Genomic DNA, 1,153,433 nt, shown 5'->3' with positions numbered 1-1,153,433 from the left:
TGAAATCTAGTTTTGCTGCAGACTCTTTAAATTATTGTAATTCGATGCAGAAATCGATAGACGAAAACGATGTATCCGATCCCAGCTGGTATTTATTATATGTATCTGTGCTCTATAATTAAATTTATTATTATATTATTCACATATAATACACAGTGCAAACAAGATATCTTTCAAAGAACAATGGTTTCCCACTAAAAACTTTATTTATTTATTTATTTTTGTTATTGCTTGTAGTCAGCGGTGAGCTATGGAAATTTTAACAAATGGCTTGCATCATCGAGCAAAAAAAAAAAAGAAAAAAGAAGTCTAACATAGCCAATCAATCATTAGTGCGAGATCTTTTAAAAATTCCAAATTGAGAAGGCGGTTTAAAAAGCCCTTATATTTATCGTTCGATGCAAAATGCTTGCATAAAGCTGGGTAATTTCTCCACAAAGCAAGAGCCGTTCGTAAACTGCAAGCTGCCCATCGTGGTCTAAACACACGGCCGATCTTTAAAATTTCGATACCAAGGCCTTTTGCAATCGTATTTAATTCTCGTTGAGTTTTTGCTGATTGATGATAAAAAGCATATAATTTATCCATAAATACTTCAAAATGATTTATTTCGTTAATGTTTTTTATCGAATAGTCTAATGCTAAGTGTAAACGATGAGCACAGTGCCAAATCACAATGGGAAATTTTTGTAGAAGTTTTATTGCAACACCTGGTTTGTTTCCTAACATTACACTAGCTCCATCAGAACAAAAAGCAATGAAATGATTTTTATAAGAAAATCCATATGAATTTAAAGTATCAATTATAGCAGCATGTATACATTCCACAGGGGTATTTTCTAGTTCTACAAGATTATTAAACAAGAAGAACAAAGGGGCTCGCAAATTTGCGAAAAAGAATTTAACAAAGGGCTCGCGCAAGCCCCTTATAGCTCACCACCATTTGTAGTGTCGGCGTTCTCTTCGTATTATTGTGCTAATTTAATTTCGTATTTATACTATGTAATGACCAGAATGATTTAGGCTTAACGCATATTTCTACTGAAAATGGTGATAAATAAAAATACAAAAAAGTTTGCGTTGGTATTGAACTAGAAATCAATATGTTGTGTCCTCTTCCCTAATGAAATGTGGCTGTTCTTACAGAATTTGAATTCAGGTGGAACAATTATCTGGACATAACCGCTAAAAATTCGTCAACAATACACTAATGCTGAATACCAAAGCAACGTATTCAATTGTTAAGATTTCATCACAGAAAAAATTAGCTTTCGTTTTTACAGTTAATTGTTAAGCATTTGCTTCAACTGCTGAGATAACTCCACAATGTAATTTAAAGTGTTCTTGATAAAAAAAATAAAGTAAAAGAGAAAAGATTTCTTAGATGCCAAAAACGAAGACGAAGATTATTCTCAGTAAGTGCTTTAACTTCTCTTCTACGCGATTTCGAATTGCAATTGAATTCCCGAATAATTCAAGATTGGCTTGCAGTGATGATGACTGTTCGCCTTCGTATTGCAATTTCATATTCTTACTGGTTATATTTCATATTATTATTTGTTATTTCATTGTCTTATTTCCTCCGCTTTTCCATAAATATGCGAACTCCACAGTGTACATATACGTAAATTAGATAATATTTCATAATATCACCGGAATATGTAGAACATACTTCGTATCAAAAAGCAATGTTGTTACCTTGCACACCGTTTGATTAATTTGCAAATTTTGTCTTTTATATGAAAATCATAACAAGCCTCAATCTTCCGTTATGGATACCAATTTCATAAAATTACATAAATCTCGAGTTAGTTATTCGAAAATTTAGAAGAAATAGCAAAACTATCTGAAAGGCTTTCTGTTGACGCTAAATGTCGTACGTTGACGAACATCTTTGCAATCACCAGAAGTGTTAATGTACAAGACTTAGCAGAACATCTGTGAAAAAAAAGTTTTTATTTATTTATTTGTTAAGGTTATCAGGACTTCAGATTTTTTTATAATATTTTTTTAACGTTCACACACTTCGCAATGAGTAAGTATTTCACTTAAAGGGTTGTGTTTGGTATTCAAGAGGTCTCTGATTCTATTTATTATTATTATTATTATTACTACTATTATTATTATTATTATTGTAGTAGTTCAGGATTTGCAGTATTATAACGCATCACGGTATTCCTAATTATAGCGTGCGTTCGTGCGTGCGTGCGCGCGCGCGCGTGTGTATGTGTGTGTGGATGAATTTCTTATTTTACGGCTGTGATCAATATCAAATCTATCAAGCGTCAATCTACTTCCAACACAGCAATCAAACCAATAAAAAAAAAAAACTAACCGATGTCATCTTCAGATGATTTTAATAAAAACTTCGAGGATGCAAGTTTAGGCATTACACATCAACTGAGATCAATATAAAAGAAAATCAATATATTAAAACTTCAGCATTTAAATGCATTAAAATAAATAAACAAGCATTTTAGTGAAAAATGTGTAAAATTATGTATATGTTAGTTAAAGCGATAAATCTGGTTATTATTAATAATTACCGGTTAAAGTGAATAATTTACGAGAATTAATCACTTTAACCAGTTAAAGTGAATAATTCCTAGAGGAGTCTGGTAAATGTAATAAAAACGTGTTTATAGCTTTTATATATAGGTTTTCATTCTCAATAGAAATTATAACGGCTTAGGTTAGGTTATAATGAAAAAAGTAAGGCACGTACTTCTTTTGCTCTCAGTGACATCAGAAATCATTATAAACTAACCTAACCTAACCTTTATCGGTTGTAAATCATTATAAACTAATCTAACCTAACCTAACCTAAATTGACCTTTATTGGTTAGGTTAGTTTAGGTTAGGTTAATTTATAATCAAAAAAAGTAACGAAAGTACTTCTTTTGCACTCGATGAAATAAGAAATCAGAAATCATTATAAACTAACCTAAACTAACCTGGATGTCGCATGTCGAACCAGAGTGTACTTGTAGTTTGCCGTGGGCAGATTAATGGGGATAAAAGATAAACGTTGTTGCGGGCAGATAAATGGGGATGACAAATAAAAGTTGTTGTAGGCAGATGAATGGAGATAATAGATAAACGTCGTTGCTGTACCTCTTTCCTCATCAATGGAGAAAAGCACCGATCAGTTCCTCTTTGATTTATCTTAAATTCCCATTCATCTGCCCACAACAACTTTAATTGTTATCCCCATTTATCTGCCCGCAATCATTAAGCTCGGCACGCAACATCGTTTATCTTTCATCCCCATTAATCTGCCCACGACAAACTACAAGTACACTCTGGTTCGACATGCGACATCCAGGTTAGTTTAGGTTAAGTTAGGTTAGGTTAGGATAGATTAGTTTATAATGATTTCTGATTTCATTGAGTGCAAAAGAAGTACTTTCCTTACTTTTTTCATTATAGACTAACCTAACCTAAGCTTTTATAATTTCTATTGAGAATGAAAACCTATATATAAAACCTATAAACATGTTTTTATTACATTTACCAGACTCCTCTAGGAATTATTCACTTTAACCGGTAATTATTAATAATAACCAGATTTATCACTTTAACCATAACATATACTGTATATCGAATGCATGTATAATACGTATTATAAATATATTATTATTATTATTATTATTATTATTATTATTATTATTATTATTATTATTATTATTATTAAAGTACTGTAAAATGTAATTTTATTCAACTACAAGTGTAAATTACTGAGTACAGTTTATATTTTTAATCGTTATATATATATATATATATATATATATATATATATATATTTAGAATTAATAATTATACTGACTAGAACCCGAGGAGTATAATAAAAAATTTTAATGAATCACAACTAGTTTCATCGGAGTTCCGCCTTCTTCAGGTGAGTGAGAAATATCTAAAAACTTACAAAAACTAATACGGTAAAAAAAAATGGGCTTTACAGTTTAACACAAAAGAGTTAGAAGAATAGCAACAGTCATATTTAAATTAGAGACCGCGTGACATGATTAGCATGAGTTGATGTTGAGTGACAGCTGATTTTAGAGCGCCAGTATTGGATTACTGCGCTATGGGAATCAGGCAAACTGTAACTTAGATTGCTGTTCATGTGTGAAGGATCCAGGACTATTTCTTTAGATTCTACAATGCGTCTTTCAAACTCATCATTGCCTATATATAAATTGTTCGTGTGATCCCAATCGATTTCGTGTTGACACACTTCGAGATTAGAGTTGGCGGAGAAAAGAACATGATTGGAGAGGGCGCTCGCTTGGGTTCTTTTGTAGGAGATGTCACGTGTTCCTCAAGACGTAGTGAAATAAAGTTATCTGTCTGACCGAAATAAGGTCTACCACAATTGCACACAACTTTATAAACACCTGGAAAATGTAGCTGATTGTGTTTTGGTTTTGGGCGGCTCAGAAAGGAACGAAGCTTTGGTTGAGTGGTATAGTTGGTTTTTATGTTGAATTTCTTCAAAATTATAGCAGGTTTTGGGGTCAAAGAGCTTATATATGGTAACTGGATCTGGGTGATCGGGTTGGATTCCTATATATATATATATATATATATACCTGATAATCTCTGCTCACACGCCAAAAGACCATACAGAAACCCATGCTCGAAAAAAGCATAAAACAGCGGAGACTGAGGTAAACGAGGGATGGAAGAAGCTGCCCCCAACACTGATCCCCCCACACCCAACAATGAAAAAGTCCCGCCAATTGTTCTACGGGAAAAAGAGCGATGGACGGCCCTCAGGCCTACTATGCAAAACCAACTAATTGCCTATTCATGGGCAAAAAACGTAGATGATGGAGTTAAAATCCAGCCTGCCACAGTAGGCGACTACAGACACCTCACAAAAACCATGGACGAGTTAGATATTAAATATCATACTTACTCACTGAAGTCGGAGAAAAACCTAAAAGTCGTAGTCGGGGGAGTAACAGAAAACATCTGCACAGATGAAATAACTGAAGACCTCCGCTTCCACGATCTCCCACCTGTCAAGGTCAGCAGAATGTTACGGGCCGACAAGAGTCCAATGCCCCCTAGTACTCGTAGAGATACCTAACACACACAAGAACACATACAACATAACAACGATCTGTGGTCTGAAAATCACAACTGAACCACTAAGGAAAAGAGCCTCGTCGGGCCAGTGCCACAGATGTCAGAAATACGGACATGCACAGAACCTCTGCAGAGCAGACTACAAATGCCTCAAATGTGGACAAAACCATCTCACAGCAACCTGCTCAAAATCCAGGAACTCACCAGCCAGATGCGCGAACTGCAGGGGCCCCCACCCGGAAAACTACATAGGCTGCAGTCACTACCCTAAGAACAAAACAGACAACAAAAGGAAACACATCTCTCAACCTTGCCCACAGGCACCAGAGTCGATTGCTCCCCAGTTGCCTGACACACAACAAAATACAATAAAACACCAGCTGTCGCAAATGGAAAATACCAACAGTTTGGAAAGCCACCATCGAACCAGGATATACGCTGAAGTAGCCCGCCCATCCGAAGATATCCAGCATGACCAAATTCTTACAAACATGACAACAGTCATCACAACTTCATTGGCAAACATGCTTCAAGACTTCAGTAAGTCAAACCCTTCACCAAACTCCACAAAAAGATTTCTAAAAGAAACTCAAACCATCTTATCAATGCTTGTTAATGAACAAAACTAGATTACTCCCAGACTCACTATAGATCGCCGCTTGGAACGCCAATGGCCTCTAAAACACAAGACATTGGAGCTTCAAGAATTCTCTTATAGATAACCCCGACATCATTCTAATTAATGAAACACATCTAAGACCTGCAGACAATCCAAAACTGAGAGGCAACACACTCTATAGAAATGACCGACTGGACTACAGAGTGGTGGTACAGCCATATTTATCAGGAACTGCATCAGGCACAATGTAATACCCAAACCCCCAACTTCCAACCTAGAACTCACCGGTGTCGAAGTCCACATAAACTCAACTGGAAGACTTAAAATCTACGCCACCTACAACTCCAATGCTAAGACCCTGCTATTTTCTGACTTGGATGCTGTACTGGGCATAAATGAATCCATCATCATCGCTGAGGACTTAAACTCCAAACATCCCTCCTGGAACAACAGAACCACAAATAAAAATGGCCGTATCCTCTTCAGCTACACAGGATTAAACAATGCTGTCGTAACAGGACCCACCGAACCAACCCACCACAGCTCAACTGGCACAGCCGACATCCTAGACATCGCCATCCTACACAACATCAAATAGCAGTACAGCATTCAAGCACTGAACAAATTATCATCAGATCACAACCCAATCCTACTTCACTTAGGGAACAAAGACCAATCACCTTCCCCCCCCCCCAAACTTCCATTGTCTGGGAGAAACTTAGGAAAGTGCTACCAGAACACATTGGTCCGGTTCCCTATTTAAAATCCAAGGAAGAAATAGACACGGCAATAAAGAACTTCACCAATCAAATCAATAAAGCCATAACAGCAGCCATAGTATCCATGCTTATCAACAAAAACAAAACCGTCTCCACAACACACGTGCTCCCCAAGACAAAACAGCCCTCAACAGATTAAACAACTCTGTCCGAGCTCTCCAGAACCACAGGAATCAACAATGGGACAACAAGCTCACCTCCATCTCCACAGCAGATCATTCCATATGGAAATTCCTGAACAACCTCAGGAACAAGCGCAAATCCCCCCCCCTCTCCAAGCAGAACAGTACCTTGCATACACAGATGCTGACAAAGCTGAAGCCATAGCAAGAAACCTAGAGAAACAATGCAGTCCTGCATATGAGAATCTAAACATCAGCCATGTATACAAGATCCATCGTAAAGTCGGGTTCACAGTAAATCGTCCCGATGACAATCCAAGCTCTATAATGCCAACTCACCTACCGAAATAATCGGCATCATCAACTACCTCAAGATCAAAAAAGCCCCAGGTCCCGACGGCATCACTAACAAAGTCATCAAGGCACTACCACGCAAAGCCAAGGCACTACCACGCAAAGCCATGGCACGGCTGGCAAACATCATAAACTCCATCCTCAAATGGCAGCACTTCTCCCAGTCATGGAAAATAGCTGACATTATCCCAATTCACAAACCAGGCAAAAAGACACACACCTACCTGAAAGTTACCGTCCCATCAGCATGCTATCCAACTTAGGAAAAATAGCAGAGAAAATCATCCTCATCAGACTCCAAGATCATGTCAACCAACTAAATATCATTCCACAAGAACAATTTGTCTTCAGTCAAAATCATAGCACCACCCAACAGATCCATAGACTGGTAGAATACATCACCACAGGATTTAATTGGAATCAGCAGACCGGAGCCGTCTTCCTAGACATCTCAAAGGCCTTCGATAAGATCTGGTACCAAGGCCTCCTCTTCTTATCATCGCAAACCTTCCACTAAACATGCTACACCTGATTAAATCATACCTCTCAAATAGGAGGATGCAAGTCAAAATCAATGAAACAGTCTCAACCCAACGGAAAATCCTCTCTGGAGTTCCTCAACGATTACTGCTAGCCCCGATCCTGTTCAACATATATATGGCAGACATCCCTCAAAATCCTCTCACATCCACCATCGCCCTTTATGCAGATGACACGGCTATATTAGCCAGATCCCGCCAACCACATCTCGTAACCAAAAAACTACAAGACACCATCCTGAATCTAGAAAAATGGTTTACAGACTGCCGACTACAATTAAACCCCCAGAAAAGCACAACGATACTCTTCACAAGACGACGAGCATCCCCCAAAGGAGATATCACCCTGTTCTACTCTAAAATTCCCTGGAAAACTGAAACAAAATACCTCGGAATACCTCTCGACAAACGATTATGCTTCAACAGCCACATCAAGAGAACTTACATTTCATTTATTTGTATATTAATTTTTTGTCAGTTTTGCCTTCAATTGAATACAAAATCGGCCATTTTTACCACAAGTAAGGTTAGTAGACACGTAACTCTCGTTATACGCTATTTCGTATGTGTGTGAGAGAGGGTAATACCAATTTTTTAAACTATCCAGAAACCCCACTTAGGTTTCCGAGTGTAGTCAGACAAAAAAAGTCTGAATATATAGTATAATAAAACATTTATCTTGTTCAAAATATGAAATGAGCAAAAATTGCTCGTAGATCTGGAGATATTTTCACAACAGACAAAGGCATAACTTATATTACTAGGTAACATATTTTATATTTTATGGCAACATATTATTAATTTTATAAAATTTATTTTTTTTAGTTTTTTAAAATTATTTGAAGAAAATTCGAAATACTTAATATTTCAATCTTCTAAATAATTTAACCCCTTAACATACAAAGACGTCTCTGACACGTCTTTTGATTATTGCACCAAAATTGATTTTGAATTTTGGTTTCACATATAAATACAACCGAATATAGACGCTAGACAATCTTGTGCCTATTTCCTTTCAGCCGAGAAAAGTTGCCAACGGCGTGTATCGGCTATTTCGTTTGCGTTTGCACAAATTCATCATTATTTTTCAAATAATGATGAACTTGAACCAGCAAATCACCCTCGCCGAAAACTTGCCCAAAAAATTGGCAGAAAAACGACCGTTTTCTGATTTTTAATTGGTATGGTAAGGGGTTAATAAGAATTTTATAAAAATTTTAAGAAAAATTTGGAAATATTACATTTCATTTATTTTAAAATTAATTTTTTTTCCTGTCAATTTTGCATTGAATGTAATACAAAATCAGCCATTTTTACCGCCACTAAGGTTGGTCTACACGTAACTCTCGTTATGCGCTATTTCGTGTGTGTGTGTGTGTGTGTGTGTGTGAGAGAGAGAGAGAGAGAGAGAGAGAGAATGATACCTATTTTTGAAACTATTCAGAAACCCCACTTAGGAGAATTCCGAGTGTGGTCAGATAAAAAAGTCTGAATACATAGTACAATAAAATATTTATCTTGTTCAAAATATGAAATGAGCAAAAATTGCTCATTGATCTGGAGATATTTTCACCGAAGACAAAGTGATGACTTTATGAATAATATTTCTGGCTAGATGGGTGAAGCAAAATTGCTTTTCATATTCTCCTTTGTCTGTAATGAAAGAACGTTGAATGGAGTGTTTATGAGCTATTTGCTTGCCCATTGAGGGCAGTGAAATTAGCTGTGTTCAGCTGATCTTAAGATAGACTTAGGCCTTTTATATTTGTAGCTTTCCGCTTCATTATATTCCGAAGCTTCCTTGATTAGCGGGTTTGTGTGGGTGCTTGTCTTGCTAAAGAACTTCTCAGCTAGATCTGCGTGAAGGGAGGAGATGCAAGGGATGTTGAGTTTTCTATGGATCTGGGAGTTTCTACACCAAGGGGCATTCCAGAATCATCCTCAGGCACTTATTCTGTGATCTCTGTAGTTTTAGAATATTTGAGTTCGCGGTGTGGCTCCATGCGGGGGATGCATAAGTGATGACTGATCGTATAACCATCCTGTAAATTGTTAATTTTGTTTGAGTATCCAGTTTACTTTGTCTGTTGATCACAGGGTAGAGCTGTGCTATGACTTTGGATGTCTTCGAGGTAACGTGTACTATGTGATTGCTGAATAGGAGCTTTCTATCCAGGATTACTCCGAGATATTTGACTTATTACTCCGAGATATGTGGCTGAATGAATTTCAATCCCTTAGATTATAATCCCTTCATTCCTATGAAAAATGGCTTAAATTAATGAGAATTTATCGAGCACCTGGCTCACCCATTGTAGGGCAATGTGGGAGCGTCTGTACCGATGAGCAGAGCCGCTTTCGGACGCTCTTGTTTCAACCTGTCGTTTTCATCATAGTTAGGTGACTCTCGAATGAGTTGATTGGGATGACTAGCTGCTTTGGTGAAATATGTAATGGCAGTATCACGGAGAAACATGTGAATGTCAGCGTCTCGGTGGAGGAAAGTATTCCTGACAAACCACGGAACATTGAATATCATACGGAGACATTTGTTCTGGATGACCTGTAGCTTTTTGATGTCGCCAGGGGAGGTGTGACCACAAGGCCAATGTGGTCATTCATCCATAGGTCAATGTGGGTCTAAGATTGCTTTATAGATTCGTAGTTTATTTTCAGTGTTAACACGGCTTCTTCGGTTGAGAAGAGAGTGAAGTTGCATAATTGCGGAGTTTGCCTTGCTGCAGGCATAATCGATGTGAGAGTTAAAGTTGAGGCGGTTATCTAGTTGAATACCTAAATATTTGGTGTTCGAATTCCATGGAATAGCTATGTTGAAAAGTTTGACTTCTCCGTAGTGGGATGCCTTCCGTCTTGTGAAGAGAATCGCAGTACATTTGTCGGCATTCACAGCTATTCTCCATTTCCTGAGCCATTTTTCTAGGTTTGTGCTGCGGTTTGTAAGCGCTGCGTAGCTAAGTTCGGCCTGAGAGATCTACTTAAAATTGCCATGTCATCCGTAGCAAGCTGTAGTGGTTGATGTCGTGTTAGGGACGTCAGCAACGAAGATGTTAAAAAAGCAGTGGAGAGAGCAACATGCCTTGACCACCTGAACACCTGATGTGATTCTTTTCAAAGAGGATTTGAGTCCTCTCAACTTGACCTGAAATTTCCGGTTTTTTAGAAAGGAGTCGATAAGTTTGGTAAAGTAGAGCGGAACGTTGGCCATAAAAATTTATAGATGAGGCCTTTGTGCCAAACCCTATCAAAGGCTTTTGCTACATCCAGAAAAATAGCTCCTGCACGTTATCGCCAATTGAATCCAGTAGTGATGAATTCGACCAGTCTGTGAACTTGTGTAGTACTGTGCCCGGTTCGAAACCCAAACTGCTCTTTCGGTATTGTGTTGTTTTTATTCACCACATCTTGAAGTCGATTGACGATGATTTTTTCTGCAATTTTTCCCAAGCATGAAGGGAGACTGATGGGCCTGTAACTTTGCGGTAACTGAGGCGCTTTTCCCGGCTTATAGAGGAGGATTCTATCTGCTTGTTTCCATCGGGTTGGAAAATAATTTAGTCTGAGTATTGCATGTTTAATTGCTACCAATCAAATGCATGGCAGCTTTGTGCGGAAAGGCCTTGATTGTTTTGTTGTTAATTTCATCTGGACCAGGGGCTTTTTTGCTGTTAAGCTTCCTAATGATTGAGTAGACCTCTTTAGGCGAGGTGGGACAGGCATTTTCACGGCTGCTAGGCTGCCGGAGCGCAGTACGGACTCGACGGTGAATTTTCTCTATGAAGACCAAATCCTCATGCGCATAATTAGGACTGCACTGAAGTTGAAGAGCTTCAACGAGGACTTTTGCCTTTTCATCGTCCCTATAAACTATACCTCTTTCTCCGTGAATGGACTGGATATTGGAACGGTCTGTAATTTCCACAAAGAGTTATCTTCAGTTTTCAGGGAACAAAGTTTTCTTTCCCATTGTTGATTTCTGTGATCTTTTAGTACATAGCGAAGTACGTTTGATGCTCTGTTCAGCTCTTAGCGGTCTTGAGGAGATAGTGTGTTATTAAAGCGACGTCTGATTCTATTTTGTTTCTGATTAGAGCAAGGATTTCTTCTGGAAGTAGGTTAACTTGAGCTGGAGTGAAAATAGAAGAGGCTGCGGTTAAGCCAGTTTGAATTTTGCTTTCCAGGTTGTTGACTGCCGCGTCAATTTCTTCACGAGAGGAGATATTCGGCACTGAATCCATGATAGTGTTGATTGTAGCCTTGAATTTTGTGAAATTAATAAATTACTGACTGGGAATAAGTTCCAGATCCTCTCCCAGTTTTAGAAGTACTGGGTTATGGTCCGAACTGAGGTCGTTAACTAGTTGCAGCTGGAATTGATGAGATGTCTTTATGAATATGGCTATATCTAATACATTGGGCCTTCCGTGTGTTCCATAGTGTGTTGGTTCAATCAGACCTGCAATGATAATATTTCTCAGCTTAGCAAAATTGTGAAGGATTTTCCGTTGTAATTGGCACACCTACTATTCCATAAGGGATGCTTTGAGTTTAGATCTCCTGCTACTATTGTTGCTTCCGTAGTGTCAAGCAGCTGAGAAAGATCAGAGGATAGCAGAGGTCTGCCCGGAGGGTTTAAGATGCCTGCATTAATGGTGTAAATTTCTATGCCAGGTTTTTCCAGATTAGTTGTAGGAGTCTTTTTATCTCATTGTAACGGATGTTTTTCTTGATAAAGATTGCAGTACCTCTACCTCTGGCATTGGGACTATCGTTTCTAATTAAAGAGTAATTTCTTATCTTGGGATTATCACAGGGCCGCAGATGGGTCTCGTTAACTAACAGGATATCAATTTTGTAGTGAGCAGCAAATTCTTGGAGTTCTAGAATGTTGTTGCTGAGTCCATTAACATTCCAGAATGACACCTGTATGGAATTTATTGTGATGGCCGGATTATCCATTATTCAACGAGAATATGACTTGGGTATTTTTAAGAAATCTATTTGTGTCAGCCTAGTTTGGATTTGATTTACTAAAAGCTGATAGCATTTCTCCCAAAGTGGCAGCAAGCATCGCAGCAGAGTTTTGGCTGCTTGGAATGGTTTTTGCCGATTTGTTGCGTGAGGAAACTGCAGAGGCATACGATTTATCAGGTGTAATGGCCCGCACTTTAATTTCCGATTCAGGTCGTGTCACTCGCTTCTGAGTAGACGGGGATACTGCCTCCCTAGTCCTTGTCAAGTTAGATGGGTAGAGTGAGCAGCCCTTGTAGTTATCTGGATGTGGGCCGCCACAGTTGGCACACTTAGCAGGAGTGGTTCTTGACTTGGCACATGTATGACAGGGACGATTATTTCCGCACTTTACACAATTGTATTCCGCCCTACAAAGCTTCTACGCATGACCATACTTTTGACAGCGGTGGCATTTCCAGAGGATGTCTTCTTTCTGAGGGGTTCAGTCCTGATAACCAAGTTACAGACAGTCTTAAGGTCATAAATCTCTCGTTGGTCTTTATTGATCTCCACCAAGACCAGAGACATGGGCCACTTATCCGCTTTGTACATGTGTGATATTTTTATTGGTGTTAATCCTTTATTGGTGTGAATGACCACCTTGAAGTTTTTTCGCTTTTAAGCTGAAAAGTGTGATATGGGACTTTCAATTCATCTAAATGTCTGGCGAGCAGACGGTAGTCCGATGCACCTTCAGGCGCTGAATCCGGACGCCTTCATCGGTGTTCTTTGCTGAATTGAATTTGATATTGTTGTTTTTCATCAACTCAGTGATTGATGACCATTTTTCTTTGGATCGTAAGATCACTGGTGGAATTCTCTCTTTACTGTGTTACTGTATCCGTCTCTATTATTCTTTCAGTTTGTGCTGTAGTGTCCATTGGTGCTGCTCTCTCTGAGGTCTGAGTCAGTATTTCAGGTTCTGCAGTTAGAGACTCCTTCTTTCGCTTCTTAATACTGACTACTTGAAAGTCATCATTATCCTCTAGTGGGTGAATATTAGCTGATGTGGTATTTTCTTTGCTGGAATCTTGTGAGGTGTTAGGAAGAGGGTCAAGGGATTGGTAGTCCTCTGATTCAACCTCTTCTATTTGGTGGATTGCTACCTTTCCTGGCCATTTCCTTTGCAGCAGGTCTCCTACATGTTTGAAGATTGCCAATAGCTGCTTGAAGTTGAGCTCATCATATGGAGAGTCCATAATTTGGCCTAAGAGAAAATAGCGGTTGCTCTGGTTTCCCGAGTAGTTTGCGAGTGATCCTATAGATTTGGCGAGTCCACTAGCTAATTCCCTAGACAGCTTAGAGTAAGCGTCTACCAGCAAAAAAGTTAGTTTATTATAGGCGACTATCCTAAAAACAAGGAAAAGGAGTTTCGGGAACTTACTTGGACACAGTGCAGAGAACTACCTCCCTAAAATACCATTCATCCATCACTGGTCCTCATTGCGGGTGGGGCCGGCCGGCCATCAGACCTCTGCATATTTCATACAGAGGGGGAGATAGTAGGTCTCGAACTATGTTAGTTCCAGTGCAATGCGAACTTCCCGAAAAACCTTATATAAAATTCAATTAGGCAGAGTCTAAAGGAATACTTCCGATCACAACGACAGTAACTCACTAACTTACCACTCAAGTGATGACCTTATAAGGAGTCCTTATAAGGACTGGCTTAAAGGGGCGAAGCAAGAATGCTTTTCATATTCCCCGTTGTCTGAAGAGGACAGTGAAGGTTACGGATTTCTGGGCTATAAAGCTCTGATCATGGCAAGAGGCTAACAGCAATAGCTGAGCCTCAGTTAGAACTTCATTAGCTACAGCATTGCCATCCATTATTACCCTCCTTGGGTACCAATTTTAGTCGCCTCGTACGACATGCATTAGCTACATTGGTGATACGTAAAGCCAACCTCTAAAAATTAAGACGATCCCTAGACCACTCAATAGTGGCTGAAAGACCGTCCATCTCAGCGTTGGCTCCACTCAATGATGGCCTTCCACCCACACGCCACCACCGAGCCGAACCGCTCATATTCTGAAGAGAAGCATTCACCGACAAAGCCCCTCAGCGGGCCATGCCGGAGAACACTTTCCCCGGAGACTCAAATTGCTCCCTTAAGGCAAAAACCTTAAGAGAGCGCACTCAAACTCTCGAATCTCAGCGTCCAATTAGTCGCCTCTTACGACATGCTTGGATTTGCATTGGTGCTATTCTTACCACGGCAACCACATGTGGAGAAGTGATGACCTTATATTTAAAGTCCTTATAAGGACTGGCTTAAAGGGGCGAAGCAAGAATGCTTTTCATCTTCCCCGTTATCTGTACAGGACAGTGTAGGGATAAGGTGTTATTGAGCTAATAAAGCTCTGATCATGGCAGGAGGGTAACAGCAATAGCCGAGCCTCAGTTAGGACTTCACTGGCTGCAGCATTGCCATCCATTACCCTCCAAGGGTATTAATCAGCACGGGGAGAAGTGATGACCTATATTTCTAGGCAACATTTAAATGAAGTTTATGTAAGACTATAATTGGTAAGATACGATTGTGATTTTTATAAAATTTATTTATTTTTAGTTTTTTGAAATTATTTAAAGAAAATTCTAAATACGAAATATATTTCAATCCACTAAATAATTTAATAAGAAATTTATAAAAATTTTAAGAAAGATTTCGGAATATTACATTTCATTTATTTTTAAATTAATTTTTTGTGTCATTTTTGCATTGAATTTAATACAAAGTCCATTTTTATCACAACTAAGGTTATGTGCCATTTCGTGTGTGAGAGAGAGAGAGAGAGAGATACCTGTTTTTGAAACTATCCAGAAACTCCCACTTAGGATTCTGAGTGTGGTCAGATAAAAAAGTCTGAAGATGTAGTACACTAAAACATTTATCTTGTTCAAAATATGAAATGAGCAAAAATTGCTCATTGATCTGGAGATATTTTCATCAAAGACAAAGTGATGACTTCGCAGAACGCAGAATATTGCTGGGTTGATGGGTGAAGCACTAATGCTTTTCATATTCCTCTTTGTCTGTGAGGGAGATTCTTTGAGTGCAGTGTTATTGAGAACTTGGCTATCCCTGTAAGGGCATTGAGATTAGCCATTCAGCTGAGCATAAGATTAATTTGGGTCTTTTATTTTTGTAGTATTCCACTTCATTGTATTCCGAAGCTTGTTTAATCACCAGGTTTGGATGATTACTTGCCTTAATGAAGAACTTTTCTGCTAGATCGTGGCGAAGGGGGGGAAGTATAAGGAATGTTGACTTCTCTGTGAATCCGGGAGTTTCTTGTGAACCATTGGGCATCCAGAATCATCCGCAGGCATTTGTTCTCTATCCTCTGCAGTTTTTGAATATTTGTATATGAGGTATATCTCCAAGCAAGAGATGCGTAAGTGATGTCTGGGCGTATTACCATTTTATATATAAGTAGTTTGTTACGTACATCCAGCTTGTTTCTGCTGTTGATCATGAGATAGAGTTGCGCGATTGCTTTGTATGTCTTCGAGCCTGTGTGTTTTATGTGATTGCTGAATTGAAATGTTTTGTCAAGTATCACGCCTAGGTATATAACTTCAGTCTGCCATGGAATCTTGATTCCTAATAGGTGTATGTCCTTCTTGTTCTGGACCTTCTTTTTTGGAAAACATTATAGCTGAACGTTTTTGGGAGTTTACTTGAATCCTCTAGTCCACCAGCCACTTTTCTAGTATATGAATACTGCTTTGGAGTCTACTGACTGCCAGTTGGGGGCTGAGGGATCTTGCTAATACAGCAGTATCATCTGCATATAATGTAATGATTGTTGAACTTGGGTTTTGAGGAATATCAGCAATGTAGATTGAAAATAAAGGGGGGGGAGCAAAATAGAGCCCTGAGGCACACCAGCCAGGATTTTTCATCTATTTGATGCAATTTCGTTTATTTTGACTTGCATAAATCTGTCTTTGAAGTATGCATCTATTATTTTTAAGCTTAATTGGTTTCTATGAGTTTATAAAGCAGGCCCTGATGCCACACCTTGTCAAAAGACTTTGAAACATCTATGTAGACTACAGCTGTACGGTGGTTACAATTGTGGCCTTTTGTGGTTTGCTCAACCAGTCTATGTATATGTAGTACAGTATTATGGTCTTTTTGAAATGCAAATTGCTCGTTTGGAATGATTCCTAACTTGTCCGGTTCAGATTGAAGCCTTGTGAGTATAACGTTTTCAGCGACTTTACCAAGACAGCGTAGAAGACTGATAGGTCTGTAGCTTTCTGGGAGTTGGGGATTCTTTCCAATCTTTTTGATAGAGATGATGTCGGCAGTCTTTCAGGTTGTGGGAAAGTGCTGAAATCTGAGAGTAGTGTTGATTATGTTGACTAAATGAATTATAGCTTTTATGGATAGTAATTTGATTATTCTCTTGGTGATGCCATCTGGAACTGGAGCCTTTTTGTTGTTCAGATGGGCTATAATACTTGCTATTTCTTCTGGAGAGGTAGATGTGATAGGTTCTGAATTATCCTTTTGTTGTCTTAAGACTTGCTTGACACAGCGGTGAATTTTATAGATAAGGTCGCTGTTTAAATTTTCATAAGAGGGTTTACGTTATGTTTCCAAGTTGTCCATTAGAGCTTCATCTTTTTCTTTGTCTGTGTGGGCTATTCCCTTCTTGGTCTGTATTGGGAGTATAAATTGCCTTTTAGTGCGAAGAGATCTCAAGAATTTCCAGATGGAGTTATCCTCTTCAGAACAGCAGAACGTTACTGGTTTGGTGGATGAAACATATATGCTTTTCATATTCTCCTTTGTCTGAAAGGGAAGTTCTTTGAGTGGAGAGTTATTGAGCTTTTAGCTCGCCTTGGTGGGGCAGTGAGATTAGCTGTGTTCGGCAGAGCATAGAACTGACTTGCGTCTTTTGTATTTGTAGAATTCTGCTTCATTGTAGTCTGAAGCTTGCTTGATCAGTGGGTTTGGATGATTGCTTGTCTTGGAGAAGAACGCTTCTGCTAGATCATAAAGGAGGGATGTGATGTAGGGAATGTTGACTTCTTTGTGAATCTGGGGGTTTCTAATGAACCATGGGGCGTCCAGAATCATTCTCAGGCATTTATTCTGTATCCTCTGCAGTTTTTGAATGTTTGTATCCGAGGGATGGCTCCATGCAGGAGATGCGTAAGTGATGACTGGGCGTATTACCTGTATATGAGTAGTTTGTTTGTAGTATCCAGTTTGCTTCTTCTGTTGATCATGGGGTAGAATTGCGCGATTACTTTTGGATGTCTTCGAGCTTATGTGTTTTATATGACTGGAAATTTTTTTCAAGCATCACGCCGAGATATCTGACTTCAGTCTGCCATGGAATCTTGACTCCTAGCAGGTGTATGTCCTCGGTCTGGACCTTCGGTTTTGGTGAACAGTATGGCTGAACTCTTCTGGGGGTTTGCTTGGATCCTGCAGTCCATCAGCCACTTCTCCAGTGTACGAATACTGCTTTGGAGTCTTCTGATTGCCAGTTTGGGGCTGAAGAATCTTGCTAATAAAGCAGTATCATCTGCATATAATGCAATGATTGTTGAATTTGGGTTTTGAGGGATATCAGCTATGTAGAGTGAAAATAACAGGGAAGCCTGAAGTGAGTCCTGCGGCACACCTGCTAGGATCTTGCGTCTGGTTGATACAGTTTCATTTATTTTGACCTGCATATATCTGTCTTTCAGGTATGCGTAGATTATTTTTATTAAATTGATTGCTATATTGCAGTGTTTCTCAACCTGTGGTCCGCGATGATGGGACAGGTGGTCCGCAAGCAGACTTAAATTAATTAAATAAATATATATATTTTTAATTATCTAAACAAATTAAAATTGAATAAGTAAGTAAAAATTATTGAAATCAAATGGAGACTAAAAAACAAACAACAAATATCGTGAGAATGTTCAAAGGCAGAAGCAATAAAACTATATTGTTGTTCACTTCACCCTTTTTATTATTCGTCATTCTGCCGCTAAATTTGTAGCAGCAGAATGACAATAATAAAAGAGGGACGAAGTGAACAATAATATAGTTTTATTGCTTCCGCCTTCCCTTGCTGTTTTGTCAGATTTGAAGGGAACATGTGTTATCCACATTTCAACCAATGGCTTGTTGTTTATTAATTTTAATTATTGACGGTCTCCCTCCTTCAACCAAGGCTCGGTATATCTTGAGACGTGCTAACTGATACTTGGACAAAGTGTGTCCTGAGTTAATCCCAGTATTATATATTTATATATTTTTCTGAAACGTTTTTTAATAATGGAAAAGTGGCTTAGAACTAGGACATTGAAAAGAAGGGCAAATGACACAGGTGATACTGACCCTAATTGTGATACAAGTGTTGTCAGGGCGAGGAAATCTGATACTATTAAAGTAGAAGAAACAAGCAGTTCAAATAAAAAATACAGTAGGAAATATAACAGTTCAATTCGCGTTTACTTGGTGTGGAGATGAAAGTGAACAGAAACCTCAATGTGTTTTGTGTTATGAAGTGTTGTCGAACGAGTGCATGAAACCTGCGAAACTCCGACGACATTTAGAAACTAAACATTGTGATGTGAAAAATAAGCCAATTGAATTTTTTCAGCGACGCTTAGGGACATTAAATCATGGGAAAGATATGGTTTCGGCCATGGATTCCATTAATAGCAAGGCACTGGAAGCATTCTATCTCTTAAGTTCGTGCATAGCGAAAACAGGGAAACCTGATTCTATCGGGGAAAATTTGCCACTTCCAGCTATAAAAGAGGTGGTAAAAACTATGTTTGTAAACAAGTTACTAAAAGATGTTGATTTAATTCCTCTTTCAAATGACACTGTCGGTCGCAGAATTAATGATATGGCAGTTGACGTAGAATCTCAGTTAATCGAAAGAGTTAAGAAGAGCCCTTATTATGAGTTACAAATAGACGAGACTACTGATGTTACAAGTGATGCGCTGTTAGTATGCTACGTAAGATATGCCCATGATAACAACATTCATGATGATATTCTGTTTTGTAGAACTTTGCCATCCCGAACAACTGGATAAGAAATATTTCGCACTCTCAATAATAACATAATACACAAAGGGATCCAGTGGGAAAAATGTATAGGCTTCTGTTTGTATGGAGCTCGCGCGCTTACAGGCAGGCATAGTGGGGTTGTTTCTATGGTCAAGGAAGTAGCTCCGGATATGAATTGGGTACAATGTTTCATACATTTGGAGATTAACGCTTCCCTATGCATGAAACAATGTATGGGTACATTAGAGTAATTATTTGGACAACAGACCATTACAGTTATTCATATTTGTGTAATGTTTTTTAACCAGTGCTTGTACCCTGAAGATGCCAACAGCTATAGTTTGGTGAAACTAGTAGGTTTAATAAATATTTATTAGTTAACACTTGATCTATTGTCCGAATAATTACTCTAGTTAGATTATCAAGAAAATAAACATTCATTATGTATGGGTAGATTGTTTCATACATAGGGAAGTGTTAATCTCCAAAGAAATGCCACCAGAATTTAAAACTGTGCTATACAACGCTGTAAAGCTAGTTAATTTTATTAAAGCTCGACCGTTAAATAACAGGTTTATTTTCAGTACTCTGCGATGAGATGGGCAGTGAATATATACAACTTTTGCTTCATTCTGAAATTCGCTGGCTTTCCGGGGGCAAAGTACTAACAAGGTTTTTTCAATTAAGGCGCGAAGTTTTATTATTTGTAAATGAACGTAAGTCTGATTTTGCATCACTCCTTGTTGACGAAGCATAGTTATCAACACTATCCTATCTTTCAGATATTTTCTTAAAAAATTAAATGGACTAAGTCTCTCCCTTCAGGGAAATTCTTTAACTATTCTTGATGCCTACGACAAAATAAAGGCATTCGAGAAAAAACTGGTGTTATGAATTAGTTATGTAAAAGACAGACAATTTGCACCTTTTCCAACATTGGAATCCTTTTTAGTGGAAAATGATATTTTTGTTGATTCTGAGTTTCTGGAAAGGGTTTGTGACCACCTCAAAATTTTCCGAATAACTTTCATAAGAAATTTCTTTGGGCTCGCAATCCATTTCAAGCTTGCAGTCACGAGAACGACCTTTCGTTATCGAAAAAAGAACAGTTAATTGAGCTTTCAGGTGACAGTGGACTTGAAATGCAATTCCGTAATCTTGGTTTGGGTGGATTTTGGATCTCGCCTTCAGTGAGAAGTGAATTTCCCGAATTATCTGAAAAAGCATTGAAAATCGTCATGCAGTTCTCTGCAACCTATCTTTCTGAGAAAGGATTGTCATCGATCCTTGGAATAAAAACAAAATACAGAAATCGTCTTTTGTGTGTGCCGATTCGACTGAATTTGACCAATATCCAGCAACTCTGCAAGAGCCGAGAAGCTCAACCATCTCATTAAAAGTAAGTAGTAACATAATCAGATCATATTATTTATTTGTTTAATAAAAATTAAAACTTTGTTCAATGATGATACACTTTTAATCGTTTACTTCCATTTTTAATTAATTATGTTTCCATATGTGTTCAAAACATGCTTTTAGATTTATTATGTTATAAATGGCACAGTTTTCCGAAATGTTGGTAATTCCTACTTAGGTTTTTAAAAAAAATTACGAAAAGTCAAAATGACGTATAGGTAAATAAATTAAAAACAATATGTTAATTTTTGAAGTAAAACTTTAATTCCAACATTCTAAAATGCTATTTTTCTTACTTTTCTGTTCGCAAAATCGTCGATGACATTGTCAAAGTCTATTTCATCACTCAGTTGCTGTTTTATAGACAGTAAGGCAAGATTTCTTAAACGCCAAAAAAGTTCCGCCCGGGGAGAATCCCTCCCCCAGCAACTCCTCTGTAACTTAATGGTCCATAGAATTCTTTTCAGCATTTTTCTGGTCCTTGACCTCAGAAAGGTTGAGAAACGCTGCTATATTGAATTTGATGAGTTTGTAGAGAAAACCCTGATGTCACACCTTATCAAAAGCCTTCGGCATCTATAAAGACAGCAGTTGTGTGGCGATTCCAGTTGAAACCTTTTGTGATGTATTCGACCAGTCGGTGTATTTGTTTTACAGTGCTATGGTTTTTTCTGAATCCAAACTGCTCATTTGGAATAATACCTAATTTATCCGTTGCTGATTGAAGCCTTATAAGGACGACTTTTTCCGCAACCTTTCCAAGGCTGGATAGAAGACTGATAGGTCTGTAGCTATCGGGGAGTTGAGAGTTCATTCCAATCTTTCTGATTGGCGTGATATCCGCCTAGCTTCCAAGGAAAGTGCTTGAATCTGAGAATGGCATTGATTATGTTGACTAGATGCGCAATGGCTTTTCTGAGGAGAAGTTTGATTATTCTGTTTGTAATTCCATCCGGACCTGGAGCTTTGTTGTTGTTCAGATGGGTTATGATATTTGTAACTTCTGCTGGAGAAGTGAGTGTGATAGGTTCTGAATTCTCATTTTGTTGTCTTAAGACCTGCTTGACTCGGCGGTAATTCTTGCAGATAAGATTGATGTTGAGATAGATTTTCATAAGAGAAGTTACATTGAGTTTCCACGCTGTCAATCAGAGCTGCGGCTTTTTCTTTATCAGTGTGAATAATTCCTTTCTTGGTCTGTATTGGGGGTATAGGTTGGCTTTTAGTGCGGAGGGTTCTCAAGAATATCCAGCTGGAGTTGTCCTCTGGGTTTAGATTAGTCAGTTTGGTTTCCCAATCTTCGTTTCGATGTTTTTGCAGAGTTTCATGGACTTGTCTATTTAAATTATTCAGAGTTGTTTTATCTTGTGGGGCTCTTGTATTATGGTACATCTTTCTGGCTTTGTTTTTTAATCTGATTAGGTCCATGCTTTCCTCAGGGATCTGACTGCTAGGGTGAAAGACTGTGGTTTGTGTAACGGATGCTATTGTTTTATTGATTTAGCTGGTAAGGTTGTTTACGGCTATGGCTATTTCCTCTTTATTGTGGATAATAGATACTGGACCGATGTGATCTGAAAGAGTTCTGAAGAGCTTGTCCCAAGATATAAGGAGTGCGGAGGAGAGAATTGCTCTTGTGTACCGAGCTTAAGCAGAATGGGAGTTGTGATCAGAAGATAACTCGTTTAACGTTTCCAGTTGATATTTTATCTGATGTTTCTGAGAATGGCGATGTCGAGTACATTTGAGCTTCCAGCTGGGCTGTGATGGGTGGGCTCTGTGGGTCCGGCTATAACAATAGTTTCGATTTGAGTAATGGTTTAGAATGCGACCTTTGTCATTGATTGTGGAGCTGTACCAAGCTGTATGCTTGGCATTAAACTCTCCAGCCATGACAATGGAGTCTGTGGAGCTGAGAATGGAGTCCAAGTCAGATACCAGTAATGGAATGCTGGGTGGATTGTATACAGCATAGATATTGATACTGTCAGCATTGTTTATATGAACTTCAATACCTGTTATCTCTAGGTTCTTGGTCTGCGAATTGGTCAGGACGTTGTGGCTTAGATAGTTTTTAATGTATAAGGCTGTACCCCTGGTGGTGAGTTTGTCTGTTTTGTACGATACCGTAATTTAGGGTTATTAGCTGGCCTGAGATGTGTTTCATTTACTAAGATTATATCAGGATTGTATCTGTGAGTGAACTCTTGCAGTTCCAGGATTTTGTTGCTCAATCCATTTGCGTTCCGCGCAGTTATGATAAAGGAGTTACTCTTATATTTCCTTTTATTCATGATTGAATGCTGTCAGAATTGAATGGGTACCTTACAGGAATTTCTTTGTGGAGGATGGCGTAGGATTTGTTTTGCTGAATTCCTGAAGCATGGTAGCTAGTGATGCAGTTAGTACTGATGTTAGGTTGGAGCTTGTGAGTTCGTTGGAGAAAGTATCCTCGGTTCATGCAGCCTCGGCGTATGTTTTGGTTTCAGGTTGTTTTCCCTCCTGATTTGTCAAAGTGGAGGTTGTTTAGACTGGATGGCGATCTGCACGGTTGCCCGGAGTGTCACTGCTGGGTGGTGGATGGGCTGCTTTTGCTGATCCGCGGTTCTTTGGGTGTGCTACGCATCCTTTATAGTTGGCGGGATGGGGACCACCGCAGTTTGCGCACTTAGCCGGCATAGATCTTGGTTTGGTGAATGCGATGGTCTGGTGGCCTTCGCAGCATATTAAGAATCTGAAGTTGGCCCGGCACAGTTTTTGGGCGTGCCCAAACCGCTGACATCTGTGGCACTGTCCTGCTGATGCTCTCTTTCTTAGAGGTTCCATGGTAATTCTGAGGAAGCAAATAGCAGTCAGTTTATATATCTTCTTCTGAGTGTTATCAATCTCTACAAGTACTAAAGGCATTGGCCTTTTGTCAGATCTGAGCATCCTGCTCACTTTGATTGGGGTCAGGCGCTGGTTGTTTAGATCAGCGGAGATTTCTTCGGGGACGATTCCTTCTGTGACACCGCGTATCACCACCTTTAGGGTCTTTTCGCTTGGTAAAGCAAAAGTATGGTAGGGAAGGTTTTTGTTGTCCAGTAGCCTTGTCATCTGCCTGTAGTCAGTGACAGTAGCTGGCTGGATTTTGACTCCCTCATCTGAGTTTTTTGCCCAGGAGTATGTGATGTTGTGCTCCCTGAGGGCTAATGTGACAGAAGTTCATTTCCCCTTATCCCGTAATATGACTGGGGGACCTTCTCCTAATTTTTCGGAACGTCATGTGTGGATGAGTCCTCTTTCATAAGATCTTCTGTTGTTCTTCGTCGTTTGTTTGAATGCTCTCCTGTGAGATGTTATGGCGGGGGGTTTTAGGTAACCGAACAGTAATGAATTCCCATTGAGAGTCCTCATCCTCTCTTTCTGAATCGTTTGTTTGGACGTACAGGTTTAATTACCCTGGCCAATCAGTCTCAAACTTTGTCATGATGAACTTTAGCACATGTAGTGACTCCTTGTTTAGAGTCCCGATCTGTTCCTTCATGCTAATGGGGCATCTCTTGGAATTATTTGAGGGCTGTGAAAGACTTGGTAATAAAGTAGAACGGTGAGCCTACAATTATATTCCCGCAGACTTGAGGACCTGCCAGCATAATCCTGTTGACTGGAACAGTCAACTAGCAAAGATCGAGAAGCGATGTTGTGGGAAGAAACCGTGAAACTGCTTAGCTCAGCTCGGATTTTCTACCTCCCTAAAACTATACACCCACCAATGGTCATCAATTGCGGGTGGGGCCTACGCGTCCATTGACCTCATACCCATTTTGTGTATAGGGTGAGATATTCGAAGTAGGAATTCGGAAGGGTTAGAGCCAGTTCAATGCAAGATTCACGGAATACCTCCGTAAATTGTGTAATACAGCCTAAAAGAGCGCTGCTGTTTTCAAGCACAGTAAATAAAACACATCGATAAATAATCCGCATCGAGATTCTGATAATCCTTCACAAAGTGATGACCTTAAGTCCTTGAAAGGACTGGCTTAAAGGGGCGAAGCAAGAATGCTTTTCATCTTCCCTGTTATCTGTAGAGGACAGTGTAGGGATAAGGTGTTATTGAGTTATGAAGGCTCTGATCATGGCAGTAGGGTAACAGCAATAGCCGAGCCTCAGTTAGAACTTCATTGGCTACAGCATTGCCATCGATTACCCTCCAAGGGTATTAATCACCGCCGTTCGTCATCTGACAATGACGTATTTCTAGGCAATATTTAAATGAAGTTTATGTGAGACTACAATTGGTAAGATATGATTATTATTTTTAAGTTTTTTGAAATTATTTAAAGAAAATTCGAAATATTAAATCTATTTCAATCCTCTAAATAATTTAATAAGAACTTTATAAAAATTTTATGAAAAAATCGAAAATATTACATTTCATTTATTTTTAAATTAACTTTTAGTGTCATTTTTGCATTGAATTGAATATCAAATCGGCCATTTTTACCCCAAGTAAGGTTGACATTGTTTTCTTCTCGCTAATTGCAACTATGCAGTGTTTATTATTATTATTATTATTATTATTATTATTATTATTATTATTATTATTATTATTATTATTATTATTATTATTATTATTTTGTTTTTATTCATTAAAAAAAATTAAAAGCTATCACAAACAGAACACTTTCGAGCAATGGACAACCCGTATTCAAAATTCAAGAATTTTTTAAATGATTTCTTCAAAAACAGAATGGAAAAAAAAATTGTCTACAATCTTTTTCATATAATATAGGCATACGAGATTATATTATTTAGAAGCGTATTGATGTGTTAACTCTAAACCGTGCAAATTTATTACATTGAACTACAATTGTGATTGCGTTTCGAATTTCTTTATTAATCTTTCTTCTTGTGGTATGTTAAAATTTTCCAAATATTTCTTATTAGTACACGTTTTAATCAAACAACGAGGTTTTAACATAACAACGAGGTTCACCAGTTGGCAAAAATTCTGTTTTATGTAAATGTCATTTTGGCATTTCCTTTTCTTGATATACCTTACATATAATACACGTCCAATGACATAATATCAACAAATAAAGTGAAAAGTGCTTTTAAACGTTTCTCAGACTTAAACCAAGTGAATTGAATTATTTAGCAATCAGAGATGCATATGGGTCATTTTGAAGAAAGGAATTTAAAGGCTACATCATCGTGGAGAAAATATTTAAATAGAAACATGCGATGGCGTTCGTTTGTGCCTTTTAGATAGACCAGTTCATGACATGGTGATAAGATGGGTTTGATAGATGTTACAATAAGAAACAGCGTTGCTGTGATCGCTAAAAAAAACAAGCGGCGGTTTCACGACAAATCACTTCCTTCTTTACCCAGAACAATGTGTTGCATGTCTCCTGTGGCCTTCTGTTAGAAAGTCATCAGAAGAATCTTGAACAACCTGGATACCAAAAAGATTTCTATTCCTTATGAATCCCAACGATAGCGTACTATATATGTGCTCGCGAAATAACGCCTGCCCTTTAGCATCTATATAATTCATTACATTCTTCTAGCGTCCATCCTGCAGCATGAGAGCGAGTTCGTATACATTCGATTTTTTTAAAAAAAATGTCTACGATATAACTTCGATAAATGGAAGACACGTATCAACGATCTTTCTCCATATTAAATATTCTTCCTCAAAGATCTTAGTCTATCTTTGAGAAAGGAGATTTCTATAGAGAGAGGTAATAAAAATGGGCGCTACCTGAGAAACTTAACATTTATTGGTCCATTTTGAATCTATATTGAAGTTTTTTTTTTCATTTTTAAGATGAGGACTGCAGTACAATGCAGTTCCTTTATTAACAGCGCAACAGTAATAATATTCATATAATTTGTATCTCTTAAGAATAGACAATGAGTGTAGGAGAGTAGACTTTGTTTAATAACTTGTAATATTAATTTTTCATGTGATTAATGAATTTATATTAAAAATAATATGACATGATGATACATTAACGAATATATTTTTTATGAATAGGTTTGTTGCGATATTTTAGTTATGATATCAGAATTCATTTTTGCAAATTATTTTCTGTATTGGAAATAACTTATTTTTTAAAATTTTATTTTAGAGCTATAAAGTGGCTCCTGTTTTTCCAAAAAAAAACAAAAAAACTAGCCTCTGTAATCATAATTTTGAAACTTGAATGAGTGCTTCAATTAGTATTTTAAACACATATTTTCTGTAGTTATTTTAAAGTGTACTCGCTTTAGTTATTCCTCTTCTAGTACCAAAACTGGAATTCGCCTGCTTAAATTTGGATGGTTTTTTTTTTTAATGCCTGCGGAACTTTTCAATACACACAACCGAACAAAACCCATCATACCTCTTCTTAAACTCATTCACAGACGAAACAATCACATCTACTTCTGGCAAAGAAATTCTACCCATTCTCCAAGCAAAACTAGTCCAACACTCTTGTTAACCACATTGTTACATATTTTCTGGTGCTGGCTCTCCTTCTACGGATTTTACTTTCAACGTGTAACTCAGTGGAAGTGGCGTTTGGCCGAACGAAGACAGACTTATAGTTCGAGTCTAATCGCCGACTGGAAGAACTTTTTATAAGCCTTCCTTAGACCGGTACCCGAGATAGTCGATCTCTGGCACGGGAAAGCGGGTTTTTTCTCCCGGAAACTTGGCTTTTTCATCCCGTAAACTCAAGAAATCAAAATCGAAAATCGACCGTAAAACCCACATAATTTCAGACAGTAACAAATCTTGTTAGGGTTAACTAGCAAGAGATGGCACAGTAGAATACAGTTCTGAGATCATGGCAGCACTTGTTTGCCGGTCTCTTCATCGGTGGCCGCCTATAATTAGTGATAGACATAGGACATCTATCTCTGATTGGCTACCGGTGATAACTGAACTGCCCACTCAGTCTCCAAACGCTATATAGGGTTTAAGCCTCGCCTACTCCCTATAAGGGAATAAAAGGCGTTAGCTTGTTATTTTTTATTATTAGTTTAATATATCTTCGTTTGTTTTAGTTAACTGCAATATATTTTGTAGTTGTAAATTTAACTTCTCAAAAATAAATTATTTCATGTGTATGCTATTGAGAACGACTTCTGTATTATAATGTGACACTGCGAAAGCATATCTCGAAATATGATTGATTGTTTTTTTACTACATTTTGATTAACAACCCTGTTTATCAAGCCATAAGATTCAGTTTTCTTTCCTATATTATGCTCACTCTCATATCGTTCATATCTGAAGAAAGAAATGAATTTTCATTAAGACTATTGTTTCATTACTAATTGCTATTTTATTTCTTAGTAGTGTTTATTTTACTGTAACGCTTAACATAAAGATTGGTCTTTGTAGGTGATTTTACCTAATTGATAATACCATTTGATTACAAGAAATTTCTATACTTTGATGGTTATTTAGAATTATCTAAACGCACGCGCGCATACTCCTCAGGAATGGTGTTTCTCAGTTTACTAAACATGTACAATATATACAGTATAATCGAAGTGGTGATATGTACACTTCGATTTTTATCCCAGAAACTCGGAATTTTCATCGGTCCTACAGGAAAATCACTCACGAGACCACACGCTCTTTATAGAAAAACAAAGACAAAACAAAAAAAAAACTGTTGTTGGCGGTGTTGGTGGCGATGGACTGTAGATAGTATTGATGGTAGTAATAGTGGTGTCGTTGTGTGTAGTTGAAGAATTAAGTAGTAGGAAAGACGGTGAGACGTGTGTAGCACAGTAGAATACAGTTCTGAGATCACACGATGCAGAAGTGTGGTACAGACTGATGTGTCTGATAATCGACATATCTTTGGAGTGGTGGAGAAATTTTGAAAAAAAAAGTTGGTAAGGTTACCGCATACAGAATCGGGTTGTTAGAGATTTTGTGCTCTGCGATGAACCCATGGGTTTACTAAGGGAAGGTGGCTTGAGTAATTTGTTCAAATTATATAGCAATGTCAGGGTGAGTTAGACTACACGAATGGTTACACCGTGAGAATTTTAGACTTTGTCAAAGGTTTTGACAGGATTAAGCATTGATGGCTGTTTGCATAAGTGGACGATATGGAATTAGAATATAAATTACCATTTTGGATAAGAGGATGACTGTGTGATAGATATCAAAAAGAGGTGTAGGGGGAATGTGAGTCTCCAAGATTTAAGGTGACCAGTGTTGTCCACCAGGGATCAGTCTATGGTCCACTGTTAATCAGTCTTTATATTAATAATATCATTCTTCTTCATGTGAAAAATGATATTCACCTCTTTTGACACAAATAAATTTATCTACTGCTATTATCAAATCGTGGATTAGGCCTACTGGGGATACCACGTTAAAAAAAGCGCACTTGGTACTCTATCTCTGAGGTGGTGTGGAAAAGAGTACACTTTTTATCTCCTTTATTTTCTATCAATTCTCATTAAAAGAGAAGTCAACAACATTATTTAGAGAACGCTTTTCTGGCTTCGCGTTTATTATTATTATTATTATTATTATTATATGCGTATACGAGTATGTTCAACAAAATAGTTAACCATTCTACCTTTGCTGTAATTAACAGCTAACAACCTCCTTTTACAAGTCGATATACTTCAGGGTTCCTACGATTTCTAAATCTCCAAATAATGAGTGAGTAGAACTTAAAAAAAACTTTGCATCTTTCTAACTGCGAAACGTGTTTCGTTTAGAAAGAGCACGTGATTATTATACATTCACACGAGTCTGCATCGAGATATTGTTTAGTCTTTTGACGAAACTACTGTACGCCCACAGATGCGAGACCCTTCGACACTTTTGTGCATGTTAGAAGGAGGAGAATCCATTATGATAATAGGGTAATCAATCCGTCTTGTGGGATGAGTTGCTTATTATTACACGTCAGAAAATTAACCTCTCTTTTATGAACATTGTAGTTTTTAAAGAAGTAACTATTTTGCTTGTATAACAGTTGGAAACTTTTACGTATAAAACACGTGATTTCGCGTGTGGTGACCAATTCGTACATCGCCTTATTTCTTTCTTCTCTTGAACATGAATTGACTGTTCTTGGCACATTGCCAACTGAGGTTCTCGTATCTGTGGTTGGACAGTACTTAACGTTGAGTATTTTCATTTTTTAAAAGATGTTTGAAACGATATTAGCTATCGATGGTCATTGAAAAACGTCGACCCAATTATAAGGTAAATAAAATAGAAAATTACTTGATTTTATATTTAATTTCTTTGAATATTTTAAAATTATATTCACATACCATTTATTCTTTTATATATTTTATATATATATTTTTCCAACCGGAAAGTTGCACCTGCGATTAAAACACAGTCTAGCGGTCAAAACTATAAACATGTTTGTTACTTTTATTCAAAGGGCTTGTCCTATAAAAAATCAGTCTAATTAGTTAACGGGCACACTGTGTATAACTGAATTAATGATACTGACCAATGATCACGTATAAAAATATCAATATTTGATTCAATGATAAATAGTAGTTTAAAATCAAAAAGTAAATATTAGAATTGAACTCAATCTTTTTAAATAGAGAATACATAGAAACGATAGAAATATATCAAACATTTTGTTGTGTACTTTTCACCCGTATGTAGTTTGTAGGTGGGCAATTTGTTGCGAAAGTTCTTCCATACAAGGCTAAGTTCACATGATGAAACTTTTATTGTTTATAAAGAAGAACTCATTAAAGAAGACAGTTAAAGAGTTTGAAAACAAGAGCTCGAAGTTGGAGATTCAGTTCGGATTCTGTAGAAAACATCGATTCAGCAAGAGAGGTACGGTGGAAGTTACCGTCATGGATAGGTAAATCAGAACCCCACGCTGGACTCGGAAAGTAAAGATGCGTTCAAGGAGAGAAAGAAAACATCGAATGGTCAGCTTGTTATATAGGAGAATGCAGAAACATATAAGAAAGCGAACCACTGCATAAAATTACAAAAAATGAAACTCATTGAGAGTCTTTTGTAAGAATGAAGAAAATATCACATCAGGCAGATAAAGACTATTGCATAAACTTAGAGAAAATCGAGAAAAGACGCCTGTAAAAGGAATCGGAGATGATAAAGATGACATGATCACTGAAGATAAAGATATTTTAAATGATTGGAGTAAACATCCAAGAAAACAAAAAGAAAAAAAAACGTTATCAGTGCATTTCAGTACCTGAAGTGGAAAAAGACCGAAATGTGGAAAGACAGCCTGTCTAGAGGTTGTCATGATTAGATTTTTATTTTATGATAAATAGGTGAAAATTCTGTCAAGAGTTCAAAAAGTGAGATCTCTTGAGAATATAAAAAGATGTGTATTTAAGTTTTATAGATCTGGAGAAGTTATATGAAAGGATGATAAAAGAAAAGCGGTTCAATATTCTACAATTACATGATATAAGTGAGGCGTAATATCGAGTAATACATAATCTATAAGAGAGCCTCCTTAGCTCAGTCAGTATAAACGAAGTCCATTGGTCGGCTTCGTCCCAGCCATATGCCGGTCCTGAGCTCGAATAAAATTGGGGGTTGGGGAAAGCAATGGTGAACTACCCTGTAAAAAATCTCACCAGGAATATTTTGTGGGCAATGCCTACAAACTCATCTATGTCGGAAACGACTGAAAAGGGAAAATCAGATCAGATCATAATCTATATTTTAGGTGCGCCATCCCAAACATGTGAGCAGTATTCTAATAATGGATGCATTTGGGTTTGGTATAAAGTTAAGAGCTGTTTTAGTGTAAAATAATATCTTGAACGAAAGAACATTCCCACTCCTTTTTTTTTGACGCTGAGGAAGCTATTGATGTATTGCGTTTGTTGTGCAGGAGAGTCTGGAGATAAATTTTAATCCAATATTTAATATTTAAGTCACTAGCTGTATAAACTTTACGCTTGGGATGTTGGTACACTGCATGGTTGGACAAATGAATAGGATGAATGTAGAGCACTATCGTCTGCACGGCTAAGAATAGGATTACTAATGACTGGGAGAAGCCATCTATGTGCTGGAGAAAGAGAGCAGATGATAGGACAGAATGATTTAGTCCTGAGTTACTTCTAATTAGTGGTAAGACTCGAAAAGATCAGGTCATCCAACTTGACAGGTAGTGAAGGATCAGACAACCGAATTATAGATGGCGACTGTAGATCAAAGGATGGCAATTTATTTAGAAGACTTCGATCTCAGACAGGATCAAAAGTTCTGGAACAGTCAAGGGCGACGGTATAAGTTTCTCTGAACCTTTCATAGTCCATGTCCAGTAGTGGATGACGTGAGGGAGGAGGTTAGCTTGGAATGTTGAGTGGCGGAATCCATGCTGATGATCGGTGGTTAATTGGTAGGGCTTTAAGTAATGGATAATATTGATGAATTTTTCCATTATGTTGGAGAAGAGCAACAAGATGGCGATTGGTCAGTGGTTTGCCCGTAGACTTCTATCTCTCTCTTTTGAAATAAGATGGATATGCGATTGTTTCCATGGGTTGGGATAAATATCAGCTACGTATAAGATTGTAGAGACTGTAGAGGCGGTACAGGAGATGAGTAAGTTCTGAAGCGGAACGTTTGATAGCAATTGGAGCGATGGCATCAAGACAAGAAGAGGTTTTAGTATTCAGATTATTTCAGATTTCTGTATGGTAGTAGCGATTTCCCTTGTCATAATCTAGCGTTCGTAATGTCTGATGTGAAATTACTTCCATTAATTCTATTTTTCAGGAATTATCCCACCTTCTTTAAAGTGATATTTAAAAACAAAATGCAAATTCTGTAATTCAGAGAGATATCCTACCTTGAAAATATGTGTTAAATCGTATTGAAAACAGAATATTTAACTGATGAACTAATGTAGTTTTGCTTACTACCAATCACTAACAACTGTTTTTCTTGTACCCTTTTCGCATTACTGTCCTAGTAAAATTCACAGAAAGAAGATATGCACATTTTCTATGGAAAATACGCCCTCATTGTAGTAAAATGTAAACTTCCGTTTTATTCGAATAAAAAAAACAAAAAAAAACACTATTTCCTAATGTTGTGCGCACAAATTCTCAATTTATACGCTCAAGACAATTTATGCTATTTCACATCCATGCACGATAAAAACGACTTAAGTAGTCTCGTCAGGAGATTAAGAATAACTTGTATTGTAATTATAATTCCTTGTAGCTAGCAAAATATTTCCGTATAATTCTATAAGATTTTAAATGGCATCCTGGATAACATAAAATCAATGATTTTGTGTTATCCAGGAAATTTAAATAATTAAAATAATTTATAAAATAGGTTTTAATTATTTTCGTAAAATATTTCCGATACTATCTCAGAAAACTTTGAAAACATTATATTTATTTTTATATTTCCGATACTGTATGCGAATTGAATTTTTATTCACGCGCAATACTTGTTTATATAGGTTTGATAGCATTAGTATTGTTTCAGTAAAGAACCGTTGGCTGTCGCTACGTTGCTAAGAGATGAAAAAGAACCTTTCGTGTATATTATAATTTAGATATGCATTACAAATAAATTCAAACATTTTATTTCTTTTATGCACATATCTTTTTGTCGTGTAATAAGCAAAAGCGTAGAATAACAGTTTATCACAGAAATAATGCTGTTTTACTTGTGATTTATGTCTCCCTCTCTCAAAAATGATAGAGATCTTGTTGTGCGGTAATATCGTAGTGCAGTAATATTATTCTTATTTAGTCAATTCTTTCTTTAGTTTACTTTTAAAAAAAATGTGGATAAACAGCAAAAAGAAAGAAAATCGCCGACGTTGAAAAGATCCATGTTATCTTAATCCACAGTTAGAATCATTGGGAATTTGGTCACTACGAAGATACGATTAATAATCATATACAAATACAGATATTTAAGACATACTAGCTTATTCCTTAAAGCACAAGAACCTGTGCTAATACTATTACACTTCGAAATGTTTCCCTTTTCGAAGTTCCGTAAGTTAAAGTTTGAAGGCGCCAATAACTGATCTAAAACGGGTTTTTTTCCCTTGAAAATGTTAAGTGTGAAGAAATCGCAATCTGTTGTTTCGGTTATTTCCTTACAATTATTCACACCACAGCTATGAAATTTGGAGGTGGCGGTGTTGGTTCTGTTTTTCCTGGTTTGAACTTGGTCATCTGTTTTTCGTGCCATCTGAACATTGTGGACAATGCGATGCTTCATACTTTGCGGGGTCACTACGGAACTGACCACTGTCGCTTTCAGCAAGACAATGCACCGTGTCATAAAGCTGCTGCTGCTGCTGCTGCTGTAACTGCCTGGTTTGTGGACATAAACGTCACCACACTTGACTGACCTCCACAGAGCCGTCATCTGAACCCTACAGAACATCTGTGGAATGAACTGAAGCATCGGATTACATGTCTCCGGATCAATGGTCCGAAATCCCATTTTTCGCTTTCGTATGCTTGTGGAAATTTAAACCGCTCAGAAGGCGAGGCAGGATGAGCTCTGAGACAACAGCACCTAGAGACTGTACTTGGTTATTGTGTAAACCAATCCAATTGAACGTTGTCATGAGTTGCTGTTTTTGTTTTCTGAGTTGCATCTGTTTTGGGTGTGTGAAGTGTGAACTGAAGTAGTAGGCAAGTTTTTATATATAATATAGAGAAGTTTCTAATCAAATTCCTGACATGTACCCACAAGGGGTGCACAGGATATGATAGTACTATATGAAAAATTTACATCATTACTAACTTCCTATCTACAATTTTTCTCCAAATCAGTCTGTTACTTGTCAAGACTCCAACATTATCAGATCTTATATTTCTATCGTCTAAGGCACTTTGTACCGTATCAATCCACCTATATCTTGGTCTTCCTCTGGATCGTTTTACTACCAACCTGGCAGAGAACACTTGCTTTGCTAATCTTTCCTCGCCCATTCTGTTTAAGTGACCATACCACCTGAGATTAGCTCTGCTAACGCATTCCTGGATGCTGACAATGTCAAGTTCTTTCCTAATATCCTCATTTTTAATATGATATTGCCATTGATGCCATCTGTTCACGCCTCTAATCTTTCTCAGGACTCTCATATCTGCGGTCTCTAGTCTTTGGTCAAGTGTTTTACTTCTGACCCAGCTCTCAGATCCTTCAGTAAAAATCGTGCCTAAGTAGCTGAAATGTTTCACTTGTTCCACAGGTTCTCCATTTAAAACACAATTGACATTTTCAACAATTCTACCTATTTTCATTGTATTTGTCTTTTTAATGCTGACCTTCATACCATATCTATTACAACAGTTATTCCATTTAGTCAGGGGAGCTTGCAAACTTGTAGCGGATTGATTTAGAAGTATAACATCGTCCGCATAAAGCAAAGAGCTGACATTAACATCTCCAATTCTGATATCATGTTTAATACCACTTTCCTTCATAATGTGATCCATATAGATAATGAATAACAGAGGGGATAATGTACGTCCTTGTCTCACACCAGATTTAACATTAAACCATCTTCCTGTACTTCCTTCAATTCTAACTGCTGACTTACAACTCAAATAAAGACTAAGTATTGCTTGATATAATGCCCCATTGACAGCATATAATTGTAGTGTATTGAACAGCTTCTCTCTTGGCATCTTGCCATATGCCTTTTCCAGAAAGACAAAACGTAAATACAGATCTTTGTTATATTCCCATGCTTTCTCAACTGTTTGTCGTAAAGTGAAGATCTGATCCTGACAGCCTCTATTTGGCCTGAATCCAGCTTGTTCTTCACCAAGCTTTTCTTCCACAATTCTTCTCAACCGTTTCTCAAATATATTTGCATAGATCTTGCCAGGAACACTCAGTAGGGAAATACCTCTGTAATTCTCACATTCAGTTTTATTTCCCTTTTTATATATGGGTACAATTAGAGCTCTACTCCATTCATCGGAAATTCGTCCCTCTCTATAGGCTTTCTGAACTATGCAGTGCAGCTACTGTAAGACTTTTATACCACCATACTTGAGTGGTATAAAACATTTCTGGTAGAATATCATCTACTCCTGCTCCCTTTCCACATTTTTGCAGCCTTTTGGTGGCTTTTTCTACTTCAACAGAAAAAGCCATTTTTTTTTTTACCACGGTGTTTTTTACCACTGTGCTATCACGTTTTGTTTCATTTAGCAATTTTTCGAAGTAATTACTCCATACTTCAAGGATATCTTTTTCTCCTGTTTTCATGTCACCTTTATCATCTCTAACTCCTTTTGCAGCACTCTTTCCTCCATTCCTAAGCTTCTTCAACAACCTCCAGAATATCTTACTACCTTCTTGAAATTTATTTTCTATGTTCTTGCCAAAGTCCTCCCATGACTTTTGTTTAGCTAGTTTTACACAGTGTTTCGCTTTCTTACATTTGTCTCTGTATTCTGTAATAACAAAAGCTGACTTATTTGCCAGGAACTTTTGATATGCTTTCTTCTTTTCCTTCACTGCCTCTTTAACTTTCTGTGTCCACCATGGAGTTCTGATTTTTCTATTCTTGCAGACAACCTCATGACTTGCCTCTCTGGCTAAATCAATCAGGATTTTCTTCAAGTCTTGCCACTGAATCTCCAAGGTTTGATTCCTGTTCTCAAACTCTTTCATTTTTTCTTCAATAATCTCTGTGTATTTTAGTCTACAGTTCACATCTGAGAGCTGCTCAACTTTTATTCGCTTTAAAACTTTCTTACACGTTCATGTAGTACTATCATATCCTGTACACCCCTTGAGGGTACATGTCAGGAATTTGATGATGAGAAGTTTAGAGAGAGATAAACAAAGGAGTCTGACAGGGATGTCCATTTTCAGCAACGCTTTTTTAATATTTATCTAAATGAAATAATAATAAAATAGAATAATACTTACAAATTCTATAGATAACAAACAGAAAGATATTTTAATTTTAAATGAGATAGTCAAAGATTCCAAAGATTAGGGAATGATAATATAAACAAAATAAAATCAAAAACGATGGTCTTTAAAGTACAAAATCCAGTAAGAACTAACACACAGTAATAGCTAACAAGATTTTAGAACAGGCGAATTCATTTAACTACCTAAGATGTATGATTACATATGAAAATAAAAAAGATATAGACGTAAAAATTGCGAAATATTTAAAAATAACAGGAGTAATTAACTCTATATTTAAAACCAAACCTAGTTCAAAAACAAACCAGGCTAAAAGTATATTAAGACTGGTAAAGTTAATGTATTATATACTTTTCGACTGGTTTGTTTTTGAACTAGGTTTGGTTTAAATATAGAGTTAATTACACCTGTTATTTGAAATATTTTGCAATTTTTACATTTATATCTTTTTCATTTTCATAAGTGATTTTACATCCTAGGTAGTAAAATGAATTCACCTCTTGTTATCTATTACTATTTTAGTTCTTGCTGGATCTTGTCCTTTAAAGGCCATAGTTTTTGATTTTTCTGTTGATATTATCATACCATAATCTTTGGATATTTTATTTAGATCTAAAATAGCTTTCTGTAAGTTATCTTCAAAATTTGTAATTATTATTTGGTCGTCGGCAAAGAGGAGAGTGTTTACGTTTACTGTAGGAGAAAGTTTAATTCCTTGATGTAAATTTTTATTCCATTTTATTATTATTTCATTTAAGTAGATATTAAAGAGAGTTACTGAGAGAGGACATCCCTGTCGGACCCTATGGTTTATCTCTCTCGTATATGATAGCTCGTGATTTAATCTTATTTGTATTTGATTATTTTCATACATACTTGTGATAGCTTTTAGGATATTATTTGGTATTTTCTTTCTTTTAATATTTTAAATAATATGTTTCTTTTAACTTTGTCAAATGCTTTTTCAAAGTCAATAAATGCAATATGTGTTTCTAAATTGTATTTTCTTCTTTTCTCTATTATTAATTTTAGGCAAAAGGCTGGGTCTATACATGATCGTCCTTTTCTAAATCCATTCTGTACTTCTAAATTAAAGTTTCCGGAATATTTCATTAGTTTGGTATTTAAGATTCTGCTATATATTTTGTAACAGGAAATTAGTATACTGATGCCTCTATAGTAATCTCTATTACCTTTTTTAAAGATAGGAATCACAATTACTTTTTTCCATTCTATTGGGGGAGGGGGATACCAGTTGAATAAATTTTATTTAAAAATAATAAGAGTCTTTCTTTGAATCTTGTTCCTGCGTATTTATATAGTTCTGAATCTATCTTATCTTCTCCGGGTTGTCTTTTTTTAAAATATTCGTCTTCCCACAATTCTCTGTAGTAATTTAGAAATTCTTCTAATTTCAATTCAGTGTTTAATTTTATGTTTTCTTTGGTATCTGCATTTAAGTGTTTCAAAATCGTATATACATTGGGTCTTATTTTATATAAATCGTGTTCTAAATTAGAAACAAATTTGGTTCATGATTCTCTATGTCTTTTTCTGACTTCTCTTTTAGCTATGGCTCTTATTCTTTTATATTCTATTTCATCTTTTAATCTTTTACTGCTTAACCATTTGTGATAGGCTTCTTTTTTCTTTTTTGATTATATACAATTATCATATCATATTTTCTGTTTAGTATCAACATATAGTATTTTTTGTGGTTAACGAGGTGTTTATCAACAGTTTATTATCTTTCAAAAAATTACATGAGTATAGTATACATTTTGTTACATGTTCTTATAATTATTATAATTAGGACAATATATTATTATTATTATTATTATTATTATTATTATTATTATTATTATTATTATTAAGAGATCTCCAGGGAGTCAGAGACTCATCGAGAGAGGCCACATACTACACACACCACCTATCATACTTATTCTTGAATTCATTCACACTGTTGCACTCACAGTATCTAATGGCAATCCATTCCAATCACACACCACCCTCTGAGAGAAAAATCTAGCCCCTTCTTGGCAGCCTTCATTCTCAGCTTCCAAGGATCCCCTCTCGTCCTTTTCCCATAAATTGAAAAATCCTATCAGTTGAAATCTTGTATGACCCTTTCAGCAGTTTGTAAGTCTCAATTATGTCACGCCTCTTTCTCCTATTTGCTAGTGTCTGCAATCTGCAAATTCTCAATCTGTCTTCATAATCAGTATTCCACAATCCTGATATCATTTTAACACTTTCCTTTGTGCTCTCTCCAATATATCAGAATCACATCGGAAACCAGGAGACCAGACCTGTGCAAAATAGTCCAAGTGAGGTCTTATCACGTTCTTGTAAAGAGGCAAAATAACATCCTTATCTTTACATATGAACGTTCGTTTCAGCATTGCAATTATCTTTTGAGTTGTATTTGCAATCTTTGCCACATGACCCCTGAACTTCAACTTCCTATCTATTAACATCCCAAGATCCCTTTCTCATTAGTTTCTTCTAGCCTAATCCCAACAATATAATACGACAGTTTCTTCTAGCCTAATCCCACCAATATAATACGACATTGGATATCTAATCATGCCGAAGTGAATGACTTTATATTTACTAACATTGAACTGACACCCATTTTCCCATGCCCACAATTCCAGTCTATTCAAATCGTTCTGCAAATACTGCACATCAGCAGCATTCCTGATTACCTGCCTATCCTTGCATCATCAGCAAATAACTGTATGTCGCTTGTCAAATCCTTCCCAATATCATTAATGTACAGATTGAATAACAGTGGACCAAGCACTGATCCTTGTGGTACACCACTTGTTACCTTAAACCTTGCAGACTCAGATCTCCCGTATATCACTTTTTGATATCTGTTAGTCAGTCATCCTATTATCCATGCTAATGTTGTATAACCCAAACCCATTTTCTCCAGTTTATGCAGCAGTCTGTCATGTTGTATTCTGTCAAAAGCCTTAGCAAAATCTAATAGTATCATGGTGTATCCATTCCCCTTGTCTACTTCAATGGTAACATTGTCAAAGAATGTGAGCAAGTTGCTAAAACATGACCTTCCATTAGTAAACCCATGTTGTTCATTGCAAAGTAGAGATTCACTGTCAACCGATTTCTGAATGCAGGCCCTAACTAATTTTTCTAAAATCTTCACCACCATTCCTGAGATACTAATTGGTCGATAGTTTGATACATCGGTCTTTGCACCACTCTTGTGCAATGGAATTACCATACATTCCTTCCATTCCTGCGGAATATTCCCTGTTCTGAGACTCATATTAAACATCCTGGTCAAAGGAATGATCATTTCAGCTGAACACTCTTTTTGCACACATGCTGATATTCCATCAGTTCCTATTGCTGAATTCTTATTCAGTTTGTGCAACAGCTCTAACATGTCGTCCTCATACACCTTCGGTTCTTCATCTACTGAAGAGGTAACAGAGAGCTCAATGTTGTGTTCACTAGGTTGATAGCTTTTAACGAAATGGCACTCATAAGCTAAACAACCTCTTCTGCATCAGCAACCCTCACTCCATCTGGATTTAGAAGAGTTATTCTTTCATATTCATTCTTTCTTTTACTTGCAGCATATCGATAGAATTCTTGTGGGTTGTCTTTCGCACGCAGAGCCAGTTTCTTCTCATAATCAGACTTTGCTTTCCGTACAACCGTTGTGACTATTCTAGCCTGCTGCTTATAACGTTCATAACGGACGTCATCCTTATGCAAACAGTATTCCTTCCACATCGTCTTTTTCTTACGAATCTCTTGCTTAATAAGATTACACATCCATTTGACTCCTACTCTATTTATTCTTCGAACTCTCAGGACACATTATAATTAATGTTAAAATTAATAGAAATCATAACAAAAACAATTTACAAGTGTTTCATTAAAACAGTTATTTCTGCATTTTGCCATCACATTTAAATTTCGATTTGCAGGTTATTTTAATTTAAAATTTACATTTGGAGCTTCTTTTTTGTTAGCAGTAGGGAATGCTGAATGCATTCATTTCACTTTTAAAAAATACATTTTTAATTAGTAATAATTTTAATAATAAGTTTTTAATAACAATAACAATTGAGCTTCCTTAGCTTAGTCGATATAGACGAAGCTATTTGCTCAGAAAGACCTGGGTTCGATTCCTTCCTTTATCTGGTCTCTTTCGACGAAAGGTGAGTTCACCGGTCTCATACGGAGATAGGGGGATTTTTCGTCCTCCAGAAGAGACAAACCGGCCCAATGAACACGGGCCGGGGGCATAGGATTAACCACCTTATCCTTGGGACAGGTACGGTTTAAAAGGAGTGACAGACTAGGCCTCATACGTAAAAGAAGAACAATAATAATCTTATTGGTCTTCGAGAATAATTACATTTTTAACACCATGATATAAATATTCATTGCATCGTTTTTGTTACAGTAAGTAAAATGAACACATGCATTTATTATTAATAGAATTAATAACATATTTTTTTTAAAAAATAGTCATTCCGTTTTCGTAATTCATACGATATATACGTTGCGCATAAGTGCAAACAGATACTTGTTATATTCCTATAGCTATTTAAAAGCCATCATCTTTATCATGTTGCATGTTTTATATACAACTAAGATATAGTTGTTACTTTCTTCCTTCACTACAGGAATTAAGTGTACAATTCAGAATATAATCATTTTTTATATAAATATGCTTTTCACAGAGAGATTATTATTATTATTCAACCTATTTACAGTTATACGGTTAACACATTGTACTTAAATAAAAGAGCCAAAAGACTTCACTTCGGCGATGTAACATTATTTAAATTAGGGGGATATTAATCCCACGTTGTTTCAAAACCGAATAAGCTCAAAGATCGGAATCAAAGAGTTTCATGCCGAATATAGTAAACTATAAAAGTTTCGGCGGATTGCAGCAAAGCTAAAGCACGTAGTTCAACACTAGGGCAACTCGTTGCAAAGATGGGTAAAGTTCTGATCACTATTCTTAGTATTTCAACCGGTTTCAACCTTTATTGAGGTCTCATCAGTGAGTAGGGAGACCAGGTAATACTGACGTTTGCCCTAGTTTTGAACTACGTGCTTTAGCTTACGCTACAATCCGCCGAAACTTTTATAGTTTACTATATTCGGCATGAAACTCTTTGATTCCGATCTTTGAGCTTCTTATTCGGCTTTGAAATGATGTGGGATTTAATATCCCCTTCATTTAAATAACACATTGTACTCTGTTCGAAGAGTTCAGTGTTCAGTTCTAAGGGAATAATAGCAATATTAATAACAACTGTAATAATGGTGATTATCATAGTTGTTATTGATAATGCTATTATTTCACTTAACAACAATAATAATCCGCGCGGTTAGCCTCGTAGCTATGCGCTTTGCAACAATGTGCCTGAGAAAGGAGTCCTGGGTTTGATTCCCGTCGCTGACGTGAGGAGCTAAGGATCTTTCTCAGCCATAGCCAAGTTAGCCGGTCTTGGGCGTTTACTGTAGGGTTTTCCTCCCCAGTTTATCTCGGGTTTTTCCTTTCGCAAGTAGGCAAACCGGCCCCGTGAACACACGAGATACTGTAAGATAAACCGAGAGGCATAAGGCTAGTCACCTTATCATTGGTACGGATACAACTTATAAAGGCTTAAGATAGCTCTGTATCAAGCCATTAGGCCTAACACGTAAAGGGAGAATAATAATAATAATAATAATAATAATAATAATAATAATCCCCTGTAATTTACATATCTAAAAGGCCCACGTCCTTCTGGTTTTCGTAACCACAGATGGAGTTACGTTGCCTGATAGAATTGCCTTGGCTGTTGTTGCCTTTCTGAATATCAATTGAATTTGCATTTGTCTTTATTTTCTTGTATTTAGTTGTGTTTTTTTTTCAAAAGTTTTTTTTTTGTTTCCAGTAAACATACACCGACAAATTAGAAATTTGTTATATTTCTTAACAAGTTTTCTAGATTTTGAAAGAAATGTTTCGCAAGAAGTTAACTAGCACATCTTGTAAAGAAAGAAAGAATAAAAAATGCAATTACGCTTGGAAGAAAATCATAATTTTCAAAATTGTATATTGGCAGAAAAAAACAAGGTTGAGAGTGTGGAATGTACAAGAAATAAGAAAATCTACCTTAAAAAAATCCAAATTTCTTTTTTTCATCTTAACTAAGTAAAATAAAGAAGTTTCGTAATTAAAGCTAATACCCTGGTAGATTGGAAGACAGAAAAATTCAATGAAGTTGGAAAGATAAATATTTCTCACGGGTTAAGCTGCAATCTCGTTATGATAAAGCATAATGGACGAGCATTTAAAATCTATTAAAAACGAATTAGTGACGTAGAGCGCACGTGTAGTTAAAAAATACTTTGTATACCTTGTATACAAGTTTATGAATATTACAACAAACAGCACATTTTTAAATAGGCTATTATGACAGCAGAATAATAATTATAACGCCGATACGATTATGACGCATTTGTATCCTGGCTAACAAGTCAACTTAACACCATTTTGAAATTATACGAAGATTTTTTAAAACGAATATATATTCAAATTCAACTGAGTCTCGAGCCGAGTTTTTATTTATTTATTCTTATTTATGAATCAACAAATCTGAAAACGAAGGCTTTGCTTTCTGTTCGTTTTAGTCAGAGAACTACGTTAACTTTTCCTAAAAAAAAAATACTAAAAAACAAAATTTTTAAAATCACGAATGTCTCTCTCATATTTCTTAACCCTTATATATATATATATATATATTTATCAGCGTCACACACAAGAGGTTCAAATACTATAAAACGAACGATAGTGCTGTGCGTGTGTAGGAGGTTAGACACAGAAGAGAGGAATTTGTTATTGCGTTTTTTTGAAAACCTGGAGGCTGGAAGCGGTTCCAAAGAGCAGATGTATAGGAAACGAAGGCAGAGGTCAGAAGGTGGTTCGATAAGTTTGGAGTTGAACTGTAAATGACTGTTCACTGGTGTCTGCTAGGTTCGTATATGAGCACAGGAAAGTGGAGGGATTGTCGTCGCCAGTTCAGAGAAGTAGTCTATTAAATTACCTCGAGACTTAGTTCACCTACTAATGCGTATGTTTGCTATAAGTTTGCAATCTTTTGTGGGATTCAATTAACGTTAAACTTTATTTTAAAAAAAAAATTCGCTTGAGTCTTAAATGTTCGTTTTCATTTATTCCTTTCAACTAACTAAAATCAACTAACTAACGAGTTTGCCAAGGGCGCTAAAAGCTTAGCTAAGCAAACTCGTGGCCAAGTGATTTTTATAGTGTGACAATTTCGATAAATGATAAAATATCCTGTCACTGATGTCCTTCTGATATACCGGCACCCTTGGCAACTGCCCCAATGGCAAAGTAGAGGCGAAGGCCTCTACAAATAAACGTCTATGGTAAATCAATACCTAGCGACCATTTTAAATAAAAAGAAAAAAATATCCTGAAATAAATTTCAATTATTCATGAGGATGTTCCACGCTCATTGTTTTCAACGGAAAAATAATTCCGTACTGCATTAGGAAACAGATCACTAGTCGCATCTCATAAAAATACTAAAACTCTTTCCAGAAGGAATAATGAAGTACATCAGAATCAATAGTATCATATTATCGTCCCCATGTGAAAAATAATGCATTTCTGCAAGATATGTAAAATTTTACTGGTCTTGGATATATTTAAACATTAAATCCTTTATTTAGTATTCAGCAAATGAATAGAAATAATAGAAAATCGGCCGTAGAACCCACAGTATTTGAGGCAATAATTTATAGTTTTAAGCTAAGGGACTTCGAGATGGGTTTGATCTAAATGTACCGTTGATACTTTTCAGGAAATAACCAGAACCCAAATTACCAAAATAGTATTAACAGCATGCTCGACAAACTGAAAGAGCTGGGTTTGAAAATTCATTTCTTGTCTTATTTAATTTATGTGAATCCTTTCCCTGAAACATTATTGTGGGTTAAGAATTAAATAATCCACAAACCCCTTTGAAGACCAAACAATTTTTAAGCACTTCATGCATCCAATACTCAGGATAATGGTTTTGGATTTGTCGATGAAATTCATCTCCCACCTAAATTTAAATCTAAACCTAAAGTTTGCTTCGGATTGTTTTCCTGAAATCAAGGAGTTGTTTGGGATGCGGTACAAGAAAAAAAAAAAAAACTTGAAATTGAAACCAAATCATTCTCATTGAAAGATAATAGACAGCTCAATCTCGAGCTATTCAAGTATTGTTTGCTGCATCCCCCTGCGAGATATAAATGGAAACTCACTGCAATACCCGAAAATATTTCGAATTTGATCGTATGCTGATATCTGATCCGCACGCCTTTCGTTGTGCTACGTCAAAGATGAAATTACAAACAAAAGTACATTACTGCCCGGCAAGTGGATGACAATTTCTTGTTTTCTTCCACGTGCCGTGGAAGAAAACGTCAATATGGGGGTTTTATTGATGTTTGTGTGAGACCAGTTTAATAGGATTGGAAAACAAGAGAAAAAAGATGGGAATTTTCCTTGCAAAAGACCTGAATGTTCAACAGAAGAAGTGATCGTTGTGAGGTAAACACATAACATAGTTGGACGGCCTGTATAACCGCACTTTTTTTTAAATAAGTATTTATTTCCTTTCTTATCAATAAAAAAAAATCTTCACTTTTGCAATTTTCTGGAAATGTGATCATCAGTCGAGTAAACCCAACCCGCATATTCAAGCAATAAAAACATGATAGACTGATAAGCAAATTTTGGGCTCCTTAAACTTCCTTAGAGTAATTTTTTCTCTCTTAAATTAATCTTAGTTAAGAAATTTTTATTTATATTTTTATAACATGACACCTCCAAGGAGTCCAAAGACTCATCAAAGGAGGGCACTGCTCCACAACTCTCCTTCTCCACCACATAATTCACCAACATTATATCCGCATATCATATATTGATTGATGGACATGAGGAAAACGCAAACCTTCCCATAATAACATTCTGAATTTACAGTTAAATAGTAGAACAATAAACCTATCTATATATGTATTATTATTAATTATATAGGCACCTCTAGGGAGTCAGGGACTCATCCAAGGGGGGGGGTGAAATTGAGGGGAACAATTTCAGAATCTTTCCCCTCATAATACTTATCAATTGCTATTCACTAAACTAGCGAAAAGCAATCATCTACAGTCGGACGACAAAAATTGCCTTCCCACAGTTGCGAGAACCTTAGGTGGCACAGTGCCAAGAAGAGTCAATCATATCGAAGGGAAAGAATAAGGCGATGTGCGAATGCATACGAATTCATCACCAACACATGAAATCACGTGCTTTATAGGTAAAAATTTCCAACTGTTGTACAAGCAAAATGGTTGCCACTTTAAAAACTCAAATTTTCATAAAAGAAAAGCTAATTTTCTGACGTATAATTATAAACACTCATCCCACGAAACGCATTGATTACCCTATTATCGGAATGGATTTGCCTTCTTCTGCCATGAGTCAACGGGTCTTGCATCTGTGGTAGGACAGTACTCTTAACGTTCCACTTCATTCAAATTCATTCAAATTTATGCATCTTAAAAGTGTTCGAATCGTTGTTATTAGAAGCCTCGCTCAATATTATTTCTTCGTTATTTTTTATGCATTTTATCCGTTGTTCTCTGATATAGATAGAAGCATTATAAATACCGTGTGTATTTCGGTTTCTCTCAATTATAAATTTCGAAGAATAGTTCAAATTATTTTATTTGAAACTGTCTTGTTACACTTACTGTTCGTTCTTATGATTCTTCATTTGATTGTACAGTACATTGAAGTATATTTATAGCCAACTACTAATCTCAATAATTGTCGAGAGATGGCGCCACAGCTATTGACACGTATTGTACTCTGATTTTTGAAAATATACACACACATAGTTTTTTCTTAGTCCATTTCTATTTCCTTTTCTTTTATTAAAACAAGACTTTCAAGATAAACATGCATAAAATCAATTTAAATCAGAAGTATCACAAGACAGTTCTTTTCCGAAATATAACTAACACAAAAAAGCCGTTTGAATTCTTATTTTAATATTAATGTCAACTAATCAACAATGTAAATGTGACATCTTTTATTCTCCAGTTGTGCAGATAGTAGGTGTTGTTTTTTAATTAATAATGATACTTTAAAAAAATCAAATAAATAAATGTCTTATAGTAATCTGCTATAATCAACATTTTCAACTGCGACTCTCAAAATGATTGCCTATCCCATCTGGAAAACCTCATGAAAGACGCTGTAAACTACAACAACCAGGTGAACCTTTACTGTAGACATTTTTACGAATCAGATCGTCTGCACTACAGATAAAAACACATGTTTTTAACCGAGTGCTGATAAAAGTTTTTATCTATTTGAAATAAGATCGGTTTACTATCAAAAACCTCCCCTCCCTTAATTTAATCCACAGAAAGTTTAAGAGTAATTATATGGTTTGCTTCATGGTACGTCCAGAATTGTGATTATTATATGTACGTAATAGGAAATTACGTTACCAAATATAATGGGTTCGTATTTTCTAATTAAAATTTAAAATAGTTCTCTATTGCATTTACTAAAAAAAATAAAATCACCTTTTATTCCCTTTTAGGGAGTAGGCGAGGCCTTTATACCCTATCTAGCTTTTTGGAGACTGAGTGGGCAGTTCAATCTCCACCAGTAGCCAATCAGAGATAGCTGGCCCATGTCTATCACTAATTACAGCAGCCACCGATGAAGAGGTTGGCAAACAAGTGCTGCCATCTCTTGGTACCTAACCCTAACAAGATATGTCACTGTCTGAAATAATGTGGATACTACGTTTACTTAATAACGTAAACTCGTGATCTCTCTTTCTCATCTATATTTTATGCGAATCCAGGCAACGAAAACGTATACACATATAGTACATTAGAATTAGTGGCGTGTAGGGGAGGATTTTGTAAGAATTAGATAATTCGGTATCCCTGCTCTAGAGATACCATAGACTTCTAAGGCTCAAAAAAAAAAAACAAAATGGTAGCGTCTTGGCGATTGATGAATTTCATCTGCCCAATAAAAGCATTCCAAACACCTCCATGCTACAATGGATTCGAACTCATAGCCTTCGAATAATAATAATAATAATAATAATAATAATAATAATAGGAAAGACCAATCAATGTCCGGTCACCAACCAGTCGGGAATTTTCTCAGTCTATATCTAAAGAAAATTCTCCTGAAATTTAACAAACTTCAAGTAAATTTAAACAGTTCGGCATGCATGCTATCATCTGTTGAATAACTGAAATGGGTGGCTTATTATTATTGTTATTAAAAGCAAGATATTCCAATACGCAGACGATCTCACTCATCTACAAGTAATCCTTATAAGCAAATGCAGAAATGTGTATGTATAATCACTCTTTCTCAAACTTAAAAAAAAATAAAAATAAAAATACCTCTCAAACAGAACATTATTATTATTATTATTATTATAGAGCTGAAACATGCGCTATATTTTCTCTCTCTCTCCCCCCCCACACGCACGCACGCACGCACGCACGCACACACACACACACACACACACACACACACACACACACACACACACACACACACACACACACACACACACACACACACACACACACACACACACACACACACACACACACACACACACACACACACACACACACACACACACACACACACACACACACACACACACCTATGATGACAAACCCCTCTCAAAAAACACCACTACAAGGACACAAACAAACACACCATGTCCAAATCCAACCCTACTTGCAAAAAAAGTAAAACTGTAATAGCAGTTGAAGTCTTCCAAGCACGTACCAACAAACAGTAAAATCAACACCTGGCTTGCGACCAGTATAGAAACATAACCACGAAACCACCGCCATTTATCTTCCTCAGATAAGCTCTGCAAAGCTTGGAGGAACAAATCAGAAATGCCTCCCAAAGAAAGAAATTAATACATTATACAGAAAAAAAGAAAAGAAAGAAAAATCTGTATGAATTTCATTGTTAAAAAAAAAAAACAGAATTAAATCTGTTGTAAATATGTAATCAGAATATGTAATCATAATTTTAATAATTAAAAAAATGTTGAATTAAAAAAAAGTGTAATCAATGTATGTATCATATGTAATCAAATGTATGTATGTACGCAATGTATGTATCACATATAATTTAAATATGTAATCATAAATATTAATCAAAAAGTATTATTATTATTATTATTATTATTATTATTATTATTATTATTATTATTATTATTTTAGAAATCAATAAATTATTATTAAAAAAATTATTATTATTATTATTATTATTTAAATATATTATTAACTTACAAGTATGTGTTATTCACAATTTTAATGTATTATAAATATTATCTATCTATCTATATATATATATACATACGTGTATATATAATTATTATTGTACTATGTATGTAATTTATCTGAGACATAATAAAATGTTAAAAAAAATAATTAAGAGAGACCTCCAGGAAGTCTGGAACTCATCGAGGGAGTCCATACTTATTTATTCTCAAATAAATAAGTAAAAAGCCAGTTAACACGCAAATATTAATACTGCATATGATGTATTTCAATATATATTACGTTTCCTAAAGTATAATTTTGTCAGAAGATGGAGCCACTCAACAATAATTTCATCAATCATCGATTTTTATTTTTTTTTAAATGTCTTTAAAGAAGAAAATAAGGAGAGGAGTATAAATATATACTAACAAGATGTAAAATTAGTAAAGATGAAGTATATGAGAAGCATATTGTAAAAATATGTAGTTATTTACTGCCCAACAAGAATCACTATAGAGGAAATTAATTGATACGTATAGTAAAGTGAAAAAATCCTTATTGTAACGATCATGTACCTGGCATCAGAGTAGAAGGATGAAAATTTTGACACTGTTATAGTATACTAGAAAACTAAACATATTAGATATGAAATAAATAACAAGGCCACAATATGCTGCAGCCAGCTGACTAACTTTTAGCACAAGGCTTCTTTAATCAAGCTAACAGCACTTATCTTTCTTTTATCATTTGCAATTTGTTGCTTAGTTTCCACTCTAGTGGTTCATTGTGCCCTGATGGTGAATGACCTTTTATCCGCAAACTTTGAGACTGATGATGGAGTAGTACGAGGCTTTGTTCTTTCATATATCAATAAATTTCTTCCACTGATTGCAAATCCCATCGGCAATGCCGTGCATTAGATAGTCAATACCGGTGAACATGTTCCTAGAAAAGGCATGAAACAGCAATCGAGGAACGCTGTTGATTAAACTGAGTGTGTCATTCAAAATGTGGTTGAGGATTTTAGAACGATATTAGAAGAATCACTCTTGATTGGAATAGTATTTGATAATGTTACATTTCGGATTTACAAGGAATTCGCATAACTCAGATAGAAAGTAATGTACTTGGATGGAAATAAAACTATTGCTTAATGATATGTGATTAAGAAACAGTACAGTAGCGAAATAAATTAATCTGAACAAGCTGAAGTTTTGTCACGTTTTTGATTTTGGTTTGAGTTTTGTGTCAGTTCACAATAATTTTGGTTTCGGTTTACTATTTTCGGTTTTAGTTCACTATTTTCATTGAGTGCTGCAAGTTTTAACTGTTTCTATGATGTCTATTAAGTGTTGTGCCTTTTTAATAGTGTAAACAAGTAGACATTCTTAGTGTTTTATTCATTTTCTTTAGCTATAAAATGGATACGTCTCTAAGAAAGCGTTCAAAAACATGTACTCTTTCTCGGCACACATCCATCACTCAAAGACAAATTGCCAATGAGTGTGGGTGTTAGTTTTGGTACTGTTAGTACGCTTTTAATGAGGTTTAGGGAGACAGATTCCTTTTCTCCTGGCAGAAAAGAAAAATGTTAGCGAAAAAGAAAAACTACACTGACTCAAGATCGTTTAGTAGCTAGAAAAAGCAAAACGAATTCAAGATTGTCTGCTGTAGACTTAAATAGAGACTTGACCGCTATTGGGATTAATCTGTCTGACAAGATAGTCCGTTGAAGATTGTTGGAAGCAGGGAGGACTGCTCACAGACTAAAAATGAAATAACTGTTGAAGAATGTTATGCAGAAAAAGAGCTCCAGTGGGCAAAAGTGTACAAAGATTGGACTATTGAGAAGTGGAAGCAGATCAATTTTCAGATGAGAGCCATTTCTTTGTCCAAGGAGAGTGAGTACCCTTTGTTCGCAAATCAGCGGCTGAGAAGACTTCACTCAACCACCTTCAACGAGCTCCTAAACAACCAGCTAAAAAGATGTTGTGGGGTTGTGTTTACACATGATGGTCCAGGATCAAGTGTGCCTGTTGACGGTATGATGAAAAGTCATCAATACACAAATATATTGAAGAAAAGAGTAGTCCCACAGATCCAGAAAGACAAAGAACTCATCTTCCAACAGGATCTCGCTGCATGCCACACTTAAAAAAAAAACGTTAGAGTTCCTCAAAGATCACGACCGATTGCTTCATTGGTCAAGTAACTCTTCTGACATTAATCCAATAGAAAATTGGTGGGCTATAGTGAAAAAGAGACTTGGAAAATTAAACTGCGATACAAAGGATAACTTAATACAATCGATTATAAAAGTATGATTTCGAGATGCAGAAATAAAAAAAATGTGTTCTATGGTTTCGATAGATTCAATACCTAAGTGAATTAATGAACTTATTAGGAACAGTGGAGTACATATCAATTATTAGGTAAAGTTGGAGTTTAATTTTTATACTGATTTTCTTGCGAAATTAAAATTTTTCTCAAAATGTGATTAATTTGTTCTATACTGTAGTCTACATCTGCATTCCGCAATCGAAAGAACGATATGTCCTATTTTGTCGGAAGGATCTCTTGTTCTTTGTAGCTGAACGTTTAGCACTTTAGTCTGAAGATAGTTTCCTTGGTGTCTTACACAACAGGCTCTGAAAAAAGGGTTAATGAACGAGTCCCAGCAAATAGATTTAGGAAAGACAAATGATTTTTGTAACAGTACATTGGAAGATGAGACTGAAAAAAAAAAGACGAAAAGAAACGTGAAGTTAAACCCAAGAAAAGAAATCCTATATCTTTAACTGATCTATTAAAATTTAAAGAAGCAGAAAGAGTCGAAGAATTTCTTTTTTGTTTTTAGAATAAGATAAGATTTGACTTTATTAACAGGAAAATAACATAGTTGTATATCATTGGAGAAGACTAGGAACGTCATATAGAACATGGTATTTGTAGATATTTTAGAAGTTACTATGTTTTTATTGCAATGCGTGTGCGGACATCACTGAAAATTCTCAAGAGAAGAATAGAATGCCATCGTTAGTATCGATCACCAAATTATCAGGGATATACCCTTAATGAGGATACATTGATACATTTTAATTTATATATATATATATATATATATATTATTCGGTATTCCTCCTGTAGTTCAAAATTTCACTTTTAAACTATTTGTGCACTACGCAGTTTTGATTCTCTGAAAATTACGTTCCACTGAACTTACATAAATTCCTTTCTTCATATTCTTTCTAAATAATGTAAATTTGGATAACATTTTTATAGAAGTATAAAATAAATGTCGCATTGTAATGAATAAACTAGATGCAGTCAATTTGCATGAGCTATAGATTGACATCAGTTTTTATTAAAACACTGAAGTCCTCTATGCAGACAAAACTTGCAAAAGGAAAGCGACATAACATTCAATTCATCCAACATTCTTAGTAGAATAAAAGAAAGGACTCGAATAACTGTTACATGGAAACGAATAAATAGAACGTTTTCTCTTTCAGGGTGCACCGTCTATCGATTGTCGAATTAATTTCACAACTGACCTGGTAAATCCTTATCGGGGAAGTGTAGCGAAACAAAAGTTGTGCCACGAATGTGAGGTGAACAACGTACGACATATCTTCACGAATTACCAGTCACAGCTGAACCAAGTAGAAACACATTCTTGGCTAAAGAAAAAAGAATCTACAAGAAAACGTTTCGCCTAAAAGCGAATTCCTCAAACCCAATGAACTGGATATTCTTCTTTTTTCATTGGTCGTTAATGGTACTTTTCTTGCAACACTTTCTTTGTGCGAGGATTGTGAAAAAGGAATGGAATACTGTTACAAGAATGCAAAAGCATTCTGCATGTCGGTATCAAATCCCGCTCAGATTTCTTTATGGTTGCTGAATTTTCTTTCTTCTGAAAGTATAGAATATAATTTTAAAAAATAAATAAATATATTAACGGTTTTTGCTCTAAAAGAGTTAGTGGGCAGAACACTTTTTTGGGGGGGGGAGGAATCACCTATTTGTCAGTTAAGGACTCCAAAATAATTAAAAATGCTTAAAGAATGATAACCAAAGTAGTTTTGAAACAGTGTCACATACAAAGGTTTGTAACATAAGTTTCTAAACATCGATTTGTTCTTAAATAAATAAGTGTATTAAAGCCTTTTATTCCCAAAAGGGAGTAGGCAAAGGCGATTCACCCTAACATGTTGAAGGCAGACAATCTCCATCTTTAGAGTTCACTGAAAGTTGATCAAATTCTGTCAATGTTTTTATAGTCATCAGGGGAGAATAGTACTGCAGACAACCTTCACCATCTCGTAGTTCCTTACCCTAAGATTATACATTAATGTCTGAAATAATATGAGCTTTTAGGGTCAATTTTCTTGTGTTTCCTGTTTAAAAACCTGAGTTTCTGGGAGGGAAAAAAAATCATGTAGCAAATATTCTAAACTGAAACTAAATTTTGATTAAGATCAACTTGGAGGATATGCTTCAGGACAAAGATGTTAATAGTGCACGGGAAGTGATAAAAGGATGTTTGAAGGAAGAAGTAGCTAACTGCATATCAAGAGTTAAGAAATTAATAAACTGGGAATTAAATGGATGAGTTACAACAATAACCAGGAGTTAGCGGACGAGATTCATAGATAGTGGTGACCAGCAAGCCCATGAGCAGTACAAAGTTCAGGCCAGAAGAGTGACTGGAATGGTAAGGAAGGCAAAATTGGATAATGAGAGGGGAATTAACCGAATGAGCTAAGAGTAATTCGAAATGGTTCTTTCAGTATGTGGCAAGCAAAAAAAAATAGCCAGAGTAGAATGATTTTGAATAATTCAGATGGTACGGAAGTGACTGAAGCAAAAGAACTAGTTGAATTACTGAATAATCATTTCGCAAGAATGTGTCTTCCAGGTATGATATTACATTAACAGATATGTCAGGGATTAATGTAGAAGTAAGGATATGGGTGAGGGTACGTAGGATCTTCCAGAATCTGGATGTCATTAGAGCTATTGGATTGGACGGGATATCAGCTCATGTGTTACATGAATGTGCTAGGGAGTTGGTACTCCCCCCCCCCTGCCTAAATCGAATTCTCAGCTCGTGTAGAGTCCCAAGAGAATGAAAAAAGTAAAAATAGTTTTTTTGCATAAAGGTGGTTCCAAGAAGTTCAGGAGTGGTGGTGAAAGTTTTGCAGAAGATAAATTCAGGACTGGATGAATAAGAGTGGGATATTGTATAAGGGACAGCATGGTTTTGTGAAAGGTTGGTCGAGCTTCAGTAACTTACACACTTTCTATAATAAGGCGACAGTCGAGTTGGATAAAGGTAATGGCTACACGTTAATACTGTTGAACTTCGCAAAGGCGTTTGATAGGATACCGCAAGGAATCCTGATACATAAGTTACATCAAATGAGTATGGATTCGAAACTAGTGTTGTGGATAGGAGAGTGGTTAATAGAGAGATATAGTTTTTGTGGTGCCCCCTCCCACCTTCCCCCTTGCAATTCTTGTGTTGAGACACTGAAAAACCCATAAAGTTAGCAAAACAAAACAAAAAACTAGAAATTAATTTAAAATTTAAAATTTAATTAATTTAATTAAATCTTACATTAAATTAAACATTAAATCTTTCGAAAATTGTATAGATCTGGCATCGCTGCACAGACCTTAGAATCGTATTGGCCTTTCGGAAACATTCGCGATTTCATCACGTGACGTCTCAAATGTTCTGGAAATGTTTCTGCGAGTATAAATAAAGCTTGAAGTGGCAAGACGGCAGTAACACTGCAACAGTGACCAACAGTGAGGTTTCTCAATTGAAGAAGAGGAACACTTTATAGACACGTCAAGCGGCGAAATCAAAAGACAATTTGCATCTAAATCGCTGTTTGAATTTTGGGCTGGTGTTGATGATGAATTTTCTGCACAAAGTCAAGAGCTTTTCGTGCACTTTTGCCATTTCCAACATCTTATCTTTGTGAAATCGAGTTTCCTATAGTGGCTGCCTTAAAAACAAAATATAGATCTCAGTTAAATATAGAAAGAGAACTTTGAGTGTCAATTTTCAATGTATTACCATCATATTAAAAGCTCTGCTCCGCAACGCAGGCCCAAGGAAGCCATTAATTTTTAGATTCATTGTTATTGTTCAGTTTTAATTAGTTGCTTGGTATATTCTGCAATACTGATAAGTTCTCCTATTTTATTCAATACAGTGAATTTTATACATTTTATTATTTCATTTTCAGAGTGTATTTTATGTTTTTGTTTTTATATTGTGTTTGGGTCAATAAATAGGTTCATTAAATGCTTTTGTTTCAATAAAATAGTTTTTCAGTTTTTCCTTTGATTTCCACTTTCTTCGCGTCCCCAAAGGGGGCGCATCCCGTTGGTTGAGAATCACTGTTATAAGGCTTCGATAAGATCTCATCTGGATTATTGAGCACAGATTTGGTCGCCTGAGTTTTTTGGTGATGTGAATGAGGTGGGACGGATTCAGAGCCGAGTAACTATGATGGTGCTCCTTATGTGGAAAGATTGAAAATTTGTGCGTTACAGAAGCAGGTTGATCGAATGATAAGGGGAGATAAAATAGAGAGCATATAAGTTGTTTGTGGGAGGGGAGACTTAGAGGATTGATGAGGACGAGATATTTCAGTACATGAATAATTTTAGGAAAACTGGAGGTCATCCATATAAACCGAGCGTTATCAAGGGAGTAAGGACACTTTTTGCTTGGAGAATGGTGAATGAATGGAATAGATGGCTTGCCAGACTCAGCGGTGTGGTATGTAAGTAAATGATTTCAAGGCAAAATATGACAGATATTGTACAGGTATTGACAATAGTTGATTAATGTTTTAAAATGGACATCCCAAGATGAGTCCACTTACTCAATGGAGATGCTTGTATATCTATGTAATAATAATAATAATACTCGTGAAAATATTTCATATTTTTATTGAAATTAGCACACTTCTCACGTCATAAGTTAATTAAAAGCTCATATTGGAGGTTAATGGAATATTAATAGCACTGAGAAAGGATTAAAACTAATTTTAATACTTCCAATATTTCGCTCCGTCACAGAGACATATTCGGGGATTACAAAAAGGGCACCTGCAAGTGCCCATACAGGGCGCACCACCTAGATAGGACTTTAGTTTCACTTTGTATTGTGTGTGTGTGTGTGTGTGTGTGTGTGTGTGTGTGTGTGTGTGTGTGTGTGTGTGTGTGTGTGTGTGTTGTTACAAAAAGTTTTTGTAATCCCAGAAGATATCTCTGTGACGGAGACGAAATATTGGAAGTATCAAAATTAGTTTTAATCCTTTCTCAGTGCTATTAATATTCCATTAACCCTCTAACATGAATTCTTCACAGCAATTAAGCCTCAACACAAGTTTAATTAAAGCATTTCTTCTTAATAAATTAAAGAATTAATTCTGTATGTTAGCCAAGTAAATAATAGTTTAATATCCGACGTTTCACTGACTGATATCTGTCAGCATTTTCAAAGGATACACTGGTAAGCAATAGAAAGTAACAAAAACTAGGAAACTAACCGACAATTCTAAAAATTATATAAAGTTATCACTGTGCGTGATACGATGATATAATACGCGTGTCGCAAGTACAACGTTTTATTTGTTGAGATATTTATTGTAATTTTCATGAAAGTTCATTTCTTTTTGGTTAAATGATCTGATTAGAGTTTTCCATATATCTGGTAGGATTAGGCCTTGATTCTTATTTAAGTTATCTGTTGAACGGGCGACTGTAGTAGCTTCTTTGAATGTTCTGGAATGGTAGTTCTCGTCTATGTAGGGCATATGACTCATATCCTATTCAATATTATGGTTGGTAGAGGCAAAGTGGGAAGAAAGGCCTGATATATCTTGTCTGTTATTCTTTACATAGCCTATGTGTTCTTTCTTTCTTGTTTCAAAACTTCTAGATGTCTGTCCGATGTAATTGATACCACATGAACAGTGTATGCTGTAAACTCCAGAGTATTTGTAGAAAGGATGGCTATCTTTCGGTGATCTTATAAACTTTTGAATGGTCTCAATAGATTTGAAGGCTACTTTGATATAATATGGTTTTAGAAGAAGAGCTAATTTTTTGGATATGGTACTGACAAATGGAATTGTTATAGAGATGATGTATTGGGTTTCATCTCGTTGTCTTTGCGATATATCATTAAAGAGAATCTTGTTGATGATTCTTGTAGGGTATCCATTTAGGTATAGATATCTGGATATTTTCATTAATTCTTCTTATAAGTCCCCCAGGGTCTGTGGTACACTGTATAGCTCTTTTTTTGAGCATTTGGATAATGCTGAGTTTCTGGGATATGTGGTGAGACGAGTCGAAATGGAGGTAGCGTCCAGTGTTAGTAGGTTTTCTATATACTGACAGGTTGATGCTATTGTCAGTTTGTTTCTTAATAAGGACGTCTAGGAATGGAAGTTTATTATCTTTTTCTAATTCCAATGTGAACTTGATAGTGTTGGGGAAGCCATTAATTGTTATCACGCACAGTGATAACTTTATATAATTTTTAGAATTGTCAGTTAGTTTCCTAGTTTTTATTACTTTCTATTGCTTACCAGCGTATCCTTTGAAAATGCTGACAGATATTAGTCAGTGAAACGTCGGATATTAAACTATTATTTACTTTACTAACATACAGAAATAAGTCTTTCATTTATTAGTACTAGTGGTCAAGAAAGAGGTCATAATAAGCATTTCTTCTTGTTAGAAGTAACGAACGAAGCAAATATGACTATACTTCCAGTGTATTGTTTGTTAACTGCGTGTGCTAAAACTAAAGAAGATATAACTGATCTTTTCTAGGAGATACCATGTATAACGGAGGTAAAAGTGAAAGCTGAGATGGGTTCGAAGCGGCATTGAAATTAATGTTCGTTTCACCTGGATGAATGTCATTATGGATGTGCTAGGTTTCATGCTTGAATAGTGGAAAGTTTGTGAACTAAGGAGCAGGAAGAGAGTGTACTCTCACCAGAATGAATGTGATTATTTCAATAGGAAAGATTACCGATGTGCAAGAGAAAAAAGAGTAGAGAAAAGTTTAATCTTAATAAAATTTTAAATCAAATCTTTTACGATTCGTATAGGAATCGTATAAAGGTATAATATTCATATGAGAATATTATCGATTAGTATCCGGACATTCCTTAGATAAAATGTGCTGTCCTCCCATTAAGCAATACATGGGATCTGCTATAAAAGGAAGGTAACAGAAATCCAACGCAGTAGTTTTGCATAACACAGCTGGCCAGCATACCCAAGACACGTCATTTAAGTGATTTTGAACTGTCATGATCATTGGATGCTGTATAAGTGGCAAGTCCATTCATGAGAACAGTGTTCTGACCGGGCATCCACGATCTACTGTACATAAAATTGTACAGAAATACGAGAAGCGCAAAGTGTTATAGCGGTCTCACCCAATCAGGAAGACTCCATATCCTTTCGGAAGGCCACAAAAAAGGCGAATTCTCGGCGACGTCTGGGCTGGTATCAAGAGCGTCAGCACCAGGCAATAACCAGTGGGAGAAAGTGACGTAAAGTGATGAGAGTCGCTTTACTCTCCACCAAAAGGATGGACATGTGTGGGTCTGGAGACGATCTGACGAGAGATATGACTGAGACTGTCTCGCGTCCACAGTGAAAGATTGTGGTGGTGGAGTCACGACATGGGCAATGTTCTGTTCTGCAGGTGTGGGGGCCCATATGTGGTGTGCACGGTGCCTTTAGGCACTGGGAAGTGCTAGCTTACCATCTTCCTGAAGCGATGGCGGAGTTGGATGGGGAAACATCCAGCAAAAAAGGCAAACCTGCCTAAAAGTTATTATTGTGTGATTTACAGCTAAATCACACACTATTTTTATATGCTTGAACGTTTCATGGGCCCGATAAATTTGCAAACGCATAACATACAGTACTGCTCATACGTGAGCCTTTCTAGCTACAGTTTTGACGAAGCCTTTTGGTTAGAAAGACTCGGAATTGAATCTCTTCTAGGATGCGACGAACAACCTTCATCAAGCTTTTCAACTGATGGTAGAGCTGCAATTGGTTTTTTCAAAGTAGACAGTCTCATACCCAGGAGAAAGACAGTTTCCTCTAACAACCAAGCTACCAACCAGAAGAACACACTCAGTTTACACACAAAAATGTACATTGAGACATATGACTACCACCTTATCCTAAAATTATGGTTCAGAAGGGCAAGATACTTGGCATATTGTGGGACTTAAGGGCCTATAAGTACGTTGGATTTTATTATATTTTACTGCGTCTAGGATAAAGGTCAGATAATCCAGAAAACTTTCGACCAAACTTGGCAGATTTTTGTGACTGCTGAACTACTCAAATACCGAACTTCATAATGCTGAATGACGACGGCAGCTCAAAATATTCTTGAAGTAAGGAGAAAACAATGGAAGCTAGAGACCCTGTTCTGTTTATCACGCATGAGGTCAGCCACTTCAGACTTTAATAAGAAATGTGATGTTTTCACATTGGGACAATACTATTACCTTCTGCAATAGATATGAGCACTAATATAAAAAATGAAAGCTTGTTCATTGACATCTTTACGCATTTGTAATTGCCCGCGCCACTAATGCTAAATAATGTCTTTGTAATGTCTTCTTCAAGTCACCCAGGGAAAGATGGGGTTACTTGCGGATCCAAAATACTAATGCCATGGAAGAAACCAATTCTTTTTCATAAGAACCATAGTAAAATACTCTGTTCATACTTTATTTTCTTTCTTTTCCAGAATAATGCGAATAGATTCAGTGAAAATATTTGCATTTTATAAACTGGTAATGTGCTCATTATTTTCTACAGTTAGGGTAAGGATAATATTTTTACATACAGGTTTAAATCGAGACAGCAATATAATTGCGAGATCTAATCCATAAAGACAGATTTGTTCGTTGCAATAGCACAAACCGTATAAGTTTTTGAGGTAAAAGAAAGAAACGAGATTGCAATTCTTTAGCAATTTTAATTTTTTTTTTAAATGATCTAGCTTACCTAGCTTGCATTAATATCTCAAAGGAATGAATTTTCCTTTTTCTGTAATATGTAGAGCACATCTTATAATAATAATTTTTCGCTTTTGAAACTAATAATGTATCTTCATGGATTAGTAACTAAACAGACAGACTTCAATTTATTTTTCTCCTGAAGGCTTAGATTGTTTCTGATAAAAACGCGCGCGCGCGTGTGTGTGTGTGTCAGAGAGAGAGAGAGAGAGAGAGAGAATTTTGGATTTCAGCCTAATTTCCATATGAGACCCCGCTTGTTATGTAGAAAATAATTTTGATTTAATATCCATACATATTAATTAACACTTTTGTATTAACTACGTTAGCGCTCCAAGTGGACGCTTTTAATATTATTTGTTTGCTATGTATATTTACTGTATGATGTCGTTTGGTCTTGGTTACGTGTGGTTTCAAAAGAACATAATGAAGTGGTGATATGAGCTAGGTCGTTAGTGTAAATATTACACCTCTTACATTTGAATATTTAATTTTGAAAACAGTGTTATAATGCTGTGCTAAAAATAGTTAAACGTCGTAGCTACGTTCACAAGGAGGGAAATTGCAACGTCTTGAAAAAAGGTAAATTAAAATCAGGATATTTACATTTTCATTAAATATTAATGAAAGTTTGTATTAATCTTAAGAAATAATATTTTTAATGCGTGGAATGGTTTGAAAACAAATAACAGAGATACCTTTAGACTTACCGTATATGTCTCATTTTCGTAGCTTTTCGAATTTATTAATTGGGATATATTAGTTATCCAAATTAATATCTTCCGCATTTTGAATACAGAACAGCTTGCTTCCATTTCCTTCATTACCTGAAATCGCTGAAAAACGCAATCATGTATCTGAGAGAGAAAACTCATGAACTGCATATTATTTATGTTTCGTGATCCTGTTTGTATTCATGTTAGCGAAAGTGTCCTAAAGAATAATATCCCGGATATACTTTTTTTTTTGTTTTAATAGCAAAGTTTTGGAAAATTTCCATTATTTGTGGAATTATATATCGTATTATTTATTATCACAAGTAATATCACATTATTATTATCAGTATTATCAGCAATAAGTAACGTAATGTAAGAGTGCATACACAGGAACTAAATTAGGTACTATTTATTTAACTGCATTTTCATGGAGTCCAAAGACATCACAGAAACTTCACTGTAATCATTATTCACGCATTAATCCATACCTGTCCTTAAACTCATTTATTAACGATGCACTTACAACCAGCTCCAGTAATCCATTCCACGTATTCATCACTGTCCGAGCAAGAAAATTTAGTCCTCACATCTCTTTGGCTAACTACACTTTTGTCCAGCTTTCAAGGGTGACCTCTTGTTATATCTACTCATCTTTTGTATGCATATTATTCTTATTATCTATTATATGCATGCATTATATTTATGCTCTCGTTTTGTTTTAATTAATTTTGTAACATCTAAATAAGCATCTGTTCTGGAATGTGACTATCTTTCTCTGTGCATGTAAGATCTATTTATAAATATTATAAACCACCTATTTTTAAATATTATTAATTTATGCTTTATATAAATATTATTCATTTTTAATATTTATAAATAAATATAAATCCTTTCTTTGCATCCCAAATCCTTTTTGTCTACATGAATACAAGCTGTTCACATCTAAATTTCTAGGTTCTCGGGCATTACTCATTTTATATCAATGCTTCCTTGTCTTTTTCATGTCAATCATTTTCCTCCTATTAGGGCGGAAAAATAAAATAATAAGCAGATTAAAAGGGATAACTTACGAGGAGGAGAGTGTAACAGGAGGTGCTTTGGGCTTTAACCATTACGGAGCGCTCTCTGGCGGAGGCTGCTGCGTAGTCTTAACGTCCAAAATAATAACTGACTTCAGGAAGTTTAGAGAGGAAGAAATACGCACGATGTTCCAATATATTTTCAATCTATTGTAAATTTCTGAACGGTTGAAAAAATATGATTTTCATTTTTATCACTGGAAAGTTTACAACCATCGCGACATATCGGTTAGGAAGTTGTGCTTTAGTTAACTGCACCGTAGTCTTTACATTTGCTTCGTGACAAAAGATGTATTTACTTCACACTCATGAAAAAGGGGCGGGGGGAAACGTTATTGTAATAAATAATTATGCTTTATAAACTATAGAGATAAGTCATGCAGCCTCGAATATATTATTTGGTAGTGACCAGTTACTAATCCCCCCCCACACACACACTTGTAACCTGAATACCCTTGTCTTTTATATCTTCTTCTTCCTATGTCTCCTCCGCCTTTCTATATTTTTTTTCTCCAGAAATCCTTTCCATCTAATCAATAATATTCTGTATGTCGCACTATAACATTATACTTGGAATAACTCGTAGTTTTATCAAGACTGTTAATGTTTGACTATGATTCCTGAAGGATTTAGAAGATACAGTAAAATTTTCATATTTTAATTTTAATTTCAGTAATAAAAATACAACACTTTTACTCTGTAGAATTTAATTACTTGTTCATTTAAGTTTTGATTTTAAGCTATATTCTTTAGCAAGTCTTATTTCATAACTGCAGTTGACGAATTGCATTATATTGGCGAATAAACAGCATATTATCTAAGTCTTATTATCATAATAAAATTAAAATAATTATCATTATCAGAGAAAAGTCGCATTTTTTATTTGTTACGGAGACATCAAGCATTCAGTGCATGGAAATTAATTATTTAAACTCTAAGTTCTTTAAATACTATTCTTCTGACGTTAGCTAATTTGAACATTAATAATTGCTGATGTCAAGCAATGGCATTCTTCGCTAACAAGCTGCTGGAGTTCTGTAAAGTGTTTGATAATTTATGATAATTTATGATAATACACTTCGAAAGTGTAATTGAAAATTTGTATCGCAGCTGTTTTATTTATTATAATACTATGTCGTGTTTGAGCGCTACAGCATGCGTTAGCATTAATGATATAAATTTGTATTTATTTGACTGTCTTTTTTATCATGGTTTTCACACCTTTTATGTTTTGCCTTTGTTGTGCTTGCTCATTAGCTTTAGCGTGAAATTCAATTATGTGGTAGGACTTGCTTTTTCTTACAACAACAAGAACAGTGCAAAACTGTTACACATGCAATTGTGTCATCAGAAGAGCTTTAGTAACCTTCACATATACTATTATGACATTTCCTTTCGAGGGTTCCTTCGGGGTATTATTATTATTATTATTATTATTATTATTATTATTATTATTATTATTATTAACGGGTATCTCTATGGAGTCCGCCTTTTAGTGTATGCTATTCTAAACAGCCTTCCGTAGCACATCTCAAAAGCAGCTCTCCTTTTCTATCATACGTTTTTAGGTTTCAGGTCTCACATCCACAAGTCGCTGTTGGGAAAACAGCTGCATCCAAAATCCTCAGTTTTGTTCTCGTAGAGATAAATCCATCCTTCCAGATTTTAGAGAAGTCTCTGACTATTATTTTACCCATTCCTAATCTTCTTCTGACGTCTTCTGAAACGCAGATCTTCACATTAATAATGTATCTCAAGTACTCGAACTTGCTGACTTCTTCAGTTATTTCTACATTGAGGTATACTGTTTCTCAGGAGCTTCCCTGTCTATATTTCCTTTGAGAGACATAATCTTTGTCTTGCTAGAATTGAGCTAAAGTCCTCTGTTCTGATCTCGTTAACTTTGTCAAGAATTTCTCCTAGTTCTTCCTTATCATTTAGAGTGGAGTACTGTATCATCAGCATACCTCCGATTACTGATAATCCACTACCTATCCTAATTCCTATCTTGAGTTCATCCAATGCTTCACATACGAGTATGATGTCATCCGCATATAAAGTGAGGAAAAAACAGAAAATAGACATCCTTACCTAACTTCCTTTTCAACCTGAAGCCAATCAGTTAATCGAACACCTATTCGTACCTTGGCTTATTGCTCACTGTACAAGTTAGCTATCAATCTGATAGTGTAATGAGAAAAAAAAACATTCTTTTCATTACGTCCCACCGTTTCACATATTTAACACAGTCAAAAGCTTTAGAGGAGTATATGAAGCACACTATACGTTTCTTGATCTGTTTAAGGCAAAGGCAAAGGATCTCTGGTACCTTTACTTTTCCTGAAGCCTGCTTTTCCTCAGGAATTTCTGCTTCGACTTTGACCTCAATCTTATTTAGAATGATCTTTAATAAACTCTTGCTTGGATGAGATGTTACAGTCTAGGCCATGATCATGTCTCCCATATCCTTGTAATCAATCCATGAAACAATCTTATTCCTCTACCCCTATACTCCTAATTAACTCTACTGGGAATTATCTCTCTGCACCTGGGGCCTTATTGCTATTAAGCTGATTAACTGCTCTTTCAATCTCATGCCCAAGTGGAGGAGGTTCCAAATCGAAATGATCTTGATATTTTTATTGGGAAGATACTTCTTGGCCGCATCTTGTATTATATCCTTGACTTCTTTCCAAAGCATTTCCAGTGGATTCTCGTCACTAGTCTCCAAATAACCATCCAACCGAGTTGATGTTTCTTCTGTGAACTCTAGGTCCGCCGTGAATATTTCTGGAGGCAGGTATTGGTAATAACCAATATGTTAGCATGGGCAAATTCCGATAGCCTTTCACCACGGGTGTTACGTTCACCCAGACCAAACATGCCACACTCAGACCTAACTCTCATACTCTTTCTCACTTTTGCATTAAAGTTCCCTAAGATGTAAATCACATCTGTCCTTGGTAGGCAGTCCAAAACAATCTGTAAGTTTTCATATAATTCCTCACTTTTTCATCAGTCCTATCTGTGCTGGGTGCATAAACTACTACGATTGACACATTGGAAGGATAAGCCTTAAGTCTAATACAAAGTATCCTATCATTAACGGGATTATAACCAGGAACGGTTCTTGCCTGAACTGTCTTCAGAATCACGGCTACCCCATGATGCTTTGTGTCATCTCCTGAATAAACAACTAGCTTACCAGCCAGTCTTTTGAAGTGACTAACCTTCTCCATTCCATCTAGTACCTGTAATTCCCATGGCGTCAATTTTATACCTCTCCATCTTTTTACAGACAATATCAAGAGTACTCGTTTGTAAATCCCGTACCTTCCATGTGCCTATGTAAAATTACCTTCTAAGATTAACCCTATGCCTTTTGTATTCCTCGTTCACAATATCACTGACTTCTGTCGGAAACTGTAATATATATTTCTCGAACAGGATCATCTGCCTAAGCTCGGAATACGACTCTGATTATTCTGCTCGATGCAGCATGAGATGTATTATAAGGCACAACCATATTAGCATTTTGAAGTGAAGTCACAGCAAAAAACGTGGTAGGGTTGCAGAGGCCCTACTTTAATATTAATAGTAAATATATATTATATTATATAAATATATATTAAATATATTAAGTCATTAATATTCTTTTCAAATATGTTGCTAGGTTATCATCTCCATCAATTCAGTGTGTGTGTGTGTGTGTGTGTGTGTGTGTGTGTGTGTGTGTGTGTGTGTGTTGGGGGGGGAGTTCTTCTGACAAAATGGCAACATCTATAACCATTCGAAGATTGCTAGTTTCGTTCCTAACATATGATAACCTTGTTCGTCCAGGCAAGTTTTCTAAATATATGTTCGAGTGTATCTGTAGAAGTCCAGGGAAGATTGGGTCATCTTGTTTTAAGTCATTTATTAACTGGGAAGTACTCTCTCTTTCTGTGTGTACAAACAGCTGCTTGCTTGATTCTTGCTGTAAATATCTTAGATCACAGAGGACATATTAATATAATTTTAGAACTGTGATGTTCGGGACAACATTTAGTATATTTTGTTTGCAATAAATGTTGAGTATTCTCTGCATCACTCAAACCTACTTCATATTTATCTCTTGAAAATAATTTCATTTTGCCTTAGAAGTACTTGCCACGCTTTTCTTGCTAATCCCAAATGTAGAAGCAATAGCGTTTCTTAAAAGATATTCCGTACAAACGACACTTCTCCCATATTAAATCGACAAGTATTTCACTAGAGAGCGAGCGTTTTCCCCATCCTTGACAAACCTTAAGCATCAATTAAAATGAAAGAAAAAACCGTCACACTCTAATTAATGATTTTTCTCTCTCATTATTTTTTTTATAAAAAAGAAGCATTCAAAGAGGTTTTTTTCCCTCCTTTTAGTGTTTATTCTGTGAACAAAGAAACTTGTCTTTCAAATAAACTACCTTCTTTTTATTATCGAGGATGTTTACACCTTTCAAGACTAATTCTTTTATTTTAACACATTGCTTTTATTCTTCTTTTTTTTTCCTTTCAAGATAACTGTTCGGAATTCGCAATTATTTCACCCCAAGTTCTTTGGTTACATGTAAATCCGAATAAAACTAGTTGGCAGTGCGCCAGAAGTGACGCCTGTGATCTATCATGGTCAGTTGTCTTTTCAGGCGAAAAATGTATTATTCATCAATTATCTATGAATATTGGCATCCCAGTAGTGGGAGTCATCCACTCTACAATTTTTTTTTTCACTTACTTTTTTATTAATTTTTTTGTAACTTGAATACCCATATAATCAAAACTCGATAACAATTTAAAGTTTGTTTTGACTCAATATCATTTAAATTTATTAACAGAAATCGTTCGCCAACTAAAATCTACTTCCGTTGTTTAATTAGAATAAAAGTAAGATACAAACAAAGCTTAAAGAAAAGTAAGCATTATGGGATATTGAGATTAAAAATGCGATATATTTTGGTACTTTATTTATATTACTTTTGTTAGTAGTGCTAACAACAGTTTGATATTTCTATATTGTGTATAACTGTATTTTCTTTCTTTAGCATTTTATACTGCTAAATTTCTATTATAGACATTGCTTTCTGGTGTATGTTCAACGTAGAAACCTCTTAGATCGCTAGTCGAGTGTTTTACGTGTTTTGAACAGACATTGGAACAAAGACCCACAAGTTTGTTCAAATAAAGTTCACAAATTAATAAACAATAATATTAATGCATATTTTCTATGCAACATTATCTTAGAAGACATTCAGATTTACAAATAAGATTTTTTTTTCAAGTAAAGGGTATTGTTACAATCAGTTATATACAGGATCCAAATGAAGAGAGAGTTCAAGCACACCAGAAAAAGAAAAATAGAAATTAAAAAAACACTAAAGTGCTAAAATGGTGACCACTACTGATCACCGCTGCATTAGACACAAAAAGCATTTTAGTTTAAATGTTTCAACATGTAAAAATAGTTATTAAATTATTAAATGGAATGCAGTCTTAATTCCAAACGATCAAAGCGTCTAGCGATTTATTTATTGTTAGTATTTTTGCTTCCTCTCATTAGTTCTTTATATAGTATTCACAGTACTACATGGATGGTGCTCTTGCAGGTCAGAGTTACTATTATTATTATTATAACTTTTTATACAGGCGCCTCCATGGAGTCAAAAGACTCATCACGAGAGACTCAAACTATCGATACAATATCTATCATACTTCTCCTTGAACTGAGTGATAGACGAAGCACTCACAACTGACTCTGGCAATGCATTCCACTTGTTCACCACTCTCCAACCAAAAAATCTAGTCCTCATACCCTTGTAAACCACACTCTTACTTAATTTCCAGGGATGACCTCTTTCTTCCACTTCTGGTCATCTGATGAAATATTTCCCCTGCGTTAAATCTTATAAACCCTTTAATAACGTTTCTATCATTTTCCCCTCGTCTCCGCCTTTCAAGCAACTTCTGAAACCTACAAACTCCCAATCTATCAACGTGGACAGCATTCTATTGACCATTCAGCAACTGGGTCACTTGCCTCTGAAATCCAATGTCTCATCTCCAAAGAATCTAGGACAACAGACCTGAGCATAGTAATCCAGATGTGAACATAGCAACGCCATATAAAGAACAATAATAACTTCTTTATCTCTGCATGTTGGCGTGTTCTTCAATAACCAACTAATCCTCTGAAATGCCTTGGACACCTTAGCAATATTCCCTTTGAACGTCAACTCTATATCCATCAACAAATTCCCCAAGTCCTTAGCCTCATCAGTTTCCTGCAGTACAGTTCCATCAATGTGGTACACAGCTTGTAATCTTTTAATCCCAAAATGCATGACTTTACACTTTTCCACGTTAAACTGACATCCATCATCATCTGCTATATATTATGTACATTTTTTTCTGAACATCTTTTATTTCTTGTAATTTTTTCTTAAACATAAAAACTCATTGAGCTTTCAAAGCAATAATAAATTTAGGAAAAAATATTCATCTCGATCTTCGTTTTGCATCTTGCATATATTATTTGCTTCAATTACTATCAATGTGATCATTGAGATGGCTTGCTTTTCAGTAGCTTTTGAATTCTGGCAGCGCTGAAGAAAGAGCACCACGTTTGTCACTTTCAAGAAAGTCATAAATACAAATGATTTTTTTCGTTTTTTCAAAGAAAAAATATATTTTTTAAACTATACATTTTCTACCACTTAAAAACCAATACACATTCAAGAGTTTTGTTTACTCAAAAGCAAGCAAACAAATGCTTCACGTTTTATGTTGCATTAAAAAAATTTAATATTCTTAATGCAACATATCTCTCTCTCTCTCTCTCTCTCTCTCTCTCTCTCTCTCTCTCTCTCTCTCTCTCTCTCTCTCTCTCTAAAAGCGATATAATAGTTCTAATGTAAATATAATAATAACATTGATAAAGCTTTCAGTTCAATAATATTTTAGTTTATTATACTGTAATACAGTATATGATAAAGTTATTTCTGTTATGGCCAAATAAAGGATAGTCATTTTAATTTTAAACAAGAGAAAGGCATACCGTAAAATAGTGCTATGGATGTTAAAAACAAAAACTCCAATTCGCTTTTGAAACTATTTGAAATTTAACTACTACTAAAATTATCAAATTATGTCACGGTTATGTTTAATTTAAGGCCATTTCAAACCGAGGGATCGAAAAAGCAAACTCGAATTTCTGATAATTCATTAACTGCGGTCTCAAGGTACAATTTATGTTCTCTGGTGAAATATATACTATACATTTAATGATGCGAAATATGTTTGTGTAATGTATATCTGAAACAATCCACAGTTATCAATTCTCAGATACGAAAGCTTATAATCTCTGCGTATTCTTGCGCTATTCTATCTGGACCAATCACTTTCTCACTATACAAAGATTCATTTTTCTACACCGAAATCTGAATGTTACGTCTAATATTTAAGACACTCACTCCTACGCAAGACAAATTCACTTTCTTAATCCTGTTTTCCGAGCGCACAGTATCTCTATCGAACGCGAAGTACCACAGCATGCGTGAAGCGTCTCCTGTACTTGTAAGAAAATAGGATGCAATCAGGCAGCCCGTGTCTCGTGCCCGTGAGTATCCACAAGACACAAACCATTACCGATATGACGTCCATCAAGCATTTGAGCTGGTGTAGTTCGCAAGAAAATATAAGCGATAAAATTCTGGAGTCTTGCTTTCTAACTTACCAACTTTCTTAATAAATGATACCAGATGATAATGAGGAATTATTTTATACCGATTTAAATATTTCACACCGATTTTGGCCTCACTTTCAGAAAATTTTGAAGCAGTGCCCTCGGAGGATAGAAAGAAAATAATTTACAGTCTCTTTGGTTATGTCATGTCTTAAAAAATCAGAACTAGGATTTCATTGTGTTTAATATACAGTTCGAATTCGTGGCATGTTTCTCCTCTTATAGCTAGTGACTTTTTCAAGGAAATCGAAAAGAAATAAACAAATATGAGGGAAATTAATATATAAACGTTGTCCATGAGCTGTTGACAATGGAATTATGGAAGGATCAGTTTATCTCCTGTTTTATTATGTTGTAAGCTCTATCATCTGGTCCTGCTTCTCCCATTACTTGTTCGTGATTGTTGAATAATTGAAATCTCTGAAATACTGGAGGGTCTACTTAGGAATTTTTGCATGTCGTGAAACTGATTCGTATTTAGGCATTCCTGTGAAGGAATACTTCACTGGATTTTTTTGAACTGACGTGCCAAGAATTTTGTTTTTTTAGATAACGCATTTTATACCAATCCATGGAATATCAAATGTGACATGCGCATTGAGACAGAATTTATCTTCTCTTTTATGAACCACCTCGTTATGTTATTCTCCATCACCAAAATTTAACTACTTCAGCCTATGTATATAGGAGAGGAGATGGTTTTCGTTGCCCGGTGTGCGACTACTGTTCTGTTTATTTGAGGCTCGAAGTGGTTTGAAAAAAAAAATCATATTTACTCTGTTGAATAACGTTTTAAAAAAAGCAAGTAGAATAGGTTTACAAGTTTTGTGGGTGGATTGGCATAAAAAATGTAAGCCTTGCTAAATATGCTGTATCTACCAGCCCCAGATTGTAAACACTTGAGTATTTTTGAAAAAGATTAATATCTCTCAGAGATTTGTAGAAGGCACTATAATTTTTAGGGTGGTTTGTAATTAATGTTAACATTTAATTATAAATACCGACGTATGGTAAGGAAATATAATCCAGGTACTAACACAATAATTAACAACGAAGGACTTCCGTGAAAACTTTTTTTTATTTCACAGAATTTTTCCCAAATATTAAGTACATCATCTGTATAAAATTCAAATTAATTAACTAATTAATTATTCCTCTTATCTAGTATCTCTGTGTTGTAGGATGGATTTCCGTATACAAGGTATTAATGGCTTATTTAAGATAACCATTACTGATTACATTAGAGGTCAAATTCTTATTTTCTCTTTTTCCCGTCGTCTCTTAACATGCAAATAATTTTCAGTTCTTTATAATATTGATAATGTCAGATTTATAGAGGAATAATGGAAAAAGTTTTCTGTAGAGAACACGGTTAGTAGGAACAGGTTGTCGACAGAGTTACAGAGTATACTAGCGCTTTTTTATTCATAACATAAAACGAGAAATTATTGTTATTCACAATATCGATGGCAAATTTGATCTTCAGGTGGCGTATACTCTGGAAGAGGAGAAAATTATGTGTTTCTTGTTGATCATATTGCCAAACGATAAAAATATCGCCAATATATCACCAATTTCAAGGTTTAAGATTAGATTGAGATAAAACTGCTTCATATTTATGAGCAAATTTGCATGGCATCGATATGCCTATTTGGCTGAGAGCTTCACATACTATAATATTGGTAAATAAAATTAAAATCTGTAGATTAAGCTGGAGTATTCGGAGAGAGATTTCCAACTCATAATGCATTTCAGCCAGATATCTAGTGTTAATACATATACGAAATATTTACGTCTTGTCTAATATGATGTTTTATGAACATCGTATCAAAACAGGACTTTTTTAGGCCAAAAGGATCGAAGTCATGAATCTTCAGTGAGTAATAACGCCAAAGTGATGACTCATAGAAGAAAAACTGGGTGTCTCACTGTATGTGTCACACCTTCCAATAGTTCATGAATTATTCATTATTATCTAAAAGAGTTGGCACCTCGTTTTAGACACTCCATTGATGTTACCTTTTCACATGAAACTGTAAATAACAATCAACACCTTATTCCAACGGCTTGATTGTGCATAAGTAATAACGCACCCACTCTCAAGCCAACTGGTTGGAAGTTCGAATCCCAGGATACTGAAACGATTTGCTTATCCTTGTATGAGACTACTATCCTGCTTATTGGAAGTTTGAATGAGGCTTGAAATAGTTCCATGTTTTTTCCCATTATCTAACCCTGAAGTCAGCCACGATATTCTAGAAGTAAAACATAGATTATTCAATACATGCAACAGGAGAACAGAAGTCAGTGTTCCATCATTAAAGGGTGTTGCGTTTCTATTTTAATGTTTTCATTCATCTGTTTAATATTTTCTTACCTGATAAAGGTATTAGTTATAAGCAGAGAAATTGGGAATTTGATTTTTGTGTATTAAACTAGATAAAATTTCAGTTACTATGAGTAACTGAATAATTCTTTTTTTCAGACTGCATTTCTCGTGTTGTTAACAAAGGACGACAAAGATAAATTAAACTTACATGTCGCTGTCCTGCTGATTTTTTTTTCTGCTGCTGTTGTTGAAATTCGGGAAATATCTCAGATAAGCATTATTTGTGCTACAATTAATTTAGAAATAAACTTTAGTTGGTATTTACGTTTTCTTGCATTCCTGAGGAATGACAATTGGATACATATATATCACAGGATTATTATATTTAGTATCATTGCGTCTGAACATTGCGAACAATCTGTTGTTGAGTCAGTGGCATAGCTAGCGGGGGGGGGGGGGTCCACCGGGCGGCACTTTGAACCTTTTTTTGATTTTTCAGTTAATTTTCGAGAACTCAGTTCCAAATATTGTAACTACTGCGAATTTTCTTCACAGTTGCTGTAAGTGTTGCTAGTTGTGACAGAAGTTTTTCTAAATAAAACTGATTACAAATTACCTACATTACTGTGAAATAGACTTCGCCAATGTCATCGACGATTTTGCTAACAGAAAAGCAAAAAAATAACATTTTAGAATGTTGAAATTAAAGTTTTACTTCAAAAATAAACATAGTATTTTAATTTATTTTGCTATACGTTGTTTTGACTTTTTGTAGTATTTTTGGTGTATTGAGAGGGATGGCAAACTCAGAGACTGCCCTGGGCGGCAACAGTTCTAGCTACGCCACTGTGTTGAATAGATAGCGAGACAAACAAAGAAAAAATAATAACAGTGAAATATGTAAATTACAAAGAACTAAATTAATTCCAAGAAATTCCAAGATACACTATAAATGAAAATTAAAGGATGAGAGGAAACCCTTTCTTTTCCTGTATTCTTAATTGTTAAAACAACTTGCTTCCTATCTCCCACAATCCCGAATACATTTCAGGGAGGATTCAAAATACAACACCATGATATAAAGGAAGCCAAATAGATACATTGATGTCCATATCAATTGTCTGATGTGTTTTTTTCTGTTATGTTTTTCAAACAGATAGTCACAATCATTACTTTGTAAGAATGTCTCTCATGTAGTATACATGGCTTTCTACTTGAAAGAAATATTAGATATTTCCTACAAATAGACAACTATGTGTCCAATAAACGGAAAGGAAACAGAAGTATGAAAAGAAAAAGAAAAATTCAAGTAGTCACTGTTAAAAATTAAATTCATTCTTTGAATTCAGAAGGTGTCCTCCCATTCAATATTTCGCATTCCAGTTGGTCTGTAAACCTAACGGTACTATTCAGGACTAACGTGTTGCCGATCTTTACACTTGCTTTGCTTCAATCGTTAGTGTTAGGAAAACTAAAGCCCTTAACTTCTCAGAACTATTTCTCATAGTGTCATGGATGCAGCATATCATTATAAAGCAAATAAACCAAATAAAAAATATAAAAAAAATTAACAACATGTAACTGGAGTCTACTAGCGTTTACTCAAGAACGACCCGGTTTTCCTAGACAAGACGGATGCGGTGTGTGTGTGTGTGTGTGTGTGTGTGTGTGTGTGTGTGTGTGTGTGTGTGTGTGTGTGTGTGTGCGTGCGTGCGTGCGTGCGTGTGTGTGTGAGTGATACGAGTCATCGATCACGGGTAATTACGAGCATGTCGAAAGTGTCAAAACCACAAAAGATCCGGATATCTGAGAGACGGGTATTATTTTCCTATAACTACACGTCCTTTTTATGTCTTCTCCGAAATTCGAATTTTGTTGCTAGTTAGACTGATGCAGTTATTTAACTAAAATCATATATCAGAATGGAATGAAAATTCCGTCTGGCTCAGTTGGTATGTGTTCAGTCATGGTGTGCACAAGAAGGACAAGAAGGATTTAGACAACGCGATTAATGTCACTTGCTCCGTTTCAAATTATTTTCGTAAAACGGAAATATAATTTAAAAAAAATGACAGTGAAATACACTTAAATTAAAATTTAAAAAAAAAGGAAGAAAAAAGCTATAAACTGCATTTAATGTGCGATTGGTTTTTATTTAATGCTGATTTAAGTCTAGTACTAGTATTCGACATAATTGAATTTTGAGATTATAACTCGATGTCTTGACATATTTCATCATTGTATTGAATTTTTTTTTACTAATAGTTGAGAATATTTGTATATAATAGTACAAAGATGAATTTCAATGGATTGTGAACTGTCCACATTTAAAGTACTTAGATATGTTATTTTAAAACGATAATTTCAATTTATATCACGTAAACAAAAAGACCTCCATATGCTCTTTGCCACTTCCATGCCTCTACCATTAGATCTGCACATGAAAGACCTACAAATGTGATTCTAATCACGACTGAAGGAACTTTTCCTGGCCTTTTTTTCAGACGATTTCATAACTAGTCAGCCTTTAGGGTAGGCAAGTAGCATTTTTAAACTCGAGATTTTAATACCGCAGCCAGAAAAATCGCCAGTAGAATACATATGAGTATGTACAAATAAATGCTTCTCGTAAATAATATCATTGAGCCTACGAAGCTCATTCGCCTCGTGATGTTTGCTCTTAAGCTGGAAAATTCTGGGTTCGAATCCCGTCGGTAGTGGATTCGAACCTATACCTTTATATAAGGCTTTCCAAATGAAAGTGAGTTTGGCTGTCTAATATCCAGGTGAAAGAGTTTTGGGTTGCGTTGATATATCTACTCTTTAAGGAATGCAGCAGAGAAATAGCAAGTTGGCGACATTAAATACCTCCGAACCCCTGATCAGGAGATCCAGCCATCCCTCTTCACTCATCCATCCTCTGATGAGTAAGATGAAGAAAAAAATTATTCAAAACAATTTGGAAAAAAATTGCATCATTTGCAACAAGACTTCGCACTGCGCAACAGGAAATATCACAGCGTTGATTTCAAAACGAAGTATGTGCAGATGCTTTTGTTTTTCCATATGCAGCAGATATCATGAAAAGCATCCATAATACGTTGAACTGAATTGGTACACCGAAACCTTCTGTTCAAAATTTGTTTATTGACTAGGAATAAAGTAGTGGTTCTTAACCTGGGTGGTAACGCCCCCTCCCTCGGGGCGCTGTGAATGCTTAGGGGGAGAGGTAAGCTTTAGGACACGCTGAGGAGGCGGTAAGCGTTATAATATTACTAATACAATAAAAGCAGAAAATAAATATCGTATTTAATCTAGCATCCCTATTTATATTGTATGTCTGGAAACACTGTTCAAATTTATTCGCTACTTATTTTTTAGAATTTTTACATTGAAAGTTAAGTAATCTGGCTTCTTTTTGGTCTGAATTTTCTACATTGAAAATCATTAATTTGGGCCATTCTTAGTAGAATTCACTACTTTTATACGCCCTCTGTCCAAAAAGAAACCGAACTTTTCGAAAATAAAAGAAACTGGTGGCGCCACTTGTTGTATCTTTTTATTGTCGAAAGCAGCAACCTTTATTAGTGTTGTGTCAACTATTTGTGACATTTGTTTCATTAGAAGCCGAGTTATAGTGCCAAGAGTGATAGTGTGTTTTGACGGTCGGAAAATGAGTTACAGAGAGCTACGATTGACTTTTGTGTTAAACTTGGTAAACGTTTTACCGAAACGTCAAATGCTTCAAAAAGCATATGGTGATGAATGCGTATCCAGTACTCAAGTTTAGGAGTGGTTTAAGCGATTTCAGAGTGGTCGTGAGAAGCTCGAGGACGACAAAAAGCCGGGCCATCCAAAAACTGGACTGAGCGAAGTTAACATCCAAAAGTGCGTGATTTCATCAAAGAAAACTCGAAATCGTCCTTGAGACTGATTGACGATGAATTGGGGATTCCAAAATCGACTGTGTACAACATTTTGACCGAGAGTGTGGGCCTTCGTAAATTGATTTGTTCCCCACAAGTTGACCGACGACCAAAACATGTGTCGAACTGAACATTGCAAGGACCTCATTAAAATCGCTCGTAAGGACGTAAACGTCCTTGAAACTATCGTTACTGGTTACTTTGAGTATGATCCCGAAACAAAGCACCAGAGTGCTGAATGGAGACCACCAGAAGAGGGGCATCCGAAAAAAAAGTCGCTTGGAGAAGTCAGAAGTAAAGACAATGCTGATTGATTTGTTTCTATAATTCCAAGGGCATTATCCACAAAGAATTCGTTCTGCCTGGCCGAACGGTCAATGGTGAGTTTTATCTCGAAGTTTTGAAGCGAATGATAGCGAGGATTCGTCGCGTACGGCATGAATATTCGTCAGTGACAGTCAAAACCCACTGTCACTCTTAGCACTATAACTTGGCTTCTAATGAAACAAATGTCATAAACAGTTGACACAACACTAATGAAGGTTGCCGCTTTCTTCAAGAAAAAGATAAAACAGGTGGCGCCACTAGTTTCTTCCATTTTCGAAAAGTTCGGTTTCTTTTTGGACAGAGGGTGTAAGCTTCATGCGCTACTTTTCCTAACACCTATCTGTCAACCCTGGTTTGCGGTTTACATGTAGTCCATGGTATCGTGTGGCGCACTTCGCTGATGTTATGTAGCACTGTAGCCCATTAAAATGAGTGAAAAAAGTGCCGTCAGTATTCAAGTGAATATTTAAAATATGGAGTTATTCCGTCTATAAATAATGAGCAGTTACCAATGTGCTTAATATGTGAAAAAAACTTTCTCAAACGAAGGAATGAAGTCTTCAAGAATGATTGAGCATTTAAGAACGAAGCATCCAAATAAAGTAAAAAAGGATGTGGAGTACTTTCGCGAATTAAAGACTAAATTTAAAAATCGTCCTGGACTTAAAGGGTTGTTCGCAATACAAAGTAACCAACAAGAGAAGGGACTTGTGTCTTAGAAACTTTCAAAATTAATTGCCAAATATGGAAAGACACATACTATTGGCGAAACTCTCATCTTACCGGCTATAAATGAAGTTTTAGATACGATGATTGGCCCAGGTAAAAGTAATATGACGTCCTCTATTCCTCTCAGCAATAGTTCAGTATCAATAAGAATTGATAAAATGACAAAGGACTTGGAAAAAAAAACTTTATGGTGATTTGAAAACCATAGAATTTTCTTTGCAACTCTGAGACAACTTTACGTGACAACGAAGCTTTGTGAATGGCCTACGTGCATTATACAAATACTAATGAAGAAATTATTGAAGAGTTTCTATTTGCTGAACAACTGAAAATTGACACAAAAGATTCTACAATTTTTAAGGCTGTTGAAGACCTTTTTAATGCTAAAAACATTCCTCTCACAAATATTATTGCGTGTGCAACTGATGAAGCACCAACTATGATTGGTCGTCACCGTGGATGTATAGCACATTTTAAAGAAGCAGAGTTCCAAATATCTTCACAATTCACTGCATTATTCATAGACAGCACTTAGCTGCAAAACATCTTAGCGGTAGACTACATAAGACTTTGGATGATGTTATTAAAGCAGTGAATAAAATAAAATCCCAGTCATTGAATACCCGTATTTTTCGGAATTTTTGCCATGAAAATAAAGAAGAATTTCGGCGTCTTTTGCTTCACACTGAAGTTAGATGGTTCTCAAATGGAAACTGTCTGCGACCTTTAATGGATGATAAGAAAAAAATTCCAAAACAGTATCGTAGATACTGTTTTGGAATTTCTTAATTCACATGATGAGAACGTGTAAAAAAGGAAAAGGTTGACATCGCATATCTTTCCGATAGTTACACTAAATTAAATGAGGGTTAACATCAAATTGCAGGGAATGACAACATAAATCTTATTAAAGCAAAGGGAATTATAAATGATTTTATCAGCAAATTAACATTCTACAAGCAGAGCATTGCAAGACGAGATTTTCTGCAGTTCCCAAGTCTACAAATAATAGATGATGATTTAATATTATATCTAGATTTGGAATGTTATTGTTCCCATCTTCTGAAAGAAGGCTTGATGATCAGATTCAAAGCTTTGATGATCTTGAAATACCAGATTGGGTCATAAATCCATTTATTTCTGGTGCCACTTCTGTTCATTGAAATTTGTGTGAAGAATTTATTGACTTAAAAATTATTTTGAAGCTTAAGTACAATTTTAACAGCGTGGGTGTGAAAGATTCTGGCCAAACATGCATTGCAAGTATCCTTAGCTTTGGAAAGAAATAAAATTACTGCTCATTGATTTTCCTTCTTCATACTTGGTCGAGAAAGGATTCATCGTCGTTTTGCAATTGTTAGCTAAGCAGCAAAATACATTGCAAATAAGTAAAAAAGGAGACTTGAGACTTCGTTTGTCGAACATTGAACCTGATATTGAAAAATTAGCAGGATCTCATCAGGCTCAGGGTAGCCATTAATGATTGGCTTATTAAATACAGTGAGTTTACATATTTTTTGAGTAAAAATTAATTTGTATCAAAGTCATTAATTTTTAATTAACTATCAGTTCAAATATGTTGATGGTAATTTAGGTTTGCTAATAATATATTATAATTATCTCACTGAGTCATTAGCCTAGTGTAAAATTGAGCAAGGAGTGCCAGGCCATACAAATAGTTGAAAGGGGGTGCCAGGCAAAAAAAAATGTAAGAATCACTGGAATAAAGAATAGTATGTAAGGAAAGAAACTATAGAGCATGAAAATATATATTTAAATTTTCACCCTGAAGCTGGCCGTTATTTCAGTCAGCAATATATCACCTAACCTTCAGTGTGTTATTATTTATTTTTCTTTCTTTCTTTCTATTGATAATTAATCTATAATTAATGATTCATTACGCACATCATTAGTTAAAAATGTAGAACATGTACGCAACCCTACATCTTCAACGATATTTTGTGCTCATTTAATAACTGCAATTTCATACATGGAATAACGAGCAAGCATTAATTACATTGAAAACTTCTCTGAGAAAAAATGAAAGAGAGAGAGAGAGAGAGAGAGATCGTTTGATAACATGATCTTATGGCATTTATGTCTCTTGCCCCTCTTCTCCGATCCAGCGTTCAATTTTTTATCGTAATCCCACAGGAGAATAAAAATTGTCGTAATGATGCGGGAAACAATCCTCTTTCTTCTTTGAAATAGTGAAGAGAATGATAGTAACAACCAGCACGTATTCGACTTTATCTCCTGATAAGAGATGTGCTAGCGAGAGCTGATCGGTATTACTAGCGCGCGCATAAACTGGGATCATGAAAGATCGGATATTACAGATAACGTTAAGTTGCTGCTGACCAGTGCTTCCAAAATGCTGAATGTCGTAAAAATAAAGGCACAAACCAGAATTGATAAGTGAGAATTCTGGTGGAGTGCTTGATATTAGCAGCAAGGCAATGAGATAGGCTCCATGTATGGAGATGATGATAAGCGTTGTCTTAAACCAGTCAGACTGTAACGCTGATTGGTTTTAATAGTAATCTGATCTGAAACATTCTTGTGGCAATCGAGAAATGTTACAGGAATATATTCATCTTCTTGTTAAGTTTGGACTGAGATGTCGTGTTGCTTTTTTTTAACCTCAGTTTAAAAGAATAATGTGTTGTCTCCTGTTTGTTTGTCAATTGCGTGTACTTTGCTGCTTCTTTATTTTTCTGGAAGAAAATATTGGTGATTAACCTTCCTTTCCAAAATACCCCTGCGTTTTCCCGCCTGGTTGGCCAAATGGTTAACAGATCCACTTTTCAGCCAACAGATCGCTGGTATGAATCCCGTCGTGAGCATGGATGTTTGTGATTGTCTTTAGATGGGAGATTTTAAATTTCATCGCCCGTTGTGAGACCACCGCGATACTTACTGGAGGCCCAAAGTGGCTTGAAAAACAGTGTTTGGTTTCTAGAGCAAGGTTTCCGGACTAAATATAAAGAACTTAGCTGAAACAGCTTGTAAAACTTCTCTCTTTGTGATACCATTTGAGCCATAGTTTTTCTAACCCAGTCATCGTTCAGACTATGGTGCCGTGCGGTCCATTACATTCTACATGAATATTCATCGCATACTACAAAAGCCAGTAATGCCTTCCTATGTAGTTTCCCTTTGAACTTCTACACATATTTTTTCTCACTAATATTATCTTTCCTTCTTTCTTTCTTCAGATTAGATTAATAGCTTTTTCGAAAGACTATACGACTGAGATTTAGAACCTATTGAATTCATCGAGTTTGTGCACATGCTTATTTTCGATTTGTCCTATTTGATTTCTTGCAGAGCTTATTGTGTTTATTATCACTTTTTCCAGTTTGAATCCTGATCCGTTAATTCCAGTCAGGTGTAGCCTATTCAATGATACTCTCATATGAAGCACTTTTAATAATTAAATTTCGCATTTTACAACCTCGAAATATTTAAAAATAAACAATTTCCAATTTTCCTTAGAATTACTTTATGAAAGTGATGTGAAATACTTCTCTGTAAATAAAAATTATCACGAAGTTAATTGAATGGATTCTCTAGATCAGGCGTGGCCAACTTCATTCTATATGAGGGCCAGTGTATGATGAGTGGTAGCGTTACGGGCTGCACACTTTTAGACAGAACTTAAATAAAAATAAACTCTTCATTTTTTCAAGGCAATAGTTATATGTATTGAATTACTATATTTGTTAAATCATTTTACTACTGGGAGAACAATATAAAATACTTGATTGATTTAAATATAAGTTGTTAAATTAAATTTAATTATATATTTCTGTTTTTTTTATATGTAACACAACTTAATGAGAACACTGTTGGCGTTCATGTGCGGCAACAAGTTCATCAAAGTCGATTTTCAACGATGATGACGATATTCGTAACAAATCCTGAAGATGATCATCAATCAGCCGGCTTCTTTGTGACGATTTAACCGCCCTCATAGTTGAGAAAGTGCATTCACATATGGATGTGCTTCAAATCATAGATGCAATTCTCAATTCCCTTGGTACCAGTTTCCAAAAGTTAATGCCTATCTCCACCCTTGACTGGAAAAGGGGGTCCCTTTGAAAGTCACACAACTCCAATAGAATAGTGTCATTTTGCTCTGAAATGTCGCATTTCATTGGGTTGTTAAATAACGTCAGTTGTGGCCGCATGTCACTGAAGTCAAAAAATCGCTTACTGAATTGCTCCAAAAGTTGGTCTAACATTGGCACAGAAATCTTGAAGTCAATGTTATGGCTCTCCTCCATCAACTCCCTGCAAGAAGGGGAATGTACCATGTTTCCTCTGGCTAGGGTGAATTTAAAAACCTTCAGTCGACTTATGAACCCATCTAGGTGTCCAACTAAATCTGAGATTGTTTTGATACTCCCTGTAACTTCACGTTGAGTTCATTCGTGTGGTGTGTGTGTGTGTGTGTGATGTCTGTTAGAAAGGAGAGTAAGCTGTTAAAATGAGGATCACATAGTTTTGTGATTCGTTCTTTGTTTGTCTTCTCGTTTTCCTCTAAAACCTGTTTTATTTCCTTTCTCAAAGCAAACAACCGTTTCAAACATTTCCCTCTGTTTGGCCAACGTACTTCTGTGTACAACACTAAATCGTCATATTCTGCCTCCATTTCTGTTAGAAAAGAAAGAAACTTGCGGTGCGTCAAGGCTCGATTTCGGCCCTTAATTAGATTCACACACTTCATTACAGCTTTCATAACATTCTCTGTCTCCAGAATTTTACCACACAGAGCCTCCTGATGCATAAATCAATACAGGTCAATTGATTCCAGACTTCCTTAGTAAGCCAACTAAGCCTGTTTGAGTACCAGCATTGATTTGGCGCCATCTGTCACAATCGCTGTGAGATTGTTGATGTCACCAGTACCATTTACAATCTTGATAACTACATCATAAATGTCTTGACCTTTGACTGTGTTATGCAATCACTCTAATGCTAGTAGCTCTTCATTAATAACAAAGTCTTTGGAAACAGTTCGAATGAAAATTAGAAGTTGAGCTACATCTGTTATGTCAGTTGATTCATCGAGAGCCAATGAGAAGTAAGCTGAATCTGTAATAACACTTTTTAATTTATTTAATATGTGAGAACCTATTTCCTCAACTCTTTTTTGTTACAGTTTGTTTTGATAGTGGGATGCTTTCAAACTCAGCAATTTTATCTTTCCCAAATGCACATGCCATTTTCACAGAACAGTGTTTTACAAATTCACCATCAGATAATGGTATTTTTGCTTTTGCTATCTCTGCGCTTACAACAAACGATGCCAAGAGGGAGCTTTTTTGTATTGATATTGGTTTAGTAAAAATAGATTTCTGAGCACTAACCTTTCTCTTCAAATTACGTACAATTTTAGTACGTACTTGTCGAACGTATTCTTGGTATTTAGCGGCATGGTGGTGTATGTAGTAGCGTTTGAGGTTATATTCCTTGTGCACAGACAATACTTGCAAACCCACAAGGCACTTGGTTTGTTGTCATTATTATTTATAAACAGAAATTCATTTTCCCATTTCTCCTGAAATGACCTGTTTTCTTCACAGATCTTACGTATCTTACTCATAGAACACAAACGCTGACCAGGCGACACAAAATGCAACAAAAACACTGTTAAACTCTGAAACTGAGTCTCTGAAACTGATCCCTGTAACCAGAGCAGAGCAAGTGACTTTCAATGATGCGTTACTCTGGAGCGCATAGAAATCTACCACTCTCACTACTACAACTCGCACAGAGAAGCAATCGATTTTATAAATTGAGTAATCTTTTTAAAACAATTTTGACTCCGTGTTGAGAATATAAATTGTTTCCGTCATCAGAAATAATGAATATAACTAGTATATCAATCAGAAAATCTGCGGTCGAAACTAATAGCTCAAGTGATAATCATATAATTTAATATAGTTTTTATCCTGCCGCGGGCTGCACAAAATCACGTTACGGGCCGCATGCGGCCCGTTGGCCTACTGTTGGCCATTTATGCTCTAGATTTTCCTCACGAAATTTTTAAATATTATTGTTTATATTCGTACTGATTATGAATCTTGTTTTTGTTCTTCTCCTTCTCTCAAAAAAAAAAAAAAGAAAGAAAGAAAGATAGGTACGTGTATCATAAAACAATGTATTATGAAAGAAATGTATTCACAAAGGAAAAATTATCCATAATCGTTTTATACAATATTTTAATTTTTATTTGAATCAACTGCTTTTAAGAAACTGTTGTGGAAACTGCCTTCAATTCACATCTCTGCATTCTTTCGTTAATGAAGATTTTCTTTTCTTTCCATAAAAATGCGGGGGGGGGGAAACGTAGTGCCTCTAATATAGCGAAATAGTATGAAAGGTACCCACATAATCAGGAAAAATATAAGTTCCATAATCATTGTCGTTTTATAATTCTTTTATGAAATGTTTGAGTCAGGTTTTTCATTTTGATACATTTGCTTTCAAGATAGACCGAACAACTGCGACATTGTCTCTCTGAATGTCAAATTAAACATTAATATCCAGTAGAAAAGCAGTTTTATTTCCTTCTGAGCCTTCTGTGTTCTGTCTTGGAGCTAGTAGAAAAGGTTAACTTTCGTAATCTAAACTGTAATGGGCACATAAATAAAACATTTGCCATAACAAGGAAGATATCCACCGAAAGGATGATCATTTACTATGCAACTAGAACGTGAGAACGTGATGTAAACAATAATTAAATCTCAGGAAATATGGAGTTGATGTCAAACTTGAGTGATACAGAAAAGAGATCATTGTGGTTTACAACACATGATTTATTTTCTGTATGGAGAGGTTTATTATCACTATATATCCCTGTGCCAGGCGTAGTAAGATTATTTTCTCCCGTTATCTTTCTGTTATTGACTCTCTGTGTATGCACACTTGAGAAATAAGGAATGTAATCCGTCATCTACTACGACAAAGAGCTCCATGGCCGTGGCACTACACTATGCAGGTTACGGTCATCATTCAGGAGCATATCTGTCCCCCGTCACCACTCACAACTTCTGGACTACAATGATGACAGATGACATCACCTCGCTCTTTTGATCCCTGTGACATGTGTCACTGTTTCTTAAGGAAAACAACTTCCTAAAAATAATATTTCTTATCTGTAATCCTATTGGGATATCATAACAACAGTAAACAAGTACGAAGCATAGAAAATATCGAAGTACAAAAACTCTGCTCGCAAATTATATTTTAAGAATGGGAATCACTCACATGCATGGAAAATTTAGATGCCCCCTGGTAACACTGAGCCGTTTTTGAAATATTTTATTTCAACAAACTTCAAATGTCAAAGCTTTACAAGAAATTGAGCAAGAAATTGCTTTGCCTTTGTTCGAGAAATAGCCAGATAGACAAATATAAAAACAAAATAAAAAGTTGGAACATGTTTAGCAACCGTTTTATGAGTTTTTCGATTTGCTTTAAACTAAGAATATTCCATTAGTGATTGGCATCAAGCTGAAATTATTATAGGAACTCAGTGAAGTTCCTATAATAATTTATCCTTTATGCAAGAGACCTTTGACTTTTCCATCCGGATTATTTATCTTCCTAGTATATGATTTGTTTCCATATGAAACCAGTTATTAACCGAAGAACATTTTCGTGTTCAACATTGTATATTGTATTTATCTACACGTTTCAAACCACCTCGAACGTGAAAGATTGAGATATTATATATTATATAACACTGCACTGAACCATCTAAGCCATTAGTGTATACTTTTAATGTGAAAATTTCGAATTCATGACTGTTATGAGAGTTCGGTGGTAATAAAAGACAGTCTGATCTTAATATCATATATCCACTTGCAAATATTATCCCCTTATGAACGATTAGGTTAGTGTTTCAGTTTTCCATGTATCGATGTGCTCTTATTTCTTAATAAAACTTGCAAAAATTGTTAATTCATGAGCTAAAATTTCAGTTCAAGAAACTATTCTTGAAATGTTTGATGCAAGTCCTTTTATGATGAAATCGGTAGCAACGACGCCTTTCGTTGGAAAGACATTTCTTTTAGTCTTGTTCAGAACACGAAGCCACATATTTAAGAACTTTTCTTCTGAAGGTGAGCGCCTCGTGTGGAAGTGATAGAGTTGAACTTCGAAAACTCAGGTTTTCCTCTCCTACAAAATCGATTGGACAGATTCAACAGATTATGGAGATACAGTTAAATCGCTTAATATCACCAAAATTAGGTTTGTAAAATTGTGCGCAGGGAAGATGATGGGATGGGATGGGATGGGAGAACAACAGTTCGCCCTAAGAAGCAGTATTATGAACAAGTGTCAGGTGTAGTTTTGTTTTGGATGAACGAGTGAAATGTGATTGCCGAAATGGGTAGTGATTATCATGAGTCCAACATGAGCAACTTAAAATACTTTTGACGTTGATCATGTGAGGAAGTGCAGCCGCCTTCTGCTAATCTATTTTCATTCGCATAAAGCGCTTTCCTATCTCAAAAGGAACGGTAATAATATGATGGTAATTCGAAATGATAAAGGAAGAGCATCTAGTTATAGAAGATATGAAATAATACTAAAGGAGCCATCTACTTATCGTTGTGTCTCAAGAGCTCCTACACAATTTCCTATCAGAAAAATAAATTGTGATATTTCGGGAATGAATGGATTGAACTTCTGTCTATAACGACCTAAAATTCATAAAATCCAAAACTGGAATATATCTTTGATGTTCCGGCATACAAGCAATAGACACAATTGAGGTTATTCCTGTTTAACTTCATAAGCGATTCCCTTTCTTGTATCGTGTAAAAATACCGAAGATTTCACGAGCAAGGTACCAGATCTTCTCTCGTGTTCTTTCAATAATTGACGTTTTTATATTCTCTCTCTGAATATTTAAATAGGAATGGCTTTTATGTGAATTCACCCACGAACAGTTGGAAACCCGTATATTTTAGTATCATGGGTAGAGCAAGGGATTAGATAATCCGGCAGTTCTACCCTGATTACGAAATAGTATTACCAAGTCACTTCACACGTCTAGAAAATAGAGTGATTTTCTTCCACCGAGCAACAAAAATGGTGGACCATCTAAAGGCTTTGATGATAATCGATGTCACAGTGAATCGATCCGCAGCCTTTTATTTAAAGAACAGTGAGACGAAACAGCTTCAGCTCACAAACTTTTGTTAACAATAGCCATTACACATCATCGATTAGCATGAGGCGAAGCACATAGAATTTAAACCTCGGAACAGTTTCATAAATAAAAACATAAATAAAAAGTGGTGCTATGGACTGTCAAGTCACGCTACACGCTCCCAATCTAGTGAGTGCCCGGAAAACGCTTTTGATTTTTTTTTATTTTTATTTTGTGATGTTCCAACGAACAAGTTTAGAGACGGCAGAAAGGGTTGTTTCTCACAGCAAGGATTAGGTCCGCTACTTATAGGAAATTAAATCATGATTGTCAAGTCGTACGCTGATTTATGGTCAGTTAGTTATTTTTCATCTGTATGGCGCAAAGACATCAAAGGTCATTCTGTGCCAGGACACAGGTTACAGCAGTACATACGGTAAACGGTTAATGGGACACTCACAAACATCGAGCCCATAACCTCTTGGCTGGAGAGCGGATACACTAACCACTCGTCAACCAGGTCAGCTTATGGAAAGTTGTAAGTTTCTTACAGTGTGATACTTTTATGATATTAATCCTATGTCCTTACACCTTCCAATACGATATGCTTTGTTTTATAAAGCAATGATTGTAAACCCGTGGTTTGAAGTAACATGAGGTTATCATTGCAATGGACAACAGAGAGCCCAACCTGAACCCACTAGCGCGCGCGCGCGCACACACACACACACACACACACACACACACACACACACACACACACACACACACACACACACACACACACACACACAGGTTGAACTGGAACTCAGAATTACAAAGAACGACTGTTCTGCAGTCGTCTTCTAGTGAAATTTAAGAGCAGTTTAAAGGAAACGTGAGGCGCAATGTCACCCATTGACTATCAAAAATTAATACAGCTTAGCAAATTTTAACAGAAAGCATCTGTGGGATGAATTGGAATGTAGAATTTGAGAACAAAGAAGACAAAATATTTTTATGCTTGTTAAACTATTTTTCTACATTTTCCCGCTATATGACACTTTTATAAAACTAACATCAATGATAATCCAAGAAAGTAATTGCATTGATTCTATCGAAAATAAAACTTAGAAGTAAAGAATTGAAATATTTACAAATTTTTAAGTTCTGGAGAATGAAACTTATAAAAAGTTAAGATGATAAAATAAGAAAGGGTAAAGTAAGATTAGATGTTTAAATATAAGAAAGCTTAGAGAGAAACATTTTGGTCTTTCTGTTGATTCGGGTAGATTTTTTTTTGAAACAGGTATCGAAACATGAAAAGAAAGAAACAAATAAAATAAAATAAAATAAATAATAATTTCGAAAATCAGTGCCAGCTAGCATTCTACCTCAGGATACGCACAGATTCGACATAGTAATGGTTCTGAAAAGTTCCTAAAATTATTACTTTTGGTAACTATAATTTTAGGATAAGGTGGTTAGTCTTATGCCTAAATTCAAGTATGTTAACTGCATGTTCTCTAGCTGGTTTGCTTAGTTTCAAGAGAGAGGAAACCCTGCCACCTCGATATGAGACAGTGAACTCACCTTCAATTGAAAAGCCTTGAAACCGCTTCTTAGAGTCCTAGACAGGATTCAAACTTAGGTCTATCCAACCAAAGAGCTTCTTTGAAGGTGATTGCATAATGTGATATAAATTTTTGTGTATTCCAATATTAATATTCATCATCAGCAGTACTGTACGATCACAGATGCGAAACCCCCTCGACACGTTTGCGCATGGCAGAAGGCGAATCAATTCCGATAATAGGATAATCAATGCGTTTCGTGGGATGTGTTTATTATTATACGTCAGAAAATTAGCTTTCCCTTTATGAAAATTCTACTTTTTATAGTGGTAACTATTTTGGTTGTACAACAGTTGGAAAATTTTACTTATAAAGCATGTGATTTCCTGTGTTGGTAGCGAATTCGTACATCACCTTATTACTTTCTCCCTTCAACATGAATTGACTCTTCTTGGCACATTGCCATCCAAGGGTCTCGCATCTGTGGTCGGTGAGTACGTTATTTGTGATTATTCTTGAATGCAGTAACAACAGTATTCAAGATATTTAGTAACCTTTGATCAGCTGTCATAGCCTGACGAATCAGACCTATGACTGGAGGTACCATCCGGTTTTATATCCGGATCGTCTGGACTATCCGGACCATCTCAATCTCCCCCCCCCCTTATTTTATCCGGTCCCGAGCCTGGATTAAAATAGGGGGATTGAGATGCCATACGCCAAAGAGGCTCACGGCCAATGTATCATCATAAGAAATAAAAAAAAAAATTGTCTTAAAACCATTATGCTGTTTTTGCGAACCTTATTTTATGAATCATCTATAATTAAGGTCCGGAGAGCCTCAATACTTTTTTAAAGTGATTCAAGTCGAGGTATCAAGTGCACTATGACTCTACTCGTCGTTCTGTTTCCATACTTCTGTGAATGACAGCAGAAATGACAAAATAAATTCAGAATGTTATTCTGTTTCTTATAATTCAGTATAGTTCGGGAAATGAAAGCAGTGACTGCAGAGATTTCAGAATGATACCAATAATTTCTACAGACTCGATTATCAACAACAGTTTTGTCGAAGAGAATGTTCATAAGTCAAAGGACAGTGACGATACATAAGATGCACAACAGGATGAAATTAAGGTTCACTCTTTAAATACTCATTTTGTTCTTAGCGCTGTCATAAAGAGCCAGAATGACACGAAGGTATCTCGCTTAGTGACTCACTATTACAGTTAGATCCTTGACATCCTATTAAAAATTGAAATACCAAAAGAGTCTGAGTGAATGCTGATCCCGATAAAATAAACGAAGTTTTCTAGAACTCATTGGCTTTCACTTTAAAATTATGGAAACTCGAAAATCGATTATGAAATAGATTTAACCCTGTTTCTTATAAACCGTGCCATTTACCATGAACGTGGACACATGACTGCATTAACACAGTAGCTATAACCTTCCCCAGGACACCAAAATAAGATAAATGACGTTGTTGAGAAACCACCGAAGCCTTAGTTATCCACACCGCTATAAAGAAGGGACAGAATCCAAACGCAGGCGGTACTTGAAGGTAATACAAACAGTTGCTCACACATGTGACCGTCCATTACTGTGCCCCGTTTACACGAGTAATGTCCGTACGCTCTAATAACCCTGATTTATATTTGATTCCAAACCGCTTCTCCTCGTCCCATCTTTGTAAGCTTTCTTCCTCTTCCCTTCTTTTGTCCATGATTCACACTCTATCGTCATCTTTCCTCACCCCCCTTTCCACACAAACACACGCGCGCACACACACATTCACTTTCAGTCACTCGCCGTCGGTTCCGGGGATTGTAACCGCCCTCTGCGTTCACTGAAGTGTGCGTTTCGAACATTACTTCCGAAGATCAATATGGATAAGTGCTGTTGTATGTCGACGATAGTCTTTTGTAGTCTATTCCTGTTTCCTTACAACGTAGTTACATCGAATTAACAGCGGTGTCTGAAGAGAAACCAGAAAGCAAAAGAGAAAAAAAAAATGGAAAAAAAGAGAAAAAGTCCTTCAAGATTTGTCAAAGACGAAAGTCGTTTTTTTTTATCTTACTATTAATGTCCAGCTTAGATCACGGTCCATTCTGATTTTTTTAAATAAAAATTACATGTTTTAGGGTTGATTTTCATGCTTTGAATGAAGAATTGAAACGCACACAAAGTTTACAAATATATGTTTTTTACTCTAGTTTATTTTGAAGAGACAGACACGACAAAAAAGTTTTAAAAGTATACGCATAAAATGAACAACCTCAAGTTATTGTTGTGCACAGAATTAACGTGTAGGATTTGGTCTGTTGTGTGAGAGAAATAAACCAAGATTTTCTGGAAGAAAAAAAAAAATACTGTGACTCCTATTCTCAGGCATATTTCAAGTGAAAAAGCGTAGAAATGATCCATGCATTTGGAATAGACCACTAACCAAATTGTGAGGCGTGTCTTTCATCTAGTTGTATCACTGAGGCATCACGGTAGCATGCAAACTTAAAACTACAAAATTTCACTAGACATTTTATATTATTTCTGTACTGTCTTTTATAAAATGATAAATATGTGTGATATACCTAGTATTAAATATGATGGATATAAATTCTTATTTTACCAGATAGGCACTATCAGATTGCCTAGCTATGAAAAGAGGAAAATTTAGTGCATTTAATCATTCACAGAATAAAACAAAAATACATTTTAATTGTAAATATTGACTGTACGTTCCTTCTTTTATATTTTTTCTTAAATAATTTCTTTACTATTCCTTAATAATTTCTTTAGAGGAAGGACGCATAACTAAGTTGGTAAGTGGAATTTTTGGTTGCTATTCAACAAATTTTATGTGACTTCTACTCATGAAAGTTCTATATTTTAATTATATAAGAACCGTCAGTATTTAATTGACTGAATTAATAAAATAATTCATAAAAAAGTGATGCTATCACTCTTTGTATCACATTCTGAATGCAAAATTCTTCTACAGAGGAGCTACTGTCCACCAGTTAGCTTCGTGTACGATCTTTTATTTGCATACGATATGATTGCTGAAAAGTCGGCCAGGTTAGCTGCATTTCCATACTCCAAACAACAGGTTTTGGATGAGAATGACTCTAAATTATAGTTATGGCTTAATTTTTGATATATAACAAATGAAATCTACTAAGAACGGAAATGGAAGGTTGAATGAAGCTTAAAACTCATTACTTTATTGAGCATTTGCAGTTGAAATATGAATGGATGGAAGCCGGTTACTAGACGTCTTAAGAAATTTAGAGGAGTGTGGAATTTTGGATGGCAATACTGATGAATAGTGGCAGAGGAAATATTTGAATATATAAATATGCCAAACTGTATATTGAAATATCAAAACGTATATACAAACCTATATACGTTATGTCTGAAATATTTGCAGTATAAAATTTATGTCCGGCTCACATATGTTTTCGAACCATTCAAATAAATAAATAAGCTAACGCCTTTTTTAATCCCGTATAGGGAGTAGGCGAGGTCGTTAAATCCTATCTAGCTTTTGAAGACTGAGTAGGCAGTTCAATCTCCACCGGTAGCCAATCAGATACAGCTAGCCCATGTCTTTCACTAATTATACGCAGTCATCGACGAAGAGAACAGCAAACAGGTGCTCCCATCTCTTGGTAACTAACCGTAACAGGATATGTTACTGTCTGGAATAATATAGGTTCCACGGTCGATTTTTTTGAGTTTATGGGATGAAAAACCCGAGTTTCCGGGAGAAAAAAAAACCGCTTGCCCGTGCCTAACTCGGGAACCGGTCGAAAAGAACTATTGTATTTTAAACAATGATTGTATACAGTGTTGATAGCTTGTGACTGTGTGAATGCCGTACTTCCTCGAGGAGTTCTGTTTATCACTCCTAAGAAAGAAATGTCAGATATGACACATTCGCTGGTTCCTATAGACTCTTGTTGCTATCTCACCACCTCTTTTGATTCCATGCAAACCTGTTTTGTTAGTTCTCTGCATAATATGGCATTGGCACCTAACCCTAACATTGTAGTTATTGTCCAGATCATGTCATGGTATAATTCAGCTTCAAAAGCTGTGCTACTAGACCGGTGTCATTCCGTCTATTGCATCTCTACATTACTTTGTTGTTTCCTTTATGCTGGGTCTCTTGTGATTGTGTGGACGTTATGTGTAATTTTCCCTAAGAAAAGCATTTGAGCATTTACTGAAATTATGTCTGGTCTTGGTCGCACTAGAACTTTTTATGGTTTTTAGTAATCTTTATGTTTCACTCTCTGAGAACGGAAGTGTTACGTGTAGGCACTTTCCTTGAATGGAAATGTGTGCAGTGAAAATGCATGCTAGGTTTTCTTTATAATGTTTTCTTGAAATGATCATTAGCAGGAACTTCCGTAGCTCAGTTGATATAGACGAACCCTATAGTTCGAAAAACCCGCGTTCTAATCCCATCTAAGACCTTGAGGAACCTTCATCAGATATTTTCAATCAAATGGTGAGTTAACCTGTCTCATACGGAGATGGGGGGGTTTTTTCTTCCGGAGACTTTTACTTTTTCTCCCTCAAACCGAGCCCATGAACACAGAGATATGTAGGAATAAATATTTGACTATATGGGATGGAACAAAGGAATGACAAGCCGGCTGAATTACTTGCCTTCAACTCCCTAATTTAGGGACTTAACCCATCTTGGTTAGATGGAATTATTAGTGGTAATCTCTTTGAATAAATAGCTCTTCTCTCGTTTTTTTCTTCTTCTTTTCAGTGTTGTTCTATAATTGTGATGGGATCCTTAAACCTGCTCAGACATGAGTCCCTATTCCAATTATAGGACAACACCGGAAAAAAAAAGAGAAGAGCTATTTATTTAAAGAGTTATTCACTAAATTAATATCTTTAGTTGACTGCATTCCTCGAGACGCAGTGGGGTTCTATAAGCATTATCTATGCTTCACATTTTTATCTTAAAGGCTAATCCGAAATTTCCAACACCTTTACTGTCATTTTATTTCCTTGCTTATTTAATGTTTTTTTTTTTTCAATCTTCTATTTAAAATAAGAAAAACTCTAACACATTCTGTTCTCAGAGGAAGTAGACAGAGCATGTTGACTCTAATATTTTGAAGATTGGTGGACATCCAGTCTCCTCGCATGAATAATTACTGAAAGCTGAGCTCATGGCTTTCAGTGAATCAAAACTTTCAGAGGAGATATTATGGTAGACAAGTGCCTCCATCTCGTGATCCTAAACCCTAACAAGCATACATCTGTCTAAAATAGTCATTTTTTTTAAACTACGTGGTTAAACATTAGTTTCGGGAAAGGAAAATGTCTAGTTTTCCTGCAAGGGCCTGTCATTTTTTCGGGCTATGTGGCTGATTGGATTCTTCTATTTAACAAATAAATAAAACAATGCTTAATATAAATTAATTCTTTGCTCGACATCTCTTTGGCAAAAAAAATGTGTCTGTTCTTTTATTAGCCAAAGCCTGTAAGTAGATTTCTCATTTTTTCTGTAATTCTTATATCACAGGAAACATGTATTCTTGAATGAAAATGGAAGTTTTCATAGTGAAAAACTCATTTAGACTGAATAAAGTTGGTTAATAAAAATATTAGATTACTCTGAAGTTCAAAGTGATACAGAAAAGGAAACAGTTTAAAAAGACTGGTTGCTACTCTGGAGAAAACTTATTTTTCGTATTAAATATACATCATTGCGATCCACTTACAATCCAATTTCGCTTATTGAAGGGAATGCATAGAAAAATTCTTACTTTTATACATACCACTGCGATGTGAATATTTTATTAAACTTTTGGTAGACTTTATTTTGTCCATCTACAATCTAATGATTGGTAGCGATTTGAATGTAAAAATAACAAAATCAAAAACAGTTGTGGTGCTTAAAAATTCATTTTTACATAAAATATGAAACATAAACAGTTTCATTTCATAATCTTACTGATAAATATGTGTGAGCTTTTTTTCAAGTCTAATAGTATTCCAAATGACTATTAAAACTGAGCAGAATTTAGAAAATGTTCTTCCACAGCGCTTATTTAGTGAAGTGTCATAAAAATTCCTGCAGAGAATAAGATGCGTTGGTCTTCATTCATTTTCATACCTATAAGCTAGAATGCATTCATGAAACGATTACTGAATAACAAATTAGAGGTCAGCTAAGGTTCAGCATAAAGACCAGCAGCTGTTACCAGCTATATCATTTTCGCCCTTATCGCTCTCATTGCTTGACACTCCATCATCCATCATTATCTTCTGCTATTTCTTCTTTGCCTGTACTCATAAATAATACGTCATCCTTTGTTGCCAGGCCTGTTCAAGGTTGTTTGAGTTCCTATATACATCTCATCAATCTCCCCACTCGATAAAAGTGTCGCAGTGCCTTAATGCTACTGTGGTAAATTCAGTTTTCCATACCATAATGATCAGCCCCTGCTTGGTTTTTCCACGGACTTTGTCGTGGATTTACTGCCATTTTCATAATAGTTTTCAATAAAAACATTCTCTACCAATAAAACTTCCAAGATTCCTTCTCCGTCATAAGAATTCCTTTGAACAGCATGCTGCGGTGAAAAAGCGATATTTCGAACGGTTCGTTTCAGTCGAATTGTCACCGAAGCATCCACAGCAGAAGTTGGAAAAAATGCATTACAGAAAATGTCTCAAAAGAATGCACTCAGCCATAAGTACACCCAATATGGTTTGTTCAAACAACAATATCCTACCAAAACAGTCACTTTTCTGTTTTATGAGACCACTACTAAGGCATGTATCATATTACCGTTCTTTAATAAAAATAATAAGAAATATTACTCACGTGATTAGTCAAAACATACAAAACACGGACTTGCGAGTATCATAGTCATAGGCTTTTCGCGGTAGATAAATAAATGTTCTTACTCCTTAAACTTTTTTTATCATGTAGACAGACTGCATCAACTTTATTTCATTTAAGAAACGAATATTGAAATTAAAAAAAAATTAAGTTATAATTTAATAAAAATTCATTATTACACGATACCCTTTGAAACAATGAAATACAACAGTTATTATATGCTTTACTTTTAACTTTAATTTTGGACATATTTAGCCTGCTTATGTTTTAACATAAAATTGTGCTATACTAGACTGCTGCTTACATAATGATTCTGTACATCTGCGACTGAAATCTGCGATTGATATTAAATTGATATTGGAAATAACAACTGAATAACACATTATGTAAATTTCTCAGTTGGGGCCCTCATCAGATATTCAGCGTGGGGACTTAATAATCATTCTATATTATTCTTTTCACACTGTGAGTTTAATACCTTGTAAGATATTCGAAAGAGAAATATATGTATATATAATGCAATGCACAGAAGGTTATTAGGATTTTCAGAAATGAATTTTTAAGGTCTTTCAAGATCAACGAATACTATTATCACATTGATTATAAATTACGGTAATTTTGTACATTTTCATTTTCTTTCAGTTATTAGCTACTCTGAAACAATTAAATACCGAGTATGAAAACAACATGGCTTCAGTTTATAATATAATTTTTCAAATACAATGAAGAAGGAAAATGCACTACCTCTTCAGACAGTGCATTTCTTTCTTCTTTGTATTTGGGCAGAAATAAATTTCTCGTGTTATGTAGAATACATCTGGAAGATGTATTCCATCTTAATAGTGAACAGATTGTTCTTAATAGTGAACAGATGCTATTTGCGTCAAAAGCAGACATTAAATGCAAATTCTTCTCTCTCTTCCTTTCTTATGTCTCAGTGATTATCAAATGCATAAGGAGGAAAAAAAAACTTGGGCATTTTAAGTAGTTACACAAAGAAAGAAATAGTGAAATAATTTTCTCCTGCCTAAAACGACCAAAGATTCCAAATTCAAACAGAGACTTGTCCTCAATGCTGTTGCGATCGATAAAAGTCCTTTCTAGAAAATGCAACGCCGATCACTACGGATTTCTTTCTTTACCAAACTCCCGTCTCCTTCCTCGGTGAATGGAAAATAACTGCTCTTTTTATCTTCTCGTGGCTGCCACTCGTTTCATTCGCTTGTTTCGTAGATATTATGCCACGAGATTACTTTCTCATTCAGTTTTGTAAAAACACACTCTCATCCATATACACGTATCTGAACAATTACTTTGCCCATGTATTCTTGTTAAAATTGTACGTCTTTTCCCCCCTATTTTAGAACATTATTTATTGTATCTGGACAAATCAGCAAATCTACGGATCGTACCCACCTAATGCATTAACTCGCCCAGTATAACTTCCCAAAATTAATTTTGGAAAGTTATACTCACCTTTCATGTGGTCTTTAATTGCAATTAAATTTTGCTTATATTTAAAAATAATTAACTAAATTAATTGTAATTTATTTTGAATATCTATTAATGCAGATGGTGCTATTCTTCTGCAGCCGATAGTGCACATAATATCACGTGCTTTCAATTAAATTGTTGTTCATTTTAGAGTTTTCCTATAACTGTATTGACAATGGCAATGAAACTTAGCCGAAAATTTTACAAATAAAAATTAAACATAAGTGATTCTGGTATTAATATTTTATGATGAAAAATATATGGATACAATTAGAATGGCCATATGCATAGATGTTATAAGTTTAAGGACGTTCTTTTTTATATGCCTATTTAACATACAATATTTCCTACCAAAATACCAAAATGTTTTGAACCTATATAAGGTTTCTTCTGTTTAATGACAGAACAAAGTTTCTAAACACAACAACCTAGCGCTTTTATTCATATTTTTCCTTCGATAAATATAATTTCTTTTGTAAAACGAAGAAAAATCGTAAAATCGTGGTATTCTCATCTCATTTTCATGCTAATTCATGAAATATTATGAATTTATCCTACATTAGCGTCCAGCTAAAACGCTTCTGTACAACAGAAACCATTACCATTATTCTGCGTTTTCCACGACACTTTAGAGTTCTAGTATGCGAGGGACGGGGTTTCCAGGTTTCACCCCAAAATACTTTTAGAGTATTTACAAAGCAACCTCGTTTTCGTTTTTTTTTTTTTTTTTTTTTTTTTTTTTTTTTTTTTTTTTACATTCAGGCCAATTTTTCAGTTTGGGTTTCAATCAGATAACTTGATTAACATCATGATTAGCACTGACTGCATCGAATTGAATTGCCCTTGGTATTCAGGACCGCTATTAAAATTAATCTCGTAGTGCCAATTTTGTTTTCAGTCGGTAGAACCATTCCTGGTAGCAAAACATGACAAATCAAAATTGATTTGTTATGTGTTGAAAAATTTTACAAATGCCATAGAATTCTTGGAATACGTACAGTTGTTATGGTCATCAGGATAGTTCTCTTAAAAGCAATGGAGATATCTGCAGTAGAAAATATTCAATTGTGAACAATTTCAAACAGTTATAAGGATCAGCTAAATCACGTATCTATTTCATGAACTGGGTACAATATGTTCAGGGCATGATTATAATCCTTTTTGTAAATCTTCTATTTTATGTGCTTTTTTTTACTAAAATCGCACTGTTTTATTAGCAAAAAGATTGAAAAATAATAATTCATTCAGTCCTTCCTTCCTCACAGGCGTGATGAAATTTGATGGAATTTGGTATTTATGATTATTGTTAAAATTCGTCGTAATAACAGCTGGACTATTTAAAATTCATTTAAACGTACTTTGAAATGCATTTAAAGATGCACTAAGCATTTCGAGTTCTTCCAAAATGAGTGACTGAATTTACAACTTAATGGACTACTTTCAAATCTAATCTTAATTTTGCGCATACACTCTCAGTAACATTTTTAAATATATATTACGATCTCTTTAACTTGAGTAAAATTTATGTATGATAAAATGAAGCCATTTTCACATCTGTTTGGACTGGGTTCCTTTAATGAAACCTTGTTGCAAGCAGAAGAATATTCACTGCTATAATAATATGAATCTGTACTGGCATTTTGAAGAACATCGTCGTGGCACTAGAAGTATTAAACTGTTTAATAATAATAATAATAATAATAATAATAATAATAATAATAATAATAATAATAATAATCCGAGGTGATGCTTACAGTCGTTTAAAAGAACCGCAGTCTGCCCAGATTGACTTTCGTAGCCATCATTTTAAGATAAAATAGTTTGTTTTGTGGTTAAAAATATATTTCTGTGTGTAAAGTGTGTATATTTATTACATTTTTTTAAAAAAATGCAATAAATGAAGTTAATAAGGAAAAGTAAGGTTATACTAATAGGAAGAATATACTATTTATGAATAAGAATATATACTATTTGTTTCAGCTAGTTTTCACACAAAAAATAGGTACACTATCCGAGAAGAACACACTATCAACAGACATAATATGCTTGTCGGCTTAATGGCTTTGTCGTAGTTGTGAAAAGCGACAGTAGCAAGGAAGAATCATAGCATTATTTTTAAAGATGTGCCTTATAAACTCAAGGTTATTGTTGGGAATAAACTACCAAATCAATACTTTGTTATGTCTGATACTTACATGTGCTTTTCTGGCCAGTTTTCTCTGTTTTTATGCAATGATAAACCACTACGGGGAAATCCTACCACTTCTTTATGAAACAGATTAACTCACCTTCATTTGAAAACGACCGACAAAGACCTGACCTACATAAAAGTTATTTGTGTCCTAGACATAAACTCAGAAAGTATTCAAGCGCTAGAAAGCCTTCTCTTGAAAGACATGAATACTCACTGAGTATTCAGCTCTTGCAGATCAGGTTTCCACAAACATCCTTGTCTCATGCAATATTTGAAATTGCAGCACTTGCGTGAAACAAGCAGTAGTTTTCGGCAGGTGAGATACCCTATCGAGAAACTTCGTTGGCAAGTCGATTTCATTGGTCACAACAGGCCAAAATTTTCATCTTAGTCGCATTATCTTCATAAAGCGCTGTTGTGTATTGATTTTCATATTTCATAGTTTCTAGTATTACGAGTTGTAACATGGCATTCAATCCGTTGCAGCGAAGTTAATCAGTAGCGAAATTATGTAATGCACACAGATAAAATACTATATTAAAGAGTCTAAAAGGCGCACAGAAGAGTTTCTTACAGATATTGCTTCTTTTTTTTTCATTTGAAGAACTTTTTTTCCAAAATCGAACCAAACGTTCTTTACTTTATTTCATTAAATATTGTTAAAACCCGCTAAGGTATATCATCATATATATATATATATATATATGCCTTATATTGGACATGTATTGTGGGTGATGAGTAGCATGTTTTACTTTGCATGGCTTTCATGAAAAGTGGTGCATTCTTTCTGTTAAAAAGCACAAAATGTTCAAACAAACGCGGAACATGCAAAATTCGATCTTGCCCTTCGATAGTCTTCACAGGAATTTTTATGCAGCGAAGCCTGATTTATCTAACATCTTCATTAGTCTTATTAAATTCAGCGAGTCGTAAACACACACACACACACACACACACACACACACACACACACACACACACACACACACACACACACACACACACACACACACACACACACACACACACACACACACACACACACACGAACAAAATGCATTTTAGATAAAATTGCAAGAAAATTTTGTTATCCCACATGCCAAATATTTGTCTGTTCGGTCAGGAATCTTAAATGACAAATTCGTTTTTGAGAGAGAGAGAGCATATACTAGAATGTACAATTTCCCGTCCTTTTAAGTGCATATTTAGAGAGAGGATGGAATATATATAGACTAATATTGTAATATGTGGAAGTGAAGTCATTGCAAATGGTGATAAAGGATATAATGCGGAACAAATGCAATGACCGCATCACTAACAAGACCAATTTTAAAAAAGAGTTCACTTTAAGGTCACGGAATAAGTTCACGCAAGAAAAGATGAACACGTTCAATAAAATTTTAGATCCTTCGGGAGAAGGGACTCGCCTCCCACTGTAACAAGCTCTCTACTTATTATATTTCATCTTTATGCGTCGTGCCGTCCACCTATACTTCTCTACATTCCTTCTATCATTTGAAACAACCTTTCTCCCCATCGTCTGCTCCTTACCTTCATAAAACGCGCTGCTGATCTTAAGAGGCGAGCGAAGCCTAAACAACTGCTCCCTTACTGCATTTTTCAGCATTGGTTTCCGGTCGGCCAAGACGAATTCACTGTCGTGTCTAGTAGCAGTATGGCTTTGATAGATGCTTCTCTTTTTGCACGCATTGTAGTCATGCCGGAACGAACTAGCACCGTTACATCTCTAGGATGGCGGATAATGGAACCTTCTGGAAAGAATGAAGCAGTATGATTGATGAATGACCTCTCTCTCTCTCTCTCTCTCTGTGTGTTGTGTGTGATTAAATGAAAACGAATACTCCATGTACTTAAAAGAGCACACTCCTTCAGTCTTTTATTACAACATTGCATTTTCTTTTACTTCACACAACACATCACGATGCTATTATATCCTTCATTTTTACTCTTTAAGACATATTTAAGACACGGGACTATTTTTCTTCATTTAAATGCAAAAACTTAAACAGATATATACATACACACATACTAATTGTATATGCATAACGTAACATCAAGAAAGAATGGCGTTACAGTATTATTTCTCAAACTGAAGTTCTTAGTTTGTCTTTTTTTGTTGTTGTTGTTGTTGTTGTTGAGTATTTAAGCGCAAAAAAGTAGATTTGAGATTAAATGAAACTGTTATAATATTCTATAGCTGCTGAATGTCACATCTAAGCTTATTTCAATTTAATAAACTTTTCATAGAGTAATTATTTTCGTATGTATTTGTATATGTATCCTCTCTTCTTTTTATATACGCATTTAAAATGTTGAGGCATACTTATCAGTAGAACGCATGAATATATTACATAAAATTACTTGTTAATTATTGCTTTAAATTACACATTTAAAGCAATAATAATTAATTTAATAATATTTTAAATTGAATCAAATATACAGATTTTCTTAATTATTGAATTATTATTAATTAAATGCAGTTAAGATATTTTAATATATCATGCATTCGTTTGATGTTTTATTAATGTTTTGCTAGTAAAGTTTCTAGACCGCAACATCAGGTTTTTATCTAATCCTATAGAATTAGATATTTAAATATCTGAAATTCATATCTGAAGAAGATAAGGATGTGGGAATATCCTTATATCCAATAATTCTAATCTGTAGACCGATGAAGGACCTTTTTCAAGCCACTTGACTCCTCCAGTAAAAAGGGTAGTAGTCTCTTAAAAGGCGATGAAAAATACTCGTATCTCCCATCTAAAGACATTCATAAACATCCAGAATCACCAGGAGATCGCGATTGGAACACACATCTTGTTTGTTAGATTACACAGACACTGCCTGCTCAGCAAACTAGGCAGGGAATGATTTTTTCTAATAGATACCGTGAAATAAATTTTGATAGCTGCAGCTGTGTGTGTGTGTGTGTGTGTGTGTGTGTGTGTGTGTGTGTGTGTGTGTGTGTGTGTGTGTGTGTGTGTGTGTGTGTGTGTGTGTGTGTGTGTGTGTGTGTGTGTGTGTGTGTGTAAGAGATAGAGAGAGAGAAAGAGAGAAGGAAAGAAAAGCTGCTACTGGATGACATCCTGTCACATTGCTGATAAGTGTAACATTACGATTTCAAAGCAGAAAGCACTTTCCTAATAACTTCCTTTTAATGATCAGTGATAGTGGCCGTTTTTATGACAAATGTACACTGCATTGAAATAAGTATTGGGACATTCTGTTTTAGAATAGAGCATACTGATATGTATGTCTTTTCATCACACGTGGCTTATACTTGTTCTATAAGGTTAACACATACATGTAGACTGTCTCACTTTGCGGAGTGGTTGAAATCTTGGGAGTTCGATATGAGGAACTCTTTATCAGAAGTCCACTGGGATTAAGGTTAATGAATTACACAAAGAACTAACCATTTTAGGTTTCTGCAGTAGGGCAGCTACATCTAGCACATTAACTAGGGTAATGAGATATTAACTATGGTAATCATACTGTACAGCGTGGGCTTTCTTTATTGTGGAATGATCGGAAATGGTGTATTAGTGGATACATCCTTTTCGATCGGTGAGCTAGTATAGCGGTCCATATGACGCCATTAGGGAATAATCTCCGAGCGCATCATTTGCGCTGCGAAGTTTGATGATGAAGTTGGCTTTGGAGCTTCTCCTGGTATATATATCCGAAACTTTGGCTGTATGGAAAAGAAAAGATGAACGTCGACAAATATGCAGCAGTTCCTTATATCGTAACAGTTGGAACAATGCGCCTAGTTGTATTTCATGTGCTGTTACGACATGTTTCGAGGGAAATTTTACAAAATGACAGAATTGTTTAAAGTGCCCATTTCAATCCAGTAGAAAAAAAACTTGGGACTGAACTGGAGTGCGGGTGCAGGCTTGACCAATGCCAATAACAGACGTACTACCTAGGCGTTTACAACCTGTCTTTGTGATCAGTCCTCTTCACGCATTCATACGCGCGCGCGCCAGAGAGAGAGAGAGATTGCAAAACGCATAGGACATCGGTATGATACTCATGTTAAAGAATGATCAAAATGATAGTTGACTCATATTATTGCAAACCGATGGCGATAATGCCTAGAAAAGTAGAAAGGATGATAAATGACCAAACTCTATTGAACTGTATGCAGTTTGTGCTTTCGTGAAATCTAGTGCTCTCCTAATATACAACGTATTTTTGGCGAAGTTAACTTATTTCTTTCTCTCTTCTCTCAACTTGATTGGATTTTCTTATTCCTTCGACATTGCTAACAGTCTTAAAAATGAGCAAATATTCGATATGTAAAGTAAAAAGATGTTTTAAAAATCATCTGATTCCTTTTTATTTTGCTAAGTTATCACCAGAATTTAATAATTCTGATATATTTTTGTCCTAACTAAAAGGAAATGCTATTTAAACAGACTCTTGTTTTGATTGCTATTTGTTTATAATTCTTAATTAAGAAATATACTTTATGGAGTTGTAATTTATCTGTTAGATAAATCGGAATGTCTGTAAAATACTATCAAAGGAACAAAAAAAAGAATAATTTAATCTCTGGAAGACAAGTCTCCCTGATAGGTTCTCCTATCTGTCATTCCAGCGGTGTAATTATGAAACCATGAGTAGTTAATGACAGGTTTGGAGTTACAGAATTAATTACAAAGCGGAACATTACGGAAGTTTCAATAACTAATAAGGATGTGGTTACGATTTGAGCTGGGAAGATAAACATGGATGATACACGAGTAATGTATTACGCTCCGACATTAAATTTCCTTAACATACATAGTCAATGAATTTTTAAAGCTTTAATGAAATGTCACATAATTTACAAGTTCATTCGTCATTCTTAATTCCGTTGTCTACAATGAAGCACTTTTAACAAGTGTCCAAACGTGCTTGGGAGAATACGTGATCAAACATTTAAGATAGAATGTTAACAATAACTCTATTATTTCATGTAAAACTTACTCCGTAATATTTGAATTGCGTATATTACTAGATATAACGATGGAGAGCAACATCCCTTGCCAAGTCTCTTCATTTCCATCCCTAGACGAATAAATGAGAACCTTGGATGAAGAATGCATTAGTCGGATATAAATGACCTCCTGAACAATCTGTAAGAAAATTTCTTTCAGATTATTCATGCTCAATATATTTATGCTCAATAATTCAGAATGATTTATTGAGCAGTCAGCATCGTGCGTAACTGTTGTCTGCATGAATGTGGAAACACGTGCATGCAGACGTATTACGTGTCGCAATGCTGGACGTATTGAGTGCCGTTGATCCTCAGAACATTGAGAAATGTAAAATGCATTTCCTGTATTTTATGTTAATGATCAGCGAGGATGCAACCCTTTCAGTATAGACAAAATCAATCCTGATAATACGCGTACACGTGTATTATCAGAATATTAAAAGGTTGATCAAAAATATTCAAGAGGTAAGTAATTTTGCAGCACCTATTGTAAAAACATACAAATTACTTTGAGTTATCTCCATCAAATTAATCCTTCCGATTGTGTGAGGGTTTTCTAGAGATCCTGCTATTGTCCACCGCATCACTGGAAACTAAATCTTATAAGTACTATGGGTGTAACCTTAGTTTGGATGCTGTGCTTGGCTGTGAATTCTTGGACACTTATGGCCGTGACGTTGTTGAATGCAGAATAGATATACGTACGGCATTTGCATATGAATATGAAAGACTATTTCAGAAATATATCATAAGCCACAACAAACATGCTAAAATTAGATATATGTAAACGTCGCTTATGCAGCATATATACTAAATACTTGGTCACATGCGTCACTACGAGGTTTTAGGCAACTATTTAAGAATGATGCTGATCAGTAGTCGTCAATAGTGGTGATCACAACTGAAAAAACAAAGAATCCTTCGGAGTTCGATAAAGGGCTTATTTTGGGTACCCGTCTGTCTGAAGCCAAGATTTTGAAAATGGCAGAGCTCACTGTTTCTCAAAAGGTGTGGTATCCCGTATGTTTAATCACTAGAAAAATAATACACATTGCTTGTCAAATAGGCGTAATAACTGTGGTTCTTATGAGAGTCTGTCAGGAACGAGATCGCCGTCGTCTGAGAATGCTTTTAACGACAAACAAAACCTCCTGTGTGCAGCAATTGACCGAAGCATTTAATGAACGCTATTCCTGACCCATATCTCACGAACTATGCGCAGGGAATTGAAAAGAACCGGTATTGGAAGCCACATGCCTATACTTAAAATCAAACTTTCTAATTTACTCATCTACGATATACGTATAAAATTAAAACTAAACAAGTCTCTACTTAACCAGTTTTTTTACAGTTTTTATTCACTGGACTTTATTGAAACAAAGAAATGTTGTGGATTTCTTTGTGTACAACTGCAATTATGCATCTGTACATTTAAATGTCATTGTACTAACAAGTATGGCAAGCGAGTGATTAAACTTTCCAAAACCGAGAATCAGAACAAACACTGACAACAAATCTATCTCTGAGGACTACACACGATAGATTTACGAAATCCGTCTGTGGTGTGTTATTAAGTGGAATTAATAACACTCTAGAATTCAGTTAACAACTATGTGGCGCTTTGTGAGTGATTAGATTTCGTCATTCATGCGAGCATTTAATATGCTCGTGTTTGTATAATGCTGTTTACATGTCAGCATGCAGCAGATTATGTCAAGTCAGGCTTAACGATGGAATAAACAACTTCGGTCCGAGAACAGTCAATATAATTGGATAATATGATTTTCGGAGAAATAGTATAGAAGAAAAAGAAGAAGAAATAAGTATTTACGCAAAGAATAATTTCTCATTCACTGTCATCATATAATTGGACATACACTACTTGGAAAGAAGTCAACGGACACCATACTATGAAGAACAAACAGCGCTACCATAATAAGATGCAGGACCTTCTTTCACTGCGATGACTGCAACAGTCCAACGAGGCGTACTCTTCACAAGCGTGCGATAGCAATCAATAGGAATTTTGGACCATTCCTATAGGCATGTAAAGAGGTCCTGGATTGTTGTTGGTCGGATCTCTTGACCTCACCTGACGCTCCAGTTCATCTCGCAGACGTTCAATAGGGTTGAGATCGGGATTCTGTGGAGGTCAGTCAAGTGTGGTGACGTTCATGTCCACAAACCACGCAGTTTCAGCAGCAGCAGCCTTATGACACGTTGCATAGTTGCAGAAAGAGCAATGGTCACTTCCATAGAAACACCACAGCGTAGGAAGCATAACATTGTCCAGAATGTTCATATACCTCTTGGAGTTCAGTGATCGTGGCACCACAAACAGAGACCCGAGGCTAAACCAGTAAAAGTAGGACCATACCATCACACCGCTATCTCCGAATTTCATAGTTGGGGTTACGCAGTCTGGTAAGAGACGTTTACCGGGCATCCGCCACACCTACACCCGTCCATCTGCTAGGCAGAGGGTGTAGCGTGACGTCGTTCCGTAACACAGTTTTCCAAACTTCCCACTGTACATGCTCTTTACAATACTGAAAACGACTTTGGTTCGAGTAATGTGGGGCTTGCATATTGCGTTCCTACCATGGAAACTCATATTGTAAATGTTTTTGAATTTTCAAATTTTGAATGTCTGAATGAAATTTGAATGTAGAATGTTTGAATTCTGAATGTTTTTGTGCAGATTACTGTTCCAGCCGATTCTCAGAACTTCGCATTCAATGTGTTGACTGACAAAGGGCAGTTTTTACATATTATCTTTTCTTTTGTAGATCCGTACGGTCACTTTCGGTGAGTGTGGTGGGTCCACTGCGGGTAGCACTTGCAGTTGACTCCCTGCACTTCATCTCAGTATGGTATCAATGATTGATGATCTGGGATGGTCCACGTTGTTAACAATTTGCAGAACAGATAGGCCTGCAACATAGCATCCTATCACGACGCTTCTTTCTAATGCCGTTATTTTTCTTCTCTCATCCATTTCATCCGGACATACTTGCACTGACATGGGAACATCATATTCCTCCAATTTATACTGGCTGAAAACACGTGATTCGTTACGTGGCACGATGTATCTTGCCCATGGTCCAGATGATGACCTTAATATGAAGATCAAAACATTGGGAAATTAAATTAATTAATTTTATGGGAGTGTCCGTTAAATTCTTTCCAAGCAGTGCATCTTTCAATCGTTCTAGGGTACAATGTAGGGCATTCCTTTAAGAGCATTTTAAAGAAAAATCATAGCATAGAATATTCAAGTGTATATTAGTGACTTAGAGATCAGTAAGCTGAGAGAAAATAAAAAAAAGACGGGCAACAGAAATTTCGTTCCTTGTACCAAAGATGGCGGCTCCGAACCAAAGGTAGGTCTGAGTTTCAGGGAGGCGGATATACAGACCAAGTTGTTATAAATTAATCGTGTATTACTTGCGTGTGTCACCTACCAGGCTAGTTTTTTTTTTATCAAACTTTTAACAAACTATATAAATATTTAACGCATCGGATGAATTAACACTCGATGCTGTTATCAAAATATTTTTCCAAAATGTTATTTAAAAAATTATTCGGATAAGTACTTTTATTTACACAAATATACTTATGCTACGGTGAAATGCTAATTTATTAATCACATGAACAAATATTGCGTTTATGTCTCGTGAAACATTATCTGTGCGTTGAAGAACAATAATAGAAATTTGAATACAAATATTTTGTTTTACGAAACACAAAACGAAATATTTGTTAATGTGATTAATACTTGAGTATTTCACTGTGGAGTACTTGTGTTGTGTAAATATAGAAATTCCATACATGTCTTGACTATTAGGTTACTGCAGCAGTTAACATGTCGATTTACTAATCATCAGTCTATTCTATCTATAACCAGCGACAAAAGCTGGTTGTAGATAGATTAGACTGATGATTAGTAAATCGACATGTTAACTGCTGCAGCTTACATTATTGAAAAGTAATATTTTTGTAAAGTGTGCTTTTGCGTCATGCGCTTTGCGATTTAAAGCCATCTAAAAATAACACTGAAAACAAGAGCGCGTATTATATTATCAATTTCTGCTTTAAACTGTAAAAAACGTCTGCAAAAAAAAATCGTTCAAAATGGTATACATTGCTTTTTGAAGAGAAAAGAAATAACCAAGCTCATACGTTGGACTATTTTCTTAAGTTTAAAAGTGAAGTGATCGCATCTGTTGATGTTAAATACGTTGTGGATGTCTGTCGCGAGGAGGATGAATTGAAATATTGCGAGAGCCAAGGAATTGTCCATAAAAATAGAGCCATTGGGTATATTTTCACATACATGTCAACAACTCCAGTTCACTCGAATTGTCAGTGGAGGAATTTCTGATCAAAAACGGCATGACTGTTATCCCTTAATATACTTTCGTCTGAGATTTAGCACACTGCAATTTTTTTTTCTTTTTATGCTACGAGATATCGAACGTGGATCCTCCAATCCTGGGCTTTGCCGCCGCTTTCTACATTATACATAGAAATCATCAATATTAAACGACGTTGCAATATTAATATCTCATTTCATCTTCCCATTGATGTGCTTGGTTTAATGGCCGAGCAAAGCCAAATTACTTGACTTCAATAAATTAAATGGTGTGATAAGGCTGGATAATCCTCTTTCCATAGTCTACTTTATCTATCCCTGAGTGAGTTCGGAAGTTGGTTTATTTTGCAAAAGATAAACATGAAGTTCTGTGAGGAAAGTCCACTCACTCACCTTCATTTGAAAAGTCCTCATGAAATTTGTTCTCTTATTGCGATAGGAATGAATTTCACGTCTTTCTATTCAAAGAGAAGAGTCTTTATCGACTACATTGCCGAGGCTCAGAAATCATGATTATTAAACGAAGATAGATTATTAATAAATGCATAATAAATATGCATTGTGTACACGGTATGTTATATTGTTTGGACACAATGAATTATAATCACTGGGTATTGCCAAAAGCAAATCGCTTTGTATCTTTTAAAGTTTTAAGCCAGCTTAATTAAACTGACAATGCAATGTTCCTTCCGATTTAGGACTTGCAAAAGTTATGCGCACCTGTTTTGCTTTGATTTTTAAAATATTAAATAATTTATGTGCATATAATGACAACTAATTAGTATGAGGTCGACTCACTGAGATAAGCTCATTTGCCCTGACACTGTGAGATTAATATTTAAGCTTGGCATTTGTTTTCATTAAAACCCAAATGAATTACAAATATTATTTTATGATTACTCCACTCCCGGTTCTTGAACAACAGAATATTATATCTCTTTACTCAATCGATAGCATCTTCGGGCAGATTTCTTAGTATTTACATTAAATTTGTAAAATAATCAAAGTACTCTAAAGCACTGTCCATGGTCAAACAGGCTTTGTTGGCTGTCCATCTGGCTGCCAACAGACTTTGTTCCTGATTTGTGTGCTGTCTAGCTGTTTACTTTAGGTGAATTCTGTTCATTCAATTATGGACTATGATTACGTCGGGTTGCGATATCGCACGATTCCATACTAAAGTGTGATGTTCGTTTGCGGAGGATTGCAGCACTAATTATCAATAGCAGACATTAATTATATCTGGTTACAGCATCCACCTGTAGCTTTCCACCGAATTATCTCAGGCGCTGCTATCTTGTGTGACTCATCAAATGTCATTCACTCTATTAGAGCAGCTAACTACATGTGAAGCCCGGTTGATGCAGTTACGTATCTACAGCGAATAGCAATTTTATTAGGACCACAAGCTAAAGATGTGTTGGTTCATTAATTTTTTGCAAATTGTAATCCTTAATTACGGCTGTTACTCGACGTGGCACATAAGATGATGAGTCTAGGAGTCATTCCTTAAGGCTTTTCGTAGATCCTGCGGTGATAAGAAGGGAGGATTGTAATCAGGATATACCTGTTTTTTTTTTCACCCAGTAAATGCTTCGTTGAATTCATATTCTTTGATTTGACGATTTAGTTAAATAATGATTAAATTCCACATTGAGTTGATTCAACCATGAACTTAACAGTTTTGATATGGTGAAAAATGGAATCGCTTTCATCCATTGCGATTAAGATACAACTGCAATATCTCTGGTATATGTGATCAGATATGATGAAGAGAATTCAAACATGTTTTTTTTTCTTTCTTTTAATTGTTCCTGAGTCTTCTATTAAATTATACACGATGTTAATTTTGACGAGTCGCTATCTCTAGTGTTTGTCAAATGGGCATCTTAATCAGTTATATCTCATTCCAGCTGATTAAAATGTCCGCTTCAGAAACTCTACAGTAGCATTCTGTTGTGCTTTTATTTCTTATGATATGCATGCAACGAGAGGACTTTTGGGGTGTGTGGGGGGGGGATGGGGATAAGTATATGTTCTCGCTCATAGCAGAGCGAGAAGTAAGAACATTTACTGCTTCATAGACTGCATAAGGTGTATGAGCCGTATGTGGCAATTTTTTTTTCAGTTTTTCTGTTTGGTATTGTGACAACGTTAAACAGTTGTATCTTCGAACATGAACGAGTTTATTGTTGTATCAGCTAATTAATAAAGATTTCCTTTTAAAACATAGGTTTATATGTCTATTTGGTAACTTAATAGTTTTGTAATTATGTTTCTAATCAGAGAATTTAAAGCATGTTTTGCTGAGTGTTTGATCAAATACTTCATGATTCCCATTAATCTTTCTGCATTAATCATAATCGTTATATTTTGCATCTTTTATTGAATTTTCACATTCATAATGATAATGTATTTCATCCAACACTACGTTAGTACTTAACCCTTCCGTAGTACAGTAATGAGGATGACGTCGCTACATTTTCCCTTTGGTTGGAAAGACCTGGATTCGAATTCCATATAAGACCCGAGAAATCTTTATTACGACTTTTCAACTGAAGATGAGTTAGCCGGTCTTAGATGAAGGTGGAAGAATTTTTATATCCCGAAACCAGGATAAGGAAACATCCTGGTTTCGAGAAATGAATTTTGAATCGAAAACCTTTATTGACTGAATATCCAATGCGGTTTTCGTGCGTATTTAAGGAAATCAGCGAACAATAAAAGTTATCTAGTAAGTCATTTTTTGTTTTAATATTTCGATATGAGGATTAACTCATTGGTGATTTATTTCACTTTTTTTGTTCTAATGAGTAATGAATCATTACTTCTGTTTCATGCTTGTTCAGCCTAACGAGCTGCAAATTTTCATTTTACTGTATTTATTAAATACAAAGTCATTTAAAGGTGGCTGTACGTGTTGTTCAGAGATGTCTTCTATTAGTTTGGCATTACGACTTCGCAGATGTCGGGTATTTTAAATCCATTCACCGTGACTACAAGGTTGCAGAGCTAGTGTAATATACTCATATGATATTGAGAAATATATCAATATATTACACCAGTCTCGCATCATATCATATTGATATTAATGTGTTAATGTTAATATATGATATTAATATGATTAGCGAGTAGGAGCGAAGATGTAGCCTAAGCCGCTATTTTTATTATTTACCTGTTATATTTGCTACAAATGAATAACGGAATGCTTGTGTTTGGGAAAGAATGACTGTTCTTGGGGATGTTTTTGTTCTTTTTTTGAGGAATATTCTTGAATGGGGTAGAGAAGGACGGAGTGGGAAATGATTAGTTATTGAAAAAAAGGAGACTTTCCATGAGAAAGGATCTGAGTTTCTTTTGGTTGGGTCCATAATCGGATTCAGCAGAGGTCAAAAGAAAATGTGGGATCTAAAAATATAAAAGAAAGAAAGAAACCATAATTTTTTTGCCAAAAGTCCTAAAGAATAATTAGTCCTTCCCTAGTAATCAAGTAAGGCTTTAACCATTTACGGCAGTTTGTGGCCACTAACAAAGTGACTCAGTTAATGCTATCTTGTAAAGAAATACCTTTACTACACCTCTATAAACATTTCGAATAAAAATAGCCTAAAAGACCTCTATGAATAATAAAATAGATTTGTTAAGAAACATTGCGGTATTCATATAGATTTCTTTGTTGATATGAATTTGATTTCTTCTGTGTTATTAGAGGTGATGATGTAGCCTAAAAAGCATATACTTAAAATTTTGTACATCAATTTACAAGACTTATTTGTACGTGATTTTTCATGTTAACCGATAGTGAAGAAACTGAACTGTAAAGGAGCTCTTGCATGCTGTTGTAAACCGTAATAACGATACTTCGTTGCGATGCATCTGAGGTGTCACGAGCAGAAGGAAATTCTGTGGCAAAAGTTTATGAAAATCCATTAGTCAGACGGTAAAGTAACGCACAAAAGAAAAATAAAATAATAATCGTTTGATTCCTTGGATGAGTGTGCATTAGCTGGGTATGTTACTTGTAACTACCGGTAACTAAGCAGGATCATCTAGCATCCTCGGGTCGCATTCTCAGGCAGCAGTTATTATAACACAGAGGGCGAGTGGATGTCCCAAGGGAGTAAGCGACAACTGCTTAGGAAATGTATGGCGCCTAAGACATTCAGCTGCAGATGTTGCTGAGGTTTCCATAGAGACTGAAAATGACAACACGGCCCGTGTATTGCTTCGGTAGCATTAAGCCTGGATGGACTGTTATTAGTCATAGATTCCTTTCTCTGAAAAAAAAAAAGTCGAAGATAAATGCTAACGAGTCTTAGGTTCTTTACAACACGTCAAGGAATTGGTATCGAAGTGTAGAACAGTCCTAAGAGTGATTCATAGCTTGTCACAGGGAGGGACGGAGTGATGATAAATAGCACGAGTACCGTGCACGAAACCTTTCATACATTTGATAAGATTTTTCCAACAGCCTTTGAAGTAACTATCGCTGTTCTTGAAAGATTTAATTGATAATGGGGTACCTCTGATAGTGGTTGTCATTTCACATAAAGGAATAAGAAAAAAAACTTTTGTATTTTTTTGGAGATAAATTAAGATTAAAAGAAACATACACCGAAGATTATTTAAAGTTTACCGTAAGCGCACATTTTTTCTTGCTGAGTTGGAAATACATCAAAAACAGGAAGATATATGATTAGAAAACTAGCAGCAAACTATCCGCAATCACAGAGACGTGAATTGCAACCTACGATAGCAAAAACGAATGTTTATAACATTGCGATTATATAATCATAAATGTATTAAATATCACTTTAAAGACATTTAATAGTCTGGATTTTGAAGATAGGCGGCCAGTTTCTAAAGAGAATACTGGCCACCACATCTACTCTACATAACGTTACAATAAAAAAACAACAAATAAATTAGAATATATATATATATACAGTATATATCGATTCAATAGATTGGTAATTGTGTTCCAAGACAAAGATAAATGGAATAAAAGAGAAAAAGAAGAAGAGGGTTCAGTGGGGTTTCAATGGACTGAAAAGAGATGTTGAGTAGCTGCTGCTTGTGTTTTAATTTTAACAGGCCCAAGAGAAAGTGGAGGCATGATGGAATGGATGTCAGGTGAGTAGATCACTGGTTACGGAAGTACCTATAAAAAAGACTAGAATTGAAACCATGTATCTGCGAGATAGCTGTTGAAGTGAGTCAGTGAGAGAGAGAGAGAGAGAGAGAGAGAGAGAGAGAGAGAGAGAGAGAGGGGGGTGATCTGTCAGCTGAATCGCTCTATTCTGGACAGCATCAAGAATGTTTTAGATGCACCATTCCTAAACATGTGAGCAGTATACTAAAGACGAGTGAATTTGGAATTAGTATACAAATAGTAGTTGGATGAGTGAAAAGTAGCGTCTGAAGGAAAATAACGAATACTTGAAAGTGTGATAAACCTTCTGATATAGTGTTTTTATGCCAGGAGAGGATGGAGGTAAATGTAAGTCTAAGGAGAGAGAGCTTATTTTGTTTGGTGGTTTATGTATTACTAAAGGTAGTAATGTAGGAGAACTGGGGGTCTATTTTCGAGAATTCGTTTTGGAAGTATTTCTGCCACCATTAAAGGATGGTATGGAAAAAAGTGTTTAAGGCAGATGATCAGCAAGCTATGGATACGATTATTAGTGATGGAAGTAGGTCATTTACGTATAGGAGAAAGAGAGCCCGGAGGCAATCCTGTATTGGTGGAGAAGCCCAAAGAGAAAAAAAGCCATCCACCGTGACATGCAATGAATGACCAGAGAGAAAGGTGAATACCCAATTATAAAAAAAGCGGGAAGAGTATGACGGATCTTTCCATTACACGTGTCTGGTAATGGATGATGGAGGTAAGAAATCAGCCTTGGCAGATCCATTTTACCACTAAATTTCAGTTGAAATATTAACCCATATGCATCTAGTAATAGAAATATTGACTGTTGATGTTGATGATTTTCTCCATTATTATGGATAGTACTTACTGAAGTGATGGCAATCGGTCAGGAGCTGGACGGCAGGTTTTTTCTTTTTTTTTTTTTTTTTTTGGAATATGTTAGATATATGCTTGCTTCCCCTCAATAGCGTCAAGACATTTAGGCGTCTAAGTTATTTAGTATTCTCTGATGTATTTTTATCCCGAAAGATTATAGGGAATATTTGGTGCTCTGTTCTGGTATGATAGGACGCGGTTTGCCTTGGTCATCTATAGAGTTGAAGGTGAAGATGGGAGATAGGCTTCCTGCTATTTTCCTCGAATCAGGTTTAGATTTTTCGATGGGTATTCTGCATTAATTGTGTGCGATGAGTATTCTGCATTAATTGTGTGCCTTAGTATAAGTTTAGCTTTGAAAGATGAATGATGCCCAGATAATCAAATTTATTGCTTTAGTGCTGAATCAATGGTGCCACCTAGATGAGAGAGAGAGAGAGAGAGAGGGGGGGGGCAGAAGTCCGTCTGTCAGCTTTACAAGGGAGCAGAAGACACGGTTTGGATGGGAGATAGGCTTCCTGCTATTTTCCTCGAATCAGATTTAGATTTTTCGATGGGTATTCTGCATTTATTGCATGCCTTAGTATAAGTTTAGATTTGAAAGATGAACGATGAACATATATTTGTATTAGCCAATGTTTATATTATATACCGCATTTCGTCCATATTTCATTCAATGGAATTGGGAAAAGGAAGCATTTGAAGTTGTGTGATCATTAAGAAGACAACTTACTATTTGGATTGTTGAACTGCAGAAAATCAAACTTCAGCGATAAAAATATGAAGTGATCAGAGTAGTTTTTGGAATTTGGAAAGCTATAATTACAGTAAATGAATGTTACTGAATAGAACAAGAAAACCTTAAGTCAGAGGAGGTCAGAAGTTGGGGATTCTAAATGTTGCACTTTCTGGCAAGAAATGTCGGATCTCACAAAGTAGAAGCGCCACCTTTGCACCGAAAACAATCATGCAAGTTGTAATTTAGACAGTAAAGGTGGAGTGTAGTTGGTACAGCTGAATTTTGAGTTTCTGTCTGATCTATTCGGTACGTGATGTCATGTGTCATTTATGTCGTGTGTCGTTATGTTACGGATGTTCGTAAAATGCATGTGAAAATATTTTGTATCGCAATTTTAGTATGTTTTGTGCATTTTGTTTAATTCGTCGTTTTTTGTTGAAAATAATTTTTAAGAAAACTTTTTAATTTCAGTGACATTGTTTGTTGTACGTTTTATTTTGGATTAGGAAATAATTGGAAAGAGGTGTAAAGTTATGTATTGTAAGAAGTGTACTCCCATACAGAGAGCGACCCGTCACATTTGCCATAACATGCCTTCTACAGTGCTTCACCCATATCGCTACTCTGCCCCTCTCCCTCTAGTCACAACTTAGCAGGATATGTGGAAGAAGGATTATGCTTCATCTTATCGGAAAGTCTTCTGACTCGCTTGTTACTGACAGGTTTGGGCCCGTGTAGTAGCTGGCGTTAGGCCTGCGGCACCGCTTTCCTGCTGTGTCCTCGAAATGGAGGGGGGTTTTGGGTCTCTAAGTGTGTTTGTCATACACTTGAAGGGCATCACTCACAATGCATGGAGATGAGAGGGAGATAGTAACCGGAACTCCTGCTCTGGAGACTGAATATGATATTTGTCAATCCTGCGTTCTCCCAGTGGACCACTGATAGGGAGAAGCAGAAGCCTGTCCATTAATTACCGATTTGAAGTTTAAATAACGTGCACTATATGAACAAATTCCTTATTAGGCTTTCCGGAAACTCTTGAATATTAATAATGAGTATCCTAATTCTAATTTTTCTTGAGAAATTTAAATGAAATTACTTATACATCCTTCTAGATTTATGTTAGTTTTGTTCCAGTGATGACTGGAGAGAGGACAAATGGAAAAGGCTTTAAATAGTGTTGATGTTGAATTTCGAGATCATACCATTAAACTAGATTTACGTAAAGTGTATTCATGACAAAAATGTAGTGATTTTAGTTTTATTCAAGTCTACTTTGAGATCACATTAATTCCCCAGATTTGAAAACCAGTGTAATAATTGTATTATAGGAAAAGTTACTATCTGAACAGAATTCCAAACGTAAGATACACAGATGCATAAGAACTTGAAAGAATTCTTATTGCTACAAATGCATTGTTTTATGTCCTTATTCTCTTTGGAATACATATTCTTCGATCCATTTTATCTAGAGTACAAGATGAACTCAGCTAAACTAGTTCTACTTTTTAATACAAAGTCCTATAGGGGAAGCAAAAGAAAGATCGATATGTTAAGAGCAGACATCAGAATTATTATTTTTTTGCATATGAAACTGAATTTTTCCTTGGACTCCAATGGTATTACATATGGAGCTCTCCTTATGCCTCTAATATTCTCATACTTGTTTTTAAATATGATTTGTTCTTCTTTCTTATAACCTTTACGGTTGTAATATTCGCTGAAAATACTCCTGAAACTTGTTAATAAAATCTTTCTTCTATAAAAATAGCGATCATGCATGATTATGATTAAGTTATTATTTCTATACACACAATTTCCATACACACAAGAAAAGTGTATGGAAGTTGCATATATTTTTAATGTTGCAAAATATCCTGCAATTCGATTTCATATATATTTATATGTGTCTATTTATATTTATATTTATCTCCCTTTATCGCCGATCAACCAGCTTCTGTAATCCAAAAATCTTCAATCTTTCCTCATGTGGAGCATCTTACACTTCTGCAACCATCTCAGTTACTCGCCTATATATCCGTTCCACCTCATCCACTTCTCCCGGAATCCAGGCGAGCAAATTTGTATTAGCAAAGGCGTTATCAAAGCCTTCTAAAGAGAAATAATAATCTTCTTCTCTCTGCATGTTATGTGTTCCTCAATAACCAGGTAATCCTATAAGTTGTTTTAACCATTTTTGCAATATATCCTTTGAATTTCAACTCCTTATTCACCAACTTTCCCCCTCCAAATCCTTGGCTTTATCAAGTTCTTGAAGTACACTCCCATCAATATGGTAGAAATCTGGTAATCTTTTCACTGTAAAATGCATAAGCTTACTTTTCCACATTACATTGCAAAGTGCAAAATATCGACATCATTTTTTTTACTATTGCTCTACCTAATTTTGCATCACCTGGAAACAACTGAATATTTGCCTTCAGATAATTTCTTATACCAAAAAGCAGTAGCCCAAACACTGAGTCCTGTGACAAGCCACTAGTCACAAGCTTTCTACAGGACTGTGCACTTGCATAATAAACTACTTTCTGATATCTTTCCATCAGTCACTCTCTTATCCACAACGCCAGCTTCATGTCCATATCCATATGATGTAACTTTTTTATTAGGATTCCAATATCCTCTCAAATGCCTTTGCGAAGTCCAACATTATGACCACGTGTGGCCATTACTTTATCCAACTAAAATGTGACCCTATTATAGAAAGTGAGTAAGTTACTGAAGCACTACCAACCTTTCAATAAGCCATGCTCATCCCCCATACTTTATCCCATTCCTATCCATTCCGTCCTGAATTTTGTCTTTAATCAGCTTCTCCAATACTTTCATCACGATTCCTGAAATACTAATTAGCCTATAATTAGTTATTTCCGTCTTGGAACAACTTTATGCAATGGAACTATTTTTACTTCTTTCCATTCCCTTGAGATTCTACACGAGCTGAGAGTCGGATTAAACAACCTAGTCAAAGGGACTACCAATTCCCTAACAAATGGGCTGATATCCCGTCCGATTCAATAGCTGTATTAAACATCCAGATTCTGTAAGATCCTATGTACCTCTACTCCCTCTATTCTTACTTCGACATTAATCCCTGACATATCTATTAATCTTTTCCCTGAAGTATATCCTCTCTTGGCACTGCTCCAAGCAATTTTCCAAGTTTCTCATATTGCCAGCCTTATCATTCCACATCAAACCCTTCTTTACTGAAAACCCACATGTTTAGCCACTTCCCAGGTCAAAACGGAATGATCGCTCTCTCCAATTGGCGGCAATATATCCATCTTATTTATACAGAAATCTCCAAATGTAATCACAATGTCCAACACTCGCGATCCCTTTGTGCTTTCCATTACATGCTGCCTTAGTAATTATCCCTAAGAAGCTGCATAAATTCCATTTCCTTCTGCCCGTATGACCTTTCCTCCTTCCAATCTATATCCCCATAATTAAAGCCACCCATAATAATTATCCGCCCTCTAGTTATTAAATTTATTTTCTGATACATATCACTCACATCATCCTTTGCATTGCCTATAGCAGCAGTCAACTAAATACTTTGTGGCGTTAGCTTGTATTACACACCAGACAGCTTCAAAAGCAGTTTCCACTTTTCTGATTTCTTGTTGAATTATTACTCTATTGGGCTGCAACTCATCTCATATCATCAGTAATATAACTATCCTAATTCTATTTGCTCTATCCGCCTTAAAAATAAAATACTATAACCTTCACTTTCACTGTCAATAATTATATCATCCTCAGTCACCCAGGTCTCACTAATACCAATAACTTTCGTCCAAAATGCTAACAATTCATCCTTCTTGTTCCAGATACTCCTGGAATTAGTATACGTAAATGAAATAAACCTGGTGGGCCCATAATTAACCTTATACTTGGTATCCACAACTCCATTCTCATTTACAACCTCAAAAAATAACGACAGTATTTTATCTCCAATCATACACCAATTTCCTTTATTACTGCCTGCGTGCTTCCTCCCTAACAACTCTAGAATTTCCCTGATTTTGCATATTTAATCCTACCACAGTCAGTAAGACGTTTTCTAAACCCCTAATACCAAATCCATTTAAATGCAAACCATCGGCCTTATATGTCTTTTCGGCCACCAGACACACTTTACACATCCAGAAACTGCACTCCATTCCTCCTACATAACCTACGCATTGAGTTATTTGCAATAATTGATTTTTTTAGAGGAACCTCCGTAGCTCAGTCAGTATAGATGAAGCCGTTTGGTTGGAAAGACCTGGGTTCGAATCTTGTCTTGGACGCGAAGAACCTTTATCAGGGCTTTTCAACTGAAGGTGAGTTAGCCAGTCTCATGCGGAGGTGGAGGTTTTCTCCCAGAAACTCGGGTTTTTCGTCCCTCAAAGCAGGCAAACTGGCCAGTAGAACACACACAATTAACATGCATACGAGTAATGCACTGGCCTCATAGCCTGAGTTGCTTCGGCCGTAAATATAAATAAATTATTGCTCTTTTTGCAACTCACCTATATCATACCTCGGCAACAGACTCACTGTCTTTATACTCTCACTCTGCTCTTTTGTATACAGTCCGTAACTCTCATATCCTCTCTCATAACACTTTTCTCCCTTCAGATCATTTGTATCTGCCAAAACAATCAACTCTTTCATTTCACCTTTCTGCATGCTATTTATGATTCCATCTTTCCAAGTTTTTATCCTTAGTTGAGTTCTCCTACCACAAAGTCCCTTTAAACATATACTTTTCTCATTATTATTATTACGTGACACCTCCAGGGAGTCCAAAGACTCATCGAGGGAGGGCACCTACTGTACAGCTCTCAGTCTCCACCACTCAGTCCACCTATCGCAACTACACCAACGCCATCTACCGCCCACCACCACTGGTATTTTTCACATGCAATCACAAACATCCATGCCCACGGCGGGATTCGAACCGCAGCCTTTTGGCTGGAGAGCTGATACGCTAACCACTCGGCCAACCAAACCGGCAATTATTAGGACAATAACAATTATGATTGTTATTGTCCTATGCTAGTATGTTACTTTGTTTTTTCATACACATTACCACGTCTCTCTCTCTCTCTCTCTGTTCTCTAGTATGTTATATATCAGCGTTAAACATATATATTTTGATCTTTGCTATATTGACGACAAACTATTCGAATTTTCATAGTAATAATAATAATAGATGATTCAAATTTCGTTATTAACTAAATAAAAAAATGAGATAATAATCAGGCGGAGAGAGAGAGAGAGAGAGAGAGAGAGATTGTAAATAGAAATTGTACAAAAAGGAAAATGAAAGGAGCAAGCAATATCAGAAAACAGTGAGTAAAATTGCTAAAAAGAAGGACAGATTACTTAAAAAGACTTGAGTCTTGTTTTTACTTTCGATTTAAGTGAAAATCGATACCAAGGTAATGCAGACGTTTTTACCCTTCATTTTTAATGATTAAAATCACAATAAATCACTCCGTGCTTTCAGAAAAGGCTTGCTCTTTACGAGAATTAATTATCTGTTACTGCCCAGCTAGAATCGCCAGACACCCACAGATAGCTATCTGGAACTTGAAGTACTTCGAAACCACTTTGTCTACACTCAGTTCGCTTCTTTTATTTCTTTTTTCCCCCTTAAAAGTGTTCTGCTAGTTTTCTTTTACGGATCAACTAATGATTTTTCAATACCATCACTGGAATTGAATCGCGGTTTGTCAAAATCCATAGTTTACGGAAATTTAGAAATATACTTTTCCCCTGTTCGCAATAAAAACGCTCATCATATAGCAACACGAAGGAAAAAAATTATTCACTGCCGTTCTCTATTAGTTGCAAGACGTGCATTATGCGTTGTAACCAGTAGTATCAATTACTGAATTTCAGAACGTCTGCAGTTTACGCTGTTTTCACCATAAATAGAATACATTTCTACTATATTATCATCATTTATGTGGTATGCTATATTCTCGTGATTTCTAAACTGTATTCCTAATAGTCGAGAAATCATGGGAGTATAACAAGCATCTATATTTAAGTAGTATTTATCTATTTTTAAGTTGAACTATATACTGTATGTATATCTGGAATAGGTATATTATAAGATGCCAAGAGAAAAACGTTAGTGGGCTTAATGGGAACAACAATACATGATCTATATTTGGGCTTTTTAGCTGGCACTTCGAACTGAATAAAAAAAAGAAGGCTTGATATAAAATTAGATACATGCTGCCTCTGTTCTTATTTATCCATCCTTATTCATTGCAGAATGGTGCTAGCTATCTCCATTTTTATTCATCATCTACATGGCTCAGGTTATGAAAGAAAGTGGAATTAAATCTGATATCTGAATTAGAGGTATTCGACTCAGCTGTCTTTCGTTTATGCAGATGCTACACTCTTAAATAAATTCAAGTACAACTCTTCGGGATTCTGTAAGAAAACTGAGTAAAAGCTGTGATAATTCTGACGTGAAAATTAGCAATAAAAAGACAAAAATGAAAATAGTAAGAAATACGGGATAAATAAAAACAGCTGCATTCTCGATGGGTAACCTATAGAACAAGTAAAATATTTCAGCTATTTAGGTACAGTTTTTTTTTAAGATGAAATTTAAATATGAAAATAGACAAAGGAATTAACAAAACTAGTATGATGAAGAGCCAGATGAATAAATGTATATGGAAGAAGAGCGAAATTAGTCAAAATACAAACATTTGCTGTATACAAGAGTGTTCAAATCAGTTTTCACTTATTGATTTGAGAACTGGGTTAGAAATAAAACATTTGCTCAAAGAATAAAGACCTCAGAGACTTCTGATAAACATTAAGTGGCATCGATGGCAGAATCATATGGAAAAAAAATGACTATATTAAGAAGCAACTTAATATTGTGAGCATTCAAGAATGTCTGAGGAGAGTTGATCTCTGAGAGAGAAAAGGGTCAAGATATTTGATGCCAGCCTGAGAAAAAAAAAAAAAAAAAGACCAAGATATATACATACCGGCCACTGAATTAAAAACTTCACAGAAATCAGTGGTTTCCGTATAGGCATGCGACTGCCAATATCGATCCTCTTCAATTCCCTACGCATAGTTCGGTGAGATATGGATCGGGAACAACCTTCTCTAAATGTTTCGGTCAACTACTGCACATAGGAATTTCTCAGACAACTGCGATTTCGTTCCTGATATACTAGCTTTGGACCATAGTTACGCCTCTTAGACAAGCAATATGGGTTATTTTTTCACTGATTAAGCACCCGGGATATCTCATCTGTTTAGAAATCAGTCAGCCCTGCTGTGTTTCAAAATCCTGGGCAGACGGATACCCATAATAAGCCTTTTATAGTATTCCGAAAGAGTCCTTGTTTTCCCGTTGTGATCAACACTATTGACGATTGCTGACCGGCTGCATTCTTAAATCATTGCCTAGAACACGTGACCAAGTATTTTATATATACGCTTCGTAAGTGATGTTTATATACATCTGCGTAACGGTTTCTAATTTAGCGGCCGGGATGTGTAGATGGAATAGCGCATCAAGTAGACCGAAATATCAAATCTGAAAATCTTTATTAGAGTTCTGACAAAAAACTAATCAGGAGCAATCTGGAGAGAAATTTCGACAGGGTGTTAGTAATAATGTAAACTTAATCACATAGTACTATCATGGTATCATTACACCTCTAGTGGATGCATATCAGGAGCTGCGTGATCATTCGTTAGCTGTCTAATGAAGCTTGCCATGGTATTGATTCTAACGATTTTTCGTTTTGTCCATAATCTGTAATCCCTTATCAACAAAGCATTAACTGAACTTACTGAAAAGAAGTTCAATAAATGAATTTGCTTGTAGTAAGCTGAGCTGAATATATATGTCGAGGGGACAAAAATCTAAATTCATCATGTTTCCAATAAGTTATCGGATTTAATGGTTATCTCAAAGCCAAGTAATTTAGTTTCATATAGGCCTTCCTAATGCTGTGATAGAGTAGGGAAATTAATTTTATCTCAGCAGTCTGTTGGAATCCTGTCTACGTTTGCCTAGAAAGGATTCGGACCTAGATCGTTCCAAGCAAAGGTTTTTTGCTCCCATATAAGCTAGGAAGACTCCTCGAACAGCAGAGTTTGATCATGTGTAACTCAAACAAGACATACTATTGTCATTATTGGGTAGAATATAAGATTTACTTTTAGGAATTGTTATTGCACATTTCCCCCTACACAAACACAGAAGATAAACGATGACAAGACTCAAGTTATCCTGATAGAGATATTAGCATACATATAACGCTTACCTTTTTTCCAAAAAAAGCCGTCAGCGTCATAGTCCGAAATTAAATATAATAAGTCCAATCTGATTGTTCATAAATTATATGCGTATTTAAAATTGTATTAAATTATAAAAAAAGCAGTCATGCTAATTTAAGTGAGTATGGAGTTTAAGTGACTGTCGTTCTGCGTAATGAAAATGAAATAATTAGAACAGGATAGTTTATTAATAAATTAAAAGTGTTTTATAATTCAATTTTGCTCACTCTGAAAGTTAAAAAACGAGATGTTTTTATCTCGGTATTTGTTTTAACTTTCCAGTCATTGAATACTTATGATTTCCATTTCAGCGAGCGATGTGTTGTTCGAAGTGGTCTATCTGTTGCAGGCTTCAGAGAAGTCATTATCACGCAACGTTGGCCTTTGAAGTGGGACGATGCTGATGGCGGTGAACAGTGTACAAAATAACTTTGAAAGTTTCCGTTTGAAGTGCCACTTCAAAGTTTGTTGCTTTTCATTAAGTTGAAGGTAGCGTTACAGGAAAGAGATGAATTAAGGAGATCTTAGACAGGACAGAGTACATCTCTTTCATCTTCTTAGGGATATTCCTCCTCTTAATACTAGTTCGTTGCATATGCTTATATGAATAATATTCCTATGAATAACAAGGATTTGCCATTGAAGAAATAAAAGTTGCAACCTCCCGTGGTATATGTGGTATATCATAGGATATCATAGGCTTTGGGGGGGGGGGGGGAATCTATCAAATATGGTAATCAGATGCAATTAACACACCTACTAATGCCTCGTGATCTTAGCATTTTTGATGATAATTTGAAATACCCCAGTCAGACAGGAAACATGTATCTCACTAGTGATAGTTATGCTTGTTATCCACATTCGATCACAGATAATTTATATTGTTATTTATATTATTTATATTATTATCGTTTTGAAATCATTAAGTCCGAAGAAAAACTAAGATTAACCACTGTTTTTTCGATAAAAGAGTAAATTACGTTACATAATAATGTTGGAATGGTACTCATATGGTCATAGACCTTTTATTTCATTTTTATTTAAAGTACACATTCTTATGAGACAATGCTAGTTGGTTTGTTGTTACACCAGAGCAATGAGTACTTAGTGTAAATTATTTATATTCCCAGTCAGTTTTCCCCATTTTGAGAGAATTAAAAGAAAGAGTATCTGGAGGAGAAACTTCCCACTTCCATATGATACTTGACTGATATGGAGATGGATGATTGCAAGCACTTGCTTCTACCCAAACATTCTTTGAAAGCTACACGCGATTCGAACCCAGAATTTTCCACAAAAGTAGTTTCTGATTCTTGATTCGATCTGACTGTAATGTGAAAGTATGAAAGAGGCCAAAAAGAGAATAAAAAAGAAAAAAGGAAGGGATAAAAATATCTAGAAAAAAATACTCAATGTCCTCATAAAATGTAACACTCCTCCCCATATTAGAACATGATTGGTTGAACATAAATTTTAACTATATGATTTTAATACTAATAATTTCTCAATGGCTGTGTCATTCCTAATCTGTGGGCTAGGAATAAGATACGTGTATGGATAATTTCCTTTTTCTTGAATTAAAAGTGAAACTAAAAGGAATAACCCTTTTTTTAAATACTCTTACTAGTTAATCATTTAGAAAGCACAAAAACAAATGGGAAAATCGTTATTCTAGATCATTTAGAATTATGCTGCCCAGTTTAAATAAACAATATATTTCCCATCCCAAAAAATAGCATTATTTCAAAGAATATTTTTGACAATTGAACCTTAAAAATGTGACATCTTGTAATTCTATAAATCTCCTCTATAAAAACCCCTCCTTCATTCTGCATTAGCATTTTTGAAAATACGCGCTTGCTTTTTCATTTTCATTTTTTGATTGCTTTTGCCGTTCTAGGCGTGAAACATTTGCATATCAACGCCTCATTGGACTGCTTTGTAAAAGAAGAACAGACGTGTTATAAAACGTCCATTGAGTGATGTGTCATCAAAAGTGGAGAGGAGCGAAAATGAATCACGGAGGAAGTTTGGCACTTCAGGAAAGAGAAATGATGGAGAAGCTAGGTGAGAGCTGCGGTGTGATTCATAGCGACCGTGTCTTATGTTTACATACTTGATGAACTTTTCGTGTCCGTTAGTATTCGAATGCTTCGAGGTCATTCCATGAGACCACCTGAGCTCATACGTGTTCATTAAGCGGGAAAATGGTCTGATATTCTGTTTCCCTTCCATATTGCTCTGTCCTTCTGCCCTCCCCATACACACACATATGCATACATTTTTCTCTGTCCTCTCATGCGCACATGTTTATTTTTTTTTATTATTGCTTTCTCTTTTGGATTTTTAATTTACATCTTTCTGAACTTTTTTTGTGTGTTTCGTTAGAAGACTTCCATCAAAACGATGGTAATTTCTTTTATTCAGATACATATTAAATTTTCTACTTTTCTCCGTTAACATTGGGATCTCGACAGATAAGAAGGACTTCCCGAACTTCGTATAAATGATATTTCTTTAATTATTTTCATTTGAAGGTTTTAGACTCAAAGTAATAATTTTAAAATTATTTTTGCCAATGTTTTTTTTTTTTTTTAGAAAATACTGCATGCTTACGCCAGTTTAAATTGAAATCATTTGTAACTTTTTGAGTCATTTCTAAATTGCGGTGTTTAATATATAAAAATCAAAGTATTGCGTAAAATGCGAGAATAACATAAATATTATAATATTTAAGTTTCTAATCATTTTAGAGTTGAAAGCTCCTATTCTTTTATTCGTATACCGAAAATAACATTTATTTGTAATAGAAAACAAGCGAATGGGCAAGTGAACGTCTCCCTATATTTGATGGAGGGGGGGAGGCAACAGTTTCTGTTGAATCTCTGCCTTTACTCTCTCGCTTTGTGTGGGGTATTTTCCATTTTCGGATTTTCTGTTTTGTTTGTTTTTAATACACTTTGCAAAACCCGAGGAAGGAGGGAAGGCAGACGACCAAGCGAATAAGGGAGGGGGGGGGATAAAGAAAGCATTTTCCACAGCCATTGGAGTGCAATATCTTTTCAGTTCTAGATATCTTCTGAAGAATATCAGGAATCGATATTCCTTCAAAACTCTCTCTAGGGTTCATATCTGACAATACAAATGCTAATATCTGGCTTGTTCAATATCATAGTCCTATTTTTAGAACATTCATCCCACAATATAATAAATGGATTGAATGTTAATATGCAGCACAGATGTATGAGCTGTTCTCGTATTTCATCGAAACTGGAAAACTTTTGTTTTTCCAAACTCCTTTTTTTAATCCTCTAACGAATAACTTTTATTCTTGACTATTATATTGACACCAGATGTTAAATTTAGAATCTTCACTAGGTTCATCTTCCAATATTTTTGTATTTCTGTCATTCACGTAGTTTTTACAGCTGGGAAAGACGTTCTAGGAAAAGTCAAAATTTGGATATGAAGAATTGATTATGAAGAATATCATATCGAAATTGGCCGCCACGAAAAAATAACAATAAAATAAAATAAATTTCTGCTTAGCAACTTTCCATTCATGTAATGACAATCCCAACTATGAAAGATTTGAAAACCACGTATCGGTCAGATAATCTGAAAACACTGTTCCAGATATTAACAACATGGTAATTTTTCACATGATTTTATGGCCTGATTTCTATCTTCCTATTTATTGACGGGCGCCTCCGTAGCTCATTTGGTTTCGATGGAACCCTTTGATTACAAAGACTCGGATTCGGCTTCTGTTTGGTACGCGAAGAATCTCTGTAAGGGCTTTGAAACGAAAGCTGAGTTAGTCGGTCTCATGCGGTGGTGAGAGTTTTTTTTTTCCTCTCGGAAACTCTGGTTTTTCATTCCTCACAAAAGACAAACGCGCCCCGTAAACACGCATATCTACAAATATAAATACTTACCGCTTAGTAAGGAAGGCAATGGAAACTACTTTGTTCTATAATAATTCTCTAGTGACGCATGATTGCTATCCATACACACTTATTTGACGATCAGAAGTTATTTAGACTTAGTCAGTTGTTGGCCAACAGTGATGCGAGCTTTATCGATAAAAAAAATAAATAAATGCATAAATAAACGAAGAAGCTAAATCTAGTGCGTCAGCTGTTTTTTAATCAAGAGAGTCAAAGCAAACTGGCCAGAAAATGTATGAAAATTTAAACAGATGAAAAATATAATTGAATAACAGTATACTTGAAAATATGATATAGCAAACAGGAAATCAAGTGGAAAAGAGAAATAATATAAATACTTAGTAAAAAATATTAGATCTTACGAGGTCAGTGCGTAGGTGGCTGAGAGAGAGCGAAAAAGGGCACGAAACATTGTGGTATATAAAACAGTTTTAAAATATGCACACGTGTTATTCACAATGCTACATTTAAAAATCTCAACTGCCTATTATTATAGTACATCTCATTCTAACAAGGAAATTGTTTCCTTGAAATTTTTCAGCATGAATAAACGAAATGCGAAACGCTTTGCACAAACACAATATAATAAACAAGACAGTGGTTAAACAAATCATTTATTAGGTCTCTCTCATAATGTAGTATAATAAATAGTACTAGAAATAAACATTCATTTTGCTTCAAAAATGAAATAATTCCATAATTTATCTCCGATGTAGGAACTGTTCTTTTACAGTTAGAAAGTTATTATATTTGACGAGAAATTATATACTTGACTAAAGTATTAAAATTAGAATATAAGTTCTTGTCAACTATAATATATTCTCTATAATGTTAGCAACATGCAGCCATGGAATTCCACACGCCATGAATTTTTTCCCGTCTTTTTTCAAATACGTGGTAGAAGACTTCAGGCTGTACTATTCGTTAAACAGTTAATCATGTAATCATGGATTGTAAACAGCTAATGCTTTCATTTGCTGAAGACATGCAGTAATAAATCTACAAGTAATTTGGATTGGATAAGTCTCAGACGAACCAGATGACTCTCTTCTGGAGAAGAAAAGAACAGAATTTCTTAGTTTTTAACTGTAAGAACAAAGGCGATAAGTGGAATGCTTGGACCAAAATTTTCTTTAATTCATGAAATACTGCTTTCTTGAGAAGATTCCGTCATTCTGAAATACACACAAATGAATTTAATTTCTTATGTCTTGCAGAAATTCGAAAAGAGAAAGTTAGAAATGTTGTGGAATAGTAAAAAACTAATTTATAGTTTCTTTTTGGTGTATTTTATGTTTGGTGTATTTTACCTTTCAGTGATGTTTTTTCCTCTTATATTATTTTTAGTGTAGGTAAATAATAAACTCTGTGAAAACAATGTTATTGCTATTATAATTCCTATTTTTAATATTTTCAGCTTTTATTCTTTTACTCTTCAAAGCTGTTTTCTTTTTCTTCTTATAAAGATACATTAATTGTCAAGAATTATTGATTTCGAATCAATATTCAACCACTCGGTAACCCATTTGGTAGAGCCGTTTGATTCGGGGGATCCAGTTGTGTATCAAAGAATATTCATGATTTTTTTTTAACTGAAAGGAATTTAGTCTCGTAGAAGTGGAAGGATTTTAACTTCATGGAAATATTTTTTTCTCCCCAACAAAACAGAGAGAGCTGAATAACTGTGTAAGAAAACTGAATATGAAAAAGAAATGATAAAAATAAAAAAGAGACCAAAATATTAGGGTCCAGAACCCGAATTCTACAAAGCATGTTTTTGCATAACCAAACAATGTCTACATCATCGATCTTCGATATCTTATATTCTTCTTCTCTACATAAAACGTCGCAGGCTAAGCTTTTGTCTGCAGCGCAGATTTCTAACCATATTTGACAAAGACGCCTTCCTGAAACTTCTTTTTCAAGTGACATCGACAGATAAAAGTCCATTCGGAGTGAAAGTTCCATTTTCTTCAACATCCACCATTTTCAGGAAAGAGGAGAAGGCTTATCTCTAAGTGCGGGTTGTTAGTCAGCCAGTGTTGGTGTAAGTAGTCATTTCCTTTGCGACGTGTAATCTTCCTTTTTTTTAGCTGCAGCAAAGACAACGAAACGATACCTATCTTAGGCATTATAACGACCTGTTGCTGCAAGACTGATGTTTTCCTTCAAGGAAACTCCATCATATTTTTCTCAAAAGAGAGGAAATCGAAAAAAAAAAGAGGTGGGGATGATAGAGTCATCTATGAAGATGTAAAAAATGAGATACATTTTATATTGCTTCCCACATTCACATCACGAACATCTATCTACAAATCAAACTGATAGAACTCTTTACTAAATAGGCTATTTTGATAAGGCCCATGTTTTCAGTAATAATTTTAGATGACACTGAAAGCACAGAATGAAACCACTGAAAAGCAATAATGGGAATATATAGTAGCATCAAGAATCCTTTTTGTTTTACCTGTATGCCCTTACTATTCTTTATAAAGCGTGGAACTACGCAGCACCGCACAATAGTCTTATAACTATGAGAAACTCAATGCTTTAAATTCAAAAAACCAGATATGGAGATTAATGAACTTGTTGGCTGAATTATTGATATTAAGCAATCTGAGTTTCTACGACATTTTCGAATTTGAAAACTAAATACAGTGTTTCTTCTTTCTCGTAATTTATCCATTCCTTATTAAATGTAAACTAATTTATATCATACTCGGAACGTTATTAAGGGGAAAATATTAGCAAACTAGTTGTAAATGTATTATTTTGTTTTCTGTTAGGTGTAACCACACCTAACAGAAAACATTCTGTTGATACATTCTTTAGGCAAATGATCCACTTTGGAAACTATCCTGTTCAATCCAAGAAACGTCCTGGGAATCTTTTTGCTAACTAATAGCGCTAAAATTAGGAGTAAAGAAATCATGTGAGAATGCGGAATGGCTTAACTAAATTGTCTAATCAGCCGATTTTATTAGAGCTTAACCAGATTCACTATAACCGGTACCCTAACTTTACCAATAAGAAATGAAACCAGTCTCCTCTTCCGTCAAATCTGAGCCCGACTATCTGGTTAACGCCTGGTATGGTGTAGATGCAATCAAACACCTTGTGGAATCTATGCCAAACCGCATATGTGCTGTAATTCGGGTTAAAGAGGTTCAGTACGGTATTAAATAAAAGTTTGTAGCGGCCATTGAATTAGAAACATTTATTTAATACTATACTGAACCTCTTTTACCCAGAATTACAGCACATATATGGTTTGGAATAGATTATATGTAGATGAAATGAAGATAAAACGATTTTAATATTATCATTGCTACATCGTGGTGATAAAACGTGGCATTCGCAAGTAAGCACATATTTTCTTTTTTGTACTTATTAATGCAGAAGTGTAACTTCTTTACAGTAATATTTTTTTCTTAAAATACTGGTTTTTCAATGTACTTAAGTGAGTCTTAAAAATAATGAAACACATAATTTGCAGGCCTGGTCGGCCGAGCGGTTAACATATCCGCTCTCCAGACAAAAGACTGCGGGTTCGAATCTTGCCGTGAGCATGGATGTCTTCTGTGGAAATACCAGTGAAGAGCGGTAGATGGCGTTGGTGGATTGAGTAGAGTCAGAGAGAGATGTAGAGTAGGTGTTCTCCCTCGATGAGTCCTCGCACTCCCTGGGGGTGTCACGTAATAATAATATAAACCCATCTTAACATTTTTTGTTATTTCATTTGGCTGAATATATAATACAAATCCAGTTATCCAGTACGAATGAAACGATCATCAGAGAAATAGAACGAATTAATCGAATCTGAAATATCTGTTTATTTTATTAAGAAAGAAAGCGTTCTCATTTCATATTTGAATAATATTTCCAACTTTTATCAAAACTAACTTTGATTTTAAATTCAAATAAAATTAAAAATTGAATTCTCATTGAAATTCGAAGTAATAATTTTAATGAGTTACTTAGACTTTGCCATATTACTTATTTAGTATGCAGGAGTTAAATAGCAGGGAAACTTGTGCATAGCAACTTGATAACATTGGGAATCAAACCAGAATAAATTTGATTCTCAGCAAAATGTTTATTTCGCCTTGAAGTTAGAGAAGGCGAGTCTCATAAAGTTTGGTCCTGAATTATAATATGCCCTTAAAACTGTTCTCTTCTAGTTTTTGAGAAATGAAAATTAGGCTGTACTGTGCAACTGGTTTTCTGTATTGATCAACATGTTACGCTTCTTCTCTGAATAGATATATTAGCATTTCATAATTATTCTTAGCATAAATATATTCAAATTTACAGTTTTAAAAGTCTTCCTCACTATCTATCGCTTTTAACTTCTTCCGCGGTTTTTCTGATTACAAACCAGAAAACATCTGCAAGCATTCTGAGATTCCATTTGCTTGCGAACCGTTATCTATACTAGAAATATCCTAAATCGTTTGCCATGTTCGTCACTGACATCACTCAAGTTGAAAAGAAAAAATTGAAATGTTAATGTTGAAAAGAATTATTAATAATATGTTGCATCCGATTCTGTTGTATACCCATAGTCGTGTACAAGATCTCTGTCATTGTCTGAAAAATTGGCAGTGGCATCTTTGCAATAGTTCTATACTGTTTGTTTTCTTTTCAGTTATCTTTATAGATGGCACTAAAAGAATTGTTATACATAAGTGTACGAATTTCAGCCTCCGTACCCTAGTCGATGTCGATGGTGCCCTTTAGTTTTTTGATCCCGCAAACCGGCCGGAGAAAATACGCAAGTGACAGCTATAATACCCTATGCAGATAACATTAAATTCCTGTCAGACGAACTGATTCAAAAATTAAAGAAAGCATTTTATTGACCTACAAATTTGTACACTTCGGATTTCCCACTGAGCTTAGCATGGAAGTGTTTCGGAAGTCTACGAATTTGTAGGCTAATAAAATGCTTTCTTTAATTTTTGAATCAGTTTTTCTTGTGAAGGAAAACTTGTCTTTGAAATGCGGAAAATATTCTTAAGGCTTTGTTGCCAAATTACCAAACCAAGTTTACTATGAAGTGGTGGTAAGTAAACGTTTTTCAGGTTTCGCAATCTGAGGGTTGGAACGTTTTTCTACCTCTAACACTATACTAGCAGCACGGTCATTATAAGTGCTGTCGCTTTGAGGTTCAAACCAACGTTTTGTGTATTTAAACACAAACGATATTTACTGGAATCAAATATTTTCTCTGGAATTTCCATCAATCCATTCATGAGGGAAAAAAATCATAAAGCATTTATTTATTTTTTTTAAATCCTAAATTTTGATTTCAAAACCCGGTAATATTCGTGCTCTTTTGGAAGAAGTTCTGCCGTTGCATTTAAAACCGTAAACTTGTGTTTTGTTAAAAATTAGATCTCTCTTACAAGATCATTCAACTCTAATTGCGTTATCAGGAGAGATGCTGGCATAGCTGAATAGCTGAATATATGAGCCTGATTCACAAGAATATGAGCTGCATTTCAGGTCCATCGGTAGAATTGTTTTCGTCTAGTCTATATCACAGGTGGTTGGAACATAATGTATTCTACAGGGTTATTTTAAATGTACAACACCGGTTGAGCAAATGAAAATCATATGGGTGCAAAACTACGTGGTCCTCGTGGTAGCCATACTTTTCTCTGAGGTACGATCTCGTGGTTGATTCAAAATTTGGATATTTTATCACATTTTTACTTTGCATAAAAGCCGGAGATGTTTAAACACAAGCAGAAATCGTCCCAAGATTTCTCCATACCACTGGAACAATATGTGGCATTCATGAATGTGCACCCTCCGACTATACTCTTAAATACCGTGCACATCTTCTACGACATATATGTTCTAGCAATATTAAAAAGAAGGGGTAATTGGAGTATCTCTTAAAAGTAAATAAAGTATTCTAAATGCAAAACAAACGCAGATTCATATAAAAGTATAAATGACATCACATGAGTAGACAAATGCATAGTGTAGTATTATGTAGGATTGCCTCTTACGATAAGTTCTGAGACTTCGTGGAAGTGTCCTTTTGTAATAATAATATGAGGAATAAATAAATAGAAAAGCATAAAACAATTAATTCGGATTCGAGTTGTTGGAAATATGCAAAACAATAGCAATATTTCAAAGCGAAATATCAATGTCACCTTTATTGAGTACGTCTTTATAATTATTAACAGCGAATGGGAGTGACATTAATTTGTCTTGAGAATTAGAATTTGGAAATAAAGGAACTCCATCCTAAACTATCACGGCATGTTCTGTTGAGATTGAAAGAGATCCACAATAAAACATTTGCTTTACTCGAAGTTTCTGTTTGTACCATTCAAATGAAAGATTTCTATTTTAAAATCTTAATTTTAATTAATAAAAATAAAATAAAAGTTTTTAAGTCTTTTCATTTCACAAAGGGAGTTGGTGCGTAACTCTTTGAAATCGGCAGCCTACTTATCTACACTTTGGATACTTCTGCTCATTAATATATTTTCTAAGTTAAAAATCTCTAAATTGGGGGTTAAAAATCCCAGTTTAGAGATAAAACCCAGGCCTCTGCTAAATAACGATTACCTCGGAAAAATGGTGAAAACTATTGATTAGTCGAAAAGTAGAATCGAACTTACAGCGATTTTTATTTCTCTCAGTCCTTGGAGTTTCAAGCAATAAATGTGAATATAAGAAATTAAAATTGTATCCAAATTAAATAAGAAATGCATAGAAATATTAAACCGTTAACAATAATAATTTTTCAGTTCCTGTTCAGAAAATACACGACATGCGTATAATCACCGTGTTTTTTTCACAAACTTTCTCTCATAACCTAATTACATCGTTGTTAAATTGCTTGTGTTAAATAATCTTAAATGTAAATTTAAGATTATCCCTCGATTTTTTGTTAAATTGTATCATACAGAACACTGCAGTTATCATATCTACCGATTCTTTAAATCTTTTATATAATTGTTTTTTGAATAATCTGAATAACCACAAAATTTGAAATCAGTTAAAAATAATGATATACTTGTTTTGAAATCATCTAATTATTCTATTATCTCTCAAGTAAAGCCTATAACAAGTGTTACCACATAAATAACATTTAGACATGTCGGAGGCTAGAAATAGAAGTGGTTATAGTCTCTGTACTAACAGAGATTGTAACCATCAAGCGTCTAATGCTCACCAGCATATTTATTCCACACCCTTCTAGTAAATAATACCACACTACACATCATTTCATTTCCTGGATTAGTGAAAGAGGAGCCAGTGTATGCCCGTGATATTCTCTCTCTCTCTCTCTCTCTCTCCAACAACTGAATACCCCTTTCCATTTGTATGCGCACAGACAGGAGTCGCCATTAGGATAATAAACGAACTTCTAAATCTGAGCAGAAAGATAGGATATAAACGGTAGTGTCTGACGGGTTAACAACGCCTGCCACTACAATTCTGAACCCTCCAGATGTTACAGCTAGTTGTTAAGGCCTTCCTTCCATGGTGATGAAAGTTCATCCACAGTTTTCATGGTTGCCATTCAGCAACATAAATACCGGGCACTGCGCCAAGTAGAGAGAAATGCTCTCTCTCTCTCTCTCTCTCTCTCTCACACACACACACACACACACACACACAGTAGTATGCATCAAGTCAGTGCTGATACTTTTATTTTTTTATTTCGCCATCTCCACCGAGATGATGAATGAAATGGGCCGTAACTTCCTGTGGTTATTGGATAACATTAAGACGTGTAATGTCCGTTAGCCTAACATTTCGTACATTACGTCTTACTGATTTTGCCATAAGCCGATAATTATGTGCTGTTTGAAAATATCCTACTGATTTCATTCAGAGAGATTTTTTTAGCAGTAACTGGGTACAATATTTCTAATGAAAAATAACCGAGCTAGAATCATTTGTACAGGATACAAATATAGCTTTGGGCAATAATTAAATGTGAAATACAAACTGAAGATGATTTAATGCGATTCGCACAGTATCTTATATTTGATTATTTATGCGTCCCATAATGGGCTCAGAAGTATAAACTATTCAGAAAAGTGCGCTCGACTTTTAATTGGATACGTTTAAACCAAAGATATTGCTTAATATTTTGTATCACTTAACATATAAGAGCTTGGGAGTTGAATTTATGTGGTTTGTTTTGTGCAATCACTTCAAGGTACCGTTGGTTTCTAAGTCGATTTTTCATTTCCTTATTTTTAAAAAATCATTTTTTTTAATAAAAACTGGACTTTTTTTTAAAAAAATCGGGATTTCGTTTTTATAAATTTCAATAATTGAAATTGAGATGGAACCGGTATTAAAAAGTAAGAGATGGAACCGATATTTCGTGGATATTGTGCAAATAGTGGAATAATGAGATTTTAAACGATAGTTTTGCTTTATTGCTACCGATTTGCATTCTACTTAAATAGCTTATTTAGATACATAATGGTAACATTATCGAAGAAAAAATAATCTGAATACCGAAAAATAAGGATGTGTTGAATTTAAATAGGTTTAAATGACGGACACGTTCGAGAATGCAGTCGATTTGATTCGAATGTGCTATGATGCCAGAATGAGAATGAAAGGCGTCAGTTGAAGATTGGAAAATTCGAATCAAGAGCAACATTTAGAAAGTAAAAATTGGAACAATGAAGATTCTTTTCGATTGATGGAGAAACTGAAAAAATCTGACTGACAGTAATAGTGAAAAACATTAATTCCCGAAATTGAAGTTGCATCAAGTGAAGTGATTTTGCCATTTGGATTCACAAAAGACGACAATTACCAGACGACGCGCTTTTGTGATTATAATTAGCAAAGACAAACGTTTAATCAGATTGGGAGGGGTGCCTGCCTGAGTCAATATTCACGCGAACAATGCAACAATAACCAGAACTAAAAAGCATTAAAGTTTTTTTTTGTAGTTGATAATGAGAACTAAAAAACTTTGATGAATGTTATAGTAACATTAATGATAAAAGCAAGAGATGAAACCTATATTTGCGTGAATATTGTACAAATAGTGGAATTCAGAAAATTCAGATAGTGGAATACCAAATAGTGGAATACAAAAAATTCAGAAAAGCGCAAGATGCTTGCGCTTTTCTGAATTTTTTGTAGCTTCTGTTTTAGATAATTTCCAAAAAATAAGAAAGCTCAGTTTAAAATAAAGGACACCCCCCATGGGCAAAGTGCATCATGCTATGTAACAAGTCAGGTGTTTCTAGCAGTATGCACAGGAATATGATGATGCTCCCAAATAAGTGCAACTGTGTTCGGGTAGCAGCGAAAAGGGAACTGACGGAGATTGAAAGAAGAGTTGTGATATGATGCTATACTGCATACCTATCTGGTCTGCAAATTGTGACAAATTGGGCCATTCCAGATTAGCAATCAGTGATACCATACTGAGATGGAAACGCAGGGAGTCAAACAAGTGCTATCCGCAGTGGACAACTCACCACACTCATAGAACATGACCGTTGGGTGCTACGAAGGAGCAAAAATCGCCATTCGTCGGCCAACATGTTGAATGCGGAGTTCTGGGCATCGACTGGCACACAGATCTGTACAAAAACATTCAGAACAGACGCTGGCAACATTAGTTTCAACGGTACAACCCAATATTCCAGCCCCACATTACCCTAACCAACATGCAGCGTCATCTTCAGTGGTGCAAAGGGCGCGTAGTGGGTTCTGGAAGCTTGGAAAGGTATTATGAAGCGACGAATCACACTATCTTCTACCGAACAGATGGACGGATTTGGGTGTGGCGGATGCTGGTATGGTCCTATTTTTCATGCTTTGGCTTTGAACCTTTGTTTGTGGTGCCACGAACATTGAATTTCGAGAGATACTGAACATTCTGGACAATGCAATGCAATGCTTCCTACTTTGTGGCATTTCTACGGAACTGAACATTGTCTCTTTCAACAAGACAATACATTGTGCCTTAAGGCTGCTGCTGCTGCAACTGCGTGGTTTGTGGACATGAACGTCACCATACTTCATTGGTCTCCACAGTGCCTTGATCTCAACCTATTGAACGTCTTTGGGATGAACTAGAGCTTCAGGTGAGGTCAAGGGACATCATCCAACTGTTATCTAAGATCTCATTACATTCCTACCGGAAGAATAGACGGTCCAAAATTCCCATTGATCGCTATCGTACGCTTGTGGAAAGTATGCCCGTCGGATTGCTGCAATCATCTCAGCGAAAGCAGGTCCTGCCTGTTATTAAGGCGGCCGCATGGCTGTTTGTTCTTCACACTATGGTGTCCGTTGCCTTCCTTCCAAGCAGTGTATATTGAAAGTGTCTTTGTAACTGTTAATATTTGGTCCCTTTACACTAAGAATGAGAAATTTTCTTTTTGGATTTATTAGTGGACCATAGTTCACCAAACATTTCTCATGAAAGTTAATTTATTAATATTGGTTCTTTAATTTTCTAGTTCTTGAAGTTTGTAATTCTTAACTTTAAAAATCCACCTCTGTATGCCATTTAAAATATATAGATAAACAGTGATGGATTAGATCATGTTCGATCAGTAACGATGACATCCTTTGGTTAAAAGAACCGTTCTATCTGTCTGAGTATGAGAAGAAGAAGATTATGTGTATACTGCATATTCTACTCTTGCCATCATTAAAGTCTATTGCAAGTGTTTCTTAATCCATAAAAAAAGAAAAGAAAAAAATATCACCATGATAAACTTTGCAGCTAAAACCTGAATATCTCATTACAGGACGCAATGTTTTTAAGTCATGTTAATTGTCTAATTACTCCCATTCATATTTTTAAAATTCCTTTTAACGATGCTATATTATATTTCATAATGAAATATATTTGAGAACATTTCAACGGTGTTCACTTTAGTTGCTGAACTTAATAGATGAGGAAAGAGCTTAAGTTTCCCAACTCGCTGCGTCTCTTTCTCCCGTTAAGTGAACCGTAGCTAAATGATTACTAAAATCATCTCTTGTTAGTTACGTAAATCAAATTTCAAAGATAGTGAAAATGCATTTTTTTTATTGGTTGGTTTTATGTTTCCAGTGTCGCAGTATTAACAAAAGCATGAATTTACACAAAATTACATTTCGTCTAATTGGGAAAATTAATGGTAAATGCAATTAGTAATGCGAATTATAAGATAGAAATGAGCAGCGTAATAAAGCAGGAAGAATTATTCGTTCAGAATAAAGCAAAACTATTAATGCGTTATAGCACTGTATTATTATGTAGGAGGATATTTACAGAATTACACTGTACATAATGTATACAGTGTAATACATGTGGACAAAACTATAGTGTTAACATATTTTGCATGTGTATATCGGGGAAAATGATAAATAACATTTATTTGGTTTTTATATGTGTAATATCAATTTGGATTGACTGAGTCTCCTCACAGGTTCTCCCAAATAAAGATCGACGATTGTCTAACACATTATTATTTTAAAAAATATATTAATCTATAAGATAAAAGAGTACTATGTACCTTCTTCGAATCAATTTCTTTTCTTCTCGATGTAGAAAAAAACATTTTCAGTAAAAATACTTTTCTTTAGAGGTGTGGATATATAGGGAGGGGGGAAATAATTTCTTAAGCAATCTTGATGTCGAGAACAATGAATTTAGCAAAGAAAATTGATTGCTGACGGAATGAACACGTGTCTATTTTTCAACCACGAGACTGTGAATTTAAATCCCATTGTGGACATCGATGTTTGTGTGTCTTTAGGTGGGGAATGAAAAATTAATTCTATCACCGGGTGAGAGGCCATCATCCGTCACTGGAGGTCTGAAAAAAAAAATCACATAAATTATCCCATATCCGCCTACAGTACAAATATATTATAGATTAATAACTTTTTTGTGGTCAGAATTATCATAAAAAAACAATTGTTGAATTTCCACTCTTTATAACGTTTCAATTTATAATTACACGTTTCGGAAGATGACGATATTTTATATCTGCTTTAAACGAGTATGACTACAATGACAAAGAATGAATGCATCGTTTTTTTTTTAAATAATGAATACTAAACGCGAATGGGGGCTCTAAAAAGATGTGAATAGAAACAGGATAAATCCGTTGATTTAAAACAAAACTTGTCTTCTGCCAGTTTGAAATCTAACTTCATTCGGTTATAGAAAGCTCCATTTTTCCTTTGCTCATTTTGTTTCACTTAGATACTTCCTCCCCTTTTCCGCTTTACTGAACTTTCGCTCTTCTTGTCTGAGTATTTCTTTACGTCCCAAATGCATCCATTTCCCCGAGCCGTCTTTCCTTATGTATATTAACCGAACTAACTGTCTCCTACCTTCTTTTTCGCTCTAAACTGATAAATGGATTTCTCTTTAAAAAAAAAACAAAAAAACTCTCGTCTACTTTTTTTTTCTTCATTCCAATGTCGCCACTTCACCGCACTCCCTGATAAGGGGATTAGCGACGATTCCCTGATTCCTTTCTGAACGAATGCGAAAGGATAATGTTGTTGACAGTAACTTGCTCGTTCTGGGTTTTTCAGAACTATTTCTACAGTCTCTCTCTCTCTCTCTCTCTCTCTCTCTCTCTCTCTCTCTCGTTTGCTCACTGTCACCAGTCAAAAAAAAAAAAAAAAACTCCCAAAAATTACTTTTAATGTTTTCTGTACAGCCTTTAGTCTGAGTACAGGCCTAAGCAGGCCAAAGGTATTAAATATATTGACGGTCTATTTGCAGCTGAAGGATTCCTTTCCTCTGGGATGCATCTGAAAGACTAGATTTAGATCCCGTGAGCTGGCTAAATTAATGACATCTCCAAGGACGCTATTTGCTATCGTATTTTAGACATGGATTCCACTTCGTTAATCCTTACTTAAGATATCTCTTGAGATCTTTGAAAATAACGATCGAAAAACAGCACATTAAAGGTGCCCTTTCAGTTAGATAAAACAAGAACTTTTGAATGTAAAAGGATTTACTTCTGAGCTTTCCTAACTAAAAATGCTTCATTTAATCTTTTGCTCTATACTTTTTAGCTTCTGATTTTAAGAATGGAGTCTCTTGGTATGCATCAAGAACACAATCATTATATATATATATATATATATATATATATATATACAGGGTGTTCGGGATAAATTTGACAGTTTCGTAAGGAAAAAGAAAATCTTCTTTGTATCTATTAAATTTAATGAATTGACAAAAAAACATTACAGGCAGAGTTAATTACAATACTATCAACAAGATTTACTCAAAATAACCACCATTAGCATCGATCACAGCTTCAATTCTGCTTCGGAACCTCGAACAAGCTGATGCTACAGTCTCCCTGGGAAGGGCCGCAAAAACTGTTTTAATTTTATCCATTAACTGGGCTTTTGTATTACTGGAAGTGCGATTGGTGTCTTTTTCAACTGCGCCCCATACAAAATAATCCATGGGGTTAAGGTCTGGGGAGTTTGGAGGCCAAACATTTGGACTGGTGAAGTCGTAGAAATTTTCAGACAACCATTTTTGACTTTTCCCAGAGGTGTGGCAAGGGGCCGAATCCTGCTGCCATACATACGGCCTACCATTGGCTACCCTTGTTATCCAGGGCTTGACTACAGTTAGCAACTCCACGAACAAAGCCCGAATTCCAATGCCAGGGTTCTTCAACACCTGTTCCTGCAGATTTGCGAGGAATTCTGCTGTACGAACGCAATCAGATCGTCTGCTAGGGATCTTTCTTCTTGCTACATCCTCGTAGTCACCATTGCAAGTCTCTAGTTCATGCCTGATTGTTTTTACTGTATTCAGGGAGCATTGGGCAGCAGTCGTAATATCCTTATTTTGATGGCGGGCACGAATCATCATGATACAAGTTATTCTCTTCCATGATTCAGGTGGGTTCCAGCTATCCATCCTTTCTGACATCTTGTATATGAATGAAGAAGGGTCCAAACTTTTAAATGAAGAGAAGTGTGTGTTAATACATGTAACTTACGGAAAAATATAATTAATTATAAATATGTCAAATTTATCCCGAACACCCTGTATATATATAGTGACTGGTAGGGCGTATAGTGGTCGGTCTTCCAAGGTCTTTTAAAGATAAAAATTTTAACAAATGAAGACAAAAACCAAAAACATGATAGTCTTTGTATGACAATGCCTATCTCTCATTTTTTCTCTTCTTCTTTTTGTCTTCAAAAACGCAGCCACCTCCATAACTCCTCTAAGAATTTAGCCATATAAGTAAATAAATCCGCTAAAGCCTTTTATACCCCAAAGGAAGTAGATGAGGCTATTTAGATCTAATTTATTTTGAAGACTAATGAGCAGCTAGTTTCATTCTTAGCCAATAATGATCCAAGGCTCTACTGATTTTAATTGGCATTCTCGGGGAGGAGAGGACCGATAACTGCCGCCATCCTGTTGTTCCTTACACCATATATTATTGCCTGAAATAGTGTAAGTGTAAGTACAATTTTCTTGAGTTTACCTAATGAAAAACATCCGTTTCTTGGTGAAAAACCCTATTTGCCCGTGCCATAGATCAACTTAGTCAGAAATTGGTTGAAGAAAAAATCCTCGATTCAGCTATTAGAATCGAACATAGAATGGTCTTTTTTGTGACAGCCTAGTACTATGGATTCATATGCCATTTCCTCAGGGCCACATAGGCCTAAATTTGTTTTTTGTTTTTTTAAAAATAGTCCGCTGGCGTCTTTTATTCCTCAGAAGGAGTAGGCGATTCCATTTATTCCTGACTAAATTTTTGAAGATTGGTGAGCAGCTAGTCTCCACCCTTGCCATATAAGTAGTATAGATAAAAATGGAAACAATTGGAACAAAACATAAATTTCTTATTTATGTATAATTAGAAATAATGATATATTATTATATATAATTTATTATATTTTATTATTTATAATATATGCCAAGAACTCTAACAAGTGGTGATTGTTACATGGTTTATAACCATAATATGCATATGTACTAAAAACACGAACTGTTAATGGTATTATCATATTGATACAGAGGCAATGCGTTGTATTTGTAATCTATACACGGGATCTATTCAAAAAGTATCCGGAATGGTGTATGTTTTGTTTTTAGACGCGAGGTAATTATTATAGCAATTAGCATAATAAGACAATGCAAAACGATGTGCAGTTTTAGGTAAGTTAAATAATAGATCACTTTGGTCATCAGCCAGCTGTGGTAAACATTAAAGTTGTACATCGTGATTTTTACAATGATTAAAAGTTCCTAATGTGTGTATTATTTTTTTTTTAAATTGGAAAAATATGAGATGTAAAAATAAATAAATGAATAATAATAGATATGCTGCTGTTTAAAGAGGACCGTCTCAATCAGAAGTAATTTCATACTCTGAATGACGAAATAGAAACCTGTGTAATTGAGTTTGGAATGATTGATGATTAACCGTCGGGACGGTAACAGAAGAGGTTGGGATTTCGATAAGCTCATGTTTTAGGCAAAGATATAAACATGAAGTTCTTTTTAGTAACGTTAGTGCCACGCCTACTAACAAAGGTACGGAACTTTTTCTTTGTTAAAAACCAAATATGACATAACATCCACGATATTCCTCAGACTCATCTCCATGGTGTTTTTTTTCTTTTTCTTTTTTTTCTTTTCGAAGTTCAAAACGTTTCTTAAAGGTCACCTATTTAAATGCGTAACTGTTAAACGAAATTGAACAATGATAAATGTTTCCTACAAAAAAAAAAAAAAAGTTTTCGGAAGAAGAAGTTACCTTTTCCTAACCGTGTAAAACTCTTCTTTTGCGAGTCATCGCATCAGTCTAGTGGGTTTTTAAACAGCCTCGTATTCAGTGTTATAAAAGATTATTACATAAATCTACTCTATACTATAAAATGATAAGCTGAAATTAGTAACGGATATGACGTCGGCTTGAAACGGATGTAGGCTGTAACATTTTTGTGTAACGTTTTTATGTAACGTTTTTTGTAACGTGTTTATGTAACGTTTTTATCAAGTTATTTGAAATGTTTTGAAACTCAGGGTCTACCCTAAGTGTCGAGTCTTCAAAATTCGAGTCATCGGAATTCAAGGAGAACCGGTCTACCAGTCTGGAACACGGGGGGGGGGCTCCGTAGGCGCCAGAGGGGGAGCCCCTTTTTGAAGACTTGACACTCAGGGGCTAGCCTGAGTGTCGAGTCTTCAAAAATTCGAATCAATTAAATTCAAGGAGAACCGCCTACCAGTCCGGAACATGGGGGGGGGGCGCCGTAGGCGTCAGGGGGAGGCGCCCCCTAGTTATTTATAAATCAGGAAGAGCAATTATAGCAATAATAAATATAATGGCTTCTTATTTCTCTCAGAGAGAGAAATAAGTACTTGCCCGATTGGCCAAGTACTTAGCGCATCCATTCTCCAGCCAAGAGGCTGCGAGTCCGAATCACAGCAAGGGCATGGATGTTTGTGATTGTCCTACTAACCGATTACGATATGTACTGCTGTGACCCTGTGTCCTAACGCAGTATGACCCTTGATGTCATTGCGCCATAAGAAATCAAATTAAAAATCTCATACACATTGTCATTGTTGCCTTGCTCTGTTCTATTTTTTTTTGATCTTCTGTAAATTTAATTATTAGCCAGTATTGTATAGTTCTTGTTCAACATGTCCAATATATGTACTTTTTTTCCACTTTAAGCGATCTTTTCATTTATCAGAGACAACTTTCTTGAAATGACGACAATTCGATGTTCCTAAATCCTATATGCTTTATGCAGTTTTTTTAGCTAATTTATTGTCATAAAAAATAAAATAAAATTATCATTAACATAAAAACGAGCCTTTTATGTTACTACAGAGCCTGTAACATCTGTTTTATAAACTGTTTTTATTTGTAGTTGCATAGTGAACATGCAGCTCGTAATGGGATTTTAAAGACAATACATGCTGCTAGAACAACTTTTTTAAAATTTTATTTATTAAACAAACTTTCAGAAATGTCTAGTGAAAGAGTGAAAAATATGCGGTAGAGTGCATCGTTTAAGCGACGTTTAGAGTTCTCTGTAAAGAAGAGAAATGTTTTTAATCCATACATTATAAAGTAATTTCAAGGATGAAATCTTTTCATGGAAAAATGAGATTTTCGCATGCATAAATATATCCTTTCTTCGTGTTTCTGAACTTCTATTATGTAACTTGTTATAGGCTTTGATGTTATGAAAAGTATTTTTATATTCCCAGGCTTATTTTTATATCAACCGGAATAACAATCGAGCCTTTTGGTAACTATGGCAACTCCTTGAGCAACTTGGAAAGTAAAGGCATTGTTAAGGCCGTGCTTTTGCGAAATGTTTGGTTATATTTCTCTTATGAAAGCAAACAATGATTTTTTTTCTGCCTTTCTCCGCTTTGAAAATATCAGTTTGAATGCTTTGTGTACAGTGTTGAGTTACATCTCAGACAATTTGCAAACAAATGGCTAAATGATTGCATTTCCTTTAACATAGTCAAAAGAAACGACTTAACTTGCCTTTTATTGTTTTCTACACAGGGACTGACGATGAAAAGATTTGAATTTTCTTTCGTCCATCAGGGATTTACGTTTCTTCAACCCTGTTTTAAATGTTAGAAAGTTTTGTTTACAATTATGGAGGAATTCGAAAAGAATACGTGAATTTAAGTTGAAAACAGACGAAGTTATTATGTGATGACTGAATAAATGATTTGAGATACGGAACACCTATTCTTATATATCATAAACATAAGCTAACTACACACAAATAGAGTGTCTGAGCTTTCAGCCTCTAGATTTAGGGCTAGCTGGTCAATCATTAAATCAAGCATTCAGGCTACGTGCTTGATAGATAGAAACAGTGCTTATGAGTGGAGCATCTTATTGTCGTTCAAAGTTAAGGACCGCAAAACCTTTGAGATTTGGCCTTTGATCTGGTGGCTTAATTCCGATCATTCGACTGAAATAACTAACCACTGAGCTTCCATCACAAGCACGACAAAAGACAACAAAAACTGTTCTTTCTTAGCAATTCAAATTCCTGTGCTTTTATTCTAATTTACTATATTATTATTATTATTATTTGACACCTCCAGGGGGTCCAAAGACTCATCGAGGGAGAGTGTGCCAACAGCATCGAACGATTGAACCCCTTCCAACTACTAACAGCGCTCAAACTTGCTTAATTTTTTGCGTGAGCCATTAGTAGCAGAGGCTCTACCAATCGACCAACTTTGCTGGCTAGAAAAGCATAACCCTTATCTATATATAATCCTATAGCATTGAATTCGACTTCTAAGCTATATTTCTTTAATACTTAATAAGAAATTATTGAATTCCTTGTATTCTTGAATTCTAGAATTCAACCTTGAATTCTAGCAGGTAAACTATATGGCTGCACTTGTCTATTAACCTCTCATCGGTTACAATTTTATAAAATTGTAACCGATGAGATATATATGTAAAATTTCATTAATATCTCGAGTCTAATTTCTGATGGCTGAAGAATGGAGACCGACTGCCTAATTATTTTCAAACAGTTAGTGACTAAAGAGCTACGCCGGCTTCTTTTGGGTATAAAATGTGGTAAGACATTTTAGAGGATTAGTTTCTGTCGCAGATGCCTTTCCGACAGTAATTTCTGAAAAGTTTATGAGGTAAACCTATAGTAATAAGTAATTAGGTAGTAAATTGCTCATCCACCTTAAAAGTAACCATTTTAAGATGGATATGTAATTTGTGCTAGTCATACCGTGAAATGATAGAAATATAGGATGTATATGTTATAAAATAAGGTTTAAATGATTCTTCTGTTTTCTAAATCTTTTATGGTGAGGGTTAGTCATGCTGTTTGTTCAAAACTGAAAATACGGATTCATGGACTTTGTACAAAGTACAGTGTACTTTGTACTATCCCAGAATAGGATAATCACGCTCATACTTCATATACTAATGAACAGAAATGCATGGCAATAACTGTAGACTTCGGTCAATTGCTAGATATTAGGCAGCATTAAAATTCTCTTTTTTAAGATTTGTGATCACTATTTCCTCTTTCTTTTTTGATATAGTTAGAAACTGATAACCATTTTTATAAGCTTTTGAAGGTAGTCCTCGACATTCCCATGATTTCAATAATTCGGGCTATGTTTACCTCCGCCTGTAGGGCGTAAAATAATCTTTTGGCCAAGTAACTTATATCAAAGTTCATGACCCTCTTGATCCGAAATGCGTTAGTTTTTGCTTACATAAACCATACTTAAATCTAGAAGAGACATTATGTGATCCCATAAAAATATCTAATTTGAAAAGCAGCCACGTGCTGAGAAAGTAGGCGGTTAGTTGTAATTATAAGGAAGAGCTTTGGTCACATTTTATTCTTGGTATATTGATAGAGCCTTCTTAGCTCAGTTGGTTTAGATAAGCCCTTTGGTTGGAAATATCCAGGTTCAAACCCCGTCTGTGACATAAGGGACCTTTGTCAGGCGTTTTCAATCACATGGTGATTTCTTCGGTCTCACAAGGAAATGGAAGGTTTTTTTCTGCCGGAAACTCGGGTTTTCGTTCCTCAAAACAGGCAAACTGGCCGGAAGAACACACGCAATATACAGACACATGATACTTCGGGAATAAGGATTAACTAACCATATTCCTTCAAACATGGTTTCGAACACCTGGGTAATGAAGTATGGGTAATCAGCCGAGTAACATTTCTAAATTGCAGCTAATCTTCTGTTTTTCTCAGTTTTAAACACATTTTTTAAGTTATGTGATGTTTTTATGAGCTGTCACTTATAAACTCCTAGAACAAAAATGATATTAAAGTAACTGATATAACCACAAGAAAGAACATATCTTGAAATTATTTAATCCCCATGTTTCATCAAATTGTTATAATTTGTCTTCTTATATAACCTAAAAGAAAAAGAACATCTCTGTTTTCTTCAAAACAGAGGTTTTGAAGAAATTTCGAGACACAGAGGTGCGTGCCGTCAAGTTTTTCGTGCCGCAAGAAAAGGACACAACTGTGATTCATTAAACTATGTGTGAGACTTTAGGGGACTGTGACCCAGCATATCCAACAGTTGCCAGATGTGTGGCCAAATTAAAACTGTGCATCCTAACAGAACAGATTATGTCCCCAGGTCAGGAAGACCTTCCACAGCGATCACACCTGAAAACATCGATGCAGTGCATGCCGTGATCCTTAATGATAGCCGACTAACAGCCAGAAACATTGCAAATCCCCTGGGGATATCCCAGGGAACGAGTTGGGGTCATTATCCACCAATATCTGGATATACAGAAGCGTTAGCTAAATGGGTCCCCAAATGTTTGAATGCCGACCAAAAGAGAGAACGTGTGCTGTAATCTCAAGGGATTTCGGGTCATTTTGATAAATCAGGTAAAAATTGTTTGGCTCGTATTGCGACTGTTGATGAAACATGGCTTCATCACTATTACCCAGAGACAAAGCAACAGTTAATAGAGTGGAGACACAAAGGTTCTCCATGACCAAAGAAGTTTCGTACCCAAAAGTCAGCAGGTAAGGTTTTTCCCATTGTCTCTTGGGATATGGATGGTGTAATCCTTACAATGTACGGAGGTACTCAAAAAATAATAAATAAAATAAATAAATAAAATAAGGTGAAAGTAGCAGTTCTGAAGGAACTAAAGGAGGTACTGACGGAAACATTGCACGGGAAACTGAGCACAGGCGTGTTACTTTTGCAGGACAACCCACCTCTCACACTGCTCATGAAACCCAACAGATAATACAGACAGGCCCAGATAGGCCTGCCTCGCCCATATAGGCCTCATTTCATTATTTCTATTTAAAGAAACACTTGAAAGGAACAAAATTTACCAGAGATGATGAAGTCATATCTGCAGCTGAGGTCTGGTTTGTACAACAAGGGGAAAACCTTTCTTCTCAGAGGGTTGCAAATGATGCAGCCTTGTAACAAGTGTAGAACACTTCGTGAGGAATATGTGGAATAATGTGTAAGTTACGTGGTTCTACTTCATTTCCTTCATGGTGATTATCACAACTTTTCAGCACATCCTCGCGTGTATATTCAAAACAACCCTTAGGCAATACGAGACTTTGTAAAACTCAATACTCGTGTTCTTAGTGAATTTTAAAATACTTTGCTTCTCTCGAAGTCGTTTATTTAAAACTGAAGCAGAATTTACAAGGAGTAACAGTTGTTTCCATTTAATATCATCTCTTAATTCTCTTGTGATTCCTGATGCCTGAGACATTATATTGATTCACATACTTAGCAAATTAATATTTTATTTATTCAGTTCGCATTACGTCTTTATTCTTCGGAAAATTATTTATTTAATATTTAAGGGATAAATTGTTAGATGAGCCCGTCCACATGAAGATTTATCATCTGAAGCATATTTGATACCCTGCTTTAAAAGTAGTTATCGTAATTCGCTGCTTCTGTTGTGTCATTACGGGCGATGTTCGCATTTCATTACCTGGGTTAATCCACTCATCACTAAATAAGTTTTCGTCATTGGTCTAAGTTTCAAAATAGGAACACAGTTTGGTCTCCTCAGGAGACATCATTAGTTCTCTGGTGCCGTAGTTTCAACCAAGCATGGTAAATTTATTTGAATTCTAGTCACTGTTCACAGTTACAGTTCTTAATATTTGACAGTCTTTAATTCCATAAAAGGACTTAGAATGCTCAATATTTACAAATTTACTGTGTGTTTAAACTAACTGTAACTGTAATTCGGTTATTTCGAGTTAGAGATAAAAGCTCATGGTTTTGAAGATACCAGACTGTTCTAAGAAATTCATTAGACGATAGAAAATTACTTTTGTGAACTGGGATAATACCTATTACTGTTATCGGTGTACTGATAATGTTTTACTGATGAACACAGTATCGGTTCATTTGAGTAAGTGGATGTAGGTTTCATTATTGGTACGGCAAAATCAGTTGAAATGGTTTATATCTAATTGAGTGCGAACCGTTCTACATGAAACATTTGCACTTTCTTGATCGGATAGGACCAAGTCTTTTCTCTAATGTTCACTTTATATGATCCTCATCAATCACTCTAGGGGTTGAAATATAAGCTCCAAGCAGAATATCCCCTTTCTTTAGGAATTCAATAGAAGAATGAGAAACTTATAGGTTACTGACCGCCTACAAAATCGTGTACATGTGAGAAAGCAAGCAGCGTCTGTGATCTATCAGAGAAGTAAGTAATCGTATCGTGCAGTATATGAGATCCATGATCACACGCTGCTTCGAAATTCATCTCCAATGAGATATGCTCAGACTGCTAACACATAAACATAATGAAAAAAAGGGAAAATACGTCGGAAACTGTTTTTATTAACGATCCTGATTCATCAATCGCCAAATAGTCAATGAAAATTGGTAGATTAAATTAAACATTTCTTGCTATCATCAAATGCAACATCTTTCACTAGGATCTTCCATTACAGTATAAATGAAGTGAGGAGTAAAGCAGAATTAAGACACTCGCAGATTGTAAATATCTCGTCCACCGCATAAATAATAATAACAATAATGTCTTGACGAAAAAGATAAACAGATTATTCTCTCTCTTGACTGCTCAAAAATGATTGTGTAGATCACAAACACTGTCAAGTGTGTATAATGTTCAGAGATATGTGAGTCTTTGGAAGTTTACAAATACCGCTAGAATTAAACTGTCATACAGTCCTTAAACTCTCAAAGCACTTGGAAGCTTTGACGATTCTGTCGCTTTCTTGAGCGCTTTAATGTTTTATACAGTTTCAAACGAATTTAATGTGCCCATGCTTCCATTGGAGTTACAAGATACATTTTGAGAGGTCCATTCACTCTACATGCTGCAATAATAATAATACTTTATCTTGGATTTATTCACCGTTGGCGTACCTACTACCAGCCTGGTCAGACATTCTAGTGGTGCAATGCGTTGCCACTCTGTACTGTATCCAAGCAAAAGAATTAATTTCTCACCTCTTTCTCTTTTAATAATAACATATGTATGCAAATAAGAGTCTGATCACAACTATGCAGTATTTCTCTTGCATCTGTCTATTACCTCTCCACTTGCATATCTTCCAATCTCTGTCAATCCTTCTATTTATTTTAAATACAGTATTGTACAGTCAATTTAAAAATCCATCATTGATTTTATGAGAGGTGGTACTAAAGTAGTGTCTCCTATTTTTTCCATCAAAAAATATAATTTATTTAACAATGGAACCAATTCTCACGAAGAATTTATTTCCCACCTTTCTTGAGAACTCTGTCATCTTTCAACAAAGTGTCTCGTTCAGCTAATTCCAGAAGGCTCCAAAAGATCCATTCCATCGACTGTCTTTTTCAGAATCGTAATGGTGAGCCTCTGTTTCATCACCTGTGACCACGTGTGAGAGAAACGCGTCTTTTCCCATTCTCGTGGCTTTGGTCACTGAGAAGCAGAGAAAGATGTCGCCTTTTTCAAGACAAAGTTGCCTTATTAAGTATGACTTAAAAATTGAAAAAAAATGTCACAGAATCTTGTGAGATGTTAAAACGTGTGTTAAGGAAATAATCAACATAATTGAAATATTTGATTGCCTTTCATATTTCAAAAGTGGACTACGTTAATAATGTTTAAACTTTGGGAAGAGTCACTGGTGACAAACAAGAAAATGTAACACAGATTGAGGAACTTGGCCATGACATAACCGCGGGGTTAGCTAATCGGTTGGACGTCTCATTACTTAGATCATGCTAAAGCATCTTTGATAGAAGCTCGACATGAGGTAGACTGCAACAACAATTCTGTTGTATCTATACAGGAATTCTATGCTAAAGTTGTATACGTTCGACTTTCTTCTCATTCTTTTGATCTGACACTTTTTGATGCTTTTTTTTCGCAACTCACATTGGCAATGAAGGGGAAAAGATTCGATGACATCATCAAGGTTGTAAAAAATAAATAAATAAAATTACATGCCGAATTTTGCACAGGACGTTTGAAAATGTTCTAAACAATATCACTACTGCTATGTTTGCCATATCAAGTTCGCAATGGAATTACTTCGAAGGAGATGGCGTAGAATAACAGGTGAATCTTAGGGGAGAAAAAAATAAATAAAAAATAAATAAATTTTGTTGACAAGTTTTAGATCATGCCTCGTATATTTTCTCAGTTATTTATGTGATGATGATATGATATGCTTGCTTTTTATGGCAAAACTTTGTGATATTTCTAGTGGTGGTGCTATGAATAATCGCCTGCTATTCTGTGTACACATGCAGAGTATAAACCACGTAACAGGCTGACACGTTTGTTTAGTAGTGTTATTTTTCTTTTCTTTTCTTTTCCTTTTTCTTTTTTTTTTTTTTTGTTTACGAATATCTCCATCTGCTAAATTTTAAGTAGTTAGATTCATACAATAGGAGAAACAACTGAGATAGTTATCGTCCCTGTGGAAGAAAGATCAGGATGAAAAAAGATAGCTAGCTGTTTTACTGTGTCTCGGCTGCTCAATGTTTCCCATTTAGATATCTGAGAAGACTGAAATATCTACAGCAATAAAGAAACAGAACTGCTGGAGCCAAGACACCTAGACAAAAAAGGAAGAGTACACGGCTTAGATACGCCCCATAAGTCTAAAGTTAAAGAAGGAGAAGCAAAAGATCCATAGTTTCCTTTCGTTTGTTTGTATTTTTTCTTGCGGCCTTTCACGGTGCAGCATTCTCCTTATCTTTCATGGCAAAAGTCCCCGGTGTGAGGCGCGCATAAAACATATTGATTTTGGCTTTCTACCCGAGACAGCTCGGAATGCAAATCGTTCTCTCAAACAAATATGCTCCATTTGTTCCTTTTCTCATGACTCTTTCACACACACACACACACTATTCTTAATTTTTATTTTTCTTCAATTTTCTTGTTTTATTTCAAAATCCCCAAATTAATTAATTTATTTATTCGTATGGAGTTTCCTCCCTTTTTCTCCCCCGTCCCCATTGGGGCAAGTTGAGCCCCCCTCATGGGGGTTAAGTATTTATGGCTGTAGATCCATGTGTGTTCACGGGGCCGGTTTGCCTGCTTGCGGGATGAATGAAAAACCCCAGATAAACTGGGGGGGGGGGGGGAGGAACCCTGCTGTCCACGCCCAAGACCGACTAACTTGGCTATTGCTGAGGAAGATCCTTAAGCTCCTCACTTCGGCGACGGGAATCGAACCTAGGACACTCCTTCCCCAGGCATGTGGTTGCGAAGCGCACAGCCACTAGGCTAACCGCGCGGATTCCAAATAAATAAGACCTCTTTATCGTATTGTTTGATTTTAAACCCTATAATCTTCATATAACATTGAAATATGAGAATCGCCGCTATAGTGTATTGTAATCAGTATCCATATTAGTTGCAATATGTTTATTTCCTGTATATTATACAGGAATGAATACATGGCTGACCGTCCTTGAGTAAATACAATAAATATTCTAACAATCACTCCTCTTCAGTTTGGGAAAAGAAAAGAAAACTGTTTGTTTCTAGCATTTTTATCTGGAACCAGCTAAATGAAAAAGTGTAGCTTTCGGTTGCATTCTCATAATTTGTCGATATTTTCATCCGTCCAAGATGAGTTGAATTTTAGGCAGTTAATGCAGCCTGTTCGCCACACCTTCTGCTGCATGACTTAAGCGAGTATTTTTATGTGTGTTCACGAAGCCGGTTTGCCTGTTTCGAGGGACGAAAAATATATTTCTGTGAGAAAAACCCTTCAACCTCCGCATGATATCGTATAATTCACCTTCGAATAATTCACCTATCTAACTTTTGAAGACTACGGGAAGGAGCAGTTCATTCTCTACCGGCAGCAATATAATGAACCGTGTTTGGCTACCGGTGGAGATTGAACTGCTCCTTCCGTAGTTTTCAAAAGTTAGATAGGTCTATAATAGAGAATAAAAGGGATTAGCCGATTTTCTTATTTATTTTTGCTTGTTCGAACTCAAGAACAGACTTGGATGTTGCGTTGTGGAGATCAACCTTTCTCCATCCTCCACGTTACTACACTTTCCAGGAAGGTTAACCGCTTCTTTTTTTTTTCACTCTTAAGTGAAATTTTCATACTCTAACATAGGTTACACCAAGTATTCACGTTCACGACGAAGAAATTAGTGAATAGCTAATTATTGCTTTATAATTAATTAATTATTACATGATATCTCCATGGAGTCTCAGGACTCATCGCGAAAGACCACTCCACACTACACAATCCACCGTTTACACTACATAATCCACAGCTTTATTACTAAATCCTATACAAATGAATTCTGTCGGTTAATTGAGTGTGTTCTCTCGCCAGTTTTTCTGCTGGATGAAAAACACGAGTTGCCTCGAGAAATATCACTGTTATTTCTATATGAGACTAGTTAACTCACTTTCAATTGAAAATGCCAATATAAAGATTTCTTCTCATCATAACGAGAATTATATATATACATATACATACCACACTTAGTTTTTGTTGTTATTATTATTATTACTATTACACATTCAGTTATCTCAGTTATCTTTGAGGATATTATTTTATATTATTCTCCTTGTCTACTCGATGCGAAATGTCTACTAACTCTAGTTATATAGTAAATATGATCGAAACGTCTTTTCACTTGATTACCAGGTGGCGCCACTGGTTGCTGGTTTATCGTAAGTTAAAATAGAGTTAGTGGCTATCTCATCGTACCAACATTTTCATTTTCATTGATCATAAAGTATAGTTCTGAACCCATGTTCAAAAGTAACCTTTTCTGAAACAACATACCATGTGATGTAGATTAATGTCTCAAAAATATTCAGCCATGGGAAACACGTTACTTAAATTAGCTGTAACACAAACTTTAAATTTTGATGCACTTGAAATAGTGCTAAGATATGCCGCAACGCCATCTTCCGAGTTCTTGTGAATCTTTTCTTCCCTCTGAAGAAAGAGAAATATCATAATTTTGCTTACAGTCTGATAAACGGGAAAGTATTGATCACATAAAACCAGCACTCTCATAATAACGCGAACCACCGACGTAGCCCCATTGCATGCTTTAAAAAAAAAAATCTCATAATGTCAATGAATAATAGCCCATTTCTTATGTACGTAACTATAGGTATACCTACGTTAATACTACTATTAAAAGGTTATATTCAGTAGCAGCATTTTTTCTCATATATAATAGGATTGGGTGATAATTCTAAAAACAGAAAACTCATCAATCTCATAAGTTTTTCCTTGTTAGCTTTTAAAGATTTTTATAAATATATTTTTAATTCTGTATCGTACTAAGGCTTGAAATTGAGCATTCAGAGTTTGGAATTCTTACATGCTTATAATCAGTTAATGTTGCATACCTGGACCAACGTGCTTATCTCTTTTTTCATTTATCTTTCTATCCGAATCGAACTCAAGAGATGATTATCTAAATTGAACCTATAATCACTATTAAAAAATATTTTTCCCAAATACAGAACATTTTTGAAGTTTCATATCAAATATTATCATTAACGAAGTATGAAACAATCTTACTTTACTTCGAGTATATTTCTATCATATCAGCTTCATTATTTAAAATCTTTTTTTATTGTTTTTATATTTGAAATGCAATTAATCACTTGTGAAGTTAAAACATATTTTATTTTATAAATAAAAATGTATATCTTATCATTTTATTTTATTTTTTCTCTCTTTCTCTTTCTTTCTTATTCTGCACACTCTTCGTTTTATAAGAATATCTCTGAAGATTTTTGAAGATTTCGTCTGATGACACTCTAAATTACAAACAAAATAAGCTCTGGGATACTGGATTTCTTGTCTCCTTCATTATTTTATATATAGAATTCGGCATGTCCCTAGGTAATGTACAGCAGGAAAATTTAATGTTTTATCAATTCCGGGTGTATTCCTTAATTCCATATGAATTATTGCAACCGCAATAGCAGACGGCCCGTTATCTACTACAAACTAAAAACTTTTTGCCTCACGTAATTTCACTTCATATTAACAACGTAGATTAACAGCGTGACTAGGCAATCAATTTATAGATTTTTTCAAAACGACAAGAAGTTCTCTTTTGCTGAGAAGCGCACGCGACACGTGGCTGCCAGTAGCAACCGCCCACAGCTATGTCTCTTTCACAGCTGGATTGCACGGAAAGCAAATAATAAGCAGGCGAACCGATCAAATTGTTTATACGCTCAGCGAGTTAGGCTTAATTGGGGACAAATGGGAATCGAGGAAAGTCGTATCTCACGTTATTATCCCTGAGATGTGTAAGCCTTCGTATTCTTTAATTTCGCATTTCTTCGGAGATGTAAATTAGATTTGTAGGCTGCCTGTGACATTGGCAAAGTCACGAGGGTCTTTCGCCCTCTCCCAAGACGCTCCCAGTAAAAGATGAAATGCTAATTAAACGAAGCTTCCAGCTCTCTCTCTCTCTCTCTCCACCTTCTCTGCTTCCTTCCCTCCTTCCTCCTAAATATTGATCAAGTTATTAATCAGCTTCATAAGACACAGGGGTTCGGGTTAAAATTGTGCCTCACTGAACGAAACACCAGGTGTGCGTGAAATTACATGCTAGTATAGTGGATGACCAACTGAAATCCTCATTCAACAAGCCGGAGCTGTTTCGACCGTTTCTCAGCTCGGGTGTATGTACCAAGGATTAAGGATAATAAATAAAGTTTTGGTAATCTTTAAGATCTGCTGCGGGAAAAAAAAAGAAAGAAATTGAATTTCGGTTTTGGTTTTATAAGCAGCCAATAATTATATATTTAACATGGCATTTTAATGCAGTGAAAATGCCTTTGTTTATCATTCAGAATATAAATTACGTTAAGAGCCGCATATAATAACGAAGATACACTAAATGTAAGAAAATTTTGTTTTTTTGTTTGTTTTTTTCATTACGAAACAGTTAAATTTTAAAGTTCTCTTCAGCTATGGTAATCAGTAGTTTAAAATTTATAAATAAAGAACGAACGATTGTCTTCATTTATCTGAGTTATTCTGTTTATTTATCCTAAACACTTTCGACCCAGTTTGATTCCTCATCAGAAAATAGCACCAAATATACGCGCTACCATGACGTTCAATTTTATATTCCGTATATACGTTAATTCTTCGTATGATATCTTCTTTTATCATTAGATAATAGAAAACAATCAGAATTTTCTCTAACACACACACACACACACACGTTAATTACAGAGTAATGCATATTACTTTGCAATGTAGACCAGTGTTTCCCTACCGCTGTCGTAAAACGTTTACTACCGTAGTCGTTATTTCTCAGTTATTCGGTAAACTCTTTCGAGAATTCGAAAAATGTTACGTTCATTTTTCGAATTCTCTAACTTGTCAGACTTGAATATTAAATATAAAACTTGCATCATGAGCGAGTTTTGTGAACATTTGGAAGCACTTCCTGGAATTCGCAATAACCGTTGTCCACTAGAAGAAGAAGATATTCTGGAAATTACGAATTATTAATCAGTTACATCATCAAAACAATTATATCCTTACAGACATTCAAGAAGAAAAATTAGCGGAAGTATCTTCAGTTTTAATATTACGTTATATTAACGTAATGAAAATATAACTCAATTTGGAATAAAAGGAAAGACAGAATATCAAACTCGCTACGAAAAGTAATGAAAAAATTTACTACCATTGAAAATAATGAAATCAAAGCAAGGTGTGCCTCGCCCCTATTTTATTTGTACCAATATTTTTAATTTTAACACAGAAAAATTAGAAAGAACAATAATCAAACATTATTTTTTGCAATTTTTTATTGTTAGAAGTTCGACATATTCTACGTAATATTTGTGTCTTTCTTTAAATAAATAAATATAATTTCTTAATGCTGATGCGCATTTAATTGAGTGATAAAAGATTTAAATATCTTCTGTTATTTCAATACTTCATTGAACAATTACATACTAATAGTTTTATGTTATGCATGTATTGTTAAACCAATGTCCGTATAAGGAATTTCAATATTTTGCCGATCTCCGTATACTTTGGGCTGTCAAGCATTGCTTCCAAATTACAAATTCCACTAAATCTCATGATACAAAAAAAAGTACAAATTCCTTTGTCTTTTTTTCTTCTTCTTAGTTCATTCTTCAGACCAAGTGCAAAATGTTCGTTCACTTTTCTTATGTGAATCTCACAAAGGAAGAATATAAATATATAATGCATTAACGTCATGGGTAGGCTCAGGGTTAGATCATCCCAAAAAAAAAAAAAAAAAAAACCCTGCTCTAGAGACCAAACATGCATTTTTTTTTCTAGTCCACTTTCGGCCTCTAATAATAAAGGTCTGACACTAGGCGACGATAATCATTTACCATCTAAAGGCATTCAAAAAATACATCTATGTCCACTGTAAAATTCAAATTCTTTAAGATTGTTTCTTCTGAATATTACGCGAATATTGAATGATTGAGTGGACTGAGCACACCATTTGCTACTTCTTTTTGTCATTAGGTTTCACCTGACTGTAGTTTTTTAAATTAAAAACCTATGGAAAATTTATGTTTTACTTTTTGCTGAATATTTTGATAGTATGAAAATCATGCTAATAGTAAAAAATATTCTTTATAGGAAGATAAACATGGCTGTTGTGTTTACAAAAGACAAAGAAATCCTTTTAGGCACAAAAGATTCCAATCATTCATGCCACGGAATTTCAAGTGCTCTGATTTATTATGATGACTCTTTCTCTAAGAGAACGTAGATACTCATGCAATAGTCAGTTTTCTGAGAGGTTTTCAATCGCTGAAAATAGTATGTTCAATTTATATTTATGTAAGCGAGATAAATCTGCAACTTTTTTTTTTTTTTTGCTTCCTTCACTAGTCGAAACTTTGGAATAACAATGCAATCTCTTTACTTCCTGCATTATAAGGCAGTTTGTTTAAACACTCAGGGCTAAGTTATATTCGTGCATCATCCAGATATATGATAGATTTACACTGTCCTTGGAGAAAAAAAGAAGTCGACATTCTTCTATAATAATCATGATATTGTGATCATAGACGGTTAGGAATTCTGACTGATACGAGGACTGATTTCTAATGTTTTTTATTTGAATATATCATATTGTGCGAGCAACTAGGCGAATAAAAATAATAACCGTATGAGAAACATACATGTAGAATAAACCTGAGACATTTAGATATCAGAATTATAGTACCGATATATAAAAAGTTACCGTTCATTACGTTAGCCTCGAAGGCTGTGCAAAACCTGAGCATAATACAGATTGTGCGCAATATAACCTGAGCACAATATAGATTGTGCACAATATAACCTGAGCACAATATAGAACTGATTTCATATATAGCGATCGACAAACAAGACCTTTCAGACCGCTGTTTTCTTTGAGTTGCTTCAAACAAAAATATAACTAATTAGGTACAGGATTACAGGTTTTCTAAAATGACGCAGTCCATGAGCTCCTGTGAAGAATAAACTACCCCCCCCCAATGTAAAAATAGTGAACGATACCGAAATAGATAGATAGATAGATAGATAGATAGGGAATCAATAAGTTATATATTAAACGCACTGACAGGAGGGAAGGAAAGAGAGAGAGAGAGAGAGAGAGAGAGAGTGTTCAGATATGCTTATTATAAAGTCTCTCACTGCTTATTAAGAACCATGCAAAGACAGCCACTGCAGATTCTATCATCAACGTAGTCAATGGACGTAATCCCTGGATAAGGCGAATGCCCGATGAATGCTGCCAGAAACGATCAATAAGGCTGACACTCGAGTTTCGTGTTTTCTCTCTCACTCTGGTATAAGGAAATACGGAGAGAGTTACAAAACGGCTAGCTGGCAATAGATTCTTCACGAAAAAAAAAAAAAGAAGAAAAAAAAGTGCACTGAAAAGAAAATTGTGCTATGCATAACATAATAGATATTTCTATGTGGTATTGATATTTTCGTAAAATAATCACGCTACCAGATAACATTCTAAAACAGTGAAAAAGAAAAGGATATACTTGGTTTTAGATGAAATGAGCACAGTTATTCAAAACAACGTGCATTATTTTGTGTTTCGCTGTGTGTGTGTGTGTGTGTGTGTGTGTGTGTGTGTGTGTGTGTGTGTGTGTGTGTGTGTGTGTGTGTGTGTGTGTGTGTGTGTGTGTGTGTGTGTGTGTGTGTGTGTGTGTGTGTGTGTGTGTGTGTGTGTGTGTGTGTGTGTGTGTGTGTGTGTGTGTGTGTGTGTGTGTGTGTGTGTGTGTTCCACGAGTAAGGAAGCGATTTCGACTATGCGAATCCCTTTTATGCCTTTGACGACAATCCCACGGTCAAAATTTTCCTAAAAGTTATTTAATTGTTAAATTATTATATATTAAATTCATATAGTAAAGACTGAAATTGTTGCAGTTTTTTCTCTCTCCTTTATTTATTTATTTATTGTTTAATTTAGTTGCTTTTGGGTGTGTGTGGGTGAGAGTCATTCATTTGATTCGTTCATTAAGAAACACGCCAATTTATTTAGTCAGCATTTCTTACTAGTTTTACTGAACTTTGTTATTTAAAGAAGATAAAAAATTTCATTATAAATCTAAATGACTTATACCGTAGTGAAGTTAGTATCAGCAATTTCCCTCTGACTGGAAATACTTAGGTTCGAATCCCTTTTAAACGGAGAGAAGCATTTTTATAAGCGGTTTTTTTTTCAGATGAAGGTGAATTAGCCGATCTCAATTCTGAAATAGCAAATCTCCTAGAATATCGGTACTGTTATCCCACGAAACAAACAAATCAGCCAGAGAATATACACCTTTAACAAATAACACACACACACACACACACACACTGGTTTCATAGTTTTATTTGCTTCGGCCGGAATGCAAAACAGCTGATAAAGGAGATTAACATCCACTCATTTTTAAAGTGTTTTCTCTGTCACACGCAGCAGTATTTATATTATAATATTTACTTGGTTCTTAACACGAAAGTGAATTCCTTAGAACTCGAAATCTGTGAACATGATTTGCATTATTTTTATATGCCATCTTGTGCATGCCATTTCATATATTCAAAGTTATATGACTAACTTTTATTGACAAAAGTCGGATGAGAAGTGCCACCTGAGAAAATGAAACGTACGTGCCCTCCTGCGACAAATGTGAAAACATTTTAATTCGGTTCGCCATTTGAGACAAGCGGAAGAGCCTTCTAGAATTTTCTTCGATGTATATGCTGAAAAAATATCGAGATATCGTCACAGTTTTATATAAAAAAACATCTTGTTTGATCTTCTGAGATAGAATATAGAATTTATTAGATTCCATCTCAAATACAATTAATGTACTACAATATATATACAATTATAAACGATATATACAATTAATGTAATACAATTTACACTGCTTATTCATAAATATTTTATTTCTTTCGAATAATAATTTATTTCATTTATTGGGAATAAATGAAATAATGTACCATATTTCATTTATAATCTAAAATTGAATATTTTTAATAGTTTAAACTATTTTCTAAAATTCTCAAAAAAAAAAAAAAAAAAAGAAAGAAAGAAAAAGAAATCTATAAACGGTCCGTGTCATAATGTTATTATATACAGTATTACGACAACAGAATTACTCGAAATGAAAGACTCCAAAAAAAAAAAAAAAAAGAACTTTTAGGTGATAATTCGATTTTATTTTTATCGCCTGATTGCTATTGCTATCAAATATTTTTCCAAAATCCGTAAGAAAACTGACTAAAGTCGTATTTACTGCCGAAATGAAGCTCGCAGAGGTGAAACGCGTAAACTATTCCCAAGACACGCACATTACACAACACCCCATCAAAGTTTCACCACCTTTATGGGTAATAAAAATTGTTCAGATGAATGCCGTACTCAAGAGACAATAAAATATCTGAAATAACTCGCTTTTTTTCCTGAGATTTTTTATTCCCTTTTAGTGCAAGCTGATCTACAGATTTTCTGCCGGTTTGTTGATAATTTTATCATACTTACAGCTGTTTCGATGTTTTCAATGATATTCAGAAAGCAATCTGATCAACAATTTCCAATTTTAAGTTATTTTGCCGTTTGATTAGTCATCAGCGATCATTAACGAATACGAATAATGCTTTGTTAATTTTTAACTTATTTTTGCTCTCCTCTTTAGGATATTCTATTGATTACTACATCAATCACGACGTAAATGAGCAATTCTTCTAATTCAACTATTTTAATAAATAACTGAAGGTTTAATGCATGTAAAGTGCAACAATTGTTTGAATAAATTATCGGCAATGCATAGAATCCAACAAACAACGGAAAAAATTAATACTGTATGTGTTTCTACTGTATGAATTTTCATATTGGGAATAAAACAGCAAGAGGATTTTCATTCTCCTTAGCTTTCTTGTTAGATGGAAAACAGAAAGCAATGTTTTAGTTCTTTATTTTGTCTTATATGTTTTATTCAGCCTTTCATTTCCATTCAGTTCTCGGCCTGTTTTTGCAAGCTTCTGCTCCCATTTCGCTCTTTTATACTGCCAAATTCCAAATTTATGCCTCCACAGGCTCTCTTTTTCCTTTTATTCCACTGCTCTTGAGCTTCATAAACCCAAATCGTGAAAAGTTTCCAAACCATCCTCTTCTTCAACATCTGACAAAAAGGAATAGCAGTCCTCTAAAGAAAACTTTACGGATTATATAGCAAAGTTACATTTAATAATAATAATAATAATAATAATAATAATAATAATAATAATAATAATAATAATAATAATGTCTTTATTTTCATTTCCCGTACGATTTATCTTTTAGTGACTGAGGGGAAAAAGTTAGAATGTAGGATGACCATGAAATCAAATAAATAAAAACAAAATAAAATAAAAAAATAGAGGCGCCTTTAATTAGAAGCTCTTTATTCGTTCATTTTGATTGATTGAATAAACATGCAATCCAATGCAGGCAATCATGATAAAGTATATTTTCCCCCGCTGGTTAGATCATCTCTTTTCATGATAATCCATTAAACTTCATCCATAATAATCGGGATGAAAATTTGTCAATTGAGAAATAAGTTTCATATTTAAATTTAATTTTAAATTAATTTCATGCCAGTTTTTCTGGTAATAATATCAATAAATAGATACCGTTTTTCGCATATCCAGCAGGCTGCTTTGGGAGTTTCATAATTGATCAGGAGGTTATATTTTCCTAAAGTGGAAGAAAAGAAGGAAAATATAACTTTCTTAATTATTTTTTATTTTATTTTGTGTGATGTTTTATATGATTTATGTTTCATAAGTGGGCTAAGGTTAGATAATCCATTCTGTAAAAAAATATGTTTTGAAACTGAACCTTGTGCTTTTTTAAAGTCACTTCAAGCCTCCATTATAATAGCAACGTCATACGGGACGACGAAAATCGCCTGAAGATATTCGCCTAAAGATATTCACAAACATCTATGCTACTGCGGGATTCTAATCCACAGGCACAGGTTGGAGAGAGGATACCCCACTCAGCCAAACAGGCCGGCTTCCAAACAAACAAATAAATAAAAATAAATTGTGTGCATTGGTTTATCGTGTAGGTATGTTCACCCTTCTCACGTGTTTCTTTTCTCTAGGAATAAGCCTGTTGATGCACACCAAGATATTAAGCAAGGGAACACAGCAGAAACACACACATACACACACTGGCGGAAGCAAAACCGGAGAGGGAACGTGAGTCGTTCTTTCGTTGCATATAACAGGCAGTCCATTAAAGGTTTAACCACGTTACTAACGGGGCATGAAAAACTAAGACACTACTTACACAGATTCCATATCCTGGAATCACCATCATGCATTTGCAATCCACACCTTCAGCAGACTGTTGGCCACATACTTTACGACTGTCAGCTACTGGACTCCATCCGGATGCCACTAATGCAACACGTCATCACTTCCGGAGACAAGTGGCTGGTGTCAAAATAGAGACTTATCGAAAAGTATTACTCAGAACTAATTAAATTTGCTAATACGATCAACTTTCAGTCGTTGTAATGTAACATAAATTACTGATATTTTATGAATTATATAGTGTAATTATATGTATATATAAAAATATAAATATGGATGTAAAGGTCGGAATATGTACATATATATGTAAATATGAATATTGAAAGCTACATGTTATATATGCATTGTATGCAATGGAGCATGGAGGAATAAATTACCTCCTGGTAAGGGTTACTATTTGGAGCAAAATCAGAAAAAAAAAAAAAACCAGAGAGATTTGGCTCAAAACTAATAATATGGTTGCTACATGTTCCGCCCACTTTTTTTCTTTGCAATTTGGAAGTAATCTGTCATATTTGAACACTCTTATTTGTGTAATATCTGTGTCCTGTCCATCCTGATTTTACGCTCACGCGTACATCCACACTTCACCATGCATGCATTCAAAACCAAAATCCCTACGGAATCGGTCGGTTACTCCTTATTCTAGGTGTAACAAACCTATTCCGTAGGGATTGTGGCTTCAGTAGAAGCGCGTGTTCACGGGGGCCGGTTTGCCTGTTCTGAGGATCGAAAAACCAGAGTTTCCAGGTGAAAAAACTCTCTCCCACTGAATGAGACCAGCTAACTCACCTTTAGTCGAAAGGATACCAGATAAAGGTACCTCACGTCACTGACGGGAATCGAACCCAGGTCTTTTCGACCAAATGGTTTCGTCTATACTGACTGAGCTACGGAGGCTCTAATATCTGTCTAAATTATTTTATTTTTGCATTGCGTGTTCTTGATTTATCTTAATGTGAACTTATTTCCGAGAAAAATTGCATTAAGTGTTCATTAGTGATAATATCTCTGGCAGTTATCGTTATACGCGCTTATGTTTGCGCTCCAAACGCATGTTCCCCACAGTCATATTTTGTTCTACTATTCCTCTCGCTAATACACATGTTGTAGTTTTAGTTATCTTGTTTGTATTTTGGAGAAGTAAATTATCTTATTTGTTATGTTAAATCATTTGCATTACAAATAGCTTTTTCTCATGCAGACAGCATTTATCATTTAATTTCTTTTCATTTTCTCATCTAATTTTCTTGTTCCTTCTTTCGCTTATTAGACCAAATATTTGCCTAGTAATTAGTCGTAATAAGTGTTCTATCTTGGTGAAATTAGATTTAAGAAGGCCAAGTAACGTAAACTTCTTAACCTTAATTTCACTAGAATAGAGCAGTTTTATTTTTAACTTCATAATCTGTCAGTTGGATGTTTTTCGACTTGTATTATGTGTTCCACCTTTTATGGAAGTAAGTCTTTTATCACCTCCCCCCCCTTTCAGGGAAGGGGGAAACACCCTAACTTCCATAACACACTGCCTAATACACGATACTTTGATACATGATCCTTTTGATCCTTGAATGCAAGATGCAATTCAAACAGGATTTTCCACATGTTTAACACTCAAGCTGTATTTTTTATTGCATTGCATTAAGTATTATACACGGTTTCGCCAAAAATGTTGGAACATCGCATTAGAAGCACACATAACGTAAATAACATGTAAATAAGAAAAATGTAAAGGATACTTTATATACTTACGAGTATATAAAGTAAGCACCACGTTCACTTTGAGCCAAAATGGCATGTGAAGCTTAACAATTCGAAGTTGCTGAACATATTCAGCAACTGTTGCCGTGGTGCTCATATTGCAAAATCTGAACTCTGAACAACAGATATCTGGAAGATAACCCTAATAAAGTTGGTTTTCATCAAATGGAAGAACCTAAATCTAGTGGCAGCAGGCGAAGGCTTCGAGTAGGTCGTTATTTTTGCAGTTGTAAAACATGGTAGAAGAAATTCAATGGGAACGCGATGCTTTTCGTATTATGAAATTGGTCCATTGTTTTTTTATTGATATTTCCATAAGGTTCATCTCCATGTTTTCTATTCTTATAGTGTCACTAAGCATAATGTGCAGTATGACAAGGGCATGATAATAATAAAATGCTTCATAAATGGCATATTGTATTATTTGCTGTGTTCAGATTATGTTTAATTTATTAGCTTACTTTACTGAATCCTAGATTTTAAGCCGACGAAAATTTTCATTTTTGATTACTAATGAAATATTTAGGCATTTCCCACCCCTTCTGTATTTCACCCTTTTGCAAAATGCCGGCAGATGGCAGAATCGCGGAACTGCAGTACGCCTTTTCCTATAATGGGACCGTGAAAATCCCTGACTAAATCCTTAATCTCCATAATTTAATTATATGGCCTTAATTTGTGGATGCTTGTAAATTAACAAAGCATCTTCGTTAGCATTATTAAGAACGTATTGACAGTCTTTCCTATCTATTCTCAATCGATTAGAAACTGCTCTCATAAATTCGATAATTACAATGAATTTATGTTAGTACAGCGGACAGTTATGCGCAATTATGGTTAAGAGAAAGATGATAAATAATAAGTAAGTAAAAGATTTAAAACACCACAAATAAAATAGAGGAATTGTAAAATCCGCTCGCTTACCTACTTGATAATGAAAGCTATGAACTTTAGCAGGTTCTTGGTGCAGTAGGTTCGTTTATAGCTGTGTTAAGCCGAAGAATTTGTAATTTGCAGTTATGATTATACCAGCTCCTAAATGAGAAGCTGTAAGGAAATCTTATCAGGCTTATAATATAATCTCGATTGCCAAAACATTCGAGATGATAAATGGAGTCTTACACGCGCCTAATAACAATTGACGGCGTTGGCTATAAATAGGCTGTATGTTGCCTTCAAGTATAGTACTATATAGTATCTAAAACGTCGTTTGTGTAATTTTAGATAAGGTTCGTAAACCTGTTTTTGAATAGATGATAGTATGAGCTGTACGTATCGATTAGCGATCTCAGAAACCATTATCCTTGAAGAATAGTCACGTGCAGTGGTAGCTCGAGTATACTCAGAATGGAATAATAATAATAAAAAAAAAATGAAGTCAGCATTGGGCATGTCCTGGAAAAGGTTGATCGATGTCAAAGTCAGATGAAGGCTCGACAAGATCCTTCTCGAAATCCAATAGGTATACTTCCATTGGTCAAATAACCATGCGATACGACCAGGGTAATGATCTCTCCGAAGTCATCATAATTCGAACGTCCTTCCGTCTCGGTGGAATACAACAGCAGAAGACTATTCAGGATATTATGCCTTGTCCAGCAGAAACAAAGAACTAGAGCAAAAATGAGAAACCTTTGGACACTAGAAGATTCACGAAAGCTCATATAAGATAATGAATCCTGGTTCCTTTTATTTATTAGGGACAGAATACAAGGGGGTTAGTGAGAACAACACAAAGCCATGCAACTATCAGCCATAGTCACAACAGTGAAAGGTTGTGAGATGAGAGTTTTGATCTAACATGTTTGTTTTCTTGACACATCTGAAAAGCGATGAATGAATGATACTGCCAACCTGAACCTGACCAAATATATATTCATTAATGATGATCAGTAATCCTTTGGAAACCTTGACTAACAAAATAGATTGAAATCAAGACAGTTATGCTATTTTTTTTTCTTCAGTTTTTGAACTCAAGAATGCAGTTTTTTCTTCTCCGGCTGATAATTTTGAAATTTATCATATCCATGTTTCTAAATTGTGTATTCTAAGAAAACAGAAAGAAATTCAGCTCTACATCATATTTTAGCATCTTAGGTAGACATGTTTATCTTTAACAGAATTTCATATTTGAATAACCAGTTCATCTTTGATGGTACAAGCACCATAACATCTTTGAGTGTCTGTTTTTATAAGTAGTGTATATGAGCATCTATTTTGTAAGTAGTATATTGAAGTATTTGAAATATTTCGTATACCCTATTTAGAAAGTCAACAGACACCATAGCGTGAGGAACCAACAGCTATGACGCTCATCTTAATAAGATGTGGGACCACCTTTTGCTGCGATGACTGCAGCAATCATTGTTGATTTATTTCCAAGCAGGGTATTTCATGCATGAATGTAGAAAAGAATTTTAACTTTTCATTAAGTTTTCTTTTGCCTTATTGCTCCTGAAAAGGAGTACTAGGAGTTTTGCTTTTTCTTTCCTACCGGAAAGTTATGAGATTCAGATTTCTTACTTAAGAAAACATTTACGGTTTTATCAATAACTTAATCATCTTCGTATTTCTTTCTTCCTGAGGATGGTTATTATTGACTGCGGATAAGAAGCAAATAGCCACATATAGCTGTATAATTGTTAATAAAGAAGTTACAAAAACAAAATAAATATGGAAGTGACCATTTATAATAACGTATGGATGAGGAAGTATTTTAATAATAATAATAATAATAATAATAATAATAATAATAATAATAATAATAATAATAATAATAATAATAATACTCTTTTATATAACATAGTTTATTATATTATATATTAATCTTATATCTTATCAAAGAAATTACATGAGTGTAGGGTACATTTTGTTACATGCCATTAAAATTATTATCATTATGACAATGCAATACTATAATTAATGCTAAAATTAATAATAATCCTTACAAAAACAATTTACAGTTACAGTTTTACATCAAAACAGTTAAACAGCTATTTTTGCATTTTGTCATTTACATTTTAATTTTATAATCCATTTTTATTCACTTTTCACAATAATAATTAAAATTTAAAAAAATTGACAGCAACAATGAACCAATGAAACTTGAAAATTTTACAACTTTACAATTCTGTACTAACCATGTGTACAATTCGGTACACCACTTTACTTTCACTAATTATTACCTCTCAGAGAATGACATATATTTTATAATATTTAGGAAACAGTGCTGTAATTTCTTACGTTACACTTTTCACTCTTAACATCTTTATAATTGCATAATGTGGAATTCATGTAACAGAATAATAACGATCACAGTAATCATTTATAAATATTGTTCACAGTTACACAAGTTAGTTAATATGATTACGTGCTGCATTTTATATATGTAAAATGCAAATACAAATATTTACCCTTAATGCAAAGCACATCTCCTTAAGTTAATGCTTTGCATTAAGGGTAAATATTAAGAATAGTGATCAAAGCTTATTCCACTTTTACCACGAGTTGTCTAAGACTTGCACTACCTGCGGGTCACCCAGACTTGCACTACTTGCACGCGCAAACTTGACTTACTTAATACTTTAATATATATTATACTTTAACTTACTTTAATATATATTATACTTTAACTTACTTTAACATATATATATATATATATATATATATATATATATATATATATATATATATATATATATATATATATATATATATAGGTGGATTAAGGTCCGATCACGTTCCTTAGTATTTTTCCCTAATGCAAAGAGCATCCCCTTGCTAATAAAATTGCTTGGTATCTTGGTATCCCATCTGTGGGAGCCAGACCTAAAAATGCCAAGGTTGAAGTAATGCAGAGCTTATATAAATTTTACCTGAGATTTTTATTTAATGAGTTCAAAGCACCTTGTGGCAACTTGTTTAGGTAAAATTTATATAAGCTCTGCATTACTTCAACCTTGGCATTTTTAGGTCTGGCTCCCAGTGACGAGACCTCAATAAACGTCGAAACCGGTCTGAGTAGTGGCCCCTGCATTAGGGGAAAACTACTAAGGAAAGTGATCAGAGCTTAATCTACCCTTACCACGAGTTGCCTCAGTCTTGCACTACGTGCAGGCGCAAACTTGGCTTACTTGTCTGTTTGCTTACTTGGGGAAAAAGGATTAAAACCTAGCTAATAAAATTGCTTGGTATCTTTAACATAGTATATACCCAAGGTAAAAAACTCCCCCCCACACACATATATCTGTATCTTCATCATTATTATACACCATACTGTCTGTTTTGTTACATAACTTGCAGTCTTTGATTATGAGGATTACTTGTGGATGACGTGAGGCAGATTAATCCCACCTACTTTGAAGCTTGGGTTGAAGAGAGTGGGATTAGGCCTTCACTATTTATCTTGTTGTTGTTACTATTTATGGATGGGATATAGGCATTAGATGCTGGTGATTTTTGATGTGTATATTAGTGTTAATGGTATATTAACTTTGTTGGTATATTTTCCAGAGTTCGTGCTTTAATGTTCTGTAGTTGCCTATGTGTTTTAAATTACTTAGTAGGTTGTTGAGTAGCGTGGGTATCTCATGTGATCTCACCAAAGAACCATATGAGTTGTTGAAGGGTGTAGGGATCTAGATAGTTGCTGTGTGGGTCGTGTTATACGATATGTGTAATATTTTTTTTAAATAATAATAATAAATTATTACATATGATACATACATTACATAGTTTTGATTACATATGATACATTACATACATCTGTTTACATATGAAACAACATTATTTACATTTGTTTACGTATGATACAACATTACATACATTTCTTGACATTTGATACATTCATGTATTCTGATAATAATAATAATAATAACTTTTTTGCAATAATAATTATAATAATTTATAACATATGATACATACATTACATACTTATCATTACATATGATGCAACATTACATACATTTGTTTACATGTGATATGTACATTACATGCATTTGATTACATATAATACATTTATTTTTTTCTTTTTCATTTATTTTTTTTATATTAGATGAGATGAGATATATTTTCTCAACTTTCATCCTTGAAGCTTATCTGAGGATGACACCAGTATTTATTGGTTTATTTGATGTGCTGGGAAGCTATAAAATCAAATCTATGATTAATTGGCTTGATTTCCACTGCAGCCGTTGATTGAGAATTTCGCACGCACACACGCACGCGCACGCACACACACACACACACACACACACACACACACACACACACACACACACACACACACACACACACACACACACACACACACACACACACACACACACACACACACACACACAACATCTTGGAATATCTTGATGCGTCTCTGAACTGGAAGCCTGAACGAATATATTGTTTCATTGCGTTTGTATGGTATTTTGGGTGCGTGTTTCTTGTTCTTATATGTCCTTAGAGCTCTTTTCAGGCTATTTTAGTTTGTAAGATTTCTATATTCAAAAGTTAATTTGTTTATCATGTCTGGGATGTAGAAGTTTCGTATGGCCTTTCCGTAGTGATTATTGTATTTATATGTGATATAATTAGTTGTCTGAGGTCTTGTTATACGGTATGTATTTCTGACTGTCCTATAGTTGGCATCGAAATAATGTTTTAGCAAAGCTGCATAGTGACATAAATGTTTTGCTGTCAGTATTTTGTGTTCTGACATTGCAATGTTTATAAGGTCGTTATTGTCTCTTTGTTCCCAAAAGATCAGTTTTATCATTTTGTACTGTAGCGACATTAATCTATTTAGTTTGTAGGGTGCACAGAAAGCATACGTTGTTATTATTATTATTATTCCACTACCAGTCATTTCAAAAATTCTAGAAAAAATAACACACACCAGACTACAGAACTATTTACAGAAGTACAACATCATCTCACAAAATCAATACGGCTTTCAGAAAACAAAAAGCACCATTACTTTATTAGAAGACATCGCCGACACAATAAACAAAGCTATCGACAAAAACAAGTACGCCGTCCTTATACTGCTGGACCTAACCAAAGCATTTGACACACTTGAACATGACATACTACTCACCAAACTATACTCAATAGGTATAAGAGGAACACTGCATACATGGTTCAAGAACTACCTCTCAAACAGAACACAAGTAACAAAAATATGTACATGTCACAGTCGGAGTATACAAGGAAAACACGGTGTACCTCAAGGTGCCATATTATCACCCACTCTATTCAACATATACTGTACATTAACGATGTTCATAACATATCCATAAGAAGTCAAATATTTCAATACGCAGATGACACTGCACTACTAGCAATCCACACAGACATTAACACAGCTCTCTGCAAAGCACAACAAGACCTAAACGAAATCACAACATACTTCCACCAAAACGCAATTCTAATCAACGGCACCAAAACACAGATGCTGATAATACACAACCCAAGAATCATACGCCCCGCATCACTATCGATACATTGTCACACATACTGCTGCATTAACAACAAAAATACCTGCCAATGTTCCGAAATCAAACCTGTAACACACGCAAAATACCTCGGTTTCTATATAGATTCCCACCTTAAATGGACAAAACATATAGAATACCTACACACCAAACTCCGGATCATCGCAGCAAAACTCTTCCAAGTTAAAGACATTATTCCACCCAACATAAAAAAAAAACTCCTATATCACGGTATCTGCGAATCCCTACTCAGATACGGAATAACAGTCTATACAAATACATCAAACAGCCACCTAACAAAATTAGAAACACTACACAGGAAAATCGTATCAACAGTGATCTGGACACCTTACATGCAACAACCAATATCCGATAAGCACATGGCGATACACAGAATTCCGAGCATTAAAAACCTGAAACACTACATGACATTAACAAGGAATTACTTCAACATCACCTATCGAAACAACAGAGACACATATCATATAACACGACCTACGACAACTCTCTACATCCCCACACCCTTCAACAACTCATACGCTTCTTTTGTGAGATCAGATACCCACGCAACTCAACAACCTACCAAGAAAGTTAAAACACGTAGATAACTACAGAACATTAAAAAATGAACTCTGGAAAATATACCAACAAAGTTAAGAAACCATTAACACATGTACACATCAAAAATCACACTAGCATCCAATGCCTACATCCCATACATAAACAGTAGCAACAACACAAATAGTGAAGGCTAAATCCCACTCTCTTCATAAAAGCTAACCCAAGCTTCGAAGTAGGTGGGATTAACTTGCCTCACTCATCTACAAATAATCCTTATAAGCAAATGCAGAAATTTGTATGTATAATCATTCTTTCTCTTTCTAAAACTTAAAAAAAAAATAAAAATAATAATAAAATTAAAATAAAATAAAATAAAAAATTATACAAAAAATTCTGTATAATCTTCATTGTTAATATTAGAAGAACATGTGTTGTAAATACATAATATAAAGGCAAAAAAATATTATTAAAAATTTTAATTGAAATCCAATGTAGGAATTGCAGCACTTCGTGCTGAACTCTGTAAAAGTATAAGATGCAATGTCACACAAGATGTTTATTGTATGTATAAATATTTTAGCAATCAATAAAAAATATTAATAATAAAAAAAAATTATTATTATTTAAAATATTATTAACATGCAAGTATCTGTTATTCACAATTGTATTCATGTAATGTATTATAAATATTATGTATACGTGTATATATAATTATTATTATAATCTATGTATGTAATTTATCTGAGACATAATAAAAAATAAATAAATAAATAAATAAATAAATAAAATAAAATAAAATAAAAATAAATAAAATAAAAATAAATAAAATAAAAATAAATAAAATAAAATAAAATAAAATTATTATTATTATTATTATTATTATTATTATTATTATTACGGGCAACTCCAGGGAGTCATTAGACTCATCGAGGGAGGACCCAAATCATATTCATCACAACTATTCGACATTCATACAGTATCTATCATACCTCGCCTTAAACTCATTCACTTTCACAGCATCCACCACAGACTCTGGCAGCCCATTCCACTCATTCACCACTCTAAAAGTAAAGAACCCAGCTCTAACACCTTTACTGACCACACTTTTGCCCAGTTTCCATGGATCTCCCCTAGTCCTCCCACAACTAGCCCTGTTCTCAAAAATATCTTCTGAATTAATTTTATAGAAACCCTTCAGTAATTTGAATGTCTCAATCATATCTCCCCTCCTCCGCCTATCAACCAATTTTTGCAACCCACAAATCCTCAACCTGTTCTCATAAGGTTCATTCCACAGGCCTGCTATCATCTTGGTCACTCGCCTCTGGATCCTCTCAACCTCCTCCCCATCAAGAGGAAACCTAGGTGACCAAATCTGGGCACAATAGTCGAAATGGAGTCTTATTAAGGCTCTATACAGAGGAACAATAACCTGCTTGTCAACGTATTCTTCAGCAACCAAGTGATTTGATGAGCTGATTTGGCCACTTTTGCAATGTGCCCCCTAAACTTCAACTCCTTATCCACCAACACTCCTAAATCTCGTGCCTCATCAATTTCCTGGAGTACAGTTCCACCAATGTAGTAAACTGCTGCTAATCTTTTCACCCCAAAATGTGCGTTATAGCGTATCTGAGTATATTTTGGCATAGTGCTTTGTATATTAGTGTTTTTAGGCGTGTGGGAACTATGTCTTTTAACACTTTCATTGCCAAGCTGAAAATTGGAATTTCGTGTGGTGGCCAAATTTATTTTATTTTTTTTTCATTTAATTAGCGACGTCCACGCGATAACGCGTGATCGGTCGTTGGGTGAGAACTCGCATCGCGTGCTCGCGCGATATCGTTCATTGCCAAGCTGAAAATTGGAATTTCGTGTGGTGGCCAAGTTTTTTTTATTTTTTTATTTAGTTAGCGACGTCAACGCGATAATGCGTGATCGACAGTTTGGTGAGAACTCGCATCCCGCGATATCGCGTGATTGGCAATGAACATGCTAACCTGTGGAGTTTGCCAGTTATTGTTCGGAGTTTGTTGTGTAGATGGTTTATGTGGCTATTCCAGTTCATATCTGCATCGAAGTAAACTCCAAGGTATCGTATTGTTTCAACCTGAGTGATTGTAGTGGTTTTGCTGTTCTGTGTGTGTGTGTTTTTTTATGTTGGAAAAGGGATGTTGGATGGTTATATATTTGTTATCAACTGGTCGACTCAGTGGATTTCTGAATATCATTAATTTTGTCTTTTCTGAGTTTAGGTGTATGGAGTTTTTCGTGAGTCAGTCTGTGATCAGATTTATGTCATGTTGCATATTTGTTTGGGCTATGCTTGCGTTATTATGGATGGATATCATAGCTGTATCGTCTGCGTATTGGAATATCTTACCTTTGATAGGTAGCTGATTAATATCGTACGTGTAAATGTTGAATAGAGTTGGGGAGAGTACAGCTTCCTGTGGTACTCCACAGGTCACTGTTAGCTCTCTGCTTTGGTTTGACCCGATACGTGTGATATGCTTTCTATTTTGAAGGGGTAGTTGGTGAACTACCTCTGTAGAGACCTGTCTATTCCAACATACCTCAGCTTTTCTAACAAGGTTTAATGTGTGAGTGTATCGAAACATCAAGGTTTGATGTGTTAGATCAATAAAGACTACCGTGGCAATTTTGTTTTTGTCTAAGGCAGTATTAATTACGTCTGTAAAGTCTTCCAAGAGTGATATTTTTCCCTTATTTTTCTGAAAACCATATTGTGTTTTGGGGATAATATGAAAGGTCTGTATATGCTGTGAGTTTCTTCAGTATGATCTGCTCCATAATATGATTGATAATTGGTAATGTTGCTATGGGTCTGTAATTGCTGATTAAATTTCTTTTTCTATGTTTGTATATGGGTATGATTATGGCAGTCTTTAGCATACTTGGTATCTGTCCTGCTTTAAATATTTTATTTATTAATTTTAGTAGGATTGGACTTAAGCTTGTTTCTTGATATCCTTAGGTCTTATACCATCAATTCCTGGGCCTTTGTTTGGTTTGATTTGATGTATCGCAGAGAGAAGTTCTGCTTCTTTTATTGTTGGGAACCATAATGTCTGTTTTGATTGTGATCCAAGTGGAGGGTCACGTTTTGTGATTGGGAGAATATTTCTGTGCAGTTCTTGGGTGAAGTCTGCAAAGTACTGGTTAAAGTCATTTGCTAGTTTTTGGATAGGTTTTGCGTCTGTCATGAAGCTGTGTTTTATGGTTTCGGAGGCGGTGGCGTTGGGAACACAATCTAGCATCTCATTGATCAGATGCCAGGTTTGTTTCATGTTGTTTTGTGCAGAGGTTAGTTTGTCTCTGCAGTAGCATCTTTTTGCATTTCTGATTGTAAGGCGATTCCTTGTTATCTTATATTCAATTTTTAAAGCTGTGTTATTTGGATATCGCTTTAATTCTTTCCATAAAGCGTCCTTTCTGTGTATTTCTAGGATTAAGTTTTGTGTTATCCGAGGATTTTGTGTTGTTTTTGAACGAATTCTGACTTTCTTTGCGGCTTTCTTATATATTTCCTCCAGTGTGAGTTTAATGTTGTTGTGTAAGATATCTGCTGAATCTGATGCCAGGTGTTCCCAGTCTGTTTTTCTTATTTCGTGGTGGACTATTTCTTCGTCTACTATTGTTTTCTGTTGTTTTTCTTCTGTGGGACGTTGTATGGATATTGTCTTGGTGTGCAGGTTTAGAGCGGTGAAGTAATGGTCTGCTACTTTGCACTTTATGACTGATGCAGTGTAACTGTTTGATGGTGCTCGGACGTTTATATGATCTAGACAGGAGACAGTGATAGTATTTCCGAATATTTCTTCTCTAGTACATGATGTTATTGTTGGTATTAGATTATACTTGGATAGCTTGTCTAGGTATTGTACAGTGTTGTTCTGGTTTTCGTTTGCAATATTTATGTTTGTATCGCCAATTATCATTAGGTATTCGGTTGAGCATGTTTCTTGGCGTGAAAGCCAGCAATTGAGTTCGTGCAAGAATTTCATCATGTTTAGGTTTGATGGCCTGTAAATAGCATTTAGTATTATGGGATGCTGTCTATTGGTGGTATTAGTGATTTCGAGGCAAAGGGTTTCATCATGCTCAAATTGATAGGCAGTTTCTTTTGCTATTAATTTATGTCTGATAAATATTAATATTCCACCCCCTCTTTTTCTTTGGCGCCATGATTTATGTTGTTGGAAGCCTGGAATGTGGAAAGGTCGCTTCGTCATTAGTTATGGGTACATCTGTTAGAATCAATATATCAATAATATCAGTGTAATTCCTCAGATAAGCCTTTAACAATAACCAACGTTTTCGGATGCTTCTGATGTTAATATGCAAGATTTAGAGACCTCTCGCTTGAATTGTGTGTTGTTTCCATGAATCAAGCGATTCGAAAGCACAATTACTGATGTATTCTGGTGTAATTACATCTATCTGATGGTTCACATTCGTTTTTGTTGTGTTGAGATCGTCTTTTTGAACTAAGTTGGAGTCTTTTGTTTCACTCTGGCAACGTATCTATATCTTCCGAGCTTTTTATTTGTATAGACTTTGAAGTCTGTGACTTTCTCGAGAATATTTTGCCGTCTTTGATCCACAAAAATTGATACTTTTTTTCTGTTTTTTCTTTTCTTGCTTGGTGCAAAAGATTCTGATTGAAAGGTGTTAACTACTCAGATAGAAGGATTTCGGCTGCTAGAGGGACTCGTGGTGTGTAGTGTTTGTTGAGAGCTCCTGATAAGATAAGTGTTATTTTAAGTTATCATTGACGATGTTGCTTGAATATTATGTAGTTTTGTTTACTTTTCGTATCTTAGTGTGTCGGTTTGTGTATTTTGGGTGTTTCAATTATTAATTTGATAAGATACGATAGCACAGGACTCTGGTAAGAAGAAAAATGGCGGCTAGTAATAATGGTTCGCCATCTTTGTTCAATAACGGTAACATAAAGGAGATTATTCAGTGTACTATCTGCGAAATGTATGCGTTGCGGAGAGCGGTTGGAATATGGTTAGATGATGATAGTGGAGTGAATGTGTGCAGAAAATGTAAAGAAAATGAGGAATTAAAGTGTGTTTCAGGTCGTGAGTGGGATATTTTTGTCAAATTTCAGAATGTAGAAAATAGCGATATGATAAGAAATTGCGAGGTTGTACCAGAGAATGTGTGGGCAGCGTAGAAAGTGAGAATGAAGGTATTAATACAGAGCAAAAGAATGCGTTAACAGATAATAAAAAAGATGAGATAGATGCAATGAGTGAGATCGCACGGTTGAGCGGAGCGATACATAGGGCAAAGCGGCAGCTGGAGCATATTCACAAATGTCTACCGAGTGTACCAGCCAATCAAAAGTATAATTTGAAAAATAAGAGTATGATTGTGAACGTAAACAAAATGAAGGAGCGAGTGCTGTATGGAGATTCGTTAGTACGAGGTGTGATAGTAGATAATTTGACAAAAATAGTGCCAACCTGGTGCGACCATTAAGGACGCAAGTGAGTCTATTAGGGAGCAAAAGCAAAGGGTGAAAGAAATGATAGTGGTGGCAAGTATGAATGATTTGAAAGGTGATAAAATGGAAATGATAGAGGACCTGAAGGAATTGTTTATGGTAGCAAAAGAGAAGAGTGAGAGAGTTAGAATGATTAATCTTTTTCCACGGTATGACAGTGAAGAGTTTAGAAGGAGGGCCACAATTGCAAATGACTTTATACGTGGGTTATGCGGGATGAGTGGTGTGGAATTTGTAGGCGTGTGGAGTGAGTTCGATGGGCGAAAGGATCTATATAAGATGGATGGTTTGCATTTGAATGGATTCGGTGTAAGGAGACTTGGAAAAGTGTTGTTGAATGAAGTGGATGCGCAGAATCAGGGAAACTAGATTTATTAAGGGGTGGGGGAAGTAGATATGCAGACCTTAGGGAGGCAGTTGAGTGTATGAATGAGTATAATATGCCCAAGCGAATAAGGAGGACAACAAATCAGAATGGGACTGTTAGTATAAGGCATCAAGGTAGGGATGGGGCTAACGGGGGTCTGCAATTCATCTATACTAATGCTACGAGTATTAGGAACAAGAAGGAAGAATTTTTGGCCTTCATTGGTACTTCCAGACCACAGGTTATTGGCATTAGTGAAACATGGCTGACTGAAGATGATATAGCTAGTGGGATTGAATGTGAGGGGTACAGTGTGTTCAGGAATGACAGGGAGAATAAAATGGGGGATGAGTATTATTGATGATAGCTGATGAGCTGCAGCCCAGGAGAATAAAAGTTGAATTGCAGGATAGAGAAAAGAGCACATTTGAGGCCATTTGGGGTGAGATTTAGGCTAGCAGAACAAAATATACAATTGGGTGCTGCTATAGACCAGGTGATGGAAAAGATGGTGGAGATAGTATGCATAAGCAAATAGAAGAAATGAGTGGAAGGATGGCAATTATTATGGGAGATTTCAACTATGGTAGTATTGATTGGAGGGAGGAGAGGACACATGGGAGGAAGGAATTGGATTTTATGCTGTTATTAAGGGATAACTATCTGCGACAGCATGTAATGGAAAATACTGGGGGTCAGAGCGTGCTTGACCTAGTAATTGCATCTGAGGGTTTGACTGTAACGAATATGACCACATTGCCACCAATTGGTGAGAGTGATCATAGAGTCTTGACCTGGGAGGTGGCTAAAGGTGTGGAATTTACAATTAAGACAGGGTACATGTGGAATTATTGGGCTGGTAAGTATGGCAAGCTTAGGAGTTTGATTAGTGCAGTGCCATGGCATGTAAAACTGCAAGGGCTGGATGTTGATAGTGCATGGGAGACGGTTAAGAAGTATTTGCAGGAGGCAATGGCTGACTGTATACCTAGAGTCCGAATAATAAATCAAGTAGGGATTAAATGGATGAATGACACCATTAAGCTTAAGTTGCAAAAAAAAAAAGAAACAACTGTGGAGGGAATTTAAGGAGAAAGGTGACCTGCAGGCACATGAATGGTATAAAGCCCAGGCCAGAAGGGTAACAAGTGTGGTAAGAACAGCAAAAGCAGATTATGAAAGAACATTACCCATGTAGGCTAAAGAGAATCCCGAACAGTTTTTTCGATATGGTGCAAGTAAAAGAAAAAATGTATACGGCAGATTGATTTTAAAGAATGCCGATAGTAGGGAGGTAACCGAATCAGTTGATATAGTAGAATTACTGAGTGAGCACTTTGCAAGAATATATCATCCTGGTGGTGACATTGCAGAAATGGAAGAACCAACAGCTTATACGGGAATTGTGAATGAAGTGGAGGTGAATAGTCTATTACAAAACCTCAATGTCAATTCATCTGCGGGATTGCATGGTATACCAGCTCGTGTCATACGAGAAGCGGCTAAAGAATTGTCAGTGCCTTTGACCATTTTGTTTAATTTGAGTCTCGGGTCTGAGTTAGTCCCAAGGGGGTGGAAAGAGGGGAAATGAAAAGCTAACCCCGATTTTTCTTCTCTGCTCGTGCGGCTTGAATTACATCGACCAAACTTCAAGAAGCCTTGAAATTAGGCAAAAAGAACACATATGTGACGTCAATAATAACAGAGAAGAAAAATCGGGATTAGCTTTTCATTTCTCAAGAACGAACCATACCATAGAGTGGGATAAAAGCACAATTCTTTACATGGAGGAGGACTTCCGCTCCCGAATTTTTAAGGAGGCCAAACAGTTGCCCGCTGTATACAAAACCTTAACAGGAACCAAGGACTAATCTTGCCAGTGATCTGGAAGACCCTTATCAGATCCTTCAACTCGCCAGAATTGAATTATAGTGCCAACTATAGAACGTTCCTAAATAACAACAAGTGATATCATCCACGCTCTATGCATGTATTGTACGCGCTCTGTTCTTTGTTTAATATAATTGGAATCGGTTGATTATAGTTTGTAACAGTTTTTTATTTTTTAGTGCCTTACATCAGTTATGTAACCTGAAGATGCCAACAGCCTTAGTTGGTGAAACTAGTTGGTATAACATAGTTGTTTATTATATGTACTTGATCAATATAATCCCATTGAAAGTAATTCCAGAGCTTTTTGGTCAAGAAAATTAAACGTTTTTTAATTAACATATTTAGTGAGATGGATTTAAAAATACATTAGCATATTATTGAGCAAGAAAATATTTTCCGAAATTCAGCCTCATTGGTTTAAACATTGAAGAACATAAAAAAAATTAAAAATAAATAAATAAAATAAAACTTGCCAGGGCTGAACTTTTTCTCAATATGCTTATAATTTAAAAATAGCTGTTCGGTTTACGAGACATAAATAAGCAAAAAAAAAAAAAAAAAAAGGTATTTAAAAAAAAAAGACAAAAAAAACCCTCTTCTAAATGATCGTTAATGTTACATTAAAAAATCGATAAAGATATTCAGGTAGGTATCAAAAAAAAAAAAGAAGTTTTTATTACTTCCACAGAAATAATTAGCAAAAATTATGTTAAGGCATCTTTCAACTACCACATAATAAGACTTAATTATGACATAGTGTTCATGCATGGTAACTATAACATCGGAACTTAATTAGCTAATAGTGTACTCAGTATAGTATGCTTTGCGGTCCACTCTTGCACAACAGATAAGATAAAGTGAAATAGACGTTGAATACCATGAAAAGTTGAAGGAAATGAGAAAAAAGTTGAAGGAAATTTCGTTCGCTTACCATCACATTAATTATTACTATTTTAAAAATTCCTGTATTGGGTATTGTAACACGAATTTTTTTTTTAAATAAAACAAACCATAATTATTGATATCACACACGTATCTTTAAAATTCATAGAATTTCAATATCTAAAAGTCGATCAGTACCTGCCTCAGCATGCCAGCGACTTCACTGCTTGAATACCACCTTTATTACGCAGTTACATAAGGTGGGAAAAAGCGTCCATTGAACTTGATGATGCTTAATTAGTTGACGCAATCCAGAAAGAGTTTGAATTTAAAATATTTACTTTTTTTCATTCCCCCTAAAGGTATGAGAGTTTCGAAAATAATGCAACTAATTGTCACAAGTGCATTCTATCTGAATTATGTTGCCTAGCGGCGTTCATTTGTTTGCCATATTATTTGAACAACCTCCAGCAACGAAACTAAATAATCGATACTTCAGGCATAAACCGAAAGGAATTCCACGTATAGATTGCTCGTTGCCTGGCAACACAGAATTGTTTGGGATGTTATTCGACTTGAAAAGTAAATGGGGCAAACTTTAGAACTTCTGTAATTAATGGAATTTAAATGTACCAAACAACCCTAACAACATTTATATGAATTACATGTCGTGCCATTGGACGACTTATTTTTCGTTCCGACGTGTTCATTCAGTAGCCCTAAAATCACAGAGATTAGCGTGATTAAATGGAAATAACAGCATCATTAATCGTTTTCTCCCAACTTTGGTGCTGCTCACGCGGCCGTTAATTTTTCTAAGGACTGAGTAACTAACACCAAATTTGTCAGAAATAGTTCGACTATAATATTAAAACTACAATCTAAATAATAAATGACAGTGAATCGTTTTAATCATTTTTGACCTGCCAGTTTATTAATTTATGACATTGTTTATATTTATAGTAACAAGACGTAATTCCTAAGGTGTTCGTAATCAATAAATTGCAATTATTTTATTTAAAATTTAACAAATTTTCATAGTTTTCTTTAAGCTTTCAGCTGCGTCACACCAAATTGCCGATCTCATTTCTACGTGAATTAATTTGACCTGTCAGCGGGCAGCTAATACAAGCACCTAAGAGTACTATTGATCACAGAAACTTGTTAGGTAACGAGTTTTTTCTTTCTTTTTTTTTTTTTTTTTTAAAAAAAAGATTTTGTGCGATGAATTGATTGTGTCAGAACCATCCATTGGTAGTTATAAGCAGAAAATTAATTTACTTATTTTTACCTCTCAACCTATCTCCCTTTACGAAATCGTTTCTTTCGTTCCCTTTTTTTTATGTATCTGTCATTCTCAGTTTTATCAAGCGAGAAGAATCGAAACTAATCTTTCTATATAAAAACTAGGCTAAACACGATGAAAACCAAATTTTATTTTGATTTTCACCTTCTGCACAAAAATTTAATTACACTTTTTTTTGTGTTGCGTGCTCTTTTTTCTTCATTTCAATTTAAAATATTATCAAAGCAGAATTATATTAGGCGGTTGAATAAGTTCATCGCAAGAACCACCTTAACCACATCTCCCCTTCTTCTCTGGTAGCGTAGTCGGAAATAACTACGACACTTTTTGGTTGGAAAGAATGGGATTAGATTCCGTTCGTAGTAAAAAAATTAACATTTATAATGACTTTTAACTAAAGATGACTTAGCTGGTATGTTACGTAGGGATCAGAGTTTTTTTTTCTTTCCTGAAACTTGGATTAAAATGTTCAAGAAGGAAAAAAAACTATAACAGCACCTTAGGTCTTGCTTTATGTATTTTCTTTCTATTGACATTATTGCTGAGTTACTATTATGATTTCTCGACTTTCTTCTAAGTATATTAGTAGAACATTTCCATTCTGTTTACAATAGAAATTCAAAGTCATTAAATTCACTTTCGTTCACATTTATCTCTCCATATTCTTTGCTTGCGAATATCAATAATAACACCTTCATTTCCTAAAAAGTATGAAGTAAAAAGATATTCAAATTAATAACCTCTTTTTCCTTCTCTCTTCTTAACCCGCTACTCAGTTACGATACCAAAAGAATTTTCATATTTGGAATTACAATAAAAATGTTTTTGGGTCTGTTGTAATTATTTGATGTCGGGACGTGTGGCGGTAGGTTATTCAGCATCATTAATCATGTCGAACTGTCAGACTAGAATAATGATCGTATCGTCAAACGCTAGGCCGTCGATATTTCATTAAGCTTGGACTGAAAATTCTATTTCACAGTTTCCATCCTGACGAGAAGGCGATTATCCAATGCAAGATGGGGGATATTCCAGATACCATGATTAAATTATTGCACTTCCTAAGTTTTACTGAAATAATGATGACTATGACCATTTCGAAACTAATATCTACAGCAATGGTGAATTTGCTGTGCATCGCTGAAGAAGGAGAAACTAGTATTTGCTTTCTGGAGTAATAATAATGATGAGGTATCAAGAAGTAAACACAGACCAGTTGAGGAGTTTCACCGATAATTTTCCGATAAAAAGTTGGGAATCGACATGCGAGATTCTCCCAACACATTTTCGACCGCAAGTGTGGTTTAGTTAGTGTCTTTTTTTTTTGTTTCTTTGCCATTTCTTTTCTCTATTTAAAAGCTAGTTACTTATATAGAATTATTCTTCATCATTTAAACCGAAAAAAAAATAAGGAATCGAAGAATTCCAAACAGGAAAATGAAACATATGTTAGCAATGCATTTTTAAAACAATGCTTGCACAGGTGTCGACTTTCTTCACCACGAAAGGTGAAGAAAGTCTTCTTTCTTTCTTTCTTTTTCAACTTGAATTATTTCACTTCTGGACGAAAGTCTTCTCCAATTTTCTGTGTTCCATTCTCTGATGAGGAAAGAGTTTGCCACTTGAATTCCATCTTGTTAGGCGCCCTTCCCTGAACTTCAACAATCTTAACAGTCAATACAACATAGCAATGCATATTTTCTTAAGGAGCACCCCTTGTTTTGAATGTACTGATTTTTTTTTTTTTGTAATTTTAATGAATAGAAATATTATGACATGAATAAAACATAATCAGACATACTATAGGATAGACCTGGAGTACTTGGTTTTCTTGTTTTCCCAATTTGAAAGTTTACTTGGAACACAAACTGAGGTAATACATCGCTGATAAATTTAGTCATAAAACCGAACAACAATAAAAGAATAAATTCTAAAGGAATTAAAACTGAACTGGGAAATAAAAATTAAAAGTGAAGATTTAAAATACATGTCAAATTTAAAACCAAAAAGAGATTAAATGATATTGTTACATAATGAAACTTCCAAAAAAAATGAATGAATATAATAAAAATGCTGTTACATTATGGTGTATTAGCTGATTTGACTTTGGCGTCGTCTTCAGAGGTGTGAAGAGCGCTCGACTGAGGAAAGTGAAAATAGATGAAAAGGTAAAGATGGTGGCGAAGTTTACTTAAATGTTTGCATCGAATATTTAATCATTCCTCATTGGAAGCCTTGGGATTTTAATATTTCCAATAAGATTTCCAACTCTCCGAAATTGCGTAGAGGCGATGGATGTTTATAGAATTGCTATCATATTTTAACGCTATAGTTTCTGAAATCCGTAGCATGGGTTCGTTATTTTGAAGGTCAAGTACAGTAGCTTTTCAATTTGAGGAATGGGGTTCTGTTCGAACGCGTGGATAGCGATTTCAGTTTTACCTATATATATATATTTTGGGTGTTTTTTTTTATTTCTTTTGTTGCTTTGGTATTCAGGAGTGGGAATGTTACAGTTGCGAAAATGTTCTTGTAGCCGACTGTAGCGATCTGATTGTTGAGCCTGTATAAATCATATCACAATCATGTTGACAAGGAAATCTGTATACCACGTTGTGGTATTCCAAGATTTCTTTGTGAGAGTGAATTTTGGTGGGTTTCAGAAGGGTAGCCAGTTTGTGATTAGTGGTGAAAACTAATTTGTAGTCTGTATGTTTAAAAAGTACTTAAACGCTTTGTATGTATTTTAAATATAAGATAATGTTAGTATTTCATATGTAGGAAAATTTTCTTTAGTGGTAGGAAGGTTAATTGAATTTTGGCTGTTAGGTTTGCGTAATTTATTAATTGCGTAGGATATTCGCAATTTTTGAAAATCTGTGTTAATTTTTTAAAATTTCATTATTAAGATATCTGATTGTAGTTGAGAATTTATACGCATTTACAAACTGTGAGAGAATAACTGTTTGTTATTCTTTATGGATGGTAGGAGTTAGAGTTCAGATAGTTCCCGATATATGTAGGTTAGTGGAATATTTTTGTAGCTAAACGGTTATTGGATCTGATGAACATTAAATTTAGAAAATGCATGGATTTTTTTGAAGCTCTGATTCTATAGTAAATTTAAGTCTATTGCTGAAGTCGTTAAGTGAGATTTGTATGGAAGTTAATTAGATACAGGATAACCCTCCCATTTTATCAAACGGAAGGGTATCCTGTATCTAAACGAGGGTATTCTGTATCATTTCAAGCATATTCCTCATTCACATAGTTTCATTTTTTTTCTTCAAATTTCTTCTATTTTTCCATCTTTTGATTTTCAGAATTTATCGCAGATAAACATATGAATTTACTCTCTCCATTTCTCTATCTTCCAGCAATTTTTTGGTGTTAAAATGTCATTCACCATTACATCTGTTTTGTTTAAATTTATCTTCAACCCAATTTGACTGGACGGTTGAACTAATTTCCTTAATTTTATTTCCTGATCTTCTGCCAAAAGACCTAGATATCAGCAAAACACAGACAACTGTAAATATTTCGGTTAATTTAAACCCTTAACGTTCTAAATTTTCTTCTGTAAAGAGCTTTAGAGATATTGTCTTATTCCTCTATTTATAGATATTTTTCACTTATGCAGTTAATGACTGCCTATGATTCTAGGATACCCGAAGTTTAATGAACTCAGATGTTTTTTCAAAGTCCACGAAGACCAAACAGGGAGGTCTATTATTCGTTAGTCTTTTCTATAATTTTCTTACAAGTACGGATATGATTAACGGTATTGTACTTACATCTAAACTCTGCCTGCTCCTGGTGTTCCCAGCCATTCCCAACTTCTGTGATTGCTTATTCTCCAGCTAATTCCTTCTTCTGTTATTTATTATTTTTGTAAATATTTTGTATTTTGATAATAAACTAATGGACAGAGCCGTACTTACACTTTTCCCGAGGCGCTAAAGTGCTCCGGGCCCCCTTCCTCGTTGTTGGGGGTCCTTAAATTGGCTCTAATTTTTCAGAGGCCTTACCCAGAGCCTGCTCCTATATATAAGTACAGCCCTGTTAATCGACTAGTGATTTTTAATATTTTTCTTTTCGTCTTTTTTATTTTTATATAATTATTACTTATGCATTGTTCCATGTTTCTGGAATTTTTATCTGTTTTAAACAAAAATGAGAGTTTTGCCAAGTAATCAGCTTCTAACTTCCCTAGAAATATTTACAGGTTCCTCTTACCCCGCATCTTCTCCAGAGCCATTCCTAGCTACACTACTTTCCAGGCTGGTCAACCTCTCTCTCTCTCTCTCTCTCTCTCTCTCTCTCTCACACACACACACACACACACACACACACACACACACACACACACACACACACACACACACACACACACACACACACACACACACACACACACACACACACACACACACACACACACACACACACACACACACACACACACACACACACACACACACACACACATTCAATTCACCATTCTTCTTCTTGTTCTTCAAGTATTATTCTTTCAAATATTGAAGGAAATATTGTAATAAAAGTATATCGAAGGAACGTATCATGCAAAAAAAAAAATAGAAAACAAAAATTCGCGCAGACGAAACGAATGCATACATAGGGTATGATAATAACTGACGCTTTAATTAAGGCGGAGGAATAAAATATTTCATACTTTTTAACTGTGTTTATACCTCAGCTATTTCCTTGTATAACGAGGAAGTGACTCCAGTAACGAAGAACTCGTTAGAAGAGGTAAACTTCCTGATTTTTCTCTTCTAACGAATTCTTCCTGGAATAAAAAAAAAAAAAAAAAAAAGACTACTAGCTTCATTAAGGTAGCTGACCCTACCTAGTTTGGTATTGGAGCATATTTGTCTACTATTAGTAGATAATTGTAGGTTTTTTTTAATCTGTGGTGGACTTAAAGTTTCCACATCTCCAGTAACAACAAATGTCGAATATAGTTTGGAATCCTTCGTTGTAACCGTTGCGTATTTACTACTCTGAGTGGGCTAAGGACTGGATAATATGAAACCCTTCAATTTTTTTTTTTTTTTTCAAATCGTTTCCAGCCTCTAATGAGCAGGTTCGTGATAGGCCATGCTTATTTGAGTGCGAATTCGTGAATTCTTCAGGGAAAAAGTGGTTCTTTCTCACCAGCACTACACGGCCTTCTTGACTAACAGTTGGAAGAATGCCCAAAGAAATAAACCTACTGAGTTTCATCGTATCAATAACAACTTTCGGAAAAAAGGTGTAAGGAAGAGAAAGGGGAATCAACATGTTGAACTATTAATACAACCTCCTAACGGTTATTGGTCGGCTGTAATTACAAATTTTTCGGTACTCTGTGATGTATTGATTTCTGGACATGTATCTGATACCTAGATTCTCATAATTCCATGGCTCTGGGTCCTTCGTGCCTAGCCAGAATAATCCTGTTCGAATGAACGGAATTCCAGAATTAGTTGACTCTCCCATTTCACGAGATGTATTGTCTACCATTGTGGTGGTTTTAGAATTATAGGCGAAGGCTATGAGGCCAGTGTATTATATCTGTAAATGTCGTGTATTCTTCCGGTCGGTTTGACTATTCTCAAGGCTGAAAAATCCTCAGCATAGTCAAAAATTGAATTCTAGACTGGATTCGAATCCAGGCGATTCAAATCAAAGGGCATTGTCGATACCGACTAAGCTACAGAACATCACCACTGCTGTATGTTTTGAGAACTTTTCAAATTTATTCATTGAACAAATAAAAAATAATAAAATTTAGTTTTAATAATACCATTGTGGTATTATTAAAATAAATAATATTTTACGGTTCTCTATAATTTAGAGATGATGAAAAAACTAGCTATAATTAGTGTTATTAATTCAAAATATAAACATGTAGATTTAAGATAAACTAATTCACTGTTCTGTTAGCAAAGTGAAAAATAAAGAAAAAAGACCAACACCACTTCTTATTAACTAAAAACTCCGTTTACATTCTTTCCCTTAACCATGACTTACGATAATTATGTGGTATTACTGTTCTTTCTTACGCGATCCCGGTTTTCGGCTGCAAAAAGTCAACAGCTCTTAGATTAAACAGTAACTCATGTATAATTACGTTTTTATTTATTTGGTTTACACGTCAACTTCACTAACGCTGAGTGTCTCATTTAGGCATTCTCTTAAATTTTTATGAACTTAAAAGATCAAATGAACTCGATTTTTTATTCTTTATAGTGTGTTCAACTAATTCCAAAGGGGAATAAGATAGTTTACGAATAATACCGTTCTCATTTAGTTTTTTTTTTTGTAGTAATTAGACACCACACAAAAATGTTAAATTTATGCAACCGTAGAACAAGTTTCTTGAGCTAAAGTGGTTAAAGACGTGCATGCAGAAATACGGGAATGAGGCATAAGCACCGATTTTTTTTTAACGTTTCTAATATTGAAGAGTGAAGATTAAGGAGCAAGCATTATTTTGTACATATAATCTCCTTGGGTTATTATTGCCATGGAAAATATAGAAGCATCACCTCACATCAGTTTAAACTGACGAAAATTCAGGTTTGCTGAGTGGCTTGGTTTCGAAGCCACTCAGGAAGCCAAAAAAAAAAAAAAAAAAAGACCAACTTCAAGATCTATGGAGCCTCCTTAGCTCAATTGGTATATACAAGTTCTTTGGCTGAAAAGACCAGGGTTCGAATCCTATATGTGATGTGAGGAATTGTTATCAGATCTTTTCAATCAAGTGGTGAGTTAGCTGAACTGAAATGGTTTCATCTCTGAAAACAAGCACTCTGGTCCCTTGAACACACAGGTCTCGGACATAAATACTTGCGCTTAGGGGATGCAGTGGAGGAGTGGCGAGCCGACTGTCAGGTCGGCTCGCCCATTCTAAGGAACGGATGGATTGAAAAAGAATTTGAAGATCCAATCCGAGTACGAAATAAATACACACAAATGTTATTTGATTTGAATCCCTTGAGCAAATACATTTCATAATGTATGTAGTAAATATACTGATTCTAAAATGCATATAATTTCATAGAAAAAGTCCGAGAATTATTACTACTCTCTGTGTATGATATAACTGTCCACACCTAATGTTTTAATGACATCATATCTGTTCACTCCCTTTCTGTCTTCGCCCCGTTTATGGTTACGAAACTTAACGATTATCTTAGCACTGACAGGAAGTGTCAGACATTACTCTTTGAAGAGTTTAACGCTACTGTTGGCAGTATGACACGTGGGAATTGAAATTGACAAATAGTTGTCGCGTAATAGGCCGAGAAACAAAAGTCATCCGGGCGCACTCGATGTAACATGACATATCGTGGACACGATGAAGGTATACAGTGGCGCTGAATGCAATAATGAACAGTAAGGAAGAGAGATACAGCGAAATGTTTACAGTAGCGAGTTACCTCTATAATATAATTGCAGTGAACGGCTCCATTCATTTTATTTAACGATGGTCTTGTTATCTGTCATAACATAATGCTTTGAGGCAGAAGGAGAGAGAGAAGGTGCCATCATCTTGGTAAATTGGAAATGGGGATGGTTAAAAAGGAACTACAAAACTGCATTTTCCTCCAGAATAGACCATGTTTACTAATGAACAATGCTAGCTTCTGAAAGTTGTTTATTTAATGAGAAAAATTTCTCGTTTAATTTCTAAAAGTAATTTATACATCATTAATTTTCTGGGTTTCGAATATGGGATGCAGATGTTAAAAGTTATTTATAGTTGCAAAGTGAGGATATTTTTAAAACGATTTTGAATTTGATCATTTCATTTGAAATGAATCGATGTTTAACCATATTTCGAGATTTTCTTCGCTGTTTTTGGTTGTATATAGGTGATATGATTTACCCTTCCTTCGGTGATCAACAGTGTTTTTGAATATTTTAATCGAACATTCTTAACCCTTTTTTTAAAATATGTTGTGACCCAGACATTCTACTCTGAAGAAATTTGTAAATTATAAGAAAATGCTTTCAATTCTTTGTAACATTCCATTGTTTCGAACATACTTCCATCCAAGGAGAGCATCAAGAAGACGTGAGATCACTGCATCTAGAGTCCCGTCTCTCCAGTGGACTCGGACGAGTGATTCGTTTTCAGACATGAAAGCAAAATTGAAGTAGGCAAAACTGTAAAACAAACATTTTGTAATGTTCTGTAAGATATCAAGCCGGCATATCGGTTTCGAATATGGGATGCAGAAGTTAAAAGTTATTTAGAGTTGCAAACTGAGGATATTTTTAAAACGATTCTATGCCATAAAATAGATTTGATGGCATAGAATCAAGCTTTTATCCAGCCTTTCCCTACAAAAAGGGAAATAAAAGTCAGCCAGTTAAGTCGCTGGTTATGTTTACCAACCTTGGCTCAATTTTAACTCTTAGAGACATTTATCTCCAAGAGTATTTGTAAAGAAATAAACATGAACGATCTTGTGGTACTTTTGTGCTTCATTATTGTCATGAATCTCATTCATTTATATCTCAGTTTTGATGTAGTGCTATACTACAGGATTTTCTTCAACTTCCAGATGTATTAATGGAATTTTTATTTAATGCCATATAGTTCGGTTACAAAAAATGTCAAGGAAGTATTAGCGCTTTTGACCATTACGAATCAACAAAGCCCCAATCTTTACTTGTTGTTCAGAGCACGTCTTCTCATTCTTGAAGAGAAAGAAAGAACAAAAATATTTTTCGTCTTTGCCACTAAAGCTTCGTCTTTTGTATGGTGTCAGAATACGTCCGTCATTCTGTGTAATGAAAGGGAGAGAGAAGAGAGAGAAAGAGAGAGAGAGAGAGAGAGAGCGTTCTACCGAATATTGACGGTCCACTGTATGTTCTGTGATTAATAGCGACGCTTTTCATTTGTCGGCATGCGTTGACTCTTGGCTTTCGCTGGATATGTTCCCTGCGGCTTCTGGAAATGCAGAGGCTGCACACAGTGTGAAGAGCAGTTTCTTTTCCTGCACTTAGATCACTGCTATTCTTTATAATTACGATATCTTTCCTCTTCTGCTAGTCGTCTAAAATCAACAAACAACAGATATCTCGGTATCGTCTTATATATCGTATGTCAAATAGATCACTTCTTAGAATTCACTATCTGAATCTTGAGGGAATGCTCTCGATAAATTGCAGTTTACTGTGTGTGTGTGTGTGTGTGTGTGTGTGTGTGTGTGTGTGTGTGTGTGTGTGTGTGTCATTAAAATTTTCTTCCCCAAAACAACTTCAAGTTACACATAATTATTTTTTTAAGAGCAATGATTAGTTAGATTGTTTAAACAATTATGTGTCTTCAATTCTAATCACCTCGTCTTAAGAATTAATGTAGCATGATAAAGAGTTTGGAAAAAATTTGGAAATCTTTTCGAATTTCAAAACTCAGTTCATTAACATTGTCCTACAAGAAAACTTCAAACAGAGACATATCTGCAAAATCGCCCTTTTCTTCTTCTTATCCTTATTCTACGACTACTAATATTACGGCTTATTTTTAGTACAGATATAATAACTTCACATCCGTGAGATGTTTGTGCGTGTGTGTCTGTGTCTATATGAAGGGCGAATATTCAGGCTGTGCTAGGTGTGCGGTGCTCATCCACCGAATAGCAATATCACTGATATTATATTTTTTCATTTATTCCCGTGAAAGTCTCCTCTAATTGTTTCCAGACTTCACGTGATTCCTACAAGAAAACACAATATACTAATACTTCATGAAGAGGACACTTTTCGACGCGTAAACATTTCATTAAATTCGCGTTAATAGCCCGGGTGTGGATTCAAAATACCTACACCTTTGAACTCTTTGAAAAGATGTACAGATGGCACAGCGGGTCAAATTCGTAGCGTTCAGAAACCGCTCAGAAGGCGAGGCAGGGTGAGCTCTGAGACAAAAGCACCTGGAGACTGTGATTGGTTATTGTGGCAACCAATCCAATTGAACATAGTCATTTGTCTATGAGTTGCTGTTTTTGTTTTCTAAGTTTCATCTGTTTTGCGTGCATTAAATGCGAACTGACGTGGTAAACAAGTTTTTATATATAATATAAACAACTTTTTAATATATAATGTTCGATAAATTTATAACTTTTTAGCCCATATTTACAGTGTGAAACAGTATTGTAGTCGAAGGAGGTAAGCCTTGTCCTTCTCTTCCAAATTTTACATCTTTGAGTAATTCAAACATACCAGCCAAATATAGCATTCTCCTTCATTAATGTTTTCTAATATAAAGTATCTTAAAACAAACACATTGTTCCCCATTCTGCGCAGATTTGGTTACAATTAATTGATAAATTAAAGTATTCAAAGTCATTCTATAATTAATTGCATTAGACCAATTAAGATGAGCACTGATGCTCTATATACTCTTAAAACTCTCATACATGAATACATGAATAAAAATGCAATCATACAGTCAAACTGACGTGAATTTCGTAGCGCGGGTTGCATAATCCACAACAGCACACCCAATTTGTGTGTGTGTGTGTGTGTGTGTGTGTGTGTGTGTGTGTGTGTGTGTGTGTGTGTGTGTGTGTGTGTGTGTGTGTGTGTGTGTGTGTGTGTGTGTGTGTGTGTGTGTGTGTGTGTGTGTGTGTGTGTGTGACACCTCTGTTATTTGAAGTTATAGAACATTCCAGGATTGTTAATAACATAAAAGCCGATGTACAGATAGTAGAAAGCAGTATTTCGTCATAGCAGTTGAATAAAGGTGGTATGGCAACACGACATGAACTCAGTAACTTCGAGATATATGTCATCGTGGACTTTCACATTGGTGGCATGTCCATACGTGCCATTGCCGCTCAACTGGATCATCCAATATCAACGGTTGGCGATGTGATCAACAAATGGAGATGTTCTGGCATCACTATTGCAGAAAAACACCAGGGTGGTGTTTTCCTGTACTAGTGATGACTGACATCATTAGTGCGTCACTGAAATGACTGACAGGGATAAGGAGTGGTGCTAAAACGGGTGGCACGTATAAACCGACTACAGTCGGTACAGACCATCCGTGATGAGTTTCAGAGTGCCAGTAATACCATGGACTAATGCTCCATGGTGTTACTCAACAAGGAAAAGAATTCCATTTACTGGGTTTCCACGGAAGAACAACGACACACAAGCCGAACATCACAACAACGAACAAAGCGACTGTATGGCCTGGTGCAAAGAACGTGTGAACTGGACAAATGACCAGTGGAAAACGGTATTCTGGAGCGATGAATCGAGGTTCACCCATTTTCAGTCTGATGGCAGGGTGTGGGTGTGTATACAGCCTGAACGATTGTTACCACAGTATGTTGTACTCACAGTAAAGTTTGCTGGTAGAGGAGTAATGTGTGTGGGTACAGTCAACTAGTTTGGAGTAGAACCACTGGTCATTGTCCGTGGTTCCATGAAGGTAGCTCAGTACTCTGATATTCTGGATAATCAGCTATTTGGAATCCTCAAGAAATTTTTCAGCCCATCTGAATTTTTGGGCTGAAAAATTTCTTGAGGATTCCAAATACTGAATTTCAATAAAATCCATATATTCAATCTTTGAAAACTATTTTAATAGGACTAAGTCTGAGAACCTACCAGTGACAGTTCTGAGATTCCACAGATGGAAAGACACTACATTGGACCAATGGAGAGCATAACTATTAAATACATCAGAATTAGTTCCATCAGAATTGCTGCGGTTCTTATCACAAACATCTCATGCCATCACTCCCCAATGAGATGTGATGGCATGAGATGTTTGTGACAATGGCCCAATCATTTACGGCAGTCAATATTGTGTGCCTTTAAGCATTCATGGCAGACATTATCCTCCTTACATGGCACGTTATCCTATAGGAAGGTCCATTACAGAAAGAATAAATGTTAACACAGATGTACTTATCGACAAGACTCTACCATTGAGCCCATACTCTACTGGTATCAAAGAAGACTAAGAATCACCAGGAAAATATAACCCAAATCATCACCTCCTCGCTACTACTATAAATTGCTGTGGCTAAGTATGATGCGTCTTGGCTTCGTGCTTTTACCGTCACATTGTTGTATTCACATGAATTAAAAGGAACCGAAATTCATCACGTGATGTGATCTTTTTCCTCGTCTAAGAAAGACAAACAGCTATATTGGTGGATAAGGGAACATCATCATTCACTGATCGTCCATAGTTTTATACCCATTCGGATCAGTGTACGATACATGATGCTTCCATTCATTTGACCAATTTTTAGCTACTATCTTTCATCTGCCTGTCACATTAATCAGATGTTCCGGAAGCATGTCAGACATTGATTCGATGAGTTGTTTATCACACCATTCTGAGTGTGTCTGAGATTATATTGCAACCGTTTACTGAGGTTTTTTTAACATAATTTCACACATGAGACGTTGTTCAGTCTACAGAACACTCGTATTTCCAGAAGAATAACTGCAAAAGAAGGAAATTTTTCCGTAGGAAAACAGCAGCAAATAGGAAATGCGATGAACAAAGAGAAATTCAAACTGCTTCGAACTAAACCGTGAAAAGATGGCAAATTGCCGCACATACCTGAACAGATTTCAAAGAGAATGGAGGAAAAAAAACTGTCAGCGACAATTCGGATGAACATTTACCAAGAAAATATCTATAAAATATGACTAGTAGAAACATCTCTTTCGCATCTGTTGCGAAAGAGATGTCAATGAATTGATGAGATATTCATTACTCTACATAATTCCTCACACTTTCTAAAAAAATTCTTGACTTAAAGAAGAATCTTTGAGTCAAGAATTTTTAGAAAGCTCTGGCCAAGATGTTGTCAAAATAGCGTTCAACAACTAGATTAATTAGTGATTTCTGTAGTTTTAATAACTGTTAAGAATCAGTTAAGAAGTCGCGTGATGGCTGGAGAGAGATGGAGAAAATCTAATTTTTTTTTAACGGAAAGAATCAATAATGAGGATTCGTTTATGTCAAAAAAAACTGGAGGTTGTAATTATCCTAATAGGGAGAAATCTCGTCTTTCCAGAGATTTCGCTGTTGTCAAAAAGTAAGTCTTAAAAGTTAAAAGGGGAGGGGGTGATAGATAATAGTGATAGATGGCAGATAATTGTCATTGCTTAGTGTGAGGCTGTTACCTTGATTACCCTACTTATTGTGGACTTAAAAAAACTTGAAAAGCATCATGTCTGGTCCGGGATCTATACTGAGATTTCTGGATGATGTAATCCTTATATTACGCTAAGTAATAACATGTAACACGTCCTCTGTGCAAAAAGAAACCGAACTTTTCGAAAATAGAAGAAACTAATGGCGCTACCTGTTGTATTTTTTTTTTTTTTTTTTTTTTGAAAATGGCAACCTTCATTAGTGTTGTGTCAACTGTTTATGACATCTGTTTTATTAGAAGCCGAGTTATAGTGCCAAGAGTTACAGTCTGTTTTGACGAACGGTCGGTCGTCACGATATTCATGCGACGAATTCTCGCTATCAATTGCTTCAAAACTTCGAGATAAAATTCACCATTGACCGTTTGGCCAGGCGGAACGAATTCTTTGTGGATATTGCCCTTGGAAGCGTAGAAACAAATCAGCATTGTCTTTACTTTTGAATTCTCCTAGCGACTTTTTTTTTTTCGGATGTCCCTCTTCTGGTGGTCTCCACTCAGCACTCTGGCGCTTTGTTTCGGGCTCATACTCAAAACACCACCAGTAACGATCGTTTATAAGAAGTTCGAGTCCTTACGAGCAGTTTTAACCTTGCAGTGTTCAATTCGATACTTTTTTGGTCGTGGGTCAACTTGTAGGGAACAAATCGCGAATTCAATTTATGAAGGCCCAAACTCTCGGTCAAAATGTTGTGCACAGTTGACTTTGGAATCCCCAATTCATCTTCAATCAATCTCAAGGACGATTTCGGGTTTTCTTTGAAGAAATCACGCACTTTTTGATCTTAACTTCGCTCAGTCCAGTTTTTTGACGGTCCGGCTTTTCATCGTCCTCTAGCGTCTCACGACCACTTTGAAATCGCTTAAACCACTTGTAAACTTGAGTACGGGATAAGCATTCATCACCGTATGCTTTTTGAAGCATTTGATGCGTTTCGGTAAAACGTTTACCAAGTTTAACCAAAGTCATTCGCAGCTCTCTGTTTGAAACTCATTTTCCGACCGTTCGTCAAAACATGCTGTCACTCTTGGCACTATAACTCGGCGTCTAATGAAACAAATGTCATAAACAGTTGACACAACACTAACGAAGGTTGTTGCTTTCGACAATGAAAAGATACAACAGGTGGCGCCATTAGTTTCTTCTATTTTCGAAAAGTTCGGTTTCTTTTTGGACAGAGGGTCTAATGTTTACATTCATTTATGTGTAGGATTAACTTTAAAAATTAGATTAAAATAGAAGCGAGAAGATCCCCCGTTAATCCCTGTCATTATTAAGTACCCCTTGTTATTTACTTACATTGAAAGAATCCACACTGACCATTACTGTTGGTTGAATTCCAGGTAACTGCTTTCCCTATTACTGTAAAATGAAATAACTGAACTGTAACAGGACGATGTACTCTGTCCGGCATCCTTTCTCAGGGTCTGTAAGAGATGCTGATACTGACTCATCTGCTTCTCACATTATTTCTTGAAGTCACTCAGATTCACGATCTTTCTCCAATATTTCTTAAACGCAGGTAATATCTTTCAGACGCAGTCTCCCCCCCCCCACTATTAATAGCTGGTAGTTGCATTGTGTCGTTAGTGGCGTGTTACTGATGGGTTCTGTTTTAGAAGGAAGATGCATCTAATATTTTGGCCACTGAATACAGAATAAAATTCTTGAATTAGTAAGATTTGAACGAAGTAAAACTTTTCTGAAGTTTCATAAATGTTTCATAATAGTTATGCTTTTATGAATAATTAATGTTCCAATTAGTTACTGTAAAAGAACATCTCACTTGTTAATCCGTTGTCTTCTTATATAAGTTATTTTATCTTATTGTAGAAAAATAATACTGTTGTTTAGAAATTTAATGACCAGTTTAATTAATATTTAATTAAATATTAAATTTAAGCAGGGTGTGATTTGTATATTTTGAGGCTAGCAAAGTAACAGTTATTTTTCATTTGCATCACATCATTTTTCTTCTCTCTCCTATTCATTTAAGCGCCTGACTTGTAATTCTGTTTACAGATTTCAGCAGTTTTATTTCAATATTCTTGTTTGTTGTCTGTTAAGTAATTACTTAGTCGTATAAATTTAAGTCTTATTTTATTATCTTCATTTAACACCGATTTTCAGAATGGTTACTTTTCCATCGCGGTTCCTTACTCTTATCCATTTTCGCCAAGATTCATTGTCATGCAGCTGTTTTATCTGTCTTCCGTACAATCCGAGAGTGATTAATGAACGAATCTAGTGATTTATCTTAACCGTGTAGCTATTTACATGATAGAGAGAGTGAAGAGAGTAAATTACCACACTACCAGATTCTCTCATCTTCTCTCTTAAAGATATTTTTAGCTGCTTCGTGGTTCAAAACTGTGTTGCAAATGATACCAGAAGTAACACATTTCACAATGGATTTTGAATGCAATTAGCAAATGAGCCGTACTCATCAGACAAGAAAAATTGAGGAACGGGAAAGACATTCAGAACTGTTTGATGAAGTCAGTAACATATTTCTGAATGAACTGCATGCAAATCGAATCTCGTCTAGAACTCTAACTTTTATAAGTAACTGAAAGTGAGTTAACTCGTCTTACACTGAGGAGAAAGTGTTTTCCATCCATAAAACAAGGGTTTTTCATCTCCACAGGCAACTGGCTAGAGAATACACGCATCGGCAAATATAGCAGACTATTTAGATAAGATTAACAGCCTTATGTTGAATGATAGTAATTAGGTTTATATGAAGCCCTGCTGTTTAACTGTGACGGGTTATTTAGCCTAACACATTAAGGGAAGGGTGAAGGTGGTGACTGGTTATTCCTGTAAGTACCGGAAGGTCTGCATTCGGTTCCTATCGTATTATGAGAGAATGACATTTGGCCAGTTAGCCAGTTTCATACTGAACTATAGGGTTTATATCCCCTGTAATATGCCTCAAAGCTATGATAAGCTGCTTTGATGTGATTTAAAACAACTAACACCAACCAGCAAACCTTTATGTACTTATACTTTGAAGCCACGAAAGAAAGCTCCTGAAGGAATGATGTCCTTCGACTTTTCTTTCATGCATACATGCTTGGTTTGGTTTGGTCTGGTTGGGATTACTGGTGAAACACCCTACCGCTATGAGGCTAGTATTTTATGTGGATTAATTGAGATGTTCTGTAGCCCTGTTTTTTGTTTTTGAACAATGACGTTTCCTACTTTTTATCTCCATATGACACCAGCTAAATCATCTTTAGTTGGAAAACGGCCATGGTAAGTCAGGTCCTTCCAATCAACGGGTAAATGTTATGCTTCCTGCAGTACAGAGGCATACTCGTACTGCATAACAGAATAACAGATGCTCTTGGATCGGGAAGATCGAAACATGAATCGTAATCTAGAATTGGGGATGTATTTATGTTTTTAAACTGAATATCAGTTAACCATTTTCATATAATAGCGGCCGGTTTTTGACTCCCGTAAACTCTCGCTTCCCTTTCCTTCAGCTGAAAAATAGAAATTCTTTTAATTGGTGCAATTATCATGCATAATATTTTCCTTTCTTTGGCAGTAGTTGCTTTGTCTTATTCTTAACCAATCATACTTTTCATCCTTATTCAATGTTTTTAAATTTGCAATACAGTCGCAACCATTTATCGCGTTTATAGAACTCTTGTGTACTTATTAACAACATATAACCCTTTATAAAATTATAAAAAATACATATTAAACTTAGATGAGGGACTTGTCACACTTTACGTGATTTGAATGACTTGATATATTTTTATGCAACAAGCACAAGACAGTGTTTAAACTGATTTTAACTAATGGATGCGAATCTGAAAATTGGTCAAGTGACATTATGGCAGAATCATGTTAAAATGTGAAAAGGAATTGGACATCGTTAGCATTCAGGAATATGTGAGCAGAGCAGTTAATCTAAGTGGTTACTAAAACAGAATGTTAAATGAAATGTCAGCATGTAAGCAAAACAGGTGTTGACACCAAGAGAGAAAAGCTCATAAGAGAAAAACCTCTTAAACTTCCAAACTCAATTAGCCTGTCTGAAAAAGAAGAAAAATCCGGAATTTACTTCTCGCAAAATAGACGAATCGAGAGCAAACGCAAATATACAGACATAAGTCACTGATGCTACATAAAACTGACTTTGCAATAATTCTAAAAGGACTCACCCAAACTCAATAGGCATTCCAGCCAAATGTAATACTAACGCTTAATTCAACTACGAGTATGAATAATTCATCTCTTAGAATATTAGTGATATCCTATCTATCCTATTGCCTCAGCCATACGGCTGGTGTGTGTGTGGGGGGGGGGGGGGTAGTTATATGCTACCATACTAGAGAGATGATTATGAGCAAGGTGGTTTCCCGTTGCCTTCCTTGCCGTAGTATATTTTATGACTGTAGCCGTGTGCGTTCACGAGACCGGTTTGCCTGCTTGCGGGATGAAAAATCCCAGATAAACGGGTGGAGAAAACCCTGCTGTGCATGCCCAAAACCGGCTAACTTGGCTATGGCATGGCTGAGAAAGATCCTTAAGCTCATCACGTCTCCAACGAGAATCGAACCTCGGACACTCCTTCCCCAGGCATAAGGTTGCGAAACGCAAAGCCATTAGGCTAACCAGTGATATAATTCTAATATGTATATTTCGAAAAATTACTTGAAGCTCGTCAGCAGTAATGTGTCGTTGATCTCGGCATCGGAGAATTTCACTTCTGTGAAAACTTTTATGATTAAGCGTTACTGAAACCTAATAAAATTTAGTGAGAACATTTTGCACTTTCTTGAGTTTATTAAGTTCAGAAAGGTGCGTTATTCATTTAACCTTTAATTCTGTACTATACCTTTCTTGTGTTTATTAAGTCAAGAAATGTACAGTCATTTCTTCAACATAAAAAAAAAAGTCATACTTGTCTAAATGTATTACCATCCTGTACATAATCTTAACTATCGCCTCATTGTTTTGCCGCCTATAATTCTTATGGTTCATTAGTTCTAAGGGGTAAAAAGAAAAAAATAATAATGATAGCAGCAGTGAAGGCAATAACAATTGATCAAATGACTACAATTAATCCTTATTTTGTTATGCTGACACACGATTTAAAATATAGTAGTTCCTTTTTTTAAATATTTTTAACATAAAAAAGAGTAATTTGTTCCAATGACACTCCGAGCTAATAAAAACACATTGCTCTTCCTTGAAGCTTTTATACCGCTGGAGCGCATTGTCCAGGTTTATGTCTGTACGTAACCAAGGTGAAATTGTTTACCTACATATAAAAAGGAAGTAACACCCCGACACAAAGTAACAACTTCCAGATAGCGATACAGAGATACAGAATTACCTTCAGAAGGATATTTTTTATATATATATATTTTCCCTCTAGGTTATCAGAGCACGGAACAAACAAGATAACACCATCCTAACAAATAATTTGGAAGTACTAAAGCCACCCTTGCAGCATTTTATTGCCAGCTGGGAAAACACCAGACAACATGACCCTCCTTATCTCCTGTATACTGTAAGGTAATTTAAGCTCCAGATGGAGGATTGTTTCAGTCATTTATGATGGTTTGTTATCTGACTTTTTACATTTACCAAACTGAGGTGAGTTCCGTCACTGTACTAATAGTTTTTATGTTCTTTGCCAGAGGGCTATGATTAGTGACAGCAGGAAAACGTTCGTTAGCCCAGCACACTTTTCATGAACTTTAATATTGGTAGTAATAAAACTGACACTGTCAGAAGCTGTATAATAATTGAAATGTGAAGATACTATGTTTCCCATAAGTATTGGATATTTAAAGATGGATATTAAATATGGATACTTGACTGGTAAATAGGAATTAGAATTGTTTGAAACGTGAATAAATGATGTTTAGAAATAAAAATAAAGTTGCGATTGTCTTTATAACGTTAACATTAAGCTGAACGTATCTGTTGATGTCCAAATGGCGAAATGATTACAAATAATAAAAAAGACGGAAGCATTTATGTTATATTAATTGCGTGCGTGTTTATGTGTGTTCTCCGGCTGATCTGTCTATTTTGCGAGAGAGAAAAAAACCAGCGTTTCCGAGAAAAGAAAATCTGTCACTTTTGTGTGAGTTCACTTCACTCTGGTTCAAACCCAGGTCTTTCTAATCAAGGAGTACTGTGGCTCTTTTCTAAGTGTGCTACGGAGGCCCTGAATATCCAAAACGTGCAAAAAAGCATTATTTGTATGAGACCTGCTAATTCACCTCAGACTTTCTTCTCTGTGTGTGTGTGTGTGTGTGTGTGTGTGTGTGTGTGTGTGTGTGTGTGTGTGTGTGTGTGTGTGTGTGTGTGTGTGTGTGTGTGTGTGTGTGTGTGTGTGTGTGTGTGTGTGTGTGTGTGTGTGTGTTATTAAGTATATAGTAACAGTGACTACAGGAAATCCGGGCGTGTTCACTCATGTAAACACATTTCTAATATGCGAAGCTTTATCCTAAATCATCTGTGGATGTCACCGAAATATATCATGCTAGCAGCCGGTGTTATTTTGCGGATATCCTCCGATGAAAACTGCAATTTCACTTTCTCTCTGAACTATGGCTGGCTTATTCCAATAGATGTTGTCGTTAGAGAAATCCCATAAACACAGTTTCAATTAATCCATAAATTAAAGAAAAGAAAATATGAATTTGAAATCACTGGATTGAAAAGTGATACATTGTTTTGTCTTGCCTTACAAGAAACTTAAATCTCCCATATCTAGAAGAAATGGATTAAAGCTGTTTAGGAGAGAGAGAGAGAGAGAGAGAGAGAGAGAGAGAGAGAGAGAGAGAGAGAGAGAGAGAAAGAGAGACGACAGTTTATTCTTCTTTTCCTGTATATTTCGAAGAAAGCTACTAAGAAACTTCTCGAGAGGTTTTTATAACCCAAGCTCCTCGTATATGATGTTATTATGTTTGATTTATATGTCCGTTACCTTCAATCTATGATCAGATATTTGATTATCTTATTATTAACTTGCACTACAATTTTCAAAATTTTGACAACTTATATATTGTTTATTTGAAGTCTTTTAATGTTAAATATTCTTTCAATTCATGTAGTACTTGAATCTCATAGGTAATGATAAATATTTTTTTTTTAATAATAAGCTGGTAGACAAATTTGAGAGACAGTTGCTAGTTGGATATTTATTGATATTTGATTTTTTTTTAATTATCAATTCCAATACAGAGAGATTGCAAGACTTTAAGCACATCAGTGGCATGCGAGAACAAGTGGTAAAGAAGGTAAGAAAGAAGCCTGTTGATATATTTTTAATACAGTTGGAGATCATAGTCCATAGGGAAAACGCAGTGAGATTCCAAAGATTTGAAACTGGACAATGAAAGGATGTCGATCAACAGGTGCTCATGTGGTTCGAGATTTAAATTATATTTGGCAATAACTGGTTAGATGGAATTTAATTTTAAAAAAATTTGAATTTAGGATGCACACTAAAATTCACGCGACTTTAATTTTGATTGCAATAGGATCGATTTCGTGCAAAATCAGATAAAATAAAATTATAATCATTTTTAGATTACGTAATCTACATAAATCAAAAATGGCTGGACGTATGATAAAGGCTTTATGCAATTTTTGACATACTCGTCGAGTATTTTTTCTTTTTTGCAAAAGTATTACATCTTTCGTAGATTTAAATTTGTTACACGTAATCTTTCTCGCGAAAACCACAGAAGCAACAATTAAAAATTCATCTTAAATTATTTCAAACTACATCGTACGTAAGCATTTATAAAAAGACTGTTGAATTAAATAACTACTATGTAAGTAATTAGCTGACAACTACTTGAAAGATTTTTTTGAATTTTTATTGGTGAATGGTGAGACCATAAGTAATAATAATAATAGTAATTTATTTCTGGTAACAGACTGCTATTTCGATAATCATCATGCGTTGGTGGGGTCTGCAGACATTGTTAATCGAAACGGCAGAGATAATTGGTTTCTTACATTTTTCATCAGTTTGTTTTCTTTTCTGCTATAAATGGACGACTTTTGTTGGCAAAAACGATTCGAAATGACAATAATTTGCATACAGAGACACTAATAAAATAAGGTCTTTCCATTAGATCATTTAAATGGTAAAATTACGTAACAAAAAACTAAAACAAAACAAAGAATGCTCGTAAGAAAAATTATTTATTTTTATGATCGTATGCAAACATTTCCGCGCTTGTTTTATTGTTATTGTTAGGTATCATGTCACAAACGTTAGTGTAAAAATGTTTTGTCAGATACTTCGTGTTCCTCGGTTTGATTGATATTTTCCTGAATTATTTAAACAGCTATCGGAAATTATTTCAGGAAATAATTTCCGATAGCTGTTTAAAGATTTATTTATATAATACATGACAGTGAGAGAATAAAGGTAATGCTTTATTTTATTATTAGCATATGAAATTTTCATATGCAAATATACGCTAATCTGTTTGGATTTAATTTAATCTTTGAGGAAATTAACAAGTGTTCGGGTTTTGAGGAACAGAACAATTCATAATTATGTTTTTATGCGTGGAGTGCAGTATAATATTAGAATATGCAGTATATCTGAGTAGCTTTATTATAAAGATTCTTCTATGTCTAATTTTCACAATCCTATCTTAGCAAGCCAAGTTCATCGTAAAGGTGTAATACAAATATGACAACTGGACTTCTACGTGACATTTTCTATTAAAATTACACAATGTATGCAAACATTTTAAAATTATAAATAATTTTAAAATATAAATTATTTTAAACTATTAATAATTTTAAACTATAACTTTTGCGTTAATATGCTCACTTGCTACAGCCAAACCACATGGAAAAACTAAAATAAAAAATTGAAAGGGAGGAGATGAATAGTGATGGCATAAGGAGCAGGTAGAGAGAAAGGTATGGATGGATAATTCGATGTTATATTCAGGCAACTGAGGCGTCCGGAATTTGTGTGTGCTAATTGTTTCTGAAGCCCCAAAAGATTTACTTACTTCATAAATGATATTCGATCTATTTTTTTTTTTTTTAACGAGTGCCCCCTCCTATTGCCAGAGGCATGCAGTGCATAGAGATAAGAACGATGACGAAAACGTGTATTAATAAACTTGCACGAGACACCCTACTCAGTAACTCGTAACAAATACATCCAGTTTGAAGTCTTGTTTTTAATGTATTAATATTGAGTGCGTGGGTGTGGATAAATAAATAAACATATATATATATATATATATATATATATATAATTTACTTTTACCTTATTTTCAAATAAATCTCAGTTTGTTATAATTCTCGGGTTTTTAGTCAGTTTATATTAAAAATGGATATATATATATATATATATATATATATGGGAATAAATTTTTAACTTGGGTATATTGTATATTAGGATAACCAAGCAATTTTATATGCTTGGTTATTTTAGCACCTAATCCCAAGTATGCAAACAATTAAGTTTGCGCCTGAAACAAAGTTCAAGTCTAAAGATGGTACAACACCAGGGCAACTCAAAAAAGGTTGAAACCGGTCTGGGTAGTGACCCCACCCATAATGCATTGCAGTATACATCTTCTAGTGAGATGTGCTTTACATTATGGGAAAATACTAAGAATAGTGATCAAAGCTTTACCCACCTTTACAATGAGTTGCCCTGGTGTTGTACCATCTTTAGACTTGAACTTTGTTTCAGGCGCAAACTTAATTGTTTGCATACTTGGGATTAGGTGCTAAAATAACCAAGCATATAAAATTGCTTGGTTATCCTAATATATATATATATATATATATATCAATCCTTTTCTTTCATTAAAATTAACATTATGAGAGGAGCAGCGTGTTCATAATTATGAATATTTTCTCCCTTGAATGAGTCTTTTATTTTATTTTTTTTTTTTTTAATTCAAAAACAAGCATGCCGATAATTTGTCGGAACCTGTGAACTACCGCCATGCCGAAGTCAGGTAACTTTAACCCATGACCTGCCTGGGAAACATAAAACTCATACAGGACGTTAAGTCAACAGGATGCTATAGCTAGCGAACCTTTTGTCGCTCAGGGTACAGGAAGCGAACGCATTCCTACCCTTTGATTCACCAACAGTCTGTTAGGTCTCACAGGAAGCTGCACTTAACCACCCACTCGAGTTCGCGGGAACCTTTGAACACTGGGTGTGCTGTTATCAAACACAGATTTATGGTGACACTCGTGAAACAAGATTGAAGAGGTCATAACGCGAATGCGAACACCTGTGATTGTGTGCCGGCATAATATCTCTTCATTTATACTATTTAGTAAATAAATCAGCTTGATGGATCATTTAACAGTTCATTTGGATGTTTCCATGGAGTATCGTAATGATATGAATCTTGCTTCATATAGACTGTATAGAGTTAGCGAAATTCAAACATCAGTTGCTATTAACGGTTCAGACGCCAAGTAGTGGAGCACACAGTTTTGTTTTGATGCTAACCACATATAGTCTTCTCTGTTCGCTGTTCACATGTCAGAATTGTCTGCAGTGCCTACTTTCGTCATTTTCTCATGATTATCTTGAGAACGCCAATTATCGTTCATCGTACTCATGTACGATCGTACTGATCGTACATTAAAAACAAAAGTCATGCTGATTTTTGTTTTTAATGAACAAACGCTAGTTAATGTGGCATTGTTGAAAGTAGCGTGGTTAATCACTAACTGGAATTTTAGTATCTTCCTTTATCGGCGTATTCTTTAGCTTGCAAGAAAGGTAAAAAAATCTTTCTGTCTGTTTAGCTGTATATAATATTTGCTAGAATTTAACTCTTTAGGCTTTAATTGCTTATATGCAATTAGTATACTATGTCTGCTCCTCCATCTAATGTAGTGAATTGACTTGGCATATTTTCATCACAAAACTTTTTCATTCTACTAAGCTGGCAAGGATCTTATTAGATCACTGTGGTTTAGAGTGCAAATAGATTTCGATTCAGGTCCTCTTTTCATTAAATTTGTAGAACTGTCAAAGATTTATGTACGTCCTACAGCAATATTTGCATGTATTATTTTCTTAAATCATGCTTTTAATTCTGATTTGTTATATCATAAAAATAACCACTAAAGAAAGCATTTCTTTCTTAAAACACTCATGAGGAAGGGTCCGAATGCTGTCTTAGTTCCACTGGTCGCTAATGAAAATGCCTTTAGATATTCTGGCTCGCCACAACAGACTGACATCGAACAGTAACCAGGAGGCCTGCGACTTAATTTCTAACCTGCATAAATATGTTCTACTATATTTAATGAATGCAGGATGATATTGAAATCTATCTCTTGTCCTGGTTTTGAACAGATCTCATACGATTGTATAATTACTAATACAGAACACAAAATTCTTAATTTGGTGCGTAAGCATGTATTATCATAATAAAGAACGACATGCAATTTGTTTCCCCCCCACTTCCTTATCTAGGGTTCTTGTGTAACTGTCAAAACATTAAAGAAACGTTTCAATATTCGGTGAAGTTTCAATAGGGAACGGTAAAGAGTCCAATCACGGGCATATGTACGCAGCAGTAAATAGCTTCCTAATGAAAATTGTTGCAAGCTGTACAACTACAAGATGGGAGAGAATCTTTAACATTCCCAGAAATGAACATTCGCGCAAGAGAATTTTAACAACTAAGCATTACTATTAAGAATTTTAATGTCCTTTGCTTTACTGTGACCCGATAGTCATCCTTCATCTTGCTGACTTAGGAAAATGCGCACAACCTTCTTGAGTAAACATAATTATATTTACATAGCACAGAAGATAACTATATTTAGATAACGCTTTATTATTTGACCTTTTTGGATCATCTTCCTGATACATATAAACGTAGAATTAATATCTTTAATTATGACTTTTAAAATGTTTGCTCTTCTAATACTTAGCGATATGACATCACGTGTGAATGATCAATTGTTCGTATTCCACTTTGTTTTTTAAAACTATTCCTATGTAGCCACTGAAGATGGTCTGTAATATTCAGACTGAAATATTTGGCAAATTAAACATTGTTCTTGTGCAAACGTGTATATATTCTTAACATATAAATGTAGCTACTGTTATCGCCTCTACTAACATATTACAACATAGGTAAATTAAGAATACAACTATTATTTAATGTTAGTTAGACGAATGTACAACCTTAAGTGTTAGGTTTGACTAAGTTCAAATTAATTACAAATACATTCAAATTTACGTCTAATAACTCTCAGACAGTAACGAAGAACTCAGAGTAATCAAAAAATTAACGCGTAAGGCTATTAACAGTTCCGTCTTATTACTGCAGTCAAGGATTGCAATAATAAGACTGTATGGTTTTTGGCCAAGATAACTAGTCAGTAATCTGAATCATCTAAAGTCCCATTTTTTAAATATACCACTTTAACCTTGCTGCATATGTAAGACAGAACCTGAGCAGTCTCAAGCTGATTCGGTGGCTCACACCTTTACTGGAGAACTCTTACTTACTTGGCTTTTTTGGCCAAGATAACTAGTCAGTAATCTGAATCATCTAAAGTCCCATTTTTTAAATATACCACTTTAACCTTGCTGCATATGTAAGACAGAACCTGAGCAGTCTCAAGCTGATTCGGTGGCTCACACCTTTACTGGAGAACTCTTACTCACTTGGCTTTTTAGTTGGTCTAGATTCCCTAAACTAGTGATGTGCTTGTCTTAGTTGATGTGGGCCATAAATAAAAGGTCCAATACCATATGGTTATCATATGGTATCTGTTGTTAATGAAAGCGTTTTCAGTAGTTACCTAAGTTCCTGCAAGAATGAGTTCATATTGAAGCCAATGGCAGTTTTCTGGTATCCTACGTACTCATTATAGGAAGAGTGGATTATTATGTTGTCTTGTAAATATCAGGGTTTTTTTGCAAATGAAGAATCTTCCCTAAGAATGAAGACCTCTAAAATATAGAAAATGTGTTCTAGTGTTCGATATTTAGTGAAAGCGATGCTTCACGTTGAGGTTTAAGTAGTCAAATAATGCATTTATGGTCTTGCAGTCAAACAGAAAATACATCTGTTATACATCTGTTGGTTTAATAAGAATGAAATTGCAATAGAAGCAATAGAAGAAGTTGCTTTGTCAAGAAATAGCTTGAAAAATAATCAAATATGGGCAAAAATAACTACTGTGATAGAAATGACCGAATCTAAAGATAGCCACATGAGAACATTGGTGAAAAAGAAAGCTACGTCAAAGCTGAATAAAAAGGCATTAGTGTGAAATGTGACGTCTTTGTTAACAAAATCTTTTGGTCGTGTTGTGAAAAAAAAAAAAAAAAAGAAAGAAAGAAAGAAAAGCAAAGGAACGAGGCCTGTCTACTCTTTGAGCAACGAGGCCAATTTTTTAACATAACAATTAGAGTTATCTGCTCAATACACAGCGGATCTTAATTAACATTCGATTGTGAAGTTTCGGGCAATTTGCAGTATGGCGAGGTCCATTAACCAACAGTTGTACATCTCTTCCTGAAATGAAATTGGGGTAAATTCCGTTAAACACAGCTAATAAAATTGGACTTGAAATTACCAACATTCTAGAAACGCAGCAAAAGTGTCGTGTCAATCATCCAAAAAAGAAAAAAAAAAAGCACAGTAGCCCTCGTGCTAATGTTTCATTTTTACAATACTTTATGTTAAAAATAACTTCAACATGAGCACCCACTCGTAAGGATTATTACCCCTACCTACACATACACATACCCTTGTGAACTTTAATATTAGCACCTTTTGAGACAAGATTTCTGCAGTCTGCAGTTCTTAAATCACACTAGCATCCAATTCACACAGGAAATCAAAACAGTAAAATATTACTCTATTTTCTAGATACCCTCACCTTACGCCATTTCGGAAACGGTTTGAGACCCGAGTACTGTCCGACCACAGATGCGAGACCTCTCGATACTTCTGCACATGGCTGAAGAAGGCGAATCCATTTCAATAATAGGGTAATCAATGATGAGTATTTATTATTAAACGTCAGAAAATTGCTTTTTTTTATGAAAATTCTAGTTTTTAAAGTGGTAACTATTTTGCTGGTACAACAGTTGGAAAATCTTACGTCTAAAGCACGTGATTTCTAGTGTTGATAACGAATTCGTACATCGCCTTATTCTTTTCTTCCCTTCAACACGAATTGACTCTTCTTGGCATTGTGCCAGCCAAGGTTCTCGCAACTGTGGCCGGACAGTAACCGAGTTGTATCCTCTTGCTACCAAATCTACCACTGCCACTATCACCTTGCTTACCAAAGCCTGAAGTGACTTGAAATGTGACATTTTTCAGTCGCAAGAGAAAGCTTTTCAGGTTATCTAGTCCTTATTTCATCCTCTTTCTTGGAGATTTATTATTAAGAAATGTACAAACGAATAAAAAAAGAGAGAAAAAAAAAGAAAAATCGAAAACCTATCAGCCACTGTACCAACTCAGAGTTCTCAAAAATTAGAACTTATTAATAGCAGTCACAGCAGAGCGAAATTTATATCTTTCAATGTGGAATCATTATTAGAAGAGCTTTGAAGAAGAGGACAAAACATTGACAAAATAGCTAAAAAAAAAATTCCCGACAAAATCATATGATAACTTCTAAAAGGATCACAACAGACTTTCTTATTCTTCTTCGATTATCCGCATTAGCATGGGGTAATGAACTGATTGATTGGTTTAGTTGATGGGATTTGAACTCACACCAAAAGGCTGAGTTCGATTGTGGCATGGACTGTTTCCGGCTTTAGTAATTAAGATTGCTAGGGAAAAAAAATTAAGATGATAGATGAATTTCATCGCCCAATATTATTTATTAGGGTCTAAAATGGCATAAAAATCATGTTTGGTTCAGAGTAAGTGTTCCTGGTTTATTTAATTTTTTTCCCAACCCATAGCATTATCTTTGTATTTTGGAACATTAGTAAAAGGGATGGGATTCATAAAAAATAAAATTTACCGCAGTTTTACAGAAGATAAATGCATGGATTTCGCTTTGAAACGATACATTTCAAAGTATATAACATTGCCAAAATTATATTTTGCGCAACTGATCCGTTTTTTTTAACCCAAAATTTTAATCCCTGGGAGCTGCTTAACTAATCCATATAGACTCAAATCTTAACTGTTATAATATAGTGTACTCAGTAAACAAATTAGTTATTTTAAGTCTAGATTTCTAAGAAAGAAAAATAATTGCTCATTGAAATGGTAGTGTTGATGATTTACTAAAGTAAATAATAGAGAGTGGATGAGGCTAATACTGTGAATACGGTAATAATATCAATGCACAGGACAATAATCATAACAATAAGAAATGTCCGTTTAAAATATCACTTTCTCCTTCACCTTCAGTTGCCAGTGTCCCTCGTTTATCCTTCAAAAAAGGACGCATTCTCGTCTTCGAACAGTTGACCTCGCAGTCAGAGGGTTGCATTCTGTAAACAGAGCCTCATCGATGACGTGAAGCTGATACATCTAGCTCGTTCATGTGAGATGCTAAAGGTTAAAGGCGAGTCTCTAGAGAAGGCACCATATTTATGACTCTGAGTGGCTGTTTCCATCTAAACATCGCCCCTGTGTGTATGTATGAGAAGAAAGGTTACGCCTTTTCACAAGCAAACGCTATGGCTCAACGAAAACGCAGAATTCATCGAAGTAGTATTTCTTGCTGCAGATGAAAGCGAACGCATTCTCGACAATTTTATATTGATAAAATTACTTATAAATGCGTATAAATGTCTGTATAAAATGTTCTTTCCACTTTTTTCTTCTAGAATCTCGTTTTCTTACCAGTTATATTGGTCTTTAGCGTGCATAAATAGCATCGGTTTCACTAAGCAGTAAAAGAGAGAAATAGCAGACCCACTTAACCGATGTTCAACGATGTCTTCTCACTTTCAACTTGCATTTTCATATTAAACTAGTGGCCAACATTAAACTTATTCATCGAGTTTCGTATTCAAGAGTTTGTTGCAGACTATTATCTTGCCATTTGAGCTCTCATCTAACATTGTTTTTTTATTTTATTACGTTTTTTACGCCAGCTCCAAATCTCATTATCCTATCCAAATGATGGAGTAAGTTCACTTGTCATGTCGATCAGTAATTAGAAGGTCTTATTACGTCCTCCCTTAAAACAAACGATTTAGACTTAGGAAGACATTAACTACGTCTTCTTGCCTTATAAGTGCTGCGCTTGTGATTAAAAGAGTGACATTATATTTTATGAAAGAGTCACTTAACTGTAAGTTATTTCTCTCTTTTATTATTTTTTTAAACCATAATATGTATTTCTAAAGTTGCGTGCTTTTGATTATCCAGAGAATTCATTAAAAAATAAGAAAGAGTGCATGTTGAAGTCAATTTTATCTTTTAAAAGAAGCTTTGTACTTGAATCGCCAGCACGTTCATTGTTTGGGCTATTAAAATATCATAAAAGTGTTTTAGATCTCAGTGCACAGCTGTATCTTTTTTTTTTCTCCTTTCCCCTTTAGTTTGTTAAAGCCTTGTTAGCTCCGAATCTTTCCCGTTCCTCTGTTTTACTCAAAGAACGACACACGCTACCACCCCATTAATGAGGAATGCACTCTCTGTGTTTTCCAATACTATCGTGCTTGCCATTTGTTTTAAATGAAAATACACTCAGCATCACAAATAAGCAGTTTGCTAATTGGATGTTTTATTAAAATCTAAGTAGAATTCGGTTGTTTTTTTTAGTTAAGGGTCATACAAAAACAATAAAATAAAATCATAAAATATTTTTTTGCTGATTATTTGAACTTCGTAATATCATAACTTCTGCAAAAAGCAACCGATACTTTTCTGAATAAAATTGCAACTGCTTTCAGGTATTTGCAGTCTTTTCAACAACAATTTCAGTTTTCCTCCTCACAAATTCTCTCGTCTTCCTTTTATATCGTAACTATTCTGCAATCGATTTTACTGCTTAGGTATCATGGATGCTTTGCCATTACGTAGACGGGCAGCAGAGCCGACATTGCGTTTTTACGAAACGAGCAAACTGCATATAATGGACTGCAGGAGACACACAGTTTAGGAGATAGTGCTATTAGAACGCGTCATTCTGAATAAAGACTGACACTATTTTGTTGCTCATAAACAGAACCAGACTATTTGCGATATTTTCACCTATTTGCGCTACTGTAGATAAATGATCATTAGTGATAATGGATACATAGGCAGTAAATGCACGAACTTAATGTTTCACAGGTTTTGCTTCTTTATACATATTTTTCTCTGTGATTTCCGTTAAAACAGATTCTTAGTTGCAAAGGGTGTCGCATTCCTGTGTTGGTCGTGGATGGGGACTTTCGCTGCCTTAGAAATATTATTATTATTATTATTATTATTATTATTTATTGGTATGATGTTTACCACCTATTTAACATGTCTATCAGTTCCCTGGGATTGTGATGTTGATATGTTGGCGATTCCTTAAAGAAGCCTATAATTCCTTTTCTTTGGCTTGGATGTTCAATGCATGTTTTCCAACCAGTCCGCTTTTGGGGTTTTCATACAAAAACCTTCATTCCAGGGAGGAAACTTCTGAATCAGTTTCCACAGAAGTTAGCTCAACGTTGATTGAAATGGCATGATTTTTTTTTCACTCACTGCATTCCAACATGGGTTACTTACGACGAATATACAACAGAGGCGTCAAAATATTAGTTACCAGCTTATTGTTAGCCTCCGTAGCTCAATCGGTATAAACGAAGCCCTTTGCTCGGAAAGACCTGAGTTTGATTCCCGTACGGGAATTCTCATGAGGAACCTTTATCTGGTCTCTTTGAACTAAAGGTGAGTTAACCAGTCTCCTACGGTGGTGGAAGTTTTTTCTCCCGGTAACTCGGGTTTTTCATCCCTCAAAACAGGCAAACCGGTCCCATGAATACACACACACACACACCGCTACAGTCATAAAATATACCATGACAAGAAAGGCAACGGGAAACCACCTTGCTCATAATCCTCTCCCTAGTATGGTAGCATATATCGATCCCCACCAGCCGTATGGCTGAGGAAATAGAATAGAATAGCTTATTTCTATAATGAGAGGAGAATTCTTTAATGAAGATGGAAAATTGGATTCCCCGATCTTCTCTTTTATCAGTTGAAAAATTTATTAAGTAAAACTAAATGCGGCATGCAGTGTAAAGAACACTGCACATTGTGAAGAACATCAGCGAGAATAAAACAGTATTTTTCAGAGGGCAATAAATAAAGGATGAACTGAGAAAAGGAAAAAAAAAAAACTCTTTACCGGTTTCGTTTTTATTGAAAATTTGAAAAATTAGATTTCTTTTATTACTTTAAATGATATCGAAAAAAATACATTTAAATACCATGCACCCTAATTAAAACACGCTAAATTTTAATTAGGGTGCTCATCCCGTGGTGACTTCATAACACCCCATGTTCTCAGAAGAGAGAACATTGGATGGTGGCAGTTGTCAGCGACAGTTTCATTATGTTGTTTATTCACAGCTAACACACCAGTTACAAATACGCTAATCTCAGAAAATGACGAAAGTACAGTCCTGTCTTCAAATGAGTTATGAAAAGTTAGAGCTAAAAGAACATCACTTATTCCATCTGGAGGATCAAGAGAGTAGAAAATTTATTTACTTATTTAAATTTAAATTATAATACTCCTTAAATATAATTATTAACAGAGAAAATTAGAAAGGAAACAATGTATGAGTAAAATTAACAGTCGTTGTTCGCTGTATAGAACACACCTGTCATTCCCCAGAGAAAATTTCAATGTGTGGAGCACTTGGTACGTTAAAGGCACAACTATACTTCGAAACTAACTTCAGGAGATTTCCTAACCTTGATGGCCGTATACAGAAGAGTCAGATTTTAACACACACACACACACACACACACACACACACACACACACACACACACACACACACACACACACACACACACACACACACACACACACACACACAGAGGATAAAACAAAAAAGAGTTATAGCAAAAAAAAAAAAAAAAAAACAGAATACTAATAAGTAATACAGAAAAAAATCAATTCATTAGGCATATTTTCTAAAATCCACAAACATTTGCAAGATTCGTTTCTTTTCTTTTTTTTTTTTTTTATCGTTCCGTGTAGAAATTAATCCAGCAGACTGGCTGGACAAATTTTATTAAAATGCGAAATTTGAATTTCGTATCAAAATATGCCAAGCCATTTAATTTTTATTTCAATCAGACAGTTTTCAAGGGCAAAATGAATCGAAATTTTAAACTCAGTAACTCCTCTTGGTAGATAGAATTGAATAAAATTTGGGAATTATGAATCCACCAATAAATATGAGTCATGGAATTGTTTTTATTAGCAAAATGATTCGATCCGTTATTATTGTTCCCCTGTGGCCGGTTGGAATATAATGAAGTTTGCTATTTAGGATTGATATTAAAATTTGTTCAGTCATCTGAATTTTAATTTCAGTGGGATCATTTGGGGTGGAAAAATTAGGCTAAACTAAATAATATCTCCAGAGTTCATCATTTTTTTTTATGTAGCTCCTGTCTACGAAAGGTTATAAAGCTATAGTGCATTAGTAAAGTGGATGGCCTAAGGATTTTCCAGTCTTCCAGTGTCTAGTCAAACTCTGTTCCTGACAGTTCCAGTGTTCCTAACACCACTGTAGACAACCTTTAGTTCTTCGCAGAAATCAGTGGTTTTCAACATTTGTATAGGCATGCGACTGTCAATACCGATCATCTTCAATTCTCTACGTATAGTTCGGTGAGATATGGGCTGGAAACAGCCTTCATTAAATCTTCGGTCAATTCAGAAAGTTTAATTCTGTTTTCAAAATTGTGGCTCCTCCAGCCAGAGGGATACCCTCAATAAGCGTTTATTGGATTCCGAAAAATTCTTTGTTTTTCCCATTGTGATCAACACTACTGACGAGCAGAATTCTTAAATAATTACCTAGAATACGTGATAACGCATGTGTTCTAGGCATTTTATTGTATATACTCTGCGTAAATGACGTTTACATACATTTGCATACAGGTTTCTAATTCAGTGGCCGGTATGTGTAGTTGCAAATGGCTGTCATACTTTCATACCCTTTTTTCCAGATTTATTGGCCACAAATCTGATTCGTCTCTTTTGCATTTATTGCTTCGTTATTTACAAAAAAGCCGATCTCCCGTTTTCTTATTTTTTCTGAAATTCTTGCATATATCTCAATATGTGTCCTTTTACCATTTCAAACGAAGTGCATTGAATACATTCTTTGATTTTTCAAGAGAAAGACATCAGAAGGTTATCTGTGTAATACCAAAACCTCTCATATTGGTAATATTTCTACAATTCTTCAGGAGGTTTGCTCTTCAGAATCAATTGCTTTTTTTATGTCATATTTTAATGTTGACCTTTTTTATATCAATTACATACTCACAAGAAGCAGAAGAATCTGTTGCACAGTAGTGCATGTATAGCATGTATGTGAGGGTTGGGAAAAAGGAATCTGTTGACATTTTTCTCGAAAAGCTGCAAGTTGTAGCCGTTGGGGATATTACTTCCCCCACCTAATACCATTCTTAGGAAATTATTACTAAAAAGGAGAATAAATCATTTTTATTGCCCAAATTGCTATACAATTTCTCTCATTTTAGTTACTCTTAAATTACTTGATAAAAATTCGATAACACTGAACGTTGCTATGCTACCTAGAAATAAACCTCTCAAATAAGAAATATTCGCCAGTACGAATTCTCCCTCTTGATCATCAGCATCTTTCTAGTTTGTGCCAACCACTTTTGATCAAATACTACAGAGAAGTTTGGAGAAATTATTTTTTCTTGATGCAAAAGCTGTTATAAATAAGCTCCCATATTATTCTATGTTCTGCTGTGTTGTCAGCTTGTACTGTGCTTGCACATTATGTGGTAGCGAATGGATCTTTATTCATAGACTTTGCAAATAATGCTAGGATTCCATACAACCCTGTTCTTGTACACACTCTCTTCCTTCTACACGTCAACAGCTTTATTGGGTTGAACTGCAAATCGAATCCACAGCTTTACTGATGACAGTACATTACACTCCTCTTTTTTATTTTACAAACATTGCACTACACGAATTACTGAAACCTATCTAATATATACTCTGCAATCCTAAATTATGATTTTCAAAAACCATTTTTCAATGTGATTCTGATAATATTTTATTCAATCCTTGCAAAACTCCTTTCTGTCTTATTTCTTGCTTAGATCAGCCGTTGAGGAGAAAGAAGAGCTATTGACATAGTTATTCTTTCTCCTTAACTTTCTCTCCATCTGTAATACTAATATGGGATTACCACAAAATAAAACTATCCATAACTAGGTAAAAGAACACATGGCTTATCTCTTTTCTATAAAAGTAGTCATTTTTCTCAAGACTTACTTTTGAAATCATCCATATATCTGGACAACATGAGATTTCTCTTCTTAGGATAAATTTGCTTTCTACTCTCTCGTGGAAGCATCCAAGAAATTCGAAAAAATCAGGTTTTCCCTCTTGCTCAGACATTACTTTATTTCTTAACAACTTTTACTTTTATACAAATTATAAATTCGTCCAAATATTGAATTCTCTTCTCAAGTAGTGCTCCTTAGAGGCTCTAATAAGTTGGTTGATTAGCGACCAATTCACTCGACACTCTTTCACAGATTCATTCTTTCATAGAGTGAATTGACATTCAGAGACGTTCAGTTTATTTTGCAATTGCTTTCAGAAGAACAGCTTTTCTTCTCTATTAAGTATAACTTCCTACACAGCTTGCAGGTCTTCAAGTCCAAATATCCACCTAATTCCCACCCATATATATCTCACACATTCTAATATATTCACTTATTACGTTACATAAGAAACTAAGGCTTTCTAATGCTGTGCAACCAACGGTGGAGCAAATTTATAAAAGTGAACTACTTTTCCTTTGCATTTTCAATTTTAAGTAAAAATTCATAGAATCCACTTACAGTTATATATGCTTTGAAGTCTTGCTATCTAGCTAAGCGATACACTGCAAATTGAAGTCCCATCCTATAAAGTTCTTTTTCAGTGTGTGTGTGTCTGTGTGTGGGTGTGTGAACTCTCTCTCTCTCTCTTAAACAGATCTCGGAAATGGGGAAAATGACAACGCCCATGATAAATTTCAGCCCGTTTCCATTACACATCTATTCTAGTGTAAGTTATTTCCATTTCTTTTTCACTTCATAATAAATGCTAAAACAAACCCAAAGGTTTTTGTTGTAACATTTATTCATTTAGCAAACCACATTCTGAATCTGCAATGTTGTCCCGATAGTGTGCCTGAAAAACGAATACTGTGTGTGTGGAGTGGGCTAAGATCTGGATAGAAAGGTACTAAGCAAGCATCTCGCATTTATTTGAGATTGTCGGAAACTCATTTAAACATTTCTCATTTAATATATAGTAGGCAGGGTTAAGTGTAAGTACTGTATGTCAGTATATGAGCAAGAACCTACTAAAACTCGCTGTGATCATCATCATATTTGACGAATGCTGAGTTTTCTCATTACGTTTCTCAAATGCCCAATCTTTAGTAACATTTCCACATAGTCGTTGATTATGACGGAAATGTTACTAGTCGTACAATCACCTCATTCGTACAATCACCTCTACTTACCTGATTTCTAATAATCCACTCTATATTCTTATTGCTACTCTATGAAAGAGCTTTTCTTTCTTATGAGACATACGAATGTGTGTTTTTCTGTCTGTCTAAGATTACCTTTTTTTTTTCTCTTCCCGTTTCGCTTGATGCCAGAATAACTTACATCAGGCAGTAATGTCAATACTTTGTTTTCGATTAAAACAAGGACTTCAGTCGCTGGTAGCAGTAAACTCAAAACGACAAAATTTGCAGCCTTTTTGTTTATTTATTGTTCTGTTTTCTGCTCTGACGATATGTCTTGGTTTTTTTTCTTTTCTGCTTTCTTATATTCTTATATTTTTTCTACATTTCAACTGTGTGTCAGTTGCTAACGTACGTTTTACTAAATTGCTTTTTTATCAGTACATATCTAAAATAAAGTGAAGAATGAACATTTGCATGTCAGCGCATTCTAGGACTTTTGTGAATTCACTTATTTTTCAAAAATGAAAATGAATTTGACTAGTAGAAGCTATTTCCTTTGTGGGATTCTCATTTCTTTCTTTCCGACTTGTTTCCACTGTAAGAAATTCACGAAACAATTAATTCAGCTCTCACTATGTACACAAAATCCACATTGCAGTTCTTGTTTAAGTATTGATAAACTCACATACCCTCCCCCTTCTGAATGCTATTAAAACTTATTGTCGAAGGCTGAACTGGAATTTGACGTCCTTTTCTGGAAAACACATTTCTCAGTTTTATTATTATTATTATTAGACAGCCAAGCATTTAATCTAAAATGTTTGAAATTATTCTGAAATATTCATATTCTTAAAATGTTTATTGATGTTTGATAAACATTTTTTTTCTTTCGGTAACATAATACTGTCCGATGAATGATGTTTTCAAGTTTTTCTTGCAAGAATATATGCTATTTGATAAGCTTAGTTATCTTCTAGAAACAAGTAAGAAGATCACTCCAGCTTACGCAAAAAATCTGTTTATTACTATTATTATTATTAGTAGTAATAGTATTTTGGAAGATACTCTTTCACAACAACTGTAAACTTTGGAGTTTCGATTTAACAAAAAACATTTTGCCACCTGGTACCTAACAGATTTTTTTTTTCAGAAATCCCCTCAAAATATCATAAAACATAACTACTATATTTAATATTATATTAGATATTTTAGTATTTTAGATTAGTGGAACGAGTATTACATCTCTCTCTCTCTCTCTCTCTCTCTCTCTCTAAAAATTCTTGATCCGTTAATTTAATGGCCCTCTCACACACACGCCAGTCACCTTCTCACAGACGTTATGTTTCTGCCCTGTGTTTCTTTTACAGGTATGTTCATGGCCCTGTTGTGTTAACGTGGTTGTTATCGTTTCTCCACTCTTTCTCCAGTACATAACCATACGTCCATACCCACACACACAACATATATTTATGTAATTAGAAATTACATAATTAGAAAAAAACTAATTAGAAACCTACTTAAAATTCGTATATGTTTCCAGTTCGAGATTTGTGGCTTAGCACGTTCTTAGAATGATCCTGCATCTATCTTTTTTCCGGTTCTGTTTAGGTGTTTAAATATTGATATCAATAAATATTAAACCTAACTTAAATAAGTTTTAAGTATTATGAGACGTGTATGTCCTTGCATTCGTTAGTACTGTAGCTAAATTTCTCTCTCTTTCTCTCCATCCTATACATAGTAGTAGTCTTTATTTTTATTTTTTTTATGTGGTTTCCCCCCCCCCCCACGAAAGGTTATTACTTAACTTATAGTACATTTGTACCTTGGGTGAGATAAGGATTTTTCATTTTTTTCATTTTTGTCAATTTTTTATTTATTTTTTACCTAGTCCGGAAACTCTGCTCCAGAGACCAAATATGGAACTTTTTGAGCAACTTCAAGCATCCAATAAGCGGGACGGTGGTCTCACACCCAGCAATGAAATTCATCTTCCACCTAAAAACAATCACAAACATTCATGCCCAGACGGGATTCGAACCCGCGACCGGTTGGTTGGAGAGCTGGTGCGCTAACCACACCAGCAAATGAAGAAGCCTTTATGGAGAGTCCTGTATGTAGAAATCGAACCTCATTTTGTAAAATAATTAGTAATGTATTATCCATCAAGCTAGTCGTCCATAAATTTAACCCGAAGCACTTTCCCAGTAATGAAAGAGCTTTTGGTGACTTTTAGTAGAAATCAGATAAGATGAAGTCAAATTATTAAGATACTGAGCAGCGCTTTCCTTTCTATCCGAAAATATTATCTTCCCAGAATGTGATTTTCTTCACAGCGCTTAATCTTTAATCACATTAAGAAAAATGAAATTAGCGTTGACATATTGCTATAAATATATCAGAACCGAACGATGGAAAATGAAAGGTTGCCAAAGCGCATACTTTCCACTGCTTTGTAATAATTGTTCCCTCATACTGTGTACACTTTAGAGAATGACTTAAGTAAAAGGTAGCAGAATTTCCGTCTCTTTCAACCGGCTGACTCATTGCTCGATATCCGAACTTTTAATGACGACATTAATGAACCTCCTTTTACCGAGCATACGATCGACCTTTCTCTTTCTTATACCTTTTTAAATGGTACAACGTTGTAAGGAATTGACTTCCTGCTACTTTTCTTAACTATTCTTTCTATAACTATACTTTAAAGAATGCAGTATGCTTAACGATGTATTCTGGTAGAGATTTTGTTTATTTATTTATTTTTGTTAACCTCGATCACGTAAGGATGCATATCTATAGTATAACATAAATGGTGGGTTAAGGGTTAATCCTGATGCCCCTCTACAGAGTAAATATGACATTTTTTCAAGCCACCTGAGATCTCCAGTAAGAATGGTAGGAATCCATCAACGGTGATGAAAATCATCTAAATGCATAGAGGACGACAAATGTAATGCCTAAATTATACTGAGTTTCGATTCGAACTCAGAAAGGACTGAATTCATTCCAGGCAGAAATTCTGAAAAAAATAAACGTATTTAATAATTTTTGGAAGTAATATTAGATGCTTCCGAGAATTAGTTCAAATTCATCCACAATCTCTCAAGAAAAGGCTTGTAAACTCAGGAAGATATAAAAGCCGGAGAGTTTTTTTTTTTATTATCAACATTCCAGTGCCATGGATTCAAACTCCATAAACAAAGATGAAGCTTTTATCAACTGAGTTACCCAGTCAAGCAATCAAGAAAATATTACAAATGCATTCGTTACAATATTTATGTCAACTTTTGGATTTTTCAAGCATTTGGCAAAAACTAATCATTTGAAGAGTTAAAAAGAAAGGATTCGGGATATAAATTATTATATTAAAACTAGAATAATAGAAAGATAATATGCGAAATGCTGGCGGCTGACAACGCTTGGGGCTTGTCTACGCATATTGGTAATTTCAGGAATGTTTATGTATCCCATTCTCGTCTATGATACATAACAATCTTCATCAAAATATTATGCAACAAATAGGAATCCCACGATGAGCCTTATGTTTCATCAAAAGTGAACGTTAGTTGGATTTTGATTTAGAATTATAAAATTGATTTTATACTTCTATAAATGAAGATGTCAAAAATTAACTTTAATTTTTAAATGAAAACGAGATATTCAAGACATTAAAGAATTCTTTATAATATTTCTTTATTGTAATACCTTTAGTTTATTACACCTTATGAATGCAATCATGGGACGTTTAAATAGTAATCAAATGAATACAATACTGGAATGATAACTTGAAGTTCATCAGAACAAAAAATAAAATAAATAAATGAAATAATAATAATTCAAAAGGTTACACATCTTAATCACAACGGATATGAAAACTTTATCCGGGCAATTGTTGAAATGCTCTACATGTTAGCGATTATTTTAAACATAAATATCGGTGGCATGTCCTACTAAAATAATTTATGGGTCATTCAGTATTGGAATCATTCACAGAATCAACAGGAGATCCATATTTGCAGAGCATGTGACCAAAAATTATTGCACACGTCTTTTCTTGTGATAAATGTGTTGTCATTACTCAGCTTATTTCACATATTAGCATTCCTCGAAAGAAAATAGACACGGGTTTCGAATATCTTCTATTTAAATAATTATTATGCTTCTTAAAGTTCGATTATATATATATATATATATATATATATATATATATATATATAAGTTATGCACACACCACTACTGCATACATAAAAATACATAATTCCATTGGTATTATTTATTTATTTCAATGCAAAGAAAACATTTTTTTAAATTAATTATTAGAATGAATCTTCCTTAAAATCTAGGAGGTAATTTCCTTTCCTCTCAGTCTTCTTTATTTTCCATTTACATAATAATGTAAACAAAATAATTACATTATTATTAACTTCCTATTAGTTTATCTATCAGGAGTCTATTGATGTCAGATCTTATATTTCGTCTTCTAAGGCACTTTTACTGTATTAATTCGCCTAAATCGTGGACTTTTTTCCTGCTGAACAATATCATGTTCATTCATGTTATCTTCATGTTTTTTACACAATTCTCACATCCATAAAATTAAATTGGTTTGAACTTGTATACAGCTAGTTTAGTGTTTTGGCTAATCTCTCTCTCTTATTTTATATAAATTTATTCAACAGTTCATTAATTTCTATAATTTAGTAATAGAAATTATTTACAGAAGAAAAATTAATACAATTTTTGAACTTTGTAAGATATAAGTCATTATATCTTTCGAAGTTAAAAATTGTATTAATTATATTACAATTGTATTAATTAATTAGTATTTTGGAATACCAAAAAAGTTTCAACTATTGCAAAAAAAAAAAAATATATGTCATACCATACCCTAAGAATAATTCGAACACATTATTGCTTCAGCCTAAAAATCAATCCTGAATTTATCCCATCAAAACATCATTTTCTTTAAACGAATGATGCCAAAAAAATTACAAAATATACACTGTCGAGTGACAGTGGAATAATTTTAGCGCTTCTCGATAGGTGGCGCTGTTTAAAACTCAAAGAAACCATTAGTATAAGAGAAAGATTACTTCTTGAGATATAACAAATAAATTCCATTTACTTTTCACTTAAGCATACAAAATAGCATAATGCAACGAAAACATAATATTTTTAAATTTTTATTTCAACAACTTGGCGCTATTTCTTTATCAGTTCCATCGCCCAAGTGAGCATCTTTCGTTCATACAAAAATCGGAAATGTTGATGTTCCATCTTTTCTTCCCTGTGAGGTTAGAAAGTGTACTCGGTAGTGCTGCCATCTATTATTAATCACAGAGGAAAGAAGAGTAGCTTATCAAGTTGTAGCTGCGTAAAGTTTTCGTGGTTCTACATCTCACACGCTTTACTGACTCTCTCTCCGCCCAAGTACCACTCGTTACCACTGCTGGCGTTCTCACGAAGGTATTTTTTTTATGGCCGTGCACACATGCCGACATCCCACCCCCTCGAAGAACAGGTGGTAGCTTCCCAATCTTGTTGCGGCTCGCGCTTGCCCTACGGCTATGGACCGCAGCACAGCAACCTACCTATAGTAAGGTTGGAGTGGCGTGGCTAAGTCATCGTCTAGTCGTTTCGTTAGGTCTCCCTGCACTGGCCATTGTGTATGATCCGAACGTGCTTTTCACTTCAACCCATGTGACACACACACCATCGGCCATCGTCGTGTTTTTCAGGCTGAAAATTTTTCGATCTTTGTGACTTGGTAGTTTCCAGTGTGATTTCTTTCGTCTCCGTCGCGCGCGCACACACACACACTCCCGTCGAGTATCGAGACGTGTGCTTGTGCTGTGGATATTCACCGTCTCTGTCTTTCATTTGCTAGCAAGCATGCGGGACGACTGAAAAGAAGAGTGTTGTTAGTGACGGTCTCCGGAAAAATTGCTTGTAGCTGAAGCTACTCGGCTTCGATTGCTGTCTGTGCGTGCATTTGTGTGGCTTGCTGCAAGTCTTCCCCGGCTGCCCGTAGCTGCATGGAAACGACAACTGACGTTTGTTGCACCCAACTGGCTGTAAGTATGTCTCCTATTTACTTCCAATCTAAGAAATGGCATGCATTTTCTTTTCTTTCCTGTACAATGCTTGCATTTGTGCAGTTTCGTTTATATATAGACGTGTCTATATTTGCATTCAATGAAGATTCAGACTTGCATATTTTGTGAAAAAAATTGAATAAACACGTTAATATATCTCAATGAAAGTATTTGGCATTTTAAAGTATAGTGGTTGCTTAATTGGTAACGAATTACACTTGTAAACGTAGTTTACTCCTGACTATGGAAAATACTACCAACATTGTACACGTTACAAGAGAAATTCTGCTTAAACCGGTAATAATACAGTGGCGTAAGCCAAGATGACCTCTCGACACGTGAGCCATGAACGTGAGATTAATGTTTTTCAATGTTCTTTCATAAATATTAGCAACTGAAAATAAATTATGGATAAATAAGTCTTTTTTTGTTTAGATTTATATAAGCATGTTAACTAAGCATACATCTCTTTGCATTTGTAACAATAAACAAAAAAACTTAATTAAGAACACATTTTTACTAACTATAGCTGGAAATTAGCCAAAGCACATTTTTCTCCGAGTATGATTTGTAAAATGGAAGCACTACGAACATTTAAAACTGAAATCGATTACTTGTGAATTATTTTAGCTGGGTAACTATTTCAATGAAATACGTAATTTATAGTCGAACAGTAACACAGCGGTACGTTATTTTAAGTCATTTTATTATTCTCATGCTACCACAAATGAAAAACATAAAATTTGGCTATGCCTCGTAATATTGCAGGATAAAATGAATGATCTTGGACAGCATAAGATTAATTCAAGAAAATTGGTAATATCAATCATGTCAAAAGAAATCTTTTCTGATGAGAGAATACCTCGCGGAATTATCGCAATGTGAAAAGCCCAAACAGCTTACAGAGCCCACCAAAAGCTTTGAGGCAATTAGCTTAAGTTAAAGAAATGATATAACACTTATGAAAATCGAATCGTTTGTTTTGAAGAACTACCTTGACAATTAATTAAAATAATAATAATAAATAATGCGACAGTTTCATATTCCTAGCTGAGTTTAAGCAAATTCCGAAATTGAAAAAGACAGAATTTTGATTAAGGCGGGTTTGGTTGGCCGAGTGCATGGTGTCTGCTGTCCAACATGCTATGGGTTCGAGTCCCCAGTGGCATGGATGTCTGTGAATATCTTAAGTGGAAGACTGCTACTGGAATTGAAGCCCGAAAAAAAGACTAAATATGATAATCCTGTTCCCAGCTCTTAGTATATCTAACACTTAATCAGCATTCTAGAGTGCTAAATATATGTTCAGTTTTTGTTGGATAAGGTTCGAACATAAAAATAACAATAAAAACAACCTGATTGCCTTCTCCCCTTAAAGGCTAAATTCCACGCTTGTGAAAAATCGCGATCATTTATTCCTTTGTGGACATCATTAAGAACGCGTGTCTATGTATTGCTTTTACATGTGGAGAGAGATACAACAATCGAGAACCATCACTGGAAATATAAATGTAGACCTGATTTCTTTAAAATTAATACCCAGTCGAACACGGCGTGTCACCGGAGCCATGACTGTCGGGCTTAACTAATGAGCTTGGTGAAATTTTCTCCGAGACTGCACTAATTTCAACAAATCGCATTTCTGCTTGAACCCAAAGTTAGAAATTGATTTTCAGTCTTGATCCCCCTCCCACACATCAAAGCCTTGGTGATTGCCTTACCAAGTGCACAACATAAATTTTAGATATTTATTTGTATGTCATTGATGGGTAAATGGAAAGCCACATCGAAAAACCCAACATTGAACAATTAATTCCCTTTTTAATGCCCGTTAGTTTACTTCGTTGTATAACAATTTATATTATTTGCACTTGGTGCTCTGGTGTTTATATTTTAAATCTAATAATAGAGGGAAGTGCTTCCTCGCATATAGAGGAATACTTTTCGTAGTGCGCATATATATCCCTCTCTGCGCGATTATAAACATGTACAAAAAAAATTTTTCTTGGAAACAACTTAATTTCCGAACAGATGCTCAATTGACTCTTTGCAATAATCATATACCATTTAACTCTTAACATAACTTGCTATTTGTCTTAATATTACTTGGGCAGCTTAAGATTACAGTCTTGCTAACGTTGCTTAGGAATTTCACTGAATCTGCATCTCTTCTCATTCAATTCTGACGCGAAAAATCTTTTGATTTCTCACTTCTAGTAACGAAATCTTGTAACAGAAATATCTTACTGGTTTACTCCATCACGTACACGAAACTCTCCCTTGCGTAGCGTTTAATAAAATATTAGCGCTAATAAATGACCTTTTTCTTCCTTTCTAGTAAAATCTGTTTTCACTAATTATCAGTTTTCATATAAGTAATCCACATTTTTGTGGTTTAGAAGTGTGGAACGTATGAATGCGTATCTCTTCGACATCCCTTCATCATTAAGAACAGCAGTTAACCACAGCACAACAGAGCATAGCCCTGAGGTTATACATAATACTTCTGTCGTAATGCGCATTCTATTCAGCCCCACTTGAAACTACACCTTGACTTTTTGCTACTTTCGATTTCTTCGCTGTACCGCCTTACTTTTTCTTTTTTTTTTTAATCCATTCTGACTCACTCACTCTTATGCTTTCTTTACATAGGTTTCGTTATTTCAAGAATTGTTCCTCTTCTCCCCATTACGTTTATCTCTTCACATGAACCTACCTACGCATTACAAGAATTGCTACTTGTCTTTTGTTTTTCTTGTTGAATTACTCGTGCATGTGGCCCACACTTCCGTTTTCCACACAAAATGCGGCTTACTTACGTATGGAAACACCTAGTGATTAATGTTTATCATACTTGGGGTGGATTACACCAGAAAGAAAGGAAGCGGGTTGTTGCACAACAATTTCTGCATTTTACTGTACAATCTTGCTAATATTATTATTATTACAGTATTATGCTTTAGAGTCAGTCTTCGCGAAAGAGAGGTTACTTACAAAATATTTGCACCCATTCATTATAATAAATGCTGTTTATTTATTATTATATTTTTAAAAATCCTAATTTGTATATTATTTAAATCAAGATGAATCCGTACGGGATTTAATTTTTGAGGTTTTAGAACACAATTTAAATTTCTGTACATTATTTACTGCCTTGGAAATTTATTCATTCCGATGGCAAACTTATTCCCTAATTTCGGGCCAGTATGTACGAAAGTATCGTAAGGGAAAACAGGACATGATTTGTTTCTATTCCGTTGTCCGTATACAATAAATTTAGTAACCCATTCGATATAAAATTTCTTAAGCTATTTTGTACGTAGGGGTATGTCACTCTGTTTAAATGAAGCATTGAATTTCCTCCCCACCTTCAAGTCGTGACCTTCTCCACTCGCGGGCTGTATAATACAGAATAAGTCGTCTTCAAGGAAGTCACAGCTTGCACTTTAACGTATTAGCAGTGATGTTAGTAACGTTCTTCGATCCATTAGTTGCATATAAAAGTCAAAATCATTGCTTTGTTTATTCTGCTAATGCATTTTTAATACTAAAAATCGTAAATATTTTTTTCCTTTCATTTGTAATGTGTACAATGCAAGGATATTTCTACATAATGTAAGAGAACGGAAGTATCCAGAATAAATCCTTCATAAAAAGAATTGAAGATTTGAAGGTAATTTTTTTTTAATATGGTCTTGAATTTTCTGTTATTAATGTAATCATATTTTGTGTTCTTAAAGATGACACATTCATGCTGGAAAAATGTTTTCCAATGCAGCTCTAGAGTTTCTAGCACTGTTAGTTATTTCTCCAAGCTGAATAAAACTTGACTGTAATCATTATCAGTATTTGCAGTTTTGTTGATAGTTCATTAAACCTGAAATACGGAAAGATTCCACACAAAAGTAGAATGCTTATCCACGCGGTGAGCATTTTCATTTTTGCGGTCATTGAATGTGTTCTGCCTCTCCAGAAAGCTATTGTTTTAATGCGACTGTCGAGTTTTGATTTGCAGTACATTTTTATAGTAAGAAATGCGCATAATTTTAACATCGAAGATCTACAACCAGAATTCTGCTTGCTTTTATTTATATATATATATATATATATATATATATATATATATATATATATATGAGCAAGTAAATATATTTCTGCTTAAAGCAGTTTTTTTTTAAGTATTTTTCGAGAAATTGTTTTAAAATAGGTTAGCGTAATTATGGCTTATAAATTTCTGGTGCGTCCATTTATTTGAGACAGCATGGCCAGACGATCACGTTCAGGATATTTTCAATTTGGCAGATAGTATTAGACATGAATGTAATGTATGCAGAAAGCCAGTATTAATTAGCGTTAATAACTTGGATTCATGTGGGCATCGTCTAGAAGGATTTATCTTCCTCGCTAAATTTGAATTCTGACTTTCCATAGTTTCGTTTGACACTTCAGCATGTACACATCTGTTCACCTTTTTTTCATACATTATATTTTAATTTTCACTTCTCCACTTCCAAAAAATCAATCTGGTCTTCTTGGTCCCAGAAAATTCGTCATAAAATCTTATTGTATGTCATGAGAATATCTTCTCTGCATTTAATAAAATATTGGAAACGTTCTCTAGTACTAGAAAGAGAAGTCGCCTCATCAACATAATACGTAAAATTAAATCAAGGCAACCTACCGAACAGTGGTCCTCAGTCCGATGCTTTATCATTTACTACCAACAGTCGGTAAATGCCATTCGTATTTTGCACACCTGACTGAAAGTCTCATAATAGACGGATTTAACAGGTTCAGAATATCTATTTAACCTATTGAAAATATACTAGAGAATTATTATTTCTTTTTTTTTTCTAGTTGGTCCCGTTTCAGATATGGTAGTATAGGCAGATTACTTGCAATATTAAAGTACTACTCTGGCATAATCTATACAGAAACAAAGACCGTGCTATAATCTAAGCATTTTCTCAAATCTAACCCTTCATCATAGTTCCCTTAAAAAAATTTGAATCTTAAATTTCACTTTTCATGGCTTGTCCAATGTTTCTGTGCAGCACTCTTGCTGTTTGATAAAGTGGGATTTTGATTTTCTTCAGGATCACATTTAGATTACGTAAACAGTACCCTCTTCTCTATATAAAAATAACGAAAATCGGTCCCCTTTCTTTAGCGGTTGAAAATGTCTGCTTGCTTAATTTCATGATACTTTAATTAGTTGTTTTTTTGTTAATGCCGACAACATAACTTTTTTTAAACTTTGCTGATGGTCGTAGAAATTGTTTTAACGTGCTTTTTTTCACTAATGCCATTAGTGAAAAATAACAATTATTTTTGAACGATATTATATCGTTCAAAAATAATTGTTATTTTAGAATGATACTGATGTCATATTAATTTCAACAGGAAGCGGTAAGATGCACATCAGCAAATTTGGACCCAGGACTCGACATGCTGACCAATCGAGCACATTTTGTTGTGCAAGGATGACTAGAACTTGGAAAATATTATTTTGTAGTGTTACCTAGTGTATATTTATATCTGAAATATCAGTCTAATGCATTAATTTAGTCTTACAATTGCATATATTATAAAGTAAATAGCTGGTTATCGAGAATACATAACGTGCTGAAATTAACATCAACGGATAGAATTTTTTTTCTTTCCAGGCCAAAAACTTTAAAAAGTTCAACTGTTGGCTCTGTCGAAAAGTCTTTAATAAATTCACGAATTATTAACTTTACCTCGTACCTTGAAACCTTATTAATTTTAAATTCAGTTGACTTCTCATTAAAATTATGAACTTCTTTAGTAAGCACAATGTTTTGGATTTTTTTTTCTTTTCTCCATTGCAAAATTGGCTTTATAGAACTCAAACCTAATGAAAATGAATACAGACTTTTAAGAATACACTTCTATACCTTAACCCACTGTAGTTTAAGGTATAATTTTCTATATAAATCGACAATTGGATCCTGCAGCAAGTCAAACAGATAAATCTTAATTCTATGAAATGGCCGACTTCATCTTGATTAGAAGTCTTTGTGGCACGTAATGTGTTTTGTTTACCAGGCAGACATTCCAGTGCAGAAGATCTTAATTATTCAAAGCGAAGGAGATTTATCGTTCAGAAAAGAATTTAATTACTTCAAATGAATGCAACTTGCCGTAGTTGGAGATTATTAGCTGTAATAAATTCTTTAATTCGAGAGCCTGACTGGCCTCATTTTGGTCTGTTTCAGTGACGCAAAACCCACGTTAGGCCCCCTTAGTCAATGAGTCAGAGTTCCTGCAACGACTCCCCCTACAAACTACGTTGACTGAACCCGTCACGCTTGTAACTCGTTAATTATCCCTACAGATTTCTATCCAATCTAACGGCCAGATCGAAGACTTAGGTGGAAGGAAAGCTAAAAACAACACGTGCTGTGTGTGTATTATGTTCGTTCCCCTTACTCTGACCCCCTGCCGCAGGTTGTCTTAGCATTTCTTTGTGTCCAAGGAGGATTCGTTGTGTGAATGGTTGTAGAAATATGCTAACGAAATTAAAAAAATATATATATCGTCTTCTCTGTATAATCTTTATATTAATAATAATAATAAATCTTTGGCGACATATTACATCATGCTTCCATGAAATAAAATTATCATTTTTCCAATAAATGACGTCAAGATCAAAACAGTCCAAGTGCCGTCTCCAATTTGATATTGGAGCCATGGGGCCTGCACATATTCTTATCTTGTGCATCTCTAAAGATCTATATAGTAATTTTGCTTGTTCAATGGCCTTCATAGTTTTGATTGGCCTCTTCTTCCGTGTAATTTCCTCTGGTGATCATATTGGCTAGTCCTAAATATTTTCCTTATCTCATTCAATAGTCTTCTTTTATGGTTTGCTATATTAAGTACTTGTTTTGTATATAACCTTTTTCTTTCTAGATAATAACGTATTAGCGTATTGATATGCCTCTCTCGAATACTTTCATGTTTCAGTGACAACGAGGTTCTTAAAGTGAATTGGCCAAGGTTATGTTTCAAATAACCACGATCTTCCTTTAGCAATCTGCTTAATTATTATAACAAAGTGGATGGCGAATACATTGGCCAAGGGGATTCATATACAGTAGTATATTTAGATTTTGCAAAGGCTTTCTATAAATTGCCACAAGACAAGCTAGTAGTTAAATTGGAACAGATTGGGTTGGATAGTAGATCAGTACATCGGGTTGGAGATTCCCTGTCTGATAGTGATCAGCAGGTTGTGTATGGGAAATGATATCCCAGAAGAGCAAATTTACTATGCTCTTCTGGGATATTACAACAATGACCCTAGAACAGACCCCCCCTGGGGTCTGTTCTAGGGTCATTGTTGTTTAATTTGTATGTAAATGACATTGGAAAGGGCTTACATGGTGACATACAGTTGTTTTGCAGATGCAAAGTTGGGGAGAGTTATGAGAAGTAGAGCAGATCTTGTAGCTTTGCGAGACGACCTAAATGGGTGGGTGGGTATGCCAATTTAATTTAGCAAAGTGTAAGGTTTTAAAATTTTAGAAGCAAAGATGGGATGAAGAGTATAGGATTGGTAGGAATATTTTAGATGAGGTGGAGGAGTTGAAAGATTTGGGAGTTATGATGGATAAACTTGCAATTTCGTGGATAATTTTGCTAAAATTGTGAGGATAACAGCAGATTATGGGAATGATGCGGAGAACACCGATGAGTAGAAGCAAGGATGTTTTGATCAAGCCGCATATGAATTACTGTGCACAGATTTGGTTGCCAGGTTTTCAAAAGGATGATGTTGGAGAGGGTACAGAGACGATTGACTAAGTTGGTTTCTGATCTTTGGAATATGACAGATTGAGAGAATGCAAATTACAGGACCTAGTGGATAGAAGGAACAGGGGAGACATGATCGAGACGTATAAGTTGGTGAGAGCTAATTTACCAGATTATCATGGATGAGATATTTTCATAGAATATCTGAAGACAGAAGGAGAACGATAGGCCATCCCTAGAAGCTATATAAGGTGGGTGTGAACAAAGGAGTAATTTTTGTATGGAGAGCAATGGGTGATTGGAATGCATTGCCTGTAGATGTGGTGAGTGCGGGAACAGTGAATGTTTTTAAGTCGAGGTACGATGAGCTGCGCATGTGAGAGTGGGACCTCCCACGATGAGTCTCTTGATTCCATGCAGGTCTATCGAATAGTATGGCATCGTTCAACACGGAACACGTGTTAGTGGTAAAGTAAAATTAACAGTGGTACTGGTAAAATGTTATTTTCAAATATTCAAGACTAACCTTATTTCACAAAGATTATTTGAAGTGAGGAGGGTGAATGCGAAATAATGGTGTTTGGTGCAAACAATGAAATGATTACGTAAAACCATACCTACTGAGTTTCTGCATTTGGCAATCTTTCTATAGTTATATCTTTATACCAACAGTGGATTTTAGAGCCATATTTGGTTAGTGTACTGTACACTCCATTTTTAAAAACCAATTCTACTCTCAACATAGTCCAGTTATTATGGACAAGTATTCTAAACCATTTTGACAATTAAAGAATTATAAAATCTTTTGAACAGTCGAATTTAGGAACAAATCTGCACTGCAGCATATCCATTCGACTCCGCCGGGTCAGGATATCTTACAACTGCTGATGTGTAATTTTACGTTGTTCATAGTTGAAGTTTCGATTCTCAATATTTTGTTGTTTTCGCGAGAACTGTAGCGATGGCTGTGATAAGTTTACTCTGACACCACGAGTATGACGTCTGTGAGTTACTTCAAAGAACTCAGACTAGTTTCTAAAAATTGAATTGTCAAGTTTTTATTAAACTTTAACCGTCTAGACAAATTTTATTTTGCTATTACAAATGGCTTTCGTCATTTCGTCAAAGTACATCCAAGCTAATTATTATTCATTTCAAATCATTTTGCAACTAAAAATGATCCAGTTGAAACGACATTTGCATATACATAGTCATTTCTTATGGCCCATCCTAAATCCAAAATTTTATCGACATATTTTTCCCCTAACATAGTCAACAAATTTTGATAAGAATACCAAAGTTAATTAAAATAATAAAATCTGTCAGCCAGAATCTAGAAGTAAAAAAGTGATCTTTCGGATTGTGCGAAAACCTTAAAATATAAGTTTGAATGTGTGCTCAGGACGATCATTTTTTTTTAATTCCTTTACTGTTATATATCCCGATTATCATATTTACTTAGACTGAATTCTGATGGTAGATACTTTGCTATTAATTATCATACTTTCATTCTCCCTTTTGGTATACTTTGTTCACCAGGCTTCGCTGTATTGTGCTAAATAAATTTAGCTGAGATCAGTCTTATTGACAAATATTCAGTCTTCAAGAAATGTTGGTTGATTTACAGTATAGAATGCTAAGACATGTTTTGCTTAGTTCATCATTCAATTTCATAACAATCTCTGGCATTCTAAAGAGCCCTGAAATATATTTTAAAAAATCGGTTTCTATCCGGCGAATACGAAGCGTTTCTCTTAACTTCATTTATTTTCTTGCTTGTTTTCCTGTTTTAGCGAGATGGGAAAACACCTATACAATCAGGCCGGCTAACTCGGCCTCGCCTGAAAAGCTCTTAATTCTTTTTCGTGTCTTAGATTAGACTCAAACCCATGTCTTTTCAAAGGACAGCAAACATGAGTAACCAAGACTCAAAGTCTCGTTCCGAAGATCTTTCTCGTGTAAAATCACGAGAAAAGAACACTGGAAACAGTTTGGAACTTTCGTCAGAGGAAGCAACGAGAAACCTATTTTTAGTTTAGCTTGTTCAATTCCTTTTTAAACTAAATGTGTCTACAAACATTTCTGAATTAAGTTAAGTATTCAGCGTCTGCAATGCACTTCGTCGATATGAAGTTTGCAGCGAGACTGTTTCAAGTTCAGTGGCCTTAATGCGTCTCCCTCACAACTTTTCCAATATAATCCCTGGCACGAGCGAGTTGCTCTTATCCGCAATTAGTCTGTGGTAAATTTTCTGAAAACTCTAGGGTCTTCTGCCCCATGGTAACATGGCTAGCTCGTGCAGTTCCCTAGCGACTTCCGTTTCTCGAGGAGACTTGGTCTCTCACTTTTAAAACTGAATTACAGCACGAAGAGTGTTCTAGTTCCCAACACTCCACTTTTCTTCTTCGTGTGTCATCGATCGTTTCTTCAGCTTAAAACGCTCCTTTCGCTCTTCGATGTGCTTTGTTTTTCTTCATATTGGTTTCTGTGATTTTTTTTCCCCCTTTCTTTCCTAAACTTCTGTTTCTTTCCTTTCAGTTTTCAACACGCTGTTCGTTTCGCTGGTCTGTGGTGTGATCTGCTATTAATTTTTTGCCTCTTATTATTTTCTTGTTCTCCCCGCCTTGCATGAAGTTTTTTTATTTCTCTGATGAGAAATATAACCGCGCATGCTCGAGAGCATGTTCATATATTTCCGTAGGCCGACATAATGAAAACATAAGCCCCTGCATTTTTTAAGTAGTCAATTTTTCTTACCTCCTACATATAAGAACGAATTTCTTCATATTTGCTAATTACTAAAACAATACTTTATATACTGGTTAAATATTTTAAAAAAAAATTGGGTGGACAACCGGAAAAATCATATTCAGAAGTGCGTTGCGAACATCATCAGTTTTACTGAGTGTATGTTTCAATGTAACTTTTATGATTATAAACACCAATTTCTATTGCCGAATTCATCAACGTCATTCTCAGTCCAGTATCTGAGAAACAATCGTGACAATAACTAATGACACATTGTATAAATACCAATCTTCAAAAACCAGATAGTTGCTTTCTCGTGTCTTATTTCAATTTGCTGATGTTCGACAGTTCACTAATACGAACGTATCAGATTTGCATTATTGCTTGTTTTTTGTTGGGTGCGAATTCCGTCTAGGACCTCGAAAGACCCATGTCACCTTCGATTGATGGAAGTGGTAAGGGTTTTCCTCTGCAGACTGACAGTTTAGTGCTGTTTTTTGCTCCCCAACACAGACAAGTTGGCTGAAAACATAAGATTAACAGACAAAATAAGTTACTTGGAAGTGCAGATTCACTACTAGAAACATCAATATAACAACATATATAATTAGTTTTACCAGGTCATTACTATTAAATCAAAGCTGTTATTCTTCACATATTCTAAAAATACTAAAGTAATAACTTTAGTATTTTCCCCTGCTTTCGAATCCATAAATGTACATATTATTTTTCTATCCCCTGTTTCCTCCACCATTTTTTTTTCTCTTTTGAGTGACGTCAATCTCGTGCTTCTGTTCGTTAGGTTTGACCTTCATTACATTCTTACACGCCATACAAGCAGACAACATACGGACTTCGAGGACTCAAAGGTTAACGATCAGATGATATGAAGTAGTGCTGCTTGTGTAGCAGTTTGGATGCTAACGATAGTTCGGTTGTGAGAGAATAATTAGTGCGGTCCACCCATTGTGAGCGTAAACTCCCTGGGTGGACTGTTGTTCCCCCTGGCAACAGGCGATATGATAATAAGCAGCACTCAAGAAACCTAGGGTAGTTTGGCGTCACATAGGTCATTTAAGATCTCATTTAATTACTTGTTTTAGTCGTCTTGTTATCTCGTAAACATCAATGGCGTGACCACAGCTGGGCTATTGACTCATTTTGGCTTTCTATTGGGATTTGGAATTTAGATAATGTATAATTTAATAGTAATGGGAAAAATGCATAGGTTATTTTGCAATGTAGACGTCAGTTCTTTAAAATATTCATTAGTTTTCATCTCGGACTTCGGAAACTGTCTAGCTGAAAATTAGTTTTTTTCGCGTGTAGTTAGATAAGGCAATCGATACCATAAGGGAAACTAGTCTCTCTCTCTCTCTCTCTCTCTCTCTCTCTCTCTCTCTCTCTATATATATATATATATATATATATATATATATTTTTTTTTTGTTTATATTACTAAGGGCATATGTTATATATCCTTGGTCATACTATGGGTACATAACACATATCCATAGCATAATCCCTTAGTTGCAATGTTAACATTAAATATATAGCAACAGCAAGTGGCCAATAGTTACTCGCTAAATGATAAAGTGCATGCTATCGCTTCCAGTTCAGCCTTCGAGTCTAATTTAAACCACCAATATGCCGATTGCCTTTAAGAACGAAATAGGCGATAATTTAACGTTGTGCGCGCCAATACTGCGAAGCTTTGAAAAGGTAATTTTATCTTTCTGTGTGTATTCGAGCGCATTGGAGGAGAGAGAGAGGGAGGAAAAGCAATCAATAGCCATATTCGGAAAAATAACGAGAAAAATATCCTTTAGGTGGAAAATCCTGGATACGAATTCCGTCTATGACCCGAAAGACCTATACCACTTTCGATTGATGGAAGTGGTAAGGTTTTTTAGAGTGTATTTTAGACCCCCCCACCCACTATGTGAATACACTTGCAATAGTTCAAATCAAAGACCAATTTTTACCTCCTAAATTTAAAACGACGACAGAATCTACTTAACGAACTTCTCACGCATTTTTCTCAGAAGTCAAAATATGATCTCAGAAATCGAAGATGATGAAGTCTCTTAGTGTTCTTGGATTCATACTGATTTCATTCATGACACACAAAAACAGAAGTTGATGTCGTGCCTTCCGGTTTCGCTGTAAATCAAAGGCTACTACATCTTTAACCAGCCTTCCACCTATTCCGATATTTCTTCTGTAGTAATAGACAATAGTGGGGCGGATATGTTTTTACCCCAGCACCGGTACTAATGTTCTAAGTCTGATAACATGCGTTAAATATTTCGTTTGATATACTCTACTTTATTTTTCAGAGAAAATCTATAATTTTATAACTGACCATGTTAATTCATCTTATAACCTGCTCTTATGCGCCGCCTCCTGTTTTAGTGGAATCTTTTGCGGAGATTTAATATCTCGGCACTGCAAAACAATTTTTCCATTTGATTTTTTTTCTCCATTTGGAAACATACGTAGTGTAGACACAAATCCTGTCTTTATTTCCCAGGAGTATGGAGAGCGCTCTAAACTTTTTTGGAAATCGGTTAGTAGCTCTTGCCAAGACTGACTTATTCGGGAACCGGCTAAAGAGCCGGGAAGAGGGGGAAACCTTGCTAAAGCTTCATGTAGTCCATGACTAGAAACGAACTCATGCGGTACTTTAACAATCGTATATGTTCGTTTACACGCTAACATAAACCCATAACAATGTTGCCGGCAGTTACCAGTGTTGCGTGCGTGATAATCTGCATAGTCAAGAACAAAATAAGCAACATTTCAGGAGTATAACCTTTTTTTTGTCTACCATACTCGCTAAAGGTTGAGTTTCCTGAACCTCTGCTGTTGGTGATCCGACATAAAATGGAACGTTCTTAAGCTACTTAAAACATCCAGTAACAGGGAGTGTTCTCACGTCAGGCGGCGAAAATAATCTGCTACTTAGACATTCACAAACTTCAAATCGATATCCACAGTTGAATTTAAATCCACTTCCTGTTAGTTGGACCACTTGGCCACATCAGGCCATTCTAAGTCTATCAATTAGGTACCCATGAAGGTGTGTAGTCACCTAGGTGTTGTTATAACTTCAAATTTCAAAAATTTTATTTCCAAATTACATATTAATCACATTCTAGTTATGCCTATTAAAAACAAACTTGACTACTTTTTTCAGAATATTTATGCATAGCAACGCCTATGAATTCATACGGCACTAGTATCCATAGCTTTGAAATCGGTTCATGTTCCGTCTAGGCCCTAAGAAACACATTTTCTTTGACCATCAAAACTGCCTAGTTGCTCTTTCATCCTCTACAAAATAATAAAGACGTACACATCAGCTTTTACACTTTTTGGCATCCCTTTCACGTAATAAATATTGCTAGTGTTTGTATAAATTTTGCAGCTATTGAACCTCAGCAGTTGCTTGTCACCTACTTCTGGACAAATGCCATAGAACAACTTTTTTTTTTTTTTTCCCCAAAAGTTCTACGACTTCTTTTGTCAAGTAGTTCTTGATATGTGTTAGAAGTTTAAACGCGTTTGGCACGAAGGGCTTAACTAAGCAGCCTTCACCGAACTGCAAAAAATGAATGCATTTTTTGCAGTTGCCACCCATTTACTAACTTTTCTCTCGCTATGCGTACAAGTGCGTCCTCTACCCAATTTCGATTAATACTGAGAATGAACTGGAGCTCTTTTCTTTCATTAACATCACACAAAACGTATGTGTTGTTGACAGCAACACACTGAGGTCCTCTCGTTTAACAAACCTTTTGAATTACATGTACAAATTCCATGATATATATATATATATATACACACACACACACACACACACACACACACACACACATGTACAGCTTTTACTACAGATTTCCAAGCCAAACTATTCTTCGTCGACCTGTTAATCTTGCATGCAATGTGAAATAAAATGACAGATAGGATTAGTGACTCGGGTGATTATCTCATCACTACGTCACATTTCAAAGTGTTTTTCTTTTCAAAGAATGTGTGCTTTTTTGTCCCACTCATTTAATTTACTAAACTGGATTTTACGATTCCCACTTGCAAAATGTAAACCTATCGTACATTTGGTACCAAAATAGGTAACCGAATTTCGGATTAAATAATCCGGGAATCTTGCTCTAAAGACCAAACATGTGACTTTTCGTCTCTTCGAGCCTTCAATAAGAAGGATGGTATCACGCTGGAAGATGAAGCTTATCTACCTTCCTGAAACATCTGCCTACAGTCGGTAGAGACGCTGTCTACTTGCTAGCGAGACAAGCGCTCTTAAACTATCCTTATTTGCATTAAAGTAAATTTTTCTGCTTTTCATTCCATCTTATTTGAAGTAGTCCTCCCCTTATGAAGTGGTATTACGAGACTTCCACTCACGAAAGGTTTTAAACCTATAGTACGTTAGTACCTTCGATGAGCTAAGAATTTTTTTACTCTTAATTTTTATAACTATTTTTTTATTCATTTTTTACCTCGTCTGGAAACTGCTCTAGAGACCAAATATGGAACTTTTGCAAACCGCTTCAGGCCTCCAGTAAGCAAGGCAGTAGCACCTGGCAATATAATACATCTACGACCTCACCTCAATCAGCAGCGTTATTTAAAACATTTCCGGAAGTCTTTCTCTGAATCATATTTTCAGTATCAGGTTGAGTTTTGGAAAAAGAAAAGTCGCAAGATGTCAGCAAGTGTGGTATGGTCATACTATATTGTTTTGTCCAAAAATTATTGTATAGACAATGCAAGGTGAAAGATTTCTCAAATTGGAGAAACCCGAGATAGTCTTCTCGAGACATTTTCAGTGCATATTTTTCCTCTAGATACATCTGAATAGAAACTGTTTTTCACAGTTTGACCCTATTGGGATGTATGTGTAAAGAACAATTAAATGACATTTGTTAAAAAATATCTGATGTACTTTTTACATTAATACCAAAAATGGAGATTATATTTCCTGGCCTTTTGAAATAACGGCTTTTAACAATGAAAAGATTTCTCTTACAGTTTTTCTGAGTTTGTTGGACATGTACTTTTCTTCGATGTCTGTTCTGGAAAATATCACATAAGTGAACATTAATAGTGACGAAGTATCACTTTCGAATAACGGAAGCTACATTTTGAAATAACGAAGAATGGCTTCAGATTTCTCTCACCATACTTTGTAATGTCTGCTGGTCAGTCCAGAAAAATTTTGATCACATTCTGAATCTACTCAGTGATACTCTTTCATTATATTTCAGTATGATGCTCTACTAAAAGCTTTCTGAAAATCCTTGTGCACAAGAGTAGTTGGGATGATTAATGACTTCTCTCTCACTGATTCATTTCGCTTATCGTGGGAATGTTTGGTTTCCACTACAGATATTTCCATTTCATTCTCATCAGCACTGGCATCACATTTGCAATTTTTCTACTCTTGTCTGAACCACTTCTAGATATGCGCTATGCTTAAAAACAACAACAAAAATGGTGAATAAGTATCCATGGTGATGTTGATTACACCCACTACGTTGAATAACAATTCGAAGTTGAGTCTGCTACAAATTAAAGTACTGTAATTGGAAACAATGAAATTCGGTTTCGGATTATCTTAAAATCTTTTTTTTTTTTTTTTTTTAACTTAATGGCCTCTGTATTATCATTAAACTTGACATTTTATAATTAAAAAAAAAAAACCTAGATAACAATAAAATCACGACTGAAAACATCCGAAATGTAGTCTACTTATTCCAACTGAACTAGTTGGAGTAAATAATTTTTTTTCTGAAGCTTTCTTATGTTCAGATATTCAGTAAAAATTGAAAACTCATGAGCATACGAAAATTGCAATCTCCTATTTTTCGTTGAGAACATTTTCGATTGAAGATTGTCCTTCCTTAAATCAACACACTCACTCATTCTTGTGCAGTATCGTTATTATAGCTCCATATGCTATATTCTCAGCATATGGAGAATAAAGTCATAGTTCACTACTTTTTTCTTCTAAACAATACGTTCCATCATTTTTTTTTCAGACATCTTAAACAGCATAAAATGCGTTTTAGCTAAAGAGAAAACTGACGGCCATCAGTGATCAGTAAATCCTGTGGTTTTAACTTGCAACTGTCAGTCTTACACTACTTGATATATAGTGCAAAGATGACATTGAATATATTCATTATTTCGATTTTTACTGAAAAGGCATCGTATATATAGCAACCGTGAACAATCTTTTAAAGATCGATTCCAGTTCCAAACCTAAGGAGCAAGTACTTTTTGTTCATTTTCTTGCTATATTTTTTTAACTCTTCCCGTTATATTTCCTGAAGAATACATACTATCCATAAGTATTCAAATCTGCTAAACCCATTAATGCTGTCTGTTTATCCCCAAAGGTAATATATGGAATTCTTAGGCTCTAACTAATTTTTGGAAATCTGAGCAGCCGATTGTTGACATTTACAAGAGTAAAGTACACATCCGCTGCAGGATTACGGGATTTAAAGTTCGACTTTCCGGAGAAAAATCCTACACACCCGTACTAAACATTGACCGATTCGGGAACCGAGTGAGAAGGGGGGAGGGGAAGGCTTAGAATATAGTATTAAATCTAATGTTGATAATTTTTTCCTTAATCTTAGACTTGAGTAGTCTACCACAGTGTTCGCATACTATAGCGTGAACAAATTTTCATGTTTGGGGTAATCTTCCCATAGTTTACAATAAGACCGGAGTAGATAATCAGGAAATATTCTTCACAGAAATCTTCTGCTCAGTCGATGTTTTGACAGTTAACTTTCAGATCTGTGAATGAAGCACCTCTCTAAGTCTTTATATTGCCTAACCAGAACTGTTTTTTTTCTTTTTCTTGGGATAACCAGTTAAACAAAAATAAATAAAAGCTGAATTGCTATACTTGTATACAGGCTACCAGAATACCCTTAGTTCTGCATTCGCTAACTTTCCACAACAATCATGTGATCAATTTCAGCGATAACATCATCGCAAAGGGACTGCACATTTTTTACAACAGCTGGCACTTGTACTAACAAAAATCTTTGATATTAAAACTTGAACTAGCTTCATTCTTTTTCCACTGCTCCTAATTTATTTTCCTCATTCCCCTATTTCTGGTGACTATATTGCGGGTGTTTGCATTGATCAAAGATTTGCTACTCCCCAGTTCGATGGAACGCAATGGGTGCGCATCATACCATCCCTACCCAAACATTTTTCGAATAGAACTTGCTAAACAGAAAGACACCCGTACAATGAACCGAACCCCAAGCAGACATTTCCCCTATCGATGGAATGTCGAGTACATAATGACCAGGTTTCGCTATTGTCCTCATTCCCGACTAGTCGGAGGACCTCTGAGCGGACGTAATCCCCCCACCATCCCCCTTCTCGTCTTAATTTTCTCCCAAGCCTCCTTTCTATGCAGTGCAGCGAAAGGAAAAACCTTCCTGCTAGGAAATTCTTCCTTCTGAAATAATCTCCATGACAACAGAATGTTGGATGTTACATCAAAGAAAAGAAATCCCATTTTTCTAAGCACTACAAAGCTCGGAATCTGTACCTTCCGAATAGAAAATTGAATCACTCCGTAAAATTGTCATTCTCTTCTTTCTCTATAATACCTTCTCGCATCGTGGATCAAAGAATCCACTGATCAGGTTCTTTACAGAAGAAAACTCAATGGTATATTCATCGAATACGCAGTGCTGTTGCTCCACTAAAATGTTTCCGAATCTCCTTCTTCCCTTTATTCTCCTTTCTGTAATTTAAACATGAGTCGTGATATGTTACTTGCCTTCATGGTTTAAATTTTAAAATTGGGTGTTTTCAATAGTGCAACTGATTAGGAATCAATTCTTTTGATAATGCAGAAAATTTTAATACATGAACCCACTTAAAACCTATGTACAATGCTTATCACATTTCCCTCCTTCTAAACATTAATACAAAATAGCATGAAACATGATTCTAAATCCAAGCTGAAGTGTCCTATTTTCGAATTTATGCGAAAACTTTCAAGTTTTATGGCGAAGATTCTGATTTCTCCAACCGCAGTAAGTCGGTACAATAATTTTGAAAGCCCTAGGTGCGATTCTGTCCTTCGTAATAAGGGAGGAGCATTTATATAAGGACTTCTCGAGTAAAGATGAGTTAGACGATCTTCTGAGGAGGTGACAGTTTTCCACATAATATGAAAGCTTTCCAGAGAATAAACGTAATCTAAACAATGAGCGAAGCTTAATATTCCATGATTAGCCATACGAGTGATTTACATGGGGAACCTTTCGCTCTTATCTCTTTATGTTCTGGATATTCCTCTTCCTCTAGAGGTATTCACCCCCCCCCCGCCATTCAGCAAAATGGCGGGCGCAACAGCGACCCTCACGTTTATGTATTTCTTCATTATTTTATTATAGAATCTGTTACTTATTTACAGTACATTAGCAGATAATAGTAATTTTCCTTCCTTTAGGAAACATTTGGTATTCCATGAATGCAGATTTCGTAAATCCAATTCCTGTAAGATGCCAAGCACTTGCTATAATATCAACTTGGCACGAATTCATCACAACGTCATTGAACTTTTCAGAGTATATTTCTACACTTGATATGAACAAATGCTTAAATATTAGCAACTGTGAATGTTCCCTCACGAAGTAGTAAACCTATAGTACATTAGTGCCTTGGGACGTAATGATTATGTAATTTTTTTTACATAATCTGGAAAGCCATGTTCTAGATATAAAACATGGACTTTCATGCCACTTCAGACCTCCTGTAAGCCGGTCGGTGGTCTCACACCTGGCGATGAAATTTATATTCCACCTAAAAACAATCGCAAATATTCATGCCGGCAGCGGGATTCGAACTCTCATCCTATTGATTGCAGAGCGGATACGCTAACCACTTGTCCAACCAGGACAACGATAAATTCCTTCTTCCGTTACCACTCCCCATAGTATAAGCTCTACATTTCTTTCGTTCGTTTTAAACTTGTCAAATTTGTTACTGGTGGCGTAAGAGGGACTTCAAGAAATGCAGGTATTTACGACAATAAGCATTCGAATATTGAATTGTATTTATTCCTGGATCTTCTCATATACAACTTCATTTAATTAAAATTCCTATGCTATTTACCAGTTAATTTATTTTGCATTTTGTAATGCTGAAGTGAGGATGAATTTTTTCCTTGCTACAAGTAAAAGAAATAATGTCAAAGAATAATCCTGAATACAGGTGATATGCGGGTAACCAATGAATGTCCATTTTGCTAAAAGCTATCATCCTAGTGTGTGTGCAACATTAAGCTCACTGCTGCTACTACTTCACTGGAGGAAGAAATTTGTGAATGAGCAGGAAGACGAGGTAAGAGAGCTGTTGCACTAACTTGATAAGAATTTGACAACGGGAGCTGATGGGATCAGCACGGATGCTAAAAGAGTGTTCATCTGAACTGGCTATTCCTTTGACCAGGCCATATAATTTGAGCATCAGAACAAGGAAGATTCCATAGAAGTGGAAAGAATGCATTGTAATCCTATTGCACAACAATGGTGCAAAGATTATTGTCAACTTATCAATCTATCAGTATATCTGGAGTAGTGGTGAAGATTTTAGGTTGGTAAGAACTCGCACACGGATATGGGTTTATTAATAAGTCCGGGTTTTTTTTCATCTTGTCGTTGAGTTAGAAGGATACACCGTGATACTTCTGACAGGATACTGCATGACAGAGCCTTGCATAAATTAGAGAATATGGGATTGGACTATAAAGTATGAGCGTGGATAAGAGGATGACTGACAGATACTAAAGTGGTATATGAGGGAGGTGAGTCAAAAATATTTCATTTGACCAGTAGTGTACTATAGAGATCAATCCTTGGTCCATTGTTATTCAGTCGTTACTCACAAATCCTTCCCATTGTCATTAATGTAATGACACTGGGAAGGATTTGATAGGTGACATACCGCCGTTTGGTGATGATGCAAAGATAGGCAGTGTAGTTAGAGATGCGACTGACATGCAGGATGATTTTGAATGGCTGGAATTGTGAGCATGTGAAAATGGCTATTAGTTCAATGTTAGTAAAGGTAAATTTATGAACTTGGAAATGAGAGCTCTAGTGTTATATGTTGGTGGGATTATACTAGAAGGGACCTGCTAGGGATCTTGGAGTTTTATTAGATAAGAAGCAATTCAACAGCCATATAATAAAGACTGCAAATAGAATTCAGGATAATTGCAGTGCTGAAACGAATCAGGTAGTCATTTTGTCTCTCTTGACAAGGCTTTGATAAGATCTCATTTGGATTATTGTAAGTCTCCTCTCTTGGTTTCCGTTGTGATGCTAATACAGTGGAGAGAGAGGGGCGGGGGGGGAGTGATATGATTGAGACTTTCAAACTTCTGAAAGGATGATACGCGATCACAGTAGATGGAAGTTTTTTCATTTTATGGAGAGTTGAGAATGAATGCAGTCAAAAGGGGTGGAAGCTAGATTCTCATCAAGTAGTGCGCAATTGGAATTTATTGTTTTCGGAGGTCGTGAGTGCATGTTGTGTGTGAATGATTTCAAGAAAAGGTATGACAGTTGGTGCGGTGATATGTGGACTCCTCAGATGAGTCCCTGACTGCCTGCAGGTCTTAATAATATACACTAGTTTGACATTTATAAAGATAACGACGATATTTAACTATCTGGATGTTAAACACCATGTGGATATTATGCTTCTTCTCTGGTTTCCTATACATTTCCGCTTGCAAATATTCTGTGCTCTGAAGTACCTCAAGACGCTTCTTTTGTCTACATTTGTGCACATTATCAGTTTTATTCACTTACCTTAATAGCTTCTTAATCTAAAATGCATACGCGTTTTGAATCTCACACACTTATGTTTTAGTTAGTTCCAGCCATGAAATGTTAAAAACGTATAAAATACCATCAAGGGCATATAAAGTGCGATTTGTACTGAACATTTGTTATCAATGGACTGTTTGAAGAGTAGAACAGTCATATCAGTAATACTTTTCGAAGCATTTTGTAAACAAAATTTCTGATGTAAAGAAAATTTTATTAGGAGGAACTGTTGAAAAATGAGTTCTGTTGTTGAATATGTAAAATACCAAAACAGTAAATAAATGTGACAGTTGACTGCATGCTTTAATCATTTCATTTTCTGAATGAGAGTAGGAGTCATCTAATTAAGGCTCATAATAAACAGCGCATTAAACTTAATACGCTGTTTACTATGAACTTATTAATGCTTATTTAATGATACATTAATAAGCATTTGTATGAAATAATATCTCGTAAACTTTTTGTGCATAATAAATGCTACTGTCGATATGATACTGAGTTTGCTTTTGGACTTTAAGCACTACATTTGTGATATTGATCAGCCTATATTGAAACTAGGTTGGCATGCATACTTCACGTGTTTCTAAGAGTAGTGCAGTGAATTTAATTCATAAATAATAGTGTTCTGATTCTTTATTCATGCAAAAGATCACTAGTTTAACAATGTCCTGCTGCCATAAACAACTGTTTCCTAGGCCTTACTTCGCTGACGTCGGGTAGCAATTTATTTTATTTAATGTGAATTAATTTTTATTTACATCAAAATTATAACCACCTAGAACACTGCTAATAGCATCATAGTGAATCGCATCACACTCATAGCCTTTAATTGCTTCGTCCATAACTTCAAATTGCCTACACGAACATACCATAAACTTCTGCATGCTTTAATAATCCTGTAATAGACATTCTTCTTAAGTGGGATCATGTTTGTGGTAAATCCTTCTTGCATTAATATGGATGGTTATTGGCTTGAGGATACAAGCGCATCTTATTTGATTTGAATGGATCTGTGAATGAAAATTAGGATTAGTTGAGTATGGTGGCCAAAGTTTAACTTGACTGGAGTATTGAATAGTCGCTCAGCGTTTTGAAAGGGTAGAAGACAGTTTGCAGTAACATTCGTTGGAAGTATTTGAATCGCAGAACAGGAAACGGATTGATATAGAGAGATTGGCGTGGGAATCATTACAAATATGATTCGATTTTGTTAGTTAGTCTGGGGCTCCCTAAATGGTGGAAATATATAACGTAATATAACCAATTCTAGAACTATGCATAGCAGTTCTTCAAGTAAGAAATAACTTGGAGTAAAGAAAGAAACCGAGTTGTCTGATACAATATTTATTCCAAGATTGGCTCGTATGAATTTTACCGATAGGCGATTGGATCAAATCGAACATTCAAAGTCAACTAGTTGTTTGAATCCATATTCTTCATGCACTATATTTTTGTGTGCAAACAGCTACATCTCCAAGAATTTTAGTAGAAATTCAGAAGTCTTCATTTCAATGAGAACAGCGCTTTGAGCCTCAGGAAACGAGATATTTGGAACTGTGCGCCTGTTTGGGAACCTCTCATCTCTCTCAATAGGGACACATTTTGCTTATAGTTGTATCAGGCTCGTAGATTTCGGACTGCTGGTCAACAATTGACCAGCAGTGAGGGTTATGATGCGAGAAATCGAAACTTCTGATGGATCAGGAGATGGAAAAGCCAGAATCTCATGAACTACCCGAATATTTTTATATCCATCTTGAAGAATCGCCGCTAAGCTACTGGAACGAATAACACGGCACTGGTCTTAACTCGCCACTCTTATCCGATATCTACATTATGCTACCACAGATGGAATCTTTCAATATGAATGATGACGTCACAACTCCTAGTCAGAATTGGAGAACAGAATAATTCCGTCATCTAAATCCAACAAACTTGTGAAAGGTTTTTGGAGAAGCTATAAAATAGAAGTGCTAATATTTATTAGCACTTCTATTTTTTGGGAGTTTAAAGACTTTAAAGCCTCCCTAATTTTGAGTCAATCTAACTAACATTCAGTACAAGAGTAGCATGATCCAATATCAACTGTTTATAATCGATCTTAATGAAGAGCTACTAAAGAATATTTGAAGGCACTAATCATTTGTTCATCTCCCTGTAGAGAATTCATTTCCATTCTGTCAAATCATTTGTAAATGACCTTGAGCTATTTGTAACTTCATTAGTTTACAAATAGAAATAGTCCGAGACTTTCAGGAGTCCATTAAATCATGACTTTAAAAGCTGACCAAGTACTGAACCTTCTTATACGAAACTTGTGCTTTATTTTATCGGCAAAGCAAAACCTTTTTTCAATTGATTAATTTCGTGACTTTGCTTCGCACCTATTTCACTGAAATGACTTTAAATCCCCGACTACTAAATCCTGTTTATATTCAGCTGGATGTTTGCCATTCTCAAACAAAAAAGCTCCTTTGCACGGCTGCATCTCATCTATCTCCAGCGGTTGCAGATGGTCGTAGCCGTTACTTTCTGTTATTCTGTTTTCGTTCGTCTGATTAAACTCGCTCTACCCCATCTTTCCACGAACGACAATTTTCCGAAATCTTCGAACCGTGACGCTCTGGAGGCGGGGGTCTTCAGTTCAATGAGTGCAGAAGTTCCTATGCTACACAGAGACGATACTCGTTTCGTTTCACTTAACTTCTACTGTCAGATGGAATTTTTTTGTACGCTTTTTTGTGTTTTTTTGTCATTTCACGTTGAGTTTTTGTGTGTACGTGTGGTCGTACTTGAAAAAATGTATCGTTGCTACAGATAATATTCTTGAATAAAAACTAGTTAAATCATTAAAAGAAAAACGAGCTTTGGTTCATGATGTTTGAGTATCCACAAGACTGCTGATTTAGTGTGATATTAGAATAATATACTATTGGACCATATCAAAATTTGCAATGAAACAGTTCTCTGTACAGGTAACATTATAAGCAGTCTATTCGATACATTTCTGCAAAATACATGAGCTTCCATATTTGCGTGCCTACGTCCATAAATTATTTTAGGACTCTGGATGGATAGATTTTACTTAGATGGTATTTGGGATCATTCGATATGTTTTTGAAAGATGTCGAACCATTCTATTCCATCGGAAAATAATCTGCAACGGCGGAAAGGTGAACCAAACGTTTCTTAATGAAAAAAAAATAGTAGTCCGCTCTAGCTGAATAGAATTCAATAACAATTGGGATTTAGGATACACATAAGATGTCCATGTGGTTTAATTTTAATCTGTTAATTTCTATTAACAAAATGATTCGAATTGATATTAATCATTTCGTGTCATTTTTAGGAGATGTTTGATATTGAGTTCGAGCCTTGGCTTCCTGGATTCTCCCCCTCCAACTCTGTCTGCCCAGGACTTCTCCAGTTGGGACAAGTCTAGTCGACTTTTAAGAATAACGCGACTTCATTCGTGGGTTCTTGCAAAAACAGACCGACAATCTATAGTTCTTGCCCTTCAATGCCTTATAGCCGTTAATGTCTGTTAATCGTAATGTTATTTGGCGTAGTTATTCATAGAACACAGATCATTACTTCCCATTGCTGGATGAGATTTACTCGCCCTCACAATTTCATTTTTATTGCCAAAAATAATTTGAAGTTTAATGAAATTTGGTGTTTAGGACCAATATGAGACTTCATTTAGTCTCTTTTGGACCGTTAAAATGTACACAGCGAAGAAACCATAAAACGACTTATAGTTCGCCCACCGATTTGAGGTCCCTCGACACTTCTGCGCATCTCAGAAAAAGAAGAATCCATTACGATAATAGGGTAATCAGTCCGTATAGTGGGATGAGTTGTTTATTATTACAGGTCGGAAAATTAACTTCTTTTTTATGATTATTGTAGTTAACTATGTTGCTTGTATAACAGTTGGAAAATTTTACCTATACAGCACGTGATTTCGCGTGTTGGCGACCAATTCGGACGTCCTTCATTTTTTTCTCCCCTTCAGCATGAATCGACTATTCTTGGAAAGACGCGAAGCAGGGACCTGGAAACGGTGGGCGAACTATAGTAGAATTTTGATAATGTCACTAGACAAAAAACGTTACTCAGAGTAGTCTTGTTTTACCTATGCACAAGCATACAAATAGTTCTTAAATACCAGTCTCTAGTACCAGAAAATCTTCCAGATGGAATTCTGCAGAAATTTTGAGAATACTAGGTGTGCAATCTTTCATGTTTTGAGGATGACTTGTCAAAAACAGGGAAAGGGATAATAAATGAATACTGTACTTTGTATTGCTAAAGATAGCTCGATACAACCGATATGATTATGATAAAGGAAATAACTCCTTAGACATCTAACAGATGTAAATGGAAGGATTGGAATATTCCAGCGTCTTGAATTGTAGTTAGTGTTCAAACAATAATAAAAAAAAAAAGAAATTAATTTATTTTTATTTTTTATAAGTTATAAAGGATTCTTTATCATTTGAATTCCATTGTAGCATCGGCTGCTCTACCACCCACGCAGCTCTTTAGATAAGCTTTGGAAGAACCTTTTTGGTTTCTCCTAATTTAAATTTTTTTTTTTTTTTTTTTTTTTTTTAATTCAACTTTTTCATAAGATAGGGAAGAGAATCTGAATGCTCCTGTATTCATAAGTTCTAGTGGAGGACTAAACTTACTTAATTTAGCGAAAAGAAAACTTAAATTTTTCACGTGTGGTGGTGACTGGTCATAATACATAACTATAGACAATAACTTTTCTCTTCCAAGAATCATTTTAGCAAACTTAACTTTCCTAACAAGCATTCTTCAGCGTTCAAATTGTTCTTCATAAAGAAGAGTTTCCATACAGTAGCCTTTAACATCAAATTTATTTTCACGATTGGAAAGGACGCGAGTTCGATTCTCTCGTGACGCAAGTAATCTTTATCTAGGGCATTTTTCAGTTCAAAGTCAGTTATCCGATCTCATAGAGAGGTGCATGGTTTTTTTCATCCTACATATTGGAAAAACAGCGAGGAGAACACGCAAGATATTATAAAAATACTGAAAGTAGTGGGCAGTGGAATGACATCGGTTGTAGATAGTGGAGACGGTGAGTTGTGTGCTTTAAAGTAGAATTCCATCTCTGAATGAATCCGCGGACTCATTGGTGTGACATAATAGTAATAGGCTAATTAGTGAATCCGCAATTCGCATGCTCATTTTTAACTGGGTTAAATATTTCCATGGCTATTCAAATCTTTTGTTCCTTTATGGGCAGATAATCAGGTTACACTTGAACATATTAGCATGTAAAGATAAGTTATTCCTCTTTATAAACCCTTTATAATACCCACATCTGGATTACTGTGCTCAAGTCTGTTTCCCTGGGTTTCTTGGAGATGAGGAAGCGGTGGAGAGGATTCAGAGGCGAGTGGCCTGTGGAATGTGTGTGGATCCCTCGGCACTTGGCAGAGGGATCAGAACAAGGGGTCATCCCTGGAAGTTGAATAAAGGTGTGGTTAGTAGGAAGTGCGAAGACTAGATTTTGTGATTGGAGAGTTGTGAATGAGTGGAATGGGTTGCCAGAATCAGTTGCTAATGCTAGGTCTGTTAATGGGTTCAAGGTGAGGTATGATAAATTGAGTCTCCCTCGAAGAGTCTTCAGACTCCATGGAGGTTGCCGTATAATAATAATGATTATAATCCCTTAAGTCCTTTTTTCATTCTCCTAACTTACTAATTACTTCAATTTTTGGAATAACTTTGGGCGCGCGCACACACCTTTCAGAGTTGTAACATCCAGAAATTTAGATTCGATACAAATTTTTTTTTAAGTTTTCATCTATGCATGTACTAACTTGTCATACATCCATTATTCCGTGAGAGTTAATGGTAAAATAAATTCAAAAAGACCGGAAGATAACATCCAGTGATAGAGCATATTTGGTCGGAACTGGTGTTTTTAACGGATGAGTTCGTTATCAAATAAATTTTCATTTATATCCAGTTCTCTATTCTTCTGCGTTGCCTTTTCAGTTCGTATTATTTTAGCCATCACCGTACTCCTTAGCATCCATTTTGTTTAGTTCTTTCATCTGTCGTTTCTCCATTTTTCATCTATCCCTATTGAGGCCGAAACTTATGAATACTTTAACGTCGTAATGAAAGCTAGCGATCTTAGAATTGGTTTGTAATTTCTTCCTATTGGAGCCATCGTTGCATACATTAGTGTCATTGCAGTTAGGACACAGGATGATTTATGTGTTTAAGTACGTAGTTTACCTCCTGTTCAGTGGCAAATCTTCTTTACCGCTCTTTTGCAGACGACTTTGTATGCTCATAGCAAACATAATACATGCTACTGCAATCTATGGATTCTCTTTCTAGGTTGTATTTTTAGCGTTCTCATCACCTAAGTAATGTCAGTGGTTTGATTTCTAAAACTATTAGCGATTCTCTCATTAATACTTAGGCTAGTCTGATATTATTAATAGTTAACTTGGTCACAGAAAACAGCTAGATAGACGTCGATAGATTTTTTTTTTTTTTTTAAAAAAGCATTTAATCTTTCGAATATTTATCCACAATATTAGACTCTTAAGGAAAAAGGAACTTGTAGTAGTAGATCACTTAAATTCAGTTTTTTCCAAATCTCACCAGGTATATTTAATGCATATTGATAAGACACTACTGTGTTCGTTTCCTTTCGTAACTTCGATCCTCCTTTCGAGGAAGTTGTAGAGGTATTAACAACATGTACGAAAGTCGAAAAAAAAATGTTTTCAAAGTCCATATAAACCAGTAATTTAAAGTCTGTCAGCTAAAATATCAAGAATACTAAATATTCACATGAAATGCGTGACACGCTAACATGCATTTACTGTTGTCAAGTTATGCAGGTTACTTATATCGACTGGACTTTTGCATTTTGTTATTAAAAGTAGTGCGTAGTTATATCCGCATGGCGAAATCACATTGCGCAACTTCAGTGTTATGTGATGTTCGATACACAAAAATAAATAGCAAAATTTCTTGAACACTATCTTAGCAAATTATGTTTATATATACATAAAGCTCCATGAGTGTGGTTACTGTAATAAATCCTTAACACGTTTTGTATTGCACAGACGCTTAGAGCCTCAAATTTCAGTTTTGATTACAATGGTCGTAACATGATCCTTCACATATTAACGATGAACTTTGTATATAATAATGTACTGGTATGTTATCATAAAATATGTTAAATATTCAATGCGTTGTAAAATCGCACTTTCTACTTTATAAATTGCACAAAATACACGATCCAGACATACTAAGAATAAGATTTGTTGACGTCATATCTTAAAATGAATTCAGTAGGTATGTCGCAATAAACTAAGAATCGTTTATTTTATATTTGAGTTGTACAAGTCAGACATTCAGCAGTTATCACAGGGTATACTCTCCTCATAGCCTTTAGGTGTTAAATGATTTATGATAGTCTTCTTTCAAAATAGGTTTTATTATTTTTTTAATTCTCTTAATATTTCTGTAAAATACTCTTAATATTCCAATTTTAAGCAGGCAAACTTTTCTTGAAGTTGAATAATTGCTAAAAAAAATGGGGAAAGAAAATGGAGGCATTCATAAATGTTGCATCTCGGTAACAACTTTAAAAAGTTAAAATAGTTTTCTAAATTTCATATAACTTTTAAGAATTTTTGTTATACCGTTAACTGTTACGTTTTCGATCTTTTAAGGAAAAGATTTTCGTTCTAATCCCCCACACACACCACACACACAAAAAAAAAAAAATGATCGTTGTGCAATAGCGTTACTGCTATATTAATGAATCTCTTTTCAATTATTAAAATTTAGTCCTTTCGTATTACTAAATTTTATGTTGTTGAACATTGGATGAATCCACGTATATAAGTCTTTCCCCTTCATGCGTATGAGTCAAACTGACACAATTCATTATACTGTATTAGAACGAAGAGAAGTCCTCATATCTATCCATGAGAAATAAAGTATGTATCTACAACTTTTACATAAGAACATGAAGCTGCCAGCTCAATTGGGGCCGAAATGCAAGAGTTGTTGAAGTACGCAGTTCTCTAATGATCTTCTTCTTCTCTTCCGTCTAAGACGGGTTGAGTCTTCTCTTGAGCATGATCTTCCAGTCTTCTCTATTCCTTGCTGTTCGAAAAAGTTCCTTATATGTTCTACATCCCGAGATGTTCTTTATTAATTTCAGCCAGGTAATTTTTGGTCTTCCAGGTCTTCTTTTTTCAGTTGGAAAAGTATTGATTAGGACGTTAGGAAGTCTGTCTGCATCCATGCGTACAGTGTGTCCAAACCATCTCAGTTGTTGTTTTCTAATTTTTTCTATTATTGTCTTTTTATACAATAGTTCTTGTCTGACTATGATGTTTGTTTTCTTTTCTATCCAACTTGTTCTATTTATTTTTCTTAAGCATTTCATTTCAAATGCCAGCAGTTTTTTCTCCTCTCTTTTTTTTAACTGTCCACGCTTCTGCTCCATAGATGACTGTTGGTATAATTATTGTTTCATATAATTTGATTTTGGCTTGTTTAGATATCTTGTTTGTTTTCCAGATTTTCTGTAATTTTCCCATGGTGGTCCATCCTATCGCTATTCTGTGTTTGATTGTTTTGAGTTCATCTGTTGTTTCTGTTAGTTTTGATTCAAGGTATATGAAGTTGTCTACTTGTTTTATTTGTTCTCCGTTTAGGGTAGCTGAGATGGTAGTTCTGTTCCTCCTTATTTTCATCACTTTTGTCTTTTGTATATTTATTGTCATGTCATGTTTTACAGGTTTCGTTTAGCTTGCTGATCAACTTTTGTAGTTCATTTGGGGTTCTTGCAAGAAGGACGAGATCATCTGCATATTTGATATTATTTATCTTTAAACCGTTGACATTGATTCCAGGCTCATTGTCCAATTTTTTTTTTACAACTTTCTTTACAACTTCTTCTAGATATATGTTGAATAGGCATGGGGATAATGGGCATCCTTGCATTACTCCTTTTTGGATCTCTATGGGTTCTGTTGTGTGTCCTTTTTAATTATTGCATTTGTCTTAGAGTAATATTTTATCAGAAACTGTATTATATATTTGCTTTTTCTAGTAGAATTTTAAGAAGGATTTCTCTGTTGATTGTTATCGAAAGCTTGTTTAAGTCCACAAAACAACAATATAGTTCTTTATGGTCTTCCCAGCTGAGCTCTGCTAGTTGGTGCAATGTGAAAATGTGGTCTATTGTTGAATAGTTTCTTCGGAAACCAGCTTGTTCTATGCCTATCAGTTCTTCGTAGGTGTTTTTTAATCTATTTTGTATAATTCTTATGAATATTTTATAGGTGTGAGGGAGTAAATTGATTGGTCTGTAATTTCTGCAGTCTCTTTTGTCTCCTTTCTTGTATATTGGGATGATCTTTCCAGTTCTCCAGTCATCTGGGATCTCTCCTGTTTGTAGTATTTTATTGAATAGGGTTGTTAAATATTCTATTGATATGCTGCCTCCATATGACCACAGTTCAGTAGGGATAGTATCAATGCCTGGTGCTTTATTGTTTTTCATCTGTTTTATTGCGTATCTAACTTCTTCTTGTAAAATTTTTGGGTGATCATTATTTTCTTCTATTGTTGGCATTGTAGTTTTGTTTCCTTGGTGGAAGATAGTCTTAAAATGGTTTAACCAGATTTTTCTTATATATTCAATATTCCCGGTTTCAGTCATCTTGTTGTTTATCATTGTTACTGCTTTTGCTGAGAATTCCTTTGTAGTTTCTCTTACAGTATCTTACAGTATATTTTTAGGTTGTTTTGTTGGTATGCTTCTTGGAATTTTTTTAGCTTTTTCTTCTAACCATTTTTCTTTGGCTTTTTTGCATAGGTTATCAACTTTATTTTTTAGTGCTCTGTATTTTTCTTTATTCTCTTCCTTGTTTTGTTGGTTTACAAGTATCTTTGCCTCTCTTTTCTCTTTTATGGTAGCTATGATTTCTTGGGTTATCCACTGTTTGTTTATTTTGGGTTTGGAACCTAGAGTGTCTTTTGCAATTGATAACACTGTTTCTTTTCCTTCTTCCCAGTATTTTCCGCTGTTCTGGAATATGGAGGGTTTTAATTTCAAGCACATCTGTTCTAAAAACCTCTAATGATACTGTTTATTAAATCAATTTTTATCTTACAGGTTACAGAAACCAAAAAAAAAAAAAAAATGGAATTAGGAGTGGGACATCGTATAACTGGACACTTTCAGATTAAGAAAATGTTATCTAACAACGAATCCTACTTTTTCCTGACAGCTAATAGTCGATCGATTTGTTATGTTGTGGGAAAAATTAGAATTCACTTCACTGGTTTGTGATAAATGCAAATACTGTAGAATGATTTGAATAATGCCGGAATAATTAATGCTTAGAAATACTAAAATGCCCTGCACAGTATTGAACAAGGTTCGTAACTTGTTTCCAGTTGCTAACTTCATTTTGAAAGATGGCAAATATGTTATGACATGAACGAAATTATAATAGTGTCTGTCGTATTTGAGTGACTTAAACGGCCAGCACACAGTCCCTTGTCATAAATGGGATAGAGAGTCTAACAAAGTATTAAGATTGATCAGAAAGCACGTTGAAAATTTTTCTTAAAACTACCTCGCCTCTTTGTAATAATGGTTTGAACACAGAGCGTATCTCATTTTGGTTTGCAGTAATTTTATATTCTTAATAGTTTGAACTAATAGATAAAAGTAAGTTGTATTTTAGAGACATGACAATTGCTGCTGCTTATTCTATTCATTGTTTTGCTTTCAAATTAGAAAGCATAAATTATTATTATTATGTGACGCCTCTAGGGAGTCCGAAGACTCATCGAGTGAGTGTGCCAGTAGCATCGAACGATTGATCCACTTTCAACTACTAACCGCGCTCAAACTCGTATCTGTGTAACATGTGTTGTATATTCTTACTTTAAGATCCTTTTGCTAGCAGAACTGAACCAATGTGCATGTAATTAAGTGTCCAGAGTACATACACCATGACACACTGTTGACGGAGTGTTTCATGGGTTTTGTTCTTTTAATTTTCTCTCGAAATTCCGTGACATATCCCAAGACTAGCAAAAAAAAAAAAAGTTTTTTTTAACAGCCATAATGTAGTGTCAGGTTAATTACTGTAATTAAGAATTCACTTCGTTCTTAAATTTAATCCTGTTTTTGAATTTTATTCTATTTACTTTTCCCAGAATGAAAAATATGCACACTAATTTGTTTTCTTTAATTAAATTGTATACAATTAAGGTGTTTACGTTGCTAATAGACATACATTCTCTAAGTGATGTCAGTTTGGATAGTGCGAGGTAAAACTGAAACAGGTGTTTTTGTTTCTGTAAAACATTCAATGATTAATTTCTGTATACTGTTTGATAATAAAAAAAATGCGAAAGATAGATGATAAAAAAAAATGCTGAATATTGTGAGGCGAAGAACTTTTCTGTATACTTTTGTTAAACAGTAAGAATACTCTTTCAGTTATAATTTGTTTCAATTTGTCCGGGTTTCAATTTTTATTTATTTTTATTTTTTTACTATAGACCTGAGAATTCTGGTTGCTTCAAAAAAAAACAAAAAAAAAACGGGTAAATTGTCTATTGATTATCAATCTTTTTTCCGAGAATAGAGGGAAAATTTTGAGCCATACATAAAAAAATTTCTTAAACTATTTTATCACTAATTTCCCTCAACTTAGTTACCCTATATAGTTTCGTACTAACTAGTACGACGTACTTGTCTGTTACAACACAGCTGTACACTAATCCATTATTTGAGAGTGCCGGTGTTTAATGTCTCACTTTCAGTGCTTCAGGTGGTAATTGCGTCTTTCATTACCAACAACAGAAACTTTAAAAATTCAGTGTGGTGTTTGCGGATTGTCTAGCTCTCAGTTTATGACCACTGAGTTTGTCCAGTAAAAAACAATTCAACTCGAACTAAGTAATTACTTCAGGTAATAAGGTCTTCCTTGTTTTGACCACTCCCATTGTAAAAATTAAAAACTTCCATTCCACTTTTTATTACGTGATATCAATAGCAAATGACTTAACCCTTAAATTCAGCCCCCCCCTATTTTAATAGGAGTAACATGATAATATGCACCTGCTTTACTTAACATCTTTTGGATACGTTTTGACAAAGTGTATAGCTAGATTCATTTCGTAACAGAATTGGAAAAGAAAACAATTCAGACTCATACACAATTGTTACCAATGACAACTATAGTATACACAATATGCATAAGCCAAAAATAAAGCTGTAAGGCCAGTAATTTAATTCGTTCATTTCCATACATCTTTTCTTATAAAAGTTAAGACTGAAAATGCATTGCAGCTAGTTGCTTGTAATCATGACAACTGACATTAATTTATTTATACACTGGCTCGCAAAAGTGCAATTTAAATTTCAATCCAAATGACATTTAAAATATATATGACATAAATAAACTTAGCGTTGCACTAAGCTGTTACTGAGAATATCCTATGTTATTAGCGAATAGTTTTAATCAAAATTCAGGTCATTTTCAATTTGCCACTTAGTTCTCCTTAGAAAACTTAATAATGAAGTTTTAATTTTCTTTACTGTAAATGTACAGTTCTTCTGAGACATAATTGAAAAATCCTAAGTGCTCGACTAAGTCCAACTTAAATATGTCGTATCTCGTTTCAAAGTGAACTAATTTAGCAGGTTAGTACGTACGTTAGCACCATTGCGAAAACACTAACGCAACCGTTATTCCAGTGAAACCGGTAACGCTGCTAGATCTCAACCACCAGCTCTTTCTCATCATATAACAAGCAACAGCATTATAATCATTGATTTTGTTGCTATGTTGGTTGAAGACTGCAAGTGCCGTTATACTGGACGGTGTATTTGAGTGAATTTTATCTGATGTCACGTCTTCTGTGGCCTACTTTTTAGAAGGGAAAATGCATATTAGATAATTATCAGTGCAAACCTTACCATGCTAAATCTTTGTGAATCTATAAGAATCGCACGTAACTCCATCTAAAGTCATATTGAACACATCTCAAAAAAATGACATCAGGTCATTGTGAAAGTCAACATGGAAAAAAGTAAGCATTTATGAAAGTTGCATACCTATTTGTTACTTTTCTATTTCTTGATTTTATTGTTTTCCTGTTTTTGATTTCGCTTCTCATCAGAGAAGTGCCAAAGGAGAAACTTGTCACCACTAGCCGTTTTTATTGAAACAATTCGGCCTTTTTCCATAGCTTTTGAATAAATAAAGCAGCCGATGAGAAACCCGATTTTCTTCCTCCTTTCCCTCACAGTCATCTGTATTTTCACTATCAACCTTCTTTTAAACAGAACTACCTTCGAGTTTGATTTTTCTCAGTTTCATTCTAGTCTATTCAACCCGATATTTCAATACCCTACAGCAAAAGCATTTCCCTTTCGCTTTTTTCACATTGGCCTTAATGAGTCCCATATTTTATACTGTCGAAATCATTGTTTTCCAACTACATTCCCGTTTTCCCTATAGACCAGCTAAATAGGTCGATGAAATTTTGCACTGGCTTATTTGAAGCAAGAAAAACATTCTGCTAAGGGAACTAGTGTGAGTGAATTCCGCATCTAATAGACAATTCTTGCTTGGATGCTCTTTTTAGCAGTTAAATTCATCCTTTTGGGCGGATTCCTTTATAGCCTACAATTGACTGCAGATTACTTTTTTCAAAGCTAGTTTTCGGCTTTCATGTAGTGATTCAGCTAATGATATTTCTCAACCAATACAGGTCGCATAATTGTTTAAAGGGCATCATCAATGTAACTATCCGGTTTTTTCTTTTCATTCTTCTGACAGAAACATTTAAATGACGATATATTAAGTCTTGCAGGAATTTAATCGTTTCAGTGCACACAATGTGAACGTGCTTTCCTGTTCCCGACAGTGCCACTGTTAGTACTCCCACATCTAACTCACGTTAGATGTTTAGTACCACTTGAAGATTTTTCTAGCAAAGAGTCAATAGTTCGTTTTCTGGAAGAGCAATACGATGTGCGTGGATATGAGATCGTTATGTGCATCTGAAGAAACTGTACTTAAATGCATTTAAGTGTTCCCTTCCTGAATCCTTCAGAATAGCAAAAAAAAAAAAAACCTTGCGTGAAGAAAGCTCTTAACGACCTACTGAACTGAAAGAACACGTATGGCAATACTTTAGCCATCCTGCTTTCCTCTTTCGTTCACTTATTTTACAGTGGGAGAGGAGATGGATTTTCCATCAATTCTTCGTGTTTAGTGAAACAGTAGGAAAGCTTTCTGTACAAGGGTCGAACGATTTATTCTGTTCATGTATTATGGTCGGTAGTTCCTTTTGATGTTTCGTTATATTCAGTCTTACAGGAACTTCTGCTTCGTGTGAAATTCACTGTCGAAATAGTAAAATTCACATACTTATTACGATCCCATGCACATTTTTTTTTTTACCTTTTTAATGAGACCATAAAATTTGTATTAAGGACCTGCAACAACTTGCGACTTCCGGTTGCATTACGTCATTGAATAGGTAAAGGTGGTAGCTGTGGTATTAGACTTGAAGCGACAGTTAGTTATTGCTGTCGTCGGCTTTGTAGCTACAGGCAGTTCAATCCAAGTGTAGAGTTTGTTTGCAGAACATCTTTCAAGAAGACAACTCTTGACTCAAGTGCCGGGGGAGTTGTCATTATGTCTAAAGTATACTGAAGAGGATTGGGAATGAGGGGAAAAAAGTCCTCGTGTGGTTTCCTCCTCAACTTTTAAGAACTTGCACAGCTGAAAAGCTTAGGTTACCGTGAAGAGTTCATCGTTCTCACTACTTGAATAATCTGTATACATCCACTAAAAGAAGGAAGTTGTGTGAAAGCTTTCAGCCCTGAGCCCTCTAACTGTGGCATATTTTACTTTGGCATCTCAGGGCATGTGTGTGACACAAAAGCCCGATACTGACAGAATCTCTTAATCAAATTTTCATTGAGTATTAAAGTATTGTGCGTGTGTATGCTGACGTGATCGCTCATTTTAAGAGCAAGTATGTCCTGTGGGACGAGAAAGTTTTTAAAGACTTCACTATCTCATACAGTGCATTTAATATATAATAGCGGTGTACTTCCGGAGTCTTCCCTTTCAGCTTTGCGAAGTGCAGAGAAAGGGCGTTCACCACACACACTACTTAACACTTCCAATATTTCAACGTTCTTTGTCCTTTCGTCTATCGATTGAGAGGGTTGGGCTGAGACAGTCTTGATTTTAAGAGTACCGACACACGCTTCACACATAAGACTTGGCCTGTGAACTTTGTACTGAAACTGTCTCCACTTGTTTCTGTTGCCTTGGAAACGATAAGACTTACTTAATCTAAGATGACATTCGTAGACTTTCGGCGTAGTTGATGAAGTTGTAGGAGAAATGCTCATCTTACTCTGTTCTGATACGTTCTGTGATTGGCCAACCTTGTGCAGGTCTTCTTTCTCGGGAGAATATGACAGTTCTTTCCGGACTTTTGCAAAACCCTACAAGAAAATATTTCTTGAAAGCGTGAGCTTGCCAACTCGCCAAAATGAACGGTTGTGACTGCAGCCAACTTCTCAGCTTGATGGGGTTTTGTTTTTCCTCCCATCCTCTCGTCATATACAATAAATAACTGTAATTTTTGTTATATCAATCTTAGTTTAAATTTCCCACAGACATTTTTGAATCGCTTATTTGAAAATATTTATTGGACTTCTCTTTTTCTCGAATTTAACCCGCATTAATTTTAATTTTGGTTGTTTTTCTGAAGGATTTTGTGATCCAAGGTAACATTACTTAGCAGACAGCATGTGGATAAATACACTCCATTAGCAAGCGATTTTGAATCCAAGCTGGCTTATCTGGTCTTTGGAATGGAAAACTCCTGCTCTTTCCAAAGAAACCTCCACATAACACGCAGTTGGTAAAGCATGGGCCTCGTGTTCTTGATTACTTCACTCATAATAAGTGCTGAGTTATATTTGTAGCTCACTCTGTATTGACAACGCGTTGGAAAAACCAGAGTTCGAAACGGGTCTGGTACGCTAAGAATACTTAAGATTACTTTTCAGTTGAAGATGGGTTATCTGGCTTCAAACGGGTTATCTGGAAGATGGATTATTTGGTCTCATACGGAAGCGATGGATATTTCCTCCCACAAAACAAACAAACCGGCTAGAAGATTACAAGCAGTTAACAGATAATTTACTGCTCTCCATAGTTTAGTTGCTTCTGCCGTGATCAGAATAGTTGAATCAACAAATATCTAATGTGTACGTTCACCTTACTTATTTGTTTGGTGATTTCTAGATATTGTAATATCGATAATAATGAGCAGCCCAATTTTTAGTGTAAGAAGTGAAGACTACTCGTAAGATATTTGAATTTAAAAATTCATATACCGTATTTTGGAAACTGAATCATGCTTATCTGTACGGTTTCCCAACCAAAAGCATTCTCTTTTTATTCTTTTAAAGAGATAAATGTCAGTATTTCAATTAATTAGTGACTACTTCATGATTTTGTATATGACTCACTGCACCTTTCTTTTTAGAATCTTCATACAATGTAGCAGCTTTTTATTTGATAAAAATGGCATGTTTTGACTGCCATTTAACGTAAGATATTAGATTCCGATTTAAAATGAGAAGGAAGATGCTGGTAGCCATTTCCAACTCCTACAATGTAGGAGTTGGAAATGGTATTGGAAATAGCAATATTCATGAACAACAATGGGATTTTCAAGCAAAGATAAATTTTTCCAAAGTTCTCTCTTAACGATAGTTAAACATAATATTCAAGGAGGGCCTTTAACATTTACATCCTGTGTGTAATGGACAGGTGTCATTAAGGTAATTGAAGTGCCATCGTAGAGAAGAAAAGTTTTAATTTGCTGAATGTTGTGAGCAATTGTCCGTTCGCATAATGGAAGTTTTCTGTTTACTGACAGCACGTCAGAGAAGCAATGCTCATACAGACCTTTGTTGGCATTTCCGCTGAGACGATTCACTGGAAGAAAGCACTCAAAGGAAAAGAATATCTTAAGTTTTGTCAATTTTACTACCACCCAAAGTGTTCTTAGGAATGACCTTTTGTTCCTAGTTTCATTCTTTAAGTGGTGTTCTTTTTTTACGAAACTGGTATCTTCTTGGTGGGTTTTATACTGTGGAGTAATTTAATTATCAGGAAAAAAAAAACTCGATCGCAATGCGAATTAAATTAAGACTCTTCATTCCAATGATCTTAAGTTATTTGTGAAACTACTGGTTCGAATCTCGCTGTTGGCACGAATGTTTGCGATTGTGTTTAGTGGGAAATGAATTTCATATCCCGGTGCCTACCACCCTGCATATTGGGGGTCTGATGTAACTTGAAAAGGTTCGTGTTTGTACCTAGAAAAGGATTTTTTTTTTATTTTTTTTTTTTTTTTATTTTTTTTTTTTTTTACATAAAAGTCTTATCGTATCCACAGTATTAATGTACTACAGCTTTATTACCTTTCGTGGGTGGAGATAGCATTAAAATTACACACACGTACGTACAAGAAAAAACAGCTATACTTCTAGATTCGGTGCACTGTTAGTTTCACTTCGAGAACAACTTAATGAATTTAGAAATATCTTTTAGGATGCTATAGCTCTGGATTATCTATTCGTGAGATTGGTAAAAGATTGCATCGAAAATCAACTGTAGGCAACATTTGTCAACGGATAAAAATTCGAGTGTCATCCCCCCCCCCAAAAAAAAGTACAGTCAGTTTACACCAGCTGAGTTTTACATAAGTGGTAGTCGGAATGGTGGTGTACGGAATCTAGGGTTTGGTTATGGAGAAGAGATGAGATATAAATTGCAGCTGCACATTCTTTGTTTCTACCGAAGGGTAGCTGCGACTAGTCCGTAGAATGTTGCTATATAGTTCGTGTTATATGGTGCACCTAATCGCGCTACACTCTTTTTCCGGTTGAATGAAGAAAATCCGTCTTATTCCTAGAACACTCCTTATATCCTAGGGCAAGGTTTCCCCTAACTGTACAGGACCTTTTAGTTGTACATTGTTACAATAAATCCACCTTTCCCAAAATACTAGTTTCAAGTGAGTAACATGGTTTTACATAATTATTTTATAATTGGTTAGGATAATTTTGTTTAATTTGAAATTTTTTTATCTTTATTTTTAATAGTGAATTTTTAGAGGAGGTGTGTACATTAAAACTACACTAAAGGGAGGTGTGGCGGCGAAAAGTTTTGGGAAACTTTCTGATGGTATGATGCCTGCCTTGGGCATCATACCAGTTTTTGAGTTTGATGGCATATTTGTAATGTTACTGAAGCTCACTCTGATCGTTAGATGTAGGGGGAGGTAAGAACACAAACGGATATGCAATGCTTGCAATATTCGTCTCTTTCAACACTACAATGTCCCACGTCATACTGTATGTGCTTTTGCTCTGTAGTTTAAGGAAGATGTAGAAACACGTGACTGGTTGGTACACAGTCCCAATTTCAACCAAATAGAACTTCTTCTGGGACAAAAGAATTAGTTTATCAAACAATAGTACGTATGCTAGTGATCATAGTGAAGCATCTTGTATGTGGGATGAGGATAATATATATTAAAAAAAAAATTGCAAACTGGTGGAGAATGTCTGCAAGAATGGAAAGTGTGATCAGGGACAAGTGATCTCTAGTCTAATTGTTTTCCTCTAAGTTTTGCGCATGCGTACATCGGTCAAAAAGCGTACACGCCTAACTGTGTGCGCACAGTTTTTTATTCAATAATTTTTGAACTTTTAAAAACGAATTATGCAATAAATCATACTCGTCACTTTATTTACTAATTTTTCCTATGTCTCTACTCTTATACATTCCAGCTTAATACACTAGTTATTACTTTTAGCCTGCGTCTTGTGGACGAACTGATGGTGACGTCATCAGGCCGTAGAGGCATATTTGTTTAATGTGTGTATTGTCTAGACTCTAGACAAAGACTCCTGTAAACGGCGATGGATTTTTGTAGTTAAACGAATTAATTTAGTTTTCGCAACTTTACAGGTTATAGCTAGACGAAAAAAGGACAATATTAATAAGAGAAATATTACATTTGCGCACGCACGCATCGAATCTGAGACTAGAACTTACAAGTGTTTTTCATCCCTACGTGAGACGGCAAAAATTAGCTCTCCTACTATTGAGGGGTACCACGTGCGTTTCTTGGAAATAATAATAAAAAATCTGTCTTAAAAAAATTTTTTTTTTCAGCTAGCATTTGAGACATACTTATTAAGTTATCGAAATTGTTCTTTGCAGTGTGTGCCAAATATTCGAAGTAGAATGTCTTTCATACCTCAGAAATCCAACTTTGAATAATGGAGAATACGCCATTAAATTCCAAAATTCTATTTTGAAATTTAAGAGGTAACCTGCCCATTGCTTCTGAGCTTAAAATTATTTTCATGAATTTTAATCATTCACTAAAGACGATTTGTATGTGTGGCGGGGGGAGGGTATGCTTCGCCTTCTGGCTAGAACATGTAATAAAGCCATTCGTTGAGAAACAGTTTTGTCTCAGTTAACGAGCTGACATCAGAACGCTACTTACAGGACAGGGAGTCAGTACATGAGACTTCTCTATCCCTTTCAGGTTGTCTTCGTAAAGCAATAGCATCTAACATACGACAGTGTGTAATCTAACTTTGGTCAAAAAAAAAAAAAAAAAACTCGTTTTGTTCGTCCACTTCATCGCTACCTGATATTGCATCACCTCTAGCCCCGCAGTGTTTCATTCTCGTATATCATTCTATCCACTATAACAGGTAATTTCACGTGTCATGCTTTTCCCTAGTGTCTATTAAATAACCCTGAAGATGGCGCCCCATGTGTCACTAATTTCTGGCATTACTGAAAGACGTCACGAAACGGTAAAATATTTCGTGTTGATCGAAGGAAGAGGAGGATTGATAGCAGTAACATTTTATTAAGAGTTGCTATGTTAAACCCAAAAAACTGAAAGCAAATGAAATGACACTAACTCGCGTATTGGTTACACTGTAGGAAATTACAATAATTCACGATGGTGTCATTTATTTTGAAGATGTATATTGCAGCTATCATCTCTCTTAGAGGAACATGCATTCCACCAATGCCCTCAGTGGCTATAAATTCACTTTTTTTTTTTTTTTTTTGCTACTAATGCTAAACAGTTGTCCTATTTTGAAATGAAACAATATCCCACTATTTCCCCAAACTGGAAAGTTCGTAGTTATTACGCCCAACAGGAATTCGCACAGCATTTTAAAAGTGCAAGTTTTCGAAAATGATTTGGTTCGCTGCTTAAAAGAATCCCGGTACTAATGTTCAAGAGTCCTTATTTATCCTTTCCCCTAGAATTCATTTTTTTAATAATTTAAAAAAAAAAAACCTTGCTCTAGAGATAAATTTTCTTCAAGCCACTATTTCACTTTTTCATGTCCTACGTAGACTTTCACAAGCATTCCATACGCACGGTGCGATTTGAACCCGCAGTCTGTTGGGAAACTAACTAACCACTTGGCCAACCAGATCGACAGATGTGTCTGTGATCGAGTTAAAAATTAAATGATCCCATACCATTATATCGGTACACAATAAATAACGGAAAAAACTCACGTAGAAAGATTATTTATTAGTATAATTTTCGCCTGTGTGTCACAGGCATCCTCAGTACATTAAGCTCAAAATTAAACACTAACTGACAATTCCAAAAAGCGCCACCTAAGTAGCTGGTGTAAGATAACTAAAAAGGTCAATAACTTTCCTTAAAAAAAAAAAAAATAAAATAAATAATTAATACAATAAAAAGTTAGGAAAGATTAGCTGATTTGTAAAGTACTATCTCCCATAAAGGGGACAGACGTAAGCCGTCGGATCTGTTTAAGTTAGGAGAATGAAGTAGAGTTTCACATGTTTCTTTATAAAGGCGTTCCATGAGAAACTGACTTTTGTGAAGAACTCTTGTCTTTCTCCAATGAACTCTGTGTCTAGTGAAGATGGCATGTTCAGAAAGTCCAGACTTTTCAGGTTTAAAGTATTCAATATAAGATTGGCGTTCTTCTAGCCGAATAGAGGCAGATCTTCCCGTTTGTCCGAAATAAGATAATCCACAAGAGCATGGAATCTGGTAGACACCTGGATGATTAAGATGTGGAAGCTTGTCCTTAGAAGTGAGAAAGGTGGAGATTTTTCTAAACGGTCGAAAGGCAACAAAAATATTCAGTGGTTTTAAAACTTTTGCTATACGTTCACTGATGCCTTGTACATAAGGGATAGTAATGCGCGTTATTTCCTCTGTGTTTGAAGAGGGAGACATATTAAAACTACTCAAAGTTCTTTCAATGAAGCAATTCTTATAACCATTCTTATAACTAACTTTACTTAGGTGGCGCTTTTTGGGATTGTCAGTTAGTGTTTAATTTTGAGCTTAATGTACTGAGGATGCCTGTGACACACAGGCGAAAATTATACTAATAAATAATCTTTCTACGTGAGTTTTTTCCGTTATTTATTGTGTACCGATATGTCTACTCACGGTTTACCTCTTTTAAAACATACCATTATAGTAATACGATCGATTACTGATTCGTCGATTCCGTAGGTAATGTGTACTCGTAAATCAATATTTTTCGAAGCTAGTTGTTAGCCAATTCGAAGTTTTTTTTGAAACTGAATGATATGATAATAAAACTCCCTTAACGCAATCGTGAGGACCACGTCATTCTTGCCTTCATTTGCAATGAAGGCTCTTGTAAAGACGTAAGTCTTTACAAGAGCCTTTTTTTTTAATATCAATTGAAGTAAAGTTAGTCATTCTCATAATGCAATGGAACTTATCTATAGGGCTCAACAAATGCGTTCACTCGTGCATGACGAGCAGATTTTGCCAGTTGGCGAGCAGCTGTAGACTGGACGGAATAGAATTAGTTTTATTTAATTAAAAATAAAATTAATAAAACAAATTTTAAAAAAATTAATATTGGGTTTATTGTTCTTCCTATTATTTATTCACTTTCATCCTTGGAATGATTCTCATACAAAAGGAATTGTCTCGAAACAACGATAGAACACTATTAATCACTTCTCATATTGAATTATTGGGGCTATCATTAGAAATGGGAGGGGGAGAGGGATTTTGGGAAAATACATCTTTTCCCTGGCGAATAAGATTTTTGCATATGTCGAGCCGTGTGTGTGTGTGTGTGTGTGTGTGTGTAATATAACCTAATTCGGATTTTTTTTTTCCTCATCCCACAAAACATGCAAACCGTCTGGAGAACACACGCAAATAACAGATATATCATGCCTTGGCCTTAGTTGTAGCATTCGTAATTTCATCCAAACTTTTCCGACTCTAGAAAAAAAACCCAAAACTGTAAATAAATTGTACATTTTTTTTTTTTTATCGCGAGGATATCTGAAAGTATTAGTCTTTAGTACTGCATTTTTCATTATTGCGGTGATCTTTGATTATTAAAATTTTAAATTACACTTTTAAGCGTCTTATTTTCATTACATCTTATTGAAATTATTTCAAAATTTTGAATTATTCTTGTAATGCGTAAACCACTCGCAGGACTCTCCTAACGATACCCTAATGAAAAATCGGCTTTGAACCTTTAGCAAACGAGACTGTGGAGGCATCATTCGATTCAGTGAACTGTTTATATATCGTGTTTAATAGTAGATAACTTTTGGAATGCAAGTATTTAAAGGATACTTTATTATTATTATTTATTTATTTTATTTTATTTTTTTTTGTTAACATGTCTCATTGTGTATGTGTTACATGCTTGTAATGGTAAATAGTTTGAGGGACAAAGTACTACGTTTCTTTAATCGATTTCAGCTCCTCAAATTTAGCAGACTGTCCTGTTGAATGTGTTTGTCGAATAACAGTGGAAGTCAATTCCTAATTTCACCATAATCAACTTAAAACTGGAGTTACAGCAAGTCGAATTTAGTGGTGTAATGAAAGTAGCTAGTGATTCCACTACTATGGCACTTGCTATATGAGATTTCGAAATGCATACATGTTTACTAGTTTAGTTTATCTAATAAATCGGACATTAAGATCAAAGTGGAACACCTAAAATGGCATCACACAGCACCATCATCACAACTGTTTTTAGCTGACGGCGTGTGTGTGAGAGAGGGCATCTCTCGCTCAGAAATAGTATTTTTTTTTATGCAGTATTGTTCTGCTAGTGACACCTTTAGGAAGATAGAATTGTCACTCATGTTGAATTCGTATGATAGATTCAAGTGAATGAGTGAGAAGGGTATTATTTGCTGAATGACAGAAAGAATATGAAGCCATCTAAGAAGATATAATCTACTATCGTAGTACTGGAACTTCTGTTATTACACTCATAGTATAGAAAACTTCGATGTATGTAATTCCGGATAATACAATCCAAAATTTAAACGATATGTTTTCAGACTTTCCATTCTGTTTATTACATGCAAGAAGAGGAAAAATCTTAGCGATAGAAGAAATAAGTCTATTTCTTAAATAGTAATAACCCAATTCATTTTCGTGAGATTAGAATTAAATTATAAATAGATTCCTTCCTCAGACTTTTTTTAGGTTACTACAATTTTTAATCGTAGCATAAAAAAATTGGCACGCCTTTAGAGTAAGAATCTTCATGTATTGTTATATTTCTCACAATTGCTTGGAATGACGTGAATTTTTTGGTTATTATATATTTTATTTTTGAAATACTACACGAATTAACTACAATCAGGGGTGGTTAATTTTTTTTTTCTTTTTCCGCCAAGCAAATTTCTACTTTTATGAATTGTGTTCAATTCCTTTCGATATTTACTAGATACAAAATCAAAAATAGATTAAAATTTCAGAAGGTTACTTAAGAGCATTTCAACAGAAAACGAGTTACTCTATCTCATACAGTGGCAGGATTCTCTTTCCATTGAAGTAGACAAACTAGTTAAAACATTAGCATTTATTAGACATAATACACTACTGTTTTGGCAGGGTCAGTTGCTTCAGCCGTAATTGCAAATAACAAAACCACAGCTTGCATTACAGATATATCTCAATATATCTGTAATGCAAGCTGTGGTTTGTAATATCCTAGTTCGTGGATAACATACCACGAACTGGGATGTATCTCAATATATCCCAGTTCGTGGTATGTTATCCAAGGGCACGAGATAACACTTCTACGTTGTCCATAGCAAACCTATTTCAAAGCTTAAAACATAAAATCACCTCCCCAAATTTTTATCAAGGGATTCTCAGAAAGAACCGAAGAAAGTGTAATTGGACGGCAATTAGTTGGCAGATATACCCATAGAAGTGAGTTGAATGTGAGCTAATTTTGAGGCTGCAGCATATGCTACCACTATAATGCGAGAGAATAAAAGGGCAACAGAGAACATAAGTCAATTCTCCGAAGGTTTGTGCTCCCAAACCTTCAGAACAATTGGAGAGATACCATCCAGTTCAAAAGTATTTTGGATGGATTATATAAACGAAGATAATTTAAACGTTAAATGTTCTTAAATGCTTCCATTCCAATTGAGAATTGTTCCTGTGATGCGTTTAGTGGAGATATTTGGATAGAAAGACTGGAAATATAATCCACCCCAGGAAGTGACGTACAGAAGTCAAAGATCACCCCACTATGTTGTCTTATAATGCCAGACAGTGCATTGATGAGCAGCCATGTGAATGTTGCTTCATGGTAGCAAAGAATCAACACTTGGTTGCGGTCTGAATTGCCTAGAGAACAAATGGCATCCACAGTAGACTTACAAGGGTAACTAGAATGTTTGAAGAGCGGCTAGGGTTACCTGGTATTCTGATAGATATGTGGAAAAATATGTAAGACCATTCTTCTGTTATAACAATTCAGAGAAAAATTCAGGTTAGGCGATCAAATCTGTTTCTTTCTATCATCCGAATTCTTCCTTCATGACACTACACGTGTTCAGGTTTCCTTTTTCCTAGATCTTCTCTTATCTGGTCTCCACCTTTTCCGTGGTTTTCCCCTTGGTCTTTTCCCCTCAAATTTAATTTCATACATTCTTCTTGGTATTCTTTCTGAGTTCATTCTCATTAGATATCCGAAACACTTCAAGAGAGTTCATAAGCATTTCTTCAAAACTTTTTATCCCTAAATTATTCCTAATGTGAACATTTCTTATTCTTTCGTTCCTTGCTTTTGCCAACATTGCCCTTAAAACTTTAATTTCCATCAGGATATGTAAGATCATTATCAATAGCAAAATGTCTCAGCAGCTCCATCTGCACAGACCAAAGCAGATGGAGATATGAATATCACACAGTACTCAAGGAGGATGACCCAATTAAAGTTGGACTAGAAAAAAATCAACATTTAAAAAAAGGAATCAAAGTGCAGAATGGTTTATAGCATTAGGAGAACGATAGTGACAAATTTGATGGAATGATGCTGATTGATTTTTAACTAAAGAGCATAAAAAAAAAATTCTAATTTTGGATGCTGTCTGAACATGGAATAACAGAACAGCATACACAAATACTACTTGTTTGACGTGAAAACAATCGGTGTAATTTCGAAAACCCGGTTGAGTATTGTTTGAAGAACTGGAAATTTTAAGTTTAAGGAAAGTCTATATTTTGGAGATATACATAACCTTAATATACAAAGCCTATATATATTAAGGGAATCCGGAAGACTTTAGAAAAATTGCCTTTATCCGCATGTAACCTTCTTTTCTTGGCTTTTCATAGTTTTTTTTTTAGTTGAAATGGGGGGGTAAGGAGCAACATGGGATATACAGTAACGGACTCTTTACCAAGCTGTACGCATCGAGAATTTCATCCACCATTCCTCTTTCAAAGCATGACTTGGCAACCACCTCTCTACACATCACTTCTCACACTTCCTCCAGGTTCACCTCGAGCATAATGTCGTGTAGTAGCAGCAGGATTATTCGATAACTGACCTTGGAAGACTTACCGTTAAGTTTTGTTCAATATTCTCTAACGTTCAGGCTACGAAAAAACTATCTTAAAGCTCAGTGGTTAAATTCAGCCGGCCCTGAACTTTTTTTATGCATTGACCCAGAACATTTTTGTGTTTTGTGACTTTTCTCCCTCTACGGTAATTAAGCCTAATCGGAAACAGACAGCAATGGCAGGTTATTAAGACTTGATTATATGATTGGTGCGGTATTAACAAAAGATCGCGCGACCGAAAGATAAAAGCATAGCCGACAATTGAGTTGAAATGCTAACTCTCTTCAACCGAATTCCATATGTGAAACTGCCATAACTTAGTTTTAACATGTTGAATTTTATTGCTGCCTTGCTGGAGACTAACTATACAGCATGGTTTCTGTATGAGGGGACATGTGATTCATTCATTAGTGTCGATTTTATCCCAGTTGTCTCTAATTGCATTATTTGTTGAGAATATATTACACGAACTGATCATACCTTATTCACTGACATAATATAAGTACTTATTTTTCTTGCCTCTGCAGTATAGTGGCTGTTGGGGAGAGCGTGTTGTTTACCGCTGCAAGCGAGTTACTATCGCTCGACGTGTACGTATTTAAGCTTTTTTCATGTGCGAGGTATATGCGAAACTTTTTAATTTCTTTTTTCGAAAAGTAAAATGGGGGGGGGGGATATATTCGAGTAAATACGGTATTGCAACTATAAACGGAAAAATAGCTCGGATGACAGTGATAATACAAAACGAGTTTGTGTGTAGTTTCTGAAGAGAAAGAGGTCTGTAATGAATCCATAGAAACACAGAATTCCCATCAGTTGCAATGCGATAATATTAATACGCTGAACGAAAGGAAAGATTTGCTGACTTGCTGGGCACTCAACCGATGGATCGCATTCAAAGGTAAATACAATTTGGTTATTTTGTAGGAACATTTTTCTGTTTTGTGACTTTTCTTCCTTTACGGTAATTATGCCTACATTATTGTGTTATTATTCAACAACTGTTTATAGTTTTTAATGTGTATATAAAGTCAATATCAACAGTCGCGTGATGAAAGGGATGGGGAGGTTTGGAGCTTCCCCGGATAGCATCCAAAGGTAAATACAATTGATTGTTTTGTATAGGGCCCCAGAACTTATTCGTTTAGAATTTAACCACTGTTAAAGCTGTACCACATATATAAAGTGGTACAGCTTTGGATCTCCGTGATGTAATTCTGAAAAATTGCTCATTGCATGCTAAAAAAATGGAGGGAGGGGAGTAAAAGAGACCTGTTCTGTAATCTAAACATGGGTTTTCCACTTCATGCTTCCCTAATTAAAAAAAATATAAAAAAATTATTTTTCAAAGAATTTTAAATTGTTTGACTAATTTAAAAAGTTCAAGCATTTTTTAAGGAATAGATTTGACGTATTATTTAAATAGTTCCTACAAAGTCCCACCTGCTTCAATATATAAGATTAAAAAAAAAAAAAAAGTGCTAACTAGTAAAACAAATACTTACATTTCTTGTTTATATGTGACGGTCATCCACGAAAGATTAAACTTATACTACGTTAGTACTGTGGGTGTGCTAAGGTTTATTATTTTTTATATTTACTTTTTACACAATCTGGAAACTCTGTTCTGGAGACCAAACGTGGAACTTTTTTTTTTACAAGCAACTTCAGGCCTTAAATATGCAGGATGGTGTATCACAGCTGGCAATGATATTGATCTCCCACCTAAAATTTCACATCCATGACCAGCGTGATTTGAACCTAGAGCTTGTTAGTTGGAGAGCTGGTAGCCAGTCAGTCCATAGAGTCAGCCAAACCATTGTCAATTTATTGATAGAAGATGAACACCAATCAATGCACAATACGATGGAAAGCCACAATCAAACTAGAAGCGGGGGAGAGGATCTCCGATCGATGAAGTGTAAGCGTTGTCCAAAGCTGTATAAGCCATCTAATCAAAGAACTCCACAATCTTTTTGTGACTTGTCTAATTGGATATAAGACAGTTTTTTTTTTTTTTATTTTATTGAAGTGCCTTTCCATATTAGTACTAATAAGAGTAATGCCAATTGCATTCTGAGTACAGATTTGATCTCAACGGCAGATTTTAAGCTGCCGTTTGCGGTCAAATCTGTATTGTATAGTTTCGCTTGGCATAATTCTAATATAACCTGGCTGGTACCGTACCGTACCATAGTTTCTCATTAATGTATAACTCCATGAATGAATTTATGCTTATTCTGTGAGTTTTCAGTGCAGCAGGAAGTTATTTCAGAAATGCGAAACTGCTGAATTTCCATCTAGATAATAACTTTGCCGTTCTAATCCACATGAAATCATTCAGGCAAATCTTCATAAAAGGTTAGATTCAACATACGAAAATTTTAAGTAATAGCTTTCAATCCGATAATCTTTTCATTTTGTGACTTGCATATTAATATCTTCCTGAACACATTCTTCATATTTACCCCAATCTAACGTAGCTCAGTTGGTAAATACGATGGCTTTTGGTTGGAAGGACCAGAGTTCATATCCAACCTGTGAAAGGTTATTCTCTCAGGTCGCGAAGAACTTATTTTTTTAAATAAGAGATTTTCAATAGAATGAGTTATCTGGTCTTGTGGAGTGTTAGCAGGATTTTTTTTTTCATCCTGCAAAACAAGCATAACAAAGAATGCATGCAATTAAGACATGTACGAGTACCTGCCCCAGTCTTAGTTGCTTCGACCGTGATTCTAACATCAATCTAATGAGATTATGCATTAGTTCTTTGTGACAGTTATTAGAATAGAAACCTCGATTTCAGACTGTACAGATCGGGTGCATAAACTTTGTGAATTATTCTTCAACTAATAATGCAACTTTTATTGATATCTGAGCTTCTTGATAAAAATAATAAAAAAAAACGCTCACTGGAATTTCTGTACTCAGACTTTCAGTAATGCTTCCAACATGCTGTCTTTGTCACTGGAAAACACGAACTTCAATCCTTTCCTCCTTGAAAACTAAGAAGAAAAAAAACACCGCAACAGCAGAATGCTGTTCTAGTAAAAGTCGACGTGCGTGCCGCTGACCATGCATCTCGTGCATTGAAGTGACATATGCACTGAATATTATTCCACCCGTCAGTTTCAGTCAGTCAAGTATTTCCATGGCGGCATACATTAACTTGAGCGCGCTTTACCTTCCAGTAGTAGCAATTGGCACGCTGCCAGCACGTGAGAATAATTCATGAAATGGCCACACTATGGCGTCCTTGTACAAACACATTATGTAAATTGCCAGCTCTTGCCTTATCTTCCCCCTCCCTTCCCATCTTAGGTTGCTTCGTATATCTGTGTGTGTGTGTATATATGTGTGTATATATATATATATAATCTTTGATAGGAAGAAGGATACATCGATTCTAGTGTTGTTTACTAATGCGTTTCGTGACTAGAGGAAAGAAAGATACAGTGAAGTTACTTTTTATTTTCATCTAAAAAAAAAAATTTTTTTTTTTAAATCAGAATTTAATCTGCTACTGTGCATTTAACTTCCGTTTGCGTGTATCCGTTATAACCAAATTTCTCTAATATGTATACCCAAGCAACGCAGCATATTGAAATTTAAAGTACTTTTTATCATTGGAATTGTGTTACGATAGAAATACTATTATGACGATAACTGCTACTTGAACATTGAAAGTATCTGCTTTTCTCTTTTTATTCTCTCCAGAGAATAATATACAACTATGATCATCCTTTTTTATCTTGTTATTCATATAGTTCATATTCACTCATTAGCATGCGCTTACTTTGCAAGTCTTAACAACCACGTCCCATGCCCTCATTACATACGCAAAGTTACCCCTGCTTAAATATAAACACATTTAAGTTAAAAAAGAAAATCTAGGATTGAGAGATCTGTAGCATCTCTACGGATGACTCAATCAGATGTTGGTATGGGATTTTACCGAATTCATATGAATTTAAAAAAAGTAACATGACCAGCTTAAAAAGTAATATTAAAGTGACCATCATAAACCAAACAAAATATACATGAAAAAAAAAATCAGAAATAATTCTAACAAAATTTCATATTTGTTGTGAAGTAATGAAGATGAGCTACATGCGCAGAACTCCTTCCATTTTATAACCATCTCTAATTTACCTACTTTAAATTATTCCATGTATCAATCTTAACAAATAATTCCATGTGTCTTTTCAAATGACATTAAAAAAAAGGTAAACCATTATTTTTGAACAGCAATTGTACAACAAGGCAATGACGACTAAAGATCATTATCCTCATAAGAATGTCAGTTATCTCTGATACATTTCCTGTACCTTGAATGAAACCAGTTTTCTGGAAATTGATAGGTTAATGGTAACAGAGGCATAAATTAAGAGAAGGCTTGGCTGAACAATGGACAACAACCCAAATCTGACGTGAAATAACTTCTATTTGTGGCATCTACTTCTTAGTAATAGACAGAAAAATTTACTTCAAATATGAATGAGTTCCCTAATTTCTTCCCTTTCTTCGTTAATAGCACGAACTAAAAATTCTTCTTTCGCTAAATCGAACGCTTATTTCTTCCATTCATTCCAAGAAACCCATTACAGCAAGCAACCTATACAGCAGGTATAAATTACGTCTCCCAAACAGCTGTAGGTCACGTTCAAGAAACATCTTCTGCTTGCAGCTCTCTTTGAAGGGAACCCCTCCCCCCGCTTACCCCCCAGAGCTAGACTATTGTGCAAATACTAATTAGGCCTACTGCACTTATAGATCCTTCGCGTCTGCTTGAAAAATGGGATAATGCGAAGACATGGCGTGATTCTGCGCTGTTTGCTGCCCCTTCGTTGCTATAGTAATGCATGTTGGCCTGGGATATTGTACAGCTGTTGCGTTAGAAACCACGTATTCCTGCCTCTATCGTTACGTCTGATGAATTATTCTTACCTCTTCGCTGCTGTATTAATAGTTAGATTCAGCCATACGTTGTCTTAGTTAACCATTCGTAGTAACGGGCTTTGTTTTGTAATATTTGAATAGACTTTTGCAACCAATGTTTTGCTCATAATTACCTTTTGAGTACAGCTATACAAGATTGAGTTACTGAATCCAAAATATTTATATTTGTTTTATCATAGCCTGATTTTTTCCCCCTCTTTGTGGAAGGAAATAACTGGGAGAGGAAGTTCTCGTGCTTTTTTGTAATCATGTGACGTTGTGCATTCCACTGTGATTATTATACGTTGGCTATTGGAAAAGACCGGTCAGTAAAGACTTGACTAAATCGCTATCTGCATTCAAGAGGATTCCTATCGTTACTCTAGGTTGTTGCTATCTAGGCTAGAAATGTAATTACCATAACTTAGCAGTTTAATGTATTTTTATTAATTTAATTGGGTATTATATATGACAAAACAATTTAGCATAGGGATATAGGACTAATTATGTCGAAAATGTTTAATGAAATAAAATCTGTTAGATAAACAGAACGTTTCTTAAATCAAAGAATTCAATGACAATTTGAATCCCATCGTGCAGATGGCTCCTAAAAAAAATTCTAGTTAAAGAAGGATTCTGAGTTGAATGAAGAACTTTATTTCTAGTGCACTTATTGTTCTGATAAGCGCATGCAGAAAACTAGAAAAATAGCAACTGAATTTTATTTTAATGTAAAACTTCGAAACATTTTATATTAAATAAATTTGCTTTATTATTAAACTCTTAGTCTCCGTACCTCAGTCGGTATAGACGAAGCCCTGGGTTCGAACTCGTTAGCAATCAAAGATAAAGTGGTGCACTCGTTTAAACAGGATGGTAAAGAAACGCTTAAGTGAAGATGTATGGAATGTATGTATGTTAAGAGTATGGAATGCTACAATAGCAGGAATAGACGCAAAGGATGGTCAGGATCTAGATGAATTCATGCAATGCCTTCGGAAGAGACGGAAACGTTTTGATAATATTCGAAGCCTGGCAGATAAACTAGAAGAGAGAGTTGTTGATGGAAGCCAGCAGTAACGTAAATTTAATTATTGATTTCACTGTATATCCCTAGAGATGATACCAGGAGGAAATTATGTTTAAAATATAATTTGTCTCATTGCTATTTATGGTAATTAAAGAGAAGTGCGGAAAATTTGTATAAATTATTCATCTTGTAAAAGCGTCGTATTTGAACATGCTAACGAAATAAATGAAACAATTTCTCTCAATCTAAACTAATTTTCAACTAATTTACTACGGATTTGAAAATTAAATTCCGATTTATTATTTTCAACTTCTCTATAAAATTGTATCTCTAGAAGGGTTCAAACTCATCTATGCTGTAAAGGGATTCGGTTTTTATCCTTTTTCCTAAAGAGAGAATTTTTCTAGAACCCCCCACTTATTTTTGTTCACGCATGAAACCATTCATCCTTCCTTGGTGTTCTAAAACCGCCATTTAGCCCCAAAATAAACATTTTCTATTCCTGTACAATGTTTCCCTTTCCCCATTTGTCTTATTCCTTTTAACATTTACTACTATTAGCCGACATCTCCATGCCAAAACCATTTGCACAGTGATAATTTTCTCCACGCAGTTTAAGTCCACATACAAGTTTGTTTTCGTCTCTGGGTAGTAAAAGGCGACGTTTATGCGAGTGTGTGTAGAAACTCAGCAACCTGAAGTTGCCAACGTCAACCACTTACAAGATTTAGGTAAGGTGGCACAGTGCCTAATAGAACCACGGCCAATTCAACGGGAATATAGAATTAATATAAAGTTTAATAACAGTGTGCAGCAATGTAACAGTAGCATACGTGAACTATAAAGCACATTCTTACTTATGTAAGAAAGAAATATATATAAGAAGAAAAAAAAACTTTAGGGAGAGGGGAAGACTTCGTGAACGAGGCTAACTGCTCCAAAGAATAGAAACAGACGGATTGAAGGAAAAGTTTTGGTGGGTTTGCCGAGGAACCGTAAACGGATGTTGGACAGCTACAGTTTTCATAGTATTAGCGGAAAGCGGCATGATGGATGCTAGTTCAGTAGAAACACCAAATATATAAAGTTTCTGCCTTAAGTATAAAGACTTAAGGCAGAAACAGACTACGTGAGATAGCAGCTGAAGTGGATTAGTAAGAGTGGACTCATCAATTGGTCCAACTGCCCCTCATATGATCAGCATTTTTTGGTGTACTGTCCCAAATATGCGAATCATATTCTAAGATTAGGCGGAAGTTGGATATGTATAAAAGTAACAGCTGAGAATTAAGTAGTAATGTCTTAAGTGGAAAATGCCGCCACAAATTTTAGAGACCGAGGAAGGTTGACGTGATGCTTATGCCAGGAAGTATTAAATTAGTGATTTTTTTTTGAGAATGATGCGGGACCGTTTTTCGTGGCATTGAATGCATCTACATTATCATTACCGAACTGAAAAAATGGTTTGAAATGATACGTTGTTTAAGGTGCCAGTTACAGACCAAATTCCAGTCTTCAATTTTTTTTCATTTGGTTTACAAATTATCTTCATGCATTGAAATATTTCTTGAAACGTCGTTATTAAAAACTTAAAATTTGAAAGTTATTCATTTTATATTAAAAACAGATAAAAGGTTCATCAGATCATAGGCCTTCTGAAAAAAATAAATAAAATAAATGTGAGTGCGAAAGACATAGCAGGATTCTATTAACCGGCTATTAAACACCTAAGAGTTTAATCCTTCCTGATTTATATTCACTTATAGACCTACACCTCACCGTGTAGGCATTCAAAACCGAAATCCTACGGAATAGGTTGGTTACTCCAGGAGTGTTTTATGTCTGTAGAATTGTGTGTGTTCACGGGACCGGTTTGCCTGTTCTGGGGAACAGAAAACCTCCTACCTGCATATGAGACCGGCTAACTCACCTTTAGTCGAAAGAGAGCAGATAAAGGTTTATCACGCATATGCTTATTTCATTTTAATAATTTTTCAAAGTAATTACTCCAAACAGTCAGAATATTTTCTGGATTTTTATCTTCTGCTTTGTTACCTTTTTTCATCTGCGATTCATTGTATTGTATTTTCCTCGATTTCCTAGAGCTCTGTCAACAACTTCCGAATGATATTTATCTGTATTCTTCCCATAAACTTTGTTTGACTCCTTTTACATATTTTTCCTTGACATTTTCCAGTAACACATTCCGAGTTACTTACTAGGAACTTTAATGCGGTTTCTTCTTTGCTAGGAGTAATTTTAACTTGTTTACCATGAAGTTCTAAAGTTTCTATCTTTACAAAGTTTGTTACGTGCTTCTGACTAAAATTACACAGGGTCTCTAAGGTTCGGTTCTTTTCTTTTCGGTTTTCAACCCCCCCCCTCCCCTCCGTAATTGTACATTTAGTTTACCTTTTAAAAGATGCGTGATGTTGGTTCTTTACAAAACGTTCCTTCACAAACTTAAGTGTGATATTCATTTGTATCCTTCTCAACTAAATGGTGATCACTTATATAATCGGGTAATCTGAACCAATGTGAAGGTACACTATTAGCAACGGCATAGTCCAAGCTTTTTTGTAGTGTGTGTGTGTGTGTGTGTGTGTGTGTTCTCTGCATATGAATTTTCAATTGGGGCATGGTTTTAGTAAAGGCTAGTTCAGGTTCTGAATACCTTATAATTACCTTTTTGTTCATTTCATGCTCTTCTGTTTTTTTTTCCCTCCCTTAAATGCCCAACAGGCATTGGCTGTCCTCTCTAATGACTAAAAAAACTTTCTACTTCCCTACTGGAACTTTCTCTGGGGTGAAATATGCTCTATTGTTTGAAATTGCATGCTATTCGAGAAGTTTATTTTTAATTTATTGTTCAATATTATACCTTCCTATTCCTGACCTAATATATTTTTATAGGCATTTAGAAATTTCTCACTCATTTGTTTTCCTCGTTCTGGTAACATTACTTATGCCGACGGTATTTCTGTAATGTCTCTGCTAGCGCCAGTTCTTTTGGCTGTCAGTGCCGCTTTGAGGCGATGCTCAAGGGAAAAGTGAGGATTGTATATTTTCAGAACTTCAGGTCGGTTGTGTGCATCCGTTGTAGGCAATGCGACTTACGGTAACAAATCTACGTAGTAAGTGTTTCTGTATACTTGCAAGTGGATATTTGAGAAAGAACCCAAAATTGTAAAACTAAATTTGACAATCACTGGTTTGGAGTTTTCCAACAAATATTTTAAAATTTAAGGGAGGGAAATAAGTTATTGGATATTAGTTTGTACTGTGTATAGTTTGTGATAATCGCATCCCGCTATATGAATTTAGAGTATAACTGCTTTAAGTTTTAATATAACAAGCGAAGATTTATACACAACTTTGATCATCATGTATGGACTGGATGTGGCCCGCGAAAATGATTTTTATTTCCTCAATTTGATTAAAAAATTGATCGTTGTTTTAAAAACGTATTTATATAAATGCGTTTATTTATTCAAACACTCATCATAGCCACGAACTGTAATTGTTTTAACACTGACATGAGTTTTAAACATGCATGCTGTTATCCTAATTTCTGTATTGGTGGCAGTTTCTGATAATCGTTATCATGATCATTGTAACAAGAGTTTTTATAGCAAATATAAAAAATATTCAAACTCATTCTTTATTTCATTACACACACACACACACACACACACACCACTTTTTTTGTGTCTCTGATTGCTGACTCCAGCAAGCCAAATATTCAATAACTTGAGAAACGCAGAGGCAAGCAAATGTTCATATTTCTAGAATCTTAAAGCTAATGATAGTTTAGCATTGTCATCGACTTGAACTTTATTTCGGAAGGGAAACTTCAGTTTACCTTTGGCTTGGATGCAAATAGTTTGCCTTATTTTCCATGCGAAACTATCATTGGTTGCACTGTCCATTAATAACTATTCACTTCTTTCTGATGTTTCTTTATAATCATTTTCAACAAAGATATCTTTCAATAAAACCTTTTGTATTCTTTTCCCAAAGGTCGCTCCGTGCTCTATCTGACAGTGGTCTCTGTGATGCTCGTTTCTCCGACGCGGCGGAGACACCTTCGCATATGTGCCTCAAGGAGTGGAAGGGGGGGAGGAAAGGAAACGAGAGATCAGAATGGATGTTGGAAGTATTCCAAAAGTTGTGCGGTAATGTTAGCAAGTATGGAAATTGCAGAGAGGGAGGATACAAGTATTGAGCAAATTCTGCGTCCTCTATATCAGTCTGAAAGGATCGGTCACTGACCGGAACAACCTCTTGAGTGTTTCCGGTTGTTAAGGTGCATGCGATAGCGGAGAAATCCAATACCAGAGCATGCCTCTCTATCCTTCAGTCAGGCGGACTGTAACAGAACCCATCTGGAAACATAAAATTTACATTCCACTGATATAAAGTGGGGAGTGGGGGAAAGAGAAATGTTAGAGGATACTTATTCGGAAAATGGAAAGAGCGAAATATAAGGGAAAGAATGGAAGAAACAATGCGTTTTACGAGGACGAAAATTGAGCTACCCCAGTGAACTGGAAGTTTTGCATGAATTAGGTAAATACCGGTCAAGCGAGTGCATCGTTGATTTGATAAACTGTGTTTGTCTTCTCTGATCACGTACATCCTTTAAAGAACAGGGACTTTTGTGTGCACCACTACAAAGATTCATTTCCTATTTTCTTCTCGGCGTGGTCTCTCGGGTTGACTTGCGAAATGCATGGGAAGTTTGTGCAGCAGAGTGGCTTCCTCTACTATGGTCGGGAATATCTTTTTGTTACTGTGATGTGGAGTCGTTAGTTTTGATATATATACAATGGTTTTTGAGTTGTATAAAATTACCATCCATGAATTCGTGTTTTTTCTAAGCAGTTTCGGTTAAATGATTGTATATTCAAATCTTTGTTCGTTTTTGAATCTCACGGTTGTTATATAAACAATCGGTAATCCTTTGAACGTCACACATTTGATGATTCGGTCAATAACGCTGATGAAATCGTGCTGTTCAAGTTTTGTGACATTACAGTATATAGAACGTGTCAATAACACATGACCGATTACAAATTCTAAGTAAAAATACAAGGATTCTATATGCACAGTTTTTATTAACACAGAAATATCCAATCCCTGTATTCAACTGCTTCCGCTTCTGTATAACATTCACGTTAGCGAATGGGTTTGTAGTAGTAGTGGTGGAATATAATCAGTTTCCGACCCATAGTCAAGCAGAGAGATGTTTAGGATTAAGACTACGATATTCAAGATAAAAATTGGTTATTGCGTAAGTTTAAAATAATTAACTAGTAATGCCAGTATTTGAATAGAAGGCGAAATGTTTTTTTTTTTTTTTTTTAAACGAAAACTATTTATTTTAGGTATGACTCATTTGTTATTTCTCCTAAAATATCATTGGAAATATAAGCAATTGTAATCAGGTCTACAGAAAGGTATATAGTTCTAAATCATTTATATAGAAAGTCTGTTTTTTTGAGAAAGCTGTTTGGTAATATGTAGAGAAGTTTGTTCTCAATTGATGTGCTAAGATTATAGATTGAGACGCTGTGTTAGTGCAACATCTCGCAAAATAACAGCGATGAATTATCACAAATGAAAGTTCTAATCTTGGATTAATAGTACCTTAAGAACAATACGGAAATAACGTAGTTCCTCATCAGTTAGTAGAAGTATGGAGATAATATAGGGAAAAAAATTTTTTTGCAATAATTTTAGAATCTGTTTTAATTAGCATAAAGTTTTAAAAATGCTAACATCTCTAGCATGTTTCAAAAATAATCGCAAAAATAATATTAATGATATTAGCGGACGTCGGAAAACTAAGTGAAATGTGTAATTGTGACCAATCTAATTTAATGGCGAAAACATGACACGCGAGAATACATTTTTATAACGCCATTGAGCTACGCTTAAAACAAAATAAATTTCATTCTTTGAAATAAACTTTAACATTTAAAAAGAAGGAAGATGTGCTGTAGTAGGTGCATTTTTTACAAATTTCTGACCAAACCGTCAAATCTTCTCTTTGTTTTTTGGACAATCTTTTATAACTAAGGAAATGCTAAATCGGGGTCATTCATGTAGCGTAGTAAGGAAGGTTTGGAAGCGGGTTCCCGTTGTCTGGTACTGTTTTCATCAAGATACTAAAGCTAGTCACACATTTCACTTATGTGATCATACAGTTATCTCATTACAGTAGTATAAAAAATGATGCATTTTATTATGAAATAAAACGTGTGTGAATCATATATGAAAGATAATATTCTTATCTGACAATACTTATCGTATTTGTTCTTTTGAAGGACTCTCCTCGTGTTATTTATTCAAAATTGCGAAATGTATCTTCGAACCATGCAAGATGCATCCAATGTGATTCTTTTACTGCAGTTTTATATCTAGTATTCCCGATAAATTCCTGTTGTCGGAGTGCGTTACCAATATAATTCCAAATCTGTATTTGAACTTTTCCGTCCTACATTTACCTGTCGAGTCTCCTTTTATTTTATTTTTTTAGATTTTTGCCTACATTAGAGAACAAACATGAACTCTTTCAAGCCATTTCAGGCCTGCAGTAAATAAAGTAATGACTGTTTCACACCTGGCGACGAAATTCATTTATCATCTAAATACACTGATATCCATGCCCTTAGTGGGATTTGAATCGACAGCTTATTGTCTGGAGAGCAGAGACGTTATCCAGTCGACTAACCTAAAATAGCCATTAAATAAATTCCATTCTTATGAGTTTTATGCTACCGGTCTCTATTTATTTCTCTCACCAGACCTCATTCTCTATTTCGATGTTTCTCTGGATGATTTGTATTTGGAAACTGAACAAAGGGAGACGAATATATTATTTACTAAAAACTTGTTACTTTTTTTTTTCTCTCAAAGAATTCTCTCGCATATTTTTTCAAGTTGCCCTTTTGTTTCTCGTAGGAGTAATATAATTTCAATAACACTTTCATTGAGGTTGATTTGCTTATCTTTGCTTTAGATCACATAAGCACGTATATAATCTTAGTGTATTTTAAATAACTTTCTTGTAAAACTGCACATAAAAGATAGCTTGAGTAACTTGACTCGGCTCCAACGAAACACATCGGTTACTATTTTGACATGCCACTCGAAAAAGGTATTTTATGATTGTGGTTTACATCCTTGAGTTAAAATAAAAAAAGGGGAGAAGAGCATAACTCGTTTTCTTCTTGAAATGTGTCTGTTTTCAGGCGCATCAATGATCATTGCTACAGTTTGTTATAATTTGCTATTCAAACTGAATAAACGAGGGGCAAATAATGGCTTGCTTTATTCTTGATCATACAGTTCCTCTCTATGATCAAGAACCATACGGGGAAACTGTATGGTTCTTGACTAAGATTACTTCTAAAGTTTTTAGGAACTTGTCGAAAAATTTATGAACTAAGTTTAAGTTCATATAAAAACACTTAATCTTAAGTATATTTATGCGTTGGTTCTAAAAATACTGAAAAACACACACACACAAAAAAGTGGTAAATATACTTCGCTTGCATGGATCATTTAAGCTGTCAGATCTTTTATATGCAACATTTAATCTTCAAATAACCAGATGGTTAGTGAGAAACTAAAAAAAAAGTTTATCTCGCTGGCCCAGATTTATCATTCCGTCAAGGAGGTTATCTGACGCACGCTACTGTTCATTGCTTCAAATTGACGTAAAAAAGAATCTCAAAATTTGCTTCCTGCGCTTGTGCCTTTTGCTGATATCTAATGAAATCTGACACGTGGATCACGTGGTTCTCCCCTCCAATTCTTGAATGTGCAAGCTTATTACATCAGACTCGCGTGGCGTGACTGTGACCCCCTTCTACTTAAGAAGCATCCTCTTAATGTCACGCGAAGAGCCTTTTATTGTTAACGAACCGTTTTGGCCAACAAACACCCGAAAATCTTTCAACTGAGGTTGATGACCGATGCTTCATAGTCGTTGCCTCTTAGCTGACGGAATTTTTCTTGTTTATTTCTCTTCACAACCAACGTTTTATGCTTACATAGAAACATGAAGGGCAACTTTTCCCTCGCTTGCGTTCAACACCGAATGAGATATGAATGCAGATTTCTCCGTTCTGTGTTTTTCAATTTGCGGTCATGTTTGCCGCACGCTTGCACACGACTACTGCACGACAGTCTTTTAAATTTCTTTAGCCTTTTGATGCAACTAAGTGAAACGTGCTGGCATTTTATTCTATTCTCTCTCTCTTTTCTACTCAATTTGCATTTCTTTGGGGGCTTTAATAGAGATGTTTTTTACTTTGAAGAGATTGAACTTTAAATGTATCTTTTTGCTTCCTCGACTGTTGGGTTATAATTTCTGTTTACATCTTAATGGTTTTTTTTTTTCCTCATTTTACTCGTCTTCCTTAATGAGGACTTTTTGTTGGAAGTGTTAAATCCCCTTTCTTGTTTTTACCCCTTCTATAAATCAAAGAAAACAGTCTTCAATTCTAAATAAATTTAATTTCTGTATTTGTAAACTTCGACAATCGCACATTAAAGTATTTTATCATCACGTGACGCTTTCAACGGACACTCTTACTCAACTCGCTGTCTCTACTACTTAATCTACCAACATACAACGCCATCTATTCTCCACGATCAATAGTATGTCTGTAAATTGCGTGTGTTCTCCTGACCGATCTGCCTGTATGCGGGATGAAAAACCCGAGTTTCCGAGAAGGAAAAATCCTGCTACCTCCATATGAGATCAGCTAGCTTATCTTTACTTGAAAATGCTCAAAGATTTCTCTCTTTACGAACGAGAATCGAACTCGGGTTTTTTTACTATCACCTTTCAATACAGTACTGTTCTTCAAATTGCGCTACGGAGACGCTAATGATTTTACAATCATAAATAACTGGACGCCTGATTTCAGGTAGATTTTATTCAGTTTTTTTTTTTTTTTTTTGTAACATTTGTTACATTTATTTAGGTTCGGAACTAATTTAAGAGCAAATTATCGCATTACAACATTATATCCTATATAATATAAAAGGTTTCAACTCAAATTAATATGACGTCATCTTCCCATAAATCTTAATAATACAACGTTATCAAAATAAAAACGAGTCATCTATAGCTGACTGATAAAATAGACGCCTCTACAATGTTTTACATTAGCTCAGTTTATGCCAGAAATATTTTAAACTCGTTTATTTTATTTGGGAAGGGAAAAAAAGCAATTATTTACCGGGCTTCTTGCTGGTGACGATTTAATATCACGCTGTGATATAATGTGCTACTTAAAAGTTTGATATAAAGTAAGAATAACTAATTCACACAGTTTGTACTGTCTGTGAATTTGTTTCCAAGCAAGCTATTTGCAGACCTCGCAAAAGTTCAGAACTTGAAGTCTCACGGATTCCTCGAATTCCACAAATACTTCAAGACTAGAATCAACCTGTTAAACTGAGATTCCTTTAGTGCACACTGGATGGGGGGGAGGGTTTACTTAGCTGTCTTTCAATCGCGTGTTTTATATTACCTCTTGCGTGTTATCGATAGGTTGCATTTTTTCCTCGAAGCGGAGAGTTTCGGTGTCTAGACACAGTCTATCACATCTTTTCTAACAACAAATCTGGAAGTGCACGACGTACTAACAGATTTGCAGAAGCGATTCTTATTATATTTTCGCATTCTAAAGGGCAAACAAGATGCCTGTTCAGGAAAACCAATTGCTGTACTAATACCAGCATTACTATTATTTTACGTACCGGGTGAGTTCGGAGGTTAGTAAATGTGTGTGATGCATCGTGGTTTGAAAATGCGAAATGTCTTCTACACGTTTCAAGTTTTCTTATATAAACGAATAGATTCTCGCTTAATTTCACTCTGAAATTAAATGTAATTAACGCTATTTTACTAGTTATTACAGTTGAACACCGAAACATAGCTATCATTAGGATTTATAGAACCGAACCCAGTGTTAACTTGCTTTTCTACAATACATATGGACTTGGTAACAATTTTTAACTCAAGGTATGACATCGAAATAATGTTGTACTAAAATTCTCTGATATCAAAACGAAAGGAGAAACAAGCTAATTCTTATATTACCGATAATGAAGTGAATCATTAAAAGAATAAATACAAAAACATAATGTCTTTTTTAAGTTCCAAAGTGTTTCACACAGCTAGGACCCGACTATCTCGTTATATTCCCAAAGAACACATACGTAATATTTCAATACCTGCGGTAGAGAATAGTAACACTATTCTCTGAATACAATTATTAATATCAGATAGAAGGAAGAAGAAATATCACCTGTTGTACAAATACTCAAGTAATGCAATTTAGGGTTTGTTATCTTATCACCACTTTTCCCAATAATGTTTGAGTTTACAACACTTCGCGTTTTCTACAAGCTGCATTGGATTAGTAGTCACGAACTACTACCGCAGGTTTATAAAACCACTCTTTAAATTTGTAAATAAACCAGTGTCCAGAAGCTCATTCCATCTGGCTCTAAAGAGGCGTAAAGAACGCATCATTATGGTCTGGTCTTAAGAGTTGTTAATAATATTGTGGTTAATAATAAATTGCTATATAATAGCAATTTGTTATACGCTTACGGAACATCAACGAAACGTATCCCTCTATCCAAACGACGGAGCACCAGACGGGTCAAAACGAGAGCACTTTCATGTTTATATGAGTCCTATCTATAGAAGGTTGTAAATCTATCGTGCCTTCGTACTGTAGGAAGTTTAATGTTAGATAATATGGAAACCTTGCTGTAGAGACCAAACATGAAACTTTTTCGAGCCATTCCTGGCCTCCATTAGGTAGGGTGCTAGTTTCGTGCCACACGATGAAATTCATCTGCCATTTGGATATTCACAAGCGTCCATGCCGCAGTGGAATTCAAGCCCGATCTGTTGATTAGATGTGCTTTCCACTAGGCTAGCGGTCTCGCACCAACAACGGTCACCTATTTTACTTACTGTATACCAAATTTCTTCTGTTTAGTCTGGAGGGGTACAGCTTGTGGGGCGAATGCGATCTGCGAAAAATATATCACTTTTTTTTTTTTTTTTTAAGTATATAGTCGAAAGCATGTACACATTCATAACTCAGCTGCGAATTATTTTATTTTTTTCGCATGAAGTTGAAAAGATTTAATAAAAACTTAAGTGGTAGAAAATTTTCGTCACCCAGCAAAGACTACTACTATTTTGCATACTGAAGGCCGAAGTGACTGGAAAAGGGTCTGTTAAGTCTCTAGAGAGGCGTTTCTCAACCTTTTTGTCCTTGCGGAACCTTTGAAATAATATCCATGTTAGGGAACCCTACATAATAATTATTATATATCATTGTTAGTATCCTTCTTTATTATTTATGAATTTAAATATCATGAGGAAAACAAATAATAAATGCTATAATAATCTTATCGCTTATTTGTAATTTTCAAAATAAGATAAATCTGAGTAAAATATCATAAACAAAAACATGTGCCAAAAAATTATTTTTGAAACAAATGTGAATAATAAAGTTTAATTTTCTAATGGGAAACCTCTGCTTGTCTTTTGGTACACAAATAATTCTGGGTCGGATTTTAGATAAACAAACACGGATTTCATGTTCAACAGAAAGGAGACGATTTCTGTCTTTGCTCTTAATACTTGTCAAACAAGAAAAAGCTTGCTTGCACATGTAAGACGTTGAAAACTGCAGCAACATATTTAATGCTTTCCTATGAATAGTAGGATACTCTTCTTTAACAGAAATCCAGAATTTTTCCAGGAATAGGTCTGAAAATCTCATCTTGAATGTACGATCAGATTGCAGCCCACAAAGTTCTTCCTCTTCTGTTAAAGTGGGAGTTAATACAACTAACGCGAACTCGAATTTATTCCTTTCAGAGAACGTTTTATTATTTTCTTCCACTGTTTAAGTTCATTTATTTGCCACTGCTATTCATATTATTTCTCGCGGAACCCCCCGTTGAGAAACAATGCTCTAGAGAATGCTTTCCAGATTATTTAACCCTTAGTCCAGCTGTAGTACTAAATACACTAAAGATGTTTCCTGAGAATTACCTGTATCATGTTTGGAATGTGTTTAAAAAAAAATAACATTATGTAGGGCAGACATATCAACCCAAATGTGGTAAATTTAATGAAGCTAAGAACACACAGATAATAGAAGCTGTGTGAATCTAAGAACACACAGCTTCCATTATCTGTAAATCTTATTGCTCGGGTTTTTCCGATACTTCGTCTCCAATTATGGATATAACCCACGTCACTTGTATCCTGTTTTCCTGCCTGCAAAGGTTGGACGCCACTGTGATAATACGCTAGTTTTCTTATTTCCCTTGTATGCCATCGAATATTTACAACATGGACTGAAATGGACCTTGAAGTAAGTGTATGGGAAAAAATAATCCTCCAGTCAGTATGTAATAATTGTCATTATATATAACCAGTTTTAACCAAATTTCTATATTTTTTACACATTGAGATGATTTGGACCTAACTCTATACTCATCAGATGTAACTGCTTTGTTTTTTTATTTTTTTGCAATAAATAGAAAACGATAGATTATAGTGAAGCATACAGTACTACTTTCTCCCAACAAACTATTCAAACTTGCTAAAAATATCAAAGCAAAATATCTAGCATGCAGCCGTGTAATTACTAATGAAATATCGGGATCTATCATACAAAAAAAAAAAAAAAAAAAAACACGCTTAGTTCACAGCTAATCTTAATGAAGGAAAAGTAGTCTGCTCGTTTTCACAGTTGAACATTACGTAGCACTGAACTCAATACCAATCACATACTTATATTTCAGTTGTCTTTCATAATTGATATTGTTTTATATTATTTTATATAAACTTTCTGTCTAGTACTTTCTATATAATTTCCCTTTCAAAAAGAAGCTCAGATTTTTCATTACCTGAAACAAACCGGCCTGAAGAAACATACGTCATTTGCAGACATAATACACGGGGCCTCCGTAGCTTTAATTGCTTCGGCCATAATTACAAAAGGCTTTGTAGTGTGTGTAATACATGGTAAAAATGCGCATATATATATGGAATTTGATGGTTCTTTACAAATCGTTTATACGATTAATTATATAAGAATATTTATGTTAAACATTTTGCATGTCTCTGTCAGATCAGCTGCGAGCTCCGCAGGGTTAAAGGCGCGTTAATCAAACCTCTTGCCGCGTATATCAAGGGATTGCCGCAATTAATTTCGTCGCGTTAAGCAAGGGATGCCTGTATGTAATTTCTTGATATCTTTAATGTATGGCATTGTTTTTGATTTTTTTATTATCATTTCAAAATCTTCATCACTATCAAATTTCTGATATATTTACCCTCAAGGAATGTACAGGATATAATAGTACTAACCTGAAAAATTACATCATTACCAACTTACTATCTACAATGTTCGTCCAAATCAGTCTGTCACCTGTCAAGACTCCAACATTATGAGATGTTATATTTCTATTTTCTAAGGCACTTTTTATTGTATCAATTCACCTATATCTTGGACTTTCTCTGGGTCTTTTTCCTCCCAACCTGGCAGAGAACACTTCCTTTGCTAATCTTTCCTCTCCCATTCTGTTTAAGTGACCATACCACCTGAGATTAGCTTTGCTAATACATTCCTGGATGCTGACAATGTCAGGTTCTTTCATAATATCCTCGTTTTTAATATGATATTGCCACTGATGCCATCTGTTCACGCCTATAATCTTTCTCAGGACTCTCATATCTGCAGTCTTTGGTCAAGTGTTTTACTTCTGACCCAGCTCTCAGATCCATAAGTTAAAACTGGTTTGAACACTGTCTTGTATACAGCTAATTTAGTGTTTTGACTAATTTCTCTCTTATTCCATATAAATTTATTCAATTGACTTCCTGCCATACGAGCTTTGTTGATTTTGTCTATTTCCATATTTAATTTACCATCTTCACTAAAAATCGTACCTTAGTAGCTGAAATGTTACTTGTTCTCTAATTCGCAATACAGTTGATATTTTCAGTTTTTCTGCCTATTTTCATTATATTTGTCTTTTTAATGCTGACCTTCATACCATATCTATTACAACAGTTTCAAACCAAGCGTTGAGATGAAATTTTGAATTTTCGCACAAAAACCTTCTTTAAATAATTGTATTCACTTCTTTAAATTACACGTTTATTAACCTTGAATTATGAAGCTGGATAACATAAAATCCGCTTAACTCTTAAGTTTCGACTTTGTTGATTTGTAGTTTTTGTTTTCATGCGTTTTTCGCAAAAGATCGCGAGTAAGAGAATATTGTGTTGTCTTATCTTCAGAACCAAATTTATTGATCCTGATAAAGTCTTATTAAAAGGAAGCGGGAACAAAAAAAAAAAAAAAAAAAAGAGTGCGCCTGAACAGCGTCAAATATTTCTCTTGCATTCCGCATCGTCTCCATAAAAGTAAAATATAAAGTAAATAAATAAGATAAGTTGCAAACGTTCCAAGTAATTTCCTCTACTTTCCACGGAGGAGAAATGTCAAATGATCTTTCTCCTGGAAGGGATGTTCTCACTCTTGTTATTGTTACCACCCCGTTAATTTTTCTCCTTGTACTCAATCATGGCGGATTAAAAAAGGGATTTGCGATGCCTGTTTGTCAGACGATATGTACCCCTAACCGTTACACCTGAATTATCTCTCTGCGCTGTAGGGAAAGAAAAAAAAAAGTGACAAGTCGCAAAGTTCTACTTCCGTGCAACGTGTGCTTGCTTTAGGAATTTAGAGCACCATTCATTTATTAGCCAAATTTGAATTAGTGGACGAGAAGCCGGAGATGCGTCGCTATCGACCGGAGTTATTGGAGACTGTTGTTCTGTAGTAGTAAAGAGAGAGGGAGATCGATTAATTGTGTTAAGACAGGTCAGTGATTCTTCTGACGTGGTCGAAACACACATGGGAACGAAAAATTATATGGTCCGTTTTCTCGCAAATGTATTGAATGTTCATGCGCAGAAGACGCAAGAAAATAACTGGAATAAAGATGGACAATTACTCTAATTTTATCATCTTTCTTTTTCTCAGATGATATTTGAGAATAATACCTGTTGGTTGTGGGATTTGATCGTAAGTAAATAACTGGTGGTAATGTTAATAAAGGTTAAACTACTTAGTTAATCAGCTTGGAGAGTTTTCAGTGAAATCCCATATGTTGTTCGTATTTTAGTATTTTCACTCTATTCGTTGTTATCCCACAAAGGCTAATTTCTTATGAAAATATCTATCATAATATGCTTATTATTAATGCTCGTAGATTAATTTCACATAATTATTCATATTATATCATTAATCAACAAGCAAAATTACTCTGAAATGTTGAAAACTTGATCTTTTTTTTTTTTTTTTCAGAATGAGGTTAAACAATTTCCACGCACTCTTTTTTAATATTTATTAATTTGAATGCGTTACTATTCCTTATTCGAATCGATTCATTCTATGGCTGGCTGCTTGAGGTATTTGTATGTTTGGATTATTTCGGTTGGGTGTATTAAGCCAGGAAAATGTTAAACTAGATGAGTATTAAAACCATCCAAAACGGCCTGATGGTTAAAATATATCAATTACTTTATGCTTCATATCCATGTTACCTCAATAGTATCGCACTTCACTAAGGATAAACAATACTTTTTGAGATTTTCACTAATTTTAACATATTTTTTTTTATTATTAGAAAAATCTGTACGGCAAAATTGCTCAATGATGGGGAGAAAAGCATTCGAGTCAGATAAATATTTTGCATCGAAAATTTCCTTTTCAATTTCTGTTGAAGCAGGAAATCATTTAAAACTATTAATAGTCCAAAAGAATTTAAAATAGAAAAACTTAGCTCATATTCAAATACCAGTCGGAATTCTCAGTCTCCCCCCCCCCCCATCAAACTACTGACTGCAATATCTTTTTTTTTTCCTTTTTTCTCTCCCCCATCTGCTTTTGTATGAAGTGGTTTGCAACATTAGGAAACGAACGTTTATTAGCATCCAATTCTTATTCTGATTCTTGCATTTTACAATCTTGGAAAATTTCTGCTATAGCAAACGTATTTTACTCCATACCTCCTTTCATTGTTTTTCAAACGTTCCAAAAGATAAGGATTTTTAATCACTTTGATTACCAAGAAACGTTCTGTTCCTGATCATGTCACTCACAACTACTTGAAGCTGCTTCAAAATTAATCCCTTTTTGTTTTCACACATTCATTTGTCTTGTACCATAAACTTTCATTCGTACCTGGCGCATTCCTAAAATGTTATGTTGCCTTTCAAGTCCTAAAATAATGGAATATCTTGCCGAAATTGCACCCCTTGACTATCGCTATTAAGACGCGATTGCTATCTGCTTTATATTTGAGATTACCATATTTACAATACTCTTTTACAAACTTACTTTTCACGAATTAACCAGAATTCTGATTAGAGAAATTTTATTATTATTATTTCGGGCAATTCCAAGGAGTCGACAGACTCATCGAGGGAGGCCCTAACACCATGTCAAGAACAATTATTCAACATTCACACAGTATCTATCATACCTCGCCTTGAATTCATTCACAGTCATAGCACTAGCAGCAGACTCTGGCAGCTTATTCCACTCATTCACCACTCCAAGCAAATTATGAAAGAAGAAAAGAATCAAAAATTGTTATATATATAATTGTAGTGCTTATTACGGAATAAAACATCTTCCGTTTATTAACATTTATGTTTGTTACTAGAGGCACTTTAGTAATCTCAGCTTAGATTTAATTTTCATGAAATTTAGGATACTAAATCGACGTTCAGTTTTCAGGAAAAGCTCTATTATGATCTTTATGCGACTTGGATCCCGTGACCACATTCTCTTCATAAAGAACAGTTGGAAGAATGCAGTAAATAAAAGAAATTCAGTAAACTTGAATATTAACTGAAATGTTCACAAAAATGATTAAAAAACGAAAAAAATAATAATAATACAGGCAATGCAGTACATTATCCGTATGAAATTTCCATTAAAAGAAGCATTATAGGTCTTGTGACCGATTGACATCGAGAATTTAAAGCTAACTATCTCCACTCATAGTCTAGAAGTGAAGAACTTTTATAAGGACTTCCTAGTGAAGATCAGTTAATCGGTGTCTCATACTGAGGGAAAGGGTTTTCTTTCTCAGAATTAAAAACCCTTTACCTGCTCTGGAGGTCATTCATTGAGGTATCTTCTATGATCTAATAACTAGGCTAGATCATAGAAGCAGTCGTTTTCTTTTGGGTGTTTTTTTTTTTTTTTTTGCTTATGTCTGTCTTTCACAGTGGTATCTAGGTTGATCTCTGTGGTGATCATATTGATTCTTATTTGAGCCTTTTGTTAATTCTTGCAAGTCCCCTCTAAAATTTGGAATTATATCGTTCTTTTTATAAAACTAGTCTGTACTTTTATATTGAGAATGATTTCTACGATTCTTAATACAGGGCAACTTAATTGTCTGATATTTCAAAGATTTGAGTAAATTTTCATCGATAAATTTTCTTCGCGCCTTCTATTACCTTAAAACAAGCATGCTTGGATGGCCATTGGCCTGATTTCCTTGCTCACAACACCATTGAACGTTAGTTCGAAGGGTTTTCCAACAAAATTAGATATCATTGTACAATAGTTGGAAATCTGACTTATTTGAACTATTTCAACTCAATTTGTCATAAGTCTCAGCTAATTCTCCCTAATTACATACTGCAGAATGTTTTTATTGACGAGATATACTCTCTTAAGACTTTTTCAGATGTGTGCAGTATTTTTCTTATTTTGTTAAATATTGTTTTGCACTCGAAACGTCTTGCTATTATTTGGGCTCTCTCATAGCATTCTTTTATAAGTAAACTTGCTTATTTTAAATGGCAAACTTTAATCTCTCGTAATAATTGTCAACCATTGGATTTTCAAAATTGGAAGGGACAGTGGAGAAAGGATCTCTAATTGTTTTTGCTTATATGAAACACACACACACACACGAAAGGTTGTAAAATCTACAGCACACACCCTTGCCATTCGAGCAAGTCGTTAAGGGGGAAAGAAGGAATCTGACAGTGTTTATTGAATACTGAAAACTGCAATCTTTTAGAGAAGAACTGTAAGTGGGTACTCTGGAGAACAGTCAAGTAGATAATGTGTGAGTGGGAAGATAAGTTGGTAATAAGAAGATAAGTAAATGGATATTGTGCAATGGCTACTTATGTTCTTACATTCTTGGAAGAAAAGAATTGTTGTGGCTTGCTCAGTAGAACATTGTCTTATACAATATTCCATTTAGACAGGTATTTTCCATAGACAATGTTTGAGAGAGAGTGACTGGGGGTGAATATGAGACGGTTATCTGTTAAACGGATTTCCTTCTTATGAATAGCATCTAGCATTATTAGGAAGGTTCTTTAGTGCACCTCTCCCTCCAAAATATATAAATAAAAATAATACGCAAGTAGTATTCCGAGGTTTGGCGGATTTTTGATTTTTATGCTGGCGAGTTTATGGCCGGAATGTGTTTGTGCTAGTAACGTAACTTAGGTCAAGAAGACAAATCTGATCATGTTGGAAAATCTGAGTAGTATCAAAACTAAGAATAAGTGAAGCAAGTTTTTTTTTTTGAGAAATTAAAGGTACTTCTGGATACTATTTGTTATGTGTATTGTTAGTTCATTGAAATTTTTCTCTGAACGATTGATTTAACCAATGACATTTTGCTACAACAGATTTTCCTAAAAGCTATTTCATAGGCCACGTCTCAATGTTTGCTGCTATGTTTCCTGTAGATAGGAAGTCATTTTTAAAATTCATTTGATTTTCAAAATGAACGCCATTTTCTTTACATTTTCTTGTAAATGAAAAAAGTTTACCATTTTGTATGGTTTCACAAGAATAGGCGAGTTTACCCAACTATTTGTGTTTTTCACATGGTGTAATTTGTAAAATTTCCTTTCTGCTTAAATATTAAACATCTCTTTCGGTAATTGAATTCATTTCCTGTTATTGCTATTCATTCATTCATTGCCTGTAAAGGAAACTCATCATTAATGAAACAGATATTTGTGGATTTATGACGTCATTGAAAACGCGTATCACACATCTCCACCCATGTTACTTGATCTGCTCGAATGCAAGTATCGTTGTTCTATAATTAGTAATGAAAACAAAGAATAACCACTTCACTTTTTTTTTATTTCATTTTTGTAATCAGTAAAAATGTAGATAGCAACAGAACGCGCTGTAATGTCATTCCTTTCCGATGTCTCCTGTTTCAAACGGTAATTTGATAAATCTTGGTAGACGCGATCCTTACTTAAAAAACGTAAATCAATTTTGGTGAAGATTAGACAATCTAATCTGAACTTTCATGGCTACAACCGTAGCCATGGAAAAAAAACTTGCAACTGTTTATTCAAGCTGATTATCAATTTGCTAGTGTTACAAATGGGTGATTACTTAGTTAATGGATAACTTACAATGATGTGGTACAATGTATTTTTACCTTTGGGATTTATTAATAAAATATTTTTATAACTATCTTGTCGATGGACATTCTTTTGATCAAGTAAAAAATGTTGCCCTCAAACTGTTCAATATTTACTACTTTTCTAGCTATGAGAGAGTGCTTATTTTTCTAATGATAAACGGTAACCATGACAACTGCTGTCGATGTTCTTTTCTATAACAGTGGTCAGTAAATATCGCGTTTAGCTTTTGTATCCATCGCAGGCATTAACAACTAAACATAAAATAGTAAAGCGTAGATTTCTTTGTATAGAACTAAAATATGAAGTTACCGAAGATATACAGCAGTTTTTCGGTTTTCTAATATCGGCTGGCACTACTAGATATGAGTAAATATTCGAGGTTACACGCGCTGCGGATAGAGGGCGATCCACTCCGTGATGTACGTATACCCTTTGATTGCTTCTGACTAGATTGTATAGGTTTTGTTCTGAATACACATTTTAGATGGTACAAGTTTAGTATATTTGAACACAATAAAAATTAGTAAGCATTCCTAATGATCACAGAAATTCAATAAACGGTCATTCCTCGTTTGGAATGAATTGCTCACGATGTATTAACAAGGAAATATCTGTTCGCTCTGTGGTTTTTAGTTCGTCACAACCGTATTGTTGTGAATATTCGTTTGGTCGATATTTATAATTTTATGTAGTATAAAAAATAAAGGAATAAATTCTGTCAGAAATCTCATTCGAGGACAAAATTGATCACTCATCAATTTTAACTGATTTAAACAATCGGCGTGTGCTCCCTTGTTCTTGTGTAGAAATTTCAGATGCAACTTCGCCGGGCATTTTATTTATGTTGGGGGGCGGGAAGGAAGTTAAGCACAAAAATACATGCATATAATATTTTTCAGTAGACTCTTCCTCATTTTCTTCCTGTCTAAGACATATTTACGAAGTAAAACACCTCACGAATTGGCTAGTATTACACTTATTATAATTATGGCAATTTCTTTTTTCCTCTTCGTTTCAGTTTAGCCTGCCTTAAACCACGGGGGTGGATAGGCGTGTGTGTGTTGCAGCTTATCTAAATACCTCTTCAAGGTCGAATGTTAAGTTTCCGTGTTTGCTTTGATTATTTGATTTTGTAATCCAGATTAACCGTACTCGCTCCTCCTGTATATCCCTCATTCTGACGAAGGTCGCCTAATTGCTGCCAAAAAACGAGTAACATAATTACTGCCACAAATTATAATTTTTTTTTATTATTATTGCGTATCATCAATAATCCGTTACATAGCTACCCAGTATTATCCGTTACTCTTTGTTTAAAAACTTATTTACGGATTTATTTTAGCTCAAATAACTTATCGTATGCCAACCGAAAGCCAATTGTAGTCTCACATTAATTTTAATACGAATCTAAATGAATGGTTATTAAAAAATAAACCTTACCGATCAATTCCGGATGAATTTATATTCATAATTTCAGTGCAGAGAAGAATAAGTTACAATACTCGCGAAAACGTGATTCAAACATTCGTATTAACCAAGAATGTATTTTCCAGGTAGACGGATATTGTGCTATTCTCGAAGTTTACATGGAATCTCAGTTCATTCCCTGAGTCTGTATTTTGTTTTGTAACGATCTATGACCTTTAAAATCTTCCAATGCTCATTTAGTGTACAAGAAGTAAAATGTGGCATAAGTCGCATGTTTAAACTTATGCGAAAGTTGGATGGACTCTGTGATGCCCTAATAACAAGCTTCCTTATCCGATTGTACGTTAACTTCTTTCGCGATCTTATTTCCCCTTCACTCCTTTTTTTTCCTTCATCTTTTTCACTCCAAACTTTGTTTTTTCAGGTGACACTTGCGACCCACGAACTCGCTCTTAATCATCTTTACTTGAGGGTCTTACGACGCTAACTGACTAACGACAGCCAAATACGGAGGTTAAGAGCAGTAGACGGTTGCCGTTGGCAACCCGCGTTTCTATCAGCTTTATGAAAGTAATGGGAAAATTTTCTCGAAAGGAAAGAAGAGGTTTGGAAAACATTTTTTTTAAAATGAGCACCGTACAAGACTTGGGCACTGGATATGATAAAATCTGAAATTGAAGATTGGCTGCCTTGTTAAAAGTTAAAATCAATAAATACTGAGGAGAAAATAATATTTGCCATTAAAGAAATAGTTTATCTTTCGATTTTTCGTGCTGCTGATATTACTTTTCTGGAATTGGAATTTTATTCTCTTCAAATAAGATTGGTAATTACGTGTCTCAAAACATATACAGTAACATTCACATCCTTTGTCTTCATCATTGTACATAAAATTCACTTTTCGTGCTAGAACATTTCCTTTCTTGTAACTAATTTCTACTTAGTTTAAATAAAATGGAATGCTTCTAATTTTTAAGTTTGATTAAAAGGTAGCTATTTTTAAGTCTTATATTCAGTGTTTGGATTAATTAATCCAAATCGCAAGACCTAATCGCAATTATGTGGATTGTCGAACCTCTTGTACCATTTTTTTTAAAATTTTATTATTATTGTAAGACTAATAGATGGGAGTTGGAACATGATTGATGATATTGAACCTGTAGGTGGCAAGCCGTTGCTGTAAATCCTATAAAGCTATATATAATGAGAAAAGATCAAGTTAATAAAGCATGAAGTCAACAAAAAAATATCAAAAAAACGTTGACAGAAAAAGTGCCTTAAAATGATTACAGCGTAATGATCAGAACACAGGAAAGAGTACAGAAAGACCTATTCCCATGTACAGTGACTGACAGCTGCATTAGGGTCACAATCGAGCTTACAGCCAATGTTGATTTCACGCGAACAAAATTCCAAGCATCCCTCGCCCCTGTACTATTTTTCTAAACTACTAAAATCGATTGTCATGACTTTCCAAAGACTTTCTTTTTCTCTTGTAGATAAGTATATCTTACAACTCAAGTGTATCAAACTAAAATTTTTTGCACCCAAGTACATCTGTAAATAATATTTATTCAGATAGGTATGACTAATCATTTACGCAGAAGCGATATATATATAACACGAATTCATGTAAAATTTTTAAATTAACACCGTAAATAATTCCACTTCATTTTTCGTTTTTTTTTTTAAATTAATGGTGCAAGGAAATCTCCGAAGGGAATTAAAAAAAAATGAAATTGTTCGAACAAACCACATAAATTTATTCATTAGTTTGCTGAGTATGTGCAGTACTTACATGCACGTGTAATAAAATTTATGAATCACTTAAAAAAGACGGGTGAAATTCAAATATAAACGTTAAAGTACATTGAGAGTATCTACACGCATCCACAACTTAATTTCTCTGCCGATAATCAAGGTGTGAACGCTTGCGTGATTTCACAATATTCTAATCTTTTTAGAAAGTGAAACACAAGAATTTTATTTATTTTTCAGTTATAAAACAACCAAACGGAAGAATTTGAAAACAGTACAATATGTTGATTGAATTGAATAGCAGTAAGAATCTTTTGATTTCTGTTAAACCATGCAAGAAGCCTTCATGGTTTCAAAGACATTTTACATTCAGAATGCAACGGTATTTATTTCGCCCGAGCAGATAAATACTCCTTAAGGGTATCCTGTGTCATAATCCAAGCAACATTTTCTCTGGCTCATTTAATCAGTATCCCATCCCCTCAAATGGTCCCTTTGAATTCGCTTGCAGTTTAAACAAGTAAATCTTTCCGGTCCATTCTGTTCGATCAGAAGTAGGAATGTCTTCCCTTGAAATTACGAATTTAATTCTCGCTTTTACAGGCTTGCAACTCAACGAGTTAGCCAGTCTTAAATTTGGTAAAATTTCCTTCCCGGAATCTCGGCTTTGGGATCTTACAAATATGTGAAGCTGGCCAGAAAGCACAGAAAATTTAGATATTCATTCGCCCCATAGTTGCACTTGGTTGCATAATCTAACCAATCAGTCAACAATTTCAACTATTCGAATTTCCCATTTGCTCAAGAACCTAAATTAATACATGTATTAAGTATTTCTGCTAATTTTCTCATGCCAGTCGAACATTGGAATGTACTAAGTTTAGATTATTGGAATTAGCAGATAAGTAATTAAACTTCAATATGCTGTAGTTTCTTTATCGATCTAGTGGTGCACAACTTTAACGGTATACAAAACATTGAGATTCTTTTTGTTTCAAGATCTGATGCCAGGAGACCTCATTATCAGGCTTGTCTGTTTTACAGGAGATAAACTTGTCTGATCAGCTAATGCCGACTGATTCTTTGGTCGAAAATGCTCGTCATTTCTTGACGAGATTTTGATCTTCGCCAAAGAAAGAGAAGACGCTTGTCACTTGCTGCGTTATTTTGTATGAGTAATACTAATAAACAGATCGACGAAATAGACAGAATAGTCATGAAGTTTCTCCAATCAAAATTGGTTGGATACACACCGTACTACTATTTTTTTCCCCTTTTTTCCTGATCAAAACTTGCATGTTGCTGGCGGATCTCTAATTGGAAAACAAATTATCTTGGCCAGCCAGACCGAAAATTATAAAAATGTTCTACCTCCATCAGATATTGAAACAATGGAACTTAATTCTGAAATGCATGTTCATGCAATTCTTCCACACAGGATGTCTTCCCAAAATGATTCATTTTTGGTTGTCTATTTTTTTCAAATGCTAACAGTTCGGCTGCAAGAACAATTGAATCTCACCTTAAGAAGCTTATGGATAGATTTAAAAGTTTGCGAGAAAGCACGCGGAAAGATTAATACTAAACTTTGTGCATTTTACTTTTCGAAGAAAAGAAAGTACATTTATTTATTTTCATTTACCCTTGTATAATCTGCATTGTATTATCGTTGTCTTTTAAAAGTTGAACATACCTTATAGTCTTGCTAGACTAATGATTTATTTCCCATGCTTGAAGTCATTCGGAAGAATTCATATCGATTGTAGCCATTTTAACCTCAAAACAATTTAATCAACCCCCCCCCCCCCACACACACACACACAGCTCTGATTGTGACTAAGCATCTTTTGCTCCTCCCTCTGAAGGCAGCACCAAACTTCCTCCAAGTAAAGGTGAACATCGTCCATCCATCTGATTGCCAATTCTTCTTCTTCTTCTTCCTTCCCTTATCCCACATCCTAAAAGTATCGAATTGTAATTCCAGTAAAAACACAAACGAATATAAATTATAAAATTTATCTGAAACTTCGTAATTTTGTTTTTGAAATGAATTCTATATCGGACTAATCTTGAAGTTTGTTTCAATCATAGTTCTTTTAAAAGCGGGAAATTGCATCCATTGATAAATCTTCTTTTTTTTTATTTTTTATTTTTTTATTATCAGTGAAGTATGATCGTAACATCGTTTGCACCTTCAATTTTCCTGCAACGCCCTCCGTTGGTGTAATTTCTTCATGGGACAGGCACGTGGCTTTTGTCAGTATGGACGGCGAAAAGCTATTAATCACTGTCAAGCCTGTAGGAAAGTCGTGCAAACAAAAGTTTTAGTTCTCTAGTGCGTACACACACACATTTATAATTATTTCCTACAGTTTCTGGCGGAAAAACTTGAGGAATGGATATCCAGGCAATCAACATTCCATGCACGTATTGTTCACACCAAAGATCGATCTTTCCAAACAAGACAGTTACTGTAATCGATGCATTTTCTACTGAAATGCATTGGCCAATAACGTTTGCATTGTTCGATAAGAGAATGTCGGAAACAAGAAAACGGAAGAGATTGAGAGGGTTAAAAAAAAGTGCAAAGGAAGAATTAGTGGCTGCCACTGCTACTTTAAAAGAATGTTACATTTGCTTCTGAGTACAGTTATCATAGTCTGGTTAATTACACACAATCAACTTAACATGTCATTGTTAACATTCTCTAATTCTTCAACAGGAACTTTATTCAGATGACTGAGCCAAATATTTCGGTGGTACTGATTCGTGTGATTAAATATCGATTTTTATATTCTATAGTATTTCTCAAAGTAATTTGAACATGAATCATTTCCACGTTTTGGTTTAATATATTAATCGAAAACCACAAATGCCGATTTTGAAAGCCTTGGGTGATGGGTATGGAATCTCCACAAAATAAATACGGAGAAATTCAAATACTGATGTCTCTGATTTTGAATTCTTTGGCATCTTCCAACACTATGTTGCTATTTGACTACAGTGACAAACCTAAATATTATTCGAATTTGTTGATACATAATTTTTATATGTAACATTTTACAAAGAATTTCGCTAGTATTTTCTTGGGGGTATCCCCATTTCATCACAAGAATAGTAAGAAAGTTTGTTCTGTGCAGTCTGCACAATTCTCAGATAATAACAGTTGGTTATTGTCTGAAGATGTCATTGGATGCCTGAAGTTGCTTTAAGTTCCATATATGATATCTAAAGCAGGGTTTCCGGGTTATATAAAAAATAAATAAAATTAGTTCAAAAAATCCTTAGCCCACTCATAGAAATATACCATATAGGTTTTCAACGTATTGTGGCTGGGAGTCACAAGTATATATTGAGGGAAAGAATTTTGATTCTTATGATAATATTTACTCGTAATCTTTTGCCTTTAGTTTTATTCTTATTTCCCATATACTTCTATATATTAAATTCAAGTCTTGAAGCTTTTTCTACTTTCAATCATGAATGAATGCATTTCAATCTCTTCGAGGCGTCCCCCCCCCCATTTCTCTCCTTCCAGGTATATTTTAATAATCTGATCACGCTGCAGCTGCTAATATCTTTCTCTCCGGAATTTCACTATTTTACTTTCCACAAAGGTTTACTTTAATAAACTACCAGGAAGAACGTCTTCAATTCGAAGAAGACTTTCCCACTCTAATAAAGTTGTCGTTGCGCATCAGAGGCCAACAGCCTTGAAACACTGAAGGCTGCGTAGAGGAATTTCCTTCCTAGAAATATTTCACTAAAGACTTGGTGTGTGGGGGGAGAGAGAAATGAACTTCTCTGAAGACAGGCTTTTCATCTCCCTTGTGGAAACAAATCTTCGATTCTGAGAAAGAAAAACGGAATTTCGTAGTATTTTATTGTAATATTTATCGTTACTGTAGAGACGTCCTCATTAGCATTATGTTGATCGTTCATTTTATGATAATCGATGTGGAATCAGTACATTATCATTTATTCGACGATTGGACAGTTATTGAAATATTTTTTCAGCAGATGAAAATGAATCGGGCTCTAATGTTAGTAGCAAGCGAACAGTTATTGGGTTTCTAATTATGAAGTATGTTGCTAAATTAACCGGCCTTTAATTTGGATTCATTCAGGGTTTTGATTTCTGTGAGAAAGGGATTTTGCCATTAGAAAATTCAAGGGAAAAATCTTCGACCAGTTTAGCTGTACAGAAGGCCGTTGTCATGGCAACGTCGATGGCAACCTGAAAAGTTATTGACCTGCGTTTCTATAACAGGCTCATCGTCTTCTCATGTTCAATAAATGAAATTCTGTAATGTGTCTGCTATCTTTCTTTCCAGCTGCTTGTACTCGAAATAAGCCTTTAAACCTTCGGTAACTTAGACGTCGCAGTAAGGAATGAAAACACACATTGAAGATTACTTTTTCATTTTGTCCTCCTGAATAAAATTTTCACTGTAAGCTTTGCTGATTTATACTTAATCGAACGCAGTTAACGAAATGGAAACTTATTGTCGCTATCTATGCTAATTTCTCCTCATTGCTTACAGTGCATCTTTTGGCGCTGCATATGTCAAAACAATTCTCGTCTGCTGATTACCGAGCAAATGTTAAGGCAATATATCAACTACAACGAATGATATTTGCATGCGATAAGGTAGTACAAATAAGACGAAAATAAGCGCACTTCACACTAATTTACTAAATACCAAACATAATGAGGTTTTCTCATTGAACTTAGAAATCTTTTTAATCCTATGGAATTCAATGTATTAAACTTTTTCTCATTTCATTCGAGACTATTTAATTGCACACTTGTTGTACAAGAATGATTGCAACTTTGTCAAAATAACGTATTAGAATTGTAGAAAGTTGTATATGTTAGAATGAGCTTATCGATACTACGGGTCGCGTGTTTCTGATATTATTCCAATAATCTCGTTTATAATGACATCAGTATTTAATTACACCTTTTTTTCTCTCATAAATTAAACATTACGGAGTTGAAAATGTGAAAACGGAATTCAGTGAAACGCTGATTTCCAAGTCTAGCACAATAATGTATACTTCAAGAGGTATAACATTGAACTGAAGAATTTGTCAGGGAAATAAGGTTCTGAATTCACTTCCATCACGAAGGGTCACACGCACATATAAACTCTCGAAGTTTATGTGTATATATAAAGTTTATATAGAAGCTTTGGATTCAGTTTTAAGTAAATGCGACCGTTTTAATGAACAAGATAATTACCACTTCCTAGGCTACGAATATTTCGCAAACTGTCTGTAATGCGTCAAGTATATTAGGTCACCTTTCAATTAAAAGGCGATGGTATAAGGCCTCAAGAGTGAATCTCAACTTTGCAATACACAGCATGGGTTTACTAAAGGAAGGTCATGTTTCAGACTTTCTCACATTCTAATGTTACCATCGAGCTAGACAAGGGGAATGGATACACCATGATACTTTTGGATTTTGACAGAATACAATGGAAGACTGTTGCATAAATTGGAGAATATGGATTGGATTATAAAATATTAGCGTAGATATGAGGATGACTGACTAACATATCAAAAAGTGGCATGCGAGGGATGTTCTGCAACATTTGGTCCACTGTTATTCAATCTGTACATCAATGATATTGGGAAGGATTTGATAGCTATTTGTTGATGATGCAAAGATAGGTAGGATAATCAGGAATGCTGCTGACATGAAGTACTTGCAGAATGATTTGAATAGGCTGGAGTTGTGGGCATGGGAAAATGGGTGTCTGTTCAATGTCAGTAAATGTAAAGTTGAAGTTCAGGGAAGTTCTTGGAAGTTGAAGTTCAGGGGCCATGTAGCAAAGATTGCAAATACAACTCAAAAGATAATTGCAATGCTGAAACGAACTTTGACGTGTATGATGGGGGAGGGAGCGTCTGGAAAGTTCTGATAAACACGTAGAACAAAAATTATATTAAAGCAAATGATATAACCACCAGAAAGAACACACGAAAATATAAGAAAAGTTACCTTCATAACTCTGCTACTAGTATGTTGTTTCTTGTGGTTATGTCAGTTGCTTTAATATAATTTTTGTTCTACGTGTTTATCAGAACTTTCAGACCCCTCTTGTGCTGATAAGGAAATCATGTTGTCATTTTACAAGGCCTTGATAAGGTCTCACTTAGACTATTGTGCGCAGGTCTGATCTCCCGGTTTCTGCTGTAATTTTGATAGTGTGAAAGAGTGCAAAGCACAGTATTAAAAATGATATCAGGATTGTGGAATACTGATTTCGTGTGATAGATTTCGTGTCTTGGCAGATTCTTAACTAAAATTTTTGTAAGTCAGAAGTTTTCTAATATCTCAAGTCACAATGGAAGAGGGATCTAACTCGGATTTCATAGCATTTCATCATAATGCACAGTCCAGTACAAATATGGTTATTCGTGGATACCACTCTTCATGCTGCTAGAACTACCGCTACACATTCGTGGGATAGTATGCTATACCATGTCCTCAAGATGGTTTCCATAGATCTGCGAGCTTTGGAATTTCGCCCATAGTAGCTTGTATCCAAATATTTAATTAAGGTATTGTTCGAAACAGATTTTTGCAGAAAGATTTGTCTTAGGGAAGCTGATTAATCATGATTTTTTTCCGACTTCTCCATTACTTTTTAACAATAAACGCACTCTATACTTTATGCGTATGATTCAATAAGAAGGCACACATTCGGGAAAAATAAATAACAATGAGAATTGTTCCTTTGTTTTCAGAATTTCTTCTTTCTCTAAAAATATTCCTTTTACAAGCCTAATGAGAGCTCAAACTACCTCTGGTTCCAGAAAGTCAACTGGAGATTAATGTTTTTGTTGGTTGGTTTCAATGGGAACTTATAGACAATGCAATAATTGACAAAATTTATTCCAAAGAATATTCCAAAAATGCAGAAAACCAAAGAGACGGTAGGAGGATGACATTAAAAGATGGCTGGAATCAGTGGCATAGAAAAGCTTAAGATTAGGACTGAATTAAAGACTTTGGGTAATGCCTTCTTCCAGTAGTGGACAAAAAAAAAATGGTTAATGTTGTTGAAGCAATAAATTTTTTCGAGCGGGGGGGGGGACTTAAAGTTATCCTGAAAAGATTTAAATTTGGGTTTCAGCAGATAGTTATTCTGATACTAAGTTAGATATCTACGATTTGTAAGCTTTGTCTTTCCCAATTTTTTTTACAGTTTTCTTGACTGATTTCAAGAAATAAAAATAAATCTACAAAAAAAAAATAGTGTTTACAAGATATGCTTTTTTCCTCCACCTTTTTCTATAACTGATATTGGACTACGATTTTTCGAATATTTTTTCCTTTGGGAAGAAATGTTTCGCTACAATCTTTAAGTCTACTGAAGATCTTCGAAGACTTGTATGCATTTTGTGTACACACACAAAAGGAGGTTGGGGAAGGAAAGTGGAAAAAAAGATTAGGCAGCAAATATCGGCGCGTGACAGGGAAAATGCCGCATCAACAGGAGACAATATCTGCTGCTCATGCCCAGTATGAGTGCACAGTAAGCAGATTGGATGAATTTGCTGAATGCTCGTGCCTCCCTCCGCCAACCGAACGCTGTAGTCACGGAGCTTGGACAGTCTGTCCCATTCTTCGCGTTGTCTAGCATGTACAATATTGGTGCCTTATCTTCAGCAAGGAGAATGTGCTTGGGAAAGAGAATTCAATGAAGAAAAATAAAATAAAAATTGCTCTGAATTTATGAGCACGTGTGACGCAAACAATCATTTCCATTTTCTTTTTTCAAAACAATGGTTTAAGCTGATTGAAGTATTGTGGGTTTTTTTTACCCGTGTTATTAGACATAAGAATTCCCCCCTCTCATCTTAGAAAATTCTCTTCCCCTATAAATATCGTCCTTTTATTCTAATTTTCTTTCGTTTTGCAATATCGAAGTAGCATTTAAATCCAGAAATATGGTTGCTTAAAAGGAATCTCGCATCCCCACCCCGAACACACTTTTTTTTTAATTAAAGAATATTATTTATTATGATCCAATGGTTAATGTGGATACTGAATTTTATTGCTCTTGTGAACTTGTGTTAACCAGGCTATTTCTCTCGTGGTTAACGATATTTGAATGTTTATTTGTATAATAATGAAACATCCATTGAAATTATGATTTCAATGGATATTTTATTAACGTTTGGTTACGAGAAAGGAGTGCCGATATATTACAGAAATAAGGATGGTTACATGAAAAATAAATAAAAAAATGTAGCGAGCTTCGACAGGAGAATCTTCTTCTTCGGCTGAAAAATGTTTTGTACATTATCGGTTTAACATCCAGTAACTTTCAAAAGAGCACAACAATACTGCCCTCGTGTAATGAAATTAAAATGTTATACTCAGTCTATGTAACTAGATTGAAGTGGAAATTGGGAACGTCTCCTGGTTTATATGATCGTTTACAAAACTTTACAAAACTTCTATTATTTTTCAAGGGACTTTTTTTTCCCTTTCGACCTGCGTCCTCCTCTCTTAGTTAGCGCTGTTTATCATTACAAAACTATTTTACTAAAGTGAAATAATGAGCCTTCATGTCATGTATGTTTATCTTAAATGTGAATCCCACTGACGAAAGGTTGTAGGCTTATCACACCTTGGAGTGAGGATTAAATGATTTTAAGCATCCGATATTGCCGTTTTAAGCATCCGATATTGTAGTTTCACATCGGACAGTGGAATTCATATGTCATATTAAAACATTCACGAACATCTCTGCCTGGGATTCAAACCTATGTGGAGAGTGGATTATCTATCCGCTCGACCAGCTAGTTCCAAGATGAAAATTTTCTTTAAATTCTCATTTAAAGAAAATATTCTGCTTATTCGTTTTAATCTCTCTCGATTTAAAAAAAAAAATAAAAAAGTGGAAGGGCTCTAAATTGCAGCTAATTGTAGTGGCAGCTTAATCATAAATAAATCAGCAAGTGATTAGCCTTGTAAAAAAAAAAATAATAATTCAAACCATATAGTGAGTAGAATATTTGTAATGGTCACGTGTGTACAGCTTTGTGGAGATTCGTGTCTCCATACAGCGTAGCGTGAAATTGGCTATACTATTATCTCATGACCTACATTAAGCCTATACTTAAACACATGATTAGTGTGCGTGGAAAATCTGTCTGACCCTGGCAGAAAACGGCGTGTGGTGCTTACCGTCTTCAACCTCCATCTTAGAAAAGGGTCAAGAGCGAGGAGATTAGGTTGGTATCAAAGTTAATCACCGAACGTCATTTTATTTTCATTTACTCCCCCCCCCCCCCAAGATATATATATGAAAGCAGGTTCCAAAAGATTTTTGTCGCTTCATTGCACCAGTAGCGCTGATTTACCTGGTCTGACCTAATTTCTGTATCAGTCAATCTGTTGCAGCAGATCTCAAAATTATCGTTCACCTCCGATTACCAGTACGTTAACGAAAACCTAAAGAAGGCAACACAATTCCCCAGATTTTTAGTTATAATAAAAATGTGCATATCTTGTATATTCAGCTGATCTATAGATTTCCACGTGATACTTCTGAAGTCTTGATTAGTCTTACCTCAACCCTTTTCAACAAAAACTTGAAAGCTCTGTTCACACTTCGAAATTTTCCAATTGTTTTTAACTGGAAATTTTTTCAAGGCAGACACACCTTGCGACAACGATACTGCGAAAGGGATAATGAAAACAGAGCATCGTCCTTGAAATTATTAAGGGGTGGCTTACGCCTGAGGCGCAGAGAAAAGGGTGGGAACCTTTAATTAAAGGTGTTGATGAGTTACCAAAGAGCGGTTCTTTGGGATATCGAAGATTGAAAGAAGGATGAACGCAAGTGTGTGCGTGCGTAATCGTTAGGAAGTCCTTGCACCTTTTGTACAATCAGATGGAGATAGTCATTCACCTTATGATTAAACCTGAGGTAAGAATTCCTAACACTCCTAGTTCCCCCAAGTGACGATTTATTATCATGCATGTAACTTCCTATTCAGAACCATTAAGTTCGATAACTGATTAGTTTCTTTTTCTAAGGATGTATTTTTACCAGGATTCTAAGCTTTTGTTTTTTGAGTGAACAAAGTTCTTATGAATCGGTTTCATTGATATGATACAAATTTTTGTGTCATCAAAGAAGCATTGTAAACCTTTAATATATTAGTATCTTGAGTGGACTAAATTGGATTAAATAATCCGGAATCCAAAATCTAAAAACTAAACAGAACTTTTTTCAAGCCACTTCAGGCCTGTAATAAGCAGGCTTAGTTGTCTTACCCCAGGTGACGAAATTCATCGACGTAAAGGCATTCACAAAACTACCCAGGTAGAATAAAAATGATTCTGCTTCGATTATGCTCGTTTATGTGAGCATTTCGAGAAAATAGATTGGACAGTTACAACTCGGATGCCCTTCTTTACATGAGGAACTGCCTCCTTATCAATCAATCCTTATCGTAGGATTATTGGGTCGAGGACCTCGCTTCCCTAATCAACAAAATGCTGTATTATTGCTGCATGCCCACAAAATGGCGCAAGTTTGTCAGCAATAAATTGTGTATCGGAAAAAAACAATGAATCAGTTCGAAGGATAACTTTGCAAAGAGGAAAAATTATTTGCCTTTTATTATCTCATAAGCTTATTTTGTTCTTGAGTTCAATTTGTTTTATTTTAAATTGAGTTTTAAAAAACTGGCTTAATTCATCAATACTCTCGCTTTCTGTATTTTTTTTTTTTCCCTTTTCAACTTTAGCAAAATCTGGTAATGAAAGTTAAGGAAACCAAGTTTGAGAATCTGATCATAATTTAAAAATCACTACAAACTCTTATGCTTGTGCTTTAATGAAAATTCCTGACGTGTGTGTGTGTGTGTGTGTTTCATCTTAAAAACTACTTGCGAAAAATAAGGTAGGGCGCATTGCAACCATTAAAAAAAATATCCCACGTTATGATTAAGGCGAGTTCGGGTCTCAGAAAAAAATGATAAAAAAAAAAACGAAGAAAAAAAAATTTTTTTTTATCATTTTGGTATTATTTGACATAAAAACTAAAAACACTAAAAACTCTTTGTGGTTGTTTAAATATTTAATTTTCTTATAACGATAAAACAAAAGAAGAAATATTGGCAGGAGGGCGACATGGTCAGGTTTTCTCCAGTGTTCATAGCAAGAATCGGCAACCAGCCAACCATCTTATTAATAAACCATTTCTGATACGTTTCTTACGAAAACTCTTCTAATACTTCCACATTAAATCTCTTCCTTGTGATCTTCTGTTTACCATTTTATGTATTTAATTTCATGGTTGGAGAAACTTATGCCAATCTGTCATTTTATGCATCGTAGATAGGGAAAAAAAAAAAAAAAACTCAAATTTTTCGTCTCACAAAAATAGGCAAACCGGGTAGAACACTCCGGTTACGATACAATATACTGACTTATTAGCCGTAATTGCTTCGGAATTCAAAACACCGAAACCAGTATCGTACATGTAAACAAAGTTAAGATCTGCAAATAGAGAGAAAAGACTGCCAATCCGTTGCTTTATAGGATCTCAGGAAGACATTCCAGGGAATAGTGGCATTAATAAAATATTCTTATGCCAAAAACAACCACTTTTAGGTATTACGGATATTTATTATAGTGCAAAGTACTTTTGTTTTGTGATTAATTCATTCCCACACAATGCTATAAAAGCTATACATTAGTAATCTGTGTAGGCTGTCAGACAATCTGGTTTCCCCTCATCTAGGGATCGAACATAGCACTTTTATTTTATTTTATTTTATTTTTTTCAAGCCATTTATGTCCAAAATCTATGTCCAAAGACAATATGCCCATGGCGAGATTATTTGAATTTAAACGGCTAAAGTATCGCTCTGCAGATCTTTTGGATCGCTATTAAAAATTATAGAATAATCTGTTTTACTTTTAATTTGATCGTTTTTAATAACATTAAATTCAGCATAATTTTTTTACACTAAAAATGATAACTTTTGCAACGAAAACCTTCAGCGATTCCCTACTCCATCACTGATTTCTTTTATTTCATGAACACAATTTAGTCATGTTAAATTATTTCTGTAAATAAAGCATCCCAGTTATCAACTTTAAGATTTATTGAATTCCCTTTGTTTACATGATATCAGATCTAAATACTTTCATAGGAAGAACATTATGCTTAATAGAAGCATTTCGAGCTTCTGAGTTATCTCTAAAGTTATCTTCTACGCTTTCTCTAAATTCGTCTTAATGTGGAAATTTTAAAATGCGATAATCCTAGATTTTTATGTATTAACATTAGTATGTAGAATTTCATAGATGCACAGTTAAAGTACAAATAGAATTGAATTTGGGAGAATATTTTAATTATATCGATCTCCTTATTAATGAATGTGAATTACAATTTAACAACTGGTCGGAATAAATTCACATTTACGATATTTAGTATTCCAATGTCAGTTTTAATTCATTTCGGGGATTGCTAGAATTTCAATCTCATATTCATAGGAGGAAGGGAGGGGACGGATAACAAGCTCTACTGTAGACCCTTGTTAAGGCATAGTTCGTTGTTATGGTAACAACACTACAACTTAACCATGTGACTCGTATCAATCGTGGACAACGCGGTCTAGGACCGATAAGTTTCTGAAATGCAGTAGAGTACACATGATAAGCAAAATGCAGATAGTCATGTCAGTCTTACGAGCGCGTGCATGAAAGGAACTGCAAGTAGCCGTCGTTTCAAACTGGTATGAAATATTGTCTGTTCCGTGTTGTCACTATCGCCAACGAAGATGATATAAAAGATTTATAACCTTGCGCACGACGTACGGTTTTGATATACGAATGCATGCGTATTCGTATATCAACGTCAGGATACCCTGGATTAGTGCTGGCGTTCTGTTTAGTTCTGAGAGAGTGAGTGAGAGTAACGATATACCACCTACTTTAATAAGTGGCCTATTCAAAATGTTTTGTTATCTTTGAATTTCATCTTATACATGCGAATTAGGTTGCTGTTTATTCCAGTGATCGGATCTCAACGTTTGAAACTAGAGAAGAGCAGGAAATCTAATTAGAAAAGATTGCTTGAAGTGGTGCTTAGTACCGTTAGGCTGGGTGATAAATTCCTTACTCGTTCTGAAGTGGCCTGTGCATGTTGTGAAGTAATTCATAATCTAGTTACTACACCAACAAATTCTCTCTGATGGAGCTTTCTGTTGGTCCGAGAAGCACGTATGACTTTGAAGTATGAAATATTTTTACAAATGAAATTTTATAAGGATTTCGCAACGCAGTTGACTTATGGAACCAACAATAAACAATGAAGACAGCAATTGCTTCTATGTTGTAACCGCCAACATTTTTTAAATTAGACAGATTTTCAATGAAAGAAATAACGTTATTGGTATCAATTTAGAATTTTTTGTCTGTAAAAAAAAAAAAAAAAAAAAAAAAAAAAAAAAAAAGTATGAAATGTTCGGATTTATTTCTCATGTCCCTGTTTAAGTCGCTTATTAAGAAATTATTCTGTTCTTAGTACTGTAAAGGTGAATTGATTTTATCTAAATCAATATTCTTTTTATTTAACAGGAGAAGATGAAACCCAGTGAAATACTCATCACACAACAGAAAAACAAATAAAATACTAGTCGTGGTGAAACAGCTGGCGGTTGGGTCATATTCATTTCTCCGTTGTCGCTGTGCCCTGAAGCATTTATCACCTCTCACCATGGGCTATGTTAGCAATAATCCGCCTACTTCACCCAAACTGTTTATAAAAGTGGGCTGGATTTGGAGATATTACTTGAAAACTACTTTTGTATTTTTCTATGTTATTCAAAATCTAACTGTTTAGTCCACAAATTAACATGAAATGACTGAGTGTAGCAAAAACTGCAGATAATATCTCCCGGTTCGACATTATTTTATTCTCAGTACTGCGGTCATACCATACCGCCTGGTGCAGATGATGTATTCCTACCGATTTAGAGTAGCTTCTCATAGCTTGCTTGCATTCAACCATATGGTTGTTGAAAGTTAATGTCGTTATTGTGGATCTTAATCGGGGAAAAACATGCATGCGTTATGTTTAGGATTTTTGTTTAATATTTTTGGTCTTTGAATTAACGTACTGGAAACAAGGAGCTTGGCTGTTCATCCTTACTGGAAAGCATTTGTATGCCACTTACCCTTAATATTAGGCAAACGTTCTTCTCTCCTTAAAACCCTTTGTAAAAGTCTATTCACATTTTAGTGAATTTTTATATAAATTACTTTAAAGTTCAACAAGGTCAAGGGAATCGGAGTTTTTAAAGATTGTTGAAAGTATATTCTTATTCGCAAGGTTCTCCAAATTACTACTTCATGAAGGATTCAGCTTCAAACATAAAGACAGATATGTAGCTAGCGGTAATTGTAGATTAAAAAAAAAAATGCAATATTTCTAAACCAGAAAGCTGTGAACATTCATGAACAAACTACACTATAATCGATTAGTCTCACGGCCTTAACTGTTTCGTATTAATTTTCAATCAACCAAATAGATTTTTTTTTTTTTTTTTTTAAATCACTACGATTTTATCAGGTAAAGTGGAGATTTTACTCCGCTGAAGTAAAACAGCATCGTTTCTCAAACAGGATTGGTGCGACAAACAGTAAATAAATGCAACGTTTGATTAAACTTCTGTTAATGCTCTCAGTTCTTATCCTATCTTAAATTCGGATTTTTCATCCAGCAAAACAATTAATGGATATGGACCAAAGGAACATATTAGCTTTTTTTTAAAGGTTGAGTTAGCCTATCTTTCGGAAGTGGCAGAGATTTTACTTCGTCAAACAAAATCATCAATCATCAGAATGCTTTCGTTTCGTATCCTAGCTGTTTAGGTATGACTTAAGCAACTAACCTTCCTCAATTTTTGTAGCATGTTTTGCATAACAAAGGTTACTATGTCGTGTAACTTTCTATAATTTAGTTACGTAAAGGTATAAACATCTTTGAGATGAATCAGATTTACAGCAGGAACTTTGAACGAACTACAGTTAAAGTTGGCCCACACACTGAAAAAAATAAAAATAAACACTGCTCTGGACTTATCTTTCAGAAGCAGGTATAAAATAATTGATTCTAAATGATAATTTAAGTACAGAGTAACTCATGACTAGTCAGTGGAATGCGAAAACTAAAGCGGTCTGCCGATAAGTTTTTGGTATATATAACCTGTAAAAGAATGTTTGAGACTTATTTTATCCGCGAGAAATACAGCCATCAAATAAACTTAATATTTTCCACTGTTAACTTGTAAAAACACAATAAAAGTAAGTTTTGGTTCAATTTTCTTTTATTTTTACGCATAACTAAAAAAGAATCCTACTTGACTTGGAAATTGTCACATTAGTACTAAAGTGAAGACTCAGTTCATTACTTATTGAATATGCTTTAAAAGTGAAGTTTTTTTTTTTTAAATATATATACACTAAAGAACAACATACACTTAGGATTACTTAACGTATCTAAATTATGGAACTGATTCCTTGCTAGAAAATAAGACATGAGAAAAGGGAAATGTATACATGACAAATGTTGGGGTGCGGGGGTAGGAAAAGCGTTTACTCCCACATTCATTTTGAATTACTCTAGTAACCAAGCGCCTTTAGAGATTCGTAGCAGTTCCACTTACGCAATATTCCCTTCTTTGCTGTTTCCGAAGCGGCAAGAAAAAGTGTTTGGGGTATACGGAAAATCAAGTACTTGTGAAAGCAGTTGCATTGCATTTTTTTGAAGCATTTTTTGAAAATACTTTGGATGAAAATCCTATCCACAAGAGATTGTAATGGGTAGATGACAGATCAGAAAATTCGCGAATATCTTGCTCTTGATTGTTCGTTTTAAAAACATCGTTTTGAATTCATATTACGATGAAGAATCAGCTTGCTGCCTCTAGTCTATTGGATATGTCTGCAAGAAATCGCTTAGTGGTATGTAGGAAAGACTAAAGAGCCACAAGTAGAGTAAGTCAGATTCCCCATACAAGGCTCATTCAGCAATTCATTACTTCATATTGCATGTCCCTCCCTAATCTTCAATGCATTTAATGGGGTCTGGCATCGAGGGCTTCTTAACAAATTACCATCATATGGACTACCTTCCTCCCTTTGTAATTGGATTGCCAGTTTTCTCTCAGGTCGTTCATTACGTGTAATGGTAGAAGGTGTTCTCTCTTCAGATTTTCCTGTTAATGCAGGTGTCCCTCAGGGCTCAGTCATTTCACCCACCCACCTACCCACCCTCTTCCTGATTTATCTAAACGACCTGCTCTCATTGATTGGAGACCCTACTCATAGGTTTGCTTGATACTAACACTCTAACGAATCTACTCATGCAAGCTTTGCAGTGTTCAAACATCTCGAGTTTGAGGATCATCTGTTATAAGTGCCCTAAACACTGATCTCCACAGTATTCTTAACTGGGACGGAAACAACTTAGTCAACTTTAATGCTTCCAAAAGAGTTTCTAGCAAAAAACAAACAAACAAAAAAGCTCGGATCTTCTCTGCTTTCATTAATGCTCAGTACAATAGTCAACACCAGATTTCTCCTCTGACTGACTGCAAACCTTTTTCCTGGAATAATCACAACAGTTGTGTATATAGCATCCACAGCTTTCAATATTGGTGTAGTGAGCCCCAAACCTCCATAAAATTCGCGATGTTGTTCTGAAAAGTGAGGCTTAGTTGATTAATAACACTTTTTAGACTCTTCGGCTACTCTCGTATAGATTAGTTTCCGCATCGTGTCTCATCTATGGATATTACTAGGGCCATTGTTCAGCAGAAACTAGCATCCATTATACCTCCCATTTCTGCCAGATAACAGGAACTCAAGCAGCAGCTGCTCAACATCCCTTTACAGACAAAATGGATACTCCCTGAACCTCATACTCCCAGGAATCTTTCATTTCATCCACTTCAGTTCTGTGGAACAGCTTCTACCATGAAGTATTTCCAAAGGACCACAATCTCCAGTGGTTTTAAGAATATCAACATATTACTCTGCTTCTGCACTCCTACCAACACACGGAACTCTCGTTATCTGTATTTCATGTCAGTTCTTTTTTCCCACTAAATCATTTTGAAGGTTATTTCTTTAAGTTTTGATTTTTCTCGAATGCACAATTTTATTAACAGTAAATCGTCTTCCAAGAGATTTTAATATTTGTAATAACTGCACCACTGTGCTGATTAACAGCTGAGATATTAGCTTGTATCAGTGATCACACATGGAAGAGTATTCCATATTCTTTACCAGAGATAAAGTAACACTTAAAAGCAAAGGAAAATAGTCTGCCTTCCTGATTCTGTCAGTACGGTGTTGCATAATTCAACATTGGTCATTAGCTTAACAATCGGAACGATGAATGTTTTAGATGTTACGTGTCCATCGCTGGAGAAGTAAGCAACCACAAATGAGAGCTGCAAATTTGAGGGATTCCAATTCTTTCCAGAAAACGTACTTTTTGATCTCTGGTTTGAATTTATATAGAACAGAGGGACACTACATCAGTGTCAGTTTCCCGTCAGGATCATGTTGGGTGGTTGGTTCTGTCTTAGTATAAAAAAGGGGGTGGCGATTAAAATGGACGTGTTCTTCAGAACATATGCTTTCTTACATTGTTAAATAAATAAATCCCGTGTGATGATACAGCGTTCCCCCTTTATACGTTCACGGTACCATCTAGTCCCCCCAAATTTTATCCGGGCTCCGGAACCGGCATAGGCTGACGAATCAGACCTATGGCTGGGTCAGTATTCCTGACTGTAATCCGTGTGTATCCTCGGACCGGTTTGCCTGCTTGTGGGATAAAAAAAACACCAGATAAACTGGCGGAAAAAACCCTGCTGTCCACGCCCAAGATCGGCTAACTTGGCTATGGCTGAGGAAGATCCTTGAGCTCCTCACGTCGTTGACGGTAATCGAACCTAAGACACCTTCCCCAGGCATATGGTTGCGAAGCGCATAGCCACTAGGCTAACCGCGCGGACCTTACATTGTTAGATCGGCATGATCTAAACCTTCTTGATATTCGAGGAGGTTAGTGTCTCTAAAGTATTTTCCGAATAAGAACTGAAACTCCGGCTGTTTTCAACCTCAGTCATTATTTTATAAAATATGGATTTGATCAGATTCAAATTCCAAAGTTAACGAGGAGGATATAAAGCATCGCCAGGCTCGAAGATGAGGTGTTTCCTATCATTTACACTTGGAGTCACTTCCTATCGGGGAGGGGATAGAGATAGTTACTAATAAAGGTAATCTATTTCTGCCGGAATGGTTGGTCGAGTGGACACTGTGACATGAATGCTCGTGAATGTCTAGGTGGAAGATGAATTTCATACGCGTGGTATGAAGCCATCACCCTGTTTATTGGAGATCCGGAAGAGTACCACGTTTTTTTTTTGATCTGAATAAGTTAAACGGTATGAGTAAATTTCGGTATTAGTAAAATAATACCTGCATAGATATTCGTTAATGTACGTTAAGCAGATATTAATTTAAGTGGTTATTTTAAATTAGTGTTGGTAGTAATTCTGCATTAACTGTATTTGAAGTAACAGCCTCGCTTAATGTCTACCAATAAAAATTCCAAAAAAACTGAGGCAGTGGAAACGTTCTTCGTACGTTACCGTATATCTCCTCCGGTCCTCTGCCGGCGACGTTAAAGAATTAATTAAAAAGTACTCACGCGATTCTTCTCTCCTAAATCTTGTCTACCCCGCATGACCTTGAAATATTAGCCATTTTACTCGCCTCTTGGGAAGATGGGGAGGGAGTAAATTGAATGGCCATATGGGCTAACAGGAAATGACGAGTGTCGTTTCCAGCTGCTCACCGTCTACTATGTAGGTGACTGAGCTTCTCCCCACCAGCACCATTGAAATTAATGGAAAATCCAAAAGAATGAAGCCATAGTTGAATTGAATCGTTTCCGTAGGTGGTGCCTACAGGAAAGATGATATTTATGAAAATGAAGTGGTATCAGTCTTAAATTTTTTTTATAACACGTCATAGGGCTATTTAGGGAAGTTTAAAATGTGTGATTAACGTACTTGATACAGCCTATTGTAACGATGAATTATTGATCCACGAGAGGGCGCTCCCTGCGTAAAGTTGCAGCTGAAGGGAATTTTTGAGAGGCACTACTTCTGAACATTTACTGAAATTAAAAAAAAAAAAACTGTAGTAAATGATAAACTGTTATAAATAATTTAAAAAAACGTGCGTTTTTTTATTTTTCATTGTGAAATATTTCATTTATTATATTTCATTTTTTATATTTTCATTGTAACCAGATTCGATAAATTGTTTAATAGTCATGATGTTATAGAGAGAATCATGCGAAATTCATAAAAGAAAAAACTGTAGCTATTGCTCATTTATAATTTCACTCAAAGGAAATTCCGTAGTTAATTCTGCATTAACTTAACTGTTTGAAATAAATCTCACTTAAAATGTCTGCTGATTAAAAAAAAAAAATAATAATTTCAATCACTGAAATTCCTTAATTCATCTTCTGAACGTTTTAATTTATTTTTTAGGAAATCAGTGTAGTTTTTTACGTCCTGAAGCTATCAGCAATTCTTCCATGGATATCATTAAACTGGGTAAAATATTTAAAATTATGTCAATAAAAAAAATCGAATGCTTGCCTTCAGTAAAATATCGGATGCTATGTGAACAACGTAAATAAGAAAAAGCAAGAATTCTTATTCTGTTTTTTCATCGTAGCACTTCGCATTTCTGCGTTCAACTCAAGTGTATCCGTCTAATATGGCCGTCTCGGTGCGATGCTGCTGGTCCTTGTTTATTCATGCATCGTGTATTGGATGAGGGCGGTGGTAAGGGAACAACCACACCTTGATAAGCCATACGATAAACAAACCACTGCGGTCAAGTACTTCGCCATCAAACGCCTCGTGCTCTCAATACCACCAGTTGGTTAGAACTTTTTTCCGTATCTCTGGGATGTCATAGTAGCCGTTATGACTCATGGTCTTTCTTCTTCCTTCATTCCTTACCCCCTCTCCCTGTCTTTTCATCCCGCTTCGACCGCCTGCACGGTCTAGTGGCTCGAGTCGTTACCACCGACATAATGCTACCGGCGCAGAAGGGAAAAGAATACGGGGGGGGGGGGGTCACCAGAGCTTACGGAATGGGGAAAACTCGCATTCGCTAATACTGCACGTTTCCACTGTCGTTACTGTAGATTAAGGTCTCGTAGCTGATGAGAAGTCTCATGAGACCACCCCACTGTGAAAAATTATAGGGGGAGTAAAGAGAGGGGATGTGATTGGGATTACAACCAGTTTTGCCCGAGCACCGTCGTTTAATGACGCATGCTCGCAACCAGCTCCGCCACTCACGTGAAAGACCGGAACGCCAGTGTGCACGTCTAATTATGGTCAAAATGATGTATACACACGCGCCTGTGAGCATTGACTCACGCACGCGTGTCGAAATTTGGTAAATGGCAAATGTAGGTTGCCGTAGTGACTTTGCATTTATTATAAGCCAATAAAACTGTGAAGTTCAAAGTAATTAAAGGAGATTTATTAATTAGGTAGGGATTTATCGATGACCATATCACAAGGGATGCAGGTGCTGATTTTGTCATTCGTCTGAACGTTGGCCATCGTCTTGTCTGCTCATACTGAATTAGCGCCAGCTGTAATTATATTATTGATCTGAGATTATTTTATAAAGGAATTGGTGGGATTTTGGTAACGCATCGTTTTCCAGATCAGTGCATATCTATTTACGGAGTTCGGTGTTTATTTTCAAAGCGTTTTGGGAAATTCCAACTGTGCTTATTTTAAAAGAAAAAATTGACAAATTTTGCTTATCGATTTCGCTAGAATTTCTGTTTCATACGCTCGATGGGACTTTCTTTCAGAATGTCATTCCATACTACCTTTCTATGCAACACTAAATAAAGTTAATAAATAAACACATCCCCCCCCACACACACAGTTTAGTTATTCATCTTGTGTTCAGAGAAAATGTCTTCGAAGATCCAACCTGTGCACTCACCACATTTATGGTTCAGCACGCCTGTTAGTACCTCATCGGAAAGTAAGTGAGATTCCTCACTTGCAAACGTAGCTTTTGTCTTGAATAAACACTCTTATCTATATACAGACTAATTATGATACTGGAAGCTCAGACTTGCGACATTTTATTCTTTACCCATTTTCAATTTTTGTCATTATCTATACGAATCAATACTTGCTCCACTGCATGAACTGAGCGATCGTAGTTTGCGGTTTTATTTTCTCGAGAAGCGCAACTTACGTATCTGTTTTAAGAACTTAAGGTTCATCGTTACGGATATCAAGAGTTCAGCTTAAGCTAGTGAAAAAAAATAACCTTTTCTCCAGTTGGTTTTTACCAGCGAGCCGGCAGTAGCAGAGCATCTTTTGAGTACGCCTTGGTTTGTTCTTTCATCTAGGCTGGTAAATCATGAAAAATTTTAGTCAAACTTATCTTTTCAGATCCTCATTAAAATTCAAGCAAAATTTTGGGTCTACATTGGGCAGATTTCCTCTGCCATGTAATACACGCTATAACTAACGTTTGTTCTCTGTTACACTGAAGAATAAAGTTTGTCATACATTAGTTAATTGCCAAATTAGAAGTTCATCTATTTTTTTTTTTTTTTTAAATTCGTGTAGCTATTCAAATTTCAAAATCAGCATCTAGAACAAACTGCCTTATTGCATAAAACAGTCGACTCATAACACACTTCATTATTGCATGTTTCTTTTATATCTCACAAATGAGGTGAGGAGTGCGCAAACATTGAACCAGTTTAAGATGAGGTATGATAAACATTATCTCTGTTACTATGAATGTCGTCTTACTATTGCCTCCTTTAATGAGTCTCGACTCCAGGAGGTGTTTGTATATAATAATAATAAAACGTTAGGTGAAAAAGAAAATAAAATTAATACCATGGCAACACCTGGAACTTAGCTTTAATTAGCAATCGATTGATAAAATTTGAATTCTTTTCATGTATATAGTGTATTAAGGGGAAGGAAGATTACACATACTATGTGACTTGATTATTTATAGATTGATTTAAGCTTTTCGATGAACAATCCTTAAATACTATGTGACTTGATTATTTATAGATTGATTTAAGCTTTTCGATGAACAATCCTTAAATCACCAATATTGCTATCCCCAGTATATTACATATTTATTTATATGAAACTGTTGTATTCCGCATAAATTAGTTGTTCAATTATTCCCTAATGCGATATTTTCCTACATGCTCACACAAGTTGACATACGAGTATGATAGGCTAGAGCATAACATGTTAGATAAATCTATCTCCAGACCGAAGTTAATGTGATTCAGTTTTTTACACCCAACGAAGATCGTTGGAAATTCATTCATGCTCCGTTTGGTCTTGCTCACGCATATTATTATCTGTAGACTTGAATTTCTCCCACGAAGCTCAGTAGATAGTTCTGTACGCTCTAGGTATTTGAAAATAGCACAAACGGGTTGTTTTAGAAATTTAAAAAATCCGAAGATTGTATTAAACTTTCCGATTTCATAGAATTCAGATTAAATTTGCAAATGATACTAAAGTGGGAAGAATAGTTAATAATGAAAAGCAAGGGCTATTGTTTGGTCAAAGGTTTAATAGGAAATTTGTTAATTTGACATATAGTAATTAATATTTAACAGAGTAAAATGTAAAGCCCATCTACGTAAAAAAAATTCAAGGATAACCTGCTATTTGAGTAAGGATAGATTCAAAACAATGGAGGATTAACATTAGACTAGTCTCATCTAGTATGAAGTTTTCTAAATGTGGTAAGGCAGCCAAAATTGCAAGCTAACCCTTTCATAAATTTAAACTTCTAATACAAACTTTTCGCGAACCTATTTGGCAGCGTGGTTAGTGCATCCAGTCTTCATCCAACAGGTTGCGGGTTGAAATCTTGCAACGGGCATGGATGTTTGTAATTGTCCTTAGGTAGATCACGGCTCCGCTTATTGTATTGGAGATCTGAAGTAGCTTGAAAAAGTTCCATGTTTGGTATCTAGAGTAGCGTTTCCGAACTATATATATAAAAAAAAATGATAATAAAAGGAAAAAAAAATTCTAACTTAACTGCGCTACTAATATAGGTTCATTTCATACAGATTTAATAATTATTCCACTATACAAATGACTAGTGAGAAACCTATCGCCCGACTGACATTCAATGAGCACTGATAAAAGGATACTGCTGTGGAAACATTATTTGTCTACTTGGCTTTAAAATAATTACGAATATCTTACTGTTCTTTCTAATTATTTTGTTGAGGTCTTGCTAGAATGTTTATCATTATTCATTACTAGCAGTGAATCTCTAAACTGTTTACGAGCACTTAAATCAATTGCAGTATTGAGTCCGTAATATTTATGAAATTCACTAACTATAATGTATACCTTTTTGGTGTCGCTTTGTTTAGTACTATCTGCAGGATTCAAACGCGATCTGTTTTAATACTTTTAATGCAATCATCTCCACTTCTTTTTCTGTCTGATTTGGGTCAACAATAGTAGAACGTGCATGGTCTTCCATCCCCCTACATACAGAATAAGACAGAAGTAGAGTAGTCTCATTGAAATTGTGAACCCTTAAATGTGAACACTTGATTCGTTTTAGACAAATTGGTTGGTAAGGAATAAGTGATCACTACGAATAGAATCTTTAATGACGGGAGTGAAAAGAATAAAATAGCATATCGAAACTAAAGCGAATGTCTTGAGTTTGAAGGAAAACTACCTCATCCTGCAACGATGAAAATACGGTGATTAATAGTTTGAGTTTGGCATTTGATTATTTCATTTGTGAATGAAGTGTCGACTCTGCTTCCGGTTAGTGAGTAATGAAGTCCTGACCTGGGAGGTGGCCAGGCATGAGACGACTTCATTGAATAAAGGATACATGTGGCGCTCCAGGGTAGGTGATTATGAAAGACTCATCAGGAGGTAGCTTGGAGTAATATCATGGATAGAGTTAAAACGGGGAAGAGATCAGCATTGCCGGTGGTGGTTAGTTGAGAAACATTTGAAATGTGAAGAGTTGTGTACGAAGAGTAAGGGTGATAGTGGCTTACAGCAACTTGGCAGGGTATTATTTCGTGATCCATCAAGCATGAAATTAGGAAAAGATACGTGGGATAGGTATACGGAGAAAATTAACTAAGCGGAATATTCATGTGAAGCTAGAAAGATGAAGTTATGAAAACGCAAGAGAAAGCGCACAGGATGAGTAATCCTGTAGTTGTGATATCATGCAAAATTGGATGTTTACTCGAATATTTTTTTCCTTTTTGTGAGATACTCAGTTGTTTTCAGTATCTGTGCCTTAGTGTAATTGACTATTCCTCTGTGAAGCTATTTAGATGAATATAAAGTTTTGCACATAATATTTTCCCACAGTATAACCGATGAAGCTATTTTATATGCTTAAGTCCCTCAAACGAGAAACAAGGAGCTCATTGAGGTTTGTTGTTCAATGGATGGAGCTTATATAGTCCTGAAGAACCTAATAGTAGGAAAGCTGTCCCAGAGCATACGTAGATGGCATGAAAACAAGAACGAGAGGTTAGGTCAGAGGGTTTTGAAGGTAAACTACAAATGCTGATCAACATATGTAACTTCATTTTCTATGTAAAAAAAAAAGTGGAGAAATGAAGTCAGAACAGCGCCTGTGACAAAATAATACCTAATAGAAAAAGGAAGGAACAAAACATATACAGGTAGTCCTCGACTAACGACGGGGTTCCGTTCCAACGTCTCCATCGTAAGTCGAAGACTATTTTTGTAATTCTTGATTTGTTTGATTTCTGTTATATTTTCATAGATTAGGTTTCTATTTAACTTAAAACGGTTAAAATTGTATAAACTTACATAAACATTAATAAATTATTTATTAAGAAAAAAAATAAACACATATCAAAAATCACCATTTTGATATCTGTTCATTTCAGATTTTTTTTTTTTTCCAGATTTTTCTTGAAAATTTCGGCAGGTTCAAAATCGGAACTAGCAGCTTCTCCCGTTATTCGTATGTTATGTAAGATAAATCGGCTTTTGAATCGATGAAACCAACCTTTTACTAGCGTTAAATGTATGCTCGCCGTATTTATCTTCTTGTTGTTTCCTTAAATTGTCAAATAGGCTCCGTGCTTTTGTTTGAATTAAACAAACTGAGAGGAATAGTCGTGTTGATTTGATCATTTATCCATATCCTTAAAAGCTCCTCCATTTCATGAATTGGCCCTTCTCTTATTTTCGTTAAAATTGTACATTTTATATTAACTGCCCCTTTAGATGCCTCCATTGTTCTTGATTTATCTTTTATAATTGTTGAAACAGTTTTTCTTCTCGTGCTATTTCACCGACTTTCTTTCCTTTGCCATATGCTTTAATCACCTTTATTTTAACATTTAAACTTAAAGCTTTCCACGCCTTTTTTATGTTGAAATTTTCATCAGTAGTATTACTTTTCTTACTGGACATGATAGGGTTACGACGTGATACGAAAATTGCAACGAGAGAAACGAACGCTTTGACAGCTGATTAGCAACTAACGTGCCAAAGGCTGTGATAAGTTAGAAGTGGGTGAATCATAGTAGCAGCTATGATTGCGTATTTCTGATAGGCTTTGCTTGTCGACTAATGGCGACGCTGCAATGCGTATGCAAAAGTCTTCTTATTCCCTTTAGGTATCAGGCCTAGTGGCCTGTTACTCAGCTCTTTTAAGCCATTCTAAGCCGTCCCCGTTCCGAGGATAAGGTGGCCTAGCCGTATGCCTCCCGGTTTGTCAGCTGCGTGTGTTCACGGGGCCGGTTTGCCTACTTGTGTGAGGAAAAACCCCTAGATAAGCTGGGGAGAAAAACTCTGCAGTCCACGCCCAAGACCGACTAACTTGGCTATGTCTGAGAAAGATCCTTAAACTCCTCACGTCGGCGGCGAGAATCGAGCCCAAGACACTCCTTTCCCAGTCATATGGTTGCCAAGCGCATAGCCTCAGCTAACCGCGTGGTTAGCTGAGGGGCAAAGTTAAATTAGAGAATTTTTAATAATAATTTTTGGTCGTCGTAAGTCGAGGACTACCTGTATATTAAATAATGGCGAGAGATATCAGCAAACCTGACTGCCTTTTCCCTGACATCATCAACAATTTTACGGAACTGTTTGGTACATCACCGAAACATCAGAATAGTAGTGTAGCAGGATGTTGTTCTTATATAGTCTTAGCTAGTAATCATCTTTTGTATTGTATTGCATCTTTGATAATATGCTCGCTGTTTATCGCTTTTGTAAATTATTGCTCGCCTAAAGGCCCCCCCAGCTGTAGCTGGGGGGGCTTTTAACATATGGATAAATTTTAACATATGGATAAATGGACATTTTAACATATGGATAAATTCGGTTTAAATGGAATTTTGATGAACTTTAAATGGAATAAAGAAATGAATCGGACTCGACCTCGATGAGGATATCCGGTTGAATGCGTTTATTTTAACCGAGAAATTTTTTCACTAGCCTTTTTCTGACATGTATTTCAACAATAATCAAACTGAATAATGCTGAATTTGATCGAAGACATTAATCTCGTCGCACTTGATCTCCTAATAATATATTTAACCATGATAGATGCATTTAAAATATAAATAAAATTTGGTAAATGATAATCATCAGAAGTATAAATGAATGATGAAGTCGATCATTGTATTCTTCGTTTTTAGCGTAATCGTTTTCTGTAATTTGTACAGTTTTTCTTAAATGTATACATGTAATGAATGTACATCTTAAAGTAAATATACATCGACACTAGTATTGTAACATCATTTTCAGCTCTCAAGTTTTATTCTATGTCCCCTCTCCCATTTGTTTGACTTAATTTTCCGTTGGAGTTGGACTTGCTGAAGCTCAGTCTCTCCACTGGAAATGCTTTTCAATTGAAAGTGAATCAGCTGTCATATGGAGCTAGAAAGTCTGATTTTTCATCTCTCAAAATAATATACAAACTAGCTTCATAGACCTAGTTCAAAGCAACCACCCATCCGCTTCGAGTTGAGTTTTTTTCTCGAGTTATTTGGACATTCCTATAGTGCACGTGAAAATATAAGCTCGTTCTAAAGTTGTGATATTTTGAAAATGCGTGTTGAGGGTAATTCGTGCTTCGTGACCGCTGACATTTACTGTCCACCTCCCACAGTCTGCAGCTTAACGAACAAGACTTGAACCTTGCACACGCATGTTATAATATCATTTTCATTCGGTTCCTGGTCACGTGAGCGAAATTCGATAAAGACAGTTATTGAACCCGTTCGCATTACAATTGCTGATGGCTATGGAGGTATTAATCGGACAAAACCGTGGTGATCAACGTAGTGTAATTTCACAGACACGCTCCTTTCGCCTTCCAACTTCCGTGAATGCGAACTCCGGCGCTACCTGAGTACGACACTGTCAATCGATAGGCTGGGTATTCACATCAGTGATCTGCAGCCGCCACGCATGACTTATTCACATTGATTCGACGCCGTCTTTCCAACTGCCTCCCCTTTCCCTCACCCCCTTCCACACACAAATCGATCCAAACATTGAAAATAATGAGCTATCCGTTTATTCTAGAGAATCGGTGTTCGAGAGGGAACAAATGACCCCACCCCAGTCTTCTAATCACTATTAATCCTCCCCTTCTTCGCTAATGACAATAGTGTGATGCTAGAGGCTTCTGTAATTCTCAGGCAATAAACGTTCATCCAGGCGAGACCTTTCTATCCTCCCCACTGACCAGACAGGTTTTCTATTTACCTGTAGATAGTCGGTTCAGCACCCTCTTGTGAAGATTACTTCTAATGAAGGTATATGGGGAGAACACTCACTGTTAAAATTATTAATGGTTTTAAATACAGAGAACTTAATTTGGACCCCATCTGATTGTTAGTCGATAAACCATTCTTAGATTTCCTTTCACTGTTTACTAAGAAAAGTCGATATATATTTCTGACGATTTGTTCTGTTACACAACAACTGGCTCTTGGTGTTCATTATTGTTTGCCTTTTCCACAGACGATGACACTTTTTGAATAGTAAAAGGATTTAGGATTCTTTTCATTTGAAGTGAGTTAACTTTTTATTTTCTTACATACAGAGATTACAAAGAAAAACCTGGTTTATGAAACCGCTTATTTGAATCGACTTATATCTTAAATATGGTTCTGATTCACTAGCGTCTACATAAAGCAGTCGGTAGTGGCAACTTTTTGGTTGCAAAGACTAGGTACGACTTTTCCTAGGACATGCGAACCTTTTAGAAGGACTTCTCATTTGCAGGTGACTTAACCAGCATCATACGCGTAAGATTCCCCTCCTAGAATTTATAGCTTTTGCAACACTCATACCGGTACCAAATGCAAATTTGATACATGATGCTTGCTTCATATCATGATGCTGTTTAGATTATGCCAAAGCATAATTGCTTTGGCATAATCTAAACAGCCACCATCCATCTAATCATAGGAGAGTAAAGAAGCAAATGGGGGGGAAAATGATAATCCTGTACAGCCACTTTCAATTTTCGTGTGATTTACTGTACCAGCCAATACACGTGATTGACGTGTGGTATTGGTTGGCTTTCTGATTCGTATAATTGTATATGCAAGTGCATACGGGATACGATTTTATGCTTAGATATGAAATACAGATTAGTTATAGGTATCGAAGTAGGTGTGATATTTCGTATTCTTGATAAGCATGCCGCGAATTGGGGTATGTGGAAAGTTGTTTAATTTGTATTGGCAGAAGCGACCAAGGCTGTGGCCAATATATTGTACCAGTGAAGTGCGTGTTTGACTGTTTTATTGCATTAAAAAAATAAATCCTGTGTATGAGATTAGCTAACTTTCGGTTGTAAAGGATCTTCGCGTCCTTGGTAGTAGCAATGGACTTCGAGATAGTAGCATATCGACTAGTCTAATCTGAATTTACTATTCATCGCGAATGTGTAGTGGGAATGCAGTTTATCCTTGCTAGAACCCACTTAAGCGCTGAATATTATAATGGAATTTAATCTGCATCCCTCATCTTGTAAAAATGAAGCTAAACACGTACTTATTTCGTATTCTATTGCTAGTCAGAGATGCAAAACTGAAATAACTAATGCACTTGCACCCTCCCAACTAAATGGGTGGGGGAATCTTAGACTGTCATGGACCTGGGACAAGGACTGCACACGAAGCGAAATGAGTACTCAAGAGAAAGTGCCGAACTTCCGATGAAGCAGTGCGACGGAAACACACTCCATATAATGGCAGATTGATAATAAGAGAAAATGCTGACACTTACATTCGAGATTAACCGCGAAGGGCGGAAGGGTTTAAGACCCGACATAGCACGTGTCATTTTCTGTGAATTAGACAGAGTATGCGCCTCCTTCCTGAAGAGAGGAAAGTGACACGCACATTTATCAAAAGACCAGCTGTTTGTTCTTGGGCAAGGTTGTTATGCGTCTGCGAACCATCTGTCGGTAACACAGCAACAACTGTCAGGAGCGAGGAAAACGTACGCACGTGAGGAATTTGTGCGTCACTCAGCTGCCATCACAACAGGTTTAGGGAAGTGAGTCCTCGTCTCCGACTTTCGAAGTAGGAAGTTTTCTGTCATCTAAGGCACATCCTGTCGAAAGGAGGGGAGGGGATTGCTTTCAGCAGTTTATTTTTCTGAGCATACACTTCATCCTTGATGCAGTCCAATACAGGGAACAGATACTGGCTGCTGTTACTCTTATGCAAAGTAACTGATAGGAGTACGGAAATTTTATTCATGTGATTTATTTATGGACGTAGTCAGACATTCTTAAACAAACATGTCTTTCACTGATTTTTTTTTCACTTTCCTGGGTACTAAAATATGACTGGGGGGGAGGATTTTTTGTACATAGTGAATTTACATTGCTACTTTGTGTGTGTAGTGTCATAAGATTTGTGTGTGAATTCTGTAGCACAGAATGAGTAGTCAAAATAATCATTCTTAAATTTTAATTGCCTGGAGGACCATTAAGTTGGTACCAGAGCAATGAAGTAATCTACTTCAAGTATAATTGTCAGTGCCTCCATAATGCATTTGCAAGGAGACAGGAAAACCACCCGGAAACCCCACGCAGTTAACGCAAACATAATATACTGGACTCATAGATTACCTTCCTAGACTGTAATTGAAGTCAAACCTTGCTCTTTATTTTCTTTACATCTGTAGAACTGGTCTCTATTTGTATTCCTGTTCTTGGTTTGTTTCATTACTGATCATTGTTATCAGAAACCGAATGAAATATTAATTGCTGATGGTCACAATTCGGAGCCGCCAATTACTATATTTCCAGAACGGCATTGTTTATTTTGCATATTTATTATCAGCAGTGCATAAAAAATGGAGTTGGATTTTTGGATTACTGTAATATATTACTACACCTTATTTTTGGATTATGCAAGTAAATGTATGATAGGTCACTGATCTTGATAATATTAGGGACTTTGTCGGGAGTAAGTCTCTTCTTCTGTATTCGGAAAATTTTTTAAGGAATGGAAATATGTTGAGAAATTGTAGCATTAGAAATATTAAAGAACTTTATTTCTCAGTTACACTCACTTCTAAAATTTATTTCGTGTATTTTAACGTTTTAAGAATTGTGACATAACGAAAAAACTCGAACCCGAGGGTCTTCATAAATTCTTGAGTCACTCTACTATGATACTTCAAGTGAGGGTCTGAAGAATCAAAACAACATTTGTGGATGAGGGAAGGAAAACACGAATTTCTCCAAAAGGACTGTGGCAGTATCGCGGAGTCTGATTTTTTTGCCGAATTAATAGTTTGGTCACTTGGACACAAAGTTTATTTGATAGATGAATACTTTGGAATCTTTTAAACAAACAACAACAAAGAAAAGCATTTGCTTAACGTGAACTCAGCAGGGTGTATATTTTTATTTTTCCAATTATACATGTGTTTCATTCTAGAATGAAGCTTTGCATGATGATTTCCTTCCTCTCTTTATAGCTTTATATTTGTAGTCACGTGACATATTTTCGAAGCGTGAAGAATCACACATCCATTAAACAAATATTATGCAATGATTTAGTTGTCTGTATTCACTACAGGCAGATCTTAATTTCCCCCTCGCGTATCAGAGTTTTGGCTTATTTTATAAATAAAATGGAATGTTCCTTTTGGCTACAAGTATTATTTAAGCTGGTATTTCAAATCGATACAATCGCCATTACAGTAGACACTCAGTACACTCAAATATCTCTACCACATGTCACACCCTTCTTCCACTTGTTTGCTTCTTGGAGCCATTACATCCCCTCCCTCCCCTTTCAACTCTAGGTGTCATTCAACTTCATCTTCACTTATGCTCTTTATCATCTCTTCCGTCCCACCACTTGTCTTCCAGTCTGTATTGTCTAAAAGGCGAAGGACCCCCAGCTTTGGGTCGTCTGAAGAACTTGTGATCATCGTATTTCACGAGAGTCGAGAAGCAGGTCGGCGACAAAGTGCCACTCTAATAACTCGCCCCATTTCGCTCGCTGGCTAATGGACTGTAACTTCCCTTAACAAGAACTCTCCCCTAAGCCATTTGTTCTAGCCGTCAAGTGGTACGTGAGGGAAGAGTAGCCAGATAGTTATCGTGCTTTCTTTGGGGAAAGAGGGGAAAAGAAAATTCGTAAAGGGATTGGAAAGTGCATACCCCAAGAAAGGTGTTCAATGAAACGGTAAATCATATTTCTGGAAGTTTGTCAGGAATGAGGATGGAGAGAAACATTGCACAATGAATGGGTTAATTATTGCAACACTATACCGGAAGTTCTTGTGTGTCCTTATAATTAGGAATATCCCCAAAGGAAAATAATGCTGAGTGAACAGCGTAAAATCGTCTGATATTTGTCTTCTTAGCCAAGAAGCTTTCACGACACGAAGTGAGAAAATTTATCTTCCTATTTTCTTTCTTGAATTCCACGTTGAACAGGGCAGCGTTATCTTCACCTCGTACTTTCTGTCTAATTGCTTTGAGCGTTCTGCTTTCATGCTGTTTGGTTCATTAAGGGATTCAGCGACTTAAAACATCGGTGAGCAATTTACTTACGTGTGGGATTTCGTAACACAAAATGATTGTTTACCGGATCGTCATGTAGTTGAATACTAAACTTTTAAAAAATTGTTTCTGTTGCATTGTAATTAGTTATTTTTCGCCTTGATGAATTCATCAGTGTCATACAACGCTGTAGTTCGATGCATTTTTATTTTATTATTATTATTATTATTTTTTTTTTATGAATGTCGCTTCTACCTACGAAAGTTGCAAACCCATAGTACCGCGAGTGGGTTAAGGATTTTATTTTTACATAATCCGGTAACTCCGCTCAAGAGTCCAACGTAGAAATTTTTAGCAATTTCAGGCCTCCAGTAAATGAGATGATCATCACGACAGGTGATGGAAAATCATCTTCACCCAATCAGTCGCAAATATCAATTCCAATGGCAGATTCGAAACAAGGCCGGTAGCTTAACTTTGAACAAGTTTTCCATTTAACAACTTGGCCTTTCTCTTGGTGAGAGGGAGAAAAAACAACACAAAAACGCATTATATACTCCTCAGTTACTGAAATGTCTTTAGAGTAGTTCTTTAAAATTCATTGACGGATTGCAATATAAATTCTAACAACCGTTCTTTACTTTAATACTCTCATATGTTTCCATTCATTGCAAGAGGTCACTCTGGCCTCCGCTAACACTCATTAAATGTCTTTTTTTTGTTGCTCAGAATTTCGTTTAATCACTCTACTAGCAATAGTTAAACTGGGACAGCTTTTCAAGTAATAATGACGTCACCAGTTAATCTCTGAATTAACATTTCCGCTTGAAATATTTCTCTGATCACATAGGAACCGTGGAAGTCACTCGAGCTTATTATTATACACCTGTGCACCTCTCATTACAGGTTTTGTAGATCACGTTATCTGATGAACTACATCTCGAAATTCGAACTCCAGTTATTCCAATAATCCTGCGTGCTTTAAATAATTTAGCCGAAAATATAATTGTGTCTCTACTAGTTATCGAATACTGCTGCTAACTGAAAACATATCTAGCATAGTTGCTTGATTATGTCATGTATTGTTTTTGGATTTGTTTCTACAAATAATAGTATACAAGAGTTAACAGTGGATTATTGAAATGGGGGAAAGTCAGTTTTATTAAGTGACTCATTCACATGTGGGTCCTTCGATTGCTTTCTTTTTCCCTGAAAAACACGGAAATGATTTTCGTTTTCAGGCATTTGTCCTCCTTTGTTCCATCACTTTAAAATGCTCTCTCATCAGTTTACTTGCATTCTTCAGGATGCATACCTGGGATTATTGGCATAAGGATTATATATATATATATATATATATATATATATATTACCATCTCTTGGACATTTGCATGCTCACTCTACTCCCATACTTCATAGGGTTTTGGAAGCGAAGTTTCTGCTGGATGAAGAAAAAAAAAATAGTGGGGTTGCAAGTTCCTTTTTAGCGTATGAACTGACAGCCTGTTGGTTAGAGACCGGCCGCGCTATCCACACGACCAACTAGGATGACATACGGAAATATAACTTAGTGGAAACGGTCGCTCGAACTACAGATGATCGTCAAGGGGTAACGATTCTTGAAAATGTTTGCAGTTTTCACACCACTGTTTGATTCCGCCATCTACGTGCCATGGTGATTACAACCTAGTAATACTTTTCTATATATTCTTAATTCCCCCCCCCCCTCCATCTGCAGTAATGAAGCCCGTTTCATTTGCATTTGATAAGCACGAGTAGAATTTTTCACTAAATATTGATCATTGAGAGCTCACTTTTACATTATGCAAAAGTAAAATATTGTATCACTTACTAATAGTTTAAAGATTTTGACACAGTATTCTTTTTTTTTTTTTTTTGTTATCGAATTCTACTATGTTCAGTAGGCCTTTCCAAATGCAGCATGTTCAGCTGATAAATCTGAAGAGTATGTCTGCTTAAAATATACCACGCTTTCACAACACAGTTACTAATACTTGCTTTTTTTTTTCCTCAAACTGCAAGAACACTTCTACATATTCTAATCTTTCTTGTTTCCATTCAGTTGCAAATAAATTAAAATATTTACATGATATTTACACACTTTAAATGCTGATGAGATTTCCTCTACATCCTTTCCAAATGTTTATTTGATGTTCGAGTATCTACAGATATTCAAATACGCATTCGTTAGCTGATTCCTGCTTCCTATTTATGATTCATTTTAGACGAACAGTATTTGATAAACATGGATAACTTGTCTTTCAGGAAAAGACTGCGAATGGCGGTCTATTCCTGAAATACGAAAGTGAGGTAAGTTCCACAATAGGACAGTACGAACAGTTTTTCATTTTGTTGTTTCATTCAAAGCTTTTCTCCACTGCAACTTAAAATTCTTCTGGTGCAGACTCTGTATTTTTCTTTAGAAATCGGTGACTAGAATATTAAAATCGTGGCTCGGACTATCAAAATTTTGATTCTCCACAATTCATTCTCCTCAGTAACCATTTTGGATAAGTTCACGAATTCAAACTGAAAACTGAACATTTTCCCGAATTGCAGCTCCCTCATAAATCACCCCTTTAAAAGACACACATAAATAAAATTAGAAATAAAAGAGGTTAAAGGAAACTGCCTGCTTATTTCAAAATACCGGATAGAATAGAAACTAAATATTAACACCTCATGATCGGTAAACAAACAAATGATTTACGCCTTGTATTCCACCCTTGGTAATGCTCTGTTTGTTTAGCAATGTCAAGTTTCTACGATATTTAAATGTCATATTTCTTTCCTGTTTACAGCATGTTATCAAACTAGATGAGGTGCTGACGTTTTTGTTATCTATTCGCAGGTTCACAGAAAGCGCTAAACCGGAGGGAAGGATGCCTTCGGGACAGCATGTCGAGCAGGACGAATCTTTAGTATATGGATATTTGCCAGCAGAACAAACAAACATATTGCAGTCCGTAAAAGAACAAGTAAGATTTAAACATTATTTCCAGAGGGGAATTTTCAAGTCTTTCGTGTACAATATATTAACATTCTTTACGCATTAGATCCTTTTATGTATTCATGTCAAGAAGCAGACTTCTCAGCAGAACGCAAACCAGTAAAAGGGTAGGATAAGGGAGAAATTGTCATCTGTTTGCCAGAAAATTCACTCGCTTTGTATACTGTCTTTTTGCTGTTTTGTATAATGATGATTTCGATGATGCGTTATGTCAGTGAACGAAAGATGCATGTTACTCTGACACGCTGTACTAATTCAATCAGCGTGTGATCAGTAATGAATTCCATTCGCTGCATTACCCGCGAATTAGATTGCATAACTAAGGCTAACTGCTGAAATTGTTACTGCATCTGATTTAACTTGACAAACTCTAGTTTGGATTTCAGCAACCATACGAACTAAAAATAGAGTAAAAAGTGTGAAATTTTCTTTGAGTCTTTGTTGTTAAAATTGTTAGGAGTTGTATTTCAATTCTCCTTTTTTAACGTCTCAAGTAAGAAATAGTTCTTCGACAGGCTTTGCTTGTACTCCTGTTTGCAATTGTTTGTTTCGAAAACCAAGCTTGCCTTTCAATACATTGGGTGATGCAAATACTTTCATGTCACTCAATCGAAAGTCGCAGAACATAGCAAATTAAACCGGGTTTACGTTAAAACATGGCGATGTATGATGATAAAACTCGGCAGACTAATTCCTAATGAACAATACAACGCTACCGACCATAATCTCTCCTTAAAGACCATTCTGGGAATTTTGGGGACAGCAAATCTTCGTGACGAGTACGTTTTCATCTGACATGCAGTATGATTTATTTATAGTCATATCAAGTAATGAAGATCTGATTTCACGTTCTTTTGCTTTTTATCTACGTATAACAACACAATATAAAAATACATTGGACCTCCCTAGTTTCAACGTGTTACTACTACTTAAGTGTATGGACCAAGGGTGTCGAAATTGCACAAATGAGAAGGAACACTTGTCAAGTTTTTGTATTTAAAAAAAAAAAAAAAAAACTAGATGAAACTTGTAGTCTCTGGAATATGTCTGCATTTCGATTTTTTACCTTCTTTGAAACTAGAGGTCTAATGTGGGCACCTCGTACTTCTCAGAGTACAAAAGGAATATTTTCAAATGTTTTTTCCTATAAAAGATTGCAATTTATAGGATCTCTTCACCTTTCCAAAGTTTTATTAATAATTAAGTATCTTCATGGACTATTAAAACTAATCTCCAAAGACTGATCTTGAATTATGCCTTCAAATTCAGTTGAGCTTCACCATCAAGTGTAAAGCAACTTTGAAGGGAAAAAAAATCCATAGCACTGGCTCAGATATACGTTTTTTTGTTCTTCATTATTTTGGCATTCTTATGATTAAGAGAGACTGCCAGGGAGTCGGGCTCATCGAGGGATGCCACATACTACACGCGCCAGCTGTCATATTTATTCTGAATTCATTCACACCGCTTGTACACACAACATCCGATGGCAATCCATTCCTGTCACGCACCACTCTATGAGAGAAAATTCTCGATCTTACTCCCGTCTTAGCAGCATTCTCAGCTTCCAAGGATATGAGTAGGGAAGTCTTTTCAGGTTGTGATCAACCTCTGAAATGATTGAATTCTAAAGAAAAAAAAAACCGCTGTTATAAATAAATGTGTGTTGAAAACTGTGGAAATGACCACACCTGGTCTTATGAAGACCTTATTAAGCGGAGAGGTGGTTAAGGCATCACATCGGATTCTTAAGTTTTTTTATCAACATGCCAGTCATCTGTGATACCCTAACCACCTTAGAAGTTTCACCTGTAATCTTTACTTCATTGTCCACAATTACCTGTAAGTTGTTTCAATCATTCGAAACGCTGATTAACATTCGCCCATAAAATGAGTCCGTCAGCCAGTTTGCGAGGATTCTTTATTGAAAATGTCTCTTATGACGGCAACTTGCCATTCTGATATCATCGATGTACAAGTTAGAAGAGTGATACCTGTGAGATAACCATGCTTCAATCCATTTCACAAAACTAGTTTTCATATCCATCTATTTGAGCTTGAAATTCGGTCAAAATGCCTTGGCAAAATCGAAAAGAGAATCCTAATCTAAAAGAATAATTGTGTACCCATTCCTCTTAGTCAACTCCACTGTCACTTTTGTAAAATGAGTAAACTGGTAAAACTCGACTTACCTTTTAACAAAACAATAGTCTCCTTTCTAAACGATCAGTGTTATTTACCCATGCGACATCTCACCTATTTCTAATACTTTAATAACCACTCCGGATATAGACTGGTCTAAAACTGGCTGCATCAGTTCTATTTGGAACTAGAACTGATGATTATATAATGGAATTAACTTGTCCTCCTTCCGCTCATTAAGAATTGTTCCTGTTTCAAGTTAAATAACAAAGTTTGGGGGGGGAAGCATAGCTAACTCTCTAGCACCCTTCTTTAACACATTGATATCTCATCCCAAACTCCACTGTCCATCTTTATCTATTCATCGAGATCTATTTCGGCTTCTGGGGAACAACTATGTTAGAAATGTATACCTTACCAGAATGATTACTTAATAACTCGGTTATTTCCAGCGCATTCGACACTTTGCTGTAGTCTATATTCACTATAGTAATAATGCAGAAAATAAATGTCAGAATAAACTTAGAGTACAGTATTATAAAAGGAATCTGATAAAGATGTTATAAAATATGAAGATAAGTGTTCTTAATATCTTGGAATAATTACTTATAAAGGCTGTTAACAGTCAGTAACCATACAGTGGTAGAAAAAATCCACGAGAAATACACTCAAGAGTACATATTAATACTTGAGGTAGAAAAGACCGCAGAAAGATGAAATGTAAGGCAACTGGAGTAGGCAGTCAGGATTCTCAAAATATCGAGGTTTTACAGTGGATACACTGCATACTTTAAAGATTGAATTCCGGGTAATTAGGGTAGGGTAGAGAGTAATTAGGGGGTCTAATTCCCACATTGTTTTATGAATGTGAGAATTGGAAGGATTTTCTTACCGAGTTCCTGGCAAGATTTATACAAGCATGCTTGAAGAGGCTAATCAAAATTGTGGAAGAGAAACTTGGGTTAGAAAAAGCTGGGTCAGGCCAAATAGTGATTGTCTGATCAATTTTCACTTTAACGCAAATAATTAAGAAATTATAGTAACTTAAAGGATTTGTATTTAAGTTTTATATATTGGGGGGGGGGGAAAGCATATGACAAGGTGCCAAGAAAAATATTGTTCAAAACGCTACAACTAAATTGTGTAAAAAGCTAGCAGTTCGAATTGAAGAATTCAGAGGATGACGGTTTGTAAATTAGGTCTGAAAAGAAGGGTGTACACTATCTCCACTTCTTGTTCATTATCTGTATGGATCACATTATCAAGGAATGTGTGATATTGTGATACCTTTTTGATATTACACTTTAAAATAAATCCAATATAAATATTTAGTATTCCTTAACTGAATAACTACGGTCACAAAATTTGGCGTGTAAATCCTTAATAAAGAGACAAAAAAAAAAAAAAACAGAAATATCAAATTCCTTCTCAATGAATCTATAAAACAAGTGACATTTCAGCCATTTAGCAACAGTTTTTAATGAAGATAGCAAATGAAATATGACAACAAGATAAGCGAAGCTGGTAGGTGGGGAGTTAACAAAATAAATTATAGGGAAGAAGAGAGAGTTTAGCCAAAACACTAAACTAGCAGTATACAAGACAATGTTCAAACCAGTTTTATCTTATGACTCTATTATTTGGGTCAGTCACTAAACTAATTAGTAATCAGAGATATGAGAGTTCTGAGAAAGGTTCGGTGTGTGTGTACAGTCAATGGTAGAATGACATTAAAAATGAAGATATGAAGGAATTCGACATAGTTAGCATAGCTAATCTAAGATGATATGGTAACTTAAACGGGATAGGAGAGGAAAGGTCAGCAAAATTAGTGGTCGATTCTGGGGAGGGGGAGGAAGACAAACATGTGGGTTGATTGGTGCAATTAGAAGGAAGTTAGTCTTTATCTGTCAGGACTCCAGTATTGTCAGATTTAATTTGCAGGAAAATTGTGTATACGAGGTTAGTAATTATGTAAACGGCACACACCTTGTTGAGGGTGCATATCAGGAATTTGTTGATGAATAACTGAAATTTTATAGGATGCATTGCATATTTCCAGTCTCCAGTGTCTCTTATAACGTGCCCTTTAGTAGGTAAGCGCAGTCTTCATATTTGTAGTTTAAATCGCCTAAATGAACCCACTTCTGAAATGCTCTCGTTCCTGTCAGTGGCATACGTGCAATATGATCATGATCCCATGGCAACAAGCAGAACTTATTAACTAAAACACTTTTTTTGAATGTTAGTCAAGTGGGTTTTAATTTATTGTCCTACATGTTTCGCCGATTTTTGCTATCGGCATCTTCAGGGAATACAATTGGTAAGCTATATGAAGGTAACAGACTATGTTTTAACTGACAGTTCTAATTCATACAAAATTAGTATTGTGCGAGACAATGCGCGTGTCTCGGGAACATGATTTATTTGTTACGAGACATAATGTAATTGGCGTGAATGTTCATTGCTTTTGATGTTTAGTGATCTGATTAAAGCTTTCCAATTTTCCGGTAGGATTAGACCTTGATTCTTATTTAGGTTTCCTGTTGAACGGGCGATCGTAACAGCCTCCTTGAAGGTTCTGCAATGGTAGTTCTCTTCTATATAGGGCATATGACTCTTATCCCACTCAATGAGATGGTTGGTAGAGGCAAAGTGGCAAGAAAAACCTGAAGTATCTTGTCTGTTGTTTCTGACATGGCAACAATAAGCAGAACTTATTGTTGTCATGGGATCATGAATGCTTTACGTCTTGTCCTCTTTCGTTAGCCAAACAAGACTGTTTGTATAGTGATTGATCACAGAATCGCATTATTGTTTCAAAATAAGTTTTTCGCTTTCGGGAATTCGTCATCATATAGCACTCCCCCCCCCCATTTTTATTTTATTTTAATTTTATAATGTAGACATATTGACTAACTTTACCTTTATGAACAACGGTTGTAAACATTAAGAACCAACAGCGAGAATGTGAAAAATACAACACTTAAAAGTAAGTACCTATAAAACAAAGCCCTGTATTGTTTAAGACAATTTCACTAGCAATGTATTAAAAAAAAGTAATATATTTCTCTGAAAACATAGACGCAAACTTCTGAAGTAATAAAATTTCCATTACAAAGAAATCCGAGCAAACATGATTCACGTGGAGAAATACGCCCACAAAAAGCTCTTTGAAAAATTAAACACTATGCCGTGTATTAGCTAAAAAATAATTAACAACACGCACAACTCTCCCAGTCGGGCGATCTTTACTCTGCCATCATTACTTACTTCTGATTATCTTAAATCGAAGTGTGACTTGGAATATATTGGCTCGACTTAATAGATTACCGAAGACTGATAATAAAGATGTGAATGCCAAGTGGCAATTATACGACAGGACAAGTGAAGCCTTGAAGAATTTGAAAAGGAGAATCGAGCATCCTAATTTCAGCGACCCATTAAACGTGTCTTCAGTGCCTTTTATATTGAAGTCTTTGAAACCCAAATACACAGCGTGGTACAAAAGCCTTTTTATTATCTTTGTTACCACTGCTTATAGTGGACTCTATTCAGCCATTCTACTTTTCTCATCAGCACATCCCAGAGTCCCGTTTCATGGTCTGATGGCGCTTTTTACTATTCTCCTGTACGTTGAAGGAATTGCCTTTCTGGCGCTACTTGAATTAAGTTCTGCATTCGCCAGAAATGCCCCCCCCCCCCCCCCAATCACTGATTTCCCTAGAGTAATTATTTACAGAGCTAAGTTACTTTGCAACTCGAGGTTAAAGTCAGTGTCAGATTGGTTTCGGGCCGCTTCTGCTGCACATAAAGGACAGTTCTTTACCTCGACAGAAATCCACTTCGTCTGAAAGAGAAACAAGAGTACTTGACAGGCGACATAATTTGCCAAGTGCACCAGTGTGTTTCGTGGCTGGTTTATACAAGTGAGAGGATTAGTTTAGCGAACTCACTATTTCTACAAAAAAAAAAAAAACATGCAGAAAGAACTTGGATTTTAAAACAAATTATCAAATAGGAATTTAAGCTCTACTTGATATTGAAATTTTCATTTTAACAGGTTGACTTCAAAGAGATAAGTCAGATGAAAATCAAGAGCGAAGAATATCCATTCTGAATCTCATTAGAAATCATCTCTTAGAATGACTTCATTCTTAATGCTCTGTTTTAGTGAACTATTGACATTATTAAACAGCTTCAATAATGAAGAATATTTCATTATATAATGGACCAAAGCGCTTCAATAATGCATTGGTTGCAATTAAGTCACGTTAATAGGATTTAATAGACTAATTGGATTCTTAATATTAGGAATTTGAACAGCGCAGTTTAATTATTCATAACCAAGAGACACTTGAGAGATCGATGTGTTAACAGAAAAAAAATCTCAAAGCTATATGTGAACGCCTTATGGTTCTAGTTTTTTGCGATGAAGGGTTTAATGATTTTTATTATTATTTTTTTTAAATGACGATCCTTTTTCTAGTTAATTTACTAAAAGAAATTGTAGGCTTAGAAGGTTTTTGTCGCATGGAAGCAGTAGTCTTAAAATGGCTTATTGTTAGAGCAGAGGGAGGGCGATTAAAATCTTGTTTGAATCGTCACGAAACAGTTCAGATAATTTTTTTTTTTTTTTTTTTTTTTTTTTTTTTTTTTGAAAAAAAAAATACAAACTTAGTTCATTATAAATGTCAGTTAATATGTATTACAATATTCTTTTTTATCCGTGAGAAATAGTTTTGGGTGTTAAAAACAAAGTTTGGTATATACAACACAATCTGTTTTGGAGTTTCGGTGAACCATCCTAAGCTGCGAGGTCAGGGTATTATGTCCGTCAATTACAGGTGTTCCTCTGGCCTGTTTTTTCAGGATATCAACATTATCGTCTCCGTGAGAGATCGGTTAACTCCTTCAGTCGAAAAGCTCTTATAAATGCTCTTCGCATTCTTCACAGGATTCCAACTCGCATCTCACTACTGATAAGAGATTAACCAGTGATACAAACGAATATGATAGCAACATGAATGAGAAACTTTTGAAAGAGAATATGGAATGCTACAGAATTTGTTTTGCTAACTCTAGAAGCGTTACTAACCACCATGTAAACTGAAGCTTTTTTTTTTTTTTTGCTAATGATCAAAAGATTCACAAAATGCATGACACATATTAGAAACTGACTTGCAGTAACCTTCATAACGAAATCATTTTTGTTTTCCGTGTTAGAGTTAAGAATGCATAAGACAAAATAAAATTGGGGTTCTTTCTTTGAAATACAATTTATTTAGCAATTCACTGGTTTTCGTGTTTAATCTAATATTAGTGTTGTAAATGACCTACCTACAGTTGTTGTGCTTCGGTAATTATATATTTTTATTTAAATTTTCATCTTATGGTTTTCTCTTATAAAGAAAATCGAAATAAAATGTTATCATTAAACAAGGCTTAAAGTAGTTATATGCGTCCAAGTTAATTTGTTTAGTCACAAAATATTTATTATTTTATTTATTTATTGCTGAACTTGTTATAACAAAACTCGATACCGGGATCAACCGTAATATCATTCCTGAGGCCCCAAAGCCTCTACCCTTTTTCAGGCCTCGGGAAGTTGAATGATTTATCATAAGAGGTCCACCCTAACCGTCACAATGTTCGTACTTCACCTTAAACCCTGCAACGTGTTTTCATTCACCACCTCCATTGGCACATGACTTGCGTCACTCATCCATGCTAACTTTCACAATGTCTGCCATACCTCGTTTCCAATGTATACAGCGTTGGAATATTTGCCAGAGCACCAAAAACGTTTTGCGCTTTTACAAGAAAAAAGTATTTAAAATTTGTGTTAGCTAATTAGGTGATAGCATTCCTGGTGTACATTGTGATACTGAAATCAAACGATCAAGGGCTTGGCCAAGCTTTTCTAATAAACAAATAACTTCATGATTAAATCGTCCCCCCTCTTTCATTTTCAATATACATTCAGCACTGATGTACTTCTCATATGTTTGTTTATAGAACATCTCCATCACCTAGCTATCTCTAAACTCTTCAAGTATTGATGTTTACTTCCTGTTCTGAACTTCGTACTACCCCCCCCCTCCTCCCTCCCGTTCCATCTATAATGCTGGCTGTCTGTACCGTGAGGTCGACGACCACTATTGTCTGACCGCAGACTAATGTCACGGTCATACAGGTGACGGGAACGTCATGTCTGCCTTTCATTAGTTACTTCATCACTGCATGCTGACCCAGTTCATTTGGGTCACACGCCAAACGTGACCCGTATCTGAGACTGATGGGTCAAATCTTTTTGTCTTGCGTAATAACTGTAAGAGACAGGAAATGTTAAAAGGAAATGCACGCTGTGTTGATCTAACATTAGCAACTGAAGAGAACTGGTTAATCTTTAGCTGTTCTTTTGGCCTGAAAGCAATATTTGTCATGGCAAGTACCGGTAGGTCACTGTTTTGATCAATCGCAAATATTTTACCCGACCACCAATTATTACAATTTACTACCCTTTCGAAATTCTTATGTAACTACATAGCAGTGGGGGTTTGAAATAACAGTCCCTATCCACGAAAGGTTTGAACACTACATATCAGTATTACGTGTGCGCTGAAGATCGGATGAATTATGAACCCTGCTGTGTAAACCAAACACGGTCATTTTCAGGCTATGTTAGGTCCCCAGCAAAAATAGGTGGTGACGGACTCGTATCGGATGCCGAAAATTAGTTACAAATTTTCATAAATCGTCATGATAGGATTCCAATCCGCAATGTGTAGGTTGTACAGAGATACTTATCAGTTTTTCTATAAGCAGTCTTGCTAGTGTTTCATTTTATCTCTCAGTCCGAGAATGAACTGCACAAATGTAGTCTACCAAAAGCTGCAGTCTACTAGCCGTAGCCCGCAGCCATTTTTCATATTTAGAAGTGGTTTATTAGTTTCTGCCCTTGCATATCTGAACGAAAGCGATCATGTTTGGAGAACATTTGTAATTATCTTTTATTTTTGTGAAAAGCAGTCTGCAGAGCCTTGACCCTCTCGGGGAAGAGGAAGTTGCAACACTGACCCCAGTGTATTTTAATGAAGGTTCTATAGTTTGCGATATGCATAGAAACTAATGCAGTTGCCCACCACGTGTATTATTGTTAATCAGGTACATCGGTGAGTTCAATTTCCCCATTTGTAGTCTTAGGAATAATTTAAGTATATTAAGTAAACACTATTTTAATAGTACGTTGTACCTCTACTATTCAACCAACAAGATATGGGTTCGAATCCCTAAACAATCATGGATGTTTTGTAGTCTGTGGGTGATAAATTTCATCGCTCTGTGTTGAGACTACTTCTCCACTTATTGAAAGCCTGAAATGGCTTGAAAAAGTTCCATGTTTGGTCTCCAAACACTGTCTTGAGTATCAAACCATATTTCTACGACCCCCACCCTTTCACTTCAAACAATATCAATGCACAAAGATTTGTAACTTTTGTAAGTAGGATTGATATAAATTTTAAGATTCCCATTGGAGTATTATTGAGAGGATATATATGCATTCAAATTTGTTAAGAGATTAAATACAAGGGGAAAAAATCCTCAATCTATGTTCTTGGTAGATCACACCACCTCATTGCAATTTTACAAGGACACGAATATTTAAAAATACTGTGGCTCGGAAAATGCGCCATCTTCCCTTTGCAAGGATGATTTTGAAAATTACCATCTGCTTGAATTCATCATTTTATTTCTTTGCCATCTGTTTGAATTGGACCAATACATATATAAATTTTAATTTTCAACAAGTATGCTAAGAATTTGCCGTGAGCGCATGCGTGTGAATTAATGAGATAGGGGAAAAAAGTAACGGTTGTAGTTAACTGGTCCTCTTCAACGTCTGAGAGTGCTTCACGTCTTTGAAGCTACGTACTTCGATCCGATTTAAAAAGAAATATATTTCACTAATTTTTGTGCATCAGGTAGTTTTATGGCAACATTTGTTTTTGAACAAATATTTTGTAGAACCTAGTAACATGATAGCTTGTGAAAAAGTCTGTCTCGCATACATTAAGCCAGCTTGTTGGCTCTTTGGCTCTTGTACTCATTTTAAAGGGAAATACGTGCAACTTAGTAATTCCATTTTTTCTTCCGAAATAACGAGGATTAATTGAACACTAGAATCATTTCTTTTGGCATGCAACAAGAGAAAGGAAGTGAGACCAGTCTGATGTCGAGTACGATAGCTGAAGGGAAAGAAAAGGCGATTGGCGACAACTTAGAACTAATGTCTAAGCTGAAAAATACGAATTTAAAAAAAAAATTAAAGGCAGGAAACGACTCGGTTTTTTCCTCCATCTTTCTCCTTAAAGCAAAGAAACTTCTGTGTATGGTTCGTAGTAATGGAAAACTGACAGAAACTGATTGAATAGAAATGGTTGAAAACTGAACCTTTTCACATGTCTGGCTTCCTTTTGATATTTCTTATCTCAGTAGCTACCACCGCTTGCCAAAGAAACCCGAAAATCGCCGTAGAATGCGAGAGTCTTTATGGGGAAACTGATATGTGGTACTTTTATCACCGCACAGTGATTTTCCTTCGATATCACCTCAGAAATAGGATCTGTAATAAATCATTCGCCATTCTTAATACAGCTTTGATGTTTCGCGATGGACCCTGCTAAAGAGAACCTCCGTTGGCTCATGCTGATAATCAGATGATTGCTGTTCTAAATTATTGTAACTGCAATACAACTGACCTTATAAACTTTATCCAATAAGTTAGCCGTTTATTAGATTTAAATGCATCCCCGTTGCGCAATTTCCAAATAGTTTTGAGAATATTACACAAGCTAAGTTATACTGTAGTCCTGAATGTAATTTTCAAATAAGGAGGAGACATGGAAAATGAGTTTCATTAATAAAGCATAGTCATTTGAAAATTACCATTCATGATGTATAGATTAATTCGCAAAACATTTGCAATCATTTTTGTCCTTTTCATTTATTTTTATTGGGCAACGTTATTTGTGATGATTTATATAATTTTTATTTTTGTTAATTTCCAAACTGGAATTCTGAAATTAACTATTTTCCCCCTGAAAAATAGATACAATTGCTATGCTCAATGGTATCTATTTTATTAATAAATTGAATTTAGTTTAAACTAAATTCAATTTATTATGCGCCAGCCTGAAATTTACTTCGGTGAATTTAACACTAGCTCATTCGGTATTCGTATAGTTAAGAGGCACTGAAATTTTAATTTAACTACTAAATAGAGAACAATTTGTCATTATTTATAAAAGTCGTACTGAATTGCAAATACGGCTGTTGTGAATTGCAAATACGGCTGTTGTGAATTGTAAATAATCTAAAATGTTAATTTTCTATTAATATTTGAAAGTTAGTTTATGTTCCTTGAGAACAGTTTCTGCTTGTTATTCATCAGCCCAGTTTGTACAACAGGAATATAAATCATTCATTCATGTTTTACACATTCCTTATTTTATTGTAAGACGTGGGAGACTGCTTTGTTGGAGGAACAAAAGGAAGAAATCTATCTGCTGTGTTCACTTGCAATCTAATCTTGCCCACTCGTTTCAGTTTACTCAAGCCGAAGTAACCCTGTCAAAAGCGACACGACGTTAGATACAATGCATTCGACACCCTTCTGCACTAAGCAAACAAGGCAAATAATTGATAAGTCCTACACGAAGGCAAACAAAATCAGTTTTTTTTGGACTGAGCCTGAAGGTACATCGCATCCAGTGTCATTTAATGCCAACGTATTGTTTTACACAAGACTCGGATACGTTAGGATACTCAAACCTGTCAGTCGATGCATGCGTCCTCTTTATCCAAACCAAGAAAGAGAGACTGGCAGCCTTTCACTTAGTATTTCCATTATGTACATTTTGCAAATAAAGGAAGAGTAAATTACTACTTGTTATTCCTTCCCACTTCCAATTCTTAATTCGCGATTTGTAATGACTTAAATGAATTCAAACGTTCAGATGTGTGAAATTGGACACTTCTGTGATCTGCAAATCATGTGACACCAAACTTTTTTTTTAAATACCTGTTACTTTCTTTGCCAGGTATTCATACAGCATGTAGCGCTACATGGATTTGCTTCATGTAAATAAATTAAATACGTTTTTAAAGGCTAATAATCCATGAGGGTTGTAAGCTTTACGGATATTCTGATACCATGTGAGGGCTCAAATCCTGCACTTAGAGTAAATGTAGAACTTATTCAAACCATTTTAGACGATCTCTCATAAGAAATTGTTATATTTTAAAAGCCTTAATAAATAAACTGAAATTTATTCTCTACCTGAAGTGTTTATTTGAACATTTCAAAATGGTTCGTTTTTTGTCTATCGTGTCTTACACGTCTTTTGGTGGGAATTTCTTATTGAAATATTTAACCAGTTTGGAATATGTATACAGCTTGGACAATCATCTACCATTTTTACATGGTTCCATTATATGAACCTGCCCATTTAACACACTTTTATCATTGATGTGACTTTCTCCTTGCCGCTGGCATTATGCCAGGAAGATACAAAGCACGCACTTGGATAGTTTCATAACTGTGGTTGAAACTTTTCGACTGCTTACAATTTGCATATTTTGTCTATTGAATTTGGGAATGAAGATCGCTGTGAAAGCAGTGGTTAACATGCTGAAACAGCTGTTCAAGAACGTCTTTGAAGGCTCCATGCATTCCGTGTATAGAGTCTACGGTGCCTTTTTGTTAATGTGCTACTGTGATATCGATTTTCAAATAAAAACTGTTTTGAGAAATTACAAATTCAGTGAGAGCAAACTCTTCACACTGCATATTCACCGATACGTCAATACGACTATGCAAACGACTGCGACTGTACAAAGTGATGCAACTGTTGCGGGGGGATGGCCAGTCGCGAACGCATTGCTTTTACAGAATTTAGGCTGAACAATGACCAGTTCTTCCGATGTGATCTGTAGACTATTTTCTTTTAGAGCAGAGGGGATTGTTCGTGTAAAGTATTGACTTTGAGGTATGCTGGAATAACTAATACCAACTATTTCGTAATGCAACCAGTATTATATATTATATTGATTTCTGTTTGTCCATTTATTCCATATTTACAGACGAGTCTACCAGTTTACTGCACGATATAAGTGGGATGATGCTTTGTTGGAAGAACAAAAGGAAGCGCTGTATTCCGCTAATGAACGTCGTGTGGTCTAATGTACATCCATTGCTGGCCTATCTTCCTTCGAAGGCCTCCGTCAAATCAGATCGTTAATTGGATGTGCAGGGAACTTCCTGAACGTTATTTACAATAATGGCACGAAGCTTCCTTATGCTTTGGTTTAGTAGCATGTTCCTTTCTCAATTAGCACCTCCATGACCGATAGATTGGACAGGAGAATACGATTCTGCTGTTAATAAAACTGAAAGCTGAAAGATGTGCTATTTTATATCCTCGCCATCGTATTTCACTATCATTTCGTATTACTCTGAAGTTATTAAGGGCAATCTGTGAACAACCTGTGTTCGATCAGAAATCGTTTTTCGTTCAACGAGTGATAGATGGAAACGATTTCATTAGTTGTCGCTATCCTGGTTCCAGAATACCGACAGCTCCCTCCCCAATGCTCTGGACCCAAAGCTATCCAAAGTTACGGATAGCTTCCGCAACAGATGCCGCTCATTAATCGTGCAAGCGGTTTCCCTACTCAACATTTAATTTGGACTGCTCCTGTTTATACCTTCTATACTATTGTTAAAAACTTAAATTATATATATTTTTAAAAAAAAAGTTCAGATGTCGTGCTCACATTGACTTCTCAGCTCATATTTCTTAATAATGATTTCTAGTTGTGTACTACCAAATACGACATTTAGTGGGAAGCTAAAAATAATACACGCTGCAAAAAAAAAAAGTCTTTCATACCATCTTCGTAAAAATATGTTCAAGTGGTCTATAGTCTAAATGCATTATGTGTATTGATTGTTTTGTCTTCATATTTGAGGTAATTATCTTAAATTTATTTTAGAAGCAATAGTAACAACTTATTCGGGTTATTGTTTAATATAAAGACATTTTATGAAATGATTTATTTCATAAAATCGATTTTTTTTTTAACCAACTCAGAAGCGAGCAGTATTAAGAATAATCTCTCACAGAAGCAACAACCATAGCCCATCAGATCGTTTTCAAGGAGAAAAAAAAAAAAAAACCGTTCAGAAGAGCTAGCATACGTTATGCAAGGCCAGCTCCAGTAAATCCAAACATTACAATCTGTGAGCCAGCAGAACCAGCTGTCTTTAACACACGATTCTTTTTGGAAAAGACAGGTTTCTTCATGGAACGTTTGCATAAAGAGAGTTGTGAAGTTTCACTACATTACCCATTTATAAATAGATGTGATGGGCTATGGTTATTCCGTTGGTCGGAAATTGTTCACCTTAACACTGCTCGCCAATAATAATAAACTGTTAAACTTCAGCACGGATTAGATCGTGCTGCTCTACATTATTCAAGATTTTATTCTGTTTCCATAATTTAATCATCAGTCATGTCGGTTCATACTTTTTTTCTCATTTTAAATTATACTAAGAATGACATCGATATCTGCGCCAACATTATAATTATTACTACTACTAGTGATCCCCGGAGAGTTGGAGCTCTTCGAGGAAGACCACATATTACCCACATCAGCTGTTGTACCTTTCTTGAATTCGTTCACATTACCCGCACTCAGCACTTCCAAAGGCAAATCATCATACTCACTGCTTTGAGAGAAAAATCTAGCTCTGTCACCCGTTCCCTGACCATCCGTTCTCAACTTCTCCTCTCTCCACTCTTAAAATGAAAAATTCCTTGTACTGGTATCCTGAATGACCCAGAAGTTTGTAGGTCTCTATTATATCTCCACTCCCTTTCTTTTGTTTGTTAGTGTCTGTAGTCCACAAATTCTCAATCCGTTCTCATAATCTACACTCCATAGTGCCGATGTCATCATTAACACATTTTCTCGCCTTTTCCACTGTATCTGCATCTTCTCTCGGAGACCAGGAACCCAGATCTATGCACAACAGTTCAGGTGAGGTAGTATAAAACCCTCGTAAATAGGTAAAACGTGACTTCCTTAGCAGTGTAATTATCCTCTTAGTGTAATTATCCTCTGAGTTGTATTTGCAATCTTTGCTACATGGCCCTTGAAATTCAACTTCCTATCTACTAAAATTCCGAGCTCCCTAACCTGATCAGTTACTTCTTGATTCCAACAAAATATAATACATCATTGGATATCTAGTCACACCAAAGTGCATAAAGTTACATTTAATAGCATTCCTAATTTACGAACAGCTATTTTCACATGCCCGCAATTCCAGCCTATTCGTCACCTTTAAAATGATGCTTATTAATAGCATTTCTGATTAGCTTCATCAGCAAACGGCTATGTCCGTCAAATCGTTTCTAATGGCATTAGTATAAAGATTGAATAACAGTGCACCTTAAATCTTGCAGACTTCCTCCTCCCATACACCACCATTCTCTTATCCACACCAATATTTTATAATCCAATCCCACGTTCTCCAGTTTATGCAACAGACTTTCATGCTGTATCCTGTCAAAAGCCCAAAAGTATTATGATGTATCCATTTCCCCTTGTCTAAATCAACAGTAACATTGTTAAGATGTGAGCAAGCTACCTTCAAACATAACCTTCCCTTAGTAAACACACGCTGTTCATTACAAAGTAGATTCTCTGTCAACTTATTTCTGTATGCGATCTCTTATCAAATCTTCACACCGATTGTTAGATATGTCGGACTTTGTACCCTTGTGCAATGGGATTACCATACATTTTTCTACTCCTGTAGAATCTTCTCTATGTTGAGTTTCAGTTCTTCCAGAAATTTGCGAAGTTGTGGAATACCTTCCGGCGATGAGTATTGAATTCCATTAAGGTTTTTTTTTTTTTTTTTTTTCTTATTTTCCTGAAATTTGCAGTTCGAAACTGAAGTTGTAACTTTCGAAAAGTTTTGTATTTCTAACAGAAAATTTAATACCATATCGGTGTAGTCCATATTTCTTACCAACCAAGTAAACATGATCAAACCGTTATAGTTTAACTTCATGAGCTCACGCTTCCGAGTAGACGTAAATTTATTACACATACTCATTAAGCGTCAGTTTTTGACCAACGGCTGCACGAATGGAATTCTCTAGTATAATAATAAAAATATATTCCTTGATATTCAACAATATAAGAGCTACAGATTAAGAGTTAGGAACGTGTAAGAATATGACTGTTACCTTACTTAACCAACAAAATTTGCTCTTTTTTTTTTTACTGTTAATTTTGATCGTTTAAAAAAATTAAATCTACAAAAACATTCAATTTCATTTCTGATAAACTATCAATAACTATAGCACCCCCCTCGAAAGCTTCCAAGTTTCATCCATTTGTATAAACAGACCAATCCTAAAAATAACGACCGACAAAATAAATTATTCATACGAGAACGGTCACCTTAATTACCTCCCTATTTGGGAATATAATTCATAAAGGTTTCATGAAAGTAACTTAGAAAATAGTATACTCCAATATATTTTTTTTTATTTAGTTTTTTTCATCTATAAATCGAACACCATGTTTAGCTATTTCTCCGGGCAACAATAAAATAAAATGTCAACAGACGCAAAAAAAAAAAAAAAAAAAAGACGTTAATAACGCAACATAGCATGACTTCTTTTCTCGTGCATATGTTGTATCATCCATCAGCTGCCTCTACTTTTCATTTTGCTTGTCGGTGGTCATCGGAATAATTGAGATCCAAAGTACTACAGCATTTAATTAGGGAATTCAACGCATCGTGCAGAATTAACCTTGATTCCTATTTAAAGGGGTCCTTGTGAGTGGATAACCGCCCTGGATTCTCACGACATGTTAAGGAAGTTTTCTTTAGGTATAGTGGCCATAGACTAATCCGTGAAGCTGTTGTCAAGAGTAACATGCACAGTTAAACTGGATTTCGCACGTTATGGAAGTGCATGCCTTCAGGCGATCTTGGCAACATCTTTGTAAAAGGATCAGTATTTAGAAGAGCATTTTTATAGTGGTTTTTAAGTAACAATATTTTAACATGGAAGCGATAGAGTGGAAATTTTACTGAAATATGAGGAGATAAAATCCTTGTATCTGTGGTAGCTTTTGTATATAACTTTTCGGTTGTCAATCTTACCCATGAAAGGCTGTTGACCTGTAGTGTATTAGTACCGTAACTGGCTAGGATTGGATCCAGAAATCCTACTGTAGAGACCACACATTGATTATATATATATATTTTTATCTTTTTTATTTATTTTTTTTTCTTCTCCAGGCCTGCAGTAAACAGGCTGGTGATGTTTAGAAGGGCTGCTTCTACCGATTTCTCAGGAAACAAATTGGAACTAACCAGAGATCGTACGCATTGCTGTTTGTGTATCTGGTGTTTCTGTTTGGAAAAGGATGAATGATGTTAGGCACGATCTTCATTCATTCTTTTTTCAACAACGCCAGCGAAGTCAGATTTTCGATGTGACTGAGAATTTCTTCAACAGAACCATTAGTGCATAGACTAAACATTTTTCATTAATTAGAGTAACGAAGAGAAATTCCAGTTTTGAATGTTTTTGCAGTTATAGGAATCTCTACCCAATCTGATTTAAGAAGGTAGCTTGAACCATCTTTAGGCTAACTCATGTCTTAAATGATATTACACAGCAGTCTACCTGACTTATAAATTTTAGCCAGACTCCACATGATTTGATATTGTGATAATTTTTCTAACCAGATGGAAATATGATTTATAAAATCTGAATTTTTTTAGCGATCTGATCATGTTGGATGTGAGGAATTCGATAGTAGAGCAGCGTGGTATTTTTGTTTCATGTTTGTATTCATAAGAACAGAAACTTCTTTGTTGAAGGCCACATCATTTCTTTTTTCTCTCTCTCTCTCTCTCAATTGATAGCTTTCTTTTCTGCCGCTGTTATATCGCTTCTTGGAGTGGTGCCAGCTAGAAATAATGAATCAGTTTTTTCTTGACAATACTAGCTTTAAGTATCTAGTTGCCCTTCCAGTAGTAGCCATGATATCAGTTATTGTTATATTGTTAGACGTTATAACAACACAACCAAACCTTTTCTACAAATGATTCTAATTATCACCTAAATCCGATTTGAAAGAGCGACGATAAACTTTATTACGTATAGTAATTTCTCAAATCTATTTTGAAGGTGAGTGAAACTTTTCAGTCATTCAATCGTTTTAAATCTTAACATTTTCTACTAGATGTAATGATGAGAATGTCTATTGTGTTCCGAATGGAACACATTGCAGCTATAACTTAGCTATAAAATTTTGTGTTCAACAAATTTAAACGTAAAGTTATGTGGATTACTTCTTTTAACAGAATAAAGATTGTCTTTTCATAGTGCATTTAGTACCTCTTATTAAAAAAAAAAAAAAAAAAATCCCGATCGAATTTCTTTTGAATTTTAATTTTTCAAAAACACCGTACCTGTTTTCCTTTCCCCATCAAGATTTCTCAAAATGTGAAAGTTTCACGATGGAAACTTTTTAAAAATTACCGTGTTAATTTAAGTAACCCTTTTGAGCAATCTGGTGTAGTCCTCTTTTGTATTTCCAGTTCGGAAAGAAACTAATTTTATCCCTATGAAAATCCAGCTTTTACAAATATAGACTCTTTCATGAAAATAGTTTATAAACACTATTGATAATTACATTTATCCATCGTGTATTGAAAAAAAAGAGAAGAAATCTTAATACGCCGTTTCTGCTTCACTGCAACAGCATTGGGTAGACGCCGAAACACAATGTTTATTCGTGTACACTAAGAATGCCAAAGATCATAGTCTTCGCACACAAAGAAAATAAAGCTAACCATAAGCAAACAATGTTGAACATTACAGCCAGATTACCGGTTTAGTGCAGCATATCGAATGTAATGAATAGAACTGCAGGATCCTCTGTTCTGAGCTACTAGCAGCGCAGGTTGATTGCTTGTAAACTAATATCATTTCAATAGAAATTTAGACTGGATCTTCTTGATCAGAAGCATATTGCCTAAACTAGGGTGTCTTTGTTCATTTACCTTTTTTCTTTTCTAGAACTTGGTATAGAAAGGCAAGGAAATTATTACAGACGATCGATCGGAGCAGGGAGAGTGCATTTCATAGTAGAATTCTTGTATATAGTAACATTCATTATCATTGAATTTAGGATAATTTTGTTTTCCAAATTTTGTCGCTAATATGGTCCAACTCTAACCTACTTGAAGAATTTTAATAACGATCTAAATATCAGATTTGATTAAAATTTATTAAGTCAAAGAATAAGTAGTTATTTTGAATAATTCTATAATTAAAACACGAGTCCATTCATAGCATAATAATAATAATATTAAATTTGGTTACTTTTGAACTGAGAAGCTATTGTACTATAAAAATGTATGCATATAAAACCAAACAGATATTGGATTTAGTAAGTTCATAATTATGAACATCCTGTAGCCAGTCGCGAGGAAGAATCGCTCTTCATTTGGAAAGCCCTGCAACTCATGAGATGTTATCTGAAAAGAAAGCTTTTAATTCACGGTTCTTGCGTTAATTTTTTTTTTCTTCAGATAGTTGGACCTCACTAAGAGATAGCAGTTTTATCCGAACAGGAAAACTTGCAGAGGACACCTGCAATTAATGAGACATAACTTTACTGGCCTTATCCTTAATTGCTTTGAGAGTAATTTCAATTCCAACCAACACTTTTAAAATTGTTTCGAGTTGAATTTTCATTTATCATTGTCTCAATTTTTCACGAAAACTGTCATGTAATACACTTATGTTATTATTCAAAGATGTGCCCTGTGGTAGAACTTTCTTTTAAATAGCAAATTATATCACGTGTACGATGCACTAATCCTTTCTTGGTTTATGTACTGAAATCTAATTGCGTGGACGTATTCTGGTTTACTTCACAAATACTAAATCTTATTCCTTTCCATGCCAATTACAATACAATAGAGTTATTTGCTAGACGTAATTTCGAAATGGTTTCTCTCCTACAAAAAAGTTCATTTGAAACCAAAACTGAGATGGCTCAATTTTTATACACTTCAAATACAGAATTTCAGTACAAACTGTAAAGCTAGAGTCCAGAAATAATTTCCTGCTAGAAGTAGGTAATAAAACGCACAAAAGAAGGGTGAAAAAAATCGATTGATCGTGTGTGATTTAAATTTACTCTCATTAATCACACTCAGAGTAGCAGTGTACAGTAATGAAAATGGATATTCTGGTAAACTGGGTTGCAACCCCACCATTATATTAAGAGAAGTAAGATGGATCAGCCTTGCGCATAACGGTGGCTTAATCGGTAATTACTCATATTTCTCGACTCAAGTGCAAATCCCTTCAAAAACAGTGAGACTATTCTAGATTAGTCGATCGTTCCCCTCTCATCAGAAACTTTTTTTTTTAAAGCCTTTGAGCATTTTAGCGATTTGCAAACATGCCCACTCAGGGACCTGTTTGGTCAACATGAGAATATTTCGACTCATCAAATCCCACAAGTGTAATAATGGTTTGAAGATATGACTATAATAGATATGTATTAAACTGGCCTTAAGGTTTTTCATATGTTAACATATTTCAATATAGAAATTCTTATGAAAAGAAGAGGAAGAAGCGATCTAAAAAGTTTTTCCATCATCGCTACACCAGACCAATGGTCGTCAGCCACTTCGATCGTTCATTCTTACCAAGTCCAATCGATAACGCTGAGCTATCATTTAAGTTCTGTGGGTATTTGTGCGATCATTTATTAAATTGGTGGGCATAGTTCACTAAAATTTCAGTTAGAAAACGAAAAGTAGGTCACCTTAAAAAGGTTGACGACCACAGCTCTAAACGACCTCCCAATCCCCGCGTTTGGCAACTGTATATCCACAGATCCTCCAGGCTTCGCGATCAATATTCTAGAAAAGAGACTGGTTACTGCTTTTTGACTTGTTGAAAATCTCCACGTTTTTTAAGTCTGTTTTGCCTTTAGAAATATCGTTCGCATGAAATTACTTCAGACAGTTATATTTCGTTTAAGTTAATAACATATGAAAGACTGTTTTGGCTGATCTTTTGTTTGCCGTTAGTTGTAATTTGTCATTATGTGACTTACCCAAGCATTCATTGATGATTCTGGTCAGTAGTTTGAAATGATGGCCGACGTTACTTAATGTTTAAGAAGAAATTCTTCATTCTTATACAAACCGGAATGTCTTCAATATATTAAAACCGCATCAAATGCAATCAAAAAAAAAAAAAAAAAACTGTCATCATTTCTAAGGTAGTATTGAAACTTTAGTATTAATTTAGTTCTTAAAATTTTGAGTGACATTTTCGATTATCCTGGTTTTGGGGAAAACTGATATCCTGTTGTCTAATTCTCATTCAGTATTTTTGATGTTAAGTTTGCTTACAAATGTATCTCTTGATGAATATCTCCGTGCAGAGAATTTTCTTCTTAAAAAGTTGATACTATTCTAGAATTTATCATTTGAAGTACTAATTTAAGTTCTAATGAAATTTGTCGAGTGTTAGTAGAAATCTGTATTGACAATCGAGCAAAACAAAGTTGTATAGAGTTCATGAGCCAAAAGAGGTCGACATTTCAAAAACCAGTATAACTTTGGACACATAAATCACTTTTTTAATTAAAAAAAAAAAAGTACCGCTATTGTCTACACGGTTCTTTGAATAACTCATGATAAAAATAACAATGAAAAAATTCAACTGTAAACATTTTTAACCGTACTGTATTATAAATAAGGAAATGATTTCAAACTAACATGAAAAGGCATTTTACAATGGCCTTTTTTATATATTAACACCATTCTTTATCAGAGCAATTGAATTTTAAACTATTTGCAGTTTCAAAATTACCCCCAGTTGACTCAATTGTTTATTTATATATATATATATATATATATATATATATATAAATATATAAATAAATAAATATATAATAAATAAATAAATAAATTTATTTATTTATTTATTTTTGTTAGTTTCATTCTTGCAACAACTATGCTATTCAAAGAACCATCAAGTTAATGGTAGGTTGTGAAAATTGAAGAGAGCTAAAAATAACGCGCATATATCAAGTCTTTCAAATGTTTTTCACTTAGGTATTCCAGAACCTTTTCTTATTTTGTCACTGTAAATAGTCCAGCGAAACGACCTAACGAATTTTAAAATATAAATACTAAATTTTGGCAATATAACAGATCTAATTGCTGAACTGAACCTGGACATGCTCGCATCCATTCTAAATTCCATATTTTGTAAAATTCCATCCACTCTGAGCAGAGTTATTGTCAGGCGCCTCGTAGTACAATCACGAGGATGTCGCGATATTTGCTCTTTGGTTGGAAAGACCACGGTTCGCATCTAGGAACAATCCCCGTACCTTCATATTGAGGGTACGGGGATTATCCCTCTCTGAGACTTCTGTTTATTATCTTGCAAAACAGAAGTCTCGTAAATCGGCCACTAATTAACACTGAATAAAGACATAATACACTAACCTCATAGCTTTAGCTGTTTCAACCTAACAATTACTAAAAATGTGTTTTAATTGCAAAACCATTTGAAATGTTAATTGCTGCTTGATTTGATGGAACTAAATGAAATTTGTTATTTGGATCTATAAAATTTGCACTCTTAAATAATGTATTGGTCTTTTCTGCTGAAGATCAGTCAGATTATTTGGCAGTGAACTTCTTTATTCTCACCAGCTATTAAAACTGCGAAAAATGTATTTGGTTTCAAATACGTATTAAAAAATGAACTTTCGTGGACAAAAGTTCATTTTCAAAAGCAATGCAACACTAAGCCTGTGAACACTTCTGTGGGTTAATTCTATAAATAAATCCAGGCCTCAAATCACAGCTCTTTTATGGTAACTTGGAACGAGGTTATCTCCTAAAGGAGATAAATCAGATACACAATTATTATAGCAGCTTTAAGATGTCATGTCATTCTTGGAAAACTTGACATTGAAACTGCTTTACAATTGGACAATATAATACACGAATTGAAGTCAATTGTGGCCTTGGCCCACAACCTCTCTTTATTCGTTAAGAGTGGGGGATACTTAGCTGATTTCATTTATTCGAAAGAACCTTGATACTACAGGCGTATAACATTACGTAAGTAAATTTTTTTTTTCTTTGTTTTAAATCCTGTTAGCAGTTTCATACACATCTTGTGTATATCAAATTGTCGCAGTGGTTGTGGTTATATTATGAATACTCGGAAGGGAAAATCCTGAAGCATGCAATGTATCTTAATGTCACTTCTAAACATTTTATTTAGAGGAAGTAATCCTTTCTATCACTTCTCAAATCAGCAAGGAAGAGAGGGGGTGTACACTCGTTTGTATAACACATAGCAACTGCATGACATCAGTTGCTTTTTTTTTTGTCTTACCACAAAGTATTTCACTCTCCATACATAAAGAGGCTATTTAGTCTTTTAATTGTTTATGAGAGAATTATTCATTAAACTAAGTTAATCACGCTGTGCTCAATGTTATAGCTTCAGGGGTATATTACGCAGTTTATGTAAATAAAATCAGTTCATGTATTTACACAAGTGAGAAGTAAATGATTAAATATACTTTAACAGACGATTGCTTGCTAAGCACAATCACCAAAAATATACATTGAAATCTTAGTTGCAGTATTATTGCTTTCCACTAAAAGTGTGCGGTTTAACGCAGCTAAACTTTGTGTACAGACTTGAAAATATTTAAAGGTCGCGTCTTATCAATTTTTATCACTGTCACGTCGTCACTTGTATGTTCTAGAAGTGTAGCGCCCCATAGAGAATACAAGGTGACCTTTGGCATTTCTAATCTTGAATGAAAGAAAGAAGTTATATTCAATTTGCCAGAAAACTTCCTATACAGGAATTCTATGCAACAAGTATGATTAAAAAGAAATATCATGCAGCAAGTCCGTATATTAACACCAATTAAAGAATGATAATTGACCATTGACAGTGCAGATAATAACCAAGATTAAAAGAATTGGTCCAGCGGAAATTAGCTGAAATAGCGAAAAAGTTGAGACTGGATTGTATCATTTGTTCTTTTAATCCAACTGGTGGCAGATCAGGGAAACGTAATGGTCTTTAGCTGCAGCACGTTCTCTGGATATTGCGGCCTAATACGGTCCCGACTGGCCCATTATTTACAATTCTCCACAAATTTATTTGTTGTGCTACGTGTGGCCTCCAGTGCCGGGGTCAGACTATAATCAAAGATATCTCTGCGGTCTTATTTTCTTTCCTTTCGATCTGTTTTCATTAGCAATGGCTGCTGAGTTGCGACTTTCATATATCTTTCGACGGGTGGAACTAAACTCTAAAGTACGCAATTTAGATTTTTTTTGGTCGATCAAGGTTTACTTGAAGATTCCCTTCAGTTACTATTCACAAACCATGCATTTCTTTGCTATTATTATTATATTTAATACTCTAGAACTCTAACGGTATTTTCTAACTTCGTTTTAAATGTAATGATAAATATAACTTCTTCCTTAGTAAAGATTTCTAAACTGTGATGGAATAAGTGACCAAGGCTTTCAGTACATTCTTTCACTATTTCTTAGCTGAATAGTAATATTTGCCTAAGGAATGTTTTGAGAACAGTAGCCGAAACTTCGAAGAATAATTTCCCAATGCTTTACATTACATTGCTGTGAATAAATTCTAATCAAATATATTAGGATTACTGTTGTTTTTTTCTCGATTTCATATAACAAGGCAATTAGCAAAAACCAAGCTTCAGTATATATTTAAGTTATTAGTCGTATAATATACGGGGAGGGGTTAAAATGAAATAAATATGAAAATGAAGTTATCTTCACTTATGGGAGTGCCAACAGTCCCGCACTAACAACCAACAAAATCCTCCCCCCCCCTTTTTTTTTTTTTTTTAAATAGAGGAAAACCAAGTTATTGTTTAGGGCCGGCAAGATAAGATTAAATAATGATAATGAAATAAATGGGTTTTCAGCAGTTATATTCTTATATATGCATATGATAAGTCAAAAAGAGGGAAGCAAAATTAATGTACTGTTAAGAGGGCGGGAATGAGTCGTTCCCTAGTCTCGCTTCCGGCAAGATAATAGCATGCCGGCTATCGTTAAAAAAATATTTAATTATTGTTAGTGTTCACTCGTACATTAAAAAAGGAAGTTTCCTTAGCCAAAAGGCGTGGTTTATTTAATACCTAAAATTCTGTTGCTGGAAGAAAAATCAATGTTCATAATCGTTTCGGAAACCAAAAAAAAAAACTCATTGTTCTGAAAGTTTTCTTTCCTACTTTCTCTATTTTTCTTTTTTCAGCGCATCCATAGCGCAAGACGGAACGTTTTTATTTGAAACAGGGATTCAGAACGCTTCTATAATGCGATCAACATTTATGAGAGTGTAACGAAAATAGTAAATTTCATATGAAGACTGAGTTTTCCCTCCCACTCACAGTAGACTCATCGGCCGGAAAACACTCAATTGGCAAACACAATTCACGTGGATAGTTTTCTCTCTCTCTCAGAGAGAGAACGAACCAAGAAATGAGTTGATCTTCACTGGTCCTTCAGGAGTTCCATCCCTTCAACCAGCTGCAGGCTTTCCTATTACCTATCGACGAAACGAGCTACCTGTTCGCTGCGAATTTGGTGTCCTTAGGGAACACGTTTGAAATTGATCGCCGCAAAAACTCCCACTTATATATACATATCTAAACGTCTTGTTTTCATTTGGAACACCTGCTCTCAGGGCTTTCTTTCGTACGCTCCGGGGGAAACTTTTTTTCTTCCTTGTATCGTGGTGCCTCTCCACATACAGAGAACTTATGAGAAAGATGAATGACTACATGATTACCAACTTAAATTTGCATCTTAAGCGACTGAAAAGCGCCAAAATGTCTTTTGACAGGGTGAAAACTGCAGCGTGAAGAATACTGGCAAGCAGCTTGACATGATTTCTGTAAGGGTATGCAACAGAACAGCGAAGATAATCTCCATCCTTAGGCTATCTTTCGCTGCCATCTGATAGATTCGTTTTCGAGTAATTCGGATGGCTTTCTGTAAGTTTCGAAAACCGTTTTCTAGTCACCGCTTGAAGCAAATTGATTTTCCTTATTCGTTCCTTTCCGTTTTTTTTTTTTTTTTTTGTCTGTATCAGATAGCTGTTCAACTTTGTCGTCATCGTCCGGAACTTCTACTTATTTTAAATTGAAGTATGGATATAAATATTAAAGATGCAGCATTGGTTATTTTGTAGTAAAAAAAAATGATACTGTTAATGTTGGATAACGACTGTATTAAATGAAATCGTTGTTTATCATTATTGATATCGATTTGATAACAGTTTGTTAACCTAAACACTTAATAAACAGGATTCTATATTAATGTGTACACCTTGATCCAGAATAGAATTTGCACCTTTTCCAGAACTGAAACGATAGCAGGGGCTAAAAAGTTTTATCATTCAAAGCAAAACTAACAGTGTCTAGTAATTGGAGTTTTCAAATATTACTTTTAATTTTACAAGCTTGTATTTGAAAGAACCTGCATTTATTGCTTGAATAATAAAATTGTAGTAATTCTCTTAATTACTTACTGTCTTGAGTAAGGGGGAAGAGAAACTTTAAAGATCTTTTTAACCAGAAGTGAATTCTCCTCCGAAATCTCGGGTTTTTCATCCCACATAACATGCACACCAGTCACAGAATACATGTAGTTACAAACATCCATCCAAATAACTTAATTGCATTTGAAACCTTAATGCAATATTAAATTACTAATGAAACATCAACATAGCTGCTTTTTGAGGTTGAGTTTGTGAAAGAAATGAAAATTCCTGCACTCTCAATTCCAAAAACGTAAATACAATTATGTTCTTATGAATAACACTTGGGGGTTCATTCTATTCCGATGTGGTGTATGATAGTAATTTTCTAAAGTTTTTCAGGGGCTCATATCACTTCTTTATTTCCACTCAAATGAGACAAAATTATTCAAGAATAATGTAGGTGTTCAAACAGCTAATTTAAAAAAAAAAAAAAAAAAAAATTTCGATTTAAAACAAGGCACTCTTCCAGAATAAAAGAAGTTGGATATTCAGATGGTCTGACATTTTCTCGCTTTCTCTAGGTTTAGCTTTAATAGCTTTACATGAATAAAAGAACGTGCGATATCAACTCACGTTTGAATATGAAGCACTTATACAAATATCGAGAATTCTCGTAAAATTCAGCACGAACTTGGTAGCATGCGTATGAAGAAAGTTGTTTAGCCAGAAACTCCCGGTTACCTAAGAAACGCGCACGTTTATTCGTAGACTCAAGAGTTTGATGCACTTTTTATAAGAGTCCATGTCTAGTTTTCTGCCACCCGTGCGGTACTTTAGCTCGCCTCATCAACCTTTAAGGCTGAAACGTATGAGTAGAAACGTGAAAAAAAAGAAAAAGCCAAGCTTCCGCACCTGTAGAAAATTTAACCAATGACTAGAATAAACCCAACAAAGCAACGAATTGCAAGTAGCAATGTTCGAAAAGGTAAATAAATAATAAGCCGAGAAAGGATAAAGTATGGACTGATGTACCGGAAACCAGGATGTTGCCTTGGGAAAAAAAATGTTAAATTAGATTTCTGCCAAGAGGTCGCCTAGTTTTGTTTTTTTTTTCTCCTTTTTTGTTCTTTGATTCCATTTTACTCTACGTATGCGTTGGGAGATTATAGGTGGAATGACCCTTCAGTCTAACACACCTGTCTACTGCAAGAAGAAGTAAAAAAGCAACATGATGAGAAAGAATGCAGCAATTCCGACAGATACTTTCACCAAAAAAAAAACTCTCTTCTTCCCAAGGAAGCGAGGCTTAGGGGCTGAGTCCAGTGATAACGAGAGAGGAAAGCATTGAAAGCAAAAATGTTTTCTTTAATACGCTGGTGTTAGTGCGAGATAGTGAGCAGCTTGGTGGTAGCCAACATTAAATCATCATTCTTCTAGGAACAATAAGCAATTGTCTTTGGTCGTCTTTGACAGTGATTCACGACTTGGGATTGTTATAGCAGAAGGGAAAAGAGTGCAGGTTAACGACGAGCAGCATCGAGACGTTCTGAGAGTTTACAGCTGTAGCATCATTAAAGGAAAATCAATAGAAGGATCACTATAGGATCAACACACATCGGCTCACCACTTTTCACCCTTTAAACATCAGGTTAACGGCTACTAGGAAAAAATAGGAAAAATTCAGTCTCTTTTTCTATTTTGTTCAGATTAAGCCAGCAAAATATTTAAGTTAAATTAAGAAAATTAACAAGATTCTGAAAATACTCCCGAAGTTCCTCATTTGGACACGCACGTAACCTCAATGGACGTCTAATTGTAAAATGCATAATGGGTGTTCGAATTCGTCTATACCATATACTATACCATATGTCCAAGGGTCCATTCACCTGACTGAAATATTTCTGAATTCGATTGCAAAAATAGATTTTTCTCCGTCATAGCTCGATTTAAAATATTATTTTAACTTCCTATAATAACAGTTTCAAGTAAAGGATTCTTCACATCAACACTGAAAAACAAAAATTCGTATCAGTGATGTCTCGGGGTGAATATGAAATATTTCCAAACACTAACATTTGAAGTATATTCAGTAGCAAAACTTTTTGTTAGGCGCCGCTTTTGTTAACTTATCGCAAGTTGTACAAAAAAAAAAAAAAAAAAAAAATCAAAAACATCAGTAATTATGGCAGACAAATGATCATAGACGACCAAAATATATTGAGTTTAGTAATAACATTCTGTCTATTATACGAGTTGTACTGTGTTCGATGGTACCTCTTTAATGGCAAAATTATGTGCTGTACACATTTTGCCATTAAAGAGGACTCGTTAAAACAAAAATTGGAACAATTTCAATTTTTTTTTTTTTTTACTTACTTCCTAACACGAAAGGCTGAAGAACCATAGTAAATCTGTCGTATGTGTGTGAACAGAATTCAAGAGAAAAGTGATTCTATGATTTAAGAGTTCATAGAGGAAGAAAAGAGGAATGGAAGTAGCCTGTTAGCAGTTCATCTGTAAATTAATGTTAGGCAGTTATTGGAATACTAAATGGGACTTAATGAAATAAGATTCCATCAAATTATGTGCTCTAAACATCATTTTGTTTGTACCATAACATAATTTTGCTACCCAAATTGATCGATTGAAACCAGCGTTGAAATCACTCAACAAAAGTTAATGGAGATCCTAAATGGCAGATTGTTGAATTCTATTCAGTCAATTCGGAATTATTATCAGTTTGAATCATTTTGCCAATAGAAATGATAAGATTGAAATCATAACCGAATTGTATGAACATGCATCCTAAATCTCAAAGTTTATTAAAGTACATTAAGGCCAAAGCAACGCTATTGCTACGTATAATTTCGATAGGATTTTCTCCAACAAGTGGTTCAACTGAAATAAAACTGAAATGCCTCGACAAGTTATTGAAAGTATTCCAAATATATGATTTCTATAGCGTTTTCCATGTAAAAAGAGCCTAGGATAAGATTAGATATGGACGAAAAAAACAAATTTAATGTTTCGCATTTTGCGAAATGCGCTTTGATAACAAAAATATCTAACATTTTCTAAGAAACTTAATTTTCCAATAAAATTAATTAAATGACTTAAAATAAGAAATTCAGATTTACTATGCCAGCAAGTAAATACACTGCCATAAGAATCTATTGCTTTTCGAGTGGTATTAATATCGACATGTCTCGATATTACACTATTCGAATGATTGTTCCCAACAGAGGCTGCATTTTATTTTGCATTTTATTTCAAACCTATTAGTATCATGCAAGCTGCATTTTGATAGTCTCTATACCATGTAATTTTCACAGCATGCAAAATTATGTAAATCTTTTCACCCTCTTTGACACTAATCGTATTGCGTCAAAAAGGGTGCAAAAAACGGAATCTCCTCGGTATATCAAAATACTTGGAGTTGACTCTGCATAAATAACCGCATAAGTTATTTTGTTATTTCACGCTTGCTTTTAGTCGGTATACGTGTTATAAGTATAACCACTCGACTTCATTATTCAATACAGAGAACTTTCAGATGCCAGTAGCAGACACTAACTGGTTGATTCAGGATTATATTCCCATAAAATCTATGGCAGTTTTTTTCGATGGAAGCATAATATGCATCCACGCCAGTTTCGCTTTTTATGGAAAATGAGATTTACCAGAGGATATGATTCAGTCGCTGTTTGTTCATAATATTAAACTTTTGTATCAATGTCATCAGTATATTCAAGAATTGAACATAACTACTTTTCACGATATTTTGCTGTAACAATTGAACAGGACTAAGTAGCTAAAGGAATAGAAGCAGTGAATGCGTTGATATTTATCAAAAATTACTGGGCGATTGAGCTATAATTTCTCTCTTTCTGATGCATAGCAAACACACTTCAGTACATTAGATTGGTGTTTCTCAACCTTAGTCTTTGATCCATTGCGACTTAGTTGAATTCTGAGAATATTTGAGGTGCGGAGGAAATTCTGTACTTCAGGCACTCCTATCCATTTGCTCCAATACCCACTGTCGCTAATTTACAAATGATAAGTTCAAGTAAAATGAATGATGTGTGGAATCCAAATCATTAAACACCGAATCCACAATGTGGATTCAATGTTTAATGGATTGAAATTATTAGAAGTATTGAAGACGTTTGCTTATCCTTAAAGCTAAAATGTTAAAAGAGAAGTATTAAAAGGAAATAATTTCAAAGTCGTAACATGAACTCGTATTTGTTTAATAGCAGTGCGTTATAACCTTTCAGGAATTAAAGGTTTACAGCAAAAATAAGAGTTCAAATCCCTGTTTAAATTTAATGAAGTCATATAATGCTAAATGTAAACGAGAATCATTGCAGTGACGTTATGCCAAGTATTGAATAAGATTCCGATGGCTTTTATTACAAAAATAATTAAAGCCTAGATTTAATCCCAAATTTTAAATGTCACATTCATACGAAGCTGTAGAGATTTTCTTCTGGAAATTGACAGTTTTTCATTGTCTCCTGCATATCATGATTCAGAGAACAGTTTAAATATAATATTCGCTTCGGAGCCATACTTGCTTTGTTGTAATGCAGATACTCAACTTACTCCAACCTGGCTTCTAATGGAATGTGCTTTCAAACAAGCAAACTGTTTGGTTTCGAATTCCGCTGTGGACATTCTATTAGCGAATGTCTTCGTGCGAAACCGCAAACCTGCTTGTTTTCAAGTGACTTGGAAAAAATATAGTATTTAGTCTGTAGGGCAGCATTTCGTGATTATCTAAAACCCTTAGCCCACCGACCTTACTATAAGTTTATAGTTTTTGGAATCCAACTTCCCAACACTGTACTTCTTTATTTATATAAATATATATATATATATATATATATATATATATATATATATATATAAATATAAAGAAGTACAGTGTCGGGAAGTTGGATTCCAAAAACTATCACTTGGTGACGTTGCTTTAACTGTTGGGAATGTAAATATTCTTCTGAAAATCAACAACAAAACTACAAATAAAAATGTCAGCCAAATAAGCTATTCTAGATTAAAGTGTATCCAAAATTGAAGTAGTTCGATTTTAGATGCCCTTTTCACACCGTATGTAAAAATCTGTATAAATTCGTGTTTTATACGCAGGTGTGTGTTTGCACACACACACAGCTGGCTGTTCCTCTGGCAGGAGGGATCTTCTTAGAAATCTGGTATTTAAAATTTTTCAAGTCTTCAGTTTTGATATAAATCAAACTTAACATTTTTATAAGTGGTTACTTGATATTAAATTGTCTACATTTCGGTAATCACCGTGTGATTGTCTTCGATTCTTTTCAAGCTTGTTTCCATGTGAAATGTTTTTTAGGAGACTAAACACGAGGAGTTTTTGATAAAGCACATAGCACCCACAGGTCTGTGAACATAGTGCTCTAACGCTTGACAGCCCCACAAGGTGCGATAGATATTGTTTAGGCCACTACAGAAGTCACCACTGTAGATGATAACCCCCATCTAATAAAACAGTGAATTTCGGAAACCTTCAATACAAAGCCTGTTGGGTAAAAATCATTGAGATACCAGCAATAATTTTCAATAAAAGTACAGTACTGCAAAATGATAGCATCTGGTGAGATTTCTCATTTTGGTTTGAACGATACTATGAATAAAATGGATTTAAATCTTCGATATAAAAAAATAAACGAGGAATTCATACAATTTTAAACACCATCATATAGGAACATAAATGGATAGTAAACAATGACAAAACTTATTCTGGTGAATTAATTCCGTGTGTTTGTCAGGAAGATTCTAACTCCTGGAACTTAACGGTCCAGCATTATGTTCCAGTGTATTGTCTCGTGCTGGTAATGACATCTAATGAAATCGACCTGCTCAGTTAGAAAACTATTATACCGTATTTGTCCTTTTCAGCCGTCGTTTCCCTAGCGGTCATTGGCTTGCCTCCTTTATCATGACTGTCCGTGTTCGGTTGATGTGTATATTGATCGCACTGACTTTCATCCAGTGCAGTCTCCAGATATCACCTGCACTAAAGGGTCAGCCGATAAATTTATCTCTCTGTCACAAAAACATCGGGTAACGACCTAATTCATCCACGAGGTCGAAAACAAAGAAAAAAGAAAGAAACCTGCGTTGATAAGAAATGCTATATAAAAACGTAATAGAGATAATCATGAAATACTGCCTCCCTCCAGTATAGAGAAATGATTCGCAAGTCTGACTAAAGTTCGCTTCTAAGCTTAAAATAGTTCTCACTACTCACCACTAGGTGGTGTCACTTACGAAATAAACTTGAAAAGGAGAATTTTGGAGACGTCTTCGTTTATAATCTTTTGTTTTACTTATAACTGCAGATTGCTAAACATATTACAAACTTTTGTCTTTCATTGGAAAAAATGTATAGTTGCATTTTTGAGTTATTCTTATGATTTCCTTTCCATAATAAAAAAAATTCTGCAACGTAATAAAAGAAACATATCGTTTGTGCTGTATCTGAGAGAAATGTTATTGCAACAGCTTTGTTGTACTAACCACTGAAATTCAGCTACGAGATTCTGCTTACTATTAAGTTGAAAGGATTTTCTTTACTTTGTCTTTCAGAAGTTTTCGAGAATTTAGTACTATCTATATAATTATACAAAACGTGCATTTAGGACACGAGTGTCCTAAATACAACTACTTCTATAATGATAAAGTTGCTGTCAGGAGTTTGACTTCTGTAATTTATTATATGCCACATCTGCTGTTTTATTTTGAGAAATCAGAGTTTCTTGTAGATGTTATTTGGTATTACAACCGCAATAACCCTAGGAAAGTTTGCGAACTAAGTTATGTACCTTTTGCCGGTTTTCTTGTTTTGGGGGGGAGAAAAACCCTTCATCGTATGGTTTCATGAAGATTTTCCTTAAATGTATTTCTGATAAATTAATAAATCCGCTTTTTCAACCAGAATGTTTTTGTGTGGTGTAAAACATTGTAGATAAATATACTTAAAGTGAATACCATTAAGGTAGTATCTAATTCACAATGCGAGACCGTTCCTTTGCTCTCTATGGGGGAGAGGGAAGAGTTACGATTTTTGGTTTCTCCAGCAGGGTTCTCCGAATTATCTAACCTATCTAAAGCACTAAATGTTTTACAATGGTTCATCCCAGTGGATTCTTTTCCCAGAGGGAAGAAAAAAACGACAACGTAAAAATGTTCTGTTTGTCATATTGTCGGATAACAATTTGACAGAATGCCGTAGGATGCTAAATCATTATAATAAAGTACCAACATATTTCGGATGACAGCAGAAATATTCAGGGATGCTATGCGCAAGTTGTAACATGTTGGCGTCACATCCAATCTTAGTCGATAATAAGCAAATAATTTTACTATAGGAAGGAATGAATTTCTAAATCCATTGGCTTTAAAAAAAATTAAACCAGGATCGACATATTTTATCGCTTGTGAGGGCTCCAAATTTAAAAGAAATCAAAAGTCAAAACATTCATTATAATTTATTATTATGAATAAGTTTATATTTTTAATAGAGGAGTCTCATTTTACAAAGGAAAAAAAAAACGTTGTGAAGGAAACCGATTATAAACGTTCCATCCGAAGTCGGTGTACTTTTTGCTTTCAGACATTTAGCGCTTCTAAACATACTTCCACTTAGTGCAGTGAAAAATAAACAAAAGCACTAAAGGAAAACCCGTCGATTAACTTAGCCACACTGAAAACTTAAAAAGTAAATTAATCTGGAGAGCACGAGACACGATCTCGTGACCTTCCGGGCAATGTGCCAAGTCATCACTTGACGACTATACAATCGTGTTCTTTTAATTTTCGACCACGTTAGCAACACAACCAAAGCTTACAAAACAAAAATCGTTAACCCGACCCTTAGGGGAAAAAAAAAACAAAAAAAAAACGTATTTTTTCCTTACAGTTCTGGATTCAATCGAAATGTACACATATGCTTTGAATAACTGTTCAAACTGAGGTGGCATATGAATGCATTTATATAATGTATTATACTCAGTTGAACGTTATAATACATACATACTCGTATACCGCGTAGAAAAAATAATTTCGTCCAGCACTCGGATGCTATTTACAGATTAATTTACTCTTTGCAGAAATGTTTGAGATTTAATATTAGGAAGTTTATACTCAACCAATCAATAATTATTTCAGGTTTGTTGCAGAAATTTGAATTAGCTTGTGCTTAGTACTTCCATCTCAAAAAATGCAATCCTTTTTAATCATCCCCTCTTCACTTTTGTGTACACACAGCTGATATTCTGATGAACTTTCCCATAATTGCTAGCGAAGAAACCATAAGAGTAGCACGCAAGTCTAATAAGGCCCCACGCTTGCTGCTGCTGTTCTGTCGACTTGACGTAATCTTTTGATAATAACAGGCTTGGTTACCAGGTGAGGCTTTCGGGATTAGATGCTGACGTCTGCAAGTCGTGACTTAGTGGCGTTTCGGGATATGAATATTACCCAAGGAGACGACATTTGTTCCGTCAGTGACGAGTATGCATTGCCATTGGAGTTCCGAGCTGTCTGGTTTAATACAACAGGATGATGGATTCGTAAAATAGTGTCCATTCCGAAAAGGGCAGTTTAATGCTTATTCAAAATGTTTATCTCTCTCTCTCTCTCTCTCTCTCTCAGCACAAAAAGAAGGAATTGAAGGGTCTACATGCAGATTTTTCTGTACCGTATCATTAAATTCTTTCATGCTGAATTTATTCTCTGCCTATTGCAGCTCAGATTTTAGTGCTAGCATATTATTTGGCTTTATAGAGAACAAAGAGCATCTTATATATATGTGTGGTCACGTGTTAATTACGTACTATTAAAGCGTGTTGAATTGATTTTAAAGAAAGTGAATACGAACAAGAAATATAAGGTTTAAGCTATATGTCCACTGCATATATCTTAATTATTTTTATATATTACAAAATAGCAGCTGATATTATTTAGTGGCACGTGATTAATTGTTATTTTTCGTGACGAGTGCTGGCATGTTTCTAGTTACATCGGAAATTGTGCAACGAGTCGGTTGCTTTGGCTACTTACAACACAAACTAACGGCGATTGTCGGAAGTTAAAAATTTTTGATTAGTATTAAAAAATAATGCAGACTGGAAATAGTTGATAAATGTTGTGATCGATGATAACCTTTTCAAGAATAAGAAGTTTAAATTTGGTTCATTTACATAGACGTATAACTCCGTTTTAGTAGTTGAGAAGTTAAAATTAGAGTTGGAGAACAGGTGTTTAGTGTATTCGCTCTCCAACCAAGAAACTGTGGATTCGAATCTCGCCTTGTACATGGGTCTTTTGATGGAGGATGAATTGAATTTCATTGCCTTTTATGAAACCACCGTTTCGCTTACTGGGTAGTCGAGAAAGTTCCATGCTAACAAAACTGTCATTTCGTGACAGTTTTAAAATATAGAATAAATTTTTTTTCTATAGAATAAAAATTCTATAGAAAATATAAGAATCCAAACGTGTCGACTTCCAGAACCTAGTCAGTGATAGGTAGGGTTGGCAAAAAAAAAAATGTTTCATATTATATACCTATGGGTTTATGAATGATTTTTTTTTTTTATTTATTTATTAGAAATTGCAGGCTTAGCTACCTAAAAACTTTTATACACAACCTTCCCTTCCGAGTATTTCTGACAGACAAAATTTAATATTGGCACACGTACTAAAATTCAGTGAAAACTTGCGTTTGAAACTAGATAAACAAATGTACACCTATTAGTTTTCCATAATAAATGGATATTCTACCTCATATCGTTTAAATGAGTCGCTTTTTAATGTAATACTTACGTTTTTTTTTTAAATTATTTCCGATATGATTTTTGCTCTGTTTACCATAGTAAAAATTCTGATGCCTTCCCTGCCCATCTTTTACAATATTTGAAAATTACGTTAAGAATAATGGCACTTCGATCTTTTCGCAATCTTCTAAGATGTCTCACCCATGTGACTTTGGGGTCCTTCGTGGCTTCACAATTGCTTTCCAAACTATTAAGAATGATTTGTTCTCTAAATTGCGGTTTTTCCAATTTCAAGATTGAATCACAGAGGAAGACTGCTATTGATAGGTTTAGTGTTGGTATTGTTCAAGTATTGGTTGGGAAGGATAAAGAAGACGTGGAACTGTACTCCATTAAATTCAGTTAAAAAAAAGTAATGTAACATTAGTTTTTTTTAAACTGAAGACTAAAAGAATGTTTGTTTCTGCTGTACATACAATTTAAGAATGATATAAAACGAGTTACTCGATAACTTTAAACAATACGAATTTTTAGTTTCTGATTATAATAATAATTATGTACATCTTGCTAGTTGCTGGTATTTGTATTGAATATTTTTAAAAATCTTCTGGCGACTTTTTCCCCAATTAAAGCAGCTAGATTTTTCATGCATTTTAGAGTATTTTATTAAAATCAGAATCCACTTCCTGACAGTAACAAAAACTATCTACTGCAGTATTAATGATCCAACTCAAATCTTGTCCATGGCTTTGCTGATTACAATACATACCATTTCTTCTATAACTAATATATAAAGATCTATAAATGTCTTAAACGTCGGTCTCCTTGCTATACTACAGTACTGTGTGTGTGTGTGGGGGGGGGGGGTGATTGCCCTGTATTAACTCCTTGCACTGTGTGAATTCAAATCCGCCTTTATTAGAAAGTGTTCTCATATTTGGAATGGTACGCCGAAACCACTCTAAAAATGTTTGATGCCAGACAGAAGAGTTCAATCCGCATAATAGATGTTCTCTCCCCCGACTTCCTCCATGCTTTCTCGTAGTTCTGTTTCTGCACTATGCCTTTACTGTGTGTGTGTGTGTGTGTGTGTGTGTGTGTGTGTGTGTGTGTGTGTGTGTGTGTGTGTGTGTGTGTGTGTGTTCGTTCATGGGCGTTCTTCTTCCGAACTGGCTACCATCAATTTCCTTCATCTAAGCCTGTAAACACACAAAGCTCCTGGTCGATATTAATATACAATTCAAATTCAGACCTACCAAATCAACTTTCTTTTCTTCCCTCTTTGTTCCATCTGTTCTTTCGAATAGTCTTCCCCGCACAGTTTTTCACGGACTAAAACTTCCATGTCCAAAAAACACATCAGGTCCCATTCTTCCCTTTAACTCACTTACCCACATGTGGTACTATACATTTTGAGATATGTTTGGGATTGATATGTAAGGGTAATCTGCAAAACAACTTTGATAATTCATGTGTTCAGTAAACAAGCAAAGAGATTAAAATGATCATAACTGTTTATTTTAATGTCATAAACTTACTATTAAAAAATAGCCTTATAGTGGTCATGTTTCAATAAAAATAACATAATGAATAAACGGCGTCCTCCCCTAAAAGAACGTTTATTTATGACTAGTTTATAAACATAAGGAGTAGTTTAATTCCTGAGACTCCTTTAATTAATTACACAAGAATAACACTTTGTACTGCTTAAATAGCTAAACGACTCTTTCATCAATATTTAGGGTGGCAGTTTTTTTTTTTTTTTTTTTTTGTCTGCTGAAAGGAAAAAGCCATTCGCTGGAAATCCATCACTTACCAAATTAAGGTATTCTTTAGTTCAAATATTGTGTTGTATAGTCATTCTTATAATGTTGCCACATTATGGATTTCATAAGTTTAATGTGGGCCCTACTAGCCTTTTGTAAATTTCGTGCATTTTTGTTGACCAGTATGTTTTTCCGCATCTGTAGATTGATTTATTAGATTAGGACGCAGTCCTAAATAGTGAACAATATACTTCAGTATCCACCCCAATATATAATCAGCAATTGTTATTACTCCGGTTATAATTTAAAAAAAAAAAAAACTTTCATTCAGCGTACGACCACTGTCGCAAAAGTTATTTTTCAATTCTAGATATGTTGCAATTCGGTCGCGCAGCATGCTTAGAATTCTCGATTAAATAAATATAAATATCCATTTTTCTCTTTTCAAGCGAAATATCACTATTGTATTACAACAAGCAATGGTTACAAAAGATATATATTAAATGCTATTATACTGTAAACTTTTGTCGAGAGAGAGATACTTATGTGCTGTGCAGATTAAACCATAGGAAATGGAATACATATCGCATTCAACCACAGTTGCTATTGTCAGGGGTTATTTGCTGATTAAGGAAATCATTAATTTTAAATAGTTTGACCATTGCAAATAGATCAAACTATTTAAAATTAATTCCTCGCAGTTTAAAATTTAATTTCATTCTGAAACTTGTATTTCAGAAGTGTAAATTTTGTTTATTTTTAACTTGTATATAAGGAATATTATTCTTATATGCCTAAACTGTTCTTGATTCGAAATTTTTGTGTCTGAACATACTCTGATGATATAAAGATTGAAGTATGATTGACTGGATTCAGAAGTCTCATACTGGGTATAAAAAAAGAGGAAAAGAGAAATTGAATCGTTTTATCTATATTGATTCTTTATTTTGTTTATTTATAATATTTTGCCAAACAGCTTTGGAGCAATGTTTTCAGATATCTCTACGTGAATTGATTTACTTCAGTGGGCTTATTCAGTAAAGTTGTAAAGACCAGGATTCGGCATTAATTTATGTATTTTATCTTCCGTGCAGATTTATTTAATCTGAAAATGTGTGAAAATCGGTACAATTCAGATTTTTTTAGTAAAATTTCAAGTAGCATCAATAGCACAATTTAAATATACTAAACCAAAAATCTCTTCTCAAAAGTTTCCAAGAATCCAGTTAAGCTATTCTCGGTGATTGCAAATAAAGGGGATAAAACAGTAGCTTCGCATTTCACTTAATTCACTGGTGATTAGAATTAATACTTACTTTTGTATTCAATTCTCTTGTCAAATACTTAATGATTTTTTTTTTTTAATTGATCGAGTACGTTAACGAAAACCTGTTGTATACAAGACAGGCGATTTGGAACATCTCAGCGTGCTTGCAAATATTTTATTTAATTAAAAGATTCAGAGATTGTCGCTCTTTTGAATCTTCAAATTTAAAAAAAAAAATCCTTCACTTTGGGGAAATCGACGCTTAACTATCTCCCATAATCACTAGCTATAATTTCATTACTTCGCCATAAATGCCCGTCGTCTTTGTTTCTATGAGAAAATCGTCTCTCTTCCAATCTATAGCTACTCTCACTCTCTTTACGAAAAGTGTTGAATCCTCCTGTTCACATTTACATTCGTATAAAAGCCAACTAAATAATTTCTATAGTGTTATCACACTAATTGTATTATCGAGTCTCTTGGTAATACTGAAATAATCTTGTCTTTAATGATGCGAAAGTCGAACTCATTGCACCAGCGCATGCCTCTAAGCAGTCGAGTTTGGCCTTTTGCCAAGTTTGGGATAGCACCACACAAGGAAACATCCAGACAAATCGGCTAACGGCCACTGAATGTCAAAAGTTCGTGAGCACGCAGACTAGGCATCTCGTGCGCGGTGCTGGGCTGGATTATTTGATCATCAGATTCGGTAGAAGAGTACTTTAATAAAGAGAAATGGTTTGTAATGGTAAAACGGAACTTCTTTTGAGTAATCGGATTTCTGGAGAACTCTTCAGCATACTTGATTTAATCAGTTAGAAGCACCGTGAGGCATGAAAGGTTAGAAACAACTTGTAGACTACAAACAGTAGATATAATTTTCTTGCTTGTAACAGTAAGAAAATACCGTCCAATGTTTGTATGAAAGTTTTCTTCTTAACGATTTGGAACTAAGTCGGTGTACTACTATTCGGTCTATTCATCATATTGAACAGTTGTTTCATATTACTTTTTTTTGGGGGGGGGAGCTCCCTTGTTGAATTGTACAAGTTTGAAAGACTCGTGTAATTATGAAGACTATTGAATGGTTTTTTAATAGGCCCGGCTGATACAGAGAATGGAATTCTAGGGCATCTGTACCTCACGTCTCTCAGTAATATTAAAAATTTTGAAAAATACAAACTTTAGCAAACATTGGAGCTAATTTTTCAATGATATGCCAGTTTTCTATGATTTTCTTGTAAACATTGAATATCGTTTTTCAATATTCCAAAATGTTTAGAATGTTTTTTATAGACATTTCTGAAATTAAGTTCCGAATACATGCGTACTGTTAAGGAAATTATGAACCCCACCGAATTAAAAGCCTAATATGGACAACCGTTACTCAAATCGCATGCCAACCTAACTGAAAAAAAAAAAAAAAGAAAGAAAAATGAATTTGGTGCTTTCGAGACTAGTTCCTGAGTCCGTTACATCAGGTACGTCAATTCAGCCAATCACAGGTTCGGATTGAAATAATAATTCAACGGTATATGCAGCAAAGCTTGTCTTGGATACGTCTACTTTTTTTTTTTTTCTTTCATATAGACGATATTTGCGTGCACTGTACACACAATATTACTTTAAGCAAATTTTTTTTTTTCTCCAAAAGTAATAATTCAGAAATATGTTTGATAATAATTCACTGCTTTTAGAATTCGGCAGCAATTGCGTGCACTCACAGGACAGTGGAACAATAGGCAAATTAGAATCGCTAAATTACAAGATATCTAAGCTACTTCCCGGAATGCAATTAGAATAAAAAACTATTAAGTGCACTGATTTCTAAATTCATATAAAGGAAGGAAACAAATTTTTCGTTGACAGAATGATCATAAAAACCGCCAAATCCTCTGATCGTGTCACAAGTAAGCAGGATGTCAATTAATGAGGATATCCAGGAATTACCTAAAATAATGATGTATTTGTCTTAAAGTCATAAAATTCTTTCAGTTGACGTGCGACACATTCCGCTAAAACTGTGAACAACGGAACGTTGAGCACAGCTTTAGAGGAACAACTTTTCCTGACTTACTGCTAACCGTAGATAACTTTTAGTTCAGTAATGCTTTCGGCAACACATTTTGCACTGATTAGACTAGCACAGTTAAAACATATATAGTATCCACTTTCTTTCTCTAGGATAATCTGGATTACTCTCAACTATTCACTATCTTATGCATGCCACAACTTAGTCCTATATGCAATGGATAATAGAGTATTCATCTATTTAAAGCACATTGTTTTTATTTTAATAAAAACATAGCTTACAATGATTTTAACTATAAATAGTACGTTTCATCTCGATGCACGAGTAATATGATTTTTTATGGTATTAATTCTAATTCTCTGCTAATTGCTGATAACAGAATTTATTGTTCAATTGTGTTTTATAAGTTCTTTTTCTCTCTCATATAAATATATAACGATTACATTCATTCTGGCCAGATTCTAAGCATGGGTGTTAGGCTAATCTTAGCCTATAAGAATTTCTTACATGTCACCATAATATATTTTTAACAGTCGATTCGTGGCCTTATGCCTCGTACTTCAAAGAAAAGTTACTTCAGTTTGTTCATCTTCGGTTCTGAAATTTAGGCGGGGGAATCATTGCAAAACCTGCAAATGTAAGGGAAACATTTTGTATTTACGCTAAAGATATCTACATCATAATAATGATGATGATAAAATTTATGGGAGATAACAGAAATTCACTGAAAGGGTAATAATAATAAAATTTGCACAGTGACTCTTGAGTGAGGATGGAAAGAACCATTCTGGACATTTTCTTCTTTAAATTACAGGAATATTTCTATATCGTGATAATTTACTACCGACTGCCAACGTAGAAACAATAATTATAGAAACCAAAATGAAGCAAAAGTTGCTGAATAAACTCGCACAAATTAGGGTGGTAAGTATAAATAAATTTTCACGTAAATCTGTTACACGATCCCAATCGGTATCAACTGAATTATGTGCACTTATCGATGCGCTGTTCTTCATGGCTGCTTTATTTGTTGCCCTCAGAACAGCTTTGACATTAAAAACTCTTTCCAACATTAAAGCGAAAGATTGGACGTAATAGCATTTAAGTCAGTGTTATTTTTGGGGAGTGAGAGGGTTCTAATAGGACCATTACCCGATGCATTTAATTTTTCAATCATTACTTAATTTAGGCTAACACTCAGGACTTAACTGCTATTAGTTAAATTATTCCAGTCTTCAAAAATAAAATAAACGATCAAGTATTGTTAGTTTCTTTTAAAAGCAGAACAGTTGAAATGGTTTAGACATATATTAAACAACGGAATATTAGACCATCACAGCATCATCTGTATATCTTATTCTGCTTCAAATGCGAAACAATTATTGTCAATAGAGGGCGACACGATCAAATTAGAAAGGTGACATTATAACTCTTTTTGTATTACTGTCGTTAATGTTTTATAAAGCCTCACCGCAAGTCTCTTATCTTCTTATTCGTTCTCCGGAGGATTGTGCATTCAGTGAACCAGCAAAGAAACTTAAACGGAAACCTGGTTTGATCAACAGAAAAGGCCATCTGTGTTCAGCTAAAATACTGCGATCGGGTCTTGTTAGGTGCTTTTGTTTTCTCGCAGAGTTAATTCCACCCCCTTTTATCTAACAAGTCTTCAACTTTGACTCTAAAAGGATCTAGAAGTTGCTCCTAGCAACTAAGCTGACGTGATCGCATTCGTTAGCCTAACGGAAACCAGAATGACAAGGGATGGAAACAACGCGGTTTAAGCGCTCACTGATCAGATGGTATTCTGCTGCGTGACCGACAGAGTAGGAGAACATTCCTGCTTGCGATGTTGCCGTGTTTTTGTCATCCAGTCCCTTTAATCCCTCTGACGACGGAAGTATGTTGTCATCGTGTCAGCATGACAGGCGTTACTACGTTACCAGATGGTTATCGGTAACGGCTTTGCGATGTAATTAAACTGGGATATTTAGTCGTTTGATGAGGTGGAGGTTAGTCGGGTCCTAGAGATGAAATAAGTATCGAGGTGGCGAATTCATTTTTCACCGGTCTTTTTATTTATTTATTTTTTTTTTTTGTGCAGAAAATTAAGTTTTTTTTTTTTTTTTTTTCCCCATTCTGAAGGGTCAACAAGATCATTTACAATGTCAGTTAACTTAGCTTTCGTGTCTGCTTATCAGCAGTGCATACAACACCGGCTAAGTTAAGTCACTGATTTTTTTTTCTTCCCCAAGCTGCCGACGTAGAAATTAATAACAATAAAAAGAAATGTGGCTTACAAATGGAAAGGACTCGTTCACAAACAAGCTAGAAGTTGAACTGGTCGCAGTCTTCATATAAGAGAAATTCCGCTGTTAACTACTCCATTATATATTTTGATTTGGAAAAAACCACTGAAAATAAAGTTCAAAATAGTATGTTGAATTTGTTCCCTGTGAGGTAATTGAAAGAGCGGATAATAAAACATTTTTACATCCTCAGTTAAATGATGTCAGACGATCTTGCATCTTCGTCTGTATTTCGCTGATATCTACCCTTTCAAAGCAAGAATGATCATCTCAAGTTTCACAGCAAATGCTGTCTAATCTTGTTGTCAGTGTCAAAATAACAGTAGAATTTCAAATTCCCAAATATATCATAGTTAACTATCAGCAATAAATTTTTCTTTATTGGCCAGTAAAGGAGTGGTGCGTCTGTAGTCTCGAACATTTATGGCACGTCAACATGACGGATGTTTCTGGCAGATAAAGGTTATGAGTATGGCGAAAGTATGTCGTTAATATTTTTAAAGACAACGCTTTTTGCTTTACCACCGGAGAATATCTTCACATTTATTAATAACACTTAAATGTAGGATTGATACATTGCTAAATTTGAAAAATATTGGCCTTTACCAGCTCGCGATTCTTTGCAGACCAAGAACCTTGTAATATTTTTCTGCCTGGTCAGTTTCGTGTACAAGACACGAGTATATAATACTGTAATATACCCATAAAACTTTGCTATTTATAGAATATCAAACTAATCGATACCTACTAAAATAGCCCTGAGTTGAATAATTATACAATGCATGGCATGGAGAAATGTGCGAGTTCAGCTATTTCCTCCCAACCTCAACATACTGTTAAAGCACTGTTTTGTAGTGTGCAAGATATTGTTTCATGCATTTTTTTATGAAATTCTTTGTTCTTTCTGATATTGTCATTCGACATAGAATGGGGAAAACCATATTTTTTGATCTTTAAAATGACCTAAGGATAAACTTCGCTTGCGGAGTCTGATATCAAAGCTTTTTGCTAGTTGTGTGGAAATTCAAATCCTAGAAGGTGTTCTGATTCGTCTTATTCAAGTGTGGTAAAACTTTCCGAAAAGCATTCTTCCTTTACTACTGAAGTTTTTTCGATGTAAACGAACTTAGCTCAAATAAGAGGTGGGATTCTGTACCACGTCTGTTAATTTTCTTCAACCCCTCTGTCCCTTAGGACGGCTAGAGTCTTCTGATTAAGGTTAGGGAGAATTAATGCAACCAGCACACCAGTCTTCTGCTGAATTCCCTGAAAGCGATTTCTGTTCTTGTCTGTAGGTCTGTGCGTTCACGGAGCAACTTTGCTTGTTTTGAGGGACGAAACAACCGAGTTTCCCGGAGGGGAAAACCCCTAACTCTGGTATGAAACTGGCTAACTGACCATTTGATCGAAAATGGCCTGATAAAGGTTCCTCGCGTTATACCCACGGGACTCGAACCTGGGTCCTCCCAACCAAAGGGCTCGTCTATACCAATTAAACTACGAAGGCTCTGTCTTTATTACAGTTAACCTAAATGAAAACGAATTTTAAAAATGGAATCTTTGTTTAAAGAAGCCCCAACAAATATATCACTAGACTTTAGTGATAAAGCACATTAACTATGACTGTGGTTTCCTCTGGCTAGTGTCTAGAATGAAAATAAATTGCATCTGATTAACATTTCAAAAATATTTCAGTTGGTTTTAACGAAAAGCAAAAGGAGATAGCTGTTTACAAGTATTTTACATTAGACTGAACAGTGAAATACCACGAAGATTCTCCGATGTCCTTTCCTCTCGAGCAGAATCGTTACTTTATGCATGTCAACCGGTGTAAATAAACGTTTCTATGGAACAATTAAAATTCCGTGTGTGATAGTTTTAATGAGCTTAACTTCAGCAAATAACTTCGCAGACGGTTCTTTGGAGTGATAAATATTTCCCAACATTCCTTAGAATATTCAGGGATCATTAAAATCTTTTCTTACAAGCACTCCACTTTTATAGAAAATAAAAGTATTTCGAGCAACGAAAAGTTCTCTGGTTTAATTAATGGTTCCCATTGAACCGTGCAGTCTTACTTCCTCAACAACTAGCTAATGAATATTATTTCATAATTATATTGTTCAGCATTCTTGCATTTCGTCGGTACTGAATTTTCTGTTTTCTTTTGTTCTTCATTTCTGCGAGCACTCTTTGTCTCTTTTTCTTCTCCAGAAAATTTTTGCATTTTTAGTAATTTGGAAAAAAAAAAAAAAAACTTAGAAATCGACTTTCCCGTTAAAAATCCCTAGAAAGACTTAATAATACATTCATTTAAATCTTACCTTCACAATAGAATTTTGAAGCTCTGTGCTTCCATTATAACGACGGCATGCAATCGATGCATCCAAGTGCCTGGACGGGGTTCGTATATTTGGTACGTCTGTTCCTTCGAGTCTTAGGATTCTCAGTAATGAGATTAAAGCGTGATTTAATGGTTTAGTTACGGACGTGTAATGAATTCTTCAAAACAAGAGCCTCTTGCCTTTTTTTCCCCTCCCGTTCGGTATATTTCTCCATATTTTCCTTTCTTAGTCTACTTTTAACCTGCTGAATTAATTTCAGGATTGCATGCACTTTCAACTTAGACTTCGTGCTGCACTTGCTAAAAGCGAACTCTCTTTATCATTAGATGTCCAAAACAGAGCTTAGCACAGTTGAAAATAGATGCAAAAACTCTAAGCAGAGCATTAGAGACCTTTATATTATAGGTGTGCAACAACAACAAAAAAAATACTGTGAAGGGGGGAGGAATCTGAATGGAATTTCAAAGGGAAAAAAAATTATAAAGTACAGCTTTGGCTAGTATGCAATCAGCCCCAGCAAAAAAAAAAAAAAAAAAAAGTAACACAATTTGAATGAAATAGAAACTAATTCTCAAGTTCATAAATTATCTTCGTGATTGTATTATATAAAATAGCGTTCGTCTGTATAGTTTTTATGATTTCAGAATAAAAACATAGATATACAGACCTTTTGTGATACTCAGAATATTGAAAATGAAATGTTTTGTCTTCCCTGTACCTTCATGATCTTTTTTCCCCTTAAAAAATAATTAAATAGGTGCCTAGGTAACCTTGCGAAAACATTCGTAATCCTAGATCAGCAAGGGGAAAAAAAAAATCTAGCCACTGACTGGGGAAACTTGTCATAAGCTTTTTTTTTTTTCAGTGGGTTCCCGAGCTAGTCGATCTTTAGCGGAAGTAACCAGGATTTCACCGAAAGAAAATTTTTAGCCATACATCACTGAAACGCGATCACAGAACACGCCCTAGATTAACATATAGTAATAGGAATAACTTTCTTTAAACTAAGCATTTCAACAGTACAAACTTCGTTTGTACTGTTGAAATGCTTGAATATTTGAAAAGAGAAGAGACGAGAAAGAGAAGAGAAGAGATTTCAACAGTACAAACTTCGTTTGTACTGTTGAAATGCTTAGCTGGCTTCTCTTCTCTTTTCAAATATGATAATGCTTTTACACTAATGTCCGTTCTTCAAATCACTTCTATTTTTCCTGTCCGCTTCTGACTTCGTATTGTTATTCGCTCTTTAACTATACTTATATTTTCATGTCAAAGAATATTTTATAGGAACTAGTGAATTCGGCAATTTCCAAACTATCTTTCTTGTGGAATTTGTTTTATTTCTAATATGTTCTTTTCTATATAATCCAAAATTTTAATGCGATCTTCTTCTTCTCGTAATTAAGAAGTATAAAATTGAAATTATTTATTTTTATAATCCTGTCTAACGTGAAATAATCACTTTATCATGTATTGAAGTAGAATGTACCGAACTTTTTTTTTACATAATGTGTATATTACTATCAAAACCAAGCACGCGGGATCACAAAACATAACAGCTCTCTGTGTAAGAAAGTGGTTTGGAAGAAAGAAAAAGTCTTTAGTTTCTTTTATGAGCTGAGAATTGCATTTATTGAAGGGTAAAGCGGTGTGGGGGAAGGCTTTAACAAAATAGATGGAATGAAGCGAGAGGGCAGGACGTTGGTTGTTCGGTAGTTTGGAGCTGAAGTGTGTATGGACACGGTTGCAGGAATACGGAGGAACGATGATAGTAAGTTCGTTGAAGCAGCGCCCATGAAAATGCCTATAGAAATGACTATGTAGAAACAGTGTCTATAAAAAAACGATTGTGATAACGTTCATTTGATGAGAGTTGTCTATTAAGCAGACCGCCCTCATCTGGATGCAGTTGAACATTCTTAGGTTTATTGTTTTTTTTTTTTTTGTGTGTGTGTGTGTGTACTGTACACTCCAAATGTGAAAACAATATTCTAAAATCTGGTATATATGAGATTTATAGTGTTAACTGTGCGGAATAGACGTAGAGCTTTTAGATCATGAGGAGGGTATATGGAGGTGATATGTTCGTGCCAGGATAGGCTACATGTCAATCAACCCAAGAAGAAAATTCTGATCGAAATATTATCAAACGGGGAAGGAGTAAAGTAAGATTTTTCTTGCATAATTTAGAATTTTGTTTTGATAGAAGTGGAAATTCACAATGATTATCTTTATCCCAACTTGAGAGTGGCAAGATCAGTTTTTAAGACATTGGTTACAGATCTTGAAGCTTGAGCACTACAAGATTTCTTGAGTGAAAGTGAGAAATGGAGTGCGTTGTGATTCAGCAAACAATGGATAAGATTTCAATTCCGTGAGAGGTAACTGATGTATAAGGAGGATTAGTATTGCTTCTGAAAAAACAAAAGCTTTCTTTGGTTTTTCATAGATCAGCATGCAACGATGTGGAACATACAGCTGTTGAATCGAAATATTCATTTTTTTTTTACTACTGATCTGCTGCGCATCGCATTTTTAAGACTCTTCCCTTCCTATATCTATGGAAATATGCACTGGCCAAGATGAATAAATTTTCCTGTAGTTCATGAAAATTTGAAGAACTGTGAACTGACATTGACCCTTTTCACTTTCATAATGAGTGCTGCTTATATTCAGTTCCAGTAATAAAACCAAATGTACTAAACACAATTTGAAGATATATAAATTACCCATAAATGAAACCCGTTAGTTGTAAACTTTTGCATCACAATATTTTGTTTGCTGAGTTGAGGAAATCTGTGAAACTTGGGAATAGTGCCGAGCAGTACATCTTTCGTTTCCAAAACGCAAGTTCATCTAAAGGGAACAGCTTGATTGCCCAGTTAATATTGTACTAGATGAATGCCGTCTAACTCAGAGGAGACAGAACTATAATTTTATGAAACAATAATAATAGTTATTGTTTCATAAAATGAAAGTTATTCTTCAGGTTGTAAACTAATCCGTTGCTGGTCACTATTTTTTTAAGTGTATATAAATAATTGGGAGACGGCCGGTCATTGACAAGCCTGACCCTTCCTTCCCTTCTTATAATTGTCAACTTAATGCCAGTAAAACTCCATTTTGCTTTACCACAAAAAAAAAACAAAAAAAAAAACGAATAAACAAAAAAAAATTGAGTTTCACCTATTCCTATATTTAAATAACCACATTTAAGAGATCAGAGATCTTGCGCTGAGATTAATCGATATCTTTATTGACATAATCATATTTTCATGACCTCGTCAACATAAAAGAAACTAAGTTTGCTCCTTATCTACAGACATGCCCTTTATTTCAGAACAAATATCGATCCTATGTAAATGCGTTTAAGCATGATGACTTTTGACGACTCACTTCTGATTCTGCCCGTGCAATTTTTACGGATATTTCCATATGGCAATCAAAATTGTGATATCAGTAATCTCCATCTCTCCTCTGAAAAAAAAAACCAAAAAAACTTTGCACTGTAACTACTAAACACCATCTCTTCATAATTAAATTACAAAACTCAGAATAATTTCTTTCTCTTTGTTTAGTCTATTTCTGTTTTTTACAGGAAAAATAAAATAAAAACATATTTCTGAAAAGGTATTGATATTCAAATCTGATGTTAATAATTTATTTCACTTAATCGACTATATAGGTGAACAACCTTTTCTTGTTTGAGATCTATATTATTGAAAAAGAAATAACAAAATAAAACTCCGTGCGCTTCCTTAGTATATTTGATATTCCATATCACGTTTAGAGCTTGCGCAGTTGGGATTTTCCTAATCCCAACTGTGCAACCTGATCACTTCCAACTATCGGACGATGCATGCAGGAGTTACTTTTTTTTTTCTTCATATCAGTGTGGTGCATCTAATATGTAAAACAATTTGATTGGTGCTGGTTACGTACGCTTTTGCATTTTATTTATCTTAAATAGTAGTTCTTATTAATATTTTTATCCCCGATGAAACATTCAGTCAGTGGTGAAGCGCACGTCATATTGTTAAATACTCAATATGTTGTAGATACTGATTATCTTTAAAATATTGACGATAGAATATGCAAGGATAGTATTAAAAAAAAAAACACTAATTTCACATATAAAGTGCATATAATTTATCTTCTGGTAAAGAAATTCGATGCATTAATGGTCTTACTGTGGAAGAAGGGAATGTAAAACTTTTCGACTAAATGAATTGTGTTTTCTATTTGGAATATAACCTAAATTCACTAAACGATTTCTCATACTATGACAAGGATTCTTAAGTGCATTTTTTTTTTTTTTTTTTGTAACTTGCAAATCCTTATGTATAAAATATATGCAATCCCTACATTTTCGAGCTTTTATAAAGCTATGTACAATATACTGATCACGCGTATTCACACTGTATACAGCTCTGCATGTGTATAGTAACACTCAGAATATCTACTTCCCCTCCACTTATTTTCATATACATTTATACACGGAGAAAGCCGATATGTTTAACAATACTAAATTGGATAATTAGCATATATAAACTTGTAATTAGCAAATTACAAATCAGGCCAAAATTATTTTCCACCTTAAAGCTACATAAATTCATTACTTTTGTAATCAATAACTGAAGGATTTTATCTGTTGTCAGCCCTGACTTTAAAAAAGGAACTGTTTATATTTGCTAAATCTCTTCACTAACCTTTCATTATACTCAGTAGTACTTATAAGTTTAAATCGCTTCTCTGTGTCGTTAGACAAATTCAGCAAATGACAACAAATCAGCCAATTTTCATAACTATTGTAATATCTCTTAATACCTGAATATAATCTTGAATGCCTTCAGTTCTCTCGGCATCCATCAAAAAGCTTCTGCGGGTAAATTTGTGAACCAAAATTTCGAGATTGTCCTGAATAGAGAACTGTATAAAGAATATCATAACCTCCTTTCGCCTGTCTAGGAGAGACGTGTCTTATTAAACCAACAGTATTGAGCTTAGTTGTCTTGCCAATATAATTATTGATCTTCATATATCAACCGAAATACCCAAATCCTTGTATTCATTAAGTTCAAGAACTTTTCCATTCAACTTATATTGATCTAACGTTATTTACTCATATATTGTGCCTTCCCAGTTGAGTGGATTATATCTGTTCCCCATCTACCAGGTTGTAGGTTCGAATCCCAGTGTTTATTGGAGACCTGAAATGATATGAAAGATACTAAATTGGTCTATAGAACAGGCTTCTCGGGTTATCTACCTTTTTAACACAATCACGATGCTCTGTTCTATTCTCATCGCCTGTGAGAAGATATAAATTACATTTGTTCATATTAAATTATAAATTCCACTTCTTCTGTCCTGTCTTACTTCATGTAATATACATCTGTATATTATCTGTAGACCGGTCCCTACTTTTCTTTCATTCTTTCTTGTCGTTCCTCTTGCTCCCCCCCCCCCCCCAATGCTATTAGAGTAGTCGAGGGCTAGGGGGTGAATCTTTCCTATTATACTGTATTTTTCATCTCACGCAGTGAGAGTCTGCTTTGCCTCCCAAAAGGCAGGTTCGGAGGCCTTAAAGTGGCAGCCCCACCACCGAATTCACTCTGCGAAAGGTTGGTAGCCTATCCGGGGAAAATTTCAAATTATTCGCAAAGCTTTGAAGAAGAAAAATAGGATGGATTTAATCGGAATTAACCCGGCTAATGGACAGGGACTTATCTTTGAAAAATTAAAAATAGCTAATTGGGATATCCTGTGGGAGTCTGCTTTGCCTCCCAAAAGGCAGGTTCAGAGGCCTTAAGGTGGCAGCCCCACCACCGAATTCACCCTGCGAAAGGCTGGTAGCCTATCCGGGGAAAATTTCAAATTATTCGCAAAGCTCTGAAGAAGAAAAATAAGATATGGATTTAATCGGAATTAACCCGGCTAATGGACAGGGACTTATCTTTGAAAAATTAAAAATAGCTAATTGGAATATCCGTGGAATCACACAAAATTGATGAGCTAAAGAGAGAACTAAAAAAATAGAAACATTGATATAGCAGTAATAACTGAGACGAAAAAGAAGGTATTTCAATTTCTGGAAGATAAAGTCATGATCTCTGGAGTTCTAGAAGACAAATGGCCTTCATCTGGGGATGCAATTTGGATTAATAAAAAAATAGAGAAAAAAATTAGATTATACTTGGGTATCAGACAGAATAATCAAAGTTAGAATGAAAATTATGAATCAAACATTCAATATTTTTGGAGTTTATGCACCAGTAGATGGAAAAAAGGAAGAGACAGAAGAATTTTAGGGAAAACTTCAGGAATATAGTGATGAAACAAATAAAAATGAAGCAACAGTCTTGATGGGAGAGTTCAACGCTAGAGTGGGAAGTAGCCCAATAACAAACAGGATGCATTGGATCAGAGGGAGAATCAGTAATCAATAACAATGGAATTTTATTAAGAGACTTCTGCATATTTAACAATCTAAAAATCAGCAATATTTTCTTCAGGCATAAAAATATACATAAGTACATATGAGAAGCAAGAGGAACAAAATCAATAATAGATTACAGTATTATTAACAACAAACTAAATAATATCATGGACACAAGTGTTTTTAGAGGGAGCGAAATTGATAGTGATCACATGTTAGTTGAAAGCAGATTTGAATTCATAAAAAGAACCACATACTTAAAAGAAAAAAGACAACGAACCAACATCTAATAAACAGTTTAAAATTCACCTCCTAGAACAGGAGCGTATCAGAAACTTATATAAAAGCAGAATAAGAAATAAAATAAAACCAGCCACAAACAATATTGAAGCTGACTGGAAAAACATAAAGGAAACCATACTAAAAGCAGCAGAAGAAAGTTTAGAATAGAAATCAAGGAAAAACAACAAAAAAAAAAAAGGCTAAGAACTTGGAATGATGACTTAAAGGAATTAATTGAAAGGAAAAAAACAGACTTTTAAAATCTATCTGCTCTGCAAAGTAAAAACATTGCTGACTATATACAATATAAGAAATTACGGGCTGAGGTCAGAAAGTTTTCCAGAAGTACGCGCAGAAAAGATTGGAGTAAATATGTTAAATCGTTAGAGTAGGATATCACTGGACCACAAAGAACAGGTTTTAAAATTTTCAGGCAACTACAAAGAGCAGAAAATGGCCAATTAAAAAATAATCTAATTTCCAAAGAGGATTGGATAGAACACTATAAAATATTGTGGAATGAAAAACAAGAAATACAAAACAATGTGACAAAAGTCACAAAATTGAAGATATCAATATGCAGGAAAGTACAGAAGCTCTTTAAATATGCGAACAATAGCTTAAAAGAAAACCTACTTAAACTCTTCAATAATATCTGGAAATATCAAAAGATTCCAAAAGAATGGGAAACTGGAATAACAATAAATATTCACAAAAATTTGTCCCAAGGACAAATGTGGAAATTACAGAGGGATTACTCTCTTAATAACAGCATCCAAACTATATGCAAACAGACTAATTAAATATACAGAAGATTATTTAGAAGAAGAACAGTGTGGCTCTAGAAGAGGGAGAGGATGCACAGATGCCTCTTTCACAATGCAACAGATCATAGAAAAAAGAAAAGAATTTAACCCGCCCACTTTTCTTCTATTTATTGACTATGAAAAGGCATATGATAATTTAAACAGGAATCTACTCTGGAAAATATTACAAGACGATAAAATACCTCCTAAATTAAACCAATAAAAAGTCTATACAGAGAAACAAGAATTTTGCATCAAATTTGCAGATGAAACATTATCAGAACCTATAACCATAAATAAAGGAGTGAGACAAGGCTGTGGATTATCCCCAGTCCTATTCAACATTTATATAAACAGAATCCTAAAAGAATGGAAAACAACTGTCAAATGGAAAAAGATTTAAATGAAAATCTCTGAAACAAAAGCTATGGCAATGTGTGGAAACACCATTCAAAATGTCAAAATTATGCAACAAATTACAGAATTCGAATATGTACTTAGGAAATATAATCTCGCAATACAATACTCATTCTCAATTGGAAGCAAGACTATAAATTTACAATAGAATGAATGACATGATTAAAAGAAATTTTGGAAAACAAATGACTAAAGAAACTCGATTAAAATTACATGATATGACCTCTAAACCATCTCTCAAATTTGGAAGTGAAACCTGGATTCTAAAACAAAGAAACAAAGATTGGAAACAGCACAGATGAAGTTTCAAGACCTCTCCTGGGACTTACTAGATTAGATAAAAAGAAAAACGTAGAAATAAGAGAACGATTAGATACAAAGAACATCGTGCAAGAAATAGAAGAATATCAGCGAAATTGGCTACACCGCATAGAAAGGATGGATAACAATAGGATTCCCAAAGTAGCAGATAAATATAAACCTACAGGAAGAAGAGACCGCGGACGTCCAAGACTAAGATGGAAAGACCAACTTCATCTGTAGAGCAGAGCCTATACCTAAATTGCTTAGACGACGACAACTTCTGTCGTGTCCCTTTTTCAGTCATGCCATGAAGAACTAAAGGCATTCGAACGCTTTCTATTTTATCCAGCTTCAGATTATCCAAAAAAGATTTTATTCTTAATATTTGAAAGCAAATAATTCAGGAATATATACAATTGCCCTAACACTGTGAATATTTTAATATGCTACTGTGGTAATTAAGCTCTAAAGACGCTCTCTCGAAACGCTACTTGTGTAGTCTCTATCGACCACCGTCCCATTACACTACGTAATCATATGTACTCATTTGGCGTATTTTAATAAACAGAATTTTATGTAGAATGCTATCAGAGGCTTTTCTTGAAATCCAAATAAATCATACTGAAATCGTTGCATGACCTTTCTCTGGTGACCTATTCATTATCATAAAAAGAGCAACTTCGTCATAACTGGTCTCCCTTAGCAAAACCATGCTTTGCTACGTTCAACAAATTATTCCTATTAAGAATATCCTGGATACAATTCCTAATTATCCTCCCGTTATCTTGTCTGTAACACGAATAAATACTCCTTAGTCTATAATTCATCGCATACAGCGATGAATTATAATGATCCTTATTAACTTCCAATCAGGAAGTATTATTCCCTCTCGGATTCTCATTGAAGAAAGTAGATTGCTTACCCAGATTGATATATTTCTGACATATTTGCTCATACAAAGTGTATAAGCAGATAGTCACCTGAACATCTGTTCCTTCTCACCCTTGGTGGGGAGAGCAGATGCAATGTCAGTGATGCACTCTAGCCATATATCATCCCTTCTTCCAATCTTATCATTTGCCAAATCATGTAAGATATCAATTTCTTACTCCTGTATTACGGTAAATCTTGTTTCGAGCAGTTTTTTCTTTTAACTGACCAGTGTTTGACATGTTTTCAAAATACTGTACCCGAGTTCCTTCACAACAGTACTGGATCTCAAAATTATTCGCTAGCAAACTGCTAATTCTTAATTTGTTACCTTTTACTCTTTTATTTATCTGCGAAACATTTTTATTTAAAATTTCACCAGACATAGTATAAACCCATAGTAAACTAGTATGGTGGTTTGGTTAAGGGTTAGGTAAACCGGAATTTTTTTATGAGCCAACTTAAGATGGTGTGAATTCACCATCCTGTTCGTGCTACAATCCTGTAATTATTAAAAATACTAGCTAATATCCGTGGTATACAAACGTAACTTGTTGGTTGGAGATGCTCATCAACCAGATAAAGTATATTAAAATTTATTTTATATTTAATAATTTTGCTTAAGATACTTTCATCGGTGTTGTTCCACTGAACTAGCATCCTTCATTCTTCCGCATGCAAACAGTGGCTGCTCAATATCCTTTTGCAGCCCAACTTCAAAACTTGTCGAATATGCTTCTTTTCTTTCATTCCATCTGCCTTTATTCTCAGGGATACTCTTCATCACGAAGTGTTCTACAATTTCGACATCTTGCTTTTCAAGAAAAACGTTCCTTCTCCCCTATCGCTTGAGTTCTCGTGGCACCAATGTGCTGTAGGTCCTACATCACGACGTTTACTGTGTGTGTGTAATAATGAACGCTAGCAGTCGCTTTTAACTCTCAAAATAATAGCGATATACTCTTTGCCATAGCTTTTTAGTATATTTCTTGGAAAATATGAAATGGGGAAAATAATTCATACATTAAATTCCGATATGTTTATCGGAACCGCTCGTTTTTCATCAGTGTCCTTTTCATTAAATTTCCATTAAACATTAACTCCCCATCAATACTTAACTTTGATTATGTGATAACAGAATTAACTTTAAATTTATTCCTGATGCTTCCTAATTATCACTTCTCTTTGTCTTAATTTCCTTGTCAAAACCAAGTGATGCTGCTAATTTGTTTAGAAATAGGTAAACAGCTATCTTTCATCATTGACGCAATTAAATGCATTTCTGAAGCATGCTCGACAAAAAAGTTACATTCCTACTGTCTCATACGGATGTGGCAGGATTTCTTCATCCTGAACCGGCCAGAAAAGCACAATCGACAAGCATAAGCTGCCAATTTCGTGTGCTCACTGCCCCCATAGACTTAACTGTTTCAGCAATAATACCAAACAACAGCCCAAGCAATGTTGCTAATGCTAACAAAAAAAAAAAAAATAAAAGAGTTTGTGCTTGTATTTTTGTGAGGTTAAAAACCAGAGTTAAACCTGCTTCAGAGATCGAGAGATTTCAGAGTTACCTCTGAAACTGCTGGTAAAAAAAAAAAAAAAAAAAAAAAAAAAAGCTTAAAGTTCCTCTAATCGATGGCTGAAGTTAAACTTGTCTTTCTTCGCAGATATAGCGTGCAAGAAATTAGTTACCACTGGGATAATCAACATCGAGATTAAAATTACTGGTAATTATTTTAATCCCAAACTGTTTGATCCGTATTATAAGGATTAGTTTACCTGTGGTCTCTATTATAAGACATTAACGGTTAAACATAAATAAAAAGGTCATATTGACTCGAATTCGGAAGAATAACTTCTATAATGTTGATTTACTTTACATACTTGGCTTTCTAAATGTTATTACTTGAGTGTTTCATTAGTTCAGTCAGCTTCGACGAAGCTCCTTAGTTGGAAAGACCTGGGTTTATATCCCTACTAGGAAGTAAAGAACTTTTTATAAAGAGCTCTTCCACGGAGGACGATTTAGTCAGTTTCAGACTGAAATGCCAGATTTTTTTTCTTCCTGCAACCAGGAGAGCACGCACAGTTAACACACAAAAACATATATTTATATAGATATTGGCAGGTTAACTCCAACTGCCTTATCCTAAAAATTATGGTTAGCGAAACCAATCTGGGTAAGTTATGGGTCTTAAGGGCCTGTATCACGAATTATTTTATTCATATCGTTTTCATTCTACTCAAATCTTCGCTTGCTGTATTAATTAATTAAAAAAAAAAATTCTCTCCGACTCTCTTCGCTTTTACGAAGTGCTATAGTGATGTAAAAAGTTTTCCAGTATTGAATCATTTGTCGAGTGTATTCAATTGGTAGCTTCCATTTAGTAGAACTTTGCATAAATACGAGCAGCAACTTTCTGTTAAGGAAATCAACCCCTCCTTACTTCATCGGTATTGAAAAATCTTCAAATCGCACTTAATGGGAAAACTCCCGACAACCCACAGCAGTTTGTTGCCGCTCTACTGAAATTTAAGCGCCTATTACCTGAAGACATTCTCTCCATTACTGCTTTCTTTAACTAGGTGCATCTGTTGTTATGGAAACTAACCACACATCGTAAACCTCTTACTGTAATAAGACTTGCTGCTGGGTCTGTAAAGAGGTCTTTTGCAGCACACTTTATTTTCACGCCGTTTAAAAATGTCACAGTCTATATAAATTACTTAGTTAATCACTCGACTTGCTTAATGATAATTTAATTAACAAAAAGGAACGTTCAGACACGCATGCAGGAAAATTAGCTTGCTTCTTAGTCATTATGTGCTATGCCCTGCTATAATGAGCGTAAACCTAGTTATGCTTCAAATAAAATGTTTTTCGTTCAAGTATTACCAAGGGATACCATTTCATAAAATTGACTTGGATTCCAGAATATTCAAAACAAGAAACCAATTCCTTCAATTTTTGTGTTCCTTTCACTCGTATATTTATAAACTGTTTTTTTTTAATGCTATAAATAACGGAAGTTTCAGTAATTTATAAAATGAACCGATCCGCTTCGTTAAATAATGGGAATATAGTAAAAAATAAAATAAATTCATTGCACTACTTCAAAAATTTTCTAAAATCTTGCATAAAAATTACACTTTTGATTTCATTTTTCAGCACAGTCCAATAGTAAAATAACTTTGTTCAACGTTTTTCAAGCATTGCTAACCTTTTTCGTGTTGAAGTCTACCAAGCGATAAGCATATAACTGAACAGTAAGTATCAAAATGTGAGAAATAACCAAAGGCTCGTTTTATATGTTGTGAAAATTTATTTGACATTTAATTCTACAATAAGTGCAAGTTCATTTGATTATTAATTAAAAATTCTTAGATATTTCGTAACATTGAGTAATCACGTGTTAATTTTTTTCCTTCTTTTCATCGTCAGTACTAAAGCTACAGAGGTTCTTCAACAAGTCTTCATAGTCCAGTCGGTATTGAAGATGCCCATTGGTTGGAAAAGCCAAGGTTCGAATTTCATCTAGGGCCCGGACGTTAAATGGCTTTTCGCCTAAAATTGAATTAACGTCTCAGGTGTAGGGTTCCCAGAAACCGGTTTTTTATCCCTGCGAAATAGGCAGACCACTCGTAAAAACACGTGCAGTTAGCAGATATAAATATACTGGCGTCGCATCCTCGGTTACTTTACCTATACATAATTTGAAACAACCGCTGAACGGGTTTTATTGAAATCTGGTATTTGTTGATTTTGATTAAAATTTGTCAGGTTCTGTCTTGGTTCCAATCGAGCCACTTTTAGAGACAAAATTATATTTAAATTACCCAGAACGTTGCAAAAATATTCTTACAAATTACAAGAAATAAACCGTCTACATTTAGGGAGCCAAAAACTGTTCTAGTTCGATGCTTGTGATAAATTCAATGTAAGAATGCTATTGGGATGTTCACTTTTGTTTTATTGATAATTTCCATACGTGTTGCTTTATGGATATCCCAGCCACGGACTATAAACTTCAAAGAAAAGTCTCCGTTTGTATTTTCTTTAATCATTAATCTGGAGAAATCTGTTATGATGGAATACAGACAATTCAGTGTGAAGTAATTTTGCAAATATCGAATACCTAAAGTGCGATGCTCGGTTTTAGCTTTATTATATTATAATAATCTACACGATTTTTTTTTTCTTCATCTGGCCTTTTGACATTTAAGTTGTGACGAAGATTTCGAAAAGTTCGATCCATCTAGCCTAGTTTACTTATTATATAGAACAGCACTTCCCAAACTGTGGGCCGCACCCCCTTGGGGGTCCGTAGGTTTCGTTGAGGGGGGGGGGCGTGAAATAATGTAAACAAATTTAAAATGTTTTAAGACTAAGTAGATTTTTATCTTAAAACAAACGTATTTAATTTTTATTTATTATTTCTTTTTTTGTTATTTTTTATATTTTAATGGAAAAAATCACACATTGGTGCTGGATCACAAATTTTGCTTCCTGCCTATTTTGGCGATTAATGAATATTAGTAAATATATGCTTATTCATATAAGTTTCATTTCAAAGGAGAAATCTAAGAATTGCAGTTTCAAATATTTCACCTGATATTGACTTTTTGTGTAGCAGTATTGAAACACATCCATCACATTAAATTGTTATTAAACTTCTTTTACGTTTTTAATTCTTTCTTTATTACTAATCGTTTTACGTTTCATGTGCTTGTACTGCAAATGTACAATAACAATATATCTATCGATATAAAAATATAATGTGGCATGTCAAATGTGTATGTAAGATGCTAAAAATGTAATACTTGCATTTGATTTTTGCAATATTTGCTGTGTATGTTTTGTATTGAATATAAATACAATAAATATTATAATAATATATGTCTATATTACGATTATTTTTCGAGGGGGGGGCGTGAAATATTTTAATTTTTCCAAAGAAGGCCCTGGCATCCAGACGTTCGGGAAGCACTGATATAGATAATTTATATACAGTTGGACAGTATGAATGATGTAAGGCATACATTATATTTCTTATGTAATGTTTTATTTCTTCTGAAATTATTTTTTTAATAATTTTTATTTTGCTGGAAACAAAAACACGAAAAGAACGATCTTCTGAAAAATCTTAATCTTGGTTTATGAAGAGAATCCAGTGAAAAAGATAGTTCCCTTATAAACTATTTAAATAGAATTTTAAGAATTAAGAATTTTTCTGCACCACCTGTAGAGAAGACATTGCTGTCTTATAGAACATACTATTAAAATAATTTAAAATAATAGTGCAGTGTTTGGATGCACCATTGTAGATGTTTTATAGTGATTTATATACTATAACTTACTGTACTGTTTTCTAGCGATTTTTAGGACAACTTTCAAAAGTTGTGGAATAGGAATTAAATCTTGATCCGATCATATCGGACCAAAATCTTTAGAATATCACTCATGTCTTAGTCTCTCTATTGTCACACACCTTGTCTCCTTATTCTAATGAAGTGCGGTCCTACTACTACCTGTCCGTTATATTTAAATCCTCTGAAGAGCTGCTATATTAGTCGTTCTTTCTTTCTTGTTTCATTCAACTGTGCAGCTCCTTTCAAATAATCTACAATATCTTTAAGATATAAATTAGATAGTAACAGCCCAAGGAGTTGTTTAATCTGTTACATCTGTTGCTGTCACATCTTCCCTCCCATTAACCCAACGAATTAAAGTTTGTGTATACGATGTCTCAACAACCTTGCCGAGGTTATGCTTTGCAGCAGGGATAAGGAACTCTCGATCGTGGCACCTGCTTTAGCATGTCAAATTGACGTCACACGGTAGTGTCTTTCCGTTTGAAAGGAATTTGTGTGTTCAGTAAACTTCAATAAACAACCTGTTCATAAAAGCTTATCAAGAAGACATTTCAGAAAATAAGGAAGATATTCGCGCTACTGGTTGTCTGTTTCTTCCAGATTCATTGAATGCAATTCACTTTATGATCACTACCCTTCGAAACGATGCATATCAACAAGTAAAAAAAAAAAATTGACAACTGCTCTTATATCCTGTATGTGAAGTAAATATTTTCAAATGTGTAAACCGTATTCATTTTGCTTCCCCCCCCCACAGTTCCAAGAATATCAATGCTATGAAACATTATTTTGATCTTTAAGACTGATTCTTTGACAGTACTCATGGAAACTGTTTTAAAATGTTGGATCATTTAAAATTTATCCAGATATAGCGACAAGTTTATACTCTATTTTTGGTGATAATACTGAATATTTTTACGTAAGTTGAGATAGTTTTGCTCGTTCGTAGTTTTTAATAATCTTTCTCTCTTATTTTACTCCTTCCTAAATAGTTTTTGCCATATACTATTTCCATGGACGCAATCTTAAATGACATCTTTATATAATCCAACATCTGATTTGTATAGTTATTGCCATCCGGTGTTAATAAGATTCTTTCTTCCAACATTTAATCCTTTCTTCCCCTCACGTATAGTCCTAACTTCCTATAAAAAATCTACAACAATGAAAAAATATTATACATATCTCCACCAGACTGAAGTTTGTTGATATTAGTGTTATTAAAGATTCATTTGTCTATGTATCATTTAATTTTTAGAAGGAATTAACTTGTGCCACCATTCTCCCTTCTCAATGGTACCTTTTAAAAAATATATAATTGTTTTTCTTTTGGTGATAATACTGAATCTTGTTACGTAAATTGAGATAGTTTTGCTCGTTCGTAGTTTTTAATCTCTCCCTCTTATTTTACGCCTTCCTAAATAGTCCGTAAATAATGGTAATCAAAACTTGGGATAAATTTATCACCGGAGAAAAAAAAATTTTTTTCTGATAGGATTGATTAAAAATGGGTATACGATGCAATAACTAGTGAAATTACAAATTTTTCTTTTTTTCCCCTTTTTAAAAGAAATATGCAGTATTTATTAAAATGTATTAACTGACGTCACTTGCTTCGTAGTTACGGCTCTTTAGCGCCCTGATTACCAGGTGAAAGGTGTCCATGTCTCGCTATCGTCAGTGTGCAGTTAGACACAACTCGTGTCATCACGTGTTTGTGTTGAGTGAATATTAAAATTTTTTTTTTTTTAAATTTTAATATTTTTGTTGTGATTAAACTTAATATAATGCAGATGAAAGTGAAGAATCGTAAGACTATTACATTCGATTCAAAGATTAAAATGATTATTAAACTTTCCACTTTCATCATTAAGTTTAATCATTTTAATCTTTGAATGACTGAGTGCTGAGAGTGGATCGCAATCTGAATTCAGAGCTCATTTCATAAACCAGTTTTCATACCATTAGTTTTTATTTATTTCAGTCATGACCGTCTTTAAACTTCGACACAGTGCTTTGAATTAACGGACATTTTCGAGTACGGTACTCTTCTGGAACCGAAGGTGTGATGTAACTCCGAGATATGACTGTACTTGGATCCCAAATAAATATTTGACTATGTGTTTGATCAAGTAATGGAATGTTTACAATAACAAATGGGAAAATACTTCATGTGATTATCACACATTCAGTTTTTTTAAAAAAAAAAAAAAAAAAAAACTGCTTAAGACAATTAGCTTAAAGTTTACCTTAAAAATAAAGTACACTTATCGCTATAAGAATAATGGTAATTTTCCTGATAGATAATGTTGAACAGCAGTGCCGGGTTGAAGTTGATAGTACATTTTCAGTATATTACTTTAATTTTTTTTTTTTTTTTTTTTTAACTTTCAGATTTTTATACAGTTTGATTTCCTTAGATGCAACCGCTGAGGGAATTATTCGCAGCTGAACTTTTTTTTTTTTTCAGTATTCGAATAAAGAGGTCAATATAAGATTAAAACTAATAGTTTTATCTTTTAGTAGCGTTTTGTTCGACACTCATTACTGTGTGGTCCACGTTCTTCAAAGCTTCAACTAGTCTGTTAAATTTATTTTTATGTTTATTGAATGTTTTCGATTTCTGTGATTTTTATATGAATTAGTTTTGCTTGTTCTGCTATAAAGTGTGTGCGGTCAGCGATAAGCCTGTTTTTTTGACATTTCTCCCGAATGATTTTATTTCGAAACCCCATGTCTGTGGTTGTACAGAACATGAAACAGCCTTGTTGGCCCAGTGTGTGGGGTGCACCCCACGCCCCCAACCAACAGGTGGCAAGTTCGAATCCCGTGGTGGGTATGGATGTGTGTGATTGTCTTTAGATGGGGATGAATTTCGTTGTGTGATGTGACACCACCCTCCCGCTTATTCTGGAGGCATTTCGTGACTAGAAAAAAAAAGTTATGTTTGGTCTCTAGGGTTTCCAGATTATGTAAAAAAATCAATCATCATCATCATGCGTATCAAGGATTTAGGCCTAGCATGGCCTGTTCCGGCCTTAGAAGTCATCGTTGAATCGTTTAAGAGGACGTCCTGGTTTTCTTTTTCCTAATGGCTTGTACTTTAAGGCTTGTTTTGGTAATCTTTCTGTTTTCATTCTTTGAACGTGTTCCATCCATTTATGTTTATATATTTTATTTTTTTTCTATTACTGTTTCTTGGTTTAATTCTCTCATAATATCTTCGTTTCTTTTGTGATCAAACAGGGTATACTTTGCAGTTTTTCTCATAAACTTCATTTCTGCTGTTGTTAATCTATGTTTGTCTTTTTGTTTTATTGTCCAAATTTCGCTTCCATACATTAAGACTGGTAGGGCTAATGTATTATATACTTTTAGCCTGGTTTGTTTTTGAACTAGGTTTGGTTTAAATATAGAGTTAATTACACCTGTTATTTTTAAATATTTTGCAATTTTTACGCTTATATCTTTTTCATTTTCATATGTGATCATACATCCTAGGTAGTTAAATGAATTCACCTGTTCTAAGATCTTGTTATCTATTACTATTTTAGTTCTTGCTGGATCTTGTCCTTTAAAAGCCATAGCTTTTGATTTTTCTGTTGATATTATCATACCATAATCTTTGGATATCTCATTTAGATCTAAAATAGCTTTCTGTAAGTTATCTTCAGAATTTATAATTATTATTTGGTCGTCGGCAAAGAGGAGAGTGTTTAAGTTAACTGTAGGAGAAAGTTTAATTCTTTGATGTAAATTTTTATTCTATTTTATTATTATTTCATTTAAGTAGATATTAAACAGAGTTGCTGAGAGGGGACATCCCTGTCGGGCTCCTTGGTTTATCTCTCTCGTATATGATGTAAAAAAAAAAAAAAAATGAAATTCAAAAATATATAGTACATTAGTATCGTGGGCAGTTTATGGATTTTTAATATAATAATAATAAATCCTTAGCCCATTCACGAAGCTAATATACTATAGGTTTGCAACCTTTCATGTGTGAAAGTTACATTTAAAAAAAAAAATCTATCCTCCCCGATTTTCTACCGAATCCTAAGTACTTAAGCAAATCCAAAATTCCCTCGTCTAATAACCGACTGAAAGTTATCTTAGCTACTTTATTATTTGACATTTGTTTCGTACTTTTGTAAAACATATATTAAAGTGTATACAAATGTTTATTTCTTAGGCGTGTGTATGATTATATGCGAGGATATCCCAAAAATAATTCGCTATTCTTACGCAGTTTAAATAGGTCATCCAACCTTAGTATCGGGTGAATGATAATTAATTGCCTCAACATGCATCCTGGAGACTGTAATTAATTGTGCATCGAGTCCAAAGCTGCAACTTCAGTTCATTTTAATTAATTACAGATCCAAAAATAGCTGAGCTGCGTCAATCCGTCTTTGCGGATTACGGGGAAAGTTTTCAAGGAGTTGTCGGGACTACCAAATATAGAGAGGATGACAAAAATTACCGCTAGGTAAAGTGCGCTAAAAATTTATATTTAATATATACACAGTGTCATGTTTTATAACCGAGTTATGCGAGTTTCTCGTAGGTTTTGCATTGCCGTTACATCTTGTGAGGGGAAAAACAAAACAATATCTTAATCGTTGGTCTAGGGTTTCCAGGCATTGGAAAACTTTCTTATAAATAAGGATAATTATTAAGCGTTCGTTTGAATTTCCATCTTATTAAGGATATTAATCTATTGTTATTATATAACTAGATAGGACCAAAACTTAGTTTGAAAAATTTAGGAGTTTGAGAATATAACCTTCGGTATGGGAAGATGCTTGGCTTGAGACGCATAAAACACGGACTTTACCCAATAGTTCGTATATTTGTCTCTTAGCTCTTACGTTTCATTGGCCTGACAGCTGTTTGAACTCTGATTCTAATCAGAGACTGGTATCGAAGGCCAAAACCTTCGATACCATACACTCCCAGTCAAAGTTTTCATAAGTGTACTTTCGGTAGGTGCATAGAAAGGCTATGCATCATTTAGTTACTTTCGAAATCCTATTTTATATATACCGTATTTACTCGAATACAACTCGCACTTTTTTCCCAAAAATTAAAGTTAAAAAATCCTGGTGCGAGATATATGCAGGGGAGTTTCGAAAAGTAAAGTGTTTTTCAGCAAAAAACTAAATTGACGTTTATAATTAAATCCTCATAATTTATAATTGTTCACATTATAAAATGAATGCATTTAAATTTTAATTATCAACGTTATTTACGCGATATATTTGAATCTTTTAGCGACAATGCTTCTGTAATTAAATTAATTATTTCTGGCGAAATCATGCCCCAAGTTCTCAGTCTAGTTCTACAACAGTTCTAATGATTGTCTCTTAATCTTAATCTTCCCCCGCGCAATCCAAAATCGAGTAGAAGTCAGTGTCCTCACTCCCACATTTCCTCTACTGTTTGTTTCCATCTCTATACACATGATTGGTATGGTGTTAACAAAAGGTCGCGCGACTGAACGACAAAGGCACTCCGACGATTGTTGAATTATAAAATATCTGAAACTGCCATAACAACATTAACTACTTATTTCTTAAAGTTTTAAACTTTTTTCGTGTGCGAATATATACGAAACATTTTAATTTCTTTCTTCGTAAAGTAAAATCATGCGTGCGAGATATACGCGAGGGCGAGTTATATTCGAGTAAATGCGGTAATATAAAATTTACAGACAAGAAATATTATTAGTGGTGGTGAGCAGTAGATGGCGTTGTGCGTAGACGATGATGGTGGTAGCGGTTCTGTGTTGGTGGTGGATTAAATGGTGGAGATGAAGTTGTAGAGCGCCCTCCCTCGATGACTCCTTGCTGGTGTGCCACATAATAAATAGGCACTCTTATCCTTTCCTCTCCTAATACCTAGGTAAACAAGGTTGGAGGAAGGGGGTCGAACTTTTTTTTTTTTTAAATCTGAAATATTGAAATGCAGAATAAAAATAAACAATAATAATAAAAATAAAGCTGCCGAATAAAAACCAGTAATCAAATCCCTCGCTATCAAAATAAAACCATGATTAACAGTAATCGATATTTTGGAGTTTGCTATTGACACGATATAGTTCTTCTTAAGGAGAGTATAAATGGAGGACGCTTCCTAAGGTCTCCGTTCATGGATGACTTTGTGTTGAGAACGTAGGTTTACGATATAGAACGAACAAAAATGCATATAACGGAAAAGGCTCTTTCACTTTGAAATTCTAATCCCCTCCCTTTCCTCCACGGCTTGCCGCCCACTTAGGGTTCATTTCTTCACGCATCGAAGAAGAAAATGGAAACACGCTTCAGTCGCCACATTATAACCTACTTTACGCTCATTCTCGATTGTATATCTAGCTCTTCTTCCAAGCTGTGCACTTTCTCCCGGGAAAGCAAAGCCCGTCAGCTAGGTCTGTTTTTTTGTAGTAGGAAGGGCCTCACTAGTTCACAATTCCATCAATCTGATGGGCAGGAAAGCTGCACCGGTCAAACTGCGTGGTGTCTGACTGAATAGTGTTCGTATAGTATTTGTTGGCCTTTATTCATACTGGCAGATTCACGTTTTCGAAGATCTTTGCACACAAGTCAAGGTGTTTGCAAAGACCAGAGAATGGACTACCCATTAAGTTCGTCGGTTTTAAGAATAAAAGTGTATCGAGTATATAACTTGTATTCTGAAACTGTTGCTGTTTACAAGAAGCATTGATTCTTTTTCTACTTGGCAAGCAGAAATGCTTAAAATCACGTTTAAACGAGAAATAAAATAAATTATATTCATAAATGTCACGGGCTTGTAATTCGCTGGAACTCTGAAGCACTCCCTAATATTTATTACTGTCAGATCTGAATGGACTTGATCTGACTTTGACTTTGAAAGTCCGTTTATGTTGGCGACCTTACTTTGCTCCCACTGTGATAATTTCTGGTCATTGGCGATGATTCGAGAATAAAAAATTTGCAAATCGGTTGGTAATAATACTTATCATCCCGCAGAAAAACCGGCCAGAAGAACACTAAATTCCTTAGTTGCTTCGCAACTAAGGAATTCCAACTCCAAACAGTTGGAATTCATTTCTATGTATTGTGCAAACCGTAAAACTCTCGCAAAATAAGAATTGTCCTATTTTGTACTAATAATGCAAAGATAAAGCAAGTAACTGTACTATTCTGAATTTCGAACTTAAATAACTGTTTTCTTATTTAAGTTAAGGGATATTACATCCCATATCGTTTCTTAGTTGGGTAAATATTATGGGTAAATATCAAGAATAGTGATCGGAGCTTGCTCACATTAAGGTAAATCATGTCTCCACCTTTGACATGATTTACCTTAAGGGTCAATTGCTGCAGTATCCAGGTATTTGCTTACGCTTGGAATCGCCGAACTTTATATAGTTTCTACTATATTCGGCATGAAACTCTTTGAGTTTCTTATTCGGCTAAGAAACGATATGGGATGTAATATCCCTTAACTTAAACAAGTCATATGTCGCCGAATTGAAGCCTTTGGCTCTTCATATATCTAATAACTGTTTTCTTATTTGTTCAAGCGCGGCTTCATGGAAAAAGCTTCATGCGTGCTGAAAAATATTGTTCTTAGAAGTTTAATGCTCATATATACACACATAGAAAAATACACACTAAATCCTGACCTGTCTCCTAACTGATAGCAGATACCAGTTATATATAAATCTACTTTTTTTAAAATTCAAATTTCATATACGTATATTGTTTCTCACCATACGTATGTGGTGGGGCACAAAAAATTGAGATAAACCGGTCCGATAGTAATATTTCCTAAATTCTATTAGGATATCAATACTCATATTACAGGATGCGTCTCATTCCAATACAATTAAGATTTATCAGTTTTCTATCTTTAATTTTTCTTCTAAATTGTTTTCAATCTCGTAAAAGTAGGAAATTCTTTTCTAATTCAGTTTATTATTAATAACTTCATTGATATCTTGGTTTTTCCTCGGGAAAATTTTGCTCCATATGCATGATTTGATAATATTCTACGATCCATTCTCTTTAAATGACCACATCTCTTTAGTTAGCGGTATAGTAATTTCATTTAGTGTTTTGGCTGATTATTATTTCATATAAATTTACCAATTGGTCATATATTATTATTATCTGAGACCTCCAGGGAGTCGAGGACTCATCGAGGGAGGCTGTAAATTACCCAACCCAACCCAACTATCATACCTTCCCTTAAATTCATTTATACTAGATGCACTCACTACCCCTAAGGGCAAATTATTCCACTCACTCACTGCTCTCTGAGAGAAAAACCTAGCTCTTACCCCTTTCTTCATTGAGAAGAACCTTAACTTCAATGGATGCTCCCCACCTTCCATATAATGTAATGAAAAATTTCATCATTTGAAATGATGATATAACACCCATTCAAAAGTTTATAGACCTCTATCATATCACCCCTCTTTCTCATGTTAACCAGAGTCTGTAATCCACATACTCGCAATCTGTCCTCATAATCTAAATCCCATAAACCAGATATAATCTTAGTAACTCTTCTTTGTACCCTTTCTACAGCTTCTTTATCCCCTTGGAACCCGGGAGACCAAATCTGCGCACAGTAATCCAAGTGTGGTATATATGTGTGTGTGTGTGTGTGTGTGTGTGTGTGTGTGTGTGTGTGTGTGTATATATATATATATATATGAGGCTTTTTATATTATTTTTCCTGATTTAAGTTTTTTTTTTTTTTACTAAAATTGTTCCAAGTAGTTGAATTATATTGTCTAATCAGACTGCAACTGACGTTCTGTGGTTCAAGACTCATTTTAAAAAAAAAAAAAAAAGACATCCATATTATGGATGTATTTAAGAATCTTATCTTCATATTTTTGCTCAAAGCTATTCCCTATTTTTGAAACGGTTTTCATATCGCTTTTCTTAAAGCGATCCATGTAAGTCGTACTTATTAATAATCTTCTCGATCATTTCTAGGATTACATTTTTATAATTTTACAATATATATATGATGAGTTAAATTTTGCACATACTGATCTTAAAGGTATATATAATTCGTCTTGTAAATCACTATTACAGATCTTAAATTCATGTTATATTCTCGTGATTTTTTTTAACAGTCTTTTATTTGGCCTACACCCATATTATTCTTTGTGTTCTAAGGTTCATCCAGTCTGGGATGCTTAGTGGAGAAATTCTTCTATAATTCTTGCATTGCTTTACATTTGTGTAGGCTAGCGTGAACGAGAACTCTTAGCGGAATCATCCGGGATCGGGCCTTCCGATTTATGGAGAGTTGCCCAATTTCTCTCTCCCTATTTAATAATTGTAGTCGAATATCATGATATACTTTACCTACCTTTTCATATTTAAAGTTTTAATATGGCATTATCACCCACGAGAGATTAAAAATTTGCAGTATGCTTATTATCAAGGATGGTCAGATAAACAATGCATTTTTATGGTATCGTGGTTGCCACTGTGGAACAGATACAGCAGGGAGGAATAAGGAACAGTTATTGGTATTTATTTTTAGTAGTGTAAATGCATTCATTACTGTTGAATAATTTATACGTTTTGCTCATCGTTGATTCCTGTTGTGGTACTGGTTTCTTCATTTTCCATACAGTTTTTCTTTGACCCCCCCCCACAGCTTCAATCTCAGAAAAGTCAAGCCAGCCACTGACCTGCCAATCCCATACACATTATCCATCTATAACATGAAATACACGAAAAATTAACCAAATTTTGGAATATCCCATGGACACATGACTCACGTCATTCATACTCCATTCTGTCAGTGAAATAAATATTCACTTTAAATGTACAAAATGTATAATGAACGAATGAGCATCTCATTGCAGAAATCAGCCGAAAATAAAATATTTGAGAGCTCAATTCTAGTTTCTGACACACACGATATTCATACAGTTTTGCTGATTACAATATTTGCCAACTTCGTGTATAACACGTTGATCGAAATTAATTCCACTACCGATGGTGGTGAAAGATGGACATTGCTGGCTGTCAGATTTCCAAAAGCTAGTTGAAAAGTTTCGCTTACTATAGGGGAATAAATTAAGAAAAAGCATTAGCGAAGTTATATTTTGTTTCATTTTTGGATATTTATTTTCGAACATTTAAAATTCGCACAATATTTCAGATATTGTATTCGAAAAAGTGTTCGGTAAGAAATCAACTTGTGAATATCAGACCCGGTTGTCTGTTTTCGTCACTCTGTGCAAAACGAAAAGTAATTCCTCCCTCACTCACTCGCTGTTATATCCGCTTTCCAAGTTGACCTCTCCTATACCAACTAAACATTGCTTACATTCAGACATCAGTGATCAAACAGAGCAATTTGCTTAAAGTAGCACATTTTCAGTTGTCAAAGGTTCACTTACCAGTTATGGCATTCGTATATCATACGAATAATAACACGTATAATAATATATGAATAATATCTACGTATAATAACACGACTAGAGCAACAAGTAGTTACCTCTAAGATTTCCTTCGTTCCCTCACAGGTATGAGTGGATAGTTTTTCTTGTTTATTGCCGATAATCTTGATTTGATCCATTTTATTAACCTAATGAACGCTTAGTTTACTTCATTCCAGCGTTGCAATACGCAGTCCCTCCCCCATGACATTTCTTCGGTCTCAATAGCAGATCACCTAAGGTAAAGCTGACGTCATTTAGCAAAGAAACTTAACTGGATATTTGGAAAGTGTTTAGAAAAACTATGATATTGCAGTGTGTACTATACGCTGACCAGATATTATAGTGATTACAATATTTGGATTAATATAAATCCAATAGATATGCAACTATGTTACTTATTCAGTATTTTTAGATGTTTCATTCAGTTTTCAAGTTTCAATTTAAGTTCGAGATGCAGGTTTTTAAATTTTCATTCATTTATCTTATTAATTAAAAATCAAAACCACTATTCTTTAGAACCAAAATAGTGCAACTCCTGGCAAAGGTAAATTTAACTCCCGTATTCTCTCCTTTCCTCCTCCAGAAACTTCGACGTCTTAGTGCAGATATTATTTTATTCATTGATGAAAACTTTATATTATCCTGATACTGAATGAAAGTATTTTGAGATATTGTGATTAACCGAGTTTTACTGATCATCGTCTTAACGCTTGGATATCTAAAATGTAATTAAGTAATGATCAAGTCCAGAGTACAGCTTATAATTTATTTTGCTACCTTCAACTCTATGTAGATTATTGCGGAAAATGCCATAACGCGAGTATAACAAGTATAACATGATTATTTAACTTAATCAGCGGCAATTTTGCATGTCTGTTTGCACATTCCTTGTTTCGAGATAAAATTCCTACGCAAGTATGAAAATTATGACAATTATAAGGAGACATGTCATGTGCCTGTCTAGTAAATGATTATCTACAATGCATTGTAGCTTCTGAGAGAAGTCTAGTCATGCAACTTAGCAAAACATTTAGAGATCGTTTCCTGTTTGTTTTTGGTCATGTGACATATTAGAATGCAACCAAAAGTAATAACTAAAATAATCAACGTATTATTGCCAAAGTCTTGTTATCGGGATCTTACAATACCACTAATGCTGACAACTATTTCAGTTATAACAGACTACGAATTAGTTCGCAGTGCGTTCGGGTTTCCTGAAATAAGCTGTGTTAGGTATTTCAGCCTTGACATTAGGTAGGTGTCGGGCTATCATGTAAATTGTTACAAGGCAGAAAGAAGATAACTACTGCTCTAACAATCTGCCACTTAGTCTTGTGGCACCCACAACTAGTCATCTCCGTACAAGGCACGCCATGTGTTACTGACGCCTGCTTCCGCAGAGGAAACAACAAGAATAACAGAATAATCTGGGTCGGCGGTTGAATAGGGAGTTTCCATTTAGGAGACGACTATTGTTGTCTACATAGAAATGACATTCCTTAACCTAATTTGAGAATATATATATTCCATTCAACTTAAAGAGGTAAGACTTCAGTTTACGAAGGCAAATTAGACGCCTTTGTTTGATGGTCCTATCCAGCAGGATTTATTCCTGTTTCCACTCCCACTGGTTTACTGTTGAGTTTAATTTTTCTATCAGCTTGCTTTGACTAGAATAAATAAAATCAAACAAGAAATTCGCTTATGAGAAACTTTATGCATCCATCCACAAAATATAAACATAGTGTATTAGACTCGCTGGTGGGATAAATATTAATTCTCAAACTGTTCTAGAGACTAAACACTTTCTTTTAACATAGGCATTTCTTTCTATAATAGGTATGGTGATGCTCTCTCTTACATGGAACAGCTAAAATTATGCGCGAATTACATATTCACAAACATCTACGACACAAATTTGGCCTATCAGAAAGTCTCTCCTCGCCATGTGCTGTTTTGAAATTAGATCACATGCGGTTGAAATTTTTAATTTATGAATAAAATTTGTTCATTCAAAAAAGAAAAAAAAAAGAGTGAAGTGTTAAATTGCTTTCATATCGTAATCCCAAAAAGCAAAACTTATTGGTAGTAATTAAGTTCACAAGGTTTGGGGATTACAATGCAATCTTAAGGATATTGAATACAAGTTACGAGCGGTCCGTGTTCATAGATGGCCGCTATTTCAGAAAACTCTCCGAAATTGATTTCATTCATAATTCCATCACCTTGACTAAATTTAAGATGAAAAATATTTATCAATTATAGTAAAAAAAACTTTATAAGAATATTTATTTATTATTTATGTATTTTTTAACCTTCTGGATGCATGTTAATATAATGTCCGGTAGAGTTTAGGCTAGGCATTATATTAACAAAATCCTATTGAATTGTTTACTTCGTTTTACTACATGGATGAAAAATTGACGACACAGCAGTAAAAAAAAAAAAAAAAAAAAACGACGCTGACTTCTGTATTTGGAAATGTAATATTCAATCTTACACCCTAAAGCATCTATAAATAATTGATATTTCATATTTGCAATGCGCTGTTCTTCAAAATTTTACAAAATTACTTGTTGCAAGCGGAGTGATTAGAAACAAAAACAGACTAAAGTTTAAATAATCGGTATGGTCATCGTTCGAACGCTTTTGAAAACGTGGAAATCAAGCAAACGAGCAGATTGCTACTGCTTTGCCGTTCAAGTACATGTAAATATTGTGCCTGTGAATTCATTAATCTACCAGCGAATCTCTAACACCATATAGAGAGAATATAGAATTAGCAATATACCTTAAATTCGAACAGGTTCGACTCCATCGCTAGTATAAAAGAAATTCAATTATGCAATACTTAACCCCAAAATAAATGAAATTTGTGTTCAAAAGGAACACCTGTGGCATGTGAATTTCCTCTACATTGGGCGATCTGGCAGCCACATCGAATCAATTGGTAATAAATGTCATACTAAATGTGTGGACTAGAATTCATTGCAATTTCGCATTTTGACTTGATATTTTCATTCAGCTTGGATGGCTTTACATGTAACTGTTCCGTATTACCACACAGCTTTTTCGATTCCCCCCCCCCCCCCCCCATGTAGCTTGAATGCTTGTGAATGTCTTTAGTGGATAGACGATTTCATCGACCTTGCTTACTGGAAGCCTGAAAAGTGACAAGGTTTATTTAATCCTTGCGTAAGTACTGTTTTGGGGAGTTTCCCAGCTGCGAAAAGCTGAATAAACGTTTTCTTAAAGTAATTTAATATTCATGCATTCTGTTCTTGTGGAGATAAAACAGGGCGGAACCAATTTAATCATCGTTACTATCGAGTTTTTTTTTCTTCAATTATTATTTACAACAAATTCACCATCGCTATATTGGCATCTTATTCTAAGAGATGGTAGAGAGAGAGAGAGAGAGAGAGAGGCCAATAGAAAATATTTCGTTTCACGTTTGGGAAGATCGGTTTACCTTCACTGTAAAGTTAAGGCAGAAGCATCTCCCACAGGAAATCCTACAAGCTTTCAGCAATCTAAATGTCTCTCATGAATTAATAATCTGGAGCATATTTCCTTGCTCTTTATAGCGTACTGAAATTAAACTTTCATTGAATAACCACCACAGCATTCATTTTGTTAAGACCTGCTACATGAAATATACTCGAGTATTCTGAAAACAATCCTGTTCTTCAGTCATTTAGAATTGTTTGCAATAATAACAATGTGGCTTTTTTCTATCAACTTCATACGAGAAATTTCAAGACCTATAATATGGCAATATCGCGGGTGGATAAGTGTGATCAGACAGAAGACGGAAATCTTAAGATTTTGATTGAAGAGTTGAAGGTTACGTACGTTTTAGAAAAATAGCATGGACAAGACTGTTCCAAAGGACAGAGGTATATGAAATGGAAAGAAGAAGATGAGAACATAGTTCACTAAATGAAACTGAACGGTATATGGATAATGACCAGCATTTATCTGTGTTCATATATGATTAAAGGTAAGTAGAGGAATATTAACGACGAGTTCTTTTAACAACGTCCATGGAAATATCTATAGAAATGACATAATGCAGAAAAAGAGCACCCATGAGAAAGGCGACCAGAGGGAGTCGGTTAGGTGGGAAGTAACATATCTATTAAGCGAATACAATAGCTCTTCTGGATACAGTCTAACACTGAAGGAAGTTGGGGGGGGGGAACCGCCGACAAGATTTAAAGCAATATTCCAAGGCTGGGCAGATTTGGGATTTATAGTGTTAGTCAAATAGATCAGAGCTTCTTAAACTGTGGGTCGCGACCTCAAATGGAGTCGCGTAACTGAATGTAGAGGTTGCGATAAATTTGGCAACAGTAAAAGGTTTCGGAACGCGCAACGACCAAAAATTAATTCAGAATCAAACGTGTAATGAATCCGAGGTGTTTTTGGCAGCGCTCGCCCGTGTTGTATCGTGCTACTTCACTGCAGCCTTGGTTCTGAACACACAACATGCGAACTTTGCACTGCGCATGCCATCACGCCATGCAACGCTACCAGAAACACCTCGGCTCAGATTCGAGCCTATTGTATTGTAATTCTTTATGTAAATTATAAGATTATATGTATATAGTTCGCCCACCGTTTGTAGATCTCTCCTTGGCATTTTGCCAATAATAGTCGATTCATGCTGAAGGGGAGAAAGAAATAATATACGAATTGGTCGCCAACATGCGAATTCACATGCTTTCTTGTCTGTCGCTGTACTAGTACTAGCTTGATTTTTGTTGTCGCTTTTTTTCATTCTTTTTTATTATTAATTTGTATGATGGATCCAGTACAGTCAACAAGTTCTGTTGTTAAGCGTTTCAGTAGCTCTTGCAAAAGAATATTGAATAATGTGCTGACATTCTGCGAAAAAAGAATCGTCTCCTTGTTCCCCTTTCTCAAGTCATAAAACGTGCAAGTGCAATTGCATCGGGGTCGACTGTTAAAATAATTCGTAGGGAATCAAAAGGTGAAGGTAAGCCAAAATTTAAATCTCCTAAAAAAAAAAAAAAAAAGCGCCAGAGTAAAGAAAACCATCGAAACCGTAGCTTTGAATGATTTTGATGTAGACGTTATAAGAACTTTAATTCACGAATTTTACGTGGTCGAGAAAAGAATGCCAACTGTTCCGAAATTGATTCCTGTGCTTAAAGAAAAAATTAATTTTCCTTGGAAAAGAGAAACTTTAAGGAAAATACTTCATGAAATCGGATTTTGTTTTAAAAAGTCCCAGAATAAAAGGAAACTTATCATGGAGAGAAGTGACATTGCTTTATCTAGAACGCAGTATTTGAGAGCAATAAGTCGTTTCAGGGAGGAGCAAAGACCGATTGTGTATCTAGATGAAACTTGGATTGATAGTAATTTAACTTATAGAAAATGTTGGCAGTCTAAAGAAGAATGTGGAGTGCTACAAACCGGAAATGCCTCGCGGCGCATAATTTTTTGTGCGGGTGGAGAAATGGTTTTTTTTTACCGAATTCAAACTTACTATACAAAGCCAGGCAAATGAATTCTACGATCTTCGAAAAGTGAGCAGAAGAAAAACTGATTCCAAACCTTCCTAAAAATGCTGTTGTTATAATTGATAACGCTTCATATCACTCTATTCGATTAAACAAAGTTCCAAATTGGTCTAATAAGAAGCAAGTTCTTATGGATTGGCTCTCTGCAAATAACATTTCTCATTCCCCAGATATGCGAAAAATTGAATTGCTTAATTTGGTCAAAAGAAACTCGCCCACAACTAAACTATTTAAATTCGACACGATGCTCAAAGAACATGAATTTCTAGCTTTGAGGCTACCACCATATCATTGCGATAATAATGTTTTTGAGTATGTGTTTGGGCAGAAGTGAAAAGTTTCATTCGCCATCGCAACGTAACTGAAGATATTGACGTCGAAACTTTTTAAGCTTTCAGAATAGGCGATCGAAAGTATTACAGTTCAAAACTGGCGAAAATATTGCTTTCATGTCACCTCATTGGAAAATATGTATTGGGACAGAGATGGAATTATCGAAGAATTATGCGAATCTTTGGTGATCAGTGTAAGTGATGGCTATTCGGACACCGATTCAGATGACTATGAAGATTAAAAGGATTTGATAATGGTATTTTTTCTAACCTTTTTTTGCACGGGTTTGTTAAAAGAGTCACAACAAGTCATAAATAATTAATCGCTTTAGGACATTAAAGTGTCTCAGTTCTCTCAACTGTAAGTTTAGAATATCTAAGTTCATTTGAAAAAATTTGTGTTTTTCTGTATAATTATTTTTATTTTATAGAAAACTTTCTTAAAAATAAACTTAGTTAAATTTTTGTTTTATGCTATACCTTTTTTAATTTTGCTAATACTCTGCTTACATTTTTCCAACTGTTATACAAGCAAAATAGTGGAAGAGGTGCAGCCTCCCTTGTTCAGTATTTACGGTGTGGAAAGCATGCGTAGCAAAGCTACTTCCCGCACTGGAAGAAGAAAGAGTGGGGACAGAAAACAGAGATCATCCAGTGTATTACATTAGTTGCATGTGTTTAATCGTCGGTTTGTCTGTCTTTCAGCAGTAACCTTCGCGGGTTCCAGTTAGGAAAGAATCGTGTGCAGCTAAGAAACAAGTAATTTAAGTTAAATATTACACAGTTATTCTTTACTTGTCTATCCATATTCCTTTTATTACAAAGAGAGAGAGAGAAACGTTGAGCAATTAATGGTGAGTGAATTTAGAAGTGATTGGAAATAGGACGACATTTCGATTTAAGAGAGACGGAATTTCAGCAAGAATTAGCTTCGTCTATAATGTAATGAATCTTGCAAGACATTACAAAAAAAAAAAAAGTATGAAAACTTAATATCATTGCAATTTTCAGTTCCCTTTGTTATCATTTAGTTTAAGGGAGACAATTGGTATCATTTAGAATACAGGATTTGAGTAGACAAGGACAAACAATATATATATATATGGAGATTTGCATGAGTCTCAGGTAGTATATATCCATGGAATTCCTGTTACATTTTGTAAGGCGATAATCGCGGTTGATATGAAAAATGCATATAGTGTAATATTTTTACTTTTTCCCAGAGGCATTTAGCAAATGCCCCACATCAAATGAGGATTGAAATGAATGCAGTTAGAATAATCGGTTGACAAATTGAACTAGTTCTATGAAATCAATGAGTAGTTGTCTATACAGAAACTGTCTGAGGATTAGAAAATAACTTGGGGATCCCACAGGATTTGTGTTTTAGCTGTTACTGTTGGAAAATTTATAGAATAGGGGAATGCGGTAGGGTCTGATTAACTTGTAGACACGAGTCCCACTCAGGAGTGCCCATGTTTCAATGCAAATAACATGCTGATGATGCAAAGTTATTAGGAAGAATTCTGATCTACAGGCATCTCAAAAATTTGAATAGACTGGTGACGTCCTTGTTTGCTTGTTCTACTTCGTCTTATGTAATAATATTTGAGCGAAAAATCTATTTGGTTGGTTGGTTGGTTGGTTCAATACCTTAGTGGAAATTATTTGACTTATTAAGAAAAGGAATATTTTTAAAATTTTCTTCAAAATTTCTCTAGGAAGTTCAGCGAAAGGAGAGGTAATAAATATAATGAGTAATATCCCAAAGTGCTAATTCTACTTTTTCATTACTCTGCTTACAATCAGTATTTGAAGGAAATTTGATAATCGTTATTATTTACAAGTAAAGAACTAGCTAAATTTCTTTACACTCTTGCAGAAATCATTCTGACACAAAAGAAATAGTGCTGAAAAATGTTCCTCCTTCACTCACGGTTCAGCAGATTCTCTCAGACGTTCAAGGTAGCTGTAGAAGCTTGTGCCAGAACATTATGTACTCAACTTCATGACCGTAATTTTCATGAAAGGGCTATCATATACACTCTAAACCTTATACCAAGTGAAATTCGTATATGGTTTACTTTTGAGATTCGCATAGGACCTAGGTAAACTGGTAGGGATTAACGAATTATGTTTCGCCTTCAAATCAAATTTGAGTACGGCGATGAGATAATTCTCATGGTTTTAACTGACCTTCTTTTCGTGTTTTGAAAAATGAACAATATATCGGCATTTTAAATAATTCTGTGTTACCAGTGGGTGACACTCAATGGTACCATTTCGATACTCACCGACCAGTCGATTGTCGAAATGGCAATGCACGATGTCATATACTGAAGATTGAAAAGGCCTGCACGATGTGCCCGAACACTTTTGGGAGGAGTTAAAATTTCGGTTGATAGAATCCAACACGCTCAACTTTCCTGTTGGAACTGACAAAGCGTAGCAACCGAGTCAAAATATTTGCGTATGTTTCAACATTTAGTGGAAGGTGTCCAGAAAAGCGGTTATCTATAAACATAGCTGAAGTGGACACGCCTCAACTGTATGACTGTTTATAGCCTAATGTATTGTGAAAGTGTATTTTTGTACTCGTGTTTGTTGAATGACTTAAGTATCCTTGTAATTCTGTTTTAAAATCCAGATGTCGTTAACGGTCAGAAAACTAAATGTAGTCCAAGTTCTTCTTAATGAAATGCACCGATCAGATGTTGAAGGATTTTTAATATTTTGTTCTCTTGGTCGGATAAGATTATCATCTCTTTATGTCCATAGTCTGTTTTCTGGGAAAGAAAACACGAACCTTGAGAAGGGAATGAGGAGAGCTAATATGTGCGTTTAAAACTGGATAACTGGTCTTTGTCTGAGGAAAAAAAAAAGGCCATAAACACAGATTGGATTTGAACCCAGATCTCTTTCAGAAGCAAGCTATTGTTGACAAAATTATTCCCATGGAAACGTCTACACAGGGTCGTTCCCAGATTAGATCTCGCCCTGAGGCAAACAATTAAATATCGCCCCCGATGGATTATAAGACAAAAATATAAGAAAATGTCCAATTGCTATTTTGTTTTTATTACAAGGGAAACATTAATGGAAAACAATTACATAATAATATTAATTAAATGTTTGCTCTACGGGGGATATCGCACAATAAAACTGTTTATAAGCTCTTCTACTTTTATTTATAATAAATGTAGAAGAGCCTCTATCGATATAGTTGCTAAAACAACCAATCTTTCTTGGGTCATTGCTGTTCGCAAATAATTAATCAGTTTAAGCTTGGAAAAACTTCTTTTCGCAATTTTTGTAGCGATGGCGCCTACCGCAATATGGCTGAACGAGCGCCCTTATTAAGCCTCGCCGCGAGGCAGGCTGCCTCCATGCTACATCCTATCGATGGTACTGCGTCTACAAAAGCCTTAAGTGTAAATATAGCCACTACTGCGTAGCTTATTTTGTTTTTGCTAGGTGATGTTATTTGGCGATGCAAATAACAATATGGTTGTGTACGTCTTGAATTATGTATATACAGTTTTCATTTTAATCGTGATGTGAAAAAAAAAAAAGGTGATTGCAGTAATTTTGTAGTCGTTGATGTTTGATAGTAATTTACATTTGTTTTCCATTTTGAACCGTAATACTAGAACAGAAAACTAGGTGGCAATGCAATCAACGATTGTATCATTCGCTGATAAAATAGCTAGCTATTGATATGTTTTGTCAGAGTATTTGTCATAGTGCTTGTAGGCCGAGGGTACTAATGCCCGTTGTTTTACAGGAAGCTCAATTCGAACAGTTAGCTCGGGAGTTGGAAGCGGAAAGACAGTGTGTAGCAAATCAGCTAGGAAAGGTAAGTTTAATTTAATAATATCACTTATGTTAACAAAACTTTGTTCAGTGATATTTGATGGATCTTAAAAGGAATGAGTTAAATAGTTTCACTGCTGTCATTACCGGTGTATGCGATAACAGAAAAATGTAGTTTTATATATCTGATATACTTATTATTTATTCAGTGCAAAATTGGAAAATGTACCATTAAGTTATGAAATTGATACATTTATTAAAAAAAACAATAAGCAAGTAGAAATTTACTAAAATAGTTCTATTGTAATATTTATTTCTATATTTGGTATAGAAACTTCTTTCTTGATGAGTCTTCGACTCCAGGAGAATGTACTAATAACTCAAGTATAGACACCGTGAATTACAAATACCTGATCCTATATATAATAACTTTTGGACGTATGGATGATCGTGTTTTCGATTGGAGTGTTTTTATATTCATTGGTGATAGCTCTTTTTAACTGACAAGTGACTGTCAGCGAAAAATGTGCATTCTTTAAATCCTGTCATCTGTATATTCACAAAAACAAATAAATAAAAATGCTCCTAATCATCTTGACATTACATGAATGTGTAGCTGAAATATTAATATCTTCTGGTTATTGCCAGAATGGGGAGGGCAGCGGCATGATCCAGTTAGTGCCAACAAGACTTATTTGGATGGACAAAACGGATCGTAATATATTTTTTAAAGATTTTATGAAACACTTAAGTTGAAAAATCTCGCTGATGAATATATAAATAAATAAATAATCTGGTCCATATATTTGATCATCCATAAATCCTTAGGCTCCTACAGGTGGTAGGAAATCTTGCAAAAGATATCCGGCACGGAAAGGCTCTCTTCTCTTTTCTTTACCATCTCTCTTGTCTCTCAGAAGTCGATACTGTATGAAGATTTTCACCAAAAATTTCTTCCTCCTGTCAACGTGCTGTTTTATATATAAATGACCACTGTACACTTTTATTTTTGGAGGATCAAGTTAATGATTTGGAACTGTTGACTTAATGAAAAGATAAATTGTCAAACGTTCAAACGTTTTTTTTTTTTTTTTTTTTGTGATTAATAGCCTAACAGAAAGTTGAATATCCAACAGAACCAAAAGTTGGTGATGAATTGCAAACTTGAAATGCTAAAATAAAGCTTGAAAAAATCATTCCAGCAAAGTAATGATCCGGATGAGGAAACAAGCGGAATAAACAATTTGTGGGAAGTTTCAAGAGCGTTCTCCTAGAATTTAGTATGTATAATTCAAAATCCAGACTCGAGAAACTTCGTTGCATAATGAAGAAAATTATTTTGAATTCACTTCTTAAGAGCCTACTTTTAAATCACACCTCTATGTTATGGTGTTGACAATTGACTTAAGAAAAGAAAAAAAAAACTTGAAATATAAGATGAGTGTTACCGTCATTATTTATGTCAATTGCCAAAATGCTGTTAAAATTTTTCTACAAATACTGCATTCTACAATTGAATTTTATGTTTTGTGTAGTGAATATAAAATGGTCAGTTGTAATGTAAAAATATATATTTACACCGTTATTTTTCTAAATAACCAATTAAATTAATTTGTCCATCCTTCTTTATAAATGCATGTTATGGCATATTTTTATTAAAATTTGGTAGTTGAATCGAACTTTATCAAGCATCTGGTTTTGAATCGAACCGTTTTAGTAACAAAATTAAGCGAACGATTCAACATCATATACAAATCGCAAAACAAATGTCTCCCTTATACAATATAGAAAGTATACTGACAAGTAAGGAAATGATAATAGATCATCCAAGGTGCTTTCATTAACCACACTCTTGTGGTAATGATGTCACTGTACACACATTTGAACCCTAAAATTGATTACCTAAAATTCGATAAATTTTAGGTAATCCCAAATACTAAATTTCATCACGGCAGGGTGCTAATAGCAGTTATCAGTTTTGCTAATTTAAAAAAAGTTGTATTATAGTGAAAAAGGAAAAATTCATCGATCGGCCTTGAATCTAGGGACTGGTTTTCAAACAGAAATTGCTACACTTCAAGCATACTAATTTATCATTTTGCGAATAAAACGGTTCGTTGAAGGTTTTTGCGAATAAAGAAAAATATTAATATTTCAAATTACTGTGACAATAAAATTGAAATAAAAGCTGAATCATGAAGAGGAAAAAATCTAAAGCAGTCTTAACCTGAAACTACTTGAAAAACAAATTCAAAAGTTCTTCTGAGAACAATTATCGTAAAGCCGTCCTTTTCTTACATGCAATGCGGGTTGAAGTCCTTCAGAGTAAAATTTTCGACTATCGATATTTCCATTGTTTTCGCAAGAACTATCACGTATTGCGAAAACGAGTTACGTTTTTTTTCCGAAATTTTTACGTTTTTGTAAAAATAAAATAAAAAAAAAGTTTAACGCATTTTACTAACCTTATTCATTTTAGATGTGTATCGCAAAATGCATAAGCGCCTCAAAACAGTGTCCATTCATCTACACAAATTATGTACTCTGAGGAATTTTGTTTCCATAAAACAGGCAAAAGCCGGAGCGGAGAACACTCGCACTATTGATAGAGAGGAATATACATTTGACGGATATAGTGGAGTATATATGGTTGTAAAAAGACTGGTCTATGCGATGAGGCCTGGGACTACAAGGGGATATTATAATCATATAATATACTTATAGTATTATAATATTTGTTATGACAATAAATTATGCTTTGGTCTGTATGGTATCAGACCAAAACTGCACTCCATTACATTTTATTCCATAAGATGAATAAACAAAGGTAATAACTGTGTACAGAGTCGCTGACCGTTAATCGATCCACTCATCTCTTTAATCATGATTAATTAAAATTCTAGAAGACATTGCTATTTCGCAGACTTAGCCCGAATAATGTGCTAATGCTGTTAAGTATCATAAGTCACTTTAAAGATATATAAATATCATCCAAACTAACTTAAGTGCAAGCAACAGGATTTTTTTTATATTATTTCCGTTTTAAATGGGGCCTTGCAAGTGGAGAATGCCAAATATTTTAGCATATAAGAATTAGTTTTCAAAATGCTTTCTTTTATGTATGTGCAGGCGGAGTAGCTGATAAACCCTGCCTTTGTTCTAAGTCAATTGCTATTGTGATAAGATATATATATTGCTTTATCACTCTATGCAGCTCTGTAAACTCTCGACACGTGTTACTTGTTAAGGAAGATACATTGCACTATCTTTAGCATCTACTGTGATGTGCATTTTGACCACTTTCTTAACTTAGTCATTTGGTCCATTTAGTTCAGAGTTTTGTGCAGATATCTTTTTTTCCCTTATCTATTTTTGTATGATTCTAGTATTATGCTAAGGTATCACATGTCACATTTTAAGAAGTAGCTGTCAGTTATTTGTCATTAAAGTTTTGTTTTTTCATAGTATAATAGAAATATACATTGGACAAGACACTTGTATATTTTAAGAGATCGTGATATGAGCAATTGCAAAAAAAAAAAAAAAAAAAAAGTATGATTTGACTTTGTTACTTCTGTAACAATGTGTTGGGTTCTTTCTATAACTCTTGTTAATGATATGGTTGTTAGTGTCGCCTAATTAGAAGCATTTGTTTGCCGACTGTTAAATAGATTTTATAGGACAACTTCTGCCTGTATACTCGATTGAAATACGTACAACCAGAGCCGGGCCCTAGGAATTTTCTCGTCCCGTGCAATTGCATATTTTTCGCCCCCCCCAAAAAAAAAAACTTTTAATGACGTCTTAAAAGCCGTGATGTTAAGCTAAGCTTCAACATGGCTGATCATAAATTCTAAATAGTAGCATTAGCTAATGAAAATTCGTAAGTTAATGAACAATGATCATAAACTCTTTTTTACAGAAAGAGAGACAATTAACCGTTTAACGGTGGAATTTTGTTCTAAAAATGTGCATCTGCATGGGTAATTAAAATCAATTGTTACTAATATCGACATTACTGGAATCGCAATTAAAGTACTTGCCATGAGCTCAGAATTTTTGGTCTCCGGTCCTTTCGTTTATTTTCTCTTGTACTACGTCAGCTGTTTCAGTTTTTAGATATTTATGCAAAGTCCCGCATTGTTTCTGAATATTGCGTTCTCTTTCCGATTTTCGTTTGTGATATTCTGCTCCTGATAGTTTTTTTTTTTCCTTTTATCAGGCATATTAGAATGCTAAAATTATTTTAAAAGCCAAATCCTAATAACTGTACCAAAAAAAAAAAATATTAACAATCACTGCATAACTATATTTTATGTATTTTGATTCTTTAATTATCTCATTATGATTGTTTGGTCTTTTTGGTTAAATGAGATTTACTCTCAGGTCAAGGTCGACTCACGGCCAGCAATGGAATCGTAAATAAATGCAAGATTGAAGGGCGTTCTGCTATTGTCACGTTGTCTGATATTAACACTTCTTCTTCGCGTTATTCCCGCTTCCTATGCAGGGTCCGCGTGTTACTTAGATGCGACTTCTTGTTAGTACTACTCCCAACCGACCCGTCGCCTGGTCTGCCGCTGGGGGGGGGGGGATATATTTTTGACTGTAGAGGTGTATGTTCACGGGGCCGGTTTGCCTGTTTGCGGGATGAAAAACGCCAGATAAACTGGCGGAAAAAACCCTACTGACCGCGCCCAAGACCGGCTAACTTGGCTATGCCTGAGGAAGATCCTCAAATTCCTCACGTCTACAACGGGAATCGAACTTGGGACACTCCTTCCCCAGTCATATGGTTGCGAAGCGCAAAGCCACTAGGCTAACCGCGCGGTTGTCTGATATTAACACTGACAGTGCGATATTAAACGCAACATGATGCTACATTATTTTAAATGATTATGATTTTTAAAAAATATACAGTAAAATGAAGTTTTATTATTTAAAAATTTAACGACATCTTTAAGTCTGGTTTCAACAGAGAAGGAATAAATGACTTTTTTTATGGTTTATTTTTCGTATAGTTTAGGCCAATTTTGTCGCCCTCGAAAACTTTTTGCCCTGTGCAAATGCAACTTTTGCACGGTCGATAGAGCCGGCCCTGCCTACGACAGCTGACTGCCGCGTGGACACGCATCCGTTAATTTCAAGTTAACAGTATTTGCCAATTGCATAATAAAAAAAAATATATATAAACCATACTCGAAAAATTTCGATGAAGAGAGAAACATCGGAATTGCACGCTTTTGCAACCATGCACAAAAACAATTAAGACCCGACAATAGTTTAGACGGATTAGACTAATTCTGGTAGTAAAACTGCACCTTTTTTGATACGCAATGTATGACTATTACATTTTGGAAATTGATTCACTAATTCCTGTGTATACTTTTATATATATTAAACGTCCATTTACGCAGTATTAAAAACTCCTCCTTAAACGGCAGTTTTCATTTGAATACCAAGTTCGCTATCACCACTTGATAGCGAACTTATGAGACGAATGAACCTAAATAGTAAATAGAGACGGATGGTTGTGTTTTCAGAGAGCTCCCGAAAGCTAAGTACAATTTTGAGTAAAAATTAGAATATAGGTTAAAATCATAACGTAATATTGCCTAATTTTGGTAGCTTGTTGTGTCTGTGGGATTTTGGTGTGAATTCCGCTATTTAATTTAGTATATAACGTTACGTTTCATAGATTTGAATATGGCGCCAATGCGACGTAAGATAATGGCGTCCAAAAATATGACGCCATCATTCAAAAACTATAATGTGAGTGAGTTTGTCCAATGTGATGTGTGTGGGATGTATACATTCCCGAATGAGGCTGGAATGTGGATTGAAAGTGATAGTGGTGGGAGAATGTGCAGAAAGTGTAAGCAAAGTGAGGAGTTGAAGTATGTGTCAGGTTGTGAGATAGTTATGGTTGAAGAAAGCCAGAATGTGAGTGAAAATAGTGGCTTGATAGGGAATTGCGATGTACAAGATGGCAATGAGAGCGGTGATCTTAGAAAGAGTGAAAGCAACCATACAGAGAGAGAAAATGGTTTAAATGATAAAAATAATGAGGAATTATTTGTAGGAAGTGAGATCGCTAGGTTGCGCGCAGTGATACAAAATGCGCAGCGGTAATTAGAGCGCCTGCAAAACTCTTTCCAGAGTGATTCAGCTAACGTAAATAAACAGCCTAAGAATGGGAGAGTTTCTGAAATGAAGGAAAGAGTGTTGTATGGTGACTCGTCATTAAGAGGATTGATAGATGGCAGCGTAACTAAATCGTACTTACCGGGTGCGAAATTTAAGGATGTAAGTGAGAGTATTAGAGTGCAAAAACAGAGGGTGAAAGAATTAATAATTGTGGCGGGTACGAATGAATTGAAAGGTGATAAATTTTTTATGAGAGAGGACTTGAAAGTATTGTTAAAGGTAGCGAAAGAAAAGAGTGACAGAGTTAGAATGGTTAGTCTGTTGCCGCGGTATGACAGAGAGGAGTTTAGAAGGAGGGCCATAATCGCAAATAACATTATGCGCAGGTCATGCAGATAGTGTGGTGTGGAATTCGTGGACGTGTGGAATGAGTTTGAAGGGCGAAAGGACTTATACAAGATGGATGGCCTGCATTTGAATGGACTTGGTGTGCGGAGACTGGAAAGAGTGTTGCTGAATGAAGTGAAAATGGATGTGCAAAACCAGGGAAACTAGAACTACCATGGAGGGGGGGTGGTGGATATGCAGTCATCAGGGAGACAGATGAGTGTAAGAATGTATATCATGTACCCGAGCCAGCACTAAGGACAAAAAATGGGAATGGGTCATTTAGCATAACGCATCAATATAGGGGTGGAACTAAGGGATCACTGCATTTCATGTATACTAATGCCAGGAGTATTAGGAACAAGAAGGAAGAATTTTTGGCCTTGATTGGCTCTTCCTGGCCACAGGTTATTGGCATTAGTGAAACATGGCTGACGGAAGATGATATAGTTAGTGGGATAGAATGTGTAGGCTATATGTGTTTAGGAGGGACAGAGAGAATAAAATGGGGGGAGGGGTATTATTGATGATAGCTGATAAACTGCAGCCAAGGAGAATTGAAGTTGTATCGCAGGATAGTGAAAGGAGCTCATTTGAGGCCATTTGGTGTGAGATTGAGACTGGCAGAATAAAATATATAGTTGGGTGCTGCTATAGACCAGGTGATGGAATAGATGGTGGAGATAGTATGCATAAACAAATTGATGAAATGAGTGGAAGAAGGGTAATTATTATGGGGGATTTCAACTATGGTAACATTGATTGGAAGGAGGAGAGGACACATGTGAGGAAGGAAAAGGATTTTATTCAATTATTAAGGGATAACTATCTGAGACAGCATGTAATTGAAAATACTAGAGGTGTGAGAGTGCTTGACCTGGTAATAGCATCTGAGAATTTGACTGTAATGAATATGATCATGTTGCCACCTATCGGTGAGAGTGATCATAAGGTATTGACCTGGGAGGTGGCTAAAGGTGTGGAATTTTCGATTAAGACAGGATATATGTGGAATTACCGTGCTGGCAAGTATGACAGGCTTAGGAGATTGCTTGGATCAGTGCCATGGCATGTACAACTGCAAGGGCTGGACGTCGATAGATCATGGGAAGTGGTCAAGGAGCATTTACAGGAGGTTATGGCTGATTGTATACCTAGGGTCCGAATAGTAAAACAAGTAGGGGTTTAATGGATGAATAACACCATTAAGCTTGAGCTGCAAAAAAAAGAAACAACTGTGGAGGGAATTTAAAGAAAGGGGATGACCTGCAGGCACACGAACGGTATAAAGTGCAGGCCAGAAATGTAACGAGTGTGGTAAAACAAGCAAAAGCGGATTATGAAAGGAAACTAGCTATGCAAGCAAAAGAGAATCCCAAACAGTTCTTTCAATATGCTGCAAGCAAGAAAAAAACTGTACATGGCAAAATGATTTTAAGGAATGACGATGGTAAGGAGGTCACCGAATCAGTCGATATAGTGGAGTTACTGAGCGCGCACTTTGCAAAAGCATATCATCCAGGTGGTGACATTGAAAAAATAAAGGAACCATTAGTTTATACGGGAATAGTGATGAATAAAGTGGAGGTGACTAGTCTATTACAGAACCTTAATGTGAACACATCTGTGGGATTGGATGGCATACCGGCACGGTCTTGCGTGAAGCGGCTAAGGAATTATCAGTGCCCTTGACCGTGTTGTTTAATCTGAGTCTCGGGTCTCATGTTTCATGGTAAGGTAGAATCACGTCCTGCTCGGGCTCCCCCTAAAAGTTGCTGCTATCAATCGATTTCTACTTCTCTTCGAATCGAAGGAATCATCGAATCCTCTTAAAAATTCAGTTCCAACTGGATCATCATTCCAATTAATATTTTAGACCTCTGAGGTTTAGCCCTACATGTTGCAGTTATTATTCAATTATCCTTAAGTAACTTTATTAAATATGTCTTTGCCTTCTTGTTCTCCCTTTTAGCTACAAAAGTGATGTCCGAACAACTTCAATTATAATCTGTAGTGTAGTGAATGACACCTTAAATGAATTGGTTTTCTGGCATTTATCCGTGATTGTCACTTGAATTAAACATTTAAGTTCAGATCCATTAAGCAGTCCATACAAGGGAAAAATCATATAAGTAGTTCTGACCAAAAATATTATAAAATAAGCACTATAAATTGCAAGTTGTAATGCCGGGCGCAGCAAAATTGGTGCTAAGCAGAGTTATAGATTTTGATCAGTTAAAACTGATTGGTAATGTTTAATTTACACCAAGATGATGATGGTACGCCATTTTTACGCGTCTCTTTGAATTTTTCAATACAGAGCGCTGCAGGTTGAGAAACTACGGGAAATAAAAATAACAGTTGTAGTTATGTGAACTGAGAAATTGGTTTGATCAGCTTTATGCAATAGTTTGGTGTCTCTCCAGCTCAGAAACGTTGTCTGTAAAAAAAATCTATGAAGGAGTTTAGATGTCGAGCATTAGTTTAATTCATACAAAGAAAATGCAGATGAGAAAAGCTTGCAAATTCTTTCAAGTTTACACGGTGGTTACATTCCTACTAAGGTCATCATCAAGAAAACCTATAGGTACTTTAAATCTAACTGCTTTGTTACTTTCTCACTATCCTGAACTGTAGTGAGAAAAAATAAGATAAAATAAATAATTACATAAAAAATTAATTTTATTTATAATATGCAGTGGATTACATCAAATGCATCTCTACAGTTTTGTTATCTTAAGGTTTTCCTGTGTTAGGGTTCTGCCATCATGATATAGCACCCAGAACATAATGACTGAACCCTAACACAAGAAAACCTTAAGATAATAGGACTGTAGACATGCATTTGTTGTACTTCCAATGTAATATTTTTATCTTTTATATAGCCGGCAAAGGTTGGTCGATTGGTAGAGCCTCTGTTCCTAATGGCTCAGTTAAGTAAGTTTGAGCGCGGTTAGTAGTTGGAAGGAGACCTATCGTTCGATGCTGTTGATACACTCTCCCTCGATGAGTCTTTGGACTCCCTGGAGGTGTCAAATAATAATAATTATTATTATTTATACATTTTTTATTTAATTAGCTTATTTCTTCACACCAGAGGTCAGTATAGTGTAAAATATTAACAAAGCGGTTAAAGTACTTATGTATAGTAGCATGCGTCTTGTTCATATGTACGAGGGGGGGGGGGAGTCTGGAAAGTTCTGATAAACACCTAAAACAAAAATTTATTTATTTTATGTATTGTTATATATCCTAAAAGAACAAATTATTACAATTTGATGAAACGTGGGGGTTAGATGTTTCTTGTGGTTCTATATCAGACTTCAATGTCATTTTTGTTCTAGGTGTTTATCAGAACTTTCCAGACCCTCATATATTTTGCTAATGATGACCTTGATATAGAGATCGAAACGTACAGTGTTATTTTCCTGATTGTAAGTAAAGTAATTACTCCAACACTCCCCATAAATTCTACACCATGAAAAGTTGTAAATTGTGCATCAATTTGAATAAGTTTCCTAAAGATGTGACAACAATGCAAACACATGCCATTTTTTTGAAAAAGTTTTTAAAGACCATTTCAGTCGTATTGAAACACAAACATCATTTCGAAAAGAAACGAATTTCGTGGGTGGCCCTAAAATATTCGGCCATCCATTAAAAGTAGTGCATAGTCTGGAACTAATTTTAAGTACATATTTTAGAAGAATGGTTTCCGCACAGTGCTAAAGACACAGTGCTTGCCTTTAATTCAGCTAAATATTTAATTGCCTTCTCTTCACTTTTTTCAATATGATGCTGGGCAATCTTAAAATTGAAGTTAATAATAGTTAAAATGTTCGAAACCTCTGGCTAGGAGATTCTTTTTACCATAGCAAAGTGGAAGTAATTGTGGTACGTTTATGTAGCCTGTTTTATAGAACCACTAATGATATCATTTAAGTAAATATCCTCCCAGTACAGTCGATTCCCATTTAAGATCAGAAGTTTAGGAACCGGAAACTAAGATCCCCCCCCCCACCCACTTTCGAAAGCATACAGACACAAACGTTATGTCCATGAAATGTCTTTGTTTGAACCTAGCACAGATCTCGATGCCTGTTTTCTTGTATGCACATATACACACCTGATTATCAATGAGTCAATGCAGAACACCACACATCAACACTGAACCACTTTTAGAAGTCTCGCTCTTTTGTCGTTCCTGTGGAAAAACTTACAATGCAGATCTTTGCTTGGAACTTAGGGGTTATTACAAGAAATAACCCCTAAGTTATTACAGGTAACCACACACGCTTGTGTGTGTGTGGTTACCAGATGGCTGTCAAAAGGGCCATCCTCACATCATTATGTGAGGTGGGAGCATCATCTTACATAATGATTACAACTACGAAAAGCTTATACGTAAGCCTATAACGCCTATCTGGATTACTATACTCATGTTGTGCATAAGAGTCTAGATATCAGCAGACCAAATGCTTGTGTCGGCACCTCCTGGATTTTGAAGACTAGGAAGTCTCATAAAAAAGACTAGCGAAATAACAGGAGCACTGCATCTCAGAAAGGTTGCTATAGAAATCAGTTTGGACGATCGAAATGATTGTGCAAACTCTGCAGTAGAGTTTATGGGCCATCACTGGAACTCATGCTAGTCTTTTGTAAATACATTCGTGGTTAAATCTTTAGTTAAGTGCACTAGAATCGCTGTGATGATTTAAAAATAAGGACGCTTTTCTTGGTTGGCCATTTTCAGTAATTACTGAAAATGGCCAACTTCCGGCCACGGTACTAATGTACTACAAATTTACAACTTAACATTTCGTTTCGTGGATGAGTCGCATAAAAATTTGAGCTCCTTTTCTCCATTTATCAAGTTTACACACTAAAGGAACTGCGATATGCAAGATTACTGAAAGATTAAATATAGAAGAATTCTTCTATATTTAATCTTTCAGTAATCTTGCATATCGCAGTTCCTTTAGTGTGTAAACTTGATAAATGGAGAAAAGGAGCTCAAATTTTTATGCGACTCATCCACGAAACGAAATGTTAAGTTGTAAATTTGTAGTACATTAGTACCGTGAGCACTCTTAAGATTTTATTATTATTGTATTTTATACATACATAATCCGGAAACCCTTTTTTTAGGGATCAAACACAGCTTTTTCCAGCCACTTCCGGCCTCCATTAAGTGGAATGGTGGTATCACACTAGGCGATGCATTTCATCTCCCACCTAAAAACAATTACAAACATTTACAGCCTTCTGGTTGAAGAGCAGATGTTAATCGCTCGGAAACCCAGACCGACAAATGAATGATTGCACAATCCCGACAATAGCATATCTGAGTGGTGTGCTCCTTTTCCTAGATGGAAAAGAAGGAAGTCCTTCACGGTCTTGCGAAGTTTTATGCATGTTAGAAAGAAAAGACTTACGTTCACGATAGGACCTCCTATAGACACACTTGAACCTTGCTCGCTGAAAGAAAAATTAGGACGTTTGCTATCTTCAGTAATGAACCTATGACAGAGGCGTTCGAAATATATATTTCACTTTTCCGATGATTAAGAAGGGGAGGGGGAAAAATAAGCGAGCAAGTCTTCAGCCTTACCTGATGTTTTTCATGATGGTTATTACTTATGAATAATCGCAATTACTGCGGTAATATGACTGGAAAGCATTCATTTATTACAGTGGATATTATTTCACTGCTTATTTACGAGGTTTATTTTATTTTGTTTTACTATTTTCGCCTTTTGTAACTCCCTTAATATCGGATGCTAATACTCACAAGAATACAGTATACATTGAATCCATTTCGAACCTTTGTCGATTTTGTAGAACTCTTTCAGTGATTTTAAAAAAAAAAAGTTAGCTGATATCACCCGATAGCGACAAGTTAAGGGTTATTCCGCTATAAATCTTATTGTTGGCTTCGGGAAAACTCGATCATTCAATGTACTTCCAGGCAAACAGAAAGCGAGAGCAGGAAACTTGTATTATCTGAAGTGCACCATTACTTACATTTATATAAACACTAATTATTTCATATATATTTCTCGGCTATTTGTGCCTACAAATAACTGGACGTGAGTGGAAAAAACTCTTCTTCGAGTTTTTTCCACTCACGAAAGTTGTGGGTTGGCTAAAGATTTTTTAATCACTTTTATTTCTTACAATTCTATTTTTTAGATATTGTTCAGAAACCCTCTAGAGACCGATACTGGAACTTTTTCAAACCGCTTCAGTGCCTTCATTAATCAATCAATCAATCAACAGGCGAAAATCCACTGCTGGATTTCCGAATATTCACATTCAGAAAAGTGTGATGCAAAACAAATTACCTTCACAACAACAGACACAAATTTTTCAACTGTCTTCAAAGTTTGAAGTAACATAATAGTCAACATAGTTGTATTCAGTCTCAGAAAGATTATTTCATTATTAGTTTCCCTCAAAATATTTTCCTTATCCATATTTTGGCTTATTTGAATTCAGCCTCCTTAGTTTTTTTGCCATACTATGTATCCCTGCAGCGTCGTACCTACGGTAAGTCCTCGGTAGGCGAAAGTAGTACTGTCATATATTTAACGATATTCAAATAGAAGAATTAAAACAAAACAAGAAAAAAAACTACTAAAAAATTGATATGTATAAGAGCAACATAAATTTGGAAGTAGTCAGAATTAATGACAAACCTTATTTGAAGTGTTGATTTAGCACCGTGTAGGGCCTTAAAAGTTTAATATAATATTTCTGACAACCTCTTTATCTACTCGTAAGAAATTTATTTCTTCTTTAGATAAGGCTGTTAAATTCCATATAGCGTATATTCAGATTGACAGTTTCATTTCAAATAATGTGTATATAACTTAGAATTTTATTCTGTTCATCCCAGGATGCAGTTTTAGAACCTGAACGTAACTTTCACTGTAACAGGACTAAAACTTATTTCGTGTCGTGTCCAATGGAAACAAAGCCAAATTCATCTGCTAAATTACACAAATCATAAAATATGTGCAGATTGCAGTATTTGGTAAAAAGACGATATTAATACAAGTTAACATATAAGCAATAACATGAGTTTTCAAATTTAGTTCAAATTAGAGTTTTCAAATTCCACAACTTCTCAGCAGCATCTGTGCACTTATCTAAATTTCTAGTTAATCAAGGTTTGTGACCATATCAAAAGATGTTACATGATTTCTTTTTCACCACACTTGCAATGAACCTTTTTAGATTACAAGAATCTTTCATATAACCTAATTTTTTTGAGGTTGTGTTTTCACCATCTTGATGAGTATCCTGTTCAGGCATCTTCTCCAAATGCTTGCCAGACAGCAGCTCGTCTGACAGTGGCAGTTGTAGCTCGACGTTATTTTAAAGTGATTTTTTTCTCTCTCGAGCTATAGCTTGGAAGTTGCTGCTACTGTTTTATTAATCGGTTCTTTAGAAGAGAGAGAACTGTAGCAGCGGGCAAGAAGTCTAGCTGGATTTTGTCTATACATTGGATGTCTGCAATCATTCAGCTGCTGAGAACGCACTTTCATTCTAAGAACAGTTCTTCCATTTCACAATCGCCTCAGAAGTGAGGGCCTATCAAAAGTTTGGATTATAATATTCATGCCCTCCAGAGGGGCGTTACTAAAACAAAAATTGGAGATCGTGAGATTTTCATTTTCTAATGAATAAAATAATAAAATCGTCGATGGTTACAAGGCAATGCTTGGCTGTCGAAAGAGATATTATTCATCTACTCCTTATGTCCATCCAAGACGGGCAAAAGCATCCGCAAATCCCATTCTCGAATTTAAAGAGTATACAAATTGAGTTCCTTCTACATATTTAACAGAAATGACTGCTTCCATCTTTCCCAGTTCTGAGTACTAATGCTATTAGATTCTTCTAACCGATGCTTAATTGTACTACACTCCCCTTTCCAGAGTCGAATGTCAATGTTGGACCGTACTTCATCGCTTTCTTCGAGCATCTATTATCGGATTTGATTGTTGTCACTGAATTGCTCTCTTCCATTATTCAAATCACAGCAGCATAAACACAACGTAACATTTCCTTTTTGGTTGTAAATATTTGCTTTCAAATCATGCCCACGACACCAAGAACGTGCATAAGAAAGGGAAAAAAAAGGAAAAGAAAGTAGCCTTTTTGATAACCACCACAATATTTAACTTTAATAAAAGTACAGACTTTTCGTACTGAAAATAACAGTACATCATGAGTATATAGAAACAAGCAAATCAAAGAACAGGAATACAAGATACAACAATCGATTTACCAAGTAAAGCCGGTTGCCTCGAGCTAGAAATTAATATTAATAATATTAAAACTATTAAAAATGTTTACATAAAATGATTCTCCCAAACTTTTTGGAGAGACGATCGTTACGATTCAAGTTAGGCCGATATAAAAGGCTTCACAACTTTCTTTGAAAAGGCGTTGATATTTAAAACTGCTTCTATGGAGAAGACGAGCTTCATCCTTTGGTCTGTTGAAGAAACCTTAGGCTTTGGAATATAGGAGTCGGTTATCTTCTGGATTTGATGATGATGTAACCATTCAATTCCATTAAATTTTAGATAGTGAGACGTTGTAAGCTTGAGGGAGAGGAGCCCATATTAGGTGCTCTATTAATTAATGACTTGAAAACACCAGTTTTTCACAGCATCAGAAATAAAGATGATTTTTTCCAAAAAAAATGTGTTTAACTTATTATTTTTTTTTTATATCGAACTTTTCAAACCAACCCTCATATAGCTATTATAAATGATTTGGGTGATACGAAATTGATTTATTTTCGAGAATGTTAACTATTAACATAAAGCTAAACGGAATGGAAACTTGCTATTTTATTTGCAACGCTGAATTTAAAATACAACTGCGCAGTGGCGCTGCAATCGCCGAAGGTTTGACAGGACTGAAGATTATCTCGCAAATTTTCAGAAGGGGCCATGTGGGATGGTGGTGATAAAAAAAAAAAAATTGAATAGTTGATAAAAGTTTGCTAACCGAGGATATTGCAGTAATGGTAATAGCATTGGCTAGCCATGGGTTTAGCAAGGATTTGAATATGGTGACGTGTTGTGGCCATCCCTTTCTTTGACGAGCAGAATAGTTCGCATCTTAGAACTAAGCATTCACATATCTAAGTGGTGACACTGCATTTCGGCGAACGTCTAACAGTTAGCGTTACTTTGCTTTACTAAAAGCAAGTGTGTGGCTCTTTCGCCAAACCTACTGTCACTTGATCACATGCAGGCACAATAGTTGTCTAATGGACCACATATTGAGAATTTGTGAATAAAAGTTGTCTGGTTTCTATTGTTTTAATTATTTCATATTTGTATCCACAGCCATTCTGAAAAATTATTTCTTATCCAAATCATGTGCAGTAACCTCTGCACTATATGCTTTCATTGTATTTTAGTATGTGCACGCAATTTTGATTGTTGTGAAAGAGTATTTATGACAGCTACTATTAGATCTATAGAAACATGTCTACACATTTTATATGAACTCCATATAAAATCAATGTTTCAAGGTGAACATTTAGTACAATGGTCAAGCTGAATATCAGATAATCTGGGAACCCTTGTTTGTTGATAACTTTTTTTATTTGTTTGTTCCACTTCAGTAAATTCTTTCAGCGAAGATAATTTTCTTCTTACTGTTATGTAATTGGTTGGTCAAGTTGTTGGGTTCTTAAAGATCATTATCATGCGTATCAAGGATTTAGACCTAGCATGGCCTGTTCCAACCTTAGATGTCATCGTTGAATCGTTTAAGAGGACGTCCTGGTTTTCTTTTTCCTAATGGCTTATACTTTAAGGCTTGTTTTGGTAATCTTTCTGTTTTCATTCTTTGAACTTGTTCCATCCATTTATGTTTATATTTTTTAATTTTTTCTATTACTGGTTCTTGGTTTAATTCTTTCATAATTTCTTCGTTTCTTTTGTGATCAAATAGGGTATACTTTGCAGTTTTTCTCATAAACTTAATTTCTGCTGTTGTTAATCTTTGTTTGTCTTTTTGTTTTATTGGCCAGATTCCGCTTCCATACATTAAGACTGGTAGGGCTAATGTATTGTATACTTTTAGTCTGGTTTGTTTTTGAACTAGGTTTCGTTTAAATATAGAGTTAATTACATGTGTTATTTTTAAATATTTTGAATTTTTATGTTTATATCTTTTTCTTTTTCATATGTGATCATACATCCTAGATAGTTAAATGAATTCACCTGTTCTAAGATCTTGTTATCTATTACTATTTTAGTTCTTGCTGGATCTTTTCCTTTAAAGGCCATAGTTTTTGATTTTTCTGTTGATATTATCATACTCTTTGGCTATCTCATTTAGATCTAAAATAGCTTTCTGTAAGTTATCTTCAGAATTCGTAATTATTTGGTCGTCGGCAAAAAGGAGAGTGAGAAAGTTTAATTCCTTGATGTAAATTTTTATTCCATTTTATTATTATTTCATTTAAGTAGATATTAAAAAGAGTTGCTGAGAGGGGACATCCCTATCTGACCCCTTGGTTTATCTCTCTCGTATATGATAGCTCGTGATTTAATCTTATTTGTATTTGATTATTTTCATATATACTTGTGATGGCTTTTAGGATATTATTTGGTATTTGTCTTTCTTTTAATATGTTAAATATGTTTCTTTTAACTTTGTCAAATGCTTTTTCAAAGTCAATAAATGCAATATGTGTTTCTAAATTGTATTCTCTTCTTTTCTCAATTATTAATTTTAGGCAAAAGGCTGGGTGTATACATGATCGTCCTTTTCTAATCCATTCTCACCTTCTAAAATAAAGTTTTCGGAATATTTCATTAGTTTGCTATTTAAGATTCTGCTATATATTTTGTAACATGAATTTAGTATACTGATACTTCTATAGTTTTTAGGGTCATTTCTATTACCTTTTTTAAAGATAGAAATCACAATTGCTTTTTTCCATTCTATTGGGGAGATACCAGTTGAATACATTTTATTTAAAAAAAAATGAGTCTTTCTTTGAATCTTGTTCCTGCATATTTATATAGTTCTGAACCTAGCTTATCTTTTCCAGGTGATTTTCCATTTCTTGTTTTGTTCAGGCTGATTTCTAATTCTTCTTTAGTTATTTCATTTTCGTTAACTGTTTGCCAGTTGTCTTTTTTAAAATATTGTCTGTCCACAATTCTGTATAGTAATTTAGAAATTCTTCTGATTTCAGTTCAGTGTTTAATTTTATGTTTTCTTTGGTATCGGCATTTAAGTGTTTCAAAATCTTATATACATTGGGTTTTATTTTATATAAATCATGTTCTAAATTAGAAACAAATTTGTTCCATGATTCTCTGTCTTTTTTGGTTCTTAAAGATACAACAACAAAAGATTGGTTCTGGTATAGTATGCCCACAGACAAAGACCCTTCAACACTTGTGCGCATGTCAATAGAAGGAGAATCCATTCCAATAATAGGGTAATCATTCTGTATTGTGGGATGAGTGTTTATTATTACATCAGAAAATTAACTTCTCTTTTATGATCATTGTAGTTGTTAAAGTGGTAACTATTTTGCTTGTATAACAGTTGGAAAACTTTACGTATAAAGGACGTGATTTCGCATGCTTTATACATAAAGTATACGATGTTGTTGACTAATTTGTACTTCGCCTTATTTCTTTCTCCCCTTCATCATGAATTGACTCTTCTTGGCAGTCTGCCAACGAGAGCTCTCGCTTCTGTGGTTGGACTATATAACTGTCTGGTTGTATAATTATACGACCAGACAATGGTGCCATATAAAAAAAAAAAAAAAATTGTGTACCTCTTTTTAATGAACCTGTTTAGCTCACTGACTCCTTAAGTCTGATAGATATGTGGCACGCTATTTAAAAGTGCAAAGAGCCTAAGTTCTCTCCCAAAACAGTGCCTCCTTTGAAAGGATTAACCCTCTTTCCCCCCCACAAAAAAAAAGTCAAAACCAAATCCCAATTTGACATTTTTCTTAAACTTTTTGAATAAAATAGAATGGTGATTGCATCTGTAATTCCCTGAAATTAGTTTTTTATCACACACAAAGCAAACCAGCCAGAAGAGCAAATGCAATTAATGTACATAATTACACTCGCCACATATCCTTGTATAAGGAACTAAGCAAAATTCATAACCCTAACTTTTTTTGAAAACTAGGTTCAGTTGGAGTCTTAACTTTCATCATTCATGGAATGTTGGTGTAAAACTGTTATGTCGTGACAGTTCTTTATTTTTTTATACTTTATGTTCTCCTACTTATATCACTTATCTTAAATTATCACTGTGTAGTGTTATCACTTTAACTATATATTTCTATGGTCTATACACGTGCAAATATCAGAACATTATGCTCTCTCATCTACAGTAAAATCTATCCACACAATTGACCGTTTCTTAGAATGATTAAGTATATTAAATAATTAACAAAGGGTAGACTTCTGAATAGAGTCCGATCCTCAGCAATAACGGTCTGAAGTCACCTCCTAATCAGGTTCTGGCAATATTTATTTGATCAAGCTGTGCCAGCTGGATCCCTAGGTTTAAAATTCCTCTTAACCAAGGAGTAACCTTCAGAAAATATACTAAGCAAATCAATCTATTAATTACTCTTTATCTCAATTTTATCCATCTCTATTAAAATACTTTAGTTCGCAGTCGTAGTCTCTTTCATATAATACTTTCTTGCTCAGATTCAGGTATTAGCAAGCGGTGCATTGGATTCAATTCAAGGCACAAAACAGGTTAAGATATTCAAGATACATTTATTAAATTCCTAAGATTACACATTTACAAGAATATACTCAATTGGAATAGAGGTATCCTAAGTTTTAAAATTAAACATAGCAACTATAATTCACATAACCTATCCAATCATAGGTTAATTTCACAGCACCAAGTTTTGTTAGCATCTTCTAAATATCCTTACTAGTCTACACATACTCTCAAAACAATCGCATCGATAGCTTTATAGATCATTACAACAATTAATTCAAACTGCAATTCATTCTTATAAATACTTGAGAAATGGCCTTTAGATTTAAGACACTGTTATCTAATATTCACTATAGTCCTTCCTACAAGATTAGAGTTCTAAAATATAACATCTCTTTTCTTCTATATTAAAATATTCCTTTCATTTTTAACAAAAGAATTATAAAAGGTTTTACATTACCATATTTCTGGAAACTCATTCAGTCAGTCAATTTTTCTTACTTCATCCCACGGAATGTTTAATTTTCTCCTAGACGATTGACTCGCATGCTAGACTTGGACTTCATTGTTCTGCCTTTTCTTCCCATCGTCGACTAGAAACAGCATGGCTCGGATCAATCCATGTGGATGTATATAGCGCCCAGTTCCTTCAAGCTTACTCGGGAGGCTACCGATTCTCTCCTTGTCGATTCCTTCCGTACGACATCGTGAACCGATGGCAGTGAATAGCTACACACTATCGATAAGATTTCAAACTCTCTCCAACTCCACAAGAAAATCCAAAGCAGACTAAAGACCTCAAGAAAGAGCTTTAAAAAAAAAAAAAAGCCTCAAAGTGGGGGCAAACCCCTTTTATACCTTCTACTTTTTGTGCCCTCTTCGCTACCATACCTCTGCTCGGCACCCTCTTTTGCGCACATGCCTTGTATTCTATTTGTGTCTTCGTGGAGAACTCCATGTGCGTGCTGCGTCTTCCTGGAAAACATAGAGCACATGCCGTTCTGCACATAAATAATTTGCTGTGGGCTACACAATTCACCTGAAGTTTTCGTTAGTGGACTTTGAACCTCTGTTACTATGTCCTAACATATATATTATAAAGAATACTTCTTCCATTAGAATTTCTTACAAACAAATGACATTTACCTTTAAGTAATATTACAAAATTTGTACTAGCATATGATTCCTTAAACAATTAGTATCTTTACCTATGTACAAGCATTTTCGTTATTGTTTAGCTAAACTTGTTGACTCTTGAACAAAATATTTCTTTAAGGAAATCTATTCATTCAAGATCCAACAAAACCTAGTTTCTCTGTCTACAGTCTGCTTGGCTCAATTGGACAACTTTCTCCTTCCTGTCCTCACACACATTTTAAAAAGTCAGAACCCAACACATACAGGTCCACTCCTCCATGAGATTTGTAACCATGCTTATTGACATTCATATCATTATCACATTTGCATACCTTCACCAAACACACACACACACACACACACACACACACATACATTCTCACCATTCCTCACATGATCTAGTTTCCTATTCTGTCCAATTCAGGTCTTGTGCCAGTAGTTTCTCCTGCTGTTATTATTCTTAAGCAGTTGATGAAAGAACGTGTATGTAGTATTTATATTGCTTTTATTTATTTTGTAAAAGCACATGAGGTTGTCATGCTAAATTGAAGTGTAAGTTTCAATGCATGGGTTTAGATATCAAGTTAGTGAATTGGATTGAAAATTGTTTAACCTTTGTATCAGTGATGTCACTGTTATTCAAGGAGATATTCAGTCATTTGCTGATGACATGAAGCTGGGAAAGATGATTAGGTGTAATTCCAATATAGTGGCTCTTCAAGATGATCTTGAAGATGTTGAAAGTGTTTCCACTTAGTTATGCTATGAATTCAAGATGCCTAGAAATTATATTCTTGGGATTTAAGCTCTTCAAGATCATAAATTGAAGATGCCAATTTTCGGCATCTTTAATTTATGATCTTGAATAGCCTGGAAACTGTCTTCTGGTTCCAATAGAATCTCTCCACTTGTACTCAGACATAATGCTTCAGAGTTAACACCTGTCCTATTGTGTTGATAATCTTCTATATTTAGCTGACACTTATCCCAAGCCTATATATGTGGAAGCAAGATATATTCAGCCTATTCCAAAATAGGGGAGATTAGTCTACCAGCAAGCTATCAACCAATCGCCATCAACCCAACCCTCTCCAAAATAACACGTCATCAACAATCATTCTCACATTACCTAGAGGCCTGCCAATTAATTGGCAATGATCAGTATGGATTCTGCCAATCCAAATATATCACCCTCCACTGCATTTGCCAGGAAGGGGTTTGAAGCAGTATACTGTTACTCTTGACATTTCCAGATCTTTTGATAATCTCTAACATTGAGGCATCTTCAGTAAATTGCCATTCCATTGCCCATCACTCTCTAATTGGGTAGTCAGCTTTCTGTCTGGTCATTTGCTGCATGGTGGATTCTTGCTTTGAGTTTTACCACCAATGCAGAATTTTGCTAAATCACCTACCCTCTTTCTGCTATGCATAAATTAGTACTGTCAATTCAAATCCTATCCACAGTTTTGCTGATGATAGTACACTCCATTCATATTGCCTGTTTGACAAACCATAAAATACTCGCATTCCAGCTTCAAGATCAACTACAACTAGTGCCTTAAACACTGATCTTCATACCATCCTTCAACAGGACAAAGACAGCCAGGTTATCATCCTCAGTGCTGCCAAGACATGGTCTTGCCTTTTCTCTCTCAAAAGGAATCTCAGCTCATCATACCCTGCACTTAGTAATATACAAAGCACTAGACATAATGGGATCCTCTCAGATGCATTGTTTCAGCTCAATATATCTCTTCTAAAGGTATATTCTCAGTGTGTGTGTGTGTGTGTGTGTGTGTGTGTGTGTGTCTTCTAAATGCACTGAATCTCCTCTTCCTCTTTAATTCCATTTCTCTCTTTCGTCTTCTAGAACATCCATTCTTATGAGTTGCTCTTCACTAACTACACTTCCAGTTTACTGGGTGAACAATGAAATCAGATGAACAGCATGTGAAAAGCTGTTATCAAAGAAGTATAAAATAATAATGGTCAGATGCACAAGAAGTATTTATTCACTTTACTCTTGATATCCAGTTTGTATGATTTGTTTTCTTTCTCAATTCCTATACTCTACCTCTTTTCTCAATCCATGTCCATGAGATAAATGTAATACAAGATTTTAGTGTTAGATTTTTTGATATTCTCCCAAGATGTTGCGAATGAAGTATCAACCCTGATACTTCATTCACTGCTGCTGTTGGCGAGAGTGAACATGAGATACTAGTTATTTGAGAGGTAGTCGTATAGTAAATGTGGAATTATTAGGCAGGTGATTATGCAAAGCTCCATAACAGTGTTGAACCACATCCTGTAGGGATATCACCAAATCCAACACCTTATGTTCCTATCACATGCTGCTTTAAGATATCTTAAAATAAAGTGCACTATTATCAGTGTAGTGCATGGTCGTTACGGTGGTCAGTCACTGAGAGAGAGTGATTTCTGTATTGGAGAAAGCAGGTAGGTGTGAATCAGAAGATCTGGTGCACTCTTCCATTGATGGAGAAGTTCTCATGATGGCATATAGTGACTGATCAGAGAGAATATGACTACCCATTTACCAAGGGCAGAAGGTAAACTTGAAGCAATAGCAGTTTGCTGCACATGTCCAGCGGTGGGTAATGTAGGCTAGGAGATCCTTTGTAGATCCTGTGTGGTGAAATACATACTGGTGGAGGCTTCCAGGTAGAGAAGTTGACTGTGGATTCTCTATAATTTTAAGAGGCTCTGAAGTGATGGCATACTTCATTTTTCTTTAACGAGTAAGCTGAATATTGGCTTGCTTCCACACTATGAGGTAGATGCTAGCTGAGTATAAAATAGTCACAATGCATAATTTGTATCACAAAGAGACACGATTAAACAACATGTGTTGAAAACTTTTTCACTTGGTTATATCATACTATAAATTAAAGATTAAACCATTAATAAAGAGACATTTTCAGGAATACAATGTTAAAATTGTAGTAGCATACACAAAGACACACAAGAAATAAGTGAAAGAAATGAGATTAGAATAAATTAAGTCAAAATACTATACATTATATATACCAATTATATATTATATATAAAATATATATACTATATATACCAACAGTGCCCATAAACACCTTCTATGGGCACTGTTGGCTAGCCTTAGATGGAGGCCTAAGCATTAATGTTTCCCATATTTTGGGAAGTTTAATACAATCATATTTATTCAGATTAGACTGTTTTTTTTTTTTAAGTCTGCTACTAATTCTAAAAGTCTCCAAAAGTTACATAGGGCTAAATGTCCTCGCCTACTCCCATATACGGGAATAAAAAGGCGTCGATTTTTTTTTTTTTTTTTTTTTACTAATTCTAAAAAATCCTTCAAGGTTTTAGTGTTAGTGTTTATATATGCTTCAATGAGCATGATAATTTTCTTTCATGTAATTCTGTGCAAGTTATCCAAGGCCTGGTCTGCTAGACCTGACTGACCATAGTTGTGGTGGCAGATGTATTTTTTTGTTTTCTTCTAGGCAGATGCTAGCAGATCTCCCAGTCTGACCATAATAAGTTGCAGAACAGGTAACATTTTAAACACCTGGAATAGTAAGATTTAAATGTTATAATGGGTGTATCTGGATGGAAACACAAATCAGCAATATTTGCAAATGATAAGACCAATGGATTAAATGGAAATTTTTTATGGATTAGTTTGGATTTTTCACTAGTTGTTTTGTACTTGTTGCATGCTCAACGTAGGTGAGAATGAAGCTGAAATTCTTATCCCAGACCATTTGCAATATGCTGTTTTTTCTTGGAATGGCTTTGCTACATCTGTTGGTAAACGATAGATTGGATAGTGACTAAGAATTCTGAATGGAGTAAATTATATTCTTGTTTAATCCTTCACCCACATGTAAGCAAACAGTTTTTGTGAAGTATCTTCCCATGCTGATTTTGTTTGCTTACACTTGGATAAAAGATTAAAACAAGAATATAATTTCTTGTGAAGTTTTGACTTACTTTGTGGCTAGGTTTGAAGAATGGGGCTTTTGAAATTGGATGAAGTAGGGAATGAAGGACTTCATTCCAGTGAAAATTATTAACTCAGTCATCAGATGCTAGGATTGGAAGAATAGACAGTGGTCTTAACCTGAAAGAATGAGTAATGATGTGGAGGTTATTTTCCTCTGCCATTAATACCAAAGGATATGTTTGAGAGACTAAGGGAAGAATAGAAACTTGTACAACATCATAGTATGAGTTATTGCATTCTGGTTGCTAGATGGATTTTGAACATTTCTTATAGCAGATATTTCTGCATCTTTGATAATGGAACTGAAAAAGGAGAAGCCATTAAAGATATGAACATTTAAAGTTACCTTGAAGATAACTTCTGTTTGGGCAGTAGACTGCAGTAAATCATGCTTCTAGGATAAGAAGTTGAAGTAGATATTATGATTATCAGAAATTGGAGAATGGTAAAGACAGCAGATAAATGTTATTGAATTGGTAGGGAAATTTGAAGCCAGAGAACTTAAAAAATAGGAATTCGATATTCTCTATTATAGATTATCCAATTGGAAGAAATCAGAACATAATTTGGACATCCAAGTGCCCAAACTATGTGCTACATACAAATATTAACTGTAATTTGGTATATTCTGCATACTGTCCTTGTTGTAATTGATATTTGAGGCTTCGGTTAGAGATCTGAATGTTCTATTAATTCAATCTGTGTTTATGTTTAACTGAATGTGGAAATTCCCCCCCCCCCCAATAAGATTTTTTAAAAAAAATTCTGGTGTTATTTTTGAGTGAGGCTTTAATTTGCACTGACCATGATTCCCTCCCTCCCCCCACACACCTTGTCCCTTATATCATTTGTCAAGTCATAAGTAACTGTTATCAAACCTCCATGGAGACAATTCATTGGGAGGTCTTACTCTTACACATACAGCTCATCATACGGTGACTTAAATGCATTCACCATCTCTGCACCACCACCACCACCATGCTTTCAAGCAATGCAGTCTATGTTAAAAAAAAAAAAAAAAAAAAAATCATCACCTCCTTGCTCTCTCTCTCTCTCTCTCTCTCACACACACACACACACACACACACACACACACACACACACACACACACACACACACACACACTCTCTCTCTCTCTCTCTCTCTCTCTCTCTCTCTCTCTCTCTCTCTCTCTCTCTCTCTCTCCTTATATAACTTCCAAGGATAGCCTCTTTTCCCTTTCTCTGCTCATTCTGTGAAAAATGTAGAGAGGTGTGTTACACACTTATATACAGGGTGACCATAAATTAACTTTCCCTCTTTGGAGGTATCTGTAGCTAAAACTAATACATGGAATGAAACCACATTTTATATTGATACTTCCGAAGGCATGGGGAGATGAATTACACACACACACACACACACACACACACACACACACACACACACACACACACACACACACACACACACACACACAAAAAAAAAAAAAGATTTAGTACCAAAAGTTGCCAATAGGGGAAATTTTGGCGCTGACGGAGCCAAAAGCAGTCAAATATTTGCATCGATAAATCAAATAAAAATTGATTTATCAACGAATTTTGGAAAATTTTGTCATTCCTGCGTTGCAGCAAAGACAATGTTTGGACTTCGTAATTTTTATGGAGTATGGCCACAGATTGAACGTTCAGTACAGCACCTTTTACACCAGCATTTCAGTAATGAGAGGGTTATCAGTCAGTTCTTTCTGACGGCATGGCCACCTCGATCCCCGGACATCATGTGATTTTTGGCTGTGAGAGTATTTGAAATCAGTTGTGTATGTATGTTGGAGTTCCCAACTTGCATGTCTTGAAAGAGAACATAAAACTGGCTGTTATGAACATCCAATCTGACTCCTTACGCTCAGCTGTAGAGTATGTTGCGCACCGGATGCAATTTGTTGTACACAAGAAAGGTCAGCACATTGAAAATTGTGTATGTGGTCTAGGGGACCCTGATTCTGAAGAATAAAACATTATTTTCTGTGAGTTCAATCGCTACATTAATTTCTGTCTCTCTCACCAGTTGTTGTTTTGGTTTAATTATTATTATCATTGTAACGTGCCACATATCCAGCTGGAATGAGTGACGCGACTGTCACTTACACTGTAGAAATGATATTATTCCATTTTATCTGCTTTTAATGTAATTATCTGCTTGTTTTTGGCTCCACCATTGCCAAAATTTCCCCTATCGGCGACTTTTGCTACTAAATCTTTTTTTTTTTTTTTGCGGAAATCATCTCCCCATGCATTCAGGAGTCTCGATATAAAATTTGGTCTCATTCCATTTATTGGTTTTAGCTACAGATACCTCCAAAGAGGGAAAATTATGGCCAATTTTATGGCCATCATGATCATGTCGGCCACCTTCTTTCTATCCACTAGACGCTGTAATTTGCATTCCCTTGTTCTGTCTTCCTACTCAACATTCTAGACCAGAAACCTTTTTTAGTCAATCATCTCTGAACTCTTTCCAACATCTCATCATTTTGAAAGTTAAGCAATATCAAATCTATACATAGTAATTTATGTATGGTCTGATCAAAGACTTATACAATGGAATCATCCTCATATTATAGCAATGATGCAAAGACGTCAGTGTCTTTGCATCATTGCTATAATCTGCTGTGCTGCCCTCACAATTTTAGCAAAATTTCCCCAAAATTTCAGATAACTATCCCCAATTGCCAAATTTCAACATCTTTGCTACATTGAATGAGCCCACTCATTTGCCCATTCATCCAGTCTGTTTAAGTCCTGTTGCAAAGCTAGAACATCTGTTTTACTCCTTGTAGTTCTTCCTAACTTTGTATCATCTGCAAACAGCCGTATATCACCAAGCTCCTCCCATTATCATTTACATACAAATTAAACAACAGACCCTTGGACACACCACTAATGATTTTAATATGGCTTAAGATGATAGTTGGCCCTCAAAAACTCAAATTCATTCTCTTCGATCCTAGATGCTGCTTTGTCATTCCAATCTGTATTATCATAATTGAAATAGCCCATAATGATTACTTTTTTTCCCTATTAGCCAGGCCAATTTGCCTCTTAATTTCCTTCTCACTGCCCTTTACACTACTGTTCAACACTGAACTAAATATTTCCTCTTGTCCATCTCATACCATACTGCTTCAAAACTACTGTCATTATTTGGTTGTTTTATTTCCACTTATTTTATTGCCCTTATTTTGAATACTTCTAGCCCATTTGTGGTTCTATCAAACTCTCTACTGATTCCACTTCTTTGACATGACTTCTCCTTTCCCCTCCACTTCTCTCTCTCTCTCCAAACCTTAATGTTGCTCCTATATCCCTGACAGACTCAATATTTTCTTGTACTCTCATTCATAATCACTAATATGCTTATTATTCTTTTTGAAAGACCAACATATAGCATTTTAGTGGTGTCATGCTGATGAATAGTAGGCAGTCTATGTAAGCAACATGTAATAAAGTGATATTCTCAAATATATCCATACTGAGACACTAGATCTTCTCATCCTAATATGGGTTGAACAGTATCTCCTTTCCCACCACCACTACTTTGCTCCTTCCAGGCAGGTCTTGACAGGATTATGCACCATTTCATCTGACTGGTAAGCTTCTTGATACTTCACCTCATATATCGGGCAGTTTGTGATTGCCTGACATATGTTTTTGTCTTTCTCAAGCTAGTCTATCCTTGCTGTGGGGGACAAAATTTGAGCTTTCTATGATGTATGTATTTTTTCTCCCTTTTATAAAACATGCATTTAATAGAGACAAAACTACACAAGTGTTTTGTGGAGTAGGAATCTGCTTCTTGCAATGAGTCATGGGGACACTGCAGAAATACCAGTTAATAAGTTCCTTTTTTTTTTTTTTTTTCCTGTTTCTGTAAATGGTTCAAATTTCAGGCATCTATAGTTGTACTTTTTAGAATTGGAACCAAAGAATATTTACCATGACGTATTTGCAGGAAGTTGTTGCTTAGTTATGTGTAACATGTTAACAGTGAAAATATTTTGATCATTCGATAACTTGACAACTAATTATGTGTTTATAAACCTTTTTTTTACACTTGGTATTTATTATTATTTTCGTGACACCTCCAAGGAGTCCGAAGACTCATCGCGGGAGGACACCTATTGTACAACTCTCCGTCTCCACCTCTACACCATTCTATTTGAAAATTATCAGTCTCCAAACATGCTTATCTTAATGGAAGTTTTTTCACTTGGCTATGCTACCAATTATATGTTTGATTTAATCCTTTATCCAAGTGTAAGCAAACAAAGTTTGCTCCTGAAGTACTTTCAGGACTGGGGCAACTCATGGCAAAGGTGGTATAACTTCTCATCACTTGCCTTAGTATCCCATAATGCAAAGCACATCTCCCTGTGGACATGTATAATGCTATGCATTAAGGGACGGGTCCCTTACTGGTTACCAGTCTGGGTACGAAACCCAGACTGGTTTCAACCTTTATTGAGGGCTCATCAGTGGGAGCCAGACCCAGAGGTGGTGATACTAAGGTGGAAGTAATGGAGAAGTTATTTCCATATATCAGTTGCCAAAAGGGGTCGCACCTTATTGCCATGAGTTGTCCCAGTCCTGAAAATACTTCAGGCACAAACTTTGTTTGCTTACACTTGGATCAAGGATTGAACCAAACATATAATTGGTAGCATAGCCAAGTGAAAAAACTTCCATCAACTTATCTCTAATCCAGAGAATTTTAATAATAAAGTGTGACACCTTTTGGCAACTGGTATATGGAAATATGACTTCTCCATTACTTCCACTTTAGCATCACCACCTCTGGGTCCCACTGATGAGACCCCAATAAAGGTCGAAACCGGTCTGGGTAGTGGCCCTTCCCTTAATGCATAGCATTATACATCTCCACAAGGAGATGTGCTTTGCATTATGGGATTCTAAGGCACGTGATGAAAAGTTATTCCACCTTTGTCAAGAGTTGTCCCAGTCCTGAAAATACTTCAGGCACAAACTTTGTTTACACTTGGATAAAGGATTAAACCAAATATAATTGGTATGCTCAACTGAATTGCATGCCTGTTGTATAATATACAGGTATGACTAATCCAAAGTGGAATATGCCTAGATTAGATTCTTTAGGAGTCTGGAGTAAGCTTTCTTCTGAATATGGCATACTGGGAATATCCCGGTCTACTGTATGGTTAATAGTTAAGGTACAGTGGGCCAGCCCAGAAAATGCCAGTGCATTTTTAAATGTCTGCTTAAAAATATATATAATTGAATTAAATTCAAACTGCATGGTGAAATTTAAAAAAAAAAAAAAAAAAACTTGATTTTTAATAATATATCAAATAAAATTGAGTCAAGTTAAATAATTTGTTACATTAAGTGTCCCCATTAAGTGATTATCATAGTACAGAAGAAATTTTGTATCTTATATGGATTGCCAAACAAATAGTTAATAGTTATCTGAAGGAAAAGTTTGGCTATGCTAATATATACTTTGAGCATTAACCACACTACCGGCCAAGACATCTATAGATGTCAAAGTTATCATGGATGCGAAGTGCATATTAAAATTGTAATACCATTGATATTACATATGAAGCATATGAGGATGCGTATTTGATCCATAATGGCCGGTAAGGTGGTTAATAAGGATTTTTTTTATTAGTCATGAATTTGAAACTTATACAGATAGTTTTGCTTTATCCCCCCATGGCTTATTTTAGGGTTTATAATTAGCACAAAAAAAGATATAAAAATATATAACAGCAGAGCTATCCAAACACTGAAAAACTCATTACAAGCAAGAATGCAAAAATCATGTCACATTCATTAACTGTCATGAGGTAAAGATTGAAAATAGTTGTTAGGAAAATTAAAATCTGAGATGTTAGAAGATTTAATGAGAGATTTACAGATGCTACAGGGACGTCCTGAAAGTAAGTTCTGTTTTTAAATATTTTCACTGCAACACTGCGATCACAATGGTGTGTGCATGCGTGCTGAGTTTGTTGATTCCTTAGCAAGGCTTTGGTGCCATTTTCAGACATTCTCGCAGTGCATACACTTCTTGGTGTGTGTTTATAATGTCTAAGAAAATCAAATCGCCTTCCACATGTAAAATTGAATCACCTGTCATGTGAAATTAGATCAGTTATCAGTTTCTTGAATGCAAGGAATGTTAAAGCAGCTGAAATTCATTGGCAAATTATTGAGGTTTATGGAGAACGTACCATTGAATCACTCATTACATGAAGATGGATAAGACTTTTTAATGAAGGAAGGACAGGTGTGCACGATGATGAACAGAGCTGGCCACCATCTTTAGTGACTGACGATTTAGTGCGTTCAGTTAAAGAGAAGATTCGACAGAATAGGGGGTTCACTACGACGTCACTCTCGCTGCAATTTCCAGAAGTTTCATGTTCATGTCTTCATAAAATTGTGTCAGAGAAACTGAATTATCGGAAATTGTGTGCATGCTGGGTGTAGAAGTTGCTTACAGAACAACGAAAAGCAAATCGGCTGGGCAGTGCGTTGGAATTCTTGACACGCTACCATGAGGATGGTGATGCTTTACTGAGCAGACTTATCACAGGGGGACAGGATTTGGGTGTTGCACACGATCCCTGAATCCAAACAACAATCCATGGAGTGGAGGCACTCATCATCACCAGTCAAGATGAAATAGAAGACAATGGTTTCCACCTGGAAAATCATGTGCACTGTGTTTTGGGATAGAAGGAATTTTGCTGGTACAATCAATAAGAGTATGTACTGCTAAACCCTTAAGAAACTGCGCTGTGAGATCCAGAATAAATGACATGGCATGCATACCAGGTGCACTGTTTTGATTCATGATAACGCCTGCCCACACACGGCCAGTATAACACAAAAACTTCTCGCCACCTTCGCTGGGAACAATTCCATCATCCCCCATATAGTTCTGACCTCATGCCAACTGACTTTCACCTGTTCAAACATCTGAAATCTTTCCTTGGCGGCTGGCAGTTTCAAGACAATGATGAGGTCAAAGAAGCAGTCAATACATTGTTTGTGTCACAGGCAGCAACCTTCTACAATGAAGGTATACAACTCTTGGTGCCCTGTTATGATAAGTGCCTGAACAGTGATGGAAATTATGTAGAAAAGTAGTGAAAGATGTCTACTTTAATTTCCAATAAAGTTTTTTGCAAGTATATTTTTGTTTCTCTGACAGCCCATCGGAACTTACTTTCTGGACATCCCTTGTATTTAATGTAAGTCTGATTTCTTTGAGAGAACCATGTGAATGGATATTTAACAGATTCTTTTAGGTGTCCAGAGTAAACGTTTTCTTCTGAATATGGCATATTGGGAATGTCCCTGTCTGCTGTATGTTTAGTAGTTGAGGTATAGTGGGCCAGGCCAGATTTTTCCCTTCCTTTATGCTCAATATCCAACATATTCCTTCTTTCTCACCTCAAATCCATGGCTTGTCTGCCCTATGTAGGCCAGATAAGAAAGAAGAAACATGTTGGAGATGTTGAGCATAAAAGATCTGGACTGGCAAACCATACCACAACTACTTGCCGTACAATAGACAGGGATGTTCCTACACATTTGAAAATCTCATTAAATATTAATATCTCAGATTTCAATTTTGCTGACAATCATCTTCAGTCTCATGACAGCATGCCACACAACAGAGCTTGCATTATTTTTTTTTTCTTTTTTTTTTTTAGGATGAATTTATTCTCTTTTTGTAATTTTTTTTTTTTTTCTTATCTGTGTTTGGAGTCATTCAGACACTGAAGAAGGATATAAAAATATATATTTAAATCCTTTTTTGATACTACATTAAAGATACCAAGAAATTTTATATTTGGTTTTAATCCTTTTCCTTGAAATATATTCACATCTAAGTTACTTGTAGATAGAGGATGATGATTTCATATCACTCGCCTTTATGTATCTCATAATGCAAAGCACAACCCTTTTGGATGTGTATAATGCAATGCATAATGGGAAGGGCCACAACCCAGACCAGTTTTTACCTTTATTGAGGTCTTATCAGTGAGAGCCAGACTCAGGAGAGATACCAAGGGTGAAGTAATGCAGACGTCATATCATATATATCTCATATACAAGTAGCCAAAAGCTGCTTTACCAAGTATAAAATTTCTTGGTATCTTTAACGTATAATAAGCACAAGGTAAAAAACTTTCTACTTTTTTGATACTACTTATAAACCCCTGAAGAAGCCACCATTTGGAGGGGGTGAGAGTGAAAATTAATTTTTAAAAAAATCCTTGTTTAATGCTTAGTAATTTTAGTGGTTAAAAAAAAAAACTACAAAAATATATTTTTTTTCTCCTGCTTATTGTAACTTGAACTCTTGATATGCTTTTTCTGAGGATTTTTTCCCTTTGTTTGCCCATGCTTTTTAGTTTAAAATTAGAGATCAGGACAACAGTTCTCCTAGTTTATCTTCCGAAGATCCTTACCATTGGAGGCCAACACACATAAACACAATTCCAGAAGACTCTGAACTGGAGCCTAAAATGACAGACTCCCGTCTGTAAGTATTATAAAACAATTACTTGCATGTTAAGAAATCTAGGTTTTGATCATTTTACACGAATTGTGAATTCATCATTGCTAATATTTAAACAAAACATTAGTATATTTGCATGTTGATTGAAAACAATAATTTCCATTTTATTAATAATTCCAATAATTAATAATTTCCATTGCTAGAATTAAGCTTAATATATCTTGCATATATTTTGAAATATGTCAGGAAATCAGTAATAATTTAGGTGAAAAAGTATAGGCTGGTTGGTGGATAGTGTGATGCCACTGTGTTATTACCATATTTGCTTATCTTTTTGTGTTAAATTAATCTGATTGGAATATCAGAGAATAAAACTGAATTACCGCATTCTCCACACTTACAAATTGAAAGATAATCTGTGAAGTGCAGAAGTGATAGAGTATTTAATACGATTTACTCATGTCCATCCACTAATTATAATTTTGGAAATGGAGATAGGGGCCTTGTAAAAAAGCATAAGATTTTTTATTATTGATCTGTTTTCATTGATTCATTTGTTTGCTTGTAATGCATGTATTGTATGTCTTAGAAATAACCACTACAAATTTGAAAAATGAATCCTTTATCCAAGGCAGATCAAATATTATTCTGATTAATGTAGACAATGTGTTTATTCACTCCATAAAGATTTGCAGTTTCATTTATGTGCTCATTATTGACATTCCTTGATAACTAACCATGACTAACTATATTAAATTTATCCCATTGTGATAAATTTCACTTTCTAGATTTTCATCAGTCCCACATATAAAATTGCAGCAAGTTCCTCCCTTCACACGTTAGTTTCTTTCTCCAAATGAAATTTTTGAGGTATAATCCAATTTGTTTATGAATAGTTAAATGTTCATAGTAAAAACTATTCCATATCATTCTAAAAGTCTAAAAATGGATTGGAACTCAGAAGAGCAGCATCCATAGAAATCCTGATGAATGTTCTCCACATTTAAAAAATATTCTTTAAATATTTTGATTTTTAGGTGGAGGGAAGTCTGAGTAAGGATCAAAGCTTGAATAACTTGGTGGAGATGTGTTTATAACCTATAAGGAATGTAGAGAATTAAACTTCTGACCCTACATCCAGCCCTCACTGTCTTGGACTTGCAATTTATGACAAGTTAAACAAACAAACACACACACACTTGTGTGCGTGAAATGATGAAATATCTAGCCTGCTTGCTGTTTTCAGTCCACTGTTTTATGTATAATTTTTTTAAGTAATTGCTAGCGAAGAACATCTAATATATAAAATGGATGAGACTTCAAGATAATTGCATTATCATGCAAAATGATGCCTTAACTTTTGTTTAGACTCTGGCTAGATTTTTTGAAAGTTTGCAAAATGAGTTTATTGCAGACGTTGCATTCAGAGGTCACATTGCTCAAGTATAGAAGCCAATAACCAATCCAAGTCATGATTTTTTGTGAAAATGAGAGGTAAGGCCTTGCTATATTATTCAAAAATCCAGAATAGTCAGGTTATATGTTAGGGGAGATCATGTTTTAGCACTCTACTTATGGACTACAATAAGATGACAAATTCACTGGATAAGAGAGATGCATATACAGTGGTATACTAAGAGTTTTCAAAGGCCTTTTGAAAAATTGCTACATGACAAGCTGGTAACTAAATTGAAACAGATGGGTTGGTTAAGAGACTAGTGAAATGGATAGGTTATTGATTGTCTGATAAGTATCACTGAGTTGTATATGAGGGATTGGTATCTCAAGAGAGGAAGGTCCCTAGCAAAGTATCACAGGGATTTGTCTTGAGGCCATTATTGTTACTTGTATGTTAATGATATTGAGACAGATTAACTGTCCCATGTACAGGTTTACTGTGTGTGTGTATATATATATATATATATATATATATATATATATATATATATATATATATGTATATGTATATGCAGTTGAGTCCGCGCGGTTAGCCTAGTGGCTATGCGCTTCGCAACCATATGCCTGGGGAAGGAGTGTCCTAGGTTCGATTCCCGTCGGTGACGTGAGGAGCTGAAGGATCTTCCTCAGCCATAGCCAAGTTAGCCAGTCTTGGGCGTGGACAGCAGGGTTTTTTCCCCAGTTTATTCTGGGGTTTTTCATCCCGCAAAGCAGGCAAACTGGCCTTGAGAACTCAACAACACTACAGGCCATAGGATACACCGAGGCATAAGGCTGACCACCTTATCCTGTAAACTGAGGTCCGATGATTAATGGACCCTCGACACCGCAAGGTAAAAGAGGGTGTAAGGAAGATGATGATGATATATGCAGTTGTTTGCTTATAATTCAAAGTTGGGAAGGACTGAGGAGCAGAGCAGATGTGGTCTTGCAGAGAGATCTCAGAGAGATCGACATTAAACTGACAGTCCACAATGTTGTGGACTGTTTAATGTTGGCAAATGCAAGGTCTTAAAATTTAGAGTTGGTTTTCAGTGGGATGAGAATATGTGAATGGTCCAGAGAAGATTCACTAAGTCAGTTTCAGGTCTATGGAATGTGGGTTATGAGGACAGATTGAAAAATTGCAACTTGCCAAGCCTTATGAAAAGGAGACAGGATATGACCTGTGAGTTGGTGAGGGGTTGTTACCAGATTAATGTGAAGATTTTTCATAGAGTAGAGGGAGACAAGAGAACACCCCTGGAAGCTGTATATGGAGGGTGTGAGCAAGAGAATGAGGAGCAGATTCTTTGTCTGAAGAGTGATTGAGGGGAATAAATTTCCTGAAAGCATGATAAGTGCAGAAATTGTGAATGAATTTAAGGTACAACTAGATCTCTTTGTATCAGTGTGGACCTCTCACGATGGGTTCTTTTGACTCCATGGAGGTGTGATGTTGATAATAATATACTCGCATATGTCTAAACAACAACAACAAAAAAAGGTATTCCTGTAGAAAGATTTTTTTTTTTTCATTTTGTCAAATTAAATTGAAAATGCAAAGAAATTCTTGTTTAATCATTTTTCCAAGCGTAAACAAACAAAGTTTGCATGTGGAGTTTCTTCACAACTAGAATACTTGTATATAGAAGCTAAAGACTTCACATTAATTGCCTTAGTAAAGGATATGTGCTTTGCATTATGGGATACTAAGGCAATTATTATTATTATTATTATGGGTATCTCCATGGAGTCAGTAGACTCATCGCGGGAGACCCAAACTAGCAAAACAATATCTGTCATATCTCTTCTTGAATTCATTTACAGACGAAGAGCTCACAACTAAGTCAGGCAATGAGTTCCACTCATTCACCACCCTCCAGGCAAAAAACCTTGTTCTGACACCTTTGTTAACCACACTCTTCTTTAATTTCCAGAGATGACCTCTTGTTCTTCCGTCACTATCACACAGCTGAAACATTTCCCCTGCATCATCCTATAAAAACCTTTCAGTAATTTAAATGTTTCTATCATATCCTCTCTTCTTCGCCTATCAACCAATCTCTGCAATCCACAAGCTCTCAATCTATCAATGTAGGGGGCATTTTTTATATCACTCACCAACTTGGTCACTCTTCTCTGCAACCAAGTAATCCTATGTGCAATCTTGGATACCTTAGCAATGTGTCCTCTGAACTTCATCTCCCTATCTACCAACACCCCTAAGTCCCTAGCCTCATCAATCTCTTGGAGTACTTTTCCATCAATGTAGTACACAGCTGGTAATCTGTTAATCCCAAAATGCATGACTTTACACTTTTCCACATTGAACTGACATCCATTATCTTTTGCCCATTTTACCAGCTTATTTAAATTATCCTGCAAACTTTCAACATCAGCTTGATTTTTTATTGCACTACACAACTTTGCATCATCAGCAAACAACTGAATATCTCCCTTTAAGCCATTTCCTATATCATTTATATACAAATTAAACAACATTGGCCCAAGCACAGAGCCCTGAGGCACACCACTGGTCACCTGCCTCATTCTGGAGTTGGCTCCTCCATACACCACCTTATGGTATCTCTCCCTGAGCCATTCTCCTATCCATATCACCAATTCAATATCCATTCCCATCTGCTCCAATTTGCATAATAGTGTTCTATGGGGTATCCTGTCAAAAGCCTTAGCAAAATCCAGAAGTACCACTGTGTAGCCTGTTCCTTTGTCCAACTCAGATGTTATTCTTATTATGAATAGTTAATAGATTGCTAAGGCAGGATCTACCTTTAACAAAACCATGTTGGCCTCTATAGAGTATCATATCCTGATCCACCCATTCTTGAATTTTGTCTTTAACCAACTTTTCCAATACTTTTACCACTACTCCTGAGATGGTGATTGGTCTGTAATTAACTGCCACAGTTTTAGAGCCACCCTTATGCAAAGGAACCACTATGCCTAACTTCCACTTCCTAGGGACCATACCAGAGTTCAAACTTAAATTAAATATCCATGTAAGAGGGGTTGACAATTCATTTGCACATTCACGCAACACCCGAGCTGATATTCCATCTAAGCCTACAGCAGTATTTGCATTTAAATTTTGCAATATATTTAATACCTCTGATTTTTTAGCTTCATTTCTCACATTAGGTATTGCTACAGGTATAGAGATATCCTCACTTGGGTGATAGACTTTTGAAAAGTGATCACTCAGTAACTCGACTATTACATCTGATTTTGTCACCTCAATACCATCGGCACCCACTAAAGTATCCTTCCGAAGTCATTCTTCCTCTTACTTGCCACATAGTGGAAGAACTCTTTGGGATTACCCTTGATCTCTTTGCTTAAGGTCTTCTCATAATCTGATTTAGCTTTTCTTACTATGCTGGTAACCTTCCTAGCTTGAGCCTTGTACTGCTCATGGGTGTACTGGTCGCCTTTCTCCTTGTAAATTCTCCATAACCTTTTCTTTTTTTGCAGATTGAGCTTGATACTACTGCTCATCCATTTAACGCCTGCCTTGTTTGACCTCCTGACCATGGGGACACAATCTGATATTGCTTTCCTCAGATACCCGCTGATTTTATCCCATGCACTGCTAACATCTTTCCCTTGCAATATGTTCTGCAATGGGATGGCTGCAAGCTCACTCCGAAACTTGTTATAATTGCCTAACCTGTAGTTCTGTATATACCCCTACTTAACAGAAAAATCCACAGATTTTGCAACCTCCCAAGTCAATACCACATGATCACTTTCACCAATTGGAGGTAACGAGGACACCTTACTTATGCATATAACCTCTGAACCAATAACCAGGTCCAACACTCTCACACCACGTGTCCCTTCAGTTATGTGCTGTTTCAAGTAATTATCTCATAGAAGATGTATGAACTCATTTTCTTTTTTGCTACGTGATATTTCCCCCTTCCAATTGATATCACCATAATTAAAATCCCCCATAATAATCACAAAGCCTTCACTCATTGCACGAATTTGCTGATGCATGAATTCAATATCTCCCCCTGTACTTCCTGGCCTATAGCAGCATCCAACTGTATATTTGGTTGCATTGGTCACTATTTTGCACCAGACTGCGTCAAATGAATTCTCATTCACATGTCTATCATACATCAGCTATCATCAACAGTACTCCTCCCCCTGTTCTATCTTTTCTGTCCTCCCTGAAAATACTGTACCCATCACATTCAATTCCATTGACCACATCTTCTGCTGACAGCCAAGTTTCACTAATGCCTACAACTTTTGGTGAGATTGCACTGACTAATGCCAAAAATTCTTCTCTCTTATTTCGAATGCTTCTAGCATTGGTATACAAAAATTCTAGATTCCCTCTAGATCTTGTACTGGCTTTAGAACTAATATATAAGTCACTAACTTCCGTAGTCCCATGCCGATTTTTATCCCCTCTCTTCTGCAATTTATTCTGCATATAAGGATCATTTAAATATACAATCAGTGCTAAAGTTTCTCTCTCTTACACTCAACCTTTTCAATATTAGTTTCCCTGCCCAATAACTTGAACTTGTTCAGAAAACAATAACTTCAATCGCTTATGTCCTTCCATGTTAAGATGCAGTCCCTCAATTAATGTGAAGTCCTTAGCCTCTATACACAAGTGGTCTAGTTGTGAAGAAACATCATGTGCAAACTTTGTTTGCTTGCACTTGGAAAAGGATTAAACAATAATATAATTTCTTGGCATTTTAATTTATAACCAGGAAGGAAAAAAAACAATTTCTACAACTTGCTCTATCTTTTCTGGGTCTGGGTACTGACCCTTCCCTTAATGCATAATACAACTGCAAGGGCTGGACGTCAATAGAGCATGGGAAGTGATCAAAGAGCATTTACAGGAGGTTATGGCTGATTATATACCTAAGGTCCGAATAGTGAAACAAAGAGGGGTTAAATGGATGAATAACACCATTAAGCTTGAGCTGCAAAAAAAAGAAACAACTATGAAGGGAATTTAAAGAAAGGGGTGACCTGCAGGCACACGAACGGTATAAAGTACAGGCCAGAAGGGTAACGAGTGTGGTAAAAACAGCAAAAGCCGATTATGAAAGGAAACTAGCTATGCAAGCAAAAGAGAATCCCAAACAGTTCTTTCAATATGCTGCAAGCAAGAAAAAAACTGTACATGGCAAAATGATTTTAAGGAATGACGATGGTAAAGAGTTCACTGAACCAGTCGATATAGTGGAGTTACTGAGCGCGCACTTTGCAAAAGTATATCATCCAGGTGGTGATGTTGAAAAAATGAAGGAACCATTAGTTTATATGGGAATTGTGATGAATGAAGTGGAGGTGAATAGTCTATTACAGAACCTTAATGTGAATACATCTGTCGGATTGGATGTTATACCGGCACGGGTCTTGCGTGAAGCGGCTAATGAATTATCAGTGCCCTTGACCATGTTGTTTAATCTGAGTCTCGGGTCTGGCTTAGTCCCGAAGGCGTGGAAAGAGGGGAAAATAGTTTCACTGCATAAAGGAGGATCCAAGACTATGGTTGCAAATTACCGACCGATCAGCATATCAGGAGTCATTATCAAGGTCTTGGAGAAAGTAGTCAAGGGAAAAATACAGGAATGGATTGATGAAAATGAGATACTGTACAGAGGACAGCATGGCTTTGTGAAGGGTAGATCATGCCTCAGTAACTTGCTCAAGTTTTATAACAAGGTGACGGCTGAACTGGATAAGGGAAATGGGTTTACAGTGATACTGCTGGACCTGGCAAAGGCGTTTGACAGGATACCACATGGAATTCTAATCCGTAAACTACAACATATGGGAATGGATATAGGGTTGGTGAGATGGATAGCTGGGTGGTTGATGGAGAGATATCAAAGAGTAGTTTATTCAGGAGTAGAGTCCAAAAAACGGCCTGTGACTAGTGGTGTGCCACAGGGTTCTGTTCTTGGACCACTGCTGTTTAATCTGTTCATTAACGATATAGGGAAGGGTCTAAGTGGGACAGTTCATTTGTTCGCTGATGATGCAAAGTTGGGTAGGGCGATAGTGAATGCAGAAGATGTCAAAGTCTTGCAAGATCACTTAGATAGATTGGAGTTCTGGACTAAGGAAAATGGATGTCAGTTTAATGTGACAAAATGTAAGGTTATGCATTTCGGAGTGAAAAGATTAGCAGCAGTATACCACATTGGTGGAACTGTACTCCAAGAGATTGATGAGGCCAGGGACTTGGGAGTGTTGCTGGATAGGGAGATGAAGTTTAGGGGGTACATTGTGAAAGTAGCTAAATCAGCTTATCAACTCACTTGGTTGTTGAAAAATACCTTGACAAGCAGAGAAAAACAAGTTATTGTACCTCTGTACTGAGCCCTGATAAGACCTCATCTCGACTACTGTGCCCAGATTTGGTCACCTCGGTTCCTTCTTGATGGGGAGGAGGTTGAGAGGATCCAGAGGCGAGTGACTAAGATGATAGCAGGTCTATGGAATGAACCATATGAGAACAGGTTGAAGATTTGTGGGTTGCAGAAACTAATTGATAGGCGCAAAAGGGGAGATATGATTGAGACATTCAAATTGCTAAAAGGATTCTATAGGATTAATTCAGATGATATTTTTGAGATCAGGACTGGTGGTGGGAGAACTAGGGGACACCTATGGAAACTGGGCAAGAGTGTGGTTACGAAGGGTGTTAGAGCTGGGTTCTTTACTTTTAGAGTGGTAAATGAGTGGAATAAGCTGCCAGAGTCTGTTGTGGGTGCTATGACAGTGAGCGAGTTCAAGGCAAGGTATGATAGATACTGTGAGAATGTTGAACAGCTGTGTAAACATGATGTTTAGGGCCTCCCTCGATGAGTCTAAGGACTCCTGGAGTAGCCCGTAGTAATAATAATATTATACACCTGAAAGGAGGAAGTGTGTTTTGCATTATGGGATACTAGGGCAGTGTGTTGTGTTAGCTTCTACATTAGTAAGAAGTATCTTTAGAAGCAAACTTGTTTACTGACAGTTGGTAATAGGATTAAACAAGAATATAATTTCCTGGCATTTTTAATTTAAAAAGAAAACCCTCATCATATGATCTACCTTATAGTGGATCATAGGATGAGGGTTTCCTTTGCTAACATGTGCCTGCTAGGCAGTGTCATCTTTGGATAATTTTTTTTAAAAATAACTTTTTGAATGTTCAGTAGTTTTCTCATCTGCATTTTTGTGATTAAAACTTCCTGAAGATGCTCTCAGACATTAGAGAGTGAAATATAATGTAGAAGTAGCTTCTTTATTCATATTAAAAATATCTTATGAGTGTATGCCAGTTATCTCACTTTACTCATTCATGGGGAAATGCTTATAAGATGCTGAAGAAGACAATGCAGTTGTATGATATAAATAGGATGATATATAGAGGAATGTATAGCTTTCGGCTAAGTTGTAAGTCGACGGAAGTGATTTACAGGTTTGATGCAAAATCAAATGTAAGGTGGGTGCATACTCAGTCTGCTGTTTGTCAGCATTTATATGGATTGCATTATGAAGAAAAGTAGCATTAAACCTGATATCAGAATCAAATATCTAACTTTGCTCTTTTCTTTATGCAGATATAAATAAATTCAATATAAGTCATCAGAACTCTAACTAAATAGTATAACTGTTATAGTAAATTTATGAGTAAATGTATGAAAATCCACAAAGTAACAAAACTATGAAAATAGGAAGGAATGTGAGAACAACTGCACTCTCAGCTCTTCTCGTGTTTATTATTTAGGTAAGATATTTAGTAAATATGCCAGATTAAATACAAAATTGGATAATCAAACTGATATTCTGAGAAGCCAGTTGAATGAATTTATGTGGAATAAGGTCAATGTTGACTCAGAACATTAAATTATCAGTATTCAAGACAGTTTTCAAATCAGTTATAACCTATTGATCTTAGAGACTGTTTATAAATAAATTTGATAAAATAAAAAATAGGAAATTAGAGATATGAGAGTTCTAAGAAAAACTAGAGAAGTGAATAGATAGAATCAGAACTATATATGTAGCAGAACTGTATTAAAAGAAAATATTAGAAAAGATCTTGCAGTTACTATAATCTAAAGAATGTTTGATCCAACTTAATGTTAGGAGATAGGTTTGCATAAACAAAATGGAAGAGAAAAGGTTCATAAAACAAAGTAAAAAAAAAAAAAATCCATTAGAAATCTTCCCTACATGGTGAAATTTGAACCCAGGTTTTTATTATTATTATCACCCCAAGACCTTATGAAGTCAAAGACTCATCTGGGAGGTCCTTTTATCACACACACAGCTTATCATACCATGTTTTTTTGCAACTCTGCACGAAAATAACCTGCCTCTCACTCTCCTACTCACACCCTCTTTATACAGTTTCCAGAGATGACCTCTGGTTCTCCCCTGATCTCCCACTATTCTCTGTAGAAACTTCTCCAGCATTGATCCTATAACAACCCCTTACCAACTTGTAGGTCTCTATCATATCTCCCCTCTTCCTCTTGTCCACCAGACTCTGCAAATTACATCTTCTCAATCTTTCCTCATACTCGACATTCCAGAGGTCAGAAACTACCTTAGTCAGTCTCCTTTGGACCCTTTCCAACATCTCTTCATTCTTCTGAAAACGCGGTGACCAAATCTGGGCATAATAGTCCGTGTGTGGCCTAATCAAACCCTTATACAACGGAACAAGAATCTCCCTACTTCTACATGTCAGTGTCCTCTGCATCATTCCCAGAAGCCTTTATGTTGTCTTCACAATTTTGGTGATGTGTCCCCTAAATTTTAGATCCTTATCCACTATCACCCCCAGATCTCTTATTTCCTCTACCTCCAACAATGTATTCTCACCAAGCATAAATTCTGCATTCCATCTTTGTTTTCCAAATTTTAAAATCTTACATTTTGCAACATTGAATTCACATCCCCATTTCCATGCCCAATCACTCAGTCTATTCAAGTCTTCCTGTAAGGCCACAACATCTTCACTGCACTTCATGGTTCGTCCAACTTTGCATGATCTGCAAACAACTGAATATCTCCATCCTAAAGCAGACCCCTGAGGCACTCCACTAGTGACTTTCCTTTTCCTGGATATCGCTCCCCCATACACAACTTGTTGATACCTATCAGATAGCCAGTCTCCAATCCAATGCACCAATCTAATATCTAACCCCATCTGCTGTAGTTTGACTGTCAACCTATCATGAGGTACTCTATCAAAAGCCTTTGCAAAATCCAAGTATATTACTGTGTATCCTTTTCCGTTGTCCAAGGAAGCAGTCACTTTATTGTAATAAGTAAGTAGATTGCTAAAACATGACCTACCTTTAGCAAATCCATGCTGTCCATCAAAGATGATATCATTGTTATCAACCCAACTCTGGATCCTAGTTCTCACAAGCTTCTCCAACAACTTAAGTGCATCAATTTAGATATGTTTTCTAGCTGTACCACAAATGTTCTTGAGTAACAAGTGTTTCATCCAAATTCCATCCAAGTAAACTAATAATCCTATTGCCTGTAAGTATAGTGAATAACTTAGATTGGATTGAATGTATGGCTTTCTCTTTACAGACTAAACATGATCTCTAAAAATTTAACAGAAACATTTATTTCATTATGAGTATTATTTATCACAGGCATGGGCAACCTTTCCTAGTTCAGGGGCCAAATTATCATTCTGTCTCTGAGTCTAGGGCTGGACCAAATTATTAAATAAAATAAATTAATATTAAATGAATTAAAACAAGTTGCTATTTCATATTTCATTTATTTATAATATAATGCTTTGGTATAAAGCTCTACATAAATTTTATAATATAATGAACGACATAACAATTTAATGTGAAGATTGGCCTTGTACTTCAACTCCGAGACTATTAATATTGACATTAATATTACTTAAGGATAATCGCATAGAATTTTCGAGGTTTTCGTCCATTATTCTTGTCCGAATTTTTGATTTATCGTATTTCATCCTCCAAAAAAACTGTTCACACATACAGGGTGTTCGGGATAAATTTGACATATTTATAATTAATTATATTTTTCCGTAAGTTACATGTATTAACACACACTTCTCTTCATTTAAAAGTTTGGACCCTTCTTCATTCATATACAAGATGTCAGAAAGGATGGATAGCTGGAACCCACCTGAATCATGGAAGAGAATAACTTGTATCATGATGATTCGTGCCTGCCATCAAAATAAGGATATTACGACTGCTGCCCAATGCTCCCTGAATACAGTAAAAACAATCAGGCATGAACTAGAGACTTGCAATGGTGACTACGAGGATGTAGCAAGAAGAAAGATCCCTAGCAGACGATCTGATTGCGTTCGTACAGCAGAATTCCTTGCAAATCTGCAGGAACAGGTGTTGAAGAACCCTGGCATTGGAATTCGGGCTTTGTTCGTGGAGTTGCTAACTGTAGTCAAGCCCTGGATAACAAGGGTAGCCAATGGTAGGCCGTATGTATGGCAGCAGGATTCGGCCCCTTGCCACACCTCTGGGAAAAGTCAAAAATGGTTGTCTGAAAATTTCTACGACTTCACCAGTCCAAATGTTTGGCCTCCAAACTCCCCAGACCTTAACCCCATGGATTATTTTGTATGGGGCGCAGTTGAAAAAGACACCAATCGCACTTCCAGTAATACAAAAGCCCAGTTAATGGATAAAATTAAAACAGTTTTTGCGGCCCTTCCCAGGGAGACTGTAGCATCAGCTTGTTCGAGGTTCTGAAGCAGAATTGAAGCTGTGATCGATGCTAATGGTGGTTATTTTGAGTAAATCTTGTTGATAGTATTGTAATTAACTCTGCCTGTAATGTTTTTTTGTCAATTCATTAAATTTAATAGATACAAAGAAGATTTTCTTTTTCCTTACGAAACTGTCAAATTTATCCCGAACACCCTGTATGTGCTGCTGAAAAGACAATTTTTCTTGATAAGGCATGTAAATTTGTATATTTTTCTTCCACCAAATACAATTTATAAAAATCTGTCAAAGCAATGTTGTTAAATTGTGATTTTAGCACTAAATCTGCCTGAAACTCGATAAGTTCCATCTGTAAGTTTTCTGGCACATTATTTACATCCCCATCCATCGGACGAGCAAATATAGCGAATGTGGAGTCTTTGTTTTTGAAGTCAGCAAACCTTGTATCAAATTGCTCTATTAGTGCCTTCAGTTCATCTCCATAACAATTATAAGGGATATTTTTATGAGTTGCTAGAGTAGGAAAATGATAATAATTTTTAGCTCTTATCTGACTTTCCAACAATCTTAGTTTATTACAATTGGCATGTCCATGCAGTTCATGAACCAATTGTCCTTGTTTTTGCAATTTAAGATTCAGTTCGTTTAGGTATCTGGTGACATCTACAAGGAATGCTAAATCACACATCCACTCATCATCTTTTACTTGGTTAATTGTGTTTCCTTTTATGTCCATCAAATCTGCAATGTCTTGTCTCATATCATAAAATCGTTTTAACATTTTATTTTTACTCAACCACCTCACTTCACAATAATAAGACACATCTTCATAATCCGAAAATAGGTCTGCCAAATACTCCTTAAATTGGCGGTGATTAAGTGCACGTGACTTAATAAAGTTAATACTGGCTACTACAACTTCCATAACATTTGTGAATTTAATCGATTTTGCACACAGATTTTGTTGGCGGATAATGCAGTGAAAATTTGTTAAATTTTCTGGATGGATCTGTAGTTCTATTGCTCTTTCATGAACTATTTCAATAAATCCCTTCTGTGCACCAACCATTGCAGGGGCTCCATCAGTGCATATGCCAGTGAGCTCCGTTTAAGCCCAAATCTCTCGAAGACTGTGACTGTTTCAAATATATCTTCACCGGTAGTTGTTCCTTTTAACAGCCAAAGTGCCAATAATTCTTCTGTGATGTTGAAATCTGCATAAACTCCTTGAATAAATATTGCTAGTTGTGCTGTATCAGAGGCATCAGTGCTGTCATTCAAAGCAATTGAAAATGCTTCCAATCTAGCAATTTTCTCTTTTAAACTTTTTTGATATCATCTCGACAAACGAATATTCTCAAAGTCTTTTTTCTTTTCAGGACATGTTATACTTGCAACATCCAGCAGACATTCTTTGTTAAATTCTCCTTCACCAAATGACTTAGAATGCTTAGCGATTTTTTTTCCTTACCACAAAGCTGGCTTCGACAATGCTGTGGTGCTGCTGGGTATCCAAGTTCTTCAACTTTTGTATTTCATCTTTTCGTAGTTGTCCATCAATTTTTGGGTGATCCGCAAGTCTCGAAGTAAAGTGTCTCTTCAAGTTATATTCTTTGTTGATGGATACGGATTCGTTGCACAGCAAACATACAGGCAAACCTTTATTCAGAATAAAATAATAATCCTCCGTCCAGTTGTCTTGAAATTGACGATTCTCTGCATCTACTTTTTTTTTTTTTGCAATAACCCCTGACATTGTTCCAAATTTATAAGTGATATTCAGAAATGTTAAACAAAACTGTCTTCTACACCACAGGCACTGAACAAAGCACAGCACCAACGCAAGTACTGAACTGACACGTAACACTTTCGCACACGCCACTAGTCAAAGTGAGAAAGAGACCTTGGCTGGAGAAAACGTAGTGTGTTTTGCACAAGTTATGACAACTTTGCTGAAACAGATTAAGGCCGGATTCGGCCTGTGGGCCAGGGGTTGCCCATATGTGATTTATCAGAATGAACATTTCAACCCTTTCCTTCATGGTTATAGAGTGATCAGAATTCATTATAAACATTATAGAAACAACTTTATTAAAATAAAACTCCAGTTTAATATAAACCAAAATAATCACTCAATGTTTCGACCTTCACATTAAGATCATCATCATCTGGAGTATATATGTTACCGCTAAAGTGCAGAAATCAGTTATTCTGCAGATTAACTACGTTGATCCGTTAATGTGCAGAAAATTGTTTCATTTTTCAAATTACCTAGGTAATCTGCACATTACCTATTAGGCACTCGTTAAAGTGAAAATAAGATCTTTGCTGGAACAACAGCAACGTTTCTGTACGCTTAAATTAACATAATGTTATTTATTTATTTTTCGATATCTACAGAATCAAGTTAATACAATCAAACAATCAACAAATTAGTTGATAGAATCAATCATCAATCAATTAATATAATACAAGGAATCAAACGGTTTAAAATATTATTACAATTAAGAAAAAAAACATATGATAAAATTATGTTTACTTATTAAAAAACCAAACTAAAAGTGGAGGGAGAGGAGGGAAGAAGTAGGGAAAGGAAATGAGAGAAACAAACTTTTGAACTTTAACAATACGGAAGCCGTTAATGTGCACATTACCTAGGTAAAATGCGGAAAACTCTTGATTCCGCACGTTAACGGAGCAAATCAGTTAATCTGCAAATTAGCTAGGTAATGTGCACATTAACAGTTTTTGCACTTTAGCGGTAACACACACACACAGAAACAAACTGCACTACAATCTACATGGTATGTTAAAGTTACACTGATTTGGTCAACATTAAAACTACTGGCCTGACCTCTGGTGAAGAAAAAATAATAAAACCTTACTACATCAATGCAAGAGTCCTGTTATTATCTGTTTGGTTACAAAAATAAATTAAGCTAGAGAGCAACATGTTCACACAAAGTTACCCATAAAGTATATATATAAATTACACCAAACAGTACGGATGGTGGCCAAAAAAAGATGAAATAATTGCTTAGAGGGTTACAGGCAAATTCATCGAAAAAGCAATTTGCCGAATGGCAATTCCTCGAACGACAATTCGTCGAAAATGCAATTCATCGAAAAAACAATTCGCCTAAAATTTTTCGATGAATTCTTTCATAATTCATCGAAAAGTCATTTTTCTTGCAAACTATTGTTTAGAAAATGTTCAGTAACAATGCGGTACGTTACTCATGATACAGACAACATATGGAAGTGGGCATTAAAATGTAATAATTATTTTCTTGCATTTTATGACATTTAATGTAAGTGTACATCCTGCTTCATTCTACAGTTAGCGATTTATCTGTAGGGAAGACAGGAGTACCACATGCACTTATCTCTCGGATAACCTCGAAAACATGTAATTGCAGTTAATAAGGGGAAGAATAGGTTAAGAAATTCGTTCTACCAAATTTTGTCACAATAAGTCTAGTCGATTGAAATTAAAAATTTCATTAAATTTGATCCATCCAGAGCGAAATTGCTAATATCATTTAGGAACGTCTTTACGGAAATGTCATGATAAAAGTGATCCATTACGAACCAAAACTGAACCGTGCATTCAGCTTCTTGTTCTGAAAACTTCTGCGAATTCTGCTAAGTCTGCGAGTAATTGTAATACATAATTTCGACACTTTTCTTTGTAGCCCCAAATATAGCTGAACTGAAAACTGGAACAGTTCAACATTTTTTTGTAAAAGTTTCAAATACGGAATCCAAATAAAATTTTTTTCATTAATAAATGTAATAAATAAATAAATTTACTGAACGTAAGTTAGTAGGCCTAATACTGAGATGACTAGGCTTATCCTCCTGGAAATAGGCAAATCGGACAAGAAAGACAATACAGAATCCATATTGTTCTGTAATTATTCCTTAGTAAAGCAGCATTGCTATACCAACAATCATTATATTGAGGAGGATGAGGGAAAATAGTATTAATCATTAATATCACTACTACTACTAATAATAATAAATTGATTCTTTCATGTAAATATTTTTCACAATATAATAATAAAATATACAGGAATTCAGAGTAAAAATATTGGAAAACTTGAAAAAAATTCATTCCTGAAGATTTTTCAAACATGTTTTTTATTTACTTATTTATTCCTGTTTCTGTTATTCCTCGACGACAGGAGTGACACGTGCACTTATCTCCCGAATAACCTTGAAAGCAAGTTTCATTGCAGTTAATAAGGGAAGGAATAGGCTAAGAATACTAATGAGTATATGCATGGGTATATTTCTGGGTTTTCAGGAGGTGATCGGTGCAGTTTGTTATAAAAAAAAAAAAAAAAAAGGTTAAAATATTCTCTAGGAAAGGAAAATAATAAAATAAGGAATGATGAATAAAGAGTCTTAAAAAAACAAACCCTGTAAACCTTTTAGAAGCATACTCGTTTGGTGTTATATTTAGATGAGCAGCAGTTGGAAGTCTTATTCGACTTTTGAAGGATGCCCGTGGTCGGCAGATCACAGTTAGAAAACACAATGCTAAAGGAAATTGGAATTGGGTTGAGTTGTTTTGAATTAAGGAAGAAGCAACTGGCCTTAAATCCCTGCATGTTTTTCCAATTCGGTTCGCTTGTTTTTCGGCAAGAAAAAAACCAAGTTTCAGAGAGGAAAAACCTTCCATCCTCGTATGAGACAGGCTAACTCACCTTCAGGTTAAACGCCCTGATAAAGGCGCTTGGCATCCTTGATAAATGTAGGATGCTATAAATTCTGAATGCTGCTATTTAGAATTTATGATCAGAGATGTTGTAGCCTAGATTAATATCGTGGCTTTTAAGACGTCATTAAAAATTTTTTTTTAAGGGGAAGGGGCGAAAAAATATGCTACTGCACGCGGTGACAAAATTTCTAAGGCAGGCCCTGGGGCCAGTTCTGGTGAATATGTGTTTGAGGTCATCATCATCATACATATCAAGGATTTAGGCCTAGCATGGTCTGTTCCGGCCTTAGAAGTCATCGTTGAATCGTTTAAGAGGACGTCCTGGTTTTCTTTTTCCTAATGTGTTTGAGGTAGATATTGAAATCCCAAGTCGTATATTGTCTGTTGGATTTCATAAGCAGGTGCATTGTCCTGCAAAAGCAACACGCCTCTGCTTACTTTCTCGAACGATTTTCCTTCAGTATCTCCTTCAATTTCTTCAGAGCTGCTGTAACAGTTTCACCTTTCTTGAGGTAAGGTAAGGATTACACCATCCATATCCTAAAAGACAATGGCAAGAACTTTCCCTGCTGACTCTTTGGTTCGAAACTTCTTTGGCCATGGAGAACCTTGGTGTCTCCACTCCATTGACTGTTGTTTGTTCTCTGGGTCATAGTGACGAAGCCATGTTTCATCAACAGTTAGAATATGAGCTAAAAATTTTCACGAGGATGAAATCCCTTTATGAAATGTTCTTTTGACATCTCAACTATACCTGCCTCAGTGGATATCATTCACTGCAACCAGTATGCCCCGCCAAAAAATCACTTTCCGAACGAAGTAGGATAAATAGTAGTTATAAATAGTAGGATAATAAAAAGATATATACCTCTCAAAATAATCCAAAACAAACAAACAAACAAACAAAAAAAAATTGCACACACATCTTCGCCCCCACATGCCTTTATAATTAATTTTTCGGTGAACTGTATTTTCGATGAATTGTTGTGTTTCGATGAATTGTCTTTTCGATTAACTGCTCATCGGTGAATTGCTTTTCCAGGGAATTGTCTTTCGGTTAATTGTTGATCGATAAACTGATTTTCGGTGAATTGCTTTTTCGATGAATTGCCTTCGATGAATTGTCTTTCGGTAAACTGTTTTTCGATGAACTCTCTGGATACCGCTTAGAGTCCTTACTACATCAACTCTAGCATTGATAAGTTTTTTTTTTTTTTTTTTTTTTTTTTTTTTTTTTTTTTCACCAGAGGTTGGGCCATTAGTTTTATCGGTTGAAAGGGTCCTTCCTGCTTAAAGCTTGTGTAGCTTGTTTCTTTGTATATAATGTGTATACTCCTGATGATGATCTTAATGCGAAGGTCAAAACATTGAGCGATTATTTCAGTTTATATTAAACTGAAGTTTTACTCGAACATGGTAGTTGTTTCCATAATTTTTATAATGCACATATTTCAGCTATTATATAAGGAAAGGCAATAATAAACATCACAAAGTGTATTCTGCCTACTCCTCTGACATGTACAGTGTGGTTCTATTAGGTTGCCAAGCAACAGTTGACTGTTTTAAAGGCAGTCATTTAAACATATGGTTCACTAGATGTGCATGAATAACTAATGTATTGTTTTGACAGATTATTAATGGCAGTTCAAAGTTGCCATTTCCCAAAATTTATAAATAATGATATTAGTAATGCAAACTTTTCATAATTTTCCAAATTATTCTTATCAGTCATAACTCCAGTATTGTCAGATCTGTTTATCATCTAAAGCAATTCTGACTGCATCAGTCTTCCTAAATCTTAGTCATCAAACACCTGCTTTACTAACCTTGCCTTTTCCATTCTGTTTAAGTGATGACACCATCTGAGATTTGTGATTGTTACTTTCCTGAATGCTGTAATGTCATGTTTCTTCTTAATAACTTCATTATTAATTATTTTGTCATTGATGTAATCTGTTTACTCCTTTAATTTTTGTCAGATCTCTTATTTGTGATTTCGAGTCTTATCAGATGCTTTGTCACTCAACTCTCAGATCCATGAGGTAAAATTGGCTTGAATGCTTTGTATATATTGCTGATATAATGGTTCAACTAATTTCTCTTATTCCTTATAAAGGTATTCATTTCACTCCCTACTAGCTTAACTTTGCTAATTCTGTTTATTTCCATATTTAATTTGCCATCTTCTCTAAAAATTGTGCCTACAGCTGAAATGTTTTACTTGTTCTTCTGTAGTTTCCCAATCAAAATGCAGCTGCTGATCTTAATATCCTTGTCTATTTTCATACCCTGTCTTTTTGTTGCTGATTTTAATACCATATTTGTTATAGCAGTCCACACACACACACACACACACACACACACACACACACACACACACAAAATGGTTTTGTACTGTTTAACATAATACAACCACATCCTGTACCTTCTTCTCTAACTGCTGACTTTGTTAGGAACTTGATAGGGCCTTAATTCCTTTTTGGGTTACAATTTGAATCGATTCTTGTACATTCTAATTGAGCTCTATATATTTTACATGTAATTTGTGCTCTGCTGATTAGAAATAGTGAAATGGCAGCATATTCACTAAATTGTTTTTCTTCTGGTGTTATTAATACTGTGAAGCAAAAAAAAAAAAGGTATTGTTTAGTTTTCTGGTTGAATTTTAAAAATGCTTTGGTTTTAAAGATATCAGAAATTCACTACCCTTTTGAATGTCAGCCTGGAAATGAATACATTCATTTCAAACTTCCACTTTTTTTTTATTTCCAATATGTCATACTTAAATTGTTAAATATTGAAGAGTTTATTTTTTGATTCATAAGATGATGCTACATATCTTTATGCTATGCAGGTGTTAACCTGCTAGATTGACATATTTTCAAGCATCTTAAAAAAATGTATTTAGTAACTTGCAAAGATGTTTGAAATATGGCTGATAATCCAGTTCAGAGGATATAATGCACAAAACTAGAAACTTTACTGTGATAAACATTTGCAAATTTGTTGACTGCAATTTATTTTTTTTTTTTAAGATGCTAACACAACTCTTATGCACTAGGAAAACAAATAACTTTTGTTCTGAATGCTATTTGAAGATAGTTTTCAACTAACAACCGCTAATAGAAGTAACAAATAATGTGAGTTGTGTGATTTGGTATAATTTTTTATAAATCATTATTGTTCTGGATAAAAAGAGAACAAATTCATTTCATTGCAGAGAATGACTATCCAGAATTAGATATAAGCAAGCTTGAAGAGAGTAAAATAAAAATAAAAAAAAAACTGTCAAATCTATTGTGTATTGTTTTCATTGTGAATGGCTGAGATTTAGTTTTCAACAAAGTCAATGTTTCATTTAGCAGATGTATTATTTACACAATTTCAGAAAATTTCTAAAATGATTGTTATAATGAAATCTCGTTACCTTAAAAAAAAAAAAAATTCTACATTTGACATTACACTGACTGAATATAAAAACATCCTAAAAAATACAACCTCTTGTTATATGCAATACCTGTTACACTGGAAATGTTTCTAAAGTCATATGACTTAATCAGCTTTAAAAAAAAAAAATTATAGCTTATTGAAGAGTGGTGGATATATGGAATACATTGCATTGAGAGTACTAAGGGCACAGATAGTGAATGATATTAAGGTGCAATATAATATTACTATGTGGCACTTCGAGAGTGGCACTCCTATGATAAGTAATACCATGGAGAGCCTGTGGATCTTGCTAACATACTAATACATTAGTATGTACTAAGCAAGATGAAAGTGAGATTTAAATATTGCATTAAACAAAGAATATTGTAGATTACATGGTAATTTAGTCTTATTATAGAACAAAATAGGTTGGAAGCATTTAAATTCTTGACCTATTTAACAATTGTTTATTTAGAGTGGTGTGATTAGAATATCATGTATTTAGGTTTCAGTACTCATTTAAGCTCATTATGGTTTGGTGGAATGAAGATACCACTAGGAATAAGTTAAACTGAGGTTTAATGATTTCAGTATTTCATCTCTGAGAGATATCATCAATAATAATATAAATATTATGAAAGTCTGAAATCCTAGGAGTGCTAGTAAGCATTCTTGGCTCTTGGATGGGAAGTATGAGAATTATTGAAGTTTCATAGCACTCAATTTAAGGTTTATTTTTTATTTATTTATTTTTTATCTGCTAATTCCAAAAAAATCATTGATATTTATTGCAGATTTTAATGCATAATGTTAAAGGAATGGTTTGCTAGCCGTAACGGATCATAATTGTGCAATAAATATTTTTTTTCATCAATGTTGCTGCCCTCATTCATTAAACCTATATGATCAGAATATCAATTAAAAAAAAAAAAGCCTCCTGCCAGCACTACTCACTGAGAAAGCAAAGCGTGTTCTCCAGTTCATGACAGCAAATCAGTCATTACTGAGGTTTACTACCTGTGGAGATATGTGAAAGATTCAGTCTGTGCTCTCCTCTGCCACAAGTACTTTAAGAATTTCAAAATAAATCCAAGCTATTGCAATGTTTGACATATTAGGCAGAGTGTTGCCAAAACTTGAATACTGGTTATCATCCAACAGATCTTGCCCTACCTTACCATGCAGTATCTACCAATCTCATTACCTCTAACATAACACATTTGTGAAGGTATCTTTTTTCTATCATGTGTGGTATTTGTGTAATAAAATTATGTAATGGTGTCCAACATTTTGAATAATTTGTTACTTGACTAATGTATTACTTTGTTTTTAGTCTTGCTAGTCTACAAAATGAAGTCTTAATAGGATCTTACCATGTTAGCATGTTTATGTATGTATAAGTATTGCACTCCTGTTGCATACTATACTTACACTGTGTACCCTTGTCCCCAATTTTACCTGCTTACTAATGCCTTTAGCTATTTGCAGTCTTAGCATTGCACTTATCCTTGTCAACTCTACCTTACCAAGCACTATCTACCCATCCCATGCTGCCTTCCTAGTGACCTTTGCTGCTGCCTTTTTCCCCCAGCTTGGTAAGCCGAAAGACTGAATCCACAGTAGAGCAGAAGCTGCTTCGCACTGAAAAAGTTGAAACAGTTCTAAGGTTGGTACCTTGCATGCTGCCTGCACTGCTTGACTTATGCCACCAAAATTGTTATGCACATCTTGTCTTGTTTTTTTGTCCCCAGTTAAAATTTTCCTCTTATGACTTACCAATAAGAGTTAAGTCTCTTAAAACTAAGTGATATTTATGTAAATTGATTTCTATTTAATTTTTGTAACCATAATATTAATTTATATACTGCCCAGCAGGGATGGCTCGTGCATAGGCACTGCACAACTGCAGCACCCCCAATTTTTCTCGATATATAAATATATTTATTAATTTATGTATATTTGCTTGTAATGTTTAATTTTATCATCAAAAATCCCATACAATTCTCTTATTTTATATAAAAAAATAATAAAAATCCATCTTGTAGCACTTAAGAGGGCGAAGGACGCTAACAGTAGTGTGTTTACCACAGTTTCATATTGCTACGCATGCAAGCATATGCATGTCATAGTGAGATGCGAGCTATTACGTAATGCGGCACTGTCCATCGGGCAGTTCCACTGTTGTTTATATGCAGTTTGGACCAGTAGTAGAGTGTTCGTAGTGCTTATCGTGTTTACTCCGTCTCTTTAAATATTTGGACATTACAATTAAAGACACAACATTTGTTATAGTAATTTTTAAGTAATTTTGAATTATACTAAACTGTATAATTTTATCAGTAATAAACAATATTGTTTCATGTTTAAGTTTTTTAAATGTTTACCATAATTTTGATATTTTACCCAAACACACATACACTGTATAATAAACTTTCAACATATACACTGTACTTACAGTGTGTATGTATATTTCGAAAGTTGCAGCACCCCGATGATTTCAAGCCATGAGCTGCCACTGCTGTGCAGTCATGTATTATTTTTACCCAAACACATATACACTCTATAATAAACTTTCAACATATACACTGTATTTACAGTGTGTATGTATATTTCGAAAGTTGCAGCACCCCGATGATTTCAAGCCACGAGCCGCCACTGCTGTGCAGTTATGTTTTATTATCTGTCAAATATGTATAATTGCCAAAAGTCTTGATCTCTCTATGCAAGTGTGACAGAATTGGTTTGATAGGTTAAGAGAATTTATTTTAGGAGCACATGGATGACACACAAGGAAATGGAGGGGAGAAAACATTTAATTAGGTAATAAGAAAACAAATCAACCCGAGAATACATGTAAAACAATTCCCTCTACAAATCCCAGATTTTCTAAGCAGTATGAATGCTTTTGAAATTCTTAAATTCTACATACGTCAGTGATTTTGACTTGCATTGATTCAGTTCATGCTCTAGCACAGTGTTTCTGCTGTGTGCCTTTTTTTAGTAAATTCCACAGACACTGATATATGGTGGAACAGCAATTGAAGCAATTGCTTTTCTCTGTTATACCTACATTTATCATTAAATTAAACAAAACATAAAAGAAAAATGCCAAAGTTCAGTAATCAGTATATATTACAAAATAATGTATGGAAATATGTGCTTTCCAACCACATATTGGTAGTATGCACATGACATATATTTTATTTAATTATATGCCCCATCAAGGTAAACTGCTATTCGCTCTTTGTTAGAGCAACAGCATTTCCTTTATTCTTGAATTTGCAATTGTGATACTAAAAATGCAAAATAAAAGACATCCAAGGGGAATAACCAGAAAAAAAATCATCATCATCTTCCTTATACCCTCTTTTACCTTGCGGTGTCGAGGGTTCATTGATCATCGGACCTCACTCCGTTTACAGGATAAGGTGGTCAGCCTTATGCCCCGGTGTATCCTATGGCCTGTAGTGTTGGGTTCTCAAGGCCAGTTTGCCTGCTTTGCGGGATGAAAAACCTCAGAATAAACTGGGGAAAAAACCCTGCTGTCCACGCCCAAGACTGGCTAACTTGGCTATGGCTGAGGAAAATCCTTCAGCTCCTCACGTCACCGACGTGAATCGAACCTAGGACATTCCTTCCCCAGGCATATGGTTGCGAAGCGCATAGCCACTAGGCTAACCGCGCGCCAGAAAAAAAATGAGAATTTGAAACCTTGGAGACTTAGTGGCAGATGCTAAAGAAAACATTGATTCTTCCAGAGGCATGTGAAGTTGTCAATGATAAAAAATATCAGGATTCCATACTATTTGACTGTTTCTTCAATTCCTGAGCCCATGGTGGACTTGGGAATTGAAGAAGCAGTCATGGAAAGAAGAAATATATCAAATGTTCTTAGCAAGTAAGTCAGTACATTTTCTGAGAGAATACAGAGAAAAATATAAGAAATCAAAACAATGTATGTAAAAGTAGCTAAACAAAAACCATGTGAAGACTTTGATAAGAATATAGAAGATAAATATCAGGAGGATGGCAAAATGTAATAGAGGCTAAGACAGGCTATTTAAAAAAAAAAAAAAAAAAAAAAATTAAAGGAAAAGATGCTTTAAAAGGAATTAGATGAAGGTGAAAACTGAAGATAGATATTCTAGAGGCTAAAGTAATTATTTTGAATGATTGCTAAATGAAACATGAAGTGAACAAACATTGTTAGAAATATGAATGCAATCAGGAGTGCATATCACTACTTTGAGTGGAAAAAGCCATCAAAAACCTGAAATGTGGAAATGCACCTGGAATAGATATTTGACCAGAATAGCTCAAATATGGAAGTATAAAAGCTTTCTAGTGTCTGCACCTCATAATTAAGAAGGCCTGGTCAGAAGGTTGAATTCTGGATAATTGGAATAGATCTCTCATAGTTATCTCTGAAAAGGAAAATAAAATGTCACAAAGTTTATGAAAGCATTCTTGAAGAGACTAAGACAAATAATGAAAGAAACTTGAAAAAGATCAAGCTGAATTCAGGCCTATTGTCAAGATAAGACCTTCAATTTAAGATGGATATTTGAGAAATCATGAATATAACAAGGATCTGTATTTATGTTTTCTAGATCTGAAATAGGCATAACAAAATGCCAAGAAAAAATCTTCAAAACATTTAGAAGCTTTACATTTAACTTATCAGTGTTTTGTTTACAGAACACCGATAAGCCAGATAACTTACTTCACATGCTCCTTTAGTATAAAGTATAGGCAAGTTGCAGAATCATTTTTCAAGCAGTCTTCTTAAGGTAAGTTTTTCTCAGTCAAAGTGCATGGGAGTCGAAAACATGGTCTGATAATCCATTTTTTTCATATTGATTCATAACTATAATTTTGGTCTTCCTTCCGTAATGGGTGGACTCTCCATTTTTGGAGAGTAGATATGAGAATTTAGTTTTAATATTGCTGTATAGGCAGTTTGTAATTGGCATTTATTGAGTTTTTATTTCATTTTTAGACACTCCTTTAATATAAGGAATTTCTACTTGGTTTGGGATGATCTAATAGCTCTGTGCAGTTTTTTATTATTATTATGTTATTATTTATTTTTTTAAACTTCTGTATTGTTAATAAAACAGTGAATGAAAGTGCACAAAATATGAATGAGAGTGTGAAGGAAGTGGTTGGAAGTAATAATGTGGATGATGTGATGCTAGCACTGAAAGAAATTGCATGCTTATGCAGACTCCTTTGGGATAAAATGTGAGCTCAAGTGACTGGAGAAATGAGTGACGTGTGGTATAGAAGGACGGAGAATGAAAGAAACAGTGAATGGGGGGAAAAGCATCAAAGTGTGAGAAACTGGGAGAATAGAGATAGTATTGTATGGAGATTCGATGCTAAGAGGTATACTTAATGAGAAAGGGACAAAAGCATGTTTTCCATTTCCAAGGATAAAGGATGTTAGTGATGCTGCAAGTATGCAGAAGAATGAAGCGAATGAATTAATTGTTTTGGCTGGCACAAATGATTTGAAAAATGAGAAATATGCAATGAAAGAAGATATGAAAGAGTTGTTAGTTGAAGGAAAAATAAAGAGTAAGAAAGCAAAGATTGAGTCTGCTGCCTCAGTATGATAGGACAAAACTGAGAAGGATTATGATTGTCAATTAGAAGATTGTGCAGGAGGAATGATGTATAGTTTATTTGATGGATGAAAGGACTTATATATATATATATATATATATATATATATATATATATATATATATATATATATATATGCTCAACAGACTGCATTTAAATGGTTTTTTTGGAGAAAGTGTTGTTTAATAAGTGTGGTAGTGCCAAAAATCTTTCTCTAAATCCAGAGTAATTTAATAACAAGGTGGTACACTGGTTAGCAACTCATATAGGTAAATATGACCTATCCATTGCTTCTGCCTTAGTGTCACCACTTCTGCCTCCCACTGATGAGACCTCAATAAAGGTCGAAACTGGTCTGGGTAGTGGCCCTTCCCCTAATGCATAGCATTATACATGTCTGCAAGAAGATGTGCTTTGCATGGTGGGAGATACTGAGACAAGGAGTGATGAGAGAGCTTGGTCCACCTTTGCTACGAGTTGCCAACAGATGCACCACCTTGCCTCAGTCCTGAAGATAGTTTTCTCACACTTGGATAAAGGATTAAACTAAATTTATTATAGTCTAACCAAGTGCAAAATAAACTTGCAACAGGGAAACTTAGAGATATTAGGGAGGATGAAATGAAGCACATGTCTGGCCCCCATGATAAATGGAATGTGTACAGTAACTATTATGTAATGCCAAATAGGATTTCACAGGTTTCCGTTTTGAATGGGTTGGTAATGACATTATGCAAGGGTAACTATAGGTACAAAGAGATGTTCAAATGTATGTACACGAAAGCAAGTAGTATCAGGAATAAGAGTGAGGATTTTTGGCATTGGTCAGTTCGACTTGGCCAAAAATTATAGGCATCAGTGAGACCTGGTTGACTGAAAATGATATAGTTACAGGAATAGAATGAAAAAGGTATTGGATTTTCTGGGAGGATAGAGGGAACAGGACAGGAGGTGGGATATTGCTGATAGCTAAAGAATTACAACCAACGAAACAAAGTTAGAGGATTTTTGGTCTGAGGGAGATGGTTCATTTGAGGCTGTCTGGTGTGAAATAAAGATGAATAGGATAAAATATGTTGTTGGGTGCTGCTATAGACCAGTCCACAGGAAAATGTAAAAAAAAAAAAAGTGATGCTTACAGTTATTTAATTTGGCATGTGTACATTTGTACACTGATGATACAGAAATAGATTTGAGAAGGAATATCTAATTGTTTGTTGACGATGCAAAACTGGGGAGGGTAATAGTTAATAAGTGATGTAGGGATCTTACAAGGTGATTTAAATAAACCGAAAGTATGAATAATGGTTTACAGTTTATTGTGGTAAGGGGCAAAATAGCTCAAAGGATCACGTAGATGTTGATCACAATAACAGATGTAATTATTATTCTCCAATATCAGCTTTGATATGGCCACACCTAGATTTCTGTCAGATTTGGTTTCTTGGGAATGTGGATACTAGAGACAATGCAGTGGCAAGTGACGAATAGCATTTGGACTGTTGGGTTCTCCCTATGGAGATAGAAGATTTGCAAGTTACTAAGTTTAGTCGATATATGGAAATGAGGGGATATGACAGAAATACATGAGTTACTAAAGGAATTTCGTTGAGTAGATTAAGTTTTTCTATACTTGAGAGGAAGGAAACAAAAGGGAAACAAATTTTTTTTTGCTTAGAGAAAGAGAGGTGAAGAAGTAATCAGTGTGCTATAATTTTTAGCAAGGTAAAATGAATCTGCAGAATAGATGAAGGGATCACACAAACAAAAAAAAAAAAAAAAAAAGTAATAGCTAAAGGGATATATATTCATTTTTTATATAAACTGACTAAAAATCCAAGAATTATAACAAATTGAGATTTATTTGATACGCAACATATTTTGTTGGGATAGACTTCATCAGGCATTAAGAACATAGAAAACTATTAAAAGACACTGAAAAAAACATTGAGACAAAAAAACAGGAGGTGGGATATTGCTGATAGCTGAAGAATTACAACAAACTAAACAAAGTTAAAGAGGTTAATAGAAAGGGGGATGGAAAATCCCTTTGTTTTTAATAGCCTTTTTAATAATTTTTAATAACATGTTCACCGGTAAAATAGCCTTTCGGCTTATTAAATCAGTAATTAATATTAAATATAGGAGTACACTACTTCGGCAATTCGATAGTAGAGGTATGTACGTTCTTGTTCACTTAAAACCTTAATATTCCAGGTCTACCTACTCGCTGATGAGACCTCAAAAAATGTTGAAACCGGTCTGGGTAGTGACCACTTCTCATAATGTAAAACAATATATATATATATATATCTCTTAGGAGCTGGGTTTTACATTATGAAAGAATATTAAAGTTAGTGAGGGAGCTTGCTCCACCTTTGCATGGAGTTGCCCTGGTGTTGTACTATCCAAGTGATCATTTATACTTGGGCCTGCCGATAGTTTTTTTTCGGCATGAAACTCTATGGATTACGATGGATTTCGATCCGAGTTTCGTACCCGGCTATTAAAAACATAGGGGGATTTTCCATTCCCCTTTCTATTAACATGTTCGCCAATAAAATAGCCTTTTGGCTTATTAAATTAGAAAGTTAGAGGATTTTTGGTCTGAGGGAGATGGTTCATTTGAGACTGTCTGGTGTGAAATAAAGATGAATAGGATAAAATATGTTGTTGGGTGCTGCTACAGACCAATCCACAGGAAAATGTAAAAAAAAAAAAAAAAAAAGTGGGGTTTACAGTTAATTAATTTGGCATGTGTACATTTGTACACTAATGATACAGAAATAGATTTGAGAAGGAATATCTAATTGTTTGTTGACGATGCAAAACTGGGGAGGGTAATAGTTAATAAATTCGACTGTAAATTACAGTTATTGTGAACTTGAGCTGTAGTCAGTGTTAAAGTTCTATTGTTGTACACCTGTGCGTGTGTGGTTCCACAAGATCTCCAGTATCTGATAGTAGAGCTGAAATCAGGCAAATTATAGCTGAGATTATTGTTCATATGAAGAGGGTCCAAGGTAATTTATTTTGACTCTACAATGCGGTGTTCTACCTCATCGTTGCAAATGTGCAGATTTGAAGTTGTTTTCCAATTTACTTAATGTTGGCGGCTTTCATTATTGGTGTTTATTGAAAACAGGACATGGCCTGATAGGGCAGTAGCCTTGGTTCTCTTGTAAGCAATGTCTCTCTGGTGTTCCTCGAGATATAGGAGGATTGATTTCTCCTTTTGGCCATAGTAAGGTTTTCCGCACTCGCATGTGATTTTATATACACCTGGGAATTGTAGAAGGTTGACAGTTTGTTTGTAATTGCTGAAATTTGATCTTATTTTCGGAAGAGTCGAGAAGCATGTTTGTATGTTAAACTTCTTTAAGATTCTACTCAGTTTTTTGGATAGTGTGATGGTATATGGCAAGGAGATATAACCTTTTGAGTTGTCCTGTATCTCTACATTGCTATGTTGACGGTGGAATAATTGTTTTTTAATACTTTTTAAAGAGTAGCCATTACTTTTAAAGGTCCATTTTAAGATGTAGTTCTTTTTTTTGAGCTCTTCATCTGACAGTACAGATCTTGCACGATTCACTAGAGTTGATATAATACCCAACTTCTGCACTGGATGGTTATGCGAGGACGCATGCAGATATCTGTCCGTGTGTGTCGACTTTCTAAATATAGAGACTTTTATTGACTCTGGCGTCTTGGTGAGTTTAACATCTAGGAAACAGAGGGAACTATTTTCTTCAACCTCCATGGTCAATTTGATATCTTGATGGAAGTTGTTTAAGTGGTTGAGAAATATATATATATATAGACACACACACTGTCCAAAAAGAAACCAAACTTTTGATAGAATATAAAACGCAGGCCAATTATAATTATTCAAATCATTTATTTCAATCAATATACTCTCCCTCAGCTTCGATACAGCATTTGGGATGGCCAATTAATTTGTTAAATGAGTTTTTTTATATCGTTTTTTTGGGGTACTGTCAAGGGTCGTAGTTACTGCTGCTTGAACATTTTCAATGGTGTTACATCACTTTCCTTTCATCGGCAAATGAAGTCGGAGGAAGAGAAAGAAGGCATAGGGTGCTGGATCAGGCGATTACGGCGAGTGATCCAACATACAAACTTGGTTTGTATGTTGGATCATATTTTGCTCAAAAACTGTCTCACAATGTTCGAACGATGAGATGGTGCATTATCGTGCAAAACTGACCAGATGTCTGCATCACGATGTTCATGCCGTACGTGACTAATTCTTGCTATCAAGAATTCATTCTGCCTAGCCGTTTGGCCAGGCGGAATGAATTCTTTGTGGATAATACCCTTGGAATCATAGAAACAAATCAGCATTGTCTTTACTTTTAACTTCTCCAAGCAACTTTTTTTTGGATGCCTCTCTTCTGGTTGTCTCCACTCAGCACTCTGGGACTTTGTTTTGGGCTCATACTCAAAATACCAAGTTTCGTCACCAGTAACAATCGTTTCAAGGAATTTTGAGTGATCAGCAGTTTTAATGAGGTCCTTGCAGTATTCAATTCGATACATTTTTTGGTCATCGGTCAACTTATGGGGAACAAATCGCAAATTCAATTTACGAAGGCCCAAACTCTCCGCCAAAATGTTGTTCCTAGTTGATTTTGGAATTCATCAATCAATCAATCTCACGGACGATTTCGGGTTTTTTTTTGATGAAATCACGCACTTTATGGATGTTAACTTCGCTCAATCCAGTTTTTGGATGGCTCGGCTTTTCATTGTCCTCAAGCGTCTCGCGACGACTTTGAAATTGCTTAAACCACTCGTAAACTTGAGTATGGGATAAGCATTCATCACTGTATGCTTTTTGAAGCATTTCGGTAAAACTTTTACCTAATTTAACACAAGTCAAATGCAGCTCTCTATTTGAAACTCATTTTCTGACCATTCGTCAAAAACATACTCTCACTCTTGGCACTATAACTCTGCTTCTAATGAAACAAATGTCATAAACAGTTGACACAACACTAATGAAAGTGCCGCTTTTGACGACAAAAAGATACAACAGGTGGTGCACTAGTTTCTTTTATTTTCGAAAAGTTCAGTTTCTTTTTGGACAGAGGGTGTGTATATGTATGTGTGTGTGTGTGTGTGTGTGTAAGGAAGATGGTTATGCGAGTTGATAAGAATTTTGCATATTAATGCAAAATTTCTATTCTTAGAGGGGTGGGGGGGAAGAAGAGGTAGGGCAAGATGGAAGCAAATATAACCTCTCTTAGACTAAGATTTTTTTTTTCCCCTTCCTGTCCCTCCTAATGCTTCAGGATTCAATGGTTCTGTTCCGGAGATATCCTCTATGAAGCATTTGGAAAAATTGTTACTTTCCCTTTAGTTGGAAAGGCATGGGTTCAGGTGCATCCAGAACTGTTGGCAGGCCTTATTCAGATGATGTCAGCCAGTTTTAGATGACAGTGGTAGCTCACTCCCTAACAAACTGGCTAGCAAATACATCAATAATATGATCCTGCTGATCTTCACTCAATCCATCAATTTAAAACAGTTGAATCCAGATAGCTCTTCATCAGGAAGCAGGTAAGATGAAACCTTTGACTGTCTTGACTCTTCTGGAAGCCAACAGATAAGCAAAGTTATTACAAATCCATGAAGAGTAGGTAGCAAAATTGGTTTTTCTAGTAAGAATGTTTTATTCATTTATTTTTTCTATGCAGTACATGTAACCCTTGTATAATGCGGTATTTATACAACGCAGTTTCGATATAATAACATGCTCTACAAATTATAGTAACCTTTTATTTTTTCATACATTTTTTCACTGCGCGACTTAAAAATCATATTTTATCTTTGTTAAATTGCATCTGCCGGTATTGTGCATGTAGTTATAACTAGCGAATATATATTAGGTGAAATACATATGGTAAACAATTGACATACATGCTTTTAGCAAGCATGTATGTCAATTGTTTACCATATAAAAATTTTATTGTTGAAAATTGTCTTTGTTTTCTGCCAGGAAAGCGCATTAAAAATCATAAATGTGTTAATGATCTCAAGCTGAGCACTTTATTTTCTGGTGAGTTACATACAATATGTAATACTTATTTTTTATGTAAAATTTTATTTTGATAGTAATGGCCACTTAGAAGGTTTTTGCGATATGGTTGAAAATGAAATTAGTGAATTAATTGATGCAGAAATAGATTTAAATGAGCAGGTACTTGACGTCAAACCAAATCGTGGGGAAAGTTCTGCCGAAGATTCTGATTGTCGTGAATTCGTTAAAGAATTCAGTTTAAAGAAATTAGCAAGACAGGTGAATATTTGTTTAGCTCCATATTATGAACTTTATAAAAAAAATTGCAGCATAGTGGTAAGCAAGGTCTTATTAATGACTTCTTGAGAACTAAACCAGCCGAAGTATGCAATGAGAATTATACAAATAATGTTCAAGAGATGTTTAAGAGCCTGTGTAGCTCAGTGGATGTGGCGTTTGCACACCACCGCGCTTGGCCGCACGAAGGAAGTCTTGGTTTCGAGTCTAGTCGGCGACTAGAGGAAATTTTTCTAAGCCTTTTTTCGACCGGTTCCCGAGTTAGTCGATCTCTGGCACGGGCAAGCAGGTTTTTCCTCCCAGAAACTCGGGTTTTTCGTCCTGTAAACTCAAGAAAATCGACCGTAGAACCCACATTATTTCAGACATTAAATATATATTTGTGTTAGGGTTAGGGACCACGAGATGGCGGCACATTTGAGCCGTCTCTCTTCACTGCGTACCGCTTAATTAGTGATAGCCTTGGGCCATCTGTCTCTGATTGGTACCAGTGGAGATTGAACTGCCCACTCAGTCTCCAAAAGTTAGATAGGGCTAAATGGCCTCGCCTACTCCCGTATATACGGGAATAAAAAAAAAAAAAGGCGTTAGCTGATTTTTTTTTTTTTTTATGTTCAAGAGATTTCAAGTGATGATGTCGTCTGAACAAGATGTTATTTTTGAAGACAGTGATGACGATTAAAATATGCACTTTATTTTATTTTGCCTAAAACATTTATGCATTATGTGCAATAAAGTTTACGTATAATTTGTAATTTTTATAATTTTATACTATGCATTTGCTTCATAGTTTTTCTTAATTTAAATGAATTATCTGAATTAAATAAAAAAAAAAATATTTTTGTTGGATATGTCGTTGTTTACATAATTAAAAAAAAAAAGATTTTGGAACATTACCCTACTTTTCCCATGTGATCTGAGTCTCGCATAATGCGATTTATATAACACGGCATTTCTATGGAACCTAGCATCTGCAGTATACGAGGGTTACCTGAGATTCAATAATTGTATCCATGTATTTTTCACAGAAGGCCACTAGTATTATCAGGCAGGTATGTAAAACTGTTTTCCCTATGAGATATTTGCATTTCTGGACAAATTCTTTTTTTTTTTGTGTGTGTGTGGGGGGGGGTATTTATCATAGAGGTGTTTTGTTCTACTTAAAATACTTTTTTTTTTACTAATAAACTCACCGTCAAAATGATAGGAAGCTCTTTGCATTTTTTTTTATTCCCTCACCAAACAGATCCTTGATAGCTTCCCCCCCCCCCAAGGTTTACAATTGTTTGCCTCAATAATTACATAATCAGATTAGCTCTCATTTTTATCTCTTCCCAGTGCCATTAAGAATCATTAGCAGGGATTATTCTGACAACTAATTTGTTTTTGAAACATTTGTGATAAGCATTTTATGCAAAATTTGTATTGATCAGTATTCTTGGCCTTTATGCCCTGTGATTCAGAAGTATGTTTCACATAAGGATGACAGAGATAAAGAACAAAAACTACTCTCAATTATACTTGAGACTACTTTAAAAACTAAATCTTTAACAACAAACATAGAAAAAAAATACAAATATTAAAATTATAAATGACTAAAAAAAATTTTATTTAACAAATCCTTTGGAGTTAGCACACTTATCATGGAAGGAGCTATTCTGTAAACATGTTGAATATTATTATTACAGGCAACTCCAAGGAGTCCTTAGACTCATCGAGGGTGGCCCTAAACATCATGTCAAGAACTATTCGGCATTCGCACAGTATCTATCATACTTTGCTTAGAACTCATTCACAGTCATGGCACCCACAATAGACTCTGGCAGCAAAAAAAAAAAAAAAAACCTAGTTCTGACACTCTTGCTCAGTTTCCTTGGATGGCCCCTAGTTCTCCCACCACCACACCTATTCTGAAAAATTTCCTCTGAATTAATCTTGTAAAAACCCCTCAGTATTTTAATATTCCAATCATGTCACCCATTTTCTACTTATTAACCACTTTCTCTAACCGACAAATCTTCAACCTGTTCTTGTAAGGTTCATTCCATAGACCAGCTACCATCTTTGTCACTCTCCTCTGGATCCCCTCTACCTCCTCCCCATCACCAAAAAAACCTAGTCAGATCTGCACACAGTAGTAAAGATGGGATCTTATCAAGGCTCGATAAAGAGGAACAATAATCTGCTTGTCAAAATATTCATCAGTAACCAAGTGATCTAATTTAGCTGCTTTTGTTATGTGCTCCCTAAACTTTGACTCCCTATCCACTAACACTCCCAAGTCTCTGGCTTTGTCAATTTCCTGGAGTACGGTTCCACCAATGTGGTATACTGCTGATAATCTTTTCACCCCAAAATGCATAACCTTGCACTTTGCCACATTAAACTGACAACCATTCTCCTTAGCTCAGTCCTCCAAATCATCCTGCAAAATTTTGACATGTGCATTCACTATTGCTCTACCCAACTTTGCATCCTCGGCAAACAAATGAACAGTTCCTCTCAGATCCTTTCCTATATCGTTAATGAACAAATTAAATAGTAGTGGTCCAAGAACAGAACCCTGCGGCACACCAGTAGTCACAGACCTTCTTTTGGACTGTACTCTCTGATATCTCTCCAACCACCCTCCTATCCCGCTCACCAACCCTATTTCCATCCTCATGTGCTGCAGTTTGCTGATTAAAATTCCATGTGGTATCCTGTTAAAGGCCTTTGCAAAGTCCAGGAGCATCACTGTAAACCCATTACCCTTATCCAATTCAGCCATCACTGCATTATAAAATTTGAGCAAGTTACTGAGGCATGATCTACTCTTCACAAAACCATCCCCCCCCCCACAGTATCCCATTTCCATCTATTCCCTTCCTGTATTTTGCTCTCAACCAACTTCTCCAATACTTTGAGAATTACTCCTGATATGCTGATTGGTTGGTAATTTGCAACAGCAGTCTTGGAACCTCCTTTATATAATGGAACTATTTTCAACCCCTCAGGACTAACCCAGAGCTCAGACTAAGAATAAACAATATGGTCAATGGCAGTGACAATTCTGTTGCGCTTCACATAAGACTCAAGCTGGTATACCATCCAATCTTACAGATGTATTCACATAAGGTTCTGTAATATGGTATCCACCTCATCCAAAATATGAACTCATTCACACTATCACAACACCTTTTGGAAGTGCATTACATATAATAAAATAAATCTCCTTGTTGTTTTCTTTTTAATCCTTTATCCAAGTGTGAGCAAACAAAGTTTGCATCTGAAAGTATCTTCAGGACTGGGGTAAGGTGATACAACACCAGAGCAACTCGTTGCAAAGGTGTAGTAAGCTTTAGTCCGTGCGGTTAGCCTAGTGGCTATGCACTTCGCTACCATATGCCTGGGGAAGGAGTGTCCTAGGTTCGATTCCCGTCGGTGACGTGAGGAGCTGAAGGATCTTCCTCAGCCATAGCCAAGTTAGCCAGTCTTGGGCATGGACAGCAGGGTTTTTCCCCAGTTTATTCTGGGGTTTTTCATCCCGCAAAACAGGCAAACTGGCCTTGAGAACTCAACACTGCAGGCCATAGGATACACCGGGGCATAAGGCTGACCACCTTATCCTGTAAACGGAGTGAGGTTCGAGGATCAATGGACCCTCGACACCGCAAGGTAAAAGAGGGTATAAGGAAGATGATGTTGTTTTCTTTTCACAAGCACTTCTTCACAACTTCCAGGAATATCCTTTGATTCTGTCCCTTTCACTCTGAATGAAGACATATGTATTAATACTTTGAAATCCCCTCTTGTTGATCAAATTGCATTTCATATCAGTAATTTTCATACAAAGTGATTTTTCTTCTAGAAAAATCATTTTGCATGAACATTACTGATATGGGGAATTAAATTTTCATTAAGTGCTTTAAACATTTGGGGTATAGGACTGGGAGTAACACATTTATATAATAAAGTAAGAAAATTACAAAAAATGTCAGATTGCATATTCAAAAATTCTTGCAGAAAAGTTTATGAATCTTCTACCTTTACATTCAACTTGATAAAAAAAATTATTAAAATAAGTAGAAAAAAAGTTTGCAAGATAGATAGGAGGAAGGAGGGATAGGACAATGCATCATAGATGATAACATCCTCATGTTCACTGTTATATGCTGCCTTAACTAGTCTGATTCAAAAAATTCATTTTCCTTGGTCTCAATATTCTTTTGCTCATTTCAATATGTATTCTACAGTCTTGCCATAAATACTGTTGCAGCTTCCACACATCCCATGCTGCCTGCAGAAATGCACGAGCCTGGTTCTGTTGATGGCACTGTGTGAGCCATTATTCACATGTTTATCAGTAGAGAGAGAGAGAGAGAGAATTGTTTAGCTGTATGGGTTGACATGCAGTGGGGAGATTATGAAAACCATGTAGCTATAATAGCATTTCACAAGGTTGCATTGCAGTCACCTGTTGGGATCAGTAGAATGTTTCTCCATTGGACTATGAACCATTGTAATGATACAGAAGACTTATCTAATTGCCAAAGAACAAGTCTACCATCCTGTGAGAACGCAGAAAGTGATGATGTGAGAGATGTGACATTGTTCTCTGCAAAATGTTCGTGTACTAACTGATGACCTGGGGGGTGAGAGCCTATTTTCATTCTACTGGAAACTTTCTAACCCCACAACTCATGCAGCAGAGAATGATAAAATCAGAAGCACTTCTCCAGTAGTTCCCAAACAACAGATACAGAAATATCCTCTTCACAAATGAGAAGATTTTCACTATTGAAGAGTCATTCAATTGCCAAAACAATTGGATATATGCAATGGTGAGCAATGGAAATTTTAACAAAGGGCTCGTATCATCGAACAAAAAAAAAAAAAAAAAAAAAAAAAAAAAAAAAAAAAAAAACACTTCACACAAAAACTTTTATTAATACAGCTTGTGTACAAATTCCAATCAAAAAGTATGAGAGGACAATTAACCTCAAAAGGCTATCATTTTTAAACAAATATTTCATCTAAACATGAAATATTTATTATTATTATTATTCCTGATGCCTCCAAGGAGTCCGAAGACTCATCGCGGGAGGACATCTTCAACTGTCTCTACACCTTACCTCTACTACGAATCAACGCCATCTACCGCCCACCTCCAACACCACCACAACTAGTAATTTTTGTCTGTAAATTGCGTGTGTTCTGAAGGGCCGATTTGTATGTATGCGGGATGAAAAACCCGAGTTTCCGGGAGAAAAAACCCTGCTACCTCCGTATGAGATCGGCTAACTCACCATCGATTGAAATCGACCAGATAAAGATTCCTCCCGTCGCGACGAGAATCGAACTTAGGCCTATTCCAATCGAAGGGCGCAATGTACCGTCGTTCTTCCAATTGCGCTACGGAGGCGCTTTGCACACAATCAACTGTGTTAATTTATCTTACATAAGAAAAACATTCTTTAACTATCAAAATATAATAAGAATGAAATCTTTTATAAAATATTTGATTGGCTACTGGTTTTTCCATACGATTGGCTACCAGAAGGCAGAAGGGTAAAGATAGTGCATGCGCTTATTTTATTTTGAAACTTGGGCGCATTCGTTATAGAGGAGTTAAAACAATAATTCCAAATAATCTATACACTGCCAATTAGACTAATTTTTGTTAGGTTATCGTATGAGTTTGTAGCTTAATATGTTTCAAAAAAAAATTTTTTTTTTGGAAAAAAAAAAAGTAAACAAGAAGAATAAGGGGCTCGCAAATTTGAGAAAAAAAAATTAAAGGACTCATGTGAGTCCCTTATAGCTCACCACTGAATATATGCCTGCCCCAGATGGTCACCCAGGATTCAGAGAGGTCATCACCCCATGTCAATGATGGTTTGGTGAGGATGATGTATCAAGGGATATCCAAGTTGCATTTTAGTAAGCACAAAGCTTTACTAGTTTCTATTATTTATGAGGATTGTTTGAAAAGTTTGGTAAATTTCCAATTGACAGTGTCGGCATTCATTCATACCAGTGTTGGCATGTATCATCTTTTTCCTGATCCTTTGCAAAATCTTAGCCACATGTGATGCGTAGTTCTCGTTTGGCAAACATTTAAAATGACAGTGTTCACATTTTTCATAAAAATCAAGAAAAAAAGAGTTTTGTGCAGTGATAAAACACTTTTATTTGAAGAAGTGGATGGCCACGCAGATCAAAGCCGAGTTAGATGCAGTTCATGGGGGACTCTGCACCAGCATTAAAGACTATTTATCTTTGGATAAATGAGTTTAAACGTGGTTCGTAAGTTCCATCAAAGATGAAGCATGCTCCAGACACCTGACTGAGGTCACTACGAAGGAAATGATTGACAAAATCTATGGCATCGTTATGGAAGACCTCCAAGTGAAAGTGCATGAGATTGCAGGAATCTCAACTGAACGGGTGTATAATATCCTGCTAGAAAAATTGCACGTGAAAAAGCTGTGTGCGTTAATGCAGCCACGATTGTTGACTGTTGATTAAAAAAAAAAAAAAAAAAAAATGCATCTGAAAAAGTTTCAATGCAGTTTTTTTCGATGTTTAATGTAATTCACAGGATTTTTTGTCGATTCATAACTGTAGATGAAACTTGGATCCACCACTACACTTGAGTGCAAGCAGCAGTCAAAACAGTGGACAATGCCCAGTGAAAGATCACCCAAATAAGTGAAGACCGTTTTGTCAGCTGGGAAGGTGATGGCTACTGTTTTTTTGGGATTCCCAAGGAATTATCATGATAGACTATTTGGAAAAGAGTAAGACAATAACAGGAGTCTATGCATCATTGTTGAACCACTGAGGTTTGAATTGGTTCCACATCCACTTTATTCTCTGGACTTTGCCCCATGTGACTTCTTCTTGTTCCCAAACCTAAAAATTTAGCTTGATGGGAAAAAATTTTCTTCGAACGAGGATGTCATTAAGGCTGTCGATGACTATTTTGCGCAATTTTACAAATCCTACTTTTTAGATAGGATGAACAAATTGGAATCTCGCTGGACCAAATGTGTTCATTTGATCGAAAGACTATGTTGAGAAATAAAGGTGATTTTTTTCCAAAAAAAAAAAAAAATGTGTTTAACTTATGTCTTTTACCAGACATTTCAAACAACTCTTGTAGTGTGCCCCTGATTTCTGCAATTATGTTGCCGGTTTTCTGATTGGATGTTTACTTCGTGTGATGGTGGACAGTTCCTAATCTTCTAGCTATGTACTTATAGCTGGGGTTCCACATGGCTCTGTTTAACACCATCTTTGTTCTATATGTATCAGTGGTCTATTCTAGCTGACCACCAATCCAGTATTTTGCTCATAATAGCACATTGCACTCCTTTTTCATTTGACCCAACTGTGCTGTGCACAAATCACAACAGCCTCAATAACCTTACTTGTATTACCCTAAATTCTATCCACAAAACATTTGTCAGTGAGATTTGGATAACTTGACAATGCTAATAAAACAACTGTCTTATTTTGCACACACAAAAAAAAAAAAAAAAAAAAATATATATATATATATATATATATATATATATATATATATATATTAATAAAGAAATAAAAATAAACTTAAAAGTATTTCACTTTTAACAATGCCCCGATCTCTATTCAGAGTGAGGTTTATCTTCTTGGGACCACTCTAACCTAAAATTTTTCGTGACACAAGCATATTAGAAATGTTGTCTCCTCAGTATCCACAAAAATGCTTCCTCTTTTGCTCAAAGCATTAGCTTGCCTCCAAACAGCTTCTTACTCTATACAAAACACAAATCCATCCAACCATTGAATATTGCTCTGACATAGGGGGTGTCCTTCCTGCCCCCTACCCTAAGAAATTCCCAAAAAATACCAGATTCTATACAGAAAAGAGCAGTTATTACTTTGATTAATGACCCTTCCTCCTCTCTTTTTCTCGCCCAGTACACTTTTGACTCACTATCACACAGACATGTAGCTTCTTCCGCTTGCATCTTCTACACATACTCCTATGGCCACTGTTCATCAGATTAGCATCAATAATTTCATTTCATTTCAAAAAGCATTCATTACAACATGTGCTATAGCTAATAAACACTCCTTCACAATTAACTGTAGCCCCCCCCCCCAAAAAAAAATTTCTCTTCCTCTTCTACTGCCCACTGGAGCAGTCTCTCACCATATTTGTAGTGCAGTGTGCTATCAAGGAATATGGTCCATAACTGTCCAAGTCAAATAGGAAAAGGTTGTTCATGTCCATCCACTATATGATATAGATTTTGACACCTTGGTGGATGAGTTCTCCATTCACTGAGGTAATAAAAAAAAATAAAAATAAAAACATTTGGTTTATTCATTCATTTTCTAAGCCGATTCAACAGCCATGAGTATGAGTCCCTTTTACGGGGAGGTATGCCACTACCTCAATCCCCCCCTCCCCCATTTTTATCCAGGCTCGGGACCAGCAGCTGACAATTCAGAAATTCAGACCTATGGCTGGAGGGATTGTCTTAAGTATTCCTGACTGTATCCATGTGTGTTAACGGGTCCGGTTTGTCTGCTTTCAGGATGAAAACCCCACATAATTTTTCCAGCAGGATTTTTACCTCACATAAACTGGGGTAAAAATCCTGCTGGAAAAATCCATTTGGTGGCCAGCCAGGTAAGGATGGTTTTGTGGAGAAAGGGTATATGTAAAGGTAAAAAGTGATTATGGGAAGCTCAGGACACATCATGGAGCAGCAATATAGAATGAAGATTGAATTAGAGGTTGGTCAAGGAATAATCAACAGCAACAGTGTTTGAATCCCTAAAATGTTTTACAGAAATTAAAACATAATACTTCTATTCAGTAGTGAGCTATGGAAATTTTAACAAAGGGCTTGCATCGTTGACAAAAAAAAAAAAAAAAAAAAAAAAAAAAGCAGTGTTTCACACAAAAACTTGTATTAATACAGTTTGTGTACAAATGTCAATCAAAAAGTATGAGTGGATAATCAACCTGTAAAGGCTATAATTTTTAAACAAATATTTCATGATATTTGCACACAATCATCTGTGTTAATTTATCTTACATAAGAAAAACATTTTTTAACTATCAAAATATAATAAGAATTAAATCTTTTATAATCGCACATATGCAATAGTCTGCATTTTTTTATAAACAAAATAAATTTGTTTTGTTTGCGATAGAAGTATTTATGACAAACAATCTATAAATAATAAATAAATATTATCTAAACACAATAATATTGAAATACATTATTTCTCTTTTGTTTTTATACTTCAAGTGATAATCAACGGTACCAATCAAGGGGCATTTTTTAATCGCAATTTTTAACTTCTAACCACTTATACTGCATTTTGAAATACGATGCTTGCTTCTCGTTCCAGCAATGTGATAAATGATTTTCTTTTTCTCCTCCAACTTGCTGCATATTCATTGAATCAATGTGCGTATCATCTTCGACTTCATTTTCAACTGCAGAATCACTTTTCATTATTTTTTCTTTCCCAAAAATTTTTAATAAATATGACTGTCTTTTCATGTAAAAATACTTTTACAATTATAAAAAATAAAATTTGATGAATATATAGTTTTTAAACTTATTATTTTTATTTAAACACAAACAATTGTTATACATCAGTGTACTGATGAACACAGAACTAATGTCCAGTGGAACAACCCGTGGATGACAGTTTTACGAACATTTGATTGGCTACTGGTTTTACCATACGATTGGTTACCAGAAAGGAGAAGAGTAAACATAGTGCATGTGCTTATTTTATTTTCAAACTTGGGCACATTCGTTATAGAGGTTTGAAACAATCTACACACTGCCAAATAGACTAATTTTTGTTAGATTACCATACCAGTTTATAGCTGAAATATATATTTCAAAAAGAAAAAAAATTTTTTTTTTTTTTTGATAAAATAAAAAAGTAAACAAGAACAAGGGGTAGTTAAATTTTAGAAAAATTTAACAAAAGGCTCGTGCATTCCCCTGTGAGCGCCCCTTATAGTTCACCACTGCTTGCATTCCTTAATGTATTCCTTGATGTCATTTACTGAGCTGAGCAAACAAAATATTCTCAGTATATAGAAAAAATATTCAATACTGGCAGATTCAACTTCAAACCATCACCTTTCTCAAAAACTAGGCATCTAAAAACAAACCCGTAAAAACAGAATATTGGCCTAATCTAGCAACAACAAAACGAACAAGAAATGGAGTACTTAAGAGGAAAGTTTTATAAAAAAAAAATTTTAAAAGTTCTATAACAAACACCTGATGGCTCCACAAATATGCAAGAAAATATGATCTAAAGACTGTGGTCACTTTACTTGCTGTCAAGAACATCATAGATAAAAATAACTGGAAGGTGTGGAAACATCTCAAAGTAGCTTTCACAGTATGAAAAGTGCCACAATTGTATGATTACCCCAATAACTTCATCTACTGTTCAAGAAGGTGGGTGTATATAAAATATTTTGCACATCAGTTATGTTGGGAAAACAGCATTTAGAAAAAATACAACTTAGTGAAAGAGTATGTTAAAGATGTTAAGAAACAAAGATCATATAAATCAGGCCTAGCTTTATTGCACTATTAATTTTATTTATAAAACTAACATTAATTAACATTAAAACAGAAACTAACATTAATGCTATTAATGTTAGTTTCTGTTTTAAAAATTGTTCTGTGTCTACATGTTTTCAGTTTGATAACTGTCTTACAGATGACACCATACAAGAAACTAATAGGAAATATTAAAAAAAATTAAAAAAAACTTATGCCATACCAAACATTTGTTTAACATGAACAACAGAAGCTTGTTGTCTGGACAAAAATCAAATATAGTTTAAGAAGTATTTATTCACAGTCCATGCATCTGTTCATCTCACTGAGAATCTGGTGTCCCTCAGAGAAGTGCATAGTTTCACAGGATCAACTGTTCAAATTTACACACTATCATGTTAAATGAAATTGCTCGTAAAGTTATATATTAGCTATTCTGTATCGTCTTTGTGAAAATGGCCTCATTTGTGATAACATTTGCAATGATTAATGAATGTGCCTTTTGTGTGAATGGCAAAGTTTAATTAATGCAGTATAAAGTTTTGAAGCTTTGAAAACTTGCCCTAGATTGAGGAGCTTGTTCTGGGTAATTCTTAAGTCAGCACATACTGAAATACCCTGCACCTCTGCATACCATATTTAAGTCAACAGTGCAGAAAGTTTCAAACCAACATGAGATTTGTGTTCTACATTTCCTTATGGATATTCTGTGAAAATAGCAATGGGGAAATGTTATTCAAAAATGTTAAAGATTTATCGACTGTCACAATGAACGAACTGTAGTATACGAGAAGTGACAACAGAAAATGGCTGAGAGTTGGTGAAAGTGAATGCAGAGTAAAGTTGAGTTGAAGATAAAATTGAAAACAACTGGTTAATAAAGTGTCAGTGATTATGCAGCATCATATGGGGATTTGATCATTAGGAGTATAGTGAATAACGTAGTATATAAAGCATGTTTTCCAGGTGGCATAGTGAGACAAGTAACTGCATGGAAGAAATTAATGTACATAAGAGTTAGAGGACACAATGCTTGAAGATGAAATACTGGAAGGGATTTTAAGGAAGTTGTGAAAATGGTGTAGTTGGGAAAGAGATTGTTGTGGCACTCATGTATGATGATAATGGAAGATGGAGCACAAAGATGAACGCTGATCTCTGAGGCAAAGTACAATTTGTGATTGAATGGGAAGTTAGAATTGTTTAAGGTAAATGGGCTGTGTTTTATTTGGATTGTTTTGTCTCCCACCCATGAAAGGTTGTAAACCTATAATACATCAATAGCATGGGTTTGTTAAGGAATTTTTTAAATTATTTATTATTTTTGTATTTTTTTAACTTATTTTTTACATAGTCTGGAATTCCTGCTCTAGCCAAATATGGAACTTTTTTTTTTTTTTTTCCAAGCCACTTCAAGATTCCAGTAAGCAGAATGGTGGTCCCCCACTGGGCATTGAAATTTATTTCCCACCTAAACACATTTGCAAACATCCATGCCCATGGCAGGATTTGAACCCATAGCCTATTAGTTGGAGAGTTAGTATGGTAACCACTTGGCCAGTTATGCTGGATGAACAGTCAAAATGAAGTGAGTATTGCTAAAGATCACAGAGTGAGAAAGATGAAGTAGTTGTGGAAGGTAGATACAAAGTATAGTGGGGCGTGGTGATGGAATACGAGTGAGGAAGTCAATAAAGGTAAGAGGAAAGCAAGATTGGTTACATAGTAGTGAGAAAGGCATAATACAAGAACTACAGTGAGGAGAGATGGCATTGGTGGGTACCTCAAAGGTCATTGTTATGACCAATGTTCCCTCTAATTTTTGCTGCCCATGTATGTACAGGTAACTCTCATATAACACGTTAGGTACCATAGAAATGCTGCGTTATATAAATCATGTTATGCAAGACTCAGATCACATAGAAAAAGTAGGGTTATGTTCCAAATTTTTTTTTTTTTAAATATATAAACAATAATGACAAACTTAACAAAGTATATATTTTATTTAATTCAGGTAATTCATGTAAGTTTAGAAAACATATAAACTATGAAACAAATACATTGTATAAAATTATAAAAATTACAAATTGTATGTAAACTTCATTGCACATAATACATAAATGTTTTAGGCAAAATAAAATAAAGTACATATTTTAATCATCATCACTGTCTTCAAAATGAACATTTAGTAGATGTTCTTTGAGTGGTCGGACGTCGTCATCACTTGAACATCATTTGTATAATTCTCATTGCATACTTCGGCTGGTTTAGTTATGAAGAAGTCGGTAATAAGACCTTGCTTATCACTCTGCTGCAATTTTTTTATTAAGTTCATAATATGGAGCTAAACAGATATCTAACTGTCTCGTGAATATTCCGGAGCGCTCCATTGAGGGATCATTATCTGTAAAATAACTTCCTAACATTCTTGCTAAGTCCAGTCTTTTTAATTTCTTTAAACTGAATTCTTTAACGGATTCATCACAATCAGAATCTTCAGCAGAACTTTCCTCTCCATTTGGTTTGCTGTCATCTATTAATTGTACCAGTTCCTCCTCATTTAAATCTCTTTCGCCAATTAATTCACTAATTTCTTTTTCAACCATATCGCAAAAGCCCTCTAAGTGGCCTTTACTATAAAAATAAAATTTTGACATAAAAGAGCATTACATATTGTATGTAACTCACCAGAAAATAAAGTGCTCAGCTTGAGATTAACACACTTATGATTTTTATTGCGCTTTCCTAAAACGAAGACAATGTTCAACCATAAACACTTATACAGTAAACAATTGAATACATATGTGCTAAAAGGTATTTCCCCTAATATAAATTCGATACTTATAACTACATGCGTGATATGGGCAGATGCAAATTTAACAAACACAAAATTTGATTTTTAAGTCGTGCGGTGAAAAATATATGAAAAGATAAAGGGTTACTACAGTTTGTAGATTGTGTTATATCGGAACTGCATTGTATAAGTATCGTGTTGAACAAGGATTACTACAATTTGTAGAGCACGTTATATCGAAACAGCATTGTATAAGTACCACATTATCCGAGGGTTACTTGTACATGAAAACATTTTGTGCAAAAGTTTCTAGTCTCATATTCAATGTACACATTAATATTACATCAATGTACATATTAATATTACAATGTACACATTAATTTTTCATCAATTTTTCAGCTATAACCTGTAAAATTGTATTCACTAAATTAATTCACTTAAATCTGCATAGTTACAAAAATCCATCACTGGTTGCTTGACTGTACTGTCTAAACATTAGTCACTTGAACCAAGACAGCAGACACTGTAAATCTGCTGGCATTGTCCATTCACCCACATGAGGCAAGCTAAAAGTAACAAGTTAGTGTATTAAAAAGTTGGAATGGGTCACTGGAGAACTGAATAAAATAAGTGACAAGTATGATTTAGCATATAATTCATTTTATGCTGTAAATTAAAAATTCTGTAAGCAAAAATTTTCTGCATGCAGTTACTAGGTGTGTGTGTGTGTGTGTGTGTGTGTGTGTGTGTGTGTGTGTGTGTGTGTGTGTGTGTGCGCGCCCATGCACACAACTTTGAAGGAAAATTTGTTACGACTATGTTATTATACTAATGCAAGGAGCAGCAAATGCTTCAAATACTCAATGCTGCAAACTAAGTGAGAGCTTAGTTTGTAGCATTGAGTATGTCCTAGGATAATTATTAAATGAAATTTGATTAACTGAGAATGACATCAGTGAAAATGGAGGAGTATAGAACCTTTCAAAAGGAATAGAAAGAGGAATTGTGCCTACTAAGAATGGAGGCAGAAAGTGATAGTACTAGTGATGAATTTGAGAGTATTTTGGGTGAGAGCAAAATACCCTCACCCCATGTTAAATATCTTATCTTGAGAATATTGATTAAATCAGAGAGGATATATGGAAGAAGAGTGAATTTGTAGAGTTTGAGAGATAACCGTCTTAGGCAGCATGATGGAAGCAACATGATTTGTTTAAATTTAGATATCCTCAGAATATGGTTGTGAATTGAAAGTAATTATGAGATACTAATTTGAGATGTAGGCAAGCAGGAGAAAGTTACTGCAAAGAAAGCTATTATCGCTTGTCTGCCTGGTTTACAGGCAGATGAGTTGTATGGTAAAGAGATTAACAAAGCTTGTATATTGTTTAGGTCCCATCTGCTTGCTTAACTCCATTGTTCATCAATGGAGTTAGGCAAGCAGTTGGGAAAGGTTATGAAGGGTATATAAGATTGTTAGTAGTGATCAGGTGTGGGTCAGAAAAGTCCCAAATCATGGTAATAGAAAGCAAAAATGCAGTATGAAAGGCGATTGTCTAATCAGGCTAAAGAAAAGTCAAGGAATTCTATGTGATAAGCAGGAGGAGCAGTAGTGGATGACAATAGCAGAAGACCTAGAGAAAATATTTAATTATCACACAGAATAGAACCTAGAAGTAAGGCAAATGTTACAGGGACTAGAAGTGAAAGAATTAGATGAATGAAGAGTAGATGCTAATACGGTTGTAGGAATGGATGATATTGCCATGTATTTGTGGGAAATGTGTAAAAGATCAGCTATGTCCTTGACCTAGGTAGTTAGGATCAAGTCTTACAGTAGAAAAGGTTCCAGAGGAGGAAAGAAGACAAAATAATGCTACTGTACTAGAACAGAAGTTTCCATTCATCAGAAGTAGTTGTGAACATTTGGTTGCTTTTAGCAATCTACTTGCATTTTGTGATAGTGAGAAATGTGTTGGATAAGGGAAACACTCATATACAGTGATATTCTTAGACCTATCAAGGCATGTGATTGATTGTGTAGCAAGTTGGTAGCTATGCAGACTGGGGAAGAAAGGAATGGATAATTGGTCAGATAGAGAACATTAGCTTTCTAAGTTGTTTGGAGCAGTTGTGTTTCAGTTTTGTTTGTAGATCTTTAATCGTTACTATTTCATATGGACTGCCAGAGGATGTTCAATTGCTTGATGATGCAAGGTTGGGAATAGCTGTAAAGAGTCATTCCAATGTCACATCCTTTGGGAAGATTAATACTTTTAAATTGGACAAATGAGTTGTTCTAATATTAATAAGTGCGAGATGTTGCATGTTGGAATACAGAAGGGATATTCATTGTATATTTCTTGTACTAATGGAACTGAAATCCAAGCATTAAATAGATTCAGGATTTTGGTGGGTGATAGTTCAAGTGTTGTGATGACAGCACATCGCACTAGCTGTGGTAAAGAGCACGTTGACAAGTAGATGTAAAGAGGTGGTTGCACAGTGTGTAAGGCCATTAGACCAAATGCAGCCTATTGTCCTCAAATTTATTCAATTAATTTTCATTTCTACATGGAAATACTGGAAAGGATCCAGAGATACCTGACAGAGCCAGGATTCTAGGATGTTGATGAAGGCAAGAAGTTGAAGTGTAAATTTGCAAACATTAGGGGACATAGAAAAAAAGTGATGACAGACTGTTTATGATAGTGCTTCATGGTATAGACAGCACCAAGAAAAATGTATGATTAATTTATGGAACTTACTAATTAGTTAATTAAATTAAGGGGATTAGATCCCACATTGTTTAAAAACCAAATAAGAAACTCAAAGATTGGAAGCAGAGAGTTTCATGCCGAATATAGTATAAAAAAAACTATAAAAGTATCGGTGAATACTAGCGTGAGCTAACTGTTTGTTTGTACTACGTTCTAGGACTACTTGCATTTAGCTCACGCTAGTATTCGCCGATACTTTTATAGTTTTTTATACTATATTCGGCATGAAACTTTCTGATTCCAATCTTTGAGTTTCTTATTTGGTTTTAAAACGATCTGGGATCTAATCCCCCCTTATTTTAATTAATGTTTATATATTGCCGAAATGAAGCCTGTTGGTTCTTTATATTTAAGTAACTTAATGGATGCACCTTTTGGACAACTCGTATAGCAGAGTATATAAGTTCTTTTCGCTATACCCTTTGGTATTAATTGGTCTAGCTACTCACTGATGAAGCCTCAATAAAGGCTGAAACCAGTCTGGGTAGTGACCTCCCACCATAATGTAATGACAGCATACATTTCCTAGGAAATGTGTTTTTACATTATGGAAAATAGCAATCAGAACTTTCCCTACCTTTGCAACGAGTTGCCTGTGTTTGTACTATGTTCTAGGACTACTTGCATTTAGCTCACGCTAGTATTCGCCGATACTTTTATAGTTTTTTATTCTACATTTGGCATGAAACTCTCTGATTCCAATCTTTGAGTTTCTTATTCAGTTTTGAAACGATGTGGGATCTAATCCCCTTAATTTAATTAATGTTTATATATTGCTGAAATGCAGCCTGTTGGCTCTTTATCTTTATATTTAAGTTACTAATTAGTGTTTTTTTTTCTCTTGGTGTTTATACCATGAAGCACTATTAGGCTTAGATGTTAGTGGTTATCCATATTTGTACATAGATGTTTAAGCTACTGAGGGGATTTTACAGAAAGGTGGGAGGGGAAGAATGAAAAGCTATCCTTGGAATTTATGTGAATGTATGATGCAGAGGGGGTGTCGGATTAATCTTTTCTCACGGAGAATGGTGTATGAGTGCATTGCATTGCAAATTCCAGGTGTATGACTAAGTTTAAGGTTCAGTATGACAGATGCATTTCCCACTAAGTGAGACTTTCCATGATGAGTCTGAATTATAATGATTATAATTAGTATTCTCTGATGCCTGTACTTTAAATTTAATTTACTTATCTTGAGTGTATCTGGCTTTATTTGGAAAGAGGCATTACTTTATAGCCTGCCTTTTGTATAACTCATCTTGCAGCAAAAAGCTTTCCAAACAAGTGTACTGAATGAAACAGTTCGTTGCCTACATATATAGATAGGCTTAGGTGGTGATTATTCATAACAGTTGTTGGTATAAACACCAACAAGTGTGTGTGTGGGGAGGGGGAATTACTTATTGAACTCGCTAATATTTTTTTGGTTTTCTATCCAGCAGTAGTGGAAAATGCAAATAGATTTCTCTTGTACATGTCTGATCTGCTTGAAATCATTAAACAATTGTAATGAAGTGCAGCACACACACACACACACACATTGCTATAAACAAAAATAACAAAGTAATTTAGACTTGTGTCCTAAAATTTACAGACAAAAAAATACTCGCTGTGGTGATATACATCAGATTGCGTTGATGTAGATGATTGGTAGTAGAGGTTCGGTGGAGTGATGGAGATGTACAGTAGGTGTCCTCCTGCGATGAGTCTTTGGACTCCTTGGAGGTGTTACAAATAATAATAATAATCACCAGAATGTGAATTCCAACTGACAAACATGTAGCACTCAACAAAATAGTTGTAGAAACATTTCAAGAACTTACTAATATTTCAACTAGTGAAATTTTAAATGAAAAAGATGCTCATTACCTGAGAAATTCTGTCGGACTGGCTGCGTGTCTGCACGCATGTGCATGTGATACAGGTGCTGGAACAGCCAATCATTTAGCCATTACAGAGAACAAGACAAAGTAGTAGTAGTACTTGATTTATTATACTTCTTTCCATGTAAATCATTTAAAAAATATAGATTTATTTATTATTGTTATTTTTACAATGCTTATAAGGTAGCAGCTATGTTACTGGGAGAGGACATGGAGTCTATTAAAGAATAGCCCACAACTTTTGCAATAAAAATCTGACTCACTGGGATCTTCCAGTATAAACTTACTTTCAGAGTCCATTTTGCAGATATCTTTATCAAAATGTTGGCAGTCTACCTGTTCGGACATCCTTGTGCAGTTCATCATTTTACTAGAAAATAATAGAATATCCGATTTCAACAAGATATGAACACCTGCTATACCATGCGTATACAAGTGTGACTATTGGGAGAAATTTTCAGTGAATGGTTCATTTCATTGCAGCTGATTCCCAAGCTCATCCTAACTTACAATGGCAAATGCCTTTTTTGTAGGAGTTGTATCTGAGGACACACAAATAATCCTCTTAGTATCAGCATTTTTAAACCATACTCTCAGAGTAAATAACGTGAGAATATAAATTTGCCTGCATTTGGGATAAAGGATGACAAATTTTAATATTTGTTATAATGTAAAGAATTCTGTAGGTATTTTTTTATTCTGTATATGCTTAGTAATGTATTGTATATGCATGTTAATGTATCATAGCATCTTGTATTTTAAATTGTGAATGCAGTGTTCTAAACAAATAATTAGTTGTAAAAAGCATAAGTAATAGATATCCTTTAGAACTTTGAATATGTCTTTGCTCAAGCAGGTATTGTGACTTTGGTTCTTTAACTCTGAGGATGGATAGTATTTGGTATACATATACAATAAAATCAGTTCTGAGTTATTAATGATTTTTAAGAAATATATTATAAAACTGATTTAAAGGATGTCCTGAATATTTTTAAAAATATATTATTTTTTTCTGTTGTTTTAGGCACTACTACACAGATAATGGTTCCAATATCCATAATTATATGTAAGTTATACTAAAAGTATTTATTAATATGCTGTTGTAATTTATTTACATTATTCTGTCCAGCCATTAGAAACTAATTTTTAAATCTAATCAAAAATTAGTTGAAAAACTTGACATGATAATTTTTTAACTAATATTTTATTATTATTAATAACCTAATACAATGATCACTCGATTATCTGGCCTTCAAATGAATGCACCATCAATTTAACCAATTCCTAAAAATGGGTTAGTATATCAAATGATTTTTTGGTACAATACCATGAAATTTTACCTTTTGGTATCCAGCTGGTAAATTACTCTCCCACTGTCTTTGGATAATTACTGCAGTTGAGTATCAATGATGAATATGAAGTGGTAATTAGGTTTGGAACTCGTTTAATGGGTAAGACCAGAAGAACATTATGTTACATGTGTTGTTCTAAGTATGTGTTGTCTTATTACTAAGATTTATGGGGGAAGGGGTGGGGTATATAAAATCATTTCATCTGTCATTCACACAAAAGCTTAAATCTATTAATAAATTAAAGACTTAATTCTGTATGTTAGTCAAGTAAATATTATTTAATATCCAACGTTTCACTGACTGATATCTGTCAGCATTTTCAAAGGAATACACTGGTAAGCAATAGAAAGTAACAAAAACTAGGAAACTAACCAACAATTCTAAAAATTATATAAAGTTATCACTGTGCATGATACAATGATATAAAACACGTGCCGCAAGCACAACGTTTTATTTGTTGAGATATTTAATGCAATTTTCATGAAAGTTCATTTCTTTTTGGTTAAATGATCTAATCAGAGTTTTCCATATAACTGGTAAGATTAGGCCTTGATTCTTATTTAAGTTACCTGTTGAACGGACGACTGTAGCAGCTTCTTTAAATGTTCTGGAAGGTAGTTCTCTTCTATGTAGGGTATATGACTCGTATCCCATTCACTATTATGGTTGGTAGAGACAATGTGGGAAGAAAGGCCTAATATATCCTGTCTGTTATTCCTTACATAGCCTATATGTTCTTTCTTTCTTGTATCAAAACTTCTAGATGTCTGTCCGATGTAATTAATACCGCATGAACAAGGTATGCTATAAACTCCAGAGTATTTGTAGAAAGGATGGCTATCTTTCGGTGATCTTATAAACTTTTGAATGGTCTCAATAGGTTTGAAAGTTACTCTGATATTATATGGTTTTAGAAGAGCTAATTTTCTGGATATAGCACTAACAAATGGAATTGTTATAGAGCTGATGTATTGGGTTTCATCTCGTTGTCTTTGCTGTATGTCACTGAGGAGATCTTGTTGATGATTCTTGTAGGGTAGTCATTTAGGGATAGATCTCTGGATATTTTCATTAATTCTTCTTGTAAGTCACCAGGGTCTGTGGTACACTGTATAGCTCTTTTTTTGAGCATATGGATAATGCTGCGTTTCTGGGATATGTGGTGAGATGAGTCGAAATGGGGGTAGTGTCCAGTGTTAATAGGTTTCTATATACTGACAGGTTGATGCTATTGTCAGTTAATAAGGAAGTCTAGGAATGGAAGTTTATTATCTTTTTCTAGTTCCAAAGTGAACTTGATAAGTGTTGTGGAAGCAATTAATTTTGTTTAGATAATCTAATAGTTCCTCTTTTTTGTGATTCCAAATGATGAAGATGTCGTTAACATACCTAAACCATGTGGTTAGTTTTGGGGTAATTTGGGATAAAATTTGAGTTTATAGATTTTCTAAGAATAGGTCGGCACAAGGAAGAGAGAGAGGGCTACCCATGGCTAATCCAGTGAGTTGTTTGTAGTAGCTTTTTTGCCATGTAAAATAATTGAAGTTAAACAATGCTTGAACAACTTGGTGATGTTAGGTGGGAACAAGTTTTCTAAGATGTTGATGACTTCTGAAACTGGGATATTTGTGAACAGAGATGTGACATCCAGGCTAGCCATAATATTATCTTCAGAGAAACTGATGTTTTTTAATTTCTCCAAGAAATGTTGGGAGTTCTTGATATAAGAATCCGTGTTGTGAATGTGTTCTTGTAACATTTTGGCTAAACATTTTGATAGTCTGTAAGTAGGGGAATGACTACCATCTACTATTGGACATAATGGTGTGCCTTCTTTATGGATTTTCTTGACTAACATACAGAATTAAGTCTTTAATTTATTAATACTAGTAGTGAAGAAAAAGGTCATAATATGAAAGCGTAAATCTTTTTTTTTTTTTACTGAGAAAGGATTAACCACCCTGTCTATATCTGATACTTGCATGCATTTGTAAGCTACATTCATTCTTGTCAGCCTGACTGACTGAGTGGATAGTGTAGCTTCTCTCCAACTGATAGGTTGTGGGTTAAATTATCTCACTGTGAATATAAATGTTTCAGAATGTTTTTTAAATAATAGATAGCAATCATTGCTCAGAGTGACACCGCCCTGCTAGTTGGAGGACTGAAATGGCTTTGAAAGATTTCATGTTAGGTTTAGAAACCTGACCCAAACTTGATATAGTAAGCAAGGTTTATGGATTAATTTGTTACAAGTTTACTTTCCACAGGTGGAATTCCCGTAAGAAATATTTTGTAAGGAAGGAAAATAGGAGAACTAGAGTTTCTAGAAGGAGGTGTGTTATTGTCTTCACGTGAAACTAGCTTATTTGTCTTTATTTAAAAAGCACTTATGTTATTCTAATTATGCTGCTGTGCTAATATATAGGGAAAACATTTTCCTTTCTTTTCCCCACCCTCCCTCACAGTATCAAATACAGTGACTTAAAGTTATTTGCACATCATATCAAGTTGTAGAACACTTTAATTTTGTAATAGATCCCTGTAAAAATTCCTTCCTGGACTATGTAAACACTGAAAATTTATAGAAATCTTCTACATGCTCAAGAAAAATTGATATAATCACTTTGCACATTTAAGCATGGGATATATGTAAGTGCATTTAGTTGTCTCTTACTCTTATAGTATTCTTAACTATCTTTTACAGTATTGTCACTGTTACTTATGTGTACGCTATTATTTGGCAAATAAGATATTTGCTGTACATTACAGGTTACAACTGTTTCTGCTCAGCAAACTGGGTTGCATAATGCATCATGTTTTTATTTTAAATAGTTTTTAAGACTGATTGAACTTGATGTTAGTTCAACAATATCTTTTAACACAGTTAGCTGAAGTAGTCAACTCTTAGTGGTAAGAATTCCTAAAAATGGTGCTTATTAAGTTTGGCAGCAGAAATTTTAGCTTAGTCATGTTGGATTTTTTCCCTGATAGATATACTGTAAAAGTTATTTTAAGTGAATAAAAATGTGAAAGAACTATGGATGACTGTGGAGATGAATGAAAAAAATGGACGTATTAAGGTGTGCAAGAAGTGTGATGATAAACTGGAGCATTTAAAATAAAAAGAATAAGAAAAAAAATAAAGAAAAATGAAGAAAAAGACTAAGAATAAACAAAAAAGGCAGGGGAGTGCAAATGGTAGTAATGAAGTGGGTAGAGATGAAATTGAATATTTAAAGAGAACATTTAACAGAGGCATTTACCATCTGCCTCTCAATAGAACTTGTAATAACTGTATGTTGTATCTACTTACTACCATGTGCAGATATATTCTAGGATGACCTTGATGACTTCATGTTGTCACCTCTTGTAATGGGGGATTTAAATGGTGACACTGCTTGGTGGGATAGTGTACATACAGAGCCGGTTTTATCATCAGGCACCTCTAGGCAATCGCCTAGGGGCGCTGAGCTTTGGGGCACCAGATTTTGCTAGTTCGGGGAAAAAATATATAGAGACAATGTATAGGGGCACCTAAATTTTCTTTGCTTAGGGGCATCAGATACTCTCGGACCGGCCCTGTGTACATACTAATATCAGAGGGAAGTTTATGTATATAGATTGTATGCTAAACAAAAATCTGTTTCTCTTGAGTGCAGGAAGCAACACCTTTTCCCATATTCCTACACAAACATTTACTGCCATTGACTAAACAGTATGCTTTTTCACCTTCCTCCTTCCTATTGTTTGGAGTGTGAAACTAATAAGTTATGTAGGAAGAATCATTTTCCATTTTCATTCTTTTACACAGGCAGTCTTATATACTCCATCAAGGATATCACAATGGAAAATAGACCAAGTTCACTGATTCATCTTTTCCTCCTTAGTAGAATTTGATCCTGCAACAGTCAACATATCTCTTATGAATGATGCAGTTAATTGCATTACAGAAAGTATTGTAAAAGCTGCTACAACTGCAATACCTAAAACTTGATTGGTTTCCACCTTTCCATGTGGAATGCCTGAATGTCCAAGAAAACTCAGAATAAAGCTTGTGTTATCTTCTGCAACAATAAATCAGATGCTTTCAAACATATTTGAGCATGATATGTCATCAGAGCCAAGAGGATTCCTGGATTCAATTCACATCTTCAATAACCTTGAATATCCAAATTATAATCAAATTATAAAATTATAGATGCACAATTGTAGATACTCTTGGGGAGGGAAATGTTTAATTTTGAAGTGAAGATTTATCAAAAACTTAAATATTCATATTATTGTAGTATTTACTTCTAGGACCTTCGATCATTTTTTTTGGGGGGTGGGATACCTTATATTTGTGTTTGTGCCCACAGTATACCTCTAAAATCTGCTTTGTGTTTAAAACTTTCATACATATTTTCTTTTCAATATCTTTTCACTTTACAAAGGTGATGATAAGGCTAAAGTAACAAATTGCACAGGCCTGCGATGGAAAAGTTGTCTGAGAAGTAATAATTGATTTTCTTTTAGATTTTTAGGTGCCAAGTTCAGAAAAAATAGTAAAAAAAATTCCATAACCCACCAATTTTACCCAATTTCTAATTTTTATCATTTTTATTAGTAGTATTTGGATTTAAATTCAGCGCATCGGTATTTATTTTCATTCTCCTTTATTTACAGCTAATTAGTCGTATAAGTGCTTTTTTGAAGTGCCTATTTATGATAAATAAAGAAATTTCCAGGGAACTTCTCATTCTTAAGATAGGAGAGGGAGGGAGAAATGCAGATAAAAGTGCAGGTGGCTACTTTGAATCTGATTTGCTGTAATAATGGATGACTTTCCTGTTGTCACAGCCACTTTTTTTTGTGCAATTCTTTAGTTGAACTTTAGTGGTTGACTACTAAGGTAATCACATTTCTGAAAGGTGGCATATTTTCTAAGAGCCAGGATTCTAGGATGTTGATGAAGGCAAGAAGTTGAAGTGTAAATTTGCAAACATTAGGGGACATTTGGGGACATGGATGACTTTCCTGTTGTCACAGCCACTTTTTTTTGTGCAATTCTTTAGTTGAACTTTAGTGGTTGACTACTAAGGTAATCACATTTCTGAAAGGTGGCATATTTTCTAAGAGCCAGGTTAGTGTGGAGATTTAATTTAATGTGTTTGCAGTTTTTTTAATGTTTTTACGTAGCGTCATGTAATAGTGTTAATGTCATTCATTTAGCTGTTTTTTAACTGGTGTTTCGAGTGGTTCAAGAGCAACATTGGATCAAGAAGGAATGGTCATAAAGAGTCGCATTAGAACCTGGAAGTAAAAATGTGTTACACGAAACTTTGGTTTTTCAGGAAAAAATCCTTTTACCCCAGCTTCACATAAAGCTGGGATTGATGAAGCAGTTTGTCAAGGCTTTGTCGAAAGAAGGAGAGTGTTTTAAATACATCTTGCAAAATTTCTGGGATTATCTACAGCAAAATTGAAAGAAGGTATTTCTATCAGTCCAGACATCAGGAAACTTATGAAGGATAAACTGTTTGAAGAAAAAATGGCGACCATTGAAAAAGAAGCATGGAAAGCTTTGAAAGAGGTGATGACCAAATTTTTAAGAAATCACAAGGACCCCAACTATAAAATGATTGTGGAAGACATGCTATAGAAATTTAAGGATTTGGGATGCTCCATGAAGTGCACTTTCTCAACTCTCATTTAGACTACTTTCCTCAGAATCTAGGAACTGTCAGCAAAGAGCAAGGAGAGCAATTCCACCACAATATCAAGGAGATGGAAAGAAGGTATCAGAGCAGGTGGAATGTCAACATAATGGCTGACTATTGCTGGATGTTGCACAGAAACAACCCGGGAAAAGAATTTCACAGAAAAACTTCAAAAAGCAGCTTTGAAGGAAAAAGAAAAAGATGCCACAATGAAATATAAAGTATGTACTAAAGATTAATCTTTAATTGCTTTAATTAAAAAAAAAAAAAATTTACAATAATTTTATTCCAAAAATTTTTATGGAAAATTTTAAATACTGTTATTTTACTTAATATAATATAATTTTACTTAATAAAAACTATTTTACTGTAATATTGAGATCCATTTTGTGAAAAATCCTTATGTGATAGAGAAAAATGGAAGAGAGATTTGAAATCAGCAGTCAAAATTAAATCAGAAACAGTTAATAGTTTCCAGACAACTTTTCATGACTTGAATTTTGCAGGCCTGTGTTATAAGCCAGATTTGTATATCTGGAGTTAAGATATTAGAGAGGTCAGTGGGAGATGGGATACAAAAGTGGATTGACAGCAGTGGTATTCTTTTTACTTGTCAGCATAGGTTTGTTAAAGGAAGATCATGTTTGTTATTATAACTTATGTATTATAAATGTGACAAATGTATTGGACAAGGGAGATGCATATACAGTAGTATACTTAGATTTTGTAAAGGTTTGATAGATTGCCACAGCACCAGTTGGTAACTGAATTGAAGCAGATGAGTTTGAATGATAAACTACTAAGCTGGATAGGTATCAGCAAGTTGTATATGGGGGGGGGGGCACTGTCTAGAAAAAGGAAAGTCACTAGTGTGGCACAGGGATCTATTTTGGGATCGTTATTTAATTTGTATATTAATGATATCGAGAGAGATTTAACTGGTGATATACAACTGTTTGCAGATGATGCAAAACTAGGGAGAGTGAAGAATCAAGCAGCAGATGTGGCTTTGCAGGAGGACTTGAATAGATTGTGTGAGTGGCCAACAGTATGGAACTGTCAGTTCAATGTTGCAAAGTGTAAGTGTCTGAAATTTGGTAGACAACAACAGGATGCAAAGTATACACTTGGCAGGAGTTTTGGAGAGTTGAGGAGATAAGAGACCTTGAAGTGATGGTGGATCTGAAGTTCAGAGGTCACATTGTGCAAGTTGTGATGACATCACATCAGATTATGGCAATGATGCAGAAGACCTTGTAAAAATAATAAAGAAATATAACTATAGAATAACACATATGCCAAGGTAAATAACTTTTTTATTGTGTAAATATTTTCTATGTATCATAAGACATTATCAGTACAATTATTGAACAACGATAGGAATTGAATTAAAAAAAAAAAACGGTTGTGTTCATGGATTAAAACTACTGGGCTGAAATTTAAATTAATTAAATTAAAATATGACAGATAAATTATTTAATACAATTGAGGATAACAATTTCTCAAACTTTTGGAATAGTGAGACAGTTTTTCCAATTAAAATTAGGTCTATGAAGGCTTCAGTTCTTTCTTCATATACATTCATATTTATATGCAGATCTATGTAGTAGCTTAGCATTTTCGATTCCATGTTGTGCAAGGCCAGATTTGTGATACATTTATTTATAGATCTTCCTGTTTGTCCGTGTAAGAGGAATTAAATGAACATAGTGCTTTGTATACTCCAGGTAGCATCATTTGGTGTCTCGGCACCTCTTTAAGAAGGCTAACCTGTTTAGTTGCCAAAATCAGGACTCTAGTCTTTGTGTTGCTGCTACAATTTTGTTTAAGTACACCATGTTGTTTTAGTCTTGCGTATTGTGAAAAACAGTGTTTTTGTGCTCTGAAGATGCTGGTTATAACACCAGCGAAATATCAGCATCAAGTTAATAAAGTAATTATTTACTTAGTTTCTGTGTTCTATTATACCGTTAAAATAATAAACAACATGTTCGACGAACACATAAGTCTGTCCACACGTTTATAGTGTTGAAGTTGATGAGGTTATCTGAGCCCCATTGGAGGATGGTTTGGAGATCAGAATTAAGGGCAGTGGTGGTTGATGTTCTGTGGATTGTGTAGAGTAGGGTTTGTTAAATGAGAGGGAGGAGTGTAATCTGCAAAACTGTATATTGGGTTAGAGGTCAACTGAAGTAGGTCCTTCATATATAGAAGGAAGAGGGTCTGTGAGAGAACGGAACCTTGTGGGACACCAGCATTAGTTGGATGGTGAGAGGATAGGGAGCAGTCTACCATCACACATAGTGTTCATCCAGACAGGAAGCTGGCAATCCATCTGCAGAAGTTCTGAGACAGTCCAAATGATGGGAGTTTGCTTAGTAAGCCTTTGTGCCAGACCCAGTCAAAGGCTTTAGAGATATCAAATGCAATTACTTGGGATTTGCCGAATTTCTCCATGGCATTTGTCCAGCGATGGGTGATGTATGAGAGTAGATTATGCCATTAATATAGAAATACTAGCAAAATGGAGAAAGAAAGTAAATACGAAAAAACAAGAAATAGAACAAGTATACAAAGTACACTATCTACCAATAATTGTCCGGACACTTTAGAAGTTTACAATTGATACCAGCAGGCAAACCCTAATATCGGGTATGTCCACCTTTGGCTTTGATCATCTCCTGCACCCTTTGAGGGATACTTTCCACCGATGTGCGACAGACATCAGGTGGAATTTGTTTTCATTCCTCCATCAAAGCAGCACTGAGTTCAGCTACAGATTGAGGACATACTGCTCTAGACCTCAATCACCACTCCAATTCATCCTACAGGTATTCGATGGGGTTGAGGTCAAGGCTCTGCACAGACCAGGGTAGTCATTTAACACACATCTCTTCATATCATTCCATAACAGCTGCAGCTTTGTGGTATCGTCTTAATAGTAACACAGGTCTGTTCCATAAAAACTCCACAGTGTAGGCAGCACCTGATTATCCAGAATATCAAGGTACTGCCTACACTGTGGAGTTTCTACGGAACAGAGGTAACTGTGGTAACAAGCGTTCACCAGGCTGCCTCCACACCCTGTCATCAGACTGGAAACAGGTGAATCTTGATTCATTGCTCCCGAATACAGCTTCCCACTGATCAGTTTCCGCACACTCTTTGCAACAGGCCAGATGAGCTCCCTTGTTAGTTGTTGTGATGTTCGGCTTGTGCACCACTGTTCTTCTGTGGCAACCCACTAAATGGAGTTCTTTTCATACAGTATTAGTGCTTACTATGGTGTTATGTTACTGGCACTAATTATGAATGGTCTGTACTGATTGTAACCAGTTTTTGCATTCCACCCATTTTAACACCCTCCTGTCTATGTCAGTCATTTTCAGCAGCCACCTTGTGTGTTTTCCTTCATTAGTGATGCTAGAACATCTCCATTTCTTGATCACATTGGCAACCATTGATTTTGGATGCTCCAGTTGAGCAGCAATGGCACATATGGACATGCCACCAATGTGACAGCCCACAATGACACTGCTCTCTCTCTCTCGTAGTCACTGAGTTCACATCATGTTGCCGCCTGTATTCAACTGCTACAAAGAAATACTGCTTCCTGCTATCTGTATGCCAGTTGTTATTATTAGCAAACCTGTCATGTTCCATAACTTCAAATAGCAGGGGTGTCAGGGCAGTTATTAATAGATATTGTATATTTATTAAAAGAAGAAAGCATCAGAATGCTATATCAATCATGAATAAGAGATTACCTAGAAAAAGCTCAAATTGGTGAAGATATAGGAGAAGAATGGAAAATTTTAATAAAGATCATCCATGAAACTGCCTCTGAAGTACTTGGAAAGAAAAATAAAATATTAAAAAGAACACATTAAAAATCTGGAACACAGATGTAGAAAAAGCAAAAGAAAAACAAATGGCATACAAATTGCTCTTTCAAAAATCATACAAAGGAAACAGAAGAAATATACACAAACAAAAGAAATATAGCTGAAACTATAGTACAGAAAGTTCACCAAGATTCTTGGGATAGATTTATTAATAAAATAGAAGAAGACATTTGTGGAAAACATGACAGTAGCCAACAAAATATTAAGGAAATTAAACAATCAAAAAAGAGATACAGCACAAATCAACATAATACAAGAGAAACAATAGAACATAATTTATGGTATGATCCAAATTTAATAAAGAAAATAATAAAGATGAAATTAGTATTGATATAGAACCAATAAAATTGAAAGAACTAAAAGAAGCAATAAAGGTATCAACAAATAGAAAATCAACCCAATTAGATGGCATAAATACAGATCTTTGGAAATATTGCAGAGAATATTTCCAAAGGAATAAATTTATTAAATAGTTTACAAAATTTACAGTAAAATTCTGAATGAAAGACTTGCTATTGCAAACAATTTACTCAAAAGAACAAAATGGCATCAGCCATGGAAGAGCATGTATAGACAATGTTTGTGTTGAAACAAATTATTGAAAAAAGATGAGAATTTAATTTAGAGACTCATATGACCTTTATAGATTACAAGAAAGATTTGATAAAATACACAGAGAAAAACTATGGAATATAATGAAAAAACAAGGCTATCCATTACATTTGGTACAAACTATACAAAGTTTATGTAAAGATACAAAAAGGTGTCAGACAGGGATGTAGCTTATCTCCAACTCTATTCAATATATATATATCTATATATATAGATCAGATTATCAAAATAAGGAAAACAACAATAAAACGTATCCAGTTGACCAGAAGAACTGTTCTCAATATAGTGCATGCATGCAGATGATCAGATTATATTATGAGACAATGAAGATGACCTTCAAAAATCAGTTTACAAATTAAACAAAATAAGCCAACAATACAATTTTAAAAATCTCACAGAAGAAAACAAAAGTCATGGCATTTAAAGGTCGACATGTTAGATCAAAAATGATTATATAAAATTAAATAATAGAACAGATGACAGTTTAATTATTTAGGCTATATAATAACATACCTTAAAGATATATAGATGAAAAAAGAAAAATTTTAGAAAATCTATGGAACAGTTAAAAGGATACTCAATGAAAAAAAAAAAAAAGACAAATTCAACTAAAATTTTACCAAGTAATGGCCTCTCCCATTCTGTTATATGGTTCAGAAACATGAATGCGCACAATTGGACTATATAAGAAATGAGGACACCAGAAAAGAACTAGATATTTATAACAAATGAAAAGATCAAGGGATATGGAGAGAAATGGAAAGAACATCTATTTAGGATGGAAAGAAATCGTCTACCAAAAGATGTGAATAGATATAGACCAAAGGGAAAGAGAGGGGGGGACCAGCAGCAAGATGGAATGATCAGTGAAGCCAGAACAGGCAAATGCCTAATCCTTGAAGAGAAGAAGATTGAGCCATTAAAGTTGAAACATGGAAATAAGTTAGCAAAGCATAGACAATTTCATAGTTTTCTTCAGAGATATCTGACCTCGTGTTTACCTTTTTTGATTGTGAGTAATGTCAATGAGGTGTTCTCTCATGAACAAAAATTGTGGCATAATATAAACATAGCTACTATGGCAAATATAGGAAATGCATTATTAATCATTAACCCTCCACTTAGAGATAATGTTTCAACTCTGTTAATTCATAGAAAACTCATCAATAACATACTTGGCTGGTGTGTATTTAAAAAAAAAAAAAAAACTTGACACTCTAGTTCATTTTTTTGTCTTGCCAACAATTTGAAAAATTAGCATACTTCTCTGCCTTATAAAGATGGCATAAATCATCCATTAGCAAAGTATCCCCTTTTCTCTTTTTAAAGTATTTAGCCAAGCTTCTGAAAAATCATTGGCTGTGCTGACTTTTCATCAAAAATTCAAATCACTTGGTCACATGCAAGCCAACCAATTTGACATGTTAGCTAGTCTGGATATAATGTACAAATATATTGTATGCCCACAATTCATAGAACCAGTTCTGCGGATGCCAAGAATGATCAATTCATGCTGAAGGGGAAAAAGAAATAAAGGATGTATGAATTGGTTACCAACAAGTGAAACCACATGCTTTATACATAAAATTTTCCAACTGTTATACAAGCAAAATAGTTACCACTTTAAAAACTAGAAAAACTACGATGTTTATAAAAGTTAATTTTCCGACGTAATAATAAACAACTCATTTCACAAGACGGATTGCTTATCCTATTATCAGAATGAATTCTCCTTCTTCTGACATGTGCAGAAGTCTCGCATCTGTGGGCGTACAGTACCAGTAGAAGAAATTATTACTCATATCTAATGCACTAGAACTTTTCAAACACTACCTTCATTTTTCTTTCAAATGACAATGCAGGATTTTTAACAAGTAATACAGGCTGGCAGTGATTCCTCATTGTGTCTACCCATTGCAAATATGTACATACAGAAATTGAAATAAATAGGCTTATCAGTTTTTAGATGGTTTTGAAACTCTTTGTATGGTAGCATTATATGTATGATATTTTAATTTAGTATTAGCACGACATTGATGACATAAAATGATGTAGTTGTTGGTATAGAATGTGAAGGCTGTAGTATTTTCAGGGTGGGTAAAGCAAACGAGATGATCAAGTAATGTTACTGATAGCAAATGAAGTGTGGCCAAGAAGAGTAATTCAATGGGTGGTCAGTGATTATGAAAAGGAAAGCATTGCATTTGAGGCCGTGGAGTTTGTTGATTTTGACAAACTCAGACTGCTTGGAATGGTGCCATTGGGTGACTAACAGCAAAGAAAGGATTGTTATTAGTGCATGGGAAATAATCGAGGGATATTTGAAGAAAGGAATAGAAGACTGCATACCTGGGGTTAAGCTCATAAGCAGTATACAGTATAGGTCAGAAGTGAGACCATTATGATAAGTCAAAATCAGAATACAAGAGGAAATTGACTAAGTAAGAGGTAATCTGAAAGATTTCTTTGTATGTGGGAAGTAATCTCTGTATGCTGGATGAAAAACTAGTTTCCAGGAGGGGAAAAACAAAAACAAACAAAAATAAAACCCTGCTATCTTCATGCGAGATTGGCTGATTCACCTTCAATTGAAATAGGACATATAAATATTTCTCTTCTCGCAAAAATCAAAAGTGAGTCTTATTCAAATAACGGGTGCCTCTTCATCCTTCTAATAACCAGGTGACCATCAAAATTAGGTGAAATCTGTGCACAATACAGCCCAGTCAAGTCGTATAATTGAATCAGAATTTCCTTATGTTACAAGTCAGTGTCCTCTGCATCATTGCCAGAATTTGTTGTGTTGTCCTCTTTTTTAGAAATGTGTCCTCTAAATTTTAGATTTCTATTCACCATCACACCCATATCGTACTTCCTCGAATACATCCCACCTTTGTTTTCCAATTTTTTTTTTTTTTTAAACCAATATGCTTTGCAACATTGACAGCCTCACTCCTGTGCTCATTCACTGTCTATATTGGAGAAGGTTTGAATATTCCCATTCAAACCTTCCCCAATGTCATTAACATACAGATTAAAAAACAATGGCTATAAATTTTTCGTTTTAGGTCCATTTTTGACTTTCCGTTTGAGCACCACTTTTGACTTTCCTCTTCTGAAATACTACTGCTTCTATAAATTAGTTGCCAAAACCTATCGGAGCCAATCTCCAGTGCAGTGCACTAATCTAATATTACTATTATTACGGGCGACTCCAGGGAGTCCTTAGAATCATCGAGGGAGGCCCTAAACATCATATCCACACAAATATTCGACATTCTCACAGTATCTATCATACCTTGCTTTGAACTCATTCACTGTCATAGCACCCACAACAGACTCTGGCAGCTTATTCCACTCATTTACCACTCTAAAAGTAAAGAACCCAGCTCTAACACCCTTGCTAACCACACTCTTGCCCAGCTTCCATAGATGTCCCTTAGTTCTCACACTACCAGTCCTGATCTCAAAAATATCTGAATTAATCCTATAGAAACCCTTCAGCAATTTGAATGTCTCAGTCATATCTCCCCCTTTCTGCCTATCAACCAATTTCTGCAACCCACAAATCTTCAACCTGTTCTCATAAGGTTCATTCCATAGACCTGCTATCATCTTGGTCACTCGCCTCTGGATCTTCTCCATCTCCTCCCCATCAAGAAGAAACCTAAGTGACCAAATCTGGACACAGTAGTCGAGATAAGGTCTTACCAAGGCTCGGTACAGAGGAACAATAACTTGCTTGTCTCTGCTCGTCAAAGTATTTTTCAGCAACCAAGTGATTTGATGAGCTTATTTAGCCACTTTTGCAATGTGTCTCCTAAACTTCATCTCCCTATCCACCAACACTCCCAAGTCCCTGGCCTCATCAATCTCCTGCAGTACAGTTCCACTAAAGTGGTATACTGCTGCTAATCTTTTCACCCCAAAATGCATAACCTTACATTTTGTCACATTAAATTGACATCCATTCTCCTTAGCCCAGAACTCCAACCTATCCAAATCATCCTGCAAGACTTTGACATCTTCTGCATTCACTATCGCCCTACCCAACTTTGCATCATCAGCGAACAAATCAATTGTTCCACTTAGATCCTTCCCTATATCGTTAATGAACAGATTAAACAGCAGTGGTTCAAGAACAGAACCCTGCGGCACACCACTAGTCACAGGCCGTCTTTTGGATTCTACTCCTGAATAAACTACTCTCTGATATCTCTCCATCAACCACCCACCTATCCATCTCACCAACCCTATATCCATTCCCATATGTTGCAGTTTACGGATTAGAATTCCATGTGGTATCCTCTCAAAAGCCTTAGCCAGGCCCAGCAGTATCATTGTAAATCCATTACCCTTATCCAGTTCAGCCGTCACTGTGTTATAAAACTTCAGCAAGTTACTGAGGCATGATCTACCGTTCACAAAGCCATGCTGTCTGCCCCCCTGCATACAGTATCTCATTTTCATCAATCCATTCCTGTATTTTTCCCTTGACTACTTTCTCCAAGAGCTTGACAATTACTCCTGATATGCTGATTGGTCGGTGATTTGCAACAGTAGTCTTGAATCCTTCTTTATGCAGTGGAACTATTTTCCCCTCTTTCCACACCTTCAGGACTAAACCAGACCCGAGACTCAGATTAAACAACATGGTCAAGGGCACTGATAATTCGTTAGCTGCTTCACGTAAGACCCGTGCCGGTATACCACCCAATCCCACAGATGTATTCACATTAAGGTTCTGTAATAGACTATTCACCTCCACTTCATTCATCACATTGCCTTGTAAACTAATGGTTCATTCATTCTTTCAGTGTTACCACCTGGATGATATACTCTTGCAAAGTGCTCACTCAGTAATTCCACTATATCGACTGATTCAGTGAACTCTTTACCATCGGCAGTCCTTAAAATCATTCTACCGTGTACAGTTTTTTTTTTTTTTTTAAATGTAAAGAACTGTTTGTGATTCTCTTTAGCTTGCATAGCTAGTTTCCTTTCATAATCTGCTTTTGCTTTTCTTGCTACACTTGTTACGGTTCTGGCCTGTGCTTTATACCGTTTGTGTGCCTGCAGGTCATCATTTTCTTTAAATTACTTCCACAGTTGTTTTCTTTTTTTGCAGCTCAAGCTTAATGGTGTTATTCATCCATTAACCCCTACTTGCTTTACTATTCGGACCCTAGGTATACAATCAGCCATAACCTCCTGTAAATGCTCCTTGACCAGTTCCCATTCTCTATTGACATCCAGCCCTTGCAGTTTTACATGCCATGGCACTGAACCAATCAATCGCCTAAGCTTATCATACTTGCCAGCACTGTAATTCCACATATACCCTGTCTTAATCGAAAATTCCACACCTTTAGCCACCTCCCAGGTCAAGACCCTATGATCACTCTCACCAATTGACGGCAACGTGGTCATATTCGTTACAGCCAAATTCTCAGATAGATACAATTACTAGGTCAAGCACTCTCTGACCCCTAGTATTTTCTATTACATGCTGTCGCAGATAGTTATCCCTTAATAATTGAATAAAATCCAGTTCCTTCCTCACATGTGTCCTCTCCTCCTTCCAATCAATGTTACCATAGTTGAAATCCCCCATAATAATCGCCCTCCTTCCACTCATTTCATCAATTTGTTTATGCATACTATCTCCACCATCTATTCCATCACCTGGTCTATAGCAGCACCCAACTGTATATTTTGTTCTGCTAGTCACAATCTCACACGAAATAACCTCAAATGAGCTCTTTTCATTATCCTGCAATACAACTTCAATTCTCCTTGGCTGCAGTTCATCAGCTATCGTCAATAACACTCCTCCCCCCATTTTATTCTCTCTATCCTTCCTAAACACACACTGTAACCTACACATTCTATCCCACTAACTATATCCTCTTCCGTCAGCCATGCTTTCACTAATGCCAATAACCTGTAGCCAGGAAGAGCCAGCCAACCAAGGCTAAAAATTCTTCCTTCTTGTTCCTCCTGGCATTAGTATATATGAAATGCAGAGGTCCCTTTGTCCCACCCCTATCTTGATGTGCTATTCTAACTATTCCATTCCGATTACTTGTCTTTAGTACTGGCTTGGATACATTATATACATTCTTACACTCAACTATCTCATTGATGCCCGCATATCCACTCCCCCCCCCCCTCCTTGGTAGTTCTAGTTTCTCTGGTTCTGCACATCCATTTTCACTTCATTCCGCAACACTTTTTCCAGTCTCTGCACACCAAATCCATTCAAATGCAGGCCATCCATCTTGTATAAATCCTTTTGCCCATCAAACTCATTCCACACCACACCGTCTGCATAACCTGCGCATAATCATTTGCAATTATGGCCCTCCTTCTAAACTCTTCTCTGTCGTACCGTGGCAACAGACTCACCATCCTAACTCTATCACTCTTTTCTTTCTCTCTCTCATAAAAAAATGTATCTCCTTTCAATTCATTCGTACCCGCCACAAATATCAATTCTTTCATCCTCTGTTTTTGCGCTCTAATACTCTCGCTTACAACCTTAAATTTTACCCCCGGTAAGTACGATTTTGTTACACTCTCATCTATCACACCTCTTAATAACAAGTCACTGTACAACACTCTTTCCTTCATTTCTGAAACTCTCCCACTCTTACGCTTGTTTTTCCTTTCAAACACTTGCTTATTTCTGTTAGCCGAGGCACTCTGGAAAGAGTTTTGCAGGTGCTCCAACTGCTGCTTCGCACTGTGTATTACTCCACGTAACCGTGCGATCTCACTCCTTACAAATAATTCTTAATTTTTTTCATCATTTAAACCATTTTCTCTCTCTATATAATTGCTTTCACTCTCTTTGATCACCGCTCGCATTGCCATCTTGTACAACATCGCAATTCCCTACCAAACCACTATTTTCACTTGCATTCTAGCTTTCTTCTACCACAAGAATCTCATGACCTGACAACATACTTCAATTCCTTACTTTCTTTACACTTGCTGCACAGTCTCCCACCACTATCATTTTCCATCGAAACTCCAGCCTCTTTCGGGAAAGCATACATCCCAGACAATCTTTCTCACATTAAAGTTTTTGAACAACGGTGTCGTATTTTTGGACGCCATTATTTTTCATTGCATTGGTGCCATGTGCTACTCTATGAAACGTATCTTTAAAATACTAAGTTAAATAAAACGGAATTCACACCAAAATCACACAGACACAATAAGCTACCAAAAATAAACAATACTACATTAAGATTTAAACCAATATTCCAATTTTCACTCAAAATAATACTTAGCTTTCGGGAGCTCTCTGAAAACACTACGCACCATGTAGTAGCCCTCTGGTGATAGAATTAAAATATCTAGTATGCATTTGATTCAAATTATTTTATTTTTTTTGCTCTTGAAAATCAAAACCCACAGGTGGGTCACACAAAATCGCACTGTGGGCCACATGCAGCCTCCAGCAGTGCTTTGGACACCCTGATCTAGAATATCCTTATTTTCAGTTTTCAATGTCACCTTTATCATCTTTGATTCCTTTAACAGTACTCTTTCCTCCAATTCTAAGTTTTTCAATAGCTTCTGAACATTTTGCCACCTTCTTAATATTTGGCTTCTATATTCTTATTGAAGTCTTTTCATTACTTTGTTTATTTACATGTATACATAGCTTGGCTCTCTTATGTTTTTCTCTATATTTTAAGGCATCTGCCAACTTATTTGCTAGGAATCTTCAGTATACTTGCTTCATTTCCAGTACTAACATCTCATGTCCACCATGATGTCCTTATTTTCTATCCTTGCAGATAACTTCACCACATAGCTTCCTAGCTGAATCAGTGTTTTCTTTAGAGTTTGCCACTGAGACTTCAAGATTTGGTTCTTGTTTTCAATTTGTTTAATTTTTTCTTCAATAATGTTTTTATAGTCTAGTCTACAATTTACTTGTAAAAGTTGCTCAATTCTAATTCTTTTTAAAAACTTTCTTACAGTACATATTGTTCTTTTTAATGTGATATTCATTTTTATCCTACATAGAACTAAGCGATGGTCACTTTCAATTTGAAATCCCCAGTACACTCTTGTATCCTGAACCAGCATGAAGATATCACTATCGACAATGACATAGTCAATGAGACTTTCTTATTTCTAATGTCTTCTCTCCATGTGGACTGGTGCACATCTTTATGTTGGAATATGGTATTAGTATTGACTTGTCCGTGTCTTGAGTAGAAGTCAAGCAGATACTTACTGTTATTAGCTTTCTCTTTTTTCCAAATTTTCCCAAAAGATTCCTATATGTGTGGTGGAATTTATTTCCTATCCTGTTGTTTATATCTTCTTTATTCAACTTTTCCTGCTAACAAACAAACAAAGCGCTTTTTTTAAAGTAGATAGTGGAAACTACAGGTTGAGAGGAAAGAGTCACCCCCCCCCCCTTGCTCTCGAATTGCTCTAATAGCATGGGGGAAGGGAGGAGTAAGAAGTAAGAGAGTAGAGGACAGAAGAGTAGAAGATCGGCCTACAGATATGATATACCAAGTAGGAAGTAAAATCAGATACCTGAATAGATCAATGTGGTCTATATCCGTAATTAGCTTTGTTGATAAAAAAAAATTTCTTACCCTATCCATAGAACTAATGCAAACACCTACAAAAGGTTTGTGGGTAAGCAGACATAATGTTCAATATAGTAGTTGCATAATGTTGATAGTGCACATGTAGAAAAATGTCGAAAGCCACTAAAATTAGATTAGTTTCTGTTTCTCTGAGTGAAAACTGGTGATTCTATCTGTAGTTTATGAAAGATCACATTCTGTGACTGATAATAATTCTATTAGATGTGCACTCTTTTGAATTACATAATTCATAGACTTATGAATTTTAGTAATTTTTCCCCTCAACAGTAAAAAAAAAAAAAATGTTTATTTTGCTTATAGCCAAGAAGATCTTCCCCAAGTCCAGGAATCATCATACAGTGTAACTTATCAGTCATCTTCTACAAATGGTCACCATGGAGATGGAAGTGTTTCTCCAAATCCTTCTCACATGTCTTTGCCAATTGATAATGCTTCATTAGTTAGCCGCAGTACTTCACAAACCAAAACACAGCAGGTGATTTGTCTTACAATTACATGCTGCTACATGTGAAATTATTTATAAAAATATTGTTAGTATAAAAATGGAACTTCATATTATGGATAATAACTTTATTTTTTTCTCTTGTAGGTTAAAACAGTAACAAAGGTAATAACCACTAGAGAAGTCCGTCACGTAGGACCTGATGGCCAACCACTTAGTTACCCTCCATATAGTGGGGCTCCTCCAACTCCTGCAGTATCTAGTGATGACTATGTAACATATAGCTATAACCCTCCAGGAGAAATGCCTCATGATTATAATAATTATAATTCAGGTAATTCAAAATCAAAAACTGTTTAACAAATTCAGAGAAATATAATGCTTAGTATAGCAAAATTTTACTGATTTGAAATTTTTGTGCAGAAGGATGCTGTGATGGTATGGCATCTTTCTGTGTTATGCTATTGATATGATATACCAAGTATATCGTATCAATAGCATAAAGAACTTTTTTTAAAAGATAAGTAATTTTTCATTACTTCTCACATGTTTTTTTTTTGTGATCTTTTAAACTGATAGAACAGTATTCATTGCAAAACTGTAAACCACTTAGGAATAGGATACTGGTATGTCATGATGTTTTGAATCTAATTATTCATTAAAATCTCAAGACTGTGATGGAGAACATTGCAGAGAGTTTTATAGAATAAGTATTTTCATTGCTTTTTTTGGGAAAACAATAGGTGTCTATACGTATTCTTTTTTTCCTAGCACGAAAAATTGAATAAAATGATATGTTGCATCCATATATATCACGTGTTAATGCTAATAAAGGTGTTGATTTTCCATACTGTTGCATACCATACCCCCCCCCCCAAAAAAAAAGCACTGAGCATTTTCTCTACACTTAAATTTCCTTCCTTCATGCACAATAGAAACCAAAGATTTCTTGCTTGAAAATTATTAAATTGCATTATGTTGAGTTTCATCTAACTGGTCATTTCAGTGTCTTGCATGTGGTTTGGTATAACTTTATAGTATTACCTCTATTTGTTTAGAGTATAACTTAAGGACTACTATTATAATCATGTGCAGTGTGAGATAATTTGTACATACTTGGCTTGAAAGCTGTTCATCTCTCTGGCCAGGATACTGCGGTAGAGAAGGCAAAGGGAAACCACTCTATTATTTTCCCATGATAACCTTCATGATAATGCAGACTTATAACAGAGGGGCAGCCACCAGCCTGGCACACCAAGGTGGTACCTCTAAGCACGGAGGGGAAAGGAATGTACAACAAAGACCAAATTTGACTAGGCTGAGGAACTATGACATCAACAAGACTGATGACAATCCTAGCCCACAAAATCATCAATCAGATCATCATAAAATAACTCTCAGAAAGACTTTCAAGATAGGAATATGGAACATCAGAGGACTCCTGCAAACTGGGAAACTAGACATAATACAGAATGAAATGAAAGGCCATAAGATACTAATCTTAGGGTTGGCTGAAACTCACTGGAAAGAACGTGGTGATTTTACAACACATAAAGGAAACAAGGTGTTTTTCTCTGGTCCAGACCATAACAGTGAAAAGGGAGTTGCCAGCAGTAAAAGGATACAACCCAGTCAGTGGCAGAATCATAACAGTAAAATTAAGCACCATCCCAATTCCAACAGCGCTGATACAATTTTTCTTGACCACTAGCATTAATAAATTAAAGACTTAATTCTGTATGTTAGTCAAGTAGATAATAGTTTAATATCTGACGTTTCACTGACTGATATCTGTCAGCATTTTCAAAGGATACACTGGTAAGCAATAGAAAGTAACAAAAACTAGGAAACTAACCGACAATTCTAAAAATTATATGAAGTTATCACTGTGCGTGATGCAATGATATAATACGCATGTTGCAAGTACAACATTTTATTTGTTGAGAAATTTATTGTAATTTTCATGAAAGTTCATTTCTTTTTGGTTAAATGATCTGATTAGAGTTTTCCATATATCCGATAAGATTAGGCCTTGATTCTTAATTAAGTTACCTGTTGAACGGGCAACTGTAGCAGCTTCTTTAAATGTTATGGAATGGTAGTTTTCGTATATGTAGGGCATATGACTCATATCCTATTCAATATTATGGTTGGTAGAGGCAAAGTGGGAAGAAAGGCCTGATATATCTTGTCTGTTATTCTTTACATAGCCTATGTGTTCCTTCTTTCTTGTTTCAAAACTTCTAGATGTCTGTCCAATGTAATTATTAGCACATGAACAGGATATGCTATAAAATCCAGAATATTTATAGAAATTATGGTTATCTTTTGGTGATCTTATAAACTTCTGAATGGTCTCAAAAGTCAAGTCAAAAGTCTTGTCAGTTAAGAGCTGACAAAGGCAACAACACTGTCATCTTAAATACTAAGGAATATGAAGAAAAGATTAAAAATCTATTATCGGACACATCGGTCTATGATGTTCTTAACACAGATCCTACTCACAAAAATCATCTTGATACCAATGAACTATTATGTGGTATGACCAACTGGCCTGTGGACTTAATCAAAAAACTAAAATCTATGCATCCGTTAACTCCAAGACTACATGGTGTTCCCAAAATCCATAAAGAAAGTACATCATTACGTCCAATAGTAGATGGTATCCATTCACCTACTTACAGACTATCAAAATATCTAGCCAAAATGTTACAAGAACACATTCACAACATAGATTCTTATATCAAGAACGCCCAACATTTCTTGGAGAAATTAAAAAACATCAGTTTCTCTGAAGATAATATTATGGCTAGCCTGGATGTCACATCTCTGTTCACAAATATCCCAGTTTCAGAAGTCATCAACATCTTAGAAAACTTGTTCCCACCTAACATCACCAGGTTGTTCAAGCATTGCTTAACTTCAAACTATTTTACATGGCAAAAAAACATGCTACAAACAACTTAATGGATTAGCCATGGGTAGCCCTCTCTCTCTTCCTTGTGCCAACCTATTCTTAGAAAATCTATAAACTCAAATTTTATCCCAAATTACCCCAAAACTAACCACATGGTTTAGGTATGTTGATGACATCTTCATCATTTGGAATCACAAAAAAGAGGAACTATTAAATTATCTAAACAAAATTAATTGCTTCCACAACACTTATCAAGTTCACTTTGGAACTAGAAAAAGATAATAAACTTCCATTCCTAGACATCCTTATTAAGAAACAAACTGACAATAGCATCAACCTGTCGGTATATAGAAAACCTACTAACACAGGATGCTACCTCCATTTCGACTCGTCTCACCACATATCCCAGAAACTCAGCATTATCCATATGCTCAAAAAAAGAGCTATACAGTGTACCACAGACCCTGGTGACTTACAAGAAGAATTAATGAAAATATCCAGAGATCTATCCCTAAATGACTACCTTACAAGAATCATCAACAAGATCTCCTCAGTGACATACAGCAAAGACAACGAGATGAAACCCAATACATCAGCTCTATAACAATTCCATTTGTTAGTGCTATATCCAGAAAATTAGCTCTTCTTCTAAAACCATATAATATCAGAGTAACCTTCAAACCTATTGAGACCATTCAAAAATTTATAAGCTCACCGAAAGATAGCCATCCTTTCTATAAATACTCTGGAGTTTATAGCATACCCTGTTCATGCGGTATTAATTAAATCGGACAGACATCTAGAAGTTTTGAAACTTCTAGATGTCTGTAAGGAACAAGAGACAGAATATATCAGATCTTTCTTCCCACTTTGCCTCTACCAACCATAATATTGAATGGGATATAAGCCATATGCCCTACATAGAAGAGAACTATCATTCCAGAACATTTAAAGAAGCTGCTACAGTCGCCCGTTCAACAGGTAACTTAAATAAGAATCAAGGCTTAATCTTTCCAGATATATGGAAAACTCTTAATCAGATCATTTAACCAAAAAGAAATGAACTTGCATGAAAATTAAATAAATTTCTCAACAAATAAAATGTTGTACTTGCGACACGCGTGTCGCAAGTACGTTTTATACCTGACTAAAGCTGATTCAAGTTTATGCACCCACATCGAATGCAGAAGATGAAGTAAGTGAGGAATTCTACAAAGACCTAAATGAAACTGGATACAATACCAAGAAAGGACATTCGAATAGTTCTAGGAGATTTCAATGCTAAGGTGAGATTCAATGCACATGATGATCACTTATATGGAATCATTGGAAAAAAAGGACTTGGAATTAGAAACAAACGAGGAGAAAAACTATTTGAGTTCTGCATTGAAAGGGAATTAGCAATCACTAACACAATGTACAAACAGCACAAGAGGAGACTATACACATGGGTAGCACCTGGGAATCGATGTAAGAATCAAATTGACTACATTTAAATTGACAGAAGATGGAGGACATTAATCAGTAACACCAAAACATTCCCAGGAGCAGATTGTGAATCAGACCATCAATTATTAATCTCTAATTTAAAGATCCATCTGAAAGCAAATAAGAATAACAGCAACAAAAGATATGACTTTTCACAAATAGACAACAAATTTACAATGGACATTGAATCAGAGCTCGAGAAACAAAAAAGCACACCTCAGGAACAAAGCATTGAATCATAGTGGACACACCTAAAATAAACCATTGCAAAATCTGCAGCCAAACACATCCCAATGAAAAAGAAGAATGGTAGTCCTTGGATTACAAAAGAAACCCTGGAACTAACTGGAAAAAAGGAAACAAATTAAAATAAATTGGCAAAACCCAAATTACCTGAATAAATCTATTAAGAAATATTGTCAAAATAATAAAAATAGCTATATCCAAAACATCTGTAAAGAAATAGAAAGACACTCCAACTCTAATGAAACAGCAGATTTATTCAAGAAGGTTAAGAATATAACCAAAAAAATTCAAACCAAAAACTTAATATAATTGTAGAGAAAATGGCAAGATCTTAAATGACACTAATGACTTAGCCAGAAGATGGAAAGAGTATTGTGCCGAGCTTTACAAGGATCCAGCTATTCAACGAGAAGACGAGGGAGCTATGGAAAAGATGGAAACAGAACCAGAGATCCTCATAAGTGAAGTAGAACAAGCAATCAAAAAATTAAGGCAAAACAAAGCCCTAGGTCCTGATTCAATACCAGCTGAAATGTTGGAAAACCTTGCAGAGAATACTGTCAACTGGATACACGATTTATGCAACAAAATCTGGAAGACTGGAGGATGGCCGAATGACTGGACCAATTCCACCATTATCCCAATCTACAAAAAAGACAATTATAACAACTGTGAAAACTACTGCACCATTGCCCTTATCTCACATACCAGCAAGATTTTACTACACATTATTAAGGAGAGATTACAAAGTTTTATAGACCATCAGATCTCAGAAGAACAAGCAGGATTCAGAAAAGGTTGAGGGACTAGAGATCATATATCTAACATCAGACAAATAATTGAAAAAGCAAGGGAATTCAAACTTAAGCCTTTATCTATGCTTTATAAATTACTCCAAGGCCTTTGACTGCATGAAGTGGGATATCATGCAAGAATCAGGAATACGAAACCATCTAATAACCTTCATAAAGAACTTATATCAAGGAAATCAAGCAACAGTAAGAATTGAAAATTCACTGTCCCCCTGCATTCTGATTTGAAAAAGGATCAAGACAAGGTTGCATACTCTCATCATTACTATTCAACCTTGACAGCGAAACTATAATGAAAAGATCTCTAGAAAAGTGGAATGGAGGTATTAAATTAGGTGGCCGAACAATCACTAACCTATGATATGCAGATGACACAGTGATAATAGCAACAAGCGAACAGGAATTAAAATCCATCCTGAATCGATTAGAATGGGAATGCCTAAGCCACGGTTTAAGAATAAATCAGGATAAAATGAAAATAATGATTTTAAACAATGCAAAAGAGATGGATGTAGAAGGAATTGAAATTGTCGACCATTTCAACTAGAATAGAATGGGAATGCCTAAGCCACGGTTTAAGAATAAATCAGGATAAAATGAAAATAATGATTTTAAACAATGCAAAAGAGATAGATGTAGAAGGAATTGAAATTGTCGACCATTTCAACTGCCTTGGAGTGTGATAACAAAAAAAGATGGATGTAAAAAAGAGATAAGAAGAAAAATAGCACTAGCTAAAAAAGCAATGACTGATTTAACTAAGATATGGAAAGACAGGTCCATCTCCAAAAAGGCAAAAATTAAGCTTGTATCAACCTTAGTTTTTTCAATCTTTCTCTATGCTTTTGAGTCTTGGACTATGACAGAAGAAGAATTGGGGCATTCGAGCTCTGGTGCTGGAGAAGATTGTTAAGAGTGTCTTGGACAGAAAAGAGAACAAACAAAAGTATTCTAGAAGAACTGAATATCCACACAAGACTGATAAACATAATCGAAAAGAGAATACTGCAATTTTGGACACATGTAGAAGGGAAAGCAACTACCTAGAAAAAGTAATCATCCAAGGTAAACCACATGGGAAAAGAAAGAGGAAAACCCCCAACAGGTGGATTAACCAAATATCAAGAATCGCTGAACTTAAACTAGAACAAGCATTAAGAGAGGCACAGGAGAGAAAGAAATGGCGAAGCATCATCAGGAAGGTCACGAGTCCTCAGACATGAGGAGATCCGAGAGAGGAGCTTGAAAACAATATGAAACCATCTATGTGAAATAAAAATTCATGAGGAAATCTCAGATTTCCTTTAATTTAGTAACAGGTTGGATGGAGAAATATAACTGATATTCTGCTAATATGTTGCTGCTCTAAACAAAAGGAATTATTCCTTAAGTATAATAATAATATTTAAAATTTTATGAAATAAATGTCTATCTTTTGAAGTTCACAAGGATTTTACTTGTCTACTTGCAAAATTCTAGTAATGAGTGAAAGGAATGGTTAGTGAAACTGACTAAAATTATATTGCACTGCCTTATTTTTATTTATTTATTTTTTTATTTTTTTGTTATAGTAACTCAACAGAAGGCAATCGTTGTTTTGTACTTGCAGAAGATACCTAACAATGAAAGCAAGAATATAATGTCTTTTTTTATATGTAGTACCAGTTCATCAGCTGGTATCTCCTTGCAAAGCAAAATGTTCCTTATATAAATGTTACTTTATACAGCTAAAATTTAAAATAAATAACAACAACAAAAAAAAAAAAATTGCGAAGCACATGCTTGGTGCATAAGAAAACAAATGCATGCCTTACAAGCAAATTGTTTGTGACTTACAGTTTGCTATTAAGTCACAATTTGCTTGTAAGGAATGTTTGTGACTTACAGATTGCAAACATTTAACAATATGTACATTAATCAAAAACAATATTTACATTAATCAAAAAATGAATGCAATGTGTCCATTAAAATTGGTATAACATTCAGATACCATTGAAATAAAATGGATAATGAAGCATAAATTGAATGATGCATTTCATCCATATGGGTGGTTCAACTTTTACAACTGAAGGTGAGTCAGCTAGTCTGATATTGATGTTTCCTTCCCAGAAATTGCAGTTTTGCATCCTGCAAAACAGACAAACTAGACTGAGGAATATGCAGTTAGAAATTACATACATAGGTTTCATAGCTTTAGATGCCTTTGCCATAATTCAAAAACAGCCCCAACAAACCATAATTCAAACATAATGCAACAGAACTAGTGATTTGGGGGATGGGGTGCTCTATCTTATCACTCCATCTAATCCACAGCTGTCAGGATCTCTCTTTTGGTAAATTCAGTTAAACAACTTCTCACACATATTTGAGCGCTTGATTTAGTTAGCATAGAAACCCATTGTCTTTTGGATTTCTATGGATTTTCATAGTCTTTTGAATATGCTAATTTTTTGGACAAATTCTGCACAATTTGTCATGTCAGTTATGATTTTCAGAATATGTGCATCATCCTTAACTAATAGAAAAAGCAAGCAGGAGTAAGATTGGAATAGTGTTAGCAAGATATGTAAAAAAAAAAAAAAAAAAAAAAATAGGTAAACTTATTATGCAGATGGGATTATGGTTAAAAAAAAAAAAAATTTGCATTCATATGATAATTCAGGAGGAGCAACAGTAATCTTAATTATCCATGACTTGTAAAAATGTCTTAATTAGACTAGATTTTGTTTCTTGCCAAATATGAGGGTATGGTTTATTGGTTGTTCTAGAATTATTTGTAACCAGGTCAATTGAGATCTCAGTTATTCTGAAAGTAACAAATTTTTCTGCATAAAATCTTAAACAATTTTCATGTGAGTGAGAAAGATTAATTAATAATCTGCTCAAATAAGCTTTCAGAATTCTTTCAAATAAGTTCTTTTAGTCTTCCTTAAACGAACAAAGAAAAGCACAGTAAATTTCTAGCTTTTTGATTTTTTCCCATTTGTCTTTCTTGTTAGGTTCAGTGACCTGTCATGGTAAAATAATTTGGCTTTTTATAAAACTGATAATGCTTATGAAAGGTTAGTTACTGTCTGCTATGGCTGTAAATTACATGTGCTCTTCTGGCTGGCTTGCCTGTTTTAGAGGATAAAAAAACTCAACTTCCAGGAGCAGAAAAAATCCTGCCATCCTCCTTATGAGACCGATGAACTCAACTTCAGTTGAAAATCTCACTGATAAAGGTCTTAATGTCCCATGGTCTTAATTTGAACCCTAGTCTTTCCAGTCAAAGGGCTTTGTTTTTACCAGCTTAGCTATGGAAGCTCATTTTAGTTTGTTTCCCTATTAAATTACTATAATGGTAGAAATTGGCAAAATTCAAAATTTTTTCTTTGGCAGCTCAGAATTGGATGCTGCCATTAATGCCATTTGTTTACTCCCCTACTATGTAATATCTAAACTTTCATGAACTTTTATTTCTAACTGTATCCATAAGTTAACTCTTGTGTATTGCTAACGTCACTGATGGTACCTTTCTTCAGGTCTGTTAAGGGTGAGAGAATTCTAATAGTGCGCCTTATTTCCATGACAAAAACATCTAGGACCTCATAACCAAATATTGTAGTCACCATATGATATCTGAGTGTGTTGTACCATCATAATATTTACCTAGTTTATGCAATATAGATTATGTGATCACCCGAGCCAGTCCTCTTTGTTCATTCTGCATTCAGATGGATACCTAGTAATGGAGCATAATAAGAATTGGGCATGGAGTAAAAAGCCACTTAGGTCTGCTCATTCTTTATAGATTATGTAGCTTTGATCTTTAAGAACTCCAAAATATTTATAGCCTTTTATGTATAACATGAAACTGATTTTTTTCATATCATACTCTGCATATTTGTCTAACTTCTATCTATATTATTAATCTAGCTAAAAATGACAATTTTTATTGTCATTTTTGACAGTATTGTTCCATATTGTTAGAACAATCCCTATTGTTCTAAATTCTTAAAATACATTGCCAGTAAAAATTTAATATGGAATGTTTATAATACTTTGTTTATTGTAGACAAAGATGTGCAATGTTTCTATTATTCAAAAAATATTCTTTTATTAATTTCTGATTAAAAAAAAAGTGCTGCTTTTCATGTCATTAGTGACTTAATTCTTTAATTACAGGGCACCCAATAAGTCCCTTAAGTCAACCTACTTCACAAGGGTATGCACGTGACTATGGAACATATGGTAGGGTTCCACCTACTGGAACGATTCGAACTTATGATGGTTATGCACCTCAAAGTCAAACTTATTCTGAATATGGTTATAGAGACTATCCCCCACAAACTGTAACACCATCATCTGCAGCATCAGAATCACCACCACCTCATAGGGCTGTTCCTCAAACACCACGTTCGGGTCCACCTGATTATAATCACCAAGCACCAAATTATGAAGAACTGGATACTACTCTTGCACCGCCTAGAGTAGATTACCATAGGAGAACACCATCACCTGGACAAACTAGTGATAGATATGGTATGCTGATTATTGCTAAAAGTAGTAAACAAAGTTAAGTTTTATTAAATTGACAAGAATATTTCCAGTATGCATCTTCATGAAAAATGAAAGCCATTTATTTCTGATCTGAATGACATTTGGTTTACAAATAAATGTTGATATTGTAATCAGCTCTATTTTTTGATATGTGCAAACCTTGGCAAATGAGACTTTAGAGAACTAAATACCATAAATAACATTTAACAAAAAAATGTTATATATATAGTTTTTTTTTTAATTGAATGTAATCTCTTTATTCATTGCGAACAAAAATACAAATTCTTCTAAACATAGTTTGTCAGGCTGTGTTTTGCAAAAAATTGTTAAATTAATAAACAAAGCCTCAAAATACAATTTAAGATCCTAAATTATACTATGTATACCCAGTCATCCATCTCCACCATATTGGAAAACACATGCATTCTTGCCGCAAGAATGCACGTGTACTAATATTGTACTTACTTCAAATGAAGCACTAATATTGTATTGGATCTCTGTAACTCAGTCAGTATAGACAAAGCCCTTTGGTCAGAAAGACCTGGGTTCGATTTTTGTCCATTACTTGAGGAATCTTTTTAGGTGAGTTAGTTGGTCTCATATGTAGGTAGAGGGTTTTTCCACCTGGAAACTCGGGGTTTTCACCCCTCAGAATAGGCAACCCAGCCCCATGACTTCATACAGATCTACAGTCATAAATACATACTTAATCCCTAATTAGGAGGGCTCAACACATCCTAAGAGATGGGAGGAAATAGGGTAACCTCATACGAAATAAACCAGGTGTATTATTATTATTATTGCATGGACATTTCCGTGGAATCAAAAGACTCATCAAAGGAGGCTTACACTATTATTTACAAAATACCTCTCCATAGATCTACTTAAGTTCCATTCACTGTCAAAGCACTCAACCACCTTTGGCAATCCATTTCAGTCATTCAACACTATCCAAGCAGAAACCCTCATCCTTGCTGCCTTACTAACCATGCTCTTACATAATTTATAGGGGTGACCCCTCATTCTCTGCTTACTCATGTATTGAAACATTTCCTTTGTATCATTCTTTTAGACTCCCCTTTGGTAACTTCTATTACCCATGTCTAACTCAATGGTAACATTATTATAGAATGTAAGCAAGTTGGTCAAACATGACCTTCCCTTAGTAAATCCATGCTGCTCATTGCAAAGTAGAGATTCTCTGTCAACCCACTTCTGTATGCAAGCCTTAACTAACTTTTCGAAAATCATCACCACTCCAGAGATACTGAAAGGTCGGCAGTTGGATACATCAGTGTTTGCGTTCACCCTTGTGCAGTGGGATTACCATTCATTCTTTTCACTCCTGTGAAATGTTTCCTGTATCGAGACTCAAATTATGTAGCCTGGCAAAAGGAATAGCCATTTCAGCTAAACATTCTTAACATCTTATTTGGGGGGGGGGGCAGCTGACATGACTCTTCATTTGGAAATGATGTCAGAGTTGAGAAATGAGCAAATCATTCCACCCATTACAAGAAATATTAATATCATCCAATGGAATTTAAATGGTATCATTACTCCAGCAAGCAAAGAAAAACTAAATGAACTATTACTACTAGCTGACAAACATGATGCTGATATTATCTGCATCCAGGAAACCAAACTTTGACAAATCAGCAGACTAAACATTAAAAACTATGATGTCATACACAAGATAGGCCTACTGACCAAAATGGAGGAGGGTTTCTGACACTAATCCGAAACATATAAAGTTGTTGAACTAGACATAGTAACAGAAGGAACTGAAATATAAGGAATCCAAATACTGGAACCAAGTAAAAGGCCATTAAACATATTCAATTGTTATCATCCTCCTAACAAACCTGGACAAAATCTTTCCAGCCTATCCCATCTCATTGAAGAAAACTCCTTATTTTAGGAGACATGAAAAGCAAACACCTGTTAGGGAGTTCTGAAGAAATAAACTCAAGAGGAGAAAACCTGAGTAATTTCATAGATGAAACAGGACTAATAACTCTCAACAGTGGAGAACCCACTTATTTGTCTCATTCTTACGGTACAAAAGATGCCCTAGATCATAGATGGTGAACCTATGGCACGCATGCCAGAGGTGGCATGTCTGATAATTTTGTTGACACGCCAACGATTTACAGGTGATATTCTTTTATATGCTTATAAATTATTTAACTGTTTTTTTAGTTATTACAATACGTGCAAGTTAAATTTTGTTTTACACGAGAGAGAGCAGCTATTAAGATGTGCATACGATTGGTGCGATATTAACAAAAGATCACGCGACCCAAACACAAAGGCAACCGACAAATGTTGAGTTGAAATGCTAATTCTCTTCAACCGAATTCCATAACATCTGAAACTGTCATAACAACATTCACTATATATTTCTTAGTTTTAACACACATTCATGAGGAGTATCGTTCTGATGGAACTTCTCATTACCGGCAGGCTCAACTCACACAAAGTTTCAACCCTTGGTTGAATTTTATTCCTGCTTGTTTGCATTTGAGCTCACAGACGAACTCACACATGCATTATATGTACAGTGACGATATTTTTTCTTGGAGAAAATAAAGAACAAATCAGAAATTGTTTCGTAATAAAAAAAAATTGTGTTTGTTTCACTAAAATTAAAAAGATTTATAATGTTTATTATATAATATAAGCATATACATAGCATTTTAAACAATCGTATTATTACTTTAAAAAAATTTACTTTTGATACTTTTCACAAGAATGAACTTTTTATAATAAATCAGGTTTGTGGTTTAAAAATTCATAAAACTATATACAATTCATGTCAAAGTTCCATTTGATATAAATTCATGCTTTCAATGTTTTGATTTTTAATTGTTTTTTTACAACTGGTTCACATATTGTTCACTAATGAAAATACTCATTCAGTGGGGGCATTAGATCTAGGGAGACATAAGCAAAAGTCAACGATTTTTAAGATGTTTTTAAAAGATACGTGTTTATCTGTGAAATATTTAAAAATTTCAACCCATCTACGTCGGCAGGACTCATCAATTTGTCGCCATTCTTCTTCGATCTTTTCACTGGCGACATAACTTTTAATATACGAAACTTCATCAAATAGTTTGACGTCATTTATGTTTAAGTTCCAGTGACTGGAAATCAGTGGCAGCTCATGGCTTGAAATCGTAGTGGTGCTGCAACTTTCGAAATATACATACACACTGTAAGTACAGTGTATACGTGTTTGAATAAAATATCAGAATTATGGTAAAAATTTAAAAAAAAATTAAATATGAAAAAATATTGTTTATTATCCATAAAATTATACAGTTTGATATGATTCAAAATTACTTAAAAATAAAATATATTCTTGTTGTTTTGTTTCATGAAAAAATATTGTTTAATGTCCAAAAATTGTAAATCCCTTCCTTTAATTACAATTAAAAGAATGGATTTACAATTTTTGGACATTACAATTAAATCCTTTAATTGTAATGTCCAAATATTTAAAGAGACGGAGTAAACATGATAAGCACTACAAATGCTCTATTACTGGCGCATGCATATAAACAACAGTGGAACTGTGCAACGGACAGTGTCGCATTATGTTAATAGCTTGCATCTCATTACGGCGTACATATGCTTGTGCACGTAGCAATATGACACAGTGCTGATAACGTCCTTCACTCTCCTAAGTGCTATAAGATGGTTTTTTATACAAAATAAGAGAATTGTATAGGATTTTTGATGGTAAAATTAAATATTACAAGCAAATACAAATAAATTAATAAATATATTTATATATCGAGAAAAATTGGGGTTGCTGCAGTTCCGCAGTGCTTATACATGAGCCGCCCCTACTTGAAATTAACAAAACACTTTCCTTGATCTTCACCTGCAGAGGGATTTCTTGTAGTAGGACCCATTCAAATACTTTCATTTCCACAAAACAGCTGTCCCAGTTATTTAAATAATCAATGCAGGTTTTGGTAAAATTTATGGATTGCATCTTTAAATATGTTGGCATTAATATTCAGTTTACTATTTCGATTCACAAAATAAAGGACAAAATGGCTATTTTAGGGAAAAAAAAATCTAAAGGACAGAGCAGTGAAATAAAGGACTGTCCTCTTAAATAAAGGACGTATTGTCACCGTAATTATGGGGCATGTTTCAATTAGTGGTAGAATTTTATTTGAATTTAGCCTTTGTGATCTGTCATAATGACATCGAGAATTTCAAATGCAATAAAACAAACACTTATTTCATGTAATTGAAAAATTGACAATAGTTTTTAGTTAGATCGTGTTTCAGTGCAACATGGTTTTCCTTGAATCTATGCAGCATTGTTTCTGTGGGAGGGGTATAATAATAGTGCAATTAGAGGCAGCTGGAATAAAAATGACGCTAACTAATGAATTGCACTATTTGTTGAGAAATATATTACACAGACTGCAAAAGCCTCTATACCAGGGATACAATAAAACTACACTTGTTTTTCTTGCATCTGCAGCATAATGTCTGTTGGGGAGGGCGTGTTGCTACCACTTGGAGTGAGTTACTATCGCCTCTACATGAACATGTTTAAACATTTTTTGTGTGTGAGGTAATATGCAAAACTTTTTGATGTCTTTTTTCGTAAAGTAAAATCAGGGGTGCAAGGTATATTAAAGTAAATATGGTAAATATTTCGCCGACAAGCCAGACACCCTTCTGCTGCTTTCCCTGCTCAGCTGACTTCTATGATGAGTTACAATGCAGAAATATTTTTCTCACTACCGTTTTTTTTTTAAAACCAATGTCATTAAACTCAATTGAATAATACAATAATAAATTTTACACTGAATAATATTATAAATAGAATAAAATATTATAAATTAATTAATTTTGTATTAATTTTTCCTCTACTAAAAACTGCCCGGCACGTCAGCAACTTTATGTAAATTTTTGGTACGCGCCGGCACGTCAGCAACTCAACATGTAAACTTTTGGCATGCGCACATAAAACGGTTCGCCACCGCTGCCCTAGATATTACTGCAGTGTCTCCAGATCTTCATGACAAAGCTATTTGGTCTGTTTTGGAACTAGTAGGAAGTGACCATTTCCCAATATTAACTAACCTGAACCCAAAAATGACCAGACCCACCCAAAAAAAGAAAATATCATTGGAACTTCCAAAAGGCAAATTAGGAGAAATACAAGTATGAAGTAAACAAAATTCTGAAAGATATCACACATACTATGATGACCTAGACCGATGCTTCCCAAACTTATGGATGCCAAGGCTCCCTTTGGAAAAATTAAAATATTTCATGGCCCCCATTGGAAAAAAATCGTAAATATAGACATGTATTATTATAATAGTTATTGTATTTATATTCAATACAATTTATATTCAATATTTTGCATTTGTGATCTTTTTTGTATTTCTTATCAATACCTTTGAACAAGAAAAAAGAACAAAAAAGAAGTAATAAATAATAAAATTTAAATGTCTCTTTTAAGATTAAAAAAACCCTACTTAGTCTTAAAACATTTTAAATTTGTTTTCATTATTTCATGGCCTCCAAGGGGACTGCAGCCCACAGTTTGGGAAGCGCTGACCTAGACAAAGACTGCATAATTTGGAAGAATACTATCCTAAATACAGCAAAGAAAATATCTTAAAGGACTACAGGAGAAAAGTTATTTCAAATACAGAAAGGTTCACCAGGAACTTGCCAGTAAAATAATTAAATGAAGTGAATTATTTAACACCTTACAAATTGGAAGCTCTCCAGAAACCAAGATCGAGTACAACAAGACAAATGCTGAAATTAAACAAAAATATAATATATTACAAAGAACTAGGTGGCAAGAATTTTGCCACAACTTAAATCCAAACACTTCAGATACCAAACTTTGGAAACTGACTGCTAATTTACAAAGCGACCTACCAAAGGCAAGTGAGACTAACAAGTTAAAAGGCCTGGATGGAATATCAAAATTGGAGATAGGGATATTGCAAATACCTTGGCCTTTCATTTCAAAATATACCATAAAATATACAGGCTCGACAGCATAAAAATGCTGCAAATTCCCCAAAATATAAAAAAGTATTCTGGGATCCACTTACAATACTGAATTGATAGATGCCTTGGAGAGACTATATATAAATAAATCATGTGGACCAGATAACATACAAGGAATCATGATCGAGCATCTTCCTCTCTAGCCCTAGATTGGCTACTTCACCTATACAACAATAGCCTAAAACAAGGAAAAGCTCCAGAAGACTGGAAGACAGCCACAATCATACCAATTTTGAAGCCTAACAAATCTCAAGACCTACCAAGAAGTTATTGACTAATTTCACTGACTTCAATTCCAGGCAAATTGATGAAAAAAATGATACTCCAACATTTTAATTACTATCTGAACAAAAATAGTATACTACTACATTTTCAGGCTGCCTTTAGAAGAATCACTCAACAATTGATCAACTTTTTTATTTAACCTGGTCAATTCTAGATAACTTCTAGATCAAACCTACCAAATCCACCATTGCTGCTTTTATAGATTTTAGCAATACCTTTGACAAGGTGTGGAAGCAGAAACTTTTTGTTTGTAACAGTTTTTCACTTTTTAGTGCCTTACATCAGTTATGTACCCTGAAGATGCCAACAGCCTTAGTTGGTGAAACTAGTTGGTATAACATAGTTGTTTATTATATGCACTTGATCAATATAATCCCATTAAAAGTCATTCCTGGATTTATGACTTTCTAAGAAATAGAACAAGTTTTAAAAGAGGTAAACCGTGAGTAGACATAACTATACATAAAAATATAACGGAAAAACTCACGTAGAAAAATTATTTAATGGTATAATTTTCGCCCGTGTGTCACAGGCATCTTCAGTACAATTAGGCACAAAAAATTAAACATTAACTGACAATTCCAAAAAGCGCCACCTAAGTAGCTGGTGTAAGATAACTAAAAAGGTCAATAACTTTCCTTAAAAAAAAAAAAAAAAAAAAAAAAAAAAATAATAATAATAATAATAATAATAATAATACAATAAAAAGTTAGGAAAGATTAGCTGATTTGTAAAGTACTATCTCCCATAAAGGGGATAGACGTAAGCCGTCGGATCTGTTTAAGTTAGGAGAATGAAGTAGAGTTTCACATGCTTTTTTATAAAGGCGTGCTCTTGTGGATTATGTTATTTCGGACAAACGGGAAGATCTGCCTCCATTCGGCTAGAAGAACACCAATCTTATATTGAATACTTTAAACCTGAAAAGTCTGGACTTGCAGAACATGCCATCTTCACTAGACACAGAGTTCATTGGAAAAAGACAAGAGTTCTTCACAAAAGTCAGTTTCTCATGGAATGCCTTTATAAAGAAGCATGTGAAACTCTACTTCATTCTCCTAACTTAAACAGATCCGACGGCTTACGTCTATCCCCTTTATGGGAGATAGTACTTTACAAATCAGCTAATCTTTCCTAACTTTTTATTGTATTAATTTTTTTTTAGGAAAGTTATTGACCTTTTTAGTTATCTTACACCAGCTACTTAGGTGGCGCTTTTTGGAATTGTCAGTTAATGTTTAATTTTTTGTGCCTAATTGTACTGAAGATGCCTGTGACACACGGGCGAAAATTATACCATTAAATAATTTTTCTACGTGAGTTTTTCCGTTATATTTTTATGTAAAGAAATAGAACAGTTCGAGTTAGAATAAATAATTCCCTTTCCAAGAAAGTGAAAATAGGACAGGGACTCCATCAAGGCAGCATTTTGAGCCCACTCCTTTTTTCCATCTACTTAAATGACTTAAACAAAAAATATAAATAAACAAACAAAGATAGCTGTGTTTGCTGATGATTTGGTTCTTTTCTCAGTTCATAACAACTTAATATCCCAGAAATTAATATCCCAATGACAAACATCATAGAAAAGAGGAACAACAGACTATTTCAGATTCTTACACATATCACCTCTTCTATCAAGAGGTGATATGCCTGTGTGTGAGTTCTTTGGCTTTGTGTAATTGACTTCCCTCATTTCATCAGTGAGCACAGCCATTATTTTTGCAGTTTTAATAATCTCCCTGGATCCTTTTACTGATTCCTCCAATATGCAAAGTGTTTTTAAATGTTTACAAATGTTTGACTTTTTTTAATTATATAGAGATTAACCTCCGAGATGGACGAAATAGTGAGATCCAGATTTAGCTGTACATCTCTAGACATTATGACTGGTTGGGGAGTTAATGTACATTACTTTTAATGAGAAACTTTTTTATATATTAATTTTACATTATTCATGACAATATTTTCCTTGTACATACTTTTACCCTAACTTATCATTTATGCCATGTTTATTATTATAAATTATTATTATTAGACAAGCCTTATAAGCTCAAAGAGCTATACAAGCCTGTATAGAGCAACTTTTACAAACATCCGTGTCCATATGGTGGGACTACCCACCACCTGCTGGTTGGAGAACAGGTATGCTATCTTAACCAAGCTGGCATTTTTAACCATTTTCATGGCACATCATAACATAAATTGGTAATGTGTCCAAGAAAAAAAAAATCTTTAAAATAATGGAGAGAATCAACAGTCAACTTCTTCACTACTTAGAAATCCACTAATTAGCGACCACCAGTATGGATTCTGCCACTCAAGAACAGCTCTGGTTCTGTTCTGTCCACAGCTTTGCTGACATAAATAGACATTCCAATAGCACATTCCTTTCTTCCTACTCATTCAACAACCATGCAGTGCTCAGACATTCCAAGCTTTGAGATTGGCTGTAACCAGTGGCTTAAACACTAATCTCCATACCATCCATCAGTCCAAGGATATTCCTTCCTTGACCTCCAAAAAAAAATTAGGCATTCTTTCTGCTCGAGACACTACTTTTAACCCATCTAATTACTTCTAAATCTAGCCATCCTTGAAGCTGTGATCTGTGAGCATGTGAATCTAAAAAGAATTCCTATGCTGCTCGAAGGGGAGCAGTTCAGCCAGTAGATGATCTCTCTCACTGACTCAGTCCAACCTTTATCTCATGTGCGCTGTTTCAGCTCTTTTATACAGGTGCTTCTTCCATGGATACTGCCCCACTGAGCTGGTACCCATTATTGTCTGTTTTGCATCATGTCATCTGAAACATAAGTACCTGCTATCCAATATCCTTTTTCAGTCTGTCTGCAGGTGTGTCAAATGTGTCAAATCCACTTCTTCATTTTTATTCCATTTATCTCTGTCCTCTGGAATGCCCTTCTCATAAAGTGTTCTCCAATAATTTCCCAACTCTTCAAAAAAAAAAAAAAAAAGTCAGTAGCTTGCTTCTTTCCCAGCACATGGCACTGATATAAGTTCAATCTCTTGGATATAAATTAATTTAAATAAAAGTACATTCATTGCAGAAATTCAGCAATAATCACATTTCATAAGTCAAATTAATATTACTCCTTTTTATATGTACATGAACAGTCATTTTAGTTTGCTATATTGTTAAATATAGGTTGTATTTCCAAATGTCATATTCAGATTATCTGATCAGTAATTGTTTAATTTATATCACTGATTTTTTACATATCATCAGTGTTTTTAGTATTATTAATTCTATTGCTACTTAAGTTCTGAGCTTAATTTTCTTTGAATATTTGATATTATTTAATCAGGACCATATGGTTATACAGGCCCTCAGTTGCCTGTTTCATCTCCAGGCTACAATCCGTATGAAGGGGTTCCACCTCAAGGTTATCTGGATAGAAGGCCTAGTTATGATGACCACCCTCAAACACAAGCACCACATGCACAGCCTCCTGTTCCATATGCTAGGCCACCACCAAGAGCTGGATATGAAGGTGAAGAAGAATTACCACATACTGAGAGTCAGCACCAGTTACCTCCAAGACACCCTCATCTGGAATACCCAGCTGTTGATGGAGAAGGAGGTATATTTGAAATACTTCATTTTTTTTTCTTTTTAATTTTTGTACTTTTATCATCTCTGCCATGGGTGGCCAAGTGGATAGCATCTGTTTTGCAGAGAGGGCACCTACTCTACAACTTACTACTTTTCATCAACTACAACGAACCTCAACTACTAATGCCATTCATCTACACCGACACCATCTACCGCCCACCACCACTAGTATTTTAACAGATTATCACAAACATCCATGCCCAGGGTGGGATTCGAACCCTCAACCTTTTGGCTGGAGAGCGGGTACGCTAAGCACTCGGCCAACCAGACCGGCAAATCATGCTTCAGAATCTGGTGCACAGTGCTACAAAATGCCTTAAGGAAGTTTTGAGCCAAACCAGATCAAAAAGGTGATTCTGGTTTTGGCATCCTCTCACATTGGTCGCACATTAACTTATGCACAAGAACTGTCCCCTACTAATGACAGAATTATGTAAAGTGTAGTATGGATGTTTAAATTGAACATTGGTTGCTCAGGCTAGTTGAGGTTCTGTTAGAAATAATATGTGGGAGTTAGATGCCTGTAGATAGTGTTGTATTAAAGCTGCAGTTGATATGGAAGCATTTTTATCTATATTTGTTACTTTTGTGGTGGAATTCTTGATTTTTTTTTTGTAAATTTGTGATTCATAGAATTACTGTATTTTTGTCTTTTCATATTTGGATAGGCATAAAGAGTTAGAGTAGGGACATGCAGTGTAGGGATGAAGGACTGGAAAACATGCCACCCCCTCACTGGAACTTATTCTGTTTCCATTCATGATTACAACAATGCCTTCCTGTACTCCAATTATTTTGGACTCCTTTTAGCCATGACCTTGGCATAGTAAATCTGTAGTGTTTGGCATGCCCTTGTAGAGTGTTACCCACACTGTAGGTGGAACAGAGTGAAGCATGGAACTTGTTATAATGAAGTAGCTATATTTTTACAAAAAAAAATTCTTTACTATATTTAATATTTTTGCATTAATGTAATATTCTTAAAATTGCTTCTTGTTAAATCCAGTACTCATTACATCCCATTTTACAGATGTCTTAGCTGTTTGAAGGACGGCCTTCAAACTCATGACAGCACATAACCATGGCTTATGTGATACAAATACTGCATCAGAGTTGAGTTAAGATATCCCTGCAAAATGTTCCAGAGGTTTATTCTGATTTAGTTGCCCTTCCACTGAAAGAATGTTTCCTTAAATCAGTGTTTCTCAAACTTCAGATATCCACATACCCGTTCTTAAATTTTTATTAATACCAAGTACCCCATAATTAATTAATAAAAAATAAATTCATTAATTAATAAAAATTAATTAAAAATAAATTCATTAAAATTAATAAATTAATTTAAAATATTAATTAAAATTAAATATCTATTTTATTTGAATTTATATGTTCATGTAAACAAAAAATATGATTTATTTTTAAATTTTGGTTCTCTAGAGATGTCAGACGACACTCTTATCAATTTCATTTGATCCAGATGCAATATCAGTGTTTTCTTGTTGCTTACAGCTACTTGTATTTGCTATATTGCTCTCTTTTGAGGGTTTTATAAATCCAATCTTTAACTAGTGATCCATACGTAAGAATTTGAAAGCTTAAAAAAAATACTGTATTTACTTGAATATAACTCCCAAAATTAAATCTAAAAAGAAGATACATGTGGGAATTTTCGAAAACTAAAGTTTTCAGAAAAAAACTGAACATGATGCAACTTACCAAGAAGCTCCTACTCACTATCACTACTTTTGGCATCGAGAAGAGTTTCTTTGTGTGCATCGTCAAAGTCATCTACCCAAATAGCATCATCTTCCTTCCCATTATTTCAAGCAAAAATTACCAGCAATTTACAAGACTTGAGATACATAGAGCAGCGAAGAACTGCATATGATTGGTGCGGTATTAACAAAAGATCACGCGAACCAAAGACAAATTAGCATTTCAACAGTTGAGTTGAAAAACTAATTCCCTTCAACTGAATTTCATAATATCTGAAACACATTCACGATATATTTCTTAGTTTTAACACATTAATGATGGGGGTGGTGTCAAGCAAAACCATATATTCCACCAGCAACATATGGTTTTGCTTGGTGTATACAGCAGTTTCTGTCAGAGAGGGGATGTGATTCATTAGTTATTGCCATTTTATCCCAGTTATCTCTAATTGCACTGTTTGTTGAAAAATATAATGACTCCTTTAATTATGCATAGCTGAAAATTGCCACGTATCCCCTAACGACCTTTCATGTACCCCCTGGGGGGGTACGCATACCACACTTTGAGAAACACTGCCTTAAATCTGTCTATTGCAGTTTTTTTTTTTTTTTTTTTGTCCCATACTTCAGGGAAAAAAAAATCTAATTCATTTATTAAGTAATTTAATTTATCATTTGTCTAACAGCTTTAATCCTTCTTACTCTTGCCTTTTAAAGTTTGTAGTTCACAGTATTCTAAAGCCCATTTCACATGGAAAATCAGTGTTCATTAATCTTGTAGCTCCTTTTTCCAATTAATAACTCATTTCAGAGAAGGACTTTTTAGAGAAATTAGCATGCAAACTGATTTTTTTTTTTTTTTTAAATTGTACAGAAATTATGCATGTTCTATGTATAATTGAAATATAGATATGTATAATTGAAATATAGATATGTGTATAATTGAAATATAGATATGTGTATAATTGAAATATAGAAATATTCATATAACAAGAACTCATGTGTATAGAGTAATTTTTCTCACCTTTATTTAATAGTCTATGAACCAACTGGTAAATGTTTGTATGAGCCTCATCTTGAAAATGAATTTTGCTTACACATTACTAATTCTTTGCTTTTCTCTTCATTTTTTTAATCATGTTTGTGGAGAGGGGGGGGGGGGTGAGTTCTAAGTTCTGTTTCAACCATTTTTGATTTTTTTTAAATCATTTCTATTAGAGATGATTGACTTCATTGACAAGAATAAAAGTAAATATTAGGAATGTAGTGACATGTTCCTGAAGGCTAATCAAAAAGCTTGGAAATGGAGGAAAGAGTAACTGTAAAAAAAAAAAAGAAGAAAGAAAGAAGAGATGGTAAGGTAACACTAAAATTTAATGTAAAGATATCCTAAATGTCTGTAGTAATTGCTTTCAAAAGATGCTAAGTCAAACAAGAAATGACAAAATGGTGGTAGAAAATATTCAAAATGAAATCAGAAGTACATATCGATATTGGAGGTAGAAAATGCTATCAGAAACCTGTAACTGGAAAGGTAACTTGAGCAGTAATATTCAATCAGAGAAGCTCTAATACAGAGGTATAAAATGTTATGGTTACACTGCATAATTCTGAAGGCCTAAGAAGGGTAAATTCTAAAATAGAGCTCTTGTAGTATCCATACATTGAAAAAAAAAAAAAAAAGGAAATTAAATTGAAGGCAAGAATTAGAGGAATTTCCATACTGAGTACTTCAGGTAAAACTTATTCAAGCGTGCTTGAGAAATGGCTAGGAAAAATTGTGGAAGGGAAACTTAGAGTAGAACAAACTGGTTTCAGGCTTAATAGAAGTTGTCAGATTCTGATTTTCACTTTAAGACATCATTGCTGTTACACAGTAGTTCTGTTGTTTTAATTATATGTGAGGATATGCATAATAACTGTAATTTTGAACATCCTTTTTTCTATGGTTTGAGTTTAAAGGCTTTGAGCTCCATGAAGTTTAAGATTAAAGGAAAGGTTTTATGCTCCTTGAATTATTATGTTTAAATAACAAAAATCTCAAAAGTGATGTACATAAATTTTATTATTGTTCAGTGACCTCATTTGAGTATAACAAGTGGTATTACGATACAAAATTAATAATGGAAAAACTCACGTACAAAGATTATTTAATAGTATAATTTTCGCCTGTGTGTCACAAGCATCTTCAGTACATTAAGCTCAAATTAAACAATAACTGAAAATTCCAAAAAGCACCACCTAAGTAGCTGGTGTAAGATAACTAAAAAGGTCAATAACTTTCCTAAAAAAAAAAAAAAAAAAATCAATACAATAAAAAGTTAGGAAAGATTAGCTGATTTGTAAAGTACTATCACCCATAAAGGGGATAGACGTAAGCCGTCGGATCTGTTTACGTTAGGAGAATGAAGTAGAGTTTCACATTTCTTTATAAAGGCGTTCCACGAGAGACTGACTTTTGTGAAGAACTCGTCTTTTTCCAATGAACTCTGTGTCTAGTGAAGATGGCATGTTCTGCAAGTCAAGACTTTTCAGGTTTAAAGTATTTAATATAAGATTGGTGTTCTTCTAGCCGAATAGAGGCAGATCTTCCCATTTGTCCGAAATAAGATAATCCACAAGAGCACAGAATCTGGTAGACACCTGGATGATTAAGATGTGGAAGCTTGTCCTTAGGAGAAGTGAGAAAGGTGGAGATTTTTCTAAACGGTCGAAAGGCAACAAAAATATTCAGTGGTTTTAAAACTTTTGCTATACGTTCACTGATGCCTTTTACATAAGGGATAGTAATGCGCATTATTTCTTCTGTGTTTGAAGAGGAAGACATTAAAACTACTGAAAGTTCTTTTAATGAAGCAATTCTTATAACCATTAGCTAGAAAGGAAGAAGTTATATATTGTAGTTCTTTCTGTAAAAGATCGTCTCCACCTTTCTCACTTCTCCTAAGGACAAGCTTCCACATCTTAATCATCCAGGTGTCTACCAGATTCCGTGCTCTTGTGGATTATCTTATTTCGGACAAACGGGAAGATCTGCCTCTATTTGGCTAGAAGAACACCAATCTTATATTGAATACTTTAAACCTGAAAAGTCTGGACTTGCAGAACATGCCATCTTCACTAGACACAGAGTTCATTGGAAAAAGAAGAGTTCTTCACAAGAGTCAGTTTCTCATGGAACGCCTTTATAAAGAAACATGTGAAACTCTACTTCATTGTCCTAACTTAAATAGATCCGATGGCTTACGTCTATCCCCTTTACTGGAGATAGTACTTTATAAATCAGCTAATCTTTCCTAACTTTTTATTGTATTGATTTTTTTTTTTTTTTTTTTTTTTTTTTTTTTTTTTAAGGAAAGTAATTGACCTTTTTAGTTATCTTACACCAGCTACTTAGGTGGTGCTTTTTGGAATTGTCAGTTATTGTTTAATTTGAGTTTAATGTACTGAAGATGCTTGTGACAGACAGGCGAAAATTATACTATTAAGTAATCTTTGTACGTGAGTTTTTTCCATTATTAATTTTGTATCGATATGTCTACTCACGGTATACCTCTTTTAAAACTTAAGTGGTTTTACACAAAAGAAATAAGTTGCATTAGATCAAAGATAATGAATTGTATGTTAAATGGAATGTGCTGGACATGTGTTCAGTAAAACAGACTAAAGCTAAGTAATTGTTTCTCAGATTTTGTAATATAAGGTTAGCCATATTCTCTTAGTGCCTCTCGTTTGCAATTTAAATAAGATTTTTTTTTTATCATTGCTTCAGCATATATACTCTTTAAACATGCAGCTTAATGAGTACTTAACTTTATTTTACTAAACACATGTTTAGCACGTTCCATTTAACATACAATCATTATTTTTGATATAATGTAACATTTCTTTTGTTTATACGACTTGTTTTATGCTCAGATGAGGTCATTGAATGATAAAATATATGTGCATCACTTTGATTTTTGTTTTTCAAACATGTAATAATTCAAGAAGGTGGGGGGAGTTGCTTCTTTTAAACTTCATAGATTTCACCCAAAGCCTTTAAAGGCAAATGCATCTGAATGATTTTGGTTTCTCATCAAATATACCATTGGGAAAAATTTTCTATCTTCAACCGTTATATTTTTTAGCCTTTCCATTATTGCTACTAAAATTAATAATTTTAGTACTTCCTAAGCATTTTTCAATATTGAACCTGGCTCTTAGTTTATGTCTATTGGTAATTTTGGAGGCATCAGGGCAAGAGTATCACACACAACTGTTGCGATCTCGTGATCATAAACCCTAACACTCATTGTTATCTGAAATGAGTTCTATAGTCAGTTTTCTTGATGCTGGGTTTAAAAATTTGTTATGAAGCAAAAAATCCTATTTGCCCCTGGCATAGATTAATTCAGACCAGAAGAAAATAGGCCTACATTGGCATCATTGAATGATTTGATGGAATCAGAAATATCTAATGATCACTTTAAAGTATGAGTGTGTGAGAGTGAGTAAAAGATAATTATTAGAGGATATTAGTTTTTTGTGCCTGTATATGCAAATATAAATTAAATGGATAATTTTCTTTAATTCAAACACTAATGAATTTTTATTTTTCATTGAATTGTCTTAATTTCAAAGATAATTTTAATGTTATTATGATGATATACCTCCACATAGGTAACAGGACTCGTTAGAATTCTCTCCATTTGTCTGTCACATTATACTCAGTATTTTTGACTTTTTTATGTTATTTTTAAAATGTATTTTTTTTACATAATCCAGAAGTTCTGTTCTAAATACCAAATGTGTAACTTTAATCTACTTCAGATCTCTTGATGTGAAATCAGGTGATGAAATTCATCTCCTACTATATATACACACACACAAACATTCATACTCATGGTGGGATTCCATCCTACAGTCAATTAATGGGTTCTTCCAATCCTGCCATGGGCATGGATATATATCATAAGACCTGAACACTGATCTTTTTCATGTGAAGGGAAAGATATAAAACTCCACATTAACTAAAAATTAGGTCATATGAACCATTTGGAAATTACATATATATTGCTAATTTTGACAGTTGCTGCAAATCCTCCATTTTCTGGATTTCTTCATAATACAGCTGAGAGATAACCTTTGTGACTAAATTCAGGGAAATGTTTTTGAATCTTTTACATATAGATTGAGATTTCCATATGAATCGTGTACCAATTTCATCTACCTTTCTCTTTTGAAAGGCAAAACTTGTGTGAAATTTTTCAAAAGAGTAAATTTGACATTTGATTATGAAATTAATTTTACAGTAGTCTTCCTAGCAGTTCCTCACTCTCAGGGAATATGAGACTTTCTAGTTTCACTTTAATTTGAGGTTGAAAACTCAAAAGTCCAACCTTTTTATCCAATTTTGACTGTATTTAGTAGTGAAATTCTCATTGTCATTCTTGAGCTGTTACTAAATCTTCAGGTTCCTGCCTTTTTTGTAATGATTCATTTAAATTTATTTGAAACCTGCAAAAGCCTAAAATCTTTAGCCTGATTTAGATTATATTTGATGCTGTAATGAAATTTTGAAGATTCTGAATTTTTAAGTTCTTGCCTTTATTTCTGAGGAATTACTACACAAACAAGCACACCCTACATTGCATTGTTATAGATAATATAAATTATATATTTTATGAATTAATATTCAAACAGATGTACGGTGGCGAGATCCTGATCTTCATGAAGTAATAGAGTTCCTAGGACATCCTAATAATGTTGTTCGAGCTAATGCAGCAGCTTATCTACAACACCTGTGCTATATGGATGACAACATGAAACAAAAAACTAGGTAAAGTGATAAAGTACATATGTTATACTAGCAAAGTATAAAACCTTTTTGTTACTTTTCTTCATAGCATAAGACAAGTAACAAAATGTCTTTATGGCTTATAAATAATGCTTTTTTTTTTTTTAGAATTTGAAAGTATGCAAATCATTATTGTACATGGGTTGTTACTTATTGTTTTATATTCATTACCTGTGCATTTGATATCCACAACATGCAAGAAGAAACCCCCCTCAACCAATTAAAAAGCTGGAGAAAATTGAATATTTTTGACATACAGAGTTTGGGTGCTTTCTAAGTGGGTGATATCTCTGCCCATTTTGCACTTCCAAACTGCCTGCCTCTAGGTTTTAAGAGACTATTCTCCAATGACAACCATGAAAAGCATCATAAATAGTATTATTGTGGACTAGAGAAAAATACCTACAGTGAACAGTTACAAAAAAAAGTATAATAAAAAGTCATACACGCAGGGCCATCATCAGATTAGATCATGCCCTGAGGCAAACAATTAAATATCGCCCCTTATGGATTATAAGACAAAAATATAAGGAAACTCCAATTGCTATTTTGTTTTTATTACAAGAGAAACATTAATGCAAAACGATTACATAACAATATTAATTAAATGTTTGCTCTATGGGGATATCACACAATAACACTGTTGATAAGCTCTTCTAAATTTAAATTATAAGCTATGTCTCCCTCTATTGATATAGTTGCTAGACCAACCAATCTTTCTTGAGTTATTGCTGTTTGCAAATAATTTTTAATCAGTTTATGCTTGGAAAAACTTTCTGCACTTCCTACCTACGGCAGTGCCTACTACAATATGAACTGAACAAGCACCGTGAGGCAGGCTGCCTCTGTGCTACATCCTGGGAATGGTACTGCATACACAAAAAGGTCACTTTTGTGTCCACTTCACCAGCATTTTTTGGCTTTGGTGCAAAGATAAATGTGAACAGCACCAATTACATCTAAACATAACTGAGCATTTCAAACAACAGGTTGTCAGTCATTGTCTGTCCAGCTCCATACAGCATGATTCCTTTGATCACAGGAATGATATTTATGTCTTTCAGATTTTACATCTCATTTCAGACCTGAGGTGGGAGGATCACCACTTTTTGATATTCTCTGACAGTGTACCTGGCTTGTTCTGCTCCATTCATTATGTCTTGGTTATTCTCCAAATTCTGATAATTACTCAGATTTCAATATTTACCTCTGAAACTTAATTTTCTGCAATTGAAAGACCGAAACAATGAGGTCTGGACTTCTAGTTACTTCAGCATCCAGGGCTTAGGTTGGCTTACCTTTTCCATTTCCACTAGTCATGAAAAGTACCACAAATAGCAGTGACTTAACATGGATTATTGACCCTCTTGCCAGGACCTTAGTACATACTGGCTCTACTCTTGGTAACTTAAACGATAATTCATCCATTTCCTTTTCTGTGGTTAGTGTTCCCTTGAATGATAATTGCCGTTTCTCTTAGTACAAATACTCTATTCCCACTTAGAATGGAGAATTGAGTCATTTCACTTAGTCCCCTAGTCAGAGGACTGAACAAGTGAAAGAATCTATTTCATTCAGGATTCCCAACTACTTTCTAGAAGTTTGGTTTTCTGAAAAGGCAGTTCAAAGATTACAGAAGTTAAGACCAGAATTCCAGCTTTGCACTCAGCCTACATTACTCTCATTGGGTGCAGAAGGATCATCAGTGGTTTCATATCCATGTGTACTGATTGGTGTTGAAAACTTGCCTTCCACTCATGGTGATTGTACCCTCTTGTCTATCGCTGAGGCAATTTAGTGTGACTTTATGCCATTATGCTTCTCTCTCTCTCTCTCTCTCTCACATGCGCGCGCGCACACACACACACACACACACACACACACACACACACATATGCACGTTTTCAGATAGTATCATTATAATGTCACCCAAAGATTTGGAGAGGATTGTCTAGAATCATTCTTCTCATGCATTCTTCATTTCCAACTCCTGCATGAACATCCTACTGTTATCCACCTCTTCTACTCTTTCATCAGAACAGAGGAATCGCACATTTTGATCTGTTTTCCCCAGTTCTGTTCAAGACTCATAGGATAAACATCAATTCTGGAGCATGTCATCTTTACAATTTATCATATTCTTCTTATACTTCATCCATTTAGACATCTTCATCCATACAGACCAAACCTACATAGAAGTAGGTCTGGTCTGTATTTTTTTACATTGCGCTCATATGCAGGAAGTTGTTCAACCTATAGTATGTTAGTACCATGTGTGGGAAGAGAATTGGGAAATGAGGAACTTGTTCATATTGAATTCGAAGGCCTGTGCAATGTATTCCTTGGGAAACACATAAGAGGGAAGGCCGTTCCAAAATACAGCAGCAGTAGGAATGAAGGAGGAAGAGAAACTTGTTCCATGAATATGAAGCTTGACTGTGAAGGGGTGTTGTGTGGTAGCTACATGTGCTTCTGTGGATTTGGGAGAGAGGGAGAATTATCGATGAAAGTTCTAATGAAAATTTACCATGGAAATATTTATAGGAGATGCATGTAGCAGATACTAGATGCCTGTGCTAGAGTGGTTGGAGCTAGTTGGTAAGAAATGAGTCATTAATCAATCTGACTGCTTCTGTATTACAGCAAGTATTTTTAGGGAGCTCTTAGGGAACCTCCCCAGATATGTGAGCAGTACTCAATGGATGAGCAGATGGCCTTTCAAGGAATGCAGAGAAGTAATCAGGGCTTCTGACTTAATGTCCAATCCTTACCTTCTCATGGTGCACCCTGTTATATATCTACCCTGATACTGAACAAATGTGGATGGGCTGGCAATTTGGGATTTAGATGATCAAATTGTATTTTTATTAGTTTAAACCAGAATGTAAAATGGTAGTACAGCATGACAGAATTTCATGCCAGATGAGGCATTGCCTGGATAAACAAGGCCCCCATTGCTCTCGTCAGGGAACCATGGTGAATCCTGGAACTCATTTCAACTCAACATCAGCAGAGCTCAAGATTGGTACTATCAATGTAAGAAGTATCAATGGAAAAGAAATTGAACTAACAGAAGAATTGGATAAGTACCAAATCGACATAATAGAGGTGACTAAAACAAAGACAAAAACAGGCGAGATGTTTCTAAGCATCAAATGCAAAATGTTATATTCAGGCAATAACAATCAGGGAAAAGAGGGAGTAGCTATAGTATTCAACACTAAATATGAGGATAATTTTCTTGAATGGCAGGCAAATGACAGAACAGGGAACTGGACAATGAAACATTTGTGCTTATGGTCATCCACAGAGGGTTCTATCAAGGATGAAATGGAGGATTTTTTTTGAGGCATTAAAAAAGGCAGCTGGCAAACCAAAAAAGGAAAAGTTGGTCCTTCTTGGAGATCTAAACACCAGAGTAGGAAATTATTTCCAGACATACAGAAACGTTTTGGAAAAATTTAGGAAAAAGTGCAAAACTGATAATAATGGTAAAATGCCTGCTGGATTTCTGTTCAGGACATGGATTAGTTATTATTAATACCATGTTCCAACATAAAAATATGCACAAATTCGCATGCCTCATTAACTATGTTATAGTTGATAGTGATATTCCTCCACTAGGTCAGGATACAAGAATATACAAAAGATTTGAAAAAGGAAGTGATCACCATTTAGTTTGGAGCAGGATAAAATTCAGTTTCATATTGAAAAGAGTATGTAAGAGTTTTAAAGTGAATCAGAATTGAGCAGCTCTCAGAGGTGAACTGTAGACTCAAATACACAAACATTATTAAAAAAAAAAAAAAAAACGACAGAGTTTGAAAACAAGAACCAAACCTTGGAGATTCAGGGGAAAACTCAGAACAAAACATTGACCGATTCAGCCAGAGAGGCAGCATGTGGTGAGGTTGTCTGTTAGGATAGAAAAATCAGAATTCCATTGTAGACTCATGAAGTTAGAGGCAGTCAAAGTAAAAAAGAAAGCATATGGAAAGTTCCTGGCAAGTATGTCAGCTTGTGCTCTTAGAAAAATACAGAAAAAATGTAGGGAAGTGATGCACTGTGAAAAATAGTTAAACAAAAGTCAAAAGATTTTGGTAAGAACATGGGTAATACATATGAAGATGGCAAAATATTCTAGAAGCTATTGAAAGCTTAGAAATATAAGAAAAAATAAAAGAAATCAGAGATGATAAAGATATTCTATTGAAGTAATTACTTTGAAAGACTACTAAATGAAACAAGCAGTTGGGAGTTTTCTATCCCTGTGGTGATAGAAAACTCCCAACAGCAATTTAATCAGGAATACATAGTTATCCATACTTGAAGTAGAAAAAAGTGACCAAAAACCTGACATGTGAAAAGGCAACTGGAATAGATGAAATTTGACTAGAAATGCTCAAATATGGAATTATAAAAATTTTAGTAGCTGCATTACATAATGAAGGTCAAATTCTGGATTTTTGGAGCAGAACTCTCATAGTACCAATCTATAAAAAGGGAAATAAAACTGAATCTGAGAATTAGAGGTATTTCTCTACAGAGTGATCCTGGTAAGATTTATGCAATACTTGAGGAATGGCTAAGAACAATTGTAGATGGGAAGCTTGGTGAAGAACAAGCTGCATTCGGCCAAATAGAAGTAGTTAGGATCAGATTTTTACTTTAAGATAAATGGTTGAAAAATCTTGGAATATAACAAGGATATGTATCGTATATTCCAACGTACAAGTCGACCTGGCATACAAGTCGATATTGGAATTTTTTGAGTTTATTTGAGTTTTTATAGTATACTTGTCGCATGAGTCAACTCGAAAAATTTTCTTAAAAATAAAAATTTTATACAAGCATCAACTACTAGAATCATAACTGCCTTTTTAGTCCTACCATTCTTTGTTTTAGCAAAAATTATAAAATACCTAGTCGACAAAAGAAATTTTATTTCGTGTTGACCAATAGTGAACTAAAGTGCAACGGCTCCTTTTGAAAGAATGAAATATGATGCGAGTTTTAAGTGCAAAGTGATTAAATTTGCAAAAGAAAATACTGTGTTGCTGCACGTCATCTCAGAGTAAACGAAAAACTAGTTCGCAATTGGAGAAAAAATGAAACTGTAATAATGAAAATGTTAAAAAATAAGTGCACATTACGGAAAGGAATTTGTAAGTGGCCTATTCTGGAAAATAATGTTGTGGATTGGGTTCGAGAAAATTGCCAAAATGGACTCATTATAACGAGAAATAATATTCGTTTATTTGCTTTGAAGTGGGGCAAAGCAAATAAAAACTACAGCGAAAACTTCAAAGCTACAGCGAGTTGGTGTAGCCGGTTTATGGAAAGGAAAAATTTAGTGCTTCGACTAAAAATGAAAATCGCACAGAAGCTGCCAAAGGATTTGGATAAGTTCTTAAGTTTTCAAAGATTTATAATTGCTAAAAGAAAGCAAAAAAAATTATTTGTTGTCTCAAATCGGAAATATGGATGAAACTCCAGTTATGTTTGACATGATCGGGAATAGAACAGTAGAATTGAAAGGAAGTAAAACTATTTCTTTCAAAATAACTGGACATAAAGAAAGCCATTTCACAGTTATACTTGCTTGTATGGCTGATGATACTAAATTAAAACCTATGATAATTTTTATAACAAATTTAGTTTAATCCTTTATCCAAGTGTGAGCAAACAAAGTTTGCACTTGAAAGCATCTTCAGGACTGGGGCAAGGTGGTGCAACACCAGGATGACTTCTTGCAAAGGTGGAGCAAGATACTAACACTCCTAACTCAGTATCTCCCATAATGCAAAACACATCTCCTTGTGGATATGTCTAATGTTATGCATTAAGGGAAGGGCCACTACCCAGACTAGTTTCGACCTTTATTGAGGTCTCTTCAGTGGGAGCCAGGCCTAAGTGGAGATACCAGCCTGAAGCATTAGCAAGGTCATCTCTACCTATAGGGGTTGCCAAATGGTGTGCCACCTTTTTAATAAATTACTCTGGATTTAGAGAAAAATGTTGACAGTTTATTTTTCACTTGGTTAGAATATAATAAATTTAGTTTAATCCTTTATCCAAGTGTGAGCAAAGTTTGCACCTGAAATCCTGAATAATGAACTATCCTGAATGGTGAACCTAAAGAACAGAAAAAGTAAAACATTTCAGTTATTTACGCACCATTTTTGATGAAGATGGCAAATTAAATATAGAAGTAGACAACAGAATTAGTAAAGCTGGTATGGTAGGACGTCAGCTAAATAAATTTATTTGGAACAAGAAAGATATTTAGTCAAACACTAAATTACATGTATGCAAGACAGTGTTCAAACCAGTTTTAACTTATGGATCTGAGAGGTGGGTTAGAAATAAAACACTTGATCAAAGACTGGAGACCTCAGATATAAGAGTTCTGAGAAAGATTAGTGGAGTGAAGATGGCTTCAATTGTAGTACAATATTAAAAATGAAGATATTAGGAAAGAACTTGCCATAATTAGCATTTAGGAATGTGTTAGCAGAGCTAATCTCAGGTGGTATGGTCACTTAAACAAAATGGGAGGGAAAGATTAGTTTCCCTCCTTGTAATATCCTGTGCAACCCTTGAGAATACATGTCAGAAATTTGATGATGACAATGAACAACTAAATATAAAACTCGTGTTAATGCTTAAATGCTGGGAAAAACTCATAATACAAGTTTAATTTAGTGAAATAGCACTATGAAAATGATTAAAAATAGTATTTAATGCTTCCAATATTTCATCTCGACTACCGAAATATCATCAGGAAGTACGAAATGTGACTTGTATTGCAATACATCTGCAGTCATGACTGCAGATGTTTTTTTATGTTCTTCCATTCGGATGGTTGCTGATTTTCTTGTCTGCCCATAGTAAGTCAACTTGCAGGAACAAGAAACTCTCTCTCTCTCTATACACACACACACACACACACACACACACACACCTGGAACTGAGGGGGGGGGTGAGTTTATCTTAAGTGGAGCAGATAAGGGTAGCCAGTTTTAAGTGGAGCTTAAAAGTGGTGCAAAGATTGCATTTCTTTAAAATTTGGGATATTTTTTCTGATGTGCCTCAAACATAGGGGATGGTGATAGCAATACTAAAATCTTTCTGAAGAGAAGGTCGTGGATTGGGGAAGGATTGAGCCATTAGAAAGAAAAGTGTGGTGTATATGATTGAGTTCTGTTGCAAGAGAGGTCTCATTGGAACAAAGGTCTATGGGTTAGTGTTTTTATGACACCATATTGTTGACAGGGGTGGTGATGGGAAAGTTTGGGAATAAATCTGCCTGTGTGAGTGGATTTCATATATACTGAAAAGGACAGGTTATCATTAGTTAGCCAAGTGACCAAGGTATGTAGAAAGACCAGACTATTTTATTAGTTTCCTTTTCCATTATAAATGGGATTCTAGGATGAAGACTATTGAGGTGACATTGAAAAGTATCTAATATGTCTGAGCCACAAGACCATATTCGTTTCAGGAAATGGTTTTTGCTCGTTTAACCATTTTAGCAAAGCATCAGCAGACTAAGCAATACCTACTTTACTATAACCATATTGACCATAATAATGGTCTTGATGTATAGATGATACAATACTCAAAAATCCTAGTGCCATTAGAAAACATAATTTGTAATTTTTGAAATGTGATTTGACAACATATAGGAGTTGAATTTCCAATAATCAAACCACTCATCTTTTTGAATAGAGGAATTGTATTCATATGTGGTTGCTAAGGAATATAGACCTTCCATGATGAACTTAGTCCTAATCTTGTGCTCTCAAAGTAGCTCAGAGAGCAATTTTTCTCATCTGGACCCTGGACTAAATGAGAAATGCGATTCCTCCCTAAAGTCCGGAATCTAGACTTTAGGGAGGAGTGCATTGAGAAATTATTTTAATATATATTTCATGTTTTATTAGCATAATTTTACACTAATAACATTTTAATATTATGGAGTTATAACTTGTATTATTATCCAAAAAAAAATTACATTTTTAGCGTTTTATTTAATTGATAATCCACAATATATTGCCCTGATTTTTTTGAGTCAGTTATCGCTATATCCTCTTAATATGTCATTCCCATAATCCTTCTACTTGTGTAACAATTGCAGTTAATTTAAATCAATATGGAATATGTATTCAGATAAGTAGAATGTTTTTTTAATTGAATTTTTTTTTTTTTTTTAGATCATTGGGTGGTATACCTCCATTAATTGAACTTCTTAATCAAGATATCCCAGAAATACAAAGGAATGCCTGTGGTGCATTAAGAAATTTGTCATATGGGCGCCAGAATGATGAAAACAAGGTAAGCAAATTTCTTATATGAAACTGTCTTATAACTCAATGTCTGAAATTTCATCACCTGCATAGCACAATTGGAAGAACGACGTCACATTGCGCCCTTGGATTGGAAAAGGCCTAAGTTTGATTCTTGTCATGACAGGAGGAATCTTTATATGGACTTTCAATCGAAGGCGAGTTTACCAATCTCATACAGAGGTAGCCGGGTTTTTCTCCCAGAAACTCGGGTTTTTCATCCCTCATACAAACAAATTGGCCCTTCAGAACACACAATTTACAGGCAAAAAAATACTAGTGGTGGTGGTGGACGGTAGATGGTGTTAATGTGGATGATTAGTAGTAGAGGTTCGGTGTAGTAGTGGAGATGAAGAGTTGTACAGTAGGTGTCCTCCCGCGATGAGTCTTCGGACTCCTTGGAGGTGTCACGAATAATAATAATATCACATCAGATTTTATATAGATCAACAGTCTTTCTTCCACCTTTCTGGAACTTTGTTTCATCTGTCTGTGATCTTAAGCACAATTTTGCAGTTAAGAGGATTGTTCCTATGCTTTTTGATGATGTTTAAAAATTCATAATTGCATACATTCACTTCTAAACTTTATTTGCCAAAATTTCTCTCCACACACACACACACACACACGGTAGCATGTGTGTGAGAATGTGTAGCTGCTAACAAACTTCAGATTTGTGAAACCAAAAGCCATTCTGCTGTTATGAGAGGTATCCCTGTTTACATTAAGTTTCTCCCTCCTGTTTTCAATGATTAATTTTCCTTGCATTAAATAATAGTTATTATTATTATATGGGCACATCCATGGAGTCTGAAGATTCATCACGGGAGACCCAATCTATCATAGCTTTCCTTGAACCTATTAACAGAAAAAGCACTCACAACTGACTGGCAACTCATTCACCACTCTCCAAGCAAAAAATCTAGTCCTCACACCCCTACTGACCACACCTTTATTCAATTTCCAGGAATGATCCCTTGTTCTGGTCCCTCTAGCCAAGTCTGAAACATTTCCCCTGCATCTATTCTATAAAATCTTGTAAGCAACTTAAATGTTTCTGTCATATCCCCTCTTTTTCTCCTAATCAACCAACTTCTGCAGTCCATGCACTTTCAATCTATCCTCATAGGAAACATTCAATAGGCCACTCACCATCTTGCTCACTCACTTCTGAATCCTCTCCACTGCTTCTTCATCCCCAAGAAACCCAGGGGGACCAGACTTGAGCACAGTAATCCAGATGTGGGCATATCGAGGCCTTATCTTTCTTGTTAATATGTTCTTCACTATCCAAGTAATTTTATGGGCTACCTTAGCAACCTTTGCAATATGTCCCCTAAACTTTAACTCTCTGTCTACCACCACCACTCCTAAATCTCTAGCTTCATCTATTTCCTGGAGTGAAGTGCCATGAATGTAATCTATTTATCCCAAAATGCATAACTTTATATTTCTGGATATAAAACTAACCCTCATTAACTTTTGCCCATACTGATAGCTTATTTAAATCATCCTGCAAGCTCTCCACGTTGCCTGATTACCTAATTTTGCATCATCAGCAAACAGCTGAATATTTTCTTTCGGGTTATTTCCTATATCATTTATGTACAAATTAAACAGCAGTGGTCCCAGCACTGAACCTTGCTGCACACCACTAGCCACTTGTTTTCGCCTTGATACTGCACCTCTATATACCGCTTTTTGATATCTGTCCAGCAGCCACCCTCTTATTGAGTGTCATGTCCTTCCCATTTGTTCTAATTTGCATAACAATGTTCCATGTGCTATTCTGTCAAATGCCTTTGCAAAATCATTGTGTAGCCATTTCTTTTATCTAACTCAGCTGTTACTCAATTATAAAAAGGTAGTGAATTATAAGGCATGCATGACCCTTCACAAAGCCATGTTGATCCTCATACAGTATCATATTTTTATCTACCCATTCTTGAATTCTCTTTTTTACCAATTTTTCTAGTACTTTCACCATCACAAATGAAATATTGATTGGTCTATAATTTGCTACTGTAGTCTTAGAGCCCTCCTTATGTTAGTAGGAATACTTTTGCCCTCATTCCACTCCCTAGAAACTCTACCAGAGCTGAGACTTAAATTAAACAGCTTACTCAAAGGCATTGCTAATTCCCTTGCATATTCTCGCAAAAACCTTGCTGATATCCCATCTAATCCCACAGCTGTATTTACATTGAGATTCTACAATACCTTAAGAACCTCCAATTCATCCACCTCTGTTCCCACATTAATGTCTATCACATAGGTTAAAGCAGTAACCTCACTAGGATTATATACCCCTGCAAAGTGGTCACTCAGTAACTAAACTATTTTATCCACTTCTGTCTCCTTGTGATCGTCATCACTCAATTAAGGTTGATCTTCCATACTCATTCTTCTTCTTCTTACTTGCCACATAACAAAAGAATTCTTTGTTATGTGGCAAGTAGATTCTTCTCATAATATGATTTTGCCTTCTTTACCATGGTGATGACCTTTCTTGCCTCAGCTTTGTACTGTTCATGAGTTTTCTGGTCCCCTTTCTCTTTATATACCCTCCACAGCATTTTTTCTTCTGCAGCTCGTGCTTAATGATATTTGTCATCCATCTAACTCCTACCTGATTAACCCTCCTTACCACAGGTATACAATTTAATACTGCTTCCTCTAGATCAGGCTTGGCCAACTTCATTTCTATACGAGGGCCAATATATGATGAGTGGTAGTGTCACGGGGCGCACACTTTTAGACAGAACTTAAATAAAAATAAACTCTGCATTTTTTCAAGGTAATAGTTATATGTATTGAATTACTATATTTGTTAAATCATTTTGCTACTGGTAGAACAATAAAAAAATACTTGATTGATTTAAATATAAGTTGTTAAATTAAATTTAATTACATATATCTGGTTTTTTTACATGTAACAACTTAAATGAGAACACTGTGGGCATTCATGTGCGGCAACAAGTTCATCAAAGTTGATTTTTAACGATATTCGTAACAAAACCTAAAGATGGTCATCAGCCATTCGGCTTCTTTGTGACGATTTGACTGCCCTCATAGTTGAGAAAGTGCATTCACATATGTATGTGCTTCCAAACGTATGTGCAATTCTCAAGCTGAAATCACTCAATGCGGGATATTTTTCCCTTGGTACCAGTTTCCAAAAATTAATGCCTATCTCCACCCTTGACTGGAAAAAGGGGTTACTTTGAAGGTCACACAACTCCAATTGAACAGTAGATTTTATAAATTGAGTAATCTTTTTAAAGCAATTTTGATTCTGTGTTGAGAATATAAATTGTTTCCATCATCAGAAATAATGAATATAACTAGTATATCAATCAGAAAATCTGCGATTGAAACTAATAGCTAAATTGATAATACATATTATTAATATAATTTTATCCTGCTGCGGGCTGCACAAAATCGCATTATGGGTCGCCTGCGGGCCTGCTGTTGTCCACCAATGCTCTAGATGATCCTTAACTATATCTCATGCACTGCTAACATCCATACCCTTTAGTATTTTATGCCATGGTACAGATTTAAGCTTCTTTTAAGCATAGTTGCCTGCCCTGTAGTTCCACATATGCCCCTTCTTGACAGAATATTCCTCAGGTTTTACAATCTCCCAAGTCAAGACAGCATTTTCACCAGTTGGAGGCAATGTGATCACCTTGGATAGCTCTTCTGATCTTATGACCAGCTCCAAAACTCTCCCACTTCTAGACTCCCTCCATCACATGCTGCCTTAGATAATTATCTCTCAGCAGGTATAAATTCTATTTCTTTCCTACTCGTGATCTTTCTTCCTTCCAGTCTATAGCTAATTGGTTGAAGACCCCCCCTCCCCATCATAATCACTCGACATGTACTCATTGCACTAATTTGACAATGCATGTCTTCCAGGTCATCTGGAACTCCCTGGCCTGTAGCAACAACGAACTGTATATTTTGTCTTACTGGTCTTAATCTCACACTAGATTGCTTCAAATGAACAGCCACCCTCTTGCCTGTCTCCTATGCTTTTTGGTTGCACTTCATCTGCTATCATCACCAGTACCCCCCCCCCCCCCATCCCGTCTTCTCTATCTTCCCTGAAAATACTAAACCCTTCACATTCAATCCTTGCAACTACATCATCTGCTGTTAACCAAGTCTCACTGATGCCTATAACTTTTGATGAGGTTTTACTAACCAATGCCAAAAACTCCTCCCTCTCGTTCCTGATACTTCTGCATTATATATAGAAATGGTAACATCCCTTTATTCTGCCACCCACCTTTACTTTCTGAATTGACTAACCTATTCAATATTTTTGCTTGAGAGAGACTAGATTCCTCACTTGGTCATTCTCACACTCACTTACCTCATGGGCACCTTCACACAAACTCGCTTGCTTCCACTCTAATTGCTAAGTTTCCCTGAATTTGCAAGTCAGCATGCTCGGTGAACAATTTCTACTAGTTAATTTCTGCTATTATTTCTACTGTTACTACTAGTTGATTTCTACTATTTAATGTCTTTCGTAAAGTAAAATCAGGGGTTTGAGTTATACGCAAGGACAAGTTATATTCGAGTAAATATGGTAAACGTTTCGCCGACAAGTTGACATCCTTCTGCTGCTTCCTCTGCTCAGCTGACTTCTATGGTGAGTTACAATGCATAAATATTTTTCTCACTTACCTTTTTTTTTTTTTTTTTTTTTTTTTTTCGAACTAACATCATTAAAATCAATTTAATAATACAATAATTTTACACTGAATAATATTACACATTTTTGGTGATCAGAATGGGATATGTCAATGAAAATTAGCACAAATTAATTTAATGATGTTGGCCTGAGGAAACTACAATATGCTACAAGATTTCATTAGTCCAGTGATTGATAACTAATTTAAACCTACTTTTATATTTGTTAAATTAATTTTCTATTAATTTTTCCCCTATTAAAAACTACCTGGCACGTCAGCAACTCTATTTGTGAATTTTTGGCACATGCACATAAAAAGGTTCGCCGCCCACCATCCTAGGAGAATGATTTCGCTGTTGGAAAGTGAGACTGGAGAAAGTCAATTTTTAGGGAGAGGAAATCCTACCTCAGTACATTTCTCAGCCTTACCAATTCTATTCTAATATCCTCACTTGTGTTTATATCTTTTATGCTATCTTCTTTGCCATTTTGCATTTATCTTCTACCATTTCAGTCTTTTGTATCTTCCTCTGGCTTACTACACTTTGCTTTGTCATTCGCCACATTTGCGCTATATTTAATGTTTGACTCACTACACTCTTATAGTTTGTTATTCATGCTACCTTCCATTGTTTCTTTCATCAAATCGCTCATTTGCTTTTTCATAAGTTTTTTACCACTCATTCACTGCTCTTTCATGGTATCTCTATTCTCTATCAGATGAGCACTTATTCTTTTTACCATTATCACCCTCAGCTACCGATTCATCGCTCATCAACTCCGCATTCAAGTCGAACTTTGCACACACACACACTTCTTCAATCCATAAAATTCCATTTACTGGTATCCTTTATGACCTTTTCAGAAATTTGTAGATCTCTATCATATCACTCGTCTTTCTCTTTTGGTAGCATCTGCTGTCCACAAATTTTCAATCTCCTCAATTTCAGTCTACAATCCACAGTCCTAATATCAACTTTAGCACTCTCCATTGCATCCTCTTCACTGTATCAGTATCACCACAGAAACCAGACCTGTGCACAATAGTCAAAGTAAGGTTGTATCAAGACCTTTTAAAGATATAAAATGACTTCCTTGTTCTTACATGTCAATTCCTTTCAACATTGCAGTTCACTTCTGAGTTGTATTTGCTATATGGCCCTGAACTTCAACTTCCTATCTACTAAGACTCCAAGATCCCTAGCCTGATCATTTTCTTCTGACATAATCCCACCAATATATGCCATTGTATATCTCTGTATGCCAAAGTGCATAACTTTACATTTACTAACGTCGAACTGATAGCTACTATGTAAAAATCCCAATATTTGAGATATTCTATTGAAATGATTATGGATGACTCTGCAAAGCACATTTTGTGTAAAAACAGAAATTAATAGTAAAGTTCCAAAGACAAACAGCAACAAGAAAGCAACAGACAATGCAGACATGGTGCTCAGAGGAGCAGCCACAATCAAGTAATGAGGAGAAAACAATGAACAATTGCAAAGTTATCAACATGCCTTGTCAGAACCTTAACAATGGAGAATTCTCACTTCTGAAAAAAAAAGTCCTGCACTATACTTTCATCAAGTTTACTGCATCAAGGTCAGTTAACAAATTAAATTTCATGCACCACATTGAAAGAGGTCTAAAATTCCTCCCCACCAATATATCTGATAAAATACACATTGAAACATCTAATTTACTAAGTCATAATAAACCACTAAGTAGCAATCTACCCAAACCAGAAATATTAGCCCTAAAATTGCTGAGAACTAAAAGACACATTTATTAACACGCTAACAAAGATAATGCTACTATCGTTCTTGACTGAGCAGTTTACTTTGAAACAATGAACTAATTCATATCTGACAACAACATATACCAATTGGTTAACTACACTCCAACAAACTGCATCAAAAAGAAAACAGCAAAATTAAGCCAGTGGCTTGTGGAAATATTTATAAAGCTGTTTCTGCATTATCTCTTCACTCCTAGAATTTGCAGTCTGCCAAAAATATGCAACATAGATGCACTACTTCAGCTGATAGTTGAAGGAATCAACATCCTAAATTATCACTTATCCAAGAAACTAGCAGACATTCAAGAAGTCAATAGAAGTAACTGCTCTTATACATAAAAAAAAAAAAAAAAAAGGGGGGGGGGGAGTGCTTCATAAACAAAAGTGAAAATATCACATTCAACGAGGAGGAAGGTTTATTAGTTAGCATTAATGTAACTGCCCATTTTACGAATATTCTAATCAGTAATATGATTGTTCTCCTATTGAAATTTCCACCTGATGTCATGGTCTTCTTTGCCCACATACTTTGCTCTGGTTATTTCATTTGTCAAAAAATTTTCTACCTACAAAAAGAAGGTATGGCAACAGGCTCACCACTCTCCTCACTAACTAACTAACTTTTACATAAACTTCAAGCAACGAGGTCTAGATTCAGCACGTCTAAAGTTCAAAGTTCACTTATGCTGACGATATATTTGCTATTTGACCCCACTGCTGCCAAATATTACATACATTCTAAACCACCTGAACAAACAATATAAGCACATCCAATTTACCATTTGAAATTGAAAACAATAACTCTGTTCCTTTTCTAGATCCATTTGCCACATGTTTCTTTAGGCTGTCTTTCTTTTGGTCTAATGTAAACCTTACACAGAGGCCAATACATACACCAAGACTACTACCACCATCCAACACAAAAACTAGGGACCATCAGCCTCCTCAAGCAGCATAGAGCCCTAACAATTTGCTCTGAACAGATGCTGAAGAGTGAATACAAAATTGTAAACCAAATTTCTATAAAGAACAGCTACAACAACAATAAAAAATGGCACACAAGATTCTTTGCAATAATGCTACTAAAGATAAAAAAAGAATTACAAAAATGTAATCCTTTTTTTAATGCCATAACCATTCCATACATTAGGGGAACATCAGAAAAACTAGATAAAACACTACATGAATACAATATTAACCTGGCATTAGTAAAGTGGGATGTCACAGACCCCCAAAGATTTTAAATTGACTAATTTTTTAACAATGCGTGGCAGTGAGTCATGCCTCAGTATAGCTTCCCGTCCTGTAACCTGCTACTCGACGCCATGGACGACAGGCTGTTGCATGCAAGCAAGTTCAGTGTGCAGAGGTGTAAAGTGTGCTTGGGTCCACCAGACCCCACCTTACCAAAAGTGTGACTATATTTACTTCCGGAATGTAAGTTTTCATGTATATTCTACTAAAATATTATCGTTACTGCTGTATCTTCTATATTTTTATATACCAACTATAAACAAATATGCTTTCGTAAATATTTAGAGGGTATTTTGAGAATAATATTTTTTTTTTACCAGATGAGTTACAAGCAGGAAGAACAGAGGTTATGTCAACTTATAGATGATGCTTTGAAAGATGAGGAGCCATTTAGCAGAAATGATGATAGTGAAACTGATTTAGAATTAGTAACATGAGTCTGACACAGAACAAGACTGTGAGGAAGACAGAGAATCCTCTAATATTGATTTCTATAATACACTACATTATTTGAGTGGTAAGGTGGGACCCCACCTTACCACTTTTGTTACGTTTTCCCACCTCACCAGCACCAAGTTAAATGCACATTCCCACAAAATTAAAAATCATAATTATCTGATCCAAAGATCCCCTTCATTACCTTGCCCATCCAGAGGTTTACAAAATCCATTGCATCTGCAACTTACTCTATATAGGGAAAGCAGAATGCATGGTTCCAGTTAGAAAAGATGAAAAAAAATAATACAGATCATGCACTCAAAATGTGTCAGAGTGATTCTGAAAGGCACCAAGTCCCTACACCATACCAAAACTTGGTTTTAAAGAAAATTCCTTGAGATGCAATTCATCAACCCAGTCTCAACAAGAATGATGTATTAGCAATTCCTAAAGTCTGGGAGACTTCTCTACAACTGTTACAGTATTCAGATATTGAACATTAGAAAAACAAGATGGCAAAATCCCAACAAAGAAAATTGGATCAGTGGACAGAACCTAAAGATAACATGTAGAATAAATTGATGTAGTTCAAGTTTTAATTTTTTTATTATTTTATTTTATTATATAATTTTTATTTTATTTAATTCTAAGTTTTTAATTTCAAAACAATTTTAAAATTTCCCCTCACCAGAGGTCAGCCTAGCATAAACAGTTAAGAAAGCAGTTATACTATAGCTTACTTATGTGTATTGTTATGTAGCTTGTGTTAGTTTATATATGTATTCCTGATGATGACGTTGATATAGAGGTCGAAATGTGTTATTGCAATTGCTCTAACATACTGCATATGGGCCTAATTCCTGCTTCCACCTTATCTTTGCATCATCAACAAACAGCTGTATGTTGCTCGTTAAATTCTTCCCAATGTTATTATAATAATGACTGAATAGCAATGGACCAAGGACTGGTCCCTGGGGCACACCACTGGTCACCTTAAATCTTAGACTTGCATCTCCCATATATCACTTTTGATATGTCGATCAACCATCCCCTTATCCAAACTAGTAGTTCATAATCCAATACCATACACTTCAACTTATACGAAAGCTTTTCGTGTTGAATCTTCACCAAACTTTGAGCAAAGTCTTCAGTTGTGATAGTTGTAGCCATTCTCCTTGTCTAAATCAAGTGCCACATTATAAAATGCTAGCAAGTTACTCAAACATTACCTTCCCTTGGTAAACTCATGTTATTCATTGCAAAGTATAGAATCTCTGTCAGTCCATTTTTATATGTGATCTCTTGTAAAGTTTTCCAAAATCTTCACCACTTCAGAGATACTAATAGGTCAATAGTAGAACAATCAGTCTTTGCACCACCCACGTGCAATGGGATTATCCTATGTTCTTTCTACTCTTGTGCAATCATCTGTGCTGAGGCTCAAAATGTATACACCCAGGTCAAATTAACAGCCGAATGTTCAGTTGAATGCTTTTAGCATCCATGCTGACATTTCATCATTTGCTATTGCTGAACTCATATTTAGTTTCTGTAGCATGTCTAGTACCACTTCCTCATACACCTGAGTTGTTCCTCCAGTGCTTAGAGGTTGTATTGAGCTCAGTGTTGCATACACCAGGTTGACAGCTTTTAGTAAAATAGGTGTTCATTAGTTGCACAATCTCATTTGTATTTACCATTCATTCTTTCTTTTACTTGCAGCATTATGATAGAATTCTTTTGGGTTGTCTGTAGCCGTCAAAGCCAGTTTCTTTTCATGCTTAGACTTAACTTTCCATACAATAGTTGTAACATTTCTGGCCCTGTGTCTTATAATTTTCATAATTGACATCATCTTTATGCACAACAATATTCTTACCACATCTTCTTAAGAATCTCTTGCTTAATAAGATTGCACATTCATTTCACTTCCATTGAACTCTAGAGATGCATTCCAGTATTACATCATTGATGTGTTTTTTTTTTTTAAATAATTCTCATGCACTGCTGAAATCTTTCTCATCTAGTAACCAGTATACCATGGGATCAAGCATAACATTCTCCTAGTTGGTCATAATTTTCTGCTTTTATGTTCATCATATAACCTTTTCTAAATGAAATATTGATACACTTGCTTACTCCTAGGTGAGTCCAGCATGATCACCAATTGGAGGTAGAACAGTTTCTTTTACTAAAACTGTAATCACTTATGTTATTATATATTATGCTATATACTGTATTATATAATCCACTAACAAGAAGAATTAAGGAAGTTATCATTCTGCTTTATAAGGCCACCTCTGAATTCACAAAAAAAATAGAACATTTATCCTGCAGGATGGATTGCCACATGGATCTGTTCTCATCCCAGCTTTATTCAACCTGTACACAAGTGATATCCTTTAAACAGCTAGTCGAAAGTTTATCTATGCTGATGACATAACTATTGCCACCCAAGACAGTACTTTGAAGTCCTGAGGAAACACTGAGCAAAGATCAGCGCTCACTACAAAATTACTCTGAAACCTGGAGTCTGATCCCAGCAAAACTGCTGTTTCTGCTTTCCATCTAAATAACCACAAGGCTCATAGAAAACTAAAAATAAACTTCTGCAGCAGAACTCTAATCCATGAAAGTAATCCTTGTTACCTTAGTGTCACATTCAACCATAGTCTAACTTACTGAAAACATTTTGAAAAAACTAAAAGATGTCTACCAAGAACATCATAAACAAACTAATAGAAACACCTTGCAGTTGTAATGCCTCAACTCTTAGAACATCAGCCCTGGCTTTGGTCTTCCCTGTTGTGGAGTACTGTTCACTAGTTTGGTGCCCAAGTCACCACATGAGTCATGGACACATAGCTTAACATAACAATGAGAATCATCTCTGGTACCTTAAGATCTACTTCTTTCCCATGGTTACCTGTTCTTTTGCATATCACTCTTCCATGCTTCAGAAGAGAAGAAGCTACCATCAAAGAAATCAGAAATAACATGCTTTCTATACATCAAGATCTCTTCAGCTCCAGCTTGTCACCTTACCTCCAGATCTCCCATATGGCTAGTCTAAGTACCAGATGATGATCTCCAAGATAGGTAGAGAAGATTCTGGAATGAACTACAAACAAGTACCTGATTACAGACCCTGCTATCAAATCTCCAGGATAATCTCCTGTGACACATCTGGAGGCCAGCTAAATAGAGTGAGAACCAGACAAGGCCGCTGTGCCCACTTATTACATTTGCGGGGAATTTTAGTTGCCCTTTTGCATGCATGGTGCTATGCAGACTATGCATATGTCACTGATGGCTGACCCACACATTCCTTCCCTGGAGTTCTCAGAAACTTGCATTTAATCCCAGATAGTGCCATCTGTTGGTTAACTGAACTGTCTGTATATAGTTCATTAATTTCTTGTATTTTTTATCATACACTAAGTAAATGAAGGCCAGCTTTGGATCATTTTGCTTAGGTCTAGTTACCTGAGTTTCTTTGGCATGAGAAAGTGGAAATGGTCTGTGGAATGCCCCCTATAGAACAGACTGAGGGTTTTCTGTTGCAGAAGTTGGTTGGTAGGCAAAAAAGATGGGAATATAATTTAAAAAAAATAAACATTTCTATCATATTCCCCTCTTTTAACTTAATTTACTAAATTAATAATAAAATTCAGTTTCTTATCCCATTCATGTGCCCTCTCCTATCCTAGGAGGTTGATTACCATGATGTGACTCGTGGTTAACTATGGGCGTAACGACATGGTGAGGAACCTATCTCTTCTACATATTGTCATAAGTATTCATGGCTGTAAATCAGTCTGTGTTCATGGGACTGGTTTGCCTATTCTGAGAGATGAAAAACCAGAGTTTTTCAGTTTCAAATTCATTTAACTTACTAAATTAAATTGATTTCATAAAATTGATACAGAGGAAATTTTTTCAAACACTTGGCTGGAGATTATCCCTGGAAATTGTGTGGTTAGGTCAGAATTAGATTTCCTCATTTTGAAGAGTGGTGAATGAGTCGAATGGATTGCCAGTCTCTTCCAAGTGTTTTGTCAGTGAATATGTTTGTGGAGAGGTTAATTGGTTCTAGGAAAATTTGCTGCAACATTTATGCCGTAAGACATTTTGCATTAATTTTTGTAAATATTCAATGGATGATAAAGGATATTATAAAATCATTAAAAAGGCAAATTTTTATTAAGGTGAATGTCAGTGATGCATAACATAATGAAATCATTTAAAAATTATGTAAATTAAAAGAGATGCTGTGTAAATAATTAACTTTTTGCTGCGGATCATCAATTCAACAAATCAATTCATCTGTTTGATAGTGTAACTTCAAACCAACGGCAACAATTTTGTGATAAAGATTTTGTGCCATATGAAATAAACAACCTGTTATAGTTGTTGATGAAAATATGTTAGAAAAAACGTTGATAGTTGCTTTCTCAAAGGCAACCATTAATGTTTCGGGATCTAATGATGAACGTAAGCCCTTTAAGACACTGAATAATCTGCTATAAGTTAATTCTGATTTGCCAGGAAGCAAAGCAGAAAGCTGCTATGGAATCCTTAAAGGTCTCATGCCAGTCCCAAGTTAGGACACTCATGCTCTGACCGCAAAGAAAAAACACGATTGTTATCTGATGCATATATGATCAACAGCTACAACATGCCTGCTGGGATGTTGCTTGGATCAACAAGGTCTGCGATACCAATCGAGCGATTCCATATCATATACTCATTACCTGTTGTGATATCTGCTTCAATTCTTCAGTCAGTTCCCAACACTATCTAAATCTAGCTTTTTTACATACTTGCTACAGTATCTTGTCCATCGTTGTACAGTTTTATCTTCATCGATACTTTGCCTTTTCATCTTTAACTGTAGTCTGTTTTGGTTGCCACCTTCTATTAATGGTTCTAATCATTTTGCACACCTCTCTAGTTTTATGCTCTCCATAGTACTGTTCTATATTATTGCATTGGGCTGACTTTTTTTTTTCACCTCATTACACTTTCTTCTATATTGGTCCTCTGTTTGTTCTGATGTATCCCTCATTATCTTCAACATTCTTTTCTCCTGTACTAGCTTCAGTGTTTCTTGTCTAATCCATTTCTTCTTGATCTTCTCTTCTTCTGGTACTGTTTCTTCAAACATCTTCTGCTGCCTTCATTACTCCTTTCACTCTTAGATTCCAATTTTTTTCTTTGTCCACGCTTTTAAGTTTCTCCTCTAACACTGTTCTGTACCTTCTTCCTATTTCTGCTTCACTTATTCTTTACTCTTCGTTTCTGATGTTGGGGTTTCTATTTTCTTTTTTAATTTCAACTTGATGTTTGCAATCACTAAACTATGATCGGAGTCTGTATCCGCTCCTTGAAAAGTTCGATACTGATGTTATCCATCTTCTTTTAATCATATCAATCATGTTCTTGCTTTTCCCATCATTTGATCGCCACGTCCATTTTCTACACTCCTTTTGCTGGAATCTTGTGTTACAGATCATCATAGATCTGTAACACAAGATTATACAAGATGTGTTACAGAACATCATAGATCTGTAATATGTTGAACTGACTCTTTCCCAACAATCATTATATGTTCCGACTTTGGCATTCCAATCTCCTTCAATAATTAGTACATCTTGCTTTGGTATTGTTTCTATTGTCTCTGTCAGATCTTTGAAAATAAGTCAATCCTCATCTGTGCTGTCAGATGTGGGTGCATATATCTGGACTATTGATATAGTAAATGGTTTTGCTTGAAACCTTGCTACTATGATTCGTTCATTGACCGGTTTGTAGCCTGAGAGTGCTTTTCTAGCTTTTTTGTTTAGAAGGAAACAACTCCTGCTTCATGCCATGACCATATGACTGCATCTATTTATCTTTCCTGCTGATGTCCATCGGAACTCTGCTAGTCCTAGTATATCACACCGATATATCTTTATTTCCTCGCGGAGTAATTCTAGTTTTCCTGCCATCCAAAGTGTCCTTACATTCCATGTTCCTACTGATAATAGTTCTGTTAGTTTCAGTTTGTTTCCTTTCGATATCCCACTTTTCAATTCAACCCCGATCTCTCGATTGGTATCACGGACCTCATTGATCTGGGTGACGTCCGATCCGGCATGTTGTACCTGTTGGTCATATAGGCATCAGATAACAATCGTGTTTTTTCTTTACAGTCTGAGCATTGGCACTCATCTGACTGACCTTCCTCCTTTATCCAGGCTTGGGACTGGCATGAGACCTCTAAGGTTTCCATGGCAGCTTTTTCTTTGCTTCCTGGCGAATCAGAATTAACTTACAGCAGATTATTCAGTGCCTTAACAGGCTTACGTTCATCATTAGATTCCGAAACATTAATGGTTGACTTACAGTATTTAAATGAAATTTGCAACCCATATCAGCTGAGTGAAGCAGCATTTCTGTTTTCTAACCAACAGGCCATGGTTTCAAATATCACTATGTCCTAGATTTGTGAAAAGTCTTTAGGGGATAAATAATTTTTGTCACCTGGTGTTTGCTTATTCAAAAGTCTGAAGTAATTTGTAAAAGTATCTTGTCTAGTCTCTATAGCAAGAGAACCATCTAATCTTTGTTACACATTTTGATTCCTTGGGTAGGCTAAGTTTACAACCTTTCATAGGTATGATATTCACATATGTAGTGATTATTCTTAAAAATTAAAATTGCTATAAAGAATAAGAAGAAAGAGCAGAAGAACAAATTGTGACATACTGTTGTAACTCTTTCAAATGTCTTTGATAAATTCACAAGCACTCTACTCTAGATATAGCAAAGAACATAGTGAGCTCGCTTACTGTAACAACCTTCCACACAGTTCCATAGTATCACTGCCATTCTAAAAGATCTTTGTTATAACTATTTGTTTGTTCATTCAAGTTTGTCATAATGAGAGTTGACAATAAAATGCAATTCAGAGTCATTACAATAGCTGTGTAAAATCGTGTATTCAAGGAACTTTATTCAAAAACCTTTTGTATGCAGAGTTTACTGGTAAGCAAAATTCACTAAAAATACTTGTGGGTAAATAGAGAAATTTTCATATTTTTAATTTAGAAATAATATTTTTTGTATATTACTGAATATTGTTACCTCAAAGGGTTTTGTAAAAGAACAGAAAAATAAGTGTAAGATTAATTGTCTAAAGAAACCTCTTGGTCACTGGTAATTCCAGATGGATTAAGGTATTAACAAATGACCTGGGGCAACTGCAACCTTGCGGGTCAACAGTGCACAGGGGTTTCCCGTCTGAATGCAATGACCGAGAAAGGTGGCGGGTGCAGACCACCAAAGTACCAAGGGGCGATAACGTAAGCGAACCCCAAGGTCATCGGAGCCAGATAAATAGCGGGTTGCGATGGCGAGAAAGGGAGTTCAGTGTGACGATTCAGTTTGGTTCCTGTCAGGGCAGTTTGTCCATTCCCGGGTCAGCGAGAAGTTTCGAGGTCATGTGGGGTTCCGACTTGAAGTTACGATGTATGCTACGGCAGTGGAGTTTTGCTAACATCTTGAGAGATAATTTGTAAACACCACTGGAGACCTCCATTCCAGATAGAAAATTGCCGAGGGACCGAAGCGACTAAGATAAGCTGTTTTAGAAGAAATTAGATGCCAATTTTCCATGCCGGCACATTCCTGATGTTTGCTGATATTAAAGAAGGATTTCACAAGCCCCAGAAGAGTTACCCGAGTTCAATGCTAACGTCGAACGATAACAGAAGGAGATGATTTCATGGAACATTCAGAGAAGTACAGACTTCTGTTCAAGTAAGTTCTTTCCATTGCTTAACTAGAGAAAAAGATTGTGATGGTGATTTAGTTAAGGGACTTGTTTTATAGTGATACTTGAGGAATTTAGGCCTTATGCTGATAGTTGAGATATTTTGTTTTACGTGAGAGAAGGTCTAGTTAAAAATTTAAGGTGAAACATCGTGTATTCAATGTTATAGCTATTGCCTAAGACTGCAGAATGTTATGTAAGATTAATCTGAGTATAACCAAGTTTAACAAGAGAAAATTATGGACACGTGGTCTTACTAGAATTGAATATGATGAGGAACTAAATTGTAGATGTAGTCATTAGTTGTAATTTGAAGCATAGAAGCTAATTTACTTAGAACTTAAAATTGACCCAGTGTACATTTCATTGATGTTAAATAAATTGTTTTCTTGTTTAAATAACTTGCCTGATTTCTGAGTCCAATGCACTACTCATTAAACTTGAATCTGTGTGAGCCTTAAGGTAGATATTGTAACGACTGCATAACAGAAAATTTAAGTTGCTAGACTTCATTAGAATTAAGAGGGAGAGAGATTCAGTGTATTTTACTGTGTGTGTTATTCTTTTGGAGGGAGATTCAACTCCTACCCACGAATTTGGTAGTGGCAGCTAGAAACTAAACACATTTTCCAAATTCAGTTGAGAATAAATACCAGTAGGTCAGACAAAAAGATTGGCCCAGCTCAAGCGATTTCTTTGTTCTGTAAGTTTTGCACACACTTTATTATTTGTGGCCATAAGTCAGAAGTATAATAAGGGTCAAGAAGATGAGCTTTAAACTAGATAACTATAGTTTTTTACAAAGGCGCAGAAGACAAGATATAATTGAAGATTTGATAACATATTTTAATAAGATAATAATAAAATTAACAGATTTTAACAGCTGGTTTTATGCAGAGGTGGCAGAATTTCTCCCACTCTGAAACTTCTGTTTTCATTTTTCAGATCCATTTGATAGATATATTTTCTTCATAGCTTTATTGCTTCAACCACAATTCCAATAATCCTGAAAGTCAACAAATAGGATTCAAAAATCCGAATTTTTGAAGTTCATTGGCTATTTTATTTTGGGTAATAGTGTTTTTGAATCCATTCAAGTTAAATATTTTAATTACCTACAAACTGAAATTTCATTGAGCATACTTGTTATTCTTCATTAATATTTGATAAACAACTGCTATGCAAGTTTGACTAAGTACATTTATAAATCAATTATACTAACTTTCAGAAAGTAGATAAAGCCTGTTGATGAAACTGCAGTTACAAGTGTTGAAAGGACTTCCAAATGCAGTCAGTTTTTGCAACAGAACTTCTCCATTGAGTGCTCCTATGCTTACATAGCATTTGCCAGACCCATCATTATCAAAAAATTCAAAACAAATTGCAACTAGCTGACAGGTACTAGTAACTCAGCAACATAAAATGGGTTGTTACATTTCAGCTGCTTCTCCTAATTTTTGATATATTCTTGAAAATATTGATTCTCAAAGTTGTAGGAATTCTAGCTTTCCTGTTCCTACATACCTTCATATAAATGAATATGAAAGGTATGCTCAATTTTTTGCGTGAGCGCTCTTTTCAAAAGGAATCTGTTTTAAATTATCTATAAAGTAGATGAAATAATCCTTTGTCACATTGCCTGCAGACTTTGTAGTTTCCCATCTTGGATAATATATAAAACAGTAATCATTTTCATTAAAAGCAATAAGTTTAAGATTTTAGTTCTCGTTACTTCGTTATACTACAAAAATATTTACTTATTTCATTTCAGAGGGGCATACGCAATGCTGGAGGAATCCCAACTTTAGTACGGCTATTAAGGAAAACTCCTGATAATGAAATTCGGGAATTAGTTACAGGTATATTGTGGAACCTGTCCTCCTGTGAGGTAAATATTGCTAACATTGAGAGCTTATAAACAAATGAAAAATCCAGTTAGGTAACTGCTGAAATGTTGACCAATTCTATGTTGTATTGATAAGTTATTTTATATTTCTAGAAAAATTATTTGTGTTGTAAATTACTACAGTAAATGGAATTACTAGTTTTGTTACTAAATCTTATGGCTTCTGAGTAAATATATAATAAAAATATCAAGCAGCAAACATAAACTAAAACATTACTTAAACAAAGCTATGTAGGATCCATTACATATAAATACATGGGATGCGGCATGAGTTAGTTGTTCAAAATTCTAACAGATGGTTGGCTGTAAAGTGCAAGTCTGACATGGAATGATGAGCAATTCCCAAATATCACACATGATCAATATTGGTTCCTATTCGGCATGTTATGTGAAAAAATAACTACAGTAATTCTTTTATGTTGCAAGTGGTTTTGTTGTCTAAAAGCACAGAGCTCCTGTTTCACTCAATATTGTATGGTGTATGTGGAAAAAAATGAATGCCAAGTCAGTTTTCTTCCTTGTTGTTGTTAATATATTCAGTGTGGTGAAAATTTTTTCACTTGGTTATAACTATAAATTAAAGATGCCAACTCGTATATAGAGGCTAATGACCTCACATTGCTTGCCTTAGTATTCCATAATGCAAAGCACATATCCTTATAGACATGTATAACACTATGCATTATGGGAAGAGTCACTACCCAGACTGGTTTTGACCTTTATTGAGGTGAAAAGTAAAGGGATGATTATCATATGCCTAGAGTAGTTAGTATACAGAGCCTGATAGTATTAGGAGAAAGAAAAAAAACAGATACATAGTATGAGAGACAGTAAAAAGGTCTAAACTCTTTTATATCATCATATAGCCAAAGGCTATCAGTTTTCCTTTTTCACCAATCTTATATAGATGCACGACCAAAAGAAAAATTGAAACTAATGCTCAAAAATGACTGATACTCAGGTGGTTAGCCTTATCTGAGTTAATTGCCTTGAGTTGGCCTTCTCAAGGTGGTCTACACCATGAGAAGGTTCTTGCACCATGTAGTCAAAAATTTGATGTATCCTAGAATGCTTCTTTCTAAATACAAAAAATCGTCTGACTGAACAATAAAATTTCCACGATACAATATTATAAAGCATTTGGATGTCATATTGCTGGTTTTCAAATCCATGTTTCTTTCCAACCTTCCATAAATGGTATTTTAATTCATTATAAAAATCAAAATTCTCTTCCCATTCTGACAGGTGGTTGGTACTGCAAAAAAATAACATGTTCTGTTGTAAGTAATGGAATGTCCAACATGACCAAATACTCAGGGCAAGAAGGCAGCTGTAGAATGCATGTTTTCTACTGTTTCCAATCAGTAACAGATGTCACATATTGGATCTCCAATGTTAAAGTATCTGCATTTGATGGTATTGATTGGAAGGCAGCCATATGCAATTCTCCAAGCAAGATTCCTCTTGTTAAGGTATCCTTGAAACTTCAATAAGTTATGAAACAAAGTATTGTTGTCAGTATCCAACTGTGGAAGTTTGCGACAAAAGAAATTAAAGATTTATTTATACCAAATTTTACTTCTTTTAACGGAAAGAATGTCAATGCCAGAATGTTGTAGCAGTCTTAGAGTTAAACACAGAGTGTTGTAGTATTCAGAAACAATCTCAACTTTTGGACCTTTTTAATCATTTACTCCAAACACAGGAAGATGAAAACCCAGGTAGTACACAAGAAGGTCTGCACATGTGTGATTGATCTGCAATATTTTGTGGATTGTTGAAGCTGTGTTGCTAAATAGCAGAATTTTAAGACTGTAAGCTCAAATCCTCCATTCTTCTTTGATGGTTGAAGAAATTCTTTTTTTAACTTCTGGGTATAGGCTGGACCAAAAAAATTGCACAGGTTTACTATATAATTGCTTTTCTTCACCTTCTGTGATATCTATAATGGCTTTAGAAGAAAAGGAAAGTGGCCCTATTTTCCAGTGTTCTAAGGTTTCAGTGTTCTTGAACTAGTAATATTGAGTAATTGGAGAAGGAAATTCCAAGTATAATGAGGAATTCTTTCTTAGGGGTTAGTCCAAAAGGAATATCTACATGATCCCACTTTCCAAAAACTTAATTTTGTCTTGTCTGCATTAGTTATTCCACTGATCTTTCTGAATTTTTCCAAAATATCAAAAAATGCATATGGAATCATTACCCTTCAAAGTGCCCACTGCATCATCGGCATATACTAATACCTTATTTTCCTTCATAGTTGAAGGAACTGTTATTCCTTGCACAGCATATGTATTGTCAACTTCCTGTAAGAAAGGTTCAAGAACCAATGCAAAGAGCAATGGACTGAGAGCATCCTTGCTTGACTCCTTTTTGAATTTTGACTGGGTCTGACAGAACCCATTAACTTGGAGGCAGGTAGTTGAATCGGCATGAGCTCCTTTGATAATGGATAGCAGCTTTTTACTTATACCATTTTGCTGGAGGATGTGGAACAGAAAGGGATGCCAGACATTATGAAATACTTGAGTAAGATCTACTGATAGCATTACCATTGACTGCTTTTTTTCTATTAACTAAGCATATTAGATGACATAGCAAAGACAGATTAATTTCTACTGCTCAGCCTGTAACTCCATGCACCTGTGTGCTTTTAATTATGTTGCTCATTCCCACTTTGAACCTGTTATTGATAATGCAGAGAAATATCTTGTAGTCAGTATTAGATAGAGAAATAGGTCTCCAGCTGCTGAATAAAGTGTGATCTCTATTAGGTTTTGGAATGATGATATCGCTTGCTATGAATTCACTTGGTATGTGTCCTGACAAGAGAAAATAATTAAATAGTATAAGTAGAATCGGAAGAATAAAATCCCAGACCTTGCAGTGAAGTTCTATCCCTAGACCATCAGGTCCTGGGGATTTTCTTATCTGGCATTTGTTATAGGCTGTGGTAACTTCAGATACTGTAATGGGTCTGTCAAACCTAACTTGGATATAAGGGCAGGAAAGCCATTAATGTTTCATGAGTTATAATTTCCAACAGTACCATTGTCTTCAAACAGATGAACACAAATTTTATGTGTTGATTCAAACCATCAACACAGATTTGAGTGATAGTCTTTTTTTTTTTTTTTTTTTTTGCAGAATTTAGTGGTCTATTGAATAATGCAGTTGAAGGGCAATCTGCTAAGTACTGTTGTATTCTTATTTTAAAATTTCTTTCTTCTTGTTTCTACCTTTCCACTTCTATCTCTATGTTAATGTTTCTAATGATGTTGCTACATTCTATACCATTGCATTGATTTGTTACAAACCAGCTTCTCTCTTTATATTTTCTTTTCAGGAAAGCCTGTTCCTTTCCCCATTCCATCATATTCTTTTTTACTGCTTGTTTGAATTTTAACCACATATCCCAATTCCAGGTAACATTATTCCAATTCAAACAGAGAGGGTCTGGAGTTAGGTTGAAATGATTAACGTCTCCATGGTCCAGAACTGATCTCTACTTGTTCCATGCAGTGGGACTTAAGTAGAACTGGATTATGATCTGCATGTTGATGTCAAAATACTTAATCTGAATTATCCTGTTTATAAAGGAAGAAGAGATATAAATTTGATCAAGACAGGTACCAATACCTTGATTCATGTACGTGTAAGCCTGGAGATTAGGATTATGAATCCTCCATTGTTGATACATATTTTTAACTATTCCACCCTGGGATGTCCTCCTATTTTGTCTAATCTGGGGTTTTCAATACAATTCTAATCTCCAGCTGCTATGATGTACTGGGCTCCATATAAATATGGCTTCAATTCATGGAAGAATTTTCATCTAACTGTTCCATTGGATGGAGCATAAACATTTATAAACCTTATTACACATCCACAGTATTTCCAGTGTCTATTGTCATGATTCTCCCTTCTGCATCCCTTTTGGATATTACAGAATGACTCAAGGAGGGGAAGGGGGGGGCATTCTGTAATATAATCTTTATATCTTCAGAAGTATGTTTCTTGGAGAAACAAAAAACCTGATATTATAGCATAGCATAAGTTTCCATATAGTTTCTTATTTAATTTGCCTGTGGAATCTTCGTACATTTAATGAGTAATGCAGAAAGGAGATGCTATGATTAGCGAAGTGTTACTGGTAAGTCTTTAACTTTGCTCATAATTATTGCATAAGTTGGATTTAGGGAAAAGTGATTACATTTAGCTGACATAATTTTGTTATTCAAAATACACTGATCATGCAGCATCCAATTATACTGACATTATCATTGTTATGCAGTTGGATATACTGGATACCTTGTTTCTTGGCTAGGAAGCCAACTTGCTGACTATTTGGAATGATTCAGAGTAATTTAATGTTGGATGTACATTATTCAAATTCAATGCTTGCTATTTGATCCAAAGCTCCATTCATTAATATATCAGAAACGTCTGTGTTCATGGTGATCAGATATGATTTGCCATCAATCAGGAAGTTTGTAGGGTAGACTGCCAGTGTCTAAAACAGACATTTTTACATAATTTCTGTCTCATGCAGACTTCTTGCTCTGAATTTTTTGCATCCAGTAAATGTCTTGATCAGTGGAAGTCATCTGGCCTTCTGACGAGTTGTTCATGGTGATCAGATATGATTTGCCATCAACCATGTGTCCCAATGACACCAAATAAAGACTTCTTTATCATTGGGACAAAATCTATCAATTTCCTATTTAGTTACAAAATGTAATTCAATCAGTTCCTTTCAAAATTTCCTTTGGTTTAGAGGCATTTAACAAACCTTGTAAGCTTTTTGCATTTCAGTGCCAATTTTTGCCATAGCAGTCTAAAATGGTTTATTTTTTGTTCACAATTTCATAACTGTTTTTGAAATTGTGTTAGAATGATGAAAGAAAATCTTTATGCTTGGAATTTTTAAACAATCCCGTTTTCACAAAATTAGGCAACACCAACTAATTACTTCACACTGAAGCAGTACCAGACAGGGACTAAGCTGTTGCAGTAGTTGTGACGTAGCAACTTCCATCACATGATTTTGTAACATACAGGATGTTTCAAATTAAAATATCACTATTCAGAACAATCTGTGGAGAACCAGTAGACAAAATACCCTTCTATGTGGTGGTTACCCTAACCAGATCATGGGGAAGAGATTTGACAAAAAATTAGTTCAAAAATGACAGATAGGGGAAAGATGGTGAATTTTGCATTCCTCATGGGCCATAAGGTGGTAGAAAGAGGAGGAGCAAGCCTGATTCTAGTCCTTTGACTTGTGCAATGGGTCTCACTTTGCCTGGGGTGCCTTGCTTGTGAAGCATTCCTATAAGAATGGAGAAAATACTGCATCAGCACTCTGCAAGTACAGACGCCCAATGACACCAAATGCAATGAGATGCATGGTTCATCAATTTTTTAAGATACAGGCAGTTTGATAGTCCAACCAGAAAGAAAGCATAAATCTAAAATTCCACAAATGATTGAAGATGTTGCAACTGCAGCAGTTGTTGAGCAGTCAAATGACAATAGTGTAGGTTCATGCAGTGCATGTGCCATACACAATTGTTCATGTGCCATACGCAATTCTACCCACATAAAGAACATAGCCACAGCCAAGAGTTGCAATTGGGAAATACCAACGTCTGAGAAACATTTGCATTGATATTTCTGCCATGTATGTAGGCAGATGAGAATTGACTTTGGAACATTCTATGAAGTGATGAAGCACATTTTCATGTTTGTGGAATAGTAAACTCAAAACTGCTGCATCTGGGCTACAAAGAATCCTAATGAATATCAAGAAGTTCCCTTACATTTGCTAAAGATCACAGTATAGATAGGATTTACCACCCCAAGTTCATTATTTGGCAGTTTTCTTCGAAGAAATCCATCGAACCGGACCTGTGACCTGCAGTTCCCAGTCATGGCTGTGTGTTATTAGGACATGTTGAGCAGTTTCCTATCCTGCAACTGCAATAAAGAGGGGTACCTGAACACAACAGTGTACTGATGCAAGATGGAGCACCTCTCCACATAGGATGTGAAGTTCAACAATTGTTGCATCAACATTTCAGAGGATAGAGTACTGTCATATGAAATGGCCACCACATTCACCAGGTCTTAACCCCTGTGACTTTTGGCTTTAAGATTACTTCAAAAAGCATGATTATCAAGGCAAAGTTATTTGTGGCAGACTTGAAAGACAAAATTGCACGTCACATGTGAAATCTTTTTAACAGATCAGTATTGTCTAATGACAATGCTATATCAGCTGCTGGTTCTGCACAAAGACCAATACATTAAACGTTTCCTTGATTGATCATCCAGATCTCTTTGACACCTACTCGTAGCATATCAACTCTGTGGGATATATTTTTTTGTATGACTATTTTATGAAATGAGTGAATTAAACCTCTATAACTTCATTGACCTCTGAATCATTTCACAATCACATGCCGTCCAGTTTGCATTAATTTAATTTTCTCCTGTTCAAAGTGCCATAATTCTCCTATTGGTCATTTGACCTAATATTTTTTTTGTCAAAATATCTTCTCCCCCCCCCCCCCCCCATGATCTGGTTAGGATACCCACCAAGTTTGAGGATATTTCATCTACTGGTTCTCTCTATAGGTTGCTCTGAAGGGAGTACATTTATTTGAAACACCTGTACATGCTGCAGTTCTGAGTTGAAAATTGGGGGAGAGTTGCACGTAATGATCTTTCACATAAGATGTCATTTGTGCATGCCAGTATACACTTTTTTCTGTTTACAAAGGGTCTGGGAAGTTCTGATAATGATGATGCTATATCAGCTATTGGTCCTGCACAAAGACCAATACATTGAATGTTACCTCATCCAGATCTCTTTGACACCTACTTGCAGCATATCAGCTCTGTGGGATATGTTTTTATTGTATAGAACAAAAATGTTTTTTCATATAAATGCTTTTTCAGAAAATATATTTTCTTTAAAGAGAGATGAAGGCTGTTCAATAAGTAATAAGATTAATTTTACTGTTGCGAAACCACTCATCACAATATTAATTTCTGTGGAATAAAGAAATGTTGCTGTCTGTATTAACAAAAGAGGTTGATAGATGGTGTATACGGGCTGAGGCCAGAGTGTCACGTGACTAAACGCAAAATTGTTTCGTCGTGCCTACGAGCCGCGACCAGTCGTCGAAATGGAAGCGCCCTTGGAACAGCGTTATGCTATTAAATTTTGTGTGCGTTTGCAAAAATCAGCATCAGAAACTTTTAACACAATATGCGAAGCTTTCCACGATGAAGCAATGTTGAGGGTAAGTGTTTTTCGCTGGCTTAAAACTTTTAAGGAAGGAAGGCAAAATGTGGAAGATCTTGAACGTGAGGGAAGACCTTCAATGTCCATCACAGAGGCGATTATCATCAAGGAGGATTACAGTATGCTAGCTGCATGTTGTCCTGAATATTCCTGTGGGAAGTGTTCACTCAGTCATGGCTGAACATTTGGGACTGAAACGTGTTTGTGCCCAATGGATTCCCAAACTCTTGACACCAAAGCAAATGCAGCATCGAGTGGATGTGTGCACAGAATGGAAAGAATGACTAGAACAAGAAGGTGACAACTTCTTAAAACACATCATTACAGCAGATGAAGCTTGGTTGTATTACAATGACCCTACAATGAAACAACAAAGCAGTGAATGGAAGCATCCGTCTTCGCCTACCCCCAAGAAAGCAAAAACTGTAAAATCGGCTGATAAAATTATGACCATAATGTTTTTTGACTATGAAGGCATTGTTTACCAACACGCTGTAGAACCCGGGGATACTGTAAATGGCTCATGCTATGCGGATGTTTTACGGACAATGGTACAGCACGTCAAAAGGAAGCATCCATTGCTGAAGAATGGCTTCTTATTGCACCACGATAATGCAAGGCCACATATTGCTGGTTGTGTAGTGGACATTTTGCAGAAGAACAACATAGATATCCTACCACACCCTCCATACAGTCCTGATCTCGCACCGTGCGATTTCTGGCTGTTTCCTCAGCTCAAGAAACCACTAAGAGGCCGCCATTTCGAAAGCAACAAAGCATGTGTAAAAGCTGCGGAGGCGGTTTTGAAAGAACTCTCAAAAAACGGACTTTCACATGTGTTTAAGAAGTGGATGCAACATTGGGAAAAATGCATCGCGTCTCACAGTAGTTACTTCGAAAAAGACCATGTAAATGATGACGATTAAAGGTAATCTGTTTTCTGTATAAATATAGTCTTATTACTTATTGAACAGCCTACGTATAAGAAGAGATAAAATTAACTAATTTTTGTTCTAGGTGTTTATCAGAATTTTCCAGACCCCCCCCCCTTTTGCATTTCTTGGCAGCATGCACTGCGTCATGCAAGAATTAACAGGTGAGCTCACTGGAATACCCCTTCCTCTCTTGATTAACATATTATGGTACAGAATGAATTCCCTCTCTTTACAGTTCCTTCTGTCTGAACTAATTAGTCAAGAACAAAAACAATTTCTATTTTTGCTTCTCATTTTGTTGAGATATTTGTAGCAATTATACCTGTGTGTAAAATTTCATGGCATTTACAGAAAGAAATTACATTTACATAAATGAAGATACGTTTGCCTCTTTTGCTTTGTATTATATAACTTATAATGTATTTATTTTTCTTGGATCTTTTTAAGAAAAATAAATACATTAAAATTATATAATACAAAGCAAATGAGGTAGATATCTTCATTTATGTAAAGGTAATTTCTTCCTATAAATTTCATGAAGTTTTAGCATAATAGTTATAACAGAGGTACTCTTAATACTGGTTTTTGTAATGTATTGTGTGGTGTTTGGCATTTTTTAGTCTTTTTGAAATTTTCTGTTTTCTTATGTGCATAATGTTTTCTCATCTATTATTTTAGTTATTTTTACTAATTCTTATTCCTATGTTAATTCCTATATTATACTTATGTTCCATACAGTACTTTTATGTCAGAGATGCCTAATTCTTTACCTTAATCCTTTTCTGGTCATAATCCATTATTTCTCCACAATGAATTTCCTACTTGTAGCTTTTTCCTTGATAAGGTAACCATTTCCTCTTGATCTGTCCAGCTAGGCAGGCCCTACCAATAGCTTATCTACTGCTGGTATATCTTTTCAGGTCATTGGTGCACACAAACCTCTATACCACTTCATGGTTGAGATAGGAAGTAATCCTAAGTTGATATAATTATATTACACAATGCATTATTATGATTTGGTTTCATTACTTTTAATATTCAATAAATATGCATATTAAATTTAATGTTTAATTAAATGTACACTGATAAAATGATTTAATTATTAACAATTTTTAACATTAAGCTGTTTAGAATGCATTCCTGTTATGCATAACTTATCTATATAGCCTTCTATGTTATTGCTTTGATAATTGTCCTTTGTTACATTAATCAACATCTCATCATGATTACTGTTAAAGTAGCAAGAAATTATATTCTTGTTTTAAACCCATACTTGAGCATAAGCAAATGAAGTTTGCACACATGGAGTATCTTCACAACCATCATCATCATCATCATAAAATTCCTGCCATGTACCCTCAAGGGGTGTACAGGATATGACAGTACTACATGAAAAAATTACATCATTACTAACTTCCTATCTACAATTTTCCTCCAAATCAGTCTGTTACTTGTCAAGACTCCAACATTATCAGATCTTATATTTCTATCGTCTAAGGCACTTTGTACCGTATCAATCCACCTATATCTTGGTCTTCCTCTGGGTCGTTTTCCTGCCAACCTGGCAGAGAACACTTGTTTTGCTAATCTTTCCTCTCCCATTCTATTTAAGTGACCATACCATCTGAGATTAGCTCTGCTAACGCATTCCTGGATGCTGACAATGTCAAGCTCTTTCCTAATATCCTCATTTTTAATATGATATTGCCATTGATGCCATCTGTTCATGCCTCTAATCTTTCTCAGGACTCTCATATCTGCGGTCTCTAGTCTTTGGTCAAGTGTTTTACTTCTGACCCAGCTCTCAGATCCATAAGTTAAAATTGGTTTGAACACAGTCTTGTATACAGCTAATTTAGTGTTCCGACTAATTTCTTTCTTATTCCATATGAATTTATTCAATTGACTTCCCACCATACCAGCTTTGCTGATTCTGTTGTCTATTTCTATATTTAGTTATAGAAATAGACAACAAAATCTTCACAACCAAGCTTCTTGTATGTAGAGGCTCTTGATTTCACATCAGTTGCCTTAGTATCCCGTAATGCAAAATACACTTCCTTTTGGATATGTATATTGCTATGCATTATGGTAAGGGTCACTACCCAGACCAGTTTCGACCTTTATTGTAGTTTTCTTAGAGGAAGTTAGATCCAGGGATACTGAGGTTAAATCAATGCAGATTTAATATTTTCCATATACAAGTAGCAAAATGGTGTATAATAAATATAATTTAATTACTATTATGTTTATAATAGTATAAATAATTAAATTTATAAGTTAGTATTATAAAGATTATAATTTATTGATAACAAAGCAAAAGGTTTTTTTGCTTTTTTAACTATCTCTAATCTAGAGTATTTTAAAAATATAGTGATACATTTTTACTACTTGTATATGGAAAATATGACTACTGCATTGATTACCTCAGTATCTTCCTGGATCTAACTCCCTCTAAGGGAACTTCAATAAAGATCAAAATTTGTCTGGATAGTGTCCCTTCCCACAATGCATAGTAATATACATGCTCAAATGGAAGTGTGCTTTGCATTATGGAATACTAAGGTAACTGATGTGAAGTCAGCAGTTTCTGTATACAGTTAGCCTAGTTGTGAAGATACCTAATGCATAAACTTTGTTTTCTTATGTTTAAGTAAGAATTAATTTATTTCTTCTTTGTTATAATTTACTTGATAACAAAGTGAAAAACCCTTCAGCTCTTCAGGTAGTTATACTTTTACATGTGTAGTTAACTCCATATGATAATTTCATTATAAATCACATTTCGCTAATTTCTCAATGTATGATGTATAGTTTTTGGTAATAAAAATTCCTAGAGCTGAATAGATGCCATGGAGTGCAGTCATGTTTTTTCGGAAATGTTTCAAGTCAGCCAGTTCAAACATTTCAAATTTTCAAATAAATATCCAAAAGCATAATTGCACAAGCATTTTGGATATTACATAAATGATTTGTATGATGTTACTATGCCGTTATGATTTTTGTAAATTTACTTTACAAAATTTCATGCAGTTGCTTTCAAAAAAGTGTGTATGAAAAATTCAAGATCATTCCATTTTTTTATATTTCCAGGATTTAAAGAGACCAATCATAGATGATGCTCTAGCAGTATTAGTACATAATGTTATCATTCCCCATTCTGGTTGGGATCGATCGCATGATCCAAGTGAGCAAATAAAGCCTCAGGATATTTATTGGTCTACTGTCTTCCGTAATGCAAGTGGAGTACTTAGGTAAATTTATTGTTTTGATCTAGAAACTAGTCAGATTTTGATGTTGAATTTTTCTTATTGGAAGAAACATTTAACTTAATGAGTTATTATCTTAAGATTACAGAAGCAGGTTGATACTTCCCAATCTTTGCTCATTAAAAAAAAAAAAGTTCTGAGCTTTGGAAATATTATTAGTGGTGTTTGCTATAATGTAGTAAACCAAAAGAATTAGATTACAATCTGAATAACCTCTTTATATAACATTAATCAGTAATTATAGCTCATCTTCTGCATAATCTCTGTAGACTTCTTATTCAATCAAAATGAGTTGCAAAATATGTATACCTATCCTCTGTAGTAATAGATAAAGGGGAAGAGGTAAAAAAAATGACATGAAAGCAATATGCATAGTTAAATTGTGAGTACATTTTTAATATTATTATTATTATTATCATCATTGCACCCTACATGGAGTTGGCAGACTCATCATGGAAGGTTCATTCAACTGACAACATATTTATCATATTGTCACTGTCATATCCCTGCGTGCATAGAGGTCTGACATTTGTCAGTTTACAGGCCGAAGTTAACCCTGTGAGAATGGCCAGTACTCAGCAAAGTGGCAACAGCATCGAACGATTGTACCTCTTCCAACTACTAACTGTGCTCAGACTTACTTAACTTTTTGTGTGAGCCATTAGTAGTCATAATCGACCAACCTTTGCTGGCATATTTGTCATGTAGAATCTTAAAATCCATAACACTCCTTGCATTAAACATTCTGGTAATGCATTCCATTCACTGACAATTCTTCATATAAATAAAACTACTCCTCACATCCCTCTTTACCACCCTCTTACATAACTTCCAGAAATGGCCTCTGGTTTTTTCATTTTGCTTTCTACACTTTTTATAATCTCATCTGGATTAATCCAATAAAATCCTCTCACTAACTTAAATGTCTCTATTATATCACCTCTTTTCCTCCTATCCACTGAACTCTGCAATCCACATTTCTTCAACCTCTCTCCATAGTTATCATTCCGAAGTCCTGATGTATATGGGATTACTTTTTATTTTTATTCATCTCTATAAAGATTTATTATACTCATAGTGTTTAGTATTTACACAAGGGTTCAATTCCGATTGGTGCAATGACTTAACTGTTTCTTTCAGAACTGTTTCTTTCGGAAAATCACCGACTCAACACCAAATATAGAAAATATACACATTTAATAAAACTAAAACAATATATATACTTTAAATAAAATTACATAACTACAAAAATAACTGGATCCAAGGCCTTCTAAAATAAATCTACACTTTAGAGATTTTTTTTTTTTATCCGAAAATATTAAAAGAGGGGTGTTGAGGAGTCACCCATTTAATGACTCATTCTATTACTGGATTGTTTAACATATACTTAATCACATCTACCAGACTAAACACCTTATTTCACAATAACAAAAATGTTCATAGTCAGTTTCTTTGTTAGGACCTTTTCAGCAATATTACCATTTCCTTCTTTTCTATGGGATCCTTTCTTATGTAGTATACAATATTATTCCCTACTTATTAATTTTATGGCTATTTAGCCTATTTTTGTTCAGGAGTGCCCCTTTTTATAATATCATTGGCTTTTTACTCAGTTTTAGGGCATTACTGAAGTTTTACATAGATAATTATATGAAGAATATAACAGAGAAAATTCGGACATACCTTTGTTGGATGTTGCTGGCTGTCTTCTTATTCAGTGGCATCCTGGCATGTGGTGATATACATCAATCTGCTGTTTGACAGGAGTATGACTGAAAGGAAGTAAATTTTGGAAAAGGGGGGGGTATAGAACAATGTGGGAGAATTTTGGTGAGGCAAGAAATGTGTGAATTTTTTTTGAAAAACTCAGGTTTTTTATATATACTATTATTTTACAGTTGGGCAGAGAATACTTTGGGGGGGGGGTGAAAATAGAAACAATTTTTTGGAGAAGTGGAAGGATATAATGGGATAGGTTCAGAGGTGGGAGTAATGGGATGTGAGCCATTTTGACAGTGTGTCACCTGCGGAGCTTGTGGGGGGGGGGGGGGGGGAGGCTATGTCATATCAGCTTGGTGTTTCCATCTTTAGTGTAATTGTGTTATTTCCTATTGGTTGGAGTCGGGACCTAATTTTTATGTTATGGAGCTGCCAACACTCAGAGATTATGTAGAGCTGGTGGACGTTTATTGAGTTTTCATCACATTTTATGGCTATTGTTTCTGATATTCTAAGCATTGTTTCGTTATCTTGTATGTCTAATATTATGGCCTTGTAGATTTGGGGGGGCATGTTTCTGTTCAAGGGCATAGACTGATATTTCTGTTTTTCCTGTACTTTGTATTCTGTTTTTCTTTTGGTTGTTGCATTTTTTTATTGTTTAAATGTTCTGGAATGAAGATGTTAGTCGCAGAAGTGTTCTTGTAGTCTTGCCCATAAAGACATGATAGTAGAACCTGTGTAGGTGACGTCATAGTCTTTTTGGCAAAGAAATTTGTAAACGGCATTGTGATGTTCTAATATTTCTTTGTGTATGTATGATTTTGTAGGTTTTAGAAGTGTTGCCAATTTTTGGTTTGTGGTGAATTCCAGTTTATAGTAAATATGAAAATGTATTTGTATGCTTTGTATGTGTTCTGAATGTATTGTAGTTTCATTTTTTTTGTGTTGGAGAGTTTGTTTGGTTGTTGGATTGCTTTGATGGGATTTTGCTGTTTTGTTGGCATAATTTATTAGTTGTGTTGGGTAATTTGAGTTGAAGTGAGGTAGTTCCCCATATTGTATGGGTTTGTGGAATATTTTTATGGCTATTTTGTTGTTTAATAGAATAAGGATAGTATGAGTTGAAGTGGAGGTAGTTCACCATATGTGTAGGTTTGAGGGTTCTACAAACCCACACACATTGGTCATCCTAGCACAGTTTATCAGTGCTTAAAAGTTTTCAACTACACGAAATTACCTAAACACAGAAATTAAGAAGTTAGCACAGATTCTTCAAAATCAAAATTACCCAACACAACTAATAAATTGCTCCAACAAAACAGCAAAAACCCATCAAAGCAATCCAACAACAACAAAACAAACTTCCCAACACAAAAAATCATCAAACTACCATACATCCAGAACACATACAAAGCATAAAAATACATTTTCACATTTACTATAAACCGGAATTCACTACAAACCAAAAATTGGCAACACTTCTAAACCCTACAAAATCGCGCACGCACACACAAAGAAATATTAGAACACCACAATGCCATTTACAAATTTCCTTGCCAAAATGACTGGGACGTCACCTACACAGGTTCTACCATCAGGTCTGTATGGGCAAAACTACAAGAACACTTTCCCGACTGTAACATCCCCATTCCAGAACATTTAAACAATAAAAAATGTAGCAACCAAAAGAAAAACAGAATACAAAGTACAGGGAAAACAGAAATAGAGTCCAAGTCCATGCCCTTGAATAGAAACATACCTCACAAATTGACAAGGCCATAATAATATACAAGATAATGCAACAATGCTTAGAATATCGGAAACAGTAGCCATAAAATGTGACAAAAACTCAATAAACGTCCACCAGCCCTGCATAATCTCTGATTGTTGGAAGCTCCATAACATAAAATTTGGTCATGACTCCAACCAATAGGAAATAACACAATTACACTAAAGACAGAAACACCAAGCTGACATGACATAGCCTCCACTTCCCCCATGAGCTCCGAAGACGACACACTGTCGAAATGGCTCGCACCCCCCATTACTCCCACTCCTGAACCTATCCCATCATATCCTTCTCCAAAAAATTTTCTATCCCCCCCCCCCAAAGTATTCTCTGCCCGCCCTTAAAATAATATATATAAAAAACCTGAGTTTTTCAAAAAAATTCACATATTTCTTGCCTCACCAAAATTCTCCCACATTGCTCCACCCCACCCCACCCCCACCTTTTCCAAAACTTACTTCCTTTCAGTCATACTCCTGTCAAACAGCAGGTGAATGTATATTGCCACACACCAGGATGCCGCTGAATAAGAAGACAGCCAGCGACATTCTACAAAGGTATGTCCGAATTTTCTTTATTATCTTCATATATTTATCTATGTAAAACTTCAGTAATGCCCTAAAACTGAGTAAAAAGCCAATGATATTATAAAAATGGGCACTCCTAAACAAATGTATGCTAAATATCCATAAAATTAATATTTACTTAGAGAAGTAACATGGGAATTTTTCTAGAAATAATAGAAATAAAACCTATTATTCCTTACTAACTCACTAAAGTATAAATACTTCTTACTTCTTGCAGTTCTATTTGACACATGATTTACTGTATCAGCGAAGAAAAAAAAAAGTTTCTTCTACTACTTCATAAACAACATATCTAAGTTGAGCTAATTCCGTCGCCTTTTCCAGTAGAAATAACAAATAGATCCGGTGTCCTTAAGGCAGATTAAACTTATCTGAAGATCCCCCAATCAGCATTTCCTTGAACATTCAATTAGAACATTGACTGCAATATCTTTTATTTACTAATACCTTTTTGACAGTCTCAACTCCTTCAGTTTAAAGACTCACAGATCTACGATTCCTTTTCAGAATCTTCTATTAACATTCTTCTGACTGTTACATAAAATTTATAAAGTTCATAACAACAAAATTTCTCTGGTCTGCCTTTTTAAACTTCCATTAGCTCTCTCTCTTGTTTTCTTTGTTACTTCGATACCGAATGCTCTCTGTCAATCGCCCGTCAAACTCCTCAGTGAGCATGCACATTCCATGAAAGTGGCAAGCAAGAAGTTAGGTATAATGGCTGACTCGTCTCAATTAGCATAATGAGAATATCATTATAAAACACAACACTTAATAATTGTAAACTACAATAAAAAAAAAAAAAGATTGAAAGTGGCATAATTATCAGAATCTAATAAGGAAGGTGACCACCACGGCAAAGAAGGCAAAATCAGATTATGAGAAGAATCTAGCCAATCAGGCCAAATGAAATCCCAAAGACTTCTTTCATTATGTGGCAAGTAAGAGGAAGAATGAGTATGGAAGATTAACCTTAATGAGTGATGATGATGATCACAAGGTGACAGAAGTGGATAAAATAGTTCAGTTACTGAGCGACCACTTTGCAGGGATATATAATCCTAGGGAGGTTACTGCTTTAGCCTGTGTGACACATTAATATATAGGAACAGAGGTGGATGAATTGGAGGTTCTTAGGATATTGCAGAATCTCAATGTAAATGCAGCTGTGGGATTAGATGAGATATCAGCTAGGGGTTTTGCGAGAATGTGCAAGGGAACTGGCACTGCCTTTGACTACGCTTTTTAATTTAAGTCTGCTCTGGTAGAGCTCTAAGGGAGTTTAGAAGAGAGCAAAATAATCCCCTTGCATAAGGGAGGTTCTTAGACTGGAGCAGCATATTAAGCTGTTTAACTTGTAAACAATATATCATGTGGACTGACTGGGGATCTTCAGTTGTTTGCTGATGATGCAATGTTGGGAAGAATTATAAGTAGCACTGCTTTTGTTAATTTCCTTCAGAAATATATGAATAGACTTTTTACTTGGACAAAGGAATGAGGTTATAGTTTGAATATCAGTAAGTGTAAGATGCTGCATTTTGGAATGCAGAAATATAAGGCTGTGTCGATAGTGCCATACTGCATGAAGTGGATGAAATTAGAGATTTGGGAGTGATGGTTGACAGTAGACTGAAGTTTAGAGGGCTTATTGCTAGTGTTGCAAAGGCTGCACATAATGATGCTATGAATAAGAAGTACTCTAACATATAAGGTGAAAGAAGTGGTTGTGCCACTATGTAAGGCACTGGTCAGACCACACTTGGACTATTATGCTCAGATCTGGTCACCTGATTTTCAATGTGATGTGGAGACATTGGAGGGATCCAGAGGCAAGTGACTAAGACAGCGTTGGGACTTCGGAATGCTGGCTATGGAGAGAGGTCGAAGGAATGTGGGTTGCAGAGTTTGGTGGATAGGAGGAAAAGAGGTGATGTGATAGAGACATTTAAATTAGTGAAAGGATTTTATCAGATTAATTCAGAGGGTATTATAAAAAGAGTAGAAGGTGAGAGGGGAAGAACCAGAGATCATCCCTGGAAGATATGTAAAAGTGTGGTGAAGAGGGGTGTGAGGAGTAGATTTTTTACATGGAGAATTGTCAGTGAATGGAACGCATTGCCAGAATATGTTGTTAATGGAAGGAGTGATAAATATGTCAGTTTAATGTACCTCTCATGATGAGTCTGCCTACTCCATGGAGGGTGTAATAATAGTGCTACGTCTCTAGTAGTGTTGCATCATGAACTGTATACAGAGAACTTGTTTACAGGCTTAATATACCCTCAGACAATCCCATTTGTTCCTTTCCAAGTAATATACTATCATATAAAACACTACATTAAGAAACTAAACTAAATGAATTGGACTGCCTTCACAGATGAACTGAAACATATTCACCATGCCTATTAATGGAATGAGTATTAAGGATTTTAAGATTCTATATGATATATACGTTGTCAATTGAATGACCCTCCCACAATGAGTCTGCTGACTCCATGGAGGGTGTAATAATAATAATAATAACAACACTACATCTCTAGTAGTGTTGTTATTATTATTACACCCTCATCATGAACTCTGTATGCAAAGAACCTGTTTACAAGCTCGATGTATATATATCCTCAGACAATCCCATTTGTTCCCTTCCAATAATATAGTATCATATAAAACACTGCATTAAAAAACTGAACTAAATGGATTGGACAGCCTTTATGTAGAGATAAAGAAGTGGTTGTGATGTGTGAATATATGATAATAGGCATGGTGAATATGTTTCAGTTCATCTGAAACATATTCACCATGCCTATTATCATCACAACATGTATAGTAATTATTATTTGGGCACCTCCATGGAGTCCAGAGACTCATTGCAGAAGACCCAATCTATCATACCTTTCCTTGAATCCATTAACAGACAAAATACTCATAACTAACTCTGGCAACCCATTCCATTCATTCATAGCTCTCCAAGCAAAAAATCTAGTCATCACACCCCCTACTAACCACACCTTTATTCAACTTCCAGGAATGACCCAGTATTCTGGTCCCTCTAGCCAAGTGCTGAAACATTTCCCTTGCATCTATCCTGTAAAACCCATTAAGTAGCTTCAATGTTTCTGCCATATTCCCTCTTTTTCTAAAACTCAATCCTGTCTTCTCTCTCTCTCTCTCTCTCTCTGTGTGTGTGTGTGTGTGCGTGCGTGCGTGCGTGCGCGCGCGCAGATGTGTTGGATATTACACTCTTGCATTCTACCTCTAAGGGTAGGTTAGATGTTCGAATCTGAACTAATGTTTAGTCTCAGTGCTATATATTAATTCCATTAAATCCTATTTGTCTATTGTCTGTTAGCTGCATAGTTAGGGCTTTTGGCTTTAAACACAATTTCCTGCTCTACAAATGCAGGATATTGCAGTATTTTGGCAAAGATTTTAAATTGAAATTTTGAAGACTGCATTTGAATGCTGTTCATTTTATTAACCTTGATTTAATTAGTGCTTCACATTTTCCTGAAATATTTTTAAGTGCTTCTGAAATTATCATTCCTTTATTAATTTCATAACTTTAACTTTCTGAACAAATCTAGAGCATGTATATTGTTTTGAATAACCTTTTTTTTTTAAATAAAATTTAGAAATGTAAGTTCTGCAGGAGAGTATGCTAGAAGAAAGTTAAGGGAGTGTGAAGGCCTAGTAGATGCTACATTATACTTGGTACGAGCAGCAATTGGAAAGAATGACATGGATAACAAAAGTGTAGAAAACTGTGTTTGTGTTTTAAGGAATTTATCATATCGCTGTCAAGAAGTCGAAGATCCAGAATATGATAAACATGTTTTTCCTCCTCCTACCCAATCTCGAGCTAGTGCACCAATTAAAGGTAGGAATTTAACCATTTTCTTTTATCTACTAAATGTTAATCAGCTTAATTTTTAAAACTCAATACAAGATTCATTCTCTTATATATCTAAGTAAAAAAAAATTCATCTTAAGACTTGAAAATGCAACAGTTTCACAAAATTATATCAAACATCCAGAGTCGAGACTTATTGTAGAATGTCCACTCTTACACAAAAAGATCAAATACTGTGCCTTAAACTTATTCACAGTTTTCAATCTCAGACAATGCATTCCACTCACCAATCACTCCATGCAAGGAACCTGCTCTCTTATTCCCTTGCTCGTGGCATTGATTGGCCTCTTGTTCTATTCCTCTTTCCCTATATTCTTCACATTAATCTGATAACAACTCCTCATCTGCTTATGTCTTGATTATACTCCTATTCAGAAGGGCTCTGCAAACTGTGTTCTCATAATCTGTCTTATTCCATTTCAGAGGCCTGATCCCACCTTTGTGACTCTCCTCTCATTTCTCTCCAAGATAGCTCCTTGAAAACTAGATAACCAGATCTGTGCATGGTACTTCATGTTGCCTGATCAAGCATTTATAAAGTCTTGATCAAGCCACCTATGGAACCCTTTCTATATGTCATAGTCCTCATCATTGCCATGATCTATTGTGATATCCTCACAGTTTTAGATGTAATCCCTAAACTTTATATTTGTCCACCACCAATTTCTCATCCTCTCCACCAAAATTTCCAGATTATATAATCCTTATTTTATCTTTGCCTACCAAATTTCAAGGCCTTACATTTTGGAACATTTATCTGGTACCTGCTATTTACTTTGCTTACTCACTGAATCTATTCAGATCCTCTTGTAAGGACCTGCTAATGCTTCTGCCTGGTATCTCCACTTGGGCCTGGCTCCCACTGAAGAGACCTCAATAAAGGTCGAAACTAGTCTGGGTAGTGGCCCTTCCCTTAATGCATAACATTAGACATATCTGCAAGGAGATGTGTTTTGCATTATAGGAGATACTGAGATAGGAGTGTTGGTAGCTTGCTCCACCTTTGCAACGAGTTGCCCTGGTGTTGTACCACCTTACCCCAGTCCTGAAGATACTTTTAGGTGCAAACTTTGTTTGCTCACACTTGGATAAAGGATTAAACTAATTTTATTATACTCTAAACAAGTGAAAAATAAACTTTCAACATCAAAAAAAAAAGGCCACATCTGCTTAACTCATAGTTCCCATCTTTGCATCATCTGCATATGATTTGCATTTGCATCATCTGCATCCTATCTCAATATCATTAACATACAAGTTAAACAATAATGGTCTCAAAGCATATACCTGCTGCACACCACTAGTTACCTTCCTCTTTTGGGATACCACTTCCTGCCATATGGAGCCTGCTGATACCTGAAAGCCAATCACCTGTCTAGCTTGTCATATGGCAGTCTGTCTAAGGATTCTGAAAAATTTATATATACCACTAGAGGTGTGTCTCCCTTGTCTTGTGAATGTCATCTTGTTATAGTACATAAGGGGATTACTAAAATAACTTCCCTTTAAGAAACTTATGTACTGAGCATTACAGCACATACTGCTATTATCCATCACCTTAACTATAATGCCAGACACAGACTAGCCTATAATATAGCCTCGTTCTATCACTTCTTCCTCCCCCCCACACTGTTTTTTTAAGTAGAACAAATTTACCCTCTTTTCCTTCATTTTCAGACTTGTTCTTTCAAGACTTGTGCACAGGTATGCCAGAAGTGCTTAGAGCATTCCTTTAAGACACATGTTGAGTTTTTCTGCCTTATCAACATTGTTTACTTAATTCCTCATATATTCCCAACTCAGTATCACACTTAATTAACATCTTAATTGCTCATCGAATACTCAACTATATCCTCTGCAATAAAAATAATTACTGATCTACTATTTTCATCTGCTGATATCATCTTTCTGTAATCATTCTTTGTTCTACTTGCACATATTCACATATCGTATCTCATATTGTCACGTCTAATTTCTGCTCATGCAGCACTTTTTCTGTTCTTAACAACCAAGTCACTCCTTGGCTTGCTCTTTGTATGACTTATACAACTTATTTGCTTGGATTTTGTGCCACCTCCATAAAGTTTTGTATTTCTAGGCTGTATCAGTTCATTTATCTATTTTACTCCTATCTTGTTTATCTTTTTCACCATTGGAATATACTCAAACATTCCTTTCTATCATAGTTACATGGTGATCAAGATTCATTTTTTAAAAAATGTATGGGAATAACTACAGTATTATAATAAAACTTCAGTTGAATATAAATCAAAATAATCACCCAATGTTTTGACTTACATTTCAAGATCATCAGTATACATATGAAGAAACAAGCTACATTCCAATCTGCATAGTATGCTATTGTCACACTAATTTGGGCAGCCATTGTGAAATATGTGAAAACTTGATGCACAATTCCAATCCATAAAGAACTTAAATGACACATTAGATTTAACAATTTTGGTAAATTGGGCCTCTCAAATCACACTCTTAACACCCTACACCAAATTGATTGGAAGGTGCCTGTCCTTTACACGATACAAAAACTTGGTATGAATGCAAATTTAAGGAAGCCTGTGAAATTTTGATTAACCATCCTAATGTAAATGTAAACAATAATGGTGACATAAAAATGCCAAAAATATAGATGGCACACATTCAACCCACATAATTACTTTCAAATTTTCCAGCAAATCCTTACTTTAGGACTTGAAGGCAATAATTTCTCTTATTGGCCACCAGCAATGCTGCTTTTGTTCTAATCTATCTGTGAGTAATCTCTACCTTAATTTATTTCTTTGTGATTTTCAGCAAATAACAGTACTCTAGCTTTGATGTTGTAAAGTTTTTTTTTTTCCCACCAGAGGTCAGGCTACTAATGTTAACAGTTAACCAAATTAGTGTGACTTTAGCATGCTATGTAGATTCAAACATAGTTTGATCTTTGTATATATGTGTTTACTGATGATGACTTGGATATGAAGATCGAAACATCGGGTGATTATTTTGGTTTATATTAAGCTGAAATTTTACTATAACACGGTAGTTGTTTGCATAAGTTTTTAAAAATGAATATTCAGACATTGCTGCTGTTAAATATCACTTGATCAGTGAGCAAGCAGCATCTGTCTTTTCCATCCAACTCCTCTATCCATGCTATATAGCTGCCAGTTATCTCTTAAGTTTTTCATTATAACCTTGCAGTTACACATCTTTTCCTCCCAGAAGTTTTCATGTGACCAGCTACATGTGAATGGGAGTATCTAATCCCTCCAGTTGCTCTTGCAACTAGAGGGATTAGATACCCCCATTCACAATCTCATCCTCTGATGATGTGATCACATTTACCCTGTGTGCCCTCCATTGCATATTGCCTAAGATAGCTGTCTCATCAATACCACTCCCCATCTCTTTTTGCCTTTTCTATTCTCACAAAGAACACCATATCCTTCCATTCTTATTTCCATCGGGATATCATTCTCATCATAAGATAGCCTAAGATAGCTGTCTCATCAATACCACTCCCCATCTCTTTTTGCCTTTTCTATTCTCACAAAGAACACCATATCCTTCCATTTTTATTTCCATCGGGATATCATTCTCATCCAACTATGTTTTACCTATTCCAACTCTTCGACAAATAAGCTCAATCCAATTTCATCTTCCTTATTTCTAATCCTCCTTGCATTCATAAATAAGATAGCAATTCATTTCTTGATCTATAACAGCCCTACCTCTGCCGCCCCCACCCATCTGTAGCTTCTCCATACCTGCTACTACTTGCTTTTATAATCTTTTTACTAAATATATCTCCCCAGGCTTATCCTATTTCTGTACTGACCATTCCGATAAATGCATTCGTTATTAATTTTTGAATCCACTTATACCATGTTTCCCTATCCATCTTGCATTCTGTTCTTACATTCTTTCTTGTACTACTCTCCTCTCCATTCACGAACACTTCAGTGTCACCTGTTTCACTCTTATGCTCTTTCACATCACTGCTGATTACCTGATCTCTTGTTTACATCATTTGAATCTGTTCAGATCCATTTAAATACAATTCATCACTTGAACACAATTCCATCCATCTCTCGAACATGTTCTACACATTATCAAACTACACCTCTTTCAAAAGTTGAGCAGCTCTCAGATGTAAACTGTAGACTAAAATACAGAAATATTATTGAAAAGAAAATGAAAGAGTTTGAGAACAGGAATCAAACCTCGGAGATTCAGTGGCAAACTCTGAAGGAAACATTGATTGATTCTGCCAGAGAGGCATGTGGTGAGGTTGTGTGCAAAGATAAAAAAATCAGAACTCCCTGGTGGACACAGGAAGTTAAAGAGGCAGTGAAGGAAAAGAAGAAAGCATATCAAAAGTTCCTGGCAAATAAGTCAGCTTTTACTCTTACAGAATACAGAGACAAATGTAAGAAAGCTAAACAGTGTGTAAAACTAGCTAAACAAAAGTCATGGGAGGACTTTGGCAAGAATATAGAAAATAAATATCAAGAAGGTGGCAAAATATTCTGGAGGTTGTTGAAGAAGCTTAGGAATGGAGGAAAGAGTGCTGTAAAAGGAATTAGAGATGATAAAGGTGAAATGAAAACAGGAGAAAAAGATATCCTTGAAGTATGGAGTAATTACTTTGAAAAATTGCTAAATGAAACAAGCAGTGATGACAGCACAGTGATAAAAAACACTGACCAGGCATGCAGTCAGGAATACATATCCATACTTGAAGTAGAAAAAGCCATCAAAGGCTTGAAATGTGGAAAGGCAGCAGGAGTAGATGATATTTGACCAGAAATGCTGAAGTATGGTGGTATAAGAGTCTTACAGTGGCTGCACTGCATAGTTCAGAAAGCCTGGACAGAGGGACGAATTCCCGATGATTGGAGTAGAGCTCTCATAGTACCCATATATAAAAAGGGAAATAAAACTGAATGTGAGAATTACAGAGGTATTTCCCTACTGAGTGTTCCTGGCAAGATCTATGCAAGTATACTTGAGAAACGGTTGAGAAGAATTGTGGAAGAAAAGCTTGGTGAAGAACAAGCTGGATTCAGGCCAAATAGAGGCTGTCAGGATCAGATCTTCACTTTACGACAAATAGTCGAGAAAGCATGGGAATATAACAAAGATCTGTATTTAAGTTTTGTCGATTTGGAAAAGGCATATGACAAGGTGCCAAGAGAGAAGCTATTCAATACGCTGCAGTTATATGGTGTCAATGGGGCATTATATCAAGCAATACTTAGTCTTTATTTGAGTTGTGAGTCAGCAGTTAGAATTGAAGGAAGTACAGGAAGATGGTTTAATGTTAAATCTGGTGTGAGACAAGGATGTACATTATCCCCTCTGTTATTCATTATCTATATGGATCACATTATGAAGGAATGTGGTATTAAACCTGATATCAAAATTGGAGATGTTAATGTCAGCTCTTTGCTTTATGCGGATGATGTTATACTTCTAAATAAATCCGCTACAAGTCTGCAAGATTCTCTGACTAAATTGAATAGCTGTTGTAATAGATATGGTATGAAGGTCAGCAATAAAAAGACAAAGACAATGAAAATAGGCAGAATCATTGAAAATGTCAACTGTGTTGTGAATGGAGAACCTGTGGAACAAGTAAAACATTTCAGCTACTTAGGCACAATTTTTACTGAAGATGGTAAACTAAATATAGAAATAGACAACAGAATCAGCAAAGCTGGTATCGTGGGAAGTCAATTGAATAAATTCATATGGAATAAGAAAGAAATTAGTCGGAACACTAAATTAGCTGTATACAAGACTGTGTTCAAACCAATTTTAACTTATGGATCTGAGAGCTGGGTCAGAAGTAAAACACTTGACCAAAGACTAGAGACCGCAGATATGAGAGTCCTGAGAAAGATTAGAGGCGTGAACAGATGGCATCAATGGCAATATCATATTAAAAATGAGGATATTAGGAAAGAACTTGACATTGTCAGCATCCAGGAATGCGTTAGCAGAGCTAATCTCAGATGGTATGGTCACTTAAATAGAATGGGAGAGGAAAGATTAGCAAAACAAGTGTTCTCTGCCAGGTTGGCAGGAAAACGACCCAGAGGAAGACCAAGATATAGGTGGATTGATACGGTACAAAGTGCCTTAGACGATAGAAATATAAGATCTGATAATGTTGGAGTCTTGACAAGTAACAGACTGATTTGGAGGAAAATTGTAGATAGGAAGTTAGTAATGATGTAATTTTTTCATGTAGTACTGTCATATCCTGTACACCCCTTGAGGGTACATGGCAGGAATTTGATGATGATGATGATGATGACCTCTTTCCCCTCACGTAGTTGCTAGCATATCGTTCTTGACTTTTGCTTACTGTCTTAACTCATCTTTCAACAACAACAACACACTCTAACTATGCTTCCTACCACATTTCTCAGTAATCCTGTAATAGCCATCTTCTCATTTTCCCTACACTCAACCAACCACGTCATTTGTTCCCAAAACCACAACTAACTTTTTCGCATATTTACTTCTCATATGCAAAACCTCAATCAACCTGTTCATCTTCCCTCCTGGAAAATACACCATGCACCTTCTACAACTCTGCTGTACAGTGCCACTATCGAGTCATTTGCTATCTCTTTTTTTCTCTGCTTTCCTTTTTATTCTTTTGCACCCTTTTATTCATATCCACCAAACACCTTGTCTCATTTCTCATCTTAAGCATCTCATTTTTCAAGTTTTGCATTCTGGCAATCAAACTGTTTTGTCAGCTACACTAGCTTTTGTTCAACCATTCATGCTCTTTAACACAATTGCTCTTGCTTTGGCTCAGTCAGTCATGCTATCTTCTGTACTTACAATCACGTGCATCTTTAGTCATTGATGCTCACTTTTGCTCCTTTTACCTAATGTTCACTCCTCATTCTCAACTCTAATTTTGCAGTCTGTTAAAATATCACACTTTTTTTATATGCTTATCATCTCATTTCTCTGGTTCAATCTCTCCACAAGCACACCCTCATATCCCCCCCCACACACACACACACAGACATACATACTATACTCAGGACATGAACCATCTTAAAAAAATGTATATCACTCATCACATTTTGATTTTTGCACTGTGCATGATTTTAATAAGCTGGAACTGTGGACACATGAAAATGACTGTCAGTTTGAAGTTGGTAAACGTGAAGTCGTGCACTTTGTTGGTGGGATTATGTTAGAAGAAACTGATTGGACTAGGAATCTTGGAGTTTAGTAGATAGGAAGTTAAAGTTTAAGGGCCATATAGCAAAGATTGAAAATATAACTCAGAAGATAATTGCAACACTGAAATTAACCTCAACATGTAAGGATAAAAGGGGTGCTTAAGGGTCAAAGCTGTATAACTGAGAGGAGACCTCCACATAGCCTCTTAAGGAATGCAGAGAACCGACCAAGGCTTCTGACCTAATGTCCAACCCTCACCTTCTCGTGGTGCACCCTATTGGGTATCTACCTGGATACTGAACGAATGAGGATGGGCTGGCAATTTGGGATTTAGCCGACCAAATTGTATTCTTATTTGCTTAAACCAATATAGAAAATTATGGTACAAAATGACAAAATTTCATGTCGGCTGGGGCGTTGCCCGGTTAAACAAGGCCCTCGTTGTTTTCGCCAGGGAACGAGGGCGAACAGCGAAAAGTCAGCTACTGGAACAAATCTGAAAGTACACACCAACTCAACATCACCAGAGTTAAAGATCGGTACTATCAACATAAGAAGCCTGAATGTCAAAGAAATGGAGCTAGCTGAAGAATTAGAAGTAACAGATCGACATAATAGGGGTGACTGGAAACAAAAAAGACAAAAACTAGTGAGATATTTGAGCAATAGATACAAAATGTTATACTCAGAAAATGACAATCAAGGAAAAGAAGTAGTAGCCATAGTATTCAACACAAAATACGAGGCTAATCTTCTTGAATGGCAGGCAGTCCCAAGTAGAGTGATATGGGCAAATTTTCCATCTAAATCAGAATGGAGAATTGGTCAATGAGACTTATTTGTGCCTATGGTCCCACAGAAGGTTCTACTAAGGTAGAAGTGGAGGAATTTTTTGATTCTTAAGAAAAAGCAACTGACACAATGAAAAAGGAAAAGTTGGTCTTTGTTGGGGATCTAAATAGCAGAGTAGGAAATGATTGTCAGACACACAAAAATATTTTGGGAAAATTTGGAGAAAAGAGCAAATCTAATAATAATGGTGAATACCTGTTGGATTTCTGCTCAGGACATGGACTGGTTATTACAAACACCATGTTCCAACATAAAAATGTGCACAAATTCACATGGAGAGAAGAGGCAAGGAATAAGAAAAGTCTCATTGACTATGTTATTGTTGATAGTGATGTTTTCTCCCTGGTGCAGGACACCAGAGTGTACAGAGGATTTGAAATTGGAAGTGATCACTATTTAGTCTTGAGCAGGATAAAATTGAATTTCATATTGAAAAGAATAACATGTAAGAAAGTTTTTAAGCGAATAAAAGTTGAGCAGCTCTCAGATGTGAACTGTAGACTAAAATACACAAAGATTATTGAAGAAAAAATGTTTATTGTAAATCTACCTTCACTACACACATACGTGTGTGTGTGTGTGTGTGTACCAGTGGCAATTTGTCCGTAAGGGCTGCAGTCCTTCCAGTATAAAATGAAAGTTCCTGTTTTATTATTGCTATTCTTAAATTTTTATATATTTATCTAAAATCCATTATTTTCTTCTTTGTAATACAATACTGCTCGATAGTATTTTATGTAATGGAGGTGTTACATAATAATATTTCATTTAGTAGCAATAGTTGCATTTTGCAATATTCAATGTGCTGTGCGGGCTAGGGCTAGTATCAGTACTGGCTAGTATACTTGACACTGGAGCTGCATTCACTGCAGACCGCACCAAACTGTTATCTTGTTGGGATAACATAGTGTGTATAATGCATGATTTACGTGCAGTTTGGGCTGGTAGCATTGCAGCGTAAGATACATTGCTATTACACACTAGCACATACAACACAAATTAATGTCATTGTCATTATCGTAAGTAAATATTGTGTGGTTTATCTTTTTTTCTATTTAATTCTATCATTTAATTTATATCTTTGTAGAAATGAACAAAGAGAAGAATTCTGTTAAATTTTGTTATATTTTAGTTTTATTAATGATATAATTTTTTCAATCCATATTGATTTTTTTTTTTAACTTTTATTGCTACAGTCTACAAATTCTTACGAGCCGCCACTGAAACATGCTAAAGTCCTGCTTATCGTTCTGCCCAGAAGATTGAATTTGTCAAAACCGTAACGTAAATCATTCCTAATTAGGTATTAGGAATCATTTGCTTTAATCTACCTTCATTAGAATGTCTAATTGGATAGTCTTTCTGGATCCAAGATTTATGAACTCACTGAAGTAGCTCACCCAACGTGTGTGTGTGTGTTACATTATAATCCACATGTAACACAAACATATGTTGGGTTGCTTAAGGGTCAAAACTGTATAACTGGGAGGAAACCTCCATGTAGCCTTGTAAAGAATGCAGAAAACTGACCAGGACTTCTTACTTAATGTTCAGTCCTCACCTTCTCATGGTGCATCTTGTTAGGTATCTACCCAGATACTAAATGAACAAGGATGGGCTGGCAATTTGGGATTTCTCTGACCAAACTGTACTCTTATTGACTTAAACCGCAATGTAAAATGATGGTACAGCATGACAGAATTTCATGCCCACTAGGGTGTTGTCTGGTTAAACAAGCCCCCCACCCTCAGGGTGAACAGTGCAAAGTCAGCTACTGGAACAAATCCAGGAACACATTCCTACGCAACATCAGAGTTCAAGATTGGTACTATCAATGGAAAAGAAATGGAACTAGCCAAAGAATTGTATGAATACCAGATCAGCATAATAGGCATGACTGAAACAAAGAATACAAAAACAGGTGAGATCTTTCTGAGTAACAAATACAAAATGTTATATTCAGGCAATAACAGTCAGGGAAAAGAGGGAGTAGCAATAATCTTGAATGGCAGGCAATATTGAGTAGTAGTACCAAAATCATGGACAAATATCAGAATGGGGAACTGGACAATGAGACAATGGAACTGGATATATTTGTGCTTATAGTCCCACAGAAGATTCTACTAAGGAAGAAATGGAGGAATTTTTTGAGGCATTGAAGAGGGCAGCTGGCATAATGAAAAAGGAGAAGTTGGTCCTTGTTGAAGATCTAAACAGCAGAGCAGGAAATGATTAACAGATATATAAAAATGTTTTGGGAAAACTTAGAGAAAAGAGGAACCCTAAAAATAATGGTAGGTGCCTACTGGATTTCTGTTCAAGACATGGATTAGTTATTACTAACACCACATTCCAGCATAAAAATGTAACAAAATCACATGGATAGAAGATGCAAGAAATAAGTCTGACTATAGTTGATATCAATGTTTTCCCAGTAGTTTAGGATACAAGAGTATACAGATTATTTGAAATAGGAAGCGATCACTGTTTAATTTTGGACAGAATAAAATTGAATTTCATATTGAAAAGAAGAGTGTATAATAAAGTTTTAAAATGAATCAAAGTTGAGCAGCTTTCAGGGGTGAACTGTGGACTCAAATACATAAATATCATTCAAGAAAATGTGAAAGAGTTTGCAACTTTGGGGTTTGCCACTGTAAGGATTATAAGGATAAAAAAAATCAGAACTCCATGGTGGACTCAGGAAATTAAAGAGACAGACAAAGAAAAGAAGAAAGCATGTTGAAAGATCCTGGCCAGTAAGTCAGCTTCTGCATTTAGAGAATACAAGGAAAAATGTAAGAAAGTACTGTGTAAAATTAGCTAAAGAGAAGTCATAGAAATACTAAGTTATAGAAAATAAATATCAGGAAGGTGGAAAAATATTCTGGTGGCTATTGAAAATGCTTAGAAATGAAGACAGAATACTGTAAAAGGAATCAGAGATGATAATGGCGACATGGCAACTGAAGATAAAAAAATATTCTAGTTGTCTAGAGTAATTACTTTGAAAGGCTGCTAAATGAAATAAGCAGTGTCAGCACTGTGGTAGAAAATTCCCAATATGAATGCTGTCAGGAATATCTGAATATCTATCCATACTTGAAGTAGAAACAGTCATCAAAAACCTGAAATGTGGAAAGTTAGCTAGAGTAGATGAAATTTGTCCAGAAATGCTCAAATATAGAGTATAAAAGTTTTACAGTGGCTGCATTCCATAATTCAGAAGGCCTGGTTAGAGGATCAAATTCCAGGTGATTGGAACAAATCTCTCATAGTACCCATATAAAAAGGGAAATAAAACAATGTGAGAATTGCAGAGGTATTTCCCTAGTCAGTGTTCCTGTTAAAATTTATGCAAGTATATTTAAGAAATGGCTAAGAAAAATCGTGGTAAGGAAGCTTGCTGAAGAACAAGCTGGATATAAATTCAGACCAAATAGTGGTTGTCAGGATCAGATTTTCACTTTTAAGACAAATTGTTTATGCAAATAATGTTATACTTCTGAATAAATCCAGTACAAGTCTTCAGGATTTCCTAATTAAACTGAATAACTGTCATAAGAAATCTGGTATGAAAATCAGCAATGACAAAGACAATGAAAAAAGGAAGAAACGTTGAAAATTTCAACTGCATCCTGAATTGAGAACCTATTGAACAAGTTAAACATTCCAGCTATTTAGGCATAATTTTTAGTGAAAACATCAGATTAAATATAGAAATAGACAACAGAATTAGTAAAACTGGTATGGTAGGAAGTCAGCTGAATAAATTTGTATGGAACAAGAAAAAAATTAGTCAAAACACTAAATTAGCTGTATACAAGACAAGACAGTGATCAAATACTGGAGACCTCAGATATGAGAATTCTGAACAGATGGCATCAATGGCAGTACCATATTAAAAAACTTACCATAATTAGCATTCAGGGATGTATTAGCAGAGCTGATCTCAGTCGGTGGTATGGTCACTTAAACAGAGAAAGATTAGCAAACCAAATGTTCTTTACCAGGTTGGCAGGAAAAATACCCAAAGGGAGACCAAGATGTAAATAGACTGATACAGAAAAAGTGTCCTAAAAGACAAATATAAGATCTGATTATGTTAGTCTTGACAGATAACAGATTAATTCGGAGGGATATTACTGATCAGAAGTTAGTAATGGTATAACTTCTTCATGTAATATTATCATGATTATCTTGTACACTCAGAGGGTATATATATCAGGAATTTGATGATTGATATATAAATAAAATGATGTAATCTTTTCAAATTCCTTTCAGGCCTCTGGTAAGCAGGGCATTAGTCTGCCAGTTGAAAATCCTTTACTGATTTGGGCAAGTGATTGATTTCAAATTTTTTGTTATCTCCACCTTTATATAATTCTTTTCCAATCATTAAGCTGTCATTTTTTTTACATCATACTCTCACTAATACAGAAAAAACTTCTATCAGCATTTTAGTTACTAGAAGTCTTCTCAGGCAAAGAAAACATGCATCATTAAATGGAGTAAATCACATGTCACTTAATCAATAATTCTTTTTGTCATATTCTCGTGATTATGACATAGGTGAATATTAATGAACTATTATTTGTTCACCTCCATTATGGATAAAAGCTCTTGAATACTGTGTTGCATGGGGAATTACTATTCTTATTACATAATCATCATCATCATCATCATCAAATTCCTGCCATGTACCCTCAAGGGGTGTACAGGATATGATGAAAAAATTACTACTAGATGAAAAAATTACATCATTACTAACTTCCTATCTACAATTTTCCTCCAAATCAGTCTGTTACTTGTCAAGACTCCAACATTATCAGATCTTATATTTCTATCGTCTAAGGCACTTTGTACCGTATCAATCCACCTATATCTTGGTCTTCCTCTGGGTCGTTTTCCTGCCAACCTGGCAGAGAACACTTGTTTTGCTAATCTTTCCTCTCCCATTCTATTTAAGTGACCATACCATCTGAGATTAGCTCTGCTAACGCATTCCTGGATGCTGACAATGTCAAGTTCTTTCCTAATATCCTCATTTTTAATATGATATTGCCATTGATGCCATCTGTTCATGCCTCTAATCTTTCTCAGGACTCTCATATCTGCGGTCTCTAGTCTTTGGTCAAGTGTTTTACTTCTGACCCAGCTCTCAGATCCATAAGTTAAAATTGGTTTGAACACAGTCTTGTATACAGCTAATTTAGTGTTCCGACTAATTTCTTTCTTATTCCATATGAATTTATTCAATTGACTTCCCACGATACCAGCTTTGCTGATTCTGTTGTCTATTTCTATATTTAGTTTACCATCTTCAGTAAAAAGTGTGCCTAAGTAGCTGAAATGTTTTACTTGTTCCACAGGTTCTCCATTCACAACACAGTTGACATTTTCAATGATTCTGCCTATTTTCATTGTCTTTGTCTTTTTATTGCTGACCTTCATACCATATCTATTACAACAGCTATTCAATTTAGTCAGAGAATCTTGCAGACTTGTAGCGGATTTATTTAGAAGTATAACATCATCCGCATAAAGCAAAGAGCTGACATTAACATCTCCAATTTTGATATCAGGTTTAATACCACATTCCTTCATAATGTGATCCATATAGATAATGAATAACAGAGGGGATAATGTACATCCTTGTCTCACACCAGATTTAACATTAAACCATCTTCCTGTACTTCCTTCAATTCTAACTGCTGACTTACAACTCAAATAAAGACTAAGTATTGCTTGATATAATGTCCCACTGACACCATATAACTGCAGGGTATTGAATAGCTTCTCTCTTGGCACCTTGTCATATGCCTTTTCCAAATCGACAAAACTTAAATACAGATCTTTGTTATATTCCCATGTTTTCTCGACTATTTGTCGTAAAGTGAAGATCTGATCCTGACAGCCTCTATTTGGCCTGAATCCAGCTTGTTCTTCACCAAGCTTTTCTTCCACAATTCTTCTCAACCGTTTCTCAAGTATACTTGCATAGATCTTGCCAGGAACACTCAGTAGGGAAATACCTCTGTAATTCTCACATTCAGTTTTATTTCCCTTTTTATATATGGGTACTATGAGAGCTCTACTCCAATCATCGGGAATTCGTCCCTCTGTCCAGGCTTTCTGAACTATGCAGTGCAGCCACTGTAAGACTCTTATACCACCATACTTCAGCATTTCTGGTCGAATATCATCTACTCCTGCTGCCTTTCCACGTTTCAAGCCTTTGATAGCTTTTTCTACTTCAAGTATGGATATGTATTCCTGACTGCATGCCTGGTCAGTGTTTTTTATCACTGTGCTGTCATCACTGCTTGTTTCATTTAGCAGTTTTTCAAAGTAATTACTCCATACTTCAAGGATATCTTTTTCTCCTGTTTTCATTTCACCTTTATCATCTCTAATTCCTTTTACAGCACTCTTTCCTCCATTCCTAAGCTTCTTCAACAACCTCCAGAATATTTTGCCACCTTCTTGATATTTATTTTCTATATTCTTGCCAAAGTCCTCCCATGACTTTTGTTTAGCTAGTTTTACACACTGTTTAGCTTTCTTACATTTGTCTCTGTATTCTGTAAGAGTAAAAGCTGACTTATTTGCCAGGAACTTTTGATATGCTTTCTTCTTTTCCTTCACTGCCTCTTTAACTTCCTGTGTCCACCAGGGAGTTCTGATTTTTTTATCTTTGCACACAACCTCACCACATGCCTCTCTGGCAGAATCAATCAATGTTTCCTTCAGAGTTTGCCACTGAATCTCCAATGTTTGATTCCTGTTCTCAAACTCTTTCATTTTCTTTTCAATAATATTTCTGTATTTTAGTCTACAGTTTACATCTGAGAGCTGCTCAACTTTTATTCGCTTTAAAACTTTCTTACATGTTATTCTTTTCAATATGAAATTCAATTTTATCCTGCTCAAGACTAAATAGTGATCACTTCCAATTTCAAATCCTCTGTACACTCTGGTGTCCTGCACCAGGGAGAAAACATCACTATCAACAATAACATAGTCAATGAGACTTTTCTTATTCCTAGCCTCTTCTCTCCATGTGAATTTGTGCACATTTTTATGTTGGAACATGGTGTTAGTAATAACCAATCCATGTCCTGAGCAGAAATCCAACAGATATTTGCCATTATTATTAGCTTTGCTCTTTTCCTTATTACATAATTGCAAGAAAAATATGGCATGCAATCAAACATTAATGCGTGTGCTCACTTTGCTCAAATATATCAGCCAGGTATCTGTAACATTGTGCACAGTGATACTACCATATTTTCTCACATATAACTAGCACTTTATTTTCCTAAAAATTAGTTAAATCATGGTGCGAGATATATGCATGGATTTGTGGAAACTGAAGATTTTCGGGAAAATATTAAATTGACATTTATAATTTATTCTCGTATTCATTATAATTTATAATTTCTCACATTATTTAGAAATTGAATGCATTTAAATTTTAATTATCAACATTATTTATACGATCGACCACTCACCTTCACGTGATATATTTGAATCTTTAGCGACAATGCTTCTGTAATTAAATTAAAACAAGCAGTTTCATTGTTGTTTGTCCTTTTATAATTTCTGAATCATAAGATCACCATGACTTAAAAAAAAAAAAAACTGAAAATGGGTATTACTTACCGGGAATGTACTATTCGCTATTGCTACTTCCGGTCTCGCATATGATTGATATGGTATTAACCTGGCGTTAGTAAGGTGAGGTGTCACAGTTATAGTCAATTTAAAATGTTTGGGGTCTGTGACACCCTGTCTTACTAATGGCAGGTAAACAAAAGATCATGCGACTCAACGACAAAGGCAAGCCAAAGATTGTTGAGTTGAAATTCTCTTCAGCCGAATTCCAAAATATCTGAAACTGCCAAAACAAATGTATTTCTTAGTTTTCAACTTTTTTCGTGTTCAAGGTATATGCGAAACTTTTCAATTTCTTTTTTCCTAAAGTAAAATCAGGGATGCAAGATATATGTGAGGGAGAGTTATAATTGAGTAAATATGGTATTACATTGGATGAAGAGTTAGAGGTGAATGAGATTGAAGAGCTGTTACATAACCCGTATAAGAATTCAACAATAGAGACCGGTGGAATATCAGAATGTATGCTAAGGTTATGTTCATCTGAATTAGCCTTTGTGTAAGTTGAGTCTCAGCTCACAAAAGATAATATACAGGAATGGAAAGAATGTATGATGGTCCCATTCTACAAGGATGGTGCAAAAAACAGATGTGTCTAACTGACCTATCAGTATCTCTGCTGAAGATTTTAGAGAAGTTGGTAAGAACTCACATACAGAAATGGGTAGACTGACAAGCTATACTCTGTAAGGAAAGGCATGGATTTACCAAATGGAGTTCATGTTTTAGTAATTTACAACAATGTTATGGCTTAGTTGGATAAAGGGAATGGATACACTGTGTTACTGTTGGATTTGGCTAAGGCATTTGATAAGATACTACATGAAAGGCTGTTGCATAAACTGGAAAATATGGATTTGGAATATAAAGTCTTGATGTGGATAGTTGATATAGATATCAAAAAATGGTATATGGTTGGTGCGAGTCTGCCAGATTTAAGGTAATGAGTGGTGTATCTCAGAGTTCAGTCCTGAACCATTGTTGTTCAGTTGATACATTAATGACGTTAGGAAGAACAGGCAATATTAAGTTGTTTGCAGATGACACAAAGATATGCAGGATAATCAGGGATGCTACTGATATCCAGAACTTACAGAATGATGCGACTAGACGGGAAATGTGGCTGTCAGTTTAATGGTAGTAAGTGTAGAGTTATGCATTTTGGCAAGATGAGATTTACAATGGCATGTTACTTTATGCCTGAAGAAAAATGATGTACCAACATGGAAGAAGACTACCCTAATTCTGATACATAAAAAAGGTGAGATAGAAGACGACGAACTACCGACCTATCAGTCTACAATCAGTGGTTTACCAAGTGTTTACAAAAGTCTTAGCTCATAGATTTTGTGTGATTCTAGACCTAGCACAAACAAAAGAACAGGCAGGCTTTTGAAGGGGCTTTAGTATACAATGGGCCATATTCGAGTTGTATAGCAGATTATTGAACGGTGTAATGAATATCATTTACCACCATATCGTGGTTTTATTGACTCTGAGAAAACCTTTTGATTCACTTAAAACTTGCGCAATACTTAAAGCATTACGAAACCAACATGTGGAGGAGCCATACATCAGAACTATCAAATCAGCATCCACCAATGCCACAGTAGCAATTCATTTCAATGGAAACATCTCTACTGTGGGAATACAGAGAGGTATAAGACAGGGTGACACAATATCTTCAAAATTATTCACAGCGTGCCTAGAAGAAATATTCAAACTTCTTGATTGGGAAGGGAAAGGTCTGAAGATAAATGGAAGATATTTAAGCCATTTATGCTTTGCAGATGACATAATTATATTTACTTCAAATGTGCATGAATTACAGACTCATATTCATAAGCTCCAAATTGCTAGCAAAAACAGCAGTCCTAAAGATAAACCTGAAGAAGACCCAAGTTATGTTCAATAGCTATGTCCAACCAGAAATAATAAAAATCAATAATGAGGAAATTAAATAAGTAGATCATTACATATACTTAGGACAACAGATATCAATGGAACAAAATGTCATGGACGAAATTAAAAGGCGCACGATGTTTGGGTGGAAAGCATTTGGAAAATTACATTCAATATTCAAAAGCCAACTACCATTATGCCTGAAGAGAAAAATTTTTAACCAGTGTATTCTTCCTATACTGACATATGGCTGTGAAACATGGACACTGAATGCAAAGGAAATTCAAAAATTAAGAACAACACAATTTAGTTTGGAAAGAAGTATGCTTGGTATCACAAGATTGGATCACAAAAGGAATACATGGATAAGAAATCAAACCAAAGTCTCTGACATCATAGGAAGAGTGAAACATCTGAAGTGGCAATGGGCTGAGCATATTGCTCGAAGACAAGATCAACGATGGACAAAAGAAGTACTGGATTGGATTGATGTATCATCAGATTTGCAGGAGTGACATGGAAAAGGAAAGCCATGGACAGTTTTGGAGTAATCTTGGAAGGCCTTCATCCAGCAGTGGATTGACAATGGCTGATGATGATTATATTAGGAGGGTTATGCTATAAGAAACCGATGAGGCTAGGGATCTTGGCATAATGGTGGATAGTAATTTGTAGCTCAAAGGTCACATAGCAAAAACTGCAAATACAACTCAGAGGATAATTGCAATGTTTAAGCCAAACTTGTCATGTAAAGATAAGGAAGAAGTCATTTTGCCTCCTTACAAGTCTGCATCTAGACTACTATGAGCAGGTTTGGTCTCCTGGGTTCCAAGGGGATAAAGAAACAGTGAAAAGGGTTCAAAGGAGACTTATGAAGATTATATTATGATTATGGGATTTAGATTATGAAGACAGATTACAGACTCTCGTTAACAGAAAGTGGGGGTGATACATGTTTATGAAGTTCTGAATAAATATTATAGGATATTGTCTGCAATTTTTTATTATATGGAAGGTGGGGAGAGAACACAAGGAGGGGTGGGGCATCCATGAAAGTTAAGTTTGTGTTTAAGAACTAGATTTTTCTCTCACAGAGCAGTGAGTGGAACAATTTGACTGTTGAAGTAGTGATTGCATTTAGAGTGAATTTAAGGGTAGGTATGATAGCTAGTTTTGGTGATGTATAGCCTCCCTCAAAGATTCGGTGTGTTGAGGCTTAAGTGCTGTGAGGACATCATGTTGGAGATTTAATGGAATATTTACAACACTAGGAAAGGATGAAAACTAATTTTAATGTTTTCAATATTTTGTCTCAGTCACTGAGGTTGCAAATAACTCTTATAACACACACTGAAATACAACACAATACTAAGTGAAACACATGGGTGACTCTCAAGTCTTCATGTCTTTCACTTAGTATTCTCTTATAGTTCAGTGTGTGTTACAAGAATTATTTGTAATCCCTGAAGATGTCTCAGTGACTAAATGAGTAGATCATTATATATACTTAGAAAGACTGAGATAAAATATTGAAATATTGAAAACCAGGCCTGAGATGAAATATTGAAAGCATTAAAATTAGTTTTAATCCTTTCCTAGTGCTGTAAATATTCCATTAAGCATCCAACATGATCCCTCAAAGATTCCTTGACTCCCTGGAGAACTCAGATAATAATAATAACAAATTTGAATATGAAACCCAGCAGTAAAAAGGTAAACTATGAATATTTTTATAGTTTGCATTGTTCTTTTTGTGCCTATTTTCAGAAATATAGAAAATACTAGAAAGAATTGCTGACAACCCAACCACTTTTCACCTCAACAGAGACAAAGAATCAACAATCACAGCTAATGAGCTACACAAAATCAACCAAGATTATAGCTTAACATATCAAGTTATAATCTTAACAAAGGAGAACTTTTATAACTACTCAAGGAAATCCCAAATTTTGCAGTTGTTCCTCACAGTTGACAAATTAGACATGCTGTATCATATTAAATAAGGTTTAAAATCTCTACCTCCTGACATAGATGACAAAATCAAACACAAATAGCCTATTAAAAAATATCAGCGCTCCTTTTGAAAATTTAGCTGAGGAAGATGAATCAATGATGATGATGATGATCAGCCTATCTTTTCCACCCCACTACAGGGTGAAGGCCTCTCCCATTGAGGGAGGGTTGGGTCTACTTCTCCCATGGTGACCCAGTCCACTTTGGGAGAGTGTTTATTCACTTGTATGAATGAATGTAATGAGGGTGGAAGACAATCACAAATGTCCATGCCTAGGCAGGATTTGAACCTGCCTCTTGGCTGGAGAGCAGATATTCTAATCACTTGTCCAACCAGGCTGGCAAATCAGTAATAAGGTTGCTAAAAATGGATAAATGAACATTTTATCCCTTTTCAGCAACCTTAACAAAGTGATAAGCTGTTCATTTGTGATAAATGAACAGCTTATCACAAAAGCCAACAAAGGTAATGCAGCAATCATCCTAAATGGAAAAGACGTATCTGATACCGATATTTAAAAGCAGACAATTACAGTGCCACAAAGAGGTTCAAAAAGAAAACAAAAAAAATTACTGGAAGAGGCTACTTCCTCGCCATCACACTATTTAAGACAACCAAGAATGTATGGACTCCCCAAAGTCTATGAAGATAACATACCACTGAGACCAATAGTGGAAGGAATTAACAGTCAAATAACCAGTTAAACATAATATGAATTTTATCTACATGATTTTTATTAGTATAGAATTTTCACCACAGTATCAATGACATCTTCAGCGTGACTTTCAAATTAAATAACTACAACTAGCCAAGAAATTAACAGTACTAAAGGAGCTGAAAGGTCTTTCCTTCCTCCTGCATAAAAAATATAGTCTACACTTTATTACTAAAATTAAGGGACTTTATTTTAGATTAACAGGATCTCTTAGTCAGCTTTGACATCACTGCCCTCTATTAGCATTCTCATCAATGATATAATTCTTCTACAAAACAAATTTCTGCCAAATATTATGGCTCTCTTTTCCCACGTGCTTGGTCAGTATTATATCATGTGATAAAACAGTTCAGTCATACCTTCAGGAGGTAGGGATGGCCCATAGGCTCACTCCCCCCTTCACATTCCAAACTTCTTTATGGAAACGTTTGAGCAGAAAGCTCTTGAATTTGCAAATTTAAAAACCAAAGGTTTGACTTAGATATATTGATAATATACTTGTAATTTTGCTACCAAATCTTGAATGCTTTCCTCAGCTTGAAACAAATAACATGAGTACATTGAAAATAGAAAAACAAAATTTCTTGCTGCTCTTGGATACACTTATAACTTGCCTTTTATCAGACTGTCTCTTGTTTAGCATTTATTGTAAACCTACACACACACTGGTCAGTTTATACATATAGATCTGCCAGCATGGTCGGCCAAGTGGTTAGGGTATCTGCTCTCCAGCCAGGAGGCTGTCAGTTCAAATCCTGCCAAGGGCATGATTGTTTGTGATTGTCCTAACCATTTACCATATATACAGCTGTGACCTATGTTCTGACATAGTATAACCATTGTGTCTTTATGCCATAAAAAAAAAATTAAATCATATAGATCCCTACCACCACCAACACATAAACTAGGAATAATAAAAATATCCTCAAACAGACTGGTAACATTTTCCTCAAGTGAGAATGATTTCAAAAGAGAACTACAGTGGATCAGAGCCACCTTTGTTTAAAATGTATATAATTCAAAGACAATTGACAAAATACTGAACAGATAACACATCAAAACAAAAATTATTTCAGCAAAACTATCACATATATTAAACGTCTTCAGAAAAAAGAAAAACATAAGTGGACACTAAATCATTTATTCAGCACATCTAAAGATCCCTCCTCCCTTGTCACATACAGCAGTATACCAAATTAAATATCTGGGTGCATAGTTAGTATAAAAGAAAACTGGGAGACATGGGACACACTCATAAACCAACTAATTTAAACAAAAATGATGGGCTAAAAATCTCCAAGTTTTGGACAACATCTATACAATACTGACAAAAAGTGCATTCTCAGATTGCATAGAATACCTCGCATAAGTGATACTGATCTCCACAACATAAAAAAAATTAACATCATCATGAAAGTAAAAATAACTTTGAAAGCAAAAAGGAAATCTTAGCATGCACCCTCTCCCTTCTATTGCTCTTTTGAGAAGTCCTTGTATTCTTTTAATGTGGCCAACATATTTTAACTTTCTTTTGTCAGTATCCTTAAGGAGCCTTAAAGTTCTACTGATCCTTTCTAGCACCCATCCATTTATCTGCCTTTCAGTATATGTAACACCACATCTCAAATGCAGTTATCCTTTTCCTGTCAGTCTTCAGGTTCCAGGTCTCGCATCTATAAGTGGCTATTGAAAAAACAGCTGCATCAAGAATCCTTCTCTTTCTTCCTGTAGAGATAGATCCATCCTTCTAGATTTAAGACAAGTCTCTGACTGTTTAAGGCATTCCTAATCTTCTTCTGATGTCTTCTGAACACCAATTCTTCACAATAATGGATCCCAGGTACTTGAACTTGCTGGCTTCCTCAGTTCTTTTTCCATTAAGGTACACTTGTTTCTCAGGAGCTTCCCTATCTGATTTCCTTTGAGAACCATAATATTTTTCTTGCTAGGATTCAGCTGAAGTCCTCTGTTCTTACTGATCTCATTATCTTTGTAAAAAAAATTGTCCTAGTTCTTCTTTGTCATTACAAAGGAGTGCTGTATCATCAGCACTCCTTTGTTGATGATACAGCATCAAGGTGGTAGATTGATCAGCAATCTGTATCTTGGATTGCTGATCAATCTACCACCTAATCCTAATTCTTGTTTTAATCTCACCCAGTGCTATATGCATGATGTCCTCAGCATAGATACTGAACAGGTGAGGAGAAAGTAGGCATCCTTAGCTAACTCCGTTCCAACCTGAAGCCAATAATTTAATCCAACACCTGTTTATACTGTAGCTTTTTGTTCACTGTACAAGTTAGCTATTACCTCAAAATATGTTGAGGAAAAACCCATTTTCATGACTCATGTCTATGAAACATATTACTATAGGGTGTCTAAATTCTATATACTTTTCTGATATCTAAGATGAAGGATCTGATCTCTTACCTTTTCTAAAACCTGTGTTCCTCAGACATCTCTTCCTTAACTTTGTCCTCAAACCCATTTAGAATGATGTTTAATAAAATCTTACTTGCATGAAAGATTACTAGTTCTATAGTTTGTAATCCTTCATATCTCCCTTCTTGTGTAGTGGTATGAAAATAGACTTTCTGTAGGCCATGATCCTGTCTCTCATATCCTTGTAATCCATCTGGTCTCTGTAATTCCCATGATGTAATTTTATACCTCTCCATCTTGTTACAGACAATATCAAGAAAAAATGCCATTTTTAAAAAGATGTTTGACACTAAGGCTGTATTGTCCCTCACATTATTAGCAAGAGCCCTCCATAGCTAAGTCAGTATAAATGCAGCCCTTTGGTAGTAAAGACCTGGGTACGTTAGCTGGTCACATACGGAGGTAAGGGTTTTTTTTTCACTTAGAAACTCAGGTTTTTCATCTCCCAGAACAGGCAAATCGGCCCCATGAACATACATGTATTACAGTCGGGAATACTTGAGCCCCAGCCATAGGCCAGATTCATCAGCCATGGCGATCCCAAGCCCGGATGAAATTTGGGGGGGGGGGGGAGAATTGAGAAGGTGCTGTACCTCTCCGTGAAGGCTCACGGCCATTGTATCATCATGTGAAATAAATATATATGCACATTAGTAGACCTACTCTCCTTGCTTTGTTAATGAAAGATCTAAATATTACAACAGCTTATAAACCTATATAGAAATATGTTAGAAGTTTATTTTGCACTTGGTTAGACTATAATAAATTTAGTTTAATCCTTTATCCAAGTGTAAGCAAACAAAGTTTGCACCTGAAAATATCTTCAGGACTGAGGTAAGGTGGTACAGCCCTTGGCAACTCATAGCAAAGGTGGACCAAGTTCTCATCACTCCTTGTCTCAGTATCTTCCATAATGCAAAGCACATCTCCTTGTGGGTAGTGGCCCTTCCCTTAATGCATAGCAGTATACATGTCCGCAAGGAGATGTGCTTCTCAGTATCTCCCATAATGAAAAGCAGATCTCCTTGCTGACATGTATAAAAGAAATTAACATCATCATGAAAGTAAAAATAACTTTGAAAGCCAAAAGGAAATCCTAGCATGCGCCCTCTCCCTTCTATTGCTCTTTTGAGAAGTCCTTGTATTCTTTTAATGTGGCCAACATATTTTAACTTTCTTTTGTCAGTATCCTTAAAGAGCCTTAAAGTTCTACTGATCCTTTCTAGCACCCATCCATTTATCTGCCTTTCAGTATATGTAACACCACATCTCAAATGCAGTTATCCTTATCTGGTCAGTCTTCAGGTTCCAGGTCTCACATCTATAAGTTGCTATTGAAAAAACAGCTGCATCACAAGGAGTAATGAGAGCTTGGTCCACCTTTGCTACGAGTTGCCAAGGGATATACCACCTTACCTCAGTCCTGAAGATATTTTCAGGTGCAAACTTTGTTTGCTTACAATTGCATAAAGGATTTAACTAAATTTACTATATAAAAATAGGCTTTTTTTTTTTTAAAAAAAAATATTCTTTCTTGAGGTCTTCCAAAAGATAACAAGTCTAGGCATTTTTAAAATGTATCCAAAAAACAGGTCCTGCACATGCTTTGCATCTTTCCAACTGAATTTAATGATGTTGCTCATAACAGGAATGAAAAATCAGGCTTAACATAATAATAACATATCATGGAATACAGTAACAGTGCCTTACATAGAATGTAATAATTTCCTGTCTTGGCATATGAAAGAATCTACTGATGTGACCTGATTTCATTGTTTCCTTAATGTGAAACTTTGATTGGAAACTGATATTTTAATATTACTGACCCCGATTAATGCTGTCCTACACTTGCAAGTGATTTTTTTTTCTTCTGTAGTTTATACTATTATTATTATTTAGGCCTCCAAGGAGTCAAACGACTCAACGTGGGAGATCCCTCCTAGGAAACACAGTCTATCATACCACTCTTTAAACTCATTGACCGATCTCTCTCTCTCACCACTCTATCAGGCAATGCATTCCATGGTTCAACCACCCTCCATGCAAAGAAACCACTCCTCACCCTCTTGCTCACAGTTTCCTTTCGTAACTTCCAGGGATGGCCCGTTGTCATCACTCCTTCCTACTGTTCAACCAAGTGAAAGAACTCCCCAGTGTCAACCCTATAACCACCTCTCAACAGTTTAAAAGTCTCAATCATATCACCTCTCCTATCCACCAAATTCTGCAGTCCACATTCCCTCAGCTGATCTGCATAACTAACATTGTACAGTCCTGAAACAATCTTTGTCATCCGTCTTTGTACCCTTTCCACAGTTAATTTATCCCCTTCAAATCCTGGTGACCAAATCTGAGAACAATAGTCTAAGTGTGGTCTGATCGGGGTCTTATACAACAGAATGATAACTCTCTTATCTCTGCAGGTCAGCATCCTTCTCATTATTGCATCAATCCTTTGTGTTACCTTCACCACCTTTGCAATATGTCCCTTGAATTTCAGGTTTCTATCAATCATCAACCCCAGATCTCTTGTCTCCCCTACTTCCTCCAGTATATCTCCTCTAATAGAGTATGCCGCATCCCATCGATGTGTCCCAAACCTCAAGACCTTACATTTTGCTGCATAAAACTGAAACCCCCATTCATTTGCCCATCTGTCTAACTTATTCAAATCCTCTTGCATGACTACCACATCTGCACTATTACTAATAACCCTTCCCAGCTTCACATCATCTGCAAACAACTGAACATCCCCCTGCAATCCATTGACAATGTCATTGATATAAAGGTTAACAATATAGGTTCCAGTACTGAGCCCTGTGGAACCCCACTTGTAACCCTCTTCCTCCTTGAAACTGCCCCACCATACACAACTCTCTGATACCTATCGGACAGCCAATCCTGAATCCAGTTGACTAACCTGATATCCAAACGCATATGCTGCAACATAAATATCAGCTTATCATGATGCACCCTGACAAATTCCTTTGCTAAATCCAAGAAAATGGCAGTATATGCCTTTCCCTCATCTACTGCTTTTGTAACTTTATTATAAAAGGCTAGCATATTACTAAAACAAGAGCACCCCTCACAAATCCATGTTGACTCTCACAGATAACATTACCCACATCTGCCCAATGTTGTGTACGGTCCCTAATTAATTTCTCCGAGATCTTAACAACTACTGATGACACACAAACTGGCCTATAATTAGACACTTCCAGTTGACTAACCTGACATCCAAACGCATGTGCTGCAACAGAAATATCAGCTTATCATTATATAAATATAAATATAAGCTTATCAGCTTATCTGCTACTGCCCTTATGCAATGGCACTATCTTACCTTCCTTCCATTCCCTGGGCACCTTTCCTGTAGCCAGACTTTCATTGAAAAGTCAGGTCAACAGCGCTGTCAGTTCATTAGGAAAAACGATTTATTAACTACGTTGATTTAGTTTACCAGTATACAGGGCATGAGCATGTAGCTTGGTTCCTTATACAGTTGTATTCTTCTGATGATGACCTCGATATAGGGGTCGAAACGTCAAGTTTTATTTTATTAGTAATTAATAAAATAATCTGTTCAACACGCGTGTTTTTGTGTCCCTAAATTTACAAATATGAGTGCTGATCACCATGTAACCTTAAAAGAAAGAAGTTCCTGTTTAATTGTTTAATTGTTTGTCATCCACTTTACATAAAATTGTGTCCTCTTCTTCATTTGTGAAATACAGCTTACTGTTGCTGCTAACAAATATTCCTTCACAATTTCCCAAGCACTAATGATATCCCAGCCTTCCAATTCCTCCCTCCATAAACCCCCCCCCCCAAGTTGATGTTTAAGACTATTGTAATCACCTGCCTTATAATTCCACATATATTCCCATCTCTTTGATACTCCTGCATGTCTATTCATCTTCCAAGTCAAAACCACATGGTCACTCTCTCCAACTGGTGGGAGAGATGTCATCTCACTTATTATCAGCTCTTCTGATGCTATGACCAAATCCAAAACTCTTGAACCTCTTGTTCTCTCTATTACATGCTGCCTAAGATATTTGTCCCTCAAGAATTCTAGAAATTCCATTCCCTTATTGCTACATGCATCTTCCTCTCCCCAATTTATACTGCTGTAGTTATAATCTCCCATAACAATCATTCTTCTTGCACTTGCCAAGCTCAACTGTCTAAACATTTCCTGGTCCCCCACCCTCTGTGTTCCTTGGTCTGTAGCAACATCCCACTAAATATCCTGTCTTGCCTACCTCTACCACACACCACATGATCTCAAAATCATTTGTCTCACTTCCTTCCAAAGCCTCCACTCGTAGAGTTCATAGGTCATCACTTATCATAAGCAGTACCCCACCACCACACTTTCCCTTCTTATCCTGCCAAAAAATGCTGTACCCTTCTACTTCTGTTCCTGTCATTATATCCTCTTCTGTCAACCAAGTCTCAGTGATCTGAATAATCTTTGGCCAGGCTGATGCTATCAACACCATCAATTCCTCTCCTTTATTCTGGATATTCCTGGCATTGGTGTAAAGTATAAAAATGCCACTGTTTCTATACCCAGCATTATCCCCTCTAGACTCTATTGGGCTCAGCATTACTTGATGTTGTCCCCCTTCTCCCAAGTATTCATTCCCACAAGAGGCCACCCCCTGCTACCATCCACCCTGGGATGCACCGGCTCGTTTAGAACAGCAACTCTCCAGATGCCTACGTCTATCCTCATTCAAATGCAAGCGGTCTCTCGCATACAATTCCTCTCTCTCCTTAAACACCCTCCAAGCATCCACATATTCCAATTCCTCTCTTCTGACACATTCTAGCTATTAATTTATTCAATATTACTGCTGTTCTGCTCAGCTCATCACTACCATACCTAGGCAACACGTTCTTTTATTTTATTTGCAATAAATAAACCAATATCTGAAAGAGTATTATAAGAAATTTCACTTATTTTAATATTTAAATTACTCGGGATTTAGAGAAAGATGTTGAAAGTTTATTTTTCACTTGGTTAGACTATAATAAATTTAGTTTAATCCTTTATCCAAGTGAGAGCAAACAAAGTTTGCGCCTGAAATATCTTCACTGGCTCCCACTGAAGAGACCTCAATTAAGGTCAAAACTAGTCTGGGTAGTGGCCAATCCCTTAATGCATAACATTATACATATCTGCAAGGAGATGTGTTTTGCATTATTGGAGATACTGGGATAGGAGTGTTGGTAGCTTGCTCCACCTTTGCTATGAGTTGCCTGGCGTTGTACTACTTACCCTGGTAAGAAAGTACAACAACACCATATTCAGTCCTGAAGATATTTTCAGGCGCAAACTTTGTTTGCTCTCACTTGGATAAAGGATTAAACTAATTTATTATATTTTAATATTTAAATTTTATTAATGATTAAACCCAATTTTTCTAATAATAGTTGCTGTAATTATTTTAGTAAGTAGTTTTAATTACTTACTGTCATCATATTTTCATTTGGCATTAAATTTTGCTAGACTTAGTGGAAGAATACCAGATGTGTCCTTAAGGATGAGTTTTTAGAGAATTTAATTATTTAGATAAATTTAATTTTTTTTTTTCAGCTGTAGGTGACAATCTTGGTTGCTTTGGTGCTAGCAAAAAGAAGAAAGAAGCCCAGACTGTTGAGAAACCAAAACGGGATGGCATACCATTAACAAAGAATCCTATTGACCAATCAGAACCAACAAGAGGAATGTCACTTTTGTGGCAGCCAGAGGTGGTTCAGCCATATCTTTCACTGTTATCTGAGTGTTCTAATCCTGAAACACTAGAAGCTGCTGCTGGAGCAATCCAAAATTTAGCTGCATGCTACTGGCAGGTAATATCATTTATTTTATTGGCTTTATCACAATCGGAGCATTTGTGCTTAATCACGATTAAGTGCAAATGCTTTTAGTGCCTCCATTTGAAAAAACCATCCTGCCAACTTTTCTTGGTCTTCCTCTATTTCTTTTTCCCTTTCATATCCACTTCTTTGATATCCATTTATTATTTTGCATTCTTTCCATTTGATTATTCCATTTTTATTTCTGTTTTTGGATCCACTCATTTATTTGTTGAATTTTGCAGTTTTTCTGATTTGTGAGTTCTGGAGTTTGTTTAGTATTGCTGCGTTTGTCAATACTGGTTACTCCTTTTATACATTCTTGTTTTTGTATAAAAACAAGAATGTATAGGTTCCTTGGCAACTGTCTTTTTTGTTGATAGCTTCATATTTTTCTTTTCTGCTTCATTATTGAATGTATTTAGTAATCATTGTAGGTCATCTTCATTTTCTTCTAGTAAGATTATATCATCAGCATATTCAATTATTCTTAGTTTTTCATATTTAATTCATATTCCACATTTTTTTTCATTTTGTGTTTACTTTTGTTATTTTATTCATCACTAAATTAAATAAAGTTGGACTTAATGATATACCTTAATCTAATTCCTTTATTTATTTTAATTTTTTGAGTCTTTCCTTGTTCTGTATATAAGTTATTCTGCATTAACCCTTGTTTTGCTCACCTATCACTATTATAGAAAGTGTGTAAGTTACTAAGAACTCTTTCATAAACCATGTTGCCCCCCCCCCCCCCACATGCACATTCTGTCGTGGAGAAATATATGCCTTTCTATCCTTTTCTAAACATGAACCTTAAACATCACAACAAGAGATACTTATGGCATGCATTGTGCTGTGCTACAGATTCTAAAAATCTAACATTTTTACTTTGGGTTGAGAAATCATGGAATCTGGTTGGAACAAAAAGTGGTTTTAAAAAAAGAATCAGTTTATCAGCTTTCAGAGACAAATGGTAAACTCAAAAATGGTTCGACAAGAATCAGAAAATGTTGATTTATTCAGAAATTGGAGGTACATGAAGTTGTTTGCAAGAATAGAAAAATCAGAACTTCATGGAGCCTTAAGTTTCTTAAAAACTCTATGTTTAGTGACCATAACCTCAATAAAGCTCCATGCATGAAACTGGTCTCTGGTGGTGAGAATATAATAGAAATTGTAACAAGCACGTAAGCAAACAAAATAAATTAAAGCTAGATAAAATAAAATCTTGTTCTACCAATGATGGGTGTCCTCTTTCAGTGCTGGTAGAAAGCTTAGTTTGTTACTAAGGATGCTTAAGAATTACTGTTTCTCATATTTTGGAAAGTTTAATGCATTCATACTTATTTAAATTAGGTTGGTTTTCCAGGGTAGCTACAGATTCTAATAATTGGAGATTTGAACTTGTTGCAATGAAGCATAATATTTTTTTGATTCTACATCTGGTTCTGTTAACATACAATCCAATAAATCTCAAACTAAAAGGATTACTCAGAAAAGTGGAGCCTTTATAGCCTATCTGTTTTGATGATGCACTTTGATTGGAAGACCTGGTTTTGAATTCTGTCTACAACATTGAATCTCTATCAGGATTTTTACTCCTGGAGAGGTAGGTTTTTATTCATGCAAAACAGGCAAACTGGGTGGAATAAGAGTTACGTTCCATAAACTTTGTTACTTGAATCCCTTTGCTCCTTAATCAGATCCTATTCTTACATATTTACATTACATGTATATCAGTCTGAAAACAAATCTGAAAACACACCCCAACTCAACATCACCAGAGTTAAAGATCAGTACCATCAACATAAGAAGCCTGAATGGCAAAGAAATGGAGCTAGCTGAGGAATTAAATAAGTATCAGACCGACATAATAGGGGTGACCGAAACAAAAAACACAAAAACTGGCAAGATCTTTCTGAACAATAAATACAAAATGTTATATTCAGGCAATGACAATCAAGGAAAAGGAGTAGCCATAGTATTCAACACAAAATATGAGGCTCATCTTGAATGGCAGGCAGTGTCAAGTAGAGTGATTTGGGCAAATATCAGAATGGGGAACTGGAAAATGAGACTTCTTTGTGTCCCACAGAAAGTTCTACTAAGGTAGAAGTGGAGGAATTTTTTGAGGTTCTAGAGAAAGCAACTGACACAATGAAAAAGGAAAAGTTGGTCCTTGTTGGGGATCTAAATAGCAGAGTAAGAAATGATTGTCAGACATACAAAAATGTTTTGGGAAAATTTGAAGAAAAGAGCAAAGCTAATGATAATGGCAAATATCTGTTGGATTTCGGCTCAGGACATGGACTGGTTATTACAAACACCATGTTCCAACATAAAAATGTGCACAAATTCACATGGAGAGAAGAGGCAAGGAATAAGAAAAGTCTCATTGACTATGTTATTGTTGATAGTGATGTTTTCTCCCTGGTGCAGGACACCAGACTGTACAGAGGATTAGAAATTGGAAGTGATCACTATTTAGTCTTGAGCAGGATAAAATTGAATTTCATATTGAAAAGAATGACATGTAAGAAAGCTTTAAAGCGAATAAAAGTTGAGCAGCTCTCAGATGTGAACTGTAGACTAAAATATACAAAGATTATTGAAGAAAAAATGAAAAAGTTTGAGAACAAGAACCAAACCTCGGAGATTCAGTGGCAAGCCTTGAAGAAAACCCTGATTGATTCAGCCAGAGAGGCATGTGGTGAGGTTGTCTGCAAGAATAGAAAAATCAGAACTCAATGGAAATTAAAGAGGCAGTGAAGGAAAAGAAGAAAGCATATCAAAAGTTCCTGGCAAACAAGTCAGCTTGTTCTCTTAGAGAATACAGAGACAAATGTAAGAAAGCAAAACACTGTGTAAAACTAGCTAAACAAAAGTCATGGGAGGACTTTGGCAAGAAAATAGAAAATAAATATCAAGAAGGTGGTAAGATATTCTGGAGGTTGTTGAAGCTTAGAAATGGAGGAAAGAGTGCTGTAAAAGGAGTTAGAGATGATAAAGGTGACATGAAAAACAGGAGAAAAAGATATCCTTGAAGTATGGAGTAATTACTTTGAAAAATTGCTAAATGAAACGAGCAGTGATGACAGCACAGTGGTAAAAAACACTCAACAGGCATACAGTCAGGAATACATATCCATACTTGAAGTAGAAAAAGCCATCAAAGGCTTGAAATGTGGAAAGGCAGCAGGGATAGATGATATTCGACCAGAAATGCTGAAGTATGGTGGTATAAGAGTCTTACAGTGGCTACACTGCATAGTTCAGAAGGCCTGGACAGAGGGATGAATTCCTGATGATTGGAGTAGAGCTCTCATAGTACCCATATATAAAATGGGATATAAAACTGAATATGAGAATTACAGAGGTATTTCCTTACTGAGTGTTCTGGGCAAGATTTATGCCAGTATATTTGAGAAATGGTTGAGAAGAATTGTGGAAGAAAAGCTTTGTGAAGAACAAGCTGGATTCAGGCCAAATGGAGGCTGTCAGGATCAGATCTTCACTTTACGACAAATAGTCGAGAAAGCATGGGAATATAACAAAGATCTGTATTTAAGTTTTGTCTATCTGGAAAAGGCAGCATATGACTAGGTGCCGAGAGAGAAGCTATTCAATACACTACAGTTATATGGTGTCAATGGGGCATTATATTAAACAATACTTAGTCTTTATTTGAGTTGTAAGTCAGCAGTTAGAATTGAAGGAAGTACAGGAAGATGGTTTAATGTTAAATCTGGTGTGAGACAAGGATGTACATTATCCCCTCTGTTATTCATTATCTATATGGATCACATTATGAAGTGGTATTAAACATGATATCAAAATTGGAGATGTTAATGTCAGTTCCTTGCTTTATGCAGATGATATCATATGTCTAAATAAGTCAAGTCTGCAAGATTCCCTGACTAAATTGAATAACTGTTGTGATAGATATGGTTTGAAGGTGAGCAATAATAAGACAAAGATAATGAAAATAGGCAGAAGCATTGAAAATATCAGCTGCATTGTGAATGGAGAACCAATAGAACAAGTAAAACATTTCAGCTACTTGGGCATGATTTTTAGTGAAGATGATAAATTAAATATGGAAATAGACAACAGAATCAACAAAGCTGGTATTGTAGGACGTCAATTGAATAAATTCACATGGAATAAGAGAGAAATTAGTCTGAACACTAAATTAGCTGTATACAAGACAGTGTTCAAACCAGTTTTAACTTATGGATCTGATTGCTGGGTCAGAAGTAAAACACTTGACCAAAGACTAGAGACTACAGATATGAGAGTCCTGAGGAAGATTAGAGACACGAACAGATGGCATCAATGGCAATATCATATTAAAAACGAGGATATTAGGAGAGAACTTGACATTGTCAACATTCAGGAATGCGTTAATAGAGCTAATCTCAGGTGGTATGGTCACTTGAACAGAATGGGCGAGGAAAGATTAGCAAAACAAGTGTTCTCGGCCAGGTTGGCAGGAAAATGACCCAGAGAAAGGCCAAGATATAGGTGGATTGATACGGTACAAAGTGCCTTATACAATAGAAATATAAGATCTGGTAATGATGTTGGAGTCTTGACAAGTAATAGACTTATTTGGCGGAAAATTGTAGATAGGAAGTTAGTAATGAGGTAAATTTTTCATGAAGTACTATCATATCCTGTACACCCTCCTTGAGGGTACATATCAGGAATTTGATGATGATGTATACCGGTAGTGTTGAATGCCTATTTAAGTTGGGTGTGCTGCCGTGTGTCTTATGCAACCTGTGCTACAAAATTCACGTCAAGTTGACTTAACCGTATGATCACATTTTTATTGATGTATGAAAGTTTTAAGAGTGCATAGCGCATCAGTTCTCATCTTAATTTGTTCAGTGCAATTAATTTAATTGTAGGATATCTTTGACTACTTTAATTTAGCAATTAATATAATTTTAAATATGGAAAGCATAAATGTCAAATGAACAAGCTATGCTTCATGCGTGCTGTTTATGTTAGAAGCACAAAGGATTTAATGCTTCATGGTGAGATGAAATTATCATTGCCAAATACTAGAGTGAGACATGGATACTTTTCTTTTAGTATTGCATGGTGATCAGCATTCATTATAGAAATTATGGACTTTACAACCGTGTTTTAAATAACCCTTAATTTCCCGACGTTTCGATCTTCATATTAAGATCATCATCTGGAGCATATACAAATATACAGGACAAGCTGAGTTACATTACATACAGTATGCTAGAGAAACAATGACTTGATCACAGGTTATTCTACTGGCATGAACTCTAGTGGGAAAAAAAAATAATAATAATTACAAATTAATGAATTATTTAGAAACTACATCAAGCTAAATTCTATTTTTGGTAACATGAGACATTCTTTCTTATAGTTTTCTTTCAGTAACAATGATGTCCTATTTTTAGCATTACAATTATTTTTGATTTAGGATCCTGAATTATCTACAGTCCTGTTTATAGTTATTCTTAGAGAAGAAGGTTCCGTGGATCGAATATGTGCCTTTCATATGTTTGGGATTTTTAGACCGTCATTATTGTTCAGATCGGGGTAGTTGATAATAATCTCATAGGCTTCCTTAAATTTGCATTCATACCATGTTTTGGTGTGATGTAAACAACTAGTGCTTTTCCAGTCAATTCTATGTATGGTGTTCAGGGCATTATCAGACAGGCCAGTTTCGCCATAGTTATTAGATTTAATGTGTCGTTTATGTTCTTTTTGTCTGATAGGAATTGTGCATCCTGTTTCCTCTATATATGGTATGTTACAGGTGCAATAAATACAGTATACTCCAGGGTGAGCCAGCGGAGGGAGTGGGTCTTTGGATGAGTTGAGTAAGCTTCTTAATTTTGCAGGAGGTTTAAAGGTGGCTTTGAGGTTGTATTTTTGTAGTATCTGTTTATTTTATCTGATGTCTGTTTAATGTAAGGAATGGTTATAGTTTCATTGTAGTCTGGTTTATCTTTGTTTTTTATTGAGGTCTTGTAGAGAATTTTGTTAATAGTGTTTTGGCTGTAACCATTTTTTAAAAACGGTCAAATTAATAGTCTGAATGTGATGCAATGTTTATGTGTCAAAGTGTCCTCTTCATGAAGCATTAGTATATTATGTTTAATTTTAGAAATCACATGAAGCAAGGAAACAATTATGGGAATTTTTAACAGGATAAAATGCAAAAATATGATATCTGTGATATTGCTATTCCGTGGGTGCACACCACACACACCTAGCATACCCTAAATATATGCTCCTGGTGTGTGTGTATGTGTGTGTGTACAGTAATGCATAAACTAATGTTTTAAAGGTTTCATGCAAATTAACATAATACAGTATAAATAATATTAAAAAATAAAATTATTTTCAAAATGTTTAATTTAGCTGTTTGATCTTTCTTATTAAATTATCAAGAGAAAACTGAACAGAAATATACCACATCCATGTTGAAAGTGAGATTGAGAAAGAACAAGCATGTACCACATGAGCTGTCTGTCATGTGGAGGACAGACATACCACTGTTAGATGGTATGCAAATAATATAGGCGAGTTAAGTAAAATGTTTACAGTTCACTTTTTCTAGCCATGTCATAATTTTCATAAGTCTGAACTTTCATGAATTGGGAACTGCCTGAATTTAGGTTTAAGACTTTCCATGTTATCCTACTAAAAATTACGAAAACCAAGGCATGTCATTAGCCTTAAAGGGCTGTGAGCGTTATGGATTATTACTCAAAAAAAAGTAACTTCTCATCTTCCTGAAATACCAAGGAACTTAAAACCTTTAGTTCTCATCCTCCCTGGATATACAGATTACCTAAAATTCATGAACTTAATAATCCTCTCAGATTGACAGTTGTTACTGACACATTATCTAACCAGTTTGCTAAATCTCTTACTTCCCTTACTTGCCATTCCCTCTTCCTTAAGAACATTCAAAATTCTATCCTTTTTAAAGCTTTTATCAAGAATTTAACAAGAGTTGATTTTGTGGGAAATTTTGACATCAGTGATTCTTAGTAGAAAGAAGTGAACAAAAGAAACTGTGGAAATGAAAAAATATGCTGATGAAACGAAAGCAAGTGACACTGTGGAAACAAAAGAAAACAGGAATAAAGAAATGAACGAAATGTATTGCTGACAACATAGCTTGATTGATAGAATTCAAGACTTGAAAAGCTAGTTCATATGAGCAAGAGAGTCAGGTGGTTGATGGCACTAATGATTTAATTGCATGTAAGAAGAATATAAGAATATCAGGAACTCATTGAGGAGAGTGAAAGATAATAGCATAGTAGGAAAGGTTGTGCCTGTGTGCCTTGGCAACACAGGCAGTGACCTTTGACAATGACCAATTGAGAGAGAGAGCAATAATAACGAATAGTATGGTGAAAGTACTGCATGAGGAGAAAGGAGTGAGTTTGTAAATGTATGGGCTGTACGAGAGTGTGCTGAAAAGTTGTGATAATCACCATGAAGGAATTGAGGTAGAACCATGTAACTTGCACATTATTCTACATATTCTCCACAGTGTTGTTACAATGCTTCTACATCATTTGCAATTCTCTGAGAAAAAAGTCTTTCCCTTGTTACAAAACCTAGTCCTCAGCTGCAGATATGACTTCATCATCTGTGGTAAATCTTGTTCCTTTCAAGTGTTTCTTTAAATTTGGGAATAGGAAATAGCTAGATGGGGCCAGGTCTGATGAATAGGGTGGGTGAGGCAGACATTGAGATCCCAAGTTGTGTATTATCTTTTGGGTTTCATGAGCAGTGTGAGCAGGTGCATTGTCCTGCAAAAGCAAAATACCTTTGCTCTGTTTCTCCTTCAGAACCTCCTTCAATTCCTTTAGAGCTGTTGAATAAACTGCTGCTGTACCAGTTTCACCTTTTTTTTGAGGTACTTGTTAAGAATTACCATCCATATCCCAAAAGACAATGGCATGAACCTTCCCTGCTGACTTTTGGGTCAGAACTTCTTTGGCCACGGAAACCTTTTGTTTCTCCACTCCAATGACTGTTATTTAGTCTCTGGGCCATAGTGATGAAGCATGTTTCATTAATAGTTACAATATGAGCCAAAAAATTTGTACTGATTTCTCAAAATCCCTTGAGATGACAGCATATGTTCTCTCTTTTGGTTGGCATTCAAACACTTGGGGACCCACTTTGCTGAGAGCTTTTGCTTGTCCAGATGTTGGGGGATAATGATCCCAACTTGTTCCCTGGATATCCCCAGAGTCTTTGCAGTGTTTTTGGCTGATGTTTGTCTATCATCAAGAATCATGGCATGCAGTGCATCAATGCTTTCAGGTGTGATTGCTGTTGAAAGTCGTCATGACCTGGGGGGGGGGGGTATCTGTGGTCTCAGGATGTCCAATTTATGTATCCATATCAAAAATCTGGCACAAGGAGAACTCTTGTCCATAGGGAAAAGAGTCCTCCTTTTTATGGTTTCCTAGCTTTGGTATTAATGATCTCAAGACCACAAACTAAAAGAGAACTACAGTGCTATTCCATCTTTAGTTGCTTAAGATGGAACCAAAATGCTGTTCCTTACATCTCCAAGGAATATAAATGCATCACTAGGATGCTTAATTACCTGGATTAACAGTTGCATATCATCCAATTCCAGAATTTCACTTCATATTTGGATTCTGTGAAGAATAAGCCTCATTAGACTTTCTATACAAGACTGTTAGACTTTCTTCACAGCAAAAGTTGGGAAGTATTAATACATTGTCTTAATCTGAACAGATCTTGTGGACTGCATTTGTTGCTGCGTTTATTTAAGACTTTCATCGAAGTTAAATTTTGGTATACCTTTTTACTGACCCTTGGTTACGAATTTAGTTTGCATCAGACCATGCTGCTCTGCTATGACTTTTGATTCCATATCTCTGATGTTTTAATCCCGTGACCATTATTTCATCTTTGAAATAATGCCAAATATGTTTGATACATCAAATAAAAATGCAATGAATAATTTTTTGCACAAGAAAACTGTATTTAAGATAGATATTTGAGTAAGCAGTTCTGTATTTTACTTGGATTAATTTTGTAAAATTGTCTTCACGTTCTTCTCGATGCACTGCTTATTTTTATCCTGTTAAGAATTGAATGGTATTCACTTCCGATTTCATATCACATGCATTGTTACTATTTGAAGATAGCGCTAATTTCTTCACGCATTGTCAATGACGTTTACATTTCTCTTATCACGAGAAATTCTCTTCAGAATTTTCTGCAAATTAGGATGCAAATTTTTTGTGCTCATTACAAAATTAAAAAATTTTGTGAAACAGTGCTTATGAAATGGTACTGTGTTTCTCATACTCAAACTAGTGTGAAAAACTAGTCACAGTTTTATATGAAAATAATTTCCTTTAAAGATTTATTCTGAAATATGTGAAAATATTGCTCCAATTAAAAACTATTATTATTATCTTAAGACCCCATGGAGTCAGAAACTCATCTACTAGGTCCCTGCAGACACCATGCTCTTAGGCAATGCATTCCAATCATTCACAACTCTCCATGTAAAAAACCTGCTGCTCACACCTTTCTTATACAACTTCCAGGGATGACATCTTGTTCTCCCCAATCTCCCACCATTTTATAAAAAATTCTCTTCAATGTTAATCTTATAACAACCCCTTGCTAACTTGTATGTCTCTATCATATTGCTCCTCTTCCTCCTATCCACTACTCTGCAGTTGCATAGTCTCAACCATTCTTCATATTCAACATTCTAGAGATCCAAAACTATGTTGGTCAATTGTCTCTGGATCCTCTCTAACATCTTTTCATCCTGCACACAGTAGTCCATATGCTTCTACTACATAGTTCTTGAATATCACCCATGCAGCAATGATTTCATTTTCACCCAACTCTGCATTCCGTGCTACACCTGCAAGCTGTCTCCTGAGCTTCTCATAATCACAAGCTTTGTAGTTCCACATGTACCCTTTCCTCACATGGCTAGCAACCACCCAGGTAATCACTTCATGGTCACACTCACCAAATGGAGGGAGATTTGACACGTTATTTAATATCTTCTGATAAGATGATCAAATCCAAGACTCTCAGTCCTCATGTGCTCCCTGTTACATACTTCCTTAGGTAGTTGTCCTTCAAAAATCACTCATTTTCTTTACTTCCAGTTGCTATCTCATCATCCCAGTCTATATTGCAGTAATTAAAATCGCCCATAATGATCATCCCTTTCCCATTTGCTTGGCTAATTTTCTTATACATTTCCTGTCCTATAATTAATTATAGGACAGGAAATGTATAAGAAAATCCCTCTATGTTAACAGGTCTGTAGCAAAATCCAATGCAGTATTTCATTCTATTCACCTCTAACACCATACTGCCTCGAAACCGTTACCTGTGTGTCTCCCCCCTCTCTGCTCTACCTTGTATGGACATCACTTTTTTTTTTGCAATCAGTAGCACTTCACCTCCCTTTTTATTCTTTCTATCTTCACGAAATACATCATACCCTTCCATTTCTATTCCTGTCAGGATGTCATCTTCATCCAACCATGTCTCGTGTATTCCAACCATTTTTGAGTGAACAAACTCAATCAATGCAACCATTTCATTTCCCTTGTTTTTCTTATACTTCTAGCATTCATATACAAGCATAACAGCTCATTCCTGGATCTACAATGTTTCACTGATACCACTTATTAGATGTGACTTCTCTTTTTTGATCCATTTCTTTTTCTTCTTACTCATTCCAGAACTTTCAAACCCAACTGTTTCCCTAAATCCCAGGTCATTCCCCTTCCCTTTTTATCTACACACGCATTTGCATTCTCTTGGAGCATCACTCATGCTGTTTTCTTCTGTCCACCCTGAGTATCCCCCCCATTTCCCTGTTTGTCTTGCACACTTGTTTTCTCATTCTGTACACTCATGCTGTCCACTTTATTCATCAACACCACTTCAATCTCTCCTTCTTTACTCTCCTGCTCTTTCACATTGCTTCTTATTTGCTCAGATTCGTTTATTATTATTAATTTTTGAAGAAACTTATTTTGTTAGTCATGCTGCTGTGCATAACATTACATATAAAGCTAATAGACAAGCTTAGTGTTGAATGTTATAATTTGTTATGAACATGTTTAAAGTGTTAAAATAAGTTATGATTTCATATAAAGAATTTACCATTATTATTGGCTTTTATTGCTGTGTGTTTAGCCAAGTATTGACATTCGTGCAGCAGTCCGCAAAGAAAAAGGCTTGCCTATTCTGGTAGAATTGCTGAGGATGGATGTGGATAGAGTAGTTTGTGCTGTTGCTACAGCTCTTCGGAACTTGGCAATGGATCAAAGAAATAAAGAACTAATAGGTAAGTGGGGAATATTTTCATTGTAGAAATACTGAGATAAAAGTGTGTTGAATAGAATTGTGAATCTTGAGAAAAGGAAGAGGCCCACAATGAGTCTCAATTTCTTCATTCAGTTACTCTTTTATGTGCATCCTTAATTTATTTTAAATTCATTTAACTCATTTACCTTATTTTCCTATCTTCATGCTGTCAGATGAACATTAAGGATCTGTGTTTCAAGGTGTACAATAAACATCGGATATTTTTGGCATATTTTATCTCAAACAATTTTTGCTTAACTGCTCTATCAGCCACAGCATAAATCAAAACATGGATGCCCGTTATATGATAGGTTAATATAACATGGATAAGAAACATGAACCATCACTTACATCCATTACAAAGTGTGCCAGTCATTTGCATTCAGGAGGATTAACAGGATTAACTTGCATCATACTGCACCTCTTTTTTGTGAGATAGTTAATCATGAGGATGAATGATTCATAGAAAGAGATTAGTGAAAAAGCATGTCAGAAAAAGTTTCAAAAGTGAGTGTCAGAAATGAGGTTTGTTATAATAAGCAAGATAGTGAAGTGTCAGAAGAATGATGAAGTGGCCATATTGAGAGAAAGCACACTCATAAGGAATCTTTCATGGGACAGATTGAGTTCAGTCAACTGGAGAAATGTCTGAGTGGTAGAGAAGAGAAAGAAAAATAAGATTACAGTATAAAATAGCAAAAGATGGAAGGAAGGAGAGAGAATATTGTAGGAAAATGAACATGATATGAAATATTCTGGAAGAAGTAAAAATTCTAAGTTAGTTGCTACAGTATGGTAGGAGCAAATAAAAAAAAAGGGGGGGGGGCAATGGCTGTGAATGAGTTATTGCATGCAGTGTGCAGGAAAACTTGAATACAGTTTGTAAACATGTAGAGTGAATTTGATAGACAAAAAGATTTGAGTTTGGTAAAGTGGCATTTAGTAAGAAAAATGTGGAATCAGGTAAACTAGAATTATTAGGGTCTGTAGCTCAGCATGCATGCAGCTAGCCTTTGAGGCAAGGGGGAGAGTGATGATGGGTATGATAAAACATGGAATGCAATTTCTGAGGTTTTGAATTACTGATGAAAGGTTAGTTGTGGGTCAAGGAAATATTGTAATTCATGGGTAGGTCAGCTCTTGCTATGGCAAGCATAGGAACCACCAAAATGATTTGTTGTATTCTTTATTTGAATAGTGAATTTCGTTTATCACATCATTGTAACTACATGGTTTGGTTGGATGTAAAACTGCCAGAAGTATGAATACAAGTGTGTAGTTTTTTGCACTGGTTAGTACAATATAGATCAAAAATTATCAGCATTGGTGAGACTGAGTTAAAAGCATCAAAACAACCCAGTTTCACTAATGATGATACTGGTTAAGGGTTTGTATCTTCAAGGAATATTGCTGATGAGAACAGAATTGCAATCAAAAAGAGAAGTTCAAAACAGCATTTGAGGCTACATCTGATGTGAGATAGCCCAGGAAAAAAATATATATTCAATTGCCAGTGTGGGTCACAGGATGTATAAGCAAATGTAAATAGCATTCATTAGAAAATTAAATCAGTTGCAAATTGATTAATTATTATAGAAGACTCCAACTAAATTGAAAAAAAGGAAAGGACAAATGAAAAGTACACAACTCAGAAAAGCTCATGAGAAGTGCAAAACACAGGCAAGAAGTATAACTAGCATTGTAAGGGAGATGCAATTAAACTATGAGAAGAAATTAATCAAGCAGCTTGAAGAAAATGCCATTGTTCTGTAGTGTTGTGAGTAGAAGTAAAAAATCATTATGGAAGATGTTGATGAATATAGATAGGTAGTGATAACTGAAGCAGAAGAAATAGTTTAATTTCTGTCGATAACTTTATCAAGCTGCATCATCTGCATGTAAAATAATGCAATGATGTTGGCAGGGAAAATTCATGAGAAAAATACGAGATAATTTATTATGGGCTACTCCATGGAGTCCTTACTCATTAAGGGTGGGGGGGGCTCTAAACATCATGTTGAGCACTATCCAGCATTTGTGCAGTATCTATCATACTTTGCTTTGAACTCATTCACAATCTGCAACATTAGTTGCAGATTGTGAATGAGTTCAAAAGTTGAAGTTGAAGTCAACCTATTCCACTTGCAGAAGTGGAATAGGTTGACTCTGGCAACCTATTCCACTCATTTACTGCTTTCCAAGCAAAAAATTGATATCTCTAAGGAGCTCAGTTGCTCACTTTCCAAGGATGACCCTTTGTTCTCTTACCACCAGACCTGCGCTGAAAAGTTTTCTCTGCATTAATCTTGTAAAACCCTACAGTAATTTGTATGTTTCAATCATGTCATCCCCTTTTCTGCCTGTCAACTGATTTCTTGTAACCCACAAATCTTCAACCTGTTCTCATATGGTTCATTCCATTAGACCTGCCCATCTTGATCAATCACCTTTGGATCTTCTCCTCATCCTCATCCCCCCAAAAAACCCAGGTTAACAGATCTGCATACAGTAGACAAGATGGGCCTTACCAAGGCTCTATAAAGAGATATATATTAACCTGCTTATCTCTTCTCTTCAGTAACCAAGTAATCTGTTGAGCTGCTTTAGCAACTTTTACATTATTCTCTCTGAATTTCAACTCCCTCTTTATCCACTAACATCCTCAAATCCCTTTCTTCATGAAATTCCATCAATGCATTATATAACTGGTAATCTTACCTCAGAATGCATAACCTTGCACTTTGCCACATTAAGCTGACATCCCATTCCGTTTCTTTTGTAATCTTTGATATAAAGAGATAAGCAAAGATTTTGTTATGGAGACCCTAGATCAGGACATGTCTTTTGACTGCAACTATTTTTTAATTAAAAATAAAATAAAATTTAATGAAGCGATAATATATTGCCTACCTTTGTTGTACTTTTCGAAATAACAATCTTTAAAATATGGAGTGGAGATTGCATGTGGTGATGAACAAGTATGGTATCAGCGATTGGTAAATTAATGAGATTAAGCTCCATTAAATTTTAAAATTTAAAACAGATACGAATAAAGGATCAAATAGTAGTAATCACTGAAACAAAAAAGAAATTAAAGGGAACCATTAGAACTGAAAATTTTAATGTAATATATAGTGGAGTTGACAGAGACCAAAGAGCACAAGCAGGTGTTATGATATGGATTCATAATTTCCTTTCAAAACAGTTAAAACATAAAGTATGGAATGAAAGAAAAATAGAAACTAGAATAAAAATAGAGGTCATTTAACAATTATTGGTTTATGTGTCCCAGAAGAAGGAAGAGAACAGGATAATATTGAATTTTTATAATCAGTTACAAAATATATATAATAAAATAAATAAAAATGATTATGTAATATTAGCAAGAGACTTAAATGCAAGAATTGGAAACACGAAAATTAATATAGGAATATATGGAGAACCTACTCTAAACAGGAATGGTAAAAAATTGATTGACTTTGTAGTTTATAATAACCTTAAAATAATGAATTCTTTTTATAAACATATTATCAAGAGACTTAAATGCAAGAATTGGTAACATGAAAATTAATAATAACACAGGAATACATGGAGAACATACTCTAAACAGGAATGGTAAAAAAATGATTGATTTTGTAGTTTATAATAACCTTAAAATAATGAATTCTTTTTATAAACATAAAGACATACATAAATATACTTGGGTGGCAAGAGGATGGAAATCAATATTAGATTTTTTATCTTAAATGAAAAGACCAAGTTCTCTTTAGATGTCAGAGTTCACAGAGGATATGAAATAAGTAGTGACCGCTTCCTTGTTAAAATAAAATTAAGATTACCACCTAAATGGCTACAAATAAAGAACAAAAAGAAAATAAAATATTTGTTTATAAAACTAGATTATGAAATGACACAAATATACATTGGCTATATGAACAAAGAATTGACCAATATTTAGATAAAATAAAACAAAATGTAGAAATGGAATGGCTTGATATAAAAATGATACTAAATACAGCAGCAAATGAAAGCTTAGGAAAGACCAAAAAATTCACTAATAAAAAACTGAAGATATGGGACGCTACAATCAAAGAAATAATCAAAATGAAAAAAGAAGCCTATCATAAATGGTTAAGCAGTAAAAGATTAGAAGATGAAATATAAAAAAATATAGAATATAAAAGAATACGAGCCATAGCTAAAATAGAAGTCAGAAAATCTTGGAACAGATTTGTTTCTAATTTAGAGCATGATTTATAAAATAAGACCCAATGTATATAAGATTTTGAAACACTTAAGTACAGATACTAAAGAAAACATAAAATTAAATACTGAATTGAAATTAGAAGTTCTAAATTTCTATAGAGAATTGTGGACAGATAAATATTTTAAAAAAGATAACTGGCAAACATTTAATGAAAAGGAAATAACTAAAGAAGAATTAGAAATCAGCCTGAAAGAAACAAGAAATGGAAAATCATCTGGAGAAGATACGTTCAGAATTATATAAATATGCAGGAATAAGGTTCAAAGAAAGACTCCTATTATTTTTAAATAAAAATCTATTTAACTAGTAAAACCCCCTCCCCCTCCAACAGAATGGAATAAAGCAATTGGGATCCCTATCTTTAAAAAAAGGTAGTAGAGATGACCCTAAAAACTATAGAGGTAAAAGTATATTAAATTCCTGTTACAAAATATATAGCAGAATTTTAAATAACAAACTAATAAAATATTCCGAAAATTTTTTTTTAGAAGTACAGAATGGATTTAGACAAGGCTGATCATGTATAGACCTGGCCTTTTGCCTAAAATTAATAATAGAGAAAAGAATACAATTTCATAACACATATTACATTTATAAGACTATTACACTTTTTTTATATAATCTTTGTCAAGTAGCTTTATTTTATCCTCCTACATGTTTCGCCAATTTTTCTATTGGCATCCTCAGGGAACACAAACTAGTAAGCTAAAATGAAGGTTACAGACTAGGTTATAACTGATGGTTCTAATTCATACCAAAAAATTGGTATTGTGCGTGACAATGTGCATGTCTCATTAAAGTGACGTAATTGTTATGAAAGTTCATTTCTTTGATGTTTAATGAGATGATAAAAGGTTTCCAAATTTCTGGTAAACTTAGACCTTGATTCTTGTTTAAGTTTTCAGTTTTACGGGCGACTTCTTTAAAGGTTCTTGAATGGTAGTTATCTTTTATGTATGGCATAAGGCTCTTATCCCACTCAATGTGATGGTTAGTAGAGAGAAAGTGGCATGAAAGGCCTGAAATGTCTTGTCTGTTATTTCTGACATATCCTATGTGTTCTTTCTTTCTCGTTTCAAAGCTTCTAGAGGTCTAACCTACGTAACTAATACCACATGAGCAAGGTATATTATATACTCCTAGAATGGGTGAGGATCTTTTGGTTATCTTAAAAATTTCCGAATAGTGTTGATTGGTTTGAATGCCACTCTGATCTTATGTGGTTTTAAAAGGTTAGCTAATTTTTTGGAAATGTTGCTGACAAAAGGAATCGTAATTGTACTGATGTATTGGACGTCATTACATTGTCGATGTGGTATCTCAGTAAAGAGAATAACTGGCCTATAGAAATTATAAAAAAAAAACTAAAATCAATGCACCCACTAACTCCTAGATTATATGGCCTTCCAAAAATTCATAAAGAAGGTATACCATTACATCCAATAGTTGATGGAATCTATTCTCCCACTTACCAACTGTCCAAGTATCTTGCGAAGATTTTACAACAACACATTCACGTCTCGGATACTTATATTAAAAACTCAAAACATTTTATAGATAAAATAAAAAAACATCCCTATCTTTGAAGAGGATATACTAGCAAGCCTGGACATTACATCTCTGTTTACTAACATTCCAGTGGTTGAAGTCATCAACATCTTAGACAACTTGTTCCCAAGAAACATCACTACTTTGTTCAATCACTGTTTAACTTCTATTTTATTTGGCAAAAAACGATCTATAAACAACCCACTGGATTAGCTATGGGTAGCCCCGTCTCACCTCCTTGTGCTGACTTATTCATGGAAGATCTAGAGAAAAAAATCTTATCCCAGATCATTCCAAAACCGAAAATTTGGTACAGATATGTAGATGACATCTTTATCATTTGGGATCATACGAAAGAAGAACTAATGAATTACCTCAACTTATTCAACAGTTTCCACAATACCATCAAATTCACATTAGAAATGGAAAAAGATAAAAAACTGCCATTCCTTGACATTTTAATAAAGAAACAAACCAATAATAGTATCAACCTATCTGTATACAGAAAACCTACAAATACTGGACGTTACCTCCATTTCAACTCAGCTCATCACATAGCTCTTTTCTTGAGACTATGGATAATGCTAAGTTTCTGAGCTATGTGATGAGCTGAGTTGAAATGGAGGTAACGTACCCATAGCTAATCCACTGAGTTGTTTATAGATCGTTTTTTGCCAAATAAAATAGAAGTTAAACAGTGATTAACAAAGTAGTGATGTTTCTTGGGAACAAGTTGTCTAAGATGTTGATGACTTCAACCACTGGAATGTTAGTAAACAGAGATGTAATGTCCAGGCTTGCTAGTATATCCTCTTCAAAGATAGGGATGTTTTTTATTTTATCTATAAAATGTTTTGAGTTTTTAATATAAGTATCCGAGACATGAATGTGTTGTTGTAAAATCTTCGGATGATACTTGGACAGTTGGTAAGTGGGAGAATAGATTCCATCAACTATTGGACGTAATGGTATACCTTCTTTATGAATTTTTGGAAGGCCATACAATCTAGGAGTTAGTGGGTGCATTGATTTTAGTTTTTTTATAATTTCTATAGGCCAGTTATTCTCTTTACTGATATACCACATCGACAACGTGATGACGTCCAATACATCAGTACAATTACGATTCCTTTTGTCAGCAACATTTCCAAAAAATTAGCTAACCTTTTAAAACCACATAAGATCAGAGTGGCATTCAAACCAATCAACACTATTCGGAAATTTTTAAGATCACCGAAAGATCCACACCCATTCTACAAGTACTAGGAGTGTATAATATACCTTGCTCATGTGGTATTAGTTACGTAGGTCAGACCTCTAGAAGCTTTGAAACGAGAAAGAAAGAACACATAGGATATGTCAGAAATAACAGACAAGACATTTCAGGCCTTTCATGCCACTTTGCCTCTACTAACCATCACATTGAGTGGGATAAGAGCCTTATGCCATACATAGAAGATAACTACCATTAAAGAACCTTTGAAGAAGCAGGTACAGTCCCCGTAAAACTAAAAACCTAAACAAGAATCAATGTCTAATTTTACCAGAAAATTGGAAAAATTTTATCAGATCATTAAACATCAAAGAAATGAACTTTCATAACAATTACGTCATGAGCCATAACGATTAAATCACGTTAACGAGACATGCACATTGTCACACACAATACCAATTTTTTGTATGAATTAGAACCATCAGTTATAACCTAGTCTGTAACCTTCATTTTAGCTTACTAGTTTGTATTCCCTGAGGATGCCAATAGAAAAATTGGCGAAATATGTAGGAGGATAAAATAAAGCTACTTGACAAAGATTATATAAAAAAAGTGTAATAGTCTTATGAATAATTGTCAAGAAAAAATTCAACATATTACATTTATTGACTTTGAAAAAGAATTTGACAAAGTTAACAGAAGCATTTTATTTAACATCTTTAAAAGAAAGACAAATACATACATCTTCAAGACCCACCTTTCCTAATTGGGTTGTGGGGGGCAGCAGCTGCAAGAGGAACGTCCAATGGTCACAATCCTCTGCCACCAAGCTCAGGTGTTCTAGTGGGACTCCCAAATGTGTCCACCCAAGGTTTTGGATATAATCTATCCAGTGAGTCCTTGGCCTCCCACCCTCTGGCTTGGCAAAGAGGGCCTGCTGATGGAGGCTTTCTTGTGGCACAGGTGCCCATACCAACGTAACTGTGATTTTCAACACAGAGAATCAACAGTTGAGTATTGAGGGTTTCCTGAATTGCAGAGCTTTTGACTCTGTCAAGTCTTGTCAGCCCTGCAGCCCCTCAAAATAACCTCATTTCAGCTGCTTGGATTCGAGTCTGCATTCTTTCAGTCATTATCCAACTCTCATGATCATAGGTGAGGATGGGGACATAAACTATTCAAGACAGCCAGCTTTGCCTTCTGGCTTAACTCTCGCTTCAATACTACCGAACGGCCAAGTTACCCCAATATCATGCTTGCTGAGCCAATCCGAGTATCTAGCTCTACGTCCCACTTTCCATCACTCGTGAATGTGGACCCAAGGTATTTGAACTTCTCCACCTGCCTCAGCGGGACTCCACTCACATGTAGAGTGCACTGGGATGGTTGTCTTGAGACCACAAATGTTTCAGTTTTGGTCACACTGATCTTCATTTCAGCTTCAGCACAAACAGCTACAAACCTATCCAGGGTCTGCTGGAGGTCATCTGCAAAAAGCAGATGTCCAATGCTACATCTTCCAATTCTGACACACTCACTGCCTCGGCTGTGCCTATCAATCCAGTCCATAAATATTATGAAAAGGAGGGTGACAGAACACACTCTTGGTGGAGGCCAATGAAGACTGAAAGGTTCAGATTTTGTGCTGTTTATGCTGACACAAAACTCTGGGCATTCATACAGGGACTTGATGGCAGCTAATAGTTGGCCATCCACTCCATACTCCTGTACTACTTGCCAAAGCTTATCCCGAGGAACCCGGTAATATGCCTTCTCCAAGTCCACAAAATATGTGTAGACATTCTTGACATATTCCCAAGATTTCTCGAAGACTTGCCTTAAAGTGAAGATTTGGTCAGTTGTGCTTCTATCAGGATGAAAGCCACATTGTTCTTCCTGTAACTTTGACTCAACTATGCTCCTGCACCTTCTTTCCAAGCACCTAGCATACACTTTCCCAGAGAGATGCCACGATAGTTGCTGCAATCTCTCTGGTCTCCCTTTTTGAAGACTAGTATTATTATGCCTGTCTGCTATTGCTTTGGTGTTTGCCCAAATATCCAAGCAGCCTGACACACTCGAGTCAACCAATGAACGCAGTCTCGATTTAAGGCTTTTAGCATTTCAATCCGAATTTCATCATCACCAGCAGCCTTGCCCGATTTTAGCGATTTTATTGCTAAATGGACCTCTTCTGCTGTGAGACTAGTCATCGCACTGATCTGCACCTCTTGGATATCCACAACTGCTGGGCCACCTGGGTTAAGAAGGCTCTCAAAGTATTCCCTCCATCTGTGGAGGATATCCTTATTGGTTGTTAAAAGTGCACCTTGATTGTTCTTGCTGTGCGCGATTTCCTTACTCGAAGGCGGTGGATGGTCTGCCAGAATACTTTGTTTGCAGTTACATAGGATGAGTCTAATCTTTCTCCAAAGAAAGACAAATACCAAATAATATTCTAAAAGCTATCATTATTATATATGAAAATAATAAAATACAAATAAGATTAAATCATGAGCTATCATATACAAGAGAAAGATAAACCAAGGAGTCCAACAGGAATGGTCCCTTTCAGCAACTCTTTTTAATATTTATCTAAATGAAATAATAATAAAATGGAATAAAAAATTTCCATCAAGGTATTAAACTTTCTTCTGATGTGAACTTAAACACACTCCTTTTTGCAGATGACCAAATAATAATTACATATTCTGAAGATTACTTACAGAAAGATATTTTAAATTTAAATGAGATAGCCAAAGATTATGGAATGCTAATATCAACAGAAAAATCAAAAACGATGGCCTTTAAAGGACAAGATTCAGTAAGAATAGATAACAAGATTTTAGAACAGGTGAATTCATTTAGCTACCTAGGATGTATGATTACATATGAAAAAGATTTAAATATTTTGCAATTTTTAAATTTATAAATAACAGGTATAATTAACTCTGTATTTAAACCAAACCTAGTAAAAAAACAAACCAGACTTAAAGTATACAATACATTAGTTCTACTAGTCCTATTGTATGGAAGTCAAATCTGGACAATAAAACAAAAAGACAAAGATTAATAAATCTTTCTTTTAGGGTTACACGGTGATCAGCACTCATATTTGTAGATTTAGGGACTCAAAAACACGTGTTGAACAGATTATTTTATTAATTACAAATAAAATAAAACTTGACGTTTCAACCTCTATATCGAGGTCATCATCGGAAGAATACAACTGTATACTCATGCTTTCTATACCAGTAAACTAAATCTACGTAGTTAATTAATCTTTTTTCTAGCCTGACCTCTAGTGATAGAAAAGAAAAACAAAAATAAATAAATAAAGAAATAAAATTATAAAAAAAAAAAAAAATTATATATATATATTACTTAAACTAAGGGGATATTAAATCCCACATAGTTTTAAAACCGAATAAGAAACTCAAAGATTGGAATCAGAGAGTTTCTTGCCGAATATAGTAAACTATAAAGTATTGGCGAACACTAGCTTTAGCCAATGCAAGTGATCCTAGTACGTAGTACAAAACTGGGCAGCTCGTTGCAAAGGTGGAGGAAGAAGTTCAGATCGCTATTCTTAGGTATTTTCCATAAGGTAAAAACACATTTCCTAGGAAATGTATGCTGTTATTACATTATTTGAGTTTCTTATTCGGTTTTAAAACTACGTGGGATTTAATATCCCCTTAATTTAAGTAATGTTTTCATTGCCGAAATGAAGCTTATTAGCTCTTTATACTTAAGTATATATATATATATATTTATTATAAATAGATAAATGCAACTACAATAAACTGTTAGAGTCCTCGTATTAATATTCTGGATAGTTACAAAATGATTTCTTTCAGTTGCTATTGAATGTTCTAAACACTTCACCAGGTTGTCTTCTTGTAGTGGGAATTTTTAAAATGCTAGTTTAGGATATTATTCAGGTTGTAGATGGGTCCTCCACATTCTTGAAATGGTGAGGCCATCATTTTTGTTGAGATTTGGGTTGTGTTTGAGCATTTCACAAGAACTCTTTAAATTTTCTCTCAAACCAGGTTTTGGTGCAGTGTAGGGACTTGGTATTTTTCCAGTCAATTCTATGGTATGTTTGGAGTGCATGGTCAGAAAGGCCTGTTTTACCGAAGTGGAGGTATTTAATGTGTCGTTTGTGTTCGTCTTGTCTGATTGGGATAGTTCGCCCTGTTTCCCCTATGTATGGTATGTTACATGTGCAGTTATTTTTTATACCCCTGGGTGAGCTAGGTGTGGAAGAGGATCTTTAGAGGAACTGAGTAGGTGTCTTAGTTCCTCTAAAGATCCTCAAGTCCCTACACTGCACTAAACCTGGTTTGAGAGAAAATTTAAAGAGTCTTGTGAAATTTTTGTTTTTCTTTTCTATCACTAGAGGTCAGGCTAGAAAAAAAGATTTATTAACTACGTAGATTTAGTTTACTGGTATAGAAAGCATGAGCATGTAGCTTGGTTCTGTATACAGTTGTATTCTTCCGATGATGATGACCTCGATATAGAGGTCGAAATGTCAAGTTTTATTTTATTTGTAATTAATAAAATAATCTGTTCAACACGTGTGTTTTTGAGTCCCTAAATCTACAAATGTGAAAGATTAATAACAGCTGAAATTAAGTTTATGAGAAAAACTGCAAATTATACTCTATTTGATCACAAAGAAATGAAGAAATTATGAAAGAATTAAACCAGGAATCAGTAATAGAAAAAAATTTTAAATATAGACATAAAACTGATGGAATATCAGCATGTGTGCTAAAAGAGTGTTCAGCTGAACTGGCCATTCCTTTGACCAGGCTGTTTACTGAGTCTCAGGAAGATTCTGCAGGAATGAAAGAAATGTATGTTAATTCCATTGCACAAGACAGATTAGTATCTTAGGAGTGGTGGTGGTGAAGATTTTGGAAAAATTAGTTAGGGCTCACATTCAGAAATGGGTTGACATGAATCTCTACTTTGCAATGAACAACATGAGTTTACTAAGGGAAGGTCATGTTTTAGCAACTCGCTCACATTCTATAACAATCTTACCATTGAACTAGACAAGGGGAATGGATACACCATGATACTTTGGGATTTTTTCTAGGGTTTTTGACAGAATACAGCATGGTAGACTTGCATAAATTGCAGAATATGAGTTTGAATTATAGAATATTAATGTGGATAAGAGGATGGCTGACTGAGAGATATCAAAAAGTGGTATATGGGGGATGTGAATCTGCAAGATTTGGCAATGTGCCAAAACTATCCTTGGGGGGTGGGGGGGGGGGGGGGTGGGGGGGGGGGGGGGTGGGGGGGGGGGGGGGTGGGGGGGGGGGGGGGTGGGGGGGGGGGGGGGTGGGGGGGGGGGGGGGTGGGGGGGGGGGGGGGTGGGGGGGGGGGGGGGTGGGGGGGGGGGGGGGTGGGGGGGGGGGGGGGTGGGGGGGGGGGGGGGTGGGGGGGGGGGGGGGTGGGGGGGGGGGGGGGTGGGGGGGGGGGGGGGTGGGGGGGGGGGGGGGTGGGGGGGGGGGGGGGTGGGGGGGGGGGGGGGTGGGGGGGGGGGGGGGTGGGGGGGGGGGGGGGTGGGGGGGGGGGGGGGTGGGGGGGGGGGGGGGTGGGGGGGGGGGGGGGTGGGGGGGGGGGGGGGTGGGGGGGGGGGGGGGTGGGGGGGGGGGGGGGTGGGGGGGGGGGGGGGTGGGGGGGGGGGGGGGTGGGGGGGGGGGGGGGTGGGGGGGGGGGGGGGTGGGGGGGGGGGGGGGTGGGGGGGGGGGGGTAATTTCTTATTGATTCATAAAGTATACAGTATAATGTTATGCATGGAATAGCATATCGGGTAAATGGCCTCCACGGATTTGCTGGCACATACGCATTCTTTTGTCGAAATTTCCCATGACCGTTTTGCATAAATGTGGCTGAATTTCATTGATACACGCTCAATTTCCTCCTTCAAGGTGTGGGTGGTCATGGGCTTGTTGGCATAAACCTTAGACTTCAAAAAACCCCAAAGAAAAAAGTCCACTGGCGTTAAGTCACATGATCTGGGCAGCCAATTCTGATCACCAAAACAGGAAATTACACAACCAGGAAATGACTCGTGCAGTAATTGAATTGTTTCTCGGGCTGTATGGCATGTGGCACCGTCTTGTTGAAACCACATGTCGTCCACATCCATATCTTGCAATTTAGGCACAAAAAACTGGATTATCATGTCGCGATAGCGAGCACCATTAACTGTTATTGCCTTACCAGCCGCATTTTCGAAGAAGAATGGACTGATGATGCCTCCAGCCCAAAATCTGCACCAAACAGTGACACGTTGTGGATGCATTTGTTTCTCAACAATCACTCGTGGATTATCTGAACCCCAAATGCGACAATTTTGTCGATTATCGAAGCCATCAAGATGAAAATGAGCCTCATTGCTGAAGATGATTTTGTTTGAAAAATAAGCATCCACTTGTTGTTGTTGTTCCATAATCCATTCAACGAACTCTCTTCGCTGTGTGTGGTGTGGTCAGTAGGCTTCAGTTCTTGAGTCAATTGAACTTTGTAAGCATAAAAATGCAAATCTTTCATGAGAATACGCTGTAGAGAGCTTCTCGAAATGCCCAATTCAAGACCACGGTGCCGAATTGATGTTCCTGGACTCTCAGCAACATTCTCACGAACTGCTTCGATGTTTTCTGTTGAACGACTTGTTGAAGGATGGCCAGAGTGTATAAGATCACTAATTGATCCAGTTTCCTTGAATTTTTTAATTAATCTTTTCACAGTTGATGAAGTTAAATCACTATTCCGACCATATTTTGTACAAAAATTGCAAACTGTAGCTGCCAAACTTTCATTATTTTTAAAATATTGCTCAACAATGAAAATGTGTTGTTCTTTCGTGTAGCGCTCCATTTTTAATAACCCTGAACTGTTAGCTGTCACACTGTCTTTTTTTTCTCGTTGACAACACTTTACCGCACAAATGGCGCTAAATTTAAATCTTGCGTGAATTTTGGGACACCCTGTAACGCCTTATCCATGGAATCTCTAGCTTCAGTTTCATAGAGTATGTTTTCATCAATGTGGTACACAGCTGGTAATCTTTTCACCTTAAAATACATAACCATACACTTTTTGCCACATTGAACTGACATCCATCCATTCTTCTTTGCCCAGACTGCTAGTCTATTAAAATCATCCAGCAAAATTTTAACATCATTTGTATTAACAATTGCCCTACCCAACTTTGCATCATCGGCAAACAATTGAACAATTCTCACATTCTTTCTTATATCATTAATGTACAAATGAAACAGTAGCAGCTCAAGAACAATCTTGTGGCATGCCACTAGTCACAGGCCTTCTTCTGGATGCTACTCCTGAATAAACTACTATCTGATATCTCTCAATCAACTACCATCTTATCCATACCACCAACTTTATATCCATCCATATGTGCTGCAATTTATTAATTAGAATTCCATGTGGTATCCTATGAAAAGCCTTTGCAAAGTCCAGCAGTATATCACTGTAATCCCATTACCTTTATCCAACTCAGCTGTCATAGTATTATAAAACATAAGCAAGTTACTGAGGCATGACTTATCCACACAAAACCATATTGTCTCCCAATATAGTTTCTCATTTCTGTTTACCCAATCCTATATTTTGCTCTTCACCAACTTTTTCCAGTGCCTTGACTACAACACCTGATATCTTGATTGGTTGGTAATTTTCTACATTAGTCTTGGAACGTACATTATGCAGTGGAATTATTTTCCTCTCTTTCCACTCCCTTTGGACTAATCCAGAGCCAAGACTTAGATTAAACAACAGTCAAAGTCACTGCCAATTTCCTAGCACCAAAAGTACACCGGCTTGTGCAGGATATGTTCTCTCAAGGATCTCTTCAATATCGCTATTATCCTTTGAGTTGTATTTGCATTTTTTGTTATATAACCTTTGAACTTCAAATTCCTATCTACCATTATGCCAATATCCCTGGCCTCATCAGTTTCTTGTAGCCTAATCATGCTAATGTAATATGTCATTGCAAATTTCATCATGCCAAAGTGCATAACTTTATGCTTATTAGCATTATTATTATTGTGCAGGCACCTCCATGGACTCATCGCAAGAGACCCAAACCATTACACAATTTGTCATACCTCATCTTGAACCCATGAACAAAGTGCTAACAGCTGTCTCTGGCAACCATTATTAACATCTCTCCAAGCAAAAAATCTAGTCCTCATGCCCCTACTAACCACGCTTTTACTCAACTTCCAGGGATGATGACCTCTTGTTCTGCCCCTCTAGTCAAGTGCTGAAACATTTCCCCTGCATCAATCCTATAAAACTCTTTAAGTAACTTAAATATTTCTACCATATCCACTTTTTTTTCCCTCCTATCAACCAACTTCTGTAATCCACACACCCTCAATCTATCCTCATAGATAACATTCAACAGACCACTCATCATCTTGGTTGTTCACCTCTGAATTATCTCCACCACTTCCTCATTCTCAGGAGACCAGACCTGAGCAACAGTAATCCAGATGTAGACATATCAGGGCCTTATAAAGAAGAATAATTTCCTTATCTCCAGTTGTTAGTATGTTCTTCAATAACCAAGTAATCTTATGAACTGCGTTAGCAATATGTCCTCTAAACTTCAACTCTCTGTCTACCACCACCCCTAAATCCCTAGCTTCATCTGTTTCCCAGATTATGGCTCTAAGAATGTGGTATACAGTTTGTAATGTATTTATTTCAAAATCTATAACTTGCATTTCTCCACATTAAACTGATACCTATTATCTTTTGCCCACACTGATATCCTAATTAAATCATCCTGCAAGCTTCCCATATCATCTTGATTAACTATTCATCATCATTAGTGTTCTGTCTCTTGACAAGTCCAGTGGTATATCTCAGCAAATTCTCCTCCTCCAATTTCCTCTGTCTCTTGTTTTCCTCCTTCATTTCTTGATATCCTCTTGTGCCCATTATATCATCAAGCATCATTAGTTGTCTCTTTCCTCTTGGCTGCTTTTCTTCAATTTTCCCTTTTATCATTCTTTTTTAGTAGGCTGTCTACTCTTAATAAGAGGGTGGTCTGAAAAGTTCTCAGCTTCGACCATAGATGGCAAGATTTTTTTTTTTTTTTTCTAAGTTGGTACATCTGTCATAAGCATCTATGTGAAATTGCAAGTCAGTAGTTTGTTTTATACAGCTGTCTGAAGCAAAAGTGTTGTCTGTATCCCTTGAAATGGATAAAATTGAGAGTATCGTGATGTTATAAAATTCTTTGTAAAAGAAGGTTTAACACCAAAAGAAATTCATTCGAAGGTTCATAAAAGTTTATGGTCACTCTTCTACTTTGTTTTCAACAATTAAGAAATGGGCTGCTGAGTTTAAATGTGGCCATACCAGCCTTAAAGATGATCCATGTAAAGGACATCCAAAAACTGCAACAACACCAGAAATCATTGATCAGGTGCACGATATGGTATTGGATGACCAGTGAGTCAAAGTGCGTGAAATTGCTGAGACTATAGGCATTTCAAAAGAACATGTAGGATATATTTTGCATGAAGAATTGTAAATGAAAAAGCTTTGCGCAAGAAGGGTGCTGTGCTTGCTCACAGCAGATCAAAAACCAACTCGCATGAAAATCTCTGAACAGCGTTTGGAGTGTTTTAACAAGAATAAAACTGATTTTATGCTTCTATTTATTACTGTGGATGAGACTTGGATTCACCAGTACACAACAAAATCCAAATAGCAGTCAAAACAGTGGACAGAAGCCAGTTGTTCAGCACCAAAGAAGACAAAGTCTGTTCCATCAGCAGGAAAGGTCATGGCATCGGTGTTTTGGGATGCTAAAGGCATTTTGTTTATTAATTATCTTGAAAAGGGTAAAACAATAACTGGCAAATATTATTCCGATCTTTAAACCAGACTAGACGAAAAAATTCATGAGAAAAGACCCGGTTTGCAGAAGAAGAAAAAAATCATCTTTCTTCAGGACAGTGCATCTGCCCACAAAGGTGTTTTGGCAATGGGAAAATTAAGGGATCTGCACTATGAATTATTGGAACATCCACCTTATTCCCCAGATTTGGCTCCCTCTGACTTCTATCTCTTCCCGAAACTAAAACTCTTTGTCCTGGTCAGCGTTTTTCTTTGAATCAAGAAGTGATTGCAGCTGTAGAAGGATATTTTGCAGATCTTGCTGGGAACCACTACAGGGACAGGATAATGGCGCTGGAGCATCGCTGGAATAAATGTATTAGTCTTAAGGGAGATTATGTTGAAAATTAAAAATAATTTTGAAAATATAAATTCGTGTTTTCATTGTTAGTCTTATGGTCTGTAGTAAATTTTTCTTTTTCAACTCTTTATAATACTTCTTCATTGGTAATTTTTTTTGGTCCACTTTATTTTCTCTATTCTTTTCCATAACCACATTTCCAATGCTTCCAACATTTTAGCTTTCTTCCCAATTGTCATACTTCTTGACCCATATAAGGTCATACTCCAAATATAACATTTAATAAGCCTTTCTTTAAATTTGTATTCATCTTATTAATAAAAAATTTTCTTGCTATAAAATGCATATTTTCCTTTGTTAATTCTTTCTTTTATTTCCATGTCACATTTTCTTGTATTACACTACTAAGGTATTTGTATTTTCTCACTTGCTCTACACTTTTTCCATTCAACAACACCTTGATACTTCCTGGTTTCCTGGAGATTCTCATCACTTTTGTTTTCTTTGTGTTAATTTTCATACCATATTTCTTGCATATACTTTAAAAATTTTGCATTAGGTGCTGTAGTTCATCTTCAGTATTAGCTAATATTGCTTGCGAATCTAATATTTTGTATTGTACTTCCTCCAAAATTAGGTAGTCTGATTACTCTACCTAATTTTGCATCATCATCAAACAACTGAATATTAACTTTGAAGTTATTTCCAATATCATTTATGTAGAAATTAAACAGTTGTAGCCCTAGCACTAGAACTTGCGGCACACCACTAGCAATAATCCAGCTTTTGCCTAGATTCTGCTCCTCTGTATACCACGTTTTGATATCTATCCTAAAAGGATAGATATCAACCTATACTGAAAGGTTTGTCATATGAATGGGATGAGCAGAGTGCTATCATCAAAACTCTGAATAAGGTTTGAAGTCATTAAGAGCATATCATTTATGTATATGAAAAAGAGGATGGATGAAATAACAAAACCCCATGGAACACCTGCATTGGTAAGAAAATCTGAAAAGAGGATACCTTCTTCTCATCAAGGATTATGCATTTACCTGTTTTGGCTTCACTGGTCTTTCTATCTGTCTCTTTTTCCCTTTGATCTATATCTATCCACCTCTTTTGGTAGCCAATATCTTTCCATCCTAAATAGATGTTCTTTCCATGTCTCTCTATATTTCTTGATCTTTTCATTTATATCATAAATATCTAGTTCTTTTTTGATGTCTTAATTTCTTATATGGTCCAATTTTGTGCATCCTTTAATTGCTCTTAAAAATCTCATCTCTGCAGCTTGTATTTTGCTTTCATCATTCTTTTAGCAGTCCATGTTTCTGAACCATATAATAGAATGGGAGTGGCCATTACTTTGTAAAATTTTATTTGAGTTTCTTGTCTTGTTTTTGCTGAGGTATCAAATACCAAATCGATGCCAAACCCAATCAAGTGTCTTGTTAATGTCAAGTTCAACAGTGCAGTTTTTCAAACCTTTCCATGGCACATATCTGAAGGTGGGTGATGGAGGAAGGGAGATCTGTTTTGGATCTTTTGGCAAAATCCTGTTTAACTGTTGATGGCCTTCTCCATTGCTATAGACAACACTGAAGTGAGAGTAATAGGTGAACAGTTTGATAGTAGACACTTACTGCCTCTTTTGAATTGGCTGTAAGCCTACTTCTGTGCTGTTAGGTGGATGCCAGCCAAGTGTAATATAATATATAGATGATAAAGAACAGGTGTTAGTTCAGGAGCAAGTCTTTTGAGCACAACTGGTGCATACCAAAAAAAAAAAAAAAAAAGTTTCTGGTTCCAATGGGCCAGAAGTCTTTTTTTCGATATCCAAGATTTTCAAGATTCTTCTGATTTCTTTCATGCAGAATGCCATAAGAAACATACGATATAGTATTCCAGGTAAAGAAGATGATTTTTCTTTGGTCATCTGTGCAGGAGTGGAAGGAAAAGAATATCAAAAGGTCAAATTAATGATGGAATTCATGTTTTTACCACCACAATTTGGAGTGTGCTAAATTCCATTGAAATCTGATTTGTCTGAAACAATAAAATCCTCTACATACACCTGCGCATTTGCGAGTCAGTGGTGGTCCTAGATACATCCCTAGCCTAAGTTGTGGAATTCCTGAGAGTTACCTCATCTTTTTAATCTTTATCTAAAAATCTCGAAAAAAACACAGTAACAACTACAGTGTTAGAGAAAAACTTCAGTTTAATATAAACCAAAATAATCACTCGATGTTTTGACCTTCACATTAAAAACATCATCTGGAGTATCCACATATATACAAAGAAACAAGTTGCATTACAATCTACATGGTATGCTGAAGTTACATTGATTGTCAACTGTTAAAACCACTGGCCTGACCTCTGGTGGAAAAAAAACACCTTACTACATCAATACTAGTGTGATGTTAATATTATCTATTTGGTTTGGTTACAAATATAAATTAAGCTAGAGAGCAACATGCTAACAAATTTATTCATATATGTGTGTGTGTGTATATATATATATATATATATATAAATTTAACCAAACCGTATGGATGGTGGCCAATAATGGTTGAAATAATTGTTTAGAATCCTAAATTCAGGATTTGCTGGAAAACTTGAATCATCTCTCCAATTGGCTCACCCTGGAGTTTATTATATTTATTGCACCTGTGACTTACCTTGAGGAAACTGGACATACAATCCCTATCCAGAAAAAAAAAAAAAAACAAAAAAAACATTAAATTTAATAATTTTGGTGAAGCAGGCTCTTAGATCATGCTCTTAATACACTACACGAAATTTGATTGGAAAAGTACCTGTTCTTTACATTATACAAAAACCTGGTATGAATGCAAATTTAAGAAGCCTGTGAAATTTTTATTAACCATACTAATTCTTAATAATAGTGGTGTAAAAATCCCAAGAATTTTAATGGCACACATTCAGCCCACTTAGTTCAAGTTTTCCAGCAAACCCTGACTTTAGGACTCTAAACAATTATTTCAACTTTTATTGGCACCATCCATACTGTTTGGTTTAATTTATATGTGTACTTATGAGTAACTTTGTTAACATGTTACTCTCTAGCTTAATTTTATAATAAATTTAGTTTAATCCTTTATCCAAGTGTAAGCAAACAAAGTTTGCTCCTAAAGTATCTTCAGGACCGAGGCAACTCGTGGTAAAGGTGGACCAAGCTCTCATCACTACTTGTCTTAGTATCTCCCATAATGCAATGCACATCTCCTTGTGGACATATATAATGTTATGCATTAAGGGAAGGGCCACTACCCAGACTGGTTTCGACCTTTATTGAGGTCTCATCAGTGGGAGCCAGACCCAGAGGTGGTGATACTAAGATGGAAGCAATGGAGAAGTCATATTTACCTATAAGAGTTGCCAAAAGGTGTCTCACCTTATTATTAAATTACTCTGGATTTAGAAAAAGATGTTGGAAGTTTTTTTTTTTCCCACTTGGTTATACTATAATAAATTTAGTTTAATTCTTTATCCAAGTGTAAGCAAATAAAGTTTGCACCTGAAGTATCTTCAGGACTGAGGCAACTCCTGGTAAAGGTGGACCAAGCTCTCCCTTTACCATGAGTTGCCTCAGTCTTGAAGATACTTCAGGCGCAAACTTTGTTTGCTTACACTTCGATAAAGGATTAAACTAAATTTATTATAGTCTAACCAAGTGGGGGAAAAAACTTTTAACATATAGCTTAATTTATTTTTCTAACAAATAGATAATAATATTAACAGGCGCATCTAGCATTAATGTAGTAAGGTTTTTTCCACCAGGCCAGTGGTTTTAACAGTTGACCAAATCAATGTAACTTTATCATACCATGTAGATTGTAGTGCATCTTGTTTCCTGGCATACCAGATGATGACCTTAATGTAAAGATAGAAACATCAAGTGATTATTTTGGTTTATATTAAACTAAAGTTTTTCTCTAACACAGTAGTTGTTTCCATAATTTTTGCAACGAACTCTAGATCTCTTGCTTGCTTCATTAGCAACGCTTTAAAGTATACTTCAAATGTTTTAGACAACTCGGATCATAATCTAATGATGATTTCTGCTTCCATGGAGCATTACTCTTGCAGCCCTTCTCATCATATTGCTGACATTATAGGAATGCCAAATGCACTGATCTGACTTGGTTGGATTATTGTTTTCCATCAGTATGTTTTGCTGTCTGTCTGTCTTGCAGTCTGTAAAGTAACTCATGTTCAACTCATTCCTAAGAAAGGAGACATCTTTGCCATCAAATTATCTTCCAGTTCCTCTCACCGCAATCTTTTTAATGTAATGTATAATACTATTAATGCACATCTATACTACCTTAAAGCCTCTCAACTCATAGTTGACAGAATTGTTTTTGTCACCTTCCATCAATAGGGGATTTTGCTAATGTCACTCACCTTTGAAAAATGTCTTGATAATGTTATGACTGTTCTTGAAATCTACTGTAGTTGATAAGGTTTTGAACTCGTGATTAGTTTTATGCTGCTAGATTAGCAATTTTTCTCTGGACACATTACATGTGATAGTGATACAGTGTAGATCTTTAGCCTCGAACTTTTCCATTAATGCTGGGTCCCTCTGTACTTTCACCTACTTCTGCATTTTGGTGATCTGCTCCAGTTGGCAATTTTTTGACTATAGTCACTAGGGTGCTCCCTAAAAATATTTTTAGGAAGCTCTTAGAGAAACCACTCCAAATGTGAGAACAGTATTCCATGTTTGAGTGGATTTACTAATTTATAGAGAAATAGTTTGACAGAAACAAAGAAATGCATTTAGAAAAAGTGAAAACTCTAATTTTTTGGATGATGCAGAATAATATTTTTAATGTTTGTCAACAAAGATTTGAGGTATCTCAAGAAGAGGAGCCAGCCTGGTTGGCTGAGTGGTTAGCGTATCTGCTCTCCAACAAAGAGGCTGCAGGTTCAAATCCCACCATGAGCATGGATGTTTGTGATTGTCCTACTAACTCTGTGTGGAAAGGGTATCTGCAACCCTACCACTTCTAGCAGAAGGCTTCACTCCCAAAACCTGGTGAGGTATGGGAGTGACCATACAGCCTCTATGAATGTCAAATGTGATTTTTTTTTTTTTTTTTTTCAAGAAGAGATAAAGAGAAACCTCATTTTATGTAGAGCTTTGGTGTTGTCAAAAGTATGGTTAGAAGAAAGGAGTTCTTAATTTTAATGCTGTAAAACCTAATTCTTATTTCTTAAGAGGGGAGGAGAGAAAAAAAAACTTGCTTTTGATTTCTCGAGATGTGGATATTAAGACTCTTCTTGATGTAAACATATAAATATTGTCTCTATGGTACCAAAAAAAAAAAAGTAATTTTTTTCCTTCTTTCACTTGGGCATTACTTCACCTCTCACACAACTTTAATTTCTACAGATCATAAATCCATTCAGCTATTGAATACTGTTCTCACATTTGGAATTGTGCTCCTAAGAGCTCCCTAAAAATACTTGACTCAGTACCAAATAAAGCAATTATGTTGATTAATGATTCATTTCTTGCCATTCTGCTGTGTTGTCTTTTACACAGACATTGTTTCTGCTCTTTGAATTCTCTACCAATATTACCACTCTTATCTTATAAATCATGTGCAGCAGCAGTTTTCAACAGTTCCTTCAAACTAAGAGAACAAATTGTTTCCTCATTCATTTCACTGACATGCTTTGGAACCGTCTTCCCTTTTATATATTTCCTAAGGAATACAATCCTTAGTCATCAAATCCAGTGTTAGCAAGTACTATGGAAGGGCAGAACAATATAGGCTGAACAATCTCTCTTGTATGAGATCACTATTTAAAAATAAATAAATAAATAAATAAAAAGCCTATTAAAACATCAGTAGCAGCTGCTCACCATCCTTTCATGGTCCATCTGCAACCAATCAAATCCCTCTTTTTTTTTTTTTTTTTTTCATTCAGTCTTATTTTTGGAATAGCTTTCTTCATGAAGCATTCCTCAAACTTTTCAAGAAAAGTATAATAGTTTTTTTTTTCTGTCCTAATCCTTGCTATAGGAGGGCACTAATGTTATTAGACCTAACGAATGTTTAGGATTGATAAACATGCTTCCAAAGTTCAAATTCTTTTTTGTGGTGAAAAACAGAATAAATAATATATAGCGCAATTTGAAAATATTGAAAGAGAGACACATTCAAATTTCTTGTAAAATTGTTTTACTTGTAGTACTCATTTAACATTTCTATATCATTTCGTTGATCTATATCAGAGTAGCTTCTTGCAATGAGTAAAAGAATCATTTCGAAGAAAAAGAAGTAGAAAAAATATTCATTGACAGTCATATCCCCACAGCATAGGAAGTTTTTAAAAGGCACGTTGGACCTAATGCTGAAAGAAGGAATAGGTCTCTGTCTACTATGGTTTTCAAGCAATTATAAAATGCAACAATAATACTGAAAAAATTACCTAAAGATTCCATTTTCATCAATCCAGTACTGTATTCTAACTGACCTCTACAACTTTCATGTCATGTATAGTGTTTGTTAATTGCATTTTTTCTAAATGCCTGGAACACTTTTTAGATATCCTCTCATTAACCACCTAACTGTTCTTGACAAGTTTTCATATTACTACTATAACAAGCCAAAAGGCTATTTTACCAGCGACATAAGTTAAGTTTAAGGGAGATGGTAAATCCCGTATTATTCTACAGCTGGGTACAAACCTCAGATTGAAATTCTAGAGTTTCATGCCGAAAAAACTATCAGCGAGCCCAAGTGTAAGTAATCACTTGGGTAGTACAACACCAGGGCAACTCGGAGCAAAGGTGCAAGCTCCGTCACTGTCCTTAATATTCTCTCATAATGTAAAACGCAGCTCCTAGGAGATGTATTACTGTTTTACATTATGAGAAGAGGTCACTACCTAGACTGGTTTCAACCCTTTTTGAGGTCTCATCAGTGAGTAGGTAGACCTGGAATATCAAGGTTTTAAGTGAACCAAACTTACATATACCTCTACTAACGAATTGCTGAACTGGCGTACTTATATATTGTTATTGCTACTATAACAAGCCAAACGGTAATGTTGCCGGTAAAATAGCCTTTTGGCTTGTTATAGTAGTAATAACAATATATAAGTACACCTGTTTAGCAATTCGTTAGTAGAGGTATATGTAAGTTCGGTTCACTTAAAACCTTGATATTCCAGGTCTACCTACTCATTGATGAGACCTCAAAAAGGGCTGAAACTGGTCTGGGTAGTGACCTCTTCTCATAATGTAAAACAGTAATACATCTCCTAGGAGCTGCGTTTTACTTTATGAGAGAATATTAAGGACAGTGACGGAGCTTGCTCTGAGTTGCCCTGGTGTTATACTACCCAAGTGATTACTTACACTTGGGCTCACCGATAGTTTTTTCGGCATGAAACTCTAGGATTTCGATCCGAGTTTTATACCCGGCTGTAGAATAATACGGGATTTACTATCTCCCTTAAACTTAAGTTTTCATATTAATAATTACATGGATGGTATTGAAATAGCATGGATATGAATCATAAATTACTTGATAGTTCATCCATATACACATTTGTGTGTTTAATGAAAAGAATAAATTCATAATTAAGTACCAAACTCAAACCTCATTTAAAATAAAAAAAAATAGCAACAAATGAGGAAAACTAAAAAATTTAAGTATAAAAAAATTAATCATTTAATATCACAATTATGGCCATTAATAGTCAGACATATTATTTTAGGAAAATATGCAATGCGAGATCTTGTTCAAAAACTACCAAATGGTAACTCACAGCATGATGGAGGAACATCAGATGATACTATTGCAGCTGTTTTAGCAACCTTGAATGAAGTCATAGTAAAAAATAGTGACTTTGCTCGTCTTCTACTGGAAGCTGGGGGAGTAGACAGGCTAACTTATATTATAAAGCAAAAAGGAAAATTTTCTTCAAGAGTAGTAAAATTTACTTCTCAGGTAAGTAATGTTTCTTACATGTTTACTGTCTGCTGAATATTATTACATAATATATATATGTGTGTGTGTATATATACACACACAGTTCATATATATATATATATATATATATATATATGAACTGTGGTTTTAACAAAAATACATAGGACTCATTTTTATTAGATTTTTTGATTTGGCATTTATTAACTTCATCTATATATGTATTGGTAGATTTAATGATACAGATATATGTGCTACCATGCATGCATTAAAAATAGCATATTCCTAAAAAAATTTCTGTATGCGTGAGAGATGAAGACAAAACTGGAATATGGCAGTTATGTTGCTTTGAGAATATCATAAAAACATTCTTGAATGACACATTGAAGACATGAAAGTGGGCCATGTGGTATATTTAATACTGCATCATCTCAATTCAGTCACAAGAATGCAAAGAATGTCCTTATGTTTCATAACAGAAGTAGGAATCGTCACCCAAGGAAGCCTGGTCTGTCTGGTTGGAGATGTAGTTACTATTGGCCCTAGAATGAAACCATAGATAGCTTAAAATAGAAAGCCCAATTTGCATTGCCTAACTGGGCCTACACCTTGAAAGTTAAAAAATGCTAATGGAATCAATATTAAGGATAACATAATACTACTGAATACCAATTGGGCTTCACTGAAGTTCAGATTGGTGCATTCTGAACTTCAGTGAAGCCCAATTGGTATTCAGCAGTGATATCACTGTTGAGACTCAAAATTTCCTTTTTTTTTCAAGGGTACCAGCTTAAAAATTATTCCATATATTGGCTGATAGATAATGTGTTTTACGAGGCTTCTAAAATACACTATCTAGCTTCTTTTTTTTTACTGTTTCTATTCTTCCTGGTGTTCCTGAAAGGAGTCCAAATACTGAAGCAGCTATTTGCAGAGTGGGTCTTGTGAAATTCACCATATGTATGGTTTTTTTGCAATGAAGTCATTATTGTATTTTCCATGTCCTTATAAATTTTGGCATAACCATAAACAACAATCAATAAATTCAAAGAGGATTAGACTGTATAGAAAAAAAGCAGACCTTCCATAACTACTTGAAAAATATATGGTCTTAGTTTCTAACTTGACTATGCCCATTTTTAATCTGCATTCTGACAAACCATACCTTCTTTAATCATTTCTCTTCTAATTACGTACTTTGTCTCTTTTCATTTCAAATGATGACACTGGTGGAAAAGCTTCTCCTTGTACTTTTCAGTCTAAAACACTTTGCCTCATTTCATCAAATTCAGTTGTCTTTGTTGTTTTACTAATGCCACCAACTATTTGAAACCTATTTCCTTTAAATCTTTTATTATTATTATTATTCAGTCCTAGTTAAGTCCTTTTCCTTAAAGATTTGAATGTTTTTCCATTCAAACTGGCTTTTTCCAATTGCACTGATTCAGAAGATAAATTTTGAAGTATTTGTTATCACTAACTTTTCACATAAATAGTTTACATGCAAACAAGAATGCCAGATAATTCTAATCTTGCTCACAATACTTGTAGTCCATAAAGGATTAAGAATTTTAAAAGCAAATAGCAAACACTTCTTTCTGGTGAGCCCATGGCCTTGCCTTCTTTTTGTAGGTAGAAATTATTTTACCACATGAAATAACTGGAGCAAAGTACACAGGCAAAGTGGCCCATGATATTGGATGGAAATATTTCCTGTAGGAGAAAAATTCATTGATCAGGGCATTTATGAAAAGGGCACTTACATCAAAGCTGACTAATAAATCCTTGTTGAGTGTCATATTCTTAGTTTTGTTTATAAAGTTATTTTTTTTTTTATGTAGTAGGAGAATGACCTACGAATTAGTTGCTTGGCTGTAACAAATTAGGGCTGTTGAATCCTTCAACAATTGGCCACAGTGATGTGTTTGTTTTGTGTATTTTTGGCAGACCATAAATTCTAGGAGTGTGGGTATAATACATTAACAGCCTTTTAAACTGTTTCCATCAGCCAAGCAGTGACTTAATTATTCTGTGGTTTTAGGACAAATAAGTCAAAAGTGACTGAAATGTCTTCTGCATCACAAGTGATGTTCTCAATTAGGTTGCATTTTCTTTATGTTGACAAAAAAAAAGACTTACCAGATCCTTGAATATAGCTGCTGATTTCTAGCTAGGTTGTAGTTAGGGCTGCTTATCTTATCCACAGTACACCTATGAGGAACAATATTCTTACATATTTTGGATAACTCATCCTGGAGGGGGGGGGGGATATTAAGAAATAAGTCTAAAGCAACCACTACCATCAGCCTTCATAGACAATCAAGGAAATGCACACAGAAGTGAAATGTAAAAAATAAAAAAATCGTTTTATGAGAACCTTTATTCATCTAAACAAGTAGTCGCAGCTCTGGTACTAGATGAAAATTTGGAAATACCATCTGTCCTACCTGAAGAAGTAAAAATGGTTATCCACCATATGAAAACTGATCAATCACCAGGAATTGATGGTATAAAATCTGGTGAATTAAAAATGGGTGGACAAGTACTCTTTAAAGCTCTAGCAGAAAGACTTACTTGATATATACAATTAAGGAAAGCACCTACTGAATGAAAAACATCAAAGACCATAATTCTGCATAAAAAAAGGTAATAAAGAAGACATCAGTAATTACAAACCCATCTGTCTATTATCACATAGATATAAAATATTTGCCAGAGTCATCCTAAACAGAATACAAACCTTCATCCATGAAAATAGCTGCAAAGAACAGGCCAGTTTTGAAAAAAGGCTTTTTGACAATAGGCCACATTAAAACTATCAACTAACAGAAAGATGCAGAGAATACTAGATGCTACTTTGTTTCTTTTTATAGATTTTAAAAAGGCATTTGACACTGTTGAACATCACACAGTATTCCAGCTTTAATAGAACAAGGAGTATGTGGGGTATGCTTCTGTTCAGAAGCATACCCCACAAATCGACAAAGCCATAATAATAGACATACAGGAAAACAAAACGTTGCTTAGAATATCGAAAATGATGATAGCCATAAAATATGACAAAAACTCAAACATCCACCGCCCCTACATAATCTCCAAGAGATGGAAGCTCCAAATCAAAAATTAGGTAACGACTTCATACAACACAGACACACCAAAGACAAAAACACCAAGCAGACATGACATAGCCTCCACTTCCCCCCCAGGAGCTCGGAAGACAACACACCATTGAAACGGCTCACACCTTACTCCCACCACTGATCTTATCCCATCATATCCTTCTCCTTCCCTAAAAATTTCTATCTTTCACCTCTCTCCCAAAGAATTCTCTGCCCACCCTTAAAAAAACTTGGGTTTAAAATTCCCACACCTCTTGCCTCACCATTAATTCTACCATACCTCTCTCTATCCCCACATTTCCAATCCCCTTCCTTTCACTCAAACATTTAACAGCAGATAAATGTATATCGCTGGATGCTGCTGAATAAGAAGACAACCAGCAACATCCTACAAAGGTATGTCCGAATTATTCTTCTTATATATTCTTCATAGATCTGTCTTTAAAACATCAGTAATGTCCTAAAAATTTGGTAAAAAGCCAATGACATTTAAAAAAAAAAAGGGATACTCCTAAACAAAAATAGGCTAAATAGCCATAAAAAGAATACTTTAAAAATTATATAATCATGCTAGAATCCCACACCATTGAAAAAGTTGAAGATTACATCTACTTGACAGTCCATAAAAATGAATAATGACATATCCAATGAAATAGCAACAAAACCTTCAACAAAATAAAATCAACAATTACAATCAAAACATAGATATAGAAATAAGAGCCCATTTTTTCAATAGTCACATCCTACCAGCATTAACTTATGTCAGTGAAACATGGAACACAACTTTAAAAGAAGAATAAAGCTTAATAACAACTCAACATGCAATAGAAAGAAGAATGTGCAATAGAAATAAAATAGACCACATAAGATACAAGTATCTTCTGTGGTCACAGAAATCAGGAAGAAGTCTGGACTCAAAGACGTAATAAAAGCAATCTACAACAGCAAAAGTAGATGGGCAGGATATCTCGCCAGAATGAGAGACAACAGATGGTCAGTCAGAGTAACAAATTGGTATCCAAGAGATACCAAACGGAAAGCTGGAAAACCAGCCTTAAGGTAGGAAGACCCAATGATCAAGAAAGTTGGAAGAAAATGGAGAAGAAAAGCTCAAGACAGTAATAGCTGGACTCTTTACAACCTGCAGGCATGGAGAAATCCTGACTGAAATTGTAGGTCCATCAAGATAATATGGTTTCATACAGAAAATGAATAAGAAGTACTGTTTGCCTTTGACTAGTACCTGATTTATATCATATTTCTGTACAGCTTTCAATTCTAATTGCTGACAACTGAAATGTAGATTACCTGTTGCTCTCGACACTTGATGTTTGTCTTGTGCAAGTCTAGAGCATTTAAATACAGACTTATATTTTAAGTTATCTCAACTAATTCTTATAGTAAAAATTTGATCCTGACAAACCCTATTTTGCTTGACCCTAATGTTCTTCAAGTTTCTCTTCACAATTTTTCTTAGTCTCCTCACAGTTATACTTACTTGGAATACTCAGTAGGGAAATTGCTTTGTAATTCTCACAATCACAAGTTAGATATGAGTAGATAGTATTTAACCAGGAGACTAGCCTCACCCAACAGATTAAGTCTGCTAATAACTTTAAGGTTGCAACCTTCCACAAACCTGTTTCCAAGCCTGGTCATTTGTCTGAGGATATTATGGACCTGATCAGAGAGAAGAACAGAGCTAGGAAGAGATTTTGTAACACTCACGCTCCTCGGGACAAAACAGTTCTTAATAGATTGAATGGGGCTGTAAGAGATGTGCTTAAAACTCATAGAAACCAAGTTTGGGATAAAAAGTTAGCCATAAATAGCCTCTATCTCTTAAAAGAGGTAAGCCGTGAGTAGACATATTGATACAAAATAAATAACGGAAAAAACTCACGTAGAAAGATTATTTAATAGTATAATTTTCGCCTGTGTGTCACAGGCATCTTCAGTACATTAAATTAAACACTAACTGACAATTCCAAAAAGCGCAACCTAAGTAGCTGGTGTAAGATAACTAAAAAGGTCAATAACTTTCCTAAAAAAAAAAATAAAAATAAAAAAATAAAAAAAATTAATACAATAAAAAGTTAGGAAAGATTAGCTGATTTTATTGTATTTTTTTTTTTTTTTAGGAAAGTTATTGACCTTTTTAGTTATCTTACACCAGCTACTTAGGTGGCGCTTTTTGGAATTGTCAGTTAGTGTTTAATTTAATGTACTGAAGATGCCTGTGACACACAGGCGAAAATTATACTATTAAATAATCTTTCTACGCGAGTTTTTTCCGTTATTTATTTTGTATCGAGCCTCTATCTCACTTATTGATCACTCTATCTGGGGGATAGTTCACAAACCAGGACTTAGTTCACACAGATGTAGATAAGGCAGAAGTCATACTAAAGAATCTAGAGGAGCAGTGCAAACCTTCTTATAACAACTTAGATTTCAATCACTTGTACAAAATCCAGACAGGTCAGACACTCATTAAATCTCCCAGATACCAGTGCTGACCATATTGCACCCACATCACCTGTTGAATTGTATGATATTATTAGGAAACTTAATAACAATAAAGCTCCTGGACCAGCCTGTTTGATCACCCTGTTTGAGATGCCAGATGGCATCTCAAACAGGGTGATCAAGCTGCTGCCTCAAAAAGCTGTAGTGCACCTGACCAGTATAATAAATGTAGTCTTAAGATTTCACTATTTTCCTTCTACCTGAAAACTGACAGATGTGGTTCCTATACATAAGCCAGGCAAAGACCCACACCTACCACAAAATTATCATCCAATCAGTCTCATCTCCAATCTGGGTAAGGTTGTGGAGAAGGTCATCCTCTCACGACTCCAAACCTAAGTAAATGACCTAAACATCCTCCCTAAAGAACAGTTTGGTTTTCAGCGACACCATAGTACTACCCAGCAAATACACAGAATTGTGGAATACATCACCACCAGCAATAACTGATGCCAGTGCTCAGCTGTTTTCCTAGACCTATCCAAAGCATTTGACAAAATCTGGCATTTTGGACTTCTACACAAACTTATCTCAGCCAGTACCTCACTAAAAATGGTTCATCTAATCCATTCATATCTTCAGAATAGATCAATACAAGTCAAAATCAATGGTTCTACCTCATCCCAGCGCCATATCTTCACTGGAGTGCTGAAGGGATCCCTACTAGCTCCATTGCTGTTTTCTGTATACATGTTGGACATCCCGCACAATCCGATGACTTCCATTTTGGCCCTGTATGCGGACGATACAGCAATACTAACCAGATCTCTCCGACCCCATTTCATTACCAGAAAGCTTCAAGAAAACCTTCTAAAGCTGCAGGGTTGGTTCTCTGAATGGAGATTGGAAGTCAACCCCCCCCCCTCAAAAAAAAAAGCTCAGCCATTCTTTTCTTGAAAAGGCCAATATCTCCCGCAGGAGATGTGTTACTATTTAATACTAAAATTCCCTGGCAGACAGAAACAAAATACCTGGATGTAATTCTCGATAAAAAGCTATCTTTCAACCAACACATCAAGTCTACGTGCACAAAGGCATTTAAGCCATAGCTCAGATCTATCCACTAATTAACAGAAATAGCAAGCTCAACAACAGAATCAAATTGCAGCTATACCAGATGATGATTTGTCCTATAATCACCTATGCCTCTCTGGCCTGGAGCCACACCTCTAATACTAGTATTATCAAAATACAGCGAGTGCAGAACAAGTGCTTGAGAATGATTCTGAACGCCCTGTGGTATGTTAGAAACAATCAACTTCATAGAGATACAAATATTCCTATATTTTCTCTTTTCTGCAATCCTTAGCATCCAAGTTTTTCCTAAAGATGTCCACACACCCCAACGATTTGGTTCAGCAAGCTGCAGCATACGAGGCAACAGACATATTCAAACATAGAAGACCAAAAGCTATATTAACCTCCTATAGCGATGCATAATCTCTATACCCATTCAGGGCGAGCAAACTGCTCATAAATTTTATCCTCACTGTAACCACAACAGATAGCGGGGAATATGAAAAACATCTTGCTTCACCCCTAAAGACATAAATGTCAATTTACAGTGGCTATGCTATGCAATTCAGAAGACCTAGTTGGAAGGTTGAATTACAGAGGAGTTCTCACATTATTCATCTTAAACGTGTACTGTATATTATGGGATACTTAGTAGTTAAAGTAATTATTATAAGAGAGGTCTGATTTTGCCATTACTTTTTTGGTAAATACATACTCTCCTTGTATGTATTTACCAAAGACACGCTTGAACATCTGATGGTAACCCATGCCACACACTTACTGCATGACATGAAAGGAACCTGTACCTTGCATGCTTCCTAACAATACCCTAGCCAGAATCCAGGCTAGGGGTGACAACACCCATAGCTAAGGGAATGTGGACTTCAAAGTTTGACAACCATATTTCCTCAGTCTGTCCTCATACACAATCCTATTGACCAGTTATCATCTTGGTTACTTGATAAATTTTTTCAACTGGCTCCCATCTCCTTGGAACCCAGATTGATCATATCTGCATGATGCCGATAGCCTCTGTATAAAAGTAGATAAGTTATGAATATACTTCATGCGCAAACTTTTGTTTACTCTCATTTTAATTTTGTTCTGCTGAAGTTTTTGGAAGAAATCTTGTAATTATGACAGGAGTACCAAACTCCTTGGACTCCTATGTTCCTCTACAAACCTAACTCATCTTTTATCTGGTTCACAAGATTATATCCTTCCTTATTCTACTAAAGAATAACAGTGCAATATCCTGAGTAGGTTGTGGACTTCCTTTAATAATGAGACAATATCAGCATTTATGTACTTAGCAGTACATCAGGATTTTATGAACTACCAGATATTGCACATCTTTCAGATACAATAAATCTGAAGCTCTGCTAAGTCATTCAAATGAGAATCATTGTCTTAAACTTTTCTGGTTTTGGGATGTAATTTTACTAAATATATTCACACAGATTTTAATAATGACCTGCTTTATTCCCTTTGGATTCTAATGCTAATGCTGATTGATCTTTCCTCCTCCTTTGTAGTATGCACATCATTACTGTAATGTTTATTCTATTTTACTTGTAACCTTGAGTAGCATTAGCACTTAAGATAGCAAAGAAACTTTGCTAAAAATTCTGCTCTGGAAAAAAAAATGCATGTAATTGTTCCATTTAGTTATAATATATATCTGCCTATATTCCTCTTTAGTACTGTGTGTGTGTGTGTGTGTGTGGGTATAGTACCACATCAAAAGCAGCTAACTATATTTAGATATAGTAGAAATATTTTTAACACATGTGGCCAAATGGAAACCAGATGCCATCAGGTTAGCACAGCCTAACAGTAGGCATTTGTGATGATATTGAGAGAGCATTTTTTAAAAATGCTCTACATAAAAGTTGAGGAGAGAACCCAGAGCCATGCCTTGAACTTGTGCTTTTTCCAATCAAGTAAGTTTTTTTAAATCAGCATATCCCTTGTGCAAATATAATTCCTAATCCCAGGATTACTGCTTTCTTTAGATCGATCCTTTATTCTGGTTATATTACTAAGCTTAGTTTTAAATTAAATTAATTTTTTTAAATTAAAAAAAAAGAAAGAAATATGAAGATTTAAAGCATAAAAATAGGCATAAAGACAGCATCCATAAGTGACTGGGCTGGTGGCGGGTCTGTGGGGGGATGAGTTAGGTGTGTGGGTTGTGGTTTTTAATGGATGGAAGGGGAGAGGACATGATGCAAACTTATAAGATATTGAAGGGATTTTATAAGATTGATGCAGGTGATTTTTTTAATACATGACAAAGGGTTAAAGAACTGGCTTCACTTGTGGAGGTGTGTCTCCAGATCCCTTGTAGATACCATATATATATATATATATGTGGAGGATTTCAGAAATTCTCTAGATATATATACATCTATACAGATTTAATGCTTGACATGCCACTGATGTTCTCTATGTAGCCACTCAGTCTAGTTCCATTAGAAAGATGTTTATAATATTTAATACCCCAAGATCTAGTTTACTAATAAAGAGTAGCAGCAGTCAGTCCTTAATTGATGTCTTGATCATATGCCAGTTGAATGGATCCCTATTCTTCCCTTTTCAATCTGATACCCTCTTGACATCAAGTGGTTATCTACTCTCCCATGAGATCTACAAATCAGTTTCTCTCTTCCCCCACTTCTAAACATCCATAACTTTGAACTGAGGTAAGAATTCCTAATTTGAACGATGCATCAAACAAGGAGAATATAAAACTACATCTGGTACTGAGTACAGCCACTTTAGCCACTTGTTGTTTTTTTTTAAACAAAACAAAGACAAATCCAAGAGGCTTTTCTAAAACCTGCTCAGCATTGAAACATTTTTCAAACTTTATCAGGTATAGTTACCTCAGGCTTCCTTAAACATGAAGAATGTAATTCTGAAAGCTGTCTCCAGTTGCTTTAATTAAAAAATGAATATTGATATTTTATCTTTTTATTATTAATAATATAACTTCAGGTGCATTTGATAATTTTGCATTTACCTTTGTAGTGCAGTCACGAGTATTTATGAACATGGCATTTTTCATATGGTTGAAAAGGTAAGCGAAACATTTTGTGAGGGCTTCTCAGTTAAAGTGAGTGAGTTGGTCATATGTAGATAATAGGGCTTTTCCTTCTAGAAACTTTTTTTTTTTTTTTTCATTTTGCAAAAGCACAAATTGGATGGAAAGCCTATGCAGTTAACAAAAAAAAAAAAAAAAAATTATTATTAACATCTGACCTCAGGGTGCTTAAGGATCAAAGCTGTATAACTGAGAGGTGACCTCCACATAGCCTTTAAAGGAATGCAGAGAACTGACCAGGGCTTCTGACCTAATGTTCAATCCTCACCTTCTTGGGTGCATCCTGTTAGGTATCTACCTGGATACTGAACAAACGAAGATGGGCTGGCAATTTGAGATTTAGCCGACCAAATTGCATTCTTATTGGCTTAAAAAAAAAAAAAATGATGGTACATGATACAATTTCATGCTGGATGGGGTGTCAGCCAGTTAAACAAGGCCCCATTGTTTATGCCATGAAACCAGGGCATACAGTGAAAAGTCAGCTACTGGAACAAATCCTAAAACACCCCAACATCACTAGAGTTCAAGATCGCTTCAATCCAAGTGACCAAAATCATTTAACATAACTACTAGAGGATGTCACTTATCACTTCAGTACGTACAATCTTTGTTGTATTGCCTATATACACATTGCCTTTCTGTAGACTGTTTTCTCTTGATTATTCCTTTAGACAAAAGCATGATACAGTATTGGGACCAATAGTATAATTATTTTTAGACACCTGTTTTCTTTCAAAAGTGCATAATATAGGATTATGAAAAGAAGTATCTTTTCTCATTTCCTATCCATAAATTATTAATAAGATGTAAGCTTAACTAGTCCTCCTGTTGCAGTAGTTAATTTGATAAATTATGTAGTGATTTTTTTTTAAACTGATGTTCTGATATGGTACTGATATTTAACAGTTACTCTACAATATGTGGCAACATCAAGAGTTACGAGAAGTATATAAAAAGCAAGGATGGAAAGAGTCTCATTTTATTACCAAAAGCATGGCTTCAAGAAGTGCAACATCTCCTCCAGTTAGTGCAAATAATACTCTGAGCAGGCCAATTAGCACTCAAGGAGGAACAAAGTATGAAGATAGAACGATAAGTAGGGGACGTGACCTGAATTCTACTAATCCAGGTAATGTTCATATTTAGAACTAAAAAAAAAAAATCCCATTTGGTACAAAAGTTGAAACATTTCACTTATTATTAAATGTCATCACAGTCACTAAATGATATTTTCATTTTTTTTATGTGATTAATATCATTTATTATTGAAAATGAAATGAAAAATGTAACTTCTTCCAAAAAACAAAAAAATTAATAATAAAAATTAAAAGAAACTTCTTTAAACAAAACATCAAAAAGCTCATATAATGAATGATAGATTTGCTTTTTAAATGATTTTTAAATTTGGAACATATAAGAATCAGTCAGTCAGCATTTCATCGCATACCTCCCTGAAGAAGTGTGTAGATTGATGATAGTACATATCGAAAGGTTTGTGCATTTATTTATTCATATTAGTGCTGCACAGTATAAACAATACCAAGAGATGAAAATTTAATTTATTGAACTCACTAATATTTCTCTGGTATTTCTATACAGCATCATCAGAGCACAAATTATAACTGTGACAAGCATTACATTGAAACTTCAGAAACAATTCAATTTGCAACTGACACAGAACTAATGTCCTAACAAGCCAACCTCTAATTATCATGAGAAAAGCTTTGCTACTGTTATTGTGGATCAAAATGATTATAATAGAACAATGAATTATCTCTTTAAGGACTATTTATCACATTATATATTGTATTGTAATCCTATCAAATAAGTATATCAACTGTTAAAAAAAAAAAAAAAAAGGTACATCTTGGGTTGAAGAAATTATCAAAAAACTTAAACCTTTTCATGTCAAACTACCCAGGATATATGGGGTCCCTAAAATCCATAAGCCTAATAATCCTCCCTTTGTCCAATAGTTGATAGCATAGGCAGCCCCACCTACAAACTAGCCAAACATTTATCCAAATTACTTCCCCCTCCCAGGCAACTCTACCTCTTTTATAAAAAAAAAATAAATAAATAAATAAAAATAAAAAATAAAAATTCATTGCACTTTAAAACTTTTAATGAAAAATTTAATCTTGACAGATTCAGACATCAATGTGATCCTTGATGTTAATGTTCATCAATGTAGCTTTAGCAGACTCTTGATCTTAGTAAGCTACATTTATCACTTCAATACATACAATGTTTGTTTTTTCATCCTTTGTTATATTGCCTATATACACATTGTCTTTCTGTAGACGTTCACTGATATAATTGAATTATTCAAATTCACCATTTATTCTGGTTACTTATGGACAGTAAAAATATATAAACAGCTGGGTGAGACTGCTGTGAGTTCTCCCCTTTCCCCATTAGCCAACTTCTACATGGAACATTTTGAAAAAAAATAAAATAAAAATTGGCAGTATATAAATCTTACAGTGGCTTTGTTGTAATCTGGAGTTTGAAGCTTATTCAATTGGAATAGAGCTCTCATTGTAATGCCTTTTAGAAATGAAACTGAATGTGAAGAATTTAGATATATGTTGAAGGGAAATTGGATACCCTTGATTTCAGTTAAATTCTAGCTGTCAAGACTTTTTTTTAACCCTATGATTAACAATCAAGAAATCTTGTGAATATAATAAGGAACTATGTTTTTTTGGTCTTGAAAAAAAAAAAAAAATGTGGTGCCTAGAGAAAAAAAGGTTTAATGGGTTAAATGTGCATCATTTAAATAGAACTTTCTACAGAGCAATGAAGTAATGCCAAAGTTATAAACCAAGAATTGTGGAATTGTAAAGTGTAATCAGGTGTAAGGTAAGATTATACACTGTCTCTACTGTAATTTATAATCTGTATGATTGTCACTAAGGAATGTGGTGTTAAACCTAATATCTTCTAATAGACGATATTAAGCTTAGTTATTTAAAAGGATGAATGTCATCTATTTAGAGTGAAGAAGTAAGCTTAATATCTCATTTGAATGTCTGGTTCAACATCATCTACTGTAAATTAGATAACTGATGTGCCATATAAGGAGTAAATTATGAAATCACTGTCATTGCCATGCTCAGGATTGAGTATTTGTTATAATGCATGAATTTTCGCTTGCTTATACTAGGATAAAATCTAGAATGAAAGCAAAATTAGCTTCTTATTGAGTAAAATATAATTGCTGGCATGTGTAATATAATAAAAATATAACTTGTCAATTATAATATAATTGCCAGCCTGGTTATCTGACTGAATTATCTGTGCTCTTTAACAATAGGCTGAGGATTCAAATTCTAATGTGGCATGGTTGTTTGCAAATTGCTTTGGTTTATAAATTATTTTTGTTGCATGTTATGAAACCACTATCCAGATTATTGTGAAGTGACTTAATAAAGTTCTGTTATGTTTCTGGATTATTTGAATCCTCATCCCATACACGATACTCCATTGTACTGTAGGTTACCAGTGTTTCATAGAAGAGGTTGACATAATATACTTTTTGCAATCTAGCAAAAAATAAATAAAATTAAATTAAAAAAAAAATAATCAAGAACTTTGCTATTACTTCTGGAAATTCAGAATACAGCAGCAATATGGTAATTTACCATTTTATTATTTCTACATATGAAATAACTTTGATATTAACTATAAATTCACACATACACCATGGTAATTAACTTTTTAATAATATATACATACTTTGTCTTAAGTATCATAAGACATCATCAATATAATTATAAACAATAGGAATTACATTTAAAAAAACATTAGTGTGCATGCTTACATTGGAATCCCTCTATGTATACAGTAGTGTGTTTAAGGACCAAATACTGTTGGGCTGTAATTAAATTAAATTAAACTGATACATTTATTTTATACAGTCGAGGATAACAATTTGCCAAACTTTTGGGATAGTGAGATGGTCGCTATGGTTAAGATTGTGCCTGTGCCATAAGGCTTCAGCACTTTCTTTATACAAACACTCATGTTTTTATATGGATCGATGCAGTAGCTTGGTGTGTTGCTATTGGATCCTGTGGTTGGCATTTTCAACTCAATGTTGTTAGAGACCAGATTTCTGAGGTTTGATAAGACAAATGTGGCACTTTGTAGATGCCAGGTAGCATCAGGTACTCATCATTGATGAGTTCTGCATTACTTCAGTAATGCAGAACTCGCCACTATTTGATATGTCTTCTGCGTTACTTCAACCTTAGTATCACCTATGGGTCTGGCTCCCACAGATGAAACTGCAATAAAGGTCAAAACCAGTCTGGGTAGTGACCCTTCTCATAATGCATAGCATTCCACATACCCATAAGGATATGTGCTTTGCATTATGAGACACTAAGGCAAGTGATGTGAAGTCATTAGCTTCTATATACAAGTTGCCCCAGTCATGAAAATACTTCAGGTGCAAACTTTGTTTGCTTACACTTAAATAAAGGATTAAACTAAGCATATAATTTCTTGGTATCTTTAATTTACATTGGTGGTTAGCCATATCCGAGTTAACCACATTGAGTTGCTCTTCTCTGCCTGGGATTGCGTTCCAGTCATCCCTGTAATTGATCACATTGAACTAAGAGGATGGAATCATTTAAAAAACCTATCATAGTAAAAATAGACAAAATTTTATCTCCCCCTGGTGAATATTGCATGTGGGTCATCTACACCACGTAGCCAAAAATTTGGTATCTCCTAGAATGCTTCTTTCTAAATACAAAAATTATTATTATTATTATTATTATTATTATTACAGGTATCTCCATGGAGTCAGTAGACTCATCGTGGGAGACCCAAACTAGCAAAACAATATCTGTCATATCTCTTCTTGAATTCATTTACAGACGAAGAGCTCACAACTAAGTCAGGCAATGAATTCCACTCATTCACCACCCTCCAGGCAAAAAACCTTGTTCTGACACCTTTGTTAACCACACTCTTCTTTAATTTCCAGAGATGACCTCTTGTTCTTCCATCACTATCACACAGCTGAAACATTTCCCCTGCATCAATCCTATAAAAACCTTTTAGTAATTTGAATGTTTCTATCATATCCCCTCTTCTTCGCCTATCAACCAATCTCTGCAATCCACAAGCTCTCAATCTATCAATGTAGGGAGCATTTTTTATATCACTCACCAACTTGGTCACTCTTCTCTGAACCCTCTCCACAGCCTCCTCATCTCCAAGGAATCCAGGTGACCAGACCTGAGCACAGTAATCCAAATGTGGAAGTATCAATGCTTTATAAAGGGGAATAATAACCTCTTTATCTCTGGATGTCAGTGTGTTCCTCAACAACCAAGTAATCCTATGTGCAATCTTGGACACCTTAGCAATGTGTCCTCTGAACTTCATCTCCCTATCTACCAATACCCCTAAGTCCCTAGCCTCATCAATCTCTTGGAGTACCTTTCCATTGATGTAGTACACAGCCGGTAATCTTTTAATCCCAAAATGCATGACTTTACACTTTTCCACATTGAACTGACATCCATTTTCTTTTGCCCATTTTACCAGCTTATTTAAATCCTCCTGCAAACTTTCAACATCAGCTTGATTTTTTATTGCACTACACAACTTTGCATCATCAGCAAACAACTGAATATCTCCCTTTAAGCCGTTTCCTATATCATTTATATACAAATTAAACAACATTGGCCCAAGCACAGAGCCCTTAGGCACACCACTGGTCACCTGCCTCATTCTGGACTCGGCTCCTCCATACACCACCTTATGGTATCTCTCCCTGAGCCATTCTCCTATCCATATCACCAATTTAATATCCATTCCCATCTGCTCCAATTTGCGTAACAATGTTCTATGGGGTATCCTGTCAAAAGCCTTAGCAAAATCCAGAAGTACCACTGTGTAGCCAGTTCCTTTGTCCAACTCTGATGTTATTCTATTATGAATAGTTAATAGATTGCTAAGGCAGGATCTACCTTTAACAAAACCATGTTGGCCTCTATAGAGTATCATATCCTGATCCACCCATTCTTGAATTTTGTCTTTAACCAACTTTTCCAATACTTTTACCACTACTCCTGAGATGGTGATTGGTCTGTAATTCAATACCGCAGTTTTAGAGCCACCCTTATGCAAAGGAACCACTTTGCCTAACTTCTCTGCCAGCTTGGCAGCAAAACAAGTTTTGCTGTCAAGCTGGCAGAGAAAACTTGTTTTGCTAATCTTTCCTCGCCCATTCTGTTTAAGTGACCATACCACCTTAGATTAGCTCTGCTAATGCATTCCTGGATGCTGACAATGTCAAGTTCTTTCCTAATATCCTCATTTTTAATATGATATTGCTATTGATGCCTAGTCTTTGATCAAGTGTTTTACTTCTGACCCAGCTCTCAGATCCATAAGTTAAAATAGGTTTGAACACTGTCTTGTATACAGCTAATTTAGTGTTCTGACTAATTTCTCTCTCATTCCATATGAATTTATTCAATTCCTACCATACCAGCTTTGTTGATTCTATTGTCTATTTCCATATTTAATTTACCATCTTCACTAAAAATTGTGCCTAAGTAGCTGAAATGTTTTACTTGTTCCACAGGTTCTCCATTCACAACGCAGTTGACATTTTCAACGATTCTGCCTATTTTCATTGTCTCTGTCTTTTTATTGCTGACCTTCATGCCATATCTATTACAACAGTTATTCAATTTAGTCGAGAAATCCTGCAGACTTGTAGTGGATTTATTTAGAAGTATAACATTGTCCGCATAAAGCAAAGAGCTGACATTAACATCTCCAATTTTTATATCATGTTTAATACCACTTTCCTTCATAATTTGATCCATATAGTTAATGAATAACAGAGGGGATAATGTACATCCTTGTCTCACACCAGATTTAACATTAAACCATCTTCCTGTACTTCCTTCAATTCTAACTGCTGACTCACAACTCAAATAAAGACTAAGTATTGCTTGATATAATGCCCCATTGACACCATATAACTGCACCGTATTGAATAGATTCTCTCTTGGCACCTTGTCATATGCCTTTTCCAAATCAACAAAACTTAAATACAGATCTTTGTTATATTCCCATGCTTTCTCGACTATTTGTCGTAAAGTGAAGATCTGATCCTGACAGCCTCTATTTGGCCTGAATCCAGCTTGTTCTTCAAGCTTTTCTTCCAAAATTCTTCTCAAGTATTCTTTCATAAAGTATACTTGAGAAGAACACTTTTTGCCAGGAACACTCAGTAGGGAAATACCTCTGTAATTCTCACATTCAGTTTTATTTCCCTTTTTATATATGGGTACTATGAGAGCCCTACTCCAATCATCGGGAATTCGTCCCTCTGTCCAGGCTTTCTGAACTATGCAGTGCAGCCACTATAAGACTCTTATACCACCATACTTCAGCATTTCTGGTCGAATATCATCTATCCCTGCTGCCTTTCCACATTTCAGGCCTTTGATGGCTTTTTCTACTTCAAGTATGGATATGTATTCCTGACTGCATGCCTGGTCAGTGTTTTTTACCATTGTGCTGTCATCACTGCTTGTTTCATTTAACAGTTTTTCAAAGTAATTACTCCATACTTCAAGGATATCTTTTTCTCCCATTTTCATGTCACCTTTATCATCTCTAACTCATTTTACAGCACTCTTTCCTCCATTTCTAAGCTTCTTCAACAACCTCCAGAATATTTTGCCACCTTCTTGATATTTATTTTCTATATTCTTGCCAAACTCCTCCCATGACTTTTGTTTAGCTAGTTTTACACAGTGTTTAGCTTTGTTAGATTTGGCTCTGTATTCTCTCAGACCACAAGCTGACTTTTTTGCCAGGAACCTTTGATATGCTTTCTTCTTTTCCTTCACTGCCTCTTTAACTTCCTGTGTCTACCATAGAGTTGTGATTTTTCTATCCTTGCAGACAACCTCACCACATGTCTCTGCTGAATCAATCAGTGTTTTCTTCTAGGCTTGCCACTGAATCTCCAAGGTTTGGTTTTTGTTTTCAAACTCTTTTATTTTTTCTTCAATAATCTTTGTGTATTTTAGTCTACAGTTCACATCTGAGAGCTGCTCAACTTCTATTTGCTTTAAACCTTTCTTACATGTTATTCTTTTCAATATGAAATTCAATTTTATCCTGCTCAAGACTAAATAGTGATCACTTCCAATTTCATATCCTCTGTACACTCTGGTGTTCTGCACAAGGGAGAAAACATCACTATCAACAATAACATAGTCAATGAGATTTTTCTTATTCCTTGCCTCTTCTCTCCATGTGAATTTGTGCACATTTTTATGTTGGAACATGGTGTTATTAATAACCAGTCCATGTCCTGAGCAGAAATCCAACAGGTATTTGCCATTATTATTAGATTTGCTCTTTTCTCCAAATTTTCCCAAAATATTTTAGTATGTCTGACAATCATTTCCTACTCTGCTATTTAGATCCCCAACAAGGGCCAACTTTTCCTTTTTCATTGTGTCAGTTGCTTTCTCTAGAACCTCAAAAAAATTCCTCCACTTCTACCTTAGTAGAACTTTCTGTGGGACACAAAGAAGTCTCATTTTCCAGTTCCCCATTCTGATATTTGCCCAAATCACTCTACTTGACACTGCCTGCCATTCAAGAAGATTAGCCTTGTATTTTGTGTTGAATACTATGGCTACTCCTTCTTTTCCTTGTCATTTCCTGAATATAACATTTTGTAATTATTGTTCAGAAAGATCCCGCCAGTTTTTGTGTTTTTTGTTTCAATCACCCCTATTATGTCAGTCTAATACTTATCTAATTCCTCAGCTAGCTCCATTTCTTTGCCATTCAGGCTTCTTATGTTAATAGTACTGATCTTTAACTCTGATGTTGAGTTGGGGTGTGTTTTCAGATTTGTTCCAGTAGCTGACTTTTCGCTGTTCGCCCTGGTTCCCTGGCGAAAACAACAAGGGCCTTGTTTAACCGGGTGACGTCCCATCCGGCATGAAATTTTGTCATGTTTTACCATCATTTTGTATTTTGGTTTAAGCCAATAAGAATACAATTTGGTTGGTTAAATCCCAAATTGCCAGCCCATCCTCATTTGTTCAGTATCCAGGTATATACCCAACAAGCTGCACCACGAGAAGGTGAGGATTGGACATTAGGTCATAAGCTCTGGTCGGTTCTCTGCGTTCCTTTAAAGGCTATGTGGAGGTCTCCTCTCAGTTATATAGCTTTGACCCTTAAACATCCCCTTTGTTGTAAGTAATGGAATGCCCAACACATTATATAAGCTATTCCAAATATGCAGGGCAAGAGGGCAGCTGTAGAATGCATGTTCTACTATTTCCAATCAGTAACAGATGTCACAAATTGGATCTCCAATGTTAAAGTACCTCTATTTGAGTATCGACTGGAAGGTGGTCATATGCAATTCTCCTCCTGTTAGGGTATCCTTGGAACTTCAATAAGTTATGAAACAAAGTGTTGTTCAGTACCCAACTGTGGAAGTTTTCATCAAAAGTGATTAAAGATTTCTCTATACCAAATTTCACTTTTTTTTTTTAATGGAAAGTATGTCAATGCCAGAGTGTTGTAGCAGTCTTAGATTTAAGTACAGATTGTTATAGTATTCAGGAACAAGCTCAGCTTTTGCAACTTATTAATCATTTACTCAAAATGGGAGAAAACCTAGATAGTACTACAGGTCTGCACATGTATGATTGGTGTGCAATATTTTATGGATTTTTGAAGCTGTATTGCTTAAATAGCAGAATTTTAAGACTGGAAGCCCAATTCCTCTATTCTCTTTTGAAGAAATTCCTTTCTAACTTCTTGGTATCTATCAGCTGGACCAAAAAAAATTACACAGGCTTACTATATAATTGTTTTTCTTCAGCTTTTGTGACGTCTGTAATATTTATTATGTACAACTAAGCAAGGAAGATTACGGTTTTTAAAATTGCTATGGCTTTAGAAAAAAAAAGGAAAGCGGTACAATTTTCCAGTCTTTCAATGTTCTTGTATATAGGTTTTGAACTGGTAATGTTGGGTAAGTGGAGAAGGGAATTCCAAGTACCGTATTTTTCGATAGATAACACATGTTATCTATACAAAAAAAGTCTAAATTTGTTAAAAATGAACATGTGCGGTATACATTTGGAAGGTATGAGAGGTAAATCAAATGTAATAACAAAACCAAGGTAGAAGTATTGCTTAATATTTATTGAACATTATACTATTCAAATCCAAAAAATTCATCAGATTCAATATTGAAAGAATCAATTGCATTAGAAATTTCGTTTGGTATTTCTTCAGCTTCATAATCATTGGTGACAATGATTATGAAGCAGCCTTACTTACAGCATCCTAACTTGCTACAATCCACGTAACTATATCTTTATATGACGTTCTTTCCATCTGCCCTGTTTTGTTATATTCATGGATGCCATTCATCATCCTACTTAGCCCACAAATTGTCTTTGAATGGTTTATTTACTGCAAGATCAAGAGGTTGGAGTTTTTTTGTTAAACCACCTGGAATGATGGCCAATTTGGAATACTTACAGTTGTTTTAACTTCTGCTGTTATGTGTGCCCTACACGAACCCAACACTAACAAAGATTTTGGGTTGAAAAATGCCATTTTTCTCTTTCGTCACACATTCTCCAATCAAAATTACATAACCTTGGAATTTATCCAACCTTTATCATTAACATTAATAATAATATCTTTAGAATCACAACCTTTTGGAACAGTCTTTCATTTGAAAATCACCATCGGTGGCAGTTTGGAATCATCTACAGTTACACAGAGAACAAAAGTAAAGTTAGACCTTTCGTGCCCTGTTGTAGCAACTGAAATCTCTTTTGCTCCCTTCAGATTCACAATCCTAGAACTAGGCATGTCAAAACTTACGGGAATCTCATCCATATCTCCAAAGTGACAAACACCAACCTCACGCAAGTTTTCTCTCAGAAACAAACGAATAGCTACTTTCACTTCCCAGTCGCATGGCAAATTTTGTCCAACACCAGTGGAGGAGTGCACACTTCAATTGTTTCTCTTCATAAATCCAAAAACTCAAGATGGGTAGACCTTGAAATCCTTTATATTATCGTTTTGTGCAATTCTTTTAAATTCCTGCAACACACGGACAGTAGATATTCTCATACCTTTAGCTCTTTCACTAACAACCCAATCAAACAGTTTTTTTTTCTATAGTTGGCCACAAGCACCTTCTAAACTTCCTAGCACATTTCCTTGTACGTAAAGATTTCAGGACTGTTCGAACCATTCATCTTGAACTGTGCTGTGTAGGATTTTCTCCAAGAAGTACTTCTGTCTTCCATGGGTAATCCAGATCTAATAACAAAATATAAACAAATAATGATTTACTTTATGAAATATTTTAAAACAGGATGTACGGAATAATCGACCACTGCTACTAGCAACGTACGTGCTTTTAAAGAATTCCTCTGTCTGTACTTCCTAACTCTACTGCTAGTTGGCACATGCGCATTATCTATACATCAAAAATAGTGATGAAAATGTTGGGGGTGCATGTTATACATTAGGTGCACATTATTTATCGAAAAATACAGTATAATGAGAGGTTCTCTCTTAGGGTTAGTCCAAAAGGAATGCTCTCCAAGATCCCACTTTCCAAAACTTTTAATTTTGTCTTGTCTTGTCTGTGTTAGCAGTTAATCCACCGATCTCGCTGAATTTTTCCAAAATATCAAAAAAGATGTATATAGAATCATTATCCTTCAAAGTGCCCACTACATCATCGGCATATGCTAATAACTTATTTTCCTTTATAGCTGAAGGAACTGTTATTCCTTGCACAGCACGTGTATTGTTGACTTCCTGTAATAAAGGTTCAAGAACCAATGCAAAGAGCAATGGACTGCGAGGGTAACTTTGCTTGACTCCTGTTTGAATTCTGATAAGAACCCCATTAACTTGGAGGCAGGTAGTTGAATTGGTACAAGCTCCTTTAATAATGGATAGCAGCTTTTCACCCACACCAATTTGCTGGAGGATATATAAAAGAAAGGAATGCTGGACATTATCAAATACTTGAGTAAGGTCTACTGATAGCACTGAGATTCCCTGTTTTTTTGTATTAACTAAGCAGAAGACCACATAGCACAAACAGATTAAATTCTACTACTTGATCTCCTGGAATCCCATACACCCGTGTTCTCTAAATTATGTATCTCATTCCTACTTTGAGCCTGTTATTGATAATGTGGAAAAATATCTTTGTAGTCGGTATTAGATAGAGAAATACATCTCCAGCTGGTGATTAAGATGTGATCTCTATTTGGTTTTGGAATTGAGTATGGTATGCCTTGCTACAAATTCACTTGGTATTTGTCCTGACAGGAGAAAAAAATTAAACAGTGTAACTAGAATGGGAAGAATAGAATTCCAGGCTTTGTGGTAAAGTTCAATCTGTAGACCATGGTCCTGGGGATTTTCTTGTCTAGATTCCTTATAGGCTATATATAACTTCAGATGCTGTAATGGGTCTGTCAAGCCTATCTTGGATATGAACAGGAAAGCCGTTAATGTTCTAGGAGTTATAATTTCCCACAGTACTAATGTCTTCAAACTGATTTTTGTAGTGTTTTTGAAAGGAGTCAAAGATGTCTTGAGTTGTTGACATGTCTTTGTCATTAATGCAAATTTTAATGATAGTCCTTTCTTCATGGAATTTAGTGAATTATCTATTGAAGAATGCAGTTGAAGTGCTATTCTTATTTTAAAATGTCTTCTACTTGTTTTTGCCTCTGAAAGCCTGTCCCCATTCAATCATACTCTGTTTTACTGCTTGTTTTGGATTTTAACTACATATTCCAGTTCCAGGTAACATTATTCCAGTATGAACAGAGGTCTGGAATTTGGGTTGAAAAGGTCAATGGAAAATTTGGTGGACGTCTCCATGGTTCAGAACTGATCCCTACTTGTTCTGTGCATCAGAATTTAAGTAGAACTGGATTATGATTATGACATCGACATGACACGTTGATGTCAAGATGTTTTATCTGAATTATCTTATTTATTCAGATTCAGATAAAACATTTGACCTCGATAAAGGTCAAAACTGTTCTGGGTAGTGGCCCTTCCCATAATGCATAACATTATACATGTTTGTAAGGATATGTGCATTGCATTATGGGATAGTAAGGCAATTGCTGTGAAGTCATATCCATATCACCTAAACTAGTGATATGGATAAGAGAATGGCTCAGGGAGAGATACCAGAAAGTGGTGTATGGAGGAGCAGAGTCCAGGATGAGGCAAGTGACCAGTGGTGTGCCTCAGGGCTCTGTGCTTGGGCCATTATTGTTTAATTTGTACATAAATGATATAGGAAATGGCTTAAAGGGAGATATTTAGTTATTTGCTGACAATGCAAAGTTGGATAGTGCAATAAAAAATCAAGCTGATGTTGAGAGTTTGCAGGATGATTTAAATAAGCTGGCAAAATGGGCAAAAGGTAATGAATGTCAGTTCAATGTGGAAAAATGTAAAGTTATGCATTTTGGGATTAAAAGATTACCAACTGAGTACAAATTGATGGAACAGTACTTCAAGAGATTGAGGTTAAGGACTTGGGGGTGTTGGTGGATAGGGAGATGAAGTTCAGGGTACACATTGCTAAGATGTCCAAGATTGCACATAGGATTACTTGGTTATTGAGGAACACACTAACAACCAGAGATAAAGAGGTTATTATTCCCCTTTATAAGGCGTTGATACTTCCACATTTGGATTATTGTACTCGAGTCTGGTCACCTGGATTCCTTGGAGATGAGGAAATTGTGGAGAGGGTTCAGAGGAGAGTGACTAAGTAGGTAAGTGGCGTATAAAATGCTACCTACACTGATAGATTGAGAGCTTGTGGATTGCAGAGCTTGGTTGATAGATAGGGATGAGGGGGATTGATAGAAACATTTAAATTACTAAAAGGTTTTTATATGATTGATGCAGGGGAAATGTTTCAGCTGTGTGATAGTGATGGTATACAGATAGAACTAAGGTTAGGTTAGGAACTAAGGAATATAGGTGAAAAAGGTATGGAAGTATTATGGCAAATTATTAACGGAATTTATGAGGGACAAGAATTACCAGAGGAGTTTAGAAGATCAATTTTTATCTCCATTCCAAAAAAGATGGGAGTTTTAGACTGTAACAATTTTAGAACGATAAGTCTTATAACTCACACAGCAAAAATTCTTGCACAAATAATTTTAGAGAGAATTAAGAATAAAATAGAAAAAGAAATGAATGAGGAACAGTTTGGAAATTTTAAAGAGATTATATTGGTCGCAAACAGCGTCAGTATGTGTAAATGGAGAGGAAACAGGAGAATTTCCAGTAGAGAGGAGTTAGACAAGGATGCAAGTTATCACCATTATTATTTAACCTTTATAGCGAACAGATGCTTAGAGAGGTGTTTGTGAATGTAGAAGAAGGAATAAAAATAAATGGAAGAATCATTAATAACTTATGATATGCGGATGATGTAGTGATGATGGCAGAAAGTGAAAATGGATTGCAACAAATTGTTCAAAGAATTGAAAACTCTTGTAAAGAATACGGACTAAGGATTAACACAAAGAAGACCAAGATAATGATAATGGGAGAAAAATAGGAGATAATAAATTTTAAAAGAGGTATACCATGAGTAGACATATCGATACAAAATTAATAACGGAAAAAACTCATGTACAAAGATTATTTAATAGTCTAATTTTCGCCTGTGTGTGGCATCTTCAGTACATTAAGCTCAAATTAAACAATAACTGACAATTCCAAAAAAGCGCCACCTAAGTAGCTAGTGTAAAATAACTAAAAAGGTCAATAAATTTCCTAAAAATAAAAATAAAAAAACTAATACAATAAAAAGTTAGGAAAGATTAGCTGATTTGTAAAGTACTATCTCCCATAAAGGGAATAGATGTAAGCTGTCGGATCTGTTTAACTTAGGAGAATGAAGTAGAGTTTCACATGTTTCTTTTAAAGGTGTTGTATGAAAAACTGACTTTTGTGAAGAACTCTTGTCTTTCTCCAATGAACTCTGTGTCTAGTGAAGATGGCATGTTCTGCAAGTCCAGACTTTCAGGTTTAAAGTATTCAATATAAGATTGGTGTTCTTCTAGCCGAATAGAGGAAGATCTTCCAGTTTGTCCGAAATAAGATAATCCACAAGAGCATAGAATCTGGTAGACACCTGGATGATTAAGATGTGGAAGCTAAAAAATCTCTTGCCCTCTTAAATAGAGAAATTATGGATATAAAAAACGCTCTGGAATCTGTTTTAACGGTTGAAACTTTCAATACTGTAATGTGCATATCTTCGAGTTCTTACCTAAAGGTCTTTAATGATTCTTGTGACAAGCTAAAATGCAAATTTGAATCGCTGGTCAGCATACCTAGATCCAGTAATAATACTATTGATATAAAGTAGTTATAAATGATTAGATATATGAAGAGCCAAAAGCTTCTATTCGGCAACATATGACTTGTTTAAGTTAAGGGATATTACATCCCATATCGTTTCTTAGCTGAATAAGAAACTGAAAGAGTTTCATGCCGAATATAGTAGAAACTATATAAAGTTCGGCGATTCCAAGCGTAAGCAAATACCTGGATACTGCAGCAACTGACCCTTAGAGTAGTGCAAGCTGAGGCAACTCATGTCTAAGGTGGAGCAAGCTCCGATCACTATTCTTGATATTTACCAATAATGTGAACTTAGCTCCTAGGAGCTGTATTACAGCTGTATATTTACCCATAATGTGAACTTAGCTCCTAGGAGCTGTATATACAGCTCCTAGGAGCGAAGTTCACATTATGGGTAAATATCAAGAATAGTGATCGGAGCTTGCTCCACCTTAGACATGAGTTGCCTCAGCTTGCACTACCTTAAGGGTCAGTTGCTGCAGTATCCAGGTATTTGCTTATGCTTGGAATCGCCAAACTTTATATAGTTTCTACTATATTCGGCATGAAACTCTTTCAGTTTCTTATTCGGCTAAGAAACGATATGGGATATAGTTATAAATGTTTCCAGACATCCGCTAACAGACTGCGAATGTTTTGTTTTATCAAAAGGACATGATTTCGCTGTTACGCCGAATAAGGTGCCGCTTATGGATTTTTTTCATAACATAGACGGGGTATTCGATCCTTATCCCAAAAAACAGCCAACAGATTAAGTTTTGAATGTGCACAAATTCTTTTTCATGCCAAGCCTCCTTAACCTAATCTTTCTTATTCTGAGTTTAAAGCATTGAAATCACTGAAGAATAACAATAATTTAATTATTACGAAAGCAGATAAGGGGAATGCTGTAGTGATTCAAGATAGGAAGGAATTTGAGAGAAAAATATCTCTTTTACTTCGCGACTGTTCAACTTATAGGCCTCTTACATCGGATCCTACCCGGAGTCAATTGAAGAGACTTAATTCTCTTATAGATAATGTATCTACATGGAATGAAGATCAAAAGAAAAAACTTAAAACCTTCTTCGGTCGTCCACCTAGATTGTATGGTCTTCCAAAAGTCCATAAACCAGGCATTCCGTTAACACCAGTTGTAGATTGTATAGGTTGCCCCACTTACAAATTCTCAAAAATTTTATCAAATTTACTCTCCTCTTCAACTAGAAGAACTGATACTTTTATAAAAATTCTTTTGATTTCAAAAATAAAATTTCGGATCTTCATTTGGACTTTTCTGATATCATGATCAGTTTAGATGTTGTTTCTTTATTTACAAATGTGCCTCTTTTGGAAAGCATTGAATTACTACAACAAGAATTTCCTTCAGACATTGTAAACATATTTGATTTTGTAATAAATTCTGGTTATTTTTCCTTTAAAAATAAGTTGTATCAACAAATTGAAGGAACAGCAATGGGTAATCCTCTTTCTCCTGCTATCTCCAATTTCTTTATGGAACATTTTGAACAATGTATCTTTGACAACATTTCTCCCAGACTTACTCATTGGTTCAGATATGTCAATGACATTTTTGCTGTATGGAATGGCTCTTCGGATGAACTTCAACAAGTTCATCCGAAGTTCATCCGAATGTTTATTCATCCTAGGATGAATAAACCTAGGATGAATCCTAGGTTTATTCATCCTAGGATTCATCCTTGATCCTAGGATGAATAAACATTTCATCCTAGGATCAAGTTTACCCTAGAAGTAGAATCAAATAAGCAGTTAGCCTTTTTAGATCTTCTAATTCTTCTCCAACCAGATAGTAACTTACATTTCTCAGTTTATAGAAAGAAGACTCATACAGGCCATTAAATCCATGCGGAATCTCATCACCATCCCAGTCAAAAGGCAGGAACTATTAAAACACTGGTTCATCGGGCCCACTGCTTTTGTTCTTCAGACGATCTTTTATAGAAAGAACTACAATATATAACTTCTTCCTTTCTATCTAATGGTTATAAGAATTGCTTCATTAAAAGAACTTTGAGTAGTTTTAATATGTCTTACCTCTTCAAACGCAGAAGAAATAACGCACATTACTATCGCATTACTATCCCTTATAAACAAGGCATCAGTGAACGTATAGCAAAAGTTTTAAAACCACTGAATATTTTTGTTGCCTTTCGACCATTTAGAAAAATCTCCACCTTTCTCACTTCTCCTAAGGACAAGTGACATCTTAATCATCCAGGTGTGTACCAGATTCCGTGCTCTTGTGGATTATCTTATTTCGGACAAACTGGAAGATCTGCCTCTATTCAGCTAGAAGAACACCAATCTTATATTGAATACTTTAAACCTGAAAAGTCTGGACTTGCAGAACATGCCATCTTCACTAGACACAGAGTTCATTGGAGAAAGACAAGAGTTCTTCACAAAAGTCAGTTTCTCATAGACCACCTTTTATAAAGAAACATGTGAAACTCTACTTCATTCTCCTAAGTTAAACAGATCCAACGGCTTACGTCTATCCCCTTTATGGGAGATAGTACTTTACAAATCAGCTAATCTTTCCTAACATTTTATTGTATTATTTTTTTTTTTTTTTTAGGAAATTTATTGACCTTTTTAGTTATCTTACACCAGCTACTTAGGTTTGCACTTTTTGGAATTGTCAGTTATTAATTTGAGCTTAATGTACTGAAGATGCCTGTGACATACAGGCAAAAATTATACTATTAAACAATCTTTGTACATGAGTTTTTTTCTGTTATTAATTTTGTATCAATACGAGATAATGTAAAGATAAGATGTGAAGGAAAGATTTTAGAAGACGTGGATAGATTTCAGTATTTAGGTAGCTGGATCTCAGAGAAAGGAACTTCAGAGTTTGAAAGTAGAAATAGAATAGACAAAGCTGAATCGGCATTTATGGAAATGAAGAGAATGTTAATAAACAAGAAAATTAAAATAGGTGTTAGAATTGGAATAGTTAAAGCAACAGTTTGGAGTATTGCAAGTTATGGAAGTGAGTCATGGACATTCAGAAAGAGAGATATTGAAAGAATTAATGCATTGGAAATATGGTGTTATAGAAAGATGGAAAAGATTAGCTATATAGAGAGAATATCAAATCAAGAAGTTTTAAGAAGAGTTGGGATGGAAAGAACACTGCTCAAGAATATTATGCAAAGAAAGACCAGATTTGCAGGACATCTTCTTAGAGGTTCTTCAGGACACCGACAAGAACTATATTACAAGGGAAAGTTGAGGGGAAGAGAAGACGTGGAAGACCAACTAGAGGGTGGTTCAATGATATCGTGGAATGGACTGGTTTAAGAATGATGAAGGCGATAAACAGAGAAATGGAGAACAGCTGCTCATCTGCTGCAACCCTCTTACTAGAGAATGTCACCAGACGATGATGACGATAGTGATGGAAGAACAAGAGGTCATTCATGGAAATTAAGGAAAAGTGTGGTTAACAAGGGTGTGAGAATGAGGTTTTTCATCTGGTGGTGAATGAGCGGAAATTGCCTGACTCAGTTGTGAGTTCTTCGTCTGCAAATGAATTCAAGACGAGATATGATAGACATTGTTTTTGATAGTTTGCATCTCCTGCGATGAGTCTACTGACTCCATGGAGATACCCATAATAATAGTAAGTCATTTAGCCTCTATTGTAGCCCAATGGCGAAGTGATTTCAGAAGCAAACTTTGTTTGCTTACACTTGGATAAAGGATGAAACCAAGAATATAATTTCTTGGCACATCTTTAATTTATAGTATAACCAAGTGAAAAAACTTTTATCTGCAGTAACTCAAATCGTGAATTAAGAAAATTAAACAGAACATGAGTGTAATCATTTATGTGTGGTTTAATTTGAGGCTAATAAATTTTCACAGAGATGAATATCTTTTTTAAGTGTGTATGTGTGTAAAGATAACCTCCATAAGGTTGATAAGCTTAAGTAATTAAAAATTAGACTTTTTGTGGTTATGAGACCATTGGTACTTTATTAATATAATCCTGCCTATTAGTTTTGCTAGCGACTGTCTAACTTTGCCAAGGCTGAATGGTACACGCAAAAAAATATGAGAGAATACAGAAACGTTGCTAACTGTTAGGCAGTTAAGTTTGAAACTATGCTTGACAATGCACACATGTGTTGAGAAGCTTCAGTCAGTATCATGGATACGTGTTGTATGCACATGTGTTACATGATTTTTCGCGTATTGTAGTTCTGTTAAACTGAGTGAGTTGATTAAGTTTTTCCATATATCTTTCAGTATGGCACCCTGATTTCTGTTGAGGTTGTTACCCATTCTTAATACCACTGCCGCTTCCTTGAAAATTCTGTAACCATAATCATCATCCAAATACGGCATAGAGCTATTTTCCAAAGTCAATTGCATGGTTGGAGGTTGCAAAGTGATGTGCTAAGCTGGAGGAGGCTGTCCTGTTGCGATTGACATCCCCAACATGCTCCTTCTGTCTGATTTCCAGGCTTCTTGAAGTTTGCCCAATATATGAAAGGCTGTACGTACATGGAATTCTATAAACACCTGGATATTTGAAAAATGGTACATCATCTTTAGGAGATCTTAATACTTGTCTGATGGTAGTGGTAGGCTTAAATACCACTCTGATGTTGTGAGATTTTAACATTCTCGCTAATCTTGAAGAGACTGAATATACATAAGGAATGACTGCTGTTGAAGCATACAGGGTGACTGTTCCTTATTGTTGGAGGTTGTCTTTATAAAGGAACTTGTTGATGATGTTTATAGAAAACCATTCTGCGATAGTGTTATAGCAATTTGAGAAAGTTCTGTCTGTACCTCTTTTTCATCTGAAATAAACATTTTGGCTCTGTTCCGTAACATGTGAATGATGCTATGTTTTTGTGGTCTATGATGGTTGGAAGAATAATGTAAATAACGTATCTGTAGGTTTTCTGTATATGGAAAGTTTAAAATTATTCTCCTGCCTTTTCACCAGTATGTCTAGGAAGGGGAGTTGTCTTTTTTTCAACTTCTAGAGTAAATTTAATCTTGTTGTGAAGAGAATTTATTCTCTCTAAAAACACCTGTAGGTTTTCCCTGTTTTCATTCCAAATGATGAAAATATCATCAACGTATCTCCACCATATCGATGATGATAAGTGCATAAGGATAGTGTTCCACTGTATCTGATTGTAGATGGCAGATCTTCCCCTACATAGCGCTATTGGCTAAACATCTTGCCAACTTACTAAAAGGAAAAATTAGACAGAGTCCTATATTAAGAACTCTCAACAATTTGTTGAGAAACTGAAGTACGTCAAGACATCACAAATGGACATAATGGCCAGAATGGATGTAGTATCTTTATTTATGAATGTCCCAGTGGAGGAGGTCATTAGCATTATTAAAGATCTCTTCCCTACAGACATTACACAGTTGTTCAGTCACTGCCTTAAATCAAATTTCTTCAAAGTAAACAACACTGTTTACCAACAATTGGAAGGCCTAGCAAAGGGTAGCCCACTGTCACCACCTTGTGCAAACCTATTCATTGAAAAGTTGGAAAATGAAATTTCTACAAAAAATACACCTAAACCATCGATATGGTGAAGATACGTTGATATTTTCATCATCTGGAACAAAAACATGGAAAAACCTACAGGTGTTTTTAGAGAGAATAAACTCTCTTCACAACAAGATTAAATTTACTCTAGAAGTTGAAAAAAAGACAACTCCCCTTCCTAGACATACTGGTGAAAAGGCAGGAGAATAATTTTAAACTTTCCATATACAGAAAACCTACAGATACTGGACATTATTTACATTATTCTTCCAACCATCATAGACCACAAAAACATAGCATCATTCACATGTTACGGAACAGAGCCAAAAAGTTTATTTCAGACGAAGAAGAGGTACAGATAGAACTTTCTCAAATTGCTATAACACTATCGCAGAATGGTTTTCCTACAAACACCATCAACAAGTTCCTTTATAAAGACAACCTCCAACAATAATAAACAGTTATCCAGTACGCTTCAACAGTAGTCATCCCTTATGTATATTCAGTCTCTTCAAGATTAGCGAGAATGTTAAAATCTCACAACATCAGGGTGGTATTTAAGCCTACCACTACCATCAAACAGGTATTAAGATCTCCTAAAGATGGTGTATCATTTTTCAAATATCCAGGTGTTTATAGAATTCCGTGTACGTGCGGCCTTTCATATATTGGGCAAACTTCAAGAAGCCTGGAAATCAGACAGAAGGAGCATGTTGGGGATGTCAATCACAACAGGACAGTCTCCTCCAGCTTAGCACATCACTTTGCAACTTCCAACCATGCAATTGACTGGGAAAATAGCTCTATGCCGTATTTGGATGATGATTACGGTTACAGAATTTTCAAGGAAGCAGCAGTGGTATTAAGAATGGGTAACAACCTCAACAGAAATCAGGGTGCCATACTGAAAGATATATGGAAAAACTTAATCAACTCACCCAGTTTAACGGAACTACAATACGCGAAAAATCATGTAACATGTGTGCATGCAACATGTATCCATGATACTGACTGAAGCTTTTCAACACATGCACGCATTGTTATGCATAGTTTCAAACTTAACTGCCTAACAGTTAGCAACATTTCTGTATTTTCTCATATTTTTTTGTGTGTACCGTTCAGCCTTGACAAAGCTAGACAGTCGCTAGCGAAGCTAGTAAGCAGGATTATATTAATAAAGTACCGATGGTCTCATAACCATAAAAAGTCTCATTTTAAAGTATTTTATGACCAAATATGTATAATTTAAGCTTAAGTAATTTTTACTTAAGGATAATTACTTGTAGAAAATTTTATCACTTCATTACAACTTAAACTTTCCAGGAAATTATATTCTGGTTTAATCCTTTATCCGAGTGTAAGCAAACAAAGTTTGCAGATGAAATATTTGATGACTAGGTTACTTGTATACATGCAAAGCACACTTCCTTTCAGATGTGTATCATGCTAGATATCTGAAAGGAAGTATGCTTGGCTCCCACTGGTGAGACCAAAAGTTGAAACCAGTCTGGGTAGTGACCCTTTTCATATTGAATGGTATTATATACATCCAAAAGAATGCATGCTTTGCATTATGGGTTACTAAGCAATTAATGCAAAGTCATTGGCTTCCATGTATAAGTAGGATATACTATATATAAGTAGGAAAAACTTACACTTGGATAAAGGACTGAACAAGAATATAATTTCTTTGAAATTTAAAGATAGTTACTGTTTATGTTACTTTCATACTTTACATCACTTATTTCTGTTCTAAATTTTGTTTTTGTGTTTTTTAACAGGGTCCATTCCATATAGCAGAGTAAGTACAATAATAAATAAACATATTTATATATGTATATATTGCAATATTGTCAACTTATGCTGCTGATTTAGTATTTTAGACTGCCACCTGGAAAAGGAAATTTATTATATGTAACATATAGTAAGTGAGATGATATCTGAAAACAAAATGCAAATCATGTTCATCTTATCCATCAGAAGCATAAGAGTCAGCTTGATTATCTGCGCATGCTATATTCTAAATATCAGTAATTCATTCACTTCATTTAATGATTTGCTTTTACTGTTTTCATTCAAAAAAAGACCGTTCTTATATTTGACGAGGATGGGGTAAAGATTTCTCAATTTCATTTTTGCATTGCAGTGAAAAATGTTTCAGTAAATAAGTTTAAGCTTTCATATTAAATTTTTATCTGGGTGAATGAGGAATAATTCTTTACTTTGCTATCAAGCTGTAAATTGAATTCCACTGATGTGGTCATTGGAGCAAAAGCCATTCCAAAGTTTATTAAGGTTATACTTACAGAAAAAAAGTATACATGAATTTTATTGGCCAGCAAGGTGACCTGAATGGAAGGGTTCATGGCTTAACTACTCACAATATGCAAGATTTTCATTGCTAATATATTATATTAAATATAAATATTCATGAAAAATGTTGAGATAGATCAGTACCAACTGTTGTGAATGACAGTGGAGTGTAAAACTTTTTTTGCAGGATAAACGTTAGTTATAAGCTCTATGCATAACCTTGACATTCATCCATCTTGTATCTCGGTCTTTATGTTCATTCTAACACTTCTGTATTGACTATAGCTGAAGAGTCTAATTTTGTCTTAACTTTATTAACAAAGTCACTTTCATGTATACAGTTTCTGTTAAATAACCCTGTGATGGGTTAAAGGCCATGACTTAACTATAATGTTGGCCCTTTTGTACTCTACCATGAAATGAATATCCACAATGTTTGTTGAAAAGCATTTACACAATGCAAAAGATATCCCATCTAGCTGAAAAACTGTCAGGTCTCTCATGGTGTGTGGGAAAAAAAACAACTTTATAACATCAAAAGAAAAAAAAAACTATCAAAAACACTGCCATGTATTTTTTTTTTCTTTCTGCAAACTAAAATGACCTTTAGTTTGCAGAAATTCAAACATTCCATGCTTGCCACTGTGTGGCACACATTCATTTTATTTATTCAGTCCTATGGGAAATTTTCCTCTTATCTCTTTACACGTGAGCATAGTAAATATAAAATGCGTTTTTAACTGTTTCATTGATACACTAAATATTCTGTAACTTGTAGTGCTTATCCTGCAGCTTTTACATCCTCTTCTCTAGTGCACTGAAGAATATCCACTTTAAAATTGCATAGGTAGTTGATATCTTCAGGCTGAAAATGACTCGCAGATGCCTCTCTTAGAAGATATTTTTCCATCTGATACTATCTAGAAAACACTTTCTTCAAGTTTCAAGACCTCTGTTATGAACAGATGGAAAACTTAGCTGTGGGTGCATCTATTTCACTGCACTTGGCAAATATGTACATGGAGACTGAACAAACAGCCATCAAACCAAGACTGTGGCTTTAGACATCTTCATCATTTGGTCAGGCTCTGAGGAAACCCTCAACAAGTTTTATGGAATTCCTCAACAGTTTAAAGAACTTCCAGTTCACATTAAAAGTATAATAAAGACCAATCCTTTTCCTTCCTAGATGTTCTCTCATCTTAGAAAATCATATTGCTCTTTCATTTGAAGGTCTACAGGATAAAAGGCTCGATACCAGATGATATCTACATGCCACGTTGCACCACCCAGTGCAAAACGGGGCATCATGAAACTCTTAAAGAAAAGGACCATTGCAATATCCAGTGATGATAACAAAACAGAGATAACATATCCTAAGAACATTCTCAAAAAAAAAAAAAAAAAAAAAAAAAAAAATCTCAGCACTATTAGTAGCATCTTAAATAGACCATCACATATTCCAGATCATATAAAAACAAGACTAATATAAAGGTGCTGTTTCTTTATCTTACATTTGCAGATAAAATAGCAAAATTTTAAAACAGTGCAACTAACAAATTTCCTTTAGACCACTACAGAAAATATCCATGATACTAAGCAATCTCTTACATGAACTAGGAATGTACAAAATCTTCTGTACTTGCAGCATTTATTACATTTGGTAGATGGGTCAATCTGGTAAAATCCATCAAAAAGGACATGTCAAGGATGCAGAGAAAAAACAGGCATATAAATCAGGACTGGCATTTTACACCACAAAAGAAAAACACAAAAGTAAATTGGCAACTCACAAAAATGCCATACATAGAAATCAACAATTGTGTGCATATATTTAAAGAAACATGCATAATGTACAAGCCCTGCCAAGTGCAAAAAAAAAAAAAAAAAAAAAAAAACCCAAAATCTCATCTTAAATCAGCTATGGCAGCATATAAAAAGAACTGTACATTAACTTATTAGTCTATAAGAGAAGTTATACAGCACATTGCAACAATGAACCACATGTTTGACATTTCATTAAACATCTTGTTCAAGTTTGATTTGATTGATGGCAATTGTTAATTAAGAAATCTCTCTGTGAATACCCTTTTTATTTGATTTTTAATCTGAAGTACATAGAAATGTATATATGATGCATAGAAACTGATCACTGTAACCAGAGCAGAGAAAGTGACTTTCAATGATGTGTTACTCTGGAGCGCATAGAAATCTACCACTCCCACTACTACAACCCGCTCAGAGAAGCATTAGATTTTATAAATTGAGTAATCTTTTAAAGCAATTTTGATTCTGTGTTGAGAATACAAATTGCTTCCATCATTTTATTTTTGGGGATAAGAAAAATATCTGACATGATCAGATTTCTTTTTTTCGACTGACCTACACTTCCAGCTTTTCCTTGCACAAACACATTTCAGCCACAGTGTCTACAGCTACCAAAAAACTACTTTTCCACTCAAGACACTTTCACACAGCTAAAGCTGCTAATTCTATACATATCCCAAATCTACTTAAAATTTGGAGTTTGTGAGAGAGAGGATTTCGGTGCACCGCTTATCAGAAAATCTGCGGTCGAAACTAATAGCTAAATTGATAATACATATAATTTAATATAGTTTTTATCCTGACACGGGCCGCGCAAAATCATGTTACAGGCCGCATTCCGCACGTGGGCCTGCTGTTGGCCACCTATGATCTACATAGTACAGCCAAAGTGACTGATTTGAATGTGGCTATATTGAGTGCTAAGTGGCCTCATGTAAAAATTAGCTAAAGTGAGAGATGAAAGATAAGAACCAATTGCTGTCTGATTTCAGTATGAAACAACCATCATGCATCATAAATTTGAATAATTCAAATACTTGGGGGAGAGGACTTTATCAAATCAACAATCTCAGTTAATGGTATCCAGTAAATAATGAAGTATTGTCAAATTTAATCATTATTTACTAAAGTACTACTTCACTATTTACTAATATACTGCTAACTGAGTGGTATATTAGTAACTTTTGATAATACCCAAGTATCTGACATGATCAGATTTCTTTTTTTCGACTGACCTACACTTCCAACTTTTCCTTGCATAAACACATTTCAGCCACAGTGTCTACAGCTACTAAAAAACTACTTTTCCACTCGAGACACTTTCACACAGCTAAAGCTGCTAATTCTATACATATCCCAAATGTACTCAAAATTTGGAGTTTGTGAGAGAGAAAGAGGATTTCCGTGCACCACTCCAAACATGTGAGTAGTGCACCGAAATCCTCTCTGATGGCTTGATACTACCCAGAAGAGTTCAGTCTGGTTAATGATCCTTCTCTCACAAATGTTCAGTTTCTGCTTTATGCCTGTTCTACAGAGTATATCACTGATAATGATCTGCTGAATTGGACAATATCTTTCCTTCACTTTCCTCCCAAACTATTGATGGGGTGGCAATGACCTTCCATTCAGTTTCTACATAGAACACTGAACCTAGCTGCACTCAAACCACCGGTTTGATTGTACTATATAAATGTGTGTGATATTTGGTCACATGGTCCCAGATACATTAGATGTTTTTTAAAACATTTAAACAGGCAACATTCAAAAATCCACCAAGAAAAAGAATCAAATAGCTGTCTGCCCTTCCTAGACACATTAGTCATGTGCCTTTCAAATTATTCATTATATTTCTCTCTTTATAGAAAGCAAGCACATATTAGAGGATATTTACACAATCATACCATTGTAGGATATCTGCTATTTAGCGATATCAGATGATCATACACCATCATCCAGCATGATCATATGGACCAATGATAGAGTTCACTGGTAAGAGATCTTTGCCATACATATTTAGCCGATGATCATCACCTCCTTCCCCAATGCATAAGACCACAGAAAAACTGTTACTGTTCCACATATTCAAGGCACATCTAAAAAGTTATCTAGAGTGCTTAATAAACATGAGCTCTGCACCATCTTCAAACCATATATCAAACTAGCAACCTCAGCCATTCATGTAAAGACAAACCTCATTATCACAACCAGGAGTATATCAAGTTCTATGAGACAGCAAGATCTGCTGACTTCTACCTCAAAAAACATAAATACATTTTCCACCATCATTATAACCATAACAGCCTTCCCCTCCCAATCCTAAGCTACACAGTCTGGTATCAGCAGCAGTGGTAAAACATTCCTCAAATCTCAAGTATATGTATTGATTTGCCACAAATAATACAAATGCTTAACTTGTAAACCTCTTTTCCAACAATAGATGATGCCAAATTAGGGTATTAGTTCTTTGTGTTTGCAATTTTAAACTTTTCCAACTATTAACTAATTCTTGTTGTTTATATAAACAGCAAGATGATAGGTATAAAACCAATAAAATGTTATCAACTAAATAATTTTTTCTTTTGTGTTGTAAATTAAACCACTAAATGAAACATGAACAACTACTAGCACCTAAGCTTTTCAGCACCCACCCATAAGAAAAATAATCATTTGTTATTTTCTGTAAGTTTTCTGATACCAAAGTTGTTTGTGTATGTCATCAGACTTTTCTATTTTGTGGTTCTTTGCAATATTGAAATGGTTCCTTTAAGAAATATGTCTGACTGCAGTGGCCAATTTTTCTAGAGACATGTCACTATGCCCAATGATGTAGGATCTTCTCTCTCTAAAAAAAATTGTAATATCAGATATCCTTGTTCTCTCCCCTTCCCTGACAAACAGTTGTTTGTGTATGTGTTCATGGATCTGGTGATGAGATGTTTACATGTTTTTAATGTAACTCCTAATCACAAAAGATTGTAAGCCTATTGTACATTAGTACTGTGAGCGGGCTAGGAATTTTTTTGATTATTTTATTTATTTTTTTATTTTACGTAATCTGGAAACTGCTATAGAGACCGAACATGAAATTTTTTCAATCCACCTTAAAAATTTCAATAAGTAGGGTGGTGGTCTCACACCAGGTTATGAAGTTCATTTACCACCTTAAAGACATTTGCAAACAATGTCCATGCCTGCAGCAGAAGTTGAATTGACAGCCTGTTGATTGGAGAATGGATACACTAACTACTCAGCCAACCAGACTGGTGTAATGTGTGTATATTTAATGCCAATATGTCAGGTTATATCTCTGGAGTCAAGTTCCATCAAGTAAACCTAGGAATAGAATTCTTATGTGAAAGAGGGATGTCTGTTGTGTAGTTGTGAGGAAGATAAGAGTTTGCTTTTCAGTTAGAAAGATTGAGTTTTAAATCCTAGCTAAGATATGCAGAATTTTTATAAGGACTTTTCAGTTTGACATAAGTTACTTGGTCTCATATGTATATGATAGCATATTCCTCCTGGAAACTGGAATTTTCATCCCATGAAACAGGCTGATGGGTGGAGAACACTCATTTTACAGAAATATATAGTGTGTCAGTTAATTCAGAGGGGAATGATCAATAATAATTGTAGAAATAGCATCACAGAAGATTGAGTTTTGAACACTTCAACATTTGCATTACAAAAATTGTTCAGGTTCTGTAATGAAATAATTTTTTTCTGGCCTATAAAGTTTTTCTTTACATAAGCTATTGTTTTATTTTTTTTAAGGAGGGGGGTGGGGTGAGTAATCATTCCGTGTGGCTGTACCTTTCATCTACCACCTTAAAGACATTCACAAATTCCATGCCCGCATCAGAATTTGAATCATGAATCCTTAAAAAAAAAAAATACTAGCATCTTTTGCATAGGTGAAGTGGAAAATTCTTTCATAGTCAAATATTGCGGTCATCGGGGCCAATACCTTCTGTATCTATTCATTGGCATAACATAGTATCCAACTGATTTAAGTTTGAGGTGTTCTTGGATAGTATCATACAATGTATTGTGTGATGGGTCATTTGATATATGATGGTCTGATACAGTATATTATACCATACAATGAGAATGTTATCAAGCTAGACAAAGTATACTTTGTTGCTTAAGTTGGTTAGTATCAAAGCTATTGGAAGTGCTGAGCATGTTCTTCAAAATTGATTAACTGGTGCTCAAGTAGTTGACTCAGAATACAAATATAATTTTGTGTTTATCAGCTTCAGCCAAGGGCAGTTTCCAGTAGACAAGGGACATAATATTGAAAAATTTGGTTCTGGACGGCAAGTCTAGTGATTCCATCATCAGTAATAAAGATACAGTAACATCAATACTGTACACCGTTATAATCAAAGTAGTGAACTATATATATAATGAACCACAGGAAAAGTCCCAGCCTAAGTCCCTTAGAAGTAATTCTGTTTTGAGTGCATTCTTTCAAACAGTAAAAAGCAGCTGAAAAGCAATTGGGCTGCTTTTTTTTTACAAGATCGAACAGGGTATTAGAATAGCGAACTGAAATTCCTGGCAAAATGACATTCACATTCAGAAGACAAGGAACTGGCTGAAAATCATATATTGATGATAGAACAATGTATACATATGGCCTGAACCATACATAAACAAAGGAAATTGTCGGAAATCACAGAACACATGGGATTGGTAAGAACCAAGCATGACGCAAAACAGCATAAAAAAAAGTACAAATGCAATCAATAATGGTAGATACATAAACAACTAGAAGAGTATAAAAATGAAAGTGTAGAATTGATGTTTAATTTTGAAATGTTATGTTAGCTTAATTTTATTTACTTAATCTTCATAAGGAAATATGTGCAGACTGTACCATTAAAAAATATTTAGGTTAAAAAAAAAAAAAAACTTGAGTAAAAGAATCTTTCAAACACGAAATGAGCTTTTACAAAAAGAAATATAACTTTTAATTAAACTTCGAATTAAAGAAGTATTGTGACATATGTTATTGACAGTGATCATACTATACTGACTTGAGAAATAGCCAAGTTCATGAATTTTCCTTTCAGAAAAGGTTACATGCTGAACTACAAAGCAGGAAATTACGACCAACTGAGTATTATAGTGCATTATATCCTGTGGTATCATTTGCTAGATGGAAAGGATATCGGCAGTGCACATGAGAAACATATAAAAATACTTAAATTATGCAATATTGGAATATGTTCCTAGAGTTCAAAGAATAAATAGGGTAGGAGTGAAATTAATGTGTAATTTTATTAAGCAAGAGATCTGTAATAAAAAGCTGATGTGAAAGGAATAATGTGTGCATAAGGATTGTTAGTTGTGAAAATTATAAAGAGTAGGTCAGTAAAGTTAAAACTGTTGTATGTAATGTTAAGTTTTCAGACTTGGCATTCAAAGGCAACACAAAAGACTTCAATCTGTGTTATGCTGCAAGTAAAGAAATAAGTATGAAAAAAACTCTGCTGAATCTAGATTGTATACTTGTGACAGATGCAGAAGCGATTGTTCAACTAATGAGTGCCATTTTGCTTAAATGGCTCAACTGGTGTATGTGTTATGGAGAACTTGAGAAATAAAAAATGATTCATAATCATTGGGAATTGTGAATAATCACTAAACATATTGGAGAATATGATTAATATTTGTGAATTCATCAGAATCACTGGTCATTGTATATTCACCAATATTAAATGGTTACTTTGATTAGGGGGTCGCTTAAAAGTCAAAACCAAATAACTGGGAGAAGACCTCCACACACCTTTTAAGGAATGCAGCTTGATGCACTCATTTAGTAGATATCCACTGATTAATGAATGAATGAGAATGGGCTTACAGTTTGGGACTTAGCCAATCAAATTGTGCTCTATTGTCTTAAACCAGAAATACGATACATTTGGCAACATGATGAGATTTCATGCCAACTGGGACATCGCCTAGTTAAACAAGGTTCCCACTGTTTTTGTCAGGGAACCAGGTTCCCTGACAAAATACAGTATCGTAATATAGACAATGTATTCCTCATCTGGGAACGCGGTGTCAACAACCTCAATTTTTTTCTAGACCACCTCAACAAGTTTCATGAGAAAATCAATTTCATGAACTGGAATCCAACGCCTCTCTCCCCTTTCTGGACTTAAAACTTACAAGATGCACTGAAAATATCAAAATCTCCATTTTTTGAAAACCCACTGTTAGATCCTGAAAGGAGAACTTTACAAGCAATTTCTTTATTCAGGATTTAATATACTAAATATTACTAATTAAGGAGATACCTGTACATCAGCACAAATTATGAAAATTTCCTTGTGTCATGTGATAATATGTATTCTATATGTGCTATATACTGAAGTTTATTCCTGTATAACTGAACTCAGAAGCAGAGAATTTTGTGTTAAAATAGTAAGAATTGTGTTAAAATAGTAAGAATTGTGTAAGGGAATCGTTAAGTTATTTGTAAATCCCATTAAGCTGTCTAGTATATTACGAAATTTCCAAACAGGTAATAAGTAGTAATCCAAATTAATCATATGTAATCTGTATGAGTCGAGCATAGCGCTGAAGGCTGTACCTACGCGGAAAGTGACGTCAGAACGACTACCTGGAATACGGTAACCTAACAGATTAGGGAGAGTGTGGGATCACCCAAGGGGCATGAACTGTGAGGGATTCATGCGGTAAAAGACACATCAAATAGAGAGTGCACGAAAGGGTGAATAAAGGATGCGTGCCATATTACGGGGTTTTTTCGTTCTTTGATTCCTGGATTCCAGCTTTGGAAGGTTTATCAGATGATTTGTGAGAGAGCGGTGGATCGATTACAATGATGTCGGATGACAAGGATAATAAGGCCCATTTCTTAGAATGCTTGAGGATTTCCAAGCAAAGCTGATCGTGATATGATGGCCTATGCAGAATCGAGCCTTCGAAAAAAGTCCCATCGAAGAGAACGGAGCAAGTTTCCTGAGAAGTGGTAGAAAACACACCAAAGTCCGGAAGTGATTCATGAACAGCATAGTGAATCACCAGGCGCAGAGATAGTCGACAACTATACAGGAAGGTAACCCAGATCTACATGTGATAGCATCATGACAATCGGAAAGGATCCGGTAATGTGAAGAATTTCATTCTATGTTAACATAGAATGAAATTCTTCACATTACCGGATCCTTTCTGATTGTCATTTCCGATCACTTTGAAGAAAGAGAATTTTGTGTATACTGTAAGCCAAGGACATTTCTAGAGAACTTTTAAGTGAGAATTGATTGAATTTACCCCATGGAACAAAGAATTGTTGATAGGCAGTATTTTGATTGAGAATGACTATGCTTGACTAATGAAATTTAGAATTAAGCTAGCTAATAACTTGTGAAAGGAATTATAACCTAGTAGTGTTATGCATACACTTAATCTTATCTTTTCGTAATTAAAGGATTTAGCTTACTCAACTTTAACTTCATTGATGTGATTTAGTATGAACCTTGACTTAATGTGAGTTTTGTTCTATTGAATATTTGAATTTTCTTAACTGTAAATGTTTTGTGCTTTTCCAATAAATGTTTTATACCTTATACCTGAGTTTATGCCTGATTACGAATTCAAACCATCACTTATGAAATAGAATCTTTTTGGCAGGAAGGAATTTAGGTATTGTAGTTTAAGTGAGATTCAGGTCACGACTGCTAACTGAATCTGCTCGGCACTACTGTAAGATTAATTATTGTGTGTATCCCTTTTGAATTTAGAATTGTTTCCCTGAACAAGAGTGTCTTCTGTTATAGGATATTGGCTGGCACAGCATAAAAATAAAATTTTGCCAGCATCCGAAAAGGAAATAGTACTGAATTAATATATAAAGAGGCACAACAGTAGATTAGATAGTAGGCTAATTAGAGATAGAATAAAGTAAAATATAGAGAAAGCAACAACGTAACACCACACACACACACACACACACACACACACACACACACACACACACACACACACACACACACACACAGAGAGAGAGAGACCTTCATGCTTCTTCCCATCACTACCGTCTGCAAAAATTTGGTATTATTTTAACCATGGCACATTGAGCCAGATTTTTACTAACAGATGAAACAGAAATTGAAAATGAACTCCATTTACAAAAAAGGACTTTTGTCAACAATGGTTTCTCTCTTAAAAAGATTGATAAATTTTTCTCTTTCCATCGCTCAACTGCTATTGAAGATTCTTCTCCCCCAAGAACTTTTGTATCGTTGCCACACATCAGCTCTCTCTCCTCAAAACTGGCAAATTCTTAAGAAATTCAACATTAGAACTTGCTTCCCTACATTTCCAAAACTTTGCTCCATACTAAGTAAACCTAAAGTGAAACATCTTCCTATTCAGTAGGAAGATGTTTCGCTCTCTGTTGCCACGTTCTCTTCTCTATCAACTCAGATGAAGGCCGCCAACACCTCATTGTCTGGCTGCATACTTCTAATATCCATGTGTGTTATGATGAACTCGAAAGAAAGATTATCGAATCTAGAAAAATGTTTACTCAATTCATTCCATATTAACAACAGCCTTAGCTACAATCTTTCTGACGCACACACACACACACACATTGCCACTGTCCAGTATTGGGCAGCTCGTGACAGCTCACGCACATAGTCAACTTCAGTTAAAACTCCAGCACGCATTCCTGTTTTTAAAATGTACTATTGTGTTTTATACTAGATCTGTTAATGTAATTTTATCATGTCTCTGTTATTTTATGTAATTCTTTGCCTGTGATACCTGAAGAAGTTGATTTATTCAACGAAACTAGTAGAATCTTAACATTAAACCTTTTCTTTTTCATTCTCGGTATATAGTCATTCAAATTAATTTTATATATATATATATAAAAAATTTTTTTTGCATATTTAATTTGTTTCTTTTTACATAATCTAGAAACCATGCTCTATAGACCAAAGATGGAATTTTTTCAAGCCACTTCTGGCCTCAGATAGGTGGGGTGCTCTTACACTGGAAAACAAAATTCATCTCCCACCTAAAGACGATCACAAACATTTGTGCCTCTGGTCAGAAAGTTCTCTTAAGGAAGAGGTGGAAGAATTTTAGGGGCCTGACCAGATGGCATCAATGGTGGAATTATATTAAAAATAAAGGCATTAGGAAGGAACTTGATATCATTTTCATTGAGGAATGTGTGAGCAGTGCTAATCTAAAGTAGTATGGTCACTTAAACAGAATGGGGAAAAAAAGCAAAACAGATGTTTGATGCCAAGATGGCATCTAGAAGCCCAAGTTCTTGGTGATATTAATTCAGTCAGAAGTTTCTTAGAAGAACAAAATGTTAGATACAACAGTATTTTAGTGATAAGTAAATAGACTAATTTGGAGGAAATTGTTGATAGGTGATTAATAATAATGCAAACTTCAGTAGTCTGAATACTGCTTTGGGATACATATTAGGTAAATTGAAGATGATGATGCTTTGAGTAATTAACATGTTTTGACCAGTAGGGGTTTGGTCACTTAGTGTACTGATTATGTTGCATAGTGCATTTATCTGTAAGTAGGCATCAGTCACGATTGCCATGTCATACATATGTAACATAGCCTCATTATCACATAAGCAGCAGAACTGTGAACAGTGTTATTCACTGAATGAAATAACTGCCACTGTTGTATTGAGGATTATAATTTTTAGTATCGCTTTAAAATTGGATGTAACTAAAGTAGAACAAACAAATGTAGTTGTAAAAGTGAAAATCAACAGTATAATTCGAAATGTGATAGCAATTTATCATGCTTAAATAAGTAATTTGAGTTTTCTGCTTAAAAAATGTTTCAACGGATATTTGATAATTCTTTAAAATTCCATTTTTGCTAACTGTTTTTTATTTTTATGAGTTTTATGTGCAATATTATTTTTGGTATAGTTATTTGTTTTTTATTGTCAGTTCAACCTAAGAATCGCTTTTTTTAATGGCGAATTTTTTTATTTTTAAAAAATAAATGTATTGCATTTATTTTTTTTTTATATTGTTTTTTCATTTTGGATACAATCATCATCAAATTCCTGCCATGTACCCTCAAGGGGTGTACAGGATATGACAGTACTATATGAAAAAAATTACATCATTACTAACTTCCCATCTACAATTTTCCTCCAAATCAGTCTGTTACTTGTTAAGACTCCAACATTATCAGATCTTATATTTCTATCGTCTAAGGCACTTTGTACTGTATCAATCCACCTACATCTTGGTCTTAATCTTGGTCATTTTGCTGCCAACCTGGCAGAGAACACTTGTTTTGCTAATCTTTCTTCGCCCATTCTGTTTAAGTGACCATACCACCTGAGATTAGCTCTGCTAACGCATTCCTGGATGTTGACAATGTCAAGTTCTTTCCTAATATCCTCATTTTTAATATGATATTGCCATTGATGCCATCTGTTCATGCCTCTAATCTTTCTCAGGACTCTCGTATATGCGGTCTCTAGTCTTTGGTCAAGTGTTTTACTTCTGACCCAGCTCTCAGATCCATAAGTTAAAACTGGTTTGAACAACACTGTCTTGTATACAGCTAATTTAGTGTACCGAATAATTTCTCTCTTATTCCATATGAATTTATTCAATTGACTTCCCACCATACCAGCTTTGCTGATTCTGTTGTCTATTTCTATATTTAATTTACCATCTTCACTAAAAATCGTGCCTAAGTAGCTGAAATGTTTTGCTTGTTCCACAGGTTCTCCATTCACAACACAGTTGACATTTTCAATGATTCGGCCTATTTTCATTGTCTTTGTCTTTTTATTGCTGACCTTCATACCATATCTATTACAACAGCTATTCAATTTAGTCAGAGAGTCTTGCAGACTTGTAGCGGATTTATTTAGAAGTATAACATCATCTGCATAAAGCAAAGAGCTGACATTAACATCTCCAATTTTGATATTATGTTTAATACCACTTTCCTTCATAATGTGATCCATATAGATAATGAATAACAGAGGGGATAATGTACATCCCTGTCTCACACTAGATTTAACATTAAACCATCTTCCTGTACTTCCTTCAATTCTAACTGCTGACTTACAACTCAAATAAAGACTAAGTATTGCCTGATATAATGCCCCATTGACACCATATAACTGTAGCGTATTGAATAGCTTCTCTCTTGGCACCTTGTCATAAGCCTTTTCCAAATCAACAAAACTTAAATACAGATCTTTGTTATATTCCCATGCTTTCTCGACTATTTGTCGTAAGGTGATTATCTGATCCTGACAGCCTCTATTTGGCCTGAATCCAGCTTGTTCTTCACCAAGCTTTTCTTCCACAATTCTTCTCAACCGTTTCTCAAGTATACTTGCATAGATCTTGTCAGGAACACTCAGTAGGGAAATACCTCTGTAATTCTCACATTCAGTTTTATTTCCCTTTTTATATATGGACACTATGAGGGCTCTACTCCAATCATCGGGAATTCGTCCCTCTGTCCAGGCTTTCTGAACTATGCAGTGCAGCCACTGTAAGACTCTTATACCACCATACTTCAGCATTTCTGGTCGAATATCATCTACCCCTGCTGCCTTTCCACATTTCAGGCCTTTGGCTTTTTCTACTTCAAGTATGGATATGTATTCCTGACTGCATGCCTGGTCAGTGTTTTTTACCATTGTGCTGTCATCACTGCTTGTTTCATTTAACAGTTTTTCAAAGTAATTACTCCATACTTCAAGGATATCTTTTTCTCCCGTTTTCATGTCGCCTTTATCATCTCTTTTACAGCACTCTTTCCTCCGTTTCTAAGCTTCTTCAACAACCTCCAGAATATTTTGCCACCTTCTTGATATTTATTTTCTATATTCTTGCCAAACTCCTCCCATGACTTTTGTTTAGCTAGTTTTACAAAGTGTTTAGCATTCTTGCATTTGTCTCTGTATTCTGTAAGAGTAAAAGCTGACTTATTTGCCAGGAACTTTTGATATGCTTTCTTCTTTTCCTTCACTGCCTCTTTAACTTCCTGTGTCCACCAGGGAGTTCTGATTTTTTTATCTTTGCACACAACCTCACCACATGCCTCTCTGGCAGAATCAATCAATGTTTCCTTCAGAGTTTGCCACTGAATCTCCGAGGTTTGATTCCTGTTCTCAAACTCTTTCATTTTCTTTTCAATAATATTTCTGTATTTTAGTCTACAGTTCACATCTGAGAGCTGCTCAACTTTTATTCGCTTTAAAACTTTCTTACATGTTATTCTTTTCAATATGAAATTCAATTTTATCCTGCTCAAGACTAAATAGTGATCACTTCCAATTTCAAATCCTCTGTACACTGTGGTGTCCTGCACCAGGGAGAAAACATCGCTATCAACAATAACATAGTCAATGAGACTTTTCTTATTCCTTGCCTCTTCTCTCCAAGTGAATTTGTGCACATTTTTATGTTGGAACATGGTGTTACTAATAACCAGTCCATGTCCTGAGCAGAAATCCAACAGATATTTTGGATACAATAGTTAATAAATTTGCCTTGATTATTTGCCATTTTTTAAATAAATTAAAAATGTATAAGTAATTATCTATTAAATTTTTGACTCCATAATTTTACCTTATTTGGATACAGTCAAATTAATAAGTTTCTTGAATTTCATGCTTCTTTTATGATTATTTTCTTTTATATTTATCATAATGACCAGTAATGATTGGAAATTATGCATAATCAGTGCTGATTTTGATAAAGAATGAGCTTTTCATTTTTATTAATCATATTCTCCAAAATATTAGGTGATTATTCATAATCCCAAGGAAATTAATATCTGTAGCAGTGACCCTAGTATTGCTCTTATAATCAAATAGACCATAATATATAAAACATTGAGTTGGATGCTACATCTTCACTGGATGAATAAACTCAGATGTATGAGGAGGAAGTACAGAGCTGTTCCACAAACTAAATAAGAATTTGGCAATAGGGACTGATGTGATATCAGAATGGATGCTAAGAGTATTCATCTGAACTGGCTGTTCCTTTGACTAGACTATATAATTTGAATCTCAGAACAGGGAAGATTCCACAGAAGTAGAAAAAATGTATGGTAACCCCATTACACAAGGGTAGTGCAAAAACTGTGTTCTCTGTTGACCAATCAGTATCTCTGGAGTGGTGGAGAAGATTTTGGAAAAGTTAGTAAAAGCTTGTATACAGAAATTGATTGCAAAAATTCTATACTTTGCAAGGAACAGCATGGGTTTATTAAGGGAAGATCATGTTTGAGAAACTTGTTCACATTCTGTATTGTTACCTTTGATGTAGACATTGTCTCCCCCAAAGGAATAGATGCATCATGATAACTTTGAATGTTGCTAAGGCTTTTGACAGAATATGGCATGCAAGAATGTTTCATAAATGGAGAATATAAGATTGGATTATAAAATATTGGCATAGATAAGAGGATGGCAGATCGACATACCAAAAAGTGGTATAAGGGGGATGTGAGTGTGCAATCCGAAGCGTTATCTTGGCTTGCACATCACCTGAGACACTTCGCAAGTGCAGCAGTAGGTGGCCTCCTAGGGGTGATTCCTGGACACCTTCAGGTGACTGACTGGCCTGCTACACTATTCCTCCCTTCTAGGGTTAGCATCCCTGGTAGGGTTAAGTTTCCTCGCTTGCAATAACTCATCAGATGAAGGCTTGGACTCTTATAGGTTGGAGCCAGGAAACTCATTGAGTGTGATGTCCAGATGTCTGTTTCTTGTTTGGAGGTGATCTTGCCACCCATCCTAGCGGCGTCCTCGGGAAGAAAGTTAAAAGAAAGCTCTCCGAGGACTGTCATCAACCCATTTCTTCAAGTTCTCATGCTTGTTCCGGCGGTCAAGGAGTTCCAAATCTCAAATTCTCAGTCACTTTTGTGTGTCAGGTCTGTGATTGTACATTCTCCACCACAGTTGGTCTTGGCATGCATCGCACCTCAAAACAACCAGCAGAAGCCAACGCTGCAATAAGAACTGAGTGTGTCAAATCATGTTGGACTACCAAAGAAGAAAAGATCCTCGCTGCTCGTGAGATTGAGTTGACAGCTCGAGGGATAAAGAACATCAATGAGGCTTTATTTAGGGTGTTCCCATTAAGATCTTTGGATGCCATCAAGTGTCATAGATGGAAAGCCAGTTACAATGATGCGTAAGTTATGCAGAAGGAGTAGTGTGGCGTTTGTGGATGTGTGAGTTTGATAGGTGAAAGGATGGTTTACATCTGAATGAATTTGATATTCAGAGTCTGGGAAAACTGTTGTTGAATGAAGTGAGAGTGGATGTGCAAAATGAAGGAAACTAGAGCTTTGGAGGGGGAGCTGTTGAGTAGCTATGCATACATCAGTGAAGCAGTTGAGTGTAAGAATGTGTGTAATATGCCAAATGTGTCTCGTTGATCATGTTTTGAACAAGAATGAGGGACTGCCTTGGAATAAAAACAAATGTTCTGTTTACAAAGAATGTAATGGTAAAGTTTGTAATCTGTTCTAAGCAAACTAAGTCCCTCTTCATGCAAACATTCTTCCATTTTGTGTATTTTTGCTAAAAAGAGAGCTGAGAATTTTAATTTTCTTTTCTTATAAATTCATTTTATTTTCAGTCAGAAGAGTTACCTCTTAGTGACTTAAGCCAGAGTGCAGAACCGCCATCACAGCCTCATCGTCCACCAGTAGGAGGAATTCCGATATTTCCTCCAGGATTGGTGAGTGATTATAATTCATTGCATGCACAAGAATGAAATAAAGTTTGTTATAAGCTAGGCATAGATAAAGATTATCTATGCCTAGATAATTTGGCTGGCTGATGATTCCTCTATCAGCCAGCCAAATTCATTGTGTGGAAGTAGTTTTGCTTTCTTCTTAAAAAATAAGTGGACATCAGTTAATTAGCTTTGTTTTCCTTTGCATGATACGGCACGTCTGTACGGTTAGCCCAGTGGCTATGCGCTTCGCAACCATATGCCTGGGGAAGGAGTGTCCTAGGTTCGATTCCCATCAATGATGTGAGGAGCTCAGGGATCTTCCTCAGCCATAGCCAAGTTAGCCAGTCTTGGGATTGGACAGCAGGGTTTTTTCCCACCAGTTTATCTGGGGTTTTTCATCCCGCAAGCAGGCAAACCGGCCCCGTGAACACACACAGATATAATTATGAATGTCGCCCTTAGGGGATGCAGCAGAGGAGTGCCGAACCGGCTGCGTTAATATGCCCGTAACCTCTCATTAGGATTGGAATCAACCCGTCCCAGATAGATGAGGATAGGATACCTGGCACATTGCCAATAATCAAGTGATATATTTCATAACTGTTCACATATTTCATTCTGTGATGACCTAACAGATATCAAGACTAATCTCTATTTTTTTGTATGTGCCAGGTGTGATATGTTAATGCAGCTTAGCCTACTATCTCTTCATCTTCTGGAAGTCTTTTTATATACCTCCACAATAAAAAAAATTTTTTTTTTTTTAAAAAATCTGGAAAGGCCAATATCTGGTGATCTAGGAGACTGTATTTTTTACTGAAAAGAAAGTTTAATTTTGTTTTATAAATGTGATAGGATCTGCTCTCTTACTTCATATTTGGAAACTTCACATTCAGTAAGGCTTTCACTAAATTGGTATAAATGGATGGGGTCCATCATGTTAAGTAATCCACAGGATTGAATTATTTTGCAGGAAATTTTAGGTACATTGTCTTTTTTGCTATGAATTGGCAACATATTTAGTAACACTCGTGAAGTTTCTTCATGAACAAACTTTGTTTGCTTACACTTGGATAAAGGACAAAACCCAAAATATAATTTCTTGGTATCTTTAATTTATATTATAAGACTTTGAATTCTTTACAGGCTATCTCCTCTCCAGTATATAATCTGCATCCAGTGCTCCCTTAATTTTGATGTTCAGTTGTGTTGGATTCCCAGCCACATTGGAAATAAGGGAAATTTACAGCTGTAGCTGCTAGATAAGCTCATATTTTCTCGATATACTGTTTGATGATCCCTTATACTGGTTACACACAGGTCATAAAGTCAAAGTTAATTGCCCGGTGCCAATGCTCCTGGCAGGAAGCACTGACAAACAAATTGCATAAGATTAAGCTTGAAATTAAGCATTGGCACTCTAGTCAGCGTAGGAACAGAAGATAGGAAGTTAATGACTGTGACCTGCATAGGTCAGTCATCTCACACATTCTTATTTACTGAGGGCTGATGATTCACGTGTGTGTGTGTGTGTGTGTGTGTGTGTGTGTGTGTGTGGGAGGGGGGGGGATGCAACACCTAACTTACCATTAGTCATATTCTGGTGGAGTGCAATTGCTTCACATGAGAAAGAAATGACATTTTTACTTATCTGGGTGAGTCTTATATACTCAGACAGATTGCATGACATCTTTAGATTTTTACAAAACAGTCTATTCAAAGACATTTTGATTATGGATTTGCTTATACCGCATTATAGATACCAAACTTTGTATATACATTTTATTTACTCATTTATCTTTGTACATATCTTTTATATTATTCACTAATTTATCTCCTTGTAACTTTATTTACCTATCATCAGCTTGTGCACCGCTATAACCTGTGGAGATAGCAAAGGTCATACTGCACTCCTTTGCTGTCTTTGCTCTATAAAATTCTAAATCGGTGAATGTGGAGGCTGAGGAATGTGAATCTTAAGTTTTAATAGTTTGAAACGAAACACACTAGTATACATGAGTTTTTTTTCAAAGTGTATGAGTGTTTCTTTAAGGGGAAACGAGAAGGTACCTCTGAAAATTGTATAAAAGAATGGGAGTAAGGAAGTAAAGATTATTTTAAATCCATCAGTTTGGTGATAACACACAATGCATAACTTCATTTTGGTTTTCTCAGTTATTCAGTAATAAAAGTTTTCTCTTCATACGTATGCCAGTATTAACACTAAAAGAAGTTAAGCAGGAAATATATTCAGAAAAATGTTTGAATAGCTTAGTCTTTGTGGTGTGCACAAAATGCTTGTATTAGTTCATTTTTCTTTTGTTTTTTTCAGCATCACCCAAACAGTATTGCAGTGAGTTTTTGCATGTACTGTATTAATTTATTGCATCTTTTGTGGCTAAGTTTGAAAAATAGTATGAGTGATATTAATGGTTAAGTTGAACCTCTCCTTATTGAGTTGAATAGAGGTCTAATGATGATAATATGATTTTTACTTTCTTGGTCATTTGATTATGAAATTTTTCTTAAGCAGAATGTTTTTATTTTGTTTTTCTGCCATGCACTAGTTTGTATGAATTAATTCATTCGTTCTCTTATATTTTCATTTTGAAATTGTCTGTTGCATCACCTTAACACCAGTACTGTAATGAGTTTATGCATGTGTTAATTTATGGCATTGTTTAATTGATTTCAGTATTCAGAAAAATATTTGTTTAAAGATTATTTTTGTAAAAAAAAAAAAAAAAATCAATCGCACTTTCAATATTGCGAATTTTGTTTTGTAGTTGATTATCCTTTATACTATGAATTATATTTCCTTTTTCCAATATGCAGTATATTATAGTATAGTCAATATGCAATATTTGTCTCAATTTATTAATGTGCATTCCTAAATAAATGAGGAAGTGTTTTTTTTTTTTTTTATTGGTCAAACTTGGAATGAGAACTCCTCTCCTTCCCACCCCCATTAGAAAAGAGAAATTTATTCATTTGGAATTGAAAGTTGTTTGGTTGGTTAGTTAAGGGTATTCATAATATGAAAAATAAATATTTAAAAAGTTTTATACAAAAATTAAAAATGTGAATATCTCATATGTGAATTAATCAGTTAAACTACAGCATGTGTAAGAGTAATCAGTTACATGCTTTTATGTTTGATATTAATTCAGATATAATATACCATTATATGTTTTTATTCTTCTTTTTTTTATGTCACAAAGAAATTGTTTCAGAACATAATCTTTTAGGCACTGAAATATTTGTTTTGTTAAATACTTTGATAAAATTAGAAACTGGAATTGGATGTGCTTTATCAGCTATCATTACATATTAAAAGCATGTAAATTATAAATAAATTATCCAAAGCTGGTATAATTTTGTTAGTTATGCTTTAATGTACATTTTGTTTATATACAGCTATTCTGGAGGATGGAAAGTACTAGAAAATGTTATGTCAGATGCATTAGAAAAACAAAGGGATTGAGTTCATTGCTTTATTGAATATGATGTGGCCTAAGATTGTTGGCATTAGTGCAACCTGGCTATCAGATTCAGATGTGGTAAGTGGGATCAAGTATAATGGGTATACTATTTTTAGAAATGATAGGAGAGGAGGAGGAGGAGTGCTACTAATGATATCAGATGACTTGAGTCCAGTTAGGGTAGAAACACAAGAAAATGATGGCAAGCAACAATGTCCCATGTAGCGGTGAGTTTGAGTCTATCTGGTGTGAAGTGGATGTTAGCAGAATGAAATATATGGTGGGGTGTTACTATAGACCTGGCGGCTCAGTTGCAGGGGATGAAGAAATGCATCATCAATTTAGCCTTATGAGTACCAAACGAATAATCATTATGGGTGACTTTAATTTTCCAAACATTGATTGGGTAGAAGAGAAATCTCACGATAAGAAAGAAGAGGAATTTATTGAATTGTTGCGAGATTTCTCAAGTAGCATGTGAAAGAAGGAACTGGAGGTCAAAGAGTGTTGGATTTGCTCATAGCGCCAGAAAGGGGGGGGGGGGGTCTCTGTCAAGAATATGGCTATTTTACCACTAATTGGTGACAGTGATCATGCTGTACATTTTCTGGAAGTATCTAATTGCATTGAAGCTCCAATAAAACAGGGTTCATGCTGAACTACAAAGCTGAAAATTATAATCAACTTGGGAGAATACTCTCTTTGGTCCCATGGTATTATCAGTTACTGAATGGGGAAAATGTCAGCAATGCATGGGAATCTTGGAAAAAGTGCTTGAATGAGGCACTATTTGCCTTTAGCTTGCATGGCAAGCTAAAGGCAATCCAAAATAATTTTATCGTTTATGCCGTAAGCAAAAAAAAAAAAAAAAGAATGAATGTGGAAGAATAACTTTATTGAATGCAGATGGTACTCAAGTGTCAAAAGCTAATGAGATTGTTCTGTTAATGAATGCTCACTTTGCTAAGATATATCAACCAGGTGTATATAACATGGTGCACGATTCTACTGCTACATTGGATGAAGAGTTAGAGATTCATGAAAATGAGGTTGAAGAGCTATTGCATAACCTGGATAAGAATTTGTCTGTAGGGACAAATGGAATATCAGCCTGTTTTTTTATAAAAGAATATTCAGCCAAATTGGCTAGGCTTTCGACACATTTGTATAACTTGAGTCTCAGCACAGGAATGAAAGGAATGGATGATAGTTCTATTGTAAAGATGATGTGTCTAACTACTGACCTATCAGTATCTCTGGTGTGGCAGAAGATTTTAGAGAAGTTGGTAAGAACTCGCATATAGAAATGGGTAGACAAACATGCTACACTCTGCAAGGAACAGCATGGGTTTACTAAAGGAAGGTCCTGTTTTAGCAATTTGCATTGTATTTTATAACAATGCTACATCTGAGTTCGATAAAGAGAATGGATACACTATGATAATGTTGGATTTTTCTAAGGCATTTGATAGGATACCACACGAAAGGCTGTTGCATAAACTGGAGAATATGGAATTGGAATATATACTCTTGACTTGGATCTGGGGATAGTTGACAGACAGATATCAAAAAGTGGTATACAGTGGGTGTGAATCTGCCAGATTTGAGGTGACCAGTGTTGTACCTCAGTCCTTGGACTATTATTGTTCAATCTGTACATTAATAACATCAAGCAGGATCTAACATCAAATGTTAGATTCTTTGCCAATGATGCAAAGATAGGCATGGCAATCATGGATGCTACTGATATTCAGCAATAAAAAAATGATTTGAATATTTGGGCAAACAAAAGTAGCTATCAGTTTAATGTTAATAGGTGTAAAGTTATGCACTTTGTTGTGATTAGAGTTCCAACAGCATATTATATTAGCAGAGTTATGCTATAAGAAACTGAAGAGACAAGGGATCTTGGCATATTGGTTGATAGGAATTTAAAGTTCAAAGGTCACATAGCAAAAGTTGCAAATACAACTCAGAGGATAATTGTGATGCCGAAACAAACCTTGACATGTAAAAGATAAGGAAGTCATTCTGTCTCTTTATATCTTTATAAAGCTTTGATAGGAATACACACCTGGATTATTGTGTGCAGATTTGGTCTCTCGGGTTCTAAGGGGATAAAGAAGCCTTGGAAAGGGTGCAAAGAAGAGGAGTTAAAAAGATTATATCCGGATTATGGGATTTAGATTATCATAACAGATTGCGAGTATATGGATTGCAGACTTTGGTTAACAGGAGAAAGAGGGATGATATGATGTCTATAAACTTTTGAATGGCTGTTATAGGATATCAACCGATGAAATTTTTCGTTATATGAAAGGTAGGGAGAGAACATGGGAAATCTATGGAAGTTAAGTTTGTTCACAGTCAAGAAAGCGGTAAGAGCTAGGTTTTTCTCCCCGAGAGAGCAGTGAATGAGTGGAATAATTTGCCCTTGGGGGGTGAGTGATTTAAGGGAAGGTATGATAGCTGGTTTGGGTGATTTATAGCCTCCCTCTGAGTCCTTGACTCCCTGAAGGTCTCAGATAATAATAATAATCAAATAGCATAACAATGTGGTTCAGTGCTGTTATGAATGGAAAAGCAATAACTACTGATTATGCAGCTGAGAAAATGTAATTCTTAGGATTATTATTGTTTAATATGACTGATAATTAGATTTGGAAAGCTATTTAAAAGAAAAATAACACTAAATTTGATATTGATTAAATTCAGACAATCCATTTTCACTCCTTATTAGATAAGATTTTATCAAGGGTGTGCAATTTTTTGAATTAATCTTTTTTTAAATGGAAGCATCACTCACAAAAATCATCATCATCCTAAAACTAATTACAGGTATAGACCATATTGGTCTGTTCCGGTCTCATTATCCATCCAATATCCTTTTTTGAATTCTACCCTGCCTTCGTTTTCCAATTGGCTTATCATCATCATTATTATTATTATTATTATTCATGACACCTCCAAGGAGTCCGAAGACTCATCGCAGGAGGACACCTACAACTATCTGAACCACTACACCGAACCTCTACTACGAATCAACGGCATCTACCTCCACCACTACCACAACTAGTATTTTTTGTCTGTAAATTGCGTGTGTTCTGAAGGGCCGATTTGTCTGTATGCAGGATGAAAAACCAGAGTTTCCGGGAGAAAAAACCCTGCTACCTCCATATGAGATTGGCTAACTCACCTTCAATTGAAATCGTCCAGATAAAGATTCCTCCCATCACGACGAGAATTGAACTTAGACCTATTCCAATTGAAGGGCGCAATGTACCGTCGTTCTTCCAATTGTGCCACGGAGGCACTAGTATTTGTTTAGGATGTCAGGTGTTGGCCATTCAGTTTGCATGTTTAATCCATTTTTGTTTATAATTGTTTAGTTTTTCTTCTGTTCATTTTGTTTTTAGTTCTTTTAAAATGTCTTCATTCCTTTTTTGATCTAATAATGTGTATTTTGCAGTTCTTCTCATAAATCTCATTTCACTTGTTTTTATTCTTTGTTTATCTTGTTTGTTTATTGCCCAAATTTCACTGCCATATAATAATGTGGGCACTGCTCGAGTATTGTATATTTTCAAGCATGTTTCTTTTTGTACTATATTAAGTTTTTAATTTGTCTTTTTCTCCTTCATATGATATGTCACATCCAAGATAACTGAAAGTATTTATCTCTTCTATTATTTTATTATTAATAACTATTTTGCTTCTAAATAGAGTTTATCCACAAAATGCCATTGTTTTGGTTTTATCTATGGAAATTTTCATTCCAAACTGTTCTACTATAATGTTTAAATTATATATTGCTCTTTGTAAATTATCTTATCTGATATTAGTACCTGATCATCTGCAAATAATAGCATATTTATTTTGTTATTCTGGGAAATTTCTATGCCTTGATTGTTTAAGGTGTTCCACTGTATTAATATTTCATTAATGTAAATATTGAAAAGTGTTGGAGACAAAGGGTATCCCTGTCTTACTCCTTGGTTTATAGATTGTTTTTCAGACAACTTTTCATTTATTTTTATTTTTATTTCATTATCTTTATATATATTCAATACTGCATCTAGTAAAATATTAGGTATATTTATTCTTTGTAATATATCAAACTATTATTTTATTATTAATAACTGTTTATTCTTGACTCATAAATCTCATTTCTATTATTAATAGAAATGAGATTTGCCTTCTTTACATTTTTTTTTTACATTCTTTCTGCATCCATTGTAGAGCGTCCTTTTCTAAATCCATTTTGACATTCTAATAATATTTTTTCACTGTATATTTTTAGTTTTTCATTAAGTATTCTGCTATATATTTTGTAGCATGTATTCAATAAACTAATTGCTCTGTAGTTAGCAGGTTTTGTTTTATTCCCTTTTTTAAATATAGGTATTACTATGCTTGTATTTCATTCTATTGGTGTTTGTATATATTTTATTTAAAAATTTTAGTAATCTTTTGATGAAATTTTTTCCCTCAAATTTATACTGTTCGGAGTTTATCCCATCTTCTGCTGATTTGCCATTTTTTATTTTATTTAGGTTGTCCTTTAATTCTTTCATTGTTATCATATCATTTAAGGTATTTTGTAAGTTTTGGGTGTAATTATTTTTGATGCCAGTATTATCCGTCCAAAGATCCGTAAAGTAATCCAAGAATTCTTTTACATCTATTTCGCAATTTATATTTGCAGTTTCTTTTATATCTTCATTCATGTGTTTTAGTATTTTGTATGCACTGGGTCTTATTTTGTATATGTCATTTTCTAGATATGACACAAATTTTTTCCCAGCTTTCTCTGTCTCTTTCTGGTTTCTCTTTTGGCTATTGCTCGCCTTTTTTGTATTCAATTTCATCATCTTGTTTTTTGCTACTTAACCATCTTTTAAAAGTCAGCTTTTTATTTTAAATTGTTTTTATTTCATTGTCCCATATATGTAATTTTTTATTTTTATGATATTTTTTGTGTGTTCCTAGACTTTCATATGCTGCTGATGTGATAATTTCTTTTATATTATTCCATTCTTTCTCAATGTCTTCATTTTCTTATATTTTTTCTAAGTAGTTATTAATCCTCTTTTGGTATAAATTTCTTATACTTGAATCATTTAGTAGTCTTATTTTGTAATTAGATTTTCTTTCTCTAGTTTATTTATTTATTTTTTTTTTGTATTTTTTGTAGCCAGTTTGGTGGAAATATTAGTTTTGCCTGTATTTCATATGGTACTCTACTGGGGTTTCAGATTTAGTGAATGATTGAGACTATAGTACTAACTGCACACAAAAGGAATCCTGATTGGTACGTTATCTAAAGCAGTTTTATGGTTGGGCTTTAAAGTTGCAGAGAGAAAAAACAAATTTTATGGGAGAAAACCCTGCTGGTTTATCTAGTTTTCAAGTTAGCTTACCTTTCTTACAATCAAATAGTTTATTTTCCCAGAAACTAAGGTATTTAGTTTCTGGGAAATCCCAGCAACTTAAAAAAGTTGACAGTGGAACAAGCTATCATGATTTCATGCATACTACGAGGGTGGTCTGAAAAGTTCTTAGTCTCTACCATAGACAGCAACACTATCTGGAAAATTTTTTTTTTCTAAGTTGGTACATCTGTCATAAGTATCCTTGTGAAATTGCAAATCGTTCTATCAAGTAATTTGTTTTATACAGCTGTCTGAAGCAAAAGTGTTGTCCGCATCCCTTGAAATGGATAAAATTGAGGTATCGTGCAGTTATAAAATTCTTTATAAAAGAAGGTTTAATGCCAAAAGAAATTCATTCGAAGTTCATAAAAGTTTATGGTCACTCTTCTCCTTTGTTTTCAACAATTAAGAAATGGGCTGCTGAGTTTAAATGTGCCTGTACCAGCCATAAAGATGATCCATGTGAAGGGCATCCAAAAACTGCAACAACACCAGAAATCATTGATCAGGTGCACGATATGGTATTGGATGACCAGTGAGTCAAAGTGCGTGAAATTGCTGAGACTATAGGCATTTCAAAACAATGCGTTGGATATATTTTGCATGAAGAATTGCAAATGAAAAAGCCTTGCGCAAGATGGGTGCCATGCTTGCTCACAGCAGATCAAAAACACACTTGCATGAAAATCTCTGAACAGTGCTTGGAACGTTTTAGCAAGAATAAAACTGATTTGGTGTGTCAATTCATTACGATGGATGAGACTTGGATTCACCATTACACATCAGAATCCAAACAGCAGTCAAAACAGTGGACAGAAGCCTGTTGTTTAGCATCAAAGAAGACGGTCTGTTCCATCAGCAGGAAAGGTCATGGCATTTTGTTTATTAATTATCTTGAAAAGGGTAAAATAATAACCAGGGAATATTATTACGATTTTTTAACCAAACTAGATGAAAAAATTCGTGAGAAAAGATCCGGTTTGCAGAAGAAAAAAATCATCTTTCATCCGGACAATGCACCGGCCCACAAAGGTGTTTTGAAAATGGGAAAATTAAGGGATCTGCACTATGAATTGTTGGAACATCCACCCTATTTCCCAGATTTGGCTCCCTCTGACTTTCTCTTTTTCCAAAACTAAAACTCTACCTTGCTGGTCAGCATTTTTCTCTGAATCAAGAGGTGATTGCAGCTGTAGAGGGATATTTTGCAGATCTTGCTGATAACCACTACAGAAATGGGATAATTGCACTGGAGCATCACTGGAATAAATGTATTAGTCTTAAGGGAGATTATGTTGAAAAATAAAAATAATTTTGAAATTATAAATTCATTTTTTCACTGTTAGGCCGAGAACTTTTCAGACCACCCTCGTATTTAAGGTTTAGGAATGTGAATGCTGTACTTTTTCCACTGAAGTCAGCAAATCTCTGGTAGGGATGACCTTATTTGCTGTGTGATTTGATCTATGGATATACAGAAAGAGATTCGGATGTGTTTGCTGCTTTGGCTCCTGCTTCAGCAAAATAGTCTTGGAAGGTCCATCACAGGATAGCTAGTGGACTTCCCATCACACTGTTGACCCTTGAAGGTACGTCTTGTTCCCCTAGTAGTCGAAGATCCAAGTCTGACTGCAATGCTTATATGATGTCTGGTGTAGGGCTCATGTTCCAATTGCAGTAATTCCATGTTGGATAATGAGTGTCTATGTATAATTTGGTGTGTGATAGATTAAGAGCTCTTACGCTAAATTCTTCTCCTTTTCAGTATGGGTTATTCATTCTCAATTATATCACATATCTTAGATATCTTAGAAAGGGTCCAGAGAAGATTCACTATAAGTAAAAGGTTTCTGGAATGTGGAATATAAAGACAGATTGAGGGAATGCAACTTGCAGAACCTTAAGTGAATAGAAAGGATATGATTAAAACATAAGTTGCTAAGGGATTGCTACTGTGTTAATGCGGAAGAAATTTTTCATAGTCAGCAAAGGGAATAGAACAAGAAGTCATCCCTGAAAGTACTTATGGATGGTGTGAGCAAAGGAGTGAGGAGAAGATTCTTTGCATGGAGAGTTATTGGTGAGTGGAATACATTGCCTGAGAGTGTTTTGAGCATAGAAACTATGAATGGGTTTAAGGCACAGTTCGATTATCTTTTTGTGTAAGAGTGGTCCTCACAGTAAGTCTCTTGACCCCTTGGAGACCTGATAGTAAAATCTCTGGGATCCAACATTTGTTCTATCAAATAAGGAGGCTGCAGCTGGACATTGACCTGTGTTGGATCCCAAGCAATGTAGGGATTAAGGGAAACAAGGCTGCAGATACTCTAGCTAAGTCATCTTGTCTGTTATCATCATCTTCCCATCCCCAACACCAATTATAGGCAGATAAGGCAAAAGACACTGGGATATTACCTTTTTGTCATAAGACTAAAAAGTAATATCCCAGTGACAAATATCATGGGATAGAGAGGGATCAGTAGCAAATTATAGCAGATAAAGCCTTTAATTAAACTACAGTAGTCTAGTTACTCTGTCTGCTTCATTCCAGACAGGAAGCTAATGACTGTCTGCCCTTCCTAGATATCCTAATCACACGGCTTCCTGATGGTTCATTATCTTTTTCTGTTTATAGAAAACAGGCACATATAGGGAGATATTTGCACAAACATTCACACCATCATCCAGCTCAACAGTATGGTATCCTAAAAACACTAAGTCACAGAGCTAGAGCTATCTGTTCCAGTGACAATGCTCTTACCACTGAACTCACTTATCTGCATCACACTTTCTTAGCAAAACTATCACCATCCCATACATTCAAGGCACATCTGAAAAGATATCTAGAGTGCTTAATAAATATCAGCTACGCACCATATTTAAACCATATGTCAAATTAGCAATTCTTACCTGTTCACCTAAGGACAAACTCTCTTCTTTATTACATCCAGGAGTTTATGAAGTGTCCTGTTCTTGTAACCTGGCTCATCATGAACAGACAGGAAGAACAGTTGACATCTGCCTTGCCAAACATAAAAAAAAATACATTCTGCACTATCATTATGGCAAGTCCGGGTACCATGCCTTGGATACCTCTTCACACAGAATCAAATGGAAGAAAACAAGTGCTACACAGAAGTCATAAGTCAAAGAAATTGGTTTTTGGAATCAACAGCAGCTTGAAAACATACTTTAAACCTTATATAAATTTACCAGAAATCTGGGTGACAGTTTAAGATCTAATTAATGCTTTTTTTTTTTTCTCTCTCTTTTTCCAACAATAGAAGGTGACTTTAGTTCCTGGTGTTGTCTGCTACAATTTTTTTATTTAAGTTAGTCCCACTGTTACACCAAATTGTTATTTCATGTACTGTGACAAACTGTTCTTATGCTCTGAAGATGCTGGATATAATACCAGAGAAATATCAGCTAATAAGTTAATAAATATTAATCATTATTTTCTTATCATTCAGTGATGAGACTGGGTTGCAAGAAATTGATAAGGGTAAGATTTTTGGAGTAATAATGCAAAGAATTTAAGTTCAAAGGACATATTTTAAGAGTGGAAAAAATAGCAGAAACTTTTCTTTCTTTCATTGTTTCATGACATTTCATTGTCTCCATAATTCTACACAGTATTAGCCTGACATGTTGACCTTTGTCAAGGTTGTCATCAGAAATACATGCATGTAATTACAGACAAAATCTGTGATGCAAGTTACATCAACATACACTACGGTAAGGCTACTTCAACCTTACTGATCTAGTCAACCATTGACTCTACGATTAATCTCACAATAGCCTTTGAGATGATAATCCATTACTCGAATTTTCTTTCATACTAAGTTTTGGTATACTGTAAGGACTGAGTGCGTTTCCATTCAGTTTTATGGCATATTTGAAGTACATGATCAGAAAACCCTGATTTTCCATAATCAAGGAATTTAATATGATGTTTGTGTTCTTCAATTAGGATTGTACCTCTGGTTTCCCCTGTGTAGGTTCAGGGGGATTTGTATTCGCCTGAGTGGGCAGAAGGGGGTAGAATCTTCAGAAGAGGTGAATAAACTTTTTAATTTTGCACTGGTTTAATTTTAGCCTTAATATTTGAATGTTTGAAGTATTCTATTTTCGCCTATATTTCCCCCTAATGTGAGGAATAGCCATGGACATATTGTAATGTTGCATTACAATTTTTGAATGCATTCTTAAGAATTCTATCGACTGTTTTGTTGTTCTCGTGGAAAGGCTTAGATGTTGGTTATATATGCTTACTAAATAGTTTAAGGAAATTACAATGTACAATAGAATATACATTAAAATAAATTTTAATACACTTCCAATATTTCGGCAACGTCACGTTGCCATTTTCACAGGAACTTAGAAACGAGACACGTGCATGCAATACACAGTAAATGAGTATGAAGCAGGAAGCTATTCTTTCTCCTAAAAGTCCTGATGGACTTTTAGGAGAAAGAATCTAAAATCTTCTTGGCCGTTTGGGCTGAAGGTCTTCTGATGTAGGTTTCTCAAATTTGGGAAACCTACATCAGAAGATCTTCAGCAAAATGGCCAAGAATACCTACATAGTCCACTAGGGGCACCATCAGAACTTTTAGGAGAAAGAATAGCTTCCTGCTTCGTCCTCATTTACTGTGTATTGTGCTTGCGTGCACATGTCTTGTTTCTAAGTTCCTGTGAAAATGGCAACGTGACATTGCCAAAATATTGGAAGTGTATTAAAATTTATTTTAATGTATATTCTATTGTATATTGTAATTTCCTTAAGCTATTAAGTAAGCATGTTTTGTTGTTGTAGCCATTCTTCTTTATAAACATTTGCTTATTATTTGAAACTTATTTTTCAGAGGTTGCTCATCAGAGCAAATTAAGATCTCTATTTTTGAGAGTGCTAACAACACTTAGTTTTTGTGCAGAATGTAGGTATGAGTATATATGTATTGGTCCCTCTGTGAGGGTTTCCAATAGATTGAAGGACAGACAGCCTGAGAGAAGATGCTTAGCGGACATATTCAGAGTAGGATAGAAAGGCTGAATTCTCTCTATTATTTACTCTCTACCATGACAATAAAGAACCAAACTCTAAACATTAGCAACTGATATAGTTCCACTTATTTAAGCATTAATAAACTTTTTTTTATTAATTTTTTTTTTCTTTTCTCTTTTTCCTCTGCCAGAGATCAGTCACTGGTTGACCAGAGCAGTAATGCTGTAGCTTACCTAGTGTATCTTGATGAAGAAGCAGAACTTGATTAAACATGAATATACAGCAGGTATAGAAATATAAAATCCTACTTCAATGATTGCAGAGGAATTGTGCCTGCTAAGGGATTTTTATTGCAGGTTATGTGGATTGGGTAGATTGTGTGGGAACAGAGTAACTTTCTAGACTTGGGGACCTGTCTTAGGCCAGCATGTGATGAAAACAACATGAGGTTTTAAAATGTAGATTTATTTATATCTTCACAGGATGTGGTTTTTAAGTGGAGATATCACTCCTGTTGGCAGTCCAGAGTAATCATTTATGAAATAGTGATTTGGGAGCACATAAAAGTTATGGTCAAAATGGACAGACAGTGTGCATAGATGTAAGATACACAAGTGTGCGGAACTCTTCACTCAACGGACATCAATAGTATGAGATGATTAGTCGAGGGGGGGTGGAGTGAAACAAGCACTTGCAGTATACAACTATATTAAGAGTCGGGAAGATTATTATTAAGAATTGTGTGCTAACAAACTGCTCATTAAATATCATACTGGTGTGAAGTGCACCACATCACTGAGTAAGGTTATTTGTTCATCATCATTTCTCTTCCTATAAGTCACATAACAAAACTCCAGATTTTTCTTGGATTGCAGTGCTAGTCTCCTTCCATATTCCAATTTTTTCATTCATTACTATACTAATTACTATCCCAGTTTGAACCTCATATTCTTCATACAGCTATTCTCCACCTCTCTTTGTCTTCCATAACTTATTTTTCACCTGAAATGATACTGCACTACACATGAAAAAAAGAAAGTAGTCAAATGTTAGAGAGAGAGAGAGTAGACATGAAAGAACCAGAAGTGTATGAGAGTGGACTAGATGTTAATAAGACGATGAGAATGGAAGACATACCACTGCATATTTTTAGGGAATGTGCAAAAAAAAAGTTGGCTTTGTACATAACCTGGTTGTTTAATGAAAATTTTGCAACAAAGGCCCTCAAAGAAAAAAAGGCAAAATTACATTGCTGCACAAAAATGTTACTAGGACATGTTTCCAGCTTTAATTCAGTCTGTATATCTGCAGTTGTAGTTAAGGTATTGGAAACATTTGTCTGAATAGAATACAACATTGAGATGATAGACAGGATTCTCAGATGGCAAGCCTGGATTTGTATAAGGAAGGTCTGCTTGCATTTTATGATAGCAACAATGTTGGATAAGGGAGACTTAGATACAGTGGTAAAATGCAAATATTCATCAGGAGGACTTTATTATATCACCTATTCTCTTTTTCATATACATAGTATTTCCTCACTGACCTCAAATGTTATCTGCACTTTTGTTGATGATGGCACTCTTCATTTCTTCAAGATCTTGAAGAATAAGCATTGTAGCTTCAAGATCCACAGTGTGCGTTAGGGCACAGTGTTTACACTGATCTCCACACCTTCCTTCACCGGGATGATAATTTACTCACCTACAGTTCTACCAAACCACAATTGTCCTTCCTTTTTTTTTTTTCTTGCAAAAAGACCTATAGTTATTCTCCTTTTACCTTTGTTCTTCACTACTGAATGCTATCAAATTTCCTTATTTTGGATTGACACAAGTTTATCATTAGATGTGTCAATTTTGACATCTAATGTGCAAGCGACATAGCTAAGTGAGTTTTTTTTAAGCAAAACTATTTAGAAGTAAGGCATTGTATATATTCCTTGATATTGTTATATGCCACTGGAGTCATAAATTTCACCTACATTTAATAAATGTAGCATGTCAGATTCAAACTTTCCTTCTTCAGCTTGGCAAAGAATTGCTGTTCCAGTGGCCAAGACTACCAGAAGGTGATGCCCTAGGATACTAGACATTCAACTTCGCTTACTTTCAGAGTGTAGTGTTGCCTATTTGTTTATATATCTTTAATTGATTTATTGTCTCTGATAATGTTAACAATTGTAATGAAATATTGGATATAATTAAGCTTCCCTTCATTATTTCAAGTGGCCAGTATATTAGAGCATTTATGTGGTTTATTATTATTATAATTATGGCTATTTTGCCTGCTTCAGTTTAGGAGTGCCCCTGTTTAGCTGTTCACGCCCTTGAACAAAAACATACCCCGCAGATCGACAAGGCCATCATAGTAGACAGACAAGACAATGAAACAATGCTAAGAATATCGGAAACAATAGCCATAAAATGTGACACGAACTCTATCAATGTACACAAGCCCTACATAATCTCCGAGGTTTGGAAGCTTCACAACATAAAATTGAGGTCACAACCCCAACCAATAGGCGATAACACTAACACTTCAAAAACAGAAGCACCTACCCGACCTGACATAGCATCCACTTTCCCAATGTGATCAGATGACGACCGAGAATAGTCGAAACGGACCGCACCCCGTCAACCCCCTTTCCCCTTCCCCCTCCTTATATAAAAAATCAACCCTTTCACCTTCCCCCCACCCTATATAATATAGTAATATAATATATATGTTTATATATATATATATATATATATATATATATATATACACAGGGTGTTCGGGATAAATTTGACAGTTTCGTAAGGAAAAAGAAAATCTTCTTTGTATCTATTAAATTTAATGAATTGACAAAAAAACATTACAGGCAGAGTTAATTACAATACTATCAACAAGATTTACTCAAAATAACCACCATTAGCATCGATCACAGCTTCAATTCTGCTTCGGAACCTCGAACAAGCTGATGCTACACTCTCCCTGGGAAGGGCCGCAAAAACTGTTTTAATTTTATCCATTAACTGGGCTTTTGTATTACTGGAAGTGCGATTGGTGTCTTTTTCAACTGCGCCCCATACAAAATAATCCATGGGGTTAAGGTCTGGGGAGTTTGGAGGCCAAACATTTGGACCGGTGAAGTCGTAGAAATTTTCAGACAACCATTTTTGACTTTTCCCAGAGGTGTGGCAAGGGGCCGAATCCTGCTGCCATACATACGGCCTACCATTGGCTACCCTTGTTATCCAGGGCTTGACTACAGTTAGCAACTCCACGAACAAAGCCCGAATTCCAATGCCAGGGTTCTTCAACACCTGTTCCTGCAGATTTGCGAGGAATTCTGCTGTACGAACGCAATCAGATCGTCTGCTAGGGATCTTTCTTCTTGCTACATCCTCGTAGTCACCATTGCAAGTCTCTAGTTCATGCCTGATTGTTTTTACTGTATTCAGGGAGCATTGGGCAGCAGTCGTAATATCCTTATTTTGATGGCGGGCACGAATCATCATGATACAAGTTATTCTCTTCCATGATTCAGGTGGGTTCCAGCTATCCATCCTTTCTGACATCTTGTATATGAATGAAGAAGGGTCCAAACTTTTAAATGAAGAGAAGTGTGTGTTAATACATGTAACTTACGGAAAAATATAATTAATTATAAATATGTCAAATTTATCCCGAACACCCTGTATATATATATATATTACTGGGGGAAAAAAAAACTGGTTTTTTCTAATTTAATTCTCCCAAATTGCCTACCCCACCCTCCACACACTCAGTAGTTTTCGGACATCGCATAAAGAAGGAAAGCCGCAACACCCAGAAAAAGGTATGTGTAAATTTCTCTTCCTTATGCTACATATACTTTTTGGTAAATTTACATCTACAATGCCCTAAGAATCCGTGAGTAAATAGCCAATGACATTTAAACAGGGGCACTCCTAAACTGAAGCAGGCAAATAGCCATAATTATAATAGTTTATTAAGAGGAGTAACAAGGGAGTTTTCCCAGAAATAATATACAGCATTTATGTGGTTTTATGTGACTTCACATCTCTGTAAATAAACAATGGTGGCACAACCAGGTTTATACTGATGTGACACTATTGGCACTCCATTGGTAATATAAGTTATCTGTTGGCAGAAGATTGATATCCTAATGCATTTCATCATCAGATTTGGCAATATGAAATGATATTAGGCAAAATTGAATGATAATAATAATATTATATTAGAAAAAATCTCTTCCAAAGCTGAAACTTTAAGGAGAAGAGAGGATATTAAATTATGGGAACATTGCACATACTGGCCAAAAATTAAAACTTAGAATCTCAGTATAGCAGTAGGATCTATCACTTAACAACACTACAATTTTGATTATGGGATTCTGATTTTGAATCCCAAATAATTCTTCTGATTAGTGGAGGTCATTTCAGATGTTGGATCACACTAATTGAACTCCAGAAGGATGTGATTGCACATGCTGAAGGTCTTAGATTTTAATAGACTGAGATCCAAAAAGTGTTGAAGATATACTTCTGTTATATAATGAATGAGTAGAATCAATAGAATGAATATTCAGTTAATTCAAACTCTGCAAATATATGCACTTGCTGGTACCATTCCATCACTGTATATATGTAGATTATGCTCCAATGTAATGAATGTATCTACCTATTGCCTACCCCACCCTCCACACACTCAGTAGTTTTCGGACATCGCATAAAGAAGGAAAGCCGCAAATGTAAATAGTCAAGTGCATATGGTCATATGTAGAGCTCAGCAAGAGGTTATCCTGCCATTATGGCAGGATAACCTCTTGATGAAATTTTGGACAACTAATTATTTTTAAAATCCTTTTTATATCTTCCACCTTACCTTTAATCTATACAAATGATCAGTCCACAATTTTCATTTTATCAAGAAATGCCTGCATGCTCCTTTACTATTTTGGTGTCGTCCAATTTGCACATGTAGTGCACATAGTCAAGCAAGATAAACTCTCACAAGCAAATTTAAGTTTTGTAATGTCGATTTCCATTCTCTCCCATGTCATAATTCTGCTGTTGGAGCATTGCACAGAGAAGAATATAATCTAGAAGTATATAAAGCTGATGCTGCCTGCCTATCATAGATAGTAAAATGAATTCATTTGACTATATCCTTTAAGTTCTCTTTAGTCCACTATTGCTGTTCTTTGCATCACTGCAATGTTGATATGATCACAAAAATGAAATGGCTGTTACCGTTTCCTACAATATGAGATGTGCATTATGTTTTTGAGAGATGGCTACCTATGATATGATTTCATAGTTTGATAAAATTTTGGACAACTAATTCTTTTTAGAATCCTTTTATATCTTCCACCTTACCTTGAATCTACACAAATGATCAGTCCACAATTTTCATTTTATCAAGAAATTGCTTGCATGCTCCTTTACTATTTTGGTGTCATCCAATTTGCACATGTGGTGCACATAGTCAGATTTATAAATTTTTGGCCTGTGTATACATTATTCCATAACTTGGATATACTAAATTCACTGTTTTGGATCTAAGTTTGTAATTACCTAAATTTACTTTTATGTAAATCATAAGTAATTTATTTTGCATTAATAAATAGAATAAATCACTTCACCTTTCATTATCTTTCATCAAATCATAAATGTTTCATTGTAAATTTAGTTGTGCTACTAATACAGTAAAAATAATTTCAATATTTTTATTCTAATTTTCATTTGTCTATCTAAATATAGCCACCTCCACATGGATTCTAAAGTACAGTGCATTCACTCCTTTGGTGGGTGTTGTTCATGCTTAGCCTTTCTTTATGATTAGAATTAAAAAAAAAAAAAAAAAAAAAAAACAAGCATGCTATTTCATGTCAGTATAGTGTGTTCTTGTTGTGTTCATTTTTGTATTTGTCTATGTATATCATTTGAAATGGATTTTTTTTTTTTTAAAAAAAAAAAAAGGTATTGTGTTTGCAGATGATTCTCTAATTGCATGTTTCATGTACTAAATGTGTTGAAAAAGATGGCAACTGATTTTACAATGAAAATAAACCTGATTAACTTGCTGTGATTATAACAACTTCAATTTATTTAAACTATAGGTACAGTTTCTGTTTTAAAAAAAAAAATCTGTATAAGCAAGGTATCTAGTCTTCTTACTATATGAATAAAACAAAGAGGGAAAGTAGTCAGTTTCACAGGAATATCTGTACCTTTATTTATTATTATTTCAGACTTCCGTGCAGTCATACAATTCATTGCTAGGGGAATGGGAATCACATGCTGCAGGTGGGCTCATTGTTAAATAATCCAAGACTCTTGATATAAACATTGAACATGAAACTTTTTTGAGTTCCTGCAGGGGTAATAGTCTCACCCCTGATAGATGAAATCATCTATTAGCTGAAGATTTTCACAATCATCCATACCAAAGCGTGATTTGACATATAATTTGTTGCAGAATAGAGATATCTGTTTTGCCAGCCAAGCCAGCAATTATATATGTTACTATATAATTGACATGGCAATTACTATGACTTAAAGTAATAATAAATACATGAATTCTGTGCAGTTTTATGGATAAGAGATTTGTTTCTGGCTTTCAATAAATCGTCACTTGCATCTCTAAGTATATCAGCTGACTTGGTTGCCTGACTGATTTCCTCAGTGCTATAAAGAGAACCTTCACTCTCTTTGTGCAGGCCTTAAACTGCCTTGAAAAATCACTTGGTTTCAGAACAGGGGAACTAGATTATGTGTAAATTTCACCTATGAAACCATTTGTGGATGGGAACACACAAATAAAAAAAAAAATTCAAATCTTTCTGTAAAATTATATAATTTTTATTTTGTCATGTTGAGAAGTCATAAGCCAAAAATAAATAAAAGTAAGCATTATGCTAAAGCTTACACTAATTATTTGCCACAAGTTAACTGCATATTTCATGTAAAATGAAACATAACATTCTCTAACTCAGAAATGAGTCTCCATTTCTGTAAGTCTGTTTTCCTTATAACATGAGACCCTTATATCTAGTCTGCTCTCCACATATTATTTTGGCCTTTTCCTGGGTATTTTGTTATCATTTTAGATATGCATCATCCATTGTTTGTTAATTCAGTGTTCCATGATGTAATGATTTTTATTGGTTGTCAGCAAAAAACATAAATGCAAACTTTTTTTTGTTTACTGAAATGAGAGAGCCAAAATGCTTCACTTCAGTTATGCACAATTATTCAAATTAAGTGGATATTGAATCCAACATTGTTTCAAAGCCTAATAGAGAAACTATAAAAGTTTCGGCGGATCCAAGCATAAGCAAACCTTTCATGACGGACAGCTAGTAGTAAAGGTGGAGCAAGATCCGATCACTAACCTTAGTATTTCCCCTAATGTAAAACCTAATGTTTCCCATATTTTGGAAAGTATTAATTTTTTATTTTTAATGATGTGCAGAATTAACACTGAACAAATGAGGCTGAAGAAAGGCAACCAAAGTCGAGCCTAGAGTCCTAAATGTCATCCCCTAATGAGCTAGATTGTGTGGTCTTGGCCATTGGACTGAAGATGAGAATTCCCAAATTTGGGACTGTCTAATGCATCCAAATTTGTTAAGGTTGGGAAAGTTTTTTAGGGCTGAGGCAGATAATGAGGAATTGCCTCTCATGTTTGTATTTGCTGCAGTAGCCTTCTTCCAGCATATACTGTGGTGCATGTCCGAAGCATGGTGAGCAAGTCCTGAGTGGCTGTACTGATGGAACCAGATGTAGTCCTTGTGTTCAGAAATTGATATTGGCTATCCTGCCTGTTTCTTTGGCTGTAGTAAGGCAGTTTGCCACCTCAAGGGACCTGGTAGACACTTGTCTACCAGGTTATATTTTAGTATGTATTATTTCTTGAAAAATAATAGTTAGGCTTACTGATATCTACCAGAATTAGAAATAAGATTATATTGTTGGAAGTACGTGACATCTTTTAAAAAAGAAGATTCTATATTGAAAAAAGTGAAAATGGTAGATGGCAAATGTTCAGAGTATGTGTAGGATGCATCAGAGTACTGTTTTCTGTTTAAGCAGCTTTTTGTTGTTGTTATTTGTTTATTTAATTTCCACTTTCCATATCATTAAGAGCAAGCATAAATAGTTCAGAAGCATTTTTTGATCTCTGGTGAAAGAAAGGCAAAAGAACACAGAAAATTTGCACCACTTACTTTGTTACATAGGTGCTGAACTATTCAAGAAATGGACTTATAAGCCTCTTCCTTTTTGGCTTACAACACATGGGGGGGAAAAAATGCCATTTTTGCATGCATGGCTATAATATTAAAAAGGGGGGTTATGGTTCTAAGCCATTTATAGCTTCACCCCAGAATTACTTAAGAGTTGTTTCATCAAATTTAGAATGTAATATTATTATGTGATAAGTGAGAAAAATGACTCGTACAAGCTGAAAATAAGAGTGAATCACAGCACTTCACCCAACAAAGCAAATTAATAATCTGGAGAGCCTTGTGTTTACTAAAGATTTCTTCACAGATCCTGAGATATTGACGCTCAGAGCCAAGAATTTGTTTTACCCATACTTTCTTAGTACAGAAATAATAAAAATAAATTTGTACATTGTATATGTAGCAATATTTTGAATTCCCACTAGTTTAGGTGAGGAGTATAAGGCCAATGGCAATCCATCAAAACAATTATTCTACTACAAAATGGTTTTTTTTTCTTCTGACTCAGTAAATTATTTTGTTCATTTAAAGAGATTTATGAAAATGTTTTGCATTTGATGAAATGAAATATAAAGAATGTAAATAAATTTGAAGGTTTCTTCAAATCTCCACAAATTTTTTTTTGTAAAAGTTGAGTAGATTCAAGTAAAGTTCTCTTACTTGGATATGAGCAGTAAGCGAGCAAAATAGTGGAAGTAGGAATAAATGTCTTGTTTGGAAACAAGGAGAATGTTAGACTGGATATCAGGAGTTGTTCAGAAGAATAAAAGATAATATTGTGGTAGGGAAGGTAGTCTGTGTTGCTTAGGTATGACATTGATGAGTTTGAGGTGGAGAGCAAGAATTATGAATGAAATCTTAGTGGACATATGAGAAAAGGAGAAAGAGAAAAGAATGCAGTTTATGAATGTGTGTGTGGGATGAGTTTGAAAGGCGAATGGAACTATAAATGATGGACTGCAGTTGAATGGTTTTGGTGTGTGTCATCTGTAGAGGCTGCTGAAAGGGAAAGTAATGAGCACAGAGAATGATCTTAGCAAGTAAGAAGTGATGTGAAAGAGTAGAAGAATAAAGAAAGAAGGATTGGAATATTGTTTAGGAATGGAGAAGTATATAGCATTGGTGTGGAGGAAGTGGATATGTGGCAAGAAAAGAATGGGATGATTTGGGATGTAGAGGAAACAGCTGATTTGAAGAGGATTCTGGGATGGGTAATGAGAGTAAGGAATGGCTTGAGGAAGGCATGGAGAAGTCACCATTATAAGTGGTAACAGTTAAGCTAGTTATAGATTGAGAAATGCTGTTATATTTGTATACAAATGCAAGAAGTATCAGAAACAAGGGGAAAGAAATTGTTGCATAGATTTTGTTTACCCAAAAATTGTTGAAATAAGTAAGATGCAGTTGGATGAAGATGACATCCTGACAGGAATAGAGATGGAAGGGGATAATGTTTTTTGTGAAGATGGAAATTGTATAAAAGAAGGTGGAGTGTTGATAATAGAAAGGAGTTATGCCTATGCAAGAGGAAAATAGTAGCAGTGGCTTTGAGGCAGTATTTTGTGAGGTAGAGGTGAATAGAAAAAATACTTAGATGGATATTGCTATAGCCCTAGTAATATGGAGAGTAGGTGACTAAAATGAAATGTATAAGCAAATAGGAAAAAGTTAATATGGGTGATTTAATTATGGCAATATAAAAAAGTTAGAAGGTTAAAAAGGTAGGTGTGAAATGGATAAATGCAGAGATTAATCATGCAGTACAGAGGAAGAAGGCATTATGGAAGCAACATCACATGTGGTAATAATCAGTTCCATGAGGAGAACAAAGAACAGGCAAGGAGATGACTCAATAAAGGTTTATGGGAGTTGTTGCCCCTTATAAAGTATCATATTGCTGTCCACTCAGTCCTGAATTTTAATTTTTACCAATTTCTCAAAACCTTAATCACATCTCCAGATATATTGATTGGTCTATAATTTGCAACCTCTGTCTTGGGGCCTCCCTTATGCAGTGTAACTATTTTCCACTCTATTGGTACTTTACCAGAACTGAGGCTTAAATTAAACAGCCTGGTTAGAGGTGCTAATTCTCTTGCACATTCTCATAACACATGGGCCGATATGCCATCTAACCCAATGGCAGTGTTAGCATTAAGGTTCTGTGATATATTAAGCACCTTTATTTTGTCTATCTCTAGACTCTCATCAGTCAATGACACATTTGACAGTGCAATATCACCACCAAGATGGTACACTTTTGCAAAATGATCACTAAGCAACTCAACTATTTGATTTGCTTCTTTAATTTCCCTACCATCAACACTTTTTAAAGTTGTTCCATGGTTATTCTTCCTTTTACTTGCCACATAGTGAAAGAACTCCCTAGGGTTTCTTTTGGATTCATCAGCTAGCTTCCTCTTATAAATAGCTTTGGCTTTCCTTACCATACAGGTCACCTGTACCTTGTACTGCTCATGGGAACGCTCATCTCCTTTTTCTTTATCATTCCTCCACAATCTTTTCTTTATCTGCAACTCCTGCTTAATAATATTATTCATCCATCTTACTCCTACTTATTGGCAATCGCTGCAGATGCCCGGTCATAGGTCATATGCAATGCGTAGTATGTATTCTCAAATCGTCTACTCAACTCACTACCTGCCCCTCCCCAAGATTAAATCATGAGTGCTTCTTCCCCCCCCCCCCCCCAAGGTTATATCTTGAGTATTCGGCCCCATCCAACATTAAATCCTGAGTGCATCAATGGGTTGCCAAGTTGCTCTAGCTCTTCAGCATTATCCATGGTGCACCACAAGGAGGCTTGAATTGCACCCCAAATCAAACAGTACATAATTGTCTTAAAAGATCATTCTGCTTACCAAATTATAGATCAAGATCCCACTAATGTACAAAAGGGGGGAAAAATTCTTAAATTAGTGAAAGTGCTTTCATCATACAAGAATAAGTCTTATTGTGTAAAACCAACTCAAAATATGTGGAGCCACCAACCCATCCATTAAACTGATAGTCTTACATACAAACTTGCCAAACATTTAGCAGTCACTTCTTCTCCTCTCAGAGATAACCCTCTCCCTCTTTTGTAAAAAAAAACTTCTGCTCATTTTAAAACTAGATTAAACAAAAATTAAAGATACCAAGAAATGATATACTTGGTTTAATCCTTTATTCAAGTATAAGCAAACAAAGTTTGCACCTGAAATATAATCAGGACAGGGCAACTCATATATAGAAGCTAATGACTTCACATCACCTACCTTAGTATCCCATAAGGTGTGACACCTTTTGGCAACTCGGATATAAAAATGACCTCTGCATTACTTCAACCTTGTATCACCTCTGGGTCTGGCTCCCACTGATGAGACCTTAATAAAGGTCAAAACCGGTCTGGGTAGTGAACCTTCCCATAATGCATAGTATTATACATACCCATAAGGACATGTGCTTTGCATTATGGGATACTAAGGCAAGTGATATGAAGTCATTAGCTTCTATATACGAGTTGCCCTGTCCTGATTATATTTCAGGCATAAACTTTGTTTGCTTACACCCGGATAAAGGATTAAACCAAGCATATAATTTCTTGGTATCTTTAATTGAGAGTATAACCAAGTTGAAAACACTTCCAATAGATTAAACAAAAAAATATATCCTTCAAAATTCAAACATCATGATTAACTCTGAGGTTACATCAGTTGTTAATGTACCATTGTTAACAATGGTACATTAACATTCCAGCAAGTATATGTACGCCGATGACCTAGCAATCTTTCATCAATCCACCTCCTTTACCAACCTAGAATCAACCTTGAATACAGGCCTGAACACTATGGAAGAGTACTTCATGCAGTGGTACTTGAAGCCAAATCCAATGAAAACAGTGTCCTCAGTATTTCACCTGTACAATGCAAAGGCGAATCGACAACTCAACCTTTCTTTCTGTGGAAAAATGGTAGAACACGAGCCTCACCCAAAATACTTTGGGGTGAGTCTGGACAGAATCCTAACCTATAAAAGGCACATCATCTCCAATAAAATTAAAACCAGAAATAACATCATTTCAAGGCTTGCTGGAACAACCTGGAGTTGTGGTGCAGAAGTCCCAAGGTTATCTGCACTAGCCCTCGCATTCTTTGCAGCAGAATATTGTGCTTCTGTCTGGGAAAGAAGTATACACACTAACATTATAGACACCCAGCTAAACTCTACCATGCGCACAGTTAGTGGGACAGTGAGAAGCACCCCTCTCTCCTGGCTGTCTGTTCTATCTAACATTGCTCCACAACGCATACGGAGAAGACATGCCTCGATTAAGGAATTTAATAAAGCAATGAGCAACCCACTCCTGCCTCTACACCAGACTTTCATAAACCCACCTAGTCTTGTGTAACAACACCCACTTCAAACCTCAATATATATATATGGTGTGTGTGTGTGTGTGAGAGTGAGTGACTTATTAATTTACCAAAAATCTGGGAGTCAGTCATTATAAAACAAACTTCTTTTTATCCAACAGTAAAGAGTTCTAAATTGGTACTTTAGTTCTTTTCTTATATCTGATACAATTTTTTTAAATCATTCTCACTAATAACTAATTGTCAGTGAATGTATTCTGCGATAAACTAGTTGTGTTCTGAATAAGCTAGAAATACTGAATGAAAGAAACCCAATGAGAAATATTAACTAAATAAATATATTAATTTGCTCCTTTAGTGCTGTGAATTATCCTGTAAAATATAAATGTCCTTATATCATATTTTTTCCTATTCTGTTTCTTGGGATATGAATGGGGAAGTGAGTGGTATGAGTATAGAAAATGAGAGAATGGGTGTGCAAGAGGAGCAGGGAAACGGGGAGGCTCAGAGTGGACAGGGGGTACACAGCCTGAGAAAGGTGGATGCTCCAAGAGGAGGTAAGAGCATGTGTAGACAGGAAAGTAATGGGATGACTAGGGATCAAGAGGAAACAGATGGAATTGCAAAGGGTTCTAAAAAGAAGCAGAAAGGGAAATGGCCCCAGTCCAGCATGGAGAGATCACATCGAGTGAGTGGTATCAGTGGAACTAGCTGTAGGTCCAGAAATGAGTTGTGTTTGTATACCAATGCTAGAAGTATAAGAAACAAGGCGGATGAAATGGTTGCACTAATTGCGTCTGTGCACCCAGAGATTGTCGGAGTAAGTGAGACATGGTTAGATGAGGACGACATCCTGACAGGAATAGAGATGGAAAGGTATGATGTGTTTCGTGAGGATAGAAGGGGTAAAAAGGGAGGGGGAGTGCTATTGATGATAGAGAAAGAGTTATGTCCATACAAGGTAGAGATGCAAGAGGGAAATAGGGCCAGTGGTTTTGAGGCAGTATGGTGTGAGATAGAGGTGAATAGAATCGAATACTTGGTGGGATGTTGTTATAGACCTGGTAATGTGGATGGTGGTGATAGTGAAATGTATAATCAAATAAGCCAAGCAAATAAGAAAAGGGTGATCATTATGGGTGATTTTAATTATGGCAATATAGACTGGAATGAAGAGATAGCAACTGGAAGTAAAGAAAATGAGTTTCTTGAGTTTTTGAGGGATAACTACCTCAGACAGTATGTAACAGAGGGTACACGAGGATTTAAGGGTCTTGGATTTGGTCATCTCATCGGAGGATGTAATTATCAATGAGGTGTCAAATCATCCACCAATTGGTGAAAGTGACCATGAGGTGATTACCTGGGTGGTTGCCAGCAGTGCAAGGACCCCTATGAAAAAAGGGTATATGTGGAACTACAAGGGGGGGGTGATTATGAAGAGCTCAGGAGACAGCTTGCAGGTGTAGCATGGGATGAGGAATTAGCTGGAAAAGAGATCAATGCAGCTTAGGGGATTTTAAAAAACTATTTAGTAGATGCAATGTCTAAATGTATACCATGGGTGAGAAGGTTAAATAAGGTAGGTGTGAGATGGATGAATAAAGAGATTAAGCATGCAATACAGAGAAAAGGGGCATTGTGGAGGCAGCATAAGAGAAGTGGAAGTAACCAATTTCATGAGGTCTACAAAGACCAAGCAAGGAGGGTGACTTAGTTGGTAAGGGTAGCTAAAGAGAGATATGAACAGCAGTTGGCTAATGAAGCCAAAAAGAATCCTAGGGAGTTCTTTCGATATGTAGCCAGCAAAAGAAAAAAATGATTATGGAAGGATGACATTGATTGGAGGAAATTGTATAAAGACAGCTGTTGCAGAATGTGTGGTGGAGATACTTAATGAGCAGTTCATAAAGATCTTTCAATCTTGTGAATGTGACTTCATGGAGAGATTAAGAGCAGTTGATGATGGGGAGGAGAGACTGACTGTAAGTGAGCAAGAGGTGTTTGGGGAGTTGAGTAAACTAGACGTAAATAAGGCTGTGGGACTTGAAAATATATTGCCGCATATTCTGAAGGAATGTGCCAGAGAGTTGACACCTGCCTTGACATATTTTTTTAATACGAGTCTAGCACTTGGTCAAGTTCCTAAAGAGTGGAAGGAGGCAAGATTGTGCCACTTCATAAAAGAGGTGATCGAACTCGAGCATCAAACTATAGGCCTATTTGTGTGTCAGATGTTGTGGTTAAGTTGTTGGAGAAGCTTGTGAGAACTAGGATCCAGAGTTGGGTTGACAACAATTGTATAATCTTTGATGGACAGCATGGATTTGCTAAAGGGTGGTCATGTTTTAGTAATCTACTTACTTATTACAATAAAGTGACTGCTTCCTTGGACAGAGGAGAAGGATACACAGTAATATACTTGGATTTTGCAAAAGCTTTTGATAGAGTACCTCATGATAAGTTGACAGTCAAACTAGAGCAGATGGGGTTGGATATTAGATTAGTGCATTGGATTGGAGACTGGCTATCTGATAGGTATCAACAAGTTGTGTATGGGGGTGCAATATCCAGGAAAAGGAAAGTCACTAGTGGAGTGCCTCAGGGGTCTGTTTTAGGGCCATTACTAGTTAACTTGTATATTAATGATATTGGCGAAGATTTGGATGGAGATATTCAGTTGTTTGCAGATGATGCAAAGTTGGGACGAACCATAAAGAGTAGTGAAGATGTTGTGGCCTTGCAAGAAGACTTGAATAAATTGAGTGATTGGGCAAGCAAATGGGGATGTGAGTTCAATGTTGCAAAATGAAAGGTTTTAAAATTTGGAAAACAAAGATGGGATGCAGAATTTATGCTTGGTGAGAATATATTGTTGGAAGTAGAGGAAATAAGAGATCTGGGGGTGATAGTGGATAAGGATCTAAAATTTAGGGGACACATCGCCAAAATTGTGAAGACAACACAAAGACTTCTGGGAATGATGCGGAGGACACGGACGTGTAGAAGTAGGGAGATTCTTGTTCCATTGTATAAGGCTTTGATTAGGCCACACATGGACTATTGTGCCCAGATTTGGTCACCTGGTTTTCAGAAGGATGAAGAGATGTTGGAAAGGGTCCAAAGGCGACTGACTAAGGTAGTTTCTGACCTCTGGAATGTCAAGTATGAGGAAAGATTGAAAAGATGTAATTTGCAGAGTCTAGTGGAGAGAAGGAAGAGAGGAGATATGATAGAGACCTACAAGTTGGTAAGGGGTTGTTATAGGATCAATGGTGGAGAAGTTCTACAGAGAATAGTGGGAGATCAGGGGAGAACCCAGAGGTCATCCCTGGAAACTGTATAAAGAGGGTGTGAGCAGGGGAGTGAGAGGCAGGTTTTTTCCGTGCAGAGTTGTGAGTGATTGGAATGCCTTGCCTGAGAGTGTGGTGTCTGCAATTAGTTTGAATGTGTTTAAAACACGGTATGATGAGATGTGTGTGAGATAAAAGGATCTCCTAGATGAGTCTTTGACTCCATGAGGTCTTGTTTAATAATAATAATAATATTGAAATATATCTAAAACTAGGATCACTTGCTCAACAATGAAATGAATTTGAAGTAGTAAGACATTTGTCAAAAATCAGACAATGACTGAATTATAGTCTAATTGATAAATTAATTCACAACCAGAACATTAATATCACATATTTAAACTAAAAAAACTATATTCTTATCTTAAAAGAAAATACAAACCATATTAAATAAAGTTGAAAAATAGTTTTTTTTAAAAAAATAAATAAAAAATACTTACTGCTTCTTTCCTTTTCACAGGAGTTTATCATTTGGCTTCAAGATTATGCTCAAATAATCAGCAAATCCACAAAAATTATTAAAAAGAACATAAGAATTATATATATATATATATATATCATGCATGATATATGGCATACAGAGTGTGGGAACTAGATAATCATGCTATTAAAATTGTCTTCCATTAACAAACAGTTAATATTTCTGGGGCAGAAGTTACTGTTTCAGTGCTAAACAAAATGCATCTGAAAAGTATAGCTATAAATAATATGATTTTTAGAAGCTTTTTTGCTTGTTAATGCTTTTGTGTTCCATATAAAAGCATTATAATAATGAAATGTAAAATTAAAATTTTGTTGACTGATGTTTTTTCAGGGGTGTATAAAATCCATTATAACTTAAATTATATTCTTATTTTAATCCTTTTCCCACGCATGAGCTACCAAAAGTTTGCTTCTCTTTAGGTAAAAGATTAGACTAGAAATTATATTCTTCTCTTAGTATAATTTACTTTCTAACCAAACAAAAGAAATGTCCATAACTCTTAAATTTCGTTTAACTTTAATGAACCAATGAATGTATAATATTAAATTATACATTCATTGGGTCATTCAAGACCAAAACGTTTTGGTTTCTAAACTACTCATCTTTAGAAACCAAAAGAAATAATTACGTATAATTCATGTAAATATGGAGAGAGAGAGAGAGAGGGGAGGGGAAAAAAAATTTAACAAAATCTGATTTACTGCCATAAACAAAATTATTTTTTTTTTTTAAGTTGAGTGATCATGCATAATATTTTTAATCTTATATTCTGGTGATATGGTGATGCATATATATGTATATTGTATTATTTAGTAATATATTTTGTTCTAATTGTTTAGTTTGAAATGTTTTATTAAAGATATTAATGTACTAATATTGATTTAATTTGTTTTTTAAAATCTTTTTTTCCATGTTCTGTTTTTGCTTTCTCGCCACTGTTTTAAATGAAGTTTATTATAGCTTTTGGATTCTAGTGTCTATAAAACTCCTTTCTACTCCATATATAGTTATTTGCTCACCCAGAAAGTTATTTATATATTGATTTCTGAAAAAAGGTGTCATTCTGACATAATTTACTGCAGGGTCTTAGCTCATTTCACAAGTGTTAAAATTGTCAGATGCTTATAAATTCTGGTGTATGTTGCTTATTACACCAGAGTTTATAAGCATCTGACAATTTTTACTGCTAAACTAGAATTACAAAAGGTAAGCCTATAGTTCTCACGTTACTCATTACTTGGAACTAATAACTATTAAATAATGTAGAATAGTTGGAAGTTTATTTTTCACTTGGTTAGACTACAATAAATTTAGTTTAATCCTTTATCCAAGTGTAAGCAAACAAAGTTTGCACCTGAAAATATCTTCAGGACTGAGGTAAGGTAGTGCAACACCTGGAAACTCTGAGCAAAGGTGGATCAGGCTCTCATCACTCCTTGTCTCAGCATCTCCCATAATGCAAAACACATCTCCTTGTGGACATGTATATTCTGCTATGCATTAAGGGAAGAGCCACTACCCAGACCGGTTTCAACCTTTATTGGGGTCTTGTCAGTGGTAGGCAGACCCAAACGTGGAGATACTAAGGCAGAAGCAATAGGAGAGGTCAACAGGTACACCTGTTGGCAATTCCTATAGGTAAATATGACCTCTCCTATTGCTTCTGCCTTAGTATCTCCACATTTGGGTCTGCCTCCGACCGATAAGACCTCAGTAAAGGTTGAAACCGGTCTGGATAGTGGCCCTTGACTTAATGCATATGGTTCGCCCACCGATTAGAGGTCCCTCGACACTTCTGCGCATGTCAGAAAAAGGAGAATCCATTCCGATAATAGAGTAATCAGTCTGTCTTCTGGGATGTAATAATAAACAAACTGAGTTTGTTTATTATTACAGGTTGGAAAATTTAGCTTTTCTTTCACGAACATTGCTGTTTTTAAAGTGTAACTATTTTGCTTGTATAACAGGTGGAAAAATGTACATAGTGTTAATAAAATTAAAAAAGGTATAGCATAAAACAAAAATGTAACTAAGTTTATTTTTAAGAAAGTTTTCTATAAAATAAAAATAATTATACAGAAAAACAGAAATTATTTCAAATGAACTTAGATATTCTAAACTTACAGTTGAGAGAACTGAGACACTTTAATGTCCTAAACTGATTAATTATTAATGACTTGTTGTGACTCTCAATAGCATGCAAAAAAAATGTTGGAAAAAAATACCATTGTCAAATTCTTTTAATCTTCAGAGTCATCTGAATCGGTGTCCGAATCGCATCACTTTCACTTAAACTGATCACCAAAGGTTCGCACAATTCTTCGATAATTCCGTCTCTATCCCAATATATATTTTCCAATGAGGTGATATGAGAGCAATATTTTCCCCACTTTTGAACTGTAATACTTTCATTCGCCTGTTCTGAAAGCTTAAAAAGTTTCGACATGTCAATATCCCCAGTTGCGATGGCGAATGAAACTTTTCACTTCTACCCAAACATACTCAATAGCATTAATATCGCAATGATATGGTGGTAGCCTCAAAGCTAGAAATTCATGCTCTTTGAGCATCGTGTCGAATTTAAATAGTTTAGTTGTGGGCGAGTTTCTTTTGACCAAATTAAGCAATTCAATTTTTCGCATATCTGGGAAATGAGAAATGTTATTTGCAGAGAGCCAATCCATAAGAACTTGCTTCTTATTAGACCAATTTGGAACTTTGTTTAATCGAATAGAGTGATATGAAGCATTATCAATTATAACAACAGCATTTTTAGGAAGGTTTGGAATCAGTTTTTCTTCTGCACACTTTTCGAAGATCGTAGAATTCATTTGCCCATGGTAATCTCCAATAGTTGAATTGGCTTTGTATAGTAAGTTTGAATTCGCTAAAAAACCCATTTCTCCACCCGCACACAAAATTATGCGCCGCGAAGCATTTCCGGTTTGTAGCACTCCACGTTCTTCTTTAGACTGCCAACATTTTCCATAAGTTAAATTACTATCAATCCAAGTTTCATCTAGATACACAATCGGTCTTTTCTCCTCCCTGAAACGTCTTATTGCTCTCAAATACTGCGTTCTACATAAAACAATGTCACTTCACTCCATGATAAGTTTCCTTTTATTCTGGGACTTTTTAAAACAAAATCCAATGTCACTAAGTATTTTCCTTAAAGTTTCTCTTTTCCAAAGAAAATTAATTTTTTCTTTAAGCACAGGAATCAATTTCGGAACAGTTGGCACTCTTTTCTCGACCACGTAAAAATTGTGAATAGTTCTTCTTATAACGTCTACATCAAAATCATTCAAAGCTACGGTTTCGATGGTTTTCTTTCTCTGGCGCATTTTTAGGAGATTTAAATTTTGGGTTACCTTCACCTTTTGATTCCCTACGAATTCTTTTAACAGTCTACCCCGATACGCCCGCAATTGCACTTGCACGTTTTATGACTTGAGAAAGGGGAACAAGAAGACAGCCTTCTGACGATTCTTTTTCGTAGAATGTCAGCACATTATTCAATATTCTTTTGTAAGAGCTACTGAAACGTGTATCAATAGAACTTGTTGACTGTACTGGATCCATCATACAAATTAATAATAAAAAAATAATGCAAAAAAGGAACAAAAATCAAGCTAGTACTAGTACAGCGACAGACAAGAAAGCACGTGATTTCGCATGTTGGCGACCAATTCGTACATCCTTCATTTCTTTCTCCCCTTCAGCATGAATCGGCTATTCTTGGCACCAAGCCAAGAAGGGATCTATGAATGGTGGGCGAACTATAGCAGAATATACATGTCCACAAGGAGTTGTGCTTTGCATTATGGGAGATACTGAAAAAAAAGGAGTGATGAGAGCTTGGTCAAGTGTTGTACTACCTTACCTCAGTCCTGAAGATATTTTCAGGCACAAACTTTGTTTGCTTACACTTGGATAAAGGATTAAACTAAATTTATTATAATGTAGAATAGTTATTTGATTTTTACATCAATTTCTTAGAGATTTCCATTTTTTCATGAAACAGAAGGGGGGGGGGGCTTGAAAGGTATCTCAATAAGCTTAGTGTTTTTAATATTAGTGCTGCCATTCAGCAAGATATTAACCTATCCAGTCTGATTAGTGCTAGGTGACAGTACAAGCCATGCATCAGCAGGTATTAGTAATTGTCATTCATGATGATTGTGTTATATTTTTATATGGTTACTTCCAAGACTTGTTATGGGAAGACTGTACAATTTACACACACTGCAGCATTCCTCTCCTTACACTTGAGTGTAACATGCCATTTGTCCTTGCTTTGGAAAAATTTTTCAAATCCCATCTAGGATGTGAGAAATCTTTTCAAGGACCGTTTAGTTGAAGGTGAGATAGCTCTATAGAAGTGAGGGTTTTTCCTACCACAAAACAGACAATATAGCAACTAATGCTTCAGTTTATATGTTCATTACTGTGGATAGGCTTAAAATTAGATAATCTAGGCATCTACTGTAGAGACCAAACTTTTTTTCTAACCACTTAGGCCTCAAATAAGCAGAATTGTGGTTTGCACCAGGTGATGAATTCCAACCAACAGCAATGACACTTCTTAAATTCAGCCACAAATGATGTGCTCACTACTCCCACTAGCAAAACATTCTGCCATTCTCATGGAAAGGCTTAGACGTTGGTTATGCATTTTTACTAAATAGTTTAAGGAAATTACAACGTATACTAGGATATAAATTAAAATAAATTTTAAGGCACTTCCAATATTTTAGTAACGTCATGTTGCCATTTTCACAGGAACTTAAAAACAAGACACGTGCACTCAAGCACAACAAACAGTAAATGAGAACAAAGCAGGAAGCTATTCTTTCTCCTAAAAGTCCTGATGGTGCCCCCTGCAGGCAATGTTGGTATTCTTGGGCGACTGGGCTGAAGTCTTCTGATGTAGGTTTTCCAAATTTGGGGCAGTCTCATGCAACCAAATTTGAGGTTTGGATTGTTTCTTAGGGCTGAGGCTGATTCCATGAAAAGCCTTTTGTATTTGAATTTACTACGGCGTATTATCGTGGCTTTCTTCCACCATATTCTATGGCGGGTATCCAGTGCATGGTCTGCAAGACCAGAGTGGCTGTATTGGTGAAACCGGATGTAGTCCTTGTTTTCTGAAATTCTGATATTAGCTGTCCTGCCTGTTTGTCCAAAGTAGGACAGCTTACAGCTGCAAGAGACCTGGTACACCAGGTAGGTCCAGGGGGGAGGGGGGGGAGGTTGGTCTTTAGTAGAGCAGATAAGGGATACCAATTTTTTATATGGTCTATAACAAGAAGTTAAGTCATGTTTTTTTAGGGTTTTGTGATTTTTTCTGAGGTGCCTCGGATATAGGGTATGGTGATGGATTTAGAGTAATCCTTGTTGTGAGGGGGGTTGTGGTTTATTGGTTTCAATATTTTTTGGATTTTTTTTGGGGGGGGGGGGAGGTAGCCATTGGCTGAGAAAGTGTTGAGAATGTGGTTTAGTTCTGTGGTTAGGGCATTGTCATTTGAACAGATAAGTTTAGCCCTGTTGTGTAGTGTCTTAATGACTCCATATTGTTGTGAGGGGGGGGATTGTTGGTGAATGTATCTGCCTGTATGGATGGGTTTTCTATAGACTGAGAAAACCAAGGTTCCATCAGGCTGGCAGGTGACTAGTGTGTCTAAGAAAGGAAGGCAGTTGTTTTTTTCTTCTTCCAAGGTTAATTTGATTCTGGGGTGTTGGTTGTTTAAGCGTGTTAGGAAGGAGAGGAGTTCATCGGAGCCATGTAGCCAAATAGCGAACACATCAACATAGCGAAGCCAAATGGTTGGTTTTTGTGGGGCAGAGCTTAAGACTTTCTCTTCAAAAGTCTCCGTATAAAAGGTTGGCCAAGGGTGGGGAGAGTGGAGAACCCATGGCTGTCCCTGTACTTGTTTATAGAATTTTCGAAATAGCCTGAGTTCATTGTGAACTGAAATAGGGCTGTGATATTGGGAGTAAATTTAGCTTGGATTAGCTCTAAGGATTTTTTGAGTGGGACATTTGTGAATAAGGAGGAGACATCAAAACAGACCATTATGTCAGTGTGTTTGGGTGTAAGGTTTTCTATGCTGGCTTTGAAGTGGGCTGAGTTTTTTATGTGTGAAGGTGTGTTGCCAGTATAGTGTGTGAAAGCTTTGGCCAAATGTTTAGCTAGTTTGTATGTGGGGGAATCAATGCCATCCACTATGAGACGTAATGGCACATTTTCCTTATGTATTTTTGGGAGTCCATAAATGGGGGGAGGGTATGGAGTTAAATGGTTTTAATTTGTTAGTGACTTCTACAGGCCAAGAAGTGACCTTCTTAAGGAGTCTGTGGAGTTTTCTAATTTGTGAGTTGGTGGGATTGTGCTCGATAGGGAGGTAAGTAGCCTGATCTAACAATAGAGCATTCAGCTTACCTGTGTAATCCTTTTGGTTAAGCAATACTGTGGCGTTCCTTTCATCTGCTTTAGTGATTATTATTTCCTTGTTTTTCTTTAATTCTAGTAGAGATTTGATTTCCTTACTGGGCATGTTAGTTTTTGGTGGTTTTGCTTTGGTCAGAACACAAGCCACATTCAGTTTAATATCGTTGGCAATGTGGTTTGGAAGGTATCGTATCCCACATTCAGTTCGTATCATAATATCTTCAGCAGGTATTTTTCTGAGTGCAATGGCGAAGTTATGGTCACGTGAGAGAGCGTCAAGTGCTTCAGGTTTCACACTAACTGACGTAAGGTTGACTACCGTTTCGGTAGGAAATTGGGTTTCGAGTTAGAGTTCTTTTTTAAATTCTTTCTCCGCAGCAGTGCACAAGATATCGTGTAGAATAGACCAAATTTCGTGGCTTAAGGTGCTTGAAAGATCATCTTCAAGTGCCTGGATAGCTAAGTTAGCATCATTCAGGAAACGGCGAGTCGTAGCGATTTGTTCCCTGAACAATGCTTGATTGGCACGGTTATAAATACGAAGAGCCTTTTGCGAAGAGAAATGGTGCTTAAATTTGACACAGTTTGGGATTACCTGGTTATCCCGGCAGCGTTTTAGGAAGGCGAGACGATTCAGTTGTCTTAATAGCTTTAACTTCATTTTACCTTAATGGCTGGCCTTATGTGCGATGGAATCGCCGTGGATTATTGTAATTCTCGTGGAAAGGCTTAGACTTTGGTTATGCATTTTTACTAAATAGCTTAAGGAAATTACAATGTATACTATGATATACATTAAAATAAATTTTAATACACTTCCAATATTTCGGCAAGAAAAAAAACAACTGCCTTCCTTAGACACGCTAGTCACCCACCAGCCTGATGAACCTTGGTTTTTTTCAGTCTATAGAAAACCCACCCATACAGGATGATACATTCACCAACAAATCCCCCCCCCTCAACAATATGGAGTCATTAAGACACTACACAACAGGGCTAAACTTATTTGTTCAAATGACAATGCCCTAACCACAGAACTAAACCACATTCTCAACACTTTCTCAGCCAATAGCTACCCCCCCCCCCAAAAAAAAAATCCAAGAAATAGTGAAACCAATAAACCACAACCCCCTCCCCCCACACCAAGGATTACTCTAAATCCATCACCATACCCTATATCTGAGGCACCTCAGAAAAAATCACAAAAATCCTAAAAAAACATGACTTAACTTCTTGTTACAGACCATATAAAAAATTGGCATCCCTTATTTACTCTAATAAAGACCAACCTCCCCCCCACTCCCTGGACCTACCTGGTGTACCAGGTCCCTTGCAGCTGTAAGCTGTCCAACTTTGGCCAAACAGGCAGGACAGCTAATATCAGAATTTCAGAACACAAGGACTACATCCGGTTTCACCAATGCGCTGGATACCTGCCATAGAACACAGTGGAAGAAAGCCACAATAATACGCCATAGTAAATTCAAATACGAAAGGCTTTTCATGGAATCAGCCTCAGCCCTAAGAAACAATCCAAACCTGAACAAATTTGGGAAACCTACATCAGAAGACCTTCAGCCCAATCGCCCAAGAATACTAACATTGCCCGCTAGGGTGCACCATCAGGACTTTTAGGAGAAAGAATAGCTTCCTGCTTCAACCTCGTTTGCTGTTTGTTGTGCTTGTGTGCACGTATCTTGTTTTTAAGTTCCTGTGAAAATGGCAACGTGACATTGCTGAAATATTGGAAGTCTATTAAAATTTATTTTAACGTATATCCTAGTATATGTTGTAATTTCCTTGAGCTATTTAGTAAAAAAAAAGTAAAAAAAAAAAAACATTCTGCATTTGCAAAGAGAAAAATCTAACATTTCTACTCAACTTCCAAGAATGACTCCTTGTTTGTCTTTCTCACACATCCTCTATATAGAAAATGATTTCATATATCTCGTAATCCATTTAATGTACATGACTCTATCATATCACCTCTTTTCACCTATTCATATTTACTAGAGTTTTCAGTCCATGTTCCCTGAATTTGCATTCATTGTTGAGCATTCAAATCTTGTATTATCCTGGTTATATTATTTTTCTGTGTTCTCCATTTCTTCCTCATACTATAATAAATTTAGTTTAATCCTTTCTTCAAGTGTAAGCAAACAAAGTTTGCACCTGAAGTATCTTCAGGACTGAGGCAACTCGTGGTAAAGGTGGACCAAACTCTCATCATTCCTTGCCTTAATATCTCCTATAATGCAAAGCACATCTCCTTGTGAACATGTATAATGCTATGCATTAAGGGAAGGGCCACTACCCAGACCGGTTTTGACCTTTATTGAATGTTCAAGTACAGATCAAAGTACAGGTCAAACCCCAAAAACTGAGCGTTGTTCCCCTCAGTAACAGGCTCCCCCTGCCACCGAGAAAAACACTCAGAACCTGTTGGCTCTACACCATGGCAGGCTCACCTCACCACCGAGCAGAGCTGCTGATTTGCTCATATCTTATCCGAGGGGGAGTGACAGCAATAGCCATGCCTCAGTTAACTTCACAGGCTACAACATTGCCGTTCATTACCCCGACCCAGGATCTGGGTGACAGCAACAACCGAGCCTCGGTTAACACTTCATGGGTTACATAATTGCCATTCATTACCCAAGTTTCCAACTGGTTTCGACCTATGTTGAGGTCTTGTCAGTGGGAGCCATACCCAGAAGTGGCGATACTAAGGCAGAAGATGGAGAAGTCATATTTACCTATATGAGTTGCCAAAAGGTCTACCACCTTATTATTAAATTACTCTGGATTTAGAGAAAGATGTTGAAGTTTTTTTCCCACTTGGTTAGACTATAATAAATTTAGTTTAATCCTTTATCCAGTTATCCTTTATCATAAGCAAACAAACCCTTTGGTAACTCATATAGGTAAATATGATCTCCATTGCGTCTGTCTTAGTATTCACTTCTGGGTCTGGCTCCCACTGATGATATCTCAATAAAGGTCGAAACCGGTCTGGGTAGTGGCCGTTCCCTTAATGCATAGCATTATACATGTCTGCAAGGAGATGTGCTTTGCATTATGGGAGATACTAAGACAAGGAGTGATGAGATCTTGGTCCACCTTTACCATGAGTTGCCTCAGTCCTGAAGATACTTCAGGTGCAAACTTTGTTTGCTTACACTTGGATAAAGGATTAAACTAAATTTATTATAGTCTAACCAAGTGGGGAAAAAATAAAACTTCCAACCCAGACAGTGGAGTAAGTAGCTACAGCGTTAGAGGAAGAAAGTTTGGCAAATGTCATAGGAAGCAACAATGCATGGCATATTGCACAGTCTTTAGCCAAACCCATAAGCACGGTTCACAAAAAAAAAAAAGGCAAATTCTGTGCTGTTATCCTTACAAGATTTCCCATGTTCAGCAGTTGCTTAATCCTGACCAGGGTGCACAAGAAACATTTGCCCTACAGTTTCTTGGTCTAAGTGAACTGGACAACGGCTGGCCAAGGAACATTTTCTGGACCAACGAAGCTCACTTCCATCTGGATGGTACTGTGAACATTCACAGCTGCATCATTTGGGCAACCGCAAACCAAACACATCATGCAAAAGATTCAACTTCATTCCCCAAAGTTCACCATAATTCATTATTGGACCTTTCTTTTTGAGGAGCTCAGTCCTAATAAATGACCTGCTCTCATTGATTGCAAACCCTATTCATAGTTTTGCTGATGATAGCACACTCCATTTGTTTTACTCATATGACAAGCACTTGAAGTGCTTAAACAACTCGTGCTTCAAAATCATCTATAATAAGTGCCTTGAACATTGATCTTCACAGTATCCTTGATTTGAGTCAAAACAACCTAGTCAACTTCAATGTTTGTTTCCCCTTAAAAGTCCTCAAATCTTCTCTGCTCACTTTTGGTAATGCTGAGCTCAACAGTAGATCAAATCTCTCTTCTTGGACTGACTCTTACTCCAAACCTTTCCTGGCACAATCATATCACTTCTCTATCATCAATAACTTTCAAACAACTCTGTATCCTTTTCTGGTCAAGACAGTACTTCTCTGTTGAACGGTTATTTACTGTGTCTAAATTCCAAATCTGACCGACATTGGAATACTGCTATCATGTATGTACCTAAGACCTTCATAAAAATTCTTGAAGCTGTTCAGAAAAAGGCAGTCTGGTTGATAGATGACACTTGTTTTAAGGACTCTTCAGCCACTTTCCCACAGAAGATTAGTTTCTACATTGTGTCTTTTCTAGAGATATTTCCATGACCATTGTTCAGCAGGACCAGCATCCATTATGCCTTATATTTTTGCCAGATCTACAGGAACTCATGCTACAGCTACTCAACATCCTTTTACAGTCAAACTGCATATTTACTGAACCTGCTACTCCCAGTCATCTTTCATTCCTTCCATCTCAATTCTGTGGAACAGTCTCCCTCATGAAGCATTTCCAAAGGACTACAATCTTTAACAGTTGAAGAATATCAACAGATTACTGTATTCCTGACCCTACCCTCACACAGTATCTGTTTGCTATAGGCTCTTCTATCTTTTGTGTTTGGGATAGATATTTTTTTTTAAAAAAAAGTTTCTTTGAACCTTTCCATGGCATTCATTGATGGGTAATGTATCCTAAGAAATCAGTTGTGGATGCTGAATGACAGAATCCATGCTGGTGGTTGCTGATTTACTGATGGACCTCTAGATACTCTAGATAATTGACTGTTGATGACTTTTCTATTATTTGAAGAGGAATGAGGTGTTAGCATATGCTTAACTTGTTACCATAAATACCATTATTAGTGCAGAAGCCTACAGTATATTATTACTGAGCTAGAATTAGATAATCCAGCATAATGAAATCTTACATTCCACTTCCTAACCATACAATCAAGCACAATCTCTCTAGAACACCACACAATTTTGAAAAAATATACATATTTATTTATTACTAAATTAATCCTGTTTAAAAGTAATGGAGAAATTAACCATCAGCCATCTCTCAATGAACAACATTATAATAAACCTTAAAACTTGTGTTTCATGAGGGAGAAATGTGGAACAGTGTCCCTCATGAAATGCTTCATGAGGGAGACTGTTCCACAGAATTGAGATGGAAGGAATAAACCTTAAAATAGAAATTCTACAGGAAAAACATGACAATTTTAATCTACACAAAAAGATGAAAGAGACCTCAGGTATATATAAGAAAAAACAATTCTGTATCCTTCGAAACAAAAAGGGAGAAATTATATCCAAACAGGATGACAAAATACAAGAATGGGTGAAATATATAGAACTCTTTACTGATGACAGACAGAACCCAGAAAATACTAATGAACATATGGAAGGTCCATGCATTCTAAAATCAGAGGTAGAATGTGCATTGAACTCAGCTAAAAATGGTAAAGCCCTAGGACTAGATAGAATACCGGCAGAAATAGTAAAGTTATTAGAAGGTGACAACATTAACATATTAGTAAAGCTATTTAATAAGATCTACGATACAGGCATAATCCCTCAAGACTGGTTACAGTCGACCTTCATCATGCTACCTAAAAAAGTAAATGCGAAAACTTGTAATGACTATAGAATGATCAGCCTAATGAGTCATGTTCTCAAAATGTTTCTGAAAATAATTCAAAAAAGAATATACGGAAAATGTGAAGACACCATCAGTGATACCCAATTCGGCTTTAGAAACGGCTTGGGAACAAGAGAGGCCCTTTTCTGTTCTCAGATCTTATTTCAAAAATTTATTGACCAAAACAAGGTAATATTCATTTGCTTCATCGATTTCGAGAAAGCATTTGACAAAGTCCAACATGCTAAAATGATTGCACTATTAAAAAGAATTGGATTAGATGGTAAAGACATCAGGATCATTGAAAACTTATATTGGAACAAAAAATCATCTGTTCAAGTTGATGACATTATTACAGACTCCATTAACATCAAACGAGGAGTAAGGCAAGGATGTGTGCTGTCACCTCTTCTTTTTAACATCTACTCAGAAGCCATATTTCAAAAAGTCTTGAAAGGAAGGGATTAGTGTAAATGGTGAAATCATCAGTAACATCTGATATGCCGATGATACAGCTCTTCTGGCTGACAATATTCAGGATCTTCAAAATCTTTTGGAGCTAATAAATGCAGAGAGTGAAAAAATGGGATTAAAATTAAATATCACCAAAACTAAATTCATGGTCATAAGTAAGAAACCAATTCTTAATTTAGCACTTTCTTTAAATAGGAAACAAATAGAAAGAGTGGCAAGGTTTAAATATCTCAGATGCTGGTTAAATGAAGATTGCAATCCAGAAATGGAAATAAAAGTTAGAATTGAAATGGCAAGAAAAAATTTTCTCTTGATGAAATCAACACTGTGTAACCGCAGTTTAAACTTAGAGTACGCATGGTTAAATGCTATGTATGGTCTGTACTGCTGTACGGTGCAGAAACTTGGACCTTGAAGACAACATCAATAAAAAGACTTGAAGCCTTTGAGATGTGGTTATACAGACGAATGTTAAAAATCCCATGGACAGCAAAAACGTCCAATCAGGAAGTACTGAAACAAATGGGGAAATCACGTGAACTTTTAGATACCATAAAAATAAGGAAAACTGCATATCTTGGTCACCTACTTCGTAATGAAAAATATAAGATACTTCAATTGATTATAAAAGGGAAGATGAATGGAAGAAGAGGACAAGGAAGAAGAAGAAAATCTTGGCTGGCAGATATCAGACAGTGGACTGGTATGAACTCTGAGAGACTGCTCAGAATAGCTGAGAATCGCTCAAAATTTGCCAAGGTGGTCACCAACCTCCGATAGGTCTTCTCATAATCAGCATGTCCTTAGTTATTCATCTTTAAATTTCCAGATGCTCCTCATCTCAGTGGAAAATAGATGACCAAATTTGTGCATAACAGTTAGGTGGGGTCTGATTATGGCTTGTGTAGTGGCAAAATCATCCCCACTTTATCCTTCAGATGACTTTTCACCATAACTCCAGATCCAAAGTATTATTTATCTTCTTCACCACAGTTTCATGATTACAGTATATAATATAGCCTTTTGTCATGTCTGCAATCAAAGTATGTAACCTTTTACTTATTAAATTAAAATGGTACCCCCCCCCCCCTTTCATTTGTTCAAGTTACGTCTCAACAGAAAACAAAAACAAGAAACAGAAAAAGATAATAGCAGCAAATATACCAACAGTCCTACACAATCAACAGATAAATATTGACTTGGGGAGCTGTCACCATTGTTCATCCAGTAGGATTTGGAATGGTCTCCAAAATTTGTTAAATTTCATTGACATTCTTGTTGAAACAGCAAGATAGATGCAATCAGAACAACTCCTTCATGCAGCATCTATAAGGGAATACCAATCATGATTCCCCCACAAAATTTTGAATTTTCTCAAAGAGTAATATTTGAGTGGGACACGTCATATGCTCCAAACTGAAGAGTGAATTACAGCCATAAGGTGAATTGTTATATCTAGGAATAGTTACCTTGTTCCAACCAGGAATATCATCCTTACATTCAACACACCAAAACCCTCAACATTAGTTAAAGCAGAGTAGTATCTCAGTTACTCTGTTAGACTCTACATCCTAAATCCTTTGCACTGCTTTAGGTGTCTCAAGTATGGTCATTCTCAGACTGCTAGTCACAGCTCTACCATCTGTGCTTGATGTGACAATAAAAAGCATGAGAATAGATCATGGGTGAAAAAGAATGAAATGTTATGATTGTGAGGGAGATGACCCAGCTATTCCTGAGCATGACAAAGGTGGAAGGACAAAAAGGAGATTCAAAAAATTAAAATAAAATAGAGCAACCCTTATCAGGAGGTAAAGAGCCAGTATACCACAAAAGTAGCAACAGTACCTAGTGAGAACTGAGAAGGCAACTGTAAAGATATCAACAGAGACCTTAACCTGTGTAACTGTCCCACCTCACAATACAACATCTCTGAACTGTATAATGTGACTGCTATTTCTTTAGAGCAAATCAAAGAAAAAAACAACATGGGCTCTCTTGATGATATACCAAAAATGGTTCCACTATATAAAAAAAAAAATAATAATAAAAATAAAAAAAATTTTAAAAAAATGGAATATGCATCTTAAAAAATTGGACACCTCTAGATCCACTAACAGTTGGGATGTATACCTCTGCCCCTCCCCAACACACACAAGAAAATAAAAACATTAATATTGAAGGTGTCACATAATAATATACATAGTGTCCTGGATGAGTTCAGTTTAAATTTTTAGATATATTTCCAGGAGGAAATATATCTAAAAATATATCATGGAACTGACCACCTATAATTTCCCAAAAAAAGAAAAAAAATCCAAGACCAATGATTATTCTTCATTTGAGCCATATGGCTTGACAAAAAATAAAAGCATTTATGCAGTGGATTTGTTGAGATTCTGTCAAAACATTGACATAATGTCCCTCTTGCAGAAGTATAAAACAAGTGTGCCTGCAGGAGACATACCTGAAGCCCAGTAATGATCCTACACTAAGAAATGTCACCATAATGCATAACGACAGGATGGGAATTGGACCTACTCATGGAGAAGTGGCTGTCCTTGTGGACAACAGTCATCTTTCCAACAAGTCCCACTCAACATAAACATGGAGGCAGTCATCTGTCTTATCATACAATATGATGCATCTACTTATCTCCCAGTGCAGATATCTTACAGAATGCCTTAGATGACCTCATATGGCAGTTACTGTTCCAATGCTTTTAATGGGAGATTTAAATGAACACAACACTTTGTAGGGTGGTGTCCATACTGACATCAGAGGAAAAGTTGAGTATGTGCTTAACTCTCTTCCTCCTAAACAACACAGGAAGCAACACCTTCTTCCCTATGCCTACCCAAACATTCACTGCCAACTCACATTCCCTCTTCTGATTGTTTAAGTGGGAAACTGGTAACTTATATGAGAGTGATCGTTTCCTCATGATATCACTTTTCTGCATGAGCAGCCATGTACTACATCATGATATCATGATGTAAAATAGTGCAAACCAACTGGCTCAGTCTTCTCCTCCTTCTCCTCCTTGATTCTGCAGCAGTTTGCTCATATATATCAGTAATGCAGTGAATCATGTGACAGTGCATTACACAACCTGCCACAGCTGCGGTATCTAAAACATCTAGTTGTTTCCTGCTGATTGCACAGCAACCAAGGAAGTTCAGAACAAAGTCTGTGGAGTATCTTCCACAGATACCCATAACAACCTCATTGCTTTCAGACTTTCTTGTGCCTTAAGCAAGATTATATCCATCATCTGAGCCAAAAGGAATCCTGAATCCAATACATATCGACCAGATCATTCAACACCAAAAGAGGTTTGGGATAAAATCCAGAAAATGAAGGGCAGATATACCACCCACCCATCCATCCGTTTTTGATCATTAAACACAATGGGTGCACAATCACTAATTCATCAGCAACATAATATTCAGAGAAAAGAGGATGAAAAAGCAAAGGTCAACGGACATGATCTAGAAAAAGTTAGCAACTCCGTGTATCTATGGTGCAATAATGCATGATTTAGACTGTGTAAAAGAAATATCTCAGATAATAAAAGTAGAAGTAACTCTACAGGAAATAGAGATAAGATATGGAAAAATGAATCTCTTGAGTCTTGCCATAAAGCGACGACTCCATACATACACACATATTCACAGCTACTCTGATTGTGAGACATGAGTAATGGTCAGTGAGGTGAATATTGAATCTTTGAAAGAACATGTAACAAACTAATAAAATATTCTGGAAACTATATTAGAAGTACAGAATGGATTTAGAAAAGGATGATCATGTATAGATCTGGCCTTTTGCCTAAAATTAATAATAGAGAAAAGAAGAGAATACAATTTAGAATTGCATATTACATTTATCAACTTTGAAAAAGCATTTGATAGAGTTAAAAGAAAGTCAAATACCAAATAATATTCTAAAAGCTATCATAAGTATATATGAAAATAATCAAATGCAAATAAGATTAAATCATGAGCTATCATACATGAGAGCGAGAGAGAAACCAAGGAGTCCAACAGGAATGTTCCCTTTCAGCAACTCTAATGTTTATCTAAATGAAATAATAAAATGGAATAAAAATTTCCATCAAGGTATTAAACTTTCTCCTAATGTGAACTTATACACTCTCCTTTTTGCCGATGACCAAATAATTACAGATTCTAAAGATAACTTGCAGAAAGATATTTTAAATTTAAATGAGATAGCCAAAGATGGAATGCTAATATCAACAGAAAAATCAAAAACGATGACCTTTAAAGGACAAGATCCAGTAAGAACTAAAATAGATAACAAGATTTTAGAACAAGTGAATTCATTTAACTACCTAGGATGTATAATTACATATGAAAAAGATATAAACCTAAAAATTGCAAAATATTTAAAAATAACCTAGTACAAAAACAAACCAGACTAAAAAGTATACAATGCATTAGCACTACCAGTCCTATTGTATGGAAATGAAATCTGGGCAATAAAACTAAAAGACAGATTAATAACAGCTGAAATGAAGTTTATGAATAAAACTGCAAAGTATACTCTATTCGATCACAAAAGAAATGAAGAAATTATGAAAGAACGAAACCAGGAATCACTAATACAAAAAATTTAAAAAATCTAAACATAAATGGATGGAACATGTTGAAAGAATGAAAACAGAAAGATTACCAAAACAAGCCTTAAATTACAAACCACGAGGAAAAAAGAAAACCAGGACTTCCTCTTAAGAGATTCAGCGATGATCTCTAAGGCTGGAACAGGCCACTCTAGCCCTAAATCCTTGATAAGCACGATGATGAAAGAACATGTTATACAATAATTCTACAAATTGGATGAGTACAAAAGGTAACTAATGAAGAACTGTATAAATAAAGTAAACTGCAAAGAGAAACTAATGTAGAAAATAATTTAAAGAAAACTTAACTTTTTTTTTGGACATATCTGCAGGATGGATAACAGTAGAAAGATCACAACCTTGATGTTTGGTACAATGGACAGTGTAAACAGAAATTGGCCAAGATGAGTGGGTAGATGATAACAATTGGTATGGAAAGAGGTTGCAGCATTTGAGTCGCATGGCAATGGACAGAGAGCAAAATAGTAAAAGATGGTGAAAAGAGCATTTAACTCATGGGTACTGATGATGATCAACAATTCTTATTCCCTGGAGTTTCTGGCCTAAAGAAAGCAAAGCAGAAAAATGCCAAATTCTGTTCTCTTCAAATGGTTCAACATCACCATCTGCTGTGGATTAACTGCTTTACCTATTCAACAGAATTTTCTGTGAGAACGTTTTTCCAGAAACCTGGAAAAGGACAGTTATTGCTTTTCTTCAGCTAGGGAAGGATCCAGAAAGTCCAATGAACTCATCCAATTTCTCTGACCTGCAAGATTCTGGAAGAAATGATTTTCTCTCATTTGAAAATTAGCAATATGGCATACAAATGCTTTACAATATTGTATTGTGAAAATTTTATTGTTCAGTGAGGCTGCAGAAACTGCAAGTAGGGTCAGCTCGTCTTAATATACCATCTACCTGTCACCTACACTGATTACAGGCAGTTTATAAGACAACATATTTTATCCCAGTGGAAAGCATTATGGATTAGGCACTAACAACAAGCTCAGATCAAGCCTGAAATTAAATTGTAGTGGTCTAGTCAACACAGAGACCATAAAGAGGAAGTTGTACTTGCTCATCTCCACATAGGTTATAGTCATCGTACACTCTTTCTTATTGTGGGGCGATGACATGCTTATGTGTGAGATCTAAGATTCAGTTTTATCAATAAGGCATATCCTGAATTTACTGTCCTTATTATATCAATAAGTGCAGTCATTCTATGCATTACAATAATTTGAGCCTTACGTATTCAGATTTTATCTGATTCATCAAGTATTCATTTTTGTGTTTAAATTTCTTCAGAACACTGTTTATAATCATTTATAGAATGTACATATTGTACATAAATTTTATGCACTGCATTAAATACCTTTCTTGTAAGGCCACATCTTCTCTACTCTTCATAGTTTGTCCCAACTTTGCATCATCTGCAAACAACTAAATATCCCCATCCAAATCTTTGCCAATATCATTAACATACAGGGTAAATAGCAATGGCCATAAAACAGACCCCTGAGGCATACCACTAGTGAATTTCCTCTTCCAGGATGGTGTTGCACCTTATATACAACTTGCTGATACCTATCAGATAACCAGTCTCCAATCCAATGCACTAATCTAATATCCACCCCATCTGCTCTAGTTTGACTATCAACTTATCATGCAGTAATCTATCAAAAGCCTTTGCAATATCTAAGTATACTACTGTATACCCCTCTCCTCTGTCCAAAGAAGTAGTCACCTTATTGTAATAAGTAGATTATTAAAACATGACCTCCCTTTAGCAAATCCATGCTGTCCATCAAAGATAATATTATTGTTGTCAACCCAATTCTGGATCCTGGTTTTCACCAGCCTCTCCAACATCTTAACCACAACATCTGACACATAGGTAGGCCTATAATTTCATTCTTGAGTTCTATCACCTCCCTTATGAAGCGGGCACAATCTCACCCTCCTTCCACTCCTTTGGAACTCGGCCCAGTTCAAGACTCCTATTAAAAAAATATGTGAAGACAGATGCAAACTACCTGGAATATTCCTTCAGAATACGTCTTGGTATATTATCAAGTCCGACAGCCTTATTAACATCAGGTTTGTTCAATTCCCCATATACCTCTTGTCCACTTACAGTCAGTCTCTCCTCATCAACCATTCTCAAACTCTATAATGTCACATTCACAAGAATGAAAGACCTTTATGAACTGCTCATTAAGTATCTCCACTATATTTTCCACAGCAGTTGTTCTTATACCATTTTCTCCAATCATTGTCATCCTTCCATAATCTTTTTTTGCTGACTACATATTGAAAGAACTCTTTAGGATTCTTTTTGGCTTCATTAGCTAACTACTGCTCATACTTCACTTTTGCTACCCTTACCAAGTCGACCCTCCTTGCCTGTTCTTTGTAATCCTCATGGAACTGATTATTACCATTCCTCTTATGCTGCCTCCATAATACCTTTTTCCTCTGTGTCGCATGCTTAATGTCTGCATTCATCCATTTTACACCTACCTTATTTAACCTCTGTCCCTTGGAATACATTTAGACATTGCTTCTATTAGATAGTTCTTGAATATCCCTCAAGCTGCATTGATCTCCTTTCCAACTAACTCCTCATTCGATGCTATACCTGCAAGCTGTCTCCTGAGCTTCTCATAATCATCAGCCTTGTAGTTACACATATACCCTTTCCTCACAGAGGTCATCACACTGCTGTCAACCACCAAGGTAATCACTTCATGGCCACTCTCACCAACTGGAGAGAGAGAGAGATTCAACACCTCATTTATAATAGCATTCTCTGATGAGATGATCAAATCCAAGACCCTCAATCCTCTTGAGGATTGAGGATCTTGGATTTGATCATCTCATCAAATTGAGGTAGTTATCCCTCAAAATCCTTCTGAGGGATAACTACCTCAATACATATTGTCTTGAGGTAGTTATCCCTCAAAAACTCAAGAAACTCATTTTCTTTACTTCCAGTTGCTATCTCATCATCCCAGTCTATATTGCCATAATTAAAATTGCCCATAATGATCATCCTTTTCTTATTTGCTTGGCTAATTTGATTATGCATTTCATGGTCACTACATTATAATATATTGAATAAACCATCACATGCCCCAAGACAATAACTAGAAGACTACAAAGGCATGCTTTACCTTAAATCAAGAACGTGAGACAAAATAGCAAAAGTCTTACAAGAATATAACTTAAAAGTTGCCTTTAGACCTCCACAAAATCTCTGTTGTTAAGATAAACAAAACAACCATATTACAAAAATGAAGAGATCGGAAGTTTATAAAAGCTATTGCAGCTGCAGTGTTTGTTACATTGGACAGATGGGAGAAATACATCTAAAAATGTCGGGCATGTGGGGGGGGGGGGTATAAATCTGGATTGACATCTCACACTACCAATGAAGCTAGTCAAGTTAATTGGCACATCATGGCAGATACGTAGAATTTAATGCTCATGTATGCAGATTTAAAGAGGATAGTGAAATGATAAGATGTTCTACCTATTGTAATAAAAACCAAGGCATGATATTAAATGAACTCTGGGCAACATTAGAGATTTACATATTGATGAATTAAGCTATGAGACAAAATGTTATATTCTGTAACAATGACCCATGCTTATTATCTCATTCCTACACTCAACATCTGCTTCATATTGAATGAATTTTTTAAAAAATGACAGTTGTTATTTAGAAATCTCCATTTTAATATCTTTTATGTTTATTGTATTAATCTGAAGTATGCAATGATGTCATACAAAACTAGTTTTTTGCCAGTGTTAATTTAATAACTGGTAATACCTATCCAGAATATTACATAACAAGAAGTACCTAGCCAAGTTCAGAAAACTAGTAAAGGCTTCAAAAACTTTCAGTAATGTGCAGGATTTAAGTTAGGCAGGTCTTGGCTCTAGTTTTTAGATAATAGAATTTTGAACTATTTTGAAGAATTTTGAGTATTTTGAAGACTGCGTGTTCAAAAAAGGGGATATATTTGCTTGATCCACAATCTCTCTCTCTCTCTCTTCATTCATCATACTTATCACTCTTCTAGCCAGCATTTTGCTGTGCCAATATCTATTTTTCTTTTATGTTTTCACCGTAGTATATTCTCTTGGTGTAGTTCTTGTTTTAATTATACCATTCATTCAAATTCCCACTTATTTATTCTCCAATTCTGAGATTGCTTTATTTTACTTTAATATATTTTTTTAAATGCTGCTTTACTAACTCCCATAACATTACTGATCTCTTTTCCTTCTAGTTCCTCATGCCATGGTACTCTTTCAAGCTGCCTCTGATGTATCATAATTCCCTGCTCTGTAGTCCCGCATATTACCTTTCGTAACTGAAATGTTCTCATGCTTGGCCAGCTTCCTGGTCAAGATCACACAATTGCTCCCCCATGATGTGATCAGAAATGGGGTAGCAGAATTGCCATTTCATTTATGATCACATCCTCTGTCACATGCTGTTTGAAGGTAATTATCCCTCAGCAACTTTATAAATTCCCTTTCTTTATCCCATATGCACTGTTTCCTGCTTCAAATCTGTTTCCATAGTTAAATATGCAATAAATTATCTTGTTTTTTTTTTCTTGTTTTTTTATTATAGGTAAGTTTTTTAATAAGTATTTTGGTTGTTGTTTAAATGCATTTCATTTAATATTTTTGTCAAGTATATTTTAGCTGCATTTTAAAAATAAATACCTTCTAAACCATGAATTATTATGACTTGAAACCATAATGACATAATTAGCAACTGAATAATACCAAAAATATCTGAAAACATATCGGAGAAATTCATAGAAATACTAATTCTTATTTCAACAAGTGAAGAGGTGGGGGGGGGGGGGGGGGAATCTTAATTACTTCAATTAAGATGTTCCCCAAATTACTTCCTGTGAATGAAACAGGGGAGGAAAAAAGCATCAGTAGCAGAATTTCAAATTTAAATTCAAATATTCAAATTTAAACTAAGATTCAAATTCATCTATGGCTTTTGCTCTACAGATATGAATACAGAAGAAAATTTACTATGATAAATATATATTTATAAATATAAATTTCTCAAAAATCATCTTCAGTATTTTATTTATTTTTTTTGTCTTCAGCTTCATATACCATTGTTTCACTCAAAAAAAAAGAAAAAAAAGATTACAAAATATCTTAAATTCAAAAGGCTATCTGTGATAAAATAGTTAATGAAAAGAAACTGTTGGCATTGGTTTTAAACCAAAAAGGATTAAATATAACCACAATAGCTATCTTCATAATATAACTTATGCTGCAGTTGGAAAATGACAGCATAAGCATTAAAAAGAAATAGCCATGAGTTCTGAAATTTGTCTTGCTATTGCAAATTGCTATTGGAGTATACAAGAAATAGCAAAATTTCTTCATTCAAATCCAGTCCCACTATATAGTTTCATTATGTTGGAAGTTTTTGTAGCACAGCCTTACTACTCAGTTGAACTAGATTCCTTACTAGAAAACAAAATAGGGATATAGTATGAATTGATAATTATCAGACTTTTATTAACATTAGTTGTATAAGAGTGAAGCAGATTTTTACATTGTGTGGCTATTAGCCTATTAGCTATCAGGACCACTAAACTTATATCACAAACACAGTGTTAGGGTCTTCAGGATATTTGAGCTCCTTCCTAAATTTGACAAAATGTGAAGGTGAATGCAAGACAAAGTGAGAATTATATGCTGAAAGTGAGGATGGATTTTCACAACAGCTATCATAATAGATGATGAGAATGTGGTAACTATGAGAGAGAGAGATCAGCGATTAATGAATTTTACTGCATGAAAGAGTGTCAGAAGTGGGCTGCTTGGAGAGCAAAATGAATGAAATGAGGAAGGAATGAAATGCTTGAAAACTGAGTCAAGGGTGAATAAAAAAGTTAGCTGATGAGAAAACAAGAGAAGTGGAATTGAAAGGATGTTGAGAGAGAGTGGGTGGATGGGTAGGAGATAAGATAATGAGAAGAGTTTACAAAATGAAAGAATGTTTTAATGCTAGTTTAAAAGAAATGAATGTGTTAAGCAGTGGGCTCACCTCTGGTACTTGACATGTTCACAACCTAAGTTTGCTTAACTATATTCACAACCATGCAATTATTCTTCATCTCCCAAACGTTATCCTCAAATCTATTTCAGCATTCTTTTTTCATTTTTAAGTCACTTGTTTTTGTAGCTTCTACTAACTGTATTTTGTCATTTCTCCCATGCAAAGTCTTATTTCTCATTGTGCTGGAAAGCATGTCTTGTGACTGTTATTCACTACATCTATAATGATCAAATCCTTATACCAGGGGTCTTCAACTCATGGCCCACAGGCTACCTGTGGCCCACGGAGCTCTTTGCCGTGGCCCACCAGTCATTTTGAAAAATTAGCTACTTAGCAGTAGCAGAGACTCTATCAATCGACCAACCTTGGCTGGCAACGGTTGGTCAATTGGTAGAGCCTCTGCTACTAATAGCTCACGCAAAAAGTTAAGCAAGTTTGAGTGTGGTTAGTATTTGGGGGCACATCGTTCGATGCTGTTGGCACACTTCTCCCTTGATGAGTCTTTGGACTCCATTGAGATGTTACATAATAATAACATTAAAACGTGATTAAATAAAAAATAATTTCAATGAAGCCTGTGGGCCATTAAGCTATACTGCAGTATTTAGAATTGTAAGATGCTTTCCAGATTCACAAGGAACGCTGTGATTTGATACTTTACATAAAATCCTATAAAAATAAATATTAAATAGACATGCTTCTTCATCCATCTACCAACACCAAGCGATACTTAGTACTAGTATTAACATCGCAGGTAGATGGCTGAAGCAGTAGTTCATTCGAGTGCGCTGTCTAGTGCCTTCCAGATACATATCGAAGGTTTTCGATACTTCGTTATTTTCATATAAATACAAGAGGATCTCATCCATAGTCAGTCATGAACGGTGTGATGTTCGTGTATAAGCGCACGCAGGTTCGTCGTGTCAGCCATAGCCTATTGTGGTTTTATATTGCCAGACTTTTTTTTTTCATTAGTATGAGACATATTCAGTGAATAATAACCGTTACATGGCTATTTTGGATCATTTTTTGGGTTCATTCCATCACTATGGTGTCTATGAGTAAAAAGCATAAATCAATTGATTCTTGTCGGGTTTTTAATGAAAAGTGGACCAATTTGTACTTTTTTGTGGCGATCGACGATAAGCCAGTGTGTTTAATTTGTCATGAGTCAGTGTCAGTATCGAAAGAAAGCAATATAAAACGACACTTTAAGATAAAGCATGCTTCCAATTTCAATCACCTTCAAAAGTGGCTTTGTGTGAACAAAGTGAACCATCTCCAAATTGATTTAAAACGCCAGCAGGGTACTTTTAAAAGGCAGAGGGAAGAGAGAGCAAAGCATGCATCAAAGTAAGTTATGTAATAGCTGAAAAAATTGCTAAAAAATCAAAAGCTTTCTTGGATGACGAGTTTGTGAAAGAGAGTCTCATTCAGAAGGAACTTTAAAAAACAGTCATCTGAATTTACGTCATATTCACTTGCTTTAGATGAGAGCACAGATGTGAAGCATACAGCACAACTGGCTATCTTTGTCCGTGGCATTGATCAACAATTCAATGTGACAGAAGAACTGCTAGCACTCATACCTATGAAGGGAATGATGAAAGGCACTGATATTCTTGAAGTCACCAAGAAAATGCTCCGGCGTTTTGACCTCAGCTTAACCAACCTCGAGGGTGTGGTAACTGATGGTGCCCCTGTTATGGTAGGAAAGAACGAAGGGTTTGTTGCGCTGTTACAGAAAGAACTAGAAGGAAAAGATTTCGTCCATTACCACTGTTTAATCCACCAGGAGAATTTGTGCACGAAAACTATTGAATTTGAGAATGTCATGAAAGTTATTGTGACTGTTGTCAACATTATTAGAGCAAGAGGATTGAATCACCATTAATTCCAAGAGTTTTTGACCCAAGAGTGCGAAGCAGATCATGGTGATGTGGTTTATTATAGTGATGTGCGTTGGTTGAGCAGAGCAGTTCTTAAAAGAGTCTTTGACTTAAGAAGTGAAATACAGCAGTTCATGCAAACCAAGGGGAATCCAAATGCAAATGACAGACTTTGCCTTTGTGACCGACATCTTGTTGCATATGAATGACCTAAATACACAGCTACAATCCAAAGATCAACTGGTGCACACTCTGTTTGATCACATCAAAGCTTTTGTGGCCAAGCTCAAACTTTGGGAGGCACAACTCGCAAAAAAAAGACTTAACTAATTTTCAGCTTCTTGCTGAGTCCAACTGTTCGTCTCTTGACGAATACACTACAAAATTAGACGTGTTGCGAAGTGAGTTTAAGAGAGATTTTAGTGATTTTCATAACCCACAGTCTTCTTTAGATTTATTTTCAGTGCCATTCAGTGTCAATGCTGCCTAAATGCCAGGCTCAGTACAAATGAAGCTGCTTGAACTCCAAAACAGCTCTTTTTTGAGAGAAAAATTATTCAATGTGCCCTTGCTTACATTTTACAAAGACTACATTTCTGAGGACGCTCTCTCTAATCTTCACCGGCATGCTTTGAAGATGTATGCTTTGTTAGGAAGCACATACTAATGTGAGCAGTTCTTCTCCAGAATGAGGCATGTGAAATCCAAGACAAGAACTCAGATTACAGACCAACATCTCGAGAATACTCCGCACATAGCGACTTCCAACATTGATGCCAACATTGACAAGCTGGTCAAGGAAAAGCATTGCCAAGTTGCCCCTATTGACATTGTAAAAAATGAATGTTTTCTTCATTAAATTATCTTTTTACAAGTATTGATTGTATTTACTTATCATGAACCAGACTCCTACTTACACTCTTAAAGCTGAGTTTGTTTATTTTTATAGGATTTTATGTAAAGTATCAAATGCACAGCATTCTTGTGAATCTGGAAAGCATCTTACAATTCTAAATACAACAGCATAACTTAGTGGCCCACAGGCTTCATTGAAATTTATAATGCGGCCTGCACTGTCTGAAAGGCTGAAGACCCCTGCCTTATACAAAGCTGCAGTCATTCTTTGACACTTTCTTCATCTTACTAACATGCCCTCTGTTATTCTCCTAAGTCAAGCTTCCTCATACATATGCCTTATGTTTCATTTCACTTCATTTTCATCAACTGTCAACTTAGTTCTTCCTGTCTTTTTTGGTTAACTTTAATTATGCTGCTCTTTTTCTCAAATGCTCCCAATATTATTCCATTCTCCCACACTTTCATCCTTGTAATCCATAAATCTTTCCCTTTTAAAAGATTTGTAGATTCATTAAACAACCTTTCATGGCACATCCAGTGAGAAAAATTCACTACAAACTATCTTTATTATTATTATTATTATTCAGGCCTCCAAGGAGTCAAAAGACTCATCGAGGGAGGTCCTTCCTAAGACATAAAGTCTGTCAACACTCATCGAGGGGAAGTCCCCCCCCCTGAGAAACACAAAGTCTATCATACCACTCTTTAAACTCACTGACCGTTCTTGCTCCCACCACTCCATCAGGCAATGCATTCCACGGCTCAACCACCCTCCACACAAAGAAACCACTCCTTACCCTCTTGCTCACAGTTTCCTTTCGTAACTTCCAGGGATGGCCTCCTGTCATCACTCCTTCCTGCTGATCAACCAAGCGAAAGAACTCCCCAGTGTCAACCCTGTAACCACCTCTCAACAGTTTAAAAGTCTCAATCATATCACCTCTCCTTCTTCTATCCACCAAACTCTGCAGTCCACATTCTCTCAGCCGATCCTCATAACTATCCTTGTACAGTCCTGAAACCATCTTTGTCATCAGTCTTTGTATCCTTTCCACAGTTAATTTATCCCCTTCAAATCCTGGGGACCAAATCTGAGAACAATAGTCCAAGTGTGGTCTGATCAGAGACTTATACAACGGAATGATAACCCTCTTATCTCTGCAGGTCAGTGTCCTTCTCATAATAGCAGCAATCCTCTGTGTTACCTTCACCACCTTTGCAATATGTCCCCTAAACTTCAGGTTTCTATCAATCATCAACCCCAGATCTCTTGTCTCCCCTACTTCCTCCAGTATAACTCCTCCCACAGAGTATGCAGCATCCCATCAATGTTTCCCAAACCTCAAGACCTTACATTTTGCTGCATTAAACTGAAACCCCCATTCATTTGCCCATCTATCTAGCTTATTTAAATCCTCTTGCAGGGCTACCACATCTGCACTATTACTAATAATCCTTCCCAGCTTTGCATCATCCGCAAACAACTGAATATCCCCCTGCAGTCCACTGGCTATGTCATTGATATAAAGGTTAAACAATATAGGTCCTAGTACTGAGCCCTGTGGGACCCCACTTGTAACTCTCTGCCTCCTGGAAACTGCTCCACCATACACAACTCTCTGATACCTATCAGACAGCCAATCCTGAATCCAGTTGACCAATCTGACATCCAGACCAATGTGCTGCAACTTAAATATCAGCTTATCATGTGGCACCCTGTCAAATGCCTTCGCCAAGTCTAAGAAAATTGCAGTATATGCCTTTCCCTCATCTAATGTTCTTGTAACTTTATTATAAAAGGCTAGCATATTGCTAAAACAAGAGCGTCCTTTCACAAATCCATGTTGATTCTCATAGATAACATTACCCTCATCTGCCCAATGCTGTATTTAAGCTGAAAGTTTTTGCACTGCTAATTTACACCAACATGTACCATTTTTGAACTTCCTATTACTTTTGGCAAACCATGCATGTGCATGTGTGCACACACACATAATGATCTGCACATCATCCCATGAAACACCACAAAACAGCTTTCATTCAATCCAAAAAAAAAAAAAAAAATTGAAGCACTTATAAAAATAGCTAAACAAAAGATATAAACATTTTTTTTCTTAGCATGGTTCAATTGCCACAAAATTCTGTTATTGTGATAGGGTAACATATGATAGGCTTTAAATTACATTTGAGGTAGAATTCTTGTTTTCATCCTAATTTTACCAAAGCATAAACAAATACTTTGGTAAAACATTTGCATGAAAGACTCTCGTAAATAAGCATATATATGTATTTGATGCAATGGATTTACTCAGCTATATGACATAATTAAAAAATTTTAATGACTAGAAGCCAAACGATATATATATTATTTGATACTATGGCATCCAGAATGGCCTTAAAATGGCAGCAATAGGTTTGCAAGTTATGAGGCAATTAATTTATAGCTGCCTTTTGTAATATGTAAGTTTTGTATTTCTCTTTTCATGTTATGCATCCGATGAAGTTTTCTAAGAAAACAAAACTAGTTGTACGCTCAAGTAATGAATAGTGTTTTTTTCTATTTTGGCATCTCTCGTCAGCTTCTAATCATTAAAAAAATTTTAATTATATGCACGAGCACAAAAGCAGTTTTCATTCACAGCAAAAAAAAACTATTACTCTCTCTAATCTAGAGTATCACAATAACATAGTTACAGTTTTGATACTTGTTAATGGAAATGACTTCTGCCATTAAATTTGCTCTCAATATCTCTAATACATCTAGCTCCCACTGATCACGGATCTTGCCTTTAGAAAAAAGAAGCTGCCTTGTGGCTACTGCATTACAGATCCAGAATACTGTTGAACCCTTACCTGCTACTAAGTAGAGTAGGTGCACAGTGTGTGTGTGTGTGTGTGTGGTGAATTTTTTCTGCCAGTGTGTGGACAAAGATTCAGCACAGTACTATCTAGCAGAACCAATGCATAAACCTAATGTTCTAGAGTGATCCTTCACATCACAATTTTTTTTTTTAACTCCATGGAACTTTGAACAAACTGTCCTGTTCTAAAAATAGGTTCCTGCTGGCCACCAGGTTAGTGACCATTTAGCATGGATGATTGGGGTTTGCCTGCTGTTGAGTAGAACTAATTTTGTCTAGTATTTAAGTTTATGTGCTGGTTTAGCTTATGTCCTGGTATTCCAGGTAAACTATTTAGATTCCGTGTAAACTATTTAGATTACTCATAACCAAGAGGGTTTGCTTATTGAGGAGTAGAGTAGGTTTCTATCCACTGCTAAAAAACAAGGTTTGACACAGTGCTGTCTGGCAGTAGGGGGGGGGGGGACTAGAATAATTGAGCTAAAGCCATTGCAGAGATCTTTTTAGATCACTTATGAGGGTGCTAGAACATTGATATGATTCTTTTAAACTCTAATAGTTTTTATTACTGATGGTAGTTTTTTTTTTTAATAAATTGTTCACCTCATTAATAGGGGTGTATATTATAGAGGGAATCAAATTCCTTCAGATCACTGCAGACTTCACACCACTAGACTCATCCTGAATTAATCGAGATAGAGCAATGAAAGATGTTTTCATATCACTCTTGAAATTTGTAGAATACTGATGAAATTCAGTTTAACTCCGCTACATTTCGAAACCCTGGTTTTTGAAAAAAAAAAAAAAAATTGTTCACTTCCTAAAGGTTGAAACCATTTTGAATAATGTTTTCCCCATGATGCATGGACATTATTGGATATTAGGACATGTAATGTGAAAGTTTACATATCTTCATAAAAAAAAATTTCTGTGCAAACATATGTTTGCTCACACTTAGGTAAAGTCATGAGGAAAATGAGAATATATTTCCTGTCAAGTATAATTTGCTTCTCTTCCCACAAAAAAATAAAATAAAATGTGGCACATAATTGATAGGTTTACAACCTTGCCTACAAGGACTAATTTACCATCAGTGCTGAAAATTATCAGGAATAGTTTGTTGTTTTAAGGATACTTGCGACATAAGACTGAATGATATAATCACGTAATCACAAGAAAGATATTTATTTAACCAAATATTGGTTAAATAAATTCTCTTGAAAAAAGAATCCAAGAACATCAATCATCCATTCTTCACAATAAACCTGAAAAGTCTGGTTTGGCTCAACACGGGATTGAAACTGACCACAGCATCCTTTGGTCCAAAACGCGCCTCTTACATAGATCCCGTTATAGGTTCGAACGTTTGTTCAAGGAAAGCGTGGAGGCCTTGCTCCATCATCCCAACCTGAATCGTAATGACTGCATATCTATATCAAAAATCTGGGAAAGCCTAATCAAGATTACCCATTAATTTTTTTTTTTTTTTTTTTTTTTTTTTTTTTTTTTTTTTTTTTTTTTAATAGCAAATTCAATCATGTTTCTACTTCAAAATATTTCGTTTCATACTTAGTGATATAACATCACGCGGCATGTTCTAATTTCAACGATCTATTGTTAGTATTCTAGCTTGTATATTTTTTAAACTGTTCTTGTAATACCACCGACGATGGTCTGCTATTTCCAGACCGAAATATTTGGTTAAATAAATATCTTTCTTGTGATTACGTGATTATATCATTCTATCAGGAATAGTGTTGATGTTAATTCTTGGGCAAATAGTGGGGTTTCAGTTTTAATATTAATAAATGCAAGGTGTTACACTTTAGGATACAGATAAAAGGGTATGTACTATATTGATGGAGCTGTACTTCAGGAAGTGGATGAGATTTGGTATCTTGGAGTGATGGTAGATAGTGAACTAAAGTTCCTAGGGTGCATCGCAAGTGTTGCAAAGACTGCACATCATATTGCTGCTATGATAAAAAGTACATTGACATGTTGGGATAAGATGGCAGTGTCACTATATAATGGATTGCTCAGACCACATATGGGCTATTGTCATTTTAACTGTTAATATTTGGTCCTTTTATACTAAGTATAAGACATTTTCTTTGGATTTATTATTGGACCATGATTCTTTATAAATATATGTATACAATCGTCTACAAGTTTTGCCAGCTTAAGTCTATCTCGCTTCTTCAGGACTTCACTAACATTAAATGCTAAAAAAGAATGCAGTAACGACATATTAATTCAAATTGAAAAGACGTGATATTAAGAGCATGGATACTTAGTCATTGTTTGTAGATCGCATTTTATAGTTTGAGTTCTGTTAAACATAGTGAATTTATTAAGCTTTTCCAAATGTCTTTTAATATGATACCTTGATTTCTGTTGAGATTGTCTCCTGTCTGGAGTACCACTGCAGCTTCTTTCAAGTTTCTACATCTCAAATCTTCAATGTACGGCATGGAGCTGTTGTCCCAATCAATGGAGTGGTTCAAAATCTAGAAATAATGGGCTAATCCTGAGGTGTCTGTTCTGTTGTTGTTGACATCTCCTATATATTCTTCTTTTTTTTTTTCGGATTTCTAGGCTTCGTGATGTTTGGCCTATATAATTCAGCCCACAGGAACATAGGATGTTATATACACCTGTGTACTTGCAGAAGGCGATGCTGTCCTTAGGAGATCTTAACATGTGTCTTGTAGTTAAAATAGGTTTGAAGGCAACCCTGATGTTGAAAGACCTCATGATTTTTGCTATTTTCATTGAAACCGAGCCGGCATAAGATATGATGATGGACGATGTATACTGTGTAACTTGAGGCTGTCACTGTGGGCTGTTTCTATTGAGAATCCTTTGAATAATATTTTTTGGGTAACCATTTTTGACTAGAATTTTAGATATGAATGAGAGCTCATCAAGCAGATCTTTTTCTTCTGTGATGATATTTGTTGCTCTATTTTTAAGCATATGTATAATGCTAAGTTTTTGTGCATAATTGTGAGTAGATTTAAAGTGAAGATAGCGTCCAGTGTCTGTAAGTTTGCGGTAGATTTTGAGCTTGATTTGTCCATTCTTGTTTTTTTATTAGTACGTCCAAAAAAGATGATTGTTATTTTCCAACTCTAATGTGGGCTTAATTTTTTGTGGAAAGCATTTATTTTTTGAAGGAACTCATATAAGGTATTTTCTGTATCTTTCCAAATGATGAAGACATCGTCTATGTATCTCTACCAGACTAATGGTTTCGGATTTATTTTGGATAGGATGTCGGCTTCTATTTTTTCCATGAACAGATCTGTGCATGGTGGTGACAATTGACTGCCCATGGCTAAGCCATCAAGTTGTCGATACAAGATGTTATTTACTTAAAAATAGTTTGGTTTATAGCAATGGCGGAAAAGCTGAGTAATGTCGCTTGGAAAGAGATCTTCTATGATCTTAATCACTTCTTCAACTGGTACGTTCGTGAATAATGACACTACATCTAGACTTGCAAGTATATCTGTATTTGATATGTTGATACTTTTTTAATCTTTCAACGAAATGCTTAGAATTCCTTATAAAGGAGTCTGATTTCTTTGTTTTTTTTCAGCAGACCGGCTAGATTAAAAATATGTATGTTGGAGAATTTCTACCTACCATCTGCAATCGGGCAGAGCGTAATTCTGACTTTATAGACTTTTGGTACACCATATAATCATGGTGGTAATGGACGTAGGGATTTTAAATTTCGCTGTAGTTCTTGAGGCCATCTAATCATATTCCGTATTAAGAGATTGGTCTCTTTGTGGTTTTTCATGGTTGTGTCTACATCTAATATATGATAGGTAGACGTGTCAGAAACTAAATCACCGATCTTCATTACGCAATCTTAGCTATTCATAATAGCTCCATGCTCTTAATGTCATGCGTTTTATCAATTTTTAATTAATTTTACTGTCGTTACTGCATTCTTTTTTAAAATTTAATGTTAGTGAAGTCGTGAAGAAGCCAGACAGTCTTCAGCTTGTAGACGATTATATACATATATTTATAAAGAATCATGGTCCAATAATAAATCCAAAGAAAATATCTTATACTTAGTATAAAAGGACCAAATATTAACAGTTAAAATGAATAGTCTAGATGGATATATAAAGCACAAGGTATGTTGTTTTGAAAAACTAAAATGCAAAAAGGTAAGATTGCTTAACCATCTAACTTTCCTTAAAAGAAGCAGACAGTTTACTATCATTCCTAAGTTCCTATTCATTAAAGAGCAAATAAAATCTAAAAAAGCAAAACGTATTTACTTCAAAACTTCTTTAGCCTTACTTTGTGAAAAAATCCAAAATATCAGATATGTTTTCCAACTCTAATGTGAACTTCATTTCTTGGTGGAAAGCATTTATATTTTGAAGGAACTCATGTAAGGCATTTTCTGTATCTTTCCAAATGATGAAGACATCATCTACATATCTCCACCAGACTAATGGTTTCGGATTTATTTTGGATAGGATGTTGGCTTCTATTTTTTCCGTGAACAGATCCACGCACAGTGGTAACAAGGGACTGCCATGCGCAGTCCCTTGTCACCAAAAACTTCAAATGCTTAGGTATTTTCGATGACATCTCTAATAACATAGATAATAACACTTGGAACATAATTGATCACATGGTACAAAATAGTTACAAAGTTTTTTGATCTAGTAAAGAATCGCAAATTAAAATATTTGATAGACTTTATCAAAGAAAATGCAACTCTAGACAATGTCTCCCGGATGATAAAGTTATTTTCAACCTTTTGGACCACACTCTTTCCAAATAGGAATCGGACATTTTAAAAAAAGGTTTCAACTTTGCCATAGCTCCAAATCACATCACAAAAATAGATCTCATAAGCAACATCATAAAAGGACTTTCTTTAAGATTTAAGAGCACAATCATCCTCTCTACTTCAAGACCATTGAAACATAATATTACTTCCTTTGAAAGAAAAGCACTCTTAAACTTAAAAAAGAACAAAAACATTATCATCCTAAGAGCAGGCAAAGGCAACTCAACAGTTATTACGAATACCAAAGATTACATAACGAAGATCGGTGATTTAGTCTCTGACACATCTACCTATCATATATCAGATGTAGACCCAACCATAAAAAACCACAGAGAGACCAATCTCTTAATACAGAATATGACTAGATGGCCTCAAGAACTACAGCGAAATTTAAAATCCCTACATCCATTACCACCATGATTATATGGTGTACCAAAAGTCCATAAATTCGGAGTTTCAGTTGGTTGGTTTATAGTTTATTTGGCACAAAAACTACAAAGGTCATACTATGCCATACTAAAGGTTACAAACATTAGCATTTACAGAAAATTGTTAACAATATGTCTGTACAAGAATCTAGTTTCATAAAGCAGCATCTCTAGGTAAACAGAACTGTTGCAGAGGGCACAGCAACACACAAGGTCAGAGGTTATTACAGTAGTGCAAAAATAGTTAACAATATAAGTTAATACATAATATATGAAACACTAAGCCAAGGAATGCTGTATCTACATATATGTAAATTATAACAGATGCCTTTATAGCAGCACAAAAATAGGCAAAAAGGGATTATTATACAATATGCATAAAATTAGCAATGCAGTAGAAACAGAATTTAGGATACATATAAACAGAATTACTAGAAAGTACACAAATAGGTAAGATGTCCTATAGCACTACATGATTATTCGAAAAATAAAGTAGTAAATAAGATGCATACACAAAATGTATGTTAAGTGATGCAGTATCTACATATAAACAAAATTACTGCAGAGGTTTCATCAGTATATAAATAGATAGTTATAGGTTAACATATGTATATACAAAACAAGTCAAGGAAAGCAGTGTCTACATCTAGTAGTATTACAACAAACATTATTATACTAATACTTAAAGAGTCAGAAAGGAATTATTATACAGCATTGATGCATAAAATTTAAGTTTAGCATTATGGTATTTACATATTAACAAAATTAAGCAGGGTGATACAAATATACAAGATCAAGGCCCATGGTAATACATAATTGGTGAGATTTAACCTACTGAATAATACATAGGTATAAAAGTTAAGCAAAAAAAAAAAAAGTTTTTACATATAAACAAATTTATGGTCAAACGTGTTTGTACAAATTAATTCTTTCTAAAAAATTAAAAACATCATGCAATTTGCCTGAGTCTACTAGCATTTCCCTGAGTTTATATGGCTTGGTTAGATAGGTGAACATTTCATCCCCCCCTCTCGTGTAAATTTTTGACAACCTACTAGGATATGATGAATAGCGAGATGTGTGTTGCATTTTTCACATATGAGAGGGTCATCAACTCTCAGTAAATGAGAATGCGTAAGGTGACTGTGACCTATGCGGAGCCTAGCAAGGACAACCTCCTCCCTTCTCTTTGTACGTTGACTAGAATTTCTGCCAGTGTTTAATTTCAGGTTTAATACTATATAATTTGTTTGTTGATGTTTCTTGCCATGTTAACTCCCACTGAGCAATTAGCTTTGATCTTATAAGTCGTCTGTAGTCTGTATATGGAACTGTCAAATAGTATGTGGAGAAGGTATGGGCTGATTTAGCAGCTGCATCTGCAGCCTCATTTCCTTTGATTCCAATGTGACTGGGAATCCAGCAGAACTGAACGTCGAAATTAAGGATTTTCATTTTGTGAAGTAGGTGTAGCACTTCATAGGGTACTGGATGAGGATTATACATAGGAGAGGAGATAGCCTGTAAAGAGCTTAATGAGTCTGTATAAATTATACACTTTTGGTAGGTTTTCTTTTATATGCACAAGTGCAAGCTGAATGGCATGTAACTCTGCTATATAATTACTGCAGTCTGGTGGGATCAGATTTGAGATAATGTCAGGAAACACAGCAGCACAGCCAACAGAGGTGTTAGTTCTTGAACCATCAGTATAGATGGGTAAGAAATCAGCATGTGCTGCTCTGTGTGTATTAAACAATTGCATGTAAATGGATGATGGGGGTATAAGATTTCTGTAGCTGACAAAGTGAGAGGTTGCAGGATGGTGTGCAAACCTGCCATAGATGAATGCTGTTTTGTTTAGTGTAGCTAATGTTGTCAACATTTATACTAACAGCTTGCACAGTTTCTTTAATATGCATACCAAAAGGATGTGTAGCAGTTTGATGTGTGGGATATTGAGCTTCCCAATGCAGAGAGAAGATACTATTCCATGTAGGGTGATCTGGGAGAGATTTTATTTTTAGGGCGTAATTAAGAGACAACTGTTTCTGTTGAAGTGATAGAGCTGGTTCATTTGCTTCTACATTGAGACTTGGAATGGGTGAGGTGCGAAAGGCACCAGTAGCTATCCGTATACCCTGATGATGGATGGAATCCAACCGTTGTAGGTTACTCTGTCTTGCCGAACCATAGACTTGGGACCCATAATCCAGCTTTGAACGTATAAGTGCACGATAAAGATGGAGCAATGAAGCTCGATCAGCACCCCACCCAATAGAGGATAGAGTGGGAAGGAAGTTCAAAGTTCTTTTGCACTTTTCTCTTAGTTGACGAATGTGTGCTAGAAATGTAAGTTTTCTGTCAAAAATGAGTCCCAAGAACTTGGTTTCTGTAGTTACTGGAATAACAGTAGATCCCATTCTTAGTTCAGGATCTGGGTGATGTGCTTTTTCGACAGAAGTGTACATAGACACTTTTTTCTGTTGAAAACTTAAACCCATTATTAAGAGCCCACAGAGAGACGTGATCAATTGCTTGCTGAAGTTGTCTTTCAATTACCCTTATGTTACGTGAGTGACAGTAGATTGTGAAGTCATCAACATATAGAGCATTGTCTACAGTCAGAGGAAGCTGTTCAATGATTGAATTGATTTTAATAGCAAAAAGGGTTACACTTAAGACAGAGCTTTGGGGAACACCTTGTTCTTGAAGATATGATCGAGATAGCGTACCTCCCATTCTGACTTGGTAAGTTCGCCTGGACAGAAAGTTTTTAATAAATATAGGGAGGTGTCCTTTGAGACCGAGGTTATAGAGGTCTTTTAATATGCCATACTTCCAGGTTGTGTCATAAGCTTTTTCCATCTCAAAAAAACAGAGACAAGATGTTCTCGCTTCAGAAATGCATCTCTTATAAGAGTTTCTAACCGAACTAAAGAGTCTAATGTTGATCGATGTCTACGGAAACCACATTATGTATTGGAAAGAAGACTGTTACTTTCTAAATACCAGAGATAACTGGTAATTAGTTTAAGGAATTAACAATGCATATAAAGTATATTAATTAAAGGTAACTTTAATGAATAACTTCTATATTTCGGCAACGTCACGTTGCCATCTTCAGGAATATAAAAATATGGTATGTGCACGCAGGCACTAACAAAAGCAAATGAAGAAGAAAGCAAGAAACTAATATTGTTCCTAAAGTCCTAATGGTGCCCTCTGGCTAATTTGGTAGTCTTGGTGGCTGGGCAGAAGTTCTCATAATGTAAGTCTCCCAAATTTGGGGTAGTTTCATGCACCCAAATTTGTTGAGGTTAGGAACGTTTTTTAGAGCTGCTGCTGATTCCTTGAATAATCTCTCATATTTAAACTTGCTGTGGTGTATTATTTATGTTTTCTTCCAACTTATTCTATGGTGGGTAACTAAGGCATGGTCTGCCAGCCCAGAGCGGCTGTGCTGGTGAAACCGGATGTAGTCTTTGTGTTCTGAAATCCTGATATTTGTTGTTCTGCCTGTTTGGCCAAAGTAGGACAATTTGCAGCTGCAAGGTACCTGGTATACACCAGGTAGGTCTAGGGGAAGTGGTTGGTCTTTGGTAGAGTGGATAAGGGATGCCAACTTTTTATATGGTCTGTAACAAGAAGTAAGGTCATATTTTTTGAGGATATTAGTTATTTTCTCAGAGGTGCCCTGGATGTAGGGGATGGTGATAGATTTGGTGTAATCTTTATTGTGGGGGGGGGGGGTTGTGGTTTACTGGTTTTAGTATTTTTTGGATTTTTTTGGGGTTATAGCCATTGGCTAAGAAAGTGTTGAGGATGTGGTTTAGTTCAGTAGTTAGGGCCTTGTCATCTGAGCAGATTAATTTTGCCCTGTTATATAGTGTTTTTATAACCCCATATTGTTGTGAGGGGGTGGGTGGGATTGCTGGTGAATGTATCTGCCAGTATGGGTGGGTTTTCTGTAAACAGAGAAAACCAAAGATCCATCAAGCTGGCGAGTGATTAAAGTGTCTAGGAAGGGGAGAGTGTTGTTTTCCTCTTTTTCTAAGATGAACTGGACTCTGGGGTGTTGGTTGTTTAAGTGTGTTAGGAAGGAGTGGAGTGAGTCTGAGCCATGTGGCCAAATAGCGAACACATCATCCACGTAACGAAGCCAAATAGTGGGTTTTTGTGGGGCGGAGTTTAAGGCTTTCTCTTCAAAGGTCTCCATAAAGAAATTGGCCAAGGGTGGGGAAAGTGGTGAACCCATGGCTGTCCCCTCTGTTTATAGAACTTTCCTTGCCAAACGAAATAGCCTGAGTTCATTGTGAACTGAAATAAGGCTGAGATATCGGGAGGAAACTTGGCTTGGATGAGCTCTAGGGTTTCTTTGAGTGGGACATTAGTGAATAGGGAGGAGACGTCAAAACTGACCATTATGTCAGTGTGTTGGAGGGAGGGGTTTTCTATACTGGCTTTAAAGTGGGCTGAGTTTTTTATGTGTGATGATGTATTGCCAGTATAGTGTGCGAGCGTTTTGGCTAAATGTTTGGCTAATTTATATGTGGGGGAATCAATGCCATCCACTATAGGATGTAATGGCACATTTTCCTTATGTATTTTTGGGAGTCCATATAATCGGGGGGGGGGGGGTCTAGAGTTATAAGGTTTTAGTTTGTTAGTGACTTCCACAGGCCAAGAAGTGACTTTCTTAAGGAGTCTGTGGATTCTAATCTGAGAGCTGGTAGGATTATATTCAATAGGGAGGTACGTAGTACGGTCTAGTACTAAAGCATTAAGCTTACCTTTGTAGTCCTTTTGATTTAGCACCACAGTGGCGTTTCCCTTATCTGCTTTGGTGATTACTATTTTTTTTTTTGTTGTTCTTCATTTCTTGTAGGGCTGCATATTCGTCTTTGGATAAGTTGGTTTTAGGAGGTTTGGCTTTAGTGAGAACACAGACTACATCCAGTCTGACGTTGTTGGCAATATGGTTAGGAAGGTTGCGAATTCCACGTTCTATATGGATCATGATTTCCTCGTCAGGTATTCTTTTAGGAGCTAGGGCGAAATTGTGACCACATGCAAGTGCTGTGAGTGCTTCAGGCTTTAAAACTACTGACGAGAGGTTGACTACAGTGTTGAGTGGTGGCTGTGGTAAGGAAGTAGAATTCTTTATCAGGTTTTCGTATTTTTTCAGGTGCCGACTTTGTATTTTTTCGAATTCTTTTCTTGCTGATGTGCATGAGACATAAAGTATCGTCCAAAGTGTATTTTTTCGAATACACTCATGGGCGTGTATTCGAAAGCTCTTCCTCTAGCGCCCGTAAGGTTTTGTTTTCATCGGCAAGGAGAACACGTGTCACGGTAATTTGTTCTCTTAACAGGGCAAAGCTAGTGCGATTATAAATGCGCAGAGCTTTCTGTGAAGTAAAACGTGCTTCAATTTAACACAATTAGGGATTACCTTGTTATCTCGGCAGCATTTTAGGAACATCAGACAATTTAGTTGTCTGGATATCTTCAACCTCATTTTGCCGTATTGATGGGCCTTTCGTGCGATGGAATCTCCGTGGATAATCGTAATTCTAGTAGCAAGGTTTATACGTTGGTCATACATAACTGGTAATTAGTTTATGGAATTAACAACACATATAAAGTATATTAATTAAAGGTAACTTTAATGAATAACTTCTATATTTCGGCAACCTCACGTTGCCATCTTCAGGAACATAAAAATATGGTATGTGCACGCAGGCACTAACAAAAGCAAATGAGGAAGAAAGCAAGAAACTAATATTGTTCCTAAAGTCCTAATGGTTCCCTCTGGTGGGCTAATTTGGTAGTCTTGGCGGTTGGGCTGAAATATTTCATTGGGATAGCAATGACAATTGACTTATGCTAAGAATTTGGAAACTCTTCCTCTGCAAGTATTCTATTGTATAATAAGAGAAGATCCATAGAAGATAATGGTAGATGTTTTATCATTTCATAATGGATGTCATCAGGTCCTACTGCACTAGGGTGAAATTGTAGGAGAGCTCTTTGTAGTTCCTCCTTGACAAATGGCTGATTATATGGCTGAAGAATGTTGGTAGAAAAATTAAGCCTTTGTTTCTCTTGCTGCTCTTTCAGTATTAAAAATTCCAGAGAATATGGAGCTGTTGTTGAGATTTTAGCAAACGTTTCTCCCAAAGTATCTGCAATAGCTTTGGGATCAGCAAGAACACTTCCATTATAGTCTAAGGTATATCTGCCTTTCATTTTCCAGATTTTATCCCATACAATTTTTGGACTGGTTATTTGATTAATTGATGTAGTAAATTGGATCCATGATTGTTTTTGACTCTGACATCTTACAAAACGTGCTTTGGCTAGAGCACGCTTGAAAGTTATTAAATTTGATGTGGTTGGGTATCTACAAAATATGCTCCATGCTCTGTGTTGTTCTTTTTTGGCTGCCTGACATTCTGGGTTCCACCAATGCTTTGGATAGACTGGAAATCGAGATGATGTTTTTGGGATGGAGGTTGTTGCTGCCTGGACAATGCGTTCTGTTATATATTTTACAGCTTCATTGATAGGTGTTTGACTGATGGCATCAGCATTAAATTTTGCAAGATGAAAGTGTTCCAGTCAGCCTGGTCCATTTTCCATATAGGTATCTGTGTGGGTGAACATGGTTCCTGTAAAGACATTGTACAAAGAACAGGAAAGTGATCACTTCCATATATGTTCTCTTCGACGTCCCACATGAGCAGTGGAAGACTGGAAGGGGAACAGATTGTAAGATCAATTGCAGAATATGAGCAGGTAGGCATATGGAAGAAAGTATTGAGTTTATTATTTAGAAGGCAAAGATTATTATTATCAAGAATTTTTTCAATGATTCGACCTCGTCTATTAGTGTTGGCACTACCCCATAGCGTATTGTGACCGTTAAAGTCACCCATCAAAACTATAGGTTCAGGCAGTTGCGAGATAAGGTTATCAAGATCAATTTCATTTAACTCAACATTTGGTGGTCAATAAATTGAACATACTGTAATAAGGAATCCCACAGAGAAGTGAATCGCTACCGCTTCCAGAGAAGTATTAAGTTGGACCTGATGGAAAGGAGTATAACTACCCACTAGGATAGCTACTCCTCCATAAGCAGGACCATCTCCAGTTCTATCCTTACATACAACAGTGAAATTCCTAAAGGTACGGTCCTCATTGGGTCTTAAGTTTCCTGTAGACAGAAACAGAAAGGTTTGTGTTTCTGCAACAACATCTTTATATCGTCAATATTCTGGCAGATCCCACGACAGTTCCATTGTAAAAATTTTCCTATTGTTTTGATTTTATTGACTCGTCTGGTTTTCGAGAGGTTGAGGGCTTACCTTTGTCAGATTTATATTTATCCACTGCTTTAGGGAAGTATGGATGGCCAGTGTCCATCTCTTCCTCTGGTAGATTGTTCAAAACATCAAATGTATTAGGGTCAGTTGGTATGCTTAGTTTGCTTTCAGTGGGTATGGAGGTATCCATTTTTTCTGTGCGAGTATCTGGTGGTTTATCTTTGAGTGAAGTCTCCACCATAATTTTTTTGGCAGATGAGTTTTCATTAAATGGGACCATTTTTGAAGTTGTCTCTGGAGTAAGGCCATAGGTCTTGTGATTAATGTGCTCAACAGAGAAGCACTTGCGATCGTAAAGTTCAGATATGATGAAATTATCAAATGGTGGAATAGACATGTTTGAGTCGCTGTTGGCACTTTTTTAATTGTTACTTTTCAGCATAAGAGGATCGTAGAACAGGTGTAATGGTGTCTAGCTTTCTTTTTGCATCCTGATATGTTATGTTTTGTTTTTATTTTTTGTATCTCTTTTTCATCTTTCCATTTCTGACATGCATGCACGAGAGTATGCTGGATGATCTCCCTGACAGTTGACACATTTAGCTTTTTTTTTTCACAGCAATATTTATTTTCATGTTCTTTACTACCACATCGAGCACAGGTAGTAGAAGAACCACAACAGGCTGTTTGGGCATGTCCATATCTTTGACATTTAAAGCATCTCAGTAGGTTAGAGATGTACATTCTAACAGGACAGCTGAGATACCCTGCTTTTACAGATGTCAGAGGCCTAGGTGTATTAAAAGTAAGGATGATGTTCTTGGTTGAGACTAGGCGATCATCCCTGTGTATCAGGATGCGCCTCACACCCGTCACTCCTTGATCTTTAAGCTCTGAACATATCTCCTCATTAGGAACCTCAAGGAGATCCCATTCTGATATCACTCCTCTACTGGAATTGAGTGTTCTGTGAGGTGTTACCTGCAATTTGTATTCTACCTATTGTCGTTGCTCTCAGTAGTTTCTCAGAATGTTGTTTGCACATTGTTTCCACAAGGATATCACCAGAACGCAATTTCTTGACAGTTTTGGGACGTCCTGCCAGTCCTAAACCTTTTTGGATAAAGAAGTAAACATTTTCCCAATTGGTTTTTCACCTGTTGCATGAATGATTAAAAAAGTTGGTACATTTTTGTTAGTATCCGATATCTTTTGTTTCTTACTTCTGTTTCCATATGCTGTGTCTATATTATCAGTACTTGGTTGGGACTTTGTCCCTGAAACATTTGATGATGAAGAATTCATATTTAAGGAATTTTTAATTCGGCGCCAGAGCTCCCCACCCACCATGCAGCCACACATTGATGCCCACTACTTGGAAAGCAAAGACTGTGCTCAGGAGTGGAATGCCAGGGCTACCCTGGATGCTTCACCGGCAATGCAGCAGGTCTAGGATCCCGACCCCGGACCATTGGGTGAGAGACTTACTGCAACACCGTTGACCCTTGCAGGCAGCCCACTAGCCGACTGATCCTAGCTAGGCCATCCAGGACCACCCGTCTTGCCAAAGTAGTGCAAGACTACCAGGATCCCCCTTTCCGGATGTCCGCACGGCAAACACGGTGGCAGGGTGTTGGATCCCAGTGATGGTGGTCTGGAAAAAGGATAGTGAAAAAGACTCAGGAGAAGTAGAGCAAAGAATGTGGGAAGAAAAGCAAAGAAAAAGAGTAAGAATGAAAAGCGCCAGTACCATCATTGGGAGGTCCCCTCCACCACGAATAGGTGCCCCACATGGAGGGGAAGAGTTCCGGTCTGCTGAAAGAAAAGATAAAGAAATTGCACTCCTTTATAAGGAATTTTAAGCATTTCGTTGAAATAGTAAAATGTATCAACATATCAAATACAGATATACTTGCAAGTCTAGATGTAGTGTCATTATTCACGAATGTACCAGTTGAAGAAGTGATAAGATCATAGAAGATCTCTTTCCAAACGACATTGCTCTGCTTTTCCACCATTGCCTTAAATCAAACTATTTTAAAGTAAATATCTTGTATCAACAACTTGATGGCTTAGCCATGGGCAGTCCTTTGTCACCACCGTGCATGGATCTGTTCGTGGAAAAACTAGAAGCCGACATCCTATCCAAAATAAATCCGAAACCATTAGTCTGGTGGAGATACATAGACGATGTCTTCATCATTTGGAAAGATACAGAAAATGCCTTATATGAGTTCCTTCAAAAAATAAATGCTTTCCACAAAAAATTAAGCCCACATTAGAGTTGGAAAATAACAATCAATTATCTTTTTTGGACGTACTAATAAAAAAACAACAGAATGGACAAATCAAGCTCAAAATCTACCGCAAACCTACAGACACTGGACGCTATCTTCACTTTAAATCTACTCACAATTATGCACAAAAACTTAGCATTATACATATGCTTAAAAATAGAGCAACAAATATCATCACAGAAGAAAAAGATCTGCTTGATGAGCTCTCATTCATATCTAAAACTCTAGTCAAAAATGGTTACCCAAAAATATTATTCAAAGGATTCTCAATAGAAACAGCCCACAGTGACAGCCTCAAGTTGCGCAGTATACATCGTCATACCTTATACTGGCTCAGTTTCAATGAAAATAGCAAAAATCATGAGGTCTTTCAACATCAGGGTTGCCTTCAAACCTATTTTAACTACAAGACACATGTTAAGATCTCCTAAGGACAGCATCGCCTTCTGCAAGTACACAGGTGTATATAATATCCCATGTTCCTGTAGGCTGATTTATATAGACCAAACATCATGAAGCCTAGAAATCCGAAAAAAGAATATATAGGAGATGTCAACAGAACAGACACCTCAGGATTAGCCCATCATTTCTAGATTTTGAACCACTCTGTCGATTTCGACAACAGCTGCAGTGGTACTCCGGACAGGAGACAATCTCAACAGAAATTAAGGTATGATATTAAAAGACATTTGGAAAAGCTTAATAAATTCACTACGTTTAACAGAACTCAAACTATAAAATGTGATCCACAAACAATGACTAAGTATCCATGCTCTTAATGTCATGCATTTTTTCAATTTTAATTAATTTTATTGTTGTTACTGCATTATTTTTTACCATTTAATGTTAGTGAAGTCCTGAAGAAGGCAGACAGCCTTAAGCTGACGAAACTTGAAGACAATTTTATACCTATATTTATAAATCCAAATCCAATTTATAAATCCAATAATAAATCCAAAGAAAATGTCTGGACTATTGTCATATTTGGTCACCTAGTTTTCATTGTGACGTGGAAATTATTATTCCTGATACCTCCAAGGAGTCAGAAGACTCATCGTGGGAGGACACCAACAACTGTCTCTACACCTAACCTCTACTACGAATCATCTCCATCAACGCCATCTACCGCCCACCTCCAACACCACCACAACTAGTAATTTTTGTCTGTAAATTGCGTGTGTTCTGAAGGGCCGATTTGTATGTATGCGGGATGAAAAACCCGAGTTTCCGGGAGAAAAAACCCTGCTACCTCCGTATGAGATCGGCTAACTCACCTTCTAATACTAGAGGGTCCAAAAACGAATGACCAAAGTGATATCAGGGTCATTCATAAATGTTGGTTATGAAGAGTGTTTGAGGGAATGTAGTTACAGAGGAAGGATAGGAGGAAAAGAGGAGTATAATAGACACCTTCAAATTAGTTAAGGGATTCCATCAGATTAATACAAAAAGAATGGAAGTTAAGACGGGAAGATTAAGAGGCCATCCCTAGAAGTTGTATATAAAGATGTGGTGGAGTAGATTTTTTACATGGAGAGTTGTTGGTGAGTGGAATGTATTGTGAATGCAGGGAGTGCAAGTTCAGTTTTTTTTTTTTTTAAATAATAGACACATTGCTAGTTGAGTGGGCCTCCCACGATGAGTCTGTTAACTCTATAGAGGTTACCAAAATATGAATAACCTTTCATGGGAAGCTGAAAAATACTATTTTTCATTTGCATACATGAAAAGTTGAATTAGTTAAAATTTAAAAAAATGTGCTTATAAGTTGAGGCTCTATCTTGCTGTCCACATTTTTGTGTTTTTATTAATTTTGTCATGCATCACTCCCCCTTCCATGTAAATAATGGCCAGGCACTACTTTGCTAGGTTTGTATTACAGGCTAGTAATCTTGGAGAATAGTTGATAGGGAATGACGTTCGAGAAACATGGCAGAAAAGTAGTGTAAATCAGGTACAAAGAATTGCTTTAATAGTGAAAATGATACTTTTAAGATCTATATAAGGTCTTGGTCAGACTATCTGAAACTGTGCAGATTTGTTCACCTACTTTTGGTGAACAAATCTGCACAGTTCAGAGGTATAACAAAGGTAATATCAGGACTGGAATGCCAACTATGAAGACAGACAGAGAATGTAATCTGTAGAATTTAATAGAAGAAAAAGATGCAAATTATAAATTGAGGAGGCACTTTCTGGATTGTTATTGCTGAGATCTTCTGAACATGGAAAAAAAAACAAAAAACAAGGACACTCATGGAAGTTGGATAATGGTATGCTGAAAAAGGTAAATTTTTTACATATTGAGGAGGTGAGAAAAGGGGTAACAGGTAATTGGAATGTGAAAGAGAGGATGAGTGAATTTAAGGTATGGTATGAAAGATTACAAGTGCCAGTCTTTGACCGTATGGAGATCCAGCTACAGTACTTCTCTCCTAAGAAGAAATGTTGAATAACCAAAAAATATGCAAATAGTTACTGTGTTACAATTTTTCGTTTATATTTTAATTTAAGACTTATCTTAGAACGACTTCATGATAAAGATCCACACCTTGGATCCATTCAACAGTTTATGAGAATGACACTATATGCCTACAGTACAAAAATTCAAGTTTATATCTCTTTCCCTACTAATATGCCAGCCTGGTTGGCCGAGTGGTTAGCGTATCCGCTCTCCAGCCAAAAGGCTGCGGGTCCGAATCCCGCCGTGGGCATGGACGTTTGTGATTGTCTGTGGAAAAACTAATGGTGGTGGTCAGTGGTGGAGACAGAGCTGTAGAGCAGATGCCTCCCTCGATGAGTCTTTGGACTTCCTGGAGTTGTCAAATAATAATAATATTTTAGTACTTCGAACAGTTTGATTCACATGACGTTCCTAAGAAAAATGTCACTCCTTCACTTATTTCTCATAATTCTGGTGTTAGCAGATAAAATTACCTGCACTTGCGAATAGTCCAGGTTGTTTTTTTCAGTCAGTGATGCACCATCCAATCTGTTCTGTATTATGCAACAAGTCTATTCATATTTCTATCCCTTCAGTGCAATCTTTAGTGTATTCAGTCAGCACTAAAGCTGATCTGTTGGGATGAATATAATATTTAATAAATGAAGAGGAGAAAATATTGATATTGTATGGCTTCCCATACAATAGACCTCCCATGCCGCTTAAAAATTAATACTACATAATAGCTCATTCATAACTTTTATAAGTGTGAAATATAAAGTATATTAAACCAATCTGTATCCTTGTTTTAATCCTTTATCCATGTTGTGTAAGCTGTTGACTTCAAATAAGTTGCTTGGGTATCCCATAATGCACAGAACACTTACTTTTGAGTGCATATATTGCTATGCATTATGAGAATGGTGGCCACCCAGAGTGATTTTGATCTTTGTTGAGGTCTCATCAGTGGGAACTAGACTCAAGATAATGCAGAAGTTTTTTGAGACTTCAACCAAAGTGAAACCAGTCTGGAAAGTTACCCTTTCTATAATGCATAGCACTATATGCATTATGAGATACTGAAGCAATTGATGTGAAATCAACAGCCTCCATATACAAGTAATCTAGTCCTGAAGATACTTCGCATTTCCTTTACCTAAGCTTTGTGTTTGCTTAGGTACCAAGAAGAAAAAATTTCCACAACTATTTCTAATCTAGAGTTGATGTACCATTTTACTACTTGTATATAGAAAATATGCAACTTCAGCATTGGTTTAACCTCATTATCGTCCCACATCCAGCTCTCTGGTTTCATCCTTTATTAGGATCTAATTAGTCTACTAAGTGACTTTCCCCATAATGCATAGCAATATACACAGAAAAGGAAGCATTTTGGACATTTTGGGATACTGAGGCATTTGGTATGGAGTCAATTTATGTGAAGCCTCCATATACAATCAGCCTAGTCTTGAAGATACTTTGTATGCAAACTCCATTTGCTTGTGTTTGAGTAAAGGATTAAAGCAAGAATATAATTTATTTTCCAGTGTATTTACTTTGTAACTAAGTGCGGAAAAAAAATACAGTATGAATGTAATGTCACACTAAAAAATAAATGAGTTATTACTCACTAAGGGAGTGCAGAATATAATTTTATAGTTTCTTAGGAACAATTGAGAAGAAAGTGATTTTTAATCGGTGAATAGTCCGTTTTTTCCCCCATTTTTGAGTGCTAAATTATTTCTCTGAATACAAGTGTACTTCAGTGGTTGTTTTTTGGAAGTTAGTTGCTGTCGCAATATAATATATTTTGATTACCGTCAGAATCGAATGCATAACGGTGAAAGACAAAACCAACCTAAGTTTTCATTACTGTATTTAGTTATATTTCATTTTATTTAATTATATTTAGTGTACTTAAATGTTTTGTTTTACTTGTAATTGTACTTTTTTCTTATTTATTTAATGGAATTTATTAATTGAATAATTAACAATTACGCTACTCCACAGTAAGGAATGATGGCGGATTCAGCTGCAGTCGCAAGTGCCGTATCACCAAGTCCTCCGCCATTTAAGAACTCTATTATAAGCAGTATCATAAGGGACTTTGTGGCATGCAGTACTTGCGGCATGTATGTGTCTTGGGAATTGGATATGTGGCTTGTGAAAGAGAGCATATGTGCGCAAAATGCAGGCAGTGGGAGGAAATAAGTGCATTAGAAATATCAATATCCAACCTTGTTGCTCCAGGAATGGGGAATGAATGTAGGAAGACAAGTAGTGTGATAGGAGAGAATGAAAAAAATATATATATGAATGAGAAAATAATTGATAGTGTGGAAGGTGTGAGTGACTGTGAAAGTTTAGGAGATGGTTTTGTTTGGGAGAATGAATTTAGATTAAGAGTGACTGACCTGCAGAGGGAGATAGATGAGCTGAAAGAGGAGGTGGAATGTCTTGTGAATGAGAGCAGAAGTATGAAAGATAAAATTAGGAGTATGGAAGAGATAAATGCAAGCCGAATCAGAGTAGGGGAGAGAGAGAATTTTGGGAGTGTTAGAAGAGGAGAGAATGGAAACAGTAGAAGAGAGGGAATGAGAGAGGTATGGGAATGCTAGCAGACAAGAGGATGGAAACAGTAGGAGAGACAGAATGAGAGAGGATATGGAAGTGCTAGAAGAGAAGAGAATGAAAACAGTAGGAGAGAGAGATATGGGAATGCAAGAAGAGAGAATAGCAGTAGAGGAGAGGGAATGAGAGAGAATGGAAACAATAGGAGAGAGAGGGAATGGTAAGAGGTATAATGTATTGCGACTCAATGATCCGTGGTGTTCAAGATAGGATGCGTGAGGAGTGTTTGCCAGGAGGAACAATAGTTAGGATGGCTATGGCAATTAAGAGAGGTGAAAGGGTGGATGAGATGATTGTGATGGTAGGAACAAATGACTTGATGGTAATGTAAGTCGGGCAGTGAGAGATATGAAATTTTTGCTTGAGACTGTACGGAAGAAGACAGAGAGGGGAAAAATAGTGTACGTGTTGCCTAGGTATGATAATGACGAGCTGAGCAGAAGAGCAGTAATAATGAATGATGTAATAGCTAGAATGTGTGACAAGAGAGAACTGGTATATGTGAATGCTTGGACTGCATTTGAGGAAAGAGAGGAATTGTATGCGAGAGACCGCTTACATTTGAATAAGGAAGGACGTAGGTATCCGGAGAGATTGCTCTTCTGAACGAGTCAGTGTGTCCCAGGGAGGATGATAGCAGGAGTGGCCTCTTGTGGGAATCGATACTTGGGAGAAGGGAGACAACATCAGGTAACACTGAGCCCAGTGGAGTCTAGAGGGGGATAATGCTGGGTATAGAAACAATGGCATTTATATGCTTTATACTAATGCAAGGAGTATCCGGAATAAGGGAGAGGAATTGGTGGCGCAGATAGCATCAGCCTGGCCAAACATTATTGGGATCACTGAGACTTGGTTGACAGAAGAGGATATAATGACAGGAACAGAAGTAGATGGGTACAGCATTTTTCGGCAGGATAGGAAGGGAAAGTGTGGTGGTGGGGTACTGCTTATGATAAGTGACGACCTATGACCTCTACAAGTGGAGGCTTTGGAAGGAAGTGAGACAAATGATTTTGAGAGCATGTGGTGTGAGGTAGGCAACAACAGGATATTTAGTGGGGTGTTGCTACAGACCCAGGAGCACAGAGGATGGAGACCAGGAGATGTTTAGACAGTTCAGTTTGGCAAGTGCAAAAAGAATGATTGTTATGGAAGATTTTAACTACGGTAATATAAATTGGAGAGAGGAAGATGCATGTAGCAATAGGGGAATGGAATTTCTAGAATTCTTGAGGGAACATGTAACAGAGGGAACAAGAAGTTCAAGAGTTTTGGATTTGGTTATAGCATCAGAAGAGTCAAAACCATATGGTCACTCTCTCCAACCAGTTGGAGAGAGTGACCATATGGTTTTGACTTGGAAAATGAATAGACATGAAGGAGTATCAAAGAGACGGGAACTTATGTGGAATTATAAAGCAGGTGATTATAATAGTCTTAGACGTCAACTTCAGGATGTTTCATGGAGGGAGGAATTGGAAGGCCGGGATATCATTAGTGCATGGGAAATTGTGAAAGAATATTTGTTAGCAGCAATGGTAAGTTGTATACCACGAGTGAAGAAGAGGACACAATTTGGAGTAAAGTGGATGACAAACAATATTAAACAGGAATTGCATGTGAAAAAGAGGCTATGGAAGAGATATAAGGAGACAGGTGAAGAGAAGATGCATGAAGAATATAAGACACAGGCCAGAAGAGTGACTGACTAGTGTGGTAAGGAAAGTGAAACTGGAATATGAGAGGAGATTGGTCCTAAGATCCAAAGAAAATCCTAGGATAATTTTTTAGATATGTGGTCAGTAGGAGGAGAAATAACTGTGGAAGAATGATATTGTGGGATAAAAATGGGAATAGAGTGACTGATGCAGAAGACATAGTGGAATTGTTCAATGAACACTTTATTGGAGTATTTCATCTTAGAGGAGTCAGTTTTAATACTAGAGGAATAGGGCAGGTTCGAGGTTTAGAGTTACAGGAGGAGAGTGTGTTTCAGATACTGAGTACTCTGGATGTCAGTAAAGCTTTGGGACTAGATGGTATTTCACCACGCATTTTGAGAGAATGTGCTAGGGAACTGATAGTGCCTTTAACCTGGCTTTTCAATGAAAGTCTGGATGTGGGAAAGGTTCCTAGGGAATGGAAGGAAGGTAAGATAGTGCCATTGCATAAGGGTGGTAACAGACTGGAAGTGTCTAATTATAGGCCAGTTTGTGTGTCATCAGTAGTTAAGATCTTGGAGAAAGTAGTGAGGGACCGTATACAGCATTGGGCAGATGAGAGTAATGTTATCCGTGAGAGTCAACATGGATTTGTGAAACGGGCGCTCTTGTTTTAGCAATATGCTAGCCTTTTATAATAAAGTTACAAGAACATTAGATGAGGGAAAGGCATATACTGCAATTTTCTTAGACTTGTCAAAGGCATTTGACAGGGGTGCCACATGATAAGCTGATATTTAAGTTGCAGCACATGAGTCTGGATGTCAGATTGATCATCTGGATTCAGGATTGGCTGTCTGATAGGTATCAGTGAGTTGTGTATGGTGGAGCAGTTTCAAGGAGGCAGAGGGTTACAAGTGGGGTCCCATAGGGCTCATTACTAGGACCTATATTGTTTAACCTTTATATCAATGACATTGCAAGAGGATATTCAGTTATTTGCAGATGATGCGAAGCTGGGAAGGATTATTAGTAATAGTGCAGATGTGGTAGCCCTGCAAGAGGATTTGAATAAGCTAGATAGATGGGAAAATGAATGGGGGGTGTCAGTTTAATGCAGCAAAATGTAAGGTCTTGAGGTTTGGGGAAACATTGATGGGATGCTGCATACTCTATGGGAGATGTACTGGAGGAAGTGGGGGAAACGAGATCTGGGGTTGATGATGATTGATAGAAACCTGAAATTTAGTGGACATATCGCAAAGGTGGTGAAGGTAACAGAGGATTGCTGCAATTATGAGAAGGACACTGACTTGCAGAGATAAAAGGGTTATCATTCCGTTGTATAAGTCTCTGATCACACTTAGATTATTGTTCTCAGATTTGGTCCCCAGGATTTGAAGGGGATAAATTAACTGTGGAAAGGGTACAAAGACGGATGACAAAGATGGTTTCAGGACTGTACAATTTTGATTATGAGGATCGGCTGAGGGAATGTGGACTGCAGAGTTTGGTGGATAGAAGGAGGAGAGGTGATATGATTGAGACTTTTAAACTGTTGAGAGGTGGTTACAGGGTTGACACTGGGGAGTTCTTTCGCTTGGTTGAACAGCAGGAAGGAGTAATTACAAGAGGCCATCCCTGGAAGTTATGGAAAGAAACTGTGAGCAAGAGGGTGAGGAGTGGTTTCTTTGCATGGAGGGTGGGTGAACCATGGAATGCATTGCTTGATGGAGTGGTGAGAGCGAGAACGGTCAGTGAGTTTAAGGAGTGGTATGATGGACTTTGTGTTTCTTAGGGGGGGACTTCCCCTCAATGAGTCTTGAAAGACTTTATGTTCTTAGGAAGGACCTCCCAACGATGAGTCTTTTGACTCCATGGAGGCCTGAATAATAATAATAATTGCAAAACAGAATAACTCATAACAAAATGGAAATATAGGCAGTTCTGTCACTGAACTGCCCAGTGCTAGTATATAAACGGTAACTAAGATTCCATTTCAATTGTTAGCTTTTAAATGTGTGCCAAAACTATCATGTGGGCAAAATGACTGAATTATCCTTCCCCAATCTATCATGTTTACGTTATTGTCACTCGCAGAAGGTGCAATTTTTGTTCAAGCCAGTTGATCGGGGGTTGTACTATGCTAATGCTTACTGGCTTTCATTTTAGTTGAAAGTCCAAGTACACTTTAAAAATTAATACTCACTTCTAAATGTTATAAGGAGCGTTACTGCAGAGCTATCTTTAGTTCGGTTCAGTTAATTGCACTTATGATACACTGATAGACTCTGTGCTATTTCAGACAAGACCTTCCATGGTGTCTTGTAACTACAGGTGCCTTGGATAGTAACTTCTGACCATGCCTATCCACAATTTAAGTGATATGTGCTCTACCCATTCCTTTTTTTGCAATTTTTTATGTTATTCAACTGATATTCCTCTGTTATTTGTCTTTTGTTTAGTGGTTATGCTAAAGTTGTTCCTTTGTTTAAATTCTAATTTATTCATATAATATGGGTAATGCTGCAGCAAAGAGTCTGCAAGTAGAACATTTAGATGAAGAGTAAGCAACTGCTCCTAAAATAAAATTAAAAAAAAAGGATCCAGACTAAATTCAAAAAGACATATAGTGCTCTCCAACAGTATTTATATGGTTAGCAGATTCTTCAGAATCACTCAATTTCAGTAGACTAGTATAAACACTAATCACAAAAATTCAAATATGTTTCTCCATGCAGCATCAGTTGATAGAGGTAAAAAAGAAATATATATAGAGCTGGCATTCCATGACAAATCAGAGGACAGCATGAGAGTTTAATAATAGTAGGAATTATCCATTATTAAGAACAGTGGAAAGCCCAATTTTTATTGACTTCACTGAGCTGATCATTCCTGTTTTCATTCTTGATAATGTAAATACTGAAAATAATCTTTGCCTAGCAAATGTCTATTGTCCTTTGCTTTAATATGTTAAACACCTCCAGTTAATGGCATACTCTAGTAAAGAAAATTTTGAATCCTGTGAATTTTTTTTTAACAGCTACATTTTTAATCAGAATCTTATGACTGCTTTCAGAGCTTATTTCAATTAATTAAAAACGAACCTTTACTGAGTTTATGTAGTCATTACAATGTTTTTTCAATTAAGTAAAAAAAATATATTTATATTGATTATACTTTATTTTTTAATAGCAAACCCGGTCCCAAGCAGAACCATTATATGCACAGGTAAATAGAGAGAAAAAGAAAACTCAGTTATCTGAGACCCCATCTTCTCCACTACACAGTGATCAGACAAGTGGAACTTCAGCAGGTGATTCGTGGGTGTGAATTAGAAACTTAATTTTTTGGGACTTCAAGAAATGTGAATTGTGATAAGGCATGTGACAACTATTTTCTACTCCTGAAGCAAGACAAAGGATCAAAAAAAAAAAAAAAAAACTTTATATTTTGCTGGACATTTTTGCAGTACTCTATTTCTGCAATAACAGCTGGTCTGTTTATCAAGATACTTTTATATTTGTCATAAAACTCTTTTAGCAGAATGCATAAATAGCAGACAATAGTATGTGCTACTACTCCCTACCATCCATCTGGGAAACCTCCTATTGTGCCTCTAATGATGTGATGCATTAAATAAATGGCTGCTATATATACTGAAGCCATTATGGTTCAAAAGTGAAAAAAATGTGATCCCATCCATCAGTTCATCAGTGCCAACAGATTTTCATAGGCCTCTGTAAAACTTCTTTAAACTGGATAAAGACAAATCTGTGGAGGTCTAAAAATTGCTTTTCTCCCCTGCCTTGTTTTGTAAGAATATTTGGAAAAAAAAAAAAAAAAAAAAAGCAAGTGAATTTGTGCTCTACAATTATAAATTCCTCAAAAAAAAAAAAAAAAAAAAATCAAACTTAGTTAACAGCATCATTGCTAGAGTTTTGTATCTACGGTCTAAGAAAGTGTGCGTAGTGTAGAACCTGAACTTCTATTTTCTGCCAAAATTTTGCTTGTCACAATATTAAGTACAGTAACATTATTACTTGTTATATATTGTTTGAACTATAAGCTTTTCATCAACTCTCAAGTGGTTAAGATTTTAAGTGTACTGTGGTCACAGCTGTAATGGCATTTTGCACTTCCATCTCCTATTTGTTTAGTGGCAAAGTATATTTTCTGATCATTGTCAGAAGAGCATAAATGTTTTGACACTGATATGGCAATTTATCAAAATTTAAATTTGTTTATTGAATATTTAACAATGCAAGGTAGGACGTTTCTTTTATTTTATATTTAAGTTTTTTCTATCTTTAAGACTTATGGTTTCAGAAATTTGTAAATATCATAGAATTTGTAATTCTGTTAGATAAATTTTAGTTGATGACTACTGTTAATAATATACAGTATGTTCAGTACATTAGCAATTTCGCTTTTTTTCCCCCCTTCTTCAGAGACTGAAATATTTGCATTTCAGCAAACTGGAAGCATTATGATTTTAAATTTCATTTGAAATGTTATAATTTTAATTTTTATATTGCTTGTTATTTATATATGCATACAAACATGAAAAATCAGAATTATAAACATTCAAAATGTATATAACTTGACCCATTTTTTATTATAATACGAAATAATTTGATTTGAAAGTTCTCTTTATATTTTCTGTATAGAATAGTACTTTGGGGGTGGGGAAAATTCGAATTATGGATCTGTATTACGTTTTGTAAAATGCAGTAAATTTTAATAAGGATAAAAAATTCTAAAATCTGAAACTTGCAAAAAATATAAAGTTGGTACTTGAATAATAGATAAAAAAAAGTTTTTAAGAATATTATATAAAAATGTGCTCAAATATCTATTTATATAAAAGTGTAAAGTTAAGGAAAGCAAGAGTCTTGTTTTTTTATCCACAAACATTTCCTTAAGTTTCCAAATACAGAATTTTATTAGCATTTATCAATCCATTCTTTTAAAAATTAATTGCTACGGTTTTTGTATTCTTCTGTTTCAACAAATTTAATTAAAGAGATTTTTTCTAAGAAAATTTTTGTACAGGGTTTTGTTTTATCCTTCTAACATTTAAAAAAAAGTCTACAAAAAGTAATAATTTTCATAGCAGCTTAAATAAATTACAGGAATGCTTTTCATAATCATTACTTTTCATGTTAATGGTTAAAAAAAATTCTGCAAAATTAAAAATTACACTCCTTTAATGTCTATACTGTTTATGTACTATTTTCTATAGAGCTTATCAGATCACTTATAATAACTGCACAAAAGCAGTAAAACTATGGCTTTTTACTGGTTAAATTCAGGATTGCTTTCTGGACACATTATGGGACAACCTTAGTGCTAAGCTCTTTGTTCTCCCCAGGTTTGTAATATGATGTACAATAAGGAATCTTTCAGATCTTAAGGAGCATCTGGCATCCATTATTATTATTAACACCAGACCGCCAAGGAGTAAATACTCGTGTGGGGATGGAGGGGGGGCACACTGTTATATACACTTTCTCCCTTGCGCATGCACTCATGTTCAGTTTCCCCCTTCCTTTTTAATGAAAAATTTCTTTTACATTAACCTGGTAACAATCCATTACCAACTTAAACATCTGTCATATTCCACATCCGAAACACCAGTTGCCACCTTAGTCAATCTTCTCTGACTCTTTCTAATATATCCTCATTGCCATGTAAACCAGGTGACCAAATCTGTGCACAATAATCCATATGAGGCTTGATCAATGCCTCATAATACTAGTGTTATTGATCCATTTCTGTATCCTATCTCTCACCAATCCCCCCCAACACTTTAACCATAACTCTAGATATACAGATTGGCCTGCAATTTGTAGCTGCAACCTTATCACCATCTTTGAAGTGGAACAATTTCACCTTCCTTCTGCTCCTTTGGGATTCTTGCTCTTATGGGACTTTCAGTAAGCCAAAGGTAACTGGAACATTCCCCTTAAGACATGTGGTGATATGTCATTAAGTCCTAATACCTTATTGACATCAGGCTTACTTGACTACTCATATACCTGTTTCTCACTCACCATTAAGCCATCTCCCTAATCCCTTAATTCATCCATTTGACACCTACTTTATTCAGTCTTCTTGACCTTCAAAATACATTACCAAACATTAACATCATCACATCCTGATGTTGTTAAATATCTTTGTCAGTACAAAAGCAGCATTTATCTCCTCATTCCATGCTATAGCTCCAAGCTGTCTCCTAAGCTTTTTGGAATCACTGGCTTTGTAGTTCCACATATATCTTTTCCTCACAAAAGGCTTCATATGGCTAGTTACCATCCAGGTGATTACTTCATGATTAAATGATCAGATTTAAGACTATCCCCACATGCCTTACATACTGCTTAAGATAACTGTCTCTCAAGAAATTCATTTTCTCTATTCCCATATGCTGTCTCTTCATTCCAATGTGTATTATAATGATTAAAATCACTCGTGATGATTACACTTCCCTTGTTGTGACTAACCCACATTGCTTATACATTTCATCACCATCCTCCACATTCCCTGGCCTATAGCAATATCCAGTTACATATCTCTTTCTGTCAAACTTCACCTCACACCATACTGCCTCAAAACCATTGCTGTTATTTCCTTCTTGCATCTCCACCTTATGTGGACATAATTCCCTTAGCAGCAGCACTCACATGCCTCCTCCCTTTCTGCCTTTCTATTCCTCACAAAAACATCATACCCTTCTATTTCTATTCCTGTCAGGTTATCATCCTCATCCAACTGTGCTTCACTTGTTTCAACAATTTTTAGGTGAATAAACTCAGATGGCAAATTAATCTTTTATTTTTGATGCTCCTAGCATTCATAAAGAAACACATCAGTTCACTTTTAGATCTATAACCACTTCTATCCATGCCACCTGCCGGTTGTGATTTTCCCCACACCTTCTCATGTCCTGTTGCTGTTATTGCCACTTACTCCATAGATCTCCTCAGACTTAACTATCCGCCTCGCATCCTGGAGCATCCCGTTTCTATGCTGATCATCCTCATACACGTCCCCTTATGCAATGTCTCTCTGTCTGCCCTAACTCCCCTCAACCCTGTTTCCTTATCTTTCTTGCATTTCTGTCCTCTCATCATCTTGCACTTCGGTCTCATCCATTCCACTCTCATGATCTTTCACTTCATTCTCTTACTTTCTCTGAACTCTTGCTTGCATAACTCATTACACTTCCTTCTAGAAAGTCTCTCCAGCTCTCACACCAAACTCATTCAAATGCAATTCATGACTTTTGTACAAATCCATTCTTCCCTCAAATGCATGCCACATATATACAAACTGCAATTCCCTCTTCTCACACAATCTGTCAGCATGCCATTCATGATTCTTTCTCTCTATCTCAATTCATCATTGTGTCACAGCTTGGCAACATACTGACAGCCTTTCCTACCATGCTGTTATCTTTGTCTTCATTAACTTCCTGATATCCATCTTGACATTTTCCTTATGCTCACCCAAATTATTTGTTCCTACAACCATCACTGACTGTTTCACTCATTTACTTTTCAAATCTAAAACATCAATTTTCTTTTGCTCATTCTTCCTCTTGGAAAACAGACCTTGTGCTCTCTCTCTCATTAACCATACCTCTAATAATGGAATCTCTCTCCATACATTACTATTCAGTCATCTTTTTGTCTCTACTTTCCTTCTCTCTACTCTTTTTTCTCTCTCTCTACTTTCCTTCATTCTATCCTTGTGCACTCTTTCCTTCTTTCCCACCAAATGTCTAATATCCCTGTGCATGTTCCTCATTTCATTTCATTCTGAATAACTCATTTTTTCAAATTGTGCATCTCACCCCCCCCCCAATTTCACTGTCACTCCCTCAGTCTTGCTCCATCTCATTCTACTGTTTATTTTGCTTTCACTTCCACTGATTTTGTTTTTCTCACTCATTTTGGTTCCATGATTCATACAATTTTTTGCACCAAAATTTATATGCTTGCTTTCAATCCATCAGTGTGTTTCATATTCACCGATAACTTGTAGTTCAACATATTGTGCTTTCTAAAAATCCATACCTTCTCTCTCTCTCTCTCTCTCTCTGAAAACACATCATTCATACATGTTACACTCACATCAAGCCATTCTTGAAAAATTGGTGCTACTAATTACGTTTAGTCTTTGTGCTGTGCGGAATGCAGATCTTGTTCTTACTGCCGTTTTGTTCAAGGTGAACTTCAAAATGCAGTAAAAAAAAAAAAAAAAAAAAAAAAAAAAAAATGGTAGCAAATTCACAAGGCCCATAATCACACAGAATAAGCTATCAAAAATGTTTCTGCCAAAATATAATATAACCATTATTGCCAAATACTACACAAAATAGCACATCTTTTCCAGAGCTATTTTCAAATTGAATTATGTCAGATGAGATCCGAGACAACAGCTGTGATATCTCACACATAGAGCACTGATTATTAATCAGTGCCCTATGGGTGAAAATACCCAGATTATAAGAATGAGTTTTAAGACTTTTTCAACTGGTACTGAGTTAAATGGTCTTGTATGGTGGTGGAACATTGATAGTTATATTCTCACTCCATGACTTTAATTGCTTTGCATTATTGTAAATAATCTACAACTTTAGTGTTCATGCTTACTTGTTTAGATTAGAAATGGTCAGAGCTACAGGAAAAAAGTCTTCAAAAAGTACGAATACACACACACACACACACACAGTGGAGCCTCGGTTGTTGAATGCCTCAGTTCTCGAACAATTCGGTTCCTTTCGAAACAAAAAATGCCCCGGTTCCCGAACAGGCAAACGGCAACCGTGTGCTGAGCTGTAAAGCGGGAAAGTGTCAGTTACGCGGCAGCTTTCATTCAACGCCTGCTCGAATTTGCAGTGAATTTTCTTTGTGTTTTGTTGTTGTTTTTTTCATAAATTATTATTAATTAAGCCACCATGGGGCCGCAGAAGAATAGTGATAGCAGCAAAGCCATGAAAATGCGTTTCGTATATCGGATGATCTTGCTATGCAGTTCAGTATGGCGAAATCAACGATATGTACAATACTCAAAAATAAAGAGGCGATCAATTTTGTTCTATATTTTATCTATTTATTGTGTTTATTCTTTTTACGTAAGATTTTATGCATGAAGCACTGTTGTAAAGGTTTAAATGAACAATCATCTGGTGTTCGGGAATGGATTAATCCATTTTACATTAATTCTTATGGGGAAATGGTTTCAGTTTTCAAACAATTCGGTTTCCGAACAGCCTTCGGGAACGAATTAAGTTCGCCAACCGAGATTCCACTGTATCTGTTTTTAGGAAGTAGTAGTATTCCATCCATTTTGTGCAGGTTCCCATTGCATATAAAATTTTTGGCTAAAATCAGTCACCTTTTTAGTTACAAGTGAAGTATATTACAGGAAGCTAGGCTGGAAGGAATCTGCAACAGTGTGTAAGTTTTTGTATTTCAAACAAATATGACTAATTTAATTATGAAACTGGCTACACTTATATCATATTTTCATAGTAAATTCTTCTAGTTATTAACATGCATAAGGAATGAACAATATGATTACTACCAACTTCTTTAGATGGACTTCCACTTCAAGAAAAAAATTGAAAGTGTGATCCTTAAAAAAAAAAATCTGCAGGAAACCATTCACTGGTCTTTATGACAAGTCCTGTTGCTAATATTTTGTGACACACCATCTGAGAGGATGTGTGTGACAATCATGGTGGTTGGGATGTAATAACAGTGATTGAGATGTTTGAGAGCTGATAATGCCTGCCAAGAAAAAATAATCAATTCACTAAGCAACTCAAGGCACTTGAACAACTCAGAAATAACAGTCGTGGTGAAAGCAGATAAACATAATGCTGCTGTTATCTTGAGTTCAACACATTGAAGCTTAACAAAAAAAAACTATGTAACATATTTAGGTAATAGAAAGGAAACAATTAGCTATAAATGTAAATATGCTGCATTGTTGATAATAAATCCTTCTCCCTTTATTCCAGGAAGTCTCTCAGTGCCATCTATGTATTAAGAGAAACAAAAAAAAATCTGATCTATGAAAAATAAATCATGATTAGCTTAAATATTACTTTAAACCTTTTTATTTTATATTTATCTACTATCAAAATGCACATTGTTCACATCAATTGTTATTTACAAAGATGGTCTTAATTGATTGCAAATGAGCTGAACTACTGCCAAAAAAACTGGGCTCACAACATGACTGTAATGCAGTTCATGTCAAAAATCCTCTAGAAAATTTTACATCTTAAGCACATATAGTAAGCTTGGAAATAGTGTTGTGTGTGAGTGTGCCTGCCTCTAAAAGAGTTATGCTAATAAAAACAATTTCTGTCAGATATCTCAAAAATATGAGTTCATAATGTTTGCAAGATGCTTCACATGACACAAAAAAAAAAAAAAAAAAAAAAAAAAATAGAAGTAGCTATGAGCTTCCCTTCCTCCTTACATCATATCTATAGAAGAATTTGAATAGAACTAAGTTCAGTACTATGAGGGGGCGAACCTACTTATGTGCATCAGCCTTGCAGTCTCCAAACATTAGATAAATATGTTAGTAAGTTTAATTTTAACTGTGTTAGAAAGTATTCTTGTTTTTCTCCATATTTTACCCTAATAATTTCTCCAAATATTTGATGTGAAGGCAAATCTTTCCTTCACATCCGATTACTCTTTGTTGCACCGTAACATACTATAAGCTCCCTTATACAGCTCTTATATAATGCCATACATTAATAGTGAGTCACTTTTCACACCATTTTATTTCTAGAATGGCATACATTCAAGGGGACTTATTCATTATTTTCCCCAAAATTTGGATGTTTTTTTTTTTCTGTTTTATTTCATAACATGTGAGAATGAATTCCTGGCAATGAGTGATTATCATTTCCATTTCAAACTCAGATAAAGATCCAAAAGTTCCAACATGCAGTCTAGCCAAACATTAGATCATTAATCAAACTGTAAACATCAGAGAAAAGGAATTTTCTTTGAAATAGAAAATGCACATGACAGAGCTTAAAAGTTTAGAATACTAAGACCTATGGAACTTCGGTCTTAGAGAGCATCTTTCTTTTCATTTAAAAATTTTGTCTTTTAATCAAACTTCAAGTCAACTAGAAAAAGTTCTTTTTTTTTTCTTCAAGAGGGAGGAGTCCTACAAGGGTCCATTTTAAGTGTGGCACTATACTTGACAAATTCTTATTTTTACTCTATTCCTAAGTGTGAGCAGACAGGTTTGCATAGGAAGTAACTTCATAACTAGGTTAAATATATATGGTCATAGATGACTCCATGTCAGATTACTTTAATATTCTGCAAGATGCTCAGCACACTTCCTTTCAGATGTGTGTATTGCCATACATTATAGGAAGGGTCATCACCCAAACTGGTTTGACCATGCACACACACGATCAAACACATCTAGTCTACAACTGAGACGTCATTAACAATATACAGATCATAGACTGATTGCAACTGAGTGTATATAGTCATTGATGCCAGTTGTAACTGACAAGTAAGGGTTCATATTTGTGGAAGTCCTCTTAAGGCAGTTTTGCCTTAGTTGGCCTTTGCTGTGCAGGATTTCATAGGATTTTCCCTTTTTGCTGTTACTTCAGATAACTTTTGAGCAGTGGTGGCCGGTGAAAATTTTAAGTGGGGGTGCTGCATATACAAAATAAAAAAAATAATCTTTTTTTTCCTAATCAGTAACCAATTTATTAATAAATAAATTTATATATTCAAAAATTGCTTTATTAAAAATATTTCACCATGAACAAACACCAATAATAAAAGTTTCGTATCTCACAGAAATAATGTGCGCATGCATACAATTTATCTGTAAGCGACACTGCCCAAAGGAGCAGCATCGAAATCACTTGTAACATGCAAGCGTAAACGAATATCGGCTAGTCTGGCTGCAATTGGCCAAACGTGATAATTCCAACACTGCGTTAGATCACAGTGCATTTGTTTCATAATCTAAAGCATTAATCGAACAATTCCAATTATTAACTATTCAATCAATGTCAAAAAATAAGCTGTAACCTTTAACATGTTGTATTGCATTTATATAATGTAATGTTGTAAGCATTGTTATTATTTATAATGACAAAATTTAATTTTTTCATTTTTTTCCTTGGGGGTGCTGCAATGCTTAGGTACGAGCTGCCACTGCTTTTGTGTTGGTGGATAGTATGCAACGTATCGCACTAAAGACCAGAAAACTTGATGATCCAGAATTGTTGATTGTTGAAAGCTAGATTGTTGTAATGGGAAAAAAAAGTTTTTGATATAGAATAACAATAAAATTAGTGTAAAACCTGGAAGCTAAATTTTGTCTTGTATGGTGTATTCTCCACAAATGTTTTTTTTTTTTTTCATTATTATATTATATAAAAAAAGAAAAAAAAATCAAGTTTCTCTTATTTGTCATTAATAAGGAAACTGTAAGAATATAATCTGTTCTTTGAACATTGGAACATTTATGGCTCTCAGACTTGCTACCAAATGGAGTGTGCTATTAGGTAAGAATAAAAATATTCTACTGTTTCTAAGAGTATAGATGCCAAACAACTAGGGTCATCTGATTTTGTTTCTTTATCTTTGTTTCACTTTACCAGGACAGGTACTATCATGGGGTTGCGATCTGTATGATATTTAATATTTATAAATATATCTAGATGATGGAAGTTTTTTCACTTGGCTATGCTACCAATTATATATTTGGTTTAATCCTTTATCCAAGTGTAAGCAAACAAAGTTTGCTCCTGAAGTATTTTCAGGACTGGAACAACTCATGGAAAAGGTGGTATAAGTTCTCATCACTTGCCTTAGTATACAATAATGCAAAGCACATCTCCTTGCAGACATGTATAATGTTATGCATTAAGGGAAGGATCACTACCTAGACCGGTTTAGACCTTTGTTGAGGTCTCATCAGTAAGAGCCAGACCCAGAGGTGATGATACTAAGGTGGAAGTAATAGAGAAGTCATATTTCCATATGCCAAAAGGCACCTTATATATATATATAATTGGTAACAACATCTCTAATCCAGAGAATTTTAATAATAAGGTGTGACACCTTTTGGCAATTGTGAAAGGTGCCAATTATATATATATATATATTACAGTTAAAGTGAATAATTCCTAGAGGAGTCTGGTAAATGTAATAAAAACATGTTTATAGGTTTTATATATAGGTTTCATTCTCAATAGAAATTATAACAGGTTAGGTTAGTTTATAATGAAAAAAGTAAGGAAAAGTACTTCTTTTGTGCTCAATGAAATCATTATAAACTAACCTAACCTTTATCGGTTGGAAATTATAAACTAAGCTAAACTAACCTAACCTTTATTGGTTAGGTTATAATGAAAAAAGTAAGGAAAGTACTTCTTTTGCACTCAGTGAAATCAGAATTCATAACCTAAACTAACCTGGATGTCGCATGTAGAACCAGAGTGTAGTCGAAGTTTGTCGTGGGCAGATTAATGGGGATGAAAGATAAACGTTGTTGTGGGCTGAGCTTAATGATTGTGGGCAGATAAATGGAGATAACAAATAAACGTTTTGTGGGCAGATGAATGGGGATTATAGATAAATGTCGTTGCTGTACCTCTTTCCTCATCAATGGAGAAAAACACTGATCAGTTCCTATCTGATTTATCTATTATCCCCATTCATCTACCCAAAACAACTTATAATTGTTATCCCCATTCATCTACCCAAAACAACTTATAATTGTTATCCCCATTTATCTGCCAGCAATCATTAAGCTCGGCCCACAACATTGTTTATCTTTTATCCACATTAATCTGCCCACGACAAACTATAACTACACTCTGGTTCGACATCCAGGTTAGTTTAGGTTAGGTTAGTTTATAATGATTTCTGATTTCATTGAGTGCAAAAAAAGTACTTTCCTTACTTTTTTCATTATAACCTAACCAATAAAGGTTAGGTTAGTTGATTTCCAACCAATAAAGATTAGTTTAGGTTAGTTTATAATGATATATGATTTCTAATTTCATTGAGTGCAAAAGAAGTACTTTCCTTACTTTTTTTCATTATAAACTAACCTAACCTAACCTAACCTAACCTAAGCTGTTATAATTTCTATTGAGAATGAAAACCTATATATAAAACCTATAAACATGTTTTTATTACATTTACCAGACTCCTCTAAGAATTATTCACTTTAACCGGTAATTATTAATAATAACCGGATTTATCACTTTAACCATAACATATATAATTGGTAGCATAGCCAAGTGAAAAAACTTCCATCAACTTATCTCTAATCCAGAGAATTTTAATAAGGTGTGACACCTTTTGGCAACTGGCATATTGAAACATGACTTCTCCATTTCCATTACTTCCACCTCGGCATCACCACCTCTGGGTCTGGCTCCCACTAATGAGACCTCAATAAAGATTGAAACCGATCTGTTTCCCTTAATGCATAGCATTATTATACATGTCTGTAAGGAGATGTGCTTTGCATTATGGGATACTAAGGCAAGTAATGAGAACTTATACCACCTTTGCCATGAGTTGCCCTAGTCCTGAAAATACTTCAGGTGCAAACTTTGTTTGCTTATACTTGGATAAAGGATTAAACCAAATATATAATTGGTATTATAATATCTAAGTGAGACCTGCATGATATGACTGCATACATTCTGATAATAGTTTATAAAGGGCTTCACATAGAAGTAATTCTAATTTTTTATTCCAAATCAGGATAAAAAGTATCCTTAAAAATACTTAATTAGATAATTATCTGGTTTATAGGATTTTCATTATTCTAATATAATTGGATGTGTACTAGTATCAAGAAAGACTGCAATTCTACTTCGTGCCCCGTAGTGATCTTAAGCCAATTGGACTCTGCTATGCGATGAAGCAAAAACGTTTATAATTATTTCATTTTCTGTAAAAGTCTACTCAAATATTTAGTTTTTAATAGTTTAATAGCATATATCTCCAACACTTAATTATCTTAAATTAGAAACCCCACCAAAATGATCCCAATTGGGTTCTACATTTACTACATCAGGACTGTTCTTGCCATTAATGATTCTAGAGAAAAGAAAGAAGTTCATACAGATGTCTTGGTTTTTGTGATGTATATAAGATGAGTCGTGTAAAAACATAGGTAAGATTGTGATGTGATTTTATAACTAACTCTTGCTGGAAAGGAATCCAATGTTCCATTCTTTTAGAGCATTTCTGCTGTTTTGGAATTATAAGACTTCTAAGAAGCAAGCATGCTTCTAAGCTATTGAGAAGATCGTTTTTAGGAATTAGTCCCACAGAAAGACTGTTTATGTAACCATTGTCTAGCAATTAACCACCTTACCGGCCATTATGGATCAAATACGGATCCTCCTACGCTTCATATCCATCATCTATTTCAATGTAATATCAATGGTTACAATTTTAATATGCACTTCACATCCATGATAACCTTGATGCCTATAGACGTCTTTGCTGGTAGCATGGTTAATAGTGTTTTATAGGATTAGCATAGTTTACTGGCCTCTCTGAAATAATGGATACTGAAAAAAGTATTGGTGTTACAAACATCCAGATATTGACATGAGAATGTGATGTATTATCTTTGTAATTTTATATTATATTATCTATCCATTGTAAGGCTCAAGTTCTAATGAAAATAGCAGAATCAACAGACAACCTGAATTATCTCTTTATTTAAGGAGATGGAATCTGAGATATGTAACAGTTAATGATCAGGCTTTTGTTCACACTGGCAAGATGTAGAACGTGAAAAGATATTTATGCCAAACTCCACTTAAATGATTTTTTTTTTCAAGTGTGTGTGTGTGTATATATATATATATATATATATATATATATATATATATATATATAATCAAGTATGACTAAGGAATATTTGGCTTTGAAAGTTGCATGGTATCCTGCAGGAAGAGATTAAAACTCATCTCTTAGCTAGGGATACCTTTGCTAGGTAGGCTGAGTGCTTGAGATTGTATAATGCATTCTAATTTTTATTTTGTTATTGATAATACTCATGGATAATTTAAAGTCAAAATTGGTAAATATAACAGGATGCCAGTGATAGTTTGGTCTGTTTTTCTTAACTATGAAGGTCATGTATACTTGTCTGAAGTTTAATGGTTTTATTCTAGTTGTCTGGAAGCAGGAAAATAATACAACTAGAGGCTAATATTTAGCCACAAAGCTCTCTCTTATATAATTCAGTGCAGAGATTCTCTGCCATGGGCACTTTCCATGGTCTGCACTGTTAGGCTGAAAAGAGCATTGGGACATTAGTTATGCTTGATGTGGCAAAGTTAGGTATATACCACATCCCTGGAGTGGGGAGGGTTCCCTTCATGTTTATCTGAGAAGGCATTTTTATAATCTGCAAATTCCTGTTTCTTGAGTGTTGTTAAAGAAGTCCTTTAACCCTCTCATGCATAAGGGCCTCATATGAGGACACATTTTCCCTCATAATATAATTATTCATTCATAATTTAGTGCTACTGTATGCATGTAGTCCTCATTTGGGGAGACCAAAGTGTTCTTAGAAACCACACCAGATGGCAGGAGTTTCAACAGAGTTACAGGAATACCAGTCTCTCGGCAGTGCATGGTGGTATCAAGGAGGAAGTGAAAAGCTGCTGTTTTGTTGATTTGAATTTGGTGATTTTATGAGTCTTCTGGAAAGGTTAGTATGGTTTTATATTGTTATACCTTGTAGATGAAATGTGAATATTTAATTTGTTCATGTTTATTACCATATTCATAAAACAAACTTGAAAACAACCTACTCTCACATGAGGACTATATGTTTGTAAGGTAATCTATGCAGCAAATAGTTTGAGGTTAGAAAGTTCTTGTACAATGTTTTTATAATTTTATTTATTTTTGCAAACATAAATGAATAGTAAGATGTGTTAAATGGCATTATCATCTCTTTTACAGATGGATAACCAAAAGCCAGGTCCATCAGGCATAAAAAAGGCCTATTACCACAAGAGACTTACTGAAGAGGAGATTGGAAAACTGTTGGAGGAATCTGAAGATGGTTTGGAGCTGAGTGATTCTGATTTTATTTATTTATTCTTATGGCTACATGAAACTGGTAAGTTAAAAATACAATCACAATTTCCAGAAACAAATGATGAAAATCTTAACATATAAATGTTCATTACATAAAAGTCACAACCTCTTTACCAAGTCTTTCTTTTTTTAAAAAAAATATAAAGCAAAAGTAACTTGTCATAATTATGTCAGGGACAATTGTCGTCCTGCTACACCAAGTATGACAAGACTGCATGTTCTCACAACACTTCACAACATAAAAGTGGCTGTATTCAAGGTTTAAGTAGAGCGCATTTGTGTTTTGTGTGACAAAACAACTTGATCAATTAGAGAAGGCCCTTTTCACACTGTATCATCATCATCTAACATGAGGAGTTCTGCTGATACTATGACGAGGACTATGAGAGTGACTACAAGAATAAAGTCTTTGTGGTGAGACGGGACCACGATCTTCTGTTTCCTCCATAACCATTGCCACCACCACCATACCAACTACAAGTCAAGGTCCAGGCTGGAAAGCCAATTCAAGGCCTCATCCATCACCTTGTGGATGCCTTGTGTGCCACCACCATGAAATTGGTGCCTTGAGCAGTCGTATACAATATGAGTAATCGTCTGAGCTACAGAAGAACAATCACAATAAGGGTGATCTGACAGCCCCCATTTATGTAGAAGATAGCCACATTTGCCCTGACTAGTTCTGATCCTGTTTATGGATGACCAAATCTTCCTAGGAAGACCAAAACCAGGCTGTGGAGCACAGGGATCAAATCTTCTACCAGGAAGCAGTTTGTTGGGAGATTGTTGGACCAGTATTCTCTCCATATGTCAGATATTAATGGCAGTGCAGCTGAAGAGAGTTTGTCCATGGACCAGAGAGGCTTTCTAGATTTGAGGCAAAGACTAGGTGAATTTATGAGAGTCTGGTGTAGGGATAGGAGTGGGTTGCTCATTGCTTGATTAAATTCCTTAATCGAGGCTTGTCTTCTCCGTATGTGTGGTGGAGCAATGTTAGATAGAACAGGCAGCCAGGAGAGAGGGGTGCTTCTCACTGTCCCACTAATTGTGCGCATGGTAGAGTTCACCTTGGTGTCAATAATGTTAGTGTGTTTGCTTCTTTCCCAGATAGGGGCACAATATTCTGCTGCAGAGAATGCGAGGACTAGTGCAGACGACCTTAGGACTTCTGCACCACAACCCCAGGTTGTTCCAGCAAGCCCTTGAAATGATGTTATTTCTGGTTTTAATTTTATTGGAGAGGTTGATGATGTGCCTTTTATAGGTTAGGCTTCTGTCCAGACTCGCTCCAAAGTATTTTGGGTGAGGCTCATGTTCTACCATTTTTCCACAGAAAGAAAGGATGAGTTGTCGATTCGCCTCTGCATTTTACAGGTGAAATACTGAGGACACTGTTTTCGTTGGATTTGGCTTCAAATACCACTGCTTGAAATACTCTTCCAGAGTGTTCAGGTCTGTATTCAAAGTTGATTCTAAGTTGGCAAAGGAGGTGGATTCATGTAAGATCGTTAGGTCATCGGCATACATAAACTTGCTTGATCTGATATGAGGTAGATCATACAAACAGATGTTAAAAAGCATAGGGGATAACACAGAGCCCTGAGGAAGACCATTGTGAAGGAATCTGGGCCTGCTCTTTTTTCTGCCAATATGAACCCAGATCTTTCTGTTGGAGAGAATAGATTCTAAAAGTTGTAGAGTTTTTTACATTTTATAATATTTCCTAGTTTTAGGAGGAGGTCCCTGATCCAGACAGTGTCATAAGCAGATGTTAGGTCAATGAAAGTGGCTCCAGATTTAAGTTTCTTCTGGAAGCCTGCTTCAATTTGAGTTGTCAGGACCTGGTCACAGCAACTTCTCCTCGGCCTGAAGCCAGCTTGTTCAGTCGAGAGTGCTCTTTCAATGAGTGGTGAAATTCTTTTAAGGAGAATTCTTTCAAAGAACTTAAAGGTAGTGCAAAACAAAGAGATAGGTCATAGGTTTTTCACTTCGTTTGGATCTTTCCCTGGTTTGGGCACAGCAATTATTTTGGCTTCCCACCACAGTTTTGGTAATTTACCAGTCATGATGATTTCTGAGAAAAGGGCAGCCAGCCATGTTGACCAAGATATTTTAGGAACTCAGGGAGTATACCATCCACTCCTGCAGCTTTGCTATTCTTGGTAAGTTTTAAGGCTATTTGTACCTCTTCCCGAGATATTGGGTGTATGAGTTCAGGAAGCTCGGGTTCCGTCTTCAGGTTTTGTCTGATGGAAGCTTGTACAGCAATTTTTCTGGTAGAGCTGGGATGAATCTTGGAGGTTTTCACTAAATGGTTAGCCATTTGATCAGGAGTTATCTCTGTTTTTTTGTGTGTCGTTGGCTCTGATCCACCTAGTTTTCTCAGAAGTGACCAGCTTCTCTGACTAGATGTGACGAAATCGAGTTCATTGATGGTTGAGATCCATCTTTCCTTTCTGTTTTTATCCAGGGTTGATATGAGCTCCTTACCAATAGCTGGATCATCAGTTTCCTCATATTTCGCTAGGTGTTCCTCACTTTCTTTACTCCAACATGGGATATATTGTTTTCTACAGCCTCTAGGGATAGAGGCTTTTGCTGCAGATTTGAGTAGTTTAACAAATCTAGGATAGCAATTAGGAGTGGGTGGAATTGCTCTAATGGTTTGCTCAATTTGTTTCTGAAATGCAGACAAGTTGGATCTGCAGAGATTCCATCTAACGATTGGTGTTCCGCACTGGGATTGATGTTCCTATCTCTATTAATGTAGGGCGATGTTGACTATTAGGGAATCTGTTAAGGATGGTTCTGGTTGATGGAAGAGGGTGGTCTTCGGAGTCTTTAGTGACTATGCACAGATCTGGGGTGTAGGTTCTGCTCTATCTGGCTGAGTAAAGTGCTGCCCTGCTTAGCATCATAATTCAAATACAAATTATATGTGTCCAATCAGTTAGCTAGATTATTACCATCCCGGTTGTTGTTAGAGGAATAACCCCACATGGTGTGATGGGAATTGAAGTCACCAACATGGACCGACCTCCTCACCCTGCAATCTATCTGATCAGGCCAAGATTGCGATGGAGGTTTGTAGACATTGTAAATGGTGATATTTTGAACTTTAATGCCTATGGAGCATTCTGTATCAGGAACACTTTGGGTTATATCCTTGAGACCAGGCCAGATATAGGTTGCTAGGCCATGCTTGAGGTGGCAGTTATAAGACACTAGAATGAGTCCTGGGATCTTTAGTCTATTTAGGGCTGTGTCAGGCACATGGGTTTCCTGGAGAGTCAAGACATCAATTGCTTTATCTTTGGCTATTTTGCCGATGACCTCGACTTTGGATTTAGATATCCCTTCTATGTTTAGGGAACATATCTTGAGGCAGTGTTGATTGGGGGACTGTAACATATTTTTTGAAGCTTGCCCTCCACCTAAACAAGCGACGCGATCCTTGTTTTTCCGGGCGACTATCGAGCCAGCATGGAACTTTTTAACTTTTGTATTCATCATAATGTAAGTAGTCCAGGAGGCTTGGAAACCTTTGGATGCCTTGTTTGAGACATTAGCTTCATGTTGCCTGTGATTCATCTCTGGGGCTTCTTCTCAATCCCCCCCCCCCAGTGATTCTGATGATGATTCTACTTACCAGCAGCTACAGAATGTGATCCCACTGAGAGTAACCAAGTGAAGACAGTGATGTTCAGCGTCCTTCCCCTGTTAGTGACACTCACAACGTTCAAAGTCCAGTTAGTGTGTAAAATACAGCTGTTACTGGTCATATGCCATTGCAGAGACAACCAGTGTGGTTTAGTGAGAAAGATAATCCCATTGCTAGTACTGAACCACAGTTTAGAGGAAAATACCAAGTAAATATTCATGGAGAGAGAGCTCTGTAGATTATTTTTCACGCAGATGATTTGATGGATGAAATTGTGAAACTAATCTGCATGCATGTCGTAATGGCAAATATAATTTAGCACTTACTGTGACTGAACTCAAAATTTACCTTGGAATTGTACTTGTTATGACATACATAAAATACCCATGTGTAAGGCAGTATTGGTCTTCTGAACATGGACTGTGCATGGATGTTATGTCAGTGAACAGATGGGAGGACATAAGGCAATATTTGCATTTTGATTCAGATACAATACCTACCAACAATAAAGACAAAGCAATATGTATACAACCAGTACCGCAAAGTTTCGTGAAACATTCCATGCTGCTGTCAGCCCAGAAGAATTTCAGAGTGTAGATGAGATGATGATTCCATTCAAGGGACGTTCATAACTCAAACAATACTTACCTAAGAAACCAAAAAAAAGGGGTTTTAAAAGGTGGTTGAGGGCAGGCATTTCAGGCTGTGTATGTAGGTGCAGATCCTGGGAGACAAAATTCAGACTCGTTCAGTGCAATTGAAAATGAGGTACTTAGGCTTTGTCATGATCTTGCTGGTAAGAATTTCAAGGTATATGTAGACAACTTCTTCATGAGCATCCCCTTAATTAAGAAACTAAAGGAAGATGATATTTATTATGTCGGCACATGCAGAAGAAATAGACTTCAAGGTGCTGACAAGAAACTGAAAAATGAAAAGGATTTGCAGAAAATGGGACGAGGAAATATGTCAGTTACCACGTCCTCTTATGGCATTACTGTGACTAGATGGGTTGATAACTCAATAGTATCCAACTACTTAGGAAAGGAGCATGTCAGAGGTTCAGCCAGAAAGAAAAAAAGTATGTTGAAATTCCACTACCTCACAGCATAGCTGTTTATAACAAACATATAGGTGGAGTGGACCTTATGGACTCTCTTGTGGCTTTGTATCAAAATGATACCAGGAACAAATGATGGTATATGAGAATTTTTTACCATATGTTGAATGTACTTGTTTGTAATGCACGGATCATTTGGAAATGGGAAGAAAAAGAAAAATTGGATTTTGTTCAAATTCAAATCAAGAGTGGCAACTGCTTTGATATATCAAGGTTTAGCTCAGCTAGGTACAAAGAAACGAGGACGCCCTTCAAGTCAGACATCACCAGCACTAAAGAAACACAAAACTCATTCTGTGCCACATGAGAAATGTTTTGATGGCAGTGGACACTCAGCAAAGAAGACAACAGGTGCTAATGCCAATCATTGCAGAGATGTACACTACAAGAGTAAAACAAGATACATCTGTGGTAGATGTCAGGTTCCAATCTGTCCGGAATGTTTTCAGTCTCTCCATACAAAATGAGGCAAAGAGAATAAGACTTCTTGATTTATATAGCTCTACTGCAAATTCTAATTGTTCCACTTCTTTGTATGTATAAGTAATCCAAATTTTGAACATTCATGCAGTGTTTCAGCAAAATATAAATTGTTTATAATCTGTTTTGTCAAGCTTGTAATGTATTTCAATGAAAATAAATTCCTTAGTCTAAGTTATTTCCATAGAAATATGGATGTAGTCTGTTGGCATTAGTGCATGATGTCCTTAGATGAGGACATCATTTTTTACATATACAGGACATAAATTTAGCAAAATTAATGAATTCATGGTAATACTGTAAGATTAAATGGTACTGTATCATGCCATTATAATTTTTTATAAATGAATATAAAAATTCATGCATGAGAGGATTAATAGCTTTTTTTATCCTCCTTGGTTGCAGAGAGAGAGATTATTTTTTTAAAATAAATTATTGCAAACTGGATATGCTTCTCTAAATTATAACTTTATTTTAATTTAATATTCTGTTATGCCCTCTTTTTCTTCAAGTCCGACTCTGAACATGCTTTATTATATATCATGGTAAAGTATACCTAATTCATTATTAATGTACTATTTCAGCTTTTTCTCAAAGCCAATGAGCTTTCAGTCTTTGCTGTAGTCTCTCTCTCTCTCCTCCCCCTCCCTCCCATGATTTAAACTTTTCTTGTAAGATTGTTTTGAATCTTCACTTCTCCCATTTTCAGTCAGATTATGACTATTCTTCACATAAATTCTGTATCTTATTTTGAAAGAATGTGAGAAGGTGGTTAAGCCTCCAGGATCTAGGAGATATGCTTGTCTTCTGGTTTAAGGAGTACTAATCTGTGATCTGAAATATACAAATGCCTCATGCCAATAATTTGAACTTTTATTATTCAGGCCTCCGTGGAATTAAAAGACTCATCATGGGAGGTGCTTCCCAGGAAACACAGTCTATCATACTACTCTTGAACTCATTGACTGTTCTCGCTCTCACCACTCTATCAGGCAATGCATTCCATGGTTCAACCACCCTCCATGCAAAGGAACCACTCTTCATCCTCTTGCTCACAGCTTCCTTTCATAACTTCTAGGGATGGTCCCTTGTCATCGTGCCTTCCCTCTGTTCCACCAAGTGAAAGAACTCTCCATTGTCAACCCTGTAACTGCCTCTCAACAGTTTAAAAGTCTCAATCATATCACCTCTCCTTCTATCTACCAAACTCTGCAGTCCACATTCCCTCGGTCAATCCTCATAACAAACATTGTAGAGTCCTGAAACTATCTATTTCAGGTTTCTATCAATCATCACCCCCCCCCCCCCAAGATCTCTCATCTCCCATACTTCCTCCAGTACAGCTCCTCCAATCGAGTATGCTTCCTTCCATCAATGTATCCAAAACTTCAAGATCTCCCCCACCCCCAAGATGTCAGAGTATACATTACAAAGACTGGTGTAAGACAATCACAGTGACATTAAGAAGCTTGAGTTATAGGAAGTTTCAAGTTATCATAGCTAAATTAATTGAAATTAAGATCATGTAATACATATATATATGCATTTTATGTACAATGATATCTTCAGTAGAATAAAAATATGTAACTTTAATAATTTTTGGAACTTATAAATATAATTTTTTTTTTTTTTTGAAGATCGCTGCCTCAAAACATCATGACTTGCACATTTCCTTCTTGTGCTTAGAGGGAACTTTCTGTAGCCTGACACATGCAACTCATCCACCCAAGCCAAATGGAGAATACAGAAGAGAAACTAATGCTTAGATGCAAATTAAAGATACCAAGAAATTATATATAATTATTAATTGACTTAAGGAATTCACAGCGTACAAAAGAATATAAATTAAATTGGACTTTAATATATATTTCCAATATTTCGGCAACGTCACGTTGCCATTTTCAAAAGAACTTACAATAAGGCCACGTGCACACAAGCACTACATACAGTAAATAAGGACGAAGCAGGAAGCTAACGTTTCTCCTAAAAGTCCTGATGGTGCCCCCTAGCGGGCTATGTAGGTATTCTTGGCTGTTGGTTGGAAGGCCTCATGATGTATGTCTCCCAAATTTGGGGCAGCCTCATACAACGAAATTTGTTGAGGTTTGGCACATTTCTTAGGGCTGAGGCTGATTCCATGAAAAGTCTTTCAAACTTGAACTTGCTACAGTGTATTATTGTGGCTTTTTTTTCCACCGTATTCTGTGGCATGTATCCAGAGCATGGTCTGCAAGACTAGAGTGGCTATACTGGTGAAAACGGATGTAGACCTTGTGTTCTGATATTCGCTGTCCTGCCTGTTTGGGGAAAGTATGACAGCTTACAGCTGCAAGGGACCTGGTATACACCAGGTAGGTCTTCTGTGGAGCAGATAAGGGATGCCAATTTTCTATATGGTCTGTAACAAGAGGTCAAGTCATGTTTCCTTAAGATTTTGGTAATTTTTTCCAAGGTACCTTGGATGTAGGGAATGGTGATGGATTTAGAGTAATCCTTGTGAAGGGGGGGGGGGGTTTACTGGTTTCAATATTTTTTGGATTTTGGGGGGGGGGGGGCATAGCCATTGGCTGTTAAAGTGTTGAGGATGTGACTTAGTTCAGTGGTTAGGACATTGTCATTTGAACAGATTAGTTTAGCCCTGTTGTACAGTGTGTTAATAAATCCATATTGTTGTGAGGGGGGGATTGTTGGTGAATGTATCTACCTGTATGGGTGGGTTTTCTATAAACTGAGAAAAACCAAGGTTCCATCAGGCTGGCGGGTGACTAGGAAAGGGAGGCTGTTGTTTTCCTCTTCCTCCAGGGTGAACTTCATCCTGGGGTGTTGGTTGTATAAGTGTGTTAAGAAGGAGAGGAGTGTGTCAGAGCCATGTGACCAAATAGCGAACACATCATCAACATAGCGAAGCCATATAATTGGTTTTTGTGGGGCAAGTTTAAGGCTTTCTCTTCAAAAGTGTCCATAAAGAAGTTGGCCAAGAGTGGGGAGAGTGGTGAACCCATGGCTGTCCCCCTCTATTTGTTTGTAGAATTTTCCCTGCAAAATGAAATAGCCCGAGTTCATTGAAATAGGGCTGAGACATCAAAACTGACCATTCTGCCATTATGTTGGAGTGTAAGGTTTTCTATGCTGGCTTTGAAGTGGGCTGAGTTTTTCTATGTGTGATGGTGTGTTGCCAGTATAGTGTGCGAGCGCTTTGGCCAAATGTTTAGCTAATTTGTAAAAATTAGCTAAACTACACAACAGGGCTAAACTAATTTGTTCAAATGACAATGCCCTAACCACTGAACTAAATCACATCCTCAACACTTTCTCAGCCAATGGTTACCCACCCAAAAAAATCCAAAAAATATTGAAACCAGTAAACCACAACCCCCCCCCCCCCCTAAACAACAAGGATTACTCTAAATCCATCACCATTACCTACATCCAGGGCACCTCAGAAAAAATTACCAGAATCTTAAGAAAACATGACTTGACCATATAGAAAATTGGCATCCCTTATCTGCTGCACAAAAGACCAACCACTTCCCCTAGACCTACCTGGTGTATCCCAGGTCCCTTGCAGCTGTAAGGGACCTGGTATACACCAGGTCCCTTACAGCTGTCCTACTTTGGCCAAACAGGCAGGACAGCAAATATCAGAATTTCAGAACACAAGTACTACATCAGTTTTCACCAGTATAACCACTCTGGTCTTGCAGACCATGCTCTGGATACATGCCACAGAATATGGTGGAAAAAAGCCACAATAATACACCGTAGCAAGTTCAAGTTTGAAAGACTTTTCATGGAATCAGCCTCAGCCCTAAGAAACATGCTAAACCTCAACAAATTTATTTGCATGAGAATGCCCCAAATTTGGGAGACATACATCATGTCGCCTTCAGACCAACAGCCAAGAATACCTACATACTCCGCTTGGGGGGGGGGGGGGGGGGTACCATCACGACTTTTAGGAGAAACATTAGCTTCCTGCTTCGTCCTCATTTACTGCATGTAGTGCCTGCGTGCACGTGTCTTTATTGTAAGTTCCTTTGAAACGGCAATGTGACATTCCCGAAATATTGGAAATATATATTAAAGTTTAATTTAATTTATATTCTATTGTACGCTGTGAATTCCTTAAGTCAATTAATAATTATGTGTGAGCAGCGTATAAGCCTTTCTACGAGGAAGAAATTATATACTTGGTTTAATCCTTTATCCGAGTGTAAACAAACAGAGTTTACACCTGAAGTATTTTCAGGAGTGGGGCAACTCGTGGCAATGGTGGTATGACTTCACATCACTTGCCTTAGTATCCCATAATGCAAAGGACATCTCCTTGCGGACATGTATAATGCTATGCATTATGGGAAGGGTCACTACCCAGATGGGTTTCGACCTTTATTAAGGTCTCTTCAGTGGGAGCCAGACCCAGACGTGATATAAAGGTTGAAGTAATGCAGAAGTAATATTTTCCTATGCCAGTTGCATTGGAAAATATTATTTTCCTATGCCATATTATCAACTCTGGGTCTAGCTCCCACTGAAGACCTCAATAAAGGTTGAAACTAGTCTGGGTAGTGACCCTTACAATACATGTATAATGCATAGTATTATACATGTCTGCAAGGAGATGTGCTTTGCATTATGGGATACTAAGGCAAGTGATGTGAAGTCAATACCACCTTTGCCATGAGTTGCTCTGGTCCTGAAAATATTTCAGGTGCAAAGTACTTTGTTTGCTTACACTTGGATAAAGGATTAAACTGAGTATATAATTTCTTGGTATCTTTAATTTATAGTATAACCAAGTGAAAAACTTCCAACAACTTTTCTCTAATCCAGAGTAATTTAATAATAAGGGGTGACACCTTTTGGCAACTGGTATAGGGAGTATGCCTTCTGCATTACTTCAACCTTGGTGTCACCTCTAGGTCTGGCTCCCAAAGAAGAGACCTCAATGAAGGTCAAACTGGTAGGTTACTTGATTCTGGGGAAGCAGAGTTTCTGTCTAGGGTAATGGATGGCAATGCTGTAGCCAATAAAGCTTTAACTGATTCTCGGCTGTTGCTGTTACCCTTCAGATGAGATATGAGTGGCTCTGCTCAGTGGTGGGGTGGGCCTGCCACAGGGTAGAACCAACGCTGAGAGTTCTTCTGGGTGATAGGGTAAGCCTGTTGCTGAGTGGAACAATGCTGAGTTAAAAGATCCTTCGGGTCATTCATTGTTGGGGGATCACGGTTTTTGGAGAGGTAACCCTACACATAATACAGGGAAACTGGTCTGGGTAGTGACTCTTCCCATAATGCATAGTATTATACATGTCCACAAGGAGTTGTGCTTTGCATTATGGGATACTTGTGTCCTGAATAATCAAAAATTGGGACAAAAGATTAATTCTATTCAGGAACAACTATCTTTGATTGTAGGCAGAGAATGTTGTGCTTTGGCAAGGAAATGAAATTGTAGATTATAACTTTAAAGCAAAACTGATGAAATGTTTAGCATAAGAAATGTGAGCCTTAACCCGTTTGTACAGAGTCAAATAGAGGAATTTATATAAGATTATAATTTAATTAGAATATCCCATTTTATGTATTGTATGAATGCAAGTTGAATATAAGCCAAAGTCCAAGGGTCACACTTTAGCCATCTAGAATAGCGTATGGCCTAAGGGAAAAAGAAATGATAAGGAAAACGAAGCGAGAACACATTCTCGGAAGAGCGCCAGCGCACGTGGGTGAGTGCCATGAGGTAAAAAAAAAAAAACGTAGCTAAGCACGAGAATCTCCGAGAAAAAAAGGGAAAGAATATAAGGGTCACACTTCCCACACACACACACACACACGGGGCTTTTTGGTTCCTGTTTCCTGCGCTCATGGACGTTGGCCAGCGCTCTCTGCCAACGTGAAGATTCCGAGTCGGCCGTAGAAGTCGTGTGAGGCCTATCGATGTTTGCGAGGAAAGGTTAGCTATCTCTTCATAACAGAGTAGCTATGCCATATCGAGTGACCGGTAATCTAGATGTGTGCCCACGGTACCAGAGAAAGTCCAGAGCGGCACATCACCTTATCGACTCAGAGAACCAGGCCATGCTGTTATCATGAGTGACCCGGAGAATCGCAGAACAAAGGTGCCTTGATGTCCAGACAAGGCTGATGATAGAACAGAAAGTCATTCCATGGGACGGTAACGTAAAAATTTTAAAGCATCTGAATTCCTATTAAAGATTTGTGTGAACTCTATAGGCTAATTTGTGTATGGACATGCTGTAGAGAACTTTAGAGATTATCCCAATTTTGCAGTGACCTGTCCCTGTTTTGAAGAATGTCTCCCAGAAGGGATCTGTGTTTGAGATAACTGAGACATATTGTGAGATATGAGTAGTGATCAGAGAGTGATTGAAGATAATGTAAAATTAAGCCAGAAGTTTGTATGTTTATAGAAAAACTCTGGGGATCTAGTTATTATGCATGTATTCTTGGGTTAGTAAAGATATCAGAATTTTACTAGGAAAGTGATTATGTTAACCATGTACTTTAATTTTCTCATGTATATCTTTTAAACCTAAATAAATATGTTTTATAGCATTCACCTGAATCTAGCCTGTCTTATGAATTTAAATAGCCACTCATAAAATTATTATCGAACCTAGCGGGAGAGATATATGAATATAAGTTGAATTTTTAGACCACGACTGCATGCAAAGACAAAGCAAATTGAAATTAGTTGAATTAGTGTTAGAAAGTTTATTACTGTGTATTACTCTGAGAGAGCCACCTTGGATAAGAGTCTCATCTATCCTATATATTGGCTGGCACAGCAAAAATATAAATTCATCAATATTTAACAGGCGGACTGTCTCAGAGGGTAGATTTTAAGGCCTTGTCTCATACTTAGACAAAGCCCTTATGAGTGAAAGAATTACATGTGACTAAACTTAAGAGCGGCCTAAATTTTAGTTTGTTTAAGGATAGAAGGGTGATAACTGATTTGCTAGACTTATTGGAAACTTATTACAAAAGGATAGAAGGGAAATAACTGTGTATGAGTGAGTAGTGGAATATACAAATATATATAGATAGTAAAAGGTAATAATAAACAAGAAAAGGGTATACAACAAATGGCACAGCCGATAGGATAATGATAGAAGAGAGATTGAAGTAAGAAAGGATATAATTGAATATAGAGCATCAATATAATAGCAATAAAAAAACACAACAATTCTAAGGCAAGTTATGTGAAGTCAGACTACCAATGCCACTAGTTGCCCCAGTCCTGAAAAACTTCAGTGCAAACTTTGTTTGCTTACACTTGGATAAAGGATTAAACCAAGTATATAATTGCTTGGTATCTTTAATATATAGTATAACCAAGTGAAAAACTTTGTACAACGTTTCTCTAATCCAGAGTAATTTAATAATAAGCTGCGACACTTTTTGGCAAATAGTATAGGGAAATATGACTTCTGCATTACTTCAATCTTGGTATCACCTCTGGGTCTGGCTCACACTGAAGAGACCTCAATAAAGGTCAAAATTGGTCTGGATAGTGACTCTTCCCATAATGCATAGCATTATACCTGTCTATAAGATGTGCTTTGCATTATGGGATACTAAGGTAAATGATGTGAAGTCATACCACCTTTGCCATGAGTTGCCCCAGTCCTGAAAATACTTCAGGTGCAAACTTTGTTTGCTTACACTTGGATAAAGAATTAACCTCTCTACTGGCTGAGGTGGATGAAATAGTGAGACCAAAATGCACTTCTTATCCATGTTATTCAACGGGTGTTAAATCTTATCGAGATTTATCTGGACGTCATGGCCGGTTGGAGTGTTAAACTACGTATACAATTTCTTGGTATCTTTAATTTATAGTATAACCAAGTGAAAAAACTTCCAATAATGCTTAGGTATAGTCAAACAATTAAAGTAAAGGACTTATTCGATAACTTATCAATTTAGGTTCTAATTTCAACATATGCATCCTCAATTGCATGATGCAAGCTCTCGTTCATTGAGCAAAATGAAGAATATGGAAGAGAAACTAATATTTTCAGACTTGCCAATTTCAAAAATTTATAAATGGTCAAACAAGAGGATGTTGTTTTATTTTGGAGATCTGTATTACATCATACAGAATAAAAAAGTTGAATCATAATTCCTAGCCTGGAATGCTGTAAGGCCAGGTACTTGCTATAATTTGATAATTGTGATGGAATATTAGCTACTAATGACAGTAAGATCTTTTTTTGTATAAAGATTGTGTGAGGTAGAGTAACTAGATCAAATACATTGTAGGTTGCTACAAACCTACAAACCTAGAAGAAATGCATTGCCAAATAAACTTAATGAGCACTAAACGATTAGTCATCATGGATGACTAATTATCTAAACACTGATTGGGTAGCATTGAAATCTCATGAGAAGAATAAAGCTGAATTTATTTAGCTATTGTGAGATAATTTCCTTAAGCATCATATGACAGAACTCAAAGTCAAAGATTATAATGTCAGACGGGATTTCTGTAAAAGATGTCACTGCTCTGCCTGTGGTTGGTGATAAATGCTGTACTGATCTGGAGAGTGTATCTGGCTAAGTGTATCTATATCCTTTTAGAAAAGGTTACATGCTGAACTTTAAATCAGGAAATTATGACCAACTGAGAATGTTAGGTTCAAACTCATGGTATCAGTTACTAGATGGAAGGATATCTGTATACGTGGGAGATATTTAAAAATACGTCAGTGATACAATATCAGAATATGTCTCTATAGTTCGAAGAATAAATGAGGTGGGAGTGAAATGGATGATGTCTGTTATTAAAATTATAAGGAGCAGACCAGAAGCGTTACTACTACTATTGTTCATAAAGCTAAGTGTAAATATGAAAAGAAACAGGTTTTGCAAGCTAAAGACAGCCCAAAAGAATTCTGTTATTATGTTGCAAGTAAATGAAAGAATAACTTCTGTCAATGCAGATGGCAGATTCAAAAGAAAAAATTTCTTTTGAATCTGCCATCTGCATTGACAGAAGTTTTTCAATTAACAAGTGCCCATCTTGCTAAAAACTATTGACCTGGTGTTTCAACCAGGTGGATAGCTTTGTATCATGTTGTATCAACCTGTCTCTCAAACTTCTGGAAGAGAGACATTTGTTCCAATTCAGGTTTACATCAGCCTAACCTGAATCAGAATGGTTGCCTCTCTCTCTCTCTCTCTCAAAAATTTGGAAGATTCTCATTTTATGTCATCAAAAATAGCTTAAATGTTATTTATTATTAATTTCTAGCATGTGCAACCATTTTTAATTAGCAAACTGATTGTTGTATGTACCTTGCATTCCTTGTTCTTTGATTTGCTTGTTTCTACATACTGTTATTTTCAGCACGGAATATTTGTACTTCATTAAAGTTTATTACAGTAAGTATCAGGTAATTTTGTCGTTGTCTAGAGATGTTAGTTTGTTTTTCTATAACTGGAACCCAAGTGATTATAGGTAGAAAAATCTGCTTTTGTGAATAGTTGTCCCCAAATCTTTCAGCAGTTCTGTATGGACATATGTTGATCTTGTGTTCTATTCTGTTGCATTTTTGACAAAACATGGAGCAAGGTTGGTGATTCGTCTTGCATGCTCTTTGCATTGTAAGGATCAAGTGTTTCCCTATGCTGCATATAGAAAAAGGGCAGTTCTTTAAAACACACACAGCATAATATTCTGATTTCCTGCTAGTCTATACAGATGGTTCTGATAGTTTTTAGTGGCGGGACTTTTTTAGTAGTGACTGTGTTGGATCCCAAGAGACCCTGCCAAGTAAAAATAAGGTTCTTAGTACCAAAGCTAAGTCAGCTCATCCACTATACTGATTACTGGCAGATAAATAAGACAAAAAAAAATAATAAATTAGAGATGCCTAGAAATCATATTCTTGGTTTAATTCTTTATCCAAGAGTAAGCAAACAAAGTTTGCATGTGAAATGACTTCACAACTGGGCAACTTGTATATGGAGACTAATAACCCAAGCATATAATTTTTTGGCATCTTTCATTTATAGTATAACCAAGTGGAAAATGTTTTGAACATCTATCTATAATCCAGAGTATTTTAGTAATAAGTAGTGACCTTTTGGCTACTTGTATATGGAAATATGACGTCTGCATTATGTCACTCTCCATATAACTTCTGGGTCTGGCTCCCACTGATGAGACATCAACAAAGGTTGAAACCGGTCCAGGTAGTGACCCTTCCCATAATGCAAAGCACTTATACATTTCCATAAAGATGTACTTTGCATTATGGGATACTAAGGCAAGAGATGTGAAGTCATTAGCCTCCATATACAACTTGCCCAGTCATGAAGTTACTTCATGCACAAACTTGGTTTGCTTACACTTGGATAAAGGATTAAATCAAAAATATAATTTCTTGGCATTTTTAATTTATAGTATAATCAAGCGGAAAAAGTTTAAAAAATATATATTTCAGTGGGTCCGCGCGGTTAGCCTAGTGGCTATGCGCTTCGCAACCATATGCCTGGGGAAGGAGTGTCCTAGGTTCGATTCTCGTCAGTGACGTGAGGAGCTGAAGGATCTTCCTCAGCCATAGCCAAGTTAGCCAGTCTTGGGCATGGACAGCAGGGTTTTTTCCCCAGTTTATTCTGGGGTTTTTCATCCCGCAAAGCAGGCAAACTGGCCTTGAGAACTCAACACTACAGGCCATAGAATACACTGGGGCATAAGGCTGACCACCTTATCCTGTAAAAACGGAGTGAGGTCCTATGATCAATGGACCCTCGACGCCGCAAGGTAAAAGAGGGTATAAGGAAGATGATGATATGATATTTCAGTGGCAGATATCATTGAATAGACTATACCATTTATTCCAGATTAAGCTTGAAATTAAGCTGTGATCATCTAATCTGCCTAGAGATCATGGAGAGAAAATTGTTCTTGCATAGGTCATAGTCATCTCATTTCTTCTTTCCTGTTTTGAGAGGATAATGACATGCATATATCTGATTACTTTGTTTCTGTTTTAACATCTGTATTTTGATAGACTGCCCTATTTTCTTTAATGAGTGCAGTCCTTTTTTACTGCTTTTAGCAATCTTCCTGAGCCTTATACATTCAGATTTTATCTAATTCATCAAATATATGTTATGTTTTTAAATTTTTACAAAAAAATTAACATAACTGTATATAGATTATTTTTAACCAGTTATAATTTTATTCTTTATATACTTTGGACTTTTTTTATATACAAAATTTTAGATTATACACTTGTTAAATATAGATTATAATCTAAAATATAATCTATATTTTAATCCTAGGCTTAGAATATTATAGCCTTATAAGAAATTTCAAACACAATTAAACCTCAATGTTTTCTAAGGTTTTGATAATGGTGAAGTTTTGTAAAGTTCACATCATGCTTGCAATAAACAATAGCATGCCTGTAAGAACAACTTGAAAAAAATACATTTTTTATGTATCAATTATGTGTGGCGATTTTTTACCTGTTTATTACTTACTTCAATGTTTATTATTATTCTCTTCCTTTAAGAATACCTGATGAAGGCTATTAGTTGTATTATTCTTAGTAAATCTTTATAAGTAATCTTGGTTTTTAAGTCATTAAATCTATTTTTAAAAAATATATATATATATATTTGTATTGCTTTAATTAATGAAGTACAAAAGAAAGTGAAAATCATCTGGAAAGAGAAAATCTACAAGCAGTATAAAGGAACAGCAAAATGCCTAACCTTGAAAATTGCTACAGAATATATATGGAGTGTTTTTAAGCCACTTCAGACCTAGTGATTATACACCCAGTGATAAAATTCATTTGCCATTTAAAGACATTTGCAAGCATTCATGCTCACAGTGGAATTCAAATCCATAGCATTTCCACTCTCCAACAAACAGGCTTTCTTTCTTACTTAGTGAGACCTGTGGAGTTTCCATAATCAAACATTCACAGATGTGCTAGTAGAAAATATTTATTTTATAAATATTTCATCTTACATATCATATTGTAAGACATCGTCACAAACAGGCTTGCTATGACATGCTAGTGACGTAGCTATAAAAGTCAGCACAAAGATAAAGTTCTAATTGAAGTGAAAGTGTTATATTAGCTGATACTACAGTTATCCATAAATGTGTGACAATCCTATTGCTGAAATGGGAAAACTTTTAATTGGTCATAATTTACAGATTTTGTGGTTCAACATAAACTCTTTCTTGACTTAGAATTTCATATGTTTAGCAACCTCCTAGAAAAAAAATTGCATGGTCACTTTCTACAATGAGAGGAGAATTTCTACTGTGGTTATACATACATCTTCTGATACTGTTTCAGGTAAATTATCTCTAAGTAACAGTATAAATTCCATTTTTATCTTGCCATGTTCCCATAGTTGAAGTCACCCATAATAATTGCTCTGCCTGCACTCATTGTGCTGGTCTGTCCATGTAAATGGTAAATAAGTAATACGGGAAAATAGTAGGATCAAATGTCATTGTAATGTCATTTTAGATGCTCTGGTACTCTTTTTGTAATATTAGTTTCACTTCTGCCGCCATTTGTGCTATTTAACCTACTTTGAAATTTTGCAAGAACTCTGTTTCCAATACATATTAAATTATGAAAAGTGATTTCTTTCTTCATCAAAGAACGAATTTTGTTTTGCATAACCAGTGGTGCACTCAGGATTTAATCTTGTAGGGGGGGGGGGGGGGGAGTTGAGTAGCTGATTTGAGAATACACACTACACATTGCATACAACCTGACTGAGCATCTGCAATGATTGCTAATTCATAAGTAGTATAGAAATAGAAGACACAACATAAATAAAAAAAATCTGCAATGATTGCTAATTCATAAGTAGTATAGAAATAGAAGACACAACATAAATAATAAAAAAAAATGAATTTTAATTAGGAAAAGATTTTTGGAAATTTTTCTAGTGTTTTTTCCTTTTTCTTTGTGGGGTGCCAGGGCCCCTTGGCCCCGTTCTGGGTGCACCGCTGTGCATAACCCTTGTTCACTAGTGATATTTCTCCAGATATATGCATTGTGGAAAGGCTTATGTGTTGGCAGTACATGTTAATTTATTTTCACTATTGATGACAACACAGAATGATAAGAAAATAATATTAACTTATTTGCTGATATTTTTCCTGGTATTATAATCAACATCTGTATTATAATCAGTTCAGAGCACAAAAACAGTTTGTCACAGTACATGAAACAACAATTTGGTGATGTTATATAATGAAAAATGTTATATAATGTTATTGGCTGTTGCTGGAGGACAGGCATATATTCCCCATTCAATGGAAGAAGCTGTTAGTGCATTAAGATGAGGACATAAATTTGCCATTACTCCCAGGCAAGTTCAAAAGCCAAATTAATGGCTTCCGTTGAACGGTCAATATATGACCTGCCTCCAGCAATAGACAGTAACATTCATTTGGATGTGGCCAACGTCTTAATCCATTCCAAGCCTTGCAAAAACAATATCCCATAAAAGGAAATCAGTGCTTTAAAAGAGCTATATAGTAATAATCATATTATAACTAAAGCAGACAAAGATAATGCAACTATGGTGATGAAGTTAGCTGAATATGTGCAAAATGCACATACTTTTACAAGATCAGGCCTCATACTAAATCATAGATCGTGATACTACTAACTCTCAAAAGAATAAAGTTTGCAAATTATTGAAAAAAAAATCACTTCCTGGTCAAAAGAAAGTCAACAAACTCAAGCCTTTTCATGTTCAAACACTCAGAATATATGGAACACCTAAAATTCACAAACAAGGCACACTCCTACGCCCTATTGTGGATGGTATAAACATTCCCACATACAAACTTGCTAAACGTTTAGCTAAATTACTAGCCACCATCTCAAATAATTCTCCCTTCTTCTGTTCACCTAAAAAGTATTTTAGAAAACCATATTTTAAAAGGTTCAGACATAATAATTAGTTTTGATATTACTTTACTAGTTACAAATGTACCCTTAATTGAAACCCTTGATTTGCTAAAGTCATATTTTCCTCTGGGTATTTTGCATGGAAAGGAAAGATATACAAACAACTAGATGGGACAGCAATGGGTTCTCTGCCCCCCCCCCCTTTAGTCAATTTCTGCATAGAATACTTGAAAAAGCTACCATGGCCCCCACATCTTGAAGCAGGCCCCCCAGGCCAGGATTTTTGTCAGGCCCCCTACCAGTCGCTCAGGTTAAGGACAACACATTGCTCTACAGGGTTTAGGATCAATTAGTTTAAATGATAACACAAAAGCTTAGCCAAATCAGTTTCGATGCACAAAATTGCTAGGTGATTAAGTCATTCTTGGCTACTTGTGCTTCTTTGCCATGTTTTCGATGAATTGGCCAGTCTGCTGAATGATCTCTCAGCTGAAGAAACAGTAACCAGTATTGTGCAAAATAGTTTAATGGCAAGTCAGATATTGGCAAATATACCTTGCAGGTTTTTGTCATAAATTGCGTTCAGAAGTCTCATTGGACTTGTTTCTGTGCCAAAAACTATCCTATGAATACTTTTAAGGTGAAGAATTTCATTCAGTAACTCTTCTGACAGATCTTTTTTATACATATTCACAAGTTTTGCTGCTTTTGCAATAAGTTGACCATCATCCAAGTTGTGGAAATTTAAAATAGGTGACAATAATTCACATATGGATGGAACACGTTCAAAGAATGAAAACAGAAAGATTACCAAAACAAGCCTTAAAGTACAAGCCATTAGGAAAAAGAAAACCAGGACGTCCTCTTAAACGATTCAACGATGACTTCTAAGGCCGGAACAGGCCATGCTAGGCCTAAATCCTTGATACGTAGGATGATAATTCACATACAGGGTGTTCGGGATAAATTTGACATATTTATAATTAATTATATTTTTCCGTAAGTTACATGTATTAACACACACTTCTCTTCATTTAAAAGGTTGGACCCTTCTTCATTCATATACAAGATGTCAGAAAGGATGGATAGCTGGAACCCACCTGAATCATGGAAGAGAATAACTTGTATCATGATGATTCGTGCCGGCCATCAAAATAAGGATATTTCGACTGCTGCCCAATGCTCCCTGAATACAGTAAAAACAATCAGGCATGAACTAGAGACTTGCAATGGTGACTACGAGGATGGCAAGAAGAAAGATCCCTAGCAGACGATCTGATTGCGTTCGTACAGCAGAATTCCTCGCAAATCTGCAGGAACAGGTGTTGAAGAACCCTGGCATTGGAATTCGGGCTTTGTCACGTGAAATGAATGTTGCAGCCTCTACTATGAAGCTTGCACTCAATGAAGACCTCCGCTACTACTCATACAAGCGCTGCAAAGGTCAGCTGCTTACAGAAAAGGCCCGTGAAAAACGTTTGATAAACGCGAAGAAACTTCTAAGCAGAGTGAAACATCCTGCGGAACCACAAACAATCTGGTTCTTTTCCGATGAGAAAAACTTTTGCCAGGATCAAAAACACAACACGCAGAATAACAGATGGCTTGCATACAGTACAAAGGACATTCCTCGTGTAATGCAGACTAAATTTCCCCAAACTGTGATGGTTTTCGGATGTGTATCCTCTGAAGGCAATGTGATGCCTCCGCATTTTTTCCAAGAGGGCCTCAGGTTGACTTCAGATGGCTACGTGGAGTTGCTAAACACTGTAGTCAAGCCCTGGATAACAAGGGTAGCCAATGGTAGGCCGTATGTATGGCAGCAGGATTCGGCCCCTTGCCACACCTCTGGGAAAAGTCAAAAATGGTTGTCTGAAAATTTCTACGACTTCACCAGTCCAAATGTTTGGCCTCCAAACTCCCCAGACCTTAACCCCATGGATTATTTTGTATGGGGCGCAGTTGAAAAAGACACCAATCGCACTTCCAGTAATACAAAAGCCCAGTTAATGGATAAAATTAAAACAGTTTTTGCGGCCCTTCCCAGGGAGACTGTAGCATCAGCTTGTTCGAGGTTCTGAAGCAGGATTGAAGCTGTGATCGATGCTAATGGTGGTTATTTTGAGTAAATCTTGTTGATAGTATTGTAATTAACTCTGCCTGTAATGTTTTTTGTCAATTCATTAAATTTAATAGATACAAAGAAGATTTTCTTTTTCCTTACGAAACTGTCAAATTTATCCCGAACACCCTGTATATTATCTGCTACTTCCAACTTTGTTTTCAAATCATTCATAATGAATTCCAATACTGGATAAATTACGAAAATTTTGAAATCTTGTTCAGGTTCTACAGTAGTTTTTCGATTTTTGCAAAATTGAGGTTGCACACCGATTGCTTTAGCAACTACTTTTGCTTCTTGGACAACACTTTTCTACGAGTCACGTAAGTGTTGTATCTCTTACACTAATTCTGTTATAAGTGAATGCTCAACCTCAAGAGATATTCCTTTGCTTTGTATAATAATGTTCTTATTATCAATACTTGCTAGTATTTTGTGCCAAAACATTGTCATTAGTATACCTTTATAAGATCCAAAGTATTTTTTCAGGCCTTTAATTGTGTTCTGTGTTGAAGGAGTTAATTCTGTGTCCCTCTCCGAGAATGACATATAACACAGCAAGTACAATGTTTAACAATTGGGTGCACAGCTTGAATTCTTTCGCTCCACCTTGTTTCTGAAAGAATTTTAAGAGATAGTGGTATGTGTTTTTTCAGTACTTCCCAGCGTGCAGGAGTGTGAGCAAAGAAAGAGTAGAAGCTCTCTATATTCCCAAAAAACGTTATAACATCTGGTTGATTTTGGCAGCATTGACTCCTATGCGATTTAGTGAATGTGCTCCACAGGGAGAGAATAAGGCACATTTGTTCTTTTGTAAAATGCGAGTTTTTACGCCACTCATTTTTCCATGCATATTTGCACCATTGTCGTAGCCTTGTGAACGCCAATATTCGAGAGGTATATTGTTTTTTTTCCAAAGTTGCAAGTATTTCTTCAGTTATTTTTTCTCCAGTTTTTCCAGTAAAGTTCATGAATTCAATAAAATGTTCATTGATTTCAAATTCGCTCGAGTCTTAGTTTTGTGATATGTATCTGAGAATTACGACTTTTTTTTCATTGTGGCAGATATCTGATGTTGCGTCTACTATTATTTCGTAGAATATTGCATCTCTTCTTTGGTCTAGAATAGTTTGGAGAACTTTACCCATGCAAAGGCCAATAAAGTCATTTTGTAAATTCCACGATAAGTAATGTGCGCATATCCTTTCATACTTTTACCTTCCATCTGATTTTGTTGAACTTTGCCAAGATGTTGTGGTGTCACTTCATCGTGCTTTTCAATTCTAATATACCTAAGAAATTCCCATTATGAACATCTCCAATCTTCGTGTTCTCTCCTTGAAATGCTAAACCTCTGGATGATAAAAATAATGTTATATCTACAATCCGTTGCAGAAGTGCTCTCCACTTATTTGTTTCATATTGAATTTGTAGTTGTAAGTCTTTATCGATTCCATGTCCTTTCAATGACTGCAAAAGGGATTTCCAAGCCAGATATTGTTTTCTGTGTTCAGCACTATTTTCGTGAAGAGGCAACATACAACTTTTTCCAACGCTTATTTCTAGGCGAAAATCCTTAGGTTAAACTGCTTAAGTTTTTGTTATTAGAGTCCCAAAAAATACGACATGATAGACAAAGAGTTTCTTTCGATACACCCCATGTTAACCATTCTCTTGGAAAATGTTCTCTTGTTCTTTCATTTTCGTATAGAGCAAAGAATCTTGAAATTTCATACTATTAAGATCACTTGGCAATTCCTTATAAATCTTTTGAATTCTTGAAAGCTGATAGTTCGTGCTGTCTCTTGCTGCATGTTGTTTCAGATTACTCTGGGCCAAATACTAGGGTCATCATATTTTATATCAGATTTTTCAACAGGGCCTGCAACGGAAGCATCAACTGTATCATATTCTTCCATAGTCACTCCTTCTGCAGGTTTTTCACTTGCAGCCTTTTCTTCAGTTGCAAGAAGTTCACATGTAACAGTCACTTGACTTTCGACTGCTTTATGAGTTTCGATTTGACACACTGATATTCTGTTTGGATTTCAATGTCACAAACATTATCATCACCACCTTCACTATGATCAGTATTAGGAACTATGTCCTTTTCGTTTTCAGATTTTAATAATTTGTATGGAGATATTTGTATGAATTGATGACCTCGTGATGCTTTCGATTCTCTCTCGGATTTGAGTTTCCTCTTCTGAGCTCCGGACTTATGTTTGTACTTTGAATCAGACATTGGGATTTTATTTATTTTAACTAGAACGTCTTTGCTTGCTTGAGAGCAATTTATTTAAATATTTTTAATATCTCAAATTTGTATGATCTTAAAAAATAATAATACTTAAGTTTGTTTCATACAAAAAAACCATAACTAAAAAAACTTTATATTTTCTTTTACTAACTAGCAAAATTTTAATTCAAATAAGACAAATCCTTCTCAAATAAAGAATTTTGTAGAAAATTTTCAGTTTCTTGAGATCAACTTAACCAACTAAAACTTTCTCTTTTACGAATAAAATAAAATTCTCTCAGCATCCGTAGCGTAGGCACCAGTAGGGTAGTATGCCGGTAATGTCGGGGAAGCATCGGCATTGAAACAACTGCATGCATAGAAAATGAGACGGGGAAATTAAAAATTAAAACTAAAGTAAATCCTTTTGAATGGGAAGTTCAGAAGCATAACCATAAGTCTGAAAAGATGGATAATGGGTTGGAAACGATTGCAAAAGCTAGTAGTCCCTCTCTGCACATATTCACATTCATATTCCCACTTTAATCTGTCTTGTCGGGACTGAACAAGACGGCGGGGGCCCCCTAATTCAGCACCCCCGTGGTGGAGATCATGAAGCAAGCTATGAATACAGCCATTCTCAAACCATTGGTTTGGCTATGCAATGATGATGTATTTGTTATTTGGCCACATGGGCCATTGGATACATTTTTGGTGCATTTAAATAGTTAACACCATAAAACCCATTTCACAATGGAAAAGAAACTGTCTGCCCTTCCTGGATACACTAATGACACAACTTCCTGATGGTTCCTTATCTTTTTCTGTTTATAGAAAACCCACACATACAGGGAGATATTTGTACAGTCGCACCATTGTCCAGCTCAACAGCATGGTATCCTAAAAATTCATAGAACTAGAGCTATCTGTTCCAATGACAATGATCTTACTGCTGAACTCACTCATTTGCATCATACCTTCTTAGCCAATGGCTATGAAGGTATCCCCATAGGATAGAAAAAATACTAAAGGCTCCTCAGAAATCCCCTCCATTGTCTGCTACACAAGACTACAGCAAAACTATTACCATCCCATACATTCCAAGGCATGGAAGAGTGAAAATGATGAAAAAAATGTTGGTATAAAAAAGGTAATGAAAGACCTGTGAGCAGTGTTGTATAATGTTTCAAGTATTAAAGGTGTGCTTGACGAGAGGATGCATAAAGTATATTTTACTGGAGGTAGAATGAGTAGAGTGATTGAGGCATTAGATATGAGAAGTAGCAAGCAAAAGAGTTGGTAGTTGTAATAGGTACAAATGACTTGACTGCAAACAAAGATTGGATATCAGGAGGTTGTTGAGATGGATAAAAGAGAATAGTGTGGTGTGTGTGTGTGTGTGTGTGTATATATATATATATATATATAGTCTGCTTGCCATAATGAAGATGATATAAATAGTTATTTCTTATGAATGGATGTTAACAGTTCTTAACTATCTGAAACATGCTATGTTACAAGTATATGGTGCTATATACCTGTGTTAAAAAAATAGCCTCCTGAGAAAATGGATAAGCTAATTTGGAGTTGAGTGTTTGAAAAAGTATTAAGAAAGAAATAATATCCAAAATCAGTAAAACTAATTCTATTAAGATGGAAACAGGCAAGCACTAATGCCAGAAGGGTGAAGAATTTTCTGCATTGTTAGTTTTGGCTTGACCAAAAATCACAAGCATTAGTGACACTTGTGAAATGTAAGAGAATACAGGTACAGGAATACGATGTTTATATTTTCAGAAAAACCAGTGAGGATAGCAGAAGAACTGCAACCAAATGCTAGTACTTTCTGTTGAGGCTATCTTCTGATCTGGACCTTGAAGTACAAAGAAAGATGTACATGGCAAGAATTGACAAATTAGATCAATAAACATGAGCCAAGGAAATGATGTTCATGCAGCTACTGAGAGATAACCACCTAAAATAGAAAGTCTGGTATGGATGCTTAGACATTGATTATCACTCATGTTAATGTTTAGTAGAATAAAACAGACTAAATTATTAACTAACTAAATTTATTTTGCAATTAGATTACTAATCTTTTTGCTTTAGTCACCAAGAAATGTGCACTTAGACAAACTAGTAGGAAGGCAAACACAGATCAAGTAAAAGACAGGCTTGTACAGCCCTAACTGGCACCCTCTTAGTAAACCTTCTCCAATATATCCTCATCCTCCCTGAAAACCAGATGACTAAATCTGTGCACAGTAGTCCATATGTGGCTTGATCAAAGCCTCATTCAAGGGAACCTTAACCTCTTTACTTCTACATGTCAATGTCCTCATTATCGTCATAATCTGTTGCATGTTCTCACAATTTTAGCAGCGTGACCCCTAAACTGAAGTCTCTGTCCACTATCACTCCCAGATCTCTCATCTCCTCCACCTCCTTCAAAATTTCTCCATTAATTGTATACTCTGCATCCCAATGTTACTTACCAAATTTCAAGACCTTGCACTATGTAATATTCAATTGATAGCTCCTGCTCACTGAATAGTCTATTCAGATCCTCCTGCAAGACCATGCCTGCTCTACTTCTCATAGCTTTCCCAACTTTACATCATCAGCACACAATTGCATATCTCCAGTTGCACTAGCCCCAATGTCATTGATGTACAAGTTAATAAGGGTACCTGTCCAACAGCAAACCAGCTATCAAACTTACTAGTCTGTTACCTAATCCCATCTGTTTCAGTTTAGTTACTAGATTATCATGTAGCAGTCTATCAAAAGCCTTTGAAAAATCCAAATACACCACTGTATGCATCTCCTTATCGAGTGAATTTGTCACCTTGTGATATGCAACCAGATTGCCGAAACATGACCTCCTCTAACAAATCCATGCTGACCATCATAAAGAATACTGCTATTATCAATCCACTTTTGAATCCTAGTCATCACCAACTTCTTTAATACCTTAACTCCAGACACAGAACTGGCCTATAATTTATATATAGCCTTAGTCTTATTTCATTCCCCCCTTTGTGAAATGGAACAGTTCTTCCCACTCTGTTCCAAGAGGCATATTAAATAATTGTTCCAAAAGTGCCATTAATTCCATAGAACATTCCCTCAAGACACGTGGCAATATACTATCAAATACTATTGCCTTATTAATATCAAATTTACTTAATTCCTCTTATACTTTCTGCTCATTCACCATCAGTCCCTCCTCTGCCATACCCTCTACACTCCAGCTTCTAAGGTTGCTATCACAAGGATGAAATACACTGATAAACTAAACATTGAATAATTCAACTGCATTCTCCACATTGTTTACCAATCTTCCAGTGTCATCAAATAGCATCATCCTACCTTAGTCATTTTGCCTTCTACTTGCTACGTATGTCAAAAGAACTCACTAGGATTTTTTTTAGCTTGATTGACTAACTTCTCAAGCCAGAATATTATATTTGTTAATGGTGTATGTTCTCCTGGATAGTTTGCCTGTTTTGTGAGATGAAAAACTAGTTTTCTGGAAAAAAAAAATTTGCCACCTCCATCTGAGACCAGCCAACTCACCTTTCATTTAAAAAGCCCTTAAAAGATTCTTCGTGTCTTCAACATTTCTTATGCACATCCATAATAAAAAAAAAATAGTAATGACATGACACATAAGGACAAATTATGGATTACTTGCAGAATTTTGGCTAGGGTTCCAAGCCGAAAAGAGATAAATAATCTCTTTCCTAACATAAGTGTCATTACATTACTATCTTTATCACATTCATCTGCTTATGTCTCTATATTTACTTCTACTCATTCTGTTCATTCATTCATCCTCCATATCCAGCTCTAAGTTATTATTAGGAGGTTAGTTCTTTCTAATATGTGACAAGCATTTTAGTTTGAAATCTGCAAAATATCAGCAGCTTATTAATTGTTATTATATTAATAATGATAATTATCATTAGTATTTTCATATCACATTAAATGGAGACAATGGACTCAATGTGGGAGTCTGCTTAACAAACAACATATATATCCTAATGAATCTTAAATTCCGTAACGCTTCCAGCATTCACAGTGCACTCTGTTCCACACATTCACAATTCTTCATGTAAAAAAAAAAATCCACTCCTCTCACCTTTCTTTACCACATAAAGATGTGGTAAAGAAACGTGAAAGGAGTGGATTCTAGGAATAGCTATTTGTTCTTATTCTTTTATCATCCACTCGTTTTATTTCTCCCTCTGTATTAATCCAATGAAATCCCCTTATTAACTTAAACATCTTTATCATATCATATCACCATTTTTCTTCCTATTCACCAGACCCTTCAATTTACCATTCCTTTAACCTCTCTACATAACTAATATTCTAGAGGCACAACATTGCCTTAGTCACTCATCTCTGGATCCTCAACAATGATTCGTCATCAAAATTAAAACTAGGTAACCAAATACGATTGCAATCTGTGGTCTTTACCACTGCTTGATATAATAGTGGCATGACTACCTCCTTATCAACATACCCCTTATCGCAGCAGCAATATGCCCTCTAAATTTGTCCACTGTCAGCCATCATAATTCTATCAATATAGAACACAGTTTATACCACAACACTAACAAATAAGTACAGGTAACCTTCCTTTTTTTTTTGAGACATTGCTCCATCATACACAACTTATTGGTATCATTCAGAGAGCTAATCTCCAATCCGTCTAACCAATCTATTAACCATTTCCATCCTCTGCAACTTGTATACAACCCATTATATGGCAATCTATCAAATGTGCTTGTAAAGTAGGAATAGCACTTATTATTATTGTATGAGTGCCTCCGTGGAGTCCAAAAATTCATTGCAGGAGACTCAAACTATCCGCACAATCTATCATCTCTCTCTCTCTCCTTGAACCCATTAACAGACATAGCACTCATAACTGACTCTGGCAATTCCACTGATTCACAACTCTTCAAGCAAAAAATTAATTCTCACATCCCTACTAACCACACCTTTCTTCAACTTCCAGGGATTGACCCCCTTGTTCTGGTCCATCTAGCAAAGTGATGAAACATTTTCCCTGCATTTATCCTATAAAACCCTTTAAGCAACTTAAATGTTTCTATCATATCCCCTGTTTTTTCTTATCAGCCAACTCATGCAATCCACACAGGAAAAATTCTACAGACCCCTCACCATCTTGGTCACTCACCTCCAAATCTTCTCCACCTCTTTCTCATCCCTAAGAAAGTCACGAGACTAGACTTGAGCATAGTAATTCAGGTGCGGACATATCATGCTTTATAAAGAGGAATGAATAACAACTTCCTTATCTCTACTTGTTAATGTGTTCTGCAATAGCCAAGTAATCTTATCGGCTACCTTAGCAATATATCCTTTGAACTTTAACTCTGTCTACCCTAAATCTCTAGCTTCATCTATTTCCTGGAGTACAGTGCCATCAATGTGATACACAGCTTGTAATCTATTTATCCCAAAATGCATAAAACTTTACATTTCTCGACATTAAACTGATACCCATTATCTTTTACCGATACTGACAGCGTTTTTAAAGCTTCCTTGCAGGAAGCTTTAAAAACCTTCTCCACATCGCCTTCATTAACTATTACTCTACCTAATTTTACATCATCAACAAACAACGGAATATTTCCTTTCAAATTATTTCCTATATCATTTATGTACAAATTAAACAGTAGTGGTTCCGGCACACCACTAGTCACCTGTTTTCCTCAATTCTGTAATGAAGGCAAAAATGGAATATGAGGAAAGATTAGCTCTGCAGTCCAAGGACGATCCAAAGGAGTTCTTTTGTTATATGGCCTGTAGGAGGAGAAATGATTGTGACCAAATGATCCTATTAGATGGAATGGAATTAGATGGTGGTTTATGCAGGTGATACGGTGTGGAGCTGTTTAATGATCAGTTTATTGGGGCATTTCATTCTGGAAAAGTAAGTTTTATTTCTAGAGGAATGGGAAGGATTGAAGGCTGAAAAGTGCATGAGGAAAATGTGTTTCAAATGCTAAAATACTCTGGTGGTCAATAAGGCAGCAGGAATGGATGGGATTGCGTCACGTGTTTTGAGAGAATGTGCTTGAGAACTGACAGCTCCATTGACCTTGCTATTCAATGAAAGTTTATTACTGAGAAAGTGCCTAATAAGTGGAAGGAGGGTAAGATACTGCCATTGCACAAGGGTGATGGTAAAATGCAGGAATCAAACTCGTGATAGTGCTTCATGGTATAAACAGTGCCAAGAGAGGAAAATAATATTTGGCTGGTTTCCTACCCAGCATCATCAGAACACAAACATAACCGTGACAAGTATACAGCATTGAACTAAATAATTGTGGAAAACAAATCAAATTGTAACTAAAGCAGAACTAATATCTTTACATGGCACCCTTTCTGGGCTGGATAACTATAAAATTCATTTGGAGAAGTCAGGCTCTCAGGTCTCCAAATGACAAGTCTCCCAGATCTTTGGCAAATTGATGCGAAACCATACTGTTAACGTTGGAAGAGTATTTCGTGGTTGATGCTGATTCTAAAAATAACCATTATAGGTCTATCAGACATATAACTTCTATGTTATATTGATGTTTTCCTCCATTTAATCTTATGTGAAAGAGTATTCCAAAGCATTCTCCCAGTCCTGACTTGTTATGCAAATGTAATTTAGCTGTATTAAACTGACTTCCTCCACATTCGTTTTCCCATCTTTCCAGCTTATTCAAAACCTCTTGAAAAGCCAAAACATCTGCACTATTACTAATAACTCTCCCAAGCTTCACTTCATCTGCAAATAACTGATTATCATTAGCATAAACGTTAAAAAGCAAAAATCCAGAACTGAACCTTGTGACCTTCCTTGATGCAGCTCCCCCACAGCAGACAGCAAGGACAGCCCACCTACAGAATGGCCAAACATTTATCCAAATCATTTTCCTCTCTCATAGGCAACTCTCCTTCATCTATTAAAAATTCTCTTCACTTTAAAACATTTATAAAAAATCTAATCCTGGATGGATTCTGACATCCTGGTCAGTTAATATACAGGGTGTCTCAAAAAATGTATACACACTTCAACAGCTGATAACTTTTAATTTTCGTTATTTTGCAAGTTTAACGGATTTGAAATAATGACTGAAACTAGACTAAGCTTTGAGGAAAGAAAATTTATCCTAAAATGCTACTGGAAGTATGAAAACGTAGTGGAAGTGCAAAGACAGTTTAGAAGAGAATTTCAATGAGATCCACCTAAGAGACTTACTATCACTCAAATTAGAGATAAATTTGAAGAAGTGGAACTGTTCAAAATGTCCATAAGCAATGTTCAGGAAGACCACAAACAGCTACGAGGCCCACAAGAGAAGAAAGGTTGATTGAAATGTATCGTCAAAGTTCAAGAAAATCTGTGCGACAAGCATCTCTTGAGATAGGAGTATCAAAATCGAGTGTCCATCACATGTTGAAGCGCAGTCATTGGAAAAGTTACATTCCAAGAAGAGTGCATGCTCTCTACGAAGATGATCCAGATAGGAGAATGCAGTTTTGTGAGTGGTACTTGGAAAAATGTGAAGAGGTCGCACAATTTCCAAGACGAATTGTGTGGAGTGATGAGGCCACATTTAAATTAAATGAGTCAATTAACTGGTACAATTGCACTTACTGGGCACCTGAGAATCCGCATGTTATGGAGGAACATCATGTAAATTTACCAGGAGTGACGGTTTGGTGCAGCTTATCAGCACACGGATTCACTGAACCATTCTTTTTTGACGGTAGTGTAGCTGGTGCCAATTACTTGAACTTGCTGCATGAAGCTGTCATGCCACGTATTCAAGAGGACTTTGAAGATGAGGACTTATTTTCAACAAGATGAGGTACCCTCACACTACCATCAAGATATGAGGGACTATCTTGATGAGACTCAACCCAACAGATGGATTGGAAGAAGAGGTTCTGAAGAATACCCCCCACCCCCCGCATTCACCAAACCTCACTGGTGAACACGGTGAAAGCCAATGGACTTCTTATGAGGATTTATCAAGGATAAAGTTCACACTTCAAAACTGGCAACAGTCGACGACTTGAAAGCAGCAATTGAAAGAGAATGTGCTCAGTGTTTGCAATCCCATTGCTGCACGTTATCAGCAGTGCCTGGACCAGGACAGTCATCAGTTTGAATACAGACGTTGAGGGATGAAAAGTACATTTATGTAGTGTACTTTACAATGTGAAAGTTAACTGTATTATAATAAATACCAACTTTATGATCATTCAAAATGTGTGTACATTTTTTTTGAGACACCATGTATTACTTTACTATTCACTATTGAACCTTGGACAGAGACCCTTGACCTCATCAAGCCACATCCCCCCCCCCAAAAAAAAAAAAAAAAAAAAAAAACATAAATGAATTATTCACATACACCATGTATGCATGTTATTTTTTATGAAAGGAAAAATATACAAACAACTGGATTGGACTGCAGAGTATCCCAACTAACTTCTGTATGGAACATTTTGAAAGCCAAGCATACAACACAGCCACACTTAAACCCAGTGGTGGTTTGAAATCGTGGGGATGCTGAAACTTTCGAAATGCATACATGTATACATACACACTGTAAGTACAGTGTGTATGTATACATACACACTGTACTTACATACATACATGTATGTAAGTACAGTGTGTATGTATACATACATACATGTATACATACACACTGTAAGTACAGTGTGTATGTATACATGTACACACCAAACACGTACACACTGTAAGTACAGTGTGTACGTGTTTGGATAAAATATCAAAATTATGGTAAAATTTAAAAAAAAAAAAATTAAACATGAAAAAATATTGTTTATTATCGATAAAATTATTCGGTTTGGTATAATTCAAAATTACTTAAAAATAAAATATATTCTTGTTTTGTTTCGTGAAAAAATATTGTTTATTATCGATAAAATTATACAGTTTAATATAATTCAAAATGACTTAAAAATAAAATCCATTCTTTTAATTGTAATTAAAGGAATGGATTTACAATTTTTGGACATTACAATTAAATCCTTTAATTGTAATGTCCAAATATTTAAAGAGATGTAGTAAACACAATAAGCACTATGAACACTCTACCACTGGCACAAACTGCATATAAAAAAAAAAAAAAAGTAGTGGAACTGCACGACGGGCAGTGCCACATATAAGCTAATAGCTCGCATCTCACTATGGCGTGCATATGCTTGCGCGTAGCAATATGACACTGTGTTTACCATAGTGTCATATTGCTTTTAGCAGCATCCTTTGCATTCCTAAGTGCTACAAGATGGATTTTTTATTTTTTATACAAAATAAGAGAATTGTATAGGACTGTTGATGATAAAATTAAATATTAAAAGCAAATATAAATAAATTGATAAATATATATATCGAGAAAAATTGGGGGTGCTGCAGTTCCACAGTGCCTATGTACAAGCCTCCCCTGCTTAAACCAATAGTTTTGCTGTGTTATGTTGATTCATTTGCTATTTGGTTTCACAACCCAGACATATTGGATACATTTTAGTGCACCTTAACAGCCAGTATCCTGAAATAAATTTCGCCATAGAAAGATAAAGTAACAATTGTCTTCTCTTTCTAAACGCAGTAGCGATACAACTTCCTAATCGCTCATTATCCTTTTCCATTTACAGAAAACCCACGCATACAGGAAAGTGTTTACATAAGCAGTCACACAACACACCTTCCGAACAGTATGGCATCCTCAAAACACTTGCTCACTGAGCCAAAGCTATTTGTTTAAATCATAAAGCCCTTGAAACTGAGCTCAGGGATCTTTGAAACACCTTTTTAGCCAGCTACAGATGATGGTTATAGCCCATATAAAATATTGTATGAACCCCATCTCTCTCTCCTGCAGCCAACACCACAGAATCACAGCCAAACCATTCAAATTTGAAATGCTAAAGGTATATCAGAAAAAACAGCCAAAGTTCTCAAATATGATCTCCATGACACTTTCAAACCTTTCGTTCAACTATCTGCCTTCATGCTTTTGCATATCCTGGAATATATAAAGTTATATTATTATTATTATTATAATATTATAATAATAATAATATATTTATATTATTATTATTATTATTATATTATTATTATTATTATTATTATTATTGTTATTATTAGACCCCCCTAGCTCCCACTCCTTTCTTAACTGCACATACGTGCTCGTGAGTCAAGCGCAGTGACATGTATAAGAAGAGCTCCTGATTGGGATAAGTTTTCTAAGAATAATTAAATATATATGTGTAATTGTTTAAGTAAGAGAGGCTGTAAATGTTGTGCACTACAGGTTTTATTAGTGTGGGGAATTTTTTTGCCAAAACTTAATTACAAAATTGTTATTATTAGACTTAGTTGCCAGCAAAGGTTGGTCGATTGGTAGAGCCTCTGCTACTAATGGCTCAGTTAAGTAAGTTTGAGTGCAGTTAATAGTTGGAAGGGGACCAATCGTTCGATGCTATTGGCACACTCTCCCTCGATGAGTCTTTGGACTCCCTGGAGGTGTCAAATAATAATAACCTGCAAAAAATGGCAGCAGCATTGTCATTCCATGACTTTAATTTAGATTTCAGTCGTTTCGTTAACAGTGAAGTCTGTTATATGTATTCTTTCGATTACATAAATGATTTGTGGATATTTGGTGAGGATGGAGGAGGGTGTGTGCGAAGTGTGACCTGAACGAGGAATCGATGAATGCAAATATGAAATTTGTGACAGAAAGTGTTAGTAGTGAAATTGTCACAGGGAAAATGAGTGCACGTTTGAAAGAGAAGGATGGTGAGAAAGAGAGCGAAAAAATGTTAAAAAATCAGTAAAAAAGAAAAAGAGCAATTTGAAAACCGTAACAGATGTTAAAAGGGATGAAAGTGAGGTGAGATGGTGGAAGAGAACGAATGATTTCTGGTTTCATTCATTCAAAGTAAAAAAAATCGAACGAATGGATGATAGTGAAAAAAGAATGAATCATAGCGAAAGTTCGATGCATGCTGGACTGAAAGTACAGAAACAAAGAAAGATGAATGAGTGTGAAAATGGGAAGAATGAAAGCGAAAGTTGGACGCATGTTGGACCGAAAGTACGGAAATAAAGAAGGATGAATGAGACGGGGTCGAAAGTTAGAAAGATTGAATGATAAAGAAAATGTGTTGCGAGATTCGGAAGTTGAAATGGATTGGATGAGGCAAGAAATGAAATGGATGCAGAATGAAATTAAGAAAATTCGAGTAAAAACTATTAAAATAAATAATGGTGGCATGAAAGAGTTAACGAAAGATGAGCAAGTGGCGTTGTATGGAGACTCCATTATTAAAGGTGTGCTGGAGGATAAAATGCACACGGTATGTTTTCCAGGTGCTAAAATGAGTAGAGTGATTGAGGCATTGGATATGAGGCAGGAGCGAGCAAAAGAGTTAATAGTATTAATAGGTACGAATGATTTGAGAGAGGACAAAGAGTGTGTCAGAATGGATATCAGGAGGCTGCTTAGAAGGATAAAAGAGAATAGTGTGACAGGAAGGGTAGTTAGCGTGTTGCCTAGGTATGAGTGGTGAAATGAAGCGGAGAGCAAGGATTATGAATGATATGCTGGCTGAAATGTGTGAGGAGACGGGAGCACAGTTTCTTAATGTGTGGAATGAGTTTGAGGGACGAAATGAGCTGTATGGGAGTGATGGACTGCATTTGAGTGGTTATGGTGTGAGTTGCTTGGAGAGACTGCTGCTGGAAGGTAGAGAAGTGAATAAAGAGAATGAATCGGATGGAGTGGGAAGTGATGTGGGAGAGTAAGACAGGAGAGATTGAAGAGGTGGTTATGAATGGGGAAGTGAGTGGTATGAGTATAAAAAATGAGAGAATGGGTGTGCAAGAGGAGCAGGGAAATGGGGAGGCTCAGGGTGGACAGGGGTACATAGCATGAGAAAAGTGGATGCTCCAAGAGGAGGTGAGCATGTGTAGACAGGAATGGGATGACCTGGGATCAAGAGGAAACAGTTGGAATTGAAAAGGGTTTTAAAATGAAGAAGCAGAAAGGGAAATGGCCCCAGTTGAGCATGGAGAGATCACATCGAGTGAGTGGTATCAGTGGAACTAGCTGTAGATCCAGAAATGAGCTGTTGTGTTTGTATACAAATGCTAGAAGTATAAGAAACAAGGCAGATGAAATGGTTGCACTAATTGCGTCTGTGCACCCAAAAATTGTCGGAATAAGTGAGTTGGAAGAGGACGACATTCTGGCAGGAATAGAGATGGAAGGGTATGATGTGTTTCGTGAAGACAGAAGGGGTAAAAAGGGAGGGGGAGTGCTATTGATGATAGAGAAAGAGTTATGTCCATATAAAGTAGAGATACAAGAGAGAAATAATGCCAGTGGTTTTTGAGGCAGTATGGTGTGAGATAGAGGTGAATTGAATCAATTACTTGTGGGATGTTGTTATAGACCAGGTAATGTGGATGGTGGTGATAATGAAATATACAATGAAATTAGCCAAGTAAATAAAAAAAGGGTGATCATTATGGGCAATTTTAATTATGGCAATATAGACTGGAATGATGAGATAGCAACTGGTAGTAAAGAAAAAGAGTTTCTCGAGTTTCTGAGGGATAACTACCTCAGACAGTATGTAACAGAGGGCACATGAGGATTGAGGGTCTTGGATTTGGTCATCTCATCAGAGGACGTAATTATAAATGAGGTGTCAAATCATCCACCAATTGGTGAGAGTGACCATGAGGTGATTACCTGGGTGGTTACCAGCAGTGCAAGGACCTCTGTGAGAAAAGGGTATATGTGGAACTACAAGGGGGGGGGGGGGGTATTGTGAAGAGCTCAGGAGACAGCTGGAAAAGAGATCAATGCAGCTTGGGGGATTTTCAAAAACTGTTTAGTAGATGCAATGTCTAAATGTATTCCAAGGGTGAGAAGGTTAAATAAGGAGGGTATGAGATGGATGAATAAAGAGATTAAGCATGCGATACAGAGAAAAAGGGCATTGTGGAGGCAGCATAAGAGAAGTGGAAATAACCAATTCCATGAGGTCTACAAAGACCTATCAAGAAGTGTGACTTGGTTGGTGAGGGTAGTTAACAGTTGGCTAATGAAGCCAAAAAGAATCCTAAGGAATTCTTTCGATCTGTAGCCAGCAAAAGAAAGAATAATTATGGAAGGATGACATTGATTGGAGAAAATGGTATAAAGACAGCTGATGCAGAATGTGTGGTGGAGATACTTAATGAACAGTTCATAAAGATCTTTCAATCTTGTGAATGTGACTTCATGAAGGAATTCAGAGCAGTTGATGATGGGGAGGAGAGACAGACTGTAGGTCAGCAAGAGGTGTATGGGGAGTTGAGTAAACTAGATGTTAATAAGGTTGTGGGACTTGATAATATATCACCACGTATTCTGAAGGAATGTGCCAGGGAGTTGACACCTGAGTCTTGCACTCGGTCAAGTTCCTAAGGAGTGGAAGGAGGGCAAGATTGTGCCACTTCATAAAGGAGATGATCAAACTATAGGCCTATCTGTGTGTCAGGTGTTTGTGGTTAAGATGTTGGAGAAGCATGTGAGAACTAGGATCCAGAGTTGGGTTGACAAGAATGGTATTATCTTTGATGGACAGCATGGATTTGCTAAAGGGAGGTCATGTTTTAGTAATCTACTTACTTATTACAATAAAGTGACTGCTTCCTTGGACAGAGGAGAAGGATACACAGTAATATACTTAGATTTCACAAAGGCTTTTGATAGTACCTCATGATAAATTGATAGTCAAACTAGAGCAGATGGGGTTATATTAGATTGGTGCATTGGATTGGAGACTGGCTATCTGATAGGTATCAACAAGTTGTGTATGTGGGAGCGATATCCAGGAAAAGGAAAGTCACTAGTGGAGTGCCTCAGGGGTCTCCTCAATGGTCCATTACTGTTTAACTTGTATATTAATGATATAGGTGAAGATTTGGATGGAGATATTCAGTTGTTTGCAGATGATGCAAAGTTTTGATGAACCATGAAGTGTAGTGAAGATGTTGTGGCCTTACAGGAAGACTTGAATAGATTGAGTGATTGGGCACGGAAATGGGGGATGTTAATTCAATGTTGCAAAATGTAAGGTTTTAAAATTTGGAAAACAAAGATGGGATGCAGAATTTATGCTTGGTGAGAATATATTGTTGGAGGTAGAGGAAATAAGAGATCTCAGGGTGATGGTGGATAAGGATCTGAAGTTTAGGGGACACATTGCCAAAATTGTGAAGTTAACACAAAGGCTTCTGGGAATGATGCAGAGGACACTGATGTGCAGAGGTAGGGAGGTTTTTGTTCTGTTGTATAAGGCTTTGATTAGGCCGCACATGGACTATTGTGCCCATATTTGGTCACCGAGTTTTCAGAAGAATGAAGAGATGTTGGAAAGGGTCCAAAGGAGACTTACTAAGATAGTTTCTGACCTCTGGAATGTTGAGTATGAGGAAAGATTGAGAAGATGTAATTTGCAGAGTCTGGTGGACAGGAGGGAGATATGATAGAGACCTACAAGTTGGTAAGGGGTTGTTATAGGATCAGTGTTGGAGAAGTTTTACAGAGAATAGTGGGAGATCAGGGGAGAACTAGAGGTCATCCCTGGAAACTGTATAAAAGAGGATGTGAGTAGGGGAGTGAGAGGCAGGTTTTTTTTCACGCAGAGTTGTGAATGATTGGAGTGCCTTGCCTGAGTGTGTGGTGTCTGCAAAGAGTTTGAATGTGTTTAAAACATGGTATGATGAGCTGTGTGTGTGTGTGTGTGATAAAAGGACCTCCCAGATGAGTCTTTGAATCCATGAGGTCTTGGGATGGTAATAATAATAAATTGATGTCCTTTGTCCTATCCCACCATATAATGAAAAGTCTGATATCAATATTCTCTAATGCTCTCTCAAAAGTTCATACACCTCTATTGTATTGTCCCTCTTTCTCCTATCTACGAGTGTCTGCAGCTCAAATACTTTTACTCACTCTCTCCTTGTAATCTATAATCCAATATCATCTTTGTAACTTTTTTTGTATAATATCTACAGCTTCTTTGTCCCTAATGAACCCAGGAGACCAAATCTGTGCACAGTAGTCTGAGTTGTGTAGTCATGTCAAGGCCTTTAAAGAAGCAAAATTATTTCCATATCTTTACATGTCAGTGTTTGTTTCATAATTGCAATTATCCTTTGGGTTGTATTTGTAATTTTTCCTATAGGACATATGAATTTCAAATTCCTGTCCACCATAACTCCAGCATCATCCTGCCAATATAACATGCCATTGGATATCTCATCTTGCCAAAATGCATAACTTTATACTTTCTAACATTAAAATGACAGCCATCATTGTTTGTCCACACTTCCAGCCTATTTAAATCATCCTGTAAGTGCTGTATAGCAGTATCATCTCTGATTGCTCTGCCTATCTTTGTATCAATTGACAGACAATTGAAAATCTCCTGTCAGGCCCTTCTCCAATATCGTTGATACACAGATTAAACAACAATGGTCCAAGGAATGATCTCTGGGGTTACACCACTGGTCACCTTAAATCTGAGAGATTCACTCCTCCCATATACCACTTTCTGATGCCTGTCCACCAGCCATCCACTTATCCAAGCCAATAGTTCACATTCTATTTCCATATTCTCCATTTTATGCAACAGCCTTTCATGTGGTATCCAATCAAATTCCTTAACAGAGTCTAACAGTATCAAAGTGTATCAATTCCCTTTATCTGACTCAGCTGTAACATCATTATAAAATATGAGCAAATTGCTCAGATGTGACCTCTCTTTAGTAAATCATCCTGTTCCTTGCAAAGTATAGCTTTTTGGTCCATCTGTATGCTGTATGCTGGTTCTTACTTCTCTACAGTCTTCACAATCACACCAGAGATACTGATAGGTTAGACAGATCGGTTTGTGCTACCCTTGTACATAGATTATCATACATTCTTTCTGTTCCTATGGAATCTTTCCTTAGCTAAAACTTAAATTATACCAACCTGTCAAGGGCCTAGTCAGTTCAACTGAGCATTCCTTTAACACAATACTGATACCCTATATGTCCCTATTATGAATTGTTATTGAGGTTATGCAACTCTAGAACCTCCTACTCATGCAAGTCTCTTCGTCCACTGTGGCAAGTAGCACTGCATTGTATACAGGAGGTTGATAGATCTTGGTGAAATAAGTACTCATTATTTGAACTACTGCATCTGCTTCTGATACAAGGGTACTATTCGAATTCTGTAAGGTTATTCTTACACATTCATTCTTTCTTTTACTTGTAGCATAACAAAATTCTCTTTGGTTGCCTTTATCCTGCACAGACAATTTCTTTCAATCCTCCACCTTGGCTTTCTGTTCAATGTTCATAACATTTTCTAGCCTTGTTTTATATATTTCATAACTTCTCTTGCTCTTATTCTCACAATATTCCTTCCTCATCATCTTATGGATCTCTTGTTTAATAAGATTGCACATCAATTTCACTCCCATCCTATTTGTTCTTTGAGCTCTAGGGACACAATCAGATACCACATCATTTAAGCAACTTTTCAGAGCTTCCCATGCACTATTAATGCATTACTTCATATCAGTAAACGATATGAAGAAATGCCTATGGAACCAAAGACAGTATTTTCCTGAGTTTGTTATAATTTCCAGATTTGTAGTTCAGCATGTAACTTAGCCTGATTGGAATAAGATTATTGTGTCTGTGTACAAAGATTTATGGAAGGATAATGGCAACAAGAATAAGAGATAAAATTGAGGAATGTCTAAGAGAAGAGTAGTTTGGCTTTAGAAAATGGCAGTCAACTATTGATTTGATTTTTTGCTGTAAGAGAAATGATGGAAAGACACTGGGAATTTGGGAAAAAAGCCTGTTTGTGGTATTTCTTGATCTGGAAAATGTCTGAGAAAGTTTAAGAAAGATAGGCATAGAAAAAGAAGAAACAGCAATAATAAAAAACATGTATGTTAAGTCTAAATTTGATAATTCAGAGTGGTTTACCCTTAAAAATAGACTGCAACGAGGAAACATGTTATCTTCACTGCTGTTCATTGTGGTGATGAAGAATGAATAGTGTCCTAGATATGGTTAATGATCAGAAAGGAGAAAGTTGTGTGTACAGATGATGTGGTGATTTGGACACATTCAGAATAAGAACTACAGAAGAAACTGAAAAGAACAGTGTGTGACACAGAACTATGGTTATATATTAATAGCAGGAACAGTGGGAGCATGATTTTAAATCATAGTGGACATGTAAACATTGTGTTAGACTCAGCAGGCAAGATTTGAAGAATAGCAAAAACTTCAAATATTTGGGATGTATACTTTCTAGTGATGAAAGTTTAGACCAGGAGGATTTCACTGTTTCAAACTTTTTTAAACAGTGTAAGTAGTATATTTTGAGACAGTGAGGTTCCACTGAGTGCAAGCTTTTGATTAACAAAAGTTATTTTTTTGTCCATTTTGATTTATGCAACAGAGACATGGGGATTAACAAAAAAGGAGATGAATAGAATACAAGCAGTGGAAAGGAAAGTTTAAGGACAATGTTGGCAAAACATGGAATAAGAAATTCAGACATTAGGAATAATTTAGGGCTAAAAAGTGTTGAAGAAATGCTTATGAACTCATATGAAGTGGTTTCAATATATGATGAGAATGAATTTAGGAAGAATACCAAGAAGTATGAACAAAATAAAATTTAAAGGGAAGAGACCATGAGGAAGACTAGAAAAGGTGGATAGACCAGATGTGGCACATCACTGAGCAGCAGTGACCATACAGTATCATAGTAGAAAAATATAATCACTTCCATGTGTCAATACCTATGAAAAGGTAGATCACAATCACATGGGATACTTCCTTAATAATAATAAAAAAAAACATGCTGAAGTGGTGTGAGGAAACAAAAAAACATCTTGAATCTACACATACTGGCCAATGAATTAGTAACTTATTTAATACTGTGCTGGACCTCCTTTAGCCCAAATTACAGCACATGTGGTTTGGCAGATTCTAGAAGGTGTTGAATTGCATCTACATTACAGGTTGTTCACCAGACAGTCTTTTAACTGATTCAGATTTGATGTATCTGCTCTCCAGTCAAAAGGCTGTGGGTTCAAATCCTGCCATGAGCATGGATGTTTGTGATTGTCTGTGAAAATACTAGTGGTCGGCGATAGATGGCATTGGTGTAGATGCGGTGAGTTGGTGATGGAGACAGAGTTGCAGAGCAAGTCCCCTCTCTCGATGAGTTCATGGGCTCTCTGTAGGTGGCATGTAATAATATTATTATTATTATATGAGCTATACAAGCCTCATAATTATATGAGGCTTGTGTAGCTCAGTGGAAGTGGTTCTTTGCAAAGGTCAAAGCTCTTAAGGTGAACATGGCGAAGTCTTGCTTTTTTTTTGGCAGCGACTGGAAAAAAGGAACCTAAGATACCGGCAGGAATGTTGAGAAAAAACTACTTGCCAGTGTTAGGGGAAAAAACTACAAATACATATGTAGATCAATGGAAAGAGTTGTATGAAGACATATTAAAAAAAAAATTAGTAATATTCTAGGATTTGCAATATATACTTACCTCTTGACTGTAATGCAAAATACATAACATTCCATACCACGGACAATGGGCAGATAAAATTTATAGGTTCTTTGCAACATACATATGGGGTTCACAATATGAACCTAATGCACCATTCTTCCAGGAAATAGAAACTGGAAGTCTCAGTCTAGTTAATACACACCTAAAAACATTGATACTCAGAGCCATAACTGCAGTAAAAGAACACAGATCATACCATGGATATGCAATTGTATTTCTACAAAAGTGCCTTCCAAAGTCATTAGCTCTTCTTTTGATCAAAAAAAAGGACAAAGAAATACCTCAGCATTGAGAACTGAATATTTTGTCTTCCATTCAGCCCGTTCTATAAAACATTTTTCTCATGCATGTTTGCCAACCGAAATGTGGGTTGTGGCAAAAGGAATACCGTTGGATGGTCTTGCAACCAGTCAATTCTGTAAACAGCCAGAAACACTATAACATGATGATTCATTGTAAAAGAGCAGAAGAAATCTGGAGTCTTATGAAACCGTGGATACCACAGAATCAAATAAATGAAAATCTAATAGAACAGGTGATGAAAATATCCAAACAAAGTTCCATAGATACCTCCAAGATGGCATGAGGAACTATCATTTTGAAAAAACATGAATGCAGAAGAATGGGTCCTTAGAAATGCACTTCGCATCAAATTAACCAAAGCTACCTTTCAGATAGCTGAACAAGAACCATCTTTATATCTAAGTTTGTGTGTATGTGAGAGAGAGCATCAGTTAACAAGACAATTTTTGGAATGCTAAGTGCACTTTAAGAAATCAAAATGTGTTAAAATAGCTAACAATTAATTAGTTAAAACAGGTAAAACAAAGGTTAAGAGTTGTAACCTGAATGTAACTATTCACTGTTAATGACTAAGAGAAGTAAATTCACAAAACGAATTAGTTGTTTTTACTAAAAAAGAGCCAAAGGCTTCAGTTTGCGATGCAAAATTATAAAAATCAAGTGGATATTAGAGCCAGCATTATTTCAAAGCCGAATGAAGAACCTATCAAAGGTTCGTAAAAATGAGTTTACCAAAGAGCTTATGGGAATGCACCGGCCGGCATTTACGATTTCTCTACCGTGGACCATTTAGAAAACATGAACGTACCCCAAGCGTCCATATATGCGCTTTTTAATTAGTCCATTTTTGATAAGGATACACTTCTGCGACGTTTCAAGTTCCTGAGTATTGAAAGTTTTTTACTCTCTTAAGGTTTCTACATTGTGTCTGAAGGGAACTAACCAGTTCGAAGCAGCTGTCAGGCCACTGAAACCTTATCAAAAATTGACTAATTAGAAAGCGAATATATGGACGTCTCGGCAGCGTTCATGTTTTCTAAATGGGCGGGTGTATTCCTCATTGATCAACTTATTTTTACGAAACCTTCATAGTTTCGTAAAAAAAAAAGTTTCCCCGGTTTTTTTCTCCTGGAAATTCCGGTTTTTCACCCGTAAACTCAAGAAAATTCGACCGTGGAACCCACATTATTTCAGACAGTAACACAGTGGCGCAACTAGAGGGGAAGGGGGGAAAGGGGCCCGGGCACCCCCCAAAGAAAAGGAAAAAACACTAGAAAAATTTCCAAAAATCTTTTCCTCATTAAAATTCATTTTTTTTTTTATTTATGTTGTGTGCTACTTATGAATTAGCGATCACTGCAGATGCTCAGTTATAGGTCGTATGCGATGTGTTATGTGTATTCGCAAAACGTCTATTCAACTCCCCCCCCCCCCAAAGGTTAAATCCTGAGCGCACGGCCCCCTCCAAGATTAAATCCTGAGTGCGCCAATGCAGTAACATATTCTGTTAGGGTTAGGTACCAAGAGATGTCAGCACTTGTTTGCCGGTCTCTTCATCAGTGGTCACCTATAATTAGTTGATAGACACGGGCCAGCTAATCTTTTATTGGCTACCAGTGTAGATAGAACTGCCCACTTAATTTCCAAAAGCTAGATAAGATTTAAAGGCCTCACCTACTCCCTATAAGGGAATAAAAGGCATTAGCTTATTGTGTGTATGTATATATATATATATATATATATATAGATAGATAGATAGATAGATAGATATAGATAGTTTTTTTACCTTGGGTATACTATACGTTAAAGATACCAAGCAATTTTATAAACTTGGTTTTAACCCTTTATCCCAAGTAAGCAAACAAGCAGGTAAGTCACGTTTGCACCTGAAGTATTTTCAGGTCTGAGGCAATTCATGGTAAAGGTGGAGTAAGCTCTGATCACTTTCCTTAGTATCTCCCATAATGCAAAGCACACCTCCTTGTTTGCTTACTTCAAAAATTTGCATGTGTACCCACTTTCTAATCGACTGTCAGGCAAATACAATTTGATTCGTCTGAATTTGCAGTAGTCAATCTTCAGCAGCCTTATAGCACGTTGCATTTTCTTGCTCAAAGAGACAATGATCAGTTGCGTAGAAACGCCACAAAGTAGGAAGGATTGCATTGTCTAGAATTTGCAGTGTTCGTGGCATCACAGAGGTCCAAGGCCAAACCAGGACCATATCATCAGACCGCCACCTCCGAATTTGATAATTGGGGGTTACGCACTCTGGTAGGAGACATTCGCTTGGGCATCGCCACACCCATATGCTTGGTAGAGAGTGTAAAGAGATTTGTCGTCCATACCACAACTTTCCAAGCTTCCACGTAACGCTATACGCGCTTTCAGTCACTGAAGATGACCTTGTATGTCGGTTCAGGGTTTGCATATTGCAGTCCTACCATGGAAACCCATTTTGTCAGCCTCATTTCTAAATGCTTTTGTGCAGATTCGTATTCTAGTTGATGGCCGGAAGTTTGCATTCAACTTGTCAAATGGCGGCTTTTACAAATCCTTCGTAGCACCCTACGGTCACGTTTGGTGAGTGTCGCGAGAGTTGACTCCCTGCACTTCCATGAAAAAAGATATCGCTGATTGTTGACCTGGATAGCCCAATTTGTCGAGCAGATAGACCTGTAGTATTGCATCCTATTACAACGCACGCTTCTTTTCAATTCCGTCAGTTCCCTTGTCAGTCATTTTAATTGGACACAGCTGCACTGACTTGGGAGCATCATCATATTTCTTCCAGCTACAAACACGTGATTCATTACATAGCGCGATTCTCCTTGCCTGTGGGAGGGGAGTGTTCACTGACTAAGCAGTGCAGATATACACACAATTTGATCAAATATATCAGGTAACCCATTCTAAACTTCGCCTGCAGTTTCGATGAAAGCTTCCTAAACTGGGAGCTCAAGAGCTCCCAACGTGGGAAACGAATTGTAAAAATAACCGATTTGATATTTTTAACATCCGGTATTGGATTTGCACAAGACACATTGTGCCCTTGCTCTTTCCTTCTCGTTATAATTTTCTCCTTAGTGATGGATGTTCACATTTCAGATTCATACAAATACAGCGGTCCGATGTTGCTGTGAAAAATGGTTAAGACTAAACCATTTAACAAATTAGTAGAATAGTTGCCCTACTTTAGGGAGAAAAATGTTCCCTACCAATACAAAACTGCCACCACCTCATAGCAGTTCAGGTATTAAGACCAAACCATTATGTACTGCAATTCTTTTCATCCACGTCGATATGGTATGTAGTCATAAATCAATTAGACTATTTATAGAAAAAATACTTAAAAAATGTTACTTGAAAATTCTGTGTTGCTATTTTTTTTAATCCCAGGTGGAATCCTCACCAATATAGTAAGCATACCATAAAACTTATTGAAGTAAGTTGTAAGGTTTGTTATATTGGCCTTCCTCAGACTGAGGAAAGCCAATATAACTATCAGGTTAAACCATTTCAAAAACAATCTCATCCTATGACATTTGTTAGACTCCTTGAGAGCTCACTCACCAGATGCTGTAACTAAGGCAAAAAACACTTCAACATGAGAATTTTTTGAAGAATGCTATCACATCAGCTATACTGACCAAAATATTGTCATCGTCGGATCTTCTGGGATATGTACAATCAATAGCGCACTCAGGATTTAATCTTGCGGGGGGGGGGGGGGGGGCTGAGTAGATGTTTTGAGAATACACACTACGCAACGCATACAACCTACGACAGAGTTTGCAATGATCGCTAATTCATAAGCAATCTGTTCAAAACAATTTGGGGATATTGTGGTTTTCTTGTAATTTATAAAAGTTATAAAAATAATTTACAAATGTAACACATTTATTTTAAAATAATATTAATATACAACAGTGTAGAACATGTAACTGCGTTCAAAATTATGTTAAGACTTATCGAAACGTGTCTTAGCCGAATTAGCACGTGGGGGGGGTATAAAAGCGTGGCTTGTTGCGCTCACTTCCACAGTGCATAATTATCACTTCGATTGCAAACTTGTGTCACCTACCACCCATTATTTTGTTAAAAATGGCAGAACAACGTGGTATCCCAGAATCCATAGGTTGGAGAACTATTGGTCGATTAGAAGCTGGACAAAAGCAGCAATTTGTCTCTCATTGTCGCGTATCTCAAAGCGTAATTTCGAGAATTTGGAATCATTTTCTGGAGACGGGAAATGTTTGCCGAAGACAAGGTCAATCATCAACAATTCCAACAGAAGATCAGTATGTCATTACTTGCCAGAAGAAATGGAAAATTTAACGCAACAGAACTTCGAAGCGAACTTACCGCAACAATAGGGAGTCTGGTATTGACAGAGACACTACAAAATCGTCTTTATGCCATAGATTTATATGCTCGGAGACCAATGGTTTTTATTCTACTTACTGCAAATCACAAAAGAGCCCGAATAATTTGGGCAGAGGAACATCGCAATTGGACAAATGAGGATTGGGCTTCTACTTTTTAGTGACGAGTCCAGGTTCAATCTGCAACCAGATCAACGTATCTTGATATGGCGTGAAAGTGGAACAAGAAATAATCCACACTTTGTTAGTTAAAGAACCCCGGCATCAAGGTGGAAGTTTGATAGTATGGGCTAGAATAAGTATAGGTAGCCATACTGATCTCTATTTTATCTGAAACGGTTCCTTAACAGCCCAAACGTATCGCGATGAGATTTTGGAACCTATAGTTCGTCCATATGCTGCAATTAGCCAAGAATTCATTTTTATTGATGACAACGCTCGTCCACACCTTGCAAATTTGGTACAAGAGTGGTTTGAGGAAGAATGTATTGAACGAATGGACTGGTCTCACTCATTGCTTGTAGAAATCCTTAATGGATAAGGCTAATAGAAAACCTAAATCATTACAGATTGTCAGCTGGAAGGCAAACGGACTAATCTAACAAAATGCAAGAACTATAGGAGTTTGTAGCAGAAACCCAAGCAGATATCCTTATAAATGAATCACACCTTCGCCCAAGTGACAAGGTCAGAATCAACAATTACAGCACTTACCATACAGACAGATCCTATGCAACAGGAGGCACCGCCATGTTTTTCAAAAGAAAGCATAATACAATAGCCGAAAGAGAACACATGGAAACAACAGGAATAGAAATACATATGGAAAACACAAGCAGTATTAAGATATTCTTATGAGATCATAAGAAAACTAAACAAAAAGGGTCCAGATTATTCTAATAACGAACAAGGCGCTCAAGCTACTCTCCCCCCCCCCCCCCGTGAAGGTGTTATGCATCTGGTAGCCATCCTTCCGCTAAATTATTTTCCAGGTCGATGGAAGCTTGCGGATATCTTCCTAATTCCAAAAAACTGGAAAAAATACACAATTTCCTCAGAATTATAGACTGATCAGTCTTCTATCATGTGTAGGCAAGATAGCCGAATGCACTATGCTCACACGGATTCAAGAGGCAACAGATATCAACCACGTCATACAAGAAGTAATTCGGCTTTGGAAAATATCACTCCACAACGCTTCAAATTTACAGAGTCGTTGAATACATCACACAAGGGTCCGAATAGCAACAACATTTTGGCACACTCTTCCTGGACATAACATAAGCATTTCATAGAATATGGCATTATGGTCTAATTTTTAAACTACATGTAGGAATCCCAAAATCCACTAGTTCTATTTATCAAATGATATCTGAATAACAGAAAATTTAAAATAAAACTCAATGGAATCAGATCCACAGAGAGGACAGTCACGATTGGAGTCCCTTAAGGCACTCTGCTGTCTCCCTACTCTTCTCCATATACATGGAAGATCTTTCCAAGTTGTTCCCATTCATCACCGCTCTTTATGCCGATGACATAATTATCATAGCCAGATCCCTCTGTGCACATCTAGTCTCAAACAAGCTGCAGAGAGCACTCCACGAATTAGAGAATTGGTACAAAAAATGGCGTATCGCAATCAACCTAGGAAAAAGCTCTGCAGTACTTTTCACCATACGTCAAGCAGAACCGAACACAAGCATAGAAATGTTTCGAAAAGTCATCCCTTGGCACAACATGGATGAACGCCTAAATTTCAAGACACATAAATAGTGTCTCCACCAAAGCAAGTCAGACTATTGCACAGCTATATCCACTTTTGAATAGGAACAGCTTCAAAACATAAACAACAAACTTTTCCTCTACAAATCAGTGATAAGACCTCAGATAACTTACACTTCACCAACTTGGGGACACATGTCTAAACAGAACATCCACAGATTACAAACGATCCAGAACAAATGCCCCTTGGTTCATCAGAAACCTCCAGTTACACCACGAAGCCAACCTTCCAGATATCAAGACCTACATGGCAGGCATTGCAGAAAAATTCTTCACAATCACCCAACTCAACAGGCAGCAGACTACAAACCCCGAGATCTTTTCAAATATAAACAACCAAAATCCGCCATCACAAGAGAAAGCTAATACCGCTTACAATGCTCACAATGAGCAGGTAAATTACCCACAATAATACTCTCATACACAAACTAAAATCAAATGACGAGTCAAGGACTCAGTCCATCTCCCTAAGAAGTTCCAAGTTTGTCGGGATATTTAAACTGTCAGATGTTTAAAAAAATTTCAAACTTCACCAATGAGGTACAATCGATGTTGTACTAATTTCAATTCATTGCTCGCAGTCTGATGTGAAATACTCGTCGGTGTCTGTTCAGTACAATGGGTTTTGAAGTCCAGTGTTTTTTATTAATTTTATTTAAAAAAACTTGCTCAGTTCATCAAAAATATTTAGATTTTTCCTATAAACATGGACAAGTGGCAAGAAAAACTTTCTAAATTTAAATTTGATTCTAAATCTCAGGGGAAAAGTGCAGTGCATCAGTTAGGAAAGTACATAAACGAGCCATTGAAAGTGAAGATCTCAATGTCGGCTCTTCCCACTCACAAGAAACCACTTCTGACAGGTAATTTAGATAAAAGAGAAAGTGATGCTATTTATGATTCACGTTTACAAGGTTCTTCAAACAGATCAAAAAATCATATAAGCAAAAATTCAATGAAGAGTGGTTGGAGGACACCATTCTTAAATCATGGATCAGTTCAGGTAAAAGTAAAGGGAAAACTGCTTATTGTAAATTTTGTGATAAAAGCATTAATGGTAGCAAAAGCCTAATGATTCATCATGCACTCGAACACTCCAAAACACAAACAGAATGTAGAATCTAAAAGAAGCACACCAGGTATAATCAGGGGCGAATGCTGGTCTTGAAATTCACGCTTGCTCTTATCATCATTGAGGGAGTGAGAGGTGTGAAGTCTGATTAGCGGAATAATGAATTACAACCCTTCAAAAATATGTATTTAGAAATCTATGTACTGTACATTTAATCATACAAATAACTTCATTTTCCCAAGCAACATGCACACTTGTAAAGGCTGGCTGAAGCTCGCTGGCTAGAGCTACTTTCACTGCGCTTGGTCTGTGTTTAAGACGACGTGAAGGGAGCGGAAATAGCTATGCGCGCGTATGAAATCACAGTGCTGTAGCGAGGACCTGGAAGCTCACACAACCGAGCAAGCCAAGGTAGCTTTTACTAGACGTGCAAGCATCGACCTTCGATACACAACGCAAAGCTCAATTGTTGCCGCGCAAGCTTAAGACGTCTTCTGTCTACAAAAATAAAACCTAAATGGAATGCTTATAAATGCATGCATTTATTAACAAATTACTTCTTTCTCAAGTAATGAGCTTGTGCAGCAAGCATGGAGAATTCGCCCCTGGGTATAACGTCATTGTTTAAATCCAGTTCCAAATACCAGTCAGAAAACAAATTAAAGAGGCAGAATTAAGATTATGTGCATATGTTGCAGAACACAATCTGCCTTTCAGGCTTATGGATACTCTTCCAACTCTATTGAAAACAATTGCCCCGGATAGTAAAATTACTAAGAAAATACAGTGTGGATGCACTAAATGTAACTGTCTCTAGCAGTTGTGGTTCTTTACTATGATTCCACAAAATCAGAAGAGGAATTAGTTTTTAAATATCACTAATGTTAGTGACGAAACAAGTTCAGCTTTGTTTGAAGCTCTAATAGAATTATTTAACAAGCTGAAGGTGCCTCTTGCAAACTTATTAGGCTTTGCTGCTGATAATGCTTCAGTTATGATGGGATTCTGGCATTCAAGCTCGCCTTAAAATCATTAAATGAACATTTATATTCGCCAGATGCATATATCACAGCTTTCATTTATGTGCAGCTGAAGCACGTAGGAAACTACCAAATTCATTAGAACTATGTGCAGATATTTACAATTTCATACAAAAGAAACCGAAAAGATTAACAGAATTTAAACAAATTCAGGAACCATCAAACTTAAAACCACATAATTTGCTGAGGTTTGGGTAAAACTTGTTGGCTCTCAAGCATGATGTTGTGCAAAGAATAGTAGAACAATGGAATGCTGATTCTTTGAGTGCAGTAGAAGATGGAATTGAGCAAGACAAGTCAGTTTTAACTGCACTACAGAATCCCTTAAGGTATATTTTCTCTTCTTAGCATTCATCGTACCAACAGCAGTAAATCTAAATTACCAAGGCACTGAATATCGTCTTCATCTTCCAATTTCATCAGTAGGAGATAAAATGAAAATGATCAGGAAATATTTCATGAAATCTCAATATGTTACAAATACACCAATTGAAAGGATAAATCCAGCTGACAATGGTCTGTTTTTAGTAGAAAACGTATATCTAGGGGCGAGAGTGAGTGGAGTTCCAGAAAGAGAGATAAGACACTTCAAGGTGAAATGTTTGTCCTTCTATGTTGAGTTCTGTAGCCAAGTTTTCAAACGAATAAATTTCAAAGATCCAGTATTAAAACGTTTAGATATGATGAATCCTGAAATGTGCAAATCAGACTGTTTTACAATATAATGCAACCTGCTGTAAATTTTTCTGTTATTGAAGAAAATAGTTATGAAGACCTCGAAAGAGAATCTCAACTATTGAAGACTGCAGAAGTATTGAAAAAAGGTCAAGAATTCATAGTTTTTTTGAATAGTTTTTGAAATGAAAAATGGAGTAGGAGAAAAAATATTTCCTAATGTAACATTAGTTAAAGCTGTACTGTGCCTCCCTCATTCACCAGCAGCAACTGAAAGAACATTTTCAGCAGGTGACAATAAATAAAATAAGAAATCAATTACAAACTCCCTTGATGGACTCCTTTTGAGAAAAGAAAAATTTGAAACATTCATCAGCTACAGAATTTACTATTTCTGAAGAAGTTAATTTAGCAAAATCTGTTGAAAATAATGAATAAATACTTCCAGTGTTTTTCTTGTAAGTTGTAACCCCTGTATATATGTAAATAGCATATTAAATAACTGAAAATTTAATGTTACATAAAAAATCTAGTACTTTTTCAGATTTAGTACCTTTTTCCTGCATAAGTTGGTACAAACTTTTTTTGCTGGGTGGTCACCCTGGTCTAGCCACAATCGAAGTGGCCTTGATGCAGATCAATTTCGATCCCATATATATTGGTACTTTTTTTTTTTTTTTTCCCAAGATTGCACACTTTTCAAAGAACATAATATTTGAATAACTTTCAAACCATTTGCAGCGTCTTTAGATTTCCAGAGGACGGTATTCCGTTCTACAAGCATCTGGGCTCATACAATGATACGTCGTTTGTGGTCCTTGTTAGAATCCGAAGCTTTGAGGTGAAAAAAAAAACATGTCGGCAACGACAAAAAAAAAAAAAAAAAAAACCGTACTAGCTCACTATTATTCGACTACAAATCACGCTATTACCCGTGTACCCACTATGCTGTTTTAATTTTCTAGACAAATGAAAGAATCTATGGCAGTAATTCACTTACCTTTGCTTCCTGAACAAAACCAATAGAACACCAATTCGACTTCTTGACATATCAGACTAACTTCTCCAACAATTACAAACTGAGAGATGACTAACAAGTGCCACAAAACATCCGACAAGAGATTAATGAGGAATAATTTATTTTAATTGCCAAGAGGGAGAGATTAGATAGTCTTCTGCATCTCATTGATTTTTATCGCTAGAGATTTGGTTTCATTATCTTAGATATCAACGATCCTAACCACTTCAGTTTGAGAGATGTGTTTCGATTATACTGCATGCACTGAGTTCGGTAGGGGTGTATTATTAATGTGTTTCTGTTCCATTTAAAAGTGGAATGTAAGTGTTCTGGTATGGAGATATTTCAGTAATGGTAACATTCCAATAATCGATCCATCGTAGCAGGTGTTAGATCTTGATTGGCAGTTAAACTTATAAACATTATTATTATTACGGGCAACTCCAGGGAGTCCTTACTCATCGAGGGAGGCTCCAAATCATGTTCATCACAACTATTCGACATTCACAGTATCTATCATACCTCGCCTTAAACTCATTCACTGTCAACCAATTTCTGCAACCCACAAATCCTCAGCCTGTTCTCATAAGGTTCATTCCACAGACCTGCTATAATCTTAGTCACTCGCCTCTGGATCCTCTCAACCTCCTCCCCATCAAGAAGAAACCTAGGTGACCAAATCTGGGCACAGTAGTCGAGATGGGGTCTTATCAAGGCTCGATACAGAAGAACAATAACATGCTTGTCTCTGCTCGTTAACGTATTCTTCAGCAACAAAGTGATTTGATGAGCTCATTTGGCCACTTTTGCAATGTGCTCCCTAAACTTCAACTCCTTATCCACCAACACTCCTAAATCTCTTGCCTCATCAATTTCCTGGAGAACAGTTCCACGAATGTAGTAAACTGCTGCTAATCTTTTCACCCCAAAATGTATAACCTTACATTTTGCCACATTAAATTGACATCCATTCTCCTTAGCCCAGACCTCCAATCTATCCAAATCATGCTGCAAAATTTTGACATAATCTGCAAACAAGTGAACTGTTCCTCTCAGATCCTTGTGAAACACTAGTCCCAGGTCGTCTTTTGGGCTCTACTCCTGAATAAACTACTCTGATATCTCTCCGTCAACCACCCTCCTATCCATCTCACCAACCCTATATCCATCCCCGTATGCTGCATTTTACTGATTAGAATTCCATGTGGTATTCTGTCAAAGGCCTTAGCCAGGTCCAGTAGAATCACTGTAAACCCATTACCCTTATCCAGTTCAGCCATCACTGTTATAATACGTGAGCAAGTTACTGAGACATGACCTACCGTCCACAAAACCATGCTGTCCACGATACAGTATCCCATTTTCATCTATCCAATCCTGTACTTTTTCTCAACTATTTTCTCCAAGACCTTTACAACAATTCCTGATATGCTGATCTGCCGGTAATTTTCAACAGCAGTCTTGGAACCTCCTTTATGCAACGGAACTATTTTTCCCCTCTTCCCACCCCCTTGGGATTGACCCAGACCCGAGGCTCAACTAGGTCCAGCACTCTCTCCCCCCCCCCTAGTATTTTCCATTACATGCTGTCGCAGATAGCTGTTCCTTAATAATCACATAAAATCCAATTCCTTCCTCCGATGTGCCCTCTCCTCTTTCCAGTCAATGTTACCATAATTGAAATCACCCATAATAATTACCCTCCTTCCGCTCATTTCTTCTATTTGCCTATGCATACTATCCCCCCCCCCTATTCAATCACCTGGTCTATAGCAGCACCCAATTGTATATTTTGTTCTGCTAGCCTCCCCCTTTTTATTCTCCCTGTCACTCCTGCACACGCTATACCCATCACATTCAATCCCACTAGCTTTATCTTCTGTCAGCCATGATTCACTAATACCAACAACCTGTGGCCTGAAAGTGCCAACCAAGTCCAAAAACTCCTCCTCCTTCTTCCTAATACTCGTCATTAGTGAACACGAATTGCAGAAGCCTGTTAGTCCCATCGCTACTTTGATGCCTTATACTAACTATCCCATTCTGATTTGTTGTCCTTCGTACTCGCTCGGGCATATTATACTCATTCATACACTCAACTCCCTCCTCCCTTAATAAATCTAGTTTCCCTGAGTCTGTACATCCACTTCATTCATCAACTTTTTCAAGCCTCCGTACACCAAATCCATTCAAATGTAAATCTTATATAAATCCTTTTCGCCCATCGAACTCACTCCACACATCCATAAATTCCACACCATTCTCCATGCATAACCCACGCATAAAGTCATTGGCAATTATGGCCCTCCTTCTGAACACTTCACTGTCGTATCACAGAAAATACTCGCCATCCTAACTCTCTCTTCTCTTTTGCTACCTCAAGTAATTCCCTCACATCCTCTATCATTTCCATTTTGTCTTCTTTCAAATCATTTGTTCCTGCCAAGACTATCATTTTTTTCACCGTTTCTGCGCTCTAATAGACTCGCTGACGTCCTTTATGTTCGCACCCGGTTGGTATGATTTCGTCAAACTCTCAATTATCACACTTCTTAATAACGAATCTCCATACAGCACTTGCTCCTTCATTTTATTTACGTTTACGAACATTCTCTTATTTTTCGTATCAGACTTTCATCGTTTATTAGTCGATACATTTGGTACACATTTTTGCCTACGCTCCAGTTGCTGCTTTGCTCTCTGTATCGCTCCACTCAACCATGCGATTTCACTACTTGCATCTATCTCACAATTTTCATTATCATATAAATCATCCATTCGTTCTGTATTTCTACCTTCATTTACACTTTCGTCACTCACACACACATCTGGTACTACCTCGCAATTTCTTATCACATCACTATTTTCTATATTCTGACTTTCTTTAACCACATCACTCTCGCCACCCGAAACACGCTTTAGATCCTCATTCTCCTTACACTTTCTGCACATATTTACTCCATCACCATCTAACCAGACTCCAACTGCAAAGCATACATCTCACAGACAGCACATTACATAAACTCTTTTATATGAAAATCCTTAAACATGGCGACCTGGCCGCCATTTTTTTAATCGGTGCCATGTGGATGCTATCTTATCTTAAAAATAATTAAAATTATACAGAAAACACACAACAATCGCACAGACACTAAGATACAAAAAGCAAACAATACTATGTAAAATTCTAGTAAAATTGCCAATGATAACATCAAGCGCTTCCGTAGCGCAATTGGAAGAACAGCGGTACGTTGCGCCCTTCGATTGGAATAGGCCTAAGTTCGATTCTCATCGCGACGGGAGGAATCTTTATCTGGACGATTTCAATCGAAGGTGAGTTAGCCAATCTCATATGGAGGTAGCAGGGTTTTTTCTCCTGGAAACTCAGGTTTTTCATCCCACAGGCAAATCGACCCTTCAGAACACGCAATTCACCAGACATAGAATACCAATTGTGGTGGAGGTGGGCGGTAGATGGCGTTGATTCATAGTAGGTTTGGTAGTGGTTGAGAAAGTTGTAGGTGTCCTCCCGCGATGAGTCTTCGGACTCCTTGGAGGTGTCAGGAATAATAATAATAATAAAATACTACTGATCTTTTCAGGGGGTCCCGACGAGCATATCAGTGCGACACCTACTGACCCATATTATGCCATAGTAACGCATGGTCTGAGATAACATAGTTTTATGGAAGAGATCTGCGATTCTCGTCATAATTAGAGGAATCTTGACATGGGCTTTTTTCAAATGAAGGTGAGTTAGTCGAGTTCATACGAAGTAGCGATTTCTCCCCTTCTCTGCCAGAAACTTCGGTTTTTCATCTTGCATACAGGCAAGGAACTGTTGGTAGTGGGAGGTAGATGGCATTAATGGTGGTAGTGTCCTTGGAGAATTAAGTAGTAAAGGAGACAAGATGTGCAGAGTTCCCTCCCATGAAGTTTTTAGAGGGGTCACATAACAATAATAAAAGAAATATTTTGCCTAAGAAATTACAGAAAGTCACTAAAATCGATTGTTCCATAATAAGAATGGTTTTATTAGACAATAGAATTGGAAATCTTATATAAAATGCATAAACCTTCCGATTCTTGTTACGGATGGTGGCATCATTCAGAATAACCATGTTATCCATGGTCAAAAAATCAGGATTTGAGAGCATAAAATACACTGCAATTTGTCACCTAAATGTTGTTCAACAAATAGGATATCATAGTGGTTTAGAAAATAGCAGCAGCAATCTTATTGCTGCTGCTATTTTGCAAAACAATGGCAGAAATTGTAGTGGAGAAGCATCTAGGTTATCTGTGACCACTTCAACTATTCCACAAAGTACAGATAAAGGCAATACAAATGATTATCATTCCAGGGTAAATTTAATCACCATGTGAGACCTACCCTGTTTAATGGAGGTATGAAATGGCTTGAGCAAATTTCATGTTTGGGTTTTTTTTTTTCAAATGGCTAAAACAACCAAAATGCTACATGGAACTTGGTGTCAGGACAAATGAGAGGTCTCTCCAAAAATTTTGGAATTTTAAGTTCACAACAGGGCCAGCCAATTTGCTGTCTGCAAGATTATAACAGCACATTTGAATTAGGCTTCCATAAGGTAGCTATTACCAAGTCTAATCTTTGAATCAATGTAACAAGAAACTCTTCAGTTATAGTTTAGAAATATAATCTAATGCAGTTTCAAATAATAAGCTAACACCTTTTATTCCCTTATAGGGAGTAGGTGAGGCCTTTAAACCCTATCCAGCTTTTGGAGACTGAGTGGGCAGTTCAATCTCCACCAGTAGCCAATCAGAGATAGCTTGCCCATATTCGATGAAGAGACTGGCAAACAAGTGCTGCCATCTCGTGGTACCTAACTAACAGGATATGTTACTGTCTGATGAAAACTCACTTGTCTGCAAGTGGGTTTTCATCAGACAAGTGTCTGATGTCTGCAAGTGACCAGAGATCAACTAACTCAGGAACTGGTCAAAGAAAGACTTGGAAAAAGTTCCTCCAGTCAGAGACTACACTATAAGTCTATCTTTGTGCAGCCTACCACAGAGGATGCAAGTGCCACTTCCACTGAGCTACATATGCCTTTCCATGCAGTTCCACATAACTTAATTAACAGTTTTAAATTCCTGGTAGGGACAAAGGAGGAAAGGTGATGTCATATTTTGAGCAACCACACATTACTTGAAGGCTGGTTGTATGTAACCATCTGTTAGAAAATTTGAACATTGTGTACAGTTTGTGACTGATAAAATAATACAAATTAAATTAGTTTCCTGATTTGATGTACTACTTCCAGTATTCCATAAAAGATAGGAACAAAGAAGCATAATGATGAAATAATATTGGGAAAAAATGAAGGACACTGCATTAAAGAAAACAGCCATTTAAAAACTTCCTTATGCCAAATAAAATGTTTTTGGTTTGGCTTACATAAAGCAAAACAAATTTAAAAGTCACTCATTTTTTTTCCAGAAAAACAGTATTTTCCAATGCACTCAAGGTGTCAATTACAAACAGAAACTTATTTTGTGCTGTTGGTTGCATTTCAATACTATATTGATTTGTTTCTTACTCTGAAGATAAATTGATAACTAAAGAAACATTACTAACACAGTTGTTCTTAATTGCCATTTTATTTAAAATTAAATCATTACTGCATACTTTTTTTTGTACGACCACAAAGTACTGGCTACTCGTTATCTGTACATTGGGGGAAAAAACAAAGTACTAGTATTGTGACCAACAGGCATGAGATGCCCATGAACTTGCCACACTACTGAATGTCAAGTCCATAGCCATCTCAGTGAAGATAGTGTCAATGAATATTAAGTGAAGGTAGGATGCTTGGAGAGGGAGATAAAGATACTGAGAAAAGTGGAAAGTATTAAAAATTAGTTGACTCATGAAAATGGAGAGATTAGAGGCTTGAAAGCCTGACTGTTGTGAGCAAAACAAGAAATGGGAGAAAAATTTATGGTAATTTGAGAAAAAGTGTGGGAAGGAGAGATAAAATCATAGAAATTCAAGAGAGTATAAAAGCAAGAAAGGCAGATAAGTGAGAGGAAGACAGTGAGGGATGCAGGTGAGCAAGAAATGAATGGATATCCATGAAGGTAGTGATGTATGGAGATTCAGTGATTCATGATGTGCAGAACAGATTGTTAAGAGTGCTTGCCTGGAGAAACAATAGTGTTTATGACAACAGAGCAAGATGAAATGTGGACGAGATGATAGTGATGATTGGTACAAAGGATCAAAGAGAAAATGTGATCAGCTAGCGAGAAATTTGAGGTTAATGTTGAGGAACTATGCCACAGAAATGCGTGAAAGGAATCAGTGCATTGCCCAAATATGATAATACAGAAATGAGAGCACCAATAATGAATGAAGTGATAGCAAGAATGTGTTGAAAGAGGGGTCTGAATTGCATCCGAGGGCAGAAGAGAGCTGTATGCAAGAGATGAACAGTATTTGAACATGGAATGGTACCAAATGGTTTGGTGGAGTATTACCTGTGATGAGATGAATCATCTCGTCACAAGTGATGAGATGGGGGGGGGGGATTTGGAAGGTAATGGCTAACAGTTTTGAAAGTGAGGTTGATAGGACAGGATATTTCATGGAATGTTGCTATAGACCAGCAAACCCAGTGATAAGCAGGAAATGTTTAGGCAAATCAGTGTGGTGAGTGCAAAGCAAATGATCATTATGGGAAATTTTAATTACAGCTGTATAAGTTGGTCAGAGGAAACAGAATATAAGGAAATGGAAATTTCCTTACTGTTAAATTTCTGGAATTCTTGAGAGACAAATATAGGCAACACATAACAGAGGGAACACAAAGATTAAGTTTTGGATTTCGTTCTTTTCAGAGGATCTGAGTGTAACAGATAGTCTTTAGATAGTGTAACAGAGTTAGTCTTTTCCCCATTGGTGAGAGTGACCATGCAGTATTGAGAAAGGAGTTTACGTAGAATTAGAAGGCAGATGACTATAATCATCTTAAAAATCAGCTAGTGCCAATTTCATGTATGGGAAACTCACAAGGGAGAGATATCAGCTGTGCTTGGGGCTAGTGAAGAAATATTCTGAACAGAATTGACAAATTGCATTCTTCAAGTAGTGATATGATGTAAAGTAGATGACTAGTGAAATTAAACAGGAGCTGCAGATGGAAAGAGGTTATGGTATAGAGACCAGTTGCATGAAAAATATGACTAATAGGAAGACAAAAAATGGAATACAAGAATGGATTAGCACTGCACTCCTAAACCAAAATTCTAAAGAATTAAGTACCCAGTAAGAGGAGAAAATAAGAGAAAATTGTAGACAAATGGCTCTGTTTAGATGGAAATGGAGGTTAAGTAACCATTGCAGATTATATAATGCTGTTTAATGACCACTTTGTTGAGGGAATTTATTCTGGAATAGCAGGTTTTTATTTCTGGAAGTGTGGGAAAAGTTGAAGTTTTAGAAGAGCGTCATGAGAATGTGTTTCATATACCAAGTACTCTGGAAGTCAATAATGGAGTGGGGAATAGGATTTCACTAATATTTCAAGACAAGGTACTAAGGAATTGACAGTTCCATTGAGGGGTAAGACAGTACCATTGCACAATGGTGATGGTAGAATGCAAACATCAAACTATAAACACATTTGTACTTCTGTAGTTAAGACTGTGTGTAGTTTGGAGAAATTAGTGAGTGGATACAGAATTGAACAGTTAAGGATGATATGTGAAGGACATCATGCATTTGTTAAGGGTTGTCTTGTTTCAATCATTTGCTTGCCTTTTATAGCAAAGTGACAAGAGCAAATGATAAGGAAAAGACAAACTATGCCATATTTTTTTTGCTAAAGCATTTGATATGATGCTGAATAAGTTCCATGTGGGATTAGATATTAGGTTAGTGAATTGGATTGGAATTTTGAGTATTAAGATAGCTATGTATGGGGGGAGCAGTATCAAGAAAAAGGAAGTTCATAAGTGGAGCTTCACAAGGATCAGTATAGAGACTTTTTTTTTTTAAATCTTTATGTTATTAATATTGTCACTAGGTTGCAGGAAGATATTCAGGTTATTTGCAGATGAAGTCAAGAAGGTTATTGGTAGTAGTGCTGATGTGGTAGCACTGCAGGGTTTAAAAAATCTGGACAGATGGGCAAATGAATGGGGATATTTAATGCAACTAAAAGGAAAGACTTCAAATTTGCAGGGCCGAATGCTTGTCTTGAAATTCACGCTTGCTCGTTATTATTCAAGGAATGAGAGGTGTGATTGAAGTCTGATTAGCGGAATAATGAATTACTGACCATTTAAAACTATGTACAGGTAACCCTCGTATAACACGGATGTTAGGTTCCGCAGAAATGGTGCATTTTATATAAATCGCGTTATGCAAGTCTCAGATCACATAGAAAAAGTAGGGTTGGGTTCAAAAATATATTTTTTTAAATTATATGTACAATAATGACATATCCAACAAAAAATATATTTTTATTTAATTCAGGTAATTCATTTGTAAGTTAAGAAAACAAACTATGAAACAGATACATAGTTTAAAAGTATAAAAATTACAAATTGTACTTAAACTTCATTGCACATAATGCATAAATGTTTTAGGCAAAATAAAATAGTGCATACTTTAATCTTTCATAGCACGAGGATTTGAGGATTGGTTAATAAACACTGGTTTTGTCATGTAATCACCTGATGCATTACTACAAAACAGTAGAGTAATTCTATCTTTTTGTGAAACTTTGAATCCATTAGCTGATCTTTCATTTTTCGAAATATAAGTGCGTTTTTTCATTTTTTTCCAATATAACCCGGATTTATCCACATTGAACACCTGGTCGTATAAATGCTTATAAACTTTAAGAGTTTTTTTGTTTAATAAGATTTCCATCCATAGGAATTTTCTTTTGAGGTGCAATCTTCTATCGAAATCATTAGAGATCTCTCCATTAGAATATCGCGTACACGTGCTTTGCACTTATCGTTGACCCAGCAATAAACACTTTCTCGGATTTTATGTTCATTTTGTTTGATTGTTCGAATTGTTGATTCATTTAAATTCAAAGTCCCTGCAAAAAATCCTAATTTTCAACTGATCCAAGATTTTGAATATTTTTCTTCGAGAGAAATTAATTTTGTTTTCAATGTTGGTTTTTCCCTTTCGTTGCAGTTTGTGGCCATTACTATAAAAATAATTTTTTTACACAAAAAAGCAACTCACCAGAAAATAAAGTGCTCAGCTTGAGATGAACACACGTATGATTTTTAATGCACTTTCCTGGCAGAAAAGAGGACAATTTTCAAGAATAAATGTTTTATATGGTAAAACAATTGAAGTACATGCATGCTAAAGGGTATTATAAAAATCCTGTAATATAAATTCGCTACTTATAATTACATGCAGGATACAGGCAGACACAAATTTAACAAAGATAAAATTTGATTTTTAAGTCGCACGGTGAAAAACATATGAAAAGATAAAGGGCTACTACAATTTGTAGACAGTGTTTTTATCGGAATCGTATTGTATAAGTACCGCTTTCAACAAGGGCTACTACAGTTTTAGACCGCGTTATACGAGGGTTACCTGTATTTAGAAATTTATGTACATTTAATCATACAAATACATTTATTTTACAAATGATATTCTATATTTTTCAATTTAGCTATTTCAATACAAAATCTACCCTACACTTTTTTATGAACTGGTCAATAACATCGTCACAAAAAGTTGGTTGTAACTTAATTTTCCCAAGCAACACGCACACTTGTAAAGGCTGGCTGAAGCTCACTGGCTAGAGCTACTTTCACTGCGTATGGCCCGTGTTTAAGCAACAGGGTGAGATGATGTGGAGGGAGTGGAAATGGCTATGCGCGTGCATGAAATCACAGTACTGAAGAGAGGATCTGGAAGCTCACACAACCGAGCAAGCCAAGGTAGCTCGACTAGTGTCGGCCCTCAATACATAACGCAAAGCTCAAATATTGCCACGCAAGCTTAAAACGTCTTCTGTCTACAAAAATAAAAGCCTAAATGAATGCTTATAAATGCATGCATTTATTAACAAATAAATATTACTTCTTTCTCAATTAATGAGCTTATGCAGCGAGCATGGAGAATTCGCCACTGTAAATTTGGGATCCACTGATTGGAAGCTACATACTGTATTTGTGGATCTATACTAGAAATGGAGGCAAGAGGATTGAGAAAGAAAAAATTTATCGACATTTTTCTTAAACAGCTGGAGATTGAAGTTGTTGGGAAACACCTCAGGAGGAAGGCTGTTCCACAGGTCAGAGGTAATTGGAATAAATGAAACAGAGGAGAAGCAGGTTTAATTTGTTTGCAGTTGTACTGAAAAGGAGTGCTAGCAGCAGCTGTTGTTTTAAAAGGCCCAACGGTAAGTGGAGGAATGACGTTTGGTAATTCACTGGAGTAATAATTTTGGAAGTACCTGTAGAAGAAATAAACAGTTGAAACATTACATCTTGGAGTAAGAGGTCAAATTGAAACTATAAGGGAAGGATCATTTATGGGGATGTGCACCACCCCAAATATATGTGAACAGGATTCCAAGGATGAGTGGATTTGGGATTCATATAGGGTTAGTAGCTGGGTGGGAGAGATGTCATCTTGCCCTTGCAAAAGGATCTAAGCTCACTTATCCTTAATAATACACACATCACTAGGCAGGATCTAATCTCTCTCTTTGAACTAACATTTACCTTCTTGAGCAGCAAAGAATGTTTACTTCTTTAGAGATTGAAGGTAAATGTTAGTTCAAGGAGAGAGAGATCTGATTCTGTCTAGTGATGTGTGTACTACTGAGGATAAGTGAGCTGAGATCCTTAGACAAGGGAAAAGGCAGGACTGCATTCTGGTGGCAATGAATGCAACCAGAGGTTATCTTTGACCTAACTGAATGATATGGAGATCAATGTTTAAGGCACTGGTTGCAGGTGATCTTGATGTTTGGGAAGAGTAAGAACTACAAAGTTTGTTAGAGTAGGATGAATGGAGTGTGTTAGCATCAGCAAAACTAAGGATAGGATTGATGATGATTGAGAGGAGATCGTTTATGTACAAGAGAGAGGGTAGGTGATAGAAAAGTCCTGAGGCACTCTTGCATTGGTGGCAAAGCTCAAAGACAAGGTGCCATCCACCATGGCACATTTAGTGACCAGAGAAAGCTAATTATTCAGTTTTGCAAAGCAGACCCCAATCAAAAGCCCTAAAATGTCAAGGGCAGCAGCACACATTTCTCTGAACCTTTCCATGGCACATGTCCAATGGTGGATGACATAAGCTAAAAGATCAGCTATGGATCTGGATTGGAAAATCCATACCAGTGGTTACTGATTAACTGGTGAGCTTCTAGTTAGTGAAGAAGTTGACCATTGATAACTTTCTGCATTGTTTTGCAGAGGATTGAGGTGATGGCAGTTGGTCAATAGTTGACTTTTGTCTCCCTTTTTTTAGAATTGATTGGATATATGCTTGTTTCCATGTGATGGGATGGTGGAAGCAGTATAGAAGATTGAAGAGAAGACAAAAAAATGTGTTAGATCTAGAGAGCACAATGTTTGAGTACAATAGGAAAGATGCTATCACAACCAGAAGACTTTTATAGCATATGGTGGTAAGTTGCTGACATAGAAAGAGTTGATTTGCCTTCATATATGAAAGGGTTACAGAAAAAGTGATGTCAGCTTAAGCTTAAACTGTCATCTTGAGGGGGGGGGGGAGAATCCCAGGTGAGCAGAAGTTGCATCCATTGCTTTTGCGAAGGACAAGAAGGCATGGCATCCATTTGGATAATAGAAGACTTTTCTGCTATTAGTTCTTTATGAAGTTGGATTTGCTGATAGTAGTTTTACATTTATTGCATGCTTCAGCACAGGATGAGAATTTTGGGTAGAATGAGGAATGAAGGCCCATGCTCGTGTGGATGATTTGCAACTCACTCAGTGCAGGTATCAGAAAAGAAGCAACGAACATGCCATGGAAAGGAAGAGTAGTAGTTCTGGAGGTCATTACACTTGGTATTTTTGCAGAGTTCAAGGACGAGTTTGAGTGTGGTCAGAAAAGCATTCCATGAGACTGGAAACTTGCACAAGATTGTGATCTGAGTTGCCCAGAGAAAAAGTGACCTCTGCAGTATATCATCAAGGAGAACTAGTTAAAAAAAAAAAAGATCAAGATGTTATCTTGGGAAAGTGGATGGGATTATGTGGATAGATAGGTAGTCTGATGCCTATAGGCTACCAACCAAGATGCAATTAACAAGTTTGATTTCCACCTGATAGGCACATTGATCACCTCCTTTAGATGGTATACTGTATAGGAAGCAGATGGTTTTGTGAAGGGTAAGTCATGCGTCAGTCACTTGCTAACGTTTTATAATATACGCGCAGCTGAGTTGGATAAAGGTAATGGATTTACAGTGATACTGCTGGACTTTGCAAAGGCCTTTGACAGGATATCACATGGACTTCTAATCAGTAAACTGCAGCACATGTGGATGGATATAGGGTTGGTGAGATGGATAGGAGGGTGGTTGATGGAGAGATAGAGTACTTTATTCAGGAGTAGTCCAAAATAAAGCCTGTGACTAGTGGCATGCTGCAGGGTTCTGCTCTAGGATTGCTACTGTTTAAATTGTACATTAATGATATAGAAAAGGATCTGAGAGGAACTGTTCAGTTATTTGCTGATGATGCAAAGTTGGGTGGAGCAATAGCTAATATAGATGATGTCAAAATTTTACAGGATGATTTGGATAAATTGGCAGACTGGCCAAAGGAGAATGGATGCCAGTTTAAATGTGGCAAAGTGTAAAATATGCATCTTAGGATAAAAAGATTACCAGCTGTATACCACATTGGTGGAACATCAGGAAATTGATGAAACCAGAGACTTGGGCATGTCAGTGGATAGGGAGTTAAAGTTTAGGGGACACAGTAAAAGTGGCTAAAGCAGCTCATCAGATTACTTGGTTACTGAAGAATACTTTGACAAGCAGGTTATTGTTGCTCTTTATCAAGTCTTGATAAGACCCCATCTTGACTACTGCATGTAGATCTGGGTGCCGGGGTTTCTTGGCGATGAGGAGTTGGAGAGGATCCAGGAGGCAAGTAACCAAAATGGTAACAGGTCTATGGAATGAACCTTATGAGAACAGGCTGAAGATTTACAGAAACTGGTTGATAGGTAGAAAAGGAATGATATGATAGAGACATACAAATTACTGAAGGATTTTTACAAGATTAATTCAGAGGAAATTTTTTCAGAACAGGTCTGGTGGTGCGAGAACTAGGGATCATCCATGAAAACAGAGTAAGAATGTAAGCAAGAGTGTTAGAGAACTAGGTTTTTTTTTTTTTTTGCTTGGAAGTAGTGAATGAGTGGAATAGGTTGCTAGTCTTTGTGGGTGCCATGATAAAACAAAGTATGATAGATACTGCGTAAATGTTGAATAGTTCTTGACATCATGTTTAGGGCCTCCCTCAATTAGTAAGACTCTTGGAGTAGCCTGTAATAATAATAATTGGGAATTTGGGTAGGTAGATGTATGATTTGTGTTAGAGAATTGCTGATATTAAAAAATTTTGCATTACGTCCAGCTTGATCAGTAGTGTTGGAGAAGAGGAACCAGCTGTATTTGTGGGCAGTCAAGTTACCTAGGAAGATGACTATTTTTTGGATAGCCAGATTGAAGATTATCAAGCTTCATGGAGAGGAAGGTGAAAAGGTCTTAGTGGTTTTCAGCATTTGGAGACCAGTAAATGCAGCAGATAAATGTCACTAAGTAAGGCAAGGATGTCTTGCACTAGAGGAAGTCAAAAGCATCGACGCCACCCTTATGGCAAAAATCAATCATGAATATTATTTGGGCACTGAAGGTGAACTGTGATATGAGGATATGTAAAGAAAGGCTTGGGTGTCGTCCATAATTTATAATGCTTAATGGTATAACCAACATCTAGAGGGGGAAGAAAAATACATTTAATAAACTCACTAATGTTTTGCTGGTTTTCTAGTCAGCCTCATCAGAGCACAATGATAATAGTGACAGGCAACACAGTACTAAACTAAGTAACTGTAGAAACAATTTAAATTGTAACTGCACCTAATGTCCATACAATGGGACATGTAAGGACAATAGGTGTCAACTAAGTAACTGTAGAAGCAATATAAATTGTAACTGACACCTAATGTCCTTGTATGGACAATAAGGGTATTAGCTATCAGTTACAATTCAAATTGCATCTATAATTACTTAGTTTAGTGCTGTGTTGCCTGTTACAGTTATCACTGTGCTCTGATGAGGCTGGGTAGAAAACCAGCAAAATATTAGTGAGTTTAATAACTTTTTTTTTTTCTCTCTTGCTGTTAGTTATACTGTTAAGCATTATTATGAATGTGATATGAGGACTTTACAGTGTTAATTATGAGGATAGGCTGAAGACATGCAAAGTGCAGAGTTTGGTGGAAAGAAGAAGGGGGGGTGACATGATTGAGATGTTTATGTTGAGTTATTTACTGGATTGACAATGGGGAGATTTTTCATATAGTAGAAAAAGGGTAAGGAACAAGGACAAGAGGACATCCCTAGAAGTTGCAAAGGGAGGCAGTGACTGGGAGGGTGAGAAGTGGCTTTTTTGCATGGAGGGTAGCTGGTCCTTGGAATTCATAGTGTGATGAATGTGCAGACAGTAAATGGGTTTAAGGAGTGAAATGATACTCTGTCTAAGATGGGCCTCCCACAATAAGTTTTGTAACTCCTTGAAGGTCCAAAATAATAATAATAATAATGAAGCTTTCTCCAGCAGTATTTTCCAAAAGCTAAGAAACAGGCATTCAAGAGCAATAAATTTCTCTTTTCTATTTAACCCTTGATTCATTCATGATCCTTGTATGCTATAATAGATTTTAAACTAGTGGATGAATTGCCATATGAAATAAATATTGCATATGGCACTTAATCTTTAAGATCATTCCAGTGCTTGTTGGTTAACCATTTCTAGATGTCGATAGTAAACATCTTAAAACATCAAATTACCTGCTTTATATTATGTCTGGTAAACACCAATTATTACAAAAATTGTGATGTTTAGTTGATGAAATAAAAGTGTACACAAAAGCTTTCTTGCAAATTTAATTCAATAATATACATTTCCCCCTTCCTGAATATACAATGAAGCATAGGAAACTACCGTAATCAGATACAGTATACAAAAGCACTAAGAATACACACCATGAAGAATTATTAAAGGTTTACTACAAATGAAGCAATCATGCTAACATAAGTTAACTAAGCTGTTTGGAATGTATTTAGTAAGAAATTTACTTCCCTCCCCCAATTCATCATCACCACAGACTAAGCAACCAATTCATATAAAAAATAAAAAAAAACTATTTTCTGGATTACTTGATTTTTGTATATTTTTCTCGCTAACAATATGTGGAGAAAAAATATTAGAATAACCATTAATTGTTTTCTCTTGTCATTTTTTAATGTATCGAAGTATAAACATTAAAAAAAAAAAGAAAACAACTAAGGTATAAGTAATTTCTCAGTGTATCACTGTTAGTTAATCACACGGGATATTTGAAATAGTGCAAAAATGTTTAACTTTCACACATATAAAAATATAAGTGGTCAAGATATGCATATAAAATGTTCAGTGGGCATGTATAGTGCTTCTTGACAACCTCTAAAAATTAATAAAAGAAATTCATATGTGAACCCAATGATGACAGTTTCATGAACCAGCCTCCAGTAATGCTGGAATTATTCTGGCACTTATTTCATATTTTGAACATTCCAAGCACTTGCACATAAGATAAATAATTCTGGTTTCCTTTTGTAATAAAAACGATTTACTTGCCATAACAAACTTTTAGTTACAACTAACTAGATTGTAACCAAATTAAAATTCATGGCAATGCAATTAAAATGGGATATCAGTTGGTTTATTATATCAAAGTTGTCTGTGCTTGCAGGATGGTTTGTTTTATGAGAACTCAACCTTGAGTTGTATTAAATTTCTAGAGCCTACAAAAAAAAATTTTTTGCATCCTTGATGAAATTAAAACCTGAAAGTTCATTACGAAGAAAACAAAAATGAAAGGTATTTTTAGAATAAGATAATGTGAACCTCAGATTCTTCATAATGGAAAAAAAAAAAAAAGTTCCAATATTTTAAATAATATAAATAATGAAGTTATATAACAAATGATAAGACAGACATACAGGACATCGCTTCAAATATGAAGAAGAAATTACTTAATTTGATCCTCAATATTTGAAACACTTAAATGGCAGATGTACAATTTACTTGTATTCACATGTCATTTAGGTTTGAGGTAAGGAAAGAACTGATTCTATTGTGTGTTACCATCACTGGCATTAGAATGTAGTTACTAAGATTAAAATAATGCACCATCATCATAGTGATTATGCAGTAGAATGGTAAATAGATTTGTCAATACACCTAACAAACCTCAGTAAAAAAAAAAAACGATATCTGCTCATGAAAATCTCATTTTCAGAAATTTAACAGCTTAATGGATTTTACACATTTATTATTCTGTACTCCATAACATGAGAAAAATATTTTAACCAATAATATCAGCTCTTAACTCATTACAAACAACTACACATATAACCTATAATATTATATATGCAAAACACAAAAATGTTCATTTTTGTACATAATTGTGGAAATCATCACCCCCCCCCCCAATTTTTGGCATATAAATTCAAACCTCAATCATATATACCAAGCCATATTCAATGAGGTAGAAACTGCATGCTATACTAAATAAAGATCTTTCTATATTTATTACAATAAATTACCACAAACAGTTATTTGCAGCATACAATAAAAAAATAATGATATGGAGGCTGAAGTATTGTTGAATTTCAGGTCTAGAGAGGGAGGGAACTAGTATTACACAATGACTTCATAAGACACAGAAGTGAAAGAAAAGGACATAAGCATATACTTTTGTCCTTTTCTTTCTGCTTCTATGTTGAGTCTGTGAATAACATGATTCTCTATAAAATTTGGTGAGCAGTCCAAAAATCCCAACAAAAAACACTTATTTAGAAAGGGACATGCTTTAAAAGTCATAACTCATGTATCTACACAAATATCTTTCTTAAAAAAAAAAAAGTACATTCTGCAGATTGCTCCTTCCCCCTGTTCCAGGGAAGTCACTACACTGACATCATCATTGCTGGCCATCTGCCAGAAATGCAGAGTTATCCAAATTCTGCTGTGACAGGCAAGCTACAGATAGCTGTAGCAGTGGAATATCTCAGGAAGCATAATTATAGGTGCAAAAAGTTCTGTTACCTCCCCTTACCCTGTAAGGGGAGGTAACAGAAGAAATTTAATAACTATTTTATTAAGAGGTAGGGCTTACCTAGAGGGGAGATGGATCACTTATTCAAGGATGCTTTAAGTTTAAAGCAGTGTCTGGTAGTGTTTTACATAAAATATATTATCACTTGGACAGGAAATTTTAAAATGGGTACATCATTCTATCAAAAACACACTGTTTCTAGACCAAGAAAATGTTTTCTTCCCTGGTTCAATGCTTCCAAATTGACACTATTTTATGAAATTTCACTTGGTTTTGAATGACTTGTCTACATGGCAAGTCAATCCAGATCCAGTTTGCTATAGGTTTTGGAATATTTTATGTATGGAAATGATTGGTATACTATACACAAAAGCCAAAACATTATGATTAACTGCCTAGTAGTGTGTTGGGCTTCCTTTGACAGAGATAACTGCTCCTTGCACTTGTCTTGGTATTGATTTCATTAGACCACTGAAGGTGTCCGAAGTATTATGGACCAACTAGACAGAGTAACATTTCAGAGGTGCGAATAAATGAGGAACTACTGTCATAGCATTTGCTGGATGACCAGCAGTGACAGAAATCAACCTCAGTGGCATTAAGGCATCCATCCTTTCATTTCATTCAAAATATCCATCCGCTTTCCAAGCCCTGGTTCAACAGAAGGTGTATGAAAGCAATCTAACGGGAAAAAAAAAAAAAAACTCAGCTTACCACTGGTGGCTTGCATCAAGAACCCAAGCTTCATACTCAGCCTATGCAGAAGCATCCAATAAATGTAATCAACTATCGGCAAATCCAAATTCAACTTCATAAAACCACTAACAGAAAACTTGTCTCTTGTCTGAACAGTAGCTGTGCCTTCTGGTTACTCACAAAATCAATCAGACAAAACTTTTGCACCATTGTTTCAGCACCCAAAGAAAAAGCCAACCTCCTAACATCACTTCTCCTTTAACTCCTGCATAGACAAAGACAAATCACCTCTTTCCTTACCAGCAACTGAGCACCATGAGACCTCTTGTTGCCTTTCAAACAGAAAGACATAAGAAGAATATTAAACAACCTGAACACTACAAAGTCATCTGGTCCCTATAGCAGCTCTATTATATTCAAACGTTGCACTAACACCTGTCCTCTAGCCTCTCTCTCTCTTCAATCTTCTATACTCAGTTAGCACTTATCCAATCTCATAGAAAACAAACATATATCCAACCCATTCCAAAACAAGGGAGACAAAAGCCATCCATCCAATTATCAACCAATTGCCATTACTTCAATCCTCTCCAAAATAACAGTGAAAGTTATCAATGGTCAACTTCTTCACTACTACCTAAAAACTTACCAGTTAATCGGCAACCACCAGTATGGATTCTGCCAATCCAGATCTATGACTCATATCGTAGCCTACATCACTCACCACTGGACACATACCATGGAAATGTTCAGAGAAATGTGTGTTGTTGCCCTCGACATTTCCAAGCTTCTGATTGTGTTTGGCATCAAGGTCTGCTTTGCAAACTGCCTTCCTTTGGCCTACCTGCCACTCTCTGTAACTGGATAGCCAACTTTCTCTCTGGTTCACTGCATGTCATGATTAGATCCCCAAGTTTCTACAATGGATTTGATCTGGATTTGAGCTTTGCCACTAATGCAGGAGTGCTTCAGGGATCCATTCTCTCACCTACCTGCTTTCTCTTATACATAAATGATATACTACTCTCAATCACCACCAATCCTATCCATAGCTTTGCCAATGACAGCACTCTTCATTCATCCTACTCCTTTGACAAACCATGTTGTTCCCAGACATCCTTTACATCAAGGTAATTACAACCAGTGCACTAAACACTGATCTCCATACCATACTTCAGTGAGGCAAGGATAATCCAGTCACCTTCAATCCCACCAAAACACAGTCCTGTGTTTTTCTCTTGCAAAAGGGATCTCAGCTCACCTTCCCTCATCCTCCATAATACACACATCACCAGACAGATAAACTCTCTCCCTGGAGTGACATTTACCTCCAACCTCTCTTGGCACAGACATATCACATCAATAGCTTCCTCAACTTCTAAAAAAAACTAGACATTCTTTTCTGCTCAAAAAGCCATTGTACACCCACCCAGTTACTAGCCCTATACAAATCCCAAATCTGCCTATCCTTAGACCTGTACTGTACTTACTGTACACATGTTTGGGGTGGTGCATCTAAAACCTTAAAAATTCTTGTTGCTGTCCAGAGGAGAGCAATTCAGCTCATGATGACACTTCCCTCTGAGGTTCACTTAAACCTCTATCTCACAGATGCAATATTTTAGTTGTCTCTCTTTCTACAGGTACTTTCATGGTCATTATTCCAGTAAATTTGCAAACATCACTCCTCTACTTACTGTCAGGCCTGTTAAAACAAGAGCAATTGTTGTCTGACATCCTTTTACAGTAGAAATGCATATTCATTGAACCTGTTTCTCCGCTTCCTCATGATGTGTTTCCCAACAATTTCAACCTATAGTTCTTTACAAATATCAATGGGTTTGTTCTTTTTCAGCCCTCACCTGCACCTCACACAGCACTGATGTGCCATAGATTCTTGTATCTCTCTCTCTTGTGTGGGATAAATATTAAAAAAAAAAAAAAATTTGTATAACTCAAACTTCAAACAGTCCTCATAAGATTCATACCCCAGACTTGATACCATCTTGGTCACTCATCTCTGGATCCTCTCCACCTCTTTCTCAATTCCTAAGAAAACCAGGGGACAGATCTGCAAGCAATAGTCAAAATGAGGTGTTACCAAGGCTCTATAAAGAGGTATAATAACCGGCTTGCCTGTGCTCATCAGGGTATTCTTCAGTAACCAAATAATATGATTAGCTGCTTTAGCCACTTGTGCAATATGCTAAACTTTAATTCCCTATCCATTAACACTCCCAAATACCTGGCTTCATAAATTTTGTGGAGTACAGTCCCATCAATGTGGTACACAGCTGGTAATCATTTCATCCCAAAATGCATAACCTTACAATTTGCCACATTAAACTGACACTTATTCTCATTTGCATAGCCTGCTAGTCTATCCAAATCATCTGGCAAAATTTTATCATCTATATTAACTATTGCTCTACCCAATTTTGCATCACTGGCAAACAACTCAATAGTTCCTCTCAGATCTTTTCCTATAATGTACAAATTCAATAGCAGTGGCCCAAGCATATTGCACTGAGGCATGCCATTAGTCACATGCCTTCTTCTGGACTCTGCTCCTGAATAAACTATTTTCTGATATTTCTCCCTAAACCACTCTCTTATCCATTTCACCAACTTTATATCCATCCCCATGTGCTGCAATTTATTCATTAGAATTCCATGCAGTATCCTGTCAAAAGCTTTTGAAAAGTCCAGCAGTATCACTGTAAATCTATTACCTTTATCCAACTCAGCTGTCACTGTATTATAAAATATGAGCATGTTACTGAGGCACAACCTACCCTTCACAAAACCATGTTGTCCCACATATAGCATAGTATATTCCATTCCATATCCATTCCTGTATTTTGCTCTTGATTAATTTCTCCAGTAATTTTTCCTTCTCTCTTAGTCAAGCATTCCTTTCTCTTTTCTAAACTTTCTTTTTTTGTCATCAGCTGATCCACCTATCAGACATTTCTGCTCAGCTCATGCTTCACCCTGTGTATCACTCTGAATAACTGTGCTATTTCACTCAATACGGCCAACTGTTCATTCTTTACATCTGTCAAACTACTATTCTTTCAATCATCACTTTTACTCTCTCTCAATTGTCACTTTTAATCTCTTTTAATGCCATCTTCCATTACACCATCACACACATTTTCTTATATATCATCTATTCCATCCACTGCTTCAATCTCATGACCCTTGCTTTTGTAGTATTTCTGGCACACTCTCTAGCTGCTATCAGTTTCAAAGCAAAGTCCATTCGCCCTTAGTAATGTGTACAATTCACAGACAGTGCACTGAATGAAGTCTCTCTGGTTGAATTCTTTAAACAATGAAACCTTGGATGCCATTGTTCTGCTTTGCATCAGTGCCATGTGCTCACTATGTAACTTACTATGCAGAAAGACAATACTGACTATATTTAAATGAAAATTTTAACTTAAATCTAATTACCACCACAATACAATTTAGTTCTAACACAATTTTTAACTAATAATACTATTTTTTTTCTAAACTAAACAACTTAGCTTTCAGAGCTCTCCAAACCAAGGTATGGTAGTTTGAAAAAACAGTACATTTGTACTGTTTTTTCACACTACCATATCAGGTCAACAAGACAAAATATGATGCTTGTAGTTGCCTATGTCAGGGTATGCAAAAGGAGCTGTGGATGACATGCATTGGCAAATTAATTTGAATGAGGCATATGGACAGAAGAAAACAGAATTCAGCAGGTAGCTTACATCAGCGACAAACTCTCTAAAAACTAAGGGAAAGATATTAGCATTACATGGAATGGTCAAGGGATATTAAGGAAAGATGTAGATACCACATACCAAGGATCAGGAGGATAAATCAGGTCAGACTTAAAATGGATGAGTAGCAGCAGCATCCATCATGAGTAAGTAAGGGGAAGAACATCAACAGGATCACGAGCAATGCAATTGATTGTGATCCTGCTGATCATCTTTCAGAGGCACAAAAGTAATCATGCAAAGTAAGAAACACAAAATTAGATTGAGAGAAACATTAGTCATGCAGGTCAAAGGAAATTCCAGACAGTTCTTTCATTAGTGGCAAGTAAAAAGAATAATCAATAAATACTGATGGTAGGCATGTGACAGAAGCAGAAGAGATTATTATTATTCAGGACTCCATGGAGTCAAAAGACTCATCGCAGGAGGTCCTTCCTAAGAAACAGTCTATCAAGACTCATCGTGGGGGGGGGGTCCCTCGTAGGAAACACAAAGTCTATCATACCACGTCTTAAACTCATTGACCATTCTCGCTCTCACCACTCTATCAGGCAATGCATTCCATGGTTCAACCACCCTCCATGCAAAGAAACCACTCCTCACCCTCTTGCTCACAATTTTCTTCTGTAACTTCCAGGGATGTCCCCTTATCATCACTCCTTCCTGCTGTTCAACCAAGCGAAAGAACTCCCCAGCATCAACCCTGTAACCACCTTTCAACAGTTTAAAAGTCTCGATTATATCACCTCTCTTTCTTCTATCAACCAAATTCTGCAGTTCACATTCCCTCAGCTGATCCTCATAACTAACATTGTACATCCTGAAACCACCTTTGTACCCTTTCCACAGTTAATTTATTCCCTTCAAATCCTGGGGACCAAATCTGAGAACAATAGTCAAAGTGTGGTCTGATCAGTCTTATACAACGGAATGATGACCCTTTTATCTCTGCAGTGTCCTTCTCATCATTGCAGCAACCAGATCTTGTCTCCCCTACTTTCTCCAGTATAGCTCCTCCCATAGAGTATGAAGTGTCCCAAACCTCAAGACCTTACATTTTGCTGCATTAAACTGACACCCCCATTCATTTGCCCATCTGTCTAGCTTATTCAAATCCTCTTGCAGGGCTACCACATCTGCACTATTACTAATAACCCTTCCCAGTTTCGCATCATCTGCAAACAACTGAATATCCCACTGCTATGTCATTGATATATAAAGGTTAAACAATATAGGTCCCAGTACTGAGCCTTATGGGACCCCACTTGTAACCCTCTGTCTCCTTGAAACTGTCCCACCATACACAACTCTCTGATACCTATCGGACAGCTAATCCTGAATCCAGTTGACCAACCTGACATGTAGATCCATGTGCTGCAACTTAAATATCAGCTTATCATGTGGCACCCTGTCAAATGCTTTTGACAAGTCCAAGAAAATGACAGTATACGCCTTTCCCTCATCTACTATTCTTGTAATTTTATTATAAAAGGCTAGTATATTGCTAAAACAAGAGCACCCCTTCACAAATCCATGTTGACTCTCACAGATAACATTATCTGCATCAGCCCAATGCTGTATACGGTCCCTCATTAATTTCTCCAAGATCTTAACTACTGATACACACAAACTGGCCTATAATTAGACACTTCTGCTACCATCCTTATACAATATCACTATCTTACCTTCCTTCCATTCCCTGGGCACCTTTCCTGCAACCAAACTTTCATTGAAAAGCCAGGTTAAAGGCACTGTCAGTTCCCTAGCACATTCTCTCAAAATGCGTGGTGAAATACCATCCAGTCCCATGTTTTACTGACATCCAGAGTACTCAGTCACAGGTGGAAATAATATAGTGACTGATATGTGAATGGCAATAGATGAATGGAGGTATTTAAGATATTAACAAATCTTAATATTAATACAACCATGGTAATGAATCAGATATCAGCCCATCTCAGTATCAAGGGAACAAAAATATGATATGGCACAATTTCACAAAGGTGGCTCTGAAACTGGTTAAAAGCAGAATTAAGAAATGAGTGGATAGGAATACAATACTCTACTGGCAGGAACAGCATGGTTTTTATGAAAAGGTGGTCTTATTCAATTGGGATGGATAAGAAAAATGGTTATATCATAATACAGCTAGACTTTACAAAAGGCAGAGGATTCTGCACTAAACTCCATTACTTAAATTTAAGTAAATGGGGATGGACAATCATCAAAAAGTAGTATAAGGCCGAACTGAATCAGAAGGAACACAGGTGACACCAGTGATGTGCCCAGAGGACTCTGGACTTGGGCCACATATGATAAGTCTATACATAACGATATTGGAAATATTTGAGAGTGAATATCCAGTTGTTTGCCAATATGCTAAATTGTGGAAAGTAATAGTTAAATAAAGGTGATCTAGAGTTCTTGTCAAATGATCTACATAAGGTTTCACAGTTTCCTCCAGTTGGTGAGAGTGATCATGAAGTGATCACCTGGGTTGTGGCTAGCCATATGCAGAATTCTGTGAGGAAAGAATATATGTGGAATTATAAGGCTAGTGATTATGACAAGCTTAAGAGACAGCTTGGAGCTATAGCATGGAATAAGGAGTTGAACAGTAAGGAAATAAATGCTGCTTGGGAACTGACAAAGAAATGCATAACAGTAGGGAACTGACAAAGAAATGCATAACAGTATCAAGCTTAGTGGCTTTGCGCTTCGCAACCATAAGCCTGGGGAAGGAGTGTCCCAGGTTCGATTCCCGTTGAAGAGGTGAGGAACTTGAGGATCTTCCTCAGGCATAGCCTTCAAGCCGACAAACCGGCCGCGTGAACATACACTTCTACATCAAAAATACATATTCCCCCAGTGACAGGTCAGTTGGGAGTGGTACTAACAAGAAGTCGCATCTAAGTAACACGCAGACCCTGCATAGGAAGCGGGAATAACGCATAGTGAAAGAAGAAGGCAAAGAAAAAAACCTAGTTTATTTATTTATTTTTTTTTTTTTTTAGATATGTGGCAAGTAGAAGAAAGAATGATCATGGTAAGATGATGCTAATGGTAGAATGATAACTACTGCAGAAGACATTATTGAGATATTCAGTGATCAATTTACAAACTATGAGTTTACAAACAAATAATTCTTAAAACTTAAACTTAGATTAAACACCGTCGTCAAAGGCACTGACAATTCCCTAGCACCTTCACATAAAACTTGAGCTGGTATACCATCTAATCCCATAGCTGTATTTACATCAAGGTTCTGTAATATGCTATGCACCATTTACCTAAGTTCCCATTTAAGTTTTTATCTCTCTCATTACTGCAATATCTCCACCTGGATATACTCGTGCAAAGTGTTCACTTAGTAGAATTGCTATTTAGATAGTATCTATGATTCAGAAACCTCCCTACCATCAGCATTCATTAAAATCATTCTGCCATAAATATTCTTCTTTTTACTTGCAACATATCAAAAGAACTGTTCGGGATTATCTTTGGCCTGCACTGCTAATTTCCTTTCATACTCTGCTTTTGCCTTTCTTACCATACTGGTTACCCTTCTGGCCTGTGCTTTGTACTACTTATGTACCTGCTGGTTACCTTTCTCCTAGAATTACCTCCACTTTTTTTTTTTTTTTTTTTTTTTTTTTTTTTTTTTTTTTTTTTTTTTTTTTTGTAGCTCCAGCTTAATGATGATATTCATCCAAACTCCTGACTCTAGGTATGCAGTCTGACATTACTTCCCTCAAACACTCCTTCACCACTTTCCATGCATATCAACATCCAGCCCCTGCAGATTCTCATGCCATGGCACTGATCCAAGCAATTTCCTAAGCTTGCCATACTTACCCGCCATGTAATTCCACATACCCACACTTAACTAAAAAATCTACACATTTAGCCACCTCAAGAAGATATGATCACTCACCAACTGGCGGCAATGGTCATACTGGTTATAGACAAATTCTAAGATGCAGTTACTACCTTCTCTCAAATCTCCAATATATTCCATCACATGATATCTCAGTGAATTATTCCTTAATAACTGCATAAATTCCATTTCCTCCCTCCCTTTTGGCCTCTCCTCCTTCCAATCTATGTTCCCATAGTTGAAATCTCCCATAATAATTACCCACCCTCTGCTCGTTGAGCTTATTTGCTGATGCATACTATCCCCATCATCTTTTCCATTTCCTGGTCTATAGAAGCATCAAACTGTATATTTTGTTCTGCTGGCCTCTATCTCACACCAGATAACCTCAAATGTATTATTTTCACTGGCCTGAAGTTGAACTTCTAGTCTTTGGTAGCAATTCAGCCTTCACCAATAACACTCCTCCTCATCCGTATTCTTTTCTATCCTACCTGAAAACACTATACCCTTCACATTCTATCCCACTAACTATATCATCTTCTGTCAGCCATGTCTCATGAATGCCAATAATCTTAAGTAAGGATGAATTAACCAATACCCCAAACTCTTCCCCTTGTTCTGAATGCTCCTGGCATTAGTTTTCATAAAGTGCAAAAGCCACTTAAGGCCCACCACTATCCTGATGTTTTATACTAACTATCCAATTCTGATTTGTTACCAGCAGTAACAACTTAGGCATTTTACACTCAATGTTAGTAAATGTAAAATCATGCACTTTAGTCATTAGATATCCAATATTATATTATGCTGGTGGGATTATTATTATTATTATATAGGCACCTCCATGGAGTCTGAAGACTCATCACAGGAGACCCAACTATCATGCCTCTCTCTCTCCTTGAACCCATTAACAGAAAAAGCACTCACAACTGACTCTGGCAACCCATTCCACTCATTCACCACTTTCCAAGCAAAAAATTTAGTCCTCACACCCCTACTGACCACACCTTTATTCAACTTCCAAGGATGACCCTTATTCTGGTCCTAGTGAAATGCTAAAACATTTCCTCTGCATCTATCTTATAAAATCCTTTAAGCAACTTAAATGTTTCTATCATGTCCCCTCTTTTGTGATGGGAGTATGCTAGAAGAAACTGATTAGCTAGGGATCTTGGAGTTTTAGTAAATAGGAAGTCAAAGTTCAAGGAACACAGGAGCAAAGGTTGTAACAAATCAGAGGATAATTTCAATGCAGCAAACAAAACTCGACATGTAAAGATAAAGGAGTCATTTTGCCTCTTTATAAGGTCCTGATAAGACCTCGCTTGGACTATTGTGCACAGGTCTGGTCTCCTGGCTTCTGCAGTGACTGCAGACATTAGCAAACAGTTGAAAGAAAGGCAACATGATTGAGACTCACAAACTTCTAATAGGGTAATGCAGAATATCAGTAGATGGAATTTTTCATTTTATGGAGGCTAGGGAAAGGACGAGAGGAGATCCTTGAAAGCTGAGAATGTGATGCCATCAAGAATGGGGTAAGAGCTCAATTTTTCTCTTAGAGAAGCAAGTAATTGGAATGGATTGCCAATGGATGTGGTTAGTGCAGATAGTATGAGTTCAAGAATAGGTGTAACAACTGGTGCAGGTAATAACAGTCACAATAATAATAATATCCTTGTCTAACAAAGTTACTTTTTCTCCCCCATTAAACCTGTCAATCTGAAAAATTCTGACATTTCTTTCACTGGCTTATGATATTTACATGTTTTTGCTTTTTCAAATAGTAAATGATGTTTTTTTTTTTTTTTTTTTTCAGGTTTTTCTTTACATGTATCAGTTAATTCATGAACAGAACAGAAGAAAAATGTTCAGCTTAGGAAGTCCACTTGCCATTATTATTTTTTTTTAATTCAAGTAAAAAAGTGTTTGTTCTCCCCCAAGAAAGTTATGATCATGGCCAACTTTCTTATGCTAGAGCAGGCTTAACTAAGTTTCCTTTAGATTTATTAGATATCTAATCATATTTTTCAATAGCCTCATGTGAAAAAGATAAAAAAAAATCAAAACAGAATACTACTACTCTCTTTTATTTAAGCTTTGAGCCAATATTAGTCTAACAATGATGCCCTTTGGTTAAAAAAGACCCGAGTTCAAATTCTGATGAACTTTTATATGGACTTTTCACAACTGAAGGTAAGTTAGCTGATCTCAGATGGATGTGGCAAGATTTTCTTCCCAGAAACGACAAATCCAATGAACACAGTTACCTAATCATAACACATTTGTCTTTAAGGTTGCAGTAGGTGACTGGTATGATGGCTGCATTAAAAAGCCTATATACTAACTGAAAGAATAACAGACTTTACAAAATCTGGATGATATTAAATTAATGTAATTTTAGTGCAGAAGAATAAAAAGCCAAACTTTTAATAATTGAAGTGCAGTAGCAAGAGATTAGGACAAAGATATAATAGTTTTACTGCATTTCAGGTATATTTTTCTACTCTTTGTAGTTGATTCCAACCTCAAACATCTTTCCAATATGTATGTATGTGGCTTGGTGATGACCAGAATTCCTGCCAATTTTGACAGCTTAGGATAAGTGGCCCCATTCCATTTTTTCTCTTCATAGACACTAGTTACATAGCTACCAAAAGGTTAATTATCCTTTTCTGTTTATAGGAAATTTCAAATTTCAACATACCCGAAGGCACTTAGATAAGCAATCAAACCAGCATCCAACCCAACAATACAGCATTCTCAAAACAGTCCATACTAGGAGACCTTGCCAGAAAATTCACTGTCCCAATTGACAGATTCTTATCCAGATTATGCAACAGCCCTACAACCTTTTTTCTCATGCACCTCTATCTCTTCACCTAATATAGTGATAGCACTGTGCATTATGTTACACACTAGGTTGATAGATCTTGGTGAAGTGAGCACTCATTATTTGAAGTACCTCATCATGGAACCACCATTCAGTCAAGTTATTCTGCTTCAATTTCTTTTTCTTTTCATACTCCAACTAAGCTTTCCACACAAATACTTGTAATTTTTCTGGTGTGAACTTTATATATTTCATAACTCTTCTTACTCTTATATTCCTTTCACATCATCTTCTTATGGAGCTCTGGTTTAATGAGATTAAACATCCATTTCACTTCATTCTATTTGTTCTTCAAACTCTAGGGACACATTCATATACCACATCATTTAAATGCTTCCCAGGTACTGTTGATATCTTTCCCATTCAACAAATGATAACATGAGACAAAAGATGGTAATGCACCTGAGTGTCATAATTTCCAGATTTATAGTTCAGCATATAACATGTCCTGATTGGAACATCTATATAGTTGGCCTCTTCTTAGGCTGGGATAGCATGCTCACTGTCTGGTGGCAAATTGTTTCACATCCTTTGTTCTTATGAGTTTTCTGATATCCAATCAATATTCAAATAATTTTAGTCACCCATAATAATTACTCATTTAGTACTCATCTGGGTAATTTGGCCATGCATTTCTTCATCTCCAGCAAATGAAATGCAAGGTCTAATAGCAACATTCCACCATATTTTATCCTGTTAGCATCCACTTCACAACAGATAACCACAAACTAATTGCTACATAGGCAATTACCATTATTGCTTTCATGGGTTTCTATCCTAACTGGACTCAAGTCATCTGATATTAGTAGCACTCCTCTCATTCCTAAAAATACTATATCCTTTAATCAGAATCTACTATATACTATACTAGATTCTGATTAAAACATCCGACGCTGAAACAATTGTTGACATTTGTTTCACTAATGTCAACAATTTGAGGCCACAATTTATTCATGAAAGCAACTAACTCAACTGTAATGCTCCTGGTATTTGTGTATAGACACAAGTCCTCCTTATTTTTTCTTATACTCAAATCTACAGTCTGCTTGGCCCAGTTGGCAACTTTCTCTTTTCCTTTCCCCACATACACACTAAAATGCTCAAACCTAAAGTGCAGTCCATCCATTCAATAGATTCATAACCATGCTCATTGATAATTCTATCAATATTACTTCTATGTATCCTAACTGAAATGGAATATACATCCTCAGCATTACTCCCAAGATGATCTAGTTTCCCTGACTCTTTGCATTAGGTCTCATTAGAATAAATAATTTCTCTATTCACCTGATGCCAAAGCGATTCAAGTGCAGGCTATCCCTCTTAAACAAATCTCTTCTACCATCAAACTTACTCCACACATCCAAAAACTCACACCTGTTTTTTTCCCCCCTAAATATTGAATCATTTGCTATCAGATCTCTTTCTCTTAACTCGTTACTATCGTATCTTGGTAATAAACCAACCAATTTTACTTTCTCACCTTTCTTTCTTGCTTCTTTCATATCCTCTCTCTCATGCTACATTTATCACTACTTAAATCATTAGTTCTAACTAGCATTACCATTTCTTACTTTTCTTTGCTACTAAAGGGGAGTTTGGTGTGGTGACTCCAACAGAAATTTAATTAACAAATCACTGTACAATGATTTTCTTAGATTTTTAATTGACTTACCTTATTATTATTAGAAATTACCATTATTATTCTCGTAGACAGGCTTTACATGATGTCTCATGTACCGCTGCCGAAAAAGAATTTAAAAAAATACGAGGCCGACAGATGAAAAAGTTCGAAAAATTAAAAAAGAACTCTACCGTCTTTCCAGAACCTGCTATCAATACGGTAATCAACCTTTCTTCAGTCACCCTGAAGCTCTCAACGCGCTATCACGTGGACACAACTTCGCCATTGCTCCCAATAAAATACCTAGTGAGGATATTATGATCCATATCGAACGCGGAATCTGCCACCTTCCACATCAAGTCGCCAACAGTGTAAGACTGGATGTAGCCTGTGTCCTTTCCAAAGCAAGACCACCAAAAACCAACATATCCAACAAGGAATATAAAGCTCTACAGGAAATGAAGAATAATAAAGAATTAGTTATCACCAAACCGGATAAGGAAAACGCAACTGTAGTACTTAACCAAAAGGACTACACAGGTAAGCTGAATGCTCTTCTATTAGATCGGGCCACTTACCTCCCTATCAATTACAATCCCACCAACTCTCAAATTAGAAAACTTCACAGGCTCCTTAAGAGAGTCACTTCTTGGCCTGTAAAAGTTACCAACAGATTAAAGCCGTTTAACTCTATACCCCCCCCCATATTTACGGACTCCCAAAAATACACAAAGAAAATGTGCCATTACGTCCCATAGTGGATGGCATTGATTCCCCCACATACAAATTAGCTAAACATTTGGCCAAAGAGCTTACACACTATACTGGCAACACACATCATACATAAAAAACTCAGCCCATTTCAAAGCCAGCATAGAAAACCTTACACTCCAACATACTGACATAATGGTCAGCTTTGATGTCTCCTCTTTATTAACAAATGTCCCACTCAAGGAAACTTTAGAGCTAATCCAAGCTAAATTTTCTCCCGATATCTCAGCCTTATTTCAGTTCACAATGAACTTAGGCTATTTCGTTTGGCAGGGAAAATTCTACAAACAAACAGAGGGGACAGCCATGGGTTCACCACTCTCCCCACCCTTGACCAATTTCTTTATGGAGACCTTTGAAGAAAAAGCCTTAGCCTCTGCCCCACAAAAACCAACCATATGGCTTCACTACGTTGATGATGTGTTCGCTATTTGGCCACATGGCTCTGAAACACTTCTCTCCTTCTTAACACACTTAAACAACCAACACCCCAGAATCAAATTCACTCTGGAAAAAGAGGAAAACAACAGCCTCCCTTTCCTAGACACACTAGTCACCCACCAGCATAATGGAACCTTGGTTTTCTCAGTTTACAGAAAATCCACCCATACAGGCAGATACATTCACCAACAATCCCCCCCCCCACACACACACAACAATATGGAGTAGTGAAAACACTATACAACAGGGCTAAACTAATCTGTTCAAATGACTTAGTCCTAAACACTGAACTAAATCACATCCTCAACACTTTCTCAGCCAATGGCTCCCCCCCCCGAGAAAAATCCAAAAAATATTAGAACCTACAAACCACAGATCCCCTCCACAACAAGGATTATTCTAAATCCATCACCATTCCCTACATCCAGGGCACCTCAGAAAAGATTACCAAGATCTTAAAAAAACATGACCTGACCTCCTGTTACAAACCTTACAGAAAATTGGCATCCCTTATCCGCTCCACTAAAGACCAACCACTTCCCCTAGACCTACCTGGTGTTTACCAGGTCCCTTGCAGTTGTAAACTGTCTTACTTTGGCCAAACAGGCAGGACAGCGAATATCAGAATTTCGGAACACAAGGACTACATCCGTTTTCACAAATACAGTCATTCTGGGCTTGCGGACCATGCTCTGGATACACGCCACAGAATACGGTGGAAGAAAGCTACAGTGATACACCGTAGCAAATACAAATTTGAAGGACTCTTTATGGAATCAGTCTCAGCCCTAAGAAATTCCCCAAACCTCAACAAATTTGGTTGTATGCGACTGCCCCAAATTTGGGAGGCCTACATCAGCAGACCTTCAGCCCAACGGCCAAGAACACCTACTTAGCCCGCTAGAGGGCACTATCAGGACTGTTAGGAGAACAACAGCTTCATCTCTTCATTCCCAGTTTCTGTGTTGTAGTGCCTACATGCACGCAACTTTTTTTTGCAAGTTCCTTTAGAAGATGGCAACGTGACGTTGCCGAAATATCGGAAAATATTTATTAAAGTTTAATTTAATTTATATCCTTAACTACGTTGTTCAGTTCCTTAAGTGTTTTAATAATACCATTATTATTATTCACTATAACTTATGGCTTACCATGATTTTCTTCCTGTTCTTTTTCTCCTCAGTTCTCATTTCTTGTTTTTAGTTCTTGTAAATGTTTTTATGCTTTTTTTTTTCTCCAGCTCATTGTTTGTTTTTTGAATTACTCCTTTTAATCTTGAAATTTCATACGTTCATTTTTCTTCATATGTCAACACCATAAAGGTTCTTTTTACTGGGTTCCATGCTATCGTTATCCTTAGCTTTGATGCTTTCTCTCCCGTTCTGATTTTTTGGTGCCATTTTTTAAAAACTATTAATTTAACAATATGTCTTAAAAGATATTAGCAAATGTACTGAATACACTAATTAATTTAGAAAATACTAAAAAAATCACCTGTTTTACAAAAGCTTCAGATTACACATTCTCATAAGGATTAACCTCGAACTAGACATATAGCCATTTAATGCTATTTTTATGTATAGATACACAAAATTTAAGGATAATAAAATATGCTATAAAACAAAACAAATACTTTTATTTAAACAATTTATAATTAAAGATACAATCCAGAATATACTGTATATAGTGATGCCTGAACAATTTTTTTCCTTATTAATTTCCAACTGTTTACGTTAATAAATAACACAACAGTACTTACATTAAGCTAGTGGACCAGTTATATGCTTGTAATAATAGATCATTTATATCCATATTGTGCAGAATATTATATTTTACAGTTTACTACATCTAAAAATTGCATGCATGTGTCTGGCAGACTGATTTTTCAGCATACAATTAACAGTTGAAAAACAACTGACATGATATACTCCACAGCTGTATGCTACCAATGGATACAAAATCCATAACAATGGGTATAAGGCACTTCACACAGCTTTTTTAATAAACAAATTTTTTGTTATTCTTAAACTATGTTAAACCAAAATCATTCTGTGTCAAATTAACATACCCCTCCTTGAATCTATTCACCATCAGGGAATTTGCAACCAATTCTGGCAATCCATTCCACTCACTCATCATTCTCCATGCAAAAAATCTGGTCTGCACACTCCTACTAACCACACTCTTACACGACTTCCATGGATGGTCCCTAGTTCTTTGATTATTTGTCATATATATTGAAAAATTTCACATGCATCAATTTCATAAAACTCCTTTAATATCTTAAAAGTTTATTTCGTGTGTCCTCTTTTTCCACCTATCAACTAAACTTTGTAATCCACAAACCTTCAACCTGTCCTCATAGGGAGCAGTCCACAGACCTGTCGCCATCTTGGTCATTTGTCTCCAAATCTTTTCGACCACTTCCTAGTACCCCCCAAGAAACAGTAGTCAATGTGGCCAAATCATAGCCTTATAAAAAGGGGATAATAACTTCCTTATTTTTTATTTGTTAGCATGTTTTTCAACATCCTAGTAATTCGTTGAGTTATTTTACCAACTTTTGCAATATGCCCTCGGAACTAACACTCTGCCCACCAGTCTCCCCAAGTCCCTAGTCCTAGTTTTCCCTTTCAGTTGTTTCCGACCATAGGTGACTTTGTAGGCAGTGCCCACAAAGTATTCCTGGTGAGATTTTTACAGGCTAGTTCACCATTGCTTTTCCCAACCTCCAATTTTATCTGGACTCAGGACCGGCATATGGCTGGGACGTTTTCACTGTAATCCATGCTTGGCAACTTCCCAGAACAAGACTATATGGTCACCCTCCCCAAATGGAGGCAGAGTGTCTACAGACAATACCCCCCACCTCCTGTCCTGTTCCTTCTATCCTCCCTGAAAATACAATATCCTTTTCATTCTATTCCTGTAACTATATCATTTTCAGTCAACCAGGTCTCACTGATGCCTATAATTTTTGGCCAAGTCGAACTGACCAATGCCAAAAATCCTCACCCTTATTCCTGATACTACTTGCTTTCGTGTACATACATTTGAACATCTCTTTGTACCTATAGTTACCCTTGCATAATGTCATTACCAACCCATTCAAAACAGAAACCTGTGAAATCCTATTTGGCATTACATAATAGTTACTGTACACATTCCATTTATCATGGGGGCCAGACATGTGCTTCATTTCATCCTCCCTAATATCTCTAAGTTTTCCTGTTGCAAGTTTATTTTGCACTTGGTTAGATTATAATAAATTCTATCCCTGCAACTATATCATTTTCAGCATCCCTTTGTACCCATAGTTACCTTTGTGTAATGTCATTACCAACCCATTTAAATTGGAGACCTGTGAAATCCCTTTTGGCATTGCATAATCATTACTGTACCCATACTCATTTATCATAGGGGTGGCCAGACATATGCTAGATTTCATTCTCCCTAATATCTCTAGTTTCTGTGGTTTTGCACTACCACACTCTCACTAAACAACACTTTCTCCAAACACCTAACTCCAAAACCATTCAAACACAGCCTGTCAAAAACTTTTGTCCATCAAACTCGCTCCATAGATAAATAAACTGCACCCCATTCCTCCTACACAATCTTCTCGTTGGCAATTATAGCCCTTCTCAATTGTCCTATCATACCAAGGCAGCAGACTCACAATCTTTACTTGCTTTCTCTTCATTTTCACTTCCACTAACAACTCTTTCATATCTTCTCTCATTACATATTTCTCAACTTTCAAATCATTTGTCCCAGCCAATACAATCAACTCATTAGCTCCATTCTTCTGCATATTTACAGCATCATTAACATCCTTTATCTTCACACCTGGAAAACATGCTTTCATCACTTTCTCATTAAGTACACCTCTTATCATATCTCCATACAATACTATCTCTTTTCTCCCAGTCTCTTGCACTTTTATGCTTTTCCCATTCACTCTTTCTTTCACACTCCATCCTTCCTTATGTTATTGATATACAAATTAAAGAGTAGTGGTCCTAGTACCGAACCCTGATGTACTCCACTAGTCACTATCATCCTCCTAGACTCCACTCCACCATAATAAGTGCAGTAGAAAGCCTTAGATGTAATAATACTTAACGGATAATACTGTCTGGAATTCTAAACATATGTGATGGAAGAAAATCTGCTATCCACAATACAATGTTAAAATGCAGATAAACTTAGAGTATATTTTGGATAGCATGAAATTGAAAGTTATGTTCAGGACATATGTTTTCAAGAATAGGACCGTAATGAGTTGTGGCAATGTTGACCTCCTAAACTTCATACTGGAAAAGCAAAGAAACTGTAGCCCATTTAACACAGAGATATTCAACAGTTCACTACTGCCACTAGAAAAGAGCCTTAATTGCAGTAAGTTTTTTAAAAATCAGTTTCATATAAAATTTGTTCTTGAAGTAATCATTTCTGTAAAGGTTTATCACGGTATTACTGTAAGGCAATACTTTCTCATACCCTAATGAATTTATATGAAAATCTCAGCCTTATATAAACAGTATTAAATGCCTAATAATCACTTCAATGATTCAACTAATAGAAAACAAACTAATATAAATGAATTCATACTATCGACAACATTTATAGTCTGACTAATCCATCAGTTATGCTAATCATACATTACGCAAGTTTGAAAATGTTGATGATGACTTGAACAGTTTCACATGCAATTCAAATGAACAACAGGTGGTATCAGAATATCAATGAAAAAAAACTCTGGCCTCAGAAATGTCAGAAAACATCAAGGGATAAGTGATTCTGATGATGCACATGATGACCAAGTTTAGTGATTAACGAGAAATTCATCTATCAATGCTGGACTATTTCTATGTAACTTTGAAAAAGGAAACTTTAATGATTTCAAAATTCTTAAATTAATGCATGTGTATTATGTAATATTATAGAAATAATTGCATGATGAGAATATAGTTACTGCCATGGTGATAATGTTCTGAATTTTTTGAAAATTACTAACTTACAGAAATAGGATCTCATTGTGTTTTGTTAAGAACAGGCCTTGAAGTGTATTTATTTGAGAGGTCCACCTTGTGGATTTGCATGTCAACAGCAAAATCTGACCTTTTCAGAGTATCAAAAATTACTGAATAACTCAGTACCAAGAGTATTATAATAGCACATCCTTCAAAATAGTGTGAAATTAGTATTTTGCTTCTATTAATGTAATTATAAAATAATCACAGTAAAGGATTTATATAGCTTTCTATATTCAATGTAAATGCATATTTGTATGACTTTTTCACCCTTTTGCCAAAGACAAATATCATGCCACTCTCCCTCAAAATTTTTGCACAATGAAGAACTATTTTTTTCCTTCCTTTAAGCATCCTTTCAAGATTTTGCTTGAACTTTTTTTTTCCCCTACATCAAATTCAACTATTTGCTTATCCTTCAGATGAGTCAATTCTTCATTTTGAATGCAATTATAAGCCTAGTAATGTTCGCAGATTATAAATAACACTTCCCGGTTGAAACCATGTCTTTATCAGTAAGAGTACTTTGAAATTACATTCTTTCATTAAAACGATGAAATTATTTTATCTTCCCTATTAAAAAGAACCCATAATCCATTTATCCAAAATATTCTCAGTTGTATTTTTTATACTCAGGTTTGATTATCTAATTGTGCTATGTTTAACATCAAAAATTGCCAATCAGTAATGGTGCCAGATGAACACCAATTTGTGCATCATTATTTTTGGATAATACAGGGTGTACCATAAACTACAAAATATCACAAACAGGTAATTTAAATGTCACAGAAGGTTCATTGCTGTTTGCTGAAATGTTGCAGTCAACTCTCACTATAGTAAAACTCGTAGGAATCACAGTAGTTTGTTACAGTGGATAGTTTACTTAATGAATTTTCTTTAACATAGAATTGCAACTATGGTCTTCAGTCAGACCTTTTCAGTTGTTTCTTATAGTAAGGTTGTTATAACAATGTTTATCCATTTCAAATTCTTTTGCTTAGCACCCTTCATGAATTTGCAGGATTTATACAGGAGGCTACTCTACAGTTTATCAGACTGATCTACCAAGAATTTATTTAATTTCTGTTTATTATCATAGAAATTATATTCATATTTCCATTCACATTTTATTCTCATCTACACCTACAAAAGTTTGAGGATGAAGTATCTTCATGACTGGTTATTTATATAATTAGCAAAGCTACCAACATGCCTGTAGCATCAAAATTCTACTAGATACACTATAATCTTTTATGTAATTCACACTAAAAAAAAAAGTTTTAATTTCGCCAAATGTTAATTTAAGTCTATTCTATCATGTTCAGCATATTTTCCCAGAAGTATATACTGCCTCATACTTGGTGCTATTTCCAGACCAATTTCAACCTTTATCAAAGTCATCAGTGAGAAATTAAATCAATTTGTAGTGAAGTTAACTGTCATAATATAGACATAAGTTACCTTATATCATTATACATCAGAATTTTTGCAACTTAAAAAAAAAAAAAAAAAAAAACGTAATCTCATATGAGTTGTTTAACTAATAGTGCATTAGTACCAGAAAGAAGAGAAATCTCATCAGAATTCAAAGTTGCAGAAGTTGTTTATTCTGGTGATTTTCTCAATTTGTCTTCTGCAAGGTTTTTCAAATGAGGAAAATCAGTTCAGTGTACTGTCACCAGGAAAGCTGCAGATAGGATCAGAAGCCAACCAATATGTAAGATCACTGGTATACAGAAGGAAGGCAACGAGTGAAAGAATAGAGCCTTGTAAAATCTAACATCAGTTGAGAAGTTTGAAGATAAAGTTTGACCCATCATTATAATATGCAACTAGACAAAAAGCTGACAACTCAGTTCCATAAGCAAGACAAATCCCATGGTGGGAAGTCCTTTATGCTAAGGGTGTGCTGAAAAGTTACGATAATCACCATGAAGGAATTGAGGTAAAAACCATGTAACTTACATATTATTCTACATATTCCACACAAAGTGTAATAGACTTGTTACAACAGTGCTGCATCATTTGCAATCTTCTGAGAAAAGTCTTTCCCTTGTTGCACAAACCAGTCCTCAGATGCAGATATGAGACTTCATTTGTGGTAAATTTTGTTCATTTTAAGTGTTTCTTTAAATTTGGGAATAGGAAATAGATGGGAGGCCAGGTCTGGTGAATAGCTGGGTGAGGCAGACATTGAAAGCCTAAGTTGTGTATTGTCTGTTGGGTTTCATAAGCAGTGTGAGCAGGTGCACTGTCCTGTAAAAGCAACATGCCTCTGCTCAGTTTCTCACAGTGTTTTTCTTTAGTACATCCTTGAATTCCTTCAGAGCTGTTGAATAAACTGCTGCTGTAAGTTTCACCTTTTTTGAGGTATAAGGATTACCCCATCCATATCCCAAAAGACAATGGAAAGAACCTTCCTTACTGACTTTTGGGTTCAGAACTTCTTTGGCCATGAAGAACCTTTGTGCCTCCACTTCATTGACTGTTTTTTTGGTCTCTGGGTCATAGTGATGAAGCCATGTTTCATCAACAGTCACAACATGAGCCAAAAAAATTTGCGCCTGATTTCTCAAATGACCCCAAATCCCTTGAGATGACAGCACACATTTTCTCTTTTGGTCAGCATTCAAACATTTGGGGACCAACTTCGCTGAGAGTTTCTGTATGCCCAGATGTTGGTGGATAATGACCCCAAACTCATTCCCTGGATATCCCGAGTTTTTGCAATGTATTTGGCTGGTATTGATCTATCATCAAGGATTATGGCACATATTGAATCGATGTTTTCAGGTGTGATCACAGTGGAAGGTCTTCCTGACCTGGGGACATGTGTTGTCTGAGGATGCAGAGTTTTAAACTTGGCTTAGCTACTATTAGATATGCTGCTGGGGCACAGTCTCCTAAAGTCTCACACAAAGTTTGGTGAATCTCAGTTGCAGACGTTTCTTCCAGGACAAAAAACTTGACAGCTTGCACCTCTGTGTCTTTGAATTTCTTCAAAACCTCTGACGTCTTCTTATATATCCTAAAAGAAAAGGAAAAAATTATTACAATTTGATGAAACATGAGGGTTACATGGTTTTAAGATATGTTCTTTCTTATGATTATATCAGTTCCATTAATATCATTTTTGTTTTAGGTATTTATCAGAAGATTACAGCCCCCCCCCCCCCCATAAACTTAAAAGGTAGAACAAATGCTGAAGATTCCCTATGGTATTTGTCCAAAGGTGAATGATATGAACAAGAAGCCCCATTGATAGTGATGAAATCAATACTGGCAATCATTTTTTGTTGAAAGGTTTCGGTGGAATAGAAGTTGAGTGTCATTGGTCTTTTTCCATTACTTTAGAAGGATCTGAAGTGAGACAAACTAGACAGTAATGTGATGGCAAAGATTTGTTGCCCATCTGAGGAATAGATTGAATATGGGCTCATTTCCAAGCTGGAGGAAAATATTAGTGAAGCAGGAGAGAATTAGAAGGTAATAGAACAGGAATCAACTTTGGAGCACAGATCTTCTGAACAAATCAGAAATATCATGAAGACAGATGTTTTGAATATCCAGTTTGGACAAAATTATTTCAATCACTTCCTAGTGAAAAATCAAAGGGAGAGGGTGCTTATACCATGTTACACCATGGATGAAAACTGATTTTTTTTTTTTTTCAAGTATATCAAAATTTATAATTCTTAACATTCTTTTAATCTTAAGACTAAAAGAATGTCACTATATCTATTAAGAACATCAGAACAATATTATTGAAAATATTTTATTACTTATGCAAACTTGTAAGAATTTTTTATGTAAATGCAACATCCAGAAAAAAAGTGTTTTAGAACTAATTCACTTGCAGAGAAGTTTCTGCTTGAAGACAGAAAGCAATATTCCTCTTATAAGAGAAAAGAAGCCAATTCCTGATGTGTATATATTCTTAAGGTAATACAAGATGTTACTTATTTATACAATTCTATTTGAATTTTTACTACCTTCCTATCAACAATTTTCTTCCAAATCTTATTTGTAAAGTATTCTTAGATATCTTACATTTGAAGTCTAAGACATTATATTAATTGCATCGATTCAAAGAGAAAGACCAGGGCTATTATGATGAGAGGCAGATGAATATAAGCTTATTGATCTGCTTATTATCACAGCAGCTTTGCTCATTCTATTATTTATTTCCATATTTAGGTGGTGCAGTTTACTCTTTGAATTAATTTCTCTCTTTAGGCTTTCATTTTAATAATTAATTATGAAATGGACCAACACATATTGTAAGGATCCCTACACAGTTTGATCTTTACAACTTTTATTATAAATATTTTCAGCTTGTGTTCTTTGACTAATACACAATTTTTAATTCCATTTGTGCTTCAATTAATTTCCATCAGTTCCTTTCCTTCCATTTTTTTAAACCACCATTTAAAGTTAATATCAAAATACAATGCCTGAAATTTAAAGCTTGCTTTTTGCATTATTTAGAATAAAACTGGAAGAACATGGACATAACATTAAAAAAAAAACTCTACTTAGTATTACTGAAAGGATTTTATAAAATATATGCTAAAGCTATTTTTCAATACATAAATGGGAAAGAAAGAACAGTCACCCCTGGAGGTTGTGTAAAAGTGGCTGCCAAGGATGCAAGGATGAGATTTTTTGTGTGGAGAGTAGTCCATAATGGAACAGGTTGCCAGAGGTGGTCATGAATGCTGTCAAGAAATGAGTTCGAAGAAGGGTAGGGGCAGTCACACTGATTAGTGTGGTTAGCTCATCTATGCATACCACAGTTAATTTACTAGTCTGCTCATGAATGAAAGACCACATGAGCATGGAGCCTGATATACTTCTGGATGGTAAAGAGGAAAAAGATCTTTCAGACAGTAAGAACACTGTCAACTTGTGAATGGGACGGAAGGAGTCCTGCAAGTTTGCAGTATGCAGATTCATGGAGTTTAAAGATAAACTCTTGTTCTAAGGAATAGAAAGAAACCCTAGAAATGTCATCTTGAGAAGAGTCAGGATGGAGACTATAATTGTTTATTATCTTAAGAAATTGGATTTGAGTTGAAACCATTAAAAAAGTGGATTTAATATGCATCAATTCCTGTTGCAAAAGAACTTCAGTGGGGTAGAAAGTGTGTGTGTGTGTGTGTGTGTGTGTGTGTGTGTGTGTGTGTGTGTGTGTGTGTGTGTGTGTGTGTGTGTGTGTGTGAAGCCAAAGTTGTCATAGTGCCAAACTTTTGATAAGGATGGTAACAATGATGTATTTTTCTGAGTTTTCTTTCTATTGATACTGAAAACTGCCAACTTCCATTAGGATGTTGCAGGATAAGAACTTTAAGAAAGGAAGGCAGTTTCTACTTCTAGAGTAGAATTTGATTCTTGGATGGAGAGTCAGCCAAGGGAGAAGATATAGAACCCAGTATATTTACTTTCAATTTGTTTGTGAGGTTTACTCTGACACACAAAATAACTGGCATTAATAGCAAAATCAAGTAATTTTGCAATTCGTTTCTTTTCTTTTTTTTTTTCACAGACAAATTTTTATCAAAAAACTGTAACACTCTTATTCATCAACTGAATCAAAACAAAAGTGTCTCAAACTTTCCTAGCTTTGGAAAGTATCTTGCTAAATAAATGCACTACTGTAGCTAATTTCCCTGCAATTCCTATGAGTTTAATTACCATTTTCTATTGTAATGGCATTACAGATCAAACTCTCCTTGTGCTTGCAACATTATTATTGTAATATATGCTTCTTTGTTTTATAAATGTAGTTCTCTCCTAGTTTTGTTGCTGTTTATATTAACCAGACTATTAATATATACATTATTTTTTTTCTTCAAACATCAAATGTAGTAATTTTTGGAAATTTAAAATATTGTGAGTGAACAACAGATAAATAATTCAGTTATATAATTATTTAACTGTAAATACTGAATGCATTTACAAATTATATTTATTTATTTATTTTTTTTTTAAATTATAATCCTCCCCACTTTTAAAAGATTGGAAACATTTAAAAAGTGGTAGGATTATCAGTAAAAATATAGTACATTAATACCATGGGTTGGACTAAAGGTTAAATAATGTAGGAATAATGATTTAAACGACATGTGGTCACCAATTCACTTTGGAGTCCAATTCAACACCTCCCACAAACCCAGTCTGTCAGCAGCCAGACAAAAATCCTATAGAATACTGTGATGTAAAAAGAAATGGTTGACCTAGGTCAGCAGTTTCCTCTTCCTACAACATTGCTGTGTACAATTAGTACTTAACTTTCATGTGTTATTACACTTCTCAGTTATGTTTTCATTAGACCATTTGAGTGTTTTGTATGAAAACTACAACTATAATTCAAACTTCCTTGCTGAGAAGGTTAGCAGTTGTTTCCCTGAAAACACAACGTTCAGTTTCTACTTCTGAGAATAGTTTACAAAATATAGTCTCATACATATTATTTAAGATTCTATATCTTCTATAAATGTATCCACCTTTTACTGTAAACACTAAAGCATAGAAGTAAAATTATGATGGTAACCCTGTGACCTTATGGTCAAGGTATGATCTTTACCACACATTGTAATAATGTACTACTTGAAAAGCAGGAACAAACAACAGAATGAATGTACTGATAAAAGCTAATAAATATAGAGTCTTTCATTAAAAAATTTCTGATAAGGCCCACTACTAGACAATATAATTTCAAATTCTGTTTTCTTAAGCAGCAGGAAAGAACCTATTATACACCCTCTGTCCAAAAAGAAACCAAACTTTTTGAAAATAGAAGACACTAGTGATGCCTCCTATTGAATCTTTTTCTTGTCGAAAGCAGCCTTCATTAGTGTTGTGTCAACAGTTTATGACATTTGTTTCATTAGAAGAACAAGTTATAGTGCCAAGAGTGACAGTGTGTTTTGACGAACAGTCAGAAAATGAGTTTCAAACAGAGCTGCGATTGACTTTTGTGATAAACTTGGTAAAAGGTTTACCGAAACGCATCAAATGCTTCAAAAAGCATACGGTGATGAATGCTTATCCCGTACTCAAGTTTACTAGTGGTTTAAGAGATTTCAAAGTGGTCGTGAGATGCTTGAGTACAACGAAAAGCCAGGCCGTCCAAAAACTGGACTCAGCGAAGTTAACATCCAAAAAGCGCATGATTTCATCAAAGAAAACCCAAAATCATCCATGAGATTGATTGAAGATGAAATGGCGATTCCAAAATCAACTGTGCACAACATTTTGACCGAGAGTTTGGGTCTTCGTAAATTTAATTCGTGATTTGTTCCCCACAAATTGACCGACAACCAAAAAAATGTATCGAATTGAATACTGCAAGGACCTCATTAAACCATTCGTAAGGACTCAAACGTCCTTGAAACAATCATTACTAGTGACGAAACTTGGTGTTTTGAGTATGAGCCCGAAACAAAGTGCCAGAGTGCTGAGTGGAGACCACCAGAAGAGGTGCATCTGAGAAAAGTCACTTGGAGAAGTCAAAAGTAAAGGCAATGCTGATTTGTTTGTACGATTCCAAGGGCATTATCCACCAAGAATTTGTTCTGCCTGGCCAAATGGTCAATGGAGAGTTTTATTTTTAAGTTTTGAAGCGATTGATAGCAAGAATTCGTTGCGTACGGCATGAATATCATGACGACTGACCGTTCGTCAAAACACACTGTCACTATAACTCAGCTTTTAATGAAACAAATGTCATAAATAGTTGACACAACACTAATCAAGGTTGCCGCTTTCGACAACAAAAAGATACAACAGGTGGTGCCACTAGTTTCTTCTATTTTCAAAAAGTTCAGTTTCTTTTTGGACAGAGGGTGTATTATAACAGCAATAACTCTGCAACCTCACTGTCAAGACACATTTTACAACACTGAGCCACCAATATCACAGGCTCTTACTTGCTACTAAAGAAAACCTGAATATTTGAACTTTCTCTTCAGACATTTGTAGAAATGTTTTTTCACCTGGTTGCAAATTACATTAAACTTGCCAAGAAATTATCTTCTTGCTTAATCCTTTATCCAAGCAAACAAAGTTTGTGTGTGAAGTATCTTCATAAAAAGACTGCTTGTATACAGAGACTGATAACTTCACATCAATTGCCTCAGTATTAGTTTCAACCTTTATTGAGGTCTCATCAATGAAAGCCACACCATGAAGAGACACCGAGGTTGAACTAATGCAGAATTTCTTTGCATTATGGGATACTAAGACAATTGATGTGGTTATCAGCCTAGTCATGAAGATACTTCTCTCTCTCTCTTGAACACAAGGGTGTGCAAGCATGCGCACAATCTCTCTCTCAGACACAGTGTTTGCTTACACTTCTATAAAGGATTAAAGAAGAATATAATTTATATCTTGGCAAGTTTAATTTCTCCAGACACTGTTGTATGAAGACAACCAAGCAGTATCTTCCACCAGAAGACAGAACAGTTTCAAACCATACTATCTAGTAAATACAGGTGGCAGGATGAATATTAGCATAGGTAGGATAAACATTAATGTTTAACATCCTACCACCAGATTTAAAAGAAGGCAAATGTGTGAAATGATGTTTATAGTAACAACGTATGGTGGCGAAATGTATATTGACCATTCAATCAGAGAGCTATTTTAAGTGAAATGCTAGATACACCATTATAGGATCTCAAATGAAATATGCTTAATTTTCCAGCATGAGACTTTTGCCCTATTTCTATCAGCTTCTAATACTGAAAAAGTTTTATATTTAAAAGTTCAGTTTTAAATATTTTCTGAGATTAATACAACTTTTCTAATAAATATGAACTTTTTCCCTTCAACTAATAAAATAATGGGTCAGATATATCAAAACACTAATTTGAAATTCAATATGTGCTTTGATCTTTTCTATCAAGTTAATGAAACAGATGTTATTGTCCATTAGTATTATATACATTGCTGGACATATAAACCTGACAATCTTTTATATAAACATATAGTTGAATTTTTACTTATTAATTACTCAATCTGATCTTTGCTTATGTCTATCAAAAAAGGTCAATGACTAATAACAGCAGATTCCTGTTAATAGTTATTGGCTGAATATAACAGACAATTTCACTCAGTCAAAAGTAATGTAAAATGTGAAAATAAATTTTCAAATAGGACATCGTTATTATTCTACTGAAGTTATCTTTATTATTATTATTATTATTAATATTTTTTGCAAATATTCGGAATGTGCAGTTGGATACAGAAATATCCTCTATATTCCAGTGACTATTTGCTTATGAAATCAGTCTTAAATTCCAATACAACAATATGTTGTTAAGCATGGAATGCTTCCCAGCTAAATACACCACTGTTAAACACTATTATATCACTGGTGTGTGTGTGTGTGTGTGTGTGTGTGTGTGTGTAAGTGAAATGCAAATTTGGATATATGGGATATAAAAGTTACATAACTGCTTAATGAATCCAACAATTATTAATATAAGTAAAAATAATACGCTAATACAGTGAAGTGATAATTTAATAAAGCAATCAATAAGAGTGTACTACTGTTTAAAAAAAAAAAAAACTAAATGAAAAACAATTTTGGCACATTTCATGTAACTTTCAAACCCCTTTTTTTTTTTTTTTTTACAACACATTATTTTACTTATTTGGATACCATCAAAGAGTGATACAAAATTTAAAAAAGTTATACAAGCTGAGGTGATAATGACAAGACAGATTACACGTGAAAATAAAACTTGCTTGTCTTTTAATATATTAAACTAAATATCAACTTTTAATTATAATATTTAAAGTTAATTGTATTAACTTTTAATATTTAATATATTTAACTAAATTGATTTGAATCATGTTAAGCCATTCAAAACTGTACTTATCATAATTCAAATAAATTATTTTGAACCATTTGGCTTTTTTTCCTATCAATAACAAAAATAAATACCCTAACAATCCATTGTACTAAAGCAAATTATGCTAAATGGGCCAGTGTGATGATGTGAAATCAGTTAAAATTACTGAATCCTGCATTATTTATTAGTATATTTTGATAAAAAATTTCACACTTAATGCAACATTGTAGAGAACTAAGATTGAACACCAAATAAAAAAAAAAAATGTAAATTTGCTTTCCCACAAATACTGAAAAAAATTAGAATAATAGTATAGTTGGTAAGCATAAAAGCTAATAAGGCAAAATAAAAAAGTCTTTTCTAGGAGTGATACCAAAAAGTAGTAATACTAGCTGATAAATTACAAATGACAATTAGATAAGGCAAAAGCTATCACTGTTTCTCAACATATTAACAAGAAAAATGAGATTAATCATTTTTAAATTTATTTCAACAAGTCCAACATCTTGATTAAAATATAATTCACCAATAACAACTGAGCATTATTTGCACCATTCCAAGTCATAACCATTTAACTTATAAAACAAATAAAATGCAGATTTCCACAAATTGTCATACTATATTTTTTCTTATCTTCAGCATTCAAAATAAGTTCCTGGCTAGGAAAATGTCAGAGATGCAATATTCCAAAAAATATCTGGAGTATTCTGGAATTATATGGAAGAATATGCAAACCTTATTTTGCCCACAACTGTGCACATACATGCACTAATATGTGAATATGAAAATACAGTTATTTAGAAGAATCCCCCCCCCCTCTCCCAATTAACATGTGCTTATTTTGTTGCAAAACTTCTATTAAAAAAAAATGAAAAAATTTCTGCATTAACTAAAATATGAGAAAGTTCAGGTTTAAATCAGTCTATTTTCTTGATATGGATGATTCATTCTTACAAGAAATCACATCTAAAAATGGTTAATCCTAAAAAACAAAAAATGCTGCACTTAACAGTAAATTGCTTTTAATAGCATTCTTAACTAGAATAATATTAGAATTTTAATATCAAATTAATTTGAAGAGTAAGAAAGCCATTGTGTACAACTTCAATTTTAAACCTGATTTGGCCTTTCAAGTGAAAACGGATTTCATAAAGCCTGGAAAAGCTAATCAGTGTTCAGTACATTAATACACCAGAAAGAAAAATGGAATTATTTACTTTGTAGAAGTTTATAAGATCTATTTACATATCAAATTAAAATATACATACAAAATTGCTATGACAGATTAGGCAAAATCTGCCTGCTTTTCACAGTATGGTATTTTTAAAACTCATATGCTCAAAGGAATCCTTTGTTTCATGGAGTAACACTCAAAACTGCACCTGACACTTCTCTTTGGACTAAAATGTAATGGGAAAACAGCATTTCTATAATACAAGTAAATGCTACTTTGCTGGGACTGTTTGTGGTGACTGATGGATTGTCTTTCTTGTACGCTCACCTTTTCTCCAAAGAATTATTTCCTGTTAAAAAAAAGTGATTAACAAACTTTCATCTAATACAAATTGCATATTTAATTTTTCAGTTAAGCTCTACTTGAATATTACACAATATCAGATAAGCAATGCACCTATTTCTAAAATGTAACATTACATGAACAATAATTCTCCACTTATCCTCCCCACTGCAATCTATGTATGATTGGTTTTTAATTGGTTCCTACATGATGTTCCCAGAATGAAAATTTCTCGAAGAATGCATGCTTGGTAAGCAATTTACTAGTTACTATTATCATATAATCAGAATTACATTCTTACAAAACAAATCTGGTTTTCTCTTGTAGTGGTCTCTCATGACCAAGTAACTTGGCTTCTTTGAAAACCTACACTTAATACTCTGATAGGGAAGTTAATCCAACCTACATAGTTATTATGACTGTAAACTGTATGTGTTCTTCTGGCTGCTTTGTGAGAAATGAAAAGCCAGTTTTCAGGAGGGAAAGCCCTGCTACTTTTAGATGAGAACAGCTAACTTACTTTCAAATGAAAAGCCTGATAAAGGTTTTCATCCTAGACAAGATTCATATCCATGACTTTCCAACCAAAGTGCATCACCAAAACTAAGCTACAGAGGTTCTCAATAAATGAATACAGAATAAAAAAAAAAAAAGCAATAACATTTTTGTTAAACATTATGAAAAAAAAAAATTGTAATGCTGGTATTAAATAACATAAATTAACCTGACAGTAAAATAAAATGTTTATTTGGATACTCAACTAGTTTCATGAAATAATTGTTTTACATCAGGAAGATATAGTGAAAAAGAAACAAAAAAACTACAAACAAGTAACAATCACAATGTACATATCTGCAAAAGACTAACAGTGGAATGTACACTTATGCTGTGTGTACAATTGATGGTTAGTGGCACTATGCGTAATGTTTTCCATGTGAGCTGACTATTTCATGAGAGAGGACCATACTTGATTGCATGCCTTGTTTCACTGTTGTGGATGTTTTATCATTTTTGCTGACTCGGAACACTCGAGTAGCAACTGTAATCTATGCAGATCACTTCAATTCACCTCTACAATATTTTGTGTTTAGTTTACATTGTATGTACTGTCAATCCTGATTTGCATTTCCCTCCCTCTTAAGCACAGGTAGTCTTGTAAATGCCAAGAAAATAGTGGAATTTTGGAAGCCTAAGAATATTAGAAATTTTACTGTGGGGATAGAAGTGACTAACCTAACCTTGTCTGTGACTAACCAAATACAGGGGGAGAATTACTGCTCCTCCAAAACTTATATTCTTCTGGTTGTTTGGGGGGGGGGGGGGTGACATGGGATTTTGTTGACCAAAATTCTGTTATAACTATTCTTCGGTAGGATGAACTAATGTAATTGAGCTCTTGGGTTCTTTTGTCTGTATTGCTGGATATTTTACATGCTCTCTTACTTAAGGTTCATATAAAAGGAGGAATAGTGAGAATGTGAGTGTAAGAACAACAATGTTATATAACTATGTTAATGACAGGAATGGGCTTTGTCATGGAAATGTTGATGAGGAGGAGAAAACAATTTCAACTTTGTGTTCATCTGGTTTGAACCCATCTAAATGTGCAAAGATGTCTATGTATAAGGCAGAAGAATAGAGATCTGCAAGTTGTCCAACTGTGCCATGCAGACATACAAAGGGGTAGTGCATGTTGCCTTAGTCAATATATTAGGACCTCAGATTGTAGGCATTAGTGAGATCTGGCTATCAAAATCAGACATACTAACTGGTATCGAGTGTAAAGGGTACACTATTTTTAGGAAGGATAGACAGAATAGGAGAGGAGGGGGAAGGCAAGCTGCTAATGATATCACGACTTGAATCCAGTTAGAGTTGAAACCTATGATTGTAGTACTACTACTACTACTAAACGTATTTCATGTGGAGGTGAGTTTGAAGCTATGGTGTGAGGTGGAATCTAACAAGATCAATTACATAGTGTGATGTTGTTACAGATCTGGTGGATTGGTTGCTAATGATGAAGAAATGCATCACCAAATAGACAAGAGATGAGCACGAAAAGAGTAATCATAATGGGAGAATAATTATCCAAATATTGATTGTATAGCAGTAGATTCTCAGGAGAAGAATGAAAATGCATTTATTGAGCTGTTGCGGGACAACTTCCTCAAGAAGCATATGACAGAAGGAACTGTAGGTCAAAGAGTGTTAGATTTGATTATACAGGGTGTTTCAAAAAGAATGTCCCGATTTGAAAATTGGCTACTTCCACAGCTGAATGAAGAATGTGAAGATTACATTTTTCAGCATGACGGAGCACTGCCACATTGGAACCTCCAAGTTCGTCAGTTTCTAAATGAAACATTGCCTCAGCGATGGATTGGACGCACGGGACAACATGACCTGGCACTACACTCTTGGCCTCCAAGATCTCCAGACAGCACACCTTGTGACTTCTTTTTTATGGGGATATGTAAAAGACTGTGTTTATATTCCTCCATTACCCGCTGACTTGGATGAGCTCAGAACCAGAATCATGGCTGCAGTAAATTCTGTGACAGAAGACACGCTCAGATGTGTTTGGGATGAATTCAGCTATCAGCTTGATGTTGTCCGTGCAGCAGGTGGAGGGCACATTGAACATTTGTAATTGTGGCGAGTGAAACTTTAGGCCTTACTTCATACTTCGTAATTTATTTTGTAACTGTACCACATTTTCATTATTAAATATAATTATTTGAAATTGGGTCATTCTTTTTGAAACACACTGTAGTCTCAGTGAGTGTTTCAGTTAAAGATGTAACTAATCTGCCTCTGGTGTTGGTGACAATGATACTCACTTGAGAAGTGACCAAGTTTATGAATGTTCCATTCAGAAAAGGTTACATGCTGAACTACAAAGCAGGAAATTATGACCAATTGAGGAGTATACTGGGTTCAGTGGAATGGGATCGGTTGATGGATGGGAAAAATATTGACAGTGTATGGGAAGTATTTAAACAATACTTAAATGATGTGATATCAGAGTGTCCCCCAAGAGTTCAAAGAATAAATATGGTAGGAGTTAAATGGATGTGTAATCTCAAGCAAGAGATCTGTAAGAAAAGAATGATGTGGAAGAAACACTGTGCATAAGGATGATGTGCATTATGAAAATTATAAGCAGCAGGTTAGAATAGTCACAACTTTTGTATGGAAAGAAAAGTTCTGAGTATGAAAAACTGACTCTGCTTGCTAAAGACAACCCACAAGAATTCTATCAATATGCTGCAAGTAAAAGAAAGAATGAATATGAAAGAATAACTTTTAAATGCAGATGGCATGAGGGGTAAGAGACGCACAAGAGGTTGTTCAACTAATGAGTGCCCATTTTGTTAAACGCTATCAACCTGGTGTACACAACATTGAGCTGTTACCTCTTCACTGGATGAAGAAATTCAAGTGTTTGAGGACAAGGTATTATAGTTGTTGCACAAACTAAATAAGAATTCAGCAATAGGGACTGATGGAATATCAGCACGTGTGCTAAGAGTGTGTTCAGCTGAACTGGCTATTCCTTTGACCAGGCTGTTTAATGAGTCTCAGAACAGAAGATTCTGCAGGAATAGAAAGAATGTATGGTAATTCCACCGTATAAGGGGTGGTGCAAAGACCGATGTATCCAACTATTAACCAATTAGTGTCTCGGGAAAAGTGGTGAAAACTTTGGAAAAATTGGTTAGGGCTTGCATTCAGAATTGGGTTGACAGTGAATCTCTATTTTGCAATGAACAACATGGGTTTACTAAGGGAAGGTCATGTTTTAGTAACTTGTTCAATTCTATAACAATGTTACCATTGAACTAGACAAGGGGAATGAATACACCATGATACTTTTGGATTTTTTCTAGGGTTTTGACAGAATACAATATGATAGATTGTTGCATAAATTGAAGAATATGAGTTTGAATTATAGAATATTAGAGTAGATAAGAGGATGGCTGACTGAGAGATATCAAAAAGTAGTATATTAGTATATGGGAGATGTGAGTCTGCAACATTTAAAGTAACCAGTGGTGTACTACAAGGATCAGTGCTTGGTCCACTGTTATTCAATCTATACATTAATGATATTGGGAAGGATTTGACAAGCAACCTACAGCTAATTACTGATGATGCAAAGATAGGGTAAGGTAATCAGGAATGCTGCTGATATGCAGTATGATTTGAATAGGCTGGAATTGTGGGCATGATTAGATATCCAATGCTGTATTATATTAATGGGGTTAATATTAAGTCTGGCATAGATACGTTGACGATGTTTTTGCGATCTGGCCCCCAGACACTAGACATTTTCCTTAGCCACCTAAACAAACAACACAAATGCATACAGTTCACAATTGAGATTGAAAAACAGAACACACTTTCGTTTCTAGATACATTTGCCACACGTCTTCCTTCTGGCAGTCTTTCCTTCACTGTTTACCGGAAAGTGACACATACTGGCCAATATATACACAAACTCCTTCCACCACCCAACACAAAAACTAGGTGTCATTAATACTCTAAAAAACAGGGCTTTGAAGATCTGCTCCAACGAACAAGCACTAAAAGATGAATTCAAAAGTTATCAGCAATACTTTTCTAAAAAATGGTTACAGCCAAAACACTATTAACAAAATTCTCTACAAGACCTCAATAAAAAACAAAGATAAACCAGATTACAATAAAACTATAACCATTCCTTACATTAAAGGGACATCAGATAAAATAAACAGAATACTATAGAAATACAACCTCAAAGCCACCTTTAAACCTCCTGCAAAATTAAAAAGCTTACTCAACTCATCCAAAGACTCACTCCCTCTGCTGGCCCACCCTGGAGTATACCGTATTTATTGCACCTGTAATCTACCATATATAGGGGAAACAGGACATGCAATTCCTATCAGACAAAAGGAACATAAATGACACATTAAATATAATAACTATGGTGAAGCTGGCCTTTCTGATCATGCCCTTAACACCTTACATAGAATTGACTGGAAAAGCATTAGTTGTTTACATCACACCAAAACATGGTATGAATGCAAATTTAAGGAAGCCTGTGAGATTCTTATCAACCACCCCAATCTGAACAATAATGATGGTCTAAAAATCCCAAGCATATGGAAGGCACATATTCTACCCACGGAACCTGTCTCCCTAAGAGTTAACTATAAACAAGACTGTAGATAATCCAGAATCCTAAAATCTAATATAACAATTGTAATGTTAAAAATAGGACATCATTGTTACTGTAAGAAAACTATCTATAAGAAAGAATGTTTTTCTCATGTTATCTTAAACAGAATTTAGCTTTGATGTAGTTTCTAAGTAATTAATTAATTTGTAATTTTATCTCTATTTTTTTTTTTTTTCACTAGAGGTCATGTCAGTAAAATAACCGGTGATCAAATCATTGTTTCTTTAGCTTACTGTGTGAAATGTAACTCAGCTTGTCCTTGTATATACTCCAGATGATGACTAATATGAAGGTCGAAATGTCGGAAAATTAATAGTTATTTATAGCACAGTTGTAAAGTCCCTAATTTCTAAAATGAATGCTGATCACCATACAACACTAAAAGAAAGGTTTCTTGGTTTTTTTTTTTTGGGGGGGGGGGGGGGGGAAATGCTGAGAACTTATGTTTACTAGAAGATCCAGATAGTTACTTTTAAAAAGAAGTTTTCTAATAATGCATACCAGTTACCGAAACTGGTGCTGCTATTAGTATCACACCCTTCAGATTACAGCAACCCTATTTATGTCCTTTCATCCAAATTCCAATAATCATTTGATGAGGAAGTTCCCCAATGATGTCCAACCTGTGAAGTAAGTTTTACTCCATTCAACCATGGTAAAATTATCAATTAGCTTCTGTAGCTATAAATAAAAATTTCTTCAAATACAGTTTTAAAAATTAAGTTCAGTAGTTTGAACGAGTCTAATATCAACAGAAATGTTATTAACATTATTAATAATAATTTTAATAACAAATCGCTTAACATCATCTATTTTCCATTCATTCTCCAAATTCTTCATATTTTTCTGTGATTCAATACAATCCTGCAACGTCTACTTCAGTATTGTAATAAAATTGCTAGATTCAAATTCCACAGTTCAATTTCAGTTCACATAAACCCAATACTTCAAGCAGTTGCCAATTACTAAAATGAAATAACAATACCTGTTATCTGATTTTTGAAGCTCAGGTGTTATTCAAATAATATCTTTCAGTATTATTTAGTTAATCTTAGATCACTTGTAAATAAAAAGATGGAGCACTTTAATGAAATAAAGTGGAGATTGTGTATATGTACAAACCCATAAATATATAACAGATTTAAAAAAAATTGTAAATGACAGTATGGAGACCATATTGTCTCTTGACATGTGTGGTATAACAATGGCAGCAAAGATGTCATTGTTGGATGAATTGAATTTACATCAATTTGTTGTGTAGTGTGTGTGAGATGTATTCACTGAGAAAGATGAAGAATTTATAGAAGGAGAGCAAAATTGACAAGCAAGTGTACAATAAATGTTTTAAGAGTGAGTATTAGTTGGATGGAGAGAACGAAGCACATGTTAGTAGAGTAGACAGTATCAATGGCAGACTGGAAAAATGTTAATGTTAGAAATCATGTTGAATATGTGGCGGTAGAAATTCAGGAGATGAAGTGGACTAAATAACAAAATAGTGCACTTGCATGTTATTATCCTTCCCAGGGCAAAGTGCAAAACCAAAAAACTGCAGAAATGTAAAGAGGATTAAAAGAGCTGAGAAGAGAAAGAAGCAGGAGGTCCGAGATGTATCAAGACCACATGAATAAATGATAGAAACAAGGTAAAGAGACAATTTTGTATGGAGATTCTATGATCAGAGGAGTACTTAATGAAAGTAGCAAAATCTGTTTTCCTGCCACAAAAGTCAATTAGTGATGCTATCCAGATGCAAAAAAAATAATGTGAAAGAATTAATTGTCATGGTTGGTACTAATAACCTGAGAGGTAAGAAGTATTCTATGAGGGAGGATGTGAAAGAGTTGCTGGATGAAGTAATGAGTGAGAAGATGAGATTGTAAGCATCCTATAACACCATGATAGAGGCGAACTCAGTGGGAGACACTGATACCAAACAAATCAATATGCAGGTTGTGCAGAAAGAATGATGTAGGATTTGTGAACCTAGGGTTTTGAGTTTGATGGAAAGAAGGATTTGTATAATGCTGTTGGTCTGGTTTTGGTATCAGGTATCTAGACAGTTTCTGTTCACCGACAAGAGTGCTGAAGGCACAAAGTCAGGAAGACTTAAGCAATTAGGGTGGATACAGGTAAGAGAGTGTGTATGCCTGTGTGAAGGCAAGCAAGTGTGAGAATGACTAACAAATGTGGAGTCTAGTCTTTCAAGCAACAATATTGAATACAGTAGTCAATTCAGGAAGAAAAGGTTGATGGGAGCCTAAAGCAATGTCAGTGTCTACATACTAATGCCAGAAGTATCAGGAAAAGAGGGAGAAGTTTTTGGCACTGTTAGTACAACCTAGCCAAAAGTTATAGGCATTTGTGAGACTTTGCTAACAGCAAATGATGCAGTTATGAGGTAGAACGTGAAGGATTTAATGTTTTCAGAGAGGATAAAGAAGAGAAGATGGAAAAGGGATACTAATGATGACAAGCAGATGAAATGTAGCCAAAATGAATAGGAGACAGACAGGGAAGGTAGCTGTTCTTTTTGAAGTAGTCTGATGTAAGATTGAAGACAAGAAGGCAAAATTTATGGTTGGGTGCTGCTATAGGCCAGGGGTTTCCAGAAATGAGCAGTAAGACATATCAGAAAATTAGTACGAGTGTAGGTCAAGTAATTATTATGGGGAACTTCAATTATGGAGATACAGATTGGAAGGGGAAAAAAAAGATCATGACAGGAAGAAAATGAAATTTATAACACCTACTGAGAGATAATTACTTCAGGCAGCATATGATGGAGGGGGGACTAAGAATATGAGAGTATTTATCTGGTTACAAGATCAGATGAGCTATCCATAACCAAGTTGCTCGTGTTGCTTCCAATTGAGGAGAGTGAGCATGAAATCTTGACTTGGGATATTGTAAAGTATGGAATATTCTGTTGAGAAGGGGTATATGTGAAATTACAAGGCAGGTGATTATGACAAACCCAGGAGGAAGCTTGGAGCTGTGGCATGGCATAAAGCCCTGCAAGGGAAAGATGTTAGTAGTGAATGGGAGATAAGGGGCATCTGAAGGAAGCAATGCCAGATTGCATACCTAAGGTCAGGAGGGTTAATCAGGTAGGAACTAGATGGACGACTAGTTTCATTAAGCATGAGCTGCAAAAAGAAAAATTGTTGTGTAGGGTATATAAAGAAAAGGTGACTAGGAAGTTCATGAACAGCACAAGGGTCAAGGCAAGAAAGGGTATCAGTATGGTAAGAAGGCAAAATCAGATTATCAGAAGAATCTAGCCACACATGCAAAGGAAATCCCAAAGATGTAAGTTTTTTTTTTTTTTCACTTGGTTAGACTGGTTTTTTATGGGAGATACTGAGACAAGGAGTGATAAGAGCTTGGTCCACCTTTACGAGTTGCCTCAGTCCTGAAGATACTTCAGGCGCAAAACTTTGTTTGCTTACACTTGGATAAAGGATTAAACTAAATTTATTATTATTGAAATCCCAAAGAGTTTCTTTCACTACATGGCAAGTAAGAGGAAGAACGACTACAGAAGGATAATGAGTGCTGACAATGGTGAGGTGACAAAGGCAGAAAAAACAGTTGAGCTATTACTGAGAAACCACTTTGCAAGGATATATCATTCAAGTGAGGTTACTGCTATGATCAATGTGACAGGGACTGGTGTGGAAACAGGTGAATGAACTGGAGATTCTTAGGATACTGCAGAATCTCAATATAAATACAGCCATGGGATTAGATGGGATACCAGCATTTTACAAGAAGGAGCAAGGAAGCTGGCAATGTCTCTGACTAGGCTCTTTAAGTCTCAGCTCTAACAGAGTTCAAAGGAAAATAATTCCTTTGCATAAGGGAGCTCTAAGACTGTAGGAGCAAATTATAGGTCAATCATCATCTCAGGAGTAGTGATAAAAGTACTTCAACAGCTAGTTAGAAAGAAAATTCAAGAATGGGTAGATAAGATACTGTATTTTTTGCCTTATAAGACGTGCTTTTTTGTACCTAAAATTGATCTGAAAATTAGGATGTGTCTTATGAACCAGTGCATATTACAGTGTGTGTTATACACCGATGTGTTTTTTTATATATGTGCAGTTACAATGCACCATCACTTGTTGGTAATGCGTGATCAGTTTGAATAGTTGTACAGTCATTAATAGTCATGCATTTAAAATAGCAATCAATACATTATTATATTTACATTTTTTTTATAACCCATGAATTCTATGAAGCACAGATACAGCTATACGATTGTGATTGAGCATGCAAAAAAAAAGATGGCAATAGGGCAGCAGAGCAGCACTTTAGGCCTCTGCCTACAGAAAAAATTATACGAACTTGGAGGAAACAAGAGCAGCAATTAATAAAGCAAATTCTAAAAAATACAATCTCTGCAGAAAAATGGCAAAATAGCCAGAAATTAAAAATTAATTAAAATCTTGGATAATGGATCAAAGAATATCAGATTGCTGTGTATCTACAAAAATTATTATTCAATGAGCAAAGTTATTGGCAAGAGAAAGTAATATCATCAATTTTAAGGGGTCGCCATCATAGTGCTTTAGATTTCTGAAGAAAAATGATTTATGTATGTGTGCATAAACAAAAATATCACAAAAAATGCCAGACGAATTAGATAATAAAGTTATTGAGTTTCACAGATTTATCTTAAATATTAAAAAACAAAACAATTTTGAACTTTCACAGATTGCTAATATGGATGATGAAGTGGCTCTGACTTCTGATGCACCCTTGAACAAGGCTGTTGACTTCAAAGATTTAAAAAAAATTATTGTTAATATTTCTGGTCATGAATACTGTAGTTTTATTGTGCTGTGCAGATGGAACAAAATTGACACCTTTTTTAATTTTTAAAAGAAAAACTTCTCAAAGGCATTTGCATTCATATTCATTCAAAAGGATGGATGGATGAGGAAGGGAAGAAGTTATGGATAAAGAAGGTGTGGTCAGGACGTCCTGGCAGATAATACATCATCATCAAATTCCTGCCATGTACCCTCAAGGAGTGTACAGGATATGATAGTACCACATGAAAACTGTGGTACTATCATATCAAACACACAAAATAAAAAATGATGGTACAACATGGCAGATAATACATGTATTAAAATTTTTAAAAAATTTTACATGAAAAATTTGATGCATAATTCATGTGTCTTATACTGCAAAGAATTTTTTTTTCTCCCAAAAATTCAATATGAAAAATGTTGTGTCTAATATAACAGTGTGTCTCACAAAGCAAAAAATATGGTAATACTCTACGAAGGGCAACATGGCTTTGTGAAGGTCGGTCATGCCTTACTAATTTACTAAATTTTTATAACAGAATGATTACTGAGCTGGATAAAGGGGAATGGCTACATGATGATTCTGCTAGATTTTGCAAAGGCATTTGAGAGAACATGGAACTTGACTAAAATTAGAACAAATGCGGTTGGATATGATAATAGTTATGAAGGTGGCTGATGGATAGATAAAATGTGGTATATGGAAGAGCAGAATCCAGGTGATTTATGGGTGTAATGTTAGGTCTGTTACTGTTTAATTTGTACATAAATGATATAGGAAGTAATCTGAAGGAAAATATTCAGACGTTTAATGATGATGCAAAATTGGGCAGAGTAACAAAAAGTTATAAATTTTGGGATAAATAGATTACAAGCTGTGTACTAAATTGATGGAACCATACTCCAGGAAATAGATGAAACTAAAGATTTTGGGGCGATAGTAGATACAGTTGAAGTTCAGAGGGCATATTGCTAAAGTTGCCAAGATAGGATTAATCCTTCAATAGGATTACATGCCTACTGAACATGACAAGTAAATAGAGAGAAGGAAATTGCTATTCCTCTTTATAAGGCCTTAATACACCCACATCTGGATTATTCTGTGCTCAGATCTAGTTGCCAGAGTTTCTTGGGGATGAGGAAGCAGTAGAGAGGATCCAGAGACAAGTGGTCTATGGAATACTCTCTCTATGAGGATAGATTGAGGGTTTGTGGGTTGCAGAAGTTGGTTGATGGGTGAAAAAGAGGGGATATGATAAAAACATTTAAGTTATTTAAAGGATTTTATAGGATTAATGCAGAGGAAGTATTTCTGCACTCGCTACACGTGGGGAGGGAGAACAAGACGTCATCCCTGGAAGTTGAGTAAGTGTTGTTAGGAGTGTGAGGACTACATTTTTAACTTGGAAAGTGGTGAATGAATGTAATGTATTGCCAGAGACAGTCGAGTTCTTTGCCTGTTAATTGATTCAAGGAGAGATATGATAAATAATGCGTGGATAGTTTGGGTTTTGAGTAATGAATCTTCAAACTCTCTCGAGGTGCTCGCATAATAATAATAACTTCCAATTTCTTGATGGCATAAGATGGACGATATGCTGTTAAGTTATTCAAAATTGTATCAGTCTCATTTATAAATGGGAGTCTTCAAATAAGTTCTTAAGATCTGATAGCATGTTAAGCAAATCTAAACCTACTCTGAAATCTAATATTAGTCTATGCTCTGAGTACTGCAGCTTCTACCAAACTATTCAAAATAAGGTGACTTGCAAGTTAATAAAAATAAAAAAAAAATGCATGTTTTATCCTTCATTAAATATTTGTCTCTTAAAATAATGATGATCAAATTAAATATAAAAGATTTCATGCATGTATATGAAATTCATTTACTTATGTTAAAATGTAAACAGTAAATTGACAAATAAGTGTTTTTATCTTTTGAGTATGTTGTGTTCAAATGATTAATTTTAGTTTCAGACTATAATTTTTTTCTATTTATACATTTACATTTTTTTTTTTTACATTCATAAAGTGCTTGAATGAGATGGTATCTCAATGTATCACTAGTGTTCGAAGAATAAATAGGTTGGGAGTGAAATGGATGTGCAGCCTTATTAAGCAAGAGATACACAAGAAGAAGATGATGTGGAGAGAATATTGTGAGAAAAAGAAAGGAGTTATGAAATATATAAAGCTCAGGCCAAAAAAGTAACGAGTATTGTGAGAAAAGCTAAAACAGAGTATGAAAAGAAATTGCCCATACAAGCTAAAGACAATCTAAAAGAATTTTATTGTTATGCTGCAAGCAAAAGAAAGAATGAATATGAAAGAATAAATTTGGTACATGAGTGTCAGATACTAAGGAGATTGTTCTGTTAATGAGTGCTCACTTTGCTAAGATATATCAACCAGGTGTATGCAATAACATAGTGCTACTGCTACATTGGATGAAGGGTTAGAGGTTCATGAAAATGAGGTTGAAGAGCTCTTGCATAACCTGGATAAGAATTTACCAATAGGAACAGATGGAATATCAGCCTGTTTGCTAAAGGAATGTTCAGCTGAATTGGCTAGGCCTTTCACACATTTGTATAACTCGAGTCTCAACTCAGGAATGATACCACAGAAATGGAAGGAATGTATGATAGTTCCATTGCACAAGGGTGGTGCAAAAACTGATGTGTCTAACTACTGACCTATTAGTATCTCTGGTGTGGTAGTGAAGATTTTAGAGAAGTTGGTAAAAACTCACATACAGAAATGGGTAGACAAGCATTCTATACATGTCAGAGAACAGCATGGGTTTACTAAAGGAATGTCATGTTTTAGCAATTTGCTCATATTTTATAACAATGTTACGGTTGAGTTGGATAAAGGGAACGGATACACTGTGATAATGTTGGATTTTTCTAAGGCATTTGATAGGATACCACACAATCGGCTGTTGTGTAAACTGGAGAATATGGGATTGGAATATAATCTATTGACTTGGATCAGAGGATGGTTGACAGACAGATATCAAAAAGTGGTATACAGGGGATGTGAATCTGCCAAATTTAAGGTAACCAGTGGTGTACCTCAGGGTACCTCAGTCTTTGGGCAATTATTGTTCAATCTATACATTAATGACATCAAGCAGGGTCTATCATCAGATTTGCAATTATTTCCTGATGATGCAAAGATAGGCAGGGCAATCAGGGATGCTACTGATATTCAGCAATTATAAAATGATTTGAATTAGACTGGAAATCTGGGAAAACGAAAATGGCTATCAGTTTAATGTCAGCAAGTATAAAGTTATACACTTTGGCATGATTAGAGTTCCAGCGGCATATTATATTAGCAGGGTTATGCTACAAGAAACTGAGGAGGCAAGGGATCTTGGTGTATTGGTGGATAAGTATTTAAAGTTCAAAGGTCACATAGCAAAAGTTGCAAATACAACTCAGAGGATAATTGCTATGTTGGACATGTAAGGATAAGGAAGTAATTTTGCCTCTTTATAATGCTTTGATAAGACCACATCTAGATTACTGTGCGTAGATTTAATCTCCCAGTTTCCAAGGGAATAAAGAAGCTGAAGAAAGGTGCAAAGAAGAGTTAAAGATTATATCTGGATTATGGGATTTAGATTATGAGGACAAATTGCGAGTATGTGGATTGCAGACTGGTTAACAGGAGAAAGAGGGATGATATGATAGAGGTCTACAAACTTTTGAATGGGTGTTATAGCATTTCAAATGAAATGTTTTGTTATCTGGAAGGTGTGGGGGGGGGGAACACGAGAGCATCCATGGAAGGAAGGATCCATGGAAGGTTGTTCTCAGTCAAGAAAGGGGTAAGAGCTAGGTTTTTCTTCCAGAGAGAAGTGAGTGAGTGGAATAATTTGCCCTTAGGGATAGTGAGTGCATCTAGTGTAAATAATTTAAGGGAAGGTATGATAGCTGGGTTGGGTAATTTACAGCCTCCCTCGATGAGTCCTTGACTCTCTGGAGGCCTCAGATAATAACAATAATAATATCATTTTGTTTAGCCTTCCAATAACATAACATCTACACTTTGTGGTAGTAAGTTGTATTCAAAATGACACCTGTAGGAAGCTGTCCAAAAAGTTAAATGTGGAGAAAGTTTTGCAATAGATTTGACCTGGTCAATCGGTTTGAATGGATGCATTAGAATTATGACCAAAGAAATTAAAGCTATGAGGCCAGTGCATTTCCTGCTAGTTTGTGAAATGAAGGTGGATTACATGTGAAAACTGCTTTATGCTCTGGCACATCTAAAGATGTACCAAATCTTTAGGCTGAGAAAAAAAAGTGATGAGGATGAAATATTAAGCTATCTGAAAAGTGTGATAAGAATAGATTAGAAACAACTGGTAATTAGTTTACAGAATTAACAACACATAAAGTATATTAATTAAAGGTAACTTTAATGAATAACTTCTATATTTCGGCTAAGTCACATTGCCATCTTCAGGAACATAAAGATATGGTATGTGCATGCAGGCACTAACACAAAGCAAATGAGGAAGAAAGCAAGAAACTAATATTGTTCCTAAAGTCCTAATGGTGCCCTCTTGCGGGCTAATTTGGTAGTCTTGGCAGTTAGGCTGAAGTTCTCATAATGTAAGTCTCAAATTTGGGGTAGTTTCATGCACCCAAATTTGTTGAGGTTAGGAACGTTTTTTAGAGCTGCTGAAGATTCTTTGAATAATCTTTCGTATTTAAACTTGCTGCGATGAATTATTTTTTTTCTTCTTCCAACGAATTTTATGGTGGGTATCTAAGGCATGGTCTGCCAGCCCAGTGCGGCTGTACTGGTGAAACCGGATGTAGTCTTTGTGTTCTGAAATCCTGATATTTGTTGTTCTGCCTGTTTGGCCAAAGTAGGACAATTGGGCATTGTTAATTCCGTAAACTAATTACTAGTTATGTCTAACCAACGTATAAGCCTTGCTACTAGATTAGAAACAGAACAAACAAAGTTGAATGTGGTGAACAAAAGTGCCGATATGTGAGAATGGTGGTGAAAGAAATCAAGAACTATTGTTTGGAAGCAGGTGGGCATTTACTCGGCAAGATTGAAAAGTGAAATGCATAGGGATGAAAGGACAATTGAACAAACTGGTAGATGAAAGGGGTAGAGTGAAGTATGGTAAAAAAAAAAAAAGGGCAAATTTATTATCAGAAGTGTGACAAATGAAGAAGTGGATGGATACAATTTCCAGGAACTACACTATCATTCTTCCTATCTCGGTATGGTATCTCCTTAGTACAGTAATGAAGATGTCATATCTGCCTTTCAGTTAGGAAGACCTGCATTCAGATCCTGTCTGGGATTTGAACACAGAGATAAGTTCATTGATCTTATACAGTGATGAGTAAGGTTTCCCCTTTCTGAAAATCTTAGGTATTTCATTCCACAAAACAAAATCAACCAGAGAAACATGAAATTTACAGACATATGACCTCAAACTTTTTACCAATTTGAACCAATTCAGATGTAGCCATGTGCCTTTCATTCAAAGGCTGTTATCCACCTTATTGTACTTCATGGAAGATGGATAACAGTGAAAGGAACATGGCTGCATCTGAATTGGTTCTGATAGCAGGAATAATTTCAAAGGTGATAGAGAAAGTTAAAAAAAAAGATTTGAGGCAATTGCTGAGACAACTTATGGGAAGAAATTAAGACTGAAGCAACTGATGCCAGCACCTTTTTACCCAACACAGTATGAAACAAGTGAACTGTTTTCATCTCAGTATGATACCTCTGCCCATACAGGAGTACCATACTGAGATAGGAAGAATAATAGTGTGGTTAGGAGAGCAGTTAGTATATTGTCTAAATGTGATACCAGAAAGTTGAGAAGAACAAAGATGATCAGTATAGCAGCAGTACTACCCAAGGGCCTGCATTTGTCCAGAAATTCTCTGGACAAATGCAGGCTCTTCATGCAGCTCTTGATTTTATTAATACATTTAAACACAAACTGCATGAAATTTGTCCTCCTCCTAAATGTAAGAAACCAGTCAAGTAAAGCAACATTCACATTTCACATGCACTGCAGACTTCTCTTGAAGTTTTCCATGCTTTCCTACTTGACAGAGTAGGATAGGTTCACAGAGCTGAACTGAAAGATAGGTCTTTTTAAGAGGAAATAGGAGTGTGGGGGGGGAGGGGAATGGAATTTGCTAATGTTCTTATCCTAAACTTCCACTTTTGTCAGAATTAATATTATCATCCTCCACTTTCTATTTTCTTTGTCTTCCTTAAAAATAACATATCTTTGAATTTAATCTCTAAAAGTATCATACTCTATCAGCCAAGTCACACAAAATGCCAATATGAATATTTCATGAAATCATGAAGTGACTATTTCATCCTGATCAATGCTGCAAACTTCCTGCCTTTATTTTTGATATCTCTGGGATTACCATAAGGATAGTTATCAATCATAAGCTTAGAGAAATCCTTTTCAAGAAATTCGTCCCCTAATCCCAGCAGCAATGATCCATATACATCTAATCTATATTTTGGATCATCTAAGTACAAGCAGTCACCTTTCTGATCCCATTTATCCTTTCTTATTTGCACAAGTTACTCACCTGATCAACACACAGACACACACACGCCTCACTTTCCACCTTAAAAATGCTTGTTTCTCAGATTCTTCACAACGACACTTCATAGATCAGCAGTCCCTTTAAATGCTTAATTTGAATCCACTCAAATACAATCATCCTACAAATAGAATCCTTTCTCCTATCTAAATGATTTCATACATTCACATAATGAAGCTTAGCATATAAGCAGAAAAGTGACAACCAACAAGTAAGATACGGATCTTACTAGCATTCTATATGCTATTTATCTATATTCTATTTATCATATTATTATTACACAGGCACCTCCATGGAGTTTGAAGACTCATCATGGGAGACCCAAATTATCCACACTATCATATATCTCACCTTGACCTCAAAAGCATTCACAACAACCCATTCAACACGCAATAAGCAAAAAATCTAGTCCTCGCACCCTTGCTACTGCACTTTTACTTTCCAAGGTTTGTTCTGCATTTTGTATGTTCCTCTTGTTCTGCCCCTTCTAGCTTAGTGCTGAAATATTTCCTCTGCATCAATCTTATAAAACTCTTTTAGTACCTTAAGTCTATCATATTCTCCTTTTTTCTACTATCAACCAACTTGTGCAACTCAGACTCTCAATATAGTGTCATCATAGGCATCACTCCACAGACCATCTGGATTAATGAGCACAGTAATTCATATGTGGATATATCAATGCTTAATAAAGAGAAATGATACCCTCCTTATCTTTGTAACTGTGTTCATCAATAACAGTAATCCTATGAGCTAACTCGGCAACCTTAGCAATATGGCCTCTGAACTTTATCTACCACCATCCCCAAATCTCTAGTTTCAATATGGTACACAGCTTGTAAATTTTTTTTTTATCCTAAAATGCATAAATTTAGGATAAAAAAAAAGATTACAAGCTGTACTTTTCCACAAACTAGCAGCCATTATCTTTTGTCCATACTGTCTGCCTATTTACTTCAAATTGTAAGCTGACTAAGAGGTCTATAGAATTTCTATGAGAAGAGATTGAAGGTCTGTGGGTTATAAAGACTAGTTAATAGGCAAATAGGAGGAGGCATGATGATAGAAACAGACCAATGTCAAAGGTTAATACATGGGATAAGTAAGGGAGAGAACCTCGAAATTAAGTAAGAGTGTGGGTAGCAAGGGTACTAATAAGGACTAGTACCCTTGTAGTTTTTTTTTTTTTTTTTTGCCTGGATGATGGCGAATTGGTGAAATGGGTTACCTAAGGTGGCTGCAAGTGCTTATTGGTGTATAAGCACAAGGAAAAGTATGATAATTGTGTGAAAATAGTGCAAGTGATTCATAATGAAAGATTCCATGGAGATGCCTAAAAAAGCAGAAATATCAGCTATTGATGTCTGATGATTTTAAATATGTGCATTTAAAAAAAAAAACAACTAAAAATAATAAAAAACCTGTTGCTTGAAGTATCTTCGGTCTTCTTCATCTACAAGAACAAGATTCAGATAGTATCTTACAGAGAACTTTTTATTTATATCCTTCATAGTTGGAGTCAAATCATAGCCTGCTAAAAACACTCTTATTGGAATAGATTCACCTGAAATCACAATGAAGGAATATCAGTAATTCCTCTAATTAATCCAGTTTTGAAATTAATTCATCTCTAAACAAAATGAGAAAAGTTTCAAAGTTTTAATTAAATCAATTCTAGAACTAAATCTACATGAAAGACGGTAGAAAATTAGTGGCATGTAGAGTTTCATGTACCTTTATTGCATATCTTTTTAAGTAAACATAAAATTAGGGATGTGCTGAATATTCAAGTTTTGCTTGCAGGAAATTGATGATGATTGCTGAATATTTAAGCTGATTCAGTATGTTTTTCAAATATTCAGCTTTGGCCAAATCAGTAGAAAGATTCAGTATTTAGAGGCTGAAGTAAAAAATTCATGTTACATGTGTCTTAACTTACAACCAATTGGGAAAAGTCTCTCCTTATCTTGCATGACTGCATACAAAAGGCATGTCGCTTGCCGTTTTTATTTTAGTCTATATTATGCAGCATTAAAAATGTTTATATTATGAAATGTTAAAATAGATTTTAAAATATGAAAAAAGTAGTTTAGGTTATGAATTAAAAACAATATTTTTATGATTTATATACAGATTCAAAATTTGCAAAATGTAAAATATGAAAACAAAAATATCTGGGTGATGCAGAAAAAAAGAAAGTATATATATGAACAATCATGTTAAAAATGCAAGCGTGGCAGTGAATTTGTAAACCAAAACAAAGAAACTGAAATATTAACTCACAAAATCTAAAAAAAGATGTAGATGAGAACACGAAATCTTTGCATTATGTTATGGTTGAAATGACTGCATTGGATATAGAGCCACACATGACTGTTCAAAAAGACAGATTTCCAAGGCTAATGAGTAAACTATTTTGCAGTGCAATTTCTCTGAGAAAATTTTTTTTGTCACCATTCATTGAAAGAATTTTTTCAGAAGCCAGAAATATCTATGAAGCAAGCTCTTTGATAACTACTCTTACTCACCAACTGCTGTTCACTTATGAAAAAATACAACTCCCTGAAACAGGACTGCTTTGGTATTGAATGAGGGTTCTTGCCATTTTAAGGTTTCTGCCTTCTCTCTGATAAGAACAACCGTTCGAAACAACTATCAAGCCAGTCAAACCTTAATCAAAAGCACTAATTGTGTTTTAAGTCGTGTAAGCTAAGGCAAACTCCGACATGTAGGATTGTATTTTCATATGCTTTCTGGTTAATTTTTGAAACTTTCAAAGCTTCTCTCTCTATACATGCATGCACGCACACACACACAATATATATATATATATATATATATATATATATATATATATATAGGGTGGTTCAAAATTCTATATACAAACTTTGAGAAGAGGTAGAGAATGTCAAAATCAACCATATTGACATAGAAAAGCCTGACCGGAAACCCCACCCGGAAGTGACAGGTGGCACTGCTCAGCAGTGCTCCAGGTGAGCGATTGGGGCTTCCTCATTCAAGCTTTTGATGTTGCAGGAAGAACATGCATTGTTTTATGAACACTGAGATGGCAGACTTGCACCTCGTTTACCATATTATGTATCAAACAACTACTGAACTGTTCAATTACGCCAAATAAAGTTTTTTACACTACTTACTGCCATGTGTTATTTCTGTATTTTTGTGTCCCTGTTAATACCTTCTAGTGGCGTTTCCAGTCATGGTTTCCTATGTAAATATGGTTTATTTTGATGTTTTCTACCTCCCTCAAAGTTTGTACATGGAATTTTGAATCACCCTTATACACACATATATATACATATATATATATAGTTAGGTGAAGATTATTATTATTATACGTATTTTTCAATCATAGGCAGAATCATTGAAAATGTCAACTGTGTTATGAATGGAGAACCTGTGGAACAAGTGAAACATTTCAGCTACTTAGGCACGATTTTTACTGAAGATGGTAAATTAAATATAGAAATAGACAACAGAATCAGCAAAGCTGGTATGGTAGGAAGTCAATTGAATAAATTCATATGGAATAAGAGAGAAATTAGCCAAAACACTAAATTAGTTGTATACAAGACGGTGTTTAAACCAATTTTAACTTATGGATCTGAGAGCTGGGTCAGAAGTAAAACACTTGACCAAAGACTAGAGACCACAGATATGAGAGTCCTGAGAAAGATTATAGGCGTGAACAGATGGCATCAATGGCAATAGCATGTTAAAAACGAGAATATGAGGAAAGAACTTGACATTGTCAACATCCAGGAATGTGTTAGCAGAGCTAATCTCAGGTGGTATGGTCACTTAAACAGAATGGGTGAAGAAAGATTAGCAAAACAAGTGTTCTCTGCTAGGTTGGCAGCAAAACGACCCAGAGGAAGACCAAGATATAGGTGGATTGATACGGTACAAAGTGCCTTAGACGATAGAAATATAAGATCTGATAATGTTGGAGTTTTGACAAGTAAACAGACTGATTTGGAGGAAAATTGTAGATAGGAAGTTAGTAATGATGTAATTTTTTTCATGTAGTACTATCATATCCTGACACCCCTTGAGGGTACATGGCAGGAATTTGATGATGATGATTTTTCAACCTGTCTTCATTTCTTCAATTTGGCTGAAACACACTGATATTAAATTTTTATAAACAAATGTTTTGAACAAAATAAAACAGTCATTGATTTTTTTTTTTTTTTTTTAGATATCTAAGTGTATTAAAGAGCAGACAGGAAGAGCTGCTGATTAATGACTAAACAGACCAGACTGAATCCTCTGTGAGTTGAAGTTTCACTACATATGGTAGATTATGTCAAACAGCACATTTACTTAATGGAGGGTTCTTGCTGTTTTTGCCAGAGAATCAGAATGAACACTGAAAATGTATCTACTGAAACAACTGCATTATTGAAGACAATGCACCAATCTACGAAGTCAGCAAAAAAACTGGGTCAAATTATATGAGATGAAAACCAAAATAGCTGATATCTTAAGCAATATAAAAGCTCAATCTCTTGATTAATCAGCAAGAACCTTGGAATTACTGATTAACCTCTTGGTTAATCAGTAAGAACCTTGGTTAGCTGGTTTAATTATGCAACAGCAATCCTAGTGAAATTCACAAATATTTCAGTTTTTCATCTATGATGTCCTGCTTTCGGAAGCTCAAGCATCAAAGCACATAGCTGCCCAGCATTGGCTAGGTACTGTTCTGTCCAGTATCCTTCCACTCTTGGAACACCTTAACTACAGAAGTCTGCAAATAGCATACATTTCCTGGATGCTGCCACACTTCAACAATCACACCTTTTTGAAGTGTGTTAGGTCATGTCTCTTGCCCATATCAATCAGCAACTTTGAACAGTATATGACACACTACCAGTATTACTAGCTTTCACCATAATATGAATGCCATCTGATAAGGTGGAATTGGCCAACTGAAATAACTGGGTGGTCATAATAATTTGACTGGATTGTGTATACTAGGTACTTTATATACTAGATATATTTGTCACTTGGTTTTATAGTAACAGTTCACTTTCTCAAATCCAAACGTATCACATAGCATCCTAAAATATATGTACGTCAATTCTTGATATGTGTCCTTAGAGGAAGTATGTGATACTATGATAGGCATTAGATACATAAGTTTACATTATTACTAGTTTCCTATCAACAATTTTCATCTAAATTAATCTCTTAATTGTCAGGTCATATATAGGAATCTCCTAATGCACTACTAACTACATCAATCCATTTAGATCTTGGTCTTCCTGTTGGCCATTTCCCAAAAGTGCCCATTTTCTTGAAAATAGCATCAAAAACTAGGTTTTCCAAACCTCTCATAAATTAAAGATACCAAGAAATTATATACTTGGTTTAATCCTTTATCCAAGTGTAAGCAAACAAAGTTTGCACCTGAAGTATTTTCAGGACTGGGGCAACTCATATAAGGAAGCTAAGACTTCACATCACTTGCCTTAGTATCTCATAATGCAAAGCACATCTCCTTGTGGAAATGTATAATGCTATGCATTATGGGAGGTCACTACCCAGATCTCTTTTTTCCCCATAACACTTAGATTAGTTCTGCTCAGATTTCTGAACGCTAATGACACCAAGCTAAATTATAACAGACAAGAAATTATACTGTTTTAATCCTTTACAAAAGCATAAACAAAGTTTATGTGCGAAATATTTTTAATATATGTATAGACTGTTCACTTCACATCAACTCTCTCAGTATCCCATGCAAATCACTTCTTTCAGATGTGTATATTGTTATGCATTACAGAAAAGGTTACTACCCCTTTTTCTAATGTTTTCATTCTTAAAATGATTCTGATGCAATCTGTTCATTCTTCTTGGGATAACTACCAAAAATCCTAAAAAACAAGCATTCCCTTGCACCTAATTACTGATGGCAACATATATCTTGGTTATCAAACATCTCTCATCCACATGAGAATCTTAATTTTTAAAGGTACTTGTAGCATAACCATAAATATCAAAATTAAATGAAAACCACAGTAATAAACTTTAATGAAAGTACAGATATTTCATACTGAAAATAATAGTGCATCATCAGTGTGTAGAAACAAGCAAATCAAAAAGCAGGAATACAAGGTACATACAATAATCTGTCATCATCATTAAATTCCTGACAATATCCTGGGGGGGGGGGGTACAGGTTCTTATGATTCCCATTCATCTGTCGTCTCCTATCTAGGAGGCTGACTACCATGATGTGACTCATGGTTAACTATGGGAGTAATGACATGTGGTGAGGACCCTATCTCTTCCACATATTGTTGTAAGTATTCATGACTGTAATCCGTGTGTGTGTGTGTGTTCACGGGGGGGTCGGTTTGCCTGTTCTGAGGGACGAAAAATCTGAGTTCATATGAGAGTACTACATGAAAAGTTATACCATTACTAACTTCCTATCAACAATCTTCCTCCAGATCAGCCTGTTATCTGTCAACATTCTTCCAATATTATCAGATCTTATATTTCTGTCTTTTAAGGCACTTTTTACTGTATCAAGCCATCTACATCTTAGTCTTGCTCTGGGTCTTTTTCCTGCCATCCAGGCAAAGTACACTTCTTTAGCTAATCTTTCCTCTCCCATTTTGTTTAAGTGGCCATACCACCTAAGATTAGCTCTGCTAACAATGTCAAGTTCTTTCCTAATAGCCTTGTTTTTAATATGATACTGCCATTGAGCCATCTGTTCAGTACCCTAATCTTTCTCAGGACTCTCACATCTGCAGTCACCAGTCTTTGATCAAGAATTGTATTTCTAACCCAGCTCACAGATCGATAAGTTAAAATTGGTTTGAACACTGTCTTATATACAGCTAGTTTAGTGTTTTGACTAATTTCTCTCTTATTCCATATAAATTTAATCAGCTGGCAACTTATCATACCAGCTTTACTTATTCTGTTATCAGATTTAACCTGCCTTCTTCACTAAAAACTGTGCCTAACTAGCTGAAATATTTTACTTGTTCTACAAGTTCTCCATTCAGGATGCAGTTGATATTTTCAATGTTTCTGCCTATTTTCATTATCTTCATCTTTTTAATGCTCATTTTCATACCAAATTTATTACAGCAGTTATTAAACTTGGTCAGGAAATCCTGCAGACTTGTCCTGGAATTATTTAGGAGTATAACGTCATCTGCATAAAGTAAAGATTGAGACCAACTTCTCCAATCTTGATATCAGGTTGGATACTGTTTTCCTTCTTAATGTGATCCATATAGATGACAAATAACAGTGGAGATAATGTGCATCCTTGTTGCAGACCTGACTATCACACCATCTTCCTGTACCCCCCCTCCCCTTCAAATCTAACTGCTGATTTACAACTCAAAGACTGTGTTGATTGATATAATGTCCCATTTACACCATATAACTGGAGCATTCTGAACAGCTTTCTCTTGGTGCATTGTCATATGCCTTTTCCAGATCTACAAAACTTAAATACAAATTTGTTATACTCCCATGATTTCTCAACTATTTGTTTTAAAGTGAAAATCTGACCCTACAACCTCTGTTTTGGTCTGAACCCAGGCTTGTTCTTCTCCTCCAAGCTTCTCTTCCACAATTTTCCTTAGCCATTTCTCAAAATTACTTACATAAATCTTATCAGGAACACTTGATAGAGAAATTCCTCTTATTATCATACTGTGTGCAGCAACTGTTTAGGTAATACAGCTTCATGAGCGCACACCAGAACAATGCCTTGTGGATGGCACTAACAATTAGAATGAAGAGAAAAATCTCATGTAAATCTTTTTCAATTCTCCTGGCACCTGCCAAGTTGTGTGATAGTCATATTCCATGCATTTGGTGTTTAAAACTCCCTTCACCCCCCCCCACACACTTTTCCCTCAGATATCGCTTCTGCATGATGCACAATGTATTCTTGCAAAGTTTCACAGCATTTGGATCACCAGATGGCACTCCATAAGGACTTAAAACATGAATAGTTCAATTTTGATTGCCTTGTATTTCAGTCTTAACTATATCAATCTGCCTAGATCTTGATCTTTCTCTGGGTCTGTCTGCCAGCAAATACATCTTGTGCTAACCCTTCCATTCCCATTATGTTTAAGTGACAATACCACCTGAGATTAGAAAAGCTAATCTCAGGTGGGGGTAACATTTCAAATATTTTCATTTTTAATATGATTTTTTACCATTTCTCAGATCTCTTATCTGTGGTCTGGTCTATGATCAACTTATTGCTCAGTCTCAGATTCATAACTTAAAACTGGTTTGAACACCATCGTGTATATATCTAGTTTGGTGCTTTCAGGTTCTCTCTTATTCCATATACATGTGGAACTCAATGATAGCAATTTATTCCCTTAACTCCCCTGCATACCACTTTTGCTTATTGTATTGGCTATTTCCATATTTAATTTGCCATGTTTACTAAAAATTTTGTCTAAATAGCTGTTTTTACTACTGAAATGAAAAAATGATTGCATGTTAGTTTGTTGATGGGGAAGATTTATCAAAACTGCACTAAGACATTTTTATAGCCTGATATTCAGCTTCATGGGTTCAAAGGTTACTGAAGAGAAATGAGATGGTGCAGGTAGACATAATGTGACCCAATAAGACTGATGCTCTTACGGAAAAAAGCAAACTAATTAGAAAGTAAAGTTTCAAAATTTACACCTCAGTAACTCATTTCCTGTTATAAAAACACGATTAGTTTCGGCTTGTAACAGCCTTCATCAGGTGACATTATAAAAGAAAGAAAAAACACTGAAGCTTAAATAAACTATGAACATCAATAGAGAGTCTCTATACATAATTTACATTAAATTGTTGTGGTTGTATTTAAAGCTGTTCTTTCGTTAGTTGTATTGTTGGGAAAGTGCGTGCTAGTAGCATCTCGTGAACGCCAGTACATGATTACAGCTGAATGACAATCTGGGAGGTTGTAGCTCAAGTTATCATTTAGATGAACAGGATTGAAGATGATTTCTCTAGATTCCACGATTTTTCTCTCTAGTTCATCATTGCAACGGCAGATGTTAGTAGATTTTTCCCTGCAGACTCTGTGACTTTGGTTTTCATCATTAGGATTAGCCAAGAAAAGGACATGACTTGATAGTGCACTGGCTCGCTGTCTCTTGTAAGTAATGTCCCTCATGTGTTCTTCCATATGCAATTCGACAGATTTGTCTGTCTGCCAAAAAGAAGAACACTTACAACAGACAGTGAGCCAGTGCATTATCAAGTCATGTCCTTTTCTTGGCAAATCCTAATGATGAAAACCAAAGTCACAGAGTCTGCTAGGAAAAATCTACTAACATCTGCCGTTGCAAATGATGAACTAGAGAGAAAAATCATGGAATCTAAAGAAATCATCTTCAATCCTGTTCATCTAAATAATAACTTCGGCTACAACCTCCTTGATTGTCATTCAGCTGTAATCATGTACTGGCGTTCACGAGATGCTACTAGCAAGCGCTTTCCCAACAATACAACTAATGAAAGAACAGCTTTAAATACAACCACAACGATTTAATGTCAATTATGTATAGAGACTCTCTATGATGTTCATAGTTTATTTAAGCTTCAGTGTTTTTGATTTTTTTTCCTTTTATAATGTCACCTGATGAAGGCTGTTACAAGCCGAAACTAGTTGTGTTTTTATATTAAAACCTTTTTACTTAAATCTCGGTTCTAGTCATTCAATTCTATATATATATATATATATGAGGGGGTACCCAAAAATAACCAGAATTATTTTTTTAAACAAATTTTATTAAAGTTTATAATACCACAGTCTCCTTCAAAGTACTCACCAAGTGAGTCAATGCACTTGTACCAACATTTTTTTCCGCTATGGAAACAGTTCTGGAACTGTTCAACTGGAATACTGTTTATGGCCTCCAATACATTTCGTACATTTCGTCTCCACGAATTGTTGCCCTTTCATGGTTTTCTTTATCCATGGGAATAAAAAAAAAATCACGTGGAGAGAGAAATCAGGCAAACAAAGATTCACATGATTTTTTATTTATTTTTTTAATCCTCTGTGGCAAATAAGGCACAAATTTAGCAGACACGTTTCATTTGCAAATCTTCTGTCAAAAGTCACTGGCATGACCTCCATGACAAATTCATGTCTTCAGAAGCTTACTCAATGGTCTTTGGACCATCTTCAATGATTGCTTGGCAAATCTTTTTGATGTTTTCATCATTTCTCCTTGAAGGTCAGCCAGATCATGATTGGTCTTCAGCTGACATGTTCCCATTTTTGAAATGGGAAACCCCCCATTTAGACCTGTGTTTTAGACTTGCTGAAGCATAACAATAGTTTCAGCTGCAGTTTTACCCAAAAGAAAACAAAATTTCATGCACACTTTGTTAACTGTTATCAGCCAGAACAACAAACCTGTTCAGACAGGATGACACCACTTGCCAGACTGGTGTGAAAAACTGTGGTCACAATGCCTAGTGGCATCATCTGTAACTAGAAAAGATGCACGCACACCAACTTCAGATTCTAGTTGTTTTTGGGTACCTCCTCGTGTACAATATATATATATATATATATATATATATATATATAAGCAACAGAAGCTTACCTCTGACAGGTGCACCATCCATAATTTCATACTTAGCTACTGTCTCATTATCACTATATGTATTTGGTCCAGAACCAGTAGTCTCTCTTTTAATAATAGCAATCTCCATATGTCTTATCTTGATACGAACCAAAAGGAAATAAATCTTTCCAACTATTACATCTTTCAAATGATATCTAAAATGAAGGTAGCAATTTCAATCATCCCATTATGAACTAATTAAATAAGTAAGATATAAATTGTTATAGAACCAAAGTATCTATGATTGATAAACAGAACATAAATCAAATTATGACACAAAAATTTTCATATTTAAGGCATGTTTTAAAATTAAGCTTTGAACTTAATTTTAAATTATACTCAATAAGAACTTTAAGCTATACTTGTGATTTATAAAACAGTTCTATGTAATAAAATAGTGTTCTGTTCTTTTTATAAATGTATATTAACATTTCAAATGAAAGCAAGCAGAAGTATTTGCAGAATAAAGTATACTAGAGAAAGTAATTCAAGATTCTGTGGCAGTTAACTTTACTATGGAATGTTAAAAAATATTTTACTGTAATCAATAAGTGTTCTCTTGATTACATTAAATTATACAATCAGGAGAACAAGATAAATTCAGTGCACTCCGCTTAACTTATATAAACAGGCCTGTGTGGTAGGGTGAAAAAGCTGAAATAGCATTCTTCAGGGTGCTTCGTCCTCATTATGAAATCAGAAGCTCAGATGTAGAGAATGAAATGAGAGAAGACTAAATGGTGGGCGAGCAAGAGGTATATGTGGACATAAGATAGATGTCAATAAGGCAATAGGACTCGATAAAATCTCACCACATGTCTCAAGGGAATGTTCCAAGGAGTTAACATCAGCCTTGGCCTTGCCGTTTAACAAGTCTAGCAACAGCACAAATCCCAAAGGAACGGAAGAAAGGTAAAACTGTTCCACTTCACAAAAGGTGGTGATAAGGCTAAGGCTAAAAATTACAATAGGCCAATCTGTATACAATGGAGTCATAGTTAAAGATGGAGAGGTTGGTGAGAGATAAGATACAAAAGTTGGTTGATAGTAGTGGCATTCATTGCACTTATCAGCATGAGTTTGTTAAAGCAAAGGTTGTGTTTTACCAACTTGCTTATGTACTATAACAAGGTGACAAATGTATTGGATAAGGGAGATGCATATACAGTGGTATACTTAGATTTTGTAAAGGCTTTTGATAGATTGCCACAAGAATGGAGCTAAACGGAAGCAGATGGGAATGGATAATAGATTAGTGAGTTGGATAGTCAATTAGCTCTCAGATAGGTATCAAGCAAGATGTGTATTGGGAGTGCAGTATCCCAGGAGAGGAAAGTCACTAGTGGTGACAAAGGCGTGTCTTTGTTATTTAATTTATATATTAATGATAGATGGGTTTAACTGGAGATATAAAGCTGTTTGCAGATGATGCAAAACTGGAAAGAGTGATGAAGAATCAAGATGTTGGGCCTTGGAGAAGAACTTGAATAGATTGTATGAGCAAGAAACAATATGGAAATTGTCAGTTTAATGTTGCAAATTGTACTTCTTAAATTTGGTAGACAACAAAGGAATACAAAGTATACACTCTATTTTAGAGGAAGAAGCTGAGGAGAAAAGAAAAATTGGAATGGTGGTGAACAAGGATCTGAAGTTAAGAGGTCTCATTGCACGGGTTGTGAAGACATCACATTATGGCAGTGAAGATATTAACAGGCATAAATAGGGAGGTTCAAGTTCCATTGTATAAGGCTTTGATCAGGCCATGTATGGATTATTGTGCATAGATTTGGTCCTCTGGTTTTCATAGTGATGAGGATATATTGTCTTCTCTTAGTCTCCTCTGGATATATCCAGAGAAGACTAAGTAGGATGTAAATATGAAGACAGATTGAGGGAATGCAGTTTGCAAAGCCTTGTGAATAGGAGGAAGAGAGGGGATATGATTGAGACATTTAAGTTAGTAAAGGTTGTTACTGGGTTAATGGGAAAGAAATTTTTTTATACAATAATGGAAGAGGATTGAACAAAGACATCCCTGGAAGTTGTATAAAAAGGATCTGAGCAAGTTCATAAGGAGCAGGTTCTTTGCATGGAGTGGTTTGTGAGTGAAATGCATTGCCTAACATTGTGGAGAATGCAGATTATTATTATCATCATCAACACTAAACCTCCATGGAGTCTAAAGAATAATCACAGGTGGCAAACACTGCTACACACAAAGCCCATCAAACTGTGATTTAAATTCATTCAATATATCTGCATTCACCATAATGTCAGACAAAGCTTTCCACTGACCAACCACTCTATGCAAAGAACCTTCTCCTTATGTCCCTGCTCACACCCCTCCTTATACAACTTCCATGTATGTCTCCTTATTCTACCACATTGCCCCATTCCATGAAAACTTTCTTCCATATTAATCTTGTAACAACCCTTTACCAACTTAAATATCTCAATCATATCCCATCTCTTCCTCCTATTCACAAGACTTTGCAGACTACATTCCCTCAATTTGTCCTCACATACCAAAGACCCCATGTTATGATCTTAGTCTTCTCTGGCTCCTTTTTCAACATATTCTCATCACCATGAAAAGCAGAGGACCAAATCTGTGAACATTAATCCATACCATACCTGATCAAGACCTTATACAATGGAACCAGAATCTCTTTATTTCTACAAGTTAAGGTCATCCACTTCATTGTCATAATCTGATGTGATGTCCTCACAACTTGTGCAGTAACCTCTGAACTTCAGATCCTTGTCAATGACCACTCCAAAGTTTCTTATCTCCTGAACATCCTCCAAAATTTCCCCACCAAGTGTATACTTTGCATCCATACATGGCGGAGAGGATTCAGAGGCAAGTGATCAAGATGGTGAGCGGCCTGTAGAATGTGCCCTATGTGGATAGATTGAAAGTGTGTGTATTTCAGAAGTTGGTTGATAGGAGAAAAAGAGGGGATATGACAGAAACATTTAAGTTGCTTAAAGGATTATATAGGATAAATGCAGAGGAAATGTTTCAGAATTTGGCTAGAGAGACCAGAACAAGGGGTCAACCCTGGAAGTTGAATAAAGGTGTTGTTAGTAAGGGTGTGAGGACTAGAGTTTTTGCTTGAAGAGTGGTGAATGAGTGGAATGGGTTACCAGAGTCAATTGTGAGTGCTTTTTCTGTTAATGGGTTCAAGGAGAGGTACGATAGATTGTGTGGACAGATTTGATCTCCTGTGATGAGTCTTCGGACTCCATGGAGGTGCCCGTATAATAATAATAATTATTAGAGCAGGCAGCTCAAAGAAAATGGAAAAAGTGGCTCTAGTCAGAGATCTAAAATCAATCCCACAAAGCATTTAGAAAAGTTTCAGGAAAATTTGGAGAAAGGAGTAAAGCTAATAACAATGGCAAGTATCTGCTGGATTTCTGCTAACGATATGGAAATAGTCATTATTAACACTATATTCCAATATAAAGATGTGCACAAGTTCATGTGGAGAGAAGATGCAAAAAGTAAGAAAAGCTTAATTGATTATGTCATTATTGATAATAATATCTTCATGCTGGTTCAGATACAAGAGTGTACAGAAGATTTGAAATTAAAAGTGACCATTACTACTTTTAAATAGGATAAAAATGAATGTTACGTTGAAAAGAACAATATACAAAAAAGTTTTAAATTAAAAAGAATTAAAGTTTAGCAGCTTTTACATGTAAACTGAAGACATAACTATGCAAACATTACTGAAGGAATTATATAAATTAAGTGAATATTAAATTCAACATAATTTCAGAGCCGAATACAGAAACTATAAAAGTTTCATATTGAAACTTTTCCTTAGTACTGAGAGTTTTTGCTCTCTTCGGTTTCTGCCTGATCTCTGACAAAAACAAATGAGTTTGAAACAGCTGTCAGACCAGTGAAACCTTATTAAAATGGGTCAATACTAGGTGAATATACAGCTATGCTTTGGTGCGTGCATGAGTGCTTGCCATTAGGTTCGGCTAGGGCAACTTGCAGTATGGTGCCATGTATATTCCCGCAAGCTCTCTGGTAACATTCAAATACGAAACTTTTATTGTTTTTGTATTCGGTTCTGAAATTATGTTGGATTTAATATCCACTTAATTTATATAATTTTGCATCGCCGAATTGAAGCCTTTTGGCTCTTTATTTTAGTAAATTACTGAAAGAATGAAGCAGTTCAAAAATAAGAACCAAACCTTGGAGTCTTAGTGGCAAACTGAAGAAAATACTGATTGATTCAGCTAGGGAGGTATATAGTGAAGTTGTCTGAAAGACAGAAAAATAAGATTGCCATGGTGGACACAAGAATTTAAAGATGCAGTCCTGGTCAAGATGAAAGCTTACCTTACCAAAAATTCTTGGAAATAAGCTGGCAGATGCCCTAAAATAATACAGAGAGTTATCCTGTAAAAGTATGCACAGAAAATAAATATTAGGAAGGTGGCAAAATATTCTGGAGGCTATTGAAAAAGCTTAGAAATAAAGGAAAGAGGAAAAGGAATCAGAGATGATAAAGGTGACATGAAAACTAAAGGTAAGTATATCCTATTAAACAAAGCTAGCAATGACAGAACAGTTGCAGAAAATTTGCAAGGGAAATACAAACAGGAGTACATATCAATACTTCAGGTAGAAAAAACTCATCAAAAACCTGAAGTGTGGAAAGGCAGCTGGAGTAGATGATACATAACAAGAAATTGCAGAAGGAATGGAGGATTTGTGAATCTATAGTCTGTGTTTGAAAGAAAGAAGGACAGCATCTAAATGGTTTTGGTGTTAGCTGAAGCCCAAATTCAGAAAAACTTAGGCAAATAGGTTGGAAGCAGGTGAGTTTGTGTGAAGGCATCCATGAGGTGAGTGTGAGAATGACCAAGGGCAGAATCTAATCTCTGAAACAAAAATAATGAATAAGGTCATCAATTCAGGAAGTAAATATGGGTGGGGCCTAAAGGGATGCTGCAATTCTATATACTAATGCCAGAAGTATCAGAAACAAGAGGAATGAGTTTTGGGCACTGGTTAGCACAACCTTGCCAAAACTTATACGCATTAATAAGACTTGGCTAACAGCAGATGACGTAGTTACAGGGATGGAATGTAAAGGATTTAGGGAAAATAGAATTAGGAGAGATAACATATCAATAGCAGCAAAAAAGAATAGGAAATAGGTGAAAGGGTGGCTGTTCATTTGAAGCAGTCTAGTATGAGATCAATACCAGTAAGACAAAATATACATTTAGTTGTTGCTAAAGGCCAGGGAGTTCCACAGATGATCTGAAAGACATGCATCAGCAAATTAGTATGATGAACAGGGCAAGTGATTATTATGGGGGACTTCAATCAATTAGATATAGACTGGAAGGAAGAAAGATCACATGGCAGGAAGGAAATGGAATTTATACACCTACTGAGAGATAATTACTTGACACAGCATGTGATGGAGGGGACAAATGGAATGAAAGTATTGGACCTGGTCATAGGATCAGAGGGGTTATCCATAACCAATGTGACCACACTGCCTCCATTTGGCAAAAGTGACCACATAGTCTTGACTTGGGAGATTGTTAAACATGAGGAATAATCTGTCAAGAAGGGGTATATGTGGAACTACAAGGCAAGTGATTATGACAAGCTTAAGATTAAATTTAAATCTGTGCCAAGGCATAAAACACTGCAGGATAAAGATGTTAGTAGTGCATGAGAGATAGTCAAGGGTCACCTAGAAAAAACAATACTAAATTGTATACCTAAGGCAAGGAGGGTTAATCAGATAGAAGTTACATGGATGAGTAATATTGTCAAGCAGAAGAAGAAAATGCAGTCTGAGTATATAAGGAGAAAGATGACTAGCATGGCAAGAAAGGCAAAATCAGATTACGAGAAGAATCTAGCAGAATAGGCCAAACAAAATTCCAGAAAGATCTTTCATTACGTGGCAAGTAAGAAGAATGACAATGGACGATTAACATTAATGAGTGATGGTCACGAGGTGACAGAAGCAGATAAAATAGTTGAGTTACTGAGTGACCACTTCCAAGGGTATATAATCCCAGTAAGGTTACTGATTTTAACATATATGCCAGACACTAATGTGGGAAAAGAGGTAGATGAATTGGAGGTTCTTAGGATACTGCAGAATCTCAATGTAAAAGAGGTGGAATTAGATGGGATATCAGCTTGGGTTTTGCAAGAATGTGCAAGAAAACTGGCAATGTCTCTGAAAAGGCTCTTTAATTTAAGTCTCAGATCGGGTAGAGTTCCAAGGGAGTGGGAAAGGGGGCAAAATAATTCCCTGGCATAAGGAAGATTCTACAACTGCAGTAGCAATCATAGACCAATCATTATCTCTAATGTGGTGTTAAAAGTGCTGGAAAAAATGATCAAAAAGAGAATTCAAGAGTGAGTGAATAAAGATATGATAGAGTAACAGGGTGGTTAGCCGAGTGGCTATAATGATATGCCTGGGAAAGGAATGTCCTGGGTCCGAGTCCTGTCGCTGATGTGAGGAGCCTCAGGATCTTCCTGAGACGTAGCCAACTTTAGGCCGGTCTTGGATGTGGACTGCATCCAGTTTTTGTCCCCAGTTTATCTGGAGTTTTTTATCCCACAAGCAGGCAACTGGCCTTGAGAACTTGGCTTCTACAAACATAGGATACACCAAGAGGCATAGGGCTAACCACCTTATCCTTGTGTACGGTTGCAGTTAAATGAATAGAAAAACCCTTGGCACTGCAAGATAAAAGAGGGGGGAAAGGGAAGAGTAACAGCTGAATTGGATAAAGGTAGCTACACAATGATTCTGCTGGATTTTTCAAAGGCATTTGACAGAATACCACATGGAACTCCGTTATGCAAATTAGAACAAATGGGGATGGATATAACACTAGTGTGCCACACGGTTCAGTGCTGGGACCACTACTATTTAATTTGTACATAAACGATATGAAATAACCTGAAAGGAAATATTCAGTTGTTTGCTAATGATGGGAAATTAAGTAGAGTAATAGTTAATCAAGTGACGTGGAAAGCATGCAGGAGTATGGGTAAAAGATAATGGGTTGCAGTTTAATTCGAGAAATGTGAAGTTGTGCATTTTGGGATAAATAGATTACAAGCTCTGTACCACATTGATGGAAATGTAATCCAGAAAATAGATAAAGCCAGAGATTTAGGAGCAGTGGTAGACAGAGAGTTAAAGTTCAAAGGACATATTGCTCTCACCTGTAAAATCTCACCAGGAACACTTTGTGGGCAATGCCTACAAAGTCACCCCTAAGGTGGGAAAAGACTGAAAGGGAAAAACCACCACCACCACTTGAGAAAAGTATAAGAAAAACTGTGGAAGAGAAACTTAAAGAACAAACTCAATATGGGCCAAATAGAGGTTAATCAAATTTTTACTTTAGGAAAAGTAGTTGAGAAATTAGGGGAATATAACAAGGATCTATATTTCAGTTTTATAGATGAAGAAAAGGCACAAAAGGAGACAACAGAAAAGGTGTTCAAAACAGCACAGTTATATGGTGTTTTTATGGAGCAATATATAATCTACATTTGAGTTGTAAGTCTGCAGTGAAATTTAAGGAGAGGAGGCTGGTTCAATACTAAATCAGGCCTAAGACAGGTGTGCACATTATCATCTTTTCGTCATCATCTACATGGATTATTATGAAGGAAAGTGGTGATGATACTAAGGTGGAAGTAATGCAAAAGTCATATCACCATATACCAGTTACGAAAAGGTGTCAACACCTTATTATTAAAATTCTCTGGATTAGAGATAGTTGATGGAAGTTATTTCACTTGGTTATGCTACCAATTACATATTTGGTTAAATCCTTTATCCAAGTGTGAGCAAACAAAGTTTGTACCTAAAATATTTTCAGGAATGGGACAACTCATGGTAATATGATTTGATATGACTGTGTGACTTTTGTGATATGACTTTTGCATTACTTCCAGCTCAGTATCACCACCTCTGGGACTAGTTCCCACTGACAAGACCCCAATAAAGGTCGAAACTGGTCTGGGTAGTGGCCCTTCCCAGAATGCATAGCATTATACATGTCCACAAGGAGATGTGCTTTTGCATTATGGGAAATACTAAGACAAGTGATCAGAACTTATACCACCATTACCACAAGTTGCCTCAGTCCTGAAAATATTTCAGGTGCAAACTTTGTTTGCTTACGCTTGGATAAAGGATTAAACCAAATATGTAATTGGTAGCATAGCCAAGTGAAAAAACTTTCATCATTTTATGTATTCCCTCAAGATAGTTGCAGTCTTATTTGCCAGAAGTTTTTTTTTTTGATCATCCACTAACTTCTTAAGAGTCCACCAAGGAAGCCTAATGTCACCACTTATTTTAATATCTAAAACAGCAAAGAGATGGAAGAAAAATATAAACATCACTATTTATACTAGATTTTGGAACTACATTTAATAACCTACTGTTTACATATGATTAAACAATTACAGCTAAAATGAACTCTAATGTTCAATATTTTCCAAACATAATAGCCAAAAAAACTTTGTAATAGAAATAGATTAAATGAAAATCATGCCATTTGAAGGACTATCTTCAATCCAAAGCAAAATTATGACTAAAATTAACGCTTCAAATACCATGGAGATTTATCTCATAAAAGAAGTTTGCATTGATAAAATATTTTCAAACTCAACCAAATTCAAAAACAAGAATAAGCAATATAGTTGACTTTCACTAAAGAAAATGCCATATCTCACTCATAATAACAAGCATTGAAGTTCCATGAAATCCACCTATGCAACATAAAGAAAATTCACAGCAAACTATCCACTCAGCAAACCATTTATGCAGCCCCTAAAAGTTTGTTATCATGAGAGTCAAATGTAAACTTCTGGCAAAAGTTTCTTTTAATGTATGGAAGTGAAACATAAAACATAAAACTAAAGAAAAAATATACAATATGAAATTCCTTTGCAAAGGAGCAGGCTGTACACTCTAGGACCAAAAAGCACAAAAATATGCTAAGAACTGAAACTTGATTCAGTAATAAAGGTGGAAGATGATTTTCATTGCGATACTGAAATATGGCCACAGTGACTATCTCACCATAGTGAGATTGTCACACTGCTTATTAGAGACAAGAAGTGACTTGAAAAGTACGATGCTTGGTTTCTAGAGCAAGGTTCCCAGACCAATTCTCTCTTGCCCAAGATGTTAATGTGCATAGTACATTTATATGGGTGGGGTTCACATAAAGTAACAAAATTAACAAATGTAAAAAATAAAATTACTGAACACAATAAAAAAAATGACCAATTCGAGACTACTGCCTCCCCCCAAAACATACACAAACTGGTACCTTGGTCAACCCCGATGTTGGAAATGGTACTAGAAAGTAACAATAGAAACAGTGGAGGATTTAGTAATAATGTTCAACAAATATTTCATCGGTAAGGAAAGAATGAAGCATTAAGCTCAACAGAAAAAAAAAAAAATAAGAAATTTGAAGTATGAGATATTAAGTAAGCTTGATGTTAACAAAGATCTATTTCTGGATGTCATGTAATAAGATTCAAAACAGTGGTGTCAACTACTGAGCATAATGGTTAAATCGTTATAGGGTTTGGAGTTAGAATATGATACTGGACTGATGAAAATGATATCAGAAGGCAACTTGGATTTTTTAAAGGTAGGTCTGGTTTCATTAATATAGTTACATTTTATAATAAGATGAGAACTATACAAGAGTCACATATTTTGATTTTGTGACATTTCACAGAATACTACAAGAGAACTTGGTATTGAAATTGATGGAATGAATAACAGCTTATGAGAATTGTTGGCTGAAAGACATCAAGTTGTGAATAGATATCTGGTGTCCCAGAAGGAGGGGAGAGCTAGTGGAATACCCCAAGACTGTTCTTGAATCAATGATTTATAAGTTGATAATATTATAATTAACATCTCTGATCAACCTTTCCAAAAAATTGTTAAATGCAATACATAACTAGGGAGAATAACAGCAAAAAATTCTTATGTTCTTATTCTAGAGGGATGTGAATAGTCAGAGGTGTGGAGATGTCAATTCAATATTGCCAAGTGTCAGTTTAGTACTTTAGCCAAAAAAAAAAAGGAATACAGTCAACTATACTGGAAGCAATATACTTTGGATTGGAGAAAGAACCTAGAGAATGATTTTTTTAATACTGTGTGTGTGAATCTCATACACAAGATTGCAAAACCGACAGTATTAGTTCTGTGTTGGAAAGTGGTCAAGAAGGAAAAAAAAATCCTACTGATCTGTCTTAAACAACTGGAAGTTATAGTCCTCAGGGAATGTTTAGTCAGAAAGGCTGTTCCAGTAGAAGGTATAAAAGAGGAAAATGAGAATTTGGTTCAATTTGATTAGAGTAGGACAGTGAATGAGAGCTGACTAGCAGATGCTCATGTGTTTATGGGTTTGAAGGAAAGTGGAGGAATTGCATCAGCCAGTTCAGCAAAATGCCACAGATAAAAATATCTGTAGAAGAGGCACAAAAGCAGAAAGACGATAAAATAAAATAGTAAGGACTTTGATCTAGAAGATTACTACCATATCGAACAGGACATTGATGAGTCAGGACAATGTGACCAAATCGTTGTATAAGACAATGACTGGGCTAAACCTAAAGTGTGTAGGGAAGAGGATAAAGAAATGAATGCTGAAGAAAGATCATAAGCAAGTAATGAAGGATATAAGACACCCAATTTTAGAACAAGTGGGAAAGGGAGAACTTAAAAGATAGAGGTGCTATGATTTTGATTTATAAGTTATCGAAAGAAGATACATTAAACAGATATTAGGAAAATATTGCACAGGCAGTAGTGATGAGAGTACCTGAAAGTAAGATAAAAAAATATGAGAAAGGATGTGAAAAGCAGTTTGTATGAAGAGGTAGATAGCAAGTATATTGACTGTGAAAGAGTTCAAGGTAAGGTACAACAGATACTGTGGTGTACAGAATAGAAAAGTCTCCTGCATCAAGTCTACTAACTCTGCAGAAGCTTGGAAATATCCAAAAGGTAGTGAAATATTGAAATTGTACTGCACTTGTGCAGTGCATAAAACAAATTGCTACATAAGACCCAATGTTGATGAGATTCAGGAGAAAAAAATGAAAATTACATGATACATGTGTAGAGGCTTAAGTGCTGTGAGGACATCATGTTGAAGGCTTAATGGATTTTTTACAACAATCAAAAAGAATTAAATTAGAATTTAATACTTCCTATATTTCGTCCTAGTCACTAGGACATCTACAGGGATTACAAAAACAATTAATGTAACATATACACAAATAACAAACAATACTAAGCCCAACCACGTGGGTGAGACTTAAAGTCCTATCTAGGTAGAGCGCTCTCTAAGGGCAGTAGTAGGTGGCCTGGAATGTAAGGTGGGAACTCTGGTGATGAGTGTTTCCCAAATCTTCAGAAGCTTAATGCAACCGTATTTATTGAGATTTGGTTGGTTTTTGAGAGCTGCTGCTGCTTCTAAGAAAAGTCTCTATTTCTTGAATTTGCTGTGGTGGAGCATGGTGGTTTTCTTCCATGATACCCTGTGGGTGGTGTCCAAAACATGGTCAGCCAAGCCTGAATGGCCATAGTTGTGTTTGAAGATGTAAGACTTGTGTTCCTCTAGACAGATGGATGCTGATCTGCCTGCCTGTCCAAAGTACGCCAGCTTACAGGAACAGGGTACTTTGTAAACTCCAGGCAGAGAGAGAGAGGAGGGAGCTGATCTTTCGTAGAACGGATAAGGGTAGCAAGTTTGCGGTGGGGCTTACATGCTGTGTGTAGGTTGTACTGTTTTAGTATCTTGGCTATTTTTTCGGATGTGCCACGGATGTAGGGTATGGTGATGGCATTTTTAAAATCTTGTTGACGAGAAGGACGGGGAATGGGGGAGGAGTTGATTTTTTTTTGATACTGTGATTGCTGAAGCCATTGGAGAGGAAAGTGCTGTGTATGTGGTTAAGCTCAGTAGTGAGGGCGGTTCCACTGGAACAAAGATTGTGGGCTCTCTTGGTAAGAGTTTTAATAATGCCATATTGTTGAGAGGGGTGGTGGTGGGAGAGTTTGTGAATGTATCTGCCTGTGTGTGTGGGTTTTCTGTATACGGTGAAGGTAAGTGTATCATTAGGCAGGCGTGTGACTAAGGTGTCTAGGTAGGGTAAACAATTGTTCTTTTCCTTTTCCATTGTGAAACCCAAACCCAATTCCCCACTCAGGCCTATAGTAGATGCCACCAATGCACCTTGTTATAGACTATCTAAACAGCTGGCCAACTCTCTGATCCCCCTCACCGGAAGGTCCCCTTCCTATATAAAAAACTCGACCCACTTTAAAGCCCTCACAGAAAATTTAACCTTGAATAAGACAGACATATGGGTAAGCTTTGATATCTCCTCTTTGTTTACCAATATTCCCTTAATTGACACCTTATCTCTCTTAGAAAACGCTTTTCCCTCTGACATCTTATATCTCTTTTCCTTTGCCATTAACTCTGGGTATTTCTCTTGGAACAACAAAATCTACAAGCAGATAGAGGGAACTGCCATGGGTTCCCCCCTCTCACCCCCCCCCCCCCCCTTGCCAATTTCTATATGGAAGATTTCGAAAAACGAGCCATAGACTCAGCCCCACTCAAACCTTCTATCTGGCTAAGATATGTAGATGATGTGTTCTCTATTTGGCCTCATGGCCCAGACACGTTAGACTCCTTCCTCAGTCATCTCAATAGTCTACATCCAAGAATCCAGTTCACTATGGAAAAGGAAAAGAACAATTGTTTACCCTTCCTAGACACCTTAGTCACATACCTGCCTAATGATACACTTACCTTCACCGTATACAGAAAACCCACACACACAGGCAGATACATTCACAAACTCTCCCACCACCACCTCTCTCAACAATATGGCATTATTAAAACTCTTACCAAGAGAGCCCACAATCTTTGTTCCAGTGGAACAGCCCTCACACATCCGTGGCACATCCCAAAAAATAGCCAAGATACTAAAACAGTACAACCTACACACAGCATATAAGCCCCACCGCAAACTTGCTAACCTTATCCTTTCTACGAAAGATCAGCTCCCTCCTCTCTCTCTCTGCCTGGAGTTTACAAAGTACCCTGTGCCTGTAAGCTGGCGTACTTTGGACAGACAGGCAGATCAGCATCCATCCGTCTAGAGGAACACAAGTCTTACATCTTCAAACACAACTATGGCCATTCAGGCTTGGCTGACCATGTTTTAGACACCACCCACAGGGTATCATGGAAGAAAACCACCATGCTCCACCACAGCAAATTCAAGAAATAGAGACTTTTCTTAGAAGCAGCAGCAGCTCTCAAAAACCAACCAAATCTCAATAAATACAGCTGCATTAAGCTTCTGAAGATTTGGGAAACACTCATCACCAGAGTTCCCACCTTACATTCCAGGCCACCTACTACTGCCCTTAGAGAGCGCTCTACCTAGATGGGACTTTAAGTGTCACCCACGTGGTTGGGATTAGTATTGTTTGTTATTTGTGTATATGTTACATTAATTGTTTTTGTAATCCCCGTAATGTCCTATGACTAGGACAAAATATAGGAAGTATTAAATTCTAATTTAATTCTTTTTGAGTGTTGTAAAAAATCCATTAAGCCTCCTACATGATACAGATTCTTTAATCAGCTTTTTTTTTTCCTTTTGTACCTGCCATTTTCAAAAATGGCAGGTACATGGAAAGCTAATTTGTCACAAATATTAACATTCTGAAAGAAAAATCAAATTATTTTTCTTGGTATAAGGTGCATTCTATCTGCAACAAGAGGACACAGCTATGGGTCAGTTTTTTGTTTTTTTTTAATCACCTTGGGAAAAAAAGGAGCATAAAGCTCTATACTTAATGTCTGGTTCAGACATGTCAACATATCTGAACCAGATGTGTTAAGCCAGCACCAAAACTCATACTGCCATTTCTTAGCTACCTCAATAAGCAACATCATTCATTATGTAAATGGAAACAACTCGCACCTTAACATGGAACCAAAATAATACAATGTTCAATATTTGCAACAAGAATTGAATTTTTTTTTTTTTGAAGACTTTCCTCAATGTATCCAAATGGTAAATATTAAATTGCTGCTGAAACTGCAGGAACCAAATCTGAACTACAAATTAAGTATAAGCCGGCCTATACACTAACCACTTGGCCAATCAAGTGGTTAGTGTATCCGCTCTCCAGCCAAAAGGCTGGGGTTTGAATCCTGCTGTGGGAATGGATGTTTGCGATTGTCTGTGAAAATAGTAGTGGTGGTGAGTGGCAGTAGATGGTGCTGGTGTAGATAATGAGTATGGTGTTGCTATAAAAAAGTTGGAGATAGAGAGTCGTAGAATAGGAGCCCTCCCTTGATGAGTCTTTGAACTCCTTGGAGGTGTCACGCAATAATAATAAAAGGAGCAGTTACAATACTGCATACTAACAGGCATTTCAGAGAAAGATAGTGAAGTTCTTAATTTTCTTTTACAAACTCACAGTGCAGTGGAAGTGAACTGATTCAGACTTTCCCATACTCAGGATTATTCTGAAGTCTCTAAACTGCAGTGGTAAATGGCATGGGATGTGTGTTAACAGATGAAATAACTACAAGAATTCAGTTTCTAATGAGTATCTAAAATATGATAGCTGAGTCGATTGAATCAGTATGATTGAATCAGTATGCCCTAAGTTAATCAGTATAAGTGAAACGTGGTTGTCTGAGGATGATGTGATGTCAGGAACAGAAATAGAAGGATATTCAATTTTTTGAAAGGATAGGAAGATGAAAAGACAGAGCGTACTGTTAATGATTGCAGAGCAATTGCATCCACAAAGTATGCATAAAGGAACCAGCAGAACTATCCTGAATGATGCAAAAAAATTTAAACAATGAGTTGAAGAATGTTCTAACATATAGCATCTTTTCCTAAAAATTCGCTGTCTTGAGTGATCCATCATATGGTTTAGAAAGTATGCAGCAGCAAAGATGTAGTGTTGTCAACATGATACTCAATTCTCTCATGGTGCATTCAGCAAAATGGCTGAATGCATCAGTATGTAAACAGCAGAGGTAATTATGTTGAGAAATAATTCTGTAAAACTGGAAAATAAAGTTCAAGGTATACCCATTTTTGTTTACACGAAAAAAAAATATTTTTTTTGTATATCTTCTGCATAAAATGTGTGCTATAAAAATCATAGTATGCTACAAAAATTCAAGTTCACACATATCACAGAATCAAACAAAACATTAACACCTTGCACACAAAGCAAATATTTGGCATTAAAGACTGTTCAAAGTGGTGGTAGAGGCAATTAGAAAAACGCAATCATAAAGAACTAAAATTTTCCAAAATATGTCACTAGCCTTTCAACATCAGTAATGTCAATATTAAAACAGCAGAGAAAATTAATAGCAAGATGGTGAGTTATATAAAGAAAAGGGGGGGGGGTTCACAGTTTGTGAATCTGTGGAGTGAATTTGGAAGAAAGCCAGAATGGTTTAAAGTTGATGGATTGCATCTGAATAGGTTTAGTGTTAGGAGTTTAGAAAGACTAAACCTATTCAGATGCAATCCATCAACTTTAAACCATTCTGGCTTTCTTCCAAATTCATTCTGAGGCAGAATGGAAAGACACAGGGATTGTTATGTTTGTATGCAAATGCAAAGAGTATCTAAAATAAGATAGCTGAGTATATTGCAATGATTGAATCAGTATGGCCTAAGTTAATCGGTATAAGTGAAACGTGATTGTCTGAGGATGATGTGATGTCAGGAACAGAAATAGAAAGATATACAATTTTCTGAAAGGATAGGAAGATGAAAAGACAGAGCATACTATTAATGATTGCAGAGCAATTGTGTCCACAAAGTGTGGAAGATTATAGTACATGTGCAGATTTTGAATCTCTGTAGTCTGAAATTGAAATTAACAGGCTAGTATATTTGACATTATGGGCCAGGGAACGTACAGAATATTAATGATCGCAGGCCTAACCAATTTGTCTAAACATTTCAAAAGAAAGTGATAACGATGAGAGTTTAATTAAAGGAATATAGAATGGAAGGAGGAGAAGGTGTGCATGAAGAGTGAGTTTGTTGAATTTCTGAGGGATAAATATCTTAAACAGCATTTGAACAAATGCAACTTGAGGCTTTAGTGTTTTGAATTTAGTGATAACTTCATAAGATGTAGCTGTTAATGATTTATTAGCACTGCTGCTAGTTGGTGTGAGTGATCATGAGGTACCTGTTTGGGAAGTGATGAAACAAGAAAAGGTTATTGCCAAAAAAAGGATACATGTGGAATTATAAAGTAAGTGATTACAGGAACTCTGGAGTTAACTAGCATCAATATGTTGAGTAGATGAGTTATGCAGAAAAGATGCAGACAGTGCATAGAAATTCATAAGGCAGTATATGACACAAGCAATGTATCTGCATTCCAAGGATTAGGCAAGTAAATAGAGTAGGAGTGAAATGGATGACTCATGAAATCAAGCATGCTATGTTGGAAAAGGAAAGAATAATTATGGTAGGTTGACATTGGTGAAATTATTGAATGACCACTTTATCAGCATGTATCATACAGGTGTGAATGATGCAACATGCAGAAGGGAAACAAGTATTAAGAGGATTGGAAGTGAAAGAATCACAGGTATATCAAGTATTGATTGGGTTAGATGTTAACAGGGCTGTGGTAATGCATGACATATCACTATGTATTTTTAAGGAACGTGCATAACAGTTATTCCCTCGACCTAGTTATTTAATGAAAGTCTTGCAGAAGGTATGGTTCCTAAAGAGTGGAAAGTCAAAATAGTACCATTCCACAAGCATGTTCTAGGACAGAAGTTTCCCATTACAGATCAGTCGTATAACTACAGCTGTAGTCAAGGTGTTTGAGAGATTGGTTAGGAACCGAATACAAGATTGAGTTGATGGACATAGTATTCTTTACTATGGTCAGCATGCATTTGTAAAGGATAGGTCTTGTTTTAGCCATTTACTTGCATTTTATATGGTAACAAGTGTATTAGATAAGGGAGAATCATACAGAATGATATGCTTAGACTTTGCAAAAGCATTCATAGATCACCACATAAGTTGTTCTACAGAGGATGGAAATGGATAGTATACTGGTTAGTTAGATCAGAAATTGCCTCTCTGAATGATACCAGTAAGTTGTGTATGATAGAGCAGTTCTCAAAAAAGGAAGGTAATCAGAGGTGTGCCCCAGGGTTCCATTCTTGGGCCCCTGCTGTTTACCCATTTGTAAATAATATATCATGTGAATTGAGTGGGATCTTCAGTTGTTTGCTGATGATGCAAAGTTGGAGAATTGTAAGTAGCACTGATGATTAATTCCCTTCAGGAAGATTTTAGCAGACTTCTGACTTGGACATAGTTTTAATATTAATGAGTGCATGGTGTTGCATTTTGGAATGTAGAAATATAAGGCTGTGCACTATATTGATAGTCCTATACTGCAGGAAGTGGATGAGAATCAAGATTTGGGAGTAATGATTGAGAGTAGACTGAAGTAGACTGTATCATTTATGTACATACATCGTACATAAATGATATAGGAAATAACTTGAAAGGAAATATTCAGTTGTTTGCTGATGTGAAATTAAGTAGAGTAATAGTTAATCAAAGTAATGTAGAGAGCTAATGTAGGACGATTTAAATAGGCTGTCAGTATGGGCAATAGTTAAAGAAGAATCAGTTTAATGTCAAGAAATGTAAAGTTATGCACTTTGGGATAAACAGATTACAAGCCGTGTATCACATTGATGGCACACCACTGTATACTCCAGGAAATAGATGAATCTAAAGATTTAGGGGTGGTGGTAGACAGAAAGTTTAGAGGACATATTGCTAAGTTAGTCAATAAGATTACTTGGCTATTGAAAAACACATTAACAGGTAGAGATAAGGAAGTTGTTATTCCTCTTTATAAGGTTTTGATATGTCACATCTGGATTACTGTGCTCAAGTCTGATCACCTGGGTTTCTTGGGGATGAGGAAATGGTGGAGAGGATTCAGAGGCAAGTGACAAAGATGGTGGCCTGTGGAATGTTCCCTATGTGAATTGCAGAAGTTGATTGATAGGAGAAAAAGAGGGGATATGATAGAAACATTTAAGTTGCTTAAAGGGTTTATAGAATTGATGCAGAGGAAATGTTTCAGCATCTGGCTAGAGCAGGGGTGGCCAACCTATGGCGCATGCACCAAAAGTGGTGCATTGCATGATTAGAAGTGGTGCACTGAACCCCAGAGAAAAATTTTATATACAATTTATGTATATCATCATCAAATTCCTGCCATGTACCCTCAAGGGGTGTACAGGATATGATAGTACTACATGAAAAAAATTACATCATTACTAACTTCCTATCTACAATTTTCCTCCAAATCAGTCTGTTACTTGTCAAGACCCCAAACATTATCAGATCTTATATTTCTATTGCCTAAGGCACTTTGCACTGTATCAATCCACCTATATCTTGGTCTTTCTCTGGGTAGTTTTGCTGCCAACCTAGCAGAGAACACTTGTTTTGCTAATCTTTTCTTCACCCATTCTGTTTAAGTGACCATACCACCTCAGATTAGCTCTGCTAAACGCATTCCTGGATGCTGACAATGTCAAGTTATTTCCTAATATCCTCATTTTTATTATGATATTGCCATTGATGCCATCTGTGAACACCTATAATCTTTCTCAGGACTCTCATATCTGCAGTCTAGTCTTTGGTCAAGTGTTTTACTTCTGACCCAGCTCTCAGATCAATAAGTTAAAACTGGTTTGAATACTCTCTTGTATACAGCTAATTTAGTGTTCCGACTAATTTCTCTCTTATTCCATATGAATTTATTTAGTTGACTTCCCACCATACCAGCTTTGCTGATTCTGTTGTCTGTTTCTATATTTAATTTACCATCTTCACTAAAAATCGTGCCTAAGCAGCTGAAATGTTTTACTTGTTCCACAGGTTCTCCATTCACAACACAGTTGACATTTTCAATGATTCTGCCTATTTTCATTGTCTTTTTATTGCTGACCTTCATACCATATCTATTACAACAGTTATTCAATTTAGTCAGATAATCTTGCAGACTTGTAGCGGATTTATTTAGAAGTATAACATCGTCCACATAAAGCAAAGAGCTGACATTAACATCTCCAATTTTGATATCATGTTTAATACCACTTTCCTTCATAATGTGATCCATATAGATAATGAATAACAGAGGGGATAACGTACATCCTTGTCTCACATCAGAGTTAACATTAAACCATCTTCCTGTACTTCCTTCAATTCTAACTGCTGACTTACAACTCAAATAAAGACTAAGTACTGCTTGATATAATGCCCCATTGACACCATATAACTGTAGCGTACTGAATAGCTTCTCTCTTGGTACCTTGTGATATGCCTTTTCCAAATCGACAAAACTTAAATGCATATCTTTGTTATATTCCCATGCTTTCACGACTATTTGTTGTAAAGTGAAGATCTGATCCTGATAGCCTCTATTTGGACTGAATCCAGCTTGTTCTTCACCAAGCTTTTCTTCCACAATTCTTCTCAACCGTTTCTCAAGCATACTTGCATAGATCTTGCCAGGAACACTCAGTAGGGAAATGCCTCTGTAATTCTCACATTCAGTTTTATTTCCCTTTTTATATATGAGTACTATGAGAGCTCTACTCCAATCATCGGGAATTCGTCCCTCTATTCAGGTGAAACTATGCAGTGAACTATGCAGTGCAGCCACTGTAAGACTTTTATACCACCATACTTCAGCATTTCTGGTCGAATATCATCTACTCCTGCTGCCTTTCCACATTTCAAGCCTTTGATGGCTTTTTCTACTTCAAGTATGGATATGTATTCCTGACTGCATGCCTGGTCAGTGTTTTTTTACCACTGTGCTATCACTGCTTGTTTCATTTAGCAATTTCTCGAAGTAATTACTCCATACTTCAAGGATATCTTTTTCTCCAATTTTCATATCACCTTTATCATCTCTAATTCCTTTTACAGCACTCTTTCCTCCATTCCTAAGCTTCTTCAACAACCTCCAGAATATTTTGCCACCTTCTTGATATTTATTTTCTATGTTCTTGCCAAAGTCCTCCCATGACTTTTGTTTAGCTAGTTTTACACAGTGTTTAACATTCTTGCATTTGTCTCTGTATTCTCTAAGAGCACAAGCTGACTTATTTGCCAGGAACTTTTGATATGCTTTCTTCTTTTCCTTCACTGCCAATTTAACTTCCTGTGTCCACCATGGAGTTCTAATTTTTCTATCCTTGCAGACAACTTCACCACATGCCTCTCTAGCTGAATCAATCAGGGCTTTCTTCAAGGCTTGCCACTGAATCTCCAAGGGTTGGTTTCTGTTCTCATACTCTTTCATTTTTTCTTCAATAATATTTGTGAACTTTAGTCTACAGTCCACATCTGAGAGCTGCTCAACTTTTATTCGCTTTAAAACTTTCTTATTATATGTTATTCTTTTCAGTGCGAAATTCAATTTTATCCTGCTCAAGACTATATAGTGATCGCTTCCAATTTCAAATCCTCTGTACACTCTGGTGTCCTGCATCAGGTAGAAAAAATCACTATCAACAATAACATAGTCAATGAGACTTTTCTTATTCCTTGCCTCTTCTCTCCAAGTGAATTTGTACACATTTTTATGTTGGAACATGGTGTTAGTAATAACCAGTCCATGTCCTGAGTATAAATCCAACAGATATTTGCCATTATTATTAGCTTTTCTCTTTTCTCCAAATTATCCCAATATATTTTGGTATGTCTCACAATCATTTCCTACTCTGCTATTTAGATCCCCAACAAGGACCAACTTTTCCTTTTTCATCGTGTCAGTTGCTTTTTCTAAAGCATCAAAAAATTCCTCCACTTCTACCTTAGTAGAACCTTCTGTGGGTTCTACTAAGGTAGAAGTGGAGGAATTTTAATGCACAAATAAGTCTCATTGTCCAGTTCTCTATTCTCATATTTGCCCACATTACTCTACTTGGGACTGACTGCGATTCAAGAAGATTAGCCTCGTATTTTGTGTTGAATACTATGGCTACTCCTTTTCCTTGATTGTCATTGCCTGAATATAACATTTTGTATTTATTGCTCAGAAAGATCTCACCAGTTTTTGTCTTTTTTGTTTCAGTCACCCCTATTATGTCGATCTGGTACTTATCTAATTCCTCATTTCTTTGCCATTCAGGCTTCTTATGTTGATAGTACCGATCTTTAACTCTGGTGATGTTGAGTTGGGCGTGTTTTCAGATTTGTTCCAGTAGCTGACTTTTCGCTGTTCACCCTGGTTCACTGGCGAAAACAATGGGGGCCTTGTTTAACCGGGTGATGTCCCAGCCGGCATGAAATTTTGTCATGTTGTACCATCATTTTTTATTTTGGTTTAACCAATAAGAATACAATTTGGTCAGCTAAATCCCAAATTGCCAGCCCATCCTCGTTCGTTCTGTATCCAAGTAGATACCCAACAGGATGCACCATGAGAAGGTGAGGATTGGACATTAGGTCAGAAGCCCTTGGTCGGTTCTCCGCATTCCTTTAACGGCTATGTGGAGATCTCCTCTCAGTTATACAGCTTTGACCCTTAAACACCCAGATTTTTATATATAAAAACACACAATTAACCTACCACTGAATTCTAGAGTGCGCACTTATACTTTTTTGATCTTGAAGCAACAGGAACCACAAATGCTGACATGCGTCACCAGTTAATCAATTTACAGTTGATTCTCATGTCATAACGTTGGATGAACTTCTGATTCGATGTGAGTGAACAATTCTGTGTTTTTGAACTTATGTTTTTATTAACAGTTCTTTAAGTTTAAGTTAAGATTTCTGTTTTCATGAAGGCTTAATATAGTTCTGTAAATTTAAAAATAAATTTTTTCATTTTGAATGCATATGTCAAGTTCTTACCCACTCCCCTAATTTGCTGATTACTGAAACCTGCAATTAACTGGTCATCAGCAAAGCTTTCATAATGAGGATGTTTGGGTTGTGTGTGTGATTGCCAGCTGATCGACTGTTTTATGGTAGGAAGTGATCTCTTATTTCGTTGGACATAATATATTAAGAGAGAGAGAGAGAGAGATGAAAACTCTCTATGAAAATATATATCAATTTTAAACTTATAGAACTGTATTAGGCCTTCATGAAAACAGGAATCTTATCTTAAACTTGTAGAACTGTTTTTGAATGTTCATAATGTTTAAAACGATAAAATAATTTAAATAAATTATTTAATAATAAGCTTTACTTTATGAAATAATTTTTTTTTTTTTTTTTTTTTTTTTTTTTTTTTTTTTTTTTTTTACAGTCAGTTACCCATTACTTTGCAAAAGAAAATGAGCAGAAGAAAAGCAGAAGGTGATAGCAAGTGCAGTTTAATGAACTGTGGGAAAATGAGTTCTTATTTATTGCAGGTCCTTCAGGAAAACCATTGTGCATTGTTTGTGAAAGCACTCTCTCAGATAATAGAAGACATGATCTTAACAGACACTATAGAAAACATCAAGCTGAATTAGAAGAAAAACTGAAGTTAGTTCCTGGGTCTGAGTTGCGGAAAGAACATGTGGTTAAGAAAAAGGATGAAATAAAAAAGAGAAAATATATTTGTGAAACGAAGTTGTGAAAGTGCGGCAATGCTGGAGGTGTCTTATGAAATTGCCTTTGTGTTGGCTAAAAAACAAAAGCCTTTCTCTGATGGAGAGGAAGTTGTTAAGCCCTGTCTCAAAAAATTTGCAAAATGTCTTGGTGATAAGAATGTTGAAAGAAAAGTAAACCATATTGCTCTGTCCAAGCAAACAATTACAAGACGCATCGAAGAACTTTCCCATGATGTTACTGAGCAATTGAAAAACCATGTTCATGTTTGTTCTTTCTTTTCTTTAGCCTTTCACAAATCCCCTGACATATGTGATGTAGCCCAATTATTTTTATAAAAGGAACTGATGGTAATTTTAACATCTTTGAAGAACTTATCGGTCTTGAGTCACTTCGTGGAAAAACCAGAGGGTCAGACATATTCGACGAAGTAAAGTCATGTCTAGAAAATCAACAACTAGATTCTAGTAAGCTCATCAGTGTTTGCACTGATGGAGCACCGTCAATGGTAGGTACAGTTTCTGGGACTGTAACTTTACTTGAAAGGTTTTTAGGTCATTCTCTATTAAAGTATCACTGTATATACATGAAGAATCACTGTATGGAAAAACTCTAAATTCGAAGCATCTTATGATACCAGTTGTAAAGTGTGTGAATAAAATTAGAGCAAGAGGGTTAAACAGAAGAGAATTCAGAGAATATTGTGAAGTGCTAGATATGGAATATGGTGATCTCATCCTTCATTGTGAGATGCACTGGCTTTCTAAAGGCCAAGTTCTCAGTAGATTTTGGAAGCTAAAAGAAAGTGTTCGTAATTTTCTGGAAGAGAAGGATGAGCTGCATGAGGAAAAAGCCCTGTTGTGTGATGAGAAATGGCTATTGGATTTAGCATTTTTAGTTGATGTTACCAGCCACCTCAATGATCTAAATTTGAAACTGCAGAGCAAGAACAAATTGTTTCCTAGCTTAGTAAATGACATCAGTGCATTCAAAATGAAATTAAAACTGTTCATCTTCCAGTTAGAAAACGGGGATTTAAGTCAATTTCCACGTTTAAAAGAACATAGTGAATCTGTTGAAGATAATGGCAACTTTACAGAATATACTGAGAAACTCAGATTATTGCAAGAATCCTTTAACAGTCGTTTTAGCGATTTTGCCGAAGAAGACTGTATACTTGCATTTATAAGTCCCTTTTCACTTACTGAACAAAAAATCTTGACAATGCCTAGTAACATACAAATGGAACTTATTGATCTCAAAACCAATTCTTTATTGAAAATGAAATTTAATGAACTTCCATCACTCCTAGATGCTTCTGATATAATTAATTTCTGGCGATCGTTGCCCTGTGAACATTTTCCAGAACTGAGAAAATTTGCTCAGAGTTATATCTGTCATTTTGGAACTACATACAGATGCGAACAAGCATTTTCATTAATGAAAATTATTAAGAACAAACTACAGTCCCGACTGATTGATTCAAATTTGAAAAACTGTTTAATGCTTTCTGTAACTGATTTAACTCCAAACATTACACTTAGCAAAAGCAAAGCAATTTCAATAAAAAGTCTCAATAAAATAATTAATGCTTATCTTGTCTTTATATGAAATCCTTTTATTTAAAACTGCTAGAAGTATCTATATTACCATCTATATATATAATAAATCATTTTATGCATAACTGTTAAATATATCCATATTACCTTATTTTAAAAGGGCTGAAAAGTGGTATAAGTGGTATAAAAAATGAAAAAATTGACACATGAACTATAAAAGGTTAGCCACCCCCTGGGCTAGAGGAACCAGAACAAAGGGTCATTCCTGGAAGTTGAATAAAGGTGTGGTTAGTAGGGGTGTGAGGAACAGAATTTTTGCTTGGAGGGTTGTGAATGAGTGGGTATGGGTTGCCAGAGTCAATTGTGAGTGACTTGTCTGTTAATGGGTTCAAGGGGAGGTGTGATAGATTGCGTCTCCTGCAATGAGTAAAAGGTGCCCATATAATAATAATACTGCAAGTGTTGCAAAGACTGCACATTGTAGTGTCACTGGTTATAAATCACTGGTCAAACCACACTTGGACTATTGTGCTCAGATTTGTTAACCTGGTTTTAATTGTAATGTGGAAACATTGGAGAGGGTTCAGAGACAAATGACTAAGACAATATCAGAACTATGGAATGTTAGCTATGGAGGAGGAGAGAGAGAGAGGGGGGGGGGGGGTTTGAAGGAATGTGGATTCCAGAATTTGGTAGATAGGAAGAGAAGAGATGATATGACAGATATGTTTAAGTTAGTGAGGGAATTTTATTCGATGAATCCAGAGGGGATTATAAAAAGAATAAAAGGAGAAAGAGGAAGAATCAGAGTCCATTCCCGGAAGTTATTTAAGAATGTGGTGAAGGATGTGAGGAGTAGATCTTTTTACATGGAGAACTATGAGTGAATGGAATGCATTATCGGAATATGTTATTAATGCAGGGGATATTAAGAATGTTAAGATTCAGTACAATAAATATGTTGTCAGTTGAATGAACCTCGCAAAATGAGTTTGGCGACTCCACAGAAGGTGTAATAATAATAATAAAAGATCTGAGTGGGATCAAATAAGGATGATAGGTTTCTACAGTTAGTTTCTGCCACTCCTTACTTATTTGAATAACTATGCTAAACTATAATATTCATCAACATGGAATAACATCCATTCTAAACATGGCACAAACCTGGGATACTAGGAGTGAATAATACAAGGACTTTAGATCTTATATTAAATGAAGATAATAGCAATAAAGTGAAGAATATAGCAATAAGCAACGTTTTGTTGCAATATAAGCCACAAAACGTTGCTTATATTGCAACTTATATTACTTATATCAATATATGCAGATTTACATATTCAAGACCTCCAAAAGGGTCTCAATACATAATGGTGATGGCAACTATTCATATAAAAACTGGATATGGGAACATGCTTGTAGAAGTCATCACATTAAAAAAGATGTTTTGGTTTTCAGGCAAAATATTTTACAAAAATACTAAACCACTTTACTTAAACATAGTATTTATGTAGTGAATGGCAGTAACAAGAATGAGGAAAAAAAAAAAGGGCAAATAGTTTGTCTCCAAAATCATAAAAGTTTTGAAATTCAACGGCTTATAAAAATACTCTTTAGAAAGTTCACATTTTTATAACCAATTTTACTAATAAAAAAGATGCAGTTGCTTTAACTCACTTAGATTTGTTATATTCAAATTCAATGTGTAAGCAGTCTTCTATTCCCACTTCCATTTTTATGGATGAATTTACTTCAGGATAGGAAGACAATGTATGAACTATTATGTCCAATTCCTTTATGACATCTGATAAGCGTCGAACTATTGTAACCCGAAGAAAATACCTATGAGTGAAAAAAAATATACAAGTCACAAGTGGAGTAAGTATGGATTATAATCACATTAGGATGCTGCTGAAATGGGAGGAGAAAAAAAAATAAAAAGAATATTCACAACATTTTATTCACAACAGCACCAATATCAAAATTAAGAATAAATACTGTTTATTATTTAACAAAACTTCTGAAGTCAATCATACAGCTGATTTTTTTTTTTTTTTTTTAACTGCTACCTACAAAAGGATGTAACCCTATACTGCATTGGGGACTCAGATGGACCAAGTTTATTTTTTATTTGATTATTATTAACTATTTCTACACAGATTTTTCATATAATTCAAAAAACCTGCACTAGAGATCAAACAGGAACATTCTTAAAGCACCTCAGACCTCCAAAGTGGAATGGTAGAGACAGTTTCACAATGGGCAATGATATTTATCTCCCACCTAAAGACAATCACCAAACACCAATGTCACATCAGGATTCAAATTTACAACCTGTTAATTAAAGAGTGAATACACTAACAATTCAGTCAACCAGACAATCTGTTGGGAAGAAAAATTTAATTACTATATTCAAAAAACTATTAAAACTAAACCAAGCCATATTTAATGATGTACAGCACTCATGATAATCTCAAATGCAAACACTAACCCCCAGCAGTACAATGCTATTGGATAAGCTGATAGAATGCATAGAGGTCATCTACAGCAGTATTTTAGGAAAATGTGAAAGTTTATTCCTTATTTTTTCATCTGCTGAAACAATATAAACAGACAAAGTTATTCACTTAAGTCTGATGCATCTAGGAATGATTTATGAATAGTGACAGTTTGTATTCTATTGGATATAAAAGAAAGAATTGTGACTACACTGCTGATTTATTATTGCTGTTGTCAACATGCCTCATGTTTATTCTTGTTGCAAGAGGTTTATCCTGATGTCATAAGTCTTATTACTCCTTGAAGTGATTTATGAGGTGGTATCAAAAAGTTTCAAGACTAGGTTTGTAACATGGCAACAGATGGCAGCACAAGGCTGCACGCACAGTCACGGGGAGCACCTACCTTCATAAGTCAGTGTGCCAAAAGACATCGTCCTGTGTACGTCGGGAGTTGTGCAACTGATGCTATTCTGACCACCTGCGTTACCACATCTGCGATTTCATCATGGACAGCAAGTTAGAACAAAGAGCAAACATGAAATTCTGCATGAAACTGGGCAAATCTGCCACAGAGACATTTAATATGATTCGGCAAGTTTACGGTGATGCTGCAATGAGTCGTTCAAGGTGTTTTGAGTGGCAGCGTGCTTCAAGAGTGGAAGGATATCGCTGGAAAATGATGAGACATCAGAAAGACCTTCAAAGAGCTAAACCCCCAAAAATTTCAAAACCATTAGGCAACTTGTGCATGAGGATCATCAGAGAATACTCCACAACATTGCTGCCATTGTCAGTGTGTCATACGGAACAGTCCAGGCAATCCTCACGTGATTTGAACATGCGCCGTGTTGCTGCCAAGTTCGTCCAGAGCAGAAGAAAAACCGCGTCAAAGTCTGCCAAGAACTCCATCAGCATGCCGTGGATGATCCATCCTTCATGTTGAGGATCATTACCAGTGACAAAACTTGGGTATACGGGTACAACCCTGAGATGAAGCAACAGTCTTCACAGTGGAAAAGCCCATCATCACGACCAAAAAAGGTAAGGAGAGTCCGCAGCTCGACCAAGTGCATGTTCACAGTCTTTTTGATATTCATGGCAATGTGCATCGAGAATTCATCCTCAGGGGCCAGACCGTCAATAGCGAGTTCTGCTGTCAGGTTTTAAGGTGTCTGAGGGAGGACATTCGACAAAAGCAACCAGATCTGTGGCACGCGAAAAACTGGATGCTCCACGACGACAATGCACCCTGTCACTGAGCTCTCCTCACACGTGAGTTTCTCTCCAGAAACAACATGATCTCACTTCCGCACCCACCCTACTTGCCAGATTTGGCACCTGCAGACTTCGCCCTCTTCCCGAAGATGAAGATCCAGCTCAAAGGTCACCGTTTTGACACCATTGCAGAGATCCAGCACAAATCACAGAAGGTGCTTGACATGCTTCAAAAAGATGACTTCCAGGACACATTCCAGAAGTAGCAAGAAAGCTGGGAGCACTGTATTGATATGCAAGGGACTATTTTGAAGGTGATAGTGTGTAAACGTAGATAAATAAATTAATTTCTCGCAAACAGAGTTAGTCTCAAAACTTTTTGATACCACCTCGTATATATTCTTTGTCTGAACTCACCACCTTCTATAACAACAAATTCTGAACATCTGCTATGCTACATGCAAAAAACCTGCTTTGCACACCTTTAAGATGTAGTTTCTCATTCTTACTGTCCTTGAAGATGCATACAAATCAAACAGTGCCCCCCCCCCAACACACTCAAAAAACTGGCAAGCTACTTTTATTAGCTTATCTTGATCATATCACTCTACAGCCTTGAAATTACATTTATTACCCATCTCTACATTTCAAGAAATGGCATATTGCACAGCGGTCTAGATGCAGTCTCACAAAACAAAATTACATCTCTTTCAGGTCTTCTTCATCATAGAACAATCCTCTCTGTTGTCTTCACTTTGTAATGGGCCTTCTGACCTTCAATGTCTTATCTACTATCACCATAATCCTTTATCTGCTCTACTTCTTGCAGCACAGCCTAATCCAGTGTGTAGCTTTATATCTGTGAATTTCAAAGTGCAACTCTACATTTAATAGTGAACCGACTTCCTCATATCATTAACAAATTCAAATCCTTCTGAAAGGTCACAACATTAGTGATAGTTCTGATATATTCTCTAAAGTGTTTTTTTTTTTAAGTCAGCAAACTCAATATCAAATGATTTTCATATGAGGTTGAACAGCAGAGGATCAAGTAGTGGTTCATGAACTGTCACCATTCTACTTTTAGGCACTAATCCTCTACACACAACTGATATTTATCAGTCAGTCTTCTTTCTATTCCAATAATCTACAATCCAACCTCAACTGTTACAATATAAACATTAATCTGCCATGTGGAAATTTATCAAATGCTTCTGCAAAATCAAGAAATACCATGGTATATGCATTCCCTTATCAACCTGTTATTATCCATTATTAGAGTAGATGTATCCTGATGCTACGAAGTATTTTCACTTTTTCCTTGTATATACTTAGCCAATCTGATTAGCTAAGTTAAGGGAAAGGAAGAAGTTGCGATAGTATTCAACACCAACATGAAGTTGATGATGACAATGACTAAGTCTGGTCTCTGGAATGTGGAAATGAGGACAGATTGAGAGAATACAAATTGCAGAGCCTAATGGATAGAAGGGAGACATGACAGACATGTTGGTAAAGGATAATTATCAGAATAATATCAAGAGATTTTTCATAGAATATCTGGATATAGAGGAGAACAAAAGGCCATCCCTGGAAGCTTTATAACAGTGGTGTTCAACCTTTTTTACTACACGAGCTAGTTTTCTATAAAAAGTTATTTGGCGATCTACTCTCTTATATAGATCACATTCCCCCAACCTGATAACGCACAAATAAACAACCAAAAATAAACAACTAAAAAAAATACACAACCAAAAACTTTGTGTATTTAAAAATGTATCACTTTTAATTATTTTAATACAACAACAAAAAAAAAATATATATTGGAATAAAATATTTATTTCTCTATATTGGAAAACCAAAGTTAGAAAAAACAACAGATTGATTACAAACTCACAAGTTACAGGAAATGCTGGTTGATTAAAAAAAAAAAAAAAGTTAATGTGAAATTTGGCATTGTTTGGACCTCGCAATATTTTCATAGTGAAGTTGATATGAAGAAGTGGCCAATCGCACACAATCACCCAAATGATCATTTGTAATTTGGTTTCTTAATTGATTTTTATGACGTTCATATTTGAAAAAGCAGATTCTGACAAGTATGTCGATCCGAAACACGACAGAATTTTTTGCGCAATATCAGTTAACATTGGGAATTTCTCATGTGCATACTTCAAAATGACTTCATTGTTTATTGATTTTAAATGTAAACTATTCTGAATGTTTATTATCTCAAGTTCTACTTCAGCTTGGTTTATATCAAACAGCCCACTAATTTTATTTGAAATTTCTGTGATGTTCAAGTTTTCTTGAAATGGATTACTGATAAAAGATACAATCATTTCAGTTTTATTAAAATCTTTAAATCTTGAATTTATTTCTTCCTCAACTAATTCTATTTCACAAATAAATTCTTTTAAATCATAGCGAATCATTTCTTGATTCTGTTCAAAAAATTTTAATAAATATGGGAGATGTCTAAATTAGCAGTCATTTATATTTTTCTTTAATAAAAGTAAGTATTGTTGGAAAGTTTTTATTGAACTTAACATGTCAATTAAATTTTTATCTCTGCCCTGTAACTCTAAATTTAAATTGCTTAATTTCGTATAGAAATCTACTAAAAATGATAAGTGTAACAACCATCTTTTATCACTCAATTGTGGATAAATATCTCCTTTTTCATCAATAAAAATTTTTATATCGTTAATTAATACAAAAAATCTTTCTAAAAATTGACTTCCGCTGAGCCAGCGAACATTATTGTACAACAGAAGTTCTCTATCATCATCTGTCTGTAATTTAAATAACCACCGTTGCAGGGCTTTTCCTTGAACAGAATTTACAATTTTAAATGTAATATCCAAAACATCTTTGTGTTTAATCTTTTACTACACAGTACTTGTTGATGAATAATACAGTGGTATGTTAAAAAATCTGGATATTTGTCATCGTTTTTACATAATGAAATGAAGCCTGATTTATTACCTATCATTGCAGGAGCACCATCAGTATTAATAGACACAAGTTTAAAAAGCAGAATGTGTGTTGTTTCACAAATTCATCAAATGCTGAAAAAATGTCTTCTCCCCTAGTCCTTCCCAATAATGGTATAATTTTCAAAAGTTCTTCTTTACTTGAATAATCTTGAAATGATTATTCAATGCAAATAAATACCATTAACTGAGCAATATCAGCGAAGTCGTATGATTCATCAAATTGTAATGAAAACACAACACACTGGTGAATATCTGACATTAACCTGGCCTGGAAACTTTTCTCCAGCAATTGGAACTCTTCCTTTTGGCAATTTGAAACCTTGTCTGCAGCCTGGAAGTAGTCTCTCTCTCTAGCGACGTCTCGAACTGAGAAGCTCCTTTCTGGAGGCGGGAAACTCCTCTCTCAAGCAACGTGGATCCAGGCAGTCTCTCTGATGGCGACTCTGGACCAGGTGGCGTCCTCTCTGACAGCAATTCTGGAACCGGGACTGCTTCTGCTTGCTTCAGTCCTTTATTATTAAGCCTCCTCTGAGACCTCGCATGAAGTTTGGCAACCCCCAAAGAATCGGTACGAGTCTTTCGTCTTAAGTTTCAAGTTCGGCACGCCTTTTGTTCTCCTCCGCTTTCTTTTGATTGCAAGCCATCGGAAAGATGCCAGCCATCGGAAAGTTGTTTGAACTCTTTCTTACTGACTTCGGAGATGTTTACACTTAGAGCCTGCAAGCTTTTCTCATACGTACAAGTTTCAATAACAATCTTTCTAATGCTGCCATATACAGCTTCAGCGACAAAAACATTGCCTTTGTTTTTAACACTCTAACATATTCTTATTAAACCAATATATACAGTTAGCTTCAAAAGAGCTATTTACAAAAACATCTAATACAAACTATACCGAAACAAACATTTATTTTTTTTACAATATTCACATGGGACTTAACCTAAGTAAAAAAATCGATGTAATGTGCTTTGGAATATTTAATATTTAAGCTAAAATCAAGTTTTTACACTTTGCTTATAATCGTATTCACTCGGCTTGTTGTATGACTTCCACTGATCCAAATTAATTCATTTACCCAGACTTATTAAGAAAATTACTGATTTGACAATTTTAACAAAAAATCATTAAACAATAGCAATACACTTAAAGCGAATTAAAAATAATACAAAATAATGATAAATGAAATATTATGTTTTCAGTTTTAATTAAATTTGTAAGTAAAGAGGAATACACAAGAGATCGACCAAAAATTGCTCCGTGATCAACGGGTTGAACACCCCTACTGTATAAGGAGTGTGTAAGCATGGGGATGAGGAGAATTTTTGCATGGAAAGGAGTGAGTGATTGGAATGCACTGACTGAAAGTGTGGTGAGTGCAGAGACAGTGAATGCATTTAAGTCAAGGTATGATGAGCTGCTCATGCAAGACCTCCCATGATGAATCTAGACTCCACATGAAGGTCTAATGATGATAATTCGCAGTGAGTGGAATGGGTTGCAACAGTCTTGTATTTTGTCAATGCGTTCAAGAAGTATGACATTGTGTGGGTCTCCCTTGGTGTCTTTGGACTCCATGGAGATCCTCATGCAACAATATACTAGGAGCTCTCGACTTTGCTGATTTACAGTTTGGCTGATTGCAGTCAAAATATACTTTATTAAAGCAAATATAATTCAGTCATAATATACTTTTTATCAACCATTTCATAAAAACTGATAAATTCTTGTGATTAGTTTTGTATTTTACTTACAGAAGAACCTCTTGTATAATTCCTTAGGTAATGTTGATAAAGAATATGACAGTGCTTTATTTTTATTTTTTTAGATTTCTTTCTCCCTTAAGTGCAAAAGATGAGAACTTTCACTTGAGAATCATTCAGTATATTTAAAAATAAATAACAGTCGGGTCTCTTTTTATGTGATAGATACGTTCCACAAAAAAAACCGCATATAAAAAATTGCACAAAACAGACCTAACTTACGTTGAAAAATTAGGGATACGTTCCATAATTTTCTAAAACAATGAATTAAAATAAACCTAAAATTGCATAAAAAGTTTATAAAAATTCAGGAAAATAAGAATGCCTAAGTTTATTTTAAAGCTTTATTCATTTAATTTTATTGAAAAGTAACTTTTTTTTTATATTTTTCATCAGAATTATTGTCGCTATTAGACAATATTCGGCAACGGTTGTGAACTGGTGCGAAATCACTTTCATCACCAGAAGATATAGTCAGCGCATCAGATCTGTATGATAAAGGCAATGGTTCTTCACAAACAGAATTAGCTTCACCCTCATTCTGTGCTGATTTTTTTCTTCTGGCAATGTAATCAGTGATTAAATTTTGCGATGATGATTTTACTAATTTTTTTATACAGCTTGCGATATTCAGACATACAGTTCTTCAGCTCATGCTGGAATTTAAAGGCTCGTTCAGAATTTGTGTCATGAACAAAAAGATGATTTTCAAATTTATTTCACACAAGACCTTCTCGAATTATATTTGCAGTGAGGGGGACAGGTTTTCCTTCTGCTTCACTATCGTTTTCTAGATCTTCGACGATATCTAAAGTTAATTGATATATCCAATAATATCATAGTCACTTAAGGAATTATCCACAAGCAATTCGTCTACATCATTCTGGCTAAATGTATCAAAATCTTCACCTCCAATTTCATGTGCCAAAGTAATGATTTCAGCTGAAATGTAGACGTTTGGATGGTTGCAATTGCAACTCATGCCAAGCTGCTTTCCAGCAGGCATTTAAAGTTTGTGGTCTTGGTTCAGTGATAGCAGATGCAACATGATTTAAGCAGTCCAAAATAGAAATTTTTTTCCAAACGTCAGTTACTATTAATGATTCATTTTCTAGTTTATCCAATATAAATTGAAAAGTGTGCTTAACGTAATATTTTTTAAAGTAGCAATTATGCCTTGATCTAACGACTGAATAATGCTTGTTGTATTGGGTGGAAAAAACACTAGCTGCACATTCGGATGTTCTAAATGCAGATGACATGGTGCATTGTCAACAATTAATAAAACTTTAAAATCAAGAGTTTTTGCTTCTTATATGTTTCTACTTCTGGTACAAAGCAATTATTGAACCATTCAGTAAATACAGCAGTTGTTATCCTGGCCTATGTATTAGCCATCCAATGTACCGGCAGCTGTTTTAGATCTTTGCTTTTTAGAGTATGTGGCCTTAGAGATCGATTTACTAGGAGAGGTTTAAAGATTCGTTCCCCTGATGCATTGCTATAAAGTAACAACATTACTCAATCTTTGCTTACTTTAAACCGAATTACTTTTTTCTCAGACTTTGCGATGTAAGTTTGACTAGGCATTTTCTTCCAAAACAATCCTGTTTCATCAGCGTTAAACACTTGATCAGGACATCCACCATCTTCAATCATCTTGACTAACTTCTCTTGAAAATTTTTGGCAGCTTCTTCATCTGCTGCTGCAACCTCGCCTGTAATCTTCACATTATGAAGTGCATTCCTTTTTAAAAACCCAGTTAGCCATCCTTTCCTAGCCAAAAATTCTTTCTCAGCCTGGGAAGCGGAAGTACATGGCTGCAATTGCTTCCTTTGTTGATAAAACCAAAGAGCTTTTTATTTAAGTAAATAACCACTTATAGGAATTCTTCTTTGAGTTAATTCTTCAATCCAAATTACGAGAACTCGTTCTGTTTTTTCTAATAAAGCATCTCTTGAGTACGATGATGGTTTGGCAATTAGTTTTGTGCCAAACCATTAAGAGTGGCGATTTATCAATCGCTGTAGTTCCTTCTCCTTTTGCTATGCGATCTAAAATTACAATTTTCATTTCCAAACAAATTGCTTTTCTTTGGTACTTTTTCCTCCATTGGGCCAAATTAAATCTTTAAATTAAAAATTAGCAAAATTTAGACTTACGATAATGAAAAGACAAATACAAACTTACTCACATGCAAATTTAAACTTGACAGACGCTCGCTGCTTACACGTTAATCACGTTACGCCAAAATGTGCTGCAACACGCTGTTCATTATGTACAATGGTACATAACTTTTGAAGTTATGCACCACATAATTTCAAAACTGCATAAAAAAGATACGCATAAAAAGAGAGCTGAGTGTATATATACAGGTATCCCTTGATATATGCGGCTTTGATTAATGCAGTTTTGATTAGTGCACAAAAAATAATTGTGACCATAAACTTGATATATGCGGTATCAAATTTGAATAGTGAGGCCCAAAAAGTTTGAAAATAAGCAAAGAGTTGGACTTGGTCAATGAAACCGATCAGGTACGAATTGTGCTCCAACGTTAGTAACTCGCTCTCGGCCTCGGTGCTTCAATTTATCAGCAGAGCGTGGCATGTACAGACGTATATGTGTATGTATTACAGTGTACGCTTATGGCCTATCCGCATATCACGTAATTTTCAAATTATGTGAAGCATGGTTACCCTTCGTAACCATGGACTCAAAAAAGAGTAATAAATGAAATTAATTACTTTGGATACTAAAATTTACATTATTAAAAGGGTTGATAATGGAGAAAGCAAAGCAAACATCGATAGAGCTCTAGGCTTTGGTGAATTAACTATACGAGCCATTTTAAATAAAGCTACTGAGTACCCCCAAACAAGGCAAAGTGGTATCTGCATCTTTGAGTATGCAGTGTATTAGTAATAGAAGCCCATTAATGATCAAAATGGAAGATTTACTATTTCTTTGGCTAGAAGATTGCAATCAGAAGTGTATTCCCATTGACAGCAATAATCTTAGGCTCAAGGCTTTAAGCCTTTTTTTTACACTTAAAGAAAACAAATATCAAGATGTTACTGCAACATTTTCTGCAAGCAAAGGCTGGTTAGAAAATTTCAAATCTCGATCCGGAATGAAAAATGTAAAATTAACAGGCAAAGCAGCAAGTGCTGATAAAGATGTTGCAGCCAGATATCCAGCTAAATTAAAGAAAATAATCGAAGAAAATGGGTATGACGATTGTCAAATATTCAACATAGATGAAACTGGCCTGTTTTATCTTTGTTAAAAGTGTTAAGCGATCTTTGGCAGATCCAAAGATTGCTTAACACTTTTACTCGGAGGTAATGCCGAAGGTGATTTCAAATTAAAGCCAATGCTAATTTATTGAACAATGAACTCAAGGGCTTTTAAAAGCTGTAACAAATAATCCCTTCTAGTAACATGGGAATCAAATAAAAAGTCATGGCTTACCAAACAGTTGTTTGAAGAATGGTTCACTTCGCATTTTTGTCCCGAAGTTGAAAAAGACTGCAACAAAAATAATTTAGCTTTCAAAGTTCTTTTAGAATTGGATAATGCCGCTGGACATCCAACCTCACTTAATGATTTAAATAGTAATGTGCAGGCTGTATTTTTACCACCAAATATGACATCTTTGATAAAGCCTATGGACCAGGGAGTCATTTCTGCATTCACGGCTTACTATACCAGAAGAACTTTCGCCCAGGGAATTCAAGCTACAACTGGAGATGATCCAATCACTCAAGAGGAATTTTGGAAAAAATACGATATTCAACAAGCAGTTATAAACATTCACGAGTCTTGCGAAGAAGTGACAGCCAACTGTATGAAAGCATACGTGTGTAGAGGCTTAAGTGCTGTGAGGACATCATGTTGGAGGCTTAATGGATATTTTTACAACACTTAAAAAGAATTAAAATAGACTTTAATGCTTCCTATATTTCGTCCTAGTCACTAGGATATCTACGGGGATTACAAAAAAATTAATGTAACATATGCACAAATAACAAACAATACTAAGCCCAACCACGTGGGTGACACTAAAGTCCTATCTAGGTAGAGCGCCCTCTAAGGGCAGTAGTAGGTGGCCTGGAATGTAAGGTGGGAACTCTGGTGATGAGTGTTTCCCAAATCTTCGGAAGTTTAATGCACCCATATTTATTGAGATTTGGTTGGTTTTTTAGAGCTGCTGCTGCTTCTAAGAAAAGTCTCTCTTTCTTGAATTTGCTGTGGTGGAGCATGGTGGTTTTCTTCCATGATACTCTGTGGGTGGTGTCCAAAACATGGTCAGCCAAGCCTGAATGGCCATAGTTGTGTTTGAAGATGTAAGACTTGTGTTCCTCTAGACGGATGGATGCTGATCTGCCTGTCTGTCCAAAGTACGCCAGCTTACAGGAAGAGGGTACTTTGTAAACTCCAGGCAGAGAGAGAGGAGGGAGCTGATCTTTCGTAGAACGGATAAGGTTAGCCAGTTTGCGGTGGGGCTTGTATGCTGTGTGTAGATTGTATTGTTTTAGTATCTTGGCTATTTTTTCAGATGTGCCACGGATGTAGGGTATGGTGATGGCATTTTTAAATTCTTGTTGACGAGAAGGAAGGGGAATGGGGGAGGAGTTGATTATTTTTTTGATACTGTGATTGCTGTAGCCATTGGAGAGGAAAGTGCTGTGTATGTGGTTAAACTCAGTAGTGAGGGCGGTTCCACTGGAACAAAGATTGTGGGCTCTCTTGGTAAGAGTTTTAATAATGCCATATTGTTGAGAGGGGTGGTGGTGGGAGAGTTTGTGAATGTATCTGCCTGTGTGTGTGTGGGTTTTCTGTATACGGTGAAGGTAAGTGTACCATTAGGCAGGCGTGTGACTAAGGTGTCTAGGAAGGGTAAACAATTGTTCTTTTCCTTTTCCATAGTGAACTGGATTCTTGGATGTAGACTATTGAGATGACTGAGGAAGGAGTCTAACATGTCTGGGCCATGAGGCCAAATAGAGAACACATCATCTACATATCTTTCGTTCTACGAAAGATCAGCTCCCTCCTCTCTCTCTCTGCCTGGAGTTTACAAAGTACCCTGTTCCTGTAAGCTGGTGTACTTTGGACAGACAGGCAGATCAGCATCCATCCGTCTAGAGGAACACAAGTCTTACATCTTCAAACACAACTATGGCCATTCAGGCTTGGCTGACCATGTTTTGGACACCACCCACAGAGTATCATGGAAGAAAACCACCATGCTCCACCACAGCAAATTCAAGAAAGAGAGACTTTTCTTAGAAGCAGCAGCAGCTCTAAAAAACCAACCAAATCTCAATAAATATGGGTGCATTAAGCTTCCGAAGATTTGGGAAACACTCATCACCAGAGTTCCCACCTTACATTCCAGGCCACCTACTACTGCCCTTAGAGGGCGCTCTACCTAGATAGGACTTTAGTGTCACCCACGTGGTTGGGCTTAGTATTGTTTGTTATTTGTGCATATGTTACATTAATTTTTTTGTAATCCCCGTAGATGTCCTAGTGACTAGGACGAAATATAGGAAGCATTAAAGTCTATTTTAATTCTTTTTAAGTGTTGTAAAAATATCCATTAAGCCTCCAACATGATGTATGAAAGCAGTTAGAAGAATCTTTTGCCTGAATCTGCAAATAATTTTGGAAGTTCTATTAATCCTGTCAACGAAGTTATCAATAATATTGTTTTAATTGGAAGTGCTCCTGGCTTTAGAATGTCGATTCAGAAAATATTCGGGAATTATTGGAATCGCATTCGAAAGACCTAAGTAACGAAGATCTTCTTGGAATCGAACAGCAACAGGCATATGAAGAGGAAGAAGAAAAGGAAACTGAAGAAATGGAATATGTATCTAAAGAAGTCACTATCAAAGAACTTGAAGAATTGTTTAGGACAATTGAGAAGGGAAAAGAACTTATACTAGAGATAGATCCAAATGTAGAGAGAGATGCATGAACGTTAGTCACAAAATTTTGTTATCGCAAAATCATGGAGGAGAAAAAAATAGCTACCACTGTTCAATTTATGTTAGATAAGTTTTTTTATAAAAAATAAATATTCAGATAAGTTTTTATGTAACAAATATGTATAAATAAAATATATAAATACATGTCACCTTAAAAAATAGATGTTTAAATTTTTATATTTTGCAGGATTCATTATAATTATTCCCATTAATTCTTAACATTGAATAATGCGGTTTTGATATATGTGGTGTCTATCGAGGATTAATTAACCGCATATATCAAGGGATACCTGTATTTCTCTCATACAAAGATCATTTGCATCAACCAAAATACTGAGTGGAAGAATTGTAAATACCCTTTATTTTACAAAAATGATAAATATAAAAATGTTCATATGACTATAACCAGTAAATATAAAAGTATGTTCACTGGTTTATTAAATTAAAAATTTATTAAAAATACTAGTTTTGTTCTAATTACATAGCACTTCAGATGTGAGAAAATATCAAGAAGCAACTTACAAACACAAAAAAAGATTAGCATGGCAGCAACAAACATAGTATCACGTAGGAATTCTGGTTATTCAGATAATTTGTGAGCATTCATTTTACACATTTTGGAAATCTGCTGGTCATAGTGGCAACAAAGATTAATGTGAGGGTTTATATTCCAGTGTAAAGGATCTAAGTAACTTCCTTACAGATTACCAGATTTTTCTTTTGATCTTGGTCAACAACAAAGACCTAAGATTTTGGAATCATTCCACAGAGCCAAGGCATTATGAATATTAGCCAATTCATGCAGTATATTTTTTAAAAAAAAAAACATATTTCTCTCATTTTTCTCAAAAAGCTACAGTTCTATCATCACATTAGCTTCAGCTTCATTTCTCTGGTATTCTCCGTCTCTAGTGTGCTCTTCAATACATGAAAGAAAGTACAATTACTACTTTGATCAATTAAGAAGACTTAGTCCTCTGAAATATCTAGGAGTTCATCTGTAGTGTAACTGCAAGACCCTATACTATAGATAGAGAAGTCTACTGAAAAGTGCATTGAAGAGCATCCTAGAGACAATGAGGCCAAAGTTCTAGCATCACATTGCTGCTATCTCCTGTTAATCTACATAATGCCTTGAAAGAGTTCAATGGAATGATTACAAAATCTTACAGTTATGACAAGACAAAAAATCTGAACCTTTAGAGATGTAATTATTAGACACTAAACACCTGAATATACACCCCCCCCCAGCATTAATCTATTTCTTAGATATGACAGACAAACAGTGAACGTAATCATGCCAGCATGCACTACAACATAAATATGCTCAATAATTTGAATTGCCAGAATCTTGCATAATACCTCATTTGCTGTTGCCAATCACCCGGAAAAAAAAGCCCTGTGTAATTAGGATGAAACTAGTGGTATTCTTAAATTATTCTATACTTAATACTGGTTATGTGAATATTTTTATATCTCTATGTACCAGTAATGTTTATATTCTACCAAACATCAATATATTTTAAAACGCACAACCTTTAGTGCTTTTTTTTTTTTTTTTTTTTTAATATGTAGGAATCACCCATTGTGAAATGAATTTTTTAATCCATTTTCTCTCCCCTCTTTCACTATACAGTTATCTTTCAGAGGTTTCTATATTCAATTTGTCTCATTACTATGCAGATTTCTGCTTTCAGGCCTACCCCCCCCCCAACTAATTCTAAGCATTTCATGTTGTCCTGCACCTTTTCAGCAAAGTATATGGAGTCTTGCACAAAATTCTATAATTTTTCTAAACTTTTTGCATAAGATTCTAACGAAAGATTCTACTAACTTTCCCAAGATATAGTTATATCTTGGGAAAGTTCATTATTTCCTGCTGCCTGCACTAAATGCATTTCTTTCTGAAAGAATTTTAGTTCAGAATTCTAGTATACCATATTATCCTAAGGAAGACAACTTGTTGAAGCTCATATCCAGTATTGTACCTTTATTTTGGAAGTGAAATGATTGTTTCATCATGCTTAAACCACATACACCTTTTAAAAACTGCTTGTCTCTATGACTGTCCAAGTATATTCATTTCACAAATTGCTGTCTTTGCTTAAAACTAGCTATATATATATTACCAGCCTTCTACCAAAAGACAAACCAATCTGAAGTAGCAACAGCTTACTCATGAACTATTCAAATTCATACTATATATATTTAGAGTACACATGATCACTACCAAAAGCATTTGAGGTCAGTTTTGCTTGTGAGAGGAAAAACTGGAAAAAAAAACACAGGACCAGGGAATTTTATAGATCCCCAGGATATTTTTTGGAAATGGTTATCTTTTGACAACTTCAAGAGACTAGACAGTTTTCCCAACAGTATCACTATTATTATTACATAACACCTTCAATAAGGTCAAGAAATCATATATATCATTGCAATTCAGATTGGGCTGATTGCAAAGGACTTCACAGCATTCTTTGAAGAGTAGTCTCTTAAACTTGAATGGACTTATATAAAGAATTTGTGTTGCTCCACAGAATCCTGTAATCAGGTAGAAACTCCATCTTCTCCAAAAAGATGGATTCTCAGTTAAGCAAAAACAAATGTAATTTAAGTTCTGATCACAGGATGTGTATAGTACAATCTGTCTGGCCAAAATAAGAGAAACTGCAGAAACAAAAAATCTGGAACACTTCTGGGTAAGCTAAGATAAGAAGCTGTCTTTAGTGGAAGGCAGAACAGAATAGATCATATTAGCATTTAGCATGAAAGTTGTTTGGAAATCAACTTTATTATTTTTTTTTTTTTTTAAAATCAGACCTGCATGGAATCCAAAGACTCATTTAGGAGTACCACTACCTGCCTCTCTCTCATGCACAATCACTGCCACTATGTAAAAATTCTACTCCCCCCCCATGTTAACAAATACAATTTACAGGAATGGTAGGTCCATTCTATGAAAAACCTCATTCACATTAATCTAGTAATAACCCCTTACCAAATCTATCCCACTCATCTTTCTTCCTCCTTCTCTTATCCACCTACTATGCAAATTGCATTTTCTCAATTTGTCTTCATACTCAACATTCCAGAGACCAGACACCACTTTGGTCAACTGTCTCTGGATCCTTCCCAATATCTCTTCATTCTTTTGAAAACCAGGTTGACCAAATCTACATACAATGATCCATATGAGGCCTGATTAAAGAATTTCACAATAGACCTCCTTAACATCCTTACTTCTACATGTCAGTGTCCTTTGCATAACTGCAAATTCCTCTGTGCTATCCTCACAACTTACTTCAGCAATGTCTTCAAGATTTTGGTTCTTGTTCAATACCATCCACAGATTCTTCATCTCCTCCACCTCCAAGATATTCTCACCAGTTTTATATGTTGCATTCCACCTATGCTTCCCAAATTTTAAAACCTTACACTTTGCAACACTGAAGTGGTAACCCTGGCCCAATTACCCATACCCATTCAGCCAGTTTATTCAATTCCTCATGAATCTACTACATCTGCTCCACTCTTCATAGTTCTTTTCCAACTTTACATCTTTTACAAACAACTGCATATCACCACTCAAACCCTTCCCAATATCATTAACAGTCCAGTCATTAACTATCCAACTCCATCCATTCCAATTACTAACGTGTCGTGTTGCAATGTATCAAAGGCTTTGCAAAATCTAAACATACCACTGTGTATGCAGCCCCCTTGTCTAATGCATTTGTCAGTAGTAGACTGACAAATCACAATCTTCCATTAGTAAACTCATGCTATCCATCAAAAAGAATGCAACCCATGCATTGGGTTGCAATGGGGACATCTGACAACCCAATACTGAATCCTAGTCCTCACTAACCTAATACTTTAACCTTAACTGCAGATACAGAATCAAAACCTTTATCATATCGCCTCCCTTATGAAGGAAAAGAATTTTGCCCTCTTTTACTCCTTGGAAATATGAGCCCAAACTAGCACTCATGTTAAAAAGGTACATCAGTAAATTTCCTGGAACATTCCCTGAAAGCATGTTAATATATCAAGTTCTGCATGCTATTCAGATCAACACACACCTCTTGTTCATTCACCATCATTACCTCCTTTCCATGGGAAGTCTCTTGATATCTACTGAGCTATTAGGAGAGGATATTATCTAAGATGTGTTGTAATTTAGATGAAGAGAAAACTACTGAGTATAATACTGTTTTTAATTCTACTCTAATTCTGAGTGAGTGTCCTCAGACAAGCAAAATGTGTCCTGTGAGCAAGGGTCATGGCAATTCCAAAGTTTTGAAAAGACAGTGCATTAAGTCTTGGAAAATGTATCTTCCAGTAAACATAGGCCTCTTATAAATAGAACAAGCCTGAGAGTCATCAACTTCTCAATTTACAAGTAAATCCAGGAAAGTAAAGACCCCATCATTTTATTTTCTACTGTGAATTTTATCCCAGGAAAAAGGGTTGATTTTAATTAAAAAATATAATGCTTTGAGGATTGCTAAACAGTGAACACATCGACATAATGAAATCAAGTGGAGACATAAGGAGTGATAGCAACAAAGAATCATTCTTCATTCACCATTCAAGTGTTTTATGAAACATTTGAATGGTGGTGACAAGGGAAAACCCACAGCACAAACTTCCACTGCTTGTGCAGGTTACCTTACCACTCTGGATACTTCTTGTGGTAAGGTAACCTGCACAAGCAGTGGAAGTTTGTGCTGCGGGTTTTCTATGCCTGTCCAGTATATTCATTTCACAAATTGCCGTCTTTGCTTAAAACTAGCTATATATATTACCAGCCTTCTACCAAAAGACAAGCCAATCTGAAGTAGCAGCAGCTTACTCATGAACTATTCAAATTCATACTATATATATTTAGAGTACACATGATCACTACCAAAAGCATTTGAGGTCAGTTTTGCTTGTGAGAGTCAGTCAGATAGCAAAAGTCAGATTAAGGATATCAGCTGGAAAATCCTTAAAGAGCTGAATAATTATATCTAAATGTACATTTGTGAAGAAAGAGTGAAATAACAGTTTTCAAAATTCTGGGAAATGATGACTTTGAATTCTTGCTAATAAAAATATTTTATTTAATTATTTTTAATTCTTTACTGATACTTGAACTTTTTATATTTACTGTGCATGAATCAAATTAATTTTATAGGTACTCCATGACTAAATTTCTAAACGGTATTAACAACACCAAACAATTTAATCAAAAGATGTTTTATTAACTGCTTATATTTCGCTGAATTTCAAATCGGCATCATCATCAGAGCACAATACACTTGTACATGAGACAGTGAGTAAGTAAAACAATAAAATTGCAGTGTACAAAATATCTAAAGTCCTATTTATCGTGCCCTCTAATGCTGGGGGGGGATCATTACAGCTATGTAGGAGTTGCTCTTAGGATGACAGTCTCCCAAATTTTTGGCAAATATTAATGCAACCATACTTGTTCAGGTTAGGAGAATTCTTCAAAGCCATTGCTGACTCAAAAAATAATCTTTCAGATCTGTAACAATTCCTAAATAGCATATTAGTTTTCTTCCATTTAATCCTACGTGAAGGGGTGTCCAAAGTGTGGTCTGCCAGTCCTGACTTGCCACAATAATAGTAGCAAATGTATTTTTTATGTTCTTCCAGGCGAATGTTAACTGATCTTCCTGTTTATCCATAGTAGGCCAAGTCACCATCACAGGGAACTTCATACACTCCTGGGTGTGCTAAAGGGTGAAGGTTATCCTTAGGCGAGCAGATCGGAGTTGCTAGTTTTACTTGCGGTTTGAAAGTAGTGCAAAGGCCATTTTTCATCAGTACTTTGGCTATCTTTTCTGACGTATCTCTGACATAGTGAATAGAAATGGTCATGTTGTGTTCCTGTGTATTAGGGGAGGGAGGAGTAAATGGGGCTGTGTATTTTATCTATTTTGTAGGGATTGTAGCCATTGGCTAAGAACGTATGGCACAGATATTTGAGTTCTGTGGTCAGAGCTATATCGTTAGAACAAATGGCTCTGGCTCTGTGTGTGTTTTTAAAATGCCATACTGTTGGACTGGATGATGATGTATCTTCCTGTGTGTGTTGGCTTTCTGTAAATGGAAGAAAGACAGTGATCTGTCTGAAAGGTGGGTGGTGACTAGTGTGTCAAGAAATGGTAAACAGTTATTAGACTGTTTTTCTACTGTGAAGTGGATTTTGGGGTGTTGACTGTTTAGGTAGGTGACAAAACCAATTCATGTTAAACCATCCCCATATTTATGGATTATCTAAAATCCACAAACCTAATAACCCCCTACGTCCCATAATCGAGAGCATAGATAGTTCCATGTATAAACTGGCCCGACAGTTAGCCAAGTCACTTGCTCCCCTTACTGGCAACTCCTCTACTTTTGTAAAAAATTCAGTCCATTTCAAACCACTAGTTAAAAATTGTATCCTAAAAACTTCAGACATAATGGTTAGTTTTGATTTCACCTCTTTATTTACCAATGTACCACTTGTAGACACTCTGGACTTGATCAATGTATTAGGGGAGGGAAGAATAATGGGGCTGTGTAGTATTTTATCTATTTTGCAGGGATTGTAGCCGTTGGCTAAGAACGTATGGTGCAGATATAAATGAGTTCTGTGGTCAGAGCTGTGTCGTTAGAACAAATGGCTCTGTATGTGAGTGTTTTTAAAATGCTATACTGTTGGGCTGGATGATGATGATGTGATTGTTTATGTAGATATCTTCCTGTGTGTGTGTGTGTGTGTGTGTGTGTGTGTGTGTGTGTGTGTGTGTGTGTGTGTGTGTGTGTTGGCTTTCTGTAAATGGAAAAAGATAGTGATCCATCTGAAAAGCATGTGACTAATGTGTCAAGAAATGGTAACGGTTATAAGATTCTTTTTCTACTGTGAAGTGGATTTTAAGGTGTTGACTGTTTGGGTAGGTGGCAAATGCATCCAAAGTCCATGGGGCCAAATGGCAAACACATCATCTACATAGCGTAACCAAACTAGTGGCTTGTATGTAGCTGTGGTAAATACTTTGTTTTCAAAGTGTTCGATGTAAAAGTTTGTTAAAGGGGGAGGAGAGGGGTGGAACCCATAGCAGTACCATTAATCTGTTCGTAGATTTTTTTCTACCCATGTAAAGTAACCTGCATACATAATAAATTTGAATAATTCAAAAACATCAGGGGGGAATTTAGACTTGATCAAGTCCAGAGTGTCTACAAGTGGTACATTGGTAAATAAAGAGGTGAAATCAAAACTAACCATTATGTCTGAAGTTTTTAGGATACAATTTTTAACTAGTGGTTTGAAATGGACTGAATTTTTTACAAAAGTAGAGGAGTTGACAGTAAGGGGAGCAAGTGACTTGGCTAACTGTCGGGCCAGTTTATACATGGAACTATCTATGCTCTCGATTATGGGACGTAGGGGGTTATTAGGTTTGTGGATTTTAGATAATCCATAAATATGGGGGTGGTTTAACATGAATTGGTTTTGTCACCTACCTAAACAGTCAACATCCCAAAATCCACTTTACAGTAGAAAAACAGTCTAATAACTGTTTACCATTTCTTGACACACTAGTCACCACCCACCTTTCAGACAGATCACTGTCTTTCTTCCATTTACAGAAAGCCAACACACATAGGAAGATACATCATCATCCAGTCCAACAGTATGGCATTTTAAAAACACACAGAGCCAGAGCCATTTGTTCTAACGATATAGCTCTGACCACAGAACTCAAATATCTGTGCCATACGTTCTTAGCCAATGGCTACAATCCCTACAAAATAGATAAAATACACAGCCCCATTTACTCCTCCCTCCCCTAATACACAGAAACACAACATGACCATTTCTATTCACTATGTCAGAGATACGTCAGAAAAGATAGCCAAAGTACTGATGAAAAATGGCCTTTGCACTACTTTCAAACCGCAAGTAAAACTAGCAACTCTGATCTGCTCGCCTAAGGATAAACTTCACCCTTTAGCACACCCAGGAATGTAAAGTTTCCTGTGACTTGGCATACTATGGACAAACAGGAAGATCAGTTAACATTCACCTGGAAGAACATAAAAAATACATTCTCTACTATTACTATGGCAAGTCAGGACTGGCAGACCATGCTTTGGACACTCCTTCACACAGGATTAGATGGAAGAAAATGAATGTGCTAGTTAGGAGTTGTTACAGATCTGAAAGATTATTTTTTGCATCAGCAATGGCTTTGAAGAATTCTCCTAACCTGAACAAGTATGGTTGCATTAATTTGCCAAAAATTTGGGAAACTGTCATCCTAAGAGCAACTCCCACATAGCTGTAATGATTCCCCCCCCCCACAAACATTGGATAGCACCATAAATAGGACTAGATCGTTTGTACACTGTAATTTTATTGTTTTACTTACTCACTGTCACATGTACAAGTGTGTTGTGCTCTGATGATGCTGATTTAAAATTCAGCAAAATATAAGCAATTGATAAAACATCTTTTGATTAAATTGTTTGGTGTTGTTAATACCATTAAAGAATTAAGTCACGAATAACTGTTAACACCTAAACTTATCTGTTAGATTTATAGATACTCTATATGAATTTTTATACAAATACTACAATTTATAAAATTAAATTCTTTTAAAAAAGTTTAATTTTTTTTAAACGCTTTACATACGCTGTAGTGAACCTTACTTCATTGTCTATGTTTACATTTTGTCCCACAGGTTCTTAATAGTATGTTAACGGCCACAGAGCAATGGAAAGAGTGCACTCTTATTTTATTCTTACTTCATGTAACTTGATTCTTTGTTTATTTTCATTCTGATATGATGAGATACTTATCACAACATATGGAACACTGAGGTTGGAATTACACCAGGTATACCTGTGAAATAAATTTGGAAAACTTTGGTAGGTTTGTCTTTATATCTTCATGTAATTTATTTATTTTTTGCTTTCCTTTTCAGGACTTGGTTATAACATAACCAGTCCTGAAAATACTTCAAGCGCAACCTTTGTTTGCTTACACTGGGATAAAGGATTAAACCAAGTATATAATTTCTTGGTATCTTTAGTTTATAGTATAACCTAGTGAAAAAAAACTTCCAACAACTTTCTCTAATCTTTCTCCAAATAATTTAATAATAAGGTGCGACACCTTTTGGCAACTCGTATATGAAAGTATGACTTTTGCATTACTTCAACTTTAATATCACCTATGGGTCTAGTTCCAACTGAAGAGACTGCAATAATGGTTGAAACTGGTCTGTGTAGTGACCATTCCCATAATGTATAGCATTATATCACCTATGGATCTAGTTCCAACCGAAGAAACTGCAATAATGGTTGGACCTGGTCTGGGTAGTGACCCTTCCCATAATGTATAGCATTATATATGTCTGCAAGGAGATGTGCTTGCATAATGGGATACTAAGGCAAGTGATGTGAAGTCTTAGCTTCTTTATACAAGTTGCCCCAGTCCTGAAAATATTTCAGGTGCAAATTTTGTTTGCTTACACTTGGATAAAGGATTAAACCAAGTATATAATTTCTTGGTATCTTTAGTTTATAGTATAACCTAGTGAAAAAAAACTTCCAACAACTTTCTCTAATCTTTCTCCAAATAATTTAATAATAAGGTGCGACACCTTTTGGCAACTCGTATATGAAAGTATGACTTTTGCATTACTTCAACTTTAATATCACCTATGGGTCTAGTTCCAACTGAAGAGACTGCAATAATGGTTGAAACTGGTCTGTGTAGTGACCATTCCCATAATGTATAGCATTATATCACCTATGGATCTAGTTCCAACCGAAGAAACTGCAATAATGGTTGGACCTGGTATGGGTAGTGACCCTTCCCATAATGTATAGCATTATACATGTCTGCAAGGAGATGTGCTTGCATAATGGGATACTAAGGCAAGTGATGTGAAGTCTTAGCTTCTTTATACAAGTTGCCCCAGTCCTGAAAATATTTCAGGTGCAAATTTTGTTTGCTTACACTTGGATAAAGGATTAAACCAAGTATGTAATTTTTTGTTATCTTTATTTTATGTACAATTGCAGTGAATGGAAAAGCCTCTCATTGGCTAAAATGAAAAGAGGATTAGAAATAGATATAGATCACTATTTAGAAAGGTTTCCACCAAATTGGTTACAAAAAAAAATAAAGAACGAAACTAGAGAAACAAAATCTAATTACAAATTAAGGCTGCTCAATGATTTAAGTATAAGAAATTTATACCAACAGATGATTAATAGCTATTTAGAAAAAAATACAAGACATTAAGAAAGAATGGAACAATATGAAAGAAATTACATCAGCAGCACATGAAAGTCCAAGGAGACCAAAAATACCATAAAAATAAAAAAATTACATATGGAGCAGTGAAATAAAAACAATTGAAAATAAAAAAACTAGCCTTTAAAAAATGGTTAAGTAGGAAAAAAAAGATGACAGTGAATACAAAAAAAGATGAGCAATAGGCAAATGAGAAACCAGAAAGATGGAAAAAATTTGTATCATATCTAAAAAACAATAAGTACAAAATAAGACCATGCATATAAAATAGTAAAACACATGAATGTATTGTTGTGTGTAGGTGGAGAATTAAATAGTAGGAGAGATGGAGATGCACATACAAAGAAGAGTGGAGTGCTCTCTCTCTCTCTCTCACAATGAATTCTTGGAAGTGTCGCACAATAATAATAAAGTAAAAAGGCTTATTAGTTGATATAATACAAAGAATAAATATACCTAACATTTTATTACAGTTAATATCAAGTATGTAATCAGTCAATATCATTATTATTATTATTATTACGGGTATCTCCATGGAGTCAGTAGACTCATCGCGGGAGACCCAAGCTAGCAAAACAATATCTGTCATATCTCTTCTTGAATTCATTTACAGATGAAGAGCTCACAACAAAGTCAGGCAATGAATTCCACTCATTCACCACCCTCCAGGCAAAAAACCTTGTTCTGACACCTTTGTTAACCACACTCTTCTTTAATTTCCAGAGATGACCTCTTGTTCTTCCATCACTATCACACAGCTGAAACATTTCCCCTGCATCAATCCTATAAAAACCTTTTAGTAATTTGAATGTTTCTATCATATCCCCTCTTCTTCGCCTATCAACCAATCTCTGCAATCCACAAGCTCTCAATCTATCAATGTAGGGAGCATTTTTTATATCACTCACCAACTTGGTCACTCTTCTCTGAACCCTCTCCACAGCCTCCTCATCTCCAAGGAATCCAGGTGACCAGACCTGAGCACAGTAATCCAAATGTGGAAGTATCAATGCTTTATAAAGGGGAATAATAACCTCTTTATCTCTGGATGTCAGTGTGTTCCTCAACAACCAAGTAATCCTATGTGCAATCTTGGACACCTTAGCAATGTGTCCTCTGAACTTCATCTCCTTATCTACCAATACCCCTAAGTCCCTAGCCTCGTCAATCTCTTGGAGTACCTTTCCATCTATGTAGTACACAGCTGGTAATCTTTTAATCCCAAAATGCAAGACTTTACACTTTTCCACATTGAACTGACATCCATTTTCTTTTGCCCATTTTACCAGCTTATTTAAATCCTCCTGCAAACTTTCAACATCAGCTTGATTTTTTATTGCACTACACAACTTTGCATCATCAGCAAACAACTGAATATCTCCCTTTAAGCCGTTTCCTATATCATTTATATACAAATTAAACAACATTGGCCCAAGCACAGAGCCCTGAGGCACACCACTGGTCACCTGCCTCATTCTGGACTCGGCTCCTCCATACACCACCTTATGGTATCTCTCCCTGAGCCATTCTCCTATCCATATCACCAATTTAATATCCATTCCCATCTGCTCCAATTTGCGTAACAGTGTTCTATGGGGTATCCTGTCAAAAGCCTTAGCAAAATCCAGAAGTACCACTGTGTAGCCAGTTCCTTTGTCCAACTCTGATGTTATTCTATTATGGATAGTTAATAGATTGCTAAGGCAGGATCTACCTTTAACAAAACCATGTTGGCCTCTATAGAGTATCATATCCTGATCCACCCATTCTTGAATTTTGTCTTTAACCAACTTTTCCAATACTTTTACCACTACTCCTGAGATGGTGATTGGTCTGTAATTCAATACTGCAGTTTTAGAGCCACCCTTATGCAAAGGAACCACTTTGCCTAACTTCCACTCCCTAGGGACCATACCAGAGTTCAAACTTAAATTAAATATCCAGGTAAGAGGGGTTGACAATTCATTTGCACATTCACGCAACACCCGAGCTGATATTCCATCTAAGCCTACCGCAGTGTTTGCATTTAAGTTTCGCAATATATTTAATACCTCTGATTCTTTAGCTTCAATTCTCACATTAGGTATTGCTATAGGTATAGAGATATCCTCACTTGGGTGATAGACTTTTGAGAAGTGATCACTCAGTAACTCGACTATTACATCTGATTTTGTCACCTCAATACCATCAGCACCCACTAAGGTTATCCTTCCGAAGTCATTCTTCTTCTTACTTGCCACATAGCGGAAGAACTCTTTGGGATTACCCTTGATCTCTTTGGCTAAGGTCTTCTCATAATCTGATTTAGCTTTTCTTACTATGCTGGTAACCTTCCTAGCTTGAGCCTTGTACTGCTCATGGGTGTCCTGATCGCCCTTCTCCTTGTAAATTCTCCATAACATTTTCTTTTTTTGTAGTTCAAGCTTGATACTACTGCTCATCCATCTAATGCCTGCCTTGTTTGACCTCCTGACCATGGGGACACAATCTGATATTGCTTTCCTCAGATACCCGCTGATTTTATCCCAAGCACTGCTAACATCTTTCCTTTGCAATATGTTCTGCCATGGGATGGTTGCAAGCTCACTCCGAAGCTTGTTATAATTGCCTAACCTGTAGTTTGGTACATACCCCTTCTTAATAGCAAAATCCACAGATTTTGCAACCTCCCAAGTCAATACCACATGATCGCTTTCACCAACTGGAGGTAACGAGGTCACCTTACTTATGCATATAACCTCTGAACCAATAACCAGGTCCAACACTCTCACACCACGTGTCCCTTCAGTTACGTGCTGTTTCAAGTAATTATCTCGTAGCAGATGTATGAACTCCATTTCCTTTTTGCTACGTGATATTTCCTCCTTCCAATTGATATCACCATAATTAAAATCCCCCATAATAATCACTAAGCCTTCACTCATTGCACTAAGTTGCTGATGCATGAATTCAATATCTCCCCCTGTACTCCCTGGCCTATAGCAGCATCCAACTGTATATTTGGTTGCGTTGGTCACTATTTCGCACCAGACTGCCTCAAATGAACTCTCATTCACATGTCTATCATCATGATATACTACTTTCTTTGGCTGCAACACATCAGCTATCATCAACAGTACTCCTCCTCCTGTTCTATCTTCTCTATCCTCCCTGAAAATACTGTACCCATCACATTCAATTCCAGTGACCACATCTTCTGCTGACAGCCAAGTTTCACTAATGCCTACAACTTTTGGTGAGATTTCACTGACTAATGCCAAAAATTCTTCTCTCTTATTTCTAATGCTTCTAGCATTGGTATACAAAAATTGCAGATTCCCTCTAGATCTTGTACCGGCTTTAGAACTCATATATAAGTCACTAACTACCGTAGTCCTATGCCGATTTTTTCCCCCTCTCTTCTGCAATTTATTCTGCCTATAAGGATCAATAAATACACAATCAGTGCTAAAGTTTCTCTCTCTTACACTCAACCTTTTCAATATTAGTTTCCCTGCCCAATAACTTCAACCTGTTCAGAAAACAATAACTTCTTCAATCTCTTATGTCCTTCCATGTTAAGATGCAGTCCATCTCTAGCATACAACTGCCTTTTTCCTTCAAACACACTCCAAACATCAACAAACTCCAGACCTCTTTTTCTGCACATTCTTGCAATCATATCATTCATTATCATTGCTCGTCTACTTAACTCGTAATTGTCAAAACGAGGCAGCACACACACTATTCTCCCATTGACACTTTTCCTCTTCACAATATCTAATAATGTTCTTAAATCTTTTCCTACCCGATTTATACTACCTCTCAGGTCATTCGTACCCACCATAACTATCATCTTGTCTGTTTCATGCCCTCTCTTTATTGCTAAAGCCACTCTTTCTATTGTACCATCAGCCAAGCACTCCTCATGCATACCACTCTCCATACCCTTAATCATAGAATCACCATATATTTTACCACTATTAACTTCATTCAAGTTCACACTCATGGACTCATTCTCTACACTATTCAGCATGACTCTCCCAGCTTCATTACTCAACTCTCTATTACTTACCCCCCCACTCTCACTACATCTCATTTCTTCTTGGCTACTTGTGGTTTTATTATGTTGACTCCCAATCACTCCCATACTATTTATTACTGAATCATTCACCAAAGACTCACCCATATGTAATCCTGTTCTAGTTACTTCAGCTAAAGTAATCTCTATAGTCCTAATTTCTCTGTTTAACACATTAAACTCAGCTTTAACTTCCAGTATCTCCTTACCGATCACTTCCACTTCCTCATGAAGAAGATGAAGGTCATTTTTCATTTTCATAAACTCCTGCCGAAGTTCTTCCGCTACGGTCCCGATGTCAGCTTCCATTCCTAAACGCTCCAGCCTATCCCGACACTTCTCACATACGTCGACATTTTCTTTCTTTTCATTTTGCCAGACCGACCACAGATCCTTCACATTTTTCGGTGCATACATGTAGCAGTTTCCGCAACGCATCCATTGCGAAAAATCTAACGCTGAGCCAGCCTTTCGTGTAGTAGTAGAAGTCCTGCGCGCCGCTGACGTACGTTTCTTGTTGAACGCCATCTTTACACGTTGATATAGTGATACAAACGGCAGTGAAAACACAATATATACACCACAGTTCTAAACAATAATACCACTGAAGGACACTTGTTTCTAACCGATGCACAATTTTAGCACAATTTGTGACAAAAAGCCACACTATATTTAACTTTAAAAACACGTTTTCTAGACTAGCTAAACTCGACCGCCACATTTACCAAGGACACTAGCGCCACCAAGGCAAAACACACACACACACAGTGGAACACTTTAAATAACCCAGGTATAGAAATTTCCTAGAATAAAATAAATACATTATTTCCGATGATCAGGTAATAATATCTGTAAGGAAGACAATTTACAGAGAGCAATATATAATTTAAACAATGTAGGACATTTTGGAATGGAAATATCTATAGATATTCTAAATATTTATCCGAAACAAGACAAAGGAGATGAGGGATAAATGTTTCTTAGATTGACTACAAAGATATTGGAGACAGGACATGGCCTAGAGACTGGAAGAAGTCTGTTTTCATACCACCACACGAGAAGGGAGATATGAAAGATTGCAAGACTTTATTAAAGATCATTTTAAATAGAACTGAGGCAAAAGTTGAGGCAGAGATACCAGAGAAACAAGCAGGTTTTAGGATAGGCAAGGGAACCAGAGATTAAATCCTTTGCCTTAGGATCACTGAAAGTATAAAGAATTTAGATTCCCTATGGTAACATGTTTAATAAACTACTCTAAAGCTTTTGACTGTGTTTAGCATAGGAAACCGTGAAAAATAATGAAAATAAGCTAGACGCCACAATAAGAACATGTGTTAGATTAACTGATTGGCTTCAGGTCAACATGATTGCCTACTTTCTCCTCACTTGTTTAGTATCTTTGCTGAGGACATCATGCGTGTGGCATTGGATGAGCTTAACACAGGAATTAGTATAGGTGGCAGATTGATCAATAATCTGAGGTATGCTGATGATACAGTACTCCTTTGTAATGACAAGTAAGAATTAGGACAAATCTTGACAAAGTTAATGAGATCAGTAAGAGGACCTTGAACTCAATCCTGGCAAGAAATACAGTTTTCAAAGGAAATATAGACAGGTAAGCTCCTGAGAAACAAGTGTACCTTAATGCAGAAAGAATTGAGGAAGTCAACAAGTACCTGGGATCTGTTGTTATTATTATTTGTCACCTCCAGGGAGTCCAAAGCCTCATTGAGAGAGGGCATCTCTCTACAACTCTGCTTCCACCATTCACAATCCACCAAATGACCGCAACTACACTAACGGCATCTACTGCCAGCACTAGTATTTCCATAAACAATCACAAACATCCATGCCCACAGCAGGATTCGAACCCGCAGCTTCCTGACTGGAGAGCAGACACACTATTGCTGTTCAGAAGACATTAGAAGAAGAAGACTAGGAATGACTAAAACAACAATCAGTGACCTGTCTAAAATCCAGATAGATGAATCCATCTCCATAGGAACAAAGTTGAGAATTCCGGATGTGGTTGTTTATCCAACAACTTATGCATGTGAGACTTGCAACCTAAAGTCTATTAAGAAAAGAATAGCCACTTTTGAGATGTAGTGGATGAGTGCTAGAAAGAATTGATAGAACTTTAAGGCCCCTTAAAGCTATTGACAGAACAAAGCTGAAATACTCTGGACACATTGAAAGGACAGGAGGAGGACATCTCAAACCAGTAATAAGAGAGTTGTAAATAAAGTAGTGGCAACATGTGCACAAAATGTAGAATAGTTTATCAAGTCTATACAATTACATCCCTTCAGTGTAATCTCCTGTCATGTTCTGGACCAGTTTCTAAATTTGTGGGAGCTGCTGAATACCATCAGCAGAGCGTTAGCCGTTGATATCAATGATAGTGCAACCTATTGCTAAAGAATCTCTTGCACATCATGAAACCACAGATCTCTGAGAGTTCTTTCATTTTGAGGAACAAGGATTCATAACTGGTGACTACGGAAGATGTTCCAATACTTCCCATTGCCACCTGTCCAACATCTCTATCACCAACTGCAACACATGACATTGTGCATTGTCATGCAACGAACACTGTGGAGAATCTGTGGGTGGAAAAAAAAAAGTAGTCACTTTCTCCTTAAAGCCAGATGCAAATGGTACTCCAGAAATCATCAATAGTACTGTACATTAACAGTTTGCTCTCAGCATGAGGAAGAATGACACCATGAATGTCCCAAGCAGCTATCAGCATGACTAACTTTGCTGGATTCCTGGCAAAGTTTTTTTTTGGATGGGATGATCCCTTCAATTCAGGCTCATAAGTCCTTGCCCAAGTTTCATCAATGCTATGATATGATTCAGGAATGCATCCTCTTCATTTTCATATCATTCCAGACAGAGGCCATCAACCAGTACTGTTTTTGGATCTCAGTCAAGCAATGTGGAGCCCAACGAGCTGAAATTTTTCACAAAGAATCTATCTTTTAGGATGTGCCAAACATTTTGTATTTTATCCAAGTTTCTGGGCAAACTAGCATAAGTCCATCACCAATCAACTGTAAAGAGTCCCTGAACAAGGACTCTTTATCTTCATCTGAAATGGCTGGTTATTCTGCACAGAGATTACCATCCTGGTGATCTTGCCCCACACAAAATGCGCTGACCCATCTTGCAACAGTCCAGCATAGTACAGAACTATCGCCACAGGCTTCCCCAAAGCCATGATAACAGTCGCTTGCAGTTTTACCTCATGCAACTTGAACTCTGGCCCAGGATCATTGTTCTACTCTTGTGAACATACTTTAGGATGTTGTACACTGATACGCTAGCTTTAACCACTTCTCCACACAAGGATACTTGTTAGAATGGGCTGTGTTTGCCTTGTGAACATGTACAATTCACACAACTAGCACCTCTGTCAAGAGTAACATTTGAGTTATCAACTACATCTTCTGAAAGTGTTGCCATTACTTTATTTACAACCCTTGTAGAAGGTAAAATTCCTGGAAAAAGAAGAAAGGGTAGAGCCTCAATGGATGGTGTCTGGAGTGACTGATCTTCAGAGAGTTGAAGCCTCCAGAAAGGCATACAACAGGAGCACCTGGAGAGGTCTGGTGTAGCACATCACTGAGGACTGGAGGAGACTATACAGCATCTGATGATACCCAATGAATAATAGATGGATGGACAAATTCAATCATAATAAGCATCCACATTGTAAATATTTACCTGGAAAGGTGTGGGGGGGAGGTATGGCATATTTCAGCAGGACAAGAAGAGTAAATGCACAGTGGTGGATTGAGTTGTGTCTTCTTAGAGTAGAGTGAAATTGGGGTAAAAGGCACTAACTGTTTGAAGCATATGGTGTGAAGTGGAAGTAAACAGGAGAGAATATTTAGTACAATGTTGCTATAGGCCAGGGACCACAGAGGAATAAGAGCAGATGTTTAAATAGTTAAGTCTGGAAAGTGCAAAATAAGTGATCATCATGGGCAATTTTAACTATAGCCATACAAACCAGGAGAGAAATAGCATACAGCTGTAAGGGAAGAGAATTTCCAGACTTTTTGGATTTGGTCCTAGCATCAGGTGATCAGATTGTAACTGAGATGTCATCCTTTCCCCTGATTGGATGAGAGAGTGATTGTGTAGTCTGACTTGGAGGATGAACAGACATCAGGTATCAAAGAGACTGTGTACAACATTGGGCAGATGAGGGTAATTTTATCTAAGAGGGTCACAGAGCACAGATCTGTTAAAGAGCAAACTTGTTTCAGTAATTTGCTCACCTTCCATAAGAAAGTTACAAGAGCTGTTGACAAATGAAAACCATGTACTGCCTTTTTTTTGGATTTTACAAAAGGCACCTGACATGCTGATATTTATATTACAACATATGGGTTTTGATATTAAGCTAGTGAAATAGACTGGCCATCTGACAGATTCCAAAGATATTATATACAAGGAAGAAGTGCCAAGGAAGCAGAAGGACACAGAAGTTGGCTCAGTATGGGACATCTACTGTTTAACCTCCTTATGTCAATAACATTGTTAACGGTTTGCATGGGGGTATTTAGTTGTTTGCAGATGATGCAAAGCTGAGAAGGATTATTGATAATGGTGTTGATGTGGTGGCTCTTCAAAAGGATTGGGATAAGTGACTAAGTTCATGCATGTTCCATTCAGTAAAGGCTACATGGTGAACTACAAAGCAGGAAATTATGACCAACTGAGGAGGTATACTGAGTTCAGTGGAATGGGATCAGTTGCTGGATGAGAAAAATATTGACAGTCCATAGGAAGCATTTAAACAATGCTTAAATGATGCAATATCAGAATTGTGAGTATGGGAAAATGGATGTCAGTAAATGTAGTCTTAAGAAATTTATTCATAAGAATTTTTTTCGTCTGGAAAAAATTTCTTATGAATAATTCCACAAATCTTGAAAATCTACTGAATCCCTACAACCTCAAAATCATGCAAACCACTCAATATGTAAGAGGCAATCTTTCCTCTATACTGACTTTAAATTATTTCTGAAGCTGATTTGCCAGTTTACTGACTGTTCCATTTTCATAATTTTGATGAGGCACTCACTCCAACATCATCCATGTGAGAATTTATGAAGTTATTCAACAATGCACTTGTGCCTGTTTGAAAGAGCCCACTTGGGCAGTTGAAAGGATTATTTTGAGCAATTTCTATTTATAATTTGCCTGTAAAAAAAATTTGCCTCATTATTTAATATTCACATGTGAATTACTTCAAATAAAGCCTACTTTTAATAAATGCATTTTCAGAAAATAGCATGATTACAGTAAACAGATTAATAAATAATAATAAAAAAAAATTACTTACCGTAATCTGACATTAGCACCTGTGTAAGACTCATACGGTTTCTCTACATTCATAAATTCAAAACTATAAGTAGTATTTTGCATGAGATCTCCAGGTCGTGCTAAATCTTTAACTAGAGATGAGAATTCATGGTGATTTCCTTTGTCATAGTACAACTCTAGTATTGAAAAAAAAAAAAAAAAAAAAAATCAAATATGGCATGTGAAAGCATTTCGAATCTATTAAAAAAAAAAAAAATTAATACATCTGAGATAAATACTTCAATATATGAAATAACAAAGAAAGATATGCATTCACCAGATTTGGAAAAAATCTGGTGAATGCACATATTTCCAAATATCTTTTACCTGTAACAACATCCATATAGATATTCTCTCTTCCTTTCTCTTGAAAAATTTTAATGTGAACATATATATGGTAAAATAGTGATCAATACAGTGATCTCACTATGAACAAGCATATCAACTGATGCTTGGAACAGCAATGCAATCTAACCAGAGATTCAATTAATAAATGTGTTTTCCAGCACATGACTGGAAATATGCACTGGTTTTGGATACATTTTTGGCCAGTTTCATTTTTGGTGATCAGTAGTAACTGGCTTACAAAGATAATATGAATCTTCAACATTAAAATAGTCATTCTTGTCCAGTTTTGATTTGTGATAGGTTTCAGTGACTTCAATGAATCTTCAGAAAAAGCAAGTATTCCTATAGATCACTGGGTCAAATTTACATTATTATTATGGACAGCTCCAAGGAGTCCTTAGGCTCATCGAGGGAGGCCCAAGATCATGTCAAGAACTATTCAACATTCACACAGTATCTATCATACTTCACCTTGAACTCATTTACAGTCAAGGCACACCCACAACAGACTCTGGCAGATTATTCCACTCATTTACCACTCTCCAAGTAAAAAACCTAGCTCTAACACCCTTGCTAACCACACTCTTACCAAGCTTCCATGGATGGCCCTAGTCCTCCCACTACTAGTCCTATTCTTAAAAATATCTTCTGAATTAATCTTATAGAAACCCTTCAGTAATTTGAATGTCTCAATCATCACCCCTTTTTCGCTTGTCAACCAATTTCTGCAGCCCACAAATCTTCAACCTGTTCTCATAAAGTTCATTCCATAGTCCTGCTATTATCTTGGTCACTCGTATCTGGATCCTCTCCACCTCCTCCCCATTGAGAAGAAACTCTTATCAAGGCTCGATACAGACGAATAATAACCTGTTTGTCTCTGCTTGTTAAAGTATTTTTCAGCAACCAAGTGATTTGATGAGCTGATTTAGCCACTTTTGCAATGTGCCCTAAACTTCAACTCCCTATCCACCAACACTCCCAAATCCCTAGCCTCATCAATCTCCTGGAGTACAGATTCACCAATGTGATATCCTGCTGCTAATCTATTCACCCCCAAAATGCATAACCTTACACTTTGCCACATTAAATTGACATCCATTTTCCTTAGCCCAGTCCTCCAAACTATCCAAATCATCTTGCAAAATTTTGACATCCTGTGCACTCACTATTGCTCTACCCAATTTTGCATCATCAGAAAACAAGTGAACACTTCCTCTCAGATCCTTTCCTATATCGTTAACACGTTCACTGCCACGCTACTTCGGCATAGTCTGTTCCCGTACGTCGAGTAATTTCACTTCTTCAAGGTCAGTACGGTAATCTCGTTGCCCGCAGTAAGCGTGATACAAGTATACTCGTAGTTGGCTTGTGCAGAGCATATACTATCTATGAGAATACACAGTTTTGATGCTAGCTCCACAAGCCAAGCATTTTCTCTTCTTCAAGGTCAGTACAGTAATCTCGTTGCCAGCAGTAAGCGTCATACGAGTATACTCCTAGCTGGCTTGTGTAGCTGGTTTACCAACTACGAGTATACTCGTAGTTGACAGCGAACATGTTAATGAACAAATTGAAAAGTAGTGGTCCAAGAACAGAACCCTGCAGCACACCACTAGTCACAAGCAGTCTTTTGGACTCTATTCCTGAATAAACCACTCTCTGATATCTCTCCATCAACCACCCTCCTATCCATCTCACCAACCCTATATCCATCCCCATATGCTGCAGTTTACTAATTAGAATTCCATGTGGTATCCTGTCAAAGGCCTTAGCAAGGTCCAGTAGAATCACTGTAAACCCATTACCCTTACCCAGTTCAGCGGTCACTGTGTTATAAAACGTGAGCAAGTTACTAAGGCATGATCTACCCTTCACAAAACCATGTTTTCCCCCATACAGTATCCCATGTTCATCTATTCAATCCTGTATTTTTTCTTAACTATTTTCTCCAAGACCTTTACAACAATTCCTGATATGCTGATCCGCTGGTAATTTTCAACAGCAGTCTTGGAACCTCCTTTATGCAGTGGAACTATTTCCCCTTCTTTCCATCCCCTTGGGACTAACCCAGACCCGAGACTCAAATTAAACAAAATGGTCAAAGGCACTGACAATTCTTTAGCCGCTTCTCATACGACATGAGCTGGTATACCATCCAATCCCGCAGATGAATTGACATTGAGGTTTTGTAATAGACTATTCACCTCCACTTCATTCACCACAATTCCCGTATAAGCTGTTGGTTCTTCCATTTCTGCAACGTCACCACCAGCATGATATACTCTTGCAAAGTGCTCACTCAGTAATTCTACTATATCAACTGATTCAGTTACCTCCCTATCATCGGCATTCTTTAAAATCATTCTGCCATATACATTTTTTTCTTTTACTTGCAACATATCGAAAAAAACTTTTTGGGATTCTCTTTAGCCTGCATGGCTAATGTTCTTTCATAATCCGCTTTTGCTTTTCTTACTACACTTGTTACCCTTCTGGTCTGGGCTTTATACCATTCACGTGCCTGCAGGTCACCTTTCTCCTTAAATTCCCTCCACAGTTGTTTCTTTTTTTTGCAGCTCAAGCTTAATGGTGTTATTCATCCATTTAATCCCTACTTGATTTATTATTTGGACTCTAGGTATACAGTCAGCCATTGCCTCCTGAAAACACTTCTTAACCACCTCCCATGCACTAGCAACATCCAACTGCCCTTGCAGTTTTACATGCCATGGTACTGAGCCAATCAAACTCCTAAGCTTGTCATACTTACCAGCCTGATAATTCCACATGTACCCTGTCTTATTGTAAATTCCACACCTTTAGCCACCTCCCAAGTTAAGATCCTATGATCACTCTCACCAATTGGTGAGAATGTGGTCATATTCTTTACAGTCAGATCCTCAGATGCAATTACTAGGTCTAGGTCAAACACTCTCTTACCCCTAGTATTTTCCATTACATGCTGTCGCAGATAGTTATCCCTTAATAACTGCATAAAATCCAATTCCTTCCTCCCTCCAATCAATGCTACCATAGTTGAAATCTCCCATAATAATTACCCTCCTTCCACTCATTTCTTCTATTTGCTTATGCATACTATCTCCACCATCTTTTCCATTACCTGGTCTATAGCAGCACCCAATTGTATATTTTGTTCTGCTAGCCTCAATCTCATACCAAATGGCCTCAAATATGCTCTTTTCTCTATCCTGCAATTCAACTTCTATTCTCCTTAGCTGCAGCTCATCAGCTATCATCAGTAATACTCCCCCTCCCATTTTATTCTCCCTGTCATTCCTGAACACACTATACCCATCACATTCAATCCCACTAGCTATATCATCTTCAGTCAGCCACATTTCACTAATGCCAATAACCTGTGGTCTGGAAGTGCCAACCAAGCCCAAAAATTCTTCCTTCTTGTTCCTAATACTCCTAGCATTAGTATACATGAATTGCAGACCTCCGTTGGCCCCATTCCTACCTTGATGCCTTATACTAACTATTCCATTCTGATTTGTTGTCCTTATTCGCTCGGGCATATTATACTCATTCATACAATCAACTGCCTCCCTAAGGTCTGCATATCTACTTCCCCCGTCCCTTAATAAATCTAGTTTCCCTGATTCTGCACATCCACTTCATTCAACAACACTTATTCAAGTCTCCTTACACCATATCCATTCAAATGCAAACCGTCCATCTTATATAGATCCTTTTGCCCATCGAACTCACTCCACACGTCCACAAATTCCACACCACTCATCATGCATAACCCACGCATAAAGTCATTTGCAATTATGGCCCTCCTTCTAAACTCTTCACTGTCATACCGCAGAAAAAGACTAATCATCCTAACTCTCTCACTATTTTCTTTTGCTACCTCAAACAATTCATTCAGGTCCTCTATCATTTCCATTTTATCTCCTTTCAAATCATTCGTACCTGCCACAACTATCATTTCTTTCACTCTTTGCTTTTGCTCCCTAATAGACTCACTTACGTCCTTAATGATCGCACCAGGTTGGTATGATTTTGTCAAATTCTCTACTATCACACCTCGTACTAATGAATCTCCATACAGCAATCGCTCCTTCATTTTGTTTACGTTCACAATCGTACTCTTATTTTTCCTATCATACTTTTTTTAATTGGCTGGTACACTCGGTAGACATTTGTGCATACGCTCCAGTGGCGGCTTTGCTCTATGTATCACTCCGCTCAACAGCGCAATCTCACTCATTGCATCTATCTCATTTTTTTTACTATCTGTTAAACCATTAATTTGCTCTGTATTAATACCTTCATTCACACCTTCTACATTCACGCCCTCACAGCTCTCTGGTACAACCTCGCAATTTCTGATCATATCGTTATTTTCTACATTCTGAAATTTGACAAAAAATATCACACTCACGACCTGAAACACACTTTAATTCCTCATTTTCCTTACATTTTCTGCATACATTCACTCCACTATCATCATCTAACCATATTCCAACTGCTCTCCACAACGAATACATTTCGCAGATAGTACACTGAATAATCTCCTTTATGTTACCGTTATTGAACAAAGATGGCGAACCATTATTACTAACCTCCATTTTTCTTCTTACCAGAGCCATGTGCTATCGTATCTTAGCAAATTAATAATTGAAACAACACCAACAGACACACTAAGATACGAAAAGCAAACAAAACTACGTAATATTCATGCAAAATTGTCAATGATAACTTAAAATAACACTTATCTTATCAGGAGCTCTCAACAAACACTACTGTGAACAAGTGTTATATGGCATACACTGAAAGTGAACTACAACAGCATTTTACATTTTGTTAGTTCAACACTAAAATAAGTGGAAATAAACAAATGTAAAAGACAGTGGCACACAATTGCAGCAAATGTGTGAGTGTTGAAGTTACGAAGTGATGTTTTGGCATTTGAATTGTTTCTTTTATTAACTTTTCTTTTTAAACCTTTTTAGAAAATTTTCAAAATTTGGAACAATTAAAAATGTCAAGCCTCAGATCATCTCATTGAATTATAATTATTCATCTTATATTGAAAAACAGTGATCCTTTTAGATTGTAAATTTTCTAAAGTGAGCATTTAAAAGCAAAACTAAGGAATTTAAAAAAAATGAAAGTAAAAAAAAAGTTTTTTTTTAATGATAAACATTCCAAAGAGGAACATTTTTCATTAAAGTTTTTCAATCCAGGTTAATTACTGGACTGAAGCTACTGTTTTTATTAAAAATATAAAATGACTTTTTTTACAATTTAAAGAAATAAATTACTCAGATTTGTTGCAGTTAAGTGAAAATAAAAAACAAGAACACGAAAACAGAAACTTCCTTTTACATATAACAAGATACAGAAAATATAATGCTAATTTTTCTTGAATCACTCAGTGCAGCCTATGAAGTCAATTTAACTTTGAATATGGCCCCAGTAAAGTAAAAGATTGGACACCACTGCTTCAGATAATCCTTAAATCTGTTTGTAAAAGGCAAAGTCAGTATATTCAAATTTATTAAAGAAAATCCAACTTATTTATTCGCTAGGCTGGATTTAACCAGCCTAGCGAACTCAAAACATTGAGTTCGTTAGGCTGGATTCATTTAACTGAATTCAATATCCTCAGAGCAGCACTTAAGATTAAACACCATGCAAAATTACTGGAAACAATTTAAAACAGTAAGAGAGAGAGAAAGTCTTAGCAAGTGCTCCCCAGGGCTTGATATAGCAAGCAGCCTATGCCACTCTTAAAAATTAGAGTTCTAAATTTTGGATATATCAATGCACCTTACTTGTTGAGATCAGGGAAGTGATTCAAAAAATTCCAGTACTGACTAGAAAAATAGCTTTTCTTTCTGTTGTTATTATGGTAATCTTATCCACAAGAGACTGCCCAAATTCTCTCCCTTTTCTACTAAGAACTTTTTAGTTGAGTATTTGGTATGTTTTCTCTCAGTTAACTATCCACAGAACTAATATATCTATACAATAATACATTAGTCCTGTGGATGGACAGAAAAATTAAGAAAAAGAGGAAACATTATATTGAACTTAAATCTTTAATACCTGTAGACTGTACTCTTCAAGAAATTATATAAGACAGAAGACTGTTTCAAAAGACAGCAACAGAAGGAATAAATGAAGAGGAAGACAAATTTGGTTCTGCAAATTAGAAGCTAAACCATGAAAGGATTTTGAACAGCTACTACATGTTTTAACAGATGTAAAGGAGTGGAGAAATTGAGTCAATTCTGAGGAACAGAAAACCATAGAAATATTTATTGAAAAATAGATTGCAGAAACTAAAAGCATATGTAAGTGTGAATTAAAGAGATGGGAGATTAATTAACTCCTCTCTTCCATACTGAGTCAAATATTCTTGATTACTGTTATTAGACACACATTCACAAGAAAATTTTTTCCTATTGCAAATATTTCGACCAGAAAATAACTGGTCATCATCAGTATATTGGCATAATTACAAGGTGAAGCTAGAAAAAAGAATGTTAATCCTATTTACAGAGCTAATCTGTATATTAGAATTCCACTTGCGATTGTTACAAATTAAAAGATCACAATTCAAGTCAATTTTAATCACTAAATTTAAGTGATTAAAACAAAATTAAATTCAGATAATGAAATGAATATTATATCAGCATTAAAAAGGGGAGTGGAGGGGGAGGCACTATTGCGTGCCATTTATGAGGTTGAAACTACTGGCAACAGAGGCAGTCATGCACTGGATGAGACTCAGCAGAGCACATGTTATCTGTTCCTATTCCCAAGAGAGTTTGGGAATAGGAACAGATAACATGTGCTCTGCTGAGCAAAGATTTAAAGATGCCTACTTTTTGAGATGGATCTTTTATTAATATCACAACTACCATTAAAAACTTGGCTGCTCTTAAGAACATCACCCCAAATGCAAAAAAATAATCAATAATTTGTATATAGATAACATGTTTTGAGAGAAAGAATAACTGTTCAGATGCTGAGCAAGTGACATTTGTAATGTTTATGACCAAGAAAGATTCCAGTCTACAGGGTAATTCCCAAGAACAGAAATCTCATCTTATCAAGAGATATGGGTGTTATCAAAAGGCTGGAAGGAGTTCTGTTTTTGCAAGAAATAAAACAGAATGGAGTTTTTACTAGAATTGAAATTAACATCAACTTCATCCCACTGAATAGTAATTTCGAAATCAGAATTTAATGTCAGAGGCAATATTTCCTCTAATTTTTGCTTGTTCAAGTTCACACTAAAAAATTTTGTGCTTAAGTTTCTGCTTTCTATGTTTTACCATTCAGCGTGACATACAGGCATCACATCATCCACAGATGACCTAGGTACTGGTATGGGTATCATGCTTAGGAGCAACCACCACAATCTACTTAGATTCATCCTGACTGAATCCTCCGAATTCATTTATTCCCACTATGTGTTACTTTCAGCATGCATAAAAATAAACCGAACTATCAATTCCTAGGTTAAGGTCTTTCCCACTTCCATCAAAGACCTACAATGTAATTTTCATCTCTTCATTTTCCTTTGTCCCAAAATTCAAGTACAAAAGTTATCCTATTCTGGTGTTCTGAGTTGATATCAATAATTACTTTAATTCTTTTTTTTTTTTTTTTGATCACACATTCTCAACACTGCAGACAGAATTTCCAGCATTTATACCTAAGAATTTTATTTTCCTCAGCCATTCACTTTCAACAATCCCTACAAGTTCCACATCCACTGAAATACAACCATAATTTTATCATTCCACATCCATAATACTGAACATTATTTTTCCTATGTAATCTATCATTAAATCAGTCCTTTCTAACCTTAAATTCTTTCAACACAATCATCTATATCTTACAACATCAGCCACATGGTAAATTATATTAGGAAAGTATTCACTGCTCATTTTCAAAATCAATGAAACTGCACTACACCCATAATTACTAAAATTGGGTTACTACACTATTTCTCACACTGATATATACTATCACATCCTCTTTCATTCCTTGCCTGACATTTTCCTCATCCTTTTGAGCTCATATTTTACCTATTACATCTTTTGTAACTTTATAATCTATTATAAAGTTACCTTTATAATAGATTGCTGGCCTGGTTGGCCAAGTAGTTAGCATATCTGCTCTCCAGCCAAACGCTAAGAGTTCAAATCTTGGCGTAGGCATAGATGGCTGTGAAAATACTAGTGGTGATGGTGGCCAGAAGATGCCATTGGTGTGATGATGAGGTTTGCCATAGTTGGTGGATCGAGTGGTGGAGACAGAGAGTTGTAGAGTAGGTGCCCTCCCTCGATGAGTCTTTGCACTCCTTGGAGGTGTCACGTAGTAATAATAATCTACTTCACCACAGTGAGCACCTAATTCCATTAAAGTGAGGTTAATAGCAATTTTACAATTTTTTTCCATTTTTCTTGTTATCTAAATTGTTTACCTTGTGCAACAAAAATACAGTCAAATGAAAACTTTTTATTTAGTACATAAATGAGTAAAGATATCAGTTTGACATCGTGCAGAAATGCTTCTTTCTTGCTACTTAAGTGTGGAAGTTAGGAAACTGAGCTTTTATCCAGATGTAAAAACTTTAGTGACATTCATCTCAACCTGGATAATTTGAGCAGAAAGAATGTATGATAGTCCCATTGCACAAGGGTGATATTACACCAATATAATACACAACATGTGTATTATACTGGCAGGATTATGCTAGAAAAAACTGAGAGGGTCAGGGATAGGAAACTGAAATTCAGGGGCCATGCTACAAAGACTGCAAATACATCTCAGAGGATAACTGCAATGCTGAAATGAACATTAACAACTACAGTGGTACCTTGGATTGCGAGTGTTTCGCAAGACGAGCAAAAATTTTTAATAAATTTTAACTTGATAAACGAGCGACGTCTTGCAATACGAGTACTGTATTACCTATATGCTTTGTCTGCTGAGCGTCACGTGATCACAAGCCGCCTCGGGATTGTGGTTAATCGTCTCGCAAGTGTGGTCTCAATTGGGATACCATATTTGTATAGTCAACATTCATGCTTGCTTTGTGACCACGTGTGTGCGCGTAAAGCATTTTTTTATTTTGTGTCCAGATGTAGTGACTGTTCTTTATTAACTGTACTACGACAATGGCCCCAATGAAGAAACGGGTTGAAAAGGAAGGCGGTAAGAAGAAGGAGATGATCACGGTGGAAGTTAAGAAGGAAATCATCGGGAAGCACGAACAAGGTATGCAAGTGGCCGCCATCACAAGATTTTATAAGAAGTCTATGTCTAAGAAGTCTAGGGAGGTGTGTAAAATGTGGGAAACAGTGCAAAATTTTGTAGAAAAGCACCACCTGAGTAAGGCTGTGGAGTGCGAGCGATGAATCTGTTTAACGACAATGCAATGTCATATTTCCGTGAAATCCTCAAAAGGAGGCAAAAGCAAATGTCATTGGATAGGTTCCTTGTTAAAGTCACACAAAAAGAAAAAGAGTCAACAGATAGCAGTGATTCCATTAGTGACAATGAAAGTCATCCTATCCAATACAATTACTGTAATATGTAATTGTAATGTAATTAATAAATTCAATTACTTTATGTATTTTGTATTAATAATTTTTATATGAATATTTTTGAGTTTTGGAATGAATCATCTGAGTTTCTATTATTTCTTATGGGGAAATTCGCTTCGATATACGAGTGCTTTGGATTACGAGCACGTTTCCGGAACGAATTATACTTGCAAACCAAGGTACCACTATATAATGAAGTCATTTTGCCTTTTTACAAGGTTTTGACACAACCTTATCTGGAATACTCTGTGCAGATCTGATCTATGAGGTGATGCTGATACAGTGGTGAGGATGCAAAGGAGTGTAAAATATGATTTCGGGACTGTGGAACATAGATTATGAGTAGACTGAGAATTTGTAAACTGCAGACACCACTAGCAAACAAGAGAATGAAGGGTGATATAAGAGACCTACAAACTTCTGAAAGGGTCATATAGGATACCAGTAGATGGAATGTCCTTTTATGGAGGGTGGTGGAAGGAGGAGAATGAATGCAGTCAAAAGGGTGAGAGCTACATTCTTCTCTCAGAGTGGTGGATAACTGGAATGGCTTGCATATGGGGGTTGTGAGTGCAGATAGCGTGAATGAATTCAAGAAGGTAAGACATGAGGTGCAGGTGATGGGTGGCCTCCCTCGATCAGTGCCCCTGACTCTCTAGAGGTCTTTTAGCAATATTTCATTGTAGATGGATTTGGTCTTTATAAAAAGAAGAATCCCACATTTCTAAATTGAACTTGAGTTTTTTTGTTTTTTTTTTAAATATGTATTTCACTGTGTGTAGCCATTTTTGTCAAATATCTACTAGTTTTCTTAACTAAACCCTATATGCTTTAATATTTTCTTTTGAAATCTTATGTCAGAATAAGTTATTCCCCCAAGGATATGAACTAAATTCTCATATGATGTAAAAAAATAGCTAAGTGTTTGGCAGTAACTTTTTGAAATTCAATTTCTTATTATAATGAATAATTAACATCCATTTATTTTATATCAAGTAGGTAAAATATTCTCACACTCTGATAGTGATGAATAGGTTGAAGAAACCTCTGGATGTTACTTCAAACTATCCACCTAATAAAATTTAATTAAAATTGCAATTAATTATAATTCTTGTTCAAGTGTTTTTAAATAATGCAATACTAATGTAAGTAATGCAATTCACTTTTGAAGCTTTAAATTTCAAAGTTAATATTGTATGTTGCCTGCTTGATGTATAAAATAATTAGATAATTGTCACTCCCTTCTAAGTTTGGTTTAATAACAAGTTGAAATCTTGTGAGGCCTTATCAATGACACTTTGGGTATATGACAGGAGGTAAACCCAAGGCATCTCTCTCCTCTTTATATACTCAAATCTATGAAGCTATAAAAAGAAAATAAGTTTTAAGCAAAACAAACCACCACTTATTGCTTACCAATTACTCCCAAAAATTCTAGCTTTACACCTTGATGTTCAAGTTTTGTACCAGGTTTCTTCAACGTTATGTTTACCTGAAAGAATAAATTATAGAAAGAATAAAAAAAATCTTAAACCTTATTCAGTTATATGAAATTGCATAATTGAAATTTTATTATAAGATATTATATGAAATATGCTTATAATAAAAAAAAGTATTCACAATTAATTGGTTGAATTAACCATTATGCTACTGAATTTTGTAGTATCAGCAAACAACTGAATAAATATTCAGTTGTGTAATGATATTAATAATACAGGAGAGGCTTGGGTATTGGTGGTTATTCACAACAATAATTCACAATATAAACTCCAACAAAAAACAAAATTTATTCTGCTGGCTAATATTCTACTGGTTTTCTAACTGGAACTGTGGTGACAGCATAACCTAAGAATGACTGTCTCCCAGATCTTTGGAAAATTAACATAGCCATACTTTTTGAGGTTAGGCAAGTGCTTCGTAGCTGATGTCAATTAAAAAAAATCTCAGACCTGTAGTAATGTCTGTGTAGCACTAATATTCCTCTCATCTAGCAGAATGGCCTACCTCTATATACAAGTAGCCTAGTTATGAAGGTAATCCAAGTACAAACTTTGTTTGCACACACTTGGGTCAAGGATTAAACAAGAATATAATTTGTCAAGTATAATTTATTTTGTAACCAAGTTAATGGTCTACCTGTCTGGACTTGCCAGATGATTGCAGGTGTAGCACCCGTGTTCTCCAAAGTAGATGTTAATAGATCTCCTAGTTTATTCAAAGCAGGTCAAACTGTAGGCATAAGGAACACTCAGGAAATGCATTAACTCTTGATTTTGCTTATTATCTGGCTTCAGATAATAAGCAAAATATGAACAACTTCCTCATCCCCTTTTTTTTTTCTTTTTTTTAATAATGATAACCTCGCTCTTGAAAGGCTGGAAACCACTAGCATATTTGTAAGAAAAATGTTTCACTTGGTTATAAAGTAAAATCAATTTCAAAAAGAAATTATATTCTGGTTTAATCATTTTGTCTTCACTTCAATTGTCTCAGTGTTTTCATTTCTGTAGAGGTATTTAAATGTTTGATCTTAGATGTTTCAGCTTGTTTTAGATGCATAAGTTAAAACTGGCCTTATTATACTCTTGTATATACAATCAACCTTTGAACAACACAATTTTAACTACACGGTCCACTTATATGCTGATTTTTTTCAATGAATATATTGGAAATTTTTTTTCGAGATTTGTGACAATTTGAAAAACCCGAGTTTTTGGAGTTAGCCTAGAAATATCGAAAAATTAAGACAAAGTTAGGTATGTAATGAATGCATAAAATATATGTAGATACTAGTCTATTTTATCATTCACTACCATAAAATATACACAGATCTATTATAAAAAGTAAAATTTATCACAACTTATGCACACAGACACAGACAATATACAACGCCATTCACAGTCGAGTTATATGGCACAATGCACCTTGCCCATGGGGCTGTCTGTTGACTTCTTTCTAATCAGTGGACATTTCTATGTACATTCACTCATCCTCACAGTCATTCTTCAATGAAGATAGGTATTATCAAATGTTCTGTACATGGAGCTCATATGATCTGTTCTTTTAGATGAAATGAATAAAATTAAAACAATCCGATGTCTAATGGATACAATGAAACTACCATTCAAAAAATTATTGCTAATCACACGTCTGCCAGACTACAATCTGATGTGAAAAGAATTTCAATACCATAAATTAAAGGAACCTCAGACAAAGACCATGGATTCTCCACAAATTCAATCTATACACTTCCTTCAAAACCAGCTTGGAAACTGTTTTCCTTCTTACCATGTACAAAGGATACATTACACCTCCCTCTGCTCGTGTCATCCTTGCAATTTTGGACGAACTGGACGCTCTGCTTTGATTAGAATACAAGAATATAAAGACTATATCTTATCCCTTATTTCATCCATTAAAATATTGAACAACAGTGGCCTTTCTTCATTTCAAATTTTTTTTTGTTTCATTACTATAGCACCTTATTATTACCCAAGACCCCATGGAGTCAAAGACTCATCTGGGAGGTCCTTTTATTATACACAGCTCATCATAGCGTGCTTTAAACACACTCAAATTCTCTGCAGATGCCACACTCTCAGGCAAGGCACTCCAATCATTCACAACTCTACATGAAAAAAACCTGTTTCTCACTCCCCTACTCACACACTATTTATACAATTTCCAGGGATGACCTCTGGTTCTCCCCTGATCTCCCACTATTTTCTGTAGAACCTCTCCAGCATTGATCCTATAACAATCCCTTACTAACTTGTAGGTCTCTATCATATCTCCCCCTCTTCCTCCTGCCCACCAGACTCTACAAATTGCATCTTCTCAACCTTACCTCATGCTCAACATTCCAGAGGTTAGAAACTACCTTAGTCAGTCACCTCTGGAATTTTTCCAACATCTCTTCATCCTTCTGAAAACTAGGTGACCAAACCCAGGCACAATAGTCCACGTGTGGCCTAATTAAAGACTTAGACAATGGAATAAGAATCTCCCTGTAAGTCAGTGTCCTCCGCATCATTCCCAGACGCCTTTGTGTTGTCTTCACAATTTTGGCCACGTGTCCCCTAAATTTCAGATCCTTATCTACTACCACCCCCAGATCTCTTATTTTCTTCACCTCCAACAATATATCCTCACCAAGCATAAATTCTGCATTCCTCCTTTGTTTTCCAAATTTTAAAACCGTACATTTTGCAACATTGAACTCGCATCCCCATTCCCAATCACTCAATTTATTCATGTCTTGTATATTTCCATCAAAATCTTCACCAATATCATTAATATACAAATTAAACAGTAATGGCCCTAAAACAGATCCCTGAGGCACACTAGTGGCTTTTCTTTTCCTGGATATCACTCCCCCATACACAACTTGTTGATACCTACCAGATAGCCAGTCTCCAATCCAATGCACCAATCTAATATCCAACCCCATCTGCTCTAGTTTGGCTGTCAACCTATCATGAGGTACTCTATCAAAAGCCTTTGTGAAATCCAAGTATATTACTGTGTATCCTTCTCCTCTGTCCAAGGAAGCAGTCACCTTATTGTAATAAGTAAGTAGATTACTAAAACATGACCTCCCTTTAGCAAACTTACTTATTACAATAAGCAGTCACCTTATTGTAATAAGTAAGTAAGTAGATTACTAAAACATGACCTCCCTTTAGCAAATGTAATTTTTTGTGCTCTTCCATGAGAATGTTGGCTGATCTTCCTGTCTGTCCACAGTAGTCCAAATTGCAGGAAAAGGGCACAGATAGCAAAGGGAGCTGATCTTTAGTAGACCATATAAGGATAGCAAGTTTTCAATGGGGGCGTGAAAGATATGCAGAGAATGTATTTCTTTAAGATTCTGGCTATTTTTTCTGCAGCGCCTTGGACATCAGGGATAATGATAGCATTACTAAAATCCTTCTGAAGAGAAGATTGAGTATTGGGGAACAGATTGATTAATTTTTGATACTGTGATAACTGTACCCATTAGATAAGAAGGAGTGGTGTATATGATTAGGTACTTCTGTAGGAGAGAACTAATTGGAATGAAGGTTACAAAGCTCTATTGGTTAGTGTTTTAATGATACTGCTGAGAGAGGAGGTGATTAGAAAGTTTGCAAATGTTTCCACCTGTGTGGGAGGATTAAATATGTTTAATTCTCTCTCTCAGAGCTGTTTCACTCCTTTAATCATCTAACATGAGTTTTTCCCAATACTCAAGTCTTAATGGATTAGTATAAATTAAACATGTCAAGAAATTATATTCTTGGTTTAATTCTTTATCCAAGTGTAAGCAAACAAACTTTGTGTGCGAAGTCTTCATAGTTAAGAATTTATGGAGACAACGCACGTGTTAAAATAATTACTTTACTTAATATTAGGAAAGTAGCATTCGACATTTTAATCTCTGTATTGAGGTCATCATCAGGAAAATACATATGTATTAAGACACAAGCTACATGCCACTGCACTTTACAAAGGTAAAATGAATCTAACTGTTTATTAATCTTTTACCTAGCCTGACCTCTGTGGAAAAAACTAAATTAATATTAAATTTAAAAAAATTATAGATTAAAAAAAAATAAAATTAAAAACAGATAAATATAAAAATTAATTAAAATTAAATTAAAATAAATAAAAAATAACACAAAATATTTTTTTAAATAAATAAATTAAAAACAGAACTATGAGGGTGGTCTGAAAAGTTCTCGGCCTAACAATGAAAAAAAATGTATAATTTCAAAATTATTTTTATTTTTCAACATAATATCCCTTAAGACTAATACATTTATTCCAGCAATGCTCCAGCGCCATTATCCCATCCCTGTTGTGGTTCTCAGTAAGATCTGCAAAATATTGCTCTACTTCTTGATTCGAAGAAAAACGCTGACCAGCGAGGAAGAGCTTTAGTTTGGGGAACAGATAGAAGTCAGTGGGAGCCAAATATGAGGAATTGGGTGGATGTTCCAACAATTCATAGTGCAGATCCCTTAATTTTCCAATTGCCAAAACACCTTGGTGGGCAGATGCATTGTCATGATGAAAGACTATTTTTTTTTCTTCTGCAAACCTGGTCTTTTCTCATGAATTTTTTTCGTCTAGTCTGGTTAAAAGATCAGAATAATATTAGCCGGTTATTGTTTTACCCTTTTCAAGATAATTAATAAACAAAATGCCTTTAGCATCCCAAAACACCAATGCCACAACCTTTCCTGCTGATGGAACTGACTGTCTTCTTTGGCACTGAACAACCGGCTTCTGTCCACTGTTTTGAGTGCTGTTTGGATTCTGGTGTGTAATGGTGGATCCAGGTCTCATCCATAGCAATAAATTGATGCACAAAATCAGTTTTATTCTTGTTAAAATACTCCAAGCACTGTTCAGAGATTTTCATGCAAGTGAGTTTTTGATCTGCTGTGAGTAGATCAAAAACGCACTTGCGTGACAATTTCATGCACTTTGACTCACCAGTCATCCAATATATTTCGTGCACTTGATCAATGATTTCTGGTGTTGTTACACTTCACGTGGATCAACTTTTATGAATTCCAGATGAATTCTTTTGGCATTAAACCTTCTTTTACAAAGAATTTTATAACTGCACAATACTCAATTTTATCCATTTCAAGGGATACAAACAGTACTTTTGCTTCAGACAGCTGTATGAAACAAACTACTTGATAGAATGACTTGCAATTTCACATGGATACTTATGACAGATGTACTAACTTAGAAAAAAAAAAAAAAATCTTGCAGACAGTGTTGCCATCTATTTTCAAGGCTGAGAACTTTTCAGACCACCCTTGTATATTAAACATTTCTAAAGTCCTCTCGTATTGAGTTTCTTCTGGGCTTGTTCCGGTTGCGATAAGGGTTGCAGATGGGTCCTCCACATTCTTGGAATGATTAATCAGTCATATTTGTTCAGATTTGGATAGTGTTTTATCATTTCAGACTTTTCTTTTAATTTTCTCTCGAACCAGGTTTTGGTGAGGTACAGGGACTTGGTGCCTTCCAAGTCAATTCTATGGCACGTTTGGAGTACGTGGTCTGATAGGCCTCTAACATAGGGTATGGCATTCTTGTAATCTTTTTTTGTTTTTAGTGATATTTTTATTGTAGTCATTTTTTTTTTTTTTTTTTTTTTTTTTTTACAAATGTTTGGTTAATGGTCTGAATTCTTAGTTCAGAGTGTGTTCATTCGAACAAATTGTTAGTTCTCTGTGTTTGAGGGTGCTTATGATGCCTCGTTTTCGTGTGAGGTGGTGGTATGAATTTTTGTGTGTGTATTGGCCCATGTGTGTAGGTTTGCGGTAGACAGAGAAAAAGAGACAGTCTGAGGGAAGATGTATGACGAGTGTGTCTAGAAGAGGAAGAGAGTTGTTTTCGATTTCAATGGTGAATTGGATAAGTCTGTGTTGTTTGTTCAGGTGGTTAAGGAATGTATTTAATGTTTCACAGCAGTGGAGTCAAATGACGAAAATATCATCGATACATCTGAGCCAGACTTTGGGCTTTAGGCTGGCTGAATCTAGAGCTCATTGCTCGAAGTCTTCCATGTAAAAGTTAGCCATTGGAGTGGGGAGGGGATAATGGTGAGCCCAAGGCCATACCTTCTGTTTGTAGGTAAAAATTGTTTTGCCACATGAAATATCCAGAGCAGATCTGTGTGTGAAGTATCTTCACAACTGAGCTACTTGTATGCATTATGGGAAAGACCACTACCCAGACTGGTTTCAACATTTACTGAGGTCTCATCAGTGGAAGCCAGACCCAAAAGGGATTTCTGCATTACTTCAACCTCACTATCCCTTTGGGATTTGGCTCCCATTGATGAGACCTCAATAAATGTCAAAACTGGTCCGAGTAGTGGCCCTACCCATAATGCATAGCATTAAAACAACAAATTACATGATAGCTACAGTAACTTTAATGAAATTAAATATTTCATATAAATAACAGTACATTGGTGTGAAGAAACAAGCAAATCAAAGAACACAAATACAAGGTACACACAACAATCAGTTTACCAATTAAAAATGGTAAAAATGAGCTAGAAATTAATATATTAATAAGCAACATTAAAACTATATTTGATGTTTACATAAAATGAGAATCTTCCAAACTTTTGGGAGAGAGAAAGAGACAATCGATCCGATTCAGGTTAGGCCAACGTACAAGTGCTTCACAACTTTCTTTGAAAAGGCTTTCATATTTACAACAGCTTCAATGGTGAAGAAGAGTTTCATCCCACTGGATACTGTGTTTAGTGTCAATACTATGCTGTGCCAGACTAGACTTTTGAGGTTTCATGTATTCAATGTAGTATTAATGTTCATAAATTCTTTTTTCCACAGAATGGACTGTCAGTCCAAAGCATGTCAAATAATTACTTTAACAAGGTACCTGGTAAACACCAACTAAGGACAGACGTGACAGCGTCTTTTGTAGATGGTAACAGATGGGAAATTTTGTTGATAGGAAAATGTGGGAATAAGGTGATACTTCTTCAAAATTCTGCCAATAGGTTTTCAGGGCTACTAGAAATATAAATGATTTCAACCATGCAGTCTGTTTTGCAGAACATAAGTCAATTATCTGCTGAAGGCTGTAACCATTTAATTCCTTTAAAGTTTTGATAGTGAGAATTCTTGATGACGCTTGTGGAACAATGGCATACATTATTTGGCTTGATAACACCATTTTTTGAGAGGTGATGAACAGACTTTAGATGAATGTATCTGCCAGTAAACTTAAGTTTTCAATAATTAATGAAATGAGAATTGATGAACATCAATATTACACTGAATATGTGAAACCCACAAAGTCTAGTCTGGACAGCATATTGAAACTAAAACAGTATCCAGTGGGATAGAGCTCATCTTCTCCATAGAAACATGTTTAAATACACATGTCTTTTGAAAGTTGAAGCCCTTTTACATTGGCCTAACCTGAATCAGAATGATTGTCTCTCTCTCTCTCTCTCCCAAAATTTTGGAAGATTCTCATTTCATGTAATCATCAAAAATAATTTTCATATTATTTATTAATATATTAATTTCTAGCTTGCAACAACTGTTTTTAATTGGTAAACAGATTGTTGTATGTACTTGTATTCTTGTTCTTTGATTTGCCTTTATTTTCAGTATGAAATATCTGTACTTTCATTAAAGTTAATTACTGTGGTTATCATGTAATTTGTTGTTTATAGTTATGCCACAGGAACCTTTAAAGATTATGCATAGCATTATAACACCTGAAAAGATGTATGATCTTTTTTTATGGGATACCAAGGCAATTGATGTGAAATCATTAGCCTCCAATATACGTCATTCGCAAACTTTGTTTGCTTATACTTGGATAAAGAATTAAACCAAGAATATAATTTCTTGGCATCTTTAATTTATAGTAAAACCAAGTGAAAATTTCCTACATGGATTAGTATATCTTAATTTTATGTTATCAAATGCTTCATGTAAATCTATAAAGTACATTAAAACTGGAGTGTTATTTTCTATTTGTTGTTTCACTGCAAATATTGAAGTTTATGCAGAATCTTCCCAGTGTAAAATCTTGTTGATCATCATTTAATATTACAGATTAATTTACAATTTCTTGAATAACTTTTGCACAGATTTTTCAAGGTAATAGATTAATTTCTCTATAATTGGATCTGTTTTCATCACTTTTTTAAAAACTGGGAGAGTAGTATTTTTTCTCCATCTAATCTGTTTTTTTTTAAAAACTTAATGGTTTAGTTAAAGTATTTCTCTTCCTTCATATTTTAACATTTTCTGTATCTGACTATTCTTGATTATATTTTTTGTTTATCATCATCAATTTTCTGTGTACTCTCAAGAGGTGTTCAGGCTAATATGATAGAATGATTATGTTTGCATTATTATTAATCACCTATTTACAATTTTTCCCCAAATCAGCACTCCAATATTGTCATATCTAACTTATCTTGCTTCTATTGCACTTCTGACTGAATCAATCCAACTAGACCTTGGTCTTCCTCTAGGTCTCTTTCCTGTTTTGCAAACCTTTTCTCACCCATTATGTTTAAGTGGCCATACATTCTTAGATTAGCTCTGCTTACATATTCTTGAATGCTAACAATGTCAAGTTCCTTTCTAATATCTTCATTTTTAATATGATTCTGTCATTGATACCATCTGCTAAGGTCCCTAATTTTTCTCAGAACTCTAATATCTATGGTCTCTAGTCTTTGATCAAGTGCTTTATTTCTAACCCAACTCTCAGATCCACAACTTAAAACTGATTTGAACACCGTCTTGTATACTGCTAGTTTGGTGTTTTGGCTAATTTCTCTCTTATTCCATATAAATTTATTTAGCAGGCTACCCACCATAGCGGCTTTGGTTAATCTGTCATCTATTTTCAGATTTAACTTGCCATCTTCACTAAAATCTGGAGCGTTTCAGATATTTCATAACTAAAATCTGTGCCTAAATAGCCAAGATATTTTACTTATTCTATAGGTTATCCCATCAGAATGTAGTTGATTTGGTCAGTGTTTCTGCCTATTTTCATAGTTGTGGTCTTTTTTATTACTGAGTTAAATGCCAAATTTGTTACATGCTGTTATGCATTTTAGTTAGAGAATCCAGAGACTTGCACTAGATGTGGTTATGAGTATAATATCATCTGCAGAAAGCAAAGAGCTAGTTTGACATTTCCAATTTTAATACAGTGTTATATCGTTGGTTTTCTATAAATTTGCTACTATTATCTTTCCTGTGCCAACTAAGAATAAATCTCTAAACTATCTCTCTGGGACCTGTTTCCCTTTTCAAGCTCTGACGATATTTGTTTGTTTTAGCTGCACCAGTCAGAGCTTTAGGACAGAAAATACTTGTCCAAAGAAACCTTCCCAGAGGTCAAGTGTTACCTAACCTTATTAAAAGAATTAAGTAGCTTAAAGTAATCTTAGCATACAGTCATGGCCTAAATTGCTCTTAACTTCCTTTATATTCTCCATATGCACAGGTCCGTGGTTTTATGAGTGGTAAAATCAGTCTCATGCTCAGATAAAACTCAGGCCATAGAAAAACATGTTTATTAAGTGGTCAAAGAGATTACAATTAAGTTAACACGTCAAAGGCTAATCACATTTTTATCATTACTAAATCACTAGTTAAGCAAGTAAGAAATGTTCAAACTGACAAGTATGCTATTCACGTTCCATGAGTAAATGAAATTCACACATAGCAAAACATAAGTCAACTTTAAAACTAAATTTTCTGTCACTTTACTCCTTCACGTTAGATTGGGATCCACACAAACTTAAGTTCTCAGACTACCAGTCCAATACAGTCTATAAATCATTGCACATGGTCACTATAAAGTTCTCTTTCCTCCTAGTTAAAGTTCTTGTTCCTTCTTTTATCTAAAACTAATTATTACATAGGTAAAAGAAAAGGTTTCAGTACTTTACCACCTTGACGTGATGATATCGTCATTTTTTCGTCCGTCCTTTGTGTGGGGGATATCTTTCTGCTATGGTAGGTTGCCGCCATGTGGAAATCAAATGCTAGTCACAAATGGGGCATTTTTCTTTGCTGGACACCCGCTCATTTCATGGTTTGCTGTTGTTAGCTCGACCGCCATCAAAGGGGATTCCTTTGCTATCCCAATTCGGGCCATTGGTAAAACGATGGCCCAAATTGGGAAACTGCCGTCATCTCGCGTATAGCCTTGTCCAACTCGCGTCAGTCAGCAATGCGGAAAGGTTGCAGCTTGTCGTTGTCAAGCTTCCTTCCAATCATCAGCATTGCTAGTCTGCACAAGAAGGAACAGGCAACAATAAGAAGGAAAAAAAAACAAGAGAGAGGACTTGAAACATGCCTAAACTCACTTTTATCCTCCTCCTTCATAGCACCCTCTTTCCGCCTTCGAATCTTATTCACGGTGCCTCCATATTTGCCCTTACGAAGTGGTGTCACATTTCTGCTCCTCGATGAGCACTCTTTTCGTGGAACGCAAATTCCGTTCACTTTCCACGAACACCTCTGCCTTGAGGTTTAAGTCATCAGTGGAGGTCAGCAAGAAACCTTGGGACTTTTGTTAGCAATTAGATACACAGTCAGTTGGGAAAATTTTAAAAATTTCCCAACTGACTGTGATTCAGTTAAAGTTTTCATTGAACTGTTTTTGTTAAATTCTCTTATTCTTTACTGATATAGAAACAGAAACCTGTTTCTTCCTGCAACAACAAACCTTTAAAGTTCTCCTTTAAATTCAATCTGTATGTTACTTCTTTTTTTTTTTTCTGAAATTCTGTTTTCCAGAATTTTAATTTCTCAGTAAGCAATGCATGGTCAGTTTCTATATCAACTGATTGCTAGAACTGACATATTTCTTCATGTCTAATGCTTCTCTTTATTTTGTAGTCTACTGTGGATAAATATTCTCAAGTATTTCTCCAAGTTAATTTGATTTTATTTATGTTGGTAGACTTATTTATTTACAATTCATCTGTACAGGACTGTGATAATTCCATATTTTTTTTATTTTGCATCAGTTCATTAAATCCGACATATTCCTGGTATTATTTGGTTCCCAAATGAGACATTTAAAACTAGCAAATAACTATAGGAGAATGAATGACTACTATTTGTTTTTTTTTTTTGGTCAAATTTATTTTAAAACTAAGTTATACCAACTAGTTTCGCCAACTGTGGCTGTTAACTTCATCAGGGTAAAAGATGTATAAAAAATAAAAGCACTTAAACGCTAAAAACTGTTTACACTAAAAACCATAAAATGAACTGAATACAATTGCAGTTTTATAAAAGCAGAATAACGTGTACATTACGCACATAGCGCGTGTATGATCTACCAGTTGTTATGTAGGAACGTTCTGTAGTTGGCAGCAAAATTTAATTCTGGCATGTTGAAAGATCTAATGAGGGTCTTCCAGATCTCGGACAAAATCAATCCTTGGTTTCTATTAAGGTTTTGTTCTGAACAGAGAATTGTTGTGCCTTCTTTTATAATTCAGGAGTGGAAGTCCTCCTCTAAGTAGGGCATTGAGCTTTTATCCCATTCTATCATATGGTTAGTCCTAGCAAAACGAAAGGCTAACCCAGATTTGTCTTCTCTATTATTATTGACGTCTCCTATGTGTTCCTTCTTCCTGATTTCAAAACTTCTTGAAGTCTGGCCAATATGGTTCAAGCCACACGAGCAGGGGATGTTGTAAACTCAGGCATATTTAAAAAAAATGGATGAATATCTTTCGGAGATCGTAAAAATTGGTGAATGGTCTGTGAAGGTTTAAAAGCCACTCTTATTCCATGCGACTTCAGGAGTCTGGCAATCTTACTGGAAATTGTCCCCACAAACGGAATCACTATGGTAGAATTATAATGCATATCTTCAGGATGTCTTTGTGGGGGGTCACAGAAAAGAATCTTGTGGATCAATTTTCTAGGATAACCATTCTTTGTAAGGTTATTTGACATCAGGGACAGTTCATCTTGGAAGTCTTTATCATCTGTCATAATGAGAGAGGCTCTATTTTTTAGCACATGTACAATGCTAAGTTTCTGAGAAATATGGTGTGAAGAAGTGAAGTACAAGTAGCTACTACCAAGGATTTATTTTGCCCGAGATCTGGAAGACCCTCAAAAAATAGCCTCTCTCATAGAGAGGCTCTATTGTCTCTACTAGCCCTTGCATTCTCTGTGAGAATGCAAGGGCTAGTAGAGACAACCTTAAGACATCAGCACCACAACCCCTGGTTATTCCAGCAAGCCGCAAGATGATATTATTTCTCGTTTTAACATTGTTGGACAGGTTGGCGAGGTACCTTTTATAGGTTAGGCTTCTGTCCAGGCTCACTCCAAGGTATTTTGGGTGAGGCTCATGTTCTACCATTTTGTAACAGAAAGAGAGGTTGAGGTGTTGATCTGCCTCTGCATTGTTCAGGTGAAATGCTGTGGACAGTTTTTGTTGGATTTGGCTTCAGGTACCACTGCTTGAAGTACACCTCCAGGATGTTCAGGTCTGTTCAAGGTTGGCAAAGGAGGTAGAGTGGTGTAGGATAGTGAGATCATCAGCATATGCATATTTGCTTGAGCTGCATACAGTAAGTCAGACATGTAGATGTTAAATAGTAAAGGGGATAATAGAGAGCCCTGTGGAAGACCGTTGTGGAGGAATCTGGGCCTGCTCTTTTTCCCACCAATATGGACCCCGATCTTTCTGTTGAAGAGATTAGATTCAAAAAGCTGGAAAGATGTTTTGCACCTTACGATATTGCTTAGCTTTAGGAGGAGGCCCTGATCCAGACTGTGTTGGGAGAAAATTGGAAATGATCATCACTTCGTTTTCTTCATTAAAGAGAATTTATTCAAGGAGCCTAAAGGTGGAGCAAAGCAAGGAAATAGGTCATACATTTTTGACATTATTTGGATCTTTCCCTGGTTTAGGCACAGCAATTATTTTGGCTTCCCACCACAGTTTTGGTAGTTTTCCAGTTGTTATAGTATTTGAGAAAAGGGTGGCCAACCATGTTTGACTTTGTTGGCCGAGATGTTTTAGAAATTCGGGGAGGATACCATCCACTCCTGCAGCCTTGCCATTCTTGGCGAGTTTTAATGCTTCCTGCACTCTTCAAGAGAATTCAGGAAGCTTGGAGGTCATCTTCAGAATTTTTCTGATGGAAGATTGCACAGTTATTTTCCTCACAGAAAACCTATAAGATAAGTCCAAGATAAGTGATTAGCCATTTGATCAGGAGTTCTCTGGTGGTTTGTATGTTGTAAGTTCTGCCCATCCCCCTAATTTTCTCAGAAGTGACCAGCTTTTCCAGCTAGATATCGCTTAGCGAATCTAGAGGAATTAGAGGAATTTCTTTAGTAAGTTTTCTAGGCAACATTTATACAGGCAAATACCTGAGAAGAGGCCAAAAAAAAAAAAAAAAGGAACAAAAAGAACAAGCTGGGTTCAGGTCAAATAGAGGTTGTCAAGATCAAATGTTTACTTTACAACAAATAATTAAGAAAACATGGGAATATAACAGGGATCTATACTTAAGTTTTGTAGATCTGGAAAAAGGCATATGACAAGGTGCCCAGAGATATGCTTTTCAAAATGCTAGTTATTTAGGACAGATAGAATTGAAAGAAGATGGCTTGACACAAAATTGGGTGTAATACAAGAACACATGACATCTCCACTCTTATTGATGGATTGCATTATGAAAGAAAGTTGCATTAAACCTGATATCAAACTTAGCTATTTGCTTTTATGCAGATGATGAACTCCTAAACACATTCAGTGCAAATCTCCATGGTTATACTAACTACAAGTAAATTGTATAACAGTTGCAATAAATTTGGACATGAAAATAAGCAATAAAAAGACCAAAACTATGAAAAAAAGCAGGAATATAGAACACTTCAGGTGCAATCTCAGTGGAGAACCTATAGAGCAAGTAAAATATTTTTCAGTTTTTCAGGCTCGGTTTTTGAAGATGGGAAATTAAATTTAGAAACAGACAACAGACTAAGCAAAGTTGGTATTGGTGGGGAGCTGGTGAATAAGTTTATATGGAATAAGAGAAAAATTACCCAAAACACTAAACTAGTATTAAACAAGGTAGTGTTTAAACCAGTTTTAAGTTACAGATCTGGAAGTTGAGATAAAAATAAAACAATTGATTGGAGACTAGAGACCACAAATATGAGAATTCTGAGAAAAAATTAAAAGCCTCAACAAAAGTTATTAATGGCAGAATCATAATAAAAATGAAAATGAAAATATTAGAAAGGAACTTTACATTGTTTGCATTTGAAAACATGTGAGAAGAGTTAATCTAAGGTGGTACTGGTAACTTAACAGAATGGCAGAGGAAAGGTTAGTAAAACAGGTGTTTGGTGCTAAGATTGCAGGCCAAAAACCTAGAGAAGACCAAGATCCAAGTGGATTCATTCATTCAGAACTGTTTTAGAAGACCAAAATGTTAGCTAAAACAATATTATTATTACCCCAAGATCTCAGAGTCAAAGACTCATCTGGGAGGTCCTTTTATCACACACACACACACACAGCTCATCATACCATGCCTTGAACTCATTCAAACTCCTTGCAGACACCACACTCTCAGGCATGGCATTCCAATCATTTACAACTCTGCACAAAAAAAAAAACCTGCCTCTCACTCCCCTACTCACACCCTCTTTATACAGTTTCCAGGGATGACCTCTGGTTCTCCACTGATCTCCCACTATTTTCTGTAGAACTTCTCTAGCATTGATCCTATAACAACCCCTTACCAACTTGTAGATCTCTATCATATCTCCCGCTCTTCCCCCTTTCAACCAGACTCTGCAAATTATATCTTCTCAATTTTTCCTCATACTCTACATTGCAAAAGTCAGAAACTACCTTAGTCAATCGCCTTTGGACCCTTTCCAACATCTCTTCATCCTTCTGAAAACCAGGTGACCAAATCTGGGCACAATAGTCCACGTGCAGCCTAATCAAAGCCTTATACAACGGAACAAAAATCTCCCTACTTCTACACATCAGTGTCCTCCGCATCATTCCCAGACGCCTTTGTGTTGTCTTCACAATTTTGGCTATGTGTCCCCTAAATTTCAGATCCTTATCCACTATTCACCCCCAGATCTCTTATTTCTTCCACCTCCAACAATATATCCTCACAAAGTATAAATTCTGCATCCCATCTTTGTTTTCCAAATTTTAAAACCTTACATTTTGCAACATTGAACTCACATCCCCATTTCCATGCCCAATCACTCAATTTATTCAAGTCTACTTGTAAGGCCACAACATCTTCACTACTCTTCATGGTTCGTCTCAACTTTGCATCATCTGCAAAAATCTGAATATCTCCATCCAAATCTTCACCTATATCGTTAATATACAAGTTAAACAGTAATGGCCCCAAAACAGACCCGAAGCACTCCACTAGTGACTTTTTCTTTTCCTGGATATCACTCCCACATACACAACTTGTAGATACCTATCAGATAGCCAGTCTCCAATCCAATGCACCAATCTAATATCCAACCCCATCTGCTCTAGTTTGACTATCAATTTATCATGAGGTACTATCAAAAGCCTTTGTGAAATCTAAGTATATTACTGTGTATCCTTCTCCTCTGTCCAAGGAAGCAGTCACTTTATTGTAATAAGTAGATTACTAAAACATGACCTCCCTTTAGTAAATCCTTGCTGTTCATCAAAGATAATACCATTCTTGTCAACCCAACTCTGGATCCTAGTTCTCACATGCTTCTCCAACATCTTAACCACAAACACCTGACACACAGATAGGCCTATACTTTGATGCTCGAGTTCGATCACCTGCTTTATGAAGTGGCGCAATCTTGCCCTCCTTAGGGACTTGACCGAGTGCAAGACTCGTATTAAAAAATATGTCCAGGCAGGTGTCAACTCCCTGGCACATTCCTTCAGAATGCGTGGTGATATATTATCAAGTCCCACAGCCTTATTAACATCTGGTTTACTCAACTCCCCATACGCCTCTTGCTCACTTACAGTCAGTCTCTCCTCCCCATCATCTAACTGCTCTCAATCTTTCCATGGAGTCCCATTCACAAGATTGAAAGACCTTTATGAATTGCTCATTAAGTATCTCCAACCACACATTCTGCAACAGCTGTCTTTATACCATTTTCTCCTATCAATGTCATCCTTCCATAATCATTCTTCTCTTGCTGGCTACATATCGAAAGAACTCCTTAGGATTCTTTTTGGCTTCATTAGCTAACTGCTGTTCATACTCTTTAGCTACCCTCACCAACTAAGTCACCCTCCTTGCCTGGTCTTTGTAGACCTCACGGAATTGGTTATTTCCACTTCTCTTATGCTGCCTCCACAATGCCTTCTTTCTTTGTATCGCATGCTCAATCTTTTTATTCATCCATCTCACACCTACCTTATTTAACCTTCTCACTCTTGGAATACACTTAGACATTGCATCTACTAGATAGTTTTTGAAAATCCCCCAAGCTGCATTGATCTCTTTTCCAGCTAACTCCTCATTCCATGCTACACCCGCAAGCTGCCTCCTGAGCTCTTCATAATCACCCCCCCCCCCCTCCTTGTAGTTCCACATATACCCTTTTCTCAGAGAGGTCCTCACACTGCTGGCAACCACCCAGGTAATCACTTCATGGTCACTCTCACCAATTGGTGGATGATTTGACACTTCATTTATAATTACATCCTCTGATGAGATGACCAAATCCAAGACCCTCAAAATCCTCGTGTGCTCTCTGTTACATACTGTCTGAGGTAATTATCCTTCAAAAACTGAACTCTTTTTCTTTACTTAAAGTTGCTATCTCATCATTCCAGTCTATATTGCCATAATTAAAATCACCCATAATGATCACCCTTTTCTTATTTACTTGGCTAATTTGATTGTACATTTCATTATCACCACCATCCAACATTACCTGGTCTATAACAACATCCCACCAAGTATTTGATTCCATTCACCTCTATCTCACACCATACTGTCTCAAAACCACTGGCACTATTTCCTTCTTGCATCTCTACTTTATATATGGACATAACTCTTTCTCTATCATCAATAACACTCCCCTCCCTTTTTACTCCATCTATCCTCATGAAACATATCATACCCTTCCATCTCTATTCCTGTCAGGATGTCGTCCTCTTCCAACCATATCGCGCTTATTCCGACAATCTTTGGGTGAACAGATGCAATTAATGCAACCATTTCATCTGCCTTGTTTCTTATACTTTCTTATACTAGCATTTGTATACAAACACAACAGCTCATTTCTGGATCTAGAGCTCGTTCCACTAATACCACTCACTTGATGTGATCTCTCCATGCTCGACTGGGGCCATTTTCCCTTTCAAAAATCAACTTTTCAGTTTTATATCTGCTATCATCTGATTATCAAAGAGCTCTTCAAATTGTTAATACAGGAGGACTATATACTGAGTCATTCAGTTTACTTTAATGGAATAATTTTTTAATTTATGATATATTCAAAAGATAAAAGCAATCCAAACATGCTTATTTGTTTTAAAACCATTTTCAATTCCAACTGTTTCCTCTTGATCCCAGGTCATCCCATTTCTTTCCTGTCTACACATGCTCTCGCCTCCTCTCGGAGCATCCACCTTTCTCACGCTGTGTACCCGTCCACCCTGAGCACACCCCGTTTCCCTGCTTCTCTTGCACACCCATTCCCTCATTTTCTATACTCATACCACTCACTTCCTCATTCATAACCACCTCTTCAATCTCTCCTGCTCTTCCACATCACTTCCCACTTGATCTGATTCATTCTCTCTCACTTCTCTACCTTCCAGCAGCAGTCTCTCCAAGCAACTCACAACATAACCACTCAAATGCAGTCCATTGCTCCCATACAGTTCACTTCTTCCTTCAAACTCATTCCACACATTAACAAACTGTACTCCCGTCTCCCCACACATTTCAGCCAGCATATCATTCATAATCCTTGCTCTCCGCCTCATCTCACCACAGTCATACCTAGGCAACACGTTGAATACCCTTCCTGTCACAGTAGTCTCTTTTATCCTTCTAAGCAGCCTCCTGATATCCATTCTGACTTGCTCTTTGTCCTCTGTCAAATCATTCGTGCCGATTAAAACCATCAACTCCTTTGCTCGCTCCCTGCTCATATCCAATGCCTCAATCACTCTACTCATTTTACTGCCTGGAAAACATACCATCTGCATCCTATCATCCAACACACCTTTAATAATGAAGTCGCCATATAACGCCATTCGCTCATCTTTCGTTAACTCTTTCGTGCCATCATGATTAGTTTCAATAGTTTTTACCCGAATTTTCTTAATTTCATTCCGCATCCATTTCATCTCTTTCCTCATCCAATCCAATTCAACTTCCGAATCTCGCGTCACATTATCTCTATCATTCAATCTTTCTAATTTTCTAAATTTCGACACCCTCTTCTCACTTTCACTCTCATTCATCCTTCTGTGCTTCCGTACTTTTGGTCCAATATGCATCCAACTTTCGCTGTCATTCATTCTTTCGATTCCAATTTGAGTACTGACTAGTAATAAGATGATTTGGAGGAAAAGTGGTGATAGGAGATTAGTAATAATGTAAACTTAATCATTAGTACTGTCCTGTACCATTTCCTGATATATATCCTCAAGGGGTGTAACAAACTATTTCACAGTAGCCTGAACACCACTTGCGGGTACATTTCAGGAAAATGATAATTCAATAGTCTCTAGATCAGGAAATTATCTTCTATATTCTTACTACACTTTTCTTTAGCTACTTTTAAATATTTTTTCTCTTTCATACATTCTTTTCTGTATTCTCTTAGGGCATATGCCCACTTTCTTGCTGTTAAGAATAGAAAAATTGGCATGGGATGCCAATTTTTCTATTCTTGGACAATTTCACTACATGTCATCATAACCAAATCAATGTTTTTTTGTTTTGTTTTTTTCACAGTATGCTATTACCAAGTTTTTTGTGTGTTTTTTTAACTTTGTTTTCCTTGAATATTTTTATGTTTAAGCCTATAGTTCACCTGTAAAAGCTGCTGAACTTTAATTCTTGTTTAAAATTTCCTTATACATTTTTCTTATCAATATAATATCTTTATGCTCCATAAAACTAATTGATGATCACTTCCAATTTCAAATCCCTTGTATACTCTTGTATCCTGCAGTGTGAAGATATCACTATTAATGATAATACGCCAATGATAATATATAAAGCATTTTGATGTCTGAGATTCATTTTATACCATTTAAATCTACCACAAAAATCAACTTTTCAGTTTAATATCTGCTATCATCTGATTACTCAGAGCTCTTCAAATTGCTAATGCAGAAGGAGCATATACTGAATCATTTAGTTTACTTTAATGGAATTATTTTTTAATTTACGATATATTCAAAAGAATCAAATATATTCAAGCAATCCAAACATTACCTTTCCCGAAACTGTTTCCCCATCATAGTAAACATAACACCTTTCTTTTTTTCCATCTTCTGTTTTAATATCTGCCATTTTTCTTGTATCAGCTCCATCTAGAATGATATCTATATCTGCAGTTTGGCCAAATCCCAAGAAACTCTGCATAAACATTAGGGAAAAAAAGACAATACTAGTTCACATGTAATCAATATGATGAACATTAAAAAAACTGATCCTCAAAATACATATTTACATTATATGAACATTCCTTGTACACTAATGCAGGTAAGAAGTACTTAGTACTAGTACAAGAAAAGGGACCAGAAATTACTGGCATTAGTGAAATCTGGTTAACAGAAGTTTTCCTAAGACAAATAGTGACAGGTACTATGTATTCAGAGAGGAGAGATAGGATAGGAAGTGTTGCTAATGATTGCAGAGAAATTAAATCCAACCAAAGTAGAAATCTTGAATGGTAGCATGATGGTAATACAGGCAATGGGTTAAAACCTGATATGATATAAGGCTAATGGGACAAAACAGTTGTTTGCTGCTACAGACCAAAGTTACCTAATGAGAACTAAACCTTCATAGACAGAGCCATGTATTCATAAGCATTGTGGATACAAAGTCTACCACTGTGAGTAAATTCAATTATGTTTCTAGATAGGAAGGAAGAGAAAACAAGAATGAGGAAGGCAAGAGAATTTAGTTACTGAAGGATAGCTACTTAAGTAACACATGATGCAGGGGACTCAGTGAGTGCAGGAACACTGAATCTGGCAAGAGCATATGAGGTGATGTGTGCCTCACTTAGAGAAAGGGATTGCAATTTTGATTTGAGATAACAATTCATGTGAGTACTTTGCTTAATGAAAGGAATACATGTACAGGTATACAAGTGTTATAGTACACAGAAGGCAACTTGATGCAAAGCCATGGCATGAGAAAAGGCATGAAAGGGAAGGAAGAAAAGGAAGAGGAATAAGCAATGTATGAAAGGTGATCAAATGGAGTCTGAAGGAAGTATCTGCATCCTTGGGATGTTAGAATAAGACACATGGTAGTTGAAAGGATGGATAAAATTTAAGTATGAGCTGCATAAAAAAGTGTTTATAAACATACTGATCATACATAATGCTAATATGTATGATCAAGATATGTACAGGATACTGTGATAGTAATAATGCAAACTTATGTCCTACTAACAATTTCCTTCCAAATTAGACAAGGGGCATTACAAAAGTAACGCCCTAATTTTTTTTTTTCCTATCAAGTGGTGCAGAAAGCTTGAAAAGTTAATGATCAGACAGTAGAAGTAGTCTAAATCCATGATAATAAGTGGTACTGCAATCAGTCACAAGCACAGCACATAAGCAGTTCGAAATGGCAAAGGCACAGCAATTGTTCTAGTACAAAGATGAGGGTCCTCTTTGTGGATGTTTTGGAAAGGGGTATCATGATCTACTCAAAAATTTACATAGAGAGATTGTAAAATGTAAACACATGCATTTGTGGAATTCAGTTCACTACAACTGCAACATTTGACCGGACTGATCATTCTGCCCATAGCTAGATCTGGAACTCTGAGTACCACTTGTTTAGCCCTCTTAGTGATGAAATCATAAAACTTTTTTTTTTTTTTTGAGTGAATTGAAATAAGCTGTCTGTGACAAAGGAGACTTTTACACAGTCAGCATGCTGTGTTTGGTTGGGTGAGTGCAAATGTAAAGAGAATAGAGCATTTGTTGAAAAATGACAGAATGCATATGAAAGATGATTAATCCACATAAAAGAGAAACTTTAATAAATTATGTTAAATATAAATTTATAATAATTAATTTATGTATAAATTGAGGCACTACTTCTGACCCAATTTTTGTATTTTGGTCTTCTACAGCACTTCTATGTCTATCCACACAGACTTTGGCCTTCCTCTATCTTTTTTTTTCTACCATGAAAACACCTGTTTTGCTAACCTCTCCTCTCCCATTCTGTGTAAAGTGACTATACCACATGTATATGTATCATCTACATAAGTGACTATAAGACTTGCTCTGCTCACACATTCCTGAATGCTAGCAATGTCAAGTTCCTAATATCTTCATTTTTAACGATTCTTTTGTGTGGTGTTACAAATCTAATCTAATATGGTATAGTCAATTTAACAGAATTTTTTTTTTTATTATTATTAAGAGAGACCTCCAGGGAGTCAGAGACTCATCGAGGGAGGCCGCATACTACACACACCAGCAATCATACTTATTCTTGAATTCATTCACATTGTTTGCACTCACAACATCCAATGGCAATACATTGGATGTTGTGAGTGCACCATCCTCTGAGAGAAAAATCTAGCCCTCACACACTTCTTGGTAGCCTTCATTCTCAGCTTCCAAGGATGCCTTCTTGTCCTTTCCCCACCCTCCATAAATTAAAAAATTCCATCAGTTGAAATGCTGTATGACCCTTTCAGAAGTTTGTAAGATTCAATCATATCACCTCTCTTTCTCTTGTTTGCTAGTGTCTGCAGTCTACAAATTTTCAATCCGTCTTCATAATCAGTATTCCACAATCCTGATATCATTTTTAACACTCTCCTTTGTACTCTCTCTCTCTCTCTCCAATATATCAGAATCACAATGGAAACCAGACCCGTGCACAATAATCCAAGTGAGGTCTTATCAAGGCCTTGTAAAGAGGCCTTGCAATTTCAGCATTGCATTTATCTTTTGAGTTGTATTTGCAATCTTTGCCACATGAGACCTAAACTTCAACTTCCTATCTATTAACACTCCAAGATCCGTAGCCCCATCAGTTTCTTCTAGCCTAGTCCCACCAATATAATACAACATTGGATATCTAATCATACCGAAGTGACTGACTTGATATTTACTCACATTGAACTGACACCCATTTTCCCATGCCCACAATTCCTGCCTATCAGCATATGTCTGCATATCAGCAACATTCCTGATTACCCTACCTATCTTTGCATCATCATCAAATAACTATGTCGCTTGTCAAATCCTTCCCAATATAATTAATGTACAGATTGAATAACAGTGGACCAAGCACTAATCCTTATGGTACATCACTTGTTACCTTAAATCTTGCAGACTCAGATCCCCCATATACCACTTTTTGATATCTGTCAGCAGCCATCCTCTTATCCATGCTAATATTGTATAACCCAAATCATTTTCTCCATTTATGCAGCAGTCTGCTATGCTGTATTCTGTCAAAAGCCTTAGCAAAATCCAAAATTATTATGGTGTATTCATTCCCCTTGTCTAGTTCAATGGTAACATTGTTATGGAATTGAACAAGTTACTAAAACATGACCTTCCCTTAGTAAACCCATGTTGTTCATTGCAAAATAGAGATTCACTGTCAACCCAATTCTGAATGCGAGCCCTAACCAATTTTTCCAAAGTTTTCACTACTTTTCCCGAGACACTAATTGGTTAATAGTTGAATACATCGGTCTTTGCACCACCCCTTATACGGTGGAATTACCATACATTCTTTCTATTCCTGCAGAATCTTCTATTCTGAGACTCATTAAACAGTCTGATCAAAGGAATAGTCAGTTCAGCTGAACACACTCTTAGCACACGTGCTGATATCCCATCAGTCCCTATTTCTGAATTCTTATTTAGTTTGTGCAACAACTGTAATACCTTGTCCTCAAACACTTGAATTTCTTCATCCAGTGAAGAGGTAGCAGCTCAATGTTGTGTACACCAGGTTGATAGCATTTAACAAAATGGACACTCATTAGTCGAACAACCTCTTGTGCGTCTGTTACCCCTCATCCCATCCATTTAAGAGTTATTCTTTCATATTCATTCTTTCTTTTACTTGCAGCATATTGATAGAATTCTTGTGGGCTTCTTTAGCAAGCAGAGTCAGTTTGTTTTCATGCTCAGACTTTTCTCTCCGTACAACAGTTGTGACTATTCTAGCCTGCTGCTTATGACATTCATAACAGATGTCATCCTTATGCAAACGGAATTCCTTCCACATCATTCTTTTCTTATGAATCTCTTGCTTAATAAGATTACATATCCATTTGACTCCTACTCTATTTATTCTTCGAACTCTCAGGACACATTCTGATATCGCATCATTTAAGTATTGTTTAAATGCTTCCCATGCACTGTCGATATTCTTTCCATCCAGCAACTGATTCCATTCCACTGAACTCAGTATGCTCCTCTGTTGGTCATAATTTCCTGCTTTGTAGTTCAGCATGTAACCTTTTCTGAATGGAACATTCATAAACTTAGTCACTTCCCAATTGAGTACAGCATGATCACTGTCACTAACTGGAGGCAGAATAGTTACGTCTTTAATTGAAATGCCCTCTGACCCTATAATCAAATCTAACACTCTTTGACCTCGAGTTCCTTCTGTCACATGCTGCTTGAGGAAGTTGTCTCGCAACAGCTCAATAAATGCATTTTCATTTTTCTCATGAGATTCTACTGTTATCCAATCAACATTTGGATAATTAAAGTCTCCCATTATGATTACTCTTTTCGCTCTCACCTTTTCTATTTGGTGATGCATTTCTTCATCACCAGCAATTGATCCAACAGGTCTCTTATAACACCCCACTATGTAATTTGTCATGTTAGATTCCACCTCACACCAGATGGTTTCAAACTCACTGCCACATGAAATATTGTTAGCAGTATTATTACATTCATAGGTCTCAACTCTAACTGGATTTAAGTCATCCAATGTCATTAACAACATACACCCCTCTCTCCTGTCCACTCTATCCTTCCTAAAAATACTGCACCCATGACACTCTATACCAGTTAGTAGGTCTGATTCTGATAGCCAGGTCTCTAATTTCTACAATCTCAGGTCGCAACATATTGGCTAATGCAACAAACTCTATCCCTTTGTTTCTGATACTCCTAGCATTCGTGTACAGACATAATAATCTACCTGCATGTTCTTTTGTATACTCTTGTTTGCAGTCTGCCTGACACAGTTGGACAACTTGCAGATCTCTATTCTTCTCTAATGCCTCACACATGTAGACATCTTTGCACACATATGATGGGTCTGAACTGGATGAACACAAACCTGAAATCCTTCTCGCCTCATCAACATTTTCATGACAAAGCCCATTCTCGTCATTAACACAATTATATACCATTGTCTCTGTTACACTCATATTCACACCATTCCTCCCTTTATAATTTAGTTTCCCTGACTCTGTGTTAGGTCTCATACCAGCTATTAGTTTTTCTAGACTCCTGATACCAAATGCATTGGAAGAGGAAAGAATTAGCAAAACATACATTTGATAACAGGATGGCAGAAAACAGACCCAGAAGGAAGACCAAGGAGTAAGTGGATTGATTCAATCAAAAGTACTCATAGAGAACGAAATGTTAGATACAACAATATTAGAGTGCTGACAAGAAATAGACTGATCTAGAAGAAAACTGTTGATAAGAAATTAGTAATAATGCAAAATCATGTAATGCTGTCATGGCAGCCTGAACACTCTGAGGTTACAATATCAGGAAAATGATGATGCATTAAAAGCACAGTATTATATTAATGGGAATTGACTGCAAGTGGTCAATGCAAGCTGAGGGTAAATAGTAGACCAAGTTCAGGATAACATTGCTAAGGTGGCTAAAGTCATCACATCACACAACTGTACTGTTCATAAAAACACTAAATCATAAGAAGGAAGTTGTTCTTCCACTTTATAAGGCATTTCATAAGCCAACATCTGGAATAGTGTGCTCAGGTTTCTATACGAATCCCATTTGCAGAAGGTAAAACCCATCATACTGTGGAAACCGTGCTCTAGACACTAAATACTATTATTATCTGACCTCCATGGTGTCAGACTCATCATGCAACATTCTAGGAGGGGGGAAACTTACCTATTTATGTTACCAGATAAACTCAAGTTGAAATGCAATGTGCTTATAAAAAAAAATTTGTCTCATCCTAGACTGGATTCAAATCCAGGTCATTCTAAATGAAGAGCACTGTTGATACTATGAGGGCTCGAATTACAACTTTGTTTTGAATTACAACTAAAGGAAAGCTGCAAGGCCAGTATAACTGTGTCAGTTAAATGAAAGTTCTATTAGCCAGTTGGCCTGTTTCAGGATCAAAAATGCAACATTCTAGGAGGGAGGGAAGGACTGTCACCTCTTTATGAGACCAGCTAACTCAAGTCGATAACGCACTTATAAAAGTTTCTCATCCTAGACTGGATTCAAGTGGAATAATCATTTTAAATGAATATTATTGATACTATGAAGGCTTGACCTAGAAAGACCTTCCCTTGAGTCCATGGACTTCCTGGAGAATGTTATAATAATTCAGTTTTTACTGGTTGCAAGAAAAACAGATTATATGATCAACTAATCAATGTAGCAGAAGATCTAGAGTGGTGATTAAGATGCTGGAGAAGTTTGCAAAAGTTTAAATCCAGGATAGGGATGAAAAGACCAATTCTCCAATATGGATAACTTAAGGAAAGGTCTGTTGTAGCAATTTACATGTGAATTACAACAGAGCACGTCAAACAGATGTGACCTTACAGAAGGATTTTAACAGACAGTGAGCAAATAAGTGACACTGGCAGTACAATGTAGCGAAGTGTAAAGGTCTGAAATTTGGGGAGCAAGGATGAGGTGCAAAGTACATGACTGGAGTGGAAAATCTGAAAGAGGTAGAGGAGATGAAATCTGGGAGTGCTGGTAAAGAGCAACCTGAAGCTTAGGTATTACGGTGCATAGTTGTAAAGTCATTACATCAAATTAAGCCATGCAGAAATAATTATGTTATGGTTTCATCACATAAGACCAGGATCAGGCCCTCAGATTACTATACATAGATTTGGACCAGACAGGATTAACTGTCTAGTCCAAAGATGTTACAAATCTGTTCTTTGTAACGTGATATGAAGATAGATTGAAGGAATGCAATCTGCCAAGCCTCACACAAGGGAGAGGGAATTATGATTGTGACATAGCTTCGCGAAGAGCCTTTACCAAATAAACGAAAAAAAGATTTTTTATGGAATGAGGGACAGAACAACTGGTCACCCCTGGTAACTGTATAAGGAAGGTGTGAAGACAAGCATTTTGGAGTCATTACTGCTTGGCAAAAGTAATAATGACTCCAAAATGTATACCACTATGTTAACAATATTGAAAGTGGTTTACTAAAGGATATATAGATGTTTTCAGATAGTGCAAAGTTGAGGAGCAAAGCTGATACCATAGTCCTCAAGCATGATTTGAATAGGTTGTCTTTGCAAATAGACAGTGACAAGGAGTTTGTGATTTGGACAGTAAGGATGGAATACAATGTAATTATTGGGTACACTGAAGGAAATAGAAGAAATAAGGAACCTGGGATTGACTGTGGATAATAAACTTAAATTTAGGGGACATACACACACACATATGGAAAATGATGAACAACAAAATGAATGAAGTGAACACTGACATGTTCACTTCATTCATTTTCAGGTAAGAAGACTGCTATATATAGTCATCTGTTTTTATAGCCACTGAGGTTAGAAATAGTCGTGATTATTATAAAATTGGATCTCTCTCTCTCTCTCTCTCTCTGGAATGAAGAATAAAAGACACACTGCAGGAATATCATTTAAGAAGGAAAAGAGATGGTATGAAAAATTTACAAAGTTGGATGGATTTATACCAGGAAAACTTCTTGCTGTATTAAAGACACAAGGGAGCAATTTTTAAGAAAGGCAATGTGAAATACACTCCCTGCGTGTGCGCGTGCAAAATCTGTGAATGAGTTTAGGGCATGGTATGATGTACAACTAGTAGATCTGGTAGGACACGACCATCTACAAACAGGCATGCAACTTCTCAAGAAGTTGCATTACACATACTATGCCAATCTGAGTGGTTAATTTATGTCTATAACCTTTTCAGTTCAAGTATTTTATTTGGGAGATGAATTTCATTGCTGGATGTGAGGCCACCATCTCACTTACTGGAGATCTGAAGCAGCTTGATAAAGTTCCATATTTGGTCTTTAGAGCAGGAGTCCAAGACTATGTAGAAGATAAAACAATAATAAAAGATTAAAAAAAAACCTTATGCCCCATGGTTCTTAAATGTACTATAGATTTATATATCTTTTATTATTCAGGCCTCCATGGAGGACTGAATAATAATTTTTGTGGGTAGGAAACATTAAAAGAAACAGGTATGATGCTAGTCATTAACTAGAAGAACTTTCTCTATGCTTAAGAGCCGATTTCAAAATTAACCTACCACAGTTCCATCCCCCTTCTCCCTGAAACAGAATTTCACAGTTCAGCAAAATCTGCTACAGGACACATACTAGTAAACAGTAAAAACAATATAAATAAATAAAATAATAGTTATAATTAGAGAGTATCACTGCACACAATGAGAATGCACTCAAAACTTGGTGATTTTTATCTGGAGATTGAAAAGACTAGATGTTATCAAATTTTTTTTTTTTTTTTTAGATCTTTGAAACTACAAATGGAGAGTTCTATTTGGTCAATTTTGAGTTGCAGAATTAAAAACCCAAATTTCTGATGGGGGGAAAAACCCTACCTGCTTGTGCCCGAGACTGACCAACTCAGGAACAATCCCAGAAAAAGTACCTTCAGTCATCATCTAGAACCGAACTTAGAATTACCTTTCTGTGAGCAGACTAGCACTATGAATGCAAACAGCATTTCCAGAGAACTACACAGGTCTGTAATATTACCTTTTAGTAGTTTCAATTTCTAGTTTTTTTTTCCCCTATAAACAGTGGATTACAGGGTTAATTGGCCCACATCAGGAATGGCATAATTTGGCCCAATTACACAAAGTTGCATATAAAGAGGTTTTAAATGTATGTGTAAAACAAAATACAAGTTTAGACAAGTTTTTTTTTTTTTGTTTGTTTGGTTGGTTGGTTGTTTACTGCATAACAAAATTAGTAACTTATAAACTTAAGCAACTGGCTTTAATCCAAGTAAAATACCTGCCATAAAAATAATTTCATGAATTATTTTTATGGAATGCTGCTGATAGCAGGGGAATTATGTCCACATAATGTAGACATGCAATAGGGAAATGGTAGCAATGGTTATGAGGCAGGAAGAGCAATTATTAAGTGTGATTTTAATTATGATGGTATAGACTGGAATAAATAAATAGCATATGGGAATAAAAAAAAATGAATTTATCAACTTAAGTATAAAGAGCTAATAAGCTTCATTTCGGCAATGAAAACATTACTTAAATTAAGGGGATATTAAATCCCGCATGGTTTTAAAACCGAATAAGAAACTCAAAGATCGGAATCAGAGAGTTTCTTGCCGATTATAGTAAACTATAAAGTATCGGCGACACTAGCGTTAGCCAATGCAAGTGAATCCTAGTACGTAGTACAATACCGGGCAACTCGTTGCAAAGGTGGAGGAAGTTCAGATCGCTATTCTAAGGTATTTTCCATAATGTAAAAACACATTTCCTAGGATATGTATGCTGTTATTACATTATGGAGGGAGGTCACTACCCAGACCGGTTTCAGCCTTTTTTGAGGCTTCATCAGTGAGTAGCTAGACCTAATACCAAAGTGTATAGCGAAAAGAACTTATGTACTCTGCGAACGAGTTTTCCAAACAGGTGCGACCATTAAGTTACTTAAGTATAAAGAGCTAAAAAGCTTCATTTCGGCAATGAAAACATTACTTAAATTAAGGGGATATTAAAATCTTTGAGTTTCTTATTCGGTTTTAAAACTATGCGGGATTTAATATCCCCTTAATTTAAGTAATGTTTTCATTGCCGAAATGAAGCTTATTAGCTCTTTATACTTAAGTAACTTAATGGTTGCACCGGTTTGGAAAACTCGATCGCAGAGTACATAAGTTCTTTTCGCTATACACTTTGGTATTAGGTCTAGCTACTCACTGATGAAGCCTCAAAAAAGGCTGAAACCGGTCTGGGTAGTGACCTCCCTCCATAATGTAATAACAGCATACATTTCCTAGGAAATGTGTTTTTGCATTATGGAAAATACCTAAGAATAGCGATCTGAACTTCCTCCACCTTTGCAACGAGTTGCCCGGTATTGTACTACGTACTAGGATCACTTGCATTGGCTAACGCTAGTGTCGCCGATACTTCATAGTTTACTATAATCGGCAAGAAACTCTCTGATTCCGATCTTTGAGTTTCTTATTCGGTTTTAAAACTATGCGGGATTTAATATCCCCTTAATTTAAGTGAATTTATCAAGTTCTTGAGAGATAACTATCTCGGGCAGCACATAAAGAAGGGGATGTGTGGATCAAGAGTTTTAGATCTAATCGTTTCATCAGAGGATGTAATTGTGAGTAGGGTTTCACACTTTTCTCACCAGCTGGAGGAATATGCTAGCCACAAATACAGACTTTTGTGAGGAAAGGATATATGACTGGTAATTATGACAAGCTTAGGAGACAGATTGGAGATATAGCACAGAACGAGGAGTTGAGCGGTAAGGAAATAAAGACTGCTTGGGAACTGACAAAGGAATACATAACAGCATCACTGTGTAAATGAATTCCGATAAAGTAGGTGTAGAATGGATGAATAAGGAGCTTAAGCATGAAATCTGGAAGAAGATGATCTCAAAGGGAGATCATCTTTGGAGGCAGTACAAGATGAATAATGGTAATTATTATTATGGGCAACTCCAAGGAGTCCTTAGGCTCATTGAGGAAGGTCCTAATCATGTCAAGAACTATCCAACATTTGTGCAGTATCTATCATACTTTGCTTTGAACTCATTCACAGTCATGGTACCCACAACAGACTCTGGCAACCTATTCCACTCATTCACCACTTTCCAAGCAAAAAACTCAGCTTCCACCGAGTGGAAACTGGTTCTCCCGCCACCACACCTGTTCTGAAAAATTTCCTCTGAATTAATCTTGTAAAAACCCCTCAGTAATTTGTATATTTCAACCATATCACCCCTTTTCTGCCTAGTAACCAGTTTCTGTAATCGACAAATCTTCAACCTGTTCTCGTAAGGTTCATTCAACAGACCTGTTAACAACTTGGTCACTCATCTCTGGTTCTACTCCACCTCCTCACCAAGAAGCCCTGGCATCCAGAACTAGTAGTCAAGATGGGGTCTTATTAAGGCTCGATAGAGAGGAACAATAACCAGCTTGTCTGTGCTTATCAAAAGTATTCTTCAGTAACCAAGTGATCTGATGAGCTGCTTTTAGCACATTTGCTATGTGCCCCCTAAGTTATAACTCCCTATCCACTAACACTCCCAAGTATCTGGCTTCATGAATTTCCTGGAGTATGGTTCCATAAATGTGGTGTACAGTTGGTAATCTTTTCATCCCAATATGCATAACCTTACACATTGCCACATAAAACTGATATCCATTCTCCTTTGCCAAGTCTGCCAATCTATCTAAATCATCCTGCAAGATTTGAAGTCATCTGTATTAACTAACTATTGCACTACCCAACTTTGCATCATCGGCAAATAACTGAACAGTTCCTCACAGATCCTTTCCTATATCGTCAATGAACAAATCAGACAGTAGTGGTCCAAGAACATAACCCTGCAGCATGCCACTAGTCACAGGCCTTCTTCTAGACTTTAGTCCTGAATACACTACTCTCTCTGATATCTCTCCATTAACCACCTTCCTATCCATTTCACCAACCATATAATCAGTTACATGAAGAGTATAAAGAACAAACCAGGAAAGTGACTCAGTAAGGAAAACAAAAGTGCAGTATGAGCAGAAATTGGCAAATCAGGCAGAGAAAAACTTTAGAGTTTTTTAGATAAAGTGGCAAGTAGAAGGAAGAATGGTCATGGTAAGATGATGTTAATGGATGAAAATGGAAAAATGGTAACTGCTGCAGAAGACATTGAGGTATTCAGTGATCAATTTATAAGGGTGTTTCATCCTGATCAGGGAGGAATCAGGAGGAACTTAAGTGTTGAGGATATAGGAGTGGATGGCTTAATTCCATCTGGAATTAAGTCTGGAACAGCACATGTTCCAAGGGAGTGAAAGGAGGGTGAAAGTGATTCACTGCATAAAGATGATAAGGCTGTAGCTTCAAATTATAACCAAATCTGTAGTGAAAAGTAGGATACAGAAATGGGTTGATAGCAGCAGTATTCTCTATGGTTATCAGCATGGATTTGTTAAAAGGAGATCATCTTTTACTAAAATGTTCTATAAGGAGGTGACAAATACCTTGGCAGGCGAAATTCAAATACAGTGATGTACTTAGATTTTGCAAAAGCTTTTGATAGACTGCCACATGACAAATTGTTAAATTGCAACAAATGGGATTGGAACTTCTGAGTTAGATCAGTGACTGGCTGTCAGATAGGTATCAGAAAGTTGTATATGGGGTTGCAGTGTCCCGAAATAGGAAGTTCACTAATAGTGTACAGCAGGATCAGTTATGGGAGCACTGTTGTTCTATTTGCATGTTAATAATATTGGGATGGGTTTAACTAGTGTTATACAGCTGTTTGCAGATGATGCAAAATTGGGGAGAGCAATGCAGAGTCATGCAGATGTTATGGCCTTACAGAAGGACTTGAATGGATTGCATGAATGGGCAGGTAAGTGGAACTGTCAATTAAATGTTGCAAAGTGTAAGGTTTTGAGATTTGGTAAGCAACAATGGGATGATAAGCACACACTTGTGGAGAAACTTTAATGGAAGTAGAGGTGATGCAAGAGATCTAGGAGTAATGGTGGACAAGTACCTGAAATTCAGGGACTGCACTTCATAAGCTGTGAAGACATCACACCAAATAACGACAATGATGTGGAGGACACCGAGATGCAGAAAGAGGTTATGATGCCATTGTATAAGGCCATGCTCAGGCCTTATGTGGTTATTGTGCATAGATTTGGTTGCTGGGCTTTCATGGTGATGAAGATATGTTGGAAAGGGTCCAGAGAAGATTCACAAAGGTGGTAAGTGGTCTTTGGAATGTGGACAGATTGAGAGAGAAACTCAGTTGCAAAGCCTCGTGAATAGGAGGAAGAGAGGGGGTGGTGGTATGATTGAGATATAAGCTGGTCAGGAGTTATCAGATTGACATGAAAGAGATTTTTTTTTTTTTATGGGGGAGGAGTAGAACTAGAGGCCATCACAAAATTTCCTATATAAGGAGGATGTGAGCAGAGGAGTGAAGAAAAGGTTCTTTGCATGAAGAGTGGTTGGTGTGTGGAATGCATTGCTTGAGTGTGTTATGAATGTAGATACACTGTATCAGTTTAAGGCATGGCAGGATGAACATTGTGTGCAATAGTATATACCTCCCACAATGAGTGTCTGACTCCATGGTGGTCAGGTGATAATAATTTATACATATTATTATAGGGACTGTTGTGCACAGGGCTAGTCTCTTGGTTTCCATTGCGATTCTGATATAGGTGGAGATAGTGCAAAGGAGAGTTAAAAATGATATCAGGGTTGTGGAATACTGATTATGATGGCAGAATGAGAATGTGTAGACTGCAAACACTAACAAAATCAGGAGAATGAGGGGTGATGTGAATGAGACTTACAAACTTCTGGAATGATCATACAGGAATTCATTTTATGGAAGGTGGGAAGAGGATGAGAGGGCATCCTTGGAAGCTGAGAATGAAATCCATCACCAAGAATGGAATGAGATCTAGATTTTTTTTTTTTTTTAATCTCAGAGTGGTGCATGATTGGAATGGATTGCCATAAATGTGTGAGCAAGCAGTGTAAATGAATTTAAGAACTGTGACAGCTGGTGTTGCAGTATGTGGTCTCCCTCAATTAAATTCCTAACTCTCTAGAGGTCTCAGTCTCTTAATAATATTAAATGCGCATGCAGTTCTTAGCAGTTAATGTCATTACAAGAACTAAGTGTAGTCTTTTTTTTATTGCCTGCAATTAAACAAAATCAGCACAATTATCTAGTGCATATAGAGCACTGCCTTCCTACAAATGATAGTCATAATCCAGCAATAAATATTCTAGTGTCCTGTTAGTCACTCATTCAAGCTTGGGCGTATCGTTCTCATCACCTTCTAATGTCGTCTGATGTTTTGCTGAAATTTCCTGCACAACTGTCCTAAAGATCTTCATTTTCATTATAGCATTGAAGAGTACTATAAATATATGCAAAGTCTTCATGGTTTCTAATGTGGGTTCAAGTCTAATAAGACATTTTCTCTGTGATATCCATGATTGAATACTTAAAACCAGATTGAGCAAAACAGTTTTGAATAGTCTTTGCTAATTCCTCATTAATTATCAGCCATAAACTGCAATGCCTATAAAAGATTAACTTTTGCATTAATGTCCTTAGCAACCGTCAAGAACCAGTAAAATTTTTCTTGATTTCCATTGTAATTTTGTCTCAACTCATAAGCCAATTCTTAAAAAAAAAAAAAAAAAAAAAAAAAATCAACAGTAATGAACTAGTAAACTCTCCATTCTAATACCTTTAAAGCAGCAAGGCCTTCTATTTTTAAATAACAGCTTTTGTTTACCAGTTCCTGAGATATTTGAACAGCATAAAACTCACATCCACACACACTGCCTTCAAAAGATCCAAATAGCATGTTTATAACACAGGAAACCATCCAATGTAACATAATAAAATATCCCCAAAATATCCTGTAGATATCACATAAATAAAAAATAATAATGCATGGGTCATGGTGATGAGGGTATATTGGAAAGGGTCCAGAGAAGATTCACAAAGGTGGTAAGTGGTCTTTAGAATGTGAACAGATTGAGAGAGAAAGTTAGTTGCAAAGCCTCGTGAATAGGAGGAAGGGGGAGGGATATGATTGAGATATAAGCTGGTCAGGAGTTATCAGATTGACATGGAAGAGATTTCTTTTTATGGGGGGGGGGATATAGAAGTAGAGGCCATCGCCACTAAATTTCTAAAACAAGATAATTTAATTTTTCTAACACTCCATGTACCAGTTTACTGGCTGGCCAAATTAAACAGTGATCTGTCTCAAACAAATGAAACAAATGTTGAAAGTTTATTTTTCACTTGGTCAGACTATAATAAATTTAGTTTAATCCTTTATCCAAGTGTGTCCAAACAAAGTTTGCACCTGAAAGTATCTTCAGGACTGGGGTAAAGTGGTATAACACCGGGCGACTCCTTGCAAAGGTGGAGCAAGCTACCAACACTCCTATCTCAGTATCTCCCATAATGCAAAACACATCCGCAAGGAGATGTGTTTTGCATTATGGGAGAACACCGGGCGACTCCTTGCAAAGGTGGAGCAAGCTACCAACACTCCTATCTCAGTATCTCCCATAATGCAAAACACATCCGCAAGGAGATGTGTTTTGCATTATGGGAGATACTGAGATAGGAGTGTTGGTAGCTTGCTCCACCTTTGCAAGGAGTCGCCCGGTGTTATACCACTTTACCCCAGTCCTGAAGATACTTTCAGGTGCAAACTTTGTTTGGACACACTTGGATAAAGGATTAAACTAAATTTATTAAATGAAACAAATACTTATATTCTCGTTGTGTGTACTCTTCCAGTCTTGTCCAATAAAACAATATTCATTGCCCCAAATCAAGACTGCATAGTCACTTTTGCCAATAGCTCTTCTGATCTTATGACTAGGTCCAATACTCTGACATGTCTTCTGCCCTCCATCACATGCTGCCTTAAGTAATTATCTCTCAGTAGGTGTATAAATTCCATTTCCTACTTACCATGTGATATTTCTTCCTGCCAGTTTATATCTCCATAGTTGAAGTCCCCCATCAAGGCCAGTAAAACGAAATATACAGTTGATTATTGATCATCCACTGAAATCTTGTGGTCTATAGCAACAACAACTATATATACTCCAAATAAACAGCCACCCTCCAAGACTATCTCCTATTCTTTGGGCCACAGTTCGCCTGCTCTTATCAGCAAACCCCACCCTACCCATACTATCTTCTCTATCTTCCCTGAAAATACTAAACCCTTCACATTCTATCCCTATAGCTACATCATCTGCTGTTAGCCAAGTCTCACTTATGCCTATGACTTTTGGCGAGGTTGTACTAACAATCCCAAAAACTCCTCCCTCTTCTTCCTGATACTTCTGATATTAGTAAATAGAAACTGGAGCATCCAATCAGGCCCCATCTATCTTTATTTCCTGAATTGACTACACTATTCAGTATTTTTGCTAGAGAGAGAGACTAGATTCTGCACTTGGTCATTCTCACACTCACTTGCCTCATGAGTGCCTTCACACAATCTCACCTGCTTCCACCCTAACTGCTTGTTTTCCTGAATTTGCTCTTCAGCATGCTCAGTGAACAAAGCTCTCTAGACACTTAACACCAAAACCATTTACATGCAGTCCATTAGCAATTGGGTATCCATGGCATGGTCAGCAAGTCGCAAGTGGCAGTAGTTGTGGTACCAGATGTAGTCTGTGTTTGGCAATTCCTTAGAATGGCTGTCTGGCCAAAGTAGGACAACAAACTACTGCATGGCACGTGGTTGACATATGGCAGGTCTAAGAACTATGGCTGGTCTTAGAGAGTAGATAAAGGATGTTAATATGATCTGTTAGTGGTTACAACACTCTTTTCAGATTTCTGCCAGTTTTTCTGCAAAGCCCTTGGATATACAGAATAGTAATAGATTTGGTGCAGTCTGTTCTGGAAAGGGATTTGGTGGAAATTGTAGCCACTGGCTTCAAGATGTTAACGTGTTCAAGTTCAGCGGTGATGGAATTATCATTGGAGTTATTCATTTGCCTTGTACAGGGTTTTGATACTAATGGGGAAGGGGAGTGGGGTGGGGGGATCTAATAGGTAGGTAGATAAAATTATCTAGGAAGGGAAGACTTGTTTCTTTCTTGTTCCAAAGTGAACTAGATCCTAGTGTGCTGGTTATCAAGATGTGTTAGAAAGGTGTAAGAGCCTCAGAACCATGTAGTCAAAGGGAGAACACATCATCTACATAGCAAAGCCAAACTGTAGGTCTATGTGAAACAGAGGTTAAGATTTTTTTCTTCAAAGGTCTCCAGAAGTAGTTGCTAAAGGAAAGAAAGTGGAGATACCACAGCTGTCCCCTAAAATTTATTTATAGAATTTTCTTTGTTTCTGGTGTATAGAGAGGAAATATCAAAACTGACAATTATATCAGTGTGTTGTAATGTGAGGTTTTCTGCCTTAAAGTAAGCAGAGTTTTTAATGTGTGAAGAGGTGCTGCCAGCATACTGGGTGAGCGACTTGATTAAATCCACAATTGGGCATAATGGCACATCCTTTTCAAGTTCAGTGGATTAGTAATTGAAACCAAAAGCAAATGGATGGTAGGCAGCTGTTACTCATGTATTGTAGGTTTAACCACGCTATCGGCCAGGACATATATATATACGTCCAAGTTTCCATGGATGCGAAGTGCATATTAAAATTGTAATACCATTGATATTACATTGAAATATATGATGGATACGAAGTGTATGAGGATGTGTATTTGATCCATAATGGCCGGTAAGATGGTTAACAGGGGAATGATGAATGCCAGCTGTGCTGAACAGCATTCATGGACGTACCTGTAGAAGGAAAAAAAAAAAAAAAAAAAAATGTAAAAACTGAACTTCTCTTGCCACTGTTAGTGAAACAGTGGTTAGAGGAGGTATGTGAGGGATGGATGGGGAGGAACTACTCTTTCTGGATAGCATAGAGATTTTTTTTTTAGAGGTTCTTGGTGCCCTGCCCTAAATCGGAAAGAAGCATTCTAGGGCTGAGCTGGAAAGTCATGTCCTGAATGAAATAGGATGCCAGGAATACTAGAGAAATGATGTGTTTGTGCCAGGTAAGATTAAGGCAAGTGTCAGCCTAAAAAGAAAGATGTGGCTTTGACTGATAAGCTGGGTATTATACAAGATAAGTGGAGAAGAACTAAGATCTTTTATTATAAAGGGAAAAAAGATAAGACTGTCACCATCCCACTAAAGCATAATATAGATCTCTGTGTCATGCTTCAGTGGAGAGATGATAATTTTGTACGAAGCATGGCACAGAGATCTCTGTTTACGTCACTAAATGCAGATCTGGAAGCTTGGATGTATAAGCTGCAAGAGTGGTATGAGAAGGAGAAATTAAGACAACTATTAACTACAGAGGTTTTTTTTTTTTTTAATGTATATAAAGAAGAGGGTGGATAACATACAAGAGCAAAAAACACCTATATTAGTAAACAGATTTTAAGAAAGAATAGTCAAAATTGCAAGTGCAAATAACTTGAGAAAACTGGTGACCCAATTTTGGAAGGAAATGAATTTCATTTGGATGAAATTCATCAAATGGAAGGAGATCTACATGTAGCTTTTAAGGAAGACAAATACTGATCTAATGTCCAATTCTCATCTTACTAAACACTAACCTAAATGCCTAAAAAATGATGAGCTGGCAATTTGAAATTTGCTGACCAAATTGTATTCTTATTGGCTTAAACCAAAACATGATGATAACACATGATTGAATTTCTTGGCAGCTAGGGCAGCAACCAGCTGAACAAGATTCCTAACTGTTTTAATCATGGAAATAATGCAAACAAAAATTCAACTACTAGAACAAATCCCAACTCAACATCAGCGGAGTTCGAGATTGGCACCATCAATATAAGAATCATTAATGGAAAGAAAATGGAACTAGCAGAACAACTGGATAAGTATCGGATTGACATAATAAGTGTTCATAAAACAAAGAAAACAAAAGCAGGTACAATTTTTCTAAGCAACAAATACAACATGTTCAGGCAACAACAATTGGAGAAAGGAGTAGCTACAGTATTCAACACTAAATATGAAGATAATTTTCTTGAATGTGGAAAATTATCACAATGGGGAAACCAGACAATGAGACTTATTTGTGCTGGGTACCACAGAAGATACAAAGAAAAAAGTCAAAGAATTTTTTTTGAGACACTAGAGTAAGAAGCTGAAAACAAAAAAAGGAAAATTTGGTCCTTGTTGGTGATCTAAACAGCAGAATAGGAAATGATTGCCACACAAATTATTTAGGAAACTTTGGAGAGCAGGTGCTTACCATTATTATTAGCAAAGCTAATAATAATGGTAAGCACCTGCTGGATTTCTGTTCAAGACATGGAACAATTATTACTAAAATCATGTTCCAACAAAACATGTACAAATTCACATTCAGAGGAAGATGGACAAAATAAGAAAAAGTTTCACTGACTATGTTATTGTTAATAGTGACATCTTTTTGATGTTTAACAATATACAGAAGATTTGAAATCTGAAGTGATCATTTAGTTTTGGACAGGACAAAAATTATATATCATATTGAAAAGAAAAGTGTGTAATATAGTTTTAAAATGAATTAAAGCTGAGCAGCTTTCAGAGGTGAATTGTAGACTCAAATACACAAACATTATTCTGAAAAAAAATTCAAGAGTTTGAGAAAACAAGAACCTAAGCTTGGAGATTCAGTAGCAGACCCTGAAGAAAACATTGATTCTGTTAGAGATGCATGTGGTGACACTGTCTCACCTCTGGTCTGCAAGTATTAAAAAACAAAAAACTCCATGGTGGACTCAAAAAGTTAGAGGCAGTCAGGGAAAAGAAAAGAGCATATGAAAAGTTACCAGAAAGTAAGTCAGCTTATGCTCTGAAAGAATACTGAGAAAAATGCAAGACAAAGTGTGTAAAACTAGCTAAACAAAAGCCATGAGAAGACTTTGGTAAGAATATGGAAAATATCAGGAGAGTGGCAAAATTATTAACATCATACCCTCCAAGGAGTAAAGACTCATCTCAGGGGTAAAAAGGAGTAAAAATAAGCATATAAAAAAGATCTAAACATACCTTAAATCCATTCATTTTCTGCACTCACCACTCTTTCAGGCAGTGCATTCTACTAAACCACTCTCCATGCAAAGAATCTGTTACTCACTCCCTCTGCTCACACCCTACTTATACAGCTTCCAGCAATGGCTTCTTGTTCTACCCTTGCCTCCCTGAATGGTCATCAGATGACAGAAGCAGATAAAACAGTTGAGTTAGTGAGTAAACCCTTTGCAGATGTATATCATCCAAGTGAAGTTAATGCTGTGGTGGCATATGTGACATACTTATTTGGAGACAGAGATGGATGCATTGGAGGTTTTTAGGATATCGCAGAATCTCTATGTAAATACAGCTGTGGGGTTAGATGGGATATCAAGCACGTATTTTTTTGGAATGTGTAAGGGAACTTGCAATGACTATGCTCTTTAAGTCTCAGCTCTGGTAGAGTTCTAAGGGAGTGGAAAGAGGGCAAAAAATAATTCCCTTGCAAAAGGAAGGATCCTAAGACTGTAGCAGCAAATTATAGACCAATCAGCATCTCAAGTGTGGTGGTAAAATGGAAAAATTAGTAAAAAAAAAAGAAAAAAGAATTCAAGAATGGGTGGATAAAAACATGATACTGTAGAGGGACAACATAGCTTTGTGAAGGATTAGTCATGCCTTAGTAATTTATTAACTTTTTATAATACAGTAACAACTGAGCTGAATAATGGAAATGACTACATGATGATTCTGCTGGATTTTGCAAAGGCATCTGACAGAATACCACATGGAACTCTGTTATGCAAATTAGAACAAATGGGTGTTGATTGGATTTTAATGGTATAGATGCGAACATAGATTGTTAAGAAAATGACTATTTATTGACTTAATTGCTAATATTTTCTGGTATTCTATCCAGCATCTTCAAAGAACACAAACAAAGATTGTTACAGTACTGAGACAACCACAATCCGGTGTAACAGTGGGACTAATATGAGTAATTGTAGCATGCAACACAAAGATGAACACGAGTCTTTTCACACGGTTTAGAACAAATGGGGTTAGATATGATTCTGGTTATGTAGATAAGAGAGTGACTGCTGGACAAATATGAAAAATGTGTTATATGGAGAGACAGAATCAGGTGAAAACAGGTGTCTAGTTGTGTCCCACAAGGTTCGGTGCTGGGATCACTACTGTTTATTTTGTAAGGAAATGTTTGGGAAAGGAAATATTCAGTTGTTTGCTGATGATGTGAAATTAGGTAGAGTAATAGTTATTCAAGACAATCTGGGGAATAGGGTGGATGTTCCAACAATTCATAGTGCAGATCCCTTAATTTTCCCATTGCCAAAACACCTTTGTGGGCAGGTGCATTGTCCTGATGAAAGATGATTTTTTTCTTCTGCAAAAAGGGTCTTTTCCCACGAATTTTTTCATTTGGTCTGGTTAAAGAATCGGAATAATACTCTACAGTTATTGTTTTACCCTTTTCAACATAAACAAAATGCATCCCAAAATACCGATGCCATGACCTTTCCTGCTGATGGAATTGACTGTCTTCTTTGGCACTAAACAACTAGCTTCTGTCCACTGTTTTGACCGCTGTTTGGATTCTGATGTGCAATGGTGAATCCAAGTCTCATCCCTAGTAATAAATCGATGCACAAAATCAGGTTTATTCTTGTTAAAATGCTCCAAGCACTGTTCAGAGATTTTCATGCGAGTGCGTTTTTGATTCATGCAAAATATATCCTACACGTTCTTTTGAAATGCCTATAGTCTCAGCAATTTCACACACTTTGACTCACCGGTCATCCAATACCATATCATGCACTTGATCAATGATTTTTGGTGTTGTTACACTTTTTGGTCGTCCTTCGCGTGAAGGAACTTTTATGAACTTCGAATGAATTTTTTTGGCGTTAAAACTTCTTTTACAAAGAATTTTATAACTGCACAATACTCAATTCTATCCATTTCAAGGGATACAGATAACACTTTTGCTTCAGACAGCTGCATAAACCAAACTACTTGATAGAAAGACTTGCAATTTCACATGGATGCAAATGACAGCTGTACCAACTTAGGAAAAAAAAAATCTTGCTGATAGTGTTGGCATCTATGGTCGAAGCCGAGAACTTTTCGGACCAACCTCATGCACTCTGCATCCAACCTTACCTACCAAATTTCAAGACCCTGCACTTTGCTACATAAACTTATAGCTTCACCGAGTCCATTGAGATCCTCCAAGGACCAATTTGCTCTGCTTCCCACAGTTCTTCCAATTTTGCATCATCAGAAAACAACTGTGTATCTCCAGTTAAACCTGTCCCAATATCATTAACATACAAGATAAACAGCAATGGCCCCTGTATTCCATCTAGTAATCTTCCTCTTTTGAGATACCTCCCTCCCCATATACAACCTGCTCAGTGGCACACTCAGGATTTAATCTTGGAGGAGCCGAGTTGAATGAATAAAAATATTTTTAATGCAAATTCAATAAAATTCATTAGGTAATTACTTTTTTTTTTGCAATGCTCTTGAATTACTTCAATCGTGGTTACATTAATCTCTGTGTATTTACAGCAAAGCCAGTACATTCAATGATGATGATTGTGTCATGGTAGATCTTAAATAGGTTTTTTAGAGGCGTAAGGTAGAAAATGACCTTCCTCTGGCGCATGTTGTTACCAGAAGGATTGCAAATATTTTTAATAAGTTATAGATGTTAGGATATATCATTTTGTCACACTTCAAAACTGCATCAATGGCATTTTTGCATGGAGCTACTGCGAATGGTTTTTCAAATTTTTTATACCACAACTTGAATTCAGCGTTCAAAATTGCTGGATTTGTAGAGGACAAATCACGGGCATAAAATTCACACAACTGATGAAAATCTTCCATTGCACTTGATGTTGGAGCATCTTTTCCATTTGGTAGATGAATGTTTAAAATATTTCAAAATGTTGCAGTGCCAAGTGAAACGTTCATGAAGTTAAGTCAATATTTGGTCAATAAATGGAATGAAAATAGTTCTCCTGAAATACTCTTCTATAGAATCAGCTGGAATATTGGACCTTAATGTTTGTTTTGATGCAGTCCATGGCTTTTTAACGTCAATATTAAAATTACTGGCTTTTATACATGCTTCATCGTAAATATTTTTAAAAGAAGAATCTGGTGTTTCGTGAACAGTATTTAATTGATCAACAAAATTTAGGGCAATTAAGAGGTCACTGTCAGATTTTTGCATTATTTTAGGCAATGGTAAGGTGTATGCAAATATATTTTGCAAGCTAAATAAAGATATTATAAAATCAAATTCACACAATGAATTATTCAAAAGTTTTGCGTTAGAGGACAAATCTGTCTTCCCAAGAAATGATTGTTTCAAGACTATGAATCACTGCATCATATAATTTCTGTCTCTTAGTATCTGGTGTATGTTTATCGATATTGTCAACAAGGACATCCTGTCTCTTAGGGGTATTGAAGAAATTGTGTACCTTTTCAATTATGCCAATGTAGTGCACAGCGAACATATAAAGCTTGTGGATATATAGCTGATATGTGAGATTGGACACCATTAAACTTTCCGCTCATTGATGCGGCACCGTTGAAACCTTGCCTACGTAAATATAACAAATGAATGCTATACTTATTTAAGCTTTCTAATATTTTGTCAGATACGTTTTTTCCTGTAGTGCTTGCACTACAGGAACAAATTGTAAGAATTGTTCAAACTTTGCAGTCATTTTCTTCATCTATATACCTGACACACAAGGAAAGATGCTCAGTAGTAGAAATGCACAAGTTTCATCGTCAAGAATTAATTTTTTCGGCCAAACAGTTCAAAATGATTTCGTTACATGCATTTGTAATTTGATTTTGTATGTTCCAGCTAATGTAGGTAGTTTTTGGCAGAATGTTTAAAACGTTCCGCAAGGTTTTCATTGCCAGCATCGATTCTCGTTCTTAACAATGCTCAAAAATTGCCTTCATTGGCAATTGACTCCTGTTTAAATGAAAATTCTCCATAATCATGATGTCCTCTCAAGGGTATATTTTGCCGACCACATAAAATTACTGTTTTTATAATCGGTTCTAATCGTTTCTGATTAACTGCAGCTTGTAATGCACTACCTACATCAATTTGTCGATCGATTGGAATAAATTTTTCATCTCAAATATTGTGTAGCCTTTCGTAAGTCATAACAGCCATTATATGATATTTTTTTTTTGATGATTATTAAATTTCTCAACTTTCTTCCAATTATTATAACCTTGCATAACTAACTGCCCAGGTACTTCAGATTTAGATTTTCCAACATCAGCAGGTGCAAAAAAAACACACAATATTTGCAGTACACACTATTTTCAATTTGAGAGTACACAAGTCATGTAAATTTTTCATATGTATTGAAGACTTTGGTTGTGAATTGCAGCACAGGTTGCAGGAAAATTAAAATTTGGTTGTGGTTTCCACAACTTTTTCACAATATCTAAATTATTGTCAGAATTAAATGTTTGTTCTTTCAACAATGCGATGTCATGAGAATTATTAATAACTAAGGAAGTACTTTCTTCTGGATAATTCTATGGTTTTGTCTGACCTGTGACTGAGGAAACCAAATCCAAATCGATATTGACAATATTAATAGCATCGACATTGCTACTAATATTTGAATCCAATTTTTCAGTTTTTTTTTTTTTTTTTGAAATAGTTCAATAAAATACTCTACACATGTTTTTCTGTCATAATTTGAAGCACAAAATCTAAAAAATAAAATAAAATCTTTTACAAATTTAACTTTAAAATGTTATTGCAGAATTTACTTAAGGTAAAGGTTACTCTTCAGAGATGGAAATCTAAGTTTCAAGTTCAAGATATGCTTTTCAATAAACTCAATGCAAAATAGCACAGAATACGAGTGTTGAATACACGATTTGAGAATACACCCTACAAGACCTATTGCAATGAACACTGATACATGATACCCCGTGATCTCCTCTGGTCTGGCTCGGTCTGCCCAAGCACTACTTCATTCACCTTGTGTTCACAGCAGCCGTGATTCCCGAGAGCTATAGGGTATTCCCACCTTATGTGACCGCTAATTCATAAGTAGTATAGAAATAGAAGACATGACACAACATAAATAAAAAAAAATTAATTTTAATTAAGAAAAGATTTTTGGAAAATTTTCTAGTGTTTTTCTCCCTTTTTCTTTGGGGGTACCAGGGGTCCCTTTCCCCCACCCCTCCCCTCTGAGTGCACAACTGAACCTGCTCATACCTATCTGAGCAGGTTCAGAGTGGTAATTGGTAAATACCAATTACCAATCCAACTCGCTAACCTCTTGTTCAATCCCATCTGTTTCAATTTAATTACCAGCTTGTCATGTCGCAATTTATCAGAAGATTTTAAAAAAATATGAATATACCATTGTACATGCATCTCCCTTACTCAGTGAATTTATCATTTTACATAAGCAGATTGCTAAAACAAGATCTCTCCCTAAAAACTAATGCTTTCCATTATAGAAAATACTGCTATTCTCAACCCAATTCTGAATCCTAGCCCTCACGAACACCAAAACAACTCCAGACACAGAAATTGTCCATCCTACAATTTGTAGCCTCAGTCTACAAAGTGGAACAAATTTTTCCCATTCCCACTCCTTTGTAACTCTGTTACATGTGGTGATATACTGTCATCTTACTGCCTTATTAAGATCATCTAACATTTTGAAGACTGAGGGTGCAATTCAATCTCTACCAGTAGAGAATCAGATATCTGGCCAAAGACTATCATCACTAATCATAAATGGCATCCAGCAAACAGAAGTAGACAAGTGTTGCCATCTTGCTGTCTCAAACCCTAACACAGCATATTTCTTTAGTTTAGCAAGAAAACCCCAGTTTCCAGGAGGAAAAAACCCACTTGCTTGTACATGCTTGACTAACTCTGAAACCAGATGAAATAAGGATTAGGAAACGTTCCTCTAGTTAGCAACTAGATTTGAAATGAGAACTGCTTTCTTTGAGTGGCCTAAGACTGTGGATGCAAACACCACTTCCACAGGGCTATATGCAGGCCTTAAGATCAAGTTGACTCAATTCCTCATACCTCTTGATCTCACAAATCCCTCCTCTATCACATCTTCTGCATTCCAGCTTCTCATTATATCACCAACAAGGACGAAATATACTGAAACTTCACTGAATAGTTCAACAATATCCCCTACATCAGTTACCAGTCTGACAGTGTTATCAGCTAATATCCTTCCACAGTCATTCTTCTACTTGCCACATATCAAAAGAACTCACTAGGATTTTTCTTAGCTTGATCAACTAATTCTGCTCATGTGGTTGGTAAAGACTGCACTTTTGCAGTCTTTACCAACCACATCACTTTACTGGCCTGCTTTTTTGTAATCTTCATACAACAGTTTATTATCAATATTTTGTGTGTGTTGCCTCCATAGTACATTCTCTATGGTTAATCTCTTCATTCATCCAATTTACTCCCATCTTATTTAGACTTTTTGACTTTGGAATACATTCTGATATTGCTGCTGTTTAATAGCTCTTGATCAATACCCAAGCAGTATCTGTCTCCTTTCCTCTCAACTCCTCTTTCCATGCTATAGCTCCCAGTTGTCTCTTACTTTTCATATTCACCAGCCTTGTAGTTCCACATCTCTACAACTCAGGTGATCACTCATGGTTACTCTCACCAACCGGGGAAGATTAATAAAGAAATGGAGGAACACATGCCATTCACAATCATGTTCTCTGATGATATAACCAAATCTACGACTCTCAAACTTCTTGTGTGCTCTCCACTAAATATTGCCTAACACTGTTATCCCTTATGCACTCAAAAAATATTTCTGCTTTTTCCCTAATGCTACTCTTCCAACCAATACCGTCATAATTAAAATCATCCATACTGTTTACCCTTCACTTGCTCACTAAACCAAGTTGCCTATACATTTTCATGTCTCCATTCTCCACATCCCATGCAAGTAGCAACATCCAACCAAATATCTCATTCTGTCAATCCCTCCATCTCACATCATAGTGCTTCAAAAAAATTGCCACTTTTTCCCCTCTTGTTTCTCAACTTTCTGGAGAATGATTCCTCAGTTATCATCAGCTGCAGTACCCCCTCCTTTTTTTTTTGCCCTTCCTGCCCTAACAAAAAAACATGGTACTCTTCCATTCCTATTCCCATCAGAATATTCTTATCTGACCATGTTTCAAACCATTCCATCTCTTTTCAGGCAAACAAACTCAATGCACCAATTCCATCTTCCTTATTTCCCATACTCCTGGCAGTTGTAAATATGCATAGCAATTCATTTCTTGGTCAATAACCATGCCATCACCTCAGTTGTGACTTTTCCATATTTAATCTGCTCATCCTTACCTTTTGTCCCATATATACCCACCAGATTCAACTACTCCATGCCATTCCTATGCTGTAACTGGATACATTCCAGAATCCCATGATATGAGTATGTTAGCTGACTAGCATCAAGACCAAGTTTAGCATGTGTTACAGTTCTGATTTTCAGTCCAACAGTAGTATTATTATTACATGACAACTCCAGGGAGTCCAAAGACTCATCGAGGGAGGGCATCTACTCTACAACTGTCTTCACTATTCATCAACTACAATGAATGGCGATGAATGGTGAAGACAGTTGATGAATGATGAAGACAGTTGTAGGGCATCTACTCTACAACTGTCTTCATCATTCATCAACTACAATGAACCGCAACTACCATCATCATCATCTACCAATGCCATCTACTGTTCACCACTACTAGTATTCCACAGACAATCACAAACATCCAATTATTTTTTATCATTTGCATTTTAGTGTTTATCATAACTGAATTTTGGTAGAAACAGGCAGTTCTTTAATTTGGGTCCTATTTTGCTTTGGAGAGAGCAGTGCTGATGCCAATGCATACTGTTTGTTATGCAGTATCATCTACATACATGACTATGTGGCCAAGTCAGGAATGTGGTTTATGTATATTTTGAACCTATTGGATGATATTGCTTCTTGAAGAAATGTTGTATCTGTAAACCCCAGCTGTGATCTGTACTTATTTTTATTTATGTTGTCAGAGAGAATTCCTAAACTAAGTATTCAGTGTATCTCTTACTCAACATGAATATAATATTGTAAAGAGTCTTTCATAGTCACTTGTCAAAAGCTTTGGTTAAATCAAGAAGGAATAGTTTTTTTTTTTTTTTTTTTTTTTTTTTTTTTTTTTTTAAATCAAGCACTTCGCTATGTTGGTAATGTCTTCAAGTAGCAGCATAGTTGCAATTTTCTCATCTGGAAACCTTAAGTCCGAAAGACATATTCCTGTTAAATATGTAGTTTCGTAGTCATTGCTTTTTAAAGCAATTTACAGATGACCAGAAGGTTAGCTATAGATCTGTAGTGGTGAATATTATTTATTTTCCATGTTTTTATAATTATCTCAGATTTAAGTAGTTCAGAGATAGTACCAATGTCTACACAATGTCTAATTTCAGAAGTGCAGGATTTAGTTGTTCAAAATACATTAAAAGGTCTGATTCTCTATTTTTGGATTGACTGTCTTTAGCTTAAGAGCAAGCATCTCTCAGTTTAAATTGGATATGGACAGAAAATACATGGTTTACTCTAGGTAGAGCATTGTGTTACACATTCCTTTTAAAAATCTTTAATAGGCATACAAGATGGTATGACAGTAATAAGGTAAACTTTCATGTAATATTAACAGTTTATTTATAATAATATTTACAGTTTTCCTCCAAATCAGTCATATCTGTCAGGATTCCAATAACGTCAGCATGTTTTGATTTTCAAAGGCACTTTACTGCATCATTCTACCTAAGAACTTGGTCTTGATCTGGCCAAAAACCTGTTTTGGTAAATTTTCCTCTCCCATTCTGTTTAAGTGATGATATCAGCTGAGACTGGTTCTGACCATACATTCCTGAATACTAGAATTCCTTCCTAATATCTTCATTTTTAATATGAAGATGCCGTCTGATCCCCTTCATTTTTTTTTTCAAACTCTCATATCTGTGGTCTAGTCTCTGATCTACTGTTTTAGTTTCTAACCCTGATATTAGATGCAGGTTAAACCTGGTTTCAACAATATTCTGCACATAGCTAGTTTAAAATTTTGATTAATTTCTCTCACATGCCATAAAACTTGATTCAATGTTAACTCCCTACATCATACTGCCTTGCATATCCTACTGTCTATTTCCATATTTAATTTGTCATCTTTACTTTAGAGTGCCAAAACAGTTGAAATATTAATTATATATTTGGTTTAATCCTTTATCCAAGTGTAAGCAAACAAAGTTTCCACCTGAAGTATTTTCAGGACTGGGGAAACTTGTGGTAAAGGTGGTATAAGTTCTGATCACGTGCCTTAGCATCCCATAATGCAAAGTACATATCCTTACGGGTATGTATAATGCTATGCATTATGGTTAAATGTCACTACCAGTTTCGACCTTTAATGAGGCCTCGTCAGTGGGAACCCAACCCAGAGGTGGTGATACTAAGGTGGAAGTAATGCAGAAGTCATACCAGTTGCCAAAAGGTGTCAAATTATTAAAATTCTCTGGATTAGGGATAAGTTGATGGAAGTTTTTTCACTTGGCTATGCTACCAATTATACATTTGGTTTAATCCTTTATCCAAGTGTAACTAAACAAAGTTTGCACCTTAAAAACTTATACCACCTTTACCACGAGTTGTCCCGGTCCTGAAAATATTGCGATATTGCCCCAGTCTTCAGGACTGGAGCAATATCTCCCAAACTTTTTTTTTGGGGGGGGGGGGGGACAATCATTCTGATTCCCTTTTACATTGGCCAAATCTGAATCGGAATGATTATCTCTCCCCCCCCGAAAAAAAGTTTGGGTGATACTGATTCTATGTAAGCATCAGAAATAGTTTTTAATAATATAATATTAATATATTAATTTCTAGCACGCAGCAACAGTTTTTAATTGGTAAACTGATTGTTATATGTACCTTGTATTCCTGTTTCCTTGATTTGCTTGTTTCTACGCACTGATGTACTGTTATTTTCAGTTACTGTCCATACATTCTTTTTGCAAGTCTTCCAATTTGTTCACATGTTAGAAATGACACATACATTAATTGCCTTGTTCCATTTTATTCCTATTGTTATTATGTGACACCTCCAAAGAGTCCAAGGACTCACTGAGGGAGGGTTCTCTAAAACTCTCCATTTGACCACTTAATCCATAAACTTCACAGCATGCCACTGCCATCGTCTACACACACAATGCAGTCTACTACCCACCACCACCACTACTAGTATTTTTGGTTTGTAAATTGTATTCTCATGACTGATTTGTCTGTATGCAGGATGAAAAAACCCTGCTATGTCCATATGAGATCAGGTATTGCCCCAGTTATCACCTTCAATTGAAAAAAAAAAAATCTAAGGATTCCTCTTGTCACAATGAGAATCAAACAGGCATTTTCCAATCAAAGGGCGCAACATACCATCGTTCATCCACAGTTGGATGAACGATGGTATGTTGGAGGTGCAAGTGTAATGGCACATGCATTAGATGACAACTGATTCTCAGTTTAGAGAGAATCAGGCAGAATATTATTATTAACACCAGACCTCCATGGGGTCTAAAGACTCATCAGTAGAAGCAAACACTGTTACACACAAAGCCTATCAAACTGCGATTTAAACGCATTCAATATATCTGCATTCACCACAATGTCAGGCAATGCATTCCACTGATCAACAACTCCTTATGCCCCTTGCTCATATCCTCCTTGTACAACCTCCTTCCCCATTCTACAAAAAAGTTCTTCACATTAACCTGGTAACAACCATTTACCAACTGAAGTGTTTCAATCATATTCCCTCTCTTCCTGCTATTCACAAGGCTTTGCAAACTGCATTCCCTCAATCTGTCCTCATATTCCCAGAACCAATTAAGACCTTAGTCTTCTCTGGATCCTTTCCAACATATAATCATCACCATGAAACCAGGGCACCAAATCTGCAGACAATTCATAAAAGGCCTGATCAAGACCTTATACAATGGAACCAGAAGCTCATTTTTTCTACCAGTTAAGGTCTTCCATATCATTATCATAATCTGATGGGATGTCTTCACAACTTGTGCAATGTAATCCCTGAATTTCAGATCTTTGTCCACCACCACCACTCCAAGGTCTTATCTCATCTTCCTCTAAAATTTCCCTGCTAAGTGTATACTTTGCATCCCATTGTTGGCTGCCAAATTTCAGAACCTTACACCTGGCAACACTGAACTGACAGTTTCATACTGTTGCCCAATGAATCTATTCAAGTCCTCCCATAAAGCCACATCTGCTTGATTCCTCATCACTTTTTCCAGTTTTGCATTACCTGCAAACAGTTGTATATCACCAGTTAAGACTATCCCAATATCATTAATATACAGATTAAATAACAATGGTCCCAAAAATTACCCTTGTAGCACACCACTGGCAACTTTCCTCTTTTGAGATTGTTCCCCTACATACACAACTAACTCACCATTAAGTGTTCTCATTTCATTCTCTACACTTCAGCTTCTGATTTCACATATTTCTGAGGATGAAATATCCCAATGAACTGCTCACTGACCACCTCAATTATGTCCTCTTGATGTGTCAAGTAAAAAGTTCTAGAATTATCAGTAAAGTTTTGCTTATATTATTCTGAGAAAAACCTGCACGATAGAGAAGAAGAGAGAATCACTACACATGCATTATTTGGACTGCATCTATTTATATAGGGATAATTAGTGCAGTTCCAGGATATCTGACAAAATTCTGAGAAGAATGATGTTTAGAATAAATGATAAAACTGCAAATAATGGACAAAAAAATTAACTTCCTGACAACATTAACTGGAAATATGTTCATATACTTAATAAAACAAAGTTTTGAAATATATCAAAATTATATGTTTCAAAACTTTCTGCTGTTAGAGGTCTAAAGTTCATATAAATTAAACAATAGTGGCCCCAATACAGAATCCTGTGGTACCCCAATTATCACCTTTTTTTTTTTTTTTTTTTTTTGGAATATACATAACTTACTGGTGCCTATCCCTTAAACATTCCTGTAACCAAGCTATCAACTGACTATCCATCTAGACCCTGCTCAATTTTGTATGTAAATCTTAACCCTGGGACACTACCAAATACTTTAGCAAAAATCAAGATAAATCATTGTACAACATCTGCCGGCCTAGTTGGCCAAGTGGTTAGTTTATCCACTCTCCAGCCAAAAGTCTGCAGGTTCGAATCTCGGCATGGCAGGGATATTTGCGATTTCTGTGAAAATACTAGTGGTGGTAGGGGGCAGTAGATGCATTGGTGTAGATGATGATGTAGAGTAGGTACTATCCCTCAATGAGTCTTCGGACTCCATGGAGGTGTCATGTAATAATAATAATCTCTCCAATAAACTAGCCACCGTATTATAAAATTTAACCAAGTTATAAAGCAAGACCTTCCCTTAAACCCATTCTCATCAATTCATGTTTGTATTGTCTCTAGCACCTTAATTACTACACCTAATACAACACTGGCCTATAACTAGACACTATGCAGTTCATGTTCTTGATTCCAGACTTCTGTTGAACAACCGTGTCAGGCACTGCCAGCTCTTTGGCAAATTCCCATAGTATTTGTGAAGCCCCATCCAGTACCATAGCCTTATTAACATCTAGACTACCATATTAATATTTGAACATTAATATCTTCTGTCATCCTTCCTATTGTTATTCAACAATATTCCTGAATTCACCATGTGAGCACTAAAGAAATACTCAGTTAACATTTAGACACATCTTCAGTACATGGGTGGTCTGAAAAGTTCTCGGCCTAACAATGAAAAACGAATTTATAATTTAAAAATTATTTTTATTTTTTAGCATAATCTCCCTTAACACTAATACATTTATTCCATCAATTTTCCAGTGCCATTATCCAGTTCCTGTAGTGGTTCTCAGTAAGGTCTGCAAAATACCCCTCCACAGCTGCAATCACCTCTTGATTCGAAGAAAAATGCTGACCAGCGAGGAAGATTTTTAGTTTTGGGAAGAGAAAGAAGTCAGGGAGAGCCAAATCTGAGGAATAGGGTGGATGTTTCAATAATTCATAGTGCAGATCCCTTAATTTTCAAACTGCCAAAACTCCTCTGTGGGCAGGTGCATTGTCCCGATGAAAGATGATTTTTTTCTTATGCAAACTGGATTTTTTCTCACGAATTTTTTTGTCGTCTGGTTAAAATATCGTAATAATATTCCCAGATTATTGCTTTACCCTTTTCAAGATAATTAATAAACAAAATGCATTTAGCATCCCAAAACACCAATGCCATGGCCTTCTCTTCTTTGGTGCTGAACAACTGGCTTCTGTCCACTGTTTTGACTGCTGTTTGGATTCTGATGTGTACTGGTGAATCCAAGTCTCATTCATAATAATAAATCGACGCACAAAATCAATTTTATTCTTGTAAAAATGCTCCAAGCACTGTTCAGAGATTTTCATGTGAGTGCATTTTTGATCTGCATGCCACCCCCATCTTGCACAAAGTTTTTTCATTTGCAATTCTTCATGTAAAATGTATCCTACACGTTCTTTTGAAATGCCTATAGTCTGAACAATTTCATGTACTTTAACTCACCGGTCATCCAATACCATATCGTGCACTGATCAATGATTTCTGGTGGTGTTATACTTTTTTGGACATCCTTCACGTGGATAATGTTCACAGGCTGGTACAACTGAATTTAAACTCAGCAGCCCATTTCTTAATTGTTGAAAATGAAGGAGAAGAGTGTCCATAAACTTCTTGATAGAATGACTTGCAATTTCACATGGATGCAAATGACAGATGTACCAACTTAGAAAAAAAAAAAAAATCTTGCCGATAGTGTTGCCATTTATGGTCAAGGCTGAGAACTTTTCAGACCACCCACGTAGTTGTAATCCATGTTCCATCTCCAGCAACTAAAGTCAGTTTCCCATATTCATTCTTTCGTCTACTAGTGACAATTATAGAATTCTCTAGAGTTCTGCTTTATTGCTTCAGCAAATCTCCTTGTCAATTTCTCCTTCTTCACTATACTGGTCACTTTCCTAGTCTTCACCTTTTCCTCCTCACACTGCTGAGGAGCGCATTGTTCTTTTTATCTCCTCCATAACATCCCTTTCTCAAAAGTTCTCACGACTCCATGATTCATCCATTTTATTCCTAATTTATTTATCCTCCTAACTTTAGGAATAGAATCTGATACTGCCATAAGTAGCTGATTTCAGATCAAGCACTGCACATCAATCTGTTTCCTTAATATATCTTATTCTCCTATCATGGTATTTCTATTACCCAAAGGTAACAGAAATAGATAATATTGTCATACAAATATGAGACAATATTAAATCCAGCACTTGTGTCCCACATATTGCTTCAACTACAGTCTGCATAAGGTAGTTTTCCTTGTTCAAGAAATTTGATCTCTTTAGATTGCTTTCTGCTCTGTTAGATTTATTTAGTCTAGGACTAGTAGAGTACCTCAGGGTTCGGTACCAGAGCCAATACTCTAATTTGTATATCAATGACATGAGGAAAGATTTAAGAGATGGAGAGTATTTTATTCAGTTGTTGCTAATGATGCAAAACTGGGGAGAGCAATAGTTAATAAAGGTGATGTAGATATCCTGCAGGATGATTTAAATAAATTGGCATTGTGAGCAAGGGATAATGATTGTCAATTTAATGTTGCAAAATGCAAGGTTATGTGCTTCAGGTTGAAAAGTTTGCATATCGTGTACAATACCGATGGTATTAGTTTGCAGGAAATTGATAAGGTTAGTGACTTGGGGATAATGGTAGACAAAGAGTTAAAAGTTCAGAGAGCATATCAAAAGTTGATAAAATAGCTCACTGAATTATTTAGTTGTTGAAAAACATGCTAACAAGTAAAGATAAGGCAGTTATTATCCCTCTTTATAAAAGGTATGATTCAGCCATATCTTGACTATAGCACACAGATTTGGTGATGTGGGTTTCTTGGGAACAATGAGGTGGTCGAAAACATTCAGAGATAAGTGACCAAGATGGTGCCAGGTCTGTGGCACCATCTTGGTCTCTACGAGGATAGGTTGAGGTTTGTGGGTTACAAAGTTTAGTTATAGGTAGAAAAAAGGGGGACATGATGGAAACTTAAGATATTAAAGGGATTTTATAGAATTGATGCAAGTGAAATTTTTCAATGTATATGAAAATAGAGAACTAGGGGCCATCTGTGGAAGTTGTGTAAGAGTGTGGTTAGTAAGGGCATGCAGACCAACATGGGGAGTGGCGAGTGAGTAGAACGGATTGCCAGAAATGGTTGCAAGTTTCCTGATGGTGAATGAATTCAAGGAAAGGTATGTGTGTGATGGTTGATTTAGGTCTCCCAAAAATAAGTCTACATGGAGATGCCATAAATAATAGTAACATTTATTTCAGGATTTGTTACAGATTTCCACTAATTGTACTGTTATAGAAACTCTTAATTGCATTTAATAACTGTTTTAGGTAACCTTTGTCTTTATCACACTCCATAATTAACTCAAAGCTTTTTCGTGATCTGTAAATTAAATTCATCTTTTTTTTATCATTTGTTTTAGTGTACAGACGCAGTTACTGTACTAAATTCAGCTAATCCTCTAATAACAAATTAGAAGCAAATAATGAATTATGAATTCAATAATGAATAAGTGGCAAGTTATTTAAAATGTAACTATATAATTTATATGCCAAATTTCTCATCAAGAATTAGGCTTTTGCCTTTTCCATCTTCACTGATCATTCCATTTTGCAGACTGCTATCTGCCCCTCCCCCACCCTTTGGTCTATATTTATCCATATCTTTCCCCATCACTCTCTACATTGATTTTTCATTTACATTGTAAATGCCTAGCTCTCTTCTAATATCTTTTTTATATGGCCTAATTGCATTTTTTAATGTTCCTGATACCATTTCAGCTGTGTATTTTACTTTGATTTTTCTTTTTAAAAGTCCATATTTCTGAACCATGTAAGAATGGGGATGGCCATTACTTTGGGAAATTTAAGTTAGGTTTCTTGCCCTTTTTTTTTTTAATTCAATATCCTTTTAATTGTTCCACAGATTTTTAGAAATTTATTTTTTTTTTTTTTTAATCTATATGTCTAAAATAATTATGGTTTAGGTGGGAGATGAATTTTATCACCCAGTATGAGACCACTTCACCTCTTATTGGAAGCAGAAGTGGTTTGAAAAAAGTTCCATGTTTGGTCTCTAGGGTTTCCAGACTATGTAAAAAGAAAACATTGCAAAAAATATGTATAAAATTAATAAAAATGGAGAAAAAATCCTTAGCCCATCCATGGTACAAATGTACAATAGGTTTACTGGCAACCTTTCATGGGCGGGAATCACATAAAAAAAAAACCTAAACAATTAAACTGTCACCTGTTTTATTATTTTATTGCTGGCTTATTTTAATTCATAAACTGATTTTTGAAGGTCATCTCCATTGTCTTGTGATATAATATGATAATCTGCATACACAATATTGATACATTGTATCAATAACAATTCTTTTTATTTTCCATATTATAATAATTTTATCAATACAAATACCTAGTCTAGGTATAAATACTGTTACAACTTGAACAGTGCATAAACCTTTAATCTATCAGTAAATCATTTACTGCTTTCAGCAAATACAAACCACATATATAACATGCATATAGCAGCACTCAAATGTTCAAAATGATCCCTTTTTGTCCTCATGCACGTCTGAAGTCTGTGAAGCCACATATCAATGGCAGCATGCACATCCAACAGAAATGCTGCCAAGGATGGGGTGTCATTTCTTGCAGGCTACTCTATCAAGCTCCAACCAAAATTTTAAGTCCAACTGATTCAGATCGGGACTTCCAGACAGCCAACCAGATGGTGATATGTGGTCGGGCACATTTGCTTCCGACCACTGTTGTGTTCACCTTGTGTGTAAGGGCCAAGACCTGTTGGAAGGCCCACTGCCTACTGTGAAAAAGGTGTTGTTCAGGGGCCATAATCACAGTTTCCAGAATGGTATACTAAGGGTTTACCTTACAAATCATCTTTATTAAAGTTTCGTATTTCTTCTGTATCTTCATTATCATATTTACTCAAATATAATGCTCACGTTTCCCCAAAATTATTATTATTATGTGCCACCACCAGGGATTCCAAGGACTTATCACAAGAAAGCAATCTACTCAACCTCACTAAATAAATCTCTCCATTCATTATAATCTATAAATGCTCACATTTATAAAATAAATGCATTTAAATTTTAATTATCAATGTTATATATGCGATTGACCGCTCACCTTCATCACACAATATTTGAATCTTTATCAATAATGCTTCTGTAATTAAATTAAAACAAACAGTTTCATTATTTCTTATACTTCTATCATTCTAGAATCATAATATCTTTGAGTTTATCATAACTGAGTTTAAAACTAGTAATGAAAATTGAACGTTTCTCCATATTTCAAGCAAAAATTGCCAGTAATTTACAACACTTGAGATACGTTATGAACACTCCTTCACAAATGACTAATGAGAAGTGAAAACAAAGCATGAAATGAAGACATGCATATGATTGCCGTGGCATTAACAAAAAATCATGCAACTCAACGACACACCGACGATTGTTGAGTCAAAATGCTGATTCTCTTCAACTGAATTCCAAATTATCTGAAACTGTTATTATTATTTTCACTATGTATTTCTTAAAGTTTTAAACTTTTTTTTTTTTCCATGTGCAAGGTATATGCAAAACTTTTTCATTTCTTTTTTCATAAAGTAAAGTTATATTCAAGTAAATACAATAAACTTACTTTTAGGTAATCTCTTAATTGTGATTAATATAGCATTCTGATGTTTTTTTCACATAATATGCTGAATTCAATCAACTAATATTCCTTGTAATTTTCAATCTTTTATCTCCCTTCTTAAAAACTGATTATTTTAACCTTTTTCCACTCTTAAGACACACTACAAGTAATCTAATGCATTTAACAGATTCGGGAATCTTACTCTAAAAGGGATATTGTTATTTTATTAACTCTGAGGCAATTCTATCTGTTCCAGCTTCTTTTCTATTTTTTGTGGATGAAGGCTTCATCAATTCCACCAAATCTATTATTTACATTTAATGTTTATTTACATTTCCAGTTTCCATTTCTTCTTTACTAAGTGTAAGTTGTTGAGAGGTGGTTACAGAGTTGACACTGAGGAGTTCTTTTGCTTGGTTGAACAGCAGGAAGGAGTGATGACAAGAAGCCATCCCTGGAAGTTACGAAAGGAAACTGTGAGCAAGAGGGTGAGGAGTGGTTTCCTTGCATGGAGGGTGGTTGAACCATGGAATGCATTGCCTGATGGAGTGGCGAGAGCGAGAATGGTCAATGAGTTTAAGGAGTGGCATGATAGACTTTGTGTTTCTTAGGAAGGACCTCCCACGATGAGTCTTTTGACTCCATGGAGGCCTGAATAATAATAATAAGTTCTTAACAGTTTGTTTGTAACATATACAATCTTCTTTTCAGATTCCCAACTCTGCTACATCTTTTTCTCTGGTTTATTCTAATGTCTCATTAATTTATATTTATATTTTAATATATGTATAGATCATTTAATATTATTAACAAATCTATTACATCAATCTTGGTGCACTTTCCAAACTATATCTTTTTTAAATTTCTTTCAATTTTGAAAGCATGTAATGGCGATTGTTTCTATAGCTTGAAAGTATGGTATTTTCTTCTACTAGCTGCTGGTATAGAATTATCATTCCAAATTATCACCTCTTCTGTTTTGTTTATTCTTCTTCCAAGAACTTTATCTGCTGTATTTTGTCCGAATTTCCTTATATTTCATCCAGTTTGGACTTAATGTATATAAGCAAAGCATTCAATATGAATAGGAATCTCAAAGTTATATGTCAAAGAGACTACAGAGGAAAGTATACAAAAAAGTATGGAGGTAACTTATGTCTGTACACAAATTGCAGTAGTATAAGGAACAAAGGGGATCGAGTATGCTGTCTTAATAAATATGTGTGGCCTCAGGTTATTGACATTAGTGAAACTTGCCTCTCGTGAGCAGATATATTAACTGGTATTGAGTATAAAGGGTGCAGCAGAGGACAGGGCATGATGATGATAAATGATAGATGATTTGAGTCCAGTTAGAATAGAAAGTTACGATTACAATATTAGTAAGAGTATTCTATGCAGCAGTGAGTTGGAAGCTATATTCTGCAATAAGGAGTCAAACAAGATTAAGCACATGGTGGGGTGTTGCTACAGACCATCGATTAGTAGTGACGATGAAATGCTCCACCAAATAAACCTAATGGGATTAAATGATTAATCATCATGGGTGACTAATTATCTGAACATCGACTAGGTAGCAGTGAAATCTTGAAAATAATAAAGCCAAATTTACTGAGCTGTTATGTAATACTTCCCAAAACAGCACACAGAAGAACTCACAATCAAAGAGCATTAGACCTGATCAGTGTCAGGAGATGGGGGGGGGGGTCAGTAAATAACATGATTGTGCTGCCTCTGATTGGCAACAGTGATGATGATGTTCTGACTTGAAAAGTGGCTAAGGGGGTATATGGACATTCCATTCAAAAAAAAGTTACATTTTGAACTTCAAAGAAGGAAATTATGACCAAATGAGGAGAATACTAGGTTCAATCCCATGGTATTGGTTACTAGATGGAAAGAATAGTGGCAGTGCACTGAAAATATTTTAAAAAATACATCATTGATGCAACGTCAGATACTAGAGTTCAAAGAATAAATGGTCACAGAGTTGGAGTGAAATGGATGTGTAAACTTAATAAGCAAGAGATTCTTAAGAAAAAGATGTGGAAGGATAATATGTGCATAAGGATGATGTCATTTGCAAAAATAAGGTGCAGGTCAAAAGAGTTGCAAGTATTGTACAGAAAGTTGAGTATGAAAATAAACTGGCTCTGCAAACTAGAGACAACCCAAAAGAATTTTATGCTGCAAGTAAATGAAAGAATGGGAAAAATTTCTTGTCAATGCAGGTAGTCTCTACTGCATCTGCCACCCACTCACTAGCTATTTCAGTACTAAATTTGCTAAAAGCTATTAATCTGGTGTTTGCAACAAGGAGCTCAAAGCTACTTCTACATTGGAGGGGAAAAAAAACTCAGGTGTATAAAAAAGAAGTACTAAACCTGTTGCATAAACTAAATATGAATTTAGGCAATAAGAAGTGATTGGATATCAGCACAGATGCTAAGTGTGTTCAGCTATGCCTTTGACCTAGATGTATAATCTGAATCTCAGAACAGGGAAGATTCCACAGAGTGGAAAAAAATTATCTTAATCCTATTACACAAAATATAATAAATTTAGTTTAATCCTTTATCCAAGTGTGTGCAAACAAAGTTTGCACCTGAAAGTATCTTCAGGACTGGGGTAAAGTGGTACAATACCCACCTTTGCAAGGAGTCGCCTGGTGTTGTACCACTTTACCCCAGTCCTGAAGATACTTTCAGGTGCAAACTTTGTTTGCACACACTTGGATAAAGGATTAAATTAAATTTATTATAGCCTGACCAAGTGAAAAACAAACTTTCAACACCTATTACACAAAGGTCGTGCAAAGAATGATATGTCAAACTATTGACCTATCTCTGCAGTGGTGGTAAAGATTTTGGAAAAGTCAGAAAGAGATCAATCACATATAGAAATATGCTAACAGAAAATCTATACTTTGCAATGTACAACAAGAGTTTACTAACTTCATCATCGTCATGCATATCAAGGATTTAGGCCTAGCATGGCCTGTTCTTCCGGCCTTAGAAGTCATCGTTGAATCGTTTAAGAGGACATCCTGGTTTTCTTTTTCCTAATGGCTTGTACTTTAAGGCTTGTTTTGGTAATCTTTCTGTTTTCATTTTTTGAATGTGTTCCATCCATTTATGTTTATATTTTTTAATTTTTTTTATTACTGGTTCTTGGTTTAATTCTTTCATAATTGCTTTGTTTCTTTTGTGATCAAATAGGGTATACTTTGCAGTTTTTCTCATAAACTTCATTTCTGCTGTTATTAATCTTTGTCTTTTTTGTTTTATTGTCCAGATTTCACTTCCATACATTAAGACTGGTAGGGCTAATGTATTGTATACTTTTAGTCTGGCACAAGTTTACTAACTTGCTCACATTTTATAATAATGCGATGGCTGAGTTAGACAACAGGAATGATGTATCATGATACTTTTGGACTTTGCTAATGCTTTTGACAGTATTCAGCATGGAATGCTGTTGCATAAGTTGAAGGATATGGGATTGGATTATAAACTACTAGTCTGGATAAGAGGATGGCTGAATGACATCAAAAAGTAGTGTATGAGAGATGCAAGTCTGCAATATTTAACATGACTAGTGGGGTCCACTGTTATGCAATCTTTACATTAATGACACTGGAAAAATATGGCAGGAGATAGCTATTTGCTAATGATGCAAAGATAATCAGAAATGCTACTGACATACATCACTTGCAAAATGATTTGAATAAGCTGGAATTGTAGCATGTTAAAATGGCTGTCAGTTCAATATTAGTCAATGTAAAGTTGTATGATGTAATGAGATACCCAATGTAAAATAGAAATTTTTTTTTTCTATTTATGTTAATATACTTATTTACTTCATTTTTACATAGACCAGAAATCCTGCTCAAGAGACCAAACATGAAACTTTTTCAAGCCACGTCAGACCTCTGATAAGCAGGGAAGTGGTCTTACATTGGGTAATGAAATTGATCTGCTCCCTAAAGACAAATCACAAACATCCATGCCTATGGCAGAATTCAAATCCACAACCTGTTGGTTGGAGAGTAGATATGCTAACCACTCAGTCAACCAGTCCAGCCAAACCTAGGGATCTCCAAATTTTGGTAAATAAGTTGAAGTTCAGGGCCATATTGCAAGATATTAAAAATACAACTCTGAGGATAATTGCAATGCTGAAATGAACATTAAGAATAAAGAAGTAATTTTGCCTCTTTACAAGGCTGACATTACCTCATCTTGAACTATTGTACAAGATCTGGTTTCTGTGGTGATGCAGATACAATGAAGAGGGTGCAATGGAGTGTTAAAGATAATATCAGTGTGTGGAATGTATATTATGAGGAATGAGTAAGAATTTACAGACACCAGCAAACAACAGAAACAAGGAGCAACATGACAGATACCTACAAACTTTGCTTTATTGAGGAAACTAACAGTACAAGAGGACATCTGTAAAAGTTGAGAATAAATGCAGCCAAGTAAGACTTGAGAGTTGGATTTTTCTCTCAGAGTGGTGGGCGAGAGAAAAATCCAGCTCTCACACCAACTTTTCTAAATCATTGAAGAATGTTTTATTTTCATACTACATGGACATATTGCCATTTCTCAAGTATTCTCTTGAATTTCAGTTTTACAGTTGCTATTCTTTCATTTAAAAGCAGCTCTTAGTTCTGGGTTTCCATTTATTTTTTGATTTATCACTATAGCCACATCACATCTGATTCTGCTCAACACCACAGCGTATCATAATCTGCTTTTTCTATTGTTCCTTTTACTTTTTTCGGCATTTGATATTTCTGATATAAAGTGAACGTAGGAGAATAGCTATCTTTTTCTTAAATTCAGTGTTCTCTTCAAGAGTGCAGTTATTTGATACAATGTTAACGACTTACTGTTCCCTACTTGAAAATTCCCATTAATGCGAGTCTACCTGCAACATCTTCCACCCAAAACCCTTATACCTGACAAATGAACTGAAATTCACTATGATCTGCCCAAATAATCACACTTCAAGTCAAACTTGTAGGAATTCAGTATCAGTAATGTAAATGATCACTCCCTAATTTATTATAATCATCAAATAACTCGCTTCTCTACACTATCCTAAATATCATTAATACGTAAGTCAAACAACAATGTCAGAAGGGCTCTTGATTCCGCCACGCTAAGACCAACAGTCTGGCTTAGATATGTTGACGACGTGTTCGCGATCTAGCCGCATGGGCGACAAATGTTAAACACATTCCTTAGCCACCTGAACAAAACATGAACAAACAACTATCAATTTACCATCGAAATCTAAAATCAAAACTTGCTCCCAAACAAGAATTAAAACAAGAATTAAAAATCATCAGCGACACATTCATAAACAATGGCTATAACAAAAATACTGTCAATAAAATACTCTATAAAACCACAACAAAAACGAATCTAGATTACAGTAAAACCATAGCCATCCCATACATTAAAGGGTTATCGGAAAAAATCAACAGAATCCTACAACATTATAACCTCAATGCCACCTTTAAGCCACCCATTAAACTTAAAACCATATTCAGCTCCTCTCCTCCCATTGCCACATCCTGGAGCCTATTGCATCCGCTGCACCTGTAACTTACCGTACATCGGTAAAACAGGACGGATAATCACTATACGTCAAAAAGAACACATTAGACACATTAAATATAACCATTATGGTGAAGCAGGCCTCTCAGATCACGCGCTCAACACCTTACACCAAATCAACTGGAAAAGCACCCGCTCTTTATACCATACAAAAAACCTGGAAAGGAAATTTAAGGAAGCCTGCGAAATCCTGATAAACCATCCAAATATCAACAACAAAGATGGCATGAAAATTCCAAGGATCTGGATGACATACATTCAGCCTACCTAATATATAAGATCCAGCATAAGTCAGGACTCTAGCCAATCTTCAGTTAGTATTAGAAACCATTCCATACCAACTGGCTGGAATGTACATTTATAATCATGATGTTAATATATGTATATAGATAGATACATAGGCTTGTTGTTGCTCCCAATGTATTTCTACAACCAACAGATAACACGAATAATCTACACTACAATATACATCAACATTAGGATTCTAGTGTTGATGTATATATTTTTTTTTTCCACCAGAGGTCAGGCCAACAATTGTTGTAGCAGTTGGTCAGTAACTTTAACAAACCAGTTTGATTGTAGTGTAGCTTGTTTTATGTGTATAGTTATGCTCCAGAAGATGACCTTGACATAAAGATCGAAATGTCGAATGTAGATTTTAGTTATATTAAACTAAAGTTTTTATTCTAACATGGGTTGTCTCCATAATTTTCAAAAATGTAATTGGATCACCGTGTAAGCTTAAAAGAAAGGAACAATGTCAGAAGTATGGAACTCTGATCCACTACTGGTGTATCACAGTTCTATATACTTGAATGTCATGTAACCAACTGTATTTTCAATTTTTTTCTAGTAAGTTCCACCTCTCCCCTTCTCTTATGAAGTGGATAACACCCTTCAAGGATTATATACCAACCATATTGTAGAGAAACAAATCATTTTGTTTCCTTACAGCAATAAATAGTTCCTCAAACCAGCTGATACACAGGGCTGAACCTGACAGTAATCAATCCAAAAGGTTCCCAATCAACTAGTGAAATCTTGCTGTCACTTACTCTGCCTGGAGGGAGTCAAAGTATGGTGGTATGCAAAAGAACTGTCAAGACCATGCATGATAAGGTTCTGTCTGTGTGGGCAGTGCATCTGTACAATGCATATCCCTATTCCTTATTAAACTCTCCTTCCCAAAAATGGAGAACTTGCTTATATGTGGTTATACTGCAGATCACACCTCAAAAAATCATCCTATCCAATCCAATCTTTGGCAGAACAGCAACTTTAAACTATATACAGTACAACCTTACAGTCATCAAAACAAGGCATTTTTGATGGAACCTTAACTGGCAACCTGTACAGCTACCTGTCTACTCAAACAATCAAACTACACCTTGCACAATTCCTCCACAAGGGTGTACTTATGGTATGTCAGAATGTAAATCCCTGAATTCCCCCTCCCCATGTTTGATTTGCTTCAGCTCAATTTCCCTATCAACTCATACTGTTCATTAAAATTCAGATAACCACTCTAGTCTCTTCGCATACCCATCTCTAAAGTTTCTCTAAAATTTTCTACAGTCCAACTACCAAAATAATGAGATGCTCCTACGGGACCTCAATGTCCATAACTCAAATTGGCATTGGCTTACTTCTCACTCCTTACAATGATCAAGCAGACAGGAATGGAAATTTTTTTTTCTCCTATTCTTTTATTGATGCCTAAACACAAGAGGTAGAAGAAACTATTGGTGAGGATTGACAAAGAAGTCTGACATTTTTCTTCAACTATAGGTGGTTGTTTGAGAATACTTCAAAGAGTGCTGTTCAAGAGGTAGATGGAATAAAAGTGAAAGAGGAGAAGCAAGTTCAGCATGTCTGCAGTTGCAATGAAAATGACAGCTGGGCAGAAACTGCTGCTTGTGTCTTAACAGGTGCACAATGGTTGTCTGTTCAGTGTAGAAGTGACCTTGCAGTCATTTTTTTTTTTTTTTTTTTTTTTTTTTTTTTTTTTTTACACTGAAACACTGCATCTGTTAGAATGAAGTGAGTCAGGAAGAGATCATGTGAACCAAGTCTCTAGACTGCATCAAGAATTTTTAAGATTTTAAGTGAACTACCCCAAACATGTGAACAATATTCTAAGGATGGGTGGATTATGAATCTGTAGGATTAGTGGCTTGGTAGATGAAAATAGTATCATGGGTGGAAGACAATGCCTAGCTTTTTAGATGCTAAGTGATTGATGTTATGTGTTTATTATTATTATCTGACCTCCATGAAGTTGGAGACTCATCGTGGGAGGTACACATCATTGCACACAATGCTCATCCAACAGTGCTTTGAACTGATTCAATGTGTCTACACCCACAGCACACTCAGACAATGTATTCCACTCACCAACCACTCTCCATGCAAAGACCCTACTCCTCTGCTCACACCCTCCTTATACAGTTTCCAGCAATAGCCTCTTATTCTACCCAACTCTCCCATTCTACGAAAAATCTGTTCTATGTCAACCTGATATCTCCTGGCTAGCATATACGTCTCAATCATATCCCCCCCCCTCCTCCTATTCATGAGCCACTGAAACTTACATTCTCTCAACTGTCCTCATACTCCACATTCAAAAGACCACTGACCACCTTTGTAAATCTTCTCTGGACCTTTTCCAACATATCCTTGTCACCATGAAAACCCAGTGACTAAATTTGTGCACAATAATTCATGAGGCCTCATCAAGGTCTAATACAATGGTATCTCTGTTTCTGCATGTCAAGGTTCTCTGCATCATTGCCATTATCCAATGTGATGTCTTTAACTTCTGTAATGCAGCCCCTGAATTTCAGCTTGATGTCCACCACCACTCCTAGATCTCTCATCTCCTCTACTTCCTTTAAAATTTCCCCACCAATTTTTTACTTTGCATTCCATCATTGCTTACCAATCTCAAAACCTTACACTTTGCAACATTCAACTGACAGTTCCACTTACCTGCCCATTCACGCAATCTATTCAAGTCCTCTTGTAAGGCCATAACATCTGCTTGACTCTGCTTTGCTCTCCCAAGTTTTGCATCATCTGCAAAAAGCTACATATCACTAGTTAAACCCATCCCAATATCATTAACATGCAAACTGAATAAAAATGGCACCAAAACTGACCCCTGCAGCACACCACTACTGACTTTTCTCTTTCAGGATACCACACCCCGATATACAACTTACTGATAGCTATCTGACAGCCAGTCACTGATCAAACTCAGAAGTCTGTTATCCAATCCCATCTGTTTCAATTTATTTAAGAGCTTCTCATGTGGCAGTCTATCAAAAGCCTTAGCAAAATCTAAGTACTCAACTGTATATGCATCTCCCATGTCCAAGGTATTTGTCACCTTGTTATAGTACATAAATTAGTGAAACATTCTCTCCCCCTTAACAAACCCATGCTGATAACCACAGAGAATACTGCTGTTAAACACACTTCTGTATCCTACCTCTCACCAATCTCTCCACTTCCTTTACTGCAACTCTAGATATATACAGACCAGCCTATAATTTAATGCTACAGCCTTATCACCACCTTTATGCAGTGGAACAATTTTATCCTCCTTCCACTCCCTTAGAACCTATGTTGTTGCATGACTTTTATTAAATAGGCATGCCAATACTACTGCCAATTCCCTGGAACATTCCCTTAAGATGTATGGTAATGTCATCAAATCCTATCGCATTATTGACATCAAGTTTATTTTTTTCCTCAAATACCTCCTGCTCACTCACAATTAACCCTCCTCTCCTATGTCTTCTATACTTAGGAGAGGAGGGTTAATTATGAGTGAGCAGGAGATATTTGAGGAAAAAAATAAACTTGATGTCAATAATGTGATAGGATTCCAACCTGATCAGGATGAAACACCCTTATAAATTGATCATAGAATACCCCAACAATGTCTTCTGCAGCAGTTAACATTCTACCACTTTCATCCATTAACTTCATCATACCATGATCATTCTTCCTTCTACTTACCACATAGCTAAAAAACTAGTTTTTCTTTGCTTGATTTGCCAATTCCTGCTCATACCATACTTTTGTTTTCCTTACTGAGTAGCTCTCCTGGCTTGTTCTTTATACTCTTCATGTAACTAATTATTACCATTATTCATCTTGTACTTCCTCCAAAGTACTTTCTTTTTCCACATTTCATGCTGAAGCTCCACATTCATCCATTTTACATATTGATTTTACATATTGACTCATTCACATATTGATGTTATGTATTTCTTTCTCAGTTCCCATGCAGCATTTATTTCCTTACCATTCAACTCTTTCTTCCATGTTATAGCTCTAAGCTGTCTACTAAGCTTGTCATAATCACCAGCCTTATAATTCCACATATATCATTTCCTCACAAAAGTCTGCATATGACTAGCCACAACACAGGTGATTACTTCGTGATCACTTTCGTCAACTGGTGTGAAGTGTGAAAACCCCCTCTCACAATTACATCAACCCATGCCAGGAGAGGCTGGAGATAAATTTTAGTGCAAGCAGAGAGAGATCTGATCCTGTCTTGTGATTTCTGTATTACTAAGAGTAAGGATGGATGTGTCAAGATCCCTTTTGTGAGAGAAAATGCAAGACTGCATTTTGGTGTCATTGAAAGTGACCAGATTTTCCTCATCCCACTGAAGGATGATATGAACATGAATGTTTAAAGGCACTAGTTGAGGATGATCTTGAAGCCTGAGACATCTGGAAACTGCATGGTTTGTCAAATGAATACAATGAATAGTTTACTATTCTCAGAGTATGATATACAACAGAATTTCTTCAAGCATACATAATAGAACTCCTCAGGAACAGGCTGGCTTCAAACCTGACAGAAGTTGTTGTGATCAAGTACTGGCCTTGACAACCTTCATAGAGAACGGTTTTGAAAAACTTGAAAACAATAGCAGTATTTGTGGACCGCTCTGCTGCCTATGATACAGTGTGGAGAGAGGGTCTTATTTTAAAATTCTTAGAGACTATCCCATCACCAAAACTAGCCAACCTAATTAATCAAATGCTAGCAGACAGACTGATACAAATATCTCTCAATGAATCCAAAAGTAAATTCTTTAAGATTAAAAATGGCCTACCTCAGAGGTCAGTTCTCGCCCCATTGCTTTTTAACTTATATATTAGTGATATCCCAGTGACAACATCACGGAGATTCATGTATGCTGACAACATTGCCATTGCAACTCAACATTCTACATTCCAAAAAGCTGAGAATATCTTAACTGAAGATGTTCTCAGTTATGGCAAATACAACCTAACCTGAACAAAACTGAAGTTGCATCCTTTCATTTAAGTAATATCCAGGCCAACCATATCACAAAAGTTTACTTCACAAATAACCTGGCGAAATATAATAATCATCCAAAATACTTAAGAGTTACCCTAGACAGAAGTTTGACATTTAACTATCATCTAGAAATATTGCTGGAAAATTAAAGACTCATAATAATATAATGCATAAACTTGCTGGTACTTCTTGGGGTGCTGATGCCAACAAACTGCATACTACCGCACTGCCTTTGGTCTATTCTACAGCAGAGTACGGAGCTCCTGTGTAGCTGAACAGCACACACGCTTCTTTAGTCAATGTCCAGCTGAATCAAACTATGAAGATAATCTCTGGTGCTCTAAGATCTACTCCTGGCTACTGGCTCCCAACTCTCAGTAATATAGCCCCTCCCTCACTCTGCAGAACCCAAGCCTTAAGCAAATTATGGACAAAATTAATTGGAAACAGTTCCTTGCCTATCCACCAAAGACACATACCTCACAAAGATTGAAATCCAGACGCCCTGCCTGGAGGAGTGCAATACAAATGAACAACAAGAACTTCAAACTATGCACGTCATGGGGAGAATATTGGCATCAACATACCTCTAATCTTCAAATTCCCATTTCAAATTCAACATCTCGTTTGGAGGACTTCGATCTCCCTAGACATGTATGGACCACTTGAAATCGGATCAGAACAGGACATGTAAGCATCTCTTGCATAAATGGAACTGGTGCAATACTTCAAACTGTGAATGCAGAAGTGGGATCCAGACTATCAATCACATTGTACTTAGGTGCCCATCTACTCATTCGCAGGCACTAAAGAGGACTTTTTTAAACTGACCCCAGAATCCCTGGAGTGGATCTGGGATTTAAGGATTAAGCTCTGATTCCTGACTCTTAATTTTTAATGTTTAATCATTTCAGCCTATTGTACCCCTTTTAATATGATTTTTAAAAATTGTTTTTATGGAACTGGTTTTATGTAATATGTATATAATATCCTGATCTGTACATCATACGCTAATAATAATATTCTCAAAGTTGTGAATAGCATCAAGGGGTGACAAAGTAACTCATTTATATATACCCGAGGGTGGTCTGAAAAGTTCTCGACCATAGATGCCAATACTGTCAGCAAGATTTTTTTTTTCTAAGTTGGTAACATCTGTCATAAGCATCCATGTGAAATTGCAAGTCATTCTGTCAAGTACGTTTTTTATACAGCTGTCTGAAGCAAAAGTGTTGTCTGCATCCATTGAAATGGATAAAATTGGGTATCATGCAGTTATAAAATTCTTTGTAAAAGAAGGTTTAACAGCGAAAGAAATTTATTTGAAGTTCATATGGGCACGCTTCTGCTTCATTTTCAACAATTAAGAAATGGGTTGTTGAGTTTAAACGTGGCTGTACCTGCCTTGAAGATGATCCATGTGAAGGACGTCCAAAATGTGTAACAACACCAGAAATCATTGATCAAGTGCATGATATGGTATTGGATGACCCGTGAGTCAAAGTGCATGAAATTGCTGAGACTATAGGCATTTCAAAATAATGTGTAGGATATATTTTGCATATGAAAAAGCTTTGCAAAAGATGGGTACCACGCTTGATCACAGCAGATCAAAAACACACTCGCATGAAAATCTCTGAACAGCGATTGGAGCATTTTAACAAGAATAAAACTGATTTTGTGAGTCGATTTATTACTATGGATAAGACCTGGATTCATCATAACACACCAGAATCCAAACAGTGGACAGAAGCCGATTGTTCAGTGTCAAAGAAGACAAAGTCAGTTCCATCAGCAGGAAAGGTCACGTTTTGGGATGCTAAAGGCATTCTGTTTATTAATCATCTCGAAAAGGATAAAACAATAACTGGGAAATATTATTCCTATATTTTAACCAGATGATGAAAAAATTCATCTTTCATCAGAGCAATGCACCTGCCCACAAAACTGTTTTTGGCAATGGGAAAATTAAGGGATCTAAATTTGCACTATGAATTGTTGGAACATCCACCTTATTACCCAGATTTAGCTCCCTCTGACTTCTTACTGTTCCCAAAATTAAAATTCTTCCTTACTGCTCAGACGGGATAATGACATTATCCCGTCCCACTACAGGAATGGGATAACGGCGCTGGAATAAATGTATTAGTCTTAAGGGAGATTATGTTGAAAAATAAAAACAATTTTGAAATTATAAATTTGTTTTTTCATTGTTAGGCCAAGAACTTTTCAGACCACTCTCATGTGTGTGTGTGTGTGTGTGTGTGTGTGTGTGTGTGTAGAGAGTTTTTTACCTTGGGTATAATATATGTTAAAGATGCCAAGCTATTTTAAACCTAGGGTCAGCTAGACTTGCAACACTTGCAGGTGCAAACTTGACTGACTTGTCTGTTTGCTTACTTGGGAAAAGTACAGTTCCACCAATGGAGTAAACTGCTGCTAATCTTTTCAACTCAAAATGCATAACTTTATATTTTGCCACATTAAATTGACATCCATTCTCTAAGGCCCAGACCTCCAATCTGTCTAAATTATCTTGCAAAATTTTGACATCATCCGCATTCACTATTGCCCTACCCAACTTTGCATCATCCGCAAACAAATGAACTGTTCCTCTCAGATCCTTTCCTATATATAGGACCTCATAAGCTACTCTCACTTTCCTATATATATATATATATATATATATATAGGACCTCATAAGCTACTCTCACTTTCCTATATATATATATATATATATTAGGATAACCAAGCAATTTTATATGCTTGGTTATTTTAGCTCCTAATCCCAAGTATGCAAACAATTAAGTTTGCGCCTGAAACAAAGTTCAAGTCTAAAGATGGTACAACACCAGGGCAACTCATTGTAAAGGTGGTTAAAGCTTTGATCACTATTCTTAGTATTTTCCCATAATGTAAAGCACATCTCACTAGAAGATGTATACTGCAATGCATTATGGGTGGGGTCACTACCCAGACTTAAAAATTTATTCCCATATATATATATATATATATATATATAAGAAAGTGAGAGCAGCTTATGAGGTCCGAGATCCCTATATTCATCCATTGTGGGTGGGATATGGGAGACATTTATCCTACAACATAATGTTCCTTATCAAGCAAAGTTCGTGGACCAATATCTTCAAGAAAAGACTACCATATATGTGGACTGGCCATCCATGGATGTGTAGGTAGAAATGTTGGTAAACATGTTGTTGCCTATCAATTCTGTAAACCTTGACTGATTTAGGAAAACCTTTGAATGAATAATGGTTATTACCAAATGAGTTCCTGAACACCATTATAAACAGTTGTGAGCCCTATTGCTGTGACCACATTCCTTATTGAAGCACTTTAACAATCCCATTTTGATCTCTTGTTTTTGGCAAATGTCTTCACATACTCATTTGTTACTGAATTAAGTTGTTTGCAATTTTTGTGTGCGTTTCTTTCACATCTCCCATACTGTTTTTCACAGTAGCCGATTATGTTCCTTTGAGGTCCTAGGTGCAATTTTGTTATAAGGCCCTTTATGTAAAAGTCTTTTTTTATATCAAAGACAAAATCCTTAAATAATAACAATTTGTTTTTATAATTAATTAATTTGTCTAGTTAGTATTACAATTTACAATGTTACCTTTCGTGCTTTTAAATTCTGCAAATTGATCGATAACGTTATCATAATTTAACATTAACTATATCATTTTCTATAATGTTTATAGATAAATCATTTAAACGAGTTTGCACTAAACTATTTCTTATATAATTTTTTATTCTTTTTAAGACCGAAAAAGAATGTTCGCCACTAGCACTGTTTATTGGTAAAGTCAAAAAAATTTTTAAGATTGTCTCTATGTTTTTTTAGAGGCATATTATCTTTTTGCCATGTAATTTTTGCGGTCCCTCGAGACGACGAAGCCCTAGGCACGTGCCTAGTGTGCCTATTAGGTAATCTGCCACAGGGTTTTCATCAAATTACATAAAAATTCATCCTACAGTTGGAATTATTGCAATTTTTCTTTTGTTCCTTAATTTAGAAAATTGAGTGCATATAGAGATTGTTGACTTCATATCAAATTTTCTCAGTATCCCATAATACATAGCAAATCACTCCCCCCCCCCTTCAAATGTTTATTGCCATGCATTATGTGGAAGATAACAATCCAGATCAGTTTTGAACTAGACATGTAGAACTAAATCAATGCAAGAAGTTGTATTTTTCAACTAAGCAGCAGATTGATGGATAATCATGTTAAAATACTTTGGATGAAAAAATTTATTTATTTATGTTTTTGATAGAATGTTGAAGTTAATGATACTGCTCATTGCTGCTAGTAAAGTAAGCAGGTTTATAAGAAGCCACGTTATTTGGCTGCGACAGACCTGTGAGTTTAACATGAAAGAAAGATGGGAATTAAGATGGGAAGAATGAGAGGCCATCCCTGGAGGTTATACAAAGATGTGCAACTTCGAGTTGTACACTGAGTTTTCTTGGAGCAAAAATTAAGAATATAAAGGAAGCAATTCAAAAACAGAAAAGAAAAATAAACAAAATTGTAGTAGGTACTAACAACTTAACTGGCAATGAGTTCAGTATGAGAGAGGACATGAAAGGATTGTTGGAAGAGGTGAGAGTGAAGAGTGAGAAAGTGAAAATCTTCGGTATTTTACCTCACTATCATAAAAATGAATTAAGAAGAAGGGCTATGATGGCAAACAATTTGATGCATATGCTGTGTAGAAGGAATGCATGAGAGGTTTTGGATGTGTGGAGTGAGTTTGAAGGAAGATTAGATTTGTATAAGAGGGATGGGCCTACATCTGAATGCATTTAGTATCAAGAGTCTAGAAAAACTAACAATGGTATGAGACCTAACACAGAGAGACAGGGAAACTAAATTATACAGGAAGTAATGGTGTGAATGAGATTATAAAGAGTGACAATGTTATATAACTGTGTTAATGATGGGAATGGGCTTTGTCATGGAAATGTTGATAAAGAGAGAACGATTTCAGTTTTATGTTCGTCTGGTTCGGACCCATGAAATGTGTGCAACGATGTCTACATGTATAAGGCATTAGAGAAGGAGAGAGATCTGTAAGTTATCCAACTGTGTCAGGGAGACTGCAGACAAGATTATACAAAATAGATTATTATGTCTGTACACGAATGCTAGGAGTTTTGAAAACAAAACGGTAGAGTTTGTTACCTTAGCCAATATGTTGCGACCTCAGATTGTAGGTATTAGTGAGACTTGGCTATCGGAATCAGACCTACTAACTGGTATCGAGTGTGAAGGGTATAGTATTTTTAGGAAGGATAGATGTATACCATATAGATGTATACTATATAGTGTATACTTCCAGCCATCTCATATGGTTGTGAAACTTGGTTGCTAACAAAAGCATTGGCAAATAAATTAACAACTCAAAGAAAAATGGAGAGGTTGATGTTAGGCATCACATTAAAAAATAAGAAGCGAAACACCTGGATAAGAAGCCAGCCGTGTGCTGACATCATTCTTCACCACAAACGACTAAAATGGAAATGGGCCAGACATCTATCCAGAAGAGAAGATGAGCAATGGACTACCATACTAATGAACCGGATTCCTAAAGAAGGGAAACAAGGCCAAGGACGTTCTAACAGAAGGTGGAGTGGTGAATTGTTGGGGAAAATTGGTCAACCATTACCAACAGAAAAAGGTGGAAAGAACTGGAGGAGGCCTTCCTTCATTCAGCAGTAGACACAAAATGCCTAAAAAGAAGAAGAGAGGAGGAGGCATGCTGCCAATGATATTGGATGACTTGAATCCAGTTAGAGTTGAGACCTATGATTGTAGTACTACTACTGAGAATATTTCATGTGGCAGTGAGTTGGAAACCATCTTGTGTGATGTGGAATCTAACAAGACAAATTATATAGCGCAGTGCTGTTACAGACCTGGTGGATCAGTTGCTAGTGATGAAGAAATGCATCACCAAATAGAAAAGATGAGTGCGAAAAGAGTAATCATAATGGGAGACTTTAATCATCCAAATATTGATTGGGTAGCAGTAGAATTTCATGAGAAGAATGAAAATGCATTTATTGAGCTGTTCCGGGACAACTTCCTAAAGCAGCACATGACAGAAAGAACTCTAGTTCAAAGAGTGTTAGATTTGATTATAGTATCAGAGGGCATTTCAGTTAAAGACTTAACTATTCTGCCTCTGATTGGTGACAGTGATCATGCAGTACTCACTTGGGAAGTGACTAAGTTTATCAATGTTCCACTCAGAAAAGGTTACATGCTGAACTAAAAAGCAGGAAATTATGAACAACTGAGGAGTTATACTGAGTTCAGTGGAATGTATCAGTTGCTGGATGGAAAGAATATCAGGGAATATCGACAGTGCATGGGAAGCATTTAAACAATACTTAAATGATGCAATATCAGAATGTATCCCAAGAGTTCAAAGAATAAATAGGGTAAGCATCAAATGGATGTGTAATCTTATTAAGCAAGAGATTCATAAGAAAAGGACAATGTGGAAGGAATACTGTGTACATAAGGATGATGTCCTTTATGAAAGTTCTAGTCTGCTGCTTATAACGTTCATAACGAACGTCATGAAAAGAAACTGGCTCTGCATGCTAAAGACAACCCACAAGAATTCTATTTGATATGCTGCAAGTAAAAGAAAGAATAAATATAAAAGGATAACTTCTAAATTCGGATGGCATTCGGGTTACAGATGCAGAAGAGGTTGTTCGGCTAATGAGTGCCCATTTTGTTAAAAGCTATCAAGCTGGTGCAACCAACATTGAGCACACTGCTACCTCTTCACTGGATGAAGAAACACAGTTGTATGAGAATGAGAGCTGTTGCACAAACTGAATAAGCATTCAGCAATAGGGATTGATGGAAACATCAACACGTGCTAAAAGAGTGTTCAGCTCAATGCACTATTCCTTTGACCAGGCTGTTTAATATGAGTCTCAGAACAGAGACGATTCCGCAGGAATATATGGTAATTGCATTGCACAAGGGTGGTGTAAAGACCGATGTATCCAGTTATCAACAAATTAGTATCTCAGGAGTAGTGGTGAAGATTTTGGAATAATTGCTAGGGCTCTCATTCAGAAATGGGTTGGTAGTGAATCTACTTTGCAATAAACAACATGGGTTTACTAAGGGAAGGTCATGTTTTAGCAACTTGCTCACATTCTTTAACAGTTACAACTGAACTAGATAAGGGGAATGGATACACCATGATACTTTTGGATTTTGCTAAGGCTTTTAACAGATTACAGCATGGTAGACTGCTGCATAAATTGGAGAAAATGGGTCTGGGTTATAGAATATTATCATGGATAAGTGGATGGTTGACAGACAGATATCAAAAAAGTGGTATACTGGGGGACGTGAGTCTGCAAGATTTAAGGTAACAAGTGGTGTACCACAAGAATCAATGCTTGATCCACTGTTATTCAATCTGTACATTAATGATATTGGGAACATATAGCTATTTGCTGATGATGCAAAGATAGATAGGGTAATCAGGAATGCTGCTGATATGCAGTACTTGCAAAATGATTTGAATAGGCTGGAATTATGGGTAAGGGAGAAATGGGTGTCAGTTCAATATCAATACTTCGGCATGATTAGATATCCAATGTCGTTTTATATTGGTGGGATTATGCTAGAAGAAACTGATGAGGCTAGGGATCTTGGAGTGTTAGTAGATAGGAAGTTGAAGTTCAGGGGCCATGTGGCAAAGATTGCAAATACAACTCAAAAGATAATTGCAATGCTGAAATGAACATTCACATCTAAATATAAGGATGTCGTTTTGTCTCTTTACTTGGACCATTGTGTGCAGATCTGGTCTCCTGGTTTCCGTTGCGATTCTGATATACTGGAGAGACAACAAAGGAGTTTGTTAAAAATGATATCAGGATTGTGGAATACCGATTATGAAGATAGACAGAATTTGTAGTCTCCAGATACTAGCAAACAGGAAAAAAAAAAAAAAAGAGAGGGTGATATGATTGAGACTTACAAACTTCTGAAAGGGTCATCCAGGATTTCAACTGATGGAATTTTTCAATTTATGGAGGGTGGGGAAAGGACGAGAGGGCATCCTTGGAAGCTGAGAATGAAGGCCACTAAGAAAGGGGTGAGGGCTAGATTTTTCTCTCAGAGGGTGGTGCGTGATTGGAATGGATTGCCTTTGGATGTTGTGAGTGCATGTAGTGTGAATGAATTTAAGAATAAGTATGATAGCTGGTGTGTGTAGTATGTGGCTTCCCTGGAGGAGTCTCTTAATAATAATAATAATGTGAAGAAGGGTGTCAGTAGATTTTTTTATGTCAAGAGTTGTTGGTAAGTGGAATACACTGCTGGAGTGAATTGTGAATGGAGTGAGTGTAAATAATTTCAGAGTTCAATGTAATAGACATGTTGCTGGTCGAGTAGTTCATCCATGATGACACTATTGACTAGATGGAGGTTACTGTAATACTTATACTTTAGAAAACATATTGCATATGAAGTATATTCATGACTAGGCTACATCTATATAGAAGCTCTTGACTTTCATCCAGAATATTTTAATAATATAGATGTATCGTATTGCTATGTGGAAAATATGATTTCTTCATAATGTACATAACTGTTCTCCCCTTTTGGGATACTGAGGCAATTTTTGTATATAACCAGATTTCTCTACATAGAATTAGCCTAGTTGTGAAAGCACTCGACATAAAGATTTTTTTATTTGTTTATGCTTAGGTAAAAGACTAAAACAAAAATAATTTCAGATTTCATTTCATAATTTATTTTTTGCAGATGGTGAAAACTTGGTGAGAGCAACGAGGAGTCAAAGCAAATGTGGCCTTAGAGGATTTAAATCAATTATGCGAGTGGAACTGCCAGTTTATGATGCAAGGTTCTGAAATTTGGCAAGCCAGGATGAGATACAAAATATACACCTGGTGGGAAATTTTGAAAGAGTGGTGGTGGACAGGAACCTGAAGTTTACAGATCACAATGAACAAGTTATGAAGTTATAATGAACAAGTTGTGAAGTTCTCACATGATTATGACAACAATGCAGAGGATCTTGACAGGAAGAAATAGATAAATAATGGTTCCATTATGTAAGGCCTTAATCAGGTCTCATATGGATTCTTATGCACACACACTTTGTTGCCAAGTTTTCATGGCAAAGGGAATGTACTGGAAAGGGTCCAGAGAAGATTGACAACAGTATCTGGTCTTTGGAATGTGATATATGAAGATACAGAGAGAGAAAGAAAATGCAATTTTCAAAGCTGCATGAATAGGAGAGAGGAGAGATGAATGATTCGTAAGTTAGTATGGGCTGTTACAAGGTTAAAGTAGAAGAGATTTTTCACAGATGGAAAAAAAGGAGAAAACAAGAAGCTATCCTGGAAACTGCATAAGGAGAGTATGAACAAGGGAATAAGGAGCAGGTTCTTTGCATGGTGATTGGAGACTGCAGATGCAGAATGAGTTTAAAGCAGAGTTTGATCAGCTTTGTGACTGGCAGTCTAGACCTCCCAAGAAGAGTCAACTCCAGGTGGGTCTGGTCTTAATACTTTTCTAAGCAAAAAAAAACTTACTACGGCTCACCATAAATTATATAAGGAAGTGAAAATTTTCTTAGAGTGACTACATAGATGAATTGCTCAAGAGTACTATGAGAATTGTAGCAGGAATGAGTAAGGTGAGACAATGCATCTAGAGTAGAATTGCTGCAACAAGTAGCTTGATTCATGATAAATTTCTTTAAAACTTAAGATTAATACAAGAATTTAATATTTGATGAATATAGAGAGAAAACTAGAGGTCACTCCTAGATATTTTGGTAAGAGTATAATTATGTGCAGATTACATTTTTTTTTTTTTTGCTTGGAAAGTAGTGAATGACTGGAATAGATTACCAGAGGTAGTTTTGAGTGCTCTAACAACAAGTTTAAGAGGTATGATAGATATTATGTAAATAATGGTTAGTGTGAGTCTCCTATGATGAGCATGCAAACTCCATAGAGATATCCATATACTAACACAGGTATCTAATAATAATATTTCTAACCCAGCTCTCAAATCCATAAGGTTAAAATTAGTTTAAACACAGTCTTCCAAACTATAGTGTTTTGGCTAATTTCTCTCTTCCTTCATATAAATTGATTCAGCTGATCCCCCCCACACACACACACCAGCTTTACTTATCTTGCTTATTCCAATATTTAATTTGCCATTATGTAGCAAAATGGTAAGATTTTAAAATTTGGAAAACAAAGATGGGATGTAGAATTTACTCTTAATGAGGATATATGGTTGGAGGCAGAGGAAACAAGATATCTTGGGGTAATGGTGGATAAGGATTTAAAATTTAGAGGACACATTGCCAAAATTGTGAGGACAGCATAATCAATTCTGACAATAATGCAGAGGACACTGGCTTTTAGAAGTAAATGGATTCTGGTTGCACTGAATGTGGCATTAGACCACATATAGACTGCTATGCAGATTTGTTCAGCTGGTTTTCAAAAGGATGAAGAGATGTTAGGAGGGTCCAGAGATGACCGACCAAAATAGTTTCTTATCTCTAGAATGTTGAACATGAAGAAAGGTTGAGATGATGCAATTTACAGAGTCTAGTGGATAGGAGAAAGAGGGATGATATGATAGATGTACAAGTTGGTAAGTGGCTGTTATAGGATTAACACTGAAGAGGTTTTTCATAACATAGTGGGAGATTTGGGGAGAACAAGAGGTCATCTCTAGAAGCTGTATAAGGAGGGTGTGAGCAAGGGAGTAAGAAACAGGTCTTTTGCATGGAGAGTTGTAAATGATTGGAATGCACTGCCTGAGAGTCTGCAGTGATTTTTCATGTTTGAAAATCAAAGAATCCTGAAGACTTGCACTGAATTTGTTTAAGAATATAACATCTGCATAAAATAAAGAAATAAGATGGACATCTCCAATTTTGACATCAGTTTGATGCCACATTCCTTCATGACATAATCCATATAAACAATGAATAGTGAAAATATTGAAAGTTTATTTTTCACTTGGTTAGACTATAATAAATTTAGTTTAATCCTTTATCCAAGTGTGATTACTTGGGTTGCACCTGAAAATATCTTCAGGACTGGGGTAAGGTAGTAACAACACAGAGCAACTCGTAGCAAAGGTGGACCAAGCTAACATCACTCCTATCTCGGTATCTCCCATAATGCAAAACACATCTCCTTGCGGATATGTATAATGTTATGCATTAAGGGAAGGGCCACTACCCAGACTGGTTTCGACCTTTATTGAGGTCGACCTTTTGTCAATAAAGGTCGAAAGTAGTCTGGGTAGGCCCTTCCTTTAATGCATAACATTATACATATCCGCAAGGAGATGCGTTTTGCATTATGGGAGATACTGAGATAGGAGTGATGTTAGCTTGGTCCACGTTTGCTACAAGTTGCCCGGCGTTGTACTACCTTACCCCAGTTCTGAAGATATTTTCAGGCGCAAACTTTGTTTGCTCACACTTGGATAAAGGATTAAACTAAATTTATAATAGTGAAAATAGACTGCATCCTTATCTTACATCGAACCACATTCCTGTACCTCCACTCCTGATATTGTTCTGTATAATGTCTCACTATATAACTGGAACATTATGAAAATTATTTTTCTTAGTGCCATGAGTTTTTCAGCTCTACATAGCCTAAAACAGATTTGTTTTATTCCCATAATTTCTCATGGTAATATAACAAATTTCCTCAACTATTTGACCTAAACCCAGCTTTCTCCTACAAGCTTCTATTCCACAGTTATTTTTAAACTTTTCAAAGATGATTACATAAAATCTTACCAAGAACACTCAATAAGAAATTCCTCTGCAATTCTGTTTAATTCCTCTTTTCATAATCGCTACTATGAGACTCTACTGGCAATTAAAGAAGCTCAGGAGATACCTTACAGCTATAGCATGGCATGAAGAGATGAGTAGAAAAGAGATCAATGCAGCTTGGGTGTTATTCAGGAACTATCCAGTACAGACAATGTGTAAACGTATTCCAAGGTTCAGAAGGTTAATGTAAGCGTGAAATGGATGAAGAGATTAAACATGCAATAGAGAGAAAGAAGGCATTATGAAGGCAACATAGGATGAGTGGTAATAAATCGATTTCCATGAGGAGTGCAAAGTAAAGGCAAATAGAGTGGATCAGCTGGTAAGGGTAGCAAAAGTACAGTATAAGCAGCAGTTAGTTAACGAAACAAAATAAATAAAAATAAAGACCTAGGAAGTTCTTTTGATATGTAGCCAACCAAAAAAGAATAACTATGGTTGGATGGCAATTATAACATCTGCTGTTGCAGAGGATATAGTGGAAATATTTAAAGGGCAATTCATAAAAGGTCTTTCATCCTTGTAAGTACAACATCAGAGAGTCTCAGCAGTCGATAAAGATGAAGAGACTGACTCTGAGTGAGCAAGAAAGATATATGGAAAATTGAACAAATGTTAATAAGGCTGTGGGACTTGAATTCGCATTTTGAAGAAACGTGCCAGGAGTCAACATCTGTCTTGGCATATTTGTTTATTATGATTATTGTATTGAGTCAAGTTTCAAAGAAGCAGGAAGAGAAGATTGCCCTGCTTCATAAGAGAAGTGACAGAATTCGCACATCAAATTATAGGCCAATCTGTGTCAGGTGTTGTGGTTAAAGTGTTTGAGAAGCTAGTGAGAACCAGCATCCAGAATTAAGTTAACAGTCATTATCTTTGATGGATAGTACAGATTTGCTAAAGGGAGGTCATGTTCTAGTAATTACTTATTACAATAAAGTGACAGCTGCATGAAGAGAGAGAGATGGATACATAGTAGTATACTTGATTTTGCAAAGGCTTTTGATAGATTACCACATAAGTTGATAGTCAAACTAGAGTGGATATTAGACTAGTGCACTAGATTGGCTATCTAATAGGTATCAGCAAGTTGCATATGGGAGAGCAATATCCCAGAAGAGGAAAGTTAAGCCAAGCTGCCTATACAGTTACCTCCACCCTCAACATTTCCTGGCCAAAACAAAACCCGAACTAATCTGTTTTAGGGCCATTGCTATTTAACATGGAAGAAAATTTGAATGAGGATCTTCAGTTGTTTGCAAATGCAAAGTTTGGAAGAACTATTAGGAGTAAAGCAGATGGTGTGGACTTAAGACTTGAATAGACAGTGAATGGGCACTGGAGTGTGGATGCCAGTTCAATGTTGCAAAATGTAAGGTTTTAAAATGTGGAACACAAAGATGGGATGTAGAATTCATGTTTGGTGGGGGATCAGTACCATCAACAGGATGTAGCATAGAGGCAGCCTGTCTCACAGTACGGCTTAATAAGAGTGCTCATTCAGCCATATTGCGGTATGCACAGTCGCTACACTAACAATTCCTGGTAGTGTAGTGTGGAAAGAAGTTTACCCAAGCTTAAACTGATTAAAAATTATTTCCAACAGCAATGATCCAAGAAAGATTGGTTGGTCTAGCAATTATATTGACAGGGGCAGACATAACTTGTAATTTAAATTTAGAAAAGCTTATAAACAGTTTTATTGTGCGATATCCCCATAGAACAAACATTTAATTAATATTATTATGTAATCATTTTGCATTAATATTTTCTTGTAATAAAAACAAAATAGCAATTGGAGATTTCTTATATTTTTGTCTTATAATCCATCAGGGGCGATATTTAATTGTTTTCAGTGCTCGATCTAATCTGGCGGCGGTCCTCGTGGGGATATGTTATTGAAGGTTAATGAAATAAGAGATCATGGGGGTGATGATGGATAAGGATGTAAAATTTAGAGGACACACTGCAAAATTGTGAGGAAAACAGAATTTTGGCAATAATGTGGAGGATACTGACTTGAAGATGATTCTAATTCCATTGTAAAAGCCACTGATTAAGTTATATATAGACTACTATGCACAGATTTCATCACCTTATTTTCAAAAATATGGAGATATTGGAAAAGGTCCAAAGGCAAATGACCAAAATAGTTTTAGATCTCTGAAATGTTGAATATGAAGATATGAAATTTGCTGATTTTAGTGGATAGGAGAAAGAGCTATGAAATGATACAGATGTATACACTGATAAAGGGATGTTATAGGATTAACACTGAAGAGATTTTTCATAAAATGATGAGAGAACAAGAGATCATCCCTGGAAGCTGCATAAGGAGGGTGTGAGCAAGGAAGCTAGCAGCCGATTTTCTGCATGGAGAGTTGCGAATGATTGGAATGCATTGCCTGAGAGCGTAGTGTCTGCAGAGAATCTGAATGTACTTAAGGTACGGTGATGAACTGTGTGTATAACATAGGGACCTTAAATAAGTGACTATACAATAAGTGACTCCATTGGAGTGGGGGGTCTTAAGATAAAAAATTTATCTTAAGATTAATCTATTATTTATTATTTATTAATTTATCTTAACATTAAAAAAATTTACCTGTTTTAGCCCTCTTTTTATTGGTAATGCCACTTATATTGACATAGTACAGCTCTAGTTCTGCCGTTTTTTGTTTTTTTTTACTTTTGTTGTTGAAACTTGTTATGCTGATGGTACTCATTTTTCTGTTGTTGAATTTGTTCCAGAAGATGACTGTTTTCTCTGATTCTCTGACAAAAGCAGTGGCCTTGTTTAACCAGGTGATATCCCATCCAACATGAAATTTTATCATGTAGCATTATTATGTTTTGGTTTAAGCTAATACAAGTTCACTACACATAACAATAATACATCAATGACCATTTCTTCTCTCCACACCCCAAACTGTAGGTTTAAATCCACCAGAAGCACTGTTATCAGATAGTACCATATAGAATACAGTTGTATTCATGATATAAAAGGTAGCCCAATTCTTTATTTCTTATTAGTTTCCTAATTAAAAATTTTCTTCGAACTACTGTCAAGTCTGTCAAATCATTAATTTGGCAAGGTGTTACTTTTGTATCTTCTAAGGTAATCTTAACTTATCATCCAAACAATGTTTTGTTAATAATTCCTCTTTAAATCTGTAAGCTATCACACCAGTTTTTACATTTATTCTTTAGGGATTCTTCTTAGTGTCTTAATTTTGTAATGTTTCTATCATTCAGACCAAACTGTTCAACTCTTAACTATCCTCTGTTTTTCATTCAAGGCACTATTACCTGCTTGCTGCTAACTGATAAATCCCAAAACCAAAAATGTTAACTAGTGAAAGGCAATGTGGTTAATTGATTATCCCTTTCTCCCAGAGCCACTCTACTTCACCCTCTCAATTTCTGCCTTATGTCTGTTCTACAGATACTTGCACAGACAATGCTCTGCTGAACTGGCTACTATCATTCTCCCACATCTATCCAAATCATAAGAACAAGAGCAGCTGCTGGTCAACATCAATTTACACTCCAACTCCAAACCAACTTGTCTCCACTTACATCTATCCACTCCTGGTCTATGGAACAATCTCACTCCCTGTCTTTTCTAGAGACAACTTTCAGCTATTCAAAAAAGATATCAGTACTGCCTCCATGCATAGCACTGATGTGCTGTATGGCCATATAACCATATTTTTCTCTGTGATTTAGTTTAATTTTGTTCCTCATTACATTTTTCTTTAATTGCTTGAACAGGTTGGTATATTATACATATCATGTGCTCAAAATAAATGCTTCTCTTGAAATTACACTTTTTATTTTTATTTTTTATAAAAACTGATTTGTTATGTACTATTTCTTGCAAGAGTGAGAAGTTTCATTACACCAGAATGTGCTACAGTTAAAAGAAAAATGAATCAATGCAAAAGCATAGGCAGTGAGTGAAATGTATCCACCAATACTGTGCACATACTGAAATAGTGAGAAGTGTATCTACTGAAACTGTTAACAGCTATCCTTACTTATATGTATTCAATGGAATAAACATAGCACATAATTAAACAAGTTTTACATATATATATACAGTATAAGAAAAGCAAGAAATGCATAAGAATAAAAATTAAGATAGTGTGAAAAAAAATAATAAAATAAATTTAAAAGATTTATATATATATATATATAAACAAAACATTTTACAAACCACGAAAAAAAAAAAAAAAAGAAGAAGAATCTGACAACAGTGACAGAATGATAATGTCTTATACTGCGAATAACTATCCCCAACTACAACCTTAATGGGGAAAAATGGAATAAGTGAAAGCCTATTTTAATGTAAACATCTTAAACACACTGGCAGTAATTTCTCAATAATACTAATTATTTGAGTACAACTTAAAATACGGAGGGGGGGGGGATATAGTTCAAAGCTGCAGAAACATTTCCTGTTAATAGCTGGCAAATTAAATGCCTTTGCTTATTCGTCTGTTGTCACACGCAAACCAGACTCATTTGTATATTTTAAGTAACGGATATACTATCTCAGCTGCTATAATAATATACATAAATTTGCTGTGAAATAGCAAGTATGCTAAAAACATGATTGCTTAGCGTTCTAACTGGAAAAAATAAAGTCAGCACATGCTGTCTGCTTTACGGTGCAAAAATCGCTGTTTGTTGGTACACGCGACTATCTCCGTTGCGACCAACTCAATGTACAACTATTGAAGTAGAGAATACATACATTTACTAAAATATTTTATATTCTCGTCTTGAGCAAGACACCTAAAAACATTAAAAACGAGGCAAATCAAAGCAAGCTGATAACGAATATTCTTTATTCTTCGTAAATTATTAATCATACGTCGTTAAACATAAGTAATTCTAAGAAACCTCGAATAATTTCAGAAAAAGAAACCAAATTATGTAAACGACCAAGCAGAGTGCACGTTAGAGAACCACGCATTTTCAAAGATAATACTGCATATAGTAAAATAACAAATTAAAGAAAGCAAATGTTACAATATGTCCTAACAACAAAATTGATAACAAGGAATCAAATGTAACACAGTAATTGAATCGCAATCGCGAAATGATAATAATTTTGCAATCAACTTATTTAACTGTACGATACAGTATAAGCAATTGGATTAATTTCTAAATTCAAGTAAAACTCACACCGTGGACTAATAAGAAACCACAGCATTACAGCTGAATTAGCTTATACACAGGCACGTATTGTATAATTAAGTAGTAAGAAGCAACTTTAAAAACTCTCACCATTGTCACTAAATAATTTTCAAAGAACTCTTAACGCAATCACAAAAAATAAATGATGAAATAAGCACAACAACTGAATAAAAACATTAAATGATGCCACTTTGTACACAGAAAAACAGAGCACAACTGACATTCAAGTAGGCGTATCACACATGATACCACCGCATGTCATCCACAACTATAACGACAGACCTCTCAGCAAACACCTTTAATTCTGTACATCAACATTTTTTTTCTAATATAACATAAACATTCTTTGCAAAATAATTAGTTTTGCTAATATTTCTAATTATGATCTTTATATGAAATATTTCTTAATGATGTAGAGAAAAGTCATGTATAATAAAAATATAATAAAATTAATTAATGCGCAATTTTTATTAACTATTAGATTATCAATTATCTTTAATATGTCAATCTAGCACATGAAAATTACAAAACAGAATGCTGTAGTAGTCAAAGGTTAGATTTATTGGATGAAAATACTTATTCTTATACAAGGATAAGGATAATACGATGGGGTCGAAAGAGATTGGGAATCGCAACCAAATCTTAAGATTTGAATCGCAGACTGTAGAGATTCTATCCAGACGATTCCAAACTTATTTCAAAGATGTATTTTAACCATCGAGTATCGCCAGACAAACAGAAATAGTAGATGGTGACAAAATGAATAGTAAATTCGCTATTCTTCATAAGAGAAAGGTAACATATAAAGAAAAGTCGAAAGTCCCGAGATAATATTAGTACTCATATCAATCGGTTCACAAGGCACGTGAACTCTCCATTCCCTTTAAATGAGGATATATCAGCAACGATACGCCATCGAAGACACAAAGCATACATTAGTCCCCACATGCCATTCTGGAGTCCCTTCACAATCTTTTCGGATATATCAACAGGAACATTTCTCGAAATGTTGGTACATCAAAGGAATTAGGTAGCCGTCCATGGCATGTGACAATTATCTTATTGGAAAACTGCTCTCCAGCATTTATTTGATCTTGAAAACAAAAGGAACATAAAATAATTCGGATAGATTAAATCCTAATATAAAATAAAACATTTCTGAAACATACGTGGCAATACCAATTTTATCCGAATATTGATTGTATACCAGACGAAGGACAGTCGATTGAATTGTAGGACAACATTCTCAAGCAGCATGTGAAAGAAGCAACTCGAAGATAAAGAATGTCACATTTCATCATAAAGTCAAACTGTGTCTCATTTAAGGATGCGATTGTCAGGCCACTATTTCTGACAATGATCATGCGCTACTGACCTGGCAAGTAACCAACTACATATATATTGCAATCAGTATCAGGATATTGCAATATCCTGATATTGCAATCAGGATATTGCAGTCAATACAATATATTGCAATATCCATATTGCAATCAGGACAGTTGAGTGTTATATACTGAACTATAAAGCAGGAAATTATGACAAACTCAGGAGAATACTATCTGGTTGCATGGTATCGATAAGATATCACCAGTGCATGAAAAGTTTGAAAGGATACTTAAGTAATGCGGTAAATGAATGTCTCTCTAGATTTCTAAAAACATATATGATGAAAGTGAAACGAAGAACATGTAACCTTATGAAGCAAGCGATTCATAATAAAACGAATTATTTATTTATTTATGCTTATGGCCACATGAAACTTCTTCTTCTTCTTCTTTCACTACGCGTTATTCCCGCTTCCCATGCAGGGTCCGCGTGTTACTTAGATGCGACTTCTTGTTAGTACTACTCCCAACCGACCTGTCGCCTAGTCTGCCGCTGGGGGATATATTTTTGACTGTAGAGGCGTATGTTCACGGGGCCGGTTTGCCTACTTGCGGGATGAAAAACGCCAGATAAACTGGTGGAAAAAACCCTACTGCCCGTGCCCAAGACCGGCTAACTTGGCTATGCCTGAGGAAGATCCTCAAATTCCTCACGTCTACGACGGGAATCGAACCTGGGACACTCCTTTCCCAGGCATATGGCTGCGAAGCGCAAAGCTACTAGGCTAACCGCGCGGATATGGCTACATGAAACTGGTAAGTGAAAAGTACAATCACAATTTCCAGCAACAAATGATAAAAATCTTAACATATAAAAGTTCATTACATAAAAGGCACAACCAGCTTTATAAGTCTTTCCTTCTTTTTTTTAATAAATAAAGTAAAAGTAACTTATCATAATCAACCCAGGGACAATTATCGTCCTGCTGTAACAATTATGACAAGGTTGCATGTCGTCACAACATAAATGTAGCTGTGTCCTAGGTTTATTAGAGAGCAGTTGTATCTTGTGGGAGAAAACTTGATCCATTAGAGGAAGCCCATTTCAAAATACATTCATTTTCTAACACGAGGAGGAGTTCTGTTGATACCATGATGAGGACTATCAGAGTGACTATGAGAAAAATGTCTTCGTGGAGAGACAGGACCGTGATCTTCTGTTTCCTCCATAACCACCGCCACCACCATACCATCTACAGGTCCAGGTCCAGGTTGGAAAGCCAATTCAAGGCCTCATCCATCACTTTGTGGATGTCCTGTAGGCCACCACCATGAAATTGGCGCCTTGGGCAGTCGAACACAATATAAGGGATCGTCTGAGTCACGGAAGAACAATCACAATAAGGGTGATCTGACAGCCTCCACTTATGTAGTAGGTAGCCACATCTGCCATGACTAGTTCAGATCCTGTTTACTGATGACCAAATCTTATTAGAAAGATCCAAATTAGGCTGCGGAGCATAGGTATCTTCTACCGGGACCTTAAGCCGTTTGTTGGGAGATAGTTGGACCAGTATTCTCTCCATATGTCAGTTATTGATAGCAGCGAAACTGAAGAGAGTTCGTCCATGGACCAAAGAGAATTTCTAGATTTGAGGCGAAGACTAAAGTGAGTGTATGAGAGGCTGATGTAGGGGCAGGAGTGGGTTGCTCATTGCTTTATTAAATTCTTTAATCGAGGCTTCTCTTCTCCGTATGTGGTGGAGCAATGTTAAATAGAACAGGCAGCCAGGAGAGAGGGGTGCTTCTCACTGTCCCACTAATTGTTCGCATGGTAGAGTTTAGCTGGGTGTCTATAATGTTATTGTGTGTACTTCTTTCCCAGACAGGGGCACAATATTCTGCTGCAGAGAATGCGAGGGCTAGTGCAGACGACCTTAGGACTTCTACACCACAACCCCAGGTTGTTCCAGCAAGCCTTGAAATGATGTTATTTCTTGTTTTAATTTTATTGGAGAGGTTGATGATGTGCCTTTTATAGGTTAGGCTTCTGTTAAGGCTCACCCCAAGCTATTTTGGGTGAGGCCCGTGTTCTGCCATTTTTCCACAGAAAGAAAGGTTGCGTTGTCGATGATGGTGATGTGGAACAGAAACGTAAGTTATTTACTACTCTCCAAAAAATCTGGTCCGCACACACTTACTGACCATACTCTTACACAACTCAAAAATTATATGACAATCGCTAATTATCTAACTAACTCTCATATAATAAAAATTTCCATGCATCAATTTTATAAATCCCTTTAATATCTTAAATTTCCTATCCCGTGTCCTCTTTTTCCGTCTATCACCTAAACTTTGTAACACACAAACCTTCAACCTTAAAGGGAGCTAAAGTGATTTAGGGCCCCCTCCCTCATTGTTTCGGGTCTTAAATTTGACCAATCACTATGCTATTCACTCATCTCTGAATCTTTGTTAACTCATCCTCCTCCTGGTCCCTAAGAAACTCACTTGATCAAATCTTTACAATCCAATAACATCAATATGATACAGCTTATGCAGCCTTGTCAAAACAAAGTGCATAACCTAACATTTTGCATTGTTATGCAAAATGTTAGGTTATGGTGATGTGGAACAGATATAAATGACAATCAATTGCCTTTGCCCACATTGCCAATTAATTTAAATCATCCAACAGGATACCTACATCACTTTTATCAACTATTGCTCTCCCCCAGCAATACATGTATACAAATCAAAGAGTACTTGCTCTAGGCAGGGCCGTACGTACACTTTTCCCAGGGCCAGAGGAGCTAAAGTGATTCTGGGCTCCTCCCTCATTGTTTGGGCCCTTAAATTTGTCCTATTTTTTCGGGTAGCCAGCTAAGCAGTCCTTATCTTACCCTCTTTCCAAGCTTCTGGAACCGTGCCAGAGCTGATACTTAGATTGAAAAACTGCATCAATGGCAATACCAATTCACTTGCACATTCACGAATTACACAGCCCGACATACATTCATATTTTTCAATATTATGAACACCTCTTCTTCAATTACTTCAATTTTCATGTGTGTCACTTTAACATCAGCAACTGTAAAATATTCACATGAATGATACCATCTCTCCAAAATGATCAGTAAGCGACTTAGCTATTTATTTTGGCACAGACATCTTCCTACCATGAGTTTTGTTTTTCATTCTACTTGTCACAAAATGAAAAATTCTTTTGGATTTACTTGGGGTTGCATATCTAATTTTCTTCCATAATCTGATTTGGCGTTGATTACTGTCCGAGTCATCCGTCTTGCTTGAACCTTATACTACTCGTGAACACCTTTTTCCTTATATTCCCTCCACATTTTTTTTTTTTGTAATTTTTGCATCCCCAAACTGAAACCTTTTGACTCTTTATTTTAATAAGGAATCAGTGCTCATTTTGCTAAGATCATTCAACTGGGTGTGTTTAATTGGCTGAACAAGGCTACCACAACAGTGGAAAAAGAGATAAAGCTGCATGAGAAGTAGGTTCTAGAGCTGTTGCATAATATGGATAAGAATTCGGCAATTAGGACTAAAGGAATACTCTTCAGAAATGGCTAGTGCTTGAAGTGTTGGTATATTTTGAGTTTGAGCTTGGAAAAGATCCTAAAGGAATGGAAAGCATGTGTGATAATCCCATTCAACAAGGGTGGTACAAAGTCTGATGTGTTTATCTATCGACTTATCATCATCATTGGAATGATTTTGCATATTTCACAGAAGTTGGTAAGGACTCGCATAAATTGGGTTGATAAATAAGCTATACTTTGCAAAGCTTTGCTTTCGTTTTCAAACGTAAGATCATGCCTAAGAAATTTCCCCATGTTTTATAATAATGTTACAACTGAGTTAGGTAAAGAGAAAAGATACACTCTCAATTTACTCACCATTAGACTTAGGCTTTTAACAAAATAACACATGGAAACTGTAGCATCAATTGGAAAATCTAAGATTAGAATGTGAGCTATTGGCTTAGCTTGGATAAGTGGGTAGCTGATGGAAGTATCAGAAATCGTATAAGGGAGTGAATGTGCAAGATTTATGGAGCCTAGTGGGGTGCCTGAGAGATCTGTCATTTCATTTTTACACTAAGTATATTGAGAATGGTCTGACAGAAGATCACGAGTTGCTTGCTAATGAGGCAAAGAGAGGCCGGAAAATCAGAGATTATACTGGTAAACAGCATTTACAGGATGATTTGAATGGAGCAAAAGTGGACAAACAATAATGGCTGCAAATATTATGGTGAGATATCCAATGGCATACAATAATTGTGGAATTATTTTCGAAGTAACTGATGAGACTAGCGGTATTTGAGTTAAATATCGCCAATCATGGATTATAAGTCAAAAATATAAGAAAATCTCCAATTGCTATTTTGTTTTTATTACAAGAGAAACATTAATGCAAAACGATAACATAATAATATTAATTATTATTATTATTATTATTATTATTATTATTTTAACGGTGTCTCCATGGAGTCAAAAGACTCATCGCGGGAGACCCGACATTGACACACTAACCATTATTTACACAATACCTGTCATACCTCTCCTTAAATTCATTCACAGTTGAAGCATTCACAACCAGTTCTGGCAAAGCATTCCACCCATTCACAACCCTCCAAGTAAAAAATCTAGTCCTAACACCCTTGTTAACCACACTCTTACACAATCTCCAGGGATGACCCCTCGTTCTCTCACATCCTGCATTGGTCTTAAGAATATCATCAGTATCAATCCTGTAAAATCCCTTTAACAATTTAAATACCTCTATCATATCTCCTCTCCTACGTCTATCAGCTAGTTTTTGGAGCCCACAGATCATCAATCTATCCTCATAGGGAACATCCCACAGACCTGCAACAATCTTTGTAACCCTCCTCTGAATCCTTTCTACCACTTCCGCATCACCAAGAAATCCTGGCGACCAGATCTGTGCACAATAGTCCAAATGCGGCCTTATTAATGCCTTATAGAGTGGAATAATAACTTCCCTATCCCTGCTTGTTAGTGTGTTCCTCAACAACCATGTAATTTGATGTGATGTTTTGGCAATCTTAGCAATATGCCCTTTAAACTTAAGTTCTCTGTCCACAATAACTCCCAAGTCTCTTATCTCATCAACTTCCTGCAGTTCAGTTCCGTTAATATAGTAAACAGCATGCGATTTCATCCTCCCGAAGTGCATCACCTTACACTTAGCCACGTTGAACTGACAGCCATTTACCTCAGTCCATAGCGTCAGCCTATTTAAGTCATCCTGTAAAATATCCACATCATTTGAATTGATTATCGCTCTTCCCAATTTTGCATCATCAGCAAACAAGTGGATATTTCCATTCAAGGTATTTCCAATATCATTGATGTACAAATTAAACAATAGAGGACCAAGAACTGAGCCATGAGGTACACCACATTAAATGGCGTAGCTCAGTAGAAGTGGCTTTTGCACTCTACAGCGCTTCACCGCACGATAAAAGGCGATCGAATCTAGTCGCCGAGTAGAGGAACTTTTTTCTAAGCCTTTTCTCGACCGGTTCCAGAGTTTGTCGATCTCTGGCACGGGCTAGCGGGTTTTTCCTCCCGGAAAGTCGAGTTTTTCGTCCGTAAACTCAAGAAAATCGGCCGTCGAAACCCACACTATTTTCAAACATTAAAAATATTCTCTTAGGGTTAGAGACCACCAGATAGCGGCACTTACTAGCCGCCTTTTTCACTGCGTGCCGATTAATTAGTGATAGCCTTGGGCCAGCTACCTCTGATTGGCTACCAGTGGAGATTGAACTACCCACTCAGTCTCCAAAAGTTAGATAGGGCTAAAAAACGGCCTCGCCTACTCCCTAATTAAAAATTGTTTGCTGATTAAAAATTAAAAATTGTTTACTGATTAAAAAATATTTGCTGTTTGCAAATATTTTTTAATCAATTTCTCGGAAAAACATCTATCCACACTGTGCTAACAGGAATTGTTAGTGTAGCGACAGCGCCTACCACAATATGGCTCAACGAGCGCCCTTATTAAACCGCGCCGTGAGGAAGGATTCCTCTATACTACACCCTGTCGACGGTACTGATCGCAGTGCAGTAGCGGCAAAATATCTTGCCACTAATGCCCTTCTCACACTGGCACAGTGTCAATGCGTCCCTGACCCTCTGAGGATTTCATAACAGAAATCATAAATAGAACTCAGAGGATAATTGCAATGTTGAAACGAACCTTGAAATATAGCCGTCGTAGCGAAATTGGAAGAATAGCGGAATATTACACCCTTCGATTGGAAAAAGACCTCGGTTCGATTTTGGTCGTGACAAGGAGAGCCCTTATACAGGCTTTTTCAGTTGTAGGTGAATTAGCCGATCTCATACGGTGGTAGCAGGGTTTTACTACCAGAAACTCGGGTTTTTCTTCCCGCATACAGACAAATCGGCCTTCGGAACTCACGCAATTTACAGACAAAAAATATTGTTGTATTTTTTGTCTGTAAATTGTGGGTGATGATGGGCGATATATGGCGTTGATGGTAGTAGTGTTACAGTTGCCGAAGTAGAGTAGTATGCCTTCCCATGTTGAGTCCTTGGACTCCCTAGAGGTGTCACGTAATAATAATAATAATAATAATAATAATAATAATAATAATAATAATAATAATAAAGATATTAAAGTCCATTTGCCTCTTTACAAGTTTTGATGCTACCGCACCTCGACTACTATGAATAGTTGGTCTTCTAGGTTCAGAGGAGATAAATAAGTTGTGGACATGCTGTAATCGGAGGTGTCATGAATAATAATAATAATAATAATAATAATAATAATAATAATAATAATAATAATAATAATAATAATAATAATTATTATTATTATTATTATTATTATTATTATTATTATTATTATTATTATTATTATTATTATTATTATTATTATTATTATTATTATTATTATTATTATTAAAAGTTACAAAGAACGTGTGGGTGAGATATATAGCCTCCTTTATTCATAGTTCTATGATGGTTCAGAGAATGACCGTTTTCGGTTCGATTCTAGTTTGTGACTAAAGCAACTATTTTTGAGCATATCTTCGATAGATTCCCGAGTAATTAAATTTGTGACCCTGCAAATAGTGTTTTCTCCCGGAATATCGCATGTTTCATTCCAGAACTGTATAAAATCGGACGTAGAACGCTCACTCTTTCAGGTTGATAATTTTAGGAGTAAAATGCTGTTTAAAATTATTGACAGTTTTGGGCCTTCTGACAGTAGTGGCCTGTGTAGCTCAGTGGATGTGGCGTTTGCACACCACCGCGCTAGGCCGCACGAAGGAAGTCTTGGTTTCGAGTCTAGTCGGCGACTAGAGGAAATTTTTCTAAGCCTTTTTTCGACCGGTTCCCGAGTTAGTCGATCTCTGGCATGGTTTCATTACTTAAAAAGTAATATTGTTACAATTTTATTGTATTCAGATAGAGAGTGTAATATTGAAATGTCTGTGGTATGTGAGCCTTGACTTTTGTCAAGAACTTTATCTTTGTGGATACTCCAATACCCCCTTCCCGTTCTGTTTTTTTGGGTGGAGCGCGGGGGGGGGGAAAGGGAATAGATAGGTTGGCTTTGCACAGTTATATCAGTTACATTATGAAAGGCGTATTAATGAATTAAAAGGGTTATTTGCAAATAATCGAATGATTTACTGATTTATCCCACAATTAACCCTTGAAACAGTTACAGCAGGTTTTTCCTCCCGGAAACTCGGGTTTTTTGTCCTGTAAATTCAAGAAAATCGACGGTACAACCCACATTATTTCAGACATTAAATATATTGTGTTAGGGTTAGAGACCACGAGATGGCGGCACATTTGAGCCGTCTCTCTTCACTGCGTACCGCTTAATTAGTGATAGCCTTGGGCCATCTGTCTCTGATTGGGTACCAGTGGAGATTGAACTGCCCACTCAGTCTCCAAAAGTTAGATAGGGCTAAATGGCCTCGCCTACTCCCGTATATACGGGAATAAAAAGGCGTTAGCTGATTTTTTTTTTTTGATTTTATTCGCAGTGATTGCGAATATAAGTTTTAGTCCTATATTCCAAATCACTAAGCCGTGGTCCGAATTAATTTCAGCTCCTCTAAATGATCTGCACTGTTGAATTGAGGTTCTCCATTTCTGGTCTTTCAATATCAGGTCGATTATATTCCCGTGTTTGCCATCGAAGGAGCGCCATGTTCATTTACGACAATCTTTTTGTTGGAATTTGGTATTGCAAATCATGAGGTTGTTATTCATGGCAAATTCCAGAAACATCTCTCCATGTTCTTTTCTTTCTCCATATCCAAATTTTCCCATAACCTTTTCCCATCCTGTGTTATTTTTGCAAATCTTTGCATTTCAGTCTCCTCCAATGATGAGTATATTCTGCTTTGGCAGCTCATCAATTTCTAGTTGTAGACCCTGTAAAATTTCTCAATGTTTTCATCTTCACTCTCTGCAGTGGGCGCATACTGTATATTTGAATGGTCATGATATTAAATGATTGGGCACTGAATCTTGCGACCATTATTCTCTCACTAACTGGTTTGTATCCTATCGTTGCCTGTCAGGCCTTGTTACTTAGCAGGAAATCTACGCCTGCTTCATGCTTACTTTCATTTCCTGACCAGAGAACTCTTCCACCATTGTCCACCTCATTTCTGAAATACTCAATGTATCACATCTGTGTTTCTTCTTGAAGCAACTGCAATTTTCCAGTTACCCAGAGTGTACGGGAATTCCATGTACCAATTGATATTCCATCCTTTACAGGCCTGAGTTTGATTTTTTTTTGTCTTTGTTTTCAGTTGCTGATTTTTCGATCCTACCCTGATTACTCGATCTGAACCCTTGATCTTAGAGGGCGTTAATAACAAGTTTCTTATTTGTATTGTTGCTTGGTTCTGGTACCGTGTTGTGTAGATATTTTCTCCGTGGTTATATTTGTTTTTGTCGTGGTGAGTTTATATCATTTGACATTTTAAGAGCTAATTTCATTACTTAAAAAGTAATATTGTTACAATTTTATTGTATTCAGATAGAGAGTGTAATATTGAAATGTCTGTGGTATGTGAGCCTTGACTTTTGTCAAGAACTTTATCTTTGTGGATACTCCAATACCCCCTTCCCGTTCTGTTTTTTTGGGTGGAGCGCGGGGGGGGGGAAAGGGAATAGATAGGTTGGCTTTGCACAGTTATATCAGTTACATTATGAAAGGCGTATTAATGAATTAAAAGGGTTATTTGCAAATAATCGAATGATTTACTGATTTATCCCACAATTAACCCTTGAAACAGTTACAGTTAATGTGTATTGTACTTTCAAATTTGGTATGCAATCTATCATTCTCATGCATATGGTATTGGCACTTCAGAGAATGACTGGATTGTTGATACATGTACGTTGAGCCATCTTGTTCGCTTTTGTATGCTATACTTTACATGCATTCATACAGAGGCGGCAGCTGGCAAAAATAGCTCCATTCTTCCACATTAGTTCTCCTTTGTTTGTTTTTCACTGTTTTGAGTCAGAAAGAAGTGGGGTTGCGGGTTTCATTCAAAACATCTTGGTACTTGGAGAGAGATTTCTCTTCGGTATTAATTTTCATACTAAAGTTTGCTTCTTACTATAACTGATATTTTAAAAAAAAATCATTGATCGAGGAATTACTTTCTGGATTATCACCAGATTGATTGGTAAATTTTATTTTTATAGTAGTACAGTATTAGCAAGCAACAATAGTTTATTCAATTGTAAAAAAAAAAAAAAAGTCAGTGCATTAACACTATATCACATCCTTATTATTAAAAAAAAAAAAAACTGAAATTATAAAGTACATAGTAGTAGAGGTAATTTCTCACTCTAGAAGCATACTTTGAGCAAGCAACAATAGTTTATTCAATTGTAAAAAAAAAAAAAAGTCAGTGCATTAACACCATATCACATCCTTATTATTAAAAATAAAAAACTAAAATTATAAAGTACATAGTAGTACAGGTAATTTCACACTCTAGAAGCATACTTTGAAAGAAAAATTTGTGTAGGAAAAAAAATAGCTGCTATATTTAAGTGATAGCAGGAGTGTCCTAACATGAAAGAAAAGAACTAAGCTGGTAATGAAGTTCACTGAAAATGAATGCATTGCAGATATATGTAAGCACCTTCAAGAGATCAGAGACTTATTGAGGGATTGTCCCGGAAAGTGCAATTCCTTGGTACCCGTCATGTCGCCTTAAAACATTAATGAAGATGCCCCTCAATGACCATAAAAGAATTTTATTCTATTTACTCATTACATGCCATGAAAGAACTTGGGCAGCACATTCTTCCTGATCATCAGTGACTAAGATGATAACAGCTCTATGGAATGAACCATATGAGAACAGGTTGAGGATTTGTGGGTTGCAGAAACTAGTTGATAGGCGGAGGAGGGGAGATATGATTGAGACATTCAAATTGCTAAAGGGATTCTATAGGATTAATTCAGAGGATATTTTTGAGATCAGGACTGGTGGTGGGAGAACTAGGAGACACCTATGGAAGCTGGGCAAGAGTGTGGTTAGCAGGGGTGTTAGAGCTGGGTTCTTTACTTTTAGAGTGGTAAATGAGTGGAATAAGCTGCCAGAGTCTGTTGTGGGTGCTATGACAGTGAACGAGTTCAAGACAAGGTATGATAGATACTGTGAGAATGTAATCGCATAGTTGTGTGGACATGATGTTTAGGGTCCCCCTCGATGAGTCTAAGGACTCCTGGAGTCGCCCGAAATAATAATAATAATAATCAGCTTTCAGGAATGTTATGTTCTTCTCTTCATTTGGTTATAGGAATTCATTAATGCTGAGAACTCCTCGCATTTTTCCTGATACATCTATCACTGGTGAACATGCCCATTAACCAGCCACTTGCCCAATGTTAAGTCAAACAACTTAAAAAAATGTTATCGCCCATCTTAATTAGGCATACTCAAGCACTCATCAGTTAACTCACAATTTCTCATACTCATCGGAACATCCTGCAGTTCCATATATCACACATCCCATCATCTCCCACTGCACACCTGTCCTGAGAGCCCACCAAATAATTCTTGTTTTTGAAAGTCCTGTTCACACAGCAATCTACCTAGCTTTTCATTGCCACTTGCTCATATGCAAACCAGCAGCAGCACTCAGAAAGCTGGTCCTGTAATATGTTCAGTTCAGTCCTTTACAGTGGAATGTTTACAAGAAGTTTCAATAAATATGAACTTTAAAAGATGGATTACATGCAAATAGCACTATTCTGAGTCTGTTGGCTCTTATCTTCACATACTAAAGTCACATTTAACAGAATTTCACTAGAAATTAATTGATGAAAAATTGTCAACATATGGATTTGATTATTGTTTAGTTTCAAATGGATTTGCCAAGTCCCAATCTTTTAAAAGTCAATTACAATTCGTTAGTTTTAAAGGCATCAATGCTAATTGTAAAAATACAAAAGTGCATGGATATATGTTAAGATGAGTCACTTAGTCATGGATTATCTCTAAAGTTATATTTTCATTGTAATTATAGCATCATTCTGTTGCCCATGCGAATTAGGCTTTTAGCAAAGCACAAGTTTTGAAACTCCAAAAACCTATGAAAATCCAGCAGATTAAGGTATTTACTTGCCAGAAATTCTAAGATACTATTCATTAGCCATAAATACATGCTATGGACTATTCTGCACACCATTAACGTAGCTAAAAATTCAAACTGAAAAACATTAACTTTTTTTGAAAGTTTTTTTCACTTGGTTATGCTATAAATTAAAGATGCCAAGAAATTATATTCATGATTTCATTCTTTATCCAAGTGTAAGCAAACAAAGTTTGTGTGACGTCACTTCATAACTGTGCCAACTTGTATCACATATCTTTACGGACACATTTCCGTAAGGATATGTGCCCTATATATGAGTTGCAACCAGCCATGCTTGGTGAAAATTTGACATGCTGGTCCCAAGCCTAGATAAATGGGGAGGGTTGAGCGCAGGGCTAGCAACCCAGTCTCAGAAAAAAATCTTTGCTATGCAAACTGAAACCTTCCAAAATGTGATACCAGATGTACAGAGTCCAGTGGAAAATGGTGGTGGAAGACCTATTCTCCCAGGCAGAGTGAAGAGGATTAAGTAAGTGAGTAAGTATATGAGTTGCATTATGGGATTCTAAGGCAATTGATGTAAAGTCTTTATCCTCTGTATACAAGTTAGCTCGGTCATGAAGTGACTTCATGCACAAACTTGTTTGCTAGCACTTGGATGAAATTAAGAAGTAAGTGAAAAAACTTTCAACATCTATTGCTAATCCTGAGTATTTTAGTAATAAGGTGGGACACCTTTCGACTACTTGTATATGGAAATATGACCTGTATTATTTCCACCTTGTATCACTTCTGGGTCTGGCTCCCACCGATGAGATCTTAATAAAGGTCGAAACTAGTCTGGGTAGTGATCCTTTCTATAATGCATAGCATTATACACATCCGAATAGATGTGCTTTGCATTATGGGATACTAAACCAATTAGTGTGAAATCATTAACCTCTATGTACAAGTAGCTCAGTTGTAAAGTGACTTCATGCACAAACATTGTTTACTTACGCTTGAATAAAGGATGAAACCAAGAATATGATTTCTTGGTATCTTTAATTTATACATTAACTTTATGATTATATACAGTAAATTCTGGTCAACTGGTCCATTGGTTAATCAGGGCAGTCATTTTATTGAGAAGTCTGGGAAAAACAAAAACAAAATGAGAATATAACAAGAACTTGCTTTAATTGGGCTAGCCAGTAACCTTTGCCACATGGAGTATTAGAAAAATTATATCTGGATTCAGCTATTTTATCGTGCCACATCCAATAGTTCCCTGTGTTATAAACATGGAACACTATTTGGATCAATGAAAGCATAAGTTACTGCCAAGCCTCAATGGTTTAAAGGGATTAGAATGGAGAGTTTATCAGTTCACTATCATGCAAACAAAAATGTGGATGAATCTGAATTTTTTAAACAATTGGCTTACAAGTTGGAACATGTGGAAATCAAGAAAAAATTTTCTGGTTCTTGGCAATTGCTATAATCAGTGCAAAAGTTAATCTTTTATGAGCAGTACATTTTATGGCTGATAGGTTGGCAAGGAATAAGCAACGAGATCATTCAAAACCATTTTGCTCACTGTAGTGTTAAGAATTCATTTGAAAAGAGTAATGCCAAATCGACTTTTTCTTTGGGTGCTGTAACAGTTGTTCCAGTTGCTGGTAAGGAAGGAAGTGATTTGGCTTCATTATCTATGCAGGAGTTAGAGGAAAAGAGTGATGCTAGTTTTTCTTTGGGTGCTGTAACAGTGGTGCCATCTGAATTGGAGAGAGGTGGGAGCGCAGGTGAACACAAGTTTCATCCAGTTGGTTTTGCAAGTAACCAGAAAGCATAGCTACCGTTTGGACAAGATTTATGTTAGTGGCCTTTATGAAGTTGGATTTGGATTTGTTGATAGTTGATTTACATTTATTGGGTGCTTCTGCATAGGCCGAGTATGAAGTGTGGGTTCTTGATGCAGGTCACCTGCAATAAGCTGAGTTTTTTTTCTTAGACTGCTTTCATACATCTTCTGTTGTATGAAAGCAGTCTAAGATCATCCCATTTTGTACCTTTGTAGTGCCATAAGACCCAACATGTGGTCAGAAGATGGGGCATTCTTTGTAACTGGAAAGTTGAACAAGATTGTAGTTTGAGTGGTCAAGAGATGGTGTCTGGAAGGAGAACTAGTTTTAAAAAAAATGTTGGATGTTGGGAAAGTGGAGAGGATTATCTGGAATTTAGGCATGTGACTTTGCTGTTTAGATATCTGAGATGAGATTAGTAATCTCAACAATAATGGTGGCATAAAAATTCCAAGAATTTGGATGGTGCATATTCAGCCTGCTTAGTTTCCAGCATACTTTAGGACTTTAAGCAATATTTCATACCAATTGGTTGAAATTTATATGTATAATATATCATGTTGCTCTCCAGCCAAATTTAATTTTGTAACCTAATAGTTAATAATAGGACTCTAACTTTGATGTACTAAAGGTTTTTTTTTTTTACCTCACCAGAGGTCATGCCAATAATTGTTGTAACAGTTGGTCAGTAACTTGAGCAAACCATGTAGATTGTAGTGCAGTTTGTTTCTTGTATATATGTGTATGCTCCAGATGACCTTGATTTGAAGGTCGAAACGGTTGTTCATTTTGGTTTATGTTTAACTAAAGTTTTGCTTTAAGACGGTAGTTGTTTCCATAATTTTTGATAATTACAGAATAGATGAGATCTTTCTAAGCAACAAATACAAAATTTTTTATTCAAGCAATAAAATTGGGGGGAAAGGATCAGCTATAATATTCAACATTACATACTAATAGTCTTCTTGAATGGCATGCAGTATCAATTAGAATGTTGTGAATAATTATCAAAATGGGGAAACTGGACAATGAGACTTATTTGTGCTTATGGTCCTGCAGAAGGTTCTAAGGTTCAAAGAAGGTTCATTGTGCCAGCTGCATTAGAGAAGGCAGCTGGCACAATGAAAATGGAAAAGTTAGTCCTTGTTGGAGATCTAAACAGCAGAATAGAAAATGATTACCAGGCATAAAATATTTTTAATAAAATTGGGAGAAAGAGCAAAGCTAATAATAATGGTAGGTGCCTGCCTGATTTCTGTTCAGGACATGGACTAGTTCATTTTACACAAATATGGACTCTACAACCATGTTAGAAATAATTATTTTAATTTCCTGATGTTTCAACCTTCATATGAAAGTTGAAATATACAGATGCATACACAACATGCATGTACAGAGACAAGCTAAATTACATTTCATGCAGTATGCTGAAGAGACAATGATTTTACTGGTCTGACCTCTAATGAAAATAAAATTAAATAAAGTAACTACATCAAAGCTATATTCTATTTAAGACAATATCAGAGAAACATTCTTTCATATGGATGGTTTTGTTACAGTAAAAATAATGTCCTAATTTAACATGACAATTGTTATATTAGATTTAAGATCCTGGATTACCTATGGTCCTATTTATAATTAACTCTTTGGGAGAAAGGTTAAGTGGGTAGAATATGTGCCTTCCATATTTTTGGGATTTTTAGACCATAATTATTGTTATGATTAGAGAGTGGTTGATAAGAATCTCACAGGCCTCCTTAAATTTACGTTCATACCATGTTTTGGTGTGATGTAAACAACAGGTGCTTTTCCAGTTAATTCTGTGTAAAGTGTTCAGGGCATGATCAGAAAGACCAGCTTGACCATAGTTATTATATTTAATGTGTCGTTTATGTTTCTTTTTTCTGATAGGAATTGTGCATCCTCTTTCCCCTGTATAGAGCAAATTACAGGTGCAATGAATACGGTATACTCCAGGGTGGGCCAGCAGAGGGAGTGGATCCTTAGATGAGTTGAGTTCTTTAATTTTGTAGGAGGTTTAAAGGTGGCTCTAAGGTTGTATTTCTGTAGTACCTGATATCCCTTTAATGTATGGAATGGTTAGTTTTATTGTAACTTAGTTTATTTTTGTTTTTAAGTGCATAAAGAATTTTGTTGATAGTATTTTGCCTGTAGCAATTTTTCAGAAAGGTATTGCTGAAAACGTTTAATTCATCTTTAAGTGCTTGTTCATTGGAGCAAATCTTCAAAGCCCTGTTTTTTTAGTGTATTAATGACCCCTAGTTTTTGTGTTTGGTGGTGGTGGTAGGAGTTTATGTATATATATTGGCCAGTATGTGTCGGTTTCTGGAAAACAGTGAAGGAAAGACTGGCAGAAGGAAGATGTGTGACAAGTGTATTTAGAAACAGAAGTGTGTTCTGCTTTTCAATCTCAATTGTGAATTGTTCACAGTTGAGATTCATTAAGATGCAAGTTAAATATGGAAATAGACAACAGCAGCATTTTAATTCAATTTTAACTTATGGATCTGAGAGCTGGGTTAGAAATAAAACACTTGATCAAAGACTGCAGACCACAGATATGGGCATTCTGAGAATGAATAGTGGAGTGTACAAATAGCATCAATGGTAGTATCATATTAAACATGAGAATATCAGGAAAGAACTTGCCATTGTTAGCATTCGGGAATCTGTTAGCGGAGCTAATTTAAGATGGTATGGTTACTTAAACAAAATGAGAAAGAAAAGTTTAGCAAAACGATTGTTCTTTGCCAGATGGCAGGAAAAAGACACAGAGAAGACCAAGATGTTAGGTGGATTGATACAGTAAAAGTGCCTTAGAAAGCAGAAATATAAGGTCTGATAATGTTGGAGTCTTGACAGATAAGAGATTTTTTTTTTAATATGAAGGAAACTAGATTTTTAAATCCTAGATTTTTAAATCTAGGGCTGGAGTAAAGAATATGAAAATAACAGGTGAAGCTGCAAGTGCCGATGAAGATGCTGCATCCACATTTCCTGCTGAGCTGCAGAAAATTATCGAAGAAAATGATTACGATTACCACCAACTTTTATATCAAAAAAAAAGCAGCACAGCCTGGCTATAAAGTATCAAAAGATCGTTTAACTGTTATGCTTGGAGGGAATGCTAGTGGAGATTTTAAATTGAAGCCGCTGCATGTCTATCGAACTCAGAACCCAAGGGCTTTAAAAGGATATAATAAGAACTCTTCACCTGTAATTTGGCGGGTGAATAAGAAGGCTTGGGTTAACCAAAGTATATTCGAAGATTGGTTTAAGTCTTATTTTTGCCTGGCAATTGAAACTTATTGCAAGAGAAATAACTTAGCTTTCAAAGCTCTTTTGCTTTTAGACAATGCACCTGGTCATCCAAATTCTCTTAATGATCTGTGTGAGAATGTGAAAGTTTTATTTTTCCCACCAAATACAACATCATTGCTACAACCCATGGACATGGGAGTCATTACAACTTTCAAAGCCAATTTTCTTAAAAAGACATTCTCAAAGGAAGTAGAAACAACAATGGGAGAAAATGCGATTACGCTCCATGGATTTTGTAAAAAATTTAACATTAAACACGCAATTGAGAACATTCGTGACTCATGGGAGCAAGTGTCTTCTAGTTGCATGAAAGCTGTTTGGAAAAACCTTCTGCCAGAATGCGCTAATGATTTAGGTTGTTTTCAAAATCCTGTGAACAACGTGGTCAAAGAAATCGTTGAGATTGGTGAAGACCTTGATTTTGATGGTGTTGATGCAGAAGATGTTAAAGAATTATTGGATTCAAATTCAAAAGATTTCAGTGACAACGATCTTCTTGAAATTGAACAACGCACATATGAAGACAACGAACAATTGGAATGTGATGATGAGGTTCCAAAGGAAATAACAGTCAAAGAACTGGATGGAATATTTCACAGTTTAGAATCACTTAAGCAGCAAGTAATGGATATGGATCCAGATGTTAATCGAGGAATGCTTGTTTGCCGAGGTTTGGAGAGTAATTTTGCTTGTTATCGTAGAATTTATGCCGATAAGAAAAAACTAAAACTTGTTCAAACGACTCTTTATAACTTCTTTTGATTAAAAATACTGCAGTAACTGATGTAGGTACAAGTATTTATTAAACATTTACTTTGCATTCATTTTTTATCTTTCCTAAAAGAGTACCATATAAAACGAACTATTAGTACAGTATTCGATCAGGGACTAATTGTACTTTTTACCATTGATTATTAGATTTGATTAACGCGATATTGATATACGCGGTGACATCGAGGGATTAATTAACTGCGTTAATCGAGGGATACCTGTATACACCATGATGTTTATAAAACTTTGTTTATGGAACATTGTCTTTAGGGGAATGCAAGAAATTTTGTAAGGTGTTAACTAGTTTGAAGCTGTTCTGATGTTGACTGATTTTAATATTTGGGATTTTTTCTTGTTACATTGCCAACGTATGGTATGACACCATTCTTTTGTAATTAATTTCTTTGTTATCACAAGATGGTTCATCAGAAAATAAGTTTCTTTAGTACCTTTTTTGAGTAGCCATTTTGGAGGAACTGATTAAATAAGATTTGAAGTTCTTTTATTTTAATTTCATCATATTTAAAGCTCTACTTTTAAGGTTTTAACAATACCTAATTTTTGTTGAGGATACTAGATACTTTGTGTGTTTCTTTCCTGTAGACCTATAATGATAATCCTTCGCTAATGTGTTTTTTTGAGGATGTTTAGGAATGGTAAATTTCCATCCTTTTCATTAGATTTTTTTTTTTTTTTCTTTTATGCAATTCTAAGATATTTAGATAAAATTGAAAAAAAAACATCATAAAAGATACTAAAGAAACTTATTTTCTGATGAAGAATCCTATGACAAAGGGATGATTTATCAGATAAGTTAGAATCGGGTTGTTATTATTCATGTAAATCTACTTATAGTGATAGGAAGTGTGATGATAATAAATAATATATTGGGGTCACTTAAGGGTTAAAGCTGGGGGTTGGCTTATTGAATAACTTAGAGAATGTGGAAGACCTTATGGTTTCTGGTGTAATTTCTAATCCTTACTTTCATGTGGTGTGCACTATTAGGACCACTGGATACAGAATGAACAAGGATGGGCTAAAATTTGGGACATAGCATATTCTCTCTTGGCTTAAACCAAAAATAAACATCATGATGAAATTTCATATTCAGTAGGGTGTTGTTTGTTTAAACAAGGCCACTGCTTTTTTTGGCAGGAAACCAAGGTGAACTGTGAAAAGTCAGCTACTGGAAAAACTCATGAGCAGAATTGAAGGTCTGTACCATCATCATAAAAAGTATCAATGGTACCAAGTACCAACCTTCAAAATGGAGAATTGGACAATGAAACTTATTTGTACCTGTGGTCCCACATAAGATTCTCTTAAACAGAAATGGAGGAATTTTTCAAGTCACAAGAGAAGGCAACTAATAAAATGAAAAAGGCTGAGCTGTGTTAAATATCTAAATAGAAGGGTAGGAAATGAATCTCATGCACATAGAAATGTTTAGGGAAAATTTGGAGAAAAGAGCCAAGCTATTAATAATGGAAAGTGTTTGCTGGATTTGGTGGTCATCACTGTCTTGTAGATAAACTTATACGTTGGTTATACATGGCTTTTTATTTTTCAGTAAATGACAAAGTAAGCTAGAATGTTAATCACACAAAATAATATGTGCACACAGGCACTAACACTAAGCAAATGAGGCTGAAGAAGCTGAAGTCGGTCCTAGAGTCCTAAAGGTACCCCCCTAGCAGGCTAAATTTGGTTGTCTTGGCCATTCGGCTGATGTTCTTAAAATGCAAGCTTCTCAAATTTGGGGCAGTCTCATGCACCAAAATTTATTGAGGTTTGGGAAGTTTTTCAGAGCTGAGGCTGATTCAAGGAATACTCTTTCATATTTGTACTTGCTGCAGTGTAATAAAGTGGCCTTCTTCTAACATATTCTGTGGTGGGTGTCCAGTGCATGGTCAGCAAAGTTCTGAATGGCTGTATTGGTGAAACCGGATCTAGTCCTTGTGTTCAGATATCCTGATATTGGCTGTCCTGCATGTTTGGCTGTAGTAGGACAGTTTGCAACTGAGAGAGAGATCTGGTATACTCCAGGTAGGTCTAGGGGAAGTGACTGACCTTTGGTGAAGCAGATAAGTGATGCCAATTTCTTATGTGGTTTGTAACTAGTTGTGAGGCCATATTTTCTTAGGATTTTTGTTAGTTTTTCCGATGTACCCTGGATATAAGGAATGGTGATAGATTTAGAGTAATCTGTTATGAGGGGGGGGGGGGTTGTGGTTAACCAGTTTTAATATTTTTCGGATTTTTTTTTGGGGGGGGGGGGGGTTGTAGCCATTGGCTAAGAAAATGTTAAGAATATGGTAAAGTTCCTTAAACTATGGTTAATTTTGGACATTATGCAGCTCACAGTGGTATGATTATGTGTACAGTTGCTTTACCTAGGTGTATATATAGAAGATGACCTTTTAATGTAAAAGTGAAAACAAATAATTTTAATATTCATTTTAAGATGAATACTTTAATATTAAAGTATTCATCTTAAACAATGTGTCTATAAATATAAATTCTCATCCTTCTAGTCTCTATCTTCATATTTCCATCATAATAATTACTTGTCTTGTATACATTGATCTGATCTGATTTGATTTGCTGATACATCTTCATTTCTCTTTGCAACCTTTGCTATAGGAGCAGCCAACTATATTCTGATTTATTTGCTTCTATCTTGAACCAGACTTCCTCAAATGCGCTGCCTTCAATGCCCTTACCATTCTGCTGAGCTTCTGCCATTAGTAGTCGTGCTATCATTATGAAATATCTCTCCATGCCCTGTTCTATCTCTCTTCCCAAAATGTATTATACTGTGATTTCTGTTTTTATTATGTGATCCTCTGTCAACCAAGTCTCACTAATGCTAATAATTTTGGGCTAAGCAGAACTAATCAAATAAATAATGCCTCTACAGGCTACATTTTTGAAATGATTTTTTGATCGCTTTTGGAATAACATTTTATTGTTGCATAAGCTCCCTCTGATAATTTTGGCACATTTGTACCAAAAGAGAGAATAATTATAAAGGAGGTAGAAGTGAAATGGCACATACACTGCTATAGATTACATAATTTAATGAATTTTTTCAACAGTATAAGAGAAGTAACAATACCACTAATTAAAAAGAAAAATAAATAAATTGCCAGCAGTGTAACTAGTTCTAAATTTTATGACCACGCTTGCTTTCACAATAATTTTGCTCACTTACATAAAAATGTCTGCCCACCAAAGTTCTGTCCCATCTGGTTGGGCAGAATCTTTGGATATATTGAACAACTTAGTGCATTCATTAAACTTAAATCTATTTCATTATCGCATCAGTAAGAAATATTTTTAGCTGTGTATATGAAGGTTAAGTATGAATCCATGCTTAACAGAAGTACTAAGACTTTAATTTTAAAGTGGAATAAGTAATTTAAGTAAAATAAGTAATTAAAGTGGAATAAGGAATAACAAGTTTTGAGATTGAGTTTATTTTATTTATTTATTTTTAAATTTTATTAGGAAATGGATATTCGACCAAATCATACAATATACATCAACAACTTAAATGAAAAAATAAAGAAAGATGGTAAGTCTTTAAATAAGCTTTTTATTTTATCATAATGTAAAGTTGAGACAAATCACTTCATTATTTTTGGCTTTATATAGTTATTTTCCCTAATACAGATAATTATTATAATAACCTTAATCTATTAACACATTGTAGAAGATCCAACCTGAAAAGAATTGGTCTTTCATGTTTTGCATATTCACTGATTGATATTGCATGGGTAATCTAGGTCACTATCTAGAGCTTTGTCTAAAAGTATAAGATATTTTTCGTTACAAGAGTAAAAACCTTATTGTGGTAAAGAAATGGATAAAATAAATTTTCACAGGTTCAAAACACGCACACAAAATAAAGTCATCTGAATTTGGGATGTTCAGTCCAAGCTATAAGGGTGCCATAAAACACTTCCCCCATTTCATTTTGAAAAACTTACTGATAAATAAAATAAACAATAATTGAAAACTAAATAAATACATGAAACAGGATAAAAATCATTAAAATTAAATAAGAGAAACTGTCAGTTCCTGATAAATAAAATCAAGTAGGGTTTCTAAATTCGCAGCATTTTCTGATCATTGGGAATTGGATGGAGAAATGGAAAATGGTAATTCCCAAAAATTTTATTAATTTCATATTTACAATTTTTCTTAAATAAGAATTTTGTGTTTTTTTTTGTTTGTCTGTTCACATTCAGCTTGAACAGCTGAGGGTTGTAGTCTTTGGGAAAGCAGAGTGGAGGAGACTGTTTCCAAAGGACAGAAGTAGATGGAATAAAAAGGAGGAAGTGAAGTTGGTTCGGTGAGTTTTAAGGTGGACTGTAAAAGGGTTTTGGTTAGCAGTGGCTCTTGTTTTAATGATTTTGGAGGAGAGTGAAGGAATATTAGTGACCAATTCAGCAGAGCATTGTCCATAAAAGTATCCATGAAAGAGATCATTAATTAGCCAGATTGCCCTCTTCTGGATAGAATCGAGCAATCTTAGAGAGGATTTTAGTGCACACCCCAAATATGGGAGCAATATTCCATGGCTGGGCAGATTTGGACTTTATATAGAGTTAGCAGTTGTGAAGATGTGAAGTACTCTTTATGTGAAAAAGTAAAAGTTTTTTTGGCATCTGCAAAAGCTATGGTCGGAATGTGTTTGTGTCAGGAAAGATTGGAGGTATAAGTATAGGTTGAAAGTAAGGGAGGTAGGATGTAAGCTCTCTCTTGCAAGAGATCTGACAGGACTGAATTTTGGTGACATTGAAGTGTTCAAGGTTGTCCCCCCATTGAGATAAGTGTTTGTGCATTTTGATATTCCTTGCTGAGATTGGGGTGCTTAAGGGTCAAAGCTTAACTGAGCAGAGACCTCCACATAGCCTTCAAAGGAATGCGGAGAACCGACCAGGGCTTCTGACCTAATGTCCAATTCTCACCTTCTCGTGGTGCACCCTGTTGGGTATCTACTTTGATACTGAACGAACGAGGATGGGCTGGCAATTTGGGATTTAGCCGACCAAATTGTATTCTTATTGGTTAAACCAAAATAAAAAATGATGGTACAACATGACAAAATTTCATGCCGGCTGGGGCGTCGCCCGTTTAAACAAGGCCCCCGTTGTTTTCGCCAGGGAACCAGGGCGAACAGCAAAAAGTCAGCTACTGGAACAAATCTGAAAACAAACCCCAACTCAACATCACCAGAGTTAAAGATCGGTACTATCAATGTAAGAAGCCTGAATGGCAAAGAAATGGAGCTAGCTGAGGAATTAGATAAGTACCAGATCGACATAATAGGGGTGACTGAAACAAAAAAGACCAAACTGGTGAGATCTTTCTGAGCAATAAATACAAAATGTTATATTCAGGCAATGACAATCAAGGAAAAGAAGGAGTAGCCATAGTATTCAACACAAAATACGAGGCTAATCTTCTTGAATGGCAGTCAGTCTCAAGTAGAGTAATGTGGGCAAATATGAGAATGGGGAACTGGACAATGAGACTTATTTGTGCCTATGGTCCCACAGAAGGTTCTACTAAGGGTAGAAGTGGAGGAATTTTTTGATGCTTTAGAAAAAGCAACTGATACAATGAAAAAGGAAAAGTAGGTCCTTGTTGGGGATCTAAATAGCAGAGTAGGAAATGATTGTGAGACATAAAAATATTTTGGGAAAATTTGGAGAAAAGAGCAAAGCTAATAATAATGGCAAATATCTGTTGGATTTCTGCTCAGGACATGGACTGGTTATTACTAACACCATGTTCCAACATAAAAATGTGCACAAATTCACATGGAGAGAAGAGGCTAGGAATAAGAAAAGTCTCATTGACTATGTTATTGTTGATAGTGATGTTTTCTCCCTGGTGCAGGACACCAGAGTGTACAGAGGATTTGAAATTGGAAGTGATCACTATTTAGTCTTGAGCAGGATAAAATTGAATTTCATATTGAAAAGAATAACATGTAAGAAAGTTTTAAAGCGAATAAAAGTTGAGCAGCTTTCAGATGTGAACTGTAGACTAAAATACAGAAAGATTATTGAAAAGAAAATGAAAGAGTTTGAGAACAGGAATCAAACCTTGGAGATTCAGTGGCAAACTCTGAAGAAAACATTGATTGATTCTGCCAGAGAGGCATGTGGTGAGGTTGTGTGCAAGGATAAAAAAATCAGAACTCCCAGGTGGACACAGGAAGTTAAAGAGGCTAAGTTAAAGAAGGAAAAGAAGAAAGCATATCAAAAGTTCCTGGCAAATAAGTCAGCTTTTACTCTTACAGAATACAGAGACAAATGTAATAAAGCTAAACAGTGTGTAAAACTAGCTAAACAAAAGTCATGGGAGGACTTTGGCAAGAATATAGAAAATAAATATCAAGAAGGTGGCAAAATATTCTGGAGGTTGTTGAAGAAGCCTAGGAATGGAGGAAAGAGTCCTGTAAAAGGAGTTAGAGATGATAAAGGTGACTGAAAACAGGAGAAAAAGATATCCTTGAAGTATGGAGTAATTACTTTGAAAAACTGCTAAATGAAACAGCAGTGATGACAGCACAGTGATAAAAAAAAACACTGACCAAGCATGCAGTCAGGAATACATATTCATACTTGAAGTAGAAAAAGCCATCAAAGGCTTGGAATGTGGAAAGGTAGCAGGAGTAGATGAAATTCGACCAGAAATGCTTAAGTATGGTGGTATAAAAGTCTTACAGTGGCTGCACTGCATAGTTCAGAAAGCCTGGACAGAGGGACGAATTCCCGATGATTGGAGTAGAGCTCTCATAGTACCCATATATAAAAAGGGAAATAAAACTTAATGTGAGAATTACAGAGGTATTTCCCTACTGAGTGTTCCTGGCAAGATCTATGCAAGTATACTTGAGAAACGGTTGAGAAGAATTGTGGAAGAAAAGCTTGGTGAAGAACAAGCTGGATTCAGGCCAAATAGAGGCTGTCAGGATCAGATCTTCACTTTACGACAAATAGTCGGGAAAGCATGGGAATATAACAAAGATCTGTATTTAAGTTTTGTTGATCTGGAAAAGGCATATGACAAGGTGCCAAGAGAGAAGCTATTGAATACGCTGCAGTTATATGGTGTCAATGGGGCATTATATGAAGCAATACTTAGTCTTTATTTGAGTTGTAAGTCAGCAGTTAGAATTGAAGGAAGTACAGGAAGATGGTTTAATGTTAAATCTGGTGTGAGACAAGGATGTACATTAATCCCCTCTGTTATTCATTATCTATATGGATCTCATTATGAGGGAAAGTGGTATTAAACCTGATATCAAAATTGGAGATGTTAATGCCAGCTCTTTGCTTTATGTGGATGATGTTATACTTCTAAATAAATCCGCTACAAGTCTGCAAGATTCTCTGACTAAATTGAATAGCTGTTGTAATAGGTGTGGTATGAAGGTCAGCAATAAAAAGACAAAGACAATGAAAATAGGCAGAATCATTGAAAATGTCAACTGTGTTGTGAATGGAGAACCTGTGGAACAAGTAAAACATTTCAGCTATTTAGGCACGATTTTTACTGAAGATGGTAAATTAAATATAGAAATAGACAACAGAATCAGCAAAGCTGGTATGGTGGGAAGTCAATTAAATAAATTCATATGGAATAAGAGAGAAATTAGTCGGAACACTAAATTAGCTGTATACAAGACAGTGTTCAAACCAGTTTTAACTTATGGATCTGAGAGCTGGGTCAGAAGTAAAACACTTGACCAAAGACTAGAGACCGCAGATATGAGAGTCCTGAGAAAGATTAGAGGCATGAACAGATGGCATTAATGGCAATATCATATTAAAAATGAGGATATTAGGAAAGAACTTGACATTGTCAGCATCCAGGAATGCGTTAGCAGAGCTAATCTCAGGTGGTATGGTCACTTAAATAGAATGGGAGAGGAAAGATTAGCAAAACAAGTGTTCTCTGCCAGGTTGGCAGGAAAACGACCCAGGGGAAGACCAAGATATAGGTGGATTGATACAGTACAAAGTGCCTTAGACGATAGAAATATAAGATCTGATAATGTTGGAGTCTTGACAAGTAATAGACTGATTTGGAGGAAAATTGTAGATAGGAAGTTAGTAATGATGTAATTTTTTTCATGTAGTACTATCATATCCTGTACACCCCTTGAGGGTACATGGCAGGAATTTGATGATGATGATATTCCTTGCCAAAGAATGCCAATCTCCCGTGGCTTAAAATTTCTTTGTCACATTTTGTTTCATTTATCTGCTGCCTCTGCCATTCTTCCTCTTGTAAAAATCACTTACCTCTTTCACTTCCTATCTTCAAGGCTTGATTTCATTCACACCAAATTTCATAACTGTGAGGTCATCTTTCTTGGTAATTTCAATGTTCACAACTCTAAATGGCTTCCTTTTTCAAATTTCACTGACCATGCTGGAAGAGAGAAAGAGATTTTTGCTGTAGGCAGTGACTTGAATCATTCATCTCTCTACCAGAATTCCCAACAGCCATCTTCACTCACTGAACACTATGGATCTCTTCACTGGTTCTAGATATTCTGTTCAGGTGATTGCTCCTCTTGGTGATTCAGATCACAATTTCATCCATGTTTCATCTCTGGAACATTCTTCCTTCAAATATTCACATCCTTGTATATTCTCATTACAACAGTGCCAAATGGGAGGACTTGTGTGATTTTTACTCTTTCTTTCCATGGTTAAGACTACTGTTTTCATGCTGCAGATCCAGATATTTGTTGTGATCTTGTTGCAGAAATAATCTATGTTGGAATGGATGCTTTCATTCCTCACTCTCATCAAATTTCCCACCCTGTATTAAACCATGGTTTTCTAAGACGTGTGCTAGGGAACTACAAGAGAAGCAAATAACATATCCCAAGTGGCTTGAGACCAAAAATCCAGCTTCCTTCAAGTGTACACAGTTGTCTGTAACACTTGTAAAACCATCATTAAAAGAGCAAAGTCAAAACTCAACAAGGATAAATATAGAAAACTTGCTGCTTGTGTTACTCTCAGTTACAACATTCTCCACCATTGCCACAAAACGTTTGGGTGCATCTTTTGTCCATCTCATACTATCAGTAGCATTGGACGTTACCTAAAGACAAGGCTGATGTCCTGACTTCATTCTTCTTTTCCAATTTTTTCCATAGATGACATGGCAAATTGCCTCTTTCTTTGCCTAGAACAGCACTTCCCAAAGTGTGGGCCATTAGTTTTGTTGAGGGGGGGCATGAAATAATGAAAACAAATTTAAAATGTTTTAAGACTAAGCAGATTTTTTTTATCTTAAAAAACGTATTTAATTTTTGTTTTTTTTATATTTTAATGGAAAAAATTTGCTCATTGGTGTTGGTTCACAAATTTTGCTTCCTACGTATTTTGACGCTTAAAGAATATTAGTAAGTATATGCTTATTCATATAAGTTTCATTTCAAAGGTATTAATAAGAAGCACAAAAAAAGCTTACAAATGCGAAATCTTGCGCTCATTTGAAACGCCCAAGTTTTTTGTGCTTCATTTTGTGCGCATCGCCTGCACCTGTGTACAACACTAGCAATGTTTCATTGCTAGTGTTGTACACAGGTGCAGACGATGCGCAGGAAAGAAATATGCTTGGGATGCTTAATAATAATATATGTCTGTATTAAGTTTTTTTTTTTTTTTTTTTTTTTTTTTTTAATGGGGGCCGTGAAATATTTACATTTTTCCAAAGGGGGCCTTTACATCTATAAGTTTGGAAAGCACTGGCCTAGAACATTGCCTCTTATACCTCCTGTGACTTTCCACCATAAAGATAGAAAACTCTTGAATAACTTGGATGCCACAGAGGTAGCTGGTCCTGATCCAATCCCACTCATTGTGCTCCTGAACTAGCACCTGTTCTTTATCATCTATACCAGGGGTGTCAAACTGGCAGGCCTCAAGGAAAGATTTAAAAAACAAAAAAAAAAAAGATGGTTGGTTTTTATAATAAAACAGAAATACCGTATTTACTCGAATATGACTCGCATCCCTCTACTCCAATTTCACTTTATGAAAAAAGAAATTAAAAATTTTGCATATACATCACATACGAAAATAAAGTTTAACCACTTTCACATTGGGACGATAGCTTGCTCCCCGTGTTAAACAACACGCCTTCCCCAACTACCACTATACTGCAGATATAAGAAAAACAAGTAGTTTTATCGTACCACTGAATAAAGTTCAGAGACATTTGCTGTCTGTGTGATATATTTCTCAACATGTGTAATATATTTCTTTAGTGCGATTAGAGACAACTGGTATAAAAACGGCACTAACTAATGAATCACATGTCCCCTCCCACATTAACCATGCTGTTTAGACTCAAGCCAAACCATATGTTGCACCGGCAAATACAGTATCTAACTAAAATCTATTGTTTTTAGTTAGATGTGTGTGTGTGAGTGCAAACTAAGAAATGTAGAGTGAATGTTGTTATGATAGTTTCAGATATTATGGAATTTGGTTGAAAAGAATTAGTGTTTCAGCTCAAAAATGTCGGTTTGACTTTGTGTTTTGGTAATACAATCTTTTGTTAATACCGCACCAATCACATCCACATCTTCATAGCTATTCTATCTCTATTGGCCTACCATTGCTGTCTATTTTACGTTCTGCTTTCACTTCTCAGACATTCATGAAGAGTGTTCATTATATTTAAAATCTTGTAAATTACTTATTATTTTTATTTGGAATAATGGGAAAGAAGATGACGCTATTTGGACAGATGACTTTGGCAATACACACAAGGAAACTGCTCTCGAGGCTCAAGTAGTTAACAAAGAGGAGATTCTTGATAAGTCATCCCCATTTTCAGTTTTTTTTCTGAAAACTTTAGTTTCTAAAAATCCCTGCATATATCTCGCACCATGATTTCTTAGCTTTAATTTTTTTTTGGGGGGGGGGGGGAGTGCGCGTTATATTCGAGTAAATATTGTATCTATTTATTCGTTTTCATACGACATTTATAGTTATAATATGGATGCAATGACCTGCTATAATATAATTGCAGTAATAAAAATTTATATCGCAATTTCAATGTTAGATCCGATCCTAATCAATCCTAAACTATATTTATGCTTTCATTGTTAATTTATAGCACGCTGCTGGTAGCTTGCTGAAAAAGTCAAATTCTATTGGCTACCAGCTGTTCACGTGACGCGCAGTATATGCACTCATGTGAATCCAGCTATGAGTTTATAATTGCCTGCTACAGTCAATCGGTGACCTTTGAAGTCAGTGTGCCGAACACAATTCAATGACAACCTAGCAGTGAGAGAATCATTTTTATTATTATTTTTATTTGCAATAGTATCGTGCACTGGTCTACAGTTTTGTGCGTTTTTATTCAAACATTTTTATAAAAATTGTTAATATTAATAATATATTTATTCACCAAGGCAATGTCGCTTTCCAAGCCAACAAGAAAAAAAAAAATGCTGATGAGGGAAGAAAATTTCAAGAAAAATGGGAATTGAAACAAAGGACAAAATTGTGTGCATTATTTGTAACGAAACAATTAGTGTCGCCAAAGAATATAATATAAAAAGGCACTATGATAAAATTCACAAAGAACAATATTCACGCTTTGAGAGTAAACTGAGAGAAGAAAAATTAAAAAGTATGAAGAATTCACTTCAACATGTATTTTCAAAAATTATGAACGATAATGAATCAGCAGTGAGAGTCAGTTATGAAATCAGCTATTGATTGGCGAAACATTCCAAAAACCTTTTAGTGATGGTTCCTTATTTAAGGAGTGTATGATAAAAGCAGCTGAAAACGTATGTCCCAAAAACGTGCAAGTATTTTGCAATATTTCTTTGTCCAAAAATACTATGATCAAAAGAATAATCGAAATGGCAATTAATCTGCGTGACCAGTTGCAAGAAATATCCACAAACGTACAGTTCTTTTCAATTGCACTTGACGAAAGTTTCAATATTCATGATGTGGCTCAAGTTGCTTTGTTTCTTTGGGTTTTGCAATGACAATATGAATATTACTGAAGAGTTCTTGGAAATGATTCCCATCCATGGAACCACTACAGGAGAAGACATTTTTGACGCTGTGTGGGGCATTTTGGAAAAATGCCAACTTCCTGTGAACAGGCTCGTAGCAGTGAGAACTGATGGTGCTCCAGCAATGACAAGCAAAAATAAAGGTTTTGTGTCAAGACTTGTAGCAAAGTTAAAGGAAATGTATCCAGACATTTCAAAACTGCAATCTTTCCACTGCATTATTCATCAGCAGGTCCTGGACTCCAAAGTATCGGAAATGAGCAGTATACTCAAGCCTGTGACAAATACTATGAACTTCATCCGATCCAGAGGCCTCAATCACTGCCAGTTTGCACAATTTTTAAAAGACTTGGAGAGTGAATTTGAAGGGCTACCTCATTACACAGAGATTCATTGGTTATCTTGGCATAAGGTTCTAAAAACCTTTTTTTTTCTTTACTTTTAGAGGATATAAAAAATCATGATGTTGCATTTCTTAATGATTAGATATGTGTACAAGCATTCTTAGTTGATATTACAGGACATTTGAATGATTTAAATGTCAAACTTCAGGGGAAAGATCAGTTAATAACACACATGTATGATGCACTGGCAAGTTTTAGATGTTAGTTTTGTTTCAAAATCATTTAAAAGAGAATATTCTAACTTACTTTCCCATGTGTGAACAGTTGAACAATAAGAAAAGTTTTCCTTTTCTCAATATTGTCCCAAACTAGAAAAGATAAAAGAAGAATTTGATAGGCGATTTAAAGATTTTAAGCAGCAAGAAGTTTTTTCTCCTTTTACGGGTTCTTTTCCCTTTAATTTCGAAAAAGCTCCTATTTGTATTCAAATGCAACTTACTGCCAAAATGATTGAATTCTAAAAGCGAAATACAAAGAAGTTGGTGTACCAAAAATATACAGTTATTTAGGTCAAAAATATCTGGAAATAAAGTTTGTAGTAAATATTCTGTTTCCAAAATGTTATTTTGGAAGCACCTATTTATGTGAACAATTATCCTCATGTATGAAAGGTAACAAAACAGGTCAAGATTAACCGGTGTCAACATTTCTGCCATAATGAAGGTCGTATGCTCACAATCTTTGAGTCCAAATTTTGGCAGGCTGGTTAATAATAAATGTTGTCAAGTGTCAGGAAAAAAACAAAATACTGAAATTAAATTACTATAATTATATTATGCAAGTATATATTATATATATTTTAACCCAAAAATATTATCATTTTTCCCCCAAAATATTTTCAGCAACATTTAAAAAATTCCCCAAATTATAGATCCCCTCCCCAAAACACACACACACACACACAAAGTATTTTATTTCAACACAAACACAAAAATTTCAAATTAACAGGAGGCTCTGTAAATTTTTGTGATGATTATTAATGAGTTTATACTTTTTTTTAGAATGTATAAATATTTGATTTATTCAAATAAAATTTAATTTCGGTTTAATTTGGATTAAATGCTATCTATTGTAAATATTAATATAATAAAAATATTCTTTATATTATATATATTATATATTTTTTTTTTTTTTTTGAGTTGTCATAAACATACTATTATTTTATATCTTGTAATGACTTAGAATAAATAAAATTTTGATTATTAATTTTCCAATTGATTTATACTCATTTTTTCACTTCCCTTCGATTCTAATTAGTGCAGGTTTTTTTAGTCAAAAATTTTTTGCGTCCTCTTGAGATACAGTTTTATAGCAAATGGCCCACGATCCAATTGAGTTTGACACTACTGATCTATACACTAAACTCGGCTCAGCTGGCATGCACTATATAGCATGGAAGCCAGCCCATTATGTAGCCACTTCCCAAAAAAGGTAATGAATGTCTACCATCAAGCTGTCAATCTATTGTTATCATCTCATATTTGTCTAAAGTAATGGAAAGGGTATCAACAGTCATCTTCAACATTTGGAGAGCTGCAATATAATTATTGGCCACCAATATGAATTTCCCCAATAATTACCTACTCTCGTTGACTGCAAACCCTGTCCATAGTTTTACCACTCTCCATTTGTCCTACTCATGTGACAAGCTCTTGCAGTGCTCAAACATGTCAAGCTTCAAGGTCATCTGTAATAAGCACCCTGAACACCGATCTCCACAGAATCCTTGATTGGAGTGAAGACATCCTGGTCATCTTCAATGCTGCTAAAGTTTTGCTTGTTTTCTCACAATAAAATAAAATAAAATAATCGTATCACTTCTATAGCATTGGCTTCTAAAAAACTTGTCATCCTTTTCTAATGAAGACTAATCTCTATAAATCCCAAATCTGGCCAACCTTGGAATACTGCTCTCTCTCTCTCTCTCTCTCTCTCTCTCTCTCTCTCTCTCTCTCTCTCTCTCTCTCTCTCTCTCTCGTGTTTGGGGTGGTGCACCATAAGGCTTCCCTAAAATTCTTGATGCTGTTCAGAAAAGAGCAGTTCAGTTGATTAATGACACTTCTTACAGACTCTTTAACCACGTTCTCATAGATCACTTTCTGCATTCTGTTTCTTCTATAGATATTTGTATGGCCACTGTTCAGCAGAACTGATATCCGTTATGCTTCCCATGTCTGCTAGATCTGTAGGCACTCAAGCAACAGCTGCTCAACATCCCTTTAGATAACTGCATATTCACCAAACCTGCTACTCCCAATTATCTTTTGTTCTGCCTACCTCAATTTTGTGAAACAGCTTCCCCTGTGAATCATTTCCAAAAGACTACAACCTCCAGCACTTAAAGAAGAATATTACTATTACTATTACTGGCAACTCCAGGGAGTCATTAGACTCATCGAGGGAAGCCCCAAATCATATTCATCACAACTATTCGACATTCATACAGTATCTATCATACCTCGCCTTAAACTCATTCACTGTCACAGCATCCACCACAGACTCAGAGAGCGCATTCCACTCATTCAATAATCTAAAAGTAAAGAACCCAGCTCTAACACCTTTACTAACCACACTTTTGCCCAGTTTCCATGGATCTCCCCTAGTCCTCAAAAAACCAGTCCTGTTCTCAAAAATATCTTCTGAATTAATTTTATAGAAACCCTTCAGTAATTTCAATGTCTCAATCATATCTCCCCTCCTCTGCCTATCAACCAATTTTTGCAACCCACAAATCCTCAACCTGTTCTCATAAGGTTCATTCCACAGACCTTCTATCATCTTGGTCACTCGCCTCTGGATCCTCTCCACCTCCTCCCCATCAAGAAGAAACCTAGGTGACCAAATCTGGGCACAGTAGTCGAGATGGGGTCTTATCAAGGCTCGACACAGAGGAACAATAACCTGCTTGTCTCTGCTTGTCAACGTATTCTTCAGCAACCAAGTGATTTGATGAGCTGATTTGGCCACTTTCGCAATGTGTTCCCTAAATTTCAATTCCTTATCCACCAACACTCCTAAATCTCATGCCTCATCAATTTCCTGGAGCTGGGTTCCACCAATGCAGTAAACTGCCGCCAATCTTTTCACCCCAAAATGCATAACCTTACATTTTGCCACATTAAATTGACAACCATTCTCCTTAGCCCAGAAACGTATCTATTCTGATACGTTTCTGGTGATACGTATCAGAATAATTTTGATACGTATCACCAGAAAAATGGTGATACGACCGTGTTATATGGGGGTTACCTGTGTGTGTATATATATATATATATATATATATATATATATATATATTATATTACTCCCATAAAAGTAATATGGGAGTAATATTACTCCCATATTACTTTTGGGAGTAATATGGGAGTAATACGTACCTGAAAAATTTTGACGTCATCTGCATTCACTATTGCCCTACCCAACTTCGCATCATCCGCAAACAAATGAACTGTTCCTCTCAGATCCTTTCCTATATCATTAATGAACAAATTAAACAGCAGTGGTCCAAGAACAGATCCTTGTGGCACACCACTAGTCACAGGCTGTCTTGTGGACTCTACTCCTGAGTAAACCACTCTCTGATATCTCTCCGTCAACCACCCTCCTATCCATCTCACCAACCCTATGTCCATCCCCATATGCTGCAATTTACTGACTAGAATTCCATGTGGTATCCTATCAAAGGCCTTAGCAAGGTCCAGTAGAATCACTGTAAACCCATTACCCTTATCCAGTTCAGCCGTCACTGTGTTATAATACGTGAGCTATAATACAGTATCCCACATCAACAGAATACTCTATTCTTGACTCTTGCCCATACATGGCATCTGTTTACTATAGGCTCTTCTACCTTTTATGGGAGTAATATAATATATATATATATATATATACAGGTAACCCCCATATAACACGGTCGTTAGGTTCCTAAAAAATGCTGTGTTATGCGAATTCGTGTTATACAAAACAAATAAATAATACAAAAAACAGGGTTAGGTGCTAAAAGTAAAAAAAAACTACTATTTTCTTTTTATAACTAAGAGAAATGCATGTTTATTAAAACAATAGTTGATCAAAAGTATTACATATTAATATTATTACATAATTATATTAATTACATGTTTTCTTCATCATCACTAAGAGCTGCTGTTCAGCAGCTCTTAGAAATCAACCAAATCTTAATAAATACGGTTGCATTAAGCTTCCGAAAATTTGGGAAACACTCATCACCAGAGATCCTACTTTATATTCCAGACATCTACAACCGCCCTTAGAGGGCGCTCCACCTAGATAGGACTTTAGTGTCACCCACGTGGTTGGGCTTAGTATTGTATGATATTTGTGTTATGTTAGATTAGTTATTTTTGTAATCCCCGTAGATGTCCTAGTGACTGACTAGGACGAAATATAGGAAGTATTAAATTCTTTTTAATCCTTTCTGAGTGTTGTAAAAAATCCATTAAACCTCCAGCATTATGCTTCATGTTCAGCAACAACACTACATTCCATTTAGTAGACAAATGAATAGTTTTAATGCTTACATATGACAGCACTGAATACCCATGTCATGATTGAACATGAAAGGGATTCATTCTGTCTTTGGTGAACTTTTTTTTTGCCTAAATTTCTTGATATCCCAACGTGATTTCTTCTTGTAGAGATATGTCAGGAAAGAAGTGTTTGCAACACTTCTTTTCTTTCGTGTAGGTTTTGGGAAATGAAACAGTGTTGAGGCTGCCATTTCAGCCTTTGGTGATATTGATAAAAAAAAAAAAGAGTCTGGAATGAGACTACAGGATTTTGTGTGTGTGTGTTGTGTGAACCAAGGGGCATATATTGAAAATTTGTTAGTCAATACAATAATTGTGATAGTTCCTTTTTCAAATTGTTTAGACTACGTGTTCATATGAAACCCAGTTACTGAGCAATAAATACTTGAAAGTGTTTAGTTTATTTTGAAAGAAAAAATATAGAAGTTGTTTTTGGTAACACTGCAATAACATTTAAGAATATTAATTCTTCCTGTGTCTGTTACTGTTGTCAGGAATTGTTATTGATTGAAATTAAAGATAATTAAAAATTGATCAGTTATGCCCTGAGAACATTTAGTTGGTCTTTCGATGATAGCAGTTGAAAATTAATTGGCTACTAGTACAGATGTAATTAGTTTAAAAATGAGAATGTAAATTTAATAATTATAGATTTGTTTTGTATGACAAAATAGTTTTTTTCTTTATATACTTTATGGTTTTCTTGTGTGTGCATGTACCAACCTATCATTTCTGTAACCAAGCATGATCAGAAAGTCCAGGTTGCCTATATTTATTAAATTTTATGTTATTTGTTATGATTTTGTATATTATATGTTGTGTGGACATTCTTGGTATATTTATTTATAATTTTTTTTAATTCAACAGAATTAAAGAAATCTCTGTATGCAATATTTTCACAATTTGGACAAATACTTGATATCGTTGCTTTGAAAACTCTTAAAATGAGGGGCCAGGCCTTTGTTGTGTTTAAAGATATCAACAGTGCAACAAATGCTTTAAGATCCATGCAAGGATTTCCCTTTTATGATCAGCCAATGGTAAGCTATTTCATTTTGCCTTTTTAAGTTTTGTAACATTAGAGGGCAGGCATAAAATCAGAATTTTAAATCTCTACCAAAGCAGATCCCTGGAAATTTTCAGGATTATTTTTGGACATGGAGTGATCACCTAGAAAGTTTGAACTTCTAAATGGTTATGGGTGATCCTGATGCATGCTATTTATGTATAACCTGTAGAGAGCAATCTTCTTTTCGTATTTTCTCCCTTGTTTTATATATAGCAACTAAAATACACACACACACACACACAAAAAAAAGTGAAGTACCCAAAATATTGTTGACCATGATTATTAGCAAAATGGACATGGATTTTTTGTGATTTACAAGTGGGAGATGATTTTCATTGCCTGGTATGGACCACTGCCATGCATATTGAATACCTGAAGCTGCTTGAAAAAAAGTTTCATGTTTGCTCTCTAGAGCACAGCTTCCAGACTAGGTAGAGGTCATCATCATCCTTTCAGGGATTTAGGCCCAGTGGTCTGTTCTGGTCTCATTCTGTTTTTTTCCTTGGTCATCCCTTACTTCTTTATGCTCCAGCTGAATGGGAGGAGGGGGGAGGATAGTCTTGAACTGTCCATTCTTTCAATATGTTCAATCTGCATCTTTCGATTGAGTGGTGGAGACGGTAAGTTGTAGAGTAGGTGCCTTCCACTCGAAGTTAGTAATGATGTAATTTTTCATGTAGTATTATCATATTCTGTACATCCCTTGTGAGGGTACATGGCAGGAATTTGATGACACCTCCAAGGATTCCAAAGACTCATCATCATCCATGTACTCTCAAGGTACATGGATGATGATGAGTATGTTATTCTGCCATGTACTCTCAAGGGATGTACAGAATATGATAATACTGCATGAAAAATTTACATCATTACTAACTTCTTATCTACAATTTTCCTCCAAATCAGTCTGTTATCTATCAAGACTCCAACATTATCAGATCCTACATTTTGGTCTTCCCCTGGGTCGTTTTCCTGCCAACCTCACAGAGAACACTTGTTTTGCTAATCTTTCCTCACCTATTGTTACCATACCACCTGAGATTAGCTCTGCTAACACATTCCTGGATGTTGACAATGTCAAGTTCTTTCCTAATATCCTTGTTTTTAATATGATGTTGCCATTGATGCCATCTGTTCATGCCTGTAATCTTTCTCAGGACTCTCGTATCTGCGGTGTCTAGTCTTTGGTCAAGTGTTTTACTTCTGACCAAGCTCTCAGATCCATAAATTAAAATTGTTTTGAAGACTGTCTTGTATACAGCTAATTTAATTCTGATTAATTTCTCTCTTATTCCTTATGAATTTATTCAATTGACTTCCTACCATACCAGCTTTGCTGATTCTTTGGTCTATTTCCATATTTAATTTACCATCTTCACTAAAAATCGTGCCTAAGTAGCTGAAATGTTTTACTTGTTCCACAGGTTCTCCATTCACAACACAGTTGACATTTTCAATGATTCTGCCTATTTTCATTGTCTTTGTCTTTTTATTGCTGACCTTCATACCATATCTATTACAACAGTTATTCAATTTAGTCAGGGAATCTTGCAGACTTGTTGCGGATTTATTTAGAAGTATAACATCGTCCGCATAAAGCAAAGAGCCGCCGTTAACATCTCCAATTTTGATATCATGTTTAATACCACTTTCCTTCATAATGTGATCCATATAGATAATGAATAGCTGAGGGGATAATGTATATCCTTGTCTCACACCAGAATTAACATTAAATCATCTTCTTATACTTACTTCAATTCTAACTGCTGACTTACAACTCAAATAAAGACTAAGTATTGCTTGATATAATGTCCCATTGACACCATATAACTAGCATATTGAATAGCTTCTCTCTTGGCACCTTGTCATATGTCTTTTTTCAGATCAACAAAACTTAAATACAGATCTTTGTTATATTCCCATGATTTCTCAACTATTTATTGTAAAGCGAAGATTGATCCGGACAGCATCTATTTGGTCAGAAGTTGTGGTTGATTCTCCGCATTCCTTTAAAGACTATGTGGAGGTCTCCTCTCAGTTATACAGCTTTGACCCTTAAGCACCCCTTGGAGATGTCACGTAATAATAACGATTTTCATGTGTGTTGTCTGATACTGAATCTATTTTTAGTTCTTTATGTATTTCTATGCTTTTTGACCTAGAGAGTATGGCCTGCTATCCTTTGCAGGAATTTCATTTCTCCAGTTTTCATTCTTTGTAAAGGTAAAGGTGAATAAAAAAAAGAGAGAAAATTACAAAAATTGATTTTAAAAAAATGGGTTATCTCTCAGTGGGTATCTGTCTTTATACTAAATAAATGAGGAATGAGAGAAATTTTTCGTTTTAGCTGATTGGCTTAATATTGGCTTAAACCAAAATTTTGGTTTTGTGTCAGCTGGGGCATTGCCCAGTTAAAAAAAGAAAAGCCTTCATTTTTGTCAGGTAACTAGAGCAAACAGCAAAAAAAAGTCACCTACTGGAACAAATCCCAATTCAAGATTGGCACTATAAACATAAGTGACATACCAATGGAAAAGAAGTGGAACTAACAGAAGAATTAGATAAGTACCAAACGATATAATAGGTGTAATTACCAAACAAAGAAGACAAAAACAAGTGAGATTTTTCTGGGCAAAGAACAGGATGAATATATTCAGGCAGTAACAATCTGGGAAGAGAGTAGCTATAATAATCTTGGTTATGAATAAGAGTATAATTAATGACAGGTAGAATCAAGTAGAGTGATGTGGGCAAATATCAGAATGCAGAACTGGATAATGAAACTTATTTAAGTCTGTTGTTCTACTAGGGAAGAAGTAGAGAAATTTTTGAGGCATTACAGAAGGTAGCTGAGACAAAAAGTGATTCTTGTTGGACATTAAACAGCAGAGTAGGAAATTATTACTAGACAGAAATGTTTTGGGAAAAATTTTTAAGAAAAGAGCAAAGTTAATAATACTGAAAAGCAGCTTCTGGGTTTCTGTTTAGGACATTGGTTAGATATTACTAATAGCATGATCAAATATAAAGATGAATACAAATTCACATAGGGAGAAGAAACAAGAAATAGGTCTCATTAACTGTGTTATTGTTGATAGTGATAATCCATACTGGCAGGACATGAGCATACAGAGGATTTGAAAACACTTGGAAATCACCATTTAGTTTTGAGCAGGATAAAATTGAATATAATATTCAAAGCCAATCAGTGTAAGAAAGCTTTAAAAGGAATTGAAGTTGAGCAGTTGAATGCATTTAGGAGTACATCATCTGCAGAGAGCTAAGATTGATATTTTCAATTCCAATATCAGTTTTAATGCCACTTTCTTTCATAATGTAATTATATAGATGATGAATAAGAGTGGAACCATCTTCCTGTATTTTCTTCAATACTAACTGCTGACTTACAACTTCAATATAGACTATGTATTGCTCTGTATAATGCTCCATTTACTCCATATTGTACAGGATGATTATAATTAAAGTTCACATTTTGAAAGGCTGTAACTGGGTAACTATTCAGTGGAACAATTTAATATGCAACATGATGATGATGATGTGTGTGTAGCAGTGGAATTTTATTTTGCACAAAAACCAACATTAGTTCTAAAAGTTGCCTCCAGAGTGATACATGGCACTGCAATAGATGTAAATTACATGTGATGCTTCTGTATGCAATCAATTAAATGCTGTGACCATACCATTTATTCAAATTACATGTGCTTCGAAAGGAGCTTCTATAAAAGCAGGTAGGTAGCTATGGAAAGCGTCAGTTCATTGCCTTTTGAGTAGATAACGTGTTAAAGCACAATGTCACCATTACTGAAGGATCATGCACTTCTCATGATGTTTTAGCAAAATGACAGCTGTGCCTTGACAGCATTGCTTTTGCAATGCTGTCAGAAAGGGATTAAAAATGGGTTCTATGACTACAAATAGTTTAAGCAAAATGATCCAGAAATTTGAAGATATATGTGCCTTAGATGTCAAACCTGGCAGAGGACAGAAGTCAGTTGAACAGCAAACAGTGGAGGAAGTAGCCCTAGTGTTAGAGGAAGAAAGAATGGCAAATAACATAGGAAGCAGCAGCAGCACAAGGCATAGTGCATGGTTCACAAAGTTGTAAGGCAAATTCTGCACTGGTATTCTTACAAGATTTCCCACATTCAGCAGTTGCTTCATCCTGACTTGGGATGCACAAGGAACATTTGCCCTGCAGTTAGTTGCTCATACTGAACCAGATAACGACTGGCCATGGAATATTTTCTGGACTGGCAAAGCTTGCTTCCGTCTGGATGGTGCTGTGAATACACACGACTACAGAATTTGGGCAACTGCAAACCCACATGTCATGTGACAGTTTCCACCCCGACACTGTTTGGTGTGGTTTTTAGCGGAATTCATTATTGGACCTTTCTTTTTTGAGGAGTTTGGTCCTGCTGGTCTCATTACCTGCACTGTTAATGGCCAGTGATATGCATATCTCTTAGCCAGTCGGGTGATTCCAACACTTCATCAGCATCTGTGCCTGGATTCAACAGTTTTTATAAAGGATAGTGCCCCCTCCTCACATTATCGGTTTCATCAGACACATTTTACCAAGGACAGAATCATAAGCTACCATTTTTGTACAATGTAGCCAGCACACTTGGATTTGAACTCTTGTGGCTTTTAGCTGTGAGAACATCTCAAACATCTGTTGTGGACCTCAAGGCCAGCATTGCATGTCATATTCACAGCATTTTGAGTGAAACTCTACGTTCTGTTGTTGAGCATGTGGTTTTGCAATTTTACATGTTGCCAACAATAGAGACAGCATATCGATGCATTGTGTAACCATGCAATGTACTCAGTGTTCCCTGAGTTTTGTGACGTTTTGAATTACCCACTACAATGTTGCAGCACCATATATCTCCCTAGTGGCAGCTTTTAGAATTAATGATTTTGCAATTTCACACGTTGCCAACAATAGAGACAGCATATCAACATGTTGTGTAGTTGTGCAATATACTCAGTGTTCCCTACATTTTGTGACATTTTGAATTGCCCACTACAATAATACAGCACCATGTATCTCCCTGGAAGCAGCTTTTAGAATTAATGTTGATTTTTGCACACAATAAAATTCCATTGCTGCATACATCATGTTAAATATTAAATCATTCCACTGGATAGTTAGCCAATTACAACTTTTCAAAATGTGAAGCTTAATTATTATCGCCCTGTCTTTTGAAAAGCTTTTTTTCTGGGTACCTTGTCATATATTTTTCAGATTTACATAAAGTACAGGTCCTTGTCATATTCCCATGATTTCCCTGTTTATCTTAAAGAGCCTGTGTAGCTTAGTAGAAGTGGCATTTGCAGTCTACAACGCTTGACTGCATGAAGAAAGGCATTCGAATCTAGTCACCGACCAGAGGAACATTTTCTAAGCCTTTTCTCGACCGGTTCCCGAATTAGTCGATCTCTGGCTCGGGCAAGCAGGTTTTTTTCTCCCGGAAACTCAGGTTTTTCAAAATCGGCCATCGAACCCACACTATTTTCAGACATTAAAAATATTGTGTTAGGGACCACTAGATGGCGGCACTTGCTACCTGCCCTCTTCACTGTGTACCGATTAATTAGTGATAGCTTTGGACCAGCTGTCTCTGATTGGCTGCCAGTGGAGATTGAACTGCCCACTCAGTCTCCAAAAGTTAGATAGGGCTAAAACGGCCTCACTGACTTCCTCTACAGGAACAAAAAAGTGATCTTAAAGCAAAATCTGATCCTGACAATCTCTATTTGGCCTAAATCCAGATTGTTCTTCTCCCAATTTCTCTTCCACAATTTTTGTCTCAACCTCTTTTCAAGTATGCTTGTATAAATATTACCTGGAACAGTTGGTAAAGAAATGCTTCTAATTCTCATATTCAGCTTTTCAGCTTTATTCTCCTCTTTTTTATAGATGGGAACTATTAGAGCTCTACTTTAATCATCTGAAATTCAACCTTCTGACCAGGTCCTCTGAATTATGCAGCCTATCAAACTTTCATACCTCCATATTTAATCATTTCTGGCCAGATATCATCTTCTCAAGCTGTCTTTCCACCATTCAAGTTTTTGACAGATTTTTCTATCTTAAGTATTGATATGTAGTACTTCTGTTTGCATTCCTCTTGAAAATTTTCTACTCAGTTCTCTCACTGCTTGGTTCTTTCAAAGTAATTACTCCAGACATCTAGAATATCCTTATCTTCAGTTTTCATGCCACCTTTATCATTTTTGATTCCTTTTACAGTATTCTTTCTTACATTTCTAAGCTTCTTCAATTACTTCCAGAACATTTTGCCACCTTCTTGATGTTTTTTTTTTAGGTGAGCAGAAGTTGTTTCCAGTAACCTTTGCATGTTACCAAAGGGTATAACTTGCATTTGGGGAAGAGGAGACAAGTTCCAAAGATTTGAATTTGCTGATGGTTGTTTTGGCATTTATTGCATGCTTCAGCACTGGGTATAAAGCTGAGCTTGCTGGAAGCCACCTGGGTGTGTTGAATTTTTACTTGAGCTGCTTTAGTGCACCTGTTGTCATACCATGGCTTAGAGTGGGAAATGAAGGTCTTCATGCTAGTGCGAATGATTTCTTTGACTTGCACATAACAGATTAGATCTGAAGAGTGGAAGAAATAGTCCAACCATAGAATGAAAGACTAGAAGTCTTGGAGGTCATCCCACTTAGCATCTTTGTTGTGAGAAAGGGCACAGATTGTGGAATTACAGCTCAAGCAGTAAATGTTCTAATGACTATGTATTATGATTATAAATTGCATGTGTGTTTCTGGCTAATTTGTCTATATGTGGGATAAAAACTGAGTTTCCAGGAGCTCTGCCCTCTGTGAGAAAGGTAGGTTAACGTGCCTTCTAATGAAAAACTCCTTATAAAGGTTATTCATGTCCTGGAAGGGATTCAAATCAAGGTCTTTTCATCTGTGGGCATCATCGATACTGACTTATCTACAGATGCACTCTGGGAGTGGCTGGAGGGGAGGTTGTTCTGTGAGAGAGGAAACTTATATAAAATTATGACCCCTTACTGAGAGGAGAGGTGACCGCCTTGGTATACCCAGAAGGAGAACTGGTTAACAAAAGATCAAGGAGTATTTGGGAAAGTGGAGAGGATTCTCGGTATTTGGATTGGTAGATGTACAGTTTGAGGTCATCAGCATCTCTTGTAGCATGGTCAGTGGTATTGAGAAAGAAAAACCAGTTGGAGTTTTGGAGGTTTCCCAAATGACTATACTGTTTTGGCTCATTTGGATTGCAGAAAGTTCTTTTTACACTTGGCTACAAAATAAGTTATATTTGACAACTATATTTTTGTTTACTCCTTTACCCAGGGGTATGTTGAAGGATGTTTATTAATCACAATGACACTGTCATTGTTTGTACATTTCAGTTTTTGATTAGGTATAGTTGAAAAAGAGAAGGCGTGTAGTGAGAGGAGACTTTGAACTTGATGTTCATACAGAGAGAAGATCAGTCTCCTTGCCATAATGTGGGCTTGACTGTGCCTTCCACTTACTATTCAGGCTTTCCCCTCCAGATCACAATCTGGTGGAACATGGTGGAGATTTGCACAACTGTATACTGAACATTGTTGCAACTCATAAACCTTTTAAATGATCTGTTCATATAAAGTCAGATAAAAACTTTTGTACTCTTTATGGTAGTGCCTCCTACAGAGACTAAATTAAAAAAAAATCCTGCAATATTTGGATATTACTGGAGTGGATACTGTGCAATGTTTATCGTGATTTTTTTTTTTTTTTTTTTTTTTTTTTCAAAGTAAGATAATTGCCCTTTCATAAGGATATAAGATAAATATAATTTTTAATTCCTTGTTTATATGCAAAAAAGAATACCTTCTTTCTCTTTTAGAGAATTCAGTATGCAAAAACTGATTCAGATGTTGTAGCCAAAATGAAAGGCACTTATGTTGAAAGACCTAGGAAGGATAAAGTTCAACCAGAAACAATAGATGCAAAGAAACAGAAGAAGAAGGCTGCTAAGGAACAAGCCAAACAGCAATCCCAGCCTGGATTTGGGCAACAGCCAATAACAGGTAGTGGTGGTGTACCACAGGCTGTATCAGCACCTGGTATTATGTCTCAACAAGTAACTCCTGGACAGCCAGCTGGTAAGTTAATTATTCAAATCAGATTTTTTTTTGTTTGTTTTTGATATTTTTCTCAAAATACCTTTTTATACTTGTGTTAGCTCTATTTAAATTCATTTCACAGTTTTGAATGGAAGAGTAAGCATATACATGCACTCCTTTTTTCATCATCTGTTCCAATTATATTATTTGTACATAAAATATATAAGATATTTTTTTTTGGGGGGGGGGGGTATGTGTAATTTGGTAACAATGCAGTTTTCAGATAAAAAGCTTGATTTACATATTAAATACTACTTGACAAGAAATGTTCTTATAATTTTCTACAAGGGTGAACAAACAAAAGTTGGCATGTGATGTATTTCCATGACTATGCCTACTGGTATTTAGAGGCTGTTGACCTCACATCAGATGGCCTCAATATTCCCATAATACACAATACAGAGTGTATTATGGGAATAGTACACAATATTCGCACTAGAATTGTTCCCAGCTGAAGTTGGCGAGGAGTTGTGTTATGCCGGCCTTTTGTGGGCAGGTGTTATCATGAATCAAAACAACGTCCCTGGTAAGCATGCCACATCATTTATTCTGGATCGCACGACGCTGTTTCTTAAGGGTTTGGCAGTACATGCTCATGTTGATTGTGGAGCCTTGACCCAAGAAATCTACCAGAAAAATTCCTTGTCTGTCCCAAAACACAGTGCACATGATTTCCCAAGCGGAAACTGTTGTCTTCAATTTTGTCTTGACTGGTGATAAGGTGTGCCTCCACTCCATGGACTGTTGTTTGGATTAAGGAGTTGCATGCGACATCCAAGTCTTGTCCCTGATGACAGGTCTGCTCAGGAAAGCATTGCCATCCTCATGGTGTCAAGAATTCCAACACACTGCCCAGCCGATTCACTTTGTGTTGTTCTATAAGCAACTTCGGCACCTAGCATGCACACAATTTCCAATAATTCAGTTTCTCTGACACAATTTCATGAAGACATGAACTTGAAACTTCTAGAAATTGTAGCGAGAGTTATGTCATAGTGAATCCCCTATTCTGTCGAATCTTCTCTTCAACTGAACACACCAAATCTTCAGTCACTATAGATGGTTGCCCGCTCCTTTCATCATTGTACACACCTGTCTTTCATTAAAAAGTCTTACCCATCTTTGTACCATTGCTTGTTCTCCATAAACCTCAATAATTTGCCAATGAATTTCAGCTGCTTTAACATTCCTCGCATTCAAGAAACAGATAACTGAACCTAATTTCACATTCAGCGGGCAATTCGATTTTCTTAAACATTATAAACACACACCAAGAACCTACGCACTATGAGAATGTCTGAAAATGGCATCGAAGCTTTGCTAAGGAATCAACAAATTCAGCACACATGTGCACCATTGTGATTGCAGCACTGCAGTGAAAATATTTACAAAGGAACTTACTTTCTGGACGTCCCTCATACAAGTAGTAGCAGAATGGTGTATCACTATCTCATTAAAATATTCTGGATGAAAGATAGTTGTAAGTCAGATAGTAAATTATATTTTTGTTATAACAAAATGCCATGATGTCATAATTGTAATAATAGTCCCATAACAAAATTGACTATTGTGCTTGTTGCATGTGATATTCTTTTTTGTGATGTTTCTGTTGTTAAGGGATTCAAAAGAATGCTAGTTTTTTAGATACAAATATCATCATCAAATTCCTGATATGTTCAGGCTACTATGACCACTACAAGATTAAGTTTATTATTAATCTCCTATCAATAGTTATCCTGCAAATTAGTTTTACTTGTCACCACTCCAATATTGTCATATTTAACATTTTAGATCTTCTAAGGCTTGTCTGACCGAATCAATCCACCTAGACCTTGGTCTTCCTCTGAGTTTCTTTCCTGCCATCTTGGCATTAAATACATGTTTTGTTAATCTTTCCTAACCCTCATTCTATTTAAGTGGACCTTGGCTTAAATATTTTAGCTTAGCCTTGCTTGCACGTCCCTGAATGCTAACAATGCCAACTTCATTTTTAATATTATTCTGTGATTGGTGCCATCTGATCACTCTTAATTTTTCTCAGAGCTTTCATATCTGTGGTCTCTAGTTTTTGATCAAGTGGTTTATTTCTAACCCAACTCTCAGATGCATAGCTTAAAAATGGTTTGAAAGCTGTCTTGTATACTGCTAGTTTCATAATTTGGCTAATTTCACTTATTCAGTATAAATTTACTCCCTACTATCACCAGCTTTGCTTATTCTGTTATCTGTTTCCAAATTTAATTTTGGCATCTTCAATAAAACTTACATAAATACCTGAAATATTTTACTTGTTCTATACTTTTGGTCTTTTTATTGCTGATTTTCATGTCTAGTTTATCTTTTATATTGATTCCTTTGATTTCTAGAACATTTTGCCACCTTCCTGATATTTATTTTCTATATTCCTACCAAAGTCTTCCTGTGTCTTTTGTTTAGCTACTTGTACACATAGCTCTTACTTTTTTCTCTGTATTCTTTTAGGGCATCTGCTAGGTACTGTGGCATGCTTTCTTTTTGTCCAATACTGCTTCTTTAGCATCTTATGTCCACCATGGTGTTCTCTTTTTCTATCTTTGCAGACAACTTTACCACATTCCTTCCTAGCTGAAATCAGTGAATGTTTTCTTCAGTTTGCCACTGAGACTCCAAGATTTGTATCTTGTTTTCGAACTGTTTCATTCTTTCTTCAATAATGTTTGTATAGTTATCTTCAGTTGACCTGTAAAAGCTGGTCAAATTTAATTCTTTTTAAAAGTTTTTTACATATTGTTCTTTTCAATGCAATCATTTTTTTTTAATCCCAATTAGTGATGGTCACATCTAATTTCAAATTCTCTGTACACTCTTGTATCCTGAACCAGAATCCGTATAGTCAATGAGGTTTTTCTTATTTCTTGTTTTCTCTTCACGTGAAAACATCTTTACGTTGGAACGTGGTGTTAGTAATGACTAGTCCCTATCCTGAACAGAAATCCGACATGTTTACCATTTATTATTAGCTTTGTCCTTTTCTCCAAATTTTCCCAAAATGTTTCTGTATGCATGATGGGATTCATTTTCTAATTTGCTGTAGAAATATTTCTAAACAAAACTAAATTGTTCATAATTGTGCAACCTAAAATATTTTTCACATAATCCTAATTTGTGCATATGCATGCCCATTCTGGTCAACATGATAGAAAATTTGAGTTACTAATTGGCACATTAGCATTGGTAGTTCACTAATGATTAAATAATCATAATCCATAAATCCTACTATGACAACCAAACATACTTTTCAGCCCATTATCTCTAATAAGCAGTGTTTTTCTCTTACTAGGTCATGAAAATCATTTGTTACCTAATGACACAGTGGGATTCAAACACAGTTTGCAGAGTTTAAAGCAAATCCTATTGATCATAGATTTTCTATGCAGTGGCATAATCAGTTCAAATAAACTGGCAGTGTTGAGAGGGGGGGGGGTGGAGACCTACTGGATGTCTGAGAACTCTGAATGACTATTTCCCAAATAAATGGTTGATTAGAACAGGATGAAGTAACCAATTTCCTGGTTGCCTTGTAGTTCTGGCTTATGTTTTATTTTTTTATAGTGACTTTATCTTTAAATAGTCGAAAGTTTATTTTTCAGTTGGTTAGACTATAATAAATTTAGTTTAATCCTTTATCCAAGTGTGAGCAAACAAAGTTTGCGCCCGAAAATATCTTCAGGACTGAGGTAGCTCAGTCCTGAAGATATTTTCGGGCGCAAACTTTGTTTGCTCACACTTGGATACAGGATTAAACTAAATTAATTTTATCCTTAAAAAGTGTATATTTTAATATATAACTTCACTACAAGAAAATTAGAGATACAGTAGCTACTCCAGAAATGTTGGAATGCCCGTGCCAAGAGGTCAACGTACGTGTCTGGCAGTGTCTGTATGTGCTAGAACTAGCTTTAGTATATGTATGCCACTTCAGTATCAGGCAGTTGCATTTTCATAAAGCTTATACAGCATAAAGATTTAAAGATCATAAAGGTTTTGATAAAATTTTATTTGTAAAATTAGCATTTTTGAAGTACCTTGATGATATTGAATGTCTCAAATAGTTCAAACTGATTTCAAGTTATATATTCTCATATTGATCTTTTTGTCTTATGAATTGTGTGCTTTCTATATCCACTGAATGCATTATAAACAGCTGTTATATGCATTTACTGGAACTGAAAATTTGAAAGAGGATGTTAGAACAAATGTGTTTAGTTAGCTGCTATGTTTAGTGCTACAATAAATCTATTTTACTTGCATTTATGCAGCAAGGGAGTGTTTTTTACATTGAATGTGATTCTGGTCGTCCCTAATTATGCTAATTGTTGCTAACTATATAGTACATTATCTATTCCTGAATAAAAATGAGTACTTCTATGTATTATAGGAAGTGGTTGATCAATCTACAACAAAATACTAGCATATATGAGATCTATTGATAAGACCGAAGAGCTGTTGACAAAAAAGGGGGGGGGGAATGATGTAGGTTTGCGAAAGGATGAATAATTCCAATGATCGGAAATTGTGTCCTAATACTGTGTAAAATGTATACTGATCCTCAGTAAACAAAAGAAAATTCTTTAGAAACCGAAGCAAAATCTAAATAAAACAGAGAAATAAATACACATAACAAGCAAGAGAAATTTTGTGAGATGATTTGCTGCTCCATCAACCACATGTATTCTTGCCATACCTAAATGAATGACTTGATTAACAGCATTAGTTCATTGGATTAGCCCTCTCTATAATTATTTACTGAACTACCAACTATATACAAATGTTTGTATAAGAAGCTGCCAAGAAGGGTGTGAGGGCTAGATTTTTCTCTTAGTGGGTGGTGCATGATTGGAATGGATTGCCATTGGATGTTGTGAGTGCAAGCAGTGTGAATGAATTCAAGAATAAGTATGATAGCTGGTGTGTGTGTAGTATGTGGCCTCCCTGCAGGTCTCTCTTAATAATAATATATTATTGGTTAGATATTCATACTTTGTAAACAAATTCTTTCCCTTTAATCTTAAGTTTTTTTTTTTAATTATGCCATGATAAATTCACTTATGATGGCATAATTAAATATATAATGAAATAAATATATAAAAGTTTAGAATTTATGGGATCACATGGTATTTGCTCCACACACCAACCCACAGGACACACATATATCACAAATGTTAATTATTAATAATTTGTTTGCCAGTAATGAAAGTATTTCTACTCATACTTGTTCTTTCCTTTACATTTTTCATTCTCACATAGCTTATTAATGATGGTTCACATGGTTGCACCTTTAGTAATTGAAATATACAAACCAAATATGGCATTCTCCTTCATTATTGTTTTTTAACATATCCTAAACAAACACTTTATTCTCCCTCCACACACACACAGAGATTTGTTTGCAATTAAGAAACCATAAAGATACATAGCATGTCTGCTGAAATGCATGCATGCAATTTCCACAGGTCACAGTGTCTTCTCTTGCACTGATGTGAACGTGTTAAGACTGGATGTATGCTGGGCTGCATATGGAACTCATGTTGAAACTTGTTTACCTTAACAACAACAGTTATTCATAGTATTTGGAATTGCCTCATTTTAACTTTTTTAGTAAATATCGGCATTCATTCTTTTTGAAACTCTATCAGTCTTTTTTCTAAGATCTATTTCATCTCCCTTTCTTGTGTTACACTAATTGACTTGTTACAACCAGACAACTTGACTTCTTAGAAACCTGATACCATTTATGATAAAGCATTTAATCCTATCTGTTATGTCTGTAAGTTGTGCATACCTGTAGTCATTTTGCATGTTTTGTGGGAGTCAAAACCAGAATTTCCAGGAGAAACTCTGCCACCTCTGTATCAAACTGCTAACTCGCCTGCAGTTGTGAAAAGCCCTGATGAAGCTTCTTTGAATCCTAGACAGCATTTGCATCCAGGTCTTTCCAACCAAAGGGCATTGTCTATATGAACTGAGCTATGGAGGTTTTATAAGCAAAATCTTTATGATGATTATTTTGTAATTTCAAAAAAAAAAAAAAAAAAAAAAATTATGAAAGTTTAGTTTTGTAATTGACCACTTCTAAGGGTCTCAGTTATGGTAATTTCAAAGAAAAATTTGAAATTTTTTCCCATATTCAGCATGTCATATACTAACTGGAAGGTTCATTGTAATTTTTCTCTTTAGTGTGCATCATCTTTGTTCCATCATTTTTAATATAAGTATTAAAAATATTACTGTCGCATTCTTCTACTAAAATACAAGGTCATCTAGAATGGTCATATAAACTCTACAAACTGCTCAACTTCTGCTATATACCTGTACTCTACATGTAATGCTAGTACCAAATGTGGTTAAGCTCAGTTTTGTTTTGGTTTTATATAAAATATACAAATGCATTGTTCTTTATCAAATTCATAAGTGACACACTCTAAGTAGTTGTAAGTTGTCGGTTTCGTGAAGTATAAAAAAAAAAAAAAAAAAAAAAATCAGCTAACGCCTTTTTATTCCCGTATATAAGGGAGTAGGCGAGGCCATTTAGCCCTATTTTGGAGACTGAGTGGGCAGTTCAATCTCCACTGGTACCCAATCAAAGACAGATGGCCCAAGGCCATCACTAATTCAGCGGTACGCAGTGAAGAGAGGCGGCTCAAATGTGCCGCCATCTCGTGGTCTCTAACCCTAACACAATATATTTAATGTCTGAAATAATGTGGGTTCTACGGTCGATTTTCTTGAATTTACAGGACGAAAAACCCGAGTTTCCGGGAGGAAAAACCTGCTTGCCCGTGCCAGAGATCGACTAACTCGGGAACTGGTCGAAAAAAGGCTTAGAAAAATTTCCTCTAGTCGCCGACTAGACTCGAAACCAAGACTTCCTTCGTGCGGCCTAGCGCCGTGGTGTGCAAACGCCACATCCACTGAGCTACACAGTATAAAATATAAAGGGCAAAAAAAATTAACATTCCTGTTCCAGAGACTTTGATGTTTTATAGCAGTACGTAAATAACTAATATTTGTTAAAGTACTTAATCATTTGCTATACTTTTAACTTTTGGAATAAATTGCTAGCTAGTGACGTATTTGCAAGTTATTACCTAAGATTTCAGTGTTGGCATCATGGCACAGGACCCCATCATTAATTATATAATTCATAATCAAACTCCATTAGAAACTCTTTTGGTTGTTATATTGTGAATTTAAAAAAAAAAAAAAGTACTTTTTATTGTTAGATATTTCATTTCTACATATCATGTCCCAGAAGTTTTTTTTAAATTTGTCTATTTATTCCAGCTCAACCTGGAGCTATACTTGAACAGCCACCAAATCAGATTCTATTTCTTACTAATCTTCCTGAAGAAACAAATGAAATGATGCTGTCAATGCTTTTTAACCAGTAAGTATGCAAGTTGCATTCACATTTCTTTTGGTGTCATATTTAATCAGTAATGGAAGTTTTGTTGTATAAATTTTCATGCATTCAGTAATCTCCTTGTTAATACCTCTTTAAAATATTTTTCTTGTTGCAATCTGAAGCACATAATAGTAATGTATGAAACTAGTCATTAATTTAATAAATTGTTTTACTTTTTTTTTTTTTTTTTTTGCCAATATCAATTTTAAAATGTGGATTATTTTCTGTTTTATTATTATTTTTTGATATGCATATCAAAATAAGTTATTCACATCACAACTAATGTATAAACAATGCCGAACTAGGACACTGTCAAGTCCCCTCCCCTCTTTATTTTTGGAACTTATTAATGCTTTAAAATACGGGTTTGGGGGGGGGGCATTGCTTTAAAATATGCGTTTAAGCAATGCCCCCCCCCCACTTCAGCCCAGTTGAAGTTACCTTCAACTGGGCTGAAGTGTGTGTGTGGGGGGGGGCATTGCTTTCCAGTTTTCTGCCTTAAATTAGGTCTTCCACAGCTCAGTGAAGCAGTGGTTACAGCCAATGGAGCATGATATTTAATTCATTAATGATGTGTGTATCATCCTCATTTGTGGAACATTTTCAGGTTACAGTGAGTGAGTTCGTTAAAGCAGTGTTAGCTCATATTAAAGAGAAAAAAAAGTGAGCCAGTTACTGAGAAAACAGTAGGGTGGCTGCAATTTAGAAACTGGTCCATTGCTCATGTTTTTATTAGTAGTATTGTTGTTGTTATATTTCTAGACTTTTAGAAGGGAATTTGCATTATCTGCAATTAAAATGCCATCTTTTATTCAGTGGCTGTTTCTACACATGAAGTCTTATGAAATATTACTTATTTTTTTCATTGTTGATAAAACATTGGAATGAGTGGTCAAAATTGATGGAGTAGTGTCACCTGTAGAGGTATCTGTAGATTTTGCTTCCTCATCACTTTGGTCCAGTTGCTAAAATATTCAGATGTCAGCCACTACAAGAATGACCATTCTGTATTGAATCAAAGTCAAATGAAAGATGTCATCTGTAGAGGTTGTTTGCATGGAAGGCAATACCTTCCCCCTTCAGTCCAGTTGAACTTTTATGCTCAAACTAACCTTAAGCAACATGAGTAGTAGTTCTTTCAAATTTGATTGACATTGAATAATGCAACCTGTAGAAGCAGTTGAAGAGAAAGCAGTGCTCTACCATATCTTTCAATTTAGTCCAGTTGGGTTAAAATCCTCTAGAGACCTTAAGCAACATAGTTTTGAACATTTTATGTTCAAAATGGTAGTAGCTAATTCAGCAGAGCACCGTCCATGAAAATATGCACAGAACAAGCATAAGGTGGAAACTGAACATCTGTGACAGATGGATTGAAGTGGATCTGTGAGAAACAGGGATCATTATTAACTGGAAGCAATTTTAAAGTGATTGTCATTGCACCGCCCCAGTTGTTTGAGCAATATTCCGTGGTTGTGCAGATTTGCGATAGTTAGCAGCGGTGATGTGGAGTAGTCTTGAGTTTAAGTATAGTTTTTTAATGGCAGAGATATTTGCATACTGATAACAGCATGGCTCAAGTTAAGTGCATCTGAATTGGTAATTTAGCTGCCAATTCAATTGCAGTTATGGTGATGGAAGTTTATTTTTCACTTGGTTAGACTATAATAAATTTAGTTTAATCCTTTATCCAAGTGTAAGCAAAAAAGCTTACACCTGAAAATATCTTCAGGACTGAGGTATGGTAGTGCAACACCAGGCAACTCCCATAATGCAAAGCACATCTCCTTGGAGGACATGTATACTGCTATTCATTAAGGGAAGGGCCACTACCCAGATCGGTTTCGACCTTTATTGAGGTCTCGTGAGTGGGAGGCAGACCCAAAATTTATTATAGTCTAACCAAGTTAAAAATAAACTTCCATCATCTTTCTCTAAATCCGGAGTAATTTAATAATAAGGTAGTACACCTGTTGGCAACTCCTATAGGTAAATATGACGTCTCCTATTGCTTCTGCCTTAGTATCTCCGTGTTTGGTTCTGCCTCCCACTGATGAGACCTCAATAAAGGTCGAAACTGGTCTGGGTAGTGGCCCTTCCCTTAATGCATAGCAGTATACATGTCTGCAAGATATGTATACTGTATTCTCAGTTATGGGAAATACTGAGACAAGGAGTGATGAGAGCTTGGTACACCTTTTGCTCGGAGTTGCCTGGTGTTGCACTACCTTACCTCAGTCCTGAAGATATTTTCAGGCTCAAACTTTGTTTGCTTACACTTAGATAAAGGATTAAACTAAAGTTATTCTGATCTTAGTCAACTCTGAGTATAGCAAACGTGAATTTGCTGACTAGTCGTATGCTAACACAGATATATCATAACAAACTTTTCACAATAATATTCTTTAGTCCCTGAGTTTGCAATAGGGAGAGTTAACTTTGTAGCCATTTTAAACTTCGTATTTAAAATACAGTATGGTACAAGAAAAAACAGTTGCTGCAGTTAATTTTTTTGCACCCTACTGCATTTAGAGATCCAGTTAACAATGAAATATAAACAGGACTTGAAGAATGCACTCATCTTTGGCAAGTGAGAATTTTTAGTTGCCAGATTTAAAAAAAAAAAAAAAAATTATACAAGTTATTTTTGTCAGGAAATGTTCAGTTTTATTTATGCAATGGCAATTCTATGGCTTGTTTTGTGTCATAAATGTTTTGCCTCATTTATCTCACCTACTGGAGCATGTAGATCATTACTGTTTGACCAATTTTTTTTTTTTTTTTTTTTTTTTTTTTTTTTTTTCATTATAGAATATGATCATTGAGAGGATAAGGATATGCAGGCATTCATTATAAAAATATTTAAATAGTAATGAGTGCTGGCTGTATAACTGAGAGGAGACCTCCACATAGCCTTTAAAGGAATGCAGAGAACCAACCAGGGCTTCTGACCTAATGTCCAATCCTCACCTTCTTGTGGTGCACCCTGTTGGATATCTACTTGGATACTGAACGAACGAGGATGGGCTGGCAATTTGGGATTTAGCCGACCAAATTGTATTCTTATTGGTTAAACCAAAATAAAAAAATGATGGTACAACATGACAAAATTTCATGCCGGCTGGGGCGTCGCCTGTTTAAACAAGGCCCCCGTTGTTTTTGCCAGGGAACCAGGGCAAACAGTGAAAAGTCAGCTACTGGAACCAATCTGAAAACACACCCCAACTCAACATCACCAGAGTTAAAGATCAGTACTATCAACATAAGAATCCTGAATGGCAAAGATATGGAGCTAGTTGAGGAATTAGATAAGTACCAGATTGACATAATAGGGGTGACTGAAACAAAAAAGACAAAAACTAGCGAGATCTTTCTGAGCAATAAATACAAAATGTTATATTCAGGCAATGACAATCAAGGAAAAGAAGGAGTAGCCATAGTATTCAACACAAAATACGAGGCTAATCTTCTTGAATGGCAGGCAGTCTCAAGTAAAGTAATGTGGGCAAATATGAGAATGGGGAACTGGACAATGAGACTTATATGTGCCTACAGTCCTACAGAAGATTCTACTAAAGTAGAAGTGGAGGAATTTTTTGATGCTTTAGAAAAAGCAACTGACACAATGAAAAAGGAAAAGTTGGTCCTTGTTGGGGATCTAAATAGCAGAGTAGGAAATGATTGTCAGACATACAAAAATATTTTTAGAAAATTTGGAGAAAAGAGCAAAGCTAATAATAATGGCAAATATCTGTTGGATTTCTGCTCGGGACATGGACTGGTTATTAATAACACCATGTTCCAACATAAAAATGTTCACAAATTCACATGGAGAGAACAGGCTAGGAATAAGAAAAGTGTCATTGACTATGTTATTGTTGATTGTGATGTTTTCTCCCTGGGTGCAGGACACCAGGGTGTACAGAGGATTTGAAATTGGAAGTGATCACTATTTAGTCTTGAGCAGGATAAAATTGAATTTCATATTGAGAAGAATAACATGTAAGAAAATTTTAAAGCGAATAAAAGTTGAGCAGCTCTCAGATGTGAACTGTAGACTAAAATACACAAAAAATTATTGAAGAAAAAATGAAAGAGTTTGAGAACAGGAATCAAACCTTGGAGATTCAGTGGCAAGCCTTGAAGAAAGCTCTGATTGATTCAGCTAGAGAGGCATGTGGTGAAGTTGTCTGCAAGGATAGAAAAATTAGAACTCCATGGTGGACACAGGAAGTTAAAGAGCAGTGAAGAAAAAGAAGAAAGCATATCAAAAGTTCCTGGCAAAAAGTTAGCTTGTGCTCTTAGAGAATACAGAGACAAATGTAAGAAAGCTAAATACTGTGTAAAACTAGCTAAACAAAAGTCATGGGAGGACTTTGGCAGGAATATAGAAAATAAATATCAAAAAGGTGGAAAAATATTCTGGAGGTTGTTGAAGAAGCTTAAGAATCAAGGAAAGAGTGCTGTAAAAGGAGTTAGAGATGATAAAGGTGACATGGAAATGGCAGAAAAAGATATCCTTGAAGTATGGAGTAATTACTTTGAAAAACTGCTAAATGAAACAAGCAGTGATGACAGCACAGTGGTAAAAAAAACACTGCAGTCAGGAATACATATCCATACTTGAAGTAGAAAAAGCCATCAAAGGCTTGAAATGTGGAAAGGCAGGAGGAGTAGATGATATTCGACCAGAAATGCTGAAATATGGTGGAATAAAAGTCTTTCAGTGGCTGCACTGCATAGTTCAGAAAGCCTGGACAGAGGGACGAATTCCTGATGATTGGAGTGAAGCTCTCATAGTAGCCATATATAAAAAGGGAAATAAAACTGAATGTGAGAATTACAGAGGTATTTCCCTACTGAGTGTTCCTGGCAAGATCTATGCAAGTATACTTGAGAAACGGTTGAGAAGAATTGTGGAAGAAAAGCTTGGTGAAGAACAAGCTGGATTCAGGCCAAATAGAGGCTGTCAGGATCAGATCTTCACTTTACGACAAATAGTCGGGAAAGCATGGGAATATAACAGATATCTGTATTTAAGTTTTGTCGATTTGTAAAAGGCATATCACAAGGTACCAAGAGAGAAGCTATTCAATACGCTACAGTTATATGGGTCATTATATCAAGCAATACTTAGTCTTTATTTGAGTTGTAAGTCAGCAGTTAGAATTGAAGGAAGTACAGGAAGGTAGTTTAATGTTAAATCTGGTATAAGACAAGGATGTACGTTATCCCCTCTGTTATTCATTATCAATATGGATCACATTATGAAGGAAAGTGGTATTAAACATGATATCAGAATTGGAGATGTTAATGTCAGCTCTTTGCTTATGCGGAAGATGTTATACTTCTAAAGAAGTCTGCAAGATTATCTGACTAATTGAATAACTGTTGTAATAGATATGGTATGAAGGTCAGCATTAAAAAGACAAAGACAATGAAAATAGGCAAAATCATTGAAAATGTCAACTGTGTTGTGAATGGAGAACCTATGGAACAAGTAAAACATTTCAGCTACTTAGGCAAGATTTTTTGTGAAGGTGGTAAATTAAATATAGAAATAGACCACAGAATCAGCAATGTTAAATCTGGTGTAAGACAAGGATGTACGTTATCCCCTCTGTTATTCATTATCAATATGGATCACATTATGAAGGAAAGTGGTATTAAACATGATATCAGAATTGGAGATGTTAATGTTTGCTTATGCGGATGATGTTATACTTCTAAAGAAGTCTGCAAGATTATCTGACTAATTGAATAACTGTTGTAATAGATATGGTATGAAGGTCAGCATTAAAAAGACAAAGACAATGAAAATAGGCAAAATCATTGAAAATGTCAAGTGTGTTGTGAATGGAGAACCTGTGGAACAAGTAAAACATTTCAGCTACTTAGGCAAGATTTTTTGTGAAGGTGGTAAATTAAATATAGAAATAGACCACAGAATCAGCAAAGCTGGGATGGTGGGAAGTCAGTTGAATAAATTCATATGGAATAAGAGAGAAATTAGTCAGAACACTAAATTTTCTGTATGCAAGACAGTGTTCAAACCAATTTTAACGTATGGATCTGAGAGCTGGGTCAGAAGTAAAACACTTGCCCAAAGACTAGAGACCGCAGATATGAGAGTCCTGAGAAAGATTAGAGGCGTGAACAGATGGCATCAATGGCAATATCATATTAAAAATGAGGATATTAGGAAAGAACTTGACATTGTCAGCATCCAGGAATGCGTTAGCAGAGCTAATCTCAGGTGGTATGGTCACTTAAATAGAATGGGAGAGGAAAGATTAGCAAAACAAGTGTTCTCTGCCATGTTGGCAACAAAACGACCCAGAGGAAGACCAAGATATAGGTGGATTGATACAGTACAAAGTGCCTTAGATGATAGATATATAAGATCTGGTAATGTTGGAGTCTTGGCAAGTAACAGAGTGATTTGGAGGAAATTTGTAGATAGGAAGCTGGTAATGATGTAATTTTTTTCATGTAGTACTATCATATCCTGTACACCCTTGAGGGTACATGGCAAGAATTTGATGATGATGAGTGCTGACTTGGCAATATTAATTTTCTTTCCTCATTTAAAATATATTTTATGTATTGAATTTAATTTGTAGTTACATTGCATACTCTGCTAGTATAAATTGCTGCTAAGATCAGTGATTGATATAAATAGCAGTTTAGTCCATAATATTTAATAATAATAATAATGCTGAATAGTTTTAATGAGATTGTCTTGCAGTATATTAAAATCATATGTTTAAATAAATAAAACCAGAACTCTTCAAAATTCTAGTTTATTTATCATTTGAAAATATGCATAACTTTACTCTTGTTAATAGTATGCAATTAATATAATTTTTGTTATTTGTGTAGGTTTCCAGGTTTTAAAGAGGTCCGCCTAGTTCCAGGACGACATGATATTGCATTTGTAGAATTTGAAAATGAAGTTTTGTCAGGTGCAGCAAAGGATGCTCTTCAAGGATTTAAAATTACACCCACACATGCGATGAAAATTACCTTTGCCAAAAAGTAACATGAACTTAGAAAAAATTCTTAAACCATCTTGAATTAAAATATCACATTTGTTAATACAAAGTTCAGTTCATGACGATTTGTGGACATTCTCCGATCATTTATGGAATACTACAGTAAGAATATTTTTTTCATATTTCAGCCCATCTTTAGTTTAATAAATTTATGTAAGTATTGCTAAGTCATATATTCATTGAATATGAATGAATGACCAGTATTACTTGATATATTCCTGCCACAAAATCTTTAATGTTTTTAATAAACACTTAAATATAAGAAGTGAGAAAAGCAGTGTTTTGTGTTACTGTACTACATTAAGAAATGTTGTTCTGCAGACATACCTGAAATACTCATTTTTAAAACTGTTATTGCTATAATGGCATTTTAAAATCAATAGTATTCCTTTGATTAAAATACATGATCTCATTTTACTTCACATGATTGTGCTGATGTCCAAATTGTGTTATGTGAATTGGAGAGGCTTTTTTATATTACGTATGCAAACAGTAGGAAACTGTGGATTAATAATAGATGCTGCCTTAAAAATACATAGTAATTTTCTGCTGTTTTGCAGTTAAATTGGAGTAATGTTACAAAATAAGGAACTGAAAAGTTACAGAAAGCTAGTAATAAAAGCTAATAGTAGCTGCTGCTGTTGTTGCTTTCCCTTCTTAAAAAAGCTCACAAAACTGAGATTGTTCAACTGTCTTGCGTACAATGTTGGCATATTCATAACAACTTTCACCAGACCAGTTCTTTTAACGGGCTTTTTTGTAGAATTTTCTTCTGCAGTGTAGCACAGACTTGACTTATCCAATGTCAGAAAATCTATGACAAAGTACCATTGTAAAGTCTATATCTGTTAAAATGTTGAGTTAGTAGTTTTCATAAATAGAAGGTGGGTGGCAGAATTTTAATTTCTAGAATACCAGTTAAGTCCTTGCAAATTAGATAAACTGGGTTTGAACATGTAGGCAACTTATCTTATGGCCATAGATTATCATGTAATCTGAACCAGCCAATCAAGAAGCAGTGCAATCCACTTGCTCAGTTGACTTTCATTACTGTGTTGGAAGTAAAGGATTTTAGCAACAGAATTTGGTATATCTCAGTTTTTAAGAAGGATTAATTAAAAGCCTTGATGCTTATCAAGGTTGGATGAGTAACCAACTCTCAACATAGGCATGGATGTTTGATTCACTCTAAACCTTAGCTCACCAACAGTACTAATGTACTATAGGTTTAAAATCTTTTGTGGCTAGAAGTAACATAAAAAATAGTTAACCCCATCTTTTGGTAGTTATTATAGTGAATTTGTGAGCTGTTGTTCTGCATGAGCCAAGAGTTATGGCCTTAGGAAGAGACATTTCTCTTCACAGCTAAAATAGCTATAGGGTTGGTAGTGCAGCATGGATATTTGCAAGTCTTAGGTGGTTTCCATCATCCATTTTGAGAACACCACCACTGCCTTGCTAATTATTCAAGATGAAGTCACACAATGATTATTTTTATAGCAAGTTTGATGAAATGGAAAATGTTATGAAGTATTTAATCAAAAAAAGGTTAAAAATATCGATATTCCTAAGAAAATTAAAGAGTCCCATCTGTTTAAATCTCCCCCACACACACACCCAAATTTTTTTTGGAAGGGAGAACACCCCCCCCCACACACACACACCAATTCGTGATAGTCTTAGGCCAGCTATTCTGCAATTATCCAGGGAAGAACTCCTGTTCTGTGGATAAATGGAGCTTCCTCCTTCAGTTATGGGAACATTGAAGTTATTCCCACCTGTGTTAAGTTTAAAATAAAATTTCACTCATCTAAAGCACTTTGAATCTGCAGACATGTGAGCTTTGTTATACATAAAAATATAACGGAAAAACTCACGTAGAAAAATTATTTAATGGTATAATTTTCGCCCGTGTGTCACAGGCATCTTCAGTACAATTAGGCACAAAAATTAAACATTAACTGACAATTCCAAAAAGCGCCACCTAAGTAGCTGGTGTAAGATAACTAAAAAGGTCAATAACTTTCCTAAAAAAAAAAAAAAAAAAAAAAAAAAAAAAAAAAAATTAATACAATAAAAAGTTAGGAAAGATTAGCTGATTTGTAAAGTACTATCTCCCATAAAGGGGACAGACGTAAGCCGTCGGATCTGTTTAAGTTAGGAGAATGAAGTAGAGTTTCACATGCTTCTTTATAAAGGCGTTCCATGAGAAACTGACTTTTGTGAAGAACTCTTGTCTTTTTCCAATGAACTCTGTGTCTAGTGAAGATGGCATGTTCTGCAAGTCCAGACTTTTCAGGTTTAAAGTATTCAATATAAGATTGGTGTTCTTCTAGCCGAATGGAGGCAGATCTTCCCGTTTGTCCGAAATAACATAATCCACAAGAGCACGGAATCTGGTAGACACCTGGATGATTGAGATGTGGAAGCTTGTCCTTTGGAGAAGCGAGAAAGGTGGAGATTTTTCTAAAAGGTCGAAAGGCAACAAAAATATTCAGTGGTTTTAAAATTTTTGCTATACGTTCACTGATGCCTTGTATATAAGGGATGGTAATGCGCGTTATTTCCTCTGTGTTTGAAGAGGGAGACATATTAAATCTACTCAAAGTTCTTTTAATGAAGCAATTCTTATAGCCATTAGATAGAAAGGAAGAAGTTATATATCGTATTTCTTTCTGTAAAAGATCGTCTGTAGAACAAAAGGAGTGGGCCCGATGAACCAGTGTTTTAATAGTTCCTGCCTTTTGACTGGGATGGTGATGAGATTCCGCATGGATATAATGGCCTGTATGAGTCTTCTTTCTATAAACTGAGAAATGTAGGTTACCATCTGGTTGGCGAAGAATTAGAAGATCTAAAAAGGCTAACTGCTTATTTGATTCTACTTCTAGGGTAAACTTGATCCTAGGATGAAATGCGTTTAACTTATTGAGAAATTGTTGAAGTTCATCAGAAGAGCCATTCCATACAGCAAAAATGTCATCGACATATCTGAACCAATGAGTAGGTCTGGGAGAAATATTGTCAAAGATACGTTGTTCAAAATGTTCCATAAAGAAATTGGAGATAGCAGGAGAGAGAGGATTACCCATTGCTGTTCCTTCAATTTGTTGATATAACTTATTTTTAAAAGAAAAATAACCAGAATTTATTACAAAATCAAATAAGTTTACAATGTCTGAAGGAAATTCCTGTTGTAGTAATTCAATACTTTCCGAAAGAGGCACATTTGTAAATAAAGAAACAACATCTAAACTGATCATGATATCAGAAACGTCCAAATGAAGATCTGAAATTTTATTTTTAAAATCCAAAGTATTTTTTATATAAGTATCAGTTCTTCTAGTTGAAGAGGAGAGTAAATTAGATAAAAATTTTGAGATTTTGTAAGTTGGGCAACCTATACAATCTACGACTGGTCTTAACGGAATGCCTGGTTTATGAACTTTTGGAAGACCATACAATCTAGGTGGACGACCGAAGAAGGTTTTAAGTTTTTTCTTTTGATCTTCATTCCATGTAGATACATTATCTATAAGAGAATTAAGTCTCTTCAATTGACTCCGGGTAGGATCC

General features: G+C 35.6%; 3 protein-coding genes across 8 annotated transcripts; 2 read left to right on the top strand and 1 right to left on the bottom strand.

The window, feature by feature from the left end:
* The first annotated feature begins 200,644 nt into the window (after positions 1-200,644).
* LOC150108619 (catenin delta-2-like) lies at positions 200,645-794,516 on the top strand. 6 transcript variants are annotated; one of them, XM_090390889.1, is made up of 22 exons: positions 222,958-223,667; positions 335,004-335,130; positions 416,232-416,303; positions 449,144-449,274; positions 500,638-500,679; positions 520,130-520,304; positions 520,419-520,605; positions 529,902-530,258; positions 539,960-540,235; positions 547,668-547,803; positions 556,038-556,158; positions 573,964-574,080; positions 585,439-585,599; positions 593,348-593,592; positions 622,057-622,313; positions 633,564-633,714; positions 658,803-659,035; positions 669,695-669,917; positions 691,613-691,632; positions 708,635-708,736; positions 728,409-728,452; positions 792,826-792,925. In XM_090390889.1, exons 2-21 carry the CDS (start codon positions 335,035-335,037, stop codon positions 728,427-728,429), a joined length of 3,123 nt encoding a protein of 1,040 aa, XP_090247015.1. In that variant the 5' UTR covers positions 222,958-223,667; positions 335,004-335,034; the 3' UTR covers positions 728,430-728,452; positions 792,826-792,925. The 6 variants fall into 6 exon arrangements, with proteins under 6 accessions (XP_090247014.1, XP_090247013.1, XP_090247015.1 ...); XM_090390890.1 differs by lacking the exon at positions 792,826-792,925 and adding an exon at positions 760,584-760,788; XM_090390888.1 differs by lacking the exons at positions 222,958-223,667; positions 728,409-728,452 and adding an exon at positions 200,645-200,747 and having other exon boundaries at positions 792,826-794,516.
* Positions 794,517-905,379: 110,863 nt separating this feature from the next.
* Positions 905,380-1,090,324, bottom strand: LOC150108618 (vacuolar protein sorting-associated protein 26B-like). The gene is made up of 8 exons (XM_090416076.1): positions 1,090,170-1,090,324; positions 1,024,127-1,024,270; positions 1,004,524-1,004,599; positions 993,132-993,288; positions 960,578-960,742; positions 934,556-934,731; positions 925,340-925,482; positions 905,380-907,252 (listed from the first exon to the last, which is right to left on the bottom strand). The coding sequence occupies exons 1-8, from the start codon at positions 1,090,170-1,090,172 to the stop codon at positions 907,175-907,177; spliced, it is 942 nt and encodes a 313-aa protein (XP_090272202.1). The 5' UTR covers positions 1,090,173-1,090,324; the 3' UTR covers positions 905,380-907,174.
* Positions 1,090,325-1,100,353: 10,029 nt separating this feature from the next.
* snf (U1 small nuclear ribonucleoprotein A snf) lies at positions 1,100,354-1,150,362 on the top strand. Its single transcript, XM_090416075.1, has 6 exons — positions 1,100,354-1,100,426; positions 1,112,562-1,112,628; positions 1,126,961-1,127,133; positions 1,135,079-1,135,337; positions 1,142,682-1,142,784; positions 1,149,685-1,150,362. Exons 2-6 carry the CDS (start codon positions 1,112,565-1,112,567, stop codon positions 1,149,842-1,149,844), a joined length of 759 nt encoding a protein of 252 aa, XP_090272201.1. The 5' UTR covers positions 1,100,354-1,100,426; positions 1,112,562-1,112,564; the 3' UTR covers positions 1,149,845-1,150,362.
* Positions 1,150,363-1,153,433: the final 3,071 nt, after the last annotated feature.

Source organism: Typopeltis vanoorti, chromosome 3 (genome assembly GCF_054136105.1).
Source record: "Typopeltis vanoorti isolate ZY-2024b chromosome 3, IOZ_Tvanoo_1.0, whole genome shotgun sequence".
NCBI classification, from domain to species: domain Eukaryota; kingdom Metazoa; phylum Arthropoda; class Arachnida; order Uropygi; family Thelyphonidae; genus Typopeltis; species Typopeltis vanoorti.
Note: the sequence above shows the minus strand (reverse complement) of the source record. Positions and strands in the feature narration are given on the sequence as shown.

What these genes read in the sequence shown, in the direction of transcription:
- LOC150108619 (XM_090390888.1), top strand. Translation starts at nt 335,035, where the DNA reads ATGCCTTCGGGACAGCATGTCGAGCAGGACGAATCTTTAGTATATGGA. An exon ending in AGCTGTTGATGGAGAAGGAG is followed by an intron (nt 540,236 to 547,667) that starts GTATATTTGAAA and finishes ATATTCAAACAG; the next exon opens with ATGTACGGTGGCGAGATCCT. An exon ending in CGATATTTCCTCCAGGATTG is followed by an intron (nt 708,737 to 792,825) that starts GTGAGTGATTAT and finishes ATTTTTTAATAG; the next exon opens with CAAACCCGGTCCCAAGCAGA.
- LOC150108618 (XM_090416076.1), bottom strand. An exon ending in GGGAAACAGTTTCGGGAAAG is followed by an intron (nt 1,004,600 to 1,024,126) that starts GTAATGTTTGGA and finishes TTATTCTTTCAG; the next exon opens with GTAAACATAACGTTGAAGAA. An exon ending in GGTGCTAATGTCAGATTACG is followed by an intron (nt 960,743 to 993,131) that starts GTAAGTAATTTT and finishes TTTCACTCATAG; the next exon opens with GTATTTTCTTCGGGTTACAA.
- snf (XM_090416075.1), top strand. Translation starts at nt 1,112,565, where the DNA reads ATGGATATTCGACCAAATCATACAATATACATCAACAACTTAAATGAA. An exon ending in TGAAAAAATAAAGAAAGATG is followed by an intron (nt 1,112,629 to 1,126,960) that starts GTAAGTCTTTAA and finishes TTAATTCAACAG; the next exon opens with AATTAAAGAAATCTCTGTAT. An exon ending in AACTCCTGGACAGCCAGCTG is followed by an intron (nt 1,135,338 to 1,142,681) that starts GTAAGTTAATTA and finishes TATTTATTCCAG; the next exon opens with CTCAACCTGGAGCTATACTT.